We start from the raw sequence: 1,153,433 nt of genomic DNA on the forward strand, positions 1-1,153,433 counted from the left end.
AGTTATTATATAAATTATATATAACATATTAAAAGTTTTCATTAAAGTCGTAGTACCTTCCAACAAAGTAAAGATTTTTTTAAAAAACACTTTTTGTTTTGTATTGGAGTATAGCTGATTAATAATGTGAGTTTCAGGGGAACAGTGAAGGAACTGAGCCACAGATATACATGTATCCATTCTCCCCAAACTCTCCTCAAAGGGAGGATTTTTTGCTAGAAAAATATTAGAGATTTCCTAGTCCAAATTCAATTCCTGAATATAACAGGACTGAAATGACTCACTAAGGCTGACTTGTTTAACCAATCTCTTTACTTTTGGACCACTAATCTTTATCCCATACCAATAGCTTGCTAAGGCTTCTAAATATACTTCATTAACTGCACCACTGATACTGTTAATGTGTAAAAAAGTCAATTCATATAAAGTTCTAGTTAGAAATTTCTAGTTTTTATTTTACCACAAGATAAAAATTTGAAGCCAAATTTTTATTGTGCTCAGTCACTCAGTCGTGTCCAACTCTTTGTGACTCCGTGAACTATAGCCCACCAGGCTCCTCTGTCCATCAGATTTTCCAGAGAAGAATACTGGAGTGGGTTGTCATTTCCTTCTCCAACATATGATAATAAAAACAACATGATAATAAAACAAATTTTTATTAACATTGTATAATAATATTAGTGAAAATAATCAAATGGTAATATTAAATAGCAATAGCACAGTTTACATATTGAGAAACTGGACAGATTACTTTTGGGTTTTAATTTCTTTTCAATGCTAACCATGAAAGACACCTTAAATCTCTATCTACTATTTAAACAAAATATTCTAAAAGAAAAAGTACAATATTGTTAAATATTATCAAATTAATCCACTGAGTCTTCTTTTAGAAATTTAAGAAAGGCTAGGATGTTTAGGAAAAAATTTAAAGTTTACACTTTTACAAAATATGCCAAATATCAGACTTCAAAAGAAAGGCTACATACTTCATATTAATGTCCATCTTAATGCTTTTAAATCTAGAAAAGAAATTTAAGAAGTTTCCCCTTCTACATTTAAGGTATACTTTTTTTTTTTTAACAACTAGAGCACATTGAGCACAAATGTCATTCTTTCATTAAAACAATAATGAGCTTAAATTCTCAGCTTATTTTAAGTACACAGTTCTATCTGTGTAGTGTGTTTGCAATCACTGTAAGCCTCTGTCTCAGGAGCTCTCTTTTCTGTATTAGAAAGTTTTCAATAGTACTGGCTTCTTTGAAGAGTCCATCTATCTCGTCAATGTAAGATGCATCTACTGCTGCTCTCTCACTAAGGGAAAAAAAGGTTTTATGTTAAACCAAATAGTCATAATACCTAAACACACCATCCAAGTGATGGGCTTTATTATGTTATATTTGTTAGCTATTTCATTTAAATGGCTTTGTACAGTAGTCGGCTTCATTAATTTACCAACACTGCTCAATATGTTAAATTAGTTCCACAAATATTTTTGACTATTCAAAGTCCCTTGACACAGCAGAATGTGTATCTTATGCATTGTAATTCTAATATTAAACTACATACATTATTTTAACAGTCACACAAACCATTAATTTTAAATACAGTGACTGCCCAGTAGTTCTTCAAAAAACACCTTATAAAACATGATAGTTTCAGGTCAACAGAATTCTTAAATTCAGACTTCAAATATATATTGATAATGTTTAATATTTAATAAATATAAATATTTGCTTTATCTTCAGTATCACTCTATTATTATGGTTAACTTCACCAAACGGTATTTTTCTGAAAATTTTTTCATAAAATTTTAAGTGTTTTATCATCTAATTAGAAAACAAAATATATCCAGCCTCATTTCAGCTCTGAGAGTATCAAAATAAAGGATATTTAGTGGAAAAGTTAGTCTTTGAAAATAACCAGCTAATCTAAGAAACAGGTAAAATAAAAAATCTAAAAATAATAATTACCAGATAAGTTTTTTAGACCCTGAGCTAAACTTCCCATCATGGAGCTTCCAGAAGGAAACTTCTATATCTAAAATAAAGACTCAAAAGAATATACCATAAGTACTTGCCTTAAGATCTTTGCATATGTTGACAGCATTAGATTAATTTCCTTGCTCATATCTGTTTAAAAAAATCACTAAGTTATGAACTATAATAAAGCTTCCATATCACAAAATCAACATATAGAAATATAAGCACTTTACACATCACCATTCAAGTCTTTCTCCAGGGCTTCATCTTTATAAAATAGTCCAGAGCTTTCAGACAAAGAAGAATCTGATTTTCCAAGAGAGGACAGCTGTGGACTATCTGGCATTTGAGGCTAATAGAAGAAAGTAAAGGAAATAGGCAAACAGTTAATAAGATCCTTAAGATATATACATTTTGTAAAAAAAAAAAAAAAAAAAAAGCAAATAAAACTTCTTTCAGAAAAAAGCAAGCATGCTGGAAATTTAGGCCCAATAATCACTTGTTCATTTTATTGTAAGTTTACGTTAGACTTTGAAAATGCTATTAATTCCCTGATGAAAAAGTTTCCTGTATCTTGAGCCAGCAGATGCTGCCATAGCAAACGAGCAAAACTTTCATTTGGGTAATAGCCATATGCTTGCAAATTTTTGCAAGCTAACATAATCTTTAAGGGAACAAATAATGTCTCAAATGTAAACAGATCAATTGGTAGGGGCAGCAGTGAAAAATGGCAGGATATAGTACTCTTTTTCAAAAAATATCAGTAGGTACAGTACCCAAGTATCCTATTTATTAATATATATCAAAATGATTATTTAAAGTCCTACATATCAAAAGGCATGAACCCACTTCTGTCTCTAGATCACAAATTACCACAAAGAAACCTCCCACTAGTTTCCTGGAAGCCTATACTTAGTGAAAAGGCTGCTGGAATCAACATAGTTCCTGCTGGGACAACACCAGCTCTGGGAATATGAAGGCATTAAATTCCATTTATCAACAGAATTATCTTAAATGAAGAAATTTGAGAAGTATATAAAAGAGAAAAGCTTCACAAGCATAAAGATTACCTCTAACTCTCTTGGTCTCTTGCAATTTCTAGTATCAGGTTTTACAAGGTGACTTGCCATCATATTCTGGAGGCAGGAACTGCAAAGTTTAGAGTAATGCCAATTTTAAGTGCAAACTCCACAATACAGTTCTCTTGAATCCTTCCCTGTCTTTCCACTCCTCCTGTCACTGTTAGTTTAGGCTCTCATTATTCATCACTTACCTAAATTACTCAAATTATCCCTCCTCTGTTCTATCCTACCAATTGCTGTTTGGGCAATCTTTCAAAACTCTGATTACTGCATTCCTACACTCAAAAGACCCTTTCCTTGACCACTCACTGCTCCAGAAAAAGTTCAAATTGTGTGGTAGAGCACCTGGGGCCAGCCTACCAGTCCAGTGATTTCCTGCTACTCTCTCTACAATCAAATTAGTCTCTTTTGGCACTTTCTACTTTGTTTCAGGATTCATTAAAGATTTTTCTGCCTTCACAAAATCTTAATGTTAAAACAAATCTTGCTGATTGGATGTTTAGTCGCTAACTCATGTCTGAGACTGTAGCCAGCCAGGCTCCTCTGTCCATGGGATTTCCGGGGAAGAATACTGGAGTGGGTTTCCATTGCCTTCTCCAGGGGATCTTCTGAACCCACAGTTTGATGTTTGACCCACAGATCAAACTCGCACCTCCTTCATTGGCAGGCAGATTCTTTACCACTGAGCCACCAGGGAAGCCCAAAAAATCCTATAGTTCACCTAATTCAATCTCAGTTTTACAGATGTGAAAAAACAGGCAGAGATAGCTGACCAAATGCAAACATGTAAAACTAGGCCAGACTAGAAGAACCAAGATCTTTTCTAGTCTAAAATAGACTTCTCTTTCTACCGTCCTATCTTACCTTCATATAGCATTAAACTTTAGTTTTAAATTGCTTTCCCAAAAATTCTGAAGATAACTATCCTGTGAGCCTGAAAGATTAAACTTGGAAAATGTTGAAACCTAGAGTAATATAATCTCTTCATCTTAATAGATGAGAATTCCTGTCAACACTCAAGTTATCAATTTGCTTGCTTTTTGAGAAACTATGTGGACCTGGAATATTGTAATGAATCTTGTTTGCTTAGTCATATTTAAGAATCATATATATGACAGAAAGACAGCAGCAACAAACAATAAAGATGTCTGTTTGGCAAACTCCAAACTGTGCTTCTACATTGCTGTCAGTATCTTTCTAATATGTAAACTTAAGCGCTATAACATTAATTTGTTAAAAAAAAAAACACATGCACCGTAGTGCTTGCTTTGCCTTGGGAAGTCTGAGACTGTTTCACGGAAGCCAACATGAGATTTGTTCTCGTCTCCCTTCCTCTTTCTCTTCCCTTTTCCTTTTACACCACTTCTCGCCTCATTCAAAGAACATGCATGTATATCAAATCAAAACTCTTTTAATTAGGTAATTCTGCTTCTGTAAAAAAACAGATGGCTTTTTCTGTCACAGTTTTGGGCTTCCCTGGTGGCTCAGAAGATAAAGAATCTGCCTGCGATTCAGGAAACCTGTGTTCCATCCCTGGGTCAAGAAGATAAGCTGGACGAGGAAACGGCAACCGACTCCAGCATTCTTGCCTGGAGAATCCCGTGGAGAGAGGAGTCTGGGGGGCCAAAGTCCATGAGGTCACAAAGAGTCCAACGCGTCTGAGCGACTAACACTTTCACCACTTTCACTTTAAGGCCTCAGCTGAACCTCCTCAAGAGACTGGGCCTCCGCCTTCAATAAATACCCTTCACAGCCCCGAACCCTGGCTGTGCAACCTGATGCGTTGGTGCCATCGTCATTACCCAGTACTACCTCTCGGCCTCAAGCAATCGTCTTCTCCTCATCCTCTCTTTCTTCCCACCGGGGCCCTCAGGCCACCACACATACCTTGCTTCTCACCTCCCACCCCACTTCCCCTTTCTTCCCCACTAGCGTTTCAGCCCCACAAGAGACCCTGCGAGGTAAGCATCCCCCTCTCACTGCCTCGCTTCACACGCAGTCAACACCCTTTGGGCGTTCATCCTCCGCTGCCCTACTCCAACATCAGTCGGGCGGCCATACCTTCCTCCTAGGCCGAAGCGCGGGAATGAGGAGGCTGCAGCGCTGGCCTTCCCGGCAGGCAGCGCGCAGATCACGTGACACGCCCACGCCGCCTCCAGCGAGAGGGGATTTCTCCCGGCAGGCCTCTCGGCTTGGAGTCTCCGTGAAGCGAAACTCTCGCTTCCCAGTGCTTGAATAGAGAAGGGGGAGATCTGAGGATGGTTCCTCAAAAAAAGACCAAGGAAGAACTGTCAGAGGAAGGCAGTGTGTCCCAGCCTCTTGAAACCTCAGACAGGGAACACAACAGTGGGACACCACCACCACTTTCCAAGTAAAAGTAACATCCTGTTGCAGATGGTCTGTTTGCAAGAACGGTGTAAACCTGAGTTTCCATGGCTCAGCAAGCCGAGATTTCTGTATCCAGAAATCCGTTCCTTCACCTCCTTTTCTTTGGTGCAAACAAACTTTGGGAATTATAGTTTTTTAGAAAATTCCATTCTTTAAAAAAAAATAAGAAAGAAAGAAAATTCCATTCTTGATGTTCAGTTTAATCGACTTAATTGGCAGCTTCCAAAAAATATTTTGTAACGTTTGTGGCTCACATATTTGAAATTTACTCTCATTGGGAGCTTTAATGTGGTGATTTAGACCTGCAACTTAAAAGATAGACATTCTACACTTAATGTTCAGTTGTGAAAGAAAATAAAAAGCATATCACCTCATAAAACAAAGGTCAGTAACACTTCCTGTGACAATCCAGGTAACTTCCAGGTCAACAATCTTGCACCTTAGCAAATTATACTTGACATATACTTATTATTAATGTTCCCCACCTCCCTTGGCTTTTTAAATGTTAGCTGTTATAAAGAATTGTAAGTATTGTGTGTATATATTTATCGTTTGTGAAAAAGCCGATTGTTTCAACTCCTAGGCAAAAGGGACTCAGTTTAACTTGAGTTGCTATTATTGTGAAATGTAAGTCATTCAATAAAACTGGACCACATGATTATGTGCAGCTGAATGGCAATCCACTGGAGTACTCTTGCCTGGAAAATCCTATGGACAGAGGAGACTGGAGGGCTACACTCGGTGGAATTGAAAAAGAGTTGGTGCAACTGAACACAATTGATAGTCTATTAAAGAGTCTGAGCACCATCTGAGGCCTGGTAGCAATGTATATAGAAACATTCCATATTTGTGATTAAAATAAAGGGAAACGTTGTCATTCTGATGCTATGTCCTAAATTTTTTGGTGTTCAAGTGTCCTCTCAAGAAATAAAAATATAAAATTTAAAAAAAAATTTTAATACCCTCACTTGGTAAAATATAAAGTTATCCAATCAATGTTTATCTTTTCATTATTATCATTACTGTTGTTATTATTCTTAATGGTCCATTAAATCCAAAAGTCTGAGAAATACTGATCTAATTCCTCTCCCAGCCTTCACATTGTATGATAGCCAAACAGGTAGTTATGTACTTATTAAAATATTTCCAGGAAAACTTTGTGTTTTTGTTCAATCACTCAGTTGTGACCAATTCTTTGTGACCCATGGACTGCAGCACATTGGGATGAGAAAAATGATCCCACCTAATACATAAATGCTTACATCGGATTAAGAGGATACCATGGACGTTTTCTTTTTTTTTCATTATATAAAATACATAAGTGAGAGTAAATGTGAGGGTGCAGAGGGTTATAATTGTCCAGCACTTTAAAATATTCAAAGAGCTATCATCCTCTCATTTAATTTTCACAAACAACCCTATGCAGTAGGTAGGACATAGACACATTTGGGTTGCTCTATGTAAAAGAAAAAAATGTTTGTCCCAAAAGTAAGAAATGGGTAAATTATGCATTATGCACTTTTACAACTGGAGAGAAATAATTGGCAATGGGCCATTTAAAATTAACTTGCTTGGTGTTCTGCTTATTTAAATCACAGTTTGACTCTACTTAATGCTTTTGTGCTAATTGACCCAACTGAACAACACAGAGGCTGAAACTTGTCATCACTTTTAGTAATGCACTTTAAGTTTTTAAAAATTATTTATGTATTTATGGCTGTGCTGAGTCTTCATTGCTGCGTGCAGACTTTCTCTAGCTGTAGCAACCGCAGGTTCCTCTGTAGTCACAGTGCATGGGCTTCTTGTTGCAGTGGCTTTTCTCATTGCCAGCACTGGCTCTAGGGTGCCTGACCTCAGTAGCTGTGTGCACAGGCTTCGTTACCTCAGGGCATGTGGAATCTTCCTAGACCAGGGATTAAACCCATGTTCCTGCATGGGCAAGCAGATTCCTAACCACGGAACCACCAACGAAGTCCCATCATGCACTTTTTTTATTGTTTATTTTTAATTGGAGAATAACTGCTTTACAATATTGCGTTGATTTCTTAAGTGTGCTTTTTTTCCCTTTGGATAACCACTGTACCAACCACCCTCAGCCATCCTATCTTAGACTTCCTTTGTAATCACTGCTATGGACATAATGTTTCTTGGACGTTATGAAATGAAAACCCTATCTTGTTGACAATTTAAAAAACACACAAGCAACAACAACAAAAACACCTCAACTAGCTGTTTTTATAAACGTTTTGTTTCCTAATTCTAGAACCCCTATTTCCATACAGTCTCTGAACTGGCCAAAAAAAAAAAGTGAAAACAAACAAACAAAAAAATCACTGTGCTAATTCCCTAGCTAGCAAGGTAATACAATTTAGCAGATGTTCAAGAGAAAATTAGCTAAGAAACTTTGTTTCTGTTAGTTATTTCCAAGGCTGTGATAGTAGCACTCTGCTCTTTACCAGTTTCATTTTAGGTGGGGTGATTACATTACAGGACTTACCCTAGTAGGGCTGATTATTCAGCACTGTTCAGTTGCTAAGTCTTGTTCCGCTTCTGCCATCCCATGGTATTCAGCACAGTTAGATGAGAAAATGTGCTGAAGCCTGAATAGAAAGTCTCAAAAGAGAAAAATTAATGTGAGAAAAACGCTTCTGATTTGACCAAGCAGGTGCTTTTTTTTTTTTTTTTTTTAAGTGTTTGGGTGTACTTCGGAAAGATGTACAAACTTTGAAGGGCCAGAACTGCAACAGAAGAAGTGATTTCATTAACGTGATTTCATATCCTTATTCTCTGACACTTTGTTTCAGGTTTCACTGCCTTAGGAAAGAGCCCACGTTTGAAGGCGGGTCCCTAGGCGTGTCAGAACAGTCTCCTCCCTCCACCTTCTTCCTCCTTTCTCCCCAGCGCTAGGCCCCCTCCTTCCCAGACGGCTGTCGGATCCGAACGGGCAGTTCTGCTCCCAGATGCTTTCAGCGCTGCTGGCTGCCTGCTTCGGCTGCTGACGGGGCTGCCGTCTTCTACAAAGAAAAGAAAGGGACCTCAAACCTTTCAGATCACCTTTCCTCTCCTAGGAAGCTATTGAGCACAGGTAAGAAATATCATTACTTGCTATTTAGAAACTCAAGCATGGAGATAAGTAAGTGATAAGATAGAAAGGCGATTGAGAGGAATTTAACTTCTCTCACATCACTATGATGTGAGACTAGTTGGTAACAACATAAGGAACATAGATAGCACAGTCAGAGGAAAATCTTTCTCTCTTTTAGCCACTCTTGGAGAGTATCACTTTAGAGGAAATGTTCTTGATCCCATGACCCCTTTATACTCCTAAAAATGATTGAGGATCCTGAAGAATTTTTGTTTCTCTGGGTTATTTATTGTATTACTGTCATTTGCTATGTTAGAAATTAAAACTGAGAAAGATAAAAAATAATGACCTGTTTATTTGAAGATAACAATAGGCACATGACATATTAGCATAAATAACTAAATAGCATTTTAAATTATGGATAACTATATATTGCAAAAAAATCTCCTGTGAAGAGTGAAATTGTTTTCATTTTTACAAATCTCTTTAACATCTGGCCTAATTAAAAAAAACAGGCGTATTCTCATCTGCTTCTGCATTCAGTCTATGCAATATCACACAAAGTGTAGCCGCTTGTACACTTACAAAAGTGAAAATGACAAATTACATCTTAGAATTATTATGAAAATTTCTTTGACCTCATGAACCCCCAAGAATCGCTGCTTTAGAATGTTAAAATAAATAAGCTTCTCTTTAAAGGGAGTCTCAACTCTGAATCAACTATTTTAAAAGCAAACAAAAAATTAATACAAAATCTTGATGGAATCTGCATCGGCACCCTTATGCTGGGCTACATTGGACAATATTATAGTGTTCCCCAGGAGAATTTTATTTCACAGCAAGGAAAGGGATGAATAATATCTTAATTTGGAAGCATTCATAACAAAAAATAGGACACTTAAATTCTTTATGCCATGTGTGTGTGTGTGTTAGTTGCTCAGTTGTGTCCGACTCTTTGCAACCCCATAGACTGTAGCCCATCAAACTCCTCTGCCCTTGGAATTCTCCAGGCAAGAATACTGGAGTGGGTTGCCATTCTCTTCTCCAGGGGATCTTCTCAACCCCGGGATCAAACCCTGGTCTCCTAAATTGCAGGCAGACTGTCTACCATCTGAGCTACCGGGAAGCCCATGCCTGCATGCAGCTATCTCAAATTCTATTAAATCTTCCTTCAAAATATCTTTTTAAATCTGGCTTGTCCATAATATCCCTATGTAAATATTATGAATTCTTACATTAATTCATTCATGAATTCTTATCATAGTTTCATAGCCTCTCTAATCTTCTTCGTTGTGTCATTGCCAGCTCAGTAACCTGCTTTCCTATTGCCTGTGAGATTAAATATGTTCTATGTGATTTTTCCAAGCCCTCTATAGTCTAACCCACTGTACCTTGTGTTCACTGCGGGACAGCAGAATTGTTTCACTACAGTCAAAAAAATAGCTCTTTTTTATAGTCAAAAAAAATAGCACCGTTCAGCCCACCTCTCACCACAGTATGGTGTTAATTATCACCTAAATGCTCTCCCATGTACTCCATCTCTTCAATCAAGCAATCAGGATTAAATTCAATTCTCCTTTTCACACAAGGTCAATCCAGCAGTTCCATTTTGGCTTCTTGCTTTGAGCCTGTGTTTAACAGTTGATTATATACTGTACACCTTTTATCATTTAATATCTACCCAAATTTTTACCTGAGTCTTCTTCCACTCCCCACCTCTACCATGCCTACATACTTACCTTCATAAGATGGCAAAATTTTGAAGGACAAAATGACTTATAGAACTGAAGAGTTCAATTCTGACCTTGTTGCTGTCAAGATGATTACCTACCTGATTTTAGGGAATTAGTTAGGTAACCTGCTTCCTCATTTCATCCTGTACCTATTCCACAGAATTGGAATTCCACAGCAAAGGTAAACATAATCATTATTGCTTTTCAATTTCAAGACATTTTGACTTTTAATCTGATAGTATGTTTTTAAATTCCCAGTGGCTTAATAAAGCTGGTTATATAATAAATATTCCATTGGTTTGTATTGTCTTTGAATTATGAGGAAGTGGTTATTAGGGTGTTTGCCACATATAAATGGCTCTTTCTCTGCCACCTTAACTAGAATCTAGAATTATAGAATGCTGGAGCTGGAGGTAAAAACAAAAACTCAAATACTGACCATTCAACACTCTCTTGTCCAAATGAGGAAACTGAGGCCCTCGGAATTAAATGGTTTACCCCAGAAAAGATTGGAACATATGTGGTTTAATCACCATTTATGTTAGATGAATGATTTTCTACCATTCATTAGCATCTGGCTAGTTTCCAAGGCTTGTATAAGTGAAACTTCTTATTGATGCAAAGAATCAATTATTCCTGCATATTCCTGAAAGGATCTGTCTGGAGTAGTTTATAACTCTTTAAAAAGAAAAAGTTAATAGTCTCAGAATCTTAGCCTGAAATATTCAAAGCATTTTTATCTGATGGGACCTATAATTTTTATAGATTAAAGAAAGCAAAGGAACATGGATGAGGAAGGAAAAGAGGAAAGCTGGGGGCAGTGGGAGAGGAAGAGGAACACAATACTTGTAATCTAGATGTTTTAAGATCTAACCAAAAAAAGTGCTAAGAAAATAAAGAATTCAAAATAAACACTTGCATGAAATAAAAGAGAAAGTAAAACTATTAATACTAGAGAAAAAAAGAAGAAGAATATTTGAGAAATTTCATTTTTAAAAATTTGTCTTCAGACTTCCCTGTTCTTTCCCTTTCTTAGTGGCTTTCGGATGGAGTTTATGTTTTTTTTGTTTCTTTTTTTTTTTTTTTTTTTTTGGCTGTGTCTGGTTTTAGTTTCTTGGGGCTCTGAAGCATGGGATCAGCAGTTGTGGCACGCGGATTTTGTTACTATGCAGTCTGTGGGATCTTCATTCCCTGATCAGGGATCAAACCCATGTCCCCTGCATTGCAAGGTGGATTCTTAACCACTGGACCACCAGGGAAGCCCCAGAGTTAAAGTTTTAAGATAGAAAAAATTTTCTACCAGTCTCTTTACACAGTGTTGTCATGGCAACAAGGTTTATCATAGCAAACATTTATTTAACATTTTTTGAGTTCCTACTGTGTGATAAGCTCTTTCCAGGTGTTGAAGATTCAAAACCCAGAAGGCATCTCATGGTCTTAAATAAACTCAGATTGAAGGTGGGTGGACCTATTTGTAATCAAAGTAATCTTAATTCAGGGTAATAAGAACTATTCTACAGGCATGAACACAAGGGAGGGGGTTGTGGGCACTGATGAGAGAAGGATTAGCTAAGTGTGGAGGAGTCAGTTTTCTGGGAGGAAATGTTTGAGCTATGATTTAAAGGATAAACAGTGAAGAAGGGTTTGGCAGGCAAAAAAGGGAGGGGAAATTTTGGCCTGAGGGGAAATAACTGGCTAAACAGTGGAATGAGGGAGAGTCTGAAAGGAAGAAAAGTAAGGAGAGGAAATTAAAATAGAAGATATGAGAAATGACAAGGGCTAGATTTAAAATAATGCTGGTGGAGATGGAGAGGAGACACCAAATTCTAGGCACATTTCTGAGTTATAATCTATGGTATTTTTGAGACAGGAGAAGGTTAAACAAAGGAATTGAGAAGAACTCCCAGATTTCAGTTTGGTTGGGTAGGTCGTTCATGTCCAACTCTTTGTAACCTTATGGACTCCTCCCAGGCTCCTCTGTCCACAGAATTTTCCAGGCAAGAATAGTAGAGCAGGTTGCCATTTCCAACTCCAGGGAATCTTCAACCCAGGGATTAAACCCGCATCTCTTGTGTCTCCTGCATTGGTAGGCAGATTCTTTACCACTCTGCCACCTGGGAAGCCCAGGTTTCAGTTTGGGACAGGTTATTTGGACATACTTGAGAAGGTAATTCATTAGTACATCACACAGTTGGGACTATGGATCTGGAGCCAGAAATTGTAATTTGCAAGTTATATATCCCCCAGTAACTGCCACCCTCTCTCTTTATAGTTAAACTTCCTAAAAGAGCAGTTTATATTCAATGTCTTTACTTTTTTTCATCCCATTCTGTTCTAGTCTTTGTCCACTTGCCTTTCCTTCCTCCACTTTTCCTAAACTGTTCTACTGTTATCAAAATTTTCTAATTGCCAAATTCAATCAAGTTTAAGCTTGTATCTAAATTATGGACTCTGCAGCTTCTTACTCCAACCAGTTCCTTCTTGTTGAAGTTCCTTTGCTTTTTGACTTCCATGATTCTTATCTCTTAGATTTGCAAAACTGATTTAATAATTTTCTCCTCAAGCCTGTCTTTCATTCTGTTTTTTTAATGAGGTAATCACTCAACAAATTGCCCAAGCCAGAAACTTTGAAGTCATCCTCAGTTCCTCCTTTTTCCATTTGACTCGCAACTAATCAGCTAAAAAATGCCATTTAGTCTCTCTTGAATCATGCCTGCAGCCATTGCCTTAGTTTGTAGATTCATCAACTCTTAACTTGTTCAAATTGTTTCTGCAGCTGTTTTCTGGTCTCTGTCAAAATTTATTAATATCTCATCAAATCCATTTTCTATACTGGTGCCAGAGAGAGCTCTTTGAAACATAAAATTCACCATGTCTTTCTTCTATTGGAAATAAGTACTTTTCAGAAAAAAAGTTCAAGTTCTTTTGCCTACTCTTCTTTTCAAGCTTTTGGCAAACTTAACTACACTGCAAATTGCATTTATTTGAATTGAACTAGTCAGAATCAAACTAATTTAAAATAAAAATATTAATCTCATTTATAGTTTGAAAATGCTATATATGAGATTATAATCTCACAGTGAAATATATGAACTCCAAATTAAATAGTTTATTTAGAATGACAATTTCAAAGCTGGTAGGCCAAGTGAATTGTGAACTGCTGACACTATTGCCACATAGAAGTGTCTCTTCTACCTGGTAAAAATATCTGCTTTCATGTTGGCATATTGTAAGTGAGGCTATTCTTTAAACATCTCAGAAGCTCTTGAGACAAACAGGTTATTGTGGCATTATTTTTATTATAATTTTAGATATTTATTCATTCATTCAGCAAGCATTTATCAGATGTCTGCTATGCACCAGGTTCACAAAACTGAAGCTGATGATATTCCTACTTTTATGGAATTTACATTCTAGCACGGGAAAAAATAATAAAGGATATATTTGCAAACCATGTTAAAATATTTGAGGCCATATTTTTATGAAATTGTCCAGAAGGTATAATTTTCTTTGGAAATCTCAGCCATTTATTTTCAATATCCCCACCCCCACTTTGCCTTGACCCCTTTCATCAAGGCACTTAGATATTCCAAAAGCTCATTCTTTCTCTTTTTTTTTTCTTTAATTGGAGGATAATTACTTTACAATGTTGTGTTGCATCCTGCCATACAGCAACATGAATCAGCCATGAGTTTATTTATATATACATCCCCTCCCTCTTGAGCCTCCCTTCTGCCTACTCCCATCCCACCACTCCAGGTCATCACAGAGACCAGGCTAAGCTCCTTGTGTTATACATCAACTTCCTACCAACTATCCGTTTTACATATGGTGATGCATATACTTCACTGATACTCTCTCAATTCTTGTCTTTTTTTAAATTTAAACAATGTTTATGGAGAATCATGTGGTTCTCTAAAAAATAAAATAAATGTAAAATAAAAAGCATACATATGTGTATATGTACATATATGTATGCTTATATATTATATATGAACTGAATCTAGGTAATACTGTTAAATAGCCACCAAATGGACAGTCAGTTCAAGATCATGGCCTCACAAGATCTTGAATTCACCTCCTGCCAAGACAAGAGACCTACAGTTATAGATAAACCATTCCCTCTGAAAAAGACCTAAAAACAGACTGAAATCTCTTCCACAAGAAAGGATAAAAGAGCCACATCCAAATGGGTAGGAGATGGAGAAACATGGTTTCACCAAGAACCCCACTTAGGATGCAGCAACCCACAATAGAGACTGGTTACAGAGCTATTCCTGAGAAGCAAGAAGTCAGTGCCCCACATCAGGCACCCCAGCCCTTGAAAAGATAAGCCCCCAATACATCTGGCTTTGCAAATCAGTAGAGTTTATATCCAGGAGAACCACAGGGCTGTAGGAAACAGATTCTTCTCTTAAAGGGCTTGTGTGCAGATTTATTTACCATAGGACCCATCACAAAAGTAGCAGTTTGAAAAGCACCCAGACCAAATGTGAGGGAAGAGTCATTTGCTAATCTTAAAGCATCTGAGGAAGGTGCAGGAGCTGGTTAGTACTCTCTCCACCTGGATGAAGGCACTGGCAGGTGCTGTTTTGGCATTTTCCTTCTATCTTGCTAGCACTGGCACAGATGAGTGCCATCTTGGCACTCTCCCTATAACCTGCTAATACCACTGGGCACACTGCACCCCCATATTTCTCTCCTGGTCCTGCCAAGGCCAGGCAGGTGTACACAGCCCACATGGGGGAATGTTCCTAGACCTCGTAATTTTGGTGGCTAGAGGGAATGCATTTCTGGGTACCATGAATCTGAAACAATCAAATGTGGAGTTCTCAGAAGACTACCACCCTCAGGGTAGTGCAGACAGCAGACTGAAATGTACCTCCACTGTCCCTTGAAAAAAGACTAATGACTTGTCCTGGAGCTTCAGGCTGAGGAGCACACTTCAGGTTTATCTCACCTAAAAGCCATGGGGGAACCATCTCTGCACTCTTCTTTGGCTTTGCTGCAGTTCACTAGCACCTATGAGAAACGATCTCACACACCCTACTATAGCCCTGATTTTTGCCAACTGTAGTCAAAAGGACACCTTCAGATGGCCAGATCTGGAGGCTAGCAGAATTTACAATTGCAGCCCCACAGGGCAATATATATTTACATACCTTAAAAATTGCTGCCTGGGAGTCTGACTTCTAATCAGCCTGAAGCTAGGTGCTCACTGAGGCCTCTCCCTCTGAAATATTCACAGGTCCCTCAATACTTGGGACCTATCAAGAATAAATCAGGCTGCATATACAACCACAAAGGTTGAGTGCCCAAAAACTAGGGCAAGGTTAAACATTAAGATTCATATTTACACAAGGCCATGCCTTTAAGACTAGGAGAGATAACTGTTTTGCCTAATATATAAAAACAAATACAGAAAGTCAAGCAAAATGAGGAATGAGAAGAATATGTTCCAAAGGAACGAGTAAGATAAAAAGAAAGAAGAAAATCTTTCTTAAGAAAATCTTCATTAAGAAGAAAATCTTAATGAAATGGAGATAAGTAATTTACCTGATAAAGGTTTTAAAGTAATGGTCATAAAGATACTCATCAAACTCAGGAGAAGAATGGATGAACTCAGTAAGAACCTCAACAGACAATATATAGACGAAAGTACCATACAGAAGTCACAGACTGAAGACAACAACTAAACTGAAAAATACACTAGAGGGACTCAACAGCAGACGAGATGAAGCAAAGAAAGAATCCGTCATCTGGAACACAAGGCAGTGGAACTCACTCGAACAGAACAGCAAAATAGAAAACAAATTTCAAAAAGTGAAGTTAAGGAACTGGTGGGACAAGTATCAAGCAGAATTGCATTGACATTACTGGGTTCTCAAAAGGAAAAGAGAGAGAAAGGGGAGCAGAAAACTTATTTGAAAAAATAATAACTGAAAACTTCCCTTAGCTGGGGAGTGAAACAGACGCCCAGATCCAGGAAGTCCAGGGAGTTTCAAAAAAAGAAAAATCCAAAGACACCAAGACACATTATAATTGAAATATCAAAAGTTAAAGAGAGAATCTTGAAAACAACAAAAGGAAACACAATTTATTACATACAAAAGAAGCCCCATAAGAGTATCAGCAGATTTCTCAGCAGAAAGTTTGCATGCCAGAAAAGAGTAGCATGATATATTCAAACTGGTGAAAGGAAGAAACTTCCAATCAAGAATACTCTACCTGGAAAGTGTACCATTCAAAACTGGCAAAAAATAAATAGCTTTTCAAACAAACAAAAGCTAAGGGAGTTCGTCTCCATTAAACCAGCCTTACAAAAATGTTAAAGGGACTTTCTTAAACTGAAAAGAAAGTGCACTAATTAGAAATAAGAAACAGATAAAAGTAAAAATCTCATTATAGAGGTAAACATATAATAAAATTGGTGGATTAATCACTTACAAAATTAGTATAAAGATTAAAAAGCAAAGGTAATTTTTAAATAGCAAAATAATTAAGGGATACAGAAAGTAAAAAATTTAAAGTGACATCAAAACATAAACTGTTTGAGGTGGAAATGAAAATGTAGAGTTTTATAATACATTCAAGCTTCTTATAAACTTAAAATATATATTTTATATGTAAACTGTTTAGATATCACTCTCATGGTAACCACCAGGCAAAAATCTGTAGTAGATACATACAAAAAAATGAGGAAGGGATCTAAGCATAACACTGTAGAAAGTCATCAAACAACAGAGAAGCTATCAAATGATGAAACAAAAAGGAATGATAAAACAGGCAGACAACCAGATCTGAAAGAGACACGTGCACCCCAATGTTCATCGCAGCACTGTTTATAATAGCCAGGACATGGAAGCAACCCAGATGCCCATCAACAGATGAATGGATAAGGAAGCTGTGGTACATATACACCATGGAATATTACTCAGCCGTTAAAAAGAATTCATTTGAATCAGTTCTAATGAGATGGATGAAACTGGAGCCCATTATACAGAGTGAAGTAAGCCAGAAAGATAAAGAACATTACAGTATACTAACACATATATACGGAATTTAGATAGATGGTGGCGATAACTCTATATGCAAAACAGAAAAAGAGACACAGAAGTACAGAACAGACTTTTGAACTCTGGGGGAGAACGTGAGGGTGGGATGTTTTGAAAGAACAGCATGTATACTATCTATGGTGAAACGGACCACCAGCCCAGGTGGGATACATGAGTCAGGTGCTCGGGCCTGGTGCACTGGGAGGACCCTGAGGAGTCGGGTGGGGAGGGAGGTGGGAGGGGGGATCGGGTTGGGGAATACGTGTAACTATATGGCTGATTCATGTCAATGTATGACAAAACCCACTGAAACGTTGTAAAGTGATTGGCCTCCAACTAATAAAATAATATTTAAAAAAAAAAAAAAAAAAAAAAAAAAAAAAAAAAACAGGCAGACAAGCAGAAAACTATTAACAAATTGGCAATAAGTACATAGCGATCAATAATTATCTTAAACGTAAGGGGACTAGGTGAGATAGTTTGAGAGAATAGCATTGAAACATGTAATTACCATATGTAGAATAGATGACCAGTGCAAGTTCGATGCATGAAGCAGGGCACCCAAAGCCAGTGCTCTGGGACAACCCAGAGGGATAGGGTGGAGAGGCAGTTCAGGATGGGGGTACACATGTATACCCATGATCGATTCATGTTGATGTATGGCAAAAGCCATCACAGTATTGTAATTATCCTCCAATTAAAATAATTTTTTTTTAAGTAAGGGGACTAAATTCTTCAGTCAAAAGACAGAGAGTAGCTGAATGAATAAAAATACCAAGAACCATCTATATGCTGCCTACAAGACTCATTTCAAACTTAATGAATATATACAGAACATTCCAGCCAAAAGAAGCAGAATACATATTCTTCTTAAGTGCACCCAAGTGCATGTGGAACATTCTCCACGATGGATTGTATGTTAGGCCACAAAATAAGTTTCATGAATTTAAGATCAAAATCATGTCAAGCATCTTTTCTCATCACAATGGTTTGAAAATAGAAATCAACTATTTTAAAAAAAGGAAAAATCACAAATATGTGCAGATTAAAAAACATCCTATGACCAACCAAAGGGTCAATGAACAAATCAAAAGAGAAATTTAAAAATTACCTTGAGACAAGTGAAAATGGAAAATTAACATGTCAAAACTTATGGGATACAGCCAAAGGAGTTCTAAGAGGGAAGTTTATAGTGATACAGGCCTACCTTAAGATACAAGAAAAATCTCAAATAAATGACCCTACTTTACAATTAAAGAACTTAAAAAAGAACAAATTAAGCCCAAAGTCAGCAGAAGGATGGAAATAATAAAAAATCAGAGCAGAAATAAATGAAATACAAACTGAAAGGACAACTACATGCATGTGTGCTCAGTCATGTCCAACCCTTTGCAACCCCATGGGCTGTAACCTGCCAGGCTCCTCTGTCCATGGAATTTTCCAGGCAAGAATACTGGAGTGGGTTTCCATTTCCTTCTCCAGAGGATCTTTCTGACCTACGGATGGATCGAACCTGTGTCTCCTGCATCTCTTGCACTGGCAGACTGGTTCTTCACCACTGTGGCACCTGGGAAGCCCAAAAGATAATAGAAAAGATCAATGAAACTAGGATCTGGTTCTTTGAAAAGATAAACGAAATTGACACACCTTAAGGAAACAAGAAAAAAAGACAAAGAACTTAAACAAAAAAGATCATAAATGAAGGAGCAGAAATTACAACTGATGCAAAGAAATACAAAGGATCATAAAAGACTTATGTGAACAATTATGCAGCAACTAACCAGGCAAGCTAGAAGAAATGGGTAATTTCTAGAAATACTCAGTTTTCGAAGACTGGACTGAATCAGCTATCAAAAAACTCCCAGCAAGCAAAAGTCTAAGATGGAAATGTTTACTAATGGATTCTACCAAACATTCAAAGAAGATCGACATCAATCCTTTTGAAAGTGTTCCAAAAAACTAAAGAGAAGTGAATGCTTCCAAACTCATTTTGTAAGGCTAGCATTACCTTGACACCAAAACCAGACAAGGAAACCAGAAAAAAAATTATGGACTAATATCCTTCATGGGTATAGATGCAGAAATTCTAACAAAATATTAACAAACCAAATTCAACAATACATTAATAGGATCATACACCATGATCAAGTGGGATTTATTCCAGGGATGCAAGGATTGTTCACTTCCACAAATCAATGTGATACACCAGATTAACAAAATAAAGGATAAAAATCTTATGATCATCTCAATAAATTCAGAAAAGTATTTGACAAAATTTAACACCCTTTCACACACACACACACACACAAATTCTCAACAAAGTGAGTATAGAGAGATCTCACCTCAACATAATAAAGGCCATATTTGACAAACCCACAGTTAACATCATACTCAGCAGCAAAAAGCTGAAATTTTTAAATTTAAGATCAGGAACAAGATAAGTATACTCACTATTGCCAGTTTTATTCAACACAGTATGGGCCCTCCTAGCTAGGGTAATTCATCATGAAAAAGAAATGAAAGATGTCTAAGTTGGGAAGGAAGAAGTAGAACTGTCACTATTTGCAGAAAGCATGATTTTATACATAGAAAACCCTAAGACTCCACCCCAAAAAAATTTAGAACTAATAAACGAATACAGTAAAATTGCAGAGTACAAAATCAGTATACAAACATTGTTGCTTTAGTATACACTAACAACAAAGAACAAGAAAGAGAAATTAAGAAAACAATCCCATTTGCAATTATATCAAGAAGAATAAAATATCTAGGAATAAACTTAGTCAAAGAGGTGAAAGACCTATAATGCTGAAAACTGTACGACACTGATGAAAGAAATGAAGGCAATACAAATAAATGAAAAGATATTCCATGCTCGTGAATTGGAAGAATTAATATGATTTAAATGTCTGTATTACCCAAGGCAATATACGGATTCAATGCAATCCCTATTAAAACTTCAGTGGCATTTTTCACAGAAATAGAACAATGCATCCTAAAATTTGTATGGAACCACAAAAGATTTTGAATAACTGAAGCAATCTTGAGAAAGAAGAACAAAGCTGGAGGCATTGTACTCCCTGATTTCAAACTATTAATACATTGCTAGCTATAGTAGTCAAAACAGTATGATATTAGCACACACACACACACACAAAACAGGCACATAGATTAATGGAACAAGACAGAGAGCCCTGAAATAAACCCACACGTGTATGACCAGGTAACCTATGAAAAAGGAGGCAAGAATATACAATAGAAAACGACAGTCTCTTCAATAAATTGTATTGGGAAAACTGGTGCCACATGCAAAAGAACTGAACTGGCCCACTGTTTCACACTCTACAGGAAGATTAACTCAAAGTGGATTAAAGACTTACATGTAAGACCAGAAACCACGAAACTCCTACAAGAACACATAAGCAGACAACTCCTTGACATCAGTCCGGCAATATATATATATTTGGCTCTGACTCCAAATAATGAGACTATGTCAAACAAAAAACCTCGTGCACAGTGAAGAAAACTATCAACAAAAGTAAAAGGCAACATTTTAATGGGAGAACATATTTGCAAATCATATCCAATAAGGGATTAATAGTCAAAGCGTATAAAGAACTCACACAACCCTAACAGCAACAACAACAAAAAAACCTGACTTTAAAAAATTGTCAGAGGATCTGAATAGACATTTTTCCAAACAAGACATACAAATGACCAACAGGTACATAAAAAGATGCCCAGTATCACTAATCATCAGAAAGACAATTTATCATCTACATATCTCTTAAAATTATCAAAAGAATAAGAAATAGCAAGTGTTGACAAAAATGTGTGGAAAAAGAAACTTTATGCATTGTTGGTAGAAATGTAAATTTCTGTAGACACTATGGAAAACAAAAAATTAAAAATAGAATTATCATACGATCTAGCAATTCTACTTCTGAGTATCTGTTGAAAACAAAAATACTAATTCAAAGAGAGATATTCAAACCTATGTTCATTGCAGGATTATTCATAATAGGCAAGATATGGAAAATCCTAAAAGATGATGCTGTTAAAATGCTGCACTCAACATGCCAGCAAATTTAGAAAACTCAGCAGTGGCCACAGGACTGGAAAAGGTCAGTTTTCATTCCAATCCCAAAGAAAGGCAATGCCAAAGAATGTTCAAACTACCGCACAATCACACTCATTTCACATGCTAGCAAAGTAATGCTCAAAATTCTCCAAGCCAGGCTTCAACAGTATGTGAACCAGGAACTTCCAGAAATGTTCAAGCTGGATTTAGAAAAGACAGAGGAAACAGAGATCAAACTGCCAACATCCACTGGATCATAGAAAAAGCAAGAGAATTTGAGAGAAAAATCTACTTCTGCTTCACTGACTATGCTAAAGCCACTGACTGTGTGGATCACAACAAACTGGAAAATTCTTCAAGAGATGGGAATATCAGACCGCCTTACCTACCTACTGAGAAATCTGTATGCAGGTCAAGAAGCAACAGTTACAACCGGACTTGGAACAATGAACTGGTTCCAAATTGGGGAAGAAGTACATCAAGGCTGTATATTATCACCCTGCTTATTTAACTTATATGCAGAATATATCATGAGAAACGCTGGACTGGAGGCAGCACAAGCTGGAATCAAGATTGCCAGGAGAAATATCAATAACCTCAGATATGCAGATGACACCACCCTTAATGGCAGAAAGCGAAGAGGAACAAAAGAGCCTCTTGATGAAAGTGAAAGTGGAGAGTGAAAAAGCTGGCTTCAAACTCAACATTCAGAAAACAAAGATCATGGCATCCAGTCCCATCACTTCGTGGCAAATAGTTGGGGAAACAATGGAAACAGTGAGGACTTTATTTTCTTGGGCTCCAAAATCACTGCAGATGGTGACTACAGCCATGAAATTCAAAGATGCTTGCTCCTTGGAAGAAAAGCTATGACCAACTTAGCGTATTAAAAAGCAGAGACACTACTTTGCCGATGAAGGTCTGTCTAGTCAAAGCTATGGTTTTTCCAGTAGTCATGTATGGATGTGAGAGTTGGACCTACAGAAAGCTGAGTGCCGAAGAATTGATGTTTTTGAACTGTGGTGTTGGAGGAGACTCTAGCCAGTCCCTTGGACTGCAGGGAGATCTAACCAATCCATCCTAAAGGAGATCAGTCCTGAATACTCATTGGAAAGACCGATCCTGAAACTGAAGCTCCAATACTTTGGCCAACTGATGTAAAAGAACTGACTCATTGGAAAAGACCCTGATGCTAGGAAACATTTAAAGCCAGAGGAGAAGGGGACGACAGAGGATAAGATGGTTCAATGGCATCACCGACTCAATGGACATGAGTTTGAACAAGCTCCAGGAGGAAGCCTGGTGTGCTCCTGTCCATGGGGTCACAAAGTGTCAGATACGACTGAGCGATTGAACCGAACTGAGCAGGAAACAACATAAGTATCCATCAATGGAGGAATGGATAAAGAAGATGTGGTGTATATAATGGAATACTAGTCATTAAAATAATGAAATCTTGCAACAACATGAATGGATCTGATAGTGTTATAGCATAAATCCAACAGAGAGATAAATACTGTATAATTTCACTTATATGTGAAATCCAAAAAAAAATGAAACAAAATAAAGCTCAGAGAGAACAGATTAGTGGTCAACAGAGGGGAGGGGGAAGGGGCAGGCAAAATGAATGAAGGGGATCAAGAGGTGCAAACTTCAAGTTATAAATAAGTTACAGGATGTAAAGTACAGCATGTCCACTATAGTCAATAATATTTTATTACAAATTTGAAAGTTACTAATAAATTATCTTAGAAATTCTTATCATAAGAAAAAGAATTTTTTTTAAAGAATTTTTGCAACTGTGCAGTAACAGATTGTTACTGAATTTACTGTGGTGATCATTTCACAATGTGTACAAATTTTCCATAATAAAAAGTAACAATTAGTTTATATTAGCTTAAAATGAGTAAATTGTTTTCAACTGGGTTTTAATTTCCTCCTTCCTCTATATATGTTTGGCCTCTAGCAAACTGTACTAGAAAAAATTTGAGTCATTTCTTAATCTCTAAGTATAGGCATATAAACTAATTGACAGCTTTGTCCTAACCATCTTCCTTGGAGGACCAACCATAATTGTCCTCAGGGAGCCATGAACCTCTGAGGTCTAGTAGAATTTCTTAATCATTTCTGTCATATGGACCCCCCCCCAACTCCGTGACCAGTCTGGTGAGTGTGTGGGGTCCTTTTCAGAATCATGTTTTTATATGCATAAAATTAAATATTTAGGATTAGAAAGGAAATCTTTCATAATTAAAGAGTTACCAAAAAATTTTTAACAAACTTTAATAGGTTTATGTGTGAGTCTTTATTAACACGTTAAATAACAAGATGTCATGTTGAAAATATAACTTCCATATGTTTCAAAGTAGTAATGAGCCATATTTCAAGATCTCTGCAATAATTATAATACAGTAGAAAATATGTATGTCTATTAATGATAGTCACAGATATTGTGAATAATACTGTGGTTTGTTTCCTGCAGCATAATGGAAGGAACTGTTAAATTTCAGTTAGAATTAGAAGTTGGTGAAAAATATTTGTGAGGTTTTTTTTCCCCTATCCAAGTTCACAGATTTCCCAGATTTAGAACCCTTGCTCCATAAACAAAGGTCTGGAAGGATACACACCATTTTGGAGTGAGGCTGGGTGGAGTGGAACAGAGTAAAAGAGCAAAAAAATTCTTAGCATTTTCAAATTCTGTATTATTTGATTTTTTTTTTTAACAGAAAGATTGTATTTATGTATTACTTGTGCTAAAAGCATAACATAGTACAGTCCAGACTCCAGATCAAAAGCTCCTCTGGCTCAGAGAGGGAGCTATCAAATGCAGAGCCCTTCAGCCTCCTTTTACCCCACCCCCACTCCCAGGCAGAAACACCATTTTTAGCATTGCCTCACCTTTAGCACTTTGACAGTGAAGTCACAGTCTTCAGTCTTTCACTCACAGGATCCCATTGGTTGTAAGGCTGAGACGGAACCAGTCCCTAATGAAAGGACAGGATTAGATGTTTCTGGCATCCTATGTTTATACTGATAATATATGTATATTTCCAACAAAATACTGGAATAGTAAATCAGTTCAATAATGGACTATTTATCCTCCCTTTATAACACTGTTTAAAGAGAATATACTTCCATTATCTAGGTTTCAAATATCTAATGGTTTGCAAGAGAACATTTGAACACATGCATTCATAAACTGAAGACTCCTGGCATTTATTAAATGTCCAGAGTGTTCATCAACATGCTGGACTTCTGAAATTGGAGGTAGAACAAGGCAGTAAGTGGTAAAAGGAACTTTTGTGTAAAAGGAACAATCACTACCTTTTAACAGATGACTGTTTGCTTTCATTAGGCATAAAGATGGCTGCAGAACCAGCAGAAGACAATTGCATCAGCTTTGTGGAAATGAAATTTATTAACAATACACTTTATTTTGTAGGTAAGTTCAAAACAGTGGACCAAATACAGGGTTTAGATACATGTATTCAACTAGAGTTTGAGCAAGCTCCAGGAGATGGTGAAGGACAGGGAAGCCTGGTGTGCTGCAGTCCATGGAGTTACAAAGAGTTGGACACGACTGAGCGACTGAACAACCATTCAACTAGAAAAGATGTTATAGGCAAACTATTAAGTGACTTGTTTTTTGTTACCAAATTCCTTTGTAAGACACACACTTCTCTGGAAAAAAACATTGGGCCTCTAGAAATTAGTCGTAGTATGTCCAAGGTCCCAATACTTTGTCCTGCCGCCTGTCCTGGCATTTAGTTCATAGCAGCCCACCCAGAAGGTGGCTGCAGGTGCATGTCATGAAAATCCCACAAAATTGGAAACATTTGGGCAATACAATTTCCCAAAGCAAATGGGCAAATTACATAAGAGATATGTATCTTAAATCTAGAGTTCTGTGAGTTGTTTTATGTAAATATGTTTGACAAATAAAAACAGATTCTTATGATTAATCTTCCTTGGGCAGTTTGGCTTCACTTGAAAGCTTCATAGAAAGTTTCTTTGGTGACTTTACATTGAAGCAATAAATTTGAGATTAAAATCTATCACTTTATAAAATTTCTTCTTAGCTACAAATTTAAATTTATGAAACCTAGATTTAGGTTTTATACCTACTGTACCTGAGAACATACCAAGTCTAATTAGCTTCATTTTATGGGACCTTTTGGATGATTATATATTTTTATGGAGACCAGCAAAGGCCATCAGCAGTAAGATATGGGTTAAAGAATACAGAGGGGCAGAAAAGAGTAATTAAAGGGTTTGTGAGAGGACATTCTGAGTTGAAATATAGAAATAACGTATTTTGTTTCTTTTTTTCCCCCCTTTAGCTGAAAATGATGGTAAAGTATAACTTTATTTCTCTTTCTTTGCAAAATAAATAGCTACTTGAGTAAACATCCCACAGACACATCCATAATACCATTCTCAGCTGATAGGAACTGATACCAGTCTATTTGAGAAGCTAATATTCCCTCAAAGGAATGTGGACTCACTAGCACTGCCTTGGAATAAAGATAACTATAAGGGATACAAAAAAGAATTTCCAACAAAATATGTTTCTCCCAGCTTAGGAAATTCACAGCTATTAGAATCTCCAAAATAGACCTTGCCTGTTACAAACATCCTGAGGTTAGCAGAAAGTCATGCATTCTCTGAGTACATAGGAACAGGGTACTGAAGGATGAGAATTTTGTCCAAAATCAGGAATATCTTCCTTCTTCAACCCTCCCCCTCAGAATGGTCTGGAAAGAAGCCTGGCAGGCTCCCGGGGTGGAGGGGATTCTGGAAGCAGAGGAGAAGGGGAGGGTAGAGCAAACAGACCAGTGAGGGTGAGTCAGGAAGTCTTCCCAAGAAGTGAATGTACCCAACCCTTGTCCCTCTGGCGTTCAGAGAGGCTCATACCCATATAACGCCTATGATCTCTAACAGACCCCCAGATTATTAAAGGTCACTAGTTTCTCATACTTTTCCTTAAAAGTAGCACTTTCCCCATTCTTAACGTGATCCCTACTAGACCAAAAGTAGAAAACAGGAACTTCTGAAAAATTCTATTCATTCAGGTATCTTTCTCCAGATTTATTGAGATACTATTGTCATAGCTTCTCATGTTTCTGAAAGATTGCTGTACACCTATTTACTTGATTCAGTAAGTACTGGCATCTATATCTCCGGCACTATGTTAGGCACTCCGATACAATGGTAAGCAAAACACAGTTCTAATGGGAGAAGCAGGCACATTAGGAAGGCAATTGGAACGTGGAGTGTTAAAAAGGCACGGGACGCTATGGGAGCACATAGAAGGGCACCTAACTTAGCCTAGTAGATTCTGGGAGGGCATCTTAAAGGAGGACAGAATTGAAAAGTCAGTAGGGGTTAGCCAAGAGAAGGTATTCTGGGCAGAGAGATGAATACATGCAAAAGATGTAAAGGAAAGCACAACATGTATAAGGACTTGAGTTATTCAGAATGGGAATAGAGCGGCAGTAGGAAAATAATGAGAGAGAATGAAAAATAGGATGAAGATCCATAAGTTTCTCTTATTCTGATACATGGAACCTCAACCTTATGTTTGGGTTTTGGGCATTCATTAAGCACAACATGTATGATGTAGGATACAGATTAGTTTTCTGTAACAAAGAGATCCCAAAATATAGAAACTGGATAAGATTTTTAAAAAATACTTCTCTTGAATATAAATCCAAGTAGGCAGCAGTTCAGTATTATTATGGCTGGATGCAGCCTGATGATATTGGAATCTAAAGTTTTTCTTTTTCTCTTCCATCATCACCTAGTTGTTGAACTCATCTACATACTTGAAAATCTTCATCACACTTTCTGAATCTATATCCCAGCTAGCAAGAAAGTCTTCAAAATAAGAGGAAGACAGGTCCACTCTTTTCAAAGAAAGGCTCTATTTAGAAGTTGTAAACATTAAGTCCACTCATATTCCATTGACTCAAATTTAGTCACATAGCACAAACTGCAAGGAAAATATGGAAAATATAAACTTTATTCAAGATGACCATGTCATTCATTAAAATTGAAAGATAACATGATCATCTCTCTGAATCTTAACTTTAGTTGAGATTGAATTTTAATTCCTTCCAGCTTCAGTATAAAGTATAAAGAATTGCTTCAGTATAAAGAATTGCTGTGTGGACAATAAAAGGGGATGCCAATTAAGAGGCTATTATTGTAGTCCCTTTAAGAAATGATGGTGACATGAATTAAGATAGGCACAGTGGGGTGCCATTGAAGAGCTGTGAATGGATTAAAAAAAAACTTGGAAAAAGCAATAGGACATGGATTTTAAAAGGGATGGAAAGAAAGAAAAGATTATGCCTGTGTTTTTTCACATAGGCAATTTGTACTATTCAGCAAAATAGGAAACACAGGAGGAAGAGCAAGGTGGAGAGGTCTGAGAGGCAAAGAGGAAGATAGATGATGGATTTAGTGATGGTGATTGATGATCTTATCTGTATGACTTCCTAGTGGAGATGTCCAGTAGATTTTTAGACATGTGGTTCTAAACTCAGGATAAAAATTTGGGCTGCACATGTGAGTGACATATATAGAAATGTCATCTGGAGCTATAAGAGTAACTGACAAATTGGAGGAAATGTGTAGCGTGAGAAAGTAAAAGTCAAGGACTAAACTCTGAGGAATACCTGTATTTAAAGGATTCAGTAGAAAGAGAAGCTAATAAAAAACAGAGCAGAGTAGCCAAAGAGGAAGAAGAAAATCAGAGAATGCCACAGCCCCAGGAGAGCATTTCAAGATGGAGTTAATAGGCACTGTGTTGAATTTTGCAGCCTTGAAAATCAAGAGCCAGAAGGCATCTGTTATAATTAGCAACAGGGAATTTGGTCATCTTGGTGAAAGCAATTTGATGGAAAAATAGAGCCAGTGAGTAGAAGCTTGCAATGAGTAGAATTGTGAATGGAAAGTAAGGAAATGATGCATACAATTCTTACCAGAAGCTCAGCTTCTACAAAGAGGAAAGAAACAAGACAGGCTTTAGAGTAGATTCTGTTGATGGAGGTGCTTTAAATCTCAAAATGAAAAGCTTTAAAAAAAAAAAAAGAAGAAAGAAAGAAAAGCTTTATGTTGTTCTGATTATAAAAATAATTTGTTAATTATAAATAATTCAGGCAATGAAGATAAGAAAATGAAGAAAAATTAAAACATGAAAATAACCCCAAAATATTCATTGCTATTATTTTGATGTTTTATACATATATATTAATAAAATACCATACTTAAGCTTCTTTTTCTAGTTTAATATACATGGACATCTTTCCATGGCAATTAATAATTATTTTAAATCATAATTATACTAAATTCATGATAATTCATAGTAAGGAAATATCAAAATCGATTTAATCAATTCCCAGCTGATGAACATTTAAGTTGTGTCCAGTTTGTTTTTATTATTAATGTCATCCCATAAACATTCTTTTTTTTTTTTTTTTTTTTTATTTGGTTGTTCTGGGCCTTAGTTGTGGCATATGGGAGCTAGTTCCCTGACCAGGAATCGAACCCAGACCCCCTGCATTGGGAGCTCAGAGTCTTAGCCACTGGACCACCAGGGAAGTCCCCGCATAAACATTCTTGTAGAGAAATATTTACACATTTGTCTGCTATCTCCTCAGGATAAAATCCAGGAAGTAAAATTGCTGAGTTGATGGAAGAGAGGGAATGACTGACTCGTTGAAAGTACATGTTACACACAGATGAGTTTAGCCTTAGATACCAGAAGAGGCCCCCTTTTCACATTTCGCTTGGGATGAGAAGGGTAGAGAAAGTAAGAGGTGATGCCATTGTTAAGTTTGTAAGTGAAGTAGCAGGAAATCATTTGCTGAAAGTGAAGCAGAGATGACAGTGTAGAGATCCTGAGGAGAATGAATAAGGCTTGAAATTGCAGCTGTGGCCTATGGAAGAGAATGCTGAGCTGGAAAAGAAGGTTTGTTAGAGCACCGATTTGTACATTGGTATGATTGGTTACCAGCAGTGCATTCAGCAGCCAGGTTTAGAGTTCTGCAGTGGAAAGACAAATGAGTTTGGGATTTAAGACAGTGGCAAAAGGGTATAAATGATGAATCATGAGGTCCAGGCTGCATAGAGAAGGAAGGGAAGACAGGATGAAAATCAAGAATCAGAAAAACTAGATAAAGTGAAAGAAAAGTATTGAGACTAAAATGATAGGAGACTGTGGTCAAAAGCAGGATATTTGAAGATTTAAAAAATAGAGTGGTTCTGAGTGATAACAAGAATCAAGGTGCCCCCTGGAAGTCCATTTAAAAACACTGTACAATTTTACCTTAGTTTCTAATACAAAAAAATTGTGATTGTTATTGAAAATGGAATGTGTAGTATGCCTATTTGTAAATTTGGAAAAAAAATTTTTTTAATGAGATTTCATGTGCATTTTAGAAGACCTGGAATCAGATTACTTTGGCAAGCTTGAACCTAAACTCTCAATCATACGAAATTTGAACGACCAAGTTCTCTTCATTAACCAGGGAAATCAACCTGTCTTTGAGGATATGCCTGATTCTGACTGTTCAGGTATTGTTAATATATATTTGTAAATATGGAAATAATAAGCTACTTCTTCTTATTCCATTTAACTGCTTACATTTTCTGTGATAGACAGTAGTTTACATGAAAAGTCATAGTGGTGGAATTTCACTGACAAGAAACTTTATAGGGAATCCATATTTTTTAGTTGGGCTGAAAAAATGATGCAATAAAGATAGTGCTAGGGATCATGCTGTTTGAACCTATCCTTGGATCATCAGTCCCTTCACTGTAACAATATTAAAATATTGTTTAATATATCAACTCTAAGTGATCTCCATTGAGTTGGATCCTTAATACCTGCTGGTGATAGCTGAAATTGCTGATAACATTTTCAAAACTCAAGATTAAATATAAATATATAAGCACTTCACATAAGTCTATCTTCCACCAGAAATTTAGAGTGCCTTAGAAAATGTATAAGTTTACTGTGCCTTCCAGGGTATGAATTTCAAATATGAGATTTTAGGCAGAGTTGGAAAAGTGAATGGTGTACTCTTGAAAAATGCTCAATTTTTATCTTAACAGATAGAGCTTTAATATTCTATTTAGTGTTTAAAAGTTAAAGGAAGTCTTTTAGCATTCAGAATATTTCTAACACACTTAAAAAGCTGTTGTATTTGTATTATAATACATACTCAAATATGTTTTAAAGAATGTATGAATCACTGTTCATAGTCTCCATCTGCTAAGTGGCTGAATCTCAGAGCGTGGGATTGGAAATGGGCCTATTAAGGACTGTCTTTTGGCTAACTCCCCTAAATACTTATTTGCAAAAATTCTTCTAACTAATGTTCTCATTTATTAATGTTTGTTTCAGATAATGCACCCCAGACCATATTTATCATATATATGTACAAAGACAGCCTCACTAGAGGTCTGGCTGTAACCATCTCTGTGCAGTGTAAGAAAATGTCTACTCTCTCCTGTGAGAACAAAATTCTTTCCTTTAAGGTAAGACTGAGTCTTAATTTTTTTTAGTCATTTTTATGTGCAAAATTAGAAAACCCAAATATCCCCAGTCCAACCTTTTGTCTGGACAAGAATAGCAAGAAGTAGAGAACCATGAACATAGTTACTGAAAATTGTTAAATTCTTTAATCTACTGTAATAACATCATGGTTTTTTGGATCTTGCCATAGAGAGAGAGGGTTTTCAACACTTGTTTCATAATCCAGGTCTTCTGAATAATCAACCTATAGATAAACAATAACACACAATAATTTATGAATTATTTTATTTTAAGAACTGCATGTGGCTTTCCAGAGTAAGTCCTGCTATAAGGAATGAAGTTAATAGTTCTTCTGTAAACCCTCTACTGTGTAAATTATGATGATAATATTTTAACCCCTAATCATTTTGTTCCTGCTTCTTAGCCTAAGTCTTGCTACAACCTTACAACAACCTTGCAACATAACATTCAGTTGATATATGTTATTTTCAATGTTAATCTAAGTGAACAAAATTAATAGGATCAGTTGTAAAGCAATGGTACGATGTATCTCAAAGCCAGATGTAAATTCTTTTTGGCCACTGCTTGTTTCTCTATTCTCCATCATTATTTTTCTCTATTTTTTCCATTATTATTAGATAAACAACCAACTATAGATATGGGTTAACTCAGAAAACTTTCCTCCCAATGAGAGCAGCCAGGGGATGCTCACATACTGGCAGTATTTCAAAAGTGAATCTCATGTCATGAAGACTTTCTGAGTGGAGATTTGCCAATAAAGAACTACAATAAAGATCACCCAGTTTGCACTGAAAGTTAGAGTAAGACCTTCACAGACATGCAAAGGAGCAACTTGGGACAGAGGGAAAAGCCACACTAAAATATAATCCAAGTAAGACCAGTGCATCTGTAACAGATAGAGCTTCCAAAAAAAAAAAAAAAAAGAAAGAAAAGAAAAACCCTTAGCCATTCCCTTCCAAGCAAAGTACCACCCCTTCAAGTGACAATTTGGAATCCCTGTTCTCTGATCTGACAGTCAGGAAGCTCAGTTACTGTAATGGCTTTAGAAGCCTGGAGGTGGCCAGGCAGGGTGGAGGGGATTAGCAACAAAATCAGAAGGGAAGGAGGGAGATAGCCAAGCTCAAGCCATGTGGGATAGAGGAAAACTAATTCAGCTGCGAGATAGGATCAGAAACTGGGAAAAGCCAGATCTATATGTAAGCGGAGGCTTCCCTGGTGGCTCAGATAGTCAAGAATCTGCCTGGAATGCAGGAGTCCCAGGTTCAATCCCTGGGTTGGGAAGATCCCCTGGAGGAGGGAATGGCTACCCACTCTAGTATTCTTGCCTGGGAAGTCCCATGGACAGAGGAGCCGGTGGGCTACAGTTCATGGGGTCACAAAGAGTTGGATATGACTGAGCAACTAACTCTTCACTTTCACATGTAAGTAGACTCTTACTGAGAGATTGGGGACAGTGTCAGGAAGATGAAAATAATGCTTGGGAAATAGTAGAATGGGAGAACTAGTTTATAGTGTCATCAAATCAGATTCACACTTGTTGATAAAGGACAAAGGTCAAGAGTTATGGCTTTATAAATTCCACTTGAGAAGTTTGGGGGGAAAATCCAGGTCCTTTCAGGCATCTACGGAGGATACTGGGATGCTCTTTTGGGTCTGGAGGTCTCTTTGTCAGTCCTTGGTTAGGATCATGAAGATCTTTGCTACCAGAGGGTGAAAATAAAGTTCAGATATTCTGCTGGTTCTGGGATTAACATGGAAAGAATCTGAAGAGGTCCTCACATTTTCTAGTCCATCCTGAAAAGTAGGCATGATGCGCTAATGGGAAGAGCATAGGCAAGAGCATCAGTTAGATGACCAGCAGGGTTAGTTTCAAGGGATCTAGCCATTTTTTGGAAAACGCCATTCTGTCACTAAGACGAAGGAATCAGCACCTGACCTCCCAGGGCAGGGTCCAGCCAAGAGATAGACTACTTTCAGGACAGAAATTCAGGACTACTATGGAAATGAAATGCTTGGCAGGGAAGCACCAAAAGTTGCTGACCAAGCCCTGGAACAAATAACCGGTCTATTTATAGCTGGTTTCGGTTCTTGGCTCCACTGAAGGAAGCAGCTGGGATTCCTGCTCCTTCCTGTCTCTCTCACAGTTGGTTCACAAACTGGAGCTACCCTAGGCTTATGGCTGAAGGTCATCAGTGTCTACAGTTGTGAATGGTTGAAGAAGACAGGAACTGATATTAACCTAAAAAGGCAGTGGTCTTTGCTGGAACTCTACTTCATCTTGAGCAGATAATGGACTCTACTGAATGGGAAAGGAGAGAAGGAAATCATTTGATGGATATATTGGGAAAAACAGAGGCCTGGACCTAAATGTGCACGACATGGTAGAGAAAGTCAAAATGGTCAAGAAGAATGGAAGATTAGAAATTAAGAAGGAGAGGAGATCAGTATTCCTACTTTCAGAGATTTTTTTTCTTTATTCTTGAGAATATAAACTTCTTTAGTTCTGTGCAATATTTCAAAATAAACTGCACATATTCAAATTGGTCATGTCCTAAAAAAATTAAGTAATTTTTTTCTTTATAGGAAATGAATCCTCCTGATAACATTGATAATGAAGGAAATGACATCATATTCTTTCAGAGAAGTGTTCCAGGACATGATGACAAGATACAATTTGAGTCTTCATTGTACAGAGGATACTTTCTAGCTTGTGAAAAAGAGAATGACCTTTTCAAACTCATTTTGAAAAAACAAGGTGATAATGGAGATAAATCTGTAATGTTCACTGTTCAAAACCAGAACTAGATATTAAAATGGCATAGTTTGAACTGTCTGAGTTTTTATCCTTCAAAAAGATTATAAGTTTGAATCTGTAATGATAATGATAAAATGAATAATGCCCTCAAAGATGTCACTGAAAAATTAGTAATAAGCTTTTGAAAAATTAAATTGACTTCTTGTCCAGGTGAATAAAATATCTGTATAGTGTAAAAAGAATGCATAGTTTGAAAACACTGTACAGTGTTAATTGGAAAATAGATTATATTCAATAGAAATGTTTTGAATCTTTGGGGTTATTGGTCCTAATGATGCATAAAACTGATACTTGAATTTTCTAGTTTTCAATAAGTGATTAAAACCATAAAGATTTTATAAAGAAACCACTTCACTTGACTAATTTTTGCATTTCTTTCAAAATCAGGATATCTTTAAGTCAGATTAATCCTGAACCTGGCAACACATAAAAAGGATTATGCAATCTGATGAAGTACCATTCAATCCAGGAATGCAAAGATGGCTTAATATTTTAAAATCAAGTAATATACCATATTAATAGGATAAAGGATAAAAACCCACAATCATCTGAATAAATGCAGGGAAAGCACTTACAAAATCTAATTCATAGTAAAAAGTTCTCAACAAACTTGAAAGAGAAAGGAACCTCCTCAGTGTGATAAGTGGCATCTATGAAAAGCTAATGCTAATATCATACCTTAATGGTTAAAAAAATATTCAAGAATTTCTGCTGTTGCAAATTCTGTTTAACATCATGCTAGAGGTTCAAGCCAATAAAATTACAAGAAAAAGAAATAAGACCTATCCAGATTAGAAAGGAAGAAGGAAAACTGTCCTTATTTGAAGACAATATGATTCTAAATGTAGAAGATCCTAAGGAATATATACCCATGTGTTTACACAAACCCCTATTAAAATTAATAAACAAGTTTAGCGATGTCACAGAATACAAGATTAGTATACAAAAATGAATTGTATTTTTATATATGAGAATGAACAATCTGAATACAAAAATAAGAAAGCAGTTCCATTTACAATGATATTACAAAGAATATAACATATAAATAAAGTTGGCAAAAGAAGTACAAGTTTTAAACATTGAAAATTTCAAAACAGGGCTGAGAAAAATTAAATACATTCTAAATGGAGAGACGAAACACTTCACATTCACTGTTTGGAAGACTCAATGTTGTTAAGATGGCAGTTTCCCCCCAAATTGTTCATTAGATTCAACTCAATCTCCACCAAAATTCCAGCAGGTTTTTTTGCAGAAGTTGACAACCTGTGCCTAAAATATATGTGTATGCTCTGTGCTAAGTCCCTTCAGTTGTGTCTGACTGTGATCCTATGGACTAGCCTCCCAGAACCCTCTGTCCATGGGAGTCTCCAGGCAAGAATACTGGAGTGGGTTGCCTTCTCCTCCTCCAGGAGATTTTCCCAACTCAGAGATCAAACCCGTGTCTCCTGTGTCTCCTGTATTGCAGACATATTCTTTTCCCACTGAGCCACCTGGGAAGCAGGAAATCCAAAAGCATGGAATAGTCCAAATGTTTTGAAAAAGAAAAAAGTTGGATAACTTTCATTTCCTAATCTTAAAACTTAATATAAGCTGCAGTAATCAGAATAAGTTGGTACTGACACAAGGGTAAACATACAGATCAATGGAACAAATCTGAGGGTCCAAGAATAAACCCTTATATTTATGGCCAATTAATTTTTGACAAAAGCAATTTGGTAGAAAAGAAGAGTTTTCAACAAATGATGCTGGAACAACAGAATATCCACAAGCAAAATGAACAAAGAGATTAGCTATACCCTTTACATTATATTCAGAAATTGATTCAAAATCAGAGACTTTAATGTAAGAACTGAAGTTGTAAAACTTTTAGAATAAAACAGGAGAAAATGTCAAGAACTTTGAGTTAGGCAAAGGTTTTTTTTAGACACAACCCAAGAAGCATGATCTATAAAAGAAAAAATTTAATAAATTGAACTTTATCAAAATTCAAAATTTGGAAATTAAACTGGATGAATGGTACAGGGGACCTCTCTAGATAATATCTTTGTAAGGTCTGTGACTATTATTCCAAATTTTAAATTTTTTCAAAAAATTTTTATTCAAAAGATGTCATTAAGAAAGTAAAAAGGCAAGCCACAGAGGAAATATTTGTAAATCACTTGTATGTATGGCAAAAAAATTTGTATCCAGAAAATACAAAGAAATATTCAGCTCAATAAAAGACAACCCAATTCTTTAAATGGGCAAAAGATTTAAATAGAAATTTCTCCAAAGAGGTGCAAATGACTAATGAGCACATGAAATGATGCCTAACATTGTTAGCCACCAGGGAAGTTGTATTTGTTATCAGGAAAATGCAAATTAAGACCCAATAAAATGCCACTTCACATCCACCAGAATGGCTATGATCAAAACAACAGAAAAAGGAGGAGCAAATTAGGGGTATGGGGCTGAGATATAAAGCACTATGTATAAAATAGTTAAGAAACAAGGACATATTAATATTATATAGAACAGAGAATTAGAGCCATTATCTCATAATAACTTTTAATAGAGTATAAGCTATAAAAATACTGAATTACTATGCTGTACATGTAAAATTAATATATTGGGGAGCTCTGAAAAGTATTTTGTTTTTAGTTTTTAAACTTTGATTAGAGAATAATTGCCTTACAATATGTGTCAGTTTCTACTGCGCAGCAAAGTGAGTCAGCTGAGGTACACATATATCCTTTCTCTTGGATTTCCTTCCCATTTAAGTCACCACAGAGCATTGAGTAGAGTTCCCTATGCTATACAGTGGGTTCTCATTGGTTATCTATTTTATACATAGTATCAATAACATATATATGTCAATCCCAATCTCCCAGTTCATTTCACTCCCTCTTTCCCCCTTGGTATCCATACACTTATTTGTTCTCTATGTCTGTGTCTCTATTTCTGTTTTGTAAATAAGATCACCTATACCAATTTTTTCAGATTTCACATATATGCATTAATATATGATATTTGTGTTCTATTTCTGATTTACTTCGCTCTGCATCACAGTCTTTAGGTGTCTCTACAAATGACCCTATTTCGCTCCTTTTTATGTCTAAGTAATATTCCATTGTATATAGGTACCCATCTTCTTTATCCATTACTCTGTTGATGGACATTTGAGTTATCTCATGTAATAACAATACTCTAGGTTGTTACAATGGCGTGTCCTGGCTATCGTAAATAGTGCTGCAATAAGCATTGAGGTACATGTGTCTTTTTGAACTATGGTTTTCTCTGGGTATATGCCCAGTTGAAGCTAATAAAGTATTTTAAATTAACTGTATTTAGTGGAAGCCTGGTGTGCTGTAGTCCATGGGTAGCAAAGCATCAGATATTACTGACCGACTGAACAACAAAATACTTTTCTTTTTTTGAACAACAAACTACTTAAGTTAGTAAAAAATAAATAAATAAAAAGACAATAACAAGTGCTGACAAAAAATATGAAGAAAAAGGAATTCTCATACACTGCTGACAGAAATGTGAAGTAGTAGAGTCACTTTGGAAAGCAATTTTGCAATTTCTTATAAGTTTAAATATAATTTTTTCATATAGGTCAGAAATTCACTGTTACATATCTACTCAAGAAAATAAAACATAAGTTTCCACAGAGTTATACATTAATGTTCACAGCAGCATTATTCATAATAGGCAAAAAGTGGAAAGAGCCCAAATGTCCCTCAACTAGTGAAGAGATAAATAAAATTTGGTAGGGCCATATTGAAATATCAATACTAATAAAAAAGTGTAAAATACAGATAAATACTACAACATGAATGAACTTTTAAAATATTATGTTAAAAAAGTCAAATACAGAAGATTTCATATTATATGATATTCTATTTATATACAATAGCCAGAAAAGACCAATCTGTCATGACAGAAAAGTAGGTTCATGTTTGCCTAGAGTTGGGGTGGGAATGGGGATTAACTGTAAACAGATATGAAAAATCATACTGGGGAGAAGAAAATGTTCTAAAACTGGATGTGGTAGTGGTTGCACAACTTAACAAACTTTCTAAAAATCCTTGAATTGTATCCTTAAATTTGGTGAATTTATGATATGTAAATTATGCCTTAATAAAATTACTTTAAAAAAAATTACATTTGATTGAATTTTTATGTTAACTTAAATTATTTTTTCCTTACTATAAAATTAAGACATATTTGTTACAGAAATTTTAGAAAATACAATGTAACAGAAAGAAGAAAATTCAAAGTGCCCATTGCTTCCATCTTTAAACAACCATTTTTGACATTTTGGCATAGGTCCTTAATTTTCCTTTCTATAAAAATGTGAGCTGAAAAACTAAAAATTCCCTGCCTCTTGATCTAGACAGAATCTGGTATACCTTTTCAATAATCTTGCAAAGCTTCACTTGAAATCTTGGACATACAAAGGGATAGCCTGAACTGAGTCTTGACAGAAGGGGTGGTTCTGCATAAGGAAAGAAGAGGCTCTGAGAGGGAGAGCACCATGAGAATTCTAGCTTGAGTTTCCTGCCTTCCCACAAAACACAGAGTCTACTACAGGGAATTGTGTGCAAGCAATTTATTTGGGATATAATCCCAGGAAGCAAAAATGAGAAAACTAGGATGATGAGAGGGAAGGTGCAAGCTAATATAAGCTGTGTTATCAAGGGTCTCCCCGTGGGCCTGATTTGTCCAGAACCACCTGAGAAGCATACAAAATGCCTCCCAAAATTACCTCCCTGGAGGGAGAGAGGCAGGGGTATATACCCATAAGCTCCAGACACCCATTAATTGAAGGTTGCCCCAGGGAATGTTAATCCCCACACTTCTTAGCAGTGCTTGGCCAGGCAGATTTACATGTGCCAGAAAGTGAAAATATATAGCACACTCTTGACAAGATTGTTAGTGTGAACTAGCATGGCACTGTCCACTGCAGTTACTGTGGAAATCAGAAGTGGGCTGAAGCAATGTGACCCAGGGCACCAGACTGGACCAGGTACCACAGCAAGGTGACGCTTAAGTAGAAAGAAATCACCGTAGCTGATTCACGATGTTGTACAGCAGAAACCAACAGAACATTGTAAAGCAATTATCTGCCAATTAAAAATAAAATTTTAAAACTCATCAGAGGACCTTTGAGTAGATGTTTTTTACTTTTTCTTTTCAATCTGTTTGGATTATTCCTTTTCCTTGTTTTACTGTATTGGTTAGAACCTCACTAAAATGTTGAGTAGAAGTGATGAGGAACAGCACATTTGCCTTATTCTCAATCTTAGAGAGAAATCTAAGATTTCTAAGAAATCTAATATTGCTTAGAGAGCAATATTCCATCACTATATATGATATTCAGTTCAGTCGCTCAGTCAGGCCTGACTCTTTGCAACCCCACCTACTGCAGCACGCCAGGCCTCCCTGTCCATCACCAATTCCTGGAGCTTGCTCAAACTCATGTCCATTGAGTCATCGATGCCATCAAACCATCTCATCCTCTGTCGTCCCCTTCTCCTGCCTTCAATCTTTCCCAGCATCAGGGTCTTTTCCAATGAGTCACTTCTTTGCTTCAGGTGGCCAAAGTATTGGAGCTTCAGCTTCAGCATGAGTCCTTCCAATGAATATTCAGGACTGATTTCCTTTAGGACTGACTGATTGGATCTCCTGAGTCTAAGGGACTCTCAAGAGTATTCTCCAACACCACAATTCTTCAGTGCTCAGCTTTCTTTGTGGTCCAACTCTCACATCCACATGACTACTGGGAAAACCATAGCTTTGATTATTCAGATCTTTGTCTGCAAAGTGAGGGCTCTGCTTTTCAATACACTGACTAGTTTTGTCATAGCATTCTTCCAAGGAGCAAGCCTCTTTTAATTTTCTGGCTGCAGTCACCATCCACATTGATTGTGAAGCCCAAGAAAACGAAATCAGACAGTTTCCACATTTTCCCCATTTATTTGCCATGAAGTGATAGGACCAGATACCATGATTTTCCTTTTTTCAATTGAGTTTTAAGCCAGCTTTTTCACTCTCCTCTTTTACCTTCATCAAGAGGTTCTTTAATTTCTCCTCACTTTCTGCCATAAGGGTGGTATCATCTGCATATCTGAGGCTGCTGATATTTCTCCCAGCAAACTTGATTCCAGTTTGTGATTCATCCAGCCTGGCATTTCATATGATGTACTCTGCATATAAGCTAAAAAGGCAGGGTGACAATATACAGCCTTGACGTACTACTTTCCAATTTTGACCAAGTCCATTGTTCCATGTCCAGTTCTAACTGTTGCTTCTTGTCTTGCATACAGGTTTCTCAAGAGGTAGGTTATGTGGTCTTGTATTCCCATCTTATTAACAATATTCCACAATTTGTTGTAATCCAGTCAAAACTTCCCTGGTGGCTCAGACGGTAAAGCACCTGCTTGCAATGCAGGAGATCCGGGTTCAATCCCTGGGTCGGGAATATACCCTGGAGAAGGAAATGGCAACCCACTCCAGTACTCTTGCCTGGATAATCCCATGGACAGAGGAGCCTGGTAGGCTACAGTCCATGGGGTCACAAAGAGTTGGACATGACTGAGCGATTTCACTTTATCTACTTTATCTACACAGTCAAAGGCTTCAGTATAATCAATGAAGCAGAATTAGATGTTTTTTCTGGAACTCTCTTGCTTTTCCTATGAGCCAACAGATGTTGGCAATTTGATCTCTGATTCCTCTGCCTTTTCTAAATCCAACTTGTATATCTGGAATTTCTTGGTTCATGTACTGCTGAAGACTAGTTTGAAGGGTTTTGAGCATAATCTTGTTTGCATGTGAAATGAATGCAATTGTTGGTAGTTTGAGCATTCTTTGTCATTGCCTTTCTTTGGGATTGGAGTGAAAACTGACCTTTTCCAGTCCTGTGGCCACTGCTGAGTTTTTCAAATTTGCTGGCATAATGAGTGCAGCACTTAAACAACATCATCTTTGAGGATTTGAAATAACTCAGTTGGAATTTCATCATCTCCTCTAGCTTTGTTTAGAGTAATGCTTCCTAAGGCCCACTTGACTTCACACTCCAGGATGTCTGGCTCTAGGTAAGTGACCACACCATCGTGGGTATCTGGGTCATTAAAAGCTTTTTTGTAGAGTTCTCCTGTGTATTCTTGCCACCTTTTCTTAATCTCTTCTGCTTCTGTTAGGTCCTTGCCATTTTTATCCTTTATTGTGCCTTTCTTTGCATGAAATATTCCCTTGGTATCTCCAATTTTCTTAAAGAAATCTCTAGTCTTTTCCATTCTATTGTTTTCCTCTATTTCTTTGCATTTTCACTTAAGAAGGCTTTCTTGTCTTTCTTTGCTTGTCTCTGGAACTCTGCATTCAGTTGGGTATATCTTTCTCTTTCTCCTTTGCCTTTCACCTCTCTTCTTTTCTCAGATATTTGTAAGGTCTCTTCAGAAACCACTTTTCCTTCTTGCATTTCTTTTTCTTGAGGATGGTTTTGGTCACCACCTCCTGTACAATGTTATGAACCTCTGTCCATAGTTATTCAGGCACTTTCTCTACCAGATCTAGTCCCTTGAATCTCCACTGTATAATCATAAGGGATTTTATTTAAGTAATACCTGAATGGCCTAGTGGTGTTCCATACTTTCTTCGATTTGAGCCTGAATTTGCAATAAGAAGCCAATGATCTGAGTCAGTCAGCTCCCAGTGTTGTTTTTGCTGTCTGTATAGAGCCTCTCCATCTTCAACTGCAAATATAATCAATCTGATTTTGGTATTGATATCTTGTGATGTCCATGTGTAGAGTTGTCTCTTGTGTTGTTGGAAGAGAGTGTTTGCTATGACTAGTGCATTCTCTTGGCAAAACTCTGTTAGCCTTTGCCCTGCTTCATTTTGTACTCCAAGAACAAACTTGCCTGTTACTCCAGGTATCTCTTGACTTCCTACTTTTGCATTCCAATTCCCTATGATGGAAAGGACATCTTTTTTTGGTGCTAGTTCCAGAAGGTCTTTAGGTCTTCATAGAATCATTCAGCTTCAGTTTCTTCAACATTAGTGGTTGGGGCACGGACTTGGATTACTGTGGTTTTATTTAATGGCTTGTCGTGGAAACAAACCAAAATCATTTTTGAGATTGCACCCAAGTACTGCATTTCAGACTCTCTTGTTGACTTCGAGAGCTACACCATTTCTTCTAAGAGATTCTTGCCCACAGTGGTAGATATGATGGTAATCTGAATTAAATTCACCCATACCCATCCATTTTAGTTCATTGATTCCTAAAATGCCGATGTTCACTCTTGCCATCTCCTGTATGACCACACTAATTTACCTTGATTCATGGACCTAATATTCCAGATTCTTACGCAATATTGTTCTTTATAGCATGGAGCTTTACTTTCACCATCAGATACAACCACAACTGGGTGTTGTTTCTGCTTTGACTCAACCTCTTCGGTCTTTCTGTAGCTATTTCTCTGCTCTTCTGCAGTGGTATATTGGACACCTAGTGAACTGGGGGATTCATCTTTCAATGTCATATCTTTTTGCCTTTTCATACTGTTCATGGGGTTTTCAAGGCAAGAATAATGGCGTGGTTTGCCATTCCCTTCTCCAGTGGACCACCTTTTGTCAGGCTCTAACTATCAGGGACATGACCTTCAGCCGTTCAGTGTAGTTGGGTGATATGCCGGGCGCCCTGGTTATCTCACTGCTCTTCCTCCTTGAGCATTTGAACCTTCCCTGGCCACTGGGTGTCGGTCAACGTGTAGCCAGGGATGGAGGCAAAGGCCTTGCTGGAGTGGCTGGGAAGAGGGTCTGGGGAAAGTTGGAGCTGATGTTGGAGGACACCCAGGATGGCAGGCACACTGGCCTCATCACTGCCACTGGCCGCCCTGGAACCCATCCGCTGCCCAGGAGTCTCAGAGCCAATCAGCCGCTCAGGAGCAGTTGGTACCCCAACCTCTCTGCTGCCATGGTCGCCCTGGGAACTGGGGGTGCTGGTCACTACGCTGCTTCCACCTTCATCTCTGGGTTGATCTTTGCAAAGCCGCCTCCCAGGTCACCAATGCCTCTTCAGGCCGCCACCATGTTATCCTTTGGCGATACTTGTTATAAGTTTAGTACCAAATGTTTTTCCAGATCACAGTGAACCTGTAAAGCACTTGGGTTAGTTTTCACTATATTTCTGAGAATTTTTATGAATAATAAGTTTATATAAGTGCTTATTTATTTAATCCAATTAAACAGAGATCTTGTAGAGATTAATTTTGGTAATATTATCTGAGGTTTGAACATACCACACAGCTACAACATACACTTATGTACAGACACATATGAATATACAGACAGGCACAAACTGATAGTTTAGTTTTTAAATTTTAACCATAAGACAGGTATGTAGTGTAAAATTCACTAGTTACAAAAGAAACAGTTGAAATAAGTTTATATGCTCAGATGGCTAAATCTTTTTGTACTAATATTTGTGGAGAAGACGTAAGGTTTTTCATTCACTCAAATTTCAAATGACCTTTCACCATTTTGTTCTTCTGATAAGAATTATCTCCCTTTCCTTAAAAAACTGGAAATAGAACTGCCATATGACCCAGCAACCCCACTGCTGGGCATACACACCGAGGAAACCAGATCTGAAAGAGACACGTGTACCCCAGCGTTCATCGCAGCACTGTTTATAGTAGCCAGGACATGGAAGCATCCTAGATGCCCATCAGCAGATGAATGGATAAGAAAGCTATGGTACATACACACAATGGAATATTACTCAGCCATTAGGAAGAATACACTTGAATCAGTTCTAATGAGATGGATGAAACTGGAGCCCATTATACAGAGTGAAGTAAGCCAGAAAGATAAACACCAATACAGTATACTAATGCATATATATGGAATTTTAAAGATGGTAACGATAATCCTACATGCAGGACCGAAAAAGAGACACAGATGTATAGAACAGACTTTTGGACTCTGTGGGAGAAGGCGAGGGTGGGATGATCTGAGAGAATAGCATTGAAACATGTATATTGTCAAGTGTGAAACAGATCACCAGTCCAGGTTGAATGCATGAGACAAGTGCTCAGGGCTGGTGCACTGGGAAGACCCAGAGGGATCGGATGGGGAGGGAGGTGGGAGCGGGGATCAGGATGGGGCACACATGTAAATCCATGGCTCATTCATGTCAATGTATGGCAAAAACCACTACAATATTGTAAAGTAATTAGCCTCCAACTAATAAAAATAAATGGAAAAAAAAGAAAAGAATTATCTCCCTGAAGTTTGTAGAATATGTACATCTCAAAGGCATACATTTTTATCTTCGAAGAAGTCCTTAAAAGGAAAAAGTTCTTTTCAGGCTCCAATATGTTCTTCCAGTATCTTATCAGGTTTCAGGCAGGACAAACAGTAAATATTCCTGGGAGTATTTAATAACTTCATGGACCCAAAAGGCATTCATTCTCAAAGAAGTTTCAAAAGTTCCTACATTCCCAAGATTCAGAGTCACTCCCAAAGACAGCCAAAAGAAAGCACTGTCAGCCTGCATGTCCCAGGCAGGCAGAAAGCCAAACCAAGTTTTTGTTTTTAAAAAGGTAACCACTGAACAGTCTCTTCACAGTGGAAAGTCAATCTACATAGAAGATGACTAGAATTAATACTCAAATACAGGAAGCTAAAGTGGAGCAATAGGAATTACATCAGTCCTATAGGCTTTTGTTTTCCATACCTTTTAAGATATGCATGTTTATTAAGACACTACTTTTTTTTTCATCATTCTTTTGTATGTTTATTTATTTTTTATTGCACTGGGCTTCTTTGTTACTGCACCGGCTTTTCTCTAGTTGCAGTGAGCAAGGGCTACTCTCTAGTTTTGAAGCAAGGGCCTATCATTGTGGTGACTTCTCTTGCTGAGGAGCACAGGCTCTAGGCATTCGATCTTCACTAGTTGCCCCAAGTGGGATCAGTAGCTGCAGCTCCCAAGCTCTAGAAGACAGGCTTAGTGTTGTGGCACACGGGTTTAGTGGCTCTGCAGCATGTGGGATCTTCCCAGAGCAGGGATAGAACTCATGTCCCCTGCACTGGCAGGTAGATTTTCATCCACTGTACCACCAGAGAAGTCCTAGTACGTTTTAGAATTTTTCATTAGCCCTTTGCAGCAAAATTTTCAAAGAAACTAATTTGGAACTTTGAAGCTTTGTGGAAGCTTCAGCATGTCAATTAAAATAAGTATCTGGGTTAGGAAGATCCCCTGGAGAAGGAAATGGCAACCCACTCCAGTATTCTTGCCTGGGAAATTGCATGGACAGCGGAGCCTGGTGGGCTACAGTCCATGGGGTCCCACAGGAGTCAAACATAACTTAGCAACTAAACAACAAAACCTCTTCTTTAAATGATCTTATCCAATTAGACTGTTCCTCCTATGACCACTGTAATTCTAGTTTGTGATTTCCAAGTGCTGGCAGCAGTTTAGAAGGACCCTAGCTGTAGCAGTTTAATCCTGTCAATGAAAAATTAATCAGTCAATCTAAGAAATGAAAATCTTTATTAGAGCCAAATTTGAGGATTATAACCTGGGACGAGCACCTCAGAAAGCTCTGAGAACTGTCCCACCTGTTAGAAGTCAAGGCACAGTTATGTAAGTCTTTTGAGACTATGCATCAAATGATGTGTTATTGACAGTTTACATAGTTCAGATCTAAGCAGTATGTGACCCCTGACAACATTGTTGATGCCAACTAAAAAGATGCAGAACGTGAGAGTTGTGAGTTAAGTTTTATTTGAGGGGAAAATGAGGACTGCAACCTGGGAGATAGCAGCTCAGCTCTGAGAGACTTCTCCAAAGAGGCAATGGGAGAAGGTCAATGTATAAGATTTTGGTGATGAGGGAGTTGAATGTAAAAAAGCACTCATTTTACAAAAGGTTTTTTGTCAGTCAACAAGGAACTGATGTCACTGTGAAGGAATTTAGTGCTTTTCTAGATATGAGGAGATGCAAGCATTCGGATGAAATTAGGTCCTGAAAATATATAAGTATCTGAAGACCTGTTCCGCCAGTTTCCCTAGAGCCCAGGGTGCGACACTCTCCAATCTGAATTCCCTTTGGAGAGTATTCAAGGTCAGCAGCTGCAGCAGCACAGGCAGATGGCAAATGTCCGTGTTGTTCTTCACTTGCTGGCAAATGCTCTTGGCAAGTGCCAATTTTCCGTTGACATTGACTTAAAAAAATGCACAACATGGTGAGAGTTGCGAGTTATATTTTATTGGGGCCAAAATGAGAACTGCAGCCCAGGAGATAGCACCTCAGATAGCTCTGAGAAACTGCTCCAAAAATCCAGTGGGGGAGATCAGTATATGTGTGATTTTGGTGAAGGGAGAATGCAGGCAATGAAGCACAGATTTCTCCAGAAACTTTCTGCTAGTTTCGTGAAGTTTTTGCTAGTCACGAGAAACAGTCATCACCATGAAGGATTTTAGTATTTTTCTAGACATGAGGAGAAACAAGAATTAGGCTCATAATATTGGCTCCTAAAAATATCTAACTCTCTGAAGACCGGTCTTGCCAGTTTTCCCCGAGCACAGAAATGCCTCATTTCTGCTCTCCACCCTGAACTCCATTCAGGGGGTGTTGAAAATCAGCAGCTGCCGCAGCACATGATTTCATCCTTGTAGAGGTCTATGGCAAGTTCCCACGGCAAGTGCCAATTTGTAGTTGACAAGATCAAGATGGAATGTTATCTTTTAAGGAGCTGTCTTGCTGATGCTAGGAAACTGTCACTCTTCAGGGTGAGCAGCTTTTTCTGCCAAGGGGGGAGATTTGGTCCATGCATAATGTAGAAATACAATGCATGGTGTGGGGACAGAGGAGGCTAAAGGCAGAGAAATTTTTGTTGAAGGTTTTCTTGTCTTGCTGTAAAATATTAATTTTATTTCACAATCCACATTTATGTCCAGCTATGTCTAGCCACAAATGGAGTGTAATTCTCATTTCTGTCTGGCCACATTCTGGGGTCCCTACCCTGGAGGTTTCCCTGGTGGCTCAGATGGTAAAGAATCTGCCAGCAGTGGGGGAGACCTGGGTTTGATCCCTGGATTGGGAAGATTCCCTGGAGAAGGAATAGCTACCCACTCCAGTGTTCTTGCATGATAAATTCCATGGACAGAGGAGCCTGGTGGGCTACAGTCCGTGGGATCTCAGAGTCATACATAACTGAGCAACTAACACACACACATACACCCTAGAGGTTACCAAGCCAAGCTCTCAGAACACAAGGCAAGTTTTGAAAGATTTTGTAGATATTCAGTATCTTTCAGAACCACAGTTCTTAGACATAAAATACACAGATGTGCTGAAAGATAGCAAAGAGTTAAATAACTCTTTGGATTTTAAGAATCCCATTTTTTACTCAAAACAAAATTTCATTCACCTAAGAGCTTGCAGCACTGGACCAGTCCATTCATATCCAATCCAATCCAATCCAAGACAAAGTCTGGTTTTTAAATTAGATCTTGTTCAACTCCAGCTGATAACTACCAATAATTCCCATGGAACTCTGGACTAAGGGAAAAGGTTGAACCAGCAGAACTCAATAATTGAGGACTGCAGGCTGGGGGCTCTGCATGGATGAGGAACTGCACAATGCATCAACTACTGTCACATGGATCTTTGGGCAGAATCAAAGGCTGGGAATTGCAGGCTAAAATGTTAGGGGCTGGTGTTTGGGTAGACCCATCTACTAGCTCAACCGGGCACCAAACTGATCTGCCCTGTGAAGAAAAGCCTATTAGATCAGGAGTTCAGTGCAAAGAGAGCAGAGCTCAGAACTTACTCATGGCCCTTGAGAATGGCAAGAAAGATAGTGAATTAAAGAGTGACATGTCTTGTGTTTCTCATTGTACCCAAATGCTGTCAAGTACATTAATAATTCCACTGCTGCCCCCAAATTTGATAAATAAAAATTCATCAGAATAAATTTGAAGATTTTTGTGCTGAAAGTCTTCACTTTTATCTCAAGTTCAAAGGATTTATTAACAAAATAAGCCATTCGTTCTATACAAATAAATAATAGCAGTATTCACTAAAGAATTATCTAGCTTACTTTCAAATATACTAACATTAAAAGAAAAGAGAAACAGCAGAGAAACAGAAAACAACAGAGAAAGAGCAGAGAAGGAGAAACATCGCCAAATTGGGTTTGGACCAACATCCAGACTCAAGAGGCGCTGGGCAGTCCCGTGACACAGCACGTGTGGAGTCCCAATTGGGAAAAGGTCCCAGGTGGTGGATCTACTCCAGGGGTGAGACTTCAAAGGTTGCAGTTGATTGCAGTTTGGGGCTCCTCTTTATAATCCCAGGACGCAAACTGATATCACCGTCAGTCTGTGAGCAAATAGCAGCTCTGGTTTCATGTTAATACTATTTGTTTTGTCTTGTAAAACTTGGACTGTTGTTAAGCGTGGGCCTTGGTTGGCCAGGGACCCTTCAAGGGCTCAACAATTTCAAGATTTGTCCCCAGTCTTATCTATGGTGCTGCAAGTCTTGCATTCACAGCAGGTAGTCAGAGCAGTGTCTAGGCGGGTTAGAAGCTAGGTCAGGGGCCTGCTCTGCTTTGTCTCTGAAGCCTAAACAAGACTATTTATTTAATTTCCCTAACAAAGATCTAATTGACTTTATTAATTTAATCATGAATTGGGCAGCATTCCACCTAGAAAATAGAAAGAGGCTCTGTCAAGTTGCAGAAAAGGAAAGGGACCAGAAGAAAAAGAAATTATTAGCAAATTATAAAGCGAAATAATTAGCATTGTTTTAGGCACAGTTCTCCTAAAGGTAACAGAAGGGGCTCTTTAGGAATGGGTGGAATATCTGATTAGTGCTGACTAGGTAATTCCATATTGACTGGTTAAAGGTTACTTTCCTGGGAGAGGCTATCACTGCAGTTAGTTTAGGTATTAAGTTTGTTTTGCTGACACAGGGTCTTAAAGCAGTGACTGTATCTGGGGCCTATTATTTCTTCTTAATAAAATGTATGGCATAATGATCTGATATTTGTTTATATTGTGAAATTATCACCACAATAAGTCTAGTTAGCATCACCACACATAGTTACAAAACATTTTTTTCTTGTGATGTTAAGTTTTAAGATCTAGTCTCTTAGCAACTTTCAAATATGCCCTTTAGTTTTCTAAATTCTTTTGGTATAACTTCCTTATATTTGACTCCTGAAAATGTGCATATTTAAAGAGGCAGTATGCAGAGATGATATGAGGAGACTGACTTTTGGAGACATGCAACCTTGTTTTGAATCTTGTCCCATGACCAAAGTACACGGGAGATGTGTGCTTTGGACGCATCTCTCTGAGGCTCAGTTTCCTCGCGTATAAAATGGTAATGGTGGGAAACACTCTCTTCACAGGGTAGTTTGCAGAATAAATAAGATAATATACTCTCAGTAGTATCTGGCACTGGACCATGACAGCTAATAAACTTTATTTCCCTTCTTACATTTCTCCATATACTCACCATCCACTTCCAACTGAGCTCATACACAACACCCACACACACCCACACACACACCTGTCAGAGAGAAACACGGCCTTTTCTTCCTATAAGAAATAAACCTGGAATTTCTTTGGTGGTCCAGTGGCTAAGATTCCACACACCCAATGCAGGGGGCCTGGGTTCAATCCCTGGTCAGGGAACTAGATCCCATATTCCACAACTAAAATATCCCACATGTCACAATTAAAAAAAAAAAAAAAAGATTCCACATGTCTCAATGAAGACCTGGTGCAATCAAATGAATAAATAAATATTTGAAAAAGAAATAAACCCATCTTGCTTTAGGTCACTTCTTTTCCTACAGTGTATAAACTCATTGCTCACTCCAAAGGAATAAAAACATCACAGCTTTCCCTACCATTCTTTCTGGCTCTTAGACATATGTTGCATATTCCCTATCTTCTTTCAATACATGTACTTTATAACTGAAAGAGAAAATGCCAGGACATAGAAGCCTACTTTGTTTTGTTTGCTTATCTTCCAAATTTTAAATTCTTGATTTTGTTGCACAAAAGAAATCCAGTTTAAACTAGACTATAGAAAATGGCAAGTCACGGCTTGGAATTTTGCTAACTCTACATATGATTGTCTCTGGAACCACAAAACCCATATAACAGAACAAAATTTTATATTCACATCTGTAGTTATGCTCAAAATGTGGCCTTTGATTTTTCCTAAAATGGTAATGATCTTGCTCATGAATGGCTCCTCACCCCCATGAATGGTATACATCTTTTGTCTAGGACTTAATTATACATCACAGAGCTCAACTTCAGGAAATGAGAAAGTAAAAACAGTCAAAGGTAAGTGTGTTCTTAGTTGCTCAGTCATGTCGGCATCTTTGCAGCCCCATGGGCTACAAACCATCACGCTCCTCTGGCCATTCTTCAGGCAAAATACTGAAGTGGGTTGCCATTTCCTTCTCCAGGAGATTTTCCTGACCCAGGGATCGAACCTGTGTCTCCTGCATTCCAGGCAGATTTTTAATCTGCTGAGTCATCAGAGAAAGAATGTCAAAGGTATAGGCATTGAAAATCATGACATTTGGGGTGAGATGTCATGAAACTCCACCTGCCCCCAAAAGGGCTACTCAGTTGAGGTCTTTTGGGGGAGACCAAAAGACAGATATCTTCTTTTTCTGGCTCCTAGACTGCAAGATGGTCTACAAGGTATTTGTAGAGTCATTAGCTCACTTTTTACAGCCATTTGATAAAAAACAAAAATGACAGGTGGAGATATTTCCAGAAAGCTCTCAGATACCATATTCAGAACACAATGCCTTCTAAGGCCAGAGGCACACATCAGGAAGGGCCTCTGGGCCTTCCACAGAGGCCTGCAACAGAAGGGATAGAAATGAAGAGCAGGGGATTACTTCTGATTGGCTGGGTGGGCAGCCTTCACAGAAAAGGTTTCATTTAAGCTAAGCCATGATGGGCAGGCAGCATCTCAACAGACTGTGGGAGGGAGGAGTCTTTCATCCCTGAGCAGGTGGACTTGGATTTGTTAGACATTATCTCTGAAGGTCAGAGTGCTAATCGTCATAGCCGGTAGGAATCTCAGTCCTTAAGCTCTGATGAGTAAGAAATGAAATCTTACTTTCTACTCCTTTTTTTTTTTTTGGTCATGCCACCTGTTTACAGGATCTTAGCTCCCCGATCAGGGATTGAACCCTGGCCCTGGCAGTGAAAGTGCCAAATCCTAACCACTGAACTCCAGGGAATTCCAGGAACCTTACCTTCTACATTTTAACTTTTTTATTTTGTTTTGGGGTATAGCGAGTTAACAATGCTGTGACAGTTTTAGGTGAACAGCAAGGGGACTCAGCCAGACATATACATGTATCCATTCTCCCCCAAACTCCCCTCCCATCCAGGCTGCCACATAACATTGAGCAGAGTTTCCTGTGCTAGACAGTAGGTCCTTGCTGGTTATCCATTTTACTTTATTTTATTTTATTTTTTTTTTTTTTGGTTATCCATTTTAAACATAGCAGTGTGTACATGCCCATCCCAAACTCCCTAACTATCCCTTCCCCTCATTCTTCCCCAAACAACCATAAGTTCATTTTCTTTTCTTTTCTTTTTTTTACTTTTATTTTTTCATTTATTTTTATTAGTTGGAGGCTAATTACTTTACAATATTGTAGTGGTTTTTGCCATACATTGACATGAATCAGCCATGGATTTACATGTGCATAAGTTCATTTTCTAAGTCTTTTTCTATATTTTAATTTCTACTCCAAGTTCTCACTATGCTGAGGTAGTGAAAACTTAATTTTATTTATTGCTAACAGCCTCTCTGTCCCCACAGAGGGAAGGTAGATATAGAACTATGCAAATATAGAACTTCTATCTAAGTTCTATAGGATAAATAATACCAAGGGAAGGGGGATAGTTTAGATAAGGATGCAAAGAGGAATCTAAGGTCTTATCTATTGCAAGGAAGTTTACTAACAATAAGGAAAGAAAGAACAGGTTGCAAAAAGTCGTGCATGACTGAGCTTCTGAGCACACAGAAAGAGCAGAGAGAGCCCCTCAAGAGAGAGGGGGCCACCCTGAGGGAGGCGAAGGGCCCTGAGAGCTGGGTACAGTTTTTAAGGCACAATCATTTGCATAATCCAAGAACGTCATCAAATGACAGCCTTGATTGACAACTGCAGGTTATATAACCAGATGCTCTACCACTCATGTGCTTCCCAGAATTCAGTCTGTTATAATTAGATATATGGGTTCATGGACTATTTATGAGCACTTAATGAGTCCAACGGTCGCCCAAGGTTACTTTAGTATAGGATAATGTGAGTACAGGATAATTGATCACCAACAAGGACCTACTGTATAGCACAGGGAACTCTCCTCCATGTAACGTGGCAGCCTGGATGGGAGGGGAGTTTTGGGTGAATGGTACACGAATCTGTCTGGCTGAGTCCCCTTGCTGCTCACCTGGAAGTGTGACAGTGTTGTTAACCCACTACGCTCCAGTACAAAGTGCTAGAGTAGGTCAAGTCCTGACAGTAGCGGTGGGGGGAGGGGAGGTTTCTGGCTCCCTGACTATTTTTGGAGCCCTAGTGGGGGTCTACTAGGAGCAAAGCTAGTAAACTGCTTGGTGGGATGAGGCGGCTGCTATACTGTTTAGCTGAAGGGGCCGTCTCCCCTTGCTCTCAGCTAACCTCCTGCCTGTCAGTTGCTCCTGAGCAGGCCCTTATTCCTGCTCACAAAGCCCTTTCAGGAGGAAAGCTCACTTCATCTCCACGGGGGGCGGGGGAGAACTGTTGGTTGCTGCTCTAGGATCCATGTGATCGCTCTCCCTTATGCAGCAGCCAGTGGGATGGGATGAGTGGGATGGAACTGACAGAAGCCACCACCCCTCCCAACCATCTCCTCTGGCTGATCCTGACTGGCTCAACCGTGATCCCATCCTTCTTGCTTTGAAGGCAGTTGTTATCCACAGTGGTTATTTTTGTTTCTTTGCCCCGCAGCTTGTAGGATCTTATCTCCCCAACCAAATTGAACCCAGGCCTTTGACAGTGAAAGCACCAAGTCCTAACCGCTGGACCACGGGGGAATTCCCCACAGCTGTTCTTTTAGGGATGAGTACTTACTTGTAGCTGGTCCAATTGAAATCCCAGGATTATTTTCCCCTGGTTGGGAAAAGAGAAGTTCTCCTGGACAGGCAGGTATGTAAAGCCTGGAACTGATACAAGCATTCTGCTGTTAGGAGGGAAGTCAGCCCGAGGACAGAGCCAATACCCATAAGAGAACAGACGCGGAGGCAGAGCCTGATCAAAGCACCAGAGCCTGATCAAATGACCCTGTCCCTGCGCGTTACCACTGAGCCAATAAAATCCATTTATTGTTTGAATCAGTTTGCATTGCGTTTTTTCTTTTTTTTATCACTTCCATAAAGAAGCATTCTGACCAGTCTACTTTAGGGCACTCTTGAGCACACTGAAAACATTCTGTTTTTTTCTGGACCCACCTGGGCCTGGAGAACTCTGAGAGGCTGTTCAGATCCTATCTATTACGTATTCCACAGAACAATTTATTTTATACTATCTTGCTGCCTCCGACAGCTTTACCCAGAAGAGGGGGCATAGTTCTCCCCTTTTCTTATATCTCACAAAGCTATTTGTCCGGAAGGTCGGGTATCAATTTATACCCCGTCCTATAGAACAGTTAATCTCGACCAAATTCCCTCACACTCAGCTCTAACCTCTGATTTGTTTTCTGTCACACAGTTTTAACTTTTCCAGAGTTTCACACAATCCATAAACTATGTAAATTTTTTGGACTGGTTTTTTTCCATTCAACAAAATGCCTTGGTAATTCACCCAAATTGTTGCATATATACAACAATTGCATGTAGGTATATATGTATATATAAATATAAATATAAATATAGTTCAGTACTTTTTGCTGTTGAATGCCCCCCAAAAGTCTGTTATTCCCATCTTTCTTGATGGCAACTTTATCCTTCTAGTTGTTCAAGTCAAAATCTTGATTCCTTCTTTTCTTTCAACCTTACATCCAGCCTGGACTTCTCTGGCAGGCCAGTGGTTAAGACTCTGTGCTTACACTGCAGGGGCGTGGGTTCCATCCCTGCTCAGGGAACTAAAATCCCACAGTCCATGTGACACAGCAAAAGAAAGAAAGAAAGAAGAAAAAAAAATTTTTAATAAAATCAGGTTAGCTCTACCTTTATTTTTTTATTTATTTTTATTTTTTTTGCTTCACCATGTGGCTTGCAAGATGTTAGTTCACAGCCAGGAACTGAACACTGGCCCTGGCAGTGAAAACACTTAGTCATAACCACTGGACAATCAGGGAATTCCCTAACTCTACCTTTAAAATATATTGAGAATTCAATCACTTCTCAGTACCTCCACCGCTACCACCCTGATCAGACCCATAGAAGTTTAGGTTCAGCCCTGGTCAGGGAGATGGGATCTCACATGCCTCATGGCCAAAAAACCAAAGCATGGAACAGAAGCGATATTGTGACAAATTCAATAAAGACTTTAAAAATGATCCACATCAAAAAATATTTTTTAAAAAGAAGGAAAAATATAAATACTGGGGCTTGATAGTTTCTTACAGACAGAGCAAGTCAGTCAATTAAATGCACAAACTTCTAAGTTCTCTTAAGTCTCAAGGACCCCAGTTAGTTCCCCCTTATTGAATGCCTATAATATGCTAGATATTATTTCACTTAACTATACAGATATCCATGAATGAAGTTCCCAATGCAGAGGCTCCAAAGGCTAATGTAGTCTATGACAAATGCTCACAAATTATTTAAGAAAGCAATAACAACCTGAAGTATTGGAGAGTAGAGCAGAGTACCCCTACTCCTTTACAAAATGATCAAGCATGGGCTGCCTGGCAAAGCTTTATCAGTTGCTGGTTCCATAAAGATATAAGCCTGGTTTCCTGGTCCGTTACCATCTTCTATCAGTCTTTCCTCTGCTTCCTTACCTCCTTGCCTCATTGCTCTTCAGCCAACTGATCAAAGTTGGAAGCTACATATGTTAGTTAGTTGCTCAGTTGTATCTGATTCTTTGAGATCCCATGGACTGTAGCCTGCAGGGCTCCTCTGTCCCTGGGATTTCCCAGGCAAGAATACTGAAGTGATTTCCATTCCCTTCTCCAGGGGATCTTCCCGAACCCAGGGATCCAACCCAGGTGTTCCACTTTACAGGCAGATTCTTTATCATCTGAGCCACCAGGGAAGTACCTGGAAGCTATATATTGCATCCCCAAATCTCACATGTTAGTTTTACCCACCTATCAAGGAAGACCAACCTAAAAATTATTTGAGTAAATTCCATGCATCTGACAAATATTTATTGAACACCCACTATAAGCCAAGCTCTTCTATAGGTATTAATGACTCAGCAAATAGGAGACACAGGTCCCTGTTCCCAAGGAGATTACATTCTAGTAGAAGGGAAATGAGACTAGACAATTTTTTAAAGATCGAAAATATCAGATAGTGAAAAATGCAATGTGAACAATCAAGAACATCTGTGAAGAAGTGACCATTAAAGTAAGGTCTGTAGACCAAGACAGAAGTTCCCATGCCAAGATTATGAGGAAGTACATTCTAGGCAAAGGAAACAGCTAGTACAAAAGTCTTGAGGTTGGAACAGCTTGGGGAGTGTGAGGCAGGGAAAGAAACTACTGTGGCTGAAGGAGGGTTGGCAGAAGGGAGAATGGTCATGGATGGAGTGGGAGAAGTGATTGGGGCTTGGTCAGAGGTTTTGTGGACTAAAGTAAAGAGTGTGGATTTTATATAAGTGCTAATGAAACTGAGTAGGTCTCAGGCCTTCCCAGGGAGAAATCTCCTCTGCCCCTCACCTCTTACTTGTAGAAAATTTTTAGCCTACTATACCTTCTAAGTTCCAAAGAGCAAATTTAATCAGAGAAGTAAGAAAATACAGAAACAAAGGAAAAGAGTCAAACAAAACAAAATAATAATAGTTCAACCATAAAACAAAGACCTTTAGTTCCTCCTCAAGGTCTATAGATTATATCCTGAGCCATATCCTTGAGTTGTTCTGCAAATTCCAAAATCTCCCCCAGGTGAAGGAGGTTAACTGCATGCTGACCACCAGCAGAACCCAAACCAATTGGAACCAGAAGGTTGATGAATGAGATTCCTAAAACTTCACCCTTTGACCTCACCATCAACCAATCAGAGAATTATGCAGAAGCTAAAAAGGCACTTTGCAACTGACACCCCCAATATTGCCTTAAAAAACCTTTCCTTAGAAGTCATCAGGGAGTTTAGGTCTCTTGAGCATGAATTGCTCATTCTTACTGCTTTGCACCCTGCAATAAATGCTGTACTTTGCTTTACCACAACCCAGTGTCAGTAGATTGCTGTGCATTAGGCACAGACCCAAGTTCAGTGAAGTAACAATTTTGGCAACCATGAAGGGACTCCCACCCCAGGTAGGTGTCTGGACAGTGGCAGCTCTCAGACCCTGCTCCCTGAGTACTTGCTTCTAACCAGGCATTGCTGTCCCATATCACTTTCAATTTTGGGTTGAAGGAAGCAAAGCTCTGTTCCTGGTTTATAAGATGTCTCTGCTAAGTGATGGGACCTCACATCTGATGACATTAGAGTATTCCCCCTATTGGGTTTCCTTGATTGGAACTTTTCCTTTTGAGGAAGAAAAATCATAAGACTTAGTCATCTGGGTCTGATCTCCAAGTGGAACAGCATTTTAACTTTTCCCTCTGTGCCAGGGAGCTTCTTGGTCATCCATTACCACCTGAGAAGTAATTTTGAAAGTCCCTGTTAGATCTAAACTCACCTGCACCCCCATCTGAAATAGTAGGTAGGAAATCCTCCATTCTCATGCTAGGGAACTGTGACTTTTAAAGGCTACTGTGCATTGGGTTGCCTCATTCTGGTCTATTTCTGGTAATACAAGCCATATGAAAGAAACAAATGGGAAATTAGATCTCTATTTCATCTTGTAGACCCCTAGGATGTATTTTACAAAATTGGGAAATTTTCAGCTATACTCATATGAAAAGAAAGAAGATGATTTCCTTTTAACACCATGTGGCTACAGTATTCTTAACATTTCAGAGAAAATAATGGCTTGATAAAATATTTTTTCAAAACTCTGACCCCAAGAGAACAAAAGTATTCCTAGAAGAAATCTTGAAGTTAAAACTCTTAACATGTTCTTGGAATGCAAACACAACCCACATTTCCTGAGACTATGGCCTTGGAAGGCTCAGATGATAAAGAATCCACCTATAATGCAGGAGACCTGAGTTCAGTCCCAGAGTTGGGAAGATCCCCTGGAAAAGGGTATGGCTACCCACTGAATATTCTTGCCTGGAGAATTCCATGGGCAGCGGTGTCTGGCAGGCTACAGTCCATGGGTCACAAAGAATCAGACACAACTGAGCAACTAACATTTTCACACAAAGCTGAATGAAAAAAGAAATAGGGTGAAGAAAACTTTTAAACTCAAGTGAGTAAATTTAACTTATTCCAACTGTTATTCATAAAGTAATAAGTCTTATGTTGAAATACCTGATTCATGACTAAGTTTCAAAAATGAAGCTATGAGGAAGTTCCCTGAAGGCATAGTGGTTAGGATTCTGGGCTTTCACTGCCATGGTCTGGGTTCAACCCCTGGTCAAGAAACTGAAATCCTGCAAGCCTCACATTGTAGGCGGGGGAAAGAAAGCTATGAGATCTCTAGTTGTGTCTTCCTTCAAAAATCAGTTTATAAATGAGCTTTATTCAGTTGACTTAAAGGAAATCAAGCACTTACATAAATTCTAAGAAATATAAAAGAAACTAAGCCAAATGAATTTCAGATTCACATGATCTGGGGAATATTCAGCATTAAATTAATGTCTGATATTAAAGTTAGTTTAAGCTTGTTGGTTTAATTAACATAGACATGTCTTTAGAGTCATCAACATTATGTATAATACTTCTAATGTACCTAAAGTTACTAGAAGTCAAATAAAATCTTATTATATCTGTCACAAATTTTTCAGCAAGAAAAATTACTCAAATGACAAAAAATTAAATGTAAACAAGAGAAAAGCTTTTTAGTGAACCCTAGAAATAATTATGGCTTAGTTTTTCCAGTTTTTTGGTAACTTGAAACTTTATAGTTTTGCTAAATTAAGTTAAATTTAAATGATGAAAATTCATTGAAGGTATATATAATTTTAAATTAAGATAAAATACTACAACACTGATTACTAGTCAAGCCTAAGTTTACATTCTTTTGTATTGTTATTAAAATACCAAAGATGTTTGGGTTTATTAGACACATGTTTTGTACCACAATGAAAGGAAAAATGTATATTTTTAGAGGTTATAGAATATGGTCATAATCTGCTCTCTTAGCGCAGTAGGCTCATAATCAAAATATGGTCATAAATTTGTCAATCAGGTAATGCTGATATTTACCTTTAAAATCTTTTACTGTCACTTTATGGTTAAGTGACAAAGTAGTTTCACAGTGACCTATGATCATATTTGACCAGTTTTTTGGGTTTTGGGGTTTTTTTGTTTTTTCCTTTTTTATTTTTTGTAAACTTCCTCAAACCAAATTCTTAAGTTCTTTTGACCTCTAGTTAACTCTAGTTTGCTTCACAGGGCCACTGAAGTATCACAGAGAGAGAGAAAAATATTAAATTAATTGGGATTATTTAGTATGTTAAATTCCATGGGAAGCAATGTCAAATGCGTGGTGACAAACATTCTTAGGTTTTGCTGTATGAGTAAATTAATTAGTCATTATATATAGAAGTTCTAGAAATTATATAAAATTTCTAAAATTTGACTATGTCCTGGAATAATGTTATCAGTCATAATTTTACTTATCTCAAAATTTTACGCATCTCAAGTTGCATGTCACAGCAACTTGGTTAAGCTTTATCAACTGAACTGTAATTCAATCTTTAAACATGTCTTTTAAGTTTTTTATCATTCATAACTAGTTATTGTTTCACTCCAATGCTTTTGCAAAAGAAAATGCTTCATCTTCAAGATTCCTAGAAAGGGCTTTTTGACATATACAGATTTCTGGTAACTTTCAGATCTGGGTGAGAAATTAGATAATTCTAATGGAAACAATAATGATTTTGTGTTACTGTTAAAAAAAAGATTAAGATCAAGGATTAGTTACATAGGACTGAGTAAACTGATGAATATAGTTATAATTTTTAAGACTTTTATGTGAAATATTTTATGAGTTTTTATTGTATTATCCAGATATGAAGAAACTGTTCCCCTCAAGCTCATTATGGTTCATAGAAACTTGATAAATTATATGTTTTATGTTTGTAAATAGAATTGAAATATTTATCTTTTGTCTCTACCTGATCCCTCCAGAAATTGGAAATGCTTTAAGTTACCAGCAGCCTTATCAGGCCAACTTTACTGCAACCAGACTTATTTTGAAAACAAAAACATCTTAATTTGGCTAGACTTGTTAAAAATGAGGATAACTCAAGCAGAAAAGTTATGTTTCAATAATATATTGTTGTTGATATTGAAGTTTCATATATATTGAGGTTTTTTATCTATTGTCTATATCCAAGAAAATTTTTTGTTGTTATACCACATCATTGTAAAGTTTAACTGAATTATTATTATTAAAATGATGTTCTAAGCTTATTTCTGAAGCTGATCACAATAATCTTCAAATAAAGTTCAGATGCCCCATGACCTGCAACCAGGGGATCATGCATACTAGAAAACAAACATAATTTAAAAGACTCTCTCTCCAACCTAGATGAAACGACTCTTGTGAGGTACTCTTAAATAACTCATACACAATGAAACTGAAGAGAACTGACTCTTGAACTCATATTTCCCACTTCTGAAGGGCTTCTAAACAGGACTGGTCTATTGAAAGGACTGCTGACCTCAAACTACACCCAAATCAGGACAAGAAGAAGATGAGAGTAATGTGGGCAGCTGACCCAAGAATCCAGACCAGGCCTGTAAGACCTATCTTACTAATTCAATTGAATGAATTGTTTACCAAATTTTTATCTCCTTATCAAAATGTAAAGTTATTGTATTCAGTTCAGTTCAATCGCTGAGTCATGTCTGACTGTTTGTGACCCCATGTCTTCAGCATGAGTCCTTCCTATGAATATTCAAGACTGATTTCCTTTAGGATTGATTGGTTTGATCTCCTTGCAGTCCAAGGGACTCCAGAGTCTTCTCAAACATCACAGTTCAAAAGCATCAATTCTTAGGTGTTCAGCTATCTTTATGGTTCAATTCTCACATCCATACATGACCACTGGAAAAGCCACAGCCATAGCTTTGACTAGACAGACCTTTGTCTAGAAAGTAATGTCTCTACTTTTTAATATGCTGTCTAGGTTTGTCATAACTTTTCTTCCAAAGAGCAAGCATCTTTTAGTTTCATGGCTGCTGTCACAATCTGCAGTGATTTTGGAGCCCCCCAAAATAAAGTCTGTCACTGTTTCCATTGTTTCCCCACCTATTTGCCATGAAGTGATGGGACTGGACGCCATGATCTTTGTTTTTTTGAATGTTGAGTTTTAAGCCAGCTTTTTCACTCTCCTCTTTCACTTTCCTCTTCGTCTTCTGCCATTAGGGTGGTATCATCTGTATATCTGAAGTTATTGATATTTCTCCTGGCAATCTTGATTTCAGCTTGGGTTTCATCCAGCCTGGCATTTTGCATGATGTAATCTGCATATAAGTTTAAAAAGTAGGGTGACAATATACAGCCTTGAAGTACTCCTTTCCCAATTTGGAACCAGTATGTTGTTCCATGTCCGGTTCTAACTGTTGCTTCTTGACCTGCATACAGTTTCTCAGGAGGCAGGTAAGTTTGTCTGCTATTCACATCTCTTTCAGAGTTTTCCACAGTTTGTCATGATCCACACAGTCAAAGGTTTTGGCAAAGTCAATAAAGCAGAAGTACATGTTTTTCTGGAATTCTCTTGCTTTTTCTATGATCCAACAGATGTTGGCAATTTGATCCCTGATTCCTCTGCCTTTTCTAAATCCAGCTTGAACATCTGGAAGTTCACGTTTCACCTACTGTTGAAGCCTGGCTTGGAGAATTTTGAGCATTACTTTGCCAGCGTGTGAAATGAGTACAATTGTGCAATAGTTTGAACATTCTTTGGCATTGCCTTTCTTCAGGATTGGAATAAAAACTGACCTTTTCCAGTCCTGTGGCCACTGCTGAGTTTTCCAAATTTGCTGGCACATTGAGTGCAGCCCTTTCACAGCATCATCTTTTAGGATTTAAAATAGCTCAACTTGAATTCCATCACTTCCACTAACTTCGTTTGTAATGATGATTCCTAAGGTCCACTTGACTTTGCCCTCCAGAATGTCTGGCTCTAGGTGAGTGATCATACCATCATGGTTATCTGGGTCATGAAGATCTTTTTTGTATAGTTCTTCTATGTATTCTTGCCACTCTTCTTAATATCTTCTGCTTCTATTAGGTCCACACTGTTTCTGTCTGTTATTGTGCCCATCTTTGCATGAAATGTTCACTTGATATCTCTAATTTTCTTGAAGAGATCTCTAGTCTTTCCCATTCCATTGTTTTCCTCTATTTCTTTGCAATGATCACTGAGTAAGGCTTCATTATTTCTCCTTGATGTTCTTTGAAACTCTGCATTCAGATGGGTATAGCTTTCCTTTTCTCCTTTGTCTTTAGCTTCTCTTCTTTTCTCAACTATTTGTAAAGCTTGCTTAGACAACCATTTTGCCTTTTTGCATTTTTTCTTGGGGATGGTCTTAATCACTGCCCTCTGTACAGTGTCATGAAACTCTGTCCATAGTTCTTCAGGCACTCTTCAGTTCAGTTCAGTTCAGTTGCTCAGTCATGTCTGACTCTTTATGACCCCATGAATCGCAGCACGCCAGGCCTCCCTATCCATCACGAACTCCTGGAATTTAAATTTACTCAAACTCATGTCCATCAAGTTGGTGATGCCATCCAGCCATCTCATTCTCTATCATCCCCTTCTCCTCCTGCCCCCAATCCCTCCCAGCATCAAGGTCTTTTCCAAGGAGTCAACTCTTCACATGAGGTGGCCAAAGTATTGGAGTTTCAGCTTCAGCATCAGTCCTTCCAATGAACACCCAGGACTGATCTCCTTTAGGATGGACTGGTTGGATCTCCTTGCAGTCCAAGGGACTCTCAAGAGTCTTCTGCAACACCACAGTTCAAAAGCATCAATTCTTCAGTGCTCAGCTTTCTTCACAGTCCAACTCTCACATCCATACATGACTACTGGAAAAATTATAACCTTGACTGGACAGACCTTTGTTGGCAAAGCAATGTCTCTGCTTTTTAATATGCTATCTAGGTGGGTCATAACTTTCCTTCCAAGGAGTAAGCATCTTTTAATTCCATGGCTGCAATCACCATTGGCAGTGATTTTGGAGCCCCCCAAAATAAAGTCTGACACTGTTTCCACTGTTTCCCCGTCTATTTTTCATGAAGTGATGGGACCAAATGCCATGATCTTAGTTTTCTGAATGTTGAGCTTTAAGGAAACTTTTTCACTCTTCTCTTTCACTTTCATCAAGAGACTTTTTAGTTCCTCTTCACTTTCTGCCATAAGGGTGGTGTCATCTGCATATCTGAGGTTATTGATATTTCTCCCGGCAATCTTGATTCCAGGTTGTGCTTCTTCCAGTCCAGCGTTTCTCATGATGTACTCTGCATATAAGTTAAATAAGCAGGGTGACAATATATAGCCTTGACATACTCCTTTTCCTATTTGGAACCAGTCTGTTGTTCCATGTCCTCTTACTTCTAACCAATTTTTTTTTTCTAACCGAATTTTTTATCTAATGTTCAGGGCGGAAAAAAATTCTCTAGTGAAGTTTTTACAGACTTTGACTACTTATGACATGTATCACTGCTTACTTTAAGTCTACTGTTAAAAGCATATGTACAGTGTTTGTGTCACAATTTGGTATAACTGATAAAACATATAGCCTGTAAAATGTTTCCCCATTAGCATACCTCTGTGTTTGTTCACTGTGTCTGGATTAGATTTCCCCCAACATAGGTGACTAGGCAAATATTTATAAACAAAAAACAAGGCTTAACACCAAGAGACATTAAGGACCCAAAGCAGGCAACAACCACCCTGGCATTGAGGAACAATTACTTTGATCATTAGTGCTCTCTATTGAGAGATTTGCAATCAAAAGGAGAAGCAGTAGAGGAAATTTTCACATATTGAGATATGTGTAAGTCATTTTGGCTTATACATTATTTAACTTAACATTTAGGCTAAACAGACAGCATGTTTTGTGACCTACTAAACATGCATTGTACATTCGCTTTAACCATCGAAGAAAAAATGTATTTTTTAAAATCAAAAAGGAATAACTGTGGTTCAGGCATCCAAAATAGAGCTGAGTGGCTTTTATGGACATAGTTTCAGATACTTTACTGTATTACTGAGAAACTGAATTTTCTGAAGTGTACCAGACTCAAGGGTACCACAACCCATTTTCAAAACAGTACTTTCAAACAGTTGCCAAATGCATTGTTATGGTCTCAAGGTCTTCTAACAACTGTGAAACTCTTTAGGAATGGTAAAACAAATGAGATAGTTCAAGCAGTAGTCTTCCAGCAGAAGGCACTAGATTTTTTTTTCTTTTTGCCAGAATAATATTATATAATAAAATTGCTTTAAATTATATTTTAGCAAAAGAAATAAATGATGAAACCAAAAGACATATGTATAGTAGCCAATAGTTTCTGTTATGTATATATTAATACCCCTGTAGAAACCCAAGTAATTAGAATAATTCAAAAGACTACTTGGTTACAAAATGTACATAAAGAGAACCCACTCAAGAATTTATTTTCCTGGTTGCCATCTGGAACAGGAGGTCTCTTTCCAGGAACATTACAATGGCAAATTTTCATCATTATCCTCATTGTAGTATATCTACTAATTTTCTTTTTTAAACATTTTTGTTTTTACACAATTTTTAAAGGTCATGTTCCATTTACAGTTGTTACAAAATATTGTCTATATTCCCCATATAGTACAATACATGCTTTGTCTTTAAAAAAGAAAAAAAACTTTTTATTTTCTGTTGGAGTATAGCGGATTAACAGTGTTGTGATAGTTTAGGTGGATAGCAAAGGGACTCACCCACACATATACTGGTACAACTCTCCCCTAAACTCCCCTCCCATGCAGGCTGCCACGTAAGGTTGCAGAGTTCCCTGTCCTATGCTATATGTATTAATTTTCAAATGTTTGTCCAAGTGCTGTGACAAAACAATCAGAGATTAAGGTTCTGTTTTCATAATACAGAATACTAAGGCTAGGCCTGGACTCAAAAATTCTTTAAAATGAAAATCAATGACATTTTCTCCTCTAATACTAAAAAATTGACTTTGCCCCCATTCAGCAGAAAGTAGCTGAGAAGTCATCACACCTGTTCCCATAAACCACTAAATTATTTATTGGACATCCCATGGCCCCAAGGAGAGAAGAAAAAAATCTGAAATAAAGAGATTAACTGAGATTAGTAGGGGAACGCAAGTCAGTCTCTACTGAGCGTGCCAGAGAGACAAGCAGGTGAGATCTCTGCCCTCAAGAAATTGAGTCTGGGAATTAGTCATTTGCTGGATATTAATAAGCACCACAATGTGCATTGTACTAGGTGCTTGGAATACAAAGAGGAAGTAGACACAAAACCTGCTTTTAAGAAACCTGTCTCTAAGAGAAATATATATAGTTGAAGAATGTTAAAAGCAAAGAAGTAAAACAATATAAACTGGATCTAAATAAGCCAATATCATTCATTAATTTAGTACACTTAGCTTTTTAAATTGTTATGCTTGTTTGTTTTAATTAGGCAGGCTATTTCTTGAAACTGAAGAAAAGCAATTGTTTCACTTTTTTTTTTACCTTAGCTGGTAATCAATAAATAACTATTGCTGTTATTCGTGCTCTTAGAGAGTTTCAGATATTTACGCTGACAGTAAGTGTCAGATGCAACAATAGTACAATAACACACACACAAATGTTTACCAGTGATGATAGTAGAAACAGGGAAGTCAAGTTAGGTAAGATTAATCAGAGAGCTCTTCCTGGAATAGATGATTTTTAATTAGACTTAAAGTAAAATATTTGTTTTGGTAGAGAAAAAGAGGAAACAATTGTTACACACTGTCAGCTTCTCAAAAATGCCATCACATGTGCTTTGATTTATTTTCTTACAGTAAGAAGAATAAGACCATGGAGGGGGAAATTGTGTTTAGTAGAAAACTGCACTGTCTTGTTTTATTTTTATTTATTTATTTTTTTAGTATTTCTTTTTTATTTATTTATTTATTATTTTTTTAAAAATTTTTTCAGTGGGTTTTGTCATACATTGATATGAATCAGCCATAGAGTTACACGTATTCCCCATCCCGATCCCCCATCCCACCTCCCTCTCCACCCGATTCCTCTGGGTCCTCCCAGTGCACCAGGCCCGAGCACTTGACTCATGCATCCCACCTGGGCTGGTGGTCTGTTTCACCACAGATAATATACATGCTGTTCTTTCGAAACATCCCACCCTCACCCTCTCCCACAGAGTTCAAAAGTCTGTTCTGTACTTCTGCGTCTCTTCTTCTGCCCTGCATATAGGGCCATCGTTACCATCTTTCTAAATTCCGTATATATGCGTTAGTATACTGTAATGTTCTTTATCTTTCTGGCTTACTTCACTCTGTATAATGGGCTCCAGTTTTATCCATCTCATTAGAACTGATTCAAATGAATTCTTTTTAACGACTGAGTAATATTCCATGGTGTATATGTACCACAGCTTCCTTATCCATTCGTCTGCTGATGGGCATCTAGGTTGCTTCCATGTCCTGGCTATTATAAACAGTGCTGCAATGAACATTGGGGTGCACGTGTCTCTTTCAGATCTGGATTCCTCAGTGTGGATGCCCAGAAGTGGTATTGCTGGGTCATATGGCAGTTCTATTTCCTGTCTTGTTTTATTGAGGCTTAATTGATATAGAACATTATGTTAGTTTCAGATATAAACCACAATGATTCAATACTTGTATATATTGAGAAGTGATCACACAATAAAACTAGATAACATCTGTCACCACACATAGTTACAGAATTTTTTTCTTGTGGTGAGAACTTTTAAGATTTCTCTTAGCAATGTTCAAATATGTGATACACTATTATTAATTACAGTTGCTGTGCTATACATTACACCCCCACGAGTTATTTAGCTTATAACTGGACATTTGTATCTTTTGACCCCCTTTACCTGTTTTGCCCACCCCACCCCCATCTCTGGCAACCACCAATCTGTTCCCTGTATCTATGAACTTGGATTTTCTCATTGTTTGTTTTTAGACTCCACATATAAAGAGGTCATACAGTATTTGTCTTTCCCTGTCTGACTTATTTAGTTTAGCATAACGCCATCAAGGTCCATCCATGTTGCCCCAAACACAAGATTTCATTCTTTTTTATGGCCAAATAATATCCCATTGTAATATATATACTACATCTTCTTTATCCATTCACCCCTGATGGACACAGGTTGCTTTCATAGCAAACTGCATTGCCTTAAGGAGACATCTCTAGTTGTCTGATTCCAGTTCTATGGGAGCTATTTTGCCGCTTTGTCATCTGTACATGACTGATGGCAACACAAAATAATTCTTGTCTTTGAACACGCAAGTTCTGTCCTGTCTAGTGGAAGAGCAATTTACTTCCCTCCTCCCTTCCAGAAAACCAACTTTGCTACCATCTGCACATTTATTTCAATGTTCTTGATCTAAAAATGACCTATGGTTGTCAGTAGGGATGGGGGAAAATGAGGGGTAGGGATAGTTTGGTAGTTTGGGATGGGCATGTACACACTGCTCTATTTAAAATGGATAACCAAAAAGGACCTACCGCACAGCACAGGGAACTCTGCTCAATGTCATGTGGCAGCCTGGTTGGGAGTGGAGTTTGAGGGAGAATGGATACACGTCTGTGTATGGCTGAGTCCCTTTGCTCTTTACCTGAAACTATCACAACATGGTTAATCAACTATACCCCAATACAAAATTAAAAGTTTAAAAAAAAATTTTAAATAAAAATGGTCTGTCCCTTGAGCCATTTGCTACCTCTTTCTGGTTCCCTCCCTGATTAATGAAGAGGATAAAGTCTTTAACACGTATTCATTTTTATAGCTGCATGAGCCATTCAATATTTAGCTATTTATTTAAGCGTGTCAGGTCTTAGCTGAAGCATGCAGGACTTTCCTGAGGCATGAGGGATCTTTCGCTGCAGTGTGGGGGCTTATATCTAGTTGTGGTACCGGGTCTAGCGCGTGCAGGCTATATAGTTCCCGTGCACAGGCTTTTAGTTGCCCCACCAGCGATCAAACCCACATTGGAAGGCAGATTCTTAATCCCTGGACTACCAGGGAAGTCCCAATTTTACCTTATGTTGAAAGTTATCTTTTAACAGGATGAAAGAGAGACAGGCAAAATAAGAAAGTGAAAAAAACTGAGGGGGGAAAGAAGAGACAAAGTGGGAAAAGAAGATAAGGCAGCAGCTCTCTTGTAAAGTCTGAGACGAATTAACTAGAAGTCAGTCCTTCTGGAAGAGGGAGTCCAGAAGATGTGAATTTTTCTTTCTTCACATCTGTTGTTCCTTTGAGTTGTGGCATTAGTTTTTGTTGGCAAAGTATAATTGAAACAAAATTTTCTCCCAACCCAGAAAACCTCTCCACAAAGGAAGAAAAAGAAAATATTTTCATTATTGAGTAAGCATTAAACAAAAATGTGATGCACACCCTAGGAAATCTGCTAAAAGATTACAAAGACAGAAAGAAATCTCACCATCACATACATGTTCTCAGGATAAGCAATAGTGTTAATAATTTTAAAAAGATAAGCAATAACCAGTCTTTGAGTAAAAAGACTCAAAGAGAGCACCCTTTGCTACACATAGTTCATCTTCAATTCACCTGATAATTGGGGTGACCATCTATATTAGCTAATTGGTTTTATATAAAGAAAAATAAACCTCTTTCTTTATGACAGGATGTAGTTTTGCAACTGGGAGGTAGGTGCCCACAGAAGTCAGGCTCTTACTGCCCACAGAAACTGGAATAGGGAAATGTAAACGTGGATGTTTACATTTCAAAGGCATGGTCCTAAGCCCTTGAGAAAGACACCCCTGGGTCATAAACGTGGCAAAAGTCTTATGTAACTTTAAAAGTGTTTGCATATATTTTTAAAAGTGTTTGACAGAGAAAGAACTTACCAGTTTTCTAACGTTAATGCTCTAAGAAAAGGGGGGAGGGACCTCTGCCCTTATTTTTCACAAGGAGAATGAAGCATCATTTAAAATGTTTATTTGTCCTTACATGCATAAATCCTATCCAGCTGCACAGCTGGAGTGAACAATGCCCTCCCCTTAAAATGCAATTCTCGCCCTCCCAAATACAAGTCTAGTTCAGTCTCCCCAACGCCTTCTGCTTCCTATAAGGCTCAGGAACCCTGTGCAAAGGCAGAGTACTAAGAAAGGGAACGAGAGGCCGAAACTCTCTTGACATTAGCAGCGGAAGGGTTCCTCTGTCACCACCGGATCAGCTGACTCTGGAAGGGTTCCTCTGGGAGCTAGTCACACTGATGCCGTGAAGAAGGCCTGAGGGACTTTCCATCTGCCGCTGCAGTCTAGACTGGAGTTCCTCGAGAGAGGGCAAGCTCATGCCTCCTTGTGCAGTTCAGTCAGAGGTTCTCCAGATGACAGCTGTTTTGCGGCAACTACTTTCCGGGAGGCAAATCTGCCCCCAGAAAAGCTCAATGAGGCCAGTTTCCAGCACTTCACCTCCTCACTCCACCAGCACTGAGGCCAGCTCACTAGTTCTGTCTCCAGCCATCATGGTTATTCTACAGCAGGGAACTGGAAATGTTGGCCTTAGCTGCCACCAATTCTTAAAGTCAGCCATGCCGTTTCTCTCCCACTGCACTCCCTAACCTTGAACGTTGGGGCAAAGTTTGGACTCTTGGTGCTTATCCTGAGTTCCACCCCACTCCCACCCCAGAACCAGGCATACTAAGGAAATTGGAAGAGGGGAGGGAAGATTTGTTATACTCGCCCCCTTGAGCAATGGAGAAAGAAGTCACAATTCCATAGTCAGGAAAGGTCAATCAAGTGATTTCTTTGGGTAATTTCTGCTGTAAGTGATTTAATGCCTCCATTAGAGTCAAGAAGCAGCAGAGAATCTCAAAGTTCTGCACTTCTAACTTGAGAAATAACATTTCTGTGTCCCCAGTGCAAAAATTCAGGTTTGAAAGTATACTTTTCTTTTGCAATGAAGAAAAGAAATGAGGTAACTTTTAACTTTCTTGAGACCTTGAGATAGGTAATCAGATTCCAAACTAGTCCTACTGACATTCAAAACAGTCACGCCGAATCCTACCAGATCCTCATATTTTTTCTGAGAGTACAGGACTGCTTCATTTCAAAGCACTCTCAAATTAGAATGAAACAGCATTTAGTTTTTGCTATGGTTCTGAGTCCTTTTCTTCATCATCTCTGTTTATAATTGATACTCTCTGTTCAGTCATGTCCAACTCTTTGCAGCCCCAGGGACTGTAGCCTGCCAGGTTCCTCACGAATTCTCCAGGCAAGAATACTGGAGTGGGTTGCCATGCCCTCCTCCAGGAGATCTTCCTAACCCAGGCCAAACCTACTTCTCTTACATCTCCTGCATTGGCAAGAAGGGTTTTTTTTTTAACTACTAGCACCACCTGGGAAGCCCATAATTGGATATTACAATATTTCTAATAACTCATAATTTTAAAAGCTTATAAAGAAAAAGTTCAAATTAAAATGGATTAACTACTGATTATCCAAATAGCTACAGCTATCACTGCAGTGTTACCGCTCCCTCGCAGCTGCTGAATTGAGCAAGAGCTGTGGGGACTTCCATCCAGTCTCAAGGGGATCTGCAGAGAAAGTTATATTCAGATGAAGCAGCTCCACTGCCCTTGTGACTAATCTTTGTTCATCAGTTTCACAGGCTCTGCTGACTCACTTCTCTATTCAAGATGTTTATTGCCCAGGAAATAACACTTACGCCACCACAATCCATTTCCACTTTGAATGATGCCAATGTTACAAAGCAGCAGGGGAAAAGGCTCAACTCCTTATGTGTGAGTTACAACACAAGTGCCAGCAATGAAGAAGAAAGTTTTACCTTTTACAGGAATCTTTTGTTTATTGGCATTATTGGCCAATGTTGAGAAGTAAAGCAGGAACAGGGGACTGACCAGACTGGGCTCCCCTGTTTGTGTAAGCCTTGATAGATCACCAAGGGTCACAGATTATGGGTTTCAAATTCAAGGATCAGGTCCTTATATTTGTCCAGTTACCCAGCAGAGGTTAAGTTTCGGCCATGCTCTTAAGAGACTAATTTATAAGCTAAAATGCCAATGTATTCAGTTGTCATGCACACACACACACACAAAATAAAACTGTCGAATGGGAAAAGTGCCAAGTGTCCATTAGTCAATATATTCACTTCTCAGTTTTAAAAAGATCTATTTAAAAACCAACCCGTTATCAGAAGTTTACTTTTGACTACAGTATCCTGTCTACTGTCTTACGTGTCTCCCAGTTTAGCCTGTGAGCTGCTGGAGATCAGGAGCTGTGTCTCTTTGGTCTTTATAATCTCAGGGCCCAGCACACTGCCTGGTACACAGTAGACATTGAAATATTTTTTTTTTACATATGAGCAAGTGAATAATAATGATTTGTGTGAAATCTCTCTGCAAATTTAAGGCACTATCTAAACAGAATGGTGACTATGAATAAGGACTTACAATCATTAAGCTACAATAGACTAATGTGCCCATCTTCACAGTAGGAGCAATGAAGTGTGAAAGCAAACACTGGGAAGCAAGTGAAGATGTGCACATAAAAAAGCAAAATTAATGTAATAATGCCGATTAATGTTTTTAGATAACATCTAAGAGATATGAAGTACAGAACATTAGGTTTTAAAAGCTCTTTTTTTTCTTGGCTGCGCTGGGTCTTTGCTGCAGTATGCAGGCTCCCTAGTTGTGGGTTGCAGGCTTCAGAGTATGGGGTCTCAGGAGTTGCAGTGCGAGGGCTTGTCTAGTTGCAACACTCCAGCTCTCAAGCTATGGTGCATGGGCTTTAGCTCCTCTGCAGCATATGGGATCTTAGTTTCCCCTTCAGGGATTGAACCCATGCCCTCTGCGTTGGAAGGTGGATCCTAAACCACAGGACCCCCAGGGAAGTCCCTAAAAGCTCTTTATATGACAAAAATATTAAAATGATCCAAAAGGAAATCAACCCTGAATATTCATTGGAAGGACTGGTGCTGAGGCTCCAAACTTCTGGCCACCTGATGCAAAGAGTTGAATCATTGGAAAAGACCCTGATGCTGGGAAAGATTGAAGGCAGGAGGAGAAGGGGATGACAGAAGACAAGATGGTTGGATGGCATCACTGACTCAGTGGACATGAGTTTGAGCAAATTCCAAGAGACAGTGAAGGACAGAGGAGCCTGGCATGCTGCAGCTGATAGGGTCGCAAAGAGTCGGGCATGACTTAGGGACTGAACAATAATAAATAAGAATGAACTGATGTTAAGAGAGAAGGGAAACCCTAAAACTAAAACTTCAAACCTCCACATCACGGGTCTACCACGTCAGGAAACTTGTTCTGTACCTAATAGGAAACTGGGCAATGTCCTCAAAGGAGATTGTTTAAAATTTTCTGTTTGCATTTCTTTTACCTTGAAGGGTATGAATAAGGAAAAACAAAAATGTGAGTCAGTCAACGGGTGACAAATTTTAAGAGAATATTGTCAGGATCAACTTACCTTAGGAAAAGGTAAGAGGTCAGACTGACTTGTTTCTAAGTGAGATGTTGAGCAAAGTTGGCTTAAAATGTACACTGAGTCAGAGATAATCAGTAGTGGTTAGGCCCTGATCTGGCCAAAAGAATATTTAGAATTAGTAAATGTATTAGGCAAGACAAAGAAGATAAATAAAAAGTTACTGAATTCCCTAAGCTTCTAAGTCACAGAGAAAAAATAAATCAGTGACAAAATAAGCCTCTAATTTTGCTGTAACAGCCTTGAGGGAGAATGAGTAATGGTCATAGTTTGGGAAGGAGAAGAAGGTGCCCTGGTCATAAACTTGGCAGAGCCACTAGATGGTTGAGTCATTCATTGTTCAGGAGACACCATTCATGCAGGATCAGCCATCCGCCACATGCATCTGCTTAGTGGAAGACTGTAGACCACAAGCAGGAGAGCTGGTGGACAAAGGACAGTGCCACTTCCTTCTTTATTCATAATACCCTAGTTTCTTTTTAAGTGCAGGGCTGCTGTTTTCTTTTAAACTTTATATTTGGAAGATATTGAGATAGGTCAGGAAAGATTTAGATAAGCTAATCTTAAGTCCCTTAGCAAAAAATATCCCTTTCTTTCTACTAGAAAGAGCAGTCTTCTTATTTCTTGTCCACGGTTTCTCTCTCAAAGATCCAGCAGCAAAGGAGACACAGACATAAAGAACAGACTTTTGGAGCCTGATCCTGCCGCGGTGCGAGAGCCACGGCGGCCTCTGGGGCGGCGGTGGCGGATTCCGCGGCTTTCGCCTCCGGCGCCCGGGCCGTCCCGGCGGCTGCGAGGGGAGCCGCCGCCGCCGCCGCCTCGGGCCCGTGGGGTCCCCCCGGGCGGTGAGAGGCAGCCGGCCGCCAGCCACGGCGGCTAGGCAGCAGCCCGCGGGGTCGGTGCCGCCCGCCCGGGGGCTCGGACCGCCGCGCACCGTGCACCGGATGTTCCGCAAGATCCTGCCCAACAGCCCCGCGCTCCACATGCACCAGTTCAAGAGCCACCGCCTGCAGCTTATGTAACAGCCATCCCCCACCTTCAGATAAGCCCCTCACTGACATTACACCTCTAAGCACAAAGGAAGCGGCCAGTCTGACGAGGGCTTTCTTAACGTTGTTGGCCTGAACGTCATTCTCGCAAGCCCTTTTTTAACACTTTATATTGTTGTTTTTTGTGGAACTGCTATCAGAAGCTATATTTCTCCAAACCTTGTGAAGCATCCATTAAGCAAAAGATACCATTTATCAGTACCTCTCAGGACTGGCTGGATAGTATACAATTGTTGTCATGTCTGACTTTTTGCAACCCCATGAACTGCCACGCTCCAGGTTTCACTGACCTTCGTTACCTTCCTGAGTTTGCTCAAACTCATGCCCACTGAGTCAGTGATGCCATTCAACCATCTCATCCTATGTCGCCTCCTTCTCCTCTAGCCCTCAATCTTTCCCAGCATCAAGGTCTTTTCCAATTAGTTGACTCTTCGCATAGATGGCTGAAGTACTGGAACTTTAGCTCCAGCACCAGCCCTTCCAATGAATATTCAGGATTGATTTCCTTTTGGATTGACTGGTTTGATCTCCTTGTGTGCAAGGGACTCTCAAGAGTCTTCTCCAACACTACAGTTTAAAAGCATCAATTCTTCGGTGCTCAGCTTCCTTTATGGACCAATTCTCACATCCCTACATGACCGCTGGAAAAACAATAGCTTTGACTAGCTGGACCTTTGTCAGCAAAGTGATGTCTCTGCTTTTCAATACACTGTCTAGGTTTGTCCTAGCTATTCTTCCAAGGAGCAAACGTCTTTGAATTTTGTGGCTGCAGTCACCATCTTCAGTGATTCTGGAGCCCAAGAAAATGAAATCTGACACTGTTGCCATTGTTTCCCATCTATTTGCCATGAAGTGATGGGACTGGATGCCATGATCTTCATTTTTTGAATGTTGAATTTTAAGCCAGCTTTTTCATTCTTCTCATCACCTTCATCTAGTTCCTCTTCACTTTCTGCCACTAAAGTGGTATCATCTGCATATCTTGGGTTGTTATTTCTCCCAGCAATCTTGATTCCAACTTGTGATTCATCCAGCCCAGCGTTTCACATGATGTACTCTGCATGATGGTACAGTAAATCCAACAATAAGAAAAGATTTGAAAACTGTACCATAATTCTACTGTTGTCCAGTTGAAGGGTGCCCTAGAGGCCCTGACAGACCATTTTCTCAATTTTCTCTCGCAAAACAGCACTGTTTGAAAATGCATGCTGAAAAGAAGCATAAATGTAGTAAGTGCAGCAATTCAGATGGCACCAAGTGGGACTTGAAAAGACATGCAGAGGATTGTGGCAAGACCTTCCAGTGCACGTGTGGCTGTCCCTATGCCAGTAGGAACTGCGTTACAGCCCCACATCTACCAAACTGGCCATCAGATCCCTACAGAACACAGGGATCCACCTAGTAAGGAAAGGAAAATGGACAACTGCCTGCACAACCAGAAGCTGTCCAGGAAAACCGTTGAATCACCAAGCAGCCAACCAATTCCACGACCAGACGCTCCAGAACTAGAAACTTCAGAAATAAAGCTGGTGGCTTCCTTTGAAGACTCTTGCAGCTCTAATGCCAAACAACAGACTCTTCCAGCAGCTCCAAGGTACCCTCAGAAGTTGCTTTTACCCAAGCCCAAAGTGGCTTTGGTTAAACCACCCGTCATGCAGTTTTTTCCTGTGCCTGTCTCTATGCCTACAGCCGACTCCTCGGCCCAGCCTGTGGTGCTGGGTGTCGACCATCAGGGCTCTGCCCTCAGTGCCATGTACTTACTGCCCTTGTCCATTGGAACCCTGATCCTCAGCCTAGATTCGGAGGCCTGCTCTCTCAGGGAGAGCCTCCCTCTTTCAAAAGTTGTAAATCCTGTTGCTGTTGAGCCGATTAGTACAGGTGTTCAAGTGAACCTGGGTAAAAGTTCATTTAGCCCATTACTGGAGGAGGAAATGGCAACCCACTCCATTGTTCTTGCCTGGGGAATCCCGTGGACAGGGGGGCCTGGTGGGCTGCTGTCCCTGGGGTTGCACAGAGATAGACATGGCTGAGGCGATGCATGCATCCATAGCCCATTACAAGAACTTGGGAACACATGTCAGAAGAACAGAATTTTTTAAATCAATGTACAGACAGACCTGTCCTACACCAGACCACAATTCATGCCGTCTGCACAGTTGGCCAGTCCAGATTCCTCTGTGTCATCCTATTCACAAACTGATTTGACATTTGGTTGCCAGGTTTCCCTTCCCATTAGTGTTCAAAGTCAGACTTTTTTGCCCTACTTCTAAGGTAACCTCATCTATCATTGCTCAGACTGATGCATTTATAGATGCCAGTTTCCAGCCAGGTGGCATCTTCAGAGAAACTCAGACCAGCAGAATGCAAAGTCCAGCAGATGACCGAGTATAGACGGACCAAGCTGTAATGTGTGGAGACATTTTTGAGCGTGTCCATTCATCATATGGTGTGTCTACAGACAATATTATAAGCAGCAGCTTAGTAGCAGAGACTGTAACTCATGACTTGTTATCTCAGAACCACCCTAAAACTTTAACTCAGGTATTGAGAAATCCGCACCAATTATACATTTCAGTGCACCGAATAGTATGCTTTTGTCACAGAACATGACAGATGATCAGACCCTGACCATGGATTTATTAAGTGATCTAGAAAACACCTTGTCAAGTAACCTACCTGATCAGACGCCGGACAATCATAGTCTTTTGTCTGACACAAATACTGGACCTGACACCCAGCTCCCATCTGGCCCAACCCAGAATCCTGCAATTGATTTTGATATTGAAGCATTCTTTTCAGCCTCAAATATACAGATGCAAACCAAGGATAGTGAGCTTAGCACCATGACCACTCAAGCCAGTCTTAGAATCGCTGGACATAGAAACGCAAACTGACTTCTTCCTTGCAGACCCTTCTGCCCAGGCCTAAGTTGTAGGGGAAATTCTAGCTTCTTAGGCCTTGAGATGTTTGACATGCAGACATAGAGGGACCTGAACTTCTTTTTAGACCGTAGCCCCCGTCTGCCACTGGAAGCATCCTGAAACACTCCAGCTTTTCCCTGAGTGCTGATTCACCTGACACACAGACCCAGACTGACAGAATCTCCACTGCTAAAAACCTGCCTGCCCTGGAAAGCAAAGTTCAGTTGAACAGAGCTGAAACGCACACCATGAATTCTGGCTTCAAAACTTTGGGTAGCTTATTCTTCACCAGCAATGAAACTCAGACAGCAACTCAGACAGGCCGATCTGGCCTGGAACACAATGGAATCTCAGTACAGCTCTGTTGAAACCCAAACGTGTGCAGAACTACACCCAATCTCCAACTTCTGAAAGCGGAGTCCACATGGGGGATGGATTCACAAATACTGGACCTGACACCCAGCTCCCATCTGGCCCAAACCAGAATCTGGATTTAGAAGATGAAGAAAGGGGACAACAGTACTAACTCTACTGAATGTAGTGGATGATACAGTTACTTCGATTCTTTAAGGTTCTTTGCCTTTTTGTACTTGTAAACATGAAATTTGTGAGTGTATTATGAGGTGTAAGATGTTGATCTGAAAAAAAAAAACAACAGACTTTTGGACTCTGTGGGAGAAGGCAAGGGTGGGATGATTTGAGAGAATAGCATTGAAACATGTACATTACCATATGTAAAATAGATGACCAATGCAAGTGGAGCATGAAGCAGGGCATCCAAAGCAGGTACTCTGGGACCACCCAGAGCGATGGGATCAAGAAGGAGGTGGGAGGGGATTCAGAATGGGACACTCATGTACCTGAGGCTGATTCATGTTGAAATATGGCAAAAACCTTAACAATATTGTAAAGTAATTATTATCCAACTAAAATAAATAAATTTTTTAAAAGATCACCATTCTCCACATTCCCACCAACCTCCCCCACTAAAAAATCCGGGTTTTCCCTGTGGTCCAGGGGTTAAAAATCCACCTGTCAATGCAAGGGAATTGGTTCGAGCCCTTGTCTAGCAAGCTCCCACATGCTGCAAAGCGACTGAAGCACCTACAGCACGTGCTCCACAAGAGAAGCCACTGCAATGAGAAGCTGGTGCACTGTGACAAGAGAAAACGTTCATGCAGCAACGAAGTCCCAGTGCAGCCAATAATAAACAAATAATTCTAAAAAGAAAAAACAATCATACCTATAGCTGAGGCTTCTTGTTTTGTTGTGCGTGACTTAGAGTTAGAAGAGGAAACTGGGAAAAACCTTACTATGGCAGCACTTTTTAAAAACCACAACTCCTCATGTACTAGAGACTCATACAACAGCCGGCAAAAGGAGTAAGGGAGAGAGGCAACTTCAACAGAGCAGGAGTGTACTAAGTGAAAAGTTGCTGGAAACTGAGAAAGAGGCTGCCGTATCAATCTTCCCTCTAAACAGATTTTAAAGGAAGATTCCATTCCCATGCCACCAGACAGAAATCAGAACAAAAGGAAGTCCTCACTCACACGGGCTGGTTTGGTTTAGTTGCTAAGCCATGTCCGACTCTTGCAACCCCATGGACTGCAGCCCACCAGGCTCTTTTGTCCATGGGATTCTCCAAGCAAGAATACTGGAATGGGCTGCCATTTCCTTCTCCAGTTTTAGGATTATCTCCCTTCTTTTGTTGACTCTGAATTTAAATAGATATTCAAAGTTGGGAACAGAGACAAAAAGTCAGCATGGAAAGTAGTAAAAAAACAAAACAGCACAATAAAACATGAGAAAGGAAAAAAGTACAGAGATTCAGAAACTTTTCAGACATGTGAATAACTTTGCTGAAGCCAGAAAAATATTACAGGACATTATTGGGCATCTTAAGCAGAACTGAAGGACCTGAATGTATGGGAGAGAGGAAATAAAGAAATAAGGTAACATTTCAGTAACTGTTGAGCCTGGGTGATGGGTACTTATATAAATTTTCAAGTTTTTATAGCAAAATTTTTTTTAAACTAAAGATTTGTTAAAGATAATATTGGATTGGCCTAAAGTTTCATTCAGGTTTTTGATATCTTAGAGAAAAACTGAATGAACATTTTGGCCATCCCAATAAATTAACTCTGCAAATTTGCAAGATATTACAATACATACAGCCACAAAAAATAATTTCACTTCAATATACGAGTGATATAAGTAAGAAAAATTTTTTCTTATTTTTTAATCCTATTTATAATAGTAAGAAGGAGTATATTGGGAACAATATAACTTAGATAATAAAAGCTACTCAGAGAAAATTTATAAAACTTATTAAAAGAAATAAAGAAACCCTGAAACAGAGAAATACTCATGGACAAGAAGAGTAACTGTAGTGAAGATGGCATTGCTTTTCAAGTTAACATACAGATTTAACACACGCCTAAAGCAGTACCACAGTAACTGGTATAGGTAAAAATTTCTCATTCATATACTTCTTGTCATAACATTTAAGCTCTGGGATTTTATGCATTAATTATACCTATGTTCTATATCTTATGAGGTTTTGACGTCTTTGGGGGCTTTGCTGGCTGGGGAAGGGACTGCCCTTTAGGGCTGGCTAATTTCTGAGACAGGAAACAGTATGTTGGTTGATGAACCCAGCTTTCCTATACAAACCAACCAATTCAAACTCCGCACCATCAACCACCTCCTTTAGGTAGCAGTCACATACATAACCAGAATTTCCCCTGCCTTAAATCATCCCAAGATCAGATACCAGACAACAGGGACAGCCCTGTCCCCCAAAGTTCGCTGGAATTACTCAGATATCCTAATGTTAGCCTTTCTCTGCCTTGCTTTTCCCACAGAAAACATAACAAAGACTGCGACCTGTGCTTTGCCTCCCCTCCTCTCTTCCTTCAGGCTTCCCTGGTGGCTCAGATGGTAAAGAATCTGCCTGCAATGGGAAAGACTTGGGTTCGTATCCCTGGGTCGGGGAAGATCCCCTGAGAAGGGCATGGCTGGCTACCCTCACCAGTATTCTTGCCTGGAGAATTCCATGGACAGAGAGGAGCCTGGCGGGTTACAGTCCACGGGGTCACAGAGTCAGACATGACAGAGCAAAGAACACTTTTCTCTTCCTTCAGACTGACTCTGGTGCGCCCCTTGTGGTCACGCATGGCATGACATGCCTTTCATTTCGAAGACAACTTTTTTTACAATGGCATTGACCTGGTGTTTTCACTCAGTCATTTTTATAAATTAACTGCTGGGCACAACTTATCTTACTTTTCTCCATTCTTTGGCCATCACATCTACCTTTTTATTTTTTATGTCTAGGTTTGTTTGTTGTTTTTTTTTTTTTGGTCAGAAGCAGCTGCCACTGCAAAAAATATTTATTTACGATGTCACAGTATTGTTGAGCATGTGTTGATCATTCAGTAGCTGCACAATGCATGAGTCCTGCTTATAAACTCCTTCCACACAGGCGTGCACTGCTCAATTGTTGATTTTTAAAAAAGAGAGAAAAGCCAGCTTGTTCATTCATTCCACAGCTTTTCTCTGACTACTTTAACACGTGCTGGGCAGTGTGCTGAGTGAGGAATGGGGATACAGAGGTATCTGACTTGTGATCCCAGCCCTAAAAGTGTCAAAATCCAGCTGAGTAAGTGAAACACAAACAGAAAATTCCTAAATTATCATAAAATGTAAATTTAACTTAGAGACAGCTCTTTTGCTTTCACATCCTTTTTAAGGTTCTCCCAGAGAGCTGTTTCACAGACATAATGCTGATACTAAAGTCAATAAAAGTGCTTACTTATTTTTGCAGAAGAGGGAAAACTGATTAGTAGGTATTTTCTGGGAGTAAAAAAAAAGAAGAAAAAAACTATGCAAGATTGAGTCAAATCTCAAGACTTGCGGAGATTGTTCTGTTTTGCTACTCTTGAAAGGAAAATATGACTCTACTGCATTTCACTTGGCTTTTAAGAATAGCTGCATTTTTTCTGTTTTTAATACTTATTTATTTATGGCGGTGCTAGGTCTTCATTGCTACACATGACTTTCTCTAACTGCGAAGAACTGCGGCTACTCTTCATTGCGGTGCGCTGGCTTCTCACTTCAGTGGTTTCTTCTGTTGTGGACCATGGGTCCTAGAGTGCACAGACTCAGTAGTTGTGGCCACAGACTTGGTTGCAGTATGTGGGATCTTCCTGGACCAAGGAATGAAACTGCAAGGGGGTTCTCTAACCACTGGATCACCAGGAAGTCCGCACTTTTTTTCCTTGTAAACTAGGAAGCATGGCTGGAAAAGCAGAGGGAAAATACAAAAATATACACATTTTTGTCAGGAAAGCTTTAGATTACATGCCAATAACAAAACTTTTACCCACCAAGGATATATATAAGTACAATTAAATTCATATAAGATCAACCTTAACTTTAGAGCTGGATTAACTTCTAGCTCCAGAAGATGGTAGAGGACTGGGAAACCTGGCATGCTGCAGTCCGTGGGGTAGCAAAGAGTCGGACACGGCTGAGCAACTGAACAACAACAACTTATGTATTTATTTATTTTTGGCCACAAAGCATGTCAGATCTTGTTCCCTGAGCACGGATGGAACCCACATGCCCTGCAGTGGAAGCAAGACATTCTAGCCACTGGACCACCAAGGAAATCCCTAGGCGTCTTTCAACGGGTTGATCTGGGAGCTTTGCTCTTAATGCTTTCCCACACCATAACTTGAAAATGCTGTGTGGGAAAACTAAATGCTATGAGAATCCCAGTCTCTATTCTTTCCCCTCAGACTTACCTTGTGAACGTATTCTTTTTACAGTCTGTATCATGCACTTTCACTCATGTATCTGTGTCCTCCCACCAGACTATGAGCCCCTGGGGTGGCAGGATTTCTCTTTTTTTCTGTGAACTTACATGTCGAACAGAACCTGACAGAAATGACTCTAGCTCCTCTTTCTCACAAGATCCTCATCAAGCTGATTGGTTGCCTTAGCCTTTTCTGCTTTTCTGCCTGCTACTATGAACTTCACCAGTTGTTATTACGCTTTCTCTTTTTTGGTAATCACATGAGTGCTATGGTATTTAATTATGGTTTTGTTATTAAGTAAAGGTGTTGCTATTTTCATATATTTAAAAACTATTTGTCTATCTTTAACCATTGCTCATTTTTTGTAGAGTTGTTTGTATTTCTCACCGATTTTTTTTTTTTTAATTTATTTGGCTGTGCCGGGACTTAGTCATGGCATGCATGATATTCCATCTTCATTGAAGCATGTGGTATCTTTAGTTGCAGCTAAAGATGTGGGATCAAGTTCGATGAACACAGATCAAACCCAGGCCCCCAGCACTGGGAGCATGGAGTCTCAGCTATTGGACCACCAGGGAAGTATCATCAGTGATTTAGTTTCTAAAACACCAGTTATTAATCTGTATTTGTTATTTAGCTCACTAAAAGGACAACATTTTAGTCCTGTAGAACTGTGTTCAATTCTTGGCTCTAGGTAACTATTGTCATCCCTAAAATGAGAAGAAAAATAATACCTTCTGTCTCATAGAGACACTCATAGAAATGTTGTGAGTATTAAACGAGAACATTCATAGCGTACCTGGTATATAATTATAGGTACAATTTTTTAATGTTTACTATCATCTTTATTAGAAATAAAAACAATAACACAGTAATGAATGTCCATATTGGTATAGCATTTTTAAATGCCCTAAGTATTTTCACATCTTTTAAAATCTTCATGGTAATCCTGTAAAGTAGGTAGGACTTTGCTGAAACAATGCCTCGTTTGTGCTTTCTAGACTAGAAGAGTGAAGAAAGTTGCAGGTAAGGCTTTGAAGTCAGAGAGAAGATAGTCCAGGTAGGCTAGGTCTAGGAGATCATTCAAATCATACTTTGTAAGTAATGAGAAAGCTCAATGCATAAGGCTGAACCTGAATTCCACAAACATGAAGAAACAATGAACAAGGGTTTTGCATAGTGTAACCTAGATGTCACCTGAAGTTTTCCTGAGATCTAGTATTCCACATTGTGGAATTCTATTGCATAGAATATTAGATCTCCGCATCTACTCCAAAGAGTTCTGCAAATTCCTAGGAGGTTTATATTCTCAGTCATTTCTGGCTCCAGATGCCTTCTTCCAGTGAATTGGTATAGTTTGTGGATCATCTTGGCATCTAGCATATGCTCTGCAATAAGGATATTGCTTTGATCCTGATAGAAATTCACTTCTGATATAAAATATCCAAAGTAAAATAAAACAAACCACTAATATTTTTTCAAGACATAGTCTCTATGTCTATATCAATATTACCAAAAAAAAAGTGTGAGGGACAGAAGAATGAATCATGCTGTCAAAATGAAAAAAAAAAATAAGCATATTGCACATGGATAACCTTCTCCATCTGCTGGTCACTTCACAATCAGGACTTTTTTTTTTTTCCTCTGGCTACTGTAACCCTCTTGTCCCCAGATCCCAGCCTCACACCACCTCTTTTCTCCTCTGTCCCTCTGGTCTCTCCTCTTTCCCAAGTCTCTTCTGGATAAGTCCTAGAAACTTCAAATTCTCATTTTATTTTGTGGAAGAATTTTTGATTCCCCTCAATCTTTGCTCCCACACTTGGGCTCACATCTATATTTCCCAATTATTACATGCTCAGGAGAACAAAAGGGATTGTCATGTAACCAATGTTTTCAGAAGACTTTCTTTGTGTGTTGGCCCCATGTTCTCAGCTGTGGTTACACAACGCTGTTTTTTTTTTTTCTTCCATTACAGCATCACTTAAAATGTCAAATGATACCAACTTCCCTGGTGGTCCAGTGGTCAAGAATCTGTCTGCCAGTGCAGGGGACATGGGTTCAATCCCTGGTCCAGAAGGTCCCACATGCCATGGGGCAATTAAGCCCATGTGCCACAACTACTGAGCCCGTGAGCCTAGAGCCAGCGCTCTGCAACATGAGAAGCCACCACGATGAGAAGCCTGCACACTGCAACAAAGAGTAGCCCTGCTTGCTGCAGCTAGAGCAAGCTCTTATACAGCAACGAATATCCAGTGAGGCCAAAAATAAACAGATAATAAATAATTTTTTAAAAGTTTACACAATACCAACATATTTGTCTCAATGTCTACCCCAGTGCTCAAATGAATAAGTGAACACACTTTTTGGAGAGTAAAGAAGGAGGCTCCAGATACCAACACTCTTTAGCCTATAAACAAAAGATTAAGATCATCAGCCTACATTCACACACTATTGAAACCACTATCTAGTTTCCTCAAAGAATGAAGAATAGGAAGAGGCCAAACCCCAGGAGGATGAGAGAAGACATACTACCTATGCATTGTTGTTTTATTTTGTTAAGCTATTGTTCTAACTGGAATATATATTCATTGCCAAAATAATAAACATTACAAAAATATACAATTAATCACTGTCAATAGAATGCACATGTTGTTGTTATTCAGTCGCTAAATCGTGTTTGACTCTTTGCAATCCCATGGACTGCAGCATGCCAGCTTCCCTGTCCTCACTATATCCCAGAGTTTGCTCAAATTTATGTCCATTGAGTCAATGATGCTCTTTAGCCATCTTGACACCACCCTTATGGCAGAAAGTAAAGAAAAACTAAAGAGTCTCTTGATGAATGTGAAAGAGGAAAGTGAAAAAGTTGGCTTAAAGCTCAACATTCAGAAAACTAAGATCATGGCATCCGGTCACATCACTTCATGGCAAATAGATGGGGAAACAGTGGCTGACTTTATTTTTCTCGGCTCCAAAATTGCTGTGGACGGTGATTGCAGCCATGAAATTAAAAGACACCTACTCCTCGGAAGGAAAGTTATGACCAACCTAGACAGCATATTGAAAAGCAAAGACACTACTTTGTCAACAAACGGTCATCTAGTCAAGGTTATGGTTTTTCCAGTGGTCATGTATGGATGTGAGAGTTGGACTATAAAGAAAGCTGAGCACAGAAGAATTGATGTTTTTGAACTGTGGTGTTGGAGAAGACTCTTGAGAGTCCCTTGGACTGTGAGGAGATCCAACCAGTCAATCCTAAAGGAAATCAGTCCTAGGTGTTCATTGGAAGGCCTGATGCTGAACCTGAAACTCCAACATTTTGGCCACCTGATGCAAAGAGCTGACTCATTTGAAAAGACCCTGATGCTGGGAAAGATTGAGGGCAGGAGGAGAAGGGGACAACAGAGGATGAGATAGTTGGATAGCATCATCGACTCAATGGACATGGGTTTGGGTGAACTTCGGGAGTTGGTAATGGACAGGGAGGCCTGGCATGTGCTGCAGTTCATGGTGTCGCAAAGCGTCAGACATGACTGAGCAACTGAACTGAACTGATGCTGTCATCCTCTCCTCATTTTGCCTTCAATCTTTCCCAGCATCAGGGTCTTTTCCAAAATTTGGAGTAGACCAAATATACACACAAATTTCCAAATAAAAACTATAAGCTATGCCATGTAGGGCCACACAAGACCTATGGGTCAGGGTGGAGAGTTTTGACAAAATGTGGTCCACTGGAGAAGGGAATGGCAAACCACGTCAGCATTCTTGCCTTGAAAACTCAATGAACAGAAAAGTCAAAAAGATATGACACTGAAAGATTAACCCCCCAGGTCTGTAGGTGTTCAATATGCTACTGAGAAGAGCAGAGAAATAGCAGAGAAACTCCAGAAGAAATGAAAAGCCTGAGGCAAAGCAGAAACAATGCCCCGTTGTGGATGTTTCTGGTGGTGAAAGCAAAGTCTAATGCTGTAAAGAACAATATTGCATAGGAACCTGGAATGTTTGGTCCATGAATCAAGGTAATTGGAAGTGCCATTAAACAGAGATGGCAAGAGTGAACAGTAACATTTTAGGAATCAGTAAACTGAAACAGACAGGAATGGGCAAATTTGATTCAGATGACCATTATATCTACTACTGTGGGCAAGAATCCCTGAGAAGAAATGGAGTAGCTCTCATAGTCAACAAAAGAGTCCAAAATGCAGTACTTGGGTGCAGTCTCAAAAATGACAGCATGATCTCGGTTCACTTCCAATGCAAAACATTCAATATCATAGTAATCTAAGTCTATGCCCCAACCACTGATGCCACAGAAGATGAAGGTGAAAGGTTCTATGAAGACCAGCAAGACCTTCTAGAAGTAACACCAAAAAAAGATGTTCTTTTCATCAGAGGGGACTGAAATGAAAAAGTAAGAAGTCAAAAGATACCTGGAATAACAGGCAAGTTTGACCTTGGACTACAAAATGAAGCAAGGCAAAGAGTTTTGCCAAGAGAATGAGCTGGTCAGAGCAAGCACTCTCTTCCAACAACACAAGAGACAACTCTACACATGACATCACCAGCTGAGCAATACTGAAATCAAACTGATGATATTCTTTTCAGCCAAAGATGGAGAAGCTCTACACAGTCAGAAAAAACAAGACCAAGCTTACTGTGGCTCATAATATCAGCTCCTTATTGCAAAATTCAGGCTCAAATCTAAGAAAGTAGGGAAAACCACTAGGCCATTCAGGTATGACATAAAGCAAACCCGTTATGATTGTACAGTGGAAGCGACATAGATTCAAGGGATTAGATCTGATATACAGAGTGCCTGAAGAACTACGGATGGAGGTTCGTAACACTGTATAAGAGGCAGTGATCAAAACCATCCCCAAGAAGAGGAAATGAAAAAAGGCAAAATGGTTGTCTGAGGAGGCCTTACAAATAGCTTAGAAAAGAAGGGAAGCAAAAGGCAAAGGAGCAAGGGAGGATACACCCATCGGAATGCAGACTTCCAGAGAAAAGCAAGGAGAGATAAGAAAGCCTTCCTCAGTGATCAGTGCAAAGAAATAGAGGAAAGCAAGCAGAATGGGAAATACTAGAGATCTCTTCAGGAAAATGAGAGATACCAAGGGAATATTTCATGCAAAGATGGACACGTAAAGGACAGAGACAATATAGATCTAACAGAAGCAGAAAATATTAAGAAGAGGTGGCAAGAATACACAGAAGAAGTGTACAAAAAAGACCTTAATGACCTGGATAATCACAATGGTGTGATCACTCACCTAGAGCCAGACATCCTGGAGGGTGAAGTCAAGTGGGCCTTAGGAAATATCATGACGAACAAAGCTAATGGAGGTGATGGAATTCCAGTTGAGCTATTTTAAATCCTAAAAGATGACGTTGTTAAAGTGCTGCACACATTATGCCAGCAAATTTGAAAAACTCAGCAGTGGCCCCAGGACTGGAAAAGGTCAGTATTCATTCCAATCCCAAAGAAAGGCAATGCCAAAGAATGTTCAAATTACTGCACAGTTGCCCTCATTTCACATGCTAGCAATGTAACGCTCAAAATCTTTCAAGCTAGGCTTCAACAGTATGTGAACTGAGAACTTCCCGCTGTACAAGCTGGATTTAGAAAAGGCAGAGAAACCAGAGATCAAATTGCCAACATCTGATGGATCATAGAAAAAGCAAGTGGATTCCAGAAAAACATCTACTTCTGCTTCATTGACTATGCTAATGCCTTTGACTGTGTGGATCACAACAAACTGTGGAAAATTCTGAAAGAGATGAGAATACCAGACCCCCTTACCTGCCTCCTGAGAAACCTGTATGCAGGTCAAGAAGCAACAGTTAGAACCAGATATGGAACAATGGCCAGGTTTCAAATTGGGAAAGGAGTACGTCCAGGCTGTATATTGTCACCCTGCTTATTTAATCTCTATTCAGAGTACATCATGAGAATGCTGGGCTAGATGAAGCTTAAGCGTGACTCAAGATTGCCAGGGGAAATATCAACAACCTCAGATATGCAGATAATACCATCCTAATGGCAGAGAGTGAAGAGGAACTAAAGAGCCTCTTGATGAGGGTGAAAGAGGAGTGAAAAAGCTGGCTTTAAAACTCAACATTCAAAAAATGAAGATCTGTTCCCATCCCTCAAGGCAAATAGATAGGGAAAAAAATGGAAACAGCGACAGACTTTATTTTGGGGGACTCCAAAATCACTGTGGATGGTGAAATTAAAAGAGGCTTGCTCCTTGAAGAAAAGTTATGACAAACCTAGACAGCATATTAAAAAGCAGAGACACCACTTTGCCAACAAAAGTCCATATAGTTCAAGTTATGGTTTTTCCAGTAGTCATATATACTGTGAGAGTTGGATCGTAAAGAAGGCTGAGTGCCAAAGAATTAATGCTTTCAAATTGTGATGCTTGAGAAGATTCTTTAGAGTCCCTTGGACCACAAGGAGATTAAACCAATCAACCCTTATAGAAATCAACCCTGAATATTCATTGGAAGGACTGATGCTGAAGCTCAAGTTCCAGTACTCTGGCCGCCTAATGCAAAGAGCTGACTCAGCAGAAAAGACTGATGCTGGGAAAGACTGAAGCAAAAGGAGAAGAGTGTGGCAAAGGATGAGATGGTCAGATAACATCACTGACTCAGTGGACATGCTGCTGCTGCTGAGTCGCTTCAGTCATATCCGACTCTGTGCGAACCCATAGATGGCAGCCCATCAGGCTCCGCCGTCCCTGGGATTCTCCAGGCAAGAACACTGGAGTGGGTTGCCATTGCCTTCTTCACAATGGACATGAATTTGAGCAAATTCCAGGAGACAGTGGAGGACAGAGGATGCTGGCATGCAGCAATCCATGGGGTTGCAAAGCACCAGACACAACTTAGCAACGGAACAACAATTCTTTAAGGTAAATAGTACGTCATCCTTAGATACCTGGACAATTTCTAAGTAAGACAGAGAATACAAAACATTGGTCACCAATCAAAAATACTTTAAAGTATTTTTATACATTATAAACTGATCATCAATTAAAGGGTTTAGTAGAATGTTCCTATGTCCTTGTAACATGAGTGTTTACTGATGTACATCAGTTCTTAGGTCACCTGCCTTCTGTGGTCACTTAAGTCACCTTCTGTCTGTAACAGCACAAAAATTTATTACTATGGTTTAAGGTTATAACTAGATGGATAATTAAGACTAAACTAGATATTGTGCTGCACTCAGTCGCTTCAGTCATGTCTGACTCTGAGACCTATGGACTGTAGCCCACCAGGCTCCTCTGTCCATGGGGTTCTCTAGGCAAGAATACTGGAGTGGGTTGCCAAGCCCTCCTCCAGGGGAACTTCCCATCCCAGGAATCGAACCCATATCTCTGGCATCTCCTGCACTGTAGGCAGTTTCTTTACCCACTGAGCCACCTGGGAAGCCCATTAGCACACCAAGAGCCCCTGAACCTTGTTCCCATTAGTTCATGGTATCAGAATGTGAAGAAGCAAGCCTACAGATCTGTCTCCTGACTACCTTCATAAGGCATGTAACTGGTTCGTTATCGCCTGCACACAGGCCTCCTGAATGCATCGTTTCTCTAGCCCTGCAGAGCCCCCTTAAACTGCTGCTGTAAGTGACACATGCGGTAAGCAAGGGCACTGGTATAAAGACAAACACTAATTGAATAGTATCAGAGCAGCATGTCACATCCTCCCATCAAGCTCAGGATATGAAGTGTAGAACAGAACCAGGAGATATCACACCCTCGAGAGGGCTGGGAGGCACTGCGAGCGGGCTGTGCAGTAGTGTGAGCTAGCAGGAAGCCAGGAGATGCATTCCACACCATACTTCTACCAAGAAATGGGAAGAACAGGGTCTGACAGGAGAACAGTCTATCCCTAAATAAAAACAGAGCATGCTTCATGGACTCTGAATGCACATTTATGGCATAAAAGAGTTTTAATTCTCTGTTTTCATAAAGCAAAAATCTCAAGTCTTAATTTCACATTAGCTGGCACTTTATTTTGCTTCAAACCTAAACATTGTCAGTTTGGGAAGAAATCCACTGTGATATATAGCACTCCCCATTTAAATTCTAGGGTTTCTTCTTTTGATCCTTGGTAAAATTTTTTATCCAAGAAACAGAATAGATACATATATTTAAAAACATGAACCATTAGAGAATAAAATAGGAAACCAAGGAAGATTTAAGTTTTGGCGGCCCTTGCTTTTTGTTCCTTAAAGACTGTAGCAGAATAAAAGGATCACTGGCTCCCAGTCTCCTAGAGATAACAAGTGATGAAACTAAATACAAACCAACCAACCCACATCCCCAAACAAGGTCAGGTTCCCTGCCCTGCCCCATGGTGAAAAAACAGGAATACTTTTAGTAGCAGTTCAGAATTGATCTTTATCTCCTACCTGCCCCCTTGGTGGAAGTTTAAAGTCATGACTTTTTCAGACATCCATATTTCTGCATATAGAATATAAAATTGTATTAAATGACAACTGATTTTTAATTCAAGTAGGGAAAGAAGCAAAAACTTTTAAATAAAATCTTCTACATTTTTTGATTGCTGTTCAACTTGCTACCATTTAGCAAAAAGCAAAATTTTCAGTGTTTACCTCAAATCTTATTGCTTTACAACTATGGCATACCTTCCACTAAAAATAAAAAGATGAAGCAGATATATATGTATATACACACACACTAGATATAGTAGGTGCAATAAGAATATACATATATTTGAAAAAATTATTTGTCTATTTCTCAAGGGAATTCTTACAGTTCATGAAGGTAGAAAATTTAACAAAATAATGTTTGCCTAACATGCTCAAATTAAAATTTAAAGCTAAAGGCTAAAGCTTTAAATCTATCATATATTTGTATATATATAACCATAATATATGAAGATATATGAAGATTAGTAGGCAAAAAGGCCTTATAAATTATTTTTAAAGTGAAAATTAGTAGTAGAAAATAAGATTTATCTTTAAATATAGTATTTGTGCCTTTATCATTCTCTTGAATTAGTCTTTGCAAAAGTTCTTCACTTCTAAATTTCCTGTTGTGTATATTGTCACTCTAAAGCAAAATGTTTTCTTGTATTTTGGTATCTTTGACTTAAGCTTATTTTTAATAACCAATATTCTCTGATAGGTTTTTTATTTCCTAAGCTCAAAAGGCTTAAATTCAGAATAACAGAATTGTTAAGAGGTCTTTTATAGCTAAACTTTCTTCGGAGTGTCTTGGATGACTATAATGTTATTTTCTTACCTCATGAAAGGAGAGATACTAAAAATAATTAGGTATGTTTTGTATTCTTTGTAGTTTGATTAGCTAAAATACTCTATGAGCTGAAACTTTAAAATATCCCAGAGCTGTACTGTGGGATACAGATGCTCAACAGGACTTTTCTTTCTTTACTAACCTATTTTACCTAACCTCTAACTTCGGACATTCCTGTGTTAAACCATTCTTGTTGACGTGTGTTTTAGTGATGCTTACTCAAAATTAGAAACCACGTAAGCTCATTTGCCTTCTATATTGTTTCATTGTCTGCTTCTTTTATAACTACTAAGTACTGTTCTAATTAAAATCTAACTTTCTTCGCCTTGCTGATAAAGAGTAATTTCAGTATTGTTCAACAGCTATTGCAAGCTCAGTCACATTCTAAAAGGTATTCAACATTCTTAGGTGGTCATAGCAAAGTAATACCTAAAATTTAGTCTGTCATATTGATAAAAAATGCAAGTCTACAAAATCTCTTTTCAAAAACTTAGTGACCCTCCACTGAATGAGTGAAATTGTTGCTCAGTCGTTTGACTCTTTGTGACCCCAAGGACTGTAGCCCACCAGGCTCCTCTGTCCATGAAATTATCTAGGTAAGAATACTGGAGTGGGTTGCCATGCCCTTCTCCAGGAAATCTTCTCAACCCAGGAATTGAACCTGGGTCTCCCGCACTGCAGGCAGACGCTTTACCATCTGAGCCACCAAGGAAGCCCCTCCACTGCCGTATCTAATTTTCCTTCAAAATTTAATGACACTGCTTCTCATTTTTCATAATGAAAAAGGTGAGCACAGCCTCCCTGCCTCTTTTCACACCCCAGTATAATTCCTACTGATTCTAAGTTCTAAATGTGTCTTGAATTTCTTCTTTTCACCCTACTATGGCCTTCAGAATTCATTATGTTTTCTGGATCACTGAAATAACCTGTTTCCTCCCTCAAATTCACACTGTGCACAGCTGCCAGCATAACCTATTTGGAATAAACATGTGATCCTATCTTCTGCATAATTTACAATCTTCCGTGACTTGGGTGTTCTCAAGTTGCTCTCAGTTACTTACCATGGCATAAAAGGTACTAAAATCAGTCTCTGTTGCAGTCGTACTAAGTAATGTGCAATCTTCTGTTTATCTGCCATCCATCCTCCAGTCACCCAGCTTTCTTGGCCACGTATCAACTCCTCATCTTTCAAATCCAGGTTGACTCTTCTGTCTCCCAGGAAACTTGCAAGCAAATTGTTTCCTTTGTTATATCCCCATTCAATGTACTTTATTATTACACATATTACACTGTATTGCAATCATTTATCTGTTGTCCCAATTAAGTCTATGAATTCCTTCTGAGATAAATTCCTACCTCTTTAGCCACAGTACCAGGCATGGTGCCAATTATAGAAGCTACTTAACACCTATCAAACAAATGAATGTTGACTTCTACCTTTGAAAGTGACTCCTACTTTCCACCACCATTATCTTCTACATCTATCTTCTTACACACCCTTCTGCCTCCAGTTCACCGACCTTCCTGATGACACCTAAATTCTCTCTGAAGTACAATTCTGATCATGTCCTGCTTAACCTCAGAAACTTCCTATTGCTGTCAGCCCTGCCTCATCTTCCCTCCTGCTCCAGAGGTTCATAGTAACCCATTGACTTTCCAAAGTGATAGGTGAGCTTCAACCTAATTACAAAACTGAGCAGGACTAGAGGCAGGCATTACCCAACCAGCCTCAACTCTAACGTTCAATCATCTAATGAAGTTCATTAGCATTAGACACCCAAATCCAACCAGGATCAGATGGTATTGGTGATAGCCACAAGATTCCCACATTACTCAGTTACTGCCCTCCCATTTCACTTCTATGGAAAACTGTTTCTCCATTTTATAGCAGTTGTGTACTGGGGGCTGGGTGGGGATGGAGAAACGACTTTAAGGGGAACACTGTCTATAGAGATTTTAAAACAATAATGAAACAGACTAAAGGTCAGTCTGCTTTTCATAATCATCATGAGCCATGAACCCTGAACAAAGTCAGTAATAAAAAATACTCCTCCCCACCAAGACAGACCAGCCCCCCACCCCACCTCTCATTGACAAAGCACTACTATTCAGGCACCACCCCCTTCTGAAACCTTTAACCAGCCCCCAGACAGAATTAACCACCTCTTCCTAAATCCTTAATACACATCTGAATCTCCTACAAGATTGTAAGGATGTTAAGGGGACCTCATCTTCAACCTCCAGCATGAACACTTCCCTTCTAGCCAGCTCCCCTCCCGCAGTTTGCCTCCGTTGTGGAGTAAGTCCTCAGTGAGTGAAATGCACCCACTCCCATTTAATCTATGTTGCTAGATGAAACCATCATGCCTTACACACATCCCTTAGACCAGACTAACTGCATACAGTATATAATTTGAATATAAAGGCTGGCATTCACAGAACACCATAATCTGGACTTAATTTTAATTCCTACTACTTAAGTCTCCTCATACCAAACTACTTATACTCGGCACTTTTCTGCCTATTACATGAATGTCTCTTTTGTGTTACAGTACTTTGTGTCTAACTTACCTATCTGCTAAATTCAGAAAAAAAATGAAAGGAAATTCAGTCCTGCTTCAGAGCTATATATGCAACAGACACTCAGTTCTACTGAATAAAACTAGGAACAAATAAGACATGAAAGAGTAGAATAAACCTTTATTATGCAACATTTTATTTTTTTAAAAAAATTACCTTCATGGAATACATTTTCACATTAGAAATTCCCAGTGGGAAAACAACAACTTATCACTAATAATTTTATATTTGTGGACAGATTATTTTAGGACAAGGAAAATAAACACATTTGAGGATTAAGTCTTGGTTTAGAATCTGTAACAATTTGAAACATCTATAAAGGGAACTCTTCCCTAAATGGAACTTCTCTACATTCAGAAACTCTCCAGGCTCTTCTTCCTAGGATTTAGAAATCAGTAATGTGAAATATCAGCATTTCTAATTTTCAAATTTCCCTAAGACATGTAACCTTCAGTAACTGGTATCAACTGAACAGAGGGGGAGGTTTACAAAAACTAAACACTGCCTAATTTTCTGCAGTCTTTACTTATGAATTAAGTCTTTCCCTTTCTCCATCATCCTAGGACAAATATTGACGTTTGATCAGATATCCAGAGTAATAAAGCTGAATTCCCTTTAAGAGTTTGATAAATTAAAAGGCAAAAAAAGCTCATATATATAGTTCAGTTATACTATGAGACTTGTGAAAAGCTGAGACACTCCATTAGCTCCCCAGAATACAGAATTCAGTCTTATAATTTCTTAAGATGCAACTTCTCTCAAATCTTTCTTCAAAGATTAAATTCTAAAAACAATCAGGTGATTAGGAGAAGAGGTTTGTCTCACCAATGTTTTTCCTTCTTATTGTGAGTTGAAATGGCATGACAGAGCAGAGGCAAGGAGGTGTACAATCAATTCTCAAGGTATTAAGTCTAAAAGGTCAGAGTTTCCACAGCATAGCCACAGCTTTGCAGATGCCCACGTCATGATAGTTGAAGTAACAGAGCCCAGCAAAGGTGAAAGCTGAGAGCACCAAAAGGCCTGTCTTGGCAGCTTTCTGCACTGCATCCCCGTGAACATAGTCAGTAACAACTTGTCCAATGCCCCTGAAGGAAAAAAAAAAATCACAGTACAAATGAAAAGCTGCAAGTGATGTTAGGTTAGAAAGCTATTCAGTTAACTTAGCTGCAAAAAATAATCAGTCAAGGTCAAAATGCAATTCATGGCAACAAGTGCATGCTAAGTTGCTTCAGTCATGTCCAACTCTTTGCAATCCTATAGACTATAGCCCAGTAGGCTCCTCTGTCCACGGATTCTACAGGCAAGAATACCAGAGTGGGTTGCCATTTCCTTCTCCAGGGGATCTTCCCGACCCAGGAATCAAACCCAGGTCTCTTAAGTCTCTTGCATTGGCAGGCAGGTACTTTACCACTTGTGCCACCTGGGAAGCCCATAGTAACAAGAATCATAACCAAAATGAAGGAAACAAATGTTTCCTAACAATATAATAAAGATACCTTCCTGTTCTTCAGATTCAATTTCCCAGAGTCATTTATATGAGACAGTAACTAATTCCTACTCTATTTACAAAAACTTGGTTTTTTTAATAACAAAACAAGTGGCCTATAGAGTTTTTCATTAATTCAAAAAGAATTTATTAAGCAGACTATTATGTGCTAGAATCTGTTACAGATGTTGAGAATACCACAAATTAAGACAGCATTACTACCCTTATGGAACAAATATTCCAGTGAAGAGAAAGAAAAAGTACATAGGTACTATGAAGGAATATTTTAGAAAGGATGGCTTGAATGCAAGAAACATTCCAAACAAAAGTAACAATGACCTTGGTATCTTTGAGGAACAGTAAAAAGGTTATGTAGCTGAGAACAGGGAAATCAGAAGGCAGGCGCGGATCACATAGGGTATGAAAGTCATAACAAGGAGTCTGAATTTTATCTGAAACACAATGGGAAACCACAGATGTGCTTTAAGTAGGAAGTGACCTAACTTTACTTTTTTAAAGTAATAGTTCTATTGAGATATAATTCAAGTACCATAAAATTTAATTTTGTGGCTTTTGGAATACTGAAGAGTTATGCAACATCATCACTGTTTAATTCCAGAACATTTTCATCAAAACAAACCCTGTACACTTCAGCCCATTACCCAATCACTAATTTGTTTTCTGTCTCTACAGATTTGCTTATTTGGGACATTTTATATAAATGAAAGCATACAACATGTGGCCTTTTTGTCTTGAGTTTTTTTCACTTAGCATAGTATTTTCACAGTTCAAACATGTTGTAGCATGGATAAGCACTTCAAACCTTTGTATGGTCAAATAATACTCCTTTGTAAACATATACTTTATTTATTTAGCTGTTCATTGACACATCTGGATGATTTTGCCTTTGGGGCTATACAACACTGCTCTGAACATTATGCTATAAGGTTTTGTGTGGATGAGGACATATTTTTCACTTTCAGTAGGTATACACCTAAAAGTGAAATTGTTGTGTCAGATGGCAACTCTCTATTGTTAACTCATATTATAACTCTCTGTTGTAAAAACTTGTTAGACCTGCCAAACTATTTTCCAAAGTAGCTGCAATGTTTTACATTCCCAGCAGAGATATATGAGGATTCTAACTTCGTGACCCTTGTAATAGTCCATCTTTTTGATTACAGCCATCTGAGTAGGTGTATGGTGGTATCTCAATGTGGTTCTGATTTGCATTTCTCTAATAACAAACACATTTTTTCATGTGCCTTTTGCCATTTCCGTATCTTCTTTAGATAAACGTTAATTTTACCCTATAAAAAGGTCACTTTGGCTGTATGTGGCAAATGGGCCATGCAGGCAGAAGGGTAACAAGAACAAAAATAGAGAACTAGTTAGGAAGCAACTGAAGCAGCTGAGGCAAGGCTGCTGGCTTAACCTGCCTTAAGCTAGGTGGTAATAGTGAAGATATCATGAAGTGACAATTCAGGCTATGTTTTGAGGAGAGAACTAACAGAAAGAGCTGATGGACTGGTGGTGGGGTTTTAAAACAAAAAGTAGTATTTAGAATGACTCCTAGGTAGGCGAGGGTGGGATGTTTCGAGAAAACAGCATGTATATTATCTATAGTGAAACAGATCACCAGCCCAGGTGGGATGCATGAGACAAGTGCTCAGGCCTGGTGCACTGGGAGGACCCAGAGGAATCGGGTGGAGAGGGAGGTGGGAGGGGGGATCGGGATGGGGAATACATGTAACTCCATGGCTGATTCATGTCAATGTATGACAAAACCCACTGCAATGTTGTGAAGTAATTAGCCTCCAACTAATAAAAATAAATGAAAAAAAAATAGAATGACTCCTAGGAGTTTTGGTTTGAGCAACAAAACTTAATCGAATTACTGAAGAACAGGAGAGAAGAAACTTTTGAGGAGAAATTGAGAGATTTGAGGGGAAGAGTGATTTGGGGCAATATTACATTGGGGATGTCTACTAGATATCTAAGTGGACAACTGGAAATACTAAGTCTACAGTTCAGGAAAAGAGGTCCATCTGAAAAAAAAAAAAAAAGAGGTCTATCTGAACTCACCCGGGGGAAGTGTGTACACAGAGAAATTTAAGAAAGCCAAGAATGAGCCCAGGGTTCAGACCTTTATTATTCAGAGGTCAGACAAGAGGAGGTGCTGACTGAGGAGACTGAGAAGGTATATAGAGCTGGTAGGGTGGAAGAAAACAAGCAAAGTATGGTATCCAGGAAGCCAAAGAAACATTACTTAAGGAGAGATCAGTCAATTAAGTTGAATACTGCCGAGTTCAAGTGGAGAACAAAGAATGGACAACTGGATTTGGAAAAATGAAGGTCTTTAGTGATTTTTGTTGAGAATGACTTCAGTTAAATAGTTGGGATAAAAAGCCCAATCAATGCAGGTCTTAAAATACTGGATGCTAAAGAACTAGTTCACAATTATGGACAACTCTTTCAAGTCTTTTCTGTGTATGTGTAAAAAAGAAGAGAGAATTAATAAGGTAACTGGAGAAGTCAATTGCAATTTTTAACATGTATGACTTTAGGACTTCCCTGGTGGTCCAACGGTTAAGACTCCACACTTCCACTACAGGACTTGATCCCTGGTTAGGGAATTAAGACTACATACGCCACACGGCATGGTCAAAAAAAAAAAAAAAAAAAAGCATGACTTTAGATTTATCTCTTATTCTGATTTTTCATCAATTTAGATTGATCTTCTTCCAAGAAACACACATTAGAGAAATCCTACTGTACTTGTGATCTAGTATTTCAAGAGCAACTGGGATCACTTACTGTGAAAGGTCTCTTTGGTTGAAGGGTAATTCTCCTAGCCAATGCTTACTAAGTAAAATAACTAGGTAAGCAAACAACCCCTTTAATACTATCAAGAAAATGATTCTGACAAATTATTTAACGTCCCTGGGATTTAGTTTCCACAGTGGTTAAACAACACGGTTGGCTAAGATACTCCTTCAAGTCCTTTCAGTTCTAATAATCCAAAAAACACCTCCCCACCCATGACAGCATATTGTCCTTGCCAAACCACATAAAACGGGCAACTCTCAAAAGCAATGCTAAGTTCAAAAGCCTCTCAGATATGAAAAGGGAGACATCTAATAGGCACGTGGATACACAAATTTGGGCATATAAATAGTTTACATATGTTTTATTGTTCTCTTCAGATCTTCAGTATTTTGAGCAACTTCTCCCTCATATGCAACGTGAGATAAGCTCACAGCAAATCAACTGCATAGACAAGGTAATATTGAAAGGATTGCTGTACTTGCCAGTGACTGTGAAGAGTGAGGGTTGCAGCCAGAGAGTAGTCCATCGCAGAACAAGGATTCAAATAAGCAGCTGGAATTAGGCCCAGGAGCAAAACACTGACAACCCTCTCACCAGTCCAGTGGAGAGATGCAGCCTTGGAACCAGCTATAGAAAGGAAGGACGAGATTCCTAAGAGTTTCAGTGGAAATACACATCTCAGTATTTGCCACAAACTAACCCAAACTAACAGAACGGCAACCAGCATGCATTTAAGACTTAACTCTGAGCATAAAGGGGGTAAAAGAAAGGAGGTAAATGAGAAAGATGCAATCTCCCTTCTCTGAAGTCTTTCAGCATAGGGTTTCTCAAAGCCTACATATAGTAATAGAGATCCACTCTGCTTAGAGGCAAGAAGATGGATGAAATATCTATGCAGAATTACCAACCTTGGACTTCATTGTAACAGACAGATACAGATACCTCAGGTAACACCTTAGGAATTCCTTTAAAACATTAATCTTATTTACACCTAATCTTTCTAAGTAATATTAAAAATCCTCCCAAAAGAAAATTAAGCCTGTCAATTCAAAGAGAAGCACAGTTCTAATGTCAACTTTTAGGATCATGGTTCTTCTTCTGTTTTGTTACTTATAAATAGCCCAATATAGAGAAGGAACATGAAACTTTCTTTTAAACAAGTAAAAATAAAATGGGCTTTAAACATCTCTCTGAAAGCCTCTTTTTTTTGGGGGGGGTTGTTACATACCCCTTTGGGAATGTTTTATTAATGATGGAGTTACTTCCTGGAAAAATGCACATAGATACACATGTTACAAACTATGTACACAACCTTGAGGACTTTCCTTCGGTCCCATGCACCACAAGTTAAAATCGCTCTACTAAATCTAACTGAACAAAGCAAAGTTCATCAACAAAATCTTTTCAAAGATAAAATAATTCTAAATAGCAGAAAAACTATACTTGCATAATTATTCATAACTCAGATGTGGGTTTCAAGTGACAGACTTAAGAACCAAATGTCTTTATCTCTATAAAATACTGATGTTTCCAGACTTTAAAAATGAAAATAGTTACCTCATTACTCACTCACGGATTTTCTAAGACTTAATAATATCTAAATAGTATTCATCCAAGAAATAACATGATTTTAATAGCAACCTAAATAAAAACAAGCACATTATTATAGCTATAAATATGTAAGATTTTTTTAAATTGTCTGCTATTCTAAATTATTTGGATCTGGCTCCTCTCCAAAAAATAAAGGTAACTAAACTACATTGAACAAATTCCCCCTACAGAGCTATTTTCTTTTAAGAAACTTAAAAAATTTTTTTAAAGACTTAGTCCAGAAGGTTCTGTATAAGTGGAAATGGCATCATTCAACCATGTTAGCATTGTATGCCCAAAAGTGTAGACTAGGTCTTCACTCGACAGAGCTGGACACAAGAGTTCCCCTCAGAGAGCAAGCCCTGCCAAAGGCATGATAATCGGCCCAGACAAAGAGGCACATACCATGGTGGCTGGGTGACAGGTGAATATGCTGTGTTCCACACCATCCTTGGGCAGGTTGGTCCTGGAGAAATGCTGAGACAAGAGCTGGTCTGACCACTGGGGTTCGGAGGAACAGAGCTGAGGAAAGAGACATCAAGGGAATCATAACCACCTTCCCTGTAATGGGATTGAGACTTTCTAAATGACCAGAGATAAGCTGCTGCTGCTGCTCAGCTGCTTCAGTTATGTCTGACTCCGTGTGACCCTATGGACTGCATGCAGCCTGCCAGACTCCTCTGTCCATGGGATTCTCATTGCCATGCCCTCCTCCAAGGGATCTTGCCAACCCAGGGATCGAACCCAGGTCTCCTGCATTGCAGGCCAATTCTTTACCACTGAGCCACCAAGGAAGACCCATAGGTAAGCTACTTAACCCCAAAGAGGGAATAACCATCTAATCTGTAAAATGTGGACAGCATCTACTTCACTGGCTTGCTGTGAGACTAGACTAAGCAGCCATGGAAAGACTGATAAATCAACGAGCACTTCTGCAAAAAGGGCTTCACTCGGACCAATTCTTAAAAATTAATTATGGCTCTTTTATCCTCTCATTCATCTACTCATCCAACAAAATTTTACTACACACAAAATTATGCTCTGCACAACAGCAAGAGAGATAAAGACAAAGTCTTTGTCTTCAAGTAATTCAGCCTAGCTTGGGAAATACCACTTTCTTTTTCAAGATCAATTTCTGTGCTTGCACTCTTGAACTCATCCCTTTCTGTCCTCTTATAGATCTTGTCTCTTGATTGAAAACTAGGCAGACCTAAGAACACCCAAGCCTATCAATACCGGCCATGAGATAATGGGCAATTAAGTTAAATAGGCTCTCCAAGCCTCAATGTCCTCATTTGTAAAATGAAAACATTGGTACTTACTTCATAATACTCTGCTGAAAATTAAATAATATATGTAAGATGTTCAGCCTAAGTCCCACAATGTTATAAACACTCAATAAAAGATAATTTCTCTCCTGTATCTTTAACCCCTCCTTTCTTCCTACTGACCATTTTCCCTCAACTGATGTAATATACTTAACCCCTCCCTTCATCCTATGTCCTATAATGCCCATGCAGTCCTCCCCTCCTTTCTTCTCTTTCTAAACATGCTTCTTTAAAGTGTTGTCTAAATCACGTTGACTTCCTCACTTCCCTAAAATTCTTCGAGGCCTGCAACTTGTCCTCATCCCCACCAAAGCTGCCTTCATGAATCACCAATGTTCTCATGTGGCCACATCCAACAGTCTTCATCTTACTGGGCCTTTCTGCACCATGAGGCACTGGTGGCCGCTTCTCCCTTCTTTTCTCTGACAGAACTCTCTTCAGCTTCTCCCTTTGATTCTCTGATCATTATATATCAGTCTCCTCCTGCATCTGCTCTTAAATGCTCACCCAGGAGTCTATCATCTGCCCTTTGCTCTCCTTGCTGCCTAGACCCACCCCTAGACATTTTGTCCACTCAACTTTTAGAGCCTTTAGGTTGGTGACACTCAACTCTGTACCACCAGGCCTGATCTCTCGCCAGAATTCTGGAAGTTTGAGTACCTGCAAGCTCTCTCCCCTGAGTTACCACACCTGGTCCTCAAACTCACTATGGCAAAAACTAAAATCACCGTTCAACTTGATTTCTCATTCAGACTTGCCTCTCATTTGCATGTTCCTCATTTTATTTAATGATACCCCAGTCACTCTTCAACCTAAGCCAGAAATCTGGAAATCATGTAAGACTTCCCTTCTAAATTCAGCCAAATACCAAACCATACTAATATAACTCCTTAGCATTTCTTGAGGCAATCTTCTCTTACGTATTACTTTCCAAGTTAAGGAGCTCACCATACCTGCCTAGACTACTACAATAAGTGTCTCAATTCACCTCCTAACTTAGGTCTTAGCTTGTCCCGTCTCCCATAATGGCCATCAATAAATCACCCAGTTACCAAGGTGGTAAATCTAACTGCAAATCTATGTCAAATCTTTCACCGGCTCCCCTTCACACAAAGAAAAATGCATATTCCACATCAAGACAAATTTTTCTGAGATTTGACTTCAGTTCACTTTTCCAAAACCAACTCATTCCTCACCTTGAGCTTCATGTTCTAATATCCGATTTGTTTTCTCTCACAAAAAGCAGTTTCTATGCCTTTCATCATTGCGTCTGCTCATCCCACTAGCTCTAACTGTAATGCCCTTCTTCCTGTGGGCTTCCTTACCCTCAAGACTCAATCAGGTACAGCTCCTTCAGGAAGTGAGACAGGATAATCCTTCCAAAACACAGAGCTAGTATAGTCCTCTGGACTGGCATACAACTTAGATACTGTGCTGCAGTTTCTGCTTCATGTCATATTATGCTTATATGAGTTTTTCCTGTAAAAATGGAAACTCTTTAAGGGTTGGAACTACGCTTTCTCACATTTTTAACCCATCATACTACAGTACCTTGTATAACACAAATGCCCCCTTAAATGATTAGCGAACTGAACTCCAAGGGAAACGACCAATAGGTAAATTGGGGCTTAGGCACTGACACTCTTTCCTGATTCAGGGTGGGAACATTCCAAAGACAGGGAATGCGGAGAAAAAGACAACTGTGAACACAGCCGCAGCAGGACTATAACTTTCAAACTACCCCATCACCACGTCAGCCCAGAGCAGGGGAAACATGCACTCGAGTGGACATCTGGACCCGAAGAGAACGCTGGTCAAGCTGTGGCCAAAGGAAAGGAGAGACCCCCTGTTCAAAAGGTCTCACCGCCCAGCAGACGAATCCTAACCGCATCCCTTCCCCCGGCTGGAGGCTGTGCTAAGAACCTCCGGCTGCCCTCACCTCGCCCTTCTCTGGCGCCGCAAAGGACACTCAGCCTCCAGAGAGTCGCCATGTCGCTCCTGAAGGTTCAAGGTTAACCAGCAACCCGGAAGCAGTCATACGACAACATCCGCCCGCGATGACGGGAAGAAAACATGGAAAAGGAAAACGCCGCGTGAACCGGAAGTCGGGGTCGGCGGACCCGCCGCACATGCGCAGATAACTCTTCGGAAGGTCGGTAACCGGACACAGACGATGGCGGAGCTGGGTGAGGCGGACGAAGCCGAGTTGCAACGCCTGGTGGCGGCCGAACAGCAGAAAGCGCAGTTCACTGCACAGGTGCGGGGACAGGGACTAGTGTGAAGAGAAAGGAGGATGAAGTACAAGTCCCGGGCACTCGCGGAGCTCTGAACGCTGGCGGCGCGGGCCGGCCGCCCGCCACTCCGTGCTTGCTGCGCGTGGTTCTGCTCACTAAAGAAACGAGTCACTTCTGCCGCTGGTGACCTGCAGTGCTCAGGTGCCCTGTGAGCCTAGCGTAGGGGAAAGAGAAGGTGTAAAGCGAAGCAAAAAGGTTCGGGCGACGCAAGTGCACGGAAGCCTAGTTTGGTGGCGAGCTCTCTAGGCTGGCATTGGGAGGACCCAACTTCTCATACTGCTCTGTCGCCTACAGGCCACGTGCCCCTAAACACAACACCCATCCACCGTTAGGTCTTGGTTTCACAGTCGCCTGCTGTCTCACAGGATGTCGAGGATCATATGCAATAATGTATTTGAAAACGATAGAGTAGTAGAGCATCATTGGATGAAAGTGGGCCCTGAAGTAGTCAGTCTAGACTATCAGGTTAGAACAAGAGCTTCGGAGCATGGTTCCAGCCCCGGCGTTGACCTTTACTAACTGCATGATTTTGGACTTCTTACTTACCGTGCCTCTTAAATGGAGGTGACATTCTTTAGGACCTCAAAAAGAATTGACGTACTACTTAGGACCCCAGCCTCCCGAAATAGTTAAGCCCTTGGTAAATGGTTACTCCCCGCCGGGAGTGGAGTTGGTGGGAAGGGGAGGGCTCGCGGAAGATAAGTGGCGAGAACCCTGGTTGGAAATCTTTGGACCTGAACATTTTGAAAGCACACACATTTCCTGTGAGCATTTTTCTGTAGAATGGGTCCATAACCTTCATTGGATTCTCAACTTATGTCCCTGACCCCCAAAAGGTTAACAACTTAAGAACTTCTAAGGAATAGGCTTAGAATGAGATGAGTGCAGTGGTTTGGGGGAATTAATTGGTACCATAGCTTTCCCAGCTTACACTGGTGTTAGCTTGGAAATAAAGAAGGTATCAATTCTGCCTGCAGTTTTTACAATCTGATTAAGGACGTGACACAGAAAATAATGGTGCTGTCAAGGAGGTGATGATAAACTGGAAAAACCTTTAGGGAGGAGTATTGAGGGCTAAGTTAAGTATGCTGTGTGTGAACCTACCTCATTGAAACACATTGGTTGGGTGTTAAATAAGGGAGTGCCCTGAGTGACTGACAAAGAAACATGCATTAGGCCCAGCACTGGGGTGACTTGATCAAAAGTACCTATTTTTCAGTTACTGAGGAGGAGAAAACTAGACAAGGAAAGGATGAAAGTATTGTTACAGGGTAGGAATGAGGAGTTGGACTGTATTGGTGACAAATCAGGAAGTGAGGAAAGAGTCAAAGAACAGTTTAGTCAGGTGACAGAAAGTGAGAAAAATGGGAAGGAAATTCAGAGATAAAGCCTGTCAGCAGACCTCAAATAGTTATTTTTTTTCTTTCCTCTTAGGTGCATCACTTCATGGAGCTATGTTGGGATAAATGTGTGGAGAAGCCAGGAAATCGCTTAGACTCTCGCACTGAAAATTGTCTCTCTAGCTGTGTGGACCGCTTCATTGACACTACTCTTGCTATCACCAGTCGGTTTGCCCAGATTGTACAGAAAGGAGGGCAGTAAGCCATCCCCTGGAAGAATGACACAAGCAGCAAAGGACTTACTAAGCAGACTGAAGGGCCAGTGGGGGAAGGTTGTCAGCCCTCTGTCAGGTTAACTTCAGGCTGTTACCAAGCCTGTTGGTGCTAAAAAGTAACAGATCAAATGTTCAAAAAGTGAAATTTATTTATTGGGAATTCAGAAATTCCATCTTGTATCACAACAATTTATTCAATAAATGTGAATTCTCCAACTCTCTTTGTAAATCCCATTTTGGGATTTAATATATAGATCTCTGATTAGTAGGAACATTAGAAATAAGTATGTTCCAAGGCCACTAGTCGTGCAAATGAGAGATCTTAGGTTTTGAAGAGCCATCCTAAGCCATATTGAAGGGGGTGGGAAGAACCATCAAAAGCCTTATTAGCCTTAAGGCATCAAAGAGAATTTGGGGTTGAGAAAGGTGAAGAACAGAAAACAGCTTTATTGCTTATACATGACCAGGAAAAGGTAAACATGGCAAAAAAACAAAACAGGCAAGATGTGTGTTCACTGGGAAAGAGGCCTGCGACTATGAGAGGAAGAGAAAGTCAAGACCCAAACAGAATCAACTTCCTGGAGATGCCTTGTTCCACTGGCCCATCTTCCTGAGTCTGTGCTTAGAATCAAAACTTTTAGAGCACAGAAACAATGCTTAAAAAAAAAACAACCCAGGAGCTGAAAACTCCTTCCCACAAAGATTTCACTTGCTCCAAGAAGAAAACAATTGCTTTAGGTTAAGAGGTAGTAATTATAGACTGTTTTTCCCTACTTGGGCCCTTAATCTCAATGTTAAAAATATGCACCATGGAACATCAGCAGTTCAGTACCAAAGTACTAATATTTCAAATAAATATCCCAAAAGGTAGCACCTGCTTAGAGTCAAGGGCTAGGGAACCTCTGGCCAACTGTTTATGACTAAGCATTTTATTAGAAATCTGTTCTGTAAAGAGAACAATATAATAGTTCAGAGCTACAAAAAATTACCACCTCATGGAATGTTGTCATAGTCTATTGCTGGTGTCATACACTGTCAGGCTACCATGAAGTATTTCTGTTTTAGAGATGGGGAAAGTAAGGCCAGGGAGGTTGACTTACCTGCTCCAAACCTCATAACCAATTAATGGCAGAACCAAGACCAAAAGTCTGAGCTTTCAAGATTTTTACTCGGCCCATGAAGTGACAGCCAGGAAAAAACAATGTCACTTGATCTGCCATAGTAAATATTATTCATTTGTGTTCTGCCAGCTTTCTTCCAGTGAGTTTGGTTTCTTAAGAATTAATGTAGTAGGATCACCGTATATAGCAAAGGGAAATACCAAGATCTCCGCTTGGTGCTTTAATCCAAAGGCAGACTAGGAAGAAATGGATATGTCCCTGAGAAGCCTACTTCATTTTGGAATCAATTCAACTTAGTTTCAAGGGAAATCTATAAGTTCATTAACTAAGAAATGCACAAGGAAGACAACATTTAAATGGCTGTTGCTGCCCTGAATCCTTTTCAGCACACGATGAGATAGCATGACTGATGCCTAATTCTTCATTTGGTTGAAGACTTACCAAGACAACTGAAGAAATAATTTTGAATACAAGTGCATTTAGGTAATAAACAGTGGAACTGGAAAACCTTTTACTATCCAATTATCCATGTTTAGGGGTATACTGAGTATAGCCACAGACCCTGTCCAGCAGGGAAATTTGACAAAAACCCCTAGTTTCTACCAATAACAGCTCTCTTAAGGATGTTATCATGAATTAAAAATGTTCTTATGCTCATTTCCTTATTACGTAAACTGGACCACATCTGATGGGGCCAAAATACAGAAAAGATCAAAGCACCAAGGCTAAAGACAAAGTCAAGTTGTGGCACCTATTATATAACAGACAAGAGCAACACGATATTCCCTCATCATACCATTCTATATAGCACTAGCTCAATCCATCTCTTGACCCCAGCCCTTGCTTTCCCCAAATTCAACACTGCAACTGGTATACCCAGGTCTTTACTGGATTGTTTTCTGGGTCCTTTAATTTGCTGCATATGCACTCTACCCTAAATGTGATTAATCACAAAAAATAATCTCTTCAAGAAACCTTCATAACAAAATAACAGATTCCCTATTAACAATAAGAGGATCAAGTTTAACAGGCCAAAATAGACAAGACATCTGTCAGAACATATACAGATGGCACAGGACAGCTCTAACCTCAGGCCCTGTGCTGAGCAGTAGCGTCACTGGCAAACCCCAAGGTGTAAGAACTGTAAATACCCAGAGTCATGCAGAAAACAAGAATGCTGCTTTCTCATTTAGTCATCCTCTGAACTCTCAGCAGATCTTTCATCTGTAGCCACTTTCCAATTTGTGCGTTTGTTTGTCCTCTCCTGTGTTTCATTGTTAACTACAGGGATATGAGCTTTTTTCTCTCTCTTTTTCCTTTTGGTTTTCTTAGTGTCTCTTTCCTCACTTTCCTCAGAACTGCTGGATGCAGAATCATCTGATGGGGAAGTGTCACTTTCTGCCTCTAAGAATAAAGGAGATTTCTTGAGAGACTTTTTCCTGGATTTTTTCTTGCGTTTATGTGGTTGCTTCCTTTTCCTGGTAACTTTAGAAGCCCCAGTTTCTTCTGAGAACTCGCTTGAGGAATCTGCTGTTATATCTGTGGCTTCCTTTTTGCTCTTCTTCTGTTTTTTGTGTGACTTTTTTTTCTGCTTTTTTTTGTGGGACTTCTTTGACTTCTTGTGCTTGTGAGATTCATGGGTAGATGATTTTACCTGGGGAGATGTTTTTTTCCCATTGGTAATATCTTGCTGATCACTACTAATAAAAAAGAAAAACTGCTTTACTGTAGAAAATATAAAGTGTATTTATATAATTTTTATATTCTGCTTTCTAGATGGGAAGTTGGGGTTAACATCTGAATTTTAAATCAAAGCTTTGATACAGGCTTACCATGAGATTTTATCACTGAGTTTTGTTTCCTCATTTTTAAAATGAAGATAAAAATTCTCTGCCATACTGAGTTACTGTATGGAACACTGTATACAAAACCTACATGCTACAGATATGCCAAATGTCAGTCAGGGAAAGGCAAAATATCAGTCCTCTCCCAACTAAACTGCCTATTATTTCTCTGGTTACATTTTTAATGGCAAATGTCATATACTTCATAATAAATTATGAACTTCATTTATAATTTAGACTTCGTACTAATCTTAGTTTCTATCTTTTTTCCAGTAAGCCTACTTGCCTTACCTGTCTGTTTCAAATTCTTCAGGGTATAACTCTTTATATCCACTGTGGCCCCATCTGTAAGATAATGTTTTATTACACATATTACTAAAGCAATGCATACATTTCTTAAAACTAAGACAAATTTAGACTTACGAGTGTATACATACACAGACACACACAGAACAAAAAAAAGATATGAAAGAGCCAACACCACATTTATAGATCAGTAACTTGGTTACATTTTCCATACTATACACTCTCATTTCAGAAACAAAGGATTCCTTTATCCATTTGTAAGAAAACTTGCCATCCTCTTCCTTAAAACATTGAGGAACTCTTAATACGCTGTTCTTCAGCTGTGAAATATGTCTCCAAAAGCACTTCATAACATAATGCTGTCTACTTGGGACAATTTTTTAAAATACGTTAATTGAGGTATAATTCGTATACCATAAAATTCACCCATTTACAGTGTACGATTCAGTGGCTTTTAGCATATTCAGAGTTGTGCAACTCTGAATCACCACTATGATTTTAGAATATTTTCATCACCCCACAAAAAAACAATCCATCAGCAGTTACTCCATTCCTCCAGCCCATGGCCACCACTAATCTACTTTCTATCTCTATAGAATCATATAAGTGGCCTTTTGTGTCTGACTTTTCTCACCTAGCATAAGGTTTTCAAGGTTCATCCATGTTCTAGCAGGTAACAGTACTTTATTCCATTTACTGCAAATAACATTCCATTACCATTCCACATACCACATCTTGTTTATCCATTCATTAACTGACAGACATTTGGGTTTCCACTTTTCTGGCTATTATGAGTATGCTATGAACATTTCTGTAATAAGCTTTTGCGGGGATAATTTTTAAAAGTACACATTCCCAGGCCATACATCACTAATGGTCACAAGAATTTAGTCACAGACCTGTCTGGCATGTTAGCTTCATAATCATATAACTTCTTGTTCCAGGATTTAGCCTTAAGAAAACCATCATCCAGTGCTCCACAAATTTCATTCTTTGGCCTCCAGTAATCTCTTTGACTTTCTTCATCAAAACCATCACTGCGCATCCGGCTATAAGAGATAAGAGAAGAACTTTTAGATACAGAAGCAATCTGTAAGGTTACTTTATGGAATATCATGCAAAAAACTCACTGAACAAGCTAAAAGGAGACCAAAACAACCTAATACTTTTTTTATAACCTGATACTTAATGTTAAAAATATATATCTTTTTAACATTATGTCCTCTCTTAATTTGTACAGTTATTCAATGAAAATATGATCATCACTACCCCTCCTACTGCAAAGTACAAACAAAATAACTTTTGGGACTGGGGCATGTAATACTTCACTCACTGATTCTGAAGGAAGCAGACCAATAATCACAGCTGGGGACACCTCCAACTGCCCCAGCGATTTTGAGATACACTCCCTTCCCTAACACCAGCTCCTACTGTAATTAGATCACAGTAACAGTGGTAGCAAGGTGTAACCCATGAATATGTTGGAGTAGAAAAACAGTTATGAACTACTTATCTAGCCTGTGCCTACAAAATCCCACTAACAAGTCACTAAGCCAGCTAAGAGGTTATCAAAAATGTTTAAGGGCCTCCTACATGCCTATGAGGCACGGTTGCAGCTGTAGTACTATAATGGGAAATGAGCAATCAAAAAAACTGCCCCTAAAGAAATTATGTTTTAAAGACTTATTCATCATGACAGGCATTAATAGTCCACTCCAAAAGAACAGTATTTTGTTCTGGGATGTTAGTAGGAATTGAATAACCAACACAAAACAAATCATCATCTGCACTAAGTACTTCCAAATTCTCAAAGAACCATCCTCAGAGAGAAAACAGACTGAAATGGTATTTATTTTTATGCTGAGACCCTGCCATGTTTACCATGGATACCCTGAATACTTTCTTGGAGAAAGCTATTCACACAGAGTCAGTCACTCCAAAGTCCACACACTCAGCAGGCACACTCCTTAAATATCTCACTATTATTAACTATGTCCCTGAATGGCTTTAGAAATCAGCATTGCTAACTTCATAGTCATTTTTCATACAACAGCTCTACAGCAATAGGCATATGAGGCCCAGGAGATGTTTCCAACATTCTGACATTCCTATGCCTCCACAGGTAAGACAACTAAGCCTACATAATCCTTTATACTCACAGTCAAATTATTAAGAAGGTAACATGAAAGGCTGTGTGACAAGACAGTGAGTAGATAAGGTAAAGAAAAGGCAGAGAGAGGATGAAAGACTAATAAGGGAAAGGTGTGAATGATCAGCTAAGTGACCATAAGATACCTATAGAAAATCTTAAGTCAAAAGCCATCAGGTAAGGTCAGAATCCATAGAATCCTTAACATTTACAATTGTTCAAGGCAGAATTTTTAAGTTCTCCATTCCAAATAAGTACAAAGAGTGGGGCTATATGCATCATAGCCAATACCTGTATGCTTGAGTCAAGATTTATGAAAAAGGAAAGTCTTAAAAGACTCACAGAACTGAATTCATCTATCTTTAGCACACCACTATGTTTTTAAACAAAAGATGATGATTCTGAATGAGATGAGAATATTTTGGTTCTCAGAGGTGCAACTTCACCTTGAACTGCTGGGTAACATTTTCCTTTTGGTCCCCCGGTAAGCATCATCCATCTGTTTTTCCAGTTCTCTTATCTTCCACATATCTGATTCCTCCTGTATCTTAATTTTAAAAAAATGAAAAGAAAGAAAAAAAATAATAATAAGTTACTAGAACTTCCCTGGTGGCACTATGGATAAGAATCCACATGCCAATGAAGAGGACACAGGTTCGATCCCTAGTCTGGGAAGATTTCACATGCCGCGCAGCAACTGAGCCCTTGTGCCACAACTACTGAGCCCGCGTGCTGTGCACCCAGACCCTGTGCTCTGCAACAAAAGAGGTCACCAAAGTGAGAAGTCCATATAGTGAATAGTCCCTGTATAGGCAATAAAGACCGAGTTCAGCCAATAAATAAAATTATTTTTAAAAAATAAGTTAATAAAAATAACACTTTACATCACAGAATAGTAATTGAAAATAAAGTCTGCACTAGTTATTGGATTACAAACTGTGTTTTGATCAGGAACCTGGGAAACAAATTCTGGTTGCTCTACAGTGCTTAAACAATCCAACCCAGTAAAACTCAATTATGTAGAATTCAGCAGCAACAAAAGAGCTTTTTAACCCCTGCATAGATACACTCATCACTTTATTAACCAAGTAAAAATGATAATCCCTTATGTTTCTAAAATGCCTTATGATTTTAATTGTATAATCTCTATTGAATTTTAAGCAATCTTAACAAGGAAAGCAAAAAAAAAAAAAAAAAGGTGCTATTACTACATTTTACTGAGAAGAAATAAAAGCTCATAGATTTTTACCAAAGTCAAAAAGCTAATAAAGACTGGTCTTTCAACTTTCTAGGCTACGTCTCTTTTCACAACATAGTAATTTTTGTTAAAAACAAAGCAAAACAAAACAAATAGCATGAGAACTGTTAGAGAATTTCCTGAAAAGCAGAGTACAGCTGCACAAAGAACAATCAGATATTTCTAAGCCCTCCTGTAATATTCTGTTAAGTTTGCCCTCAATTTACCTTTTTAATGACTGCTTTCAAATATAAGCTTACCATCCAACTAGGGGAGGTTTAAAGCAATTGCAGAGGCTGCTTATGTAACAGTTACACCCTCACTCACAATCAAAATATCAGGGGATATGACAGTAATAACATCTGCGATCTAACTAGGAGTTGAATTTTTTCATACTGTTCAAGAGAACATACTGGTCAGAGCAAACACCCTCTTCCAACAACACAAAAGACAGCTCTACACATGGACATCACCAAATGGTCAATACCGAAATCAGATTGATATATTCTTTGCAGCCAATGGTGGAGAAGCTCTATACAGTCAGAAAAAACAAGACCAGGAGCTGACTGTGGCTCAGATCATGAACTCCTTATTGCCAAATTCAGACTTAGAGAAAGTAGAGAAAACCACTAGGCCATTCAGGTATGACCTAAATCAAATTCCCTTACACCTATACAGCAGAAGTGACAAACAGATTCAAGGGATTAGATCTAATAGACAGAATTCCTGAAGAACTATGGATGGAGGTTCCTAACATTGTACAAGATGTGATAATCAAAACCAACCCCAAGAAGAAGAAATGCAAAAAGGTAAAATGGTTGTCTGAGGAGGCCTTACAAATAGATGAGAAAAGAAAAGAAACAAAAGTCAAACGAAAAAAGGAGAGATATATCCATCTGAATGCAGACTTCCAAAGAACAGCAAGGAGAGTTAAGAAAGCCTTTTGCCGTGATCAATGCAAAGAAATAGAGGAAAACAACGGAATAGGAAAAACTAGAGATCTCTTCAAGATAATCAGAGACACCAAGGGAACATTTCATGCAAAGATGAATCCAATAAACGACAGAAACGGTATGGACCTAACAGAAGCAGAAGATATTAAGAAGAGGTGGCAAGAATACACAGAACTAAACAAAAAAGATCTTCATGACCCAGATAAACACGATGGTGTGATCACTCACCTAGAGCCAGACATCCTGGAATGTGAAGTCAAGTGGGCCTTCACTATGGACAAAGCTAGAGGTGACGGAATTCCAACTGAGCTATTTCAAGTCCTAAAAGATGATGTTGTGAAAGTGCTGCACTCAATATGCCAGCAAATTTGGAAAACTCAGCAGTGGCCACAGGACTGGAAAAGGTCATTTTCATTCCAGTCCCCAAGAAAGGAAATGCCAAAGAATGCTCAAACTACCGCACAATTGCACTCATCTCACAGGCTAGCAAAAGTAATGTTCAAAATTCTCTAAGCTAGACTTCAACAGTGTGTGAACCAAAGCTTCCAGATGTTCAAACTAGATTTAGAAAAGGCAGAAGAACCAGAGATCAAATTGCCAACATCTTTTGGATCACAGAAAAAGCTAGAGAATTCCAGAAGAACATCTATTTCTGCTTCATTACTACTCTAAAGCCTTTGTGTGGATCATAACAAACTGTGGAAAATTCTTAAAGACATGTGGATACCAGACCACCCTACCTGCCTCCTGAGAAATCTGTCTGCAGGTCAAGATCCAACAGTTAGAATCAGACATGGAACAAAATACTGGTTCCAAATTGGGAAAGGAGTACTTCAAGGCTACGTATTGTCACTATGCTTATTATTTTTATGCAGAGTACATCATATGAAATGCCAAGCTGGATAAAGCACAAGCTGGAATCAAGACTGCAGGGAGAAATATCAATAACCTCAGATACACAGATGACACCACCCTTATGGGAGAAAGCGAAGAGGAACTAAAGAGCCTCCTGATGAAAGTCAAAGAGGAGAGTGAAAAAGTTGGCTTAAAACTTAACATTCAAAAAACGAAGATCACGGCATCTGGTCCCATCACTTCATGGCAAATAGATGGGGAAACAGTGGAAACAGTGGCTGACTTTATTTTTTGGGGCTCCAAAATCACTGCAGATGGTGACAGCAGCCATGAAATTCAAAGATGCTTCCTCCTTGGAAGAAAAGTTAAGACAAACCTAGACAGCATATTTAAAAGTAGAGACATTACTTTACTAACAAAGGTCTGTCTAGTCAAAGCTATGGTTTTTCCAGTGGTCATGTATGGATGTGAGAGTTGGACCATAAAGAAATCTGAGCACCAAAGAATTGATGTTTTTGAACTGTGGTGTTGGAGAAGACTCTTGTGAGTCCCTTGGACTGCAAGGAGATCAAACCAGTCAATCCTAAAGGATATCAGTCCTGACTGTTCATTGGAAGGACTGATGCTGAAGCTCCAATACTGTGGTCACCTGATGCAAAGAGTTGATTCACTGGAAAAGACCCTGATGCTGGGAAGAACTGAAGGCAGGAAGAGAAGGGGATGACAGAGGAAGAGATGACTGGATGGCATCACCAACTCAATGGACATAAGTTTCAGCAAGTTCCAGGAGTTGGCGATAGACAGGGAAGCCTGGCATGATGCCATCCATGGGGTCGCAGAGTTGGACACAACTGAGAAACTGAACTGATATAGAAGTTGTACACAGTTCACCAAAGACAACTAAAGTTTTGACCTCATCTGCTCTCATGAACTCTATTACTTCTTACATCAGTAACCCTCAAACCTTTATATCCAGCCTCAATTTTCCTCCTTTCCTCCAAGTCTAAGTTGCCAACTGTCTGGATATCCTATAAGCACCTTACCATCAACATGTTCAAAATCAAATTAATTACCTTTCCCATCATATCTCTTATTTTATTCCCTATCTCAATTAATTGAATCATCATCATTCACCCAGTCACACAAGGTGGTTATAATTGATTCAAAAATTATCACTATCATCCAATCAATCATCAAGTTCCATGAACTCTATTCCCTAAATTCTTCATCTTCATCCCTACTGTCACTGTTTTCATGTGAATCCCTCATCATCTCTCACCTGAAATACTGCAATAGTCTCCTAACTGGCCTCTACTATTTCAACCCATCTGATCTATACCCTCCCCAGCTAACAAATCATCTTTCTAAAATATAAATACAGTCAAACTTTACTCAAATATACAGTCAAATATACTCAAACTTTGCTTAAAAATATTTAATGGTTTCTTTATTGCCCACAGGAAAAAATCTCCAAGCATCATAATCCAACTCTAATTCACCACTCAAGCCTCATCTTCTGCCATTACCTCCCAAATTCTCTACTTTATGGATGCATACAATTTCTTGCCCTAAGTGCTTCATGCTCCTTATGCTCCTATATGCTACTACATGATGTTCCCTCTGTGCTAAATGATCTTTGACATCTGATAAATTTGAACTTGTTCATCAAGAACTAGTTCAAATATCAGCAGTTCAAATACCATCCATTCTGTGAAGCCTTTCCCAGTTTCCCAAGGCAGATTTCATTATTCCTTCCTCAGTGGATGAAACCACTTTGTGTATGTCTACATTATAATACTTACCAAATTATATTCTAACTATTTTATTTATCTTTGTCTCTTCCAACTGTACCAAAATAACTCCAAGCACACTGTTTGCCTTCCTTAAGCATGAAGAATAACTAAGGTGTATCTCTAACCTTATTGTGAGCATCTGTGTGCCGGATGACATTTCTCAGGAGGACTTTCCCCAAAGGAACTCGGGACATTCTTCAACCTGAAATGAATCAAGTAACATTTAATAATTTAATATGTTATCTTTTATCACTATGCTATAATGAAGCATGAGATAAAGAAAAGATCACTGAACTAGAAGTCAGTGGTCCTGAGGAATAGTTTTTCCTTCACCATTAAAAGGGGGAAACACCTGTCCACACTAATGTGAGTATGAAAAGAAATAATGTACATTGGGGTTCTTTGAAACTGCACCAAATTAAGTACTTTCAAAAGCACCATTTTATTTAATCCTTAAAATAACTGTTTTATGAGGCAAGTGCCTTCATTTCTTTCCTGTAGATGACATTCCCTTAAAGCCATACCTTGCCCCAAGCCACAGAGTCCAAGGCAAACAAAGTTCAGATTAGAAATCAATTCCCGAATCTCCAAATTAGTTTGCAGTTAAACACCTAGATTTAAGAGCGTCAGGAACACAAATGTCAACAGTAACAAAAACTGACGCCTAAGAACATTAACTGCAGAGATGCCCTACACTGCTTCATTCAAGGGAATTTTATGTTCCATTTTGTCCTGAAGCCTCCAAAAAATAAATGACAGAGATATTCACGTGTGCAGCTATCAGGGGCTTTGGGCAACCACCCCACCGCTCACTCACCCCTCGATCCTGAGGAAATCAGGCATCTTGTTAGTGTGAGACGAAGAACCACTCCATTACAAGATCTCCTCCGACCCAGGAAGCCAAGGAGTCAGGGCTCAAAGGCAGCTCTGCAGCTTCACCCGAGTCCTTCGTGAAAACGCAGCCTTCCCACCGGTTATTCCGCCCTCACCCGTGGCCCAGGTCACGGCCGCCGTTCCCTCAGCCCAGGCCGACAGGCAGATTTCTCTCCGGACCGAGGCCGGGGGCTGCTCCGGCGCGAAATCCGGGCGGCCGGGTTGGCTGGGGCATTCCCCGCTCACGTTCCTCTGGGACGGTCCCGGGGGTTGGGTTTCACTCCCCAAAAAGGGATAAGGACGCTTTGGACAGGTACGACCCTCGACTGGGCCCCAAGATGTATCTAGAGTGACTGAAGGGGGGTTGGGGGGGAGGCTTCCAAGTGGCAGACGGAGAAACTACCCCTATCTTCGTCACCGGGACCCTTGCCCCCCAGCGGTCACGGAGCTCCTGCTAACCTTCCTTCCAAACACCCTCCCCACACAAACACACACAAACACACCCATACCGTGCGCCGCAGCCTCGCGTGGCGGGGTTGGGGGGAGGAAGCTCTCTAGGAGAAGAGAGAGCTGACTTCCCTTCCAGGCCGGAAGTGGTGCTCATGGGAAATTCTTCCTACCAACAGAAGTCCCAAAGGTTCCCACAGAAGGGTTTCCAGGACACTCTAGAAGTCCTCAGAGGTGGAACGGGAGGCAAGGTCCTACCTGGAAAAGAAGTGGGTCGGGCTTAGCCGAAAAGCAAACCCAGCACCAGAAGGAGAAGACTCGGGAACTAGATGTAGAAAGATAAGACCTTTCTGCCTGGAGCTTTCCGGACTCAATTAGATGTTGTCCCAGTGTGGTTACCCTGGTAACAGGCGTCGCGTTTTGTCAAGAAGCCAAAGGAAGAGGTAGGTTCGCCGACCTCTGGAAAAGTTAAATTTCCCATTTAGTCTAACCTTAATGTAGTATTTGGAGAATCCTCATTCTGTGGATGCTGTGAGATACGTCTCCATTGACGGAGGGGGCTTGGAGGGAGGTTATCTCAAGTGGTAGAGAGAATATTATTATTCTTGGCAGATGTTCCAGCCTCTCCGTGTTAGCTTACTTAATCCTCATGATAACCCTATGAGATAGGCATTATCGTCTCCATTTCGAGGAGAATAAACTGAGGCACATGTGTAAATTAATTTCTCAAGATCACACAGCTAGTAAATGATAGAGCTAAGAGTAGAATCTAGGCATTCTGGCTGCAGAGTCCATGCTTTTAACTCCTAAACTATGCTGCGGATTGGGGAAGTCTCATGTGGCCCTCAACCCACAGCACACTTCTAGCAAATTCAGGCCCCGGTTAGCATATACCCGGGTGTTGAAACAAGAAACTCCCAAGAAATCCAGACTTTAAATGACCCCTCAAGGCTTGTGAGGGTCTATGCAGAGGTAAGGACTTACTATCTGAGAGAACATCTTGAGAATGTAAGAAAGGGTACTAAATAGAGTAAGGAAAAGATAAAACGGTGCTGATCAATAATCTTTTAGGCACTGGTGTTAAGAATAGCTGTCAACTTCAACAAAACAGCCCTTGAACTGTTCCTTCTCCCCCCCACCCCCACCCCCAAAGAATAGATTTGGGGGGGAGATTTTTTTCTTCCTTAAGTCATGTCTTTCCACAGGCTTAAGAGCCCTATTCATCTCAACCATGGAGTCATCCTCAAAGGGTCTGCTCACCCAGGTTACTCAGTTCTGGAACCTGTTAGATGATCTGGCTGAAAGTAACCCTGAGAGCTATCAGAAGTTCATTCAACAGCAGCTGAAAGAGGGGAAAGAGCTCTGTGCTGCCCCAGAACCACAGCTCTGTGTACAAACCAGGATCCTGGTATGTGGAGTTGGTACCCAGAGAAAGGGAAGTCCTGATTGAAATGGTCCTGGAATAACCAGACAATGGTTTACCCTAGCTATTACTACTTTAATATAAGAACATTGAGGAAAACTGCCACTCTGAATAATGGAAAATTGAACGTAATGTGAGATTGTGTTGATGGAATAAGAATGGGAATTTCATATTTGACACATTTTGGAGATCCCAAAATCAGTCATTTTTCTGCTAGAATAAAAATCAAAAGTAATGTCATTATTTAATAGAGAATAATATAGTTGGAGATTTTTCAAATAAAGAGAACCTATTTGGTTGGGGAGGTAACTGTGATGAGTTACCTTTAGGATATTTTTTTTTAATTTAAAAACTGGATTTTGAGACAAATTTTTTGCTTCCTAGAAACCGAAAGAAAAATTACTTTTTATCAACCTATGTCAGTGGAAAAGGATCCCAGCTCCAGAATCAGCCACTCATCCAGTACCTCTAAGTATTGGGAGACCAGAAGATATATCTGAGACATCAGGTACATAGAATTATGGGAGAGAAAGCACATTTAAAAAATTGGGATGTGGGAATAAGCATGGGCCAGATTTTACTTGATAAAAGGCATTACATATTTGGTCATGGTATAGTCAATGAATAATAAGGGTCTATGGGGTTGCAAAGAGTCGGACACGACTGAGCGACTGAACTGAACTAAATAAGGGTACTTTGTGAAAACTGATTACTATTTAATTTCCCAATAATATGAGCTATTTTAATTCATATGAAATACCAAGAAATGCTCTAATTGGAATTTTATATATATAGCACCATTGTGATTATCTCTGAAAATACAGAAATAGAATTTATATTTTCCATCTTTATCAGGATATGATTAAAATATTACCTGACGATATCACTAGTAAAACAAATTGTCTTCATTTCACACCCTCTGAATTACACACACAGGTGTTTACGCAGTCATCGATGTTGCCTACCATCCTGATGTTCTCCAGGCAGCAGAAAAAGACCAACTGAAAAAAGATCAACTGATAAGGATGGCCATGAAATGCATTGAGGAACAACTCCAATTTACTCTCTCAAACTGTTACTATATTACCAAATTTAGAATAAAAGGAAGCATTCAAAGAATGAAACAAAATCTGATGGGAATCCAAAACAATCCCACAGATTTAAGAGAGAAAATGAAAAAGGGTAAGTTAATGAAATGTAATGGAAAGTGATCTGATTTAAATGTCTTTTGCTTCTGGTGTACATTTTGCAAACTAGAAGTCTCAATTGTAAAAGATGAGAAATTTAAGATAGAAAAATATAAAGATAAGATATTAGAAATATTAGCATGTCCCAACATAGACGGCGGAGAAGGCAATGGCACCCAACTCCATTACTCTTGCCTAGAAAATCCCATGGACGGAGGAGCCTGGTAGGCTACAGTCCATGGGGTCGCCAAGGAGTCGGACTCAACTGAACGACTTCACTTTCACTTTTCACTTTTATGCATTGGAGAAGGCAACCCACTCCAGTGTTCTTGCCTGGAGAATTCCAGGGATGGGGGAGCCTGTCTGTGGGCTCCTGGGCTGCCATCTGTGGGGTCACACAGAGTTGGACATGACTGAAGTGACTTAGCAGCAGCAGCAGCGGCATAGACGGAGGCTTCCCTGATGACTCAGTGGTAAAGGACTCACCTGCCAATTCAGGAGGTGTGGGTCCGATCCCAGGGTCAGGAGGATCCCCTGGAGAAGAAAATGGCAACCCACTCCAGTATTCCTGCCTGGGAAATCCCATGGACAGAGAAGCCTGGCAGGCTACAGTCCATAGGGTCACCAAAGAGTCAGATACAATTTCGTGACTAAACAACAACATAGATGGGCCTAGAGATTATCATACTAAGCGAAGTAAATCAGAAGGAGGAAGACAAATACCGCATGATATCGCTTATGTGTGGAATCTAAAAAATGACACAAATGAACCCATCTAAGAAAGAGACTCATAAAGAAAAGACTTGTGTTTGCCAAGGGGAAGGGGGGAAAGAGAGAAATGGGCTGGGAGTTTGGGATTAGCAGATGCAAACTATTATATATAGAATGGATAAACAACAAGGTCCTACTGTATGGCACAGGAAACTATATTCAATATCCTATTATAAACCATAATGGAAAAGAAAAATAATGGAAAAGAATATGAAAAATATATAACTGGGTCTTTTTGTTATTCCACAGATATTAAACACAACCCTATACATCAACTATACTTCAATAAAATTAAAAAAAAAAATTAGCATGTCCTTAAAGATAAATCCTGCAAACTTTTAAACCAAATTCTCTGGTTTAAGGATCTTTTAAGATTCCCAAATTAATTTAGCTGTAGCTTTGTCTGCTATCTTGGGTAACACTATCACTGTTACAGCTCATTGCCTGATAGTATTTCATGTTGATTAATTTTGTGATTTCATCTTCCTTTTTTAAAATAAAGAACTAACCCTTGAAAAGATAAGAAGCAGTACTGTGAGCAATTCAGATCAGTTTCCTCAACTTTTACTGCCAAAAGACCAAGTTTCAAGTAAAACAGCATGTCTGATAGAAGAGATTTCTAGTACAGAGATTGAAGTGGAGATGAAGAGACCAGCCTATGAATTAAATATTGTGGCAGATCAGAATGAGAAACCTCTGAAAATTGAATTAAAAGTTGAATTACCTGGTATTAATTCAGTATCTCTCTGTGACCTTAGTGTTTCTGAGGTAAGCTGAATAAGTAATACTGTAAATTTGTATCAGTCAATAATCACTATGTTATGCTGCCGTAAAAAAAACTCCACAATCTCAGTGGCTTACAATAACTTGCTCAGGTTACATATCAGCTCATCCTGCTTCACTCTGTGAGTGTCGCACATTTTAAGATACAAGATGAAGGAACAATTTTCACTTTAGACAAGTCATTCTCATGGAGGAGGGAAAATAGAAATGGCAAAACCATGCAATAGATCCTAAAACTTCCTCTCGGATATGGAATGTATTACTTATGCTAACATTGTATTGATCAAAGGAAGTCAGAAGGCCAAGTCCTACATCAGTATGGCTGGGAAGAACATTCTCACAAGCAGTCACTTAAGTTACATGACAAGGATGCATAATCCTCTTATAAAAGAAAAGCAACAATCTACAGTCTACCACAGTCCACCCTCTTGGTCACAAGTATTTGCTTCTTTTCCCAAGAAACATACCTCCAATCCCAGTATCAGACTCCAAAGTGCAGGATTTTGCCATCATAATCTGCATTAGACAAAATTTGCATGAACTGCAATGACAAGTTATCTATTTCTGTAACCCCATGCATCATACAATGTAGAATGGAGAGAGAATAACCACAATCAACAGTCTCAATTCAGAAACTGAAAAACTGTAAGGCACACAGTAGTTATTGGTACTCAGCAATTCTAAAATCCTGGTAGGCCAATAGTGCAAGGGTCCCTTTCCTGGAGGTAGATGATGTTCTTGCTGAGGTCCCTTTACAAGATTCCTTGATTACCTAGCCTCCTAGTTCCATTATTTTCCATGACGTTTAACTCCATTCTTTGGGAGGTTTTTTCCTCTTTCATAATCTACCTTAGCCATGCCTGAAAAGAGCATTGAAGACTATGCTGTCATTAGATGCTGAGGAGCTTACTCAGCCTGTTTGCTGCCCATAGAATGTTGAGACGGAAAGGTTATTTCTCAGTCTTATTACTGGTTGAGAACAAAAATTGGTTCCATTTTTCATTCAAGTCTTAAGATTTATGGGCTCTGTATATTCCCTTTCAATTCTTTATATTCCCTTGCAAATTGAGAACTTCTTTTCTAACTTCATCTTTTTCTGGTACCTTGTTAAATGTAACCAACAGAACCAACTCATGCAAATAACATTCTATTTTCCCGTTTCTGTACCTAAAAACACAAGTTAATGAGGTAGATTGTCTTCCAAATTATTGTGATAAGGGCTTTGTCACCATAAAACACAGATCACCATCTTTCCAGTCTCCAGCAAGTTTTCTTGCTGTTTGCTGGTCAACCCTGAAGTCAATGCCACATAATTTAGAATGGCAGCATCCATCTTCTGGTACTGTTATTAATTCAATTTTAATGTACTGAACAATAAACACCTCAATCTCAGGCATTTACAATACCTTTACTGCTCACAAGTGGACCCTCTTCTTATGGGAAAGGAGTGAATAACTGGGAACAATAAACCTGTAACAAATTCTAACCAGGAAGTACTTTTCTATTTGCATCTTTTAAAATCTCTCTTGGTCTATTCTTTTTAGGATGATATATTGATCGAGGTCTCTGAAAAGTACAGATTACATCTAAACCTTCCAGAATCTGTGGATACTGAAATGACTACAGCAAAATTTATCAAAGAGAAAGCCACTTTAATTGTCACAATGCCATTGGTGTAAGTTAAAAGCATCGTGTATTTGGAGTTTTCTGTGAAAGTCATGTGAATTAGAGGGCCTCCATTATCTGTGAAGAGGTTTATCTTAACTTTTTAAGTTTCATTTTCTAGGAATTTCTTTTGATGGAATGAGATTTTCTCATCAGCTGCTTTTTAAAATTCTTTCTCCTCAAGTAAACTTGGCATCAAGCACAAACTACCAAAAACAGTGCTACCATGACATACTTGAAGATATTTGTAACGGCCTCAAGTAACTTAAATACCATTTGGGAAAAGTCTGTTTGTCTCCAGACATTATAATATGTAAGAATTCTTTGTTTACTAGTTGAAAAACATTTTTGTCTCTAGTAAATTTTTGCATCAGGAATAAATACCAGACTGTGCAAGAAGTTTTTTACTACCAAGATGTACCTTAGCAGTGAAAGTTTCTTCTGGTGATAAAGATGTAGGGCCAGTATAATAATGTGTAAACCTTTGCTTATGTGAACCTCTATACTTCTATAAAGCAGGCTCTGGCAGGAGTTCAAGCCACCCAGGCCTACCTCCCTTTAACATCAGGTATGGATTTGTGGATTAGATAAAACGATGCAGTGACAGTCATTGGGTATTATTTCATGTAAGACATAAAATACATCCAACTCTAATTTAAAGCAAAGGGGCTCACTTTGGGACAAGTGCCTTTCTCTTAAGAAAATAACTTTTAAAATACAGAAGTGATGTACTTTTTAACTCCCATTCATCTGTCAGTTCTTTGTTCAATACAAAAGTACGAAAGTATCAATTTTCCAATTTATATCCAGAGTAAGCAACATTCACACCAAACTTTAAACATCCCTTGTCTTTTCTAAACACAAAACACTCTCCTTGTAATTATTAGTTTCTAAGTCAACATAAAGTCTTTAAATAAAGTTCTCATTAATTTTAAAACTTTTTAACTTTAGAAACTAAAGTGTGTGATAGCAGTAACTGACCTGTGATAATTACAAATGAGTAATTTTCTTAAACTTGGTGTGGACTTTAATTTTTCTAGCAATAGGATAATTTATTGTTGGAAAGTTTTCTAGAACTGTGATATCCTATACTCATCCCTCAAAGACTTGGGAATGCTTTGACCTTATCTTTTCTTCTACAAAATCACTGTCAAACTTAATTTCTATAAATTCCCATACCTACTTACACAGAAATAGCTGAATCTCTACTCTTGCAATCTCACACTTAGGTGTTACTATGTCAGGAGTTATGTAATTGTGTACTTATTAATAAGTATAAGATCTAGCATGCTTAACGTTAAAATGGTAAACTTACATCCTAGTTATTTTCCAAAATACTTTCACTTATAACATCTCCACCTCCCCCTCCCTACAAAAAGCAAAACTTTGGTCAGGAAGAGCATTAACTAATAATGAACAGTTGAGCAGTTTAATCTGAATCTTATCAGGATATTTCTTCTTCAAAACTGAAAACTTTGAGATGGACGTGAATTATCCTTGATTCAGATACCAGATTCTTCTACTAACTTGGTTTTAGAGATTAGGAATTAGTAGTGATTATTTCCTCATGTCCTTTTATGTATTACTGAGTGATGAGAACTTCTTATAGTGCATTCCTAGGACCGCTCGCACTGGGCAACTTATGTAGTCCAGGCCTTGGGATACTACTTCACTCACAAACCTCAGAAATGGAGTTTATAGCTAGCAGAGCCAGACCACTCTTCCTTCTTGCTATGTGCCACCTCATAACAAGAGGGCTCCTTGAGCCTGAAGGTTAGATTATATGCTCCCAAACTCAGAACTTATTTTACCAATTCTATAAACTCAAAATGTATCTGTATTAAGAGCTTACCATATACATAGCTGTTCTTGGTCTTAAAAAATCTAATGTGAAAAATAATTACCATCAAAAATATTAGACAAGACACATTGAAAACATATAGTTTAATTTTCAAACAATCTAATCTGAACCAAAACACTATTTCTAACACTTGTTCATTCCAGCTGGTAAGGGAAACAAACTGAATCCAAATTTAGATGATAGCTCAGGTTAATTTTTAACTCAGAACAATTTCTATTAGAATGCAACTTTTAAATTTTTCTCTCAAGGGAACAACAGAGCCATAAACACCACCAAATAATGAATTCTCTTTGAAGTTTCATGTATGTGACCCAAATGTGGCTCATACTGCTGATGGTCCCTTGTTATAAGTTGGTTCCTTCTCCATAGTCTTCAAGCTAAAATCACTACTGAAAAGTCAGATTCATGTTTTATTTTCATCATAATACAGCAAGGAAAATATTTCTGGAATATATGGAGTGTCACTTGTGCACCATGTAATAATGAACACTTAGAAACAGATTCAACATTGAAAGACCTAAATTTCAGGGAATAGTTCTGCATATTACATTTTACAAGGAGGATCAGATTTGTTAATAGTTATAAACAATTCCAAATTTATTTATTAAATCACATCAATTCCATAGAAAGTCTAGAATTGTGATAATGTTTCTAATTCATTTTTATTATCCTGAATATCACCACCCCCCACCCACTCCCCCCACAGAAAGGCAAATTATAACAAAATGGAAAATAAATATTTAGGCTGATAAGGTAGCAAACAACCTAAATAATCTTTTTCTCTCTGACAGGATTTCAGGGTTTTCTTATTTTACATGAGACAACATTGGGGTGGAAAAACATAGAACACTTCTTTTTGTACACATTTAACATTTTCCACTTGACCAGAAATGACCAGTTTGTTCCGGTCATCATCTTTTATCACTCCAAACTATCCACTGGTATATCTCTCCCCTTTTTCTTTTTAGACGCAACTTGGTGATAAATGGACTTTGGCACATATCTTACTAGGAACCATATTTACATATATACACTTATTCCATTCCACAGTTACTTGATACAAGTTTTTCAAGTATTTAAGTAATAAATCCTACTAATTAAGTTCATTTGCAGGTAACCACTATTTAATTTTACAGGAAAAATTCTACTTTCACAAGTTCACTCTGTTAAATTCTATAAGCATATTCTTTTATTTGAGGCAATTATAGAATTCTGCTCTCACAATGACACATTTAAATTATTTAAATAGACACCCACACAAATTCTCACTTATACCAAGGAGCTGGTTCATATTTATATCTTCATCTCAAGAGGAGAAAACAACCATTTCTGAATTCATAGAAAAATAAAGAACAGCTGGTTGAACAGTCCTATGAAAATGTAGACTTTTAATGTTTTCTCGTATTTTCCTTCAAGTTCTCCATGCTTCCCATCCATGATAAACCAAGATTTATGTAACACAAAATTTCAAATTAGGCTTAAATTCCAAAATCAAGTTTCAGTTCAAATTCTTTCTCCAAAAGAACTAGTTTTTCTGATTTCTCTTTGCTCAAATCTCATCAAAACATTTGAGGTAATTAAATTTCAAAACCTCAGTGTCTCATCAAGGTTATTTTTATGTGCCTGTCTCAATAGGGAACCACAATTCTACCTCTGCATTTCCAGTGGAAGGACTTACCACCAGAGGGCTATGCCATAGGCCCCTTGACCTGGAGTACGCAGCTTAAAATCTGGTGTTTATTAAATGTGCACAATATTGGGATGTAATTGGCATTTTTAAAAATTCAGTAATGCCCATTACAAATATCTGGACAGACTCAAAAATAACTGGTTAACCTTAAAATAAAAAGAGAACCACCATTTAATAACATATTAATACCTTGGTAAGAATGAAACAGTGTGACCTAGGAGAGTCTAGAAATTCTTGGATTAATTATAACAACATGGTGATAGGTTTTTCAAGGTACTTTCTAAACTCAGCAAGCCACTGGGCTCCAACTGCTCCATCGACAACTCGATGATCACAACTGAGTGTAACAGACATCATGCTGGCCACATCAAATCTAGAAAAAGATAAAAAAACATTATTAGGTACTCTAAAAGCAATCACTAGATGTTAGCTAGTAACCAGCCCAAATGCCAACTCCTAACTTACAATCCTAACCAGGTAACATTATTTTTTACCTACTCTTCATGGGTTGTACACCTCTAGCTCAAATCAATCGTTTGAAGAAACAGACCAACCAACCATCTGAAGGATACAGCTCAGGAAACAACAGCCCACAGGCCAAATCCTACCAAACGCAGATTTACTGGAACACATTTATGTATTGCTGATGCCTGCTTTCATACCACAGTAGCCAAGTACTTGGAGAGCAACTGTATGACCCAGAAAAAATGAAACATTTACTAACTGGCTCTTTAAGAAAAATTATGCTGACCCCTGACCTAGAGTAAGTAAGACTTCCCATCTCAAATAGCAAAATAAGAAGAGTTGGTGCCCTGAGAAATTTAGATGTGCTTACATCTAACTCTGTGTGAAGCTCCAGTATGCCACGCCAATAATTATAAAACCTAAGATTCAAAGTCAGGTATACTGTAATGAAAGTAAGTTTACAACTCCCTCTCCATTTTGGCACTTACCCTTTTTCATTATCTGCTGGAACCAGTCTATCCTCTGAAGCACCAATTGCCAAAATACATGCTTGAGGTGGGTTAATAATAGCAGAGAAGTTCTTAATCCCAAACATTCCTAAATTTGAGATTGTAAAAGTGCCACCCTAAAGGAAAAAAAAGATTTAAAAACATCATGGTAACTGCTTGTCAATATAAATCAGAAAAAATGACAATGTTTTGTGAAAAGACCTTAAGATGTTTTACTTTAAGAAGGGATTCTTAGCAACATGAATGAACCTAGACATTATCATACTGAGCAAGTCAGAAAGAGAAAGACAAATACCATATGATACCATTTATATGTGCAATATAAAACATGACACAAATGAACTTATCTGTGAAACAGAAATAGACTCACAGACATAGAGAACAGACTCATGGTTAAGGGTTCAAGTGAGAGTTTGGGATTAACAGATACAACCTATTAGATATAGGATGGATATACAACGAGGTCCTACTGTATAGCACAGGGAACTATATTCAATATCCTGTGGTAAACCATAATGGAAAAGAATATGAAAAAGAATGTATATACATGTATAACTGAGACATTCTGCTGTACAATAGAAATTAACACATTGTAAATCGACTATACTTCAATAATATATTTTCTAAAAGGACTCAACTACCATTAAAAAAAGGAAAATGGTAAGTATATGAGGTGATAGATACGTTAATTACCTTGTCACGATCACAGAGTATACATATATCAAAACAACAAGTTGTACACCTTAAATATATATACAACTTCCATTTACTAATTACACATAAAGGTGAAGGGGGAAAAAAAGAAATAAAAAACTGAATGGGGTACACTTTGCTGAAAACACACCACTATAGCAGCATGAACACAAATCAGTCATGTGGCTTTTGCACACTACTTGAAAAACTTTTTTTCAGCTTTTGATAGGTTACTCAATTTTTCTTTCAAGACCTTCTGTCAGTGAGAACACAAGGCAGAATCAAAAAGTGGAAAATGCAATAAAAGCATAAGGCCAACTTTAAAAATAATACAGTTCACTAAAATAACACAGTAGCATTCACAAAGTAAATATACATCTTACCTGGAACTCATGTGGTTGTAGTTTACCCTCTCGTGCTTTGGTTGCTAAAGAAACAACATCATTAGCAATGGTTTCCAGTCCTTTTATATGTGCATTAAATACAATAGGTGTGATGAGTCCTGCAGGAGTACTGACTGCAACACTGATATCAACAACATGATTTCTATTTAAAAAGAAAAAAAGCAAAGTAAAACTCAATAATCATCAACTGTTAAGAGTCTGTGTCAGGTTAAGCAAGAATAGTGGTATTCAGTCTGTGTAACTCTTTAGCCAGAGAGATCTTGCCTGGTTTTTCAATTTTACTATGCCCTCTCTCAGACCTGAACTTTTATTTTTTTAGATCCGCACTTTTTAAAAAGGAATGAGAAATGTGTCAGTAGGTTGGCTTCACATGTACTCACTAACTACCCCTTATCTGCATTGACCAACATCATGAACATTATTGGGGGAAAAAACGTTCAGCATCCAGTGAGAACTGAAAAGAGCTCCTTAGATTTATGAGATGAAGAGGACTAGCTGGAGCTTCGTCTACGAGCAGAGCTTGAGCAGAGAGAAGGAAGACTGAAGGGAAAGAACTGCGTGGGGGGAGAAACAGGAGTGCTCACAGGGTAGGGTGGCAGTGCTGTCTCAGAACACAAAAAACTCCCCCCAAAACAAAATATACTGACATTCAGTTACTGAACTATTCAGAAAACAAAACTGTGATATATGTGCTTCAAAAATCTTGCAGCAGATCTAATTATGGCTATGCTTTTGGAGTCGTGACATATTTTAAGACATCCATAACAACCACAATGCATATGAAAACAACTTGATTTTTATTTGGTCATCAGCACAAGTATTAAAACACCTCTTTGATTTGTTCTCTATAATAGGAGAAGATCCTAAATTTCACACTGAAAGTAAAAGTCACTTAGTCGTGTCCAACTCTTTGCGACCCCATGAACTATACAGTCCATGGAATTCTCTAGGCCAGAATACTGGAGTGGGTACCCTTTCCCTTCTCCAGGGGATCTTCCCAACCCAGGGATGGAACCCAGGTCTTCCACATTGCAGGTGGATTCTTTACCAGCTGAGCCACAAGGGAAGCCCAAGAATACTGCCATGGGTAGCCTAACCCTTCTCCAGCACATCTTCCTGACCCAGGAATCGAACTGGGGTCTCCTGCAATGCAGGCAGATTCTTTACCAACTGAGCTATCAGGGAAGCCCAAAATTTCACAATAAAGATTAGCAAAAAAGAATTATATCCGCCCCCCCACCCCCGCCCCAACCAAGTTCCCAAACTCCTAAACTGTATCAGGATCTCCTTAGGGGTTGTCTGTGTAAGGGCCCCTGCTAAAGTGTTCTGCAATTAAGAAAAAAGTTAACAAATGTTGGCAAGGATGAAAAGTGTGAGAAAGCATAAATTATAAATTGTTGGTGAGAATGCATCAATAAACTGGTGCAATCACTATAAGAAGAGAGTATGGAGGTTCCTTAAAAAAGTAAAATAGAACTATTGTATGATCCAGCAATTCCACTCCTGGGTATATATATCCAGAAAAATGAACATACCAATTAAAGACAGGGAAGCAACCCAAGTCCAAGTGCCCATCAACAGACAATGAACATCTCACACACTCACACATACACATATACACACGCATAGGAATATTACTCAGCCATAAAAAAAGAATGAAATTCTACCATCTGCAGCCACATGGTTAGACCTAGGGAATATTATGCTTCAGGAAATAAATCAGAGAAAGACAAACACTGTATATCTTATATGTGGAATGTAAAAAGATTAATACAAAGGGATGTACTTGCAAAACAGGAACAGACTCACAGAGAAAACAAACTAATGGTCACCAAAGGACAGAGGAAAGGGCAGAGTGACAAAGTGGGCATGTGTGACTAACAAACTACTACGTATAGGATAGATAAGCAACAAACATATATAGCACTGGGAATTATAGCCGTTAGCTTGTAATGACTTACAAGGGAGTACAATCCACAAAAACACTGAGTCACTATGTCATAATCCTAAAACTAATATAATATTATAAATCAACTATCCTTCAACTTAGAAAAGATAAAACTTCACATGAAAAAAGGACCTCCATCTCTTTGAAGATCATGGGTGCCGAGCCCCTGTGTGCCCCAGCTGGCCCGAGGCAGCAGGCTTTTGCCAGCTGCACACATAGGGACCTACTCTAATAATACAGCGACACTCGGCAGCTGCCACAGCTGGGCTCCAGCCAAGGCATCACAGTGCAGCACTGCTTTCTTAATTAAATTATTACAACAATGTTTAAAAATATTCCTAATAGAGTAGGGATGCTGTTTCCTATCTTGTTCACCACTAAACCAGTCAATCCTAAAGGAAATCGATCCTGAATATTCATTGGAAGGGCTGATGCTGAAACTCCAATACTTGATGTAAAGAACCAACTCATTGGAAAAGACCCTGATGCTAGGAAAGACTGAGGGTTGAAGGGAGTGACAGAGGATGAGATGGTTGGATGGCATCACTGACTCAAGGGAGATGAGTTTGGGCAAACTCAGGTAGATGGTGAAGGACAGGGAAGCCTGGTGTACTGCAGTCCACGGGACTGCAAAGAGTCAGACATGACTAAGTGACTGAATGACAACAAAATCCAGTTAACACCGTATGTCAAATAAATACTTGTTGAATAGCTGTATGAACAAATAAATGAAGGGCATTTGGTAAGGGTTAATAAATAATTCACAGAAGTTGAGCTGCAAACACCACCCTTTCATCTAAGTAGTGTTTCCTTCAGATATTCTTAAAAGGTTAAACATAAATTTACCCTACAATCCAGCAATTCCACCCCAAGGAGTCTACCCAAAAGAAATGAAGACATATGTCAGTACAAAGAATTGTCCTCAAATGTTCATAACCATGCTCTCAAAGCTATGTCTATATCTTAATCCCAGAGTCCATTAATGTGACCATATTTAGTAAAAAGGTCTTCACTGATATAATCACACCTTTGAGATGAGTTCACCCTGGGTTATCTGGGTGGGTCCTAAATCCAATGCCAACTGTCCTTGTAAGAGACAGAAGGGAAGACAAGGAAACATGAAGGCCATGTGAAGCTGGAAATGTGCAGCCCCAAGCCAAGGAATGCCCGAAGCCGCCAGAGCTGGAGAGAGCAAGCAAGAGTTCACCCAAGAGCCTGTGCAGGGAGTAGGTCCTGCTGACACCTTAATTTCACACGTCTAACCTTCAGAACAAGGAGGGAGTAAATTTTTGTTAAGCCACAAATTTTGTGGTAATTTGTACTGGCAACCTTAGAAAACTAATATAGTCTCTAAAGAATAGTAAGACCCTCAGATGTTCTCTAATAGCAGGGTGACCAAGACGAAAATCAGGATCAGTAAACTATTTTTCAGTCTTGGGAAACATGTTTAGTCTTCTTGGGGAGTTTCAGATAGAAACTGAAACTTTTTTTTTCTGAAAGAAACTTCAGAAAGAAATGATAAGCAATTTAAAAATCTGTACTATAATCAATCTGGTCGGATGATGGTTGTGTGTATGTTTGTAGAGAGGGTACAAAAAAGCTAAATTTTAACCTTCTTTAACAGAAAGGTGATAAATAAATGAAATGAAAAACTGAGAAAAAGGCAACAGAAATGTGTTATTTAGAAATATGAAGGTAGATGGCAGATGCGGGAGCCAGGTCAGAAGCCGGGAGGAACCTGAAACATCCTATAGTTGTCTAAAGATTTTTCAACCACTATGTCAAGTGACACACTTCTCTTTCTTCATATGATTAACATCAGGGCTCTAAACTTATCTGAAAACCAACAGAGGCACCATTTGTCCCCACTGGAATGACACGTTTTGCTGCAATCATTGCCTATGGATTACACAGATGGAAGAGCAGGAGAAATACTAAAACGACTGTTCACCTGACCCACATTCGTGTGGCAGCCCAAGGCTTTGTTGTGGGAGCAATGACTCTTGATATGGGCGATTCCCTGTATCAAGAATTCTGGGCAAAACCTAAACCTTAGAAGAGGAGATGCCATCCTGACCTTGGTGGTGCTTGCTTTAGTTAGACATCTCATATTGAGGTTATATGTTTATGATGAAAATAAACTGTTTGGGTCAGAGAAGAACACAGTAATTTCAATACTGGCTTCCTTTCTTGCAGGCTTGATTTGCCTGGTGACCAAGTTACTGGTGACTAGTTCACTAGCTAGGTCACTCAGGGGAGTCAGATTAGCATAAAAGAAACATGTCACTTTTAAATATACTTGATAGGGTTACCTGTCCACCTTCTCAAACCCTTCTGATGAAATTAGTTCTAAAGAGGACAACATGCCAACCCTGAAAATGCTCCCAGTGGCTGCAGAATAATCATATGCTTTTGATGTAATGTAGGAATCCTATTTACTCCATTTAGTTTAACTCTCTGACTGCCTTGTGGACTAAGTACTGTTTTAAGGGATCCAGGTTCGATCCCTGGGTCAGGAAGATCCCCTGGAGAAGGAAATGGCAACCCGCTTCAGTACTCTTGCCTAGAAAATTCCACAGATGGAGGAGGCTGGTGGGCTACAGTCCATGGGGTCGCAAAGAGTTGGACATGACTGAGCGACTTCACTTCACTTGGCTTTTAAAGAACCCTTTCAGAACAGTGCATGGAATACAACATTATAAACCTCCCTGAAAGTCTGTGTGTGTTTTTAAACCAAACCTCAAAAAGCTGGTAACAGAGCCACTTTGAAGTATAACTTACTTTAGAATCATAGTTGTAAACATGAGGATAACTTAATTGTAGATCCCTTTTAGCTCTTTTGTAATTGCAAAATTATATTTTGCTGCTGTTATATTAGAATAATTTTAAGTGTTATTTTGAAATAGAAATGTGCATTTTAAGTGCTAATGCAAAGGTAAATGAAAAACACTTTTTAAATGTGTGCAGTATGTTCATTTTCTCTAAAAGAATCATAAATTAAATGAATTGCCTATAATGGAAGTGATTTATGAGCCAGCTGGTTTGGTCAGACAGTATGCAAACTTTCGTATACCACAAACTTTGTTTTGCTGCACTGATGAAATTCTCTTGAACCTGAATTCACATTCCATAGTGATAACACTATAAACATAGTGTTATTAAAGTAAGTGAACACATCAAAAAAAAAAAGATGAAAAGTGAAATTAGTCACTCAGTCATTTCTGATTCTTTGTGACCCCTGGACTTTAGCCCACCAGGTTCCTCTGTCCATGGAATTCTCCAGGCAAGAATACTGGAGTGGGTAGCCATCTCCTTCTCCAGGGGATCTTCCCGACCCAGGGATCGAACCTCCCAATGCATCTCTTGCATTGCAGGCAGATTCTTTACCAACTGAGCCACCAGGGAAGCCCAAAGAAACATGAAGGTAAATACCAAAAGAAATAATAGTTTAAAGGCTGTGTTTGCCTCTTGGGAGTGGACCTCAGATAAAGGCTGAGCAGGTCACCATAAGCCACGAATTAATATTATAAAGTACATACTATTATTGTAACAAAAATTAATAATATAAAACCATCTACATAGTAGAAAAAGGCTAGACTGAGTCAGAATCATGGTTCCAATCCCAGTTCTGCTGCTTACTAACATAAGAACTCAGGGAGAAATTCAACTTACTGAGCCTCAGTTTCTTCATCTGAAAAATAGGAGTAAAAGCACCTACCTCATAAGGTGGTCCTAAGAATTAAATGGGACAACATGCGAAAGACACTAAGCACCATGCCAGTCACATGATACCGTAATAGTAACAAGTACTGCTTTTTGGTTTTGTTTTCAATTTTGTCACCACTAAAGTTTAGCAGAACTAATTGGTGAACAAAACCATTTCAATCCTGCCTTGTGAGAGTCATTATCAACTTAATTATATATATCTCTACACTTCTCTCCCTTCCCTGAACTCTTAAGCATCTGTAGTCTTTACTGATTAAATTTAGCATGGTCTCAGAAATAATTTTATGTTGTTTTCAAATTGTTTTGTCCATGGAAGTCATCTCCCACTCTGTATTCTGTTTCTTCTTACTCCCTACACTCCTACTTATACATTAGACAACACACACACAAAAATTGCTGCTGGATAGATAGATAGATAGATAGATAGATAGATAGATGTATAGATACAGAACACACCTTCCCTAAAAGGGTTATACTTACTGTCTTATAACTGTGTCCAGCCAAGAAGAATTTGCTTCAGGAACTTTTAAACATGCCAAAGCTGAAGCTTTTATAATGAAGTCATTGACGGAAATTTTGCTTTTTCCTTCTAACATCTGCAAAGTAAAGAAAACATTATAGTTTCTTAAATTCTCTTCTCGAAGACTGAAACTATATAATCTTGAGGAGGTGGGAGGGGGTGGATATACAAATGTCCTGGGGTAGAAAGGATGAAAAGAAACCAAAAGTTGTTTCTTTTTCATCTTTTCTAATGTAGACCATTACACCTGTTAAATTTCCTCCGTAAGTTACAAAATAACTAAGCACTAAGTAGGTATGAAGACAAAGCAAACACACTGCTTCTTACTTACCTGAAGAGACTCAAGTAGTCTCATAGAATCCCAGTGACTATGTGAGGCTAAAATGGATCCATGGCAAAGTCGACTTTAATGATAAGCTTTAATCAAGGGTTAGAAAATGAAAATTCTCCAGAGTTTGCAGATGACATGATCCTCTACAGAAAAAACCCTAAAGACTCTACAGAAAATTACTAGAGCTAATCAATGAATATAGTAAAATTGCAGGATATAAAATTAACACACAGAAATCCTTTGCATTCCTGTACACTAACAATGAGAAAACAGAAAGAGAAATTAAGGAAACAATACCATTCACCATTGCAACAAAAAGAATAAAATACTTAGGAGTATATCTACCTAAAGAAACAAAGACCTATATATAGAAACTATATATAGAAAACTATAAAACACTGATGAAAGAAATCAAAGAGGACACAAATAGATGGAGAAACATATCGCATTCATGGATTGGAAGAATGAACACTGTGAAAATGAGTATACCACCCAAAGCAATCTATAAATTCAATGCAATCCCTATCAAGCTACCAATGGTATTTTCCACAGAACTAGAGCAAATAATTCCACAATTTGTATGGAAATACAAAAAACCTTGAATAGCCAAAGCAATCTTGAGAAAGAAGAATGAAACTGGAGGAATCAAACTGCCACACTTCAGGCTCTACTAGAAAGCCACAGTCATCAAGACAGTATGGTACTGCCAGAAAGACAGAAATATAGATCAATAGAACAAAATAGCAAGCCCAGAGATAAATTCACGTACCTATGGACACCTTATCTTCAACAAAGGAGGCAAGAATATACAATAGAAAAAAGACAACCTCTTTAGCAAGTGGTGCTGGGAAAACTCATCAACCATGTGTAAAAGAATGAAACTAGAACACTCTCTAACACCATACATAAAAATAAACTCAAAATGGGTTAAAGATCTAAATGTAAGACCAGAAACTATAATACTCCTAGAGGATAGCTTCGCGGCCTTTTGGCTAAGATTAAGTGTAAAACTCCTAGAGGAGAACATAGGCAAAACACTCTCTGACATAAATCACAGCAAGATTCTCTATGACCCACCTCCCAGAATATTGGAAATAAAATCAGAAATAAACAAATAGGACTTAATTAAATGTAAAAGCTTTTGCACAACAAAGGAAACTATAAGCAAGGTGAAAAGACAGCCTTCAGAATGGGAGAAAATAATAGCAAACGAAGCAACAGACAAAGGATTAATCTCAAAAATAAACAAGCAACTCCTGCAGCTCAATTTCAGAAAATAAATGACCCAATCAAAAAATGGGCCATAGATCTAAACAGACATTTCTCCAAAGAAGACATACAGATGGCTAACAAACACATGAAAAGATGCTCAACATCACTCTTTATCAGAGAAATGCAAATCAAAACCACAATGAGGTACCATTACACGCCAGTCAGGATGGCTGCTAACCAAAAGTCTACAAGCAATAAATGCTGGAGAGGGTGTGGAGAAAAGGGAACCCTCTTACACTGTTGGTGGGAATGCAAACTAGTAAAGCCCATGGAGAAAAGTGTGGAGATTCCTTAAAAAACTGGAAATAGCACTGCCATATGACCCAGCAATCCCACTGCTGGGCACACACACTGAGGAAACCAGATCTGAAAGAGACACGTGCACCCCAATGTTCATTGCAGCACTGTTTATAATAGCCAGGACATGGAAGCAACCTAGATGCCCATCAGCAGATGAATGAATAAAGAAGCTGTGGTACATATACACTATGGAATATTACTCAGCCATTAAAAAGAATTCATTTGAATCAGTTCTAATGCGATGGATGAAACTGCAGCCTGTTATACAGAGTGAAGTAAGCCAGAAAGAAACACCAATACAGTATACTAACGCATATATAAGGAATTTAGAAAGATGGTAACAATAAACCTATATGCAAGACAGAAAAAGAGACACAGGTGTATAGAACAGACTTTTGGCCTCTATGGGAGAAGGCGAGGGTGGGATGATCTGAGAGAATAGCATTGAAACATGTATATTATCAAGTGTGAAACAGATCACCAGCCCAGGCTGGATGCATGAGACAAGTGCTCAGGGCTGGTGCACTGGGATGACCAGAGGGATGAGATGGGGAGAGAGGTGGGAGGGGGGGTTCAGGATGGGGAACACATGTAAATCCATGGCTGATTTATGTCAATGTATGGCAAAAACCAATTAGCCTCCAACTAATAAAAAATAAAGGAAAAAAACTTAAAATTAAAAAAAAAAAGAAAGAAAATTCTCCAGGATATTTTCTGCAAGTTAAAATTAAGATGACATCCACTTTCCATCATCAACTGGCATTTATAACAAAATACAATACAGGAACAAAAATGTAAATATTCAGTGAAGGAAAACAAGATTTTTAGAATTTATAGAGGTTGAATTTCCAGAACTTTTACCTTATTAAGTTCTTTCCGTACCAACAAAACTTCTCCCATATTTACATCAATAGAAAGGTAATAATGAGGTATGGTTTGCTTAGATTGCATTAACCGCTGTGCAATGACCTGAAATCAAAAGAGAATAAAAAATCAATTATCTTGAGTTGAGATGAGACGTTATCTATTCAGCACTCTGTTTGCCCCTTTACCCTGCTCCCTGGTGATGCCTACCCGATGTATTATCTATTATTAGAACTGAAAGATGTAGGACTGGAGCACAATTTAGCCCCTTGTAATAGTATTTAATCAGAACACAGTTTGTGTATTCTAAGAATTCAACTGGCCAAACCAAACATCTACTAAATGAATCATCGAAGATCCACAATTTTTAAAAAAGTCTCCTCTTATTTTTTTTTCCTTCTTCTTAGTGTTTTAAACTATGGATGCAACTGAACAATCAGAGTAAAGATGTCCCCAACAGCTTGAGGTCTGGAGTTATGGTAATACTCTTACTCGGCGAATGTTGCTGATTGGGACATCTGTGAAGACGCCTGTAGGAACTGGAGTCACTCCTGGACTTGGAGGAGGCACAGCGGCTGCTGGAGTCTAGAGAGAGGTAAGAAAGTTCTTAAGAACTGTGGCTTAGTCTTAGCATCAGCAACTGTGAACTACTGTTAGTGATTCTTTTACAGATGGCAAAGTAAAAATTAAAGAGCTTATAGAAAAATAACTATTTCTATTCCAAGGGAGCAAAAGGGACTCAGATCTGGACTGTGCTTGTTTAAGAGTTGTTTTTAATTTTCATACTTGGAATTGGGTAGTCATATTTTAAGTGTCATTTTTCTATGACTAGTTTATATCACAATTTTGTTTTTGCAATATTTTCCTCAAGAAAAACAATCAAAGCATTCTTAAATTGAAAAGATTGAGATAAATACAAAGAAGGTATTGTATTTTCCTGAATAGTGTCAATAAAAAATAGTGACAAATATTTCATTTTAAACCAAACATCTAAATAACTAAACCATTATCCTTACTTATAGCTGATTATCTTAGCACCTTTGCTGATCAGAGTTGACAATGTGGATTTAATCCCTCTGTGGACTAATTAACCACATAAAACTCAAACCCAAGTCAAGCATGCTTTTAAAAGTAGTGTCTGAGTGAGATAATATGTTAGGAAAACTTTAGTATCTCTACTCAAAAAACAAAAACAACTTGGAAGGATTTCAATGTAGTATAGCATCTCTGGGACTTCCCCCATAGCTCAGTTGGTAAAGAATCTGCCTGCAATGCAGGAGACCAGGGTTAAATTCCTGGGTCGGGAAGATCCTCTGGAGAAGGAAATGGCAACCCACTCCAGTATCCTAGCCTGGAGAATCCCATGGACAGAGGAGCCTGGCAGGCTACAGTCCATGGGATCGCAAGAGTCAGACATGACTTAACAACTAAACCATCACCGTCGCATCTTTGCTTTTGTATATGAATAACAACACATTCACACTTATATACTGTCAGCCAGTAAAATCAGACAAAAAAAACACAGCACTGATTAAGCTATTTCACTCATTGTATGCAAGGGTCTAACAGGTTGGACAAAGCACTCTGCAGACAAAACTGCAGCCAGAATTTAAAAAGCCAAATAGAACTCACAGGAGCAGCTTTAGTAGGCACAAAGGAGTCAATGTCCTTCTTGATGATTCTGCCATCTGGTCCTGTCCCTGGAGGAGACACAGAAATACCATGTATGGGAGAGTGAACCGCTGATTCCTCAAGGAGATCAGCATTGTGATCTAGAAACACAAGTTCCTAGATGTTCTCTACCACAGACCCTCTGAAGGGGCCACTGCCTCAATCATGCCCCTTAAACATTTCTCTAAAAAATACCAGCTTCGGTCACTTCCTCTTGGTTAGCTTCAAAACAACCTTTCTTAACTCTGAAAAGATCTCATTTGGGTTCTACATTCACTTCATGTTAAAAAATTATCTTTCTACAGACATGGTAACAATTATTTTGAACAAACCAGATAATTTTTTTTTACTGTGAAATAGCATGAATAACTTTCAGATGCAATGATCTCATCTTTTAGAATCATTCAATCCACATGTGGTCTCCATCATTTGCAACTTTCTCATAGCAGCCAAGGCTTTATACTGGCTTGTGTTAGAGATTATGAAGGAAATAGCCATCACGTTGCACATGAGAAAAGATCTTCAAAGTTCCCTCAACAGGCTTAGTTTTACTTTCATTCAGTTTGTTTCCTCCTCCCATTCATGGCCTCTTAGGTTTAACATTACACCTAAGTAGAAAATTCTGAATCTTAATTCTAAGGAGATTCAGTATTAAAATACCCTTTACCCTTGCCCACTTCTAAAAAAATTTGGTCAAATTGATTCATCTTCCTCCAAAGAAGACAGTTCACCCCAAGTCCTCTCCTTCATTATAAAAACTGGTTGGCTAAGACTGTGTATCCCTACCAGGAGCTAGAACAGAGGCGGCAGCACGCCTATCAGATCCCCTCCTCATAAAGGACAGAAACCATAGTCGTCCTTGCAGCCAAGGCTGATCTCAGCCCTTTCGTTCCTCAAGATGAGGAAACTGCAGGACCACCTGTCTTATGCTAATCTTCAGCCACCCATAAGAACTCCCTCTGAGGAGTTGGTAGAAATCTTTGAAATTCTTTTGCTTATCTCCCTAGGAAGGCATAACATATCATCATAAGGCAGTATAGTATAAAGGGAAGAACACTAGACTAGGAGTGAAAAATGTAGGGCTGCTGTCAAATATAAACTAGACAGATGACTACAGTCACTTAATCTCATCTGCTCTTTAGTCTCATCTGTAAGATAGATTATTATACCAGCCCCTGCTGATGGGTCTGTCATGAAGATAAAATGGGACAGTGATGTGAAAATGCTCTGTATCAAAGAAATATAAACCATAATATGGGTAGCTTTGAGACAAATCAAACTCTGAACATCAGGGTTTAGCCTTTCAAAACAGCTTCTCCCAAAATGATCATATTTTGGTCAAATTTAATGAGCAACCTGTCCCTTGGGAAGGGGGTAGAGGTGAGGATTGGAGATTAAGTACAATAACCAATGGCCAATGATACAATCCAGCTTTCCAGATGGCACAGTGGTAAAGAATCCGCCTGTTAATGAGGGAGATGCAAGAGATGTAGGTTCGATCCCTAGGTCAGGAAGATCCCCTGGAGAAGGAAATGGCAACCCACTCCAGTATTCTTGCCTGGAAAATTTCATGGACAGAGAAGCCTGGCGGCTCAAAGAGTCGGACATGACTGAGCAACTGAGCACACACATACAATGGTTCAATTAACCACGCTTGTAAAGGGGCAGCCACGCCCCTATAAAAATAAAAAATCCTGAACCAGACCTGGAAGGCTTCTGGGTTGGTGCACATATTAACGTGCCAAGGGGGTGATGCTCTCACCAGAACACCCATACTCTCTTATGCATCTCTTCCATTTGACTGTTCCTGAGTTGTATCTTTTACAATAAATAGGCAACAGTAAAGTGCTTTGCTGAGTTCTGTGAATCATTCTAATGATTATCAAACCTGAGGAGGGGGGTCTTAGGCACTTCTGGTTTATAGCCCACGGAAAACAAATATGGGTGGTCCCCAGGACTCACAACTGCCCCCTGAAATGAGGGCAGACTTGTGGGACTAGACCCTTAAATCTGTGGAGTCTGATGCTAACTCTGGAGAGTTAGTGTCAGAACAGGATTGAACTGTTGGTTACCCGGGTGGTGTCACAGAACTGACTGATGGTCTGGAAAAATATCATTACATGTTAGAGTTGTTGTCAGAAAACACTAACTGCTGATCCTCTCAGCTCACTTATTTTAAACCATTCCTTCCACCCACTGCAAAATTTCTTCCACTTCATCAAGACTGACTCCTCCACTCTCATCATCTGTTGTCATCCTCCTGTCTTCACGTCCTCCTTACCCAGGCTACACTCTACAGATCATTGTTACCATCACTGTCCGGGCAAGCTCTTTAACACAGGCCTTCTCAGTGCCAGCACCAGAGTAGTTTAATATTGCTGGGAGAAGGAAGCACATACCTAGCTGACTGACCGCACTATAAATCAGAGACATAAATCTAAAACAGACTCACAAAACTACCCAGAAGATAAACTGTCTCTCCTGAAGTCACTTTCACAATCTCTGAGAACAGTATTTCATAGTCTCTCTAACCTCAAACCTTCCCACACTAACTCTACAGCAGGTCACCTCACTTTATACTTTTTTGGCCATGCTGAGCAGCTTGCAGGATCTGTTCCCCAACCAGGGATTGAACTCGGGCCACAGTACTGAAAGCACCAAGTCCAAGCCACTAAACCACCAGGGAACTCCTCGCTCACTTTATATTTTACTGAACAAATAGCAGCAACCAGAGAGGTTCATCCTCATCTGTTGCCACCAAACCTATAAAACCACCCCATATTCTCTTCCCTCCTATAAAAACAGACAGACTGTCCTAATACCCAAGAGCAATCTCATCCCCTTTTGCATCCTCAGAACTTTATTCCTTGCCAAATTATTCTGCATCATCAATTTATCCCTGTCTATTAGACCACTGGTTCTCAACAAGGCAATTTTGCAGTTTGGCCAGGGGGGGCACTGGCAGTTTGAAATGTTTTTTAGTTGTTACAAGTGGGGGATGCTACTACCCTGTAGCAATTAAGAGCCAAGGATGCTACTAAACATGCTACAATGCAGAGGAACCCCACCCTCACTCCACCAAGAACTGTTATTTAGTCACTAAGTCATGTCTAACTCTTTTGCCACCCCATGAACTGCAGCACATCAGGCTCTTCTCTCCATAGGATTTCCCAGGTAAGAATACTAGAGTGTATTGTCATTTCCTTCTCCAGAGGATCTTCCCGACCCAGGGGTTGCAACTGTGTCTCCTGCACTGGCAGGTGAATACTTTACCACTGAGTCACCAGTTCCATTCAGTTACTCAGTCATGTCCAACTCTTTGCGAACCCATGGACCACAGCACATCAGGCCTCCCAGTCCATCACCAACTCCCAGAGTTTACTCAAACTCATGTTCATTGAGTCGGTGATGCCATCCAACCATCTCATCCTCTGTCGTTGCCTTCGCCTCCTGCCTTCAATCTTTCCCAGAATCAGGATCTTTTCCAATGAGTCAGTTCTTCGCATCAGGTAGCCAAAGTATTGGAGTTTCAGCTTCAGCGTCAGTCCTTCCAATAAATATTCAGGACTGATTTCCATGGACTGGTTGGGTCTCCTTGCAGTTCAAGGGACTCTCAAGAGTCTTCTCCAACACCACAGTTCAAAAGCATCAATTCTTCTGTGCTCAGCTTTCTTTGTAGTGCAACTCTCACATCCATACATGACTACTGAAAAAACCATAGCTTTGATTAGATGAACCTGTCTTGGCAAAGTACCGCCTCTGCTTTTTAATAAGCTTTTTAGGTTGGTCATAACTTTTCTTCCAAGAAGCAAGCGTTTTTTTAATTTCATGGCTGCAGTCACCACCTGCAGTGATTTTGGAGCCCCCAAAAATAAAGTCTGTCACTGTTTCCCCATCTATTTGCCATGAAGTGATGGGACCAGATGCCATGATCTTAGTTTTCTAAATGTTGAATTTTAAGTCAACTTTTTCACTCTCCTCTTTCACTTTCATCAAGAGGTTCTTTAGTTCTTCACTTTCTGCCATAAGGGTGGTGTCATCTGCATATTTGAGGTTATTGATATTTCTCCCAGCAATGTTGATTCCAGCTTGTCCTTCATCCAGTCCAGCATTTCGCATGATGTACTCTGCATACAAATTAAATAAGCAGGGTGACAATATACAGCCCTAACATACTCATTTCCCGATATGGAACCAGTCTGTTGATCCATATCCGGTTCTAACTGTTGCTTCCTGACCTGCATACAGATTTCTCAGGAGGCAGGTCAGGTGGTCTGGTATTCCCATCTCTTTCAGAATTTTCCACAGTTTGTTGTGATTCACAGTCAAAGGCTTTGCATAGTCAATAAAGCAGAAGTAGATGTTTTTCTGGAACTCTCTTGCTTTTTCTGTGATCCAAAAGATGTTAGCAATTTGATCTCTGGTTCCTCTACCTTTTCTAAATCCAGCTTGAATATGTGGAAGTTCATGGTTCAACTACTGTTGAAGCCTGGCTTGGAGAATTTTGAGCATTACTTTACTAGTCTGTGAGATGAGTGCAATCATGTGGTAGTTTGAGCATTCTTTGGGATTGGAATGAAAATTACCTTTTCTAGTCCTGTGGCCACTGCTGAGTTTTCCAAATTTGCTGGCATATTGAGTGCAGCACTCTCACCGCATCATCTTTTAGGATTTGAAATAGCTCAACTGGAATTCCATCACCTCCACTAGCTTTGTTCATAGTGATGCTTCCTAAGGTCCACTTGACTTCACAATCCAGGATGTCTGGCTCTAGGTGAGTGATCATACCATCATGGTTATCTGGGTCATGAAGATCTTTTTTGTATGGTTCTGTGTATTCTTGCCACCTCTTCTTAATATCTTCTGCTTCTGTTAGGTCCACACCATTTCTGTCCTCTATTGTGCCCATCGTTGCATGAAAAGTTCCCTTGGTATCTCTAATTATCTTGAAGAGATCTCTGGTCTTTCCCATTCTATTGTTTTCCTCTTTCTCTGCACTCATCACTGAGGAAGGTTTTCTTATCTCTCCTTGCTATTCTTTGAAACTCTGCATTCAGATGGGTATATCTTTCCTTTTCTTCTTTGCTTTTCACTTCTCTTCTTATCATTGCTGTTTGTAAGGCCTCCTCAGAGAACCATTTTGCCTTTTTGCATTTCTTTTTCTTGGGGATGGTCTTGATCACTGCCTCCTGTACAATGTCACAAACCTCCATCTATAGTTCCTCAGGCACTCTATCAGATCTATTCTCTTGAATCTATTTGTCACTTCCACTGTATAGGCATAAGGGATTTGATTTAGGTCATACCTGAATGGTCTAGTGGTTTTCCCTACCTTCTTCAATTTAAGTCTGAATTTGACAATAAGGAGTTCGTGATCTGAGCCACAGTCAGCTCCTGGTCTTGTTTTTCCTGACTGTATAGAGCTTCCCCATCTTTGGCTGCAAAGAATATAATCAATCTGATTTTGGTATTGATCATCTGATGGTATCGATTTGTAGGGTCTTCTCTTGTGCTGTTTCTAGAGGGTGTTTGCTATGACCAGTGCGTTCTCTTGGCAAAACTCTATTAGCCTTTACCCTGCTTCATTCTGTACTCCAAGGCCTAATTTTCCTGTTACTCCAGGTATTTCTTGACTTCCCACTTTTGCATTCCAGTCCCCTATAAAGAAAAGGACATCATTTTTGGGTGTTAGTTCTAGAAGGTTTGTAGGTCTTCACAGAATCGTTCAACTGCAGCTTCTTCAGCATTATTGGTTGGGGCATAGACTTGGATACTGTGATATTGAATGGTTTGCCTTGGAAACGAACAGAGATCATTCTGTTGTTTTTGAGATTGCATCCAAGTACTGCATTTTGAACTCTTGTTGACTATGATGGCTACTCCGTCTCCTCTAAGGGATTCTTGCCCACAGTAGTAGATAAAATGGTCATCTGAGTTAAATTCATCCATTCCAGTCCATTTTAGTTTGCTGATTCCTAAAATGTCAGTGTTCACTCTTGCCATCTCCTGTTTGACCACTTCCAATTTGCCTTGATTCACAGACCTAATATTCCAGGTTCCCAGGCAATATTGCTCTTTACAGCATCGGACTTTACTTCCATCACCTGTCACATCTACAGCTGGGCATTGTTTTTGCTTTAGCTCTATCGCTTCCTTTTTTCTGGAGTTAGGTCTCCACTGGTCTCCAGTAGCATACTGGGCACCTGCTGACCTGGAGAGTTCATCTTTCAGGGTCCTATATTTTTGCCTTTTCATACTGTTCATGGGGTTCTCAGAGCAAGAATATTGAAGTGGTTTGCCACCAGAGAAGCCCACAAACAAAGAATTACCTGGTCAAAAATGTCAGCACTGCCACAGCTGAGAAACTACACTAGGCCTGTTCTACCACCACTCATTTTCTAAAGTCCTTTCTTGAGCCCATATCCTCCCAAAAGGTACATTTCTATTTCTGTGCCTTCCTCCACAGCAAAAGCTCTTGACTAAGTTGTCGACAATGCTATCTCTACTTTTTCATTCACTTTTCACCCTGTCTAAACTGTCACTGCATATATCTTTTGAAGTCGCTATTGTTGAGTCCTCATATCCAGTCCTTGACAAAGTTCTGTTGATTCTGCCACAAACGTATGTTGATGCTGCCCATTTCTTTCCATTTCTATTCTCATCACCTTTGTGTAAACCACTGACTCCAGCAACATCTTAACAGACACTTTTGCTTTCATTTAATCCATTTGCACAGAGCAGCCAAAACAATCTTTTAAAAATATAAATGATTTTATGCCACTTCTTCATTTTAATCTTTCAATGGCTTCCTGCTCTACTTGAAATAAAATTCTAACTCTATCGTAACCTGTAAAGTCTTTTATGTTCTTACCCCTGAGTTTCTTTCTGTCCTCATTCCCTACCACTTTGCTCACTATGCTCCATTAACACTGGCTTCCTTTCTTTGCCTCAAACACACCAAACTCTCTCCCCTTCAGGCTGGTCTTTGCCCAGAATGCTTCTCCTGTGGTTCTTCACAAGGTTGGCTCATAGCTGACTCCTCCTCATCTTTCAGATCAGATCAAATTTCACCTCGTCAAAAAGATCTTCCCCAACCATCCCGTCCAAAAGTGGTCATGCATGCATGCGTGTGCTATGCTGAGTCGCTCAGTCGTGTCTCACTCCTTGCGACCCCATGGACTGTCGGGATCCTCTGTCCATGAAACTGTCCATCCTCTGTCCATGCAGGCAAGAATCCTGGCGTGGGCTGCCATTTCCTATTCCAGGGGACCGTCCTGACCCAAGGATCGAATCCGTGTCTCCTATACTGGCAGGCAAACTCTTGACCCCTGTGCCACCTGGGAAACCCATGACACAGAGGTACCCTGTTTGTTATTCACTAGCATAACACTTGGTTTACTTATTTGTTAGCATTCAAATCATATTATTTAATAAGCTATTATTATCATAGCTAATTACCTATATTTGCTTCCTACATACAGGCACTGTTATTAACGTATTTAATCCCAACAAGCTATAAAGCTTTATTTCTATATACAAATAAAGAAACTGAGACAGCAAAGGGAACACACCTAGTGTTCGACAGAGCTGGGGTTTAAATCTAAGCATTCCAGTTCTAAAGCCAATACTCGTAACTACTGTGTTATAATCCCCATCCATTCACTTCTTTATTGTCTGTCCCATGAACAAGTGTTGGATGCACAGACAGTACTCAATGAATATTTATTTAAATAAATGAATCACTTAACTCTAACTGCATAAGAATACTGAGATTTTTTTCCACATAAATATTTCCTAAGACAGCGAGTATCACTCAATATCCAACAAATGGTCCTCATTTACTTGTTTAAATTCTTCGATATAATTATTAACCCAGTCCTTCCTCCACTTAAAAGTGTTTTCCAACTTAAATTGCTATCCCTAATCATACATACATGAAGAATGATAATATGTTAGTGAAATGACATTAAGATTGAAAAAAGGATCTTTTCACAAGAATTCTCTGAGGTAAAACAATGATAACTTCTGTCCCCATATCTTTGGCAACTGGCTTGCTTTCAAACCATAAAAACAACAGGCTCCAGACAGTGATAACCAATGATGTTTGCTCATAGCTGGATAACTGGAGAAGTAGCCATTATTTTGAATAATTAAAGATGGCAGAACATCGAAACAGAAGGAAGTATAGGGTAATGGGAAAAATACAGATTCTAAAATGAAACAAATCTAGATTCGAATTGCAACTTCATTGCTTAACAGAATAGATCTTTCAAGAGTCTATTTTCCTATCCAAAATTCAAGTGTTATGCAAATTAAGTCTGGTAATTAAATGACTGGCACAGAGTACTAGCCATTGAACCAAGCTCCAGGAATAGTAATTCCTCCCACCCCTTTCTAAACTATATTAATTACCTTACATTAAATTTTAGCTTAAAACATTTAAATGCCAGCCAATAATAATAATGTGAACAAAATTAATATGTATGGAGTATTACTATATTCTAGATACTGTTCTAAGCCCTTCACTTATTTTATTGGAAACTATTATCTCAGTTTTACAGATGGAAAAACAGATAAAGTAATTCATCAAAAGACATATTACATAGAAAGTGATAAAGCCAGGATTAAACCCTAGATGGTCTGATTCAAGAGCCTGTGCTCTTATCACTAAGCTACACGTTCTCTTTGGGAAGGAAAAGATGAGTAAGACATTTTCCTTTGCCCTCAATAGGCGTTAGTTCAGTTTTATATGAATTTTATTATTTTAAGTCATTTCAAATCATCCCAACTTCATGTTGTGTTTTGAGTATTGTTATATTCACTCAGGCTAGCACTAATACAGATTTCTTATTACATAATCAAGTACTATAACCCAACTTAGGTGAACACATCATACTTTCACCAACAATTAAGCAGTTCCTATTAATAGAAAACGAAAAAAGCTATCTAAATTATACAGGTAGATCTTAGACAAACCAAGTAAAGCACAATAAGTTTTCCTACTCTGCTAGTTCCCTCCCTCATCCTTCTCCCTACTTTTCCAGATAAGACAGCTCTATATATTAATAGTTGCAGTTGTACTCTCTGGTCATAAGGAGGAAACTCAATTTTAGTAAAACTCCATTCCATAGAAACAGACATACCTTTTACTTGTGTAAGGTCAATCCCTTTCTCTGCTGCCAACTTCTTTGCAAGTGGGCTAGCGAACACTCTTCCCTTTGGTCCAGCTGGAGCAACTGGCCGGGGGGCTGAAGGTGGAGGGGCTACAGGTTGGGGCGTTGGAGGAACAGGGGCTGCCTTTTGAAAAAAGTTACAAATTGTTAATTCACCACTGCAAAGACTGACCTGAAAGATTAAGAGCTTATAGTTTATTAAGTCAAACCTATTTTAATAATATAACTTTCATCTTTTTTCCAAAGGTCAAATGCTCATTTTTCTTGCTTAACCAACATAATACAGCAATATGAATACAATGACATTATTTTAACAAAGACAGAACAAAGTCAAGTTCTCTAACTCCATGATTAATACAGAGAGGCACTGAATTTAATTCTGGTGACCAGTATATAACATCCTTATAGCCTTTCTTCACTTTAATCTCTTGTCTCTTATTTTCTTGTCCCTTTTTTATTCTCATTCTCTTATATCACCTACATGGTTTTTACTTAACCTACTTCCAAAATAATAAATTATTCTGGAAGGTTCCATGTTGAAAAAACATTAAAAAAAATTAGCCAATACTACTACTTGCCAGCTCCCCATAAATGTATGGAAGTCAGAAATCAAAGTTTTCTGACAGAACTGTGTACCTAGTCTAAACTCACATGATTCTACACCTGCAGAAGTCTTATAGTGTTATTTCTGCCTGGAATTCATGAGTTCATGTTATAGGTATACAGCATATGGTGGTGGTTTAGTCACTAAGTCATGTCCAACCCTTGAGACCCCATGGACTATAGCCTGTCAGACTCCTCTGTCCATGGGATTCTCCAGGCAAAAATACTGAAATGGGTTGCCATTTCCTTCTCCAGGGGATCTTTCTGAGCCAGGAATCGAACCCAGGTCTCCTGCATTGCAGGCCGATTCTTTATTGACTGAGCTACGAGGGAAACCCTGGTATATAGTATATAACTAAAGACTAAATTCTACGCAAGATAAGCCATTTATGTCAAGATTCCCATGTGTTACAAATATAACCTTGACCTACTATAATATGTGAATACCAAGAGGACTAACAAAAACTACAAATTCTATAGAAAACAGGTGACGAAGCATTACCTTCCATATGTGTATCTACACCTAAAGCATAAAAAGAACAAGTCACCTCAGCTTTGTTCTCAACAAGACTCAAGAAAGCAGGGAAAAGAAAAATTACAAGAATCAAACTATTGACCAGTATGTAAACAGTGCAGTCCTATGCACCCTGTAGATCTCCATAAATGTTAACTATCTCCTTCCTGAGTCACAAACTCTTAGCACTGAAAGGAACCCAGAATATCACCCCTTAATTTTGAGATGAATAAGGTAAGTGTTCCCTCAATTCTAGAAGCATACCTACCGGAGATGGGATAGGTGGTGGTGCTGGTGGTTTTAAATCAGTTACTTCGGCGGGCTGGTAGTCAGCAAACGCGGGTATATCTGCCTCTCTCTCTACAATGATACAGAGCGGGGCTCCTAGAGGGACATCGCGTGTGCCTTCTGGGATCAGAATTTTTGCGAGGTAACCTTCCTCCTGTACTTCAAAACCTTAAATGGAAAGAAAAAACCATTGTGGAACTTAATGGCCTTTACTAGCCTATCAAATTCAAAGCACAGTTTTCAAGTAAACAGTTCTTCAAAGTAGCTATATAACCTTTTGCGAGCTATTTAACCTGTATCTCAGCCTCTTTACCTACAAAATGGGAACAACAGTACCTACCTCACAGGGCTATTACAAAAGTTAAGTGAATTAATATTTTCCAAGCACTTGGAAATAGTACCTACTGGTGGTTCAGACAGTAAAGCATCTGCCTACAATGTGGGAGACCTGGGTTCGATCCCTGGGATGGGAAGATTCCCTGGAGAAGGAAATGGCAAACCACTCCAGAACTCTTGCCTGGAAAATCCCATGGACAGAGGAGCCTGGTAGGCTACAGTCCATGAGGTCGCAATGAGTCAGACATGACTGAGCAACTTCACTTCACAAAGTAAATACTAATAAATATTTGTTAAGTAAAACCCCAAGAGGTTACACAGTGGTTAGTTCTGAATGTTTTCTTTAAAACATCTCCAAGGGCAGCCCTATGCAGACCCACAAGTCTCCCAAGATGGCATCAGCTGTACTGCTAAAGAAAAGAACCACATGGTTGTTAAATTAGAAGAGCTACTACAGTTGATAGTGCTGCATCTTTGGAACTTTTCTGAGGAGGGCATACTTGGTATTAAACCAACTATTTCAGTATGAAGAAACACAGCATTACTAGAGAGTCAGTGGTGTTGACAGCTTTACTCAGCTACTGCTTTTCTTTTTTTGACTGCACCATGTAGCTTGTGGGATCTCAGTTTCCCCACCAGGGATTGAACCCCGGGCCCCCGGCAGGGAAACCGTGAAGTCCTAACCACTGGACCACCAGGGAATTTCCAGCTACTGCTTTTTTTTTTTACAAGGAACTCAAATATGAAGGATTCCAAAAGTAAAACTAAAAGGAGCCACTGTAGAGGACATCTTTTGCCTTCTAGACCTTAGCTTCCTGTTGAGCTGTGCCTCTCCCTGATGAACACATCTCTGATGAATCCTTTTATTTCCCAGCTGAGAATTAATATCCAATACAAGACATATCAAAAGAAAAGGCTCCAAGGCCACTACAGAGTTTAGAGTTTGACCAAGGTTAATACTTCTCTAGTGACCAGTTTCTAGAATACCACTCTCTACAGCAACACTGGTAATCAAGTTAAAATGCAAAGCAGATCTATTTTTGCCAGGGCTTTTCTGTTTTTTTCTTCTTATCAATCTTTTTAACAAACAGAATAGGGACTTCCCTGGTGGTCCAGTGGTTAATAATCTGTCTTCCAAAGCAGGGGACATGGGTTCGATCTCCAGTCAGGGAACTAAGATCCCATATGCCACAGAGCAACTAAGTCTGCCACTGCAATTGTTGAGCCCGTGAGCTCTGGAGTCCATACTCTGAAACAAGCCTGAGCTCTGCAACAAAGACCCGGGCAGCCAAAAGACAACAAACAAGAATGCTGTCCTCTAATAAAATTTTATGGGGGGAAGCACAATATGCTAAAAGATAAAACAGAGTCATAAGTGAAGGAGGGGAGCAAGGAAACAGTAGAGTCCAGCTCTCTTAAGTCTCCTTTACCCCAAGGCGCCATCAAGGAATCATGGGGTGTGAAGAACAAAATCTGAAAAAGACCGCTGCAGAGGATGCCCAGAAGCTCCTACTGCATCTTTTGAGGACTGGACAGAAAAAATATATATTTATCTACAGATATCCAGATACAGTATGGCAAATATTAATTGTCTACAGTTTTTTTTTTTTTTTCTGAGCATAAAAATAAATCAGATAGTCAATAAAAGGAAATGTGATATGGTATCTGAACAGGTAATATATACATTTCATCAGTCATTCTCATATACAAAAATAATCTAAACTCTATTTTCAAGTTTTCCCTCAAAGTCATCTGAATTTCTTCAGGATTTTCCTGCCTTTGGTGCTATTTTCTATTTCCTCTTTTTTTCTCCCTGCCCAGTGTGAAGAATGTCAGTTTGGATACAGCTTCTCAGTAACATAAGGCTAATAAGCAAACTCTGGCCTAAAAATTATCTCCAAGCTGATACATGCTTGACTCAATGAGAATGTAGTATGGAACCGACAGATCTAACTATGCAACACTTCTGTTTATGAAAATATTCTGTTCCAGGAAATTAATCCCAAGAATTAAAATTTTTCATGTTATCACTCACTCATTATAGGATAGGATAGCAATCCTCTTCCCTCACTGGAAAACTCAGTGTCTCAACCATTAAGAGCTGAAGAAATCTCACCTATAGTGGCCTTGTCAGTCTCTATCTCTGCCAATAAATCTCCTTCATTTAGCTTCTCACCCACTTTTTTTTCCCATCTCTGAACTGTGCCCATGGTCATGGTGGGAGAGAGGGCAGGAAGAACCACCTGTAGAAACAAACACATTTTATTATTACTCAACACCAGAAAGCTTTTGACACAATGGCACTCAGGCAAGCAAATAGTTTTATGGAATGACAGCAACTCTGACAATCCAAATTCCCATCTGCCTCCTGCACCCCCAGAAGCAAAAGCCTCGTGCCTCAATAGTGTCCCTACAGGTACATCCTTCAAAGCTCAAGCTTTTACAGTGCCAATGATACTCTGACCCACCCTCCAAAGTTAAAAACTGTGGGCAGAGGGGAAAGATTTCTTTCTAGACGGCTAAAATTAATTCCTCAACAATATCTAAACATAGAACATCTTCTCATCTTTCTTAACACTTAAATTAAGCTAGAGGCCTTTCATCTTCATAGAATGACCTCAGTCAAGACTTTTCCACTAAAATTTTACTGTGTGCTTTATTGAAATCTACCTTTTCATTCAGAGGAGACTGAATTGCTCCCAAACTCCCTGGATACTTTTTTAAATTTTTAGTTATTTATTTTTGGCTGAACGGGGTCTTCATTGCTATACACAGGCTTTCTCTAGTTGCAGTGAGCAGGTGCTATGCTCCAGCTACGGTGCACAGGCTTCCCATCGGAGAGGTTTCTCATGTTGCAGGGCATGGGCTCAAGGCACGCAGGCTCAGTAGCTGGGGCTGGTGGGTTCGAGGGCACAAGCTCAGGAGTTGTGGCACTTGCATTCAGTTGCTCTTCAGCATGTGAGCATCTTCCCAGACCAGGGATTGAACCTGTGACCCCTGCAGGCAGATTCTTAACCAGTGGACCACTAGGGAAGTCCCTCCCAGGTGCTTTTTCAAGATAAAAAACTAATATCAAGACTTGTTTGGGACATCCCGGGTGGCCCAGTGCTCCCAAGGCAGCAGGGCACGGGTTACTCCCTGTGTGGGGCACTAAGATCCTGAATGCCACATGGCATGGCTGAAAAAAACCCAAACAACAAACACCTGTTCTTAACAATAGTCACTTCCTCCCAAGTAAAATCTAAAACAACAGATTGGCTAATCTAGATTAAAGACTGCTTCCCTATTTATATGGCTTATACATTCACTGAATTTGGATGCTCACTCAGTTATGGGTTTTGCTTGCTATCTTCTTAGTCTTTTGCATCTAATTAACGTAAGAATTATGCTGAGAGAAAAATCATTTTATTCGATGATGTCTCAGGAAGCTGTGGGGGGAAAAAGTAAAACAAAACTTAGAACTCTTGACCTTCCCTGGTGATCCAATGGTTAGGAACTGGCCTGCCAATTCAGAGGACACGGCTTTGATCCCTGGTCTGAGAAGATCCCACATGCCTTTGGGGCAACGAATCCCATGCGCCACAATGACTAAGCCCATGCCCTAGAGCCCTCCAGGGGCAACTACTGAAGCTTATGTACCTAGAGCTCATGCTCTGCAACAAGAGAGGTCATCTCAGCGAGAAGTCCAAGCACCGAAACAAGAGAGTAGCCCCTGCTCACCACAATTAGAGAAAGCCTTCTCGTGGCAATGAAAACCCAGCCCAGCCAAAAAAAATTTTTGTAACTTTTTTTTAATTAAAAAAAAAAAAATTTGCTGAACAGGATGGAATAGATCTGTGAACTGACCACCAGGAAAAATTTCATCATGAGTGAATGTTAATAAAAGACCAGGGAATAGAACATAATGCCCAAAGAAGAAAATTATTCCTATACAAAAACTTCTACAAATAAACTAAGAGAAGGAAAAGTTCTAGTCTTAATCCTTTAGGAAAAAACGCAGCTGGCTTTTATCCATTTCCTATATCCAAAACACACAAATATACATGGGATAATCCTAATATCTAATAACTAATCAGTTTCTTAGAAACTGATTAACAGAATCAACAGTGACTATATTTACCACCTTCAGCTTTGCTGTAATGCTACTGTATATGTCTGTGCTGAATCGCTCAGTCATGTCTCACTCTTTGAGACCCCATGGACTGTAGCCCTCCATGTTCCTCTGTCCATGGGGATTCTCCAGGGAAGAATACTGGAGTAGATTACCATGCCCTCCTCCACATTATATATGTCTATTTGACACTTATTCTTTATTGTTGCTGCTAAGTCACTTCAGTCGTGTCTGACTCTGTGCGACCCCATAGATGGCAGTGCACCAGGCTCCCCTGTCCCTGGGATTCTCCAGGAAAGAGTACTGGAGTGGGTTGCCATTTCCTTCACCAACGCATGAAAGTGAACAATGAAAGTGAAGTCGCTCAGTCATGTCCGACTCTTAGCAACCCCATGGACTGCAGCCTACCAGGCTCCTCCGTCTATGGGATTTTCCAGGCAAGAGTACTGGAGTGGGGTGCCATTGCCTTCTCCGATTCTTTATTGTTAAGTCTTTTCTAAATACTACTGGATTATTTTACTTACTCTGAGAAAACAGAACACTACATGTCAAGGAAAAACACTAATTGGGGGCTTTTATTCAATAGTTAGCACTTGGTGCCTACTTAAAAAAAAACAAAAACCTCTATTTATACAGGGAGTAGATATGAGTGGGTTTCCCAGGTGGTGCTAGTGGTAAAGAACCTGCCTGCCAATGCAGGAGACTTAAGAGACACAGGTTCGATCCCTGGGTTGGAAAGATCCCCTGGAGAAGGACATGGCAGCCCATTCCAGTACTCCTGCCTGGAGAATCCCATGGACAGAGGAGCCTGGTGGGCTACAGTCCACAGGGTCACAGAATTGGACACGACTGAAGTGACTTAGCAAAGTACAGATATACGTACAAACAATCCTCAAAATCCGACATGACATTCTTGAATGAAAAGTACCAAACATTATCCTACACTGAGGTGAAAAAAGATTAAAAGAACTCTCCAAGCAAACACATATGGAAATAACCACTAAAAATAAATGTTGCAAATTTTCACATTTAAACCTGTTTATTTTCAAATGACAAAAACTAGCCAGGTTTAATGCCAGTTTCCAGGATGCAACTCATCTTTGAAAAATAATGAGTAAATAAATTTTCTAGAGCAGACACCCAGAGGCTGAGCCTCACCTGCATGTGAGTAGGATATGAGCTACCAGGAGCCTGAGCAGAAGGTGCAGGTGATGGAGCGGCAGCGGCAGGGGGTGGTGCCGGGGCTGCTTGTGGGGCAGGTGCTGCTGAAGAATCCAGTGTGTAATTTTTAAAGGCTTCAACATCTTCAGGCCTAAGGAAGAGAAGGAATGCGTAAGTATAAGAGGGTTATAAAGCGAATTTATCGGCCTTAGAAGCCTTTAACTAACTCCTCAGTTCTGGGCTAAAATACTCCACTTAAGCACCTGACTTTCACAGATTCCCCCGGTACTACTCACTTTTCAACTGTGATACAGATGATTGCTCCAACTGGAACATCTCTGGTACCTTCAGCAACAAGGATCTTTGCCATGTAACACTCCTCCACACTCTCAAATCCAACAGTAGCTTTATCAGTTTCAACCTTTTAACACAAAAGCAGGAGCTTAGGCTTCTGCTGCCAGTATGAAGTTTATTAACTTGTGTCTAAAATCACACAGTTCAAAGTGAAGTAAGTCAGAAAAAGGAAGAAAAATATGTGGAATCTAAAATGGCACAAATGAACTTATCTATGAAATAGAAATGAACTCACAGAGAATAGACTTGTAATTAGGGGGTGGGGCAGGGAAGGAACAGAGTAGGATTTTGGGGTTTGTAGATGTAAACTATGACATATTGAATGGATAGCAACATGGTCCTACTATATAGCACAGGAAACTACATTTGGTATCTGTGATAAACCAAATGGAAAAGAGTATTTAACACAACATCATAAATCAATCATACAGCAATAAAAAAAAATCATACATTTCAACAATGAAAATAAAGCCTCTATCACAGGTTTGAAAGAATTCCTATTAAAAACACCCAGGCTAAAAATCAGTTTGGTTAGCTGCTGCTAAATTGGCTAACCAATCTCTCATATCAAACTGTAAAAAACATCTAAATTTCTTAATGCATGCATGCTAAGTCACTTCAGTCGTGTCCGACTCTTTGCGACCCCACGGACAGCAGCCCACCAGGCTCCTCTGTCCACGGAATTCTCCAGGCAAAAGGGATAATTACCCACTCAGATAGTTAATACTCCGTTTAGCTAAGCTAGTCTCTTCTAACTCATTTCCAACTTACCTCTGCAATTAGTTCACCCTCATTGATTTTTTCTCCTTCCTTCTTTTCCCAGCGGGCTATGGTGCCTGCCTGCATTGTAGGGGACAGTGAAGGCAATGGAACCTAGAGAAAAGGGAGAAATACTCAATTTTAAGAGCTACCTAACTCTCAATCTGGTGTAACACTTCGTTCAATTCAGACTAACTTAACGCTGTCTGAGTCCCTTCACACATTGGGCAATGGGCTTATAAAGGGATTTCCTAACATCAGAAGCTCTCAACCAGAAGGACAGGCCTCCCGCTCCAGTGTACTGGGTGGGTCTAAGAGCATGTCCTCAGCAGACATTCCACAGACCGTCCTAGGTTTGGCGCTCTTCTTTGAATGGAACCGGTCAGGAGAAGGAAGCCTGCAGCTCCTTCTTCAATGGAACAGGTCAGGAGAGGGAAGTTCAAGAGCTAAAGCAAAGCTGGGTAATGGAGAAGGGACACTGACAGAGTATACCCGGAGGGGGGCAGAGGCTGAGGATCACCAAGGCCTCTAAGGAAGGATCCCAAGCCAACAAGTCTGCCGTGAAGGACAACGGGATCCCCGCGAAGGACAGGTTCCGGGGCTTACCTTCTGATGCGGGGGGAGGCTATACCAGCGGCGGCTAGGCGATCCCCAGAGCTGCAGCAAGACGCGATTCCGCGGTGTGGCCCAAGAGACGGGGCTCCAGCCGCAGAGTGCCCGGACCCTGCCATACCCTGGGGTCTTGCTGCTGCAGCAAGCCAGAGCCGAGCCAGCCTGCGGGGTCACGCACGGAGCTCCCGGCTCCTCCCGAAAGGCCGTCCACCGAGCCCCGAATCCCGCCCGGGGGGCTGCATTCTGAGCCCGTCGCGCACAGACGCGCCACATAGTGCCACGGACCCCACACCCCAAAACCAACGCCGTCTCCGGAGTGACCTCTCCAAGAGCAGCGCGGCGTTGCCGTCAGCCGCGCCGCGCGGCCGCAAGTTGTCGTAAAATGGGCTGCGAAGCCTCGCCCCACCCGCTCCGCGGACCGAAGAAGCGGTGAACGTCCGGTCTTCCTCCGGGAAATGAGGGGTTTAGGATGACCCAGTGTGGGTCGGGGCGGCTACTATAGAGCGACGAGGGGCAGGGGCATTCCAGCAGGCCGAATCTGGGAGGATTAGGCGTGAGGAGGAGTGGAAGGTGGTGGGCTCGGTGGCGAAGCCTTCCCTAGGGCGGGGAGACAGGACCTGAGCGCCTTGACGGGCGCGGTCGAAAGGGAGGGGCCTAAAAAGGCTGCGAGCGCGGGACTGCGGGAGGTGAAGTGGTCAGAGGTGGGCTGAGGGGCGTGGCCCCGCCCTGAGGAAGGATGGGAGGGGGCTTCAGGCCCAGCCGGGCACCGAGGGACGGGTCTAGGCGCTCCCGCGGAGGGCCGTCCGAGGGGGCGTCTCTGCTCGCCGGGCGCGCCCCCAGCCTCAGCACACCCTGTGGCCCCCGGGTTTGGGGCCTCGCTCCGCGCAGGCTGTACTGGGTGATAAAGATTCAAGCTCAGGTTTGTAGCCCAAAAGGAAACGGGATGAATAGGTTTTCCAGTCAAATGGTGTGAAGGGCAGCTGAATGGAAGCTATATCCCCACATTTAAGAGTGCTGTAGCAGGATTAAGCATCTACTCTGAAGAAAAAAAGTTTACAAAACAGATTTCCGATTTTAATTTGCCGTAGAATCCTTTGCAGTTACATTTGTTACACTTCTACTGCCGGGTTATCATCCGGCAGTAGTAGGCTATCATCCAAATAGATTAATTGGAAAATAATCTCATTTCGGAGCTGAGGGTGGCATTAGACTAGAAGGAAACGCGTGCTGTATTTATACCTCGTAAGTCCCCAGTATACAGATGGTCAGAGAACATCAAGAACATAAGAAAACCAACATTTGAAAACATGTTCAACTTTGCAGGTAATTAAACGTTTGGAAAAATAAGGCAGCCAGAAAGCACTATTTCATACCTACCTAAATTGGAAACTTTAAGTTAAAAGTTTTCTTTTTACTATATAACAAAAAGTATTGGAAAAATCTAACTATCCAAAAATGAGGAAAAGATTGAACAAGTACAGCTGTTTAACAGAATAATATGCAGGGAGTACAACTGAGAAACAGAATTCCCAGATTAAATGGAAAGGCATACTTGAAATGATATTAAAAGTAGAGCAATTATATTGTTAACAATTATGTAAAACTACTTATGAATAGCAATTGGAAGAAATAATGGAAGAATAATTGTGATTAGTGAAAGGGCTTAGACTATAAATTATTTAAATGTTTTAACAATTTTGAATTGGCTAAGATACGTTACTACAGTATTTCCACTCTGAATTTAATAACTGGTTCTAAATTACTTTAAGTTAGCCTTTGTATGAGATGATCTTCAGTTTGTTGTTCAGTTACTTAGGTAGCCTTACTTAAGCTTAAATTTTTACTTAAAATTTTTTCATTTTTCTTTGCATAGCAAGTTCGCATTTTGAATATACTTTTGACAGGTGTAGCTAAATCATGGGAGGGCATGGGTGAAACAGTCCAGGAGTGGTTAGTTTACCTCAGAGGTAAGGTGAGAATAATTAGGTTTGTCAAATAAGCCCCCTGAGACTTGTAGAATATTACTGATATAGAATGGGTGAGATGTAAAGAGGAATTAGTTAGTAGTGAAAGTTCTTTACATATTTAACATAATGATGGAGTAACCCGATTAAAATGGCTTGTGATTAATAGTTGAAAATGTAATTGGAAGGCAAATGAAAGCACCCAGGGCTAAAACTTTAGATATATAAAACCTTTAAAGTAATAAATAAAGGCTAAGTTTTAGGAAAGCAGCTTTCAGATTAATTTGGAAGTTCTGGTTCTTTTATTTTATACATTTCTGAAAGCTTCAGTGTTTTTTGCTTTTGCATTGGAAACTGTTTTGTCATAGTTTAGAGTCTTGGGTTCTTACTTGTTTGCATATTTACATAAAATGTCAAAAGAAGTGCTAAATAAATTCTCTTTGATTGTATAACCTATTTTGCACTTACACTAGAAATACCAGTAGTAATATCTGCAGCAATAAAGTAATCCTATCTCCACTCCCCAAGTAATGAGTAAACATGCTACCAGGGAGATCACTTGAGGAAATTTACTTTCACTAAATGTGAATGGCTTTCTTGATTAATTTCAGTTGATGATAAACACAAGTGAAAATTATGAATGGTATTTAGTTTGCAAACTCCATTTTATTCATAGTTCGTTTCTGCTTTTTTTTTTAAAACTAGTTCACAAATCTGGTACATACAGGCAGTTAAAACTGGTTATCACTTTGATAATCAGAAGCCTCTGGTATAACACAATCTTTATGAAAACGTAAAACAATACATGATAATAATCTTTTCTAAAGCAATGGTTGCAAACATCCATGTTTCTAAGAAAATATAACTTTACATATATATTTTAAGCAAGCTATACCCTCTTACATAAATTCAGACAATAGAAGTGTGCAATCATAATGCTTATTTTATGGGAAAAATGAAAATTATTATAATTATGATCTAAATGTTTTAAGTAATTAAGAGTCCTCTTGGATTGAATATAGGGCATAAAGATATCTTCCTTAATGTACAACCATCCTGGTCAAAAAGAGCTGAGACGTTGGTCAGTTGGTAGGACTGCCATTTCAGTACCAAGTAAATTTAACCTAAATTCTTTAGATCGAAATTGTAAAATTTTCCAATTCCAGCTACTTTAGTTAACAGTGAGAATGGTCTTCAGTTTTTAAATGAAGACTGTTTAAGGAATTGAACTTTTTATTAACTTAGTTTTTATGACAGGGTCATTTTTTAAATTGGGTTTAGAGATTATTTCATGAGCTCTAAACATTTCTAGTTCTTTAGTTTTCTCAAAGAAAAAACTTCACCAGTAGCAGGATGGACTGTCCCAACACAAATGCCAGCAGGGGGCAATACTCTTAAGTCAAACCCTCTCCTATATATCAAATAGGAGACAGTTCAAACCAGAATGAATCAGTGCACACTCCTCCTAGAAGGCTCCTCTGTTTAGAAACTGGAATGAGGATTACCAACACATTTTACAAAAACATACTGGCGTGCCATCTTGTAATGGGGGTGCTTCATTATTACCCATGGTCTCTAAGGTTAATGAGCTATGAAATCAACTTAAGCTTTCTATGGAGGCACCAGGGCCATGCAGCTCCTTTTCCAAAGGACACAGAGATAGAAGACAAAGAAGGTAAAAGACTCTGAAAATTTTCTCTGATTTAATTTCCTCTGAAAATTTAAATTTACATAATAGTAAGAATGTTTGCTGAAAGAATACTGACAAGTAAAACTGATTTAACAGTCAAGATAAATTGTACTGAAAATACAATAACAAATTTTAATCTGATAACCCTCATGCTGTGTTACAGCAAAACACTAAAATTCATGCAACAGAGAAACTGGTGACGGGAGGACTTTTCCTCCAGACTTCCTGGGGGAGCAAAAAAGAAAAAAAGGCAAATATACTTGTTTTCTTCTGTCTGCTTTTGTAATGAATTATTCTTGCTTTTAACTGACTTTCCCAAATTGTCCCAGTCATTTCTGATGAGAAATCATTCTTCAGTAGGAGGATACCAAGTAAACTTATATGAAAGACATCAGGTGTCTTCTGAGTTCCTTCTGTCAGCTAAAGGAGCCATCAAAGAGCTTCTGTAAAACTAACTCCACAACTGAAATGGCTGGTAGAACTGGAACAGGAGTTGTCATTAGTATACCTGTAATAAAACAAAGCTTGTTCTGAAACCACAAGGGCTGGTAAGAAGAAAAGAGCCTGTATAAAAGCTACTGGGTTCCCTAGAAAATGGATACAGTATACAGAATGTGAGAATATATAGAACTCACACTCAAGTTATAAAAATAGACATGGTTCTTGGACAAAAAGCAAATGAGTACAAAAGAATTCTCCAAACATGAACTATTTTTAAAAGACGCATCTATATAAAACAACAAAATGTCATGTCAGAGCTCCAACAAGTAGTCTGTTGAAATGGCTGAGAAGGGGAGATGAACTTGAGACAGACAGGTCAAGAACCTAGATCTGTCTGACTCTTCTGCTTGGCAGTGTACGTTGGTGATCACAGGCAGACTGCTTTGGAGACTGATATATAGATATATATTTATAGTATATATTTATACTGATTTTATATATATATATATCTCTAATTGGTTGAATGAATGAGAAAACTCAAGATAGTAAGTAATCTCTGAAAGTTTAACTCTTTTAGCTTCTACACTTGACAGTGTTGCACATGAGAAAGGATTCTAGGCTTTTTTCACCCAGAATCACCCTGCCATTCACAACTCATGCCCCCATGGTTTCTATTGTGCCCTAAAGGATCAGCCTAGACTAAATATATAATAGAAAATAACTCTGGCCTTGACATCGAAGAGGGGCAGACCAGTAACTCATGCTCAGTACTTATAAATCACAAACACTGAAAGTAATGGTTTGTTTCCTTTCAACTGCAAAGGAGATGCCATGGGCTAAAGAAAAGTCATGAGAGAAAGAAAGTCAAGAAGATATGGGTAGCAGCACCTTTCCATACCCGCCTGGATTTGAAAGGAGAATTTTCACTCCTTATTCCTTTCAAACACAAAGTTCATCAGTTAGAAGGGGGGGGAAATGGCTCTAAGAGAGTCCACAGAGAAAAACAAGCAATACATGAAATACGCCTTCTGTGGGCTAAAGGACGAGTTGCAGAATCAGTTAAGACGCAAGAGGCAGCCAAAGGTCTTAATTATGGTTTTAGCATACATAGTACAGCACAATATGGGCAGCCCTTTTTCAATCCAATCAACAATTCAGCACCATCCACGTCCAGTCCAAAAAAATTCCTGAAGAGTGGGCTTTCATCTTTGGTACCACCTTCTGAGTTATTCTTGGTTTGCAATAGCTGCAAAGAAGCAAAAAAGCTGGTACCTCCACCTTGTCTGTGAGTACAAATGCTGGGACCCTGATTGCTGCAGCCACTGAGGCCAATTAAAATGAAAATAATACTGTAACACATAGAGTGATGCATCCAGTTCCCAGGTTCCAGATAATAGCAGCCATGCCCATATAGGAGCGGGATCATCCATCCCCGTTGGTTAAGGCCTTCGGTTTGTTGTCCGCAGAGTAGAGTAAAACAGTGTGTTCCCACGGACAAGGAACTCCAGAAGAACCCATGGTCTACTTTTGGACAGAGATTTTAGATACCACACATGCCAGGCACACAACCAGGACTGGCCTATGGCTGTCACACTTGGAGAAGCTTCTGTTTTGGCAGCACAAACTTCCTGGTGTATTCTGGTTTTAGTCCTCTTTCCTGAGTGAAGCAGCCAGGGCGTGCCAACTTCCGCAAGTCCCCAATCTAATACTCAGCATTAATTTTCTCCATGGTCTTCTTCTACCCAGGCCACAATTTTCCCTTCCCATCCAGGAATGGCATCATCATCGTGGAAAATCTAGAAAAAGGGGAAAAAAAAGCCACCATGAAAAAAAATTAAAAGATAGGGAGTCCTGCTACACATCTGTGGTTGATAAAAAATGATCCAAAACAAAAGGATAAGTAAGTGTAAAGGAAAGTCTTGAGTTAGAGCCTGTGTCCCTTTGGTTTTCTCCCTGAAGTTATAACTGGTTTAAAAAAAAAAAAAAAAAAAAAAATATATATATATATATATATATATATAGTGACCCTTGAACAACAGAGACATCACCCGCCCCTTCCCTGCCCCGGCCCTGTGTAGTCAAAACCCCACATATAACTTCACAGTCAGCCCTCCATATCCACAGTTCTGCATCCTCAGATTCAACCAACGGCCGATCATATAATACTGTAGTACATATTTATTGAAAAGCATCTGCACATAAGTGGATCCATGCAGTTCAAACCCATATTGTTCAAGGGCCAACTGTGCATGGTGTATATATGTATGATTTATATATCCTTAGTTCCACATCTACGAAATGGTAAAAGCACCCCTCTAGTACTGCTTTGCTCATAGAGATTTATAAGATTTAGTAAATTACTAACCATAGAGCACTTTAGGCTTCTCAGAAGAAAGCAATACTATAAGCATTTGAAAGAGAAGGGAGAGAATAATTAAAAAATAGAAGGGATGGGGAGGGAGGTGGGAGGGGGGATCAGGATAGGGAACATATGTAAATCCATGGCTGATTCATGTCAGTGTATGGCAAAAACCACTACAATACTGTAAAGTAAGTAGCCTCCAACTAATAAAAATAAATGAAAAAAAATAAAAAATAGAAGGGAGAAAATTTTGGTCCCAGGCATTATAAAGAAAGGGTCAGAACAAAGGCTAATCTTAATATGTGTGTGTACAGTCCTTTTCATTCATTTATTCATTTCCTAAGTCACTAATAGAACAAGGTTATTAAAATAGTCCAGTGAAGAAATTTGTTTTTTTTTTTCTTTTTTTTTTGTGGTTGTGCCATGTGGTATGCAGGATCTTAGTTCCCCAACCAGGGATTGAACCTGTGCCCCTGAAGTAGAAGCAGAGAGTCTTAATAACTGGACTGCCAGGGAAGTCCAGGAAATCTTTACAAAATAAAAGATCGGCTTTTCCAATCTTTTTCATTCTGCAACCACTATGAGAGCACAGAACTCTTTAAAAAAAAAAAAAAGTTTCTGACAGATGTACTATAAAGTGTAGGCTAAGAAAATAGTCAAGGACTGAGAATAAGCATAAATGACTTTGCAGTATTTCCTCATTTTCATTTTCTGAGAAACTACTACCGAAATATACTGTTTCATATATTCATGCCAATTTGTTTGTTTTGCCCTACACAGGAAGCAGAAAGTTTTCTAAGGTTTGGCTATAGAAAGAAAAAAAGACCCCAAAGCCAAGCTTTTCTTCAATATGGGTTCTTTATTTTCCCTAACAAAACTTTTTCCTTTATTAAAAATTTTCTGGCCACACCCCGGGGCATGTGGGATCTTAGTTTCCAACCAGGATTCAAACCTGCACCCTCTGCATTGGAATCGCGGAGTCTTAACCACTGGGCTGCCAGGGAAGTCCCCAAAACTTTTTCCTTTTTAAAATAAAAATTCTAAGTTTGATTAGCATGATTAAATCCATGAACTAATTAAGCTTTCAACTTCTTGGGCCATTCCCTGAACCTTCTCAGTCTAGAGTAGTCAACTGGCTTGAGGCACTGGGAAACCTCACTGACCTAGTTAGGGAATTCCAGTATTTCTGGGTGCTAGCGTTGTAGCCACGTGTCCGGGAAACAGACTCACTCAGAAGGACAGTGCAGATAGTGAAGTGCAGTTTATTACACCGGCGGGCCCAAGGCAGAGTCTCCTCTTAGCCAAGGACCCCGACCAATTTTTGCGAAAACCTTATATACCCTAAGTGTACATGCTCAAACCCACCTCCCCAAATTCTGTGAAACTAGTGTGAACAAAGGAAAAGAAAGATACAATCAAAGTTAACCCGTGATTCCTATGCCTTAAACCTGTGATTTGTATGCCTTAAGCCTAGGTAGTTAACAGTGGACAATTATCAATAGGCCTGTGGTCATACCCCAATAAGCATAATAGAATTTATGATTCTATTCAGTTACACAGATAATTAGGTATTTTTTTAGGTATTTTCTAGGTATGAGCCCTGGGGCACTTCCATCCGGGGAGTCTGATTTTCCAGTTTGTATGTCGTTTCCATAGATACAGGGCATATAGCTCTAAGTCCACAGTCTGGCCCAAGAGAGAGTCCTGCTTTCAAGATGGGACCTGTTCTGTCTGTTTCCTCCTTTACTAGACCTCCAGTAGGAGTCTGTAGGGTTCAAGAACAACCAGCAATACCACCCAGACTCCCCGTGGATTCTGTACCTCTTCCTTAACAGTGCCAAACTCAGGATCCAGTGCTTTAAAGTGATACCGATGATTTCCCTCCCGGTCAATAGCTGCTTTAAAATCCTTCAGTGTCACCTCCCCCAGCCTGCAACAAAAGGAGAGAACACTAAAATAGACTGTTATCAGTGAGTTGAAAAGATAAGATGTTCCTTTTAAACCCAGGCCCCTGTCAAAGTCTCTGCTGAGAGAAACAGCATGGCCTTGTTAGGTCACTGCCCTTGGTAACTCAAATGATTCTATAAGGAGAAGTTAGGGAGTTAGTCACGGTTAGGGAATGGAGAAGGAAATGGCAACCCACTCCAGTGTTCTTGCCTAGAGAATCCCAGGGACGGCGGAGCCTGGTGGGCTGCCGTCTATGGGGTCGCACAGAGTTGGACACGACTGAAGTGACTTAGCAGCAGCAGCAGCAGGGAATGTAAAGTGTGTTAGTCGCTCAGTTGTATCCAACTCTGCACAATTCTCCAGGCAAGAATATTAAGCCGTTCCGTTCTTCAGGGGATCTTCCCGACCCAGGGATCGAAGCTGGGTCTCCTGCAATGCAGGTGGATTCTTTACCATCTGAGCCACCCAGGAAGCCCCATTAGGGAATGTAAATAGCATTACAAATGGGACAATCTGAGAATTTAAAATAGATTTACTGCTTTGGCAGAAGCCAAATCACTTTTTTTTTTTTTTCCTGTTTCACTCTGGAAATAAGACACAAAGTGTCAGCAATCTAATTTGTTGAACTATCAATATGTCTAAGTTCTCTTGATTTCCTTCTTTGCAACAATTCCATTTCTCCAGACTGGGAGAATTCAACCTATACCACTTTACTTCGGAAAGCTCCCCTCTAACCCAGACCCTTTAGGAACGGTAAATCTTAACACCCCTCTCAGCAGTTGGTTCCAGAGATTAAAAATCTTTATTACAAAACCATCTATCTTAGAAAGGAGTATATTAACTGAAAAGTTTGAAGGTTTTTAACATGAATTCTCTTTAGATTAATTGTCATCATCCAATAGCAACAAAGGTCAATAAATAATAAATAGCCCTGTGTAATCCATAGCTCTCAGCAGAAGCTATTCTGAGCACTTTAAAAACTGTTATTCCTGACTTGGAGCATCTTTGCATATCAGGACTGGAAGCATTATTATTGTGTCTATACTGTATAGCAGATCCTGACGTGTCCCTTGTAATGCTGAAGGTTAGTGGTGAAGCTGGAACTTCAATCTCTATTTCCTGTGCCCTTCTCACTACACTGCTACACCTTGCAACTGGTTAGGTGGGCAGTAACTAATGATTCTGCCTTCCTGTCCTTTTTAAAGGAGAAATGATTCAGAATCTCACCTCTTTGGTATATTGACCATGAAGGGTGTAAGTGACCGGTCAGTGAAATAGAGCACTTTTGTGCAGGCGCTGCTGACAGCTGGAGAACTCTGTGAGTGAGGCAACTCTGCAATCAGAGAGATACCTTGTGGTCAGAACATTCAGTTTGCTTCCAATAACCCATCATTTCCAGTTATTCAAAATGTCCCAGGAGAATGAAGCTGCCTGAGGTCACAGCACAGTTTTGAAACCCTTGCCAAACACCTTGTCCATAGGGTGTGACTCACAGGAAGTCACCGCTGGGGCCACTAAGATAGGAGGTGCTTCGGACATGGATGCTATCACAAGGACCATCCCTTCTCACCTGTTCCAGGTGATTTTAGCAGGGGGACAGCAACTGTTCTGACAGGCACTGCTGCCAAGAGTCAAAAGAGGTCAGAGAAGCCAGGCAAGATTTCAGGTAGGGGACGCCCCTGGTAGCACAGTGGGTGAGAACCCATCTGCCAATGCAGGGGATACAGGTTCGATCCCTAGTCTGGGAAGATTCCACATGCCATGGAGCAACTAAGCCTGTGCGCCATAACTGCTTAGTTGCCCCGAGGCATGTGGAACCTTCCAGGGCCAGAGATCGAACCGGTGTCTTCTGGATTGGCAGGTGGATTCTCAACCACAGGACTACCAGCGTGGCCTCAGTCCCCACAGTGTTTAACTCGGATTTCTTGATCCATACGTTCTCTCTCTTCTTTGCATAGGTACTGATGGGAAAACTTAATCAATGAATTACTTGTGATTATGAATTTAAGAGAATAAGAGAAGAGACCAGTTAAAAAGTTTTATCATCAGGACCAAAAACAAACTTTTATTAAAACATCTCCTGCAATTCCAGATACACAGGTTTTCTTAACTTAGTCTAGGCCATTGATCCCAATCAAACTGGCAGCAACCAGAGAATAGTTCTAGGAAAAGCTTTTATTTTTTAAAATATGTGTTTATTTGGCTGCACTGAGTCTTAGTTGTGGTAAGCTTAGTTGCCCTGAGGAATATGGAATCGTAGCTCTCCAACCAGGGATGGAACCCCCGTTCCCTGCACTGGAAGGCAGATTCTTCACCATTGAACCACCAGGGTTTTTTGTTTGGGGTTTTTAAGGCTTTTTTTTTTTTTGGCTGCACCTCACATTTTGTGGGAATCTTAATTCCCTAACTAGGGATCAAAACCAGACCCTTGGTGTTGAAATTGTGGAGTCTTAACCACTGGAAATTAACCACCAGGGAATTCCTAGGAAGAGGTTTAAAATAAGGAAGTAGGAGAGATGAATAACACAGAGAAGAAAAACAAGGGAACATTCTCTCTTTGCACAGTAATCAGCCCGTTTTCAGAATTTTTTTCAAAGAATGCCATTTATTGAAACCTACATGCCACGATGCTCCTTTGACTCCAGCACCAAGGGCCTGGCACACAGCAGTTTTTTTGATAAAATAAAACATTCACTCTTATCATTAAATTTTATGGTTGATCTTTTCATTCATTTATTGAGCTCAACAAACATTTATTGAGCACTTACCATGTACTAGATTTTGAGAATATAAAATTAGTTATATGTGACCTCTGATCTCAAGTCCAATATAGGTGACAGGTATGATAACAAATAATTGTTGTTTAGTTGCTAAGTCGTGTCCAACTCTGCAGCCCCACGGACTATAGCCCCCAGGCTCCTCTGTCCATAAGACTTCCCAGGCAAGAATACTGGAGTGGGTTGCCATTTCCTTCTCCAAGGGATCTTTCAGATCCAGGGATTGAACGTGCATCTCCTGCTTGGCAGGTGGGTTCTTTACCACTGAGCCGCCTGGGAATCAGCTAACAAATACTTAATACACTAAAATCAGATTTGTACAAAGTGCAGAGGAAGACCAAAGATGGAGTAGTTAATTCTACCTGGAAGAGGTCAGAAAGTTCCCTTAGTTAAACTGTTTAAACAATTTTAGAATTGGTAAACAAAGCACCTAAAAAAATCGTAATATGCAGAATTTGGAAAAGGCATTCCAAGAATGAAGGATACTTATAAAGGCATGAAAAAGGATCACGTATCTATAAAACTGAAAGTCAGCTAGTAAAGCTTGAGCATAATACTTTGGGATATAATGGAAAATGAGGATAATAAGGTAGACACGGCCCAAATCACAAAGGAATCTGCCAGGCTAAGACATTTAGATATTAGACTTAAGCTCTAGGGAGATATTAAAAGGAACTGATATGATCAGACTGGCATTTTAGAAAGGTCAATCTAGCAGCAAAATAAAGGGTTGGATGGGAGAAATTCTGGAAATGGTGATCCCATTAACAGGCAATTAAAATAATCTGAAAGATGAGGAAGGGTAAGATATAGCCCTGGAGCTAGAGAAGGAATGAATTTGAGAGACCATTAGTACTTTGGATATAGCTGAATGTCAAGGATAAAAGAGAAAGTGAAAAATAACCAAAATTTATGATCTAGGAAATAGATTCATGGTAGTTACCTAAGACAGGGGAACAGAAGTGTCATCCATTTAAAATGTTTACTGGGTGCCTATTATATATCAAGTACTAAAAATGCAAAAATAGTGAAAAGTGAAAGTATTCATCACTCAGTCATGTCTGACTCTTTGCGGCCCCATGGACTGTAGCCCACCAGGCTCTTCTGTCCATGGGATTCTCCAGGCAAGAATATACTGCAGACAGGCCTTTAAGGAGAGATTAAAGTTAAATGAGGTTATGAGTGGACCAGTTCTGATCCCAAAGAACTGGTACCCCCATACAAAGGCGAAGAAACACCAGAGCTCGCTCTCTACCATATGAAGATGCAGCAGGAAGGTGACTGCAAGCCGGGAAGAACACCCTCCCTCAGCAGAACCTGACCACACTGGCATCCTCATCTTGGGACGTACAGCCTCCAGAACTGTGAGAAAATAAACTCCTGTCAAGCCACTCAAGTCTATGGTGGTGTGTTATGGCAGTTTATGTTGTGTTGTGTTATGGCACTCTGGGTGAGGTGGAAGGTAAGAGTACGTCAGCTGTCACACAGAAGTCTGGTAGATAAAGACAGGTGTGGTAAACAGGTCACTGATGACATTGCTGAGAGGACTTTTGGGTGACTAGTGAAGAAGGCTGAGTTGGACTGCACAGACTTTTTGAGTAAAGAAGAACAAGCGTAATGAGAGAGAAACAGTCTTACTCCACATTAAATCATATTGATAAAATGATCACTGTTGTTTCAGGATGACATTACTATAGACGTTACATACGAAAACCACAGAGGGAGTTCTCTGCTGGCCTAGTGGTTAGGATTCCGTGCTTTCACCGCGAAGGCCCAGGTGTGATCCCTGGTCGGGGAACCATCTTGCATGCTGCGCAGCGCAGCCAATATATACATAAATAAATAAAAATAATTTTTAAAAATCTTGAAAATCTCAGAGAACAAATGACCCGGAAACATAGCATTGTGTATATGTATGTGTAAATAACATACATGATTTTAAAAGGCATCACAAATCAATTTTATACTAACATGTATGGTTCATCTGGAGTCAATTTTTTATATGTGGTATGAAGTGTGGGCCAATGATCTTTTTTTTGATATGGGTCTTTAATTGTTCCAGGACGATTTGTTGAAAAGCCTACCCTTTTGCCATTGAATAGATTTTGCACCGTTATTAATAATAAACTGGCCAAATTCAGTAAGTCTGTTTCTGAACCTTCTATTCTGTTCCAATGATCTATGTGTCTATCTACTCACTTATAATGCACTGTGTTGATTACTCTAACTTCATAGTTAGTTTTGAAATCAGGTAGTATGGCCCGCCAACTCCTCTGTTTATTTTTTTTCAACTTTTTTTATTCTATTTTTTATTCTAATCTCATCTGTGTAAATTTTACTATCAGCTTGTTTATATCTACAAAAAGTCTGACAGGACTTTAAAAAATATTCATGTGGCTGCTCTGGGTCTCAGCTGTGGCACCTGAGATCTCTGATCTTTGCTCAGTTCAGTTCAGTCACTTGGTTGTGTCCAACTCTTTGCAACACCATGGACTGCAGTACACCAGGCTTCGTGTCCATCACCAACTCCCAGAGCTCACTCAAACTCATGTCCATCGTGTTAGTGATGCCATCCAACCATCTCATCCTCTGGCATCCCCTTCTCCTCTTCCTCCTTTTGCAGCATGCAAATTCTTAGTTGCATCACGTGGGATCTACCCTGACCAAGATCAAAACTCAGGCCCCCTGCACAGAGTCTTCACTACTGGACCACCAGGGAAGTCCCGTTAGGATTTTTTTAATTTTTTTATTTTAATTGGATGATAACCCTGTTAGGATGTTTATTGGAATAACATGAAGCTACAGATCACTTGAGGAGAATGAACCATCTTCATAAGGTTGAGCTATATTTATCCCATCAAACAAGGCTGTTTCCCAGTTGATACTGATAAACAAAAATTTTGTAAGTGGTAATGTCATAAAAACCAGATTATTTTTTAAAATGTACCATCTCCCTTGTTTCCATTTGTTCCATATATTTCTTGTTCCTTTTCTCTTTTCTCCTCTTTTTCTTCCCACCTTTGGAATGTGTGTATATATGTATATGCATATCTGTATATGCATTTGGGGCTTCTCTTGTGGCTCAGATGGTAAAGAATCTGCTTGCAACGCAGGAGACGTGGCTTCGATCCCTGAATTAAGAAGATTCCTTGCAGAAGGGAATGGCTACCCACTTTGGTATTCTTGCCTGGAGAATTCCACAGACAGAGGAGCCTGGCAGACTACAGTCTATGGCGGCGCAAAGAGTTGGACACGACTGAGCGACTAAGCACTCATGCAGATATCTATGTCTTCAAAACCCAGTATGCTTAGGTTCTCAATTTGGATACATCACTTCAACATGTAAATGATATTTTAAACAGTGAGATATTTTACTTTTTTTGGTACTGGATTATTTTTACCATTTCTTATCTCTTCTGTTAATTTTTTATTTATTCTTTAAAAATGTAGTGGTTGCTCTTAGATTTATATATATATATCTTCAGTCAGTCAGCTTTCAAATGATAGTATACCGCTTCACATGTAAGAACTACAGAAGTTACAACAGTAGAGTCCTAATTCCTCTATCCTGATCTTTGTATTACTGTCTTACATTTCACTTTCAAATATGAAATAAACCAGCAACACATCAATACTATTTTTGCATTAAACAGCCTATTATCTTTCAGAGTAATTAAAAATAAGGGGTAAAAAGTCTTTTATACTTTCCTTCATTCTAACCACTTCTTTTTGTATATCCCAGTTTTTCCCATCTCATATTCCTCCTGTCTGAAGAAATTCCTTCAACATTTCCTGCACTGAAAGTCTGTTTGTAATGAATTCTCTTGGCTTTTGTGTGTAAAAATATATACTCTCTGGCTACAGAATTCTAGGGTTTTTTTTCCTTTCAGCACTTTAAAGATGTTACCCCCTTATCTTTTGACCTGCAGGTTCTGATGAAAATTCTGTAATTCGCATCTTTGTTCTTCTGTTTGTAATATTTGCCCCCATCTCTGGTTACCTTCAAGATTTTCTCTTTTGATTTTCAGTAATTTGACTCCTTTACTGTCGTTGTTATTCATACTTCTTGGAATTCTCAGAACTTCTTGGATCTGTGGTGTGATGTCTTTATATATTTTTGGAAAATAACTGGCCTTTATATCTTTAAATGCTTCTTCTGCCCTGTTCTGTCTCTTTTTGTTCAGAGATTCTAGTTACATGTATCTTCATCCATATGGATATTATCCCATCGCTACTGGGTTGTTTATCCTCTCTCCTACTCTTTTTCTTTTCGTACTGTAGTTTGGGTAATTCCTATTGACCTATCTTCAAGTTCACTTATTCTTTCCTTAGCTGTGTTTGTTGAGTCTTCTGATGAACCTGCTGAAGACACGCTTCATCTTTGTAATATTTTATTTCTAGCATTCCATTTGACTCCTTTTCATAATTTCCATCTCTCTGCTAAAATTCCTCACCTGTACATGCATTATATAAACATTTTTACTTCAGCCATTAACATAGTTTCTAAAAACTCCTTTTCTGATGGTTTCAATATCTTAGTCACGTCTGAGTCAACTCTTGAGTAGACCCTTATTGACTCCTGACAGTGGCGTGCATTTTTCTTGTTTCTGTGGATGCCTCATGATTCTTTCATTGACTGTCAGACTTCCTGCCTAAGACTGTAGACTAACGTAAAAAATATTTATGTCTAGAAATGGGGGGAAAAAAAAAAAAAAGAAATGGGCACCCTGCTTGTTCTTCCCGGCCAATGGTGGGAACAGCGGAATCAGTCACACCAGGAGTTGAGCTGAGACTGGGGCTTTTGTTAAGGCTACTTTCAGTACACCATCACCTTCACGTTTCTCTAGGGTAATGTTGAGGAGCTGCATTCTGCAGGGTTCTCCCTTAATGTTCCTGCTCTACCCTCAACTTTATTTTATCATTATGAGTTTGGTCACACCACGCCACTTGTGAGATCTCAGTTCCCTGACCAGGGATTGAACCTTCGCCCCACCCCTCCCCCCGCATTGGAAGCACAGAGTCTTAAACTTTTGTTCTTCAAGGGACCAAGGTCTTAAAAGATGGGGCTTCATGCTTTTCTGGCAGTGGCAGCCCGGTCCCTCCTTTGAGCCCCCACCCCCAAAACAGGATTTCTCTACACTCTGTTCCCACAACCAGTCTTTGCCATAAGCACCCAAATGGAGGTCAACGGAAGCGTCAGCAAGTAGATGCAAACTCTTGGCGTTTGTGGCCCCCAGGGTTCCTACTCTCTACCCAGCCTTTCACAATTCATTAAAATCTTAGCTGAATTCCTATCTGTTTGTACAGTGGCCCCATCTTCCTCCTGCACTCTGCCATAAGTGACCCAGTGCTGGTATCCTATCTGTGCTGGGAGGCACCTGTTTACCTTTCAGGCCGGTTGGCTGCCCTCTGATTTCATCTCTCTGAAGGATTTAAGACAGTTATAGTATTTTAGACTCAACCTTTTCTCTCTGTTAGCATGGCTCCTTCCAGGCTTATTAAAATTCACTTTAAAAAAACTGAGGTATAATTCATGTAACACAAAACTCACCATTTTAACCACTTAAAAAGTGTACAATTCAGTGGCACTTAATACATTCATAGTGACGTGTAACCATCACCACTATCTAGTTCCAGAATATTTACATTATCTGAAAAAGAAACCTCATACTCATTAAACTCCCTTCCTAATCCTGATGTCTGTCTAATCTACTTTCTGTCTCAATGAATTTGAGACATGTCTCTTGACATTTTATAGAAAAGGATCTTTCCAATTTCTGCCCTTTTCTGTGGCATCTTTCACTTAACATTTTCAAGGTTCATTTATGTGGGAGCAGGTATCAGTAATTCATTCCTCTTTGTGGCTGGATAACATTCCATTATATGCATATATGCAGAAATTGTTTGTCCTTTCATCAGCTGATGGACATTTGGCTATTTCCACCTTTTAGCTATTGTGAATAATTCCACTATGAATATATGTGTACAAGGGTTTTTTTTTGAACATTTGCTTTTAACTCTTTTGGGTATATACCTAGGAATGGAATTGCTAGGTCATATAAATTCTATGTTTAACTTTTTGAAGAGCCACCAAACTGTTTTCTACCATTTTATATCCCTACCAGTAATGTACAAAAGTTTCCACTTCTCTACATCCTCACCAACATTTTTACTTATTTTTTCAGAATCAGCAGTAGGCATGAAGTGGTATCTCACTGTGATTTTGGTTTGCCTTTTCCTAATAACTAACAACTTTCAGCATATTTGCATGTGCTTATTGGCCATTTGGGGCTCCCCAGTGGCTCAGCAGTAAAGAATCTACCTGCAATGCAAGAGACACAGGAGACATAGGTTCGATCCCTGGGTCAGGAAGATCCCCTGGAGGAGAGCATGGCTACCCACTCCAGTGTTCTTGCCTGGAGAATCCCATGGACAGAGGAGCCTGGCGGGCTACAGTCCATGGGGTCGCAGAGTCAGACACAACTGAAGAGATTGAGAACACATAGACACATTGGCCATTTATTTATCTTCTTTGGGGAAATGTCTATTCAAGTCCTTTGCCCATTTGTTATTAGTATTAGATTTTTTTGGTCTTCTGTTCCTGTTACAAACGTTCTTTATATAATTTTTATCCTAGGCCCTTAATAGATACATGATTTTCAAATATTTTCTCTTATTCTGGTTGTCTTGTCACTTTCTTGATAATGTTCTTTGATCCAAATAGTTTCTAATTTTTATGAGGTCCATTTTCCTATTTTTTCTTTTACTGCTCATGCTTTTAATGTCTAAGAATTCAAGGTCATGAATATGTTCCCCTGTGTTTTCTTCTAAGAGTTTTAGTTTTAATGCTTACATTTAGGTCAATGATGCATTTTAAATTAATTTTGTACATAATGTGAAGTACAGGTTGAACACTGTTCTTCTGCATATGGATATACAGTTGTTCCGACACCGTTTGTTGGAGATACTATTTGCTTGTCAAATTATCATAGATGTGTGGGTTTTATCTGAAATCTCAATTTATTCCACTAATCTAATGTGCATGCCTGCTAAGTTGCTTCAGTCATGTCCCTATGGACTGTAGCCCACCAGGCTACTCTGTCCATGGGATTCTCCAGGCAAGAATACTGGAGTGGGTTGACATGCTCTCCTCCAGGGGATCTTCCCGACCCAGGGATCGAACACGGTCTCCTGCAGTTCCTGCACTGCAGGCGGATTCTTTACCACTGAGCCACCAGGGAAGCCCTCACTAATCTACTGTTATTACTTTAAAAATAATTATTGTTGTTTTCCCTTAAGAGTAAATCGCAAGACAGGAAGTAGGCTCAAAGAGATTACTCTTTCAGGAGATTTGGCTGTCATGAAAAGGAGAAAGAAAGGGCACAGGCTTGCATCTCTTATATGCCACACTATACCAGATTATCCACATAGAATATGTCACTTAAGGTTCCCAATCCTTCAAGATTGTCTCCATTTCAAAAACATGAAAACTAAAATGCAAGGACAGTTATTAACATTCTTGCCCACGCTATACTCTGCTGAAAGCTACAACTGCATCCCAGATCTGTTTGATTCTATACTCTATGTTTCCCTCCTCTATTGTTTTGTTTCCAGTTTTGGACATGAGTTTGAAGTGCCTTCTGATCTGCAGAGAAGATATCCAGTTGGCATTCAAAAATATAGCCCTGAAGCTCAGAAATGCTTGCAGTTAGAGATGAAAATTTAAAAATAATTGGCATACCAGAGTGGTTGAAGCCATGGGAGTAGAAAGGATCACCGACAAAGAATATCAGAAGGCCTAGGTCTAGACCTCCAGTGGAATCCCAGGGCACATTCAAGGGTTAGGCAGAGAAGGAGAAGAGAAGGAGGCTGTACCGAGTTCTCGAGACTACAGTCTAGTGAGGCCAAGTACCAAGTCCATCTTGTTCATCTCAATATCTCTAGTGTCTAACAAGAAATCTACATAATGAATGCTCAGTAAATATTTGTTGAATGAATATAACTTGTTGGTACTACAGTTAAAGGACAGGAATGCTTTCAGAAGGAGACTATTCAAAGGTAGTAAATGCTTTTGAAAAGTCAATGGAAGATAAGGTATGAAACATGACCTCTTTGATTAAGCAACAAGACAGTCAACATGGACAGAAGAAAAACACCAAGTGGAGAAACTGAGCAAAAGACCAATCAGTGGATTGGGAAGTGAATGGGAGGTGACCGTGAAGAAAGAGCACTCGTAGATTCTTTCAAGAAGTCTGATGTAGGGGAATAAGATAAATAACTCAGTAGCTAGAGGGTTATCAAATTGCACGAATGTTTGTATTTTTAGATGAGAGACATTTCAGCTTGTTTGTCAATATAGATATTGGATTAACACTCCATTTTATAAGAAACTGTGAATTTATTTTCAGTCTTTGAAATAAGTAATTCACATACAGAAAATAATTATTCCAGGGAGGGAAAATTTCAGGGGTTAGACTTATGAAAAAGAATTTCTAAATATTTAGACCAATGTACACTGGCAGTTTAAACTAACCTAAAGAAAGTACTAAAGAGGACAAGGATAAAATAAAAAGCCTATCAAGAAAACACAAATGACTGCTTCAAAACAATGCTAGAAAAAAAAAAAGACAAACTAATTTGGGTAATAATAGTCTATTTCAGTCTCAGTGTAAATATCTCATTCAAGAGGAAAAAATATCTGGAGGTTTGAGAACGCTATCTTATCTACTCTACAAAAAATAGTTTGCCTTTCACATTTGGGCAAATACTTTCTTTAAGTGTTTTACTTTAGACTTATTAATGTGGTTTTAAAAACTATCTTTAACATATAAAACTGGTTGTGGTCAGCCTTTTACTATTTGGTTTTTATAAATTATTATTTAGATACTTTTAGATCAGGCCTGGGTAAACTATAAAAGATAAGAAAACATGAATGCTATTAAACCAAAAGGTAAGATATGAAGTAAAATAGAAATTACCAGGAAGGGTAGATTTCCCAACAAGTTAGAATTAACAAGGAAAAAAAATATAATAGAGTAGGTTAAAACAAACCGAATGACCTATGCACTCAAAGTTTCAGAAATCACCAAAGAAATGAAACTTTTTGCCTCTAAGAAGAACTGGAAATTTTCTCTGCTATTTGAAACTTTCAAGTGATCTATATATGTGTTTGTTGTTTTATATTTTGCTTTGTTTGGTGTAACTGTTTGGAGTTTGTTTATTTCCAAAGATATTTTGTTTAAGATATTTTAGCCTCTCTGAATCAGCAGCATCCTGCATGTGGTTAAATGGTACTCGGGGTAATGGTGGTGGTGATAATGATGGTATGGTCTTCATAGTCCCAGAAGCAACTTGATTCTAGTATTGCTATAGAATAATGCATTATAAAGGTGAAGTACTGGGACTTGCCTGGTAATGCAGTGGTTAAGGATCCACCCTGCAATGCAGGCAATGCAGGTTCAGTCCCTGGTTTGGGAACTAAGATCCCACATGCCTTGCCAAAACTAAGACACGATGCAGCCAAATAAATAGAATAAATGAGTGTGAAGAATGTAGATAGAAGATAGAAAAAATTCTATCTCCAAAATATTAGAAGCATATAAATACTAAATTTCTGATCTAATACGCTAGGAGTCCTTACTGAGCAATACAGAGTACTTACTTGAATTAGGGGGCCAGGACTCCCGGTATTCACTACCTGCTTGAGTTCTGGGTGACTTGCCCCGAACCTGGGGAGTCACAGAAAAATCACAAGAGTTATGATCAATGGGAGAATTTAACCAAGAAATTTAAATCATAAAAGTATACTTAAAATATATATTTTTCTACCATGTGTTTTTCCACAGAATATAAAATTGGATGTGTTTATCCTAGCAATAACAATGTACGTGTATAAAAAGCATTCTAGTTTTCAATGCATTGTCTCGTATATTTCCTCAACCAATGCCAAGCTCATTCAGGGGGAAGAGGACGCACAATAAGCAGTAAAGGGAGACCTGTGGGCCAAGAACCACAATCCCTTAGACAGCTACCCAGCTGCTGAGAGTTATCTCCCTCCTTGAGAGTGAACTCCCTCCTTGACTGCATACCAGGATGAACAGTCACTCCCCGAGAGGAAAACCAAAGAGAAAAGCAACTGTAACCTTCAGCAGGGCCTTCTATCTTAGCACTGCCTTCATCGACATTCAATTGACAAGGGCAAGCTTCTTCGGGGGATGAGAGAAACATCACAGAAAGAGGCTCACCCTTCTTTCTTGCTTCCTCTGGGTCTCCATGGCATGCAGGCGCTCCATGAGGCTGGCGATGCCCTGCTCCAAGCTGTCGATGGTGTGGTGCTGAGGGTCGTGGCCACTGAAGCTGTTGCGCAGGCTGCGGAGGGCGTCTCGCACAAGCTGCAGGTCGCTGCTCTGTGGGCGGAACCCCGGGGTCGTGGGCATGGCCGCGTGCAGCGCCACCTTATTGCCCACATCACAACGGCCGGGCTTAAGGGGATATGGGGGAGGGGTTTCCAACAGACCTCCTATTTTTGCGGGAGGAGGAGGAAATCGAAGGAAAACATTTTCCTCCATAGTCGCAAGCCCATTGATGGCTCACTAATTCTTAACTTTGGATAGTACGTGCCTCACGGCTTTAACACCGAACAGATGCAAGAATTGGGGAACGGGGATATAAAAGGCCAACTCCACCTAGGTGATAACTAGGGTACCCTTTTGGTTTTGGCTGGAAGTGGCAAGTCTGTACTCAAATCCTAAAGACATACCCCTCTGTGAACAACTGAAGCAGCTCCTTTTCCTGCCGCTGGAAGGAGAAAACCATTGCTTTGAGAACTGTGATTGTTGTAGTTGGTCACCTAGAGCAGCAAGAAGAAATGATGCTTGTACAAGGGAAAATTCCAAAGCAATTCCTGTCTTATTTGTCTTCTTTACACTAATCACTTCCTAACACACTGCAAAGATTTTTTTCCCTTGAGTTCACTGCTGTATCTCCAATACCTGACACTTGGAAGGCACTGTTGAATGCAGAGTGAACAAAGTGAAAACCTCACTTTGGAGGCCCTAGCCAGCCTCTGCCTGGCCCCAGGAAGACCTGAGAAGGCTGCTCCAGCATCTCTTGCCTTTGCTTCAGTAATAAAAAGAAAAAAAACAACAGTGACTATGACTTTTTGAACCTAACTCTGTGCCAGGCGGATCTACCAGGACTATGTTGTTATTTAGATGGACTATCTTATGTATTCTTCATAATGGCAGAGAAGGTCACTGTTATTTCCATCTTCCAGATGAGCCTTATTTCTAAGGTTCAGAAGCTAAGCAACTTAAGGTCACACAGTGGAAAAGTGTAAAAAATGTTTGTTTTTTTTTTAAAGTGGTAAAGCTGGGATTTGAAACCAGATTTTCTTATCCCAGAACCTGCACTTTTATCCTCCCCAGCAAACACAAACCAACTCATGGTGATGGCTCAGCCCTGATTAATAACCGAATCTCCCTCTTTGCCCCTGCAAACGCGGGACAGAGCCCCCGAGCAGCCGGCAGGTTACCTCATCGGCCTCTCTTTTCACACAGTGAGCCCAAAGGACATCTTTGTGTTCCAGCTCTCGCTCCACGTCCACCTGCAAAGCGCACACACTCAATCAGACGGGGATTTCTTCAGGTCAGAGGGGCAGGAAAGTCAGTGGTGGAACATGGTCCCTACCTGCTGGTAACTGGCCTCAGACAGTTTCCGAAGTGCTTCTTCCAACTTGGCCTGGTTCTGCAGCAGGAGGCGATCTTTCTGCCCCAGCTCCTTCTGCAACAGAGACACACCTTTCAGACGAGTGGCAAAGCCAAGGACATCCAACAGTTCACCTTTCGTGATGCCATTTCCATCTAAGGAAAGTAGAGCCCCACACAGTCAAAGGCTTTAGCATGGTCAATGAAGGCAGAAGTGTATGTTTTTCTGGAATTCTCTTGCTTTTTCTATGATCCAACAGACACTGGCAATTTGATCTCTGAATCCTCTGCCTTTTCAAAACCTAGCTTGTACATTTAGAAGTTCTCGGTTCATGTACCACTGAAGCCTATCTTGAGGGACTGTGAGCATTAAATTGCTAGCATGAATGAACACATTTGTACGGTAGTTCAAACATTCTTTGGCATTGCCCTTCTTTGGGATTGGATAAAGAAAAAGGCTGGTTGAACTGAAGCTTCCAGACTCCTAGCTCTGTGTTCCTTCTCCTAGCCATGCTATCGACCTTCAGGGTTAGTGAATCAAAGGAACTCAGAAAAGGAAATCCTTTTCCTTGCAGAAAGCAAGGAGGAGAACAGCGTACTGAAGTGTTCTTTGAACAACAGCAACAACAGGCTGCTCACCAAAGCTCAGGTGGAAATAATTTCCAAACTGATACACATTCTTACTTTATATTCTCCCAAGAGCCGATTCCTCTCCTCCAGCTTCCTCTGCAGATCCACCTGCAAGAAGAATAAGAAAAAATTCAATGGTGTGGAGGCATTATCTGCCAAACCAGCTAGGAAACCAGTAGGTAACTAGGGCTGATGTTGGCAGTTTACAGGATTCAGCAACAGAAAGGGCACGTCTATGGTAAAAACACACAGCCACTCTCCACATCCTCAGTGAGATAATCAGGCTGTAGAACCACAAGGCAGCCTCAGTGTCCTCAACGTTGCAGGGCTCAGAGCCAGTGTGGTACAGGCTTTCATCAGGAACAAGGAGGCTTCCTCTAAAGTGGAAAAGATCTAACAGGACTTCATACTATATCCTATTTTGAGCTCAACGGAGTCCGAGGTCACTCTTTCAACTCACGTTCTGGTTGTGCAGCTCATCTTTGTCCATATTTGCCCTCAGTAGTTCCTGTTTGAGCTGAAGGACAGATGCGTCCTGCTGAGTCAGCCTCTGCTGCAGGGCATCCTGGGGAGAAAGCACACTCACTACCTGGTTCCAGCTCATCCATCAGCCAGCTGTTACTAAACAGGAGACAAACACAGTACAGGGTCCTGCCACAAGGAGATGAGCAGAAATTTTTCTGTTCCCTTCCAGGACACTAGAATCCAAAGGAAAATCCTCTCCATTGTCCTATCAGACTGATGGAAACCCGATTTTTCCCTCTGTGCTCTACTTGCCCCTACATTCCCCTGTGTTGCCAACAGCATGATGGCCTAGGGGGAGAATAAGCGGCCTCTGGGATCAGACAGACCTAGTCTCAAATTACATGCCTACCACTTGCTTTCATGACAGTGCATGCGGGCTAAGTCGCTTCAGTCATGTTTAACTCTGTGATCCTATGGACTGTAGCTCTTCAGGCTCCTCTGTCAATGGCATTTTCCAGGCAAGACTACTGCAGTGGGTTGCCATGCCCTCTTTCAGGGGATCTTCCGACCCAGGGATCAAACCCTCGTCTCTTATGTCTCCTTCACTGGGAGGAGGGTTCTTTACCACTAGCGCCATGACAATGATCTTGGACAATGCACTCTCCTTCCTCCCTCCTTGGCTTTTGTCTTTAAATTCTTGGCCTGTAAATACTCAGTCGAGATGAGCTCTTTTGTCCCAGAGGGCTAGGGCCTATCACTGCCTGACACCCTGTTCACAAAGGAGCCCTGAATCACTCCCATCCTGCCTTCCGGAGTCCGGCCCCTGCCCAGCTTCCACTGCCTTCCACCACCTTGTCTGGACCAGGACTGGGATCCTATTTCCCTGCTCAGAAATGTTCTTAGACCGATGGTTCCTCCTCCCAGTGTCATAGGATCCTACTAGTTTTAGGCTATCTTCCTCTTAGCTGGGACCATCTTGGTTCCCACCAGGCATAGGACAAGGTGGGTTGTACACACTTACTTAAAAGGATCGGCTATGACACAATCCTCAAACCACAGTGACATCAAATGAAACTAATGAACTAGAGCTGCATCCTAGGAGATGTGCCCTGACTCTTCTCTCTTTGCAGACTACAAACAAACAGTGCAGGCTCTGGAGGATGTGGGAGTCCGTTCTTAAATATGCTGTCTGCCAGGACAGTACATGGCAAGGTGGCCTCAGATGCCTTTGGCACCAGTGGTTCACACGAATGTTTCTCCAAGTGTGCTTCATGGGACGTTAACAAGTGTTACATGAGAGAAAAAAGCGCTTCTGTGGTTAACAGTCTAATCTTCTTTAAGGCAAACCTCTTTATGGCAGACCTTCTCTGGCCCTTTAATATGCTATTATTCACTGTGACTCTTCAAGTCTGCACGGCACTTCTCAAACTTATTTGAGCATGGAATGTGCTGTTTTTTGGTATCTCAAAGGGCTACTCTGGAAGATGCTGCTGAGTTACACCCTAGTCTGGCTCATGAATGGGAGTGTAGGAAAGCAGCAGTTTAAGGGCATCCTTTTCTACTTCTGAGGTGTTATTCATTTAGCATATCTACTCCGACTGGGGTGAAATAACATGTAAGCAACATTATTAGCTAGATCACTGTTTGTATTAGCAAAAGACTAGACATAACCCAACAGATTTATCAATAGGAACTGATTAAATGAATACCATATATTTACATACTGGAATACTAAGGTCTTTATGCACTGAAATACAATGATCTCCAAGATATATTGTTAAGTGAAAGCAGCAACGTGTCAAGCTGGGTTTATAGTACGCTATTGGGGCGGGGGGGGTGCGGAAATTACATACATACATATTTGGGGATAAGTCATAAGTTGCCTCCAGGAAAGAGAACTAGGTGACTGAGGGGGCAGGGCTGGAAGGACGACTTCTCAAGGATTATCCTTTTCTACTTTTTTAATTTCAAACCATTTGAAGGTTATTAACTATTCAAACCTAAGTAAGTTACAATTTTTAAGAGTACATTCTTCTTCAGAAGTGAAGAAAACTGACAGATACTGAAACTGGAGAAAACCGTAGTAACTGATTGTTTTCACACATAGAAAAAACCAAGGTGGCAGAGAGAAGTGCCAGCACCATGAGTCACAACCGCCAGAAGTACGACTCCGCAAAGCAGAGGTATGTCCCTCCACCTGTCTCACTTCCCACCCACAAAGCCCTGTCTCTGCTGGGAGCACAGAGCCTGTGAAAGGGCCCATCGGCTGCACATAAGACAAGGCTACAGGACCCAACTGGTACCCCAGTGCCCTCAGAATGCTCTACCTTGTAGAGAATTTACTTAAAGTGTTAAATATCTTTCTTTTTACCTTTATCCCCTGTAAGTTTCTGGCTTCTTGTTTATATTTCAGCAGCTCCTTCTGCAAACCAAATATAGTTAGATCAGATGGTAGCATCTGGGTTGCTTCAGAAGCATTACCTCATTCTATCAGTAAGAACACGAAACTCAGATAACCATTCCAAGGAAAATCAACTGAGGCCTCCACTGAGGCCAAAGGCAGGTCTAGTCCAGAAAAAAGTAAAAGCTGACCCATAAAAACAAACAGGACCCACCTCATTCTCCCCTGTGGCACCCACGCTCAGCTGCCCAGTTGCCCAGTTTCAACTGTCCATAATCTTTCTGAACCAGAAAGAAGATACCATACATTCCCATAGGTTCATCATTCCTATATTTAGCAATCCTCACCAACAGGGAAACTTAATCATCAATCATAATAATCTAAATCCCTCTCCCTAAAATACATGATATTGCAATATACCTACCCCCAACCTCATGAAATAATTATCTCACTTTTAATGTCCAGAAAGGGTTATAGCATTTCTGTTCTCCAAGAGGGTATTGTTCTTTATGGACCAAACAAAAACACATTTGGCCCAATAATAAAATACTTAGTTAACTGTCCCTTACAACAGATTAAATATATGTACACGACTGTCACTAGGACAAAGATTTTAGGAGAGGAACACCCACAACTCAGACTCTACTCTCTCTTCTCCTACTGCAGTCTCTTCAAGAGTTTGGAATTAACATATCTAAAATGGGGATTCTCCACCAGGACTCCATACATGGGCTCCAAAGTTAGACCACTCAAAACTCAGGTCAGTGAGTGCTCTCATGCAAATTGCTGGGGAGAGGGTTAATGGCTTTAGTTATATACTTATGGCTTCAAAAAAGCTAAGATCCACTGATCTAAAAAAATTCTAGAAAGTATTCAGTAATTTAAAAAGACCATACTGAACTGTTGTTAATAATACTGTACATTGGAAAACTGTAAGACAGTAGATCTTAAAAGTTTCCTTTATAAGAAAAAATGTGTAAATATGTTAACTAAGCTTGCTGTGATTATTTCACGATACATACACATATTGAATCAACATGGTGTACACTCTGAAACTAATTATGTCGATTACTTTAAAAATTATTATATTGATAGTAGATCCATTATTTATTTTAATTTAAAGATAAATATGAAACATTTCAAACATATAGAAAGGTATAAGTAATAATGACATAGATACTTATCATTCCCACTGAGATTAAAAAGGTGTTACTCTTTTACCATATTTACGACATCTCTCTCTTTCAGTTAAAGGCATAATACAGATAGAGCAAAAGTATGGAGTCTGCATCTCTCCCTCCTCCCCATTACTATACTAAAGTTGGTGTGTAATATTCCCATAATTTTTTAAAAGGGTAAAATGTGTATTTCCTGACATACCTTTAGGTCTTGATTCTCCTCTATACTCTGATCCAGACGACTTTGGATTATAATCTGAATATAAGGCAAAAAGAGATGGTTATATATCTATGCTGTAAAATTCAGAGGTCATTCATCAACAGATATTTACTGAGTAGCTACCAGATGCTAACCAGGGTAGAGCAGCTACAAAGAACTGCCTTCCAGTGGATGCATATGTCCGGGGGGTGCGAGTAGCCGACTACAGATAAAGTTTAGGATGAGTTTGTGTGTGCTGTGTGCAGAAGGTTTGGGAAAGGGAAAGAGAAATGATAGGAGATGTAGTTCAAGAGAAAAATGGAGCAGGATCATGAAGGCCAGCAAGGGTAATGGAGGAACTGATGAAAAAGTTTTAGGCAAAGAGATGACAGAACAAAGTTTGCTTTGAAGTTAAGTTACTCTTGCTGTTTTAGGGAAAATGAATTAGAGGACAGGAGAGGAATCGGGAAAACCAGCAGGAGGCCACCAGAATGCTGGATGAAGGCCTGAATTAAGGCAGGACTTGTGAAAGTGGAAAAAACCTGGATGAAGATATTTTAAAAGTATACTGATAAAACTTGGTGACTAAATACTGGAGTTGGTTGTCATTTCCTTCTCCAGGGGATCTTTCCAACCCAGGGATAGAATCCGTGTCTCCTGCCTTGACAGGAGGATTCTTTCCTACTGCACCATCTGGGAAGCCCTTCAAGTATGGGTGTCAGATTTATTTTGGGTATTTCGGTACATGGATAGTGATAAGAAACAGAAACTTAAAGGACAAATAGTTTTGAGGGTGGGGAGAGAAGGGAGAGAAAGATGTTGAATTTAGGACTCACTGAAATTGAGACGCTTATGAGACATATAGTAGGGATAACAGGCAGAAGCATGTTGCTTTTACAAATGTAGAACTCCATGGAGAGAACTAAGCTAGAAATAAATATTTGAGAGGCAACCTATGAGACAGGTGGGAAGTGAATGAAGCCATGGCAGCAGGTATTGCCCAGGTGAATGGACAAGACAGAAGACAGCCCAGAGGAGAACCCTGAGGAGCAGCAACACTTAAGGTGTAGTTGTTTGAGTCACTAAGTTGTGATCAACTCATCTGTGACCCCATGGACTGTAGCCCGCCGAGGTCCTCCATCCATGGGACTTCCCAGGCAAGAGTACTGGAGCGGGGAGCCATTTCCTTCTCCAGGGGATCTTCCCAACCAGGGGTTGATTCTGCATCCCCTGCTTGGGCAGATTCTTTACCGCTAAGCCACCGGGGAAGCCCAAACCTTTAAGGGACAGGGAGAAAGAGAGAAGCTTCAAAGGGGATGTGAACTAAGAATGCCGCCTGCTGTTCATTAAAGAAAGGCAGCTGCCCAGGCAGTGAGCCTTGAGGGGACTCAGGGTGAAAACAAAGAATACCGGCATCTAGCAGGCAACTGCTGCAACAGAAGGGCACTCAGGGTGAGAAAGCATGGCATACTGGCCCCAGGCAACTGAGCTGCACATCAGAGGATGACTTCAGGGAGCCCTGACTCGTGCATCTTCTCCTACATTGAAAAGCACTAAATTCCTTGAGATAGCTTGTTTTCTTTTATTAAAAGTAATTTCTGAAGTTCTGACTACCTGGTTTTGTTGCAAAAGCTCCTATAATGTCCTGGCTTCCCCCATACCTCTTTGGAACAGTCTCTCAGAATTATCTGAGATGCTGTTTCCCAGGCTTGAGTCCTCAGTTTTGTCCACCAAATAAAACATAACCCTCAACCTCTAGATTGTGCTTTTTTTTTAGTCAACAGGGACCTGAATGTAAACTTCACGAGGCTTCATCTGTCATTCCCGTGTCTCCAGTTCTTTGAAACTGTGTCTGCACATGGTCAGCATGCAATAAATATTTGTGGAAGAAAGGAAAAACAGTCGAAAACATATGAGGAAAACCAGCAGAGTTGAAGTCAGGGAAAGGAGCATTTTCCAAGGGCACAGATAAGTGTCCAATGCTGAAAATAAATCAGATACACAAGCCAGATTATTCTGTATCCAGTCACAAAAGAGGAGCTCACCAACTGTTCCTCGGGATTGACTCCTGGTTCACAGAGGGCCAAGGGCCTCTCCTGTTCATCTTCAGGTAAGGATCCATTGAGCAGTAAGGCCTGGACAACCACAAAGGCAGAAAGAAATTTAACTCCTATCCGATGATAGAGTCTAGAGCTGGGCGGAGTAAGCTTGTCCCAAAATGAAACCACAACTGGGTTTCCTCTGGAAATGTGCCTGATAACTGTGGATCTTTAGATACTGCCAATTGCTCATCACAGATCTGTCTGTATTGCCTTGTGTCTGGCCCATGTTCAATGCCTCTTTCATCTCTCTGGACGTACCTGAATCCTCCACTCCAAGACTCCTTGGCCCCAGAAAAAAATTCTAAAAATAAACTTAATTTTAAGAAGTGACATTTCTGAACCAGAGCTGGATGTTCAAATTGAATTTTACCAGCTGGAAAGTGAACTAAATGCAGTGCAGAATTATCCTGGCTTAGAAAAGTTTATTATAAGGAATTATTTGAAAAAAAAAAAAAAAGGAATTATTTGGGATACATTTATGTATGTATGTACATACATATGTACGTATATATGTATGCATCGGCTGCATTCAACCGCTTGCAGGCTGCTAGTTCCCCAAACAGGGGTCAAACCCAAGTCCATAGGAGTCAAAGTGCTGAGTCTTAACCACTGGACCACCAGAGATGTGGGTGTATTTGATTCACTTAGCAATTCTGCATTTTTGCTCCCTAAGGCAACCTGAATAGAACAAGAAGGAAAACATATTTGCAGAGAGGTTTCCTTATTCATTTCAAGTCCTCACACTAGGCTTTGTTTTTATTAGAATATGGTGGTGAGGGGGAGGCAGATTTACTCTGAGGCTAAGGAAGCTCAAACCTCAGGGTCCCTCCCAGGCCTACTCCTCCCAGGGTTCTATATCTAACATCATAGTCATAATATGTAATCTTATTCTTAAAGAAGGCCCCCCAAGTGATACACTTTAGAACCCGGAAAACTTGGATCTACCCCTGCAGGTAGATATTAGGAGACCTATGGGCTCAGTGAAAGATTTAAACATCTATAGCCATTTTGTAGACAACTTTTTTCTCAATTCAGTCCAAAGAGAAGAGATACAGAGATTTTTATTTCAGTAAATATAACATAAATTGCATCACAAATGTTGGTATATAAAAACATTTTAAAATCCAGACACTATCAAGTCTACCAAGTACTAATTAATAAAACAATTTTAGTCAGTCTAATGGATTTGATTCTCCCATGGAGTGGTGGCAAGAGGTGTAGACAAGTGTAAGCAAGAGAGCAGGGAGCTGGGGAGGGTGACTCTGCAGAAGTCCTGACTCTAAGGGCAAAGTGTTCACAGGCTCTAATGAGGTACACTAACAAGTCAGAAATCCCAGACCTGGCTCAGCATGCGACGGGTTCATCACTGAAAGGGTTAAGGAGCCCAGTGGATGCTGTGAGCCCCATTGTATTCTGTAATGGGACTGAATTCTCATTGTGATCACGAGGCTGTGAATTAAAACTCCTCTGTTTGCGGGGAATATTAGGATGCTGACTTACTGCCTGTTGATTCTCTTCTTTTCTCTGTCTAATCTGCCATGGGATTTCTCCCAGACTGAAAAATGCAAACCAAACTGATGGTTATCTATGTTCATACAATGAAATGATCCTGAGAAAAACCTGGTTGAATGTAATCCCAAAATTCTTCATGCTTTAATCCTTCCTATTAAAAGCAAACACACACACACACACACACACACACACACACACACACAAATCCATTGCATTAATTAAACCATTCCTTACTGGACTGACAGAGAAGAGAACTAAAAGGCAGACACTTAAAAATACAGAGCAAATGGGAAAAGCGCAACAACTCTCCCTGGGAATGTTTGGGCAGTAAACATTCCTCCAACGCCTCTCTGGGCTCCTGGGGCAGACAGTGTGTAAACTGTTTTACCACTGCACCAATCCCCCGTTTTCTTTAGGACCCCTTTGTGTCCCCACCCTGTTGCTGGCTGGTTGGGAGCACGCCCTCCACCGCCTGCCGCCTGCCAGAGCCACTCACATAATGTGGGCTTTGTTTATGTGTCCATAAATATTTGACAATTCAGAAGCAGTGCAGTTCCCAGCACAAACAGAAAGGAACATTCCTGGCAATTTCAGGGTCATCAGAACACTATAAGGGCTCCCCCAAACAGGGCCAGACACACAAAGGTGGAGGACTAAGGGGGTCATTCAGGCTAGGAATTAAGTCAAGTGGGTCAGTCGGCCTCTGGGGGAGGCTTGCTGGCACAGAAGGTGCAGGAAAAACTGAAGGGCTCAGTCGCTCTTCTACCTGATCACCGTGCCTTAGCGTCCACTTACGAATGCACCAAGGGTGAGCTAAATCCCTTAGCTAGACTAAGGTGGAAACCTGTGGCATTACTGGCACTTAGAGCCCTCCTGATGGTGAATTCCTGAGAGAAAATCCTGACTCTTCACAAGACCATTCTTTGGGGGAAGCTGCCATTGCAGGTCTGTGGCTGCAAATAGGGGAGAAACCCATCCACAAAGCAGAGAGCCAGGGTGGAGGCTTGGTAGGGGAGGGTGGACACGGCTCCCGGGCCTGCAGAACTCTTAACAGCTGTGCTGTCAACAAGCATCCAGGAGGCCCATCTAAGCATATTCACATGTAAGGGATTTCACGGCTCTTCGTGTTCTACCCCCTGCATCTAAACTCAGCTCTGACCTCACAGAAAACTGAGTTCCTTTATTTTCAACTGATTCTACTGAGTTAAAAATAATAAACAATTGGTGTGGGTGTTCCCTGGCAGTCCGGGGGTTAAGTGATCCAGGTTCAATCCCTGGTCTGGAAACTAAGATCCCACAAGCCTCACGTGCATGGTCAAAAACAAATCAAAACAAAACAAAAACAACGGGTGCACCAAAGACAGTCGACGAGGGAAAGAGCTACCTGTAATCCTGATATCATTTTCTTGGCTTCCTCCATTTCTTTCTCCAAATGTTCTTGTTGTTCCAACAGCTGCTCTTCCCATGAAGTCTCCAGATAGGTCCGGGGACTGTCTGGTCTCCAGTCCCGGGGTAATGGAGAGTCTGTCTCCTCTATGAGAGGGAAGGAGGGAGAAGAGCTCATGGTGAAGAAAGCAGTTCAGGAGCAAGCCCTCACCGTCCCCGGCGTTCACAGGACTAGGTCACCTGCCTTCCGCACCTGCCCTCACTGCGCGGGCTGGACTCTCCACCAGGTGGGGGTGTGAGACAGGAGGAACTGGCCACTGGCTCCACTAATCCCAGGCTCCCGGGGAGCAAAGCTGAACCTGGTTGAGGAGGTCCACCCTCTTCAGAACCTTAAGGATTCCCTCCTGGAGAGCCCTGACAGGTGGCAGGTTTTGCTCTTTACTCTAGAACTGGCACTCCCAGGGCTCGGTCCCTCAAGCGACAAAGAGGGGAGCTGTCAGACGCAATGAAAAGGAGCTTCAGAGGGGAGACCTCAACTCAAATTCCTCTGACCATTTTGGGAGGACGGAACCCCTTTCACATATAACATTGTGTGAGTCACAAAAACAGGAAACAGACCGGTAAAAGCAAACTCTGTACAGATTGTTTCACCTCCCTCTCTCCGGTTTTATTTCCCTGTCTTTACAGTCTCTTTTTCTGATTTCATTGGTTCCTGATTTCATTGGTAAGAACGAATATTATAATAAGCCTAAGCCTGGGTTGTTGTCTGATTTCATGCAGCAACCTGTGTGCGGGACCCATGGTGCCCGGCCCAGAGCAAGCATGCGGTAAAGACCTCCCTCTCCCTCCCCAGGGTCCCTGGAGTTTCTGACTCAGTAACAAAACTAACTTTCTGGATACTGATACCAGGGCTAGATGGGGTGTGAAACAAGGAGGAATTTAATTCCAGTTTTCCTTCAGAGGACTTCGGTTTCATTATCTCTCTCACAGGCAAATAAAACTCCTAAGTCACGCACTTTGCTTCTTCCTTGCTTTCCTCTGTGTTTATCTAAGAAAAAGGAGACTGAGACAGAGGAAGGAGAAGTCTAAACAATGTAGCCCTTACATAAAACATGATGCAGACCTGCTCTCTGCTGTATATTCTCACAGACACCTCCGTTCCATATATTCCTGGCCCCAATTTAAGTTAGAGAAGTACTCAAATTACTTGCATAACACAGAAATGATAAAAACTTTTTACTTGAGCAGACTTCTGACAGTTCCAAAGTCATCTAATTTCAGAGGTGGTCAGCTGTCTACACTGCTGCAGGACATTGGACAGTTTGGACAGTGGAAGTGACAATCTGTGAAAGGATATGACATTCACTGGCTCCAAAGCATTAGAGCTCTCTAGTATGGACCCTGCATGCACAGACTATGCGTGGAGAAGGCTAGGGAGCTGACCGTAGACAGTCAGGACCCTCAAACTCTTCATGCTGAGGGCTGTTCCTTTAGCCACCCCAGGCAGGCCGAGAATGTAGTACCTGTTCTGTTCTCTACTCCTTCGGAGGGAATAATCACGAAATCCGCCTTCTCCTCAGACTGGGTTATGACGGATTCGCTCTTTGCACTGTGGATAGGACTGGGGGAAGTCAGGCTGTGACCGAAGAAAAAAGAAGAGAAACAATTATTGCGAACAGTTGTTTAGAAGCCAACTTTCTTAATTTATTCCAGAGATGGGTTCTTATTCATCTCACTCCTACTGCCTAAACACGGTGCCTGGCCCAGAGTAAGAAGAAATACTTGTTGAATGAATGATAAACTTGTTAAACGAATGAAATGAATACTGAATGACCCAGCCCCGGAAGCTTCCACAAGAAGTTGCCTTTAAGCATAATTCACTAAGAGATTTATCAAACTGTAGCATTTTAAAGAACTCCACTTTTGTTTGGCTTGGCTTTTTGTCTTTATCTTTCACTTACCACCACCACCATCTCCTCCATCATGATCCCTGGGCCCAGAGACTGATGGACTATGCATTTTAGTAGCTTTGGGAGCTGGAAGGAAAATATATTTCTAACACATTGATCTATCTATCACAGATACGTGCAATACCAGCAGAGTAATCATGGCAGATCGGCTCTGGGCTGCTCCCAAAAGCAGGGACAAGGTGGAGGGTGCCTCAAAGGGGAAAAACTGCTGGAGTGTGAACAGAGCCAGGCCGAGCAAAGGGCGGTGACGTACCAACAACGCCGGGATGTGATACAGAAAAGGGTGTGATATCTCAAAAGGGGACAAGACCTGCTAGGGGACAATAAAGGTTTACTTGATTTACTGCCAAGAGTTATTCGTATCTCTGCCACACTATTTTCAAATTGTCAGAGGGCTTCCCTGGTGGTCTAGTGGTTGGCAGTCCACCTGCCAATGCACAGGACAAGGGTTCGATCCCCGTTTGCGGAAGATTCCACATGCCCCGGAGCAACGAAGCCTGTGTGCCACAACTACTGAGCCTGTCCTCTAGATCTCAAGAGCCGCAACTGCCGAGTCCACGTGCTGCAACTACGGAAGCCCGAGCACCCTAGAGACAGTGCTCCACAACAAGAGAAGCCACAACAATGAGAAACCCAAGCACCGCAGCTAAAGAGGAGCTCCCACCCGCCGCAACCAGAGAAAGCCCGAGCAGCAGCGCAGACCCGGCACGGCAAAGCAACAAAGAAATAAATCTTTGAAAAACTGTCATCAGAAATCCTGCAACAATTCTTAAATTCTAGTATAACTACTAGCCTTGGAGGGAACGGTTTGCATTTGGGAGGAAGCAGAATTTTAAATCTCCAGAAGCAAATCTACAGGACACAATGGGAATGCGAGGTGGACACTACCATCTGAAGAGCCCTCTTTCTTTGCACCCACCTTGAGAACATCAGCGCCGAAACAATCTCAGGGGTTGTGGGGTCTGCAGGCCCAGCCCCCTCTCAGGAATTCTTTCCAAATCCATCACCCAGACAACAGTGAAAGTGTCTTGGATTCACTGACCCACTTAATGTGCCCCTGAAGTCTCCCAGGCTAATCCTCACAGCCATGATCAGGAGTTAACATTTCGTCTTCCTAGAAACCACGAAAAACAAGAGCCAAGCACAGTGGAGGCAGCCAGCGATTTCAAAAAGCTCTGAAGCAGCCTGAGGACTAGTGTCTCAACCTTCTCAGTGTCCCGGGTTTTGGGCTTTGGTGGGAATGACCTCAACCAGTAATACACTCTCATCCTTATCAGAACCATAGGGAAAAAAAAGTTGTCTTTTGCTCCTGCAAATTAAAAAAAGTGTCACTTAATGATATCTGTAAATGTACAACCCAAACAGGCAGACAGGTGGAGAAAGGCAAGAAGTGCTGTTTAGAAAAGGAGACTGCTCCAGGGAACTCTCTTATCCATCTCTCACCACATAGGCTATCTGACTTCCAGCCCAACATGAATTAGCTGCTGGGAAAGCACCAGTCTAGGGGTACCATTCACAAGAAGAATAGATTTATGCTATTCAGGCCTCAGCTTTCACCTTCTTATAGAAATGGGGATCCGAGTGCAGAAAGAGGCCTGCACCTCAGCTGCTCCTCTTTGAGAAATGGTAAGACCACACTTTCCCAGCTGACGAGGTGCTGTGGCTGACAGGTGCCCCTGCCTGCATCTAGCTGGACCACAGTGGATATGTGTGAGACGAAGGGGGTGGGGGTGGGAGGAGTGGTGTGAACCTAGGATGCGGGGAAAACTGCTTTCCTGAGAGCAGAGACGCATGCTCGGCTAGATCAGCTCAGCGGCTCCCTCCTAAGTGAGCCATCTCCCATATAAGGGCAGAAGGAGGCGGATGTCTGCATACCCAGCCCCACTGGGGGAGTGGCAGAGCGGCCAAAGAAAACAACATTTCTCTTTCTTGAATCAGGGCTGCCCGTATGGAAGCCACAGAGACATAAAACCCTGAAACTAAACGGCCGAGTCTAAAAGATAAAGGAAATCTGAGGAAGAAAAATCCTGAGGCACATGTCAGAGCATGCTGCCTTCCCCAAGGAAGACCCTCATGCAGGAGGATGGTACACAAATGTATTTTAACGCTAATTAATTACATGGCCCTGATGAGCTTAAAAAACTGTTTTATAAACAAGTAACCCCCCACTTGCCATCATAATCCTGTCAAGACAGGGAACAACTGGTTACAAATCAGGTCTGACTGATACATTCCTAATTTCCACAGGCCTAACATCTCTCCAATCTTAACTTATCAGACAAGCAGTCTCCCAGGAAAGATACCTCCAATTAAAAGTCCAATCAATTTTTAAAATCAGTACCAGGCAATAAGAGTTCTGTTCTGTCCTGAAGTGCCGGCTTCAGCAGAGACCAGGTCAAAAGCCACTCCTTCTCCCATGCCGCTTGCAGCTTCTTAAATAAACCCAGTGTATTTTACAGTGCTCATCTCAGGTCCGCAAGCAGGCTGTTCTCCCCAGTATAGCGCCCCCACTGATCCCCCGTCTGTCTCTGGCCAAGAGCATCCTCCAGTCCTGGCCCTGCTCCCAACCAAGCCCCCCCACCCCCACCCCCCCACACACACACCTCCAAAGCCGAAGTGGCTTCAGCTTACCATTTGACCTGCGTCCCGCCCATGGTCCCCCTCGTGGCTCCGGCTTCAGCAAGTCGGCTTCCCTGGGTGAAGCGGGAGGCTGAGAGTCACAGCGCTCCCCGATTCGGGCATGTCTCCCCGCGCTGGGGGTCCCCGAAGAACGACTCCCCCGCACAGGCCAACTATGAGAGCCGCTCGCCCGGGTCCCGGCAGAGAGCAGGGAAGGCAGAGAGGCAGGCGTCTCGGCCCCAGGCACGGCGATGCTCGGGGCTCCGGTGCGCGCCGTCCCGGCAGCTCAGACACTGCAGCGGCCCGGCCTCGGCGGAAACCGCCTCCCCTCGCAGGCTGCCGGCCCCCGGCAGCCGCATCCGTGGTCCCCGCGGCCGCGCGGCTCCGGGCGTGTCCCCGGGCGCAGGCATCTCAACCCATCTCCGCGCCCCGGGAGAAAAGCCCGGCCCGCGGCTCCGGCCGAGCGGTCGAGTGCCGGGGCGGGCGGCGATCCCCGCTCCGCGCCGCCTCCCGGTCCCGCCCTCCCGCGCCCTCCTCCCCCCGCTATCCGAGCTGTCACACGCGGCCGGGTAGCGCCGGGCTCCGTCCGACCCGGGCGGGCGCTCCGCGGGCCGGCCGAGCCCCCGGGGCAGAACCGGGCGGGGCTGCGGGGCCCGGAGGCAGCCCCGGGCGAGGCGGCTGAGGCGCCGCGGGGTCGGCAGAACCCCGGGAGGGCTGCGTGGTCCCCTCGTTCGGAGGAGCCCGGGACTGGCGGCCGTGCCTTCTGTCCTCTGACCCCTGTCTTCCCGGACACCGAGGTCGGGGTGGGTCTAACTCAGCTCCTCGCGGGAGGGGGTTCCCCCGGAAACCCGCTGAACGCTGGTCTCCACCGCCCTCCACCGCCCCCCACCTTCCCCTCGGGCGTTTCATATGTTCTTTTTTCCCCCCAACTAACGAGCCTTTTGCTTGGATCCTGAGAGGCTGGCGCGAGGTCTACGGGTCTGAGAAGCAACAGGCAGGCAGTCGGGCAGGGCTTTGCCAGGATGTCTGTCAAGGGGCAGGGGGAGGGGACCAGACGTAAGGGGCTATCTTCTGAACCACTGTTCTTTCCCGAGTCACATCCCCGGGGTCTCCTGGCCTTCACGGATCACTGAGACATTAGCTAGGCTTCCCCCTGAGTGCAGACTGCGGGAAGGAGCAGGGCAGAATGTCCCGGAGCCTTCTGGGGGCCAACTGAGCATCCCAAAGAGGTGAGCGAGAGGGTGGCCGAGAAGAAAACGACCGAATCAGGAAGAAGAGGAGGAGGAAAGCCAACCAACCGTTCTCTGAACGCTCTCCTAGAAAACGGTCACTGCCAGCCACTGCAGCCCGATTTCCAGCAGCCCCGAATTCACACTGTCTGGTACCCAGCCCCCAGTCTTGAGTTCTGCCAGACAGGAAGGAAGCAGGTGCTCTCAGGAAAAAAAAAAAAATCCTGACTTTTTTCTTTTTTTTTCTCTAACTCTGGCAAGCGCTATCAGTCACAGGAAAGTAAAAGGCCTGTAGCCATGCAGGAAGCAATAGATCTCATTGTACAAGGGAATATATTTTGATTCTGTACCAAGTGATAGTCCAAGCAGAAGCAAGGAAAAAGTGGTTTAGATTCTCAATAAAAGCCCATCTACCGCTTAATGGACACAAGGTTCCCTTCTGGCGTGATGCAAATCTCTCTGGATAGGGGTGATGGTTGCACAATATTAGTGAAGGTGCTACATACCACTGAATCATACACTTTAAAATGATTAATGGTTAATTTAATGTGTGAATTTTAAAAATAAAAAATCTATTAAATGTGAAAATAAAAAATCAAGCAAGGTTACCGGTATATTAAGATGATGGATGTATATTTAATTTCCAAGCAAATTAGAAAATGGCCCATCAAATTAAGGTGGAATTGTATGAAAAAAAGAAATAGGAGGAAGAAAACAAAGACACAGAAAATACATACATGTCAGACAAAGAACAATTAGGCTTAACTGGAACAGACTAATCTGGGTTGATGTAGGAAAGAAAAGGTCATAAGAGCATAAATTAAATATGATTCTGCAATGAAATTAGTAAATAAGATAACAACATCTGGGGATGTGTTTACAGGAGCATGATTTACCTAAGCCAGGAAAACAGTCTTTCTCTGCCACCATACTTGGCATTGATCAGGCTTTTATTAGAGCATTGTGTCCTGCTTTGGTCTCTGCAATTGGCTCCAAGGGATATAGACAGCCTTTGAGCTACAGTCACTCACATCGCTAGCCCATTCAAATGTGTACTAATCTGCCACAATTCCCAGTCCTACAAATGAAAGCTGGAAACATTCTTAAAGCACTAAGGCAACTCTGCTCATTTCCTCTTGCTATGAGCTTTATACGACCTTCTCAGACACAAAGACAGTGCAATGGAACTGGCTCTCATAAACACTGGCAGCTGATAAGTAAGTATCGAAAAGATCCAGCTGGGCGCTGACAGGTCCCAGTCATGCCCCCACGTGGACACAGCTAAGCACTAGCACTGGTATGTGGGAAATTCACAAACATCTCACCCTGCCCTCTTGTCAGCACAAAACCACAAAGCCTGCTGAGGGGTACCCCTTGTGGGTCACACATAAACGGAGGGAAGAGGAAAGACTTTGGTGCCTTATTGCCTGTTGCGTGGGTACCTGAAGCTGCCAACCCTTAGAACCTCCACGAACTGAGGACTGTAGTGGTGAAGAATCTGAGGTCCTGGTTACCTGGAGCAGCTGGACTCAGACGGGGACCTTTGCTGTCCTTCATACTGCTGCACCAGAGCTCGCACGCTCCAGCAGGGATTCTCAATCTCCTCATCCATGCTGCTGTTCCTAAAGTCAGAGGGCATCAACAAAGGAGAGGGTGTCAGTCCTTCGGGCCAACCCAGTAACTACTGGGAGATGCCACTCTGGGACTGCTGTGGGTAAAAAGATGGACGAGGCAAAGCCCCGGCCTTAAAGACATTTGAAATCTGGCAAGGAAGATAGAGAAACCAATAATTTCACCAATCCTTGCAATACCTCAGAGTCATGCTCCCTCTCTGACACACAACCCACGAAGCATCTCCTGCCATGACTCTCTGGGACACCCAACCTTCAGGATACACAACAGGGAGACAGACACTCAGGGGTGACTTGGGATGTTGCTCCCACACACCTCCCAGTGCAGAAAACGCACAGTGCCAAAGGAATACATTTAAAACTCTGGGCCCCAGAGAAAATAATTACATACATGATTCCTCTACATTCTGCTAAAGTCAAAATGTGCACATGTGTGCTAAGTCACTTAGTCGTGCCCGATTCTTTGTGATCCCATGGACTGCAATCTGCCAGGCTCCTCTGTCCATGGGATCCTCCAGGTAAGAATACTGGAGTGGGTTGCCATGCCCTTCTCCAAAAGTCAAAATAAACATGCCTAAAAGAAAGGCTGTTGTTGTTGTTGTTTTCTCTTTTGGAGCACCCTCTTCAACCTCCACTCCACACTCTTTTCTGCAATGTGGGCTGTTTAAAGGCGATATTTCCATCTACCGCACCATTATCATTTAAGGGAAGGAATATCAGCACAGGTCGAATTCCCATCCCCAGATTTCCATCCTTACCTCTGTCTGTATCGAAAGACATCCCGCCCAGACCGCGACATGTCATGACACACATCTGCCAGAGCAGCGGCTGCTCCCTGGGCCACAGCAGTGGCACAGTGAGGCTGGTGAGTCTGCAGGGGGGCTCCGGCATCCTGCCCTTGGCTCACTGTCCTGCTGGAGCCAGGTTTGAAATGAGCTGCCAAGGCCAGGACCAGCCTCATGATAGACTTCAGGTTGCCTTCCACGATATCTGAGGATCAGAACAGACCAAGAGCTCCTAAAAGGGAAGCAGAGTGCTGAGGACGCACTCAGTTACTATGCATCTGCTAGTGAACAGGTAAGCAAGGCAGTCAAGCTCCCTGTCCTCACAAGCCGTGTTCAACAAGGAGACCAAAGATTTAAAGCAATTACAATCAAATATAATAACATAAAGTGAAGTCGCTCAGTTGTATCCAACTCTTTGTGACCCCATGGACTGTAGTCTGCCAGGCTCCTCTGTCCATGGGATTTTCCAGGCAAGAATACTGGAGTGGGTTGCCATTCCCTTCATACAGTAGGAAAAGTACAAGATTCTTTGGGAGCTCAGAGGAGAAGCATCTGTCTAGTTTAGAGGGCTCAGGGAAGGATTCCCAGAGGAGGTGAGTTCCAAACTGAGACTTGACTGACCAATAGAGGTTCATCAGATGAGGAAAGAGAAGGAAAAAAAGTATTCCAAGAAGAGGGAAGAGCAGGCATGAAGGTCTAGACGACATTCAGTATGGGAGCCACTAGCCACGTGTAGCTGTTGAGCACTTAAAAGGTAGCGGTGGTCTTAACTGAAATGTTCTGTGAGTACACTTAGCACACACACACAAAATTGAATGAAAAATCTCACTAGATTTAGTATAAGATAAACAGCCTGGAGACAAGGACTGAGAAGATGCTAACTGAAAAAGAATTTAGAATAATGATAATAGATTTAGCATAAAAAAAATAGAATGCAAAATATCTCATTGATAGTTTTTTACGTTTATCATGTGTTGAGCTCATAATACTTTAGATATGCATACATGCATGCTAAGTCATTTCAGTCGTGTCCAACTCTTTGAGACACCGTGGGCTGTAGCCCGCCAGGCTCCTCTATCCATGGGATTCTCCAGGCAAGAATACTGGAGTGGGATTGCCATTTCCTTCTCCAGGAAATCTTCCCGACTCAGGGATCGAACTTGGGTCTCCTGCATTGCAGGTGGATTCTTTACCGAATGAGCCAACAAGGAAGCCCTCATTTTGAATACATGGATTAAATAAAATATATTATTAAAATTACTTACACTGATTTCTTTTTTGTAACAAGGCTATTTAGACATTCAAATTACGAATGTGACTTACTTTTCTTTCTATGGCACACACTGGAAGAGGAACAGAAAGCAGTTCAGCACAGCCGGAGTTCAGAGTTCACGGGGAGAGGGGGAAAGATGAGGGGGATGAACTGGAGGTCAGGTCAGAAAGGGCATAGTAAGCCAGAGAAAGGACTGTGGATTGTATCCTAAGGGCCCTCAGGTGCAGAGGAATGGCGTGAGCATATCATACTCTTAGAAAGATTGTTCTGGCTGCAGTGTGGAGAGTAGACAGGAGGGGGACAGAAATGCATGCAGTGGGACTAATTAGGAAGCAGCTGCACTTCTCCAGGTAAAAGACAATGATGTCCTGAACGACTGTTCCCTCAAAATAGCTGACTTTAATGGGCCAGATCCCCAAGCCCACTCCTCACGGGGCCCGAATCAGAGAAACATCTGACATTCTAAATTTTGTCCTAGAAAAAAAAAAAGAGAGAGAGAGAAAGGCAGACAGAAAATAACATGATTGGTCTAGTTAATGTCAGAAAATAGACAAAGTTGTCTTTTTTCAGCCTCACAGCCTTTTAAATATGTAAGGCTTCCAAAAGGATTGATTGATATCTGCTACAGGACATTCTCAATGGTCAGTAACTGCCCCGCATGAATGAGCCCAACACAGAGAACACTAAAAACCCGGAAAGGAGGGCTCCCTCCCACCTCCATCCTCATCAGAGCCACAGGAAATCAGGCCCAGAAACTGAGGCTGAAACAAACCAGGTTAGAATCAGTGCCAGAGTCAGAGTGAAAGGACCAGAGAGCCTGTGCCTTCTGAGGACAGCTACATCATTTCTCCCCTGCAGCCTAGGCTCAAACTGCAATGAGAGCTGTCCTCATCTGGACATGTGGCCCCAGGAGAGGGCATGTGCCGAGGTGAAAGAGCCTTTTGATCCTGCCTGGAGATATCCTGTGATGTTAAAAAAAAACTGCTATCAAATATTTTCCTTCTGGAAAACTGGATAGAAAAAAGTAGGCTATTATGATCTGAGATAATAGTTGTCATGAAACACTAGGAACACCAAAAAATATCATCTATCTTCATGCTTGATATCTTAAACAATATGTTCTAAAATTAATATCCAAAAGCTGTCATTTCTTTTCTATTAATTTTCCTACACACACTCAAAACAAAACTTTATTCAGTTAAAATGAAGAGCTTCTATCTTCACTCCAGTCTCCAAAGCACCTGGATTTTGATCATCATTCCACCCCAAGAGGATGACTTTCCTTACGGGGAAAAAGATGTGAGGTCATCAGCCTAATCCCACTCCAGTCTACTCTGAGCCCTCAGCTACACTGTGGATGGTTCTTCTGAAGGTGGCAATCCCCAGGTAAAGATGAGTGTACCCAGCCACCACAGACAGAAGGAAGCACTGACCTTTAGCTGAAGTCTGGTGCATACGAATCTTTTTGGAGGCTACAAACTGTAACACTTTCTCCACATTATTCTTCATCTCTTGTTGGTTACTGGGACTCAGCTGTACCCCACTCAGCTTTTCTCCTGCTGTTAGAAGAGAGAAAATACATGAAGTTATGGGGAGGAGTACTATCACAGTTTCATAGTAGCCAGACACAGAGAGAATATTTGAAGTAAACACTAAGATTATCTATAAATATGTCAGGGAGTTAGGCCTTCGTGTTTGTAATCTGGATGGGAAATAGGAAAATAAAAGCATTCTGGAGGGTCTTTGAATTTTCAAATCTATTCCCTGGGGCCTGTGAAGTTACTGTGTGTACATTTATTCATTCAACAAATATTCACTGAGCACCCACTGTGTGCCAGGCACTGTTTGAGGCACCAGAGAAACCGCAGTGACCAAGACATTCTCTGTCTTTCCTTCCATCATAGAGTTTACATCTGCAGGGATGGGAGATGACCAAGATCACAGATAAATGTTCGACAAAATTTCAGGTAGTGCTAAGTGCTGTGCTGTGCTAGGCACATCTGACTCTTGGCGACCCCAAGGACCATAGTCCACCAGGCTCCTCTGTCCATGGGATTTCCCAGGCAAGAATACTGGAGGGGGGTACCATTTCCTACTCCAGCAGATCTTCCCCACCCAGGGATTGAACCTGGGTCTCTTGCATCTCCTGTGCTGGCCTGCAGATTCTTTACAATTAGCACCACCTGGAAAGCCCAGTGATAAGTACTATGAGGAAAAACAAAGAAGAATAATCATGGTCTGTCTGATAAAACATATGGGCGGAGACTTGAATAAAATAAGAGAGGAAAAGATTTGCAGAGGTAGCATTCCAGGCTGAGGAACCATAAGTACCAACGCCAAGGTGGGAATGAGATCAACTTATCTGAGAAACAGCAACAAGACCCTATGGCTGGAGTGGAGAGAGCAAGGAGCCAAGTTCTAGGACAAGTAGAGAGGTAAGCAAGGCCAGGTCATGTGGGGCTTTGGGAACTAGAGCAAAAGAGCAAAGACCTTGAATTTTATTCTATATGTAATGGGCAGAAAACGCAGGCTTGGAGGTAAGGGAGTTCAGTTCAGTTCAGTTCAGTCGCTCAGTTGTGTCCGACTCTTTGTGACCCCAAGGACTGCAGCACATGAGGCTTCCCTGTCCATCACCAACTCCCAGAGCTTGCTCAAACTCATACCCATCGAGTTGGTGACGCCATCCAACCATCTCATCTTCTGTCATCCCCTTCTCCCACCTTCAATCTTTCCCAGCATCAGGGTCTTTTCCACTGAGTCAGTTCCTCACATAAGGTGGCCAAAGTACTGGAGTTTCAGACTTAGCATCAGTCCTTCCAATATATATTCAGGACTGATTTCCTTTACGACTGACTGGTTTGATCTCCTTGCAGTCCAAGGGACTCTCAAGAGTCTTCTCCAACACCACAGTTCAAAGGCATCAATTCTTCGGCATTCAGCTTTCTTTATAGTCCAACTCTCACACCTGTACATGACTACTGGAAAAACCATAGCCTTGAACTAGACAGACCTTTGTTGGCAGAGTTTTGTCTTTGCTTTTTAATATGCTGTCTAGGTTGGTCATAGCTTTTCTTCCAAGGAGGAAGCATCTTTTAATTTCAAGGCTGCAGTCACCATCTGCAGTGATTTTAGAGTCCAAGAAAATAAACTCTGTCACTGTTTCCATTGTTTCTCCATCTATTTGCCATGAAGTGATGGAACCAGAGGCCATGACCTTAGTTTTCTGAATGTTAAGTTTTAAGCCAGCTTTTTCACTCTCCTCTTTCACTTTGGTAAGAGTCTCTCTAGTTCCTCTTCACTTTCTGCCATAAGGGTGGTGTCATTTGCGTATCTGAGGTTATTGATATTTCTCCCGGCAATCTTGATTCTAGCTTGTGCTTCATCCAGCCCAGCATTTCTCATGATGTACTCTGCATGTAAGTTAAACAAGCCAGGTAATGATATACAGCCTTGACATACTCCTTTCCCGATTTGGAACCAGTCTGTTTTTCCATGTCTGGTTCTAACTCTTGCTTCTTGACCTACAGATTTCCTAGGAGGCAGGTAAGGTGGTCTGGTATTCCCATCTCTGTCAGAATTTTCCAGTTTGTTGTGATCTACACAGTCAAAGGCTTTGATGTACTCAATAAAGCAAAGTAGATGTTTTTCTGGAATTCTCTTGCTTTTTATATGATCCAACAGATGTTGGCAATTTGATCTCTGGTTCCTCTGTCTTTTCTAAATCCAGCTTGAACATCTGGAATTTCACAGTCCACATACTATTGAAGCCTGACTTGAATAATTTTGAGCATTACTTTGCTAGCACGTGAGATGAGTTACCTGACCTGCTTAATGCTTTTAAAAGTTGACTTCATGTGGACATAGATTCTGTGAAGAGGAAACAGGGAGGTCTGTTAGAAAGAAATGAAAATAGTCAAGTGAGAGATAATGATGGTTTGGGAAGAAGCTGAGAGGTGAAAAGTCAGATACCAGGTACATTTTTAATATAAAGCAAACAGCACATGTGAAGGACTGAATATGATAGATGAGAAAAAGAGAATAATTAAAGTCAACTTCTAAGTGTTCTGCTTTAACAGCTGAGGGAATGGTACTGTGATGTGCTAGTCAGATGAAGGATCTCAGAGGACAGAGGGATCAGTGGCGTGAAGGAAAAGTTCTGATTAGGACACGTGAAGGGAGAGTTGCATTTTAGACATCCAAGCAGAGAAGCTGAATAGGAAGCTGATATTCACACCCACCTCAAGGAAAAGCTTAGGGCTAAAGACTCAGGTTTGGGAAGAGACCACTTAGGGATAGAGAATATACAAAAGAACTAAGGTCTAAACCTCTAAGGAGAACTTCCAACATTTAGACATCAGGAGGGCTTCCCAGGTGGTGCAGTTGGTAAAGAATCTGCCTGCCAGTGCAGAAGACACAAGAGACATGTGTTTGATCCCTGGGTTGGGAAGATCCTCTAAAGTAGGAAGTGGCTACCCATTTCAGTATTCTTGCCTGGAAAATTCCATGGACAGAGGAGAGTGGCGGGCTACAGTCGATGGGATCACAAAGAGTCAGACACGACTAAGCATGCACACACGCGCGTGCACACACACACACACGGAGGAGAAAGCCAGCAAACAGGAAAGGCCAGTGAGGAAGGAGGGAAACTTCAAGTCCACAGGATCCCTGAGACCAAGGCAAGATGTCTGGAGGAGGAGGGAGTGATCCACTGTGTCAAGTTCTGCTAAGTTGAATAAAATGAGGACTGAGCCCTGGCCACGGGATTTGACAGAGCAGAGTTGTGATCTCAAGGAGAACAGTTTCAGGGGCACAGTAGTAGGATCAAAAACTCAGTGCGGGCCAGCTCAAGAAAGAATGCAATCTAAAGTAGTGAATTCAGAGAGATTTTCTATATAGCCAAGTTGCAACAGAATGCAGCATTTAAGAACCTGGGTTTTGAAAAACAAGAATACACATTCATATTGCCTGTATGTGCACCAATAAATATCTCTGGAAATAACCAGAAACTGCTAACACTAGCTGCCTCCAGAAAGAACAGGTAACTGGCAAGGGGACAGATGGGGGAAATGGCTTTTGATTTTCTATCTTCTTGGGCTGTCTGGATTTTCTAACTGATTATGTTTCCAGGATAATCTGTTCAAATGGGTGAAAAATTAAAAGTTGAAAATTAGCTTTGGAATTAAAGTAAAACTAGGCTTGTACCTCTGCTGTACCACTATTCTTATGTGACCTTGCAAAGTTGCTTAAGGGCTTCCCTGGTGGCTCAGAGAGTAAAGAATCTGCCTGCAATGCAGGAGACCTGGGTTCTGGGTTGGGAAGATTCCCTGGAGAAGGGAAAGGCTATGCGTTCCAGTATTCTTGCCTGGAAAATTCCATGGACAGACCTTTCTAAATCTCAAAAAATATAAGTAAAATACTTAAATGCTATCCATTATCATAAATCAATCAAAGTTGCATGTTTAACAATGCTTGATATATATGTACACACACATATATGTGTGTGTGTATATATATATATATATATATATAAAGTGCTCCTGGAAATGGGGGTAATATTATGTTTCTCAAACATTGATGATTAAGTGAAATTAAATGAGACAGTGTTCAATACACAGTAGCTGCTATTACTATTATCATGGTTATAATCACTATAAGTGAAGAATGAATCTGTGATCTGTCTGAATGAGGTATTTGTGGACAGGCTGCCTGATGCAAGCCTGCCTTCTTACATATCACTCAAACCCACATCCCTCAACTATGTCAATGATGTTTGAGTACCTGTTATGTGTCTGTCACTTGGGTAAGGACTGTGAAAACAGGGGGGAAAAAATTACACTGTACCTGCTCTTAAAGAGCTCAATCTATACTGGAGAGGTAGATAATAAACAACCATCATTTGGTGAGAGAAATAATAAGAGGTGTGGACAAATGCTGTAGAAATAAGGGTATGATATCATCTAATAAGAATGATAGGCAACAATTCTGGGGTTTCAAGAAAACAAGGTCTTCTTATCTTAGTCGGGTCCTTTTGGTGGTAACACACCTTCTTTTTGCCTGGCTGCCACTTCCCTTTCCAGCCTCAGTCTAAACATCAGATCTTCTGGCAAGCCATCCTAGAATCCCTAACAGTGGGTTGGGTGCCCGCCCTCTGCTCATATCTGTGCTTGCCCCATCACAGTACTAAGTACATTACTGGAAGTGACTTTGCTCTCCAGTCTTTCCAACTAGATTGGGAGACTCTTGAGAGCCGTGACTGTGCTCCTCATCACACTCCCTAAGTTTAATGCAGAGCCTGGAACACAGTGTTTACTGACTAATTAATAAATTAATTAACCTTGGGCAAGTATCTTAAGACCTCCCTACTTTCAAGTCCATGAGACTTTACAGAAGTAGCTCAGTCGGTAAAGAACCTGCCTGCCAATGCAGGAGACAAGGGTTCTATCCCTGGGTGGGGAAGAACCCGAGGGGAAAATGGCAACCCACTCCAGTACTCTTGCTTGGGAAATCTCATGGACAGAGAAGCCTGGTGGGCTACAGTCCATGGGGTCACAAGAGTTGGACACGACTTAGTGACTAAACCACCACCAATAATCTGCTCTCAAGGGCACATGGAGGGTAAAAAGGCGATGTTCTGGTTTAAGCTAGCATCGGAGTCCAGGGCCAACCAACCAACAATCTCAATGAGATACGCCAGGATCACCCCATCCCGGAGATCTTGTCGCAGGTCCTGCACTGGCTTCACCGCTGGCCTCTTCTTCAGCTGTGCATTCACCCAGGCCACATACGCTTGCAGCTGTTGCTGGAAAATGAAAGCGGGAGATGAGGAAAGGTTGCATGCTTCTCGTATCCTCTTCCCTGCATCCTCTAAGGCAGCAGTGGAGACTGGGTGATCTATACCCAACTTCCCAGATGGCCCAGTGATGAAGAATTCGCCTGCCAATACAGGAGATGCAAGAGATGCGGTTTCAATCCCTGGGCGGGGTGTGGAGATCCCCTGGAGTAGGAAATGGCAACCCGCTCCAGAATTCTTGCCTGGACATTTCCATGCACAGAAGAGCCTGGCAGGCTACAGTTCATGGGGTCGCAAAGACTTGCATGCAACTGAGCAATCTATACCCAAAGGGAGGAGGAGAAGGTTTTAAGGAAAGAAAGATGGTTAGACATGGAGTATGCTCTCAAATTCTCTAGTTTTATGCTAGTCTCGGGATGAGCTACCCTCTGACTGGGGTGGTGGTGTGGATACAGGTACGCAAATGAGCGTTTTGGTGACGTGACTCCTGCTTTCCTTGACTTTAGCTTTGTCGACCAGGAACAAAGCCGGGCCAGAAGCACAGCCCGTTTTCAAGTGTGATGAAAGCTGCCAGTGACCCACTGTGCTTCCCAAGAATGATCTCTCGTGTGTGTGCACAATGACCTGTGACATTCCTAAGAACTGATCCTGGGGAGCTAGGAATCCACAGTTAAACTGATCTCAGAACTGCCTCTCATAGCTGCTTTCTTCACAAAGAGATTTAACTGAAACCAACCCGGGGTTTATCCTCCTGAGCCTATAATCCTGGGATTGCTACAGAGTTAGCTTTAATCCAAGCTTTATGTTGTCAGAGAGGATCTGGTTACCTGAAACCTGCACAAAGAAAGAAGAAAGACTAGGGTGAGCAGAGTTCCTGAAGATTGGGGTCGGGGTCGGGGGAGCCTTCATTTTTTTTTTTTTCCAGACAATACTTATAGTCCAGTACCATCAGAAACCTGTCAGACTCAGGTGGGATATATAATTCATCCCAACACTTAGACAACCTTTCATATTCCACTTTCAAACAGAGCTTGTATATTCAGGTGTTCATTCTGATTATTTGGGCACTGAATATCGAAATAGCACAAGAGCAAGGTCATAGGACAGGCAGCAGTTCTGTCTGATTTCTGAAGAAGCCCAAGACTCTGAACCTAAAATTAAATTCAAGGGCTAACAGTATCAAATGATAATTTGGTTAAAGTACAGTTGATTTCTAAGTTCCAAGTACTTCCTTAATGAAATGATGTCAGAAATTACTCACTGGCAGCTTCCTGAGCTTAAATTAAATCTTCACTCTTTTCTCTACGTCAATTTGTGGGAATAAATAAAGTCCTCTGGAAGGTAGTGCTAAGGCAATGTTCTATCAGCTACTGAGAAACTGTAGGAAGTGCAATGATCGGCAGGAGGTAGGGGGAAGAATCTGGTATTTATTGAGTACCTACCATGAATTAAACACTACTTTTGGTGTTTTCTATGTCTTTTAATGACTTACTAATGTATCTGGAGGGCTTTCCTGATGGCTCAGTGGTAAGTAATCTGCCTGCCAATGCAGGAGATCTGGGTTCAACTCTTGGGTCGGGAAGATTCCCTGGAGTAGGAAATGGCAACCCACACCAGTATTCTTGCCTGGGAAATCCCATGGACAGAGGCGGGCTGGCAGGCTATACCCCGCAAGGTAACAAAAGAGTTGGACACAACTTGGCAACTAAACAACACAACAACAGTGTACCTAGAACGCAGCCACACAGTTGATGCTTACTAAATGGTCATCACTATTTTCATTACCATCATCTAATTCAGTTCTCGCAGAAGCACTGAAGGGTTGGTATCATCTCCGTTCTGTGGATGAGGCTCAGAGAAATCATGTAACTTCTCCAAGGTCTCCATCCCTATGCCATGGCAGACCTAGCTAGCAAACCCAGGAAAGGTGGTCCAAGAGCCTCCTGCTATTCAACTCACTCTGCAGGTTAGAGGTGGCTGTGCCTTCCGCTTTCACACGGGCCAGATTCCTGTCCAGGTGAGCTCTTACATTCAACCAAAACGGCGGGACAGGCAAAGGGTGTCTCCAGAGCAAACCACTCTGCTCCGGGCCACGAACGCATCAGGGTAACAGCTGGGTCTGATTACCTGGCTTACATCAAAATCCCTACCCCACTTCCCTCTATCGAGTATCACCCTCAACCCTCCCCCCACACATTCCTGCTTAAAATCCTTCCCTGGCATCTCATTACCCTCAGGGTAAAACCCAGCCTGCTCAGCGGCACTTCAGTCTGTCCTGCGCTAGTCCTTACCTCTTCTCCAGCTTCGCTTACCCACTCACATTTGCCAACCCCTGCATTTAAGGTTGGTCCAAACTAAGTGCAATGCCCCAAACGCAGCACATCTTCCGGCCACTCCACCTCCCTCCTGCCTCGCATCTCCTCTTAAACCTCAGCTCAAGCATCACCTCTTCCAGGCAGCCTTCCCTGACCCTCCCACACACCGCAGACGCTTGATCTCCGTGAGGACGTCCTGTGTAAGGCAATCAGTTCAACTATAAGGAGGGTGCAGCCAGTGTTCTGCGACGGGGCTACAAAGAGCTTTATGCCTTCAAGAAGTTTGCAGGAAAAAAATCGAGAAGAGAGGAGAAGGAGAAGCTTGCAGGTTGGTGAGACAAGCGCTAGGACAGGGGTGTGCGAGGTGCTAGGAGTATTAGCCCAATCTGAAGTCTATGCTCAGGGGGCTTCCTGAAGAAAGGAGGCAAAGAGGACAGTGAGCTCAAAGGGGCCCAGGTCTCAACTAGATGCTCCGTGCAGGACGTTATAGGAGTTCAGGACTGTTGGACTCAAGAGTAACAGGCACTCAACAAATCTCTGTTTGAATCGGTAAATAATGTGTCAAATTTCATCAGGCCAAGACTTACGATGATTCTAAAAGTTAATTATGCAGAGGAAGACAAGAACAAGTATTTTTCATCAGCCCAAGATAATTTTTACTTAAGTAATCATAGCCTTCTTTTGGCCAATGAATAGAAGTAAGTTGTCTCTGATGCAAAACTGCTTTGAGGCTCCTCATAGAACTTTTCATGCACATTAATCACAGTTCTGGGCTTCCAGTAAAGAGGATTCTATTGCATAAGTGATAATATTTGTCACCACTTTTCTGAACACCTACTCTGTGTCTAGAGCTATGCTAGGTCCTTTAGACACAATTTCTCTAATGCTAATCTGCCAGGGAAATTTTTATTGTATCTATTTTGCTAACTGCAAACCGAGACTCCAAAAAGGTTAAATAATGCTCAAGGTCACCCAGACTGTAAACTATGGATATGAAATTCACTCTGACTCCCAAACCAGTGCTCTTGTCACTCTACCACACTGTCACCTAAATAAATGCATCCCTGAGGTTTAAACAACCTCACCAAACTCTCAGAGTGGAAGTTACCTTAGCCTAAACCACTTCTTCCTCCTTAGCCAGTGCTTGGGTCTCCTGTGTAATAATCTACACTCGGGAACTGCCTGCTAATCAGAGTGCTCCACAGACCAGCAACACCATCACCAGGGGGCTCTCAGAAAAGCAGATGCTCACACATCACCATCAATCAAAATACTTCAAATATAATAGAACAGAATATGCAGAATAGAATGGAAATGCAGAATCTCAAACTCTGCTCCAGTTCCAACGAATCAGAATCTGCATTTTTAAAAGAGTCCCTCATCTTGTATTTTCTCTGCTTCAGTTCTGTCATCGGCTATTTGTCAAAAGAAAACAATTTTGGCTCCTCTTATTGGAGAGTAGTTTTCAGAAACCAAAATTTGAGCATGAGGTATACTCATCTTACTTATACAGAATGTTACTGGGGTAACATTCTGGACCCTCTCAGGAGTAGAGTAGGAAATATAGGTATGTATCACACCCAGACACATATTTCCATCTACTTATCTTGACAGACAGATGGAGAAATAGACCATGAATTATCCGGATCCTGCCTCCAGCCCGGCACCACAGGATTCATCTCTCCTTTTCCTTTTCCTTATTTGTAACTCCTTTTTCCCCACAGTGAGAAACCTGACTCTATCCACAATATATTTACTAATATTTCCTCAGTCCTAGAAAACACATCAAAATTTGACTTGCTAATCCATACCTTGTATGGATTAGCATAGTCATTTTTTAAAATATTTGTTTATTTATTGGGCTATGCCATGTCATAGAAAAATTAATTTATTAGCCAGAAATTGATATACGAGTATATAGTCCTTTTTGTTTTAGCCCTACAGTGTACACTCAAAATACTGATTCCAAAGTGACTTAGGTTAATTCTTTTCTTTCCTCTGCCTTCAGTGTGGCTATGTTATTAATTTGTAATACAGTTAAGTACATGTATTACAACTGGTAGACCATTTTGGCTTGTCCTAACATGTTGGTTGATTTTAATTAATTTGGGGGCAGGAGAAAGATTAACATGGTTCTGAAAGTCAGAGCTATAGAAAAACATACATTCAGAAGTGTCAGACCTCCATCCTTCTCTCTACTCCATTCCCTCTTCTCTAGTCTTTCCACCCTATTCCTACCCACTCCTGTAGACAACCAACCTGATTCATTCTATGTTATCTGGGAAAAAAGATATATGTGTATTTTATTTCCCTTTTCTTCTTATGTGAAAAATAGCATAGTGATTTTTTTAAATTTTATTTATTTGCTGGGCCCTGCTGGGTCTTGGTTGCAGCATGTGGGATCTTCAAACTTCGTTGTATGTGGGATCTAGTTCCCTGACCAGGGATCAAACCCAGGTCCCCTGTGTTGGGAGCTTGGAGTCTTAGCCACTGGGCACCAGGGAAGTCCCCAAAATAGCATTAAGCACTGATAGTGCCTGGTGGCTCAGATGGTAAAGTATCTGCCTGCAATGCAGGAGACCCAGGCTCAAGATTGGGTTGGGAGGATCCCCTGGAGGAGGGCATGGCAACCCACTCCAGTAACCTTGCCTGGAGAATTCCATGGACAGAGGAGCCTGGGGAGCTACAGTCCATGGGGTTGCAAAGAGTCAGACGCAACTAACACACACACATTCCTTTTACACCTGCATTTTTCACTTCACTTCAATTAATGTTTGTTTAATATATTCTGGAAATCACTCCATATTGGTCTAGAAATCTTCCTTATTTTACAGCTACATGGTACTCCATTATGTAGATATACCATAATTTAGTCAATCAGTCTTCTATATATGGGAATTCAGGGTTTTTTCCCAATATTTTGCAGTTACAAACAGTGCAGCAATGAATAACGTTATGCAAATATATTTTCATGTTGTTGAGGTCTATCTTCAGGGTAGATTCAAAGAAGATGGCTAGGTGAATATAGATACATTAAGTCAACAACTTCATTAGACATGGCCAAATCCCCCTGCCAAAAGCATTGTATCTATTTGCATTCCCATCAGCAGTGCATGAGAGTGCATTTTCCCACAGTCTTGCCAACAGAATACGTTGTCACACTTTTAAATTTTTGCTAATATGATAGGTGACAAATTGTATCTTAGTGCTGTTTTCATTTCATTTCTTTAGTTATGAATTTGAGCTTCTTTTGGTAGGTTTAAGAATACAATTTAAATTCATCCTCATCTTTATATATTTTGTATGTGTGCATGAATTATCTGTTCACATCTCTCCCATTTTTCTATGTATTGTACCTTCATTTAAAGAGCTCTTTATGTCTCAGGAATGTTACCCTTTTGTCTTGGACATATGTTGCAGAGATTTCCCAGTTTGTCAGTGATCTCTCTTTTTGGACATTTATATTTATTTCTTTATTTGCTGCCTCCCAGGAAGTGCAGCAGTGAAGAATCCACCTGCCAACGCAGGAGACTCAGGTTCAATCCCTGGGTCGGGGAAAAGGCAACCCACTCCGGTATTCTTGCCTAGAGAATCCCATGGACAGAGGAGCCTGGTGGGCTACAGTCCGCAGGCTTGCAGAGTCGGACAGAGCTGAGCACACACACATTTCCTCGGCTGTGCTGGGTCTCGGTTGCAGCACGTGGGGTCTTTAGTTGCAGCACGCAGGACCTTTTCAGTTGCAGTATGTGGGCTCTAGATCCTGACCAGGGATTGAACCCAGGCCTCCTGCATTGGGAGTGTGCAGTCTTAGCCCTGGAGCACCAGGGAAGTCCCTATCACTCATCTTTTGACTTAGTTTATGGTGGTTTTCTGGCTGTGAAAAGGATTTTATTTTTATATAATCAAATTACTGATATTTCATTCCTCTGAATGTTGAGTGATGGTTAGAAAGGCTTTCCCTACACTAACGTGAAAGAAGAATTCACTTCTGCTTTTTCTCTTAGTTCTCATATGGTTTCAAAATTGCTTACATTTAGATCCCTGTTCCATCTGGAATTTATTCTTCTGTATAATGTGAGATATAGATCCAACTTATCTTTTCTTCAAATGGCCACCCAGTTGTTTCAGCACCATTTGCTAAAGTCAATCTTTACCCCAGGGACGTGAGATGCTGCCTTTATCACATGCTAGATTCCCACAGTTCCTGGCTCTATTCCTGGACTTCACAGTCGGTATCATTTGTATATTTGTTCCTTCTCGTACCAGTACCAAAATGTTTCATTTGTAGAGGTTTTATAGCATAATTTAATACGTGGCACAGCTGGTCCCTCCACCCTGAAATTTTTCTCTTTTTAATATTTTCTTGACTATTCTTACAAATTTAATTCTCCATTATCTAACTTTCAAAACAAAGCCTGTGTTAGAATTTTTACTGGGATTATATTAAATCTATAAATAGATACAGAGAGAACTGTCATTTTTATGTTGTTGAACCATCCTACTCAAGAATAAGGGGTGTCTTTCATTTGTTCAAATGACTCTTTCAGGAGAGTTGTCAAGTTTTCCTCCTGTAAGTTATATACATTTCCTGTTAAGTTCATTTCTAAATATTCAATTCTTCTTAATTGTGATTGTAAATGAGGTTTTCTCTACCATCGCTTTCTCTAACTGGTTACTCTGTGTATGTGAAAGCTGTTAATTTCAGTAGGTTCATTTTATATTGTTATCTTTTATTGAGTTTCATTGAGTTTTATCAATAATTCTCAATGATTTCCAGGATTATTACCACATCATCTACAAAAAGAAATATTCTTTACTAAGCTTTATGCCTCTAATCGATTTCTATATACCTCTGGTACAATGTTGACTAGTAGTGGAGATACTGGGCATTCTTCCCTTGTTTCTGGACTCAGAGAAAATACTTGCAGTGTTTACCAATTTAGAAAGTGAATGGTTTTAGGAATGAGGTATATATATTTTTATCATGGTAAGAAAGAATCCATCAAGTAGTCTTTTCCTTTTTTTTTCACTTTTTAATTTTATCACGCACTACAAAATATACTGCATGCTACGCAATACACTGCATAACCTTCTAACAGGGGTAGATGAGCATAACTGAGTTATTTCTCATCCATCAGGAAAATGCTTCCTTAATCAATGTTCTCCAAACCCTTCAACATATGATGATGATGAACTCCAGAGATGCACCTATCTCTTTCCATCAAATTCCACCGATGTGAATAGTGGGCAGCCCTCTTCCCCTTGTTCCCGTTAGTGAATCTGTGGATGCGTGCCGTGGCCATTTCTGGAATGAAGAAGTGCGTGGCCGTGAGGGCAACCCCAGGGAGAAGCTCACATCACACTGTCACCGCCCTGTTCCCAAGCAAGTCTTACTTTCTTCAGTGGTTTTATAAGGAACGGATGTTGAATTTTGATGAAAGTTTCGTCAGCATTTATGCAGACAATTCTGATTACTTTTCCTGAGACCTACTAATATGGAATGTGTGGATTCCTTAATAATGAACCTACCTTGCATTCCTGTGGTTAACCCTACTTGAACATAATGAATTACCTTTTAATGTGATGTTGGACTTTGCTCACTAATAAAATACGTATTAGTGCTATATGAGTACTAAGTTTGCTGTACTTATTCATGGTTGCTCAGTTGTTCAGTCATGTCCGACTCTTTGGGGGCACCATGAACTGTAGTTCTTCTGCTCATGGGATTTTCCAGGTAAGAATACTGGAGTGGGTAGCCATTCCCTCCTCCAAGGAATCTTCCCCACCCAGGGATCAAATCCATGTCTCCTCTGTCTCCTGCACTGAAAGTAGATTCTTTACCCACTGAGCCACTGGGGTCGTCTTTTCATAGGTATTCATAAGGAATATTTGTCTGTAGTTTTCTTTTTTGCACTCCCAGGTACATATATTTTCAAAAAGAAGCAGCAAGTTTCTCCTTAGTTTCATTCTCTGACATCATCTGAAGCGCACTGGGGCTATCTGATAAGTAGAGGTTTGGTAGAATTCCCCTGTGAAAAAAATCTAGGCTGGTACTTTTTTTGAGGAGTAGTTCCTTATTAAAGTTCTCTATTTCTCTTACAGAAATTGGTCTGTTTAAATACCCTGTCTCTATCAATTTTAGTAATCATAATTTCCCTTAGAAATAATTTTGTCAAGGTTTCAAAGTTTATTTGCACAGACCTGCAAAGACTTACAGTTTTGTTTGTTTCAGTGGTTATTTCCCCACTGTCATTTCTCACTTTGTATATTTGTGCTTCCCCCTTTTTCATCCTGTTAGCTACCAGTTTGTCTTTTCATAATTTTTCCCCAAAATCTTAAAAACAAAATGGTTTCAAGAATTATTGCTATTCTGGCCTAAATCCCTCTAAAACCGTAATACTTCGAACCAAACACAATACCCTGGCTATAAAATCAGACAGTCAACTTTCTCATCCAAGACATTTCACACTCTTTTCCCTCTCTTCCCATTCTTCCCCTTCTTCTTTCTTTGTTACCACCTCACATTGCTGACTCACACAGTGCTATCAACCAACCCCCCTCCCCAAATTTTTAACACATTCTGCTGGGAGGCCAATCTCTTCCACTTTCATTCTTGTATAACTGGTCTTATCGATGCATATTTAACAAATTTCAACTTGTTAGATCCCATCTCACAAGATACTTCCAGACCCTATCATTTCATGTATTCATTTATTCAAATGCAGCCAACATTGCCAGGCATTGTGCCAGGCCCACTGTTTACAGGCATATAAATAACTCTGATACAAAGTGATCACTGCAACAATGGAGAAATGTTTTAAAAATGCTATCTATGCACAAAAGGAGTAACAGGATCAAAGGATGAGGACATCACAGGTGGGTTACGAGGGAAGAAGACATCTGTCTGTTCTATAAGGATATTTGCCAGTTGGGGAATAGAAGGACATCCCAGGGAGAGGTGATTTTAAAAAAAAAGAAAGGCAGAGCCTGAAGGTATATGGTATCTAGGAGGAACTGCCAGTTAACAAATTTGTGTATGGGCAGAGCTGTGAGTGGCAGGCGGTGATAATGGAGAAATAGATCAGCACAAGACCTACCAGAACTTAGATTTAAGTCTTAAAGAGTTTTAACAGGAAAGCATGGAGACTTGGAACAGGAAAGAGAAACTGTGAGACTTGTATCTTAGGAAGGTCACTCTGGACGCACTAAAATATGAGACAGAAAGAGGAGCATCCAGGTAATAATTCAAGTGAGAGAAGATGAGAGCCTAAACTGAAGCAGAACAATGAGAAAAGGACAAACTGCAGAAATAAGTCAGAGGGATGACTGCCGAGAGGCAGGCAGTCACAACAAGAGACAGTCCAAAAAGTCACACCTGAATGGATGGTGAGGTTTTAACTGAGATGGAGAGTATGTGAAGAGCAAGTATTGGGGGGGGGGGGGGGGGAAGCAAACAGTTCAGCTTTAAATAAGAGCCTGAGCCATCTGCAAAACATCAGAGTAGAGATGTTCTGCAGCCACTTGGCAAAATCCAGGTCCAGAGCACAAGAGATGGGTGTGGGGTGGGAGTGAGATGTTTGAGAGTATCTGTGTGTGAGAGAACAGGGACGGCTCTGGGATAATAACACCATCTGCTGAGACCTTACTGCGTGCCGGGTGCTGTGCTGGGCACTGAAGCACGTCGTTTCATATATATAGTGTGTGGGTGTGTATACATACAGTTGACCCTTGAACTGCGTGGATCCACTTACAGAGATTTTTTCAGTAGTAAATACTATAGTACTGTATGATCTGCAGTCAGTAAATGCACTTGTGAATGAACCGTGGGTACAAAAAGCTGACTCTAGGTTACAGTTTTCCACAATGCATGGGGGGGGCATCCCTAACCCCCGTATTGTTCAAGGGTCAAATATATAAATATTTACTCCCCCCTCCAACATTGATCAGAGATGTGGAACTACGATCACCGTATTACAGATGTGGAAACCAAGGTTCAGAAGAGCAATGAGCCCAGAGTCACAGGACAGGTAAGAACAAGGATCTCAACCCAATGCTGACTTCACATCCTGGGCTTTACAGCACTCCCCAAAATAAGTCGAACCTCAAGAAGTTATTCAGCAGGAAAGAGAGGAGGGAGTGGGGGAAGGCACCAAAAGGAAAGAAGAGGCTGAAAATGCAGAGTGCTTGTGCCTGTCAGCCACTGAATGAAGCCCTTGATACGCATTACCTCCTTTAATCCTCATACCCAGGCATTAAAGTTGATACTATCGGCCCCATTTTTTTCATATAGGAAAACTTGCTCCAGCTAACAGTGCTGGTAATAGGTGAACATGGAATCTGAACCCATTCCACCTTACTCTAAAGAATGTATTATTTCTATTATAGCAAAGAAAGCATACAGGGACTTCACTGGTGGTCCACTGACTCTGCAATCCCAATGCAGAGGGCCCGGGTTTCATCTCTGGTCAGAGAGGGAACTACATCCTACATGCCACAACTATGAGTTCACACGCCACAACTATGAGTTCACACGCCACAACTAAAGATTCCACAAGCCGCAACAAAGATCAAAGATCTTGAGTGCCACAACTAAGGCCCAGTGCGGCTCAATAAATAAATAAATATTTTTTAAAAAGAAAGAAAGAAAAGAAAAGCACACAATGAGAGAAAAGGAAGGAATACTCGGTGCAGAGGCTGGGGTACATCAACATCAAAGGGACAAGTGAAGTGAGCAGCAAAAAAATGATTTTGGGGAGTTCCCTGGTGGCCTGGTGGTTAGAATTCCAGGCTTTCACAGATGTGATGCAGGTTCTATTCCTGGTGGAGGAACTGAGATTCAGCAAGCTGTGCGGTCTGGCCCAAAAAAAAAATTATTTTAGACCACGTAATCAGAGGGAGAGGAGAAGAATCAGGAGAGAGTGTTACATGGGAATCCAAGACCAGAGAATGTCAGGACATTGACAAGAGGGTCAAATGCCGTAGAAAGTCAGACTGAGGACTGGAAAACCCACTTCATTTAGGAGGCTTTGGTGACCTTTCTGAGAACTGACACCAGAGCACGGTGGGGTGAAAAGTCAGATGGCAGGGAGAAGATGTCAGGAAGCAGGAAAACAGAAACAGTGAGGGGGGACAGAGGGTACTCGCTGGAGAGGAAGGTGGGAAGGAATGAGGGGATTTCAGGATGAGAGGACACTTGCAGGCTGAGATGAGGAATTAGTGAAGGAGAACAGATACAAAGGGAGGGCAGGAATGATGCAGCAAGATTTCAGAGGAGGGGGAGAGGCCTCTTCCTGCTCTGATGATGAGAGGCAGGAGTAGGGACCTCTGTGGGGAAGCCAGGAGGTGAGGAAGAGGGCTGTTGAAGGAGCTCAAATCCCATTGCCCCTCTACCCATGATGAAGTGGGCAGGTCTGTCTGTTGAGAGTGAAAGGAACAGGGAGAGTGAAAGAGGCTTCAGGAAAGGGACCCTGTGTGAAGCTGGAAAGAGCTAAAGGTTTCCTGGCTGCACCAAGGACTCAGCTGGCGCTGGAAATCATAATTCTGTAATTGAGTTAATTCACTAGGTTATGTGATTTCCTCTGGAAATGTTTAGCAGGCCTAGACCCTGAGAAGAAGAAGCCAGAAATAGGCTAATATAGGACCAGAAATGGGGCTTCCCTGGTAGCTCAGCAGGTAAAGAATCCACCTGCAATTCAGGAGACCCCAGTTCGATTCTGGGGTTGAGAAGATTCCCTGGAGAAGGGATAGGCTACCCACTCCAGTATTCTTGGGCTTCCCTGGTGGTTCAGATGGTAAAGTATCCGCCTGCAATGCGGAAGACCTGGGTTTGGACGATCCTCTGGAGGAGGGCGTGGCAACCCACTGCAGTTTTCTTGCCTGGAGAATCCCATGGACAGAGGCGCCTACAGTCTGGGCTACAGTCTGTGGGGTCCCAAAGAGTTGGACACGACTGAGCAACTAAGCACTGCACAGCAAAGGGCCAGAAACAGTCAGAAGAGAGGCGGCTCAGCCAGGGGAAAGCCAGTGAGGGTGGTGGTGGGGAGAGTGTATGTGCGGGGACTGACCGCAGAGTCTGCGCCAGGGAGAAGAAACCAAAGGAACCTGATAAACTGAGAAAAACGGGGAAGAGTAAGGAGAGGAGAAGCGGATGTGACTGAAAATAAGTCTAATGGCAATGTAGGAATGTGGAAGCTAGAGCTTTGAGCAGAGTGGAGTTTCAGAGTTCAAGATTTCAGGGTTAGGACAATTTTGTGGAACAAGTCTCCAGGATGTGGCTTCAGTACATGGACTAAGTGAGGTGGCGCTGGATTGGGGACAGTCACGGCAGTGGGGACGGTCAATGGACCAGGAGGTTGGACCATCCTCATCATGGACCCTGAAGTCATTCCAGGAGAGCGGTAGATGGTAAAATGTTGAGGCTATCTACTATTCTGCCAAAATTCACGTGACTTTAAAAACTGATAAGCATGCCTTCAATGAAATTATTTTAAAAATCTCAGCTGAAGAAAAGCTCTTGTCATGTCACTACTATGCCTACTTGTTGATCTATTAAGTGGCATCTAACACAGAAATCAGAGATTCACAACTGAGTGAAGCAGTTCTTGTCCACAGTTAAGGGTCACACTGACTTCAGGTCTCCACCCCTCCGTTTTAAATCTAAGTTGGGAGCCAACCACTAAACTAAGCCTCAGTTTGTCTCTGACTTAACCGGAAGATACCTGGGTCACAAACAGCGGGACACTTAGCAACCGAGCGTGTAGCCACACACCCAAGCACCTGTACTTCTCACCCGGGGCCAGGCAAGACTTCATTCTTGGAATAAATGCCTAGTGCTGGCTCTGAAAAAAGATGAAGGACAAAGTGGAAACTTCTGAGGACCAACCACACTGCCCGCTCTCCTTCCCCAACAGTGAGATTGATCTGAAAAGAGGCCTGTGGTGCAAGCCCAGGCCCTGACTGTTCCTGCTGCTTGGTTTACAACTGACCAGAGCTGTCCCTGCGGCAGAAGAAATACCGTGTGCTTTCTGTAAGAGCCGGCTGCCCTTTGGGAGGTAGACTAGTAGTTTTAGTTTTAGTTTTCTCCTCCTTTTTGTTTCATAACATTTTTCCAAATTACAACTTCTTTGAAATTCAGCTATGCAAAATAAGGAAAAGCAGAGCTTCTCTACTGGGGCTTGGGCAGGGGGGAAGGAATCCATAGACCAGTTCACTCACTTTCCTTTCCTCTACCTTCACCCACCCCTACTCAGACCCCTAGCTATGAAGTCTCTCCTTAGGGATTCTTTCAGCAGGTGGGAGAAAAAAATAACACTGCATTCTGGCAGTGTCATTTTATGTCTATTATTCAGTAAAGACAAGATGCAACAGGTTCCAAAATATGAAAATATCTTGGCTATTAAGAAATACATCTTAAGCATGCCCCCAGGTCTTGATGTGTTTCCAACAACAGCTGGAGAAACACAGCAGGACTGCAGTCAGGTTCAAATCAGGCCCCTGGGTGCTGTAGCTCACAGTTCTTGGGGGTATCCGCCCAGCTCACAATGATACCTTCTCTAGAAACATGCCCCCTCCGCAAACACAGTGGAGGGCCCCAGAACCCGCTGGTCTCGTGCAACCCCATTCACTGGCCACAGGTGACTGTCTAGCTGAGTTGATTGGTTGAATCCAGTCAATCCCTGGAATTTTTTGATTTGGCATTTAGGAATAGAATCAGTCTTCTCTCTGACAAAGTTGTAAGATATAAATGTTAGATGTTGCCATAAGCCATGGTGCCCACCTGAGAAAGGAAAGTCATCTGGAGTGAGAATGAAGAGAGCTACCCACAGAAAGAAGCAGAGATAAAGAGACAGCGCAGAGGGAGAGATCCTGCCAGCATCTGAGTTCTCGATTTTCATTGTTTCTGAGAACCTGCCCCGTACTTGCTCTTTCTATGGTTTAGTTTTCCAGCCTTCCCTGGACTCCACGAGTCAGCAAATTCTACTTTCTGTCTCTGCCAGTCCAAGATGGGTTCTTGACACTTAACAACGAAACTAATCAAGAAACCAACATAAACAAACAGACAGTGTCAGTGACAGCACAGATCTAATCTCAGTCTAGAATTAACACCTCTAACTTGTTCTGAGGAAGCTAGAAGGATGTCTGTATAATCCAGAAGTCTAGAAAGACTGGGAGTTTTTATGACAACCTGAGTCAGGCCTCAGAAGGAGGAAAAGTAGACATAGCCACAAAGCAGTGTGAGCAGGATTTTACCTTGATGACACTGGACCGCTCTAAAAGTTTTGAGAGCAGTGGTCATACCAAGGCGTGGCTGGAGGTATCTCCATCAGCTTCATCCAGGACACTCCAAATAACAATAATATGAGTTAAAACTCTTCCAGGATAGACAGTCCTGTCCATATTCTTTCTTTGTGCAAGAAGGCTTGACCTGGAAAGCTTTCTTGTCACCAAATGTAACTTTCCTTCTGTTTTTCTCTGGGACCTGCACTTCCTTCCAAACAACTGTGTATACTCAGCCTTTGCTCTCTATCTCCTCTGAGCCTCTAGGTCAGAGAGAATTCCTACAGGGGTTATTATATTATTATACACTTAGACTTCCAAAAGCACAGCCTGGGCTTCACCGGCAAGTCTGTGAGACCTAGTGTTCCCAGTGTAGAAACATCCAAGGTTTTGGCTTGCTGGCTCCCTGCTGGCAAGCAAAAAAGGCAAACACGGAAAGCAGAGGACTCTTGTGAAGCACTGGAGACGGAGCTCAGGAGGAGACCTGAATGGCTCAGGAAGGAAATCAGCTCCGCAGTGAAACCAGATACCTGTTCGGAACTCTGAGACCCTCCAGCTGCAGCAGAATGAGATGGGGGTGGAAACGCTGCTGCGAAACTGAGAGGAAAGCAGGAGCTTGGAAACCTTGAGTTATTACTGGCCTAAATTCTGCCAGTAAAGTACTGCAATATTATATTTCTTTTCTATTAACTCTTTCAGGCCTTTATCGAACCAGGAAAAACTGTTCACTGAGCCTCGTGGGTAATTAAGTAAAAATAAAGTTCGTAAGTAAAAATATCACTGTCTTCTTCCCTATATAGGCAGAGCTCTTTATATTCCTGTTCACCCCAGTGATCAAAGAATAATATATCAGAAAACGAAGAGTTGAAAACTTTCTGAAAGCTATCATCTGCTAACCTTATTTTAGGCCTCCTGGTGGCTCAGTGGTAAAGAATCCAACTGCCATGTAGGAGATGCATGTTCGATCCCTGCATTGGGAAGATCCCCTGGAGGAGGGCATGGCAACTGACTCCAGCATTCTTGCCTGGAGAATCCCATGGACAGAGGAGCTTGGCGAACTATGGTCCTTAGGGTTGAAAAAGTGGGACACTACTGAAGTGACTTAGCACACACACATACAACCTTATTTTAAAATCTCCAGGGGCCTTTCCTGGTGGTCCAGTGGCTAAGACTCCATACTCCCAACACAGGGGGCCTAGGTTCAATCCCCAGTCAGAGAACTAGATCCCACATGTTGCAGCTAAAAGATTGTGCATGCCACAACTAAAATATCCAATGTGCCACAATTGAACAAATAAATACTTTTTTTTTAATTAAAAAATAAAATTTCCATTTGTTATCGGTTCCACAAATACTCTGTTCCTTCACGAGTACACATTCCAAAGTAAGTGCTCAATAAATGTGTGTGAATGGATGAATGATCACTATATGATCTACGAGTGTTCCTTATCCCGCAAACAGGGCGTGGAGCCCACCACCAGGGCCTTTGGGATTGGTTCCCTACCCCCTTACCATATCTGATCACCAAAGGTTATGTCCATGACCACTCACATGGGGCCTGGTATGGAGATAACAAATAAGGAAATACACTCAGGAAAGCGTGTGAGTTGGAACCTTTAGTTCTCACAGCCTAGACAGCAAGGCCAGTCATGGCGGCCGAAGCCCGTCCAGCGCTCCCCCGCCTCTCGGAACCGCCCGGGGGGCTGGCACCTGGCAAGCAGCGCCCTGTCGCTGGCTGCACACGCCTGGCCAGGCCATCACTCACCGGGAGGAACATAAAACTGTCTGATAGCCTGCCGCCAGGGAGCATCTGTTTAGCTGGCATTGCCTCCTGTGGGAACAGAGCCAAGGAGCCTGGGCGAGGAGAGCAGAAATCAGTCAGGAGAGAAGAAAGAAGGTCAGGGGCATGGGGCCCGGTTACACTGAAGACTTAACAGGCCTTTAATTTCTACAGCGAAGCACAGAGGAATTCATTGTGGAAAGGACTGAGCGGCTCTGGCTGGCCCACGCTGCAAACCCCGCTCCATGGACGAAGGCATGGGGCGCTCAGGAGAGACGGGCCCCGCGGTTGCCCCACCTGCCAATTCCCTTCCTTCTGTGTCCCCGTGAGGGCACCACGCCCCACAAAGGCTCTTCCTGTATGTCTTCGGGCCCGCCGGGCAGATGACTCTCCACGTAGGATGTAAATTTCTATTTTTCCAGTCGGAGGGAAATGTGTAGGGAAAGTCTTCCAAGTCGTCTGTTGAAAAGGTTAGGGCTCAGACGACTGACTTCCTGTCGACCAACATTGTTATAAATCATTCCCACAACTTCCGGTCTCTCGGGCCATGACACCGCAGCCAGCCAGGCAAGCAGGATTTCTGTATCGTCACAGGTTTCCCCAGGTTCCACTCTGGACACTTGCATTATGTTCACTGGCCTGTGAGCTCCGCCTGGGCACGGATTCTGTGTTATTTGCCATCTATTTCCAGAGCCTGGCACGGTGCCTGGCAAACACAGTAATTCATTGGACGTCTGTGGAATGAGTGCCTGTGTGCATGTTTACCAAACGAGCAGGAAAAGGAAAAAGCCTGGCCTCAGTGATCAGGTCGGTTGGTAAGTATTCGGTACTTTTCATGATATCATTAAATAAAAGATATCTCTATGATCTCCCACAAGCACCACCTCTTTTATGATGCTTACCACATTAAGCATCCCACATGGTTCTTTTAGCACACCTATAAATCTCTCCCTATAAATTTCTTGGAAGCAGAGACCAGGTGTTTTTTCAATTATTTTATCCATCCCCTCAATAATGAACCCAATAATGAACAAAGTAGCTAAATGAATGAATGCTTACTGCCAAAACATACTATAGTTTCAGGTCTGTCAAAACCTTTCAACACAAACACCAAAGTCTTTTTTTTTTTTTAAAGAAAGTTCAGCCCCTAGAAAAAACACTGCCAGAAATTCATGTTGGCACATGAATCAAAGACAACATTCATATGACAACATCAACACCAAGAGGCAGAGAAAACAAATAGCTTTGAGGCAGAGGCAGAATGGGGAAATTGTGACCCACAGAAAGCCTGGCCAGGAGACACAGGAGACAGGGGATGACAGCCAGGGTGAGCCGCAGAGTGAGGCAGGAGCCAAAGCTTGTGGATACTTGACAACGCAGATCCGCCATGTCAATATAAAGTGCTGTGCTGACAGCTGTGACATGGATCAATCCTGCGGAGGAGAATCTGTTAGGTGTGTGCAGGCAAGGGCATCCTTCACGGAAGGTGGTAGAAGAAAATTCTGCTGTGCATAGTCAGGCAGGATGGCAATCAGACTGAGACCAGAGGCCAACAGTGTAGAAAGGGAAGCCTTGATTCAGAGGGCAGGGTTCTGCTGCCGCAGGGTTCCCTTAGAATCAACCAGTTAGGCCCACAGCTTCATTTCCTGTGGCAGTTTTCTCTGCCATAGAGAATGAGGTCACAGCCCTAACCACATAGACCTATAAAGCATCTGGGTGATACAGAACAGCTTCAGATAAGCTTGGCTCATTCCCAGGAGATGACTGGATACATGTGTGGTATTCTTAGCTTCAGGGGAAGAGTTTCTCAGAGAAATTGAAATGTATTTTGACAACGGCTTTTAAGTCCCTCTTTACACCCTTATCATATGACTCTAGCAGAAGAGACTGAACATTAGTGGATCTATTAAGCAACCCGAGAGGCTGGAAAAGGTCAAACAGGGCCCATCAACTCTGAAATGACCAACTGTATCATTATTCAGTAGCATTACATGTGATATCATATGTGAAAAGCATTATTTAACATAATGTATTATATATATCAAAGAATTATTTAAACTATAAGGGATCATTGAGATTAAATGTATTTTACTATTTGTATTATTTACATGATGTCAATTTCTCAGAGAAAACAAAAATACCTATTGGCTATCAGAGGTCAAATCTACTAAGAGGAGGGAATGGACTGTACATTAGCCTGTGACAGAGGTGGAGGGAAGACTACAAGATGAGCAGAAAAATCCGTGTCAGAGAGGAAAAAGAGGTTATCACTGTATTCTTCTCAAGATCAATTAATTATAAAGTGGTCTGTTGTTTTCATGAAGACTCTATTACCACCACAAAAAGAAAACTCTCCCACTCTGCTTTGCCCTTATATTTTCTAAGAATTGAATGCCACGGGACATTTATGGAAGCACCAAAGCATGAAAAAGAAAAAAAAAAAAGACAGTCCAGCCTCCTGGTGTACCTGGCTCTTCAGCTGAAAGGTCTGGAAGTGAAATGAGCAGATGGCAAAGACCAGGACTCACTCTGTGCTGATTTCCTCCCCCAATAAGACAGTGGAACCTGATCCTGGGGTCTGACTTACAAAAATGGAAGGTCAGAAGAGGGCCTAAAGAGCTTCTGTGAGGCTCAAGGCCCAGAGGCAGAGAGCGAAAAAAGAGGAGCCAGGAATCCTGGAAGCACTCAAAGAGCTGGCCTGTCTGTGTTTCAGCTCAGACTGTACCTCTCGGTTAACAATCCCCTTCCGTGTGTTCCAAGCACCTGATGCAAAGATGAGGATCTCTGCGGTGCAGGCGGGACACCAGCTCTGCCCTCCCGTAAAGGCTGCGACACCCCCCAGCCAAAGGAAAACTCTGACTCGGTTGGTTGGTTAGGTAGAGATGGCATCTGTGCAGTTTTTGAAACTCTCTGCGTGAGGAACGAGGCGCAGGGGCCAGGACAGGGGGAAGGTTCTCAGACAGGTCAGGCTGCAGAGCTTCTTAATGAAAAACAGGAATTAAGGCAAGAGCCTGTAGTGCAGATGTAGAAAGAAAATGCTACACGCAAATTCATGAGAATGGTTACCTCTGGGGAAAGCCAGGATGGCAGCGGTGGACCAGGCTCTCAGTCTTGCTTGCAATGTTCATATTTAAGAAGCAAATGTATTCATTCTTTAACTGTTTAACAAAAAAACTGGTTAAAAAAAAAACCTGAAACTTAAAGAGTGGCATAAAGGGAAGAGAGGTAGAGGCAGAAAGAAAAGGAGGGAGACAGAAAGGAAGAAGGGTGGCACTCAGGGTCCCCCTCTGCTTGCAGGGGTCTCCCTGGATGCTGAGCTAAGGCAACCCAAGGGTGGGGTGCAGAAGCAATGCAAGAGGTTAGCAGCAAATCCCAAGGGGCAACGGTCCTGAACCAGAAAGTCCTGGCTACAAGAGAAGAGAATGGAAACGTACCAGAATTCTGAGAGAAAACAAGTGCGGAGAGAAAGACTCCCCCGGTCAGCCCCAGTCCATACTGCCAGTCGGACTGAGACCCAGTTTCCAACTCTCCACAGAAAGGAGCAAACACCACTCTCCACCCCAGAAATTTCTGCTCAGTCCTCTCTGCCAATCGTGCCCGAGGGTGAGGAGAAATGCACCATCCCAGATTTAGAAAGAGATGTGAACATGAAGAGGGCACTTTCTGTGGACCACCCACTCACCCTGCCTTCTCAAACTTTCTACCGAGGCCACGGCCACCCCGGCCCTCCCTCAGCCTACCCACTGAACCAGAAGGAGCACCCTTTCCATATATCCACGGGCCTCCCTGGAGGCTTCCTTAAGGAGGACCCCGGGGAGCACGGAGACCACTTCTTCTGGAAGGAGAGGACCTCTGAAATCTGTGGCCCTGTCTTCCGGGCTCTGGCCAGCTACCGTGGAAGGTCACGGCCCAGTATAGCGGCGAGAGGTCGGCCCTTTGATTCCACCAGGCTCGACAGTACTGTACCCACCACCCTGGCCTCCTCAGGGCTCTGTGGGGGGACCGTCCTGGGGTCCCGGTGAAGATGGGGGCAGAGGAGGACCCCTCCCGGAGCTGAGGCGGGCGGCGCCAGCGCGAGGGGGCCGGGGGAGTGGGAGGGGCAGACAGTTACCTCGTTGAAGCCCTCCTGCAGGACGTCCAGTAAGTTCCCCCGGGTCAGGCAGGCTAGCATTGTTCCTGCCGGCCCCCCGGGCGGGGTCTCCGGGCCGGCGGCCGCTGCCTCCTCCTCCCGGTGCACACAAAGCCTCTGGGCTCAGCTCATTGGGATGTCTGCGGAGTCCCGCATGCCACTTACTGGAAACCCAGACCCGGGCCAAACTAGCGGCCTCCACTGGGCATGCTCGCGCGGGGCTCGGCAGGAGGGGCCCGGGCGCTGCCGCGGTTCCTATAGAAACTGCTGGGCGTGCACCCGGCAGAGAGGCGCTGGCGGGGGCGCCTCCGCCTGGTGTGCGTTAGGGAGCGCCCCGCGGCGCGCACACACGCACGCTCACACCGGGCCGGGAGTGTGTGCAGACGCCGCACACACACACACACAGAGCAGGCCTGCAGCCGGGCGTGCCGCTGTGTGTGCGCGCCCCGAGGCTACACAGGCACGGGCGCACACAAACAGAAATACGCACTGACACGCCGGCGGGCGCGCCGCTGGTGCATGCGCTCGCTGGTGGTCACACAGACGCACACGGCAGGTCTGCAGCGGGGAGTCCTGCAATCTGTGCGCGCCCCCAGGGTACACGCGCGTGCGCGCGCACACGCCCGCACTGACACACAGGCGGGCATGGCGGCGTGTGCATGCGCTACACACACGCGCGCGCACACACACACACGCTCTGATAACTTGAGGCCTCAAATGCCCCACCGACGGTGGGTAGGACGGCGACTGAATTATAAGATTCCCCCTCCACCCACCGCAGACTGGCCGAAAACCGCAACCTTTTGCCACCTGGGGCCCAAACAGTGAGGTCAGGCTAAAGAAGGGGAAACAGAAGGAAGAGACAAAAAGAAGATAGAGAGACTTTAGTTATGGATGGTATTAGGATACATTTAATAAAATAATGGTAAATCAGTCACAGGATAACAACAGATACATCAAGGGTAAGCCAAGGATGAACAAAGCTTTACCCAAAAAACTTTCTTTCTTTCTTCCTTTCTTTTTAAAATAACTGATAAAATGTAAAACCTATATTTTAAATGGGTTTTAAATTAATTAAATGGGGCTTTAATGAAAATCACCGCCAAATCTCCTGGTGCTTTGGAAAGAGTTAGATAAAAGCTTCCTCAAGTGAAACAGAACGCTTTCCCTCTGTTTCTCATTACTCTGGTCAACGGTCTTATTTATTTTTAAAAATACTAGTCATCTGTACTCTCAGCGCACTGCTCTTGTCTCTATAGGAAAATTGGAAGCTTGAAAGAACACCCATATTATGTTACACCTCGTGACCCCAGATGGGGGGAAGGGTTTCCAAAGTGTTAGGGCTCACAGAAGCTCAGACCTTGCCCCGGGGAAACAGCGGGGCAGTGACTGAGGCTGTGTGAGGAGCTAGAACTCTATCTGGTGATTTTGCAAAAGGCCAGATTCCCTCCCCAAACCCTCATTAGTACCTTAGCAAGAAAAGTCAGTAATGGTTCTTATTGAACCTAATGGCCTCCTCCTCAGGTCACTAGAGAAGAAAATCCTTTTCTGAGCCGAACTAGCCTTATCTTCCCTGAAAGTCTAAAGCTGCTAAACACAAAGATGCTTCTGAGAAAAGACACACCTCCTGACCACAGCAAACAGGAAGCTGAAGTCAACCGAGGTGTTAAGTGACTGCTGCTGGTGAATGCTGTGGGTTCAATTCTGACTAAGGCTGGGGGAAAAGCCATGACACCACATCAAACTCAACCGGAGCAGCCCACAAGTCAGAAGACCCATCCTTCGAGCTGGCGAATTCGGTTGCCAAGAACTCCCCTTGCCACCTCCACAGTTTACAGTGTAACACCCTCAGTTAAGTCACTAACGCAAATTAATGCAACAAGCCCCCTGTTTAAAGAGAAGTGTGAAACTTCCAAGAGCATAAAGTTGTATGCAGCACATCTACATACATAGTGATGCGCAACCAAAACACCCAGCTGGTGGATCCCTAGCTGGAGGATTATGATCGGCTGACAGCCCAGCATGCTCTGGACACAGCAAAAAATACTGAGGCAACTCCTGTGACAGTCATCTATGCCAAGAGGTCACTATTTCTCAGAGGACAAGCTATTTATCAAAGTAGGACCTGTGAATGACTGATTTTTAAAGCTCCAAAAAAAGATCTCACCTGGCCCAACTCTCTCATCTCACAGAGAAAGGAACCAAGGCTAGCATGGGTGCTCACAGTCACTTAGAAAGTCAATGTGTGCTCAGTTGCTTCCGACTCTTTGGGACCCCATGGACTTTAGCCTGCTAGGTTCCTCTGTCCATGGGATTTTCCCGATGAGAATACTGGAGTGGGTTGCCGTACCCTCCTCCAGGGAATCTTCCTGACTCAAGGATCAAAATCGCATCTCCTGCAATGCAGGAGCCCTGCTGAGCCCTCGGGTAGCAAGTCAATACAGGAACTAAAATCTGAACCAAAGTCCTCTGAGGCCCAGTCCTATGCCATTCACTGTCTGCTGGAGGAATTAAGAGAGAATTGTGGTAAATAGACACACAATCTATTATAGGGCATGTGGGCCAAGATTGCACTATTCCTTGGAAGCTTATAATAACACCAACCACATATCCCACAGCAAAAATGTCCAACAGATCTTTCTGTGATGGTGGCAATATTCCATGTCTGTGCTGTCCAATTCAGTGGCCGCTAACCACATGTGGCTAATGAAAACTTGAAAATGTGGCAAATGCAAGGGTGGAACCAAAATTTAAACTGCATTGAATACTAATTCATTTATATTTAGGCAGTGTAATTTCAAAATATTCTGTTCCACTGTCCCCACACAACTATTAGAATGTTCCCCAAATTATAATATGTTCACATATAGTCTGGCTCTCAGACTCGGAAAAAGCACAAAATTTTTGATGGACCAGATAATCCCCCCCCTTTTTTTTTTTGGCTCAAGAGATACATTGATCATACTTATTATCATGGTCTGACTTAGAAAGTGACCCAGGTAAAGAGTCAAGCTTTAGTTCTAAGCAACACTAACATTTCCTCTTCCTTCTGTCCTCTCCATCTCACCCTATTGTGATATCAACACAAGAGCTGGGAGGATGAATGGGCTAGTTCAACTGGGACAATGATCTACACCCCGAGATGTCCGAACAAGGGAAAACTGCAAGCCTGTCCGGGTAGCTGGAACCACTCCCACCACTGCAGGCCTGTTATTCACTCTGCCTGGAGGAGAGGCAAAGAGTACAAGCAAGCTGCTTTCTGCATAACTCTGCCATGTTGCCTGGTTTCTGAAATTATACCAAGCTTCCTCAGTCCTGCCTTACTTTAACATTGAAGGCAATGGATAAACAACAAGCTCCCACTGTATATGTAGTACAGGGAACTATAATCAGTAGCCTCTGGTGAACCATAATGGAAAAGAATATGAAAAAGAATGTAGATATATGTATAACTGAATCACTTGCTGTACAGTAGAAATTAGCACATTATAAATCAATAATACTTGAATAAAATAAAAATTTTCAAAAACCAATAAAGGCAGATACTTTCCTCACTAACCAAACTTACCTGAATATCTACCTACAACAGTACTAATAATAGCAAAATTGAGCTTTTACTATGTGCCAAGCACTGCACTAAAACACTTATATACATTAGTTCAGCTGATGGTCACAGTTACCACAATTAGTAAGTTATTTTTATTGTTCCCACTTTACACATACAGAAAGAGAGATCTAAAGGATAATTTGCCTCAATTCGACTACGAAGCAAGGAAGCCAAAGTCCAGATTCTTAATCATTATGCAAAACTTTTATATGATGTTACAGCATAGAAGGAACTTACTATATGTTTTTAGTTGTATAAAAGAATGAGCCAGTGGAGGAAACCCTGGCAAACTCATTCATGACTTCTATTAATACAAACAATAACATGTTAGCCTAAGTAAGCTTTGAACCTTAAACAAAACTGTCATTTGGTAAAAATATTGACTGTGACTTCTCCCTGCGGAGAACTAAGAAGTGTGAAATTCACACCTATGTAAAATTTAACACATCTATTATGGGCAATCATTAATGACTATAAAGAAGCAGAAAGAAAATCTGAATAAACAAACAATTAAAATTGTCAACAGAAATATTTTAAATGACTGAAATAATTTCTTAATCTTTTTCTGTTTTCTCACATTAGCAAGTTCCTTGGCAGTAACATATGTTTACAATTTCTACTGCACTTATCTTCAGAGAAATCACCATAAATACATGTACACAAAAGGGCTCATGCCTACCAGCAAAGTCCCAAACGCGTTCTGGCTCCTAAACTGCACCTCTTTGTCCCCAGGCTTTTCTGCCAGTCTGCATCCCTTAATGTTCCTTAGACAACACATTCATCTTGCTGTTCAACTGCTTGAACATCTTCAAACACTGACCTCTGCTAGCGTGTCAGATATAGGTTCCTCACGCCCGGCTTAAGGCCTCCCCCTCCTCACTGCCTGTGCTGTTTGTAGGCTCCTCACGGTCTCATAGATTCACAAGGCTCCTTGTCACCTCTATACCTTCATGACTATCTCTTTGCCTAGAAGCTTCCACACTTCTGCTACTCAAATCTTCACGATGCGTAGTTCAAGTCCCACTTCTTCCTGGAACTCCTCTGACCACTCTTGATGTTAAAATCAAGACAGAGCTGATGGTAATCTGTCTGGAACACTCACCTCCCAGATAACCCGTGGCGCATCCCTGCTCTTCTTTCATTCTCTGTCTAAAGCTGTTGATCCTTTTGGCCTTTCCTGACCACTCTACACAAAATGATAACCACCTCCTCATGGCAGCATTCCCAGATCTCTTTGCCTGTTTTGTTTTCCTAACAGCCATCACCAGCTTTGATACTCTATATATACTTGTTTATTGTCAGCCTCCCTTTTGCCCAGAACATAAGCTCCATGGGGGCAGGGAGTTTTGTATGTTTTGCTACTGATTTATGTCTAGAACCAAGAATATTTCATAGCATATAGTATATGCTCAGTAAATATTGGCTTCTCTTTAAAATCTAAAAGTGATAGCATGCTCTTATACTATACGTTAGTATTTTATAGTTCGTTTAGAAATGTGAATTTTTTGGTCTCTTTTACTGTATCTTGAAGATAAGTATAAATAATTTCTAGTATCCTCCTATATTTCCCTCTCCTTCATCAATGCAGTCTTTCATTAAACATTCATTAAATGTATACGGAGCACCAGGTCCTATTCTTTGGCAAAAACTTCAAGAAGTCACAGTTACACATAAACACACACACACAGAGGCAAGAAACAACACTGAAAGGAAGGATAGTAAAAGGAAGACTAGTAAAACAGAGGATCCAATATTAATACATGGGGACAGAGTGTACAGTGATTGTGCCAGACTGAGTGGGGAGAAAAAAGAAAAAAGAGACAGAATGGTGTGAGACTAAAGTAGAATGTTGCCAAAGTAATCACCAGATGCTAGTGCTTAATATAAACTGTACCAAGGCAGATATGCAAATATATCCTACATGCATTTTAAAAATTCACATTTTAAAAGTTATCTGCCAGCTATCCTATGGGAAAAAAAATTAGATTAAGACTAGCGCCATCTAGTGGAAGTTTTGGATGTGACCCTAAGTTTTTCTCTCATACAAAACACTTGTAAATGCCCGCATTATCTCTGGTCTGCCACTCATAATGTGTTAGGGTTGCACATGACTAATTCCACCATCATGAAATAATCTTTCTCCAGGACGCTGGGTCTCGCTGAAAGAGGTCGCCACATTTCTAACAAGGACGTTCCTACCTTCCAACTGATGTCCCTCTGCTTCTGAAGAATGCATACAAAATCAAACACTGCAATTCTTCTTTTAAAAAGTAAGTTATTATTTAAAATGTCCACATCTTTTGACCTAGCATTCTCCTTTGGAACTCTATCCTAAGGGAAAAACGTCTTAAATGAGAAAATCAATTAGTTATTTACAATGTGGGGCTTCCCTGGCGGCTCAACTTGTAAGGAATCCACCTTCAATGCAGGAGACCCGAATTTGATCCCTGGGTTGGGAAGAGCCCCTGGAGAAGAGAATGGCAACCCATTCCAGTATTCCTGCCTGGAGAATCCCATGGACAGAGAAGCCAGGCGGGCTACAGTCCACGAGGTTGCAAAGAGTCAGACACGACTTAGCAACTAACCACAGACACACATTTACAACGCAGGGAGAGGAACCTACAAATCCGACAACAAAGAGATGGTCAAGAAAATTACAGCTATTAAAAAAAAAAGAAGAAAATTACAGCTATTATGATGAATACCAAACATTTGTATTCATATTCAAACAAACATTTTAGCAATTGCATATTAATAAACATTAGGTTAAAAAAACAAAAGGCAAAAGCTGTGTGCATATGATTTCAAATATGTAAATAATATATGTAGGAAAAAAGACCAGAGGAAAATATTCTAAAATATTAACAGGATTGCTATATAGAAGGATTATGTTTTTTAAAGAAATGCACTAGTTCCCAAATTCTATGGTTCATGTACATTGTTTATATAATAAACGTTATTGAAATCTTTTAAACAACCCATATGTTCTGACTGCTGCCGCTCTTAGTCACTAAGTTGCGTCCAACATTTTCTGACCATGGACTGTAGCCCTCCAGGCTCCTCTGTCCATGGGATTTTCTGATTAATTGCTTGAAATTTTCAACCTCTGCCTGATTTTATTAATTCCAGAAAAAGATAATAATCAAGTGAGCCAGTCTTTCCACAAGAAGGGGAAGCTAGAAAAGAAAGCAAACATATTACGGTTTTGTTCCAGGATCTGAATCCTGATGGAGAAATCCCCCAGTTGCTGAGTTGTACTGAAATTCCATTAACATCATCACACTTCTCTCAATAGAATGCCAGACACTTACAGAGGGCTCTGCTGGCAGCAGGGAGTTACAGAGTCTCATAACCACTTGGGTACCCATCTTCAGAATCCCCAGAAGAACCAGATCAGGGCCACCTTAAAATAGGAAGAGAAAGATATGGGCAAAAATACAGGTCAGGAAAAAAAAAATTCCAAAAGTTAAACCTATTTAGAGGGGTTAGGTTCCTACTCCAGGCTAACCCATTTAACTCATCTGGAAGTATAAAAAAATAGGACCCCAGTTAGCAGGAATTCCAGCCCAAGATACTATAATTACAACAGGGCTATCCCAATGGCATTTTAATACTAATCATTTAGGTTTTAATAGTAAAAAAGCAAAAACAAATGCTTCCCTATCATTAGCCAAGCAAGAATGCGTTTTCCCTCTACCCTAAATGTATCACTCTGTTGACAGAAATAATCAATAAACAATCTATAATAGAAGTAGAAAGGAATTTTATTTGAGCCAACCTGAGGACTATAACCCAGAGATAGCCTCTCAAATAACTCTAAGCAACTGCTCTGGAGAAGCATGATTTTCAGCACGGTTTTAAATCTTGTCAGAACAAAGAACATCAAAGAAGTCGGAGATTTATTTCTTCAATTTTTCAAAAAAACGGATCAGCACATACACAGGAAGTCAGTTTGGCCTTGGCACTTGGGAAGAGAATCTTATCAATGAAGGAGTAACAGCACTGGTGTCCCAGGAAGAGAGGCATTTAATCTTTAACATGCATGTTCTGTATTTCTAGTCAGTGCACCCTTTTCTATAATGATTAAAGCAGATGTAAAATGTATGTTTGATAAGCCACAAGCAGGCTGTTTTAGTTAGCACAAAATTCAAGTTAAATCATCAATAAGTTGGAATGACTTTCTCAAACCTCAATATGTGAAAATTTTCTCCATTAAGTAAAAAACCATCTCCTCATTGAAGACAATGAGGAGAAATACAGGAGCTCTGCTTTTGACTCACTTTTCCCTTCATCCTCAAGAATCCAGTTTTAACCTAGAATGGGAGCACTTATATTTCAAGGCAGAAATTTTTATAAAGCACTTGAAGTTTAGAAAGGGCTATCAGCTATATTAACTTTATTTGAAATAACCCTTGGAAATAGAGTTCATTTTATTACCCACAACTAATAACAGGTGAGTGGGTTGTTCTGCAGATCAGTAGCGCAGGTGGGGTTCTAGCCACATCTTCTAAATCCCCTCGCACTAGTTCTGTGTCAGAGGACACAGAAAATAATAGTGGTGATAATGATGATGGCAGCAGCCAACGTTCGTCTACATGCTATGAACTCTTCCGAGTGCTTTAAATTCCCACAAACACTCTAAGAAATTGATTCTATTATTTCTGACTTTTTTTTTTCGCTGCCATTTCTTTTTTCAATACTATCCATTTTAAGGAATCTTTCCTCCCAGGAACAAAGCCAGGGGCCGCGGTATTTGGGGAGAATGGTGTACAGCTTGAGAAAGGGAAGTCTTCAAGCTCTGAACGTATGACTCAAGGACAGCACTCTTAAGAACCTGCGAAAGCTCTGAGGGGGTTTGGAACCTGAAACTTCCACCTCCTTCCCACCACACCCTCACCCCTCCGTTTGCCCCCAGTTCTGATCTGGGAAGTTTAACCGGCGATAATAATACTTTCCAGGTACCCACCACCTTTCAGCACCTACCTTTTAAATCGTCGATGTGTCTGGTTCCGCATCTCGGTCCCCAGCCTTTCGGAGAACCGCCTCCTCCTGCTGTAGTGTCGCCTCTGCGTGCCCGTTGCCATGGCGACGGCAGAGCCCGGCCTGGACCGATCCGCCTCCAGCTGGCGGGAGCCCGCCTTCGTCCTCCCGGGCTCCGCCCCCTACGGCCCTAACCCCGCCCCCTGCTTGTCCAGACCCGCCTCCTAATGGCCCAGAGCGCACTGCCTGCCGGTCTTCACCACGCCTCCTGCCTCCCAGACCCCGCCTCCTGAGGGCCAGAACTCCGCCCCCTGCCCGTCTAGACCTGCCTCTTGCTGGCTCGGACCCCGCCTCCTGATTCCCAGAACCCTGCCCCCTGACTACTAGACCCACCTCTTACCGGCCCAGACCCCGCCCCGGAGCCCCTCCTTTCGCGGTTGGGAAGTAGCGTTCAGAGCTTGCCAACCGCACCCGGGCTCTGCTTCCATAGCAGCTGGTAGGGCGGTGGAAAGTGGTTGGTCTTCCTTACTGCCCTGAGGCTGAATGAGAGCTCGCAGACCTCCACCCAAGAAAACGCACCCAACCAGGTTCCTTATGCGATTTATTGATCCGAACGGCTCCGCACCCGTGAGAGAAAACAGTCCAGCTTAAGGGGAAGTTTCTGGGCCTCGCAGTGCTGTCGACATCAGTGACTTGACGTCCTTGCAATCGATGGTCCAAAAACGCTTGCTCCATGCTTCAGTCCCGCCCTCACTTGTTCATGTAGGGTCTGGGCCCTTTTGACCCAGCCTCTGAGGAAATTGCCCAACCCAGATCTAGGAGCTGTGTACAAGAGCCCTGAATGCTTTCCAGAGCACCTCTTCTTTAGCTTTGGAGCTGAAGGTGTGTAGGAGGGATACCATCAAACGAACTCCAACAAAATCAGCTCAAGTGCAAGTGCTTCAAGGGGAACCTGTTCTTTCTGTACTTTCCCTGAGGGCAGGAGCAAAGATAGGGGTCAACAGCCCACCTTCTTGCACACTCAACCTAGCACCCTCATTCTGTACAACTCCATCCACCCCCAGGTAACTCAAGCTAATGGTGCTATTTGCTAATGGTGGAAACTAAGAGATAGGACGAGGCTGAGCGCAGGACTGGGAGTTTGCAATTCCGGGGGCTCTGGAGTTCTTTAAGCCTAAAACGTGTCCACTGTTCTTAGGCTGCCAGCCAGTCCCCCAGAGCCGTAGTGATGAAATGATGCCGACAGGTAGTGCCTCCCCATCGGGGTTCACACAAGGGTCCCGTTCTTGCTGTCATAGCGAGGTGTCACCTGGGGGAAGCGAAGGGTCGCATACTCCGTAGCATTTTTTAACTGTAGGTGCTTCACCTCCTGGACAGAGCGTGGCTGGGGAAGGCTGTACAGTTGAATGTCTGCATAATACAAGCCGCTGTCCTCCGACCTGAGGCTTTGACGGCTCCTCTGCTGAGACTCAGGCTGCGGTAACACCTGCTCGTACATGTGTCCCATTGTGTCCTGAGAGGAACGAACAGCGTTAAGGGAGATTCTTGGCTTGGTTGCTCCCTTTCCCCCTCTGTCTCGGGCTGGAAAAGCTGAGTCCTGGGGTATCAGGTCTGAACAGCCTTCTAGGAGGGACCGAGGCTTGTCATTACCTCCGTGTCATTCAGCTGCCGCCACCGCTCAAGCTGCGGCTGCTGCTGCTGCTGCAACCTCAGTGTTCGTCTTGCTTGGCTCCCTGAGAGGAAGAAATCCGACTTTAATCCGCTTTCTCTTCTGTCTCTATTGAAATTGCCCTCTTCAAATCACTGTTTAAATTTTTACGGTGGGCTTCTGACTAAATCTCCTGCCTGTCCTCTCATCTCTCACTTCACCATTCCCACATCCAAACTCCTTAGCAGAGTATACAACCTGGCCCTTTTACGATCTGCCAATAATACCTTCCATCCTAAAGTTTCAGCAGCCCTAACATAATTTTACAATTTTTTTTTCTGTTGGTCTTGTGTAGCTCACAAGACCTCCAAAAATTGAGGGTAACACAGTGTATGTTTCTTCTCAGACCTAACCATGTGAATATAATTTTACAATTTTATGTTGGGACTTCCTTGCTGGTCCAGTAGTTAAGAATCCACCTTCCAATGCAGGGAATACAGGTTCAATCTCTAGTCAGGGAACTAAGATCCCACGTGCCAGAGGAACAGCTAAACCCGTGTGCCACAACAGAGTCCTCGAACCACAACAAAGACCCAGCACAGCCAAAATAAATTAAAATAAAATAAAATAAACCCAAAACAATTATATATTGAGAGCCCATGGTATGTCAGGCTCTGTGTCCGCATTCTGGGGGATAGAAGGATGAGTTGGCTGTTTTCTCCACTGCAGGGAGCTTGCAGTCTACTAGGGGAGACAGAAGCATACAGACTATTACAGTGCAATGTGCTAAGAGCTCAGCTACAGCAAATATTTGGTCACTTTTCATAGTCACTCTCTCCTCTCCTTGTTTCTGCATGCTCCCCTGCTTCTCTTCCCCCTTATAAACTTGCTATTATTCCTTCAATATGGGTGTTTCCTCCCCTTCTGTAACAGCCTGAGTGTGGTGCTGTTAGGAGCACTAGTACATGGTATTACGATTCTCTGTTTATGTGTATCTCTCTCCTCAGACTTTATTTTCAGCTCTTCTAGGGCCAGACCCTCGGTGTACCCTTCCCCTCATGCCTCTCTGCCTCCTCCAGATCCTGCAGAGTGCTTCACATACGCTATAAGTGTTCTGTAAATTTTTGCTGGATGAATGAAAGAATGAACAACCAATCTTGCCACTCTTAGATAATGGAAAGGATGAGGTTCAGAGTTTCAGAAGTGGTCTTAAACCTAAAGATCTCTTTGGTGTACTATCTCCCTTTAGCCTTGCGCCCACCTTACACCCTTTCTTAAGACACTGGTTCTATTATCCTCTTTTCTCTAATTTGCACTTCCCCCAGCACCCCACACCCCCCAACTCCCATTACCTATTTTCTCTTTCCTCTGAAAGTTGATGTACAGCTCCTGTGAAAGGAAAAACAGATCACCCATGTGTAAGAACCTGGCCTCGGTCTTCCCTCCTGCATCCTTTGCTCTGTGGTCTCCTTAACATTCTGGTGGGATGACCCTCATTCACCTCCCTCTAACAAAGATTCACCCTGAGCCAGCCCCAGAGCATTTCTCAAGGGTACCACACCTCTCCCAAAGGGATGGTTCTGGATGGTGGAGTGGTACAACTGACACAACCAAACCCAAAATATAGCCCCAGGCAAGCAGGCGCTACATGCCGGGGATGTAGTTGGGTTGAGGGCTATTCTGGGATTGTCTAACAGGCTAATCCCAGCAGAGGGCAAGGGAATCCTGCCAAATAAGGGGATATTCCTGGATTCAGGGACCCTCTTGCTTTTCCTTTCGCTTCTTTTTTTCAGGGTCTCTATCAACAGAGTCACAGAAGCTGCCACAACCAAGGCTGACTCATTAAGACCCCACAAAGCCCTTTCCTGACGGGTGACCCCCGTCCTTGCTTCTTTGTCTTTGTTTCTAATTAACAGAGAGAGAGAGAAGTTTAACCTTTGACGTCCACAGCCCAGGAAGCTCTGAATTTGGTAAGTGACTCAGCTACATTGCCTTCGCTGCAGGACAGCTCTCTTATACTTATTTCTGAGCCCCTAGGGTCCCCGATGGAGCCAGCAAGTCTACGTGGTGTCAACTGTTTGATGGCCAGAGAACAACACTTGTCTGAGGAAATAGGCTGAATACTTCGTGGCTTACTCCGGATGCTTTTTCTTGCTAGTACATTTCCAGCTCGCACCAGAGCCAACTCTGTTTGTCTGACTTCTGTCTCCCCAAGGAAGTTTCCTTCTTTAGCTAATTAAAAAGACAGGGGGAAGAGGACTTCTAAATCAGGTTCGTTTTACTACTGTAGAAAACTTAGGATTTTTCCACACATATCTGACAGAGATTCGTGTTTTGGTTTGATTTTTAGTTTTAATGCAGCTTGCTGAGTTGAGAGCAGTTAGTCTCCATCCAGACTCTACAGGTGGTTCAGAAAAAAAGCTTTAGAAACTATTTCTGGGTTTTTCTACTTCCTCTTCTGCCACTTCAGCTCTTCCTTTCTCTTAACATTGCATAAGCATAGCCTAATCCTAGCCTCTAAGTCCTCACCCCTGGTCACTCCTCTCTTCCTACTTCTACTTAAACTGATAAAGAAAATAATAATTCTAAAATAAGATGCACTTAGGTGACTCAGATTTAGTGAGCAGAGCCTGTTCCCAAGTTGGATGTTGCACAATGCCTGGACATGAACCCAGATGGAATATTCAGTTAGTCTCGTGGGTGATAGGATTTTATTTTTAGCTCAGAATTAAGGAAACCAAATGGGTAGTCTCCTATATTGGTAGTAAGAGTAAAAACTGGTGCAATTTTTCTAGAATGCACTTGGCAATAAGTATGAGAGGCCTTAAACATAAATGTATGTAACCATTGATGTAGCAGTTCTAGCCTATAATCAGACAGGTGCATATATGGATATTTATTATAGCATTATGTATGATTTCAAAAAATAGGAAATATCCTAAATGTCCAACATTGGGAACTAACTAAATAAATGGCATCTCCAATCAATGGAATATCATACATCAATTTAAGAAAGATGTTGGAAGAACACCTAATAGCATGGAAAGTTTTCCTCTTTACTAAGATAATAAAAAGCCAATATGTTTTGGGATAAAAACTATGCATATAAAAATTTTAAAAGGATTTACATGGAAATACACTAAAATGTTCCTGTCATCTCTGGGTGCTTCTATTTATGGTTGTTTCTTACTTTCTGCTCTTTGGTATTTTCCAAATGTTCTACAGAGAATATGTATTACTTTTGTAATAAAAAAATTTTTTTTAATAAAAATCTTTTCAATTGTCATAGTGCCTTTAAGTTTCTGGAAGTTTGAGATAATGAGAAATAGAGAAGAACAATATTTATCCAACCCTACTAATATTCAAGAGGAAAAAATACATATTTTGGTTAGGTTATCTGGTGTAGTGTTTCTAGCCAGGCTCTAGATTTAGATTGATAATATCAGACTAGCTCTATGATCTTTAGCAAGTGTTCTACTTCATGAAGCTTCCATTTTCATTTTATTTATTTTTAAAAAAATTTTTGACTGTGCCACATGGCATGCAGGATCTTAGCTCCCTGACCAGAGATCAATCCCACATCCCCTGCAATGGAAGCACGGAGTCAACCACTGGACTGCCAGGGAAGTCACTCCATTTTCTTATTAATAAAATGAAGATAATAATAGAACTTAAACCTCATGGCATTACTGTAAAAATTAAATAAAATAATAGATGTAAAATACTCAGCTAAGTGTCTGGTGTATAACGAGCATTGGTCAAAGCTGACTACTATGACTACCATCATCAGAGGAAGAAATACCCAAACATGAAGGATATGAAGACTTGGGGAAGAAGGGAGTGAAAGACACTTTACACCCCCTCCTCTGGAATTTTTTATGTTTCTAGATGTCTTCTGTCTATAGGATATCTCAGAATTGTAAATGTGCTTCATTTGTTTTTTAAATCCTAACAATATTCTGGAAAATTATTTGTTCTTTTATAAATGGGCCAACTAAGGCCCTAAAACTTTGGTATCTTACTCAAGAAGGCAGGGACCAAATTTCTTATTTTTACTTTGCCTTCTGACTCTACCATTATGGCTGGTACACATAGGTATTCAATAAAATATTTGTTTAACAAGTGAACAGATACATGAATGAATAGTAGCAACAGGACGTGAATCCAATGTGCTTTTCAATGTACCTTAGCTATCTCTCTAAACATGACACTTTATTCAGAAACAGGACATCCTCAAGACAGATGCAGGCCTGGACTAGTATAGAAGAAAGCAGCGGACAGGATAAAACCAGGTCCAGGGGACTATCATGTTAAAAAGAAATAACAGGCCTTGAATGGTGTTGCTTGTGCTAAGCTCACATCATCAAACCATGGCTTGATACCCAGTCTAACTGGAGTTTCAACCTTCTCCAGGAACATAGTCTTATATGGTCAGTTTGGAATTATCTGGTCAGCACCAGTGGGGTAGTCTGTCACATAGACCTTTTCCATTGCCCAAAGGAAGATGAGATCATCTGCTCTTCCCTGACCCCTCCCTCTTCTGCCTATATGAGAACCTTCCATTATGTACAGCTTCTGAGAGCTTCTTTCTACTTGCTAGATAAGATGCTACCTCATCATGAACCCTTCAATAACGTCAATTAAATTTTGAAAATTTACTTGGCTGAATTTTTGCTATTTAACAACAGTGATGATAATACAGGGAAAGAACAATAAAGACAATTTAATTCATTTATTTTGAGGCATTCCCATGTTATCTGCTCTTCAAGTCTGTGATCTAAACAACATACATCACGTTATCTACATTACATATGAGGAAGAAGAGAAGTCACAGGCTTTGCCTAAGGTCACACAGCAAACAAATGTGAAAGTTATATTCAAACATTCCAAGGATAGTCTCCTTCTCCTCACTTCTCCCCTTTTAAATAAACATTTCTCCAGTTGATTTACTTGATTCTGGAGATGGTATTGTGTAGTGGCTAAAAGTATGGGCTTTGAGGGACTTCCCTGATGGTCCAAGGTTGACTCTGTGCTTCCAGAGCAGGGGGTGAGAATTTCAACCCTGGTCAGGAAACTAAGATCCCACATTCTGTATGGTATAGTCCAAGAAAAAAGTAGGGGCTTGGAAGTCAGGCCTGGGTTGGAATCTTGGTTTTATTTGCTTACCAGTCATGTGACCTCAGACAAATTAGTTAACTTCTCTGAGCCTTAGCTTCTTAGCTGTAAAACAGAAGGGGTAAGGCCACACCTCCCTTAGAATTGTTGGGAAAATTAAAGGAGATTATTAAGAGCCTGGAACATAATAAAGTTCTCAAATTATTACCATTATCTGGGGGAGAAAGGAAGAGAATAAAGGGAACGAGGAGGAAGAGGAAGACAAACAAAAAAACATCGATTCACCATTCCATCCCTGTCCTCGTCGTTTGGCAGACAGCTGCCTTGGCTGTGTTTCTGAGGTTTCCTGAAAGGAGGGGGCACAGAATGGGGTGCTGCTCCTGGGGGTGCCAGGTGAAGCAGGTGACAGTGGGGAGTTGGCAGAGCGCTCCCGGCAGGCTTTCTCTTATCCCTGGGGTCTCTGTCCACCAGCAGAAAACTTGCCCTCCGACCTCTCCCCCTACTCACCAGCTTCCCCCGCAGCAGAGCTGGTTTCCCATGGTGCTCTGTCTTCTAGGGAGCCCAGCTCTTCTTCCACCGAAAGAGGCTTGTGCATTTCCTGGTTCCCGGTTCAGCTTTCACCAGTGGCTCCCGGGGAGTCTCTGTCAGTGTCAGATTTCAACCTAACAGGTTGGACTTTGGAAGCCACCTGCTGGAAAGATTCCCAGGTGACTGCTTCCAGCCAGAGGGTAGAGGAACACACACGAGGTCCAGGTGAGAGCCATCTCACCTTCGGGATTTGGGGCTGCTTTGAGAAAGCGTGAACTCTGAGCCTCAAGCTTCAGTGTTTCCTTAGGAAATATTTCTGTACTACATCACACTGTCATTGAAATATATCCTCTATAATCAAAGTTTTACTTATGTTTCCCCAGCACTCCCCAGGTTTGTGTTTCACTTTGAAGGTCATTGGTATTAGTCTCTTATTATCCCTGTCCAGAATCTGAGTTTGAAGATTGGACTCTTTTGGAAACTGAAATTTAGGGAAATGTATTCCTTTTGCATTCTCTCTTGCCAGGGGAATGAATGTGGGCAAATTACTTTTTTTCTAGGACCTGTGAAAATGGAGGACTGAATTTATTACTTAATCCCCTTTCTGGTCAAAAATCACATGATTTTATGATTGGAGTGGTCTCAGCGCTTCTTAACCACTCACTTAACCGTCCTCAGTACAGAACTATGGAATCTCCATTTAATCTCGACTCAGCTTCTCCAATGTCCGAAGTTAGACTCATTCCACACTCATTGGCAACTAGGATGTGGTTGAGCAAATTCCTTAGTAGAAAATATGGACTCTTGGAGAATTTGTGGAACCTATACGGCTTGACTTCAGTGTTCCCACCCCATCTTTAGTGTATTGTTTAAATGCCCATTTATTTGTGTGTCCCTTAAGGATGTTCGGAATCCAGCACTCAGCCCTGTACTCCACAGAGAGTCATTCTTCCTCCATCTTCTTTCTTTATGAAAAACGGGGATAAAAGAGTGACAGCCTTATAGGACTGTGGTGGAAAATTGAGATAATATATATAAAACTCTAATCCAGGACTTGACACATGAGACCCTTTCAGTAAGTCCTAGCTATGGTTATTATTATTACTTTTTATTCTCAGCTAATTGTTAGATGGTAAAGCATCTTATTTTACTATCTGGTGCTAAACCATTGCACTAGCCTTTCATTTCATGACCATGCTTCTTCCTGGCAATCCACTCTGTACTCTACTATTAATTGTATTCTTTTCATCCTGTTGCCCAAACTTCTTAGCCTGGTACTCAAAGCCCTTCATAATCTGGTCCCTTTTCAGCTACTTTCCCTAATTTAAGGAAATTAGAGATTTTTTATATGACCAGAAACTCCAAAGGAACCAGCACTGTGTTGTGGCAGTCAGAAAACCTGATACACTCTAAGCAGCATTAATAGAAGTCTAGAGTGATAAACAAGGGTATTGATTAATCCACTGAAGTATATACCAGTCAGTCCATGATTGGAATAACAGTTTTAGGTTTACATGTTGAATTTCAAGTTACACTGTCAAGAGGCAGTGTATTCAAGAGAAAGTTGTCTGAGTTATAAGTGGTATGAACAGTCCTATAAAATATGGTTAAGAGAATTAGGTATGTTTCATTGGGAAAGGGAAGTTTTTGGAGGACAGGATGGTTATTTTTAAATATCTGAGCAGACTCTCAAGGGAAAGAAGGATTCCACTTATTTTCCAGACAAAACTTGAGCCAATGGGCAGAAGTTACTGAAATGCAGATTTTGGTTCAAAAGAAGTCCAAAAAGAAAATTAATTGAGCTACTCTATGAAGTTCTAAGCTCTCTGTCACTAAAAATATCCCAGAAGTTGACTAATAATCTTCAGAGTGTTTGTGGGTTGGGAATTTGGACAAAATCGGAGGTTGCAGCTTTTTTCTAGCTCGGGAAACTTCTTTTAAATGAAGCTCAAGTAAAATTATAAAACAGATCAAAGCAAAGCTGTTGTAATAAAAGTCTAAAGAGGATCCTTTTAAAATTCTTTTTCTTCTGAACTAGATGTTAAGATTCCTGAGAGCAGACAACAAAGGAGCATAGTTTTATATTATATTTACAGTGTATAACCTCCATACCACAGTATTTGGGGGTTAAATAAGTATTTGCTGAATGAGCGAACAAAAGGATGTATCAATAGTTATTTCTCTAAGGCATGCTTTAATTTTTAACAGATGGCAATCTTTTAACTAAGAATTGAATTCTTTAAGTGAGGGTTCTTTTCCTGGCAGTCCACAGATCCCTAAGAGGGCAAATAAATGGATCTCAAGAGCTGTGTAAACCTGTTCAAATTGTGTACCACATTTCAGAGCATGTGTATTTTTCTGGTAAGAGGATCTATTGCTTTTGTAAGATTTTTTTCAAAAAGGGTCTATAAAAAAGTTAAGAATCAACCAACCACTTTAATGGAAGAATTTCAGATGTCCATCACAACCTAGTAAAAGATGTATTTGGGGTCAAGGCAGTCTTCTGCACACTCCTCAAATCATATACATTCAAGCTCTTTTGATTACAGAAAGTAATTAAGAGGTCAATCCCCCAGGCTTTCCAGAATATGCCATACTTCTAGCACTAAGACTCTACTTCCAAAGGAAATTTCCCTGGCCATCATCACCAAACCAATACCCTTGGCCTGGGTGGAGGGATGCAGGGATTCTTCTCTTTGGGATGTTTCAAGATTAGAAACAAATGCTTTCCCTCCCAGGCAGAGGGTGGGGAAACTGTGGTTCAGCGACAATGGCAGAGGCTTCTGTGTCTGTGTTGCTGTATCTGCATTCTCAATCCCTCAGAATCAGAGGCCAATTTCCGTGGGCAGACCAGGGCTTTAGGCAACTCTGCATCCAAAAGCCTTTCCCAGCCCCTACCCAAAACAGGCCAGACAGTCTGGAGACCCTTGTTTTTGTGTCTCTAATCACCAGCTCAGACAGTGCCCTCCGGGCTGTTTGGATGGCATATCCCTTTCCCCTCCCAGGATCACGCTCTCTTTTGTTGCACTGTGAGAAAATCATGGGCAGGAATTTGATGCGGAGCCAGTGTCAGCTTCCGGGTGTGATCTCAGCATCCACGTGTGAGTTCAGAGTGCTGTGACGTTGGGTCCACCTAACTGAGGACCTTTTTGTCTCCTTCCCTGCCCATCCCCTCCTCCAGGCCACAGAATAGGGAGCGGCACCACAAGGCCCTGAGATTTGGGTTTATTCAGCTCCACCCAAAACTAAACGAAAAAAAAACACAAAACACAAAAATAATGCTATGACACGTCCCAAGGGACCAAACCATACATTGTGACCATGCACGTTTCCCTTCCCCCAAGGATGCTGCTACCTCCGGGGTGCTGGGCAGCTGCTTGTATCACGGGCCGGGAGCTAGAAAGGGGTTCAGTGGGCGCTGGGTCTGTGGCGCTCAGGGCTCCACACCGACGGCCTCCTCCTCTTCCTCGGGATCAGGGGGCGCTGGGAGCAGGGAGATGTAGACCTCGTTGACCTCTGTGTCCAAATGTCGGCCGCCCCGAGGCGCCTCCAGGTTGAGGATGCCGTCGTGGGAGAGCGCGGCGCGCACCCGCCAGGGGTCCACGTCGGCCGGCAGGACGTAGGTGCGGCAGAACTCCCGCGACACGAAGCCGTGGCGGTCCAGGCGCTGCGGGTGCCGGGCGGACACCTCCAGGAGGTTGTCCACAGTCCTCACGGTCACCTCATCTGGGGTAAAGTGGCTCACGTCCAGAAACGCCTGGAACTTGCCCTCGCTGAGCCGAAGCTCGGAGGCCCCTGCCCGGCTGCCCTCCCCAGCTGGCGCGGCCCGGGGCCGGACATAGTAGCCATGGTAGAGGGTAGGGGTCAGGATCTCTTCTGGCAGGAGGCCTGCGTGCGAGACGGAGAGAGGAGGGAGAGAGAGAGAAAGGCGAGAGGGCGGGCTGACGGAGGAAGGGGTGCGAAGGAGGGTGAAGTGAGAGGCCAGGAGGCCTGCAGGGGGCGGGAGCCCAGGCCGGAGCCGCAGGGGAGGGTCCCGCAGGCTGGAGGGAGGCGGCTGGGGAGAGGGGCTGGAGAAAGGGAACACGCTGGGGTAGCGGAGAGCAAGGCAAACCGGGTCCGCGTGGGCCGAAGAGGGGGAACGGCCCTTGGGGGGCAGGGTGGGCTGGGCGGCGGGGGCGCTTAGGGGCAGATTCCGAGCCCTGCGGGCAGCAGTCTGCCCCGAGGCCAGTAGGAAGGGGAGCGCGCCCGCTTGGAGGGGGCGGCGAGGGGGGAGTCTGGGGTGGGAGAGGACTCGCCCCAGGAGTTCAGTTAAGCCCGGAGTGGGGTGGAGGCCAGTAACCATTGGGAGGTCAGCCCAGAATCTCCGGAGGTGGGGGTGGGAGGCAAGGGGGGTGGGGTGGCGTCCGTGCCATACCTTCCCCGAAGCGCTGCTCGCCCAGGCGGCTCGGGTTGGCAAACTCGTACTCGGCGGTGGCCGGGTGGGCGTGTGGCACGGAGCGGCCCGACATGACTGCAGACGCGCCGGCGGCCCCGGTCCGAGCTGCGGCCCCGACAGGCGCGGCGGGACCCCTCCAGCTGCCGCCGAGCCGGGGCGCGGCGGGGGTGGGGGCGGGGTCTACACCACCCAAAATAGTGCGGAGCCCGGGGGAGGGGCGGCGGGCGCCCGCCACCAGCGTGTGACCCGCGCCGCCTGGACCCCCGTCCCCTCCCCTGCACACCCTTCAGCTGTCACAAGCCTGCCCGCCCCCCCGCACTCCCCCACCGGGACAGCTGGGGGTCGGGGCTGCGGAGCGAGCCGGCGTGGGGAGGCTGCTGCCCACGGCCCGGAGACGCCCCGCTGAGACCCTTACCAACAGTTTGCACGTTTTTCTCCACCTCCCCTTGGCCACCCCAGTGGCAGACAACCGGCACCCTACTTCATACAGCTCTCCCCTCGATTTTGAGGTTCTGCCAGCCACAGAAAATGAAATATGCAAACAACTTTCTACCCTTTCTTTGGGGGTGGGGTGAGGAGCCTTCCCCGCCGAATGTCGGGGTCCTCTCTGAACCCAGGGCAACCCAGAGCACCACGTGGAAACCTGCCACGGCTATGCTGGTGGTCACTGCTGTCCCCCACGGACCCACAAAGAGTTAATGTCCCTGGGGCTCAGCCTAGGAAGATTCCAGTTCCTGCCCAGGCCCAAGATAGCTGCTGGCCCCATTCCCTTGGCATGCAGGGTTGCAGGGGAGGAGGAGGGCCACACTGCCCGCTGCTTGGGATTCCTGACTCAGTCCCAGCTCCAGAGGAGGGGGTGGGGGCGGGTGCCATGGGGTGTGGACAGAAAGCTAGTGAAACAAGACCAGGACAGGTCACTGGCCAGCTCAGGCGCGTTTGTCTTTCTCTTTTCTTAGCTCAGTGAGTACTGGGTATGTGTCATACTGCCAAATCCCCAATCACAAGTCCCCATGAACGGGCGGTGAGCTGGGATAATAAAACCCCTGACATCACCATTCCAGAAGCTTCACAAGACTGCGTATATAAGGGGCTGGCCGCAGCTGCAGCTGAAGGAGCTGACCAGCCAGCTGACCCCCCACACTCACCTAACCACCATGGATATCGCCATCCACCACCCCTGGATCCGCCGCCCCTTCTTCCCTTTCCACTCTCCCAGCCGCCTCTTTGACCAGTTCTTTGGCGAGCACCTGTTGGAGTCTGATCTCTTCCCAGCTTCTACTTCCCTGAGCCCCTTCTACCTTCGGCCGCCCTCATTTCTGCGGGCACCCAGCTGGATTGACACTGGCCTCTCCGAGGTAAGTCTCCCCTTTGCCTGGACAGGAGAGTTCTTTCTGGAACCTTCTGGAAGCATCTCCATCACTGTCCTTTTCCTCCTGGCCCAACTCTGTGCCTGAGGGTCCTACATCTCTTAGGCACTTGTGTGTCCTGCAGTGAAGACAGATGAGGTCCCTAGTTCCTCTCTTCCCCAGTCACCTATTTGTATTCTGTGTGCCTCTGTATCCTATTTTTTACATTTTCCATGCAGTATGAAGGTCATTCTCTCTTCCTTATCTTCTGGGTAGGATGTCCCCTTCTGGTTTGGTTCATAACAATCTACAGTCTGCCTTCAGACTCCTTTGCTCACCTCTTCTAACACCTCACACTCCTGACAAATACTGTCATCTCAAGTTTCAGAGCCAGGAGACAGTCTTACCTTATCCTGAGCTTCCACCCCTGCTGCATGGAGCTGGAGACAGCAACCATTATTTTCTTCCTTTTTATTCCCTCATCTCTGATTTTCTGGGTTTCTAAGGGTTGTGACAGGGCACTGGCCTGGGTCCAAGTGTAATGAGGATAGAATGTAGGTCCACTTTAGGGACCCCCCACCAGTTGTCCTAAGACGGTGGGAAAATGGGGTGAACAGATAAGAGTGACAGAAGCTGTCACAGATAACACTCTGGTTTAAAAATATTCAAGTGTGAGTAAACAGGAGCTGAGTGGGCAAGGGCTTTGGAAGGACAATGGGAGCTAGCAGAACATTCCAGATTGAGTGGGTGGGAAACTTGGCAGAGACCTGAGTAAGAAGAAGGGGCCTTTGTCTCACAGACAAATGACAAGGCCAGGCATTGGCTTGGAGAAGCAGCAGAAGGCATGCCACGACCCATCTTTGTGCTTTGTCCCCTGGGTGGCCTGTCTTCTTCCCTGTCCCTGTCAATAAAAGTTTGGGCCTGATGACCAAGTCATGTGCCTAGGGTACCACTATGGTGATGCCCCTGAGCCAGAGGGCATGTTTATTCAAAATGGAATTTTTAGCTAAAAAGAGGAGGATAAACTACCTGGACAGAGAGCAAATCTGCAGAATGATGAGCTTGTACTAGTATAATTTACATTCCTACCCTTTTCTCTTACCCCGTCCCCACCTTGCTATTTCCAGATGCGTCTGGAGAAGGACAGATTCTCTGTCAACCTGGATGTGAAGCACTTCTCCCCAGAGGAACTCAAGGTCAAGGTGCTGGGAGATGTGATTGAGGTGCATGGCAAACATGAAGAGCGCCAGGTATGTAGCTGACTTTCTCTTCTGCTCTTTTTCCAGGGCATGCTATATGCCAGATATTGCCCTCAGCCCTTGAGGCCGGCACCATTCCAGTCCTAAGCCATTGGGGTCAGGAACAGGGATAAACCTGTTGTTGTTTTGGCCAGATCTTTGTTGCTTATTTTGATTTGATCGCCTCAGGGATAGATGGGATGTTCCTGTTTAAGCCAGTGGTTCTCAACTTTACCAAAGTTAAAATTACCAGAGGAATTAAAAAAAGAAAACAATGCTCAGGCATATCCCAAATCATTTAAATCAAGAGCTTTAAAAAGCTCCCTAGGGAATTCTAATGCACAGTGAAGGCTGAAGACCACTGATTTAAATAGTGGTTTCAGACCTCTGATTGTTTTACATAATTGTATTAACTGCATGCACTTGGAAGGCCCTTGAATTTGAGACTTTTGGGTATTCCAGAAGTCACTTCTCTTTAGCCCATCTTAATGCTGAACTACTTGGTTTGCCTAAATTTCAGAGCTGTACTCAGCTCCTAATATGCTAGACCCATGTGAAAATCAGTTGACAGCCCGTCTAAATAAATGCTTGAGATTTATGAGGTATAAAGGTTAGGGCTGGAATTCTTCAGGAGAGTTCTAAAGAATGGAATAACTTCTCATTACTTTCTGGGAGAGTTTTTCAGTGAGTTTGCTTCTTACTGATTAGTTATAACACAGAAACTTGTGCATCCAATAGTATAGTGTGAGGTCCTCAGGCTGTTTCAGTTTTGCTATGATTTAATTTAGATCAGTCTCTCCTGGGTATAGTCTTTATTATTGTTTTTGTTATTATCATTATTAGACCTATTGGTCTGGAACATTCTGAACATTCCTGAAGCATCAGGACAATTTCTGGGCTTCCTTAAGAGATTCAACCTTTAAATAGAGATGATATTCCAAATCCTGCAGGCCCAACAAACACTGATCTAAAACCTTTGGGAAATACCGCTGAACATATCCACAGCTCAGGGCTTGGCGAGCTAAGAAGTTTGGCTGTTCAGACCTCTCAGATTCTCATTGGTAGGAGTGACCACTTAGGCAATTCCATCATAGACCCAACAGAATAACGGTTTCGCTTTCTCTTATGTTGCCATGCATTTGGTCACAGCTAAGGGGAAGGAGGATGTCTGAGTTCTAGACAAGTAATGCTGTTTCTGTTCTTATCTACCTCTTTCCTTCTCTTGGTTTAGGATGAACATGGTTTTATCTCCCGGGAGTTCCACAGGAAATACCGGATCCCAGCTGACGTGGACCCTCTCGCCATTACTTCGTCCCTGTCGTCTGACGGGGTCCTCACTGTGAATGGACCAAGGAAACAGGCCTCTGGCCCCGAGCGCACCATTCCCATCACCCGTGAAGAGAAGCCGGCTGTCACTGCAGCCCCCAAGAAGTAGATGGCCTTTCTCTAACTGCATTTTTTAAAACAAGAGAAGTTCCCCATCAGTGAATGAAAACCTTGTGACTAGTGCTGAAGCTTATTAATGCTAAGGGCAGGCCCAAATTATTAAGCTAATAAATATCATTCAGCAACAGATAACTGTCTTGTGTTTGAATATTTTGTATTAATCATCACATTATGTTTTAGGGGGCTCTAGGGATATTAGACTCTGAATGACTGTTTCCAACACTTACTAATGGGATAAATTTAGCAAGCCACTTAAAACTTTATGGTCTTTAAGTCTTCCATTTATAACATGGGGTGCTTATTTGTACATTCATTGTAAAGAGTAAATTAAGGAGAAAAAGTAGGTAAAGCTCTTGGCAGAGCTCAGAGAAGATCAGTTGCTTTCCTCTCCCTATTTGATTTTGGCTCTGGGTTCCAACAACACATCTCAAGGACGTCTCGATGACAATGCATAAAATGCCTTAGTGCATCTCTGAAATGAATCATGTCACCAGGGAAGAGATGGTATCCTCAACTTTGACATTTTCCCACTGATAAGCATTGCCTTCAGCAGACTTACAAAGGCAATAAATAGGACAGGTGGTTATTGCCAAACAAGCCTCTCAGGTGTAGTCTTTAAATTAGCTAGTGAACACTTACCAAGACTGGGAAAAACACAATTCATTGATCCATCATTTAAAAAGTTAAAGTTTTTTTTTAATTTTTAAAAATACTGAAATACAGTTGATGTACAGGCTTCCCAGGTGACACTAGTGATAAAGAACCTGCCTGCCAATGCAGGAGACTTAAGAGATGCGGGTTCAGTCCCTGGATTGGGAAGATCCCCTGGAGGAGGGCATGTCAACCCCCTCCAGTATTCTTGCCTGGAGAGTCCTATGGACAGAGGAGCCTGGCGGGCTACAGTCCCTAGGGTTGCAAAGAGTCGGAGATGACTGAGGCGCCTTAGCACACACACGCACAGCTGATTTACAGCGCTGTGCTTATTTCTGCTCTACAACAAAGTGACTCCGTTATCCATGTGTATAAACATTTTTTTCATATTCTTTTCCATTATGGTTCATCACAGGATATTGAATATAGTTCCTCATGCTGTACAGTAGGACCCTGTTGTTCATTCATCCTACATATAACAGTTTGCATCTTCTAATCCCAAGCTCCCAATCCTTCCCTCCCCATGCGCCCGCCACCTCGGCAACCACAAGTCTGATTTCTATGTTTGTAAGCCTGTTCCCGTTTCATAGGTATGTTCATCTGTGTCATATTTCAGATTCCACATATATGTAATATCATATGGAATTTGTCTTAAGTTTTAAGAATTACAGTAAACAGCTGATCAATAAATGATTCTCTTATTGAGGTTAAACAAAGACGTGTGTGTGTGTGTGTGTTAGTAGCTCAGTCGTGTCTGACTCTTTGCGACCCCATGGACTGTAGTCTGCAGGCTCCTCTGTCCATGGGATTCTCCAGGCAAGAATCCTGGAGTGGGTTGCCATTCCCTTCTCCAGGGCTCTTTCCCACCCAGGGACAGAACCCAGGTCTCCCTCACTGCAGGCAGATTCTTTACCCTGTGAGCCATCACGGAAGCCCAAAGAAAGACATACTACTTTACAATAACACCGCTGCTTCACTTTTGTGAGTCTAGACAAACTTCTGATTCAATTAATGAAAACAGCCCTGGTATAAATGCTTACAAAAGACTCATTTTTTCTGCAGCCGCTTGCAGCTGATTTCTGATTTCTCACAAGGATTCTTTCCTTCACAAAGCCTACGGTTTGGGGACTGGTCATGCTACTAAAATAAGATACATGAAACAATTGCCAAAAGTTTTCAAGATGCAGGAGTGTGGAGTAGAACAATATACATTGCAAATTTACTCAGGCTCAAAGTGTTTCCTCTTAAAAAAACAGCTCCCCGATGGGTCTGAAATGCCGTGATCTAGCCAGAAGTCAGATTTCTCTATACTCAGAGCCAATTTTTATGGCTGTATAGCAGACACTGTTGGTACCTAAGTAGCCTATTTACCAGCGTCAGTCTTGCCAACAGAACCCCAGATTGGTTTAGGTATCCACTATATTCTTCCTAGCCATGTGCTTCAGAAGAATGAAAGGTTCATCCAAGCTCCACCCAGATCAACCATGGAAACTCTCTTCCTTCCGTCAAGATTAGGCTTGAAAGGGCTACGACCCAATTATGGCCAATGAGATGCTCATAGAAAAACTTTTTACCTTTTAAAAAGACTCTCCAAAAGGAGAGAGTGAGGGAGGGAAGGGGGAATGAGAGAGATGGAACAGAGAAAGAGATTGAGTTATCTTCCTCTCCATGATGGAGCACAAGAATGTGATAGAATGCTGTAGCCATCTTGAAACTATGAGCGAGCATCCATGATAACTGATGATAGCTGAGCAAGAGGATGGTAAGACTCCAAGACCTTGATGGGCCACTGAATTGCTAACCTGGTGAACTCTCGAGCTTCCTTACTTCAGAATGTATTATGTCTCCTGTTTGTCTAAATTATTTTGAGGTGGGTTTTATGTTACTGGTATGCAAAAACACCTTAACTGATGGAGGCTGAATTAAACAGTGTGAAAAACTGAAAAATGCTCTGGAAACCAAGTGTCAGCTTTAGTCATTCTAGTGCATATTACCAGATTTCTCAAGCAGAAATAGTCTTAATGATTTGATCTTAAATGAATCATATTTTGTCTATTAGAGTATAGTATTTATGTTTCTGAAAAATTTGTACAGGGTTGCCTTTTTTATTATTACCATCCCCAAGTTAGTCTACCCTTTTTATTGCTATTTTTTTCCAGACCACATGTTTGGCTATAGCTGTTTGTTCACTGTTATTCGTATAGGACTTTTCTAGGCCAGCATATTTGAAGGATTTTTCTTTAGCTTTATAGTTAGCTCATCCATAATTCTACTTCATTCTCTATGTCTGAATTTTGCCAGAAGTTTGTTGAGGCAATTTTAATTAGCATTTATTTTGTTTGTTAATGTTAGCTAACATTTATTGAGCACTTACTATTAGGTATGGACTGTGTTAAGTACTTTACCTTTTTTTTTAAACTATCATTTTCAAAGAATAGATTTGGGAAATCGGTATATAGTAGGTATATATAATTTCAATAAGATATATAAATTCGGTTTGATTTCCACTTAGAAACCAAATGGAAGTTTTGCCTAAGGGTTTGGGAATGATACACATGTTCGTGCTTAGAAAAATCCTTTTCTATTTGAAATTTCACAATTTATTTTAATATTACCCTGGATTTGATCTTTGATCTGAAGATTTACAATCACCATTCACAATTATTTGAGTGCCTACTATGTGCTAGCTACAAAAATAACACATATTTTTTGCCCTAATACAAGAGTGGAAGGGAGGGCACACAAAAAGACACACCTTTTTAGGATTCTATGATGTCCACTCAAAATGTCTGCTCTGGGGACCCTTAAGAGGAGTATCTACCTTGGACATAGAAGGAATCCTACAACAGTTGAGATGCAGACATGAAGAACAGACTTGTGGACACAGTGGGGAAAGGTGAGGGAGGGACGAATTCAAAGAGTAACACTGAAACATACACATTACCATATGTAAAACAGCTAGCTAGTGAGAATTTGTTGTATGATGCAGGGAGCTCTGTGACAACCTAGAGGGGTGGGATGGGGTGGGAGGAGGGAGAGAGGTTCAAGAGGGAGGGGACATATACCCACGACTGATTATGTTGCTGTATGGTAGAAACTAATATATTGTAAAGCAATTATCTTCCAATTGAAAATAAATAAACATTTTTAAAAAGTAATCTTGGAGACAGTTATCCCTGACCAAAATTATTTAACAGCTTTATTGAGATACTTACTAGTCACTTACTATACTATTCACCCATTGAAAGTGCATAATTTAATGATTTATTTATATTCATAGTTGTATATCCATCACCACAATCAGTTTTAGGATATTTCATTAGTCAAGATGGTAACTTATCACCTTCCAATGACATCACTCAAGCCCTAAGCAACCTTTAATCTACTTTCTGTCTCTATATATTTGGACAATTAATGTAGTGGAATAATACAATATCTAGCCCCTTGTGACTAGCTTCTTTTACTCAGCAGAATGTTCTGAAATTCCCTCCAGATGGTTGCATGTATCAATACTTCACTCTTTTTATTGATAAACAATATTTCTTTACATGAATCTATGGCATTTTATTTACCTATTCATCAGTTGATAGACATTTGATTTACTTCCACTTTTTTTCTACTATGAATAATGCTGTTATGAACAGTCATGTACTAGTTATTGTGTGGACATATGTCTTCATTTTTCTTGAGCATATATCTAGGAGTGGAATTGCTGTTTGTTTGCTTTAAAAATTTTTTTTTTGCATTTATTTTTATTAGTTGGAGGCTAATTATTTTACAATATTGTAGTGGGTTTTGCCATACATTGACATGAATCAGCTATGGATTTACATGTGTTCCCCATCCTGAACCCCCCTCCCATCTCCCTCCCCATCCCATCCCTCTGGGTCATCCCAGTGCACTTTAGCCCCGAGCACTTCTCTCATGCATCCAACCTGGACTGGCGATCTGTTTCACACTTGATAATATACATGAAGACATACAGATGGCTAACAAACACATGAAAAGATGCTCAACATCACTCATTATCAGAGAAATGCAAATCAAAACCACAATGAGGTACCATTACAGGCCAGTCAGAATGACTGCTATCCAAAAGTCTACAAGCAATAAATGCTGGAGAGGGTGTGGAGAAAAGGGAACCCTCTTACACTGTTGGTGGGAATGCAAACTAGCACAGCCACTATGGAGAACAGTGTGGAGATTTCTTAAAAAACTCGAAACAGAACTGCCATATGACCCAGCAATCCCACTCCTGGGCATACACACCGAGGAAACCAGATCTGAAAGAGACATATGTACCCCAATGTTCATCGCATCACTGTTTACAACAGTCAGGACATGGAAGCAACCTAGATGCCCATCAGCAGACGAATGGATAAGAAAGCTGTGGTACACATACATTAATGGAATATTGCATCAGTTCTAATGAGATGTATAAAACTGGAGCCCATTATACAGAGTGAAGTAAGCCAGAAAGATAAACACCAATACAGTATACTAACGCATATATATGCAATTTAGAAAGATGGTAACGATAACCCTATATGCAAGACAGAAAGAGAGACACAGATGTATAGAGCAGACTTTTGGACTCTATGGGAGAAGGCGAGGGTGGGATGATCTGAGGATACTGCTGTATTATATATAACTTTCCATCTAACCCTTTGAGACTATATTCCAAGGCAGCTGCCCACTTAAAATTCCCACCAGCAGTGTAGGTGGGTTTTGATTTCTTGATATCCTCACCAACAATTATCATTATCTGTTTGGTTATAGCCATCCAAGTGGGTGTCTCACTGATTTTTTATAGGTTTATAGGGCTTAGTAAGGTTAAGAGGGAAGAAAATGCATCTAGAAGGGAGAACAGCATGAAGTGCCTAGGCAGGAGCACTGGATATACGAGAAGGAATATGGCAGATGAAAAAGAGTCAGAGAGTAGAGAAACCATGGCTAAGGAGTTTGAAATTTATTTTGAAGGCTATAAAAGTCGGTGAAAGATTTTAACCAAGTGAGTAGCATGATCAACTCTGCAGTTTTAGACTCAATCTGGGAATGGTATAGTGATTGAAAAATAGGGACTGAAATAGAAAATAGAGACATCAACCAAAAGAATAAGAATAAGAAGTAATGGGAAAGTGGAATACGGTAAAGGTGACAGAGATGTAAAAAAGAGGGACATAATAGCAGAGGGAACTCCGCTCAATGTTATGTGGCAGCCTGGATGGGAGGGGAGCTTGAGGAAGAATGGATACATGCACCTGTGTGGCTGAGTCCCTTTGCTATTCACCTGAAGCCATCACAACATTGTTAGCTGGCTATATGCCAACACAAAATAAAAGTTAAAAAAGAGGGACATAATCAAGACATAATGTGTGGACAGAATTTACAGGGCTCGGTGTCTGTTTGAATGGGAAGGATGAGAAAGAGGGATATAAAATAATTCCTTGCTTTCTGTTTTTAACAACTGTGTGAACTTATTATGCAATATATTAATATAATAGTAAAAATAAGAAAGAGTAGTTAAGACACATTAAAAATTCACCAAGATATGAAATATATAAGAAGGAAAAGTTTGAGACTGAAGATTATGAATTCAGCTTCAGGTTTCAGGAAATTACCTCAACCTGATATGAAAAACCCATAACCAACATCATACTCAATGGTGAAGATTTAAAGTCTTTCTTCTAAGACTAGGATCAAGACAGGGATATCTACTTTCATCACTTCTATTCAAAATATTTTTGCAAGCTCTAGCCAGAGGCAAGAAAAAGAAAAGCATCTAAATTGGAGAGAAAAAAAGCAGAACTGTCTCTATTTACGAAAGACAAGATCATACATGCATAAAACCCTAAAGATTTCACCAAAAAAATCATTAGAACTAATAAACAAGTTTAGCAATATTGCAGGATATACAACCAACACATACAAATCAGTTGCATTTCTATACACTAACAATGAATAATAAAAAAGGAAATTAAGAAAACAATTTCATTTATAGTAGCATCAAAAAGAATAAAATACATAGAATAACTTCAACTAAGGAGGCAAAAAACTTGTACATTAAAAAGTAAATGATATTGCTAAAGTAAAGAAGACAGAAATGGAAAGTCATCTATGTTCATGGATTGGAAGGCTTAATACTGTTAAGAAATTAATACTAGCTAAAGTGACCTACAGATTCAAAACAATTCTTATCAAAATTCCAATATATTTTTTGCAGAGGTAGAAAATTCCACCCTAAAATTCACATGAGATCTCAGAGAGCCCTAAAATAGACAAAACCATCTTGAAAAAGAGGAACAAACTTGGAAGATTCACACTTTCTGATTTCAAAGCTTATTACAAAACTACAATAATTTTAAAAGTGTGGTATTAGCATAAAGGCAGACATAGACCAAGGAAAAGAATAGAGAGCCCCAAAATAATCCCTCACAAATACAGTCAAATGATTACTGACAAACATATCAAGACCATTTAACAGGAAAAGGACAGTCTTTTCAACACACGGTGCTGGGAAAGCTGTATATCCATGTGCAAAAGAATGAAATTAGACCCTTACCTTACATAATACACAAACATTAACTCAAAGAGAATCAAACACCTAATCATAAGAGCTTAGAAGAAAACATAGACAGTTTCATGACATTGACTTTAGCAATGATTTATTGGATATGACACCAAAAGCAATAAAAAAAAACCAGATAAATTCAACTTCATAAAAATTGAAAACTTTTGTATATCTATCAAAGGACACTAACAAGGGAATGAAAGAACCCAAAGAGTGATATTTACAAATCATATAATAGTTGATTATAGAGATTAATATCCAAAATATATAAAGATACATAAAGAATATCTACAATTCAACAACAGAAAAGCAAACAACCCAGTTCAAAAATGCGCAAAGCAGTGGTAAAGAATCTGCCTGCCAATGCAGGAGACACAGGTTCAAGCTCTTGTCTGGGAAGACCTCTACATGCTGTGAAACAGTTAAGCCTGTGCACCACAAATATTGAGCCAGTACTCTAGAGCCCGGGAACCGCACTATTGAGCCCTTGCACTGCAACTATTGAAGCCCATGTGTTGTAAAGCCTGTGCTCAGCAAAAAGAGAAGCTCCTGCAATAAGACTGTGCACTGCAACTAAAGAGTAGCCCCAACATGACGCAACTAGAGAAAAGCCTGTGCAGCAGCAAAGACCCAAGACCCAGCACAGCCAAAAAACAAATCAATAAAATTATTTTAAAAATGGAACAAAGGACTTGAATAAACATTTCTCCACAGACAACATACAAATAACTGAGAAGCACATGAAAAGATGCTCAAGACCACTGGCCATGAGGAAAATACAAATCAAAGCCAGGAGAGACCATTTTACACCCACCAGGATGGCTACTATCAAATTAGAACGAACAGACAAAACACCAGAGAATATGTCTTGGTAACGACGTGGGGAAACTGGAACCCTTGTGTATTCATTACCAGTGGGAATGTAAAAAAGTGCAGCCACTGTGGGAAACTGTGGCATTTCCAAACTGTTAAATAGAATTACCATATGATGTGGCAATTCCACTTATGTATGGGTACATGCCCAAAATAATCGAAAGCAGGGATTCGAACAAGTATCTGTGCACCAATGTTCATAGCTTCCCTGGTGGCTCAGGGATTCTCCTGGTAAAGATTCCAACCCACCTGCCATGCGGGACACACCTGGGTCCGATCCCTGGGTTGAGAAGATCTCCTGGAGGAGGGCATGGCAACCCACTCCAGTGTTCTTGTCTGGAGAATCACCGTGGGCAGACGAGCCTGGTGGGCTGCAGTCCATGGAGTCTCAGAGTCAGACAACATCAAGCAACTAAACACAGACACAGCACAGCGATACTCACTGCAGCAGCAGCCACACTACCCGCAAGATGAAAACACCCCAAGTGTCTACTGACAAGCGAACAGAGAAGTAAAATGGGGTATCATCCAAGAGACGTCTTAGAAAGGACACATGCTGTACCATGGATGAAACTTGAAAACAAACTAAGTGAAATAAAGCAGAGACAAAAAGAAAAATACTGTATGATTCCACTTACAGGAGGTACCTAGAAGAGGCAAATTCATAGAGACAGAAAAGAGAATAGAGGTTACCAGGGACAGGAGAAGAGGGGAATGAGGAATTGTTGATTAACTGGTATAGAGTTTCAGTTTGTAATGATGAAAAAGTTCTGGAAACGGTGGTGACGGTTGCACAACACTGTGCATGTATTTAATGCCACTGAATTGTATACTTAAAAACAGTTAAAATGGTACATTTTATATTTTATCACAATAAAAAATGCACTGGATACCTAGGGAGTAGGATAGACACATAACATATAAACTTAAAACATGTGTCTATAAAATATTCATACTGCAAAATATACACCAATGAATTATTAATATTAGTAAGAGATAATAATTCAAATTCTATAGTTGATCAAACAATACAGTGCCATCAAACAATACAATTTCCATCAACATCCTAGCTATCTTTTAGTGGAACTTGGCAAATTGATTCTAAAATGTACATGGAAATGCAAAGGATCAAAAACAGTTAAGGTGCTCTTCCAGAAAGACAAAGTAAAACAATTTGATCTACTGGATGTTAAGACTTATACAATTACCATAATTAAGATAGTGAGGTAATTAAGGCATTATACCTAAGATGGGATTAAATAAAAAACAAGTTAGGCTAATGGAATATAATAGAGAGCCCAGAAACAGACCCAAGTATACACAGATAGTTGATTTATATTAAAAATGACTTTGATGAGCAGTGAAGAAAGTATGGTCTTTTTAATAACTAACATGAGGACAACTGGAGAGCCATACAGAAATAAACAAAACTTAGTCACTACCTAACATCATTTACAACATAAATTCCATATTCATACCTGTTTCAAAAAATAATGAAGGTTTGAAAGCCTCATTCTACTGAAAATGGGCACTTGTTCATGGTGTCCATAAACTGTTAATGTGGCTACATTGAGAACACAGGTTTTGCTTCCATCCCTGTAGCTTTATTGCAGTGGTGACAATGAGACCTGTAACATTTTTTGCTAGGCTCGTGAGTAAAAACTGGATATAATATGGCTTTTCAATATTAGGAATGATGAAGGAATAAACACCAATGTACTTGCTATATTTAACTTCTAGGATCCTATAGTGAACTGCTTGAGGAAATTGGATCTTAAAGATTACAGGTGGCAAACTTTGAAGTGCACTCCACTGAAGATCAGAGAGGCCCAACTAAAACAACTGTGGCATCACAGCTGTGGATTGAGCAGAACTTTTTGTAGGGCTGCCTTGAAGATGGCAACTTTGGAGGAATTATGATGACTGGCAGTGGAAAGAATCAGGACGTGTGAAAATCCTTAAAAATTTATTGACTTAAATAACTTTGCCTATGTTATGAATAAAAAGAAACCTTTTGCAGAAAAAAAAAATAATGAAGGTTTGGGAGGTAATATATGGGAACTACCTCCCATATATTACATTGTCATCTTAAATAGGAGATTAAAAAAAAAAAGGAATGTACTGATGTTAAGACTATTGCCTCCAAGTGTTCAACACCCTAAGCTATTCACAATCTTTTCTCAATTGTAGCCAGTTCCTCACAATGAAAGACCCGTCTTAAACCGGCTGAATCATCCCAAATTCCTAAAAATACCCTACCCTGAGTCATCCCAAATTCCTAAAAGTATCCTACCCTAACATCACCTTTCTGAATCATTACCAAGACTGTGTCAAGCTGAGGTTCTTCCTTGTCATAGGTTTAATAAACAACTCAGCTTTGTCTGATCAGCAGTTTTCTTTGGCAATCTTTGTCAGGGAGTCAAAAATTGAGTCTTTATCTTTTTGAGATATAAACTGAAATATTTATGGATGAGATTATATAATTTCAGAGAAAAATTTAAAAATAGAGAAAGTAAATAGGGATACATAAGATTGGTCATCGATTGTTGAAGCTGGGTAATGGTACATGTGAGTTCATTATACTACTCTATTTTTTTATGTTTCAAATTTTCCATATTAATAAAAATAGTTATATTTCTTCTTCTGGTCATTAAGAGGGGATATTCATTAGGGTGATAGTAAATATAACTTATCTGACCATGACTACCAGGCTCACATCCAGAAAGCATCTAGCCAAATGTAGCCTAAGTCAGGATGGATTTTACAGCTCTGCCCCTCGTGGAAGGCAGGGAAGAGCAGAGGGGTTGTAGATTTGAAAGAAATAACTCTTTTCAATGCTGTCCTACTACACCCGTAATGTAGACTAAGAGTAAATATAATTAACTTAAATTTGACATTTCTTGGTTTAAAAAAGTGGGGGTAGAGAATATTTGTTGGGCTTTATTTATTCAGAGAGTAAAAGTGTGCTGCAGTCAGCTAAATTCTTAGTTGTGCTTAGAATGGGCTCCCTCCTACATTCTACACTGGAAAAATGAAACTTATTCTTTCTTAGAATCATGGACTCTGAAACCGGCAGTTGCTAGGATTCCACACACACACAGAGTGATGATCAATTTGAGGCTCTGAATAACTACTCATGTAGACTGACTTTTCTGTGCACTTGTATGGAGGAGGAACCAGCTCAGGTTGATGTCCTGGGAACCAGTGAGGCTCTCGCTTAAACCCTGAGGGAAGAAAAAAGAGGAGTCTTAGTAAGTAATCTCTGTTATTTCTGAGCGAATATGCAGGGAAACCTGTCAAAGCTGAGAAAAGAGAGAAATCATTCACTCATTTAAGTTTTCTTTGTGTTCCTTCTGAGGTGATAAGAATTAAAAAGAATAGGTCACCTACTATGGGTTGAAAGTGGCCTTCTGTTGTTGTAGCTTGTATCATATGTTGTTTCAAAGTAGTGTCCAAACTGGAAAGAAAAGGGAGTAGTTCAAAAATATAGGTGTCTATAGCCAAAGCTGGGAAATAAAGGACACAATGGCATAAATTCTAGCAGCCTCTATAATATTTTAGATTGACTAGAGATTTATACATGTCATTAACCTATATCCTACCAATCTTTATATCCTGTGTATGTTTGTTTAGGAGATTTCAGGGCAAGATGAAGATAAATGGCAAATCTAGCTGGCAGGGACCAGAGGAGAAACTTACCTGAATCAGAAGACATTATATAAATATTTCTGTAGACTAATGAAGTCCAAAGAAAAGCAAGAGAAAAAGCATGATGCTCATCCTTTTATTACCTTGCGGTTGTTTAGTGGCTAAGTCATGTCTAACTCTTTGTAACCCAATGGACTATAGCCCGCCAGGTTCCCCTGTCCGTGGGGTTTCCCAGGCAAGAATACTGGAGTGGGTTGCCATTTCCTTCTCCAGGGGATCTTCCCGACCCAGGGACTGAACCTGCATCTCCTGTCTTGCAGGCGGATTCTTTACCACCAAGCCACCTGGGAAGCCTTACAATAACATAATATTCAGCTTGATAGTAAAGTGGGATAACCATTCACTAAACAGAAGCCTGAAAGATCTCAGCATTGGAAGTTATCAGATTCCTGTTTCTCAAATGGCCATTGCTATTTCTTTTGCTAACAGAAGAAAACAAAGAAGAGAAAGTTCAATTACCTGGGAAGGCAAGGGTTTGGGCTGCACGATATTCTTTATGTCATATCTTTCCTGGTTCCAGTTGCCCATCAAGGTACGGTTTGAATAGGCATCTTCATTAGTGTTGCATCTCCATCCATACTGGAAAAACTTGGACATATCATTCCAATCCGTCCATACTTCAGCATGGCCATTTGCGTTAATGAGGCTGCCATAGTGTGGGTTTGTAAGGAAACAGGCAAGGACCTGTCTCTGGAAAAAGGTGGCAATAGAAAAGTTTGTTGCACAAACCAGAGAGCAGAAAGCATATCCCTTTCTCTTGGCCAAGCATAAGTACACCTTCTAAAGATCTAGACTTTCCTCTCAGTTTAATAGTTATCGTCCTGTTTCCTTCCAAGTTCATAAATTCTTTGACCTACCCTCTCAATCAGCAGTAGTAGATGACTAAATAGATTAAATGCACCCACCCAAAAGGTAAGAGAACTTCAGTACCCTAATACTATTGGATAACTAGAAAATATTCTGGTGATTTTGAGGTGTAAGAATGTAAGGAATAAGTACTGCTATCATCGAAGAGAAGAGAGAGAAGTGAGAGCTGGATAACTAGATAATACGATAGATCAATGATCAACAAAATGATGGTTTCCTTCCTTTCCGCCCAGCTCAAATGCCACATCTTAGGATACAGCGTTCCCTTTTCATGATGCCTTACCTCAAGTTAACTTCTTTCAACTGTCTCACAGAGAACTTTATCTTCACACTTCTATATATCCATAACTTTATACCACATGTTAGAGTTCTTCAAGGAAGTGTGGAATCTTTTACACTGAACTATGCATCCCTTGAGGACAAGATCTGTCACTTTTTCATTACTGCACCCTCTCCCTCTGTATACCCTCCCAATCAATAGTAATTTGCACATATCAGATAACCAATGTCTGAATTTCAACTTTTTGGATAAGGAATCAAAAGCCTAACCATTTCTAATTTTGGTTAAAAGTTCAGTCTGGTTCCTTGGCTTAGGAGCAAGACAATACCTTCTCTGAAGATGAATACTTTGAAGTTGAGGAGCTTGTGATTGAAGATTTTATAGCAGAGTAACAGCAAACCTTACTCTGACATTCCATATTCTTTAAAAGAAGAGATGACACTAAACCTGGCCTTCCCAGTTCACCAGGCAAAGAAAGAATTTAGATCACCCAGATCACCAGGTGGCCATGATTTGGTAGTCATCACCCACCCACCTTTCCACAGCTAGAGACAAAGCCAACACTGTAAGTTTAAAGGTAACTGCCCGCATGTCATGGGCCTTTGTGAAGACAGATGCATGCACTTATGTCAACAAACAGCATGACCACTAAGAGCAGTTGATCCCACAAAGTCCAACAGGCCAAGGACTCAGACTGCAGATCAAGATGACAGTGTCCCTGGGGCTGTTAAGGACAGACATCCCCACCCACTTAGTTGTCCAAACCTGAAACCTGGGGCTTATCTTTGATTCTTGGTTTCTCTTTCAACTCCCTTACATCTATTCAATCACTAGGTCTTGTTGATTTTTGAATCAGTGCACTACCCTCCATCTCCACTACCAAGTTTCAATTCAGATCACTATCAGCCCTAGTCTCCATTACTGCAGTAGCCTTCTATCTGGACTCCTTGCCACCAACCTTGCTCTTCTCCTATCCTTTCTCCATAGGAAAGCATAATTTTTGAAAATGAAAATCTAATTGTGTCATCTCCCTACTTAAAAATCTTTCAGTGGCTGGCCACTGGTTTCAGAGTAAGGTTCAGGCTGTAAAAAATGCCTACATGATCTGGTCCCTGCTTTTCAGTCTCATCTGTTATGCACTCTCCCTCAGACTACATTTCAGTCAAACTCAGCTACTGTGTTTTTCCATCATGCTTTTGCATTTATTGTTACTTCTGCCTTTTCAGTCCTCCTGACTCAGGTAAGGTGTAGTCCCCCCGCCCCCACTTCCCTGAGCTTTCAACTCAGGTGCACTTCATCCACGAAATCTTTCCACTCCATCCCCAAACTTGGTAAGGGTCCTCTTCAGTGTGCTCCTCAGCGACCTGAATAACTCCATTCATGGTACTGCATCTCACTATAGCAGAATTGTCTCTTTCGTCGTGCATCCTCCACCACACTACAAGCTCAGAGAAGTCATAGGCCACATCCTGTTCCTCCATATATCGAACAGCCTTCATAGGCCTGGGGCATAACAGACACTCAACACTTTTTGAATGCATAAAAGGTAGGGGAAAGAAGCACCTGGAAAAACTCCGAATAACAACGATAATCTGTTGCAGTCATGTCGGATGAGATGAAGGCTGTTACAAAATCCTCTGAGTCAGGATGCAGAACACAGCACCATCTCTCCTTGGCCTCAGCCCGGCCCTGCTTCCTTCACTCAGAACTCACTTCACCTTCGACCTGTTCCCCCTCCACCCCTCCCCCACCCCCGAGGCTAGTGACTGCTCAAGACCCTCAGGCAGGTGTGACGAAGTCGCTCAGGGCCGCCCTTGGGCTCAAAAGCATTTAACACTTCCGATGGGGTGAGGGAGTGAGGGAGCTGGGTGGCCGGAGTCTCGCTCTTGCTCTCATGGCTATTTTCCTACTCGGGACGTCGCGACCCCAGTTTGTCAAGACAACCAGACGCTGTTACGCGTCATCAACCAGCTACGTGTGAATAGGTGGGGCCACAAGAGACTCGCGAAGGAAGTGACGTAAAAAAAGAGCGCCTCGGAGAACTTGAGACGGGAGCACGTGGGGGCCATGGCCCCGCGGCGCCTCCTGTTGGTTGGGGAGGGGAATTTCTCTTTTGCCGTCGCTTTGAGTGAGACCCTGGATCCAAACACCAGCCTAACCGCCACCTGTCCCCAGCGCCCAGCGGACCTGGCCCAGGATCTGGTGGCCCAAGAGAACCTACAACGCCTGCGCGAGCGAGGTAGCGAAGCCCAGCCCTCTACGAAGCCCCGCCCAGCTGTGGCGCCCCCCAAAGTGGAAAGGGTGGGAACACTGGGGATTCAGGGAACTTGGCCGTTGCTCCTGGTCTTCCACGGGGCTTCCCAGGTGGCTCTAGTGGTAAAGAACCCGCCTGCCAATGCAAGAGTCGTAACGAGATGAGGGTTCGATCCCTGGGTGGGGAAGATCCCCTGGAGAAGGGCATGGCACCCTATTGCAGTATCCTTGCCTGGAGAATCACTTGGACAGTGGAGCCTGGCCGGCTACAGTCCATAAGGTCTCAAAGAGTCTGACTGGACCAAGGCGACTTCGCACACACTCACTTCATCTTCCCATGGACATTTACAGACAACCTGCTGTGTGCCTGGACTTGGGCTGTTTTGCACCTTGTGTTAGGGAGGGTTTTTCTCTTGTGACATGGCTTTATCACATCCTTCTGTCTATATTTCGTGCCAGGTAACGAGGTACGCTTCGGTGTGGACTGCACCCACCTGGCAGATGCCTTTGAACCGCAAGACAGAGAATTTGATCTAATTTATTTTAACTTTCCGCACTGCGGGCGCAAAGCTGGAGTAGCTAAGAACAGGGAACTGCTTGCCAAGTTTTTCCGGAGGTGAGGAGAGCTGAGCACTCACAAGTGAAATGTTTTTAAGATGTACATTGCATAGTTCCTGCACTCAGACATGTTAGTGTGGGAAATAGGACATATAAGAGAACGTGTTGCTCCAAAGTAACCCACAGTCTAGTTGGAGAGGCAGACGTTTAACCCTAAATGCTAAGTACAAGTGCAAACATGTACTATTGGGCCTTAAAAGGGAGGATCGCCTATTTTTGATAATGCAAAATGATAGTAGCCAGTATAAACTAATTTAGGAGCCAAACTATCTGCATTCAAATCCCCACCCACCACTTAAGAGCTTTGTGGGTTTTGTGATTGTTTACTTGATCCTAATTTGCTTTTGATTCCTCATCCGTAAACGGAAGATATTAACATAACTACCTCATACAATTATTGTGAACTTAAAACAGTGCTTTATACTATTATACCAAAACATGAAACATAGTTATCATGAAACTTTGCACAGAGGCAGTATTTTAAGTTAGTCTTTCAAGTACAAGTAAAATTTTAACAAGCAGGAGGGGAGTGGAACGGACAGCTTTCTAAATGGGAAAGAACAGCCTGATCACTGAATCACATCTAGGAATTTTATAGACATTGACTTTTCAATGAAATATAGGTGAACAATAGCAATGTGAAGCTGGATAACTTTCTGGTCAGCCCCTAGTATTAGTTACGAGTTGAGCATTGAGTTTAAATTCTTACTTACTTCCAGCTCCTTTTTTTGCATGTTTGAAGTCTTAATAGATCTTTGCAAATAGATATGATTGGATTTTAATTATCTCACAGACAAACCATATATATACAGCTAACTCCTACTTGTTTCTGGTAAATGATTGGTGTTTCCTTATCCCCTTTAGCTGTGCAGATGTTCTTGCAGAGGACGGAGAAATCCATGTGGCATTATGTAGAGGACAAGGTGGGACTCCTGCTGATAAGCCAATGAGAGAATGGCACAACAGTTGGCAAGTGGTTGCTATGGCTGCTCTGGGGGGATTCATTTTAAGTGATGTGCATCCCTTCAGCTGTGAGGCTGTGCCAGGGTACAAGTGCACTGGATATAGGTAGGTAATAATAGAGATCTAAGCTTTTTCCATGTCTTTCACTACTGATAAAAAACCCCATTGACACTTTTTCTTGCTAATTTCTTGATTCAGTCTTTAGGATTAATTGCTTTCTTTAACAGTGACAGACTCAATGACTGCTATTTTGCCAGGAGTCAAGATAAGTCCTTTCATATAGAAGGTGCCTTGAACCATATCTTCACCTGGAGCTTACCCTTTGAAAGTTTGCAACCAAGAATCTGTAGGATCAAACTGGGTGACCAGTTTTTTTCTTTTCTGGAACCAGAAGTACTCATAGGAAAACTGAACAGGTAACCTGATTTTACCAGAAACGTAAATAATCAGCCAGTCATACATTGAATGGATGCTACATTAATTGTTAACGATGTTGTGCTGTGAATACTTATAAGTCTGACCTACACAGCCTCTTTATAATTAATATTTTTCATATTATCTGCAAATATCTTATTATATCACTTATATGTGAAATCTAAAAAAAAAAAGGTACAAAACAGAAATAGTTACAGATGTAGAGTACAAACTTACAGTTCTAAAGGGTCGGGGGGTATAAACTGGGAGACTGGGACTGGCTGACACATATTTCTGTATATAAAATATGTAACTAATAAGGACCTGCTGTATAGCACAAGGAACGCTACTCAGTACTCTGTAATGGCCTATATAGAAAAAGAATCTAAAAAAATGAGTGGATAGATGGGACTTCCCAGGTGGTGTTAGTGGTAAGGAATCCATCTGCTAATGCAGGAGATGCAAGAATCATGATTTCGATCCCTGGGTTGGGAAGAGCCTCTGGAGTAGGAAATGGCAACTCATTCCAGTATTCTTGCCCGGAAAATCCCATAGATAGAGGAGCCTGGTGGGCTATAGTCCATGGGGCTGCAAAGAGTCAAGACAGAACTGAGCACAGCAAAGCATGTGTATATGTATAACTGATCTGTACATGTGAAACTAAAGGCAATATTTTAAATCAACTATACTCCAGTAAATTAAAAAAAATTATCATAGTTTCTGGTATATTATAGGCTGTCAGAATTCTGAAACACATGCTCTCTCTCTTTATAGTAGATGATTTCTTTGTTTCCTTTTTGGATCAACTAAAGGATAATTCTTTTTATTGAGCTATTCTTTTTAATTCTAGCTACGTTACAATAATGTATAATTTTAAGTTTAAAAAGTTCTTTTTGTGTGTGTTTAAACAGGGGCTTCCTAGAAGCACCTTCATGTCATCCTATCAAGACCATAAACGAGAAACTCATTGCTGAATTAGGGAAAGCTTTTCCTCTAAAAAGGCTGAAGTGTTCTTCCCCTTTGCTGCCACAAGAAGACGCCAGTGTTCTCACATCCCACAACCCTGACATCCTATCAACTGCCTTTTGGGTTGGTTTCCATGAAGATAACTCAACTTTTGAGTCCCTGACTAGTGGGACAACACAAGACATGGAGGACTTTGTAGTGTCATTTTCAGAACTCAGCATTCCCAAGAGCCCTAGAAGAGACAGGAAGGAAGAAGCTCATGGAGGACCGTATGGCCAGGCCAAGGTCTGCCTCAGACCTTCTCTTCTGGTTTATGTCCAGGCTGTAATCCAAGCACCAGACTTTCTCCCTGGCTTTCTGTACATCCTCAGTGGACCTGTCTTTCAGAGGTGCTGCATCTCACCTTTCACAATGCCAGCATTTCACGAGACTTTGTATATCCTTGGATTTAATAAAAATCTGAAGGATAGCTATCTTCAATCACTACTGGATCATCTGAAGGGCATTCTAGACAACCTTCTGACCCAGACATGGCTGGAGGGCTCTGAGCTGAGCAGTTCAGTGGAATTTGTCTTTCAACCAACTGGGGAAAGATATATGATTACTGTTAAGTCTCAAAATTTTGGCCCAGATTGTGTTAAGGACCTGATTATTGGGTCTGTTACCACATCTGCTACAAGCGTGATACACAAGGACCAGTGTTTTGTGTGTGTGTCTATGAACTTGGACCTCTTAGCCATGCTTGTCTGGGGTATCTCCGATTGGAGGATGCTGTGGACCTCTGATAGTCGTTTCCTAAAGAATTTTGCCCCTGGAAAAATAGAACCCTTTAAAAGCTATTCCCTGTATCCTCCATACTATGTGCATGATATTAGTTTTTGGTTAGATGAAAAGAAAATATTTGATGAAGTTGAGTTTCACACTCTGGCTCGAGCAGTGTCCCAGGACACCATTATATCCATACAATTCCTTAGTCGTTTTCAGCATCCAAAGACTGAACAGGTCAGCCTCTGCTATAGACTGACCTACCAGGCCTGTGACAAGGCCCTGAGCCAGCAACAGGTAGCATCAATGCAGTCCCAGCTTAGGAAGGAGATTCAGCAACGACTCCATGTGACACCTCGGTAGTTTAGTAAACTCATCTCTGCATAGTGATCCTTGTGGGTGTGGGTGGAAAAAGACCAACTTGTACACTGTAGTTCTTTCTGGACTTTTTGTTTGTCTTGTAAAAATCTACTTTGTAAAAGATTGGTTAATTGAGAGGCTTCCCTGGTGGTCCAGTGGTTAAGAATCCCCCTCACAGAGCAGGGGACAAGGGTTTGATCCCTGGTCGGAGAACTGAGATCCCACCTGACTCAGAGCAACTAAGCCTCGTGCTGTGATTACTGAACTGTCACTCCAGAGCCTGTGTGCCAGAACTAGAGTCTGAGCGCTACAAGGAAACAGCCTGCGAGTGACGATCCTCAGTGGCACAACTAAGACCCGATGCAGCCAAATAAAACTTTAAAAATTTAAAGATTGGTTGTTTGGCTCGAAAGATACCTGTGGCTCAGTCACTGAGACTATAATGTGATTGGTGACCTTCAGAGGTGTGCAATATTTTGATCATGAGTAATGACAGGGAAACAAAACAGCATATTAAACACTAGATGCTATCATTATGAAGAGGCAGTAAAACTTCAGTGTCTCCTCAAATATATTTATAAATATATTTTTCGCAATGTCAATTCCTCTTCCTTAACTCTACCGTATCATCTCTCTAAGAATCAACTGAGAGTGGTTTTTAAAGTTAGACCATTTATTAGCTTGGATAAGTTGTAAGTGCTTCATATTATTTTTGGTATCATCATCATGTTTATTCTGTGGTTGACTGCTGTTAAAGTCATGGAACTAAATAAGTGTCAGATTTAGAGTTCACATTTGGATCTGTCTGACTCTAAAGCCCATGTTCTTTCTGCCAACTTTCTGTTACTTTACTTTTCTTTCCTTGGGTTTCAACAGTAATCTCTCAACTGTGATTAACTCTAAACTTTGCTCCCCTAGATTTTGGGGCTTTCTGTTGTATCTCTGAAGGACATTGGGAGATTGGCCCAGCCCAGGACTCTGCAGAATGGGGTGCCCTAATGTGAATTAATGTGTGCTCCTGTTAATACCTAGGCTCTGCTGATTGGAATTATAGTGTAAATTCTGTGAAGGAAATCACTGTCTTGTTTATTCTTCTTTTAAGTTTCTGTTTTTATTTTTTGTAACTGAAGTATAATTGATTTCAAATGTCATTTATTCTTGTATTTGGACAAGAGCATGTGGATAGGTAAGAACTGAAAGAAACAAATTAGTTTATTATAATAATGCAAACAAGATATGATGGCGACCTGGACCTGGGTGGTAAAAAGTGTTTGGACTGGGAAATAATTCAAAGGACCCACTGATAAATATATGTGCATGCACAAATATTCTGGAGTTAGAGAAATAGAGGAATCAAACAATCCCTAGTTTTTTGATCCAAGCAACTAGGAGAATAGAAGTATCTTTAATTGGAGTAGGAAAACTGGCATGGGAGTAAGTTTAGGTAGTGAATCAAGGGATCTCTTAAGGACGCATGTATTGCTTGGCTCTCCACATAGACTTTAAACTACTTGAGGGCAGAGGTGGCTCAATGGTAAAGAATCCATCTGCCAATGTGGGAGACGACAGAGACCGGGGTTCGATCCCTGGGTTGGGAAGATATCCTGGAAAAATAAGTGGCAACCCACTCCAGTACTCTTACCTGGGAAATCCCAAGGACAGGAGCCTGGTGGACTACAGTTCATGGGGTCACAAAGAGTCGGATATGACTTAGCAACTGGGCGTGCATAGAAAGACAATGTGACGTCATAGTTTCTCCCAACCCCAATAGTGCTTAGTACACGTGAAACCAAGCACGACCCTCCAGGGCCTTCCTGGGAGACCCCTCCACCTCTTTCATGCCTGCCGCCTCTTGTTTGTAGAAAAGCTTTAGCCTCCTAGGCCTTCCCTGAGTTCCAAAGGTTTATTTTTTTGTTTGTTTTGGCTGCACAGCAGGTGGGTTCTTAATTCCAAGGGTAGAACCCACACCCCTTGCAGTTGAAGTGCAGAGTCTTCACCACTGGACCGCCAGGGAAGTCCACCAAAGAGCAGATTTGATGGAATGAAAAATGAGAATATGCAGAAACAAATCAGTCATGCGAGACAATAATAGTTTAGCTTTCCAAAAGAAAAAGTACCTCTAGTTCCTCCTCAAGGGCTATAGATAATATTTTGAGTCATATCCTTGTGTGTTTTATCGATTCTAAACCCCCACCAGATGGAAGAAGTTAATTGCATGTTGATCACCAGGACATAGACCCCAGGAGGTTGTTGAGGCTAACTCCTGAAATACCACCTGTTAACGTCATCACCAACCAATCAAGGACGTCCATGAGCTGCTCATGAACATCTCAACTGTTTCTCTCACCTTGCCTTTACTATTTTTTTTTTTCTTCACCTTGCCTTTAAAATACCTCCCCTGAAAGGCTTGGGGGAGTTTAGGTCTTTTGAGCATGAGCTGCCCATTCTCCTTGCAGTAAACACTGTACTTTGCTTCAACAAAGCCCAATGTTGGTACATTTTTTCTGCGCGCAGGTGGGCAGACCCACGTTTGGTTTGGCATCACTTGGATGAGGAATCATTTGAGCTGGATCTTAAAACAAGGGCAGGGATGTGATGGGATGATTGTTAGGCAAGGAGGGCATGTGTTCCAGGACATGAGCAGAGGTATAGATAAGGAAGTATCCTGGGTCCTTCACAGGCTAGTTAGTTGAAACATGAAGTGTGTATAGGAAAGTAGTGGGAGATGAGATTCGAAAAGTAGGTTGAAGCTGGAGTTAGTTCATGAAAGCCCGCAAATGCTGTAATAAGAAGTGTGTGCTTTATTTTGTAGGCAATAGGGAAAATCTGGTAATCTTTGATTAAGGAAGGGACACAGAAGTATTTTAGAAAGTTAATTGGACAGTGTTGCACAGGATCAATTTGAGATGGGAGATCCCTGTAAGGATGCTGTTGTAGTGGTCTTGGGTAGAGTCAGGGAGGGGCCTGACTAGAGTGAAATGAAAAAGAGGTGGATGTATGAAATAGATGAGGATGTCTGAATTTGGTAACTAGTAATTTCATGTGGGAATCGAGCAATAGGATCAGTCTCCATTAATACTTGGAAATTTTTAGTATGAAGTCATAACTTGGGATCCTGTCAAGTTTCTTCTTCCCTCTATGACCTTGTTTTAGTTACTGGTATGGAGCTCCCCAGGGCAGACAGAGTTCCGTGACTGGGGGAGCGGGCAGAGTGTCAGAAACAGATGAATGACCCGAGTCAGCGGCGTGGTATCATCAAGTTGCCTGTGAAGAAATGTATGAAATCAAGAGCTTTTTCCTGATCTCCTGGTTGGAAGAACACAGGCTTTGTAGTAAGACCTGGGTTGGAATATGTCTCCACCACTTGTTTAGCTATGCAAACTTGGGCCTCAGTTTCCTTTTTGGTAAGATAAGGTGGTTGTATTAAATTTTAAAAGGATGAAATATAGTAAATGCTTACCATAATGTTGTAGTAGCAATGGCAATGACTGACATCTTATTGAATTTGCTGCACAGAATTTCTTCAGCCTTTCACTTTTCTTCTAATTCTGTATTCTGCTATTAGGACTTTGTCTCTCTGAAGCAGTTAATTCGCTACAGGCTGTCCCTATTACTTGCCAAAATACAGAGGACAAGGTGTCGGTGATCTTAAAAGAACTTTCTCTTTGATAGACGGCTGTGTTATGATTTTTAACTGAGTACCTATGTATTCCACGTGGAGTTGTTTTAATCACTTTCTATTTGTGCTTTCTTTTAAACGGATGCTGAAGGACAGTGTTTGTAGGAGAGTGAAGAATGCTAAGAAGTGAAGGAAGTGAAGAGAGAATTAGGGAAAGGGGGGCATGCCCAGAGTTACAAGTTACTTGGAAGGGATAACGATCGCATTTCTTTTCTACTCGGATTTGCCCCAGTTGGTCCAGAAGCGCTGTAGTTTAGTCGTTTCTGCGCATGTCGAGGTCTTTTGCCCCTCGGCGGACACCGTTGCCAGACCCGGCAATGTCTCCGCGCTCGTCGCTTTCGTAGAGTGCGGAGTTCTACCTTTTTTCCCACGCTTGCCATGGCGAGCCGAGGGGCCCGGCAGCGCCTGAAGGGAAGCGGGGGCAGCGGCGGGGACACGGCCTCGGCCGCCGACAAACTGCGGGAGCTGCTGTGCAGCCGGGAGGCGGGCAGCGCGGAGCCGCGGCCCGAGTAGGTGTGCGGGCGCGGCGGGGGCGTGGCCGGGCGGCGCGGGGCTGCGGCGGGCAGGGTCCTGCCGGCGCGGGGCGGGAGGGCCCGCAGCCGCTTCACCGCGCGCCTTCTGCGGGCCGGGTGCACGCTGGGGCTTACATGAGACCCCCCAGTGCGGGCCCGTGCTGCTAGTGAAGAAACCTGGAGTGCAGGTCTGGGCGGCTTCCGCCCCAGGCCCAGGATTAGTTGGCGAGAGCAAAGAGCACCTTGTATGGCTGGATGTTTCTTAGAGCTTCAGTCCCCCCAGAGTCTCGGCCCTTTATCTTCTGTGTGGGGCCCACCACCCTCCACACCGGTAGCCTCCTCTCTCTCCAAACTGGGGGGCTACAGGTTAAGACTGCGCCAGGGAGCTGTCAGCGAATGAAATTGGAGGACACGGTGATGTCCTTTGCACACAGTAGCCTCTGGACATTTGAACAAACCGGGGAATGAATAAAAGCCATGTAAAGTAATGACCTTGTTAGGAAAAGAAAGGGGAGAAGGAAATGGCAACCCACTCCTGTATTCTTCCCTGGAGGATCCCGAGGACAGGGGAGCCTGGTGGGCCGCTGTCCATAGGGTCGCACAGAATCGGACACGACTGAAACGACTTAGCATGCATGCATGCATTGGAGAAGAAATGGCAACCCACTCCGGTATTCTTGCCTGGAGAATCCCAGGGACAGAGGAGTCTGGTGGGCTGCCGTCTGTGGGGTCGCACAGAGTCGGACACGACCGAAGCGACTTAGCAGCAGCAGCAGGAAAAGAGAAAAAACGAACGCAAGCTTGTGGCCATCAAGTGAGCGATTTGTTGCTTTGGGATAAGCAGAGTGTCACAGATGCCAAACAAGAAGTGGACGTAATGACTAACGTTTATTAAGGTCTTAATTCGTTCTTCACTTATTCTTTGCAGAACAATTAACGGTAACCCTTTTAGTTGACTAACTCAAGTGCTTTGGTGTCTCTTGCGTGTTGTCGTTTTTGTCTAGTTTTAGTCCTTCTAGTTAGCATGTCCTTCCTATCACATACTTGTTTCTGAGCAGGTTATCTGGGAACAAAGCCGGACAAGTCTGGGCACCTGAAGGGTCTACGGCTTTCAAGTGTCTGCTCTCAGCAAGGTTATGTGCTGCCCTCTTGAGCAACATCTCGGACTGTGATGAAACTTTCAACTACTGGGAGCCAGTAGGTGATTTCTTTAGTTTTCTCTTTTTGTTCTCAATTTCACTGCCTGGGTCCTTGTTATTAATCAGGATACAAATGATATGCAAGTGTGATTACTAGTGAAATAACTTTATTTTCACTTCTGTATTCTAAGCTGATGATTTACCTACTATTGAAGGGTATAGGAATTTGGCAGTTACACAAAACAATATAATATGTAATTTTCTTAAAACATTTTAAAAATCAAAATAATATTTTGAGGTAGTTTAAAAATATTAAGTGCAAAGAAAAAGCAGTAGCTCTGTTTTCCACATCTTGTGTACAAACACCTGTCCCCAGAGGCAACCACTTTCTTTAAATTTTTTGACTTTTTTTCTACTGATGTGTACTAAAATAAATAATGTTACTGTATACTATGCCTATGTTGCTGTTTCTTGATTTATACATTTATAAGTCTGTTGGACACTCTTTTATAGGAAATTCAGAGGTGAAATTTTCTGATCACATTTTGCATAAAAAATAAATGCTTAGTGTAGGTCGTTTTAGGAAAATATAAGATGTCAAGCTTTCCTGTTTTGTCTAAAGAGTATTAAAAAAATAATAAGTAGAGGATAAAATCTGAGCTTTCAATGTTTGGCCAAACGATAGTCTTACAAGATTGATAATATCTTAATATTTCAGTATTGGGTCATTTTGATTCTTATCCATCCATTAGTTGCAAATCTTGTTGACAGTTTCAGCATTTTTGTGTACTTTTGTCTAGTTAATATTTTTGCTTAGAAACTTTACCTGCATCCTCGTAACAAGAATTTTTGGCCAATATGATTCTGAATCCATTCATTTTGTACTTTCAGACACACTACCTCATCTATGGGAAGGGGTTTCAGACTTGGGAATATTCCCCAGCTTATGCCATTCGCTCGTATGCTTACCTGTTGCTTCATGCCTGGCCAGCTGCGTTTCATGCGAGAATTTTGCAGACGAATAAGGTAAGAACAGGCCGACTTGGAAGCAGTCACAATAGATGAAGAGGTGGGCAAGTCTCTGGGACAGTTCTGTGAAAAAGACAAAACGTATTGGTTATTAGGACTTTTTTGGGAAGAAGAATCGTTTATTTATTCATTATTCAACAACTATTAATGGAGCAACTTGCATTTGGCAGATACTTTGTTAAGTGCTGTGAGTGTAACAGTGATCAAACCCCTCCCTCATGAAATCCAGTGAGGAAGACGAACATGGAACAAGTAATTATAAATGCAGTGGGTCTTGGAGGAAGAGTACAATGTGTGATAGGTTAGCATGTTAGGAGAGCTTAATGTAAATAAAATACTGAAGGATAATTAGGAGTTAACCGAGACCTAACCTGATTACCTTTCAGAAATTTGACTATAATGTCTTTAGTGTGGATTTCTTTGGGTTTATCCTGTTTGGAGTTTATTCAACTTCTTCAAATTTTAGGCTTATGTGTTTTGCAAATGTGGGAAGATTTTAACTGTTACTATTTTTTTTAGTAGTTTTTCAATCTTGCCATGTTTCTCCTGTCCTGAGACTCCAATGATGTGGATGTTAGATCTTTTATTATAGTCTCATGGGTCCCTGAAGCTCTCTTCACTTTTTTTTTTTTTCCCCAATCTGTTTTCTCTCTGTTCAGATTGAACAATTTCTATCTTAGGTTTTCCAGTTCACCAACACTTTCTTCTGTCCCCTCCGTTCTGCTGTTGAGTCTATCCATTGAGCTTTTATTTTGATTATTGTATTTTACCAGTTCTAAAATTTCCATTTGATTTTCCTTTTTATCTTCTGCTTATTTACTGAGACTCTATTTTTCATTTGTTCCTAGCGTGTTTTTAATTGCTTGTTGAAGTATTTTTACAATGGCTCCTCTAAAACTTTGTCAGATAATTCTAATATCTCATCTTGTTTCAGGTATCTATCAATTGACTTTTTCCCTTCAGGTTGAGATTTTCCTGTTTGACAAACAATATTCAGTTCAAACTTGGACATTTTGGGTATTACAGTATGAGACTCTGGATCTTATTCATGGGCCTAGCAAACTTCCTCTGCACTATTCTGCTTTTCTTATTTAAGCCCCTCTTTTAGCCGGCTTCTTTTGATACCAGTACAGCAAGAAAAAGGAGAGGGTTCTCCACCTTGTTACTGCCAGTTGGGCCTTGAGGTTCGAGTTCCTCAGTGGTCCTCCACAGATACCACCCTAGTGGTCAGGGTAGATATGCCTCATTACTGCTAGCTTTGGGGGAAGCAGAGTCCAAGATCTCCAAGTGATCCCCACTGACACTGTGGTGGGAGAGGAAGCTCCTTACCCTTACAAGGAGTCCTTATCTCCCACCTGACCTTTGATGGTGTGAGTGGAAGTGACGCCACATTTTTTTCTGGACTGCTTGGCTGGATTAGAGTGGTTATTGTCTAAAAGTTTTCTTTCTTGCTAGGCTACCCCTTTCTTGGTTGTTGAGCAGGCCTTGGTTGTTGTTTTTTTTTACGTCTGTGTACATTGGCATTTCTAGTTTCCAACGTCTTTAGTTCCAAATCTGGAACATAGAAGACCAGAAGGAAACCCAGGGAACTTACCACCATATTGTTCCTCAGGTCCCAAAGTCCCTAGCCAATAGGTTTGATGCTTGGAGGAGAGCATGAGTGGTAGAGTGGATTAGATGAGACTGAGAGATAGGAAGAGGCCAGATTTACACAACACCTGCTAGGCTTTAGGCAGTTAGATTTTCTTTTTTTTTCCAACTGTATTATGAAACCATCAAAAATTTTTGACAGAGGAGAGACATGATTGTATTTCCTTTTTAGAAAAATCAGAAAGGTAGCATCTGTAGAGAGTGGTAGAACTCTGTCTGTCTATCCCTGCTGCTGCTAAGTCACTTCAGTCGTGTCCGACTCTGTGCGACCCTATAGACAGCAGCCCACCAGGCTCCACTGTCCCTGGGATTCTCGGGGCAAGAACACTGGCGTGGGTTGCCATTTCCTTCTCCAATGCATGAAAGTGAAAAGTGAAAGTGAAGTCGCTCAGTTGTGTCCGACTCTTTGTGACCCCATGGACTGCCGCCTACCAGGCTCCTCCATCCGTGGGATTTTCCAGGCAAGAGTACTGGAGTGGGTCCCCATTGCCTTAACTAGTATCAAATTTCTGATTTTTTTGAACTTATTTGTCAAAGGAAAGATATACAGAAAGAGAGACTTAGTAGCAAAATAACAATGCATGTGTGCCTGCATCCTCAGTCACTTCAGTTGTGTCCGATTCTTTGTAACCCTGTGGACTGTAGTCCACCAAGCTCCTCTGTCTACGGGTTTCTTCAGGCAAGAATACTGGACTGGGTTACCATGCCCTCCTCCAGGGCATCTTCACAGCCGGGGGATCAAACTCATGTCTCTTGCTCTCCTGCATTGCAGGCAGATTCTTAACCCACTGAGCCACCTGGGAAGCTCCATAGAGAAATAATGACATGCAGAGCTTAAAAATTCCATTTCCACTTGGATTTCCACTATCACTTCTAATTGTAGCTTCTAGAGTCCCAACTGGAGCATCATAATTCAGAGTAGAAAAGGGTAGATTGTTACTGAAAGACAGTGTAGTTCAGTTCAGTCGAAGTCGTGTCCAACTCTTTGCAACCCCATGGACTGCAACACGCCAGGCCTCCCTATCCATCACCGACTCCCGGAGTTCACCCAAACTGATGTCCATCGAGTCGGTGATGCCATCCAACCATCTCATCCTCTATCATCCCCATCTCCTTCAATCTTTTCCATCATAAGGGTCTTTTCAAATGAGTTAGTTCTTCGAATCAGGTGGCCAAAGTATTGGAGTTTTAGCTTTAGCATTAGTCCTTCCAGTGAATATTCAGGACTGATTTCCTTTAGGATGGACCAGTTGGATCTCCTTGCTTTCCATGGGACTCTCGAGAGTCTTCTCCAACACCACAGTTCAAAAGCATCAATTCTTCGGTGCTCAGCTTTCTTTATAGTCCAACTCTCACATCCATACATGACTACTGGAAAAACCATAGCTTTGACTAGATGGACCTTTGTTGACAAAGTAATGTCTCTGCTTTTTAATAAGCTGTCTAGTTTGGTCATAACTTTTCTTCCAAGGAGCAAGCATCTTTTAATGTTATGGCTGCAGTCACCATCTGCAGGGATTTTGGAGCCCCCAAAAATAAAGTCTGTCACTGTTTCCGCTGTTTCCCCATCTATTTGCCATGAAGTGATGGGACCAGATGCCATGATCTTAGTTTTCTGAATGCTGTTTTAAGCCAACTTTTTCACTCTCCTCTTTCACTTTCATCAAGAGGCTCTTTAGTTCTTCTTCCCTTTCTGCCATAAAGGTGGTGTCATCTGCATATCTGAGGTTATTGATATTTCTGCCAGCAGTCTTGATTCCAGCTTGTGCTTCATCCAGCCTAGCATTTCTCATGATGTACTCTGCATATAAGTTAAATAAGCAGAGTGACAATATACAGGCTTGATGTACTCCTTTTCCGATTTGGAATTAGTCTTGTTCCATGTCCGGTTCTAACTGTTGGTTCTTAACCTGCATACAGGTTTCTCAGGAGGCAGGTCAGGTGGTCTGGTATTCTCATCTCTTTAAGAATTTTCCACAGTTTTTTGTGACCCACAAGACAGCATGGTAATAATTGGTACCCCTAGTGGCAGTTACCTTTACAATTTCTTAGCACTCTAAAAAGGGACAGGTTTGTTTTGTCTCGTTATGGGTTTGAGTATGAATTTCTCTGAACCGTACACTCAGGAATGGGATCCCATGCATATATCCATGGACTACATAATTTCATGGAGCCCTGCCATATTGCTCTCCAGAATGGATATTCAGCTTTATACTCCCTGCAACAGTGTTTGGAGTTTCAGGTTCCTAACTTCTCCTGAGCACTTGATATTGCTGACTCTCTTAAGTGTGTAAGATATTTCTCATTTTTAAAAATTAGTTTTTATTGAAGTATAGTTGCTTTACAGTGTTAGTAGTTTCTGTATATCACAGAATGAATCAGCCATGCGTGTGTGCATGCTAAGTTGCTTTAGTTGTGTCCAATTCGTTGCGACCCTATAGACTGTAGCCCTTCTGGTTCTTCTGTTCATGGGGATTCTCCAGGCATGAATACCACAGTGAATTGCCATGCGCTGCTCAGGGGATCTTCCTGACCCACGGATCGAACTGGCTTCTCTTATGCCTCCTGCATTGGCAGGTAGATTCTTTACCACTCTCTCCACCTGGAAAGCCCTGAAATCACCTGTATGTATACATATATCCCCTCTTTTTAAGATTTCCTTCCCGTTTAGCTCACTACAGAGCACTGACTTCCTTGTGCTATATAGTAGATTCTCATTAGTTACCTATTTTATACATAATAGTATATATGTGTCAATCCTATTCTCCCAACTCATCTGCCCCCCATCCCCTCCCCGCTTGGTACCCATAGAGAGATGCTCCTCATTTTAATTGCATTTTTCTGACAAATAGTAAGATGGAGAATTTCCTTGTGTATTTACCAGTCATTCAGATTGGTTTTCCTGTGAATTACCTGTTTACTTTTTTATTTTCAGCGGTGGTGGGTGGGTCTTCACTGCTGTGCGGGCTTTCTTGTAGTTGTGGAGAGCGGGGGCGACTCTGTAATGGCAATGCACAGGCTTCTCAATGCAGTGGCTTCTCTTGTTGCCGAGCAGGGCTCTAGGGCACGCGGGCCTCAGTAATTGCAGCTCCCGGGCTCTACAGCCCAGGCTTGGTAGTTGTGGCACAGAGGCTGAGCTGCTCCATGGTATGTGGAATCCTCCAGGATCAGGAATTGAACCCGCGTCTCCTCCTTCGGCAGGTGGATTCTTTACACTGAGTCACCAGGGAAGCCCCTTTGCCTGTTTTTCAATGGAATTTTCTGATTTTCTCTTGTGGTTTGTAGAAGTTCTCAGTAGTAACCTCTTATAGGTTTTAGGTGCTGGAAATCCTTTCTCCTACACTGTCACCTGTTTACTAATTTTGTAGTCCTTTCTTTAGTTCTGATAGAGTCAAACCAATTAGTTTTTGACTTACGGTTGGTGGATTTGGGGCCTTTCTGAAAGAAATTCTTCACCGCAGATCATAAAGTTATTCTTATGTATTTCTTCACAGTAACTTTGTAATTTTGTCTTTCACATAGAAGCGTGCATGTTTAGTCACTCAGTCGTGTCTGACTCTCTGCAACCCTGTGGACTGCAGCCCGCCAGGCTCCTCTGTCTATGGGGTTCTCCAGGCAAGAATACTGGAGAGGGCAGCCATTCCTTCTCCAGGGGATCTTCCCGACCAGAGGATTGAACTTGGGTCTCCTGCACTGCTGGCCTATTCTTTATCATCTTAGCCATCAGGGAAACCCTCACATATAAGACTTCACTCCATTCTGGTTTTTTTAATGTATAAATTATTGAAAGATCCAGCTTCATTTTTTGCTGTATGGTGAACTGGATTTTCCAGCACCATCTGCTGATTCTTCCTCTTCCTTCTGGTTTGTAACATTATTACCATCTCTGTTGTACATCTTACTCACATATATGTTTCTGGCCTTTGTTCTATGTCTCTGGTTAGTGTGTCGGAGAATACCATATTGTTTTTATTATTATGGCTTTGTAGCGTGGCTGATGAATTTTTCACTTTATCCATTTTAAAATTTTATTGTAAAAATAATTTTAGAATCAGTTTTCTCCCTCCCAAATTCTGGCAGGTTTTCCTTAGAGTTGCATTGAATTTATATGTTAATATGAGAATCAATGGGTTTACTGATGGCTTGGACAGTAAAGAATCCATCTGAAATGCAGGAGACCCGGGTTCAATCCCTGGGTGGGGAAGATCCCTGGAGAAAGGAATGGCAGCTCACTCTAGTATTCTTGTTTGGAGAATTCCATGGAAAGAGGAGCCTGGAGAGTTATAGTCCATGAAGTCACAAAGAGTTGGACTTGCCTGAGTGACTAAGCGTGCACGCATGAGAATATTTTTACAGCGTTGGATGATTCCATCCCTATTATATATAAGTGATGTACTTAGCGTTTAGTCAGGTTTTATGTGTCTTTATTATTTAACTGATTTATTTATTTGGCTACCTTGGGTGTTAGTTGTGGCATGCGGGATCTTTCATTGCTGTGCGCAGTCTTCTCTGTAGTGGTGACAAGTGGGTTCCAGAGCTCGTGGGCTCAGAAGTTGCAGTGCTTGGGTTAGTTGCCCCATGGCATGTGGATCTTAGTTCCTCCACCAGGGATTGAGTCCAAATCTGCTGCATTGGAAGGTGGATTCTTAACCACTGAACCTCATTTTTCTGTTGTCTTTTAATAAAATTTAAAGAATTTAAATTTATCCATGTCAAGCTTACCCATTCTTTGATTAGGATAATGCCTAGATTCTCTATACTTTTTGTTACTGGTATGGATGTTTTCTTGTTTTCTGTAATTTTTTTGGAACTCGCTGCAGGTGTAGGGCTTTCCTCATAGCTCAGTTGATAAAGGATCGCCTGCAATGCAGGAGACCCCAGTTTGATTCCTGGGGAGGGAGAAGGGTAGGCTACCCACTCCAGTATTCTTGGGCTTCCCTTGTGGCTCAGCTGGTAAAGAATCCACCTGCAATGTGGGAGACCTGGGTTTGATCCCTGGGTTGGGAAGATCCCCTGGAGAAGGGAAAGGCTACCCACTCCAACATTCTGGCCTGGAGAATTCCATGGACTGTATAGTCCATGGGGTCGCAAAGAGTCAGACACGACTGAGCAACTCTGACTTACTTTCACTTTCATTGCAGATATAGAGGAAGACGGTTGATTTTTGCTTTTTGATCTCAATTTCACTGAATTTCCTTATCAGTGTCAACAGTTTGTCCAGTGAATCTCTTGGATTCTCTTTCATCTATTCATATTGAATTTAGTTTAGTCTGTTCCATTCTTATACTTACTTCATTTCTTTTTTGTGTCTTTTTGCACTGATCTGACATCATGTTACTGTGCTGAATATTAGTAACTACAGGGGCATCATTATCCTGTTCCAAAGTACAATTCTTTGATTATCTTGTGTTAGTTTTTGACTTTCCAAATATGTTTTTGTTCTCTCACCAACCAGATGAGTAGTCCTTCAATGTGGATACTTTGTACTAAAATTATGTGTATTCCTAGTAGCATCTAGAAGAGTGATCAGTGCATAGCAGGTTTTCAGTATGTTGCTGAATTAATGAATGAATTTGGACATTTGCTGATCACTTGATTGGATTCTTTTTGGAATTTTGTTTTTTGGTTATAATGATAAAACAGTACTTTTAAGTTATATGCAGTAATATTAATCATAGAATATATTGAAGTAGTGCTTATATTCAGAGGTATTCTTTTTTCTTAAACATACTAGTTATATGTATCTAGTAGAAAAGCTATTTGATATGGTTTGTTTTATTTTTATGTTTAAAATTTGTATTAATTCATAAAATTAATAAAACCACATTACAAACATTTGGAAGATAGGAGGAAGAATATGCATGTAAGTCTCACTAGACTGAGATCACCACTTTTACCATTTTATTATATTTCTATTTTTTTATGTACTTCTGATTTCTATAGCTCTAACTGTAATGTATAAATCATATATGTTTTCATTTAGTATTTTGTTGTAATTTTATAATAATTGCAATCAGTTATTATAATTGTCTGAGAGATGCTTGTCATGTGAATGAGATTTATATGATAAGAATTTTTCCACTGTCTTTGTAACCATGAACTTTGGTATCTGTGTCATGATTAGATATAACATGAAATAGATATAACATAATTTAGCCATTTTCCTGTAATTGAACATTTTGTAGCTTTTTAAATAGTTTTTACTGAATTAGTAGAGCTGCAGTTAACATCTTTATGACTCGAACTCCCCTCCTATATTTTGAGTTACTTTTGTGGCCTGAAGTCATAGAAGTAGTCAATAAATATGCTTCCATACTTGAATTCGGAGGTACAAAAATGTCCATGATTCTTGACACATATTGCTTTTCAAAAGGATTATACCAGTTTATAGTTATTACTGACAAATGAGAGTGGTTTCATCTTTTAAGAGTTTTTCTAACTTGTATCTATGACTTCTTTTTTCTTGTTCTGGGTTTCTTTCAGATTCTTGTCTTTTATTTTTTACGATGTCTGCTGGCTTTTGTGAGCTGTATATGTGAACTTTACTTTTACAAGTGAGTATAAAAACTTTGCTTCTAAAAGTGCTATAAGGAAGCCAAATTGAGCATAGGTTTTTTCTCCGATATTAGAAACAGTGTTTAGAAATAGAAGGCATTTTTCTTCTAGCTTCTGATATTGTATCTTAAAATGCAATTTTTTGTTTAAAGCCAACCATTGGGAGGAGATACTTCTAATATCCTGAGGTGATAAATGCTGTATCTTCATATTATAATTTCAATTCTGTAAGTGTATATTTGAGTAGTACTTTATTTGGTAGGATTTTGTAGAGCCTTTTTTTGATCCTAAGAGATAAATCATGATGTCTCTCTTCCCCTTTTGAGCTTAGCTGATAGGGAATTATTTCCAGTGTGAGACTCACTATGTACTCAGTATGATTGTCTTTTGCCAAGTAAGTGTTGGTTGAATGAATATTAGTGAAAATATTAGGCATTTAATTGTCCCAGTAATAAAAATAGCTACTTTTTTTTAAACATGAAACCTAACAAACAGCTTATTTTAAGAATGCTTTAAAAGGTATTTGTACTTAATAACCATTACTTAAAGTGTTCCCATTGCAAAACAGCCAACAATGTCAGATTAAAAAGTTCTTTGGTCTTGACTCTGGGTAGAATAAAGTAAAAAAAAGAAATCCAGTGCTACCTTTCAGGATTGTAACTTTAAGTTGGTCTTCATATGAACTCAGTAGTGAATTCAAATTACCCGCATGGTCTCCTAAGCCCCAAATTTAGAATTTATTGTAAATTCTTCAGGGCTTATTCCTTGAAAGAAAAGCTATGACAAACCTACACAGTGTATTAAAAAGCAGAGACATCATTCTGCTGACAAAGGTTCGTAGTTTTTTCTGAATGTGAGAGTTGGTCCATAAAGACAGCTGAGCACCAAAGAATTGATGCTTTTGAATTGTGCTGCTGGAGAAGACTCTTGAGAGTTCCTTGAATTACAAGGAGATGAAACCAGTCAATCCTAAAGGAAATCAACCCTGAATATTCACTGAAAGGACTGAAGCTGAAGCTCTAATACTCTGGTCACCTGGCGCAGAGTTGACTCATTGGAAAAGACCCTGATGCTGGGAAAGATTGGGGGCAGGAGACGAAGAGAGTGACAGAGAATGAGATGGTTGGATGACATCACCAACTCAGTGGACATGAGTTTGAACAAACTTCGGGAGATGGTGAAGGATAGGGAAGCCTGGCCTGCTGCAGTCCATGGGTCGCAAAGAGTGGACATGACTTAGTGACTAAACAACAATAGTGTCCCCAGACACCTTTGGAGAAGGAAATGGCAACTCACTCCAGTACTCTTGCCTGGAAAATCCCATGGACAAAGGAGCCTGGTAGGCAACAGTCCATGAGGTCACCAAGAGTCAGACACGACTGAGTGACTTCACTTTCCTTTCCTTTGCAGACATCTTGCAAAGTCAAAAAGTAAAATTTCTCTAGAGAATTGGATTCTTAATCCAATTGTCAAAGAATTACCATAGATAAAGCTCTAGTGAACCAGATTATAGTAAAAATAAATGACAAAGCACAGAAGGGAACAGGTCATTATAAGTGAGAGCCAGCAGAGATAATCAATAGAGAACTGACCTACAAAACTTCATTTATTACAAATTACTAAAATAGGAATAGAAAATAATTATATTTAATATTTTTAAAGAAATAAAATAGGGACTTGAAAACATACAAAACAAGAGACTAATAAGGGATTAAACAGTCAGTGGAGTGAAAAGGAGCTTACAGAATGGGAGAAAATATTTGCAGATCACATATATGATAAGTTCATTTCCAAAATGTATAAGGAGCTCTTCTAACTCAGTGGTTTAAAGAAACCTAATAAAATGGCCAACAGGGATATGAAAAGATGGCAATATCACTAGTCATAAGGAAAACAAAAATCAAAACCACAGGGAGATCATTTCATATCTGTTAGAATGGCTTTTGTCTAGGGAGGCAAGAATATATTAGACAATGGAGAAAAGACAGTCTCTTCAACAAGGGGTGTTGGAAAACCTGGCAGCCACATATATTAATAGCTCAATGAAGTTAGAACACTCTCACACACCATACTAAAAAATAAATGCAAAATGACTTAAAGACTTAAATATAAAAACTCCTAGAAGATAACATAGGTAAAACATTCTCTGACACATATTGTACCAATGTTTCCTTAGATCATTCTCCCAAGGCAATAGCAATAAAAGCAAAGATAAACAGTTGGGGCCTTAAACTTATAACTGTTTTCAAAAAAATTTTTTATTATGTTTTAAATTGAAATAGAGTTGATTTACAGTGTTGTACAGACATAAACTTTTGCACAGCAGAGAAAACCATAAACAAAATGAAAAGACAGTCTACGGACTAGGGGAAAATATTTGCAAATGATATGACTAACTAGGGCTTAATCTCCAAAATATGCAATCAGCTCCTACAACTCAACCCAGTTAAAAAAAGTAACCCAGTCAAAAAGTGGGCAGAAGACCTAAATAGACATTTCACCAAAGAAGACATGCAGACGGCTGATAAGCATGTGAAAAGATGCTCCACATTGCTAATCATTAGCGAAATGCAAATCAAAATTACAATGAGGTATCACTTCACACTGGTCAAAATGGCCATCATCAAAAAGTCTACAAATTATAAATGCTGAAGAGGGTGTAGGGGAGAGGAAACCTTCCTCCACTGTTGGTGGGAATGTAAATTGGTGTAGCTACTATGGAGAACGGTGTGTGTGTCCGTGTGTATGTGTGCATGTATGCCTGCATTCAGTTGTGTCTGACTCTCTGTGACTCCCTGGACTGTAGCCTGCCAGACTTCTCTGTCCATGGAATTTTCCCGGCAGGAATACTGAAGTGGATTGCTGTTTCACTCAACAGCTGATCTTCCCAACCTGGGGATCAAACACACGTCTCTTGTTTCCTGCATTGGCAGGCAGGTTATTTACCAGCTGAGCCACCAGGGAAGCCCCAGAGAACAGTATGGAGGTTCCTTAAAGCCCTAAAAATAGAGCTACCATTCCAGTATTCATTGCAGCGTTATTCACAGTAGCCAAATTGGAAACACCCTAAATATCTATTGACAGGTGAATGGGGTGGGAGAGATGTAGCATATACATACCAAGGAATATTATTGAGTCTTCAAAAAGAAGGACTTCCCTGGTACCCCAGTGGTTAAGAATCTGCCTGCCAACACAGGGAACACGGGTTTGATCCCTGCTCTGAGAAGGTCCCATGTGCTGTGGGCAGCTGAGCCCATGTGCCACAACTACTGAGCCTGTGATCTAGAACACGTGAGTTGATACTACTGAAGCTCAGGTGCCCTAATCTGCAACAAGAGAAGCTACTGCAATGAGAAGCCCTCACACCTCAACTCTAGAGTAGCCCCTGCTTGCTGCAATGAGAGAAAGTCCACGCACCAACGAAGATCTAGCACAGCCAAATATAAAATAATGAATAAATTGATTAGTTAAAAAAGAAAAATTTTTTTTTAAAAAGAGGGAAATCCTAAAGATAGGACACCGTAGATGAGCCTTGAGGATATTGTGCTGAGTGAAATAACTCGCCACAGAGGAGCAAATATTGCACAGTTCCCCTTTCTCGAGGTATCTAAAATGGTTGAACTCATGGAAGCAAAGGAAGGGATAGACTTGTGGCTGCCAAGATTGGGGGCTGATGGAAACAGGAAGTTGCTAACCAAGTGGGTATAAGATTTCACTTACGTGATACGAATTAGCTCAAGAGATCTGCTGCTCTGCTGTACAACATTCTGCCTATTGATACAGTGCTGTGTTTTACATTTAAATATCTGTTAAGAGGGTAGATCTCATCTTAGGTGTTCTTACCACAGTGAAATAAAAAAGATAAAGAAATGAATGAGACTACAAAAATGACCAGGCAGATTTGAAAAAGAACCACACAGAACTTCTAGAATTAAAAATATAATCATTGGTATATAAAATTCAGTGGATCGTTGAAACAACTGACTTGTTCAGTCACTAAGTCGTGTCCGACTCCTTGCAACCAGCATACCAGGCTTCCCTGTCCTTTACCATCTCCCAAAGTTTGTTCAATTTCATGCCCATTGAGTCGGTGATGTCATCCAACTATCTCATCCTCTGTCGCCTTCTTCTCCTCCAGCCCTCAGTCTTTCCCAGCTTCAGGGTATACAACTGATTAGACATTTCTTTAAAAAAAAATTTTTTTTCAATTTTTATTTTATTTTATTATTATTATTTTTTAATATTTATTTTTAATTGAAGGATGGTTGCTTTAAAATATTGTGTTGGTTTCTGCCATACATCAACATGAATTAGACATAGGTATACATACGTCAGCTCCCTCTAGAACCTCCCTCCCACCTCCCACCCCATCCCGTCCCTCTAGTTTGTCATGGAGCACCAGCTTGCGCTCCCTGAGTCGTATAGCAGATTCCCACTGTTACCTACTTTGCACATGATAGTGCTTATGTTTCTATGCTACTGTCTCTGTTCATCCCACCCTCTCCTTACCCACCAACCCCGCACTGTGTCCACAGGTCTGTTCTCTTGATTAGACACTTCTTTTTTTTTTTTTTTTAAATTTTTTTATTTTTCAGTGGGTTTTGTTATACATTGATGTGAATCAGCCATAGAGTTACACGAATTCCCCATCCCGGTCTCCCATTCCACCTCCCTCTCCACCCGATTCCTCTGGATCTTCCCAGCCCAACAGGCCCGAGCACTTGACTCATGCCTCCCACCTGGGCTGGTGGTCTGTTTCACCACAGAAAATATACATGCTGTTCTTTCGAAACATCCCACCCTCCCCTTCTCCCACAGAGTTCAAAAGTCTGTTCTGTACTTCTGCGTCTCTTCTTCTGCCCTGTATATAGGGCCATTGTTACCATCTTTCTAAATTCCGTATATATGTGTTAGTATACTGTAATGTTCTTTATCTTTCTGGCTCACCTCACTCTGTATAATGGGCTCCAGTTTCATCCATCTCATTAGAACTGATTCAAATGAATTCTTTTTAACGGCTGAGTAATATTCCATGGTGTATATGTACCATAGCTTCCTTATCCATTCATCTGCTGATGGGCATCTAGGTTGTTTCCATGTCCTGGCTATTATAAACAGTGCTGCGATGAACATTGGGGTGCACGTGTCTCTTTCAGATCTAGATTCCTCAGTGTGTATGCCCAGAAGTGGTATTGCTGGGTCATATGGCAGTTCTATTTCCAGTTTTTTAAGAAATCTCCACACTGTTTTCCATAGTGGCTGTACTAGTTTGCATTCCCACCAACAGTGTAAGAGGGTTCCCTTTTCTCCACACCCTCTCCAGCATTTATTGCTTGTAGACTGATTAGACACTTCTAATAAATAAACTAGAAGATTAATCTGAAGAAATTACTAAGAATGCAGTACAGAGTGACAGAAGGAAAAAAAAAGGGTGAGAGGATAAAAAATGCATGTGGTAGAGTTGAAAGATCTGATTTATATCTTATCAGATCTAGAAGCTTACAGAATAGGGAGAGGCAGTATTCAGAGAAGTAATAGCTAAGAATTTTCCAGAATCAAAGGAGAGAGGACACTAATCCACAATTCAGGAATCCTAATGTCCTGAGCTGGATAAACAAAGAGTAATTCGGGATACTGTGTGAAACCAAGAGCAAAGATGACCTTGCAGGTCGACAGGACTAATATAAAGCCTATAAAGAAATGTCAGGCAGTTAGACCAACAAAAGCCTTCTTAAGAGCCAGAAGACAAAAAATAAGTTCAAAGTTCTGTGAGAAAATGACTGTCATCCTAAAGTGATATATTCAGCTAAATCACCTTTTAAGACCAAGAGCTAAATAAAGGCTTTTCTGACAAAATGAAAAAAATATCAAAACTCAGAATTTACCATGAACAGATCCTTACTACAAAGAACCTTCTAAAGGATATATTAAGGGAGAAGCAAAATTATTTCAGAAAGAAGCTCTATGGTGCAGTGAAGAACCTGAGCAAGGAGAGTTAACATTAACACATGGTTATGTCTGAACAAATATTGACTAAATGAAGCAATAATCACCTCTGCTGATGTGTTATTTATCGGGTTGAAAAGACCTATAAGACAGAAGTTAAAGGAAGTATGTAATTTCTTGAGGAACGTTGACTTAGATAACCATTTATTAAAGCTTTGGTATGCCCCCTAGTCTTCTTTTCTGATAAACTGCCCTCTGTTGAGCAGCTCTGTGCCTGGCACTCTTCTGAGTCCTTTGCCATGCACTGTCCTCACAGAAACCTTATGCAGTGAGTATTATCAGTATCCTCATTTAACAAATGAGGGGTGTTACAGAGGTGTTACTCGACTAGGGTGCCTCTGCTAGTGAGTGGAAGGGCCAAGATTGTAACCTGTGTCCATGTGAGGTCTGTTATTTTTCCATCGCACCAGGCTGTTTTCCTATTGATGTTAGACATAATCTAGCATAGATTATTCTGTAGACGTAATCTATAGAAAGTATACGTTTCCTCTTAGGTACAGAGCTTCTCTCCTGCATAAGGAATAAGAATGTTTATGCACATGAAATTGCTAACAGACCTGTTGAGACAGTCCTGTCTTTGACTTCAGATCTTCAGCGTTCTCTGTGATGCAGGCCTGTCTTTGTGCTTTAAGTTGAAATTTCCCGAAGGTCTGCTGTGTTGATAGTCTTTGCCTTCCCCCTAGGGCTGTGTGTAAGAAGTTTGGGCTGCATGTGAGTCGAATGATGCTAGCCTTCTTGGTTCTCAGCACTGGCATGTTTTGCTCGTCATCAGGTAAGTAAAAGAGCAGGTGAGGGCATAAAAGGTTCACTGACATTTTGCAGTTGCATCAAACAGAAGAACTTGTCCAGATGTAGGTTATATTTGTATAACACGTCAGTAATTTCCAGAGTCCTATGATCTGCCCAGGTGGCTCAGTGGTAAAGAACCCGCCTGCCGGTGCAGGAGACACAAGAGACGTGGGTTAGATCCTTGGGTCGGGAAGATCTCCTGGAGGAGGAAATGGCAACCCACTCCAGTATTCTTGCCTGAGAAATCCCATGGACAGAGGAGCCTGGGGGGCTACAGTCCATAGGATCACAAAGAGTCAAACACGACTGAAACGACTTAGCGTGGTTTAAAAGACCCTGGTCTTGATAGTTCTATTTTATACCAGTTACTTGCCATAGATTCCATAAAAGTACACATCTTCTGTTGGATTTTTTTACAGTAAGCTTCTGGAAATTTAGAATAAAATCCTTAATGTAGAGTGGTGACTTTCCAACTGTGCTGCCATTGAACCTTTGTGTTTTTTGACCTGCACCAGAGTGACCTGTTCCTAAAAGGTAGCCCGTTTGCAATTACCCAGAAAACTTTAGTTACTAGATGTAATTATCTGAATTTTAATTTTGGCTTGTATGTACCAAAATCTAGTACACACAGTAAATATACACAAAAATAGTATCTAGTGTAAAAGTATTGATATATACTTACTTTTCCTTCAATGACTGTATCTTAATCCATGTTCTGCAGAGACCTCAGGCCTCATACCTGAATAGCTTTGAGAGCTTAAATGAGATTATATTCTGACCTCTGAACGGGCAGAGACCTCAGGTTCCTCTGCTCCCCATGGAGCTGGAATCAGCTGCTTGGGATGGTGTCAGTGTTGTTTAGCATTTGTCTGGGAAGGTTGTACTTTACATAAGTTTTTAGTTATTTTGCTAGTCCTAAAATGGATTCTTATATGAGGGAGATACTAGGAGTATCTTTAGTTTTATAATTTCAGTTGAAAATGTTAAGGTATCGATAACTTAAAGGCATCCTTTGATATAGACCATCTGAACCCTTTGCTGAGTTTTTTTTTTAATTCATTTACTTTAATTGGAGGATAATTACTGTACAATATTGTGATGCCATACATCAATACGAATCGGCCATAGGTATGCCTTTGCTGAGTTTCTTAAACCATACTGCCTGTCCACTGTGGTTCTTGTTGGAGCTGGTACTGAGTTGTCTTACCTAGTGCTCGGTGAGGCCCTTAAACTGCAGGGAGAAGCAGGTCTGCATTTTCATGCAGCATTAATAGAAATGCTTGGATGAAATGTTACTGTCGCAGAGACCCTGAAGGTGGTCAGTCCTCTGCTGTGTGCCACAAGAAAGTTATGTGATGAAAGAACTAGGAGGACATCCAAAGGCCAAACTGCCTGTGGCAGTGGATGCAGGATGCAGAGCAGTGCGGCTGTCTAACAGATGGGGCTCTTCAGAAGGCTTCTGAGCGCTCCGCTGGGGAACAGGCTGCTGCTTGGACAGTCTCCGAAGACTATCAGAGGATTAACTTCCTCCGAAACAGATTGTTAACAATGGCTCTAAATTTATTTTATTTATTTCGGCTGTGCTGGGTCTTTGTTGCTGCACAGGCTTTTCTCTAGTTGCGACGAGCAGGGGCTCCTCCCTAGTTGGGATGCGGGCTTCTCATCGTGCGGGCTTATCTTCTTGTGGAGCACAGGCCCTAGGGCGAGGGCTTCAGTAGTTGCAGGTCCCTGGCTCCAGAGCACAGGCTCAGTAGTTGTGGCGCGCAGGCTTGGTTGCTCTGCAGCATGTGGGATCTTCCTGACTACGGCTCAAACCCATGTTCCCTGCATTGTCAGGCGAATTCTTTATCACTGAGCCACTAAGGAAGCCCCAATGGCTCTAAATTTCTCGAAGCATATTTCCTGCCTGGAAATAAAACCTGAGGGTATTCCTCGGGAACCTGGAATCTTGTAAGTTTTAGAATTGGAATACAGGCCAGGAGATAAATGGCATGGTTGACATTGTATAATTGGGGGACATGCTGGTACATAAAAAAACAGGAGTGAGAAAATAAGAAAATTGTTGAACTTTTTTTTTTTTAAAGGAGAATCACTTTATTCCTCATTTCTAATATAGCATTGCTCAAAGTATGTTCTTGGTTATTGACATTTTGCAATGCAGGTTCATTTTTAATAATTGATACCTAGTATATCTCAATCCCTTGTCTCTTTCCCTCCTTTTCTCATTTTTTTGTCTTGCAGCATTCCTTCCTAGCAGCTTCTGTATGTACACTACCTTGATAGCCATGACTGGCTGGTATATGGACAAAACTTCCTTTGCTGTGCTTGGAGTAGCCGCTGGGGCCATCTTAGGCTGGCCATTCAGTGCTGCTCTCGGGTAAGAAACTAACAGGATTCATCTTCCATGTGTTGCTGGGCATAGAGTCCAGAATGTTAGATTGTCTCCGTAGTCTCTAGCTGGGGCTGAAGTTATGGGAATTAATTATATAAAGATTCTGGGAAGTGGAAGAATATTTCTCTCATGTTTAATTCTAATAAGAACAGTGACTGTTAAGCATCTGCTATCTGCTCAGTTCAGTTCTGTCGCTCAGTCGTGTCCAGCTCTCTGCGACCCCATGGACTGCAGCACGCCAGGCCTTCCAATCCAGCACCCAACTCCTGGAGCCTACTCAAACTCATGTCCATAGAGTCAGTGATGCCATCCAACCATCTCATCCTCTGTCATCCCCTTCTCCTTCCTTCACTTTCCGAGCATCAGGGACTTTTCAAATAAGTCAGTTCTTTGCATCAGGTGGTCAAAGTACTGGAGTTTCAACTTCAGTATCAGTCCTTCTAACAAATATTCAGGACTGATTTCCTTTAGGATAGACTGGTTGAATCTCCTTGCTGTCCATGGGACTCTCAAGAATCATCTCCAACATCACAATTCAAAAGCATCAATTCTTCAGTGCTCAGTTTTCTTTATAATTCAGCTCTCACATCCATACATGACTACTGGAAAAACCATAGCTTTGACTAGATGGACCTTTGTCGGCAAAGTAGTGTCTCTACTTTTTAATATGCGTCTAGATTCGTCATAGCTTTTCTTCCGAAGAGCAAGTGTCTTTTAATTTCATGGCTGCAGTCACCATCTGCAGTGATTTTGGAGCCCAAAAAAATAAAGTCTGTCACTGTGTTTCCCCATCTATTTGCCATGAAGTAATGGGACCAGATGCCATGATCTTCATTTTCTGGATGTTGAGTTCTAAGCCAACTTTTTCACTCTCCTCTTTCACTTTCATCAAGAGGGTCTTTAGGTCTTCTCCACTTTCTGCCATAAGGGTGGTGTCATCTGCATATCTGAGGTTATTGATATTCCTCCCAGAAATCTTGATTCCAGTTTCTGCTTCATCCAGCCTAGCATTTCTCATGATGCACTCTGCATATAAGTTAAATAAGCAGGGTGACAATACACAGCCTTGACGTACTCTTTTCCCTATTTGGAACCAATCTTTTTCCATGTTCAGTTCTGTTGCTTCCTGACCTGCATACAGCTTTCTCAAGAGGCAAGTCAGGTGGTCTGGTATTCCCATCTCTTTCAGAATTTTTCACAGTTTGTTGTGATCCACACAGTCAAAGACTTTGGCATAGTCAATAAAGCAGAAGTAGATATTTTCTGGAACTCTCTTGCTTTTTCGATGATCCAACGGATGTTGGCAATTTGATCTCTGACTCCTCTGCCTTTGCTAAATCTAGCTTGAACATCTGGAAGTTAACCGTTCACACACTGTTGAAGCCTGGCTTGGAGAATTTTGAGCATTACTTTACTAGTTTGTGAAGAGAGTGCAGTTGTGCGGTAGTTTGAGCATTCTTTGGGATTGCCTTTCTTTGGGATTGGAATGAAAACTGACCTTTTCCAGTCCTGTGGCCACTGCTGAGTTTTCCAAATTTGCTGGCATAATGAGTGCAGCACTTTAACAGTATCATCGTTTAGGATTTGAAATAGCTCATCTGGAATTCCATCACCTCCACAAGCTTTGTTCATAGTGATGCTTCATAAGGCCCACTTGACTTCACATTCCAGGATGTCTGGCTCTAGATTGGTGATCACACCATCATGATTATCTGGGTCATGAAGTACTTTTTTGTACAGTTCTTCTGTGTATTCTTTGCCACCTCTTCTTAATATCTTCTGCTTCTGTTCGGTCCCTGCCATTTCTATCTTTTATTGAGCCTTTCTTTGCATGAAATGTTCCCTTGGTATCTCTAATTTTCTTGAAGAGACCTCTAAACTTTCCCATTCTATTCTTTTCTTCTATTTCTTTGCATTGATCACTGAGGAAGGCTTTCTTATCTCTCCTTGCTATTCTTTGGAATTCTACATTCAAATGGGTATATCTTTCCTTTTCTCCTTTGCCTTTCACTTCTCTTCTATTCACAGCTATTTGTAAAGCCTCCTCAGACAATGATTTTGCCTTTTTGCTTTTCTTTTCCTTGGGGATGGTCTTGATCCCTGCCTCCTATACAGTGTCACAAACCTCTGTCCATAGTTCTTCAGGCACTCTATCAGATCTAATCCCTTGAATCTATTTGTCACTTCCACTTATAATTGTAAGGGATTTTATTTAGGTCATACCTGAATGGTCTAGTGGTTTTCCCTACTTTCTTCAATTTAAGTCTGAATTTGGCAATAGCATTCCATTATTGTATGGCTGTCCATAATTTATTTAACCATTGCTTTGTTGGTAGGGATTTGGTTTTCAGTTTCTTTTTTGCTATTATACACAATAATTTAGTGAACATTCTTGTACATGTCTTAGGGAAATTTATCTATAGAAAAAATTTTTTAAAGGGAGTTATGAAGTCAGAGAATCAGTTCAGTTGAGTTCAGTCACTCAGTCATGTCCCACTCTTTGCGACCTCATGAACCACAGCATGCCAGGCCTCCCTATCCATCACCAATTCCCAGAGTTTACCCAAACTCACGTTCATTGAGTCAGTGATGCCATCCAACCGTCTCATCCTCTGTTGTCCCCTTCTTCTCCTTCCTTCAATCTTTCCCAACATCAGGGTCTTTTCAAGTGAGTCAGCTCTTCACATGAGGTGGCCAAAATATTGGAGTTTCAGCTTCAACATCAGTCCTACCAATGGACACCCAGGACTGATTTCCTTTCGGATGGACTGGTTGGATCTCCTTGCAGTACATGGGACTCTCAAGAGTCTTCTCCAACACCACAGTTCAAAAGCATCAATTCTTCGGTGCTTAGCTTTCTTTATAGTCCAACTCTCACATCCATACATGACTACTGGAAAAACCATAGTCTTGACTAGACGGACCTTTGTTGACAAAGTAATGTCTCTGCTTTTTAATGTCTCTGCTGTCTAGGTTGGTCATAACTTTCCTTCCAAGGAGTAAGCATCTTTTAATTTCATGGCTGCAATCACCATCTACAGTAATTTTGGAGCCCCCCAAAATAAAGTCAGCCACTGTTTTCGCTGTTTCCCCATCTATTTGCCATGAAGTGATGGGACCAGATGCCATGATGTTAGTTTTCTGAACGTTGAACTTTAAGCCAACTTTTTCACTCTCCTTTTTCACTTTCATCAAGAGGCTCCTTAGTTCTTCTCTGCTTTCTGCCATATGGGTGGTGTCATCTGCATATCTGAGGTTATTGATATTTCTCCCAGCTGTCTTGATTCCAGCTTGTGCTTCATCCAGCCCAGCGTTTCTCATGATGTGCTCTGCATATAAATTAAATAAGCAAGGTGACAAGGAAGTATCACTATGAACAAGGCTAGTGGAGGTGATGGAATTCCAGCTGAGCTATTTCAAATCCTAACAGATGATGCTGTGAAAGTGCTGCACTCAATATGCCAGCAAATTTGGAAAACTCAGCAGTGGCCACAGGACTGGAAAAGGTCAGTTTTCATTCCAATACCAAAGAAAGGCAATGCCAAAGAATGCTCAAACTACCGCACAATTGCACTCATCTCACATGCTAGTAAAGTAATGCTCAAAATTCTCCAAGCCAGGCTTCAGCAATACATGAACTGTGAACTTCCAGATGTTCAAGCTGGTTTTAGAAAAGTCAGAGGAACCAGAGATCAAATTGCCAACATCCGCTGGATCATCAAAAAAGCAAGAGAGTTCCAGAAAAACATCTACTACTGCTTTATCAACTATGCCAAAGCCTTTGTGTGGATCACAATAAACTGTGCAAAATTCTGAAAGAGATCACAATACCAGACCACCTGACCTGCCTCTTGAGAAATCTCTATTCAGGTCAAGAAGCAACAGTTAGAACTGGACATGGAACAACAGACTGGTTCCAAATAGGAAAAGGAGTACATTAAGGCTGTATATTGTCACCCTGCTTATTTAACTCTATCAGGTCCCTTAAATAAAAAGTTGGCCAACCCCTGCTCTGTGGTATCCAAACATATTTTTAAATGGCTTTACTGAGATGTAATTCAGTAATATACCTTATATGTAATATACCATATAATTCACTCACTTAACATATGTAGTTCAATGGTTTTTATACAGTTTTACAGCCATCACCAGAGTCAGTTTTATTTATTTATTTATTTTCAGAGTCAGTTTTAGAACATTGATCATCCCTAAAAGAAACCTGTACCCTTCAGCAGTAACTTCCTTTTGTCCCCAAACCCATCAGTCTTCAGTTCAGTTTCTCAGTCATGTCCAACTCTTTGCAACCCTGTGGACTGCAGCATGCCAGGCCTCCCTGTCCATCACCAACTCTTGGAGTTTATTCAAACTCTTGTTCATAGAATCAGTGATGCTATCCAACCATCTCATCCTCTGTCATCCCCTTCGCCTCTTGCCTTCAATTTTTCCCAGCATCAGGGACTTTTCAAATGAGTCAGTTCTTTGCATCAGGTGGCCAAAGTATTGGAGTCTCAGCTTCAGTATCAGTACTTTCAATGAATATTCAAGGACTGATTTCCTTTAGGATGGACTGGTTGGATCTCCTTGCAGTCCAAGGGACTCTCAAGAGTCTTTTCCAACACCACAGTTCAAAAGCATCAATTCTTCAGTGCTCAGCTTTCTTTATAGTCCAACTCTCACATCCGTACATGACTACTGGAAAAACCATAGCTTTGACTAGACGGACCTTTGTTGGCAAAGTAATGTCTCTGCTTTTTAATATGCTGTCTAGGTTGATATCCATTAATCTACTTTGTGTCTCTGAACACAAAAATCTACTTCATGTGCCTGTTCTGGAGATTTTATATAAATAGAATCATACTGTATGGTCTTCTGTGTCTGGCTTCTTTTACTTAACATGTTTCCAAGAGTCATCCACGCTATGACATGTATCAGTACTTCATTCCTTTCTAGTGATGGTGTCCAGACGTTAATGTGACTCACAAGGCCTCATGGTTTCCTCATTTTTACATCTCCATCCTTCTCCTTGCAGTTTCTCCATTTCTTTTCCTCTTTACTGGATCTACATTCAACTTTGTGAGTTCCTCAAATACCTCTGAGTTTGGGTGTTTTATTAGTCTGCCTTTTGATAAGTGATTTCGGGATCACAGTTAATCACTCAGCACTGTGCTCTCATTTATTGACTTATCAAAGGAGAAATGCAGCTGCTATGGAAATGTAACTGGTGGTTCAGATGGTAGAGAATGTGCCTGCAATGCAGGAGACCGGGTTTCATCCCTGGATTAGGAAGATCCCCTGGAGAAGGGAATGACAACCCACTTTAGTATTCTCACCTGGAGAATTCTGTGACCAGAAGGAGCCTGGGGGACAACAGTCCATGGTGTCTCAGAGTCAGACACAGCTGAGCAGCTAACATTTTCATGGAAATGTAACTAGTTGGGGAGGAAAAAAAAATCTAAAAAAATGGGATGTTAATGCAATAGTTAGTTAGTAGAAGGTGGAATTTCAAATCATAGAGAGATGTCCACATGACATGGCCAAATAGAATGATAGCGATGATAGTGCCATGTAAATGCAGAGATCTCGTGGAAGAGGCAGGAGCAGAGCCTGTAGTTGACACTGGGTAGATTTGGTGTAAGTAAATAGATTGGTGTGGGAGGGAATTCACTGTGATTGGAGCATGGTAAAGGCTCTGACTAGTGTCCTAGATTACGAAGTCATGAATGTGAAGGTGATTGTTCGTGGAACAGGAGTTGAAGCACCTGCTGAGAAGATGAGTGTAGAGAGAGAAAAGTAGAACCTTGCCTTTGGGAGTCAGGCCCATGGTAAAGCACACCATGGGACAGGGAAAAAAGCCTGCAAGGAGGACTAGGAAGAGCCCAGAAAAGAACATCGGAGCCAGGGAGTCTGAAGAGGAAGGAACAGGTGCTTTGTGTCAAGTGCAACAGAAAGACAAAGGGAGGTGGGGTTGTGGAAAGATGCTGGGTCTGGCAGAGAGGGAATTCCTGGTGACCTCAGATCAGCCTTAATAACTTGATGTTAGGCCTTAAGGAAGAAATAGTGAAGGCAGCACACACATGTTACTTGCTTGAGAAAGTCAAGTGAAAGGAAGAAGGGCAAATATTGCATGTTGGAACAATATTACATATTGGAAAGGGATATATCAGAATTGAAGTGAAAGTGTGTGATATTATTTTATTACTAAAATGTTAATAAATATTGGAAGGGAGAAATAAGTATTTATTTGGCAGGGTGGGAGTAGGACAACAGGGTAGTTTAGTTATGATTAATATATTGTAAGTGCCCACTGCACATAAATACATATAAAATGGAGCTCACTCCGAAGCTGAGTATTTATATTTCTTGTGCACTGTGGAATGCATCATCCTTTGATGAGTCCTGTGAAGAGATCACATTTTTATTTTTGAAAAGACATCCTTTCATGTACCAGTTTTCTTCCCTCACAATAATTGCAGGCGACATTTGATTCTCAATTCAGCATGAGTTATGTGTAAATCTGTCCTGTTTGAGTCTGTGTTCTCTGAGTATTTAACTCCCCACTTTCTGTTTCTCTGTTAAATAGTTTACCTATTGCCTTTGATCTGCTGATCATGAAACACAGGTGGAAGAGTTTCTTTCATTGGTCATTGGTTGCTCTAATGCTGTTTCTGGTGAGTTGTCTTTTTATCTTATTTTGTTCTAACGTTGTAACGAAAGCAACTTGTGGTGTGGATGGAAAGGAGAACGTTAGGAGTTCATTCTGTTTTTCATTCTGAAATCTATACTGTTAGCATTGTGAGGATGCTTCCAGAGCAAAACTCTACAATTGCTTTGTTTTCTGCTCTGTTTTAGGTGCCTGTGGTGGTCATTGACAGCTACTATTATGGGAAGCTGGTGGTTGCACCACTCAACATCGTTTTGTATAATGTCTTTACTCCTCATGGACCTGATCTTTATGGTAAGGCTGTATGAAGTTAGGGGAGAGTTGGAGGATAGTTTAATTGGCCTCAACTTTGACATTTTAATTCAGTTGCCTCATTTATCAAAAATAGCCTTTTGTTATTTAAACAAAAGGTAATCTTTTCTTATTTAAAAATAAATGATGCTTTAACACAGCACAGTGATGGTATGTGGCAACTAAATATTTTTCCTTGATTAATGTGATACTCAGTTCTGGCTTCCTGTTAGTCTCACAGCCTCTTATTCTCAGTTACAGAGTGGTAAGGACTCTGTCGGGCATGCATTGGCTTTTGAGGCTACTCATTTAAAATTAAGTTACTTTCCTCTCTTCTCATTAGAAAATCAATATAGTAACAAAAATAAGAAAATTAAAACATTCATAATCCCATCATCGCCAGATAGCTATTGTTAACACCTTGGAAAATATTCCTCCAGGCATTTTCTATACAAGTACACATTTGGTTTTCCTTTTTCGTTTTTTTTATTGGGTTGGCCAAAACCTGAATGAACCTTTTGGCCAACCCAATAATTTGTGTTACTTTAGTATTTTGCATTAAGGGAGAAAGTTCACAAAATCTATAGACAAAGTATAGCAAATGACGGTGAGGTCAGCTTGAGAGGGTGGATAGTTTGGCCAGTTTAGCACTAAGAGGGGAAAAAACGGAATGCCTTTAGTCTGGTGGTGGTTTAGTTGCTAAGTCATGTCCGACTCTTTGTGACCCCATGGACTGTAGCCTACCAGGCTCCTCTGTCCATGGAATTCTCCAGGCAAGGATACTGGAGTGGGTTGCCATTTCCTGCTCCAGGGGATCTTCCCAACCCAGGGATTGAACCCAGGTCTCCTGCATTGTAGGCGAGTTCTTTACCGTCTGAGCCACCTGTGGTGGGACAGTCTGGGGTTGGTTCTCCAGTCTCTCACCATCTCTACCCCTTGCCTGATGGTTTTCTCTCAGCTAGTCTTTTATTTTTTTCTGTTTTCCAACCAGCCCTGGAGCCTGTTTTTTGGTTTTTTGTTGGGGGGGGGGGCGCCTGAGGGCATTTGAGTTAGTGACCACTACAGAGGGATAAGCTAGAGATCTTTCTGATCTGATCAGTCAAGTCAGTAAACATTTTGTAAGACAACTTATCATTAAATAAGTATAGTTTGTTTTGCCTTAACCTTTTGAAGATGTTAGATCTTTCCATGTATATGATTATCTTAGACTCTGGTGTGAAGCACATTAATATTATCTCTGTCTCTCTAATCAGTTTAACCCATGCCCATTTTTCTTTACCACTTTGCAACAGAACCAACAGATTGAATAAGATTTAAAGTAAGTGTGTGAATGAAATTTAGTTGGGCAAGAGTCCATGGGGTCGCAAAGAGTCGGATACAACTTAGCGATGGAACAACCACCACCTGGGATTTGGGGAACATTGTCATTTTAGATGACAAGTAGTAGGTTAAAAATAAAATGAATTTACAAACTGCATAGAGAATAATTGCTAAGTGAAGGAATTTTAAGACTTCTTTATGTGCCTCTAAGATCCCTAAGGATATGGAAAAAAGTCCCAATTTTCAGCTTTTGCCTCTAGAGGTCTCCCTTTATCTCGGGAGAGCTGCATGTTTTCATTTGCCCATTGTTTTAGTTTACTTGTAAAATTTTATTTGATTCCACAAGACAGTAGAAGGGGGACTCTACTTCTGGATCTGGATTGCATATTAGAACTTGATTTATGGGGAGCCTATTAGAAACATAATGTGCATTATATATGGGTGAATAAATTGTGTTAATTTGAGTTTAATTTTGAAAAATTGACTTCTCTACCTTTTAAATGGGTTATTACATATTGGTATTCTGACTGCTTATTTGTAAAACTTTGTGTGAGAGTCTATGAAAGTTTTGTAGTTTGTATATTCCTCTAGATTGGTTAAGTTTTTACATCTAAAAATAAGTACATTAGTAGACAGAGTAGTGAAAAACAAATAAATTCTGACCTAAGTTTATATTTCTAGTTTAACAGTGGGTAGGTTTTGGGATCAGGAGAGCAGTGGCCAGCCTGCCTGGATGTTGGCATCTGCTGTTCGTTTCAACCAGTGTTTGATGGGGAAGAGTCCTTGGGGCTCTGTTTCGCCTGCTTTAGTGAGCCTGGGTTAGCTTCAGTTCAGATTTTGCTACTTTGAATGTCCAGGAAATGATCACTATCCTAGTTATAGAAGAAGCTTTATTGGGACAGAGGGAATTATTCTCATATTATTGTTGTTGTTCACTCACTAAGTTGTGTCTGACTCTTTTGTGACCCCATGGACTGTAGCCAGCGAGTTACCTCCAAGATGGCAGAAGTTACTTGCCAGTTATATCAAAAAAAGATGTCCTTTTCATCATAGAGGACTGGAATGCCAAAGTAGGAAGTCACGGGATACCTGGAGTAACAGGCAAGTTTGGTCTTGGAGTACAAAATGTAGCAGGGCAAAGGCTAACAGAGTTTTACAAGATAATGCACTGGTCATAGCAGACGCTGTCTTCCAACAACACAAAAGATGACTCTACACATGGACGTCACCAAATGGTCAATACTGAAATCAGATTGATTATATTCTTTGCAGCCGAGGATGGAGAAGCTCTATACAGTCAGTGAAAACAAGACTGGGAGCTGACTGTGGCTCAGATCATGAACTCCTTATTGCCAAATTCAGACTTAAATTGAAGAAAGTAGGGAAAACCACTTGGCCATTCAGGTATGACCTAAGTCAAATCCCTTACGATTATACAGTCAAAGTGACAAATAGATTCAAGGGATTAGATCTGATAGACAGAGTGCCTGAAGAACTATGGACCAAGGTTCATGCATTGTACAGGAGGCAACTATGAAAACCTTCCCCAAGAAGAAAAAAATGCAAAAGAGCAAAATGGTAGTCTGAGGAGGCTTTACAAATAGCTGAGAAAAGAAGAGAAGTGAAAGGCAAAGGAGAAAATGAAAGATATACCCTTCTGAATGCAGAGTTCCAAATATTAGCAAGAATAAGAAAGTCTTGCTAAGTGATCAATGCAAAGAAATAGAGGAAAATAATAGAATGGGAAGGACTAGAGATCTCTTTAAGAAAGTTAGAGATACCAAGGGAACATTTCATGCAAAGATGGGCACAATAAAGGACAGAAACGGCATGGTCCTAACAGAAGCAGAAGATGCTAAGAAGAGGTGGCGAGAATACACTGAGGAACTGTACAAAAAATGTCTAATGACCCTGATTACCATGATGGTGTGATCACTCACCTAGAGCCAGACATCCCAAATTGCGAGATCAAGTGGGCCTTAGGAAGCCTCACTAAGAGCAAAGCTAGTGGAGGTGATGGAATTCCAGCTGAGCTACTTCGAATCCTAAAAGATGATGTTGTGACAGTGCTGCATTCAAAATGACAGCAAATTTGGAAATCTCAGCAGTGGTCACAGGATTGGAGAAGATCAGTTTTCATTCCAGTACCAACAATGGGCAATACCAAAGAATGTTCAAACTGCTCCATAATTGCACTCATTTCACATGGCAGCAAGGTCATGTTCAAAATCCTCCAAGTTAGACTTCAACAGTATGTGAACCGAGAACTTCCATATGTTCAAGCTGGATTTCGAAAAGGCAGAGGAACCAGAGATCAAATTGCCAACATCTGTTAGATCCTAGAAAAAGCAAGGGAAAAACATCTACTTCTGCTTTGTTGACTATGCTAATGCCTTTGACTGTGTGAATTACAACAAACTGTGGAAAATTCTGAAAGAGATTGGAATACCAGACCACCTGACCTGCCTCTTGAGAAACCTGTATGCCGGTCAAGAAGCAACAGTGAGAACTGGGTATGGAACAGCAGACTGGTTCCAAATAGGGAAAGGAGTACGTCAAAGTTGTATATTGTCACCCTGCTTATTTAACTGATATGCAGAGTACATCATGAGAAACGCTGGGCTGGAGGATGCACAAGCTGGAATCAAGATTGCCAGGAGAAATATAAATAACCTCAGATATGCATATGACACCACCCTTACAGCAGAAAGCAAAGAGGAACTAAAGAGCCTCTTGATGAAAGTGAAGGAGGAAAGTGAAAAAACTGGCTTAAAACTTAACATTCAAAAAGCTAAGATCATGGCATCCGGTCCCACCACTTCATGGCAAATAGATGGGGAAACAGTGACAGACTTTATTTTCTTGGGCTCAAAAATTACTGCAGATGGTGACTGCAGCCATGAAATTCAAAGATGCTTGCTCCTTGGAAGAAAAATTATGACCAACGTAGACAGCAGATTAAAAAACAGAGACATTACTTTGCTGCCAAAGCTTCATATAATCATGCTATGATTTTTCCAGTAGTCATGTATGGATGTGATAGTGGGGCTATAAATAAGGCTGAATGCCAAGGAATTCAGAGAAGGCAATGGCGACCCGCTCCAGTGTTCTTGCTTGGAGAATCCCAGGGACGGGGAAGCCTGGTGGGCTGCCGTCTATAGGGTCACACAGAATCGGACACAACTGAAGCGACTTAGCAGCAGCAGCAGCCAAGAAATTAAGGCTCCATTACTTTGGGCACATGATGCGAGAGCTCACTCATTGGAAAAGACCTTGATGCTGGGAAAGGCTGAGGACAGGAGGGAACGACAGAGGACAAGATGGTTGGATGGCGTCACCGACTCAGTGGACTTGAGTTTGAGCAAGCTCCGGGAGATAGTGAAGGGCCAGGGAAACCTGGCGTGCTGCAGTTCATGGGGTCGCAAAGAGTCCGACATGGATGAACGGCTTAAGAACAACATACTGTAGTTCATCAGGTTCCTCTGTCCATGGGATTTCACAGGCAACAATACTGAAGTAGGTTGCCATTTCCTTCTCCAGGGGATCTTCCTGACCTAGGGATTGGACCCACGTTTCCTATACTGCAGGCGGATTCTTTACCACTGACCATGGGCTTCCCTAGAGAACTGTCATACTGGGCATCCACAGGACTGATGTGTAGTCAGCCAGACTTTAGGGAGTGTTCTTTGCTGGTAGAAGTTTTTTTGCTTTTTTCTCATCTTTGGATTTGACAAATCTTCAGGAGTGTCTGATTTCCATGTTAACACCATTTTGCTTTAGCAGGCTTGCAGAGAATATTTCTTCCACCTAGGAGTCGGTAGTCTTTCTGTATTCTCGGTCTTTAGTAAAGATTTCTCATTCATGAATGAAAGAATGAACATGTTCTGGAGTACTCCTCCTTATCTGCATAAGTGCCCTGATCACTATTATATCCTAGAACTATTTTGTTTAGGCCTGTTGTATGCAAGGTTGGGATTATCTTCGTACAAGTTAAGAATAATAAAAGTAGGACTTCCTCTATTAGCACAGTGATAGGAATCCGCTTGTCAGGAGACATGGGTTCGAGCCCTGAACTGTGAAGATCCCACAGGCCATGAAGCAATTAAACCAGGTGCAGCAACTACTGAGCCTGAACCCGAACTCTGGAGCCTGCAGGCCGCAACTGCTGAGCCTGTGTGCCCCCGCTGCTTGAGTGCACACGCCCTGGAGCCTGGGCTCTGCACACTGCAATGAGAAGCCCATGCACCTAGAGAATAGCTACTAGAGAGTAACCCCCACACTCTGCAACTAGGGAAAGCCCATGTGCAGCAATAAAGACCCAGTGCAACCAAAACAATTAATTTAAAAAAAGAATCAGTTCAGTCGCTCAGCTATGTCCAACTCTTTGCAACCCCATGGACTTCAGCACATCAGGCTTCCCTGTCCATCACCACCTCCCAGAGCTTACTCAGACTCATGTCCTTCCAGTCAATGATGCCATCCAACCATCTCATCCTCTGTCGTCCCCTTCTCCCACCTTCAATCTTTCCCAGCATCAGGGTATTTTCCAATGAGTCAGTTCTTTTCATCAGGAGGCCAGAGTGTTGGAGTCTCAGCTTCAGCATCTGTCCTTCCAATGAATATTCAGGAATGATTTCCCTTAGGATGGACTGGTTGGATCTCCTTGCAATCCAAGGGACTCTCAAGAGTTCAAAAGCATCAATTCTTCGGTGCTCAGCTTTCTTTACAGTCCAGCTCTCATATCCATACATAACTACTGGAAAAACCATAGCTTTGACCAGACAAAGTAGTACTTTACCATTGTCAGCTAATTTTATTGTAATTGTTGAGTCCATTCAGTAAATATGAAAGACTAATCTTCTTTAAAATATGTACTTGTTTACTTGGCTGTGTTGGGTCTTAGTTGTGTCATGTGGGATTTTTTGTTGCTGCACACAGACTCTCTAGTTTGAAGAATGTGAACTTTCTAGTTGTGGCCTGTGGGCTCCGGAGCATTTAGACCCAGTATTTGTGGCGTGCAGGCCTAGTAGTTCTGTGGCATGTGAGATCTTTTTTAAAATTTTATTTATTTATTTTAATTTATTTTTTTATTGAAGGATAGTTGCTTTACAGAATTTTGTTTTCTGTCAAACCTCAACATAGGTACACATATATCCCTTCTCTTTTGAACCTCCCTCCCATCTCCTGCCCCGTCTCACCTCTCTAGATTGATAAAGATCCCCTGTTTGAGTTTCCTGAGACATACAGCAAATTCCCATTGGCTATATATTTTATATATGGTAATGAAAGTTTCCATGTTACTCTATCCATACATCTCACCCTCTCCTTCCCTCTCCCCGTGTCCGTAAGTCTAGTCTCTATATCTGTTTCTCCTTTGCTGCCCTGTAAATAAATTCTTCAGTGATTTTTTTTAGACTCCATATATGTGCGTTAGAATATGATATTTATCTTTCTCTTTCTGACTCACTTCGCTCTGTGTAATAGGTTCTAGGTTCATCCACCTCATTAGAACTGACTCCAATGCATTCCTTTTTACGGCTGAGTAATATTCCATTATGTATATGTACCACAACTTCTTTATCCATCCATCTGTCGATGGACATCTAGGTTGCTTCCATGTTCTAGCTGTAAATAGTGCTGCAATGAACAGTGAGATACATGTGTCTTTTTCAGTTTTAGTTCCCTCAGGGTATATGCCTAGGAGTGGGATTGCTGGGTCATATGGTGGTTTTATTCCTAGTTTTTTAAGGACTCTCCATACCGTCTTCCATAGTGGCTGTATCAGTTTACATTCCCACCAGCAGTGCAAGAGAATTCCGTTTTCTCCACACCCTTCCAGCATTTATTGTTTGTAGACTTTTGATGATGGCCATTCTGACCAGTGTGAGGTGATATCTCTTTGTAGTTTTGATTTGCATTTCTCTAATAATGAGCAATGTTGAGCATCTTTTCATGTGTTTGTTTGCCACTGTATGTCTTCTTTGGAGAAGTGTCTGTATAGATTTTTTTTCCTACTTTTTGATTGGGTTGTTTGTTTTTCTGGCATTGAGTTGTATGAGCTGCTTGTATATTTTGGAAATTAATCCTTTGTCAGTTGTTTCATTTGCTATTATCTTCTCCCATTCTGAAGCTTGTCTTTTTACCTTGCTTATAGTTTCCTTTGCTGTGCAAAAGCTTTTAAGTTTAATCAGATCCCACTTGTTTAGTTTTATTTTTATTTCCATTACTCTAGGAGTTGGGTCATAGAGGATCTTGCTTTGATTTATGTCGAGTGTTCTGCCTGTGTTTACCTCTAGGAGTTTTATAGTTTCTGGTCTTACATTTAGGTCTTTTATCCATTTTGAATTTATCTTTGTGTATGGTGTTAGGAAGTGTTCTAATTTCATTCTTTTACATGTAGCTGTCCAGTTTTCCCAGCACCATTTATTGAAGAGGCTACCTTTGCCCCGTTGTATATTCTTGCCTCCTTTGTCAAAAATAAGGTACCCACAGGTACAAGGGTTCATTTCTGGGCTTTCTGTCTTATTCCATTGGTCTGTATTTCTGTTTTGGGGCCAGTACCTTACTGTCTTGATGACTGTAGCTTTGTAGTTTAATCTGAAGTCAGGCAGGTTGATTCCTCTAGCTCCATTCTTTGTTCTCAAGACTGCTTTGGCTATTTGGGGTTTTTGTGTTTCCATATGAATTATGCAATTTTTTGTTCTAGTTCTGTGAACAGTGCCATTGGTAATTTGATAGGGATTACATTGAAGCTGTAGATTGCATAGAAATGATCCCTGAAAGTACAGTCTTGGCATGTGAGATCCTGATTCCCCCACCAGGGACTAAACCCTCGTCCCCTGCACTGCAAGGGGAATTCATAACTACTGGACCACCAGGGAAGTCCTGAGACTTATGTTTTAAGAGATGCTTTGGTGCTGTACAGTTGTCAGACAGACAGCATGTCCTTGTCATGGAAACTCTTTCACTTGTTTGGCACTGTTTGGCATTATTTCAACTATTTTTTAAGAGTCTCCCACCTCAAATGCTTTGTTAGCTATGGCACCTAGTTTTTTAATCTGAAAATTAGAGATTAAGTGCTTTATGCTGATAGTTCTTACATACATCTCTTAGTGTTTTCTTACATATAAGAACCTAATAAGCCTATAAATACTTCTTGAATGAATGGATAAATGACTTCAGTTAAAGAAACATTCAATCAGTTGCTTTTGAGCATTGATTATGCTCCTCATAGAATTTGCTGTCTGATAAGGCTGCACACACATGAATAGGTAATTATAGTCTAATGTGTTATGTGCAGCAGTGGAATGATAGTCAGGGATTTGAAGGAGCACGTTCATCTGTTGGTGTCAGGAAAGACTTCTTAGAGGGGGTGGTCTTTGAGCTGAGCTGGAAGGAAGAGTAGGAGTTTGCCAGGAAGACACTAGGTGGGTACATTGCAGAAAAATAGAATGTCAAATGTCGGACTGCTGAGACAAAAAGATTGAATATTGAGTTCGTTTTTTAAAAATTTAAGATAGTTTTACAGCATTAGCCAATTTTAGGTAAGAACTACACAGGCGTAAGCAAGATAATGCCAATCTCTCCATTGTGATTGTAATAATATGCAGATGGTCCCCAACTTATGGGGCTTCCCAGGTGGTGCTAGTGGTACAGATCCCACCTGCCAGTGCAGGAGACATAAGAGACTCGGGTTTGATCCCTGGGTCGGGAAGATCCCCTGGAGGAGGGCATGGCTACCCACTCCAGTATTCTTGCCTGGAGAATCCCATGGACAGAGGAGCCTGACGGGCTACAGCCCATGGGGTCGCAAAGAGTTGGACACGACTAAAGCTACTTAGAACCCACCCCAACTTATGGTGCTTCAACTTATGATTTTCTTTGACTCTATCATGGTGTGAGAGCAATACATATTCAGTAGAAACTATACTTTGAATTTTGATCTTTTTCCAGCGATAAGGTGTCTCGTGATGCTGGGCAGTGGCAGTGAGCTGCACTTCCCAGTCAGCCTCTCGTCCTGAGGGTGAACCGTGGAAGCTCTTACAGCCATTCTTTATCTGGACAACCATTCTGTTTTTCATTTTCAGTACAGTAGCCAGTAAATTACATGAGACCATCAACACTGTCTTATAAAGCAGGCTTGGTATTAGGTGAGTTTTGCCCGACTGTAGGCTAATGTAAGTGTTCTGACCACGTTAGAGGTAGGCTAGACTGAGTTATAATGTTTGGTATGCTAGGTGTATTAAATGTGATTTTGACTTATGATGTTTTTAGTTGATGATGGGTTTATCAGGACTTAACCCCATCATAAATTGAGGAAAATCTGTAAATATTTATTCTATTGTTCCTGGTTTTCAAAGGGACCTTTCTGTACTTTCTTGGCCAAATAACATTTATTAACGACACATTCCAGGCCTGGACTGACTCTTGTCTTTTGAAGCCAGGGGTCAGAGGCAATTTTTCACAACTATTACTTGGATGAGGTCAAGAATACTTGATGCTTGGGAAATTTAGAGTAGTGTAGACATGGAAATTGCAAAGTTGTAGGTGAAACGTCTCTATGGGGTCAAAGATCAAGAGGTGAAATTTTGTGTTGCAAAAACGAAAGTGACTGGGCTTGGCACTGATTTGGCCTCTTCCCCTTGTAACATTTCAAGTTCTCAGATGTTGAGGTTGAGTATTTTTGTGTGAAGAGCTGTGCTCTCTGATGAGAACACAGGCCCGGGAGGAGAAGCGTGGGAGGACAGGTGTGGGAGGATGGGTGTAAGAAGTGCTCTTCCCCCAAAAGCGACAGCGGGTCTGCTCAGGGATGCCACTTGGAGCTTAGGATATGATCCGTGCCTGTCTGTCTTATCAAATCTGTCAGACCATAGGATGGGAGATTTCAGAAGGTAAAGGCTAGAGCCCTTGGTCAGAAGGCCCACAGCTTTCCATTCCTGCAGCAACAGAGGATGAAGCCCCAGAGGAGGCTTTAGAGGCATGCTTAGGGCCACCCACTAGCATGACCTGTTCCAGAGCCTTCTTTCTTTTGTTAATCATTTGTGTTGAACCTCGGTGGATTTTTCCTCTTGGTGGCGCAAATTTGACATTTATAAGGATGATTTATTGTAATTTAGTTCCTAGAGTTCTGTGAAACTGTAGGCCTATAAAGTAGTTCCCCTTCATTCAGTCAGTGGAACTGTAAACATCATCCCTTCTTCTTTAATCTCTGACAAAGCTCCCTTGAGCTCATTTGATTGAAAGGGATTGAGGCACTTTCCGTTAAAGGGAGATAGGTGAGTCCCCCTCTGCAAAGACCCTGCTTCCAGCTTCCTTTCACCTTACATTTTGCACGAGTTAAATGCTTAACTTGTCATTCTAACATATTTTTTTCTATAATACATAGTTCACTTTTTGATAATTTCTGGGAGCAGTGTTGAGTATCTCCCTGGAGAAAGACATAAGTTTTTACTCTTTTAAGGTAGATACCTCATCAAGTAGGGGAGGACACTGGTTAACAGAATTCACTATTTTTTGGTCCCCTTTTGCCCTTGTTTTTAAGACTTTTGTCACTTGAACCTTCCCAAATTTTGACTTATTCTCCAGTTTCTACCCGGTCCTTCAGGGAAGTAACAGTCTATTACGAAATGTTCACAGCCTAGCTATGAACTTGATCTATGAGCTCCTAACACATAAAAACAATTGAGGTTACCAACTTAATGCTTTTGGCTCCACATCTCAACATACAGTATACCTTGGTAAAAAGATAGACAGCCGTAACAGGAGGGCATAGTAAATTGTGATAAAGAGAAAAACACTAGAGCACTTTCCTTGAAAAAGCATGTATTAGCAAGGATCAAGAGAAAGAGGCTTTTATCTGTTGATGTTTAAGCATCTGTAATAGATGATATGAAGGGTGACCCCCTTTTTTCTAGTCACTCTGCTTTATCATCTCAGGGTCAAATTTCCAGAATTTTGTAAAGAAAAGGAGAGGTCAGGGTTGATAGCATTGCCTCCACACTGGCCATCAGGAGACAATTGTGCCAAAACTGACTTCTCTGGAAACTGGACTTCTAAAGGACTCAATTTAGGAAATGTGCTGTTAAATAGTAATTAAAACCCAGAGAAGACGTGTATTTTCCATTTTGAAAATAAAACCATCCAATAGTTTTCTGTAGGGGAAGGAAACGGCAACCCACTCCAGTATTCTTGCCTGGAGAATCCTATGGACAGAAGAGCCTGGCAGGCTGCCTACCATCCATGGGGTCGCAAAGAGTCAGATGCAACTGGAGTGACTCTGCAGGCAGTTTTCTGTAACCTAAAAGGTTATTTGTAAAGAATACAAGATACAGATGTCTCTAATGAGCTTGGCCTGGGACAGAGTCTCTCTTCCTGGACAGCCCCTATCCCTGTGTTTCGACAGGAGGGAGCGAGCTTTCCCTAAAGGTGACACGCTGTCGGACCTGAGTCCTTCCCCAGGGTCCCCTCGGCATCTTCCTCCTCCCTTAGATGTTTCTCGCCTCTTGGGTTTGGTTTCTAATCTTATTTTGCTGTGCAAGCTGCAGGAATGTCAGGCTTTTCTGAGTATTCCTCTGCCTTCTGATTACCCTTTTAAGCAATGCTGATTGCAGGAAATTGCTGTGGTGCAAGGCGGGTGTCACAACACACAGTGATTAAAACCCGCATGTGTCATTCACGGCCTGATTGAAGTAATCACACGAGGGAAGAGCAGATGAAAACCGGCGGAATGTGCCAACGGGGGCTGTCTCTCAGCGTCTGAGTTTCAGGGTTTGGAGGTAAAGAATCAGAACTTGTGCGAGCGAGGCTTGTGTTTTCAGTCATGTTTCATTCTGATTCCGAAAAGCTGAGCAGGGTCTGGGTCTCTGAACATGCTTTTCCTCAGGAAGACAAGTCGTTGCTTTTTGTGGAAGGTCCCCCTTCCACAGACACTGTTGAAAAGTGGTTGAGCACATCAGGGGGAAGGATACTGGAATGTGATAGGATACACGGATAGGCCAGGCCCATATATGTCTGGGCTTATATATAGCTCAGTCCTGTAAGACTGCACCCACCCCGCCACCCCCCAGCCCTCGGTGGGGAGCCCTCCGCTTCGTGCCCTTTGAAAGTCCAGGTTGTGACTGACCACGTTAGCAGTTCCAGCAGCCCCCTTCTCAGGTTCAGTTAATTTGCTGGCGCGGCTCCCAGGACTCCAGAAACACTTACTTCTGTTGACCAGTTTATTAGAAAGGAGACAAGGCAGATGGAAGAGGCGCATAGGGCAGAGTGGGCGGGAGGATCCGTGCTTCCCTACTGTGTACCTGCCCGGGAGCCCTCTGAGCACTGTCCTTTTGGGTGTTTATGGAGGTCTCATTACTGAGCACCATTGCTTGAATCACTGGCCATTGGTGTTTAAACCCCATTGCCATACCCTCTCCCCTTCCCAGAGGAGGGAAGGACAGGACTGAAAGTTCTAACCCTCCAATCACTAGGTGGTTCCTCTCATAACTAGTCCCCATCCTGAGGTTACCTAGGACTTTGCCAAAAGTCCCCAAGTTAGCATAACAAAAGACACTTCTTACCACTTTAGGAATTAGGTTGGTCGTTGTAGGCGCTCTCTCCTAGGAATGGGAGTGAAGACCAAATAAATACTTATTGTAAATCACAAGATCGCTGCTAAGCTGTTTATATTGTTTGGTTTTCTGAAAAGTATTAGTCTCATTTGGGCTGGATATAGTGGTCCAGTACTCATGTACAGATGTGAAAGATGAACAATAAAGAAGGCAGAACACCGAAGAATTGATGTTTTCAAACTACGGTGCTGGAGAAGCCTCTTGAGAGTCCCTTGGAAAGCAAGGAGATCAAACCATTCAATCTTAAAGTATATCATCCCTGAATACTCTTTGGAAGGACTGATGCTGAAGCTGAAGCTCCAGTACTTTGACCACCTGATGTGAATAGCTGGCTCTCTGGAAAAGACCCCGATGCTGGGAAAGATTGACGGCAGAGGGAGAAGAAGGCGACAGAGGATGAGATGGTTGGATGGCATCATCCATTAAATGGACATGAATTTGGACAAACTCTGGGAGATGGTGAGGGACAGGACAGCCTGGTATGCTGCAGTCCATGGGGTCTCGGATAGTTGGACACAGCTTGGCGACTGAACAACAACCAATAGTGGTCATGATAGCTAAAGATCTGAAACCTGATTTCTAAGGTGGGGGGGAGTGCCTTGTGGGCCTTCACTTACATGAGCTGCTGGATCATCGAATTTACTTGACAAGCAACACCGTGAGTCAAGCATTGTCGTAGGTATTGGAGGCATCCACTAATGATTTCTTGTCTCTTTATTTCCCTCAGGCACAGAACCTTGGTATTTCTATTTAATTAATGGATTTCTGAATTTTAATGTAGTCTTTGCTTTAGCCCTCCTGGTCTTACCACTGACTTCTCTCATGGAATACCTACTGCAGAGATTTCATGGTAAGTGGAATAAGGAATGATAGATTTGCGGGGAGGGAAGAGAAGTAACAATGTATACCAAGAAGTAAAAAACAATCTACTTATTTTATTTTCCATTTTCTTCCTATGGAAATGGTTGGCTTATTGCATTTTTCCATTTCTGTTTATAGTTTGTCCTACCTGTGTTAACCTATGTGATAATCTGGATAATAATTTCAAGTGAGGAAGTCTGTATGATTTACAGAATCATCTGGGGAGGCAAAAGCATTTAAAAAACCTTGGGAGATAAGCGTATTTAAAGGAGTGTATGTTAGCATGGTAAATTGCTTAAGATAGTCAAAAATAGAGGCAAACAATCTCTGGGAAATTCAACCAAAAATCTGGAAACTAAGCCTTGTAGAGATTCCCCCACATTTGATGCTTACTCTGATTGGGAGACAGAGCTGAGCAGAAATTCATTTGAGTTTTGGAAGAAGATTTAATTTCCAACTTTTTGGTCTGGTTTGGATGCTGTGTGATCCTTCCATACCATTCCCCATTCTGCTTTTCTACAGTTAATAGTTTATAAAGAGTTTGCTGTGTTCATGGAATGTGAAAGCAGCCTTCAGAGTCACTTTTGCTTTATTTTAGAACTTTTGTTGTAACATAACCATGATGCCATTATCTAACAAAATTAACAGTTTTTTCTTAATATCATCTAATGCCCAGGTAGTATTTAGATTCCTACACTGTCTGAAAAAAAACTTTTATAGTTTTTTTAAAGCAGGATCTAAATGAGTCATATACTGAATTTGGTGTTACGTTTCATAAGCTTTTCTAGAGGTTCCCCCCTCACCTTTGTCCTTGTGAAGATTTCTAAAGAAACCATGTCACTCATCTTGCGTACATAGTGTCCCACGTTTGGATTCAGCTGTTTGTTCCCTTGAGGTATTAACGCATTCCTCCATTCCTTGTGTTTATTAAGGATCACTTTTCTTTTTTTTTTGAAAAGTAGCTTTTTCTGACTATAAAAATAATTTATACTTGTGGAATATTTGTAAATGCTTGTGATATAAGTATAAAAACAGTAAAAAGAAAAACAGTATATTAAGCTGTTCTCTAAAGTAGGAATCCAATTGTGGTTTAAAATTGTGTCATATACCCACATGTCCACCTAGTAAGAAATTGAGGACTCTGTTTTTCCTTTATGCATTTTGTATATTTTATATACAGAAACATTTTTTTTAATATATTTTTTAAAAATTTTGTTTTATAACAGAAACAATACGTTTAACATAGTTTAACAGAAATATAGTTTAACAGAAACTATAAATGTTTTATAGAGGATGTTCCAAAATTATAGGCCATATTTTTAAAATATGTTTGTTAGCTTCTAAGATGTAAAAGAGGAAACGATTGTTTACTTGTAGAAGATAAACTTTTTTTTTTTTTTTTTAGAAGTGCTCATGCCCATCCCCCCCTCCCCCTTTTTTTCCTTCTTTCCTCCATGCTCCAGTTTACTTCTAGGTTTTGGATTAGTGGATTGGGTCATGAGCTCAATTCTTTGATTAAAAAAAAGACATGAACATGTAATTTGCTGCTTTTTTGCTAGTGAAGGGAAGAGTGGCATATTTAAAAACCATAATTTTTAAACTGATGTTTGAAAAGTGAATCAGAGTTACTGCGTGAAAAGGAGTATGTCAGAAGAGAACTCCAGGTCAAAGAAATATCATGGAGGTGTTACGAGGAAGCAAGATATTTTCAAACAAACGAAACAGGGGCAATGGAAGCAGTGTTGCTAAGTGTGGATAATGAACATAAAGATGAAACTAGGAGAAACAGGAGAGATAGGTCAGATCACACTGAAAGGTTGTTGCTGAATGATAAGACGTGGGATTCTTGGCCTCCGGAGGAGACAGATTCAATCCGGGGCCAGAGACGAGGCTGGATCACTCAGAGCTTTTGTGTAATAAAGTTTTATTAAAGTATAAAGGAGATAGAGAAAGCTTCTGACATAGGCATCAGAAGGGGGCAAAAGAGTAAGTACCCCAACTTTTTTTCTTATAATAAAATTCCAACCTAAAATACTTCTTGGAAAGGTAAATACCCTAAATTATAGCCTAAAATTTCATAAGTGAAAAAAAGATAAACTTGTTATTGCAGTTCAAGAGTGTTTATTCCTAAAGAATTTCTGCAGGAACTTCCCTGATGGTTAAGAAGTCTGTGCACTTCCACTGCAGGTGGTGCGGGGTTGATCCCTGGTCCCTGGCTGGGATACTAAGATCCTGCATGTCTCAAGGCCAAAAAAAACCCCCTGGTTTTTCAAAAGCATGTGTAACTAAGGAGCACTAGGTTAAGCAATGCTAAGGTGGGCTCTGAGGACAGCCCTGATCTTTCATCTCAACTTGCTCATTGTAGACATAATGGACACCAGGGGGCGCTGTCGATCCACCCTTGGTCAGTGATTCACATGTACTACTCCTTACCACTAATAGGAGCGCAGTTTGAGCTGCCTTCACTTTGGGTTGTAGGCTTATCACTCCGTGTCCATGTTCCTCACCATGACCACAGGAACTTTCCAGCAGGTGCTTGGGTCATGATGAAGGTGAAGTCCTTCAGTCGTGTCCGACTCTTTGTGACCCCATGGACTGTAGCCTACCAGGCTCCTAGGTCCGTGGGATTTTTCCAGGCAAGAATACTGGAGTGGGTTGCCATTTCCTTCTCCAGGGTCATAGTGTTCATTAAATTCCTGCAGTTCTTTCATATGGTTTAAAGTACATTCTTGGCTTTAATTTTGAGGTACAGAGTGGATGGGTATTACCAAACAGGAGAGAAAACTCGATCAGCAAACTTCCTTTAAGAATGTTTTTATATATTCTTTGAAACAAATTCTTTGTCATTTGTAACTTGACAGAAACCAGTGATGAGTTTGAGAATCTAACTTTGTTTCTTTCCTTTCATCTATAGCTATTTTTTATATACTTAAGAAGATTAATGTAGTAAACAGAAGAATTAAAATCTAAGAAATGAATTTATGTCATGCTTTTGGTTAATCTCAAGAATCTTCAGTCTTAGTGGCAGGACTCCTCTCTCTCTAGAGAGAGAAGTCTTTTTTTTTTTTCTTCATCCAGTATAGAAATTATTAAGCTGTATTACCCATTCACCTGACATTCATTTGTGTTCCAGCTAAATCCAGTATTGTACCTGCCTTTAAATGTTGGATCTCTTGGGAGAGCTAAGAAGTATATACCTCTTTCTATTTGATTCCTTAATTATATCAGAGAAAGTGTGAATAAAAGAGTTGAAATGTTTTATGGGGTGCCCTAGGGTATATGCCTAAGTTTGAGATCAAGAGAACTTTGAAAGTAAATATGCTGTTTTGGTCTAATATGGTGAAAGGTGGATTTTTTTTCTGTGTTTTACAGTTCAGAATTTAGGCCACCCATATTGGCTTACCTTGGCTCCAATGTATATTTGGTTTATAATTTTCTTCATCCAGCCTCACAAAGAGGAGAGATTTCTTTTCCCTGTGTATCCACTTATATGTCTCTGTGGTGCTGTGGCCCTTTCTGCACTTCAGGTGAGTTTCAGGGAAATGTGTGTCTGCTTCATTCTATTTCACATTAAGTCATTCAACAAGCTTAAAGGCAAATTACAGAATGCTTCCGCCTAAGATATGGTATCCATACATTAAAGCTGATACAGATCATAAAACTTTGATTGCTTAGGTGTTGTTTGTACTGTTGTTTGCTGATCACATATTTGCAGTGTTAATTTGCGTTGGTAATAATTTGTTTCTCTTGCCAACAAGAATCCGATTGCTATGAAAGGAGTTTTTTAAGTCATTATATGGGCCCAGTACAGACTGGTAACAGCACAGCAGAGCTGATGGAACATCTGTTCTTCAGTTATGAAACCCGAATGAAACTGGCTCAGGTGTTCGGGGTTACTTCAGGCAGTTCGCAGTATGGGACATTGTAATCCTGGCTTAAAACCTGTCCAGGTCAGAACTAATCATGAATATTTCTGTATTTATGGCCTTGGAAGTGTCGGACTCTTTTTTTTTTTTAAACCCTCTGCTCCATTTGCAATTATTAAAAAAGGATTAATTTGGGTAATAGGTTTTTTTCTTAACAGATTTATGATAAGATTTAATTCACAAGAGCCTCTCAGGTGGTGCTAGTGGTAAAGAACCTGCCTACCAATGCAGGTTAGATGAAAGAGACAAGGGTTCAGTCCCTGGGTGGGGAGGATCCCCTGGAGGCGGACACAGCTACCTTCTCCAGCATTCTTGCCTGGAGAATCCCGTGGACAGAAGAGTCTGGCGGGCTACAGTCCGTAGGGTCTCAGAGAGTCTGACTGGACTGAAGCGACTTAGCACGCACGCACAGTTCACAAACCACAGGATTTACTCATTTACAGTATATGATACAGTGTTTTCTAGGCTATTCACAGATCTGTGCCAGCATTACTCCAGTCAGTTTATAGCATTTTCATCGTCTCAAAAACCTGTATCCTTTAGCTGTTGTAGCTCCCCCTCCCATTATCTCCTCAGCCACAAGCAACAGTTAGTCTACTTTGTATTTCTATAGCTTTGCCTATTCTAGGCATTTCATATAGATGAAATCATAGAATATGTGGGCTCTTGTGATTGACTTCTTTCATTTAGCATAATGTTTTAAAATCTCATCCTTGTTAGGACAATAGTTTTAAAAAATAATTTTAATTATAAAAGTAATTTAACTTCATCACAGATAATTTTTTTTTACCTCTTTCTAAAATCAGTTCTACTCCTCTAACAAAATCTCCTTCTAGCATTTTTGCCTATCATATAATGGAATCTATTATGATTGTACTTTAAGGTTCATGTAACTGTATCCCTCTTAATATTATCATTATGTTGCCATGTCTATATGCATCATTTTAATAGCAATATAGTGTTCTGAGTTGGATATAATATATAACATTATTATGTAATACATAATATATTGAATTGGTAGTATATAATGGTTAGACATAATTTATGTTAGAGTTTAGGTTGCTCACTTATTTCAGTATTATAAATAATGCTAGGATAAATATCTTTGTTTAGGTATTTGGATTGTTTCCTTAGGAAAGATTCCAAAAAGTATGAAAGGAGTTCAAACATATTTATGGCCTTTGTTAAGTATTGCAAAATTGCTTTCCAAAAGTAGTTCTAGTCTGAGAGGGAAAGAAGGAAGGAAGGAAATCTCATGGGAAGGTGCCGAAAGGCTGCAGAACTCATGCAGGTGTGTATATATTCTTAATGATAATCATCTAGTTTGTGAAGTAGTTTAGCATATAATTAACAGCATTTTCCTAATGTTCCACAAGGGGAATTCTGTTTCCTTCTTGTTTGGCTGTGATACATTTTGTTGTTACTAAAAACTTTGATGAAAACTTGTCAGTAAGGAAAGTGAAGGTTAATCACCAGTTACATCAGAATAGATTGAGATACTTCGTATATTAAAAAAAAAAAAAACTACCAAAAGCCATTTTCATTTAAGTATTTTTTATTTTTTTAAGTATTTAAAAAAAATAAATTATTAGGACTTTAGTCACTAGGAAAATATCCAAATAAGTTTCCTGTGAAGCCAGTGAGATTTCATTCTTAGCAAGCCCTCTGGGGAGTGTGATCTACAGACAATTTAGCAGTTTGCTTTAATCTCAGAATGTAGAGTGGGTACTTCACTGTGTGCAAATGCTCAGACTCTTGGTAGAACCTCTTTTGCTGCTTCCTTCCGCTTAGTTATGGTGAGGTCCTGTGATGATGTGTATTCTGCAAGGTGTATCTTTTTTTTCAGAACAGTTTTCTTTCCTTCTAGAAATGTTACCACTTCGTGTTTCAGCGATACCGCCTGGAGCATTACACCGTGACGTCGAATTGGCTGGCATTAGGAACCCTCTTCCTGTTTGGGCTCCTGTCTTTTTCTCGCTCTGTGGCACTGTTCAGAGGTAGATGTGCAGACAGTAACTTAACCCATACTCACTTTACCTTGGTTGACGTGTGAGTGTTTAATACAATTCAGCTTAAGCCGAGGGGGAGGACTTTTCTATGTAGAGAACTTGTGGACTTCGTATTAAGAATGGGATGTGACATCTATACTTTAGAACTGAAGAGAAGATTGAGAATTCCTTTTAGTGTGATTAACCAAACACTTCTTCTCTATTCTTACTAATTTTTTTTTCTTTTAAAGAATTAATTAAGGAAGCCTTCAACATAGGATGCAGAGTTGTGGCTCAGGTCCCATGATTATATTCTTTCTTACAATCTTCATTTGGATCAAGAATATTGAAATGGGCTCAAAGAATATGAAATTAAAAAGGTGGAGGGTGTAGAGAAGGGCAAGAAAGCAAATGATTTCTGGCAAAGATTGGGCCTCGGCTGTAGTCATCTTCCTGACTGTAGAGGTGTTTGATACCAGTTGAGCGGGCTTCCTGCTGGAGTTGCTATGTGCCTCTCTCACGGATCACAGTGGGATACTAACATGCATTGTAACTAAATATCAGAATCTCACCTCTCTCATCTTCGGCTTTCACACACCTCTCTCGTCCCAGGGTATCACGGACCCCTTGACTTGTATCCAGAATTCTATCGAATTGCCACAGACCCCACCATCCACACCGTTCCCGAAGGCCGACCCGTCAACGTCTGCGTCGGAAAAGAGTGGCATCGCTTTCCCAGCAGCTTTCTTCTGCCTGAGAAGTAAGTTGCCCTTTAATTCTCAGAGTTTTAAATCAAGGGGTAGAAACAGCAGATCTGTGGCAGTGTCGTCTTAGTTTCTCCTCCGCTTTGGGTTTTTCGGGAGTGTTTGAGTGACTGGCCGTCTCGGGCAGCCATGGGCAGTGTGCCGAGCGCCCAGGGCCCGTTTGGTGACGCACCCAGCGCTGCCCTGGCCTCAGAGGGCTGGGGGCCTCTGGGACGCTGTGGGTCCTGGGCTCCTGCTCGTGGCTCTTCCTGAGGATCCGTGCTGAAATTTTTATGACTAACTCATGTTAACCCACTTTTGAAAGTGGTTTAGAGTGTCTAGGGTGTCTTTAGAGAAGACACAGTTGTTGTCCAGTGACAGCGAGCGTTCTCTCCCACCCTGTGGACCCTGGGGAAAGCTGTGGCTAAGACCTGTGCACCGCTTTCCTCCGTGATGTCTGTGGTTGGATGTGATAACGTGGGCTCCGAGTTCCTGTGGATCTGCTTTATTCAGACAGAGAGGAGTCCTATTTAGGGAAAAGAGAAGTCAGGTTAAGATGAGTCATGTTGCTCCATTTGGGGACTGGCTGCGGCAGCTCAGCTGGTGCTAATATCTTTTTCCTTGATAAAGATCCTGTATCAGTCATTAATGATTAATTAAAGCTTGTTTTTTAAAGTGTTTGCTTTAGCCTTTGCCTTTTCCATCTGAAACAGTTTCATAACTAGAGATACTTTTGAGGATTACTCAGGAACAGAGTAGTTTTCCCACAGTGAGTTCCTACATTTTACTCTTTCTCTTCTCTATGCCTGATGAACTTGCTTAAATTTTGAGAGGTCCCCTGATCCCATGACAATTGGCAGTGAACTTTGATGTTTCTCTGGTTGTTTGATGGTATAACCACTGTTGCAAATTTCACTGCTGAGAGTTGGTGAAATGGGATGAGAGATCTCAAGTTGAAAATTTCTCAACGATCTTGGATTGAGTTGTGACCTCTGCCTCTATGCTCTCTGGCTAAGGTTTCTCAGAAATATTTTGTCTCCAAATGAAATATTTTTCACATGAAATTTCCTTTTTTTGCTTATGTATTTCAAGTACATTTAGCAATCTGAACCCTCTGTGTTTTTCTCATTCTTCTTATTTGTTTTCTGACAGTTGGCAACTTCAGTTCATTCCATCAGAGTTCAGAGGCCAATTACCAAAACCTTTTGCAGAGGGACCACTGGCCACCCGGAGTGTTCCTACTGACATGAATGACCAGAACCTGGAGGAGCCATCCAGATACGTAAGGGCATAACTCTGCTTTTACTACTATGACAAGAGTTCCACCCTAAAAATCTGTTAGCATACGTAATAGAGCTTTGATGAAATGAGAATTTTTTAGGAAGTGATTTCTTTACGATGAAGGATATAACAACTTCCGTTGAGAAAGAGTGAACAGTGTCATTTTTATTTTCAAATGACCTCCTTTATTTTCTTTGTAAAGTATTCAACATATTTTCTAAGCTGGATCGGAAAATTTCTTATGTTGAATTCAAGCCATTTTGAAACATTCTGCAACTCATATCATCCTTGGTTCATTAAAATACTTCCTGGGGAACTTCCAAGTTACCCATAGACCTTTGAGCTAACGGTTCGTATATTCCAGTTTTAGCAAGTGGATAGTCAATGAGGGTTCTGCTTACACTGAGTCTGTGAAGCAGTGTGTTTCAGGGCCAGGCTCTTCTACATGCTCATCTCTACCCACCCTGAGAGCCCATGTAGCTTCCTTTGAGAGATGACACTTTCACCATTTGGCACCTGTAGGATCTTTGACTGTGGAAAAGATGAGAGCGCTCAAGATAATGTTCCTGGTTCCCAGAGACGGTAAAAGACCATTTGTAGAATTATTAGAAAGCACATTTTTTTTGGCAACCTGTTTAGAAAACATTTAAGAATTTAAATGTCAAATACATTTCCCTTATGTCATATACCTAAAGTGTGAAATATCAGGACTTTCAATTCCCATTCAGGGCAAACCTGTAGCCACGGCTGGCCTTTTGTCTCCTGGATTGGGGCAGGTTAGATTTCCATGGAGACCCTCAGTTTATGGGTGAGATTCTTACTGTGTGAGCTTTAGCTTTGTAAGCTATGAAAATGGACCTCATAAAATACATTCTTGACTTGGCTCTCTGAGAAGGTAAGAAGTGTATTCCACTAAGTGACTTGGAGTTTCTTTCTAACTGAAGCCTCTGATTCCTGAAAATACTCCTGGGTGGGATAAACTGCTCTTAGCCACTTTTATTTTAGCTGCAGATACTCTCGTGAGAGCAGGCTTTGATGCACATGGGATCATCATGGGGACACTTGGTAGTCAAAAAGATAGGAGAATATGCTGTGATGAGGAGAGATATAATAAATTCAGAGCGATATTGTCACAGCTGTGTTTTGGGAAGAGATAGTATGGGATAATTAAAAAAAAAAAAAAGAGCATGGACTTTGGAGTCAAGTAGGCCTGGGTTCTAAACTCTGTTGCCTACCTGGTGACCTTGAGCAAATTAATTAACATCTCTGTTTAACTAATTTCAGTTTCTGTCTGTGAAGTGGGAATAATGACACCTGCTTTTGGAAGATTAATGTGAGAGTGGATATCATATCTCTCTGTCATATATAGCATAGTGTCTGTACACAGATTTTCCCACAAATGTTCTTAATCTGATAATGGTGTATTTGATGGATTAGAGGTTAATGAACCCTTAAGAGGATTTATAATCTGCCCAAAGCTATCTCTCCTTCCTTAAATTTATTGTTCCCCAGCTTGGTTTTTATTACAGTCTGTTCAGACTCAGTGTTGGTTTTTCTATCCCAGTGACTTTGCTTATCTTGGTAATGGTACCTGGACTTCCCTTGTCTACCTTCTTATGCTACCAAAACTTCCTCCCTGAAGCCTTTCCAGCTATTTAAGTCCATAGTGAGCAGTGTGCTCCTTTAAATTGATCTGTGTAGCTCATTTAGCTATTTAATTCTTTTGTCTTATGTCTTTTAAATATTTCTGATGTATGTCATATTTTTGGCTATCATACGGTGAATGCTATGGAGAGAATGACTGTTCCTGTTTCTTTTGTGTTCACCATAGTGGCTAAAATAGTGCTGTGTACCTAGTAATTACTCTATACACGCTTTCTGGCTTGAGGAATGAATATTCATCATGGTTGGGATAATGATGTTGAGAGAAAGCTGGCTATAAAACCTGCAGGTCCTTACCAGCACCTGAAATGATGCTCAACATTGCTGATTATTAGAGAAATGCACGTCAAAACCATAGCGAGATGTCACCTCACACCAGTCAGAATGGCCAGCATCAAAATGTCTACAGATAATAAATGCTGGAGAGGGTGTGGAGAAAAGGGAACCCTCCTACCCTGTTAGTGAGAATGTAAATTGATGCAGCTAGTGTGGGAAACAGTATGGAGGGTCCTTAAAAAATTAAAAATAGACTTACCTTATGATCCACCAATCCCATTTCTGGGTACATATCTGGAAAAAACAAAAATGCTAGTTTGAAGAGATACATGTACCTTGAGGTTCATAGCAGCATTATTTGCAGTATCAACAGACACACATACGCACACACACTGGGATGATACTCAGCCACTAAAAGGAATGAAATATTGCCATTTGCAGCAACAGGGATGAGCCTGGAGAATGTCATGCTTCGTGCAGTGAGTCAGACAGAGGAAGGCAAATACTATGTGCCACCACTTATATGTGAGACTAAAACTGATACAAATGAATTTATATACAAAACAGAAATAGACTCACAGACATAGAAAGCAAATTTATGATTACCAGAGAGGAAAGTGGGGGTGAGGGGGACAAATTAGGAGTATAGAATTAACAGGTTCAAACTACTGCACAGGAATAAGTAGCAAGGATTTACTGCATAGCACAGGGAATTATAATTGTATCCAATATCTTATAATAATCTATAATGGAATATAATCTACAAAAGCAGAAAAACTCCCCTGAATCACTATGCTGTTAATAAAATATTGTAAATCAACTGTACTTCAATTAAAAAAAAAACTACATGGCCTATTATACATTTGATATGCTCTGGTCATCCGTTGTCTCTGGTTAGACTGTATTTCCATATTCTCTGCTTCAGGATACTGTTGGGTGACTGTATTAGCTTTACCCCAAAGGTAAAGATTTTCCAGAATAGCTATGGGAGTCAGCAAAATGCTAGGTGATAAAACCAGGAACAAACAGGTCCTATATGTACTCTGAGTGTGTAGTGTCTGTCTCTGTGCTCGTGTACCTTTCTGTGACCGAGTTTCTAGCAGAGTTCCCTGGATTTTCCTGTGTGGTGCGGGAAGTGACCTTCAAATCTAGTCCACTCACCTTTGACCCTTTGGAAAGCAGAAGACACACTTGGTGGCTTACTGTGGATTCTACACGAACTATGATCAGGGATTACTTTCTTTCAGTTAGCAGTTTAAAAAGATATTTGTTTTCCTTTGATGATAAAAATAGTAAACACTTATTGCATAAAATAATGAACGCTACCAATAAGAAAAGAAATCAGCTGTAATCTAATTTGTTATTGCTGTTGTTTAGTCACTGAGTCATGTCCAACCCCATGGACAGTAACCCTCCAGGCTCCTCTGTCCATGGGATTTCCCAGGGAAGAATACTGGAGTGGGTTGCCATTTCCTTCTCCAGGGGATCTTCCCGACCCAGGGATTGAACCTGCATCACTTGCGTTGGCAGGCGGATTCTTTATCATGAGCCACTAGGGAAGCTCATAATCTAATTACCCAAATATTAAACCACCATTACCATTTTGATGGTTTCTTTTTCTTCACTTTTTTCTCTTGCATTCATATGTACATTTGTATGTAAACAAAAATCTCAGTTTTTTTTGAAAAATAATACAGTTCTTTAAGAACTGGTGCCAGGATCAAGGCTGTAGTGACCAAACAACTTTGCCTGACTTGTAAGAGTCCACGTTGTACTATATTTGCATTTGTTACTTCTGGTATCAGTCCTGGTTTTACATACAGGTTCATTCAAACAGGCAAAGCAATCATGTTTTCTGTCTTTCCTATGCCTGCAGAATAGCAGCATTATTTTTATTTGCCCTTTGGTTCTGAGTAACAGGTTTCAGACAGTCTTTGGCTTCAATGCTATGTGATGCAGTCTGCCTCCTGTTTCTTGTCTGAATGGAAACTAAGAAAGGTACCTGACCTCCTGCTTTCCCTATGCTCTGTCACCTCTGACTTTAGCAAGAATTAGGAGTGTCTGTAAAGCTTCTGTGGCTTCTACTGTATTGTTATAATTATACTGCAGCAGTTATTTTTTTTGCTGCGTATTCTTTCGTGATAGTTATTGAGTAGCTGTTGAACATCCCATTATTCAACAGGTGGCATTATTCAGTGGTACCTACCAAGATTCTCTTTCAGAATCAAGGTCTGGCTTTAGAAGATACATTCAGTGTCTCCTCTATTTCTTGACAAATCCAAATTTTTGTTCACTATTTCAAGGTGAATGATAACATTCTGGCTCCAAATCTGGTATCTGATTTGGGAACTACTAAGTCAATGGATAGAGTTTGGAATAAAATTATGTCTTCAGGAGGGAGCTTAAAGACTTTTCTCTGACTTTGGCTTAATGCTTAAGCAGATTTTCAAGAAGCTTGTCCATCTGTTACCATTGAAAAAAATAAAATTGGTCATTGATTAATTTTTTCCCCAAATAAGAATATAGTCTGCTCTGCTATAACATGATGTGTGGTTGCTAAAGATAATGGTGTGGAAAGCCACAAGTCTTGTGGGAAAAATGGAGTTAAGGACACAATACTCACAAGCTTTGTCAGTGACGTATGGGAGAGATTTATTGTTGTTCAGTCATTAAGTAGTGTCCTACTCTTTGCGACCCCATGGACTGTAGCACTCCAGGCTCCTCTGTTCTCCACTATCTCCCAGAGTTTGCTCAGATTCATGTGCATTGAGTTAGTGATGCTATCTAACCATCTCATCCTCTGGTGCCCCTTTCTCCTTTTGCCTTCAGTCTTTCCCAACATCAGGGTCTTTTCTAATGAGTCAGTTCTTCGCATCAGGTGGCCAAAGTATTGGAGCTTCAGTTTTAGCATCAGTCCTTCCAGTGAATATTCAGGATTGATTTCCTTTAGAATTAATTGATTTGAACTCCTTGCAGTCCAGGGGACTGTCAAGAGTCTTCTCTAGTACCACAATTAGAAAAGCATCTATTCTTTGGCACTCAGCCTTCTTTATGGTCCAACTCTCATAACTGTACATGACTACTGGAAAACCATAGCTTTGACTGTATGGACCTTTGTTGGCAAAGTGATGTCTCTGTATTTTAATATGCTGTCTAGGTTTGTCATAGCTTTCCTTCCAAGGAGCAAGTGTCTTCTAATTTCATGGCTGTGGTCACCATCCACAATGACTTTGGAGCCCAAGAAAATAAAATCTGTCACTTTTCCCCATCTATTTGCCATGAAGTGATGAGACTGGTTGCCATGATCTTAGTTTTTTTAATGTTAAGTTTCACTCTGCTCTTTCACCCTCGTCAAGAGGCCCTTCAGTTCCTCTTCCCTTTCTGTCATTGTTGTTTAGTCGCTAAGTCATGTCCTACTCTTTTGGGACCCCATGTACTATAGCCTGCCGGCTCCTTTGTCCATGGGTTTCCCATGCAAGAATACTAGAGTGGGTTGCCATTTCCTTTTCCAGGGGATCTTCCCGACCCAGGGATCGAACCCACCTGTCCTACATTGGCAGGCGGTTTCTTTACCAGAGTCACACAGGGAAGCCCCTTTCTGCCATTGGAGTGGTATCATGTGCATATCTGAGGTTATTGATATTTCTTCCAGCAGTCTTGATTCTAGCTTGTGACTAATCAGCCCAACATTTCACATGATGTACTCTGCATAGAAGTTAAATAAGTAGGGTGAAAATATATAGCCTCGACATACTCTTTTCCCAATTTTGAACTAGTCAGTTTTTCTGTGTCCAATTCTAACTGTTCCTTCTTGACCCACATACAGGTTTCTCAGGACACAGGTGAGGTGGTCTGGTACTCTCATGTCTCTAAGAATTTTCTGCAGTTTGTTGTGATCCACACAAAGTGTAGCATAGTCAGTGAAACAGAAGTCAGTGCTTTTCTGGAATTCCCTTGCTTTCTTCATGGGCCAACAAATGTTGCCAATTTGACCTCTGGTTCCTCTGCCTTTTGTAAACCCAGCTTGTATATCTGAAAGTTCTCAGTTTATGTACTGCTGAAGCCTAGCTTAAAGTATTTTTGAGCATAACCTGGCTAGCATGTGAAATGAATGCAATTGTATGATAGTTTGGACATTCTTTGGCATTGTGGTTCTTTGGGATTGGAATGAAAACTGACCTCTTCCAGTCCCATGGTCACTGCTGAGTTTTCCAAATTTGCTGACATACTGAGTGCAGCACTTTAACAGAATCATCTTTTAGGATTTGAAATAGCTCAGCTGGAATTCCTTCACCTCCACTAGCTTTTTTCATATAGCAGGCTAATAAAAACAAGGATAGTTTTATATGTGTTAAATGGCTAAAACTACGTAAATGCTACAATACGGCAGTTTACCTTGAAGGAGACCTCGGTTATGCTTCTTGAAGTGGCATTAGGAGGGCTGTAGCTTGTGAAGTAAGGGTTATCTGAAATATGACAGAAAGTTGTAATACCAAATATGGATGATACGGATGGGTGTGGCTCATTACATGCAGTGAACTGAAGAAGCTGGGAGATACTTGAGTGTGGGCACTTTGTGTATATCTGGACTGGTTGGTTCAATTGGGTGCAGTTTTCTGGATTCATCTAGTTTTTCTTGTGTATTAAATGACACATAGCAAACGTGGAAAGTGAATGATGCTCCCCTTGTTCAGTTGCGTTGGAACAAGTGTGCATATTCAAAACAAGTGTTAGAACAGAACTGATTGTCTATTTTCTTCATCTTTATCCCCCCTTTTACCATTTAACCAGTGGAAAGAATTATGGTTTTGGAAGGTATAGGTATCATAAAGTTTAAAGATCTTTTTCACTTTATGGGTGAAAAAACTGAGGTTTAGGTTGTAACCTGACAAAGGTTAGTCCTAGGATAAAATCATGGTTTCAGGATTCCCCAGTATTATTTTTATTCTTTTCATGCCTCCTGTTACTTCCAAAGTCATGTGTAATGTATCACTTGAGTATATGTTTTCATGCAGTGGTTAATTGTCCTTTTCATGTAGAAGGACTGAATAGACCCTTAAGTGGTTGAGCATTACATTTTTAAGAAGTTATTTTTCATTTCTAGAGCTCTGTTACATATATGCCAGATACTTTATATAATTATTGTGTTTATCAAAAGAAATGATTGGTGTCCACTCCCTTTTTAAAATCTCTTCCTTCTTTTTGTCTCTCTTTTAATCATTTTTCCTACTCTTATTCAAAGTCCTTATTTGAGGAGAAAAGTAATTACCTGATAGATATCCTTGCTAATTGTTATTAGCCTTGAGTAGCAGAGCAAGCAGATTAAAATTGCTGTACTATGCACAGTAGAGTAAAATTGGAATCCACTCTGAATTTAAGTATGTTCAAAATGCTTCTTTAAAATTAATTCACTCATATTCATTGTGTTGTCATTTAGAAATGAAGTGATGTTTTCATGATCTTAAGTGATTGAATGATCCCAGCATTTTACCTGTGAGTTTACGTTTTTGTAGTGAAGTAAATTTTTACTTGTGAATTTAAAGATTCATTCAACAAATGTACATTTATCAAGGCTTTACAGGAGGCAATAAAACTATAAATCTGTGACTCTGGGTGACAACTACTTTTTAAATTTTAATTTTAGTATATGTAAAAGAAATGAAAATCCAGAAAAATACTTGAAATCTTTCCCTATCAGATGTTTCATACTAGGCCCCAGAGTTCCTATTTCAAAAAAAGAGAGAGAGAGAGAGACGATCACAGGATCGTATTGATGTCTGGCAAAATGATGTAGTGGCAAGAGCACTGACTGGGCTGGGGGTTAGGAGAACCTGGGATTCTTCTCTAGAATTCAGTGAAGTGTATTTTATTCTTATATGTTTCTTGGGTTTCTGAGACCCTTGAATTAGCTTTGCATCTCTAATTTGCTGTAGCTACACCTGACTTCCAATTGCAGTGTTTAGATTTCAGCTTCTCCCATGACCTGTTTTCTAATCAAGTTATTTCGTGGTAGCAAATGTTATCTTGAAACATGGTTTCTGGGCCATGTGACCTAATGAGCAGACATGGAAGTCTTTCTGCTGTTTCTGCCCCAAAGGAGATGAGCATCTGTGTCATGGCAGCTGAGTGTAATGTTTGAGAGTTGAGAAGACATGGCTGTACACTCCATCTCTGGCAAAACCCCTGTGAGAAAAAGCTGTGAGAGTATTATTGCCCCGTCCCCTTGCCACTACTCCCCCCCAAAACGCACACCTTTTATTATTGATGTCTTGATCTCTGGCTCAGGCCTTTTCTTTTTAGAGTCTGTATTTTTGTTTACTTCTGAGGTGGCCTTAAATTGTCATCCTTAATGTGTAATATCCTTACATCTTCCTGGTAAAGATGTAAACAATGAGATACTGATTATCAATAAATCGTTTGAATTCCCCTCCCACCACCTTTCTTTTTCTTTTGCTTTAGAGGTGCTGATTTTTTCTTCTTCAAAGCTCCCAGTGGGTTGTTAGAAATGGAAAGAAGTCACATTTCTTTCAAAATGAGTCTTAAATGCTTGTATTTTACAAAATTTTAAACTAAGGCATATTTTTAGCTTCGACAGCTGGTTGATATGTAGCCTGTGACTAATGAAATGAAACACATTTTTGTTTCACCATCATGTGTTAATGTCACCCTACAATTTTGTTATTTTTGATGCAAGAAAGAATGATTAAATCTGAAGAAACAAAAAAAAAAAAAAATGAGCTCTTTGGTTACAAATCCAGCCTTTTGATTTTTTTTTTTTCCAGCCTTTTGATTTTTGAATTGTAGATGATGTGGTATGGAGTATGGTCTCAGATTGTGCGCTGAGATATTGATAAAATCTAGAGAAGAAACTATTCTTTCTGATTCTCTTAGCCCTAAGGGGCAGTAAGTCACTTGGTGTTACCAGTGGTTCAGACTGAGAAATCTCAGACTATAAATAGTCACAGTAAAATGTATGATCCAGATTTTATGAAGAAAATCCTTATCTCCAAAGATAAAATTCTGAAACATAAACTAATAGGTTAATGTTGATTTTCTTTGGGTGGTAGTGTTATAAGTGATTTTTAAAATGCATTTTAAAGATATTTTGATAAATCATATTTTACTTTCATAATTTAAAAAAATTACCATAATAAGGGCTATAGATATCAAATCTTTGAAACTACCAAGATCTCTGGTAGGCTTTACAAACAAAAATCAGTATGCAGTCAACTGACGTTAGGTTTTTGTCTTTAAGTGCAAGAACCATCCACTCAGAGTTGGAAAATAGATTTTCTGTTGAGTATTTTTTTTACCTTGTAGGCTTCTGGCCTCTTAAGTCATTTCAGTCACTGTATCTAAGACTACTTTTGCTGCTCTTTCTGAAAACTAGATGTAGATTGCTTGAAAGAAACAGATTTGGTTTATCTATTGCAAGCTATGAGGAAAAAATTTTTTTAAAAAACCTGCAACTAAAGGAATACTGAAGTGCTTTGCCATTCCCTTCTCCAGTGGACCACATTCTGTCAGACCTCTCCACCATGACCCGGCCGTCTTGGGTGGCCCCACACAGCGTGGCAAAGAAATTGTGAAGTAATACGTTCAGTTCTTCCAGACAGGAGGAGCATTAAAGAATTTATTTTTGTACAAAAATAAAATTAAATAATTTGGTTATTGCTGAGGTTTGCACAGAAGGCCGTGTCCCTCCAGTTGAGAGAGCGTCTGTGGACGCGTGCCTCCCCGGCCGTCCTGGATCACTGGCTGAAAGAGACAGGGGTGTGTAAGTCTCAGCAGCACAGGAAGAGTTCTCTCCCATCTTTTGTCTTCTTTTTATTCTCTGTTTTTAAATGTTTTTCATTTTGTTCCTTCTTTACTCATCTACCCATTATCTAACTCTTTATTATTCTAAATTTTGTGCTGAAGATTCAAAGATGGCAAAAAAATGTAGCCTCCTATCATTGAAGAAAAGTCCTGAACAGGTGGAAAAGGAAGGGAAAAGTTTATGGGGATAAAAAGGAATTTGGAAAACTATGTAAGAAGCAGAAAAAAAAGTTTTTTAACTTATATAATCAGCATTCCCTTATAGGTTAAAGGAAAAGTTTGGGGACCATAAAACAAAAACATGTATTTTGAAAAGGGGACAGTCAGAAAATAAGAGCTTCTGGAAATTAAAAATAAGATAATAGAGATTTTTAAAAATCAACAATAGCTTGATTAGAGGACAAAGTTAAAATCTTTAACACAGTAACAATGCAAAAACAGAACAGAAAAACGAAGAGAGAGAAAATAAGAAAAGGAAAAAAGATCAGAGAATCCAGCATCTTGCTAATAGGAAGTCCAGAGAGGGAGAACAAGTGAAATGGGGAAAAGAAAATTGCCAAAGAAAAAATGTGAGGAAATTGCCCAAGAACTAAAAGATACTGCTTTTCAGTTTTAAAGAGTCCACAAAGTGTACCTAAAATAATGAATAAGAAATGATTCATACCTAGATTACTAAGTACCAAAAGAAGTTAATGTATATTATTATTTAATAATTGAAAAATCAAGAGCTACCAGAAGAAAGAATTGGGAGAGCTGTAAGTTGCCTCTGGAAAGTGGGACCAGGCATTGAGAATATACTGCTGTTTTTCCTAATAAGCTTCTTGTACCATGTAAATTTTGAACTATGAATATATGTTATTTTAATAGATCTAAAGATGAATTTAGAGAAGCCCATAAATCATCTCCTCATAGTTCAGTAGGAGAGAGAGTTCTAAAATATTTTTCAGCAGTGTAATAAGTGCCCCAGTCAGCTGTGGAAGCACAGAGAAAGTGGGAAGGGCTCTCCCAACTTCTCTGTTTGGGGGCAGCTTCACATGAGAGGTGGCAGAGGAGCTGGGTCTCAGAGGAGAATTACTGGTTCCCTAGAGGAGGAAGGAAAAGGCACGTTTTCCATCAAAGGGAACAGCATGTGCAAAGCCTTGAAGTATGAAAAAGCATTGAGTATGTAGGGGGAAATAAATGGTCTGAGGTTTCTATATTTTAAGTAATTTGGCAGAGCATGCTTTATTTCTTGTTTCATTTATTGTCACTGTGTCTGTGACTGTTCTGTAGCAGATTATACGCTTATCTAAGGACAGGAGTTCATGCACCTCCACAGGACCTCTCTTAGGGCTTATACATAGCAGAGAGTTTAAATATTAGCTAAGATAGCCCTTCATTTAATCTTCTTGAACTCAAGAGAGGCCTCCCCAGGCCCTGGTAATTGTAGAAGTTTAGACTACCTAGGATTTGAGCAGTGTCCTTCTTCAAGGTCTGAGTGTACTCCAGTTAGCGTGCGAGGTTGCAAGCCCCTGGAGGGCAGCGACCACATCCTTTCCACCAAGGCATCACCGCGATGGCCCAGCATGGGCAGATAGCGACTGGATGAACCTTTTCACTTTTTTAAACAGATGCCAAACTGAAAGAGAGAAATGCTCCTGCTTCCTCTTGTTTTAATGAGATCCTAACATGACTAAAAACCCTGATTTCTACAGTGGTCTCTGCCTGCCTTTAGTGAGGAAGAGAGCTAAGTAGGTTTATATTATCTACCAAGATTTCAACCCCCTAAAAAGATTCATATTATTTATTGCCTGAACATCATAGCATTAACCGTAAGACTGATTAGCAGTTTATTTTTTAGAAAACAACTTTGATATTTCCTTGTGATTAGTATTGTTTCTATTATTTCTCTTTCAAGTCTCATCAACATGTTTAGTCCTCTCCATTTCTACTCTCACGTTGAAGGATTTTCATGAGGATTTCATGAGTTTCTGGCATTCAGTTTATATTCTGTTTATATTCAGTTTATATTCAGTTTATATATATCTATATTCTCTTATAGATACAAGTCTACCATTTGAGTCACATATACCATCCCCCCAGATCTTGAGGCTCCTTGCTGCTTTATTTTCTTTTTAAAAAGCTTTTTATTTTGAAATCATCACAGATTCACAGGAAGTCACAAAAATGTTAATAGTACAGAGAAGGTACATGTACCCTTCATGCAGTTTCCCCTGGTGTACCTATAGCATAATTCCAAAACCAGGAAATTGACATTAGTACAGTTCTGGGCCATTTTATCACCTGTGTAAATTCATGTAGCACCACTGCAGACAAGGTACAGAGCTGTTCCATCACCACAAAGATCATCTTTGCACTGCTTCTTAATAGTTACAGCCCATCTCTACCATTACTAACCCCTGGCAACTGCTAGTTCGTCTCTATCTCTGTGATTGTGTTATTTTGAGAATTTTATATAAATGGAATTACGTTGTGCGTTACCTTTGAAATTACCTTTCCCCCCTCAGCATAATGCTCTTAAGATCCATCCAAATTGTATCAATACTTTGGTCTTTATATCTGAGTAGTATCTGGTACTATCGATATACTATAGTTTGTTTAACCATTTACCTATTGAAAGACATTTTGGTTGTTTCCAATTTTTGACTCTTACAAATAAAGCTGTTATACATCTTTGTGTACAGGTTTTTGTGTGAATATACATTTTAATTTCTCTGGGATAGATGCCCAGGAATGTGATTGCTGGCTCATATGGTAGGTATAATATATGTTTAGTTTTTCAGAAACTGCCAAGCTGTTTTCCAGATTGGCTGTACCAGTTCAAGTGATGTGTAGAAATCTTACCTCCCTTTGCATTTCTTTACCTTCACCTGTTTATAATATAATTGTCTTAAATATTTTCTCTACATATATTGAGAACAACATTAGAATATGTTATAATTATAATTTTGCTTCCACCTCTAAACATAGTTTAGAAAATGCAAGAGAAGGAAAATCTATTATTTTTATCTGTATGCTTACGCTTTCTGTTCATTCTTCCTTCCTAATCTTACATGATTTCTTCTCTTATCATCATTCTGTTTCATGAATTTCTATAGCCATTCTTTCAGGGTAGGTCTGCCAGCAACATATTTTCTAGGTTTTCCTTCATCTAGGAGCTTTTTAAAAAAATTTATGGTGTAGTTGATTTACAATGTTGTGTTAGTTTCAGGTATACAACAGAGTGATCCAGTTATATATATATATATATATATATATATATATATATATATATATATGTATGTATTTCAGATTCTTTTCCATTATAAATTATTACAAGATATCAAACATAGCTTCCTGTGCAGTACAATAGGCCCTGGCTCTTTGTTTTATATATAGTAGTGTGTATCTAGTTTATCCCTCCCCACCACTTTCCGTTTGATAGCTATGTTTGTTTTTAATGTCTGTGAGTCTGTTTCTGCTTTGTAAATCAGTTCATTTGTATCATTTTTTTTTAGATTCCACACATAGGTGATATTATATTATATTTGTCTTTGTCTGAAGTTCTTCGTGTAGTATGACAATCTCTAAGTCAATTCATGCTGGTACTTGTGATAAGTCATTAAGTCGTGTCCAACTCCATGCGACCCCATGGACTGTGGCCCACCAGGCTCCTCTGTCCACGGGGTTTCCCAGGCAAGAACAGTGAAGTGGATTGCCGTTTCTTTCTCTCAGGGGTTTTCCCAAGCTGGGATCGAACCCACATCTCCTGTGTTGGCAGTTGGATTCTTTACCACCAAGCCACGAGGGAAGCCCCTGGGTCCATCCATGTTGCTACAGATGGCATTACTTCATTCTTTTTGTAGCTGAGTAATGTTCTATTGAATATATATAATTACAACACATCTTCTCTATCCATTCATACGTCAGTGGACATTTAGGTTGATTTCATGTCTTTGCTATTGTAAATAGTGCTGCAGTGAACATTGGAGTGCATATATCTTTTCAGTTTTAGAGTTTTCATATTTTCCAGATAATATGCCCAGGAGTGAGATTGCTGGATCCTATGGCAGTTCTATTTTTAGGTTTTTAAGGAACATCCATACTGTTCTCCACAGTTGCTACATCAATTTACATCCCTACCAACAGTGTAAGAAGGTGCCCTTTTCTCCACACCCTCTCCAGCATTTATTATTTGTAGACTTTTTGATGAGGCCATTCTGATCAGTGTGCATCTGGAAATGTTTTGATCTCCCCTTAATATGGAATTCTGGGTTGACAATTTTTTTCATTTAACACTTGAAAAATATATCCCATTCTCTGGCATCCATGTTTTCTGATGAGAAATCTGCTGTCACCCTAATTCTTTCTCCCCTATAGGTGAGGGCCATTTTTCTCTGGCTGCTTTCAAGGGTTTTTCTTTGTTTACAGTTTTCAGAAGTTGAATTATGATGTGTCTTAGAGAGTGTATCTTTGAGTTTAGTCTGTTTGGGGTTTACTCAGCTTCTTGATGCCATAAGTTTAAGTCTCTTGCCAAATTTGGGGAGCTTTTGGCCGTTATTTTAGTACCTTTCCATCCCTGCCCTCTTTCTTCTGTCCTTCTGGGGCTCAGTGACATGAGTGTTAGATCTTCTGTTACAGTTTCACAGGCTCCTGAAGCTCTCTTCTCCCCCGACCCCCCAGTTCTTTTTCTTTCTGTTATTCCAATGTTGTATTATTTTGTGGTTTTCCAATTCACTGATTCTTTCCTCTGACTCCTCTGCATGTGCACTGAGCTTTTAGTTTCAGTTCTTGCCCTTTTTATTTCTAAAATCTCCGTTTGGCTTTTTTTCCTTTGTTACTTTGGTGAAACCTTTTCTTTGCCATGACTTTCTATTCTTTTGTTTCAAGCATCTTTGTGATTGCTCACTGAAGCATGTTTATCACAGTGGCTTTAAGATCTTTGTTAGGTAATATTAACATCTCTGTCGTTTCTGTGTTGGAGTTTGTTTGTTGTCATTTGTCGTGTCATGAGATCTTCCTTACTTTGGAACCTGGATATTTTGAGTGTTATGAGACTCTGATTCTTATATTTAAAGCTTCTGTTTCAGCCAACCTCCTCTGACCCTACTGTGATGGGAGAAAGGGAGTGTTGCCTTGTTACTGACAGTTGGGGGTAGAAGTCCACATTCCCCACTTGGCCTCCACTGATACCTGGGGCTAGACAAGGGTGTTTGTTACTGCTGGATGGCAGCAGGGGTCCAGGCTGTCTGCTAGTCTCTACTGATACCACCTTGGCTGTTGGAGGGCAGCCATGCCTTTTCACTGCTCTCGGTGTAGCCTCGACTGATGCCATGAGTGTGTGTGTTTGTGGGGCGGGTGGCCTCATTACTTTTGGACAGTGGTGAAAGTTCTGACTCTCCACTGGGCCCTCTCCACCACCACCCTAGCATTTAAGAGGATGGTTGCCTCATCACTGCCAGGTAGGGTGGGAGTCTAGGCTCCCTGCACGGTTTCCGACTGTTGCTATGATGTGGTGAGGGAGAAGGGAAGCCTGTTACTGCCCAGGTCCCTACTTGTTCTTCTATGACACCATCCAGGCTGGCAGGAGGCATCCCTCTTACAGCCTGATGAAGGTGGAAAGCTCGGTTCTCTCTACTGGGCATTTACTGTCAGAGGTATGGGTGGAATGATCTGTTTTTGAGGGAATGTTGACTGGTATATTAGGGTTCTCAAAAGAAACAGATCAATAGAATGTGTGCATATGGTGTATACATGTATATGTGTGTGTGAGTGTTTGTATGTATCAGAGAGAGATTGATTGAGGAAATTGACTCACAGTTGGTGGGGGCTGCTCTAAATTCTGCAGGGTCGATTGGCAGACCGAAGACCTAGGGAAGAATTGATGTTGCAGCTCCAGTTCAAAGGCGGTCTGAAGACAGAATTCTCTCTTCCTGGTGGGGAGGAGGGGGTGAGAGAATACTTGTTTTTCTATTAAGGTCATCAACTGATTGGGTGAGGCCCACCCACATTATGAAGGGTAATCTGCTTTACTCAGAGTCCACTGATTTAAATGTTAATCTAATCTTAAAATATCTTTGTAACAACATATTTGGCCTGATATTTAGATATTGTGGCCAAATAGGTTGGCGCATAAAATTAATTATCACTATTGGAATAAAGTGGTCATTTTCTAAAAATATTGTTCCTGGAGTCCTGAGGTTCCTAGTGAGTCTGCCTTCTTTCATCTACTCTTTGGAATTGTCTTATATTTGTTTCATGTGTAGTGTCCAGGGTTTTTGTCACCTTCTTTTAACATATTAGATTAAATGCTTCATTGATATTTGAGGCCATAGGTTTTTATTTCTAATTCTCCTCTATTTTCTCCTGAAATTTGTATTCTTCCTTCTGTGCATGTGTGTTTTTTAATTTAATTTTATTTTTGGCTGTGCTGGGTCTGCGTTGCTGCTTTCTCTAGTGGTGGTGAGCACGGACTGCTCTCTAGTTGCAGTGCACAGGCTTTTCCCTGCAGTGGCTCCTCTTGTTGCAGAGCACAGACTCTAGGGTGTGCGGCTTTCCATAGCTGTAGCCCATGAGCTCAGCAGTTGTGGCACTCGGGCTTATTTGCCCTGTGCCCTGTGGATGGTTCCCAGACCAGGGATTGAACCCATTTCCCCTGCATTGACAGGTGGATTTTTAACCCCTAGATCACCTGGGTGTTTTTTAAAAAATACCACCTTTTTTGGACTAGAGTGTCTGGTCTATGATTTTCCGTGGGTGTTCTTTTCCTTCAGATTTTTGTTTAAAATTTTCTTCATCTAGTTGGAGGTTTTTCTAAGCGCATGCACTCTTAGTGAGATGTATTAATATTCCGATCCTTGCCACAGATGCACTACCCTATAAGTCATAATTCAGAAATACAGTCCTGTGATTTGATTCCATTGTTTGTATTCTTCTGTTCACCTCCCTTATCTTTCTCTTCCAAACTTCCAACCTTTAACTTGGAAAGAAATTGAAAGTATCATCTCTTGGCTTCAGAGACCTTCAGCATCCTATCTGTGACCTCAGAGTCTCTTAAGACACAGTCTTGCTTTCTTCCGTCATTTGTTTCTGATGTGAGTTGGCAGAGCTTAGCGTTTGGCCGATTTATTTCTTAGCTGGTTCGCTATCAAGTTTGATGTATTGCAGGAAGACGGAATACTTTTCTACTTACCTTTTACCCATGTTAGGTCTGTTGTCACAGTCAGTGGCATTTGCAGAGACTGATTCAAAGCCTGGGAGCCACAGCTGCTTCACATAACGTAGCCTCTTCCACCTGGCCTGTCTGGCTGGCTTACTTACACCTGGTCTTACAGAGGTAGTTTGCTATTCCTGTCCTGCCGTTCTTTTTAGCTGCCTTTCCTCCAGCTAGTCTGCCAAACCACTTTTCCGACTGCAGATCTTGTTTTCTACAGGAGTTCTTACAGACTGAGCAAAGGAGACCTTCTTATATGGACACCTCATCTTTGACAAAGGAGGCAAGGATATACAATGGAAAAAAGACAATCTCTTTAACAAGTGGTGCTGGAAAAACTGGTCAACCACTTGTAAAAGAATGAAACTAGAACACTTTCTAACACCATACACAAAAATAAACTCAAAATGGATTAAAGATCTAAATGTAAGACCAGAAACTATAAAACTCCTAGAGGAGAACATAGGCAAAACACTCTCCGACATAAATCACAGCAAGATCTTCTATGACCCACCTCCCAGAATATTGGAAATAAAAGCAAAAATAAACAAATGGGACCTAATGAAAATTAAAAGCTTTTGCACAACAAAGGAAACTGTAAGTAAGGTGAAAAGACAGCCCTCAGATTGGGAGAAAATAATAACAAATGAGGAAACAGACAAAGGATTAATCTCAAAAATATACAAGCAACTCCTGAAGCTCAATTCCAGAAAAATAAACGACCCAATCAAAAAATGGGCCAAAGAACTAAACAGACATTTCTCCAAAGAAGACATACAGATGGCTAACAAACACATGAAAAGATGCTCAACATCACTCATCATCAGAGAAATGCAAATCAAAACCACAATGAGGTACCATTACACGCCAGTCAGGATGGCTGCTATCCAAAAGTCTACAAGCAATAAATGCTGGAGAGGGTGTGGAGAAAAGGGAACCCTCTTACACTGTTGGTGGGAATGCAAACTAGTACAGCCACTATGGAAAACAGTGTGGAGATTTCTTAAAAAACTGGAAATAGAACTGCCATATGACCCAGCAATACCACTTCTAGGCATACACACTGAGGAATCCAGATCTGAAAGAGACACGTGCACCCCAATGTTCATTGCAGCACTGTTTATAATAGCCAGGACATGGAAGCAACCCAGATGCCCATCAGCAGATGAATGGATAAGGAAGCTGTGGTACATATACACCATGGAATATTACTCAGCCGTTAAAAAGAATTCATTTGAATCAGTTCTAATGAGATGGTTGAAACTGGAGCCCATTATACAGAGTGAAGTAAGCCAGAAAGATAAAGAACATTACAGTATACTAACACATATATACGGAATTTAGATAGATGGTGGCGATAACCCTATATGCAAAACAGAAAAAGAGACACAGAAGTACAGAACAGACTTTTGAACTCTGGGGGAGAACGTGAGGGTGGGATGTTTTGAAAGAACAGCATGTATATTATCTATGGTGAAACGGACCACCAGCCCAGGTGGGATACATGAGTCAGGTGCTCGGGCCTGGTGCACTGGGAGGACCCTGAGGAGTCGGGTGGGGAGGGAGGTGGGAGGGGGGATCGGGATGGGGAATACGTGTAACTATATGGCTGATTCATGTCAATGTATGACAAAACCCACTGAAATGTTGTAAAGTGATTGGCCTCCAACTAATAAAATAATATTAAAAAAAAAAAAAAAATTTCTTTTTATTTTGTTACTGCAACACAATTTTCCCATGGCTGTTTACCCACTCTAATCCCATATTATGCACCATCTATTTCCCTTTAAAAAACAAAAATCTAAAAATCTTTTTTAAAAAATCCACTTATAATCACTGCTCAATTATCTACATTAGTAGAAAAAAGCAATATATTAATAACTCCTACTCTTAAATATATTTTGCTATTAATATTTTGGGAATTCACAGAATTTCTAATAAACTAAAAAAAACTACCCATTGAAACCCAGCATAAGAATCATTAGAAAATTATCACCTTCCCCAGTCCGTTTCCCCTTACCTTGTTTTTTCCAATATTCATGTACAGAACAAGTTATATAATTTAATAGATTGATGCTAATGTTAACCTAGGCAGAGCTTTATTTATTGAATTTACACTCTCTTGAATGGGTGATGAAAACAACTGTGAAAAGTTTGAGTTTAAAAAGCCACTTCCTCTTCTTGGAATGCAAAATATATACCAGGAACTGATAATAATATCAGTCAACTAATAAAGCAGAGAAAATTATAATAGAAAATTATGTGAACATGTTTTGCCAGCTCAAAATGATTAAAAATTAATTTTCAGTTACTTTTATTTTTACTTTGGCATAATTGTTTTTATTCCATTGGCTGAATGCCATTTAAAGTTTATTTACCTGGTATTGTCCATCTCAGATAGTGAACTCCTAAAGGGCAGGTATCTATCTATATATTTGTCTTCCTTTGGTCCTCTTTTAAATTATGCTGCTGCTGCTGCTAAGTCACTTCAGTAGTGTCTGACTCTGTGCGACCCCATAGATGGCAGCCCACCAGGCTCCCTCGTCCCTGGGATTCTCCAGGCAAGAACACTAGAGTGGGTTGCCATTTCCTTCTCCAATGCATGAAAGTGAAAAGTGAAAGTGAAGTCGCTCAGTCGTGTCTGACTCTTTGTGACCACATGGACTGCAGCCTACCAGGCTCCTCTGTCCGTGGGATTCTCCTGGCAAGAGTACTGGAGTGGGTTGCCTTTGCCTTCTCCTTTTAAATTATAGTGACAGTATACAAACTTTAAAGGAAAAATTAAAACTTGACAAAAATGGTGTGTATGACTTTTTGTGTATATGACTTAAGTAGAAGTTTTTTGGAAGTTGAGTGATTTTTCTTTTGTTTCCTAATTTCATAATCAATAGATTTTTTTTCTTAAAGGTGGTAATGATAGTAACTTTAGTTATAAAAACTAATTAATTTCATCCTGTATTATCGATGTAATCTTTTTTTTGTTGTTGTTGACAAAGTAATGTCTCTGCTTTTTATTTTTATTTTTTATTTTTTTAAATTTTTTTTTTTATTAGTTGGAGGCTAATTACTTCACAACATTTCAGTGGGTTTTGTCCTACATTGACATGAATCAGCCATAGAGTTACACGTATTCCCCATTCCGATCCCCCTTCCCACCTCCCTCTCCACCCGACTCCTTTGGGTCCTCCCAGTGCACCAGGCCCGAGCACTTGTTTCATGCATACCACCTGGGCTGGTGGTCTGTTTCACCATAGATAATATACATGCTGTTCTTTCGAAACATCCCACCCTCACCTTCTCCCACAGAGTTCAAAAGTCTGTTCTGTACTTCTGTGTCTCTTTTTCTGTTTTGCATATAGGGTTATCATTACCATCTTTCTAAATTCCATATATATGTGTTAGTATGCCGTAATGTTCTTTATCTTTCTGGCTTACTTCACTCTGTATAATGGGCTCCAGTTTCATCCATCTCATTAGAACTGATTCAAATGAATTCTTTTTAACGGCTGAGTAATATTCCATGGTATATATGTACCACAGCTTCCTTATCCATTCATCTGCTGATGGGCATCTAGGTTGCTTCCATGTCCTGGCTATTATAAACAGTGCTGCAGTGAACATTGGGGTGCACGTGTCTCTTTCAGGTCTGGTTTCCTCAGTGTGTATGCCCAGAAGTGGTATTGCTGGGTCATATGGCAGTTCTATTTCCAGTTTTTTAAGAAATCTCCACACTGTTTTCCATAGTGGCTGTACTAGTTTGCATTCCCACCAACAGTGTAAGAGGGTTCCCTTTTCTCCACACCCTCTCCAGCATTTATTGCTTGTAGACTTTTGGATAGCAGCCATCCTGACTGGCCTGTAATGGTACCTCATTGTGGTTTTGATTTGCATTTCTCTGATAATGAGTGATGTTGAGCATCTTTTCATGTGTTTGTTAGCCATCTGTATGTCTTCTTTGGAGAAATGTCTGTTTAGTTCTTTGGCCCATTTTTTGATTGGGTCGTTTATTTTTCTGGAATTGAGCTTCAGGAGTTGCTTGTATATTTTTGAGATTAATCCTTTGTCTGTTGCTTCATTTGCTATTTTTTTCTCCCAATCTGAGGGCTGTCTTTTCACCTTACTTATAGTTTCCTTTGTAGTGCAGAAGCTTTTAAGTTTCATTAGGTGTCATTTGTTTAGTTTTGCTTTTATTTCCAATATTCTGGGAGGTGGGCCATAGAGGATCCTGCTGTGATTTATGTCGGAGAGTGTTTTGCCTATGTTCTCCTCTAGGAGTTTTATAGTTTCTGGTCTTACATTTAGATCTTTAATCCATTTTGAGTTTTTTTTTGTGTATGGTGTTAGAAAGTGTTCTAGTTTCATTCTTTTACAAGTGGTTGACCAGTTTTCCCAGCACCACTTGTTAAAGAGGTTGTCTTTTTTCCATTGTATAGCCTTGCCTCCTTTGTCAAAGATAAGGTGTCCGTAGTTCATGGATTTATCTCTGGGCTTTCTATTCTGTTCCATTGGTCTATATTTCTGTCTTTGTGCCAGTACCATACTGTCTTGATGACTGTGGCTTTGTAGTAGAGTCTGAAGTCAGGCAGGTTGATTCCTCCAGTTCCTTTCTTCTTTCTCAAGATTACTTTGGCTATTCGAGGTTTTTTGTACTTCCATACAAATTGTGAAATTATTTGTTCTAGTTCTGTGAAAAATACCGTTGGTAGCTTGATAGGGATTGCATTGAACCTATAGATTGCTTTGGGTAGAATAGCCATTATGACAATATTGATTCTTCCAATCCATGAACACGGTATGTTTCTCCATCTGTTTGTGTCCTCTTTGATTTCTTTCACCAGTGTTTTATAGTTTTCTATGTATAGATCTTTTGTTTCTTTAGGTAGATATACTCCTAAGTATTTTATTCTTTTTGTTGCAATGGTGAATGGTATTGTTTCCTTAATTTCTCTTTCTGTTTTTTCATTGTTAGTATATAGGAATGCAAGGGATTTCTGTGTGTTAATTTTATATCCTCCAACTTTACTATATTCATTGATTAGCTCTAGTAATTTTCTGGAAGAGTTTGAGTAAGAAACTGGTATTTTAAGAAATCAAATTTATGAGGAATTCTCTGGCAGTCCAGAGATTAGTACTCAGTGATTTCATTGCTGAGGGCCTGGGTTCGCTCCCTGATCTGAGAACTGAGATCCCAAAAGCCATGAGACAGAGCCAAAAATATATATATATGCGTATCAAATTTACAAAAGAAACCATGAATTTGCTGTTTTTAAACAAAAGGAATTAAACAATTTCCCATGATTTTTCAATTTTCTAAAGATGCATTTTGTATAAAACAGTAAGTTTGTTTATATTGAGATGTGTTGTTGAGAGCTAAGGGATATGTAGATTGGGCTTCATTGAGTGGCATTAGCACTGTTCTGGGTATTCACTTGCATATTTATTGATAAAGCCGTTGGAATTAAAGAAGCTCTGTAAAAATTTAAAATTTCTTCTAGTACACAGGCCCACAAAATTTCCCTAACCCTTGACATTTTTAACAGTGTCAGAACAACAATGGTGATATCTTGGCTTTGAACCCCTGAATCTTAGTTCCCTGACCAAGGATCCAGCCCAAATCTCCTGCAGTGAAAGTGTAGAGTCTTAACCACTGGAGCACCAGGGAAGTCCTAAGTAGATCCTTGACCTCAGCACATTCAGAGAACTGAATGATCTTATTTTGCCTTTGCCATTCCTGACAAATATGTATCTTCAGCGATGTTCAGTGCTAGTGGTGAGACAGTGGTGAGATTGCTCATGTCTTGGCAGTATGAAAAGCAGACCCTGTGTATTTGTTACCTCTAGTACAGGGGCGTCTTTCAATATGAAAATACATCTAATGATGAGCACCAGCAGTTTGAGAAGAAGAGTAGAGTCAGCAATATGGAGTATATCTACAATTGCAATGGAATTTTTTCTCTACAGTAATTGTTAGAATTGAGAGGAATTTTAATGGTTTGCAGTCTAAACTCTTTGAAGAGATGGTAAAGGTTAGGCTAGGTTAAGAACTTCCCTAAATCGCAGAGCTGGAGCTAGAAGCAGAGTCTTTAGAGGTCCCATCTCTTGACGAGATTGGTAATATTAGATAGATTTAAATAAGAATAGCATGTCTTTGGGGACAAGGGGTTCAAAGCAGTATTCTGCTTTTCTGCTGCTGTCATTTCAGAGAGTTAGCTGTCTCAAACACTTGTCTGTTTTATGATTCCTTGCTGACATAATCCACATCTAAAATAGTAGGATTACACACAATAGGATTTCTTTATATATTTGTATTTTTTAATAATGAAATGTCGTGGCTAAAATGGAGTCAAAGGATATCTTCTCAGAGAAGTTCTTCACAAGTGGAAGGTTCTGCAAGCTTGCAGATCTGGACTTAATTGTCTCTAACATCTTCTCTATGTATTAAGCAAGGAAAATCCGTGTGGAGTTTTGGTTTGTTCTTAAGTGTGATCCTTGTATTCATTTTCTGTGTTCTTCTTCTCTAACCCTCTTCCTAAGAGCAGGAGCACTCTCATAGATCTGAAGGGAGTTACATGTTTCGTTCATAGCAGTAGGATCCCGGAGTAATTGTTCAAATTAATTTTTCTAGGCAACTCCCATACTTTAATTATTTTATTCTATAAAATATACAAGTAAGTCAAATCTTGTTATGAATTGTCTAGCCTTACTCAAAATGAATAGCCAGTTTACTGGAACTTGAATTCATTTTGATAGCTGAAGACATTTTAGTAGATTTATCACAATTAATAAACAGCTGAGCAAAGCGTCTAAACAGTTTTTTCAGCTTCAGTCGTCCCACTTTTCTTGGAGGTTACAGGACAGCTGATGATTGATTGATCTTTCACATTATTTCCTTAAACTCTTACAATTTTTCTTTTTTTTGACTGCACCACATGGTGTGTGGGAATCCTTATGTCCCTGACTGGGGATTGAACCTGGACCCTCAGCAGTGAAAGCGCAGAGTCCTAACACTGAACTAGGGAATTCCCTCCCCTTAAACTCTTAGAGGATTCTTTCCTGCCTTTGTTTACTGGAGAACTTTCAGTGACATTTGAGGAATAAGATCTGTTCTCTACATGGAGATGGTTTCTCTGTGATGCTCCCTGAACTTCATGTTGGCCCTCGCCAGAGATCTCTATTTTTATAGCTATGTGCGTCATTGTCATTTCCAGCTGATAAATGCGTGAATGCAAGTTCACATCCTTCCTGCCTTAGGACTTGTGGGGGCTTGGCTCCGGCACTGGGTGGACAGCAGGGAAGGTCACTGAGAAAGGAGGTTAGTTCTTTCCTTGTCCCACCATGACACTCTAAGCTGTGATAAATTTATTGTTTGGTACAACTGTTGAACCCAGTCCTATTGTTATTTTTTTCTCAATCTTCAACCTCCTCCGCAGCCTTTCTGTGGCTTTTGAAATCCACTCTTCCCGAGCTTCCCAACTGTGTACTTCTTTGATCCTTCTCCAACGAACTCCCTAAGGGATCTTTTCAGCCCCTACTTCCTCCACTTTCTTCTGCCAGTACTTTAGGCATCCTCCCAAGCTTTATCTGGGGTCTTCTGCTTCTCTCTGTTCCTTTCTTCTCTTTCTTTTCCTACCCTTTCACCTTTTCCTCCCTCAGTTTACTTTCACTTTTTTAAGTTCATGCACTCTTGTGTACATGTATTAAATACATATTTATTTGGCACCTGCTGTGTACTTTGCACTATACTAGATTTTTAGAATGCATGAAATGAGATCAACACAGTCGCAACTTCCACAGAATTTGCTGTTTCCCCAATTGATTCATAAATTGTAATTACATGGTGTGTTAATGGAGAAGTACTGGCTGACATGAGAGCATGTAACTTAGGGGCCTGTCCTAGTTTAAGTGGACAGTGAAGTCTTCCTCCAAAATCATTTTTAGCTAAAATCTGAAGGATGAGGAGGGATTTCTGAGATAAAAGCAGGGAGCATTCCAGGCAGTAGGAACTGTAGACTCTAACTCAGTGTTCTAATCACATGGAGCTGCTTTCAGTACTTGAGTACACCATGCTTCTTCCCACCTCAATAGGTATTGAAGCACAAATTATCGTCTTCTCTCAATCTTAACCTAAGCTGATTCTTCACTGCATTTCCTCCTTTTCCCCAGCTCACTGCATTAGAAATCCTGGGGTCACTGATCTCCTTTCAGATAGACCCGAGATCTACCCTTTCTGCTCCCTTCATCCCTCTGCCTGCCATGGAGCTTCAGGGTGTGGTCCCGTCCCAACTAGATACTGTGATGGTGACTGCAGTCTTTGCTTCCAGCCTTCTCTGCAAGTGCTTCCTTCCCCCGCCTTCCCCGGCATAGCCAGTGTGGACCTCTCGTTCTGAGACCCATTTTTCAGTTGTATTACTCCTTGGTTAAAAGACTGGATAATGAAATGGATACCCACTCCAGTATTCTTGCCTGAAGAATTCTATGCACCAAGGAGCCTGGTGGGCTACAGTCCATGGGTCACAAAGAGTTGGACACGACTGAATGACTACCACTCACTGAAAAGACCTAGAGTAGATTCCTGGTGCACAAAATCCAGAGTGCCCTGCCCTGGGTGCTCTATTATCAGTCCTTGGACCTCCTCTTTCTAGTTCTGTTTCTCATTGCACACATTCTGGGACAAGCAGATATTCCACCTCTTTCCCCTGAAGACCTTACTTTTTTCTGCCTTTTATTCTCTGTTCTAACTTTGGCCACTATCTCCCGAAAAGCTTTTCAACTACTGAAGCCCCCTGTGATTTCTTTGTCTCTGAACTCTACTTATAATATTTTCTATATTTCATATGTGCCAATATTATTTCCTGACCTAAATTACAAGTTTAATAACAGAGACCTGTCCTAGAGGAATTTTATATACCTAGTTTAGTATTCATCTAACTATAGGTACTTAATAAAGGCTTTGATGGTGCACAGAAGATTGATTTTCCCAGTTTTTTTAAACATTGAAATACAGTTGATTTATAATATTGCACTAGTTTCAGTTGTACAGCATAGTTATTCAGGACTGGGCAGATTATAGTCCATTGTAGGTTATTACAAGATAGTAGATATAATTCCCTGTGCTATACAGTCAATCCTTGTTGCTTATCTGTTTTATATGTAGTTTATAGCTGTTAATCCAAAACTCCTGATTTGTGTCTCCACTCTCCCTCTTCCCTCTTTTAACCATAAGTTTGCTTCCTGTTTCTGTGAGTTCAGAAGGTTCATTTTGATATCATTTAGCGGATGCTGCCAATTCATTACTAATCAAGGATTGTGAATAGTTAATATTATAACTGTTGTGTCCTACTCATTGGACATGACTTGACAATAAATACCAATCTAGGTTGAAAACAGGAAAAATTCATCTTAATGGGCTCTAATGCTCCAAGGTTCTTTTATATTAGTCAAGTTCTCACTTTTCACAGAATTAGACTTCCTTCTAGTATTATAGCTATTTGCATAGTAGTGCTTTATAGTTTGCAAGTTTTACTTAAATGAATCATCTCGTTTAATCCTCATTACAACTTTTGAGGCAAATGGTATTATCCTTATTTTTTACAGAAGAAATTAAAGTGTAAAAAACTTAAATGAGTGTGAGTCACCCAGCTACTTTTTATGGAGCCCAGACCAGAATCGAGGCTTTTGACTTATAGAGTTCCTCTTCTAATTTTTTAAATATAATTTTTTCCAGCTTTATTGAGACATAATTGACAAATGACATTATGTAAGTTTAAGGTATGTGTGCTGAGTCACTTCAGTCATGTCTGACTGTTTGCAGCCCCATGGACTGTAGCCCACCAGGATCCTCTGTCCATGGGATGCTCCAGGCAAGAATGCTATAGTGGGTTTCCATGCCCTCCTCCAGGGGATCTTCCCCACCCAGGGATCAAACCCACGTCTCTCACGTCTCCTGCAGGCAGGGGGGTTCTTTACCACTAGAGCCACATGGAAAGCCCAAGTTTAAGGTATAAAATGTGATGATTTCATGTATGTATATATTGTGAAATGATTACCACAGTAAGTTAGTTAATACTTCCATCACCTCATGTAGTTACCATTTTTTTGTGGTGAGAATATTTAAGGTCTTCTCTTAGGTGATTTCAAGTATACAACACTGTATATTTGGGAACTGTGGTTCGCATGCTCTACATTAGATCTGTAAAACCTAGTCGTCTGTAACTGACATTTGTGCCTTTGACCAACATCTCTCCATTGCCCCCAGCCCCTTCGTAACCACCATTCTACGTTGTTTCTGGAGTTTGACTTTTGGATTCTATACCTGAGTGAAGTCGTGTACTTGTTTATACAGGATGTGCTTGTCTTTCTGTGTCTGACTTGTTTCACTTAGCATATGCCCTCAGGGCTCATCCATGTTGTCACAGATAACAGGATTTCCTTCTTTTATGGCTGAGTGATATTCCTCTTTTTGTGTGTATGCACGCGTGTGTGTGAGGTAGAGTGAGAGAGAGCAGGCTAGCTATCCATACCACATTTCATCTTGTGACAGACGCTTCGCTTGTTTCATGTGTTGGCAGTGGTGATTAATGCTGCAGTGAGCATCAGGGGTGCAGATATCGCTTCACTTTGGTGATTGCATTTCTTTCAGGTCCATACCAAAAGTCAGATTGCTGAATCATATGGCAGTTTTATTTTTGCTTTTCTGAGGAAACTCCATACTGTTTTCCATAATGGCTGTGCCAGTTCCCGTTCCTACTGACAGTGCAGGGTTTCTCTTTTCTCCACATTTCTGCCTTTTGTCTCCTGTCCTTTTGATGATGGCCATTCTGTCAGGTATGAGTTTGCCATCCCATTGTGGTTTTGATTTGCGGTTCCCTGGTGATTGGTGATACTGAGCACCTTTTCATCCACCTGTTGGTCATATGTGTATCTTCTTTGGAAAAGTGTCTATTCAGGTCCTTTGCCCATTTTAAATCATATTTATTTTGCTTTTTGCTGTTGAGTTCTACGACTTCCTCATACATTGAGGATATTAATCCTATACCTGATATATGGTTTGCAAATGTTTTCTCTCTTTCCATAGATTGCCTTTTTATTTTGGGCTCCTTTTTTAACTGCCTTATTTCTTTTCTGCTAGAGAAACTACCCTTGATCATACCTAATCATTTTTTGCCAGAGACCTTTGTCCTTGTGTATTGCAGTTGTTTGGTAACTGATTCCTAGAAAAAAAGAATATTCATCAGCTGCTTTCCAGAAGAGATGAAAAGAGGTTACATTTCTCTTTTTAATGGATTAGTATTTCAATTAATATGATTTTTGCCTTGGTGTCTTTCTAAAAACTTTAAATGAAATTTGCCTATGGATGGTGTGATGAGTAGTCTAAAGCTAACTGGTATAGTTGGGTATTAACTACTTACTGTCCACATCTCTGATAGACCATGTGTCCAGCACCAAAACTAAATAATCAGACCTGTAGCATGCCTGGCCAGAAAAGGCCAGGCTGAGCTCAAGTATTGAAATGTCAAACTCAGAGCTCCCTCACCAAAGGAGGTCTAGACTTGAGACTGTGAAATCTTTACCCCTTGCCAGTTCTATTTGATTACAGAGGCATGGCACTAGCAAAGCTTTTAAAAACTTGTTTCATGTTTTTAAAATCCTTGGGAGCTACAGAGTGGGTGTTCAGACCAAAAAGGCTGCTTCCTGGAGTGTTTATGCAAAGGATCATTTTTAGAGAGTTATGTGGAATGGAATTGGGTCTGACGTCAATTCTGTGTGCTTTCTCTCCCCTGGAGGAACAGCCATATGCAGAGACAGATGTGAGACTTGAAGGCTTTTTTACATATAAATATGCTGAGAGAGAATGAGAACAGTCCTGTGAGTTAGAGGCTGGGGAAGAACAGAGTTTGCTGCAGGACAGAGATGACCACGTTGTTTTTACATGCACTTTTTCAACCCTTAAGTTGTGTATAACCCATAAGCCTAAATGTGCACAAAACTTAAATGTGCATTAAATTAGTAATAATACAACAATAATAGAACAGATGCCTGTATAATCATCACTCAGATCAAACACTAGAACATTATCAGCACCCAGAAGTTCCCCGAGTAATTCTTTTGATCACTACCCCATTCCCTCTTCTTTTGCTTACGATAAACGTGTTTTTGCTTTTCTCTTTAGATTTACTGCTTTTGTAAGCATTCCTAAACAACTTAAATTAGTTTTGCCTGTTTTTGAACTTCATATACATGGAATCATACTGCATTTTTGTATGTCTTGATCCTTTTGCTTAACATTTTGTTTGTAATCACATGTTGGTGAGTGTAGTGCAGTTTGTTCTATTTTATTACAGTATAGATTTCATTATATGGCTATATCACTGTTATTGTACTGTTGATAGTTTTTTGGTTGTTTCCCGTCTGGGCCAGCTATAAATAATGCCACTTCAAACATTCTTGAACTTATCTTTTGGTGCATGCATTCCTGTTGGATATACGTTAGCTTGAACCATGTGAAATTACCATTTTTTGTGGATCAGTCACATATTAATGATTCCATATGGTTCATTCTAATACCTAGGAGTAGAATTTTTGGATCATCAGAAATGCATATGTTAAATTTTAGCAGATTCTGCCAAATTCTTTTCTGAAAATCTTGTACCAACTTAATCTCCTGCCAGCAACATATAAGAATTGCCCCACATTCTGGTCAATACTTGCTATTGTAATTTTTCATGTAATTTTGATTTGCATTTCCTTGGTTACGAGTGCAGTTGAATACTTTTTGGTTTTGGCCACTTTGATTTCTTCTTCTGAAGCACCTATTCAAATCATTTGCCCATTTTTCCATTGGATGGTCCATTTTTGTCTTATTGATTGGTAGGTATTCTTTATATATTCTAGACATGAATGCTTGATTGTTAATATATTGCATCTATCTTCTCCCATTCTTTGGCTCATCTCTTCACGCTCTTAATGGTATCTTTGATGAATGGATAGTCCCAATTTTAATATAATCAAATTTATCCATCATTTTGTAGTTAATACTTTTTGTGCTTGTCTGAAAGAACTTTTGCCATATGTTAGATCTTGACAGTAGTCTCCCATATTATCTTCCAAGAGTTTTGCTTTTCACATTTAGTTCTGTAATCCATATGAAGTAGATTTTTTTACTTTATCAGTATTTTTTCATTGAAGTATAGTTTATTTTACAATGTGTTAATTTCTACAGCAAAGTGATTCAGTTATATATATACACATATACATTCTTTTTAAAAAATACTCTTTTCCATGCTGGTTTATCATGGAATATTGAATACAGTTGTCTAAGCTATACAGTAGGTCTTCGTTGTTTATTCATTGGGTGCAGAAGTCCAGTTTCATTTCTCCCCCAGTGGACATTCAGTTGTCCCAGCATGCGTTAGTGAAGAGACCATACTCTTCCCACTGCTCTGAGGTGTCACCTTCATCATAGATCAGGGTCCATATGTGCCTATAGCTGTTCCAGGCTCTGTTTTTCTCAGTGGTCTGTTCTAATCAGGCACTAGTACCTCATTGTCTTAATTCCCATAACAAGTACCCACCTTGTTCTTTTCTAAGAGTGCCTGGACTGTCCTTGTCCTTTTGCATTCCCAAATATATTTTAGAATCAGTTTGCCAAGTTTCATCAAAAAAGTCAATAGGTATTTTTATTGATTACATTTAATCTCTCAATCAATTTATTTAGAATTTACATCTTTATAATAGTCTTTAACCTAGAAATAAAGTTTATCTTAAAGGTCTACTTTATTTATTAAAATTTTTGGAGATAAAATTCGTTTCAATCATTTTTTATTATCCAATTTACCATTTTAATCATTTTTAGGTATATAATTCAGTTGCATTAAGAACATCTATACTGTTATGCAATCATTACCACTCTCTATCTCCAGAACTTTTTCAGTGACTTTCATTATGTTCATAGTGTTTCACAGCATTTCATTGCCCCCCACCCCCCGCCGCCAAAAAAAATACCCATACCCATTAACTCCTCCAATCCTTAGCAACCACTAATCTGCTTTCTGTCTTACTGTATTTGCCTCTTCTGGACATTTCTTATAAATGGAGTCACACAAGAATGGTCTTTTGTGTCTCTTTCACTTAACCTAATGTTTTCAAGGTTCATCTTTGTTGTAGTATGTATCCTTTTTAAGACAGTTAAATACCACTGCATTTTAGACCACATTTTAATTATATGAATATACCACATTATAAATTCATCAGTTGATAGACACTTGTCAGTAAAATTCTATAATTCTTTATGGAGGCCTTGCCCATATTTTGTTAGATTTATTCCAAGGCACATGTTTTCAAATCCTTGTAAATGGTATTTTCATAATATAATTTGAAAATATGTAATTTTTAAAATGTAATTTAGTATGCTGTTTACTGCTGTTATGTAGGAATGTATGATGTTGATTTTACATTCTATAAATAGTTTAAAGTTTGATAAACTCTCTTAATTCCAAAATTTTTTCTGTTGACTCTTTTGGATTTTATGTATACCAATCATATCATTGTGATGAATAAATGAGTTTTGTTTCTTTTCATTTCTTCTACCATTTGTTTCTTCCTTTTATCTTTTGCTGCTGACTAGACTCTCTAGAAGGAGAAGGCAATGGCAACCCACTCCAGTACTCTTGCCTGGAAAATCCCATGGGCAGAGGAGCCTGGTGGGCTGCAGTCCATGATGTCTCGAATAGTCGGACATGACTGGGCGACTTCACTTTCACTTTTCAGTTTCATGCATTGGAGAAGGAAATGGCAGCCCACTCCAGTATTCTTGCCTGGAGAATCCCAGGGACGGAGGAGCCTGGTGGGCTGCCATCTATGGGGTCGCACAGAGTCGGACACGACTGAAGCGACTTAGCAGCAGCAGCAGACTCTCTAGTACAGTGTTGAACAGAGTAATGATAACAAGCAGCCTCGACTTATTCCTGATTCCAAAGGAAAAGCTTTCAACCCTTCATCAGGGTTGAAATATGAGATTTGCTATAGATCTATTTGTATTTCAGATGGTCTTTATCTTAGCTGAAACCTGGCATTCTTTCTTTTTTGGTTTTAATTTTTAAGCAACATTTAGATGAGCTCCTGAGGATGCTTTGCCTCTTATTTGGTCATTTTGAGCAGTTGATGTGTGACATTGGCAGTCACACTGACTTGAGTCCAATACGGCTCTACTGGGCTTTCCTGGTGGCTCAGACAGTAAAGAATCCACCTGCAATGCGGGAGACCTGGGTTTGACCCCTAGGTCGGGAAGATCTCCTGGGCGAGAGCATGGCAATCCACTCTAGTATTCTTGCCTGGAGAGTCCCGTGGACAGAGGAGCCTGGTGGGCTACAGTCCCATGGGGTCACAAAGAGTCAGACACAATTGAAATGACTAAACACACACATGGCTCTACCATAAGCTCCTGTGATTTTGGTGAGGACTGTACATCTTTTTAGGGCCAGAACTTATTATTTGTTTATTTGTTATTGATTTCTATATCGTTAGCTCTAACTTACTAATGCCTAGTATGTTGTAGGGGCTTAATATAGATCTGGAAAAAAATGAAGTTGTATAATTTGTCTCGTGAGTCTTGGATTCCCATTTATAAAATAGGAATTAATAATTCCTCAATAGGCCTTTATATAATGATTTAAAAAATGATATGTGTAACATACTTGCATGTAAAAAAAACACTGAAAATTAGTAGTTTCCTTCCCTTGAGATTTACTTGGCTTTAACTGACTACATTAGTAATTAAGAGGGTTCTGGGACTGATTTCTAATGTTGGGGGTGGGAGGTTCCCCATAGTAACAACAATTCTCAGACACTGTCTTGTGCTGTCTACCCAGAGATAGCATCAGACTCCAGAGATTGAGGGCTCAGTCCTACAAGACTGCCCCCTTCTCCTGTCTACATCAGATGCCAATCTCAAGCCCAGGCTGGTACCTGCTTCTGACTGGCTGGTGGCAGACTGGAGCCGTGACCTCCTTTTTGGACTTCAGGTGCTGGTTTTAAGTCCAGGCTCTTCCTTGTAATTCCGATTGACTGGGTGTAAAGCAGAGTCGCTCACGACCCTCTCCTTGGGTTTGATTAATTTGCTAGAGTATCACACACAGAGAAACATTTTCCTTACTAGGGAACTGGTTTATTATAAAAGGATATAATTCGGGAACAGCCAGATGGAAGAGATGAATAGGGCAACATATGAGGGAAGAGTTCAGGTCTTCATGCTCTTTCCACGTGCAGCACCCTTCCGGAATCTCCAAGCATTCACCAACCTGGAAGTTTTCTAAACCTGGGCTTTCAGGGTTTTATGGAGACTTCCTGACACAGAAATGATTAATTAAATCACTGGCAGTCTCCAGCCCTTCACCCCTCCCATGGTGACTGGAAAGACAAACCTTTTCTATTCACATGGTTAGTTCATCTGGTGACCAGCATCCCCTGCCATCTTTAGGGGATTTCCAAAAGTCACCCCATTAACCTAAGCTCAATTGTGGTACATAGGGGCTAGCTATGAATAACAAGACACTCCACTCACCATTATTGCTTTGAAGAGATATCAGGAACTGAGGATAAGAGGCCAAACATTTTAACAAAAAATGCTCCCATTGCTCTTATTGCCTGGGAAATTACAAGGGTTTTGGACGCTGTCAGTCAGAAACCTTGGAAAAAGACCCCCCCAAGAATATTTATTATAAATCATATCACAGTGATGTTCTCCATTTTTGGGCTTTTATTTAACATCATATAAACTTGTGTATTATAATTTTGAACTATGGTTGATTACAGTATTGTGCTAATTTGGGGTATACTGGCTTTCCTGGTGACTCAGCTGGTAAAGAATCTGCCTGCAATGAGGGAGACCTGGATTTGATCCCTGGGTTGGGAAGATTCCCTGGAAAAGGGACTGGCTACCCACTCCAGTATTCTGGCCTGGAGAATTCTATGGACTGTATAATCCATGGGGTCGCAAAGAGCTGGACGTGAATGAACGACTTTCACTTTGGGTATACAGCAAGTGATTCACACACAGACATGTACACACATTCTTTTCAGATTCTTTCACATTATAGGTTATTATAAGATACTGCATATAGTTCCCTATGCTATGCAATAAATCCTTCTTGTTTATTTTATATATATTAGTGTGTACCTGTTAATCACATACTCCTAATTTATCCCTCCTCCACCCATCTTCCTTTAGAAACCATAGTTTGTTTTCTATGTCTGTGAGCCTATTTCTGTTTTGTAAATAAGTTCATTAGTATTTTTTAGATTCCACATGTAAATGACATCATATAATGTTTATCTTTCTCTGACTTACTTCACTTATGATAATCTCTGGGTCCATCCATATTGCTGCAAATGGCACTATTTCATTCTTATTTATGGCTGAGTGATATACCACATCTTCTTTATCCCTCCATCTGTTGATGGACACTTAGGTGCTTCCATGTTTGGGCTATTTTAAATAGTGTTGCTATGAACATTGGTGCGTGTGTATTGAATTTTTTTTAAGTCTACAGTTTATTTTATTATTATTATTAAAAAGGCTTAAAAATTTCTCCCATGGGTTTGAGATGAGAGGAAGAATAGTTTGAGATGAACCATTTAACTGTGAAAGTATCCTAGAGATTTTGTAGCATGTTCGGTTGAATTAATCAATTTTGTGAGAAGCACAGTACCAACATGGTTTTAAATCAAATGCATTAATAATTTCTTATGAGTACGAGTGATCCTCTGATGTATCCATATTGTGAGCAGCTGGATGACTCTAGTTTTGCCAATAGTTAGTATATACATTTCATAATCTCTTCTCGTGCAGTTCTTGTATCTGTTTTACTAATCTTTTGCTGCAGGGACAGTTCCTGTGTCTCTGTCAGTTCTGTTGAAGTTTGAAGGAAACAGTGTGCATGATGTCTTTGAACTACTTGTGAGGTATAAGGCGACCCCACTGGCTCCCTGTCAGCAGAGACAGGGCTTCTCACACATTAACATTTTTGTTTGATCAGGCCTCTCAATCTCTGAAACAAAAGATGATAGTTTGGAAGGGAGCAATAGTGAACCACAGAAGAAAGTTTTTTTGAGTAGGTTGTGGACTCTTGCTAGCTTCAGAAGTGTTTGTGAGGCTAGAGAGATTTCATGCCCAAACTAGAGTCAAAACTCCCGAAGCTTACATGTATATTTGGCTGGGTGAGTTCATGTCTCATCCCTCCCCCAGGAGCCTAAATAATACCCTAACATCCAGCACTCTTATCTGCGTGAAGAGAGCACTGATAACATCTGAGGACTTCGATGTTTGTGCTTCTAAAATCCTGCGTGAATTCTTAGGATTACAAGTCATATTTCTTACTCTGAAAGGACCTTTGCAATTCCTGATGAAAAGTTCATCTTTCTCCATTGCAGATTGACATCAGTAAATGCCATTATTTAGTGGATTTGGACACCATGAGAGAAACACCCCGGGAGCCAAAATATTCATCCAATAGAGAAGAATGGATCAACTTGGCCTATAGACCATTCCTTGATGCTTCTAGGTATGTGGCTTTAATCCTAAGAAATGTACTAGGATTAATAAGGATGAAATAATAAGGATTGAATAACTTCCAGTCCTGGGCTAATTCTAGTACCCATTTTATTTTGTCTGTTGTCCAGTTCCCTGAGAAATCTGAAAGAGTGCTCTCCTTTTCTAGGCATCAGAATGCAAAGTGTATTCTGGTATCATCCAAATAAAAGAATCTATAAACAGATACATCCACTGAAGAAAATACAAAGAAAATGTTTGACATTGAGTATTTTTGACAATCAGCTTCAGCTTTCTTAACCAGAGTTTTCTAATACTGTTTGGAAGATTGACTATGTTCTTTGTGGAGCTAGAAATTCATATCAATTATTTTTGGGCTCAAAGCTCAGTCAGAGATGAGGCCAGGCCTTACTACATCTTAAGTAGGGAAAGCAAATAGACCAGACCTTAACTAGCTCTTGAGAAAGGCCTCAGAATTCATGATAAGAGGGGAGTCAGGATGTCCAGGTTAAGCAGTAATGAATGGGAGAGAATTAGAAGGTATAGGTTGTCTGTGGGCCCAGGTCCAAGTAGACAGACAGTTGAAGTTCAAGGAGATTAAAGCTGAAGGAGGTCCAAGCAGATCTTGTAGGCAGAGCCCAGGATCCAAGAGGTCAAGTAAAAACCAAAGGGTGAAGGACCAGGTCTTGAGAGGTAGATTTGGGACTCAGAAACGGGGAAGAAAATATTTTCAGGAAGAGAGAATGATCAGAACCTACTGATAAGTAAGGTGAAGAATAACAACTGTCCCTTGGATTTGACTGTTGATAAAAACAATTTTGGTGGAGTGGTGGGGGCATAGGATTTGAGAGATTAGAGGGATTGAAGCAGAAATGGCAGTGAGAAACGCGGCAAGATGGTGGAGTAGGGGGACGTATGCTCACCCCCTCTTACAAAAACACCAAAGTCATAACTGCTCAACAGTCACTGACCAAAAAACCCACTGAAACCTACCAAAAAAGATACCCTCCAACCAAAGACAACAGAAGAAGCCACAACGAGATGGCAGGAGGGGCATAGTCACGATAAACTAAAATCCCATAGACACCAGGTTGGCGACCTACAAGCTGGAAAATAATTATACCATAGAAGCTCTCCCACAGACGTGAACCTTCTGAGCGCCACACTGGACTGCTCAGCCTAGAGGTTTAGCAGCAGGAGGCGGAGCCCCCAGAGAATCTGAAGACCAGTGGTGTTTGAGCACAGGAAGTCCATAGGACTGGGAATTCCCCTCTCGAGCAGCATACACAGGGTGTTATGGGCATCAGGACCCAGGGGAAAGAGCAGGGACCTACAAGAGACTGGGCCAGACTTCCCTGCTGGTGTTGGAGGGTCTCCTGTGGAGGCGGGGGACAGCTGTGGCTCGCTGGAGGGACAGGGACACTGGTGGCATGGGTCTGACAAGTGCTTATTGGCATGAGCCCTCTAGGGGGCTGCCATTCCCTGACTAAGACCTGGCCCCACCCGACAGCCTGTCGGCTCCAGCGCTGGGACTCCTCAGGCCAAACGACCAACAGGGCGGGAACACGGCCCCGTCCATCAGCAGACAGTCTGCTTAAAGCCCTCCTGAATGAATAAACACACCCTCAGGTATGGCCCTGCCCACCAGAGGGACAAGCCCCAGCTCCACCCCCCAGTCGGTGGGTACCAGTCCCCCCAACTAGGAAACCTGCTCAAGCCTCTTAAGACAGTCTCATCCACCAGAGGACAGATAGCAGAAACTAGAACTACAACCCTGCAGCCTGTGGAACGGAAACCACAATCACAGACAGTCAGACAAAGTGAGATAGTAGAGGAGTATGTCCCAGATGAAGGAACAAGATAAAATCCCAAACAACTAAGTAAAGTAGAGATAGGCAATCTACCTGAAAAAGAATTTAAGAGTAATGATAGTAAAGATGATCGAAGATCTTGGGAAAAGAATGGAGCCAAGGATTGAGAAGATACAAAAAATGTTTAACTAAGACCTAGAAGAACTAAAAAACAAGCAGAGATGAACAGTATACTAATTTAAATAAACAATACACTAGAAGGAATCAGTAGCAGAGTAATTGAGGCAGCAGAACAGATCAGTGACCTAGAAGACAGAATGGTGGAAATCACTGCTGTGGAATAGAGTAAAGAAAAAAGAATGAAAAGAAATGACAATTGAAGAAACCTCTGGGATGACATTAAATACACCAACATTTGCATTATAGAGATCACAGAAGAAGAAGAGAAAGAGAACATATCTGAGAAAATATTTGAAGAGATAATATAATAACTGAAAACTTTCCTAACATGGGAAAGGAAACTATCATCCAAGTCTAGAAAGTGCAGAGAGGCCTAGGCAGGATAAACCCAAGGAAGAACACAGTGAGACACATAGAGATCAAATTAATAAACAGCATAGACAAAGAAAAAGTATTAAAAGCAACAAAGGAAGAGTAACAGATAATGCACAGGGGAACTCCCATAAGGTTATCAGCTGATTTCTCAGCAGAAACTCTGCAGACCAGTAGGAAGTGACAGGGTATATTTAAAGTGATGAAAAGGAAGAACCTGCAACTGAGAACACTCTACCCAGAAAGGCTGTCAGAGTTGATGGTGAAATCAAAGACTTTACAGAAAAGCAAAAACTCAGAGAATTCAGCACCACCAAAACAACAACAAATTCTAAAGGAACTTCTCTAGGAATAAAAAAAGGCCGCAACTAGAAACAACAAAATTACAGATGGAAAAGCTCTCCAGTCAAGGCAAACATACAGTGAAGGTAAGAAATCACCTGCACACAAACATGATATCAAACTGTGACACAGGAGAAGACAAATGCAGGATTCTGGAAATGCATTTGGTATTCAAAGACCAGCAAGTTAAAACAGTGATGTTTATATATAGACTGCTCTATCAAAGCCTTCTGGTAACTGCAAACTGGAAAGCTATAGTAGATACACACACACACACACACACACACACACAAAGGAATCAAAACACGGCACTGAAAGTCAGTCATCAAATCAAAGGGAGGGGAGCAAAAGAAAGGAAGAAAAAAGACCTACAAAACCAAATCCAAAACAGCTAACAAAGTGGCAGGAAGAACATACATATTGATAATTACCTTAAGAGCTGCCCCATGCCCAAGGTCAGGGGCAGCAGCTAAGAGGAGCTACCCCATGTCCAAGGTCAGGGGCAGTGGCCGAGAAGAGCTATTCCACGTCCAAGGTAAGGAGCAGTGGCTGCGCTTTGCTAGACCAGCCGTGAAGAGATACCCCACGTCCAAAGTAAGAGAAGCCCAAGTAAGACGGTAGGCGCTGAGAGAGGGCATCAGAGGGCAGACAGACTGAAACCACAATCACAGACAACTAGCCAATCTGATCACACGGACCACAGCTTGTCTAACTCACTGAAACTAAGCCATGCCGTGTGGGGCCACCCAAGATGGAGGGGTCATAGTGGAGAGGTCTGACAGAATGTGGTCCACTGGAGAAGGGAATGGCAAACCACCTCAGTATTCTTGCCTTGAGAACCCCATCAACAGTATGAAGACGCAAAAGGATTGGACACTGAAAGGTGAACTCCCCAGGTCGGTAGGTGCCCAATATGCTACTGGAGATGATGAAACTCCAATATTTTGGCCATCTGATGTGAAGAGCTGACTCATTGGAAAAGACCCTGATGTTGGGAAAGATTGAAGGCGTGAGGAGAAGGGGACAACAGAGAATGAGATGGTTAGATGGCATCATTGAGTCAATGGACATGAGTTTGGGTAAACTCCGGGAGTTGGTGATGGACAGGGAGGCCTGGCATGCTGCGGTTCATAGAGTCGCAAAGAGTCAGACACGACTGAGCGACTGAACTGAACTGAAACAGATTAAAGGCTCCAACCAAAAGACATAGACTGGTTGAATGGATGACAAAAACAAGACCACATATGTGCTGTCTACAGGAGACCCACTTCAGATCAAGGGACACATACAGAACTGAAAGTGAGGGGATGGAAAAATGTGTTCAATTCATGGAAATCAAAAGAAAGCTGGAGTAGCAATATCATATCAGACAAAAGAGACTTTAAAATAAAGATCTAGTACAAAAGACAAAGAAGGACCCTACATAGGATCAAAGAATCAATCCAAGAAGCAGCAGCTATAACAGTTTTAACTATATATGCATAACATAGGAACACCTCAATTTAAAGGCAAAAACTAATACTGTTTAGGTTGGTACAAAAGTAACTGCGATTTTTGCATTGTTGAAATCTGCCATTTAATATTGGAATACATTATAAATAAATATGGTTATGTTATACATCATTTTAATGCACATTTCTTTTTTCTTTTTTTTTTTTTTGCTAGTGACTTATAACTTGTTGTTTATTTTATATTTATTTTAGACTGTGGGTATACCGTTAGACAAAAAGCCAATTCAGGTGATTTTCTTGTGTTCAAAATGGGTCCTAAAGAAGCAGAGACAACTTGCAACATCAGCAACACATTTAGCCCAGGAACTGCTAATGAACATACAGTGCTCTGGTGGTTCAAGAACTTTTGCAAAGGAGATGAGAGCCTCGAAGATGAGGAGCTTAGTGGCTGGCCTTTACCAATCAGAAGTTGATAATGAGAGTTTATTGAAGCTAACGCTCTTCTAAGTTGCCGAAGAACTCAGTGTCAACCATTCTATGGTTGTTCAGCATTTGAAACAAATTGAAAAGGGTGAAAAAGCTTGATAAGTGAGTGCCTTGTGAACTGACCGGAAATCCAAAAAAATTATTCTTGTGAAGTGTCATCTTCTTTTATTCTGTGCAACAACTGCAAACCATTTCTCAATCGAATTGTGACGTGTGACAAAAGTGGATTGTATATGACAGCTGGTGACGACCAGCTTAGTTTCTGGACTGAGAAGAAGCCCCAGAGCATGTCCCTAAGACAAACGTGCACCAAAAAAGATCATGGTCACTGTTTGGGGCTCTGCTTTCTGTCTGATCCACTATAGCTTTCTGAATCCCAGCGAAGCTATTACATCTGAGAAGTATGCTCAGCAGATCAATGAGATACACCAAAAACTGCAACATCTCTTGCCGCCATTTGTCAATAGAAAGGGCCAGTTCTTCTCCCTGACAATGCCTGACCACAGGTCACACAACCAACGCTTCAAAAATTGAATGAATTGGGCTTCAAAGTTTAACTTCATCCTCCATATTCACCTGACCTCTCACCAACTGGCTATCACTTGTTCGAGCATCTTGACAACTTTTTGCAGGGAAAATGCTTCTACAACTAACAGGATGCAGCAACTGTTTTCTAAGAGTTCGTTAAATCCTGAAGAACAGATTTTTATGCTACAGGAATAAGCAAACTTATTTCTCATTGGCAGAAATGTGTTGATTGTAATGGGTCCTATTTTGATTAATAAGTGTGTGTTTGAGCCTAGTTATTTAAAATTCACGATCTAAAACCATGATTACGTTTGTACCAACCTAATAGCAACCATAAAAGGAGAGATCAACAGTAACACAATAATAGTAGGGGACTTTTAACACTCCACTTTCATTAATGGACCAGATGGACTTACTTGATATTTATAGAGCATTCCATCCAAAGCAGCTGAATACACATTCTTCTCAAGTGCACACAGAATATTCTCCAGGGTTGATCACATTCTGGGCCACAAAACGAGCCTCAGTAAATTCAGGAAAATTGAAATCATGTCAGTCATCTTTTCCAACCACAATGCTGTGAAATTAGAAATCAATTACAAGAAAAAAACTGTTAAAAACATAAGCACATGAAGGCTAAACAATATGCTAGTAAACAACTGATGAATCACTGGAGAAATCAAAGAGGAAATCAGAAAATACCTAGAGACAAATGACCACAAAAACATAATGACCTAAAACCTCTGGGACGCAGCAAAAACAGTTCTCAGAGGGAAGTTTATAGTGATACAATCTTGCCATGGGAGACAAGAATCTCAAACAACCTAACCTTACATCTAAAGCAAGTAGAGAAAGAACAAAGCCCAAAGTTACTAGAAGGAAAGAAATCCTAAAGATCAGAGCAAAAATAAACAAAATAGAGATGAAGAAAACAATAGAAAAGATAAATCATTGTGTCCTTAAGTGAGTAAGGAGGGAGTGGGGGTAGGCATTGAAGGAGTGGGAGACCATGACAGGTGGTAGGGTCGTGACCTGATACTCAAAAAAATTGTCAGAATCAGAACAGTAGTAGGAGGGAACTTGAAATTCTCTTTCAAGCAGCAGTGAAGGTATGAATTTCTCTGCATCATACGTATTCTTTTGGGGCCTGACTTGTTATTTGATACAGTATTTGGAGAGCAGGTCACCATTGTGGCTTCATTTTTGAGTTGAGAAAACTATGACGACATGAGGTCTGGGCCTGAAAAGATCTCCAGCCCAGGAGGGTCAGTAGATTCCTAACAGCCTTCCTGTTAGCAAAGGGAAACAGTGGGTGACAAATACTGACCAGCAGTACCTTGGTCACAGAATCAATTCTGTTTATAGCAAATGGGTCAAGGGAGTATTTTTGAAGCAACTTATTTTTTTCCTTTTGGTCTTAAAGGATTGGAGTGGGAAAAGTTCCTCATCTTCCCTTTTCCCCTTTTGGTAGCACGTGGGCCCAGCAGCTGGTAGACATGAACTGAGAGTCTGTTCAAGGCAAAGAAACCTGATGCTTGTACACCACTCACCGGAGAACTGGAAATCTTTTGAGGGAAGAGCAGAAGGTGTTGGCCACCTTCTCACCTACCTTGTGGTGAGCAGAGTGACAGAGGTGACCACACAGTCACTCAATGATGTGGCCGAGCATCACTCCTCCAGGGCCCTCTGTTCAACAGTCTCCTCAGTTAGTGGGAGCAGGGCCACATTGGGAGTCCAAGAAATATGAGAGCCTTTCCCAGAGATAACTACTGCTTCTCCCCACTGAACATCTGCTTCCCTAAGAAGCTAGATTTTAAGGGCAGAAATAAGGCATAATTTGATAGACATTTGTTTGATAGACATTCATTGGCCGTCTTCTGCATATAAGACTTTATAGACTGTGTGCAGACAAGACCACTACCTTGGGAGTTTATAGTTTACCCGGGGAGATCCACTGTAGCTCAGAGAGGGTGAATGCCTCTCGTGGGGCAGGAGAGGGTGGGGTTAGCTCCTAAAGGCTAGAATGGGAGAAACCAAGGAAGATTCCAAGAGGTCTTGACATCTGAAGATTACACTGGCTCCACTGTGGGAGGTGGACAAGGTGCGAGGCATGCAAACAGGCTGGGAGGCTGTTCTGCTTGACTAGATAACAGGTGACGAGGAAGTGAACACAGCTGTGAAGGATGAATGGACTCAGGAGACACATTTTTGCAGAAAAGGATCAGGTCAAAGTTTGGATCCCAGAAGCCCACAATTTTCTCCAGTGGCCTTTATCAAGCTTTAATGTTTTCCTTTGCTCCATTAGAAATGCAGTGCTGGTCACTGTTACGGCTTGCTTTCTCTAAGTGGGCTGCTCCCTGACCAGAAGCTTTCACACATTGAGCAGCGCTTGCCAGAGAGACGGGCCTCTAAGCTTATCCCGCGGTATGTCCTTCCTGTCTCTCCTGTGGGTCCCTGGTGCCACTTCATTTAACACCTCCAGTGGAGGTGGAGGAAAGGAGAAGACCCCTGGAGAATGCCTTCAGAGGTTTTTAATTTCCCATGAGTTGTACGCATTTCCCTAAACTGGCATTCTTTTCATGACCATGTGCTGAGAAAAAAAAGAAATCTGTTGGTTACAGATGACTTGAAGATATGCAAAGTATAATGGAAGTTTACTTGAAAGTATGCGAAGTACAGTGAAAAGAACATGAGGTCAGAAGACGTGCTTTCAGTCCTGGTTACTTGCTGCTGTTCCTCTCTGTTCCCACATTTCCGTATCAGTAAAACAGAGATAATATTTTTATATACTTTATGGGAATGTTGGAAGGATTAAATGAGAGCTGAAATACGAAAGTATTTTTAAATTCTACAGCATTATATAAATGTCAGGCCTTCCTGTTAATTAGCAGGCTGCCTGAAGCTCTAAAGTTATGCTGATTTTCTTTACATTTCTCTTCCTCAACCATTCCTAGTAAGTACTGACCCAACTGCAAAAACAGCAGGATCTTCCCGTGCCCTTTGCACAGCAGTGTGTAACTGTCCGCACTGTGACATCTCATGTTGCTGACTTTGGGCCAGTTAAGTTGGGCTGTACTGTGGGAGGGAGTGTGCCTCAGAGATACCCCTCTGAGGTGGTGCATGAAATGCCCTTGAGAACTCGACCCAGGGATGTCTTTGAGCCTCCCTAATGGGGTTATTACATTTCCTCTGTCTTCATGAAGCAATGGTTTTTGTACTTGAGCAATTTATGTAACAAGGAGGAGAATGTCACTATCCACGTGTAATAGTCACTCATGTCTTAGACCCTAGATCAGATGGGCTACAGGCCTAGCTGTTATCTAGCTCTTCCTGAGGAAGGGTTTTCATAAGCCTGTGACATACCACCACATGGTCTTTTTAGAAATGTAAGCAGGTTAGTTTCTCAAATGTTTAAGCCCCTGAACTTATTTTTTTTTAATTTTTAATTGTTTTTAATTAAAAAAAATTTTGTTTATTTTTGGCTGTGCTGGGACTTTGTTGCTGTGAGGGCCTTTCTCTAGTTGCGGCGAGTGGGGGCCACTCTCTAGTTGCAGTGTGCAGGCTTCTCAATGCAGTGGCTTCTCTTGCGGAGCACAGGCTCCGGTAGTTGCGGCACGTGGGCTCAGGAGTTGCAGCTCCCGGGCTCTAGAGCCCAGGCTCCATGGTGGTGGCACAGGGAACTTAGCTGCTCTGTGGCATGTGGGATCTTCCCAGGCCGGGGATCAAACCCGTGTCTCCTGCACTGGCAAGCAAATTCTTTACCATTGAGCCACCAGGGAAGCCCAAGCCCCTGAAATATAAATCTGCCTTCTTTAGAGTTCACTTTGAGATCATTTTTTCCCTTCCTTTATCCACCTCTCTGTCTTTCTAGCCATCTGACATCCATTTAATCAGCAGATATTTTTGAACACTGCCAGGAACTGTGATAGATCTTAAGTGTATATGATGGTGAACACAAATTCCCTGTCCTCTTGAGCCCTACAGTATAATGGGGAGGCTGGCATTAAATAAATAACCATCTAGATCAGTCTAGAATTACAGCCCTGTTAGGTACTTTAAGAGAAAAGTACAGGGTGCTCAGAGAGAAGGAGTCGGCAGGAAGACACCCCTGGAGTCTGCTTTTATGTCATGAAGCCAGCTGGTTAAGCAGGTTTGGAAATCAGAAAATATTTATTGAAAAGCTATAATGCTCTTGTCACAGCACTAGATTATTTAGGGGTTATGAAAGAAGCAATTAGACATAGATTTTTACCTTTGAATAATTTACAACTTTTGTAGTTCCTTTTGTAATATTTTGTAGGGATTCCCTGGTGGCTCAGATGGTGAAAAAAAATAAGAGTCTACCTGCAATATGGGAGCCTGGAGTTCGATCCCTGGATCAGGAAGATTCCCCTGGAGAAGGAAATGGCAACCCACTCCATTATTCTTGCCTGGAAAATCCCATGGACGGAGGAGCCTGGGGGGCTATAGTCCATGGGGTTGCAAAGAGTCAGACACGACTGAGGGACTTCACTTTCACTTTTTGTAGTTACACATAAACACCTTGAAAATAGTATTAAGACCATGTGAAAGTGTTAGTCACTCAGTTATGTCTGACTCTGTGACCCCATGGACTGTAGCCTACCAGGCTCCTCTGTCTATGGGATTCTCCAGGCAAGAATCCTGGAGTGGGTAGCCATTCCCTTCTCCAGGAGATCTTGACCCAAAGATCAAACCTGGGTCTCATGCACTGCAGGCAGATTCTCTACCATCTGAGCCGCCAGAGAAGACATTAAGACCACAGAAGGTGCTGGGTGGTGTGCTAAAACTTCAGAGAAAGGAGAGCTCTGTGGAGGTTATAGTGTACTTGGAAGTCCTCCTGGAGGAGGCGGTGCTTAGCTTAAGAGTACAAGGAAAAGGATTTGTATTCGTGGTAAAGAGGGCAGAATCTTATCTGTAATTCAAGGAGAATAAATCATGAGCACAAGTGGAAAAAGTAAAAGAAGCCTGTTAAATGAGGGGACTGCAGGGTCCATAGAGGAAAGCTTCATTTACCTCTTTGATTTAAATTTGCTTTTAGTTAGAGTGATCTGTAATATATTATCCAAATGAGAACACTTTTGAAAGTAAAAGGGGGCCTGCCCTAGGCGAGTTGAGATAGGTGGTCATCCTATTGTAATGTGACTGGAATACAAGAACTTATCCCAGAAAGCAGGATTGGAGAGCGGAGCACGTGGTTATGGTCAGTCCGTGTTTACCATCGGATTTGCCTGTAGGTTACTTATTTGATTTAATTTTCAGACGTTCCTTGGTGCCATAGCCTGGGTTGGGCCTTAGCTGTCTGAAAGGGAAGCGGTGAGGCTAGTTTGAAGACGGTACCAGCACGTAGAAAAATCATACTCTTGAGTGTGTGCCAGGGGAGACTCAACCCCAGGGGAAGCAACCTAAAATTATTAGGACAGTACTGTGACTGGCACAAATTTAGGAATTCTAAATACCTATGAATATGTAAAGAGGCATATTTGCTGTTGAAATTGTTGGAAGATAAGCAGAGTTTCCTGTTGGACTGTTGGAGAAGGACTCACAAAGAGGGCTGAACGTCATAAACCTGTCTGGGAGAATGGCCGCCCAGATGCCCACCCATGCTTTTCCTGTTAGGCTTCTTTGCTTTATCAGAGGACTGGAGAGGCCAGACCACATTAGTTGGAGAGAAGATCTAGACATAAGATTTTTATTTAATTTTTTAATTTTACTTGTAGCATAATTACTTTACAGTATTGTGATGGTTTTTGCCATATAGCAGTATGAATTAGTCATAGGTCTACATGTGTCCCCTCCATCGGGCACAAGGACTTAATAACCACTTTCTAGTCTCCTCCCGCACGTAACTGGTACCAGAGCTGCAACTTCCTCTCCCTGAGTTTGCTGTGTCTGTGTCTGGCTAATATTTTTAGCGTTTATCAAACTTCCAAGATACAGGGGCGAAACTCGTTGACATATCACTTTTTAAACCAGACATATTTGTCACTCTATGGACATCTCATATTACACACTTTCTAAAATGAGCGAATTTTTTTGTTTTCTTTCTTTCTTTGAAGCATGATTTAATAGCTACTTGTATAAAATAGCTGGACAAGTGGGTGGATGTAATGGTTACTCTGAGATTCCCCAGAGAGGAGTGAAGGGAGACTGTTGCAATAATTCAGCTGGATGGTGGGTTTCTTTCTAAGGGTGGTGAGAGTGTTTGGCTGAGGGAGTCTGGTGGGAAATGCCTCTCCGGGGTGTTGGAGTTGGCCTCCTGAGCAGCAGAGCCTGTGTGTAGCTTTAGAAACAAGTCGGGAGGCCCAGCCACTGCTTTGCTGCCCCTTTCCACCCACTTCTTCCTCCTTCATTGTAGTTCCCTTCTGTTTTTCTGTCTTTGCCTTTACCTTTGATTTTTGGATTGTGATATTTTATTCTTCTCCATTTTGGAACCTATTGGCCTCACCCAACTGAATTTTAGGCTTGCCTGACGAGGGATGTGAGATAATTTGGGGACACTTAGTAGGGCAGGATTTCAAAGCCCTGCCCAATGTATAATTACAGGTAGATGCAAGCAAAGAGTCAGAACGTAGCGTCTTCAGCTGGCGTGGTAGGAGAGGGGCCTTTACTGGTCAGCAGATTTCTGTAGAGCCAGGTGGGGGTTGCAGTGATAGCACCTGACGCTTGTGTTCTTTCGGTGTCCAGCATAGGATCCTCATGGAGGTTTTCAGCTGAGACTGTTACTTTCCTTTTAGCATCCAGGAAGTGAATCCAGCAGCTGTGAGGCCATGGTACCCGAATCCAGTTTGGTTCTGTGTCATTGTCTCGTCGTTAGCAGCCATCATGTCCCAACCCTAACCCCAACATAAGCAGAGCTGTTTGTTTCTGAAAGATAAGAAGACCATTGGAAAATCATTGTGAAGTAAAAACTAATTGTAAACTCTTGTCCCAGTTATTGCTGCATCCCAAACTTAATGGTATTAAGTTCAGTTCAGTCGCTCAGTCATGTCCGACTCTTTGCGACCCCATGAATCGCAGCACGCCAGGCCTCCCTGTCCATCACAAACTCCCGGAGTTTACTCAAACTCTTGCCCATCGAGTCGGTGATGCTATCCAGCCATCTCATCCTCTGTCGTCCCCTTCTCCTGCCCCCAATCCCTCCCAGCATCAGGATCTTTTCCAGTGAGTCAGCTCTTCGCATGAGGTGGCCAAAGTATTGGAGTTTCAGCTTCAGCATCAGTCCTTCCAGTGAACACCCAGGACTTATCTCCTTCAGGATGGGCTGGTTGGATCTCCTTGCAGTTCAAGGGACTGCAACACCACAAGGGCAGCAGTAATTTGTTATTTTTTACCTCATGGTTCTGGGGCCTCACTGGGCCCAGTGGGCCGTTCTTCAGCTTCTCGGGGTTCTTATGCATTGGCCATCAGACGGTGGTTGGCTCTGGGGCATGTCAAAGGCTTTGCATGTGTGCGTGCTTGTTAAGTTGCTTCAAGTCGTGTTCAACTCTGTGTGACCCTAAGGACTGCAGCCTGCCAAGCTTCTCTGTTCATGGGATTCTCCAGGCAAGAATACTGGAGTGGGTTGTCATGCCCTCCTCTAGGGGATCTTCCCAACCCAGGGATCAAATTTGCGTCTCTTAAGTCTCCTTCATTGGCAGGCAGGTTCTTTACCACTAGCACCACCTGGGAAGACCTTCAAGGGCTTTCCCATACATCTAACAGTGGATGCTGGCTACTGGTTAGCTCTCAGCTGGGATTCTTGGCCAAAACACCTAACATGGCTTCTCCATGTAGCCTGTGCTTCCTCATGGTGGCTGGCTTCCAGGAACTAGAATCTCAAGAGCGGTGTAGCTTTTATGACCTAGCTTTGAAATTCACACAGTATCACTCCCACCTCATTCTTTTCATTGAAAGCAAGCCAGTGTAATAGCCCATGGTCAAGGGGAGAGGAATTAGACTTCCCCTGTTGATGGGAAGAGTGTCAAAGAATTTATGGACATGTTTTTAAAACATCACTGCTCTTTTGATGCTGTTTTTCATCCAAATTAGACAATTCTGGGGAAAAAAAAAACTTTTTTGAAGGCGATGTCTTGCAGAAGAGACATATGGCGCCCAAAATAGTCCAGCAGGCTGTTCCCATCTGCAGCTTCTTGCTCCCCAGGTGGAAAGGGAAACTGCACCCCCTGGCAGAGTTTGGCTCCGGGGCAATGGTTGGACATGCTTCACATGGCGTTCGGATCCTCTCAGTGGAATTGGATCTCCCTCCAAACCCGTGACTGAAGTCCTCTTGTCTGTTCGCCGCACGTCAGTCACAGTGGTGCCTTCCGCTCTTTTGTCTTGGCCAAGAATACTGAGAAACTGTAAGGGAAAAGCCGTCAGAGTTTTGATACTTTTGTAATTCCTTAACTCCTCATTGTTCTCCTACACTTTCTCTTTCTTTTCCAGTCTGGGGCTGTCCCCTTTCCTTCTCCCCGGATGGTTTCCTTCGACCCTTCACCTGGCAGCACTACTGCCTCAGGCTAGATTTGGCTTCAGAACACACTGTTTTGCCCATTGTATTCTTCAATTGCTTAATCACTGTCTGCTGACCTTTGCAGGAGAATAAACCCTTCTTTTTTTTTTTTTTTTTTTTTCCCCGAAGCTCAGAGGGTCTACTTTGCCTTGTTGTGAAGTTAGTTCTCTGGAAACAGATTGAGCTTCAAGCCCATGATATAAGAGCCTCTCAGGCTTGAAGCATGCTTATATACAGTGTCTTAGAACCGCCACTGCTTTCTGCTAGCTTAGACCAAGCAACTGGCATCATCAGAGATGTGTATTCTCAGTTTCTTGAGAGTTAGAACATCTCTTGTTGACTCTCACAACTCCTAGCACATATTAGGGTCTTAGAAAATATTTATCAATTTATTTGATGTTGCAGAAAGGAAAAAGGTGAAATAAGAATTTCTTCAGAAGCTTCTCAGGCTCTTGTTTGTGCTTGTCTGCTTAGGCGCTCAGTCACATCCGAATCTTGCAACCCCATGGACTATGGTCTGCCAGGCTCCTCTGTCCATGGGATTCTCCAGGCAAGAATACTGGAGTGGGTTGCCAGTTTCCTTCTCCATCTCATGCCCTTATTTGGTAAAATGAAGATCACTGAGTAGCTTCTATTTCTTGTCTGTTGGAGTGCTCCTTCTTAGGACCCAGGCGCCACCCCTTAAGAAAATCCACAGACTGTGTGCAGAGAGGAGCCCAGAGGAGTCCTGAGGCCCACAGCCCACAGCTGGCCATGAGCATGCCAGCCAAAGCCCGGTGAAGCAGAAAGCCCATCAGTCAACCACAGCTTTGAGAGAAATAATAGATGGCTTTTTTTTTTTTTTCAAGCTGGGAAAAAAAAAAGATTGTTGAGTTATTTCAGAGTATACTCATCATACCCCCTTTGTAAAACTTGCCAGGACCATCAGCCTGCTGTGGCCCCCAGCGCACTTACTGTTTGTCGCAGAGAAGTAGCTCAGATGAGGGTCCAGAGAGTAGGCACAGCCCCCTTCCTGAACCCCATTCGGTGTCTTCTCCACGGGAAGGTGGATGGAGCATGTGGTACCTTAACATCTCAGGAGCTATCAGACGGGAAAAGGTCGCTCACGAGCTTTTCTCCAGCAAACGTAGCGGGACTGAAGGTCAGAAAATAACCGCTTGCTTAATACCAATTCTTTCTCAATCTCTTCATTCTGAATATTGGTGAAAGGTGACTGGTCAACAGGTTATACTGTCCAGAGGTTATACTGGTTGGCCAAGGCCACACGTCAGTGAAATGATCCACCCCGTACACGTGTCTCACAGTGACGTGATTCCTGTTTGTGCCTCAGCAAGCTTCCAAGTCGTTACACAGTGTGGATTTAGAGGTTGCTGCCAAAGAGTCAAAACCGTGAATGTGTTCATTGAATGTTCAGGGTCTGTGGACATGCCCTCTGAAAAGAGGGTCATTCTGGTCACATGCGTAGTGACAATTTAGCAAATTTTGTGTAAACTGAAACCTGGATTGGTTTCTTGACCTTTTGCATGAATATTCTCTTTGCTAGGTAAGAAATAGCAGGGTGCAAGTAGTTCTGTGTTTCTGGGGTACACAGTGAGAGGCTGGAGGGGGTAACAAGCGAGGCCATAAGGGAAGTAGGAACCAGAAGATGACATGAAGCGTCATATCATAATGGATGTGAGCGCTTTGCTCCTCATTGTCAGAGTCTCCCACATGCTCCATGGCCTTGTGTCCTGTCTCTCCTCTTCCTCTTCCTCCAGTCGCTGTCGGCTCCCCCAGCTACTGTTTTACTGACATTTAGGCCACTTGTGTTGTACAGTTTGTGTCCTACAGGTATTTCTCATCTAGTTCATACCATATTTTGTTTTATAAACCCTGGATATGTGAGGCCTCCTTCCCACCCAAAAAAAGATTAAAACTTTTTAGGGAAAAACAGAATGCCCTCTGTGTTGACATGGATGCCCTCCGCATCTCACTTGTGAGCTGACATCCCACCACGGCGTCGCATTCCCCGCGTGCATTCCAGAGACTCCCACTTTGCTCTGCCCCTCCAGTGGCTTTAGGACTGAATTGTTTGGGAAGAGAAGAGGAAGAAGAGCTTCACATTACTTTCTTCTTTATATATATATATATATATATTATTGAAGTATAGCTGACTCAGTGTTTCAGGTGCATAGCAAGGTGATTCAGTTATACAGATACACATATATTATTTTTGAAATTATTTTCCATTATAGGTTATTACAAGATATTGACTGTAGTTCCCTGTGCTATAGTTAACCTTTGTTGCTTGTTGCATATCTATTTTTTTTTTTATTAGAAATCCTGCATTCTATTCATACTAAGTCAAGCCAGTGGAATCAAAATGTCATAATTTTAATTAGGCAAAAATTCATAAGTTTTCTAAAATATATATATTGTACATTCTATTTACATATATATATGTATGCAAAAGCTTTTCTACAACACTTGGTATAGGCTTGAGAAAGAACATTGAAAAAGAAAAGAAGAAATGGAGAAATTGGAAAATATAAACTAAATGAAATGACAGCACTGAAATGGAAAAAGTGAAACAAGCTAGATAAAAGTAAAAGATCATCAGATAGTCCAATTGCTTTTAAGCATGGCTGCTCATTAGAAACATATCTGGAGCTTTGGAGAAAAAAAGCAATACCTGGGCATTTGTGTTTTTCAAAAAACTCCAAGATAGTTCTGATACATGTCTAGATTTTGAAAAGTGATTACAGGTTTTCTATTAAATGGTAGTTTTGGTAATATAGAATTTTATTATTTTTCTGTTGACCAATCATGATGCAATAGTATTAAGTGAGAAATAGTTACATAATCATAATAGTAAAGGATGTTTATCAGTTTTTTTTCACAATCAATAGCCAGACAAAAAATAAAAGAATTACATTTGCAAGCCATAATGGGAACATAATTAACCTAACAATATAGAATAATTACATACAATTTGGGAAGGGGGTCAAGCAGAGTGATTTGGTAAGTGGAAGTGCATACATGCACATGTTTTCAAATGCCCAGCCAGTCTATGTCTTTTGGTTGGGGCATTTAATCCATTTACATTTAAGGTAATTATCGATATATATGATCCTTTTATCACTTTCTTATTTGTTTGGGGTTTATTTTCTGTAGGTCTTTTCCTTCTCGTTTCCTGCCTAAAGAAGTTCCTTTAGCATTTGTGGTAAAGCTGGTTTGGTGGTGCTGAATTCTGTTAACTTTTAATTGCTGGAAAGCTTTTGATTTCTCCATCAAATCTGAAGGACAGTCCTGCTAGGTAGAGTCTTCTTGGTTGTAGGATCTTTCCTTTCATCACTTTAAATAGATCATGCCATTCCCTTCTGGCTTGATTTCTATTGAGATTTCTATTGATTTCTATTGAGAAATCAGCTGATAGCCTGATGGGAGTTCCCTTGTATGTTATTTGTCATTTTTCCCTTGTTGCTTTTAATATTTTATCTCTGTCTTTAATTTTTGTCGGTTTGATTACTGTGTGTCTCTATGTGTTCCTCCTTGGCTTTATCCTTCCTGGGACTCTCTGTGCTTGGACTTGACTTATTTCCTTTCCCATCTTCAGGAAATTGTTCAGCTATTATCTCTGCAAATATTTTCTCAGGTCCTTTCTCTCTCTCTTCTCCTTCTGGGACCTCTATAATGCAAATATTGGGTGTGTTTAATGTTGTCCCAGAGGTCTCTTGGGCTGTCTTCATTTCTTTTCATTCTTTTTTCTATATTCTGTTATATGGCAATGATTTCCACCATTCCATCCTCCAGGTCATTTATCGGTCCTTCTGCCTCGGTTATTCTGCTATCGATTCCTTCTAGTGTACTATTCATCTCCGTTTGTTTGTTCTTTAGCTCTTCCAGGTCTTTGGTAAATATTTCTTGCATCTTCTCAATCTTTGCCTCCGTTCTTTTCCCGAGATCCTGGATCATCTTCAGTATCATTATTCTGAATTTTTTTCTGGAAAGTTGCCTATCTCCACTTCATTTAGTTGTTTTTCCTGGGATTTTATCTTGTCCCTTCATCTGGGACATAACTTTCTGCTTTTTCACTGTGATTATTGTTGTTCTTCAAGCACTCAGTCATGTCTGACTCTTTGCAACCCCGTGGACTGCAGCACGCCAGGCTTCCCTGTCCTTCACCCATCTCTCGTAGCTTGCTCAAACTCATGTCCATTGAGTCAGTGATGCCATCCAACCATCTCATCCTCTATTATCCCCTTCTCCTCCTGCCTTCAATCTTTCCCAGCATCAGAGTCTTTTCTAATGAGTCAGTTCTTCCCATCAGGTGGCCAAAGTATTGGAACTTCATTGTGATTTGCTTTCTGTGATACGATTTTTGGTTCAGCTGCTGTGAGACTGTGCTTCTTGCTTCTTCTGTCCGCCCTCTGATGGCTGAGGCTGGGAGGCTTGTGTTATCTTCTTGATGGGAGGGACTGGCAATGGGGAAAACTGGGTCTTGCTCTGGTGGGCAGGGCCTTGCTCAATAAAACTCTAATCTATTTATCTGCTGAAGGCTGGGGTTACACTCCCTCCCTGGTAGTTGTTTGGCCTGAGGCAGTCCAGCCCTGGGGTCTACGGGCTCTATGGCTGGGTTAATGGCAACCTCCAAGAGGGCTTATGCCAAGAGGAACCTTCCAGAACTTCTGCTGCCGGTGCCCCCGTCCCCGTGGTGAGCCCCTGCCCATCCATGCCTCCATAGGATGCCCGCCAACACCAGCAGGTAGTTTTGTTCAGTCTCCTGTGGGTCAGTGCTCCTTTCCTCTGGGACTTGGTGCGCGCAAGGTTTTGTCTGTGCCCTGCAAGACTGGAGTCTGTTTTCCCCAGCCCCGTGGAAGTCCTATAATCAAGTCCTGCTGGCCTTCAAGGTCAGATTCCCTGGGGATTCCCAGTCCCCTTGTCAGGTCCCCAGGCTGGGGAGACTGACATGGGATTCAGAACCTTCACAGCGCGGGAGAACTTCTTTGGTGTCTCTTGTTCTCCAGTGTGTGGGTCACCCACCCAGCGGGTATGGGATTTGGTTTTATTGTGACTGTGGCCCTTCTACCGTCTCTCTCTGCAGCTTCTTCTTTGTCTTTCAAAGTGGGATATCTTTTTTGGTTGGGTTCCAGCATCCTCCTGTCAGTGGTGGTTCAACAGCTAGTTGTGATTTTGGTGCTCTCGCAGAAGATGAGCACATGTCCTTCTCCTTGGCCATCTGGAACTGGAAGCCTCCTGAGCCTATTCGAAAAGCTGCAGTACAGTGGTTGGTCAGATGAAGTTCTGTCTTCAAGGGCCTGGCATTCCTGGGGAACAGTAACACATAACATATAACTCCTGTCTCCATTTCTCTACTTTGGAAAAGAGATAAGTGTTACCGCTGTCTTTTCATGAGGGTAATGTCTATCACCCCATTTTCTATTGAAGAATATTGGAGATCAGTCACATTTTTGCTGCATTATCAGCCTTCTGAGCAGTTCTTAAACTGCTTAATATGAGACTCAGGACTGACCGTGGCTAAGAGTAAGTCTTGAGGGAACCGTGAGAGTCTCTTCAGAACTGAAGATTTCTCTGAAAGGCCAGCTCTGTTCTGAGGGTTGTGGAAGTCTGTCACTGAACTAAGTGCAGGAGAACAAGAGACAGAGACAAAAATGAAAAGAGAAGGAACTAACTTTGAAAAAGAAAGAACTGGCAGGGAGCCCAGACTACAGGTTCACAGGAATAAGCAATGTTTGGATGGATGGGTGGATGAATGGATGGAGAGACAAGACAAAAATAATGAGACAGCCTGAGTACAAGGTGTTTCTCTTTAAAATTAAAAATTTACCCAGCATTTGCGTCGTGCCTGTTGAACTGGTGACGTCAGGGACTGGCAGGCGGTCTTCCACGGACGTCAGCAAGAGCAGATTGAAATCGCCACAGCAGAGTGCCCCTCAGCCCTGATAAATAGGGCTGATAATTCAATTAGAAAACATTCTGAGCTGTTGGCTAATTACGCTATTCAGGCAGTTGTTTTGTCCACGTCTGTTTCATCCTTAAATTGCCTGAGTGATTTTCTCACTGGGAGGGGAAGTGCTTCAGTGTCCATTTTGCGCCTCTCTAAATTATGCTGCCTGTGCTTCGTAGGGCAGTACTTTGGCATTTCACATTATTACAGACATTGTTATATAAGTTTTGATCGCGTTAGTGTGGTTCTAGCTTGTGATTCAGTCTGATGTTTGTTTCCATGTGTATGAATGTGTGCGTATGCATGTTATTCCGATGCTCAACTGCTCTCTTCTTTCACAGAGGCAAATAACCAATTTGTTCTTCCAGCAACTGTATAATAATTTGAACAGCCCCAGTTGTGCTTGATTTAGTAAAGCTACAGATGAGAAAGAAATCAATCTAGAAGAGCAGCCATCGTATTAGAAGTGAAGGATTCAAGCCAACTTACTCTTTTGGTTAAAAAGAAAAAACAAAAACACAGACTCTTCCCATCCCAGCACAGAAGTGTTTGTGTTGATTGCTTACCTCATTCATCCACTGGAAGAAATTCGTGGCTTTAGATGTTAAAGACAGATAATTAAAAATCATAAGCAAAATCTGCAGGAGAAAGGAAGATTCATCTTCTAACAAGGATTTTTCCAGTACCAAATTTGGATGATAAATTTTTCTTAACTTTTCCTTATATTTAGTTCTCACCTTTAATATAGCTTTGTGTTCAGACCTAACTAGAAATGCCTCCATGATGCCAAATTTTTTATGCTTGCACACAGAGGAAGCATGGGAGAATCCCAGTTCTTCTTGGGTCTCTTGATGTATCTGAGTCAGATACATGCTTGTCCTTAGCAAGATGGTTATTCCAAGCCACACATTCAATGGGACTTTGAAATCATCACTGAGAGTAGGAAAGAACTTGTAACTTGGAGAAACTTGAAAGGAGGCTGGTGTGGGGAGAGTGTAGTGGGCAGGGAAGGACATGGCACAAGGTGAAGAGAGACAGGTTAGTGAGGGCTAGATCTCCTGCCGCTTTGTCAATCACTGCAGAGTCTGGATTTTTATTCAAGCCACTTCCCAATTGTTGCTGAGTAGACAGGGAATTTAATCTGAGATGCCTATAGGTTTGGTTATGGATGGGCAAGTTTTTTGGTTTTTTGTTTTGTTTTGTTTTGTTTTGTTTTGCTTAGTATACCTTGAATGTTGAATGGGTCAAATAAAATAATGTATAATAAATGCTTCTTCCACACTTATGCAACCCTCAGTGTTTATCCTGTCTTCTGAATATGTGTATTATCACTTTGAACTTCTGTATTAGCTATTTAGTATTTAGTGTGTGCTATATTATAGTTGGGCTGCCCTGGTGGCTCAGATGGTAAAGAATCTGCCTGCAGTGCAGGAGACTCAGGTTCAATCCGTGGGTTAGGAAGATCCCTGGAGAAGAGAATAGCTACCCACTCCAGTATTCTTGCCTGGAGGATTCCATGGACAGAGGAGCCTGGCGGGGTCGCAAAGAGTCGGACGACTGATCGACTAACACAGAGACATATTATAGTTATATATCACTCATAATCTGTTTCTTCCAACTGTATTAGCTCTTTGAGAACAGGGGCTTTTGTGTCTTCAGGGCCAGCACACAAAGCTCTACATGTACCAAGTACATACGGTTTTTGTGTTTGTTTATTTTAAGGATTTGAGGTTTCCTCTATTTAAAACATTGTCTCAGTTCAGTTCAGTTCAGTCACTCAGTCCTGTCCCACTCTTTGTAACCCCCATGGACTGTAGCACGCCAGGCTTCCCTGTGCTTCACCATCTCCCTGAAGTTGCTCAAACTCATGTCCGTTGAGTCGGTGATGTCATCCAACCGTGTCATCCTCTGTCATCCCCTTCTCTTCCTGCCTTCAGTCTTCCCCAGCATCGTGGTCTTTTCTAATGAGTCAGCTCTTTGTATCAGATGGCCAAATTGTTGGAGCTTAGCTTGAGCATCCATGCTCCCAATGAATATTCAGGATTGATTTCCTTTAGGATTGACTGGTTGGATCTCCTTGCAGTCCAGGGGACTCTCAAGAGCCTTCTCCAACACCACAGTTCAAAAGCATCAATTCTTTGCTGCTCAGCCTTCTTTATGGTCCAACTCTCACGTCCATACATAACTACTGGAAAAGCCATAGCTTTGACTATATGGACCTTTGTCAGCAAAGTAATGTATCTTTTTTAATACGCTGTCTAAGACAAGTGCAAAAGTAAGTCCTCTTTTGCAACCCACAACTCATTGTTCAGTATGAGTTTTGATACAGATAAGAAGGAACATGATCCATAAAATGGGTGTGTATTGATGAGCATAAAGATTGCTTCCAGGGCTATAAAGTTAAATACACTTTTAAATTACCAGCTGTATTGATCCTAGTACTCAGTTTTAATGTTGACATAAAACAAACAAAGATGGGCTCCTTTTTTTAGGCTTTTATCTTCGGAATACAGTGTCTGGATTTTCCAAAGGTATTGGCATATCCCAATGATCTCTGTCAAGTTTTAGGGTGTGATAACTTAGGAATTAATATGATTTGAACTTTATAAACTTTTAGAGAACCAGACATCCCATTTCCTGACCCTAAACAGGATCCTATAGTGAACTGCTTGAGGAAATTGGATCTTAAAGATTACAGGCATCACAGCTGTGGATTGAGCAGAACTTTTTGTAAGGACTGCCTTGAAGTTGACAACTTTGGAGGAACTATGGTGACTGGCAGTGGAAAGGAATCAGGACGTGTGAAAATCCTTAAAAATTTATTGACTTAAATAAATTTATTGACTTTTCCTATGTTATGAATAAAAAGAAACCTTTGTGCAGAAAGTAAAAAAAAATACGCTGTCTAGGTTTGTCATAGCTTTAAAAATTATTACAAGTGAAATATCTCACCTACTTTTGCTTATGTTTGAATTTTTCTATTGTAACAAATGGTAAACAAAGTAGGTTGTTTAAAAAAAAAAAGCATTATGGTGCAAAGTACAAAATGAAAATCATGTGCTATATCATAGAGACAGCATAATTTTTGTTTTATTGGTATTGTTAAAACTGCCTCTCCAAGTGGTTCTTGCAGGTTTCCACTTTTACTGGCAGTATCAGTTTCCTCATTCCTCTCCAGTGTTTGATACTGTCAGACTTCTCAGCTTTTGCAAACCTGATTATTGAAAAATTATATCTAGATTGACATTTCCCTGATTACTAGTAAAATTGAACATCATTTTACATGGCTATTGCAGTCCAGTAAGCAAGAATACTGGAGTGGGTTGCCATTTCCTCCTCCAGGGGATCTTCCTGACCCAGGGATCGAACCTGTGTCTTGTGTCTCCTGCACTGGCAGGTGGATTCTTTAACATTGTGCCACCCAGGAAGCCCCAGTACATATTACTTGCTCAGTCATGTCCAACTCTGTGACCCCATGGACTGTAGCCCACCCGGCTCCCCTGTCCATGGAATTCTCCAGGCAAGAATCCTGGAATGGGTTACCATTCCCTTCTCCAGGGGATCTTCTTGACCCAGGGATCAAACCTGGGTCTCCTGCACTGCAGGCAGATTCTTCACCATCTGAGCCACCAGGGAAGCCCAGCCCATATATATAGATAGATAGATAGATAATTTATATATTTTAGATGCCCTTCCTCTGTTATGTATATGGTAACTACTTTGTCCCAATCTCTATTATTCTTTTACCTTTGTTTCAGCTTGCCTTTTGCATTCAGCAGTGATACATAGTGACCCTTCTTCTGTTTTAGGGAGGTCAGTATTTTTTGTGATAACATATCCCATGTATCGCCCTGTATGGTTTTCTGAAATGATCTCTTTTAGAACTCCTTGGCATGACCAAGAAGTCAGCATAGAAACAGTCATCACCACGTGCTGTCCTGTCGTCACCATGTGCTGTTTTGGCCTGTAAAAGGGCCTATAACCCCTTTTGTTTTCATATTTTTAAATTATTTTATAAATGACATAAAAGTAATAATGAAAGGATAGTTTTAAAAAACATCATTTGAAATCTTTACAAGAATTTGAATGTAGCAACCCCAATCTTTATTCCATATTTTTCTGCTTTTGAATATGTATACCTGAAATAGACTTCTCTGGTGGCTCAGAAAAAAGGGTAAAGAATCTGCCTGCAATGCAGGAGACCCAGGTTTTATCCCTGGGTCAGGAAGATCCCCTGGAGAAGGGAATGGCAACCCACTCCAGTATTCTTGCCTGAAAAATTTCATGGACAGAGGAGACTGGCAGGCTACAGTCCGTGGGGTCGCAAAGAGTCGGACATGACTGAGCACACACACACATGTGCACGCACACACACACACACGCTATCGTCATTAGAGTCTTGAGTGCTGCTGTCTCTGCATTCATCTTCTGATTTGTCTAATTGTGAAGTGTCTTCCTCTGTTGATTTTCTTCTCATTGGCATTATGGACAGGAAATTTTTAAATTCTGAACTCTCAGCTGTGCTCAATTAAAGCTAAATGCAGGCTGCAAAGATAGTGTCACAAATCTTTTGTACCTTATTGAAAGATGATGCATACTTTGAACAATGCAGTGAAAATATGGAAGGATAATGTAATTATATCATTTTTGCATAATCCTTTTTGGGAATGTCATCATTCTTTTTCTTATCATTTGTCTTTTTTTTTTTTAAGCATAGTTGTAAATAATGCAAGATGTAGAGGGAAATAAGACCACTAAGATTCTTTAATATAGTTTAAATTTTATAAAAGGTTGTAATGGACCTATATGGTAGTTACATGATAGAATGAGTTTTATTCTATTTTTGAAAATAAATATAATTTTTCTTTCTTCTTTGAAAGACTCCAAGAAGAATAAAATTACAAAATAATGATCCTTCCAAGTAGTAAGGAACCATTCCAAAAAGAAAGTAAAAAAAGTGAATTTGGGCCCAGTGGACCTAATGTTATACCAAGGAATGAGCTGACTGGAAGTAGGTACTGACTGTATTAGTGAAGCTTTTAGCATGGAGTCACCTGGAATGGAAATGGTGCTTAATTCAGTTTAGCCTTTCTTTACTACATGAAGCCTGCAGGAGTTTGCTCCAGCTTACAGCTTTCTGCCCTGACCTTCCCCTTATCTGTGCAGCATGGACAGAAAGGAGAAAAATTAGCTTCTTTTTGACTGAGGTAGGTGCTTCCTCCTCCCGTTCGTTTCTTTGCAGAGGCCCTGCTTTATCTCGCGTGTCTCTCTTCTAAGCCTCTTTTCTCTATCAAGGCCCTTGAGCTGTTAGCTGTTGAAGTAAAGTGAGTGTCTGTTGAGCGCAGAGCACAGCCAGCATCCCAGTTGGGAAGGATCTCTAAGAGGTGTGCATGCCAAGCAGGGTATCATTGTGTGCAGGCATTGCGGGAGTCTGCCAAACTCAGAAGTGGGCTGCCAGTACAAATGCCACGTTGACATGACATTTACAAGCTGAGAGTCTGGAAAAGGACTGGCAGGGGAACACCCTTCAGCTACCTCATTTAGGTTGGCAGTTTCTGGGCCAACTTTTGGTTTTTTGACTCAGAAATCGTAGTCAAGAAGTAATACTGCATATAGAATTTAAAACTATCAGTGCCACTTTTTCTAGGAAGTGATGAATCGTGTTAGCCTGTTTCCTGAGATGCAGGATAAACCAGAGTGGTAAGAGTGCAGAGTCTGGAATCAAATCTGAATGTGAATGAGGGCTTTATCACTTACTGTGGGACCCTGCTCAAGCTACTTAATCTATGTGTCTCACTTTCCCATCTATAAAATCGAAGTAATATCACTTTCCTCATAGGTTTATTGTATGGATTAAATAGTACCTTAAAAAGTGTAAGCACATTCCCCAGGGCTTGTTCAATGCTAGGTATTCAATAAACGTGAGATATTTTTCATATTCTTTAGAAATTAGTGAGACATTCAGGGTTTTAGCTGTTCCTATCTATATTTCAGTATAAAGAGAAAAGTATAAAGAGTATAAAAAGACTGAACTCTGTATTTGACTTGAGAATCACCAAAACAGTATGCCCAGGAAGCCAAGGACATAGTTTTTTCTTTACCTCTCAAGGAAAACTTAGAGGTGGAGTCAGGATCATTTGAGCCTTGGGATCTCTGCAGTCTCTGGGGTACACAAACTCTTAAGGTGTTAAGAATTTATTTCCATAATAACATTTCTTTGATTGAATTAGAACTTTTCAATGGCAAATTCTAACGCAGACCTAGAGCTCTTCTGAAGGATATCCTGTGGCTTATTAGTGAGACTACCAAGACTGTCGTTTGAGTTCAGGCAAGAAGGTACTTGGTCTTTTTTTCTTTAGGCTGTGCTGGGTCTTCGTTGTGGAGCATAGGCTTAGCTACTCCTAGACATGTGGGACCTTAGTTCTCTGAGCAGGGCTCGAACCCATGTCCCCTGCAATAGAAGGTGGGTTCTTTACCACTGGACCACCAGAGAAGTCCCAGTACTTGGTTTTGATTAAGTCTTTTATCAAGATCTAGTAGCTAAGCACGGCTTATATAAAATATAATCCTTACCATAGCATTTTATTCATTTCCTTTAATCATTTTCAATACCATGAGTAAATTCTCTCAAATGATAAGATTCTGTCTTTTTTTCTCTCTTGTCTTTCAGATCTTCAAAGTTGTTGCGGGCATTCTACGTTCCCTTCCTGTCAGATCAGTATACAGTGTATGCAAACTACACCATCCTCAAACCCCGGAAAGCAAAGCAGACCAGAAAGAAAAGCGGAGGTTAGCACCATGCCTGTGGTCCCAGAGGACACCCATCCTGTTCACGTGATTCCACTGACAGGACGCCCTCCAAGCCATCGCTTGTAACGTGTGTAATAAAGGCCGTGTGACACGAATGCTGGAGTCTGGGTGCTTTGGGCTGGTCAGAGTCAGTCACGCTCGCTCCTTGCCTGTGTCTGCTCTGCATGTACACCTTGTCAGCTAGATGGAGACAGGCCCTGCAGTCCGGGTAGATACGCTGCTCCACATCTCATTGTTTTTCTTCTGTTCGATTATTTACTAGACCGGAGAAGAGCAGAACCAACTTTGAGGAAGAACTGAAAATCCTGGGATGGGATGGCAGTGTTGAGCTGTTCTCCACACTCTGGCCTGGTGTCCAAGAACTGGCCTCCCTGGGGCCGGGTGAGCTTCTCCACCCAAGCTCCCTGGCAGCTCCTAGTAGACCTTCTCATTCAAATCCTAGTGCTGCAAATGAGCACAGCCTAGTTGCCAACCTACATGTCCTTTCACCTCCAGCAAGACTAAGCTTTTCTAAAGCACTTCACAGGACTAGAACCTCGTCCTGGAGATATCTCAGGAAAAAGGCAACCATTTGAGGAACTGTGGCTTAATTTCTTTATATAGGATGCCTCTTGTTTTCATTTAAATCCTTTACAACAAGCTCTAACTATGAGAGTTTGGTGTGTTTTGTTTTGTTTTGTTTTTCAGTTTTAGCATGCTTTCTTGAATTCAAGACTTCCCTCTGTAAAGATATCAACAGAGCAGACTGTAACTGTATAGGACATACGTGGAGAAGATTAATTCTATCAGTTGGTGGATTTGAATGACATCACATTTTAAACTGATTTATTCTGAGACCATTTCTGAGGAAATTAAGACTCTCCCTTTTTTTTTAAACAACCCTAGTGAAAAAGACCAGTGTATATTTATGGCATCTATTTTTGAGTCTCTATTGCAAAGCACATCCTGCATGGGAAACTTCTAGTCAAATAGGCAACGATAAGGACTTAATTAGAATATAAGTGTATATTTCACTTTGCCTTCACACACAGTATTTCATAGTTTACAAAGCACTTTCACATTATCTTATTCAATCCACACAGTCATGACGTGAGGTAGACAAGGCAAGTGGTTTTATCCCCATTTTACAGATGAAGAAAGTTAAGACTGGAGGGCAGGCAGCAGAGGAAGGTAAGGTGACTTGCCCAAGGCCACACGGCCAATAATAGTAGCATTCGTACCACAACCTGGGTTGCCTAACTTCTCATCTAGCGCTTGTCCGTACTCTTCACTTGACTATGAAAACATTACTTGAAAGAATGATGAGGTTGGTCAGAGACCCGATTGATAACATCACTTTCTATGTTTAAGGAAGAATTTTATCTGGGTTTCTCAGTTCTTTGGAGCCTCCGGTCTGCCTGTGGGTCTGACCATCACAGCGGCGCTCCAGCATGCAGCTTGGCCTGTGGCAGGAGAGCAGTACTCATGTTTGGAAGTCAAGCTTCTGTGCAGCCATACAGGATCCAATATCAGTTCCATTTCCATTCCTATGGTCAGGCTGGGGTCACATTATAGTGCCTTATTTCCCTAAGGGTAATTATGTTTAGAATCTGCAGATAAGATGCATTAATTTTTCAGAGTTTCCATCTTTCATTTTTCAAAAAGAAGAGATTTTCAGTAGGAACTGATCCTAAGAGAGGAGAAAAGAAGTGACAAGAAAAGAAACAACTAGTTATGTTTAAAGAGTCTCCTCATTGGGGTCCACTCTGAAGGAATATCTGGGATGAGGTGGAGCACTAATGAGGCAATGGGTCTAGATCTTGTAGAACAGTTCCCTCCTTCGGGAGGGAACATAAACTCAGGTCCCACTGACTGCTTTAAGGATTTCTGGCATTTAATTTTCAACACTCGATTCCTGTTTTCCGAGGTAAATATTGGCGCATATAGTCTGACTACAGGATAGAGAATTTTTAGTGAAATGTCTTGCCATACTTGCAGTAATGGTAAACTGTCCTTCACAGTGGCTGTTAGCGTTAGTTGCTCAGTCGTGTCTGACTCTTTGTGACCCCGTGGACTGTAGCCCGCCACGCTCCTTTGTTCATGGGATTCTCCAGGCAAGAGGACTGGAGTGGGTTGCCATTCCCTTCTCCAGGGGATCTTCCTGACCCAGGGATCAAACCCGGGTCTCCTGCATTGCAGACAGATTCTTTACCATCTGAGCTATAGGGAAGCCCCCTCACAGTGGCTAGAGCTCTCTTTTTCTGCAGAAGTAAATGAGAAAGTGCAGTAATGGAGGCCAACGATGAGCAGCATTTTTCTAATCAGAGTAGTACAATGCTGATCTGTTATATCATCTTGCAGGTTTGAAAAAAAGAAAAAAAAAAAGCCTGCTGAGCAAGAACTTACTGTAACATAGCACAAAAAAATGTCATGATTGATATTCCTTGGGAATGTCAGCTCCTATCTCTTTAAAACCTTATTTGGTTTTCTCTGTTCTACAAACATCTTTAGTGAGAGCACACGAAATTGCAGAACACTGTGCCAAATTCTATGGATAAGTTACATAAAAATGAGTGGTATTTGTTGTGAAGGTATTTTTCACATGGCTTATAATCACACTAAAACATCTCCACCTCAGCAATACAGGGAGGTTAGCTTTGCCTGGGAAAGTGTCTCAAAACACCTGGAGCAAGTAGCATTTCTCCTCCAGAGACTGAGTGGTCAGCATGAAGATAAAGTATCTGAAGTCCTTTTTTCTCCATTGTTTGTTGACTGTCAGGAATAATGGGCTACAGATTATTGGTGGTAATCTTTGATTATGGAGGTGAGTGAGGAAGTAGGTGGTGTTGATTTAGTTGCTAAGTCGTGTCCAACTCTTGCAACCCCATGGACTGTAGCCTGCCAGGCTCCTCTCTCCATGGGATGTTCCGGACAAGAATAGGAAGTAGATACATTGGCAGTTCCAGGGCTCCCTGATCTCCAGATCTTACAATGCTGAGTTCCTTTACTGAACCAACCTGTGTAGTAGCATCTGTTATCAAAGTGGACCTGTCAACTGGTGGGTGTCATATGATAAGAAAGACCACTCATTTTAATCTCTTGAGATAATAACAGACGCGTAAAGACTGCACCCTTTATTACTGAATTCAAGTTCAGAAACAGATTATCTGTTTTAAATCAAGGTGGTTCTTGATCCCAACCACTTATTTGGGTCATCTTTTTCTAGTTTGGATTTTGGGGAAGGAACACCCCATGTGATCCTACAGCCTTAGATCTGGATTGACCCTTTGGGCAGAGCACAAATGGAAATCTTTTATTGTGTTTTGCATTTTGTGGGATTTATTGAAATAATTCACTGTGATGGTGCCGTCTTCTGGCCAGTGTTGAGCAGCTCTGCTTTAAATTTGGTTAATTTCATTTTCTCTGAAGAGGGAAAAGAGGGGTCATTTAATCTTTGCCTCCACCGGCAAATAGAACTCATGTGTTAATTTCTTAGGCTCCTACATTAAACGCCTTGGGTAAACAGATAAATGGACATGTGCTCAGCTTTCTTTCTTTTTTTTTTTTTTGCATCAGAGAGCTCTGACTTCCATATGGCATTGTTGAGTTTCAGAGGCTCTCTGGTGTTTTGGTAAATCTCAATGGATGTTGCCTTTAATTTTTCCAATATGTAATCTGTATAATCATGTGATTCCTGCTGCAAGTGAAATCAGGAAGCACTGCAGTGTTGAAGTAAGCATGTTGTTCAGGTCATTTGTCTTCCTGATGCTTGGACTTTATTTCACATGTCAGTGTTTACATTACGTACTTGTATTTTCTGTGAAAGAAAGTTAAATAAATCTTGGCAGTTTGATTTTCCTTTTCTTAAGGTGGTATTTGCTCTTTTGCTTTTAGCTTTTAAATCTTTGGTGGAGATTGGAAACTGAACGAGCTCAGCTCCTTCCATCACCCCCACTTTCACCCTGCAGTGTACAGACTTGCCCTCTGCAGACCAACCAACCTAGTGTCTTTATTCTGAAAACTGGGGAGAAGCCATTGGGAAACACAGTGAGGATTAGTTTTGAAACCAAGCACAGTGGGAACTAACTACCCAGTGTGCCAACATTATGCCTACAAGAGAGTTTCTGAGTCCACGTTACGTTTTTGAATCAAGAATCTCTGGACTTTGAGAATCTGCCATTGTTTGTTGTTCAGCTGGCCAAATGGTGTCTGACTCTTTGTGACCCCATGGACTGCAGCACTCCAGGCTCCTCTGTCCCTCACCATCTCCCAGAGTTTGCCCAAGTTCATGTCCACTGAATTAGTGATATCTTTCAACCATCTCATCCTCTGTCACCCTCTTCTCCTTCTGCCTTCAGTCTTTCCCTGCATCAGGGTATTTTCCAATGAGTCGGCTATTCACATCAGGTGACTAAAGTATGAGAGTCTTCATAGAAATGGGATCTAGTCATATCTAACATTCAGGTAATTTGCCACTTTGTCAGGCACAATACAGTTTTGTGTGTGTGTGTGAGAGTAAATTTCTAATATCATTCCGATATCTCACACCTTAGAGTCAATAACTTCTAGAAGCCTCTGGCCGATCTGTGTTGCGCTTAGTTACTCAGTCGTGTCCAACGTCGTGACCCTATGGCCTGTATGCCCACCAGGCTTGGAATGGAATTCTCCAAGCAAAAGCACTAGAATGGGTTGCCATTTCCTCCTCCAGGGGATCTTCCCAACCCAGGGGTCAACCCACATCTCCTGCATTGCAGGCAGATTCTTTTACCACTGAGCCACCACGGAAGCCCTTTTATACCAATACCATTGGTTAATGAGTTTTCTTTCTGTAGGACCCAAAATGTCCATGAAACCTGGTTTATTTCTCACAAGTTTTGAGAAGGATGTTTTATTAATATAATTCCAGGAGGGAGAAAATGCACAGCCTTAATGAATTTCTTTTCCCTACCTGGAAGGTCATCCTTCTTATTTAATTACTTGTAGGGCTGGCTTGAGTCTCCTTCTCTTTAATTGAAGCCTTTCTAGACTTCAGACTACTGTGATTATGCCTTTCACCCTCCTGAGTATCTAGGGGCTTTACTAATGACATAGAAGCTTTACCTGTAACCCTTGTAAACCTGTCTCTCAAGAACATTGTTGGCACTTGGAAGCAAAGACCGCATCGCACTTCTGTGTATTCCCAGCGTTCAACACAGTTCCCTGAATATTTTGGTACTGTACCAAAATGGTACAAATTTGGGTACTGTATTTATTGCCAATAAAGAAAAGTACAGAGACACCTGCAACTGATATACAGCTGTTGCTTTCAGTTTGGTCAATTTTTGACCATAGGAAATAGAGCAAGTCAGAAGCCCTGTTGTGCTCAAAGAGCAATTGGAAAGGTGTGAATGGGGCTCAGTGCTATGCATATTTTAGGAATTCTGAAGGACACATGCTTTCACACAAAGGCAGCTTCCTCACAGTCCCTAAATTGTGTACCCTTAATGAATATTTTATTATGACTTGATTTTGGAGGGTCAGACAGCCCAGATCTTCTGAATGAATTGGGGCAGAGAGCCCTCTCCTCCAGGTGTGAGGAAGTGTGGGGTTCCTGCCAGCTACAAGCCCTGCTAGGAAAAGGAAGTCTAACTGTAAGACGACTTCGTGGTGACATATTCAAATTCAATATATCAAATGGTAAGTGTTTTTTTTACAGCTGAAAGATATTTTGGCTCTCCTCAGCCCTGAGTTCAGCACAGACCTGGCACGGAAACAAATTACAACCAACAGATTTGATAAATGAAGTGAGGGCCATTCAGATAAGGGATATAAGAATGCAGAATTGTAGTGATATGAGCAGACTGGGAACTTCTATTGTGGCTTCTTAGAATAAACAGCTCACGATTGAATTAATTGGGTTAAATAGCATTTTACCTGAGTACAAGCATTTCTTTAAAATGTTTGAGGAAATCTTAAGATATCTTCATAAAATACTTTAAAATAGTAGGGGTTTTTTGTTTGTTTTTGCTTCTAGTTCCTAGGCTGCTTGTTCTGTCTTGACATGCCTAGAGATAAAAGTATAAACCAGGTGATTCTTGATGTTTCTAACAGCCAAAAGATTGTGTGAGATAAGACTAACTTCTTCTGACAAGGATTTTTTGCAGATCTGCATTTCAGCCATTTCCTTCCTTAGGATGATTCTCTATGACCTTTGTTTGCCTGCAGAATCAGTATTTGGCAATTGGTACCACTGACCTGCAATTTGCCATTTTAACCCTTGAGTTCCAAGTTGCCAAGTGAGGAAGTTACAGGTTCTGGTCTGTTTGCTTCAGTAGCATTATACTCAATGCTGGAGATGTGATTCATAGAAAAGTGATTCTCAAATGAAGCTCCACAGAGAATTACCTGGGCACCCTCTAATTACCCACTGCTGATGACACTAGAGTCTGAAAAGCAATTCCACCAAAGATCAAAGATTATTAAGTATGTGCTCAGTCATGCCCGACTCTTTATGACCCCCTGGACCGTAGTCCGCCAGGCTCCTCTGTCCATGGGATTCTCCAGGCAAGAATACTGGCGAGGATTGCTATTTCCTCCTCCCGGGGAAATCTTCCCAACCTAGGGATTGAACCCGCGCCTTCTGCATCTCCAGCATTGCAGGCAGAGTCTTTTACCACTGAGCCATGGGGAAGCCCTCAAAGATAATTGTCAGCAAAATGTTTGGTGTCCTTTTCCAATGACAACCCCTGCTAACCAGGCCTCCATCCAGGCCTCTTCCCCTCCCCAGACCCTTTATTATACTTTTTCTATCAAACTTTACCTGTCCCATCTCTCCTTCTCTCTTGGCCCTGCTTTCTGGGAAACAGTTAACTAATGTGATACTGAAGTACATTAATGGATGTTAATAATTTACGGTGGTTCCCTTCTCATTCATCCTCTCATCTCAGTACATTTGAATGATAACAATCTGGGGGGGTGGGGAAGGAATGACTAGTTTTGGCAATAGACCCATTCAGATGCCATGTAATTAATTTACTTGTTATATGGAGGGAGAGTTTGAGCCAGCAGACCCAACCTTCAGGAAGACTGCCTGGTGGTTTTCAAACCCTATTGCCTCCTCAGATAAGGACCTGTGGTTGTCTTGAATAGGAATATGTGGATATTGAACCCCCCTGCTCAGGACACACTGGGGAACCTGCTTTGCTGATTTTATATACTTGGCTGTTTGTTTGACACAAGAACAGTGAAAATGTCCCCTTTGTTATTCTGCCACTCGTCTTGGCGGAGTTTCTTTGGAGCTGCTTCCCACACCCCTCAGAAATAAGAGCGAAGGTTAATCTCGTTTTGAGAGAAGTGACCTGAGATGTGCTTATTCAACCAACAAAAAACACCGTGTATCTTTCAGGAATTGGTCTTGCTCCTTGTCTCCCTATTAACAATATGTCTCTAAGCCTCCTTGGTATTTCCTATAATTTGTTCCCATTTTTTTCTCTCGATGAAATATTTGTGGCGTTACGTAGAAAATGAGGCTTGTTGTAACAGTGCTGGTTTTCTAAGAGAATCTTGTGAATTTTAAAAAACTCATCTTCTTTCCCTCTTCCTTGGGATATTTCTATAATTGTGTTCCCAGAGCCTGAAATTACCAGAGATACTGTAAAAAATAGAATCCAAGGTTTAAACTTGTTGCCATGCTTTTTGGGTTTTGTTTTACTTCCAGGTATCAGTTTCCAAAAACTCTTTGCAGCATTGTCTGCAATGCCCTAGTGTCCAGCAGAGGGCAGCCTGCTCTCACTAAAAGATTCAGTGCTTTTTTTTTCCTCCAGGAGTCTGATTAGTCATATTAGCTGTATCCTTGATGTCAAAATTCCAGTGTAAATTGAAATATCTGTTATTTTTATATGCCTATATTTCTAAATATAAATTTATGCCTATAATAGTAATATATACCTAAAAAATAAATATATACCTATGCGTCTAAAATTGCACAATTTTCCTGAGGAAAACCATGCCCATAATTTGTGGGAGCTGGATCATCACTGCAACAGTAGTTCCCTGGTTGGTAAATGATCCACAGATAAATTTTCCACAATTAATTTCCCTTCTGTTTGACATGACCTTGATGGTATTCACAGGCAGTAAAAGATATGTGTTTGGTTAAGATGGGGAAGTGACTACTTTTAGGGGTAATATAGGTTCAGTCCCTGGGTTGGGAAGGTCCCCTGGAGAAGGGAATGACTACCCACTCCAGTATTCTTGCCAGGAGAGTTCCATGAACAGAGGAGCCTGGTGGACTCCTGTCCATGGGGTCGCAGAGAGTCAGACACGACTGAGTGACTAACACACAGCAGTCATGTACGCATTTTCAGTTTTCCAAACATGAGCAAAGCACAGTCTTAACTTTGCTTCTGCTAACTTACTGATATCACCAAAGGCAACTCAAAGGATACACGAATGTTCAAAGTTCTCCACTCCATCAGATGCTGACAAATTATCCACAGCACAGTAGCTCAATTTAATGTAGCAGGGCTGAGCCTCTGCAGAGTAAAATGCTTCAGAATACCTTCGATTGTGTAGGTCATGCGTTGCAAAGCAAACATTTGCAGAAGGAATTAGAATTTGCATTTAAAAGCATAGGGTATCCACTTAGGCCAATTTAGGCCTTTAGGGACAGACAAGTTCAGCTCTTTAATAAAGAAAGAGATGTCCTTAAGGCACAAAGATAGATACCCATTTCTGAACTCAATCTTAGAACTTTATCGGGATTGTATTGAGGTTCAGGTTTTTCATTATTTGGGGGGGTTTCTTGTTTTCCTTTTAATGCTTTTTTATACCCTCTAGATCATCAAATTTGCTCTGTGGAGAAATAATATGAGTAATAGCTGATATTTACTAAGTATTTACTCCCAGGTAGCTCGTGGTAAAGAATTTGCCTGTAATGCAGGAGACACAGTTTTGATCCCTGGGTCAGGAAGATCCCTTGGAGAAGGAAATGGCAACCGGATCCTGTATTCTTCCCTGGGAAATCCCACATACAGGAGAACCTGGTGGGCTACAGTCCATGAGATCACAAGAGTTGGACAGGGCTTAGCGACTAAACCACCACATGTCAAGGATATTTCAAGTTACTTTTTTTTCTCATACTCATAATCTTTACAACATCTTTATAAGCTTGATAACTATTATCTGATACTCAGATCACCTAGGTAGAAAGTTGTGGACCTGGAATTCAAACCCAAGCACTCTGTCTGGCACCAGACCTTCTCTCTTAACCGTGATCTTACACTCTCATGACCTCTCTTTTAGATATTATGTCTCGGTATCTGGAATGATTGGAAGGGCATAGATAAGAACAGGCCCTTTTGCCGACAAAGGTCCATATAGCCAAAAATATGGTTTTTCCAGTAGTCATGTATGGATGTGAGAGTTGAACCATAAAGAGGGCTGAGTGCTGAAGAACTGATGGTTTCAAACTGTGGTGCTGGAGAAGACTCTTGAGAGTTCCTTGGACTGCAAGGAGATCAAACCAGTCCATCCTAAAGGAGATCAGTCCTGAATGTTCATTGGAAGGACTGATGCTGAAGCTGAAGCTCTAATACTTTGGCTACCTTATGCGAAGAGCCAACTCATTGGAAAAGACCCTGATGCTGTGAAAGATTGAGGGCAGGAGGAGAAGGGGATGACAGAGGATGAGATGGTTGGATGGCATCACCAACTCAATGGACATGAGTTTGAGCAAGCTCCAGGAGATGGTGAAGGACAGGGAAGTTTGGTGGGCTGCAGTCCGTGGGGTCACAAAGAGTCAGACACGACTGAGTGACAGAAGAATAACTCAAGAACAAGAAGAGGATCTAGTCAAAGTTGTTTCATTCTTTTACCACCTTCTTATTTTGCCTCCAATAATCACAGCCTAGGGGTTGTCCTAGTAAGACAGAGTGTGCCAACAATACGTCCAGCTTTTGTAGGGTTTTTTGTTTGTTTGTTTTTAATTTATATTGAGGTAAAGTTAATTTACAATGCTATTAGTTCAGTTGATGATCATGTTTTGATGAAAACGTGAGCTGCACTAATTTTGTGTTGCAGGATGGGGGAGTCTAGGGGTACTGGGGAAATGGACACATTTTCAATAGGTTTCCCATATTTTTCTACATTTACTTCTTTTTGTCCCCCTTCTCTACAAGGATGGTGTTTTAAAAAATTAATGCACATTTAATTTTCTTAAAAGTGTTTTAGTCATGGTATATACATATATCCATTCTTTTTCAGATTCTCTTCCCATGTAGGCTATTACGGACTACTGAGTATAGTTCCCGGTGCTGTATCGTAGGCCAGTCATCTCTTTTATATATGGCAGTGTGTATATGTCCATCCTGAACACCTCATTTATTCCCCTCCCTCCACCTGTTCAGTTTCGTAACTTTAAGTTTGTCTCTAAAGTCGGTGAGACTGTTTCTGCTTTGTCTATCTTGCACCTGATCTTGTCTGCAGGGGTTTTCTAGAACACTGAGCCCTCAGCTAATTTAATCACACAGCTAGATTAGAAAGGGAGCTGCTTTCCTGAAGTCCTAGAAGTCAGTGGAAATTCCGGTTTCTGATTACAGTCCCAGCGGAATTTCTGCTGAGATGTAAATGGTGCAGCCAGGGGTCTGCTTCTCTCTCACTCCTGTGACCTTTGCCCTAACTGGTCTGCTGGGCAGATAAGGGAAAAAAATGAGAATACCATCTTCAGGGGACATCAAAGGGAAAAGCTTTGAGGAGACCAGTAATATTTTAAGTCATCCCTGCTTTGCTAAATCAAACCTCTGTTTAACTGGGGTCTGGGGACAGTGTGCCCTAATGCTGAAAGCTACTTATGTTGGGTGGGTGTAGTACAATCCGTGGTGATGAGAGCTTACAAAAATGAGGGCGAAAAAGGGAATCTAAGCCGTGGATATTGCAGGGCTAGGCGGGGACTAGTTGGCGAGGGTGGGGGTAGGGGTGGGAGGACTATGAATACAGATCCCTGCATGTCAAGGGTGAGACCAGCCAGGCAGAGGCAGAGTCCAGTTTACAGTGTGGCAGGTAACCAAGAGCTAGAAGGTTTGATTGTTTGTTTGAATATGTAATAACTGCTTTGGTCCAGAATTTAAAAAGCTTAAATGCAATGTGTTATTCTGGATTGGGTCCTGAAATACAAAAAAAGACACTAGTAGAAAAATTGATGAAATTTGAGTAAAATCTGTGTGCGTGTGTTCAATTGCTCAGTTGTGCCTGGCTCTTTGCGACCCCATGGATGGTAGTTCACCAGGCTCCTCTGTTCATAGAATTTTCTAGGCATGAGTACTGGAGTAAGTTGCCATTTCCTTCTCCAGGGGATCTTCCCCACCCAGGGATCAAACCCGCAACTTTTGCATCTCCTGCATTGGCAGGTGGATTCTTTTCCACAAGTGCCACCTGGGAAGCATAGTAAAATTTGGAGTTCAGTAAACAGTAAAAAGCAAACAAAAGGATAAATAGATTGTACACTGAAAAATTTCCCTTATATTTCTGTTTCTCAGATACTCCATCAACCAATGTGGTTAGTCATGTGTGTTCTCCTAGAGATTTTTTTTAAAAAATGCTCATACAAGCACATGTGTGTTCATTCTATTTTACACAAATAGTTAGCTACTACACACATTGTGTAGTATTACAGTGTGTTATATTATTACACACACATTACTTTCTAAAAAAAATCATAAGGTATTTTAATATTAACTATTTAGGGGCAATCTATTACTTCCAAACATTTTCAGTTCAAATTACCCTGTGTACTACAGTTTCAGTAACACTGCGTTCCTTGCTTTTTTCACTTAACACCGTAACGAAGGGTGTTTGTTGGACTGTGTATAGCATCTGGCAAGATACCCATGGTTCTGTCCTAGAATATTAGGGCCATCACAGGACTCAGGGGCCTAAAACTTTTGCGAAAGGGCACCATGCCTGGTAGATCACCAGGTTTGCTGCATCTTAAATATACCCCTGTGGTCAGGGAGGTACTCATTCTGGCTGCTGTTGTTTGGGAGTTGGGGGCCGACAGACCTTGAACTTAAGCCTCCAGATGTTCTCTTTATGTGTTCAGTGTGGGCACCAGATGCAGGGACTCGGTGAGCCCCTGGAAGTCAAAAACAAAACTGCCAACATGTGTGTCATGCCGGCCATTTAGCAAGTCCTTTACAGTCTGGATCTTACTCCTTGAAACAATCCTGAGAGAGAAGTAAGGTAAGCACTGTCCTGATCTTACCGATGAGAAGGCCTCCTGGAAGGCCTTGAATCAGGTCTTCTGACTCTAAACCACGTAGATTTCATCAGCTTTTCACATGAGTCCTCTTTGTTGCCAAAGCTCAGCTGATTGGAATGTTTTCTTTCCTGCCTCTGCTTCCTCAGTAGATAATAACTATTATTGGCAAATTTCTGAGGGCTTACTCTTGTCAGATAATAATCTAGGCACTACATATTAATTAGTTAATCTTAACAACCACAAGAAGTAAGCTTTACAACCACACTCTACAGATGAAGAAACCAAGGTTCAGAGAGGGCATGTTATTTCCCCAAAGTCATACAATTAGTTGGCTCCAAAATCACTGAAAATCTTGACTGCAGCCATGAAATTATAAGACACTTCCTCCTTGGAAGAAAAGTTATGACCAACCTAGATAGCATTTTTTTTTAAATAGCATATTAAAAAGCAGAGACATTACTTTGCCAACAAAGGTCCGTCTAGTCAAAGCTATGGTTTTTCCAGTAGTCAACGTATGGATGTGAGAGTTGAACTATAAAGGAAGCCGAGCACTGAAGAATTGAGGCTTTTGAACTGTGGTGTTGGAGAAGACTCTTGAAGGTCGCTTGGACTGCAGGGAGATCCAACCAGTCCATCCTAAAGGAAATCAGTCCTGAATATTCATTGGAAGGACTGATGCTGAAGCTGAAACTCCAGTCTTTGGCCACCTGATGCGAAGAACTGACTCATTGGAAAAGACCCTGAAGCTGGGAAATATTGAAGGCAGGAGGAGAAGGGGACAACAGAGGATGAGATGGCTGGATGGCATCACTGACTCGATGGACATGAGTTTGAGTAAACTTTGGGAGTTGGTGATGGACAGGGGGGCCTGGTGTGCTGCAGTCCATGGGGTCGCAAAGAGTCGAATACAACCGAGCAAATGAACTGAACTGAACACAGTTAGTAATTGATAGAGCCAGGATGCCAATCAAAGTCTTCCTGACTTCACTGTGTGCTCTCTTAACCACTGTATAGACTGGCTTGAGTCAGAACCATCTCTTCCCAAGATTTATATTCTTCCCAAGAATTCAAAGAAAGATTTGCTCTGGAAATTCAATACCTTTTTATTTTTTAATTTATTTTTTGGTCGCACTGCATGGCACATGAGATCACCACCAGGGATCGAATTCATGCCTGCTGCACTGGTAGAACGGAGTCTTAACTGCTGGACCACCAGAGAAGTCCTCCAATACCTTTTTTACATACAGCGGTAAGCTGTGGGGTGGGGGATAAAGCAAGGGATAGTGAGAATCCCTGATTATGAGTTCTTCAACTTCTTTGAGTCACTGTGTGAGTCCAGGTAAAGTCTCTTTTTCTTTGCCAAGTATTCCCATCCATAATGTTGAGATTAAAATTTTGCCACAAAATGGAAAAAGAGAAAGAAGGAGAAATTATCAAGGTAAAGGTGAGGGGCAAATATTTGAGTCTCACAGAATGAGGACATTCTTTGTATAAATATAAATTTGAAATGTCATTAATGCTATGGTGACAATTACTACTGTGCCATGAATTAAGTACAGACCTGGGAATCGGTTTCCCAGGTTCATCTGGCTAAGTGAAGAGAGTTGGAAAGTATCTGTATATGCCTCTGGTTTTCTGTGCCTGAACTGAGCCCCCCACCTCTTTCTCGATGCCTTTCTCAATAGAATGATGCTTCTGAGTCTGCCCTGAGAGAACCACCTATGCACACAGTTCTCTCTCTGCACTCAGCCTTCGCTCCCAGTGGGGTGACTCTGGAACAGATCAGCCCTTGAAGGAGTGCTTACTTGCAGAACTCTGTGGGAGAGGCAACCCTAGCACACGTGAAGCAAGAGGCAGGAGAACACGGTGATGTCATTCAGCCTTCCTTAGGACTAACCCTTTTCTATTGCGACACTCGGAGCCGTGGATCCCGTCAGCTTGGGCTTCTCAGTATTCTCCCTGCTTCATCTGACCAGGAATGGCAAATCTCACCTTGTCTTCCTTTGACTGACTGGATAAGTGAACTGTATGTGGGTGTCCGAATCCAGTGCTTTTGTGCTGAGCATGTCACCGTGCTTCCCAGGGGTTGCCTCCAATCCCGTCTCATCTCAGGGGTTGCCCCTGGTGCTCCCGGGTCACTAGTTTCTTGCGGTGGGTGTGGGCTAGGGAAAGGAGACCAGAGGGAGCAGCAGGGGAGAAGCGGTGTGGAAACAGCTCAGCGCCACAGGACTGTATTCGTAGCGCTTTGCTAGCTTCCAGGAATCCCGCAAAGGAGGGATCTGTTTAACTGGCAAAACCCACAACCAAAAGGGACAGAACTCTTTAGCGATGAGCAACTGTAGTTGTCATTTGCTTTTTCTGGACAGAGGCAGCCTCCAGAGGCTACCTGAGCAGACTCTTCCTGAGCAGATGTCTCCTTGTTGACCTGGAAATGATTTTTCTGGATAAACTTATCAAATTAATGACTTTTGAATATCAGTGTACATTAAAATCATCAAAGGGCATGGTAAATATGTGCCCCATTCTCAAGGATTCTCATTCAGTAGATCCTGGGTGTAGGCCAGGAATCTGCATTTTTAACAAGCATTTTAGGTGATATAGATTGTCAGAACACAATCCCCAAAAGACTGTCTTAGATTTAGTTCCAGTTTCCATTCAGCCCAATTTTTGAAATAGGCTCTTTCTGCTGCAGTCTATGTATTTTATTCACTTTCTTTATTGAAGGATTTACTAGCATCTCCATGTTTACTGTCTGCTTCATTCTCACATAATCACAGTAACTGGAAAGGGAGTCAGAGATGGTTAGCTTCATTTTATTGAGGGTGAGGGGGTGGAGGTGGACCTGAGGCATAGGGAGAGGTAAGTCGTGATGAGTCAGCCACAGAGGTGGGAACTGAAGTCCAGAATTGATGACTCTCAAACCAGGCAATCTTCTGGGGCCTATTTTCTCAGCTTGTGATTTCATATTTAATCATAGTTATTCCATAGGTGTCCAATTCATTGTGCTTGGGTAAGCAAAGTATATTTGAGTTTTAGCAAAATAGCTTAGCATCCGTCAGTGTACTAGTTTTTATATTTAGCGTATTGAAGCTTGTCTAAGCTTGAGTTAATATCTGCCCTGAGAGATGATGTGGAACGGACTTAATATGCTTCTTTCTGGGCTTGCTTCCTTTATCATTTCTGACTTTTTTTTTTTTTTTGGCCAGCTTCATCATACAGGATCTCAGTTCCCTGACCAGAGTCTTAACCACTGAACTGCCAGAGAAGTCTGATGAAGACTTTGAAGAGAATAGATTCCTCTTCCTCATGTCAATAGAAACCCCGCTCTGGTCTTCTGGTTCGAGGACTAAATCAAAAAAACCTCTTAATTTTCTTTTTCTCCAACTTGTGTAGTACTTGGAAAATCTTGAAAACTCTCAGTTTACAGTGTTACTTAAATGTACAAATATAAAGTAAGCATATAATGATCTTTTATTTATAGTTCTTATATAACTAAAAAACATAAATTTACAAATTAAATACAAATGATATCACAAAACTAATACCATTCAAATTAATATTATAGCAATTTAACATGGCAGATGATGTATTTTGCTGAGACTAAATTATCCCTTGTATTGTGATTATGGTATTCCTGTGAAAGCTCAGCTTCTTTTGAGTTCAACATACCTATACCACCAAGTGACCAATATTATCTCAATTTTCTCACCACTTTTCTGTTAGAACTACTGTGACAATGCAGTCTATGATGTGGTTTGGCTTTCATTTTGTGCATGAAAACACCTCTGTTCTTTTCTCATGATCCCAGAATAGTAAAAGCACCACTAAGACACACATGCAAATGCAATAAAATAAAAAGAAGGCTACAAGGACACAAAGCCTTTCAGTATCATTAAGTTTTGGGCTAAAATATAAATCTAAGACAATACATTTATTAATCTATGAAGTGGAATGAATTCATCCCACAGAGAAAACATACATTTTAAAACCTGTCTAAATACAAAGGTCTGTTCTGTACTTCTGTGTCTCTTGGGGATGTTTTGAAAGAACAGCATGTATATTATCTATGGTGAAACAGATCACCAGCCCAGGTGGGATGCATGAGACAAGTGCTCGGGCCTGGTGCACTGGGAAGGCCCAGAGGAGTCGGGTGGAGAGGGAGGTGGGAGGGGGGATCGGGATGGGGAATACGTGTAACTCTATGGCTGATTCATGTCAATGTATGACAAAACCCACTGAAATGTTGTGAAGTAATTAGCCTCCACTAATAAAAAAAAATTAAAAAAAAAAAAAAGCAAATGCAGGTATTGAAATCACAAGGCAATACCAGGTTATAAAATGGTCATTCAAATAATCCAGAATGCCTAAATTAAGAACTACTGTTCAGATTCACTGGTTCCCAAACTTACACTACGATCAAAAACCTTATCTACTGTGTTTACTTCCAAGAACCCTATTTTTTTGAAGTCCCCTAAATTAGATTTATTGATAATTTTCCTTTTTTATTCATCAGACACATAGAATTACCATTTCAGAGACTATGATCGCCACAGGTAGCTATCACTCTAAACTGCTTATAGTCCAAAACAAACAAAAGACAGGACGTTCTAGTTATTCCGTGCCGCCTGCACAAGGGTAAATGGAAACTTCCTACTAAACTTTGCAAGAACTCTCATACCCTCGGACCTCCTCCCACCGCTGCCTTTGAGGACTCTTGGGAGTTCCAGAGAGGTCAGGTTAGCCTTTCTTGTACAAGCAAAGTAGCCGCTTCACCCAATTTGGAAGGATTAAAGCTTGTCCTAGTTTTGCTTGATTGTTGTACTTCTAGCATGCTAAAGACCTAAAAAATAAGAGAAAGAAAATACAACAGAAGGCAGCATTCCAGTACCAAACTGAAAAGAAACACAAAAACAAGAGCGCAGCATGTTTTTAACAGCTTGCATGGAGAAAGCGGAAAAAATATTGACTGGGGAGTTTGGATAGCACTGTTCATTTTCTCTCACCGCCCGCGGTATTTGTCTTAAGGAGCAGGAGCCAGATACAATTCTGGCGCACAGGCCGGAGGAAGGGGTGGAGGGGTTCTTTGGAAGCTTGTGGAAGCCTGAGGATATAGCGGGGGAAATTAGGGCTGGAGACCCAAATGGCTCCGGGCCAGGATGAAGTCGGGGGAGGGAGGCGCTAAGTCTTTTTTCCTCCTGGCCTTGGGCATCCTCTTGGTCCCCTGAGTCCCAAGAGGGCACAGCACAAGTCACTCAGGTAGGTTCCGGACGCCTTCAGATCAGCACGAGCAGGATGAATCCCTGCCCCTGTTTCTTTCGCTTGGGAAAAGGACACGGGGGCTCCTTTCGCCTTCTAAGCCCACCTGTCTTTTGGAGTTCAGACCTACAGCTTCGGAAACGGGGACCTGGCGGGGGTCTCTACCCGCTCAGCAGACACTCGGTTCCCGGACTCCGGCTCCCGCCGACCTCCGGCCTAAGCCCCGCCTCTCAGGGCGCGGGGCGGGGCCTGGGCGCGGGGCGGGGCCTGGGCGCGGGGCGGGGCCTGGGCGCGCAGCGAGCGGCTGAGACCAGGCGGAGGGGGAAGAACATGGCGGGCGCGGCGGGGCCTGCCACCGGCTCAGGGGCCGCCGGCGGAGATGGAGACGATTCACTCTACCCCATCGCGGTCTTAATCGACGAGCTCCGCAATGAGGACGTGCAGGTATTGGAGTCGGGCCCGGCAGCGGACGCGGGCTCGGCCGGGCGCGTGGTAGGGAAGGGGGCCAGCCGGCACCCGTGGGCGGGGGGAGGCCCGGGATTGAAAGCCGGGACTCGGAGTGGAAACTTGACGGGGAGGAGAGGAGGGACCCGTGAGGGGTTCTGGTGGCTCGACCCGGCGGCCCCGGAGCCTGCCCCTCACGCCTTGTTCTGACCCGCCGAGGCGGCGGCCCGGCGTCCCACCTGGTTCTTGGTTGCTTGTAGGGGAACCGGCTTGCCGCCCGGGCGGTCTTTCTGGGCCGGGCTGTGAGGACGCCGCGTCCAGCCCCGGGCCGGCAGCGCCCGTAGCGGGGCGAGCGGGAGGCGGGTGGCGCGGGGCCGGAGGGGCTGCAGGACGCCGAGGCGCCTTGTGAAATGGGGGGAATGACTGCCTTCCTCGCGCCCTGCTGGAAACTGGCCCGGCTTGAGTGGAAATTAGGTGGGGTGGCTAAACTAACTTAAAGGAGGCGGGATGTCAGCTCTGATGGAACTTTTCTTTGAAAAGTCTGGCGTGGTACTCAACCATCTCACCTGCTTCACCACTGCTAAAGTAATCTCTTTTTAAAATTGTCTCGCTTTTCCGGATATTGTATTTTCTTTCATTTCTTTAATGGGCCCGTCAGAGGGTTTCGCCTGAGAAATCTTACTTTAGCTAAAGAAGGCGTGTTCCCTTGTTTTTGAGGTTCCTCATAGAATAAGTGTAAATTAAAGGTTTTTTTTCCTTCTTATCTGTATGCAATTACCTCACCTGTTTGTAGGTACTCTCTTTTGGTCTAAATCACAACTCCTGTTTTACTTCATTCTTCTTTCTACCTTTTTTTTTTTAAAGCTCCGTCTCAATAGTATTAAGAAATTATCAACAATTGCTCTAGCACTTGGAGTAGAAAGGACACGAACTGAACTGCTGCCATTCCTTACAGGTATGTGACTCTTTGAGGAAAGGCCTGGGCATTTTTGTTTTACAGTGGCTTTCAAAACTTGGACTGTTGTTTTGAATTTGTTGCCCATAGTATTAATAAGTACTAAACTGAGCCTGTTGTTTCTACTGTGAAGAAACAGGGCAGAGCATATATTGTAATGTTGTGGCCAGACATATTCAGATATTAACTATTTAGCTAATAGAAAAGTAATTGATGTGCGATTATGAATTTCTAGTTCCTTCTGTAAAACAAATCCATGAAGACACTTGCTTGAGGAGGAAAAGGCTGTTAGGATGGCGACAGATTGTCTAGTTACATATGGAGTCTCTTCCTAGTTTTGTGTGAGTGTCCAGCTTTGGGCCAGCTATCTTTGTTGATGAGTACTGGGTTCTTGTCATTTCCAGATACAATTTATGATGAAGATGAGGTACTGTTAGCTCTTGCTGAGCAACTGGGAAATTTCACTGGCCTGGTGGGAGGTCCTGACTTTGCCCACTGTTTGTTGGTGAGTATATTCTGCCTGCTCTCCTTCTAGAACTTTTGCAGTATAAATAGTACATTGTTTGGTGATAGGCACAGTGCAGCATTTTTTATGCAGATCTTTTTATGGATAGTCACAGTGTTAGCTATTGAGAGAACATATAATGTAGGCATTTTGGACTCAACCTTTCTTATTTTTTCTGGTTGTGAATGTGGGAACTTTCTCTTTTCTGACTTGTTACTTTAGCAGTTAGGAGAAAAAGGACTGGATTATTTCTGTTCATGATTTTTTTCCCTGTTATAGTGGAAATCTTAATTCTCATCTAACAATGCTGTGGCTTTGGAAATGTTTATTAGTTTTGTCTTTAATTTTAAGTGTAACTTTTGATTCTGACTTCCTTTGTGAATTTCATGATTTCAGTTTAATTCAGTTGACATTTATTGAGAACCTTCTGCATCAGGCACTGAAGTTACAATGTTCATGTTAAAGATGAGCATTGTGAGTGTAATAAGACCTCTGTCCTTTTGTGTCAACAAGTAATTACTATGTGATGTTAGATGGAAAAATTTGAAGCACATAAAAGAGAAAGGGATTAACCCAGGGTGATCAGGGAAGATCTCTTTGGGAGAGAATGTCTGAACTAGGGTGTGAAAGATGACTAGGAATTTGACAACTGCCCAGGATGATGGGGTTGTATGCTTCAAGGCTTCAATACTGGCTATATTATATTGCTGACTCTCATGACTTCTGTCTTTACCTCTGACCTTTCCATGAGTTCCAGATATAGATATACGTAGAAAGATATAAATATCTGTGTTAGTCTCTATATGTCTGCTATGATTTTTCTACTTGGGTGTCAAACAGGCATTTCAAATTTAGTACGTCTAAAACAGGACTCAGTTTTTTCCCCAAAATGTATCCTAATTAGTTGTCCCATTGCAGTAAATGGCATCGCCATCTACCCAGTTAGTTGCACAGCCAAAACCTGGAAGACATTCTTGAATCCGTTTCCCCTCACTTCCCACATCTAATCCGTCAGTAACTCGTGTAGATTTTGCATGTATTCCGAATCAGTTCTCTTTCTTCCATCTCTACTACCACCTAGCTCATCTTTCCACTGGTCTTTCCTTTAGATTATTGTAGTAATCTAGTTGCTTTCCACTCATGCCTTCTGCCCCACCACTCCAGTTCACTCTTCACCCAGAGATGGATCACTCACTCCCTGCCATGGTTCTTAGAAAATTCATAATTTCTTAGTTTATAAAATTTGCCCCTATGAGCTTATCTCATATCATGTTCCCTCTTAATAACCTCATTCCATTCACAATAGTCTTCCTTCTGTTCTTTGAATACACCAAGCTTATTGCCCTGGATAGTCCCTATAATAACATGTGTTTTTGAGCTTCCTATGACTGACTCCTTATCATTTAGATGCCAGCTTCAATGCATCTCAGCAATGCCTTCCCTGACCTCTCAACCTTAAATTTCTTCCCCAGTCACCCCTTACCACATCATCTTTGTTTTCACCTCCTCTTTGGCTGTACCACACAACTTGTGGGATCTTAGTTCCCCAACCAGGGATTGAACCCTGGTCCTCAGCAGTGAAAGCACAGAGTCCTAACCATGAGGCCACCAGGAAATTCCCCCTGTTCTCTTTACAGAGCATTCAACACCATCTAGTTATTTTCTTGATTAGTTGTTATCTTCCTCCATTAGAATATAAAACTGTATTCAATGTCCTGTGATAAAACGGTGATGGGAAAGAATGTATATGTATAACTGAATCAATTTCCTGTACAGCAGAAATTAACATAACATTGTAAGAGCACTGTACTTGAATAAAGTAAATCTTTAAGGAATTAAGAAGAAAAGTCAAACTACACCCCCCCCCCCCAGAAGAAAGTAAACTAGCCCTAAGAAATCATGGCCTTATTTCTTCCCTCTCCTCACTGCTAGAATATAAAAGTAATTATCATTTTAAAAGAAAGAGTTTAGGAGCCTTGGAAGCGTGAAACTGGTTGATTGCAAGAGTATAAACTGTTGGTGCTAGAGTAGGCGGAATTGGTGGTCCCAAGGCTGTAGGAAAAGGTCATGGAGAAATAGACCAAGTTTCAATCAAGAGACAGGAGTTTGTTCTTCTGTAGTAGTGATAGAGATTATCAGTGATACTGCATGAGAGGAGGTCAGAGAAGGCAATGGACAGATCATGTAAGGGTTTTGCTTTTAAGAAAGCAATATCTTTTCAGAGGGCTTCTGAAATTTCCCTTAGGAAAGCTGAGTACCTTGTATCAAATAATTTTTGAAATGTATTATGTAGACACCCTTGTTTCCTTTGACTCATGATTCTGTTTCACTCTCCTGGTCAGTTCTACACGTGGGTTTTCTTTAACATCGGCACTTCATGGTGTATCCTGAATCTGTCGGGACCGAGTGCAAACCCGGAAGAGCAGCAGTTCAGAGAGTCAGCCCTCTGTACTTCTCCCTGGGCTGTGCCATATTCACCCACTGTCCTTGTCGGGGCCTGGGCCAGGGCTTTGGTCTCTACTGTTTCTAAAGCTGCAGGCAAGGTTTCCTGTTATCTCTGTACCTTGCATTTAATTGTTCTTTCATAAACTCCCACTCTATGTCTGGCTCATGAAAAAATCCTGGATGTATTCTGAGAAAAGTAATTTTGCACTCAGCCTTTAATAGTTTGGAAAAGTCAGTGGCGTGGAGTGAATTGGCAGAGGTAACTTCCACCTCCAGAAATGGTAGAATGATACTCCAGACGCCATGGACTCAGTGTTCTGATGCGGTGTCCTCATGTAATTGTGGTGCCCGGTGGTGGTCATGTTTTTGCACTTACTCTTGAGGAAACGTACATGATTCTGTCGAATTTGGCTACAGAGCTTTTAAATCTAGTGATTCAGCTCACAATAATATTAATATTGTGTCAAGTCTCTTCCACCATGTCATTCGTAGACACCATCTGGGAATTGCCATCTGGGACATGAAATCTTGGCTGTCCTACAGAAGTCGTGTCTTCAGGTTGGACACACCATATGTTATCACCGTGTGAACTGAAAGTAACCATTTGGTGTGATGTAGCTAACATTCTGGTTACTTGTCCCACCTCCCATCAGTCACTTTAAAAGGTGGTAATCTGTATCTAACCTGACTAAGTTTTCTCTCTGGTTTTCCATTTTGGTCTCTCCAGCCTCCTCTGGAAAGCCTGGCAACTGTGGAAGAGACTGTGGTTCGAGATAAGGCTGTGGAGTCCCTGAGGCAGATCTCGCAGGAGCACACGCCAGTGGCTCTAGAGGCTCACTTCGTACCTCTGGTGAAACGCTTAGCGAGTGGGGATTGGTTCACCTCTCGCACATCCGCATGTGGTTTGTTCAGCGTTTGCTATCCCAGGGCTTCCATTGCTGTCAAAGGAGAAATTAGACAGTAAGATATGGTATTTTGGGGGGTTATTGGGAGCTCATAGCTGACAGGTTACACAGTACCCTCTTACCAATGAGTGGCTGGTATCAGGGTAGTCAGATTGATGACAACTGTTAGGAATGTCCAAGTGAACATACCAGTGGGTTTTCCTTTGTTACTGTTATGAGTAGAAGTCTAATGCCCGATGTTTGTAGGAGAAAACCTCTGAAATTTCTTTGTGTGTTGGGGGGATGCTTAATCAGTGGCATGTAACAGGAAATACTTTCATTATTTTATTTGCTGCAGGTACTTCCGTTCCTTGTGCTCAGATGACACACCAATGGTCCGACGTGCTGCTGCTTCCAAATTGGGTGAATTTGCAAAAGTTTTGGAATTAGACAGTGTGAAAAGTGAAATCGTTCCTTTGTTCACTAATCTAGCTTCAGATGAACAGGTAATTAAAGTACACAAATATGCTCTTACATTTGAAGAATTTCTTTGGATGTTTTGGTACTCTTGTTAAGATCATTTTTTTCAGAATTATTACTTAATTCTGGCCTGGCTAAAATTTAAGATTACCCATCCCAGTGTCCTTATAAATCTTAGCCAAATCATGATTTTCTTTTCCATTTAGCAGCTGTTGAAGGGGAGTCAAGGAATTGGGAGCCATAAGTAGGAAGGAAGGCCAAAGCCACATTAAAGAGTAACTATACCTTTGGGTACTGCATGCTGAATTATTGTGGGACAGTAATGTGTTCTGGAACTTTTGGCTTTCAGATAAACAAGCATAGCATGTATTGGGAAAGCTCTTTGACCCCTCTGCATCCTCTGTATGAGTGTATAGGATAACTTTGCATGAGGGCAGTTATAAACCCAAGGATCTCCATCTCATCAGTGTAGAAATTAGCAATAATTTTGGGTTTCCCTGGTGACTCAGTGGTAAAGAATCCATCTGCCAATGCAGGAGACTCGGGTTCAATCCTTGGTTTGGGAAGATCCTCTGGAAGGGGAAATGGCAACCCACTCTAGTGTTCATTCTTGCCTGGGAAATCTCATGGAAGAGGAGACTGGCAGGCTACAGTCCATGGGGTCGCAAAAGAGTCAGACATGACTTAGCGACTAAATAACAACAAAAAGCAATTAATAATACACTAGTAAGCACCCAAATGAATATTTTTCAGGCTGTTTTAAGTGGTTTACATATGTGAAGTAATTCAGCCCTTACAACAGCCCCATGAGGTCATTACTTCCATTTTGCATATTTGGAAACAGGCACAGGAATTGGAGTAAATTGCTCCTGGGTGCATAGTGGGCAGTGTTGGAGTGCGGACTTGAGTCTAGGCAGCTCAGCTCCAGAGTTGTGACCTTCACCGCTAAGCCGTAGTGCTCTTCTGTATGGTGCTTTGGCGAACCAGCCCCCAGCGTTCCTGGACTCCAGAAGGACAGTTTACCTAGTTCCTGCCCTCAGATCACTGTATGTGTACAGGATCAAGGGCGGCAGACACATACCTTGAGTCTCGTTTTCAGATTCTAGATCTGAAGATGATAAATCTTTCAAAATATTTTTTTTAATGTATTAATATATACAAAGCAGTACAAAGTGAATATGCATCTTAAGTATTACAAGGCATGTTATCCCATAACTTTCATCTATGAAAAGAGACAGAACTTTGATAGCCATTATCCAGGAAGCCCAGCATGATCTGCCTCCCAGACACCCCTCCCAGTTCCTACTCCCTACCCCCTTAAGACTGTAACACTTGATTGTATCTTGATTTTTGTGGTAACCACCTCCTTACTTTTCTTTGCATTTTTACTATTCATAAAGTATGGTTTAAAACAACACTATCTAATAGAAATACAATGTAAGCTACCTGTTAATTTTAAGTTTCACAGTAGCCATAGTTTAAAAAGTGAAAAGCAGGTAAAATTGATTTCAGTAGTGTATTTTATTAACCCAGTATATCCAAAGTAACTACCATTAGAATGTGTGGTACCAGTTAGATTTCAGATACTCAGAAGTAGGTAGTAGGTAGGATAATGGTTGTCACATTGGAGAGGACAGGTTTAGAATCCTCATTTGAGATTTTGTTGATTACATTTCCCATGGATAACTCAATGTTTTCTTTTGTCCTACAAAATTGGTAGTTGAATCTAGAGTGGAGATTTGTGAATTTTTTCTGTGAAGGGCCAGATACTAAATATTTTAGGCTTTGTGGACCAGACAGTCTCTGTTGTAACTACAAAGCTCTGCTGTTGTATGTCACACACTGTAATATGTAAACTAATGGGCATGGTGCTGTTCCAGGAAAATTTTATTTACAGAAACTAGCTGCTTTCCATATTTGGCCAGTGTTTGCCTCCACCCTGATCTGGAGGCTTAGTTAGAACTTGTTTGATATTTTGGGGGCAGTAGGATCACTTTGTTAGATGGAGGCTGCTTTTCATCAAGAGGCATGTCTGGTTGTGGTATTAACAGCAATGGATGCTGAAAGAATTATTTGTTTAGTTGTAAAATATATGTGTGTATGTTCACTGTGACCACTGATAGAATTGCTGCTCCTGCCTTAGTCATTCATTGAGAAAGTATTTATTGAGAACCTTCTACGAATCAGGCACTGTTCTTCATGCTGGCTTTCAGTGTTAAATAAGGGACCATGCTGTCATGCAGTTTATATTTTAATGAAAGAAAGCATAATAAACAGATAAAATATTAGAGATCAAAATGATGATGGAGGGACTTCCCTGGTGGTTGGGAATCTGCCTTGTAATGCAGGGGACATAGATTTGATCCTTGGTCAAGGAACTAAGATCCAACATGCTTGGATCAGCTGCGGAGCAGCTAAGCCTTCAAACCACAACTGCTAAGCCCTTGTGCTACAACTAGAGAGTTGGTGCTCTGTATCAAAAGATCCTACATGCTGCAGCTAAGACCGCAGTGCAGCCAAATAAATGAAAAAACTGATGGCAATCAGGTAGGGTAACATAGTGGTAGGGAGTGATTATAGGCATTTTTTTAGACTGGTTAGTCAGAGAAGGGCCATTAAGAGGTGGCATAAACTGAGATCTTAACAAAAAAATGCCAGCCACGCGCTTTCCTAGTGTGTCAGAGCTCTAGGAAAAGAGAATTCCAAGAGGAGAGGACATTTAGTATATATCAAGATCCTGTGGTTGGAACATAGTGGGTGAAGAGGACTCTGATAGGAATTTGGATAAGATAATCAGGACCCAGATTGTGGGGGACCTTTAAACAGGGTGTTGGGTTTGGGTTTTCTTTTCTAGGTGTTATGAGAGCACACCAAGATTTTAATCAGGGATGTAATTTGATGTAATTTAAAATTTTAAAAGATTGTTCTGGTTTCTAGGTGGAAAACTAAATTGTAAGGTGGGGAGTGAGAATAGAAACAAGAAGACAAATTAGGAGACTTTTACAATAATCTTGACAAGAGACAGTGGTGAACTAGGGTTGTATGGTACAGATGAAAAGAATCTGGTGATCGGTTTGGAGGTAGTCAGCAGAACTGTGATTGAATTGGAACAAGGGAAGAGGCATCAAGATTTCTTGATTTTACTTGAGAAACTGGGTGGATACTGGTCTCACTGCTGACATGGAGAAGATTCTGGGAGGAGTAGCAGATACAGGGAAGAAAATCAGGAGTTCTGGGAGAAAAGTAGTTGATTAATTGAAAAAGTATTGATGGGTATGTATTTACATCAATAACAGCTCCTCGATTCAGCATAGTTTTTGGAATCTGAACGTAGCTGTATGACCACTACCAAAAATATAGTTCTGCCTTTTTTAGCCTGTTCATTTAGATAGAGTAGTGAGTATCTTGGGCGTGTAGTAGGTTATTATTGATCTATAATTTTTAAAATTTACAATATTTCGGAAAGTTGGAGGTACTGTTACCTCTTGATTGCTTGCATGTCCTTAGATACACACATATAAGTATGTTACATACTCTTAAAATTTTTGGCTTTTCATCTGGGTGCTCAGATGTTTATGTATTTTCATTTCCTACTAATATATTTATGATTCCCCAATCCATAGTCTCAATTCCTAATTTTTCATTGATCTATCTATTTATATATTAGTACTTTTACAAAGGATATATAGCTACTAGGTTGATACTTGGCAGTTTACATTTGGGAAGTTGAGTTCATTAATCCCTTAACTTTCTGATTTTTTTCTGCTGGATTTTTTTGGGTTTGGCTATCTCAAAAGTTATTCTGGGGAGAAAAAAAAAGTTATTCTGTCCTTGATCATCAGCATTTAAATTTAACGTTTTTTAAAAATTACTTAAAACTTCTGTTTTTCTGTGTATTTTTCCGAGTCATTACCTCATGCCTAAACTCTCATTATTGCCATCCTCTACTGAGTGTTTTGAAAGCTGAGCTTCCTAAGTAGCCTCCTTACCCCCTTTCTCTTCCTCTGTTCTGATCGTCCATAAACAACTGGTAAACGCATGCTTTTCATTTTTTATTGCTTAGCTTCTTAGAGTGAGAATTTAGAGACATCATTAAAATGTTCTTTTTTTTTCACGTAATCTTTACATTTTTATTTCATTTTCCTTACTAAAAATTCTGTATTCTAACTTTTAACTTTGCTGTTCACTCAGAGAACAGTCATTTCTGCCTTTGTGGCTTTGACATGCCTGCGATTTCACGCAAAGGGAACAACTATTTCAAGACATAAAGACACGAACTGCTTATAGTGTGGGTTTTTTTTTTAAGGACACCCAAGCACTACCCCAGCCACATGCCGCCTCATGGCTCTCAGTAAATACTGTCTGACTAACAGAAAGGAATTTTGTTCATTAGGACTCAGTGCGCCTGCTGGCTGTGGAGGCCTGTGTCAGTATTGCCCAGTTACTGTCTCAGGATGACATTGAGGCTTTGGTGATGCCTACACTTCGACAAGCCGCAGAAGATAAATCTTGGCGAGTTCGCTATATGGTAGCTGACAAATTTTCAGAGGTAAAATTAGTGCACTGACATTTTTTAAGTACTAAAAGGAAAAAAACCCCAGAAATCCACAGATTTGGTGTCATAACCAAAAGTTTCTGAGTTGGAAGTGCTTGAGGCAAAAATATACATAGATCTTCCTGGACTCATGATGGGATTGTGTCCTGATGAACCCACTGTAGTTGAAAGTGCATTTAATGCACCTAGCCTGCTGGACAGCATAGCGTAGCCTCACCTACTGTAAATGTTTAAAGAACACTTACATTAGCCTGCAGTTGGGCAGAGTACTCTAATAGAAAACCTGTTTCATAATAAAATGTGTAATAGCTCACGTAACTTATTCAATACTGGTACTAAAAGTGAAAAACAGAGGGGTTTTAAGTATATCAGTTGTTCCCCCTTGTGATTACATGGCTGACTTCCTCCCTCTGCCCAGCATCACGTGAGGATGGTACTACATAGCGCTAGCCCAGGAAAAGATCAAAATTCAAAACGTGAAATTTGATTTCTATTCAATGTGTATTGCTTTCACAACATCCTAAAGTTGAAAATCTTAAGTTGAATGATCGTAAGTTGGGGACTGTCTGTACTTGACGATTGCACTGTGCTTATTAGTTATTTTGATTAGAGTACATTAAAACCTGTGCAAATTCTTTTATAGCTCCAGAAAGCTGTGGGTCCCAAAATCACCCTAAATGACCTCATCCCCGCCTTTCAGAACCTTCTCAAAGACTGTGAAGCTGAAGTCCGAGCAGCTGCTGCCCATAAAGTAAAAGGTTAAGGTGTCAGTTTCTGTTGTAACTAGATCACTTTGGTGCATTTTTTTCTGTCAGTGAATTTTGTGTTTTTTTTTTTTTTGTCTTAGATTATGTTTTCAGATAAATAGAGATGATTTTAATGTGTTGAAATGTTAACATTGTCACATAAAGCCACTCCCTTATATACTTAAAACCAAATAGCTTCTGTTTAAAAAAAAATGTATCCAATCCAGATTGGATTGGTGTGGTACACAGTGGTGTATAGACTGACCAAAAAGTGCATTTAAAAGTAGCCATTTTTCTTCCTTGGAACTTATTTGCTTAAACATATGATTTGATTTAACTTGAAACTTGATAAATCTGGTTAAATTTCTTCATTTGGCTCCTTGTAAATGGCTCCACATAAGCATTTTTTTTTCTTTCTCTTTGTATATTTTAGAACTTTGTGAGAACTTGCCTATGGAAGGTAGAGAGACCATAATTATGAATCAAATTCTACCCTATATAAAGGTAAACCTAACTTTAGTTTATTTTTTGTTTCACTTTGCCCTGTGTGAAGGTAAACCTGACCTCAGTTTTTCTTTGTATTACCTTAAAGCTCTTTTAAGTTTAAACATGGACCAGGGATGAATGGGACAGTTATGTTAATGTGTGACACTGTTATTTATTACTTATTAATGTTTTATAAGTAAAAATGCTCTTTTTTTTGCATAGGTTTATTTTATCTGACAGATGGTCTGAGGAAACTTTATTGACTAATCAATACTGAAAGAGTGCTGTCTTTTAAAATTCCTTGGGAAATCATATGGAAATTTCTGTTGTCTTGCAAAAAAACTAAAGGCTATTAATTTTTACTTTATTCTAGGAATTAGTATCTGATACAAATCAACATGTCAAGTCGGCTCTAGCTTCTGTAATTATGGGGTTGTCTACCATTTTGGGCAAAGAGAATACCATTGAACATCTTCTACCTCTCTTTTTAGCTCAGTTAAAGGATGAGGTAAGTCTGGTTATAAATTTTGTTGTCTTTTGATAGTCGGTGATTTGGTTTGGTTTTTGTTTGGGGTGTCACTGAAAAAGTAACTTATTTTAAACCATTGACAGTATTTGGGCACGGAGTTATAAGTTCCTGAGAAAATGGGCCACTGATACAGACGTAAAAATGTCTGTCCATCTTCTCTGCCTAATTCCTGATTATATTCACTGTTTTTTTCTTCTCTTTAAACTTAATGGATCTTTACTGGAAAAGTTTCATTTAAGTTTAGATATAATATAAAAATTACCCTGTTTGCCAGGTGTGATCATCAGTGCTTTGCATGTGTATTACTATGTGTAATTTTCACAGCAGTCTTATTTTTGAGGGTCGGTCTTACTATTATTCCCATTTTACAGATGAAGAAGGTGAGGCACAGAGGTAAAATAACCTACCTGAAGTCTCAGCTGTGGTCAATGTGGGATTTGAATACATGCAATTTGATTTCATAGCCTATGTGCTCTTTATGTTTCTATAGACTTTTCATTGAGAGTTTTGTTTAAGTCAGTTAAATTATGCACTTTGAATTAGTTGTATACTCAGTATTAAGTATTTCTTCCAAGACAATAGTTTTTTCACCCAAGTCAACACTTTCTCATTTTAAAATTTATCTGCTCATCATGGTGGTAGGAGAATATCGAGCAGAGAACTTGATCTTTATGTGTGCTCTTTTGGGTCTTGTGTATTTGCAGTGTCCTGAAGTTCGTTTGAATATCATCTCCAATTTGGATTGTGTGAATGAAGTGATTGGAATCCGGCAGCTCTCTCAGTCACTCCTTCCTGCCATAGTGGAGCTGGCTGAAGATGCTAAATGGAGGGTCCGACTGGCCATCATCGAGTATATGCCTCTGCTGGCGGGACAGCTGGTGAGTGTGGGCACTCCTGTGAGCTGAGGGATAGCATCACATAGTGGAGCGGACTCGCCAGGGCCAGCAGGAGGCCCACATAGCTCGTATGGTTGTGTTCACTTAGATGCGTGAGAAAGTACGGTCTCTGTCAGTTGCCTGTAGAATGGTTTTCATTTTCATCAGTGTATTAACATCTAACAAAAGGTATTTTAAAAACACATTTCACCTCCCCACCATCTGAAAGCAAAGCCATGGAAGAGTATATAATTTCTTGGTATATGTCACATAGATTTTGTGATACGTACTGTCTCTGTGACTTAAGGAATATTTATCTGAGAAGGGAGTATGGTTTCAAGATTTGACTTTTGCTCAGGGAAGCTTCCCTCTCTGCCTGTATTCTGAGCAAATGTCTCTGGTTACCACTTTTCCTGCATTCTGGTTAAAGGGAGTTGAGGACTCCCCATATGAAAAAGGAGTGTTGAGGTTTGTAATGCTAGTATTTTGGCCAGAGTTTGTATTATCACATTATCTGTTACTATTTGAGATTTATGGATAGTTTTATTGATAACAAGTTAATTAAAATTTCAGTGGTGGGTTTTATAGCCACATCCTTTCCTTTCTTTTATAGTAGGTACCTTGGTCAGTTCTGAATTTGATATGCCCTCATCATGGTGGTTGCACTTTACTATCGAGTAACTTAAAATCTAGATGAGGAGATAGACAACTGATCTCTTTTGGGGCAGGGCTGTGTTCAGTGTTTCACTTCCAGTTCCTCCCGTAGTGCCTGGCATTAATCAGGCACTTAGCATTTGTTGATCGTTGAGAAAAATGAATACTTGACGAGTTTTTGAGAAAGCTCATAATGTGTCAGTTTATGGCCAGTATTACTGCCATTTGTTTCTCGTCTTCCACTTCTATTCCTTTCATATCAGAGCATATGAGATTTATTTTTTCTCTTCTTGGACTGCTGAATTTGTATTGTTATTTTGGTGTACTTAGTTTATGAAATGTGTCTTGTGGATGTCTGTGGGATCATGTTTTATAAAACTTGAAGTGTCCCATTCTTCATAATAGATGCCAGAGATAGCAGTGTACAGGCTTCCCCCACACTCTGAAAGTAGAGCGTCCCTAAGAGCGCTCTTGCAAGCTAAGATGGTGTAGAGCAAAGAACCAGTTACCTTAGGACACATCCTGCTAACAGATACATGAAATAGATCTAGAGGAAGCACAGATGCTCACAGACACAGTTTGGGGCAGTAGCGGCCTGATGCTGAGATGAGATGTTAAATAGTTTTCAGGGAATAAGCTTGGCTGTGCCACGCTTGCTGCTGCCTGTCTCAGGGTTCATTGACTTGTTGCAAAATGAACACTGAACACGTTTTTCACCTTTTTTCGTTAAAAAAGAAATCCCATTTAGATTTCTTTCAGTTAGTGAACACATGTACTCTTTTTTTTTTTTTTTTTTTTTTTTTTTTTTCTTTTTTATTTTTTTTTATTTTATTTTTTTTTTTTAATATTATTTTATTAGTTGGAGGCCAATCACTTTACAACATTTCAGTGGGTTTTGTCATACATTGACATGAATCAGCCATATAGTTACATGTATTCCCCATCCCGATCCCCCCTCCCACCTCCCTCCCCACCCGACTCCTCAGGGTCCTCCCAGTGCACCAGGCCCGAGCACCTGACTCATGTATCCCACCTGGGCTGGTGGTCCGTTTCACCATAGATAATATATATGCTGTTCTTTCAAAACATCCCACCCTCACGTTCTCCCCCAGAGTTCAAAAGTCTGTTCTGTATTTCTGTGTCTCTTTTTCTGTTTTGCATATAGGGTTATCGCCACCATCTATCTAAATTCCGTATATATGTGTTAGTATACTGTAATGTTCTTTATCTTTCTGACTTACTTCACTCTGTATAATGGGCTCCAGTTTCATCCATCTCATTAGAACTGATTCAAATGAATTCTTTTTAACGGCTGAGTAATATTCCATGGTGTATATGTACCACAGCTTCCTTATCCATTCATCTGCTGATGGGCATCTAGGTTGCTTCCATGTCCTGGCTATTATAAACAGTGCTGCGATGAACATTGGGGTGCACGTGTCTCTTTCAGATCTGGATTCCTCAGTGTGTATGCCCAGAAGTGGTATTGCTGGGTCATATGGCAGTTCTATGTACTCTTTTACAGCTCTTTTGTAAAAGTAAAGTGATCTAAAGTGAACCTTCAAAAAGCAGAGGATACCTGATGGGGTCAGATAAAGTCATCCTGTCAGTTTTGTCCCCCACTGTTGTTGTTGTTCGGTTACTGAGTCGTGTCTGACTCTCTGTGACCACATAAACTGCAGCATGCCAGGCTCCTCTGTCCTCCACTGTCTCCCAGAGTTGTCCTGCCATTCCCAAGTACTGAGTGTCATCTTCTGTTCTTAAGTGTTGCTGTCATGACTCAGAGTGGAAAGCAGCAGTGGTTATCTGGTTTGCTGAAGGTTAAAGTGGCTGTCCAGCAGGGAGGGTGAATTTCAGTACCATTTCTTTTAACTTCCGTTCCTCCCAGACCTGAGAAGCCTGCAGAGGTTGGTAGCTCTCTAGAGGATCTTGGAAACAGGCATGTGGTGACTCTGGCTGCTTCACGCTTGTCTAGCAGGGGTGGCATGCATCAGTCAGAAGCGTTCTGTTATACAGCTTCAACATCTGTTAATATTATATATTTTATCCTAAAAAAAAAAATCCATAAAGACTTTTATTTCAGGTAGTCAATTTATAAAATTCCTTCAAGACTTTATGTATGGCCTGGTTTATGGACCATGGTGAGTAAATGTAAGGCTAAACCACAAGAATCAGGAAATAAAAGTTAATTAGGACTCAGAGAAACCCATGACCTGAAATGAAAAAATAAATCTTTGAGAGCAGACATGGTAATCCAAGTGTGTGCTAAAGCCTGTTCATAACCTATTATTATGAAGCCATTTTATTATATTTTGAAAGCACTTGTATAACATTTCTTTATTTAAAGTATATGGTCACTGCTCAGAAATTTCTTAGGTCCCAAAGAAGCTAAAGAGTGTGAACATGTAGGCATCAAGAGAGGTGCAGGGAAAGCATGGTTCACAGCCATCTTCTGCACGCTGTGAAGAGCACGGTGCTAGATCTGTGTAGACCAGCTCGAGGAGCTTGTCTGCTGCCTGTGCTGGTGTGGCCACCGTTGATGGGGAGAACTGGGATGGGTCCACCTCAGGTCTAGTCTTGTGCCTGCTTATTCTCTCTCTGCTTTCTCCCATGGATCCCAGGGTGCGCTCTGTAATTGGGGAGGAGTCTGTTTTCTTGATGTCAAGTTCTTTATCCTTAAGGATTTATTAAGATATTTACCAGAGGGATGGGATGGGGAGGGAGGTGGGAGGGGGGTTCAGGATGGGGAACACATGTAAATCCATGGCTGATTCATGTTAATATATGGCAAAACCCACTACAATATTGTAAAGTAATTAGCATCCAACTAATAAAAATAAATGGGAAAAAATATATATATTAACCAAAAAAAAAAAAGATATTAACCCAAAACGGAAAATGTTGAGATTAGTATTTCTGACTGGTGTTTTCCTGATGGTTCATTTTCAGAGATACTCCATAGAGACCTCTTGGCAGACTGTCCATGCTGCGTTCTTCCTGCACATCTGCAGTGTAGCGTCTGCTTCAGGCCACTCACTTCTCTCCCACTTAGCAGTCCCTGGGCCACCGCCTTTACCTTTTCTTTATGATTTCTATCCAGTAAAGTAGTTGTGTAGCTTGTAAATCAGACCTCATGGTATTCTTTTTTCTGGCTAGTCCATCAATTCAGCTTATTTGGAAATAAGTGGTTTTTTTAGCTTTCAGGTCACTTTGGTATAATATAAATAGACCTTAATTTTTTAACTTTGGAGACGTGTGTTAATGGAATCTTCTCTATCCATAGGGTGTGGAATTCTTTGATGAAAAGCTGAATTCTTTATGTATGGCCTGGCTTGTGGACCATGGTAAGTAAATAAGTTAATGGGAGTCCTGTGTTTTTGCATATATTTCATTTTGTTTGTATATTTCCTTTTCAGAAAGGAACCCTAATCTGACCATATTTTGTTTTACCAGTGTAGGAATGAAGACAGTCTTTCATTAAAGTCCAGTTAACTTGTTCTGATTAAAAGTTTGACATTTCTATTTTCTACCAATTTTCTATCTTAAACTTTATTTTCTTCATTGAACAATTTCTTTGTTCTGTTTTCACTCTTGCCATTATATTATTTTTAAACTTTCTATTTCATACCTATACTCATCCTTTCTTATTCAAAGGTCTTCTTTCCACCATCTTTTCCATCTTTGTGTCTTCAGCCACAGTAGACTGAGTTGGACAGGGATCGGAATCAGAAGAAAGACTTGGGGGAAGAAACGGCTCGTGGGCTGCTTTGAGGTGACATAGAGACGCAGATATGCAGTATGCAGTAAGGGTATCGGGCGTGGAAGGAAGACATCACCTGTCACCTAGGATAGAGAGGGCCCCGATTTCTGGTTTGGGCGAGAGGCTCGCTCTGTTATCTTTGCTTTTATAGCACAACTCATTTCAGCAGTCACAGAATCTTTTTCCTCTAGTGCCACATACTGTGTTACAAAATAAAAGCTGAAACTGCCGCTTTTCAAAATACACAGTTGATGTTTTATGTAGAACTACCTTGTCTGTTCACTTGTTAGCAGTTGCCTTTTGGACAGGGTTTCAGGTCTGGATATCAGTGCTTGTCTGCTGGGCAGCGATGGGCTGGGGAGGGCCTCTCTGTACCAGTGAGGCCCAGTGTCAGCTCCTGTCCAGGGCGCAGCTTCCACGTGGTCTGAGACCTGTGCAGATGAGGGCTCTGAGGATGTACAATGCCCTGTGAGTGTTGGTGCCCTGTTTTGGTGATTATGATGGGTATCTTGCTTCAGTTCCACAGCACATATTATATATACTTTATTTGCAGACTGTATCTCTGAGGGTGCCTCTGGGACCCTTCTTTAGGAGGAGTGGGGATATCGTGTCTGTTTCTGCAGGAAGGTGGTTTTAAGGGTCAAAACAAACAAACGAAAAGAAAAAACCCAACTTTCGTGAGTGATTTAAAAGAATACCTCGAGCGTGTAAAGCACAGGACTTGGCGTGGTGGGTGTTAAATAACTGTGCTGAACTGAAGCTGAATCAATGGACAGGAATGCTAACGTCCTAGATGAAGCATCATACGTTGCAAGATGTCAGTCTTTGCCAAACTGACTTTTTTTGAAGAAAGTGAAAGTGAAGTCGCTCAGTCATGTCTGACTCTTTGCAGCCCCGTGGACTGTAGCCTACTAGGCTCCTCTGTCCATGGAATTTTCCAGGCAAGACTACTGGAGTGGATTGCCAGTTGGATTACATATGGTTAAGAAAGTGAAGAGGAGAGGTGCAAAAAATGTAAATTTCATAAAGATGTGTAAATGTAGATAATCTCATTGTTTTCAAACTAGATTGCAAAGACTTTCTTGTCCTCTGAAGTTGTCTCTTTAAGGCTTCATGTTTTTTCTTCTTAAATGAAACTAAGATTTGGTGAAATCATAGGAAAGATAGTTTTCTCTCTTTAGAAATAAAGTGTTCATATTATATCTGATAAATATTAATGTTAGTGAGTCCCAGCAGATTGGTCCATACTCTCTTTGAAAGCTAGTATTCTACACTTAATTTTGAGAAACTTTTAAAATCGTGGTGTTCCACAAAGAATTGAATTCCTGACACCTTTTCTATATAGAATTCACTTGTCAATGCAGGTTAATTAATACTTTCTTTTTTCTCTGATCTTTTATCATCCAGTTTAAGAGCAGAAGAGACCCTTGTGTCGTCTTTTTCAGCAGCATACTTAAGTGGCCTTTGCAAGCATTCTTTGAACCAATGAAATGTCAGCTCTGAAATTGTTCAAGGTTTTGTTTTTGCATTTTAGATAACTGCCATGTGATCAATGATCTTTTAAATTTTTAGAAACTTTTTTGCTTATTAAAGTACTAAGGATATTGTGAAGAAGTACAGAGAACTAAAAGTAAGATGGTATCACTTACCCTCTTTTCCATGGTTGAGTGGATAGTGTTGATCAGAGAGAGGAATTTAAAGGGCAATTTATTTTTTATAGGAGGAAGGAAAAAGTACCAAAGTTAGTAAGCATATAGAGTGTGTTAGAAATTCAGAGGAACATTGCACATCAGCCAGACCTTGAGGGGAGAGGGAAGAAGAGGGAGGGAGAGAGACAAAACAAGCAGAGAGGAGAGGCAGAACCGTGGAGTGGTTTGTTTGCATTCTTTTCACAGCAAAATTGAGAGGAGCCAAGAACATAGTAGGCGTCTGGCCAAGTGGAGTTGAGTGCAGTTAAGGTCTGGGTCAAGGCCGAGCTCTCATCTCTGGTTACTCTGGCAATGAGATCCCTTCTCTATGGCAATGGCATTAGGATGAGAAGAATCTCAAGCAAATATAAAAGCAATGAGGGGAGGAGACACAGATGGGAAGAAGCTGGTGGGGGACGGTGTGCTCGAAACAAAGACTGTGCTGGTGAAGGGAGGGAGTTTTTGTTATGAGTGAAACAGGTGACTTGAATGTGTTCCTTCAAGAGTGCTGCTGAATATTCCTGGCAGGCTGCTGCTCCCCCACGCTTTGGTCAGGTTGCATGTTGGTAACAATCTAGCCCCTTGGCTAAGGTGTCTGGCCTGTGCTGACCAGCGACGTCGCCTGAGAGGCTCTATGGCCTGGGAAGAACCGGCCGCTTCCTGTCTCGGAACCATGTGTCAGTCGTCTGGGATCAGAGCTGTTGCCTGGGTGCCTGTTGCTCCACAGCTGTCACCCGGGAGGGTTGGGCGTGAGGGAGGCGTAGAGTAAGGAATCAGTACTGACCACTCTCACTTGTTATCTAAGCCCAAATTTTGAGTGTATAGGACGTGTAAGATGAAGCGTTGCCACACCTGTCTTCGTTGGGTGTTGTATGTAGTAACTAGTTGTTGAGAAGATTGTGGCTCAGGCCTTTATTATCTAGATTTATGATGTCTTTGCTAAATGACCTTGTAGGGAATTACGAGATTAAAGGAGGCAAGTATATTCACAGAAGACATTTGCCGTGTTGCCTCAACAGAAGCATTTTTAAGGGGAAAAAAGGCAAGTCAGTCTGAAGCTTTTATTTGCTGTTGTGTAGACGACAACAGTGGCCTCTGAATAACCTCCTCGCTGTCGTTCTCTCAGCTGTTCTTGCTGCTGCTGGAATGATCTTGCCAAAATACCACATTGGTCATAGGGCCACATCCTTGCTTTAAAAACCCATCATTGGTTTCCTTACAGTCTAAATTTAGCTTTCATGAAGCTCGGTCTGGCTCCACCCTAACTGTTCAACCTTAGTGTCTCACAGATTTCAGTTTTTTCCTTTGTGCCCTGGGTAAATTTTTTTGTCCTTTCTAGGAATTCCTCCCCTATTCTCTCCACTTACACAAATCCTCCGTAATTTTTAAGGCCCAGTGCAAGGCCACTGTTTCACACAGCCTTCCCAGACCTCTCTGTTCTCTCTCCTCTAAAATCCTATAGCCCTCAGGGTCTTTACTAGTGCATGCTTTATTATAATGAGTCTTACACCCCATGATTTCTTAAAACGCGTTATTTTTCATTTTTCTGCTTGAGTATGTGGTCTTTGGGGGCAAGTAACTTATGCATTCTTTCTGTGACACATAGCACATAGTTGGCACTCATATTTGCTAATTAATGATGCGTGTAATGAGCTCCTTCCTTCCCTTTTCCTTGGACATTTTGAAACTATAGTCAGACCACATCAGCATATTAGAAGTCATAGCTGAGCATGCTTGCCATTGCAGTCTGACTAAATTTGGAGTGTTCACAGAGTTTTATTTTTGGCCCACCTTTGACGACGGCATAAGTAAAAGTAAACTAGGTTATGCTCGTGATGTGAGCAGCATGACAATATCTTCTTCACCTCTTCTGCAGTATACGCCATCCGGGAAGCTGCCACCAATAACCTCATGAAGCTAGTTCACAAGTTCGGTACAGAGTGGGCCCAAAATACCATCGTTCCCAAAGTGTTAGTAATGGCGAATGATCCTAATTACTTGCATAGAATGACCACTTTATTCTGCATTAATGTAAGTATTACATAGCTGTTTTGTTAAACTCTGGTGTTAAACCAGTTATTCAGGACTGTATTTCTGAATCCTGAATATGTTGTCTTCTGTTTGGATTATATTTCTTAATATTGATTAAGTTGGATATTTAGGAGATGAGAAGAAAACTGTCAATTTTTTATTTTGTGTCAAACTCTCAAGTCAGTTTGAATTCTGGTCTAATTCTGTGATTCTATTCTACCTTGTATCTTTCATCACATGCTCACACTAGAAACATTTTGCTGGTGGCCAGTTACTTTCTTGTCTCTTTAGATTTGGGGATACTTTTTTTTTTAAAAGTGTTTTTTAATGTGCTGTCTTATTTCTTTTTCAAGGCACTGTCTGAAGCCTGTGGTCAGGAAATAACCACTAAGCAGATGCTGCCTATTGTATTGAAAATGGCAGGAGATCAAGTAGCAAATGTCCGTTTCAATGTGGCCAAATCTCTACAGAAAATTGGACCAATTCTAGATACCGAGTAAGATTTTTAATATTCTTTTTTAAAATGTAGATTTAAATTTTCACCCCATTTGGCAGAAATAGCTATAATTAAATTCAGTGATTTTCATGTCACCTAAGATGTGGGTTAGGTTGAAGAAAATAATAGTAATTCAACAACCAATTTTGAGGGTGTCTAGTCTTTTATATTTAAGCTCTGTACATGTGCAGATCGTTGTCCAAAGCTAATTCTGCAGAGACTTAGAGAAATTATTTAGTACTTGTCAAGTTAATATTATAGGTGTTTTAATGTTTTTAAAATTTTAAACTGTAAAAATTACCATAGAGTATAATATATATTACATGCCATAACGCATTTCTCTGGCTCAGAAGGCTGCCCTTCACAAATGATCCTGTTGGATTTTAGTGCTTTGCAGGAGGAAGTTAAGCCGGTACTACAGAAGCTAGGCCAAGACGAAGATATGGATGTCAAGTATTTTGCACAGGAAGCCATAAGTGGTATGTCTGTTTCTGCCTTCCAGCTTTGGCTTGGGCTCACAGGATGTGAGTGGTGTTAAGTGGGCCAGGTGATGAGCACCTGGCCACGGGAGAGGGTGAGCTCCTGAAACACTGTCTCCTCTTTGAGTAGAGGCGACACCAGGCAGGCCATTTTCTCAATTCCATATCTAAGGGCGGGGTGGGGATATGATTCTTACTGGTAAGGATAGTGTGTTGTTTGGATTTTAATCAGTTTTTAAAGTTTTAACTTTGGATTAGCCTGACGGTAAAGAAACTGACCACTGTGAGAAGCTCTTAATCTCAGGCTTTGGGATCATTGTTGCTGTGCTGAATGTTCGCATACATAGTTCATGTACTTTCTGTACCACTAACTTGATTTTGTTTGGAATTTTCTAGTGCTTGCACTGGCATAACGAGGAATGAGGGGAAAGACTTTACTAAATTCTTATCACAGATTTCTAGTCAATGTGTTCTTGAACTGGGTGGAGAGGAAAAATGGAAAACCTTCAAGACCTCATCCGAGCAAATGGCAGCACCTTACAAGAAGTCAAATTTCAGTGACTTGATTCTTTCTAAAGATGAAATGGCATTGTTTTTCACTTGTCTTCCTTGTTGGAATAATTTAAACTGTTATTGTTTTTGACCAATTTCTGATACTTGGCACAGTCATTTCTTGACTGTCTCCTAATGATTTATTTAGCACCGTCTGGGCTCCTGTATCGTCATTGTTTAATCAGGTCCCAGCCTCTTTAATATTCCACCCAGCCTGGACAGGTTTTGGACCCAGGCGTGGAACAGAGTGATTTTTTTGATGTTTACATGTATCTGTGCGTCTCCATTCCCAAGTTAAATGTACATGGTTTAGAATAACTTATTTTGTGAGCACTCCACGTGGGAGACACACTGAGATTTAACTGTAGTGAAAACCATATTCTCCTGGATAATGATGGTCCATGTCAGTGTCTCCCACGGAAGGGGAATGTGGGCGCTCAGGGTTCATGTGTTGGTTGTTTTGGTTTTTATTTGCTCGATTGTGGCTGTAATCATGTCATTCAGAAACCTGAAGTGCAGATGCATCTTGCTCCTAATGTGTTGTGTTGAAACCTAACTCCATTTCTGCAGCTTCTCACTGTGACTGCGTTCAAGAATACTCCTCTTTCTCCCTGCTGAGATGCTTAAAATTTAGTGCCTCTTAATAAGCAGTGGTTCTACTGTTTGATTGTAGATTGCAGTTGCATTTCTAATGAGTAAAGGAACCAGTGGTACAACATTGAGGATTTCCTGCTCCTTACCTGGTTCTGCTTCCAGCTGTGTGGACCTTTGGTTCTTGCTATATTAGCTTTCCAAACTGAAGGTTCATTATTTTTTTGGTATGGGTGATGCTGGAATCTTATCATTTGAAATGTTATCCTACTTTTACAGTAAAACCTCATTAATTCCTCCTGGAATTGATAATGACTTAAAGCTGAAGGGTTTGCTGAAGCAAATTAATTGTACGTAAGGAAGCCTGATGTTTCTGAACTACTTAAACGCTCTTTAAAAAGCACCCTTTTCCCACTTGATATGCCTAGTTTCTAATCACTCTCATCAATTATATTAAAATAGCTTCTGTGAGGATCTTTATCCGGCCACACCTTTATTTAGATACATTAAATTTGCTCTTTGTACCTGATAGATATACACACATATTTAATGGAGGATTTAAATATTTTTTCTTTTAAATTTATGAAGATTTTTCACATAATCAAACTTGTCTTGCCCTAATGACTTTTTAATTAATGAGGTTTTATTATAGCTTATTTTTCTCTCGGTGCATCTTGCTGAGTCTGAGTCTTGCTGTAGTCTGCTTGTTTCCATTTTGGTTTTCAAATAGTTTCTTTCATTTATAGTCTCTTAAAGCCAGTGAGCCCTGTTCTGTTTTGTGAAGGCACAAAGACTTCTAGGAGCTTTGTACATTAAACCATTCCAGAAAACCAAGTTTGACCAAATACTTTAAAGTTTGTCTTACCTTAGAAAAGCAGAACATTTAAAATCAAAATTATCTGAGTGCACTTAAAACTGCCAAACTAGTTTATAGTAATTTTCTATTTTTTTACTTCAGGGCGAAGGACTAAATATTTTCTTAGGCAAAAATCTTTTCTTTCCCTGAAGAAATCATTAATTATTATGCTGTAAACAATTTTTGTTTCATGGTTCTTTTTGTTTTTTTATTACCTTGCAGTTATGCTCATCATTGAATTTCATATTTGAGAGACTATTGCCTTAATTGAAACGAATTTACACAACCATTGCTGTCCTCTGGTTTCGGGACAGAGTCTTTACTTGTTTTGTGGCCCTCCTGGGGAGCACTGTGCATTGACCTCCACCCTCAGATGTGGTGAAGGGGAGACTGTGAGCCCTTTCTCAGCAGGGCCCTGTGGTTTTGGGTCACCCTGTAGGGACTTCATTGTTTATTCTGACTTCAACAATAGGGATCCATTTTGTTACTCTTCAGAGGAACTGTTCTTTGGCTCATACTTTTCTCCATGTAATAGTTTTCTTGCCTTAATTTCACAGGAATGTAAGCTCCAGGAGCTCTGTAAGGGCTGGGGTTTTTGTTTTGTCTTCTGCTGTATCTGTACCACCAGCATCTGGGTCAGTGTCTGGTGTACATAGTAGGCGCTCAATAAAAATGTGTTCAATGAATTTCTAAAACCTGTCTTCTGGTGTGTTGTGTGTGTGGAACAAGTCATCCAAGGTACCCGACTATTCTCATTCTCCTGTTGACACAGTAAAAGAATTTCACTGCTTTTATGTGGCCCTTCTCCAGTCCCCATCTTAGGCAGCAGTTGTATTTGGATTATACAGTGCCTGGAATAAGCACCGCCATAGATACCCATCCTAGGCAGTTTACAGCAGTTGTTTGATTGATGAGGAAAGTGAAGCAGAGACATGTATACAGTGTTATGCCAATAAAAGTCTTATCAGGAGTAGAATTCACCTTAGTGTTGCGGGGTTTAACTTTCACAGGTTTAAGAGACAAGATCTTGTTTCTCTGTCTATGCTATCATGAAGATACGAACCTGACGTGCATTTGGTTTCATAAACAAACAGGTTACTGTGTGGTTTCCAGCGTGACAGTTTCCAGTCATGTTGGAGCCCTCAGGTCACAAATACCGCAGCTTCGCCCCTGTGATTCTAGGCCCTGGGGGTCTTTTCTGGACCGCTCGTCCTGACTGAACAGAGACAGCAGCCTGACCTTTGAGCAGTCTTCTCCAAGCGTCCAAGATACTGCATGGACCTCCAGGAGAATCAGACATGGCATTCCTGACCCAGTGGTTGGGCTGTGGTAATGCTGGCTTGTTGGCAGTGTTATTAATCGCTGTGTTGTCATGGAGTTAAAAATCTGGTTCTTCCCTGAGGACATCACACTGGTCCCGTTGCCCCGGGGATGGCAGGGCAGAGTGGCCGGGCAAGCTGGGTGCTTGTCTCGCCTTTCACTTAAATTCCTCTGACGCTTGTTTTTCCTTCCTGGCCTTCTTGTCTTAAAGCCTCCTTTCTGAGCACTGCCTGGATACAGACCAGAGGGAGAAGGAGCTGTCACCTGGTTCTTTCTAGTTTAACAATGAAGAGATTGTGGTCTGATGTTATGTAATTGCTTCTCTTGTATTCTCTCATACTCCTGTTTTCCATCCAGCTCCATGCTCTTCTTTCCTGTTCACTCACATGTCTCTAGTCCTTTTTTGTACCTAGAATAGTCCCGCTATTCCCTGTTTGCCTCCACGAGCCTCCTTTTTCCAGGAAATTACATAATGTTCAGTTGAGATGGAAATCTTTCTGGAGGATGAAGAGATTTTAATTACTCATTGGGTAGAAAAGCCAAGTCATTTCTTTCTTCAGAGTTGTTGTCTTAAATTGATGTCATCAGTTTTGCAAGGAGCCAAGTCTCTCCTGTCTGGCTGGGGTTCTGTAGGCTGTCAGTGACCCAGAGGTGGGGGATCACCCGGCTGGCACCCTAGGCCCAGTGGAGTGACACTTCCCACGGCCCTTGAGGAAAAGGCACCTTCAGTCGGGTGCAGGGGCGGACCAGCTCTGTGCCCAGAGGCCTGTGTGCCTCCCCATTGCAGGGCTGGCGTGCCTGAGGGCCCTGGCAAGGAGGCGCAGGGGAGCTGCCGGGGAGGCGGCCTGGCGGGGTCCGTTACCGTTTGCTGTCTGTGTCTCTAGCGGTGGCCCAAAGACTGAGGAAGCTAGATTTTCCTGTGAAGGACAGTGAAGAGCCCAGCGCCCTTGGGGCTGACAAGAACCACTTCCCGAGACCCAGAGGGCCTGGAGAGGTCACGGGGAAGGTAAGTGCCCTCACGCCGCTGGCCCGGGTCCTGCGTCGCCTGGGCTGAGGTGTGGGTGGAGGGCCTGGGGCTGCTGCCAGAGGCAACGAAGCCAGAGCTTTGAGCTCTCTCCCTGAGAGGACGGCAGAGTTCGGGGGACCAGGGGAGTCTGTCTTTATATATATTATATATGTTTCTTGTCCTTCATTCCGGGAATGCCTTCTGAGGGGAGGGGTGGGCTTGTCAGCACCCTGCCACCGCGCCCCCCACCCCCGCATGCAGAGGAAAGAGGTGGTTTGGTAAAGAGTTGTTTATTGAAACAGGCTGTTTCTACATACCTCCCAGAAGAGACTGTTCTTTACAATTCATCTCAGGTAGTCACTTCCATTCAAGGAAAAATCCATTTCTGTCCCTTTTACTGGGTAATAGTCCGAATGTTTTACTAGCCACCCTCCCCCCCCACCGCCTTGACACCACTCTGAAGGAGGTGTGCCAAGTTCAAGTTCAGCGAAGTTGGTGCCAGCCAGTGCCCTGGGGCTGTTTGTTCGGAGGGTGACGCATGACGTACAGACTGCTTGGGAAAAGCAGCACAGAGAGTCTGGCCACCGTGTGCTGATGTCAGGCTGCGTTTAGTTTATTTGGAAGATAATGGTATTTTTGTACCACTCCAACGCGTTTGCTGGGTGACAGTTCTAACATCTAAACGTTTGTCTTACAAGTCTTTATGCCCTTTCCTTCATGTTTTGTGAACTGGGGCCATGAGAATCTTTTACTCTGGTCCAGGCCCTGAGCTGCAGTCTCTCGTCTCAGAGCGTTCTCCCCTTCCTGCCGTGTGACCCCTCTCCAGGGCCAGCAGCTCAGCTCTCCCTGCAGTGGCTGCCCCAGCCCCGGAGGAAGGGCTGGGGCGACGGCGCCCTCAGCCTCAGCAGCCTTTGGTCCTTGCCTCTGTTTCACTGAACTTGGCCTCAGGGAAGATACCACGTCTGAACAACAGTTTCACATTTTTAAGTGTAAGCCACAGACTTCCTTGGGAAGAAGGAGTTATATTTTCCTACACATTCAGGGTGCACTGACTGTGCCATTAAATACATGGTTTGCCTGTGATGTGCATGCGGACTAGTTGAGGCGACCCCTCTGTGGCAGACTTGCCGGGTCTGGAGGCGGCCCCTGATGGCTGCAAGCTGGGGAAGCAGCATTCGCTGCCACGTCCTGAACCCCGACACTTGGTCACTGTGTAGACAGCTTTTGGTCAGGCTCCTGGCAAAACCCCGCTTTGTCCTCGCAGCGGCCCTGTGTGGTGGGTGCCGGGGACTCTGTTTCCCAGGCAGTCGAGAACCTCCCCCCAGCCCTGTCCTGTCTCCCGGGGAGTCTTTTCCAGCACTGGAGGCCCAGCTGTGCTCGGCTTCTGAGACTACAAATCAGTCAGCCTGGTAAACCCCTGTCCCGACTGAGGGAGCCTTCCCTGAGTGTGTTTCACTTGAGGAAAGGACTCGGGGTGAGATGGAAAGGGAATTGGCTGTTGCCAGGCAGAGTGTGTCAGGGGCCAGCAGCCAAGTGAGTGATCCAGGAAGTCATCCAGTTGCAAACCAGAAATTGTTCTTAACCCCTCACTGACTGTCGGTGGCGCGTAGCAGATTGGCCCATCTGCCCCAGCGGGGTCGGGGTGAACCCTGGCTACTGAGAGCCCTGGGAACTGCCTCCAGTGTGTACTGACCTCTGGGCCCTGCGGGAACCGTTCAACAACCCGGGGCTCGGCCTGCCTCTTGACCCGAGACAGGATGGCCCTGCGGGATGCGAGCCAGTTCCTGCACTGACGGGTGCCTGCTCGGGGCCTCCCAGGCTGGCCCCTGGGGGCTGTTCTCTGCTGACAGAGCTGCCGACGGGCCTGTCAGGCGGGGGTTAACAGAGGATTTGTTTATTGAATCGCGAAGTAGCTGTCACATGATTTTAATCAAAACACCATTTCCCTGACAACAGTGATGTCAGTCTTGTTATTGCAGGAAGGAGCAGCTGTGAGGGACGGTCGGGCTCCATGCCGAGCCCAGGTTCAGAGACTCAGATCAAGTGAAGCATCATCAGGAGAGGTCGCAGGCACGGCTCCCCTGAACCTGCTGCCATCCTCTCTGACTCAACAGCCTGTGCCATGCAGACGCTGGCCAGAGCCTGGCCACCCCGTCTCCACTGACATGCCCCTCTGCACCCGTTCTTCCTTCTACCCTTGTTTTTCCTTCTGGTTATTCCAGTTCTCCTTATTTCCCCCAAGCTCAGCGTGTCATTCATTTGGGCCACTAGGATCTCTGACCTCAGCCTTCTGGCACCTGTCTCCTCTCTGTGTTTTAAACCAACAGTTCTCGCCAGCCTGAGGTGGGGCCCTCCTGCCCCTCGGGAATCTTGGCTCCTTTTGGAGCCTGCTTCCTGGAGGACAGGGGCAGCTTGTTCTGTTCTTTTTTCTCCTGAGAGCAGTTGGGGGGGCCTGGGTGCTGCCTGAGGGTCTCCAGGGCAGTTCTGAGGAGCTCGGCTGTGGGCGTCTAAAGGGGAGGAGCTCCTCAAGAAAGAGCCAACCTTGGGGTAGGAGGTTAGTTCTCTTGAGCCCAGAATGACGACAGGAGGCCGCATCCAATCTGGAGATCAGGGCCCAGGGGAGGGGGGCAGCGGACCACTGCCTCGGTCAGTGGAGCAGTGTCCTCAGGCCCTGCCACCTCTCCACACCTTCTCTCCGGGGGGTGGGGACCAACCAGCTGTCTCTGCAGAGAAAGACTCCGGGCCCTCCAGCCCTTCTGTATTCAGGAGCTCAGTATTAAAAATTGGAGATGGATGAGAAAAGCATTCTAGGTGGGACATGGATTCTCACAGCTGTTCTTTTATCTGTGGTACCCATGCCTAGAATTCATCACTGAAAGAAGAAATCCTAGGCAAAGTTCTTGGTTCTTTGTATTTTTTCCTTTTCATTTGTTTAGTTATTTTTGGCTGTGCTGTATCTTCATTGCTGCATGAGCTTTCCTCCAGTTGTGATGAGTGGAGGCTACTTTTTGTTGCAGTGCGCAGGCCTGCAACTGCCGTGGCTGCTCTTGAGAAGCACGGCTTCTGGGGCCCGTGGGCTCAGCGGTCATGGCTCCCGGGCTCTAGAGCACAGGCTCAGCCGGTTTTGAGGCCGGGCTTAGTTGCTCCGCGGCACGTGGGATCTTCCCAGACCAGGGATCAATCCCACGTCTCCTGCGTTGGCAGGCAGATTCTTCACCCCTGAGCCACCAGGAAGCCCTGTTCTTGGGTCTGAACCTGGAGCAGGTGCTCGGAATAGGGCAGCCACCTTAAATCTGTGACAAGACTTCATCGGCACCAAACAACTGTTTTCTATGTTGAGTGCTGGGATGATCAGGAGTTAAATGGAAAGAAGAGAGGTAGAAGTGACAAGCCATTGAAGGGGTCTGGGGGTCTTCTGAGTGCTTTCTTGATGGAGGGCAGGGCTAGGCCAGGCTGCACCTGAACCTCACAGTAAAGCGGTGGTTAAGTGAGCTAGTCTGTGTTCCTGAGTCACCACTGGATAACGAGCCTTTGCAGTGATTTGCCCAGGTTAGCGGCAGGGCTGGGAGTAGTTCCAGTGGCCAAGGACTCAGCCAGAGGAACTTTGCTGCCTCTCAAGCTGTCCCTGGCAGAGAATGGATAGGTTTCACCCAACTGGAGGGCCTTAGGGGCCAAAACGACTGCTCCAGGGGGTGGGCGGGGAGGCTAGACGCTGTTCTCCCACACTTGCTCCTGGCTGGGCCTCCTTGCCCAGCCCTTTCATCCCCAGAGCCTCCTCCAGCTGCTTGCCTGACCTTGGGCCCTGTCTTGGCTGGTGCAGGGACCTGCTGAACATCGGGGCTTCTCTGGTGTCCGGGGGGGCAGTTCTAGCAGGCCCTGGACTGGAACCTGAGAGAAAGACTGAGTCAGAAGCTTCCAGAGCCTGCCCGACAGGGAGGCCGACAGCATCTCCCTCAGAGAGGCCGGATCCCTGCCACCTCTTTTTTGGGGTCCAGATTCCCTGAGCTCTCTGCACCACCAGCTCGCGGGGCCGCGGCTGCAAGGGGTGGGGGTCATCTGCTCCTCCCAGGCAGCGCCCTCTTCTGCACCCGTGTTCCTCATTCAGCGGCTCAGCCCCGGCACCGGCTTCTCCTGGGCTTCAGACCAGCTCTGAGTCAGCACACCTAGGAAAGTCCCCTGGAAATTTATACAAAGGGAGCTTTCAGTGCTCCCTCAGGGTATTTGCAACTGTCAGTCCAGAAGAACTCCGCTGGGCGGGCGGACTGGCACACCTGGGGCGGGAAGGCTTGTCAGCTGAGCGGCTGGAGGCATGCACCAACCTCGCGCTCTGCTGACCTGGCTTGAGGGCAAGGCCTCGGCTGTCTGCCGGTGATGTCTGAGCTGACATCCCCTTCACTTCAGTCAAGACCCACATCTTTCTCCCAAGGGACCCTCCAAAGGCTGAGCCGTGAACAATATTCCATCCCTCCAGAGCTGCTCCACCCTGTCATTTCATTTTTTAAAAGATTCTTACTGGGAGTGTAGAGGACTTCCCTGTAGCTCAAACGGTAAAGAATCTACCTGCAATGCAGGAGACCCAGGTTCAATCCCTGGCTTTTGGGAGCTCCTCTGGAGAAGGGAATGGCAACCAACCCCAAATTCTTGCCCAGAGAATCCCATGGACAGAGGAGCCTGGAGGGGTACAGTCCATGGGGTCACAGAGTCAGACACAACTGAATGCTATGTGCCAGATGTGCCCGTTGATTTGCACTGTTGTGTTAGTTTGATGTGTACTGTCATTTCTGTGACGTATCACTGACCAAATGAAAAGGCCAGAGTGGCTGTCGCCCGTGCAAGTGACACGTGTCTGGTAGTGGTGTGGTACCCAGAACTTGGTGCACAGAGCCCAGAACTTCCTCCCCTGGTGCCCTGGGGCTGCGGGCAGAGCAGGGGGTGCTCTTGCTTATGGGATCCACCCAGGGAGGGGTGGGAACACTCAGAAGTGTGATCCCTGCTGCTGCTGAGTCGCTTCAGTCCTGTCCGACTCTTTTGTGACCCCATGGACTACATCCCGCCAGGCTCCTCTGTCCATGGGATTCTCTAGGCAAGAATACTGGAGTGGGTTGCCATTTCCTTCTCCAGGGGATCTTCCTGACCCAGGGATTGAACCCAGGTCTCCTGCATTGCAGGCAGATTATTTACCACTGACCCACTACCAGGAGGGTAACTGAGGAGTGTGAGGGGTTGCAGACAGAGATGCTAGTGCTTCAAGTTGGGGGTTAGAAACCCCTCCAGCCCCACAAACGGGCCTCAGCAGGTCCAGGAAGCAACTCCTCTCCTGAAATTGTCTGTCTCAAGTTGTGTATATGTATGTTTGCTCGTTGCTCAGAAGAGGATCCAGAGCCTTTTATCAGCATGTCAGAGGCATCTGTGAAACCTCAGTTTAAGAACTAGTGGAGTAGAAAAGAACAGATGGTCAACAGAACCCTGGGTGGGACCCTGACTGGCCGTGATGGAAGTGACTCTGGTGAGGAGCACTGCAGACGCTGCATTGCTTTGGTTGGGAGCACTGTTGACAATCTCTAGACCCCAGAGGTCCCGCGTCTGGAGCTCAGGACGCCCTTGCCCCTTGCACTGAGTTTCTGGCTCACGAAGGCCACAGAACCGATATTCTGCTCGTGAAGGTCAAGAGCTTGACCGCGTGCTAGAGTTCTGGCCAGTCTCTGCTGGCAGGGCTGTTATTTTTGCCTGTACCCTGGACACTGGGGTTGTTTTTGGCAACACAAAATCAAGATGATGCAGAAATTTGGTGGGAAAGGGTAAAGTTTGCAAAACATTGTTGCTGAAATTGAGTGCTTTCCTTTCAAAAAAAGAAAGAAAAAAAAAAGGCAGTTGAAACAGTGTTACTGAGTTCTTGGGTAGCCAAACAGGACTGAGTGCCTGTAGGTGGTGCTGGGACAGCAGGGCGGCGGCGTCTCCTCCAGGCCTCCCCCGGCCACCAGCCGGCAGGTGACCCTCAGTGTGGAGGTCTCAGTGCTGTAGCAAGGGTCAACGGAATGGTCCGAGGGAAACCAAATCTTAAATTTGCTGCCGGAAAGTAGGATTTTTTTTTTTCTTCCCTTTAATGTGGCCACACCTCACACAAGTGGGATCTTAGTTTCCTGACCAGGGATAAACCCTGTGCCCCCTTCATGGAGTCTTAAGCACTGAACCGCCAGGGAAATCCCCAGAAAGTGGGCTTTAACACTGCCCTTTCACTTGGGGTCCAGCACTGAAACGAGTCCCGAATGAATGTGTGAGTGAGTGAGTGAGTGAGAGAGAGAGAGAGAGAGAGAGAGAGAGAGAGAGAGTGTGTGTGTGTGTGTGTGTGTGTGTGTGTGTGTGTGTGTGTGTGTGTGTGTGTGTGTGTGTGTGTGTGTCTGGTCCCATGGGGAGGGGGACCACAGTGTGTGTGCTCTGCCATCCTGAATAAGTGCCAGTGTCCCCTGGCCCTGCAGCTTGCTCGTCCTGGGGCGGGCGGAGCCCGAGCTCCCCCTCCCGCCACAGAGACCCCCGCCTGGCTCCCTCTGAGCCCACGAGTGAGTGCCGGCGGCAATATTGCCCCCCACGCACCCCAACCCGGCCGTGTGCAGACCGCGGCTAGCTGTGCTCCGGTCAGTGTTCTCCAGCACTACCGCGTGCTCGGGTGATTTCAGAGCAAGGTATTATTTACCCTGCTGACGTCAATGAGAACATATTATCCACTGTCCTTCTCTGCAGCCTGCAAAGAGCGCCAGAGCTCAGGGAACACAGCCACCGTCCATACTTTTCAAAATTCCACCCAAGGCCTGATGAGGGAATGGCCCTGCTTCACCCGCCTGCCATTCAGATCACCTGGGCTCTTAGAAAACAAGTTGTTTTTATTTTAATTCAAGAGGGTTGGAAAGGTAGAAACAGTACATTTTCCTTGCAGAAAATTACCCCATTTAAATTATGTTTGATACAAAGATCATTTATTAAACTGTATTTTAAGCAATTTTCTAACATTGAGTGACAGGTTACATTTTGATTTTTTCACATTGGAGCTATTATGATTTGCACTCAAAATACCAAAGCTATTGAACTCACCATTTTTTCTTAGTAATTAAAAAAAGAAAGCACACAGAAAAAATAACTACAGTTAGATTAATTTTTATCAAAAGTAACTCTTTCACAAACCAAACATCCAGCAAAGACCACCCTCCTCCCTTCAGAAATAAGCAAATAATCTTGCCCTTTCTACAAAGTGCAAATATCTCTATCACTTTTGTTTCCTAAATTGCAGCCCCCAAAGAGAAGCAAATCTCCTTTCTCTGTGGTTCTTTTGCCTTCAGAGATTTTGGTGGAGGCAGATTTCTTTCGCCATCAATAGTGGGATGGTATCACCACGTGAATTTCCTTGACTGAACAAATCTTGAACAGAGAAGCATCGCACAGCCCCTAGCAAGGCCCAGTTATCTGTATTTGCTCATGTAACATTATTCCAATCTGGGGTCACATTTTTCCAGGATGTTATTTTTTACTTCTATTTTTAAAGCTCCTCCCTACCCACCCACTTTGCCTCTGAAGACAAAAGTATTCAAAGTATGTTATTTTTTTAACTCTATGGGCCTTCACTGTAAATATACTCCACCCCCCCCTCCTCAGGACTGTACTGAGCTCCTGATTCTTTTCTAACCAGGATCCTTTCTTGGGGTTGAGTCTGTTCATCTGCAATGGTGGCTAAAGTTGTGCAATTAGACCCCTTGGCATCAAGAAAGGGTGTCCTATTACCAACTTCTGCAGGAAATTATTTTATTGTGGGAGATAGAGAAACAAGGCATCTGACATGAGCCTGAGCATCTGCGGTTCACTGGACACTGAAAGACGGCTTCTGTGGGCTCCGTCTTCCCGGGCCTCACTCATGCAGGACTGTTACCTGGAGGGCAGCTCTTCCACCAAAGCCAGGCAGCAGTCGATTGGGAATAAGGTTTCAGGGACAATGTCATGTTCACCCAGTGCTAACCAACATGGGGGCTTTGCTTATATAGCTGTTTACTCGTGAGATGCCTCAACTGCTACTGAGGAGGGAAGAGCGTCCCAAGAGCCTCCCTCAGCTCCTCTTCTCCTGAGCTCTGGGGCTTGGACGTCGTCTTCACAGAGCTTTGGTTTCCTCAGCCGTAAAAAATGAGGACTAACTGCTCAACTAGTTTCATAGTGCTGCTGTGAGGAATCAGCAGAGATCACTCGGGGGAGTGCTGGGTAAATCGATGTACAAAGAGAAGCTACCGCTCCTTTGGGACAGATGAGCTGAGCCTGGCAGGAACCAGCAAACCTACCCTGACTGCGGGCAGTGCTGCTGCGTCCTCAGTCTCTGCAGCAGCAGGTGCACGACTCTGCCCAGTGTGCTGAAATCTGCACATGAGATGTGGGCAAGACGGTGGTGTAACTAGGGTGGCTGTGAGTCTTCTGGAATCAGCCAGGCTACCTTCAGGGGGAGAAGGAGTGAAACAAAGATGGGAGGGGCACTGTGAGGCCAGGGACTCAGGGTCCAGGGTCCGGGGGGCACTGGGGAAGGCCGACCTGGGTCCCCTCATGCCTTCCAGAGGCCGCGGGCTGACAGACAATGCTCCATCATCAGCCTCCTCCCTGAGACCACAGGCCAGGGAGCACTGCACTACCAAACCTGTCAGAAGGGATACGTGGATTTGTTAAATTCTTTTGGTCCCAGTTTAGAAAAAGAGGCAGATGATACTGTTCTTGTCTTCCACACATCACTCTGAAGACAAGTTCTAGAAAAATTTCCAGAAGCAATAAAGTGATCAAAGATCCCTGCCTGTACAGTGACTCCAACTTACTACCTGTTCTCCAGTTTTTACCTTTGATGTCTAGGCACAAAGAGGCCGAGTGGCTCGAGTGGCTTCCGAGGAGGCAGTAGCGACAGCCCGGTTTAGGGGTCCAGGCGCAGTCAAAGTCAGCCCCGAACAGACTTTGCCACTGCTCTCGGGACCAGTGTTGTCAAAAGACCCCACGTATTGTCCCAAAGGAGAACAAATGTGAAAAATTAGCGGGAGTGAGATTTCCCTTAAGCCAACTGAAGTGTGACTCCTCATAGGGGTTTTAATGTAATTGTGGCTAGAAAATTCTGACCCCAACACAGAACCCAGTATTAACCTGGAGCTTGACAGCAGCTGGGAGGACCCTGCCGGGGAAAGCATTCACTTCCTCATGTCCACACGCATGAACTGCCCGCACCTGAGTAGGGCCTTCTCTCGACCACGACACACGTGGACCCATGACCGACCAGAGCGAAGGCGGCTGCTTTTTACCTTCCTTTTGTATCTGGTTGGCCAGGCAGTCACGCTTCAGCTGTGAACACACCCTCTTCCCACCTCTAGCAGTTAGGCAGAATTTCTCTAAGAACCACCCTTTCAGGCGGACAGGAAACAGCCAGTGCCGCCACGAGAGGGCGACACTCCCGCAAGGCGGCCCCCTCCCTCCCCGTCAGGGCCTCTGTCCCTCAGAGGCTCCCGCCAGCCCCACCAGACTGACTCAGGTCACAGCTCCAACACTCAGGGAGAAAGGGACGCTGACGGTCTCTGTCCTTGGAGGCCAAGTCTGATGCAGGGAGGGAGGAGTCCTTCCGCTCTGTCTCCTCGTCCTCCTTGAAGGGCTCCTCATGTGGAGACTGGAGGATGGCTGCTGTGGAGAACCTCCTTCTGCCGCCTCTGTTCCCAAGGCGGCAGCGAGGGTGGGGGGCATCCGTGTCGCTGTTTCGGGGGGACCCTCCACCCCCGCCTGCTGTGCTAACGTGCTCTGTTTGTCTTACAGGGACCAGCATATCAGCTGCACGCAAATACTAGAGACACACTTCCCCAGTTGGAAATTGCAGAACTAGTGCTTTTTCCCCAAAGCATAGACTAATATCCCGGATTTAAAAAAGAAAGCATAAACGAAAAATAAAGAAAGTACCACACATATTGCACTTTTTGCTGAATGAAGTTTTTACCTCACGTTCGTCTCACCAAAGTGTCTTCCGAGGAACCCGGTTTACAACAGGGTGATGCTAAAGGTTAATACAGTAGTGTACACAACACTGGTGTGAGACAGACCGCAAAAGCGTCGCTTCAGAGTACTTCTCTTATAAAAAGAGTAGTACTAAGCCTTCTTAGTGTTACTTTAGTATTTGTGAAGAGAAAACCGCTTGGAGACTCACACAGGTCACTAGTTAGTGGACAGAGCAAAGGAGATGGTCAGATGGGGCTGGGCAAATGCCTGACTGAACAACAGAACCAGTCTCCTCTCACCAGTTTATATTTAAGAGAATACAGATCGTTATGGAATTTATTGATTTCTGCTTGAAATAAATGAGAAAAGCAAACAGGAGCTTACAACACAGTCCAGCAGGACAGGTCATGCGGCTCGCCCGCGGTCTGCAGTCTGAACAGACCGGGCACTGCTGGGTGCTCCGGAGGGCCCACCCCTGGGGCCGTGACACTCCCACAGCCTCTGCTGCCCCGTCCGTCAGCCCAGTGGTCCTGCTGGAGCGCCCAGCTTTCCTGGGCTCAGTGGCTCATGGCCTGGTCTGTAACTGCCATCCTGGGGACTCTGAAATGAGTGGCCCCCGTCTTCAATCTGGAAGGCATTTTAATTTCATAAATATTATAGCGCTTCTGTAGAACATTTTGGGAAAACACCCTTCAGTCTAAACAAATCAAGCTTGTTTTACAACTGGCTTATTTTGCAAAAACTTAGAACAGATTAGAGATCTTAACGAAAGGATCTCTTAAACGATGTTGCCTATTTCACAAAATCATCCATCTTAAGCATGAGGAGGAATAAACAATTCGTAGAAGGAACCTACTTCTTCCTTCTTGGGTTTCTGCTGCGTCTTATCCAAAAACAAAAACAAGTCCTCCACACCGCCCTCCCGTGCTCACACCGAGTCCAGCCCCGAGCAGAGTGCCTGCGGAGTGTCCCGGCGCCCAGAGGAGCCGGCACGGAACCCGCAGACCCTGCACGCTTCTCCTCACCTGCCTGGACACACACTACAGAGGAAAGGCACCTTAAGGGTGTTTTCTAGATGCAGCATCAGTGTAGTATCTCTCTTCTCTGTGCTTTAAGGGAGATGCTTTGTGCTTACGCGTTCATCTGCTCACAGGACAAGCCATTCTAAGGGACAGAGACGAGAGTCTTTGTAAATAATACTGAATTTGTATCACTTGGATCTTACTGTCCCAATGACAGATTACTCATTATTTCTAGGTTACACAGTCAACTAGCTGTGGCATCTTTTTTCACATACTCTGAAGACTGAATTGTAAGGGTTCAGTTGTATGAGTAATATATCATGTTTGGCAGATGAATCTGTTCAAATGGTTAACACATCTGTGGTCTTCTGAATATTGCTGTAATACTTGAACATTTCATTACACATCAAAACTATAAGGAAATTAAGGATGTGATTCCCACATGGTGGAAAACAAATTCTGAAGTGACTTTGGATTTAGCGTTGACATAAATGGAAAACTGGTTGGTTTCTACAGAAAAGAAATTGTTCAAGCGTGATCTGGGGGAGGGGAAAGGCACAGCACTACCACTTCACATGGGAGATAAAAGTTCATTTTTCCTTGTCCTTAAAATTTCTAAGCCCTATATGAAACTGTCCAAATATACAAAGCTCAATAAACGACTAGCAACATCTAGTGTAAAGTCAAAGTAGTTATTACATTTTTAAAAGAGACACGAGGTCCTCGACAGACCAACTGCCCCAAACCGGAAGCCTCCACGGAAGACCGTGCGGGAAGAGCCCGTCTTCCCCGGCTGGGCCGCTGCTCTTGACCGCTTCTTGACTTTCCTGCCCCTGGTCTCCACTGCCGCATGTCTCTTGGTTCCACAGGTGACATCTTTGGGAGCTCTGGGGATACCCTGACACTCTGGAAGCCAGGCCCTCCTGAGGAGGTGTCACCCATGCTCAGATGGAGGTGACCGCCGGTCTCAGGAGTCAGTACCCGCTGTGACTCAGTGGACCCTGAAACAGAGCTCACGCTCCACCGTTCTGAGTGATCTCGGGGACACCGTGCATCAGCAGCTCAGAACTTAACGATTCAGCGACAAAGTACAACTTTATTTCCTGTGCATCAGTTTCAATATGTATTCTTGATTTGCCTTTGAGGAACATGCTGTTGCTTGGTTTCAGTGAAAAATATATTGCCTTTTTTTGCCTGCATATAACGGCACATATTCTTTTTCCTGCTTTCACTGAGGTTTCCCTTGATGAACTGATATAGTTCTGTGTAAAACCTAGGTCTGGATGTCTTTTTCTTATAAAACTTTTGTTGGTGCCTCCGCTGAGAGCTCCCTCCACTTGACCTAAGGGCATGAGCTGCGGCCGACGACCGCGTTCCAGCACTTGCCACAGAAAACCACGGTGGGACAGAGCCAGCAGGAGGCGACACCTGGCTGGCCAGCCCTCCGATTCCAGTTGGGTGACTTGACTTCTTCCCCATCAGGGTGAGGGCGGGAAAACGAGCTTTTAAATTTAAAAGGCTGGAATAAAAATAGAAAGACAACACTCTTTTCACCCAAACCGCCTCACTTCCTGTGAAGCTGAGGTTAATTTACGAGGACGTAGCCGCTGTGCTGTGGGTCCACGGCTTCCAGCATTTCACAATCAAAGAGTCCGGGGAACTCGGAGAGCGCCAGAGGGTCGTAGCCAGAGGGGGCCTCCTGCAGTCCTGAGCTCCTGGGACAGTCCGGCCCGTCCATGCTACTCTGCGGGGTTCCATCCGCGGGGTACTGACCGGGAGCGGGGTGCTCGGGCTCCCGGGAGGACGTGCCCGGCAGCTCACAAGTCTGATAGAACTGTAAGGGGGCCGGGGCGCCCCGCGACTGCTGCTGCAGCGGCGGCGGCGGCAGGGGCGGCGGGGCCCCGCGGGCCCCCGGCGAGGAGGGCAGCGGCTGCAGCCGCATCTCGGGGTACGGGCTGAGGAAGGGGCTGAACGGCAAGTGCTCGGAAGCCGGCTCCAGGACGGGGCTCAGGGGCTGGGTCAGGTTGAAAGGCGGCGGCGGCTGGGAGGGCGGCGGCGTCTCCTGGTGGGGAAGGGGCTGTGGGTACGAGCTCTCTGCTATCTGCATCTGATTAAAATATGCCTGCAGCTGGGACTGTTTCTGGAGGAAGAGCCGCTTCTGCTGGAGTCTAAGTTGGCAATACCAAAAGAAAGAAGTTTAGGTCTTCTTCAGTGACGGCAATTCTAATGTAAATCCAGTATCAGTCATTAGCGTCCGTCCTCCCACTTCTCTCTTTCCCAAGGCAGGAAAAAAACAAAAAACAAACAAAAAAAAAACGGGGGTAGGAACCAGTCATATTTGGTTTCTTAAACCCAATCTTATTTTTTGTCCCTCAATTCTGGCTGATCCCTCAGTGCTCAAACGAACACAGTGAATTCCTTTTCTCTAAGACCCTTGGGTTTTTCCTCCCTTTGAAGCAAGGGGCTCACTCCTTCTCATGGGCTTCTGAGGCGGGGGTGGGCCTCTGGAGGACCACGGATTAGGGGACATCTACCTTGCTCAGCTAGTCAAGAATCCGCCTGCAATCTGGGAGACCTGGGTTTGATCCCTGGGTTGGGAAGATCCCCTGGAGAAGGGAAAGGCTATCCACTCCAGTACTCTGGCCTGGGGGAATTCCGTGGACTGTGTAGTCCATGGGGTCACAAAGAGTCCACGCCACTGAGCAACTCTGACTTTCACCTCGGCCGAGATGCTTCCACTAGGGAGGCCGGACAGCACAGATTACTATAAGGGAGGCTGGAGGCCTTCTTTCCAGTAAAACCCTCTTAAACTGCATTAGCGCCCAGGTCCTGAATGCTTAGGTTTATTCACAGACCAAAGGGGAAACACCAGGAGAAAATGAAAACAAAGCAGGCTTAGGGCTGCTCTTCCCTGACAGGCCTAAATTCCGTGGACAGTGGAACATCCGTGTTAGCATATGGAAACCTGTTGTCCTGGTACAGGGAAATTTTAGAGGGAAGGACAACGCACCCAGCTGGAGTCGGCCACAGAGGAAGTGGCCTCTCTGGCTGCCACCGTCTCTCACCTATGTTCTTGCAGCTGCTGCTCCAGGCTCCGTGGCGCTTCTTTGCAATAAAGCTGACAGCTGTTCTGGGCTTTTGACAGAAGGCTGGGCTTCTAGAAGAGCAGAAAAACACAAGCATGACATGCTGTCATCTAGGACACAGTCATCAGCCTGTACTTCTGCCTGGAGGATGAACCCACGTGAGTCCTCCAGAATCTGCAGGATGCAGGGACTGACACTTGCTCGCTGAGACCCTGGGAGAACATTGGGTCAGCAGGCCTGGGCTGTCTCAGTTCTAACCTGCTTCACATTCCTGTCTCTAAAGTCCTCCAGGACCACGAGGTTCATGGAGACTAAAAACAATGAGAAAGGTGGAGTTAAATCTCTAGCAAAGGCACCTACTGAATGAGCAAATGATTCATTCTTTATGGGATCTAGTAGTTTCAAGCACCAGCAGAGAACTTATGGTACCTTTTTGCTAAGTACTAAGAGGCATAAGGGCTTCCCAGGTAGCACTAGCAGTAAAGAAACTGCCTGCCAATGCAGCAGAGAAGTAAGAGATCCAGGTTCGACCCCTGAGTCAGGAAGATCCCCTGGAGGAGGGCATGTCAACCCTCTCCAGCATTCTTGCCTGGAGAATCCCATGGACAGAGGAGTCTGGTGGTCCAGGGTCACAATGAGTCGTGACTGAAACGACTTAGCATGCACGCAAGAGGCATAAAACAGAAGCAAAGAAGCCAGGGTTCCCTTCCCTGCTGCTCAGTGGCAGCACCCTTTCCAGGGGTCTGAGGACAAGCTTTTTTTCTGCTGCCAAGATAGAGCATAAGGCTAAGTCTGAACATGTTTCTAGAAACTACAAACACAGAGTCAGACCTGCTTGCCTATAAATGAATTAAGCAGCTACCCAAAATAAATACCAAGCAAAATAGGTTCCTGCTGTGCAGAGAGGCAGAGTGGGGATGATCACGGTGAGCCGGAGCGACAAGGGGGAGGAGGATCCCACCTGGCGTCGGTGCTGCAGGTACTGGGCCTCCAGGCTGTGGCACTGGGAGAGCTGCGGGTGTGCGCTGCCCCCGGGGAGCGCAGACACGCTCTTCTGCTGCGGAGGCGCTTCCTCCTGGGGAGCGAGGGGGGACACACTTTCAGTTTCCCACCTGGGAGAAAGTTTCAAATCTGAGTGGAAGCACCTTGGCAAACGTCCAAGGGGAACTCCAACTCTGTTAAGACTTAATCCTCAAGGCTTTTATGAATCTAGTAGGCTGAGGGTCAGTCACTTTGCAAAAGAGGAATATGGGCTTCCCCAGATGGCTCCGTGGTAAAGAATCCACCTGCCGATGCAGGAAATGTAGGTTTAGTCCCTGGGTCGGGAAGATCCCCTGGAGGAGGAAGTGGCAACCCACTCCAGTATTCTTGCCTGGAGAAGCCCATGGACAGAGGAGCCTGGTGGGCTACAGTCCATGGGGCTGCAAAGAGTCAGACACGACGGAGCAACTAAACAACAGGATGAATGCATGCTGTTTACCCACAGTAAACGATGACTGAGTCAATACAGGAGAAGAGGCCCTGCTGTCACCAGCAGTTTATTCCTTTCATGTGGGCATCAAACGCTCTAATATTCCTGATGTACTGAACATGGGCTCACATAAAATGAATTACATAAACAACCATATTTTTTTGAACTTTTAGCACAAATAACTCATGATATTTAATGAAGTGATATCACATCAAAAATAAATGGCAACAAGCTTCTCATTTATGTTATTACTGGTAATCTGTGTGTGTGTGTATGTGTACACGTGCATGGTGCGGGGAGGGAGTTCCAGGGAGACTCTAAGAGGGATTCCATATAGAATCTGTGTGATGAACCGCACAGAGTATGAGCGTGTCTAGGTTTCCACGTGGTGTTGACCACCTGGGCCAGTGGGGATGGGCCTGCCCAGCCTGTCAGGCAGTTACCAGCAACACAGAAAGCTTTCAGGCTGCGGGCTTTCCAAAAGGACCTGTCTGCTCCAGGAGGAGGAAACCCTCTGAATGAAATGACACACCTTCAGGACAGACTCACGCCTCGTTCTCACACAGCCACGGGGGCAGGGCCCAGAGCACCCACCTGCGGGCCACTGCTGGCCAGGTCCTGGAGCTGAGCAGTGGGAGAGGCCAGGCTGGGGTCTGCTTCTGAGCCCATCTGCTCATAGAGCAGCTGCACTTTGTTCAACTCTAGGATGCCTTTGGTTCTAGCCAGATTCTGAAGATGTTGTCTAAATGCTACAATTCCTAAAAGAAAGAACAGTGGCCAAATGGTTTAAATAAAACACAAGGCCTTTCAAGTGAGCACAGGTATGAAACCAACATGGCAACGGACCCCAGGGAGTCCTACAACAGAAGTGCTTAGAGCCAGTGGAGAGCGCACCTTGCGTGAGGGAGGTGTCTGACGCCCGGCGGCCTTCTCTGAAGCTCACTGGAGACCTGTTGTGGGCCTCGCGCTTCTGGGCACTCAGGGCCTGCATGGCGGGGTTGGCAGGTCGCAGGCTCACGAAGGGAGATGTCACGCGGGGTGAGGGCGGGTTGGCTAACATCATGTCCTTGAGGGAAGGGTTGTCTTCAAGAAAGTGCAGGTCCCTCTGAACAGACCCCATATCATACTCAGAGTCCACACTGTCAAGGGAGGGGTTATCACTCATGGAGAAAATTTTCCCTTGAAGAGAAAAAACAAAAACAAAACACCAATATGACCACCAATAAACAGCATCTTCTTGGAACATGGAATACAAAGCACGGCCAGTGTGAGTTTCCACAGCTACCATGTCTTCAACCTCCAACCAGAACATTTTTTCAAGACTTTTTTACATGTCAACTGAATCAGCTTTGAATACTGTGGGGGAAAACACTTCCAGAATTTGGGGCTGTACAATTTTTGCCACTTCAGAAGAGCCAGAGTCCTTATGATTTACATAGCTCTCGGATGAGTCCCGGGAGTTGGGTGTAGGGGGTGGGGGACAACTCACAGACATTCCGGTTTAATCTCTGTGAGTTGCTGAGCAGACCTAATCTCAACTCCTGCTGAATGCTGTCCACAAAGGAACAGGACACAAACAACATTCCAGGAACTGGCTGGTATCACTACTATCTCCTGGAGCAGACGACACAAGATGCTGCAGAGACTCGACCCGGTGCTTACTAGAAATCATACCTGAACCAGGCACCACGACCAGCTGATTGGTCACTTCCGACAGCGTGTGCCGCCTCTGCCCGCCGCGTGTGGACTGGAAGGCGTCGAAGGCCTGACTGGGGTCTTCCTCGGCCTCGCCTTCGGTCTCCAGCCCTTCGTCAATGGAGGTCTCCATCATGTTGCTCGGCAGGGACTGGCACCCCTTCCTTGCCAGGACGGGAGGCACAGGGTCCAGGAGACAGCCGTTGACCTAAACGTTAGTGGCAGAGGGACGCGAGAGGAACCATCAGTGGCTGCGACATTTGAAAAATCCACAAAGGCAAAAATGTCAAGAGACCTGCAGCCAATCAGAAATTAAGTAAAATATTAAAAATGTCCATATTTGTTACCAATGACAACTGTGGAGACTAGAAATTACGGCAAGTCAACTGCAGCGCTAGGAGATACAAGCCCATTATGTTTCAAACTGGCGCTGCCGCCCAGGCTTCTCTGAGTCATCATTATTACAATAAACAATTTTTTTAGTGGTTTCCAGATGAATAGGGCATATTAGCTTGAAGCCTACCAGTTATTATTATTTTTAAGAAGGGAAATGAAGAGGGGGAAGATGAAATTAAAAAACATCCTACTGCATGGCTCATAGCTAAGAAAAGAGGAGTCATCAGCATTCTTCTAATTTTCAACCACAAAACATACAGGGAGGCTCCAGATATTTATGTTCAGAATCTAAGTGCCTGCACATTTGATTTAATCTTCAACTGGGTCTATGGACCCCAGGAATGGAAAAAAGAATTCTTTAAAGATGTACATACCACAAAAGAGAGTGGAAAAAAAAATTCAAATGGCAAACAGCCAAAGCCTTCCATTATAGAATAACAAATGACTCAGAGGCCCGGAATTCCAGCAGAGGTTAACGAGCACCAGGGCTCTGAATTCTCTTTCCTCCAGCAATATACCCAGTGTCCACGCTTCCTACCCCAAGGGGAAGAGCTTGGCACAGCTCCTGAGTGAGAACTCTGCCTGCCTCTGTAGTTGCCAAGCAAACCACCTCGAGGCGGGCAGGAGCGGCACACAGAGGGGAGTTGTGGTTTCAGCTCTTCTGACTGTAAAAGCCCCAGTGAGGAGGCAATTATTTACCTCATTACCTTAACCATCCCTCTGTGGACACCAATCCAGTTTTCTCTTATGAATAGCTGCTCAGGAGCAGCCAGGCGCGAGGCTGCGTTCCCAGCAGCACTTTCACCTGGAACACACCCGCGAGAGCTATTGTTTCCTCTGGAAGCAGGAGCAGCTCACGCATGTGAGAGGGGACGTGGAAACGGCTGTGCCAGACGCAGGCAACTTTCCTCTTATGGCAACCACTCCGGAGGCGCTGCGAGGCCCTTTATTTGGAGAGGGAGACTTGGGTGACTCAGATGGTTGTTTGCTTGGGGGAGGGGACAGTTATTCCATAAAAAACTGTTCTGGGGCTGGAGCCATTACTAGGATAAGGCGGCTAATGCACTAGAAGGTTTTAAAGTGACAAGTGGTCGTTCAAAATGAAGGATGACAGATGCTCTTTTCCTAGACCGAGACGGATCATGGCACTAGGAAACAACAGCTCTGAATGCTGGCCAGCAGCAATCAGGCCCCCCTTCACCCTTCCCCAGATGAGTGTTTCCTTTTGAGGACAGGACTTCAAAATACAGTGTGAGTGAAAGGTACATTTTTCCAATAAAGTGCTTTCGCCTTTCCTTAAACTCGATCAATCACTTCACTTCTGATAAGAGACCTCACATGCAGTAGGTAGCATACACATAGGAGTCAGACCCTCAGAAACTCCACCGCTAATAACACCCCTGAGCTTACCATAAATATAAGATTCTAGTACAGGAGATTGGTAGACTGTTACAGACTTAATGTTTGCATCTCCCCTTAAATTCATACACTGAAGCCCTAACCCCAGTGTGACTGTATTTGGAGACGGAGTCTCTAGAGAAATGTAATTAAATCAGGTCTTAAGGGTGGGGCCCTGATGTGGTAGGATTAGTGTCCTAACATAAAAAGACCCTAGAAAACTCTTTCTATATATATGAGAACATAGAGGAAAGGCCATGGAAGGACATGAGAAGGCAGCCCTCTACCAGCCAGGAATAGCCCTTACCAGAAATCATACTGGCCACAACTTTGATCCTGGACTTCCAGCCTCCAAGAACTATTACGAAAATAAATTTCTGTTGTTTAAGCCACCCAGTTTGTGGCATTTTGCATGGCAGCCTGTGCTAACACAGCAGACTAATGCATAGTACTAGCCAGTGAGTCTGGAGGCTGGAACATGCCTTATTTAATTCATATCTTAAGTGCCTGGCAAGTTCAGCGTATGTTGAAGAGGATAAAACCTCAGCTCTTATTAAGCAAGCTGCTTAACGTCTATAAAGCTCATTTTTTCCCACTTGTAAAATTAAAGTTTTCCAGAAGGGATAACTAAAACACTGTATATATTATCATCATTTCTTGACTGAAGATAATACTTTATAACAATAAAATTGTTTAAAGCATGAGAATAAAGCAACAATTTCTTTTAAAGCATTTTTACCATCTTGAGGCAAATTAAAATAAACAAATAACCAGGTAAGGAAGGAAAGAACTGGATAACCCCAATTCTGGAAATTTATCCTCAGGAAATAATCAAAGGTATAGTCAAAAATTTAGACACAGGGATATTCATATCCCTGAAGCATATATAAGGCAGCAAAAAAAAAATTTAAAGTACTTGGTGTCTAAAAATAGGTGAGTAGTTAAATAAGGGTAGTTAAATAATAGGTGAGTAGTTAAATAATATAAAGCAGTTGTTAAATATAACCCATGCTTTCAAAGATGATTTCATGGTATGGAAAAAAAAATGCCCATGATATTATGTAAAAGCAGGTTTGAAATTATATATAATAGAATAAGATTTTGTTTTAACAAGACTACCTACGTGCTGAGTCACCCTATACTCATCCACCCACCCATCCATCTATCTATCCACCTATAACATACTCTAAGGAAACATGTCAAAAATGGGCTTACCTTTGTTTTGGGTAGGGGGATTATGAGTAAGTTAATTTTTTCCTTTATCCCTCTCTGAATTTTCTGTGTGATTCTGATTGATGTATTTTCATTATAAATTTAAAAATTCAAATTCAGAGGAATTTCTCCCCTTGATTAAGTCTTAGAGGTTAACGCTATTAAAGGTTTTTGACGACCCTTTTTAGACTCTGTTTTATGTGTGCTACCTTTATAATTAAAATATTAAAAATGTCAATAGATGTGGAACAGCTCTACTACAATTTCACAGTTTCCTTCCACTCTCCAGCTATGAAGAAGGTAACTTGGAAAATCCTTTTATTATAACCTCTAATAAAATGTTAAAAGTATCTGTGCACGTGTGGGTGTAAAGTCCATTATCCCCCAAAAACTCTCTCTCTCGAGAGACTAACGCTGCAGGCTTGCTCTGCCCGGGTACGGGCCTCTGTGCCTCCTTGAGGTCGTGGTGACTGCTCCGAGTTGGTGCCATCTCAGAAAGGTGCTATCTTTTGTAGCAATCCCAAAGCCATGTTTCAACACAGACTCCCTGAAGGATTTTACTGACACTTTTAAGTTGAAGTTGAAAACTTCCGGGAGGGAAAGAGAGGTGAAACCTCTGAGAGGCACTGTACCTGCCAGCAATTTCAAGCAGAAATGATGGAGCAACACAGCGGTCACTCGGCACCTTCGAGACGACAGACAGGTGCTAGGGTGAGGGCATACAAAGCCAGACCAGCAACAAACGGCCAGTATCTCTGTCGGAAGGCTTTGCGTGTGCGCTTGTTTATGGGCCCCAGAGAGAGAGGTGCTGGGGAGGGGAGAGGCACAGAGAGCGCCGCTGACATAAATGAAACGGTCCGCGAATACGACAGCAGACGGCTACGGCCTGGCCGGGCGCCAGGGTGGCCTGTCAGTGTGGGTGGCCGGTTCCAGCGTGGCATTGCTCTTCCTACAAATGCAAATATGCCATCCAGCTTCTGTCTATATCTTTCACAAAATCATTCATTTCCTGTCTGTTTCCTGGTTACGGTAACAATCACAAGCTTTAAAAATAGCCTGCCCTATATAATACGGCAGACAGTGCCCAATCTGTGTTTCGGGCCTGATGCCCTTACAGCCAAGCTTTCAGCACACTGCATTTTAATTTTTTTTTCAAGGGAATTAGATTTTAAAAATAAATGAATGATGTTGTCCCAATTTATGTCTAAATTTCCGGGTGGGAATGTAACAGCAGTTGATGAGGATCTGAACATGCTAGGCAACCACAGGCAGAGGAAACAGACTGTCCACAGGAAGTGGCCTTGTCCTCAGGGACATGGACGCTAACTCCTCGTGGTCGGGAACTCAGCTTAACACCTGCTTACGGCAGCCTAGCTTCAGGCTGCCTTGATTACCCTCTAGCTGAACTCATTACTTAACTTCCGAATCAGCTCTACCTCTGTTTCTGAAAATGACATTCACCTTCCCGATCCTCAAGGCTCATAATGCTGTCCTTGGCTTGGACTTCTAACAGTCCATCATGTTACCTGTGCAATCTCGTTCCTACTGTCGCCTCTTGTCCAGTCTCACTGAGATGGCTCAGTCTCTCATCAGTCTCCCCTGACACATGCTCTAACCTCCTACTGTCCTTGTCACCAGAACCTCTCCCGTTCAAGGCAGGCTATGGACATTTCCAAGATTACTTCTGAAGTACAACATGGATCATGGTGCTTCCTCATCAAAAAATCTTCAGTTGTTTCCTACCACCCTGGAGAAGTCCATCTGAGAAAAACTCTCCTGATAATACTGAAACATGTTCCCATGCTGAGAGCCTCAGACTAGAGATAGTCTATTTCCTTGGTTTTGCCATTCAAGGCAAGGCTATTTGTCTTTATTTTGTACAACTCCCCTTCACAGGCCCACTCCCCCAGCCATGCTGAGCTCGGGCTCTGACCTGCAGAGACGGGGCTTTCCTGACATCTCCCCTCCACTGAGACAGCCATCACACCCTTGTTTCCATCCATCCTGATTTCGTCTCTTAATTGCCAGCTCTGACAGTTAAACCAAAGATATTACTGATCAAACTGGAACTGTCTCCTAGCCTTGCAGCATTTTAATTTTTGTCTCTTTAAGGGACCAATTATGTATCAATGTATTCAGTTCTCGGCATCACTGCAGTTAGTTATGCATCATGTCTCTTCTGCTAGACTACAGACTTTGAAGCAGAATTAATGTCTGAGTCATCTTTTTATTACCTAATGAGGCTAAAAAGACAGGAAACCAATATTTATTGAGTATCTACAATTTGCCTAGAACCTCATACACATTCTCTAAATTAATCCTCACAACCGTCTCATAAAGTTGGTATCCTCGTTTTACAAGAGAGAATGTAAGTTCAAAGAAATCAGTCACTTTGTCCAAGTTCACACAGCTAGAGAAGAAATGAGTCTATTTAAAACATACCCTAAGACCTGCCCATTAATGTGATCTTCAGTATATCACTTGATGCTAAGTATATAAAACAAATAAGAAGTGAAATAAATATCACTGGGCTTCCCAGCTGGCTCAGTGGTAAAGAATCTGCCTACCAAGCCCGAGACCAGGGTTTGATCCCTGGGTCGGGAAGATCCCCAGAGAAGGAAATGGCATCCCACTCCACTATTCTTGCCTGGGAAATTCCATGGACAGAGAAGCCTGGCGGGCTACAGTCCAAGGGGTCACAAAGGAGTCAGGACATGACTTAGCAACTAAACAACAACAAACATCTATTAAATGAGAGAAGCTATCATCTTCCACATACTAAAGGCCAACTTCATACAACACACCAGAATAAACTTCTCTCCTTTAGGTATGCTCAAACTGGACACAAAGAGATATTCAGTTGAACAAAAAAGGCTCATCATTTTGTAGCTGCAGCACATGCAGAGGAGGGGCCGTAATAACAGGCAAAGTCGAAGTCAGCAAAATAGTCATGTTTTTGTTTCCAGAATTACAGTTGGCTTTAAAAAATCCAAAACCTATGAGGGATCTAGAAATTGTGAGAAGAAACTGGTTAAGGAAACAGAAGGAAGAAAGATTCTGAGAAGTACACATGAGATCTGACGAGTTACATAATTGCAAGGAGGACAAGATGGAGAGGGAGCCGAAGTTGTCTCTGGACACGTTTCTCGGGTCTTCTGCACAAAAACAACACTCCTGAGTGCCTTGAGGAAATGACAAAGTTCAGCTAAGCCAAAGTACAACCTCTGCGGACCACGCTGCCGGCTCCAGCCAACCTGCACGCTCGGAGTCTCTCAAACACGTTCGTACCTTTGGAGTGTCGACACACTCTTCCTCCATGAACGCTGCCTCTGCCTGACAGCCAGACGCAGGAAACGCAAAGGTGTCCACGGTGGATGCCTGTGGGAGGAGGGCAGATCGCATCGCTCGCACGCTGGGTGAATGCACGGTCACTGGGAGCCCCACAGTCTGTGCCTGTAAATACGGCAAGAATGGAAAGTTTGGGAACATTAATCCTCTCTCTATATACATAAATGTACAAATCCCTTGAAATAAGACGATTCTTCCTGGTGCAATGAAAGGATAAACAGTGATTTGTTGGGAACTCCAGAAAAGGCGTGATGAAGTATGTACAGGTGTAGGTATCAATCTCAAGCAGTCTCTGCCATCATTCTGAGACAGGTTGTACAGAAATTCGTTCCTGTTCCACGGCGAGGTGCGTGACTTTCACAGAGACGACAAGAAAGCCAGTCTTTTTAAGGAAGGTAAGGATGTTCTTTTTTTTCCAATTCAACAAACATATATCATCTGTATCCTTAAATATATTACTCTGGAAAGATACAAAGAAGCATAGAACAGTCCCAGTCTCAAGGAGCAGGAGCTCAAAATGGAACCAGAGATAGACACACACACAACTGACCGTAACACAAGGTATACTGCAACAAGGGCCATCTACCTGCATCTTTTTTTTTTTGGCAGGGTGTGGGGTGAGATGGTCCATATTTCTTGGCAAAGCTGTGTGTGAAGAGGAAGAAGAGAGAAGCAGCAGCTACTTGGCCGGGGCAGGAAGGTCCTTCTCTGAAGGAGACGTGCAGACTAAACACAGCCTGCTTGTCCAGCAGAAACAGAGATGCTTACTGCTGAGCAAGTTATGTTCATGAAGTCAGCCTACTCTAGAAAGTCCATTCTCCATGTCTCCTCCATTAAACCCTCTAAGTAAACAAGTATTACAAACTCTTCCTTTGAAAAATCATTTAAAACAGATTTTCCTTCATGACAATGGCATGGATTGATTGAGAAGATGACATTTCTGGGTAATCCTTTCCTCCTCATCTCTTTAAAACTGGCAGAATAATTTCTTAGATCTCTTTTGAACACAACAGACATTGTAAAACATTGGAGGGAACAATCATTATACCAGTTTCTAAAAGGCAGAGGAATGGCCTATATTTTTTCTGCCATTATCACTTCAAGAGATACAGGACGGTGAGTTTCAAATTCAAGCAGATGAAAAGGAACAGAATGGTATGATTCTAGCTTTTCCTTTCCCAAGACCTGGGTTTGATTCCTGACTCCATTACTTACTAATTGTGTGAACTTAATCAGTTACCTAAACTTTTTTAATCTTATTTTCTTCAACTCCTAAAAAGGGCATAATACCTACTACACAGTGAAGTTAGGGTTGTAAAAGGTAACATGTAAAGTCCTTCACTCAGTGATGTTAATTCCTCTTTTCTCCTTCTTTCTAAAGTCTTAGAATGATGACACAATTTAATATAGGAATTACACTGCAAAATGAATATACCCTTTTGTTCTCAGATACTATCTAATGGTTCTTGGTTAAAATTTCAGACTGATGGTTTTCAACAATGGGGGGTGTGTTAGAAATATACTTTATCCTTGACTATACCTTTGAATATAGAGTATGCTTTACACTCCAACATTAACATCATTAGATATGCTGCATGAAATAAAGAATAAAATATAGCAATAGTAAAGTGTTGGTATTATACGGATGCTAAAAAAAAAAGAAAGAAAATGCACTATAAACATTCTGAGCATGATAAAGAAATAGCTTTTCTTATATCACTGCTCCTCAGGTCACTTTTGAAACTAAACATTTTTCCCCCCTTTCCAGCACTACTCATTTAAATTAACTGTTTTAGCCACAATGTAAAAATTAAATTTCCTAATAAAGTGTATTTGATATATTCTCCTTGCTCTTATCATTGTCTTTTCAATCAAAGGATAAAGCTAAACTTTTGATTTCTGTTTCCTAAATTTACTTGACTGCTCCTTCTTAATAGGGCAAAGCATTAGGTATAGACACTGCGCTGGAAATGAGACACCAACATGACAGCTAGGATATGGTGTCCTCACTTCCTGCCTCTTCTTAGCCGTGACTTTTTAAATGGCAGCACTGTGCTGGGCCAGAGCAAGCACAGCACCTTTTTCTTGGCAACTTTCACATGCAACCTGGACCACAGCAGCTTACCACGAACTTGGTGAGGACAGAGACATCACACATTTTATTGTGACAATCACTTCAGAGGAAATACAATGACAGATTTAGAGGTCTGCTTTTTAGGATTCTTGCAGTCATGGAATTAAATAAACCTTTTTGGCACAAGTTACAGTATAAGTATCCATACAGCATGCCCAACACTAAGAAGTGAAGTAAATAATATGTTATTATAATAAATAGATGGTTGATTAATATCCCAAGCAAGCAGATATTACCAGTTTCTTCAAGAGTGGCCATAAACACCATTGACACATGAAAAGATGCTTGACATCACCAATTATTAGAAAAATGCAAATGAAAACTACAAGGAGATACCACCTCACTCTGGTCAGAATTGGCTGTCTCCTTGTGGAGAAGGAAATGGCAACCCACTCCAGTATTCTTGCCTGGAAAAGTCCATGGACAGAGGAGCCTGGCGGGCTGAAGTCCATGGGATTACATGACAGAGCCTGTGTACACGAGGGTGGAGGGAGATGGGTTGGTAGAAATAAAGTGGTAGAACTAAAAAAAAAAAAAAAGTCTTCCCCGGTGGCTCAGACAATAAAGAATCTGCCTGCAATGCAGGAGACCAGGGATTGATTCCTGGATTGGGAAGACCCCTTGGAGAACAAAATGGCAACCCACTCCAGTATTCGTGCCTGGAAATCCCATGGACAGAAGGGCCTGGTGGGCTACAAGACCATAGGGTCTCCGAGTTGGACACGACTGAGCGACTAACACAAACAAAAAGTCTACAAATAAATGCTGGAGAGAGTGTGAAGAAAAGGGAGTCGTCATACACTGTTGGTGGGAGAGTAAACTGGTGCAGCCACTATGGAAAACAGTGTGGAAGTTCCTCAGAAAACTAAAAATAGAATTACCACATGCTCCAGCAATCCTACTTCTGTGTGTATATCCAAAAAAACCCTATAATTTAAAAAGATACACGCACCTCTATGTTCACAGCAGCATTATATACAACAGCCAAGACAAGGAAACAACCTAAATGTCCACTGGCAGACAAATGGATAAAGAAGACGTGGTACATATACACAGTGGAACACTACTCAGCCATAAAAAGAAGGAAATAATTTCTTGTGCAGCGACGTGGAAGCAACTGGAGATTATCATGACGAAGTGATGTAAGTTAGAAAGAGAAAGAAAATACCCTGTTGACATCGCTCATATGTGGAATCTAACATGGCACAAATGAAGCTGTCTAGGAAACAGAAGGAGGCTCACAGACCTACAGAACAGACTTGTGGTTATTATGGGAAAGGGGTTTGCAGGAGGGGAGGACGGGGAGTTTGCAGACAGCAGATGCAAACTCTTACATTCAGAACGGATAAATAACAAGGGAACTAGGTTCAATATCCTGGGATAAACCACAATGGAAAGGAACATAAAAAATGCATACATGTGTATAACTCAGTCACTTTTCTGTATAGCAGAAATTAACACTGTAAGTCAATTATACGTCAATAAAAAATTTTTAAAAAGAGTAGTCATAAGTAATGACCACGTCCACTAACTGCAATAATGTTTTAGATCACATATTTATTATCTTGAATCTCTTCTTCTGATTTTATGCCTTCCAGCACCATTAAAATGAAAATGCTTTCTCCTATGGGAAAAATCTTTAGTGTTCCTGAAGGACAGCTGAAAACTAGTAGACAGAATTCACAATAAAAAGGCATATTTTTTAAGTCATTACAGTCAATTAGATGTCGTGTTTCCTGCATACTGCTAAATCACTTCAGTCGTGTCCGACTCTGTGTGACCCCATCCCTGGGATTCTCCAGGCAAGAACACTGGAGTGGGTTGCCATTTCCTTCTCCAATGCATAAAAGTGAAAAGTGAAAGTGAAGTCCCTCAGTCATGTCTGACTCTTCGCGACCCCATGGACTGCAGCCTACCAGGTTCCTCCGTCCATGGGATTTTCCAGGCAAGAGTGCTGGAGTGGGGTGCCATTTCCTGCATATTATGTGGCAAATATAAGTACTCTCAATCCATCTAAGATGGGAATCTCACTGTTTTCTAAGTAGTAATCATAGACTATTTATCATTACACCACAAATTCCCAGGGATTGCTTTCTGGGCACCTATGAAACCACGATGACTGGCACTGTGTCTGGCACATAAGTGCTCTATCTGAACTGAACTGCTGGAATCAATTAACCAATTTCATCTTTGTAGGAAACTTGTAAAGTAAGGAGGTACTGCTGTTTTCATTCTATAGCTAAGGACACCAGAGCTCAGAGATGCTGGCTTGCTGACGTCACTCAGCTCGGTATGGAGCCCAAGGTCTGCCTGACTGCACTGCTCATGTGACCTCTGCATGGGATCCTGTGACCGGTTCCTATCGCTCCATCCAGTAACAAGCGATCTGCCACTTCTTCAAAAAGAGAGCAGAACATCAAAGAATTCAAGGGGACAGGCTCTACTAAAACTTTAAGCATATTTATAGTCACAAAAACAGAGAAATCTATTTTTTAACAAGTTCAACATGAAACATGAGAAGGCAGTCTCACAGGAAAGGGAGAACTTCAACCCAGCGCCTGCTGCTCGGCACTCCGACGGGACTCAAGATGAGTCTGTGAATGAGCACTTCTACTATTCAGATACATTTCAATCACAGGAAACAGCTTTCTATGATAATTTAGGTCAATGTATACAATGAAAAGAACTCATGTGGAGCTCGGTAATAAAAAATAATTATCAAATAGAAGAAGCTATGCTAATACATCTGAACCTCAAGCCAAATGAAATACAACTTGAGATCTAAGGAACTTGCTTCAAATTTAGCTGTGAAAAGGAAATCATGTACAATAACAGACACGTGTGCTTGGAACAATCGTTTATGTAACCCTCACTTGTGTAACATCTCAGAACAGAGACCTGGGAGGGCAGCTGCTCAGTGTGGGGCTTTCCTGCTTCTTATTTTTCTGCTGCGGCATTTTCAAGAGGGAAGGGTCTCAAAAATACACAAGCAACTCCTGCAGCTCAATTCCAGAAAAATAAACGACCCAATCAAAAAGTGGGCCAAAGAACTAAACAGACATTTCTCCAAAGAAGACATACAAATGGCTAACAAACACATGAAAAGATGCTCAACATCACTCATTATCAGAGAAATGCAAATCAAAACCACAACGAGGTACCATTACACGCCAGTCAGGATGGCTGCTATCCAGAAGTCTACAAGCAATAAATGCTGGAGAGGGTGTGGAGAAAAGGGAACCCTCTTACACTGTTGGTGGGAATGCAAAGTAGTATAGCCATTATGGAGAACAGTGTGGAGATTCCTTAAAAAACTGAAAATAGAACTGCCATATGACCCAGCAATCCCACTGCTGGGCGTATACACCAAGGAAACCAGATCTGAAAGAGACATGTGCACCCCAGTGTTCATCGCAGCACTGTTTATAATAGCCAGGACATGGAAGCAACCTAGATGCCCATCAGCAGACGAATGGATAAGGAAGCTGTGGTACATATACACCATGGAATATTACTCAGGCATTAAAAAGAATACATTTGAATCAGTTCTAATGAGATGGATGAAACTGGAGTCTATTATACAGAGTGAAGTAAACCAGAAAGAAAAACACCAATACAGTATACTAACGCATATATATGGAATTTAGAAAGACGGTAATGATAGCCCTGTATGAGAGACAGCAAAAGAGACACAGATGTATAGAACAGTCTTTTGGACTCTGTGGGAGAGGGCGAGGGTGGGATGATATGGGAGAATGATATTGAAACATGTAAATTATCATATGTGAAACGAATCGCCAGTCCAGGTTCGATGCATGAGACAGGGTGCTCGGGGCTGGTGCACTGGGATGACCCAGAGGGATGAGATGGGGAGGGAGGTGGGGGGGGTTCAAGATGGGGAACAGATGTACACCCATGGCTGATTCATGTCAATGTATGGCAAAACCAATACAATATTGTAAAGTAAAAATAAATAAATAAATAAAACTGGGAAAAAAAAGAAAAAAAGGGAAGGGTCACCTCCATTTTCCTACTGCTGCCCCAAATTTGGGATTCTCGTTTTGTCCCCCCTCTATCTCGAAAGCCATACTGCTCCACTTTGAAGGATTACAAGTGCTCAGAGATACTTCCACCCAACTATCTGGAACTTTGGCGATACATTATTTTACTCACATTTGTCTCAACATTCACATTATGTGAGACATTAAAGTATGTATAACAAAGCATATCATTTGCCTATTAAAATCATGAAGATTTCAATTTCCTTGGGTTTCTCTTTCCCATACTCTGGAGAAGTCAATGCAAGATTCTATTATACTATAAATTTTGTAGGACTGCCAAACAAGAAATACAAAGTGAAACCTCTTTTGTTCTTACTCCCACGTTAAATACAATACTCACAGAAGTAGATGGAAATCCTAAAAGATCGTGTGAATGATCTATACAGGCCATCTCCCAGTTCTCCTTAGCACCAGCCTCCTTCTGGGGACCCAGGTCCATTCTTCCCCATCAGCTGAGTCGCCACCACTGCGGCTCTCTCAGCCTTGGGCTCAGCCATGGAGCCCTCTCCTTGTCCCTTCCTCCTCAACATTATTTATTCCTTATCATTTATTATTTATTACTAAGTGCTGAACAATTATTTACTAATTTAAATGTCCCAGCATCTTAAAATTACTTCCACTTTAGAGCTTGAGAAACTGAGGCACAGAAAGACCTCAGGTAACTTTTTTAAGGTGCACAGTAGGAAATGGCAGACTCTGGGACGTGCTCCAGAGACCACCATGCTGGGCTGCCTCTCCAGACCAGGGCCGAGTCCAGCCAGGTGCACCTGGGAAAGCGCCTCACACTTGCCCTTCCTGCCGACGTCCACTGGCACCATGATAGTTCGGTCTTCAGTATTTCTCATCAACTACAGTCATCTAACAGTGCTCTCTAAATTTCTTCTCTCCCCTATCCAGTCTGCCCTTCACAATGTAGGCAGACAGCTTAGCTTAAAGTGAAATATAATTTTATCACTTTTCTTGCTTAATAGTCTTCAGCAGTTCCTCATTTCTTCCTGAATTATTAGTAAACTGAAGCTGAACCACCAGTACCTTGGCCACCTGATGCGAAGAGCTGACTCATTAGAAAAGACCCTGTTGCTGGGAAAGATTGAAGGCAGGAGGAGCAGGGGACAAGAGAGGACGAGATGGCTGGATGGCATCACCGACTCGATGGAGGTGAGTTTGAGCAAGCTCTGGGAGATGGTGAAGGACACGGAAGCCTGGCGTGCTGCAGCCCACGGGGTCGCAAAGAGTTGGCCACAACTGAGCAACTGAACAACTCTCTCCTTTACCTTGGCATTCAATCCCTTCACAGCATGGCTTCAACTTAACCACTCCGACTCTTTCATCTCCCTATTCTTCAAGGGAATTAATGTGAACAAGGCTACGCTGGCCCACTGGAGTACTTCTGCTCACACTGCTGCTGTCTATGTGTAACGCCTCTAGCTACTGCCTCTCCTGAACAGCTGTGAGGCTCTATCTTAAATGCCGTCTCTCCCAAAAAGCCTTGCCCGATCAGATGTATCTCTCTCCCCTTTGCCCTTTTTCTAAAAAACGTTCTCTCCATCACACATCTACACAAGTTCAAAATGACGACATTCATAGCATCTTCTAAATTGTGCCTTTCATTATTTTCGAAGGATTGCTATTCATGATGTTGTCTTATTTTGCTTCTATAATGTAATGACTCTGAGGGCATGTTTATACATCCTGAGGGTACGTTTTATACATCTTCTTCCCTGCAATGCCTAATAAGTGAAGCTTTCACAGTAAATCTGCAATAAAAATTTATTAAATGAAATTGAATGTCAGACTAGTTACATTAATTCTCAACATAAATGAATGATTAAAAAAAAAGAGAAGCCTCTTAAAAAAAACTGCCTGAAATAAAATTAATCCTTACAAATAGGAAGATGGTAAAATGTTTGAGAACCTAGTAAATGACAGACAGAAACTTTACAGAAAAAAAGGTGTAGAGGATGAAATCCTAGTCCTTTGTACTACACCATGAAAAACGTGTCAAGCGTCTGAACAGGCATATGCACCGATAAGACTATTGGCTAATAGGGCGTTACCTTGGCAACTGTTTGTTCAGCGATGGTGCTAGGCCGACGCTGGCGGGCATCAAGTCTCTGCTCCACAGGAAAACTGCTCCTGTGTGATTTCAGGCGCTCCACCAACAAGTAATAAATGGCAGCAAAGTGGTTATAGCTCTTGTTCTGCAAAGCCTGCAAGAGAAAACAAGTGCCAAAGGCAGAGAAACATAAAAACCAATTCAGTGATTTACACCTTTCTAAAAAAGGGGGGGAAAACACAACACTATATATCAACTATTCTTCAATAAAATTAAAAACATAAGGGGATATATGTATACCTATGGCTGATTCATGTTGAGGTTTGATAGAAAACAACAAAATTCTGTAAAGCAATTATCCTTCAATTAAAAAAATAATTAAAAAAAAATGCAAGGAGTCTGGCTAAAATAAGTAAATAAATAAAGAAGGGAGGGAAGAAATCATGTGTTCTTAAAAAAAAGAGTAACAAGTAAAGCATGCCTCAAAATGAAAGGTATTCCAGAATTCAGAATAGAAGACAGATAACTTCATTAAGTGTATAAAGGGTGATACCTCTGAATGACTTGACTGGCCCTTTCACATTAATTGGATCCATTTATTTTTCTGCATGCAGAGAAAATGCCATTATTGTCTCATGCAGACGTTCCCCAACACTGTCACTGCGGTCCCATCTCAAGGCTGTCAGGCTGGTTAGCAACCTGAGCCCACAGGCTCTAATTCCACAGCCTCGACACAGGCCCAAACCACTGCCAACCCTGAAGTCAATGATTAAAGTCTTTGGGGAAATTTCTGGTGATTATTTTGGGCTGGAGAATGACATCTGGACACTAGGTTGAGAGATGCTGTGTCTCCATTCTTAGGTAATTTTTTCCTCTTGTTTTTGCAGTCCCACCCTCTTGAAACCTTGAAAATAAAATTGCTTCCCAATTTTTCACATCCCTGGTCGGCTAGCTCTCCAATGATGCTAATGAAAAAGAAAAACAGCAGCTCCTCTGGCTTCTAATTCCACGTGACAGGCTGCATAGGTGCTGCGCCGTGCAGCTCGGGTGCAGAGCGCCAGCAGCAAACATTGCAGGCTGAGGGAACCGCGTTCACAGCTGCCGTCATGGGCAAAGACAGAAAAGCCTCGCTGAGCCCATGATGAGCAAAAGCAGAGTGGTGTGGCTTCACTTCTGGCTGCAGTGAAGGAAAGGCAGCACAGGCCACAGTACTTTGTCTTCACCGGGGCATATTTTATGTTCTTGTTATGCTTCATTCTTAAAAATACTGTTTTTGACTGCTGTGGAGGTATTAAAATATGTATATCCTATGAATATGCTAACTACTAAAGGGCAGAAATAAAGCTGAATCTCCCAGGTCCATGACCTTCTCAGATCTATGACCCATACAACTTCCAAATCAGGAATCTACCTGCTATTGTTGCCTTCTGAGTTTCTTCAGTTCACAACTAAATCCCACTGGTTTTCCTAAACCTGATGTCTTCCCTTCTTCCTTCATGTTCAGCTCTCCGCCTTGTTCTGTATCTGCACGCTTATGTTCCATATAAACTAGCTTATTACCTGTATAAGAGTTTATGTTTCATCTTAGAAGAAACTTTCTACTGTTTATTTGTTAAGTTTCCATCACTGTCTTTCCTCAAATATACATAAGGCTTCCTTTTGAATTTTTTGGCATATGGGGCAAAGGCAAGAATTTATATATTGATTTAAAGAGCAACCAAAAACAGAGTGTGCTGAAATCTCCAGGGAACACTGACCTGCACGCCAAGGCGCTGGTTTGGCCAGAAGACCAGGATGACGAGTATGAGAATGAAATTTTAAGTTACTAAGCATTGATACAACAGAGTCCTGAAACATCTTTAGTCAAATCTCCAATTCCTTTACCTCGATGGTTTTCTGTTGATCTATTCCAAGGCCGTGCATTAATCGCAGAACCTGCTCATTAAACTCCCCGATGGACGGCTCGTTTTCTTGCCCTTGTGGATAAAGAACAGGCCTCTGAACGGGAACTTCCACGAGCATCCACTTGTGCTCCTTGATTTGCGCTATGGTCAGCCGTTTGGCCGGGTCCAGGACCAACATCCTTCGAATCAGGTGCTCACAATCTACAGAAAACACAGTGTTACAGAAGTCATGTGATTTGCCTTGCACTGAGGGGTATTTACCTGACTCGTGACTTTGTGCAGTGGTGATAATCTTTGTATCCTCCACAGTGTCCACTGGAAAGCAGAAGGTCAAATGAGTAAATAAAACCTGAAGGCTATTTGTATTCGTCCAGTTCACACAATGAATGCTGACACGTGAAATTAACCATCTCCGTGAATGAATACTTAAGAAAAACAGGAGGGTGTAGGTCTATTCAAATCTGCACTAAATAAAACTTCTTATTGAATTTCTCAATTGAAAATATCTAGACACAGACTTAGATTTCCACTAAAGAAAGAGAGAGAAAAGTCTTCTTCCTAGAACAACAAATAGTAATGGATCCTTCCGGTCACTTCTGAGGCTGATACACTAAGATTGCGTGAGGCAAGAGCCCTCCAAGGAACTGTTGCTATTCTCTATTTCAGTGCAACTGAGAAAAATGTGGGTGAAACAGCAGTTACTTCTGATGACACGAAGTGAACTGCACTGCCGCAATTCTGGGCACTCACTTATCCTCTGAGCTGATATCACCCTCCTTACTAACCCGCATAAGCTAACCTTCCATTACAAGCTAAGCGCCAGGCACCATGCTAAGAGCTCGACACAGATTAATTTAATTAATCCCTCAACATCCCTGTTAGGAACAATTGTTATTTCCATTTTATAGAGTGAGGAAACTGAAGCACAGAAATATAACTTGCCAAGGTCAGACCACCAGTAAGTGGTGGACTCAGGATGAAACCAGGCAGTCTGGCTCCAAAATCCACTCTCTTAAGTACCAGAACATTAATTCTGTTACTAGGAACTGGTAAGTTAAGGATGATAACGAAAATCTAAACTGAGTGAACTTAACTGCTGCCTATGCAGCAACTCAATACAAGACTGGAAGGGATTATAGCCCTTCATCTTAATTCAGTTGTTTTGCTAGCTGGTTTCAAGTTTAAATAAAAAGGTTAATTTTGTAACCTCCCACGAGAAGATATGGGAAAATCCATTTCATACTTAGAGTGACATGGTTGTAAATCTGTATCTACAAAGTGCTTCTCAAAGGCTAAAATAAACACCTAGAACACTCACAGACGAGGGCAAATGGGAAGATTTACTGTTCTTAATCTGGGACACTCTCTGTTCCAGTTACAAGTAGGAAGGCTGGAATTTGTCTTACCTACATGGAGGGGGTTGCTTATTTCTATGACTTTTAAAGTGACTCAGTCACTGTCTTTGGCACCCAAACTCTTAGAAAAAGAGAAGTCTTTCTTTAGGCATTCATTTGCAGAAAAAATTCTGTAAAGCACAATTTTAAGATAAACAGGTTGTTACCTTCTGACATGAAATATGGAATCCGGAATCTTCCTTCTAAAACTCTCTGCCTCAAAATTGGAAGAGTTGGTCCATCGAAAGGTAGAGCTCCACAGACAAGGACGTAAAGAACCACTCCCATGCTCTGTGGAAGAAAATAAGGCTGTCATTTCTCTACTGAGGACTCTGAACGCTCTTTGTTTTCCTAAAATATCCTCAAACTCTTAAAATTATATGGACTGAAAATTCCTGTTTGAATTTACTACTGTCTCAGAAATAATAATAAACAAAAAAGCTGAAATGCTGACTACTGCAATAAAGCATCCTATAAATAAATACCAAAAGAACTAAACTTAATCATTTTGATTACTAAACTTTAAATCACTGCTGATATTAGGATGATAACATCTTCCCCTAGAAATTCTTTCCTACAATTTTTACTCTGATTAATTACAGGCCAGTGGACAGGAAAAGTATGAACTACTATCTATGTGTTACGTACCAAGAGCTTCAAAATGGGCCAGAGCACCCAGTGTTATCATTATAGATGCATTTAACACAGCAAAGCAAAGAAATACCCAAATATCCAGCTGTGGTCCTTCATACTGCTGCCCTTCAAAGACTTCTGGGGCTGCATAAGGGGGGCTGCCACACCATGTTGCCAGCAGTTCACCACTTTTAAAGAAATTTCCAAAACCGAAATCTAGTGGGATGGAAATAAACGTTACTTTCATCTATGCTCTCGAACTATACTGAATTTCTCAGACTAATTTTATAATACACTGTATCGACAATACCACTACTAATTCACTCTGTGAGCATGGGGTGGCATGTAACTTGTGATGTTTCCTTAGCATTTAGCACAATGAGTAGCAAATATTAAGCATTCAATAAATATTTCTTGAATGAATGTGTTAATGAATTAAGTTTTCTTCTCAAAGAGAATGAGTGAGAGGCTGGAAAAAAGACTTTAAAACATATATTTTTAAGGCTGAAAAGAAAAATTCCACCAATAAGGACAACCAGCTTGAATTTGGTAATTTTAGAATTTCAGTGACTCCATGATTTAGAGCTCTTGAGCTTATACGGTCTCTAAAGAAAGAAACAAATGAGTGAAACTCTAAGATATTTACCTAAACACAACCAAGGGACTGGCTGCTCTTAGTCATTACCCCAAGGTAGCAAGATAACTTTTTAAGGCAACTGAGGACAGTGTTTCCTAAGTAACAACTCTCTGAAGTGTTGGCTCCCACATCCTGAATAGACAGATCTCATCTGAATAGCTCATTAACATGTGATGGCTCTGTGGCTCGACCACAGGCCACTTATCAGCATTATCACTTATTTACTCATTTTTGTAAGGTAGTGGCATTATACTTCTAAACAGTTAATGGCCTTCCCCTTATGATATCAGTCACACTGAATCTGCAGCTTTGATATATAGCATGCACTCTGGAAGCACTGTACTCAGAGGCCTTCAATACACACGGAAGTTATCACGGAAGACAAACACAGTGAGCACTCTGGTGTAAATGCAAGCTTTTGCTAAGCCCTCACACAGTCTCATGTTCTCAGCAGAGGAACAAACTCCTGTTATTTTGTAAGTTACAGCCATACTGTCTTTATGCTGCAACAGACTCCTGCCTGAAGGACACGCCTTAGTGATAAGAACTGGCTCTCCTCTGGCTAGTGTCTGCACTGCATGGAGGGTGAGCTTTCAGAGGGGCCCCCAGCGGGCTGGACCAAGTCTCCTGCACCAGACTGACGGTCTGTGGGACACAGGCTCAGTCTTCCTGAGCCTCAAGCGCCACAGCTGTAACACAGAAACATGTGCAGCCAACAGGCTGCTGTGCAGATCCAGTAAGTTAATAGAAACTCAGACTCCACTCCCATCTTGAGACTATGGCGCACTTCTCTACTTATTTTTATTTTTGGCTGTGCTGGGCTTTCTCTAGTTGCGGTGAGGGGGGTCTGCTCTCTAGTTGCGGTGCGTGGGTTTCTCAGGGCAGTGACTTCTCTTATTGCAGAGCACAGGCTCTAGGGCGTGCGGGCTTCAGTAGCTGTCTAGTAATTAAAGTTATTTAACTTTCCTGAATCTTTCTTTCTGTACCTATAAGTGTGGGGATAATTTGCCTGCCCAGATAGGATGCTATGAGGAGTAAAGGAGATAAGAACATAAGATTCTTGATTCCTGGAGCACAGTAGATGTGAAGTATTGGCTCCCTTCTCCTTAAGTGAAGCCATCATTAGCAATGACTGCCCTTCACAGAAATGGGTCCTGAGAAAATACACTGGAAGGGTAAACAAGGAGTGGAGACAGACTTTCCTGGCGGTCCAATGGCTAAGACTGCAGGCTCCCAATGCAGGGGGCCTGGGTTCAATCCCTGGTCAGAGAACTGCATCCCGCATGACGCAATTGCAAGATTCCGTGTGCCGCAGTGAAGAGGGAAGATTCCACATGCCGCAACTGAGGCTTGGCACAGTCAAATAAATAAGGAAACAAACAAATGTCAGAAAGAAAAAGAGCCGTGGAGAAGCTTAAGGGTTCAGAAGAGAAAAGATGGTGCACATGGGAAGAGGGATGGTGTGTCTAAACCTGGAGGAACAGCGGTGTGGTCCATCCTTGGCGTCCAGAAATGCAAGGCAACGAGAACGCCTTCCTCCATTACGCAACGGCAGTCAGTCCTATACTTGGCTTCCCAAACTGACTGTCAGAGAGGTCTTATCTTCTCAACCCCACCTCTACACCTAACAATTCACACCCCATCACAATCCGCGTGTTCATATTGACAGGTATTTCTCATTTTCTAAAAAACTACACTCAAACCAGCCAAGGACAGATGGTCAAATAATATCCAAAGAGGAAGATGTTAATTCCAGTCACATGGAGAAGCACAAGAAGCTCTGGGATGTGTGTTTGGAGATCCTGAAATAGGTCCAATAATTGCTGTCCTTTAAACCATAATCACAGGATGAGTTTTAGCACATGTAAGTTGAGGCTACTCTCCAAATAGCACTGTAACATTTTAATGTCTCAAAGAGCCATTCTCAACCCCTTCAATCTGAAACCCTTTCCCCCATCCCGCCCCGACTCCGTAGAACAAACTCAAAGAGGGACATGGGCCTGTCGGCTTAGACTCCACTCCTCTCAGCACCCTCACTGGACGCTTCGTTGGCAGGAAGACAGAAAGAGTAGGAGAGCACCACAGTGCCTATGGTGGCCTAGACTCAACCTCGGCTATACCCCTCTGGGACAAAGCCAGCTGCCTGCTGCCTCAGAAGAGGGGGGCTACTACACAGATGTTACCTCTATTTCCTGTAGGTAACTGAAGAAAATAGGAACTTGAGCCTGCAGGAACATTCAAAGGAGCACTGCAACACTATCAGGTGCATTAGAATTATTATAATAGCATTTAGGTAGATGTCGTCTATAACCCTGTCAAAGCATTAAATATTTTATTTGTAATCATGCAATCTATGGGCTAAGGAAGGCTTTGGAGTCAGGCAAATCTTGGGTTTTCCGCTTAGCTGTGTGATCTTGGGCAAACTGATTTCTCAGAGTCCTGGTTTCCTCACTTGCAAAACAGAGACAATGTCTATGCTCACAGTAACTATGAGTAATATATAATGAGTATATGTGGATGTGTACACTTAAAGTAGATAACATATAATGCTTTAGGCATGCTACCGAAACACAGCAGGTGCTCAATAAACAGCAGCCATTGAGTAAGCTACTCAATGCGAGGGAAGAATAGCAATTCTTCCTGCTTTACTTATCTGTCTTCCCTATGAGACTAAACTCCTTGAGAGCGCAGAAGGGGGACTGTACCCCCAGACCCAGCACACTGACAGCAGCTGTTCAATGAAGGTTTGCTGAATATGTTGTCATCATCTCTTTTAAAAGTGCCAGAAGCTGATCTAAGCTTTCCTAAGATGATTTATTCTTAATAACCCCATGAGGTATCCTTATTCTAGGAGGAAGTGAGGGTAGGATGTTAAGGACCTTGCTAGAAATTATACTAAGCTGTAGACTTGCAAGAGAAACCTAATCTGACTAAAGCACATTCACTGTTAACCACCTTTATGTCCTTCTCTGGCCCAGTGACATGTAGCTATTTTTGAACAAGTTCATAATTATCAGGTTTAAGACGTGGCAATGGGAAGACACTTAAAAGTCTTTTTGTTTCTTACTGGAAATCTGGACAACTTGCTTTGTTCACAGTCTGCAGCTTTCTGCTTAAAGGCATACAGTGAAACAAGGGGTGACCAAGAGGGATGAAATATGAAAACAGTAGAGCTATGCAGGATTTTTTTATTGTTATTTATTCATATGGAATAGGTTAATGTTTTAGCACATGAAATTCCTTCCTTCATCAAACATCTGAGTGCATACATGTGTCAACCATTCTAAAAACAAAGAAAGATCATCTCCCAACAATAGCGAAAAATCAAAGACCCCACATTATTATCTGACTTTTGAAAAGCATTATGAACAGTCATGTGGGCATTCCTCTCTATTCTAGACCCAGAACCAAACTGTCCTGCTGGAAAGGAAACCTCCTTTTAGTTTAATGTCTTCTCTAATGCTCCGATCTGCAAGTGAATACCTCAAATGATGGCCGCTATTTCCTCAGACACTTTTTTAAATTATTGTTTCTCTGTCATAGAATGTATGCCATGTTATGATGGATTCGTTTTGATATTATTTAACTTTGAATTCTGAAATAAATTTAGATTTACTGAAGAGTGGCCACAATAAAGTAAGAAGAACTCCCTCTGTCCTTCATGCAACTCCCTCCTCTAGTATTAACATTTCATATAACTATAAATAATCAAAACCAAGGATAACACTGATGGAACACTGTTAATTAAAACATGGACTTCATTAAGATCGCTCCAGTGTTTTCATTAATGTCCCTTCTCAATGCAGGATTCCACACTGGGCTCAGCTGTCATGACTTCCTTGTTGTTCAGTTGCTAAGCCATGTCTGACTCTGCCCACGGACTGCGGTCCACCAGGCTTGGTCTTCTCTAATGTGCAACATCTCCTCAGACTGTCCTTGTCTTTCCTGATCTCTTGATTAAGGTGGTATCTGATGGGTTACCCTATTATAAAATTATTTTGCCCTTTGAAATTAATAAATATTTTAGAGAAGATACATTGACACTCTATATACCCTGTTCTCTTAAACTTTCACATGTTAGTTTAGCACTCATTGGCAGATCTTGACTGTAGCAATGATCACTGTGATGGTCTAATGGGGAGCTTTTGTTTCCTGTATTCTTTCAACAGTATAAATTACAACTCTTCAAGAGTTGTCCCTTCTTCCCCTCTTATTTATTTATTGATCAGATAATTTCTTTATTTTTTACAACACTGTCATATTATATGCATCATAAGTATTTACTTTATTCTTTGGATTACAATTCAATACTGAAAGAAGAAAGTGAGAATTTAATAGCTCAGTCATGTTTAACTCTTTGCAACCTCATGGCCTGTAGCCTGCCAGGCTCCTCTGTCCATGAAATTCTCCAGGCAAGAATACTGGAGTGGGTTGCCATTCCCTTCTCTATGAGATCTTCCCAACCCAAGGATCGAACCTGGGTCTCCCGCATTACAGACAGATTCTTTACCATCTGAGACACCTTCTGATGCTTAAATAGTTCCAGCTTTGGCCACTAGGAGATAATTCAGGTTGGCTCCTGTATCCTTTCAACATGCCCCCATCTTTTAAAAATTTCTTTTTAAGTATTTCCTTATCTTTTGGTACCAGAGATGTTCCAGGCAGATCTTGTACTTTCCTGTCCCATCCCAGGAATCAACCACTTTTCCAAGGAGCCCTGACTTCTTTTACAGAGAAATGGTATTTAAGAACCAAGACTAAGACCTAGATGTACTCACTGTAGCTGGGCTAACATCAAACAGAAGAAATATATGTATGAATGCTTATCAGCGTACACACACCCACACCCTGTATTTATGCTGATTCCTTTCTATATGTATACGCATTAAGGAGAAATGTTAACCTATGAGTTCATATTGATACTTCTTACTCCAATTCAGGGTTCAGACTAGCATTAATTTGATATTATTTTTATTCATACTTGATTGACTAAACAACTCGACAAAATTTTGAAGGTATAAAGTTTTTTTCCTTGAGGTAATTTGTTATTTGTGTGGGAATAATTGCTTGAACTTTCACTCATAACATACCTTGAATTTGTCAGCTCAATCAAGATTCTCAACATTTCTTGAGCATAGCAGGTAAAAGACAAATCTTTCTCAAAGAACTCTTAGCTTCAAAATTTTAAGATATGAAAGCATAAGTTTTTGAAGCAAAATGACAACTAGTCTTTCAACATGGTATATGAGTTATAATCAAATCCAAAAATCATTTACATCTCGCCTACTTTGGACTAGGCATTACACACTTGGTATTTTTGTATATATTATCTCATTTAATCATCATGACAGTCCTGTGAGGTATGAATGTCCTTTACCTTACAAAGGGGGAAACTGAAGCTACTGCTGCTGCTAAGTCGCTCAGTCGTGTCTGACTCTTAGTGATCCTGTGGACCGTAGCCTACCAGGCTCCTCTGTTCATGGGATTTTCCAGGCAAGAGTACTGGAGTGGGCTGCTGTTTCCTTCTCCAACTGAAGCTGAAAGTGGTTAAGTGAGTTGCCCAAACTATCTACAGCTCCAAGTGGCTGAACGAGTATTCAAATATAGGTCCTTTGAACTCCAAGTCAGGTGGGGTTTTTCTGTTTTTTGTTTTTAACTGTATCACCGTCACTCTTCAGAGAAGTTTAATACAACTTAAAAATGGAGGTAAGGCTATTATAAGTCCTGGGAAAAATGCCTTACATTGTACAGAGATGAGAGGTTTTCTAATTTATCCCTCTGCTACCAGAACTTGACAAGTGAGGGCTTTCTCGTCTCTACAATACTGAATGCTTTGTTAAAAGCATCCTTAATAAGTGAATGGGAATAATTAGGATGTTTACAAAGCAAATCTCAAATATACACCTACATTCATTTTAGAAATCCATATTTATTTTAAGAATGCATGACATGTTAAAATAGACACATCTTGTCCTTTTCATGTGAAGATGATTTATAGCATCTTATACTCCGAGGCATATACTCCAAGGTTTTACTTTGACGTCAGCTTTGGGATTTCCTGCGATATCTATATTTCCTCACTTAATTTTCATGTCACATGAAATATCAATAAAGAAAGCATTTGGGGTAGAGTTTCTAACTACAGAACAGATTAATTACTGTTGACTAGTTTGCTCAGAAATCAACTTGGCCTCACAAGCTGAGTCCTCTAATTATTTACTTTCTAACTAACCACTAACAGACCATGGATATATTTGAAAACAGTATAAGAACTGCTATTACTGTTTTCTGCTTTATATTTTTAAAGTGATTGATTGACCCAAATCTTCCTGATAAGAAAAACCAACTATTATTACTGTTATCACTAAGTTACATAAATTATCAGCGCCTAAACACCATTAGCAAAGGGTTAACGTTTTAGGAACAACAAGGCCTTACAAAGAGTAAGCAACATGACATCTGGTCCCATCACTTCATGGCAAATAGATGAGGAAACAGTGGAAACAGTGACAGACTTTATTTTTTTGGGCTCAAAATCACTGCAGATGGTTAATGCAGCCATGAAATTCAAAGACGCTTGCTCCTTGGAAGAAAGGTTATGACCAACCTAGGCAGCATATTAAAAAGCAGAGACATTACTTTGCCAACAAAGGTCCGTCTAGTCAAAGCTATGGTTTTTCCAGTAGTCATGTATGGATGTGAGAGTTGGACTTATAGTCCAGAAAGCTGAGTGCCGAAGAATTGATGCTTTTGAACTGTGGTGTTGGAGAAGACTCTTGAGATTCCCTTGGACAGCAAGGAAATCCAACCAGTCCATCCTAAAGGAAATCAGTCCTGAATATTCATTGGAAGGACTGATGCTGAAGCTGAAACTCCAATACTTTGGCCACCTGATGTGAAGAACTGACTCATCTGAAAAGACCCCGACGCTGGGAATGATTGAAGGTGGGAGGAGAAGGGGATGACAGAGGATGAGATGGTTGGATGGCATCACTGACTCAATGGACATGAGTTTGAATAAGCTCTGGGAGCTGGTGATGGACAGGGAAGCCTGGCATGCTGCAGTCCATGGGGTCACAAAGAGTCGGACACAACTGAGTGACTGAACTGAATTGAATGGGACAAAGAGTAAATAAGCTGATCCTGTTGATTACTGTCTGATGGGAACAAAGCTCATTAGCGAATATTCTCGGAGTGAAACAGACCAAATATTAGCATGCATACAAATCACCTGGGAGACCACTGAAATTCGGTTCTGATTCAGCAGGCCTGGGGTAGGGGAGTTCCAGAGTCTGCACTCCCAACAGGCTCCAAAGTGATGCTCATGCTGGTCCTCTGACCACTCTTCCAGTAGTCAGGACACAAAGAATAAAATAGAGGTCATGAAAAAGATACAGAAGATGTGGAACAGCTTGTCACTGTTTATTGTTGTGAAATAGAATTACTAAATAGTTTCAGGATTTAATATTTACATGACAAAGACTAAATAGAAGTCCTTAGGTAAACTATTTCAAGTCATTTTTTAAAAAAGAAAAAAAGCAAACAAAACATTGAAAACCAGTCTTCAAGCTAAGAAAAAAGTAAATGATTTCCAGGAATCAATACAACCCAGGCAACTTTTAATCTCCAATAGTGTGTTATAATGTCTAATTTATAATTTTAAAAATCCTCCTACACAGAAGCAGATGGCTTTAGTGTTAAATTTATCCTTGTTTCTAAAATTGCCAGTAGAATTCAGATATCCAGTCTTGCTGAAGAGTTACATGTCTTTTTTGTAGTTATTATAATAGGAGAGAAGAAGACAATTTTGAGGAAATGAAAGCTGACAAATGAAAGGTAGGAGAGTGTGGAGCCAGAGCTGACCCATTGCACAAACTGAATACCAATCAGCAATCGCTGACGTCAATGCGTACTTTGCTGTCCACGGGCAAGGGAAGGCCAGCTGCACAGTTTACTTCCAAACATCAGTCACCTCCTCCCTACCTGACGGGAGGACACAAGAACAGTCATCACAGCTGAGATGAAATGTGATCCTGCTGACCATGGTGAGACATCTATTTGTCCAATGAGAGAGTTTAGTGAGCTAAGAAGTGAATTAAATGTTCTTCCTCGGCCCAAAATGGAGTGGGGAGGAGGAAAGAGATGAACAGGGGAAAAATAAGACAAAAGGAAACAGAACCCTTTGTGCCACCTTCCATGTTCCAGGCTTACTGTGTGGCCAGGGCTAAGCAGGCTTGAAGGATAAAGACAAGGTCTCTGTTTGCTGATGCAAAGCTCTCTGCACATTTTACATAATATAGTGGCAGGAGGATAACAAATGGAAGACTTTTAATAAATATTTTACTAACAAAACCTGTTTCAGCCTATCCCACCCTTTTTTGGTTTCAGGGCAGAAAACTAGAATTATATATACAGAAATCTGATCTCCAGTTCTTCCAGTAAGCAGGAAGATTGCTAGAAGCAATCACGAGAGATGATGGGCTACCTATAGATTACAGGTCAGTTCAGAAAGGAAGCATTCATCTTGGGTTAAAGACGAGACCTGTGATGCACAGGTTAGATTTAGTAGGCTTATTACATACAACTAATTACACTGAAGGTCCCTCTTAGAAAAATATATTAATTGCATCAAGCAGAAACAATTTAGAATATAAATGATAAACCTTCCTTGTACCTCTGAGATTTATATTGATGAGACTTTAAGCCTTGGTAATTAAAAAGACATGGTGGGGGGGTTATATGGCTATCAATTTTTAAGATTTGTTTTCACATGGAATCAATTATACATTGAATACAAATACCTAACTGTTTACATGGTGCCAGGAATTTTAATTAACAATTTATTTAACAAACACTTAACTAGCACTAACTGTGTACCAGGCACTGAAGTTTGAAAACACTAACTAATAACCACTATGAGATATGAACTTCCATCACTCCCTTTTAACTGATAAGGAAACTGAGGACAGAGAGATTACGTAACATGCCCAAGGTCACGCAGCTAGTAAAGTGCAGAGCCAGGGCTCAAACCCAGGTAGCCTGGCTCCAGAGCGCATAATCTTACCTACGACCTCCCTGTGTCTAACATTATCACTAATCCTTACAATGTTCCTGACAAACAGATTAATCTCTGTTTAATAGATATGGAAACCTAGGCTCGGTGAAGTTAAATAATCAGCCCAAGATCACACAGTTACTAAATGGCACAGCTAGAATTTGCACCAGTACCGTCTGATATCAAACTCTACATTCTTTATGTGACGCCTTGTCTGACTTCTGGTATTTTTTGAAAACTTCCTCTGAGTAATTCATACATATTAATTCTTATCCAAATATTCATTGTAAGCATTTCAGATTAGGAAAGTTGAAAAAGAAAACTAAGTGTTTTTCATCAATTTATTCTCAAGTTAACACCTGCAGAGTCATAGCCGAAATAGTATGGAGGAAACAGTACTGCAATTATTAAAACTAATGAAAGCCAAAATTTCTTTGCATTCTGCCTCTGATTCTGAATGTCCCAACACTCATATTTTGTGAAGGCTGGAGGTCTCATAATTGAGGCAATGAGCATACACAGGTGTGGGTGAATCCAGGGCTCACCAGTACCTGAAGTCTTGTACCCATTAGAGGAGCATAAAAGAGAATCTGACTTGAAAGCCAAGATTCTGTATTTATTAAAATAAAGCATGTTTGATACTTCCATTCCATTTTCTGTCTTATAAACAGAGGTAAATATTTTAATTTAAACCTAGTTTTGGTTTACACTTCTCTTTAATTTCACTGTGTGTGTGCACACACACATGCATGCTCAGGCATGTCCAACTCTGTGACCCCATGGACTGTAGCCCCTCAGGCTTCTCTGTCTATAGAATTTTCTAGGCAAGAATACAGGAGTGGGTTGCCATTTCCTATACCAGAGGATCTTTCCAACCCAGGGATCGAACCTGCATCTCCTGTGTCTCCTGCATTGACAAGCAGATTCTTTACCATTAGCGCCACCTGGGAAGCTCCAATTTCAACATACAGGATGGCTAAAACAGTTCATTTATTCAGCCCATTTTCGTGGTTCAGAGGATAAAGCGTCTGCCTGCAATGCAGGAAACCCGGGTTCGATCCCTGGGTTGGGAAGATCTGGAGAAGGAAATGGCAACCCACTCCAGTATTCTTGCCTGGAGAATCCCATGGACAGAGGAGCCTGGCGGGCTACAGTCCACAGGGTCTCAAAGAGTCGGACATGACTGAGCGACTTCACTTTCACTTATTCAGCCCATTTAGCAAAAGATGTTCATAAGCAGAATAAACACAGAATGTATAAATTGAGGGAATAATTTTTTTGTATTTTATTCTGAGGTTCTGTAATTTTTCCATGGAGCCCCGTCTTTCCTACATGTGTTAGATTTATTTAAAATTCAAGAAGAATCCTCAGAGACCAGAAGATGATGTTTTTAGAGGGAAGCAGGGCAGTAAAAAAGTTAGATAAAAATCGATGGATAAAAATAAATGCCCTGGAGGAATTCTTTAACAGCACTGGAACACATCTACACTTCCGAGGGGGTGTGGAATCCTTCATGATCCCGCATGGCGACCTGTCCAGGCTCTTTTCCTATCACTCCTCACCAACACTTCCTCTCCACTACCTCTGGTCTGCAGTTTGCCTACACACCGAGTTCTCTGGCCTGCCTGCCTCTGCCTGAAGCGGCCATCCCCACCTCACCTCCTCAGCCAAGTCTCTTCCCTTCTCCTTCTCCCTGCCAGCCCCCCCACAAACGCCGCCTTCCTTAATAAAGTCTTACTAATAACTTCCCTCATTCTTCCAGGCACAATCTTCTTCTAGCCTCACGGCTCGGCTTGTACGGCAATTATCTTTTTATCCTGTATTCATTTAAAGGTCTGGTTCTGAAAAGATTAACTCCTTGAGGTAAGAGCAGAGTTGAGCTTTCTTGCACTGCTGTTGTTTTTGCCTCGGAACATCTGAATCTCCAGGACTCAGCAGAGGAGCATAGTAGATGCTTAATAAACATTTGCTGAAATTTGGGGTCAATGGTGGTGAGGGTGACAGAGAAAAAAAATGTGGGTGGGAGGGAAATCTGAACGCTTAGCTAAACTGCATGCACATGTGTGTGTGTGTATCCACTCGTAAGACAGAGAGTCAAGGACACTGAATGTGTAACTACGGAATGATGGAACCCGAAATTCAGGCAGCGAGTGCTCCTTCGGGAATAACTGACACACGGCTCTTGGAAATGACGGGGTGGTGTGCTGCAAGAAGCACAGACACTGTGGTCAGTGACCAGGCTGGAACTCCAGGTCTGCTGCTTATTATCTGAGTCACCTTGGCAAGTTACTTCATCTCTCTTGTGTTTCAGCTTTTCGTCTAAAAACTGGCAATAGGTACACAGCTCCGAGGGTTGCTGTGAAGGTTAAAAGACCCAAGTACATAGCAGAGCGCCTGAAGACAGTGAAGGCTCAGTAAATGTTAGCTGTTACACCAGCTTCACCACAAAGAACAACTTTAGGTTTCTGACATTTTACCTGTCTTCCAGAGAAAAATGAGAGGATTTTGAAGTTCAAGTATTCAAAAATAAAAATAGCAAAAACAAACAAATAACTAGATTTCACATAATGACAGAAATACTAAGTTTATCTACTTACAGGTCAGAATTACAGAAGACAGTATTATAGCCAGGCAAAACTTGGTTATAACCTTAATGGAATTTTCTGCATATTCTATTCGCAAGTTTCTTTGGCGCTCCATTTTGCCATTTTCTTTTGAGATGTTTGTGACAGCACTTTGTAACTCCTATAGTATATGACTCCCACCTCTAACATTTCTTTCTCTGCCTGAAATGACTCCCAGAACTCCTTTAATAGAGGTGTTGTTTTTCACAGAGTAAAGAACTGCCCCCCAACCCTCTGAAAAAACAAGAGCCTCCTCTGACAAGGACAACTTTGGGGCAGCTGAAGCTTTCAAAGAGAAGTAAACAAAAAAATCCCAGTGGCGTGCACTACAGAAGGTTTGCAAAACGAAGTGAAATGAATGGGGCCAAAGGAAGGGCCAAAAGAAAAAGGAAAAGTGGGAGAAATGGATATACATTATAAATTACAGAACCACTAATACTGCATTTAAATTACATAAACACTAATACTACATTTTTAAAACAAAAAGACAAATCAATACAAATCTTTATATATATGATGGGAATGTAGCAAATTAATGTAAAAATGCTGTCTTACTTAGGCAATTCTATTAGAGGAAAAAAAAACAAAGACTATAGAAGGAAAAATCCAGTCCATTACTCCCTGAAACATATGTAACAGTGGCATTTAATATTAATATTAAAATTAAAGTAAAATAAGTTTAAAAAGTAAGTGAAATTCATTTGTTTGCCTTTCGTAAATGCCCAAGACAAAAACTGATCATAAATGGCATAGAAGTAGGCCAGCTAAATGCATGAATCAGAGGCTTCTCATTTCTATTTCATACCACGATGCAGCAAATTAAGGCATTTGCTTTCTCCCTAAACTTAGTCCAGTGGGTACCCACCCAAGTTAGTCATCCACTTCTTGCTCAGCTTCTCACGTGTGGATGTCTGTCTGTCTTTAATAAACCTAGGACAAATCACCACCTCTTGCAGCTTTGCTAAACTTTCGCCTTGTGCCTTTGATACTCTTCCAAACTCTAACTGGAACAGAACTCTCTCCTTCCCACACCTACAGACTGCTGCTGCTACTCCAGTGCACACCCACGTTTTCTTAACAGGACAAACGCAGCAGATTCCCGATTAGTTTTCCTGCCCAGTCTCACCCACACCTGCCACCTGTCCCCACTCTGTGGCCAGAGTGAGACATCTTTCTAACATGCAAATCTGATCATCTTATCCAGTCCTGCTTCATTCCCCACCCCCACCCTAAAAGTTCCAACAGACCATGCTCCCCACTACCTACAGAATAAACTCTACCGTCTTTTTCATGGTCTTCAAGACTTTTCATATTCTGATCCTTGCCTACCTGCTCTTCCTGTATCAATCCCCCATGCCTACAGATCTTATATTTACCTAATAGTGAGCAATCACTCCCCACCATTTCCATCTCAATCTCTTTCTCTCTCTTTTACCTGTGATATTTACACAGTTGGCCTGCCTGTCTGTAACACCCCACTTCTGTTTACCTCCCTGGCAAGCTTCTGACTCATCTCTCAAGCTTGAATTCAGGCAGTTCCTTCTTTGTGAGCTTCTGGATTTCTCAGGTAGACTGATATTCCAACACCTATACTTCTATTGCCGTCTGTACATATAGTTTGGGGCACTTACCATGTTGTATTTTCATTATTCTTACTTCCCCACCAGACTTTTAAGCTCACAAGAATTGACTTTTTAGATTTGTATCCTTAGTACCCAGCTCAGCACAGTACCTGACACATAAATACTGACTGAATCAGAGTTTTGACCATGTGAATAAGCAAACTTGGAATATAAACTATAAAAGTCTTTGTTAATTGTGGAAAGGATAGGAGGAAAACTAGCAAAAATAATCTTACTCTCCATGTTGTAAATCAAAACCCCGTTGTATCAGAAGAAGGCAAGGTGCGTCTGTGTCCCCAGTACTCTCATTCTCCTGCGGTCACCTCCTTTGTCTTATTTCTGTCCGCAACCTCTCTGCAGCCACCAGTCATAATGAAGAGAGCAGGACAGAGCGCCAGCAACCTTCGCTGCTCTTCCAGCCCCCTCGGCCCCTCCAAACACTCCTGCCATGCTGCGTGTTGAACTAATTTCCCTTACTTTTCTTTTTTCTTTTTCCCTTACTTTTCATTACACGCAGGACTAAGGAAACAGATAAAATACACTCTTCGAGGGTGGGATGTCCTAGGTAGGAGTGCTCCTGAAACTCTGCCTGCAGATCTGTTTCCACACCCCGAGTGCTGTGGCTTACGTCTGATCACGTCAGAGCCAGCAGCATCCCAGTTACCTGCTATTTTGATATTCATGTTGTTATCCAGCAGGAGATTTTCAGCCTTGAGGTCACGGTGCACAATCTGCCGACCGTGACAGTAATCAACAGCAGACAGGATTTGCCAGAATTTGCGCCTGGCCTCAGACTCATTTAACCGGCCATGGTTAGCAAGGTAGTCTGTAAAAGGAGAAAGAATTCAGAATTACTCACACACACCAAAAAAAAAACCAACCCCCAAACCCACTGTTAATATCAGGATTTTCCTCCCCCCTCAGAAACTTTTTTTAATAATGAGAGTTAGGGTTGAAGTAAAACAGTTTCCAAGTTCCTTGTCTTGAGAAAATAACTCCAATCATATTTCACTGGAGTCTGTATAAGTGGACAGAGCCCAAGACCAGACATCAGCAATTGGCATAATACAGTATAATTCAAAAGCTTCTTTAGGTTAAGAGGCACAAATTAATATGTACAAAACCAATAAGCAACAAGGATATATTTATTGTACAGCACAGGGAAATACAGCCAATATTTTATGATAATTTTAAATGGGGTATAATCTGTAAAAATATGGAATCAATATGTTGTACACCTGAAACTAACAATATTGCAAATCAACTAGACTTCAGTAACACAGCACTGTAAATCAACTATACTCCAATAAAAATTAAAAAAACTGTACTTCAATTTTTTAAAACTGCATTTTAAAGCCTCAACATTCTCTTTGCTCTTTGTAATAAATTTTGAATACTTTTCCTAACCATCTTTTAAAAATAAAATTTATTTAAAACAAAGAACATAAATAAATTCTCGGACCTCTCATCAGACAAGGGATATCCTTCCTTTAAACAACCATTTGTGAAGTTATTGAACAAACCACCTGTAATAGAAGATACAACAGTCCCTGGAAGTAGCTTAAGTAATTCACACCTTGTTCTCCTGTTCAGGGGAGCAATTCTGATCTACCCTAAAACATGCAGACTTGTTCTCAAAACCATGTCCTCTAAACAAGTATACTTTGCAAGATACATTAGCTCTTTCTGTGCAATATTATAATATCTAAAGTATTTTAGATATATTTATATATAAAATATTATAAAGTATTTTATTTGAATATTAATTCTATATGAATTCAATAAAACTAAACATTACAATTTATTCAAGTTTTACCTGAAGATCTGAAAGGCCTCTGACATGATTTTTTGAGGAAAATGGGGTCAACATAAAACCTGAAAGGCTTTTCAGTTTAAGATTTTTTCTGAAGTTAGGAACTGTATGAGTAAATTGATATTCACAGTCATCATCACGTATTTTCTGCTCTAGGTTAATTCCATCTTTTTGGCTAATGCCATCCTCAATACTTACTGTAAAATTTACTAACATTTGTATAGCACTTCACAGTTTACCAAGCATGTTCATACCACATTGTCTCACTTAATCGCCCTAACAGTCCTCCATGACAACTATGCCTCTAATTCCCACTCTGTGGATGAGGACCCTGAAGGCACTGAGCAATCTGGCTGAATTCAGACAGCTGGTAAGTGAATGGCTGCTCTGGGACTAAAACCTCTGAAAAACATTAAAAAAAAAAAAACTGTATCAAATGTCTTTACTAGACTCCTGCTAAAGTCCTAACTATCCTTTCAAAACCCTGCTCAAAACACCACCTTGCCCTGAAAGAGTCCCTCTTCTCTCAGGTAGTATCTACTAATCTCTCTCCTCCAGATTCCTCCTCACTTATAACACAATGTCTCGTACTTTAATTATCTGTATGTATATCATAAATATCTAATGTGCAGACACATGCAGCCCTAACACTCTGTGCGTTAGAAAATAAAAGATCCCTTCATTTAAGCTTCTTGAAGATAGACCCATATCATTCTCTTCTGTACTCCCCACATTGTTTATAGCACTATGCACAAGATAGCAGAGGTGAAATACTGAATACACAAGCTGATGAAGGTCTTAATACAGATGGTATCATGAAACATTCCAAAAACAATATGATGAAAGTATGGAGCAGGAATGCTCTATTCTACATGTTACAGGCTTTAAATGTGAGTGAACTCTGATTTATTTTTATATATCTACTGTTATAACAAACTGAGATGAGTGTGTCACAACTCCCCTTTGCCTTTATAGAACACACAGTAGCCATTCATACAGGTAAAAGGGGAAAAATGATCACTTAAGAACAAATCTGTAGAGTTTTCAGCCAAAATGTCCAAACTATCATCAGAGTGACTCTAAATACCTTGGCAAGTGAACAATGTGCTTTCTATTCATAATAGTAAACTGGAGCCTCATTTCTCTGGATGAGCAGGGACATGGGTTAGTAAAGGGCAAATGCAAATTCCCAAGGGGAATGCAGTGTGTTTTATGTAAGGGATTATCTTCTGACTAGTTAGTTACAACCTTCCTAAGAGTCTACATAAATGCTACTTAAACTGTATCACTAAATGAGACAATCTTTCAGAATTGAAAGTCTTTCAGACAAATGACTGACTTTTCCAAACAGACAGAATTTCCTTCTGTTGAAAATTCTGAGTCAATGTGGATCAATGGAAAAATTTTTTTTGAGATTTTTGACAACACAGGGAAACTTAACAGATGCAATATGAATAAGTACATGTATATATATGTAGAAAAATAACCCAAGCTATTGCCTACAAAATGAGTCCTGGGAAGCACAATAGAATCTACAGTAACTGATGGTTTTTTGAAGTGATCAGTCCAAACTGGAACTACTATAGCCAAGGGGGTTAAAAAGCTTTGTAGCTTGGCAGGAAGGGACTGTCTGTAAAACAAAGTGGGGTTATAGCTGAAGCTACAGTCATCACATGTCAATAAACCTATAACACTGTGAGAAAAATGACAACATCCATGTTCCAGAGAGTAACAGACCATTTACAGAGGTGGAATTTTCACTTCTTAAGCAAAAATCTCAGCAAGTATTTCAGCACATCTATGCTCTTCCCTACTCTTTATGACTTCTGCAGTGCAGACAACCCCCAGAATTAACCCCTAGAGATCAGAAAATGACCAAGGTAAAAACCCGTGACTGTGAATTATCATTCCCATGAGGGGCACTGTTATCAATCCAACTCAAATTAATCCACAAGGTCTAAAGATAACACGCAAAAAGCACGCATTTCAGATTAAAAAACTACTTAATTATGGTTACAGAAGAAACTTATAAGTGAAATAGGAATTCTCTATATGAATTGCCTATGTATGTATTTTTGATGAAGGGATAGTTCTAAAAAATTCTTTCCCATGTTTATATTTGTTCTGATTGTTAATTTTATGTTTTTTGGTTTTAATAACAAAACTTTAAAAAGTACTTATTTATTCGGTTGCACTGTCTTAGTTGTGGCCCACGCAATCTTCAGTCTTTGAGCAGCAGCAGCATACAGGATCTTTAGCTATAGCCTGTGAGACCTAGTTCCCTGACCAGAGATTGAACCTGTGCCCCCTGAGCTGGGAACAAGGAATCTTAGCTACTGGACTGCCAGGAAGTCCCAACAAGCCTTTTTAAGGCTATATTTTGTATAGTGTGCATACAAATATAGTGTATATTTTGTATAGTGTGAAAGTGTTAGTAGCTCAGTCATGTCTGACTCTTTGTGACCCCGTGGACTGTAGCCCACCAGGCTCCTCTGTCAATGGGATCCTCCAGGCAAGAATACTGAAGGGGGTTGCTATTCCCTTCTCCAAGGCATCTTACCGACCCAGGGATCAAATCTTGGTCTCCCACATTGCAGGCAGATTCTTTACCACTGGAGCCACCAGGTAAGCCTGATATTTTGCATGTCCTTCCCCCAATTTTGCTCTTATGATAACTGATTTCTTTCGTATTTTGATAAACATGGTCTGTGACAGACTGGCCAATCAAAAAAAACCTGGTCTTTCAACATTGACAGTTTGAGAAACACTGGTACAGACAAGTAAACAGGCAATTACAATAAACTGTGATAAAGGCTGGGCTTCGCTGGTGGCTCAGTGGTAAAGAATCCGCCTGCAGTGCAGAAGCCATAGGAGATGCAAGTTCAATCCCTGGGTCAGGAAGATCCCCTGGAGGAGGACATGGCAACCCACTCCAGTATTCTTACTTGGAGAATCCCATGGACAGAGGAACCTGGCAGACTACAGTCCATGGGGTCGCAAAGAGTCGGACATGACTGAAGTGACTTAGCATGCATGCATGTGATAAAGGCTAACACAGGAATAAATATATCCTAGTAAGTATTTTTGCATTTGAAATTTAATTTTCTTTATTACAGAAGTTTCAAACATACATGGAAGTGGGAAAACAGTATAATTCTCTAGATTGAAAAGTTATCAACATTTTGCCTTATTTGCTTCACTTATCTTTTTTTCCCCTTTATTCTTCCTGTGAAAGTGAAAGTGTTAGTAACTAAGTCGTGTCCGACTCTTTGTGACCACAGGAAAGTAGCCCACCAGGCTCCTCTGTCCATGGGATTCTCCAGGCAGGAACACTGGAGTGGGTTGCCATTTCCTTCTCCAGGAGATCTTCCCGACCCAGGGACAGAACCCAGGTCTCAGCACTGCAGGCAGATTTTTTACCACTGAGCCACCAGGGAAGCTACTCTTCCTTGTGATATGGTTTATTTTACACTCCACCAACACTGCTTTAATGTCCCTGGAAACTTTCTCAGCTCTCATTTCTTATGACCTTTCAATTATTAGTTTATACTTAATTGGTTCCCAAAATAAACATCTCTTCCTGTTGATTCTGTGTTTGCCTGGTTTTTCTCCATCGCTTTCACTAATTGGCTCTACTTTCTCTTCAGTCACATAAAACTACCATAGTATAGTTCTTGCCTTTTGCTGTTCTTTTCCTATGCTCCTTCCCTCATAGAATTAATCTAAACTCTTACCTTTGTAGGGATAATCATTGATCTGCTTCATTCTTCTTCTTCTTCTTTTTTTAATGTATTTGACTGCACTGAGGCTTAGTTGTGTTATGAGATCTCTTAGTTGTGGCATGTGGGATTTAGTTCCCCAAAGAGGGATCAAACCTGGGCTCCCTGCATTGAGAGCAAGGAGTCTTAGCCATTGACCTACCAGGGAAGTCCTGGTCTGCTTTATTCTGGTCTGGATGATTTTAGTTTTCTTTCACATGTTTCTCATTTATAGCCAGTCTCGGGGGTACTTCTTCAGACACTTCAGTCAAAATATGTCTCAACATCTGGCCTGGAACTTTCTGGTCATAGATTCTATTGAGAATCTAATGAAAATTATACTTACATACAAAGACACATTTAAAATTTATGTGCAATTTCAAGGGGGTCTATAAAATCTTAATTTAATCTAAGTTAGGAAATTCTTCCTTAAGATATTTCATTCCCTGATTAGAACTTCCTCTAGATATAGCAAGGGGCTTCTCTTGTGGCTCAGCTGGTAAAGAATCTGCCTGCAATGTGGGAGACCTGGGGTCGATCCCTGTGTTGGGAAGATCCCCTGGAGAAGGGAAAGGCTACCCACTCCAGTATTTTGGCCTGGAGAATTCCATGGATTATGCAGTCCATGGGATGGCAGAGTCAAACATGACTGAGTGACTTTCACTAGATCTAGCAAGCACATTTAACCTTTCAATAACTACCACAATTGTGGACCTACACAGATTTTCTTTCTGCTACTGTGGTTTTATGAAGACTGAGTTCATTTTTCTTTTTATAAACTTCACTACCACCTTCTAAGTCACTATAACTACCATCTTACAGGCACACAATGTAAAAACTTCAAGCATCATCTTCTACCAACCCCTGAATTAAGTACAGCTAAAGTCCCAATTTTGAGAAACCTGTATGCAGGTCAGGAAGCACCAGTTGGAACTGGACATGGAACAACAGACTGGTTCCAAATAGGAAAAGGAGTACGTCAAGGCTGTATGTTGTCACCCTGCTTATTTAACTTATATGCAGATTACATCATGAGAAATGCTGGGCTGGATGAAGCACAAGCTGGACTCAAGATTGCCAGGAGAAATATCAATAACCTCAGATATGCAGATGATACCACCCTTAAGGCAGAAAATGAAGAGAAACTAAAAACCCTCCTCATGAAAGTGAAAGCAGAGAGTGAAAAAGTTGGCTTAAAGTTCAACATTCAGAAAACTAAGATCATGGCATCTGGTCTCATCACTTCATGGGAAATAGATGGGGAGACAGTGGAAACAGTGTCAGACTTTATTTTGGGGGGGCTCCAAAATCACTGCAGATGGTGATTGCAGTCATGAAATTAAAAAACACTTACTCCTTGGAAGGAAAGTTATGACCAACCTAGATAGCATATTAAAAAGCAGAGAGATTACTTTGCCAACAAAGGTCCGTCTAGTCAGGGCTACAGTTTTTCCAGTGGTCAGGTATGGATGTGAGAGTTGGACTGTGACGAAAGCTGAGTGCCGAAAAAATTGATGCTTTTGAACTATGGTGTTGGAGAAGACTCCAGAGTCCCTTGGACTGCAAGGAGATCCAACCAGTCCATCCTAAAGGAGATCAGTCCTGGGTGTTCATTGGAAGGACTGATGCTGAAGCTGAAACTCCAATACTTTGGCCACCTCATGTGAAGAGCTGACTCATTGGAAGAGATCCTGATGCTGGGAGGGATTGGGGGCAGGAGGAGAAGGGGATGACAGAGGATGAGAGGCTGGATGGCATCACCGACTCGATGGACATGAGTTTGAGTAAACACCGGGAGTTTGTGATGGACAGGGAGGCCTGGTGTGCTGCGATTCATGGGGTCGCAAAGAGTGGGACACGACTGAGCGACTGAACTGAACTGAAAGCCCGAACCGGACTTCCCAGATGGCTCAGTCGTAAAGAATCCGCCTGCAATGCAGGAGCAGCAGGAGGTGCGGGTTCAACCCCTGGGCTGCGGAAAATCCCCTAGTGGAGGAAATAGCAACCCAGTCCAGTATTCTTGCCTGGAACATCCCATGGACAGAGGAGCCTGGCAGGCTATACAGTCCATGGGGTTGCAAAGAGTCAGACACAACTGAGCGACTGGACACGCATGCACACAAAGCCCCAAAAAGTAGCTTTCACTATTTAAGTTTTATATGGTATAATTAATCAATGTCTTCACCGTGCTTTTACAGAAGTCTAGATTTCATAGCACGGTGCATGACTGTGCTCACATGTGGTCAGTAAATCTTAGCCGCTACCATCATCACGTTGTCCTCTCCTCATGGTCGAGCTCATCGTCACCACCACCACCCTCATGGCACCCCTTGTCTTTCCCCTGGGATAAGGAGCAGCCTTCCAAGTCTCTTATCAAAGTGGAGAAACCCAGTCAGGTGACTCTCCTCAAGTTTTAGGAATGTCAGACTCTTTGAATGACTAACTTTAAGCTTAATGCTCTTCCCCCAGAAATTATCAGTATTCCTTAAAGCTGGAGCTGGGTAATAGACAAAAAGATTAATCCTTATGCAATTACATACTTAATGTTATGCTAAAAGGATTTAATTTGTAATTTCATCAATCTGTAATCTGGAAGTAAAGTAAAAATGTTGATGCAAATTTAATATTCTATGGTTAAACAGCCTTAAAAAAAAAAGACAAAAAACCAAACGACCTCAGATAATTAAATCCTGGTCAGACATTCCTAACCCACAAATTTACAAAGACTAAATCTGAAGACAGACAGTGTTTTATGAAATCTGACCATTATGAATCCTGTAGCTCTAATAAGGTAATCAAAATTGGTTCATTTATTTTCTTCAAAATACTCTGAAGATCCATTATCTTCAAGCCACATATTCAAATCTTTTTTCATCTTTTTCTCTAACATTCCTTTCCTTTAATCAGTACAAAATATTATAAAATAAAACCATCTCACTATAAATTAGGACTCTGGTCTTTGTCAATTTAGTCTGTGCTGGTTCTAACCAATCCCTCTTGGATAAAATATAATTAAGAAGGGAAGGTCCATTAAGCAAAAACCTGAAGAAAAACAGTTTTTAGCACATTAATACACATACCACCTTACACTGTAAACACGGACAGAAAACATATTAGTTGTATGATCTGTATTGAATTAGGATAACAAGGGTTATCCTAATTTAAAATATTAGACTATAATATTATTTATACTATAAACTACATTAAACTTTTAATGTAGACACATTTAATGAGACACATTATGAATATGAAACTATAGATTTTAAAACATTTTGCTTTTCTCTGTTTGTTACTGTAAGTACACAATCATTTCAAATTGGGAGTTTGTCAAAAATTAAAGGAAATTGTTGCTTGTGGTATACTCTGGCAATTTAATTGTGCTTTCAGCAATTTCCCTACATTAGACTGTTTACATCTGTTCTTCAAGCTATGTGTAACTACTGAAACAAACCACAGTCTTCTGAGAAGATGAGCTTTTAGTTACAGAGCTTAAAGTGTTAAAGATTATTTACAATCAACTTCTTTGACTATACACTTAAGTTTTCAGGAACAATTAAAAGCAAATATGGTAAAACTTTTCTAATGTTATTTCTAAACCCCACAGAGAAGCCAACAGATTGTGATATCTGATGACAGTAGTGGAGACAAGCAGATGACTTCAAAAAATTGTCATATCTTTAGAAAAACACGTTAAGTAAAATAAATTTCTGATTTCTTTGTACATAGGAAGATATCAAAATATAGCAGAAAAATTCATGGAATCAGACAAGCCTGATTATGAATGCTGTTTCTACTTTTCACTGCTGAATGACATTGGACAAGTTATTTAGGCCCCTGTCTACCCCGACTTTTCAGTAATAAACCTCAAATTTGTTCTTTGTGGGAATGTCCTACCTTACCCGCTCCTCAGATGAAGTCTAACTTTATAGCACAGAACCTTTTTAAGAGTACTTTATTTCCATATCTATTCTAGTCTATTGATTTCCATCTATACACAGCAATTTTTACCCTATTGTATGAAAACATGTATGAAAACATCATACTCTCTGCTGTGTCTGATATGAATCGAGTAGTTACAACACAAAATAAGCATTAGAAAAAAATTATATTTCCAGTTTTGAAATAGTTAATAGAAAAATCAAGAAAGAAGACTTGTAAAACTAACTTTATACAAAGAACATGGTTTGGGATTCAGTTTCCATATATGTGTACAGATCTTTAAAAAGCACATAGACACATCTCAATTATGAATCAGAATAAATTCAATCGCAGTGAAAAGTGAAAAGTGTTAGTTGCTCAGCTGTGTCTGATTCTTTGCAACCCCATGGGCTGTAACCAGCCAGGCTCCTCTGTTCATGGGATTTCCAAGGCAAGAATATCAGAGTGGGTAACCATTCCCTGCTCCAGTGGATCTTCACAACCCAGGGATCGAACCTGGGTCTCCTGCATTGCAGGCAGATTCTTTACAGTCTGAACCAGCAGGGAAGCCCAGGAATAATGAGCACAGTAGCATATGATGACTTGGGCCCTCAATCGTACTGATTCTTTTCAGATCAGTCTTGAAGCACAATGCTTTCTCTCTCATGGAATCAAATTAAGGAAGAAAGTCACACTTTATTGTGAGTTTAAAGTAAAGAATCATCTGTTTATTAATTCATTCAACAAACACCTTAGTTATCTCTTTGTGTTAGTCACTATGTCGGCACTGTGCCCTCATGAAACTTTTATTTGGGTGGAGGAAACAATAATAAATAAGGAGATAAAAATTATAATCATGAAGTATAATAAATGTCAGAGGAATAGGGTGACCCTCTGTAAAGTATCTGGGAGAGGTTCCTTTATACAGAGTGATCAGGAGAGGCCTTTTGAGAAGGTACTATTTCAACTCAGGAGAAAAGCATTCAAGGAACAGAGGGGCATACTCATGAAACGCAGAAGAAACCAATCCAAGGCTAAGGCATAAAGATCAAAGAAAAGGGGAAGGCATAGGAGGAAACTAAAAAAGCAAGGTCAATAAACAAGATCCTACGGTATAGCACAGGAACTCTGCTAATGTTATGTGGCAGCCTAGATGGGAGAGGGGTTTTGGGGGAGAATGGATACATGTGTATGTACCAGTGAGTCACCTGAAACCATCACACCATTGTTAAAGGGCTATGTCCCAATGCAAAATAAAAAGGTCAAAAGAAAAAAAATCAAAAATAAAACGGATAACCAACAAGGACCTACTGTACAGCACATGGAACCTTGCTAATGTTCTGTGATAGCCTGGATGGGAGGAGAGCTTGGGGCAGAATGGATACATGTATATATTCCCTTTGCTGTCCACCTGAAACTATCATGACATTGTCAATCAGCTATACTCTAATATAAAATAAGAAGTTTAAGAACAAAACACAACAAAAGAGAAAACATAAACAAAAAGATACAAGGTCAAACTCAGCAAGAATTTAGAAGCCTCAAGAGGAAGTCTATATTTAAAATAGCGGGAAACTTTTAAACGGTTTTTAAGTAGGTGAGAGACCTGACCTAACTCACAATTCAGAAACACTTAAAAATAATCTGAAACTCTGAACTCTGTGTTAATAAGCAATACAGTTCCATCAAGTAAAAATTCACATAAAAAATTTAAGCACCCCTATGGGAATGATTCTGATGGATGATGTGAGAGCCAGAAAGAAATAAAACTCATTCCCTAATAATGCAAACAAATTTACAACACACATGAGAAAAGGAGGTTAAATAATAAAAACTAGCTCTTCAAGACAATAGATGTCATGAGGTAATACTGGCTTACAGATGAGATACTGTATGAAACATAAAGTCTCTTAATACAATTCTAGAGCAATAGCTGGTTTTCTTACTGATTTTGATATATGTAGTAACATTTCATTAACTGTACCAGAACTGCTTTTAAGATGGCATTTTTTTTTTTTAGTGTCAACTGAATAGCCTAGGAAAGTGCCCAGACTCATATTTAATACTACCAGATGATGATGCCATCTCAATGGCATTAAACATTCCAAACAATTCCTTAAATAGGTATTTTCATCTCACCTATTTTTATCATCTTTACAGGGCCTCAAGGTCTGTTGTGAATTATTTCTGAGTAATGAATATGACTGGACTGATAAATGAGTCACTCTAAACTGAACTACTGATGTTGTGTGCTGTTTACTCAATTTATGATAGTGTTATAATAATATTTATAAATGCAATCTGGTCACACTTCTAACACATTCTTTACATAGATAAATACATCCAGATAACTAGTTTGATATGCAATTATTTCTTAAGAAGGAAAGAAATACAGGGTAAAGGACAGGCTGTGGTTTACCAAACCATGCAATTTTTAGGAATTAGGATTTAAAGGCCAAACAAACACAATAAGATGCAGATGAAGAAGGGAGAAAACATGTTAATTTTAATATTTTTGTTTCTGTATATACATACTCTAAAGACACAAGGTTAGCACATACTTGAGATCTAAGATATTGTCATTCACTCATAAATCAAACAGCAAATATATTTATTTTTTTTTCATTGACTTCTTCAGGTGAATTGTGAGTGGAAAACAATGAAGCCAGGCTGGATGGGTTCATTCAGAAATGTGCACAGAGAACTCACGACTGTAGCTTAAACTGTGCTGGGCAAGAACAATTGTTCAAGGAATCTCTCTCAATAAAGTTAGTTACAGAGCAAATCAAGTTTCTTGGGTAAATAAGTTCAGAAAAAGTCAAGTTCCTTAATTTACCATCCTGTGGCTTGACTACGAAGTATGTTTCCTGGGGTCCTACACAGGTTAGAAATTAATGACATTGTGAAGTCACTTGTCAAAGAGGAGAAAGGAGAAGAGTGAAAGGGAAGAACTACCTGGAAAAAACGAGACCCGAGGTACTTGCTCAATGACTCAGAAATCAAAGAGGACGGTTATTTCAGTAACAAACTGACATTACAAAGTTGAAATATTTCTGTGGCAGATTTTTGTTCCCATATCTTTACTTTACCCCTGTAAAAAGATTGTACGTATCTATCCTCTCTGCTGTATGCTTCCCAGTAGAATAGATGGTGTATATCCTTACCCTATGGCCTTTGTGCCTGGTCATGGGAAAAGTGTGTGGTTTGACTTGATCCCATGTGTTTCTACCAAGTGTCATGAGAAGAGCATGCCTCAGAATGAGAGACATTGAAGCTGACTGAACCCAACCTACAGCCTGAAATAAAGTGATCCCAGCTGACCCACAGACCAAAAATAATTGTTGATGTAAATCACTGAGTTGTGGAGTTTTGTAACATTATTATAGTGAAAATATGACTGATAAAGTTTCCAGTATTAGAAAAGAGAAGTTTGCTTAGCTATAAAATGAACTACAATTATACAAAGAAATCTTTTGAATACTCTTGCCACACAATTTATGCAATATTTTGTGTTTCCTATTATATGTACACCTCTATTATATTTGCACATCTGAATGATTTTTTTAGATATCAAAACCAATTTGATTCCCCCTGAAGAACAACTGCTCACGTAGACTGTATTAGTTATTGGCTCTGTTATATAAGATGATGCAAAACAGACTAGTCTGGTTTCCTGGCAGAAGCATGTCACATGATCATGTTTTCCAAGCCAGTTTGCCCATTATCAGCACCCAGACTTGCCCACTGCCTCCTACTTCCAGATTCAGTGCTGGGTAAGGGGGACAACTGATTACACATGGTTCTGACGAACCAATTATGATTCAATTCAAAAGGAAGATAAAACAGACAGAGGGGTTAGTTAGGGCTATTCCTAAGTCAAGGGAGTAATTAAAGAAGATAGCTTCAAAATGGACATGGACTAATGTTGAAAACACTGGACTCTATTCTCAGCTCTTATGCAAATCACTTAATCTTTCTAGGTTTCAGTTTCTAAATATACTTAATACACAATATAATTTCTAGGGCTGCTTTTTTTTTTGTTTCCGGTTTTATTAAAACAGAATTGATATTCATTATTGTATAAGTGTAAGGTATATGGCATAATGATCTGACTTACAAACATCATGAAACAATTATCAGAATGAACATCCATCATCTCATATAGATACAAAATAAAAGAAACAAAAAATATTTTTTTCCTTGTGATGTGAACTCAGGATTCACTCTTAACAACTTTCATAAATGACCTATAGCAGTGTTAGTTATATTTATCACGTTGTACATTGTACCCCTAGTACTTATATACTTCATAACTGCAAGTTTGTATCTTTTGATTGCCTCTTAGGCTGCTTTTAATTAAATATTAATACTTCAGTAGATATCAACTTTGTGTAAAAATGTGACCTCAAATTTCCCCCTGGTTTATTTATTAAAAAAATTTTTCGTGGTAAAATTCACATATCAAAAAGTATTACCTTAACCATTTTTAAGTGTACAGTTCTCGCTTGATTTTCTTCATTTTTAAGTGGGGGACAATTGCTTTACAAAGTCGTGCTGGTTTTTGCTATACAACAATGTGAATCAGCTGTAAGTAACCCCCTTGGTGTATTTTTACCAAATCTTTCCCCTTGCAATTGATGGTATAAAAATCCTGAGGGCACCTATTTCAGGGCTGGAGAGAAGTTAGATGTATCAGGGATGTGGCAAGGACAGAATCCTAAGTGGAGATGATACGAGAAAACAGATCAAATCCAAGACGCTCACAGGCAAGATAAAAGATAAATGGTTAAGGTTTGGGCAGTATTCAGGGGTTGAATACAGGCAGGAAAGCTTGGATCCCTACTTCTGAAAGTTTCAGATAACAATATCTGACATTTCATAAAGTTGGTAGTAGTTTGATCCCTGGGTTGGGAAGATCCCCTGGAGGAGGGCATGGCAACCTACTTTAGTATTCTTGCCTGGAGAATCCCATGGACAGAGGAGCCTGGTGGGCTACAGTCCACAGGGCTGCAAAGAGTCAGACAGCACTGAAGCAACTTAGCACTCAGGCAGTGTGCCAAAACAAGAGTACTCAGAGCGACAAAAAACAATTCAGGCCTCTAATCACGTAGCTAATTAATAAATGTTTCTTTTTAACAAGAGACAAGAAGCTATAAATGCTTATGAAGCCTACTAGAATGTAGAATGCTTATGAAACCTACTAGAATGTTTTAAGAATGTGGTGAAGATCCTGAATAACAGAGGAACAGGAGTAGTCTTGAGCAAAGTTCTCTCCTGTGGCCTTTGAAAGATTAATATTCCACAAGGGACATGACTTCATAGAGTTGGGTATGCAGATTCAACTCTAACATTTAATGATGTCTCCAGGTGGTTTAAGTGGCTAGCCTTGTGTTACAGGTGTGGCTAACCATAAAAGAGATCAGCACGGGTTTCTAATCATTACTATTAGGAAAACCAAACATACTATTATCACGTACTGCTGACATACAGAAGTTTAAGAAAAAGCACTCTAAGATATAGCTTGGTACCATTATCCAAACATTTCTATTACAGCCAGAGTTTAAACTAATAATGGTCAGATCTACAGAGTTTAGAAGAGTCTGCAGTCTTCTCAAAGCTCCATATCCACTAAAGTTAGAACATGGATCCGTGACTTGAAAAACATAAAAGTCCTTGTATTCTCTCATAGGTGGTGTACACACATTTCAGAGCAAGAGTTTTCTGACTACTTTATTGTTGTTTAGTTAGCAGTTTCTCAACAGTCTCTGACCTATCTTTCTAATCGATCTTTTCGATCTTCTTGTTCCTTCCTCTTTGAACAAAGGAAAAAAAAATTAACAGTAAGCCCATTTTACTTTCTAGGAATTTGTTAAGGCACGCTAAGTCTAATCACTATTCAATTAGCCAATTATTACAAGAATGTTAGCAATTAAAAAAGTGGATTCCCTTGATAATTGTGAATCTAAAAATCGCTACTCTAAGGTTTAGTAAACATTCTAGGAACAATCAAAGAATATCCTATTGGAGTTTAACATGTCTCATAATACTATGGACTTTTAGAGCTGTGTAACCCTAAGAGGAGATGAAGCTAAAGCCTTGGAGAAATTCTGAGCCTGCTCTATTTTTAAAAAAGTCCATCATGTGCTAGTATTACCAATAGTTCAAATAGGATACCTTATGTACTATTCAAATATTTGTGAACCATTAAGCTTTTGTATAAATAAGGATGTCTATTAACCAAACAAATTGGAAAAAAACAGTGAGATCTGTCAATGACCTTGGATTTGTTCCTTTGAAATCTACAGGATTAAGCAATCAGTGCCAGCATGTGAGTTGCCTAAAGAAAATTTCATCACGAGGATAAATGACAAACACTACACTGGCAGTCTTTTGAACTACTATAATTAAGTTGCAGTTCATGCCATGAAAAGAATGAGGCTTTATCAAATATGCGTATCCCCGTAACATGCAGATAAAAGGTAGTAAAGATACCTTGGAAACACAGAATGTGGAGTAGAGTTAGGAAATGTAGTCTATAGTCCATATGAAAAGGATAGCCAAGATCAGAGAGGATGGTAGGGGACTAAAGAAATGATGCATTCAAAAGGCAAGCCAAAGGTGAGGTCTAATGACCATGAAGTCATTATGGCTGGGTGAATTACCATAGCCAGTATACCACAAAATGATTAATATCTTAAGTGCTAAGAAGTTTTCCAACTCAGCTTATTAGGGATTCCTGTGGGAAAATTTAATTTAACATGCAAGTCAAAATGAAAAGAGGTTTTCTTTATAATCATTTTGATAAAACAAAGCAATTTCGCAAAGACAAAATATGTAAAATTATTAATAGTAACTTTTTCTGAGGACTGTCATATCTTACATACTGGTAGATTTGGAGAGAAATATACATATATAAATGTATTCTCCCCCTTTTACCTCTCCAATCTATTATCAGTTTAATTCAATTCCATTCAAAACAAGACCTACTTGGAGGCAGAGAGAAAAGGACCGTGTATGTGAGTCGTAATAAAGCAGTTAACTGTAATTTTGGTTCTCTTTTAAACTTTATCTACTTCCTTCCTAATTTACCTATCTGTGATTTGCTCATTCATTAATAAAATATTGACCATGTTAATCACTAGCCTCACCTCTTAACTGCCTACTCACCAACCCACATGTATAACTAATAAGCATTTCACACTTAACATGCCCCAAATAGAATTCTTGATCATTTCTACTAAGCATGGATCTTTCCCAGTCCTCTTAAGAAGGGATAGAACTTTCATCTGAGAGTTAATATAGAGACCTTGACAAACAATCTATTAGAAAATCATGTCAACTTCAACAAATGTCTGGAATCCTATCATTTTTCTTTATCATTTCTCCTTTAGTCCAAGTCACCATTATCTCCTGCCTGAACTACTACAGTAGCTTCTTAACTAGTTTTTCTACTTCTGTCCTTGCTTCTCAGTCTTCTATTCTTGACACAATAGCCAGAGTGATCTTTAGAAATATTTTTATATATCATGTCAGTCCTCTGCCCAAAATCCACCCATGGTTTCCCAGATAGATGGCTTTACTTAGAGTAAAGGCCAAAGTTGCACCATAGCTGAAAGAAGACCCTAACTGACCTGAAACTGAAAACATTTTTGATTTAATCAATACAGCAGACTCAAAAATTATACAATATAATGAAGTATGACTGGTCGTAACTCAGCCCTGAGGTGAAAGCTCAAATCTGTCAAAGCTATCGAAACCAAGGCCTAACCTTCAACACCGAATTACATTCACAAGTTTGCAAGGATACGTGCACAAGTATGTTCAGTGCAATATTATTTGAAATAGCCAAAATCAAGCAACAATTTAAATACCCATTAATATAGGAATGGTTAAATAATTTATGGCATATAATCATACTGTGAAATACCATGAAGCTGTTAAAACCTGTGGTGAATCTTTATGTATTAACAGGGAAGAATTTCTCTCCCTCTCTGACACACACCCCTCACTTTAGTAATTCCAAACTGTGTTTGTTAGCCATCTGTATACCTTCTTTGGAGAAATGTCTGTTTAGATCTTTGGCCCATTTTTTGATTGGGTCATTTATTTTTCTGGAATTGAGCTGCAGGAGTTGCTTATTTTTGAGATTAATCCTTTGTCTGTTTCTTCGTTTGCTATTATTTTCTCCCAATCTGAAGGCTGTCTTTTCACCTTGCTAATAGTTTCCTTTGTTGTGCAAAAGCTTTTAAGTTTCATTAGGTCCCATTTGTTTAGTTTTGCTTTTATTTCCAATATTCTGGGAGGTGGGTCATAGAGGATCCTGCTGTGATTTATGTCAGAGAGTGTTTTGCCTATGTTCTCCTCTAGGAGTTTTATAGTTTCTGGTCTTACATTTAGATCTTTAATCCATTTTGAGTTTATTTTTGTGTATGGTGTTAGAAAGTGTTCTAGTTTCATTCTTTTACAAGTGGTTGACCAGTTTTCCCAGCACCACTTGTTAAAGAGGTTGTCTTTTTTCCAGTGTATATCCTTGCCTCCTTTGTCAAAGATAAGTTGTCCATAGGTTCGTGGATTTATCTCTGGGCTTTCTATTCTGTTCCATTGATCTATATTTCTGTCTTTGTGCCAATACCATACTGTCTTGATGACTGTGGCTTTGTAGTAGAGTCTGAAGTCAGGCAGGTTGATTCCTCCAGTTCCATTCTTCTTTCTCAAGATGGCTTTGGCTATTTGAGGTTTTTTGTATTTCCATACAAATTGAGAAATTATTTGTTCTAGTTCTGTGAAGAAAACCATTGGTAGCTTGATAGGGATTGCATTGAATCTATAGATTGCTTTGGGTAGTATACTCATTTTCACAATATTGATTCTTCCAATCCATGAACACAGTATATTTCACCATTTAATTGTGTCCTCTTTGATTTCTTTCATCACTGTTTTATAGTTTTCTTTTGTATAAGTCTTTTGTTTCTTTAGGTAGATATACTCCTAAGTATTTTACTCTTTTTGTTGCAATGGTGAATTCTGCAGTTCCCCACATGTGTCTGCCACTGCATACGCTGCTGCCTCTGAATATGTCTACAATACTCACTGTACTAATTTCTGTGCATCCTTCAAGACATATCACAGCAGCACCTCCTTAAGGAAGCATTTCCTGACTCCTCCAGTTGGGCAGGACAGGTACTCAGGGTTTGCTGACGAGATTAAAAGAAAATTATCTACTGATACATTTTCTCTATTCTAAAAACGAGCTTGAAACGTCATTCTAAAAATTAAGTAGTATCTGTTCTCTCTTTCTCTCAAATACAATATGTTTAATAATTTACTTATTGAACATTTATTTATTTATTTTACATATTTATTATAAATAAATAAATATATTTATTTACATATTATTCAAGAAATAAATTACATTCTATACACATTCTACCACTGATACAGAACTATGGTCTTTCCCTAGAGATCTTAACATCTACTCAAAAATGTGTGCAGTGAGGAATAATTTTTGTAACAGCTTTACTGAGATAGAATTAGCACAAACATGTAATTTAACATTTCAAATCACACAATTCTATGTTTCTTAGTATAGTCACAGGGAGAATTTTTTTTTTTAACAACACTAAAAGCACTCTTTGAGTTTGGAAACTATCAATTGTGATTATCCTAAGATGTAACACAGGGGTGGTTAAAAAAAAAAAAAAAAGGAAGTAATTATTCAGTTCAGTTCAATTACTCAGTCGTGTCCCACTCTTTGCAATCCTGTGAATAACAGCATGCCAGGCCTCCCTGTCCAGCACCAACTCCTCGAGTTTACTGAAACTCAAGTTCATCGAGTCAGTGATGCCATTCAGCCATCTCATCCTCTGTCATCCCCTTCTCCTCCTGCCCCCAATCGCTCCCAGCATCAGGGGCTTTTCCAATGAGTCAACTCTTCACATGAGGTGGCCAAAGTATTGGAGTTTCAGCTTCAGCATCAGTCCTTTCAATGAACACCCAGGACTGATCTCCTTTAGGATGGACTGGTTGGATCTCCTTGCAGTCCAAGGGACTCTCAAGAGTCTTCTCCAACACCACAGTTTAAAAGCATCAATTTTTTTCGATGCTCAGCTTTCTTCACAGTTCAACTCTCACATCCATACATAATCACTGGAAAAACCGTAGCCTTGACTAGACAGACCTTTGTTGGCAAAGTAATGTCTCTGCTTTTTAATATGCTATCTAGGTTGGTCATAACTTTCCTTCCAAGGAGTAAGTGTTTTTTAATTTCATGACTGCAATCACCATCTGCAGTGATTTTGGAGGCCCCCCAAAATAAAGTCTGACACTGTTTCCACTGTCTCCCCATCTATTTCCCATGAAGTGATGGGACCAGATGCCATGATCTTAGTTTTCTGAATGTTGAACTTTAAGCCAACTTTTTCACTCTCTGCTTTCACTTTCATGAGGAGGGTTTTTAGTTCCTCTTCATTTTCTGCCATAAGGGTGGTGTCATCTGCATATCTGAGGTTATTGATATTTCTCCTGGCAATCTTGAGTCCAGCTTGTGCTTCTTCCAGCCCAGCATTTCTCATGATGTAATCTGCATATAAGTTAAATAAGCAGGGTGACAACATACAGCCTTGACGTACTCCTTTTCCTATTTGGAACCAGTCTGTTGTTCCATGTCCAGTTCTAACTGTTGCTTCCTGACCTGCATACAGGTTTCTTAAGAATCAGGTCAGGTGGTCTGGTATTCCCAACTCTTTCAGAATTTTCCACAGTTTGTTGTGATTCGCACAGTCAAAGGCTTTGGGATAGTCAATAAAGCAGAAATAGATGCTTTTCTGGAACTCTGTTGCTTTTTCAATGATCCAGCGGATGTTGGCAATTTGATCTCTGGTTCCTCTGCCTTTTCTAAAACCAGCTTGAACACCATCTTGGGACCACATTATTGAGCTTACAGGAGTAGGAAAGAAACCTGTACTACTTTCAGTCTCATCAAATGTTTTAAAAAAATATCTAGGCTTGATAGGCTTGCTAAATATTTGTTAAATAAATAAAATTTCCAACTATCTAGTAAATATACTGGATATCTTACCAATCCTCATATTCAACACATTCCAAATGGAATTCATTACTAACTGTTTTTCTCTGTAAACTCCTGATTCCTGTTAACCACACCAGTATTTCCCTCATAGTCAGTCTGTGACACCTGGCTCTCCTTCACCCTGTCATAGTCTGTAGTTTTTTACTTGTAAGGTCACATCTGCAAATTCACACTCAGGACACAATTCCCCCAGCTACACAGTCCACCTGAAAACTTTCCTGCTACTAGCCTCCTAATTATTTTTTTAAATTATTATTCAGTGTAGTTGCTTTGCAATGTTGTATTGGTTCCTACTGTACAAAATGAATCAGCCGCATATACATATACATATATTCTCTCCCTTTGGACTTTCTTCCCACCCCGATCACCACAGTGCAGTAAGTAGAGTTCCCTGGCCTACACAGTATGTTCTCATTAGTTACCTATTTTTTACATAGCATAAATAGTACCATGAGCCTCTTGATGTGCTTGATGTGAACCACACATTCAGGTCTCAGTCCAAACTCAGTTAACTACCACAAGTTGTGTCTACTGCATCATATAACAAAATAAGACTCTTTAATTAAGATAACCAGCAACAGACATTAGTAAGTATTTTAAAAGATGCCTCTTGAAGGAGACACAAATCTCCAGTATAATCTTGTCTCTTTCTCCCTAATACTTGTTATTGCTATCCATAACTAAATCTTTCTTTTTTTACTCTCCAAAGTCTGATTAGAATGCTCATGCAATCCTGGAGACTCACTTTCAATCATACACATTTTAGAGACTGTACTTATTTTTGGCATTGCAAATCAGTTAGCTATTTAGGAATTAGCTCTAACTCTCCTGTTCTCTCAGGTAGTACAAAAAAACAATGAACGCATCTTAGAACTGTAACAGAGCATAAATGTCATATAGTTATTCTCTGCAATAAGTCCTAGTTTCATAAGATTTTCTGCCCTTAACTATTATTGTTGCCAGGAGTTACTAGTTGGGTGTTTCCGGAAATTTACATTCAAGTTCCCATTTTTAGCTAAATATGGCATCATAAATGTAGATTGGTTTAGAAAAAAAAAGATTGTTAGAGTTAACTGAAGATTTAATTAAAGCATTAGAAATTTATTAATCTGACGTGAAAATCATGAACATGCCCTAAAACTGAGAAAAAAGATAACAATGGAAATAGAAATGTTTGGATTATTTTAATGCCCTATAAAGAAACAATAAACAAACCAGGTTACTGAAATTAGGAGTCTAGTCAGCCTTCAATTTATACTGCAAAATTCTGTTCTTGCTGCCAATAGATTGAATTACTTCAGCTTTTATAAATCACCTCTAACATACAAAGTATCTTTTTTTATTTTTCAGTTTCAAACATAAATGCCTATCAGAAAGCAACTTTTAGGCAGAACTATCCTCCCAACCCCACAGAGGATTTTGATTAATTTCACAGGAGATCAGTAGATAACACAGAGAAGCAATATGATTCCCTGGGACAGTCCTTAAATAGAATGTACAGGTATCTGAAAGCCTGTGTCCTTTTCATAACATCAGCAGTTAATGAAAATCCCATTGCCCTGTGATGGCTTTATGCTTGTTCCACAAGATGGACTGAAAATCTCTAGCTCCACCAAGATATCCATGAGGTTGTGGAGAATCTTGGAGATACCAACAGAAAGCAAACAAGAGTGTAGCTTCAGCATCGGTTGTTATGAGTCTTTATCCCATCTACTACATGCCAATGCAATAGTTATAGTCATATTTCTCCTGCTCTGCTCAGTCTGGAACTCTCCAAGGTTCTGACCCTTAATGGTGGTCGGCTAACCTGGTGCACTTGGAAAACCAAAGTCCAGGCAAAACGGAACTATAGGCTCAGTGGTCCTCTGCCATTTCTAAATCTTGATTCTAATACCTCACACCCACTGTGGCCTTACCCTGATCATTTCATCCCACTCCAGATGTACACTTGCCTCATAGCAACCTGAAAGATCACCAAATTCTATGAAGTTCCAGGAGATGTAAGAGATGCAGGTTCGACCCCTGGGTCATGAAGATCCCTTGGAGGAGGAAATGGCAACCCACTCCAGTGTCCTTGCCTGGGGAATCCCACGGACAGAGGAGCCTGGCAGGCTACAGTCCTTGGGGTCGCAAAGAGTCGGATACAACTGAAGCAACTCGGCACTGATGCATTGGATCTACTCTCTTCCCTGTTTCAAATATTCTCCCAAGTCCAGTATTTTAGAAACTGGGTTCAATGGACTGAGGAAGAAGGGTCAGATTTAATTTAACCTTGATATGTTTGGTTATATTAGAGACAATGCAACTGGAGAAAAGTATTTCTCTCAACATTTTAAGTATTTCACCCCACTCATTTCTTGCTTGCTTGGTTTCTCAGGGAAGCTGGGTGCACTGGGTTGGCCAAAAAGTTCCTTCAGTTTTTAAGTAAAAATAAAAGACACATTTTTCATTTTTGCCACGAGCTTTATTGAACAACGTATCCACCATTTTGTTCCATTACCTTCTGCCATCTTTTCAAGCAACTTCATAATTCCATCTTCCCAAAACTTTTTATCTTTTCAGGCAAAGAACTGTCCCAGGTGACTTTTGTAATCTTCCAGAAAATTGAAATTTTTTCCATTTAGAGAATTTTGTAAAGACTGAAATAAATGGAAATCTGAAGGTATGATATCTGGTGAATGCGGGGGATGAATTAGAACTTCCTAGCCAAGCTATAACAGTTTTTGCCTGGTCCTCAAAGATACATGCTGTCTTGTGTTATCCTGGTGGAAGATTATGAAATTTTCTGTTGACTAATTCCAGATGCTTTTCGTTGAGTGCTGCTTTTAGCTGGTCTAAGTGGGAGGGGTACTTGCTGGAATTTAATAGTCTGGTTTTCTGCAAGGAGCTCATAATAGAAGACTCCCTTCTAATCTCACCATATATACAACCTCACATTCTTTGGATAAAGACAGCCTTTGGTGTGGTTGCTGGTGGCTCATTTCAGTTGCCCCATGATCCCTTCCTTTCCACATTATTGTACAGTATACACTTTTCATCTCCCATCACAGTTTGTTTTAAAAATGGAACATTTTTGTTACATTTAAGTAGAGAATTTCATGTGGAAATAGGGTCAGAAACAGGGTAAAGAAGGTTTTTTTTTGCTTAATTTATGTAGAATCCAAATAGCGAAGCCATTAACATAACCAAGTTGGTGCAAATAATTTTCAATGCTTGATTTGTGGATATTTTGAGTCTATCAGCTATCTCCCATGTGGTAAAAACATTCTGAATTAATGTCTCTATTTGATCACTATCAAGTTCAACTGGTCTACCAGACCATGGAGCATTGTCCAGTAAGAAATCTCTAGTATGAAACTTTGCAAACTTCTGTTACATTCGATCAGTCGCAGCACCTTCTCCATATACTGCACAAATCTTTGTGTTTCCGTTGTTTTTACTTTTTTTTGAAATAATAAAGCATAATATGATGAAATAATAACACATAATAAACCATTGCTTTTTATCTTCCATCTTCACCAATTTTGATAGATTTTTTTAAAAAGGAAGGCTGCCATGACAGCTGTCACAATACTACCTAACAAAACTAAGGATGAAGTTAAAGACAAATAAGTGCTAATACAGACATCTTAGAGAAAAAACTGAGTGAACTTTTATGCCAACCTAAAAGTTCTCATCTTTTTTTCCTTTATAGGTGAATCCTCTCCCTCAACCCTCTGGCCTCCTCTGAAGTTTTTTTTTTTTTTTTTTTTTAACTTTATCTTTGATTTTCTGCTGTTTGGATACAATATGCCTAGGTATAGCTTTTCTGACATTTATGTAATTTGGTGTTCTGAGCTCCTTGGATCTGTAATTTGGTGTCTAACATTAATTTGGGGGGGAAATTCTGTTATTGTTGCTTCAAATACTGTTTCTGTCCCTTTGTCTCTTCTCCTCCTTTCTAATTACTCATGTTATACCCTTTGTAGTTTTCCTACAGATTTTGGATATTCTGTCCCATTAAATTTTTTTTTTTTCTCTTTGCTTTTTGGTTTGGAAGTTTCTGCTGATATATCCTCAAGTTTAAGAGGGTTTTTCCTCAGTTGTGGCCAGTCTACTAATCAGTCCATCAAAGACATTTTTCATTTTTGTTACAGTGTCTTTTTTTTTTTTTTAATATTTATTTGGCTGTGCCAGGTCTTAGTTGGGGCAGGTGGAATCCTTAGTGTGGCATGAGAGGTTTTTAGCTGAGGTATACAGGAGCTTTTAGTTGAAGCATGTGGTATTTAGTTCCCTGACCAGGGATGAAACCTGGGCCCTTGCAGTGGGAGTGTGGAGGCAGCCATTAGACCACCAGATAAGTCCTCTTGTTCTTGATAGCTACTATTTATTTTTTATTCTTTCTCAGAATTTCCATTTCTCTACTTGTATTATTCATCTGTTCTTACATGTTGTCTACTTTTCCAGTAGAATTTTTAGCAAAATAATTATAATTGTTTAAGTTCCAGTTTGAAAATCCCAACAGCCCTCTTATATTTGAGTCTGGTCTGATGTTTGGTTTGTTTCTTCAAACTGTGTTTTTTGCCTTTTGATATGCCTTGTGATTTTTAAAAGGAACTCCAGTAAGTAGGTTGTAGTTGTGTGGTGGGAAGATGTGGGGGAAAGGGAAGCATTCTAGAATTCTAAAACTCTGAAAAGTGTGGAGGCCCCCACCCTGCCCCCTGAAGTTTTGAACTCTCAGACTTGTCTACACTGACCTTCCAGCTATTCATCATTCAGATTTTCCTACCCCAGTACTGGTTCCTTTAGCGGTTTCTGAGTGTAGACTTCCACTCTGGTTAAGAAGTGGTTCTTTGCACTTGCCTGTCTGCTTTATTTTCTCGGTGGTGGGGTAGGGGGAGTGAGAGGTGGGGGCACGGGGAGGAGGGAACAGGAGAGTTGTTTGCCTGGCGTTGATTTTTCAGTTTGTTTAGATTTTTACTTATTGTTAGGATGCAGTGATGACTTCGGAGCTCCTCAGATGCCAGATCAGAAACAAGAAAAAATGTTTCAAATATGTAAATTCCTAAGACTGCCTCCTCCCTCCCAGAAAGATCTCTGAAGCCCTCAAGCAAAGGAGAAAAAAGGAAAAGGTAAGAGTAAGATGATGTTCTGTAAATAAGAGTTCTGTTTCAATCATCAGAATCACTCTAAGTAGTCTGGCCCCCGGAGCTGAGCTGGAAACAAAAGGCAGTTTACAACATCCTGACAGCTATCCCATCTCTCTAACAGAAGGGGTCTGTGGGGAGGGGATGTTTCAAAGAACTGTCAGAATTAACCCCAAAGAACACCTGGAATCTTATCTTACTCTCTCCCACACTCCAGTCTGCCCAGCACCAGTTTATGCTGCCCCAACCTTTTCCTGTGGTAAAAATAAAAAGCCAAAAAAACATAAATTCCCCTGAGACACTCTGAAAGCCTTTCAAAAATAGTTTCAACAGAAAAACAAGGAAAAGGACAAGGTTATGCAAAATTAGCTCAAACATTTTGTAAGCAGATTAAAGAAAAACTTTGATTTTATTTCTAATGAAATGTACATATATCGAGTGCAGATAAAAAGCACTGACCCAAGGTTTTCCTAATTCCTCCCTAGAGAGGGTAGGGGCCACGGGGACAGAATGACTTAATAGAGCACAGTGAAAAGTCCATAGAAGGAAAGTCTATCCATAGGAAAAGGATAGATTTGTTCTAAACCTATGCAAATAATGACATGGTCATGAAAAAGTAAAGTAAAAGTAAATGGCACTTTGTGTGATAATCATCGTTCTGTATAGTTTTACAGACAGAGTCAATCAGTATGTGTTACTATTTTCCTCAGAATCACTTCTCTTAGTTATTGTTCTGCAACTTATACAAATATGAAATCATGTCGTACATCCGAAACTAAGTGAAAGGTGCTCAGTCCTGTCTGACTCTTTGCAATCCCATGGACTATACAGTCCATGGAATTCTCCAGGCCAGGATACTGGAGTAGGTGACCTTTCCCTTCTCCAGGGGATCTTCCCAACCCAGGTCTCCCGCACTGCAGGCGGATTCTTTACTAGCTGAGCCACAAGGGAAGCCCACAGGCTCTGGAGCTAAGATGCCTGGGTCCACAACCCAGTGCCCCCAGTTACGAGCTGGAGGGCCCTGGGCAAGCTCCTCTTCTGTGCCTTGGTTCTCTGAATTGTAGAACAGAGATAACATCTGTACCTACCTCACAGGTTTTGATGAAGATTAAATAATTTGGGTTAAACACTTAAAATAAAACCTGGCACATGGTATCATCAACAGAAATCCTCGTCAACTCTCAACTTTAAAACTTGTCTTTAAGGAGACTGCTTACTTCCTCCTGCACCACTACCTCCTGAGTTCAAGTCACAGTCACCTCTTGTCTCGCCCTGGGCAACATCCACACCAGTCTCCTAGTCTCCACTGCAATTCCACTCCAGTCGGTTCTTCAAACGGAAGTCAGTCACCACCTAAAACCTGGCCACGCTATGCCACTCCTCTGCTCAAGACCTTCCAACAGCTCCTGGTCTCACGCAGTGTAAAATCCAGAGTCCTCAGCATGGTCTGGGAGGCGCATGAGGCCTTCCGGGATCTCACTCCTTTCCTGCCTCTCCCTGGGCTCCATTTCCCCACCTCCTCCTACCATCCCCCCCTCACCCCGCTCCAGCCACACGGGGTTCCTACCTCATGGTCTTCGCACCGTGTTCCCCCTGCCTAGATATCCATATTGCTCTCTCTCTAACGTAACTCAGGTCTTGGCTTTTGTGTCCACTCATCAGGATGGTCTTCCTCTAACCACTGCCCGGGACTCTACCTTTACTCTGCTTTAGTTCTCTTTTCAGCACTCCTTCACCTTGACATTTTACATATTTTTTTTGCCTATTGTTTCTTCTCTTTAGGACATACCTAAACTTCCTGAGGACAAAAATTTTGAGCATTTTTTTTCCTGTATTCCTTGAATCTAGAACAATATTTGGCATACAGTTAAGGGTTGATAAATATTGTTGAACTAATGAATAAATAAGCATTCACCATTAATATCCCATCTGTGACATCTTCTTTATACCATATTATTCCAACAACTTCCAAACAGAATGTTAGGTTTCTGATCTCTTCTGTCTCCAATTCATCTTATGTATCATTAGATCATTCTTACTAAAACTTTGCTTTCACGTTATTTCTCTGCTCAAGAACACTCCTCTCTGACCTCAGCAGTTCTTCAATAAGCTCTGCGAGACGTTAATAAATGCTGTATCACAAGAGAGACTTGGTCATTAAGAAAGTGTGGAAAATATAGGAACACAAATAGAGGAATTTGTGTTCTTAGAGTCTTTAATATACTAATGTGCATTATAAATCTCTTGGAGAAAGATTTTATATTTCCCACTGTTTGTGACTGCACAATGAATTATTTTCAGGGAGCACATCAAGGACCAACTTTGTGAAAGATGCTGCCAGTACCCATGGCCATTTTCAGAACAGGCCATCAGGGCTCTAGGTTAAAAGGAGAAGAACACAGTTATCTTTGGTGCCCTCCCTAATTCCTTTCCCCACATCCCTCTCCACATTCTGTGGGTCCTCTTTCTTACTAACAGAACTTATTAAGAAAAAAAAACCCATCTCAAACCGCAGATATGTGTATTGGCAAATATGTCTGAAAAGAAGAGCCTTTCTGGGCTTCTAACCTACTTTAGTTTTCATTTTGATCCATAAATAATCTTGTTCTTCAATGAACATATGTTATATTTTGAATCTTTTGCTTGCATACGGTATCAAGCAGAGCGTCTCATAGTAGATACTCAGTATTTTTAGATTCATTAGTATGCACAAATTCAGCAAGATACAGGCCATGCAAAGTGTGACACGCCTTACTAAAAATTAATTCTGAAAATCATATTAGGTAACACAGCTTGGATAGTAAATCTATTAGGTTCAGGTTTTGGCAAGAATGTCTACTGGTACTATACTCATACTGAATGCTCATTGTGAACAAGGGACTTTCTTTAAATTATATTCCAAACTTTGCAAAAATTTTATGTGGCTGAACATTCAATTTTTTTATGACAATAGTAAAAAGCACTGTTTCACTGAAATAAATGTATTCATTACTGAAAATCTCCGAGGAAGGACTGTATCTGTAAGAATTCAGAAAAAGGATTCCAAAGAGGTATAGACCTCATATATTTCAGAGTTCTTATAGTATAAAGTGGTTTTGTTTTACCCTGTGTATATTCTATATACTATACCTCTCTCTCCAGGCCACTGCTAACTGGGAAAGTGGCATATATCACACCCAAAGATAACTGTATAAACAGTCTTTCATCCTGATAGAACTTCAATTTTCTTCAGGTAGAATTCCCACAGTAAATTTCATGTTTAAAAGAAGAGTTTATATGTCAACATACATGGACATACACCTTTGAAGAGAAGGACTTTTCTGGGTTTCCATCAACAGACTGTCATTCCTTTCCACTCTCCAACTACAAGGCTTCATTTAGCACAGAGAAAAGTGACTTCTATTCCAATTCCAGAGATGGGCCTGATTTAGTCTCTGGGTAATCACATTTCCCTTGCTAGTGATGGGGCAGGAATGATACAGTCTCACCATTTCTGTTTCTTACTAACAGAGCATATTAACTCAAACAGATCTCTAACTGCAATTTGGTCAATGAGACATGAGGAAAAATCTGCTCATTTCCAGAGCAGATTTTAGGAAAAATTTCCTCACTCCCAAGAAAAAGCCACAGAAAGAAATGGCCACTTCCTCTTCTGAATGTTGTGTCTGGATGTGATGCCTAGAATGGTAGAAGCTATTTCACTAAGGACAAAGCCAATCCTAAGGACGGTAGAGTAGAAGGATGAAGAAAACTCAGGGTTCTTCAGAACAGTGATGAGTCTCCAATCAACCAAATCTAAAGGCAAATTCCTTCCGTGGAACTTCCTATTATAGAAGATAATGCAGTTCCTCATTTTCAGCCAAGTTAAGTCAGGTTTTTATTACTTGTGTTGGCTCTTTGGTCTATGACTATGATTCTCGTTCAGGGTGAGAGCAATCCCGGGTTCATACCCCAGATGAGCCCAGCCTTTAAGTTTGGGCTTCCCTGTGACTCAGTCAGTAAAGAGAAGGAAAATAGCTACCCACTCCAGTATTCTTGCCTGGAGAACTCCATGGACAGAGGAACCTGGAGGCTACAGTCCATGGGGTCACAAAGAGTCAGACACGACTGAGCAACTAATACTAATTAACTTTATCACTTGTAGCTGAATGATTGCTGGATAAGAAAGGATATGATGACTAGGACTGAGTGAGTTGGGTGAATCAGATTCACCTCTCTTGGGAAATATGAGGATTAAGAGACAAAGAAGGAAGCTGCCAGTTGTGAGGAACTGAACAAGTGTATAAAAATGTGAACTTAACCAAGCCATTATAAAAGGAGTAAGAAGACAGAGGAAGCCAGCTAGCAGAGAAAGAGAACTGGAATACAGAGATGTGTAGTAAGAAGCAGAGAAGCCATTAGAAAGAACAAGACTGCTCCTTCAAGAAAAAGACGTTCTTTTAGCTTTCTAGTTCCCCCGGGGTCTACCTAAGCTTTCCACAGCTCTGAATTACCATGACATCCCTCTCAGCTGACACTGCACTGTCCTGCAGGAGTTAGTTAGGTTGAGTGTGTTCTCTGCTACTTAATAAGCCCGGTCCAAGGACACATGAGGGTTGAGGGAGAGGGGAAAGTCAAATTAGACTAAAACTGTTAACTAAAAAGGGCCAAAAATGAAGGACACACACACAAAAATGGAGGCAATGATAGCAAAAACCTAACAAATAAGATTATAAAAGAAAATAACAAGTGAACAAAATTGTCACACAATCAGTATCAAATAAACTGGCCACCAAAAGAGAAAAAGATCATGGGTCAAAGATATTCTATACACAGCAAAAAGGTATCCCAGACCCAGCCTTAGATTCTCAAATCCTTTCCTGATACATTTTTACCTTTCATTTATTCTTAGGCTTTGGAAAAGAATGCCCGGACTTGACATTTATTCTCTACCACCTTTCTCCCATCTGGTGCCTCTTTCTTCCACTCCCCGCACCAACTGAGTTCCACTGATATTGCCTCATATTGGTCCTTATTACAGTTCACTTGGATTATTATAATACTGGGATTCCTTGGTGGCTCAGTGGTAAAGAATCTCCTTTCCAGGAGTGTAGGAGACAGAGTTTTGATCCCTGGGTCAGGAGGATCCTCTGGAGAAGGAAACGGCAACCCACTCTAGTATTTTTGCCTGGAGAATCCCATGGACACAGGAGCCTAGTGGGCTGCAGTCCATGGGGTCGCAAAGAGTTGGACGTGACTGAGCGACTAAACAGCAACAAACTACTATTTGTCAAGGCACTCACCATGGCTCTGGAGTCTCCCAATTCCAACACTAAAGAATCTTGCTAAAGCAGAACTGTCATGTTCTTCTATTTAAAAATTCTCAGTAGCTCTTCCAGGTTTATGGCGTTAATTAAGCCCATGGTTCTTCTTAGTCTGCTTAGTATATAGAACCTCCATAATATATAGCTTCATGCTGTTTTTACATCCTTACTATTTCCCCCTAGTTTCCACCTTTCCTTCCCTATTTGCTCCAGTCAACCTGAACTGCTTTGTTTTCCAAATAAACCTTAAAAATTTTGAATTCTGTACCTTAGCTCATGCTAAGAAGATTCACCTTCATCTGACTCTTACCTCCCCCCACCCTAATTCTCTTCTGCCCTTGAAGGCAGCACAAAGGAGTAAGATTTTTAGGGATAGCAGCATATTCCAATGAATAAAATTAGCATATGACTGGATCAGAGTAGATATACACAAAATCAATCTAAGGACTACCAAATTAGTAACCCTTTACTGAAACAGAAAGACAGAATGCAGTCAAAATGGGATTTTGTCAGCCAGGGCAGCAGCAATCTAAGTGCTACCCAAAGGCATCAGTCAGAGAAACTGGATCCTTTCAATAGTCCTTCAAATTCCAACTCAAATGCCACCTTATTAAAGAAAAACTCCTGCCTTGCTCTTTAGGTTTTGTCATTGTTATAGGAATAAGTCTCATTTAATCCAACAGACTTGAAAACAGAAAGTCCATTTGTGGTCCACATTCAATTTGTGGTCCACAGCACTAAGAACAATGACTTGTAAGTAATAGGTATTCAATAAATATTTGCATAAATTATTCTTAGGCTATTGGAGAACAAAAGAGACACAGGTTTCCTTTTCTATTGGGAAGTTAAAATATTAAAGGAACGACCTTCTAAAGGGTTCCTATTTCTCTCTCAAGAAGAATTGGAGTTAGCCAAACATTTTGTTTAAAGTATAAAAACAATGAATATGTGTGATGATATTACACTGAGGGAGGAATACAAGTTTTTAAGAAAAATCAAGTAAAAAAAAATATTGAATGAGAACTGAATCAGATAACAAGCTCACTAGCAACTCAAGTCAGAGAGTTTTATAGCATTGTTATTTTACTTGGAATGCCAAAATCATTAACAGTAAAGATTAAATAATACATGTAAAGAATAACACAAAACACAATCTTAAATCAGACATTTCAAAAATGTTAACATGCATTTCAGAATCAAATTGAATTGGTTATCTTGCATTATAAGTAATTTCTGTTTCTCTCCATTAAAGAGTTTCTCTAAAAAAGAGATAAAAAGTGGTGATAACTAGTATGTCAGTTATCCTCAGAGAGTGGTAAAATACAAATTGGTGAGTTACACATATGGAGAATGGATAACAAACTTGAAGTCATTTAATAACCAGGACAAAGTATCCTTATGTTAAGGCTTATCAGCATTTGACTATACTCTGCCAACAAAGGTCCGTATAAGTCAAGGCTATGGTCTTCCCAGTGGTTATGTATGGTTGTGAGAGCTGGACCGTAAAGAAGGCTGAGCGCCAAAGAATTGATGCCTTTGAACGGTGGTGCTGGAGAAGACTCCTGAGAGTCCCCTGGACAGCAAGGAGATCAAACTAGTCAATCTTAAGGGAGATCAATCCTGAATACTCATTGGAAGGACTGATGCTGAAGCTGAAGCTCCAGTATTTTGGTCATCTGATGCGAACAGCTGACTCACTGGAAAAGTCCCTGATGCTGGGAAAGATTAAGGGCAGAAGAAGAGGGTGTCAGAGGATGAGATGGCTGGATGGCATCACTGACACAATGGACATGAACTTGGGCAAACTTCAGGAGAGGGTGAGGGACAGGGAGGCCTGGCGTGTTGCAGTCCATGGGGTCACAAAGAGTCAGACACAACTGGGCGACTGAACGACAACATACTGAACAAAATGATCTGTATAGGAATACACTGAGGATGTCAAACGTTCTCAGTAAATTGAAAAATAACACATCCTCTAATAAATAAATAACTCAACTATTAAAAACAGAGACATGGTTAAAAGCAACATAATTATGTGTTCGGCTGACTGTCTAGTCCACAGAAGTGCAATCTTATTTCAAAACAGCAATCCCATCAATGTTGCAGTCAATCTCAATTCCTCAATAAATATTTACATTGTATTCACAACATTCTGTGGGCTAAGCACTCAGCCAGGTACTGAAAATATAAGCATAAATAAGAAGGACTTCCCTAGTGGCCCAGTGGTCAAGACCCTGTGCTGCCAATGCGGGAGGCGCAGGTTTGATCCCTGGTCAGGGAACGAAGATTGCACATGCTCCGTGTGCAGCCAAAAGATTAAAAAATAAAAAAAGTGGGGAAAATTATATAAACAAATAAATAAGACACATTTGTGTCCCCAAGGAGTTTGAGCTGGCAGAGGAGGCAGATCTAGAAGCATATCATTATAAAATAGCAAGTAGAGCATCAAGACGCACAGGCCATTGTGGGAGCACAGAGAAGGAACCTCTGCCTAACCTGCCTAGGGAGTCAGGAGAGGCTTTTCACACCACTGTTATTTCAATAACATCTATCACCTATCATCAATCTATCACCACTATCACGATCATCATCAAAAGTCTCTGTACACACCAAAAAAGCAAGCGGTAGATTCCCCACAGATTTTAAGCAAGAGCTTCCAAATGGCATAATGGTGAAGAATCTGCCTGCCAATGCAGGAGACACAGGTTTGGTCCTTGGGTCAGGAAGATCCCCTGGAGTAGGAAGTGGCAACCCACTCCAGTATTCTTGCCTGAGAAATTCCATGGGCAGAGGAACCTGGCGGGCTATAGCCCATGAGGTCGCAAAGAGTCAGACATGACTGACTGAGCACGTTATAAAAAACAGAAAAGAAAAAATTACTGACATCTATTACATTTAAGATGTCAGACTTTACTAGTAGATAAAGTGACCAAAGGGACAAGAAAAAAGTTTTAATTTAATTTAAAAATCTATTATATAAGGTAAATATATGTTTAGATATGAAGGATCTACTGATAAATCTAATAAATTGTTTGCTACGTTGCATAATAATGTTTTAAATACCCTGATTAACTTTTTCCTCAAGGGAATGTGTATTCTGAAATCAGATTTCATACTCATAATTATATCTTCTAAAGATCTGCATCTATGTGAAAAATAAAATCAGTCCTTACCTGGGAAGGAAAATTTCACCTCACATAAAACATAAAGTCATATTCTCCATGAAGCTTTTATACTGTACTCCTCTAAAAGTGTGAAGTTGATGAGTGTACAGATTCTTAATAAGACACAACAGATGGACATGGTTAGTGAAACATGGTTGAGACTGAGGAGAAGAAGCAGTTGATGACAAGCAGAAAAATGTACAATTCTCACTTGAATTTAGGTGTGGGGAACTAATTTAAAAGCTATTTGAGATGCCTGTCTTAGACTTGTAAAACAACACTTTAAAAAGTTATTTTACACTGACTAAACACAGCACAATATTAAAGAATCTATATTTCACTTTAGTTGGGTTCTTATATAGACAGAATTATGAACAGAGTACTAAGTAACAAATCATACAACTAAGTTAAGAGATAAGTAGAAAGAGGCAGGTAAATAATACCTCTTTTGGTTAAACAAGCTGACAATGGTCAAATACTGTTTGAATATTAAATCTTGACTTAAATCTTGGAGCATTCTATACTACAGAGAATATAAACCTGCAGACAAGAGATTTCCATCAATCAGAGATTTCAAAAGCAAATGAAACGTGTGGCACAGAAAAGGAAATCAGCTACTCTAACCCTGATTTCTATATTGTTTTTCCCATAAGGATTCATCCCATTATTGGAGCTTCTCTAAGTCTTTTCTCATGTTTAATCTGCACTGAAAAACATTGAAATAACACAGCAGAAATTCCTTTAAGAGGGAATAACAAGATCATTTGTCATGGAGCAAAAAATATTTATTAACATATTCTTTATAATAATCATGTTTTACCTAAACAACTTTGCTTTCATCACAGTTTTGTTTCAAATTCTTAACAATGGACCACATCTTATAATTGACTATAGAATTCTAAAATACATGTACACGTGCCAAAGAATGGCTAGTCAATAAAACGGAATAAAGCAAAGTGAAATCAGAAAGGCATTCAACCTACATAGATAACCTGTAAACTACAAATAACAAGGACGGGGATGAAAGACAGAACTGAGAAGAGTAAAAGACAATTTGCATCACAGAAACCTCCCAGCTTGCCACACAGCAACTCTAAAATCACTGGTGGAACATTTTAGCATTGGCTCTGAAATTGGATCGAATCTACTTCCTGATGTGATTCTCTGGCATAATTCTGCATCCTGTTGCTACAGTTGACCATACCTCATTGTTTTAAGTTCTTAGAAAGCTTCCATGCAAGGCAGGATGTACATTCATGTCTGTATGTAATCTGATAGCCATCGGACGAGGAAGACAAGCCTTCATTATACCAGGGTTAGAAGCCTCTCTCTGAAAATGTCAATCCCCTTTCCCAGTGCCCTTCTATTAATATTTGGATTGTCTCTTCTCTTTCCTGCCGTTGGAACAATTCTTCTAGTGCAGAGGAAGGATGGAACAAGGGCTGAGGATCAAGTTACTGAGCATTTCTGAGCTACGGAGGAAGAATAAGAGGCTGCTTTCCTCATTCTAAGCCTCCCAGGATGACTCCAGAAATGACAACACTCAAATTCAAATCTGAAGTTTTTTTATAATGTATACTGTGACTGAAGGATCTCCTACTAAATTGTCTTTTCAGAACTGAAGTAACAGTGTCTTTTCCTATTACCTCTGCTGTTGAATATTCTCCTGTCTGTCCTGCTCTTGGGGTGACCCTTCTGGTGGAGGGGAAAGGTAGCGGGTCCCACAGCTGAGGGTCAGGTTACCCAGCCCCTCTGTCAGTACTGCTGAGCTGAGGGAAAACAGACTGCTGAGACTTCCTGGAAATTTTCTTCTTGGGGCATCTGGAAAGACACAGGATTCAAGGTTGGGTTAAACTTCAATAGTTGGTTCAGACAAGCCAAGTCACAGTTTGAAGCTCCTGCTTGGATCTGTGGGTCTAGACAGGGAAGTGATACTTAAAGTTCTCAAATTTCTTAAAGTTGGCCCAGAAAGGATTCCAGCCCACTTGGGGCCTTCCAAAAACTCTAAAAGAAAAAAAAAGTGAGACAATCTGACATTTATTAGGGATCTGTATGTACTTGGAACTAGGTGAAGCAATGGGGACACAACAGTGAATAAAACAGTATCTAGTCTGAAGGATACAGGTGTGAGCAAAGTGTGAATGGAGCAGAAAATGTTGGCATCCAACTCTATTCAATCTACTGGGGACTTCCTTCTTTTCTAAAGCACTGTCTTAATCTTTAAATTAGAGTTCAAAGTCTTCCAAGTCCCTCTATATAAAAACAATCTATGTTTTCCAGTGTTACAAATATTGTGAGTCCATATGGAGCTTATTCACATGTTCAATACCTCTTAAGTGTCATTTCTAAGGTCAGAAGTATCCTTCATCCTCCTACTCACCAGTCGTTATCATTTGCATATTCAAACTATGTAGCAGTATAATGTAGAACAGTGGGTCTCACACTTTAGTGTTCGTAAGAACCATATTGGGAAGCTTGTTAAAAATGCTGAGCCCTGGATGCCATACTCAAGAAATCTGATTCAGCAGACCTGGTATAGGGCCTAGAAATCTTATATCGTTAATCAATATAATTCTTATATACTGCATATAGATTATACATATAGCATTAAAATGTATGTAACTGTGATGCCTGCTGTCAGCAAAACATACTTTGAGAAACACTGTTACAATGATTAAAAACCTGAGTTTTTTTAGTCAAGACACAACTGCATTTGAATCCTACCCTTTTCACCTATATTAACTATATCACCATGGGCAAATTTTACTTTACCACTGAGTCTCCCTGTCTTCACCTATGAGGATAATGAAAACACATTCATCTATGTGAAGCTTATTTTTAAAAAAATTTTTTTATTTAATTTTTTAAATTAAAAAAAATGTTTTTTTTTAAATTAGTTGGAGGCTAATTACTTCACAACATTTCAGTGGGTTTTGTCATACATTGACATGAATCAGCCATAGAGTTACACGTATTCCCCATCCCGATCCCCCCTCCCCCCTTCCCTCTCCACCCGACTCCTCTGGGTCCTCCCAGTGCACCAGGCCCGAGCACTTGTCTCATGCATCCCACTGATTAGCAGAATGCTTGGTACATGGTAATGATTCAATAAATGTCAATTATTATTATTAGCATTATTAACAATCATTTCAAATCAGCTTTTCTAATCAAGGTCATCTGAATCTGGTTAGCTCTGACTTTTTTTTTTTTAGCTCTGACTTTTTAAGTATTTATAGTAGTTAGAAGCCCTGTTATACAAATTCAAGTTACTTTCATTCATACCTAAGTGATCTGTGTTTTTCATAACAATCTGTTTAAAACTAAAGTGGTGAGCCGAAGGCAGCCCACAGACCCAAGATGACATTAATGACATACTGTCATTAATGTCATACTGTCTACCACCACGATTCTAGGCAAAACTGTAAACTAAGTGATTTGATTTTGATGTTCTATCAATTTCTGTCATTTCCCCCCTCCCTCTGGCCCTACCCACCCCCACATAGGTGTAACACCCTTGACTATAAAAGGTGTTTAAAATTCAGAGTAATGAATTTGTTACAGTTTCCTAGCCACCAATTTCCCATAGATCTACTGAATCTAATGGCAAGATTTAAAGTTACATGTTTTCTGTGTGAATTCAGGATTTGATTACATTGTTTTTATATACATAAACCAGTGTCATGTATTTATACACATTGTTATATATACATATTCATGTTTATATATACACACTTTGATACATCTATATATAAATAATATTTATCCATTTTATTACTGTGTTTTTCAGTATATACTCCATAAATTTGACAGATTTATTAAAAACGTCTAGATGAGCTCTTGCAAACACCCATGCGTCATCTTCAATCACAAAGTTATATGGGATACATATTTGTATAAAGAGCATCTGACATTGGCTCCTTGGTATGCTAACAATTACTCTTATGCAGTATTTATAGAATACTTTTGAAGTAGTGAATTACTTCCATTAAAATTATCCACTTACCAGATGCTACAGAGCCACAAAGTCATCCTGGCCAGAGTAATATACTTGTCATTGATAAAGCCAAAACCATAACTTATTACACGGAAACAAATTAATCAAAATGAAGTGCCTGCCATATTTTAAGTGTTCACTGTATTTCTACTGAATGAATGAATGAATGTACAAACAATGGCTACCTTTGTACACATGTACTGAACCAAAAAGAGGTAAACACATTATTTTATCTTTGAAAAAAAGCACTAAAACTAGAAAGAGCAAGTTTCCCATCAGACCTCGGCTAAAGCCTATCTAACGCCTACAGAACTGAACTGGGCTTCCCAGGTGGTGCGGTGGTAAAGAACCTGCCTGCCAGTGCAGGAGACTTAAGAGACGCAGGTTCAATCCCTGAGTTGGGAAGATCCCCTGGAGAAGGAAACGGCAACCCAATCCAGTACTCTTGTCTGGAAAATCCTACGGACAGAGGATCCTGGTGGGCTTCAGTCCATGGGGTCGCAAAGAGTTGGACTGGACTGGAGCAACTCAGCATAGCTCCTACAGATCACTACATTAATAACTCAAATTTAAACTACCTTTACTTTTACTTTATTCTAGTGAATTAAAAACCAATCTTCCTTGCATATGATATATGAAATATTAAGCATTTCAGCAAAGATAATATATCTTGAGGCAACTTAATATTATCAATCTAACTTGAACTCAGAGGTGCTCTTCACTAAAGACTTATAAGATACTCAATAAAAGCAGTAAAAATAAATTTCTTTTTTTTTTTTAATAAATTTCATTTTTATACATAATATCAAAGGTAGAAAATACAACTTTACCTCTCTGCTGAAAGTCAAAACGAAACAATACTATTTCTAGAAAATGCATGCCTGAGGCCAGTCATATTATTAGGTAGACATAAAAGTAGAGTTCACTTTGGTTTTAGCTCTATTGAACACAGCCTTTCTTTAAGCTTATTATCGCTACTTTCACTTACTTTGTATGGTTTTATAAAAAAGCATTTTTCTAATTTTAAACATAAAATAACTTAGGGAAAAACAAGCAACATAATCAATTCAAAGAATGTATATTTTACTATTTGAATTACCAGTGGTCTGAATAGAAAAATAGAAGAGGTTGAGAATGATTTACATGAGGTCAACATGTTAATGTTTATAATATTTTTAGATATTGATGCCAGGCCTTTCTTTCCCTAAACTAATAATTATTCCAAAGATTTTATAACTCTACTAGGGTATTATATTATTATAATTTCTACAATAGGTATAAAGAAGTATTTTAGAAATAAATAAGAAGCCTTTCTACTTTTTAGGGGAATACTATTTTCCTAAGAGTTTTTTCTTATTGATTTTCAATACAGAGGTCAAAATTCTTTGAACAAAGTCTTAAAGAACAGCAAGTAGAATATATAACAACTGATAATTAAAGTCAATGTATTTCTCTACAGATCAGAGATTTTTTTTCTATTTGTTCAGTTCATAACAGATATAGTTGAACTAAGTAATGAGTTGAAATTTAGTCACTTAGAAAAGTCAAAGAAAAGGAAAATTAACTGCTAAAGAGAAGATTTAAAATATATCTAAATGAAGGATATTAAGCAATATTTTAGTCAGACACAACTGAGTGACACTTCATGACCCCATGGACTGTAGCCCCACCAGGCTCTTCTGTCCATAGGATTTTCCAGGCAAGAATGCTAGAGTGGGCCATTTCGTTCTCCAGGGGATCTTCCCAACCCAGGTATCAAACCTGTGACTCCTGTGTCTCCTGCATTGCATGCGATATTTTAACTGGTCAGCATACCGACATAAAGTGATACATCCACCAACCCAGTGTTTTATGAAGAAAGAATCTACAGAATTAGTCAAGCAATAAAGCTTTGGGGGCTAATTAACTATTTATAGTCAATGCTGAGAAGCTATGACTGTATTTGCATATACCTTGAATATGTTTTTATTAGGGAACCACTAAATGGTTATTTGTCTGCCTTTCTTCACTTCCTAATTCACTTTTGGATGTGCAAAAGACTTATGAATGCGCCTGTGAGCATTCATACACGCTCAGTCATGTCTGATTCTTTGATTCCATGGACTGTAACCCCCCAGGCTCCTCTCTGTCCATGGAATTCTCCAGGCAAGAATACTGGAGTGGGTGGCCATTCCCTTCTCCAGGGATCTTTCTGACCCAGGGATTGAACCCGGGTCTCCTGCATTCAGGCAGATTCTTTACTATCTGAGCCATGAGTGCTCCTAGAACAGTGAAAATTGTTTTAAAAATCAAAGACCTATTCTGGAGAAAAGATCTTGTCTGCTATGAAAAAGTGATGTTGGAACAGTACCAGCAGTATCTTCCTTCCACACACCCAGCACCCCCACCAGCTCTGCCATCACAGGGACTCCCACACAAACAGCAAAAGCAGATGTCAGTGTCAGAACCACATCTGCACTGTCCTTATCATTTACAAAATGCTCTCACGTATATTACACTGCTTAATCCTCATGAATGGTTGAATGTGCACTCCTTGTTAGGTTACCTCAACAGACAAGTGTTACTAGCCCCAAGTACATGACATACCTTGTTAAATACATCATAGAGTTAGAAATAATTACATGGGACCCTTGGTATCTAGTTAAATGACTTAGCCACTGTAGTGTTATAAACTTCGAGTATTCAAATACCTTCACTTGGTTACCTGGGGTTATCTTGGTAGACGCTGACTGATACGAGGGCAAAAATGTGCTACATACTTGTAATAAGAATATATTATTTTAGAACACAGTGGTCACCAGCTAAAGTGTGTACTATATGATTAACAGATTCAAAGTCAAGAGTATAGACAGATACATGGAGTATGTGCAAGGATCAACAAAATACTGTACTCACAGATGGAGAGACAAATGCGTAGGAAAAAAAAGAAACTATGTGACACCCCCCTAACCAGCTGCAGTATGCTGAATTATAATGGGCGCTAGAACACTGGAACTGACAAGCTACATAACATATCAATTATAAAATATGTGGAGTCTGACAGAATTTAGAGAAAGTAAAAAGTATATATTTTGCTGACTAACAATTCAAGAATACAAACACTGGCTGGGAGACCATAACTGATAAACAAGACATATATTCCAGCAATAGGATATACTTGTCATAGCCTTCATCCAGTTGGACCATCTCCAAAAGATCTACATTCTAAAATGTCTTCTGAGCTTAGCTGCAGAGCTGTCTCATACTTTTCCAAACAAAAATATACTTAATTTTTTCCCAACAGTGAAAGCTGTACATATTCATTGTGAAAAAATTTTAAACACAGAAACACACAAAGTACAAATGAAAGCCTCCCATAATCTCACACTTTTCAGCTCAAATTATCTGAATTTAGCACTCTGATTTGAGAATATGTATATATAATGAAATAAATGTATCGTGTAAAAATATATTTCTTATATGCTTCATATCAATATGAAACATATAACAATATAAATCACCTTAAATAAATAGTGTTAAGCAGTATATATTTGAAAACCTAAATGCAAGTATTGGAGAAGGAAATAGAAACCCACTCCAGTAGTCTTGCCTAGAGAATCCCATGGACAGAGAAGCCTGGTGAGCTATATATAGTCCATGGGGGTCACAAAGAGTTGGACATGACTGAGTGACTAACACATAAATGCAAGTATACTATATATGGTGGTTTAATCACTAGGTTGTGTTCAACTTTTGAGACCCCATGGATTGTAGCCCACCAGGCTCCTCTGTTTATGGGGATTCTCCAGGCAGGAATACTGGAGTGGGTTGCTATTTCCTTCTCCAATCATATATACTATTCTACAATTTATTTTTTTAATTTCTTAACAATTTACCTCTTAACTTTAAAGATTACCTCATTCCAAGGGTAATTGTTTTATAGCCACATTTGATTCAGACAGAAATTTAACTAACTATATAAAACAAATAAACCATTTTTAAGATTCTAGACTTATTTTCACCTATAAATCTTAAAGAAAGTGTAAGAAACGTACTTCATTACACAAAAGGAATATTTTGATGAACTGTATCTAATATATAGTTTTGCTAAGTATATCTGACACAAATTTAGTATTCAAATTTAAAAATCTGATGAAGATTTAATTTGTCATGTCTAGAAGGCAATCTGTAACAAAAGCTTGAATGTCTGGCTAAGCAATTTCAATTCTAGTCCTTTATCTTAAAGAAACAATTTAAAATATATTCAAAGATTTAGTTTCAAGGACATTTGTGGTAATGTTTTTTATGATAGTGGAAAAAAAATCTAAATGTCCATCTACAAAGAATTGGTTAAATACATTATATTATGTTTAACTGATGAATTACTACAAAGTGACTTACAATAATTTTATAGGAATATATTTATTGATTTGAAAATATTTTCATAGGATATTAGGAGGGTACACAGGTATATTTCTTAGAAAGTTAAATATATTCCTAGCATATGATCTAGTCATTCTATCCCCTGGTATTTAACCAGGAGAAAAGTTAAGTGTATATCTATATACAGATTTGTACATGGATATTTATAGCAATTTTATTTGCAATAGCCAGAAACTGGAAACAATCCAAGTATCCATTAATAGGTGAATGGATAAACAAATTGTGGTATATCCAGACAAGGGACTACAGATCAGCATTAAAAGGAATGAACTACTGACATATGCAACAACATGGATGAATCTTAAAATAATGCTGAGTGATTAAATGAGACAAAAATAAAACTGTGTGTATGTATATATATGTTTCCACTTATATCAAATTCTAAAAGGCTAATCTACAGTGACAGAAAGCAAATTAGTGGTTGCCTAGGGGTAGAGGGTTAGGAGGAGAAACAGATGAGAGGGAAGTATTATAAAGAGATATGGGGAAACTTTGGGGGCTGGTGGACCCAGTCTTTATCTTGATTGTGGTGATGGTTTCATGGGTTAATACATATGCCCAGATTTTTCCAGTCGAATAGTTTAAATGTACATTTTACTGTATGTCAATTATACCTCAATGAAGCTGTCAAATAACACAAACACACAGCACACACACTGTACTTATGCTATCAACCCACTGCTTTGTTTGAGATCCTAAACACAAATGGAAAAGTACTTAAAGCATGTAGTTTAATGAGTTATCAACACCTACATGAGCACCAGGGCTTCCCTGGTGGCTCAGACGGTAAAGCGTCTGCCTGCAATGTGGGAGACTCGGGTTCGACCCCTGGGTCAGGAAGATCCCCTGGAGAAGGAAATGGCAACCCACTCCAGTACTCTTGCCTGGAAAATTCCATGGCTGGAGGAGCCCTGGTGGGCCACAGCCCATGGGGTCACAAAGAGTCAGACACGATTGAGCAACTTCACTTTCACTTTTCACATAAGCACCACTAAGGTCAAGCAATAGAACACCTCCAGCACACCAGAAGCACCTCCCCACACATTTCTCTTCCTAATCACAACTTCCTCCCTCTCCTCAGAGGTAATCCTGACTTTTACAGCAATCATTTCTTTAAAAAAAAAAAAAAAAAAGCTTTTTAACTATTTCAGTATGTATCCTCAAACAATATAGCTTAGTTTCCACATATTTGGGGATTTTATGTAAATACAAAGAATGTATTCTTCTATGTCTGTTTTCTTTCCCACCAACAGTATGTTTTCAAGAATCATTTATAGTGGAGCACACTGGTTTTTACTGCTGTATAGTATTCTGTTGTATGAATATATTACAATGTATTTATCTGTCCTACAGCTAGTGGACTTTTGGGTGCTTCCAGTTTGGGACTATTAAGGTAGAACTGTTATGAACATTCTTTTAGGTGCATTCTGGTTTAAATGTACTTGAAACAGAATAATATTTCTGCCCGGATGCTCAAAGTAGCACTATTTACAATGCTAAGACATTAAAGCAACCCAAGTACCCATCAGCAAATGACTGGATTAAGATGTGGCATATATATATACACACACATACATAAATATAGATAACATGGAGTATTACTCAGCCATAAAAGAGCAAAATACTGCCATCTGCAGCAACGTGGAGAGTCCAAGAGAATATTTAGTGAAATAAGTTAGATAAAGACAAATATCACTTATACATGAAATGTAAAAAAAAACCCAACACACACATGAATGTGTATGTAAACAGAAACAGACTTGATACAGAAAATGAACTTGCAGTCATCCAAGAGGAAAGCAAAGGGGTGAGGGACAAGTTAGAAATACAGGACTAACAGATACAAACTATTACATGTTAAATAGATAAGCAACAAGAATATTTCATACAGCACAGAGAATTATATCCATTATCTTGTAATAATCTATAATCTGCAAAAACTCTAAACCACTGCGCTGTAGACCTGAAACTAACACAATACTGCAAATCAACTGTCTGTCAATTAAAAAAAGAGACCCTCCCCGGAAAAGAAACTTCTGGGCCACAGAGTGTATCTACTTTCTACTTAATAATTTACACACTTCCAAGACATGATTTCTTGTAGCTTCATACTCATGCATTATCTTCACAGCATTTACTGCTGCCTGAAACTTTGTTCACTTCTGTTTGTTTAACACTCATCTTCCCCCAGGGGAGACTGTAAACTCCAGAAGAGCGGGCCTTGGCCTGTCTTATGCACTGCTGTCCTCCTATTCCTAGAACAGTGACTAGATCTGCTCTTGACACACAACAGGGGCTGAACAAGTATGTGCATTACTAAACGAATAAGTGAAAATTCAAGCCTATTAGCAGTTTCAGCTGGGACTAAACAGAAGGACAACTGGCCTTGCTCAGCAATTTATACAATACAAATAATTATATGCTATACAATAAAACATGGATACATCATAAATAACATAATTCTAACCATTAAAAACTATGTGTATATACAGAGAATAAAAGTTGAAGGAAACAAACCAAACTTAGGAATAGTTGTCTTGGAACATTAAAGGGTCTTTTTCTCTCTTTGCCCCCACCCCACCCCTACATTTCAAAACATGTTTTCCAAAATTTCTTCAATAAATGTATTATTCTGGTGAAAAAAGGTAAATTTAAAAGAATGAACTACTGACACATATAATAACATGACTGAATCTCACAGACATAGCTTCAGTAGAAGAAGACATAAAAGAGTATTATTTTATTTATCTGGAACTAAAAACAGGTGAACCTAATCTATGGTGACAGAGATCAAGCTAATGGTTACTCTGTGGGGAAACCGACTGGGGAGGGAACACGAGAGAGCTTTCTAGAGCGATGGAACATTCTGTATCCTGTCTGAGGAGATGTCTACCGAAGGCAAGCCAGAAGCAGAAAATTCACCAAGCTATAAACTTAAGATTTGTGCACTTTATTGTGCATAAATTATACTTCAATGTTTTTGGCTGCACCGCATGGCTTATGGGATCTCAATTCTGGACCAGGGATCAAATTCAGGCCCTGGCAGTGAAAGCGCCAAGTCCTAACCACTGGACCTCCAGGTAATTCCTAATATACCTCAATTTTAAAAAAAGGAAAACATGTAAAGGAAGAATGTCTGCGTGGGGACAAAAAAACGGAAATGGGTTTGACGGTTTTCTGTAACCATCTCTTCCAATTAAAATAAATAACAGAGGTCCAGAAAGCTTTTCAGTGTTAGTCAAGAAAGTAGTATTAGATTTGTAAATCAAACTCCTTAAACCATGGAGAAGCAAAACCTTCCCACGGCAGTTTATGAGTCTTTTAGTTTTCCTTTTCTGTGGATTTCTTCATTTTTTGCAGCATAAGACATACTGTGCATTTAGAATATATGTTTGGAAATAAATAAGTGAATGTGTAGCAGAACTTTTCTCACTCCAAAACCCTGAATTTTCCAAAATCAATGACAATAACACTACTCTCAAGAGTAGAAGTCCTGAGAGCAATCACCTAAAAAGTGAGATACATACCAAGTGGCTAATATGTTAGGAAAAATGCCTCCTTTTTTTCTCAGTTCCTTTTGGGAAAATAAGATTTTTACATTTGTTTGACACTGGCAGATGTTAAATACTCTGTCTTACTATAATGCCAATTGGTGGGTTTTTTTTCTATTTTATTTTCCTGTTTTGTTTCTCAAGGTACTGCCTGCTTTTCATGAATCAGAAAAATCAATATTCAAGAATTATTCATCTATTATCAAAAGGTTGCTATTGAAAAATAAAATCTATTCATACATTTGTAATGACAGCCTGACTACTCTATACTTTAAAAATGGAATATATCTTAAAATCAAAACAAGCCCTACCCCATTCATTCACTTGCTGAATGCCTACTATGCGTCATACACTTTACCAGGTGCTGAGGACACAGAAAATGAATAGATGCTGATCCTGCCCTCAAGAAAATCAGCGTGGAGTAGAAGAAAGATACATAAACTGTAATGGTACTTTACGACAGACAAAACCATATGTGAACAAATTAGTTTTAGATTAAACTGTCAACTAACTGTGTACAGGACAGATTGGAAAGGGAAATACTAGATCAAGAGAGCACTTGAAATGCTAATCATAAGCTGGAGGCGAGTTAATGAGAGATGAAATGAGGGTTAAGGCAATAGAAATACATACTAAAGAGCAGAAATGAGAAATACTTTAAAGAAAAAATTTGTAAGACTCAGCAACTAAGTAGATAATGACATACAGAAGTGTGAGTCAAAGATACAGAGTGGCGATAAGATGGTCAAACTGATGACAGAATTTTGGACACAGGAAGAGCTTATTTAGAAGAGAAGGTAATATGCTCAGTTTTGTAACCTTTTCTCCAGATATCAAGGTAGAAAGCAAGGATTTGGAGGTCAGGCTAATGAAAAGGCTCAGATCTAAAATCGGAGAATCATGTTGGAGGCACAGAAAGCTTCAGAAGAGAAGAGCTCACAGTGAGAGAATGTACAGAACCCCTCCTGTTCTCTTAGGGAACAGGAAAATAAGACAGGTAGACAGGTCTTAAGAAGGAAAAGAAACCCGTCCCAGAAAAGAATTTCCAAGAAAAAGGAGTGCTTGCTAAGTGTCAAACTGTTGCAGTGAAGACAAAGAATGAGGGCTAAAAAGAAGCAAGTATATTTGGCCATGAGGTCATGCGTGCATGCATACTAAGTTGCTTCAGTTGTGTCCGACTCTGTGCGACTTATGGACTGTGGCCCACCAGGCTCCTCTGTCCATGGGATTCTCCAGGGAAGAATACTGGCGTGGGTTGCCATGCCCTTCTCTAGGGGATCTTCCCGACCCAGGGACCGAACCTGCATCTTTTAGATCTTCTGCATTGGCAGGCAGGTTCTTTACTACTAGTGCCACCTGGGAAGCCCAGAGGTCAAGAGGGCCAAGAGGTCAGACACTGGTAAACCCTTCCCAAATTACCAGTAGGTTGGTGCAAAAGTAACTGCGTTGTTGCATTACTGAAGTTTGCCACCTGATACTGGAATACATTCTTAAGTAAATATGGTTATGTTATACATCATTCTAATGCATATTTCTCACTTTATTTTATTTTAATTTTTTGCTAATGACATTATTTGCTGTATATTTTATATTTATTTTAGACTAGGGAAAAAGCAAATTTATTTTAGGCAAAAAGCAAATTTGAGAGATTTTCTTAGTCAAGTTCAAAATGGGTCATAAAAGCAGCAGAGACAACTTGCAACATCAGCAATGCATTTGGCCCAGGAACTGCTAATAAACATACAGTACAGTGGTGGTTCAAGAAGTTTTCCAAAGGAGATGAGAGCCTTGAAGATGAAGAGTGCAGGGACCAGCCATCGGAAGTTGACAACGACCAATTGAGAGGATCATTGAAGCTGATCATCTTACAACTACATAAGAAGTTGCCAAAAAACTCAGTCAACCATTCTACAGTTGTTTGGCATCTGAAGCAAACTGAAAAGGTGTAAAAGCTCAATAAGTGGGTATCTCGTGAGCTGGGCAAAAATAAAAAAATATCATCATTTTGAAGTGTCAACTGGTGGCTCAGATGGTAAAGAATCTGCCTGCAATGCAGGAGACCAGGATTTGATCCCTGGGTCAGGAAAATCCCCTGGAGAAGGGAATGGCAACCCACTCCAGTATTCTTGCCTGAAGAATCCTATGGTGAGAGGAGCCAGGTGGGCTATTGTTCATGGGGTCACAAAGAGTCGGACATGACTGAGTTACTAACACTCTCTTTCTTTACTAGTTCTACGCAACAACAAAGAACTATTTCTCAATCGGATTGTGATGTGTGATGAGAAGTGGATTTTATACAACAATCAGAGACAACCAGCTCAATTGTTGGACCAAGAAGAAGCCCCTTTAAAGCACTTCCCAAAGCTAAACTTGCACAAAAAAAAGGTCATGGTCACTGTCTGGTGATCTGTTGCACAGTTGATCCACTACAGCTTTCTGAATCCTAGAGAAACCATTACATCTGGGAAGTATGCTCAGCAAATAGATGAGATGCATCAAAAATGGCAAGGCCTGTGGCTCGCACTGGTTAACAGAAAGGGCCTAACCCTTCTCCACAATGCCCGACCACACGTCTCACAGCCAACGCTTCAAAAGTTGAACAAACTGGGCTGTAAAGATTTGCCTCATCCTCCATATTTACCTGACCCTTCAAACCAACAGACGACTGCTTACTTCTTCAAGTATCTCGACAACTTTTTGCAAGAAAAATGCTTCCACAGCCAGCAGGAGGTAGAAAATGCTTCCACAACCAGCAGGAGGCAGAAAATGCTTTCCAAGAGTTTGATGAAGCCCGAGGCACAGATTTTTATGCTATAGGAATAAACAAACTTATTTATGATTGGTAAAAATGTGTTGAATGTAATGGTTTCTATTTTGATTAATAAAGATGTGTTTGGAACCTAGTTATAATGATTTAAAATTCACAATCTGAAACTGCAATTACATTTGTACCAATCTAATATATGGTTACCTAGTTTAACTCCACATGCCTCAAGTATTATCCTTGCTTGCTATGACTGCTCTGCCCTGACTTTCTATACAACTTTTCTTGTACTTACTAATAGCACTTATCACATACCATATTCTTGCATAGCTGTATCTTTAATTCTCTCTTTAGGCAGTACCCTCTCCCTCAAATATCTAGGTAAGACATCTGATAATTATTTCTTAAGTGAAAGTCACTCAGCTGAGTCCGACTCTTTGTGACCCCCTGGACTATACAGTCCATGGAATTCTCCAGGCCAGAATATTGGAGTTGGGTAGTCTTTCCTTTCTCCAGGGGATCTTCCCAACCCAGGGATAGAACCTAGATCTCCCACATTACAGGCGAATTCTTTACCAGCTGCACCACAAGGGAAGCCCAAGAATACTGGAGTGGGTAGCCTACCCCTTCTCCAGCAGATCTTCCTGACCTAGGAATCGAACTGCATTGCAGACGGATTCTTTACCAACCATCAGGGAAGTTGAGCTATCAGGGAAGCCTAATTATTTCTTAATCGAGAGCCAGATAAATGGCCCACAATAGGCAAAGTAGAAAAGAAAAACTGTTATAATACTTATTGCTTACTTTGCTAATAGTGAGCTGACATATTTATTTTTTAAAATCCTGATATGTAATGAAAAGCAAATCTATTAAAAATTATTGAACACAGGATCAAAAGAGATTACTCTACTGGCTTCAAGATGGCAAACTGAGAACTGGCCAGTTTCCCCTTCCTACATCAAATCCTGGAAATGAAAAAAAATTAATTAGTGGTTAATTGAAGACTTAGAAACTAGAAATATCCCGTGACTGACAACAGACTAAATCAAATTAAAAAGAAAAATCAAGGGTAAGATCAATATGGATCTTCAAAGGTAAAAGAGACACAAACAGCCACAGAACTATCAGTGTACCATGCCCAAAGGTGGAATATAGGAACAGAAAAGGGCCGAGGGATCATCAACAGCATTATGAGTTGGAATACTGCAGTGGGAACAACAGCCTGTATTCCCGTGCATTGTATTCCTCTGTATTCCCCTGGCAGTGACAGATGGTATATGACCCCACAAGGGAGTAATCTGTATAAGACCTTAAAGAGACAGGGCAGTGTCCTGGGTGAATGGTGATACCTAGAAAGAAAACGAAGTGTTCATTCCCAGTAGATCAGCCACAAGGATGTTTATTCCAGAAGTAATCTATCCACTCCTTAACTCTCACAGAAAATTGAGTGAAAACTCCAATGGCAGATTTTAGCCCTCTTCTCAAGCAAGCTGTGTAAACAGAGGCAGAAGAGAATCTAACAAGGAATTTCAATGATAAAAATACATATGCAATCAAAGAATGAGCAAATGCATGAGGAATTTAAATCCCACTTAAGATATAAAACAAGCTCAATGAACACACCTAAAGAAAGGGTTAAAAATATAATCGGAATAGAATTTTAAAATAAATACATTGACTTCTGCTTCTAGCTATAAAAAAATAACAGGGACCAGATGTACCCTTTATTTATAACAACTAGAAAATTGGTCAAAACATATAAAAGAAGTGTGTTCAGACACAGGACTACAGGCAACATAAGCCTATGATTCCTAAGAGGGAAAACAAACGAGCTGAGGCCAATGATCTCCTAACAACTTTCTGTGTGGAGGTACACACCGAACTTCACAGCAGGGACAGACATCCCAAGCAGAGCATGGATGTCTCACAGAGTAGAGGAGACAGAAATGAGAATTCAAGAAGTCTCAGGTTTCTGGAAGATGTAGGGTTCAGTTCTGGAGAGAAAGGAGTGATGCAGAAGAAAAAAGAAAAAAAAAAAGCTCACAAATCTGCTATTAAGTCTGTTAAATTCTAAGATATGTGTGTACAGGATGAAATTCTACAAGGTTGGGCAAGGAATGACTGGGGTACTGTGCACTAAATAGTTCCCAGAGCCACATAGGGCTGAATACCATTCAAATTCCCAGCAGCTGAAGTGAAGAGTTCTCACTGATCATTCAAGGCATTCAACTAGGCATCTTAGTCATGAGGCTAAACTGTCTCTAGCAAAAAGGTTATATTCTAAAACCCACTCTAACAAAACTTGGAAAGATCAAAGAGAACTAGCTGGGTCTGACTCTTTGCCAATGGACTACAACATGCCAGGCCTCCCTGTCCCTCACCATATCCTAAAGTTTGCCCAAGTTCATGTTCATTGTATCAGCAATGCCATCCAGCTATCCTCTGATGCCCTCTTCTCCTTCTGCCCTCAATCTTTCCCATCCTTGGGGACTATTCCAATGAGTCGACTGTTTGCATCAATTCAGTTTAGTCACTCAGTCGTGTCCGACTCTTTGCGACCCCAGGGACTGCAGCCTGCCAGGCCTCCCTGTCCATCACCAACTCCCAGAGTTTACTCAAACTCATGTCCATTGAGTCGGTGATGCCATCCAACCATCTATCCTCTGTCTTCCCCTTCTCTTCCCGCCTTCAATCTTTCCCAGTATCAGGGTCTTTTCAAATGAGTCAGTTCCTGCATCAGGTGGCCAAAGTATTGGAGTTTCAGCTTCAGCATCAGTCCTTCCAATAAACACTCAGGACTGATTTCATTTAGGATGGACTGGTTGGATTTCCTTGCTGTTCAAGGGACTCTCAAGGGCCTTCTCCAACATCATAGTTCAAAAGTATCAATTCTTCGGCACTCAGCTTTCTTTATAGTCCAACTCTCACATCCATACATGACTCCTGGAAAAACCATAGCTTTGACTAGATGGATCTTTGTTGGCAAAGTAATGTCTCTGCTTTTTAATATGCTGTCTAGGTTGGTCATAACTTTTCTTCCAAGGAGCAAGTGTTTTTAAATTTCATGGCTGTAGTCACCATCTGCAGGGATTTTGGAGCCCTCAAAAATAGCTTGTCCCTGTTTCCATTGCTTCCCCATCTGTTTGCCATGAGGTGATGGGACCAGATGCCATGATCTTAGTTTTCTGAATGTTGAGTTTGAAGCCAACTTTTTCACTCTCCTCTTTCACGTTCATCAAGACGCTCTTTAGTTCTTTGCTTTCTGCCATAAGGGTGATGTCATCTGCATATCTGAGGTTATTGATATTTCTCCCAGCAATCTTGATTCCAGCTTGTGCTTCATCCAGCCTGGCATTTCACATGATGTATTCTGCATATAAGTTAAATAAGCAGGGTGACAATATACAGCCTTGACGTACTCCTTTCCCTATTTGGAACCAGTCTGTTGTTCTGTGTCCAGTTCTAACTGTTGCTTCCTGACCTGCATACGAATTTCTCAGGAGGTAGATCAGATGGTCTGGTATTCCCATCTCTTGAAGAATTTTCCACAGTTTGTTGTGACCCACACAAAGCCTTTGGCATAGTCAATAAAGCAGAAGTAGATGTTTTTCTGGAACTCTCTTGCTTTTTTGATGATCCAACAGGTAACTAAAATACTGGAGCTTCAGTTTCCGTATCAGTCCTTTCAATGAGTATTCAGGGTTGATTTCCCTTAAGATTGACTGGTTGGATCTCCTTGCTGTCGAAAGGACTTTCAGGAGTCTTCTTCAACACCACAGTGCAAAGGCATCAATTCTTTGGCATTCTGCCTTCTTTATGGTCCAGCTCCCACAACCATATGTGACCACTGGGAAGACCATAGCCTTGACTAACGTAATTGTCTACTAAATCTCCACACATTTTTAAAAAAGACAACAAAATCCAGAGAATAGACAATGTAAAGTTCACAATGTCTAGCATCCAATAGAAGAAAAAAAAAAAAAGCATTAGACATAACAAAAAGCAGGAAAATGTAACCTATAGCCAAGAGAAAAACATGATAGAAAACAGAGCCAGAAGTGATATAAATGATGGAATTATCAAACAATAACAATAAAAGGGTTATTTTAATTTGCTCAAGTATTTATAAAGAAAAACATAGTGATGAGAAAAAAAGTAACATCAAGAGGAAAGTATATAGGTTTAAAATCTTTCCAGACATAAGGCAATAAATCACATCTAAGAAAAAAGAATAGGAAATGGGAAAAAGAACCCATTATATTAATAGAACTTGGAAACAAACAGTCTAATTGTTGAATTACAAATCTCAACTGACTGGAGAAACCTGAAGCCTCAGCAATGGAAAACAACTTGAATGAATATAACTGGCCCATAAGAATTCCTCCCAAATTCTGGAACTGATGGCACAAGGAACTCTGAAAGTTGGTGTGAGCGAAGCTGAAATACAGGTGATGAGTTGAAGATGTTTTAAGAAGCAGTTCAATCCCCAGATCTTCTCATTCTCTACTCCAGTAGAAATCTGGAGGCTTAGTCTCGTAAGAGACTAAAACAGAGGGCTCTGACTGTAAGGATCCTCGGCACAGCTGAGGACAGGGATACCACATTGAAAATGTGGTGGTGCTTTAGTCACTAAGTCGTGGCCAGCTCTTGTGTCCCATGGACTGTATTGTAGCCTGCCAGGCTCCTCTGTCCATGGGATTTCCAGAGTACTAAATAAACAGATGACCACTGGATATTGACATGCCTTAGACTTCCTTACCCATGAGCTAACCAGTTTTTACCTTGTGGGTAAAAGGCTGGAAGAATCTTCTCATGGGACTGTGTCAACTCAAGAGTGAAGATATAAACATCGGGTATCTCCAATAAATGACACATACAGAGAAAAACTGGAGAAAAACTCATAACTGACAAATCCCATCCACTGGCTTAGTTGCCAGTCAGCCTCTTAGTTCCTTGTTCTTGTCAGGAATTGACAACTAAATATGTCTAATAATCATCTAGAAAAAGTTTCCTAACATCAAATATATAGACCAAAACTTATGAACCAACAGAAGAAAGTCAACTTGAAGGAAAAAAGGAGAAGAAAATATACTAAAATTATTGTTGCCCTCAGAGATCTGAGACATTGCAAAATCATCAAATAAGAAATAGGTGTTCTTTTTACAAAAACAATCAGAAAAAGAAATAAACATATAGATATGAAAAATATGACAGCAAAATATGAGTTGCAAGAAAACATGTAAAATCTCCCAGAAAGCACAGCAAAAAAGACAAAAATATTGGTATTAGGGGAATAAAAAAGAAAAGCCAAGGGTCAGTTCAGAAGGATTAATATCTGAATAACAGGCATTTGTGAGAGAGAAGAGAGAAAATCAGGGAAGGAAACCATCAACTAAGTAATTCAGAGCAGTTTCTTAGAACCCAAAGCAATGAGTTTCTAGATTAAAAGGGCCCACCAACAGCCCAGTACCAAGTAGACTTCCCTGGTGTCTCAGGCAGTAAAGAATCTGCCTGTAGTACAGGACACTCAGGTTTGATTCCTGGGTCGGGAAGTTCCCCTGGAGAAGGGAATGGCAACCCTTCTTGCCTGGAGAATTCCATGGACAGGGAAGCCTAGTGGGCTACAGTCTGTGAGGTCGCAAAGAGTCAGACATGACTGAGCAACTAACACATGAAATAAAACAGACTTACACTAAGGCGCATCAATGTGAAATTTCAGAAGACTGGGGATCAAGAGAAGTCTTACCAGCTCACAGACAGAAAACAATACTTCTCAACAAAGTATCAGGAACTGGATCACTCGAAGTTTTCAAAAGCAATCCTGGCAACTACAAGATAATGGAACCATGCCCTCATTACTCTGAAGGGAAAGTATTTAATTCTATTCCAAGACAAACTACTAAAAATTGTGGCAGACATGCAAAAATCTCAAGGCAAGTGAAGTGAAAGTTGCTCAGCTGTGTCCAACTCATGCGACCCCATGGACTATACACAGTCCATGGACTTCTCCAGACCAGGATACTGGAGTGGGGAGCTGATTCCTTCTCCAGGGGATCTTCCCAACCCAGGGATCGAGCCCAGTTCTCCCGCATTGTAGGTGGGTTCTTTACCAGCTGAGTCAGGCATGTATGGTTTCAAATGATTTACTCCTACACACTCTTTCTTCAGGTTTCCACTCAAATATGTATCAAAATGGGTTTCCTGGACCACCTTTTATAAAAGAACAGATCTAACCCTAACCCTATGCCCCTTACCTTCTCTGAAACACTGACATAGTACATTTTCTTTCAGTCCTCCCAACCTGAAACTCTCTCAGTAAAATATAAGGTTCAAGAAGGCAAGGACTATATGTTCACCAATGGGTTCTGAGCACTTGGAACTGCATCTGATACACAACAGATGCTCTCTAAACAATATATTGCTCTGATAGAAATAAAAAATAAATTTCCAGAAGTGGACAGTGGAGCGGCAGCACAGCCAGACCATCTGTTCATATATGAGGACAGAATGAGGCATTTTCAGAAATGCAGTCTCAGTGGCCGCTTTCAGTGACCTTTCTGAAAGCAGAAAGAATGCTCTCCAAAAGGGGAAGGGAATATTGTTCTCCATGTGGATTACGGTTTCCCCATTTATCCTAGGTAGGAAATCTCTCTCTCTTTCCACCTAATCAGCAGATAAATCTACCTCTAGTGTTAAGTGTTAGTCGCTCAGTCATGTCCGACTCTTTGCAACCCCTTGGACTGCAGCCCACCTCTGTCCATGGGATTTTCCAGGCAAGGATACTGGAGTGGGTGCCATTTCCTTCCCCAGGGGATCTTCCCGACCCAGGGATTGAACCCGGGTCTCCTGCACTGAAGACGGATTCCTTACCATCTGAGATACGAGGGAAGCCACCAAATCTACCTCTGGTTCTCCCCTTTCACAAACAGCTTTCTCTGAGTTAATTCAATCTTATGGAAATTCCTAAAAACAATGATTCCCACTTAAAATAAATTTATGCTTAAAGAAACAGAAAACACAGACTGCCAAGAGCCTCACATTAACAGGCATGGGTCGGGTATGGTTATGGCCAAGATCAGGACAGCCAATGTGTTCCCCTCTGCACTGCAGCCGAGCTGTGGCCACAGCGGCCAGACATAAGCGGAGCTCACTGCTCAGAGCACCCAAGGTCAGCTCTGAGCCATACCAAAGGCAAGCTGCCAGTAATCAGCAGGAGATAGCTGAAATTAACATAGAAGCTGACAGGAAAACTGGACTGCTTTTCAGAAACTTGTCTACTCAATTAAGGCCTGTTACACTTGTATTTCCAAACATACAAAGCTTAAAAGCAATTTACTTAATCATCTCTGACAAATCTGTTTCATTCATTAAATGCTCTGAAAACTCTGTTTCTTAAGATTTACAGACATCAGCTTTTTAGACCCAGAAAAATGACTGTTCACTCTACTGCAGTGGTCAAGTCACTTATTTCTTTTTTCATTTTCAATTCCCCATACAAGTTACAGCATCAAGCATACAGCACTTGGTAAACATGCACTAGCCCCTCATTTCTGGATGACGCCTAGGTTCGGAAACGTTACATAGTTGCTCCATGATGTTTATATTACAAGTTAGACCTAGGATTAACACACAGACCTCACTTGGGATTTTTCTTTTGATGTCTGACCAAATTTTAAAAAGGTGACAGGAGACAAACAGCAACTTTTTGAATTATGAATCATGCTGACTCTTTCATGCAGTTAGTAGTTCCTAAAAGTTCACTAGAAAAATTTACAAGTAATCCAACTAGATAAGGTAACTATGTTACATGAATCAAATAAAAATCCAAAAGAAAATATCCTAAGTTTTATATCCAAGGACAGGCTAACTTTATGTGTCTTAACTTAATATTTGCATACCCCTTCTAAACTGTACCTTGGTTTAATATCTTTCTACACTGATATCTAGCATCCTCAGGCACATGAAAGCAACATTTGCCTACACATCTGCATACTAGATTATGTCCAGTTAATTAAGCTCATAAAACACATGACAAGCTGAGACTGGAAAGGCAGACAGGGGGCTAAATCATTATATCAATTCTATATGAACTCTTGATTTTATACACTGAAGGCAATGGGGAAGAACAGAACTATTTTAAGCAGAAAACGGACAAGGATCATATCTGCATTTTAGAAAGATCATTCTGACAGCAACATGGAGGATGGATTAGAAGAGGGACAAATTTGGAGGTGAAGAGACTTTAGGCTGCTCAACTTATTAAAGTGAGAAGTGATGAAGGTCAAAAGCAAAGCCCTGACGGAAGACACAGGAGAGGCAAGGACACATTCAAGCGCTACTGCACCTGGGACCCTAGTTAGTAACCTTAAATCCCAAAGAATGAAAACGTAAACTCTGGCATGATAAAGTAAGGAAAGCCTTCAAATTTATTTAAACTTATCATAAAAGGCACATAAACTATTTTTCAAACTACCTTTATGCTGTTAAGATAACCAAAGGCTGCCAAAATTGTCACTTAGGGTGCCTGAGTAACCACGTGCCTAAAGGTATTTTGGCTAAAACAAAGCCCCTTTTCAGTCACCACAGCCAGCATCTTAATACACTTTCACTGAAAGGGAAAGACAGGAAATGAATCAATAAAGCTCAGGCATACGCTTGGCCAGAAAGATACAGACTATCAAGGAGCAGAAATCTGAAAACAAAGGCCCTGAATAATTCAGTCACCAGGCTGTAATCTGCTGACTGCTGGTCTGTTTGAACAGTGCCCAAAGTGCCCAACAAGGTGACCACCCTAAGATTTTGCACCTTTTTCTGCGGGTGAACAAATGGACAAACATGAGAGATAGTTCTGAAGAATGCAGGAATCCTGAATAACTTTCATTAATCACACTCATAATTCCAAAGGAAAATTTCAAAGAGTCAAAACCTCATATTTGTAAATAACTCTAGGCTCTTTTCAGCAAATTTATTTGTCGTTACACACTTCACCCTGCTAGATTAAGAAAAAAATATCCTTCAGAGGTGCACACTAACTGCTATATAAGAATTAAAAAACAAAAATTACTCAGATTAAATTTTTTAGCTCTTATCATTTTACTCCCAAATGGGTTATTTTAGGGACGTGGGAGTTGGAAGAAAAAATTTAACTGTGGGGTGGTAACTACCAGTAAGTACTCAAAAGCTGCTCAGTACACTAGAGGAAGCCAATTTTCTCCCTTGATTCAGCTAGCATTTCCTCATTCATGTTTATCTCTTGAAGAGCAGTCCAACAGCAAACTTCTTTCAAAACATGAACAAAGAAGTACCTTCAGACTACTTCACCTGGCAGCGTTCTCCTGTTGGCTGCGCTGAGTAAATAAGGGTATAAGGTCAAAGTAGACTATTACACCATTCATCTGACAGGTGTTTACAGAATGCTGGGTATTGTGCTAAGTCCTCAGCAGGAGCTTACAATCTAGCAGAGATAAGAAGATACACAAGAAGCCCTTGAATAACAATGAAAGGCAGTATGTAGACAAATTTTAAAGTGAGTTATACAGGAAAGAGAATGAAATGCTTTCAAAAGAGGAAATCAGTGTGGATAGACTTTACTGAGGAGATGGAATTTCAACCAGGCCTTTAAAAAAGACAAGACTTGAATATGTAGAGTGAAAAGAATGCTCCTGGGCTCCAGATCAACGAGAACACAGATCTGGAATCAGAAATTCACATATTCTATTTTGAGAATCAAAATGAACATTAGCCTAGTTATGGATTTTGTGGTCATTAGATTAGATTTGGTCATTAGATTTGGTCAGAAGTCCACCAGTCAGTTTCCAAAGTACTGAAGACAAGGGTTCAAATTCTTCCTACTTCCACTAAAGGCAAAGAGGGAACATGGGACCAGAGCAATACAGAAGCTCTATCAAGAAGAACAGTTCCATACACCATTGTGGACAAAACTGCTACAAGCTTTGCCTGTTTCTAGTTTTAATGACCATTTAATTAATTATGATTAAATCAATTATACCCTTCAAGATTCAATTAATAGACATGCTTAAGGGGATGAGGGGGAGGGCTCAGAATCCTTCAGGCAGAAGAAACAGTAATCTGCAATGACACTGTGACAGAAGCAGCTTGTTAAGTTCAAAAAACTTTAAGAAGGCAGATAACCAGTTAGTACAGTGGGGTCATTCACAGCCCAGGCTCTGGAGTCAGACTACGGCTTTGGGCCTTGGTTATATTGATTATTTGCTTCTGTGCTGTGTGACCTGGGCACACTGTGTAACCTGCTTCTCAGTTTCCTCTGTTGTAAAATGGAAATATCAGTGGTCCCTATCTTATAAGGTTTTTGACAGGACAAAGTGACACAGTAAATGAACAGCATAATGTCCAACACATGGCAAATGTTCAAGGAATGATAGTCTTTGTTGTAATTGTTTTTAAGGCTCAGACACGTAGCGTGTAATCATCTTTACCGGCCTTGTTAAAGTTCCTGGACTTTATTCCAAAAATAATGGAAGCCTCTGAAAAGTTTTATCAGTTCTAATTGGATTTTGTTTTTAGAAAGATGGCTTTTTAGTACCTGCTATTAAAAACCGCAAAGGAAAAATTTATTCTAGAATTTACCACCAAGAAAATGTTTTTCTTCCTTTGAAGAATAGGTGTCTTTCTTTTAGATAAAACTCTGCAAATGGCTACATCTTATTCTCATTTGATAGCCAGAAAGCTTAGAGCACAACCTGAAGCTCCTAGACCCTTACTGCTTCTGTATATGTGCTCTCTTCCTTCACTTTCCATAGCTGTTTTCTACTCTTATATGTATTCTCTGATTCAGTTCTTTATTCTTGTTTCTATTTTAGAATGTTTTTGTATCATTTTCATTTAAAGCTATTTCAATCATCTGCAGAATAAGGTGCAATCTAATTAACCAAACAAAAACAAAGGACATAAAGACCACAGCCTCATAATGCATGAATCATGCACCAGAGATGCATGCTCAGCATGCCACCAAAATCGCTCTTTTGGCCTAAACCTCGTCAGATGAAGCAAGAAAACCAGATGGCACAGGAAACCTCTCTCTACACAAAGAAGGAGCGGATGAGGAGAGCACGAAGACCCGAGGCCTTTCCTGAATTAGCAGGGCACAGTTAGGGCAGTCAGCGCCAGAAGCACACGGGAACCTCCAAGTGGCGAGGTGTTAGCAAGTTACGCACAGACTCAAGGCTAGAGTTCTTGTTTTCATATATGCATGGTTTTTTCCCAAAAGTACTTCACCCTTGTCTTAACCTTCCGCTGCTCCACTGCTCTGTTTCTCGGCTCACGAGACTCCTTTGTTGCTTCACTCATCTCGCTCCTGCACGTGGATCTCACGGTTAGCCACCTTAACGCTGATCTCTCTGGCCACGGCAAGGTTTCCGGGCCTCTGTCCTCGTCCCCTCCCAGCATCCAGCCTGGCTCATTCACGGTGTCCACTCTTTCCCCTCCCAGGTTGGAAAGCACTGCTGATTGGGAGTCTACCATGAATGCCCTCCCACAGAGCTAATTATCGATGCTTTTATTCATCCCCTGGCTGTCACATGAACACCACCAGCAGCTCTGAACCCTTCCCCACACCACAGTGTCTAATGGATTGTTCTTTCCCTGATGTCTCACTTGCTACATTACAGAATTAAGTCTATTCTATACAAACAAACTCATCTTCCTTCTGTGTCCCCCAAAGTGCCTTTGTAGCCATGTCCTTGGCCCGAGCTTTAATTCTCACTGAGCGTGCACCCCTGCACACCTTCTCAGAGAAGGAGGAATTCCTCTCCTCTAAGCCGACCATTCCCTCTGTGCTCCTGATCTTGCTGTTTCCTGTCTAACCTGGGACTTTGTTTCACCAACTGTTTCTTCCTTCCTATCTATATTCTTTTCTTTCCTAGCTTCGTCAAACACTAAGACCACCGCCGCAAACCGTGACACATGCTGAATTCTATAGGCCCCATTTATCCCTCAGTTTTTTCTTTCTCTCCTTTCTACCTTAAAAAACCTTCAAAATAAGTTTCATAATACCTTTCTCCATTTTCTCACCATCCATAAGTTCAAAACCTTCTGAAATTTGGCTTTATTTCCCAATTTATTGAAAAGTACTCTCTTCAAAGCATTGATGATCTCTCTTTTCCCTTTTTTGACCAAAAACACTTTACTAAGTTGGCTTTCACCTTCATCCTTTCAAACTTATGCCAAGTAAAAAATAAACATCACACACACATAGATTAGTGTTTTCCAACTTTGCTGTTGTTGTTTAGTTGCTAAGTCATATCCGACTCTCTTGCGACCCCCTGGACTCTAGCCCCCCAGGTGTCCACGGGATTTTCCAGGTGAGAATACTGGAGTAGGTTGCCATTTCTTTTTCCAACTGATGAGCTTTTAATGACCAAACATATTCCTCTTCATTAAGACTTCTCTCTTGTCTAATAAGGACAGAAACTATCCTCACTTTGCAAGACACACTTCTACTTCACCAAGTCCATTTTACCAACCTGCCTTCATAATCAAAACTTAATTCTTAGCCATCTTCTCTCTGAGGCCTCATTATTAATTAAAGCTTCACTCATACTTCTTTAGATAATTCTCAAATTTATACCTATGTTACGAAACTCCCTTTTTTCTTGAGAGAAAATGATTTAATGAGGTATAATTTGCATTACAACAAAATGTAAATTCTTAGGCAGTGATTTAGATGAGTTCTGATCACGGTATACTCTGTATAACCACTACTCAAAACAAAAATCAACATTTCCACTACTCGAGACAGTTGCCTCTTACCCCTTTCTAGTCAATTTTCCCCTCTCCCCAGAAACAATGAAAAGAGACAACCACTTTTCAACCTCATTAACATTTATGAGGGTTGCCTGTTCTAGAACTTCATGTAATGAGGACCATAACAGTATAAACTCTTTTCTGTCTAGCTTCTTTTGCTCAGCATAACGTAGGATTTGTTTCTGTCATTGCATATATAAGTAGTTCATTCCTTTTCATTGCCGTGTCATCATCCACTATATTCCTATACATAATTTGTTTTGAATACATTTTCTTCTAGATGGACATTTGGGACCCTGTTTGTGAAAAAGGTTGCTATGAATACTCTTGTACAACTTATTTTATGAACATTTGTTTTCATTTTTCTAGAGTAAATACCTAGGAATGGAATTGCTCAGTAACAAAGTAGATATATGCTTAACTTTCTAAAAAACTGAAAAATAGCTCTTCTGATTTGCAATATATCACATTGCACTCTCATCAGCAATATATGAGAATATCAGCTGCTTCATATTCTCAATAGTGGCTGACTTTATTTTTTGGGCCTCCAAAGTCACTGCAGATGGTGACTGCAGCCATGAAATTAAAAGACACTTACTCCTTGGAAGGAAAGTTATGACTAACCTAGACAGCATATTAAAAAACAGAGACATTACTTTGCCAACAAAGGTCCATCTAGTCAAGGCTATGGTTTTTCCAGTAGTCATGTATGGATGTGAGAGTTGGACTGTGAAGAAAGCCGAGTGCCGAAGAACTGATGCTTTTGAGCTGTGGCGTTGGAGAAGACTCTTGAGAGTCCCTTGGACTGCAAGGAGATCCAACCAGTCCATCCTAAAGGAGATCAGTCCTGGGTATTCATTGGAAGGACTGATGTTGAAGTTGAAACTTCAATGCTTTGGCTACCTGATTCGAAAAGCTGACTCATTTGAAAAGACCCTGATGCTGGGAAAGAATGAGGGCAGGAGGAGAAGGGGACAACAGAGAATGAGATGGTTGGATGGCATCACTGACTCAATGGACATGAGTTTGGGTAAACTCCAGGAGTTGGTGATGGACAGGGAGGCCTGGCGTGCTGCGGTTCATGGGGTCGTAAAGAGTCAGACATGACTGAGTGACTGAACTGAACTGAACTGATTCTCATTAACATTTAGTATAATCTTTAAACTGTAAAATATTCTAGTTGATATGTAATGTTATCTCACTGTGACTTAATTTGCATTTCTCTGGTGACTAATTATGTTGAGAAATTTTTCATGTGCTTATTGGCCATTAATATATCTTCTTTTGTGAAGTGCTTGGTTCTGGTCTTTTGCGCATTGTTAAATTGGGTTGTTTGTCTTTTTTCTGTTGAATTCAAGTTCTCTTTTGAATGTCATTTGCTTCTATATCTTCAACTGCCAACAGCTCACATCAAACTAGATGTCCTGATGTTATCTCTGACAGAACATTTAAAATCTAATTTGTAATTTTCTAGTTGGGAACCAGGTCTCTCTATCGCTGTCATCCACATCACAAATATTCTTCAATTACATCTGCTTTAAATTATAACTCTCTCCGTTTTCCTCTCTTGTGAACTGACAGATTATAATTATTAATGTACAGGCTCAGGAACTGCATGGTTCAAATTCAGACTTTCCCACATATTTGCTGTGTGATTTTGGAAAAATTACTGAATCTTTCAGTGCCTATCTTATTACACAAGGTTTTTGTGAGGCTTAAATAAATAAATCATATAAAGGACTTTAAATAGCACCCAATGAAAAGGAGTACTCAATAAACGCTGTTATTTAGGAAATATCTCTTGCCTAAAATCTTTTCTCAAGAATCTGACAGTTCAGTTCAGCTCCATTGCTCAGTCATGTCCAACTCTTTGTGACCCCATGGACGCAGCATGCCAGGCTTCCCTGTCCATCACCAACTCCCAGAGCTTACTCAAACTCATGTCCATTGAGTTGGAGATGCCAACCAACCACCTCATCCTCTGTCGTCCCCTTCTCCTGCCTTCAATCTTTCCCAGCATCAGGGTCTTTTCAAATGAGTCAGTTCTTTGCATCAGGTGGCCAAAGTATTGGAGTTTCAGCTTCAGCATCAGTCCTTCCAATGAATCTTCAGAACTGATTTTCTTTAGGATTGACTGGTTGGATCTCCTTGCTGTCCAAGGGACTCTCAAGAGTCTTCTCCAACACCACAGTTCAAAAGCATCAATTCTTCAGCACTCAGTTTTCTTTATAGTCCAAGTCTCACATCCATGCATAACCACTGGAAAAACCACAGCCTTGACTAGATGGACCTTTGCTGGCAGAGTAATATCTCTGCTTTTTAATATGCTGTCTAGGTTTGTCATAACTTTTCTTTCAAGGAGCAAGCATCTTTTAGTTTCATGGCTGCAATCACCATCTGCAGTGATTTTGGAGCCCCCCAAAATAAAGTCTGTCACTGTTTCCACTGTTTCCCCATCTATTTGCCATGAAGAGATCGGACCGGATGCCATGATCTTAGTTTTCTGAATGTTGAGCTTTAAGCCAACTTTTTCACTCTCCTCTTTCACTTTCATCGAGAGGCTTCTTTGCTTTCTGCCCATAAGGGTGGTATCATCTGCATTTCTGAGACTACTGATATTTCTCCCAGCAATCTTGATTCCAGCTTGTGCCTCATCCAGCCCGGCATTTCACATGATGTATACTGCATATAAAGTTTGCATATAAGAATCTGACAACTAACATCTTAATGTAGGCATTTGGCCTCTTAACTCTAGACAATAAAAAAATCTCCTAAATGGCTTCTTTCCTCCTCTACTTCACACTACATACCCCTGTTGGATTTATCTTCCTAAGCAAGTCCTCACACAGATAATTACCTTTTGGCTCACAGATGCCCACTATAACAAATCATCCTAACCCTTTACCAAAACACTCAGGGTCTTTCACAACTGACCCTACACACTTCTCTAACATATGCTTCTTACTTATAGGAGTAGGTAAAGAATTCAAGAAGTATTCAAAAAACTGTGTCTTAAACAGAAAAAGCCAGAAGCTGCAATATAATCATAAAGAAGTGCAAGTGGCAGCCCCAGTGACAGGGAAATAGGGGTGAGGAAGAGGATGGGAAACTGGCATTTTTTGGTAACAAATCTGGCAGAATTATTTAACTTCTTACCCAAGTACTGTTTAACTTTTGTAAAAATAAAAACTTGTAAGATAGAAAGATACAGACCAAGAAAGATGGAAAGAGAGAGATGGGAGAAGGAGGGAGGGAGGAAGAAGGAAGCAGGACTGATTATTAACTGAGGCAACTGGTTATCCATAACTGAGGATCATCTGTGGACCTACGTAAGGAGTATAACTGGGCACATTCGTTTACTTAGTGGAGCTACTCTATTTGCAGACTGAAGTCTGAATTTTATCAAGTAAGTAATAAGAAGGTAAGTAAAGGTTAATGAACACAGTAGTAATATAATAAAAATAATAGCTGGGGAAGATTAAATAGGAAATATATGTTCTTGACTGGAAAAGAAACAGAGGGTGGTAAATATGAGGTCTTCATAATTGAGATGAGGTGATGAAAGCCTAGATAGGGGGTGATGACTGTGGAAAACAGGATTTAATTTTCAAGTTATTTTCCAAGAACACAAAGTATGATTTGCTGGTAACCTAAACTAAGGGGATGGGGAAAAAAAAAGGTGTGTTTTGGGGGGAGTACACAGGGACTTCCCTGGTGGTCCAGTGGTTAGAATTCACTTTCCAATGCAAAGGAGTGGGTTCAATTTCTGGTCATGCAACTAAGATCCCACACACCGCAGGATAACTAAGCCCGTGTACCACAACTAGGGAAAGCCCTTGGGCCCCAATGAAGATCCACCAACAGCCAAAAAAAAAAGAAAAAAAAAACAAACCAAACCCACAATACCCTCCAGCACAGAGGAGGCACTAAAGGTGTATTTGTAAAGAGTAACCTCAACATAATAAACATGAACAATAGATCTTAACATATAGTTCTTAATATACAGTTGAACATTACATTTGTGTCATCTAAAACAGACTGAAAAGATTTTCAGCTCAGAATCTACTTGGAATGTTATATATATATTTTCACTACTTGATTAATATTCTATGGACTGCATCTTCTCACTTCTATTTTACTGCCCTCGTGGGCACCACATCAGAAACTGGCTTTGTTTGCAACTACTTAAATCTACAGTTTACTGTGTCTTATCTTCTGTATTTACTCTGGCCATTTTACATTCAAAATAAAACTTTATACATTAAAAATCTCAAAATTATGCTTCAATTTATATAAAACAATGTGACCCAACTTTAATCATCAAAGGTTTTAGCAAAAAGGAGTAACTGAGAATTTTCCATTTTCATAAAAATGACATCTAACACATAATAGCCATTTCTCTCTAGTTTATTGATTAAACTGCAGCCTGAAACTTGAAAAAAATATTCCAATGAATAACGACTTCAAAGTCCTTCCCTTGACTCAGTGCCCTTCTCAACTACCTTCCCCCTCCCTTTTTTCCTCTCTTTGTGAAGTAGAAACCCTTTTAAGAGCTGTGTATTTGGTTCTCTCCAGTTTTCTTCTCTCATTTGCTCTTCAACATAGCTTTGGCCAATTCATTCCACCAAAACTGCTCTTACCAAGGGCCAGATACAATGGTTAAACATTGCTCAAGTTCATCAAGTCAGTGATGCCATTCAGCCATCTCATCCTCTGTCGTCCCCTTCTCCTGCCCCCAATCTTTCCCAGCATCAGGTCTTTTCAAATGAGTCAGCTCTTTGCATCAGGTGGCCAAAGTATTGGAGCTTCAGCTTCAGCATCAGTCCTTCCAATGAATATTCAGGACTGATCTTCAGGATTGACTGGTTTGCTCTCCTTGCAGTCCAAGGAACTCTCAAGAGTCTTCTCCAACACCACAGTTCAAAAGCATCAATTCTTCGGTACTCAGCTTTTTGTATAGTCCAACTCTCACATTCATACATGACTACTGGAAAAACCATAGATTTGACTATACAGATCTCTGTTGGCCCACAAGCTCTGGGATGCAACAACAACAACAAAATGTGTGTGTGTGCATATATATATATATATAAATTAGGTGCAATCACTCCCTTGCTCAAATACCTCTCTAATGTTTCTCTAACTGTACTGAAGGTAAGAATCACAGTCCTTACATGGTCTGCAAAGCCCCCAGATCTGCCCCACTGCTGCCTCATTTCTACCTTTCTGATCTTGTCTGACCTTCCCACTGGCCCTGCTTGCTGGCTCTTTCCACTTGCTTGCTGCTTTCCGGTTGCACCGGCCTCCCTGCTGCTCCTTGAACATGCCAAACACACTGCTGCCTCAGTCCCTTTGCATTTACCCTTTCCTCTACTGGGATCACTCTCACGTCCCTACATCTACATGACTCTGCTTTCAAGTCTTGGCTCAAACGTCAGCAAGGCCTTTCCTGACTACTCTATCTCATACCGAAACAACTCTCCCATTCCACATGCCCCCTTCCTTTCTTTCTTATTTTTATAGCATGTACTACCACCTAGTATACTATATACAATTTACTTATTTTGCATATTGTCTCTCTCCCCACAATAAAACATAAGGTTCCTGAGATAAGGAATTTTTGTCTGTTTTCCTTATTGGGGAATTCTTCCCACACAGAAGAGCCTGCAGTATACAATCAGTTTTCAATAAAGATTACTTGAAAGACAATTAACATGGGGCAGCCAGCATTGTAAACTAGACTATTTTGGCTTCAAGCCCACACAATTCAATTAAAACATCAGTTAAGAAGCTTCTAGTTGAAACAAATAGCTAAAGAATTTAAATAACTTGAAGACATAGAAATAATAATAGCTATCCAAAATGAATTGCAGAGAGAAAGAGGAATTTTCTAAATTGAAATCAGTGAGCAGTGGGAGGACTTCAAACAGCCTAATATATGTGTAATTGGAGTTTCTGAAGAAAAGGCCAGAAAAATAATGGCTGAAAATTTTCTGAATTTCATGAAAACTTAACACTCACAAATTTAAGAAGTAACAAACAGTAAACTTAAGAATCATGAAGAAAACCATACAAAGGCACATCATAATCAAACTGCTAAAAACAGTAATAAACAGAAAATCTTAGGAGCAGCCAGGAAAAAAAGGGCACTTTACATACGAGATATAAATGAAAAGATGACAGATTACTTATCAGAAATAACGCAGAAAAGACGAGAGTGGAGCAACGTCTCTAAAGCCCTGAAGGAAAAACGTCAACCCAGAATTACATATCCAGTACAAGTGTTGTTTAAAAACAGACAAAATAAGGATTACTTTAGATACACAAAAGCTGAAAGATTTCATCATCAACAGACCCACTCTATAAGAAATGTTAAATGAAGTCCTTCAGGCAGAAGAAAAACGATGCCAGATAAAAGTACGTATCCAAATAAAGGAATAAAGATGAGAAAACATGCATCCACATTCAGGGATGTGTCAATGGTAACTCCACTAGTAAATGTATGAGTTTTAAAAATATTGAAATCTCTTTAAAACATAATTAACTTTTTAAACAAAAACAATGACACTGCATTTTGTGTTTTGTAAAACAGGTATAAATAAAATGTATGACGAGAAAATAGAGGAAAGGTGTTAGTCAGAAGTATATTATCAAGGACTTCTCTGGTGATCCAGTGATTAAGAATTTGCCTTGCAATGCAGGGGTTATGGGTTCGATCCCTGGTCCAACTAAGATTCCACATGCCATGGGACAACTAGGTTTGTGTGCACAACTGCTGAGCCCACGGCTCCACATGACACAATGAAGGTCTCATGTGCCGCAACAAAGACCTGACATGGCCAGATTAATTAACTAATGAAAAAGGAGAAGTATATTATTTTAAGGTTCTCACTAGTGGTAAAGAACCTGCCTGCCAATGCAGGAGATGCAAGGGGTGTGGGTTTGACCCCTGGATCGGGAAGATCCCCTGGACGAGGAAATGGCAATCCGCTCCAGTATTCTTGCCTGGAAAATCTCATGAACACAGGAGCCTGACAGGCTACAGTCCATGCGGTCGCAAAGAGCTGGACAGGACTGAGTGACTGAGCATAGTAACATATACTATATGTTCAGTGGTGAATATTATTTGAAGTAGTCTGTAAGTTAAAGACTTATGCACGAATGTTGACAGCAATTCATGTGTAGTCGCCAAAAACTGAAGCCAACTGAAATGTCCATCCACACACGAATGGATAAGCAACCTGGGGTGTATTTACAAAATTGGATACAACCTACAATAAAATGAAATGATATGCTGATATGTTCAACTAAATGGACGAATCTGAAAATAATTATACTGAGAGAAAGCAGCCAGATGAAGAAAAGGTACAGGCTACATGAGTACCTTTAAACTGCAGAAGAAATAATCTATAGTGACAGAAAACATGTCAGTGCTTGCCTAGTGGTGAAGTGGGGCAAGAGAGATTTTTACAAAGCATTACAAAGAAACTTCGGGAAGTGACAGTTATCTTGATGGCGGTGATGTTTTCTTTCACACGTATGTCTGAAAACTTGTTAAATTGTTCACATTAAGTACACACAATTTATTGTATGTGAAGTCCTTAATAAAGCTGTTTCAAAAACAATTTTGGACTTAGGTTAAAAAACAAAATATTTAGACTATTTATGGTGTTCTTATTCCATAAAGTAACAATAAAATAGACGAAAGCTAGAACCAATAAAATAGTTATAATTTTTAAGAGTTAGAATGGATCATACAAACCAATTAATCAAATACTTTTTATTAAGAAATAAAGAAACTGTGAGTCCCAGAGAGGTTTAGTGACTTGCAGTATCTACAGCTAAAGTTAACAGTTTACTAAACCGTAAAATCCACAACAGCATGGACTGTTATTTAGGTCACCACTGTATCCCCTACACCTAGTACAATGTCTGAGACATAGTACAAACTCAGTAAATATTTGTTGACCTATCTTTACCCTGTAAAGAAAGTAAAAAGGAAGATAAAAGAATCTCCTTTGCAGTATGACTGAAAGTTTCCCTCAACTTTGATTTTCCAATCTCTTTAATACAAATGAGAGAATTAAGCAATAGCTTTAATACCATAAATATAAGAGAACAAATTATATTCCATATTTTTAGCTTACTGTATATTTTATTATAATACTTTAAAATTTCTAATTCACATTAGCAACTTTTAAGCAAGCAGGAGAATTAATAGAAAATACTCTATTCAAAAAGCTTACTGACATTTTTCAAATTAAAAGATTGAAAGAAATGTGCTTACCAAAAATTTCTCCATTTTTGGCATATTCTGTCACAAGGTACAACATGCTTTTGGTCTCCATTACCTATTGATAAGTAATTCCATATTAGTTTGACAGGAAAAGATTGCTATTTACTACAACATTCTGTGAAATTGTTGTTTAGTCACTAAATCATGTCCAATGCTTTGTGACTCCATGAACTGTAGCTCACCAGGCTATTCTGTCCAGAGGATTTTCCAGGCAAGAATAATGGAATGGGTTGCCATTTCCTTATCTAGGGGATCTTCCTGACCCAGGGATTGAACCTGCGTCTCCTGCACTGGCAGGTGGACTCTTTACTACTGAGCCACCAGGGAAGCCCTCTATGGAATTACCTAAATTAAAACACTAATAAAAGTGTCAAGTTATGAACCATTCAGAAGCTGGTGATGTTTATAAGACTGACAATATCCTTCTCCTAATACTTTTGTGAAAACTCTAGATTGTGCATCTTCCAAATGTGGTTCACAGCCAGCAGCGGCAGCACCGCCCAGATGCCTGTTAGAAACGTAAACTCTCAGACCCCACGCCAGACCTACTGACACAGATTTACACTTTCACCACATTTTCAGGTGACTATCATTCTCATTCAAGTTTGAAAAGTACTGATATAGGTAACAGAAGTTTTGAAGAACAACTTTTTAACCTCCTCACTGACTTTTCTAGCTGTGTTACATGGTAGATTCTGATTAAGAAACGAATAATAAAACAGAGCTGTTAATCTGGCCTGTAACCTAATCTGTCACAGTGTGGTAATCCTCTTACTACACTTTCACATTTTACAAAGTACTGTTATTTTAAAACACTGTTCAAAATCTTCTCCCACAGTTCCACTACAATACATTTTTATTTAAATTAGTTTTTCTAAATCTAGAAAGGAACATACATACTGGCACATGCTGGTAAATGTAATATTTAACTACTATCTACTGAAAGGCTAAAAACCAATTTTGCTCTAACATTCAGATTTAAGACTGTTCCTAAAACAGGCTAGAAAACTAAGGGTTACCTACAATTTGGGTCTAAACAAGTCAGACAGTAAGTTAATGTAACTGATGACTGGAGTTCAAATAAACACAGAATTCTCATGTGAATCATGGCACCTTTTGGTTTGTTGCTTTGTTTATTAATTGAAGTACAGTTGAAGAATCACTGTAGTTTTAACCTCAGTTTGGGGTATGGTTCATCAGACTTCTAAGGATGTGATTAGTTTATTACAAGCACCCTCTTTGGGGAAAAAAAAAAATGCTTAAAGGGAGAAGTACTCTGATATAAATTTGATCTAAGAGGCCCTCCGCAGTTTTAGAAGCTTAGGAATTGTTTTGAGTGGCACATACACCATAGTGTCTCATTCTCAGTTAACAGAAATGCTCTCCAACAGTCTCCACAGGTTTAAACTTGAAATCTCTCTCAATAAAGCCAAATATGTGTATGTATGTATGTATACACATAAATGTATATGTAGATGTACTTATGAATATATACATGCAGAGACACAAACTGTACACTTGTGGCATTTTATAAATACATACGTTATAAAAGGAACACAAGGAGATAAATAAAAAAGATAAACAGAACTGGAAGTTCTAATTTTTTTTACTATACCCCGAGGTACACTAGTGCTAACCACTCTGAGTGCAGAGCATAGTGTCCTGGATGTCCCAGGGGGTGCTGGTGGTGCCAGTGCCTGCATTGACGCCCGTCAATGCAGGAGATGTAAGAGACGCGGGTTCGATCCCTGGGTCAGAAAGACGCCCAGGAGGAGGGCACGGCAACCCACTCCAGTATTCTTGCCTGGAGAATCCCATGGACAGAGGAGCCTGGTGGGCTACAGTCCATGGGGTCACAAAGAGTCGGACGTGACTGAAGTGACTTAGCATGCATGCAAGCAAAAGCGTGCTAACACTAGCTCACTGAAGGAAAAAAAAGGCTCTGACTTTTAAACCAATTTCTGCAGTGTAAAAATACTCCTACCATCACTGATTTTGAGCTATGAGCAGGTTAACTGACTCACAGAACTTCTGAAAATCTGACAATCAGCTCCCACAGCAAGTACAGGCTGAGCACGGCACATCTCTAAGGTCACACACTGCACTTTGGAGAGCGAAGTCACAGGCTAACAAGCACACTGTAACATTTTAGCTTAAAAATAGTTTTCTAATATAAAAACTCTAAATATTAATGAATAGAAATATAAAAAGTTTTGTATTACATTACCATTCTTAAACATAAATTACTCTTTAGAAATCTGAGGAAAATCTTCCTTTTAAAAAACATGGCTTACACTTGAAACTCACGCAGTTTATTTTATGAAAATTATATCTTAGTAAGGTTAATTTTTTTTAAATGAATGATTTGTTTTACCTGATAAAAGAACCTTCCCTCAAATAAAGACTTCACTTTAGGTATTATAATGTATGTCACTAAGTAATAGTCTATTTTAGCCTTTGTAGTTCATATAACATAAACAGCATTATTTTTTAAATAAGCAAAACTGTTGTATCCATTAAACCACCCACCACCAAAATCCAGCAACTACAGACTTTGAAATTAAATAACTTACAGTCTGAGAGACAACTTAAAATTAAGCTGGTAGTTTTTATTTCCTGATTTTTAAATATAGAGAAATGGAAGTATTCATATTAATAAAAGCATATAATTATCTTTTTAGAGACTGAAAAAACTAACATAAAAGAGAAAAATGATGATGTAAAATAGGATATTGAATGTGAGAAGCATGGAGAAGTATAAAGTTAAGTCATACCTGATAAAGTTTGATTATGTGAGGGTGGTCTAACAGTTTCATTATTTTTACTTCTCGGTAGATTTTCTCAAGGTTCACTTCATCCAGCTGAGATTTATCTATTATTTTTATCGCCACCTGCATCCCAGACACAAATAAATACAATTAGTATACAATGGTTAACATTTTCCAGTTATAAATTTTTAAAATAAATGACATTAAGACTCTACCAGTAGGTAGGGCCCCATGACAATGATAACTAGCTTAAATTCAATGCTCATTCATGCATTTTACTATGTCTCAAACATCTGCCATGTATGAGGCGCTGTGGCAGATTTTGTTTGGGAGTGTTTTTAATGTGGTATGATGAATAACCCTTTATAGCTTTATTTTAATGTGTTATGAAGAATTACCCTTTAAAGTTTTACTTTAATAAAACATAATTCTCTTTCAGTACAACTGTTAACTCCTTACTCCATTTAAAAACTGAAGAAATAAAATCTCAGCAATTTCAATGAGTTGTCATCTCATTGCAAAGTACCTATAAACAAATCATCAACCAAATAGAAGATAGTTTCTATGATAACTGAAATACAATTTGTCTAAAAAAGGAAATGACAGGTTCCAAAGCATACAGACTTACTTTTCTGGAAAAAAAAAACCTAAGTATAAATAATTAAAATCCAACTACTTTAAAAATGCCAATTAGATTAAATTTTATTTTAAAAATCAAGTGCAAAACTTCAAATGTTAGTAATTATATGAAATTTGTATTGAAAGGAATCTGATTTTCAAAAAACATGGCCTCTTCCTGTCATAGCTAGACAGAATAATATGAAGGAGATGCATCTGAAAGTGAATAACTAGGCAGTCATAAAACAACAACTGTGCAATTTTTTTCATGGAACCAAAAAAAATTTTTTTTTTAATTCAGTAGGCATATAGTTAGGAAATAGGTCATTCTGATTTAAATAAAACTTTCAGATAACTGGGAACGACCCAAACTTAATTATAGTAAGTTCTGAAGAAATTTTGAAATGTACTTCACATTCTACCCAAAGTATTCTGAACATGATTCAGGTTTTATGTTGCTGTTTTAGGATAATTTTTAGTATCAATTCTTGTATTGCTGGCTTCCCAGGTGGCACTAGTGGTGAAGAGCCTGCCTGCCAATGCAGGAGACATAAGAGCTGTGGGTTCGATCCCTGGGTCAGGAAGATGCCCTGGAGGAGGGTATGGCAACCCACTCCAGTATTATGGCCTGGAGAGTCCCAAGGACAGAGAAGCTCGGTGGGCCACAGTCCGGAGAATCACACAGAGTTGCACAGGACTGAAGTGACGCAGCACAACACTCATTTTATTGCCATAACATTAATAGTTCAGTACTCCTAAAAAGTAACCAAGATAATGGGCTCAACTTGTCAATTCACTGATTTGAATTCACTAGGCTGATTCCTTGCTGGCTCACACAGTAAAGCGTCTGCGCACAAGGCAGGAGACCCAGGTTCAATTCCTGGGTCGGGAAGATCTCCTGGACAAGGAAATGGCAACCCACTCCAGTATTCTTGCCTGGAAAATCCCATGGACAGAGGAGCCTGGTAGGCTACAGTCCATGGGGTTGCAAAGAGTCAGACACAACTGAGCAACTTCACTTTCACTTATACTTTTGTCAATTCACTTAATTCCCTTCAGTTCAGTTCAGTTGCTCTGTCGTGTCTGATTCTTTGCGATCCCATGAATCGCAGCACGCCAGGCTTCCCTGTCCATCACCAACTCCCGGAGTTTACTCAAACTCATGCCCATTGAGTTGGTGATGCCATCCAGCCATCTCATCCTCTGTCATCCCCTTCTCCTCCTGCCCCCAATCCCTCCCAGCATCAGGGTCTTCTCCAATGAGTCAACTCTTCACATGAGGTGGCCAAAGTACTGGAGTTTCAGTTTCAGCATCAGTCCTTCCAATGAACACCCAGGACTGATCTCCTTTAGGATGGACTGGTTGGATCCTTGCAGTCCAAGGGACTCTCAAGAGTCTTCTCCAACACCACAGCTCAAAAGCATCAATTCTTCGGCGCTCAGCTTTCTTCACAGTCCAACTCTCACATCCATACATGACTACTGGAAAAACCACAGCCTTGACTAGATGGACCTTTGTTGGCAAAGTAATGTCTTTGCTTTTTAATATGCTATCTAGGTTGGTCATAACTTTCCTTCCAAGGAGTAGGCGTCTTTTAATTTCATGGCTGCAGTCACCATCTGCACTGATTTTGGAGGCCCCCCGCCAAATAAAGTCTGACACTGTTTCCACTGTCTCTCCATCTATTTCCCATGAAGTGATGGGACCAGATGCCATGATCTTAGTTTTCTGAATGTGAGCTTTAAGCCAACTTTTTCACTCTCCACTTTCACTTTCATCCAGAGGCTTTTTAGTTCCTCTTCACTTTCTGCCATAAGGGTGGTGTCATCTGCATATTGAGGTTACTGATATTTCTCCTGGCAGTCTTGATTCCAGTTTGTGCTTCTTCCAGCCCAGCATTTCTCATGATGTACTCTGCATATAAGTTAAATAAGCAGGGTGACAATATACAGCCTTGACATACTCCTTTTCCTATTTGGAACCAGTCTGTTGTTCCATGTCCAGTTCTAACTGTTGCTTCCTGACATGCATAGTTTTCTCAAGAGGCAGGTCAGATGGTCTGGTATTCCCATCTCTTTCAGAATTTTCCACAGTGTATTGTGATCCACACAGTCAAAGCCTTTGGCATAGTCAATAAAGCAGAAATAGATGTTTTTCTGGAACTCTCGTGCTTTTTCGATGACCCAGCGGATGTTGAAAATTTGATCTCTGGTTCCTCTGCCTTTTCTAAAACCAGCTTGAACATCTGGAAGCTCACAGTTCACGTATTGTTGAAGCCTGGTTTGGAGAATTTTGAGCATTACTTTACTAGCATGTGAGATGAGTGCAATTGTGTGGTAGTTTGAGCATTCTTTGGGATTGCCTTTGCGATTGGAACGAAAACTGACCTTTTCCAGTCCTGTGGCCACTGCTGAGTTTTCCAAATTTGCTGGCATATTGAGTGCAGCACTTTCACAGCATCATCTTTCAGGATTGGAAATAGCTCAACTGGAATTCCATCACCTCCACTAGCTTTGTTCGTAGTGATGCTTTCTAAGGCCCACTTGACGTCACATTCCAGGATGTCTGGCTCTAGGTGAGTGATCACACCATCGTGATTATCTGGGTCGTGAAGATCTTTTTTTGTACAGTTCTTCTGTGTATTCTTGCCACCTCCTCTTAATATCTTCTGCTTCTGTTAGGTCCATACCATTTCTGTCCTTTATTGAGCCCATCTTTGCATGAAATGTTTCCTTGGTATCTCTTTCTTGAAGAGATCTCTAGTCTTTCCCATTCTGTTGATTTCCTTAATTCCCTTAGACTCCTGTTAATACAGTTAGTTCTTTCTTCTTCCCTTACAGCTCTCTGACCTGTGCTGTTAAAGTCCTACTGTAAGGTTTATTTCTTACCTTTCCTATTGCTATTTTGCTGTCCATAGCTTGTTGCCTAATTTGAATTAACTGTAACTCATAGAACTCAAGCTTCCCAAGAGAAGTCAGATTACTAAAATATAATGGGTAAAATTAAATTTATTGCCTAAGAAGAAAGGCAGTAGCTCCTTCTTTAGGCAGTAAAGTTTGCAGGTTTTGTGATAGTTTCATTATGTTTGGCGGAGAAGGCAATAAGGCAATACCCCAGTACTCTTGCCAGGAAAATCCCATGGCCGGAGGAGCCTGGTAGGCTGCAGTCCATGGGGTCCTAAACAGTCGGACACGACTGAGCGACTTCACTTTCACTTTTCACTTTGATGCATTGGAGAAGGAAATGGCAACCACTCCAGTGTTCTTGTCTGGAGAATCCCAGGGATGGTGGAGTCTGGTGGGCTGCCATCTATGGGGTTGCACAGAGTCGGACATGACTGAAGCGACTTGGCAGCAGCAGCAGCATTATGTTTGGTGGTATTTTATTTATTCCCATGATCAAAATATTCTAGGAAGTAAGAATGCTAGATGAGTGACTGGTTAATATTGTACTTACTATTAGGAACATTATTGAACCACCTCAAATCTAAATCTTTAAGGTGACCCCCTTCACCCAATTAACAGTATGACAGAATACAGTATTATCAGTTATTTTGGGTAACCTTGGGTAAAAGCTGTCAGATAAAAGGATAAGTGTATATTTTAATATCCTCAATACTCATTAGGAAGGTAAGATGGAGGTTTACAGACATGCATATTTTGAAGAAAATTTCTTGCCCTACAATTTTTGGAGTGCATCTAGATATCAGCAGTCCCTCCCCAACAAAAAAACTTTTATAATGAAATGGGTCATAAATATCTATTAAACAGAAAAAAAATAATAAATAGAAAGGAATCATGTTTTAAAAAATTTTTGCATGATTACTGTCATTAAGAAATTTATTATATATAACATCTTGAGCATCATATTTAATGTTCAAGAAAAAGTTTAAATACTAAATACCAATTAAAGTAAGGTATTATCAAAAGGATATCTCCTTTTTGACACTCTTCTGGAATCTTAAGAGGTAAGATAAATTTTATTTCATTTATTTCTCAATTTTTTGAAGTAAATGGAACAAGCAGTACACTCATGAGTTGATGAAACTGAGGTTGAAAAGATATTCTACAAAGTTCTTAAAGCTCAAGTGAATTAATGGGGGGAAAAAGTCACAGGCCTCCTAACTTCAAGTTTCATCTTTTCACTATTCATTGAGCATGTTATTCACACATTTATTGAGCAGCTGCTGTATGCCTGTAATTATGCCTAGGATATAAAAATGAACAAGATCTGATTCCCACCTTCAAAGAACTTAATAGGTCTATGAGGAAAGGGGGAAGACATTTTGGAAAACAAATTTTATGAACAAACAAACAAACAAAAATCTGCATTTGGGGATTTCCCCAATGTTGTATGAAATTCCGAATTTACAAAAGAGTTGTGCTCCACTAGCTCATTATAAAGGTGTTTAAGAACTTAGATTTCTGGGAACTTCCTTTTTGCATCCCTTCTCTACTTAGTTCCAAACATAGTACCAAGGACAAAATCTGCATGGTCACAACAAAGTCATGCAAGGAACTCTAAAAATCAAAGTATCTTTTCTTTGTTGTTGCTCATCTAAACTGGGGCTTCCCCAGTAGCTCAGCAGTAAAGAATCTGCCTGCAATGCAGGAGACACAGATTCAATCCTTGGGTCAGGAAGATCCCCTGAAGAAGGAATTGGCAACCACTCCAGTATTCTTTGGAAAAGACCCCAAGACTGGGGAAAGCTGAGGGCAGAAGGAGGTGACAGAGGATGAGATGTTTGGATGGCATCATCAACTCAATGGACATGAGTTTGAGCAAACTCTAGGAGATAGTGAAGGACAGGGAAGCTTGGTGTGCTGCAGTTCACGGGGTCACAAAGAGTAGGACATGACTGAGTGACTGAACAACAACCAGTATTCTTGCCTGGAGAAGCCCATGGACAGCGGAGCCTGGTGGGCTATAGAACACGGGGTCGCATAGGGCTGGATAGGACTGAGCGACTGAGCGCTAATCCCTAATTATGCATGCAATATCTTTTAAAAAAACCTTCAGTGAATTTATACAGCAATAAAAAAATTAGTATTGCTTCTGTTGGGATACAAAAGGAAAGTTTTCTATGTAACTTTGGAAACTAGGATAATTACTATCAACTAAATCTCATGTAAAGCAGCAACACTGGATATTCAGTCTCATAAACAGGGAAATGTATATACATCTAACAAAATGTTACATGACAACTAAATCTCAAAAACTATTTTTCACTTATTGATAAAGATGAAAAAGTGAACACCCTTGTGAGCTGATGTTCAATGAGATGGCCATATATATATATTGCTTGTAGGAATATGAAATTGATTATAATTTTTCTGTAAGGTAATCTGGCAGTCTTTACCAAGAACCTTAAAAATCATCCATCCTATTTAGAAATTATCTGCAGGAAATAATCTGAAATGATGATCAAGATTTATGTGTCAATATATTCAAGAGTATTGTTTATAATGTAAAAGGCAGAAACAATAATTGGGAAATCATTACATGACTTATGGTGTATTATGACTATTACATAGCTTTTAAAATAGTTCCTTTTAACAATATGAAGAATGATGAGACTAAAATATTAAATAAAAAATGAGACTATCAGTGCAGTTTCAACACAAAGTGTACATAGAAAAAGACCAATAAAAACTAGATATAAATATGACGAAAATGTTATCAGTGGGTGAAAAATCATGATTTTATTTTCCTGATTTACTTTTCAGTGCAATTTTTCTTCAATGAGCATGAATTACTTTTCTAATTAGAAAAAATGAAAAGTGAATTAGCTGTATTTATTTATACAGGCTAACTTCTCCATCTGTGAAATATTGGTCATTTTCATTTTCTTGTTTTCTAAGTTCTCTATAAGTAGTTATATTATTTAATAAGATTTAAATCTTAATTATGAAGAAAAATGTTTCCAACAAGATTAAGTTAAAAAAACATGTAAACACAACAACTATGTAAAATACAAATTTGCAAGAAGACAAAAGGATTAAATATAAGATCAGAAATGAAATAGTGTTCAGCTGATGAATAAAAGGGATTTTTTTCATTTTTCAAAATGTAATTTAATAGTACGAGTTCACTTTCTGATACTTTAAAAAAATGATTTCACTTCTCATAGAAGATATATTAATTTCTTGCACTTAAAGAAACCACACACAAAACTGGTTTTGGGGGACTTTACAAAGAAGTTATACAATAAAGTTATTCTTCTAATGAAAAATCAGAAGGCATGAATAAATGTTTGCTGTCTCAGGTAACATCTGCTTCAGTGTTATTTACTACTGACACACTAATTATACATTGTTCTTCTGAAATACCAAGTAGCAAAATCCTTACCATATAGTGAGACCTTTGAAATTAAAACATAAGCACACTTTTCAAGCTCACACATCAAACCACAGGTAGAATCTGAACATACCAGTCTATCATTTGATTGAATAGTGACTGTGATTGAATGGTCTACAATGAAACGGTTTCTGAAAACAATAAAAGTCAGTAGTAAATGGAGTTCTCCAGTTACCCTTTAAGAATAAATACATTTAACTTTTTTCCCAATTTAAAATTTGACTTGTAATAAACACATACTCCTTGACCCAAGAATTCCACTGCCATGGGATTATTCTGAGGAAATAATCAGATAGATGCACAAGATGTATGTAACATGATTGTTTTCTGAAATGCTATTTTAGAAAGAGAAATAGCAAGGGAGAGGAATGATCTAAATATTCAACAGGAATTTATTAAAATAAAATATAGACTGTCAAATTCAAGGATACTATTTAACCGTGATTTAGACATTTTTCTGTAACCTTGGGGAAATGTTAACAAACATATTAAGTAAAAAACACAGATTTTAAGTATAGGTGACATCAATTTTATTACATATGTATAAAATATGTGTGAATAGCTAAGAGGATATGAACCAAATATTAAGTGGCTGTCTCTTGGTCTGGATGGTGGAATTAAAATAAGAATATTTTTATTTTCTTCTTCAAGTTTTTCAACAATGTCTACAAAGAACATGTAAATATTTTGCAATTGGGGAAAAACACATAAATACCATGTTTACTTTGAAAAAGAAAAAACAAATTTTAGCATCAATTTTCAGTTTAATTCATCCAAGATTCATCTCTTAACCTGTTTAAAGGATTTTTAAAATGAAAAGTTTCTGATGAAATTCCCAAATGTAACTGTCTTTCATTCTTGTAATTATCTCAAACTGGATATATGGGCCTTTTCTCTTTGAGGGGCGGGAAAGCATTGTCCACAAATGTCCTGCATAAAGAACTTTTACCTAAATAACATATTTCAAATATATGGAGGTGGAAGGTAGAAGAGGTACATTAAAAAGGAAAGAAAGAAATCTTAATGAATTTCTGGAACCCATTTGGTTCCAAGGAAGTGAATCTGCCATCAGCACTGGCCATGAATCAAATATCATCATGTGAATCGAGGAATCAAGGCCAATTTCAGTTATTTCCAAATAAATGTTTTCTTAATTGCCTGAGACAGAATTTCCCAGTGGAATTAAAAGCAGAATGCATTAAATTCTGGTAAGCATTTCTACAGAATATGAACATTTATACAACTTATTTTCCACATTTGTCCCCCCTTTCGCTCCCAAAGAAAGATCATTTTGAACAATATTTTGCAGAATAAACGTCAAATTTTACTTGTCTGGGTACCAAGAAACTAGAGAACAATTTCAAGCAAAACATATATGTTCCATGAAAAATCTAATTTTTATTTCAACACACAATTAAAGAGCATACATAGACTTAGTTACAAATATTAGTGATTAAATTATTTGGTAACAATTCCTCTTGTTGAACATAGTATAGCTGCTTCTTGACATCTGGACTATTTCACAGAACAAGATTAATAATATCAAGAGTACAGAGAGCAGTCTTAAAATTTTAAAGCAAAATATAAAACTCAAATGTATTAAAAAAACTGAGTTATCCTCTTCAAGAAATTCCATAATCAGGGAGTAACATGCTCTTCTCTTGTTTCTACCGTTGCTCTAAAAATGCAATTTTGTACTTTAACTATTTGGAAAGCTTTAAAAATACTTACATTTTAAGGTAGTACTAGTCTACAAATTATGCCTAAATATAAAAGCCCCCAAGCACACAAAGAATTGTTTTCAGTGAAAAAAAAAGCAGTTTTCCAATGTCCTTGCTATCACTTTTATATTCCAGATTTTTAAAATAAGTAATACCTGCATGCCATTTCAATAAAGTAATTTTCAGAACCTGTATGAAATATATTTAAGATCCCATGGACCACACATTTAAAGGCTCTTTAGCCAAGCAAAACAAGAGGTATGGTATTGCTGCTGCTGTTGCTAAGTCGCTTCAGTCGTGTCCGACTCTGTGCGACCCCATAGACGGCGGCCCACCAGGCTCGCCCGTCCCTGGGATTCTCCAGGCAAGAACACTGGAGTGGGTTGCCAATTCCTTCTCCAATGCATGAAAGAAAAAATGAAAGCAAAGTCACTCAGTAGTGTCCAACTCTTAGCGACCCCATGGACTGCAGCCTACCAGGCTCCTCCGTCCATGGAATTTTCCAGGCGAGAGTACTGGAGTGGGGTGCCATTGCCTTCCCCAGTATGGTATTGAGGAAAACAATTATCTATTACAGAAATGGTCTGAAAATAACTAATGATGCTTAACTTTGGGTGGTAATATTATCGTTTATTCTTTTTATTTAGCTACACTTCTTAAAATGTTTGATAATAAACATGATAGATTTGATAACAGAAATACATTATTTTTTAATGTAAAAATAAAACCTTCTCACTTGGTAATTTCCCTTCTAGGAATTTACCTCCAATCACTCCTTCCTAAAATAACTGAGAATGCAGATACAGAGTTATATACATAAAAATACACTGCAAATTATTGCTTGTAAATGAAAACTTAAACCTGTATAATGGTAAATAAGAAAACTGTTAAGTACAACAGGCTTTATCTACAAGGAAGAACACTATGCAGCTATTAAACAAGTTTAAGGGGCTTCCCTGGTGGCTCAGGTATGAAGCCAATGAACTGCCAACAAAGGAGACACGGGTTCGATCCCTGATCCCGGAAGATCCCTCATGCCGCGGAGCAACTAAGCCAGGGTGCAACAACTCTGGAGCCTGTGCTATAGAGAGCCTGGGAACTGCACCTGCTGAAGCCCCCACGCCCCGGAGCCTGTACCCCGCAGTAAGGGAAGCCACCGCAATGAGAGGGCCACACACTGCAACTAGACACGCGCCCCTGCTCCCCGCAAACCGAGAGAGCCTGTGCAGCAATGAAGATCCAGCACAGTCAAAAAGAAAGAAAAAAGTAAATGTTAAGATGTTTAATAAAGTTATACATAAGAAGCAAAATGTTGAGGCTATAATGATAAGTGGAAAAAAGGATCAAGTTTATATAAGTGTATCTACCATGTGATATCATCTACGGAAAAAATGCATTAAAAAAAGACTAGAGGGAAATATGCCATAATGTTAATGATTTATTTCTATTGAGGGAGGAATTACACATGTACTTTTTTGTTTACTATATTCTTTGTATTTTCTACAGTAAGACTATATTCATTTAACAGTAAGAGACAAAAATATTTAAGGGCACAAATGACTTTTCTGAAATCTTACTTGATGGCCAATAAAAGACAACAAAAAACTAGTCATACGCTTAGTTAGAAGGAAAAAGTTCTTTACGAGTGCAGTATTAATAAAATACACTTCTCAAGGACACTCAAAGCATAGCAAACTAGCAACCATGACTGCCTAAAATAGTTTAACAGTCTAAATGCTACTATTCTTTTCCATTATGTTAATTTTATAAAATTAGCTACTCTAATTCATAAATCACAAACCAATACTACAAAGGTTTTATGAAGTAGTATACTAAGAAGCTGGGTTCTATCACCACCTGCCTTCCCTTTTGTGTGTAAAATTTACACAGAGATCTAACATGAGAACACTGCTTCAGATGATGATGCAATTGTATTTCTTAAACAATGTCAAGCTATTTGATATATTAGACCAAAATGAAGATCTCTCTTGTCAACTGATTTTTTTTTCCACCTAAACAGCAAACAGTCTTGGATATCCCAAGCTCTGTAAAAATACATCATTTTGGAGATACGAAACAAGAGACAGAGAAAAGTCAATTTAAAAAAACGGGGGTGCCCAAGTGCTCATTAAATATTTAAACTAAACCCTAAAAATTGCCTGATATTCAAACTTCAGAAAAAAGACCTCTACATTTTAAAACACACAAACTTACATTGATGATAGTGCATACTATATTGAAGAAACTTTTCTAAGCAGTAAGTATAATCATGATATTTTGCTAATATTGTTCTTTATGCCATATTAATTGTTCTCGCTGTAATTAGTATGTTCAGCAATGAGAAACTCAAATGATGTTAAATAACACTTTAAAGTTTCTACTATCCATATTATAATATCTGAGGAAGTTATTGTGCTTACCAAAGATAAACATTCAGTGAATAAAAACAACAAATACTGCTTTAAAAATCCTCATTAACAAATAGCATACTACAGTAAGAAACAACTGTATCTGTGCTAAATAATTCTTAAGACAAATTACCACAAAAGTTCAGAGTAACTTTAAAAAACTTGAGATTTACAGGAACTTTTCTCTTTATTAAAGTCTTGCTGTTTCCCTCACTCCTCTTATCTGTAACACCTCCAGTTACACCAAATTACCACACTCACACTCACCCATCTTAAACTTCATACTTTATTCTTTTTATATGTTAAGAACACCTTCTTTAGAAAAAGCAACAGTAGATGGGTTCTATGTACTAGAAAGTTAGCTTTTACCTGAAATGATTTTACAAATGTAAACCACGCACACAGTTCAGGATCTGAGCTTTTACGTGAAATGATTTTACAAATGTAAACCACGCACACAGTTCAGGATCTGAGTGCTCTTTCTTGATCTGACCTGTGCCTTCAATTACAAATGCCTTGATCTCACCGATAGCCAAACCATGATACTACTCCACACTGCCCCCTAGCTCTACGAGAGAGATCAGTTTAAAAGTAACACGGTTTGAGATGACAACCTCAAGAAAAAGTGTCAGTCACTTATAGCTCTACTTAAGTAATTCTTAAGTAGATACTATATACTACTGTATACCAAATACTAATAAGTAACAGCTGACAAATCTTTCAACTAACACTGATAAGAACTGATGAGAAAAAAAATAATATGAGCTGATGGGCTTGGAATTCAACCACTAGAGTTCGAAAGTTCTGTAGAAGCTCTTCCTAACTATGAAATCTGTTTAGTTTTTGGAGTCGTTAAGCAAGGACTTATACAAAAATACATATTAAAAATGTCTTCTTTTCATGTAACTAAAGGGCAAACAGCATGGCATTAAGCCATGTTTCCTTAGAGGAATGCAATCAATTTCTTCGTTTTAAAAAATACTGGGATCAGATTAAGTAATCTCACTACAGTCACATTATTTACATTAAAAACTTAAATTGCTAACTCTAGTAAATTTGTGAGAGGAAAATTTGTGACCTTGGCCCTGATGCTAAAAACACACACACACACACACACAAAATGGTCGGAATTCGACTGCCTCAGTCACGATCAGCAGGGCAAGACGAAAAACGAGGATGACACAATGACATATGCCCCTTCTTTTTGGAAACGGATTTCTTCACAGTAAGCAAAACTTCTAAGAACAACAGCTACAAAAATCACTCAAGTTTTCCAATGCCCTTCACCTTACACAGCCATTCTGAAAAAGAATCCTGCTATTTCATATCCAAACTCTGGTACCTTCGCACTAACAAGGAGAAACGCTGAACAGGATGAAAAGTGGAAAGGGAAAAAAGAAAAAAAAAAAAAGGAAAGGATGAAACTCCAGAACAACTACAACGACGCAGAGTAGAGTATGTCAAAAACACAAGGTTTTATTCTAAAGAATGGTTTTGTTTCTACCGTTTTTCTAAAGTATTTAATTTGCACGTCTTAAAATAGAGACCCTGAGGAGAGCAGCTTGAGGCGGTGAAAGGAAGGGGAGGCGGGTTAGGTAAGAAGAGAGACTTGCGAGAAAATATGTGCGGTGCGTGAGAATGTGCGATGGAGGGCGGGGGGGAGATGCTCGCTTCCCCGTCAGGAAGCAGCCGAGGGCTTTTAGAAGAGACAGGTAGAATCTGACGCGGCTTAAGGAACGCGTATTCACCGCCAGAACGCACCCCTGGTAAAGAAATCACCTAGCATAAGAAAGGCCAACCCCACCGACTGTGCGAATGCCCAGATGACCATTTTAACCGGCTCTATTGTCTGGAGTACTAAGGTGGAAATGCCTCAGGCACGAGATCCAGCAAGCCTGACACTAGGTCAGAGATACTGTCTAGCACCAGGAGCGGAGAGAAGATGGGACCGTGGCGCTCCGGGCATTCCCGGCCCTCGGGGCCCCCCTTCCTCGAGTGGCCGGGGAGGGGGCGACGCGGTTCCCCCGGAGCCTTGCGGAGCCCCGTCCGGGGCGTCGGGGCGCAAGCGGTCCCCTCGGCCGGGCTGGCGACGCCTCTCACCGCGCAGCCCAGGAGCGCGGAGACTTCCCCTCCCACCCCACCCCCAGCTGAAAGCCGGGAAGACGCGGAACTTGGGCTCCGGAGCGGAGGCCCACAGACCAGGTCACGGCCACGGGTGCGAGGCTCTGGGCGAAATTCCGGGGGGGCCCCAGGGGTGGCCCAGAGAAGGCAAAGCGCCTGGCGGCCCGGGTCTCCAAATCGGACGACACCCGGGTCCGGGCGACGCGGCCCCGGTCCCCGTGGCGCTCGCCGACCCCTGGAGCTCCCCGGGTCCTCACACTCCCAGGCCCTCTCGTCTGAGCCGGTGACCCGGCCTCTCGGAGCTGCCCAGGCCCCCCGCGGCAGGCGCCCCTCTTGGCCAATAGCTCGTCTCCCGAACCCTCGCCTCGGACGCTCCCGCCGAGCCCCGGGCCGCACCTCCGTCCTGGTGATCCGGTGTCGCCCCAGCTTCACCACGGCGAAGTTGCCCTTGCCCAGCGTGCCCTCGATTTCGTAGAACCCCACCCGGACCGGCCCGCGCTGCAAGTGCCTCGGGCCATCCGCCATGACCATGCTGGGCCCCGCTGCGAGGCACGGCGGACTGGAGCGCTGACTGGTCGGCTGGCGGGCGGACTGGCTGGCGGGCGGGCTGCGCGGCTCCGCTCGGGCGACGGCGGCTCCGCTCTCTCCTGCGCTCCGTCCCTCCCGCTCCGCAGGGCCCAGCCAGGCGCGCGCCGCCGCTGACGTGCGCCGACGTCAGGGGGCCGGGACAGAGGGGCGGGGGCGGGACCGGGCCTCGATTGGTCACCATGGCGACCGGAGCCCCGCCGACGTAGGCGGCGGGCGGCCGCGAGGGCGGGCGGCTGGGCGGGGCCTGGACGGCGCGTTCCTTCCGGGCTCCTGCGCCCTCCGAGCTCGCGGCCGCCTCGCTGAGGAACGGGGCGGGGTAGCGGCCTGGCCCGCCCCGCTCCTCGGCCACCCTGACGAAGGGTAAGAGCGAGCCCTGGTGGGCGGCGCGCAGGGCTGCAGCGACTGGGGCTGGCCCTGGGTCTTCTTCCCCGGCCCCGGCGTTACCCGCCCACCAGGGGGACCTTCCCGCCAAAACCTCTCACCTATGACTACTGTTCTTCCTAAATTTGGCACGGGCGAAGAACTCTGGCTGAGCAATGCATTGCTCACAGGCTCCCTTCTTTGTATCTTTTTCTCATCTGTCTCTATATAAATCCCTCCAAATTTGATGTCTCTTAGCGTTCATTCTGACACCCGCACAGACCCTTATACACTCAACAGTGTATCAGCGGTGAAGTAGGCCTTGGAGATCACCTAATCCAGGGATTTGGAGCCTCAAATGGCCTTTGGGGGCACGAAACCCCTAAAATGTGTGCAATTTTTTAATGCTTCTTTGAGCTTGCCTCTGGGAAGATGGGAATATAGCTTTTAAATGTGTTGGTGACCGCGAAAAGCTTAAGAAATACTTACCTAATCCAGTTTCTTTTCAGATGAGGAATCAACCCCTTGGGAACGAAGGAAATTGCCAAGGTCACACTGGCAATGCTAAAGTTAGGATAGCAAATCACCACACCGATCTTTCATACGCTGACCCAGGGAAACAGGTACAGCGTTATTTTAATATTTTGAATAAAAGGAAACAGACTCTGGAGAAATGGCTTTATTCCCAGACAGAGAGGGAAAGTATAAAATGCGCTTGAAAGGTCTTGTCCCAGAAAGCAAGATTTTCATATCGCAGACATGTCAAAAGGTAACAGGAGTCAGTTTGAAGTTAACTTCACTTACCCATCTGGGACAATTTGAGTATCATGAATGAATACTGATGGAAATGGACTATAACAATGAATTAAAAAAAAAAAAATCCACAGGTGCTTACTTATTCTTACAGTGTTTCAGCTCAGTTCAGTCATTCAGTCGTATCTGACTCTTTTCGACCCCGTGGACTGCAGCACGCCAAGCTTCTCTGTCCATCAACAACTCCCAGAGCTTACTCAAACTCATGTCCATTGAGTCGGTGATGCCACCCAACCATTTCATCCTCTGTCATCCCCTTCTTCTCCTGCCTTCAATCTTTCCCACCATCAAGGTCATTTCCAATGAGTCAGTTTTTCACATCAGGTAGCCAAAGTATTGGAGTTTCAACTTCAATATCAGTCCTTCCAATGAATATTCAGGACTGATTTTCTTTATGATTGACTGGTTGGATCTCCTTGCTGTCCAAGGGACTCTCAAGAGTCTTCTCCAACACCACAGTTCAAAAGCATCAATTCTTCAGCACTCAGCTTTCTTTATAGTCCAACTCTCACATCCATACATGACTACTGGAAAAACCGTAACTTTGACTAGATGGACCTTTGTTGGCCAAGTAATGTCTCTGCTTTTTAATATGCTGTTTAGGTTGGTCATAGCTTTTCTTCCAAGCAGCAAGTGTCTTTTAATTTCATGGCTGCAGTCACCATCTGCAATGATTTTGGAGCCCCCCAAAATAAAGTCTGTTTATTATAAATAAATGCTATTTCCACTGTTTCCCCATCTATTTGCCATGAAGGGATGGGACTGGATGCCATGATCTTAGTTTTCTGGATGTTGAATTTTAAGCCAACTTTTTCACTCTCCTCTTTTCAGTTTCATCAAGAGGCTCTTTAGTTCTTCACTTTCTGCCATAAGGGTGGTGTCATCTGCATATCTGAAGTTATTGATATTTCTCCCGGCAATCTTGATTCCAGCTTGTGCTTCATCCAGCCTGGCATTTTGCATAATTGATATTTCTCTGCATATAAGGTAAATAAGCAGAGTGACAGCCTTGGTATACTCTTTTCCCGATTTGGAACCAATCTGTTGTTCCATGTCCAGTTCTAACTGTTGCTTCTTGACCTGCATACTGATGTTGCTTTTACTCCTGCATACAGGAGGCAGGTAAGGTGGTCTGGTAGTCCCATCTCTTTAAGAATTTTCCACAGTTTGTTGTGATCCACACAGTCACAGGCTTTCACGTAGTGAGTAAAGCAGAAGTAGATGTTTTTCTGGAACTCTTTTGCTTTTTTGATGATCCAACAGATGTTAGCAATTTGTCTCTTACAATGTTAAATAAGTATAAAAGGGGGAGAAATGGCTATTTTTCTTGATAGTGGAATGTCAACTAATACACGTAGAAGAAATGATGAAATTAGAAAATCACCATTTTGCAACCATTATACTACTAATTGATTCAGATAGAATTATTAATAGATTTTAAAATCATTGGGTGCAAATTTGCTGGGGAACATGATATTTACACAGTCTGAAAGCATCCTCAGATTTCTTATTCGTTACAAATGGATAAAAACATTACTTCCACAGTGGAGAAATCTGACAGACAGCACCATAACTAAAAGATCAAAGTTGATGTCACCAATTAACAATTAATGGAATAAAATGACATGATGTACCTCTTGGATGTGAGGTACTGAGAAGGATACAGCATTTCTTTTGTAGTATTCCTGTCAAAGATACATGTTCTGAAAATAATCACAAAGAAACTATCAGAAAAAATGCAAATTGAGAAACATTCTATCTAACCACTGGCCTGAATCAGTGTCCTGAAAGACTGTGGAACTGTTTTAGATTTAAGGGATTAAAGAGACATGTCACCAAAGGCAATGTGTGACCCTGGATTGGGAGAAAAGTGTTAGGAATATTTTCAGGACAACTGTTAAAATTTCATAGGGATTGCATATTAGATAATAGTATTATTTAAATATTATTTAACAAAAATAGACAGCATATTAAGAAGGAGAAACATCACTTTATCCACAAAGATCCATATAGTCAAAGCTATGGTTTTCCCATAGTCATATATGGATGTGAGCATTGGACCATAAAGAAGACAAATGCTGAAGAACTGATGCTTTCAAACTGTAGTGCTGGAGAAGACTCTTGAAAGTCCCTTAGACTGCAAGGAGATCAAACAAGTCAGTACTACAGGAAATGAGCCCTAAATATTCATTGGAAGGACTGATGCTGAAGCTGAAGCTCCAATACTCTGGCCACCTGATGTTTAGACCCTACTCATTGGAAACGACCCTGATGCTGGAAAAGATTGAGGGCAAGAGGAGAAGTGGGGGACAGAGGATGAAGGTTGGGTGGCATTACTGACTCAATGGACATGAGTTTGAGCAAACTCTAGGAGACAGTGAAGAACAGTGAAGCCTGGCACGCTGTAGTCCATGGGTTCACAAAGTGTTGGACTCAACATAGGACTGAAGAACATTATTTAAATGTTAAGCATTTTGAATTTTATAATTGTTTTGTGGTTATGCAAAAGGGTACCCTTATTAAGAGATACACACAGAAGTATTTCAAGATAAAAGTTTTGATATATGCAACTTGCTGTCAAATGGTTTAGCAAAGATAAGGCAAATGTGGCCAAATCTTAAATTGATAAATCTAGGTAAAGGGTATATGGTAGTTCATTGTATTGTTCTTGCAACTTTTCTATACTTGAGCTTTTTAATTAAAATTAATATATTTCTGTACATATAACTTTTATTTCATTTCATAATTTTATGTTATTATTTTAATTTATTTTATATTCCTTGTGTAGGATTGTCTGCCTCTTGGAACCTGCAGTTGCTCACTGTTCTTCTGCCCTTCACTCTCCCAAAGCAGTACCTTATTCTATTGTGAGTTATGTTGTTTGTAAAAGTGAGAAGGAAATTGGGGCTGGAGGAGGAGGAAGGTTTAAGATTAATGATTGCTGGGAGTAGTATATGAGGGTTCATCCAAGTAGACCAGGAGCCCACATATGTACCCCAATCAAAAATAGTTCCCATATATATTTTTTCTAGTTTGATTAATGTGTTTTAATTGCTCTGTGAATGGGTTCCTCTGGGAATCTGATGAAAAGCCACTTAAGAACCAGAAAATACACATAGAGATCCACTAGAGCTAACAACCTCCTCCTTTAGAAGTATATCTTTTGGACAGAAATTAAGACTCATTTCTATCTGAATATTTTAATCAGATAATTAGGCCAACTACCTCCTTCTGCAAACTAGGATTACAACTTGATTTAGGGATGGATGGAAATAGAAAGGATTGGTGGGGAATATCAAAAGGTGTCTGGCAAGCCAGAATTCAGTGTGAGGGTGCTGAGTGTCTAGAGGTTAGAGAAAAAGAGCCTTGAGGTGGGAGAGAATTAGGAGGAGCTGGCCAAAAAACAAGCAAACAAACAAACAAACAAACAAACAAAAAAACTTTGGCCACCTGGAAATGCAGCAAGGGTGCCACTGAAAATCACTGGTAGGTTGTCAATGTAACCCTCAAGAAATACATGAGGACTAAGTCAGAATATTGCAACCTTGGGATCCATGATTCAGCTCTATTTCCTGGGTCCAAAGATCTACTTCCCCTCTCCAATTTTAACTCTGTATATTTCTTCTATACTTCTGCTTCCATTAATTGATAATTATATACATTGCAGCAATTACTAGTACTATTTACGTCTTGCCTTTTTGTCTCCCTTTCTTTCCCTCTTCTAGCTTCTTTCTCTCTCCCTATTCCACCCTCAACGCTCCACAGGCACCACCACCCTGCCCCTCAGGAAAAGAACTAAAAGGAAAAAGGGAGAAAGAGAAGAGAAGAGAAGCTTCATATAACTCCCATCTTTTTCATCTCCAGTTTATATTGGTGAGGTAGAGTGCTTTAGTCATCAAATTTCCTACTTGCTTGACCTTAAAAATGCAGCATTCCCAGCTCAGGCTGTAAGTCCACTATACTTGCCATCCAGTTGCTTAAAAAATATTCATGTAACACTTCAGAAAGCAAAAGCCTGTACACATAGAAGGAATTAAGAAAATGATGAAAGTTTGAGATAAGAATTAGTTCTATAACATACTTAACTTAGAATAAAGCAGTCATAGATTGGAAATGTGGAATGGGAAGAGGAGGTAGCAAAGACGTAGTGGAAGAATAATTTGCAGTGTGAGGAAAGAAAACTTTATGGCTCAGTGCTGTATATCTTTTGCTGAAGGAGATCCCATGAACCTGAAAAATAAATAAGTACCATATGTTTCTTTTATCATAAACAACATCTGCATTTTTGCTGTTTTTATCTTTTCAGAACTAAAAAGAGTCAATACACTGGTAGGCTCAGGGCTGAATTTAGAGTTAGTTAAAATAAAAAATTGGTAAAGTCTTTATTAAAATGGCTTTGCTTAGAAAAAATAGATTGCAAAGTTAGAATGAATACCTTGCTTTTTATAGTGCAAAAGGCAGAAAGTATATCAGAAATTCCAAATCATTGACCTGGGCCAATTACAAGTACTTGTTAAGGTGCTATTATGGAAACAAGCTGGAGGATTAGCATTATGTAAAGAAAACTTTCTTTGGCTCTTTTAAAGGATGGGTAACCATGTCCTGCTTTTAATTTTTTTTAAGTGTAGTTTTAGCTGTGATGGATCTTCTCTAAATGAAGAATGTGTGGTCCTTTCTAAACTTTTGAAATAATTTGAAAGATTTTGTATCTCCTCCCAGATGACAGATTTCCTTAGGATCTTAAATTTTAAAGGGATCTTAGAATCTTTTGAGTCCATCTTCCCATTTGATACAGAAATCCCCAGATACTTGACAGATGGCATCAAGCCTTGGTGTACTGCCTCATGCTTCACTACATGTCTCAGTAGAAAATTTTCTTTCTCCAGTTCTCCAGGCAAAACATTCCTGAATTCACTAGCTAGCTGACAATATTTCTATTCCTTTAGTCTTTCTTCTCATGCTTTTCTGGACTGTGGTTGTCAAAGTCTCTCTTAAAATAGTGTTCTCAAAACTGAATGTAGTAGTCAGATGTAGTGTCAGTGGCTTAGAACGCTGACCACTGAGTAGTCCCTACTTTGATTCAGACACTCTACTCATAAGAATTCAGTCAAAGATTGTGCTAGCTTTCTTTTTTAACAGCCACAGCCTACAGTTAAGATTAAAGCCAACTAAAACCTCTGGCTTTTTAAAAGTAGCAATTAATATTACCATTTTTTTGAGCAATTGCTTTTTAAAAAATGTAAATGGAAATTCTGATAGTTAAAATGTCATCTTGTCGATTTTGATTAGAGTTCCAGATAATAAAATTTTTTGGGTTTTTCACTCTGCTGTCTTTCATGTTACCTAATCTTAGTTCTCTGAGTAATCTGCAAATTCAAAGCATGCTTCTATGGCCTTACTGCAGTTATTATTCTTTGTATCACCACTCCTAGTACAAATGTGTGATTCGTAGTAGGTTCATAATTAGATTGATAAACTGGTAAATAGGACAAAGCCTGGGTCAGAATTTTAGAGCTTGTCACTAGACATCTTCTAATTTGACTTCTAACAGTTTATGGATCAACATTCATTTGATTTGGTTTTGCATATAACCGTGAGTTCCAGGAAGATTATATGTCTAATGCTGCTGGTTCTTGTTCAGTCATAAGTCGTGTCTGACTCTTTGTGACCCCATGGACCCTCCAGGCTCCTTTGACCATGAGGTTCTCCAGGCAAGAATACTGGAGTGGGTCGCCATTTCCTTCTCCAAATGCTGCTGGGGTAAGATTTAAAAGAGGGTCCTCAACAGTCTAATACCAGTGTTTCAATATATAGGCTACCGCACTCTCAGTTACTTTCCCTTTAGTTCATTTCTTTCTATTATTGTAGTATTTTACTAATCTTCCCTAACCCCTCTTAAGTTGTGTGCTTCTTTGAGGGTAAGGATCTAATCTTAGTCATTTTTTAAATTTCCTTAACTTTTCAGCAGAAGTCAACAAGTGCAGTTTCTTTTGACATTTATTGCATTCACGTGCTTAGGCACTATGGCAGACACTGGGGATGCAAACATGCATAAGATATGGTCTCCCTTCTTGAGAATTTATGCTTTAGAATGGGAACTCTGAAATCTATAACTGAGGAGTGAATCATGGGTCTACCTTGGGAAAGCTGCTTAAGCTTTTTCTGCCTCAATTTCTCATCTGTCAACAGTGTACCTGCCTCAGAGTATTGTGGTCAGGATAGATACATAAACAAATACTTAAAGAGGTAAGAGTTAAGAGGTTTACACAGGGAGCTCAGAGGAGAGGTGATTAGCTCAGTTTAAGGGTTCATAAGAGAGCCTGCCAAAAGATGAAAGTTGAGTAGACTTGTAAATCCTGAGTCAGACAGCTGAAAAATGATTGGACAAGCATTTGAAGACAAAACTGTGTGAACCATGGTCACAAAGGTACGAAGAGACAAGATGTGCTCAGGTTCAGTTCAATTCAGTCGCTCAGTTGTGTTGGACTCTTTGTGACCCCGTGAATCACAGTACACCAGGCCTCCCTGTCCATCACCAACTCCCGGAGTTTACTCAAACTCATGCCCATCGAGTCGGTGATGCCATCCAGCCTCTCATCCTCTGTCGTCCCCTTCTCCTCCTGCCCCCAATCCCTCCCAGCATCAGGGTCTTTTCCAATGAGTCAGCTCTTTGCATGAGGTGGCCAAAGTATTGGAGTTTCAACTTCAACATCAGTCCTTCCAATGAACACCCAAGACTGATCTCCTTCAGGATGGACTGGTTGGATCTCCTTGCAGTCCAAGGGACTCTCAAGAGTCTTCTCCAACACCACAGTTCAAAAGCATCAATTTTTTCGGCGCTCAGCTTTCTTCACAGTCCAACTCTCACATCCATACATGACCACTGGAAAAACCATAGCCTTGACTAGACAGACCTTTCTTGGCAAAGTAATGTCTTTGCTTTTTAATATGCTATCTAGGTTGGTCATAACTTTCCTTCTAAGACATAAGCATCTTTTAATTTCATGACTGCAATCACCATCTGCAGTGATTTTGGAGCCCCCCAAAATAAAGTCTGACACTGCTTCCACTGTTTCCCCATCTATTTGCCATGAAGTGATGGGACCAGATGCCATGATCTTAGTTTTCTGAATGTTGAGCTTTAAGCCAACTTTTTCACTCTCCTCTTTCACTTTCATCAAGAGGCTTTTTAGTTCCTCTTCACTTTCTGCCCCAAGGATGGTGTCATCTGCATATCTGAGGTTATTGATATTTCTCCTGGCAATCTTGATTCCAGCTTGTGCTTCTTCCAACCCAGCGTTTCTCATGATGTACTCTGCATAAATTAAATAAGTTAAATAAGCAGGGTGACAATATACAGCCTTGACGGACTCCTTTTTCGATTTGGATCCAGTCTGTTGTTCCATGTCCAGTTCTAACTGTTGCTTCCTGACCTGCATACAGATTTCTCAAGAGGTGGGTCAGGTGGTCTGGTATTCCCATCTCTCAGAATTTTCCACAGTTTATTGTGATCCACACAGTCAAAGGCTTTGGCATAGTCAGTAAAGCAGAAATAGCTGTTTTTCTGGAACTCTCTTGCTTTTTCAATGATCCAGTGAATGTTGGTAATTTGATCTCTGGTTCCTCTGCCTTTTCTAAAACCAGCTTGAACATCTGCACGTTCGCGGTTCACGTATTGCTGAAGCCTGGCTTGGAGAATTTTGAGCATTACTTTACAAGCGTGTGAAATGAGTGCAATTGTGTGGTAGTTTGAGCGTTCTTTGGGATTGGAATGAAAACTGACCTTTTCCAGTCCTGTGGCCGCTGCCTAGTTTTCCAAATTTGTTGGCCTATTGATTGCAGCACTTTAATAGCATCATCTTTCAGGACTGGAAATAGCTCAACTGGAATTCCATCACCTCCACTAGCTTTGTTCGTAGTGATGCTTCCTAAGGCCTACCTGACTTCACATTCCAGGATGTCTGGCTCTAGGTGAGTGATCACACCATCGTGATTATCTGGGTCGTGAAGATCTTTTTTGTACAGTTCTTCTGTGTATTCTTGCCACCTCTTCTTAATATCTTCTGCTTCTGTTAGGTCCATACCATTTCTGTCCTTTATCGAGCCCATCTTTGCATGAAATGTTCCCTTGGTATCTCTAATTATCTTGAAGAGATCTCTAGTCTTTCCCATTCTGTTGTTTTCCTCTATTTCTTTTCACTGATCACTGAGGAAGGCTTTCTTATCTCTCCTTGCTATTCTTTGGAACTCTGCATTCAAATGGAAATATGTTTCCTTTTCTCCTTTGCTTTTCACTTCTCTTCTTTTCACAGCTATGTGTAAGGCCTCCTCAGACAACCATTTCGCCTTTTTGCATTTCTCTTCCATGGGGGTGGTCTTGATCCCTGTCTCCTGTTCTATGTCACAAACCTCCATCCATACATGATCAGGCACTCTGTCTATCAGATCTAGTCCCTTAAATCTATTGATTTAGGTCATACATGAATGGTCTAATGGTTTTCCCTACTTTCTTCAATTTAAGTCTGAATTTGGCAATAAGGAGTTCATTATCTGAGCCGCAGTCAGCTCCTGGTCTTGTTTTTGCTGGCTGTATAGAGCTTCTCCATCTTTGGCTTTAAAGAATATAATCAGTCTGATTTCGGTGTTGACCATCTGGTGATGTCCATGTGTAGAGTCTTCTCTTGTGTTGTTGGAAGAGATTGTTTGCTATGACCAGTATGTTCTCTTGGCAAAACTCTACTAGCCTTTGCCCTTTTTCATTCTGTACTCCAAGGCCAAATTTGCCTGTTACTCCAGGTGTTTCTTGGCTTCCTACTTTTGCATTCCAGTCCCCTATAATGAAAAGGAAGTGTTTTTTGGGTGTTAGTCCTAAAAGATCTTGTAGGTCTTCACAGAACTGTTCAACTTCAGCTTCTTCAGTGTTACAGGGGGGCATAGGCTTGGATTACCATGATATTGAATGGTTTGCCTTGGAAACGAACATAGATCATTCTGTCATTTTTGAGATTGCATCCAAGCACTGCATTTCGGACTCTTTTGTTGACCATGATGGCTACTCCATTTCTTCTAAGGGATTCCTGCCCACAGTAGTAGATATAATGGTCATCTGAGTTAAATTCACCCATTCTAGTCCATTTTAATTCACTGATTCCTAGAATGTTGACATTCACTCTTGCCATCTCCTGTTTGACCACTTCCAATTTGCCTTGATTCATGGACCTAACATTCCAGGTTCCTATGCAATATTGCTCTTTACATTATTGGACCTTGCTACTATCACCAGTCACATCCACAACTGGGTATTGTTTTTGCTTTGGCTCCATCCCTCCATTCTTTCTGGAGTTATTTCTCCACGATCTCCAGTAGCATATTGGGCACCTACCGACCTGGGGAGTTCCTCTTTCAGTATCCTATCATTTTGCCTTTTCATACTGTTCATGGGGTTCTCAAGGCAAGAATACTGAAGTGGTTTGCCATTCCCCTTCTCCTGTGGACCACATTCTGTCAGACCTCTCCACCATGACCCGTCCGTCTTGGGTAACTACCATCAGTTGTGAATATCAAGACTTAGTGATGAAAGTGTTTACAGATAAAACAGGAAGATACATGGGACCAGGTGGTGAAGGACTCCTTCTTCCCCTTCTAGCCAGACTGCTATTCCTAAACCTTAACACAGAAATTCTGAAGTTGCAACTGGGCAGGAAGTTGCAACTGGGCAGGAAGTTGCAGGAGTGGTGGATTCCAGCTGTGGCAGTGATGAGATGTGAAGGACCGGAGAAAGATGTTGAGGATTACTACCAGGTTTTTGACAGGAATGAAGAGATACAATCAATTACTGAGAGTTTGCTATGTGTCATCACTCTGTTGGGCACTAAGCTCCATGAAGTAAGGACCCGGCCCTCAAAGAGCATATAATCAATATCATTCAAGCATTTAAGTCCTTATTTCTTATCTATCTATCTATCTATCTATACACACACACTCAAGAGCCTGTTAAATAATTTGTAGAAACCAATATAAATTATGTTTGTCTACTGGAGCAAAATGAGTGTGCTAGGAGTCAGATGGGGCTTCCCAGGTGGTCTTAGTGGTAGAGAACCTGCCTGTCAATGAAGGAGACATAAGAGACACGTGTTCAATCCCTGGGTCAGGAAGATCCCTTGGAGGAGGAAATGGCAACCCACTCCAGTATTCTTGCCTGGAGAATCCCATGAACAGAGGAGACTGGTGAGCTGCAGTCTGTAGGGTCGCAGAGAGTCGGACGTGACTCAAGTGACTTAGCACACATGCACACACGCAGGAGTCAGATATTCTGCATTGCTATTTGCAAGTTCTGGACACATAATTCTGCAGCTTGGTGAGGAGATTTAGGGTGAAAATTTAGAGGTTCGTAGTACTGATCGTTGCAGTCAAGTTTGTGGATGGTATCATGCAATAAAAGTATCAAGACTGAAGGAAAAGATGTTGCAGCTACTTTTTGCCTTCTGCTAGTCTAGGAGCCTGTCATAGCTCTGGGAGATAAACTCACAGATTCATGGGGGCCAGGTTTTGAGTTTTTGCCATTGTGACTCACCTCTTAAGGGAATAAACACTAAAACAAGTAGATAGCTGTACTTTTCTCATTTTCAGTCTTGTAAAGTGTATTATGTTATGAAAACTGGCACTATGTTAGACTCTCATTTACTAGTGGACCTGTTCATTTTGGTCTTGTAGGTATATTTTGGGAGCTGTGAATATGTAAATTTCAGTATTTTAATACAATCATCCAGTTTTGGTGACTATTAATTTTAACTTAGTCTTAGCAGTTACTTTTAGTTTAAGTGTTTGTTGAATTTAAGTTTCTTATATTTGTAACTGCAAAAATTATTTTAAGATTTGCATTTATTTTTGGTTTTCCAGACTGAGGAATATATCCATTTGCTCAGTTCACTGACCTAAAGATAATAAAATACAAAAACAAACCAAGTAAAAACTGCCCCTACCTCCCCCTCAGAAAAGAGTGAAGGAGGAGACAGAATCCTACAGCATTTGTTTTGCACTCACAGGAGTGAGCAAATGGAGAAATGCAAAAAGAAATGCAAGAAGGCAAAGTGGTTGTCTGAGAAGGCTTTAAAAATAGCTGAGCAAAGAAACAAGAGAAAGGCAGAGAAGAAAGGGAAACATATCCAATTGAATGCAGAGTTCCAGAGGCTAGCAAGGAGAGAGAAGAAGGCCTTCTTTAAATGAATGACACAAAGAAACAGAGGAAAACAATAAAATGGGAAAGACTAGAGATCTCTTCAAGAAAGTTGGTGATATCAAGGGACATTTCATACAAGGATGAGCAGGATAAAGGACACAAATTGTAAGGACCTAACAGAAGGAGAAGAGAGTAAGAACAGGTGGCAAAAACACACAGAAGAGCTATCCAAGATGAATCTTAATGACATGGACAGCCACACGATGGTGTGGTCGCTCACCTAGACCTGGACATGCTGGAGAGTGTGAAGTCAAGTGGGCCTTAGGAAGCGTTACAACAAAGAAAGCTAATGGAGGTGATGGCATTCTAGCTGAGCTGTTATAAATTCTAAAATATGATGCTGTTAAAGTGCTGCACTCAATATGTCAGCAAATATGGAGAACTCAGCAGTGGCCACAGGACTGGAAAAGGTCACTTTTCATCCCAATCCAAAAAACTGGCAATGCAAAAGAATGTTTCAACTACAATACAATTGCACACCTTTCACATGCTAACATGATAATGCTCAAAATCTTCCAAGCTAGGTTTCAGCAGTACGTGAACCGAGAACTTCTAGATGCACAGGCTGGGTTTCAGAGAGATAGAGGAACCAGAGTTCAAATTGTGAACATTCACTGGATCATAGAGAAAGCAAGGGAGTTCCAGAAAAACATGCTTCATTGATTACTAAAGCCTTTGACTGTGTGGATCACAGCAAACTGTAAAATTCTTAAAAAGATGGGAGTACCAGACCATCTTACCTGCCTCCTAAGAAACCTGTATGTGCATTAAGAAGCAACAGTTAGATGGAGAACAGTGTGACAATTCTTTAAAAAACTGGAAATAGAACTGCCACATGACCCAGCAATCCCATGCTGAGCATACACACCGAGGAAACCAGCCTTGAAAGAGACACGTGTGCCCCCATGTTCGTTGCAGCACTGTTTACAATAGCTAGAACATGGAGGCAACCTAGATGTCCAATGGCCAACGAATGGATAAGAAAGTTGTGGTACATATATACACAATGGAATATTACTCAGCTGTTAAAAAGAACGCAATTGAGTCAGTTCTAATGAGGTGGATGGAACTGGAGCCTATTATACAGAGTGAAGCAAGTCAGAAAGAAAAACACCAATACAGTATATTAACACATATATATGGAATTTGGAAAGATGGTAACGACAACCTGTGCGCAAGATGGCAGAAGAGACACAGATATAAAGAACAGACTTTTGCACTCTTTGGGAGAAGGCGAGAGTGGGATGATTTGAGAGACTAGCATTGAAACATGTATATTACCATCGTGAAATAGATAACCAGTCCAAGTTTGATGCATGAAACAGGACACTCAAAGCCAGTGCACTGGGATGACCCAGAGGGATGGGATGGGGAGGGAGATGGGAGGGGGGTTGGGATGGGGGGACACATGTAGACCTGTAGCTGATTCATGTCAACATATGGCAAAAATCATCACAATATTGTAAAGTAATTAGCCTCCAGTTAAAACAAATTAATAATTAAAAAAAAAAAGTGACAGTTAGAACTGGGCATGGAACAACTGACTGGTTCAAAATTGGAGAGGAATATGACAAGGCTGTATATTGTCACCCTGCTTATTTAACTTATATGCAGAGTACATCATGCAAAATTCCAGGCCTGATGAATCACAAGCTGGAATCAAGATTGCCAGGAGAAAGATCAACAACCTCAGGTATGCAGATAATACCATTCTAATGGCAGAAAATGAGGAGGAACTAAGGAGCCTCTTGATGGAGTAGGGGGAGAAGAGGAAAGTGAAAAACTGGCTTGAAACTCAACATCAAAAAGAAAACTAGCATAATGGCATCTGGTCCCATCATTTCCTGGCAGATAGAAGGGGAAAAGTGGAAGCAGTGACATTTTATTTTCTTGGGCTCCAAAATCCAAAAAGTGACTTTAGCTATGAAATTACAAGTCACTTGTTCCTTGGAAGGAAAGGTATGACAAACCTAGACGGTGTATTGAAAAGCACAAACATCACTTTCCTGACAAAGGTCCTCATAGTCAAAGTTATCGTTTTTCCAGTTGATATGTACAGATGTGAGAGTTGGACCATAAAGAAGGCTGAGCACTGAAGAACTGATGCTTTTGAATTGTGGTGGAGAAAACTCTGGAGAGTCCCTTGGACAGCAAGGAGATCAAACCAGTCAATCCTAAGGGAAATCAATCCTGAATATTCATTGGAAGGACTGATGCTAAAGCTCTAATATTTTGGCCACCTGATATGAAGAGTCAACTCGTTGGAAAAGATCCTGATGCTGGGAAAGACTGAGTGCAGAAGGAGAAGGGGGTGGTAGAGGATGAAGTGGTTGAATAGCATCGAAGACTCAGTGGACATGAATTTGAGCGAAGTGTGGGAGATGGTGAAGGACAGGGAAGCCTGACATGCTGCAGTCCATGGGGTCACAAAGAGCCGAGCATGACTGAAAGACTGAACAACAACAATGAAAAGATACTTCTCTGCCAAGAGAGGCCAGAGAAATAAAAGGAGCATGGATCAAGAGGGAAAAATATTTTTTAAATCTAGGGAAAATTGAGCTTAAAGGAGGAGAATTTCAAGAAGGAGTACTTTCAATCCCTGAAAAGATGTCATGCAAGATCAAGATGAAAAGAATTCTTTAGATTTAGCCATGACGAGATAATGGATGATCTTTGCAGAGGATTTCAGAGTACTGAGGGTGGAAGCCAAACTAGTGTGTGTGGGAAGAGGTGAGGAAAAGTGAGTATAGACTGTTCTTTCAAGAATTTTGTCTGTGGAGGAACGAAGATAGAAGAGGATGCAGAGTCATGAAAAGGTTGGTGTTTTATTCTGTTTTCACTGGTGGAAGTTGAAGCATTTTTGGGGAAGAGTAAGAAGAGAGAAAGATTGAAATAATGTGATTAGACATCATCTATAGAAGGCAATGAAATTTGAATGCAAGAGTCAGGAGATGAGATCCCTCCTTTACTCTGATGTGGGAGGTGGGGAGAAAGCAGGGGCAAGTTTGGCTGCAGGTAAGTGGGTAGTTGGCAGTTCAGGAAGTTTACTCTTGGCATCAGTTTCCTCTGTGAGGTAGAAAGCAGATTGATTATCTGCAGAGTGAAAGTGGAGGAATAGAAAGGTATTGATGAGTTGTGAGAGTTTGAAAATCTGCTCTGAGACTGGGAGAGGAAATTGATTAGGACACACAGAAAATTTCCTGAGCAATAAGACTCTTCAGTTGAGGTGAAAAAAACCATGACTTGGAAGAAACATCAATCCATATGGTCATGGGACTTTGTTTTCTTTAATTAATTCATTCATTTTGATTTTATTTTTTATTGTGCTGGGTCTTTGTTGCTGCATGTGGGCTTTCTCTAGTGGTAGTGAGTTGGGGGCTGGCCTTCGCTGTGTTTCACTGGCTTCTTTTGTTGTGGAGCACAGGCTTGAGGCAAGTGGGCTCCAATAGTTGCGGCACACACGCTTAGTTGCTCTGAGGCACGTGGAATCTTCCTGGACAGGGGATCAAACCCGTGTTGTCATGGGGCTTTTTGCAAACACGTTTGGTAGTGTGGTTGTCAGACTGATACAGGGCTTGAATTTGCTGGGTGGATCTTACAGAATGTCAAGGGAGTTGAGGATTTGGCAAGAAAACTGCTAAAAACAATTATCATGTCATCAGGATATATAGGAAAAAAGCAGGAGGGCTGATGGGGAAATGGAGGGCTCAAGAATCTGGAGCATAAATGAGATGAGAGTCAGTACAGGAAAGATCTTGAGGAGTTATGTCTATGCTGATATATTCAAGCTGGATGTTGTTTTAGATGAGCCTAGGATCCAGGGAATATCCTCAAGAATGGGTGATTAGAGTGAGGAGAAATGGTCTGCCTCTTCCCTCACTGTTTTCCCAGGTCCTTCACACAATGCCTGGAACACAGTAAGTTTTCAATATATGTGTGTTAAAAAAAGCAAATACAAATTCTTTATTTTCTATTCCCAGTATATTATACCAATTCTCTTCCCCACATATTTCATTAGTTAACTATAATTATGATAAATTCTCTGAAAGAAAACTACTGCTTGCTATGAGATTGTATAACATGGGGTCCTGATTTAGTCTGGGAGTGGGGGTCAAGAAGTTTTCCTAAGAAAGTGATAATTAAGGTAGGATCTGAAGAAACAGTATGAGTAAGTCAGGGAATAAAAGGTGGGGAGAATCCTACCACTGAAAGTGAAAAGATGTCTAAATATCTTGAGGTGGGAAAAAGCTGAAAATATTCCAACTGAATAGTAAGAATGGAGATAGAGGAATGGGCCTGAAGGGGTAGGTTAGGATCATATTACATGAGGTCCTATATATATAGATCTTGAAGTACATTTTGATCTATTAGACTTGAATTGGGAAAAGTTGACATGCTACTGTTGTTAGGTTATAAATATTAAAAAGAATTATAATGTCATATGGATGTGTGATTATACACAGTGAAATTTGAAAGCTGAAAGATTATATTCATTTAAGAAGGCTCCCTCCAGCAGCCACCACTTCCTTCTACACCAACTTCTTTGGATTAAACAAAGCACATGAGACAGGCTTCCAAAAACCACTGTCAAAATGCACTTAGCTTACCTGGAGAGACAGTCTCTAGGCCTTCTTTGCTAATTTTTTTCCCCATTAGCTTTCATGATTAGGTTAATTAGGTTTTTGCATAGGGAAAAGATAAACATATTGATGGAATGCAAAGAAGGCAAGGAGGAGCAGAGACCTTTGGCTGACCATGGGGAAGTGGAAGTGAGGCTCAGTTAGGCAAGCATTGTTAACGGAGATTTTTAATTTGAAGCTAAAGTTTCAGGGAATACTTGTTTTCACAATTTTGTGTAATATAAATCTACGTAACCTCTAATTTTGCTAAAATGGAGAATTACCACAGGGTGACTGCTGATCCAAGATCCATTTTGGAGGAACTATAGGAAATAACAGGGAAAAACTCCAGAGAAATTCCCAGGGACAATGAAGCCTGTTTAGAACAGATGTGCACGTGTGTGTGTGTGTGTGTGTGTGTGTATGTGTGTGTGTGTACACACCTGAAGTCTGGGACAGAAGGCTAATGTGCAAGTTAGCAATAGAGGCCTAGACCTCTGGTGTAAGTATTCTCGAGGATAACAACCAGGGCAGAACAGAAGCCAGAGTATAGAAAACTGGTGGAGACTGACAGACTCAACATTTGCTCACATCTCCCTCTGCTCCCCACTCTCTCTAGCAACTAGGAGTACTTCCTTTTAAGACTGCTTCTCCTTTTTGGGTGCAGGACGGGGTGAGTCTAAAAGTAGGGACCTGGTCTTTTTTTTTTTTTTTTTTTGGGACCTGGTCTTAAGAATTACTTGGCAGCATGGTACCCAGCCTAAGCAACCAATTATGTAGTCTGGTGCTTGGAACTCTCTGACCCTAAGTTTACCCCTTCCTCTCCCCTTGATCTTGCTGGATGTTGACACAGACTGGAATCTACCCTTTGGTCTTTTCTCATGCCAAATGTAAAGACAGAACAGCTGATACCATCAGAGAAATATATACTCAAAGGTCAAAGCAATGAGATATTTCAAGAGCATAACTATGTCAAAATAAAGTAACAACCTGGGTTACAGATGCCCCTAGAAGAAAATACATTAAATCCAATGGTTAACAAACATAAAGTAAACATAATAAGTAATTTATAAAGAAATCATAAAAGTCAAGAGGAAATACTGGACATGAAATATATGTATGTAATAGTAGAAAGAACAGAATAGACATAGCTAAAAAAAATTAGTGAGCTAGAAGGTCAGATTAAGGAGCTCTTCTGGAAGGAAGGAGGGAAGAATAAAGAAAAACATAAAATAAAAACTAAGAGATAAAGAAGACAGAATTGGAATGTTACCTTCAACTTAGAGAAAATAGGATTGTCAGAAGAGAAAAATAAAAATGGAGAAGAGGAAATATTTGAAGAAATGTAAAAAATTTATCAGAATTAAAGATGAAAGACCTTATATTTATGCTGTTCCAATATTGAAATGGAGGTTTTACAGGCAAAAATAAAATTCTAAAAGTTTCTAGAGAGATGGAGCAGATCGACTACAAAGGAACAAGAATCACCAGGATCTCAGGTTTTCCAAGAGCAACAAGAGATAATGGTAATATTTTTAAAATATTGAAAAGATACTTTAAGCCTAAATTTATATCCAGCCAAATCGTCATTTATTTTTTTTTAAATTTTTTATATAATATTTAATTTATTTTTTTTTCATGATTTTTTAAAATTAGTTGGAGGCTAATTACTTCACAACATTTCAGTGGGTTTTGTTATACATTGATATGAATCAGCCATAGAGTTACACGTATTCCCCATCCCGATCCCCCCTCCCACCTCCCTCTCCACCCGATTCCTCTGGGTCTTCCCAGTGCACCAGGCCCGAGCACTTGTCTCATGCATCCCACCTGGGCTGGTGATCTGTTTCACCATAGATAATATACATGCTGTTCTTTCGAAACATCCCACCCTCACCTTCTCCCACAGAGTTCAAAAGTCTGTTCTGTACTTCTGTGTCTCTTTTTCTGTTTTGCATATAGGGTTATCGTTACCATCTTTCTAAATTCCATATATATGTGTTAGTATGCTGTAATGTTCTTTATCTTTCTGACTTACTTCACTCTGTATAATGGGCTCCAGTTTCATCCATCTCATTAGAACTGATTCAAATGAATTCTTTTTAACAGCTGAGTAATATTCCATGGTGTATATGTACCACAGCTTCCTTATCAAATTGTCATTTAACTTTGAGGGTATAATAATACTTTCAGGCATATTAGGCCTCAAAAGTTTGTCACAAAAAGACCCCATATTGAAAAGAATGTTGGAAAAAGTTCTAAAATAAGGAAAGAAGCAAATCCAGGAGATGTTACTAGAAGTGTATGAAGTAAAGATAATTAAATACCTGGATGAAGTTTGGTGTTGTGTTTCAAAAATTACCAAAGACCAAAGAAAAGAAAACGAGAAGATATGTCTACCATAACCTAGACTTAAATTTTATACAATATCGAAGGTGGTGTCTTTAAGTTAGACATTGTTAAGGTAGAAAAAATAAAACAACAAATTTAAAGAAAGTAGAAGGAAGGAGATGAGAAAATAGCCAAAATTAATGAAATCGGAAACAAAAATAATACAGCTCAATAGGACTAAAAGTTGATTCTTTGAAAAAAATTAATAAAATAGGCAAGCCCATGGCAAGAGTGATCTAGGGAAAAAGTAATTTAAAAACTAGTATTTTCTTATCACCTTTTAATCTCAACTTTAAAACCTCAGACATCTGGAGCATGAATGAGATAAAGACAAAATGTGCCATGTTATTGTTTATACTATCATCTCCATACTATACAAACACATTTGGAGAAAATGGGCAAACTCCCAGAAAAATATAATCTACCAAGTGAATTAAGAAGAAAGAGAAGGCCTTCATAGTGTTATAACTTTAAGAAATTAAAGCAATTAAAAAAAATCACCTCACCAATAAAATTTTGGGCTAAGTGGTTTGCAGAGAATTCTACTAAACTTTCAAGGAACATATATTAAACTTGTAGAAACTGTAGCAAAAACTAGAAAAAGAGAGACTACCCCCAACTCACTTAGAGGCCATATAATCTTGATCTTTAAATGAGAAAAGGGCAATATGAGAAAAGAGAATTATAGATTATGTCCTTAGGGTTATAAGTATAGAAAGCCTAAATAAAATATTTGCCAACTAAGTCCAGCAAAGTATATAAAGTAAAATATATCATGTAGTGTTTTCCCAAAAATGCAGATAGATTCACAGAAAATCCATAAACATAGTTCACATTAACAGCTTCAAGGACAAAAACAGTATAGTTGTCTTTAAAGATTTAGAGAAATATTTCATAGAAAATGAGCATAAATTCATGATAAAAATTCTTAGCAAATCAAGAATTTGCTTAACCGAGTGAAGGACAGTTATGTTATAGCAAACATTATACTTTTGAGGAATCAATAGTAGTATTCCATTTAACGTGAAGAATGATTAAGGGTGACCAGTATCACCATTTCTTTTCAACTTGGTATTAATAATTTTAGCTAATGCAATAAGGCAAGAAAAAGAAAGTGGAGGCATAAGGATCGAAAAAGAAATAAAATTGCCAGTTATTTGCTGATGATATAATTGCCTCACAGAAAATCAAAGACACCAGGGGCAAAGTATTATATTATTCAAAATAATAAGAGAATTTAGCAAAATCAGTTTATTTCTATACCCCAGCATCAAATAACCATAAAATGTATTAATAATTTAAAAGAAGACATCACTTATGATGTATTTCAAAAATCAGATATATAGAAATAAAATTTCTGTAAAAGATGTGAAGGACCTCCTTGGAGACATTTAAAACTGTTCGTTACCAGTATCAGTTCAGTCACTCAGTCGTGTCCAACTCTTTGCGACCCCATGAACTGCAACACACCACACCTCCCTGTCCATCACCAACTCCCGGAGTCCACCCAAACCCATGTCCATTGAGTCAGTGATGCCATCTCATCCTCTGTTGTCCCCTTCTCCTCCTGCCCTCAATCTTTCCCAGCATCAGGATCTTTTCTAATGAGTCAGCTCTTTGCATCAGATGGCCAAAGTATTGGAGTTTCAGCTTCAACATCAGTCCTTCCAATGAACACCCAGGACTGATCTCCTTTAGGGTGGACTGGTTGGATCTCCTTGCAGTCCAAGGGACTCTCAAGAGTCTTCTCCAACACCACAATTCAAAAGCATCAATTCTTCGGCGCTCAGCTTGCTTTATAGTCCAGCTCTCACATCCATACATGACCACTGGAAAAACAATAGCTTTGACTAGACAGACCTTTGTTGACAAAGTAATGTCTCTGCTTTTTAATATGCTGTCTAGGTTGATCATAACTTTCCTTCCAAGGAGTAAGTGTCTTTTAATTTCATGGCTGCAATCACCATCTGCAGTGATTTTAGAGCCCCGAATAAAAGTCTGACACTGTTTCCATTGTTTCCCCATCTATTTCCCATGAAGTGATGGGACCAGATGCCATGATCGTAGTTTTCTGAATGTTGAGCTTCAAGCCAACTTTTTCACTTTCCTCTTTCACTTTCATCAAGAGGCTCTTTAGTTCTTCACTTTCTGCCATAAAGGTGGTGTCATCTGCATATCTGAGGTTATTGATATTTCTCCCGGCAATCTTGATTCCAGCTTGTGCTTCCTCCAACCCAGCGTTTCTTGTGATGTACTCTGCATATAAGTTAAATAAGCAAGGTGTCAATATACAGCCTTGATGTACTCCTTTTCCTATTTGGAACCAGTCTGTTGTTCCATATTCAGTTCTAACTGTTGCTTCCTGATGTGCATACAGGTTTCTCAAGAGGTTTCTTAAACTATTGAGATTCATTAAAGAAATCCTAAGGAAATGAAAGCAATGCTATGATATCTATTTCTTATTTCTTAAATGGAAAAAACTTTAATATTATATTTTAATTATCCTCGTATTGGCTCACAGACTTAATGCAATTCCAACAAAAATTTCAGTAGAATTTTAATGAAACTTCACAGTTTATTCTAAAACATACATATAGTGTGATGTTCTAAGTCAGTTCAGTTGTGTCTGATTCTGTGCCACCCTGTGGACGTAGCCTGCCAGGCCCCTCTGCCCTTGGTATTCTTCAGACAAGAATACTGGAGTGGGTTGCCATGCCCTCCTCCAAGGGATCTTCCCAATCCAGAGACTGAACCAGCATCTCTTGTGTCTCCTGCATTGGCAGGCGGGTTCTTTACCACTAGCACCTCCTGTGATACTTGTTCAGAAAAATTAACTTTGGGGCAGGTAAAAACTCAGAAGCTGGCCCATGTACTATATATATTGTACTTCCATATATGATAGATGTGGCATGACAGAGTAATGGGGAGTGGAGAAACTGTTCAATAAATATATTTGTAATAACTGGTTACCTATAATGGAAAAAAATACTGATTCTTACCTCATGTCATTTGAAAAAAATGAAATCCAGATAAATTAAAGGCTTAAATGTCAAATGTTAACTTTTATAAATTTTATTAGAAAATATAGGTAAATATATTTCTGACTTTGAGGTAGGGAAGCATTTATTAAAGACACGTAAAAAGGCTCTAAATATAAAAAAAAAAAACAACAATAAATCTGGCTGCACTGAAATTAAGACCTGAACACCAAAGAAAAGATCAATAAATCTGACTGCATTAAAATCAATATCTGAACACCAAAAGATATCTTACAAAAAGAAAAGAGAGAAGGTACCAACTGGAAGAGGATGTCTGCAACCCAACTAACCAACAAAGGACTAATAGCAAGAATATATAAAGGTTTCCTCAAATTAATGAAGAAACCCAGATAATCCAATAGAAAATGGGCAAGAAATACAAATAAGAATTTCACAGAGGAGAAAACACAGATTATCAATAAATCATTATGAGAAGGTCAGCTTCGTTATTTATTGGAGAGGGCATATTAAAACCACAGTGATACCAACTTATACCCATTCGATGGGCAGGAATTAAGAAATGGGACAATGCCACATGTTGGAGAGAATGTGAATTAACTGGGTTCTTTATACAAACTTTTGGGAGTGTAAATGGATATTACTACTTTGCAAAGTTTGTCATTATCTATTGTTGAACATTTCCATATCCTGTAACCCAACAATTCTACTGTTAGGAATATACCCAAGAAAAACTGTGTACAATAGGAGAGTTAAACAAGAATGTTCCCAGCAGCACTTACTGTATTCTTACTACTAGTAGGATAAATACCTGCAACAACCCACATACGTCTCAATAGAAAATAGAAAAATAAATTGTGGTAATTTCACACAATGGCATGTTATATAGCAAATAAATAACTGCAAGCGAAAATATGAATAACCTGAGCAATAAACTTTTTTAAAAAAGGAAATTTCTTAAAATTTTATAGAACTGACACTTTTATAATGTTGAAAATAAAGAAAATTTAAAAATATAATTATTAAGAAATACATATATGTGATAAAGCTATTAATCTCAAAAACAAGTTATTATAATAGCTGCAAGATTCAAGGAAGGGGAAGTAGAGGAGTAAGTAGACTGGGGAGAAGTCCAAAGGTGGGCGTAAATGATTCTTGTATTTGGGTGGTTGGTTCATATGTGTTTATCTTATTAATAATAACAAATTCATAAGTGGGTACATAGTTAATATAAATAAAAACAAAAGAGAACCATTTTTAGACCAGTGATGAGTTATGAATCAAAGATAATCCAATTCTGGTCAGCTGAGTGCATGAACAACATCAACTCCCTCACTATGTTTTGCTTTTGTTGTTATCAATAATCCACCTGACAATCCTATTTTGGGTTACTTCTATCATCTCCTTTTTATGGATGCATCAAGCTAGCACATGGTAGATTCCAGAACTTGAAATCTCATCTGTTTGACTCTAGGACTTAGCCCTTAACAATGGGGTTAGGCTCCTGGTCATGAAGTTTGTTTTAATCACTAGGATACCAACCTCGAGTAATTATTCTGTTGAGGATAACAGTCTCTAGATATGTGAAGGTAAGAGTTCACCAAAGAGTTCATTTAAGCATTTTGCCAAAGTATGCCATGGCAAGTTGAGGAATTTGCACATGTGTGTCATAATGGAAAAGCTATGTTAAAATGAAATACCATTGAGTAAGAAGAAATTGAATGCAAGAGAGCTCAAGTGAGAAATGTCATGCACTGTTGGAAGGGAGTGATTCATTCCTCTAGTCTGCATAATGTTCCTTTCTCATATGCCCACACAGGAATGTAAAGATATAGAGAGAATATTCACAAAGCCTTTTTAGTAGTTGTGAGTGTCCTCTACACCTAATTTATTCTGCTTTGTGACCTCACCCAGGGGCCCTTCTTTCTGGTTTCTTGTGTTTTTGAAGAATATCAAATATGAAGCCCAGGCCCCCTCTACTGGTCAGCCACATTTTGACATATTGAATAAATGTCTTCCTAAATAGGGATCCATCCATCCCCGTTAGGGAAGATAATTTGATACTTATTTCTAGTGCCCTGATTTTTTTGGAGGGCAGAGCTGACAGTGAGAAAGAGAGAGGAGTATATATATATATTTTTGCGAAGAATACAGAATGTCACCAAGAAGCTGGTTTGTGGGCAGATGTCATAGAATGACTTGTACAGAAACTTTGGGGGAAGAAGATTGGAGGTGTGGAGATCAGCTTTAGAGGCAGCATCTGTAGTCTTTGCTTTTCTGCTTAAAAGTGTATTAATTTTCTTTGACTCATCATCGAAGTTAGATTTATTAGGTAATCCCACAGACAGACATCGCTTTTGGGTATATCTCTACCCCATTGCCCTTGAGACTGCCCTCCTCTCCTTCCTGTGTTTACATGCCAAATCTATTCATCAGAGTAAAATGAGGACTTCTGAGGGCAGAAATCACATTTAATTTTCTGTCAGGTTCAGCCCCTAACTCCCAAATAGTGCATACCACATGGTAAATAACAATTATGCTACTTAGCTACCCTTCTCAAATTGCCATGTAAGGACAGAAAACACTCCCATCCAGTAGCCCAGGGAAATCCAAATCAGAAGGATGAAAGAAGATGCTGACCACTCCCCAGAAGACTAAATACAGTAATTTTATTGTTGGGCCCATAATCACTATTTGACCGGAAACATTTCAGGATATGTTAGTTACCAAGATGTCGAAGTTCAATAATCAAATTCAGAAAACATCTATTAAAACGACTTCCCTTTTCCTCCACCCCTGAACCTCCAAATCCTTAAACACAAAAGAGGGCAAAACAAGGTGGTTCTTCTATTCTTTTGGACTCACAAGACCCTGACAGAAACTCAGAAGCAACTCTGAGCATCAAGTAGCAAACAGAAGGCTGCAGGTTCTGTGGGCCAGGAGTCAGGGGTCCCGGGCTCTGGTCTCAGCTCCACCAAATGGTGGCTGGGTTAGCACTGGAGAGGGGGCTTGTTTTCATAGTGCCTCAGTCTCTCTATTGGTAGGCTAGTCACAATCACATCTGCTGTATATCCTGAGCTCACCGGGCAGGTAGGTAATGCGTGAGAAAGCATTCTGTGAACTCTGTTCCTAGGTTCTCTTCTCATTCTGTATTCTCTCCAGAACAGAGTGGAGGGGATCATGTCACACCCACTCTACCCCATCATGTCTACATACTGGAGACTCCTGACAGCCCTCAGACTGGGCCAAGTGAGGCCTACCCTGGCTTTCAGAATCTCACCCCCACCATAAATTATTAAAGAACACATGGCACTCAGCACTGACATAGCATGGCCATACGCCTACATATCCACTTCAAAATATTTTTATTGGAGTAAAGTTGATTTATAATGTTCAGTGAATCAGTTATATGTATACATATATCCACCCTTTTTTATATTCTTTTCCCATATAAGCCGTTACAGAGTACTGAGTAGAGTTCCCTGTGCTGTGCAGTAGGTCCTTATAAGTTATCTGTTTTATATCTAGTTAGTATATATATCTTAATCCCAATCTCCCAGTTTATCTCTCCCATATCCCCCTTCCCCCATAAGTTTGTTTTCTACATCTGTGACTCTACTTGTGTTTTGTAGATAAAATCATTTGTATCCATTTTTTACGATTCCACATATTAATGATATCATGTGACATCAGTTCACTTCAGTTCAGTCGCTCAGTCGTGTCCGACTGTTTGCGACCCCATAAATCGCAGCACGCCAGGCCTCCCTATCCATCACCAGCTCCCGGAGTTTACTCAAACTCATGCCCATCGAGTCGCTGATGCCATCCAGCCATCTCATCCTCTGTCATCCCCTTCTCCTCCTGCCCCCAATCCCTCCCAGCATCAGGGGCTTTTCCAGTGAGTCAACTCTTCGCATGAGGTGGCCAAAGTACTGGAGTTTCAGTTTCAGCATCAGTCCTTCTAATGAACACCCAGGACTGATCTCCTTTAGGATTGACTGGTTGGATCCTTGCTGTCCAAGGGACTCTCAAGAGTCTTCTCCACCACAGTTTAAAAGCATCAATTCTTCGGCGCTCAGCTTTCTTCACAGTCCAACTCTTGCATCCATACATAACCACTGGAAAAACCATAGCTTTGACTAGACGGACCTTTATTGACAAAATAATGTCTCTGCTTTTTAATATGCTGTCTAGGTTGGTCATAACTTTCCTTCCAAGGAGTAAGTGCCTTTTAATTTCATGGCTGCAATCACCATCTGCAGTGATTTTAGAGACCAGAAAAATTAAGTCAGCCACTGTTTCCCCATCTATTTGCCGTGAAGTGATGGGACCAGATGCCACGAGCCTAGTTTTCTGAATGTTAAGCTTTAAGTCAACTTTTTCACTCTCCTCTTTCACTTTCATCAAGAGGCTCTTTAGTTCTTCTTCACTTTCTGCCATAAGGGTGGTTATCTGCATATCTGAGGTTATTGATATTTCTCCCGGCAATCTTGATTCCAGCTTGTGCTTCTTCCAGCCCAGCGTTTCTCATGATGTACTCTGCATAAATTAAATAAGTTAAATAAGCAGGGTGACAATATACAGCCTTGACGGACTCCTTTTCCTATTTGGAACCAGTCTGTTGTTCCATGTCCAGTTCTAACTGTTGCTTCCTGACCTGCATACAGATTTCTCAAGAGGCAGGTCAGGTGGTCTGGTATTCCCATCTCTTTCAGAATTTTCCACAGTTTATTGTGATCCACACAGTTGAAGGCTTTGGTGTAGTCAATAAAGCAGAAATAGATGTTTTTCTGGAACTCTCTTGCTTTTTCGATGACCCAGCGGATTTTGGCAATTTGATCTCTGGTTCCTCTGCCTTTTCTAAAACCAGCTTGAACATCTGGACGTTCACGGTTCACGTATTGCTGAAGCCTGGCTTGGAGAATTTTGAGCATTACTTTACAAGCGTGTGAGATGAGTGCAATTGTGTGGTAGTTTGAGCATTCTTTGGGATTGCCTTTCTTTGGGATTGGAATGAAAACTGACCTTTTCCAGTCCTGTGGCCACTGCTGAATTTTCCAAATTTGCTGGCATATTGAGTGCAGCACTTTCCCAGCATCACCTTTCAGGATTTGAAATAGCTCAACTGGAATTCCATCACCTCCACTAGCTTTGTTTGTAGTGATGTTTCCTAAGGTTCACTTGACTTCACATTCCAGGATGTCTGGCTCTAGGTGAGTGATCACACCATCGTGATTATCTGGGTCGTGAAGATCTTTTTTGTACAGTTCTTCTGTTCAATTATTGGTCTCTAATACTGCTAAGTGTACACGTGTCTTACTTCTTTTGTGTTCACAGATTTGGGGTGATTTCACAACTATTGCACATGGTGGCTGAGAAATATTTTGCAACGTTATGTGATTTATATCCCTCTTAAATTGTATATGTGAAGGTCCAACTAAAACATTTATGAAGCATGATATCAATAATTTGCCTTGGCAACTAGAAGGGCAATAAATTCTGAATGAAGAATCATTTTATAAACCACTTAGTAAAATTTAAGTACATTTTCAAATATTACATTTAAAATATTTGATTTAAAACGTTGACATTGGATATTCCCTTGCAGTCCGGTAGTTATGACTTTGTGCTCTCACTGCCAAGGGCATGGGTTCCACTTGGTTCAGCAGCTAAGACATTGCACATGCCTCCCAGAAAAGTTGGCATTTATTCTTTTTAATTTATGTTTTCATTTTAATAGATGCTTTTGAATATTTTAGAAGAGATGTAACTTGTTTGATAATATATGAAAAATAATTCTACATTTTTATTCTTAGTTATTTTAGTTTACATTTATAGTGAAAATAAAATAACATTTAATACAGTTTGAACACACATTTTACTTTTATGTCATTATTGTCATGAAAGCACAAATCTTGTGAATATCTTCATTGTAACAGCTTAGTGACTTTACTAAAATGAGAGCAAGAAAAATAATAGATGCTTCAAAAATATTGACTGATGGAGTAGAAAAAATGCAAACTGAAAAATAATAAATCACCTTCAAGAGTTCGAATTCTGCCTCAGAGCAAAAATCTACTATACAATTTTCTCAAGTGGAGTTTTTCCAAATGGAAATGTGAGAGATGTTCCATGATTGAGGAGGGGGGAGAGTTTTCTTAAAGTCTTGCTTAAATAGACTATATCTTCAGGAATACAAAATTTCCCTTTTAGGTTTTATTTATATATGAAAAACAGAGTAGGTGTGAGATTTAAACAAGTAAGATAGACACAGGACTTTAGAGAATGTTTATTTCCTAAAGATTGTGTTGGGCCATTTTCCCAGGGCTGTGTGTTTGCACACGTGTGTGTGCGCGCGCACGTGCATGTGTGTGTGCGCAAGCATATGTGTGCATATGTGTGCACTCGTGTGTGTGCATGTGTGCATATGCGCATGCTGCTGTGTGTGCACACATATGTGCTCACGTGTGCATGTGTGTGCACACACGTGTGTGTGTGTTGCTATGTGCATTTTCAGTGGAAAGGTTTAAGAAGCAGTGAAAGGGATAATAATTGATGGTTGGACAAGGTGAATATGCCTGGGGAGGGATTGACAAAATTCTCTTAAAATCCTTCATTTGAAGAGGACCGAGGAATTACAGCATGTCACCAGCTTGATAGCTTGTTTTTGTGTGTGGCACAGATGAGACCAGATCATTAATTCTCTTCCTAAGGGGGTTGGCTAGTTGAACTCTTCTACTCTGCTGAGAAGGCCCTACTTTAGCCAACCTAGTGTGAGGCTGCCTGGCTATTGGCAGAAGGAGGGAGGATACGGTGCTTTGGAAGAACAGCGGAGTGAATGTCTTCTACTGAAGGTGGGCAAGTAGTGCTTCCATTTACTCTTCAGGGGGAAAGGAAAACCTTGCAGGAAAGTGCTCAAAAATAACCCAAAACATTAGAATTAGAGGGAAACTTAGGGATCATGCAGAGACCAAAACTCTCATTTATAAATGAGGAAAGAGGGGCCGAGCAAAGTTCAGTGAATTTGTGCCGAGCTTTTCACAATTACTTAGTACCAAGGCAGAGATGGGGTGAAGCCACTTAACTCCTAATGTGCTTGTTTTTTCCCAACTCTTCTCCCTAGGGTTACCGCTCTCATGTTGCAGAACTGAGAAAAACAGAGCAGAGAGGAACAGAAAGGAGAACGGATCACTTAGGATGTCGTAGTGTCTCAGAGAAACCGAGAACTCAGCACAGACCTCGCAAAGGGGGTGCGGCTAACTCCTAATCTGTACCTTTCAGCTGTCCTTAAGACACCTCTCACTTCTGGCTTCAATTCCAAGTTTCCTGATTCCCAGGGCTTTCCTTGTGGTTCAGCTGGTAAAGAATCTGCCTGCAATGTGGGAGACCTGGATTTGATCTTTGGGTTGGGAAGATCTCCTGGAGAAGGGAAAGGCTACCCACTCCAGTATTCTGGCCTGCAGAATTCCATGGATTGTATAGTCCATGAGGTTGCAAAGAGTCGAACATGACTGAGCAACTTTCACTTCAAAAGAACCCTTGTTGTTCAGTCCCTAGGTCATGTCTGACTGTTTGCGACCCCATGGACTACAGCAGTGCCTGGCTTGCCTGTCCTTCACTATCCTCCAGAGTTTGATCAAATTCGTGTCCATTGGGTTGGTGATGCCATCCAATCACCTCATCCTCTGATGCCCCCTTCTCCTGCTCTCCATCTCTCCCAGCATCAGGGTCTTTTCTAATGAGTTGGCTCTTCACATCAGGTGGCCGGAGTATTAGAGCTTCAGCTTTAGCATCTGTCCTTCCAATGAATGTTTAGGGTTGATTTCCTTTAGGATTGACAGGTCTGATCTCCTTGCAGTCCTAGGGACTCTCAAGAGTCTTCTCCAGCACCACAATTCAAAAGCATCGATTCTTTGGCACTCAACCTGCTTTATGGTCCAACTCTCACATCCATACATGACTACTGGAAAAACCACAGTGTTGACTAGACGGACCTTTGTTGGCAAAGTGATGTTTCTGACTTTTAATACACTGTCTAGGTCTGTCATATTTCCTTCCAAGGAGCAGGCGTCTTTTAATTTCATAGCTGCAGTCACTGTCTGCAGTGATTTTGGAGCCCAAGAAAATAAAACCTGTCACTGTTTACACGTTTTCCCCATGTATTTGCTCTGAAGTGATGGGGCCTGATGCCATGATCTTAGTTTTTTTGATGTTGAGTTTCAATCCAGCTTTTTCACTCTCCTCTTTCCCTCTCGTTAAGAGGCTCTTTAGTTTCTCTTCTCTTTCTCCATTAGAGTAGTATTATCTGCATATCTGAGGTTGTTGATATTTCTCCCAGCAATCTTGATTCCAGCCTGTGCATCCTCCAGCCCAGCGTTTCACATGATGTACTCTGCATAGTAGTTAAATAAGCAGGGTGACAATATAGAGCCTTTCCCAATTTTGAACCAGTCAGTTGTTCGATGCCAGTTCTAACTGTTGCTTCTTGACCCACATACAAGTTTCTCAGGAGGCAGGTAAGGCGGTCTGGTATTACCATCTCTTTCAGAATTTTCTTCAGTTTGCTGTTATCCACACAGTCAAAGGCTTTAGTATAGTCAATGAAGCAGAAGTAGATATTTTTTGGAACTTCCTTGCTTTCTCTATGATCCAACGAATGTTGTCAATTTGTTCCCTGGTTCTTCTACCTCTTCAAAACCTAGCTTGTACATGGGAATTCTTGGTTTAAATACTGCTGAAGCCTAGCTTGAAGGATTTTGAGCATAATCTTGCTAGCATGTGAAATAAGTGCAACTGTATGGTAGTTTGAACATTCTTTGGCATTGCTTTTCTTTGGGATTAGAATGAAAAATGACCTTTTCCAGTTCTGTGGGCATAGCTAAGTTTTTCAAACTTGCTGACATAGTATGTGTAGCATTTTAACAGCATCACCTTTTAGGATTTTAAACAGCTTAGCTGAAATTCCGTCACCTCCATTAGTTTTGCTTGTAGTAATGCTTCCTCTGGTGGCTCAGATGGTAAAGAGTCTGCCTGCAATGCTGGAGACCAAGGTTTGATCCCTGGGTCAGGAAGATCCCCTGGAGAAGGAAATGGCAACCCACTCCAGTGTTCTTGCCTGGAGAATCCCATGGACAGAGGAGCCTGGCGGGCTACAGCCCATGGGGTCGCAGGGAGTTGGACATGACTGAGCGACTTCACTTTCATTTTCAATGCTTCCTCAGGCCCACTTGACTTCACACTACAACATGTCCAGGTCTAGGTGAGAGACTACATCATCGTGGTTATCCAGGTCGTTAAGACCTTTCTCGTATAGTTCCTCTGTGTATTCTTGCCGCCTCTTCTTAGCCTCTGCTCCTTCTGTTCAGTTCAGTCGCTCAGTCATGTCCAACTCTTTGTGACCCCATGAATCACAGCACGCCAGGCCTCCCTGTCCATCACCAACTCCCGGAGTTTACTCAAACCCATGTCCATCGGGTCAGTGATGCCATCCAGCCATCTCATCCTCTGTCGTCCCCTTCTCCTCCTGCCCCCAATCCCTCCCAGCATCAGGGTCTTTTCCAATGAGTCAGCTCTTCACATCAGGTCGCCAAAGTACTGGAGTTTCAGCTTCAGCATCAGTCCTTTCAATGAACACCCAGGACTGATCTCCTTTAGGATGGACTGGTTGGATCTCCTTGCAGTCCAAGGGGCTCTCAAGAGTCTTCTCCAACACTACATTTCAAAAGCATCAATTTTTCGGCGCTCAGCTATCTTCACCGTCCAACTCTCACATCTATACATGACCCCTGGAAAAACCATAGCCTTGACCAGACGGACCTTTGTTGGCAAAGTAATGTCTTTGCTGCTTCTGTTAGGTCCTTACTATTTCTCTCCTTTATCCTGCCTATCCTTGCATGAAATGTTCCTTTGATATTTCCAATTTTCTTGAAAGGATCTCTAGTCTTTCCCCTTCTGTTGTTTTCCTCTGTTTCTTTGCATTGTTCGTTTAAGAAGGCCTTCTTCTCTGTCTTTGCTATTCTCTGGAACTCTGCATTTAGTTGGATATGTTTCCATTTCTTTCTTGCCTTTCTCTTCTCTTCTTTCCTCAGCTATTTTTAAAGCCTCCTCAGACAATCACTTTGCCTTTCTTGTATTTCTTTTTCTTTGGGGTGGTTTTGGTCACTGCCTCTTATATAATGTTATGAACCTCCATCCATAATTCTTCAGGCACTATGTCTACCAGATCTAATCCCTTGAATCTATTTGTCATCTCCACTCTATAATCGTAAGGGATTTGATTTAGGTCATACCTGAATGGCCTAGTGGTTTTCCCTACTTACTTCAATTTAAGCCTAAATTTTGCAAGAAGGAGCTCATGATCTGAGTCACAGTCAGCTCCAGGTCTTGTTTTTGCTTACTGTACATGTACGTTATAATGCTATGTTAGAGTAAAATGAACATGTTTCAGCAATCTTATGTCTTCAGGATGGATAGTGCATACTCATGCTCATGTGAAAAGACCAGCATGATAACTGTCAACAAAATTTATTCACAGCTTTTTATCTATTTTAAAACACACTTCATGGGATAAATTAAAGAGCCCTGGAGATCTGTGAGTGCCCTACTTGTCCATACTATTACTACTCTCAGGGTGATTGTTGATTAAATCCCTATAAAATATTTATGAGTTATGTCTCACTGGCCTTCTTGCAGATACTGTTAGTTATTATAGTACTTTAATCCAGGCCATTCAGTCCTGTCATGAAGAGGTGTTTTCCTCTTTCCTTAACAGTTGTCTAAATACCCCTGTTATTATGCTATAGACCAGTGATGGAATCTTCTGGGAGAAACATTGAAAGAATCATAACCTCAAGAAAGGCCTGCAGCTATACTCTTCACTATTGATACTAAATGGAATAGATTCACAGGTATAGGCTTTCCATTCTGATGTCACCAAGTGTGTGATTAAATGATGACTGAGGATTTCCAGGATTTTTTTTTTTTTTTAGTTTGAGAACAGATGATTTTGTGACAGTAGTTGACCAATTATACACTAAGATTATAAAATAAAAAATTAATTATCTAGTCTCTCTTCACTGGTCATTGTGTTTGACTCTTTGTGATCCCACAGACTGCAGCATGCCAGGATTCCCTGTCCTTCACCATCTTCCGGAGTTTCCTCAACCTCATTTCCATTGAGTCGGTGATGCCATCCAGCCATCTCATCCTCTGTCACCAACTTCTCCTCCTGCCTTCAATCTTTCCCAGCATCAGGGTCTTTTCCAATGAGTTGGCTCTTCGAATCAGGTGGCTAAAATACTTGAGCTTCAGCTTCAGCATCAGTCCTTCTAATGAATATTCAGGACTGCTTTTCTTTAGGGTTTACTGGTTTGATCTCCTTGCTGTCCAAAGGACTCTCTAGAGTCTTCTCCATCTAGGATGGAAGAAAATTAAGACGAAAAGCTTGCTTGTGGATAGTGTTCTATTTTCTGTTGGGCAAATAAGAACATCCCTTTTTTCCTGATTTATCACTAATTTTTGATTTAACAAGTTAACTCTGTTCAAAGTAGAACAAAACATTTTTAAGGGATGTTTTACTGCCATTGGTCTTCCAGAGTTCAGAAAAAAATCTATAAAATATCTTAGAAAATGGATAATATAAAAATAAATCAAGAGGAAAATCTAAGAAAAATATTTTTTCAAAAAAAAAGTAAAATATTTTTTCAAGTTACAGCATTTTATTTTATTTATGTAAAAGATTGAAATATAATTGATGTATAACATTCTCTTAGTTTTGGAGTACAACGTAATGATTTCATATTTGTATAAGTTGCAAAATAATAACTAAAAAAAGTGATTCTGAGGAAAATAGTAACACATACTGATGGCTTTGTCTGTAAAACTACACAGAACAATGATTATTATACAAAGTGCCACTTACTTTTACTTTACTTTTTCATGACGATGTCATTATTTACACAGGTTCAGAACAGATCTACCCTTTTCCCTTGGGGATTTGATAAAAATTTGTAACAGAAATGTCACATTCAAAACCAAATCTCATTTAATTAGGTATGGTAGGCTCACTACTAAGAAACAAGGACTGCTCTGGAATATTTGGAAAAGATGCCACAGAATCTTTCCAGAAAATTTTCCTTGCTCATGCTCTATCATGAGTGGAATCTCAGCCTTATGGTTAATAAAGAATGTTACCTCCTGGACTTCCTTGGTGGTCCAGTGCTTAAGAATCTATCTGCCAATACAGGGGACACGAGTTTGATCCCTGATCTGGGAGGATTCCACAAGCCTCGGGGTAGCTAAGCCTATGCGCCACAGCTGCTGAAGTCCTTGTTCTAGAGCCTGTGCTCTGCAACAAGAGAAAGAGAAAGTGAAAGTCACTCAGTTGTGTCCCACTCTTTGCGACCCCATGGACTGTACAGTCCATGGAATTCTCTAGGCCAGAATACCAGAGTGGGTAGCCTTTCCCTTCTCCAGGGGCTCTTCCCAACCCAGGGATCGAACCCAGGTCTCCTGCATTGTAGGCAGAGGCTTTTACCGCTTGAGCCACCAGGGACGTGTGAAGCCTCTATGCAGACGTTAATTCACCACAAGGCTTTCGTTCCTTTGAACCATACAATAAGGAAACCTTTTCATACTAATCAACACCTCTTGTGTGCTGGGTGTGCTCAGCTATGTCCGGCTCTTTGCAACCCTATGAACTGTAGCCCATCAGCCTCCTGTCCATGGGATTCTCCAGGCAGGAATGCTGGAGTGGGTTGCTCTTTCCTCCTCCAGGCAATCTTCCTGACCCAGGGATAGAATCCCTATTTCCTATGCCTCCTTGTACAGGCAGGTAGATTCTTTACCACTGGGCCACTTGGGAAGCCTCACACCTCTTATGACTCCAATATAAATTAAACTGGCCAAATAGGAAAAATCCACCAAGTTAATGACACGAATCAGAAAATCACTGAACAAACCTGAATGCTCAAATTTATGCTTCAGGGGCAGGAACTTGCCAAGCAAGCAGGAGTAATACTTGTCCTGCTGGTCTCTTGACTTAGCACATCATGTACCACAGTCACAAACTCACCCCCAAATAAATCAAAAAGGAAACCCCAAATACTTGGCATTCTTAAACTAAAAAAAAGGCAGAATATCCTAATACTAGCCTCTAAATGCAGACCTAAGTAAGCCCTTCTTGTAAGCTGCTCAGAGCCTAATGCAAACAACTTTATTCCTGATTTTTGCAATATTGATATCCACAGATCAGCGACGACCCTTGCAATATGATACAAACTGATAGTAATCTTGGTAACTTCTCATTTTTAATCTAGATATCTACTATGTTCTTCGCTTGTAGAACACATTTGTTATGAAATATCGTCTCCCTTGCTAAAAAGTGAAAGCAAAAAGTCTTTCTTTAAGGGTTCTATGTCTTGAGTTCTCCTTTCATAATTGGTAACTGTTGAAGCTGGGCAAATGAATTCTCCCTGATTTGGTATATGCTCTTGAAGTGTTAGTCACTAAGTTGTGTCTGATTCTGTGCAACCCCTTGGACTGTAGTCCACCAGGCTCCTCTGTCCATGGGATTTCCCAGGTAAGAATACTGGAGTAGGTTGCCATTTCCTTCTCCAGGGGATCTTCCCAACCCAGGGATCAAACCTGGGTCTCCTGCATTGCAGGCAGATTCTTTATCACCTGAGCCACCAGGGACACCCTGTATATGCTCTTAGATTTTCATAATAAAAGTTAAAACTGGGCAGAAGGGCTATACACCATATTAAAGAGAGATTGTCGGTGCTTTCATGCAGAGACACAGGACTGAGTCTAATTTTAGCTAGTTTCCAAACTTGAAGGCTACTTGGAAGCTGTGTTCAATTGTAAAGCACATGCTGCTGGTAGAAATGACAGATCATCATGACGATGGCACCGGAGTTGGCATCCTGGATCCAAGGAAAGTTATCTTTGTGGTTGTGAAACTGGTGTTTTCTAGCCTCACTAGTGAGGTTAGGTTCTTTAATGTCAAACAAAAATGAAAGGAGCCAGAGTTTCCATATTATTTTCTGTGTTCAGTGTGCTTGTCAAAAATATATCCCAAAGCTATGGCAACTGAAAAATATTTGTTTTAATCAGTGTTTGGGAAACAAATGCTGGTAGTTGGCTTTAGGACTGGCTTCTTCAGCACTGATATTGGCAGATTCAATTCACAATAAAGTCCTACAGCACTTGTGCTGTTTTTTAAAATCCCATATGGACTTACTCTGTAAAACCTCTTGGCACATTTGCTCATTTTTGTTTCCTGGAGGTTTCTTTGGATTTGTTTGGCTTGGTATCATGATTATTTATTATATTTTCCCTTGAAATACAAAAAGAAAGAACAAACTTATTACATTTTGTGATCTGTATGTTTAACAAGTATTTATTGATCTCCTACTGTGTACAAGACTTTATTCTTGGCACTCTGGAAAGAAATAAAAATCAATCAGATAAATATTGTGATCCCAAGGTACTTTCGACCCAATCAGGAAGCCAAGTTATGAGCCAGGCATTGAACTAGGTGCTGGGAATGCCGAGGTGAACATATAAAGTTCCTGACTCTGTGCTATTCCATGTAATTAAGACAGTACAGAAATCAGAGAAGGCCTTGTGGAAAATGTATTCTTGATGATAGAGTCTTAAAAGACATAGAGTTAACTAGACAAAATTGAGTGGGGTAGAAGGTGTTTTTTAGGGAGAGGAAAGAGCTAATATGTATAGAGGTCGTGGGATGGAGAAGACTCAGTGTCATATCTTTGCAGATCTAGAATCCGGACCCTCCTTGGCTTTCAGTTGTCTCAAGATACTTTTCTGCTTGGTTGGCTCATTTCAGTAACCAAACAAGGTCCTCACAGTTCCTTTTAGTTAAAATTCCAATCCAACCCATTACCTCAGAGGAAATATTCACTATGCTCTCTTTATCACACACACACACACACACAAAAGGCAGCGCCAAGCTCCCCTAACGGCTGACAGCCTCCCAGCCCATCCATCGGGGCCACGTCCCTTCTCTGAGCCTGAGGAAGGGATGATTTGGGGTGTGTTTCAAGTGTGGCAACCTGCTGTGCTGCCTATTCCAGTTCACTTTATTCAAGACTCTTTAAAAAAAAACCACTATTTTAAAAGTTAAATGAAATTAAATTATTTTGGGGTGTATTGGGTCTTTGCTGCTCTTCGGGCTTTTCTCTAGTTGCGTCGAGTGTGGGCTACTCTCTGGTTCTAGTGCACAGGCTTCCCATTGCAACGGCTCCTTTCGCTGCAAAGCGCAGACTCTGGGGCATGCAGGCTTCAGTGGTTCCGGCTCCTGGGCCCTTCAGGACAGCCTCAATAGCTGTGGCGCATGGGTTGAGTGCTCTGGGGCACGTGGGATCTTGCCGGATTAGGGATCAAGCCTGTGTCTCCTGCATTGGCAGGCAGATTCTTTACCACTGAGCCACCAGGGAAACCACATTCAAGACTCTCTTATTCACTGTCTGTGGGGTAGGGCTTGGGGTGAAATATTGAGGACACATGTGGACAGGGGGCTCAGGGGCAGTTCTTCAGCCTTCATACCACCTAACTGATCTCAATCTTTAATAAAATTGGGTTTTAGAGATTCTAGATCTTGACAAAAGCAAACAAAACAAAACTACCACCAAGCTTCTTTGCCCCTTTACCTTTCCCAGCTTTTAGAGAATAAAGGGAAATGACCAAAATTCGTGGCCTGAGATGAAGAGGGATGCTACAATTATTAGATTCAACTCTCCAACCAGCAGAGGGAGGCCCTCTCTGGTATGAAGAACTAACACCTTTATAGCGCATGCCTGAGAGTCTCAAAACCATAGAGCTCCAAATCCTGACCCTCCCAAGGGGTCATGTGGCCTCTGTGTGAGCTTCCTCAGAGAATGAAGACCTTGCATATCTCATTGTTAGCAGCTGTCCTCCAGTGTTTCACTGAAACTCCCCTCCCTGCTCTCTCTTTCTCCATAGAATGTCTTGACTTGGGTGGGGTGTGTGTGTGTGTGTGTGTGTGTGTGTGTGTGTGTGTAGGATATGGTCAATAAATCCATGGCACCTGGAAAATGTACTTTATAGCAGAAACAGTCTTGCTGGCTCATACAATTATATTAGAAGGTGTCAGTGCTCCTAACAGCTAATATGCATGAGTCCTTTTTCACATGCTGTTCATTTCCTGGGGCTGCTGTATCAAAGTGCCACCGACCGGGAGGCTTAAACAACAGGAAAGTATTGTCTCCCAGTTCTGGAGGCTGCAAGCCTGAGATCAAGGTGTTGGCAGGCTTGGTTTCTGAGGGCTGTGAGGCAGGATGTGTTCCCTGCCTCTGCCCTAGCTCCTGGTGGTTGCTGGCCGTCTCTGGTGGTCCTTGGCTTGTAGAAGCATCACCCCAGGTCTGCCTTCCTCTTCACATGACAGCCCCCCTCTGTGAATGTCTGTGTCCAAGTGTCCCCTTCGTACGACACGGACCATATTAGATTAGAGTCCACCTGAGTAACTTCATTCGTGTGAACTAATTATGTCTGCAATGACTCCATCTCCAAATAGGGTCACAGTGTGAGGCAGTGGGGACTAGGACTTCAACATATGGACTTTGGTGGACACAATTCAACACACTAACATATGTCCATGATTTGCATATATTTGTGATTTTATTCTCACAACAATTTTAGGGAGGTAATGTTACCCTCACCCTTTCCCTTATTGTTTCAGAAATTACTTGTCAGAAACCAATAAATGCTAGCAGTAAGTAGAATTTCTATGATATCCTAACACTGCCATCTGGTGGCGGAAACAATTAAAGCGGCTTCTAACTCAATAGCAAAAGTTGTTCAGTTGCTAAGTCGTGTCTGACTCTGCGACTTGCCTTACAGGAAATGTTCACTGACTTTTTTCTGTAATTGCAACAGTTCAGCCAAATAAGTATGAATTCAGCTTGATATTGCTTCGCATCAAACACAAGCCATATGAGAAAAATTAAGAATGGAATAGCACAAATTTTGAGTCCTTGATGGGCTCTAAATTTTGCTAATTAAAATACATAGCTCATTACAGAAAACTCTTGAGTGACTAGCCTGTGATAATACATATTCAAAAGCTTTGTGTTTTTGGAAAAACCTATTTTGAAAAACTGGTTTCTCCTGATGCCCTTCCTCTGGTGAGTCAGTCTAGACACTATATCATTCTGCTGTTCAAACTCAGAATTCAAAAATAACTTTAGTTAGCAATTATTGAACTTCCCTGGTGATCCAGTGGTTAAGACTCTGCACTCCCAATGCAGAGGGCACAGGTTCGATCCCTGATTGGGGAGCTAAGATTTCTGCATGCCTTGTGGTGAGGCACAAAAAAAAAAAAAAAAGGTAATTTCTAACCATTTACTGTTAGTCAAAGGAAAAAAAGGCTGTAAAGAAGAATTGGCTTTGTTGCTTTTCCATCTCTGGGTGTGTTATTTCCTAGGCCTTCATTTGGTACCTCTCTCGGCAGTTTGCTCTCCACTATTATGTTATTCATTTATTATTTTATACCAGTGTGGTCTTCTGCTTATTCTGATGCTTAAATGATCCCACATTTGGCAATGCTGGTTGCTGTAAACTGGCTACTATGACCTATGACACAGGCCCCTCATTCCTGGATACTTCTTTGATTTCCTGAAAAAACTTTTTTCCCAAGCTAATCAAGTATTTTTCCTACTCGGGCCACGGAATCAGGCATTTTTTTTCAAGGAGCCCTTTTGTAAATCAGCTATACTTCAATTTTAAAAAGGAACCCTGGTGTATTTTAGTGGAGAATGTTATTTACAATCCAGCTGGAGAATATACGTATGTGTATATATGTAGTACATTGGAAATCATGAAGTCACACCAGTATTTCGATCTAATACAAAAGCCCACTCCAGTTTTTCTCTTTTTGGTATCTGCAACTCTCTCCTCTTGAGGTGAGAAACGGGCCCTTCTTCCTTCGTTTGCTCATTCATTCCTGCACCTCCCTGTGTAGCCCACTGCTCACTGTCCCTGCTGCTCCACGGCACGTGGGGATGGCGTCCTACCACTCGGGCCACACCTGAGCCAGGTTTCTGCTCTGGACTGACCTCTTCCTTATCCTGCTCCGGCCTGACACTCCGATCTAAGCCACCAAGTCTCCCCATGTCCCCGGACATGGATGCTACCTTCCTCTGACTTACCTAATGGCTTTAGGACCGAAGTGCTCAAGCACAGGATGGGAGGGAAGAGGAGGGAGACCAGAGAGAGCTGCACGCAACTAAAAAAAAAAAAAAAAAAAAAAATCACATTATAGCAAATTCTGTTTCACTCACTCGTGTTCTGATGTAGCTTCGTCCCCTACTAGAATGTAAACTTCATGAGAGGAACGTGTGTCTGTCTTACTTACCATTTTATGCCTAGCACTTAGCATATATCCTGACACAAAGTAGGTATGTGAAAACATTCTGAATAGAGGAATGAATGAATACCATGAAAAAATAAAGAGCTTTATAGTTACCAGGCTGGGAAATGTACATAATTACCAACCAACTTGTCTATGCCTTAGCCTGACATCTGGCTGTGTGTCATGTCTGGCACTGTGTGTGGCAGGCATGTAGTAGGTATTCAAGAAATTATTTAAAAAATACACTGAAATGTTGTGAAGTAATTAGCCTCCAACTAATAAAAAAAAAGAAATTATTTAAAAAATAAAAACAAGTTTTTTGGTTGCACTGTGTCTTCATTGCTGTGCTGAAGCTTTCTCTGGTTGCGGCAGCGAGGGTTACTCTTCATTGCTGTGCACAGGCTTCTCATTGTGGCGGCTTCTCTTGTTGTGGATTGAATCCTCATTTTAAATTTTAGTGACATGTCTGTGTATGTACGCATGCACACATGCTCAGTTGTGTTGGACTCTTTGCGACCCCATGGACTGTAGCCCTCAGGCTCCTCTGTCCATGGGATTCCCCAGGTAAGAATACTGAAGTGGGTGGCCATTTCCTTCTCCAGGGGATCTTCCAGACCCAGGTATCAAACCAGTGTCTCTGGCATCTCCTGCATTGGCAGGCAGATTCTTCACCACTAGTGCCACCAAATAAGTTGTTATTTCACCAGCTTCTGTTTACTCGTCCCTATGCTTCCGTCTTCCCAGGTAGTGGGAGTGCTTTCCAAACTAAAATAACTGTTATCTTCCCCCAACACCAAGGTGGAGTGTGAAAACCATGTCCTCCAAACTTTCAAGCTGAAATATTTAGATGGATTGTACTTCACTCTGAAAGATGAACTGTTCATCCATCCAAGAAGTACTGATGATTTACTCTGCTCATGGCACTGCCTCAGGTGCAGGAAGCACATGTCTGGCTGGGTGGATTGGACCCCAAACTTCATGAAGCTTGCAGTCTAGTAGGGATCAGAAGACAGGGGGACAGGTGAGGATAAAGAGACACAGCACAGAGCCAGGAAGTTTGATGCAAAGTAGGAACTTCGATGTTTTAGACAACGGATCAGTCCTTCAGACCATATGGTCACTCTTTTTTTTTAAACTTTTTACTTTACATTGGAGTAGGGCTGGTTAAAAATGTTATGATAGGGTCACTCTTTTTACTTGAAATAGTGTTAACTGCACCAAACACACATCCCTGAAGCAGGCATGAATGATATTTTGTTATCCACCCTGCTCTCTGCCTTGGCAAGTCAGGCAAATTGGCCCTGATTAAAATACACTACATTCAATACCACTCTGACCCAGACGAGTTTACTCTGTCTAGTTTGGGGTTCCATGTGTTAAGCAAAGTTACAAACCATTCAGAAACAAGATATACGAGGAATGGCAAAAATAATAAAATCATTAAGCTGATGGTAGGATGCTGCTGGTGTTTTAAATAATGGCCTTCAGAATTTCACATGGTAAATGACTGGTGTTAGGCCGCATTTCTCTGCATTTGAGTCTTATAGTGTTTGAGATAGTCAGCTCCCCCAAACAAAAAAAGGTAAAATCATTAGCATTATTTCTAATACTATGTTGAGGCTGCCGTGAGACAAATGCACAAACAGAACAGTGTGCAATATCAGGGTTGGGAACACAGCTAAGCCTAGATTCAAACTTCATGTTTAGTTTCTAAATTGTTTCCAAGTTACATTTTGCCAAGTTTGGATATCAGGAGAAAGAAAAAAAGGTCCCCCGAGGCCACAGGCAGAGGAAGGACTGTAGACACAAACTGACTAACATTCTGCTTCCTGCTTTTGGTTTGATTTGATTCTTTGGGAAAAAACAAAGCAAAACAAAAACAGATATAAGAATTGCTATGTGTAGGCCAGCCCGATGCTAGCATATCTCAGCTTTGAAAAGCTTCTGGGATTTTTGTCTTTGTAATGATGTTTGCCGCTGTACTGAAGAAGAGGAACAGAACCCCGAGGTTGGTTTCCCTAGCTCCACAGCATCCCCGCCAAGGAAAGCACTCTCTCTTGAAAGTCAGTTATAACAATCAGGTATTTATTTTCTACCACGTGCCCGCCCCTGGGTACGGTGCTTCTTAGAGGTCCCAGCCCTGCGAGGGGCTGGGTTAAGTGACACAGCCCAAACCAGGGCTCCAGTGGGAGCTCAAACCTTCTCATGCTCACCCCCAGGATGTGAATGAGACCTTTCAGAGACCTTCTGAGTGTTTCCCTTATAGGAAAAGTACTTCTCTCCCCCTTCCCATTCTTGTCAGTTCAGGGTTCCTTCGAGCCTAATAACCATATATTTCATTTTCCACCCATCCGGACTCCTTGCTCCTCCCCGCTCGGCCCGGGGAGAACTCGTAAACGTCGTTGGTGACGAAGCCACTCTCCAAGCTCCCCAGCGTCACGAACCCGCTTTCAGACGGGTTCACGGCCACGTTTTCATAGTCACAGGACACGGCGTCGGGCGTGGCCTCTCCCGAGCGCGCCCTGAACGAGATGTTCTTTAGGTCCGGGCGGGTCTCGGCCAGATCAGCTTCGCTCTGCTTTCGTATGACGTTGTAAACCTCCAGGTCCGGGCTGTTCCCGGGCTGAGAAGCCGGCCAGGTGGGGTGCTGCTCCTTAGTGCTGGGGTCCGGCTGCCCCCGTTTCCTAGGAAGACAGAGAACCAGGGCTGAGCAGGCAAGGGGCCTGAGAGTGTCCCCGGGCCCCTGTCCAGGCTGGACAGGGTCGTCCCTGCGCGGTCACTACGCCGCACTTCTCATCTGTGTCAGCCTTCAGGGCAGGGTTTTGGGTGTGGCAGGAATGAACGAGGCAAGTGTGCTGTCATTCACCGTGGCCTGAGCACAGAGCAGAACTGGTGATCCTAGGGTCCCCAGAGCCCCCAGAGGGTCTATGGAGAGAACTGCATTGGGGGGAAAAATGCCACATGAAAACAAATCCATCTCCAAGGGAAACTGTCCTTCAACTCTGAATGTGGGCAATCAAGTTGAGTAGAATTAGTAGTATCTTTGACTTGCTCACCAATGGAAATGATAGATATTTTCATATAACAGTTATTGTTTAAGATGCCTTAAAATATTTTATGCTCATTTCTGCTTCAATATTATGATAATTATACCTAAAGAAGCATTAATAAAGAAGCTCATGTATTACTGTTTCACATACATTTTTGGAAATATTTTGCTAGGATTTTTGTGTCTGTGGTACAAAACGATTAAAACCGTGAGTAGACTCCAGCTTCAAAGCTACAATTCCCAGACTGGGGTGAGCTGCTCAATGGGTAGATAAGGAAGGGAAATCAAGAACCAAGCACAGAGTAAGCAGTTAGAAAACATATTAGCAATTTTTTAAACTGAATTCTGTTTTTTTTTTTGCCATATCAACATTTTTAAAATTTAGATTTATTTATTTTTAATTGGAAGGTAATTGCATTACAATATTGTGTTGGTTTCTGCCATATGTCAACATGAATCAGTTATAGGTATACCTATGTCCCCTCCTTCTTGAACCTCCCTACCACCTCCTATGAACTGAATTCTGTCGCTATTTTGGATTAAAAGGAATTAACTAAAAAAATGATTATAGGAAGAGATACTTTTGAGTGCTTATAATATACTCACTCTGCATGTATTAACTGCTTTAATTCTAATAATTCTATAAGGAAGTTATTATTTTTTTAATCTTTTGGCCACGCTGCATGGCATGTGGGATCTTAGTTTCTTGACCAGGGATTGAACCCCTACCCTCTGTAACAGCAGCACAGAATCTTAACTGCTGGACCACCAGGGAAGTCCCTAAGGAATTATTATTAAATGAAATAGGTTCTAATTGAAATCTTATTAGTTTATCTTAAATTGGTCATCAAAGGGAGTCAAGCCTTAAAATGTACCTTTGCTTTCCTGTTGTGAGGTGGCAATGCCACCGTCTTCTATATAGACCATGATGATGGGGAATAAAAATGTAGCTGAGAAGAGCTCTGGGTACCTCCAAAATGGTGGTTCCATGATCCACTAACAGAGGTGCTCTAAGCTACTTAAGGTAGACTATTTTGTAGCCATTTATACTTGTGTATTCAAGTAAAAGTCAATTAAAAGGATTTGGCTATTTTATTTTGAATGAAGTGGTTTAGTTTCAGAGGTTTGCCAGGAGGCTTTGGAACAATCATTTTCATATGGCTCACTATTTACTCCTTTACTAACCCAAAAAAACATTTCTGGAGTGAGAATGTACATGCATGAGAAAACTTTGCTGAGTGATGTGTGGATACACAGGTGAATAACGCAGTCTCACCCCTCAAGTCATTTAAAATCTTCCACACTAAAAAATTAAAGAATGTAAGATCACTCTGTTAATTACAACTGAGTACAAATGCTTAGTACTTCTGAGTGCCCCGAACCCATCAGAAGATTTCTTCTCAAATCTGCAGAAGAGATTCTCTTGGAGCTGCCTTGCCTTTTAATGAAGTCCAAGTTCAGAAAACACAAAGGTTTACAGGATCAACGTTTTACTTGCCTCCTTCTACAGATCCAAACCCAACATACACCTGTGGTGACCACAAGGAGGAGAAGGAGAATGCTGGGGATTAGGATGTAGGCAAGATTCAAGGCAGCTTCTGAAAAGAAAAGCGCAGATAAAATGTAGTTATGGGTATGGTGTTTTTCTGAGTTCTATAAGTTGTTCTAGTGAATTACTGAATGTGGCTCCCTGGAATTGCAGTCAGTGGATTAGAAGTGCAGGTGGCCTGGGGACCCCCGATCTTGTGGCTGATATCTGAAGCAAGGGCAGTCTGGGTGGGGGCTGAGCCCTTAACCTGTATGGTCTGTGTTAATTTGGGGTGGCTAGTGTCATGGCTGAATTACAGTTCATGAATTACAATTCAATATCCTATTTCATTATATGGACACAGTGGATGCTCTTAGGTAGGTGAGAAAAATACTGTTACTTCTCTTATGTAAATAACTAAACTGAAAAATTAAGTGTTTGTTTTCTTAAAGTTACCCAGTGACAAAAACTCAGATGCTTTCTTTTTTGTTTTAATTGAAATATAGTTGATGTACAATATCATGTTAGTTTCAGATGTATCCTATATTGATTTGACATTTGAACACATTATTAAGTCTAGCTACCAGCCCAGATCTTCCTCTTGAAACTCAAGGTGAGAGTTGAGGTTCAGAGTCCATCAGCACTCCAGCTTATCACCCCATTTTCTTTTATCTTCTATATCCATTTCCTCTGTTTGTCTTGTAAAGAAATACTAATCATGGCCTGGGTCTTTCTGCTCTTATTTCTCAACATTCATTCTCAATTCCCCCCATCCCAACCCAAACAACTTCTGGGAGGTTCTCAAGTCTCCGACTGTCTTCCTGAAGACTTTTTACCTCCTGTCTCATCTAATCGCCCCAATTGTCTTATTTCACTGACCAAATCTAACATTTAATACAGTTTTTACAAAGCCACATGTGCCCTGTCTGTTTTCATTTTTAAGTAGCCGTGGGGAGAACAAGCAGGGTATGTAACCATGGGGATTTGTAATCAGGAGAGCCCCACTATCTGTTTTTCCCTGGGAGAGTTCTGTGTATACCTTTGCTTTCTTTCAGCGTTTCTGTGGCATCTTCTTTCTCTGTGTCTTCTGGAAGTACGGGTGTTGCTGGCTCTGTCTCTTCACCTGGAGAGAGACACATGCACTCAGAACCTGGAGAAAGGCATTAACATCCAGATATTCTCTGAGGTCCTACCAGCTTTGGAGCGGGAGGCGGGGGGGGGGCGGGGGGGGATGTCAGAAAGCACTAGCAAAGTGACTAGTGCAGTTTATGATCATGGAAAGGGAAGAACTGAATTTGCTGACCGAGAGGTTTACTTTTCGTGATCTTTCTGGAATGACTCTTGCTGCCAAGAATCAAGTGGGAACACAACCAGCAGGCAGCTGACATCAAGGCCCATAAAGTACCGCAGAACACAGGGAAAGGGCCAGTGACTCACTTTTAGGACCACAATGATCAGTTTGACTCACTTGTCTCATTAGATTGAATTATTCATTTCATATTGTCAATAAGGATAAGTAACATCCCAAACTGATTTGTAATTGCTCCTTTTCACATAGTTGAAAGGCAACCCTCGAGGGTGAGATTAATGAACCATGTGCCATGTCTCAGCATGACTTATACCCATCCAAAGAGTTGGTGTCTTTCCATCGAATCATCTGGTCTAAAGAGCATGTGACTCTAAACCTATGGAGAGGTTCTAAACCTGTGAAACAGCCCAAATGAACTCAAATCTCCAATGACAGTCTTACCTCCAGTACTTGTAGAAGGAACTGTTGGTTTCTCTGCAGCATAAAGGAATAAGAATGAGAGTAATAGGTAAATCGCCACACCCTCTGAGTGAAGCTGGCCAGGGCACAGCTTCCATCTAGTTGCTCATTCAATCTTCCAACAAACTTCATTTCATGCTATCAGACTCCAGAACCTGGTTAGTAAGCCCAAAGAATCCCTTCTGCACAAACACTAGCCTTTCCCCAGTGTTACTTGGACACTTTTTAAAAAAAGCATTAAAACTTTTAAATATGAGACCTTCCAAATATACACAAAAGTGGAAAGATTGGTATAATGAACCCCTATGGAGTGTCAATGCTTATCAACATATGACTAATCTGGTTTCAACAATAATCCCTATTCCTCCCTGGCTAAACCCAGGTCTGAATATTTTATTCTATTCTATTCTATTAGGCTGCACTGGGTCTTAGTTGTGGCATGTGGGATCTAGTTTCCCTGACCAGAGATCAAACCCGGGCCCTCTGCATTGGGAGCATGAAGTCTTAGCCATCGGACAACCAGGCAGGTCCCCTGAACTGTTTTAAAGCAATCCAAGACATTTTATCAGCTCCTACTGGGGATGTTTTAGAGCAATGAACACCGATCTCCAAGCATAGGAGGTGGCTGGGGACCAAGAAGAATATGGCCTGCCCCAAAGCAGAGCTGTGATCTAGAACCTGAGCTATTTAAAATAATTCTAAGAGCCTCCGGATAGTCAGGCTCCACAGACAACCTACAGTAATGTTTTTACTTCTGGCATAAATTGTATCAGTCTTTTGTACTGGCAGTGACTCTTATGCTGATCAGATACTCTGGGATCATAGAGTCAGAGTCTTTAAGGTCAAAATTTTAGAATTTATAGTCCTAAGGCTGGGATGGGCTTCCCTGGTGGCTAAGATGGTAAAGAATCTGCCTGCAATGCAGGTGGCCTGCGTTCGATCCCTGGGTTGGGAAGATCCCCTGGAGAAGGAAATGGCAACCCACTCCAGTATTCTTGCCTGGAGAATCTCATGGACAGAGGAGCCTGGTGGGTTACAGTCTGTGGGGTCACAAAGAGTCGGGCATGACTGAGCGAATAACACGCACACAAAAGGCCAAGATGTCAAAGCTATTCTGAGGTTTTATTTAGAAGGGAAATTTTAATCATGTGTGTGTGTGTGTGTGGGTGCGTGTGTGTGTAGAAGTGATGCAAATCCATTTATTTATTAAAAATGTCTGCTATATGATAGAAACATTCTTATGTTCTAAATGTTTTTATAAAAACAAACAATTTATCCTGATAACAGCCTTGTGAGTAAGTGCTGTTCTGAATTTGTTCACAAGGAGACTCAGGTACAGGGAAATTAAGCAACTTACTCAAATCTCACAGCTAATAAGTAGCTGAACTTGGATTTGAACTTAAAAAATTCAAACAAAAATTTCAGATCACAAGGAGACAAACTCCATGCTAGATATTAGATACACTAGCAAATCAAAAGCTGCCCCAGCTCTCTAAGGAACTGACACTCTACGGGATGGCAATAAAATATAGAATTATAGGAGAATATTCATACATATTAATTTTGTGATACTATATTATAATACATCATATATTCAATGACATTACAGAAAATGATGCAGTCATTTTGTTGTCCCTCCATAGTTCAATTCACTGGGCAAAACTGCCGTGAACACGGCAAATTAATGCAGCCTTTCCATCAACAATGCAATGCAATGGTCTGTGACATTGCCTCAGATGATTTGTCTCTGATTTCCACTGAATGTGTCTATGATTTTAGCCCACCTTGGAAGGAATCAAGTGTTCAGATCTGGCTGGTATGCCACCTACTCTACGTGGTCATGTTGTCAAATTTCATTTTAGATGCTGTCTTTCAACTGGTCGCTTGCCCTCTGGTATAGTAGGATATTGTGCCATAATGTTGGAGCCATACTGGGTGACCTTCCCCTAGTCCATGAAGTGTAGGGTCAAACGTGTATTTCCAGACTTCATGCCAACCACATAGTGAAGTGGACAAACTTGTCAACAGGCAGTATATGTACTGTGTGTGTGAGGTGTTATGATCCTCATAGGAGGAACACTTAACCTAGTTTTGAGGTTAAGCCCTGGAATGCTTCCCAGAGGAAGTGATTTTTTTTTAAACTTATTTGGAAATAATTTAAAACTTATGAAAATTTGCAAGACTACTGCAAAGAATTCCCATGTATCCTTCGCCCAAAAGTTATCATTTTATCACATTTCATTTATGTAACTATTCTCTCTGTCTCTCTCTTTATATATGTCTTTATATATCTATGTATCTATATCTAAGTCTCTCTATATACACAGACACACATATATTCACATACAGACACATGCATAACTTTTTTCCGGAGAATAAGCTATAGCCATAGTTACCCTTTATTCCCTAAACACCTCAAAGTGTATTTAAAACAGGACCGGGAGGGGCATACTCTATCATAACCATAGTACAATTATCGAAACCAAAATATCAACATTGATATGTATAGTATCATCCAATCTACAGATCTTATTCAAGTTATGCCAATTGTCCTAAAATGCCCTTTACAGAAAATTACTATTGTCATCATCAAAGGTACAATCCAGGACCATCTATTGTTATGAGAGAGTGATGCTTAACCTGAACCTGAAGGCTGAGAATGAGTTGACTGGGAAAGAGGGAAGGATGTTCCAAGTAGTGGAAACAGCAGTTAAGAGATCATGGGGAACTTCACAAAACACAGAAAGGAACTGGCTGGGGGATGGAATAAAAGTGGTGAGAACTGGGGCTGCAGAGAGGCAAGGGTCTGATCAAGCCAGTCCCCTCGTGGTGTGCTGAGGTCCGTGAACTTGTCCTGAGAAGGAGGGTGTGGTCTGCAGCGAGGCAATGTGTTAGCCTTCTTCCGTGTGCCCACATGCCCCGCTCAGTCTATTCCTGGTCCTTCTCTGTGTCCCGGGAGGCTGACCTCTGGGGATGTGTCCTGGGCTCCCTTGTCCTCTGGTTCTTGACTGGACTTAACACACACAATGGGAGGCAGAAGCAGGAGATTAGAGGGTAGGAGAAGAGACAGGTCCTAGTATTATTCCCCAGACCTCTCTCCCCACCTCATGGTGGTTTGAGAGTACTGTGTTGTCTGGTTACAGCTCCTTTTGGGTGGTTCCTCTTGCATGACTCCAAGATTTCTCTGGGTTCTGCTAAAACCATCCCCTCCCTTTGCTCCTTGAAGCCTAGGGGTAGTAATAGCTTCCCGCTGTAGCTGGTCCCTGGGCACTTCACCATCTCATGTTCTGTGTCCACACTTTGGTAAATATCATTTTATTATACTCCTCTCATTAAACCCTTTGAGTGTGCCATCTTTTCCATGCCAGGACTCAGTCTAATACAGGCAACAGCACAATTAATAAACAGAATTACTTTTAAAAAAACTAACTGATTCTAACCCCAAAATAAAAGGCTATGAAAACAAGTGCCAAAATCTCACATTTCAAAAAATGTTTAAGGTACAAAATTTTAAATCATGACGATAATAGGATATAATGAACAAAAGTGATGGGCAGCCAGTTTGTCATAAGTGCACTTGCTTTAATTGCTCTAAAAAAGGGCCCTGCCAAGTCAGCCTCGATCCTTGCAACCTCCCTGCCTGAGACAACTCTGTGGTGGGGAAGACCAGGTCTCTGGAGAGAAGAATTCATCTGACGGGGTGAAGAGGGAGTAAAAACAACTTTAGCAGCAAAGGCACAGTCAAGCTCCAACAATTTTGAAATGACAGGATTGTTTAGTCCCCAACTAGATGTAACTAACAAGTCATTCTACTCCTGTCAGGAAAAGATGCAGAACTGAGATCAAGCAGTTGGCTTCAGGGTGGTGAAAAACTTCACTAACAGATAAAGAATCACTTCATGTTTAGATTCCAGTCTATCATAATGGAGAAATTTGGGAAACCCCAGCACAGTGAGATTATAGGCTTGTAGCCAATTCAAAACCTTTAATAGATCTAGAAGAAAAAGCTAGTTAAGTTTGCAAGGCATATATATAGAGGGTGGCCTAAGGGGTTTAAGCCTGCTCATCAAAATGACTGCTATCTGCCCAGTGTCAGTAAAATTAGCATATTTTATCATCTCCCTCCTGTGGTCATTATCCTGTCTCCTTAAAGCCCCAGAAAATGGCTGGCAGAAGACATGCAAGAAAAATGGCCAGCTTCCTTTCATATTTCTTCCTTATTCCAAGCTCCTACAGTGTACAACCTCACATATGGAGGCAATAAGAATTGTAACTGTCCACCTGGAAGGCTTTTTATTTCTTGAAGTTCTCATAATTCTTGCCTTATCATCCATAAATTAGACCCTTTCATTCCTTCATCTCTTAGTATCTAATACCCTCTCCTTTGCTAGAATTACTCCTCAGCGAGGAGGAATCAGGACATCTCCCTTTACAAGAATTCCCAAAGTTTAACACTGCTGGCATTTGCAGCAAGCTTTCTCAGAGACTAGGTGACAAATTCTTGGAACCAGCAACTGATTATGAAAGGAGAGAGGAGGCTGAGAGTGCAGTCACATAACTTGGGAGAGGATTCATTACCATCAGAATATTTGCAGATGAAATTGTTCTTCATGGTACATCGGTCGTCATTCCACTGGAACATGTAAGGGCCCCCGATGCCGGCGGGGGCCGACGGCTGATGGTACATGACCACGCAGACCTCGCTGCCACAGGAAGGCTCATCCACATACCAGTTCCTGTAGGGAAGGGGTCAACAGTGGAGGCAGCTGGAGAAGGATCCCGCAAGACTTTAAAGCCTTTGCTTTCCTCTCAAGTTCCACGGAGCCAGGAACTTAAGAGAGAGTGAGGAATTGAAGTGCGGCCAATAAGGAGAATCATGCTTTCGAATATGGACATCACAATCAATCATCTGACATTTGCCACAGCCTCTTTGCAGGGAGGAATATATTACCATATGATGTCTGCAAAGTTATTATGAGAAAAAGCAGCCAGCAGGGCCAGTCTGGACAATCTTATTATTTTTTTTTGCTTTTGGCTAACTGGGTTTTGTTTCTCTTTTTAAAGAAATCAGATGCACTGGGAGAGGCATGGCTTATTGCATCCAGAGCTTGCCCTGCTTCCATCTCCCCATGCTTTTCAGTAGCCACAGCTGCCTTCTGAACTCTGAGGAGTGGAGAGAATATTCAAGCATCTGAGGTTTCAAAGTAGGAGACAGAGTTCGGGAAAAAGCAGGAGGCCCAGCTAGTCTTTTTCAGTTTTAAGTTGTTTCTAGTTCATCAGGCTGATGAGACCTTTTGTTAGCTTCCGCTGCCTGATTTCTTGTCTTTGTCTCCCAGTTTCCTGGATGGGGTGCACTGCAGCCCCAGTGGTACTTGGAATTAAATGGTGCTGCTGCTCAGTTAGATCTGTGGGTGCCAGGTTAAAGCCTTGGATTCCATAGGAAGTTTAGATGCTGTGAGCACCTAGGCCACGTACTGACTCAGGCCTGGGCTTTGTACTCTGCCTGGTTACTCACCCAAGCAGGTTGCTTCCAGGGCCCATCTCTGCCCTGATGCTCAAACTGTTTAGATAAGAGCCCTGCAGCTCTGCCTAGCGCTTGTCACAGCCCCTCCTTATGGACACCTAAGAGACAGCTCTCCATGTACTACCCCAGGAGAGCTCTGCTTGAGTCTGGTGCTGCAGTTCACCAGAAGGAAAGTCCTCTGCTGAACTCATTGGGTTGAATTTGCCTGGATGATACCTGAGCTTGCAACGCTGCTTGGACACTGGTCAGCTGGGGTTCCTGACGGGGGCTGGGCTCTGCACCTTACTAGTCACCTCCAGGCAATTTTCCAACCTTGTTGATGGGCCTCTCACTTGTCTGTTCTCCTCCCCACTGGCCTTATGGCTTTATGTTATTTCTCAGATAATGGAATGGATAGAATATGGTGCCTGGCATCTAGTTTCTGGACTTGAGCCAGCTTTCAGGCTTGGAACTCACTGCTAGAAAGAGGAAGGACCTGAGACACCCCAGAGGGTGCACATGGTGCGTGCATGTGAGCTAAGTTGCCTCAGTCATGTCCAACTCTTGACCCTCTGGATGGTAACCCACCAGGCTCCTCTGTCCATGGGATTCTCCAGGCAAGAGTGCTGGAGTGGGTTGCAGTGGATTGCCGTGACCTCCTCCAGGGGATCTTCCCAACCCAGGGATTGAACCTGAGTCTCTTACATTTCCTACACTGGCAGGTGGGTTCTTTACTGCTGGGAAGCCCCAGGTGCACATGATATTTTTCCTTTATTCTCCCCAAGGGACCTATGGCCATATATTCGAGGAATCACACTTTGGGGGAAGAGGAATACCCTGATATTACAAAGGCTGTTGGACAGAGCGTGCAAGTTAACATTGCTACCCAAAGTTGTGAAGTGTCATTAAGTTTACCCGTTTGAGTGGGAGCATATTGAGGCCAAGTATTGAATGGAGTTCTGGCTCAGGACTGAGGTAGGAGATAGACGGGCCCCCAGGCTGAACAGCCGGTGTTTGCCAAGCAAAGTTGTGTTTGCTTGAGGCTGTGTTCTCACCCAGATACTCCAAGCACAAAGCTAGTGGCAGAAGCTTTGCTCTGCTGGAATAAAGAGATAAGATGACCACTCTTGAGGTCAAGAAAAAGTTCCCTGTCTGCCCATGGAATGCTCATTGGGGGAGGGGCAGTCAAAAAGAGAGGGGGTCCATAATAAGTAGGTGCATGGGGGACCACATGCACCTACAGGCATCTGTGGTAAGATCCATTTTAACAAAAAATTGTGCATGCATCTTGGGGAGGGTCCTAGGACCTGTCAGTTGCGAAAAAAGAAACAAGATAACTGGCCAAAGGTAAATGAAGCCCCAGAAGGATTATCCTATACCAGTGATTTAAATCACCTCTTTAATTCACCCCTCCTCATTAGAGAGGACTCCCATACCCTTTCTCTCCGGGTGTGTATTTCTGCCTAGCTGCTGACTTGAATAAACAAATTGCTCCTCTGTGTGTTTACCCACTCTTCCGTGGTGGCTCAGTGGTAAAGAATCTGCCTGCAAGGCAGGTGATGCAGGAGATGTGGGTTGAATCTCTGGATCAGGAAGATCCCCTGGAGGAGGAAATGGCAAACCACTCCAATATTCTTGCCTGAAGAATGCCATGGACAGAGGAGCCTGGCGATCTACAGTCCATAGGGTCATGAAGAGTAGGACACGACTGAGCATGCACCCATGTGCTCTCCCACATGTTATGCTGTGTTTCTAATGATAAACTTTGTACCTGTTTTTATGTTTTTGCCTCTGTGAGAAGTGTATTTTTCAATGGGTCAGGGGAACTTTGCTTTTAGCCTCTAATCCCTAGTGGACTAGTGGCTAGGATTCCTGGTTTCTATCCAGGCTACGCAGGTCCTATTCCTAGGAAGAGAACTAAGATCTCTTTTCAGAACTGCTCAGTTTCAGTGCTGTCTCTCTGAGATAAGGACCAGCTCACAGTGGTCCTTCTCCATCCAGTGGTCATTCTCCAGTCTCAAAATATATGAATTGAGAACTTATGGGGTAAGAGTTATAACAGTGGAGAAGCTCAAGGGGAAGCCTTGAAAACTGCATTCTTCCCTGTCCTCTTCAAGAGAGTAAACAGAAAACAATACCTTATCCAGGCAAACATGACAGAAGGTAGTGCCACCTCCAAAGACCTAGAAAATGCCAGGATGGTATTCCCCGTCACATCTCTGTATAATCACTAGTCTGTTCCCTGCTCCTGGACCCAGGCAGGTTCTGAAGGATGAGACTGAAGTAGCACAGACTCAGCCAAGTAGAAGCCCCCTGGCAGCTGCTGTGGCATATGTGGCATCTTTGCTAGAGGTGGTCAACACATCCTTGGGTACCTAGTGTGAAGATTTGGTGAGTACATTCTTCTTCATCTGTATCCGAAAGAGAATTAGAAACAGTCCACCTTCATTTGGAATGGACATCAGTATGTATTTATGGTCTTGCCTCAGGACTATACTACTTTTCCTACCCTCTGTCATAATATGACATGAAGAGAGACTTCCTGGATATCTTGCAGAAAATCACTTTGGTCCACCATACTGTTGAAAGTGAAAGTGAAAAGTTTCTCAGTCAAGTCCTACTCTTTGTGACCCCATGGAGTATAGAAGTCCATGGAATTCTCCAGGCCAGAATACTGGAGGGGGTAGCCTTTTCCTTCTCCAGGGGATCTTCCCAACCCAGGGCTCCCACATTGCAGGCATATTCTTTACCTGCTGAGCCACAAGGGAAGCCCAAGAGTACTGGAGTATATAGCCTATCCCTTCTCCAGGGGATCTTCCTGACCCAGGAATTGAACCGGGGTCTCCCGCATTGCAGATGGATTCTTTACCAACTTCCCAATGAGGGAAGCCCCAAGGTTGGAGATAAATGCTATGAAGATCCAGGGGCCTGCTACTTCATGAAAATGTGTAGGTGTTTTGTAGTCTAGGGGATGCCACAACACCTCTTTCAAGTTACGGGTTAAATTATTTCATCTCACAATAATTTGAAGCATCTTGCAACCATTTGAAGAAGGAAGCCTAGCATGTGGTAGGTCCCTTTGGGCTCTAGAGGTGGCATATTTCATACCTGGGAATACTGTTCTGGTCTATATACCTGTTGACATGAAAGGCAGCTGTCTTTGAGTGGGGTCCAGAGTTAAAAAGGACTCTGAAGCAGTTCTAGGCTGTGATGGAAGCAGACTTCCCACTTGGGTCATATGATCCATCAAACCCTGTTGTTAGAGTCATCGGTGGTGAGAAAAACAATGCCATGGGGCATCCACGCAAGCTCCAATGAGAGAATCACAATGCAAACCCTTAAGATTCTGTAGCAAGGCCATATCACCTGTAACTGAGAAAAAAACCACCTTTTGCAAGCAACTCTGGCTTACTACTAGGCAAGGAGTACCAAGAGACCATACAATCCAACTTGCTCAGTGAGAGTGAGATACTGTCAGACGTACATAGTCAAAAGATTAGGCAGAAATCAACTCATTATAAGATGGAAGAGGTATATTTAGGACCAATGGGGATGTACAAATGGAGCAGACCACCGTGACATCTTCCTCTATTGTATCAGTCTATCCCTCAGCTTATACCTATAGCTGCTTAAGGGAATCCCTTACGACCAGCTGGTAAAGGTAGCCTAAGCTTGGTTAGGTCAGCCAAGCATGGGGGGACAGCTCTACATGGGCAGCAGCTGTCCTACAGCCCCACTCAGAGGTGACTTTGAAAGGTCTAGCGGTAAAGAGACAACCTCCCAATGGCCAGAACTTTGTGGGTGTACCTTCTTAACCACTTGGTATGGAAAGAGAAGTTATTGGACATTAGACTAAGGCAAAGAGCTTGGTCAGCTGATTGGGAGTCTAAAAGGAGAAAGAGTGGGAGGCTGAGGACAAGGATCTCTTGGATAGAGTGATGTGAACAGACATATGGGAGTAGGTATAAAGTATGAAAATCGACCATATGTTAAAGCCCAGCAAAAAGTCTCTAGCATAAAAGAGGCCCTGATTTACCAGGGAGACAAAATAGCTCAACCTGTGAGCAGCTGCCCCCGAGCTGATGTAGCAGGCGTATGCTAGAGTGGCCGTGCGGCAGGAGCGAGGCCATGCACGGGCTCAGCAGTAGCTGTTCCCACTAACCAAGGCTGATCCAGCTACTGCCAAATCCAGCCTGCCAGCAACAGAGACGGGCCTAACACGTGGTGGCAACTAGACCCCACTGAACTCCTGGAAAGGGGCGATGATTCCTGTTGATAGGAATGGATAATCTGGCCATTGGTTTGCCTTTCCTACCTCAGGGCCTTAGCATCACTATCCAAATACTTACACAGTCTTTGATCTACCAGCTCAGGATTCTAAATAAGGTCTAATTAGACCAAAAAACCAAGTTTCTAGCAAAGGAGATGTGGGAGTAAGCAGGGGATTTACTAGCTGGACCACATACTTCGCTCTCCTAAAGCTGCCAGTCTGACAGAATGAGGAATGAGCTTGTTAAAAACACAACCGAAGCACTGACTGAGTGGCGATACTTGTGAGGAGGGGGCAACATCCTCCCAGAAGCAGTGCAGACTTTGAATCATCGACCTTTGTGTCATCCTGTATCATGCGAGAGTATTCTGGGGTCTGGAAGCCAAGGGGTGTAGAAGAAAAATTTGAAGCTAACAGAGGTTGGTTCTTGAACTTAAGGAAAGAAACTGGCTCCATAACATAAAAGCGCATGGTGAAGCAGTAGACGCTGATTAGAAGCTGAAGCAAGTTATTCAGAAGATCTAGCTAAAGATAACTCACAAAGGTGGCCTCACTAAACAACAGATTTTCAATGTAGGATAAACAGCCTTTTAATGGAAGATACCATCTAGGAGTTTCCTAGTTTAGAGAGGAGAAGTCAAACTTCAGCTTCAAAGCTTCAAAGAGCAGGATGACTGGAGGGGATGTATGCATGCATATCTGCTCAGGCTTCTCTGTCAGTGGAGCTTTCTAGGCAAGAATACTGGAGTGGGTTCCCATTTTTCTACAACCCAGGGATCGAACCTGAGTCTCTTGCATCTCCTGCGTTGGCAGGCAGATTCTTTACTACTGATGCCACCTAGGAAGCCTGATATATGTACAATTAAACAGCTGATTCACTTCGTTGTGCAGTAGAAGTTAACACAACACTGTAAAGCAATTTTAGTCCGATAAAAAAGATTTTTTAAAAAGTTGACACAGGGAATTTGCTGTGTGGCTCAGGAAACTCAACCAGGGACTCTGTATCAACCTAGAGGGATGGGCTGGGGAGGGAGATGGGAGGGAGGTTCAAAAGGGAGGGGATATATGTATACCTATGGCTGATTCATGTTGAGGTTTGACAGAAAACAGCAAAATCCTGTAAAGCAATTATCCTTCAATAAAAAATAAATAAATAATAATAATAAAAAAAGCTGACACAGTCGGTGACTTTAAGTTGAAGCTAGTTTTCACTGATCATTTTGAAAATCCTAGGGCCCTTAAGAAATACGCTAAATCTATTTGGCCTTTGCTGTATAAATGGGATGACACAGCTGGATGACAGCACAACTGCTCACAGCATGATTTACTGAGTATTTTAAGCCCCCTGTTGAGACCTACTATCAGAAAAATGATTCCTTTCCAAATATTACTGCTCCTTGACAATGCACCTAGTCACCCAAGCGCTCTGATGGAGATGTACAATGAGATTATTGTCATTTTCATGCCTGGTAACTACATCCATTCTGCAGTCCATGGATAAGGAAGTAATTTTGATGTTCAAGCTTTATTCTTTAAGAAATACATTTCTCAAGGCTACAGCTTGCAAAAGGAGGAGAACCCTCGCTTACCATCCCTCCCTGGCAGTACCCACTTGGGGAATTTGTGCTTCTTGTCTCTGCAGTGTTGAGGCCTGTGAGTTTAGAGGGCCTGCTACCCAAAGGAGAAATCCTTCCACCAGAAGATACACCACGAATGTTGTTGAACCAGTGGCTACCACTTGGACACCAAGGGATCCTTGTGTTCAGGAACCAGCAGGCAAGAGGAGGAGTCATTGTCTTTGCAGGAGGTACTGACCCTAATCATGAGGTGAAGGTATCTCTGCTGTTATAGGCAGGGGGATATGTTTGGCACTCAGGTATCTACTTGGGTACCTATTGGTACTCATGTGCTCCATTTTGATAGTAACTAGAAAAGTGAAATCACTCCAGACTGAGAAATTCAAGTTGACTAGGGCTTCACACTCCTCAGGGATAAAGGTCTGGGTCTTGCCACAAGGTAAGCAAGCCACGGAGGCTCCCCAAGAAGAGGGTAGGGGAGCCTCGACAGGACGGAGTAGGTGAGGGGGGCTCAGTAAGTATAAGTCATGGCTCTGGGGACCAGCTGCAGTGGTGGAGAGGGTAGTTCCTCCTGCTAATCTTCTTTTTTAAAAATTTCTCCCAGGAGTACTTCCCTGGCAGCCCAGTGGTGAAGAATCATGCCTTCCAATGCAGGGGACACAGGTTCGATCCCTGGTTGGGAAACAAAGATCCCACATGCCACGGGCAACTAAGCTTGTCCCTGGCAACTGGAGAACCTGTGTGCCACAACTAGGAAGCCTGAGCACCGCAGTGAAGACCCAGAGCAGACAAAAAAAAGTTTCTCCTGGGAAGAGAGGCCCATGAGAATCTTGGAGGAGATACTCCTGGAACTTAAACGAAGGTGTGGATCAGAATAGCCAAATGGGTGGGCTTCGATAAATGCTGACACGCTGTCGTAAATGGAGTAAGTAAAAAGAGATATATTCTTATCTTCATTCTTTTGATTGAAACTGAATTTAAACTTTTTCCCCAAACGATTGTTTACCAGTTAGAGTGTCTATTTTGTGAACTGTTTGCTCAGGTCTTTTGCTCAGGGGTTTTATTGACATTTAAACATTTAGTGTTTCCCTGACTTTTATATACTATTTACTGTAAAAAGACAGTAACTGTTAAATTTGTTACAGCACATTTCCGGTCTTGTCTGCCTTTTAATTTTGGTATTTGTTGACATTTTTCCATGTCACTGCTCTCCTCAGGGAAGGATGATGGCAGTGCTATGGTGCTAGGGCGAGTATGCGAAGTGAGTGCAATACTGGAGGTTTAGAAGCATTCTGCAAACAGCAGGCTTCTTTGTGTCCCCTCTTGGCCACGCCAGAGAATTAGATCTGGCTCTAATTTCTTGCCTGTCATCATAATTCCGGAGATGGCAATGGCAACCCACTCCAGTACTCTTCTTGCCTGGAAAATCCCATGGACGGAGGAGCCTGGTGGGCTGTAGTCCATGGGGTCGCAAAGAGTCAGACACAACTGAGTGACTTCACTTTCACTTTTCACTTTCATGCCTTGGAGAAGGAAACGGCAACCCACTCCAGTGTTCTTGCCTGGAGAATCCCAGGGACAGGGGAGGATGACGGGCTGCTGTCTATGGGGTCGCACAGAGTCGGACACGACTGAAGCGACTTAGCAGCAGCAGCAGCATAATCCCTTGTTGTCTAAAGCCCTTCAGCCCCATAGCCCTCTAGTCTCTCACTGGGCCTACAAGCCCACTCCTGGGCATATACTCAGAGAAAACCATAATTCAGAAGTATACACGCACCCCAGTGTTCACTGCAGCAGTGTTTACAGTAGCCAAGACGTGGAAGCAGCCTAAACGTCCATCAACAGAGGAATGGATAAAAGATGTGGTACATATATGCAATGGAATATTACTCAGCCATAAAAAGAACAAAATAATGTCATTTGCAGCAACATGGATGAACGTAGAGATTGTCACACTGAGTGAAGTCAGTCAGACAGAGAGAGACAAATATCATATGATATCATTTATATGTGGAATCTAAAAAAAAATGGTACAAATGGACTTATTTACAAAATATAAATAGAGTCACAGATGTAGAAAACACACTTATGGTTACCACGGTGTAAGAGGGTGGAGGAGGGATAAATTGGGAGCTTGGGATTGACATATATACACGACTATATATAAAATAGATAACTAACAAGGACCTACAGTACAGCACAGGGAATCTACTCGGTACTCTGTCATGGCTTATAAGGGAAAGGTCCTAAAAAAGGGTGCATATATGTATATGTATAACTGACTCACTTTGCTGTACATCTGAAACTAACACAATGGAAATCAACTATACTCTAATAAAAATTAAAAAATCTCTCATTAGGGTTCCAGTCCAAAAGGCCAGGGAGCCAGAACCGCTGACATCATGCATTGTGTGCTATTGAAGCAGTGCGTCTGGGCCACCCTGCTGGGCAGAGCTCTCTGAACATGAGCTGGTCCCAAGGTAAGGTTGATTTATCACCCTTGCCACACTGCTTGGGTCCATGGCTGTGCCAGTGCTGCTATCCCCTTGGGGCTCTACCCAGCTGGGCTTCTCTTCCACCCTGACTGGCACCGGGGAGCTAGCCTGCCTCTTTCCTGAACTATGTCAAGTGAGCTAGCTGCTGTGAGTTCCGCACACTTACCTAAATGCTGCTCTGCTTCCATCGATCCAGGCATAAAGGTCCTGGCAGGCTGTGCCATTGCTTTGTTTGTCCTCACGCCTCCTGAGTCCAATCCAGAAATCGCCATCAGAAGCCAGGAGGTTTTCAATGAAGTTTTCTATCAGTCTCTGTTCATCTTCAGACTCAATGCTGACTAGCTGGCCCCCATTCCTCCTGCAGGCTGCTCTGGCTTCCTCAAAGTTCAGTCTTTGAGAAGCATCACGAAAGTAAATGACTTCATAACAAGGCTTCTGGGTTCCTAACCGGCAGACTGGCTGACCTGGAGAAGAAAAGAAGCCTACCTATTTTAGTGCCCCCCAACACATGTTCAGATGGTAAAGAATCTGCCTGCAGTGCAAGAGACCTGGGTTCGATTCCTGGACAGGCAAGATGACCTAGAGAAGGAAATGGCTACCCACTCCAGTATTCTTGCCGGGAGAATTCCATGGACAGAGGAGCCTGGCCGGCTCCAGTCCATGGGGTTGCAAAGAGTTGGACCCAACTGAGTGACTAACACTTAAAATATACCAGAGCAGAGGCTCTTGGAGACATCTGAGTGAAGCTGGGCAGGAATTCTGATTACTCATCAGTGGATTGTTTTAGTGTCATTTAGGCTCTCAGAGCAAATTAATACCCCTTCCAGTGTGGAGATGCAGTGATCTAGACTCTGATGCCTAAATTGTGTAGGACCTCCATCCATTGTTTATTCCATTACAGATGATTAAAAAGCAGACATTTAAAATTAATCTTTAAAAGAGCAGTGGATGAAGATTTATTGTTTCACTTAAAGGCACACAAATAACACTATCATGCCATTTGGGAGTCTCAGGAGATAGTGTGGTTTAAAGTGAGTTATCTCTGTTTGGGGTTTCCTTCAGGTAAAAGAGGCATTCTGAAGTCAGGTGTAGGCTTCTCAACCCTGAACCCTCTGCCTAGGTAGCAGGACTGAGAATTCACCCAGTCTATGGTATAAGCAGAAGCTATGAGCTTCAGATCCAAGGGGATTTCTGCTACTGGTCTTGCTTAAAGACAACAGCTAAGGTTTAGTGAACGCTTACTATGTGTCATGCATTACTCTAAGAGCTTTTACATTTACATACACACCTTATCTCACTGAACACTCACAGTAATCCTCTGCTGTAGATGCTGTTTATGCCTCATTTTACAGATGAGAAAACTGAGGCTCAGAGAAATTTGCTTGGCTAAGGACACATAGGGCTTCCCAGGTGGTGCTAGTCATAAAGAACCCGCCTGCCAATGCAGGAGACATAAGAGACAAGTGTTCGATCCCTCATGCCAACGCAGGCTCAGGTTGCACTGGGGGTCTGTGTAATATGTCTCATCTGACTGACACCTGAAAGGCTGAAGACAAAGACAAATGGATGGGACTCTACTGAGGACAGATTACAAATCCTTCACCAATACATACCACCCTAGCTTGTGTCTGGGCTCCTGAAGCCATTTCTGATCTGTTCTGTTCAGTCACTAACTCAGGTTCAACTCTTTGCAATCCCAGGGACTGCAGCACACCAGGCTTCCCTGTTCATCACCATCTCCTGAAGTATGAGTTGCTCAAACTCATGTCCATCAAGTCGGTGATGTCATCCAACCATCTCATCCTCTGTCATCTTCTTCTGCCCTCAATCTTTCCCAGCATCAGAGTCTTTTCCAATGAGTCAGCTCGTCACATCCGGTGGCAAAAGTACTGGAGATTCAGCTTCAGTATCAGGTCTTCCAATGAATATTCAGGGTTGATTTCCTTTAGGATGGACTGGTTTGATCTCCTTGCTGTCCAAGGGACTCTCTAGAGTCTTCTCCAACACCACAATTCAAAAGCATCAATCCTTCAGCGGTCAGCCTTCCTTATGGTCCAACTCTGACACCTGTACAAGACTACCGGGAAAACCATAGCTTTGACTATATGGACCTTTGTTGGCAAAGTGATGTCTCTACTTTTTAATACACTGTTTAAGTTTGTCATAACTTTTCGTCCAAGAAGCAAGAGTCTTTTAATTTCATGATTGCAATTCTGCACCCAAAACATTAGCCTCATCGCTCCTTTGTCCAGTCAGTATGTACTGAGTGTACACTCGTGCCTGGTGCTGGGCTAGGTGCTGGGAATACAGAAACACACATGCTTCCGAGCCCACAGGAAGAACACAGCATATGTTTCTGGATCAGTGAAACATTTTCAGTGAAAACCAGATTTCAACAAGGAGAATCCCTTGCAGTGGAGAGCCAGTTCTTGGGCTCTGGATGTCAATTGCTGCCACAGAGCTAGGAGTTGAGGATTTGTGTTTGGAGAACTCTTTCCAGTTCTCATAGACTGTTCTCATTTTCCTCTTTGTTTTGCAACTGTGCAGGGAGCCAGAGAGCATTCGTTATTCCCCAAACTGCCCAGAGTACAGGGCAAAAGGCCGCAGGCAGTGAACTGCATTTTCAGTGCTTAAGTGGGAACAGAGTACATACAGATAATCCAGAGAGCTCTTGTGAATTCTTATTTTCAATTTCTTCTTTCATTGCTTTTGTAAATAAATTCTTAAATGAAAAACGTTGGTTTTTCATTTTGCATATTCTCCCTTTCTCTGCCATTTTTCTCCTGTTGCTAAATAGAGAAAGTCTAGCAGGACTGCTCCAACAGAAAATTAGGAGCCCTCCTAAGAGCAGCATTCTCAATGATGAGGGGTTCTGGAGACCTGGGAGAAGGCTGGGCCAGCTCAGCTTCTATGGGTCCTTAAAGGTGACTCCAGATGAGGAAGAAGAGGAAAAACAAATGAGTCCCAGGAACCCCAAATCTGGAGGTGAATTTACAGGCAGCCTCCATTTTTCCACCGTTGGATTATCAAGGTGATCATCATAACACCCTAAACGAGTTTCCCCTATGGCCCAGCCTGGCCACACATCCCCAGTCCGCCAGTGAGTGCCAGAGTGATCCAGAGCTGGAAGAAGGCCCAGGGCTCATCTGGTCCCCTTGCTTTCAGGAAGTGTCTCTCATCTCCCACTTGCAGGAAAGGGAAGGGCGGGAGGGACTTCTGTTCCTCTCCGTGGACGACAGAGCCCGGGGAAGCGGTCACCCAAACAGCTGAATTCGGTTACCCTCCCATTTTGCCTCTCGGCACCCCACCCCATCCTGAAACCAACTTTAGAGTCTCTCAACCAACTTCGGAAGCATAGATAACTGAGCGGAGGTTTTCTTTCTCCTCCATCCTTCGTGGCCCATCTATTGCCTGCAAAAGTCACGAAGGAAACCCGAGAAGAGAGACGGACATCGCCCTCCCGCCGGCCCCCGCCACGACATGCGGAACAAATGCAAGAGGCAAGAAGCCAGAGCACTGTACCTCCTCTGAAGCCCAAGTCCGCGCCTGCAGTCACACGACAGGAGGAAGGAAGCCGAGAGTCATTCATCCCAGTAAGGCGGGGCTTGTCCCGCGCCAACTAGGCTGCTTTTTCTAAACGCTCTAATTCCAGGCGCGGGATTCTGCCGCCCTCCCTACCCCCCATCAGGAGAGACCAGGAGTAACAGGCTGGGTTCGCACCGCACAGCTGAGCTCGAATCGCTACTGTACGCCCCCCGCCCCCTCCGTCCCCGGGGACAGGAGACCTCCTCGGTGGGCAGGACAAGCCCTGTGTGGGGGTCCTGGGGACTACTGAGACTCGCTCAATGGGGGCGAACCGAGGGGCGTCTCCTGGAGCAGTTTGCTCACTGTCCCATCTAGCCTCCCGGTATCTGATAACCCTGGGCGGGGAGTGGACGTCGAGCTGTCCAGGACACGCAGGGAACCGGCGCTGGCTGGGCTCAGCCGCCCGGCGATTGCTCCTCTAGAAGCAGCGGGAGCCGGTGGGGCTGAGTACGCTGGTGGGGCGGGGGCGCCACCCCTCCACCCTCTCCTCGGAGGGCCAGAGAAAAGGCGCCGTGGCCCTGAAGACGGTCAGCCGCAGCTTGGGTGCCGTGGGAGCCGCAGCCGAGCGCGCCTGGGAACCAGCCCCCGCCCCAGCGCGCGCACTCACCGCTAAGCAGGCGACCCGTCGCCCCCAGGAGCCCCGCCAGCAGCACGGCCAGCAGCACGGCCCGCGGCGCCGCTCCCCGCGGCATGGCCCGGCTCGGGTGCGCCTTCGGACCCCGGGGCGCTACGGCTGTGGAGCGGGCAGACCCGCAGCGGCGCGCTCCGCAACGCCAACGGCGGGCGGCTGCAGCATCTCCCCAGCACCGACGGACCCGGCACCCGGAGGAGGCGGGGAGGGCGAGGAGCCAGCCTGTCGCCCCTCCGCCCCCGGGGACGTCACTGCGGAGAGGGCAGCCCCGGTGGCGGGCCCGCCCCCAGAGCCTCCCCCAGCGCGCTCGGCGCCAGACACCCGGCCCGCCCCACTCGGAGCTTCCCAGGGACATCCTGCGTTTGCCCGGGGCGCAAAGCCGAGGAAAATCCCGGTCTGGCTTCTCCGAAATGCAATGAAGACGGCACTGGCTAAAAACCGACCGTGTCACGCCCCAACTCCTCCTCCCAGCGTCCTCGGCTCCGCCTTTGGGCCAGCGGGAGAAGCAAACTCCGAGAACTGCCGGGACTCAGGAGGCTGCCGTCCGGGCCTTCGCGGTTACGTCTAAGAAAGGAGCGGTGGACGTCGAGAACACACGCGCACCCAGGCTGGGTGCCCACTGGCCGGACAAGTTAGACCGCAGCGTGGATACCGTCCAGCGGAGGCTAAGTTGGAGTTCTGGCTGAGAGAAGAGTGGCTCTCCCAGAGCGTCCTTGAGGCCAGCGAGGAAATAATACCGCTTTTTGCAGAGCACATTGGTGTGGGTGATGGTTCGGTCTCCTGGTAGAAAGGAGGTGACCCTCTCCCCGTCCCCCCCCAGGGAAGAGTGACCCTCATTTCCTGTGGCAAAGCTTTCCTCAGGAACCCAGCCTTCTTCCAAACTCTCACAATAGTCCTGTTTTACATTTGCACCTTGTAAACGAAATGTCTTATGCAAATAATAAAAGTAAGACTCCTGTCCAAAAACTAAAGTGCTAAGTGCTGGAAGGTGGGTCTAATTTGCATACTTCCTTCCCGCCCCCACCCCTCCCCACCCTTCACAGCCCAATCTGGTCCACTGACTTTTGAGTTTTGGTCTCAGATGGAGCCATTGCCGTTTGAGACAAACAGGCCAAGTTGATCACAGGCTGGGGCATCTGTTTTCAGTATCAGCTGATCTTTTGGGAAGCTCTGCTACTGCAGAAAGGACAAAATTGGCAGGAGGAGGGCTGGCCTTTAAGGCAAGTTCATTTACAGCCTGTCCTGATGCCTGAATTAGAATATTTCATGTCCAGCACACATTCTTTCTAGAAATTCCCGATTATCAAAACATTCAAAGAGTGGGCTGATATGGTGAGTAGAAGGACTTGATTCTGCAAGTCAACATTTGAAATCGTTTCTGGTTCTGCTTTTTCTCACTTAATGTCTCTGTGAACTCCAGCAAGTTTCTTTGCCTACATTTAACTCTTGGTAACAATAAAAATCACTTTAACTTGCGAAGTTTTGATAAGGCAACTGAGTAAGTAAGTGTGCAGATAGCTGGACACTTAATGGCAATTACAAAGGATTTATTTCCAATCTTACAGCACGTATTACAGCTTAGAGAAGCTGTTTAACCTTGGCCCAAATAATTAAATTGTGTCCTGAGTTCTCCCTTGGATACCCTGGCCCTTGGTCCAGATGGACATTGTTGAGGTATGCAGTCAATCTAATGTAGATTACAGTAGTGACCCCTATCCTTCACCCTATATCCTCACCCTTTAACTAGGTGAATTTGCAGTTCTTCTTACTAAAGGAGCAGAGTACATCACCCGCTCCCTTGTCCTTGTGTTTGACCAACAGAATGAGCTTAGACTGGAAAAGGCCTCACATGGTTTTGTTTCTTCTCTTGCTTCTCTGCCACCCTCTGAGAGCTCAGATATCTCACTTGTCCAGGTAGATCCCAAAGAAGACACCTGGGGCGGAGGGGCCTCTGTCAATCAACAGACATATGGTGAGAAGCAGAGGTGTCCTGCAGCCAGAAGCTGAGCTACCTGGCCAGACTTAGACAGTCAAATCCTCAGCTGACCTCCAGATATATAAGCAATAATAAACATTTTAGATCACTTTGTTATGCAATGCTGTTGCAGCAATACCTGACCGTTACACCTGGTAATACAGAGCGATGCTGCTGGTTGCTGAAAAAGCTCATAAAGTGGAATTTTTCTTGGTAAAATTGTCTTGATCCAGGCTCCAATCCTTAGTTTGACAAGCTCAAGCCCAATTTAAGAGACTAATATATTCACCCATTGAGAAACATAATCATCAGGTAAACCAAAGTTTGCCTTGGTCTTTTGAGCACATACTCACCCTCTGGGGCGGGGCGGGGGGCAGATTTCTCAGTGAGGATGGCATCAGAACAAAGGGAATCAGCTATACAATTTGAAATTTAGGTTTTGATATCCAGCTATGTCCATCTTCGCGATAAGAGAACTGTCTGACAGACAAACACATCATCCTGACAGGGTAATTTTTAATCTTGATAACGCTGAGATGAGATTGCCAGCTTGTAACTCTCTAAATTTCCCTTCCCTAGGTCTGATTACCTTTCTTTTGTTCAAAACGTTTTTCTCCAAATAGTGTCACAGCAGAAATGCTAATATCCATTCTCCACTTCTTTTAGTGATAAGAGTCCTTGAATTCCAACTAGGCAGATAACCCCTCATCCACCCCCATTAAAGACTGTTTCCCAGCCTCCCTTGCAGTTTGGTGTGCCCTTAATGATTAAGTTCTGACCAGTGGGTCACCCGCTTTGCTGCTGGCATGTGGATGGAAGGGGCACTGTGCGAAGTTTATGTTCAGGAGTTGCAGGTGGAGGCTAGGAGCAAAGTGCATGGTGCTTCTAGTTTTCTTTTTTTTTTAATTTCTTTTTATTAGTTGGAGGCTAATTACTTCACAACATTTCAGTGGGTTTTGTCATACATTGACATGAATCAGCCATAGAGTTACACGTATTCCCCATCCCGATCCCCCCTCCCACCTCTCTCTCCACCCGACTCCTCAGGGTCCTCCCAGTGCACCAGGCCCGAGCACTTGACTCATGCATCCCACCTGGGCTGCTGATCTGTTTCACCATAGATAATACGCATGCTGTTCTTTCAAAACATCCCACCCTCACCTTCTCCCTCAGAGTTCAAAAGTCTGTTCTGTACTTCTGTGTCTCTTTTTCTGTTTTGCGTATAGGGTTATCGTTACCATCTTTCTAAATTCCATATATATGTGTTAGTATGCTGTAATGTTCTTTATCTTTCTGGCTTACTTCACTCTGTATAATGGGCTCCAGTTTCATCCATCTCATTAGAACTGATTCAAATGAATTCTTTTTAACAGCTGAGTAATATTCCATGGTGTATATGTACCACAGCTTTCTTATACATTCATCTGCTGATGGGCATCTAGGTTGCTTCCATGTCCTGGCTATTATAAATAGTGCTGCGATGAACATTGGGGTGCACGTGTCTCTTTCAGATCTGGATTCCTCAGTGTGTATGCCCAGAAGTGGGATTGCTGGGTCATATGGTAGTTCTATTTCCAGTTTTTTAAGAAATCTCCACACTGTTTTCCATAGTGGCTGTACTAGTTTGCATTCCCACCAACAGTGTAAGAGGGTTCCCTTTTCTCCACACCCTCTCCAGCATTTATTGCTTGTAGACTTTTGGATAGCAGCCATCCTGACTGGCCTGTAATGGTACCTCATTGTGGTTTTGATTTGCATTTCTCTGATAATGAGTGATGTTGAGCATCTTTTCATGTGTTTGTTAGCCATCTGTATGTCTTCTTTGGAGAAATGTCTGTTTAGTTCTTTGGCCCATTTTTTGATTGGGTCATTTATTTTTCTGGAATTGAGCTTCAGGAGTTGCTTGTATATTTTTGAGATTAATCCTTTATCTGTTTCTTCATTTGCTATTATTTTCTCCCAATCTGAGGGCTGTCTTTTCACCTTACTTATAGTCTCCTTTGTAGTGCAGAAGCTTTTAAGTTTAATTAGGTCCCATTTGTTTAGTTTTGCTTTTATTTCCAATATTCTGGGAGGTGGGCCATAGAGGATCTTGCTGAGATTTATGTCGGAGAGTGTTTTGCCTATGTTCTCCTCTAGGAGTTTTATAGTTTCTGGTCTTACATTTAGATCTTTAATCCATTTTGAGTTTATTTTTGTGTATGGTGTTAGAAAGTGTTCGAGTTTCATTCTTTTACAGGTGGTTGACCAGTTTTCCCAGCATGCATGGTGCTTCTAAATAGAGCTGCGAGTTCTGGAATCTCAGGTACAATCCTGAGTAGGCCTGCCAGCTGGGCAATGCAGAAGGGACAAAGTCTTACCCTTCTCTTTTCCAGTGTATCCCACCTTTGTAAGTGAGGTAGGTTAGCACTGGGATTGTGGATATGTGTATAATACATGGGGATGTTGAGCCAGCTATTCACAAAACTGGAAGTAATTCACTTCTGACTTCAGACATGTCCTAGAAGCTGAATTAACCAAATTTTGGAAAATGGATTTTTTTTTTTTATAGCAAGAAGACTTTAAGGTTTTCAGGACTGATCTTTCATCTCTGTTTCCTTATTGTTTTTTACTTTTGTTGAATATGTAGTGCTTTTGTGCTGTCGCTCAGTTGTGTCTGACTCTTTGCAACCTCATGGACTGTAGCCCGCCAGGCTCCTCTGCCCATGAGATTTCCCAGGCAAGAATACTGGAGCAGGTTGCCATTTCCTCCTCCAGGAGATCTTTCTGACCCAGAGATAGAACCCACGTCTGCTGCATTGGCAGGTGGATTCTTTACCACTAGCACCACCTGGGAAGCCCTTGTTTTTATGGTGGTCTACAAGGTGAGGCACATAAAGTCCCTGTTTCTTGTTTATCTGATATTCATAATATAGATCAAATATAGCAGTTCTGGAAATACCCTTCAAATGAAAGCAAGATAAGTTGGAACTTGAGAACATATAAAATGAGAGAGATGATAACTATGTGGTATCAAATACAGTGGTTTCAATAAGTAAAACAGACACAAGTATTCAATAGCTGGTATTCCTAGAAGTGCTGCATATTTAACTTTTATTTCTTGGTCTAATTTGATTGATTCCAGTGATCCTGATATAAGAGCCAGTTGTTTCAAAGGTGAAGATCTAAGTGAGCCATCCTCTCCCAGGTGTCAGTCAAATTAATCCAAGGCTTTGACTTCTTCCTGGTCTTCTTTATCTGACTCTGAAATCACTTTCCTGTTGGAAGTAACACGAATCAATTCAGAACTCTGTAGTTGTGAACACAGTGTGGCATGAAAACAACTTTTGAAAGTTTCTCCAATAAAAATTTACTGTGTTGGATTCTAACTATGGGTTAGATTTTGCAACCAAGTATAAATTTCTGTGTGGGAGGAACAGTCATTCCACTGTGAAGTGACTTGAAAGGTTTGGGAGTGGACCTCCTAAAGATAAATATAATGTGCTCACCTAAGAGTCAAACTTCTGAGATTTCATCACTGGTGACTGATTTCTTTGGATTACCCAGTATTCCTTCTAGTCAGCCCTCTTTTAAAATGCAAATATTCCTGGGTGGATAAAAAACATGCCACTAAAACTTTACTGTGTACATACTTTTTTAGTTCTTTCTTTCTGACAGAATGGACCTGGAGTATTCTAAGATCTGGTGAAGGAGTGATGGTAAAGGCAGATATGTTTTTTTTTTTTTTTTTTTTTTAAGGCAGATATGTTTATGTAGGGAAGTTTTGGGTAGACAAGAAAGGATGGAGGGAAAGGAAAGGGGGTAAAATTAAAATAAAATTAAACTTTAAAATAAATTACAATAAAGATATTTCACAAATTTAAAATTGTTCACAAACTAATGTACAGTATAGAAATACTACTTTCTAAATTAGCTAATGCTGAACAACATGGCATTTTTTTAGTTAAACCTTTTTGTTACATGGAATTCCCTTGTGGTCCAGTAGTTAGGACTTGGTATTTTTCACTGCCTGGGTCTGGGTTCAATCCCTGGTTGGGGAATTAAGATCCCAAAAGCCACGTGGTGTGGCCAAAAATTTTTTTAGTTTTTTACAAATATTTTCTGAATTCCTACAGGGAGGCAGTGTGTTAGGCATTTTGTGCTAGATCCAATTTCTTTTGAAACATACAGTACAGTCACAGACAAGTAAAAAATAGGTGAAAAGTTAAATAACAACATAGTAGAGAAGACTTGAATAATTATAAAGTATGTGCACAAAGTAGTGCATGACTAATTGCCAAGAAAAATGGTGCAGACAGGAACTGTGTAAGAAGCTCAGAGGAAGAAGATGTCGCAGTGAAACAGAATGAAATTCAAGGCTATAGAACAGAGGAGAGAGGCCAAGCAGGTATACAGAAGGAATTAGGTAAGCACTTATGTCATTAAGGGAATTATCTGTCCAAGTTGTGGAATAATGTTTTACTCTTAGGTGAATCCACATATGTAGTAACAGGACTGTTCTGATCATCCCTATAAAAATATGCACTGAAATTTAAGGTACCCAGGGCTTGCCTGGTGGCTCAGATGGTAAAGGATCTGCCTGCAATGCAGGAGACCTTAGTTCCATCCCTGGGTTGGGAAGGTCCCCTGGAGAAGGGAATGGTTACCCACTTCAGTATTCTTGCCTGGGTTATCCCATGGACAGAAGAGCCCATGAGGTCGCAAAGAGTCAGACACGACTGAGCAACTAACGCTTACTTTCTCTGTGGTACCCAGACAGATCTGCTGATACAATTCAAGTAGCAATCTTTATTATTTGAATCAAGCAAACGAAATTTTCACTGAATTAATTTTGCTCCATCCTTATAAATTAAATCAAATCATCTGACTGAAAAGCAAGAAATTAAGTTGCTAAACATTGTGTAGACAATATTAGGTCATTAAGTGACTTTTCCAATTTTTTTTTCAGAACTTTAAAAAAATCAGGGTAGACATATTCATGTTTTCTTTAACAACATCTGATAACATTAATGGCAGTTGGCCTCAGTACCAATAAGATAAAAATTCTATTACTTCTTGTTAATCCATGAATGTCGTATGCAAATAAACATCTATCAAGTTAATGTTGAGTTAGACACGTTGGGTTTCAGTCATAATACAAAGATGGAGACATTTTTTTATTAGGGATTCTTTAGTCATTCACAGGTGATAGCCAGTTTCCTTTAAACTGTTCTGGACCCTGTGCCTGGTGCTGCTCTGGGCAGCAGTATTCTGGGAATAAGGCGATTAACCCTGAACTGTGAAGCTAGCCCTTGCTACATGGTTTAAGATTTAGCAATTTTAGGTATGCCTTTGGTTGTATCAGAGCTGAAAATCTAGAGGACATGCTGTTTTGCCAAAAATGAGAGGGCTCAGTGTTGGTGGGAGAGAGGGGAGCTGAGAGGGTGTGAGGGCAGGTGGATACAATTTCCTGGGGTGAGAAAGGAGGGGAATGAAATGTGTACAAAGGCTCAAGGTGATGCAAACATTTTCCTGTTTGCATCAACTTATGCTTTTGTATTGCACAGACAGATAAGCGGACACACACTTCTATGTAGATGAGAAGAAGAAAGTTTTCTCAAAGCAAGAAATCTCTAAAGCAGTGGGTGGGTTTTTTAAATAAGATTTGAAGTTAGGGAGAAAATTGTGTAAGGAAAAAAGAAGCACTTCTTTATAGGGAAACCCTTCTTTATAGGGAAACCAGAAAGGTGATGGAATTTCAGTTGAGCTATTTCATATCTTAAAAGATGATGCTGTTAAAATGCTGCACTCATTATGCCAGCAAATTTGGAAAACTCAGCAGTGGCCACAGGACTAGAAGAGGTCAGTTTTCATTCCAATCCCAAGGAAGAGCAATGCCAAAGAATGTTCAAATTACTATTCAATTGCATTCATTTCACATGCCAGCAAGATTTTGCTCAAAATTCTTCAAGCTAGGCTTTAGCAGTTTGTGAACCAGGAACTTCCAGATGTACAAACTGGATTTAGAAAAGGCAGAGGAACCAGAGATCAAATTACTAACAAATGCTGGATCATAGAAAAAGCAAGGGAATTTAAAAAAAATTCTACTTCTGCTTCATTGACAATGCTAAAGCCTTTGACTGTGAGGATGACAACAAACTGGAATATTCTTAAAGAGATGGGAATACTAGACCACCTTATCTGCCTCCTGAGAAACCTGTATGCAGCAGAAGCAACAGTTAGAACCAGACATGGAACAATGGAGTGGTTCAAGACTGGAACAGGAGTACATCAAGGCTGTATATTATAACCTTGCTTATTTAATTTCTAAGCAGAGTATACCATGCAAAATGCTGGGTTAGATGAATTACAAGCTGAAATCAATATTGCTTGGAGAAATATCAACAACCTTAGATATGCAGATGATACCACTTTAATGGCAGAAAGTGAAGAGAAATTAAAGAGCCTTTTGACAAAGGTGAAAGAGGAGAGTGAAAAAGCTGGCTTAAAACTCAACATTCAAAAAACTAAGGTCATGGCATCCAGTCCTATCACTTCATGGCAAATAGATGGGGAAAATGTGGAAACAGTGTCAGATTTCATTTTCTTGGGCTCCAAAATCAATGTGGACAGTGACTGCAGCCACGAAATTAAAAGACGCTTGCTCCTTGGAAGAAAAGCTATGTCAAACCTAGACAGTGTTTAAAAGAGCAGAGACATTACTTTGCTGACAGAGATCCGTATAGTCAAAGCTATGGCTATCCAGCAGTCACGTATGGATGTGAGAGTTGGGCCATAAAAAAGACTGAGCACTGAAGAACTGATGCTTTCCAGCTGTGGTGTTGGAGAAGGCTCTTGACAGTCCCTTGAACAGCAAGGAGATCAAATCAGTCAATCCTAAAAGAAACCAACCCTGAATATTTATTAGAAAGACTGATGCTGAAACTGTAGCTCCAATACTTTGGCTACCTAATGCAAAGAACTGACTTATTGGAAAAGACCCTGATGCTAGGAAAAATTGAGGGAGAGGGGAGAAGGGGGCGACAGAGGATGTGACAGTTGGATGGTATCACTGATGCAGTGGAGATAAGTTTGAGCAAACTCAGAGAAGCAGTGATGGACAGAGAGGCCTGGTGTGCTATAATTCATAGGGTCATGAAGAGTTGGACACAAGTTAGCAACAGAACAACAATAACAGACAGGTCAGACTATTTGTGACAGAGGTAAACTTACTTTGCTTTGTGTACTTTGCCTTTTGGTTTATGTGGAAGGGAAATCAGTTCCTTCTAAAACAAAACAAACATCAAAAAGGAAAATTTTGACTTCTTGCAATGACTGAAATTTACTTACTTAGGAAAAATCTGAGGTAAAATTATCACAGAGTTTATAATCACTATCTTCCTAAATCTGGAGACTATGGTGTTAGAAATGGTCCAGATTAAGGCATTTGGGGTTCATTCAGGAGAGTGTGTTTGTACATCCATAAGACTATGTATGGGATGCTATTGCTTTTATTGTTTGCTTATATTGTTTATTTAGCATTTGTTTTTGTATGATCTAAGCAAGATCAATCATTATAAAACAATACAGTATAAGTCTCCTACATGTGAACCTTCAAGTTGCAAACTTTCAAAGATACAAATGTGTGTTTGCATGTTCAATCGAAAGGTGTGAGTGAATCTGCAGCTCGCCCTCCATCTCCTGTTGCTGACGATCCTTCAGCTCTACCGTCTTCCCCCTCCTCTCCCTCCTCCAGCCGGTAACTCCAGCCCCTCTGGGCCAGCTGTTGTACTATACTACTGTGCTTTTCAAGGTAACTGTATTGTAGGATTAAAAAGGCTTAATTTTTGTTTTTTTTTAAATGTATTATTTGTGTGAAAAGTCTTATAAACCCATTACAGTACTGTACTATATAGTCGACTGTGTTAATTGGGTACCTAGGCTAACTTTGTTGGACTTACAAACAAACTGGACTTATAAACGTGCTCTCAGAATGGAACTTATTTGTATGTAAGAGCAATGAAGTAGCCCATGTTAATATCTGACAGCTTTATAACAGGTGACAATAAGGCCGGTGACAATTAGCCCAGTGACAATAGCACCATTTCCGTGCCAGCAGAGTTGCACAGTCTGGAGATATCTTTGGTTTATCAAGGATTCTCAAATTATCTGATGTTTATGCCCTGCCCCACCTCCAGCATATAGAAGGCTCTGGACCATGGGCATCAAGATTTAAAGGATAAAGCTATAAAACTTCTCAGAATTTGCCACCCCCCAAAGATTTATCTGAATGCCTCACTATCAGTCTCACCGAGATCCTTTCTTCTCTTTGTTTTCTTAAGAGTTGGATAATTTCATCTCTCTTTTTAGCCTGTTTAAAGAGAGAAAAAGAAGTGGGTGAGTCTTTTGACTTAATAATAAAGCTTTGTGTCCATGGGAGGAGGGATGGATCTTTTCCCATTTTCCTTCTTGTATTTTGGGGCAGAAATAAACAGTTGTTTTCCTTGATAGATTTATACTTTTCATCTATACAATTCAGTTTTATTCCAGAGTTGCTGCTTTACAAAATAAACTTGATTTCGATCGTAAATGGAGGGAATTTTTCTTGCCCATATAACAATAGCTTTCACTGATTTTAGTACATGAACCATGCTAAAAGCTTGATATATATTACATCATTGATATATAAGCTTGATATATATTACATCATTATTTTCTTATAATAAGTTAGAAGTTTGACACTGCTGTCATCCATTTCACATATGAGGAATGTGAAGCGTACTGAGGTTAAATAATTTACCTAAGCTTTAAAGTGGCAGGATTGGATTTGATACCCACTCTACTTGACAACAAAACCCAAGGTATCGGCCGTTAACACTAAATTGCCATTAAAAGGTAGCAAGACACATCAGCCAGCTCAAACAGCATGCCAGCACGTGTTGCGATGGCATGAAGGCTTTCTTGAGCAGCTTGTATATAGAGCAGAGCCTCACACCCCATTGCTCCTCTGTCTTAGATATTGAGACATTCTTATGCTCAGGTAAGTTTTCTTAAAAGAAATGAAAAAAATTAGTGCAGGCACAAAGGTTTACCCAGATATAGACTGTATACAGTGCTTCCCTGGTGGCTCAGGCGGTAAAGAATCCATCTGCCATGCAGGAAGCCCAGGTTTGATCCCTGGGTTGGGAAGATGCCCCGGAGAAGGAAATGGCAACCCATTCTAGTATTCTTGCCTGGGAAACCCCATGGACAGAAGAGTCGGATGGGCTACAGTCCATAGGGTCACAAAGACATGACTGAGCGACTAGCACTCTCACGTCACTTTTTTCAGACTGTATAGAAAGAGGCAAATATAGGTACACTTTTTTTCCCCCATAGAATCCACATATGTTCAGTGTTGGAGATGGCCAGGCAGAAAATCGCATCTGGAATATTTGAGAACAAGAGAAGAAACCTGAGAATCTGACAAATGAAACTCATAGCTTCAAACGGCCAAGTACAGTGAGAGAAGCTTAGATCAAAGCTAGAAAGAAAATAAAACTGAGAATGGGCATAGATTTTTCACAGCCAGGTAAAAGTTCTAGGTCATCCATTCAAAGGCGTTGCACTACTTTCTTAGGACTCAGTAACAAAGTATCAAAAATCAGGTGACTTAAAACAACAGATATTTATTGTCACACAGTTCAGAAGGCTAGAAGTCCAAAATCAAACTGTAGCAGGGCCATGCTCCCTCTGAAACCTGTAGGGGAATCCTTCTTTGCCTCTTCCTAGCTTCTGATCATTTGCTGGAAATCTGTGGCATCCCTTGGCTTGCAGCTGTGTAACTGCAATCTCTGCTTTCATTGTCACATTGGTTTTTCTCCCTGATTCTACTTCCAAATAAGGTCACATTTCGATGGTACTGGGGATTAGGACTTCCACATATCTCTTGTTTCAGTGGGTCACACTTCACTCTGTTGCTAACAAATTGTGACCAGAATGGGACACATTAAGCAACTGAACAACACTTCAGTCTATAATAAGCACCTATGGTGTAATATTACTGTGCTAGGGGCTGGGCAAAATAAAATACCATTCCTGCCTGCCAGGTGGTGGCAGACTTGTAGAGAAAAGGACTACAGTGAGGTTAGAACAGGATGCAAATAGAGAACTGAAGAGGGACCCTTAATTCAGACAAGGGTGTGTATCTACGGCTGAGACTCAGAGGAGGTGATGTCCAAGATTAGAAACGAAAGCATAATCACCAGATAATATCACAGACAGGATGGGGAAGAAAGCTTCTAGGCAGAGGAGACAGGTGTGCAAAGCCCTAGAAGCTGTGTATTGCTAAGTAATTCCTCAAGATGCTTCTTCAGTCCAGATGCAAGAGAAGCTACAAAGTTTAGGCACACCCCACCCAGACGTGGGAGGGAGGAGGGGTGCTGGGCCTGCGTAATCAGCGGGGCACGCTGCTGCTTTGGCTCTGCTTCATTCCATTCAAGTCATATTAATCTTGCTTCTAAGAACCTAAAAGTTTTAGTTTTATTTATTTTGGGACAAGATTTCTATTTTTCACTTGAATTTAAGGCATCATATATCATAGATATTGAAAGAAGAAAAGGCATCATATATCACAGATAATAAAAGAAAAAAAGTCAGAGTCCTTCAAAAACTAAGCTAATCTTTTCCAGCTATACATATACATCTATCTATTCTTTTTCATATTCTTTTCCCATTTAGGTTACTACAGAATATTGAGCACTGTGCTATTATCTATTATCCCTGTGCTATTATCTATTCCCTTGCTTGCATTCTTAGCATGCTTAGTCACTCAGTGGTGTCCCACTCTTTGCGACCCTATGGACTGCAGCCCACCAGGCTCCTCTGTCCATGGGATTTCCCAGGCAAGAATACTGGACTGGGTTGCCATTCCCTCCAGTGGATCATCCCCATTCAGGGATAGAACCCACATCTCCCATGTTCTTTACCACCGTGACACCTGGGAAGCCCTTGCTAGTTATCTATTTTAAGCATGCACATGTCATTCCCAAACTCCCAATTTATCCCCCTCCACCTTTCCCCTTTGTATCCTTTCCTCTACCTATCCATAAGTTTTTATTTTCTACGTCTGTGAGTCTGTTTCTGACAAACTAGGATAGTTTAAAAGTATCTGTCAATTTGCTAAGGATTGAATAAAACAGCACTTATAGAAAAAGATCTGGGATACTTTCAATGTAGGTATTCGGTGGCACTAGTTATAAAGGATCCACTGGCCAGTGCAGGGGAGGTGAGAGATGTGGGTTTGATCCTGGGTCAGGAAGATCCCCTGGAGTAGGAAATGGCACCCCATTCCAGTATTCTTGCCTGGAAAATTCAATGGACAGAGGAGCCTGGCAGGCTACATTCTAGGGGGACGAAAAGAGTCGGACATGACTGAATGACTGAGCACATTCAATATTAACTTTCTTTTCTAACTTTCCCATTACACATGTAATCAGTGGGAATTAAATGCTCCCATACTGTGATTACATAGCACTTTATGCTTTTATTACAGTATTGATCTTACTTTGCCTGCTTTATCTCATAGCTGCTACCATGTCTCTTTCAAAGTCTTACTCATCCTTTTATCCTTCCTTCAAGCTTAGCAGTGCCTTGTCAATGATACTCAATGAATTTCTGCTGAATTGATTGAGTCATGAAATATGAATGAATGAAACCATTACATTGTCTAATACACAATTACTAGTCTAAGCAAAAAAAAAAAGTCTTAGAGATTGAAATTAAATGTAGGAAGTTTAGTTCTTAAAATCCCCTATAAACAAAACTAATATTATTATTTTCTGTGTAATAAAAAATATTGGTTAGTCACAGGCAAGATATTAATATATTGTCATAATGCTTCTAGTATAAATGGTCAAATATTTAGTTATAAGATTCTAAATAATAGTAAGGTAAAATTCATTCATTTAAATTTTGTTTTCATGTCCTTTTTTATTATAATGGATTTTAATATCTAATCAGTTTTATAACATAATGTAATGCACCAGAAACAAAGTTTTCAAATATGATTTGATTTTTGCTTCCTGGATATGTTTCCTGGGAATAAATAACAAAACTATTGTAGGCAACTGTGTCATCAGAACAAAAACATTGCCAACTACTGTAAGAACTCTCAGCCAGGACAACTAAATAAATTCAGTGGTAAGAGAAAAATTCTTACAATTTACCTTATTAGTTGGAATAAATAATTTACTTGTTAATTTCATAACAAAATAATTCTCATTTCTAACCACAGTGCCTTTGTTGGGTTCATTAATGGAATTTGATAAGGCATTTAAGTCATTTAATTAATTCTTAAAATAATAGCATAAGGGGGTCAGAATTTACAATATTTTTTCTTTTTTTTAGGTTTGTTGCAATATAACTGACATACAACACTGTGTAACTTCAAGGTGTACAGCAGAATTACTTGACACATATGTTGTGACGTGATCACCACATGAGTTTAGTTAGCATCCGTCACCTTATAGAATTAGAAACTTTTTTCCTTTTGATGAAAACTTTTAGATTGACTCACTTAGCAACTTTCAAATGTATCAATACAGTATTTTTTTTCAACTACAGCCATAATGTTGTATATTACATCCCCAGGACTTTATATCTTATATTCATAATATTTTAATACTGGATGTTTTCTTATAATCTACAATTTAGTTATATTACTTATATTTATATACTACTCCTGAGAAAATAAATGACAGAATAAAAAGTAATTTTAGGAAATTAGGATTTGACAATATATAAATTTAATATCTCATAGAAGGTTAATGAATTTTAGTGTCACTTCAAGAATTAAGTTGCTGAGTTCCTATTTATGGCTTTTCAGAGCCAAACAGTTTCGCTGGCAACATATATTAGTTGCCAAACACTTTTGGGTGTGAATCCCAATTCTGTGTGATTAATGGCAAATAATATCTTAACTAATCATCCTTCTAACTGTAATCACTATCTCATTTGGTTAGAGGTTTGTGACCTTGGGTAAATCAAAGAACCATTTCTCTGGGTATTGATTTCTTATCTGTAAGGAAAGGTGTGAAAACTGGAGATAATACAAACATTGCTTAACAATGCATGGCATATAGTGGATATTTATTAAATGGCAGCTATTATTATTACAGAAAAACATTTTTCAATCCTTTTAAAATGTGAAAAGTGGGAAAAAGCAGAGAAGGAGGTGTACCACCTTCTGTGTACAAGCATGAAAGATTTCTGATGATTCAACCTCGGTGAATTAGTGAATAGTGTTGGAAGGAAGAAGGGAGAAATAAGAAGGGACATCTAAGGTATTAATTGTCTTTTATGCAGTAGAAATCCCTCTGTTACAAAGTCTCCAGTATATTATAAACTTTCTTCTCAGTTAAATTTCAGTTATAAAGAATATCTTAATAAGTACTAAACTCTAAAAGAAAAATCCTTTCTTCTCAAGAACTTGTTCTCATATGAAGAATGCATTTCTTCCTTGTACTATGCTTAAACATTTTGATTGAAACATTCATCAAAGATAGCATATGGTAGTGCTTATTTCATTGATTACCTATCTACATTACCAAAAGAAATTTTCTCTTCACTACCATTGTATAAGAGCCTAATGACTGAATTTAATCTTAAGAATATCTTAGAAGAGTACTGAACTGGTTCCAATTCAATATACTTTTTTTTTTTTTTTCCCAATATACTTTTTGCTTAGTTACCTGGCAACCATCCCAATGCTTAGAGAATCCAGAAACTCTTGAAATCAGTGTGGGGGAGTACTTAAGCACTTTGGCTCCATAGTCCAATGGGTCCAGGTTCAAACTGTCTTTACTATATTTTAGCTGTGTGACCTTGAAAAAGTCACTTACAGGTTTCTGTTTCAGCTTCCTCATCTGCAATAGGGGTAATTATAATGCTTCTCAGACAGAGCTTTTCTGATGATTAAATAAGAATGTGAGTAAAGAACTTAGTGTGTATATGCTATGTCGTTAGTTCTCAAAAATATTACTATTCTCTGGTGAAAGGAGCAGATAGTCGGAAAAAGAAAAAACATGAAGAAATAGGCCTAGGAAGCACTGGGGGAAATATATTCACTCAAATACAAATTTTAAAAAAAAAACATTTATTCTTTCCATTGACTATCAATGCAATATGACACAAACATCAAAGTATGTGAAAAAAAGCACATAGAGGAAAATTATGTTTACAAAAATCCACTGCTGAATCTAAAATCTTAACATAAGTTTAAAATTTTAAAACATATAAAAATTTTAGAAGAACCCTAAGGGAGCTCCAAAATAAACAATCTAAGGATTTAAAAATAATACATCAAAGGTAGAAAGGCAACTAGGTAAGCAGCTTAATGATCACGATACCAAAAAAATGCTCACTAATGAAAAGAGGATATCAATTCACCCAATTAAAAATAAATGGAGACATGGAGGCAGGAATGAGCATAAAGTTGCTTAATAACTCTGGCCTGACAGGGTCAAGATGTGTGTTTTGGGGAACAGAGGTACATAGGGTAGGGCAGTTGAATGGCATCATGCTGAGGACCTTGACATAAAGATAGCTCTGTTTAAATTTACTTAGTAGATGACAGGAACTATGTTTCTGACCTCAATATTACTAAGTTAGAAATAAAAAACAGATAAGACTTCATAGATTTGGAAATTAAAAGGCATACTTCTAAATAATTCATGAGACAAGTTATAAATCAAAATAAAAATTTTAAAATACTTAAAATGTAATAATAGTGAAAACTCTATATAGCTTGTGAGTTGCAGCTAAAATAGTACTTTGAGGAATATTTACAACTGTAAATACTTGTATTAGAAAAGAGATAAGGTGGAAAATTAAGAAACAAAGTGAGAAGGGAAGGAAGTTAGAATGAAAATAAGAACTAACTCAAAACTGAAGGGAGAAATAATAAAAATCAAGAACTGATAACACTGGAAACAAAATTAGTTTACAGAGGATAATAAAACCGAGTGTTGTTTACAGAAAAGACTATTAAAACAGATAATCCTTTGGTATAATTACTGACAAAAAAGGATATGAATGATTAGAAATGAAAGCAAGTAATAACTAGAGCTACAGCAGAGATTATAAAGATGATTAAAACCATGAATCCTTATATCAATAAATTTGAAAATGTAGATGAAATGCATGATTTCCAAAAAAAACCAATTTTTTTTTACCAAATTATTTCAAGGGGAAAAAACCTTATTTACTCAAAAACAAAACAACCCAATTAAACCTATAGTACATATGCATATTAAGGTCATATTTATCATTTCTAGTAATTATTTTAGTCAATATTTAGCTGATAGTTTGGGTTTGCCTTGGATTGAGTTGGGTCTGCTTGCTGTACAACCTACCATTTCTTGGCTTTTTCTTCTACACTAGAGTCTCTTTCTAGGTCTCCAAGAACTGTTGCAAAGGGTGTATATAGTTGGAATATAGTAATATTCTTTTCTTACTTGATTTTTGACAGAGTTCTAATTGAGAACCACTGATCCAGACCTTCAGAATTATCATGACATTTACCTCTTAATCTATATTTGTAGAGAGAGGCATTAAGATAAATTTAATTATATTTTATTTATCTGCGATGTTTAAATTAACTTTGCCCACACAGTTTGCTCCATAGTTGAAATTTCAAAATATATCTTTGGTGGTAATTTGTCCTTTTGCATATTATAAATAAAGACAGGGTTAAGAGAAATACATGAGGCTCTCTTGAACAGTATGAGCAAGTCCATCTTGACTGTGTCTTTTAATTAGGACTAGGATACCTGGGTGACCATGCCTTTCATAATCTACTCATCATCTTTTGAGATTTACCACTTTGGTCAAACTGTTTCACTTAATACTAAAGCTTATTTTGTACCTTCTAAAATTTTATTCTTCAATTATGGGTTTAAAAAAGAGGGGAAACAGAAAAGATAAAAACAAACTGTGATTGGGCACCTACTGGATGTCAGGCTTTATGTAATTCATTTAAATCCTGAAGTAGATGGTATTACTATCTTTTAACAGATAGAAGGAGCTCAATTAACATAAAAATTAACAACTTTAATCAGGGTCACTTAACTAATTAATTAGGTAATTAATTAATTAGATAACTAGTAACTGTCAGAGCAAAGGATTCAAACTCATTCTCGGTTGTTTACCTCCAGGCTTCTTTTGCTGAACTGTTAATACTTAAAACACGCACTAGAGACTGTGGTACATTTAAACATACACACACACACACACACACACACACACACACACATGCAGTAACAGAATGGTTTCTTTAATCGATCTTGATTATGAAAATGAAGAATTAATTAGGATTAACTGTGGTGAAGGAGACAAACACAGTCTCCTCTCACAGAACAATTTACATTCTAGTGGAAAATGTGTGCTATGAGAATACACAGCAGGGGAGCTAATCCTGAGTGAGGTGAGGTCGGCTTGATCAAAGGTGTCTTACTCCTTACTCTCTGCCACATACAATCCCACCAATGGTGGAATTTTTAAAAAAACTAGACATCGAACTACCATATGACCCAGCAATCCCACTACTGGGCATACACTCTGAGAAAACCATAACTCAAAAGAACACATGTACCCCAGGGTTCATTGCAGCACTGCTTACAATAACCAGGACTTAGAAATAACCTAAATGTTCAATGACAGGTGAATGAATAAAGAAGATGTGGTACATATATACCATGGAATATTACTCAGCCACTAAAAGCAGTGAAATAGGATTATTTGAAGAGATGTGGATGGATCTAGAGTCTGTCATACAGAGTGAAGTAAGTCAGGAAGAGAAAAATACTGTATATTAATGCATATATGTGGAGTTTAGAAAAATGGTACTGATGAACCTATTTTCAAGGCAGAAATAGAGATGCAGATACAGAGAATGGACATGTGGACACAGTAGGGGAAGGAGAGAGTGACTCAAACGGGGAGACTGGGACTGACATATACACAACGTCAGGTGTAAAACAGGTAGCTAGTGGGCAGCTGCCATGCAGCACAGGGAGCTCAGCTCAGCGCTCTCTGATGACCTAGAGAGGTGGGATTGGGGGGTGGAAGGGAGGCTCAAGAGGGAGGGGATTTATGTACGAATATGGCTGATTCACTTCATTATACAGCAGAAGTTAACACAACATAGTAAAACAGTTACATTCCAATAAAAAGTTAATTTACTTATTTTATAGGATCATGTAGCACTTTGCAAAATGTGGTCCAAGGGAAAGAATAGTTGAACTGTACGGGTACTTATAAACTGATTAATTTTCTAACATTTTATTTAATGTACATTAAATAGTTATGATAGGGCTTCCCAGCTGGCTCAGTGGTAAAGAAGTCACCTGTCAAGCAGGAGACTCAGGTTTGATCCCAGGATCAGTAAGATCCCCTGGAGGAGGAAAGGGCAACCCACTCCAGTATTCTTGCTAGGATAATTCCATGGACATGAGCCTGGTGGGCTGTATCCACGGGGTCACAAAGAGTTAGACATGACTGAGCGACTGAGCACGCATGCAAATATTTATGATAGGACTTTTGATATAAATTAAGTATACAACGAGAATTACATTCCAATTTTAGAATACTATCTAAGCAGAACCAAGGTTCTGTGGTTTTACAGAGATTAGAGAACATTATCAAATTTTTTTCTTGCAGCTCTAGAATTTAATTTTTATTTCTATGCCAAGAAGTTCAAGTTAAATGCCCAAAGGGATCACTAGGGAATCTTAGTTCTTAGTCTACATAGTCTTAATCTTGAGTAGGTTCCATTTCTATTCTGTTACAAAATGATATTAAGGAAGGTTAAAATTACTATTGGTTTAAGGTAAAACTATGTGTCACACTTGGGCTTGAATCCAAAAGGCAGTATGTGCCTCTTGGCCTGTTGATTTTGATAACAAAATGCTTCAACTATTAATTTACTGCCATCCCTTGTGTCTATTAAGTGAAATCTGCTATGTAGATTCTACAAATTTCATACAGTAAATTTACATCTACTATAATAAGATACAGAAATGTTGGACCTCAAATGGTCTATCATGCACTTTAAAAGATAGCCTGAATAATCAGTGAAAAGGCTTTCTCCAGCTTTAATCTGATATTTAGAAGGTAGACCTCAAGGCAGTCATCTATGGGAGTGGATGGAAGGTGCTAGACGATTATTAATTGGATGGAGGAAGAATGCTGACTTGTAGAAAAAAAAATGCATGTCTCAGCACCTTTTCATACCTCCTGGAAATTGCCTGATCCTGGCTCAATTCCCAGCTCTGGCATATATAATTTTCACTTGAAAAATAATGGCTTACTAAAATGAGAAAAACATATCAGTCATTACATAAAATGGAGTCAATATAATTTTTCTTAAATGTAGATTTTGGTAAAATAATAATTTATCTGTTTTAAAGAAGGAAAATGTGTATTTTCTTGGTTCTGTTATATATTTTTTCTTAATTTTGTTATATATATATTAATGAAAAACCAACAATAATTACCTGAAGAGCATAGCTCTTGTTTTAAGTGTCACACGAAACAAACGCAGGAAAAAATAAACGTAAATGATTTTTAAAACTGCTTTATTTATTTATTTTTAAAAAATCTCCCCAGCTTGTTTTATTTTTTATTTATATTTTAAAAGATTTTTATTGGAGTATAGTTGATTTACAATGTTAGTTTCATGTATAGAGCAAAGTGAAAAACTGCTTTAATATTGCTTTAAAAGGCACTTACTTTTTTTAAAAGCAATAAGTGAGACTTGAATCTTAATGTTGAGGAAAATATGATCATAAAATGAATATTACACTTTTAAATTCAATAAGTGAAAGTGGCTCAGTCGCGTCTGACTCCTTGCAACCCCATGGACTATACAGTCCATGGAATTCTCTAGGCCAGAATACTGGAGTGGGTAGCTTTTCCCTTCTCCAGGTGATCTTCCCAACCTAGGGATTGAACTTCGCATTGCAGGAGGATTCTTCACCAGCTGAGCCACAAGGGAAGCCCAAAAATACTGGAGTGGGTAGCCTTATCCCTCCTCCAGCAAATCCCCGACCCAGGAATCAAACCAGGGTCTCCTTCATTGCAGGCAGATTCTTTACCAATTGAGCTATCAGGGAAGCCCTTAAAATTCAATATAGATATATTAAAGACAATCTGACGTTCCTTGGTGGTCCGTGGTAGGATTCGGTGCTCTCACCACTGCAGCCCACGTTCGATTCCTGGTCAGGGAACCTTTCTTCTATGGGCTACCCTGGTTGCTTATCAGTAAAGAATCCGCCTGCCAATGCAGGAGGCTCTGGTTTGATCCCTGGGTTGGGAAGATCCCCTGGAGAAGGAAACAGCAACCCGTTTCAATATTCTTGCCTGGGAAACCCCATGAACAGAGGAACCTGGCAGGCTACAGTCATTGGGGTTGCAAAGAGTAGAGCACAAATTGACAACTAAAAAACAACAACAATTTTAAAGATATTTCTATATGTGATTGAATTATATATTATTGCTGACCTGGTCCACAATAATCACCAAGACTTGTCCTTAGCAAACAAATAACTACTGAGTCTTCATGGTTTTTATCATGTTGCTGGTTATACAGATGTGATGAATGGATGAATGGGGTTGACCTCATCATTCAGGTATGTCTGTCCTGCCCACTATGTTGCAACAAGGAGCAGGTGGGATTCCCCATCTAGATGAATTTATCTCATCTCTGGCCCATACTTCTATAGCTCACAAATTTACAGGCCTATCAGACACTCAAATAGACTTATCATTGCTTATCTCAAAGGCACCTCAAACTCCATGAGTCTAAACTGAATGGACTTTCGTAACTCAGTGAAACTATGAGCCATGCTGTGCAGGGCCACCCAAGACTGACAGCTCATGGTGGAGAGTTCTGACAAAATGTGGTCCACTGGAAGGGGGAATGGAAAACTACTCCAGTACTTTTACCTCCAGAACCCCATGAACAGTATGAAAAGGCAAAAAGATATGCCACCAGAAGATGCACCCCCCAGGTCAGAAGGTGTCCCATGTGCTACTAGAGAAGAACAGAGGGCAATTAGTAACAGCCCCAGAAAGAATGAAGAGGATAGTCCAAATGGGAAATGACACTCAGTTCTGGATGTGTCTGGTGGTGAAAGTAAAGCCCAATACTGTAAAGAAAAATATTGCATAGGAACTTGAAATGTTAGGTCTGTGAAGCAAGGTAAACTGGATGTGGTCAAGGAGGAGATGGCAAGGTTGAACATCAACATCTTAGGAATCAGTGAACTAAAATGAATGAGAATGGGTGAATTTAATTCAGATGACCATTACATCTACTACTGTGGGTAAGAATCCCTTAGAAGAAATAGAGTAGCTCTCATAGTCAACAGAAGAGTCTGAAATGCAGAACTTGGATGTAATCTCAAAAATGACAAAATGATTTTGGTTCTTTCCCAAGGCAAACCATTCAACATCACTGCAATCCAAGTCTATACCCCAACCACTGATGCTGAAGAAGCTGAATGATTTTATGAAGACTTACAAGACCTTCTAGAACTAACATCAAAAAGAGATGTCCTTTTCATCATTGGGGATTGGAATGCAAAAGTAGGAAGTCAAGAGATACCTGGAGGAACAGGCAAGTTTGTCTTTGGAGTGCAAAATAAAGCAGAGCTAAGGCTACCAGAGTTTTGACAAGAAAACACACTTATAGCAAACACCCTCTTCCAACAACACAAGAGACAACTCTACACATGTCCATCACCAGATGGTCAATACTGAGTCAGATTGATTATATTCTTTGCAGCTAAAGATGGAGAAGCTCTATACAGTCAGCAAAAACAAGACCGGGAGTTTACTGTGGCTCAGATCATGAACTCCTTCTTGCAAAATTCAGGCTTAAATAGAAGAAAATAGGGAAAACCACTAGGCCACTCAGGTATGACCTAAATAAAATCCCTTTTGATTATACAGTGGAGGGGATGAATAGATACAAGGGATTAGATTTGGTAGACAGAGTGTCTGAAGAACTATGGACAGAAGTTCATAACACTGTACAGGATGTGGTGACCAAAACCATTCCAAATAAAGATTAATGCAAGAAGGCAAAGTAGTTTCCTGAGGAGGCTTTACAATAGCTGAGAGAAAAAAGAGAAGTGAAAGGCAAAGAAGAAAAGGAGAGATATACCCAACTGAATACAGGGTTCCAGAAAATGGCAAGGAGAGATAAGAAGGCCTTCTTAAATAAACAATGCAAAGAAATAGAAGAAAACAATAGAGTGGGAAAGACTAATGATGTCTTCAAGAAAATCGGAGATATCAAGGGAAGATTTCATGTAAGGATGGGCACGATAAGGGACAGAAATGGTAATAACCTAACAGAAACAGAAGAGATACGAAGAGGTGGCAAGGACACAGAGAACTGTACAAAAATGGTCTTAATGACCTGGATAATGATGATGGTGTGGTCAGGGGCCTAGAGCCAGACATTCTGGAGTATGAGGGCAAGTGGGCCTTAGGAAGCATTGCTACAAACAAAGCTAGTGGAAGTGACAAAATTCCAGCTGAACTGTTTCAAATCCTAAAAGATGATGCTGTTAAAGTGCTGCACTCAATGTGCCACCAAATTTGGAAAACTCAGCAGTGGCCACAGGACTGGAAAAGTTCAGTTTTCATTCCAATCCCAAAGAAGGGCAATGCCAAAGAATGTTCCAACTACTATACAATTTCTCTCATTTCACATGCTAGCAAGGTTATGCTCAAAATCCTTCAAACTAAGTTTCGGTAGTATGTGAACCAAGAACTTCCAGATGTATAAGCTAGTTTAGAAATGACAGAGTAACTAGAGACCAAATTGCCAACATTATTTGATGCATAGAAAAAGAAGAGAATTCAAGAAAAACATCTACTTCTGCTTCATTGTCTATGCTAAAGTCTTTGACTGTGTGGATCACAAGCTGTGGAAAATTCTTAAAGTGATGGGAATACCAAGCCACCTTATCTGTCTCTTGAGAAATGTGTATGCAGGTCAAGAAGCAACAGTCAGAACCAGGCATGGAACAATGGACTGGTTAAAAATTAGGAAAGGAGTATGACAAGGCTGTACATCATCACCTTGCTTATTTAACTTCTATGCAGAGTACATCATGAGAAATGCTGGGCTGGATGAATCACAAGCTGGAATCAAGATTGCCAGGGGAAATATTAACAACCTCAGATATGCAGATGATACCACTTTAATGGCAGAAAGAGAAGAACTAAAGAACCTCTTGATGAAAGTGAAAGAAGAAAGTGAAAACACTGGCTTAAAACTCAACATTTGAAAACTAAGATCATGGCATCCAGTCCTATCACTTTGTGGTAAATAGAAGGGGGGAAAGTGGAAACACTGATAGAATTTATTATCTTGGGCTCCAAAATCACTGTGGACAGTGACTACAGACATGAAATTAAAAGTCGTTTGCTCCCTGGAAGGAAAGCTATGACAAAATATATAGACAGCATATTACAATCACTTTGCTGACTAAGGTCTGTATAGTCAAAGATATGGTTTCTCCAATAGTCATGTATAGATGCGTGATTTGGACCATAAAGGAGCTGAGTACCAAAGAACTGATGCTTTCAAACTGTGGTGCTGTAGAAGACTCTTGAGAGTCCCTTGGTCTGCAAGGAGATCAAACCAGTCAATCCTACAGAAAATCAACCCTGAATATTCATTGAATGGACTTATGCTAAAGCTGAAGCTCCAATACTTTGGTCACCTGATGTGAACAGCCAACTCATTGGAAAAGATCCTGTTGCTGAGAAAGATTGAAAGCAAAAGAAGAGGGTGGCAGAGGATGAGATGGTTACATAGTATCACTGACTCAATGAACAAGAATTTGAACAAACTTCTGGAGATAGTGAAGGACAGGGAAGCCTGGTGTGCTGCAGTCCATGGGGTCACAAAGAGTCAGACATGACTTAACGACTAAACAACAACCCTTTCCCCCTCCCTGCAAAACCCCAACAACCTGATCTTTATTTAATGTTCTTTGTTTCATTGAATGGCACCATCTATCATGTTCTGCAAGCCAGGATACCATGATACTATCTTTGATACCTTGCTATGCCTCACTGTACACATTCAATACACAATTCAAGTCCTAATTATTTTTCTTCCTAAGTATATCTCTTAAATCAATCTACATGTTCCTAATCCAAACTATCATCACCTCCCAACTGAATGATTGCATTGGCCTTCGCTCTGGTTTCCTTACTTCTGGCCACTTTCAACCTCTTCTCCTAAATTTTTTCAAATAAATCTGTTATTATCCTCCCCCAAATTAAAACCCTACAATGGCTTCTTATTGTTTAAGTACTGTAGCCTAAGTTTTCCATCACCACACTGGCCATTCAGCTTCAGACAGGCACCAAGTTGTTTCTGCTGTCCAGAATGTTCTCTTAATGTTCCCTCCACCCCATCTTTGGACTAATTAAAGCCCATTCTTCCTTCAAATCTCAGCTGAATCTTTGCAGAAATTCTCCCCAACTCCATTGATTGGATCAATACTGCCTGATCAGATGTTCTCCTAACATCACATGTAGCTCTTTCATAAGTATTTCTCTCGTTGATTAATTATAAGTTTCAGATAAGGGCAGAGTTTGTAACTTTAATGCTTGGTTTTTTGTTGTTGTTCATCATTGTGGTCCTGTGTCTAGCACAATGCCAGACTAACAGAGATTCTCAACAAATATTTGTCTAATGAATCTTGCACAATTTTTTCCAAATCGGATTCTCCTGCCTTTTGACTCTGGAACTCATCCTCCTGTTGATGGCTTTGTCTGACCTTTCATGCCTGAGTTGGACACTGCCTCTGAAGTTTTGATTCTTTCCTTGCCTACATCTTTTTATAAGGGTACAAAGTTTTCAGCTGCTTTTGGCAAACATTCTGTAAATTTCAGCTTGGCCCCATGACCCCACATTTCAGTGTATGGCCCTCACCTGTATTAATGTATGAATCGAGATGCATATATGTTGTTATTATTTTCTGAGTGACCTGATCCACAGAATTACCCAGTTCTTCAAAAAATTCTATTTGATTAACCCTACTGGTGGCTCAGATGGTAAAGCGTCTGCCTACAATGCGGGAGACCCGAGTTCCATCCCTGGGTCTGGAAGATCCTCCGGAGAAGGAAATAGCAACCCACTCCAGTACTCTTGCCTGGAAAATCCAATGGATGGAGGAGCATGGTAGGCTACAGTCCACAGGGTCGCAGAGTCGGACACGACTGAGCGACTTCACTTTCAGTTTCACTGCTTAAAGGTGTTTACTAATTTGAACAATAAGGCTTCATGTAGCTGGAATCAAATAGTTCTGACTTTATTTAAAAAAATACATGATGTTCTTTGCTTTGTTCTGTGTTCAATAGTTTCATTTATTCATGTTTTACCAGGTGATAGTATGGGTCCTTGCCTATTTGTACTATAGGGCTTAAAATGCTTTTATTTTCTTCTTAAAGTGAATTTATACAGAAGAGAAGATATACAGATCTTTGGGAAAAAAAGATGAGATGCATTTGGGGCATGACCCTATCCAACTCTGGGGCTGGGTCTGTCTGGGGCAATGAATTCAACTATTTGATCTCAAATATCATTTCTCACCCCAAGCTTCTTTTGGTGGACTCTGTGTGTGTGCGTATGTGTGTGCGTATGTGTGTTAAGTCCCTTTAGTTGTGTCTGACTGTTTGTGACCCTGTGGACTGTAGCCTACCAAGCTCCTCTGTCCATGGGATTCTCCAGGCAAGAATACTGGAGTGGACTGCCATGCCCTCCTCCAGGGGATCTTCTCAACCCAGGGATCAAACCCATGTCTGTCTCCTGCCTTGGTAGGCAGGCAGGTTCTTTACCACTAGCATCACCCGGGAAGCATTTGGTGGACTGTAGATGTTTAGAAGATTACGAGGGAAACCTTATCTGTCAACCTTAAATGTTTCCCAAGACTGAATAATGTTTGAAGACAAAGTGGTACAACAGAGGATATAAAAGAGTAATTCATATTTATGCAATCTTTTAATTATCATTTGCTACCAAAATATTTGCTTGCTACAGTGAAAGCACAATCTGTTTTTATGATTCTTCCATTTGAATTCTTTGACAAATTTGCAACAATAAGAATTTAAATAAGTACCTTGTTGGTGAAGGAGAAACCCACCACTTCCTAGTGGTATTCATTTTATGGAGGAAAAGGAATTTTATTATTACATGAGGGCAGGAAAGCAAAATTAGAACAAAGCCAGGTAACGCTGAGACTGAGAAAATTTTGATTTGTCTGGGAAGCCATTCCTGGGCAACTTGATACCAAAAAGGATTTTCTTTTAACTGAACATCCTGGGCAATGACACTGAGGAAATTCCTTACATCTTTGGTTTGGCTCTACAAAACTGATTAACAATGATTCTGAGTGTCCCTTCAAAGTATAAGATAATGGAGGATAATGTTAAAGGTTTCCGCTTCTGTGATTTGGTATCTAAAAACGCATCTTTGTGAAATTTCTTAGATTCTTCTTCTAAGCATCATAGAATGATTTGCTTCTGGTTCACTGAAGTGTCATATAGCACACTGACTTTTTTTGTTTAAGAAATAGGAATTTCTTTTTTCTTAAAAAATATTAAACTTTATTTATTTTTGGCTGTGCTGGGTCTTTGTTGCTGTGCGGGCTTTCCACTGCAGTGGTTTTCTTGTGGCTGTACAGGCTCTAGGGTGTGCAGGCTTCAGTGGTTGTGGTTCTCAGGCTCTAGCACACAGACCCCATAGTTGTGGTGCAGGGGCTTAGTTACTCCATGACGTGTGGGATCTTCCTGGATCAGGGATTGGACCTGTGTCTCCTGCCTTGGCAGGCAGATTCTTTACCACTGAGCCACCAGAGAAGCCTGCAAATTGACTTTTGAGGAAGACGTACCCCATAGTTAGCATTGGTTGTACAGGCTGTGAGGCTGAACAGATTTAAACCCCACTCCTGATAAAATGTTAGTTGCTCAGTCGTGTCCAACTCTGCGACCCCATGGACTGTAGCCCACTAGGCTCCTTTGTCCATGGAATTCTCCAGGTGAGAATACTGGAGTGGATAGCCATTTCTTTCTTCAGGGGATCTTCCTGACTCAGGGATTGAACCCAGGTCTCCTGCATTGGAGGCAGAATCTTTACTGTCTGAGCCACCAGAGAAGCCTCATAAAGAGTATATTTTTATTGCTGATTCACAGATGGGATCTTTTCCTTTTAAAAACCTTTAGTTTATATTCACTCACATTAAACTCTGATTCCAGATGGATGTTTATGAATATGTTGTCTATATACGTGCCTTAAAGTACTGCTCTGATCTTTTCTTCCCCTCCCAGAAAATGAATTACTTATAATCATTTTCATAAAGACATAATCAGGTAAAGAGCCTTCTTAAAGGTGGCAAAACTAAAAAGCAAATTAGTTTTATGATTTCAAAGAATTAGCTGACTATTCATTTATTATAATGTTTTCAGACTACTTTAGAACTCTCAAAGGAAGAATAATGGACCAGTACAGCGCTATAAGGTTTCCTTTATGGACAGAGTAAGCCATTTAATCTTGATGGACTCAAATTGTTCTTGATTTTGTGCCATGGCTATCCATCACAGAAATAGTACTTGTGATTAATAGCATTTTCTCCACTAACCCAGGTATTTATAATGTATACCTGGAAGATATTCCATGATGGAGGATAACATTAAAGTTTAAAAAAGTACAACAACTGAAAAAATCAATCAGTTTCAGTTGGGGATAAAAGCTATAAAGGTATTTTTAGGAGACAGAGAGATAAATTTTTAGATTTTCATTAATTTTAAGGAGACTGTGAAAGAAAAAAAAAACTTTAAGTGACTTGATGGGGAATATTTTTTCCCATTTTAGAATGAAAATTATACCAGGAATTTACTTACAAATGCATATGTTCAAAATATGTAGGAGATCTGCAAATTAAATAGATCATTATAAATGTTTTATTAGTTAAATAGAACCTCCCACCCCCATTTATTTTCTGCCATCAAGCTGAAAATTCTAGAATGGTGGTGGCAGCAATGTAGGGAAAGTACTACAATCTTAAAAAAACAGTGTCATCCAAAAATAGAGTCTAAGTTTTAGTAATTGCAAGGAGTCACATTTCCTCCCATCATGTATAGACCCATGAGGTAAAAGCAAAACTGAGAAGCGAGGGCATGTGCTAAATTGATCCTAAAGTAGACTTGCAAATAGACTAGCTTTGGAGAATATTCTTACAAAAACTGTCAGCCTAGAAAAATCTGTCAGGTGTTTATACATGCAAAAGGCTAACCGAAATGACATTATCACTGTATAGAGCATATGTTCATTCATTTGTTAACTCAATTATGCAATTATATATTCTATCAACAAATATTTATTGAGTTTCAATAGGTAGATGAGCACCAGGGTCAAGCAAATAGGAAATGACCTCTGCCCTCATGGAGGAAAAGAGAACTGGAATTTGTTGAGAGCAAACGATGGCCAGGTGTTTTACATATCTTTTACCAACTGGATGAGGGGGAATCCTTATCACTGCTTCTTCTCTATCTGAGGAAGCTGAGCCTTACAGGGGTTAAGTAGGCTTTTCAAGGTCATTGAGATAGTAAGTGGCAGAGTCAGACTTCCAAACCCAGCTTGTCTCCAAAGTCCACTACACTATGGTGCCTGGAATCTAGCAGGAGAGACAGAAGCATCCACATGCAGCTATAACACAGATCATGACTTGCTCTGGGAGCACAGAGAAGGGAGCTATTCACTCTGTAGTGTCCAAGTCTCCTCTGGGAAGGCTTCAGAGAGTAGTTGTATTTGAGTTGAAACTTGAAGGTAAATGCGGGACAGCATTTTAGGAAGACACACAAAAGTGCACTGCAGGTTGAAGAAACAGTGTACAGTTCCACAGGGCTGGAAACACTTTCTCAGACTTGTATTCATACCACAGTTTTGAATTTTAGAATCTTTGGCTGCATACTTGAACAATACTGTGGCCATCAATCAATACAATAAAATGAGACTTACGGGCTTTGGAATTAGGATACAGGCTTTGAACTTAGACTCAGCCACTTTCCAGTTGTGGGAACTTTGGAAGATCATTTAAGCCTCATTTGATTAAATAGGAATAATCATCATGAGGTTATTTTAAGGAAAGTATGAGCTGATGCATATACAGTGCTTAGCTTAGTATACACACCACATGGTATGCACTCACTAAGTTGGGTGATATGAGTACCATATCACAGTATCTGAGGACATCTATCGTTGTTGTTCAGTTGCCAAGTCGTGTCCAGCTCCTCACGGCCCCATGGACTGCAGCATGCCAGGCCTCCCTGTCCCTCACCATCTCCTGGAGTTTGTCCAAGTTCACACCCACTGGCCTCCCCAGTGGCTCAGATGGTAAAGAGGATATCTGTAAGAGCATTCAATTATTACATGATTCTCTTAATTGTATCGCACCATACTGACTCGGCTCTCCTATATCCTCACAAGGCAGTTTCAGTAATATTCTCTTTCTGTCCTGCTGGTCTGCTGCTTGGTTAGGCCTCTTCTACCCTCAGCAGATAGTCTTGTTTATACTGCATTGCAGAACCCATTTGACTTAATGTACAATTCGGCAGATATCACAGGATAAGGTGAATGTTTAGGTTTAGCAAAAATATATTAATATTTACCCATTTACCACCTCAGCACATATGGCAAAGGGGACACAGTGTGCCCTAGCCTGGTGGCTGAGAACCAGCTGAACAGAGGACGCTGCTTTCGGGGTAGGGGGTGGTGAATAGGGGAAGGAAGGAGGGTGGTAGAAGACAGTCAGGTCATGGTCAGACTGGGAAAGAACCTGAATACCATGCTGGAGAGTTTGGTCTCCATCATGCAGAAAAGCCAGGGAGAAAAATGAAACCAGATATATAGATTGAAATATATCATTCCCAGCCCCACTCCTGCAATTTCTATGTTGAAGCCCTAACCCTCAGTGTAATTCTATTTGGAAACGGATCTTTTAGAAAGGTGGTTCAAGTTAAATGAGGTCATAACGGTGGGGTCCTAATATAATAGGACTGATGTCCTTCTAAGTTGATGAAGAGACACCAGAGCTCCTACTACTATGTGAGGATGCACTGAGAAAGTGGCCATCTATTGCAGAAGCCTGGAAATGAGGCTTCATCAGAAACCAACTCTGGAGGCACCCTGATCTCAGGCTTCCAGCCTCCAGAACTGCAAGAAAATAAAATTCTGTTAAGTCACCTGTTCTGTGGTATTTTGTTATGGCAACCCTAGCAGACGAATACAGTAAGAAAGCAGCATAACAGGACTTGGGTTTTAGGAAGATAACTAGTTCAGCATGGAGGATATTACTTGATTGGTCAACTCTATACATTCTTTGAAATGCAGTTCCTTTGGGAAGAGTTCTTGAATCCTTAAGATTGACTTTGATGTCCTTCAATATGTTCCCATAGTTCTACATGTGTATCTCTATCATAATAATGCATTATTTAATTGGCATTCTCCCCCACCAGATTATAACTCCTGGAAGTCAGAGAATACATCTTTATATTCCTGGCATCTAGGATAGTACTTGGCATGTGACAGGTTCTCAGTAGATATCTGGGTATTAATTAATTAATAATAGAAGAAACTGAGGCAAGGAAATCAGTTCTAAGGCTACTAATAGTCCATTTACAGAAAATTCACTTGTAACTCCTCAAATTGTCTTAAATTGTTTGACCAAAAAATGATAAAAATTGGAAATAGCTTGCCTTTAATCTTTTATTTCTAATCTCTTCCAACAATGAAATTAAAATGTGCTGAAGAAGTAGAATTTTAATGATTTTTGCCTCACTGAAAATTAAGTTCTCTTTCCCCTCATTAAGTCCTGGTATAAATATACAGTATGTAGTATCCCCAGGAGAGAAGAAAATGCTGACTATTTCTAATCACTTAATTTGTTTGGAGGAATCACCAAGAGTACACAAAGGGAACTAATGTGATCAGCAAACTCAAATGCATTGTTCTGTAATTTATGTAGAATTCCCAATAAGTCTTTTGGAGTTTGCCAATAGATCTGGTGATTAAAGACATTAGGTCAGACAAATCCTCTATCTTTGCTTTTATAGTACAGGAACAGTTACAGGAATGGAATCTCCCCATTAGCCAAACAAAATGTTTCTATAAATCACTGTACTAATTATTGAGTTAAAGTCTGTGCCTGCAACAAGAAAAGACAACAAGGAAGGTTGCCAAGAAGAGACATGTTCAGTTGATTTGACAACATCAATGTGTTGAATTGTGGCCTTTAATCAGAATGGTTCTAGATGACAGACTCATTCCTCTGATCATTTAATTTTGACCTATTAAGACAGTCGGTTCATCAAAGAGTCAGATATGACTGAGCGACACAGCACAGCAAGACAGTCAATTCTCTTCACTTTTTCCTGTTCTTACACTATTTCTCTTCTTACAACTTTGTTTATGATTTAGGGCCTTATTGGATGGAAAGTGTGTGCATTTTTCCCCACTTCCCTCTGATTTTATTGTTCTTATACTCCTTGGGCTTTTGCAGAGACAGAACTGCCAAAGTTTAATAGAATTTCTTAATCTTCAATTAAAGTTCTAATAAAGGTTCTTCAATGCCCAAGCTGATATACCAGAAGCAGAAAATTTCTATATATGTATATTAAAAAAAAGAATATTGGGATGATTTAGAAAATAATGGAGAAGGGCATGGTAACACAGTACAGTATTCTTGCCTGGAGAACTCCATGAACAGAGGAGCCTGGCGGGCTACAGTCCATGGGGTTGAAAAGAGTCAGACACGACTGAGTGACTAAAACACATACAGAAGATAACAATGAAATTTTAATGAAAATCAAAAACTTTCTGAAATATTGGCCTACCTTTTGGAGATACTTTTTTTTCTCCTCGGATTCTTGAATCTTTAGGGTTTCAGCAGTGATATCTCTACTCTCTAAAGAAAACAGTCAAATTAAATCTGAAATAATTTTATCATGATTTTACAATAATGTTGATAAAAATTAAAGGTTAAAAGGTAATACATAGAGTAGGAAGGTAACATAAATATGTACTGTCTTGAAACTTTATGAACCAGATTCATAAATAACTGGAGACTGAATTAATTAGCTCTGACTGCAAGGAACCTTTAATCTCTTTAGAAGAGGAGTAGCCTGAGTCCAGAGATAAGAAAAGGTCTCTAAACAGAACAAACTTGCAGTATCAGATATTACAATTCCTATTCAAAGTGTTACAGGAATTTAGGCATTTTCCTCTGGATAAATGAATTGGTCCTTGAGGCAGGGTCCTGGTATGCTTTCAGAAAGTTATGCCAAAGTATGAAGTTGTATCCTTATACTTGTTATCTATATTTTTTTAATTTTTAAAAAAATTCTTAGATTTTTTAAAGAATCTAGGAATCAGGATATTGAAAGGCATAAAACTTTGTACTTACTGCTTTCCTCAAGGAAAAAAGGCTGGAAGTAAGTTTTCTCTAAAAAATACAAAAGGGAAATAAAGAGATTACTGGAAAAACCATATCGTTAAAGGTATTTAAGTTTTCTATACCTATAAAAATTGCAGTTTCCCCATCTTAGGCCTTACAGGTCAGGGAACTTGTTTCCTAATATTGACTCTGCCTTCAACCTTCTCTAGGGCTTTCATGTTTGAACTCAATTATGTAAACGACTGTCTTTCATATCTTTTCAGCCAACATTTGCCCAGACTATTCTACACTATTTAAACAAACAGATGTCATAACCCAGGGGATATTTTCAGATGTGCTTTTAGATATAACAAAGACACCACTGATCATTTTGGGGTGGAAAAATTGCAGAGACGATATTAAAATTGTTTGTATAGAGGTTTAGATATTTGAATGAAAGGTCCTTTAGAACTAGGTTCAGCAGTTTCTCCTGGGCGGTGCTCTAGTATCTTCCCCGTGGGTTACAGAAGAGCTACTCACCCGGTGCATTGCTCCTGGAAGGACGCGCCACCGGCAGACGCTGGCTGCTACCTCTGGACAGCACCAGCTGAGATTCGTTGGGGGGGTACATTGACGCCCCGATCCAGAACTGCTTGGCCAAGTTGGCATCGCGATCCGAAGAACCGGTGAACACTAGCAATCCTTGGGGAAGAGCTTCACAGGACTCCTCTGGGCTGCTAAGACTGCTGCTGGGCCTCGTTTCCATGGCAACTCAGGACGCTTCTCCAAGCTCCTTTGCCCGTCTCTCAGCCCCGCCCCGCCCTCACTCCGGAAACCCGCCAAGTTGGCAACCGCCACGGCCGGAAGCCCTTGGTTTGCTCGGTAGATGTTGGGGTCTGGCGCGCGCTTGTGGGTCACCTGAATCCCATTTCTGCAGTGATCACAGGCTTCGGGACCTGTCTAAGCCTTGGGGTCCAAATAGGAGAGTCAAAGCATCCACTTTGAGGCGCTTTGTCTTGTTTGAATCAGTGGGGGAGCACTTCAGCTTTTTCATCCTCAGCCTCCTTCCCCGTACCCTCCTTCCTCGTATCCCCGCCAGACCAGTTACCTCTCCCCCAAACATATCTAAATAAAGCTTTCAGTTCCTTAGTTCCACCGACCCAAACCCTTTTCCACACCAGATGGCTGTAGCGCAGCACCCTCTATGGGGAGGTTCTGGGCCTGCATTGGTTGATGAATTCAACAGGGCAGCTAACATCATAGCCTATGGTAGCTAGAGGTCGGAACTGGGCTGATAGGTTACCCGTGTGTATAGTTTTTTACACATTAGCCCCCTGAATCTGTTAGGCCAATCTTACGGAAAGAAGCTTGATTTAGATTGTCAGTCCCACTAAAGGCTGCTTTTACGGCAAGAGTTGTAAATGGATAAGTGGGATGAAAAATACACTATGAACATTTTTGTTAATGTTTCTACAAAAATGTGTACAAATGTTATGTGTGTAGCTTTCCCCGGAGATCTGGTTAATCTAGGAACAATTTAACTCTTTCAGCGATAGGAAAGTTGTAATTACTATGGGAGGAATTGAGATGGAAATCATAAAACCAGTTTAGGAAAGGACATGAACATATCGGTAATAACCACAATTTCGTTTCCTTATGGCACTTTATTCTTTCAAGATAGTAATACAGTCTCTCACAAAAATATAGTTCAAAAGTTGATAATTACAAATCTATACAATGACAGCTAAGGAAAAAAATTCTATTCTCTAATATATCTGATCATTTTTTTTTGGTTCAGAGACTGAAGGAATATTGAAAAATCATATATATATATATATATATATGTATGTATATACATAAAACATACATCATATATTTAGCACCTAAAATGTTGACTTCTCTCTTGGTTAAGCTATTGATAAATAAGCAATGGGCAATAGCAGCAAATCCCAATCCCCCTCGCCAAGCCCCCCATATTGATATATACATGCAGCTCATTTGGATGAATTCCCAAATCTTTTTACCTGGCCGTGTGGTTAGTGATTGGTATTATTAGCAATCAGCTAACTACACTGCCTAGTAACTAGACTCACAGGAAAAAGGTTTATGTTTATCACAAACTGCGTTTCAGGTTGGTGCTCCATACGTTGTAATAGGCAAGGTACCGGTTCAGTTGTAGCTCACTTCGTGACTTGGTGAATACCCTACTAAATAATGAGAGGATGAGCTGGTTGGATGGCATCACCGACTCGATGGACATTGAGTTTGAGAAAGCTCCGGGAGTTGGTGATGGACAGGGAAGCCTGGCGTGCAGCAGTCCATGGGGTCACAAAGAGTCCGACACGACTGAGCGACTGAAGTACTAAATAATGAAAAACAGGCACAACGAATCACAGCAAACAGCATTAAACGCAACGTGGGGGCTCCACCCAGCAGTTAAGAAGTCTTAAGGCCATTCAACACCACGGATTTCGCTTTGTTTACATGGGATTGCACCGTTTTGCTTCTACTCCTAGAGATGGCTAACAGTTTAACAGTATCTAGAAGCAGCAGCTTGCAGGAGTTTGCAAGGGGGTTACTAGCAAGCTGACAACGTGCTCGGCCAGCAGCGCTAAACGCTGACACATCAGATCTCGAAGCCCCTGGCACTCTTCTCGAACGCTTGGGGTCGGCGGTTAGCCGCCGAGGGTGGCGTCTTCCTCCCGGCAGGGCGGCGGGTGATGCTGTGCCTTGTTTTGATGGCAGTGGAACTAGTGATTGTAAGCACGAAAGTACAATCAGCTAATTACACTGCCTACAAACCGAGCACCGGGCGCCCGCGGGCTCGAAGCTCTCAGACGGTTCGCAGCGCCGACGCGGTATCCCCGAGCAGGCGGGCGGGAGGGATCGGGCCCGCCGCGACCCCACATTTCCCCGGGGGCGACACCCGACACTGCCGGGGCGCGAGGCCCAGGACGCGGGCCCCCAGAGGTCGCCTCCGAGCCGCCCCCCAGCGACTCTCGCTCGGCCCGTGGGGCTGCGCGGGGCCCCCGCCGGACGTGCCGCGCACGCTTGGCGAGGCCGGCGGGCAGCGCTCCAGCGGGAACCAGCCGCCCGCGGGTTCGGCCCCCACCCCAGGCCCAGGTGACTCCCGGGGGCGCCCGGCCGGCTGGCCCCACCTGGCCCACCGAGCCCCCGACCCCGCGTCCCCGTCCCGCGGTCTCCCCGCCTCCCGGGGCTCTGCCTCTCAAGTTCCCTTCCTTCCCTTCCCTTTCCCCTCCGCTCTCCTTGGGCCGGCTCCCACCTCCCTCAGCCGGGCCCGGCCTGCCCCAGGAAACTTCTCTTCAGTTCTGGGCCCCAACCCTTCGAGCCGGCTCTTTCGACCCCGTGCGCCCCGCCGCTCCGAGTGGCCAAGTGACCGTGGCCGTGGCCGACCAACCGCCCTCGGAACCCCGCGGGTGGAGGGGGCGGGGCGGGCGCGAGGCGGTAGGGTGGGGGAGGGGCGGGTGGGGGCGGGGAGGACGCCGCCGGCCGGGGCGCGAGGCGGGCGCGGGTCGGACGAGGCCACGGACCGGCAGGCGCGGATCTTGGGAAGTTGTTTTTCCTCATCTATCGGGAGGGACGAGGAGCTCCTTCTCTTCGATTCCCCCTCCCACCCCTCCAAGAAACCCCAGGCCCTCCTCCCAGTTTTCAAAACCCATCCCCGTCAGGGAAAACGGCTTGCTGGAGTATCAGCTGGTTGGCTCCAGGTTTCTGAAGAGCGGTTGGCCCGCTTGGCCCGTAACATGCCTGAGGAGTGCCCGTGAGGTCGCGTCCGCCCTCTTGTGTTCCCGTTGGGTGCTCTCACACTGTCGGAGGGCCATTCCGTGGGGGTGGGAGCCAGGTCTTTTAGTCAAGAGAGGGAGCCGGCCAGCTTGTTAGTTAGATCGGAGTGTGGTCCTCTTAAGGTCGAGGCCGAAGTTTCGTACCCTCTAGGTCAGCTTTGGTGGTTTAGTCGCTAAGTCGCGTCCAACTCTTGCGACCTCATGGACAGCGGAGCCTGACAGGCCACAGTCCATGCGATTCTCCAGGCAAAAATACTGGAGTGGGTTGCCATTTCCTTCTCTAGGGCATCTTCCCAACCCAGGAGTCGAGCCCGGGTCAACTTTAGGCAAAACTATGCCTACTTCTGCTACATTGTTTACTTCAATCCCTGCTATATGTTCAGCCCCTAGGGTTGCTCCACCCTCCCTATGTACAACCTAGATGGTAACACAAAATGAACATACATTATTTACTATACAAGAGAGTGCCTGGTACGCCCCCAAGGGGGGCGTAGAAATAGAAGTGAGCGGGGTGGGGCAAAAGGAGAGCTATAATCGGTTAGGGAAGTGTCATGGAGGAGGTAGTACTTGAAGCAAGTGTCGTTTTGGACGTTCAGGGTGAGGGCTGTGGAAGAAAGACGGTGTTTTGTGACCAGTTGGATTTTCTTATTCTCCCAGTTCCACATTTGAGCATGTAGATGAGTGTTTATGTGTGCATTTGGAGTAGACTGAGCGAAGAGGATAGTGAGGATTTCTGGGAGACCTCTACTAATAATTCTTTCCCTTAGTTACTCCTTCCCTTTGTTTTCTTCAGTGCATGAATCAGGAGAGAATAAAGAATATTGTTTGATTACACACTTTCTAGGGCTCAACTGGAAGTAGCCCTCCCTTTGATCTTTATGCACCCAGGATGGAGTACTCATTATTAACCCAAATATCTTAATTCTAAGTGATTGTCCATAAAGGAAAACTCCCCAGCTATAGGCTGATTCCCTAAACCCAGCAAGTGGTCTCAACAGATGCCACTCAACACGGATAGGCCCAGATGATCTAGATCATTCAACACACTTTCCAAACTCACATTCTTAAAACACCTGAAGAACATCTTCTAAAAGATGAATTTGAGTAAGTTATAGCATTATCTTTGAATATGGAAAACAGTACTTTTTTTTTTGTTAAATGCATCATTTGCTCTGTGTATACCAAAGTGAAAAGCAAGAAACTAAGGTATAAAATGTACAATACAGAAAATGTTAATTGTAAAAATTAACTTGTTAAATTGCAAAAGGCAGGTTATTTACAACTAACAGTGATTTGTATTCATCATATCTTTGGGAGAGCATGACGTTATTGAATACATTACATAAATGCTTCATAAGCCTTTAACAGGTACAGTATACCAAGCCATTATCAGGCAACATGCTGTAATCAGAGTCAGCTAACCTCTAAACTCTCTAGAGATAACTGTAGAGTTCAATTTGTACTTTCTAGTTAAATATACATATATAAATAAAATAGCTTCCATTCCATTAACCATATGCAATCTTATAAGTCTTGGTTAGGACGTGGATACAAAGGCAATTCTTTCAAATTGTTAGTCATTTTTACCCAATATAATATTTAATACCTCTTCCTTAATGATATTTTATGATTATTAGCTGCATCTTACATGTCTTACCTGAGCTGAATTGCTGCCATCCAAGGCAGTGGTTGCAGGTAGATGCCTTGAAATTTAGATTTTTAAAACTTTTCTTCAAAGATGATAAAAAAGGAGAAAATTCATATGTAAAAGTCATCAATATGCATTGCCTACTGAAATCAAACATTTAGATGCAGTTTATTTTGTAGGTAGTGCAACTAAAAAAATAACCTAACAAAATGTGTGTGGGTTAGTTTTGCTTAAAAAAAAAAAGAATGCTTGTTCTTAGGGTTGCTGTTAGTTTGGCCTGCAGTTACTAGAGAAACTCCAAGGATCTCATTCCCTTTATGGTTCATGTCTAGACATGCCTGGAGACCAGGGAGATCCATGATTTAATCTAAGTAAGAATGCTTGTGGTGTTTTTAAATGCCCAAACAGAAGATTGCATTTGTTTTATACAGTACCAGGAAGGTACTATTCAGGGGCTTGTTTACTGTTGTATTTGATTTCTGGGCATTTGGTGATTAGGGAGATGGGGACGGTGTACTATAAAGAAAGGAGGTGAGATTGGTTGTTAGGAGGAAAGCAAGAAGAGTGTAGAAAACAAACACGTCCTGCTTTAGCAAGTTTATTACATTGGCTAAACTTACCACTTCGAAATAAAAACTAGAGTGTTGAGAGCTGGGAATTACAAAAGATGGGGAAAGCTTATGCACTGCTTTCAGCATACACAAATTGCTGTCTGGACATTTTCTAACTTCCATAGCTTTTTTTTTTTTTCATTTAATTTTTAAAAAATGTTTGGCTGTGCTGGGTTGCCATTGCTGCATTCAGGTTTCCTCTAGCTGTGGTGAGCGGGGGGCTGCTCTCAGACTGCAGTGCAATGGCTTCTCTTGTTGCAGAGCGTGGGCTTCAGTAGCTGAGGCTCAAGAGCCAGTAGCCCCGTGATATGTGGGATCTCCCTGGACCAGGGATTGAACCAGGGTCCCCTGCATTGACAGGTGGATTCTTAACTACTGGACCACCAAGGAAGTCCTCCATAGCTTTTGTCAGGGAGGAAGACATGAACAATCAGACTGAGAAGAAATGATTGGAGTTTAGCAGCTTCTTTTTAAACCTGTTTTTTTAAAGGGTACATTTTCTTTTAAGAAATATAAAACCATGTTTTGATTTCTATATAGATCAATAACTATTAGAATATTTTATTAATATTCACGATACTATAAATAAGAACTAGTTAATTTGTTGAAGCAAGACTAGATTGAAGTCAGTGTGGTGCCTTTGAAGAACTAAAAATCAGTGAATCTGTTTAATTATGAGAGGAGATTTTTTTTCAAGCTAAAATGAACTGCCAGCAACTTTTCTAATTTTATACCTCTGATTCCATTTCATTGTACTCTCATTAGTAAGAGTGCACCAGATTCTTGATTATCTTCAGTTTCTATTTATTGATTAATCAATACTGTTGCCTTCTATATGAAAATGTTGAATTGATTTATCTTTTAGTAAATCAGAAACAATCTAAAATATAAGCTTTATAATTAGAGTTGCTTGAACTCTTGGTTATGACTTAGCAGCAGGAGCAAGCTTGTTGCATATTTATCATCTTTAGAGAACACAATCTAGGGATCTATGGTCTATTAATATAGAGATAGATAATTTCTACAATATGTAATTAAGGTAGTGATAGTATATTAATTTTATTAATATATACAATATAATAAGTTGTGTATTATTTATATACTTATATAATATATAATGATCTTAAGTACTAAGATAGTTAGATTAATAGGTGTTTCAAGACTCCTGAATACTAATGTGAGCCCTGTTGTTGCTGAGCATTTAGGAAAAAGGAAAGAAGAAAAACACCAACGACTGGCACACAGAGAAGGCTATGTGGGAAATATGGGTCTAAGAAGGAAAAGTAGGACATAGATAAAGGGAGAAGATGGAGAGGATGCTCTTGGTAGTAGGAGCAAAGAAAAACACAAGCAAATTCGTGGAGACAGTAATACACATGGTGGATGGGAGAGCACTGGGGATTGTATCCCCATTGGGGAAATAGTAATAAGATCAGAGAGGAGTTAAGTAGGAGATAGATCTTGGAGGACTCTAGGTATCTGGCCAGGGAATTTTAATCTTATTCTTCTGTCAGAGGTACCTATGACTTACATGACTTGTTGTTTTATGGAGACTAATAAAGTGACATAGATTAGAAGAGGGAGAGACAGAGGAGACTGAAGGTCCGTTTACGAGATTATTTTAATAGCCCAGGCATACAGTCACATAGAACATATGGTCTGAATGAGAGAGGCTTTGTGAAGGGAGCTTCACAGGGCTTTGGTGACTAGTTAGAGTGAAGAAGGAGAGGACAGAATCAACCTCCAGGCTTCAGTGACAAGTAGAGGTGTTGGCAGGCAGATCTACTTAGAGGAGAATTATGAGGTATTTTAGGTTTAGGTGTGTATAGTTGTAAGTAATGGAAGGACATTGTGATGGAGTTGGGTATTTGGAGGTGGAACTCTGGAAAAAGACCAGAACTGAAAGGAGAAATTTAGTAGTTTTTCTGAAGCTGTAGTAGTTGAAGTTATGAGGATAAATTAGATCTCCAAGAGAGGTATATTGTCTTATTTTTCACTGAATCTCCAGCACGTGCTGTGGTTCACTCAGGAGTAGGTGGACTTCAGCAATGTGCTTTTTTAAAAAAAAATTTGCTAAAATTGTTTTCTTCCTTTTAAATTTGGCTGTGCCAGGTATTGGGAGTGCAGAGTCTTAGCCACTGAACCGCTGGGAAGTTCCAGTAATGTGCTTTTCTTGAATAGAGAATAGGAGGAGGAAAGTGAAAGGCTCAGGACCCAACTTTGAGAGCATCCATTTCCTATTCAGGGGCTGGCAGGCGGAAATAAACCTTGAGGAGGCTTGGTCCACAAGAGAAGCGGAAGAGCAGACTCTCACAAAAGTCAAGCTGTTTTAAACAGGGTCACAGACACATATGAATTCAAAGGAAACTGCTGCCTTGACACCACCACATCATAAAGTTTGTCAGTGGAATTAGCCAGAGGGCAGAGGATGACCATTGGCTCCACCAGAAGGTTACTTCAGGGCTTGATTCAGTGGGACTTTCAAGGGGCAATGAACTTCTCTAGGCTATTACTAAACAGATTAACTTTCCTGACTGCTTTTCACCACTGATTGATCTCTGTCACCTCTCAAAACAACAACAACAACAACAACAAACCCATCTCAGGTAGATTTTCAAGATTTTTAGAAATAACTTGACAATTCTAGGGATTCAGTATAGTTAACAAGTAAACAGAGTGCACAGCTGAAGAAAGTCTATTCTCTTTAAGAGCTCTGTGAAATTGGTTATCTTGTTAATTGTTTACAAGAAGGAAAATACTTTCAAGTATGATTTTCTTAAGCATCACTCTATGTCTACTTATTCTTGTTTTTGTTTCTACTCCCCACATTTGGTACTTAAGTCTTTTTTTCCAGGTAGAATTTATGTCCTTTAGTTTTTAAGAATTACATAACATTTATTGTCTTTATTTCCTCTACAAACATGGAATATGTCTTAAGGATTTCATCTTGCTTACATTTAGTAAAGTTCATATTGTCCTTCTCTTAGCTCATCTACTGCTGATTTAAATCTCAAGCTCAGCTTCCACTTCCTGGGTAAAATCTTTCCTGGTGCTTTTAGTTAATTTTGGTATTTCCCTTTTCTAACTCTTTGCACTTAATGTATTCACTCTACAATTTGCATCTTCCATTAGTAAGATAGTATTATTATTCAATACTCAAATTCAATTTTGAAATCAGTCTGTAATTATAATGTTGCAATTAATATTGCAATGAAATGCAGCAGTTTATTGTAATATCTTATGGAAAAACCCAAATGAACTTTTTGGCTAACACAATATTAGAGAATGCTGTTCTGTATAACACATATTTATTATATTAGCACAGAATCTTGTCTATACAATTTCTTACACCCTGAGTCATTTTTAGTGGACTGACTTGGTTTACAACTTGATGCATGATACAGAGACTCCCATGGACAGAGAAGCCTGGCAGGCTACAGACATTTTTGTGATACAGACATTTTTGTGCCCTCCAGGACCATGCCACTTAACCATTATGTGTGTTTGATCATGCACATGGAAAATACAAATAAAGTAGGAAAAAGGCTTGTGGTAAATAAAACACTTGTAGGTAACTTTATCAAAAACAAGCAGCATATAGTTTAAGATTCATTTAGTTGATCAGTAAATGAGTTTCACTTATTAGTGGATTAGGCAGCTCTAAACTTAATTTCTTTTGGCTTCAAATGAACATTACATGACTGCAGATTTTTATTAGATAACATTTTAGCATATGCAATTTCATTTCCACAATTAATGTGACTTCCTTTGTATGTAATTCAAATTTAACAGGAGTGACTTGCTGTGTGGTTTATAGGCTAGTTTACTGCTTTAAAAAATGGTGCTATTTAGTTGCCTTTACCAAAAAATGTACTTTCTGCTTGAGTGGGAGTTTCGCTAAAGCATCTGTAATTTTCCCCTTGTTAGCAATGATGTGTCTTTGCAGACAGCTGGATGAATCTATGGATGTAATTTTCAATTTAAGAAAGGGAAGCTAATGAAATCAGAGGTCTGATTATAAAGGCTACTATCTATGACATCAAAAGTCCAATCAATTTTTTGTCCAATTTAGGTGATATTTTAAAATTATTTTGCCTATTTGAAAGCTTATATGCACAAATAGTTTTATTTTAGAGCTGAAGTTCAGCTAAAACTAGGAAGACAAATTTCAAGATAAATCTTTGTTGGTGAACCTTGGGGCTTGAAGATACCGTAGCAAGCGAGTTGAATTCCCTCATGTTAAAATGAAGAAATGTGATTCTGGAAACTGTTATTCTAGAAGATCTTTTGGGTTATTTTCATGTTTTAAACTGTTTGAGTCTGTGTTTCAGGTCTAATAAGGTAAAATCTGTCTCTGATGCTCTCTTTTCTTCTGTTCTTCATCCTTAGCCTGCATGACCAGAAACCTCACGTAGCTGCCATTTTCTGTGGTGCCTCCTCCAGGCTTTCTCTGCTCTCCCAAACTTTGCCAGGTGGAACACAATTCTTTTGTTCTGCGATGAATGTGTGTATGTTTGTTGCTCAGTTGTGTCTGACTCTTTGTGACCCCATGGACTGTAGCGCGCCAGGCTCCTCTGTCCATGAGATTCTCCAGGCAAGAACACTGGAGTGGGTTGCCATTCTCTTCTCCAGGGGATCTTCCTGACCCAGGGATCGAACCCAGGTCTCCGGCATTGCAAGCAAATTCTTTACCATTTGAGCTTCCTGGGAAGCCCCCTCTACTATGGGTAACCCTTCTGGAAATCCTGGAAAGACAGTATCTAAATCAAAGGAATGAAAGTCTGATAGTGGGAATTTTATACATTACACAAAAAGAATGAGAGAGCTGACATTTTTGTCTTCAAAACTCAATAGCTATTTTCTATTCCACTTAAATATGAAGTTGCCTTAGGCTTGCCCAGGCTGAACCTTCCACTAAATTCTAGTACCTTTTCAATGGACATTACTATTTGTGTATTTTATTGCTGTAAAGAAACTCAGCAGACCTCATTCTGAACCAACCATTGTTCTTTTTTGGGGGGCTGTTCTGCTGAACTAAGTTATTTCAATGATAACATCATTGTCTTGGTCACTAATGCTTGAAACTTGAAGTAATTTTTGAGTATTCCGTTTCTCAAGCTCTGCATTCAAATGGTCTTGGGTGATTTCTTTCTCTACAAAACAAAGCGGTTGAATGTTGAAATTTTTTTAAGCCCACAGCAGTGTAGCAGTGCTAATATCTAGTGGATTGTCAGTAGATAGTTACGGAAAGCACAGAGTAAATGTTAGTTATAACAGAAAGTATAATTGTCATTAATGCGTAGGAGGTGATTTAAATATGGTGTTTAAGATCATCATAAACAAGTAACTGAAGGAAGTCTTGTGTGATGTTTAGTTTCTATTTGATTGTTCTTTCCTGAAATCTAAGTACATTGTTGCTCTACTGTTCTATTCATAACTTCCAAGGCCTGCCTGGACCTGTTGCAGAAAATAATGCAAGGAAAGGATTCAAAACTTCATCAGTTAATGTCTTTCACCAACTCAGCGTGCAAGAGAATGGCATGTCATCCAGGAAGCTGAAATAATGGAAGAATTATTCAATACCATTTTAATATTGTAAATGCAAACCAAATCATTTGAAAAGGAAAAATTTGAGTATGTGCTAATACATAGGTTACTTTTGGTTCTGAGGCACATTTTATTTCAGCAATATATGTATGAGTAACCATCCTGATAGTCAATTCTGTCACCTCTAAGTAAAAAAAAAAAAAAACTTTGCAGAAGTTATCTCAGCAAAGACTAGAAACGATGAGAATAAATGATGCAAATTTGGCATAATAATCTTTGTTAAGCTTAAGGCATTACTAAGCATTCAAAAGTATTAAATAAAGCTAAAATCTCCTTGATAGCTAGGAGAGATCTATCTTAATGATATTCCAACTTGGCTGCCCGTTAGAATCACTTGGAGATTTTTAAAGAATCCTGATGCCCCAGGCTGCACTCCATATCAGTTAAATCAGAATATCTAGGGGTAGGAGCTAGGCATCTATATTTTTAAAAAGATATTCAAGTGATTCCAAGTACAGTAGGTTGAGAACTCCTGCCATTGAGTAAGGGGAATGAGTAACACATCATGGTAGCTGAAGTAACTAATATACTGTAGAAATGGAAGGACTAGTCTAACCTTTATATGTTCTGAGTTCATAGTGAAATGAAGTGTTAGTCACTCAGTTGTGTTTGACTCTTTGCAAACCCATGGACTGTAGCCCACCAGGCTCCTCTATCCATGGGATTCTCCAGGCAAGAATACTGGAGTGGGTTGCCATTCTCTTCTCCAGGGGAATTTCCCGACCCAGGGATCGAACCCGCGCCTCTTATGTCTCCTGCTTTGGTAGGTGGGTGCTTTACCACTAGCAGCACTTAAATACTCACAGAATCGAACTGAACAAGTCTTATTAAATCATGTTTTTACTGGACATCAAGGTGTTTAAGCATCTATTTCCATAGTCCTTGTATTATCATTTCGCATATCTCTTCAGCATCAAAGATATTGCAACAGCTGACGCACCTCCTACTATCTGTATTCCATCTTAGTTCATCACTGGTGAGGTTTGTAACAATCATACCACGCCAGCATGCCTGGAGTCAAATATACCCATATTATGCTACCACCAGGGATAAGGATTTTATGCCAGCCAGCAGGTTTGTAACCTACTCCCCAAATCCCATTTTAGAGTCTGCTTCCTTAAATATTCCTGATACAAACTGTCTTAGACTGAGCTTCTTAGAAATAGAGTCTGTGATAGGGAGTTTCATGCAGAAGGTTTATTGGGGAGTTTTGTTGAGGGATACACCCATAAGGGAGTGAGAAGGAGGATTGGGCAGAGGGAGAGGAGGGCCAGTGATCTGGTTGTTGTTGAGGCCTCTGCCTATCTTATGGGAGCTCTGGAGATGAGATGGCTCTTCAGAGTTGTTGCTCATTGAGGCGGGAGGGCCAGGTTTTTTTCACCTCACACCAGCCAGTCAATGATTGCAGGCCACCCTTTGGGCAAGGAATAACTTTTTAAAAATAAAGTTGATTAACATGATTTAATAAATAAATCAACATATTTAATGATAAAAAGGCACTTTTGAACGCACTATATCCAGTAAATTCAGCTAGGATCCACATCTGGCAGTCTGATTCCAAGGCCTTAGGTACACATCTTACCCACCTTTTTATAGAAAAAGATTTTTTTAAATTAGAGAAGTTGAGAAACTTCTCCAGGTTTCTAGTCAGCTAGAGGACTGGGAGTCAATCTCATAATGCTTGATTTCATAACATTTCTTAACTACTCTGCTGCACTGCCTTCATCTAACAACTGCTAGGTAGGCCCTAGACAAGATGCTCTAATACAAAAGATTATTAGTTGTAATCTCACTAACAACCCTATGAGGTCGCTATTGTTCCTTTCAGGAAACTGAAAGTTTGAGAAGTTAAGCAAGTTGCCCAAGGTTACATGCATAGTGAGTTGTAAAGTTGCAGTTTATACCCAGGTCTGCCTGACTCCAAGCCCATTATTTTTTAATTTATTTAAAAAAAAATAAATAATACATCTTTAAAAGATTACTTTCCATTTACAGTTATTATAAAATATTGGCTAGATTCCCTGTGTTGTACAATATAACCTTGAGCCTGCCTTATACCCAATGGTTTGTGCCCCCCAACTCTCCCACCCTTATATTGCCTCTTCCCCCCACCTCACTAGTCTGCTGCTTTTTTTGTGTATTCACTAGTTTGTTGTATTTTTTAGGTTCCACATAAAAGTTATATCATACAGTGCTTGTCTTTATCTGCCCTCCAAGTCTACCCATGTTGCTGCAAGTAGCAAAGTTCTGCTGCTTTTTTTTTTTTAATAACAGTAATATTCAAGTGTGTGTGTGTGTGTGTATGTGTGTGTGTGTGTGTGTGTGTGACATCTTCTTTATCCATTCATCAATTGATGGACACTTAAGTGGCTTCCATGTCTTGGCAATTGTAAATAATGCTGCTTTGAACATTGGGGTGCATGTTATCTCTTCAAATTAATGTTTTTTATTTTTTTTTAATATAGCCAGGAGCAGAATTTCTGGATCATATGGTAGTTGTATTTTTAGTTTTTTGAGGAATCGCCATACTGTTTTCCACATCAATTTACATCCCCACCAACAGTGTACAAGTGTTCCCCTTTTTTCCCACATCCTCATCAACATTTATTTGTGTTCTTTTTGATGATAGCCATTCTGATAGGTGTGAAATAACTCACTGTAGTTTTGATTTGCATTTCCCTGATGATTAGCTATGTTGAACATCTTTTCGTACACCTGTTGGCCATCTGTATTCTCTCTTTGAAAGAATTTCTACTCAGTTCTTCTCAAAGCTCATATTCTTAAACATTATATCGTGTAGGAGAGAAAGATGTGACAAAACAATAGCATTAGTGAAAAAGACTGTTTGGCTGTTAATAGTTCAGCGTGAAGCAGAGATGTGATGGCGCTACAACTAAGGCAGATGCCACCTGAGGCTGTGTTCTAGATACACACGTTTCAGAGCAAGGTAACAGTCCATTCTATTCCATTATGGCAGAGCTCACTTGGAGCACTGTGTGGGATTCTGGGCTCCAGCCTTTAAAAGAGGATTACTGATACACCTGAAACTCATCCAGATGTGAGTGATGAAATGTCTGGGTAACATGGCTACAGGAAGAGCTACTGAAAAACTAAGAATGGTTAGCTCTCTCCCTAAAGAGGAGGCTCAGGGGAGGCTCAATAGCTAGTATTTGAAGTGTCTTCCTCTGGTGGGGAATTAGATAAAATCTGTATGGTTCCAGAGGGAAAAACTAGGCTGTACAAATAGAGAATCAAAGAGGTGGATGTAGCTTCTCAAGAAGAGGGACTGCCTGGCATTTGGGGTTTTTTCGAAAAGAAATCTGCTTCCTTGTAAGAGAAAACTCTTCTTTCACTGACAAGGAACCTGAATGACCACTTACCATGGGTGTTAAAGGTATATGCAGGGTGTAATGTTTCTTAAATTTTGTGGGTATAAGAATCACCAGGGGGAACTTGTTAAATACTGATTCCCAGACCTGCCTTTAGAGGTATTGATTCAGTGGATCTGGGATAAAGCCCTGAAATCTGCATTTTAACAAGCAGCTCAGCGGGTCCAAATCAGGTGATCAGTGACCTATCCTTTGAGAACTAGTAAGACTAGGTATACTTTGAGGTCTTTCCCACTTATTTTACAGTGAAAAATGTGTGGAGTCAACACAGTGACTGTTCAAAGAAAGTTGTGTTTAATTTTAGAAAAGATCCAAGACAAAATGCTTTAGTATGTTGATAATTATGAGAGACAAAATGAGAGACAAAAATATGGAATGTAGGCTCTTAGGATTTGGAAGGAGAAGGATTGATTCTCATTTATGTCATAAAAGATGGGACTTTTAATAGCAAAACAGAAGATAGAAATCCAGTTTGAAAATCTTTAAACACTTTACGTAACGAATATCCCTGTGTATGCCAAGGAGCAATTTGATGGGGGCCTGGAAAGAGCTGTCAGTTATCCCGAAGGGCAGCACCTGTGTATGGCGAAAGCCTATCCGGCCTCAGGACCCAGGTTTATATAAACTGCAGGCTGGGCCTGACAAGCCAGGTGTGGTGAGAGTGGCTTCTGACTCTGGCCCCCTTTCTGCTGGGCTAAAGATCTTTTGCTGGCAAGTATAATAATACATATTTGATTAATCTTAACTTTCGAGTGTGCAACCTGAGAGCCACATTTTAGGAATGACTATATCCTGAAATGTTTTTGCTCTTTGTAAATATGTTTTTAAACAGTAGTGCTTGGTGTACCTTACTCTCCTGGGTCTGGACTTTAAAAACATTTAATTTGCATAATCATTTGTTTAAGTATATTACAGTATTTAAAATTTTTTTTTTCTTTGAGAATCATTAAAGGTTAGTTGAGGAATTTGTTTGCTTGGCTGTTTTGTTGATAGTATTGATGTGCTTTTTTAAGTTCATTAAGGACTAGCAAGTGACTTCTGTTTTAAATTTAAGGTACATATATAAAATTTCCAAATGGTAATTACATGCTGATAATAAGTTAGACCCTTGTTTCTGTTTAATTTATTCTTGCTTCCTTTCAATGGTTTCAGACCTCCTTATAGGCTCTTCTTGAATCATGAGAGATGAAATAGCAACAACAGTCTTCTTTGTGACAAGATTAGTGAAAAAACATGATAAACTGAATAAACAGCAAATAGAAGACTTTGCAGAAAAGCTTATGACAATCTTGTTTGAAACATACAGAAGTCACTGGCACTCTGATCACCCTTCTAAAGGGCAAGCCTTCAGGTGAGAGCTAGGATGTGGTATGCACGGCAAAGGGCAGTAACAAGCCAGCAGCTACTGCCTGCGATGACTGTTGGCCGCCTATAAATAATGAAAATTTATTTGTTTGAACTTGGGCTTGAAAAGAGGAGAGTAGTAGATGATAGCACAATTTGAAAACTATAGAGCAAACCTCCTTGTGCGAGGTGGATTAAACAATCTCTAACTTGTGTTTACTGTGAAGTATATACAGAGAACCTTTAGTCTTCCCAGGCGGCTCTGGTGGTAAAGAATCTACCTACCAATGCAGGAGACACGAGACGAGGGTTTGATCCCTGGGTCAGGAAGAGCCCCTGGAGCAGGAAATGTGAACCCACTCCAGTGTTCTTGCTTGGGAAATCCCATGGAGAGAGGAGCATGGTGGGCTACAATCCATGGAGCCACAAAGAGTTGGACATGACTGAGCACATTTGGTGAACTAATTGTGTGATTTAGTAGTGGAATCCATATTCTGAGTTGTTGTGTAAAAATTTGATATTTTACTCTTACTGTAAAACTTCTGAGGGGTGATGAAGGAGTTGAGGGGAGATGGGAGTGAGGTGAGAGCCGGGTGTATTAGAAACCCTTGCCAGCAGCATGATTCTCCAACTATCACCACGTCGTTTCCCTTTTCTTGTTTTTAAAGGTGTATCAGGATAAACAATAATCAGAATAAAGATCCTATTCTAGAAAGGGCTTGTGCTGAAAGTAATGTGGATTTTTCTCACCTGGGACTTCCAAAGGAGATGACCATATGGGTAGATCCCTTTGAAGTGTGCTGCCGGTGAGTAATCTTATTGGAGCCAGTTTGTGTGGTCTGTGACTCTTGGGAACCTTAAGTTATTTAGCCTACGCATCTTTGTGAAAGGTGATGCTACAAATCCCTGGATTAGCAATGAGGGCACAAGCCCGTTAAGACTAGATGCAAGCTATATCAGACAATACAGGCTTCATTTTAGGGTGGATGGAGTGGGAAGTACAAAAATTTTTCCATAGTATTTGAAATTTGATTTTAAACATGGCATCCTATTGCCAATTGCATGAAGTCCAAGCATTTTAGACAGTATCAAGGGGAAAGAGGAATTATCTATCATCAGCAAGTCAGTCCATTAGTTGAATCAAAAGAAGTTAGTCTGTCTTTACCTTAGCTAATTCCTAGAAAGCTTTTACAGAATCCTTGACCTCCACCAATTATGACTGTATAGTACCAGAAGGTCATAATGTCTCTCAATTTGCTTTGCTGACAAGCCATTCAATTTGTTGTCTTAAACTATAGTTGATTTACAAAATTTTATTAGTTTCAGGTATACTTCATAGTAATTCAAAGTTTTTTTTTTTATAGATTATACCTCCATTTAAAGCTATTATAAAATATTGGCTATATTCCCTGTGTTGTACAATATATTATATTTTATACATAGTAGTCTGTACCTACCCCTACCTTACCCCTTCTCACTTCCCTCTTTTCAACTGATAACCAATAGTTTTCTGTATCCATTGAGTCAGTTTTTTTGCTATATACATATATTTAATTTTTTTAGAGTCTACCTATAAATAATATCATGCAGTATTTGACTTTTCTGATTTATTTCACTCAGCACAGTCTTCTCTGGGTCTATCCATGTTGCTGCAAATGGCAGAGTTTCATTCTTTTTTATGGCTGAGGAGTACTCTGGTGTGTACATATACCACATCTTTATTCATTCATCTATTGATGGACATTTGTGTTACTTCCATGTCTTGGCTATTGTAAATAGTGCTGCTCCAAACACTGGGATACATGCATCTTTTCAAATTAATGACTGAATTTTTTCTGGATATATAGCCAGGAGTTGAGTTGCTGGATCATATGGTAATCCTACTTTTAGTTTGAGGAACCTCCATATTCCATAGTGGCTGCACCAATTTATATTCCCACCAATACGTACAAGGGGTCCTTTTTCTCCATGTTCTCACCAACATTTGATATTCGTAGACATTTTAATGATAGCCATTCTGACAAGTGTGAGGTAATGTCTCATTGTTTTGATTTGCATTTCTTTAAATAATGCAAGCATCTCTTTATGTGCCCATTAGCTATTCGTATGTCTTGTTTGGAAAAATGTCTATTTGGGTCCATTTTTAGGTTGGCAATTAAATTTTTTTGATATTAAATTTTGAAATAAATTTTGAATTAAAATTTGAAATGAATTTTTTTGATATAAAGTTGTATGAGCTGTCTATATATTATGGATAGTAACCCCTTATCAGTTATATTTGCAAATATTTTCTTCCATTCAGTAGGTAATTTTTTTGTTGATGGTTTCCATTGCTGTGCAAAAGCTTTTAAGTTTAATTGGGTACCATTTGTTTTTGTCTTCTGTGCCTTAGGAGACATCCAGAAAATATTGCTACAATTTATATCAGAGTTCTGCATATGCTATCTTGTAAAGAGTTTTTATGGTTTGCAGTCTTACATATAGGTTTATGATCCATTTTGAGTTTATTTTTGTAATGGCATGAGAAACTCCTTATAATTTCATTCTTTATAAGTAGCTGCTGTATTTTCTCAGCACCACTTATTGAAGAGACTGTCTTTTCCCTGTTGGATATTCGTGCCTCCTTGTCATAGATTAATTAACCATAGATGCATGGGTTTATTTCTGGGCTCTCTATTCTCTTCCATTGATTTGCATCTCTGTTCATCAATGATACTGACCCTGTCATTTTTTTCCTGTGATATCTTTGTCTGGCTTTGGTATCAGGGTGATGTGACCTCATAAAATGAGTTTGGAAGTGTTCCTTCCTCTGCAAATTTTTGGAAATAATTTAAGAAGAATAGATATTTACTCTTTTCTAAACATTTGTTAGAACTCACCTGTGAAGCTGTCTGGTTCTGGAATTTTGTTTCTTGGGAGTATTTTTTCCATTACTGATTCAATTTTATTACTTGTAATTGATCTGTTCATATTTTCTATTTCCTTCTGATTCAGTATTGGGAGACTGTACGTTTCTATGAATTTGTTTCTTCTAGGTTGTCCATTTTATTTGCATATAGATTACTATAGTCATGGTGATCTCTCTTTACAATCTTTGTAATTCGGTATTGTTAGTAACTTTTTATTTCTGATTTTATAGATTTGGGCTGTCTCCTTTTCTCTTGATGAATTTGGCTAAAGGTTTATCAATTTTATTTATATTTTCAAGGAACCAGCTCTTAGTTTCATTTTCTTTTCTTTTCTTTTTTTTTTTTTTTTTTTACTGTTTTTGTCTCTGTTTCATTTCTGCTCTGATATTTACAATTTCTTTCCTTCTACTAACTTTGGGCTTTGTTTTTCTTAAAGTTCCTTTAGGTGTAAGGCTATGTTGCTTGAGATTTTTCTTATTTCCTGAGGTAGGCTTGTATCACTATAAATTTCTCTTAGGACTACTTTTGCAGCATCACATAGATTTTTGGATCATTGTGTTTTTGTTTTCATTTGTCTATAGGTATTTTTTGAATTTTCTCTTTGATTTCTTCAGTGATCCATTGGTTGTTTAGAAGTACAGTGTTTAGCCTTCATGTATTTGTGTTTTTTGCAGTTTTCTCACAGCAATTTCTAGTTTCATAGCATTGTGATCAGAAAAGATGCTCAATATGATTTCAGTCTTCTTAAATGTACTGAGAACAGATTTGTGGCCTAGCATGTGGTCTGTCCCAGAGAAGATTCCATATACACTTGAACATGTATTCTGTGACTTTTGGATGGAAGGCCTGTAGATATCTATTAAGTCCATTTGGTCTATTATGTCAGTTTAAGGCTAGTGCTTCTTTCTTGATTTTCTGTCTGTATGATCTGTTCATTGATATAAGTGGGGTGTTAAAGTCTCCTACTATTATTGTGTTACTGTCAATTTCTCCCTTTATCTCTGTTAATATTAGCTTACAAATTTAGATGCTCCTGTGTTGGGTGCATATATATTTATAATTGTTACATTTCTTGGATCAATCCTTGATCATTACATAATGTTCTCCTTTGTCTGTTGCTACAGTCTTTGTTTTAAAGTCTACTTTGTCTTAGAGTCTACTTTTTCTGGTGTAAATATTGCTACCATGGCTTTCTTTTCATTTCTATTTATGTGGTATACTTCTTTATATCCTCTCACTTTCAGTCTGTATGCCTTTAGATCTAAAGTGAGTTTCTTATAGATAGCATATATATGGGTATTATTTTTGTATCTTCACTCTGTGTTTAGAACACTTATTCCTGTTACATTCAAAGTAATTATTGATGGGTACTTACAGTCATTTTATCAATTGTTTTGGTGTTTTTGTAATTCATTTTGTTCTTTTTGCTCTCTTCCCTTGTTAGTTAACTATCTTCAAATAATGTTTGGATGATGTTTAGATTTCTTTTTTTGTGTATCTATTATAGATTTTAATTTTTGGTTACCATGAGGTTTATAGGTAGCAATATGTATTTTATGTGTATTTTTGTTGTTTAGCCTCTAAATTGTGTCTGTTTCTTTGTGACCCCATGGACTGCAGCATACCAGGCCTCCTTGTTTCCCTCACCATCTCCTGGAAATTTGCCCAAGTTCATGTCCAAGTTCAAGTTTGTGAATTGGTGTTGCTATCCAACCATTTCATCCTCTGCCACCCTCTTCTCCTTTTGTTTTCAATTTTTCCCAGCATCAGAGTCTTTTCCAATGAGTCAGCTGTTTGCATCAGGTGGCAAAAGTATTGGAGTTTCAGCTTCATCATCAGTCCTTCCAATGAATAGTCAGGACTGATTTCCTTTAGGATTGACTGGTTTGATCTCCTTGGTATCCAAGGGATTCTCAAGAGTCTCCTCCAGTACCACAATTCCAAAGCATCAGTTCTTTGGTGCTCAGCCTTCCTTATGGTCCAGCTCTCACATCTATACATGACTACTGGAAAAACCATAGATTTGATTATACAGACCTTTGTTGGCAAAGTGATGTCTTTGCTTTTTAATATGCTGTTTAGATTTGTCTTAGCCTTCCTTCCAAGAAGCAAGCATCTTCTGTTTTCATGGCAATAGTCACCATCTGCAGTGATTTTGGAGCCCAGAAGAGAAAATCTGTCACTGCTCCCACTTTTTCCCCTTCTGTATGCCATGAAGTGATGGGACCAGATGCCATAATCTTTGTTTTTTAATGTTGAATTTTAAGGCAGCTTTTTCACTCTCCTCCTCATCCTCATCAAGAGCCTCTTTAGGTCCTCTTCACTTTCTGCTATTAGGGTGGTATCATCTGTATATCTGAGGTTGTTGATATTTCTCCCAGCAATCTTGATTCCACTTGTAACTCATCCAGCCCAGTGTTTCGCATGATGTACCCTGCATATAATTTAAATAAACAGGGTGACAATATACAGCCTTGTTGTACTCCTTTCCCAATTTTGAACCAGTCAATTGTTCCATGTAAGGTTCTAACTGTTGCTTCTTGACCTGCAACAGGTTTCTCAGGATACAGGTAAGTTGATCTGGTATTCCCATCTCTTTAAGAATATTCCACAGTTTGTTGTGATCCACACAAAGTCTTTAGCATAGTCAATGAAACAGAAGTAGATGTTTTTCTGGAATTCCATTGCTTTTTAAAAAATGTGTGTGTGTGTATAAATGTGATTGTTTAAGTTGCTATCTCTTAATTTTAAATGCATTTTAACAATCCTTCACTTTTACTCCTCCTCTCATGCTTACTGTTTTTGATACCATATTTTACATCTAATTGTTTCATGTATCCTTTAATTACTTACTGCAGGTCTAGGCAATTTTACTACTTTTGTCTTTTAGCCTTCCTATTAACTTTGTATGTGGTTGATCTTGCCACTTTTAGTGTATATTTTCCTTTAACCAATAAGCTCTTTTCTTTTGTAATTTTCATGTTTCTTGTTGTGGTTTTCCTTTTTCACTTAGAGAAGTCCCTTTTTAACATTTCTTGCAAAACTGGTTTGGTGGTGCTGAACTCTTGTAACTTTTGCTTGTCTATAAAATTTTTGATCTCTTTTTCAAATCTGATAGTAAACTTTGCCATGTGGTGTATTCTTGGCCATAATTTTTCCATTTCATCACTTTAAATATACTACATGTTACTCTTCTGGTCTGCAGTTCCTGCTGAAAAGTATGCTGATAGCCTTATGGGGATTCCCTTACATGCAATTTGTTGCGTTTCCCTTGCTTTTAATATTCTCTGTCTTTGCCATTTTAATAACAATGTATCTTGGTGTGGTCCTCCTTGGGTTGATTCTGTTTGAGACTGTATGCTTCCTGGACCTGGATGTCTGTTTCATCTCCCAGGTAAGGAAGTTTTCAGCTATTATGTCTTCAAATATGTCCTCTGACCCTTTTCTTTTCTAATGCAAATGTTAGTGTGCTTGGTGGTGTTCCAGACATCTCTTAAAGTATCCTAATTTCTTTTTATTCCTTTTTTCTGTTCAGGTTCAGTGATTTCTATTAATCTGTCTTTCAGTTTACTGATCTGTTCCTCTGTGTCACCCAGTCTACTGCTGAGTCCCTCTAGTGTATTTTCATTTCAGTTACTGTGTTCTCCTGCTCTGTTTGATTCTTCTGTATATCTTCTAACTCTTTTTTGACTTTTCACTATTTTCCCTCATTCTTCTCCCAAGTTCTTTGTTTATCTTTATGATCTTTACCTTGAACTTTTTATTGGGCGGATCGCCTTTTTCCACTTAACTTCTTGGGTCTTATCCTATTCCTTCATTTGGAACTTGTTCCTTTGCTCCCTCATTTGTGGCCTAATTTGTTTTTATTTCTATGTATCTGGTTGGTTGGTAGCATTTCCTGACTTTGGAGAAGTAGCCTTTTGTAGGAGACATCCAGGGCATCCCAGCAGTGCTCTCCCCTCTGGTTACCAGAGCTGTGTGCTCTAGGGGTGCCCCCTATGTGGGCCCTTATGCTGTGGGCTGACTACTGTGGGTGGTCTGGTAGGTGTGGCTGGCCCCTAGTCTGGTTGGTTGCCAGGCCCTGCCTTGTATGGAGGCTGCCAGCTGGTGGTTTGCAGGGTTGTGTCGAGGCAGTTGTCTGTGGAACCCTGAGGAAGGGGCTCCCGGGCCTAGTGCTGGCTCACTGATGAGCAGAGCTGGCTTCTGGGGCTGGGGGGTAGAGGTGATGGTGGTTGCAGGGCTGAAGTTTCTAATTTTAAAGTCAGCCTGTTGGTGGGTGGAGTTGCTTTCTGATACAACTGATTGTGGGTTCTGGAGTGTCCCACGGCTGGTGCTGGCTCATTGATGAGTAGGGCTGGATCCCACAGTGGCTGGCTGAGGGGGTTCAAGATGTCCTAGAGCTGGCATTGGCCTGCTGGTGGGTGGGGTATGGTCGAGAGGGTGCTGGGGCTTATTACTGGCTCACTGGTGGGCAAAGCTGTGTCTCGGGGTCTCTGGCTGCAGGGCCTGGGGATCACAAAGCTGGTGTCAGCCCACTGGTGGGTGGGATTGTGTCTTGGGGCTGCTGGATGAGGGTCCCAAGGAATGCCAGAAGTGGTGTCCACCTGGTGGTCAGGATTAAGGCCCAAGGGATGCTGGGGCTGGTGCCCACCCGCTGAAGAGTGTAGCCAGATCCTAGGGCTGGTGCTGACCTACCGTCAGGCAGAACCAGGCCCCGAGTTCTCTTGCTGCAAGGGACTCAGAACTGGTGTCAGGCTGTTGATGGGGGTTTAGGAGGTGGGGACGGGGCCCCAGGGTCCCAGGGTGCCCTGGTCCCAGGGTGCCCTGGGGCTAGTGCTAGCACGTTTGGTGGGTGGAGCTGTGTCTTGAGATTTCTGGGTGCAGGACCCTGGGGCTCCTGGATTTAGCTGCTGTAGGTCTGCTGGTGGGTGAGGCAGCACCCTGAGATAGCCAGCTACAGGGTCCAGGGTGTTCCAAAGCTTGATTTGGCCCATTGGTGGGTGGGGCTAGATATCTGATTGGCTGGCTGAGGGATCCAAGGTGTCTCGGAGCAAGTGTCGACCTGCTGGTAGGTGGGGCCTGGGCCCAGGAGATCTGGAGCTGGTGTTAGCCTGCTGGTGGGTGCTCTTGGTCCTGTCATGGTAGGCTGTGGGCCTGTGGTGGTCCTAGGGCTGGTGTCTGCCCATTGGTGGGTGAGGCCAGGGCCCAGGGGTCTTGAGGATGTCCACTGGTGTGTGAAGTTGGCCCCCAGGTTAGTGCTGGTTCATTGTCAGGTGGGCCCAGGGGTCAGGAGGTCTTGAGGTTGGTTCCAGAACACTGGTAGGCAGAGCTGGGTCCTAGGTCTCTGCTTCCAGGGCCCTGGGGGTCCTGGGGCTAGTGCTCATGCACTGGTGTGTGGGGGCCAGGTGCTGGGCCCTCTGGTGGACCGTGTAGTATTTTGGGGCAGCTGTGGGTTCAGGGGATCTTAGGGCAGTGTGGCTGATAGTAGGTAGGACTGTTTCCCCGCCTGGCTAGTTGTTTGGCCCGAGGCAGCTCAGCACTGGTGCTGACGGGCTAGTGGGCGGGTCTGAGTCCTAGTACTAGTCAGCTAGAGGGAGGGTTTCAAAATGGCACTCGCCAGCACCGGTGTTCATATGGTGGAACAAGCTCCTCGGAATGGCTGCTGCCAGTTTCTGTGTCCCCAGGGTGAGCTCCAGGGCCTCCTGCCTCTACGGGAGGCTCTCCAAGATCAGCAGGTGGGTCTGACACAGGTTCCTTTCAAATTTCTGCCTCTGCCCTGGGTCCCAGCGCATGTGAAATTTTGTGTGGGCCTTTTGAGAGCGGTGTCTTTATTTCCCACAGCCATCTGGCTCTCCAGAAAGTAAGCCCCTTGGCCTTCAAAGCCAAACATTCTGGGGGCTCATCTTCCTGGGGTTGGCTCTGGTCCGGGGAGTGTGATGTGGGGCTCACCCACTGAATGGGAGAACCTCTGTCATTATCCCCGTTTGTGTGTTGCCCACCTGCAGGTATGTGTCTGGACTATACTCCACTCCTCTTACCTGTCTCATTGTGGTTCCTTCTTTATAACTTTAATTGTAGAATATCTTTTCTGTTAGAGTTCAGTCTCTCATCAATAATTGCTGTCTAAATAGTTGTAATCTTGGTGTGCTCATGAGAGGAGGTAAACTCAGGGTTTCCACCGTCTTGGCCTAATTTTCACAATTTGTTGTGGAGTTTTTTTTTTTTTTTCCAAGTAACTCTTCTTATAAGTTACTGAGCTGTTTCCAGAAAAGTTTAGAAATAAAAACCTGTGAGAATTTGAGTCCCTAATGAATGCTTTGTTTTCCTTTCTTTCTTAGGTATGGTGAGAAAAATCATCCATTTACAATTGCTTCTTTCAAAGGCAGATGGGAGGAATGGGAATTATCCCAACAAATTAGTGATGCAGTTAACAGAGCCACGTTAGACTACTCCTCTGGCACTTCCTCTGATGAAGAAAGTTGTAACAAAGAACCTCAGATAATTCCTAAAGTCAGCAATCCAAAGAGTATTTATCAGGTAAAGTGTTTTCATTTCTCCTCTGTACTTTTTCCTTCTTTTTAAAATATACTTTTATTTATTTATCTGTGCCGGGTCTTTGTTGCCGCGCAGGTTTTTCTCTCGTGCTGGGAGTGGTGCATGGGCTTCTCACTGCGGTCTCTCCTCTTGTTTTGGAGCACAGTCTGTCGAGTGTTTGGGCTTCAGTAGTTGCAGCACATGGCTTGGTAGTTGCGGCTCCCAGGCTCTGGAGCACAGGCTCAGTAGGGGTGCAGGGGCTTAGCTGCCCCCAGGCATGTGGGGTCTTCTCAGACCAGGGATTGAACGGGTGTCTCCTGCACTACAGGCAGATTCTTCACCCCTGAGCCACCAGGGACGCCCCCTTTTTTTTTTTTCTATTTTAATTCTAAAAAGGGTAGGTTCACTGTAAAAGCAAAGAAACAAATAATTGGAAAACATGGAAAAACAAATTATGAAGATTGAAATCACAATAATAATATTCTGGCAAAACTTTTCTATTTTTTTCTTCCTTCTCTCTATTCCCTCAACTTGGCTGAGTGCTCAGGATATACACCATCTTTTCTAGTCGAATTTCTCCTATATAGTATTTGAACATACATAAATTTTCTTTTTGGCTTCACTCGCGGCTCAGACGGTAAAGAATCTGCCTGCAATGGAGACCTGGTTTCAGTCCCTGGGTTGGGAGGATCCCCTGGAGGAGGGCATGGCGGCCCACTCCAGTACTCTTGCCTGGAGAATCCCCATGGACAGAGGAGCCTGGCGGGCTGCAGTCCCAGGTCTCAAAGTGTCAGACATGACTGAGCGACTAAGCACGACACAATACAAACTTCCTTTCACCTAAATTCCTTCAGAATCAGGTATCAAAATTAGTGGCTTTTGACAATGGAAAATAACATACCACCTGTAGAACATTTGGAATATTAAGGGATGATCAAAGATCTGTGACTCCACCACTAGATCAGTTTCCCCCCGCCAAAAAAAACCAACAAAAATTTTTTATTTTTTAAGTCACAACCATGATCATAGGAAGATATGCATATCTATATATTGGAAATAGGCTTCATGACATACTTATCCTTACTAGGCACAACGCCGCAAATCTTTGACAAATTAAATTAATATCAACCACTTAAATTGATTTTTATGACCCACTAATGGTGACAACTTACAGTTGAAAAAACACTGATTTAGGGAGAATCTCTGACATTTTGTATGTAATTTGTTTTCTTAACCACTTATGTATGGGCATGTTAAAGCAATTTAAATATTTAACACTTTAAACCACTTGCTTCCCTTATAGTTTATTTAGCTAACAAATTATATTGTCAGACATCTAGGTTGCTTTCACATTGTTGTGGTATTAAAAAGCTAATTTTTACAGAGGTGTCTGAATCTTAAGTTGTTTCTGGAGATTTGATTCTCAGACATGGAATTATTAGGTCATTGAGTTTGGGCGTTTTACAAGTTAACACATAGCAAAGTACTTTCTAAAAAGATGTCTTTATTTGTAGTCTCATCAGCTCTATGTGAAAGTGTTTGTTTTATCATTTTCCCTAAGATTGGCTATTCTTGAAAAATAGCATTTTATTAATTATGTTGTTCTGTCACTCAGTCATGTCTGATTCTTTGCAACCCCATGGACTGCAGCATGTCAAGCTTCCCTGTCCTTCACTATCTCCCCGAGTTTGCTCAAACCCATGTCCATTGAGTCGGTGATGCCATTCACCCATCTCATCCTGTGTTCAATCTTTCCCAGCATCAGGGTCTTTTCCAATGAGTCAGTTCTTTGCATCAGGTGGCCAAAGTATTGGAGCTTTAGCTTCAGCATCTGTCCTTCCAGTGAATATTCAGGGTTGATTTCCTTTAGGATTGACTGGTTTGATCTCCCTGCAGTCCAAGGGACTCTCAAGAGTCTTCTCCAGCACCACTGTTTGAAGGCATCAATACTTCGGTGCTCAGTTGTTTTTATTGTCCAGTTCTCACATTTGTACATAACTACATGAAAAAACATAGCTTTGACTATTATAATATTAAGTATATCACTAATTAAATTAAATATTAAAACAAAAACTCCATGTACCTAAATGTTGTAGATACTATCTGTCTAATGAATTTTTTCTTCACCCATTTATCATTTGAGGTCCTAATGTGTTGTTGTTATAGGCTTTTCAAAGGTTAGGAATATTTTTGGGGCTTCCCAGGTCACGCTAGTGGTAAAGAACCCAACTGTTAATTAAAGAGACATAAGAAATTGCTAGTGAAGGGGATGTAAGACACACAGGGTCAATCCCTCGAACCCCTTGTCATATTACTGGCAAATTATTCCCCCCTAGCTTGTTATAGTTTTCTAAATTATATATATTGTTTGTATTTAGTTCTATATGTGAAAGTGAAAGTCTTTCAGTCATGTCTGACTCTGCAACTCCATAGTCCATGGAATTCTCCAAGCCAGAATACTAGAGTGGGTAGCCTTTCCCTTCCCCAGGGGATCTTCCCAACCCAGGGATCGAACCCAGGTCTCCTGCATTGCAGGTGGATTCTTTACCAGCTGAGCTACAACAGAAGCCCAGGAGTACTGGAGTGGGTAGCCTATCCCTTCTCTAGGGGATCTTCCCAACCCAGGAATTGAACCGGGGTCTCCTGTGTTGCAGGCAGATTCTTTACCGACTGAGCTAGGAGGGAAGCCTCTATATGTATAAAAGTTTAAAATTATGTAATGAAATATTTGTTCTTAATTCTATTCTGATCTTTAGAAAGATCATCTTCATCTAAGGATCAGATCTGTAGTCAGCTATGTTATATATTTTAGAGCAACGTCCTTCCAAAGTGTAGTCTGCAAAACATTTGTATTGGCCATCTAGGATGTTTAACATGGGTGTTTCTACACCTCAGCCCCAGAGATTGTGATTAAATGGTTTTGGATTGAGTGAGGTGGGAGTTGGATAGGGGAGAATACAGAATATATACTAAATTGAGTAAATGTGTTTTTAAAAGTTTTAGTTGGAGTAAAGAATTTTGTTAAAAGACATGAAGTGACTTATTTCATAACCTCCATCAAGTCAGTTTTCCAAAGATGATAGTTAACTTGACTTCTATTCGTTTGTATTTCCTATACTTTTAAAAGTTTTAAGACTTGTGAGTTATGGGTTTATAGTTAATCCTTAAAGCAGGCTTATTAGATGATTAGAAAATCATCATGTTCCTTTTTATTTTCTCCCCAGGTGGAAAACTTGAAACAGCCCTTTCAATCTTGGTTCCAAATTCCCCGAAAAAAGAATACGAGGGATGGCCGGATGGGCCTCCTAGGAAATGCTTATCATGCGTTGCATAAGACCCCTAAAGGTCACAGGCCTGCTGCCGGGCACCGGGTGGATAGGTACCACTGGGTCAACACACACTGATAGTGCGGCGGCTGGGCCCCCATGGGCCAGAGCTCAGTGGAGCCACTTTTATATTCTCTGAAATGAAAATGAGTCTAAGCTGGAGAGACCCAGGAAACAGAAAAAATAACCGCATTAGGGACTAGGGTACATGATGGTGAATCCTCTCATGCAGATCAACTATGTTCTTAACTGTACTTTTAACTGTTTAATTTTACATGAAGTTTTATGTAACACTAATGACTGTACCCAATAAGGTAATAGAATGAAGATACTGACCTGTCATAAGAGTCAATGAATTTTCAAAAGTAACAGTTTAAATAAATGTGCTGTGTTTTTAATACCTTCCTAGTTGAGTCTGTTGCAAGAAAGTTTTAAAAGTTCTTGTTTCTCATTAGCCCCATTAAAAAAGTAGACTTTCATTTAGGGAAGAGTGATCCTCACAATACATGAATAGTATTCTGGTTCTACTCTTTTATCTGCCGTAACTCCTCTGTTTCATAAGGTCAGTAAGAGTGTGTTTGAAAATTACATTTTAAAATACAAAATTCTCTTAAAAATTTTTGGTTTATTACTAAGCCTCTTAATAGCCTTAGTTATGACATTTTATGAGTGCTATATCTCATTATGAAGAATTCAAGTGAAGCAGAAAATAAAAATACCAAGGAAATAAAAATCCCTCCCACCAGGCAGAAATTACCGTTGTTAACATTAAATGATGACCATCTTTCCAGTCAGTCTTAATATACATACAAATGTAAGAATTGATATACAGACAGTTTAACATGAAAACTATACTACATGAGCTATTTGTTAGCTATTTGGATTTGATTTTATTTGATCTTAGAAAAACGAAGAAACCTAAAGTGAAACTGAAGCTTTTGAAATATTCATATGATTGTCTACCACAAAGTATTTTATTTTTTGAAAGATTTCTATTATGGTTTTAAAGAAAGAAACACCAGAAGGCCAGAAGAGTCTTTAAAACTTTGAAAAAAATGCTGTATTGCTTATTTGTTGCTATGAAAGCTGCAGAAATTAGCATTCTTCATTTTTTCCTTGCCCCTTATTTTCAATGTCACTTTAAAAATTGAGGTATAATTGACATATAATATTATTAGTTTAAGCTGTACAACATGATTTCCTATTTATATACATTGTGAAATGACTAGACAATAAGTCTAGTTAACTGTCAGCCTAAGTACTTTTGTTTTTTCTTGTGATGGGAACTTTTTTTACTCTCGTGGCAACTTTCAAATATGAAGCTTTTTAATATCAAGGTTTAACATTTATGTTCTCTCCTAGAATGATTACTCTCCACAGTTGTTTTTGCTTAGTTGTATATTTCAACTGATTCAATAAATGCTCATCAGTCTTTTCTTTTCTTTTTTTTTTTTTTACTAAACTAATTGTAATTTTTTTTTCATTTATTTTTATTAGTTGGAGGCTAATTACTTTACAATATTGTAGTGGTTTTTGCCATACATTGACATGGATCAGCCGTGGATTTATCTGTGTTCCCCATCCCGATTCCCTCTCCTGCCTCCCTCTCCATCCGATCCCTCTGGGTCTTCCCAGTGCACCAGCCCTGAGCACTTGTCTCATGCATCCAGCCTGGGCTGGTGAACAGTTTCAATGCTGTTCTCTTAGAACATCCCACCCTCGCCTTCTCCCAGAGTCCCAAACTCTGTTCTGTACATCTGTGTCTCTTTTTCTGTTTTGCATATAAGGTTACTGTTACCATCTTTTTAAATTCCATATATATGCGTTAGTATACTGTATTGGTCTTTATCTTTCTGGCTTACTTCACTCTGTATAATGGGCTCCAGTTTTATCCATCTCATTAGAACTGATTCAAATGAATTCTTTTTAATGGTTGAGTAATATTCCATGGTGTATATGTACCACAGCTTTCTTATACATTCGTCTGCTGATGGGCATCTAGGTTACTTCCATGTCCTGGCTATTATAAACAGTGCTGTGATGAACATTGGAGTGCACGTGTCTCTTTCAGATCTGGTTTCCTCGGTGTGTATGCCCAGGAGTGGGATTGCTGGGTCATATGGCAGTTCTATTTCCAGTTTTTTAAGGAATCTCCACACTTTTCTCCATAGTGGCTGTACTAGTTTGTATTTCCACCAACAGTGTAAGAGGGTTCCCTTTTCTCCACACCCTCTCCAGCATTTATTGCTTGTAGACTTTGGATAGCAGCCATCCTGACTGGCATGTAATGGTACCTCATTGTGGTTTTTGATTTGCATTTCTCTGATAATGAGTGATGTTGAGCATCTTTTCATGTGTTTGTTAGCCATCTGTATGTCTTCTTTGGAGAAATGTCTGTTTAGTTCTTTGGCCCATTTTTTGATTGGGTCATTTATTTTTCTGTAATTGAGCTTCAGGAGTTGCTTGTATATTTTTGAGATTAATCCTTTGTCTCATCAGTCTTTCCTGTATGTGAAATCTCTTTTGATTCATCTTTGATTAGCTGCATTTTATTGTTAAGCAACTTTTTCACAGATGACTCATAGGTGTTCTATTGGGAGTTCATGTATGCCTGAGGTTCTTTATTCTTTTGTACTTGAAGGACAACTTGTCTGAGTATTAAAATCTTAGGTCATGGACTTCCTGGATGGTGCAGTGGATAAGAGTCCTCCTGCCAATGCATGGGGCGTGGATCTGATCCCCGGTCCCGGAAGGTCCCACATGCTGCAGCCCAACTAAGTCTGTGCGCCACCATCACTGAGCCAGTGCTCTGGAGCCCGTATGCTGCAGCTACTGAAGCCTGTGTGTCTAGAGCCCGTGCTCTGCAACGAGTCACCACAATGAGAAGCCCATGAAGTGCTAGGAAGAATAGCTGCCACTTGCCACAACTAAAGAAACCCCGTGTGCAGCAATGAAGGCCCAGTGCAACCAAAATATAAATACATAATTAAAAAAATCTTAGGTCATGTTTTCGTTCCCTTGTAGCTTCATAGCCATCACTCTAATCTAATGATTGTGGCATTATTCATCGCCATGGAGAAACCCGAGAGCTGCCTGATTTCTGCAACTCCCCACCACTCACAGAAACATGTGCATTTATTTTTGTAGGTGACTCCCTTTGCCTGATAGTCTGAAAAATTCTTTGTACTTGGAGTCTATGTCTCAGTCACTCATTCTATATCATTCTTTTCCTGAAGCACTGTGCCTCTTTTTGATCTGTAGATTTTAATTTTTCTAAAGCAACCTTTTGCAATACTATATTTGACTGCTTTCTTTGTCCATTTTGGGGATACCAACTCCTTATGCTGGATCACTTGCTTTGTCATAACTATTATTTGATTGCTTTCATATCGTTCCTTTTTAAACCATGATTATTTTAAGCTTTCTTACTACTAATTTGATTCTCAGTCCTGTCTAGTCTGTTTTGTTTCTACCTTATATATTCCATAATGATATTATTTTGGATTTCACTTAATGATTTTTTCTGTAGGTTTTATTCACATGTAAAATTTGTTGAACTGATAGAGTAACTTTTACACAGTTCTCTTTATCTAAAACATAATATAATACGTGGCTGTGACAGAGAATGGATTTCTAAGAACCTTTACACAGAGAATTTTACTAGCAAAGTGTCTCTTGAAATTTGTGAGATTGTTTTGAAAGAACTTCTTCTAGTGAACAGAGATGGTAAATCTCTATATTTACCATCACATGTATTGCTGCTCCTGTACCTCTTGCCCATGATAGACAGGCTAATCAATCACAGTGTTCTAGTTTGGTTGCAGAGATTATCTCACAGTTCTGTGTAACACAGTACCAGAGAGATAGCCACGGAATGCATTGTTCCAAGTCAGTCTTCAAGAAGAAATCAATTCCATCACTTCTTTAGGACTTGACCCAGAATGAGCCATCTGTGAGCTTTCCAGCCCTATAAAATTCTCTACAGTTCTCATGTACCCTGAAGCAAATGTATAGGGGAAAATAAAAGGAACATATATATATTTTTTGTGATTAAAGGTAGTCAGTATAGTTCAAGTCCCCAAATAAGTGAATATATCTATTGGTATATCAGTATATAATAACCAGATCAGGTCTTTCAAATCTGCATTTTGAATTTCTCTGAGTATGTACCTAGACAACATATTAAAAAGCAGAGACATTACTTTGACAACAGAGGTCTGTCTAGTCAAGGCTATGGTTTTTCCAGTAGTCATGTATGGGTGTGAGAGACCATAAAGAAAGCTGAACACCGAAGAATTGATGCTTTTGAATTGTGGCATTGGAGAAGACTCTTGAGACTTGAGACCCTTGAGACCTTGAGACTCTTGAGACCCTTGGACTGCAAGGAGATCCAACCAGTTTATCCTAAAGGAAATCAGTCCTGAATATTCATTGGAAGGACTGATGTTGAAGCTGAAACTCCAATACTTTGGCCACCTGCTGCGAAGAACTGATTCACTTGAAAAGACCCTGATGCTGGGTAAGACTGAAGGCGGGAGGAGAAGGGGATGACAGAGATGGTTGGATGGCATCACTGACTCAGTGGACATGAGTTTGAGTTAATTCTGGGAGTTGGTGATGGACAGGGAAGCCTGGTGTGGTGCAGTCCATGGGGTCGCAAAGAGTTGGACACGACTGAGCAACTGAACTAAACTGAGTATATACTACATTTTTCTCTTAAAAAATTAAAATTCTTGAGAACTGTAGGTTCACTTGCTGTTAAGAAATAGAGCCTGTGTGTCCTTTACCCATTTCCATCAATGATACCATTTTGTGAAACTGTACTGTAACATCACAAGCAGATAGTGACACTGATGTGGTCAAGATGCAGAACAGTTCCATCACCACAATCATCACATCCACCTTCCTCCCACCTTCATCCCTTCCTTATCCCCTGGCATTCACTAGTCTCTTCTCCCTTTCTATAATTTTGTCATCTCAAAAATATTATAAATGGAATCATACTGTAACATTTTGGAACTGACTTTTTTCATTATGTCTAGTTCTCTGGAAATTCTTCCAGACTGTTCTGTGTAGCAGTACTTTATTCCTTGTTATTGCTGAGTCATACTTCATAGTATGGATGTACTATAACTTGTATAACCATTTACCTCTGAAGGATGACACCTGGGTTATTTCTAGTTTTGGGGATTATGAATAAAGCTGCTGTAAACATTTGTGTACATAATGTGTAATGTAAGTGTTTATTTTTCTTTTATAAATGTGTCAGAGTGCAATTACTGTTCATAGAGTGGCTATATCATTTTATATTCCTGCTGGCAATGCATGAGTGACCAGTTTTCCCACACATCTGTGCCAGTCTGTGGTATTGTCACTACACATATCAGAATGGCTTTAAAAAGGTATCTCATTATAATTTTAATTTACGTTTCCCTGATGGCTGGTGACGTTGAACAATTTTTTTCATGCGCTTATTTGCATCTATATCTTCTCCTTGGTGAAATGTCTGTGCATATCTTTTATTTTTAATTGGATTGTTGCTTTTTTATTTTTAATTATTGAGTTTGAGAGTTATCTGTATTTCCTAGATGCTGTGTATTCTAGATATTAACAGTATCTTTAGAATTTTTACATCTGTACTGTAAAGAATATTGGTCTGCAGTTTTTCTTTTTTGTGCTGTCTTTGGTTTTGGTATCAGGGTAATAATAATAATTTTATATATTATATATAAATGTAACAGAAATATATAATTACATGTGCAGACACTATGTTGTTCAGTTGCTAAGTCATGTTCAACCCTTTGCGACCCCATGAATTTCAGCACACCAGGCTTCTCTGTCCTTCCTATTTCCTGGAGTTGGCTCAAATTCATGTCCATCAGGTAGGTGAGGCCATCCAACCAACTCATCCTCTCCTACCCTCTTCTCCTTTTGTCTTCAATCTTTCCCAGCATCAGGATCTTTTCCAATGAGTCAGGTGGCCAAAGTATTGGAGCTTCAGCTTCATCATCAGTCCTTCCAATGAATATTCAGGATTGATTTCCTTCAGGATTGACTGGTTTTGATCTCCTTGCAGTCCAAGGGACTCACAAGAGTCTTATTCAACACCACAATTCAAAAGCATCAATTCTTTGGCATTCAGCTTTCTTTACAGTCCAACTCTCACATCCATACATGACTACTGGAAAAACCATGGCTTTGACTATATGGACTTTTGATGGCAAAGTGATGTCTCTGCCTTTTAATATGCTGTTTAGGTTTTTCAGAATGATCTCTGTTTGTTTAGAAGGCAAACCATTCAGCATTACAGTAATCCAAGTCTATGCCCCAACCACTAATGCAGAAGAAACTGAAGTTGAATGGTTCTATGAAGACCTACAGGACCTAGAACTAACACCACAAAAGATTTCCTTTTGATCATAGGGGACTGGGATGCAAAAGTAGGAAGTCAAGAGATACCTGGAGTAACAGACAAGTTTTGCCTTGGAGTACAAAATGAAGCAGGGCAAAGGCTAACAGAGTTTTGCCAAGAGAGCACACTGGCGACAGCAAACACCCTCTGCCAACAACACAAGAGAAAACTCTACACATGGACATCACCAGATGGTCAATACTGAAATCAGACTGATTATATTATTTGCAGTCAAAGATGGAGAAGCTCTATACAGTCAGGAAAAACAAGACTGGGAGCTGACTGTGGCTCAGATCATGAACTCCTTATTGCAAAATTCAGACTTAAATTGAAGAAAGTAGGGGAAACCACTAGACCATCCAGATAGGACCTAAATCAAGTCCCTTATAATTATACAGTGGAAGTGACAAATAGATTCAAGGGATTAGATCTGACAAATTGCCTGAAGAACTATAGATGGAGGTTTGTAACACTGTACAGGAGAGGGGTGAACAAAACCATCCTCAAGAAGAAGACATGCAAAAGGCAAAATGGGTGTCTGAAGAGGCCTTACAAATAGTGAGAAAAGAAGAGAAGTGAAAGGCAAAGGAGAAAAGGAAAGATATATCCATCTGAATGCAGAGTTCCAGAGAAAAGCAAGGAGAGATAAGAGAGCCTTCCTCAGTGATCAATGTAAAGAAAGAGGAAAACAATAGAAAGGGCAAGACTAGTGATCTCTTCAAGAAAATTAGAGATACCAAGGGAATATTTCATGCAAAGATGGGCACAATAAAGGACAGAAATGGTATGGACCTAACAGAAGCAGAAGATATTAGGAAGAGGTGGCAAGAATACACAGAAGAACTACACAAAAAAGATCTTCATGACCCAGATAATCACCATGGTGTGGTCACTCACCTAGAGCCAGGCATCCTGGAATGTGAAGTCAAGTGGGCCTTAGGAAGCATCACTATGAACAAAGCTAGTGGAAGTGATGGAATTCCAGCTGAGCTATTTCCAGTCCTGAAAGATGATGCTATTAAAGTGCTGCACTCAATAGGCCAACAAATTTGGAAAATTCAGCAGTGGCCACAGGACTGGAAAAGGTCTGTTTTCATTCCAATCCCAAAGAAGGGCAATGCCAAAGAATGTTCAAATTACTACACAATTGCACTCATCTCACACACTAGCAAAGTAATGCTCAAAATTCTCCAAGCGAGGGCCCAAGCTGGTTTTAGAAAAAGCAGAGGAACCAGAGATCAAGTTGCCAACATCTGTTGGATCATAGAAAAAGCAAGAGAATTCCAGAAAAATATCTACTTCTGCTTCATTGACTACAATAAAGCCTTTGACTGTGTGGATCACAACAAACTGTGGAAAATCCTTAAAGGGGAATACCAGACCACCATACCTGCCTTCTGAGAAATCTATATGTAGGTCAAGAAGCAACAGTTAGAACAGGACATGGAACAATGGATTGGTTTCTAAATTGGAAAGGAGTAGGTCAAGGCTGTTTATTGTCACCTTGGTTATTTAACTTCTATGCAGAGTAGATCATGTGAAATGCCAGACTGGATGAAGCACAAGCTGGAATCAAGATTGCTGGGAGAAATATCAATAACCTCAGATATGCAGATGACACCACCCTATGGCAGAAAATGAAGAGGAAGTAAAGAACCTCTTGATGAAAGTGAAAGAGGAGAGTTAAAAAGTTGGTTTAAAACTCAACATTCAAAAAATGAAGATCATGGCATCCGGTCCCATCACTTCAGGGCAAATAGATGGGGAAACAATGGAAACAGTGACAGACTTTATTTTCTTGGGCTTCAAAGTCACTGCAGATGGTGATTGCAGTCATGAAATTAAAAGATGCTTGCTCATTGGGAGAAAAGCTATGACCAACCTAGACAGCATATTAAAAAGCAGAGACTACTTTAGTGACAAGGTCCATCACACAAAGCTATGGTTTTTCCTGTAGTCATGTATGGATGTGAGAGTTGGATCATAAAGAAAGCTGAGTGACAAAGAATTGATGCTTTTGAATTGTGGTGTTGGAGAAGGCTCTTGAGAGTCCCATGGACAGCAAGGAGATCAAACCAGTCAATCCTAAAGGAAAGCAGTCCTGAATATTCATTGGAAGGACTGATGAAGCTGAAGCTTCAATATTTTGGTCAACTGATGCAAAGAACTGATTCACTGGAAAAGACCCTGATGCTGGAAAAGATTGAAGGCAAGAGGAGAAGGGGATGACAGAGGTTAAGATGGTTGGATGGCACCACTGACTCGATGGACATGAGTTTGAGCAAGCTCCGGGAGTTGGTGATGGATGGGGAAGCCTGGTGTGGTGCAGTCCATGGCGTTGCAAAGAGTCAGACATGACTGAGTAACTGAACTGAACTGACTCTGCATATAAGTTAAATAAGCACGGTGACAATATACAGACTTGACCTACTCCTTTCCCAATTTGGAACCAGTCCATTTTTCCATGTCCTGTTCTAACTGTTGCTTCTTGACCTGAATATAGATTTCACAGGAGGTAGGTAAGCTGGTCTGGTATTCCCATCTTTTTAAGAATTTTTCAGTTTGTTGTGATCCACACAGTCAAAGGTGTTAGCATAGTTAATGAAGCAGATGTTTTTCTGTAATTCTCTTGCTTTTTCTATGATCTAGCAGATGTTGGCAATTTGATCTGTGGTTCCTCTGCCTCTTCTAAAACCAGCTTGAATACCTGGGAGTTCTCTGTTCACGCACTCTTGAAGCCTAGCTTGGAGGATTTTGAGCATTACTTTGCTATTGTGTGAGATGAGTGCAATTGTGTGATAGTTTGAACATTCTTTGGCATTGCCCTTCCTTGGGATTGGAATGAAAACAGACCTTTTCTATTCCTGTGGCCACTACTGAGTTTTCCAAATTTGCTGGCATATAGAGTGTGACACTTTACTATCTTCATCTTTCAGGAGTTGAAATAGCTCACCTGGAATTCCACCACCTCTGCCTGTTTTGTTTGTATTGATGTTTCCTAAGTCTCACTTGACTTCATACTCCAAGATGTCTGTCTCTAGGTAAGGGATCACTCCATTGTGGTTATCTGGGTTATTAAGATCTTTTTTGTATGGTTCTTCTGTGTATTCTTGCCACATCTTCTTAATATCTTGGGCTTCCTTGGTAGATCAGCTAGTGAAGAATCCTCCTGCAACGCAGGAGACCCTGGTTCAGGAGGATCCCCTGGAGAAGGGATAGGCTCCCCAATCCAGTATTCTTGGGCATCCCTGGTGACACAGTCAGTAAAGAATCTGCCTGCAATGTGGGAAACCTGGGTTCAATCCCTGGGTTGGGAATATTCCCTGGAGGAGGGCAGGGCAACCCACTCTAGTAGTATGGGGCTTTTCTGGTGGCTCAGAAGGTAGAGAATCTACCTGCAATGCTAGAGACCTGGGTTTGATCCCTGTGTTGGGAAGATCCTGTGGAGGAGGACATGGCAACCCACTCTAGTACTCTTTCCTGGAGAATCCCCATGGACAGAGGAGGACTGTAGCCCTGGAGGGCTACAGTCCATGGGGTCACAGTCAGACATGACTGAGTGACTGTTTACATTATTGTAATTATAAATAGTTCTTAAGTCTGCTGTTTAATTTTTGTTTTCTATTTTTTGTTTTCATTTGTCTGCTTGATTTCTTTTTTCATTTGTTGCTTTAGGTATTGCATTTTTAAGTATATAACTTGTCATAGTCCATCATTGTTATTTTATCAACTCAAATGAAGCATAGAAATCTGAAATGATAATCATTTCTCATTATCCTGTTGTCAAATATAATTTTAGAAAACTCAAAGGAGAAGGAAAGAAAGATTGTTTTTATCCTTATTTTTGCTTACTGTGTTCTTCCCTCCTGCTGTTCCAAGGTCTTTTCTTTTGTTTCCTTTATTTTTAAAGAATTTCCTTTAGCTCTTCTTTTAAGGTTAGTTTTTCTTCATCTGTGAATGTATTGATTTTTTCCTCTTCTTTCCTAAAGAATATGTTCACTAGGTATAGAACTCTGGGTTGATAGTTCTTTTATTTCAGTGCTAGAAAAATGTGCCACTTCTTCCTGGATTTTATGGTTTTAATGGGAAGTTTGGTGTTATATAAATTTTTTTCCCCTCTGTAGGTAAGGTATTATTTTTCTCTGGATGCTTTCAAAAGTCTTTCTCTGCTTTTAATTTTCAGAAGTCTAATTGTGGAGTAACTTGGTATGGATGTCTTTGAATTTATCTTGTTTGGAATTCACTCAGCTGTTTGGATCTGTAGGTTTCTATCTCTTTCCAGATTTGAGGAGTTTTAGCTATTATTTCTTTGAATGCTTTTATAGTCTGCCTTCTTTCTTTTCTCCTTGTGAGACTTTGATGACTTGAATGCTAGATTATTTGTTACGGTAACATAGGTCCCTGAGGCACTGACAAATTCATTTGTTCAGTTTTTTTCTCTCTGTTGTTCACATTTGGTCATTTCTATTATTCTATCTAAAAATTCACATTTTTTCCTCTATCCCTTTCACTTTACTGTTGAGCCTATCTATTGAGGTTTTCATTGGCTTTAGTTTTTCAATTCTAAAATTTTCATGTGATTCCACTCCATCTTCTATTTCTTTTGCTAACTTTATAGTTACTTGCTGAGACTTCCATTTTTTTCCCCCATTTGTTTCAAGAATGTTCATAATTGCTTGTTGAAGATTTTTATGATGGTTCCTTTAAACTCTTTGAAATATAATTCTAATATTTTGCCAGTTTGGTCTTGGCATCTATTGTCTTTTTTTTTTTCACTCAGTTTTATATCTTTCTGATTCTCTGACTGAAAAGTGTACATTTTTTATATTATAAGGTTTGAGAGCTTATTTAAACTTGGTTTTACCTGATTTCCTTTGACACCATTCCACCCACTGTGGGGGATGGGTAGAGGATGATGCCTTGTTATTGCCTGATTAAAGATAGAGGTCTAGGTTCCCCATTTGGTCTCCACTGATATGCAGGGAAGGGGTTTCTCATACCTGCTAAGTAGGTATGGGAATTCCAGCTCCTCCTGTGGTATCCAGTAATACTTTAATGAGGGTGATCCCATTACCAATGTGCAATGGTAAAAGTCCTGAGTCTCCAGTCCTCCAGTTGGCCTCCACCAATGCTACTCCAGCAGGGAGGTGCTACCATATGTTGGTAGATGTAGATTCCCCATGTGGTCACCACTGATAACATAGGGTATAAATGGGCTTATTACTGCCTTGAGGGGATGAAAAAACCTCCTAGTTATCTGCTTTGTCTTCTCTGGCACTATCCCAGAAGGAGACTGGGGTACTTCATTACAGCCTAGCAAGAATCGAAGTCTGGACTCCCCACTCAACTTTTGCTGGCATGGGTGGAGTCAGTTTTATTCTGATATTTAACTGGAGTAAAGTCGTTACTGTCTCAATTTTTTTCTGTCTTGCTAAGCTGCTCCTTTCATAGTCCTTTGGCTGGAAAGGGCAGGCTTTTGGGGGGCTTTTTGGTCTGTGCTCATTGGTATTTATGGGTTGCTAACTTCTTTATTTACAAGTCTGGAATATTAAGGAAAAAGGGAATCTGAGGAGTTCACCACCATATCCTACCTTGAGTTATGAAGTCCCTAGCTGCTCTATTTTCTTCTCTACACACTTCAGAATCCTCTTGTTTGTTTTCATAAATAATGTCCAGAGGCTTTAGTTGTTCTTGGTGGGAGGAGTAGGGAAAAGTTTATCTGTTCCATCCTTCTGGAAACAGAAGTCTGTGTACCACTTTTGGAATAAAAATTGTTTTAAAAAGAATTATTTTAAGCATTGTATTTTTGGGGAAACTATTCTTTTTTTTGGTAGTTGGTAAAATATGGCTTCTATATCTACTGAGGCTTTCTTATTCTCTTTCTGATCAGTGGGTGTATGTGTGTGTATGTGTGTGCACACAAACTAATTCCTTAAAGATAATTAGAGTCTCAAAACTTCAAAAATGTACTATTGATTTGATTCAGCAATAAACACACATAATGCAGCAGGAAGGAGAACATGATCCCTGCCTTATAATCTGTGGCATTTGCATTAAAAAACATGTGCTTAGCAAAATCCCCAGTTGTTAGTATACTAATAGAATCAAATGGAGGACCCAAGAAGTCAGCCAGGAAGCTAATAGAATCATGTTTTAGTAGGTGCTCTGTTCAGCAAAGAATGAGGAATATAGAAAAAAGACCTTCAATTTCTTCATGACTTTTTCTTTGCTACCTCTCTGAAGACTTGGACTTTTAGTCTAACTATTCGAAATAGTCTTATATGTCTGACTTAATTAATGTTTACTATGTTTTCTGGGAAATACATTTCATATTTTATGTGAGTAGATGAAGTTCTTGACACATACTGAATATTTATCATATCAAAATAAGATTTATCTTCTCAAAGTATTGGGGAAGTCTTTAATCTTATAAAGTTATTATGCAATGATTTGGGGAGTATGCTTTACATAAGAATTCCCAGTTCATGAAAGAGACAAGAAAACTGCCACATAGTCCACATAGTCATTTTATCAGTATCTGTTCTATGAAGGCAGCACAAAATTTCAATTGAAATTTTAAAGGCTGACAAATTTTGTGCTTACTTTGCCTGATGGTTAATCTAATGATTTAACCTGAATCATTTAGGAAGACTAAGTGACCAGTCTCTAGCAACAAATAATGAGAACTCAATGATAGTGTAAGGTGGAAGAAATGGAGAAGCTACATACAGTGCGCTGATTCTGAGCAGATGTTCCTTATGGCTTGATTTAGAACTTAATTATAAATTTTCTTGTCATGTTGTTTGTGATTTGATTTTTCTCTAAAGTAATATACTACTAGTATTTTGACTGGTTAGATTTAGAGCTAAATCCTTAGCCATATCTGAATATGTTGTAATTAGGACAAAGACCTGCAGGACTAAAAATATTGACTATAAGATAGTCACTGAATTAAATAATCCACCCATATAATGCTTGTTTAAATTAGACTTTTAATTCTGTACTCGTTTGCCTTCCTTACATTGCTTCAGAGACTCAGTAACAGTTTATATATTAAAAAAAAACCCTTTTGCTACTCATCTTGAAATACAATGAGAAATTTATCCATGTGAGAAACAGCTTGAATTGCAGACATTGGATTTGTAATCTGAGGTTTGGAGTCTGTAGTAAAATTTTTTTGGCTTCCATTGAATTCATGTCCTGTTTGTATATCTCCTAATTAGTATTCAAATCTACCCTGAAGCTTCGGTTCTAGATAACTGCTTATCTCTTTGAAATTTTCCAGTCAGGGCCTCCAAAGTGAATTTTACACATGCCACAAAGGCTATATTTTATGTATTCTCATTACATATCGGAGAAGGCAATGGCACCCCACTCCAGTACTCTTGCCTGGAAAATCCCAAGGATGGAGGAGCCTGATAGGCTGCAGTCCATGAGGTCGCTAAGAGTCGGACACGACTGAGCGACTTTACTTTCACTTTTCATTTTCATGCATTTGAGAAGGAAATGGCAACCCACTCAAGGGTTCTTGCCGGGAGAATCCCAGGGACGGCGGAGGCTGGTGGGCTGCCGTCTATGGAGTCGCACAGAGTTGGACACGACTGAAGAGACTTAGCAGCAGCAGCAGCAGCATTACATATCACCAAATATATCTCCTTTTGTGTGACTTGGTAACAAACAATTTTAAGTAAGTTAGTCAATCTGAAAATTGATGATATATACAAATTTTACATTCTATAAAGAGGTTTAGCCTATATCTTTAAATGAATATAATAATAATATACATGATCTAATCTTTTAGTCACAGTGAAAATATCAGCATGTTTTTCTTCTGTGTCAAAAACTAGCCCATTATGTTATATATCTACCCCAAATTATAATATATATTTATGTGATTTTTACATTCATGTTCTTTTATCAGCTTCATTGGATGGCATACTGACATATTTAACAACTTTGCAGACTTTTATTTTTATTTATTTTTCTAGATATAAAAATAAAACAGTAAAAGAAACATGTAGTTATTTCTATAAAAAGGCAATCTATAGAATGAGGAAAAATAGTTGCAGAATAAAAAATTCCTGAAAATCAATTAAAAAGAGGTGATCCAATGACAAATCAGCGAAAGACTTGAACAGGCTTCTCTAGAGAGAGGACTTTCAAACGCTGCATAAATACATGAAAGATGCTCAATTCCACTGTGGCCACTAGGAAAATGCAAATTAAAAACACACACCCAGGAGAATGGATAAAGTAAAAAAGATGGAAAATGCTAGTTCTGATAAGGATGAAGAGTAGTTGGAACTTTGATCCATGGCTGGTGACTGCGTGTGATCACTTCGGAACGCTGGTTGATAGTATGTACTAACGTTGAGCATATCCACGTCCTCAGATCCAGCACTTGTCCTAAGTTAATACCTGACTAAGTATAGTCATCAAAAGGTGCACAGAACTATTTATATAATCCCAAGCTGGAAAATACCCACCTGTAGATCAGTATATGGTGAATAAATTAAGATATATCTGTACCACAGACTACTTTACAACAAAGAGAATCAACAAACTACAACTACCTGCAACAGTATGGGTAAAACTCACAAACTTGAAGAACAAAGAATTCATATTTTATGATTCTATTGATGTAAAATTCATGAATAAGCAAAAGCAATTTATGACGTTTGGAGTCAGGATGGTGGCCACTCTCAGGGGATGGGTGATTGGGAGGGGAGACGTGGGTGCTGCTGGGAGCTGGTAAAGTTCTATTTCTTGGTCTGGACGCTTACATGGGAATGCTTATTTCAATGGTTTCATGAGGTGTCCATTAATAATATGTACACTTGTATGGTTATATGATATTGTAACAATGCAATAAAATAATGTAATAAAAATGTAGTTTTCACCCCAGATACTGGTGATAACTTTGAAATAGACTGGGGCCCAGGGCTAGAGTTGGTGCTCAGCCATGTCTCTGGGTTGTTTCTGATCTTGATCTCAACATGTTTAGGTCACTGTTCTGCATAAGAATAATGAGTATAATAATGCTTGGGGTTTTCTCTTTACTAATTATATGTGACAAAGATTAATCTTTGTCCTTTGGAACCAAACTATTTGGTGGCTTTTAAAGATATAGCAATGTTGGAGAAGGCAAGGATGGGATGTTCTGAGAGAATAGCATTGAAGCAAGTATACTATCAAGGGTGGAACAGATCTCCAGCCCAGGTTGGATGCATGAGACAAGTGCTCAGGGCTGGTGCACTTGGTAGACCCAGAGGGATGGGAGGGGGAGGAAGGTGGGAGGGGGGATCGGGATGGGGAACACATGTAAATCCATGGATGATTCATGTCAATGTATGGCAAAAACCACTACAATATTGTAAAGTGATTACCCTCCAACTAATAAAAATAAATGAAAAAAAAAAAAGATATAACAATGTTTTAAATGCTTCCAATTAAAAACAAAACGGTAGTAGGTATCATTATGGAACAGTGGGAGAAATCGTGAATGAGAAGGCAATAGGTCTGGTGACTATTTGTTCTCTTCTAGCTGGGTGAACTAGGGCAAGTCCAAGTCTCAGTTCCAGTTCTTTAAGACCTGACCTGCCTGAAAGCAGAGGGATTAACTCTGGAATCTAAGATCCACCATCTGTTGATGAAGTTTTAAAATAAGTGACTGATGATATTACCTATTTATATCACTATTGATTTCCAATCTTGTGTTCTGCTGACATGTTCAATGATAAACATGGCCCCAAACACACACCAAAAAGTTGCAAATTATATAGAAAAATATGGTCTCAATGCTGTAGCTCATCCGAACATCTCACCGTATCTTCATCCCCAAGATCTCTTGTTTCTTTTGGGAGTTTTTGCTCTGCAGCAAGGATGCTTTTTAGGAAGTGTTCCATGTTGGTAAAAAGGAGAAGATCTTTGTTTTTCTTAATATACTGTAGAGAGTATGAAAGATAAATTATAATAAACTTAAGATCTTTGCTCTCATTTATTCTGAGTACTCTTGAATCTTCTTTGCCAGTACCTCAGAGTACTATATACAGTTCTGCTTTCTTAAAATAAAATGAGATCTCTTCATAAATGGTGGTTGGCAGAGTACTAATTAATACAAGCTCTGCAACTCTCTCTGTCTTGGAAAAGAGGCTTTTAATACTTCTAAGCCTCAGATTTCTCATCTGTAAGTTAAGAATAAAAGTAACATATACTCTATAATGTATGTAAAGCTCTCAATAGAACACCTGACATATGGCAAGTGTGTAATGTTTGCTAGTATCTGCCTCCTAGATTGAAAAGTTTTATTACATAGCATCAGTGTTGACATAAATCTATTCATTAGCACAGTAAACATATTCAAAGCCTGCTCTGAGGCTGGAATGTGGGTTATATCAGAAAAAACAAAGCAAACAACTCTGCCCTCATAGAGCTTACATTCTAGCAGGGAAAATGGAATAAGCAAGTATAAGTAAATCCTGAGGGGCTCCCCAGGTGGTGCAGTGGTAAAGAATATGCCTGCCAATGTAGAAGACAAAGGAGACACGAGTTCAGGAAGATCCTGGGTCGGGAAGATCCCCTGGAGGAGGAAATGGCAACCTACTCGAGTATTCTTGCCTGGAGAATCCCATGGACAGAGGAGCCTGGCGGACTGCAGTTTGTGGGGTTGCAAAGAGCTGGCCATGACTGAGCAACTGAGCACACAGGCAGGCAAAAGTAAATTCTGTGATATGTTAGGACGTGATACAGGATAGAGAAAAGTGGAGCAAAGAGAAGCTGATGAGCAAGGTAAAGAGGGTGGCAGAGTAAGACCGGCTTGTCAGGATAGTCCTTGAGGTGACACTTGAACAGAGACATGAAGACAAGGGAGTCCGGCATAGACCAGGGTTTCTTAAACTCAGTGCTACTGACATTTGGGGATGGATGATTTTCTGTTGTGGGGCTGTCCCATCCACTGTAGGCTGTTTAGGAGCATCCGTGGCCTCTACCCACTAGTTAACAGTCAGTAGCACCACCTCCTCTGAGTCAGACAATCAAAAGTGTCTTCGGAGGTTGCCAAATGTCCTGTCAGGAATAAAATTGCTTCTGTTGGGAGCTACTGCCTTAGAGGAATGAGCATTGCAGGTGGAAGCCTTAAGATCAGTGTCCCTGGAGTGTCTGAAGAACAGCAAGGAGGACACTTGTGGTCGGAGGTGAGTGAATGAGGGGAAGAGTAGGTGACAGTGGGAGACACAAAGGGGACTTGACTTCTTAGGTTTTTACTCAAGTGAACTGAGGAACACAGCAGGACTTTGAGCAGTCCCAACTTTTACTTTCAAAGGATGACTGACTACTGTGCTCAGACTAGACTGTAGAGAGACGAGCTTGGGTTCGGAGATGAGTTAGTAGGTCTGATGGTAGTCCAAGCAAGAGATGCCTTGCATCAGGTTGGTAGCGGCACAAGTGATGAGAAGTGATCAATTATGGATATACTTGAAGATACAGTTTGTGAAGGATGAGTTTCTGAAGAATTTCCTGATGAATTGGTTGTGGGGTGTATGTAACAGAGAGAGAGAGAGATTTGGCCTGAAGAGAAGACTTTGGCTTGAAAAATCAGAAGAACACAGTTGCCATCAGTGGAGATGGGGAATGTTTTAAGTGGAGCAGGTTTGGAAAGAAGATTGGCTTTGGGCACACTGAGTCTGAGCTACTTGTAAGACATTCCGCTGGAGATGGTGAGTGTGTGTGTTAGTCACTCAGTCATGTCTGATCCTTTGTAACCCTCTGGACTGTAGCTGGCCAGGCTTCTCTCCCCATGGAATTCTCCAGGCAAGACTACTGGAGTGATTTACCACTTCCTTCTTCAGGAGATCTTTCTGACCCAGGGATCAAACCTGGGTCTCCTGCATTGCAGGCAAATTCTTTACTGACTGAGCCACTAGGGAAGCCCAGATGGTGAGTAAGCAGGTGGATATATGAGTTGAGATAGAGTTGGGTTGAGGGTGAAGAAAAAATTTAAGAATTGTTGATATATAGATGAGGTTTAAAGCTAGAAGACTGGACGAGATTCCCATGGGGAGTGAATATAGAAGGGGACAGGACTGAATCCTGTCCCTTGAACATTAAGAGGCCAGGGAGCAGAGGAAGGATCAGCAAAGGAGACTGAGAAGGAACAGTCAGAGAGGTAGGAGGAAAACTAGAGGAGGCCAGTGTTCTGGGAGTCAAGTAAAGAAGGTGGATCGAATTGGAGGAAGTGATCAGGTGTGTCAAATGCTGCTATTAGGTGAGGACAGAGTGTTGGCTGTTTTCTGAGATTTGTGCTAGACTGTAACGATTTTGTAATCTGGATGACCAACATCACCATCACCATCAACAGCCATAAGATAAATCAGTAACTAATGGAGATTTAATTACAGGGAGATGTATATGGACTATTTCCTCAGCAGTCAGGTGATCAAGAATTTAGTCTCAATTCTACCACTACAAATAGCTGTATGGTTTGGAGCAAACTGCTTAATCTACCTTTAAATACAAATGTGACTAAAAATATGTATGTTACCAAGATTGCTGGGTGGCTTGAATGAGACTGTGTGTGTGTGTGTGTGTGTGTGTGTGTGTATACACACATATATATGCCTTGAAAATGTATGAAGTTTTATATACATAATGAAAAAAAGATATGGTCTTATTTATAACTGAACAGTGAATTGACCTTTAATGGAAGAATAGAAGATAGTCTTTTTAAGATGATAGATTTAAATTTTATATTTTAATAGTTAAAAGCTGAGATAATATTGTTATAAAAGTACTTAATAAGTATTAAGAATGCCACTGTCAAACTTGAGCAGAAAAGAGCATACAATAAATTTGGGTAAACAAGCTCCCACGGGCATCTAAATGTAGTCTCTAAGTCACAGTAAGTTTTATAGATGGAATTCTGCTTATTTATTGATAATATGCTAATGGGACATGAATGAACTGTGGAGCCATATTTGCAATCCCCAAGAGTCAGGTCCCCACTGTCTGCCCTGTAGAACATAGGGTTTAAAAAATACTGTCATATTTGGTTTGAGAAGCAGCCTGAATGTCAAGGCAATGTGCCATCTAGGGAGGCAAGAAACACCTGCATAGGTCGTTCACGGAGGCATTTACTCTGTGAAGGAGTCGATTTTAAAACCATGTGCTACCCAGGGAACTTTGCTCAGTGTTATGTGGCAGCCTGGATGGGCAGGGAGCTCGGGGGAGAATGGATTCATGTATATGTATGGCTAAGTCTCTGTGTGCACCCGAACTACCACAACATAGCTTATCAGCTATGCTCCAATATAAAATAGAAAACACAAACAAAAACACAAAACAAAAAACACAAACAAAAACAAAACCACAGGCTATACAGGTTAAAGTCAATTACCTCCTCCGACGACTCTGGCTCCAAGTGGGACTCATGCTTTCTTACGATGAGTTTAGAGAGAAGGTCTCTTCCTCTTTCAGAGACGGGCTGCTCTCCCAGCAGAAGAGCACATATGTTTTGGCCAAGTTTACTGTCCTGGGAAACTGTTGACATTTGCAGAGTGATAGAGAATGCTTCCCTGAAATAGGCCTGCAGCCCCTGGTCAGGAAAAGTGAGGGCGGTAGATGAGTCTGGCCTCTAGGAAATGGCTAGTGAAGCTTTAAAATAACGGTTGAAAGAAATATGGGACTTGAGATGAACCATCTTTACTCGCCCGCACCATGGGTTACTATTGTCATTTGTAATTCTGGTGAGGTTCAAATATTGACAATAAAATATCCACAGAAAGTGGTGATGCTATTCTCAGAGGAAGGCCACTTCTCTCCAGAATTCTTAGAGAGGTGTATGCATTTTTCATATGCTGCCATGGGAAATTTGGTCAGGAAAATCTTAGCCAGGCAGTAGAAACCAAGGGCCACCAATGGGACTTAAGTAGATCTGAAATGTTTCAGAGCTTATAGCATTTACTATTTTGGGGAATAGGCATGAGTCACAGAGTCAGAGAAGCAAAAAGCCCTCTGCATGTTATAAATACCTTGTAAAATGACCTCAGAAAGGCAGGGTTGGAGTCCTGGTGGAGGTCATCGGCAGCGACGTGGGCCAGGCAGTGGATCAACAGCAGAACAAAACTTCCCACCGACGCCAAACACTCTCTCCTAACAAACAGTGTGTTTTCAGCTTTCTGAGTGGAGAAAATACCCAAACATGGGTATGTCAACCTCAGGGAATATTTCCACTGCCTCTATCTTTTTCTAGTTTTATCTGATCTAAAACAACTTTGGGGATCATGAAGTTAGAGACCCCCTGGGTTAAATGGAAATTTATTGAAGGGATGATTCAGAGGGCAAGGGAAAATTGTTTCAGTTCAACTCTCTGAATAAATAATTTTCTCCATCATCTCCCATTTTTTGTTTTTGTTTTTTTTTGCTACCCCTAGCTTATAGAAAACAAACTTGGAAGTTCAGAGAAAAACTATTCATGTATCTCTGTTTTTATTTTTTTTAATACGTGAACTCCAATTACTGTTTCCTTGCTCAGTGGTTCTCAAACTTAGTGTGAGTAAGGATCATTTGGGCGTGATTCTATTTTGGGAACTCATCCCAGAATTTCTGGTTCTGTGGGCTTTAGGTAGACTCGCCATTTCCATTTTACCAAGTTCCCCAGGTGGTTGATACACAAAGACCCAAGGACCACAGTTTGAGAAGCATAGTCTTATGGGCCTCTCAGGTTTTCTTTGTCTTTCATGCCTTTTTTTGTAATCAAGTTCTCAAATCTCTTGTCTTGCCTAATTGATTTGAAATAACTCCTTGTTAATTCTCTTAAGAGGTGATAGGTTGGCATGAAAAAACCTTAGGTAATTTGGAATCAGACAGTCTGAGATCAGTTTCTGGAATTAGTTGCGGGTGTCAGCACAGACGCATGGTTAAAAAATGAGTTTGGTGTAAAATTCATCTGGACTTGAGCTTTGACTCTTGTCACATTATGATCTTGGGCAAGTAACTTGGCCTCTCTGGGACTCAATTTCCTAATGCATAAAATGGAAACAACAGGAGTACCCTTCCCCAACCCTTGGGGTTAGGTGGCTATAATTATAAATGAGATAATGTATGTGAGACATATGGGCAAGTGCCTGGCACATAACACTTCGTGACTCCTGAGTTTGCTTCCCCATCAGTAAGATAAGAGTAAAGATTGCTTACTTCACAGATGCTTTGAGGATCAAGTGAAACAATACCTGGAGAATATTATACATGGGTAATTTTTGGTCTTATTAAATCCCCTAACAACCTCCTAGCCAAGTATAAGCCACTTGCCTGTCCTCTAACCTTGGTTAGCAGCCCCCTCTCAGGATCACTGTTTTCTGTCATAGTGTTTAAGGTCCATACACACCAGCTGAGAGGACTGCTACAGCACTGCCAGTCTACGTGTTGGAGGAACTACCAGGACAGGAACAATTTAGATCCTTCTCCATAGAAAGATACTGACTGTGCAGGATTTCCTGAGCTTGGAACCATGTCTCTTACGGGAAACACCAGTCTGGAACCACTGGCTTCGATAAGGACAGATTCATTAATGGGCACAAAGCCATTGTGATTCTCTGGGCACAGGCCAGGACATAGTCATTTCACTAATTAGAGAAAGCTCTTACATGGGAACATTTATTACGCCTTAGCCAGATGACTTATTACCTAGGGGGGATAAAACATCTGAGGACTTAGAGAGAAAAATGTTCTATAACATTTGCTCTTTTTGCGCCTGTCTCTACTAGACCTAGAATTTGACAAACGTCACACCTGGGATTGGGAATTTGAAATACCTGATAGAAGAAGGAACCTTGGAAGGCATTGTCTGAGGCTTCCATGGCAGGAAGATGAGAAGCAATCTGCAGGGTGATTTCTGGAGCCTGAAAAGAATAAAAACAAATAAAAACAAAACCTATCCCTTTGCTAAAAAATTCTCATGCAGCTCAGTTACATAGCACCAACCAATAAATGGGAAGTAAATGAACTGGGGTATCAATTTAAATTATAACAGGTAAGTGGATTCAGTATAGACTACAGGAAAGTGGAAGGAGTATTTGTTAACTTGCTGTTTGAAATTTATGCTCACTACAAGATTTGATTTGTCACTTTTCTAAACAGAGGTACAGTAGCAGTCAGGCATGAAGGCTCTCGGGCCATGATGCCTGCCTTCTAACCCTTTTGGTTGTGTGTTCTTGGAAAAGTTTCCTCACCCATTCTATATCTTCTTCCCTCCACTTTAAAATGAGAAAAAAAATTAGTATCTATGCCATTTGGGTTTTGTGACGATTAAATGAGTTAATTCATATAGACTAATATAACAGTGAAATGGCAACCGACTCCAGTGCTTTTGCCTGGGAAATCCCATGGACAGAGAAGCCTGGTGGGCTACAGTCCATGGAGTCTCAGAAGATTTGGACATGACTGAGCATGCGTGTGCATATGCAATAGAACTTTTTTGTGTCATGTAATTCATTCGGTTTGAGTATCAGTTATTTCACCTATAAAAAATTTCCATTGTCAAAAAAAAATATTCCACTGTCACAGAATCAGAATTCAGGTTACTAGGTGTAAACAAAACAATGTATACAAAATTGCTTTCTACATTATAAAGTCAATATAGACTTCATTATAAAGACAATGAACATTGAAGCAGTGGTGGGAACTCTCAAATCAAAGGAGAGCCCGCTCTCTGCCTTTATTCTTCTCCCCATTATCCTATCATTTGAGAGATTAGGCTTTCAATTGGTAAAATGATTCACTTAGAAGAGAGACTTAGAAAGTTCTCTGTTCCCGGTGCTTCAGCCTAAGGAACATCCACTACCTCCAAGCCTCCTTCCTGGTGACCCTGCACTTCTAAACTCCATGGACGACTGCTCCACAGAGACCAGAACCAAACTCACCTGAAGCTGGGGGATGAGGAGGTGTAGGATGGAGAGGCCATGCTGGTAAACCACGAACTCCCTGGCAGAGAGGTCTGTGGACGGCACAGTTATCAGCTCTTCCTTCTGCATTATCTGAGGTTTGCGGAGATCTTGCAAAGAGCTTTTGAGGGCTGCAGGGGAAACAGCAAGACTTCACTGACTATTCTGTGCAGTAACAAGACATTAATTAAACAACAACAACACAATTCAACTTAGGAAAAGGTGTATTTGGATCTATCCATTTATCCATCTATCCATCCATCCATCCATCCTCTTGTGCTAAAGCCTCCTATATATACATTGTGGCTCAAGCCTTCTGCCAGTCTTCATGGAAAAGAAACTGAGTCCCAGTCATTAGGAACAAAGGCACCAGAACAACAGAATGAGGGTACAGAAAAGATGGCAACACGTTTTCTTCTATTTCATAGGGTTGTTTGGAGCATTAAAATGTAATGTACTCAGAACAGTGTCTGGCACCCAGTAAGCACTCAGTAAATGTTAGTTGTATTAACAGTCTCACTTCCCCACAAAATTGTCTCTATTGCACCTTGGGTCTTTAAACATTTTCTATTGTCTATTGTCTTTTTATTCTTGAGAGGACAAAAAAAAAAAAAAAAAGACTTGAGTAGCATGGTATAGGAAAGAATGCTGAGGACCTGATTTCTGGCCCAGGTTCGGTAAGACTCTGGGAAAGTCACTTCACCACTTTGAGTATCTGTTATCTCATCTAAAAAAAATTCCACTGTCAAAAAAATACTCCACTGTCTCATAGAATCTGAATTTGGGTTACTGGGTATAAACAAGACAATCTGTACAAAATTGCTTTCTACATTATAAAGTCAATATAGACTTCATTATAAAGACAATGAAGGTTGAAACAGTGGTGGCTACTCTCTGCCTGTATTCTTCTTAGTTTACCCCAAGGGGAGGCAGAATTAATATTGAGAATGGTCAAGTTCTGGGGACAGCACATTTTTTCTGTAAAGGGTCAAACAGTAAATATTTTAGGCTTTTACAATCAAGAGGCAAGATTGGGGTTCACATTTAGTTAGTGTTCCCGATCATCCCAGTAGAAGTGTGGCTTTATTCCCTTACAAAACCTCCCCTTGCTTCTCTGACAAAGATCCGCCCTCCTGAGAACTCACCAAAATTGCTGCCTTCATCTCCCTTGCAGCACTGCCTTTAGAATGTTGGATAATTTTTCATTTGGGGAAGAGGTTAAGAACACAGACTCAGGGATGAGACTCTCTGGGCTTGAATTCCAGCTAAACTCATTAGCAATATGATTTTTGACTGTTTACTTGACCTATTCAGCAGCTTCAGTTTCCTTATCTATGAAATGGCTAACACCACATACTTTGCTGGGTTGTTGTAAAGATTTAATGAACTAACAGAACAAAAGATTTAGAATACCACAGGATATATTGTAAAGCACTCTGTAGAAATATTGTTCTTTCGACATTTTCCCTATTCCCGGGAGAAGGGATAGGCTACCAACTCCAGTGTTCTTGGGCTTTCCTTGGATTCAGCTGGTAAAGAATCTGCCTGCAACGCAGGAGACCTGGGTTCGATCCCTGGGTTGGGAAGATCCCCTGGAGAAGGGAAAGGCTACCCACTCCAGTATTCTGGTCTAGAGAATTCCATGGACTGTACAGTCCATGGGGTCACAAAGAGTCAGACATGACTGAGCAACTTCGACTTTCACTTTCCAATCATTTAAAAATATAAAACCATTCTAAGCTTATGGACCGCATGAAAACGTAGCAAGCTGGAGTTGGCCTGTGGGCAATGGTTTGCTGACGTGAAGTCAGATTCAAAGATGTTTTTGGAACTGTGCTTACTAGTGGCCTGCATCATGGTCAGCTGAAAGACATGCACTCATTTCCTGTTAATCCTCTCCTCCCTGGGATGTAGGTGAGTTGAAACAGATTCGAGTCTTCAGTCCAGGCAGGCCAGCCATGTTCCCTTTCCAATTTCAAGGGGGTGGTTTTAGTAAAGTAATCTGGAGTCCCTTTCTGGGGCAAGGTCTTCTTTCTCTGTCTCCTCTATCTCCTTGTATCTCATACTCTTCCATTAACTGCTTGTAACACATGACTGGCATAGAATCTCAAGATTTAGATTTAGTGCTTAGTGGGTAGATGGAGGGCCTTTAGGAATTCACTTTGGGACTTTTGATTTCTATTCATTACTCCTCATATGGAAAACCCCTTGGATCTTAGGATGGGGTGAGGAGAAAGGGGTGATGGTAGGTTGGGATTCTGGTACTTCTGGTCCTGAGGGTTACACCACTGGACACCTTCAGTAGGTCTAAACCAGAGCTCCCAGGGGAAGGAGGTTACCTGGTTTGTGATGTGCCTGTCCTTGCAGTTCAGCTTCATCCCTGAGACTTCGGGACCTGATGGCTAGTTTCCTCAGGGCAGAGAACAGTGGTGAGGTCCACGGGATGTCAACTTTATTTGCATCTGAACAGAGGAGAAGAAAGTGGCTGTTGTGACTAAGGACGGAGGACTGTGGCCAAAGTCTGAAAGAGCATCGGGTGTGAAAGTTGGCTCTACACTGGCCTCCATGCACCCCTATATGTGCCCATGCCCCTGGGTTATCTCCTCCCCTTGAGTGTGGGTTGGATTTACTGGTTTGCTCCTAATGAATAGAATATGGCAAAAGCGATGAGATCAGGATGCAAAAAGGCTGTTGTTTCCATTTGGGGCGGGGGCTCTCTCACTTGCTCTGAAGGAAACCAGCTGCCATGTTGTGAATGCCTCATGAAGTCCTTTTGCTAGGAACTGATGTCTCTGGACACAAGTCAGTGAGGACTTGAGTTCTGCCAACAGCCATGAGAGTGAACTCAGACTGTGCAGTCAAACCTGGAGATGACAGCAGCCTGGCCTGATCCCTTGATGTAGCTTGTATGAGACCTTGAACCAGAGGCCACTAGCTAAGCTTCTTGACCCACAGAAAAACTGTGAGATGATAATGTTCATTGTTTCAAGCCACACAACTTTGGGGCAGTTTGTTACACAGCAAGGTATAAGTAATACACTGAGTTTCTTCATGTTCTTGAAGAACCTGCCATGGCCACACTCTTACGGAGCTCGAAGCTCTAACTGTAGTATTAGCACTTCATCACACATGATCAGGACTGGCGGCAGAAGGTAACGCTGGCCCCATGATCCACCTCACCTGTTCCTGGTCCCCCATCCTCCAGTCCTAGGCCATGGCCTTGATCTACCATTAGTGCTGCAGTGAGGCTCTTCAGGAAAGGAATCAACAGGGGGCAGGCAGCAGCCTGGTCCCTGGGAGAAGTGGTGATGGTTCCATAAAACCTGTCTCCAGGGTAATTCTCCAAACACACAGGGGTCCCCGAGGCAACAATCTAGGATGAAACAGTCAGAACCTAGTCCTGTGCTTGGCTCCACGTGGTTTCTCTGGAGCTTCTCTCTGTTGGGGAGCTCCCAACAAAAGCTGGACACACACATCTCCCTGGCTAAGGCCAGAGGTCAGTACCTGGATGTGCAAGAGTTGGAGGCGGCTCAGCTCCCGCTGGTACTGCAGCTGACCAAGGGCCCTATCCAGGGCGCTCTGCCTCTCCCTCACCACCTCCTGAAGCTCACTGGAGAGATGCTGGACCACCTAGGACACAGGAAGTGAAGTGTCCTGAGTAGAAGGGAGAGTCTTTCTCTTTCTCCCTACTCCCCTCCTGGCCCACCTGCAGAAGAGCCCCGTCTGACGTCATGGGTGAACGTGCTATCTCACGTGATCCCCTGGTCAGCCTCCGAGTCTCACCTTCTTGGAGCGGCTCCAGACCTGTGGGCTCTGACCCCTGCCGCACTGGAGCCGCATCTCCTCCTCCTGGCCCCGCAGCCGGCCTACTGCTTGCCTGAGCTTTTCTGCGGCCTGCCCTAAACTCTGCAGGACTTGCTGCAGGCTCAGCATCACCTGCGCCTCCTGCTCCCACTCCTCTCTGTCTGCTGCAAGGGGCAGAGAGAAGAGCCACGTGGCAGCGCCTGCCTCTGGAGGGAGGGAGGAGAAGGAAAGACATGGTGGTTTTTTGGAGCCCAGGGAAGGGACCTGCTGGGTCGGAGCTGGGGACTGGCTGGATACCTGGGAGGTTCAGAAGAACGTGGAGAGGGCTGGAGGGACCCAGGCTGGGGACCTGGGGTTGGCGGCACCCCTCCCAGGAGGGTTTGCTCTGAAGATCGGTGCCCCACCTTGAGCGAGCAGCTCCCGCTCTCTCTGGCCGCTCTGGCCGCTCAGGGCTCCGGCTCTCCTCTGGGTCTCCTGTAGGCAGCGGGCCTCCAGGGCTCTGCAGGCCTCCTCAGCGGCCCTCAGCTGAGAGGGTGGGAGATGGGGGGCACAGGAGGATGGGTCCAGGAGGGGAAGGCAGGATCTGGGGGCTGGGCCAGCTCCTCCCCTCCACCCCCATCCTGCTGAGACACTTAGGAAGGAAAAGGGAAAGTGAAGTCGCTCAGTCGTGTCCGACTCTTTGCCCCCACCCTGGACTGTAGCCCGCCAGGATCCTCCATCCATGGGATTTCCCAGGCAAGGATACTGGAGTGGGTTGCCATTTCCTTCTCCAGGGGATCTTCCCAACCCAGGGATCGAACCCGGATCTCCCGCACTGAGGGCAGGCTCTTTACCGTCTGAGCCACCATAAGCCCCGAAGTCTGGGCTTGGAGCTGGGGGATGAATCCGGGAACATTTTCTGCCCTGAGATGGACTCCATTTCTGCGGTTGGCGGGAGAAAAGGGTTCCCTGCTTCCAGGAGAAACCTGTGGGGCCTGGGGCTGGGAGGAGGGGCCTCTGGGCTCACCCGCAGCCCCGGGGTTTCTCCTGGAGTGGAGAGCAGTCCCGCGCTTGCGGCGCCCAGCTCTTCCGCCAGCCGAACCTCTTCCTGCTCCTGGCAGCGCCAGTACTGCTCCCGTGCTCTCAGCTCCTTCTCCAGGGTGTCCAGCTACAACGTTCAGCTTGTTTAGGGCCCAGACACTTTCTCTGCTCCCAGTCTGGGGTCTGGCTTCAGACCCCCTCCCCCAAGCCTTGGGCTTCCCCTCTCCCCTGGGCATCCATGACTAAGCTTGGTGAGGCAGTTGCCTCGGTGGGAGATGGAAAAATAATCACCAGGCACCTTCTGCAAGCTCCCAGGCCTTCCCTCCCTATTTCTAACACCTAGACTCTCCCGGGTCACTGCCCCTGCCCACCTGTCTCCTGGGGAGCCAGGGATGGGCAGGAGGCAGCAGGAAACTGTTCTCGGATGCTTGTATTGCCCCTTCACGCTTGCCTGTGACCCTGGGTGTCTGGGCTAGCATTAAATTTCTTGACTTCTAACCAGAATCTTTTATGACTTGTCCATTTTTGTCTCTGAAAGTGTAACTAGGCTGAGAATGTAGGGGAGGACCCTAAATCATTTTCATTTCAATGGAGAACCTGCCAAAGGCTGAATTACTATAGGAACCTCCTGCTCTAGTCTGGCCCTGGTCTCATCTGTCCTCTGCACTGCTGCCAGAGGGAACTTTCTAGAATGCTGACTACACGTGCACATGTGTGTGCGTGCTAAGTCACTTCAGTTGTGTCTGACTCTTTGTGACCCTGTGGACTGTAGCCCGCCAGGCTCCTCTGTCCATGGGAGTCTCCAGGCAAGAATACTGGAGTGGGTTGTCATGCCTTCTTCCAGGGGATCTTCCCTACCCAGGGACTGAGCCCACATCTCTTATGTCTCCTGCATTGGCAGACGGGTTCTTTACTACTGGTGCCACCTGGGAAGCCCCATATATACACATATCAAGCATAAAAATGTCTGGAAGGAGGTGTGCCAACCTGTTAACAGTGGCTGCATTTGGAGGGAGAGACTGGAGGAGAGGTGTGTAGTGTCTGGAGACAGGAGCAAACTGGGGGGAGGGAGTTGTTGATGGCAGGTGGAGTGAGAGAAACTGGGAGCAGGAAGCTCTTTCATCTTTATTTGGATACTTTAAAAAAATATATTAATAGTAGGATTCTGAGTAATTTGTTTTCTTTTGGTATTGTCCCAAGATTTCCAAATTTAAGAGCCTTGAAAACATGCATGTCTGATCATTTCACTTGGATTCTGATCATATCAACTTCAAATCTTTCAATGGCTTTCATGATAAATCACATTTCTTGGCTTCAGCCAAGCACCCAAGGCTGCTTATGCTTCATTTCCTGCCTTCCCCATTGGCCTCACCTGCTGCCTTTGCCCCTCTGCCTTCCTCATTATCCTGGAACACTCATGGTCTCACACCTGCCACTTTGCCCTCGCTGGTCCCTGAGGCCTTTCTCTGAGTCCTTCTTCAGGTTTCAGCAGGGCTGCCCCTTTGGGGAGCCTTCCTAGAATGCTCACCCTGTGACTTAGATGCCCCTCCTCTGTGCTGTCTTCACACCCTTGTAAACCATGACCATGGCTGGCACCTACAGCTGCCCAGCGCCCCGTCTAGCTGTCTGCTTCTCAGCACCTAACACAGTGCCTGGGACACAGGAGGTTCTTGATGAGTATTTGCTGAGTGAACGAAGAAATAGAATAAAGGCCTCCTACATACCAGACCAGGGTCTCTCACTCCCCGGGGTAAGGCCTCCAGCACCTGGACAACGGGCACCACAACCCCGGAGGAAGGGTCCGTTTGAGCGCCAATGACGGGACCAGGTTCCCCAGTCAAGGGGTCTATGGCTTGCGCCCCAATTGCAATTGGGACCAGACCTGTGGGATGCCAAGCACACCACTGGTTTCTGGAACCAGAGATGGGGAAAGAAGGCAGGGGTAGTCGTGGGAAGAAGGAAATATGACTGTGAGGGAGCTAAAGAACCCTAAGAAACATGCTGGTCCTTTGAAGAGCTCCGAGTGGGATTAGAGGGTTTCCTGGAGCTACGGGACCCTTAGGGTGAGCAGGGAGTGGGGTTTCTGAAATGCTCATCTTCAAATTTTCTCAGTGGGGGTAAGTGATCTGTGGTACCAGGGCTTTGGAATCTCTGAGCTTCTCTATTTTGGGTCTCAGCAGCCCTGATGGTAGCATCAGAATGATCCCATTCCTTGGCTCATGAGTGCGCGGGCTGCAGGCACCCCTCCCAAGCTTTACGAGGTCTTCAGCCACATCCCCCCAGGGCTTTCAGAGACCCCCAGGTTCCCTCCTACCTTTGCCATCCGCGTCTTCCATTGAACCTGCCACGGGTGTGGCATGGCCAGCATCCCCGTCACTCTCCATGCCCAGGACGGGCACCATGAGCCCTGAGCCCGCAGGGTCTGGGATCTCCATCCCATATAGGGCCGGGACCCACAGCGCTGTCCCCGGATAGCACATCACCCCTAACACAAGGCGGGGGACACAGGGGGAGGAGATGAGGGCAGTGGGCCACACAGAGGTTCGAGGGGCTGTGTCTCTGTCCATCCCTGCTAAGACTGCCTCTGTTGGCCCACCTTAGCATTTTGAATTCATAAAGGAAGGACTGAGTACTTAAAAATAAGGCAGCAGGTCTTTGGGGGAAGCTGAGAGCAATTTCTAGGCTAGGCTGAAAAGGTGGAAGACAGGGGACAGGCTTTCTTGAAACACCTACATGTGCCAGAATCTAAGCTCAGAACTCCATATAAAATGGACTTTACTTGGTCCTACAACTAAATCTCTAAAGGATGTGCTCTTTTAATCCTCATTTTAAAGATGCTGTAAACAGAGGCGGAGGGAGGTTTAGTAACTTGCCCAAGGTCAAAGAGGTTACAAACGGTGGGGCAGGTCTTCAAACTCAAGTCAGTTCTGATCCCAAAGCCTGGTTCTTTTCTGACACATCCTGAGCAGAAGTTTCTAGAAGGAGTGTGTGAGATAAGCTCCAGGAAGATGCCACTTCTACTTCCTTTCCCTGCCTTTCCTTGTGCTGGGGTCGTAGGGGAGGTGGAGGAGTTGGGTGGGCTCCTTCCTGAGTTTATTCACGGGATGTTGAAGGCTGTTGACAAGGAGATTGGGGACTCTGAGACTCAGGCCTCAGGTCCGGCTGTGCGGTTAAGTAGCTACGGGACCCTGGTGGGTGAGGCTCTTAGCTCCCTCGACTTCAGATTCTGCAATGCAAAGTGGGCGTCATCACGTGTTATGGTGCTTGGGGGTCCTATGAAATTACCAGAGGATATCCACTTTACTAACATAAAGGGTAAGACCCAGTGGAATTGGCCAGAGGTTAACAGACAGATTGAAAACCAAGCATTCATGAGCTCAGGGCATGAAGTCACTGAATTCCTTCTCTCTTCCCTTGATCCCATGTGTGACTGGCCGGTGGGGCTGCAGGCCTGTCCCTGAGCTTACGGGCTGAGGGGCAGTGAAGCACCAGGTCATTCTGGGTCTGGGCTTTCAGGGCTGGGGAGCCGTACCTATCCTGCCGCCGCTGGCCTCCAGGTTCTCCGTTGCTTTTTGTTGTCTCTGTAGCCGCCAGGCCTGCTGCAGGAGGTGGTGCAGGCTCAGGGCCAGCGCCTGCCTCATGTCCTTGACGGCAGCCTCCAGGAGCCCCTGTCCCCTCGGCCCTGGCATTTCCTGGGAGTTCCGGAGCACTGCAATCACTCGTCTCTGGGCCGCCAGCACGTTGGCGTCCAGCAGGTCCTGGGGCCCTCCTGTATGGGGCACAGTCCGGCCCTCCTGTCGGGAAGCCCCCTGGAGCCGGACTGGCTTCCTGCTCAGTGGCTCCACAAAGCTGTCACCAGGCAGCAGGAGGTTCCCCGAGGCATCTCGCAGTCCTCCCAGTGCAAGCACCTGACCTGGAGGCAGGAACCAGAGAGAGGGGGATGCAGGAAGGGATGCAGGTGGATGAGGCAAAAGAGAGAACGGAGGAGGACAGAGTGAGTGACAGGATGAGGGTGGAGGCTGGGGGGTGGGGCAGAGTCGGGTGAGGGAGGCCGGGGGAGAAGGAATGTCTTTCTTGATAGAAAAACATCCATATGCTTTTACTGCAGAAGCAGCTCAGTTCTTGTCCCTGCCCCCCACCCTGGGTGGAGCGGGGGGGGGGGGGGGGCGGGGGGCGGCGGAGGGGCGCTGTGCTGAAGATGAGGGTGAGGGAAACCGGGGAGAGGAAAGGTAGCCGGAGCATGAAGGATGGAAATACGGGTAGGCTTGGGGTAGAGTCTGCAGACTGGACCAGAATGTGGAGGGTCTGGGGTGCTGAGGGGAAGGGCTTGGGAAGCTAGACCAGAGGGAGGAGGGGCAGAAAGAAGGCACGAGGGCTGCCAGCAGACCTGTGTTTTCATCCAACCCGACTCCCAGGATCGGCGAGACGCCTCCTGTGACCGGATCCTCCATGGGACCCCCGAGCTCCAAAGGGGCCAGAGTCTGGGTAAGTGGATTGCGGTACGTCCCCCCAAGAGTGAGCCACTGCCTCGTTTGTGGGTGCAGAGTCACAGCCAGCACGGGCACCTCGATGCCCGTTATGGGGTCTGTCATGAGAGCCCCTGACTGTGATGTCCGTCTCAGCTGCAGGACAGGCAGGCGGATGGCTGGCAGGGAGCCTGTGGCAAGACAGGGCGGGTAGGGCACGTAGGGGAGGATGGCAGCTTCTGAGGTTCGGACGCCACCTGGACAGGGAGACAGGGAGGCGTTAACATGGGCTGGCCTGTCTGCATCCCTCCCGAGCCCAGCAGGGCAGGGGCAGAGAGCCTCTGGCATGAGTTTTATCTGACTGCTCTCTTGAGCATGGCACCTTTGTAGCAAGAATGTTAAAAGGAGGGAGGGGGAGAAGGTGTTTACTGCTCTGCTGGTCCCCAAGCCGCACTGTCCAAGGCCAGAGCCCTGCTTCCCACGCTGTGCCCCTGTGGGGTTCATTCCGGACAGCCCACGCCGGGTGGAGTGGTAGGAGTCTCACCAGAACTGCGGTCAGTGGTGGGCACCAGGGTGGCTTCCTGCACATCATAACCCAGATTTCCAGCCTCGGGCAGCACCCGCCCCGTGTCAGGGTGGATGAAGTAGCCTGGGGGTATGGGCCCTGCCTGGCCACTGGCTGGAAGCATCACACAGTCTGGGCCAGGGACCATTAACTTGGTGACAGGATGCACGCTGATGCTTTTGGCGCCTCCCGGAGGGCTTGCTGAGGCTGCAGGAAAGCAAACACCAGCTGAGCCCTGGGTCTGAGGCCACATCTGGCAGGTCAGGGGCTCCCTTGGCTGGGTGGGCTGGAAGGAGCTGGGAACACCCCCTACCCAAACCAACCCTGGTAGGAGGGTGTAGCAGGTACTTGGGAAGGACATTTTTTTTTTTTTTGCAGAGTCCAGGTCGGGGCTCCACATTTGAGATGTGAGCCTGACATCATCAAATTGTAGGATCCTACCCCCCTTCCCCCTCTTTCTTTCCTGGCAAGTCCAGCATTTTCCAAGCCAGAGCGTTTGCATTCAGCAGTCAGACTTTTGCTCTCAGGAAGTGCTACCTTGTCTATAAAGCTATGTTTGTGGCGGTTTTGTTGGTCTCCTCCTCTGCTGTCCCCCTCGCGGAGGTTCCCTCTTCGGTAACACAGCCGTTTGCCCAGGCCGCTGCACAGGAAGCCCCTCCCAGTCTTGGGGATTTCCTCTTGGTTTAGCCTTCCTCCTGCCTTCCTCCCACCCGATACAGGGCCAGGTTTCTTGGGGGAAGGGGTTGGTCCTGGCTGAGTCCGAGCAGGGCTCACCTGGCCGCAGCAGCTCGGCCCCAGTACCTGTGCCCAGGACGCCCCAGGCTTTCAAGCGGTGGCCCTCCTGCAGCACGACCTGGGACAGGTGGCCCAGAAGAGCGGCCAGCTGGGGGACTTCCCTGCGGGGGTGGGGTGGGGAGGACCACATCAGAGGGACGGACAACTAGGGATGGAAGAAGGCCACTTTGGCGTGGCCAGCCCTGGGATCCCACGAGGCCACGCGGCCCCTCCCTAGCCCTGATCCCACGCAGCCTGACTCGGAGTTACCAGGTACATACCCTTCTGGGTTCTGCCCAGCCTGGGAGGACTTCGCGGGCTTGGAGCCTGAATGTGCCTTCAGCAGCCGCCGAGCGGCCATCAGCCCTGAACAGAAGGAGCCCCACTGCTCCTGCCTCGCACGAAGGTCTTGGCGAAGGAGTACCAGTTGGTGACCAAGGCTTGCTGCGTACTCGCCTGCCAGGCGCCCCCTCCGCTTGGCCTCCTCCTCTGCGGACCTGGCGGCTGCTTCTGCATCCTGGGGTCAGAGACCACCCTGCCTGCTTAAGGCTGCAAGCGCCACAGCCTCCGGGGACCGCGGCCTGGGTGGTGGTGGGGGGTCCGTCCCCCTGAGCGCTCCCCCTGAGACCCGCGGAGCACTGCGAGTGGGCGTGCAGCAGAGGCTCCAGGGGCGCAGCGGGAGGGGCTAAAACCTCGGGGGGGCCCCGGGGATGGGGAACAGGTGCTGCGGGGCTCCTGGCCTCAGTGAGGAGGGGGAGTTGCATGTGGACACAGGGAAGAGGTGGGAAGCGTGAACACGGTCCGACCTGTTGTCGCTCGCTCTGGGGGCTCCCCAGAAGCTGGCCCGCGGAGGCTGCGGTGCGATGCTCAGGACCCCACCGCTGCTGGAGACGCCGCGCTTCGCTCCCCAGTTTGAGGCAGAGGAGTCTGAGCTGTGCGAGGGAGCGCAGAGTTCGTTCCGAGGCGCCCAGCCGCCCTCACGGCTGCGGTCGCAGTGCCCCCTGCTGCCGGGTTGTGGAGGGGCTGCAGCGGACAAAGTGCCCTTCCACTGGGAGCGTCTGGCGAAGACTCGCTCCGGGCAAGACGCAGTTCGCACCTCCCCCCAGGGAACCCGTGGTCCGGCTTGGGGACTTGGACTCTTCTGTGCTCATTTTGCTCCCAATGCCTGTCCCCTACTGGTCTGCATTTGCTCACCCGGGTGGGCTACCTGGATCACGAGTGGGACTCTTAAGACACTCAAGAGGTGGCCTGGTTAAATTCCTACCAGTGATGTGAGGGCCTAGGGCTCAGCCCTAAATTGAGTCTGAAATCTTCTGTTTCCCCTCCCTGAATAATTCTCGCCCCCCTGGTTCATTATGGATACACTAAAGATTTCTTTATGTTCTCTGTCCCGTCACCAACTCTCCCAGAGACAAATTTGCAGTCTTGCCCAGCTTCCCCACTCACCTCCGCCTTGGTCTGGCTGAGTTTGGTCGTCACTGACAGACACTGCCTGAGCAGGATCTTGAAGAAGGTTTCTGTGTCAAACCCCTCCAGATCCACCTGCTCTTTGGCCTCCCAGCTCCCACCTATGGGCAGAGGGTGGGAGGGGACAGGGAGCAGGATTATTCCCCCTGAAATGCAATTATGAGTCCCAGTGTACCTGCCTCCTCAGATCCGCACAATCTTACCGCTAAAAGTGTGGTATTTGGAGAGCGCTTGCTGAAGAGCTTGCTAACAATGTAGAATTACAGGCCCCCGTCCCAGACCTATGGCAGCAGGAGTTCCCCACATGTTCATAATCACCCTGAAGTTGAGAAGGGCAATCTGCTTCTCTCCGAGGCCCACGCTTGGAGTAGCCAGAGTAGAAGGTGGAACACCTCCGCGTGACTCATAACACCGTCTGTAGAGGGACTGGTCTCTTCCCAGCTAGGTGTTATATGTGATTATTGTACATTTCTTTTGGCCAGTTGTGCTTAGATGTCTCTGTGCCCTTCTGCACTGTGTACCCCTAGAACCTGGCAGTGTCTGGCATACACTGGCTACCCAGTAAACATTGACTTATTCATTGAATGAATGAATGCGTGGAGGGGAATGGAACAATGAACAAAGGAAGCAGTAGCTGGCCAGTTGAGTGTGGGGGCATCTCTGGGCTCCCAGCCCAAGCCTTTCACTCACCATGACCTCCCTCAACCCTGGGGTCATCAGAGTCTTGGTGTGGTTGGCCTCTCCTCACTGATGTTATCCTGGTTCTTGGGGAAGTGTAGGCATCCAGGTTGTAGCCCTGCTGATGCCTCCTGAAGGTGGGCTGGGGAGCAGCCTTCCGGGCCCAGCTCAGGCCATGACACTGAATCTACAGGATGTAACATGGGTGATGTGAAGGGAAGGGAGAAGCATCCTTTCCTCGGACTCTTAGAGGCGGAGGATGCTCAGTGTGCTTAGGGAGCACCCCATCTTCTCTTGTTGGACCATTCTAACAGCCCCCCTCTCTCTATAATCCGTCTCTCTCCATAATCTATCTCTGTCTTCCACCGTATTGCTAGAGTAAGCATAAAAGTCTTATCAGGTTTTCTCCCTTGCTCAGAAGTCTTAATAGATCCCCACTGCCTAGAGGGTAAAGTGCACGAAATCATTCACAGTCTGATCTCCCTCCCGGCTTCAGCCTCATCCCTGAAGGCCCAGGGACCAAGTGTGGTTCCCTGAGCCGGTGAACGATGTTCATGCCACTTTGCCTGACTCATAATGCTGCCTTCCTCACCCCCACCTTGCCTCCCAGGAGTATTACTCTCCTACCCCCAACTCACCAACCCCTTTGTCCGTATAGGAACCAAACATGTTTCAAGCCTCTTTCAGGAAAGTCTGTCCTTAGGAAAGTCTGTCTTTACCACCCAGGGGGAATAGTCATGGCCCTCCTTTGTGCAGCCAGGGCCCATTGGCACCCTCTCCCTGGAGCTTTACAACACTTTTTGGCATTAATTTGTCTCCTTGTCTATGTTCTCCTTATTGAACTTTGAGGCTACAGGCTGGACCTTTATCACTTTGGTATCTTAGCAACTAGGATAATGCCTACTGCAGATGGGAAGTGGAAGACCCATTTCAACAGCATTGGAGAGAGGTTCCCGCACAGCGGTTAAGATCATCTGTCCAGCTTTACTCACCAACAGAAGCAGGCAGAGTCCCAGGAGCACGACAATCTCCCCCAGGACTGCTGGCCAGTTGGGCCTCTTCAGTGGCCTGGGGATCTTGGCGATACCGGTTTGGATGAGGTACCTGGGAGTTGTGGGGACAAAGGGCCCTTCCCCAAAGCACTGGCCACCTGGTGGGAGGGTGCGGACATACTGGGTGGAAAGAAATCTTGTTTAGCCTTTGTCCCACTGTCTGCCGGAGCCTGGCCAGGGGACAGAGTGGGAATCCAAGCCTGTCAACATTAACCCAGATCTTTGTGCATACTTGTCTTTTCCCTGGGAAATGAATTCGTATCAGATAGCTGTTTGGGGGAGCTGTCTGCATGTTCTGGGGCTGCATCAGCACAACCTCTTGGAAGCTGAACTGACAGGTCAAGATATTAAACCCTGTGTGTAACCAGTTCTGGCACAGTGGTGGCACCTTGCAGAAGTCGTGTAGTTACAACCCTGCATAGTCTGGCCTGGTATGAAGTAGACAGCTGTGAGAGATGGCTAAACATCCTGATGTCCTTCGAGACACTCTGTATTTTCAGCATCCTCACAATCGTCCCCTCCTTACACACACAGATTGGGTTGCCATGGGATAAATCTTGGCATCCTCAGAATTATCAGTTAGGGCCGTGAGACCATGAGATATTGTAGGGGCATTTGGGGCCCCTCCTTCCCTGGAGTGCTGTCTAGGGGTGGTTAGCAGTAGCAGTTTAGTTGCTGAGTTGTGTCTGACTGTTGCAACCCCATGGACTGGAAGTCCACCAAGCTCCTCTGTCCATGGGCTTCTCCAGGCAAGAATACTGGAGTGGGTTGCCACTGGTCATTATGAGGCAGTATTTTTGAAAGATAGAGAGGGGAAATGTCAGGATAATGTCTTAAACAAGGCAAACCATCACAGACAAACCATCTTCCGATGCCAGTTGCTGTTCAGACGAAAGACATAGACCCCAGGCTCCTGGAACTGCTGCAGAAAGAGATGGGGGCTTTGATCTTGGAGCTGGGACTCCTCAGCCAGGGCCCGAAAGCGCCCCCAGTCAAATTGCCCCGGCGTGTTGTAGAAGTGGCCCCTGGGGTGGAGGGAGGAGGGGGCATGTTGTCTCCTGGCTGGAGGCACAAGGAGGATTTCCGGTGGGAGCGGAGCCGGGCCCTCTGACACTCACAGGTCGTACTCAGGGTAATGCTCACGGGTCACCAGGAAGGCCAGTGTATCCCTGGTTTGGAGGCAGACTGTGGGGTTTCGGATGCCCGCCTCTGGGGATGACAGATTCCCAGGGTACGAGGAGTTGAGGCTTAGGGATGAAGGAGAGCTCAGGTGTGCGTTCCTTCCCTTTCCTGGGCAAGATTTAGAACGTGAGGAAGGGCAGTCATCTTTCAGGGGCCTGGAGGCGGGTGGAGGAGGGAGGAAGGGAGGAGGGGGAGGAGAGGCAACAGGCATCAGCCGTGATGCTCACCTGCCTCCTGGCCTGGGAGCCCCAGGTCCCCGAAGGGCAGGCCGAGAGAGTGCAGTAGTTCCACACCAGGTCTGGTCAGGCCCAGGAAGCCGATCCCTGGAACAAGATGGGCATCTTTCTGAACCTGCAGGGCTGGGGAGAGAGCTGGCCCTGGTGTGTGGATACAGCAGAAGCTGTCCATCCTTGACTCACATGAGGCAGGAGTTGACTTTCTATAAAACCAGGGGAGGCATGTCAGGATCCACATGCACTTCTTGGGGAGGCATCTTTGGGGTAGGAGTTGCCTACTGCCCCCAGCTGCCGCATGCAAGGGCCATGCAAGGGCCACGCTCCTGCTGTAGAAAGGGCGAGACTTGCCCACGAGGGCCTCCATGGGGCCTCCTTCTATCCTGCTCTCTTACCGTCCACCCTGACCACGTACAGAGGGACAGGATTCTGCCTTTGGTCCAAGTGGCAGGGGTGGCCCACAGCACGGGGTGAGGAAGGCCCGTCTGGAAGGAAAAACCCCTGGGAACAGGGAGGTGCGGTGTCAGCTCTTCCCTTAAGACCCACGAGTAACCCCCTCGCCTGGCAGGGAGGCAGGGAGGCAGGGAGAGCACAGGTCTTTCCTCAAACCCTGTCTGAGTATCCTGAGGGGGTTGGAGGGGCGGCCATGGTGAAAATAAGTCTCCAAGCCAGGGGTAACCTTGAGTTATGACTCTGAATACGGTCCCTTGGTTCCATGTGGGACGATTTCCATAACACTTTCCCAATGACTTTTCCAAGACGTCTTCTAGGATGTAATTAAATCAACAGTTGGGGCTTACTTCCCTGGTGGCTCAAACAGTAAAGCGTCTGTCTACAATGCGGGAGACCCGGGTTCGATCTCTGGGTCAGGAAGATCCCCTGGAGAAGGAAATAGCAACCCACTCCAGTACTCTTGCCTGGAAAGTTCCATGGACGGAGGAGCCTGGTAGGCCGCAGTCCATGGGGTCACTATGAGTCGGATACGACTGAGCGACTTCACTTTCTTTACTTTCTGGCACCAGAGGTCAGGGATGTGGGTCAGTGGGCAGGGCCCCAGACCCAGTGCACAAGCATGTCACCCACACCGTCTTAGGAAAGAGGCAGGGCCTGCGGGGCTGGGTCTGCGGTCCTCAGCCAGTGAGACCCGGGACGCTGTACCTGGCTTCCCGTGTCTTCAGTGATGGAAATCTGTGGGTTGCCCTCGGGGCAGCTGAGCTGCAGGACCTGTCTCTGTCTCTTGGGGCACAGGGGACCGCACATCTCACTTGAGTGAGGTCCCCAGCACAGACAGAGCCCCAGGCCTGGGTCATAGCCACGTACGTCCTCTGGAGCAGCACAAACCTGCAGGAAGACTCAAGCTTCTTGGTGACATGTCCCTGGGGGGATGTTGCCCCCAACTCTCTCCAGCTTCAGAGTGCAGAACACAGGTCTCTGGCTTCCCAGAGGGGGACTAGAAGAATAAGCCTCCAGTGGCTAGGAGCTTGGGCAGGTGGACAGGTGGGCAGAGGTCCAGGAGTGGGGAAGGTGCACTGTATGGGCGCCTCCTACCTCATGGGCACAGTGGTCGTTCCACTGATCCTTGGTCAGACAGAGCCCCTCCTGGTTCCGGGCGGCCCCATGCTTGCAGGTCTTGTATTCCCGCTGGACACAGCCTCTTGGCTCTCCAACATCGTGGTAGCCCGGGAGGCAGGGGCACTGCCCGTCGCTGGGCTGGGGGTTGGGTAGGAAGGGATGCAATTTCAGGTTGGCTGGTGGAGCTTGGTTGCTGTGAAACCAAGGGACCACACAGGACCATCTGGCTGTGACCCTGCCCGAGACAGACCAGAGAATAAGGGCAGGGGGAGGGGAAGTAAGGGATCACCAGGGTGGAGGGGGGTCAGGTTAGAGGGGAGTTTAGTGACACATGCTTCTTAGGGTCCAGGTGATGCTGCCATTTCAGTCAATAAGACAAGGAAAGCTCAGGAAAGCAAGAATTCACATGCGCATTTGTTGGCTTATAGGGCAAATTCAACTTGGAAGGACTTGGGCCCGGGTGTATTTTAGGAGCGGTTGTGGTAGAGAGCAACAAAATGTCTGCCCTTTTCTCCAAGTAGGGTTGTCAGATTTAGCAAATAAAAATGTAGAGCACTCAAACTTGAATTTCACAGAAGTGTGTGCCATTCAATGTTTGAGACACACTAAAGATGTATCCATCATTTATTTGAAATTCGAGTGTTGCTGAACATCCTCTCTTTTACCTGGCAACCCTGTCGCTTGGAAACCTGAGCTAACAACCCTGATCAGGTTACTGCTGAGCTGCACGTGACTCAAGAACAAAACAGTCATGACAATGCAGGCTGTTCCTGGGTTCCCCCCAGGGGACACACCTGGAACACTCGGCCAGACCCCAGGCATACACACGTGTCCTTGCCCTCCTCCGGCTGGGTGGCCTCTGAGCCACAGGGGAAGCAGGCATCCTGGCCAGGCCAGGGGTTGAAGAATCCCCGAGGGCAGAGGTGGCAGAAGGAGGCATTATGGGGACTCGCTCCAGAAAAGAACGTTCCAGGGGGGCAGGGGGCAGGTGGAGAATCAGGACAGAGTCCACCTGTGGAGTGATGGGCAAACAGGAGTCAGGGCTGAGACCAAGCTTCCAGGGCTGGGGTCCCCTGCTGATTCCCCCCAGGAGCTCTCTTTCCCCACTAAAGGGCTTCTGATCCCCGCCCAGCCCAGGGGTCTCTTGAATCCATCATCTTCCCTCAGGGCTGTTTTTCATCACCCTCCTCAACTTCAGCCCCAATTCGTTTGGCACAGATGCAGCCGCAGCCCCAGCCCCTACCCTCTGGGCACCCCGGTGGGTCCGGCTCTTCTGCACAAGGCATCTGGTTCCCACAGTCCGGAGGATTCTCCCTGCTCAGGCACATGGAGTTCTGGAGGGTGAAGCCAAAGAGAAGCACGCAGGTCCATGTCTCTGGGATGCTCCGCAAGGGGAGAATCTTCACCTTCTGGGTAAGGGCGTTGGTGGCAGGGAGGGAGGCGGACATGGGGGAGGACAGACACCAAGGAGGACCGCTGGGGACACACACGGAGAGAGAGGGGAGCACAAGGCAAAGACACAGGAACAGAGCCTCCCCAGGACAGGAGAGGCGTAGAGAGACCTGGGCCTGGACCTGGGAGACAGAGAGAAGTGCCCCGGAGGGCCAGCCTCTGCCACTCACAGGAGCTGCGGGAGCGCTCACTGAATATTTCATGAAAGGAAATCTGAGATACCGGTCCTCTGGGAGGCTTTGGCCCAGACAACTGAAACATTTCCACCCTTTCTTTCCCCTCTCCCTTTGCAAGGCAAAGCCAGTCAACCTCATTGAAGCACTCTCCATGTGCAAAATCCTGCAAGAGGAATGAGACACAAGGCTTCTGCCCAGTTTCAGAGATACACACCATTTTAACATTACAGTTCATTTCATTCTATCCTCCCAGATGAGGGACCTCATTCTATCCTACAGATGAGAAGACCGCGGTCAGAAAGATGGGAAATTTGAACAAATTTACACAACCTGTCAAGCCATGTGCTTAAGGAATATGCATCTATGAAGCACTTGAAACCTATAAAACAGCAGGTGAGCCCTTGGAATAACCAAGAGATGTGATGGATAAAGCACACAGCATATGGTGGAGAGAAAAGGCCAGGCCTGGACTTATAGTTAATTACCCTTGGAAATCAGATAATCAGTTGACTTAAGACTTATAAAAAAAAGTGGAAATAAATAGTACTCTATGGCTTTCTTCCTTACAGCTGTGAAAATCGATCAGGCTAACAGGTGAGGAAGTGCTTAGAAAGTCATAAAGTGCTAATGAAAGTTAGTTGTAAGATGAGGTGTGGCTTCCAGGGAAAGGGAACTGAAGCTCCAGGACTTCGAGGCCACCCAGCTTGTTCTCCTTGTAACGTAAATTGGTAAATAAGATCCCTGATCTCAAGGTTGAATAGTGCTGCATTGGGAGAGCCTTCAGAGGAGTTGTTGCATGGATTTGTAATCAGGCCTTGGTTTTGAAAATAGTAAATCATGTATCTGGTATAATTCAGCAAATTTCCCTCTGAATTTGGTTTGGTTGCTTCTAAAAAGGGATCTGTTTTCTAGAACAAGGTGTCCCTGTGCGGTGGAGTGCCTTCCTCACTCCCTTATTTATTATTCATTATTCATTCCGCAGATATTTCTTGTGTCTTAACTGTGTTCCATACTCTCTTCTGGGGCTTCTGGTCTCCTGGTATCTAACAGAAAGTGCTGCAAACTCCAAAGGATTGTTGGATGCTGCTTGTGGAGCTGGGGCTGGAAGGAGAATTACTGGAGTGCAGAATCAAAGTCTCTTTTACAGATATATTGAAGATGGAAGAGGTTAAGATTCCTAGGAACATGTATTCTGAAGCAACATAGCTTATTACATCAATGCTGTGCAATAGAAATGTAATGGGAATCGAGTACTCTACAGTTTTCTAGTAGTCACATTATGAGTAAAAAGTAACCGATACATTGAATCACAATACGTTTTACTTAACTCAATGTATCTGAACTGTTACTTCAGCATGTAATCAGTATAAAAACTAATAGTATGTTATTTCTGATTTTTTTTTAGTATTAAGTCTTTGAAATCCATTTTACGTATCTGAACTGTTACTTCAGCATGTAATCAGTATAAAAACTAATAATATGTTATTTCTGATTTTTTTTTTTTAGTATTAAGTCTTTGAAATCCATTTTATATTTATAGCACACTCAATTTGGACAAGTTCAAGTGCTCAGTAGCTCCATGGGGATAAGTAGTTGGCAAAGTGAACGGAGCAGGATGACATCTTCCAAAGTCACTTCTCTCAGGGGCTCTGCAGGCCTGTGAGGGACCCCTGCACAGTACATCCCTCCGTCATCTGCTTTGTTCTCTGCTGAATGGCACAGGCCTCCTAACCTTTTCTTTCCAGAAGGTGGCACTATGAGCTCATGGGAAATTGTGTGTGTGGGTGTGGGTGTGTGTGATGGGGAGTGGGGAATGGTGAAAGTGAAAGAAACGCAGTCGCAAGGGAGAGTGTGTGTGCATGTGTATGTGCAAATTAGCATCACTACTTTAATTATCTTGGTGGAAATTAAGATTATTGTCTATACAGTGCTTTACAATTCTTCTTAAACTTGACTATCCCTACTAATCATCTGGTGATCTTTATATTTGCTTAAAATTTTAATTTTTATTTACTTACATATTTCTCATATATATAAATATTTAAAATAAAATTGTATGTAATTAAGATGTACAAAATGATTTGATACACACATATGTGAAATGATTACTACAGTTAAGCTAATTAACTAAAAGAATCCACCTGCAATGCGGGGTACCTGGGTTCAATCCCTGGGTTGGGAAGATCCCCTGGAGAAGGGAAAGGCTACCCATTCCAGTATTCTGGCCTGGAGAATTCCATGGATGAGTCCATGGAATCGCAAAGAGTCGGACACGACTGAGCGACTTTCACTTCACTTCACTTTTCTTGACTTGGTTACCTGTTTTTTTTTTCGCTGTGTGATAATGGCTCTTAAAATCTACTCTCTTAACTTGTCTCCAGTGTTCAGTACAGTGTTGTTAACTATAACCATCCTGTTGTGCATTAGTTAGACTCATTCATTCTGTGTAACTGAAACTTTCGTACACTTTGACCAACATTTCCCAATTTCTCCGACCCTTTATAATCACCATATACTCTCTGCTTCTATGAGTTTGACTTTTTTTAGGCTCCACATATAAGTGAGGTGATGCAGTATTTGTCTTTCTCCATCTTGCTTACTTCACTTAGCTTAGTGTCCTCCAGGGTCATCCATGTCACAAAAGGCAGGATTTCCTTTATTCTCTTGATTGAATAATGTTTCATTATTATTTCAATACTCTAATATACATATCACATCTTTTAAAATTGAAGTATAGTTGATTCACAATATTGTGTTAGTTTAAGGTAGATAGTAATGTGATTCAGTTACATATTTTTTCAGATTATTTTCCATCATAGTTTGTTATAAAATATTGAATATAGTTCTCTGTGCTAGATAGTAAATCCTTTTTGCTTACCTATTTTATGTATAGTAGTCTGTATCTCTTAATTCCATACTCCTAATCTACCTCTTCCCTCTTCCCCATTGGTAACCACAGTTCATTTTCTAAGTCTTTTTCTGCTTTGTATATAGATTCATTTGTATTATTTTTTAGATTCCACAAATAAGTAGTATCGTATAATATTTGTCTTTCTCTACCTGACTTGCTCTATCTCTATTTCACCATGATATTATCTAGGTCCATCCATGATGCTGCAAATGGCAATATTTCATCCTTTTTATGGCTGAGTAATATTCCATTGTGGGGCAATGGCACCCCACTCCAGTGTTCTTGCCTGGAGAGTCCCAGGGACAGGGGAGCCTGGTGGGCTGCAGTCCATGGGTTCGCTAAGAGTCGGACACGACTGAGCGACTTCACTTTCATTTTTCACTTTAATGCATTGGAGAAGGAAATGGCAACCCACTCCAGTGTTCTTGCCTGGAGAGTCCCAGGGAAGGGGGAGCCTGGTGGGCTGCCGTCTATGGGGTCGCACAGAGTCGGACACAACTGAAGCGACTTAGCAGCAGCAGCAATATTCCATTGTAGATGGTATATATATGTGTGTGTGTGTGTGTGTCCATATGTGTGTATGTGTATATGTGTGTGTCCATATGTGTGTACGTGTGTATATGTGTGTCCATATGTGTGTATGTGTATATGTGTATATGTGTGTGTGTATGTGTATATGTGTGTGTCCGTATGTGTGCATGTGTATATGTGTGTATATGTGTGTGTGTATATTTGTGTATGTGAATATGTGTGTGTGTATGTGGGTGTATATGTGTATGTGTATATGTGTGTGTATGTGTATATATGTGTGTGTCCATATGTGTGTATGTGTATATATGTGTGTATGTGTATGTGTGTATATGTGTGCATGTGTATGTGTGTGTGTCCATATGTGTGTATGTGTATATGTGTGTATGTGTGTGTGTGTGTCCATATGTGTGTATGTGTATATGTGTGTATGTGTGTGTGTGTGTCCATATGTGTGTATGTGTATATGTGTGTGTGTATGTGTATATGTGTGTGTCCGTATGTGTGCATGTGTATATGTGTGTATATGTGTGTGTGTATATTTGTGTATGTGAATATGTGTGTGTGTATGTGGGTGTATATGTGTATGTGTATATGTGTGTGTCCATATGTGTGTATGTGTATATATGTGTGTATGTGTATGTGTGTATATGTGTGCATGTGTATGTGTGTGTGTCCATATGTGTGTATGTGTATATGTGTGTATGTGTGTGTGTGTGTCCATATGTGTGTATGTGTATATGTGTGTGTGTCCATATGTGTGTGTGTATATGTGTGTGTGTATGTGTGTGTGTGTATGTGTGTGTGTATGTGTATATGTGTGTGTGTCCATATGTGTGTGTGTATATGTGTGTGTGTATGTGTGTGTGTGTGTATGTGTGTGTGTATGTGTATATGTGTGTGTCCATATGTGTGTGTGTGTATATGTGTGTGTATATGTGTGTGTGTATGTGTGTGTGTGTATGTGTATATGTGTGTGTGTGTATATGTGTGTGTGTATGTGTGTGTGTATGTGTATATGTGTGTGTGTCCATGTGTGTGTATGTGTGTGTGTGTGTGTATGCTGCTGTGCTGTGCTTAGTCGCTCATGTCTGACTTTTCGACCCCATGGACTGTAGCCCTCCAGGCTCCTCTGTCCACGGGGATTTCCCAGGCGAGAATACTAGAGTGGGTTATCATGCCCTCCTCCAGGGCATCTTCCCAACCCAGGGGTTGAACCCAGGTCTTTCCCACTGTGGGCGGATTCTTTACTGTCCGAGCCACCAGGGAAGCCCAAGAAACTGGAGTGAGTGGCCTATCCCTCCTCCAGGGGATCTTCCTGACCCAGGAACTGAACTGGGGTCTCCTGCATTGCAGGTGGATTCTTCACCAGCTGAACTACCAGGGAAACCTGTATATATATATATATATATACACACATACACACACATATATATCACAAATTTTTAAGGCAATTGACTCAGATTATTTTCATGTCTTGCCTATTGTAAATAGTGCTGCTATAAATGTTAGGCTGCATGTATCTTTTTGAATTAGGGTTTTTATATCTTCTGGATATATGTCCAGGAGTGGATTGCTGGATGGTGAAAGTGAAAGTCTCTCAATCATGTCCGACTCTTTGCGACCCCATGGACTATACAGTCCGTGAAATTCTCCAGGCCAGAATACTAGAGTGGGTAGCCTCTCTCTTCTCCAGCGGATCTTTCCCACCCAGGCATCGAACCAGGGTCTCCTGCATTGCAGGTGAATTCTTTACCAGCTGAGCCTGCTGGATGGTATGGTAGCTCTATTTTTAGTTTTTAAAGGAACCTCCATATTGTTTTACATAGTGGCTGCACCAATTTACATTCCTACCAACAGTGTACAAGGATTCCCTTTTCTCTGCACCCTTTTCAGTATTTATTATTTGCAGATTTTTTTGGTGATAGCCATTCTGACCAGTGTGAAGTGATACCCCATTGTGGTTTTGATTTGCATTTCTATAATAATTAGCGATATTGGCATCTTTTCTTGTATTTGCTGGCCATCTGTATGTCTTCTTTGGTCTTCTGCTCATTTTTGATTAGGTTGCTTTTTAAAATACTGAGCTGTATGATCTGTTTGTATATTTTGGATATTAAGCCCTTGTCAGTCACATCATTTGTAAATATTTTCTCCCATTCTGTATATTGCCTTTTAATTTTGCTGATGATTGTTGTGCAAAAGTTTTTAAGCTTGATTGAGTCCCATTTGTTTATTTTTGCTTTTATTTCTTTTTCTTTGGGAGTCAGATCTAAGAAAGCATGATTTATGTCCGAGAATGTTCTGCCTTTGTCTTTTCTAGGAGTTTTATGATCTCACCACTTCTATTCATCATAGTATTGAAAGTTCTAGGGCCAGAAATTAGACAAGACAAAGAAATAATAGTTATCCACTTTGGAAAGGAACAGGGAAAAATGTCACTACTTGCAGGTGACATGATATTCTATGAAGAGAACCCCCAAACTAGCCAGCTAGCTAATTGTTCTCAGTTGTGTCCAGCTCTTTGCAACACCATGGATTGTAGCCAGGCAGGCTCTTCTGTCCATGGAATTTTCTAGGCAAAATTACTGGAGGAAGTTGCCATTTCCAACTCCAGGGGATCTTCCCGACCCAGGGATCAAACCTGCATCTTCTGCATTGAAGACAGTTTCTTTACCACTGAGCTACCTGGGAAGCCACCGAGAACCCCAAAGACTCCACACAAAAACTATCAGAACGAATAAATGAATGCAACAAGGTAGCAGGATACAAGATTAACATACAGAAATCCATTGCATTTCCTTACACTGACAATGAAATATCAGAAAGAGAAAGTAAAAAAATAACCCCATTTAAAATCATATTCCCTCCAAAAAAAAAAAAAAAAAAAAAAAAAAGATCTAGGAATAAACTTAACTAAGGAAAATAAAAGACTATAAGCTTCCAACTATAAAACATTGAAAAAAGGAAACTGAAGGTGATGCAAAGAAGTAGAACATCTCAAGCTCTTGAATTGGAAGAGTTAGTAGACTAAAATGGTCATACTACCCAAAGCAATCTACAGATTTAATGCAATCTATATCAAAATACTCCTGACATTTTCCATGGACTATCCTTGGAATTCTCCAGGCAAGAATACCGGAGTGGGTAGACACTCCCTTCTCCAGGGGATCGTCCCAACCCAGGGATTGCACCCAGGTGTCCTGCATTGCAGACAGATTCTTTACCATCTGAGCCATCAGGAAAGCCTCCAATCTAGGACAAATAATCCTAAAACTTATATGGAACCATAAACCTTAAGAAAAAGAACAAGGCTGGAGACAAAACCCTTCCAGACTTCAGACAATACTACAAACCATTAGTACCAAAGCTGCATGGTATTGGCGCAAAACAGACATACAGATCAATGGAGCAGAATAGAGAGCTCAGAAATACCCATGTGCCTATGGCCAATTAATCTCCAAGAAGGGATACACGGTGGAGAAACAGCAGTCTCTTCAACCAGTGGTGCTGGAAAAGCTGGACAAGCTACATTACGAACACTCCCTCATACCATATACAAAAATACACTCAAAATGATTTACAGGCCTAAATATATCATCACATCTTCTTTACCCATTCATATTGCTGATGGACATGTGAGTTTTTTTCATACCTTGGTTATTGTGACTAATGCTGCAGTGAACTGGGAGTAGCTGTCTCTTCAACATACTGATATCATTTCCTTTAGACATATACCCAGAAACAAGATTGCTGGATCTTATGGTAGCTTTATTTTTAATTTCTTCAAGAAACTTTCATACTCTTTTCCATAATGTCTGTACCAATTTACATTCCCACAAACAGTGCACAAGGGTTCCCTTTTCTCCATATCCTTGCCAACAGTTGTTATCTTTTGTCTTTTTGATAACAGTCATTCTGACAGGTGTGAGGTGTTATCTCTTTGTGGTTTTGATTTGCATTTCCCTGATGATTAGTGATGTTGAGCATCTCTTCATGTGTCTGTTGGTCATTTGTATGTCTTCTTTGGGAAAATGTCTATTCGGGTCCTTTGCCCGTTTTGTAAAATGGGGTTGTTTGTTTTCTTGCTACTGAGTGAGCTCCTAAAAGGGAGATTCTGAGTCAGTGCTATAGGTGATCTGGGGTGGGGCCAAGGATTGTGCATTTCAAACAAGCTCTCAGATAAGGGGAGGTACGTGTCAAAGTATTATAAGGAACTTTGACACACAGCATGATTTCTGATATTCCAACCACCTTGGACATAGGCATTGCAATTAACCCATCTTATCATGTAAGAAATGGAGTCTCGGAGACCATTTGCCTGAGATCATCCTGTTCATAGGAGGGGGTGATCGGGGTAGAATTCAGGTACTTTGGTTCTCAAACGTGCTCTTTGATACACAGTTCCCAGGTGGCAGAATGAGGGCTCGTTTTGTCAGCCTTCCTTCCTCTGTGAGAAGATAGATGAGCTTCTTCCTGTTCTGAGATCTTATGGAAAATTCAGTCACCTTCTGAACCCTCTTCATCCTGTGTTTCTAACAGTCACAGCTAGTAGCCCCCCCTCATTCTACTTCCTGCTATGAAGTCAACCTTGACGACGTTTACTTTCTACCTGGTGATTGGGGCAGTAAGATTGTGTTTGCTTGGTGAGACAATCCTGGGGGCCTAATTAGCTTCGGATTACCACGTTGGGTAAAGCCTGCTAGAAGGCATTCTAGGAGTTTTGTCCACCCTTCCTCTTATTTTGCAAATGATGAAACCGAGGCCCACAGAAGGAAAGTGGCTTATCTTGTGACAAGACAAGGTGGAAAATTCCCGTGAGGCCAGGGTACTGGATTGGATTCTAGGAATAGACTGGAAAAGGGGGGAAAAGTTCAGATAGCGCCTCACATAAAAGTTAGAATAAAAAATCTGATCCTAATTGTAGAGAACAACTTTGGGAAGATTGGCTTTAGAAGCTTTAGCTACGGGGGATACTTGGGGCAAAATAATGAACCCCTATCTAAGGCCCAGTCCTGAGGGGCTACAAAAGGAACGCAAGACATGAAAGGATTCTGCCCTCATAGGCCTTGTGTATGACCAATGAAGGCACAGGAAAAGATGTTCAGTTGAGTGCTAAGTTGTGTGAGTGATTATACTCGCTGAGAGGGCGCAGCGAGAGGACATTCCCAGGACTTCACTGGTGTGATAAGCAAAAAGAGCAAGAGAGAAGTGATGAAGACCAGCTGCGGTTGGGTAACACCACTAATCTTCCTTCCTGCCTTAAGTCACAGATGTCACTCACTGTGGAGTCAGAGAAGGGAGCTTAGACACTGCGCCCAAAACCCCATTTTAGAGATGAGGAACCCAAGGCTCAGAGAGGGTGAGAGTTCCTCAAGGTCAAGCAGCTGGCCACTGTCCAAACCCGTCAGTGTCCGTTTGCAAGACCGTGATGGGATCCCTCAGTTTTCTTTTGCGCTCCCAGTCTTTCCTTTTAGCCACAACTTCTTCTCAAAAATATATATATTTTTGTTGTTGCTCCTTAAAGCTTTCTGGGCTGACAGTTGACTTTGACATGCCCCCTTTCCACAGAGAAACCCCAACTCATGTTAGGCGCTGTGCCCACCTGCCTTCCTTCCTGGGCAGAACCACCCTCTGCCTTTGCATGATTTCTTTCTCTTCTGCCTTTCCTCCAGGTTGGAGGAAAGCCTGATTCCTTTACCTGTTCTGTTTTCCTTCCCTTTCTTCACTCTCAACAGTCTTGCTCTCTTTCTCTCTCTCACACACACATACATATACATCCCTGAGGTTTAAAGATCTGATTTAATTATATTCAGTTTATGGCATATTTTCATTGCTGGTTTGGGCAAGAACACCTTCCTATTTTTATTCATTAATTTCCCCCCATTTATTCTCATTTTCTTCTCCCCATAGACAATCATTCCAATAAATTTAACATGTATTTGTGAGTGTTTTTGCAACACAAGTACCATTTATATGCATGTACTTTATTTCCTTGAAATGTTTTTAAAAAGATCTATTTATTTTCTGTTTTGGCGGTGGTGGGTCTTTGTTGCAGCGTTCAGGCTTTCTCTAGTTGCAGCGAGCGGAGGCTCCTCTTTGTTGCAGCGTGCCGGCTTCTCCTTGTGGTGGCTTCTGTTTTAGAGCTCGGCGTTAGGCTCGTGGGCGCAGTAGTTGGGCTTCAGGGCTCTGTAGCACAGGCTCAGTAGTTTGGGTGCATGGGCTTAGCTGCTCCTTGGCATGTGGAATCTTCCTAGACCAGGGATTGAACAGTTGTTCCCTGCACGGCAGGTGGATTCCTAACCCCTGGACCATCGGGGAAGCCCCGTGCATGCACTTCACAAACATCTGTAAAACTGCCTGTGCCATCTCATCCTGCTTTTCCCTTCTTCCCTCAGCGCTGTTTTAAGGCCTGTGATGCTCACTGTGTATCTACTCTGAGGCTTCTGACTGAAGAAGTGTGCTTCATCCCATCTTCGGTCTGTCCTCAGGGACACTCCCAGATGGTGGGTCACAGCTGTTGCCCCAGAGTAACTGCCTCCCCCAGGTCTCTGATTTCCACGGCCATCATCTCTCAGCAACCCCTCTCCCAGGCCCCCAGCAGCACCCCTGGCTGGGCGACATCTTTCATATTTGATTTTACCTGACTCTTCACTGGCTTGGACAGGTTGGGGACTTCTTAACTTCAGTGAGTCCAAAGTCCCCTCAGGCTATTTTTTCCTCTGCTTTTACAGTTTAATTTCCCCCCGCTTCCGAACATGATTTTAATTTTTTTTATTAAAAAAAAAAAAAGCAGTTCTAGATTTGTAGAAAAACTGCAAAGATAGCACAGAGTATCCCAAACACTTCACACTCAGTTTCCCTTATTATAAACATCTTTATTAATACAGTACATTTGTTATAATCAATGAATGAATATATTATTATGAACTAACATCCACAATCTGTCTAGGTTTCCCCTAATGTCCTTTTCTGTTGCAGGATCCCATCTAGGACACCATATTCTGTTTATTTATTGGGTCCCCTTAGGTTCCTCTACGTTATGACACTGTCTCAGACTTCCTTTGTTCTTGATGATCTGACAGTTTTGAGGAGAACTCATGAGGTATATTGCAGGAAGTCCCTCCATTGGGATTTGTTCGATGTTTTTCTCATGATTGGTCAGGAGTCATGTTTTCTTGAGAGGAAGACCATAAAGTTCTGTTTGCATCACTTTACATCAAGGATGCATACCATCACTATGACGTGTGAGTTCCCATTCACGTTGACCTTGGTCACCTGGAAGAGGCTGTGTTTGTCAGATTTTCTCCATTGTAAAGTTACTCTCTTTTCCCCTTTCCATATTGTGTCCCTATGTGCAGCCCATACTTAACAAGGGGAGAGCTATGCTTCCCTCTCCCTGAAGGTTGATCACCTACAATAAGTTTGTGGAATTCTTCTGCACAGGAAATTTGCATTTTCTTTCCTAGTTATTCATTCATTCAATTGTTTATACAGTATATTTATATCAGTATGACTTAAAGCTCAACATTCAGAAAACTAAGATCATGGCATCCGGTCCCATCACTTCATGGGAAATAGATGGGGAAACAGCGGAAACAGTGGCTGACTTTATTTTTCTGGACTCCAAAATCACTGCAGATGGTGACTGCAGCCAAGAAGTTAAAAGATGCTTACTCCTTGGAAGGAAAGTTATGACCAACCTAGACAGCATATTTAAGAGCAGAGACATCACTTTGCCAACAAAGGTCCGTCTAATTAAGGCTATGGTTTTTCTAGTGGTCATATATGGATGTGAGAGTTGGACTATAAAGAAATCTGAATGCCGAAGAATTGATGCTTTTGAACTGTGGTGTTGGAGAAGACTCTTGAGAGTCCCTTGGACTGCAAGGAGATCCAACCAGTCCATCCTAAAGATCAGTCCTGGGTGTTCATTGGAAGGACTGATGCTGAAGCTGGAACTCCAATACTTTGGCAGGAGGAGAAGGGTGTGACAGAGGATGAGATGGCTGGATGGCATCACCGACTCGATGGACATGGGTTTAGGTGGACTCTGGGAGTTGGTGATGGACAGGGAGGCCTGGTGTGCTGTGGTTCATGGGGTTGCAAAGAGTCGGACATGACTGAGTGACTGAACTGAACTGAACTGAATGTCAGGTTGAAAGTTTTGTTTTTCTCAAAATGATCTAGTGGTGAACAGTTGAAATCTTGCTCAGTTGGCTCCTGGGTCCTTTGATATAACCCATCCTTGTGGGTTTTAGGGTATTTTTAAGGAATTTCCTTTGTGGCACTGTAAGATGCTTGAGGCTCATCCTCTCCCCTTGTGTATTTCTTTTCCTAGTCTTAGAAACAGTCATTTCTCCAAGGAACTTTTGTTCTTTTTATGGGAGAATGGCCTTAGTTACCAAGATCTGTGTGCTAAGTGTGCTCTGGGCTCTTATTTTTTTCAACCTACTTTTTCTTTCCTATTCTGTTAAGTCTTCCCTGCTCTGTCCATTTATCATGAGGATCACCCAAGAGTTAATTACACATTCACGTCAATAACAAAAGAAATCATGACTCTGCACAAGAACTTTGAGAAAGATAAAATATGAATAATGCACAGTCATGGAGTTTAGTCGAGGGTGGGATGTAGATGGACATAGAGACATAAAAGTCATTCTCTAAAGATTTCTTAAGGAGCTGGTGATTAATTCAGACTGTGGGATGTGGGAAGTCTCTGAGCTGTGTGTTGGAAAGAAAGTTCTAATTCTTTATATTCTACTCCCAGATTCTTATAAAATATCCCTTGATGCTATAATACCTAATTATAATTAGAAACCCTTTCTAGTTGGAGCAGCAGTTGCTAATGCCAAGGATAGCTTCCTTCTTCCCCACCAACACTCCTTCCCTTCCTGCATAGAAATTGAGCAGACCCCCTTTCCTCTCCAACTCTCCAGAGTCCTGAAAATACATGTGGGACAGTGAACTTCAACACTATTGGTAACATTTTATTTCTTAAGTTAGGGGGTGGGTGAATGGGTGTTTGGGTATTAGTTATTCCTTTTTGTATGGCATGGATATTTCATAATAAAATTTGAAACTTATTAGTGAAGAAAATTAAAAAAAAAAAGACCTGTGAGTGATGCTGGCTTACGTGACCTTGCATGCTTGCTGCTGGGGTGATGACTACCCTGTCAGATGCCTGCCTCTCCCTGCCTGGAGCTGGGGAGAGTGCAGCTGGTTTGGGCCAGATAGGTCTGCTGAAGCCTGTCTAAGCAGGATTTGCTTGAGGTTGACGTGACTCAGCACCTCGGTGGTGCGGAGATAGAACCCTATCCCAACACTCCATCCCCCATTCACCTTGCGGTCTCCATCTCAAGGCTCAACTCTGACCCCCAGGGAGACTTAGAGCAGTGACAGAGTGACGTCTCTTTCCCTCCGCAGGGACTTGCTGCTAGGGCTGTCCTGCAAGGGCCAGAATGGGACCCGAAGTCCGAATTAATCCCCCTCTCTTGTGGCAGCATCTTTGCCTCTATAAAAATGGAATCAAACTTCCTTCTCTCCCATCCAAAGTCATCTGTGAACAAAAATCTGAAAAGGGCAGCTTCAGGCCTGGCAGCAGCCAAGAAAAACCAGAGGTCCTGCCAGCGGCCAGGGCAGGTGAGAGGCAGGCTGAGTGGGGGGTCAGCTGGGGACTCTGCACCACGTCAGGGTTGGAATGCTTGCTTGAGTCTTTGGGGGAAGTGGTACAGCACCTAGTGTGTGCAGGCTGGTAACTGGGATGTTTTATTTGCAAGGCTAGGCTATTCAGCCTTTAGGTCCAGGATGTTAGTCTCATACTGATTATTGGGTTGGTGGCTCTTGTGAAGACCTTTTTAGCTGGTGTGATAAAGTGTTAGTTGCTCAGTTTTGTCCAACTCTTTGCGACCCCATGGACTGTGGCCCATCAGGCTCCTCTGTTCATGGAATTCGACAGGCAAGAATACTGGAGTGGGTTGCCATTCCTTTCTCCAGGAGATCTTCCTGACCCAGATCAAACCTGGTCTCCTGCATTGCAGGCAGATTCTTTACCATCTGAGCCACCAGGGAAGCCTGGTGTGATAGATTAAAGATGACATCAGATTCCCTTGTCTTGAACTTGCTTGACCAATAGACTGTTGTAGAAGTGAGACTCTGTGAGTCCTGAGCCTAGGTCGTGTGAAGACTTGACGCTTCTCCCCAGTTCTTTTGGAACATTCTCTCTGGGAGCTTTGATCTGCTATGTAAGAAATACCATTATCCTGAGATTGCTGTGCTGCAGAGACCACGTGGAGGGAGGCCCTTTGGTCAACAGTTCCAGCTGAGCCAAACTTTCCAGCTGCAGCTACCAGGGCATAAGACCCCTAGATCAGCCCATTTTCCAGCCGAATACCACAGAGTAATCCCTGTTGATGCCACAGAGAACAGAAGAATTGCCCTGCTGAGCCCTGAACAAATTTCTGAACTTCAACATTGTGAGACAGAATAAAACTGTTGTTGTTTTATGCCTCTAGGTTTTGGGGTTGTTTGTTACACAGAAGTAGATAACTGAGATAGGCCCCATCTAGGCCACTTGTTTGATTATTGACTTCTAAATCCTGTATCAATAAAAGAAACGGGGGATCATGGCTCATTCTCAAAATGACCTGGCAGAGGATTGGAGCCAAGACTAAAGATACTAAGCATCTATCTCTCTGAAATAGTGTCTTAGAGGGTCACTGTTGGGGCAAACTCTCAGTCCTAGGGGCAAAGTACTGAAGTAAGCGAGTGATGTTCAGAGCAACTCCTAGATGACTGGGCAAGGAGTAGGTAAGTGGAGGCGCTGGGTGAGCCTGGGAGGGGAAGTATGAGGGGGCTGAACCCTGGAAGAGGGAGATGGTTAACTTGGGAAGCTAGTAAAGAAGGGGCTGGATTTTGAAGGGCGTGTTGGGGTGAGTGCTTCCTGAGGGGAAGAACAGGGGGCTCCGGGAGTCTGGGAAGCCTAGCGCTGGTGTCTGGTTGGCACTTCCTGAGCCCCACCCACCCCTGCCGCTGTGCGTGGCTCTCTTTAAAGAGCTTTGCCGGGCATCCGGTGATCGCACACAAACAGTGCAGGTGCAGTCCTGGCCCGTAAACCACAACAACCGAGGCCTGGGCGGCCACAATGCGTACGGCACAGACTCCAGAGGGGAATAAAGGGCGATTATTTGTTTAGCATCATTAGCAAGAGTCCCAGAGCCCATCCAAAGCAAAGCAGAAACTTTTTGTATTAAGGAGATTAAACCTTAAACTCAGCTGAGAAGGCTCTGCTGTGTGGAGTGGCTTTGTTGCGCCCGGCATTGTGTGTGATTATATGCAAATCACCGGGAGGCCTCACTGGGGTCCAGACCGCAGAGGCTTAGCTGTCTGCCAGGATGGATGTGCGGGAGAGGGGGCCAGCCCCGCAGGCTGGCCAGGCAGCACCCAGCACCCCAGGCAGGGGAAACCTGTTTTTCCTTGAGTTCAGGAAATTGGGGTTTTGAAAATGTGTTTAACGTGTCAACCAAAGGTTTTTGTTGAATGGGTGGGAGTGAAGGACAGAAGTGTCACCAGGAAGGTGTAAGAGGAACTTTAAGGTAACGTCCAGTGAGGATGGGGGAAGAGCTTATACCCGAGGACCCTCTGACTTCATCGCTGACGGCATTCTATTTTGAAACTGTACACGCAGTTGCCAAGGAGATGGAAACACGCCTTGTTTGCTTCTTCATCAACCATTTGCCAGGACCCCTTACTGGCCAATCAGAAGGACTTGGGGAGGGGGTAATTATCTTGGATTTTTGATCCAGAAAATGGTAAAGTCTGCTGGATGCAGTGTACAGGGCTGGGAGCTGGGGGCGGGGAGCAGTGGGTGGTCAGTGAGCACAGATGAACAAGATATCTCTGTTGTTCAGAAGTTTACAGATAAGATGTGTACCCAGATAACTAAATACCTGGTGGAATTTGGGAAAGGCTAGAAGAAATTCCCCAAGAGAGTGCTTGGCTTCAGTTGAAAGAGGTCAGGGCTTTGTAGAGCCTGACCTTGAACGTCTGGAGGCCTGGATAGGCAAGGGGTGGGGCCTGTGTGAGTCCAGAGGTTCAGGCTGGAAAGCTCAGGCTGGCAGTGTGCACTGGGTCACGTTGTGTTTCTTGGGGACTGGGCAAAGCACTTGTGCACAGCAGGCCCAAGTTCTCTCTGTGTTCTGGAATTTGGTACGCACAAATCAGAGTTAGCCGTCTAACCGATGAATGGATCTTGGGAGCCTGGGACCTGGTATCAGCACCTGCAGAACTACAGAACTGCCAGGGGGCAGCCACGGAGACTCCGATGTCCCACCTGCCGATGCCCCTGTGGGCGCCCTGGCAGGCTCCTTTGCCTTTCCCCTTCGCAGCATTTTTGGCTGCTCCTAGGTCCTTGTAGACAGAGTTAGCTTGGACGTCTCCAAGGACATACTTTTTTTTTTTCATTTATTTTTATTAGTTGGAGGCTAATTACAATATTGTAGTGGTTTTTGTCATACATTGACATGAATCAGCCATGGATTTACATGTGTTCCCCATCCTGATCCCCCGTCCCACCTCCTTCTCCACCCAATTCCTCTGGGTCTTCCCAGTGCACCAGCCCCGAGCACTTGTCTCATGCATCCAACCTGGGCTGGTGATCTGTTTCACTATAGATAATATACATGTTTCGATGCTGTTCTCTCAAAACATCCCACCCTTGCCTTCTCCCACAGAGTCCAAAATTCTGTTCTGTACATCTGTGTCTCTTTTTCTCTTTTGCATATTGGGTTATCATTACCATCTTTCTAAATTCCATATATATGCATTAGTATACTTTATCTTTCTGGCTTACTTCACTCTATATAATGGGCTCCAGTTTCATCCATCTCATTAGAACTGATTCAAATGAATTCTTTTTAATGGCTGAGTAATATTCCATGGTATATATGTACCACAGTTTCCTTATCCATTCGTCTGCTGATGGGCATCTAGGTTGCTTCCATGTCCTGGCTATTGTAAACAGTGCTGCAATGAACATTGGGGTGCACGTGTCTCTTTCAGATTTGGTTTTCTCGGTGTGTATGCCCAGGAGTGGGATTGCTGGTCCAAGGACATGCTTTCACGTGGAGGTAATATGTTGTCCAGCAGGCTCAGGAATGATGGCCATGATTCCCTTCTGGGCCTGGCTGGGGTCCTACAGGTCTGAGCATAAGGACAGAGTGAGGTGGGCCTTGGCCAGTGATGGGGATCACTCAAGACATGACCGTGGCTGAAAAGAAAACCCAAGAAGGCTGGGTAGCCGAGTCATCCATCTGAGAAGCTGGTCAGAGTGGTCAAAGCAGGGGGGACACCATGGGATGCAAACAGCGGAGTCTAGCTGGAGTCACTAAACAGTGGTGAGGGTACAGGAGAGGGTGGCAGGCATGCTCCCCACCGAGTTCTCGCCTCAGGCACGGGCAACAAGGACCCCCAGGCCCTTCCCAGCCCCTACATTTCCAGAAGGAGAGGCGCTTGTCTCCAAGCTGAGCACAGCTCTTAGGGCCTCATGAGAATACTGAGATTTGGGAGTGAGAAACCTTTGCTCTAAAACCAGAGAAACCGCATCATTCTCCAGCACTCCTGCACCCCAGTCCCACAGGGGCACCTGTCTGTCTCATCAAGCAGCCTCTCAGAGGCAGTGAAAAGTGAGACTTACTGCTGAGGGGAGTTCTGAGCATGGGCGTTATCTTCCACCTTCTACAGAGCAGTACCCTCCTTGCCTTTTGTCAGAAGTTTCTGTGAGCGTTGGGTCTCTGGGTTCCGAGGGGGCATAATGGATGGAAGCCAAGAATCCAAATATTAATAACCTCCCATTCCCCACCCTTCCACCCCAAACCAAAGTGCTTTTTGCAACAGCGTGTCCTGCCCCATCAGAGGAGCAGATGTTTTCTGTGAGGGTGGGGGAAGTGGTGGGGGACTCCAGACGGATGGGAGCCAGGCCGGAAGAGTCCCAGATGCTGGAGGAGTTAAAAGGAATTTTGTCAAGATAGTGTCTGGACTTGGATTGGATAAAAGATGTCGGCAGACAGGCTGTTCAGCTGCTAGGCTTTTGTTCTGCCTGCAGCGTCTGCTTCCACACGGCCCCCAGGGTGGGGCGATGGTGGGGAGGGCACGCTGTCTGCCATCTGCGGGAAAAGTACAACAAACACCCACACTGGAGCCAACGGAAACACTCAGCAAAACAAACAGCGCGCAGAGGGCGCGGGCTCGGCCGGGAGCGCGGCAGGGAGGGCAGCGGGGCGAGGTGAGGGGGCACCTGCTGGGGGGCGGGGGGCTGGGAGCCCGGGGGCCAGGCGAGGCCCGGAGCCCTCGGGCTGCCAGGTGAGAGCCTCCCATTCATCCAGCTGCCGGCTTTGAAAGGCCAGGGCTGCAGAGCCAGCGTCCGTTCTAACCCGTTCTGCAGATCACCGACACCAGCCATCAGGCGGCTGGGCTTGTGAGACAGAGTCCAGTGGCTTGGGTTCAGATTCTGACTTAGTCACTCAGCCTCTTACTTTCCAGTCTGTATAATGGGGACACGATGATGCCTGACTTAGAAGGTTGTTGTTGCTGTTCAGTCGCTTGGTCGAGTCTGACTCTTTGCAACCTCATGGACTGCAGTGGGCCAGGCTTCCCTGTCCTTAACCATCTCCTGGTTTGCTCAGGCTCGTGTCCATTGAGTGGGTGATACCGTCCAAAAATGAGAAAACTGATAACCGTAAAAAGTATCTTGTCAATGGCCGAATTCTGCAGGAACGCTGGTTGCTATTAACAGCTGTGGCTGACTGTTTGGATCATGGGTGCTCACTCCTGGCTTGTGAGGTGCAGAACACATGTCCATCAGTAGAGGCGGGGGTTGGGGGGGTGCTCCCTTGCCTGAGCAGAGGCTTTTGGGGAAGAAACCCTGGGCTGGCAGCTGGGTTTGGGGGCCTGGGTCAGTGGGGAAGGTGGGAACCGAGATGGCACGGGGTGGGGGTACAGAGTTACATTTGATGGTTGGTGGCATTGAACCCTGGGCCTGGCCTTCCCCTGGAGGTTGAGGGCTGGACTGCACTCTTTCTTCAACATCCCTAGGAGAGTGGGGAGAGCTAGGAGGTTCCCCTCCCCTGCGTCCACGCCCCAGGGCAGTGAGTGGCAGCTGGGGGCTGGCATCCACAAACCTGCGGGGACAGGGCCGCCAGGTTGTTTGCTCTTCCCAGGACCAAGCCCAGTGGGCCGGACCCAGAAGTATTGTGTTACTCAGCCGAAGAATTCCTCTCCTCCCCTGCCTCCATTTATAAAGGGGAAATAAAACCCAGAGCTATATGCTCTTGTGGCCCTGAGCCAGCTCCTCAAGTGTCATTTCTGGGGAGCTGCTCTTCCAGGTCAGGGCACAATCTCCAGGAGAATAATTCTCCCGGGAGAATTATGATCTCTGTCTGGGAGAATTAGAGCCCTTCTCCCACTTCCCCATGTGGTGGTGGTCGTGGGCCTTCCCCAGTCACCACCTACCCCCACAAGGCCCTGGATTCTCCATCGCCACCCTTGGGTATCCTGGGTCTGAGTCCTCGAGGGCAGAGTGGGGCGTGGAACTGCTCTTGGCCCCATGGAGATGACTGGGGCTGGTTTCTGGGTCTCCATTCCAGCTCCGGGTGGTGCTGGTGCATTCCAGCAAAGGGAACCACCAAAGACGCCTTTTGCCCTTGTCTGTGGCCTGGTGTCCTCGCCTCTATTTTCTTTGAGAACCTCAGACAGGTTTTAGATTCTTCAGGGCTCGTCTTGCTACCCTTGGGTTCTGGTTAGAACTAGGCAGCCCTGGGGAAGCCGGCACCAGCCCCTCTGATTTGCATCTTGCTGGAGAGTCAGTCCCAGGACCAGGCGAGGTCTGAACTTGAGAGGCCTGCCAGGTGAGATCCCAGAGCTGGGCTGGCGGATGCTATGGGAGTGATGTAGGGTGAGCAACAGGGGAGGGGGTGAATAGTGAGTGATATCATCCTGGGATAGGGCTGGTGAGGACCTCAGAGGTTCCCTGCCTCCCGCCCCTTCCTGGATACATGGTCCTTTTTCTATCTGGAGGAATAGGGATCTCTGGGAAACTGGGGTTTGAGTCTGCCATTAATTCACCACAGACAAACCATTTCATGTTCCCACACCTCAGTTTCTTCAACTGTAAAACAAGGAAATCAGGTTGGATGATCAGATAGGTCCCTCCTATCACTGATGTACATTTTAGGACTGTTTTATATCCCTGGCCCATTGCAAGCAATAAATGCTGGCTTATGAAGGACAGACACCATCTCTTTCCTGCCTCCTCTGCCGGGAAGTCTGCCTGGCTTGGCCCAGCTGAGATGACAAGACTTCTAGAACTACTCCTAGGAGGGACAGCTATATCACTTGAGAAGTAGTGGTAGTAAGATTCAGTTTCTGAGGACTATGAAAGTCTATGTTTTTTAAACAGCATAGAGCTGTGTGTAATTAAGTTTGAATGGTATACCTCCCTGCCTCCAAGTGTGCCCCTGTCTCTTCCACCCGGCAGGACAAAACTTAGGCTTGTTAGTTTCTTTCCTGTCTGTTATTCTCTTCGCGTCTTATTTGAATATTGGATTGCAATCTAGCTCGCCTTGTGTTGGTTTAGTATCCACAGGCCGGCTTTGAGTGATTTGGGCGTAGGGACCATGACCTCCATTCTTTCATGTCACCCACAGTGAAATGTCTTGCTCATAAGCTTTGCCCAGGAGCGTTAGTGCCCGAGAGCCAGGCTTTACCTATGTGCTCACCTTGCTTTCCAGCTCCGGGAGCAGTCCTGGCTCACAGTAACACTCAGTGGTGTTTGCTGAATGAATGGAATGTCAAACGCATGAAGAGTAAGTGATCACAGGTGCTTCCTGATGTGCTGAGCCATCCTCTCTTTTGCTGCCGTCCTTGGACTAACTGGTGTTAGAGTTTCCTTCTTCTCCCCCCTCCTTCCTTCTCCCCTCCCCTCCCCACCCTCTTTTTCTTCCCCTCCTCTCCTCCTCCCTTCCTCCTCCTCCTCCGTCTCCTTCTCCTTCCTCTTCCACAGACTGCTTGGCTCTCGGATCTCTGGCTTCTGCCCACACTCCTCTCGTGTCCTTGGGAACCCAAGCCACACTTTGTGACAACATCTACGTCTTTCATGCTGATGGTATAACGTGTGCCCTAACCTCTGAACTTCGCTAGAGTTAAGTTCCTACATTTCCTGTTGACTGTCAGCCAGTTAACAGAATCACAGAATTATCAGCTATGGAAGGAAACTTAGAAGTTGTCTAATCAGATCCCTTACCTAAACTTTCCAAGCTCTTCTCCACTCCCATCAGTTCCGTTACAAGGCAGCCCGTCTCCTTGCTGTCCAGACCTGCTGTTTGTCCTGTGTCTTCCTTCTTTCCCTTCATCTGTCCTCTTGTCTAAATTATTAGCCTCTTGACCGCAGTGGCCATATCTTCTGTGAGTCAATTACCATCTGTTTAGAAATAGTAAATATTTGATAACATGAGAAGTTTGAATATTTGAACTTCGTTGAGAGGTGCTGTTCCCTAAATAGGTTTTGGGGGGTCCTTCCCTTTGCTCTAGTTTTGGAATTAGAAAGCCCTGGGTTAAATTCCAACTCTACCATTTAGCAGCTACAAACCTTTAGGAAAGTTTCTTCTCTGAGTCTTAATTTCCTCATCTACAAAGTGGTGATAATAGCAGAACCTATCTCAAAAGCTTGGTACGTGGACTTAGGAGCTATTACAAATTCAGCGCTGACAGGACCTGACGTACCCCACGGGCTCTAAAGATGGGAGTTGTTCTTATTACTAGGGTGACATTAATAGCTGGCCGGGGCTCTAGGCCAGCCACAAAGCTGTAACTCCTGCCCTGTAGTTTCCTCTCCTCGGTTCATCTCTCAACACAAAACCGAAACCACTGTGTTCATGCCCAGCTACTCAGCCATGTCTGACTCTTTGAGCTGCAGCCCACCAGGCTCCTCTGTCCATGGAGTTTTTCCAGGAAAGAATACTGGAATGGGTTGCCATTCCCTCCTCCAGGGGATTTTCCCCACCCAGGGATCGAACCTATGTCTCCTGTGTCTCTTGGCGTTGGCAGGTGGATTCCTTACCACTGAGCCACCTGGGAAGCCCTACTGAAAACACAGTCTTCCTTTATGCTCTGGGTCAGGGTACAAAGATCAGTGAGTCTTCCCTTCATATAAGTCCATTCATTTGTGCTTCTGGATATGGAAATATTTTGTTACTGATGTAGACACTACAGGGGAACAGAAGAGAAGGAGAGGAATCTGAATGTGAGGCTCTATGCTGAGCTGCCTTATATTATGGTGCCTGCCCTTGGAGAGTTTGTAGTCTGGTGGGAAGGAAAAGTCAGCATGTGGGGAGGAAGGAAACATTAGCTCCCCATGAGGGAGCTACACTGTGACGGCCAAATACAGTTGAGAGGCTCTTTAATATGGTGGTTAAGAGGTTAGTGGCTTCCCAGGTGGCACTACTGGTAAAGAATCCACCTGCACATGCAGGAGACACAAGAGACACAGGTTCGATCCCTGCATCGGGAAGATCCCCTGGAGGAGGGCATGGCAACCCACTCCAGCATTCTTGCCTGGAGATTCCCATGGACAGAGGAGCCCGGCGGGCTACTGTCCACGGGGTCACAAAAAGTCAGACATGACTGAGCGACTGAGCACTGTGGGTCAAGAGGTTAGTTCTGGAATCACTAAGACCAGGATTCTCATCTTGGTTCTGCCCCCTTGGTGCTTGCATGACTTTGCAGATGCCATCTCTCTAGATCTCGGTTGCCTCACCCAGCTCCTTGGTGAGGATAGAAGGCGGTCATGCCCTGGAAAGTGTTCAGCACCATGGACCCCACCTTAGCAAGGGCCTCCGAAGTGTTGATCCTGTTTTCTGCATTCAGAAAAAACACCTCACTGAGGCCTGTGCTAACCAGCAGGAATGAGGTTTAGATAAGTTAAGAGGAGAGGGGAATGATCTCCAGGTGGAAAACAAAGTGAAAGAAACAAGGGCAGGGAGCTGAGAAAGACTAATGGGATGTACCAGGACTCCAGCGGAGAATGTGAGCTGGGAAGTTAGGACACGCACAGTGGGACCGGCTGGAGGAGAGCTGAGGTCGGACGCGAACCCCTCGTCTTCTCTGTCTGCCCCAGCACTTACTTCCCTTAGCCAGGGCCGGTTATCGTCTCCAGCAATTCTTGGCCTAATTAGATGAACTGTGACTTTCACAGTTAGCGAATTTCAGAGGTTTTCTCTCTTCCTGAGTCCTTCCACTCAAGTTTCCTGGTTCACAGGGCTATAAATGTCCCTTTCTCCTAAGAGCCTCAGATTTGGTCAGCGAGTTCGTGGAACCTTATCTGTGCTATTCACGAGAGGCTCTGCGGTGTCTTTGCTGTCAGCCTTTACTATCTTCCAGACAGAAGTATCTGCCTCCTTTTGGAGTCAGACAGCCTGGCTTCGCCAGTAACTTCATGACCTGGAGCAAGTTATTTAACCTCCCAGCTGCCTTTTCTCGTGTGTAAAATGTGAGTAATGTGCCAGTAATCCGTTTACTGCCAGTCAGCAACACGTACACCTTCCCTACCTGCTCTGCAGCTCTGACTGGACCCCGAGCCTTTCTCGCTCCGCAAGTGTGATGTGAAGCTTTGCCAATAGAGGGAGCGACCTTAGATGTAGGTTATTGTAATCATCTAAAAGGTATGTTGAGGTTTCTTTTTGGGGGTGATAAAAATGTTCTGGAATCTGATAGGTTTGTGTAACATTGTGAATGTCCTGAATGTCATGTCAATGTACATTTTAAAGTGGTTAAAATGGTGAAGTTTATATTATGTGATGTTTGCATCCATGTGCGTTAAGGCACTTCAGTTGTGTCCGACTCTTTGGGACCCCATGAACTGTAGCCCGCCAGGCTCCTCTGACCATGGGATTCTCCAGGCAAGAATACTGGAATGGGTTGCCATTCCCTCTGGGTTGTCTTGCCCTCTTCCAGGAGATCTTCCTGACCCAGGGATCAAACCTACTTCTTTTATATCTCCCATTTTGGCATGCAGGTTCTTTACCCCTAGTGCCACCTGGGAAGCCCATTTGACATTTACTTACACCCATAAAATAAGAAGGCTGTTGTGAAGCTGGGACGAATTAGTTGATAAAAGAAGTTTAGAACAGCGCTCAGTACAAAGTGAGTGGTCTACCACGGTGACTATGATTTTGATGAATTATTGACAGCAGGTTGTCACAGGACTGGCTCTCCACTGAACTACAGAGACCCTCACATGTCTTCCTAGGACTCTTCCTGTGGCTCCTGCTGGTGTCTTTCTAGTCGACTCCTCCGGGGGATGGAATGAATGCTTGTCCTCTCACTCCTTCAGAATTGCTCCAGACAGTTGATGCCCAGCTGGGGGTAACTCCCTCATAGTTGAAAACTGCAGAGGAAAGTCAAAATAAAGGGTCAGATTCTGGGCTCTGTGTCCCAGGGTTCTGGGGCTCTGGGCCAAAGTTTAAATGGATAATGACCAGCACTGATGATGCCAGCACTCCCCACTGTCTACTGTTCCAGTGTGGTGACTATGGGCCACGCCCATAGTCCCCAGTTCCTCCTGAAGGGAGGAGGGGGTGCCTGGTTGGAGGCTCCCAAAGCTCTGTGGTCAGTGCAGGATGGGTTGGCTCACGAGACAGAGATTCAGGGAAAAGCAGCAGGAGCAGTGTGATAGGGTTTGGAGAAATTCTGGGGGCTGGCCTGGGGCAGACATTTCTATAGAATATAATCACAGATGATGACGGAGGAAGGAAAAGTGGAGAAAGATGTAGAGGCGTCAAGTCTATGGAATAGTCCTTTTCAAATCATTTAGCCTAGAGGACCAATGTTTCCATTCTCTATTCTTTCATTCATACAAAACCCAGAGGTTCAGGACAGCCCTAACTCGGAAGTGTTCTGTTCTGACCGCGCCATCTTAACTGCCTGTCAGGTCACTTGTCCTAGCTCTTGGTTAGGAAAACACAGCCTTTGGTCAAATCCCTCTGCCTTCAGCCTCACCTTTGGATGGGGCTGCTTGCTGGGGGCTTGTCAGAGAGCGGGAGAAGAGCGTGCTACTGCCTTGGGCTGCCTCCCTGGAGACGTATGTGTCTTCAGCCTAATGCTGTGGTGGGGTGGGGGAGGTACCAGAAGCATGTGCCTTGCAATGGGATTCCTCTGTCACTGTATCCATGTTCCATTAAGCCCACTCAGGAAGGCGCAGGGCAGAAAGTTAGAGAAACTAGCTGCCTGCTCTCAGGACTCTGCATCTGACCCCTGTGTCTGTGGGGTAGCCCCGACTTCTGGGTGGCATAGGAGCTGGGGTCCTGGAGCTGCCAGGATAACTCCTCTGAAGACTCCCCTTGGACCTCCCCACAGACACAGTTACCAAACATGTTTTTCATCTTTATTAATCGGCTCCTCTTCTCACGTTTCTCAGGTCACAGCTGCATTATTATCTGATGGGCTCAGTGCCAGCTCCATGAAGCCTGACAGTTACAAAGGGTGGATTAGCAGCAAAAGAATACTTATTAGAAAAAAAAAACCCTCTTTTTATTCTTCAGTCCTTTTATGTGGAGTTTGCCATATATTGCCTGGGTGAAATAGGAACAACCCTCTGCTAGCTGTGAGCAGAGGTCCCATATCTGGGCTATTGGCGATGCCGGGTGAGTGGTGATGGTTCTCCTTGCCAGCTGTGGAGGACCCTTCTCAGTGGCTCCTGGAGAATCTTGCTCAATGTCACAGCCCAGAGACATCTACAGAGTGACTGACTTTCTCCAGAAAGATGAACATCCTCTTGTGAATGGGTCTCATTTCTCCCCTTAATCTCCAGAGCCAGAGATGAGTAGATCATTTAATAATTATTTTTCAGTTTAGTAGCTCCCCTTTGCTAGGATTTGTTGAATGGTATTTTGGGAGAAAACAGATGTTCCAATAAAAAAAAATTGGAGGCGGTAGTGATTTTTCTTACCCACTTACACGCAGGGTAATTCTCACTCTCTAAGGAAGATTTTAATTCTGTTCCTGAGACTCTGGCGGTGGGATTGCAAGTCAGAGGTGTTTGCATCTGGCTGCTACAAGCCTGGAAAGTGTCCTAATTGGGCCCCAGAGTCCCTGTGATGTCTCGGAGAACATGCTCTGTCAGGGCACATGCATTTTGAGTAGATTCTCAAGAGATGTCCGCTTTCTCACCGCAGCCTGGGAGCTGCCGTATGGTCCCTGCCTGGGCCTGCCTGCTCCTGATGTGGTGTGACACTGGGGGAGGCCAGAGGCACTGACCGCTGGCCAAGGGGCTGACTGCTGATCCAGTCTTTCTGATGCCAGTGGGGGTCCTTGCCTAGAATCCGGGCCAACCTGGGCTCTGGGAGTCATGGGGAAACAGACAAGTTAGGATCTCTGGACCAGGAGTCAGGTTTCTGGAGTGTGGAAGGAGAATCACTGTCAGAGGAGAATTCAAGAAAGGTATTTGGTCTACAAGGGACACTGGAAGTCAAGACCCCAAATCTTGCCTCCACCAACATCCAGATTCCCTTCTATATCCCCACTTCATTTGTCACACATACTCCTATTGTGCTCTCTATTGCGTGGTCTCCTGGGGGACACCACAAAGATAAGTGTCTTTTTAAAAAACATTTTTTTTTTAATTTGAAGGATCATTGGTTTATAGAATTTTGTTTTTTCTGTCAAACCTCACAATGAGTCAGCCATAAGTATACATACACCCCCTCCCTTTTGAATCTTCCTCCCATCTCCCTCCCCATCCCACCCCGCTAGGTTGATTCAGAGCCCCTGTTTGAGTGTTCTGAGCCCCACAACAAATTCCTGTTGGCTATGTATTTTACGTATGGTAATGTAAGTTTCCATGTTACTCTTTCCATACGTTTCACCCTCTCCTGCCCTCTCCCCATGTCCATAAGTCTATTCTCTATGTTTGTTTCTCCATTTGCTGCCCTGTAAATAAGTTCTTCAGTACCATTCTTCTAGATTCCGTATATATGTGTTAGGAGATAAATATTATTATCTTTATCTTTCTGACTCACTTCGCTCTGTAGAATAGGTTCTAGGTTCATCCACCTCAACAGAACTGACTCAAATGCATTCCTTTTAATGGCTGAGAAATATTCCATTGTGTATATGTACCACAACTTCTTTATCCATTCATCTGTCGATGGACATCTAGGTTGCTTCCATGTCCTAGCTATTGTAAATAGTGCTGCAATGAACAATGGGATACATGTGTCTTTTTCAATTTTGGTTTCCACAGGGTATATGCCTAGGAGTGGGATTGCTGGGCCATATGGTGGTCTTATTCCTAGTTTTTAAAGGAATCTCCATACTGTCTTCCATAGCGCCTGTATCAATTTACATTCCCACCAACAGCGTAAGAGTGTTCCTTTTTCTCCACAACCTCTCCAACATTTATTATTTGTAGACTTTTTGATGATGGCCATTCTGACTGGTGTGAGATGATATCTCATTGTGGTTTTGATTTGCATTTCTCTAATAACAAGCAATGTTGAGCATCTTTTCATGTGTTTGTTAGCCATCTGTATGTCTTCTTTGGAGAAAAGTCTGTTTAGGTCTTTTTCCCACTTTTTGATTGGGTTGTTTATTTTTCTGGCATTGAGTTGTATGAGCTGCTTGTATACTTTGGAAGTTAATCCTTTGTCAGTTGTTTCATTTGCTATTATTTTCTCCCATTCTGAGGGTTGTCTTTTCACCTTGCTTAGAGTTTTCTTTACTGTGCAGAAGCTTTTAAGTTTACTCAGGCCTCGCTTGTTTACTTTTGTTTTTATTTCTGTTACTCTAGGAGGTGGGTCATAGAGGATCTTGCTTTGATTTATGTCACTGAGTGTTTTGCCTATGTTTTCCTCTAAGAGTTTTATAGTTTCTAGTCTTACATTTATGTCTTTATTTTTTTTTTTTTCCAATATTTTTATTAACTGACACAGACCTAAAACCGCAGCTTCTGGAAGAACCATTTGTTCTTGCCCGTCTTGTATCTCTCCTCAAACTTGAACTTTGCCTCTCGTCGGGCCTTGCGTTTGAGAGCAGGGTCTCTGAAGACATCCTTGTTACAACAGTTTTATCCAAGGGGATATCCATGGAGTACCTTGTGGGCATGAGGTGATTATAATTATAAATTTTCACAAAAGACTTGATCTTTGACCTCTTGGCGATTTTCTTCTTGCCCATGGCAATTGTCACTTTGCAGGGATAGCGATCAATTCCAGCCACCAGAGCGTGGCTGTAGGGTCGGTCTGAGGTGCCATCATCAATGTTCTTCACGATGACCGCTTTGCGTCCGGAGTAGCGACCGGCCAAGACCAGCACCACCTTCCCGGGTTTCATGAACTTGCCCATTTCGGCAGCTACCACTCGGGACTACAGCAAAAAGCACATTTAGGTCTTTAATCCATTTTGAGTTTATCTTTGTATATGGCGTTAGTAAGTGTTCTAATTTCATTCTTTTACATGTAGCTGTCCTGTTTCCCCAGCACCATTTATTGAAGAGGCTGTCTTTGCCCCATTGTATATTCTTGCCTCTTTTATAAAAAATAAGCTATCTATAGGTGCATGGGTTTACTTCTGGACTTTCTATGAGAAGTGTCTTTTTAAAGACCTTTGGAAGCATCAAGAGGAAACAGTAGGTGCTGGCATCTTGAGGAGATGTAATTACTCACTTATCTAGCCCTCCTTTACCAATTTTTCTTTCATTTACTTTCCTTTCCTGCTGGGAGTCCTCCCCTTTCTCATTTAAAATAGAAATATAGTTGATTTACAATGTTGTGGTAGTTTCTGGTGTATAGCAAAGTGATTGTTATACCCCCCTCTCTCTCTATGTATATGTGTGTGTGTGTTCTTTTTCATATTCCTTTATTTTTCTTCTTATTGTACTAGTCTTGGTCATAATCTCATCTAGGTTACTACAATAGCTTTCTAACTGGACTTTCAATTTTTTCCTCTTTTCTAAAAAATTTTTTTACTTACTTATGGCTGTGCTGTAGTACTTTGGCCACCTGATGTGAAGAGCTAACTCATTGGAAAAGACCCCAATGCTGGGAAAGATTGAGAGCAAGAGGAGAAGGTTGTTGGATGGCACCACTGACTCAATGGACATGAGTTTGAGCAAACTCCAGGAGATAGTGAAGGACAGGGCAGGCTGGCATGCTTTAGTCCATGGGGTCACAAAGAGTCAGACATGACTTATTGACTGAACAGTGTCTACGCTGGATCTTCATTACTTTGCGTGAGCTTTCTCTAGTTGCACCTAGCGGGGAGCAACTCTTCATTGTGGTGCGCGGGCTTCTCTTTGCGGAGGCTTCTCTTGTTGTGGAGCACGGGCTCTAGGCGTGCAGGCTTCGTTAGTTGTGGTTGTGGGCTCAGATGCTCCGCGGCACGTGGAATCTTCCTGGGGATTGAACCCATGTCTCTTGCATTGGCAGGAGGATTCCTATCCACTGTGCAACCAGGGAAGTCCCACTTTTCTCCTCTTCTTAAATTTACCTTTGAATCTAGGGCCAGATTAATCTTCCAAAAGTCTCTAATCATAAAAACTGTCACTAACTCCCCAGGACCAACCCCCAAATCTCCGGTCTACACAGAAGGGCAGAATCTGGGGTTCCCCCATCTTCCTTTTTGGCCTTATCCTTGGACAGACTGCCGGTGCTGTGAGGTTAAGGACACTGTGGGTTTTGTTTTCTGGTGTAGCCCTGTGGTCAGCATGGGCCTGGCACACAGCACAGGGCCTGGCCCGTGGCAGGGCTGAGCGCTGCTTGTGAACACTTCCCTGGTCATGCATGCTGCCGCCTGCCAGAGCCTCACTGCCTCCCCAAAACACCCTTCATTTCCCCTTCCTCTGCCACTGCACATGTTCTCCTCAGAATGCATGTCCCACCATGTAGGTTCTATTCCTACCCACTTTTCAAGGCCCAGCCAAACCTTGCCTCTTTCATGAAGCCTCTGTGACTCCCCAGAGAGACGAGACCGCCCCTCTCGGAAATGCAGTGGCAGGGTGTCCCCTCCCATGCACTTGGCATAGTTTATTCTCACATCTTGCTCTACTAAGGTCTGAGCTACTTGAGGGTAGGGATTTTTTTTTTTTTTTAAATTCATTCTTTGAAGTACCTGAGACAGTGTCTTTCTTTGAAAAGTACTAGGTAAATCTTATTGAATCAATAAATGAATACCTAGGTGACTGGTAAATCTTTTACTCTTATCTGCAAGCCTGGTTGATTAGTAACCACACAGTCTTACCACTTTAACGGTGATGAATGACTTTGAGGCCAATTAGCATTCACCTACGCGGCTGCTGCTGGCTTGACTAATCCACTCTAATAAATGCGAACAAATTAGCATTTGTTGTCTTACAGCAAAAATGACATCAAAGTGAATCCCATGCCAAGTTCTGAGGGTGCTGGATTGTATAAACTTGGGCTGCAGATGGGAGACGCCCTGAAGTTTTATCCACGAGGGCCTCCAGCATTCCCCCAGCTGACTGCTCTCCTGGATCCTTCCAAAGACTAATTTCAAGGTCATGGACAGGTCAGGGGAGGTCAATCAAATCCTTGAGACTTTGCTGATTCCCTTTGTCTATCTTGCTTCTCCGTTAAGTCCTTAAAAGAAATTTATTTTTAATTGAAGCATAATTACTATATTGTGTTGGTTTCTTCCATACATCAACACAGATCAGCCATTGTTGTTGTTCAGTCACTCAGTTGTGTCTGACTCTTTGTGACCCCATGGACTGCAGCATGCCAGGCTTCCCTGTCCTTCACCATCTCCTGGAGCTTGCTCAAACCCATGTCCATTGAGTTGGTGATGCCATCCAACCACCTCGTCCTCTGCTGTCCCCTGCTCCTCCTGCCTTCAATCTTTCCTAGCAACAGGGTCTTTTCTAATGAGTCAGCTCTTTGCATGCACCAACTGTATTATTACTCATTTCATGGACATCAACAGGTCCCTTAGATATTGTAGGCTTGTGTTTAGCTGCCTCTCAAATGAGAGATGGGCACAGTGTCTAAGGATTCCCTTGGGGAGGGTAGGCCAACCCTCTGGGTGGCAGTCTGTGTGGGCACTTGATTGAACCACCTGGCACACATGATTCTCTGGGCTTGGTGCAGTGAAGACCCTGGAACACGTCCCATCAGTCTGACCCAGTGCTAGGTTAAGGGCCTGTCCTGGGTGTCATTTCGAGTTCTTCTGGAAGTTCTGTGCTGTCTGGGGAGCCCTGGCATGGATATAAAGGCCTTTGTTTCTCAAGATCTCCCGGATGAAGCTGTGCTCATTTGTGAGCAGTGGACTAAGGGGCAGAACCTAATTACACAGAAGGATGACTTAGGGGAAGGTGACTCAGCCCACAAGCCTTGCTGACCCGGCCACCACCGTGAGCTGTCAGCAGGGGGAGCTCTGTCGCCGTGGTGCCTACTTCTGCTGCAGCTGGGGTGAGGGTCTCTCTGAGGTGAGGCTGTGTCCGGGGTGAGGGTCTGTCCGAGGTGAGAGTGTGTCTGGGGTGAGGGTCTGTCCGGGGTGAGGGTCTGTCCGAGGTGAGCGTGTGTCCGGGGTGAGGGTCTGTCCGAGGTGAGCGTGTGTCCGGGGTGAGCGTGTGACCGGGGTGAGGGCCTGTCCGGGGTGAGGGTCCGTCCGGGGTGTGGGTCCGTCTGGGGTGACGGTCTGTCTGGGGTGACGGTCTGTCTGGGGTGAGGGCCTGTCCGGGGTGAGGGTCCGTCCGGGGTGAGCGTCTGTCCGGGGTGAGCGTGTGGCCGGGGTGAGCGTGTGTCCGGGGTGAGGGTCCGTCCGGGGTGAGGGTCCGTCCGGGGTGACGGTCTGTCTGGGGTGAGGTCTGTCCGGGCTGAGTGTGTGTCCGGGGTGAGCGTCTATCCGGGGTGAGCGTCTGTCCCGGATGACGGTCTGTCTGGGGTGAGGGCCTGTCCGGGGTGAGTGTCTGTCCGAGGTGAGCATGTGTCTGGGGTGAGCGTCCGTCCGGGGTGGCGGTCTGTCCGGGGTGACGGTCTGTCCGGGGTGAGCGTCCGTCCGGGGTGAGGGTCCGTCCGGGGTGAGCGTCTGTCCCGGATGACGGTGTGTCTGGGGAGAGGGCCTGTCCGGGGTGAGCATCTGTCTGAGGTGAGCTTGTGTCCGGGCTGAGCGTCCATCGGGGGTGAGCCTCTGCCCGGGGCCCTGAGAAGGGGCTTGAGGACGCCCAGTGGGGATTCTCTCCCGCAGGCCTGTGCTGAAGAGCCGCCACGTCCAGAGTCCGGGCTGAGAAGCCGTGGCTGGAAAGAAAGTGGAAATCCACGGTGCCTGGAGCCCTCGGCTGGGAAGATGCTCAGCACGCAAAGAAAAAGCATGAATGTCCTGACTTGTGGAGACTTAGGGGGAAAGGAGAGAGGGGTGTAGCTTCATCAGAAGCTGCCACAGCCCCTACCTTCTAGGATTGCCCTCTCTTCCTCACTTGAGTAGGGCTGCCTGTGTGGACCAGCTGCGGTGGGGGCCCAATGTGTGGAGCCCAGAGCTCCCAAGTGTTCCCTATGTGGGAGTCTCAAGTCCGTGCTCCCTGAGTGGCCCTCGGTCGGGGGTGGGGGGTGGTGGTGCCCGCCCTGGCCCCAGCCGGTCTGCTGCACCCAACGACAGAAAGGCTCTAAATGAGAGGGTTTCCAAGTGGTAGTAAGTCCTCTTTGACTCAGGCTGACTGTCTTCACATGCACTCAGATGGGGAAGAGGTGAAGAAGGGTCAAAGGAGAAATCCTTCCTTTCCAGGGCTTGCAGTGGCCATGTGAGCACTTAGGGGGACAGCCGTGTGTGTGCACGTGTGTTCAGGACTCCTGTGGTGGAGGGTGGCAGCACAGACATCCATCTCCTGCAGGTCTTAGGCACAGATGGGACTTCTATTTTCCTGCTCTCAGACCTCAGGGTCACTTTATCTCCATTTTCATGCTAGGTGAAGCCCTGAAAGCTGAGGGCAGGACACCATGTTTGTGGTCAGTCCTGCATATGTGTGAGATGCGGCTGTGTGGTGTGGGTCCAGGCTTTGGAGCAGGATGAGCCTGGAAGGTGTGAGAGGCTGAGCCTGGAGTCGTTTCTCCCAGGCAGGTAGGGGAGAAATTCCATAGAAGTGTGGCCCTGTGGTCTTGTCCAGATCCTCCCAAGCTGTACTGGTGACTTCTAAGTCAAATTATTTATGCCTTAACCCTGAGACTGAGATGGACATTGGGGTGTCAGGGAGGGCTCTTGGCTCAGAGGTGGGGGAGACATTTGCTAGACACCTTACTGATGGTCCATGGGACCAGAAGAACATTCCCTGCATCCTTCCTTGGGGTCAGAGAAAAGACTGCCTGACCTGGGGCATCTTTGGAGAATTCTACTGGACAGAGGGATTAGAGATTCCCTTTGAGTGAATGGAGAAGGAACCAGCTTCCTGTTTGTGATGGAATTTGCAGCGAACACAGAGCTTCAGAGTTGAAGATGGATTGACTCTTCAGTTTCTGTGCTCGGTGAGTCCTGTGAGTTTGGTTTCGGTGGGACCATGAGGAATCACTGTAATGCGCCACCAATCGTGGGCCTCGATGTAGCATTGCTGGCCAAGCCAGCCTCACTTTCTCTTTCTTGCACACTGGGTGGTGTAGACCCTCTGTGGTGCGGGTACCATTTAATGTGTGACCCAGGTAGGAGCCCACAAGGACAGCCGGCCCTCAGTGCATGCAAGGGCAGTCTTTAAGTTTAGAAATCTGTTGGCTAGCTCTGTTCACTAGAGGCAGAGTAACTCTCTTGAATTGTCCGGGTTAGAGTTTTCACATCATGATGAACCCGTACTCAAGATCAAGCCTCCCTGTCTGCATCTACATTAGGTAAGTGGGGAGGGCTGAGTGCTCAGGTCCGCATACCTGATTACATCATCTCTTTTTGCCCTGAGCTCTTCTATGGCTCGTTACTGCTTCTAGATAAAGATAAAAGTCTTTAGAAAGTCTACAAGGCCCCCACATGGCACACTTTCTGGAGAAAGGTGCTCTTCAGACCTATCTTACATCATTCTCAGGACTCCAGACAGTCAGGATCTCTTAGTTTCATTTTTTTCCTTTTCTTCCCCAACTTTATTGAGATAAAATTGACTTAAAACGTTGTCTAAATGTAAAGTGTACAATGGGTTTCCCTGGTGACTCAGTGTTAAAGAACCTACCTGCCAAGCAGGAGTCGCAGGTTCAATCCCTGGGTTGGGAAGATCCCCTAGAGAAGGAAACAGCAACCCACTCCAGTATTCTTGCCTGGGAAATCCAACGGACAGAGGAGCCTGGTGGACTACAGTCCATGGAGTCACAAAGAGTTGGATATGACTTAGTGACTAAACAACAATAACAACAAAGTATACAATGTGTTGATTAGATAGAATTGATTTCATATGTTGCAAAATGATGACCACCACAGCATTAGCTAACACCTTCATCATGTCACAAAGTTACTGTCATGTGACGAGAACATATAATATTAACTCCCTTAGCAACCTTCAAGCTACTATATATAGTATATGTATAATGCAGTTCTGTTAAATATAACCATCCTGCTGTACGTTAGATTCCTAGAACTTTTTCATCTTATGACTGAAGTTTGTACCTTTTGACCAGCATCAACATCTCCCCATTTCTTTCACTCCTTAGCCCCCAATACCCACCATTTAACTATGTTTCTATGACTTTAACTTTTTTTTAAAATTTCACATAAAAGTGTGATCACACAGTGTCTTCCACTACTTGACATTTCACTGAGCATAATGCCATCAAGGTCCATCCATGTTGCCCCAAATGGTAGGATTTCTTCTTTCTCATGGCTGAATAATATTCCATTGTGTATATGCCTATACATATACACCTATATACATATACAAGTATATCTATCTATACACATCTCTGTCTATCTATACATATATATATATATATACACTACATTTTCTTTATCCATTCATCTGCTGATAGACACTCAAGCAGTTTCCATATCTTGGCTATTGCAATGAATGTGGAAGTGCAGCTATTTCTTTGAGGATCTCTTAGTTTCTTGATTTTGTCATGCTCTTTCCAACCTAAGGCTTTTGCACATGTTACTCTTATTTCCTGGCATGCTCTCCAGCCCCCCAGTCTTGGAAGCCTAGGTGTCACTTCCAAGAAAGCCTTCTCGGACCTCCCAGATTAGATCCTATTATATACTCTTAAAGCTCTGGTAGCATTTTCCGCAATCAGAAATACTTAGAATTGTGTGACTATTTTCTCTTCCCCATGTTACAATTTAAGTTTCATGAGTGTGAGGCCTATGAGTTAATTTTGTTCACTACTCAGCATAAATTATATAGTCAACAAATATCTGCTGAAGGAATGAATGAAGAGGGGCTAGCCAGGTTGCCTATAGCATCCCTCTCATCTTTTAGCACACTCACTTCTGTCTTAGATTGTGTGGATGATTTTCTGCCTTACTACTAGTTGAAGGGGGGAACCACAGATAAACTAAGTAGCTCTACATGATGCTTCTGTCATGTTTGAGGCTTGGCTCTTGTGAGATATGATCACTAGTCTCATCTCCTCCTGTTTTATTAATACTTCTTTGCTAAGATAGAGTCTAATCCCTGCCATGCCTCTTTCCTCTTCTCCTCCCTGTTCTTAGCCTTATAACTGTTGTGTGAAGAAGGTGGCTTTCTCTAGGCAAAGTCCAGAATGCTATCTGGTCCAGGGAAGGATGTTGGCTCTTATCCCCTGAGTTCTAGCTCTAGAGCTAGGCTTCTTAGATTGGTCTATGCTGCCTCACAGGAGACCGAGGTGCAGGTCATCTGAACTGCCTGGGATGACATCAGAAGAAGCTTTAATATCTCCTGGAGCAATCAGCACTTGGTTTCTGCAAGTCCCCCAGGACACTGTATCTTGAGACCTTGATCAGAGGCAGCCGAGAAGCCTGCCTTGGAGCTTCCCATCCGCCAGGGAACTAGACTGTGGATTGCTGGCTGAGCTCTGAGCATCCCTAGGCCACCCCAGCTGTCTGCAGTGGGTGTGCTCCACCCAAGTGACTCCCTCACTTGCCTGTCCTTGGGCTCCCCTGCGCTGAGTCAGCAACACGCCCCCCCCCACCCCCCCCCACCCCGTGGCCATCTTGGCGTTACGCGGTCCAGCCAAGCCAAGTCTGGTTACAATGAGTTGGTTCATCTGGAAGATCACATCCTGTGCTGTTTTCTAGTATGACATTTAGCCAACTGGCTCCCAACGGTGAAGAGCAGCCTGGGAACAGAGGCTGCTCAGGACTCGTGACCCTGCACCAGCCCACAGGCAGGGCGGTGCTGGGGGCAAGGCCATCCCGCTGCCAGGCCTCCTCTTTTGTTCCATCTTGGTTCCTGTCTAGCAGCCCGTGGTTCTGGCTGGCAGTCAGCAGCTCGCCGCTGGTGCTTGCTGGTGGCTTGGCTCTCCTCCATCTAGCCAGGGCATTTGGACCTTTTTCTATGTTCTGCTTGGGAGTTTGGGAAGTGAGCCAGTGGGCCTCCTTAGAAACTGCTTCCATTGATGTCATTTTCCATCCTCGTCCTGAGCGAGACATGTTTCTTTATTTTTTCCACATGGACACCTTCTCTTGCCCTTGGCTCAAACCTGAAAACCTCATGTAATATCTATACCGGGGCGAGGGAAGGGACGTGTAGGAGGTGGGGGAGGCAAAATCGGGTTCTGTTTGGTCACCTGTACTGGATGAATCCCCAGGCTTCTAAGTCAGCCAAGAGAGGAGGTGATCACAGGCCCATTTCTTGGCTCCCGGATTGATAACCTGTGGCTTTTATCAGGAATTCTCTTGTGCTTCTGTGAACACCAGGGTTGACCTCTGTCATGGGCTGAATTGAGTCCCCTCTCACCCTAATTCATATGTTGAAGTTTTTACCCCAGAATCTCAGGAAATAATTGTATTTGGTGAGAGAATCTTTTCAAAAGTTAATTAAGGTAAAATGGGGCTTCTCTGATGGTTTGGATGGTGAAGAAGCCACTTGCAATGCAGGAAACTCGGGTTCAGTCCCTGGGTTAGAAAGATCCTCTGGAGAAGGGAATGGCTACCCACTCCTGTATCCTTGTCTGGAGAATTTCATGGACAGAGGAGCCTGGTGGGTTATAGTCCATGGGGTCACAAAGAGTCGGATACGACTGAGTACATGCAGAGACAAGGTAAAATGAGATCATATAGATGGACCCGAAACCAGTATGACTAGTGTTTTTATAAAAAGAGGAGATAAGAGGGAATTCCATGGCAGTTCAGAGGTTAGGATTCTATGCTTCTATTTTAGGGGGCCTGGGTTTGGTCCTTGATCAGGGAACTAAGATACCAAAAGATGAAGGGCACAGAAGAAGAGCTGAGAGAAAAGGCCATGTGATGACAAAGAGAAGAAGGCAGTCATTTGCAAGCCAAGGAGAGAGGCTCTCAAAGAAACTAACGCTACTGACAGTTTGATCTTTAACTTCTAGCCTCCAGAATTGTGAGAAAACACATTTCTGTTTTTAAACCACCCAGACTGCGGTAGTTTGTTATGGCAGCCCTAGCAAGCAAATACAGCCCCCTCCAGACATAGCAGACAAAATTTGCAGAAGGGCCAGGCCAAGAGTGCAGCAGGTGAGATGATCTGGTTTTGACCAACTTCTTCACTGGCTGCCTAGATTGGTGGCAGCCCTCTGGCTTTTCTAGTTCTTTCTTTTTCAGGCAGCCGCCAATCTCATCTTGTTTTGGTTGTTGGCCAAATAGCCACTGTTATTGGTGGCTAACAAATAGAACATTTCTCCTCTTGTTTCCTTATGAAAATCTAATGATATGAGTCACGGAATCTCAGCATCACCGGCATGCCTGGTTCTGCCCTCTAGAAGCTCTCATTCTATATGGGGGAGAAAGTCATGGAGATCATTTCACTGCAGCATAGTATGTGCAATGCTAGTGGTCAGCAGAAGGATATTGGACCACAAAGGAAGGCAATCTGAGCCTGCCTGGGGAGGTCCTGGAGGGCTTCTTGGAGGTGATGGCAGAACTGGAAGTCTGTTACTTCTGCGACGATAGGAACTCCGTCTTGCTCCCCTGCCTTCGCCGGTGGAATCTGACACAGTGCTTTGTATTATAGTAAGTGCTCATCTGGGCTTCCCCGGTGGCTCAGCAGTAAAGAATCCACCTGCCAATGCAGGAGACTCAGGAGATGTGGGTTTGATCCCTGGGTTGGGAAGATCCCCGGGAGAAGGAAGTAGCAACCCACTCCTGCCTGGGAAATCCCCATGGACAGAAGAGCCTGGAGGGCTACAGTCCCTGGGGTTGCAAAAAGTTGGACACGACTTAGTGACTCAACAACAACCACAGCAAGTGCTCATCTAGGTTGTTGGGTGAATGACCCTCTTGAAGTGCCTCCCAGCTTTATGAGTCTGTGATTTTACGGCCTCAGAGGCCCACAGCAGTAAGATGGTGGAGGGTGCTAATGGCAGACAGCACAAGGGATGAACAGAGATGGGGGGTTGCCATATGCAAAGTCACTCATGAGCAGTTAAACTGGGAGGAGGGTGGAGAGCATCATGAGCATCCTTCCCATCTCGGCGTCTCTGGGAGGATCCTCGGGCGTAACAACAGGAGCCCAGCCAGCGCACCTGCCCACGTGCGTGATCAGAGGCGACGTCTCCCTCTCCACAAAGTGAGGGCTGGTCAAGCCCCCTCACAGCTGTTTCCCGTGGAGAGGAAAGCCCCTAAGTTCCCAGGCAGTGTAAACTGCCCGTGTGTTTATACAATATGCCCCGTGGCCCGAGAACACGACAACGCCTCAGACGCAGAAACTGGCAGCTGGTGCGGTGGAGATTCAGGGTGCTTGGAAGCGGGGAGGAGGGCGTGGGAGACGGGATGCTTGAATGCCAAATCAGCGTGGCTCTCCTCTGGAGAACACCCAAATGGATCTGAAACCGAAGCTTGGAAAATAACAAACATCCAAGCCTTTTGAAACCCGAGTTGTGCCCAGACATCTTTTAAAAGCCGAGCCGCTGACCCCCAGACGGTGCGCTGAAAGCGGGGGCGCGGACACTGCCCAGCACCCTGGGGCAGCTTCTGCTCCCTGCCCGAGGTCTGCAGGAGCTTTGCTAAATGCACACCTGCCTGGCTGTTGCAAGAGGGAGCAGAGAGAGCCCAGTGGTGAGAGGGTGGGAGTCGAGCAGGGTTCTCTCTCCCTGTAGGGGGGTGTGGTGCCTTCAGATGAGCTGTTTTGTTTCACGCTGAGCTGAGCTCACCTGGGCGATGACCTTGTGACAAGCATACCCGGCCAAGTCCAGATCAGCAAAGAGAGGACAGGAAGAGGAAGAGGAAGACAAGCGGAGGCAGCCATGCGGAGCGGTGACTGGCAGAAACCCAGTCACAACTGCTGGTTAGCATTGTCTTCAATCCTCCAGCCAAAGTCGATAAAACCTGGATGAGGGCAAGTCCTTTTGTTAATCTCTCAGCCTCTCAAAATGCTGGTTGAGACCCCCGGGGCATTGGAGTCCCCAGACTCTGTCTGAAATATAAACCTGCCCTGAGGCTGCCCTGGGGCCGGAGCCCCTCAAGGCACCGTGTTAGTTCAACATCCTCAAGGGCTCACTGGGACTTGGGAAGTGCTGGGGGACCGGCTGCCTCAAAAATCTATTTTAAGAGAATTCACTGGAGGCCCAGTGAGGCTACCGACCTGGGGGAAATGCATGATAATAGTAATAAAAGTAATAAGAACGATGATTAGTTACTGAGTGCTTGATCTGCTCAGTTGCTATGAGAGGTGTCGCAGCAGCTCATTTAGTCCTGCTGAGACCATTCGGATCCTCTTTCTACATTTGAGAAAATGAGGTTCAGAGAAGTCAAATGATGTTCTCAAGATCACAGAGTATGCAGAGGAGCCAGAATGCAAATCCAGGAGCCCTAACCCGAAAGTCTGTGGGTCAGTGTGACCTCTTCGTGGGCAGAGACCCTCTGTTCCTTCAAAGGGTTCCAGGCTGGGAGGAGGCATGAGTATTAAACTAGAATCAAGGTGTGCTCTGGATCTACCCGAAGGACTCCAAATCATTACATTCTACTGGCGTGATGGACAACTTCTCGAATCTATTCTTCTGACCTGACCTCAGGAAGCCAGAGTCCCCCCAGGTCTAGGATATGTATGTCTGGGGACCCCAAGTGAGGAACACACCTTACCTGGGAATCAGTGTAATCATATAATCAAGAAGAGGTTAGAGAGAGAGGGCGAGTCAGTTGTTTATACCCAGAGGCCAAGAAAGGACCTGAGGAAGGTTCTATAGATTCAGAGTCTGCAATTCCACCCCCCAACCAGGCTACCCCATAAGCTCCTCTCCAGCTTTCCCTTCCCTGCACCTTCTGAGCCCTTCTCCCGTAACAGCTAGATGTCTCAGGTTGCCTGGAATGAAAAACATCCTGGAACTTAACAGAGGGAGCTGCCACATTCTACCATCCTTCCAACCTCTGGGCCTCTGGTTCCCCTACCAGGTGCCCCTACCCCCACCCCCTAACCCCAACTCCAACCCCTAGACATCCACTCCTTCCAGCTCTGTGACCAGCTGGACTGTCTTTCTGGAAGCCAGATTCTCTTACTTGTTTAACGTGACTGTGTCTTGGGAGGCTACTGGGCTGCCCATCTGGGGAGGACATGCCGGGATCCCACAGGGCAACAAGCCATAACCCCAATGCATCCCCTCCTCTTCCTTCCAGGAAATACATGAGAAATCCCAGTCTCTCCTTCCCCAGCCTGACCTTGGGACGTCAGGTCGGGAGGGTGAGATTCTCTTCATTAGTGAATTAAGGGGAAATCTCTAATCCTGTTACCCTGTACGTTCTCAAGCCTTCTACCCCGTGCTGCCTCTTACTCTCTCTCTGATTTCTCAGGAAACAGCCTCAAGGTGACAAGTGCTACCAGCTGCTCCCTTGTATGACCAGGGGGTCTAGAGTGGAGAAGGAGAAGCCTTGGAGGAAGGAGGAATGATCACAGTGAGATTTCCCTCGCCTGGAGCTGGCGGAGCTCGCTGGGAATTAGCCAACGAGGCACGGGTAGTCCCGAGTGAGGCCCGTTCTGCTCTGTGCCCTGGGTGAGCGTCTGAAGGCACCACCTCGGCTTCCCGCTGGGTTCCAGGAGAATTAGTCCCTCTCTTAGGACACCTTGCAGCTGGCAAGGCAGCTCAGAGCCAAGGGTTTGTGTGCATCGTCATGAATTCTTTTAGCTGTCTCTCTCTCTTCTTCCCAGAGCTGTCTGCTCTCCTCATCCCAGCCCCCCCAAAGACCCCCACCGTGGGTTCCCTCCTAAGAACTCGTCTCCCCCCCGGCCCTTAGAGCCAGAAAGGTGGCACCATCTCCGCAGCCCTGGGCTCCAGGCTCCCTCTGTGAGGCAGGGGTTGGCAGCCTATGCAAATCAGTTTTGCCTGGAGACCTTCTGAGAAGAAAGGGAAGCTCAGAGACCTTGATCTTCTTGCCCTGTGTTCTGGGAAGCTGAGTTTTTCTCTGCTGCTGCTTTCAAGCGAGCTGGATCTCATCACAGATATTGAAATGGGGCGTGATTCTGAGGAAGCGCCTGAGAAGTGGGAACTTGGCTTGCCTGCTGCCTTTGAGGGCCGGTGAGGGGAGAACCACAAGCCCGTCCAGATCTTATCTCCCCAGGAAGGGGCAGGAAAACAACACAGCAAAACAGCTGCCGGCCGAGAACGCCACCCTGAGTCTTCACACCACACACCCACTTGTGGTGAAGTTGCCGTTTCCCATGAAGATGAAAGTGGAGGGTGAGGCCCGCTAGGGATTCCCTGAGCCCCGGATGGGAGGCTCAGCCGGGCGAGGAGGGACCGTCGAGCCGGTCCCTGGGCACGGACTCAGCACTCAGCACCCGTTACCTCCACCTGCCTGCTCTCCCTGGAGGCACCTGAGAGAGGCTGGCCTGTTTCTGCTCTCTGGGGTGAAGGGGCAGTCCATCACCCCACACTTGTTAAATACACATGGTCTCTGCCAGGGCTCTGGGGAACCCAGTGAAATCCAAGATAGTCCTGGTCCACAGGGAACTTAGGGAAAAAACCAGTGGGGAGATCAACCGCAGAGAGAGGAAAACTTAAATAACACACAACACACTCACATACAGAAATACCACGCAGGAGCGGTTACAAGGTGGCACATGACTAATTGGCAAATTAAAGACACGTTCACTCTCGGTTTGCTCCCACACTGACATTTTGCTGAGGAACGGAACACAGGCTGCAGCTAGCTGAGCTGGGGGTGGGGAGCCCCGAGTGGGGCAGCAGGTCACGCTATATAACCTCCACAGGTCCCCTGTTACACTGTCGAAGGGAATTGTTTTCCGAAAAGGATTCAGCGCCATGTCTGCCACCCTCTCAGGCGTCAGTAACACCCGCTCGCCTCTGCCCTCACTCTTTCCACTCCTGTGACACCTTCCCTTCCTCCACTGTCCACTGCAACACACACTAACCCCTGCCAGCAGCGGCTTCTCTGTTTGTGTTGGCCAGGCCACTCTTTTCTCAGACCCCAGGATGAATTTCCATCAAATTACTCATAGGAATGCAGACAGAATTTGAATTAAATCGGTTTGGTGACAAATCCCAGCTCTGCATTCATTAGGCATGTGGCTGCGACTGTGGGCCTCAATTTCCTCATCTGTAAAGTGGGTACAAAAATAGTAGTTTTGGGGATCGAAAGGGGTTGTGAATGTGAAACACCTGGAGTGTGTTCCAAGCCTCTTGCTGTGTGGAAATTCACCACACTATGCTAAAGTGGTGCTTCTCAAACCTGCAAGTGCCTTCATCACTGGGGGGTCTTGTTAAAAATGCAGATTCTGATTCAGTAGAACTCAGTGGGGCTTGAAATTCTACATTTCTAGTAAGTTTCCCACTGATGCAGATGCTGCTGGTCCCAGGATCACACTGGGTAATAGCAAGGTACTAAAAGACTTCTGGTTAGAATCTTGCATTTCCAGGATTTCCCTGGGTGTTCACTGCTTACACTGACTCCTGACTTCTCTGTATTTGGAACTTCCTGCCTCATCGTTCTGGGCTCTGTTTTGTCCCATTCCTGTTGCTGACTTTCTTGGCTCTTTGACCCCTTCAGTCTCTAGCTCCATACTTCTCTCTGCTGGACTTTGCCCCCTAGAGTGGCATTGCTCCTGCAGATACCCCCTTTTAATGTTTCTGGCTTCCTCTCACATCATTCTCTTACAATTTGCCGGAAGTCACCTCTGGCTAAAACTCATCCCATTTTCCTTTTTTTCCTGGGCTGCCAGGAAGCTTACAGTTAAGTTTATGGTGCGTTTTATCAGTTCTCCCCCAAAGTTTTATGATAAAATTAGTTTCTTCCCATACCATGTCTTTTCTTCTTTTATGACTTGGTTCTTAAATTTCTTAGTTTTGCTGTAATCATTGCCATTGGCTAGCAGAGTGGTCTTGGATAGGTCACTTAACTTCCCTGGGATTCAGTTTTATCCCCTATGAAGTGGGGATAATAACAGTACCTACCTCAAAAAATTTTGGGGACAATTAAATGAGTTAAATCTGTAGAGTTCTTAGAAGAGTGCTTGGCATATGATAAGCACCATATGAGTGTTATTTATTGTTGTTGTTATTTTATAAAGTGCTTCAAATCCTTTGACAAGGAAGATGGGTACAATTGTCATCACTGTCATCAACTATGTTGACATTAAAGTGCTATATAATAGACCATGAAATTATCTTATTATCTTGGAATACTTGAGTTATGGTACAACTTATAAACTAGAAAGAAATGAATTTAGAACCAATTAAATTATTTGTAGTACTTATTTCTTATTTAAAAACAGGTAGTTCCAATGGAGAAACAGACAGAGAAAACAGACTTATGGACATGGGGAGGGGGGAGGAGAGGGTGAGATATATGGAAAGAGTAACATGGAAACTTATATTACTATATGTAAAAGAGATAGCCAATGGGAATTTGCTGTATGGCTCAGGAAACTCAAACAGGGGCTCTGTCTCAACCTAGAGGGGTGGGATGGGGAGGGAGATGGGAGGGAGGTTCAAAAGGGAGGGGATATCTGTATCAGTTCAGTTCAGTCACTCAGTCGTGTCCAACTCTTTGCAACCCCATGAACTGCAGCACACCAGGCCTTCCTGTCCATCATCAGTTCCTGGAGTTTACTCAAACTCATGTCCACTGAGTTGGTGATGCCATCCAACCATCTCATCCTCTGTTGTCCCCTTCTCCTCCTACCTTTAATCTTACCCAACATCAAGGTCTTTTCCAAAGAGTCAATTCTTCACATCACACATCAGGTGGCCACAATATGGGACTTTTAGCTTCAGCATCAGTCCTTCCAATGAATTTTCAGGACTGATTTCCTTTAGGATGGACTGGTTGGGTTTCCTTGCAGTCCATGGGACTCTCAAGAGTCTTCTCCAACACCACAGTTCAAAAGCATAAATTCTTTGGTGCTCAGCTTTCTTTATAGTCCAACTCTCACATCCAAAGGTCCATCTAGTCAAGGCTATGGTTTTTAGCCAGCGGTCATGTATGGTCAACTGATGTTGAAGCTGAAACTCCAATACTTTGGCCACCTGATACGAAGAGCTGACTCATTGAAAAATACCCTGATGCTGGGAAAGATTGAAGGCAGGAGGAGAAGGGGATGATAGAGGATGAGATGGTTGGATGGCATCACCAACTCAATGGACATGGGTTTGGGTGGATTCTGGGAGTTGGTGATGGACAGGGAGGCCTGATAAGCTGTGGTTCGTGGGTTCACAAAGAGTTGGACATGACTGAGCGACTGAACTGAACTGAACTCACATCCATACATGACCACTGGAAAAACCATAGCTTTGACTAGATGGACCTTTGTTGGCAAAGTAATGTCTCTGCTTTTTAATATGCTGTCTAGGTTGGTCATAACTTTTCTTCCAAGGAGCAAGTGTCTTTTAATTTCATACCTATGGCTGATTCATGTGGAGGTTTGACAGAAAACAACAAAATTTTGTAAAGCAATTTTCCTTCAATAAAAAATTAAAGAAAAAATCAGGTATTTCCAACATGAGTGAAATGGAATAGAACTTGTCCTTCCAAACTGTGTGTCTTTAAACCAGCACAGTCCATGGAGGTACTATATAGCCTCCACCCTCCAGAGTGGGCTTTGAGCACTGCAGTCATGCCTGAAGCAATTTTCTTGAACTTGTTCGCTTCTGTTTTGCCTGTGCTCTAGTGTTATAATCCATTTCAGCTCCTGGCTCTTGGGCTTCACCTCTTAAAGCTGGCCCAACTCATTCTGTAAACTTAATGACTGGATCAGCTGAGCTGATATGATTCTGTTGCCTTCTCGGGCTCATGATTTTTTTGTCTGCTTCTGGAAATCAACCTGTTGGCTTCCACTTGAACTCCTAGGACTTTATTAGGTGACTTTCTGGGCTTTTCTCCATACCCTCATGCTTCATACCCTCATGCTTCCTTCATTCATTCCCTCCGTGAAATTTATTTTGTGTCTTCTCTGTGCCAGTCACTGATACAAGTCAGTAGGGAATGTAGAGGTAAAAGAAGTTCTGGCTCTCACAGAGCTTTAGTTGGGGGAGAGAGAAAATAAATTAATACATACTGTGTACTCTATCTCCTTGCTACTCAAAGTATAGTCTGTGGGCCATGTTAGGTTGGAAATGGTGTCTAGAAAATCAGGTAGACATACTGAGGAAGCAGCTGCTTTCATGAGTTCAGATTTAAGCAAGATGTTTACTTGCATCTCTACCAACCACATCATTTCATAGTTGAACAAGATGAGTGTGTGTGACATGAACAGGCCTTTAACCAAGGGCACACAATTAGTTAGTTGTAGAGTTTATTTTTGGTCTTTTCTGCTTGTGACACCCCAACTTTTCCTACACGATGTCTAGGTCAATGAATTACTAAGGCAAATTGGTTTATCTAGGGGAATTCCCAAACCTGATGGAGTTGTGGAAATTTAGGAAAATCCATTTCTGATATTTTCTGTTCAAACTTCATTTCTAAGTCAGAGGGAGGGCTCATGAGTTGGCTCCCACTAGGCAAATCCTGAATCTTTAATCATATGTGTCCTAAACAAGGAGCGCATAGGTGTGAGCAACAGTGATGGTGCAAATTCTTTTCTGAAACTCTGAAAGAGGGCTCTAGGCAAACAGATTAAGAAAGGGTTTCAGAGAGACTCATAGATTCATATGCAAATATGGAAATCGAGGTTTAGAGAAGTCAAGTGACTAATTCAAGGTCCAACTGCAGGTTAGCAGCTGGCCAGAGCCCAGAGCTAAGTTTCCTCAATCATATCAGAATTTAAGATCTGGAGTTGGAAGATCTAAGTTTGCTTCCCATTATTTCCATTAGCCAAGTCCCTTCTCCCATAGACCTCAGCTTCATCATTTGTAAATAAGGGTTCATCAGATGAAATGATTCACATAAGGTAGTTTTGTGAAATTGCCTTTTTTCCTACCATAACATATGGCATTTCTTATGCCAAAACTTCTAAAAGAGAGGAAATAATCATTATCCAAATTGCTTCTGCATTAGGACGAGGACACTGACTTGGGAGAAATGTATGAACCTCACACATGTATCCATCTGGTCAACTCCTTTTTCAGTTCTCTTCATCTCCTGTGTGTGTGTGCTCAGTCACTCAGTTGTGTCCAATTCTTTGCGACCGCATGGAGTGTAGCCTGCAAGGCTCCTCTGCCCAAGAGATTTTCCAGACAAGACTACTGGAGTGGGTTGCCATTTCCTCCTCCAGAGGATCTTCCCGATCTAGGGATCGAACCCACATCTCTTGTGTCTCCTTCACTGGCAGCTGGATTCTTTAACACTGTGCCACCTGGGATCTGGTCAACTGCCTTTTCGGCTCCCTTTAGCTCTTAAAGTGGTGATTTTTAAAACTTTCTCCCTTCCATCACCTTTTCCATTGTTCTCAGAGAAAATATTGGATAAATCAGAGTTCAATCTCCTATAACTACAGCAGACAAACATCTGTATAAACTTTCATCTTTACCTTCTCCTGTTTCTGAACTGGCATTATCACACCCTTTCTTCCCATGGTTAACTCCAATTTCCACGTAGACTTCACAACGCAACTCAGAGGTCACGGCACCTATCCTTATCCACCTTCTCTTCTCGGTCATATCCTGATCCACCTTCCCTTGACTGATTGACACCCCCTTCTGTTCTCCCAGAGCACCCTGTGTCTCCTTTACAGGCATGAATCCCATTGTTTTATGTATTTGTTTACTTGGAAACCTTGCTCACTAGAATACAGGGATTCTATTCACTTCTGTATCCACATGGTGTCTGGTACATATATGTTCTCACTAAATGTTTTTTGGATGAATGAATGTATGTGTGATGCTTACTTGGGTCATTGATAAAGATGACTTTATCAGTTTCTGTTTTATCATCCCTCGTGGGTTTGAATATCTTGGTGAGAGAAACGTCTCCAAGTTGCCTGGGCCCTCTGCACCTTCCAGCCTCAGGTGGAAATGAATGGAAACAGAGGTGCTCTCCTTGGCTCTGCCCCACTGTGCACCCGTGCCTTGTGTCTGCAATCTTATGGATGGTGGAGGTGAGGGTGTTGAGAATGGCTTCTGGAGGAGGCTGGCCTGCCCTGGCCAAGTGTTAGAAACTCTGGTTCTCTCAGCTGTGAGCCTGCTCTTCTTCTTTCTCCTGCTGGGAACCTTCCCTGAGGTGCTACAGCATCCTCTGCCCTCAAAAAAATCTCTCCCCAGGGCCAGCGAGTCAGGCTTATGGGCCTCTGAGTAGGTGGTGGTAATTGGTATTGGTGACTGGTATCAAAGCAACCAAGAGACAGAGGCAGAGGGGGATGTAGGAGAGACAGATGAGAAGGGGATGGGGCTGGCTTCTTGCCTCCTACCACCCTGTCAATTGTGTGATCTCAACCCCAGTGACTCTCTCCACCCATTTCCATCTGTCCTCTGGATGCCCATCTCGGGTACCATAAGAACTTAGAGGTTTTGGATGGGGAGGGCTGAGTATTATAAAAGCCCGGCCTCAGTAGAAGTGAGACTGCAGTGGGTGTGTGAGACATTTAATGTTCTTTCACTGCCCTGACAGCACCTCTTTGCCCCAGCACTGTTCTCTGGCTGTAGAGGCCTTCCTCCCTGTCCCTTTCCATCCTAATTCCCCCACATTACGCTCTTCCTGCCTTCTGACCTGCGTCAAAAGTCACACATCCCGAGGAATGAGGTAGGGTGGTTAAGAACTTGAACTCTGGAGGCAGTCTGACCCAGGTGTGAACCTGGCCCCACCACGGACTGCTGTGCAAGTTACTCACCCTCTCTGAAGATTAGTTTTCTCATCCAAAGCGTGAGCAAATATTGTCCACTCATGGTGTTTTGTGAGGATTATGTTAGATAATGCTTACAAAGGGCTTAGCATATTTTGAGCTCATAACAATTAGTGTCTATTGTTGTTTTATAGCTATAACTCTTTCAGATATACCTTAGAAATAACCACTATTTCCTTGCTGTTGCTAGGGAACATTGTAACAATAATATATAGTAATTGTAATAACAGTGTATATTATAATAATATGCTGTGTATAGCATATATGCTCTATAGTATATGTAGATATATACTTAACATGGTATTAATATAATTGTATATAGTATATATACTATAGATAGTATATACCATTATATATTTAATAACATAAATATACAATATAATATGATAATAATGATAACTTTTGTTAAATGCTTACTATGTGCAGATATTGTTCTATGAGCTTTATATGTATTAATTCACTGAGTCCTCTCAAAATAGGCATAATCATTAGCCAAATTTTATTTTATTATTTTTATTTATTTATTTTAATTGGAGGCTAATTACTTTATGATATTTTGAAGGGTTTTGCCATACATTCACATGAATCAGCTGTAGGTGTACATGTATCCCCCCATCTTGAACCCTCTCCCACCTCCCTCCCCATCCCATCCCTCAGGGTCACCCCAGTGCACCAGCCCTGAGCACCCTGTCTCATGCATTGAACCTGGACTGGCAATCCATTTCACATATGATAATATACATGTTTCAATACTATTCCTCAAATCATCCTACCCTCGCCTTGTCCCACAGAGTCCAAAAGTCTGTTCTTTACATCTGTGTCTCTTTTGCTGTCTCGCATATAGGGTCATCGTTGCCATCTTTCTAAATTCCATATATATACGTGAGTGTACTGAATTGATGATTTTCTTTCTGACTTACCTCACTCTGTAGAATAGGCTTCAGTTTCATCCACCTCATTAGCATGGATTCAAATGCATTCTATTTAATAGCTGATTAACATTCCATTGTGTATATGTACCACAGTTTTCTTATCCATTCGTCTGCTGATGGACATCTAGGTTGCTTCTGTGTCCTGGCTGTTATAAACAGTGCTGCGATGAACATTGGGGTGCACGTGTCTCTTTCAATTCTGGTTTCCTCGGTGTGTATTCCCAGCCGCGGGATGGCTGGGTCATATGGCAGTTCTATTTCCAGTTTTTTAAGGGATCTCCACCGGTTCTCCATAGTGGGTTAGCCAAATTTTATAGACCAGAAACTGAGGAGCAGACAAGTCAAGACACTTGCGTAAGAATATAAGTTAGTAGAGAGGAAGACCAGCATTGGAAACGAAGCGGTGGTTCCAGTGTGAGAGTTTGCTGTGTGTGTACTGGGCACCCATCCCTGGCCTGTGAGTGTCAGGGTGTGTTGCCTGTGTTTGATTCATCTTTGTAGCCTCCCCAGGGCCTTGCTCCAGATTTGCATTGGTTCTGGGTGCCTGTACAAAGGGGATGCCAAGAGTGAAAACACCAGCTCTTCAGTAGCTAACTGTCCAGGGAAGAAGGATGCTGGCTTTCTGGTGCCCATGTGCCTGCAGCCCAGGTCCTAGTTCCCAAAGCCCTCTGGCACATGTCTGGCCTAGCTAAGCTGGCTATATCTGAGCTTGGCAGCAGATTTTCATCCTCAGGGAAAAAGCACTTAAGAGTATACCAGGCTTTCAATAATAGGGCAAAAGAACCATCAAACTGATTAGAGCAAGGAAAATAGAGGTTCATTTTGCAGCTAGGGACTGTGTCCAAGGAGCAAGCAGAAGTAAGATATAGGGCGCAGGAATGGACTTGATTACGTGGGGGTTGGTCCGCCTATAAAGAGAGATGATCCTCAGGAGTCTATCCAAAAGAAAAATCTATTGGGGCCAGTAAGGCCCTGCTGAGCCATCTGCCCCTGCCCCTCTCCAGAAGGACCTGAGGTCATCTGAGGACCATTCTTTGCACCATCATCAAAAGACAAAATTGTATGGCCAAGTGAACATAGCATGGCTAACAAGTCACTTAAGTCCTCTGATTTTATTTTTTCCGTTTTAGGTAGTGAAGATGATAATAAAATCTGTCTCCTGAGTTTGTTGGGAGGAAGCGAAACATTTTCATTGTGAACAGTGGCAAAAATACCTCATATCTGCAGAATGTTTTGATAATAATTAAAATCATAGCAATAATAACATCTGATCTGTATACAACACTTGCTATATGTCAGGAACTCTTCCAAGTGCTTTTGGTATATGAATCCTCACAACAGTCTTTATGAGATATTCATTTTATGGAAGACAAACTAAGGCACAGAGAAGTTAAATCAATTGTCTAAAGTCACACAGTTGGCAAGTAGCATGGCCAGCATTCAAAAACAGACAGTCTGGCTCCAAGTCTATGCTCTTAATTACCATTTGGTGAAGATGAATGAGAGCATTTATAAAGTATGCCTGCATCCATCATCTCAGGAAATCCTCTCTGCTCCCTGCAGAGCACAACCCCTTGGAACTGGGGAAATGGGCAATTCTTTACACTGAACTGAATCTGCCTCTTGGAGAAATATCCTGAGTCTGTTACAGGTCCCAAAGTCTGGGAAAGCTTGCCTGATGCTTGCAGAAAATTATCGAGGGTCATCTTTGTTGTTACAGGTAGAACAGATAGTCTCCAAACTCTCTGGGTTCCCATGGTTCTGACATCTCAGTGCTGACTTTGTCTGAGTGGAGTGTCCTCAATAAATCAGAACACAGGTATTTATTTGGCACCCACACCATGCCCAGCATAGGGGCACGGGGGCATGCTGTATAAAGAAGCAGGGTATGGTCTCTATTTGCAGAGCGTTAGCAGCCTAGTAGGGGAGGATCAAATAGATGAAACAATAGACCAATTAATAAATAAGATCATACCAGTAAGTAATAATGTGATAATATAAAATCATTTTTATTGACAATGAGACCACAGGAGATGAATGGAACATGTCACCAACTGTGTCTCATTCATCTCCTGGTCTTTTTCTCAAAGGTCTGAGTTTTCGTAGAGACACGTATGCAACCTGAGTGACCTGTCCTCTCTTTCCAGGGAAGAAAAGAAAATTTCATGTAGAAGAACATTCTTCTCCCAGCCACTCATGCCGTGTTCACCAAGATGTATCTTTGTCTTTTCCAACTTTTTTTTTTTTAAGCAGAGATGGTAGAGAAGTAAATTTGAGGTCTGTTATGCCTGTAATAACTATCATAGTGACATTAGCAGAGGGTACTGGAAGTCAAGGGGTTAAGTCAGATGATGCTCTTCCTTCTCCTCCTTTTGTGGTGTGCTCTTAATTCTCCAGGAAACTTGAATCTCCTTCCTAACCCTGGAAAAGTAGGGTGCTTCAGCCAGGGCACCATCTGAAATCTTTGTGGAACTTCAGCCCTTTGTCTCCTAGCTGGGTGACTATAGGCAAGTTGCCTAATCTCTTTCAGTTTCATTTTTCCTCTTCTGTACATAGATACATAAAAGTGAATGTGAGGATGGGAACTTCCCTGGTGATCCAGTGGCTAAGACTCCAAACTCTCAGTGGGGCCAGGGTTTGCTCCCTGGTCAGGGAACTAGGTCCCACATGCCACAGTTAAAGCTCCTGCATGCTGCAAGAAAGATCACGAGTGCCGCAATTAAGACCTGGTGCAATTGAGTAAGAAAATTTTTTTTTTTTTTCCACAGTTAAAACATTTTTTTGTTATTGGCATTTGAAAAGAGCTTCCACAGCTTTTAAAACAGACAAGATAATACAAAGTAATATCAGAGTATTCACAATTTGCAATTGTGTATATGTTTCCCTTTCAGCCTGTTAGTACCATGAGGTCTGGCGTCATCTTGTGTTTATTCACAACTTGTGCTTTACTGTTTGTCCCCTTCAAATCTCCCCACCTTGAGGAACACTGGGTCCCTTTGCCTTCTGCTTGCATTCAACTAACAGGAACAAAAACAGAAGATGGAAAAGAATGAGCACACATACACACATGCCACACACAAATGCTGTTGCTATCTCAATTTACCTAACCTCCCAGAAGGCCTAAATCTTGTTTGGTAACAATCTTTGCAGCATATCTCCTTCTCGTTAAATAAACAAACACACATACATGATTAAATTAAAATACAGAATCTAGTTCTCTCCAACCCTCGGTCAGGATTTCGTCTTAGTATGTAAACAGACAAAAGTAAACTAGCTTTATAAGAAACTCTGTAATGAGAGGTACATTCTTTAGGGTTTCCCTGATGGCTCAGTGGTAAAGAACCCGCCTGGCCAATGCAAGAGACATGGGTTTGATCCCTGTGTTGGAAAAATTCCCTAGAGATGGAAATGGCAACCCAGTCCAGTATTCTTGTTGGGAAATCCCATGGAGAGAGAAGCCTGGTGGACTACATACATAGATGTTCAAGTTTTTTGTACAGGCTTTGTTTGTAGCAGTTTTTAATAAACACAGATGTAACACATTTGTCTGTTGACTGTATCATGTTAAGTTTTTAAAGTTCATGTGTATATACTTGATGTCAGCACAGTAAGACCAAGTGTTACTGCTAGGTGGTCCCACAGTAATTCAATCTTAGGTCAGGCTTCTAATTTTTTGAACTAAAATATTTCTTTTATGAATGTATATAGAATATATACCTTTTTATTTCACATGCACTGGCGTGTTTTATTGTTTTACCTTGATTCCATTCCGTGGAACCTTCCTACAAGTGAAATAAGTCCTTTTTGATACTTCAGAAACTGAGGTCCTGTGGAATGTGGTCTAAAATTGATTCTCCTTTTCCTGAGTTTTGGTCTGTCGTAAAAGATGATGCTCATCTTCTAATTCGGGAGTCGTTGATTTGTCGTCATTGTTAATGGGGGTTTTTTTGGGGGGGGGGTTGCCAGACAATGTGTGGGATCCTAGTTCCCCAACCAGGGATCAAACCCATGTCCATTGCATTTGAAGCACAGAGTCTTAACCACTGGACCATCAGGGAAGTCTCTATTTTACATTCTCTGTGTTGAAACTGTAAACAGTGTTCACTAGATATCTTTTATGAGCAGTGTTGAAACTTGTAAATGTGTAATGTACCTATCATTGGTTCCTATACCAAATACTTTTACAAGTAGTTCTTTAAGAATGAAAAAAAGGCAACTGACTTATTTGCCAGCATAACTGGACTCTTTCCGGTCATTAATAAGGATTTATTGAATTGTTTTAATAGATTAGATTTAGAGAAAAATGTTTCAGTCGCTGTGTGACTCCTGTGCCAGCCCTGTGGATTGTAGTCCACCAGGCTTCTCTCTCCATGGGATTTCCCAACAAGAATACTGGACTGGGTTGCCATTTCCTTCTCCAGGGAATTTTTCCAACACAGGGATCAAACCAAAAAGTGAACGTGAGGACGAAGTGAAATAATTAACAGAGTGCTTATTATAGTGAATGATATATACATTTTTCAAAAATGATATTTCTTGTTAACAGCTCTACTACCAATACCCTCAACCATTATCATCACCATCATTGTCCCCACCATCTTTAGCAGTATCATTGCTATCATCTACATCCTCCTCCTCTTCCTCATCATTGCCATTATCACTATCATCATCATCAGTAGCAGCATCGCCATCATCTAACCAGTACATTCCCATGTCCCTTCTCTTTGTAGTTTTTGTTTAGTCTCTCAGTCATATCAGACTCTTTGAGACCCCTCGGACTGCAACACGTCAGGTCTTCCTGTCCTTCACCATCTCCCAGAACTTGCTCAAATTCATGTCCATTGAGTCTGTGATGCCATCCAATCATCTCATTGTCTGTCATCCCCTTCTCCTCCTGCCTTCAATCTTTCCCAGCATCAGGGTCTTTTCTCATGAGCTGCTCTTCACATCAGGTGGCCAAGTATTGGAGCTTCAGCTTCAGCATCAGTCCTTCCAATGAATATTCAGGGTTGATTTCTTTTAGGAAAAGGAAATCCCTTCTTTTAAGACCTTTTAAGATGACTGTCTGGCTAATATGATCAACATCAACTTCTTTCATGACAATGGCTTAATTTGTCACCCCCCCTCAGATAATATCTTTATTCAAGTTTTCAAAGATGAGGTATTGACTTACTGAAAATGGATGGACCTTTGGATACTCCTCAAATCTCCTCCTCTGCAGCTGTTAGATCTGTTCCCAAGATAAATTCTTTCACAGAGTTCTCTGTTCTCCCGTGAATAACAATGGAGACAACGCAGGTAAAGAAGACCTTAGCTCACCAAAATCATTTCCCTTTTCTCCACTAACTACAGCGTCCTGGTGAAGAGAGGACACTTCTTTTTATTTTAGCTCTTAATAGTCGGAGTGCCTGGAGGAGAACAACAGAAATGTTTGAGGTTGTGATTCTGAAGCAAAAAAAGCAGAGTTAATTACCTTTGGCTTCTCAAGCAGATCTCTATGTGCACAGTTGTGTTGCATTTTTGGAACCTGTGGTTATACTTTGAGGGTTCCCGAAGTAGAGAATTACCCGTGCTGTATCCAGAGTCAAGAGTTCACTTGAGTATGGATTAAACACCACTTGAAGACCCCACAAGAGAAGCCCTGCCCTGGAAAGATGTTTATCTGGTAATTGAGAAGGGAAGGGGGACTCATTCTGCAATTTTTGCTCGGGGGCTCTCCTGTAAAGTTCCACTCTGCAAAGAGCTGTTCAGTTCCGTTGAATTTCTTCACCAAGTCAACACGAATGGCAATGTGGTAATGAGTGCAGAGACATTTCCGATGTGGCATTTCTTTTCTTGCCTTTGAATAAAAACACAGTCAGACCTTTGTGTACAATACAGATTCTGAAAGGCCATGGAAAGCAGAGTGGGAGGACCTCTAAGTCATCCCAGGGGAACATTGAGCACAAACACAGCACAGGCCAACTTGCCTCAAGGCTGAGAGACTGAGGGCTTCACTGCAGCAACCCTGCTCTTCCTACACACTCAACTGAAAGGAACTGGAAGGCAGCCCCTTGGCATGTGCATGAGGTTTGATCCATTCATCCATTGAACAAATATTTATTGAGTGTCAGCTAATGCCAAGGCTATTCTAAGTGCTGAGGATGCAGCAGTGAGCAAAATAAGGCAAAAATCCCACCTGACATAAATTTGCTTTTTCTCAGATTGACTTAATATTGTTGCTGTGTTCGCTCTGATTATATATGTAACATAGTACATGTACATATATTCATATATATAACATATATATGTATATTCTTAGATTTTATATGTAAATCTTAGATTTCTTGGGTTTATATACAAATAACACATAATAAAAATATAAATAAAATATTTTAAAATATATTTTCTTAGATTGCATATTCCAAGAATTTAGGGGTTGAGTTCATTTATAATTGTCTGCTTACAAAGCCTGGAATCACATCATCCATTCAGCCAACACATTCTTTCTGAATGTCTACTCTGAGATTGATGATGGGGATACAGTGATGAATAAGATAGAACATCTCTTATACAGATTATAGTGTAATTTAGTGAATATGGGGACAAAGATAGTGATGCTATGACTTTTGGACATTTCATTCAGGTTTAATGATGTACAAATTTAAAGTCTTATGTTTAAAAAAGTATGCCTTACATCCAAAGAGTAATGCCATATGCATTGCTAGTTGACACATTTTCAGCTTTGACAACTTTCTCCACTTCTTATATGGTCTATTTTTTAGCTTTTTATTTCAAGGTAATTTTAGTTCTATAGAAGAGTTGCAAAAATCAAGTACAGAGAATTCCTCAATACTCTTCACTCAGCTTCTCTTAATGTTAAGATCTTATATAACCATGGCATATTTATCAAAACTGAGAAATGAATATTGGTATAATTATAGTGCTATTAACTAGATTATAGACTTTATTTGCATTTCACTAGTTTTTCAATTAACTTTTTTTTTCTGTACCAGGATCCAATCCAGGATCCCTTGTGGCATTTAATTATCATGTATCTTTAATCTCTTCTGGTCTGTGACAATTTCTCAGTCTTTCCTTGTTTTTATGACTTGGACAGTTTTGAAAAGCACCATTCAGGCATTTTGCAGAAGGTCCCTGAATTTGGGTTTCCTGATGTTTCCTCATAATTAGACCAGAGTTATGGATCTGGAGGGAAAATGTCACAGAGGTGAAGTGACTTTCTCATCTCATCAAGGGTGCATAACATCTCCGTGACTTCTTACTGGTTATATTGACCTTGGTTGCTTGGTGAAGGTGGTGTCTGCCAGTTTTCTCCACCATAGTTATTCCCCCCTTTATATCCTCTGCATGCTAGAAGTTAACCACTCAGGCTGTACTCACAGGGACAGGGGATTAATCTACCTCCTGAAAGAAGGCTTCCTTTCTTCTTCAGTTTTCCTCACATGTCCTGCTTTTTGAATTAAGGGTTTTAGGGATCATGGTTTTATTTCCTCTTTAAGTGACACCAAAGTTTATAAATCGAATCTCTTTGCACAGGACTTTGTTTAGAAAATCCTTCTTCATTTTACACAAATTTTTACCAGGGGGAGAGAGAATGTTTTCATTGAAGGGTTCTGAAGTTCTTGTTACTTATAAACTAACTCCAGTACTACAGATGAAACACTTTTTCTTCAGTTTAATGCAGTTTTACCAGAAGCTTATTGTATTTTAGGGTAAGTGGCTCAGTAACAGTTCAATAGTGGGAATCAGAGAACTCTGAACCTGTGTGATAAAAGAATCATTTCACTGAACCTCCTCAACTTACAGATGAGGAAATTGAGACCCTGCAAGGGGGTATGGCTTTTCTTTTTTTAAATTGATGTATAGTTGATTTATACTATTAGATTAATTTATAGTAATTCAATATTTTTATATATTGTTCTCCATTATTACAAAATAATGGCTCTATTTCCCTGTGCTGTCCAATGTATCTTTGTTGCTTATTTACATATAACTTGTGGCTTCCCTGGTGGTTCAGATGGTAAAGAATCTGCCTGCAATGCGGGAGACCCAGGTTTGATCCTGGAGAAGGGAATGGCAACCCATTTCAGTATTCTTGCCTGAAGAATTCCACAGATGAGAAGTCTGGTGGGTTACAGTCTATGGGGTCACAAAGAGCCGGACATGACTGAGCAACTAACACTCATTCTCACACTTCTTTTTCTCTCAGTTCCATCTGTCTATCTCACCCCTCCCTCTTCCCTTTCCTCACTGATAACCACTAGTTTGTTCTCTGTATCTTTGTCTGTTTCCATTTTGCTCCATATACATTCATTAATTTTTTTCTAGATTCCACATATAAGTGATTATATGGAGTATTTGTCTTTTTCTGTTGACTGATTTCACTAAACATAATGCTCTCTAAGGTCATCCATTTTGTGCACGTGGAAGAATTTCATTCTTTTTTTTATGGCTGAGTAATTAAAACCAAGTGAGGTATCACCTCACACCTATCAGAATGGCTGTTATAAAAAATGACAGACCCTGGGAGATGGTGCAAGACAGGGAAGCCCGACATGCTACAGTCCATGGGGTCGCAAAGAGTTGGACACAACTTAGCGACTCAACAACAAGTCATCAAAAAAATACAAATAAAGAATGTTGGCAAAGATGTGTAGAAAATGGAACCATAAATACACTTTTGGTGGAAATGTAAAGTGATGCAGTCACTAGGGAAAGTAGAATGGAGTTTCCTCTCAAAACTAAAAATGGAGCTACCATATGACCCAGTAATTCCACTGCTGGGTAAATATCTGAAGAAAAGAAAACACTGATTTGAAAAGATATGTGCACCCCAATGTCCATAACAGCATCATTAGCTAAGATATGAACTGGAGGGCTTCCCTGGTAGCTCAGTTAGTAAAGGATCTGCCTGCAATGCAGAAGACCTGGGTTCGATCCCTGGGTTGAGAAGATCTCCTAGAGGAGGGCATGGTGACCCACTCCAGTATTCTTGCCTGGAGAACCCCCATGGACAGAGGAGGCTACAGTCTGGCTACAGTCCATGGGGTTGCAAAGAGTCAGACACACAAAGAGCGATTAAACACAGCACGTACGAACTGAAGTGCAACCTAAGTGCCCATTAACAGGTGAGTGGATAAAGATGTGGAATATCTATACAGAGGTATGACTTTTCTGAGGCTGTTCAGCTGGTCAGAGGGGTTCTCAGGGATCTTTTCCCCTGGATATTCCGTACCCACATGTTCACCCCTGGTCTAGAGTCTTCAGAACTCAATCCCTGCCCTTCATTAAAATCTCCCAGGAAATCACAGGAGCTCCTTCACACTAGCATGTAAATCACTGATTCCACTTCTACTGCAGCCCTTTAGAGAGACAATTGCCCCTAAACAGGGATAAACACTACTTGTGGTTCTCAGCCTTGGCTGCATGTCAGCAACCCTGGTGGTTCACTGAGAAATGAGGAAGCCCAGGCCCCACTGGAACCCTGAAACATGAAAAATCATCACAGGTGATTTTCATGCACCACCAGGCCTGGAAACTAGCCCTGGTTGAGTGAGAGGTTCTGTGTGTGGTCCCTGCACCAGCATCAGCACTGCCTAACTTAGGAATTCAGAGCTTGGGGCCTGAGCCAGGCTCCCTGAACTGGAAACTCTGGAAGCGGGGCCCAGCCAACTGTCTTTTGTTAAATCTTCCAGGTGATTTCAATGTGCCTTAAATTTTCACTGCTTTCAAGAAAAAGGACCATGGTCTAACTGGTACATTTGATCAGGAGTTGGGGAAATGTGGAGGGAGGCCAGGGGTGGGTGCCTTCTGAAACCACACTGCATAGATGCGAGGGCTAGTCTGTGGACACATAAAGACATCTCTGGTTATTTTTTCATCAGCTGACTCAAGCTGTCTGAGATTCATAGACCATTAGCCATGTTAGAAACTTTTCTTCCAATAGAAGGGCAGTTTTACTTAAAGTGATGGCAACACACCGGGTAGTAGTATTGATTGGTGGTGGTTATGTTGGTGGTCATGACTGGCCCCCTTCCTTCCTCTTGTCCCCCGCAAGCCACAGACCACAAGTAAGGCTGGTGGACAAGGCAAAGGCAGAGAACAAGGTAGTGGTAAGGGAAGTAAATGATTTGATTTGTGAAGCTAAATTGGAATGGCACCCCACTCCAGTACTCTTCCCTGGAAAATCCCATGGATGGAGGAGCCTGGTAGGCTACAGTCCATGGGGTCGCGAAGAGTTGGACTTGACTGAGCGACTTCATTTTCACTTTTCACTTTTATGCATTGGAGAAGGAAATGGCAACTCACTCCAGTGTTCTTGCCTGGAGAATCCCAGGGATGGGGGAGCCTGGTGGACTGCCGTGTATGGGGTTGCACAGAGTAGGATACGACTGAAGCGACTTAGCAGCAGCAGCAGCAGCAGAGGCCGTGGAACTCCTATGCCCAGTATTTCTTTAATTATAAACTTTCTCTCAAGACCAGTGATCCTAAAGTGCTCACGTGAAGGGTAATGTCTTCATGGCCTGAAGTTTGCACGTCCTGAGCATTGGCTGAAATGTGAGGGTGTTGTGGTTTTATTCAACCACTTATTATTGGGTATATATTGATGAACAAAAGGGATATGTTCCCTAGCCTCAGGGAGTAGGATGAAAAATAAACAGGTGCAAAGACTGTTAATGAAGAGAAGACAGAGGAAAGACACTGTGTGACCAACTGGCAGTTTCTCTGACCTTAGGTCTGGGCCACAGGTAAGTCCTCTCTGGGTGAGTGATGTTTAACCTGAAAACTGAAGGTTTAAGAGTAATTGACCAGGTTAAGGCATGCAGAGGAGGAAAGGAAAAAGTGAGAAGAACATGAAAGAGCAGAAGAGCTCACGTGAAAACGTCAAGTCGAGAGAGGGCGTGGTATGGAAGTTTTAAGAACTGCAAGCCGACTATGCCCATCCTAGAAAGTACAGGCCGCCTGATAGAAGGTGAGGTGAGAAAGGCGGCAAGTCCGGATCCCCGAGGGCCTCGGAAGTTAGATGAAGTATTTGCACTAGGGCCTAGGGGTGATTGGAAGCCTATGAGAGGTTTAAAGATGACAGTGGAAGAAGATGACAGATTTGCATGAAAAATAAATCTCTTGGCTGCGTTTTGGAAAGTGGATTGGAAGGGAGAGGAGGGGGTGTTGGGAGCTGGGAGGTGTGTGTTACACAGACCAAACTTATGAATGTTTGCTTAGGAAAAATCTGAAAGGAACTAGGAAATTATGAGATTAAAATTGTGTTTGTGCTTATATGCTTTTTTCAGTTTTGTTTCTCGGATGGAGCAGGTTTATGGCAGCTATCTTCAAAAAGAGTCTAAATATCTAACATGTGATGGACCTAGACAGTGCAGGGGTGACAGAACCAACGCTAGTTAAACACTAGTTGCTTGAAAAGCATAATATAAAACATGGTGCTAGACATCATGGGGGATTCCAGGAAGACTTGGTCTTTGCCTACAAGAAACCAACAACTGAGTTATGGAAATAAACAGGAACACTTCAGTGTCCATTGAAAATTCCAGCAGTAAGGGGTGATCACAACTGAGAATGGAATCATACACTCTAAAAGAGTGTTTGAAGTAGTTTCATGGAACACGTAGGTCTCAGGCAAGGCTTTGAGGATCCTGGGGAGTGAGCAAACAGACAAGAATGAGGAGGACATTCCAGTTCGGGGGAGTAGGAGGAGAAATGTGTGCAGTGATTGGATCCACATTTGTGGTTTCAACTTGCCTTGGTTTTTAAGGAAAGTCGACCCAACCTCAGACGTAACAGCACAGCATGCTAGGTTTTGGCAAAGGAGAGAGTGGTGAATGTTGCCATCTTAATTACTGGTCAGTTTTCTGCTAAACCTGCTGGAACTGCAGCAGAGAGGGGCCTGTGGGTGGACTTGCTGAAAAGGCATTTGGGGTTGACTTGAGAAGCCTGAGAAGGGTGGGTGGGCACCCGAGGCTTTGCCAGAGGAGCATGGTGGGCCTTCCCTAAGTGACCAGTCAGTCCAGAAACCAGCGTGCTCTGGTCTTTAGAACATTACCCGATACCAAGGCAGTTTAGAAGTTACATCTAACAGAAGGGGCTGTTTCTGAAGCTCACCCCTCACTCTCCCAGAAGCCCAAGTGTGTTGACCCTTCCCACTGACAGAGTCTGCTCTTCACTGGGAAGTTCAGCTGCTCTGAGGGGTGGATTCGGCTTTGAGTTGCCCTCACGTTTCAGGGACAAGTGGCCACTTGGTGGCCACCTGCCACCATCCTGGGCTGGGAGTGAGGTGGTTGAAGAGCAGAAGGCCCAAAACGGAACCCTGTAACAGAAGAGTCAGGGCTGGGCCGGGCTGAGAGATGACAGGCATGTCTCTGAGGGGGCTCCTGGAAGATGCCTGTTACGGCCAGTGGGCCAGGATGAGACTGGGCCAGATGATCGGGTAATACAGGGAGTGTAACTCAGTGTCCACAGGTGAGCTCAAAGGCGATGTCAAGGGGCTAGCCTTTCCAAATGTGTGTTTTCTGTGAGGATGTCCTGGGGCTGCCTGGACTGAGGGATGGGGAAGCTAAAAAATGGGGAGACCCAGAGACAGTCTATGGACCCCACCCCATCTTCCTTGGAGCTGACCCTCTTCTGTTTGTTTTATGGGGATCTGCTTAACAATTCACTCAGGGATTAAAAAAGGACTCTGATGATAGAAATCAGTTAGTGAAGTGAAAGTCGTTCAGTTGTGTCTGACTCTTTGCAACCCCATGGACTATACAGTCCATGGAATTCTCCAGGCCAGAATACTGGAGTGGGTAGCCTATCCCTTCTCCACCGGGTCTTCCTGACCCAGGCCCAGGAATTGAACCAGAGTCTCCTGCATTGCAGGTGGATTCTTTACCAACTGAGCTATCAGGGAAACCCAGAAATCACTTAAAGTTTTATCAGTTAAATGACTTTCCACAATATGCTGTTTTGGTTCCTGCTTGAAAGAATGTCCCCCAAAGAGGAAGGTGCTTTTTGAGCACCGTGAATCTTCGATGCCCACTGGGGTGGCAGTGATGAGCCCCAGGACCTGCTCAGGGGTCGTGGGGGCCAGCAAGCGGAAGGGAGAGGCAGAGAACTGCTGGCAGGAGGAGGAACAATGGGCCAGTGTGAGTGCGCCCGAGGGCCCACGGAGGTGACGGTCCACCAGGGCTGTGGAGGCGTGTTTGTCCAGGCAGGAAGCCACAGGGGATCCCGAGCCAGCCTGCCTTGGCACATCTGCCACCACACCTGAGGCAGAGCCCTGGGCACCTTGAGGATGGCAGGAGCTGAGCTGGGAAGCCCGCCCCAGTCTACCTGGCAGGACCAATTAGTTTCTGGTTTCCTGGTTGCACTTGATTACCCCCTCCCCACCCCTGCTCCTCCTCCCCCCCCCCCCCAACTGTGTTCAAGTTGTCCAACCTTCTCTTTTTGTCACCTCAGAGTTTCACTGTCCGGGAGACACAGCTTGAGCAGGAGTGGAAGTGGGGCACTAAGATCTAATGACAACAATCCAGGGCGAAGTGTCCCGCAAAGATGGGGGAGCCTCATTGGTTCTCATTGACACAAATTGAATAGATGGTTTTAGGAGCTCTTCATAGCTCTCCAACTGTGTGAAGACTCTTGGGCCAACACAGGTAAAACCATATCTCGGTGGGCAATAGTAACTGTTGACAAGATGGCACCATTTCTGGTGTCAATGACTTGGGGAGGAAGCCTCACAGAACAGGTGGTGGCTTGGGCACAATTATCTGTGAAAGAGTCGGGGTGAGCCCACATGGAGACAAATAGTGGAAATGAGTGGGCAGTAGAGGTAGAACATGGCTCTGGTGTTCATTTGAACATTGTGTATGGAAAAGGCAGGGCCTGTGAGCCAAGGGAAAGAGTTGATCATGGTGAGTTCTGAAAGCCAGAGTGTTGGCTTGACTTCACCATGGCTGGTGTTGTACATGCATATTTTGCATAAAACTAATCTAACCCTCACAGAAATGTTATCATCTATGTATTCAGAGATGATAAGTAAACCTGCCTAAAGTTGGTGGAGGCAGGATCCAACTTAGGCATTTGGCTTCTGAGTCTGGACTCTCCATCACAAGTTATAGATACACCATTGCCCAGGTTGGATGCCTGCTCTCCCCAAGGTTCACAACCAAGCCATGAGGGATGAAAGAGTCAGGCCAGGCCCCCATTTTTTAGAAAAGACAGCTAGGTATTATTGTCAGGAAGATCCCCTGGAGAAGGGCTTGGCAACCTACTCCAGTATTCTTGCCTGGAGAAACCCATGGACAGAGGAGCCTGGTGGGCTACAGTTCATAGGGTTGCAAAGAATTGGACATAACTGAAGCTACTTAGCATGCACGCATTGTAGAGGGCAACTGGGTAAGGCAGAGGTTCTCAAATGTAATCCCTGGACTAGCAGCCGCAGCATCACCCTTTGGAGCTTGGAAGAAATGCAAATTCTCTGGTCCTGTCTCAGATCTACCACATTGCAAACTCTGACAGTCATGATTTTGACACGTGATAAAGTGAAAATCACTAACTTGTCTCTGTCTTTGCCTATCTAAATGACTGTGGGAAGGTGATTTCATCTCTCTGATTCTGGTTTCCTCATCTTTAAAATGAAAGGCTCATTCCAGATTCGTTTATTTTTTATTAATCCAACAGGGACCTACCATGTGACAGATTCTGAGACTACAAAGACACGTGGCCTCTAGAATGGAATAAAATGACAACCAGGTGGCTTGGGATCATCAATGGTCACCACTGTAGATTCAGTCTGAGCTAATTCTTGCTGGGATAGTTGTCAGAAAGACTTTCTCTCTACACCTCCCCTTTCTCCTAACTCAAATATATCTCCCCACGGTTGCCAAAACCACATTTAAAGGGAGTATAACTCTGACCCTATTGTTTCTCAGTTAAAAATCTCCAATGGCTTCCTGTTGTCTATGCCTTCCAAGAGGATTGCAGTGAAGGGCCAGACTGCTTTCGATCCTTGGAAATGTCAGAGGCCTCGACAAAACTCTGCTCAGCACACATAAGCCTGCATGATGGTTGGATGCAGGAGGAAGGAGGAGGATTCCTGGCCAGTAGAGGTCCTAGGTTCTACAGCACACAAGTTCATGGCTGAAAGAAGGAAAGGATAAGATTCTTATGCAACATTTGGCAAAACTCTGATCTTTCTTGGGGCTCATGTGACATTTCCCTAGAAAAACCTGGTTAAGTTTCCTGCCCACATTTCAAAACCCACAAAACATTCAGAGCAGAAGAAAATGGATGTGATGGCTCAAGACTCTTCATGGTGTGAGTTTCGTCTGTTGTGGCAACTGGAGCCATTGTGCTCACCGATCAGCAGCCTGAATCAGGCCCCTGGGACTTGGGGACGGCAGTTAACCCCGATGGGCTGGGAATTTGTTCAGGTGCAGCTGCTACTGCCTACATTGTTGTCTCACCCTCTGAAGAAGAACAGGAAACCGGTGTCGATGAATCCGTGAGAGTTTAGTGACCACACGCTCTACAACTGGCATTGAGAGTTTAGTGACCACACGCTCTACAACTGGCATTGTGCCAATTTTTCTGGATACAAAGGAAACCTGAGATGGTTTCCCAAGGAACTCAACATTTTTTTCACCAGAGGAGGTAGTCTTCCAAGATTTCTGCAGCCCTCAAGCTTGTTGTCATCTACACACCAGGCAAGCCACACTCAAGGTGAGGTGGGTCTGGGATTGCATAGCATCTGTCTGGAATTTGCTCTGAGTCTGAGTATCTTCCCATGAAGACCACCTCACTGGTACAAAATAGTCCCCTTGTTTCAGAAAGGTAAGTGTTCTGAGTTGCATCCTTGGCTCTGCATGTAGGACTGGAAGCCTCTGGAGAAAGAAGGAAGGCAAGGATATCTGGGTCATATTAAATTCTAGGCTTTTTGGCTCAGCATCCCCTGGTAAAATCTTTTTCGGCATCCATGGCAGAGTGGGAACCTCACCAGAGCCTTGACCCCACTTCCTGCTTATCTGACTGAGCATGGGCCTCCCTGAGTTCAGTTTCTACTTTTCCACTGTGAAGGCAATGGCTGGTGCTTAGTTGGTATTTGCTGAATGTAGAATATCTGGGTTTAGTGTCATTGATGATTTTATCTGTATCCCTTAGCTGAACTTGTCTAACTGTTTTTCTAAATGTGCCCTGTGTAAATACCAGGCTGGAGGCCTCAAGATGTTTATTTGAAGAGAGTCTTTTTGATCCACTGCTTTTGCTGTTCTGATGAAAAGAAATTTGTGCTGACTATCTCTCCTCCACCTCCGCCCCCTCCCCAACTCCCACTAGAATGGAAGCTCTTTGAAGTCAGGGACTTTATTTTCTTGTTCACTGCTATATCCTCAGTGCCAAATACACACTGGATGACAACAGGGGGACAGTCAACAAATATTTGCTGAACGAATAGATAGCTGAATGGATGGTGGGTGAATGGATTGAGGGATGGGAAATGAATCACTGATTTCCTGAGTCTTAACTCTCTTGGGAGGGAGTGTCATTGGTTGATTAAGAGGTGTGGAATCACACTGCCCAGGTTGGAACTCTAGCTCTTTTGATGAGCTATGTGTTTTAGTCAAGTTTCTTAACCTCATTCTGTCTACTTCTTCATCTGTAAAATGAGGCTAATACTTCAAAGCATTGCTAGAGGATTAGATGAAATAATACGTGCAAGTATTTAGAACAGTTCCTGGCATATAGTGAGTGTCCAAAATTGGCCATCATTGGCTTTGTGAACAGGAAAGTACATGTGGGGGGCTCTTGGAGTTGTTTGACCTCTGTCTTCTGCCCACCCCCACTCCAATAATTTTTTTGTGTGTGGTGTGACTGTATCTATTTGTGGAACACAGTAACTAACTAACATTTATTATCTGTCTTTTTAAGTTCTCATGCCAATCAGTTTATAGTTATTGTGATCCTGTTACACTTCTTGCCCTGCTTTTGTTTTGTATTTGCTTCCATACATAGTGGTAGAAATGCTGAGCTCAAGTCAAAAGCTCCCATATTCATTGTTAATAAAAGTAATACCAACAACAAGAATAACTACCTTTGTAGAGTCTATGTGCTGGGTGTTGCATACTTTCTCGGCTAAGTCATTGCCTGGATCAGGGGCCGTGGATATCCAAGTAGTGACTGACTGTTGTATCTGACTTTGTCTCTGGGTTTGCAGAGTCCAGGCTGAGCTTTGTTCACTAGTTTCTCTTTTGTGTTACTTTGACCACACATCCCTCACTTAGAGTTACTGCTTGAATTGACTGCTCTGTCTCTGGAGGCAGATCTCTTTCCCTTTGGATCTTTGAGATGTCTAAAATTTTGAGTAATCTTTCTCCTTGTCTTGACCTTTTCCGTCTTCCATTTACATTTCTATTCCCCTCTTCTTTTCATCTGCTCCATGTCTTCGTTCATTCATTCAAGTTGCTCTCCTTCCAAATTAGAGAAGTGGTAGTTCAAAAAAAGCAGCACAGCTGCTCACCCCGCAGCTCCACCTGTGACCGAAAGTTGCCCAGGAGCATGGCACGCATGCAAATAGACTTGTCTTGACATGCTGGAGCCTTTTCCTTTTTTGTAGTAAACTAAACCTTTGATTCACAAGGAAATGGACTTTGGCTTTATTGTAATTCCTATTTTGATAGTGTGTGAGCACAAGTCATGAACTACACTTAATGAAAATCCTGAGTCACTGGAGGGCTTGGTGTTTCAGAAACAGGAAGAGGAGGAGGTGCTTTGTTGCATTTTCAGAAGGAAGGGTGGATGACAAGCATCACCTCAATCGTTGGGCAAACTCCCTTCACTTTACTCCTCTGAGCCGTTTCAAGGGAAACGGGGTCTGACAGCATCCCTGAAAGATGTTGTTTGGGGGCCTCTGGTCACTTGAGGTCTTTTAACACCACACACAGAAGCAGGGAAACTGAGCAGTCTGCCTCATGGGCGTGCAGAGTGGGTGCCAGGCAGGTCACAGGGGCCTGATCACTATTCCCTGTGTTGGGAACTGCAGGAAAGGAACTGTCTCTGGGCTCAGTGTGTTCAGGGTGCCAAGCTCCCTCCTGTGTGCGGGAAGTGATAGTTACGTGTTTAAGTAGACAAGGGATCTTCCATGCTATCCTTAACCTGGAGCTTTTTGTTTTTCTTCTTAATTAGCTTTTTAGGGGCATTCCAATGAATAAGAGTTGAAAGAAGATAGATAGAAAAAGAAATCTTGAGAAAAAAAGGAAGGACTACATTTTGATTGCCTTCGTTAGTGCTTCTGTTACCAGAGTAATGTCACCTAAGTTTTTTTTCCACGAAAACCAACTGATTAGCCAACTGAGTCATGGCTCCTCCAGACCTTTTGAGCCAGCCTTTCTGAGGTTGAGGCCCAAAAATATCTCTTTATAATTATTCTGTATAACTGGATGGGAGCTACTCTCTAGGCACTCTCATGAGAATTTCCATTATTAAAAAATCAGGTTTTTCATACCAGTGACAATTGCTTGAGCACAAGGCCTATGTCTTCCTCACTTTGAAATAACATAAGTATTTGTAGAAGTATCAAGGAAGATATTTCTCAAAGGTGGCCATCAAATGTTCAAGTCTGTGGGGGAAAGTATTGCTGGTGACGTGGAAGTGACATTAATTAAGTCTATCATTTAATGTGTAGTGCCACATGTTGGAAGAAACACATGGTGGATAGAATAATCTGGGAAATTTTCTCTTGCAAGTGCTGTTTTCTACAAACAAGGACTTATGCAAGTGCTGTTTTCCAAAACTTACAGCTAGCTAGTCCCAACGTAATTAGTTTTTATGACTATCTTCCAGGATTTATTATGACAGTCTTGGGCCATAGATCATAGTTATAACCACCTGACCCTTGGTTTTCTTATGAGCAAAATGGAAGCATGAACACTTGCCAGTTGCCTATATTGAAGAGAGGTTGTCAGTATGACTAGAGTCCATTCATCTAGTGCCAGAAGGCATTCAAGTATAGCCATAAAGAGCTGGGCATCCTCCAGCCTGCCATGGAGGCCAGGCTCTTACACATAATAAAGCCCTAGCTTCTAAACACTGGCATCCACCCAAGCCATTCAGACATAGGTCCCTGCAATTTTTGTTGGATCAGAATGAAAGTAATTTCCTTTTATCATTGGTCCTAATCATAATATCTAGTTATTTAAAGCACAATAAAGCTGGAAATCTCAACCATTAAGGCCATTCTTTGATAAGGACCTGCCAAGTAACTGTCAGCCATATTTGTAGATGGTTCTGGGAACTGGGTGTGATGTGGTGTGAATCCCACTACTTCTTTGGCAGGACCTGCTCTTCCCTTGGAAAAGTAAAAACTGGTGAAACTCAATGGGGTCCCTAGTGTGATTGAATTTGAGAACAAAAATGTGAAAGAGAATTCAATTATGTAGTCTCTTGATCAAAGTGAAACAATGAAAATTAGTATATATAAAAGGCTGTATACTAGGCTATTACATTTATTCATTGCAAGTAATATTATAATTTTTTGGTGTGGAAGAAGAGAAAACTAAAGTTCGGAGAGTTTAAACAATTACCCAAGAACACACTGCTCTCAGTGTAGCCATATTTCAAACCAGATTCTCTTAAATAATCTCTCCACGGTGCCCTGCTGTCTTGCCCAGAGGCAAATTCTGTGGAAGAATGTAATGACATTCATTTGCAGGAGAAATGGATTTAGCTGACTCAGTATGTAAAGCAAACACAGGAGATGGAATATAGGCAGCAATGGAACTTGATATTATACACAAGGATTACTCATATCACTTGGGGGGTCTCATTCTTATTCCAGCTAAACTGTGAATTTATCTCAAATATTAAAAAAAAATTTATCTCATAGTATTTACTTAAAATGAACAATGGAAAAAAAAAAGAAAAAAAAATAATAAAATGAACAATGGTTCTCAACCTTGAAATTCTCATGAACTCTATGGATTGTGTCCCAAGGAAAATGTATATATACATGTAGGAACCCTCCCCCACCCTCTTTAAAATCACCCAGGTCCTTTTTTCCCCTTCTACCACACCTCTAATGTCAAGAAATCTTTCTTTAGATATATAACTTTACAAATTGATCCAAATTTCTGGGCCACAGAAAATCTTTATAGTCTAGGGGTGTTCAACCTGCAGACATCAGATTTTCCATGCTCTAGACTGTTCTGGGTTCTTATAGAAATATTTTCTCTTTTTTATCCCAGCCTTAAGAAAATTTCTAAAATAAACTTTATCCAGGTGTTTGACCACCTTTTGCTCCCATATTTTTCGCAGTATCCTCATGAGTTGTGCCTTTTATCTGATTGCTTCCTCCAAGAGCAATTTTAATGTGAGGCCTTGTATGCTTGAGGATACTTTTGTTATGCTACAACACTTGAATAACAGTTTAGTTGGATTTAAAGTTATAAGTTAAATGGTCTTTTCTTCCATACTTTAAAAATATTTTTTCATTGTCTATTTGCATCATCTAGTCTTGCTGTTGAGAACTATATTAATCAGTATGATTCTTGTTTCTCAGTTGTTAATATGAACTTGTAAATAAGTTTTAGACTTTCCTCTTTGTATTAATTTTTTAAAAACTGCATTATAGTGTCCAAGTTTAGTTTTTCTTCTTATTATTTTTTTGGCCCCAACCAGAGATTGGAACTGTATCCCCTGCAGTGTAAGCACAAGGTCTCAACCACTAGGCCCCCCCAGGGAAGTTTCCCATTTTTCTTTACTGGTATGGCCTCACTGTTAATAAACCCTTTTTATTTTATTTATTTTTTATTTATTTATTTATTTTTTTTTTTAACATTTCAGTGGGTTTTGTCATACATTGACATGAATCAGCCATATAGTTACACGTATTCCCCATCCCGATCCCCCCTCCCACCTCCCTCCAATAAACCCTTTTTAATCTTAGATTTTTCATAATTTTTTTTTAATTTTAGGAATTTATTTTCAACATATATCCAAGAGAAGGACAAGATAAGAATAACAACTCTCACCACTGCTGTTTATCATAGATTGTTCAACATTATAAAGGAAGGAAAGAAGCAAGAGCTGGTAAGGATTGGAAAGGAAAAGATAAAACTGTCATTATTATCAGAAGAGATAATCATCGCCTTTGCATAACCATAATAATCAACAAACAAACTATTAAAGCTAAGAGAGTTCAGCAAGTTTGCCAAAAATAAAATACCACAAATACGATTAGAATTTTTCTGTATCAAAAATAACCACCTAGAAACTATAATAAAAAGTAAGATACTATTCAAAATGGCAAGAGAAACTGTACTTTAAAGACTTTACTTATCTAAGAATCCACTAGACTTCTGTGGATAAAAATTTAAAACTCTAATAATAAAGAGTGTAGAATATGATCTCAGTTGATACTAACAGAAAGCTATCCCATGCTTATCAGGGCCAAATTATTCTTAAAACAATATCAGTTCCCTCCTTTAAGCAATCAATAAATTAAGTGAAAACCAACCAAAATTCCAGCTGGATTTTTTTTTGAGGGGCTTGATAAACTTATTCTATAATTTTAAGATGTACGGTAATAAATAAAAATGGAAACTATAAAGTGTAAATACAAAAACACACAATGAGATAAATGAAATAAAATAGAATTCAAAGTCAAGCCCATTTCTGAAGTATTTCTATTTAAAGAAAAGACATTGAGAATAAAGTTAAATGGCAGGTTAGGAGAAGAAAATTTCTATTGAGTAAAACTGATAATACCTTTTATACCTTTATATATACACAATTGTACATATAAAATATATAAAGAACTTCTGGCAATCAGCATGAAAAACACAGCAACCCCAGTAGATTGACTGGTAAAGAAATGAAGGGCATTTTAGAGAAGAGGAAATCTAGGAGGTTAAGAAGCATATGAAGAGATGCCCACATTTGTCAGCATTAGTAATGTAAAATAAAACCACGATGAAATACCACTACATCTATTATTGTGGCAAAAATTAAAAAGCTGGATGATACCAAGTTTGGTGGCGAAACAGAAACATACAAAGCCTTACAAACTGCTGGTGAGAGTCCAGGTTGTATTTGGTTAAATTAAATATATGCATATCCTTTGACCTAGTAATCGTACCTCTGGGCATATAATTCCAAGGAAATGTCCACATGCCTTTGTAAAAGGATATATATCGGAATGTTTATTGATGCTTTGTTTGTGGAGGGAGAGGTTGGAGACAGTCTGGTTAAGTATGATGCAGTGCTGCATTCCACTGAATACTTTCAAGTCATTAGGAATGACAGATGGAATGTGTACATAGCAATGTGGATGGATCTTACAACATAGTTTTGAGTTGAAAAGGAAGAAGCAGTATGAGCTCTGTATTATAGCACCACTTACATGAACTAAAAATGCACATGCACAAAAGAATACATGTTTTGTAAGAACAGGTACAAACGTCTACAGAAAAAAGGATAGATGTTGACCAGATGAAAATAGTTGCTTTGACTGGAATGGTGGGTGTCTGATGGAGGTAAAAGAAGTCAGAGAAAAGAATAGGCAGGGAAGATAGGAAAGTGATAGGAAAGTGAATGGATGGATAACACAATGAATGAATAAAGAAGAGAAGGACCTTTCATGGACTAATGATGATAAAGTGCCATGGATGAAGAGGGTGATAAAAGTCCAGATGAAAATGGAAAAATAATCTAGTATAGTGCATAATGAACACTTAGTAAATACTTGTTGAATGAAGAAATGCAGTTGGTGGTGAATCATTTTTGCAAAGCTAAGAGGTTCTTTACTGAATTATTTTAGGAGCTTTAATTTTGGCATATCAATTTGTTAAAAAATGTGAGCCCATGTATTTAGAGACATCTGGATGGCATTAACAGAATTACAGAATTTTTTCTCTTCCACTTCTTGAGGTGTTACATAAACATGGACACCTTGTCCTTTTCCAAACTATGCCGCATAGTTTGACTTTAATTCTGACTTATATAAAATGTCTTCCCAGCAAATATTTGCCATTTTGATCAAGTCTTGATTTCCAAATACCTGCCCACACATGGTCATTGGTATCCACTTTGGTACATCTAATTTCTTTGCTGGAAGCACTGAACTAGATTCTGCTTCTGAGCTTTGAGTCTGTCAGCCATCAGTTCAGTTCAGTCGCTCAGTGGTGTCCGAATCTTTGCGATCCTATGGACTGCAACATGCCAGGCTTCCCTGTCCATCACCAACTCCTGGAGCTTATTCAAACTCATGTCCATTGAGTCAATGAGGCAATCCAATCATCTCATCCTCTGTCATCCCCTTCTCCTCCCACCTTCAATCTTTTCCAGATCAGGGTCTTTTTCAACGAGTCAGCTCTTAGCATCAGGTGACCAAAGTATTGGAGTTTCGGTCCAGCATCAGTCCTTCCAATGAACACCCAGGACTGATTTCCTTTAGGATGGACTGGTTGGATCTCCTTGCAGTCCATGGGACTCTCAAGAGTCTTCTCCAACACCACAGTTCAAAAGCATCAATTCTTTGGCACTTAGCTTTCTTTATAGTCCAATTCTCACATCCATACAGGACTACTAGAAAAACCACCGTTTTGACTAGACGGACCTTTAAAACTGGACATGACAGTGGACTTGCCTACTAACATTTTTTTCATATACCACTGTATGAGATTTGATTTCTTAGAGCATCTCTGGGTTTGTTTTCTCCCTGCCCTCTTGCTAGAGGACAAGGATTTATCCCAGGGGATATAAACTTCTATTGATCTGCTCCAGGTTTTAATATTAGTGATCATATATTTCTACTACTAAGCATAATTCATATTCAGCTTTCACTGATTTCAACTTAACAAATAAAGTATAACTATTTAAATTTCCAGTTCTAGACAGAACTTGTGTCTTACACCTAGCTTTTTACCTAATAGCCCTGTGTATGCTCAGTTGCTCAGTCATGTCCGACTCTTTGAGGTCCCGTGGACTGTAGCCTGCCAGGCTCTTATGTCAATGGCATTTCCCAGGTAAGAACATTAGAGAAGGCTGCCCATTTCTTATTGCAGGGGATCTTCCCCACCCAGGGATCAAGTCCACATCTTTTGTCTATCCTGCATTGGCAGGAGGATTCTTTACCACTGGCGCCACCTGGAAAGCCCCAATAGCCCTGTGATACTGGGCAAGTTAAATTTCCTAAGCATTTGTTTGTTCTGAACGACATGGGTAGAAGTTTTCTCAAAGAGTTGTGGTGACGAGATAATGTAGCTAAGGCTCCACACAGAGCTTGGTGCATAAGTAGTAACTATTACTTCATGGAAGTCATTATGCTAGGCCTGTGAGGAGAGACAAAGATGAATAAGGAAACGTGCTTAACTTCATGGAACTTGGAGAGAATAAAACAGATGCCCAAACTATAGAGCAATACGAGAGAGGACAAGTGAGGTCACGTTCCTCCTAAGAGACATCCAGAGAACTGCTTCTTCACTTTATAAACAAGGATTACTTGACTTGATCAAGGGGATGCAGTCAGTGAGTGTCAGAGCCTTGAAGGGAACCCATGTCTCTTCTGGCGGAGCCAGGCCTGATGGTTGTGTCCTGTTTCTGTAGACATTCCTCATGGTGGCCCAAAGCCTTTGTGGCACTCCTGCCTGCCAGGCCACTGACTGTGGACCTCCATGTCCTAAAATCCAGAGACTTTGTAGTGAGGGCTCATAACTCTCAGGAGATAGACTTTGCTGTTTTTTGAGTGAGTCACTTATGGGGATAACATTTCTTCTCAAGGCTTGCCCTCAAATCAATAACCCATTAGAGACTAATTCATTTCATTCATCATTTCCTTTGATTGAAATTTTATTGAGAGATGGATGTGCTCCAGGTTCTTTGCTGGCACCAGGAAGACAAAGATAAAAACCTCGTGGTCACACAACAACTTACTGCCATGTGATGAACAAAGAACGTGCTCCAGGGCCTGAGAAAAGAGAGACACATATTTCCTGAACCAGGAGGTTTGGTGGGTTAGAACATTTTTCACCAGAAAAGGTAGTTTGAGCTGGATCCTGAAAAAGGAGGTGATTTTCAGGTGGAGAACTGGAGAAGAGGAACCAAGGGAGAAAGGACGGTAGTGTCAAAGACAGGGAGCTGCACGGGGGCAGAGGTGCTTAGAAGACCACTGGGGGCCAGTGGTGGGGGTGGGCGCAGGGAGCCATGAGCCGGGAGAGGCCAATAGGATTAGATCGCCAGGGGCCTTCTATGCCTCCAGCTTTGTGGTTGAAGGCGCAGGTGAAGAAGTCTTTTTAAGCTGGAGGGAGAATGGCATGATTCAATCTAGGTTGAGTGAGAAGGTTTTGAGCCAGTGTGGAAGGAAGAGCAACAAGACCCGAGACCTGCCCTCGGGGGCTCTACTCAGGGGGTCTTGAACCCAAAGGGATGGGGTCATCAGGGCCTGAGCATGTGAACTCGGGAACTAGCGACAGACAACAACGAACTGGGAAGGAGCCTGTGGCCTGACACAGCTAACACTATCCGAGGGTGTACCCCACTGCTTTTCCGTCCTGAGGCTTCTCGCTAGCAGGTGGTGCAGTCTGGGAGGGAGACTCCCTTCACAAGTCCTCAGCAGGGTCTCAGAATAACCAGCTCCAGACAAAGAGCCTCGAAGCCATCTTCCTTCTGCCTTGAGTGAGCGGGCCTCTTTCTCCATGGGCTCGTGTGGACCAGCAAGGCTGATGTTCCCCTGATTTCAGCGTGACTAGGCCTGGCCACTTTGGTGGTGGTTGGGGAGGCAAGGGAAGGGGCTAACGTGGTTCAAAATGGAATACACAGAAAAGCATTATTAAAAGAATGAGGAGGTTGTTTAGTGAGGCTTGAAGCGTCTACAGGTGTTTCCTCCTGTGTTGAGAACCCGTGTCCCCTGGGAATCGCATTTCCCGTCGAGCAGGGCCCAGGGCGGACGGAGCGCTGCCGACACCCGGGTGTGGTGGAGAGGCCTGAGTGGGCGCCACAGAAAACCCGGACCTTCCAGGGGGTCTCAGGGCCCCTCGCGGGCGCGGAGGGGGGCACACGACTGGACACACCTGCTCACGGAGCGCACACTCACGCACACTTGCCCGTGCCCCGCGCACCCCGGCCCACTCTGCGGGCCTCGTCCCGGCGCCCGCGGCCTCCCGGGCCGGGCCGTCGTGCAGATGCGGCCGCTGGGCCGCGAGCGAGCGTGACGGGGTGGCCGCCGCGAGGGCGCGCGGGCGGGTGAGGGCGCCCCACCGGCGAAGAGGTGCAGCGGCGGCCGGGTGGGAGGATGTGATGACGCGGTGCCCCCGCAGCGGGAACTCGGCCTTTAAAAGCCGAGGAAGCAGCCTCCGAGCAGGCGGTGGCTCCACTGGAGGCAAGCGCACCCAGGTCTCACATTAAAGAAGCCAAACTGTCTGCTTCAAAGAGAAAAGGCAACATCCTGTCGCAGGCCATGCTCTGGCAGAAACGTAAGTGGTTTGGCCCGTGGCTGCCGGAGCCGTGTCAGCGAGGGAGGGCCGGGGCTCCGGCAGGCAGCCTGAGCCGGGAGGTGCCGGGGGTGACAGGCGGTGGGGTCCCGGTCCCCAGCCAGGGCGGCAGAAGGGCGAGGTGGGCGAGATGCAGCCCGATGGAGAAACCGACCTGTGAGAGGTGATGCTGATTTTCCAGGTTGGAGGGGAACGAACGAGTGTTCCAAGGTGGGACAGCTCATCCTCTCTCCCACACGAATCACTGTGGTGAACAAAGGGCAGCTGATGATTCACCGAGCAAAATTTGGAGGGGAAGGCAGTGGAGAGCTTTACCTGAGTGGCTTTACTTTTATAAACAGCTACTCTTCAGCCTGTGGTTCAGTTCTGTGGGCCCGTTCCTCTCTGGGTTACTGAGCTTTCTGCCAAAGTCACAATGTGTCGCTGACTGCATGGGGAGGATGTGGAAACTTGGCTTGTCAAGCCTGTCCTCAACTGCTCTCCTATCTTGCCTCCCGTCATTCTTCGCCTCCTGTGGCAACGCTCCTGGGTTCTTGCGCGAGGGGGCGTGGGTTTACCTGGAACCCTAGTGTTTATCCCTGGAGTTGGATGGAACATCTGTGAACTTTATTTTCCACATGTGGGACTGAACAGACACTCCTGTTATTAATAACTGAAGTCACACAGAGTTTTTCGGCAGCATTCCTTTCTCAGAAAAACAAAGTCAACTCAATAGCCTCATGAGAGCTGAACCTTCCCGGGGCTGAGTTCTGTACTTCCTCAAGAAAGAGGTACCAAAAAATTGCTGTCTTTTTAAAGGTGCTTAGGTCTTTAAAATGCCTTTTAATGAATTCAGGTACACCCTACCTCAAGCGAACGTAATACAAAAGAACCTAGGTTTACAGAAAAAGATAAATTAGGGAGCTTTATTTTTTACACAAGATAGTCTGTTGGAGCCCTTGAAGTTCTGAAAACATATCTTCATTTAGACATAGCTTACAGTCACTTTATCAGCAGCTCATTGTTTCCTTTATTTCTTGTGTAAGTTCTCCAAGAGTTGACTTTGTTAATGTGTAATGTGAAGGAATGATTTAAAAGTTTCTGAGATTGTAAAGTCTCATCATTGTTTGATGTTGGCAAGATGCAATTTTTTTTCTTCAATGAAAAGAAGTGAATTCTAATTTGGGTTTAAGAATTATAGGAACCTTGCAAGATACCTAGGGATATTCTAGTATGGATAGTGGCTATTGTTCCCAGAAGAAGGATGGAGCAAGATGCTCCCCTTTGGGGGCAAAGGCAGACGGCCCTGTGGAAATGCATTAATGGTGGCAGGTGGGCAATGATGTCGCTCCTGGGAGCTGCTCAGCCTCTGTGTGCCCTGCCCCTGACCCTTAGAGCTCAGTCTGTGGGTTTTATGTGAGCCCCTGCAGGGACTTCTGCCCTGGTTCCTACCTGCTCAGGGCAAGTCACTTTCTTCTTTTTAACCCTCAGGTTTCTTATATGTAAAATAGGGTAAAAATGATACCCACCGGTTCCACAGAGCTACCCTGAGTAAGCTGAGACGCCGTTGAGATGATGTTGTCTGCTGTGGTTCTGCTTCAGTGCCTGAGATATGGGTTGCTTCCTTGTGTACATGAGCTGCCCTGTTTCCCGCTCTTGGTTATACACTGCGTTTTTCCTTCTTCAACTTCTCCTAAGAGAGTAACAGTTTCTTTTTAAAGGGGATGCTAGAGGCATGTTTCCTGCTCACTCCCTGGAGGTCAGTCAGTGCAGCAAAACTCCATCCCCAGGGAGACCACGTTGTAAGTTCATCCTCGGAATAGCTGTGGTGAATGATTCTACATGTTCAGATATACATAACCAAAATTCTTATTAATTGCTCTTTAGCACTTTAAAGGAAATTAGAAAAGGCCCTGGGCACTGGACCCACCCCCTTACCCCAAGTGAGGCCCTTGTCTAGGGCACTGAGGGTACCTGGGTGACTAAACCCTGTGGGAAAACCAGTAAAAACAGGGCAGCATTGTCAGCCCACTTAGAATCACCTGATAGAAGGTCAGAATTTGAAATCAGACACCAAGAGTGCTGAAAAGGCACTTTCTTTTTTCAGAAAACACCCTCGAGGCATGAGCTGAAATGACTGTATTATGGGGTTCTGGAAAGGGTTAAGAAAACATTCACTTTGTAGATGTTGTCTCCTCCCTACTTGGCCCGTGACCCCCGTTTGTAGACTAAATGTGAACATGGGCTTTGATTCAGATCAGCCCCTAACTGTGGGCACACAGAGGCAGAAATCCTCAAGCCACAGCCATGAATCTGCGATTTGCTTGACTGGTCAGTTGGACAAAGAAGTCATGCTCCCTTTAGATCCACTTTCTGCCCCCTCCCCTTAGGTTCTGCACTGGGTTCAGCAGGTCCCACGTGGATGTGAAGGACTGACGTCCACCCAGCAAGAAGTCCTTCTTAAGTCCAGCTAGTAACAGTGCTGTGGAAAAGCAGGCACGGTGCGGTGAGACAGGCCTGGGTTTGAAAGTCGTCTCTGCAGCTTAATGATTTAACCTTTTCACATTCTTACAAATCTGGAAAATGGGGTTCTAATGCTTGCTTTACAAGGTTTTTGTCAGAACAAAAGTAGAGAATAGGGAAAGTGTCATCAAGTCTCCTGAGTATTAATGACAGTGGTACGAGAGAGCACTATCCCTCCTGGGACACCTCCCGTGGGCCCATCTTGAGTAATTTAGGGTTATGCCAAATCTTTTCCAGTCATTTTCCACACTTTGATTAGAATAGTTAAAAGGCATATCAAAAGATTTTTGATTGATAGGACCTACATACAGTTTTCCAAGGGTCTGAATCAGACAGGGGTCTGCAACTGTGGCCTCAGTGACAAATCAGTCCCACAACCTGTTTTTGTAAATAAAAACTGATTGGGGCATGGCCATGTCTATTCATTTACATATTATCGAGGGTTGCTTCTGTTTTTGATACAATGAAACAGTCGAGTAGGTGCCCCAGAGACCATATTGCCTGCAAAAATAAAACATAACTATCTGGCCCTTTAAAACAAGGTTTTCTGAACTCTGGGTTTAAAATGATTTATGTAGTACTTTAGGTGTTCATTTCTCTGGGGGCTCTGAGTTACTGGGGGCTTGCACAATGACAACACCCATGGAAGATAAAGCTAACAGTCAATTGATGACATGATTTACATGATGCTGAAAAGTTTGATTTGGTTGACTTCTTCTTAAAGGCAATGGAACTGTGTATAGTAGACTCAACACTACTTGTTAGAAAATGATTGAATTGAATGACTGTTTTTTTTAAATTGTTATTCATGTTAGAGAAAGATCTACATTATAACAAAAGAATGGCTTGACTGATTTTCTGTGAACTGACTGCTTGACTTGATGTCCTGTAGATTTGGCTTTGATGTTCCTTCATTGTATTGCTCAAGGAGGCATCTTAAGAACAGGGTATACTTCTTATGAAATTATTATGGCATGAATATTTAATTTCAGATAACTTGAACAGAGATTCAGCAAATAGATAAATTCAGGCCTCAAAATTCTCTGTAATATAGAATTCTATACTTTACTCCAAGGTTCCTCTAGATAGTCAACTTTTTGAGAGCAGTTAAAAGTACAGTTAAAGATAAGAAAAACTTGTTATATGCATATAGTATTTGGAACTCTCCTGCATAAATTCAGATGAACTTATAACTAGGAGTAATGTAGGTCTGTGGACTGCTTCTAATATTTCTATTCTGTTACAGCCTTTAGTAATATGCCTAATAAACACCCTTGCTTCGTATCAAGTTTATCTATTGATTCAGTGGTTCTTGTTGATAAAGACAATTAGGATCCACAAGATGGTCAAGAATTCACTGCACAGGAAGAGGTTGAATAAGTGACACATATCAGCTAAACATACAGAGTAATCAGTGGAAGAGCTGATGCCTTCAAAGTGGACACTCTACTTCTTCTCTCTCTATTAACTAGATAAGAAAGCCAACCTTGTCCCCCTCTACAGCTCCAAAGTTCTTGAGTCAGAGGTTTTGAAAGCTCTCTTCTGATTCAAAGCTGCATATCTGGTCTGTTGTGAGGCACAAAAAAGAATCAAGATTGTCCACACTTATTAGCTATATACCTGGACATTTAATTCACTTAGAAGTCCTGTAAATTTTTGCATTTAAACATTCTTATTACAAAGTAAAGATATTAGGTTGTTTTTCACCTTCTAGTTTATTTCTAAAGTAACTTATTTCTCACTAAATGAAGCTGCCCACCAATTTCTCACTTTGAGCCAAACAACCAAAGTTGGCTAATGGATCATTAGCCAACTAATGTTGCTAATTGTGATCATTAACATAATTTTCATCTTTATGAAATGCTTAACAACATTGTGGTTTTCTCATTTTTGTAGAAAAACTCCTTGCTAAGAGTGGGCCTGCCTGGGATGGAGAGACCGCCTCTGAAACCCTCTTGTCCTGGTTGTGATTTGTTGGTGTTGTTCAGTCATGTCTGACTCTTTGTGACCCCATGGACTGCAGCATGCCAGGTCTCCCCGTCCCTCACTAGTTGTATGAGGCTATGGCAAAAATTATTCTTGCAGGAAGGAGACTTGGATTCCACTTTCCAGTCTCTGGGTAATTAGGTGTAGGGCCTTAGAGAATGCCACCTAACCACTCTGGGTTGCAAGTTGGCCAGCTATAAAATGGGACTTCTCTTTTCCTGGCTGTGGGCAAGGGGACTGAGCTTGACTAGAATCCTTTTCTAAGTTGAGTTGATGAATCTTCATGAGTACTTATTCAAAATAGATACATATTTTCAAAAGAAAAAATGAGTATTTTCAAATGCATCCCAGGTGATTCTAATGTGCAGTCAAGCTGAGAACTGCTGACTTGGAGGCTGAAATTGGTGGCTTCTGATATCCTTTTGGACATTGCATTACTGTGAGTATAGCAGGTTCAATCCTTTTTGTGGAGTAAACATCAGCTATGGGGTGCTAAGTGCTTACCTGGTGCCATGCTGTCTATCAGATATTCTGTTTGATCAGTTTGGATTGCATTTGACTGCTATTGAAATGACCAGAAAATACATGGATTTGAATAAATAGGAAAGTGGTATACTTTCTCTTACATGGAAGTGGTGCATCGTAGCCTGCAGGGCTATATGGAAGCTGTAAGTGCCAACAGTGTCTTAGGCTACTTCTGTCTTTTTGGTCTGCTGGCCTTGGCATGTGGCCTTCGTCCTCAAATTTGCTTGCTAGTTGCCCTGTAGCTCCAGCCATCACATCTGTGTTTCAGACCATGAAGAAGAATAGGGAAAGGCAAAAAATCATGCTTCTCTATCATGTTTTTTCCCCACCAACACAAAACTTCTGCTGACATCTAATGGCCACTTCTATCTTTGAGGGAGAAATAGGGTCATTGTTTAGCTGGGCACGTTGTCAATCCTCCAAAACGTAGGGGTCGATAGCAAGGAATGAAAGGGCAGGTGTTGGGTGTGGCAACTGCCAGTCTTAGACACACTCGAATATATTATCTTATTTAATCCTTGTAAAAAGTTCATGAGGTGGGTTCTGTTTTAAGCTCTTTCATAGAGGAGAAAACGAAGCCTAAAGATGAGTCAGTAACTTACCCTGAGTGCTGTCTGGCTCACCTGTCCTGTCCCTCTTCCCGAGGCTCTTGCCTTATTCATGGGGCTTGGGAGCCTGCTTTGGGGGAAGCACGGACCTTTCACGTTAGGTGAAGGACCATGTCACACGTGGGGCACTCCCGCTGGCAAACATCTGTTCATACTTTGAAAACTCGTTTTTGGCGCATGTGTTTCGGCTTGAAGGAAATGAAGTCTTTGCTTTCCTGCTATACCTCCTTCGCTGAGCTCTTTGCAGATATTTTAGCTGCAATGGCAGATTCAAAGGGGGAGGGAAGGACCTAGAATCTCCCCAGAATAATACAGCCCATGTGTTTTCTGGGCAGCTCTGTGTGGAAGCTTGTACTAGGAGCCCAGGCTTTTGTCTTCTCTGTACTTCTTTCATTCTGAACCGTCTGGAGTTTGGAAAACTCAGGCTGTCCCTTCACGTGTGTGTGTGTGTGTGTGTGTGTGTGTGTGTGTGTGTGTGTATAAATAAGGCATGGAAAGCCAGGTTTAGGCGATTATTTTGATTTACAGAGTGACAGCTTTGTTCTTTCTTTCCTCTTAATGCTTTTAAAGCTTAGCCTCTGGGGCAGGCAGATATGAGTTTGAATCCTGGCCTTATGCCTCACTGGTTGTATGATGCTGGTGAGTCCCCCTACCTTGCTCTGCTCCCGTTTCCTTATGCGCACGGTGGGAATGCAGTTCTTTATAGACTTGTGGTAAGTGTTTACTACCGTGCCTGGCATTAAGTTAACACTCAGTAGCTGTTAGTTACTGTCATTATTTTCCTGTTCTCTCTCATGTTACCTCTGAGGACAAAGTTTATGCAACTAAGCCTAGATTGCAGTCTGTATGACGTCTGAGTTCTGCCTTTTTTGGTGTGAATTAGCAGGATGCATATTTCCCATCTTGTAACTCATGATGGGGTTAGTGGTCAAGGCTGATGGTGAAGCTGGCCATTCTGTGACCAAACTTGGAACTTGGGCTGCAATTTCCTACCAGCCTCATAAGGGGGAATGGTGGCAGGCTTGTACTGACTGGCAAACTTGTGTTTGTTTTTTAAATTCACAAGATTGGAATTGAGGTGTCATAATCTAGCTTGAAGTCTGCAAGAAATAGCACAAATGATACTGAAAACTGAAACAGCAATGTGCTGCCTCCTTTTCTTAGTAATGGTTTCATTAGTATCACTTTCTGGGAAGAGCAGGTAGCCAAAGAATTACAGACCAGAATCATATTCATACCAGGTGTTGGGACCAGAAAGGATCTGACCATGCTTAAGAAAAGCTGAATTCCTTTTTGATTCTCTGTCAAGAATCATACATTTAATTGGAAGAGGAGTACAAGGATTGATAAAACTTCCAGAACTGAGGAATGCTGGGAAGATAGTGAAGTGAAGGGAAAGGGAGGCAAGAGAGTTGAAGATAGAAGCAAGTTTTAATGCTGAAAGAAACCAATACCAACTCTAGAAAGAAGGGGATAGAAGGAAAATCAACCATCCTTTGATCATCCCATGCAAGCCTGCATCCATCCAATAATGGGATTATTTCCAGCTAGAGGAATCAACCAATGAAACAAGTTATCTTCAGCAGGAGGGAGAGGAGAATAGAATCAGGGAAGGTGTCATGGAGCATGTAGATGGTTTTGGATGTGCCTCCTCCAGAATAAATGATCATTAGACTTCTTGCTTAGATTCTGGGAACAGAAGAGGCAGCTTAGAACATAAAATACTAGCATTGGGAAGGAAACCCAAGACTCTGTATGCTGGTGTCTAAAACATTTTTGTCACCAACCCCTTTATTCCAACCAAAATCACTGCAGAACTCTGATACAACAATAAACATGGAGCAGTTTGAGGAGGATCTTGGAGCTCTGATTGCTCCTTCACCCCCAGACTGCCCCACTTTCTTCCTTTTCTTGGCAAAAATTCGCTTTACAGACACCTTTACTCTATTCCAAAGTTTTAGATCACAGCCTGACAATTCTGACCTGGACCAGTCCTCTACTCTTAGCAAGAACCCTGATAGTTGGTGACAGGTCCTTGGTTTAAATACTTCCAGGGTAAGGACCTCACTCCTAGAGAAAAGTGAGTCACTGTAGAACTTGTTGTATTGGTCTCCATGAAGCTCTGAAGCTATGAAAAGTCATGTTTTCAGTCTCCGTAGCTACCTTGTGAATAAGAAAGGGGGTACATTCCTCAAAGTTTGACCAAGTGATGCCTTTCCCAAGCTTGTTGTTCTAACTTCTTCAGTATCCTTCACAAGGGATTTCCCCCACATCATAAATTTACCAGTTAGTAAACCAGAGACTTAAAACAAAAGCTCATTTTGACTGGCAGTTACATTCACATCATGTGTCAATTATTAGGGTTACCTTCACTCATGTAGGCTGTACCCGGGGCCACCATGAGCCTTATGTCTTGAACAGTTGGGTCTGTCCCAACTGTATACCCAGCTTTGGGTATACCCAGCTATACCCAAATGTGTGGCTGATGCTGGGTCTAAAGAGTCCTTCCTCCAAGGAAGTGGTCCCCACCTGAAGGTCTCAGGAAATTTTTTTTTTTTTTTTGTAGGAATCCCTTTGGTCTTAGAAATCCCAAACTAGATATTGCTTAAGTCAAGGGACAAACAAGTGAATGTCCTCTCCTCCAGCTCCTAGCTATATGTTTTTCCTGTTCTAGATTATACTGGCAATTCTAGATTCAGGCTTTGGGTCTCAATCTTAAAGAGGGAAGATGTAACTGTCTCCTCTGCTCCATCTTCTCACTCTGGTCCTGCCTTGCTATAGAATTTGGGTGAGAAGCCTGGGTTGGGTCACTCCGGGCTGTCAGTCTAGGTCCTTCCCCTGTTTTGATCCCTGTTGCTCTAGATAGAACTGAGGCAGTGCTCAGTATGTCAGCCAGAAGTTTGTCTTGTTCTAATAGGTGATAAAGCTCCCCTCTCTGTTCACTAAAGAGCCCTCCCTCATATGCTTCCATGTTTCCATCCCACATGTGAAATGTGCTCCTAGGCTTTTAGCCCTTTACAGATGTATCTGTGACAATGGCCTCAGTCATGGCTGCATCCCCGTCCTTTTGGAGACACATGCAGGTTACTCTGTCTGCCACTCAAAAATCTTCAAGGTGCTCCTTCCTGGAGTCATCCTTAAAAACTAAAATACGCCACAAATTTAATCCTCTGGTGGCTTTGGAATTAAAAAAGATCTTCTGCTCAGCTCCTGATATCTTTACAAGAGGTCAGTGCCAGGATTTTCTTGACTCTTCTCTATTTAAACATGCTCTGTTTGCATGTGAGGTCTTTGATCAATTTCTCTGCAGCATCATTGCCCTCCCTGTCTCCTGAACCAGGTCATCCTGCTGCTGGGGCCATCAGGCCAAGAATCTGAGGGATGACTTCCAGGAATACAGTGAAGGCAGGTTGAGAAGGCCCTGGGTATATTGAGGATAGAGACATTCAGTATTAGGATGCAGCTGGATGAGGGCACGTCAGGGTCACTGTACCAAGGCTCCTCTTCTGATGAGTGATGGGCCACAGATTTTTGACTGAGAACAAAGTAGAAACAGTCATTTCTTGAAAACCTATTACATACTAGGTGTTTGGTTAATTTCATACAGTCCTCATGATATTCCCATGAGATGGAGATCATTATTTTCATGCCGCAAATGGAGAAATGAGGTGCACACAGTTTACATTATTTGTCAAGGGTCACACAGTGATAAGTAAGCTATGTAGTAGACATTCCAAACTAGATCTGCTTGAGTTCCAAATAACACCACACCACTTTTCAGTGCCAAGGATTTTAGGGTTGTGTTAGATGCTTCTTCCCTTCCTAATTGATATGAGTCCATCGTTAGAAGGAGGTCGTCTCTGACTTCACTGAGAGCTGTTGTAGCCTGACTCAAAAGGCTCCCTGCAGATAGGAGTCAGAAAGTTAGATCTGAGACTCTCTGGAACTCCTGAAGCCAGCTTATTTCCATCTTGGAATCTGAGTTTCTAGGTCTGGGTCTTCCCCTAGGGGACTGATCCACCAGGACAGGATAAGTGCAACATTTTTGGGGTTTGTCCAGGGTCGCTAGGCTGAGGAAGGGTCCTGAATGTCTGGGCTACTTTGTTCTATCTGGGGTTAGGCTTCCATGCATGGTGTGGGCTGAGCCCAACCCCAGAACTGTCTCATTGCACTGGAGACAGAACAGTTATGCTCAGACACTCTCCTCTTCATACAGCCCCTGGAGACAGGGGCCCCCAACTTGCTGCTCATTCAAGCCTGACTGAACCAACTTGAGGTGAAAATGAGCCAAACAAGCCCAGAACACTTCAACTGTGAGGCAGATGCATCTCTGTCCCAGTTTGTAATTCTAGGTTTGCTTGTGCTATGATCTGATTAAGTCTACACACTCTACTGGCCTAGATGGTAAGCTCCATGTTGGCAAGGACGTGGTTTGCTCTGCCCTGTTTAAAGATCTCTACTAGGGTCTCCTTGGAACCCCGAGACACGGTATGTGAGATGGGAGCCCTTTCTGCTCTGGTGACCCCAGTTTCTGTAAAAGGCGGGCAGATGCAGCTGGTTTCTCAGGTGAACCTATCCGCTGTCATTTCAGTCAAAAATACCAAAAATAAAACTTTGCGGGGAATTGTGTGGGTCTCAGTTCTCGCCACTCCTCATGTGAGCAGACTGCCGGTAAGCTTCTCATGGACTTCTCTCTCCCTCCTCAGCTGGGAGATGTCGTTTCTTGCGGGAATTGGCAGTCGAGGGAGTGGTGCAGGCCCAGACTCCCAGCCTGGAGGGAGGAAGGTTAGAACTGAGCAGGGGACCATTTGACACCGACCTCCAGTGTCGCCCAGAGGAATAAATGAGATTTGCCCTGGTCTGGGGAGGCAGAATGTGAGGCAGAAGTGGACTGCACTTGGAATCAGAGGTCCTGGGTTTAGTTGATGACACTGCTGTTTACAAGTGGCAAGTCACTGAATGTCTCTGAGCATCACTTTCCTCATCCGTGAAAAGGAGGGTGAGAGGAAGACTTGTCTATTTCAGAAGTTGTGGTGAAAGCATTTGTGTCAAATTCTCTGTGAGCCACAGGACATCATGCAAAGGTGAGAGTAGTGATTTTGAGCTCTTGGGAGTTAAGATCATAAGCAGGAAACACACAGGCCTTTGGAAGTCCTGCACTCAACATACCCGAGTCTCCAAAAACAGAGGCCTCACACTGACACTGTCTTGGGAGTTGGGAGCAGAATCCAAGAGCCTTCCATGCTCTACTTGTTCTGCAGGAGGATTGGAGGAGGGTGGACGGCTGGGTGAGCGATGCTGAGCACTCTTGGGGAGGGACACCTCAGCAGTAGAGCCTTTGAGGAAAGAGTCAGAAGGTTCTGACACTAGAGGTCACATGGCTAACTCCACCCAAGGTCATGGGTGGCTCATCCAGAACTTTTGGGGCAATTCAGGGAATTCTGAGGCTGCAGAGTGGAATGTTCAGACAGTAGCTTGGTGAATGAGAAGGGGCTCTGGGTAAAAGGGCTCTCTACTTAAGCTTAACATAATTCAGGTGTGGGTGTGCTAAGTCACTTCAGTCATGTCTTAACTCTGCAACGCTATGGACTGTAGCCTGCCAGCCTCCTCTGTCTATGGGATTCTCCAGGCAAGAGTACTGAAGTGGGTAGCCATGCTCTCCTCCAGGGGATCCTCTAGACCCAGGGACTGAACCTGTGTCCCTTAAGTCTCCTGCATTGGCAGGCAGGTTCTTTTCCACTAGCACCACCTGGGAATTTGGGAGGGGTCTAATCATCCTTGGTGTGTCCATTCAGTGCCGAATTTAGCTTCCTCTAAATAGAGATTACTTGGCCTCTAGACCCCTTGGATCTGGGACTCTACAGTCATCCTAAGTGTCCTTTAGGAGCGTCCTTGGCTCCTTTTATCAGGGTGTTTCCTTTGGGTCCTTTAGGCCTGGCCAGGTCAGGGGAAGTCCTAAGTGACCATGGACCTCCTTATGCGTTCTCAATTACCTATGGTTGCTCAGTGAGCTCTGTGGGGGCTGATGGGAATATGCCTCTTAGAATGGGGACACAGGAGGTTTTGGGGGGGGTGGGAATACCAACCGTTCCCTTCCCTTCTGCAACTGGACCAGAGAACATGGGCTCAGCTTCCATATTTGAGATCTCCTGATGGAGACACCCTAGTCTACACATGAAGACTCACTCCTGTTTGGCTGACCAACAGCCTTCAAGCAACATCAAATCCTAATTCAACTGAGGATTCACTGTCCTGCATCTTGTGTACACCTTTAAAGCCACCTTTGTTGTCCATCTGTCGGTTTCTCCTTGGCCCTGTTATGTAGATTGCTAAAGTATGTGAGTGACATGTTGCTCTAATTCCTGGCTGCAGGGTCTTTCTCAGTCCAGACATTAGTGAATAGAAAACCTACATTTACATGCATGTGGGATTTCTTTGTTGGCTGATGTTAAAAAAAAAAAAAGTAAACTACAATCTAGTGTAAACTGGGTGGGAAAACCATTCTATAGCGTGTCAAGTCCAATCTTTGGCCAAAGCCCAAGTTCTTTCTTCCAGTTAGGAAAAAAAATCAGCCATTGTCCGAGAATGCAAAGAACAAATTTAAAAATATGACTCAGACTTTCACCAACACTTGCAGTAGTGTTCAGTTAAGGATATGAATAATCCTTTAGCTGAATTGAGTTAAGCTTTCCCGGGAGTCCTCAACTATCTTAGGTCAAGAACACAAATAAGCTTCTTTTCATTAAAGTGCAAAGTGTCAGCAACTTTTAAGACTTTGTTTTTAGTTAGAAGCTAGGTTAGGCCTAGGCTTTGAATGCCTATTGTTCAATTATTTGGTTTTGGTTTTGATATAAAGGAAAAAATTATTGTATTTCTCCTTAGTGGGTCTTTTTTTAGTTTTTGAAATATTACTAAAGGTTCATCAGCAAAAGAGAGTAATATGTACTGTGGTTATTTTGGAGTGATCAATACTGGGTAATGTGTCCTTCTGGGCCAGAAAAGTTTTGTCTTTCAAAATGGTCTCATGTGGCTGCATCCTCGAGTTTCAACCAGTCAGTTATAAATGGGAAGCACTATCAACAAGAGATTGTCAAGATGGGTGGGATGGGTTCCCCTTCCTGGTCCCCTGATGATGGAAGTGTAGGCTCACCCTGAATCCCTTACGGCAGCGGTCCCGACTGGGGTTCAGCGCATGACCTGGCCCCGCTGGCTCATGGGAGATCTGTGACCGGACAATGGCTGGGAGAAGAGCGTTCTTTCAAGAATATCTTGGGGGCTGTTCTAGGTACCTTCTGCCTGAAGAGGGCTCTCTTAAAGCTGCCCCGAGGAGATGCCTGGGTGTTGGCTTCACTGGGACCTACCTTTTTAGTTGTAGTTTTCTTACTGTGGTGTGAACATGGTTTGCATGGGGTCATTAAATAAACAAGTGCTGGCGATTTTGCATGTTTCCTTGGTGATGTTTATCATACCTCATCAAGGAACCGAGGGCCATGTTTATTTAAATCAGCAGAATCCTATGTTCCTGAAGCTTGGTGCAAAGCAAGCCCGGGCCCACATGCAGCCAGAGTGCTCTCTCAGGTGACCCTCGGGCTCGACTCTGTCATGGTCTGTGCTTTCCAGTGGAACAGCAGCTGCAGGACTCTTATTTTTGTGATGTGGAGCATGTCCGGTTGTGTGGCAGGGGGAACTGAAATAGCCTCTGCTGACTTTTTATACCTTCAGATTTTTTCGTTGCTCATTTTGGAAAAGGGAAGCCCTCAGTGGGGCCAAATTCATAGGTTTTTCTGTAAATGAGTTTTGTTTTTCTCCCAAACAACATTGCCGACTGACTTGCAGTGGTGGAAAGATAATGTGGCTGAACTTCTCAGACTAAAACTGGAGAGTCCCCATGAGAGTCAAGAGGCTTGTGTTTAGGTGGAAAGAGTTTTCTCAGTGCTGGACACGTGGATACCCCCAAGAGACGTAAAGGGTCTTCAAGCCACAGGATAAATGGTGAGAAAACTTAGGTTTTGAGAGAGTGTTACCTGTACCTGCAGTTTGATTGGGGGTTGTGAAAATCTCTGGTCAACTCTGCTTTGGGAAATTGGACTTTCATCTCTGCTTGTGTGTTATTTTGATCTTCAGTTTTTGTTCCTTGGCTCTTCCTTTATTTAGTATTATTATCTGAGGAAATTATTTTGATAATCTTAAAATTTTCTTTAGTTATTTTATTGAGGGACCCAGAAGACCCAAGGCAAAGCAATCATGACTTCAGACAAACTTATTTTCCTCTTCCAAATTTCTGTTTGTGGGCTCATTTCTCATGCTAGTGGCAGTAGGGAGTCCAGAGTTTACTGTGGAATTATAGATGGTTATTGTTGCTTCACAAAGGTTGGTGTGAAAGATGCCAATTGCAGGTTTTCCACCTTGCAAATACACTTGGGCCATTGGGGTCCTGTGGGAATTGTGGGCCAGGAGGTCCTTGGGAGCTGTAGGAGTTTCATGACTGCAGTAGGAAGAGGTGGGGACCTCGAAACTTCTCTCCAGATGGTGGTTGTTCCAGGGCACACCTGTTGACACTGTGGGTTCTGAGGAAGTCCAGACCTCAGAGTGTGATGACCTCTGCTCACAGCAGCTCCCCAAGCCCTCTTTGTTCATTGATTCAAAACCAACAGGAGGCAGGAAGTTCTCACTTGCCAGGAAGCGGGAAGTGCCCAGGTGGCTGCTTTGCAGCCTGGCGGTCCCCGTGTCCACTTCCGGGGAGGCAGTGGGATCCGGAGTCCCCCTGGCCCTTCCCCAGAAGTGTATCAGCAGATCAGTGGGGGCTGAACTGTACACCTCTCTGAGGTGTGTGCGTGGGGCATCACGCCTTTCTTGTGCCCCAGCTGAATGAAGAGTGTGATCACAGTTCTCAGACCCCCAAATAACTCTGTCCCTCAAGTTTCTCCTGAGTGCACAAGGCCTCAGGCCGCACGGTCTGCCTAAGAATAGCTAGAAACTCAACCAGAGACCAGTGTAGGTTGAGTGATATGGGCGTGAACCAATCTGCTGGAGCTGTGGGGAGCCCTGAGAATGGGAGACCAGAGTGCGCGAGGGCAGGCACCCCCAACCCCCACCGTGTCAGGCCACACCTGGGGCCTGCGGTCACCGCTGGCATCTTCATAAGGGGAAGTGGCAGAACTTGTGCTGGAGGGATGCGGACAGAAGGAAGGTTAGAGGGATTCAAACATGTCATTAAGAAGTAGCTGAAGGAAACAGCATGGGAATCACTCTTAATCAGTTATAGAGGTCGTCACTCACTACAAACAGAAATGAACTAGCTCTGTCCAGAGGGGACAAACATGAACAATATTCCTATTTTACTACATCCTGAAGCACTTCAGAGAGAGGTTAAAATTCATAAGCCCTGTCCTCAGTGAGTTGTTGATCACTGAGAAGCAGTGATCACAAAGGCGATTAGAACATGGGTTCACAGTGGCTTTTTATGGCCGTCTTAACCCCAGGCTCTTTGCAAATCTAGGTTTAATTTTTATTTATACACTGATGCTTGATACTATGGGAGGAAATCACAATCAAATTATGGTAATTCAAATATTAATAATAAAATTTGGCTATTTTTTTAAAAAATCACCAGCCAGTGCCTGCTGCTATGTGTATTATTTTCCCCACTCCTACTGTGTTAATTTAGTTTGCAATAAACTATTCTAATGTTCTCACTCTTTCTTGGAATCCAAAAAAAGAAATAGCTGAAGGAATGGAATGTTTGTTCTGACTCTGTAGGGCATCTGGGATCTGTCTTCAGTTGCTGGGAGGGGACCCTGCTACCAATATCAATGATGATATTAGCTCACATTTATTTAATGCTTTCTCAGTGTAAGCTCTATTCTAAGCATTTACACGTAATTCTCAAATTACCTTACCAAAGACAAACCATTGTGATCCTCATTCTGCCCATGAGAAAGCTTTAAATGGATCATGAATTGTGAGTTTAATTAGAAGGTAACACAAAGGAAAATGCTGCTTGTCACCATGAGGCAGGTCAAGTAGGAGCAAGACCTTTCTGACATTAGCACTCTCTAGATGAAAGTGGATGTGGGTGGAGAAAAGGAAGGATAATAACATATGTTGAATGTTGACCACATGCTGGACATGGCTTTGGAACCTTCCTATGTATTGTTTCAGTTAATCCTCACGAGAACCATGTAAGACAGGAACTATTAGCCCCATTCTACAGATGAGGAAATTGAGGCTCGGTATGTAAATCAACTGAGACCCTTCCACCTGAAACTAATAGCCCAGGTATCTTAGGCTCTAAAGTCCTTTGTCACTGCTGCTTAAACAAAGATGATGGTGCACAGGGTCCCAGGGCGCAGGCCCCAGGCTGGCTTTCTCTGCTATACACTCCTGCTTCAACCTGAATTTCACAAGTTGTAACTGCTTTATCATTCATCTGTCCCACTAGATTGCAAGATGCGTGTGGGCAGTGGCCACATCTATCTTGTTCAGTGCTATATTCTCAGCACCCAGAAATGTTTGAAAGAATAAGTGAATATCAGTAAGGATCCCTTGTTATGACAGGGGATGTTAGAAAGAAGATAATTAATCTCTTCTGGGATGTTAAAGGGAGATTAGGGATGAATTAATAGGATTTCTAATCCCAGCAGAGCTTCAGAATCACCTGAGAGATATTTATAAATGCAGATTCGTAAGCCCACATCAAACACCCAGAATCAGACTGTTCAGGAGCAGGGTCTGGGTATCTGTCTTTTGTATCACTCCCCAGTCACTTCAGCTTACTTGGCCAGATTAGGAAGCCCCTGTGAATGTATCTGAGTCTGGGGTCCTCTGACTATCATATAATCCTGCGGCTCTTGGATACCCCTTCCCTCTTCCCCCTGCTTCTCTGCCGGGGCTTCTAGGCCCGGCCATGTGTGCATTTGGAGCCGGGATGGAGGTCTGGTGCTGGTCAGGTTTGGGGTGTTATCAGCTGGGTATTTACTGAGCAAAGTTCGGTTAGGGCAGCGCTGTGGATCCGGGTTTAATAGATATCTGGGCTTCCGGGCTTTTGATTCAGAGCCCAGGTCCCTGGGCCCTTATCAGTGATACCATGTGAGCTGAAGGCCCCATGCTACTTGCCTTTCTGGGCTGACCCAGGTCTGCCCTCCAGGGGTCCAAGGCACCAGGCTTCCCTCTGGGAGGGCAGACTGTCCTATCCAGCAGTGGCTGCTTTGGACTTGCTCTCCTGGTCGGGGAAAGCCCTGTGTTTCAGCCCGTGGTGCTTCAGTTTCCTGGCCGTGATGACAAAAGGCAAAGGGAACCTTCTCTGAGAAATGAAGCTGGATACTCTCTGGCCCCAGGCATATGGATCAACATTGGTTATTTGTCCTGGGGGCCACAGAAAACCTGGGAAGCACTCACTACAGTCCATTCTAAATGTCCAGGAAAGGTGAAGGGAAAATGAGTTGGCAGCACATTTTAAGAAACCATCCAACCAATTAATCAATCAATAACTTGTTAAGTTTATTATGGACATGCTACTTGGGAAGATATAGAGAAATAAGGTATACTATTTCACCTTGGGAAGTTTATAGTCTAGCTAAGGGCATAAGAAATTTATAGCAAAAAAGAATTACTAATTATTACATAGCAGACTACAGATTTATTTGAATGCTTGTATTTGAATTCTGTGAAAGTGAAAGTGTTCAGTCGCTCAGTCACATCCAGCTCTTTGTGACACCATGAGCTATAGCCTACCCATGCTCCTCTGACCATAGAACTCTCCAGGCAAGAATACTGAAGTAGGTTGCCATTCCCTTCTCCAGGGCTTCTTCCCGACCCTGGGATCGAACCTGAGTCTCCTGCATTGCAGGCAGATTCTTAACCATTTGAGCCACCAGGAAAGCCCCTAATTCCGTCTCTGATTTTATACTAAGCATGTACTGTGTATGTGTGTGTGTGTGTGTGCTCACTCAGTCGTGTCTGACTCTTTGCAGCCCCATGGACTATATAACCTGCCAGGATCCTCTGTCAATGGAGTTTTCCAGGCGAGAATACTAGAGGGGGTTGCCATTTCCTTCTCCAGGGCACCTTCCTGACCCAGGAATTGAACCTGCGTCTCTTGTGTCTCCTGCGACACCTGGGAAGCCTGTGTTATGCTTCCCGTTTACTGTGTCAGGGACTCCTTAAGATGCTCCTTTGATAAGAAATTGCCAGTTGAGAGGCACAGAGAGATGTGCCTGTGACTCACACAGGATCACACAGCTAGAAAGTGTCAGAGGCAAGTTTTGAGGCCCGTGGCTTCTGACTCAGAGTCCCTGCTCTTACGCCATCCTCTGCTGCCCCCTATGATGAATTCTAACCTGTCTGGAAGTGTTGAAGAGGTTGTAGGATGATGCAAAGTCTGTGGGTCCTGGTGGTCAGCTAGGAGGGTCGTAGTAGCAGTCTTGGGTCAGGAAGAATCTCAAGACGTTTAGAAAAGTGAGAGGAACTTCTGACCCTGGGAGATCGCTGGTAGAGATGAGGAGGGGAGACCTTCACAGAAGGTGGAGAGGAGGAATCTAGACAGAGCTTCTGGCCCGACAGGCTCCACGTGGTGTTTAGTGTACAAAAAGTTTGGGGAATTGGATTGAGATCACGCTGTGGTGCTCGAGCCTGAATCGTCTGGATGGAGGGGAGCCTAGAAGGTTTGGGGCAGGAGGAGTGCTAACCCTGGGAGGAATGTCCTAGGAAGTCATGTGTGGTCCCGCACCTTCAAGCGTAGCTTAGGTGAGCAGGCAGACCCTGGAGGAGAGCGGGCACCTCTGGCTGGGGGCTGTCTGCACAGGGAGACGAGTACCAGTGATGCTGTCTTTGCAGCCACAGCTCCAGAGCAAACCCCGGCCCCACCCCGGCCGTACCAGGGCGTGCGCGTGAAGGAGCCGGTGAAGGAGCTGCTGCGGAGGAAGCGGGGCCATGCCAGCAGCGCGACGTCGGTGACGCCGACTGCGGTGTCGGTGACGCCGGCTGCGGTGAGGGGGCCGCTGTGATCGGAGTGTGTGTGTGTGTGTGTCTGTGTGTGTGTGTGTGTGTGTGTGTGTAGGGGGTGGGGCGTGGTCCAACGGGGTCAGGCGGGGTGTATGTCCGTGTGTGTGTGTGTGTGTGTGTGTGTGTGTGTGTGTGTGTGTGTGTGTAGGGGGTGGGGCGTGGTCCAACGGGGTCAGGCGGGGTGTATGTCCGTGCTCCATGGGATCCTCAGTGAGGGTATGAGGACCACACGTCGCAGAGGTGTGGCTGCTGGAGATTGGGCCGAGGACAGAAGAAGTTGAGCCACTTGAAGTGGGGTGAGGAATCCCACTTGGGCAGCAGTGGTCTCACACGTCCTGATAGGCTTTGAGGGTCCCCCTGGCACAGGGTGAGACCTATTACTTAAGTGCACAGCATTCTTGCTCAAGGGAAACACCCGCCCCCTGGAAAGTATAAGTGGTGCTGATTGGGTCGTGGGGCAGGTGCTTGTTCTGACGAGGGGGGTTCTTGCCCTCCATCCGCCTCCTCTGTTGCCCTGGGACCCTCTGGGTGAGCTTCCTGCAGACAGCTTGCTAGAGGTGGCTGAACCCTGCGCCCCATCTTCCTTCCCTCCTCCAGGTGATGCTGCCCCACCAGCCCCTGGCGACCTACACCGCAGTGGGTAAGAGCTCCCCGCGGCCCCGGCCTCCTCCCAGCCCCTGGTCTGGGTGTCACGGGCAGCTCTGTAACCTCCTCCTTCCCACAGGTCCTTCCTGCCTTGACATGGAGGTCTCTGCCTCCACAGTGACGGAGGAGGGGCCCCTGTGCACGGGCTGGCTCTCCCAGCCCGCCCCGGCCGCCCTCCAGCCCCTGGCCCCGTGGACGCCCTACACCGAGTACGTGTCCCACGAGGCTGTCAGCTGCCCCTACTCGGCTGACATGTATGTGCAGCCTGTGTGCCCCAGCTACACGGTCGTGGGGCCCTCCTCGGTGCTGACCTACGCCTCCCAGCCGCTCATCACCAACGTCACGGTACGTCACATGAAGGCATTTATGCGGAGGGCGCCCTTCTAGAACCTGGGCTGATTTCCTGCCCCTGAGCTTCCTTGCTCTTGATGCCCAGGATAATCAGGTCATCTAAGCCCACCCTGTTCTCCAGGGCGGAGTGTAAGGCGATCTGACACTAGAGGCAGAACTCAAAAAACTACCCTGTAGGTGGTTCTCACTCCATCCGAAGTATAGTTTTCTGAAAAGTTGTGTCACATGTTGCTCAGCCTAGAAATTTTCTTACAAACCCCATTATTGGGTGAATGGTCCAGGGAGGCCTTCTTTCATTCCCAGTGACTTCAAAGGTCTCCCATACAAAGGCTGACAGCCTCCTTTATCATGCCTTATGCTCCCTGGACTGGCACGCCCACCCACCTGCTGGTCTGCCCTGACTCCCCTGCTGCCTGGGACACCGTGAGCCTCAGGGATGGGTCTTAGTTTTTCCTGAATGGGGAACCAGGTGAAGTTTGCATGGGGTCTCTTGCCAGCCTCTCCTTTCTACTCAGATGATTTAGGGGGTGATTATTAACCCAATAATGGGATTTTTCAGAACATTTCTAGGCTGAGCAACACGTGACACAACTTTTCAGAAAACTGTGCTTTTGATGGAGAGAGACCCACCTGCAGGGTAATTTGTTGAGTTCCACCTCTGGTGTCAGGTTGTCTGACACTCTGCCCCTTCATTCACTAGCTTTGTGACTCCAAGCACAGTGACTTAATGCTCTGAATCTCAATGTTCTCATCTGTAAAATGGGAATACTAACGAAAGGTTGATTCATGATCGATGGCCTGATGCACCTAGACTGCTTAGAATACTTCTTGGGCTCAGCCTGGTTTCCAGAATACAGAAAGCACTCAATAGATAAGAGCTATTATGATTGCCTCAAAGTTGACCAGTAGCATAAACCAAGTGCTATCTTCAAGTGCTGGATAGGAAAGAAAGGGTTTGTTCCCCTAGGAATGGAGGAAGGAAGAGAAATAGTTTCATGTGAATGGTGCCTGTTTGACCAAAGGAATGGGAATCTCCCAGGTGTTCAGAGGGGAAAAGACCAGTGGTTACAGCCATATCCAGCACCAGTCCAAGGAAGGCTGTGGGAGGTAGAGTGAGGCTCTCATGAGTCACTGCAGAGCTCATCCATGATGAGCTTGCTTTGGTCCCCCCAACCCACTCTGTTTACCTCAAGGTCCAATGTCGTCCTGAAGCTCCTCCCCTTCAAGCACCACCCAGGTCTGGGTTGCAGGACCCCTCCCCCTCCACGCCCACCCGCTGCTCAGCAAACCAGTGGTGGGATCTGAACGGTAGTGGATGAGAAGCAGTTCATTCAACACCCCTCCCAGGCAGTTCATTTCCATATTGGAGTCCTAGGGTGGGGGTGGGGAGTGGTGGACACAATGGTTCCCAACCTTTTCAGGACCAGGAATTCCTTTCATTATTTATCCTTTTCATCAGTCCTACCTCTTGCTTTGAAAAGTTCTGTGTATCAAACAAACCATATTTATTAAGAAATAATTTATTTGTTTTGCCATTCTGTAAATTAACTCATCAAAGCTGATTAGAGCTATCAATTTCCACTCCTGATCTGCAGGAGATAAGACCTGTATGAAGGGTTGATGTAATTCTATCCCTGAGCCAAGAAACCTGCGGTGGTAGTTGACCTGCCCAGGTTTATGTAGGATTTCCATTTGGATTTTTTAAATACTAGAAGTGATAAGGCTTTGTTGGGAGGCCGAAAGTCCTCTGAGACCCTTTCCGGCTCTATTATTCTATAGAAAAATACCCTAAAGCCTTGCTACTCAAACTGTGATCCTTGGACCAGCTGCATTGGCATCACCTGGGATCCTATTAGAAATGCAGATTCTAGGTCTGATCAGACCTCCTGTACCAGAATCTGCATTGCAGCAAGGTCCCAGAAGATTGAAATAAGCTCTTCCCCAGTGGTAAAGAATCCGCCTGCCAATGCAGGAGACACAAGAGACGTGGCTTTGATCCCTAGGTTGGGAAGATCCCCTGGAGTAGGAAATGGGAACCTGCTCCGTTGTTCTTGCCTGGATAATTCCATGGACAGAGGAGCCTGGTTGGCCACAGAGAGTCAGACATGACCGAACACACAGTACTAATGACTCTAATAGTTTGTTCTCAAGACAGAGTGGCCACTGGAGGAAATGTGACAGGGGGACAGAGGGTGGTGGGGGAGGTTTTGGCCTCTTACACACACATCATTCCTTGCAAAGACAGCCCTCCCCTCCCTCCTTCCTCATCAGTGGCATCCAGGCCCTAGGTTTGGCAGCCTGAGCTGGGACTTGTAGGATGGCTGCCATGCAGGTGAAAGATACTGTTTACAGAGCGCCTGGGAGAATGGCCCTGACCTTTGGCGGTCCCTAGAAAGGCCTCAGGGGACCCAGCTAAGCAGCAGTAGAGGCTGAGGTAATGGGAGGCTAGAGGAGCTGAGCTCAAGGGGTCCTCAGGATCCCACACCTGCTGTGTGGTGTCAGGACAGTCTTTGTGTCTAGGCACAGCAGTGGCCACTTGGTAATGCAGCTCCACTGCCGTGTGACGGGCTTTTAAGTTGCATGTCACCCCTCCACACACATATTTTGATATCTCTGAAATCTGGATGCATTTTCTATTCAGTGAAATCTGGAAAAGCATCTGTTCTTCGCTCAGCCCTGTGATGTCAGTCCTTTGGGTAATCTGTTTTACAGATGAGAAAACAGAGGCTTCAGGTGGGGATGTATGAGAGGGCATGTACCTAGTGAGTGGCAGAGGAAGGGATGTGGAAGTTTGGCTTGGGGGAGGCTTTGCACAGGGGAAGGCAGAGCCCTCTGGAGTGAGAAGGGCTGAGGGGAGGGAAACAGAGATCCCGCAAGGACTGGGGTGAGCAGTGGGTAGCCAGGGCTGCTAACCACCCTGCGTCTCCCCCATCACAGACGAGGAGTGCCGCTGCGCCCACCGTGGGGCCCCCGCTGGAGGGCCCCGAGCACCAGGCTCCCCTCACCTACTTCCCGTGGCCTCAGCCGCTGTCCACGCTGCCCACCTCCACCCTGCAGTACCAGCCTCCAGCCCCAGCCCTGCCTGGGCCCCAGTTTGTCCAGCTCCCGATCTCCATCCCCGAGCCAGTCCTTCCGGACGCCGAGGACCCCAGGAGAGCCATCGGTTCCCTGACCATCGACAAGCTACTTTTGGAGGAAGAAGATAGTGACACCTACGCGCTCAACCACACGCTCTCTGTGGAAGGCTTTTAGGGCTGGCGCCCACCAGAGAGCCTCCTGTTCAGCACCCTGTTTCCTGAAACTGGGATTTAAAAATGAGCCTGGGATCAAGTCCTCAGATTCATTTCTGCTTGAAATTGCCATTTCATAACTACACTTTCTACCCCAAACTAGAATTGTAAACCAGACTTTCTCCCACCCTCTCTCCCTTCCAACCCTCCCCATTTTTCTTACTCACCCTTTTTTATTTCTTTTTCCATTTCAGTTCCCTTTGAGGAAGGCATTAGGGATTTTAAAGATAGATTTGATGGCAGGTGTTGCCTAATTTCTGTGGCCCAGGATTTTCACTTCTGTCACGTTCCCTTCCTGGAGAAGGCCCCTTTCTTCAATGCCCCCCACTTCACGGTAGCCAGCAGCCCCACTGAGCCGTCTGCAGGCAGTGACGTCCCAAGCTTTGTCGTTTTGAGATGGATGGGGTGCCCTGTGAGAAGACCAGCCCTGCCAGCATCTCCAAGTGCAGAACCAACGCCGGAGGCCTTGAGTGTCCGTTCCCACAATTGCTCCTTTGTTTGCTGTTCTCAGCTTTGGCCAGGTCTACAGTCTAGGCATCAGGGTCTCAAGGCCTGGGGCTCAGCGAGGTGATGGTGGGGGTTGGGAAGGAACATCAGAGTGGGTAGGGGCTGGACCGGGGCGGGCGGTGGACAGAGGCGGGATGGGGGCTTGGAGTGCGTACATGGGGGAGGGCGTGGGGGCAGGGGAGCACAGAAGGACTGAGGAATGGTTTGCTTTAATTACTTTGTTATTAAGAAGGGGAATGTTCTTAAGAAAAATATAGCTTTAATAGATGGTTTTGCTGCTCTTCTTTAGGATACTTGCAAGGCCAGCTGAGTTTTCGTAAACAGAATGATTGTATATGTCTTTCCATGTCCAGACCCAGCGGGGCTGAGTGCGGGCCAAGATCCACTGAGACCATGGTTACTGGGTCCTGGCTGAATGCGGCCAATGTGCCTCTTGAACTTCCATAGACCACCCTCGTGTGGAGACAAGACCTCCCCGCCAAGCACCATCCTTCCTGGGGCTTCTAGAGCCTCAGTCAGAAGGACGGCCAGGTTTCATTTCCATTTTTGTTTTTATTTTTTTGCTGGAGAAACATCAGATTTGCAGGGACCCGAGCACATTTGCCACCACGGTGCTCATCTCCCGACAGTGGCTGTATTCGTGGGAAACTAGCATTAGTTGGAGGACTCCGTATAGACGTAATGGACTCTTCTGGGGAATGACATAGATTTGCCATTTTAAATAACATTTTGGAGAAAAATTGCCTTTCTTTTGGATTTTTTTCTGCTTTGGGTTTATTTTTGACTTCACTTTCTGGTATCTGCCTAAAGTCCCCAAAACAGATATCTTGAATTGCTTTATTCAGACTTAATTTTTTTTTTTAGATTTAAAAGCTTAAAATAGCATTTTAGATAACAAATTTCCATCTTTGTCAGCAGTGGTGTGAGTAGGTAATAGAGAAGGGAGTCTCAGGACTGTTTGATCAAAAGCCCTGGTTTCCTATAAAAAACACTATGCAAGATTTTCCCACTTACTATTTGAAGCTTTGAGAACGTGCAGAAGCAGTCTCTATTAGGGAGTTTAAGTCAGCAAAACTAGCAAAGAAATAAAATAGAATACTTGACTTATTTGCTAAGATTTAAGACGTGTTTTTTTTTTTTTTTTTCTTCTTTTCTTGAGGTCATGTATCTTGGTTGTAACCATCCATCTACGTTTCTTCCTGGGGTTTTCTGTTAAGATGGAAACATTTTCAATAAAGATTTGCTCAGATTTTTCTGTGCTGAAGTGTTTTATTTCTTATCAGATTAATCCCCTTAGCTTGCATTTCTGTGTCAGGCAGTGTTGTTCAAGGAAGGAGCTTATACTAGTCTTGTAGACTTTGCAATGTGACCAGCTGCCCGGGAAGATAAATCTAGCCCCACTCCCTTTGCAGCCCATTTCTCCCAAGCAAAACATGCAAAGCCAGGAGGCTTGGTCTCCAGAAGAGTAGGGATCTGAGAAGACTGAAGAAAATCTTTTTAACCCTATTGCTCTTCCTCTTATCCGTGGTACATGAGTACCTGCTCATGATGGTGGGTGCCCGGGGATAAATCAGCCCTTGGCACTTCCACAGCAGGTTCTTAGAGTCCACCGATCAGAATCCCGGGACATATGACATGGTGCTGAGTGCTGTGCCCAAAGGAGGCCATCTATTAGGACCAGACATCACAACGAAATGGGATCTCTAGAAGCCAGCCAGCCTCCTCTGACACCAGTCCTTGGCATGCGGAACATTTTGGAGGGGTTGCCTTTTCCTGGTGATTTTCTGAGTTACTGAGAATCTCTGAGCTCACTGCCTTCATTGGTATTATTTACTGAGGTGATTGTCTTTTTTAAATGATCTACTTTATTCTGCTGTGTCGCTTATTTCCAGTTTGGGGGGACAAAAATACATCTAGTTATTTGCCTCACTTTAGATTATCACCACCATTGTCTTCTTTGTTTATTCTTCATGTAGATCATAATCCAGAAAAAAGATCTAGAAGGTAAGGGATTTGAGGCTATTTTCTCTAGATTTACTAAGGTGCAACTGAAGGGGAAGACCTTTCACAAACACACTTTGCAGCCCTCACTCACCCCTTATGTGACAGAAGGGTGAACCACTTGCACTACGACATGAAGAGAGTGACCGGTTTGGTGTAGACTGGTGCTTTACAGGATTCTGATTCACAGGCTGTCCACTTGTAACGTGAAAATAGGGATCAAGGAGAAATGAGTATGTGATGAGGTGAAGAGGCTGGACATGTGCAAAATCATGAAATTGCATGGCCAAGTGGCTCAATTCTCTAAACATTATTTTGTACCCATATGCAAGTGGAAGTTTGAAGACGTATCCTCAAGCTAAACATGAATTTTTGAAATCAGACATCATAGATAACTTATTTTTTACAAACTTACTTCCAATATGAGGCAATCAATAACTCCTCATTGAATTTAATTCATTTGAGAGATCATTCCATTCCATTTAGGAAATACTGAATGGAAGATTGCAATTGATTATAATAGATTCTCCTTTAGTGGACTTACAGATATGTGATGTTTCTCAGGTTTTTTTGTGTTTAAATGTTGGGTAGGAACTTTCATAAATTGGTGTTCCTAATCTGTTTATAAGTTTTTTCCAAGTACAGCTATGACTACTGTGGGACGGTTTAAAATTTTTAAATTTTGGGAAGAACACTTAGGTTTATCCTCAAAGCATTTTTTGACAATAAAATATTGCAACCTTTATTTAAAATAAAACACGAGTTGGCAAGCCTTGTGAGACAACAGGCTGACAACATTCCCTTTTCAAGGGTCTCTATCCTCAACACAGTTTGATATTTACAACATAGCGCTGTTATCTATAGGCATGATGTGGTACATCAGATCTCTAGAACTTATTCATCTTGCATAACTAAAATTTTATCTCCATTGATAAGCAATTCCTCTTTCCCCCCTCCCCTTAGGCACTGACAAACACCATTCTCTTCTTTGCTTTTATGAGTTTGATTATTTTAAATATTTCATGTAAGTATATAGAATCATGTAGTATTTTCCTTCTGTAACTGGCTTATTTCACTTAGCATAATGTCTTCAATGGATAAAGAAAATGCATATAAATACAATGGAATACTATTCATCTTAAAAAATCCTATAAGTGACAACATTAATGAACACTGCTAGAGGTATTCATTCATTCACTGAACATTTTTATCAAGTGCCAACTCTGGGATACACAGGCATCATGGATTATTACAGATTTCTGTTTTGAAAAAAAATTTTCCATCTTGGTGATTCCAAAAATAGAAATTTAAAAGATGAGGTAAGTATAAAATAGATAATTTTTAACTTTTATTTATTAATGATATAAAGGTACTTTTGACCTCATTTACTATAAATAATATTTAGAGGGAGAATTGTTATTGAATATGTCTAATTGCTTTAAAAAAGTCTTTGTAATGTACCAACTTGAAGATCTGGGTCTAAGTTCAGGTTATTTCAATACCTTTTGAATAGATATCATAGCTGAAAAAGATACCATACAAAGATATTTAAATCCAAATAAAAATAGTATGTACTTGGCTATGCTAAATAAATTACAGGACTCATTTCAAAATCAATTTTGCAAAGACAATTTTATTATATTTCCATTAAAAAATCTAATTAATTCATTTTAATTGGAGGATAATTTCTTTACAATGTAGTGGTTTTTGCCATACGTCAACATGAATCACCCATGGGTGCACATGTGGCCCCTCATCCTGAATCCTCCTCCCACCTCCCTCCCCACCCCATCCCTCTGGATCGTCCCAGAGCACCAGCTTTGAGTGCCCTACTTCGTGCATCAAACTTGCACTGATCATCTATTTTACATATGGCAATATATGTGTTTCAATGCTATTCTCTCAAATCATCCCACTCTCCCCTTCTCCCACATAGTCCAAAAGTTTGTTCTTTACATCTGTGTCTCTTTTGCTGACTTTAATATAGGATCGTCGTTACTGTCTTTCTAAATTCCAAAAATATGCATATATACTCTATTGGTGTTTCTCTTTCTGACTTACTTCATTCTGTATAATAGGCTCTGATTTCATCCACCTCATTAAAACTGACTCAAATGCATTCTTTTTTTAAAATAACTGGAAGTGGCAACCCACTCCAGTACTCTTGTCTGGAAAATCCCATGAATGGAGGAGCCTGGTAGGCTACAGTCCATGGGGTCGCAAAGAGTCAGACACGACTGAGCGACTTCAATTCACTAATATCCCGTTGTGTATATGTACCACAACTTCCTTATCCATTCATCTGCCGATGGACATCTAGGTTGCTTCCACATCCTAGCTATTGTAAACAGTGCTGCAATGAATATTGGGGTACATGTGTGTTTTTTCAATTTTGATTTCCTCGGTGTGTATGCCCAGCAGTGGGATGACTGGGTCGTATGGCAGTTCTATTCCACGTTTTTTAAGGAATTTCCACACTGTTCTCCTTAGTGGTTGTACTAGTTTGCATTCCCACCAACAGTGTAAGAGGGTTCCCTTTTCTCCACACCCTCTCCAGCATTTATTGTTTCTAGACTTCTTGATGGTGGCTATTCTGACTGGCGTGAGATGATATTTCATTTGGTTTTGATTTGTATTTCTCTAATAATGAGTGATGCTGAGCATGTTTTCATGTGTTTAGGCTTTATTTTAAAATTTGGTTAGTAAATTTCATCTTAGCTGATGTCAACTAGTCTTGCAAAATCATTGAAGATGTTGATTTTTTATTATTTAACACATTGAGTAAGAACCCTCAAACTCTTTATTTGGAAAATTTTAAATAGACTAAAAATTTCCATTTCTACTTTAAAAAAATGTGTAAAGATACAGGTGACACATTTAACTTAATTGTTGTTAGCAATAATATTACATAATGGTGGAATCATTCCTAAACATCCACTAGACCTCACATTATAAAGTTTTCTCTGTTACTGAATTTCTAAAAGCACTATTAAAATATCATCTATACCCTGATGGCTTGGATTAAATGCAAATTGTGTTTAAACTTTTAAGCTAAGTTTTTTTTTTTTTTTAATTTGCAAGTAGCATATTTTGGACAGTCAATTTATCAATCAAAAAGATCAGAAAATTTAGTATTATTGAATTTTAAAAAATTAATAGTAATTTATTTTTAAGCTTGACATTTCTTTGGGATTTTCCGCCATGAGATAATGAGTAATTCTCTTCGTGGTGGAAGAATCTTATATCATTATAAAGACTATATCCTTTAAAGCTGTTGCATTTATAAAATTAATCACACTGATAATCACCCTTTAAACTTCAAAGGTTGCTGAATGATGGAAATGAATAAGCTGAGCAAGGATGTCATCATCATCCCTCCTCCTATGTGTAGCTTCTGCTTGTCCCTAGGGACATTTTCAGAGCCATCGGTCACACATATCCAAGTCGGGGGGCCAGCGTTAGTCCATATTAGGTGACCAATTTGTCCTGGTTGCCTGGGAGTTTCCTAGATTTAGTCCTGTGTTCCAGGAAATCCTTTAGTCTGGAGTAAATTGGGACCTTTCATCACCTCAGTCCGCATAGTAAATACAAGTAGATATTAATTTTTTTCTTTCTCTGTTTTTTCCCTTATAAATTAGTAGATTTGTGTCTGCACACCAATGGATTGTCTCATGTGATCCTTAGGTTTCACGTGTCCCACTTGACAGCTTGTAATTGAGGTTCTTGGTAAAAGCTCCTCTGGGGACCACATGAGGGATGCTGGCTGTGGCCTTAAAAGCTCTGTCATAAGTAAGGGGTTCTAAGTCAGAGATGTAGGGACACCATGGGTTCTACAGGGAATGATCTGGGGTTTCTCATCTGAGACACTTCAGTTCAGTTCAGTCACTCAGTCATGTCCGACTCCTTGCGACCCCATGAACCCCATGAACAAGGGGTGGTGATAGCATGAGACACATATTACATGTGGGCTTCCCAGGTGGCGTACATGATAAAGAATCTGCATGCCATGCAAGAGATGCAAGAAATGCAGCTTCAATCCTTGGGTTGGGAAGGTCCCTTGGAGTAGGAAGTGGCAACCCACTCCAGTATTATTGTCTGGAAATTCCCATGGACAGAGGAGCCTGGCGGGTTACAGTCCATGGGGTCGCCAAGGGTTGAACACAACTGAGCACCCGCACACCACACGTTACATACTGTCTCAAAACTAAAATCAAGTTCTCACAAAAGGTTTTCTTTATCCAACCTGGTCTTAAAGCAACACCCGTACTAATAAATCAGTGTCAACTCTTCTGGGAAAGTCTTAAGAGAAGGCACATTATCCTTGAGGTCAGGGTGATGGCTTCTTTTACCCAATTGAATCAGGTGGGAAACTCTGAATAGCGGTCTCAGCCTAGATGGCACATTAGGATCACTTGGGGTGTCTTCAAAAATTCCTTTCCTGGGCCCAGACCAAGACTGAGGGCAACTAAGCAGAATAGCTGGGAGTGAGAACTGGGCATCAGGGATTTTAAAGCTCTGAGGTAATTTCAACATGGAACCCAAGCCCAGAGCCACTGCTCACTCACTCTCCAGTGTCAGTGGTGTAGGGATGGCTGTCTGCAAACTGACAAGAGATTTCAGCAACTCGTGTGTGATGCATAGAATTGATGCTGTGCTATTTTGTTTGTTCTAAATTAAATTTTTATTGGCTTTACAACTTTACATAGTTGCTTTACAAGGCTGTGTTAGTTCCTTTGTGCAGCAAAATGGATCAGCTTTTCACACACACACATACCTGCTCCTTGTTGGATTTCCACCCCCCCATTTAGGTCACCAGAGCACTGGGTAGCGTTCCCCGTGCTGCATACTAGGTACCCATTAGTAATCCATTTTACACATAGTGTCAATAGTGTCTGTGCATCAAATCCAACCTCCCAAATCATCCCTAATTAAATAGAACAGCATCTCTTTCTGACTGACTAAGTCAGAAGAAATCCTGTTCTCTTCAATTAATGTTGTTTTCCTACCAAGCCAGGCAGGGGTGTAGTACTGAACTATCTATTCATCAGAGGGTGGAAGCCTAGTGGTCTTAGCAATCACTCTATAAAACCTGTAGAGTGGATACATTTAGTGGAGAGACAGCAGCTAAAGTCATTTTATCATCTGAGCCACCAGGGAAGCTCAAGCTAAAGTCATTTTTAGATGCCCATTATCTGACAGCATGAAAATTCTCTTTCAATATGTGTAGTTCCCACAAGCAAATGCAAAAATGAAAGGTAAAGGAAAGAGCAGGATGTAGAATCTGTTCCCTTTTGTCTCACCTGTGTGCTGTTAAACTTCAGTAACGGATTGATGTGTTCAATATGGAGCCTCCTGGGCCAGCTGAAAATGCGATGGGGACAACAGCGATGGCAGGATATCCCAGACAAGCTTAAGGTGCGGTCAACTCAGGAGCCCCCCTGGGCAGAGGACTTTGTGATGTTCAAGCTGAACAAAACATTAAAGCATGAGCCACGTGGGACCAAGAAATCTGCTTTTTCCAATAAAACTAAGCCTTGACCAATGTCCTTACTTGCTATCTTAGATTCCATTTATGTCAGTGGAGAAAGACCCTGATGCCTGGAGGGCCTCCGAGAGCTGGAGGACTAGGAGCCAGGAGTCTAAGGAAGGTTGTCACCCACTGCGGGTAAATGAGACTGGAGAGCCTTGTGTCATTTGCCAGCTGCAATAGCAATGGTGTGCTGGGTACTTGGGGAGTTCAAGGAAAAGTCAGGCATAGCCCTGACCACAAGAAGCTCAGGGTTAGGACAAGTGGAAGGTTGCGGTAGAATGAAAGAAGTGGGGGTGGTAGATCTATACACAAGTCTTAACTGTCCCACCTTCACTAATGAAAATGTTACTGCCATCTCACTTAATCCTCACAAAAGGCAAATGAAGACTATACAATTTTAATTCCCATTCATAGGAGGAAGAGACAGATTTAAAGCGGCTGAGTAATCTGTCCAAGTTCACACAATCGGTAAGTAGCCCACCTTATCTGATGCTCTTCTTTTTAACCACTTTGTCGTATGGTCAGCAACACTGACTCTAGTCTGAAGAGCTCTGCCACGGGTTCTAAGTAGGCCTAAGAACACCAGGAATTCTACTAGTGAATAATCCTGCGGTTTCTGATTTGAGATAAAGACTGGGGATGAGACCAAATGTATCTATTTCTTATCATGACCTGCAGTATCATAGTGATCAATTACTATGTCCAGACCTGGTGCCAGGACACTTTGCTACCTGACATACTTAACACAAATTGGAATATTTAAAGGGCTGAAATAAAATGCATTAATATTTTAACAAAATTCAGTTGTTTTAAAGTGTTTGTTAGAGCCCCAATCTGTAGATATGCTTAAAAATGATTTTCAGAGGAAGGAGATGATTAGTATGAAGTTTTTACAGAGATTATTTGAAATAGGTATTTCATGTGTTTCTGAAAGGGATTTTCATTTGTTTTCCCAAAAGACTTTGATTTACATAGTCATGTTCCCCTTTTTGAACAGAAATTTGTAAGCCATCTTATTAAAAAGAAGAAACAGCCTAATCTTTTCTATCCAAACCAGTAAGGCTTTGAGGATAAGATGTATTAAAAATGCCTTAGTACCATGGCAGACCTTAGTCTAGATGTGTGCTTTCTTTGTGCCTGGGGAAGTAAGTCAGGATAAAGAGTTTTCAGAGTTGCAGTATTAGTTCCTGTTCACCTCTGGGAACAGTGACTCTGGTCTATGTATTTGAAGACAAGAAGGCAGACCAGACATCCTCGTGATGCTGAAGGGGCTTTTGAGCAGAACTTGTTTGGCCACCACAGTGACTCAGCACCAGCTTACAGCGACTAGCTCAGAGCACTGTACATTTGCTGGTGTTTTCATGTCCCAGTGTTGATGAGCTGTGGTTTTGAAATGGAATTACAGTTTCTTTCACGTATCAAAAGTCATCGTCTCATATGAGGCAGTGGGGCATAGTGAAAGAAAGAATAGTTTGGCGCAGACAAAGCTCTGCTTGAATGGGGATAATATATGTGATAATATAGTTAAAGAGCCTACAGTAATTTCTGACATTTCAAAAGCCCTCCAGAAATGTTAGTTCTTCTTAAGTAGACGGTTAGAAGGTTCTACATCTTAAACTTTTAAAATGTAAAAGCATCTCACAGGTTTTATAGAAACACTTTATAGAAACGAAATTTAGAGGCAAATTAGTTATCATATAGCTGATGTTGAAATAGAATCTCCTGGTTGGAAATAATTTACCTTCCTTTTTACAGCTGTAATTTTTCCCAGTTTTAGGTCTGAAATAAAAGTGCTTTTTTTTTTTTTTTTTAATATATAAATCATGTAGTTGTCATAGCTTTACCACACTAGTAATCACAGTTTTAAACATTAGAATGTACACTTGCTGAAAATAGTAACGACTTACTGTGTTTTCTTTTGGGAAAGTTCAGTGCAGTGAATAACCTAGGTTTCTTAGAAGTCTGGGTGTTGGATAACCAATGCATGGCACAGGTGGGCTGTGGGCCAGTATGCAGTGGCGAGAGAATGTCTACCTGGGGCTGAATTTCTCAGGCTTATATCCTGAGGTCACCAGGGAGAGTTTTGATCTTTCACATGAGTGTTACTTTTTTCCTACTCATCATTTTGTTATGCAAATGTTCACACACACAGAAATTTAAAGAATTGTATAGCGAACATCTATATACTTACTACCTAAGATTCTACAATTAATATTCTATCACAAATCAGTCTGGTTCATTTACTTACCCACTATTTATCCTTTAATATGTCTGTATTTAGATAGATTTCAAAGTGAGTTGCTGATATGGGCATAATAATCCCTAGATATTTTAGGATGCATACATGAAATGAATATTAGATTAGGTTTTTTTTTAAATTGTGAGATCAAATTTGCATAAGGTGAAACAGATATATCTTAAGGGTACTATTAAATTAGCTCACATGCATAACTCTCATCAAGATGCACAAAATTAACTATCAACCCCAAAATTTTCTCACACCCCTGCTTAGTCAATCTCCATGCCTACCTCCTTAAAGGCAACCATCATTTTTCTTTCCTCCACAGATTAATCAGAGTGGCCGGTTGTAGAATTAACATGAATTGAATGACATAGTGAACATTCTCTTAAGTAAATTTTGCTTTGCTCTGTATAATATTTTTATATTAATCTGTATTGTGCATATATAGGTAGTTAGTTCTGTTTTATTGCTGAGTAATATTCCCTTGCAAGAATATCTACTATAGTTTGCTTATCCATTTTCCTATTGATTGACACCTGGGCTGTTTCCAGGTTGAGGTTATTATGGGTACAGTTACTGAAAACATTCTTGCACAAGTTGTTCTATTTTGTGTGTGTATGTGTACATACATTTTTATTTCTCTTGGGTAAATACCTAAGAATAAAATCACTGGATCTTATGGTAGATACATGTTTAATTTTCCAAGAAAGCTGGTAGATCTTGTTCCAGAGTGGTTATACCATTTTACATTTCCACCAACAACATATGAGAGTTCCAGTTCCTCTACTGCCTTGCCAACATTTGGTCTATCTCGTTTTGGTTTTAATTTGCATTTCTTTGATGACTAATGATGTTGGACACTTTGTTCTACACTTATTTATTGATCATTCATCTTCTTTTGTGGAATGTCTGTTCAAATCTTTTGCCCATTTTAATAGGGTAAATTGTCTTCTTTTTATTGAGTTATAAGAGTTCTTGATATATTGTGAATACAATTCATTTGTTAGTTATATGTTTTGTGAATATTTTCTTCAAGTTGAAGCTTGCCTATCATTTTTCTAATAGTATCTTTTGATGAGGATAAACTTTTAAACTTGATGCAGTACAGTTCATTATTCTTTTCTTTTGTCATTCAGTTGCTAAGTCAAGGCTGGCTGTTTGTGAATCCCATGGACTGCAATATGCCAGGCTACCCTGTTCTTCACTATCCTCTGGAGTTTGTTCAAACTCATGTCCACTGAGTCAGTGATGCCATTCAACCATCTCATCCTCTGTTGCCCCCTTTTTCTTCTGCCTTCAATCTTTCCCAGCATCAGAGTCTTTTCCAATGAGTTGGTTCTTTGCATCAGATGGCCAAATATTGGGGGAGCTTCAACTTCAGCATCAGTCCTTCCAATGAGTATTCAGGATTTATTTCTTTTAGGATTGACTGGTTTGATCTACTTGTTATCCAAGTGACTCTCAAGAGTCTTATCCAACATCACAGTTCAAAAGCATCAATTCTTTGGCACTCAACTTTCCTTATGGTCCAATTCTCACATCCATACATGACTACTGGAAAAACCATAGCTTTAACTCTATTGGCCTTTGTTAGCAAAGTGATGTCTCTGCTTTTGAATACTCTGTCTAGGTTTGTCACAGCTTTTCTTCCACGGAGCAAGTGCCTTTTAATTTCTTGGCTGCAATCACTATCCTCAGTGATTTTAGAGCCCAAGAATATTTTTTTCTTTTATGGGTGTTTATTTCTGTCTATCTAAGAAATTCTTGCCTTCTTGCCTCCCACCCCATAAGTTATGCAGATATTACCCTGTTTTCTTATAGAAGCTTGGTAGTTTTATGTTTTACATTGAAACCTAAGACCCCTTTTCTGTGTGTGTATGGGGGGGGTATGATATAGGAGTTAAAGTTCTTTTTGTTTTCCTCTACATGAACATTCAGTTTCTCTAATATCATTTGTTGAAAAGCATTTCCTTTCTGCATTGGAGTTCTCTTATGTTTTTGTTGAAACTAAGTGATTATGTAAGTGTGATTCCATTTCAGGTTTTTCTTTTTTGATCCATTGATATTTTTTATCTATTCTTGCACCAAACTACCACTCTGTTTCAGTTAATATAGCTTTATGGAAACTCTTGAAATCAAATATGTAAGTTCTCCAACTTTGTTTTCCTTTTTTCCAAGATTGCTTTGAATATTTTAGGTCCATTTCATTTCCATGTAAACTTTAGAACCAGATTATAAATTCCTACAAAAAACCAAGTGAGATTATGATTGGGATTGCATTAAATTTGTAGATCAATTTGCAGATGATTGACATCTTAAAACATTGCATCTTCTAGTCCATGAACATGGTATGTCTCTCCATGAATTTAGAACTTTAAACTTTCTCAGTAAGGCTTTGTAGTTTTCAGTGTACAAATTTTATGCATTTTAAAAATTTATTACAAAGTGTTTTATGTCTTTCCTTTTTTATTGGTGGATAATTGCTGTATCTTATGTTTTTGATGTTATTATTAAATAAATTGTATTTAAAATTTTATTTTGTAATTGACATTAATATATATGAACACAATCATTATTTATGGATTGATCTTATATTCCTCAATCCTGCTAAACATATTTGTGGGGTCTAATAGCTATTTTGGTAGATTCCTAATGATTTCACATGTAAACACTCATGTTGGAGCGGATGCTTTCTTTCTTTCTTTCCAATCTGTTTGGATTATTTCTTTTCTGTGTTTTATTGTATTGGTTAGAACCTCGGTAAAATGTTGAATAGAAGTGATGAGAAACAGTGTATGCATTATTCTTAATCTTAGAGAGAAATCAATAAATATTCCATCATTATATATGATATTCGGTTCAGTTGCTCAGTCGTGTCTGACTCTTTGCAATCCCATGGACTGCAGCATGCCAGGCTTCCCTGTCCATCATCAACTCTGGGAGCTTGCTCAAAATAATGTCCATCAAGTTGGTGAGCCCATCCTACCATCTCATCCTCTGTCATCCCCTTCTCCTTCTGCCTTCAATTGTTTCCAGCACCAGGGTCTTTCCCAATGAGTCAGTTCTTTGCATCAGGTGGCCAAAGTATTGGAGCTTTAGCTTCAGCATCAGTCCTCCCAATGAATATTCAGGATTTATTTCCTTTAGGATTGACTGGTTTGATCTCCTTGCTGTCCAAGGGACTCTCAAGAGTCTTCTCCAACATCACAGTTCAAAAGCATCAATTCTTTGGCACTCAGCTTTCCTTATGGTCCAACATAAGGACCATACAAGACTACTAGGAAGAGCACAGCTCTGACTAGATGCGTCCTTGTCACTAAAGTAATGTCTCTGCTTTTTAATGTGCTGTCTATGTTGGTCATAACTTTCCTTCCAAGGAGCAAGCATCTTTTAATTTCGTGGCTGCTGTCACCATCTGCAGTGATTTGGAGCCCAAGAAAATAAAGTCTGTCATTGTTTCCAATGTTTCCCCATCTATTTGCCATGAAGTGATGGGATTGGATGCCATGATCTTTGCTGTTTGAATGTTGAGTTTTAAGCCAGTTTTTTCACTCTCCTCTTTTCACTTTCATCAAGAGGCTCTTTAGTTCTTCGCTTTCTGCCATATGGGTGGTGTCACCTGCATATCTGAGGTTACTGATATCTCTCCTGGCAATCTTGATTCCAGCTTGTGCTATATCCAGTCTGACATTTTGCAAGATGTATTCTTCATATAAGCTAAATAAGAAGGGTAGCAATATACAATCTTGATATACTCCTTTCCCTATTTGGAACCAGTCTGTGGTTCCATGTCCAGTTCTAACTGTTGCTTCTTGACCTGTACACAGATTTCTCAGGAGGTGGGTAAAGTGCTTTGGTATTCCCATCTCTTTAAGAATTTTCCAGTTTGTATTGATCCATACAGTCAAAGGCTTTGGCGTAGTCAATAAAGCAGATGTAGATTTTTTTCTGGAACTCTCTTGTTTTTTTCTATGATCCTACAGATGTTGGCAATTTGATCTCTGGTTCCTCTGCCTTTTCTAAATACAGCTTGAACATCTGGAAGTTCTCGGTTCAGGTACTGTTGAAACCTCACTTGGAGAATTTTGAGCATTTCTTTGCTAGCATGTGAGATGAGTGCAATTGTGCAGTAGTTCGAACATTCTTTGGCATTGCCTTTCTTTGGGATTGGATTGAAAACTGACCTTTTCCAATCCTGTGGCCACTGCTGAGTTTTCCAAATTTTCTGGCATATTGAGTGCAGCCCTTTCACAGCATCATCTTTTAGGATTTGAAATAGCTCAGTTGGAATTCCATCACCTCCTCTAGCTTTGTTCGTAGTGATGCTTCCCAAGGCCCACTTGACTTCACATTCCAGGATGTCTGGCTCTAGGTGAGTGATTGCACCATCATAGTTATCTGGGTCATGAAGATTTTTTTTTGTGTAGTTCTTCTGTGTATTCTTGCCACCTCTTCTTAATATCTTCTGCTTCTGTTAGATCCATACAATTTCTGTCCTTTATTGTGCCCATCTTTGCATGAAATATTCCCTTAGTATCTCTAATTTTCTTGACGAGATCTCTAGTCTTTCCCATTCTATTGTTTTCCTCTATTTCTTTGCATTGATCACTGAGGAAGGCTTTCTTATCTCTCCTTGCTATTCTTTAGAACTGCATTCAGATGGTTATTTCTTTCCTTTGCTCTTTGTTTTTAGCTTCTGTTCTTTTCTCAGCTATTTGTAAGGTCTCCTCAGACAACCATTTGCCTTACTGCATTTCTTTTCCTTGGGGATGATCTCGATCACCACCTCCTGTACAATGTCATGAACCTCCATCCCTAATTCTTCATATGGTATTCATAAGGCAATATCATGATTACACATGATTTTTGTTATAGAATTTTTATCAATAACCTTTTTCAGACTGAGAAATTACCCTTACAGTCCTAGTTGTTGAGTTAAAAAAAATTACATCAGTGCTTAATTTGAATTTTTTGATCCGTTGAAGTATTCATGCAGTTTTCCTTCTTCATTCTGTTCATGTGTGAAGTATATTGATAGGTTCTCTTGAAAGTCAAATTAACCTTGTATTCCTGGGATAAATTTCACTTGGCCACAATGCAAATTTTTGGCAAACTTTTCATCTATGTTTATGAGCAGTATTGCTCTGCAATTTCATTTTCTTTATTTTTTAAAAATTTTGTTTATTTATTTTTCATTTATTTTTATTAGTTGGAGGCTAATTACATTACAATATTGTAGTGGTTTTTGCCATACATTGACATGAATCAGCCATGGATTTGCATGTGTTCCCTATCCCGATCCCCCCTCCTGCCTTCCTCCCCATCCGATCCCTCTGGGTCTTCCCAGTGCACCAGCCCTGAACACTTGTCTCATGCATTCAACCTGGGCTGGTGATCTGTTTCACCCTTGATACTATACTTGTTTCAATGCTATTCTCTCAGAACATCCCACCCTCGCCTTCTCCCGCAGAGTCCCAAAATCTGTTCTGTACATCTGTGTCTCTTTTTCTGTTTTGCATATAGGGTTATTGTTACCATCTTTCTAAATTCCATATGTATGTGTTAGTATATTGTATTGGTGTTTATCTTTCTGGCTTACTTCACTCTGTATAATGGGCTCCAGTTTTATCCATCTCATTAGAATTGATTCAAATGAATTCTTTTTAATGGCTGAGTAATATTCCATAGTGTATATGTACCACGGCTTTCTAATCCATTCGTCTGTCTGTTGATGGGCATCTAGGTTGCTTCCATGTCCTGGCTATTATAAACAGTGCTGTGATGAACATTGGGGTGCACGTGTCTCTTTCAGGTCTGGTTTCCTTGGTGTGTATGCCCAGGAGTGGGATTGCTGGGTCATATGGCAGTTCTATTTCCAGTTTTTCAAGGAATCTCCACACTGTTCTCCATAGTGGCTGTACTAGTTTGCATTCCCACCAACAGTGTAAGAGGGTTCACTTTTCTCCACACCCTCTCCAACATTTATTGCTTGTAGACTTTTGGATAGCAGCCATCCTGACTGGCATGTAATGGTACCTCGTTGTGGTTTTGATTTGCATTTCTCTGATAATGAGTGATGTTGAGCATCTTTTCATGTGTTTGTTAGCCATCTGTGTGTCTTCTTTGGAGAAATGTCTGTTTAGTTCTTTGGCCCATTTTTTGATTGGGTCATTTATTTTTCTGGAATTGAGCTTCAGGAGTTGCTTGTATATTTTTGAGATTAATCCTTTGTCTGTTGCTTCGTTTGCTATTATTTTCTCCCATTTTGAGGGCTGTCTTTTCACCTTGCTTATAGTTTCCTTTGTTGTGCAAAAGCTTTCAAGTTTCATTAGGTCCCATTTGTTTATTTTTGCTTTTATTTCCAATATTCTGGGAGGTGGGTCATAGAGGATCCTGCTGTGATTTATGTCGGAGAGTGTTTTGCCTATGCTCTCCTCTAGAAGTTTTATAGTTTCTGGTCTTACATTTAGATCTTTAATCTATTTTGAGTTTATTTTTGTGTATGGTGTTAGAAGGTGTTCTAATTTCATTCTTTAACAAGTGGTTGACCAGTTTTCCCAGCACTACTTGTTAAAGAGGTTGTCTTTTTTCCATTGTATATCCTTGCCTCCTTCGTTGAAGATAAGGTGTCTATAGGTTCGTGGATTTATCTCTGGGCTTTCTAACCCTAATACCAAAACCAGACAAGGATGCCACAAAAAAAGAAAACTACAGGCCAATATCACTGATGAACATAGATGCAAAAATCCTTAACAAAATTCTAGCAAACAATCCAACAACACATTAAAAAGATCACACATCATGACCAAGTGGGCTTTATCCCAGGAATGCAAGAATTCTTTAATATCTACAAATCAATCAATGCAATACACCACATTAACAAATTGAAAGATAAAAACCATATGATTATCTCAATAGATGCAGAAAAATCCTTTGACAAAATTCAACATCCATTTATGATAAAAATTCTCCAGAAAGCAGGGATAGAAGGAACATACCTCAACATAATAAAAGCTGTATATGACAAACCCACAGCAAACATTATCCTCAATGGTGAAAAATTGAAAGCATTTCCCTTAAAGTCAGGAACAAGACAAGGGTGTCCACTCTCACCACTACTATTCAACATAGTTTTGGAAGTGTTGGCCATAGCAATCAGAGCAGAAAAAGAAATAAAAGGAATCCAGATAGGAAAAGAAGTAACACTCTCACTGTTTGCAGACGACATGATCCTCCACATAGAAAACCCTAAAGACTCTACCAGAAAATTACTACAGCTAATCAGTGAATACAATAATGTTGCAGGATATAAAATGAACACACAGAAATCCCTTGCATTCCTATATGCTAACAATGAGAAAACAGAAAGAGAAATTAAGGAAGCAATACCATTCACCATTGCAACAAAAAGAATAAAGTACTTGGGAGTATATCTACCTAAAGAAACGGAAGACCTATGTATAGAAAACTATAAAACACTGATGAAAGAAATCAAAGAGGACACAAATAGATGGAGAAATATACTGTGTTCATGGATTGGAAGAATCAATATTGTGAAAATGGCTATACTACCCAAAGTAATCTATAGATTCAATGCAATCCCTATCAAACTACCAATGGTATTTTTCATAGAACTAGAACAAATAATTTCACAATTTGTATTGAAATACAAAAAACCTCGAATAGCCAAAGCAATCTTGAGAAAGAAGAATGGAACTAGAGGAATCAACCTGCCTGACTTCAGGCTCTACTACAAAGCCACAGTCATCAAGACAGTATGGTACTGGCACAAAGACAGAAATATAGATCAATGCAATTTCATTTTCACGTAATGTCTTTATTAGGTTTTGGTATAGGTCATGTTAGCCTCACAAAATGAATTGGGAAGTGTTGTCTCTCCCATTTCTGTAATAGTTTGTGTAAGACTGGTGTTAATTTTTCCCTGAAATGTTTGCTATATTTTACAATATAGCAACATTGGGATACAATTATATTTTATCCCAATAAATATATTGGGATATTTTCTGGGCCTATAGTTTTCTTTGTGGGAATGTTTTTGACTATATATTTATTTATGGTTCCCTAACCATGGCACTATTGACATATTTGACTGGATGATTCTCTTTGTAAATTGAAGTATAGTTTATTTATGTTATTGGGTTAGTTTTAGATATTTCAGTCATATACATATATTTCAGATTATCTCCTATTATAATTTATTACAAGATACTGAATATAGCTCTCTTTGCTATATGGTAAATCTTTGTTGCTTATCTATCTTATATATCATGGTGTATATCTGTTAATCCTATACTCTTTACTTATCATCCTTCATCCCGTCTTTCTACTTTGGTAACCATAAGCTTGCTTTATTTGTCTTTGAGTCTGTTTCTGTTTTATTTATAGACTCATTTGTATCACTTTTAGATTCCACACGTAAGTAATGTCATATAATATTTGTCTTTCTCTGTCTGACTTACTTCCCTTAGTATGACATTCTCTAGGTTTGTCCATGCTGCAAATGCAATATTTCATTCTTTTTTTTTTGGCTAAAATTCCATTGTATATGCACACCATATCTTCTTTATCCATTCATCTGTTGATGGACACTTAGGTTGCTTCTGTGTGTTGGTTATTATAACCAGAGCTGCCATGCATATTAGGATGCACATGTCTTTTCAAATTAGTGTTTTCATCTTTTTCAGATATATGCACAGGAGTGGATTGTTGGATCATATGGTAGGTCTATAGGAAGAGCTACCATAGGAACCTCCATACTGTTTTCCACAGTGGCTGCACCAATTCATATGCCCACTGACAGTGTAGGAGGGTTCCCTTTTTTCCACACTCTCTCCAGCATTTATTCCTTGTAGATTTTTTGATGGTACTCATTCAACCTGGTATAACATGATAGCTCCTTGTGGTTTTGATTTGCATTTCTCTGTTAATAATACTGAACATCTTTTCATGTGTCTATTGGCTGCATGTATATCTTCTTTGGAGAAACTGGATACTTCTTTGTAGGAGGAGGTTGACTTCTGCATCACAGAATGTTTAGGGCCAAACCTGGCCTCTACCCACCAGATGCTAATAACTTTTCTTCCCGAGCTGTAATAGAAAATGTCTCTAGATGTTGCCAAACATCCTTTGGAGAACAAAATGACTCTTGGTTGGCAATTATATTTGATCTATATTTTAAAGATATATCCTAAGGTCATTGATTTTTCTTTAAATGCCTTTTTATAATATACATATTTAAATCTATAAAATTTCTCTTTAACACTACCTTAGCTGCATTCCACAGATTTTGATATATTGTATTTTCATTATCATTCAGTTAGAGATATTTAAAATTTTTTTGTTATTTCATCCTTGACCCATGGGTTATTTTGATGTGTTTTGTTTAATTTTCAAATATTTTGGCATTTTCTAGATACTGCAATTTTATTGGTTTGCAGTTTAATTTCATGTGAGAGAATATACTCTTTAAGTTTGTAAACTTTTAAAATGTATTGAGATTTGTTTTCTAGACCAACATTTGCTTTTCTTGGTGAATATGCCATGTTCTCTTGAAAAAAAAGCAAATTTTTAAATTGTTGGATGTAGTATTCCATAAACATTAATTCAGCTAAGGTGGTCTATAGTGTTGTTTCAGTCTTTTATGCATTTACTGATGAGTTTTATTATTATTATTTATTTATGCTTGCATTGGGTCTTTGTTTCTAGGAGTACAGCAGATTTTTGTACTTGCAGCATGTGGGAGCTACTCTTTAGTTGTGGCTTAATTGCTTCATGGCATGTGGAATCATTCCAGACGAGGGATCGAACCCGCGTTCTCTGAATTGGCAGGCAGATTCTTGACCACTGGACCACCAGGGAAATCCTACTGGTTAGTTTTTTCTAGTTATTCTCAGTGGCTGAAAAGGGTAGTAATATCTCTACCTATGATTGTGAGTTTATTTCTCCATTTAATCTTGTTGACTTTTGAGTCATGTTTTGAGTCTCTGTTATAAGGTACATACACATTTGTAGTTGTTATCCCTTCATGATAAATAGGCCCTTTTATCATTATGAAATGGCTCTCTTTATCTCTGTTCATACTGTTTATTTTGAAGTCTACTTTATTTGATGTTAATATAGCCACTTTAGCCTTCTTAAGCTTACTGTTTGCTCAGTGGTATTGGTGTTCCTTTGTAAGCAGAAATACTATAATATTTTATATTTATATAGTACATTACTTATAAAGAGATTTATCTTCTAGACTCTCCTTTGATCTACACAGCAATCTTACAGAAAAGTGATGCTGTTATGTATACTTTACAGCAATGGAACTGAACCTATAGGAATTGAGTGACTTTCCCAAGAACACAGTAATTTGTGAGTACTAGAAACTGGTTTCTGTTTTTATTCAATACCCGGTTCTTGGCCATTATGGTATGGTTTTTGCATAGACTGAGTGGAAGGAGAATTGGAGGGATTAAGTGTGGTGTGTCAAGGGATCAGTGAGGGCAAATGTAGGATGCATATGTGGAGAAGGGCACTCATTTTCTATCATCTAAGCCCATGAATGCTTATACTTCCAGGCTCAAGATTGAGTCTAGAGAAAAAGCTTTTGGTTGTAAAAGCAGTGAGACATCATTATCATATGCTGAATAGAGTCATCGAGATCTCTGAGTATCAGAGGAGCGACTGGACTGGGAACATCATTGTTACACATTTGATGATCACCAGCTACTTGTCTTCACTGTGTTGTACGTAGTAGATTTGGCCTGGCAACAGAGGGTTGGATAAGGCAATCTGTTGGCTCCTGCCCAAAGATTCCATGACTCCTTCTTATGGAAACCACAGGAGCAGCTGAGGTCTCAAGGGCCTCTCACCGAGGGAAATTGACCTTCCCTGAAGGAGCCCTTCCCTAATTCTCACCTGGCAGTCTAAACCCCAGGTGGCCAATCTGTTGGTCCCCATGGGGCTGGGCTGCTCCAGCTGGACCCAGGAGCTCAGCTATGCAAATACCAATTATGAGTTTGTATTTGTGTTGACCTCACCTTTTGCCTTCAAACCTCCAAAGCCCACCAGAAGGAATCTGCCTAGGGGATTTGGACAGCGGTGTTTTTGTGTATGTGTGTGTTTGTGTTTTAACTTTTTGCTTTTTGGTTTTTGCTTAAGTGGTGAGTTTTATATCTCAAAGACGTGAACTTGTGATTTAAAAAAATATACCTAGTTTTGTTTTTTAAAATGTTTTATTTATTTATTATAGATATTTATTTAATTCTGACTGTGCTGGGCTTTTGCTGCTGTGTGTGGCTTTTTCTGGTTGGGGTATGAGGGCTTCTCATTGCGGTGGCCTCTTGTGGTAGGGCATGGGCTCTAGGCACGTGGACTCGGTAGTTGTGGCTCACTGCGTCAGTAGTTGTGGCTTTGGAGCTCTAGAGCACAGGTTCAGTAGTTGTGGCATATCAGGTTAGTTGCTTCATGACAGGTGGGATCTTCCCTGGCCAAACCTGTATCCCCTGCATTGACAGGCAGATTCTTAACCACTGGACCACCAGGGAAGTCCAAACATATACCCAGCTTTGTTACAGTGATTTTTCTAACAACAAAAAATGCACTTTGCCTTTGTTTGTCACCTAGCCCACTAGATCACCTAGATCACTTGCTGCTCCTAAAATGAGCTGTGGACGTGCCTGCCTCTGTGTCCTTGGCATGCCCTTTCTCTGCTGTTGATTCATCTCCCATACTCAGTTCAAATACCACCTTCTCGGAGAGACCCTCACCATTTGGTCAGAGTAAATGATTCTGAGCTCTCAAGCCCCACTGAAGAAATTCTTCCATCTCCAGTGAGCCCCAAGGATCCTCTGAAGGAAACACTTACCCCATCGAGACATGTGGGGAAACAAGGATTGGGCTTCAGACCCACGGTAAGGACAAACCCGAGGGATGAGTTGTGTGCCTGACACACCGGCCTGGAGAGGTCACCCTCTGCTCATCAGGTTGTTATGTCCTGGGGAACCTCTTTGATCAGTGGTGTCCGTGCTCTGTAGCTGATGGAAGGGGTTAAGCAGCTAGGCAATTCCCCAGAGGCTTGGTAATTTCTGGAGAATCCTGGCACAAGTAATTTGCATAATGCAGACTTATCTCCTGGACCATGCAGTGCCCTGCAATCCCAATGCAAACGAACTGCAGCTGTATTAACCTCTGAGGCTTGGGGGGCTGTTTGGACTGTTGCTGGGAGCCCTTGCAGGAGATCGCCCTTCCCCATCTAGCCCCCAGGGACAGCAAAGTACAGACAGAACTTCATTTGTCTAGGGTTGGAGTTACGCACAAGGTGATTCTCTGCTCAATTCATCTTGTAGTACCATCAGCAGTCAGGCTCAGTAGACTGTCCGAGAGCTTAGCCTGGGGGATTAGACAGGCCTGGTTTCAAATCCTGCTTCAGTCACTCAGTGACCACTTGACCAGGCTAGTTGCTTGGTTCCCCTCTGCCCCAGTTTCCCCATCTATAAAATGGGTCCTCAAAGTATTGCCATGAGGATTAGACGAAGTAATACAATATAATGCAAACTACTTAGCCTAGAGCCTGAAGTCTTGAGTGATTCGTGGCTGTGAAGATAAGGAAGAAAAGTACTCTCAGAGATTTCTCTCTGAAGCCTGCTATGAGATCTGATGTTCACCCTGCATAGAAGACCATCTGCAGTGTTCTAGAGACAGCAGAAGACTCTTGAGAGTCCCTTGGAAAGGAAGGATTTCAAACCAGTCAATTCTAAAGGAAATCAATCCTGAATATTTACTGGAAGGACTGATGCTGGAGCTTCAATACTTTGACCACCCGATGTGAAGAGCCAACTTGTTGGAAAAGACCCTGATGCTGGGAAAGATTGAGGGCAAGAGAAGAAGGGGGCAAAAGAGGATGAGATGGTTGGGTAGCATCATTGACTCAATGGACATGAGTTTGAGAAACTTCGGGAGATGGTGAAGGATGCAGAAGCCTGGGTGCTGCAGTCCATGGGGTTGCAAAGAGTTGGACACGACTGACTGAACAATAGCAAAAGACAGGTGGCCCCTTCTCACTAAACTCTCAGCTCCATAGGAGGTGACTAGGAGTCCCTCCTGCAGGGAGACCATCATCTGCTCAGATGATCTGCTGTTTGTTGAAGGGTGAAAGGCAGCAAAGGAAGACACGGAGTCAGAGATCCTACCAGAAGAGTCTTAGGACACTGTACAAACAGAAAACCCAATGCTGTGACTTGTGCTCTGATTAGATTCGCTTCTCTGTCAGGATGAGCAGAGCCACACCTCCCAACCCCACCCCCAGCTCACACCTGCCAGCAGGGCTCCATCCCAGGGAGTTACAAGAACCTAAACTCTCTGCCCTTGTGAATATCTACCCTTCTTGTGCCTGTCTGTAGGATTCTTGCCATCAGAAGCAGGAAGCGGGAAGACCCTGCTGGTCTCTGTGAACAAGGAGACCTAGGATGTGGGCTCACCTTCTCCTCATCTCCAAGGAGATTGTTTTCTATTCTTGCCCTTTAAAGGGGGTCAGGGATCAGGACCAAGAATCTTGAGCATGGAACTTGGATGTCCCCAGAGAAGACTCAGTGAAGAGGCCAGGGCCCTGGATGGCACCGAAAGACTGAAGGGCCCCATGTGAGCAGGAGAACTTGGCACCCTGGGACAGGATCACCATTGCCCCTTTGAAACTTTACTTCAGGCTGGTCTTTCAGGTCTGGGACTTCTGGACGCCCTCAGAGCAGCAGACGCCGCTGGGTCCAGGTTGGAAGGCCAGGATTTAAACCTGGATGTGGTCCCCAGCCTCAGGCAGGGCTCAGCTCTCCGCCCTTCACTCCTCCCAGTTCCCTGCCAGCACCTGCAGGGTAGCGCGCCATAGAGGTTAATGAGTGATTTATTAAGTCCCACAGGTGACATTCCTGCTATTCGCCCCCAAACCCAGATGGCTAAAGGAGACTTTCATTTTAGGATTTAAAAGTTCGGAAAACTTATTTCCCCGAGGAGTGTGGGTTCGGATTTTGCATATCCTGAAGCGTCTCCTTTGCGGAGATGGCTCAAGAGAGACGCTAGTGGGCGCCTGGCGTGGGAGCCGAATTCCGCCCTGTGCGCTCATTCTCCGGGGACGGCCTTTTCACGGAACGGAGATAAGGCAGGTAGGGTTCTGGTCAATATTTAATCAGGGTACATGGATTCGGCTCTGCAAAGGCGACACTTAGGCCTTCTGTTTGCACTCTCTGGCTAAGCGCCAGGAAAGTATTAGTCCCTCCCGCGCGTTCAGTACAAGATTACAGAGTTCTTTCTCCCAAAGTCAGCCGCAGGAATGCAGATGAATACGCCATCCTGCATAGCAGCCTCAGACCCCCACCCCGTCAAAACCACGCTGGGGTTCTGTGCTGGGCCGGGCTGGGAGGGACCGAGTCCTGTCCTGCTAACCGGACCTTCCCCGGCCCCGTTTATTGCCCCCACCAGCCTAGTTCACCTTCTCTGCTCAGCCGGTGCTGAGCGTGGTTGCCTCGCAGAAAGGAAGAAATGCTGTGTTTAAGTTTTTATATTTGACCGTCTTTCCAAATAACTTATTCTAGGGATTTGGTCTCGTTGATGGTGAACTCCTGTTTTCAGAACGATAGGAGGTTCCGCGAAGTCAGGGATAGGAAAAGTGGGTGCCCCGCGGCTGAGCCCTTGGGTCCCGCCCTGCTTCCATCAGCATCCGCTGATCTCAACAAACAGATGCTTTCACCTGTTCTCCACCTAACTCTCCTCTTGGATATCGCTTTCCCTCTCATTTCTTCTCCCACGGGGCGTGTGTCCCTGGGTGTGCCTGTGAACGGGGTGGGGGAGGGGCATGAGCTCTCGCTGTTTCCCTTAGAAATCTGGAGTTGTGATGAGGTATTATTACTAGCCAGCAGATCTCTGCCAACCCCAAGGTGTAAATCACAGCTCCTCACAGATCTTTCAGTTCAGCTCAGTCGCTCAGTTGTGTCCGACTCTTTGTGACACCATGGACTGCAGCTCGCCAGGCCTCCCTGTCCATCACCAACTCCCAGAGTTTACTCAAATTCATGTCCATTGAGTTGGTGATCCCATCCAACCATCTCATCCTCTCTTGTCCCCTGCTCCTCCCTCCTTCAATCTTTCCCAGCATCAGGGACTTTTCAAATGAGTCAGTTCTTCACATCAGGTGGCCAAAGTATTGGAGTTTCAGCTTCAGCCTCAGTCCTTCCAATGAATATTGAGGACTGATTTCCTTTAGCATGAACTGGTTTGATCTCCTTGCTGTCCAAGGGACTCTCAAGAGTCTTCTCCAACATCACAGTTCAAAAGCATCAATTCTTCGGCATTCAGCTTTCCTTATGGTCCAACTCTCACATTCATACATGACCACTGGAAAAACCATAGCCTTGACTAGACAGACCTTTGTTGGCAAAGTAATGTCTCTGCTTCTTAATATGCTGCCTATGTTGGTCAAAACTTTCTTCCAAGGAGCAAGCGTCTTTTAATTTCACGGCTGCAGTCACCATCCGCAGTGATTTTGGAGCCCCCCAAAATAAAGTCTGTCACTGTTTCCACTGTTTCCCCATCCACTTGCCATGAAGTGATGCGACCAGATGCCATGATCTTAGTTTTCTGAATGTTGAGCTTTAAATCAACTTTTTCACTCTCCTCTTTCACTTTCATCAAGAGGCTCTTCAGTTCCTCTTCCCTTTCTGCCATAAGGGTGGTGTCATCTGCATATCTGAGGTTATTGATATTTCTCCCAGTGATCTTGATTGCAACTTGTACTTCATCCAGCTCAGCGTTTCTCATGATGTACTCTGCATTTAAGTTAAATAAGCAGGGTGACAATATACAACCTTGATGTGCTCCTTTCCCTATTTGGAAGCAGTCTGTTGTTCCATGTCCAGTTCTAAGTGTTGCTTCCTGACCTGCATACAGATTTCTCAGGAAGCAGGTCAGGTGGTTTGGTATTCCCATCTCTTTAAGAACTTTACACAGTTTGTGGTGATCCACACAGTCAAAGGCTTTGGCATAGTCAATAAAGCAGAAATAGATATTTTTCTGGAACTCTCTTGCTTTTTCGATAATCCAGTGGATGTTGGCAATTTGATCTCTGGTTCCTCTGCCTTTTCTAAATCCAACTTGAACATCTGCAAGTTTACTGTTCACGTACTGTTGAAGCCTGGCTTGGAGAATTTTGAGCATTACTTTACTAGCATGTGAAATGAGTGCAACTGTGCAGTAGTTTGAGCATTCTTTGGCATTGCCTTTCTTTTGATTGGAATGAAAACTGACCTTTTCCATTCCTGTGGTCACTGCTGAGTTTTCCTAATTTGCTGGTGTATTGAATGCAGCTCTTTAACAGTGTCATCTTTTAGGATTTGAAATAGCTCAGCTGGAATTCCATCACCTCCATTAGCTTTGTTCATAGTGATGCTTCCCAAGGCCCACTTGAGTTCACATTCTAAGATGTCTGGCTCTAGGTGAGTGATCACACCGTCGTGATTATCTGGGTCATGAAGATTTTTTTGTACAGTTCTTCTGTGTATTCTTACCACCTCTTCTTAATATCTTCTGCTTCTGTTAGGTCCATACCATTTCTGTCCTTTATTGAGCCCATCTTTGCATGAAATACTCCCTTGGTATCTCGAATTTTCTTGACGAGATCTCTAGTCTTTCCCATTCTATTATTTTCCTCTATTTCTTTGCACTGATCACTGAGGAAGGATCACAAAAGCAACAAAAGTTGCAACAAACTTTTGTTTAGGAGCAACAAAAGTTGTCTTTAGTGGTTAATCACTATGTGTGCACAGGGTTAAGAGCTTTATTCATGACCTCACTTAATCCTTCACTATAGCTTCTAAGCTAGGTGTGATTATCAACTTCATTTTATAATTGAGGATAAAGATACACAGAAAGACCTTAAGTAACTTATGTAAGGTCACAGAGCTACTGAGTGGTCAAGCCAGGATAGAAGCCCAGATCTGTCTGAGTCTACACTGCACCCTTTACCACCACATGCTACAATTTTTTTCATGTAAATAATTAAAACAACTTTATATTAAATTTACTATAATTGCACAGTAGCACATGAATGTTATTCTTGTGAAGAATTAAAACTGCTTAGAAAGAGCTGGAATCCTCTTTGATCAAATCCCTTATTTTTTTGTTACTTTCCCTCAATCAGTGGGTAATTATTCTGTTTAGCTACATATATCTAAACATATGGTTGCGGAGAAGGCAATGGCACCCCACTCCAGTACTCTTGCCTGGACAATCCCATGGATGGAGGAGCCTGGTAGGCTGCGGTCCATGGGGTCGCTAAGAGTTGGACTGAGCGACTTCACTTTCACTTTTCACTTTCACACATTGGAGAAGGAAATGACAACCTACTCCAGTGTTCTTGCCTGGAGAATCTCAGGGACGGGGGAGCCTGGTGGGCTGCCGTCTATGGGATCACACAGAGTCGGACACAACTGAAGTGACTTAGCAGCAGCAGCAGCAGCAGCAAACATATGCTTGAGCTTGTCAGGTGGCTCAGTAGTGAAGAATCCACCTGCCAATGAAGGTGATACCTGGGTCTGGAAGATCCCCTGGAGAAGGAAATGGTAACCCACTCCAGTATTCTTCAGTGGGAAATTCCAAGGGTTGACGAGCCTGATGGGCTACAGTCCTCGGGGTTGCAAAGAGTCAGACATGACTTAGTGATTAAAAACAACAAACAAAAACAAATATGTGCATGGAAAACACCAGCAACACTTGCTTTTCAACAACACGTGGAGTCATGCTTACAAGCACCATTCTGGAGCTGGTTTCACTCCACAGTAGGTCTTGATTCTCTTTCCATGTAAACATAGCAGATTCATTCATCCCTGTCACCGCCTAAAATTTCATGTTATGTGTATATGCCACAGTTTTCTGTTTTGTTGGTCATTCCTCAATCAGTGAACATTTGAGTTGTTATCAAATTTCCATTATCATAGTGTTTCAACCAAGATCCTTGAACATAGCTCCTTGTTCAATTTTGTGAGTATTTTTTAGGGCAGAGGAAGTGGGATTGCTCTGTGATAGAGTGTGAAAATTTTAAATTTCAATAAATACAAGCAAATGATCCTCCACAGTGGCTATGCCAACAGATAACTTTAACAATTGTTATACACAAGTGGGAGGAAAAATACTGTCTCTCCAGTGAGGACTGCTCAAGAGAAAATGAGCTTAAACAGTAATAGGGCACACACACAGGTAACAGGCAATGAGTGATGTGACTTCACAGACTTCTAGTTGGGCAGATGACAATTTCTTTGAGCCTCAGCCTTCACATCTGCAAAATGGAAACAGTGATTCCAGTAATTCAGAGGGTTATTGTGAGGATTACTTGAGACAATACATGAAAAATTCATAGGATATGACCATACACATACTTGATAAGCTAATGTAGTTATTATTAGCTTCAGGGGAGGGAAAAGAGAATGGAGGAGGGTAAGGACTATCTTTTTCAAGAAAATCTTTAAGGACAGTAAGCTTATGTCTGTGCTGGACCCGGGAGCTATTTCCTTGAGACAGAAAATTGGCTGACAGTGCACTGATGCTCAGCCAATTTAAAAGCAGAGCTAAAGGCCACAAACCATAACCTTGAACTTGACAGGTCAGCCCAGGAGTGGTTGAAGACCATGCAGCATGAACATTCATTACCTTCTTATAAAAATTACAAATTCATGGGAAATGCTTTTGATGTTTTTGCCCTTGAAATATCTTGACTTTTAAATCCTAACTTCCTTGACATTCTGTCTGGCAAATATTCAGGATTTTAGTCCATCACGGCAATGTTGGTAAAGTAATAATGCTTTATTTGGTGAGTTTTATTTTCCTATTAGCATAGCATAATCAGCTTGGCTCTGACCTTCACTTGGGATGGGTAACCCTCAGAAAGTTGTGCAAACGGTTTAAGTCCCAATGCTTTGAATAACTGGATGATAATACTATTTATAAGAAAAGCTAATGCTTTTTATGGAACACTTAAAATGTACCAGACATCATGCTAACTAATCACGTTATGTGTGTTACTGGCTTATTATCTAATTTAATGCTCACAATGAGTAGAAGTAGGTGGTGGTCCCAGGAGGCAAATCTGGGTTCAAATCCACGAGCAGTAACTGACCTCAAGTGCCAGGCTGGCCCAGCTCTCCTGGAGCATAGTCTTCTCTTGGGTCTGGTGATGAGACCGGAATGGGCAGTTCTTGGCTTGAGAAAGCAAAGAGGAAGGCTTGAGGAAGCAAAGGTTATCACGCACTCCTGACCTGCTTCTTGGAAGCCTTTATTGGGATTAAAACCAGAGCTCTTGAACCATCTTGAGCTTCCTTTCTATTTATTTATTTTTGGCTGTTCTGGGTCTTCAGTGCTGTGGGGGCTACTCTCTAGTTGTGGAGGACAGGCTCTAGGGTGTGTGGGCTTCGGTAGCTGCGGCTCCCGGGCTCTAGAGCCCTGGCTCAGTGATGGTGGTGTGCTGGCTTAGTTGCTCTGTGGCATGGGGAATCTTCCTAGACCAGGGATCAAACCCCTGCATTGGCAAGTGGACTCTTCACCACTGAACCACCAGGAAAGCCCCATCTTGAGCTTCTTCAACCACCATCTCCCTTCTCCATCTTTCCTTACACCAAACTCCAGGTGCCAAAGCAACAGTACCGAAGCCCAGTCCCCCTTTCTCCAGCTTCTGAACTGCTGAACCCCCAGTTTGGGGGGGAATAAACACCACAGGAGGAGCAGTACCTCAGCATCTTGGCGCCTTGAAGCTTGTCAGAAGTGGTTTCCCCTCAGACAGGAGTGCTGAGAACAGGGCGGTGAGAGAACGACGCGCCACAGAGGTAAGGTGTGGTGGTGGAGAAATCTGGAGACTTGTGTTGTGAGGACAAGCCTATGCTTGGAGCCAAGAGAGACAGAGACAGAGAAGGAAGGGGCTTCTCAAGAGATCTCTATGCCTTTCTTGGTGATCATCCTTGCCCTGGTGACCCAGTTGTCCACCCATCGCCCTGGGACCGTGAACTCCCTTCTCGGGAGGTGACAGCAGTCTTACTGTCCTCACTGGGCAAACTAGCAGCTCACGTGGGAGCTCTGCGTGTTCAGGCGCCTCTTGGAAACTCCTGTTCCCTGAGCGGGCAGGACATGGGGGAAGCCGGTCACAGGAACGTGGGTCTCTCTGGGCTTCAGAGGCTCTTTATCTGGAGGAAACTGGACATCCCAGGGCCCTTTGAGGGTCATGTCCAACGGCTCCTGGCTCATCACCATCTTGAAAGGAAACCCATTTCTGGTGGGGGAATGCCTGGGACTGAGCTGTTCCCTTCAAATTCAGCACAATGTTCTGGCCCAGGGTGTGGCTGACTGAGCAGAGGGTTGGGGGCCCCAAGATCAGGCTTCAGTCATCGGTGACCCTGGGCAGGTCTCCTTGGTGCTGAGCTTCAGTTTTCTTCTCAGTGGAGTGAAGGGATGGCCGAATGGGGATGTGGTTGCCCCACGGTGTGCGAGCTTAAAGGCAGTGACCCAGCTTCAGCAGAGGAGGCGTGTCTCTTCCTTGGTAAAATTGACAAATACCTCTCTTTGCACAAAACTGACCTCCTCAGAGGTCCTAACACAAAGTGAGTGGGTCTGAGGGTCTCACACAATGTGAGGAGAGTCTGGGTTTCCAGACCTCTGTTTTCTCAGGGGAACTGTTTCTATGGTGCCTAGCTGTCCCAGTTTGCCCAGGACTAAAGGGGTCCCAGAAGGGTGTCGGGGATGCAACAGGCTGGAGACCAGAGAAAAAATGATGAACATGAAAAGTGAGGCAAAGAGAGGTGAAGCTACTTACCCAAGGGCACGCAGCAGTAAGAAGATGAGCCAAAATTTGAACTCAGGCAATTTTTTAAGTGGTAAAATTGGGAAAGACGGGCAAAACATGTCAGATTGGTCACACTGACTATTCCCCAAGCCCGCCTCCTAGAGGTCTAGGGCAGGACCCTTCTGCCTTTGGTCTTGGGCTAAGTTCAAACCCACTTGCCCTTGGCTCTGACCCGCTGGAGTCCAGAACTGGACCTTGCTTTTCTTACCCACGGGCTTGGTTTCCTTTTCTCCTCTGTAGCTGCTCAGTCTCATCTCCATCACCCACCAGAGTCAGACAGTCCTGGATTTCGACCCTTGGAGAAGTTATTTGACCAGGTATTCTCATCCGTACGGCTTAAAATGACAGACATTGTGTTCTCATCAGGTGCCAGGAAAAGTGCTAAGAGCTTTCCATATCTTAACTCATTATCCCTCACAGCAATCTCATGAGCATTATTATTATCTGTGCTATTAGGCATTATTATTATTATCTGTATTAGTCAGAGTTCCCCAGAGAAACAGAACTGTGCCTCTATTTGTCTGTCTATCTAACTATCTACCTGTCTATCCATCTACTGGAGAGATTTGTTTTAAGGAATTGACTGTCATGATTAAGGAGACTGGGAAATCCAAAATCTGTAAGGAGGGGGCCATGGGGAGCAAAAGGCTGGAGTCCAGGAAAGAACTGATGAGCTTGGAAAGTGAGGCACAGAGAGGTGAAGTAACTTGCCCAAGGGCACACAGTAAGAAGCAGTAAGTAAGTAAGTAAGCAGTAAGTAAGCAGCAGCAAGAAGAGGAGCCAAAATTTGAACCCAGGCAATTTTTTTCTTCACAACCTAAGCCCCTAATTACTAATGTAAATGGCCTTTATAATATGGGGCTATTACTGTAACTATTACCTTGCTGAGTTCTTGGGAGGATTAAAATACATTATGTACTTGGTGACTGGCAGAAAGGAGATTCTCAATATTTGCTACTGGCCTTCTCCCTGAACTTTTCTGTTGCAAAAAATGAGGCACGTGGCCACAGATAGCCTGGTTACTATTACTATTAGACTCAGAAGACTCAGCTCCCCTGAGGAATGGGTTTTTAGCCAGAGGTGCATGTGCGTTACACGTGCTTGTGTTGTTGGATGGCTGGAGGCTGCGGGGATGCTGAGTCAATGACCTGTATTCTTCTGTGTGTTTTTAAACCAGAGCAGAGCCACGCCCTAAACCAGCCGGGAGCCTGGAGAAAGATAACAGGGTCTGAGGTGGTCTGTAAAGCCCAGGGCCCTGCAGCCAGCAGGGAGAGAGGGGCCAGGTTGCTTCAGGGGCCTTTCGGAGCCTGCTCTTTGTCTGGGGCTGCGGCCCCGGTATGCGCCCAGCCTGGTTTCTGCTGCCGGACACCGTGTGCATTGCTAGAATGTAGAACTGGTCAGACGGTGATTCCTGAGGCCACCTCACCTGACCTTCCACCCCAGTTATCGGTCCGTTTGACCTGAGACTCAGGATGAAATGATTGAACTGCTGGCTGTGGTATGAGCAGGTAACATTTACACTCACATGTGCAAGTTGTCATGCAGACTTGGAGGGGAAGACACCCAAAGGCACAGGGGTGAGCTCTGGCGCCAGCAAGTCTGGACTCAGATCTTGACTCCATTTACTACCTTTGTGACACTGGTCAAGCCAAGTGACCTCTCTAAAGCCTCAGATTCTTCGTCTCTAAAGTTGGGGTAATATGACTGATCTCTGAACTGGTTGGTTCGGTTACAAGGGCTCACACGTGTCACAGGGCTTGGGCTCCTCTCTCTTCTCTGCTTGGAATCACTCCTCATCTGCTTACGATGTTGCTCTGGGGCCATCTTCTCTGACCATCTGCTTTGTATTCTTTGAGTCTAGAAGCATCAAGAAGGGCTCATAACACCTTTGGCTGGCCCCATGCTTGGAGCCTAGGTTGAGAGTGATGGACAAACCCAGGCTGGACTCCTGAGAGGGAGACCAAACACGGCTGGGATCCAGACAGTGACGATAGTCTCCCTGCAGGGAGAGCACCCCATGCTGCTGGGGTGGATTCTTGTACATTTCAGTTATATCTCCTGGGAACTAGTCCTGTCTGGTTTTGATTGATTTTTTTTTGACTTTCAAGATATAGCATATGAATTTCTAAATTTCAAAGCCCTCTAGGCAATATGCAGATGTTTTAATTTCAGGTGTAACAGACAGGTGGAAATAACCCTAGAAAGCCGGCACTTTTTTGATTCCTGCCATAAAGATGATCTCTGAAAAGCAAGATGTTTCTTTCAATTTATAGAATATTTTTTGGCCTTTTCTGTCTTCTGAATTCTCTAGGCTGTGGTGTTGAGGAAAACATTTAAGGAGAAGCTTCTAAGGAAAAGGAGGATTCTCCTTGCTTTTGATTATGGTGCATTGTTTTCTGTGTTGGTTTAGCAGGAGTGGGTTAGGGACTGTGGTCTGGATGGCCGTGTGTCAATCCTGGATCAGAGAGGAAGATGCCAGGCAACTCCGGGGCTTCCCCTAGGACTTGTTTTGATCTTTTCTTGCCACGTTTTCCTGTTTCTTTAACTTCTCATGGTTTCGTATGTGTGGTGAGGCGAGGGTAGGGGACTGTGGGGACCATCTGACCCTATAGAACAGACCTTGGCTGAGCCACTGGAATTAAGATAGTTATTAAAAGCATGAGCTTTCAAGATGGAAGATGTGGATTCAAATCTTGACTTTTCCTGCTACCTGTTCATGTGGCTCCGGGTACTTCATTTAGCCACCCTAAGACTTGTACATGTAAAATGGAAATAAAACCAGCACCTGCTTCATTTTGCCAGGGTGAAATGCATTAGTTAGGTAACACACACAGTACAGCTCATGATACTTAAAAACTCCCTCACAGAATGTTTCATTCTTTGTTTCATGTGTTATGAAGCAACCTAGGAGCTCCAACCCACCAACAGGTGATGGGTCACGCTGTGGTCCCAGACTCTGCTGAGTGCTCCGTGGGGAGACAAGAAAAAGATCAGCCTTATTTCTTGGCTCTAAGGAGCTCTGGGAGAGACAAGACTTACACAAGAATAGAAACTCATAGCTAAACAGCCAAGCCAGTGTCTAACAAAATGCTAAGCTGAATGAACCCGGTGATGGGAGAAGTCGAAATTCAGGGCCGGAGGCTGCTATAAGAAGTGGGGAGGTGCCCAGCATTTACTGAGCACTTACTATGTGCTGGCTTCACACAACTGGACCCTGTTTTACTCACCAAGGGACACCGAGGCTCAGACACACGAAATAACTCACCTCCAGGTAGAACTGGCTGGAGTTGGCATTGGAGTCTGGATGATGGAGGGTGGGCCTGAGCTGACCTGGAGAGAGCGGTGGGGTGCAGAGAGGCAGAGCTTGAAGGGGATCTCTATTCCTTGGTTTGCTGCCTTTTTCCTTGGTTGCTTCCGTGGAACTGTACCCTGCCTCCTAGAAAGACATGAGAAATGCTGCCTGGGGCCCACTGCTGGTCTAGCCATGCCGGGCAAGCTGTGGGCATCAGTGCCAGCCGGTCCTGGCTGGTGGAGGCCACATATGGCTCCTACTGTGCCACAGCCCAGCAGTGAAACCCGACACGCATCTTGGCTCCACAAGGCTCTGGGTATTTGCCTTCTTATCGGGCTGGGCACATTCCATGACCAAGGGACCACCTGGGTTGCCTGTCAGGGTAGGCCCACTTCCGGCTCTGTGTGGATTTACATTGTTGCCTGTCTTGCAAGTTTTGCATTTTTGAGAGTCTGGCCTGGTGATGTGGGGACCGGCATTGGGGGTGTGCTGCCTTGACTGCTGTCCTTGGCATGACTGAGGCATCTGGCATCCTGGGACAAGTGTGGTTCTGGTAGAGAGGACCAGGCTTTGAATCCTGCCCACCTTTCTTGATTGTCCAACCTGGAGCAGATCACCTCACCCCTTTAGGCCTCACATTCCATTTAACATAAAATGGAAATGGTTAAAAAAAAATACCCACCCTCAGTTTCATTTTGAGTATCAAATATTATAAGGAGCCTGACCTACCTTGCTAGGTGCTCCATAAAATTAATAATCATTTTTAACGGTAATCACTGGCTCTGGAATATTGAGGGCTCTGAGCTCTAAAATAGTGCTCAGAAGGGATGAATACAGGTACGTGGTATGAGGCTGCCTCTGTGTCTTTCTTGTGCAGACTCAGTAGAGACCCAGCTTCTAATCCTCAAATGGGTGAAGGAATTTGAGCTGAGTTTGAGCTTGTGGAAATCCTGCGCTCCAGCAGATTGCTTAGGAAGATTGTGTGATTGTGATAAAACTTTGCCTCTACGAAGTCTCTACTGGGCTGACATGCGTCTTGAAGGGAGTTTAGCTCAAACGTATCACCCAATAGGGTGCTGTAGCGATCATAATGGGCAAATGGCCACTTCTCATCTGTCATATCCGGAGCTCAGTGGAGAGAGAACACTGTAGGTGTCAGAAGCACTGGGGTTTCAACTGTAGCTTGCCATCTGGTGACCCAGGGCACGTTCCTCCGCTTCTTTCGGTCCCCTTCTCATGTCAGGAGGGCTACATTACTCTGCCTTCTTTTGTCCTCGGCATTTACAAGAGCCCTGTGAGGTCAGCATTATGATGATGGTTTGTGTGTGTGTGCACGTGTGTGTGTGTGCGTGGGTGTGTGCGCATGCGCTCAGTCGTGTCTGATTCTGTGTGACCCCATGGTCTGTATCCTGCCAGGCTCCTCTGTCCCTGAGATTCTCCAGGCAAGGATACTGGAGTGGGTTATCACCTCCTTCTCCAAGGGATCGTCCCAACTCAGGGATCCAACCCGCGCCTCCCGTGCCTCCTGTGGATGGGCAGGTGGATTCTTTACCGCTGAGCTACCTGGGAAGCCCACTATTACTGAGCAGTCAAACCTGGGTCACTTAAGTGACTTGCCCAAGCACTCCTGTAAGAAACCCAGAGTGAAAACAAGGTGTCACACCAGGCTTGAGCCTCGTGTTGAAAACTTCATCCAGATCCCCCGGGATCCTCTGGAAGAAGTTCTGGCCCAGTGGTCCAGTTTGAAACCTGGAGTCCTTCCTTTGGCATCTTAATCACTGTGCTTTTCCAAATGAAATTCCTCTTCTCTGGTAACACTGACGGGATGTTTGCATAGTGTATCTTTGAGAACAATCTCAGGCCCAAACCCTGTCATTTTATGAGAAGTTGGTTAATTATAAGGCACCACCGGCCTGCAGCATGGAACAGATAGGGTGGACTGACTATTTTCGGGGGTTGTAAAAATTCTCTGGATGGCTATTGCCAAAAACAATTTCTAAAAATGGACTGCAAGGTGATTCTAACAGAGACATTTTTGGGGAGGGGAGTCCAGCTTTATGGAGTCACTAAGAATAGTGCAGGTTGATCTGGGGTTTTGATCCTGATCAATTCAGTCTGAAATCAGCTTTATTCTCAAAAACCTGGTCGATCAGCCTTCAGCCCTGAAGTCCCAGTCATGTGAACTCAAGGCAATTTTGGTGAGAGGGTGCAGGTAGTTCTGGTAGATTTAGGCTTATTTTCTGAGTTTCAATAAGTGGAATGACCCCTTAGGTGGCAGACCCACGGATTAAACATAAATTTTATTTTCCTCCAGCAAACAAACAATTCACAGTGGCTGTGCTTTTTGTGGATGCAGCCTTAGCCCTGTTTTCTCCACTTGGGCCCAACCCTGGTCAGCAGGAGCACACGGCAGCTGAGCAGGGAGCGGGGAGGAAGAGGAGCCGCAGGATGGACTGCACTTATCGGGAGGAGACTCTGAGACCTCTGCTCGATCTGAACTCGCTCAGCTCCCAGTTTGGAGAGCCAGGGGCAGACAATCCCCATTCCACATGAGGAGATGAGGTTGGCAAATGGACGGCTGATGGTTGTGTGAATTAGGCCAAGACTGCAGGCACAGCGGTGTGATTGGCAGGTTTTGAGACTGGAACTTGGGAGCTGGCTGACCTCTCAGCCTCAGCCCTCTGGCCCCTAGGTGGGTACCATTCTCCCCCCCCACACTTCATGGCATGTAAGTGAAGGGAACCAGAAGACCAAGTACTCCTCAAAGTGTTCCTGGAAGCAAAGATAGCCGAGTCTTGTCCTTCCCAGTCAAGCTGCCGAACCCATCAGTCTCTCTTTGAGTGTCTACCTCTCCTTCCTGGCTTAGGTGGTGAGGAGTCAGGAGGCATCCCACAGGGGATGTTCTAATATCCTCGCTCTTGTCTCTTTTTTAATCTGTACCTGAGATGTGCTTGGAATAGGGTCCTTGCCTTCTCCTCTTCCTCTCTTCCCCTCACTCTCATTGGTTGCTCTCTTTCTCCTCTCCCTTTAACCTCTGTCCGTCATCTTCTTTATTCTCTTTCCCCAGCCCTTTCTGCTTCCCTGTTTTGATGTGTTGATTTTGCTTCCTACCCCTGACAATCTTACCTCCTTAACAGAACTAGGGGCTCCCTGAGGCCAAGGACCACGACTTGAACTTGCGTCCCATCCGGCATATGGAGAGAGCCTCTCGAACCATTTGTCAGCGTGGTTCTCAGTGAGCCTGTGTTCCTCACGGCCTGTGACTGCACTTCAGAGTACTTCCTTCCCTCTCCAAGCCCTCCTGGACTGCTTTCCTGGGCTGTGGCTCCTCTGGGGCAGCTTCAGTAGCTGACAGGGGACTTGCCTCTGCCTTGGATGTCCCGTCCTGTCCTCAGCCCCGTCTCCACCGCCAGCTGCTTGTCTCCACTGCATAGACCCCTTTCAGCAGCTGACGAGGTCTTGGACAACGACTGGGCAAGGCTGAAGTTCCCCATTCTCGGCCGTTTCTTTATCCCTCTGCTGGCAGCAAGAATTCTCAGTGACTGGAAATACTAAAAAAGATCTGACCCAGCCTGTCTGAAAAAATAATGCAAACAAAATAAAAACGGAACTTGTTGAACTCTACTTGTAAGATATTATTGTAGACAAACATACATCATTATCCAACGTTAACAGTGAAATCTTGGCTTTTCATGGCTGGAGGCTGATGGAGACTGAGGCCAAAATGCAGAAGTTGTGTGACAGTGGCAGTCAGGAAGTCTCCCTGGATGGTTTAATTGGAACCCTAAGGTCAATAGCTCATTGCCAGGCATCTAGTTAGCTGTTTCATGTGCATTTTCACTGAGTCCTCCAGCAATCCTAGGAGGCAAGTGAGTGTTAAATTTTTTGCCCATTTTATACACAAACTACTGAAGCTTAGGAAGAGTTAAGCAGTTTAGCCAACGTAATGTGCCTAGAGATCTAAATCTGGGGTGACTTGGGCTGGTGCTTACATTCATAGCTACTATATCGTACTACCTCCAAAAGCAAGTACAGTGTCAAGTTTGGAAAGCTTTCAGGAATCAGTCCCTGGACTGAGGCAATCTAATCCATAATGAGCTCTCCGATTAATAAATCATCACATTTGCCTCTGTATACATTTATATGTTTGGGTCTATTAGACTAGCCCTAAAAAGTATACTGTTTTTACTTTTAGACACTATTACTATGGTTTGTGTAGCTGCCACAGATGAATAAACATCCCAGTCCCTTGCTACTCAGAGTGTGGTTGAAAGACCAGAATTGCCAGCCTCAGCTAGAAATGCAGGGTCTCAGACCCCACCCCAGACCGGCCCAAGCACAATCTCCACTCTAAGGAGAGCTCCCAGGGACCCACATGCATGGGGTGAGCTGGGATCACAGCTTAGCCCTGTGGTGGGTTACCTACGCAGTTGAAAACAGAGCTAGCTAACTGATTTATGATTCAGTCCACCCAGTTTTCCAAAGGAACACAACATTTTATTATTTGAAAAATATTTAACCACTCCTGATGTAACTGATAACCCTGACTAGCTCATAAAAACTAACCATTTAAAAACATTTCTGTTAAACAGTGAAGCTTACCTGAATCCAAATACCAGGGCATACCTCAACTACCTCGTTCACTGAACACCACCTGCTTTCTTTCTAACAACTTCAGAGTCACTCCACAGGATGAAGTCCTTGAAAGTGGCTCAACAGAACATTTAGCCAGCTGTGCACACTATTAGAGAAAAGAAAAAGGATAATTGCCACTTACTGAGTACTTTCTACTGGGGGTCAATAGTGAGTTATTTGTAATCCTCTTTTTTTAGGGATGGCATGGGACGTCAACTTTTGCGTCTCTTCTGGTTTATTTTGTAGAAGAGAATTTCATATAAAATGGTGAGGTTTTATTGACAGGAACTATCTTGGTCACCTATCTGCCGAGTGCCTGGTATACCATTTTATATAGAGTAATAGCACAGTAAGCATTTTTTAAAATAAAGGACAGTCCAGCCACTCCAAGCTCCTCCTAAGGATTTTTCTTAAAGAGGCATTTTGATTTTTCTTTAAGACATTAAAAATAATAGTTCCGTGGCATCATGTGAAACAGAGCTCTGCTGGAGCAGTTTCCTCGCAGAGAGCATGACAATAGTTGATCAAATTCTCTTTGTTCCCTTTCTGTTCTGCATCAAGTTTTAACCACAGCTTTTCATTTCAGCCTTTTTTTTTTTTTCTGTCAGTCAGGGATGCCTTCTTTCTTTTGATGTTGTTGTCCATGGATGGAGAGTGGGTTAGTGGTATGAACCTCAGGCGAACTCTGTCCTAGAACTCTGTTCTAGGGCCTTTCTTAGGGCAAGGGGGTCATAGACTATGGACTTAGACAGATTGAGGTTTGAATTATATTCCTCTAACTTATTGACCTAGTATTTGACTCAATCTTTCTGAACTTTAGTTTTCTCATCTATAAAATGGGATACTAATACTTAACATATTTGCTGGTTTGGGGGACCAAATGAGCTGGTGGCAGGTAGGTGGCCTAGCATGCACAAAATAACCGGGGAGCTCCATCTGCATAGCGACCAGCTGAAGTCAGCAAGGCCATGATTTTCTCCTAAAGAGCAGAGAGAACAGAAAAACCAGATAGTTAGGGAAGTCTTTCCCAAAGGAATGGATACGACTCTTTCTCAGACCCTGGCAGCAGCGACAAAGCTCTCACAATCCCCATTCTCTCCAAGAGAATGATGGCCTCTTGTCTCAGTGTCTTAGAGAATTTGGAAAGCTCTTGGATGGTCAGGTCATGCAATGTGACCCGACTTCTTGAGCCTTTTTTTTTTTTAATTGAAGTATAATTGACTTATTATGCTGTTAGTCCCAGGTGCACAAACAGTGATTCTATATTTCTGTATATTACACGATGATCACTACAGGAAGTCTAGTCACCACACAAAGTTATTGCAGTGTTATTGACGATATTTCTCAAGTTGTACATTGCATCCCAGTGACGGATATGAGCTCCTTTTGATCAACTTAAAAAAAAAACAAAAACATTCTACAAGTTGTTCCCAGGACAAAACCAGTTTTGAAGAGTTTTTCTGAATGAGTAGGTTTTACTCCTTTGATTTGTGTGCTTGGGTCACTAAAGCCCAGAGAGGTTAAGACCCTTGTCCAATATCACAGAGCCAAAAGGCAGTAGAACCAGGAATCAAGCCCAGGTTGGTCTGCTCCTGCGATCCTAAGTCTGGGCTGTATGGCATGGTGTCTGGGAAGCTGGATTCCCACTCCCCTCATCCTGCGGCAGGAAGGAGACAGACAGATGCCAGTGCTCCTCTCTTTCCTTGCACAGGTGGGAGGGAACACGGAGGCTCAAGCTCCGCATGGCTACCCAGATCAGGAGGCTCAGTTCTGTCCTCCCCAGGTGGCCTCCTCCAAGCAATCAGTCAGGCCCCCGGCTCCAGGCCCCCCGCTTGGAGCAGGGAGGGAATGGGATGGGGGGATTGGGGGGTTCCTCCTCCAGCCATTCCCATCTCACGGAGAGGAAACCTCAGGGAAGGACAGTCAAGCCCATTGTAGCTTTGATCCTTCCTGCAAAACGCTGGTAACACAGAGAAAACTTCAGCCTTTTCATTTTCTTATTCACAAAGCTCGGCGAGTGAGTGCTTAAAAACTTGTGGAAGAGAACTTTAGAGAAGCCACAGGGAGGACACTCCCCACCCTCCCACCTGAGTCTAGCTCTGCTTGCTAAGCCCGTGGCAGAGACAAGCAGCTCAGGCGAGCCTGGCTTCTCCGACCCAGCTCAGACTGGCTGCAGCCGATGTGAGCTGCGCTGGAGGGAGGAGATCGGGGTCAGGAGCCCCACAGTTCTCACCTGCCACACCTTTCTGCAGGTCCTCCACCACTGCCCTGGGCCCAGACTCCAGTGAAAGGTCAGAAGGATGTCCTTGCTGTGTCTTTCTGTTTCAGGTCGAGGGTGGCAGGCAGAGAGGTTTACTCAGTCTGGGGCGGTGCTCAGGCTGTAGCCATCTCACTGGATGGGGCCGCTCTCCATGCCCACCCCTCGCTGGGCTGGTGGAGGCTCGCGGTGTAGGAGCAGGCTACCGCAGAAGGAAGAAACATTCCTGTGGCTTCCTCAGGCCCCAATGCACATGAAATAGAGACCCAGAGCCCCACAGAGCGTGGGTGGGTGTTCCCACCGCCTGGTTCAGGGCCACAGTGGAGACGCCAGGAAGGTTCCCTGGGCAGAACATGGCAGGAGGTCATCTGAACAAGTCCGATTGCGTGTCCCACCCACCGAAAATCTTTCTGCAGCATGTAGCAAGGAGCCACGCAGAGAGATGTTCAAAGGTTATGAGCGTTGACATGATGTCAGACCCCGATTCCTTTGGGGTTGGAATTCTCTGATAATAACAACCAGGGTGGGAGATGTTTACTGTTGGCCAGGGTCTGTGCTTTTTATGAAACTTTAACAAGTGCTTTTCAATAACCTTAGGAGTTTTGAAGGGCTATCAAAGGCTGGATTTTCTATTTGTCCCTTAAGGGGAACTAAACAATGAGGCCCATGTCCCTTCTACCTCTGGCTTCCCCACCCCTCCCGCCCCCGAGTCGTCTCTTCCTCAGTAGCTCCTTGTTGACCTGTAATGGCTTTTTGTGCAATAAAGAACTTTTCTGCCAAAAGACAGTCCTGTCCTGGGACAAGTCACTTTGCTGCTCTGGACTCAGTTTCCTCGCCTGTGGAAAGAGGGTTGATTGGACAAAACCACTGGTTCTCAACACTGACTCTGCATTAGTATCTTCTGGGTGGAGCCCTGAAAACATAGGAATGCTTGCTTCATAGATACCCATACACCCATGACACATAAATGCACACATGTATAAAGGGTGAAAGCTGCAAAGGATTTGTAGTCTGGTTAATAGCACTGTACCAATATCACCTTCCTGATTTTGCTATTGTACTGCAGTTAAAAGATGTCAGTCACCACTGAGAGAAGTTGGGTGAAGGGTGCATAGGACTCTAAGTACTTAGTACTATTTTTGCAACCTCTTGTACTTTTAAAATACAGAGTTGAAAAAATTCCTAATGCCCAAATTCCACCCCAGAGATTGTGATTCATTTGTCCAGGACTTGGATGTCCGTGTTTTTTAAAACCTCCTTGGCGACCATAAAATGCAGCCACAGGGTTCAGAGCTCCTGAAATAGATGATATCTGGAATCCTTTCCAACCCTAAAATATTATCAGCCAAATTAATCTCAATCCTTCCTCAAACTATTTAAATGTTCAACTTGTAGGGGTCATTTTTATTTTTAAGTTTATTACCCACTGCATAAAGGTGTTCTTTTATTTGTCCTAAAGTCACCCCTTGTCTGAGTGACCTAAGCTTTCATTTTCAAGCACCGTTGTCCTCTGGCTGGATCTTGGAACTGCTGCTTCTAATTGATGCCCTCTCCCTGGGTTTCTTGCCTCTGCCATGGTTGACATTCATGGGCAGCAGTTCATTTCTTATTCACCCTAGACCACAAGCCCCTACTTAGATTCGGCCAGCTCCACACACGTCTCCGCAGATAGGGGCGAATTAGGCAGGCTTCCATTTAAACTCTCTTTATTCTCTATACTTCCACTCAAACCTCTATGGGGAACCAGACTTTTGGGAGCCATTGAAGTTAATCAATAGGAATTATAACGTGGGAAACGAAAGATTCAAACCTAATGCTGAGTGGGACTGTGGCATTTGAAAAAGAAAAAAAAGCATCTCAAAGTTAAATCTCTCATAGGGAGTCCACTTGAGGATTTTCCCCTGTTCTAATGCTAAATCCCTTGTCCTGTGATGAATAGTCTTTTTCGAGAACACCCCTTTTTTGCACAACCACAGCAAAATTGTTTAGGGAAAGTGTCATCCATGTATGAATTGATCTCTTTCAGTTATCAGGGCAATCCTAGGACTTGAGTAACCCCCAGCAGAGCTCATCTCAAAATCTGGCTACTCAACCTCGAGTTACACAGTGTGGGAGGGACATGGGCTTCGCTAGGACACCCCATGTGGGCTTTGACAGGTCTAGTTCTGACAGGTTAAAGGCAAATGTCTCCTCTTTGCTCCTGATCACCCAGGTGGAAACGAACAGATGTCTCTCTCTCTGTCACATACACATGTTTTCCTGGGACCAAGTTCGTGTTCTCCATATTAAGCAGGAGAAACTGTTTTCTGAATGGACACAGATTCCTGCCCTCAATGAGTTTAGAACTTTATTATTGTGCGGACCTGTCTCCTCTCAGATTTGTTCATCCTTCAGCGCCTACATCTTGCCCAGAGGCCTACCAGAGCGTAACAAACGGGTAGGTCTTTTAAAGCACAGAGCCGTCTAGCCCTGAATACCCCTCACCCCTGTCTTGCCGCACTAAAATCTAGTCATTAGGGCTTTGTGATACCCTGCCTCTGACCAACTTTTGCTTCTTCTGCAGGGCATCTCTATTCTTCATCCATATGAAGAAGCGAGGAAGTGTGAAGGTTAATTTTTTTGAGCAGCCATGTCACCATTGTGCAGGCATCACAGAAGGTTTGAGGATTTAGAAATCGTTTTAAGTCCATGTTTATTTTAATTTATAATATTCACAGTTTTCATTGGCTTTGACTCTAATTTATTTTAGCCTTCATCTTTCTAGAATGAATAATCATTTTAAAAAACCATTTTCTACTGAAAAGAGGCACTGCATGGCCCCTCTCCTCAGCCCTGCCCGGCTCCATCACTCCAGTTATTCTTATCTGTACCTTGCTCTCTGATGTCCACTTGCAGTCTTAGGCCAGCTGCCAAATGTCACTGCTCTGGGCCATTGATTGAGGTAATGCTTTCCAAATATTTATTCTCAGGCTTCAAAGTTTGACCCTAATATGTATTTCCTAAGAATTTGAAAATAACTCCATGCCCATCCTCCCAGTTTTAAATTTTAAAAATCACATCCTCATTTTTTGTATGTTTTAAAATTTAATTTAAATTTTTTATTAGAGGATAATTGCTTTACAATGTTGTGGTGGTCTCTGCTGTAGATCAATGCAAATCAGTCATCATCATATTTATATGCCCTTCCCTCTTGAGCCTTCCCCACGATTCCGCCCCTCTAGATCATTACAGAGTGCCAAGCTGGGCTCCCTGTGTTACATAGCAGTTTCCCACTAGCTATCTATTTTGCACATGATAGTGTATATATGTCAATGCTACTGTCTCAATTTGTCCCACCCTACCCTTCCCTCGTTGTGTCCACTAGTCCATCCTATATGTCTCTCTTTTAAAATTTTGACTGGATTTTGAAGGCATGTAATCAGTCTTGCACACGATAAGCACTTAATCAATATTTTGTTTTATTAATGTCCCTAATGGTTCTGAATGGACTTCCTGGTGGCTCAGATGGTAAAGCATCTGCCTACAATGTGGGAGACCCAGGTTCAATCCCTGGGTTGGGAAGATCTCCTGGAGAAGGAAATGGCAACCCACTCCAGTATTCTTGCCTGGAAACTCCCATGGATGGAAGAACCTGGTAGGCTATAGTCCATGGGGTCGCAAAGAGTTGGACACAACTGAAGGACTTCACTTTCACTTTCAATGGTTCTGAATAACAATATTATTCATTCATTTGAACTTATATTTGTAACCTTATTAAATGTCTCTGTGGTATGAGGAACTGGCTACAAATATTCGTGTCCAGATACACATGCAACTTTTAGGGCAAAAGATCAAATTCCAAATAGATTATTCCTCCAGGTCTAATGCATGGAATGTATGCTGAGGCATTAGTAGTTCTGACTGTGGCATCAGATAAACAGAACTGGAGGACTCTGTCCTGATTTATAGGTTGTGTTACCATGGGCAAGTTATTTCATCGCTCAAAACAGCAATTTCATGATTGAGAAAAATGAGACCATTATAGTGTCTATCTCGTGTGGTGTTTGAAGATTAAATGAGATAGGGCCCACTGTGTTGGCCCACAGAAAGAACTCAGTCCATATAAGCTATTATTATAGCTTCTAAGTTCTTGTAAGTTACAAGGGAACAATCCAGACAGGAACATCAGTGTTTTTTCATTTTATTTTTAATTGGAGGATAATTGCTTTACAACATTGTATTGGTTTCTGCCATGCATCCATATCAGTGTTTTAAATGTAGACAGAGGACCACCTATATCAGAATCAACTTAGGACTTACTGAATGAAGAAAAAAAGAATCAACTTAGATACATTTAAACAGGCAGATGACTGGGCCCTACCACTGACTTAGTGATCATGCTTTTTCACACTGAGGTGCTGTTGCTGCCCACTCAGTCCTGTCCAGACCTTTCCGACACCATGGACTGCAGCACGCCAAACTTCCCTGTCCATCACTATCTTCTTGAGCTTGCTCAAATTTATTTCCATTGAGTCGGTGATGCCATCCAACCATCTCATTCTCTGTTGCCCCCTTCTCCTCTTGGCTCTCAATCTTTCTCAGCATCAGGGTCTTTTCCAAAGAGTCAGCTCTTCACATCAGGTGAACAAAGTATTGGAGCTTTAGCTTCAACATCAGTCCTTCCATTGAATATTCAGAGTTGATTTCCTTTAGGACTGACTGGTTTGATCTCCTTGCTGTCTCAAGGGACTTTGAACAGTTTTCTCCAGCACCACAGTTTGAAAGCATCAATTCTTCAGTGCTCAGCCTTTTTTATTGTCCAACTTTCACAACTGTATGTGAGTGACTATTGGAAAAACCAAAGCTTTGACCACGTGGACCTTTGTTGGCAAGGTGATGTCTCTGCTTTTCAATACACTAAGTTTGTCATAACAAGGAGCAAGTGTCTTTTAATTTCATGGTTGCAGTCACATCCATGGTGATTTTGGAGCCCCCCAAAATAGAGTCTGTCACTGTTTCCACTTTTTCCCCATCTATTTGCCATGAAGTGATGGGGGTGGATGCCATGATCTTAGTTTTTTGAATGTTGAGTTTCAAGCCAGCTTTTTCACTCTCCTCTTTCACCTTCATCAAGAGGCTCTTTAGTTCCTCTTTGCTTTCTGCCACAAGAGTGGTGTCATCTGCATATCTGAGGTTATTGATATTTCTCCTGGTATTTTTGTCTCCAGTCTGTGCTTCATCCAGCCCAGCATTTTACATGATGTACTCTGCATAGAGGTTAAACAAGCAGGGTGACAAGTTAAACAAGCCTTGACGTACTCCTTTCCCAATTTTGAACCAGTCTGTTCTTCCATATCTGGTTCTAACTGCTGCTTCTTGACCTGGATACAGGCTTTTCAAGAGACAGGTAAGATGGTCTGGTACTGCCATTTCTGTAAGAATTTTCCAGTTTGTTGAGATCCACACGGTCAAAAGCTTTAGTATAATCAATGAAGCAGAAGTAGATGTTTTTCTGGAATTCTCTTGATTTTTTTTTATGACCCAACGGATGTTGGCAATTTGATCTCTGGCTCCTCTGCCTTTTCTAAATCCTGCTTGAACATCTAGAATTTCTCAGTTCGTATACTGCTGAAGCCTAGCTTGAAGGGTTTTGAACATAATTTTGATAACATGTGAAATGAGTGTAATTGTATGATAATTTGAACATTCATTGGTATTGCCTTTCTTTGGGATTGGAGTGAAACTGACCTTTTCCTGGGCACCTGTATTTTATGCAGCTTCCTAGGCATCTATTGATGAGAAGCGGTCTAGATTGCCTCAGTGCTGCCGTGCAGCTCCCATGTCACTGTGTGGGCTGCGGTGGGGAAGAGGCGAGGTGGACAGTGTCCATTGACTTTGTAGTGTGTCGGGGCTTCTGTTGCCCCCAAGTTCTGCGAAGATCTTAAGGACCATTTTATATGCTCTGTGCGCAGTCGTGTCTGACTCTTTGCAGCCCCATGGACTATATACAGCCTGCCAGGCTCCTCTGCCCATGGGATTTTCCAGGCAAGAATCCTGGAGTGGGGTGCCATTTCCTACTCCAGGGGATCTTCCCAACCCAGGGACTGAACCTGCATCTCTTGTATCTCCTGCATTGGCAGGCGGATTCTTATCAACTAGCAGCACCTGTGAAGCCCATTTTAAAGTTGGAGTTATTCATCATAATACACGGTAGAGATATTAGCTCTTGTCTCACATTTTTTTAAATGAATCTTTTTCCATGCCAGATTTAGGGGAAAATTAAGGGGCATGTGAAGAAAGAGCCAGAAACAAGGAAGCAGGAAGTGCTCTCTATTAATGCTGCAAGGTCACCAATTCAGAAGGCAGAGGATAGAAGTGGGGAAAGAAAAAAAGAATGGCATCCAGGAAAGAGATTTTGGTGCCAACCACTGGACATCTGTGTGTTCTTTGCTCTTTGTCCCTTTGAGGCAGCAGCTGGGGGTGGGTACAAGGTGTGCAGGGGCTTTGGGCTGTGTGCACAGACATTTGTTGACAATAGACCAGTTTCAGTTTGGTTTGAAACTATTAAAATTCTATTTTTATTGGTGTCTCAGAAAAGCAGTAATTGTTCTGTTCCCCTGGCACATCTATCCCAGAGGCAGGTTGTAACTTGACCTATTTGCCCAAGCCTTAGCAGAGTCCCCAGGGAGGGGACAGTCAGATGGTGTCAATTTGAAAGCAAATGTGTCTCCTGATCCAAAGAAACCCACTGAGGTGGAGGTTTGTCACCTTCTTCCCCTCCGTCTCCCAGCTCTTGTGCTTCGCACCTTCCTCTCCTGTGGATAGTCTGACCCAGCTGGAAAGCTCTGACTATTTGTAGGCAGCTGGGAACACAGTTTTGTGTCCACAGGGAGGTTGGGGTTTAATGAAGAATCATTCCTCAGGTTCCTGAACAGTCTTTCACAAGTGGCAACTCCAAATTTTCACCAGTGGAGAGTAGGGAGCAAAAGTTGGTGTTTTTCAGACCCAAGCGCAGCCACTTTTTGGCTGCCTGACAGTGGGCAGGTGACTTAACTTCTCTGAACCTCAGACTTTTCATTTTGCTATCAGTGTTATTGTGAAGATTAAGTGAGATGACGTGTAAGAAGATCAATAGATGCTTCTGGCACATAGGAAGGGCTCAGAAAATGATAGCTGTGGGCAGTACCAATGGTGTCAGTATTGCTTCCATTGTGCTGAACCCTCAGGACATGGAAAATGTCCCAGACCTCACTGTGGAGATGAAGTGCTGTGCCTTCATGCCCTCAACAAACAGGATTCAACAGTATAGTTTAGGACAGATAGCTTTAGTAGCTCCTCTTCACCTTGAAAGACAGTTGGCCTTGTTCAAACAGATTAATCCACGGAAGTTCAGCTGTAAATAACATGGTTGATCCTATAAATCAATCTGTAAATAAGTGATGCATATTTAAAGACCTAAAGCAGAAACACAGAAATAGAAAGTAACAAAGAATTCTAACCTTTGTGGTACATCAATTGCATGGCAGCTCTCAAGAGAAAGATTAAGTATTTGCCCTCGAAGTTTACAAAACAGGATTTTGGGTATGAAAAGAATTACCTACAGTTTAACTGAGCTGTAGGTAAGATGTGCTTTTGGGGCATCTTAACCTTCTATTGACTACTGATAGACATGAGAAACTACTGATGCAAACACGTCTTTCTCTGATGTTACCCCAAGACATATACCCTCGTCTAGCAGTGGAGGTTGAATGTCCCTCTTCAGTCATCACAGCTGTGCCTACCCTCCATGCCCATCGGAGCCAAGGCACCTCACCACATTAAAATAATTTTCAATCTGTGAACAAGTGGGATTAAATAATAAAGAGTAGGTTTTGATTTCCAGAGTAACTTGGTATTATTCATATCAGTTGGGGAATGACTAGTGGAAAATTTAAAAAACAAGCCAACTTTTAGTGTACAAAATTATTTATTAGTTAAAAAATTATCATTTGTTCGTTACACAAAAAAAGTAAAACAACCGAATGTTCCCTACAAAAATTTCAACCGTAAGCATACAAAGTAGGAGTGGCACTATGGCTGAGCCTGAGGACTCCATCTTGATGCCGAAATTAGTGTCAGAAAACACAAAACGGTGACAAGTAAACTGCACTTGTGATATTTTGTTAGCAGGTTGTATATTTTGAGTTGTCATCTAGAGGTGGTTAAAAAAAAAAAAAAAGATGTACGCATGCATGCCATGTTCCAAATAGACGTCATTTCTATTAACTGTAGCAGATGTCCCAGTTTGTTTCCCTCTTATAGAAATCACTGCTTGCTGCTGCGGAGGGAGCGAAGTTCACATAGTCTGTGCTGGGGTAGGAAAAGCAGTCTGAGGCTCGGAAGGCGTCCAAGCGCTCGGCCTCACAGGAGGCGCAGCAGCAGACGGAGGCGGGGGCGAAGCTGTCATACTGCGCGTGCGCGGGCGCGTGCGCGCAGGTGTAATCGCCCGGGGGGTGGCCGCAGTTCCTGGGGTCCAGCGCAGGCAGAGCGGTGTGACTCTCCGGGGCGTAGGAAGGCAGCTGAGCAGGACAGTAATTGTAGTCTAAGGAGCCAGACAGAGTGGAGGAATCCGAAGGCGATTCTGGCGTCTAGAGAGATGAAAACCAAGGACCCCAAAGCGTGATAAATTAGACAGGATTAAAAGAACTGAATAGAGCGGATTTATTAACTCAGAGTAAAAGAACATTAGGGGTAAAAAAAAAAAAAAAAAAAAGGCACAACAAAAGCATCTAACCCAACCCAAATCTGCAGAACTAATTTTATTTGCTGGCTGTGTGATTTCATGACACCACATTCTCTGTTTACCTATTTCTTTCCCAACAATAAATTGCCCTGCTTCACTGGCTTTCTTTGTTAGAAGCATACTTTACAGGATGCTTTGTTCTTGAAACCACAGAATCCCATTGTGCCTGGTCACCTGCATATCAAATCTTGCTGTGTGCCTCGATGTAAGCGGCAGGTGGCACTCTGGATGTTCCTCCACACCCTTGACTGTGGAGAACGAGGTGAACATACACAGACAGAGCTGGGATCCTCACTGAGCCAGTGTCTGGGAGGCGCCCAGACTCCAAACTACTGTTATAGGCACTAAAGTCTTGTCCTCTGTGGAGAAAGGTAGTTTCTGCTCCCTCTTAAGCGGGTCCACGGTTGTTACTGAGAAAGCCTAACTTGGAAGCTGGCAGAGAAGTGGATGTTTTGGGGGGCCCTGTGGGTATATCCTGTAGAGTTAATTTCTTATCCCCTTAAAATTCACTTAGATACCTACACGGACTTTTGACAAACCAAAAGCGAGAAAAAATTTACATTAAAAAAACCTATTTTTAAAGTTTTTAACAGTATCTAAAAGACATCTTTTAACAACTGGTAACTACCAATGGAAGCCTCACTCCATTTAAACTGATAACACATTTTCAATAATTTAAGGTCTGATATGAACAGACAATGTAAATGTTTTCAACTATTAGGGCTTCAGTTTTTACCAACCATCTCAGACCAAAATGGGCTCTTGTGCCTGTACCAGACCAATATGACCAGTTAGGAGAGCCAATTAAGTGTTAAAATAAAACAGAGTCCCTTATCAGATGACAATTTGCCTTGCTGACACAGCCTTAATTCCATTTTCTAGAACTCAAAAATCCAAGGGCCATTGTTTAAATCAGTGATTTCCAACGAAGAGAATTCTGAATTTCACAGTTTAAAAACATTAAAGGAATATTGCCGGGAAACCTCTTTTTATGGCCATACACCAAGGCACTTGGGCATGGCTGACTCGGGAAATCATGATTACACGTGTTCCCAGAGGTTTTTGCCCTTCAATGTGTGGCTATTTCTACCTCCACTGGGTTTTACATCGGTCTTTGCTTGCTTCCTGGATGATTTCCTTGTTGATAGCGTTTGTATGATTTCTCACGAGATGATACAAACTGTCTGTCCCATAGTAGGCAATAACAGGTTTTGTGAAGAACAGAGATAAATTACCAGGCTCTGGTTAAAGCAGAAAGGGGCAGCTTGGAAGCTGTCTGGGAAATAGTGTGGAGTACTTTGCATGGAACTGAGCGAAGGATCCGGGTGTGTCTCTGGCTGAAGGTAGGAATCAAATATCTGGTCCAGAAAGCCTGGGTTTTCTTCACAAGAAACACAACTGGAAAATTCTCGGGGTTGGAAATAATTGGGTGTGGAAGGAATTGGTTCGGGCTCAAAATACAATCCTAGAAGAAAAAGGAACAGGAGAGGTTTTGGTTTAAAAACTGCACTTACATATTTGAATGGAGTTTTAGTCTATATTCTGAGTATTTACTATATCTAGGGGAAAAAGGGGAAAGTTTGAGAAAAGTAAACAGGCAGGCAATTTGGATTTTTTAAGTTGCCTTAGTTAATTCAAGCCCAGTGAAATGAATCTGATTAACTTGGAGATTTATTCAGAAGGTGAAAAGAAAAGAATGGTGATCCAATTTCTGTCCAACTGTCACAGCCAAGCTCAAACTTCCACTGTCCACTTTCTTGGACTAGAAGCACCAACACCCAGCCCCTATCTGCAGTCCACGTGAACCTCATCTCTCAAAAGTAAACTGTAGAGTCGCTTGAGGCTTTAAGAAAACTGATGCCATGGCAAATAATCCTCTTGATCTAGGGTTAATTGCTTTCTAAAAGTTTTCACACCTAGTAACTTATATTTTGAGGCGTATTATAAATGGAAACACAAATCATTAAAGGGAGAAACCAGGAATATAGAATACAAACTAGTACTGTTTTATATTACACAAAACAAAAATGTTTCCTTAGTGAACATGTTACATTACACGTGATCGAGGAATTAGTCTAAGTGCTTAAATACCAAACAAGAATAGTTCTGAAAACATGACTCCTTTTCCATTTTAGTATTAATAGGCCCCAATTCTGATTATTATCCTGAAATGCTCAAAGAAGATAGGCTTAGAGGAACAACAGAACACTGGAGGTTTTGAAGTCTCAAGGCTCCTTTAAGGTTAAGTTAAAGTGGCACATTCAGTGGGGACTTCCCATAGCACAGGTTTCCTTATAGATGACCTCCTTCAACTCTGAGCTGCCAGTAGCATAGGTAGGAGTGTTTATGTACTAGCATTATTCGTAACGGGCTGAGAAAACACACTTGTTTGAACTGCTTTCTGAGAAGAGAGAAAAGAAGGGGAGGGAAGCCCCTGTCAGCTAAAAACTAAGTGAAACAAGAGCAAAGGCATTATTCTAGGACCTCGGGATGTTCTGTTTTCCACCTAATAGTACACTTAAAAGATAACAGGTTTCAGAAAGCAATCCTGATCTTTTAATCAAGATTAGTTACTTGGAAATGAGGACCTGGAACTAATGTGAGGAACAAGCTCTTGGGACAGAGTAGATAGCAGAGAATAGACAGTTCAGAAATGAGGACAAAATGTTGCACCTGTTTCCTTGCTGGGCTTATATTTGGAGTCACCATGCCTTTTTTTCACCTTCTGATTGGTTGGATTCCAATTAAATGGTGGTGCCTATCTTAACCCCTGAATCAAGTACTAAAAGCCTTTCGAGATGGACTTTTGCAAGTGTTTTTGAGGGAATTGTAAGACTGGCTGTACTGACCTGCAGAAGATGGTGGAACTGGGTCTGAAAGGTGGACACTGTTGCCTCCGGACTGCTGCCAAAGCAAGATGACCACAAAACAAAGTGAAATAAGAGTTCTTTAAAGGGAAAGCTAAAACATTTTGACATGAACTATGTTGCCTTCTACTTTAAGGTAAGCCAGATCCTTTCTTCTAAAAAAACTTGCTGTTGTGAAATACAACTGATGTTATATCTTATTCAGATACAACTTTTATTTTTGCTTGGGGATTTTTTCTAATGTCTCCCACTTAAATTTTTATTAATTTTTATATTACATAAATGAACAGTTCAAGAAAACTCAGTAGTCTATTAAACTATTTAATTTAAAATTAATAAGGACTAACATTTATTTAATCCCAACTAGCTATAACTCAATCATTTTCCTCAAAATCTTCTTATACTATCTGTTGGCTTAATCCTGGATAGCTAAAAATAGTCATATGTTCTTCCTAGCTATGATATGTTATAACAGAAAATATTTTCTTAAAGTCATAGTAACTTGGAGCTTATCTACATTGTAGTTAATGGTTGGGTTGGGAAATATTTTACTTCGCTGGACTTTTTATGCTATTTTCTTTAAAGTTGCTTTCTTCACTACAATAAATACCTGAAGTTTACCAGTCTGTTCCTTTTACCTATTCAAAGTAAAGCAGCCTGTGTCCTCTGGTTAAATTAATAACGGTACTAACTGAGTAATTTAGGACTTTTTTGTTTTAGGTTTCAGGTGGTGGCTTTAAAGTTTAAAGGGACCAGCCTTGCTCCAAGAGTCTGTGCTAGGAAGCGGCGCTGTGCACGCCCATCTCCTGCCTCTCGGGGTACTCCGCATGCCTGTCTCCTGCCTCTCGGGGTACACTCACAGCTGTACACTGAGCCGCTGGGAGCCTGCACAGTCAGTCGCTGCTGAAACAGGAGGTGGTGTTAATTTTGAAAACGATCCATGCTGTAATGTCATGAACCAGGAAGCTGGAATCCTTCACCAGCTCTTTATGCAAATATTTGGCTGCAGCTTGAGCTCAAGCACTTGGAAGGAGTGGGTTTTAAAAACCCGGCTTCATTGTAGAGCTCTTGTTAACCCCATTCCTCCCCCGGAATGGTCCCTTTGTAGACCTCCCCAGGTTATCTCCCGCAGGTATGTTTACAATATCCTACGTGATATTATCTCGCTAGTCATGGGTTCACTTTCTACTCTGCTCCAAGAATACAAAGAAAGTCTCCTCTCTCTAGATTTCAAACAGCGCAAAAATCCACAATCTGATTTATAAAAACATATCATCTGTTTAAACAAATTAATAGTAGAAAAGGGTAAATTATGTTTTTTGGTAAGTACTAATTCAAGTTTCTCTTTATCCTGTAGGTGGAAGAGTTATGTGTGTGCATGTGCGTGTATGTGTGTAGGGCTGTTTGTAAACTGATTCTGCTGAAGTAAGTTTTTGAAATTGATAAATCTGACATGCATGTGTGTCTCCTGGCACTACCGGATACCTTAACATTTGTCTCAATCTATAACTTCCATCCAGGATTGCCTTCTTAAAATTTCAAATTGTGGATACTACTCTGTCTTTATAACAAATTATGATAAATTTCTTCCTGCTTTATGTATTTGATAAAAAAATCAACTCCTTCCTTGGCTTAATGCTTCCCAAAGGTCTCCTTCACCCACTGAACAAATTGGAGATGATCTCTGTTAAACCAGAAGCATGCATACATACACTATCCCCTGCTACCTGCCATCCGTGTCTACTGACTATACCTCCTAGGCTTCCTAGAATCCCAGATCCTTTTGCTGGTTCCCAGTGAGGAATTTTATATCTGACTCTCATAGTTAAATCATCTCTGTGTTACTCCTCCATGCCTGTGAGGACCTGGGTGGATATTATCTTCCAGAAAGCAAAGCTGGGGCCAGCTTTGCCCTGCATGTTCCTGCAAAGCACTGGTTTAGAAGTACTGCTTGATTATTTTTCAGAGAGGAATTCAGAAAAATTTAGATAAATCAAACTGCTCTAGGGAATAGATACTAGTCAGATACACAAATGAAATGTTTCAGCCTTGCTTTCATTCCAGCAGCTAGCTAACAGGGAAACAGTGGCCAAACCAATCCAGAAGTGGCCAAGAATAATACAGTAGCCATGTGCAAGTGAGGCTTCTCCACATTGTAGCTGGAGCAGAATTGTACAAGGTACCAAAGCCCCTTAATGAAAGATTACATTTTGTTAGGAATATCTTGATGATTTTTTTTTTGTACCAGTAGTATATCCCAGTTTCTTTGTTCCTGGTTTTATTAATTTTAAAATAATCTCTGAAATAAAGGCGTTGGTAGTTAAGGCTACCAGATTCCTGCTCAGTACAGTTGGATCTGCAGGTAGATGAATTTAGGGAGCCAACAGGTGGGAAGGTTTTTTTTTTTTTTAAAGAATAAGGTGGTCTTGGTCCCACTTTTTGCTCTACCATTAGCAACTGTAAGTCTTTGAACTTTAGCTGTAATAGAGGCATACAGATCCCTGATTCACTCACCTCTCCTGGTTATTGTAAGAACTAAAAGAAATAGTGAGTGTGCAAAAGCGCTTTAAAAGAACCACTGGAAAGCCCTCTACAAATGGAAGAAAGTTTTATGGCATGAGCTGAAGTTCTACATGTGGAGACGCTGACTTTGCATGCACGCTCACTGGCTCAGAAGTGTCTGACTCTTTGCAACCCCATGGACTATTGCCTGCAGGCTCCTCTGTCCATGAGATTACCCAGGCAAGAATACTGGAGTGGGTTGCCAATTCCTCCTCCAGGGGATCTTCTCCATCCAGGGACTGAACCCACATCTCCTGTGTCTCTTGCATTGGCAGGTGGATTCTTTTACCACTGAGCTACCTGGGAAGCCCACCGACTTGACATCCAGCAAATATAAAATTTGTGCTGCCCATGCCATATCACAGCGACCTCTAAACTCCCACTAGAACCCTAAACTCTGAGCAAAGGGTGTGAGTGAACACTAGTGAATATCTGGCTTTTAACTTCTGATTTTAATTTTATTTCAGCTACTTTTCACAAATAATAATAATGATATAACATGTTTTGAGCACTTTTTAAGTGGAAAGTGTTCTTCTAAGTGTTTATGTGCAATAACCCATTTACTCCTCATAAAATCCCATTATCTCCAGCATAAAGATGAGGAAGCTGAGACACGAGAGACTGAGTAACTTGCTCAAGTCTTCACACCATGGAGGAACTGGGGTCTGAACCCAGTTCACTGGTTCTAGAACCTGTGTTCACCACTACTATGCATCTTCCCCAAAAGGCCCGTTTTATGAAATCAGGCATTGCACACAAACAGCACTGGATGCAAAAACTGTTGTGGGACAGATGCCAATAAGCTGAAGACAGGACCACTGGCAATATGGGCCCATCCTTCATATCTGAATCTACACCCAAACTAACCCAAAGGCAACTGTGTGATCAAGGGCTCTCAGCGATGAATTGCCCTCTCTCGGGGGAAACCACCCTGGTTTATTTGGTTCTATTGCTGAGCATTCTTGCTAGTATCTTCTGCTTTAGGATGCACGTAAAGTGGTAGGTACCCTTATGACTGCCCAGGTCTATCTCATAACCCCGAACTGCTTAAGGCTTCATCACATATAAGGAGGTGGTTCTATATGCCAAGCTGTCTCCTCTGAGGCTACACAGCCCCTTTCAGCTGGGTAATTTTAGTGCTTGGGATCCGAAGAATGAGGACAGAGGGTGTGTGTGTGTGTGTGGCGGGGGGGGGGGTGTTCCACGGAGAATCGCCCCATGAAGGGCTCCCTAAAAGGACATTTCTGGGAGAGATTTCCTTTGCCTATGTGAGGACATACACTATCTTCCTACAGAATAAGAACCTACTTACCTACTGGCTGCATTGGACCAACATGCTCGACTATGATCAGTGAGGGCTGGACTCCCCCAAATCCTCAGCCCTAGAACATGTCTGTTTTCTGTGGTGAACTGGGATGAAGGTGGGCACAGATGTTATAAGATCAGCTAAAGAAGGCCAGCTCTGGGGATGGTGATGGGCTCAGGGAGACTCCTACACCTTTCCGGACTCAGGGCAGAATGAAGCTGAACACGATCTGGGAACGAGGGAAGGGTTCATGCTTACGGTTCCCCCTGAGGCTGCCTGATGTGCCCGTCTCTGCTGCAGCAGCTCCTTCACCGTGATCTTCACCCGGACACCTTGATACACCTTAGGTTTTTCTGGGGAAAGGCAACTGAGTCAGTGGTCAAGTGTAAGGTCTGCAGTGTCAGGCAGGGGTGTAGGGGTCTTTATAAACTAGGCATCTAATGCCAGATCTCTAGGTCTGGATAACACAAACAGAATGCTAAAAGACAGATGGGAAAGAAACTCAAATTTCTCAAACTTGAACGGATGAAGAGATTACCACGGGCAGGTTTCAGGGCCCCAGTGGAAACAGAACCTCTGGAAATCTGTGGGCCCACCCACCCCAGGCTGGGCACAGGTTTTTCTGCTCAGGAATGTGGAGTCCAGTCTAGAGAAGCGCTCCTCCTTGGCTCAGTTAGGGAAGCCCAGGGTTCTGGTCTGGAAGAGAGACCGGGGGAGGGGCTGGATGCTTCAGCACTGACCTAGCCCACCCCACTCCCACTCCAGTGGAAGTTCCGAGTCCCTTCCTTTCCCACGGGACCAGTCGTGGCTTCTGGGGAGCCTCTAACCACTGTGTGCCCTGGTCTGGAAGCCAGCCCTGGGGCAAGCAGCGGGCGGGTGGGGTTTGGCCGACCCTGGTCCTTGGATCGGTGAGCCCAGTAAAGGGTCCAGGCGTGAGAACTGCCCCCTCCCTCCCGTCTTTTTCTCCTGCCTCCTCTCTCCTCGCCCCCTTTCTGCGCCTTCGCCTCTTTCCCGCCTCCCTCCTTAGGCCCCGCTCCTGCTCGCCCCTTTTCCCGTCTCTCCCCACCCCCTCCCTTTCTGGGGCTGGCATTTCCCGGCGGCGCCCGAAGACTCCAAGTCGAGTCCGCGCGGCGCGAGCCCTGGGGAGGCGTGCGGGGCGGCCCAGGACCGCGCGCGCTCGGCTGGGAAGCCGCCCTCCAGAAGGGGCCGCCCCGGGCTGCCGGGCTCCCGGGAGAGGCCGGGCGCCCGAGGGGTCGGCGGGCAGGGCGTCCGGCGCGCCGGGAGCTCCGGGCAGCCGCGGCCCTGAGTGGCGGGCGGTGGTGGGGGAGGGCGCGGAGCGGCGGTGAGTAGGTCGGGCCGGGGAAGCGTTCGCGGGCGGAGGTGGCCGCGGGAGTGCGGGCGCGACTCCGGCCCTGACCTCGACCCGGGAGTGCGCGAGCGCGGGAGAGCCGCGCGGGGAGGGGGCGGGCCGCGCGACCGGCCCGGGCGCCCGCGACCGTGTCGGGCCGCCAGCGCCTCGCCTGGCCACTGCGGAGACCGCCGCAGGACTGGTGGGAGCCCCGGGGCCGGGTCCCGGGAGCTAGACGTCTCCCCCCGCGAAAGGAGGTCGCGCATTTCGTCGCCCAGACCCAGGGGATCCCGCAGCTGGCTCGCGGGGCCTGGGCGCCGCACCCTCGCCGCCATCCACCGTCTCCCGGAGACTTCCTCGCCGGGTCCGCGGCCCCACGGGCAGCGAGTGCGGCCCGGGGTCCGCGCGGGAACCGCCACGGCCCGGCTCTGAGCGGCCGGCGCGCGTCCCTGGCTCTTCGCGAGCCTCTAGCTCCCCCCGCCGCCGCTGCTGCGTGCGCAGAGTCCGCGCCGCCGAGAAGTCCCAGGGTCACATCTGTGGCCAAGTGAGAGGGCCGGTGGTGGACCGCGGGACGGACCGCCGCGGCGGCCAACTGGGTCTCTGGGCCTCTGCCCTGGGGACCAGGCGCCGAGTGGGAGCGGCCACAGCGTGGCCCGTGCCCGATCCCGGGCTCCTACTTGCACGCCCTGACTTTGTGCCTCTCTGTTCCATGCAGGAAAAGTCGTGGAAATACACCCGGATCAAAACGCCCCTCGCCCTCGTGACCCTACCCCAGAAGAAGCAGCCGAGTTACCCGACATCGTGGTCAGCAGAAGCTGAGGTGGTGGCTGGATGCTGCAGCTGCAGGGAATCAGCGTGGAGGAGGGCTCCTGTGCAGGGGGAGAAGCAGAGATGCAACATTTTTAAAGTTTCACAAAGCATCCAGCTGCATCCAGGTTCCTGGAGCAGGAGACAAACAGAATTAATGTTTTATACCTTCGGGTATAGGTTTGAGTTTTTTCCCCCTCATGCCAAGTATTTAAAACCTCTAGAAACCCATGATTTGACAATCAATGATTGCGCGATACTTTCAATTTGAATATTCAAAGGCTTAACAAAATGGACTATCTTCTGCAGAAATCCTGCTTACAGGCACCCCAGGGAGAGTCCACAGAAACAGGGAGTGAGACCCCTTTGGGTCCTGACCCTTGCTTTTACTGTATTTTGAGCATTTTGCCCACCTTCCCACAGAGAGAGCAGGAATCCTCAAAGATGCTCTGTGTTTCTGCCTCAAAGGGAGCTCTGGGATCCCTGAGTGACCGAGGCTGCCCTTCATGTCCACCTGAGCCAGACTGACTGGGCTGACTGGTTTCCATCTCCTCAGTCTCTGTTTTAAGGGAAAATCTCAGGTTTTGGGGAGTGAACATGGCAGCCAGTAGGTATGGCCTGGCAAGGAGTCACTGCGGGCCCAGGTTTCAGGCTGGAGGCCTGCAGAGGCCTTCGCTCTGCGCCTCATCTCCTTCTGGCCCCGCCTGGCCACGTGCCGGCTTCCCTCCCCTTTTCCCCCTGCTCTCTTGTCTGTGCCCCAGACACTGGGGTTTCAGTATGGTATGCCTGCACATTAAGACCCTTTGCTCCTCCCCACAGAGCTGGGGGTGCCTCTGGGGCCTCACCCTCTGGAGAGTTTCTGAGTCTGGTGGTTTTTCACTGTGAAGTTCCCTTTTTATTTTTTTTCCTCTCCTCTTTTCCCCTCTAGAGCCACCCCTGCCTTTTGGCCACAGGAGCATGTGTTGAGAAAGGTTGATAAGCTTGGCTTCTGCTCCTTTTAGCTAAAAGGATATGGATTTGGGTTCAGGCCTTCACACTTTGGGTGAGAGGTGGGAAGGCTTTGAGGTCAGCTGCCCCCTCGGTCCCAGCCTAATCCCCTCACAGATGACCTGAGATTGTGCTGGGTTATGTTCTTCAACCACCTGCAGTACCTCTCCTATGTGAGAGGGAGTGGGTGCCAGGCCAGATCCTCTCGTAGCCCCCAAGGGAAGGCAGAGTGGGGTTCCCTTTCCAGGTAAGCCAAGACATTTCCATGTTGCCAGGACAGGCAATGATTATAGGCCCCTATTCTTTGTTCTCGGAAGTGTGAACAGTGGGTTTGAGCAGAAAAAATATCCAGATGCTCTGGGATGTGTTGGTTGCAGGGTGGAGCATGCAGAAGTGGAGAAAGGAGCTCTCTAAGAGTGACAAGACACCAAGAGTGTGATAGATAAGTTGCCTGACAAGTGGAGCCATGTCTCTGGGAGAGGAGATCAGGGCTGGGGACCCCGAGATGGCTCCTGGAGGTAGATTTATCTCCAGTCCTCCTGGAATCTGTCAGCTCTGAAGCCTCTTTCTCCAAAGGCACTGAGCCTGTGTTTTCCTGATGGACCTCAGGACCAGCCTGGTGAGGAGGAGAGGTCACTGGGAGTTGAGAGAGGAGAGCCCCTGTTTCCTTTCTCCATGTCCTGTTGTGTGTGGGCCCAGCCCTTCTCAGGAAGCAGTGAGTCAAGCAGCGTCGAATTAGGGACAGTCTCTTGTCCTCCTAGCTTCTTCCATGACTTCTTTTCTCATTTGTCCTCCTTTTTCTTTTATACTTATTTTATTTTGGTTTGCTTAAAAAAATCTTCTCTTGGACCTTTGTGGTGTTACTATTTTTTTTTTCTGGGTTTCTTTTTTTTTCCATCTTTTTTTGCCATTACTTTTCTTCATTCCTTATCTGCATTGCTGTTTTTTTCCTGGGTTTTGTGTGTGTGTGTGTTTTCCTGTGTTCTGGGGTGCTGTCTCAGTTTTTCAGGCTTAGTCACCTTCCTAATTTCTCCTTTCATGTGGAGATGGGCAGGGATGGCAGGAGCCATAGAGTGCCTTTAGCGACATCATGGAAACTGATGCAGTGATTGGTTGCCCTTTGGAGAAGGCAGACAGGGTTGGGTGAGAGGTGAGCGGTGTGGAGGCCACACACTCTCTGGGGACAGCAGAGACCTCTCTGTCACTTCCTCCAGAAGCCTCTGCCCAAACCAGAGCAGCAATTCTGGGGGCTTCTGTGTTGGCCCCTAGCTGAAGTGATGGATGTTCCAGTTCTGTGGCTAGCTCGCAACTTTGGAAAACTGGATTTCCTTAGGCTGGAGCCCTGATTTGAGAAACAAGCCCCCGTCCCCCTCCCGCCCCAGTTTGTAGCCTAACATTAAGGGGTTTGGTTTCCACTGTTTCTATAATTGCAAAACCCTGGAATAGATACATAAGAGCCGGATGCCACACCGGTAGGGGTGAGGGAGCATTTTTTCTAACTTGTGCCCGTAAATTCTCCTTGTGGGGCCACGTGAGTCCTGTGGTCTGGAGCAGTGAGCTCAGCTCTGAGACCCCACAGCCTTGGATGTTCCTCGTATACTTTTTAGAGTTTGTCCTTCATTGAGTATTTGTTGCATGTCAGGCACTAAATGGAAGAACCTCCCCAGATCCCAGACGAGGAAACAGAGGTCAGAGGGATGAGCAACATGATCAAGATTACTGAGCAGGTACATGGCAGGATTAGGAATCAAAGTTTCATAAAGCCCTTACTCTTAACTATCATAGTTATCTTCCTGATCTTTTATAGCAGACGCTTTCAAACTTTTTAGACTTCAACCCACAACTAAGAAATTCATCTTGCACGTTTACATACTATAACAGTATTTATATGTTTATAGAATAAATTTTCATGGAACAATGTACACCTATGCATGTCAGATGTTCTGAAATTTCCTGTTCCATCTTTTCCATCTCATATTATTTAGAAAAAAATCTATGTTGATTGGGAGTCACCGAGATAATTTAATGATCCGCGGATGAGTTGTGACTAAACTGGGAAATGTTGCCTGTGAGACATGTAGACACACTTGTCAGAGCGTGCTCAGATAGTGCAGCTATTGTGTGTGGACTGTGTGTGCGCTGTCTCCTGTTCTGTTGGCGTGTGTGGGGAGGCTGGGGCAGTGCAGATACTGACTGGAGAGTGGTCTGTAAACACTGGGGTCACTGGAACCCCGAGAAGAGGCTGCCTGGAGGGGAGGAGGAGCTGCTGATTAGGCTAATGACAGCTTGTGTGCCTTGGACTGGGAAGTCTTCTTTCTTGCTGGGGGCGTGTGCTGTGCTTAGTCATTCTGTCGTGTCCAACTATGTGTGACCCCATGGACTGTAGCCCTCCAGGCTCCTCTGTCCATGGGGATTCTCCAGATGAGAATACTGGAGTGGGTTGCCATGTGCTCCTCCAGGGGATCTTCCCAACCCAGGGATCAAACTCACGTGTCCCACACTGCACGTAGATTCTTTATCATCCGAGCCACCAGAGAAGCCCAAGGATACTGAAGTGGGTAGCCTATCCCTTCTCCAGGGGAACTTACTGACCCAGGAATCGAACCAGGGTCTCCTGCATTGTAGGTGGATTCTTTACCCACTGAGCTACCCTCATAGTTGCCTGCTAAGTGTCTGCCCTGAGGTCCTGATCATCCCTTTGGAGTTTTTAGTAAAAGACTGAAAAATAAAATGTTGTGGACTTGAAACTGAGGCTAAGCCTGAAGAAATGATCGCACTTCCTTCCACTCCTACTGTAAACCTGTTCTTTTTGAGGTTCACCATCCATAGCTTCTCTAAGTCTTCATGTGTTACAGTATTTCAGATCTCTGAGCCACTGATCTGAGAAACTCTTAGTTGTTCCTTGACCGTCTTGAAGTAACACCAGAATAATGGGAATAGAATACAATAATAGAAAAGAATACATTTCTTTTTAAAGTTTTAAGCTGAATATTTTAACTGGAAAGTTTTGGCAGGCTTTTGTATGCAAATGACAGAGCAAAGCATTGTATTTTCCCCCCAAAGTAGGAGATTTTATTAAATTACACACATTTGACACATGGATATGGAAAGACTTTCAGTATAAGAAAAAGAAGGAGTTTATTCCCTCTAAATTTGACTATGGCTATAAATTCTCTTTATTAATGCAAAGTTCTTTTGTCATTCTTACTGAGGAACACTGTTACCAAACCTTGTGGGCAATATCAAGTTCCAAAAATATGGAGGAAACAGGCAGTTACTGGGATCAGTGTGAATGCTTGGTCCATATGAAAATGACCAGGAAAGCTATTATACAAAGGTTATTTAATGATTTGTAGTAAGTCAAACTCTTTCCATAAAACAGACTCAAAGTTTTTACTTTAAGAGACTTCCATGGGGGAATGAGCATTTGATAGTTTATCATTTAGGAAGATACCATCAAATTCTTCTTGAAAAGTTCATCTTTTACTTAAAACGTTTTTATTATGCAACATTTAAGACATACAAAAGCATTAAGATTACCATGATAAAAGCCTATGAATATATTATCAAGGTTAAGAAATATTATCAAGGCTAAGAGATAAGTAATCACTCATTTATGTTTAATTTTTTGAATTTTTCCACCTAAGATATTTGGTTAAGAGAGAAGGCTATCGATTTTCCTAATGTGAAGAGCTAATTCTTAGATACTATTTGTTTTATCCATATTTTTTCCTTTCAGAACTTGGACATTTTTTTACCTATTTTCCTTTTGGCTTGTAATATACTGACAATTGCATATTGCAAACCAACATATCTTATTTATCAGAAATTATGAATAAAGGACACTTTAATATCAAAGATCAAATAAGTCATGGTCTCATCATTTACAAATAAGTATAAAAGATTTTCTTATTATTTATTTAATGTGATCTTTAGGGATTCTAATTGCTAATCTATTTATCATATTTGTTTTAATCACACCAGATATAATACCGAATATTGAGTAACTTTTATTTCTAAGAATTCTTAGTAATATTTACAGTCTACATAGATCCTAAATGAATTCATAAAGCATTTTCTGTGCTACTTCAAAGGTTCAGTAATTTTCCTTGTTAAAGACATTTAAAAATACAAAATCAATCATCTTAAATATATTACCAGTAAAACTTAATATCCAGTACTGCCTGAGTTTGCAAAGAGTATGACTAAGTCAAACACTAAACCTAGTGAGGATTTTTCTTATACATCAGAACTGTCATCCACGGTGTTGGGATCTAAGTTGTTATTCATCTTTGTGGTATCATTTTTGCTCAATTTAACAAAGACTAACGGAATACCTACAACCTTCTAGACACTAAGCCAGCTTCTGAGGACATAGAATTGAAACAACGAGGAGTCTTTTCCTTGATGAGTCTAGTTAGAAAAGCCTCTTTAGCCAGAGGGTACAATTTTGCACTTAACCCCTCAAGAGTCAGCATTTATTGAGTATGGTATATAAGATGAACAGTGTAATATTGTTTTCAACAGAAGGACTACCTGATAAAGAACTTAATGACAGGATATAAAGAATGAGTATAGCGCCTTCCTTGGCGGTCCAATGGTTAAGAATTCACTTTGCCATGCAAGGGGCATGTGTTTCATCCCTGGCCAGGGAACGAAGATCCTACATGCTGCTGGGCAGCTAACCCAGGGTGCCACAACTACTGCGCCCGCATGCCTAGAGCCAGGCTCCACAGCTAGAGAAGCCATTGCAATGGGAAACCCGTGCAACGCAACTAGAGTAGCCCCGCTTGCTGCACCTAGGGAAAGCCCACATGCAGCTAGGAAGGCTCAATGGAGCCAAAATAAAATGCATGAGTAAATAAAATTTTTAAAAAGGGTATAATTTCAGTATTTATTTTTTGTAGAGTGACTGTAATGTAATGTGACTTATTACACCAATTGTTATTTCAATTCTTTAAATATAACTGATGTTTTATTTTTATGAATGTATTATTTAGATTTACATAGTGAAAATGGATCACAGAGATACTACTAATACCTTTATATACACACACACACAGACACACACAGACACACAGACACACACAGACACACAGACACATATAAACACAGGCACATACACACACAGACACACACAGACACAGACACACAGACACATACACAGACACACACAAACACACACAGACACACAGACACACACACATACATACAGACACACACAGCACACACACAGACACACACAGACACACACACATAGACACACACAGACACACACATATACACACACACACACACACACATATATACACACACAGACACGCACAGACACAGACAGACACACACATATAGACATACACACACACATATATACAGACACACACAGACACACACACACAGACACACACACACAGACACACACACAGACACACACAGACACACACACATATACATACAGACACACACACAAACACATGCACACATATACACACATATGTATATACACACACAGACACAGACACACACACACATATATATATACACACACACACACATATATATACATACACACACAGACACACAGATACACACAGACACAGACACACACAGACACAGACACACACATATATATATACACACACATATAAGTATATACACACACAGACACACACACATATATATACATATACACATATATATACATACACACACATATATATACATACACACACAGACACACACACAGACACACACACACAGACATACATACATGCAAATATTTATTTTACTATTGAGGTTGGTAATTCTTTTCCCTTTGTGGAACTCTCTGTACAGTACTCTAGTACTGAAATCTGCCCCCTGTCCACTGTTGTGCCATCATATTGGATTAAATAGTAACTGAGCTGTAGCGAGTCATAATGCTCATTTACAAACAGTTATTAAATGAGGTAAAGCTATGGTTTTCTTCTCTCATTCTTTGGGATTTGTATAATATTATAAGAGAAATGCAAACACTTTCAACTACATGCTATAATACCTGTATTTAGTGACTTATAGGCAATTGCCTGTATTTTAGTTTTCTCATGGGCAAATTTTGCTTTCCATTTTTTGCGGACATTATCCTCTAGGGAGATTTCCTAGCTTGAACTTGATATCACCATCTCTGCTTGCTTACTTTGTTTATTTTAAACTTGCTATTGGCGTATAATTCACTTACATTGTTGTGTTAGATTCAGGCGTACAGCAGAGTGAATCGGTTATACACACACACATATGCAGTCTTTTTTAGATGATTTTCCCAACAGGTCATTGCAGAGTATGGAGCAGTTTCCTGTGTTATACAGCAAGTTCCTATTAGTTATTTATTTTATGCATAGTAAGGTGTATATGTCAATCCCTCTCCCACTAATCTCTGTTTATTTCACGTCTTAAGGGACCTAAAAGGGACGGTGTTTTGAACCTGAGCTTTTAAATTTTCTCTCACTTCCCCAGGAAAGCTGTGAGTCTGAGAAGAGCAGGTTTAATAAGGAGAGGGAAAGGAGAAGGTGTATTTTTTTTTTTTTTTTTGACATCGTGCGTCATTACAAAAAGGTACAGTTAAGTCTCTGGCATGCTCTAGGAAACAGAGAGTACTTGAATGAGAAATGGAATAGGGAAATAGAATTAACTTCCCTGACATAAGTTTATATCTTGGTCTCACTTTTTAACAAGTATTGTAAATTCCCAGAGCAATAAAACAGAATTCAATTAAAATATATGCAGTATAGCAATACACTGGCAAGTTAAAGAGAATTCTTAAAAATTATTTACTGTTTGGAATTATTACTACCATTCCCCACTCCCCTTGACCTTTTAGACTGGAGAACTGGAAAGGGTACTAAACAGCATATGGGTTGGTGTGTGTCTCCTTTTTTATTAATTAAATTTCCTCAACACTATGAAAGGACTTGGGTGCTCTAAGAAGGATGTAGACACCACTGGTCACTGAGCTAATCTGAGAGCCAGGTTGTGAGAAGAAGAACATGACAGGTGAGCAGAAAGCAGCAAACCAAGAGAAATAAGCATGCCTAATATTTAGTGTTATAATCAAATCAAAATTAAAGTTACAGGAACATATGCTTATGATTTACACATACATTTATAATTACTGTGTTGTGTGCTACTTAGTAACACAGAGAAGCGGTAGATGACTGTAATGATTATCAATTTTATACAGTCAATCTAGAAAAGTGACTTTAAGATCCTTCCTTGTGAAGACTCCTGCACCTCCAGGGACGGCCAGATCTTCTCCTTCTGACATGGGGCTTGTCGTCCAGGTATGAGTGAGGCTGGATGACAGATGGCTCTGCCAAAGATACTGGCAATCAGGACTAAGTTCTCCAGTTTCATCAGACTTCAGAAGGGCAGCTCCCTCTCCCACTGTAGAAGTTACCCTCTTCCATGGTAGCTCAGAGTGAATACTGAGCAAAGTTAAGATTAGGCTGTGGGAAGGAGTGTGGGAGGAAGGAGTAGGCTGGTGACCTGGGAAAGTGTGGTCCAGCAGCTAGGGACCACCAGTGCTCCTTCCATCAACATCTGTTCCTCTGAGGATGCTCTCCCAGGAGTGGGATGAAGGGTATGAGTAAAAGAGGCTCCTATTCAAGCATTTCTGTGGGGATGCCACAAATCAGGAGTGTGTTTGCTGAACCAGAATATGCTCTTGAACACCCAGAGAAGGAGGAACATCAATTATTCACTTCTAAGTGTGAATTAATATCCGTTTTTTATTTTCTAGACTTCTAAACAGAGTGTGGGACCCTGTCACAGAGGATGCGATGGAAACTGTTTTGAGTGGCTTTGGGCCCCCAGGAGATGGAGGGAAAAAGCATTGGATTAGAAGAAACCTGAAGGGTTAGAAAAATGTGGTGAAGGGAATAAAGAAAGGAAGGTGGCGAGAAGACGAAGATTCTGGGTGTAACCTGTGGAGCTTGACACAGGCTATGCAAAGTTAAAGTGCGTGCAGGGTGTTTATGATGGGCTTGGCCTGCAGACAGGCATGTACATGGTGGGAATTACTGTGAGAGCTTAACTGGCAAAGGAATCCAAACCAATCAGACTTATATGAGACAGACTGATGCTTCAAATGTCAGTTTCTTCATTTATACAAAGCAAGACCTATATATTTCTGGCCAGTGAGCCACCAACAAGGTCTCTCTTCAAACAGGAGCTGTGTATACACCTGACGGTATGTCCTTCTTCAGAGGCCCTTTGCTTCTGGCGATCTGCAGCCTGTTTTTTCTTGCCGACAGTCCAGGCCTTCTGTCTGCATTTTCCTTATAATGCATGCATTCTTATTTGATTATAGAATGTCCATTTCACTAATCTGCTCTGATGACTGTTGGTGTATTCCATCAGAGAAACAATATCTAGCTTAACTGATCAAAGAGGCCATTGGTAAAAGAAAGTTTTTGGCCTTTATTGTTTTTTCGAATTAGCCTAATTTTTGGACATCCTGGGCTTTAGTGCAGAGTCAAAACCATATAGTCATGAAGTCATAGTGTCCTGGCTTTATCCTACTTTAATGACAATAAAGCATTTTTTTATGGCATCACATTTGTTACTTGCAAGTTATTATTTGTTATTTGCAAGTCACCGTAAGGAGAGAAATGTATATAATACTTCACACTTTATAAAGTCACATGGTATAAAGTGCATTTTGTTTTATGTGCCCTAATCTATTTGATACCCTATGCATTATCTTTTATTGAGGAACATACACAGTACATAACTAAGAAAAATTAGACAGGCAAATCAGTATGTTTTATGAGCTGCATAAAGTTTTTAATGTAATTTAAGGAAAACTATCAGTGCTAAAATACTTCAAAGATAACAGAAGATGCAGAACACAATGGGTTATTAAATTCCCCCCAAAACCTCACTGTCAGGCTGTCTATCTAGAATATGGTCCCCGACACACGGAATTCACATTGTGGTGTGTTTCAGTGGGGTTATGGTGGGTGGATCACAAAGAAATGCCGTCATCTATTAACAAAGGGTGGCACAACGGCTTGTCCTGAAAACCCACTTCTGAAAGAACGGCCACACCACAACAGTCTGTGAATACAGAGAACTGACTTCAAGCACAGAAGTCCTCTGGTGCCCTCAGTAAGCCCTGCGGCACTCGTATGCCCCCCACGCCAGGCTCCCGTCTTCTCTGGTCCACGGAGAAGCGTCCTGGAGGGCAGAGGTGTCTGCCCCCTCGTCTGGGGAGAAGGGCCCCACCTTGGGCGGTGGGTCATTGGACATCGTCATGAAAGAGGTGAAAGGGTAGGGGGCCGGGGTGGGGTACCCCTGCGTGTGGTACAGATCCTCCAGCGCATGCAGTGAGTAGGACTGAACCCCGGTGAGGGGCCCCCCGCAGCCGGCGCTCCTGTGCTGGGCGACACCTCCCGACTCCAGCTGGGAGAGGCAGCCGGTGTTGGGTGCCAAGCTCTGCAGGGCATCAGCCGGCACGGGGTCTGGCTGGCTGAGGCCTTCGGGCACCGTCTGCTCCCACGAGTCCCTCTAAGGAGGATGGAAAGGTCACTGGGGTTAGTCCCTAGGTGATGGTCTGACGGGGACACATTTCCTTCCCGACACAGGGGCTGCTGGCCTGTGTCTTCCCAAGCCTGCTTGGGAAGGACAGCCTCCCTGTGCTGCCCAAGGCCTCCTTGCAGGCGGCTCTCTCCTCTGCTGTGGGACAGTGAACCTTCTAGTGCCTTTCTCTAGAATTAAGTGTGTGTGTAAATAGAGTCCTTCCCCCAGAAAACATTAAAAGAGTAAATATGAAAATAATAAAATGAACATTTAGGCAGCATTTCATCTACCCCTGGAAGGAGAAGCCTCTAAATTATAGGGTGGGCTTCTAAGGGGTCTGGGAAGGCTACCCTGCCCCCAGGGAACAAAGACCTGGAGCCTCATAGGTTGGGGGCTGGAAAGGTTTAGGTCTGATTCAACGCTAGGCCACTTACTAGCTTCCTGCCTCTGAGTGCCTCACTTGGTTCATCTGTAAAATGGGGCTTTAATAACTGTACCCTGAGTTGTTGCCAGTATTAAATGAACATGTGCACATAATTCCCACTCTCTGGAGGCCTGTTTGGTCTAAAATCCCAGGCCCACAGATTCATTCCTTTGTGGTCGCAGGCTTTACAGCTTTGTATAAAAAGGTGATTCGTGTTCTTTCTTATAAACTCATCTCGGGAAGGGCTGCGAGAGGAGGAGCTTCCAAAGGGGAGAAACACCGTGGGAGCGGGAGGAATGAAGGGGAAGGAAAGGCGTCCTGGTGCACCTGCCCCGGGGACGGCCTCGCTGGGTCTGCGAGGTAAGTCAGTGCTCTTTCCTCAAGCGCTGGCGGAACAACGGGGGAACATCTGGCGGAATCCTTAGAGTGTTAACACAAATGGCTGTACGTCCCGTCCTGTGCAGCCGTCCAGCCCCGATCCCTGCATAGACAGAGCCTCCTACCGCGTGGCTGGCACAAATCCCCGAGGAAGGCTCTCTGGGCGTGGATTCTGGCCTCTCCCGGGGCGAGCAGACCCTTGGCTGCTGGGCGCACGGGCTGCCCAGGGCCGCGGGAAACCCGACCTTGGTGACCCCCTAAACTAAACCTCTGCTTAGTCCTCACCAGTACTCACTAAGTACTCACCAGCACGAAGTGTGCGGGGTCGGTGGGGAAGGGCGGCGGCAGGAGCGGCGGCAGGGGCGAGGCGCTGAACAGGGTGCCGCCGTTGGGGGTCAGGGCCGTGGGGCGGTGGTCCCCGTAGGGCTCCGGGAAGTAGGGGTCCAGCAGGGCCGCGTGGCCCTGCCCTGCTGAGGACTCGCAGCCAAAGGGCTTGGCCCCGCTTGACGTGCAGGCGTCGCTGGCAAACTGCTTGGCGTTGTGAAAGTCCGGGTCGGAGAGGAAGGATCTCCTGACACCATAGTACCCTGACATCACCGGTGAGCCTGTTGCCAAGGGGAAAACAGACGGGCAAATGTTTCCTTGGAGGAAGTCAAGGCATTTCTATGGCAGCTGGGGCTTTCCACGTGTGGCATGGTGTTTCTAACGCAGGCCTGGTGCCAAGGCCATTTAAATAGATAGATGGCTTGAAAAGCATTCAATAGAGCGGCATTACCACTTTTAAGTACTCTGGCCCCCCAAACGGATTGGTTTCAGGTTCGAGCTGCCTTTGGTAATGAGCTCACTTTACATGGAGATATTACTGCCCAGAGTATCTCACATACACATTTTTTTGGTACACCTTCTGTCTGCGAGGCGCTCTCCTAGGAAGCGGCTGGGCTAAAGAGGACGGGATAAGAATCCCCTGGCATTTGCTGTTATCTAATGAAGCATCTTTTTCACAGCTTCTGAGCCTTGTCCCCATAGATTAAGAGGCTGTTTCTGGGGCATACTATGTGAGATTCAGTTTCTCTAGATAAGGTGACACTGACCTCACCCCGAATCAGAGGCAAGTTGTACTCTTCTTTTGATTTTTGTGCACTGACGGTGACTTGCACCTAGCAGGCAACGGAAAAATGGTTTGCCTTGTTTCGCTTCTGCCAAGCCAAGTTAGAGGACCACGGAAAACGTTTTCTGGCTTTGAAGAGTCTGGTGTTATTTGCTGCCCTCTCGTGGCCAGTTTGAGTCCCCACTCAGCTCCCCTGGGCCCTGCAAGCTTGAGAAGGGAAATCCTGGCACAGAAAGCCCCTCTCGGTGGAAACCTGGAGAGGCCGAAACTAAGACTCTCCTTTAAGAGAAGGCCAGTGAAATAGTCCCAGAGGAGAAGAGATGTGTTTGCTAAATGTTTTCTGAAACTGTAGCTCAGTTGTATCAGGGCACCCTGTATCATTCAGGAGCATAGACTCGAGGACTATAAAACAGATTTTTTTTCCCCCCAGCTGGTGTTGGGTGTGATCCAGTTAGCTCAGACCTACTCCCTTAGCCACAAAAGAGTTGAGCTGGGAGGAAGTTGTAGGTGCTTGTCTTTCTTACTTTCCACGATCACAGTAGACTGCTTCTGAGCTTTGTCACTGCCCACCCTGCCCACTTTTCTGCAGGGAGAGAAGACAGACTCATCAAGACCCTCCTCCTTGTTACCCTGACTCAGTCGTAGGCGACTCTCCAGACATGGCACTTAGACCCCTGCTACCCAAGGCGGCACATTGTATTGTGCTCAATACTCTCTTGTCTGAGCATAGTTCTCTTTCCCGTTGACCCACCAGCCCTACGCGGGCAGAACTTACATCTTATACATTTTCTGTAAACCCAGTAGTATAATACTTTTCAACAATTCATGTAAATTTATTCATTCATTCAAAAGAAATAAAAATTCCTTGCAGAAACTTAACAGCACAATTCCACTCACTCTATTTCCATCTTAAATTCTATAGCCCCCAAATTCTAATCTGCTCATGAATTTGAAAGCTGCAGTTAGAGGTTTCATCATAAGCATACTTCTCTGAAAAAAATACCTCTGCCCATGAAAATCAATATCAAAAATAAGCTTTTGTTTCATGCCATGAATCTATATCCATTGTAGTGGTTAAGGCTGCGAACAGCAAGGAGACTAAGTAAAAAAGGCTTCCAGGCTCTCCGGTCTGCATTTCCAATTTCCAAATAAAAAAACACAGAGAAAAAGTCCTTTGCTATTTAAACATGTATTTTTTTCTCCTTAAAAAGAGAAAGAGCCCTTCTAGATAATGAGAGAGGCTGCAGAAATTTTCTTCTGTAGAATGGAGCAGATACAGCCAAATTCCAATGACAGTAAATATGATTGGGAAACACGGCATAGAGACATTCAGACATGCGGGATCTTCTCCTGCTCTAATTTCTTTCCCTTATCCAGCTCTGAAGATGACCCAAATTAGTGGGAAAACCTATGCCACTTCTGAGTTTGGAAGTGGAATTCTCCAAGCAAGAATACTGGAGTGGGTTGCTGTTCTCTTCTCCAGGGGATCTTCCTAACCCAGGGTTTGAACCGGGGCCTCCTGCATTGCAGGCATGTTCTTTACAATTTGAGCCACCAGGGAAGCTGTAAAAACTGGATGAAGGGCCTAATTGCTATTATTGCTTTTGCCCAATAAGCTTATACTGGACAGAACTCATTCCAAATTCAGGAACGGCTGCCAGGAGGTCTGATTTTACATTTTAAAAATAAGTATTTCAAAGCACCAAAATGTTCAAAGTCTTGTAAGGCATCTATGGAAGAATGGAAGCCTAAATGCCTGATTTACTTCAAAGGGAGGGAATCGACCCCCTTGAACTGCAATACTTACCTGGCACCGGGCCAAATGGAGACTGAGTGGAACCGACACTGCCCTGGAAGAAAGAGGGGCATGCATGTTTTATTCTTTTAAAGAATTTTAATTGGCGGATAATTGCTTTACAATACTGTGATGGCTTTTGCCATACATGAAAATGAATCGGCCATAGGCATACATGTGTCCCCTCCCTCTTCCCTCCTCCCTCCCCACCCCGTCCCTCCAGGTTGGCTTTAGTTGCAAGTTTGAACTTAAAGATTAAGAATACATTTCACAAGTTTTATTTTCTATTGCTAAAAAACTGAGAGTTGACAACAAGTTGAATACAAGTACCAGAAAATGAACTTCTACAAGGGACAGAAAGAAATCAGTTTTAGATTCTGGTAAACATGCCAAAAAACATAGACTACGTGAAAGGAAATCATTTATCCTATTTTTTTTTTCCTCTACTGTTTGCATTAATGAAAGTGAAAGTTGCTTAGTCATGTCCAGCTGTTTGCAACCCCATGGAATATACAGTTTATGGAATTCTCCAGGCCAGGATACTGGAGTGGATAGCCTTTCCCTTCTCCAGGGGATCTTCCCAACCCAGGGATCGAACCCATGTCTCCCACATTGCAGGTGGATTCTTTACCAGCTGAGCCACAATATCCTTCCACATATCCTTCCACAATATGTATCAGTGATTTATATAAATGGGCTGTGGACTTCCCAGGTGGCGCTAGTGGTAAAGAACCCACCTGCCAATGTGAAAGACATGGGAGATGCAGGTTTGATCCCTGGGTTGGGAAGATCCCCTGGAGAAGGGCATGGCAACCCACTCACTCCAGTATTCTTTCTTGGAGAATCCCATGGACAGAGGAGCCTGGCGGGCTACAGTCCATAGAGTTGCAAAGATGACTGAAGCAACTTAGCATGCATATGACACACATGTTTATATAGGTACATACATATACGAATAAGATTGTATTTGGTGTTACCATTGAATGGCCCCCTTTTAAACTGGCTGCCTCCCTGTAGAATGGACGTTTCACTAAGGCTAGAAACCTTGACTGTGACTTGTTCTCTGCATCCAGAACAGGGAGTGATTCAAAGTAGACACAATAAAAACATGTGGAATAAAAATAACAGTTTAATGAGCATAAGAGGTTGAGGATGTTGTCAGCTGAATTATGTCTCCTGGAAAGATATTGAAGTCATAATTACCAGTACCTGTGAATGTGAACTTATTTGGAAACAGGATCTTTGAAGCAGTAACTAATTAATTTAAAACGAATTTACTCTGAAGGCTTGTGGGCCCTAAATCTAATATGACTGGTGTCCTTATAAGAAGAGCGGAGACAAACACAGACACAGAGGGGAGAAGGCAGTCTGAAGAAAGAGGCAGAAATTTGAGAGCTACAGCTTCAAGCTAAGGGCCACTAAGGTTTGCCAACAGCCTTCAGAAGCTGGGGAGGGGGGGGCTTCCCCAGTGGCTCAGCAGTAAAGAATCTGCCTGCAATGCAGGAGATGCAGGAGACGAGGGTTCGATCCCTGGGTTGGGAAGATCCCTTGGAGGAGGGCATGAAAACCCACTCCAGTATTCTTGCCTGGAGAATTCCATGGACAGAGGAGTCTGGCGGGCTATAGTCCATGGGGTCTCAAAGAGTTGGACGTGTGGAAGCAACTAGTTGAAGCAACTAGGCACCCAAGCACCTATGCCAGAAGCTAGGAAGAGGCAGAGAAGGGTGTACCCCTAAAGCCTTCAGAGGAACCTGGCCCTCCTGACAACTCGATTTTGGACTTCTTTTGGACTTTTAGCCTCTAGATTTGTAAGAAAATAAATTATTTTTTTAAGTTGCTTAGTTTGTGGTAATTTGTTACTGAGCCTTAGGCATGCCCTAATACAGGGCGTGATTGATGGTGAAGCAGAATTCACTGCAGTGTGAGAAGGGGCACTGTAGGAGTAAGATGGGGTGAGGTGGAAACTTAAGCTGTATTAGGGATGGGGTGGGGAACACGTCCTGGAGGAGGAGATGCTCAAGTTGACAGCTGAAGGAAGGGTATCCAGGTGTGTTGAGTCTTAAAATGCCAATTCTGGCTCCAAGATGCCCAGGAACAAGCTAAGTGGAAAATGTAGCTGTAGAAGTGAAGAGGTATCAACATCCACTTTTTCGGATTTGAGTTCTTAGTCCTGTCCTGACCCTGATAATCCTACAGACTCTCAAGTGTTGGAGGGATTTTGTAGAGTCTTATTCACCCAGCACTCAGTGCTGAAATCCTCTCCAATGTTATTAACCCTGGGTGCATTCAGCCTCTAGTGATGGAGAACTCAGCACCCTCTGAGAAAGCCAATTTCTTCTTTGGCAACCTCTGTTACAAAGTAGGATGAAAATAGTCTTGGACATATTTCTAATCTCCTTGGTCCATACCGAATAAGTTAAACCCTTCTTTCATAAATAACTCTTCAAATATCTGAGGGTAACCCATCATTTCCCAACTGTCTTAGTCAGACTGGGCTGATATAACAAATACCATAGACTTGGTGGCTTAAACAAGAAACACTTCTCCCAGTTATGGAGGCTGGAAGTTTGAGATCAGGGTGCCAGCATGGTTGAGTTCTTTGGGGGGCCTTCATCCTGGTTTGCAGATGGCTGTTTTCTTGCACTGCCTTCATGCGGCACAAAGAGAGATCATCTTTCCCATATGTCTCTTCTTATAGGAGCACCAGTCCCATTCATGTGGCTAAGTCCTCCTGATTTCATTACCTCCCCAAAGGCCCCATCTTAAAATACCATCATACTGGGGACCAAGACTTTAACATATGAATTAAGGAAGAAGGGGGTGAGGTATACAAGGCTTCCATCTGTAGGACTAAATTGGAATTCTATCTTCTCTAGGTAAATATCCACCAAGTGGCAAGTTTTATTTTCTTGGGCTCCAAAATCCCTGAGGATGGTGATTGCAGCTGTGAAATTAAAAGACACTTCCTCCTTGGAAGGAAAGCTATGAAAAACCTAGACAGCATATTAAAGAGCAGAGACACCACTTTGCCGACAAAGGTCTGGATAGCCAAAGCTATGGTTTTTCCAGTAGTCATGTACAAGATGTGAGAGTTGGACCATAAAGAATGCTGAGCACTGAAGAATTGTTGCTTTTGAACTCTGGTGCTGGAGAAGACTCTTGAGAGTCCCTTGGATTGCAAGGAGATCCGACCAGCCAATACTAAAAGAAAATCGCCCCTGAATGTTTGTTGAAAGGACTGATGCTGAAGCTGAAGCTCCAATACTTTGGCCAGCTGATGCGAAGAACTGACTTATTGGAAAAGACCCTGATGTTGGGAAAGGTTGAAGGCAGGAGAAGGGGACGACACAGGATGAGATGGTTGGGGGGCATCACACAATGGACATGAGTTTGAGCAAACTCTGGGAGATAGTGGAGGACAGGGAGCCTGGCGTGCTGCAGTCCATGGGGTCGCAAAGAGTGGGACACGACTGAGCGTCAGACACTGCTTAGCGACTGAACAATAGCCACTCAGAGGTAGCATGGTATTTGAAAGTGCAGACTTTGGAATGAGTGTCTATATTTGAATCCTGGCTCTGCCTCTTGTTTGCTATGTGATCTTAGGCACATGACAATTAAATATGATCTTATACGTCATGCACTGAGAATGGTTCCTGGTTTTGAGTAAGGAGGGCATAAGTATTAGCCATTATCACTCAGATGCATTTTTACATTTCTTCAAATCTATGGTTTATTCCTATAAACATGTCTCCATGTCTGATGTTAAAGTTTTTAAAAAAATTATTTTACTGATGTAGAGTTGATTTACAATGTTGTGTTAATTTCTGCTGTAGAGCAAAATGATTCAGTTATACACATTCTTTTTCCTATCCTTTTCCATTATGGTTTATTACAGGACATTGAATATAACTCCCTGTGCTACACAGTAGGATTGTTTCTAAAATTTTACAAAATATCCATTCTATATATAGTAGTTTGCCTCTGTTAATCCCAAACTTCTTAGTAGGTGAACAATATGTGTGGGGTCCAAGGTGGGTGTAGGTCAGGATGCTGTGATGTCTTGTATGGGAAGGAAAGGAGGTGGTGATTAATTAGAGAAGAGCTTGTGTTCGGGCACATTTTCCCATGTTGCCAGGGCCCATGTTATGCAGTATTTCCCTCTGCTCTCCAGCTCTTTCTGGCTGGGTCTCTCCTCAAACGCTCGCGCCAGGGCCCGTTCCCTCTGCCTCCAGCCTCAGCCTCCTTCCCTGGGGAAGCAGAGTGTGGCAGGGGTGGTAGCCGTCCTGGGCACTGCCTCGGGGGGTGTCCTGTTGCCTTCTTGCCTCCGTTTCTGTCTGCCTGCTCCCCTTAAACTGCTCTGGCCAAGGCTGGGGCCAGGAGGGAAGCTTCCTGTGAAAGGCGGGGTGCATGTCCAGCTGGACAGACAGAATGTGAGCGCCTCTCAGTAATGCACCGGCATCAGCCGGCCCGGCCCTGGCCTCAGCCTGAATTGTGGGCAAAGGTTACCCTGGGCTCACGCAGTCCCTGCAGCATCTGCCACCACCAATGCCAACAACAATCTCCCTCCATCTCTTTTCCTTCTGCCCAGTTTTACTTATTACTGTGGAATTGCCAGCCCTGTACCCCCAATCCAGTTTTAATACCTGAAGAACTTTCATAATGACTAGGCTAATTGATTTTATTTGTTACTTGATGAAAAGAAGCCTCTTATATTCGTTTCCCCTACATATTTTTGCCCTTTACCTGCTGTGGAAATTAAACACTATTTCCATTCTTTATGGGCAGTCATAAAATTTTACCTTGCGTATTTAACAAAGCCTACAAAGAGTATCTTAAGCCTCCCACTGACAGACAAGACCCTTAGGGCATTAACTCTTTTTGCTCCTCTCCTAATGTGCATGAGTATGTCATTTCTTGAATTTTTAGCTTAAACCTCCACAAATTAAACATGATTATTTTCATCATCATTTTGCCAAGTAAATATGTATTAGAATTACTACATATTTATCATTTTCTTTGCTTATCTGTTCTCCAAACTTTTTTCTAGATTCATTGTCCTTCTTCTGAAAGAAACCTTTAGAAAATCCCTTTCCTGTAGGTGGTGGTGGTTTAGCCTCTAAGTCGTTTCTGACTCTTTATGACCCTATGGACTGTAGTCCACCAGGATCCTCTATCCATGAGATTTCCCAAGCAAGAATACTGGAGTGGGTTGCCATTTCCTTCCCTAGGGGATCTTCCCGACCCAAGGATTGAACCCGTGTCTCTTGCATTGCAGGCAAGTTCTTTATTGACTGAGCCACCTGGAAAGTCGGTGTTGGTGGCAACTTCCAGCTTTTATGTAACTGAAAATATAATTCCTTTTGGCTTTGTACTTAAAAGATACTATTTACAAGTATTCTTCTTTCAGCACTTTAAAGATTTCACTTCACTGTCTTGTGTCTTCCATGACTGCTGTTGAGAAGTTTGTTATTAATCTTACAGATATTCTATGTAACAATCTTTCTTTCTTTTCTGACTACCCTTTAAAGTATACTCCCTTTGGTTTTAAGATTTTTCAGCTTCACCTCCTTTTATCTTGAGATAGATTTTTATTTATTTATTTATTTATTTTTTTTAAATTTTATTTTTTTTATTTTTCAGTGGGTTTTGTCATACATTGATATGAATCAGCCATAGAGTTACACGTATTCCCCATCCCGGTCCCCCATCCCACCTCCCTCTCCACCCGATTCCTCTGGGTCTTCCCAGCCCACTTGAGATAGATTTTTAAAATGTATTCTGATTGTATAGGATGTGCTTCATGTGACTGGGGATGCATGTCTTTTGGAAAAGTTTCAACCATCTTTTACTTAAATATTATCTTGTCTGTATTGTCTGTATTTCTCTCCTTCTGAGTCTTCGATGTTTGTTAAATCTTTTACTTTTATCCCCAATAAATTCTCAACTTCTTGTTACTTTCCCTCTATCCATGATTCTATGTTCTATGTTTTGGAACAGATTGGCATAGATTTCTTCAGCTCTATATCCAGTTCACTAATTCCGTCTTCAATAGCAGCTAATTTGCTGTTTAACTCATGCATTGATTTCTTTTAGTATCAATGATTAGATATTTTTTCAGTCCTAGGAATTCTATATGATCTATTAAAAATATTGGTTGGTATTTTGTTGAGTGTTTTTTATTTATTATTATTATTTCTGTTTTAAAATTTTGTGTTTGGTTATGCTAATACCAAAATTCTCCAAAAGTCCTGGGAATTTAACTTTATTGTTTATGCTGACTCTCATTCCTAGTGATTTGTTTCCTTATGCATTTGGTAATCCTTGATTGAAACATGTATCTGGGTTGACCTTAACCTGTGAAAATCTGAGCTCCTAACGTGAGGTTGGGTTTCTCCAGAAGATTTATGCTTATATTTCTTGGGAAGCAGCTCCCTTCCAGGTTCCCCAGTCCTAGGTTTAGCTACCCCAAACTTAGCAAAACTAGCTCAAGGATCAGTCAGTCTTCATATAGAAAGCTAGTTTGGGCCCCTGTCCTTTGGGGACTCTGCCTTTCCAGTGTGATCATCTTCTCATCATTCAGTGTCTTTATTTCTGCTCAAACATTTCCCTTCCCTTCCATGTCAACCCTCAAATCACCCCACCAAACCCCTAGTTTTACTAGTTTTACCAAACCCCCTAGTTTTACTGGTTTCTCTTGTATCCTACCAGCTCAACAAATCAGCAAAAAATTTTTATGCAGGATCCAGTTTTGTTGTGGGTATAATCTCCCCACCTCCAGACCATTGACTCTGCCTGAAACAAAATCACATCCCTAAGGATTAAAAATAGAAGTAGATGCTGTCTTGTCTTTCACACATCAGATTTAAAAAATTCTTTTCTACAACTTCCAACATTTTCCAGCAGAGATATGAGTTATAATAAAATTCATAAGCACATACTTGTAGAAATTTTATAAGCACACAATTAGGCATGTGACCAAATATGTTATATTACTAGCTCACTTAATTATCAAACCACTCCAGAGAGTAAGTAATATTATTTTCATCTTAATGATGAGGAAATTGAAATAGAGAATAACTCAGGTTCCTCTGCAGGTAGGGTTGTTGCTGGTGATAATGGTATGATTTCAGGGTCTGTTTCTTTTATTAAAAAATTTTTTTTTATTGGAGTGTAGTTGATTTATAACATTGTGTTAGTTGCAGGTATATAGCAAAGTGAATCAGTTATAGATATACATATATCCACTCTTTTTAAGATTCTTTTCTCATATAGGCCATTATGGAGTATTGAGTAGAATTCCCTGTGCTATACCGTAGGTTCTTAGTAGTTATCTATTTTATATAGAGTAACGTGTATATGTCAGTCCCAATCTCCCTATTCATCCCTCCCCCACCCCCTGTGAACCGTAATTTGTTTTCTACATCTGTGACTCCACTTCTGTTCAAAACTTATTTCATAACTACCACACAAGACTGGCTTCCAGGAGTTTTAATAATTTGAAAATAAAAGTGGGAAAACATCATAGTTTAAAAATTTAGTATAAAGGATACTTAGGATATTCAGCATTACTGACTCAACCACCTGAGTTTGACCAAGCTCTGGGAGTTGGTGATGGACAAGGAAGCCTGGTGTGCTGCAGTCCATGGGGTCTCAAAGAGTTGGACACAACTGAGTGAGTGAACTGAACTGAACTGAGGACATTCAGAGAAACCAAGTAATTAAATAAATGCTCACAAAGAAGATTCAGTGGGATTTATATTTTTCTGTGTGTGTGCATACACACACACTTCCATATCTATATCTATCTATCTATACATTTTTAGCCTTCAGTGAGTATTCCATTTTGGGGGGAGGAGTTCAAATTAATTAAGGCATAATTTATGTACAATGCAATTTCCAACTTCTAAGCATATGATTTGATCAATTTTGACCATTTCAAAAAGCTCCTATATGATCTCCCCCATTGTGATATAAAACATTTCCACATAATTAATTATTTATAGCTATAATCAGTGCTTATGGTGATCTGGGAAATATTTAGATTGGATAAGTCATACAAAAGGCAATGATAGCACACAACTTTTGTTCATCTCACAGAACATAGAAGAGTTCTAAAAGGCCTATGTTGGGACCAGGAAGGGTTTCACTGGACTGATTTCAGAGCTGGTATCCCCGATTCATATGTTGAGAAAGAACAGCCTAAGACATGAGCCTTAGATACGCACTAGGTATCTTTGTTCATGTGAAGGGAAAACACATTTCTTTTTACCTTGTTCAAGATATTATATTCATTCAGTTGCATCTCACCATATGAATTCTTTAGAAATAATATTGAAATTAATATTGAAAAGCCCATAACTTCTGACCAAACAAGATGGTATATAATTTTTATTTTGCATACAGCAAACAACAGGATCTTGCAATGCCAGGTAGCCAAATTTAGAGGTTTACATTTGAATGAAATTTGCCAGTGTGCAACTTCCTGTAGCTAACACAGTAGCCTCACAGCTGCCCTGAAAGCCCCTCCATGAAAATGAGTTAATTTGAACTAATAGGTCACCATGATAGTAAAGTGATAAGATCAGGAGTTTCCCTTTACTACATTCATTGTCATTTTTATGACCCTATACTAGTTTTAGGTGCCAGGCTGAAAACTGAAAGACCATGTGAGATGTACTAAAGAAGAGGGCTGCAAGGCGTGTAAGAGTTTTCACGATATATTTTAAAAATTCCGACCATATAGTTTGAAAGTGTCTCTTTAAACTCGAAGATATTGCTGCTGCTGCTGCTAAGTCGCGTCAGTCGTGTCCGACTCTTCATGACCCCCTGGACTGTAGCCAACCAGGCTCCTCCGTCCATGTTTTTTCCCAGGCAAGAGTACTGGAGTGGGTTGCCATTGCCTTCCCTGAAGATATTGCTGCTAATGCTTAAATAAAAACCGTAGCCTCTGCTGAATGGCTGGGATTCCTTTTCAAGGAATTCACAGTATATTTAATTTCTCACTGTCATCATATTGATGATTGGGAGAGAGGTAGAGATGATGATATACTGAACATTTTAAAACCATGTTTTAATATCTGAATTGAGAACAACCCTTAGTCACGCAATTTTCCTCCAACTTTGAAATGAATGCCAGGTATAACGTTGTTATCCTTTAAATAGGTATCTGTGTTAGGATGGAATACCTTCTTCCTCCACAAGAAAATGGGCATAGAGAATTAGATGCCTTAGCTAATGTGACAAGTATGTAGTAGATCCAGGGCATTCTGATTGGTGTGAACTCTTATGCAGTGACTCAACTATAACAAGCCTTTTCTAATAAGTCTTATTAATTTTGCAAAGTTTGAAAAAGGTTTTGATTTATGAACCAGTTATCTGAGTTACCTAGTAATTTAGCCATAAATATTGATAAAAGAAATGCTCCATAATGAATAGGAACTAGAGTTTTAAGCATCTACCATATGCCAGATGCTTTATGTAATGTTATCTTATTATAAAGTAGATATTATCATCTCAAGTTTACAAAAGAGGAAACCAAGCATCAGAGAACTTAAGTAACGTGTCCCAAATTATCTATCTTATAAATTACAGGGCGAGGATTTAAACCCAAACTCTCTGATTCTAAGATTTATTCCCCCTCAAACTCTCAGTGAGGTAACTAGTAGGTTCTGTGCACTAGACCTTCCATCAAACCAAAGATAGCTCCTGGCGCTTCTGACATGCTGAGTACAATGTTGAATGTGTCAGGCGCTAGAAAACAATGCAACCAAAGGGCTTAGATTAGGATCTACTTAGGGACACCAGCCGTTTGCTATAGATTAAGTATGGCCACAATTTCTTTGCAGGTCTTCCCATCAATAAGTGGCAGATCTCTCCTGGTCTTGAATCTGGGATGGTTTTGTGACTTGTTTTGGCTAGTAGAATGTGGATTAGCATTTTATGAATACCTCCTTCATGCCAGACTCTATGCCAGGCACTTTATATATATTAGTATGTGTCTCATCACTTTTAGTAATTAACATTTGTGTACTTTATATACTCTGCATAATGCTAAGTGATTCACATTGTTTCATTAAAGCCTTGCCATTATACCAATGAAATAGATCACTGTAATTCTAAATTACAGATCAGAAAACTAGTAGGCAGTGTAAAGACTGTCAAGGTCACAGAACTAGTGAATGATACAGGCTGGATTCTAATAGACCTGCTCGAGCTATGCAATTAGAGTGGGGAGGTTGGCGTAGAGATGAGCGTAGCAGTGGCCGTGAGCTGCTGTCCTGAGGGAAGTGACTGAACACTTCACACTGTAGGTGATATATGAGTCTTGTTTTGAAGGATGACAGGAAATCAGTAAGCAGGTAGGATAAGGGGTCTCGTTGTTGAGGGGCAAAGCAAAGGCTCAAATGTGTGGACAGCATGTCACAGATGTGGAAATATGCAGACAGGAAAGCTGGAGGAAGGAGCAAGTGCCAGGTTATAAAGAGTATTTTTTGAGCCAGGCTGAAGGAACTTGGACTTTGTCCACTAACAGGAAGTGGTTCTTTAGGCAGCTATTAGCAGTGTAGACATACTGAGAGTGGCATTCTAGGAAATGTAATCTGGGGCTGAAAATGATGGTCAGAAATGGTTGGCATGGGGAGTGTATGGGCTTCTGGAGCTTCCCAGATCTGTGATACAGCTCTGACGGGCTCTCGGTGGGGTGGGGTTGGGGAGGCCAGCAGGTGACGTTTATATCCACTTCTGTTTGGCTTTGTGTTGGAGCCTGGTGAAGGCTGATACTCGCCCTGTGAGTACTAAGGGCTGCTGGCCACCTGTCCCAGTTGTACCAATTCCCAGGGCTCTTTCTCTGTTTTCTTCTTTATCTCCAGCCTCCCCATTGAGACCCGTGTGTAAAGAGGGGCCTGGCATGCCTCGCTCATACGGTCATATTTACAGAGGAAAAACCGTATGTCCTTAAATGATTTAAGAGGTCACTGTATAGGTCCAATCCTAAAGCCGGTAAGAATTTGTGAGGAAGTAATATTGAAACCTAGATCTTTAAAAACATTTGCCTTGATTCTATAAAGCCTAGATTATAGAGTATTTATCTCACAAAGAAGAGTTGATTTGGGGCAACTTATCTCAAATATCTCAGGTGACAATAGGGACTATGCAATTGATATAAGATGGAGATATGTTAGTATGAAGTGCTTTGCCTAACGCCTTCAAACATATAGAGGTAAAATGAAGACTAAAACAGACCTGTTTAAATTTTCTCTTGGGAGAAGGAAATTCATCACAAGAACACTATGCATTTTTGTAATAGTGCATGTAAATAACATAGATTTTGATATTGATTAACTTGGTGCAACAACTTAATTTCTTTATAATAAAATATCATAGAGAAATTCTGGAAGATTGCACATGACCCTGGGAAGTAGAACAAGTAGGCAGGGAAGGTCAGTAGACTTAAAAAAAATTATACTGTTTTATTAAGTTTGAAATTTTACCATGTGTTATTTTTGTAATTGAAACTAGTTAATAAAAATTAAAAACCAGAATTTAGGTCTTATATCTTTATTGTAGAATTAAAAAAAAAAATCTTCGGTTACAATTGTCTTACATTTCTGGTCTATGAACTATTATATGCCCTTTGGAAAGTAACACTATTATAGAATTCCAAACTTCTGACAGTTTCTTAAAATTTTACTGTTAAAACTTTCCTGCTTGGCACAAAATTATGTCCAGGCTGCCTCTGTGAGAAAGTTATTTCTGTTGCCTGAGTTACAAAATGAAACACATTTTTTTTTTTCACCTTTGGGTCTTGGCGTGCCTTTGGAATGCTATTTGTATTTATGTATATCAATAGCTAAGTTAGAATGACAGGAACTACTGGGATGCACATTAATAAATGGTATCGTACAGTTTGGCCAGAACGAAATGTGCAGAACTTCAGCTCTGCCAGGTGGACTTGCCATGGCTGTTTCACTGAAAAACTTGATTACTTTTGCAAGCTGAGTAAAAGAATTCACCACCAGGAAATATTTCAAATTTCATGACATTAAAAACAGCCACTACAGAACCAATAAGACAGCCAAAAAAAAAAAATAAGGTGCTTGTAAAAAGTTTGCCTTTATTAATATTATTAAAAAAAAATTTCTGCAATTGTGGAGGAGCAGGTGGTTGGGTGGGGAACATGGACAGCTCTGGAAATGTGGTTCAGTTCTCCAAACAGGCAGGACTGTGGGCTAATTAAAGTCAGATAATGGGCCATTTTGAAAGCTTTAGATAAAACATTCATCCAAATGAATGCCAGAGATATAATATGTACTTCTATATTCAAACATTGGCGTTTTGAGTTTACAGGGCATTGCTTGCTGGGAAAATGCTTGTTTCTTTTTAAATTCTTTCTGGGCTCAGAAGGGGGTTAGTTGGCAATGTTAACAAGCAATATGCAAAGCACTGTGCTAGGAAAGTTGTGAAAGGTGTGGGGGAGCATTCCCAGGGTAGACACTGATTCCCTTTATCGATAACCAGACAAACATTACAAATGAATGGATCCTTCTGCTAGCAATTCAGAAAAAAGTAACAAGGACAAGTGAGATGTACTCCTTAAGGAAAAATCATATTTTTTCCTAAGAATTTATACTCAAACACGAAAAGAACAGGTACTTCTAAAAATTTTTTTTAAGTAAGAAAAATAAAACATTAGCAAAGCAGGAAGATACACACTGGGCCATCTGATGACCATTTGCTGTGCCCAGGCAAGCAGGAAATTCTTATTAAAGCCAGACTACATTACAGGATGGGTTTATGAGAGTTAAAGAGATGAAAACTAATTTTTATGGTAAATTTGTAGAAATCATAGAAGAGCATGAAGATTTCTTGTAATAGCAGTGGTCCAGATAATTTGCACTTGTGCTTAGTCATTCAGTCATGTCCGACTCTTTGCAACCTCGTGGACTGTAGCCCGCCAGGCACCTCTGTCTGTGGGGGTTCTGCAGGCATGACAACCCATTATTCCTGTCTGGAGAACCCCATGGATAGAGTAGCCTTGAGGGCTGCAGTCCACATGGTCACGAAGACTCAGACAGGACTGAAGCGACTTAGTATGCACGCACAAATCAGTTTGTGGGCTTATTTATATTCTGCCTCTTCCTTTCACTTAGAATTTTCCTTGCTATTTAATACCACCAATAGAATATCAAAGAGAAATAGCACAATATATATAAATTGCCCAAGTTTTAGGAAACTTTGGAAATTATATCTTGATTATATCTATTTGTCTTTAGCATGGAATTCTAAAAAACACCCAGGAAATGAGATTCTTGGTAGTCTCTCTCTCTCCATCTCTTACCATATATTCATAAGAAGATCAGAGAAGGAAATGGCAACCCACTCCACTACTCTTGCCTGAAAAATCCTGTGGATGGAGGAGCCTGATAGGCTGCAGTCCATGGGGTCTCGAAGAATCAGACACGACTGAGTAACTTCACTTTCACTTTTCACTTTCATGCATTGGAGAAGGAAATGGCAACCCACTCCAGAGTTTTTGCCTGGAGAATCCCAGGGATGGCGGAGCCTGGTGGGCTGCCATCTATGGGGTCACATAGAGTCAGACATGACTGAAGTGACTTAGCAGCAGCAGCAGCAGAAGAAGAAGATACGAGCAGAAGGAAATTACCCTCCCCTTTCCTTACTAGCTATTTTATTTATTCAGCGTATGCATATGATTCTTTAGTGTGTACAACTGTGAGGGAGTGCTGGAACACCTTGTAGGTTGGGAGAGCATCTAAGAGGTGAATGACCAGAATGAACTGGTAAGCTCGGCATTTCCCTGAGCCTGGGGTCTCTTCCAGCCTTCAGAAAGGAGTTGAGACGGTCTCCTCCTCCTTGAGTGGGAGAGTGGTATATTACCTCCTGTCCCAGGAGCGAGTCATGCGATATCAGCCTCTCAGGTCTGGTCGGCAACTTTCAGAAAAAAAAATCAGACTTCAGCAGAAGGCAGAGCAGGGTAGCAAACTTCAGGCAAGAAGAGGAGGTCAGAGTGAAATGGGTTGGCTGAGGCAGACCTAGAGAGCTCAAGAAGAGCAGCAGAAAGGCTTCTGCGAGGTCTGTGTGGACTCTGGCTCTGGAAATGCTTTCCTGTTTTACAGGGAGGGCCAGGTGCCATACAGAGCCCAGGAGAACACGGGTCCAGGAGAGGTGGGGGATGGCTGAGAGGAAGGACACTCTGGTAGCAGGTTCTGGGATGGAGCTAGAGATAGGTTCTGGAAGGAAATCAAGTCCAGTTTCTTCCAAGATGTTTGGGTATCAAAGCAGAGGAAGGTCCTGGCTCTGGTTTGCACTGGGTGTGGCATCATCTGAACGGTATACAGAATCACTGCAGGGACAGGCAGGGAGACAGACGTGTGGTTGAGAAGGAGCGAAAGACATGATGGGGCAATGGCCTGTGTGGAGTTTGGAGGGGGAGCTCAGGGCTGAGCGGAGGACCTGAAGCAAAGTGGTTACTTATTTCCAAAGCTCGTCCTTCCTTGGACCCGAAATGTGAACTTTAGAAGACACTATGGTGGGTAAAATAAAGACTGTGAAGTCCAACAAACCTGGTTTCAAATCTATGCTCCACTGATTCCTACCCAATTCTTAGTTTCCCCATCTGAAAAATAGGTATGAGTGTCGCCCTCTTAAAGCTATTGTGCCCCTTGTTGATAAGTGAAATTTACTCTAAAATGAATAAATGAAAACATTTGTGATGTCTTTACTTTGGAGCCTAGAAGAAATGTTAGCTATTATTATTAAGAATTCTTATTTACCCCAAAGAAAATTGAGGGGACAGAAGAGGACTCAGGCCCAGAAGTCACCTCAACTGTTCTATCCGTGCCAGTCTTTGACTAGATGTTTAAGCTAGTGCACTCCGTGTAATTGTTCTTGTGCCTTATGTGATTTTTCTATTGCCTATTTCCCTTGCAAACTCAATCTGCAACTCTAGCTGAACTAGAAGAAAGGAGGTTTATCTTTCTCAGAATAAAAAAGGGATTACAGCTTGGCTTTGGGTAGACCCATCAGGTTGGCGAGTAGGGTGGAACATGTTCTGGGGCCGGGAAAATCTAGGAAAGCAGGAAGATAAACAGCTGTACCCAGTGGGGAGAAGGGGGACACATCAGAAACACTATGAGTACTGGTTCCCTCCCACCTGTACCATTTATATTATTATATGATCCTTTGTAATTGAGGAAATATAGACTTAAAAAAGTAACTTGCTAGATCAGTAAATCTTGCTAGATTGCTCATCCTGATCAAAATGCTGAGACTTTTATTTCTTTCTTCCTGCCATTTGAAGTTGGTGTTTTCGTAAAACAGTCATCCAGGGTAGTGGTGGATAAGAATAATACTTGATTTGCTATTAGAGACTAGTTATGTTTTTGGATATTTAGGACTGCAGGATGGGAGCAGTTGACTCTATCTTAATGAAAGGCATGAAGCTGACGCTTCAATTTAGCCATCTCCTCATGTATAACGGGGGCTTTCCTGGTAGCTCAGCTGATAAAGAATCTGCCTACAATGCAAAAGACCTGGGTTCTATTCTTGGGTGGGAAAGATCCCCTGGAAAAGGGATAGGGTACCTGCTCCAGTATTATTGGGCTTCCCTTGTGGCTCAGATGGTAAAGAATCCACTTGCAATGTGGGAGACTTGGGTTCGATCTCTGGGTTGGGAACATTCCCTGCAAGAGGACATGTCAACTCACTCCAGTGTTCTTGCCTGAAGAATTGCCATGGACAGAGGAGCCTGGTAAGCTACAGCTCATGGGGTTGCAAAGAATTGGACATGGCCAAGTGACTAAGCACATGTACACGGGAGGACTGAGTGGTATAATGCTGGTATTGCTGAGTGAGAAGAAAAGTAATGTTGCTAACTGTTGTTTCCATTATTTTGTTGTTTCATTTGCTCAGAGTGAATCAATTTTTCGAATCTACAAAAGGCATCCCGTGGCCTTTCTAGAAGCCAATTTATTTATACAGTATTAGAATTTGTAGTAATGATGACAGAAGTATCTATTTCCCGAGGTTGCTGTTCAGAGCTCACTACCACCTATGGATATCTTCCTTTTCACAGCACACTAACATGACAGATAACATTTATCAAATGCTGCCATGCTCCAGATACTAGGAAAACCATAAAAGCTGCCATTTTCTGAGCACTTACAACATGCCATGCACCATGTATCAGCCAACAAGAGGCTATGGGCATAGAGGGGAGTGTCTGGGATACCTCTGCAGGCAAGACTAGAACTAAATTTTGAAAGGTCACACACCAGTCTGCTTCACTTCTCCACCATTTAGACTAAGTGGGTCTACCCACTGCATATCACAAGAGTCTCTCCTCTCCCTCTGGATGGTCACCCCTCCTCGCGTTCTTTTGAACTCTGCCCCTTGTCACTGCCCACCTGAGTTTTCTTCTTTCCCAGCTTAGCTCAAGGCTCACGCTCCTCCAAGAAGTCTTTCACCTTCCCTGACCATGTCTTGCCCACCCTCTTTTCAGCCTCTGTCCTGCTCACTGATGGTCACCGTCCTGTGTTTGGGCTTGGATACCAAAGCTGTCTTTTAATTTTTAATCACTTATTTCATGTGTAATTCCTTCTCTCAGCTGGGCTGTACATTTCTTCAGTTCAGTGAATTTCTTATATCACTTGAATGCTAATGTTCATTGGATGAAATATTTAATGCTCTAGCATTGATTGAACACATACCATGTGCAAAGCCCTTGACACATGTTAAATCTAACGCTTATGATAACTTTGGGAGGCAGATATTATTATCTTCCTTTGACAATAAGATTAAAGTACCTTTACAGTCATCATGCAGTTGGCAAATGGCAGTGCTGGGGTTTGCATTCAGGTCATCTGGATCCAGAGTCCAAACTCTTCATCATGCTATGCTGTCTGTGTCGTAGATGAGAAACCCCTGCGAATCTGAGCACTGAGGGTTCTCAGATGACAGAGTGATCTGAAACTTCAGCTCAAGGATGCTGGAATTGGAATATGAGCTGGTTCTCAGAAACTGAGATATATTTCAAACCATAGTGAGATGGGAACATTTGAAATACGAATAGTAAAGAAGTAAGGGGATGGGATAAACTGTTAAAAGTTTGAGTATTAAAATTGAATACTGAAATAGGACCAACCAGACTCTACTTTTATTGACAAGGACAGAGGCCCAGAGAGGAGAGAGGAATTCCTGGAGACCACTGATAGCCAAAAGGGGGGATTCAAACAGACCGAGGAGGGAGCAATTGCTTTTTTAATGCCACAGAGAAGTCTCAGAAGTGTTTTCCAAAGTTTCAGGGAAATCAAAGAAACTTTGAGATGTTATAACATGCAATTTTTAATTGCCTATTTCCATTTTTTAATACCTCATGAGAAACTCAAATGCAAATCACAGATATGGACATCATGTTTACACTTGGTGGTAACCGAAACGCTCACGTGACTGGTGCCACAAAACAGCAGCTGGATACAGAACAAAACAAATCTCTAACTAGCAGTCCTGATGGAAAGACAGTTGTTACAGATGGAGCTGGACAATGTGCATCTGTTCGACAGTTAGAGGTCATCGACCTCTCAAGGAAGATCAAACACTTTCATATAATCTATGTCATAAATGCATTATATGACTTCCATTCACCTTCTGTTCTTTCAGTGTTTTCCATCAGTATGTACTGTTGTCATGCTTCTTTTTGTGTTTACAATGTTAACTTCCAAAAATAATCAGGAAAGGGTGATTAACCAAGATACCCAGCTGACAGTGCAGCCTTATCCTGTATGTTCTTGATGTAGAGATTTTAGCAGCTAATTTAAGTGTAAGGATTCAGGAAAACATAGAAAAAGAAAATAACTGTAACTATTGAGGCTTACTATTTGGAAAGGAGATACTTGAGTTTAATATAAAAAGGATCATGTCGAGTGGAAATAGATTTTGGTCTGTGTTTGCATATGGTATATAATTCAAGGCTGGTCTAGTCCAAATATATTTCTCATTTGGGATATAGCTCCTCAACATTTTTCTCAGTTTGGGTCTTCTAAAAACCACCAGCAGTCATCGTTTGTTTTTCCTCTGGTTTATGTAGAATATTAACTTAAAATCACTTTCATATCTATTTCCTTATTGTTCTTCACTATAGCATTTTGATGAATGAGCAGAACAGAATAACTGCTAGGATGTCCATAAACCAATAAAATAGAGTAAACTTCAGACCCTGATTATCAAGCCCATTCTTAACCCCCAACACTGCACTGTATCCCCCATTCCACTACTCAGTTTTAACTCCAAGCTGAGTTCTGTTTCCTATTTAGCAAGTTTAGAATTTTTTTCCCCTCATGCAACTGTTGTATATTCAATAATTTTAAATGAACTTTAATCATAGTTTGAGGAAAAATCGATCAGAAAGCTGAATAGCCTGCAAACTGTTCACTGAATTTCAAAACAAAATGAAAAATTATGGCTATTAGATTTATTGCCTCTTCTTTTTAAAAAATTATTTATTTATTTTAGCCAGGTTTATTTTTTAAATTTGATTAATTTTCAACTGGAGGATAATTATTTACAATGTTGTGTTGGTTTCTGCATACATCAGTATGAATCAGCCATAAGTATACATATGTCCCCACACTCTTGAACCTCCCGCCCACCTCCCACCCCATCCTACCCCTATGGGTTGTCACAGAGCACAGGTTTGAGCTTCCTGCATCATACAACAAATCCCCACTGGCTATCTAATTTAAATATGGTAATGTATGTGTTTCCACCTTGCTCTCTCGATTCGTCCCACCCTCTCCTTCCCCCACGGCGTCCACAGGTCTGTTCTCTAAGTCTGTGTCTCTATACTGGCCATGCAAATATGTTCATATCCGTGCCATCTTTCTAGATTCCGTATATATTCATTAATATACTATATTTGTTTTTCTCTTTCTGGCATTTCATTCTGTATAATAGTCTCTAGGTTCATCCACCTCATTTTTATGGCTGAGTATTATTCCATTATATATATGTACCACAGCTTCTTTATCCATTCACCTATCAATTCTTCTTTTAAATTTTACTAATGATAGCTGAGAGTTCACTAAAATTTGTTGATATTATTCAAGTTTTTCAATGAATAGTTTTTATGAAATGTCATTGAAATAGTGTAATTGAAAACAGTGCAGCATAAACTTACATCAGAAGTCTAAACATACATCTTTTGGTGCTAGATGCTGGTGAGTGGCTCTTATTTAAAGTGTTCTAGTTGAAAATCTAGTCGTGTAGTAACGAGTAACCCAGAAAAAATTTGGAAAAAAAAGGAAACAATTACTTAAAAACAGATACACATGATAATAGTTCTGAAACCACAGGATTATGGCTAAAATGAACAGAAGTGGTTTTAAGTCCAGTCTTTGGTGAAAGTCTCTTCGGAAGCAAGGGATTTTTTCCTCTTTGATTCCTACTTCAAAAATGTGAAAACATTTCATGGTATCAAAAACAGATGTTTGTGAAGGAAACTGTGGTAAAGATGAGTCAACATAACCCATGTAAACTTATCCAAGGACTGTCACAGACAGCAGAACAGCAATTTGGGCATCAAATAGATGCTTCCTAGAGAGTACTTATCTGAGGGACACAGTTATCGTATCTGTGTACTAGTTTCCTAGGGTTACTGGAACAGATTACCACTACCTGGGTGGCTTAAAAACACCAAAATCTATTCTTTCATGCTCTGGGGGTCGGCAGTCCAAATCAAGGTGTTGGTGGGACTTGCTCCCCATGGTGCCTTGAGGGGAGCCCCCACTCTGGGCCCTCCAGCTTCCTGCCTGATCACGTGGCCCCAGCTCTGCCTACTCAGTCACGTGGCCACGTCCTCTCCTGTGTGTCTTCTCTTTGGTGTGTTCCTCGCATAAGTCCCTTCTGTAGAGTTCATGGGGTTGCATTTAGGGATCAGCTTTTTCCCAAGAGGGTAAGTTTCTTCACTTAAGATCCTTTACTTAATCACATATTTTGCCACTTAAGTGAGCATTCACACGTTCCACAGGATTTGCTGTAGAATCTTTTGGGTCTGTTTTCTGGCCTGCAGGTGTGCTAAGTCACTTCAGTCACGTCTGACTCTTAGCTGACTATAGCTCACCAGGCTCCTCTGTCCTTGGGATTCTGCAGGCAAGAATACTGGAGTGGGTTGCTGTGCCCTCCACCAGGGGATCTTCCCAACTCAGGGATGAAACCCACATTTCTTAGGTCTCCTGCATTGGCATGGAGAAGGCAATGGCACCCCACTCCAGTACTCTTGCCTGGAAAAATCCCATGGACGGAAGAGCCTGGTAGGCTGCAGTCCATGGGGTCGCAAAGAGTCGGACACAACTGAAGTGACTTGGCAGAGTCTGCATTGGCAAGTGGGTTCTTTACCTCTAGTGTCAGCTGCGAAGCCCTGTGTTTTGATCTTGGATGATATATACAATAAAAACAGTAATGGAAGGGCCTCCAATATCCTCAAGTTATCTTTTTACTCGTTATTACGCACATTATCAGTAGCAAGTTTTGAACTTGATACTTGATATCACTTTGATATCCTAAGGTCCCATGTGATTGTATCATATGAGGAGGTGGGGCCTTTGGAAAGTGACTGGGTCGTGAGGGTGGAGCTCTTATGAATGGGATTAGTGCCCTTATAAAAGGGCCCTTAGAGTAAGGATGACTTTCCTATCTGAACTTACCTAAGATATCAGACTCATTGCCACCTAGTGAACTGGATGAAAAAGGGGATAGAGTGTCAGTATTACTCAAGGCATTAGAGCCCCTTAGGTGCTGTCAGTAACGTCCATGTTTCCTGCTCACTGAGTTGTGTTTACCACAGGGACAGAAAAAGTTAAGAGTCTGTGATTACTTATGCTATCTTTCTTGGAATATACAGATATTTTGGAAGAGTGGTTGAGATGAAATGTGAGCAAGTAGATGGTAAAACCAATTCATGGAGATACCTAAAGTCCAAATAGCCACATATTAGAACAGTGCACATTTAATTATCCACATTTAAAATATCTTTGAAATGAAGAAGAGAGGTACTAGCAGTGAGACACTGAGTAATACATGACAACAGGAAACTGGGGCTGAGTTCATACTGCCTGTGTTCCTGATGCCTGAGAAGAATGACCAGAGTTAGAGCTGTTTTGCCCCTTTCCACTCCTTTCTGTTTGATATACTCTCTTATGCTTTGATTTCCTTTGTATGTGCTGTGGTCTGATTGTTTGTGTCCTCCCCAAAGTCACTTTGATACCCTAAGGTCCCATGTGATTGTATTGTATGAGGAGGTGGGGCCTTTGGAAAGTGACTGGGTCGTGAGGGTGGAGCTCTTATGAATGGGATTAGTGCTCTTATAAAAGGGCCCTAGAGTGCCCTCTGTGCTCTTCCACCAAGTGAGGACACAATGAGAAGCCTGCAACCCAGAAAAGGGAAAGGGCCTTCACCAGAACCTGACCATGTTGCAACCAAAACTCGGACCTCCAGCCTCCAAAACTGTGAGAAATGTTTTCTGTTCATAAGCTTGGTTTCCCAGGTGGCTCAGTGGTAAAGAATTTACCTGCCATGAGGAGACACAGGAGATTAGGGTTCAATCCCTGGGTCAGGAAGATCCACTGGAGGAGAAAATGGCAACCCACTCCAGTGGTCTTGTCTGGAAAATCTCGTAGGCAGAGGAGCCTGGTGGGCTACAGTCCATGGGGTTCCAAAGAGTCGGACATAACTGAGTACACATGCACATACACACAAGCTACCCCATCCCATCTATGGTATTTTGTGATGACAGTCCAAACGAATGAAAACTGCATGAATCAGAGATGCTTCTACTCCAGTCCACGTTGGCTTTTCCCTTTAAAAACGGTGTGGAATTGAGCATCACAAGCCTTGCTACTTGTTAACTGTAACCTGCAGATAATCTCTTCCCTTCTTTTGTCCTCAACTTTTTCAACTATAAAATGTAAAACTACGTCAATATCAGTCTCGCGGGGCTAGTGTGTCCGTCAAATGAGATAACACACAGGAAGTGCACTTTAAACTGTGCTTATGTAAGTAGTGTCCCAGTCTTCATATCACATGGCAATGCTGCCCAGTCTTTTGTCTTGAGCATTCAGTGTAGTGGTTGGTTATAGGGTAGTATATTTTTAAAATATATAAGCATTTTTCCTTTGCACCAGGTTATTTGCTGTTTAATGGCACAGACCATGCATCACATGGTTCCCGTACCCACTTCTGTATAACACTCACAGTGTCACTGGGCCAGTCGCAATAGCTCAGCAAATTCTTATCTGGGTAGAGATAAGAAACTTGGCTGGGGTGAGGGGTTTGATAGTTGCTCTTTGCTCTGTGGTGAAGTTCTTATACTGTGGTGTGCAAAGAAATCACTCAAGGAGCTTATTAAAAGTGACCATTCCCTGGCCCCAGCCCTGTAATAACTCTACGTTTGTAGACTTGATACAGGGACGAGGAGTCTGCATTTTAAAATTACAGTGTAATATGACTTATTATTGTTTATATTGTTATGTCTTTTAAAAAAGCTAACACATCAAAAAAAAAATAAAGAAAACACACTCAGTCACGGAGCTTAAAAAAATCGTGTTAGGGAATTTTTAAATAAAAATATATTTACCTCCACCATTTGAATAGGAACCTCTTTGTCTTGTTATATAATTCCGTCTGGCATAGCGCCTTGTCATTGTGTATGTGTATCCATGACGATGTCGAGGAGGGAGTTATACCCTGACTCACACGGGGTAGACACACTATCAGCTCCTTGCCTATGGCATTGTGCTCATTTTACTCTTATCTTCCCAACTAACCGCGCACCTGGAACTTTAGCAAGTTTCACAATCCTAGCGGTGGCAGTGGTCAAGCACTCCACTTGCATCCATGAAGCTGTAGTTCACTCAGAGTAGACTCTGAATTCTCTCTCTCTCTCTCAAGAGACTCGATTCATAGGGACGCTTTTAACTCACATCCCAGATGATCCTGAGGAAGTTCTACAAGGAACATAGTACTAGGAGCAGACAAGAAGCCAATTATTCAGATTTCTGTTAATCAACTAAGCTCCATTTGTTGAACTAGAAGATAAGAGGAGGTTCCAAAGAAATGAAGACCCCAAAATACAAGGGGTCCTTAGATGGCAGGAAATTGAATCTGGAGTCAGTTCACTTGAAACACGTCCCAGAAGTTTGACTCTGCAGCAGTGTTGAAGCTGGTGCTGATGTTCGGAGCAGAACACACTGGAAGAACCAGTTTGCCCTGTGTCCCAGCCCCTGTGGTTGGTGTTATATGTGGCCCCCTCCTTTATTCTTGGTCATCTGTTCCCATGTCCTGACCCCAGCAATGCCCTGGGGGATGTCTGATATTCATGTTGTTATATTTCACCCAGTAAGGTGAGTGATTATATACCCAACCTGATAGCCAACTGCTATCTCCATTCAAGAATCATTGTTGGAGATTTGGGTGTAACTACTTAAACATTTTAGGTATAGAGAGGGGCTATTTATGAAGACAAGGGTGACAGATGGAGATTTTAGACTTAAGACAACTCCTACCAGGATTTTAAAATCTGATTTTGCATGTTACAGAGAAGTTGTTTGTTCATAAGTTGTCTCTATCAGATTTAGAATAACCTGGGGGTGAAGGTCTGCCTGCAGTGTGGAAGACCTAGGTTTGATCCCTGGGTCACGAAGATCCCCTCGAGAAGGAAATGGCAGCCCACTCCACTCTTCTTGCTTGTAAAATCCCTGGACGGAGGAACCTGGCAGGCTACAGTCCATGCAGTTGCAGAGTCAGACATGACTGAGTGACTTCCCCTGCTGTGGGTGAAGGTCAGCTTTATTTCTACCAAACGAACCATTGCTAGTTCCTGACTGGAGTAAATGACAATGTCAGGATACATCATCCTTTCATATGCATGAGGTGAAGTGGGCAGCCTATAAATTCACAGAGCTCTTGGAATCCTTGCTCATAGATTGACACATGTGCCATAATGTTAATAATAGTAATTATATAGTGTGTGTGCCAGCTAAAGGGAGACCCCATGTACTGTAGCCCACCAGACTCCTCTGTCCGTGGAATTCTCCAGACAAGAATACTGGAGTGGGTACTTATTCCCTTTTCCAGGAGATCTTGCTGATCCAGGGATCGAACCCAAGTCACCTGCATTACAGGCAGATTCTTTACCTTCTGAGCCACCAGGGAAGCCCTGGCTAACACTTGCTATAGAGAATATCAGACTCAAGAGGTGAGAGACTGGTGTGAAGATAAAAGGAAGGGGAGATAACTAACCTTAATAGAGGACTTAGCCCCCAAAGACTTTAGAATGTATTTAACTGAGACTTACATTAAATCTTGAGTTACTTGTCTGCCTGGATCGTTTTTCAGCCAGCAGGTCTTTGACCGTGTGCTTCACTCTCACTCCTTGATACACTCGTTTGCTGTAGTCTCCTGGGACTTAAGCAAATGGAACAGTAAGAATCAAATATAGATGGCATAATTAGGTTAACCTCCCTAGGGATGCATTCAAAGGCTAATTTTTGTGATGCTATTTTCTTATTAGAATGTTAGACTCGAGTTTGAAGTGATTTCAACAGAGGTCATTTAGTCCTATCTCCTGGTTCCTGATAGAAACCGATCCAAGCTTTGCTTAAGTGAAAGAAAGACTACTCCCCGCTTTACACAACAGCTCCTCAAAGTGTCCTCTTTTTTGTATTCTTGATTTTCCAAGATTTACTCCTGAAAGATTTATAATGTATGCTCTAATTACAAGATCAAGGAGGATGCAACTTGAAATAATGCTTAGGATATGATGCAAAAGTTGGATTTGTATGATTCAGGTTACAGAATGACTGACATTCTTGCTGCGTCACCTTTCTACCTGACGTGGTGAACAGGTCAATTGGACTGTTTTAAGAAGATAATGTTATAAAGAAGGAAGCTATTTTTTATCTCTTCACTGCACTAATACTTAATGTATTTTTATTTTTTAAAATTTATTTATTTATTTAGCTGCAACTAGTCTTAGTTGCAGCCTGTGGGATCTACTTCCCTGACCAGGGATTGAACCCGGTCTCACCTGCATAGGAAGTGTGGCGCTTTAGCCACTGGACAACCAGGGAAGGCCCCTACTAAATGTACTTTTAATTTCTGAAATTAAATACAAGGCCACTTGTGTTATTTCATTTGATTCACTTCACAGATGAAGAAACTGAAGTTTGGGGCTAAGTTATTTGAAAGACTTCATAGCTGCTAGTAACAGCTGAGCTAGGATTCAGATTTAGGTCATATTGTAGCTCTAATTACCAAAAAAATCTTCACTTTTCACCGTGACAAAATGACAGAGAGATAGCAGACAATAGGTAAAAATATTTCCCCGATGTTCTGAAATTGGCAGCACTGCTTCTATAAACAGTGACTTCATTGTCACTGAGGATGGTCAGGTAGGGACAGAAACACCTTTTGTCTGGAGTGCTATAGAAAGCATTTAAGCACTGAATTAGCAGTTGAACTATAGGAATTACAAGATATTTTCTAACTTTGAGCTCCTTCGTTCTATAGTAGGTTGGTTGGTTTCAATTAATTTTAGTTGAGGTGTTGCTGGCTTACCAGCACTTTCAGCTGGCACAGAACTCAGCATTAGTCTGTATAGCATAGAACCAAAAAATCTTCTCTAGTCTAGGATTGACTTAGGAGTCAAATCTTATTATAGAAAGAATAAAAAGAAGGAAAGAAAGAAGAAATCCAAACCAAAATGAGAGGTAGAGGGGAGCGTTGGGTGAAAGAGGCTGCTGGTCTGGCAACCAGTGCTTGCTCACTTCGTATGAGCCACTGACTTCAGAAAATTACAATTTCTCAGCCCTATTTTTTTCATCTGTATAATGGGTATAATAAGCTCCCTAAAACTGACCGCAAAATTTTATAAGATATGCAAGTGAAAATGTGAAAAGTACCAAAGTAAATAAAACATGTCTGCACACAATGAGGGAGACAAAAAACAAACCAAAAAAACCCCATTAAAATCTAGGTTCCAAGACAATTGATCATTCAATTCAAATAAAGTTCACATGCAATCTGATTTTGGCAAAACAAAGCTATTTGACTGATCCTTTGGGTCTTATTTTTAGGATTTGGTCTATATATCTTTTAATTAAAGAGGCTTGGAATATCTCTTTCAAATCAGCCTCATATTGAAAGCTTAAGGATTTTATATTTATTCCAAAGGAATCTAAATGTTGCTCTTAGAATTGTGTCTGAGGCCTTATTTTGGGGGGAAACACCAAGAGTGCATTTATTCATCAATAATTTATTGAGTATTTTTTATGTGTCAGGCATTGTGTTAGAGCTGAGAATACAAAAGAACATGCTATCTTGTGGGAGGCAAGAAATACTCAATTATAAGGCAAATGTGCTAAGTACAAGTACAGAAATATGCATGAACAGAATACTCAGAAAAACACAGAGTGTGGCAATTCTTCATGAGCGTGGGGACAGATTTAGGGAAGGCAAGTTGATAGCAGAGGTAAGAGGTGGGTATGATGATTAATGGGCAAGAGCAATCCAGGTATGGAGGGCAGCAGGACAAAGGCCTGGAGGCAAGACCAGAAGGAGGGAGAAAATGAGGTTGGGGAAAGGAAATGAATGAGCCTCAGTCATGAAGTTTCTCGTGGGTAAAGGAGTTCAGACTTTATCCTATTGGCAGTGAGCCATTGGAGGCTTCTGAGTGTGGGGGTAGTGTGGTTAGATTTGCATTTGAGATAGACTTTTCTAACAGCTGTATGAAGGGCAGATTCAGATTTAAGAATCACAGAGCCACAGGGAGAACAGTCAGCAGGATTCCAGGATATTTCATCCAAGAGATTGTGGGGTCTGAGTAAGGGTTGACAGGAGGGCGAGGAGAGGACAGTAAACAATAATTTGGAAATTATTATTTAGATGTAGGAGGGAAAGGGGAGGGAACATTCAAGGGTGATTCTTCCACCATGGGTTTGGTCTGGGTACACAAGTTTCAGAGCCATCATAATGCCGATAGTAATGAAACCAAGAAAGAGAATAAACTTTCTTGGAATGTTTGCAAATTGGAACCATACCATTGTGCACTGGCTTCCCAGGAGGCCCTAGTGGTAAAGAACTCAGGTGACAATGCAGGAGACAATCCCTGGTTGGGGAAGATCTCCTGGAGGAGGGCGTGGCAATCCACACCAATATTCTTGCCTGAAAAATCCCATGGACAGAGGAGCCTGGCGGGCTACAGGCCACAGAGTCAGACACGACTGAGGCAATTTAGCACACATGCACCATGGTGCGCACAAAGACCATATGCATCTGGCATGTTGGGATAAACAGGCCAGGCTTCTCCCAACAGCTCAGAGGATCAATATTTTGAGAACTCGTACAATGATGATTCCTGACACTGGTTGGGAAGTTGTAGACTAAATGATCAAAGATAGAAGCCTGGGGAATATCCACATTTGAAGGGTTGTCAGAGGAGATGGAGGGAACCCTAGTGAAAAAGAAATGGTTGGAGAAGAACCAGAAAAACAGCAACAACAAGAGAATAAGACATTACAGAATTTGAGGGAAGGAATTTTGAGAAAGAAGGAAAAAGAATAAGATACAACAGAATTCTCCAGGAAGATAAGGACAGCAAAACATCCATTGCTTTCACTCTAGTAGCTAGTGTTGACTTAGCAAGAGCGGTTTTGGGAGTGTGAGGTCATCAGAAGCCAGGTACTAATGTCATAGGCATAGGTGGAGACAGGGAGACTACTTCTTGAAGTTTGAAGTAGAAAGGGAAATAAGAGGTTGGATGATCATTGGAGAGAACTACAGGGTCAAGGAGAGGTTTACGTATGTTTTTGTATCCATTTAATGAATTCCTGGATAGGAGATACTTGAGAATATTTGAACAGGAAGAGGGAGGGACTGAAGATTTAGGAAAGAGGAGAAAATGATGGAGGGAGATCTTCAAGAGGAAGCAAGAAATTGGGGTCAAGGGCACAAGCTGGCTCTCAACCTTTGAGCCTGGAATAAAGAAGGGCAGGGGAGAGGTGGTGGTTGGAGCATGTGGTCAGTAACTAAGACGCCTCTAGGGCCCGTCTAGCAGCCTGGTATATGAGAGTGATTCAAGCGCTAAAGCTGAGAACAAAACAGGAGTCAAGGCAAGAGAGAAAAGTCCAAGTGAGAGTACACACCAGTGATCCTCAGTGTGAACCTGGGGTCAGGAGAAATAGCACTGGCTAAGAATGTGTTAAAAATGCAGATTCTCAGGTCCTTCTCCAGATATACTGAATCAGAAACTGTAGGGGTGGGCCCAGCAGTTGTGTTTTAACTAGCCCTTCAAGTGATTCTGATGTTCTCTGAAGTCTGAGAACCTTCAGAGGTTCTCAGATATACACATGAGTAGGGATTTTATAAGTTTCCTGTGGAGGCGGGGGCCAGCCCTAACCTAGGCATTCCTAGCTGAGCAAAAAGGGGGAACGTCTGGCTGATTGATGGAGGTGTGGACTTGGGTCTGAGAAGTCTGGGGTGGATGTTGAAGAGGTCCAGGCTGATCCTTTGTGTGTTTGCAGACTGTCTTGTTTTTACTTTTTTTTGGGAAGGGATTTTTAATTGATGGGTTAAATCTGAATTATTTATTTATGTTTTATGTGTATGCCAAAAAGCCTAGAGGAAATATACCTATTCTAAATGTTTAACAAATAACCACATGGAGACTAATAGAGGGATAAAATTCATGAGATGACAAACAAACAGATCAAAACTTCTGAAGTTCTGCCATAAAAAAAAAAATCAGTCTTATGTACTGGTTGGCACTGACTTTGGTGCAAAATATGGGGTTATATGCTGCAGGGGATGCAAAATAAATTTAGAACTTACAACAGATGTCCTCAAAGACACCTTATTTTAGTGAGAGAAACAGACATTCACTTGTGAGGGATTAGGGGAGGGGGAAGAATGTATTTTGGTTTGTTGATGAAAACTTTGTGGGAAGGGATGGGACTTATGCTTGATTCAGACTGACGTGGATAGGTTAGGAGGAGGGAGAAAGGTCATGTATATTAGACTTGGCATGAGCAAAGGCAGAGGAAGATGGGAAAGAGCAAGGCATGTGGTAAGAAAGGGGACAAGCTAAGGTCATTGGAATTAATAGATTTAAATGCCATCAATATACAGATGAAGTTCAAATGGGTACCCCTAGCCCAGACCTGTCCTGGACTTTAGACTTCGACGTCCATCTTTTTTCAGATGTATAGTAGACGTTTCAAACTCCACACGCCCAGCTCTGAACTTTGTTCTTCCCTCTGTATTTGCTTATCTGAAACCTTCCTGTCTCAGTGGTGATGATGGTGCTGGACTCAGTCGTGTCCCACTCTTTGCAGCCCCATGGACTGTAGCCTGCTAGGCTCCTCTGTCCGTGGACGTTTTCAAGCAAGAATATTGGAGTGGGTTGCCATTTCCTACTCCAGGGAATCTTTGCAACCCTGGGATCGAACCTGCATCTCTTGCATCTCCTGCATTGGCAGGTGGATTCTCCATCACTGTGCCACCTGGGAAGACCCCTTCCTGTCTCAGTTGATGGCAACTCCATTCTTCTGATTGCCCAGAAGCTATAGAGTCATTCTTGGTTCCTCTCTTTTCTCTCAGACTTCACAGTCCATCCTTTAGGAGTTTGATGGAGCCACCTATGAAACAGACCAGAATCTGCAGATTTTTCTCCAGCTCCACTGGTAATCTGTTTGTTAGTCACTCAGTTGTGTCCGACTCTTTGCAACCCCATAGACTGTAGCCCACGAGGCTCCTCTGTCCATGGAATTTTCCAGGCAAGAATACTGGTGTGGGTAGCCATTCCTTTCTCTAGGAGATCTTTCCAATCCAGGGATTGAACCCAGGTCTCCTGCACTGCAGGCAGATTCTTTACCATCTGAGCCACAGGGACGTGCCACTCCCCGCCCTGCCCACCACCACCACCTGCTGCTAATATCCAGGTACAATTGACTGTCATCTCTCATAAAGATACTGCAGTAGCCTTCCAACCTATCTCTTTGCTTCTATTCTTCCTCCATCCCCAGTCTATCTTAACACAACAGCCAAAGTGATTCTTTCTAAAGAACAAATTCCAGTTGCCTCAGTTCTCTTCTCAAAACCACAAGATGGCTCTCCATTTTACTCAGAGTAAAAGCCAAGCTCCTCACGATGGCCCAACATAAACTTGTGCCCCCACATCTCTGATCTCATCTTGTGATACTGTATGTACTCCAGACAGTTTCTGAAACATATCGACCCACCACTTCTGCCTTAGGACCTTTGCATTAGAGGCTGTCCCCTCTATCTGGAATATTCTTCCCTCTGCCACCCACATGACTAAATGCCCTTGTTTCCCTCAAGATTTGGCTCAAATGTCATTTTCTCAATGAGAACATATTTAAAGTTGCATTTACCCTCTTCTACTTTTTCTATGCGTTGCTTGTCACTTTTTAAATATCCTATATACTTTCCTTATTTATGAAGTTTATTGTTAATTGTCTTCCTCTCCCTTGCTAGAGTGTAAGTTCCACAAGGATGGTAATCTTTGCTTGTTTTACCTCACTGGAACATTTTAAGTGCCGACGGCTAGAACAGCTCTTGGCACTTAGTAATGTGAAAGTCGCTCAGTTGTGTCAGACTCTTTGCGACCCCATGGACTATACAGTTCATGGAATTCTCCAGGCCAGAGTAATGGCAAGGCAGTTAGTAGTCCTCCAGTAAATATTTGTTGAAAGTGGTTTTTTTTTTGGTTGAGAATAATGGAAATGTTGAAGGTCTTGAAAATCAGGCTGTAAAAGTCTATTCTTTATGTTGTTGATGGTGAAAACCACTAATCATTTTGAAGAGGGGAGTATTATGACTTTACCATATTTAGGAAGATTTGGAATTCTGGGGGGAAGATTAATCTAAGGGCACACCTCAGGATGGGTTAAGGATAAAGAGGCAAAGAGGATGGAAAATGATAAAACAGTGACAGGCTAGCCAGAAACTTTGGAAATGAACAGGAAAGCACAGGTTTAAGGACTCTTAAAGGTCTCTTTCAAAAGAACACACACACACACACACACACACACACACACACACACACACACACACGTACAGACACATACTACCATGATTAAGAAGAGAACTCAAGAAGCCAGGGAAGATTGGAGCTGACACAGAGAAAAAGGGTTCAGTTTTGAATATGCGGACTCTGAGGTTGTGGTGGCTCAATCAAGTGAAATTATCCTGTGGACAGATGAGAACTTCGACAAGGGTTAGAGTTGTATATCTAAGAAACCTCTCTAAAACCATGCTAACTAGAACTATGGAAATAAAGTTCTCCAAGAAGACTTTTCAGCAAAAGGAGTAGAAATCCAAGCCCTGAGTCCTGGGAAAAGGTGATAGTTCTGATGCCTAGGAAAGGCAGGAGATAGGGAGGGTCAAGGCAGACGCGGGTGGGGGACGGGGCAGAGATGTAGGAATGTGATGCTGTGGTGTGGCAGCAACAGGGGCCTGAAGGAAAGAGGAAGTGTAGAGAAAGGAATAATCAGGGGTGTTAAGTATCTGGGACCTAGTAGGTGTTTAGTGACCACTTGTGGAGTAAATAAAATGCCTTAGAGAATCTGAGGAAAATGGGGGCACAAAAAGAAGGCTGGAGATCTTTAGAATGTGGGAGAGATCAGTTTCATCTGGAGCATGGGTGGTAAGAAAATAAGGACAATGGGGATAAACCAGGCTCTGAGGTGAATACAAAAAAGGTTAGCTAAAATACATGATATTAAAACATGGAACCTCATAACAATTCTTTAAACCTATTACGCAGATTACTCTTCCTGTTTTGGGGAATTCTGAAAGTTCCTTAACCTACCCTATCCTCTTTTTTAAAAGAGGAATATTTAGAGTTTAAAAATATTGCCAGTATTCATAGTTCCAAACGTTTTCCCCGTTGTACACTGTCTATTTAAAGAACACACACCTGCATAAACCAGGAGATGCTGAAGAGTTTTTATTCAAATACTCTAGATACAAACTTGCATTCAGATCAGTTGTTGAGAAAACAAAGATGTGTTTCCAGAGAGAAAGCACAAGCAAATTTGTTAATAAGAATCCATGTATCCTTTTGAATTTTGGGGAAAAATTTATGCACTAGTATTGTGACTATGTATACTTAGCAAATTGTCTCAGTCATGCCTTCTCCTCATTCCTGTTCACTGTGAAGAGGAACTTGGCCCATAGTAGATTTAATGATGTTATTGCTTTAATACTGTTTCTGAAAATTTAAATTTTTTCTGTCAAATCAAACTCATACATCTGTAACTGGTTATTAAAAATGTAGGATATTCCTCAATTGTTTTTAGTTATGAAATATAAAATATGTTTATGACATTTGAAGCACCTTATTTTGCTACTTTTGATGACGGTCTCTGGAATACATTTTCTTGCTTTTAAATTCTTTAGAGTCTCTAAGCAGGTGTGTGTTACATAAGGTAAGGGATTAAAAAGAGAGTTTGAAACAGAAAGAGGATAAAACAAAAAACCATCCTATAACTTTAGAAAACAATTCATATTTTGAGTTGCAACATTAGACAATGGTAAAGTTAAGATAATAGACGATGTCTGTCTGAATTGTAGTTCCTGATGGTATGAAATACAAGTACATTCTCACTTAAGTAGAACAGAATAAACATCCTGAATGATGGATTACTGGTGAACAGCATCCACAGTGGTTCCATTTCTCTGCTTGTCAGGGAAGTGCCAAGAGTGAGGTTTTGGACAGGCCAGTGGTAATACAGTGTGTTGGCCCACTGTCTGGCTCAGGTGCCAGTTCTGGGGCTGTGGGTACCCTCTTAGCCCCCACCAACCTCAGCCTGTCTTGCTCAGGACAAAAGCACTCTCCCCAGGAGGAGGCAGATCCCCGTGTTGGATACAGTGCTTCCTCCATGCCCACTAGAGGCTCAGTGTGTGTAGCTCTGCTTCTGGTCTGGGGAAATGACATCATACTAGTTTATTATGGGAAACCTCCAGGAGAGCACAAGGAAAAACAAGTTCAGCAACTAATTGGGAAATGTTCAGTATATTAATTTATACATACTGCTTATGAAATTTTACTCTGAAATAAAGACTAAAACTTCTAAAGAAGTGGAGCTAAATTAGTTAACATGTGAAGATTTTGTAGAAGTTTGATTTATTACCATAGGCACCCACGAACTCCTCCCAGTAGTCACCCCCTGGCACTTTTTAAGCCTCAGAATTAGATCCCAAAACTTAAAACTTCCATTTATAACCAGTTCTATACTGCAGGAGACAGATGCTCTTATGGCTTTTTAAAAATTTTTTGGGATTAGTCTTTGAGGAGTTATAGAATTTAAAAAAATATTAATTTTTCTTTCAAGCTACTTTACAAAGTGTTTAAAGAATATTTCTTCTATTATCATTTATTAAAATTTACAATGCTAACCTTTAAATCTCAAGCTTGTGTCTGAAACACAAACTTGACACTAATATTAAGCTAATATTATTATGTTGACACTAATATCTCTATCCTCAGAGTGAACAAACTGGGAAAGATCTATATACAGCTTGAATTCGTGTTAATAACAGCTCTTCCTTACTATCTGTATGTGGAAAGTCCTTCATCCTTAATCTTAAAAGCAAGATGGATGAATAAAAGATATTTCAAGCTCTCTATAAATGTGGATTCTTCTCCTGCACTTTTCTTACAGTTGAAAACTTGCTATAAATTGTTACATCTGATATACTATATGGCTACACTGGAAAAGAATGCTTTAATATCCAGGTTCTTATTTTATAAAAATAATGTTCAGTAGAATTGATCTTTCAGAAAACATACCCTCATGTACTTGATACAGCAAAATAAATCCAGCAATTAGTAATTAAATGTGAACAGAATTGTGAAAATATTATCAAGAGTTCTAAGTTGTTGGTCTCTGGTCTATTTTGATAGCTTTTTTTGTTCAAGCTAGAGTTAGGGATATTTCTTCTTGTCCTTTGCTTTCTGTTATAGCTTTGTGATGTCAAAAATAAACACTAGGCTTCTCAAAGTTTTAAAAAAAAGTTTTAGATAATTGATATTGACTCACCACTTTCCATCCTGGATGGTTCTGGTAAATTTCCTTCTTAAGGCAACGTAGGATTTCAGGTGAATGGTGGATTTTCCTTGATAAGGGAGCCAATCTCCTGGAAAGGTCAGTCTGATTCTGATGGGAAAGGCTTCTTCTGTACATGGTAATGATGCTTCTGAAATGACTTGCTTTAGATTTGATTAAATGCAAATCCTTTGGTGTCTGTTTCTCTACAATTTGCATCCCCAGTGTAGATTATATATGAAGGTACTTTTTCCCTCCCCAAGTAGATTTTTATTCAGTAACAATGAGTTTCCATTAGGAACAAACGCTCTTAAACATTTATTATGGCAATAAGGAATCTATAATTTGTTTTATGAATAGCAGTGGAATTTTCTATCCCTTTTACATAGAGTTCAGTTTTGAAAAATATTGTGTATGAAAGAAACATATTTCCCAGTAGGAAATATAGGTATTATACTGTTAGTTTTGTAATTATGAATACATGATTTTTATAAGCTATGTATCTTTTAGATATAGATAGAATTCAGAAAGGAAGTTGTTTTTGTTTAGGAATAAGAAGAAAAATGAATGTCACTTTAATACAATGGGATAACCTTTTTATCATATATAAAGCATAAATATATTATCTATATTAGAGGTTTCTAAAACCTGCCAGTACTACAGAATCACTAGTGGAGCTTGTTAAAAATACTTTTGCCCAACCCCACAGCCAATTCTAATTCAGAATCATTTGAACTAGGACTCAGAGAGCTATATTTTGAAACAAATTTTTTTGAGTTAAAAAATTTTTTTTTTTTTTTTAATGCACAGTCAGCATGAAATCTTCTAGGTCAAATTTAAAGAACCAAATTTGAGGTCCTTTCTGACATTTTCATTATTTATTTTTACCCGCTATTGCAGCTTAACCTAATTTTGGTCTCCCAGTCTTGAACAAAGTTAGTTCCTGGTTGTTCTGGATTTGTATAACACTTGGTGTTTTAAGACTTCAGGCTTCCCTGGTGGCTCAGAGAGTAAAGAATCTGCCTGCAGTGAAGGAGGCCAGTGTTTGATCCATGGGTCAGGAAGATCCCCTGGAAGAGGCCTTGGCAACCCACTTCAGTGTTCTCGACTGGAGAATCCCTGTGGACAGACGAGCCTGGAGGGCTACGATCCACAGGGTTGCCAAGCATTGGACACGACTAAGCGACCAACACTTCAGGCCTTCAAATAGGTGACAATAAATGTTCCTCCAGCTCTGCATCACATGCGCATTTCAGAGAGATGGAATCCAGAAAACAGTGGTTGTGTTTTAGTCAAAGGGCATTCTGGACATCTTCTGAGGTCCTGGAGACTGGTTCAGAAGATTAGCATAGTTGAAACTGATTTCATAATAAAAACAAAAAATTATCTGCCCTTTATTCTCTCATTCTCTCATGAATGCCCAGAGGAGTTTTCTAGAAGCTGCATGAACTGTGCTACTGTAGCATATTGAATGGAGAAGCAGATAGAGTCCAGCTGTTTTTCGGAAGCCAGGCCATTTGTAAAATTGTAAAACAGTGCTATCCTTTTCAATAAATTTGTTTAGTGTTTGGAGATCATAGCTATTTTTATGAAAAGTTATTTATGTTGACATGTTATGGTTTATCATAACTATTTTAAGTGAATAATGGATATTTTAAATACTATTAGTTTTAACTTACAATGTAATAAATATATGTGAATATAAGTCCTATAAAAAGTTGGTTGATGTCCTCAACAGTGTATAAAAAAGTAAGGGGTTCTGAGACTGAATAGCTTGAAAACTCTCCTCTGGAAGAACATCTGTAGTTCAAATGAGTTTCTAGAATGTTCTAACTCACAGTAGATTTGAGGACGTTGTGTCTGCATTTCTCTTACTGATAGACTACGCCTTTGTGGTCTCCACATTTCTATAAGAAAACCAAAATGACAAATTTATTTCAATTTTCCAGTTTCCTGCACCTGTTTTCTTCACTCTTTTAAGCAAATGAGAAGACACAGAGAGAGGATAACTACATTGGTCCCAGAACCTGTGATTTGTATCCTATTTTAAGCAAGAGTGCCCTGCTGATCATCCAAATTCATTCTTGCTTACTCTTTGAACCAATAGCTCTATATTAAAATAAAATATAAAAATTTAAACCACAGCAAATTCTCTAACATGTATATTCTTCTCAACACTGTAGTTTTAAAAGAGCTGGAACATTATAAAACTTTCAAGTATAATGGAACCTTTTACAAACATAGATACAGCACCTGCTGCTGAAAGAAAAGAGCTCATCCTCCTCAGCATGGCACTTCTATGGTCTGGCCCATCCTACCTTTCTTCCTGTCTACCATTTCTTCCCCTAGCACAGCCTCCACCCCAATGCACAGTGTGGTCCTTGACCAGCTGCCTCAGAGTTACCTGCAACACTCAGTCAATGCAGTCTATCTTAGATTTACTGAATCTAGGATAAATCTGGCCATCCTGTCACAAAATCTGCGTTATACATTATAATTGTGATTCTTAATAAATACTGAAGGTTAAGGCTTGCTCTAGCTATAACCGACTACTCAGTGATTTTCAGGATTCAGCAGAAATGCTACCTTCTCCAGGCAATTTGCTTTTATACTCATCAAGATGGATTCAGTGGCATATTCATGGTGCTTCTTGCTTGAGTCTCCAATGGCACTGATTTCATGCTGCTTTCTATTCTGGTCAATGCTTTTTGCATAGCCAGCCTCCATCCTCAGCCAGAATGCCTCTCTCTTCTGCTCTGTATTCTGCTCTTAACTGTGTTGATGGTGCTGTGCACCTAGAAAGTCCCCAGTGAGTGCCTGCCATGCTGAACCCTGCTACAGAAGGCATCAGAGAAGCGAGTTACTGGGTAGAAGTAGCAACATGAGATAAAGCATAGCAGAGGGAATTCCATTATTTTTCATGGTAGAGAAATGTTATCACAAGTACTGAGTTAGCCAGAAAGTTCATAAGATGTCACAGAAAAACGTGGATGAAGTTTCTGGCCAACCCAGTATAATCTTTCTCTTAACACAAACTGAACACAACTAAACACAACACCAAAGAGCTTGTAATCATCTTCCTGTAGGCTGCTCCTGCACCTATAGCTCAAATCATAGATTTTCTAGAAACATTTTAATGTAGAAATGTCTAGTACACTGCAGAAGCATTTCAGAGATTAGACATTATTGGGACAGCTGAGATGCACTGAAGTTGAGAAATTGATTTGCAATCAATACAGGCTTGAGCTTTAAAAATTCGCTGTAGTACACTTGCTGTATTTGCATAGAACTCTAGAATTGTTTACATAGAATTAGATACATTTAAAAAGAAATCCTCGGAGAGAACAAGATGGTGGAGGAGTAGGTGGATGTGGAGTACTTCTTTCTCCACCGGTACATCAGGAATACACCTTCAGACACAGAAGTGGATGCCGAACAACAGCTGAGGGTGGACAGGAGTACCTGACCAGAGGAAAAGAATGTATAGAACCATGCAAAACTCAGTAGGATGAAGGAACTAGGGGGAAAAAACAGGAGTGTTAGTAGGACTGGACCTGCCCTTTGGGAACTGAAGCAGGGATCCAATTCCCACATGAGGGCAATTGTCTGAGTCAGAGGAGAGACATTTAAGGCTGAGAGTGAAACAGCTGATCTGTGGCAGCCTAAATGGAATGAAAATCAGACAGTCCTTGCTGCAGTCATACATACCCCGGACAGGGACGCAGGTCCCCTGGAAGGTGCAGTGGCTGGGAGCTGGAGTCTGGGGACTGTGGAGCAATCCCAGGGCAAGGGCTGCTGTTGATTGCAGAGAGGTGCATTGAGGGGGTGTGAGGAAGGAGGTTGTGGTGGGAAAGGGCTGTGGAGGAAAGCCAGGAAGCCATGGAAGCAAGGTGATACTGCTGAGTCATGCATAGAGGGTGGAGCCATCACCATAGCCTCTCTCCCTCTACACACCAGCACGTGAACAACAGAGAGGCTGGCCCATAAAACGCCTGAGGCACTGAACTGCAGAGCAGGACTCCACCCAGGATGCTCCTTTAAGTGACTGGTGTGCAGATCTACAGAGTAGGACCCCAGCCAGGGCACCCCTTTAAGTGTCTGACGTGTTGATCTACAGAGTAAAACCCCCTAGAAGGGCCCTTCTATGTGCCTGACGTACTGAACAACAGAGGAGGACCCCAGGCAAGGGAGCCTTCTAAGTGCCTGAATGGGTGGAGCTATGGAGAAAGACTGGCCAAAGAGGCCTTCTATTGCCAGCTACAAGAGGCTGGAATAAAGACTCTGAGAGGACCATAACTCCTGCGGCAGAGGCAGCCTGTCTCTGCATACTTGGCGCTGCCAGGGTCCCCGCAAGTCAAGCAGCTGCGCCACCTTCACACTCAAGTCTCACTGGAGCAGAGCTGCCACAGGCAAAAAATGTCTTGCATCTATGCACTCAGGGTCGCTTCAATTGTGTCCAACTCTTTGCGACCCTATAATCTGTGGCCTACCAGGCTTCTCTGTTAGAGAGGTGGGTTCTCCAGGCAAGAATACTGGAGCATATTGGCCAACACTGGTTGCCATACCCGTCTAGAGCACTATATTTCTGCTGTTGTAGCTGCCAACTCCCCTGAGAACCTGGTGCTGCCGGAATCCCTGTGACCCAAGCAGCTGCACCACCTCCACACCTGGCCCTCACAGGGGCAAACCCAAGTCCTCCAGGGCAGCCTCAGGAGCAAACCCCAGTGCACGACCCACATGCAGAGGTGGAAATAAAACCACAGTTGAAACCAGGGGCAGTGTGGCTAAAGAAGAAGACCCAAAACCTTCCCACCAGCTATACAAGCTACAGATTAAATCCACACAACCAACTAACCAGACTCTGTGTCTATGGAATATATAAAAGGTTATTTAGAGCTCCCACAGAAGAAAACGCACTAGTTCTGATAGCTGTGGACATTGGAGGCAAGAACCCACAGGAGTAGGGCCAGACTAGAATCTGAGCTGCCCCCACAGCAGGTCCAGAGACCAGCACGGTGTTGGAGGGCATCCTAGGAAGGTGAGGTGGACTGTGACTCCCAGCGAGGGAAAGGACTCTGACAGCAGCGACTCAAGAAAAACATTTATATTCTTATTTTTGACTTGTTCTGTAGATTCTTTTGGACTTTTTTCTTTTTCCTCTTTCCCCCCACACTGTTGTAGTTGTTCATTTTATTGGCACTATGAAATCTAATTAAGCTTTTGAAATTTTTTTCCCCTCAGTCATATTTTTTATTGTTGTTATAAACCTCTGCCACTTTTACAGTTCTATGGAGTTTTCCTCCCCCCTTTTCCTTTTCTCTTTTTTTAATTCTAATTTTTTAAACATATTGTTATTTTTTCTACATTTATTCCTTTACCTTCCATACTGTTCTTTTCCTCTTGCAGTTAATCTTTAATGTATATAAATCTTCTTCATCTACTTCTATTTAACTTTGCATGTCTATCCTTTCTTTCTTTACTTTCCTCTCAACATATTTGTTAGTTTTGTTTTCATTGCTTTATTCCCCACTTGGCATCTTGCTCTAGTTTTGTTTTCCAGTTTGTGCTTTAGTCAGTTTTGTTCTTAACTGGTAAATATAATTTTTGATTCCCTTTGTTTGCCTGGTCAATCTACTGTACTTTATTTTTGTTGGACAGTTTTGACTTTGCTTATGGGTGTATATGTATATGTGTATATTCCATTATTTTAATTATTATTTGCCTGATTTTTATAACTGCCCTTTGTCTGGGGTTCATCTTTGTTTCTCATTTCTGGATATTTGTTTAAATCTCACAATGCAATAACAAACCACTTCTGGAATCTTCATTCTTATCCAGAGGTCAAGCTCTGAGCCTTTGGAGTGGGAGCACTGACTCCAAGGCCCTAGACTACCAGAGAACTAACCCTAGGGAGTATCAAATAGTGAGAACTCACACAAACGAAACCACGTGAATACAAGACCCAGCATCACCCAACCATCATTAGCAACCTGTGTAGGACACCTCATCTAAATAACAAACAGAACAAAAATACAAACCAAATAATCAACAGATAGGATTACCACCTCACTCAGCCTTGCCCATCAGAGGAAAAACAAATAAACAAACAAAATCTCAGCACAAATCTCACCCTATACGAAATTTACACAAACCACTGGACCAAGCTTAGGAGCGCAGAAGCCAAAAGGAAGAAAGGATTCAACCTTTAAGCCTGGGAAAGGGAGACCTCAAACACAATAAGTTAAAAAAATAATGAAAATGCAGAGAAATACTACACAAATGAAGGAACAAATTAGAAACACCGAAGTCCAAATAAATGAAGAGGAAATAGGCAAACTACCTGAAAAAGAACTCATAATAATGATAGTAAAGAGGATCAAAAACTTTGAAAACAAAATGGAGAAAATGCCAGAAGCAATGAACAAAGACCTGGAAGAATTAAAGAATAAACATACAGAGACAAACAATACAATTACTGAAATTAAAAATACTCTAGAAAGAATCAATAGCAGAATACCTGAGGCAGAAGAATGAATCAATGAGCTGGAAGATAAAATGGTGGAAATAACTTCTGAAGAGCAGAATACAGTAAAAAGAATGAAAAGAACTGAGGAAGGTCTCAGAGACCTCTGGGATAATATCAAATGCACCAATATTCAAATTATAGGGGTCCCAGAATAAGAAGGGAAAAAGAAAGGGTATGAGAAAATTTTCGAAGAGTTGAGCATTTCCCCAATATGGAAAAGGAAATTGTAAATCAAGTCCAAGAAGCACAAATAGTCCCATTCATGATAAACACTTGAGAGAGAAGCCTTCTGATAAACTTTTCAGAAAGAAGCCAAGACACATACTAATTGAACTAACATGCTGCTGCTGCTAAGTCGCTTCAGTCGTGTCCGACTCTGTGCGACCCCAAAGACGGCAGCCCACTAGGCTCCCCCATCCCTTGGATTCTCCAGGCAAGAACACTGGAGTGGATTGCCATTTCCTTCTCCAATGCATGAAGGTGAAAATTGAAAGTGAAGTCGCTCAGTCGTTTCCGACTCTTCGCGACCCCATGGTCTGAAGCATACCAGGCTCCTCCGTCCATGGGATTTTCTAGGCAAGAGTACTGGAGTGAGGTGCCATTGCCTTCTCTGTCAAACTAACATAGACTAAATACAAAGAAAGAATATTAAAAGCAGCTAGTGAGAAGCAACAAGTAACATACAAGGGAAACCCCATAGGCTTAACAGTTGATCTTTCAGCAGAAACTCCACAGACCAGAAGGGAATGGCAGGATATATTTAAAGTACTGAAAGGGAAAAATCTACAACCAAAATTACTGTAACCGGCAAGGATCTCATGCAAAATAGATGGAGACATCAAAAGCTTTTCAGGCAAACAGAAGTTAAGAGAATTCAGTACCACCAAACCAGCTTTACAACAACAAATGTTAAAGGGTTTTATATAGTCAAGAGATACAAGAGAAGAAAAAGACCTATTAAAAACAAACTCCAAACAATGAATAAAATGGCAATAGGAACATATATATCAACAATTACTTTAAATGTAAATGGATTAAATGCTCCAACCAAAAGACAGACTGGCTGAATGGATACAGAAGCAAGACCCATATATATGCTGTCTGCAAGAAACCCACTTCAGACTTCAGAACACATATAGACTGAAATTGAGAGGATGGAAAAATACATTCCATGCAAATGGGAGGCAAAAGAAAGCTGGAGTAGCAATCCTCATATCAGACAAAATAGACCTTAAAATAAATAAGACCTTAAATAAATAAGGTTAAAATAAATAGATCTTAAAATAAAATAAACAAAGAGATAAGGAAGGATACTACATAATGATCAAGGGATCAATTCAAGAGGAAGACATAACAATGTAAATATCTATGCACCCAACATAGGAGCAACCTCAATACATAAGACAAACATTAACAGACACAAAAGGAGACATTGACAGTAACACAGTAATATTAGGAAACTTTAACACCCCACTCACACCAATGGACAGATCATCAAAACAGAAAATTAACAAGGAAACACAAGTCTTAAATGATATATTAGATGAGATGGATCTCACTGATATCTTCAGGACATTCCATCCAAATGCAGAGTACACCTTCTTCTCAAGTGCACATGGAACATTCTCCAGGGTAGACCACATCTTGGGTCACAAGTCAAACCTCAGTAAATTTAAGAAAATTGAAACCGTATCAAGCCTCTTCTCTAACCACAATGCTATGAAACTAGATATCAATTACAAGAAAAAAACTACAAAACACATGGAGATTAAACAACATGTTTCTAAACAACCAACAGGTTACTGAAGAAATCAAAAGGGAAATAAAAAAATTCTAGAAACAAATGACAATGAAAACACGACAGCTCAAAACCTATGGGATGCAACAAAAGCAGTTCTAAGAGGGAAGTTTATAGCAATACAATCCTACTTCAAGAAACAAGAAAAACATAGAATAGACAACTGAACTTTACCCCTAAAACAACTGGAGATAGAAGAACAAAACCCCCAAAAATTGGTAGAAGGAAAGAAATCTTAAAGATCTGAGCAGAAATAAATGAAAAAGAAATGAAAGAAACAAGAGTAAAGATTAATAAAACTAAAAGCTGGTTCTTTGAGAAGACAAAAAAATTGATAAGCCTTTAGCCAGACTCATCAAGACAAAAAGAGGGAAGAATCAAATCAACAAAATTAGAAATGAAAAAGGAGAGGTTACAACAATGCATAAATGCAAAGGAGTATAAGAGACTATTTTGAACAACTATATGGCAATAAAATGGATAACCTGGAAGAAATGGACAGATTCTTGGTAAAGTTCAATCTTCCAAGAGTGAACCAGGAAGAAATAGAAATTATGAACAACCCAGTCATGCACTGAAATTGAAGCTTTGATCAAAAATCTCCCAATAAACAAAAGCCCAGGACTAGGTGGCTTCACAGGAGAATTCTATCAAACATTTAGAGAAGAGCTAATGCCTATCCTTCTAAAACTCTTTCAAAAAATTGCAGAGGAAGGAACACTTCCAAACTCATTATATGAGGCCACCATCCCTCTGATACCAAAATCAGACGAAGACAACACTAAAAAAGAAAACTACAGTCCAATATCACTGATGAACATAGATGCAAAAATCCTCAACAAAATTTTAGCAAACAGAATTCAACAACACATCAAAAAGCTCATACACCACAATCAAGTCGGGTTTATTCCAGGAATGCAAGGATTCTTCAATATATGCAAATCAATCAGTGTGATACACCAGATTAACAAATTGAAAGATAAAAACCATATGATAATCTCAATAGATGCAGAAAAAGCCTTTGACAAAATTCAACATCCATTTATGATTAAAACTCTTAAAAAAGTGGGCATAGAAGGAGCCTACCTCAACACAGTAAAGGCCATATATTATAAACTTAGAGCAAACATTATTCTCAATGATGAAAAACTGAAGGCATTCCCCCTATGATCAGGAACAAGACAAGGGTGTCCACTTTCACCACTATTATTCAATATAGTTCTGGAAGTCCTAGCTATAACAACCAGAGAAGAAAAAGGAATAAAAGGAATCCATATCAGAAAAGAAGAAGTAAAGCTCTCACTGTTTGCAGATGACATGATACTGTACATAGAAAACTCTAAGGATAGTTATCAAAAAAAAACTAAAACTAATCAGTGAATTTAGCAAAATCACAGGCTACAAAATCAATACACAGAAATCACTTGCATTTCTATATAGTAACAATTAAAAATAAGAAAGAGAAATTAAGGAATCAATCCCATTCACCATTGCAACATAAAGCATTAAATATCTAGGAATGAACTTACCTAAAGAGACAAAAACTGCATACAGAAAATTATAAGACACTAATGAAAGGAATCAAAGATAACATAAACAGATGGAGAGACACTCCATGTTCCTGGGTAGGAAGAATCAATATTGTGAAAATGACTATACTACCAAATGCAATCTACAGATTTAATGTGATCTCTATCAAATTACCAGGGGTATTTTTCACAGAACTAGAACAAAAAATTTCTTAATTCATATGGAAACACAAAAGACCCCGAATAGACAAGCAGTTTTGAGAAAGAAGAATGGAGCTGGAGGAATCAACCTTCCTGACTTTAGACTATACTATGAAGCTACAGTCATCAAGACTGTATGGTAGTGGCACTAAAAAAGAAATATAGACCAATGGAACAAGATAGAAAGTCAGAAATAAAGCCATGCACTTATGAGTACCTTAATTTTGACAAACGAAGCAAGAATATACAACGGGACAAAGCCTCTTCAATAAATGGTACTGGAAAAACTGGACAGCTGCATGTAAAAGAATGAAATTAGAACACTTCCTAACACCATTCACAAAGATAAATTCAAAATAGATTAAAGGCCTAAATGTAAGGCCAGAAACTACAAAACTCTTAGAGGAAAATATAGGCAGAACACTCGAGGACATAAATCAAAGCAAGAAACTCTATGACCCACCTCCTAGAGTAACAGAAATAAAAAGAGTAAACAAATGGGACCTGATTAAACTTAAAAGTTCTGCATAGCAAAGGAAACAACCTTCAGAATGGGAGAAAATAATAGCAAATGAAACAACTGACAAAGGATTAATTTACAAAATACACAAGCAGCTCATAAAACTCAATGCCAGAAAAATAAACAACCCAATCAAAAAGTGGGAAAAAGACCTAAACAGACATTTCTCTAAAGAAGACATACAGATGGCTAACAAACACATGAAAAGATACTCAACATTGCTCATTATTAGAGAAATGCAAATCAAAACCACAATGAGATATCTCCTCACACCAGTCAGAATGGTCATCATCAAACAATAATCTACAATTAATCTACATCAAACAATGGTCTACAAACAATAAATGCTGGAGAGGGTGTAGAGAAAAGGGAATGTTCTTGCACTGTTGGTGGGAATGTGAATTGATACAGCTACTATGGAAGACAGTATGGAGATTCCTTAAAAAAAACTAGGAGTAAAATCACCATATGACCCAGCAATCGCACTCCTAGGCATATATCCCAAGGAAACCAAAATTGAAAAAGACACATATATTCTATTGTTCACTGGAGCACTATTTACAATAGCTGGAATATGTAAGCAACCTAGATTTCCATTGGCAGATGAATGGATAAAGAAGTTGTGGTACATATACACTATGGAATATTAGTCAGTCATAAAAAAGAATGCATTTGAATAAGTTCTGATGAGGTGGATGAATCTAGAACCTATTATACTGAGTGAAGTGAGTCGGAAAGAAAAATATAAATAGCGTATTCTAAGGCATATATACAGAATCTAGAAAAATGGTACTGAAGAATTTATTTTCATGGCAGCAATGGAGAAACAGACATAGAGAATAGACTTATGGACATGGGGAGAGGGGAGAGGAGGGTGAGATGTATGGGAAGAGTAACATGGAAACTTACATTACCATATGTAAAGTAGACAGCCAAGGGGAATTTGCTGTATGTCTCAGGAAACTCAAACAGGGGCTCTGTATCAACCTAGAGAGGTGGGATGGGGTGGGAGATGGGAGGGAAGTTTAAAAGGGAGGGGATATATGTATACCTATGGCTGTGAGGTTTGACAGAAAATTCTGTTAAACAATTATCTTTCAATTAAAAAATTAATTAAAAAAACAAAAGAAATCCCTAATTGGCAGTTTTCTTATTCCAAGAAAACAAGTCTTCTGCACATGTGAGTGGATGATTGTTGTGGATGGATGTGGGTCAGTGACAGGATTTTTCCTGAGTTTGCTTCAGTTGCTGGTGGGTTCAGAAACATGGCACATGCCCTGTCATGCAGGTTGTTGGGTTGAAGTAAGATCTGCTTATGGTCTGGAGCAGCCCATTCAGAAGGAAGGGGAAAACAAGGGTAAGTTTAGGTAGAATAAACACAAACCGACATAACGCAGGCACCATGAGTATTTGTCTCCTTTATCTTGCATGGGGAACACCCATCAGATACTCCCAACCACAACGTTTCTGAATCAGCTTCCCTGTTCTTTCCAGGGCCGGGCACCTGCTCTGCATGGGTTGGGTAGTTCCTGACAACTTGGCAGGGTCTTCACTGACTAACGTTCAGTAAGGCGGTCAGGGTGGAGGTGAGGGTGCAGAAGGCAGGTGGGAGGGACCCCGGAGCAGGCCTGCCAAGGTGGGAAGCATGGCACACTCTGTTCCAAGCCTTTCTTATTTCCATGTCTGTTTATGGGTGAGGACTGCAGGGAGAAGTTAAGGCCACCTGGTGGTGTGAACCCCACTGCATAGTACACAGGGGCCCAGGGACACGCTTAATCTAGGTGTAGAAGGAAAGGAAGAGGATTCTACAGGGAGGCAGAGGCGACACGTGCTAGTATCATGTGAGTTGCCTCTTAAAAGGGTAAAAGAATGGGCATCATGACATAGTAAATATATACCTGGCATCTGCCCTTGATTCTTGACACAGAGCTTCTAAAATCTTTGTGATTTCCTGAGTGGTTGGGGTGCTAGGAGAAGCTTTTTAAAATTTTCTTTCTAATATTTGGTCTTTGACCCTGGTTCCTGGCACAGAACTCCTGAATCCCTTAGAATTTTCTGGATGCTGAGTGTCTTTTGTTCTAAGGAAGTGACCCCTGATGGGCTCTTGGATAATTTCAGAATGGGTGCTGGTCATCGGAAAGACCAATCCATGAGTGAAAACTTGGAACTTTCAGCCTTACTCCTCATCTTCTAGGGAGGGGAGAGGAGCTGCTGACTGATCGTGTGATGAAGCCTCCTTAGAAAACCCTGAACTACAGGGTCCAGAGAGCCTAAAGTTGTGAACATATTGAGGTATTAGGAGGGTGGTGCCCCAAAGAAAGTGTGGGAACTTCCTTCTGCTTGCTCTGTGCATCTCTTCCATTTGGGTGTTCCCGAGCTGAATCCTTTACAATAAATGAGTGATAGTAAGTAAACTGTTTCCCTGGGTTCTAGGAGACATTCTAGCAAATTATTGAATCCAAGGAGGGGTCATGGTAAGTCTTGATTTATTGCCTGTTGGTCAGATGTAAGGTGACAACCTGGGACTTGTGATGGGCCTCTGAAGTGAGGGCAGTCTAGTGAGACTGAGCCCTTAACCTGTGGAGTCTGCATGAACTCGAGGAAGCTGGTGTCAAAACTGAAAGAAACTCCAGGACACCCAGCTGGTGTCTGCCAAAAATTGGAGAATTGCTTGGTGTGTGAAAACCCACATATCTGGTGTCAGAAGTGTTGTGAGTAGAGAAGGGAGTTGTTGTTTTTCGTTGTTGTTTAGTCGCAAAATTGTGTCTGATTCTTGGCCACTCCATGGACTGCAGCATGCCAGACTCCCCTGTCCTTGTCTATCTCCCAGAATTTTCTCAAACTCATGTTCATTGTGAGCCACACAGTCAAAGGCTTTGGCGTCAATAAAACAGATGTTTTCCTGGAACTCTCTTGTTTATTCTATGATCCAACGGACATTAGCAATTTGATCTCTGGCTCCTCTGCCTTTTCTAAATCCTGTATAAACATTTGGAAGTTCATGATTCACATACTGCTGGAGCCTCGCTTGGATAATTTTGAGCATTACTTTGCTAGCGTGTGTGATGAGTGCAATTGTGTGGTAGTTTGAACATTCTTTGGCATTGCCTTTTTTTGGGGTTGGAATGAAAACTGACATTTTCCAGTCCTGTGGCCACTGCTGAGTTTTCCAAATTCACTGCCATATTGAGTGCAGCACTTCAACAACATCAACTTTTAGGATTTGAAATAGCTCAACTGGAATTCCATCACCTCCAATAGCTTTGTTTATCATGATGCTTCCTGAAGCCCACTTGACTTCACATTCCAGGATGTCTGACTCTGGGTGAGTGATCACAATATCATGGTTATCTGGGTCATTAAGATCATTTTTGTATAGTTCTTCTGTATATTCTTGCCACCTCTTCTTAATATCCTCTTCTTCTGTTAGGTTCATACCATTTCTGTCCCTTATTGTGCCCATTTTGCATGAAATATTCCCTTGGTATCTTTAATTTTCTTGAAGACATCTCTAGTCTTTCCCATTCTATTCTTTTCCTCTATTTCTTTGCACTGATCACTGAGGAAGGCTTTCTTATCTCTCCTTGCTATTCTTAGGAACTCTGCATTCAGATAGATATGTCTTTCCTTTTCTCCTTTGCCTTTAGCTTCTTTTCTCAGCTATTTGTAAGGCATCCTCAGGCAACCATTTTGCCTTTCTGCATTTCTTTTTCTTGGGGATGGTCTTGATCCCTGCCTCCTGTACAATGTCAGGAACCTCTGTCCATAGTTCTTCAGGCACTCTGGCTATCAGATCTAATTCCTTGAATCTATTTGTCACTTTCATTGTAAAGTCATAAGGGATTTGATTTAGGTCATACTTGAATGGTCTAGTGGTTTTTGCTACTTTCTTCAATTTAAGTCTGAATTTGGCAACAAGAAGTTCATTATCTGAGCCACAGTCAGCTCCTGGTTTTATTTTGTTGACTGAATAGAGCTTCTCCATTTTTGGTTGCAAAGAAGATAATCGGTCTGCTTTTGATATTGACCATCTGGTGATGTCCATGTGTAGAGTCATCTCTTATTTTGTTGGAAGAGGGTGTTTTCTGTTGCCAATGTGTTCTCTTGGCAAAACTCTGTTAGCTTTTTCCCTGCTTCATTTTGTACTCCAAGGCCAAATTTGATTGTTACTCCAGGTATCTCTTGACTTTCTATTTTTGCATTCCAGTCCCCTATGAGGAAAAGGACATCTTTTTTTTGTTGTTAGTTCTAGAAAGTCTTGTAGGTCATCATAGAACCGTTCAACTTCAGCTTCTTCAGCATTAGTGGTTGCAGCATAGACTTGGATTAATGTGATATTTAATGGTGTCCCCTGGGAACAAACAGAGATCCTTCTGTCATTTTTGAGATTGCACCCAAGTACTGCATTTTGGACTGTTTTGTTGACTGTGAGAGGTACTCCATTTCTTTTAAGGGATTCTTGCCCACAGTATTAAATATAATGGTTATCTGAGTTAAATTCACCCATTCCAGTCCATTTCAGTTCACTGATACTTAAAATGTCCATGTTGACTCTTGCCATCTCCTATTTGACCATTTCCAATTTACCTTGATTCATGGACCTAACATTCCAGGTTCCTATGCAATATTGTTCTTTACAGCAACAGGCTTTACTTCTATCATTAGTCACATCCACAATTGGGAGTTGTTTTCACTTTGGCTCCATCTCTTCATTCTTTCTGGAGTCATTTGTCTTCTCCAGTAGCATATTAGGCACCTACAGATCCAGGGAGTTCATGTTTAAGTGTCATATCTTTTTGCCTTTTCATACTGTTCATGCGGTTCTCAAAGCAAGAATACTGAAATGTTTCATCATTTCCTTCTCCAGTGGACCATGTTTTGTCAGAACTCTCCACCATGACCTGTCTGTCTTGCATAGCCCTACGTGGCATGGCTCATAGTTTAATTGAGTTAGATGAGGCTGTGGAAGATTCTTCAAGGGATGGGAATACCAGACCACTTTACCTGCCTCCTGAGAAACCTGTATGCAGGTCAGGAAGCAACAGTTAGAATCGGACATGGAACAACGGACTGGTTCCAAATTGAGAAAGTAGTATGTCAAGGCTGTATATTGTCACCCTGCTTATTTAGCTTATATGCAGAGTATATAATGAGAAACACTGGGCTGGAAGAAGCACAAGATGGAATCAAGACTGAAGGGAGAAATATCAATAACCTCAGATACAAAGATGACACCACCCTTCTGGCAGAAATCGAAGAGGAACTAAAGAGCCTCTTGATGAGAGTGAAAGAGGAGAGTGACAAAGCTGGCTTAAAACCCAACATTTAGAAACCTATCATGACGTCTGGTCCCATCACTTCATGGCAAATAGGTGGGGAAACAATGGAAATAGTGACAGACTTTATTTTCTTGGGCTCCAAAATCAATTCAGATGGTGACTGCAGCCATGAAATAAAAGATGTTTGCTCCTTGGAAGAAAAGCTATGACCAACCTAGACAGCATATTAAAAAGCAGAGACATTACCTTGCTGACAAAGATCCATCTAATCAAAGCTATGGTTTTTCCCAGTAGTCATGTACGGATATGAGATTTGGACCATAAAGAAAGCTGAGTGCTGAAGAATTGATGCTTTTGAACTGTGGTGTTGGAGAAGACTCTTGAGAGTTCCACCAGTCAATTCTAAATGGAATTAGTCCTGAATATTCATTAGAAGGACTTATGCTGAAGCTGAAACTCCAATACTTCGGCCATCTGATGTGAAGAACTGACTCATTTGAAAAGACCCTGATGCTAGAAAAGATTCAAGGCAGGAGGAGAAGGGGATGACAGAGGAAGAGATGGTTGGATGGCATGAATGACTCTATGGACATGAGTTTGAGCAAGCTCCGGGAGTTGGTGATGGACAGGGAAGCCTGGCGTGTGGCAGTCCATGGGATCACAAAGAATCAGACACGACTGAGCGACTGAACTCATCTGAACTAAAAAAGATCTTAGGCAGAGAGAGGGCAGGGAAGGTGCGGGCATGGCCACTTTAAACCAGGTAAATTGTCATTCAGAGGGACCTACCTAGGGTTTGCAGTGGAGACCTGCAACTCTCCTCCAATCCTTCTACATGTGACCAGTTTCTGGCCACAAACTTTCCCTCAAATCTGAAAACAACAATTTTGCAAATACTCTGGCATTGGGTGTAAGGAAGGTCAATTGAGAAATGAATTGTGGATGATATGCTGTTTATGTTGTAAGGGACACTGGAGATCAGTGGCCACACTCAGTTTTCATGGGAGAAAAACACAGTCCTAGATCTGTTGGGTCAGAGTAAACCACCTCCCTGGAAAATGATTAAATCGCCCCTGGTTGTCTGTCTGATAGAGCAGGCACACTGGCGTTACAGACATGAGGGGTCTGCAGGACCCCTAGAGGCTGCTTTGGCAGCAGGACATGCTCTAGGGGAGATTGACTGGAGCCATGGAAGAAGAGGAATGAGAATGCCTAAAGATGTCTTCGGGACGCAGTTATTTTATTTCTCAGGTGACACTATTCTGCAACACCTCTGGATCCTCCAGGAAGTAGTGAGATCACTGAGAAGCTCTCTTTAAGGCAGGGAGGTGATGGTTATTTGCTGAGCAGTGCATAGGGACTAAAGAGGGTCTTGGACCTTTAGTCTTATATTCATAGAAACCAGTCAACTTCCTGAGGTTGTTTTCAGAGTCCATTAGTGAGGGGCTTTTAGGGACTGGGGAAATGCTGAGCAGGTGGTCTGGTGGTACTGAAGGGGAACGCCTCTGCCCCACCCTGCCCCTCAAACCTTTTTCTTTGATGAAAGAAGACACCTCTGTGTCCTTCAGCCATGGCATCTGAGGGAGAAGCAGCAATGATGAAAGGATGGAAATAAGCCCTTTTCTCAACCAGAATTTTACCATCATAAAGTTCCTACATATTGAGGTTCCTGAATGTGACAGTGGAAGTGGAGATCTTGATTATACAATTCAAGACGTAGACTCAGTAGATTTTATTTAAATAGAGATTTTATTTCACGTGTGTTAGGTGCAAGGGCATGCAAGCCCATGAGGGGATTCTTGCTTTCTGATCAGAGCTGTGCCTGAAGCTTGGCCGGAGCACACTGCTGGGAGGAGCTGTGGGGACTGGGCTGTGTCCCCCAAACAACAGCTTCAAGTCAGACACTTTTGCATATTTTCTACCAAAAAATAGTAACACGCCTCTATGGTCTTTAATATGTGTTTTAGTACGTGCTTCTACAAATATATGCTTTACCTGGGTGTCATGGACACTGGGCTTTTGCTTTGTAGGAAAGACCTGGAATTGTGGCCATTTCTCCAAAAAAGAATGTTTGTTTTACTAATATCAAATTTACATTCTACTGCTGTTTCTGTGCTTTGTGTGAACATGGTATTTTAAACTTTCAAGGTTATCACAGCCCAGTCTATTTGAAGACATTCTGAATGACATTTATATTCAATATGCATGGTACTAACTAGGTGTATCCTCGGGTGACTCTCTGCCCATGTTTGCCTGGGACATTCCTCAATTGCTCGTGTCATAGCATCCTGTCTGGTTAGTGTCCCCTTTCACTCTCAAGAGAGTTTCAGTTTGGAGGATCAGATTCTGTGGTCACCTTGCATTTAGCTGCTTTGGGGTGGCAGGCTAAACAGGCTTGCCAAGTGACCTGGTTACAGTGATACAGGCAGGGGTGAAAAGTGATAGCTGCTGCTCAAACATCGGTGACTGAGAGGTGCCACTCAATTTCAGAGATGAAACCAGAAAACGTAAATGTCTTAGAATTCATAAAATAAAGAACTCGTACAAGATTTGTGTGTCTTGAGTGTTCATTTTCCCAAGCTGCTAACTTTTTCCTCCAATAAGGAGTACAAATCCTGTCTCTTCAGTTCTTAAATGGATCACTTGCTGTGTGTGAAGAAACCATAAAATCCATCCCCTTAAGGGGCTCATGCTTTAGTGAGGAAGATAGGAAACAAATGAATGATTAGCATGCAGTGTGATGAGCTATTCGCAGATTATTATGTCTGCCCTCAAAGTGTTGACAGTATAGTGTAGTATTTCTGCACCATTTTAAAATTCATGACTGTGTTAAATATTAAAAATCTTCTCTTCCTAAGATTCAAAAAGTGGCAAGTTCCTCCTTATTTCTCCCCACACTTTCTCTCTTCTCCCTCTACTTTTCTTCTTCTCTTCCTCCACTTTTTTCTTAGAGGAAAAAAATAATTCTATTCAAATTAAGGCAGTTCAAAGAAGAGCATAGTGCTCAAATAATGGCAGAAGTTGCCTACTGGTGTCCCAGACAGGGTGTTCAGAAACCAAGAAGGCCCCTTAGAGAAAGAAGCATTTGTGTTGAATCTTAAAAATGTATGTATGTGTGTGCGTGTGTTTGTGTGTGTTGGAATATAGTAAAAAGTTTCCTATTTACCCATTTTTTCTATCCTACAGATAATCATCATTGTTAGTTTCTTTTCTTTTTTTTTTTCCAAGGGTTCTTTATGCATTTACTAGTAAGTACAAAAATAAACTCTTATCTGGCTCCCAGCTTCCACAAAAAGTTGGCACACTATACACACTATTTTCCCAACTTCTAATTTTTGATTCTTAATTGTCTTGGAGATGATTGCTTTAAATTTCTACATAATACTCTTCTGTATGAATGTGCCGCCATTCATTCAATCAGCTTCCTATTAATAAACATTTGATTTCTTTCCAATTTTCTATTACAAATATTGTTATGACAGATAATCTTGGACATCCATAATTTCATCTGCATGCGAGTGTGTCTATAGAGTAGATTCTCAAAGTGGAATGGCTGGGTCACAGGTAATGTGCATTTATTTATTTACTTAAATTTTTATTCCTGTTAATTTTTTCTAGTCTTGTTAAAATAGAACTTGCATATTACATTTTATAACCAAGGTATGCACTATAATGATTTGATGTGTGTATATATTAGAAGGTTATATGCATTTTAAATCTCGAGACACATTGTCAAATTACGTAGTTCTTATATCAATTTGCCTTCTGCCAGTGATGGTGGGAGGGCTTATTTCCCACATCCTCATTGATAGTGTGTGTAGTAGAGAAGTAATCCCTGGAACCCATGACTATGTTAAGTGACAATCAAAGAAGAATTAAGGTTGTTAATTAGCAGGTCTCAAGATAGGGAGATTTTTCTGGATTATCTAGGTGGGTCTCATGTAACCACAAAGGACCTTAAAAGTAGAAGAGGGAGGCAGAAGAGTCCTCAGAGAAGAAAGGCACAAAGAGCTGCGACGTTGCTGGCTTTGCAGATCCTGACTTGAGACCACCAGTCAAGGAATGTTGGCAGCTCTGGAAGCCAGAAAGAGCAAGAATGTGGATTCTCTCCTGGAGTTTCCAGAAAGAAAAGCAGCCTGCTGACATCTTCATTTTAGCCCAGTGAGACCCATGCTGGACTCTAACCTAAGAAACTATAAGATATTAATTTGTTGTGCTCAAGTCAAGTTTGTGTAATTTGTCACAGTAGCAATAGAAAATATACATTGTGCTGTCAAATTTATAGATCTTTGCTAATCAAAAGTGATAAATATTATCTCAGCATAGTTTTAATGTATATTTCCCTGATTATGAATAAAATTGAGCTGCTTTTTATTTCCTTTTCTGTGAGCAGTGTACTTTTCTGTTGATTGTTTTCATTTTATCAAAATCTAGGAATATTTTATAAGTTGAGATCAGTTTTTTTTTTCTGTGATATGAACTGCCAATGATTTTCCCCAAGTTATCATTGTCTTTGACTTTGTTATGGCTTTAATTTTTGTAGTTTTTTTTCCCTACAGGATTTTAATTTTTATTTAGCAGGATGTATCAATCTTCTCTAAGTCTTCTAGTTTTCAAATGAAAAAGTCTTTTTTAAATAACAGGTCTATAAAGGAATTCTTCCATATTTTCCTTTAGTATTTTAATTAATTTATTGTTAATCACATCAATCTTGGATCCATTTGGAATTCAGATGGCAACGCTATTATTTGAAAAGTTTGTTTTTCCTCTGCTGATTTGGGATGGCTCTTATTATAATCTAAATTCCTGTATGTATTTTAATGTATTTCTTGACTTCCTATTCTGTTCCATTAGTCTATGTACCAAAACAGCACCTTTTAAATTATTGAGACTTATGTTTTAATGTCTAATAGGGGTATTTGCTTCCTTAACTTTTTTTTCTTTTTGCAGTGAAACAAGTAAAGAGTTTATTACGAGGAAGAGAGTATAATACATGTAGACCGACACACTGAAGAGGGAGAGTTAAAATTTTACATAACCTCCTTCTTGTCTGCCTCTGTAACTCAACTTTCTCCTTGCAAAGTCTAGATCACATAGGTCATGCAGTCTCAGAAAGTGGGGACTTAAAATAGTAGGAAATGGAGATTATCTCACTCACCTTTGTCCTACTCTTTGCAACTGCCAGGCCCCTGCAAACCTGCTTAATCATGCCTGTCTGTGTAAAGGTCAGACATCTCCCTCCCCATCTTGACTGCTGTCCCCTCATGCGTGAAACCCCTTAGTTTAAACCAGCCTATTAATAGCCAGTGTTGCCCACTACAGTGTGTCTATAAAAACTCTGTAACCCCTTTGGTTGGGGGCTCAGAGCTTGGAGTGCTAACTCCTCTGGGCTCGCTGGCATAATAAACCTGAATTCTCCAACTCTGAGTGTGGCGCTTGGTTTCTCAAGTACTGGTTTCACAACACGGTGCACTCAGAGTCTTGCCTTCATGGTAGTTTAAGTCACCTTTATGGATTATTTCTTCTGGACTTCCTTTGGCTGATCATCTTGATTTGCCTGGTTCTGAGTCTGTATTTGGCTTATCTCAAGATCCTCCCACATGTGTGTGCATCTTTCAACCAAGATGGAATCCAGCAAAGAGGACTGTAAATAGCCCTAGCATCACTCCCCTTTTGACCTCCAAGGAGCTTTCTAGTTGGGAAGGTGTCCTTGACTTTGAGACTGAGAAATGTGTGGTCTCTTCTCCCTTATCTGGGCAAGGCTCAGCCTCCTCTCTTAATTATCCTCTTATTGACATTTTAGAGTTTCTGTTCACAGGGAATGAAGTCAAATTGCTCACCCTGGGGGTGGGGGGCATCTATGTCCTGGTTCACTATGACTATTGATTTGGACTGATACAAGAAAATGGCCCAAGGGACTGGTTTGTCCTAAGACTGGAAACAAATCTGGCCATGGATTTCAAACACTGGATGTTCCATCTGTGCCCCTGAATTGGTGCCTCCTAAGACTTGGATGCTAGATGATGGCCATGAGTGTGTTTGTATTTCATATTCGAGACATGGTATTTGAGAAGATAGAACAATTACAGAAGAGCTTCAGTTATCATGTAAATGTGATGTTACTTATATATTTGATGAAAATTTGGGAGAAATGTATTGGATTTTACAAGAACACTCTTATACAACCCCAGAGTTAAGCTACTCTAGACTTGGATTGGAGAAGACTTTGTAAAGAACTTCAAAAATAACACTCAAATAGTTAACTATTTGAAACCTCAGGTAATAGAGAGGTCTCAACAGCTAGCAAAATTAATAGAAGACAGGAAAAAATATGCATTGCTTCCCAAGAATCTGATTTAACCCTTCCCCATTGGTATATTTAAAGTTTCTTCTCTTTCAAGGCAAATATCAGACTGCATTGTGAAATTCATCCTATTGTAATTCTGATCATTGTTTTGCTTTGCATTTTCCTTGCTGGCTCTTCAGGCGTCTTCAATTTGCCCCTCACCCAGAAAAAGTTAAAAGGACAGTGGAGATAATGAAGTATTGTAATGTGACGAATTCTTAAGAACACAAGGAGGTGGTCCTTGGAAATATTCAAATGAAGAGTAGGAGCCTTCCTTCTCCCTGGAGAAGATAAGGTGAGAGACTCCCCCTCCTGGATCTTTTCTTTCAGAATTTCCTCCTCATTCCTTTTAAATACATGCAAATCTTCTCATGGCTCAGGAATGTTTTCCCCCTCTCCAGGGTCAGGGAGCATCGTTTTGCATTGTAATCAAGCTGCAGCCCCCACAGACCTCCTGGCTTCCTGGGAGAGGTCTCACTATAGCCAACTGGACTCCAAATGGCCAAAGCTACCAGTTAGGGGCGCAGGGACAAGGGGTGTCCCCCACCCCTTTGGAGAAGCTCCTGGCATCCGCATCCCTCAGGTGGGGCTCCTGGGTTTGCACAGATTATTCTGATTTTTATCTTTTCTGCCTTTGTGGCCAGGTATTCCCGGTTGGGAGATTTTGTTTTCAGTTCTGTGTCTCCAACACATTTCACAGCCATGGAGAAAGGATACATCTTCTTCAGTGGAGATGTGTTCGTTAAATATCCATCTCATAGCAGTGTCCGTCTAAGGGTGAGTGATATTTTCCATGGTCGACTGTAGTTTTGTATCTTTGTTGAACTGGCACCGCATGTTGACCTGGTGGCAGAGGCTTAGCCTCTATGGTCTCAAAATTGGAGATGACTGCATATCCGGCTCTTCTTTTTCCATTTAAGACAAAGCTGCTTCCATCAGTGTACCAGATTTCCTCAAGAGTGTTCAGAGGATCTTCTGACAATCCTTCTCGGTGTTTTGTCCAGTGGTCCAAGGTTTCTGCCACATCCAGTTGCGCCCTTGGCTCCAACCCCATGATGGTTATCTGTGACAGGCGGGCTGGCTGGAGCGGGTGCTTCAGTCTTCTTGAACCATCATGAGGTAAGGCTTGGCGCTTGACCTTGAGGCTCTTGGGTCCTCAACCGGAGGTCTTCTGGAATCTAAGGCTGAGCCGCGTGAGCTTTCTGCTGAGTTCGTTTTTCGCTGTCCCAGTTTCCAGCACGACGGGCCTCCCCCTGCGCTGGGTTTTCTTCGCGTTCGGCTTCTACCGCGGGAGCTTCGCTGAGTTGGGCCCCTGCTGTGTTTGGCCTCTTTGCGGTGGCCACTCCGAGGTTGTTTCAGCCAGGTTAAACCCGAGTCATGGCACCATAGATGTCAGGCGAGTGTATGTTCCTCGGTTTTTGTCTCGTCACATCAAAGATTTGGAGTGGCGGACAGTAAAGCCCCCTAGGCGTGTCATGGCTCTCAAGTCTTGGCCAGACCGTGTTATAGCTCTCAGGTCTCGAAAGGATCGTGTTATAGCTCTTAGACAAATCAATGTTACAGCTCTGTTTTATTTAGAAGATAGCAGAAAAGGCGCCCAGGGGTGGGGGGGAGGGGAGAGAGAGAGAGAGAGAGAGAGAGGGAGAGAGAGAGAGAGAGAGGGGGAGAGAGAGAGAGAGACAGAGAGAGAGAGAGAGAGAGAGAGAGAGAGAGAGAGAAAGTGCGCACGCATATGTGGGAAAACTCTTCCTTAACTTTTCTAATTTTGTTTTTCTCCATGTGAACTTTATAATTAGCCTCTCTAAGTCAAAAAAAGAAAAAAAGAAAAGAGAGAGAGAGAGAGAAAAGGAGAAAACTCTTCTGATATATTTACCGATTGGGTTCATATGAGTTACATTTACAAATTAATGTTTTTTAATTTGTTCAATAAAAATACTTCATTTAATATATTTCTTTATTGTTTAATTTTTGTTTATATTTAAACAGTTCTCATGAAGTTTATTCCAGATACTTTGTCTACTTTCTTGATATTGAAAAAGGACTCTTTTCTTCTATTATACTCTGGATTGTTATCATCTGCATATATGAAAGCTGTTGATTTCTACATATTCATGCAGCACCTCTCTGTTACCAAATTTCTTATCACTTCTAGTGGTTTTACAGTTAGTTGTATTGTTTTTTTCAAATATACAATCATATCATCTGTGGGTATTTTATTAAATCTCAAAAATATACAAGCAACTCCTGAAGCTCAATTCCAGAAAAATAAATGACCCGATCAAAAAATGGGCCAAAGAACTAAACAGACATTTCTCCAAAGAAGACATACAGATGGCTAACAAACACATGAAAAGATGCTCAACATCACTCATTATCAGAGAAATGCAAATCAAAACCACAACGAGGTACCATTACACGCCAGTCAGGATGGCTGCTATCCAAAAGTCTACAAGCAATAGATGCTGGAGAGGGTGTGGAGAAAAGGGAACCCTCTTACACTGTTGGTGGGAATGCAAACTAGTACAGCCACTATGGAAAACAGTGTGGAGATTCCCTAAAAAACTGGAAATAGAACTGTCATATGACCCAGCAATCCCACTTCTGGGCATACACACTGAGGAATCCAGATCTGAAAGAGACACGTGCACCCCAATGTTCATTGCAGCACTGTTTATAATAGCCAGGACATGGAAGCAACCTAGATGCCCATCAGCAGATGAATGGATAAGGGAGCTGTGGTACATATACACCATGGAATATTACTCAGCCGTTAAAAAGAATTCATTTCAATCAGTTCTAATGAGATGGATGAAACTGGAGCCCATTATACAGATGAAGTAAGCCAGAAAGATAAAGACCAACACAGTATACTAACACATATATATTGATTTTAGAAAGATGGTAACGATAGCCCTATATGCAAAACAGAAAAAGAGACACAGAAGTACAGAACAGACTTTTGAACTCTGTGGGAGAAGGTGAGGGTGGGATGTTTCGAAAGAACAGCATGTATATTATCTATGGTGAAACAGACCGCCAGCCCAGGTGGGATGCATGAGTCAAGTGCTCAGGCCTGGTGGGCTGGGAAGACCCAGAGGAATCGGGTGGAGAGGGAGGTGGGATGGGGGATCGGGATGGGGAATACATGTAACTCTATGGCTGATTCATATCAATGTATGACAAAACCCACTGGAAAAAAAATAAATTATATATTCATAGAAAATTATACTTTTAGTCTGGATTTTCAAGTTTATTTGTGTAGAGTTGGGTGGAGTAGACTGTTATGATTATTTTAATTTCTTATTTATGTGTGATGGTTTCTCATAAAAAGTTATTTCATTTCATGTATGGTGGTGCTTTACCTTTTTCTTAACTAAGTTAGCTGCTAGTTTATTCATTTTTAAGGCACACTTTTTGTATTCATTTATTAGTTCTGCTTTCTAGCTCATTAATTTCTTCTTTATAAATTCTTGTTTAATTTTAATTTTATTGGAATATAATTAATTTACAACGTTGTGTGAGTTTCAGGTGGACAGCAAAGTGATTCCGTTATACATATGCATGTACAGTATTCATTTTTTTCTAGATTCTTTTCTCATATAGATTATTTCAGAATATTGAGTAGAGTTCCCTGTGCTATACATATACAGTAGGTCATTGTTGATTATCTACCTTACATACAGTAGTGCCTGTGTGTTCATTCCAAGCTCCTGATTTATCCTTACCTCCCAATATTTTATTAATTCTTGACATCTATTTTCCTTTGGTTTATTATGTTTTTCCTTTCCCAACATGCTGTGTTATTTTCCTAACTTTCTTAACTCACTGTATAACACATTTGTTTTTAGTTTTCTCAGTTTATTCAGATACTATCCTGAAAGTGATACTTAAACATTAATTATCAGGTTGAATGACTTTCCTCCATTTGGACATATATGCCTTTTGTTGAGAATCTTTTCCTTTTTCTCCCAGGACACTGAGCACTTGCTTTTCAGGTGTTTTCTTTTTCTTCCCCTGAAGTTTCTTCCTTATACTATTAGCTGTGTGGGTTTTCTAAAGTCCTGCCCATGCCCTTGTTTCAGCCAAGGTTGGCTAAGCTGTGTTCTCTTACCCTCCAGGTCTCTTTCTTTATAGACTGTCCATATCATTTACTAGAAATAACTATTGCCTCAGTTTCAGACTTACATTTTGAGCTCTTTTTAGAAATGTCTCTCTAGGTTTTCTAAGAGTTTAAGCTTAACATTTGAAGCTAAACTCTTTACCCCACGATCTGCATCCAGTCTCTTTTGTGCTGTGACTTTTGTATCTCAGAAGCATCACCACTGTTTGAGGAGCTAAAGCCTGACAACGCTGAGTGATGTGCTATTTCTCCTTTCCACTTCCAACATTCAACCAGTTGTCAAATCCTGTCAGTCCTGCCTCCATTGTGGTTTTCCTTTCGGGTTTCTCTTGGTATCTGTAACTTGATTCCAGCCTGTGCTTTCTTCTCCTTGACTATGGCAGTGATTTTCTATTAATTTATTTATTTCCAGCTTTCCCCTTCAGTCCAACTATCAGGATCAGCTTCAGAATTCTGACCATTCATCATCCAACTTGAAACATCAGAAATTATCCATGACCTGCAAGTGAAGGATTGGTTCCTTGTCTGGTCCTCTGCAATGAGGCTCTGATCTCCCCCCAGAATCTTGTTCAGCTAATACCCTATTTACTCTTATGCTCATTGCTTCCTAGATTTCCTGCATTTTATTATCTTCAACTTTGTCTCATAGTGCTTTTTTTCTGCTGGTAATATTCTATTATCTTATTTTTCTACTGAAATTTTGTTTATTCTTCAAATTCCACCTCATGAACAGCTTCCTCTGTGAAGACTTTCCTGTCGCCTCTGGTCTAGAGCCATTCTTCCCTCATTTCATCCCCACAGACTATTGTGCTGGATTTTCTTCTCTGAACACATCAACTCATCTACTTGCTTTATCTTGCCGTTAGATCTTGAGTTCCAATAAGACTGAGACTGTATCTCCTGAGGAATGTAACCTGGCACCCCTTTTAAAAAAATCTTTACTCCATTTGTTGATATACTGTTTCTGTTTTATGATTTGTATTTTTGGCCGAGAGGCATGTGGGATCTTAAGGGATTAAACCTGTACCCCCGGCATTTTAAGGTGAAGTATCAACCATTGGACTGCCGAGGAGATATCCCCAGCACGTTTTACATAGTAAGTGCTGAAGTATGTATTGAGCATAGGAGAATTATCTAAAACATGGTGAGGAAATAAAGCAGAAGAGTCCCTGGACTGTGAGCAGCCAACAGCTTGTGACTTCTGAACTATAACATGAGAGAGAAAGAAACTTTATTTTTAAGCCACCGTAATTCAAGTTCTCTCTGTTACGACAAATTAGTCTTCCAAAGTGGGTGCATATAAGAGGCTCATACAGTAAAGAATCTGCCTGCAGGGCAGGAGACTCTGGTTCGATCCCAGGGTCAGGAAGAAGCCCTGGAGAAGGGAATGGAAAACCACTCCAGTATTCTTGCCTGGAGAATTCCATGAACTGAGTCTATAGTCCATGGGATCACAAAGAGTTGGACATGACTGAGCGACTAACACTTTCTTTTCATGGGGAACATAATTAGATGGTGCCATCAACTTTTGTCTCTCCAGACCTATTCTGATTCTTTGAATGCTTGTGTCAAATGAAAAGGAAAACAAAAACAAAAACAAAAAAAACAAAAAAATGCACTATGAGAGCTTAGAGTTAAGTTTTACTTGAGAACTTCCTGAGGACTATAGCCTAGGAGATAGTCTTTATACAGCTCTGAGGAGTTGCTCTGAACAGGTAGTGTGGGAGTCAGTATATGTATGATTTTGTGAAGGGGTATGTGAAATCAAGCAAGCATCTTGAATCTTGGTAGAGTGTTGCTGCTCATCACAAAGAGCAGATGTTCCTGTTAATTATTTTAATGCTTTTCTAGGTACGAGAATATGTAGGAAATTGGGTTCATAATATTTTCTCCTGAAAATGCGTAACTATCTGAAGGCCTGTTCTGCCAGTTTTTCCCCAAGGCACAGAGTGCCTGCTTGCTGATCTCCACCCTGAACTCCTTTCAGACTGTATTAAAGGTCAGTGATCACAGTGGCTAGGGATTTCATTCTTGAAAACCAGATGGCAAGTTTGTAGTTGGAGTTTCTCTCTCTCCAGGTTTCTAGAAGTGGTTGGGGGAGCCCAGCCTGTTGCCTGATTTTCTGAGCTGAGCCCTACGACGGACCCTTCTTAACAACCACCTTGACTTGACTGTACCTGACACTAGAGCATGGCCATTGCTCAGAATTCTAGAAGCTATTATTACCTTACCTTACCCTCTTGCTGTCCCTATGACTCTCCACTGTCATATACCCCAGCTAGCTAAGTTTGCTGGGGGTACTGACCTGTCCCATCACCCACTCTCCCACGGAGCTGGCTGACACCTGTCTCACGTAACCTGCCTTGCTCTTGCTTGGTCTGGTCCCCTTTGGCTTGTCCTTAGCATGTCCATTAACAAGGAACAAGGGAGAGAGATCCACTAACAGTTCCTGAAACTGCAAGGAAGATGTGGTACCGCCTACATCAGTGCATTCTGCAGCCCTTCCCTCTACTATTCCGAGGTTTCTGCACAAGTTCAGGGGAAACATTTTGAGAAGAATCACTTATTTCCTTTCCTGCTCCTTCATTACCAGTACCTTCTCTCTTGAGCTTTCCCCATATGTTGAATAAGACCTACAGATAGATATCTAAGTGTTAGTAGTTCAGTAGTGTCTGACTCTTTGAGCCTGCCAGGCTCCTCTGTCCATGGACTTCTCCAGGCAGGGATACTGGAGTGGGTTGCCATTCCTTTCTCCAGAGGAGCTTCCCAAGTCAGGGATTGAACCTGGGCCATGGACAGAGGAGCCTGGTGGGCTAGAGCCCACGGGGTTGCATATAGTCAGACCTGACTGACTAACACTTTCACTTTCACGGGTACCTAAGATGGTTCCTAATCCTGGGGAGAGATTTTAGGAGGCAGAGTTTTTCAGTCTGTTGTAGAGTAAGTGACTGAGGGCTGCGTTTTTGTCTCTGGGATTCTAGCCCTTGTTTAGTTCCTGATACGTTGGGTAAATCCTTGAGTGGGTTGACATTAAAAAGAAAAAGACATCTTTTAATGATGTGTGGCTACAAGTTACAGAGGGTACAGAAAGGCTTTGAGCATGGGTAGTTTTTGCTTTCAGTTCCCTTTTCCTATGTTGAATGAATCTATGCTTCCTTCTCTGCCTCTGATTCTCCAGGGACATCTTCTGGGCGCATTTTCAGTTTGAGCCACTAGGTGGGGCTTTGACCCTATCAGTCACTCACCAAAACCGCTGCCTCTGACAACTGGGTTGAGAGCGCAGATTTTTCAGGAACTGCAGACAGGGAAGGAATGTATTCTTTTCTTCCTGAAAACCTTGCAAGTCAATCCAAATGCTTTCTCCTTGGCTGCATGAGGAGAGGGAGGCCATTTCCCTAACTTCACTGCTCATTCCTCTGACTCTTCCCCTTGCCCTTTGCTGATAGTGGATTGGGTTATGGCAGAGAAGAGAAGCATCTTTAGATGGTGCTGGGGTGTGAAGGCCTTTCTTGTTCACCAGAGGAAGCAAAGCCAAGTGGTTAAGTGCACAGGCACTAAATCTATTGCGTCATATCCGAACCTGGCTCTACTCATAAACTATATAAACGTGAGCAAGTCACATAAATTTCTCCTTACCTAAGTTTCTTTATCTATAAAACGGGAATAAGGAGGGGACTTCCCTGGCAGTCCAGAGGTTAAGACTTCACTTTTCAATGCATGGCATGTGAGTTTGATTCATGGTTGGGCAGCGAAGATACCACATGCCTTGTGGTCAACAAAGCAAAGCAAAGCAAAGCAAAACAAAACAAAATAAAACAACCCCCCCCCCCCAAGCAATATTGTAACAAAGTCAACAAATACTTTAAAAATGGTACACATCAAAATTTTTTTTTAAATGGGGATGAGAAAAGTGACCTGATTTGGGATGGTTATGTTGTGGTAATGTAGGTATGATTTATTGGCACTGTCCAGGTTTGGTGCTAGATCAAACCAAGTGAACTTTAGATCTTGGTGGGCTCAATCTACCATCTCACTGGTGTTGGTGAGAAGATATTGGTTCATGTCATTTCTAGTCTTTTTTTTTTTTTTTTTTTTTTGCAGGAAGAAACTGATATGTCTCCTGCTGCTAGCACTAGAAGAACACTACCTTTGACCAAAAGTTGATAGAAGACTGTTAGTCCCTCCTGGTCTTGAACTTCTTCCAGCTGACTATCCTTTTGGATAGGTCTGGAAAGCTGGACCTTCTTCCAGCTAGGTCTGGAAAGCCTCCAGACCACACATCAGTGTTCCAACTCAAGGCTAGCTGCTTCCCCACTGTTACTTTGCTCTTGGCACTTTCTCCTATGTAACCGTTGGTATCTAACTTTGCTTTTTGTTTTTTTTTTTTACATTTCTAAGTCCTCAGCTAGGCATAAAACTTTTGAAATCAGATTGGTTCAAAAATATTTATTCCAGTAGCTCTTATGGCCAGGCGCTGTGTTAGGATGCTCTGTACCTACTGAGGTATTATTACTGGAGTGTGTATTGTCAGTCCCAGCAGCTGAGCAGTAGGAACCAGCTCCCTTCTCATGGCAAACAGTAGGAATGTAAAGTCAAGAGATCAGTGAGTGACTACTGAGGATGCAGAGCTGTGAAGGGAGAGAGCAGAGTCCTCCAGATACACCAGCCCTCTATTCTCAATATCAAGTTACAAAATGAAATTAACAGCTCCTCAGGGTTCTCGAACAATCACGGAGGGAATAACCTGTACTCTATTGATTATAACTCTCTTTATCTCTTAGGTTTTTCCTAATTACCTACACTCCATATTCTTCAGACTTCTTCTCCAAGTAGTGACTTATTGACTGACTTTAGGGTTAAGTGAGGGCTAGAGGATAAGAGGAAGCTGAATCCTTTATGGGCTCAGGAATTTCAGGCACAATCCTCTATAGGTATCAGGCATGGGAGGTTCCTGAAGACTTGAATGGCTGCTCCCTGTCCCCAAGCAGCTGACTGATTTCCTCAGTTTTGTAAACTGTCCTTTTCTTGATTGGCTCAAGATGAATGTTTTGAATAGGAGGGGATTTCTGTGCCTACATGCACACACACACACACACACACACACACACACACACACACACACACACACACACACACACACACACACACACGGACACAGTATCACTCATTCCTGACAGATTTGTGCTTTGAATTCTGTGATGAAAATATTGTGTCTATTTTCTTTAAAACTTGTAAATTTTTCTGTGGAAGGCTGCTAAACTATGTGAAGGGATACTTCTCCTAATACCCCGCAATGGACACTAGAGCCCACAGCTGAGAACATCAGACAAGAACTGCCTACCATAATGGAGCATTAATCACTCAGTCATATCTGACTCTTTGTGACTCTAAGGACTATAGTTCACCAGGTCTCTCTGTCCATGGAATTCTCTAGGCAAGAACACTGGAGTGGGTAGCCATTCCCTTCTCCAGGGGATCTTCCCAACCTAGGATCAAACATGGGTCTCCTGCCTTGCAGACAGATTCTTTACTCTCTGAGCCATCATGGAACCCCATTGTGGAGACAACTATTAATTCATAGAGGACCCTGAACGTACCTGCTTCAGGTTTATTAGGACTTAATGAATAGTCTCTTTTACCACCAGACACTTCCCTGGTGGCTTAGATGGTAAAGAATCTGCCTGCAATGCAGGAGACCTGGGTTTGATCCCTGGGTTGGGAAGATCCCTTGCAGAAGGGAATGGTAACCCGTTCTAGTATCCTGGCCTAGAGAATTCCATGGATGGAAGAGCCTGGTGGGCCTCAGTCCATGAGGCCGCAAAGATTCAGACACACAAGAGAGACTGACGTGTCACACTACCAGCCTCTCCTCCCCACTTCCCCCTCCACTCCAAGTCTGTGCATGAAGATGGGGGGAGAGAGGAGGGAGTTAGGAAAAATGCCACTGATGTGTGATATCTGTGTTGAGGAGTTAATTCTTCCTTATACCCTGGGAGAAGAGTGAGCTATATGCCACTGCCCTTCCCCAACCCCAGTGATGGGGAGGCTCCCAAAACATTACCTGTAGCAATTGGGGAAGGGGAGATGGGCAGCTTGACCTCCAACTGGATGACCTGCTTATCTGCCTTAACAGATCCCATCCCATCTCATGTGAGCAGGGGAAGGAGGGCTGGGAGACAGTGGGGCTGAGAGAGTTGTGGCCAGCGTGAGAATACCCTTATCTCTTGCGAGTCTGAAGGATGAAGTGGAAGGCATCTTGGCTTGCATCACTTACAAGAGCTTCCCACTGAGAGGGGCTTGGGTGATGGGCTGCCATGATGCTATGGCTCATTCCTCTGGAAGTGGAAGCTGGGAGAGTAAAGGAGGTAGAACCAGAGTTAGATCTCCTGAGTTAGGAAATGTGCTGGGCAGGGGCCCAGTAGCCTCAGCAAGAGCTCCTACAGTGGAGTGAAAGTCGCTCGTTCATGTCCGACTCTTTGGGACCCCATGGACTATAGAGTCCATGGAATTCTCCAAGCCAGAATACTGGAGTGGGTAGCCTATCCCTTCTCCAGAGGATCTTCCTGACCCAGGAATCGAACTGGGGTCTCCTGCATTGCAGGCGGGTTCTTTACCAGCTGAGCTATCAGGGAGACCCAAGAGCTCCCACAGAGCTCTTTGAAAGCCAGTGTTTGAAAAGCAATGACATGGGTGCTGCAGTCCGTGGGGTCCCAAACAGTCAGACATGACTTAGCAACTAAATCACAGCAACATGGGGGTGTGTCTACAGCTAGTTAATGTTATCTTGAGAAGCAAAGCAACCAATGGGAAGAGGAACCCCAGGGCCTGGTTAAAGAGGAATCACCTTTCCCTACCTCCTTCCCTGCACACAAAGTGGAGAGACTAGCGCTCAGATGGAGGTAAAACAAAGGCAGCTTGCTGCTTCCTCTGCTCTCTTCCTCTCTAGATTCCACAAGGGTCTGGGCCAAAACTGTGCTAATGGGAGGAGAAGACGTGATACACACATCAAGTCTGAGTTTCAACTGGACTAAGTTTTAATAATAGAAAATAACCAGAAAAGTTTTGAAATATGCCTAGGATGTCACTAAGGAATGCAAAAGTCAGATTTGATTAAGCTTGTGAAGGCAGTATTCAGAGAAAAGTAAAACTACATTGCTTTGTGGGTATCGTGTTCATACAACACTTAGTTGAGTCAGAACAATATACTCATTATAAGCACACCTTTTGAAAATGATTTGTCCCAAAAGGGACACAGACATCTATAAAAGAGGTATTTATAGTACAAATTAGAGATGCTTTTATAGGAATGAATTCATAAAACTTTTCTGGTATAAAACACAAGTATTTCCTAACACCAACATCTTAACAAAAAGCAAATAATAAAAAGCCACTTGGTGTTAAGTTTTAATAGATTTCCATGCAGTGTGAGGTGAGCGTTGGGAATTAACATTAAGGATTATTGGCCTAAACTTTCCTTGTTAGCCCACTTAAAGTAGACTCAAAATCCACCAAAGATTCTAAAAATTATGTTGATTTGCATTTCTCTAATGACTAGAGATGCTGAGCATCTTTTCATGTGACTGTTGGCCATCTGCATGTCTTCTTTGGAAAAATGTCTATTCGGTCTTTTGCCCATTTTTAAAATTGGGCTGTTTTTGTTTTTTGAGAGTTGCATGAGATGTTTATGTATTTTGTACATTAACCCATTGTTGGCCATATCGTTTACAAACATTTTCTTCTATCCAGCAGGATATCTTTCCATTTTGTCAATGTTTTCCTTTACTGCGCAAAAGCTCTAAACGTTTAATTAGGTCCCGTTTTTTATTTTTCTTTTGTTTCTTTTGCCTTAGGCAACAGATATGAAAAATATTGCTATGATTTATGTCAAAGAGTGTTCCGTGTCTGTTCTCTTCTAGGAATTTTAGTGTTTCAGGTCTTACATTTGGGTTTTAATCCACTTTGAGCTTATTTTTATGTGGTGTAAGGAAGTGTTTTAAAGTCATTGTTTTACAGGTAGCTGTCCAGTTTTCCCAGCACCACTTATTAAAGAGACTATCTTTTCTCCATTGCCATAAACATTTCTCTGAGCAGGCTTATGTACTAGAACATCTTTGGAGCTTTTATAGAATCTATACCTGTATTAACTGATTCTGTTTAAATACTCAGCACCTAGGCGCTCCAGTTCATTCTCTTGGAAGTAACGGGTCCCTACAGAGCTTTAGTAAATCACTCTCTAGTCCTCATCTCCATCAGTAAGTCAATAAAAACGGTCCTACCTAGTGTGAGTCACCACTTTTGCTGGACAGTAGGCATGGCTTCTCTTGGTCTATGATTATTTTCCTTGTCTGTTCATTGGCCGTCAATCGTAACCATTGCCTAAGATTCCCTTCTCATTACCCCTATGCTTAAACTTAGCCTAACTTATTAAATTCTCATTTGGTCATGACATTTGCTCTGCTTGTTAGGCTCTGCTCTCTATCTTGGCTAAACATTTCCAAACTGCATCACTTCTTGCTTTTAAACCATTTTGCTTTGAAAACATACACCATGGGAGGTGAATAAGGAGAGCAGTTATGTGAGGAAGAAAGGATGTTGATTGGAAATTATCTATGGCAGGGCCATATTGCTTAGGATCAAATCTGTGTGTTTCCTGACATAGTAGTACTAGTGTTAGTCGCTCAGTTGTGTCTGACTCTTTGTGACCCTACCAACTGTAACCCGCCAAGCTCCTCTGTCCATGGGATTCTCCAGGTAAGAATACTGGAGTGGATTGCCATGCCCTTCTCCAAAGGATCTTTCCGACCCAGGGATTGAACCCAGGTCTCCTGCATTGCAGGCAGATTCTTTACCATATTTTTCTCCCTCCCAGTATATCTTGCTCTCTCACTGGTTCCCAAGGACTATTTTCCCCTTCCCAGCCCACATGCAAGCAGAGATAAAGACAGTAAAGGAGCTGCTGGCGTAACCCAGGAGGAGAAAACTCTAATATATGCTTATGTTCATCAGTTTTCCCATCCCCCAAAATGAAGTAAGGCTGGAGCTCATGGAAAGAGAAAAGGCGGAGAGGGGAAAACAAACAGGAGTGTTTGAAGTGGGCAGGGGAAGACACCCAGGCTTGGTGAGGATTAGGGAAGGAGTGAGTGGTTGGTCTTCAGCACCTCCACCATTGAATGGTTGGTGAGTGGTTGATCTTCATCCTTTGTGTGCCCATTGTCCCATGCTCCTAGATCCATACAGGCCTCTGAACAGAGGGTGAGGAATGTGGAACACCTTGTGTGAGAAGGGGTTATAAGGTGGAAACTTTATCCCTGCCCAAGGCAGAACAGTTCAGAGCCAGTCAGAATTCCCTTTGACCCAAAGGAATCATGCACCTACTCCTGCTGTTACATACTTCACAATGAACTGAGCTGCTTTGCTAGCTTGTGGGTAAGTTTTAAAACTTGAGTTTTAAGTTCTGCGTCTGGTAGTTCTTCTGCTGCTGCTGCTGAGTCGCTTCAGTCGTGTCTGACTCTGTGCGACCCCACAGACGGCAGCCCACCAGGCTCCCCCGTCCCTGGGATTCTCCAGGCAAGAACACTGGAGTGGGGTGCCACTTCCTTCTCCAATGCATGAAAGTGAAAAGTGAAAGTGAAGTTGCTCAGTTGTGTCACACTCTTAGCGACGCCATGGACTGCAGCCTACCAGGCTCCTCCATCCATGGGATTTTCCAGGCAAGAGTACTGGAGTGGGGTGCCATTGCCTTCTCCACTGGTAGTTCTAGAGAGTCTAAATTCTCAATGGAAAGTTTTGTTAATTCTACAGATTCAAATAAATTGCAAGTTACACAATATTTTCTCTGGGTAATGTATTGTGATAGCAATTTAGATGTTCAGTTTGATCTGAATGCAACATGGTTCTTCAGAATTGGCTATCTGATCTGGATCCTTCTGTGTACAATGATAGTGGTAATAACCAGTGCCAGTTTTTCAAGTGGTCAACTAGTGATTTGAATGGAAACCCAGAAGCCCACGTCTGGTTCCAAGTTATGTTCCAAATTATGTCCTAACCTCAGAGTCATGCTTGACTACCTTTGTCAAATTAGGTATACACAGATGCACACCATCAACAAATCAGCAACCAGTATTTACTGAGTCAATTTGGGGGTTAAAAATTATGTTTCTTATATGTGTGTGTGAGTGTGTGTATGAGTATGTGTGTGTATGCTTTGCAAAGAAGTAGAGGATATAATTATAGCATTTGAGGAGTTTTTAATCTAGTGAAGTAACATAGAAAGTTAGTAAGTTTATATTTAGAAGTTTTATGGTCCCTGAATATTGCTTGGTCCCTGAATATGTTTTTATACATATTTATAACAAGGCATCGAAGCTGAAGTTTCAGCTGAGGCATTGAGATACAAAAGATGTTGTTTACCAAAATTATATGAGAGAAAAAAATGTGATTGTAATCATGTAGTAAATAGCTTTCTCAGACTGCTTTCTTTCACTTAGCAGTATTCATTTATGATTTATCCATGTCTTTTGTGTCTTGATAGTTCAATTCTTTTTATCATTGAATAGTATTTCATTATATGAATGTTCCAAAATATGTTTATATGTTCATCTATTGGAGGACATCTTGGTTACTTCCAGTTTTTGGCAATTACAAGTAAAATTGCTATAAACTTTTGTGTGCAGAGTTTTGTAAATTTTCAAGGTAGTTGGGTAAATATCCAAGAATGTATGATAAACCTGTATTTAACTTTCTAAGAAACTATGAAACTGTCTTTCTAATGTGGCTATATAAGTTTGCGTTCCAATTATCAATGAATGAGAGTTATTTTTTCTTCATCCTTGCCAGAAATTAGTGTTTTGAATTTCAGCCATGTTAGTAGGTGAATGGTGAAATTTCATTTTTAAAGATTTTAAATTTCCTAATGGTAAATTATGCTGAGCATCTTTTCATGTGTTTATTTGTTATCCATATGTCTTCATTGGTAAGATATCTGTTCATATATTTTGTCCATTTTTTATTTCAGTTGTTTGTTTTCTTATTGATGAATTTTAAGAGGCTTTTTTTTTGATATGTTTTATTTTTATTACATAAGTGTTTTACAAAGACTTTTGCCCAGTCTGTGGCTTGTTTTTTCATTCTATTAACAGTTTCTCACAGAGCAGAAGTTTTCTAATCTTAGTAAATTCTTCTTGCCATCGATTTTTTTTTTTCCTTCATGGATTTTGCTTTTTGTGTTGTATTTAAAAGTTCATTTCTGAACCCAATGTCACCTAGGTTTTATACTATATTTTCTTCTAGAAATTAAGTGCTTTGCATTTTACATTTAGATCTGTTCTTGAGGAGTTAATTTTTGTAAAAGGTGTAAGTTCTGTGTCTCAGTTGACTTCTTTTTTTTTTTTTTTTTTGCTTATGGACATCCAGGTGTTCCAGTGCCATTTGTTGAGAAGACTATTTTTTTTTTTCCCTAATGTGTTTCCATTCCTACTTTGAGAATCAGTTGAATGTCTTTGTTTGGGTCTATTTTTGGACTCCTTGTTCTGGTAAATTGCAATGCATGTTTCTCTTCTTTTACTACATTATGCTATTTTGATTACTGTCATTTTTCAGATTGCTTTTTAAAGCAAAATATGTAAAATCATACCTGCCCCTAGTAATACCTTACACTCATAAGTAAGATTGAGTGGAGAGTGAAAAATTGATTAATATCCTGAACCAGTGCTTATTTTTTGAAATGAGATTGTATTTTGTTACTTAAAGTAACTGTGGCAATAGCTGCTACCTTAAAATTAATAGGAAAGTCAGGAAACCTGCTGAATTCTTATCTAGTGCAGGGGCAAAGTTTCTTTCACTGAGTAGCTTCATAGGCATTGAGGAGATGGATTGCAAGTTGTTTTAATGAAATCCCACTCAATAGACTTATTCAATATATCTGTCCAATATACAAGTATGCTACAACTCATATAGCATTTAAATAGCTATTTCATGGACTTAGGATAACATGAATCAAATCGTTTGCCTTTAACATTTTAGCTGTATCTAGCAAGCAAATACTTGATATGTACATAAAATGTGACAGCTAAATTGTAGGTATTAATTCCATTTTATAATATCACATTTCTGTTGTATTTTCTTTCCTTAATATCATAATATATTGATATAACCAAGATAAAAATGTATGTTTGGATAATGTTCATGATCTGCTTTATTAAGAAACTATAAACTTTAGGTTGCCTTAATAACTTATTCAGTGTTCCAAACTGTGGATCTAGCACCACATCAATTATGCATTGTTATTTAGCACAATTATTATTTAAGGTATTTTTTTTTCTTTTTAAAGTAATTTTTTTAAAGTAATTTATTTATTTTAATTGGAGGCGAATTACTTTACAATATTGAAGTGGTTTTTGCCATACATTGACATGAATCAGCCATGGGTGTACATGTGTTTCCCATCCTGTACCCCCCTCCCACCTCCCTCCCCATCCCATCCCTCTGGGTCATCCCAGTGCACCAGCCCTGAGCACCCTGTCTCATGCATCAAACCTGGACTGGCGATCTGTTTCACATATGATAATATACATGTTTCAATGCTATTCTCTCAAATCATCCCACCCTTGCCTTCTCCTACAGAGTCCAAAATTCTGTTCTTTATATCTGTGTTTCTTTTGCTGTCTTGTATATAGGGTCACTTTCTGAATTCCATATAAAAATATATGTGTTAATGTACTGTATTGGTGTTTTTCTTTCTGACTTACTTCACTCTGTATAATAGGCTCCAGTTTCATCCACCTCATTAGAACTTATTCAAATGCATTCTTTTTAATAGCTTACAATATTCCATTGTGTATATGTACCACCGCTTTCTTATCCATTCATCTGCCAATGGGCATCTAGGTTGCTTCCATGTCCTGGTTATTGTAAACAGTGTTATGATGAACATTGGGGTATACATGCTGAGACAAAATTATATTGCACCTTTGCTACACTTAAAGCATGTGGTATTCTTGTGAGTTACTTATATGAACACCACTGTTTATAACTGCTCTTGTCCAGTGGTAACAATTTCAAGCTGCTAAGAACTGACAAATATATTAAGGCAGCTCAGAAACTACTAACGATTTTCCTAGTAATCTGTCTGATTATTTCCCATTTTTCCCATGTTTGCATTTTGAAAAAGAAAGATATTGCTGGAGTTCACCTCCTTGAAGAAGTAAACCTTTTTAGGTAAGACTGACTAGTTAGCCTAAATTAGGGGTAGGTTATCTTTTTCTATAAACTTTTTAAGCTTTCTGGACCATTTAGTTTCTGTCTCAGTCACTTTGCCACTGCAGCATGACAGCCATCACAGATAACATGAATTCTAACAAAACTGTTTATAGAAAGTACCATCATTTGGCCAACAGGCTGTAGTTTATTGATCACTGACATAGAACAGGGGAACCCATGGGCTGGTAGATAACACCTAATGATCAGCAGCGGCATTAGATTAGAAATTAGGGCTACAATAAATAGGGCTTCCCTGGTGGCTCAATGGTAAAAAACAAATGAACAAACAAAAACTCGCCAATGCAGGATATGCAGGTTTGATTCCTGGTCCAGGAAGATTCCCTGGAGAAGGAAATGGCAATCCACTCCAGTGTTCTTGCCCAAGAAATCCCATGCACAGAGGAGCCTGGCAGGCCACAGTTCATGGGGTAGTAAAAAGTCAGATACGACTTAGCAACAGAACAACAATGATACAATTAATGAAATGCACTTAAATCAGCCTGAAACCATCCCTCCTGCCTTCTGTTGAAAAATGGTCTTCCACAAAACTAGTACCTGATGCCAAAAGGGTTGGGGTCCACTGGTGTAGAGAATAGAATGTTCACTTCAAACTTTGTTTGGAAGTAAAGTGAAATTAAATAAATGCTAACAGGAAATATAAATTCTGGCACAGAGTAGTAATTACAGTGGAAGTTCTGCTGTCTATTTGTCAGGAGTCCTGTAAGAAAATTCCCCAAGTACAGGAACTTTGTCTGAAAATGTTCAAGACTGAGAAAGAACTAGTATCATATGCCAATTTGTCTGTTCAAAGGATGAATTTAAAAAAGTGCAAATTCTAAAATGGTGCAATTGACCCACTGGAATGGCCTCATGTCTGTGTTGCCACAGTGGCCCCATGCTGATGAAGGGAGCCCCTGAGGACTGAGTTATCTGGGGCATTGCAGAGGAGAAGGAAACAGACACACAAGAAGAGCTTAAAAAATGATTCATGGGCCCAACTCTATGCACTTACCTCATAGGAAAGACTCTAGCCTGTCAGTAACAGTATATTTATTCTTTTCAGAAGTTTATAGAATTTTGTTTTCGTTTTAGTCACTAATTGGTGTCTGACAGATTGTAGCTTACCAGGCACCTCTGTCCATGGGATTTCTCAGCAAGAATACTGGAGTGGGTTGAATAAGAAAACTGCTGCTGGAGGCTGACAATCTGAGAGTAAGGAGCGTATAGGCCTGAAACAGACACAACAATTTAAAATCCCCAGCCTTGTAGTCACACACTGCTGGGACAAACAGTCCTTATGTACAGACTATTGCTACTGATCTTCGTGAAGAAAATTATGAAATATGGACCCAGTCAACCAGAAGCATGGTGAAAATAAAGGGGTATTGGCAGCTGTGTGTTTTATGAGTAGATGCTGCTCAAGTTCAGTGAGATAGCCTGAAGAATAGCTTAAATAAACAGGGAAAAGAGTAATTTTCTGGAGACACATTCACCAATTGTTTAGCTGTCCAAAGTACACAAGGAACTACTACTATTAATACATATATTTCCTGGAGACAAAGGTCCTTTGGAATTAAGACAGAATGAAATTAGGAGCCTACTTACTCTTGACCCCAGGTCAATGTGAAAATCTTAATCATACTCTGTCTATTGTCTTAAAAAAAGAAAGAAAAACATCCAAATGTTCTTTCCAAGAGTGATTCCAATACAAGTGGTTAAAATTATTAATAAAAAAAAGTATTGGCACTTAAAGGCATAAAATTATTTGAAACACTTCATTTCATAATGATGTTGGATAAATAAAGCATTGCTTTCCTTAAGTAAGGCCAGGTGTAGAAACAAATTACAGTTTTATTTATTTATTTTTTTTGCTGAACATTTTGGAGTTTTGTATTCGCATTAGATTGTTTCCATATAGTACAAACTGTTGTGGGGATTTGACTGTTATTTGGTAATTATGATTGATATTAAATTCTTAAGAATGATTTATTCCTCACTAGTTAATTTAATGCAAATTTTAAGTTTAGAATATGTGATACCAAAGCGATTAACTGAATAACTGCCAAACATCTTTCTTTTTTCCTATGTAGGTATCATTTATATTGCTTGGAGATAGTTTGAAGTTATTAAGTTAGCTAAGGTTTCCAATCTTGTTGCCAAGAAGAAATGACTGAACACTTTTTTCATTAAAAAAAAATGTATCTGTTATTCTGGTTTCACTCTTTTGCCTTATTACATGTTTTCAATCTCTTATTTTTAATGTAATAAATAAAATATAGTAATACATAGAAATGAGGACCCATTTTTATCCATCCCCAGTCCCTCTATCCTCTTTCTTACCCCAGAGATAACCTTTATCCAAATTCATGTTTTTATATCTTGTATATGTACTTTAATTGCTATGTACTATTTCAGTATATGAATAAACCACAACTAATTCTCCATTTATCTGTTGATAGACATTTGAATTGTTACACTGGTATGAACAGTAAAGAAATCAACTTTGCAATTTTGTTTCCTTGTACATGTGTCTAGAAGTAGTATTTCTAATCTGACTTTTATTACAAAATCTCTCTCTTCTGTGGCTGTACCAATGTACATTACCAATTGTGTGTGAGAATTATCATGCGTCCACATCTTCAACAAACTCAATATTATCTGGCTTGTAATTTTAAAATTTGCCAATCTGATCGTATTGACACTAATGGGTTTTGTTTTAATTTGCATTTGCCTGATTACTATTTTCAGTGAACATCTTGCATATATTTTTCTTCTTTCATGTGTTTGTTATAGATAATATGAGATGAAAGAGAATTACAATGAATTGGAGTGCCAGAAGTTTCCATTGCTGAGAGTGGAGTTCTTCAAAAAATGAGAGACATGATTACAAGTTGAGATGTCAACAGGGAGAAGAGAGGAAGGAGTCAAGAATGTTTCAGGATCAAGGGCACGTGAATGATGGTTTGGAAGTGGCATGGGGAACCCAAAGACCCCCTGTGGATGAACATGGGGCTGCCTCCAGAAGGCTAAAAGGGCGTGGTCCAGGAGAGAGACAGGTTTTAATTTAGGAGATGCAAAGAATTAGCAAATACAAGGCGAGGAGTTGCTGACTGGGAGGTCCACGGACCCATTTGAGGTATTTATAAAGAAAGGAATAGGTCAGAATTAGACATAGAGGTAGCAGTGTGGAGATGGGGATCGTGGGTGTGAGACATGATGGGGTTGGCCCTGACATTCCTTCAGAGGAGGGTAGAAACCTGTGTAGTGGGATGGTCTTCCCTCAATGGTAGGACAGCTCCTAGGAGAGGGATTTGGCTTGTTGCTCTTACTCATTGTGGGTCCCAAGAATCTAATGTGGTGCCTTCATCTGAGTCCACAGTTTTCTGTTCTTTAAGAGACCTAGTTAAATGCAACCAGAACCCAGAGCCAGAAACACTTGATAATTTCTGTTTCTAGAGCAAGGTTCTCAAAAGGAATTCAGAATTTAGAAAAAAAATTTACTAAGCAGCTACCCTAAAAAGTACTTAAAAATATTTCTGCTTTAGCCATATAAATACAAAGTTATTTTCTTTTCAGTTTAGCCTTTATAAGAACCTCACAGGAAAATGTTTTTATTATTTAAAACATGGCTTTCCACTGGGATTGCGTTCAGTGCAAACATCAGTCCTGAATGAATTGTGGATTATGTGGCTTCATATACTACGTATTATGTGTTTACTTTATACACAATGAACCACCATTAAAGGGATATATTTGGGGAACATTTGTTACTAGGAGTACTTTTGATGCTTATAAAAATAAAATTTTACACATTTTACTAAAATTTGGTGCTAGTGAAAAAATGTTTTCTTTTGTCATGTTGTATCAAATTTGTAAGAGCAAAGCAATTGCATCATTAAAAAAATACCAAATCATAAATCATCTAAATCAAAGTTCAGTTCAGTCTCTCAGTCGTGTCCGACTGTTTGTGACCCCATGGACTGCAGCACGCCAGGCCTCCCTGTACATCACCAACTCCCGGAGTTTACTCAAATTCATGTCCATTGAGTTGGTGATGCCATCCAACCATCTCATCCTCTGTCGTCCCCTCTCCTCCTGCTTTCAGTCTTTCCCAGCATCAGGGTCTTTTCCAGTGAGTGAGTCCTTCATGTCAGTTCTTCGCATCTAAATCAATGTAGTAATAATTTCTTGAAAATTTGTGAATGTTCTGCCCGTAGTCCAAGTCCCCGGTCGGGGGGGACAATGCAACTCGCAATAGGGAAATTTATTACTGACTCGAGCCAGGGCCTCCCGCCCTCACCAAGTGTGTGAGGTTGAAAGGCCCCGAGTCCCAGTTCTCTTGTGTATTTATTAGGTCAAAATAAGCAGCAGGTAGTTGGCGCAATCGGATTGGTTACACAGTGGGTAGTTGGCGTAAGCGGATTGGTTACACAGTTGCAAGGTAATTTTTGTTGGCCCTACGTGGGGCTTTCAGCTTTCCCCTGATAGGTTCCCTTTCTTCTGGCTAGGCATATGTTGATTGGCTGGCTCCAGGAAGCCTGATAATTATGTTACCCCGGGTAACCAGGCCTACTCCTACTCTAGGCTGCCTGCCATGGCGTTAGACATGACAGCCTCACAGTGAAGACTTTTCGAATTTACCAAGAGTCAGCAGTGAGGCTAGACAGAGCCATTAAGGCTGAAACCTACTTGGCGAGTGTCCCATGTCACGTCAGAAGATGGGGAGCCATATCCTGCTCCTGGATTTTGCAAGTCACCAGGTGGTGTCTTGTCTTTGCCTTTTGCCCAGATTGAGATAACACATTTCTTCTAACTTTTATATATTCTCTCAAATACTTAAATGTGAATTTAAATCTTTATTTAAATAATCAAAAATTTGGTTTAATAAAAGCCTATTTTTAGAAACAAGAGAAGCAACATTCAAGAACAGTAGGTCTTACTCCAGTTTATCTTTCTCTCTGCCCTTTAATTTTCCTGCAGTCCCAACCTGAAACTGGTTTTTCAGTTCACAATGTTTCAAAGAAATGAAATTATCCATGGATATAAGAATGCACCTAGCTCACCCCTTCTGGTCAAGTCAGTCAATCTGTACTTAAGCTTGGACAGTGAGCGAGAGACAAGTTGGCAAGCTTCTCAAAGGCTCCAAGTTGCTAACATTCTTTCATTCAACAAACATCCAGTGAGTGCCTACTATGTGCCAGCTCTGTAGAAACCCTGGGAATACAGAGGGAATAAAGTGTTCATAAATTCCTGTCATCAAGCTGGAATTTGGCATCGAGTATAGCTGAGCAGAGAGCCTGCTTCCTATAGGAAGTCCAGGAAGCAGGTGGTCTCCTAGTGCCTCCAGGTCTCTTCTCTAGCCACAAGTCTGACATAAAGGAGGAAGAAATACTTTCCCTTTATTTCCCTGAGAGTCCTTGTCTTTTAAAGAATCCCTACCAAGTCAGACAAAACCTGGTTGAGTTGCTGATGTCATAGGGAATTTGACTGATGTAGCATACAGACTTAACTGTCAGAGACAACCTCCTTCTTCTCAAAAGCATGTCCCACCCTTGAACTCTTCCCCACAGCCATTTTTCTCTGCAACCCTAGTCCCTCGATGCCCAGTCTCCAATCTCTAGTCCCTCTGTCCTGTCTCATCCAGGCACGTCACTCCTTAACTATACTAGAGTGTCTCCCATCCATGTGCAGAGCTTTAACAAAGGAGATCTTAACACAGCTCCTGCCTTCTAATAACTTAGTTTTACAGAATATTTAAGGCATTTGAGATGTGATCATAAATAGTGTGTCTGCAAACAGATGGAGAAACATGCCGTGTTCATGGATTGGAGGAATCAATATTGTCAAAATGGCTATTCTACCCAAAGCAATCTATAGGTTCAATGCAATCCCTATCAAGCTACCAACGGTATTTTTCACAGAACTAGAACAAATAATTTCACAATTTGTATGGAAATACAAAAAGCCTCGAATAGCCAAAGTAATCTTGAGAAAGAAGAATGGAACTGGAGGAATCAACCTGCCTGACTTCAGACTCTACTACAAAGCCACAGTCATCAAGACAGTATGGTACTGGCACAAAGACAGAAATATAGATCAATGGAACAGAATAGAAAGCCCAGAGATAAATCCACGAACCTATGGACACCTCATCTTTGACAAAGGAGGCAAGGATATACAATGGAAAAAAGACAACCTCTTTAACAAATGGTGCTGGGAAAACTGGTCAACCACTTGTAAAAGAATGAAACTAGAACACTTTCTAACACCATACACAAAAATAAACTCAAAATGGATTAAAGATCTAAATGTAAGACCAGAAACTATAAAACTCCTAGAGGAGAACATAGGCAAAACACTCTCCGACATAAATCACAGCAGGATCCTCTATGACCCACCTCCCAGAATATTGGAAATAAAAGCAAAAATAAAAAAATGGGACCTAATGAAACTTAAAAGCTTCTGCACTACAAAGGAAACTATAAGTAAGGTGAAAAGACAGCCCTCAAAATGGGAGAAAATAATAGCAAATGAAGAAACAGATAAAGGATTAATCTCAAAAATATACAAGCAACTCCTGCAGCTCAATTCCAGAAAAATAAATGACCCAATCAAAAAATGGGCCAAAGAACTAAACAGACATTTCTCCAAAGAAGACATACAGATGGCTAACAAACACATGAAAAGATGCTCAACATCACTCATTATTAGAGAAATGCAAATCAAAACCACAATGAGGTACCATTACACGCCAGTCAGGATGGCTGCTATCCAAAAGCCTACAAGCAATAAATGCTGGAGAGGGTGTGGAGAGAAGGGAACCCTCTTACACTGTTGGTGGGAATGCAAACTAGTACAGCCGCTATGGAAAACAGTGTGGAGATTTCTTAAAAAACTGGAAATAGAACTGTCATATGACCCAGCAATACCACTACTGGGCATACACACTGAGGAAACCAGATCTGAAAGAGACACGTGCACCCCAATGTTCATCCCAGCACTGTTTATAATAGCCAGGACATGGAAGCAACCTAGATGCCCATCAGCAGATGAATGGATAAGGGAGCTGTGGTACATATACACCATGGAGTATTACTCAGCCATTAAAAAGAATTCATTTGAATCAGTTCTAATGAGATGGATGAAACTGGAGCCCATTATACAGAGTGAAGTAAGCCAGAAAGATAAAGAACATTACAGCATACTAACACATATATATGGAATTTAGAAAGATGGTAACGATAACCCTCTATGCAAAACAGAAAAAGAGGCACAGAAGTACAGAACAGACTTTTGAACTCTGTGGGAGAAGGTGAGGGTGGGATGTTTCGAAAGAACAGCATATATATTATGAATGGTGAAACAGATCACCAGCCCAGGTGGGGTGCATGAGACAAGTGCTTGGGCCTGGTGCACTAGGAGGACCCAGAGGAATCGGGTGGAGAGGGAGGTGGGAGGGGGGATCGGGATGGGGAATACATGTAACTCTATGGCTGATTCATATCAATGTATGACAAAACCCACTGCAATGTCGTGAAGTAATTAGCCTCCAACTAATAAAAAAAATAAATAAATAGTGTGTCTGAAAAAAAAACTTTTCAGCAACACCATCATAAAAATACAAATATATCAACATAATGGATATTATTTTTTTCCTTCAAAGTCACTGCATTTGGTTAAATCCATAAATTCTGATATGTTTTTAACAATTAATTATATTGTAATTGGGAATGCTTTGGGTTTTTTTTTTTTTTTGTGGTAATTTTTGGGTAAAAATCAGATTACTAGATTGTTGTATGTTACCACATAGAACAAAGGATGACATGAAGACAGACAATCAGGTGGTATAAAGAATGTCATGGATTGTGGTAAAGGTGAAATAAGTGTAGCTTCTAGTCATGGGGAAAGACCCCACAGATGTTTGGAGTCCTATGTTTGGTCTTGAAGGAAGGATGAGTTCTGGATTGGGAGGAAGGTAGGACAGAGTGGTAGGGATGTGTTACAACCCTGAGTGGTATGTTCACTGGCTGGTTCTGTCCCACTCCATTTTGGTAAGAGGAAGAGTGATCCCTTTACACAGTCATTCCTAACCAAGGTGGATAGGGACTGGATGTACTTTTGGGTGTGGGAAGATTGGTTCTTGTAGAACTGAAGCCCTCAGGTTTTCTACCTGGAGGTTGGGAGGTTGCCAGTTTCTGTAATCCAGGAATTAGGGTTTTAACATCTGTGTGGAGTTAGAGAATCAGTCTTTGGTCTGAACTAGAATAGAGAGTGAGTTGGACCCAAGGCTCCTGCAGAGAGACAAGATATTCAAAGGTCCATATCACCAATAAAATTATAAATTAAGAAAAAAATTGATACAAAGAGGCAACAAAGACCTGTCTGTCATGGATGGAGAAAAGTTCTTAAGACATGTTAAGGACAAGTTTGTGCTTTATGTTTGCTTGGGGTTTGAATTTATGCTACCTGCTAAGAAATTAACATAAAATTTGTTCTGAACCAATAATACCCTTCAAGAGGGAGCGCAAAAGAACTCTGGAGGGGCAAATCCTTAGTTTGCATGGATTTACCATCAGTAGGATCCTACTAAAGATGAACTCACAAACCATATTTGGCTAGCAGCAGGTTCAATTCAATGTTTCTTGTGGCCCTGGAATTTTGACAGGAGCCCCAAAGACTGAGAACAACACATGCTAGATCACTTACAAAGAACAAGTGAAACTTGTGGACTTTCTTTTGATCTGCTTTCAGAATAGGTAAGGATAGGCTTGAATATTGATTAAGAGGAATTTTAGAGTGAGAATTTCTTCAGAGAGAGAGAGTGAGAGCGCTGTAGTTGAACTAGGTGTTCCCTCCCACTCTCCCAGTCATATGCGAGTGGGGTGAGGTGTCAAATATATACATAATAGGTCATGCATAGACTAATGGTGAATATGATGAGTGTGTCGTGGACAAAGGATAATAGTTGACCCAGTTCTGTGAACCTGGGGTCCAAAGGTTTAGTGGGAAGTGGAGGTAACATGGCATTGGTGCCTTTAGGTGATAATAGATAGATGAATGTTCTTTTTCTCTCCTAAAATGTCCAGGGTGCTCCTCAGAGATTCCCCTCTTCTGAGAACCTACATCTGCATATTCCCAGTATGGGCAATTCTTCAATAGGGGCCACTCTGGAAAACCTCAAATCCTTGGCTTCTTGGTTCTGCATTCCTGCTGTAATTATCCCATCCCTCTAGGTGAACCCTTTCCTCAGTCTCCCATTCAACAGGTACATATCTGGCTCACTAGAAACATTCATTTTTACTCCCACTCAATGGAAATGTGGCTTCTTCTTGTGGTGGTCTTCTAGCCTCACTTTCTCAGGGCATCTGGCCAGCCTCTTGCTGTTATATATTTCCAAGCATAAATAAAGGATAAAAGAACAGTTCCTACATCTCCTAAACCCCACAAATACAAAAAATACTGAGTGATTATCCTGTCAAAAATTATCTTCTAAATCTAATAAGAAGCCATGAAATAACCACCCCAAACAAAGCCAAGATCTTGGTAATAGTCTAAATCTAATGGTGTGCTTCTCCCATCTCATTCCCCTGCCTCCCTCAACTCTAAGTAGTCATCATTTTGAATCCTGTGTTCAAAATTCCTTGGTTTCATTTTTCCATAAAATTACTTTTGAGGTATAATAAATATACTTAAAATTGAACAAATCTTAATATTACCACTCAATAAAATCCTTAAAAACATTAACATACTCAGTTTCTCAGTTGTGTTTGACTCTTTGTGACCCCATGGGCTCTAGCCCGCCAGGCTCCTCTGTCCATGGAATTTTCCAGGAAAGAATACTGCAGTGTGTTGCAAAAACATTAATATGATAGACAAAATTCTGGCAAAACTTATTAAAAAAAATAGGAGGTAAGACAGACAATAATAAGAATAAAAGGGAACAACACTAGAGATCCAGTGAATATATAAAAAAACAAACATCTGTGAACAACTTTATGCCAATAAATTTTAAATATAAAATAGAAATTTGTCTGGAAAAATTTAATTTAATAAAACTGACTTAAGAAAAAAGAGAAAACATGACTAGATAAATTATTACTAAAGGAATTGAATCAGTAGTTAAAGTGATAACATCTACCTTTCCCAAACAGACAAACAACTAGCAAATATCCATGAGACTCAGATGACTGCTGGCAAATCTGAAACATACACATTTTCTGTGAATCTGTGTTTTGATTTTGGAAATCATCTTGCTTTGTGGATGAAGTTGATCCATAGCCATATGAACTTAGACATGGTATTTAAAAAATTTTCAATCCTTCAGAAAAAATTCACGGGACTTAAAGAGATGTACATGAATTTTTAGCATCTTAAGAATTTCATAAATAAGTAATTGAGCCAGTTTTAGTAAAAATCAGTACTTTGAAGGAACATTTTTCTTGGTTTAAAAACATCAAGTGTTCTAGACAAATGTGTCCTTTGATAGCTAACTTTGGTAATCAATTCATACCACTGGCTTCAGAAGCAAAATATTTACAAACTGTGTAGGAATTACTGGAAATCCATCTTTTAGCTTAATTGTGTCATAGTAGCCCCTTTCTGGGCAGTTACAGTGTTTTGAGAGACATAATTCAGCCCAGCTGTAGCTAGATCTACATTTTAATGAACCCTGCTATGATAGTACTCTATTGGGTCTTCTTCAGAATTTTTGTTGTTGTTCAGTCGCTGAGTTGTGTCTAGTTCTTTGCAACCCCATGGACTGAAGCATGCCAGCCTCATCTGTCCTCCACTATCTCCTGGAGTTTGCTCAAATTCATGTCCATGGAGTTGATGATGCCATCTAACCATCTTATCCTCTGCCACTCCTTTCTCCTTTTGCCTTCAATATTTCCCAGCAACAGAGTCTTCTCCAATGAGTCAGCTCTTCACGTCAAGCAGCTAAAGTATTGGAGTTTCAACTTCAGGATCAGTCCCTCTGTTGCAGAAACCAGCACTCTAGAAACCAAGCACCACACGCGGAGAGTCGGAGAACTCAGGCTTATTACGCTGGCGGGCCCAGAGGAGTTAACACTCCAAGCTCTGAGCCCCGAACAAAGGAATTGCAGAGTTTTTATAGGCAGACTTTAGTGGGCAACACTAGCTGTTAATAGGCTGGTTTAAACTAAGGGGTTTCACACATGTGGGAACAGTGGTCAAGATGGGGAGGGGGATGCCTGGCCTGGACAGGCATGATTAAGCAGGTTTGCAGGGGCTGGGTGACTGCAAAGAGCAGGACAAGGATGAGTGAGATAAACTCCAGTTCCTAGTATTGCAAGTCCCCACTTTCTGAGACTATGTGGCCTACATGATCCACACTTTGCAAGAGGCAAGCTGAGTTACACAGAAAGAAGGAGGTAAAATTTTAACTTTTCCTCTTCATTCCCCACTCTTGATGTTCTATCACTTGTAGAAAGCATCATCTCATGTTTCGGTAGGACATTCAGAGTGCCCCATTGTTTAGGGGGCTATATTGAGCTATTACCATTTGGATTCAATCCAGGAGGTTATGAGCTGGGTAATTGTGTTGAGAATACAAGGGCCAAACAAAAGCGCCACAAAGAACATGAAGAGAAGACCTGTTAAAGGGAGAAGCCATGATGCCCAGCTCCAGATATTGTTCCAGTCACCCCAGGAATTTGCTAGTTCCTCTCTCCTTTTTACGATCTGTTCCCTTAGCTGTTGGGCCATGTCCCTGACTATTCCTGACTGGTTTACATAAAAGCAGCATTCTTCCTTCAAGAAGAGGCAGAGTCCTCTCTTTTCAGCTGTCAGCAGGTCTAGCCCTCTCCAATTCTGTAAAACCACCTCAGGCAGGGAGTCTAGTTGGTCCTGTAGGGCGACTGAAGATTTAGCTACTCTCTCAATGTCATCTGTGAAGTCTTTGGATAGTGTATGGTAAAAGGTGGGATGAAGCAATTTCTCCTATTCCCAAACCTATCCCAGCTGTGATTCCTAGACCAACTAGTAGGGGTATAAACTGGATGTCTCTTTTTGACCGTGTATGTACTGCCGGAGGTATGGTGAGAGTCTGGTTGTTAGGGACAATATTCATCTGGGGAGTGAGGAAAGCTAAGGTGCAGATACCCATCCAATTGACTGGCAGACATAAGTAAGCATCTGTCCCACAAACAAAGAAAAGGCCTTGTTGGGGGCAGCACCATATTGTGTTTGTGGGAGGATGAGTGGGCCACTCACCTTTCAGAGTTTGATTACATTGGTCCCTGGCTAGATTGCCTACAGGTTGAGTTCTGCCATCAATTGTAAAGCATTCTGGTGCCTTTTGAGTTAACTCAATTGCCCTTAAGACTGATCCTTGTAAGGATGGCTCTTAAGGAGTTCCCTTGGCTGTTGCATTATTTAATGGTGCTGGTATAGCTAAATACTGTGGAGATCCTAAGGATAAGCAAAGCCAACGATCCCTGGCCAGCTGGGGGTTGGTGCCATTAAGAAGGTGATGAGTTGCATTGAGAACCTGATACAGATGAGGATCTAAGGGGGAGTTAACTCTGTAAACTGGGTTATACTGCCAACAGGCAGAGCCTGATTTTTTAGGGCAAAGTTGGTCCATGATTTTGTCTGCATTATTGTCCCCGTCCAGTAGGTCTTTCCATTTATTTGGCAGACAGACACCTGTTCTGGGTTGTAACATCTGCATGGTATTTGGGGGTAGATGGAGGCACAGGGACATGATGGTAATGCCATGGTGTTGGGATACCGCCCTGGGTTTGGACCTTCTGGTGGGGGAAAGGTAGTAGAAGTGGGGAGCATAACTGGAAAACATTTTTGGCACCTAGGCCCCTGGATATGCATTGCATGGTTATGGAGGTGGTAGGTAGTTGGCCTATAGGATTGGCTATCTATACATCATTCTAGCTGATGGTTGAGTAAGAGATTTTCCAAGGGTTGACTGTAATGTTGACAGGTGCATGATGGATAAGGAATGGCACCATCTGTGACAGCAGGGGACACCAAAAGGCTGCAAAGCAGCCTGCACATAACAGGTAACTGAACACCAGCAAAAGGTTTTCTCCCCATCTCTGGGTTGTCACAGCTATAGCAACTGAGCCTATCGTGATGGGGGGTCAGTTATACTGTGGGGCAATTTAGTTAATAGGGAGAAATGATCATAAGAGACATCTAATAAGAATGTGGCTTCCCACTACAGGGAGATAACAGAGAGCTAATTACAGCTTTTGACCCAAATCCCAGTCCTGGGGTGTGACTGAAGCTAGTCCTATAACAAAGGGCACAGCAATAATACCAATCAGGGGTAGAGTCCAGGGTTGACAATGAAAATCCATTGGTATTTTGATAGCCAGATCCTCAAGCTTCCACAGTGCATTGACCAGCCAGCTGCCGGAGTGTGGCTGGAACAAGGCTGTAGAATCTTCTAACTTCTGCGGTGCGTTGACTAGTTAGCTCCTGGAGAGACTAGAGCAGGGCTCAGTGTCCTTCATGGGTGAGGGTCATTGTTTTTGGAACCAGACTTTCAGGGGGTTTTCAGGGTCTTGAACTGTTTCCCAGGTGTCCTCATCACAGGTAGCTGCTGCCCTCTTGACTCTGGTGTGGTGGATCCAAGGGATGATGCCTGTAACTTTAACAGCAGTAGGGGTTTCCAGGACAACCATGTGAGGGTCTGTCCAAACTGGCTGAAGTGGTTCCTTTTTCCAATCCTTAACCCATACCTCATCTCCTGGCTGATAGGGATGAACCCAATTGCTCAAAGTAATGGGTGTCCTTTCTAAGGTTTCTTGGACGATATGGTAGAAGACTCTTCCCAGGGCCTGGAGGTGTTGGGGCATCTCCAGGTCAGCTATTGGTTGAAGGTTTCCCTTGAGTCTTCCTATCACTGGGGGTGTTCTCCCATATAAGATCTCAAAGGGAGTATAGCCTGAGGACCATGGGGTGCACTGGGCTAGGAGTAAGGCTAGGGGTGACATGTTGACCCAAGATAATTGGGTCTCCTGACAGAGTTTAGCTAATGTAGTCTTGAGGGTCTGATTCATGCATTCAACATTCCCTGAACTCTGTGGCCTGTAAGCAGTGTGAAGCTTCCATTTGATTCCCAGTGTCCTGGATAAAGTTTGGATTATCTCAGACACAAAAACTGGCTCATTGTCAGACCCTGTGGAGAGAGGCAGGCCACATCTTGGGATTATGTCTCTTAATAAGGCCTTGGCCACTTCTCATGCCCATCCAGTGCATGGGGGAGGGGGGGTAGGCTTCAGCCCATCCCGAGGAGGTGCAGACAAGTAAATTTACTTGCAGACAAGTAAATACTTATAGTCCCCACAAGGCTTGACTTCAGTAAAGTCTACTTGTAGATCTTCAATGGGCAGTGTCCCAACCAAGACCCCTGGGATGGGTCTTGGTCCTTGGCTGGCATTGTTTTGTGCACAGGTCACAGATCTAGCACTGATCTGGGCACACAGGGTTGGGAGTTTAGGAATGAAATAGTAGTGGCTCAGTAAACTCTCCAGAGCAGTTTTTCCTAAATGAGTTGTCTCATGATGTTGTTTTACCAGCTGTATCGCTGTATTGCTGGGGTCAAAGAGTCTTTGGTCTGGGAGCTTCCACCAGCCCTCTTTTTCTTTTATTCCTCCCTCATTTAGAGCCCTTTGATCTTTCTTGGTGTATCTCGGGGATGGAGGCAATTCTCGTGCCAAGAGGACCTTAAAGAGTGACTCAGGGCCCACTGTGGGGCTCGGTTGTGTCGCTGCCTCCTTGGATGCCTGGTCAGCCAACAGATTTCCTTTGCTGATTGGATCAGTTCCTCGCTGATGGCCTTTACAGTGGATGACTGCCACTTGGGAAGGCTTCCAGACTGCTTCTAACAGCTGAAGGATTTCTTTTTTGTTTTTAACCTCCTTTCCCCCTACTGTCAATAGACTCCTTTCTTTATAAATCACTCCATGTACATGTAGAGTAGCAAAGGCATACCTTGAATTAGTATAGATATTGACTCGTTTCCCTTTGGGGTGCCTTAGCGCCTGGGCGAGTGCCCACAGCTCAACCCGTTGTGCTGACCATCCTGGTGGCAAGGCCTCAGGCTTCACTATCTCGTCAATTGTTGTTATGGCATAGCCTGCTTTACGCTGTCCATCTTGGATGAAATGCTTCTGTCAGTGAAGGGTTCCAGTTCTGGATTCTGGAGAGGAATATCCATCAGGTCTGGCTTGCTGGAGTAAATTTCATCTATGCCCTCTTCACAGTTATGATCGGGGGTTCCCGCTTCCATAGGTAAAAAGGTGGGAGGGTTCAGCATCTGCACAGTCTCGAGTTGGATCCATGGGTTTTCTCAAAGCAGTCCTTAATAGTGAGTCATCCTGGAGTTTGTCAGCCACTTATGCCCCTGGCTGTTCATCAGGGCAGCATGGGGAACCTTTACATTTATATTTTGTCCTAGAGTAAGCTTATCTGCTTCTCTGGCCAAAACCACAGTGGCAGCTAATGCCCAGAGGCATGGTGGCCATCCCACGGCTACTGGATCCAGTCGTTTGGACAGGTATGTGACCGGGCGCTGCCATGGCCCAATTGTTTGTGTGAGGACCCCCAGTGCAGTGTGATTTTTCTCATGTAGAAAGAAGTTGAAGTCCCTTGTCACATCTGGCAGCCCTAATGCTGGAGCGCTGGTCAAGAGTCTCTATCTCCTCAAAGGCCTTTTCCTATTCAGGTCCCCACTCTGGGGGTCCTTATCAGACCCTGCTCTGGCTTTAAACAAAGGGTTGGCAATTTCAGAGAAACCTGGTATCCAGATCCGACAGAATCTGGCAACCCTGAGGAACTCACGGATTTCTTTCTTGGTGTTCGGCTGAGGTATTGAACTTGCTTCCTCTCGTGTCCAAGCACCCAAAGCTGTTTTGAGATGACAAACCCCAGGTACTTGACTCCTGTTTGCAGATCTGAGCCTTTTTCCAAGACACCTGTACCCTGTGGTGGAGAGGAGAGCCAACAGGGTTTTGGTGCCTCTCCAGCAGTCCTCTTGGGTGGGACTGGCTAGCAACAGGTCCTCCGGGTACTGGAGCAGAGCGCAGTTTAAAGTTTCTTATGCCTACAGCCAGAGCTTCACTGAACAGGGTAGGTGAGCTTTTGAAGCCTTGTGGCAGTCGAGTCCAAGCCAGCTGTGTCTCTCCCAGTGTGTGGGTCTTTCCATTCAAAGGCAAACAAGGGCTGGCTGGCTGGTGACAGCTGAAGGCAGAAGAATGTGTCCTTGAGATCGAGCAGGTGGACCAGCTTGCCTGAGTGGGTAAGAGACTCAGTAGAGTGTAGGGATTTGGGACTACTGGATGGATGGTGATCACTGCACTGTTGATGGCACAGAGGTACTGGACAGGGTGGTAGTCGTTCCCTCCAGACTCTTTGATTGGCAAGAGTGGAGTGTTCCAGGGAGACTGATCTTCGATTAGGATCTCGGCATCTTGTAGGTGCTGGATATGGTCCTGAACTCCCAGTCATGCCTCCCGTGGTACTGGATATTGTTGCTGTCTAACAGGAGTGGCTCCTGGCCTCAGGTCCACTACAATGGGGGCATGGTTTTTGGCCAACCCTGGGAGCCCCTCCTCTGCCCAGACATCAGGGAATTCCTTTAGCAGGCTGGGGGATTTATTTGTTCCCTCCCTCAGGAATAGAGGCACCATTCATCTTTGCTGGGCACCCTCACAGCCATCATCAGAGCTGATTGGCTCCACAGGTGAGGCTCACAGGCTTTCCGGGGGCAAAGGTGATTTGTGCCCCCAGTTTTGTCATTAAGTCTCTACCCAGCAGGGGAATGGGGCATTCTGGTAAGTACAGAAATTCATGAGTCACCAGATGGCCCCCTAGCTGACATGAATGAGCCTTGCAAAATGAGTGGGCTGCCATGTTCCCTGTGGCCCCAACAATAGTTGCTGTTGGCCTGTGAGGGGAGCTACAGGTGTGGTTACCATGGAGTGTTCAGCTCCAGTATCCACCATAAAAGTCATTGATTGGCAACAGTCACTGATTGGCTACTTTCATCATGACCGTGGGCTCCTGGGGACCCAGGATCAGGGAGCCTGGTCTTTCCTAGACTGATTCTGTTCTGGCCAGGCTGATAAGGTTTTGGACAGCCAGCTCAGGCTGCTACCTTTCTTTGTTGGATTGACTGAACTTCTTTGACCCTTTAGATGTCCCTCTGAGATGGGGGCACTTATTCCTCCAGTGACCGGTCTCTTTGCAATGGACGCATTGGTCATAGTGTAGTGATGATCTCTTCTTAGTTTCCCCTTTCCACGAGGGAATGGTCTGTTTCACTGGATCTGAGCTCCTTTAATGCTCCTGTTAGCAGGGCTGCTTTCTGTTTCATTTTTTAAATCTGCTTTTCATTGGGCCTCACGGTCTTGGTTCACAAAGACATTATTTGCTACCTCCAGGAGTTGTGTGGCATTCATCCCACTGAAACCTTCTAGTTTTTGGAGCTTTTGTTGGGGGTCTGCACAGGATTGAGCCACAAAGGCAACATTAATCATCCTTTGATTTTTGGCTCTCTCAGGGTCAAATGGGGTGTATGTCCAGAACGCTTCATACAGTCTCTCATAAAAATCGGTGGGGGAATCTCATCTGCTTTTTGGATTATCATTGTAATTTTGGACATATTGGTGGGCTTTTTGGCTCCTGCTCGAAGTCCATGTAGAACGGTATCATGGTATTGACCCAGGGTTTCTTGTCCTTGTCTGGTATTGAAATCCCAATTAGGTTTTGTCTCTGGCATTGCTTCTCATGCCCATCCTACTGCATTTAAGACCTCAGTGGTGAAGAGAGACATAAGGAGCTGGCGACAGTCATCCCATGTAGGCTGATGGGTGTGGAAAATGGACTCTAGGAGGTCAGTCACAGCCTGTGGTTTATCAGAGTATGCTGGGTTATGGTGTTTCCAGTTTAGGAGATCAGTAGTGCTGAAGGGCTGGTAATAGAGGATGTAGTGATCAGGCTGGACTGAGCCATCCTTCTTCACTTGCTGAGGACCTTGAGTGTCTTGGAATGCCATCTGATGGGCCTCGGCCAGCTGGTTAGATTGTTTAACTGAGCAGAGCTGCCTCCCTACTGGCTCAGGGCTGGAGTCTTGCTCATGAGGTGGTGTGGGGGACATGGAGGGAGGTGGACTGTCTGGCAATGGGTCCGGCACTGGCTGTGCTGGGGTTTGTGGAGTCAGGGGAACATATGGCGGGGGCTGTAGTGGGTCTTCCACAGGATCTCCCTGGAATATAGTTTTTTTTTTTTTTTTCTTCTCTCTTTTTCCCGAGTGATTGGGTCACAGATACCCTACTCTGTCCCTGTTTGTTCATGTGAAGCCTTGCCAATGGGGGCAGGGTCTGTGTTATTAGAAGCCAGGAGTCTATGTGTGGAAACTGATCTGGATGTCCTGGAGTCCCAGTGACTACCTGCTGTACTGCTTGGCCGGCGGGCAGGTCGAGCGTGCCCTCTGGCGACTGTACAAATTCAGAGGATGGCCAATCGAGCTCGCATAAATTACAAAGCTTCCTGGGGGTCATCTTGACTCTGTAATCTGCTACAAGGCCCTTCTTAAAGTTCTTTATCATACAATCTAAAACTGTTAGCTTAGAGGAACCTCCCCCATGTTGACAAATGTAACTACCTGGGAGGGTTTTGAGGAAAACCTAACTTCTTAGATGTCAGCTCAAGGAGTCAGTCGACAGAAGAATAACCTGTAACCAATAATTTCTCCTTGCCTGTATATCCTGCTCTGAGTAGGTGGTGCAAAGACAAACAAGGGTGGGGTCTCCTCAAAAAAGGAGACCATTCAGGTGCCCGCCTGGCCACATCCCTGGAAGGAACTTAGGTGCCTCAGAATTGGTGGATCACTATAAACCCCTGATCCGGATCTGCCTTGCAGGGAGGGATTGGGTCCCCCAAAGGCAGACAATAGCTTGAGCTGTATGAGGTCACCATGGAACCACAAGTTAGGGCCCTCTCGGACTCTGTAGCCACAAAGGCCATGAAGCCACACAATGAAGCCTGAAGTGCAAGCGAATCAGGCCGCGCACTCATTCACATTCATTTTTTGTCTGCCTGGCCACTCTCCAAAGGGAGATTTAAGATGCCTCTCTGCATTGCTAGGTCAGTATAAACCGATCCAGACCAGCGTCACAGGGAGGGATCAAATCCCCCAGAGACTGGCACCGCCTTTCAGCCTTATGAGCTTGTCATGGAACCGCAGGTTTTGGACCCTCTCAGGCTCCTAGTCCGAGGACTGTGGAGCTCACTTTCACTCCCTTTAGTCAGCAATCATACATACACACTCACTCAGAAGTTATCATAATACCACCCTTTCCCAAGTCCCCAGGTCTCCCTATCTGATGCTCCCTTCCTGGGAGCCCAAGGAGGTGATTAGTCTCCTCTTCTACCCATTGGGGTAGGTTCTTGCCTAGGGACTGGCCCCGGGGCCTTACCTTATCCTGTGGCCACACTTGGTGAGTTGGTTCATCCCTCCTATGAGTCCAGTTGGGGCTTGGCTGTCCAGATAGTCGGATCGCTGGTCCAAAAGAGAACCCAGAATACTGTCAGGTGGTGTGCCTCGTTTGTCTCGGGGCTCCTGCTCTGACCTGGCTGAGCCACCAGTTTGGCGGTTCAAGGGGCTGGCATAGTTGGAATCTCGCTGGGGCCTCCAGAAATGTTGCAGAAACCAGTACCTGAGAAACCAAGCACCAGACATGGAGAGTTGGAGAACTCAGGTTTGTTACGCTGATGAGTCCATAGGAGTTAACACTCCAAGTTCTGAGCCCTGAACCAAGGGATTACAGAGTTTTTATTGATAGACTGTATTGGGCAACACTAACTGTTAATAGGCTGGTTTAAACTAAGGTGTTTTGCATGCGTTGGAGCAGTGGTCAAGATGAGGAGGGGGATGCCTGACCTGGACAGGCATGATTAAGCAGGTTTGCAGGGGATGGTTGACTGCAAAGAGCAGGACAAGAGTGAGTGAGATAAACTCCAGTTCCTAGTACTGCAAATCCCCACTTTCTGAGACTACGTGACTTGTGTGATCCAGACTTTGCAAGGGGCAAGGTGAGTTACAGAGGTAGAAGGAGGTAAAATTTTATCTTTTTCTCTTCACTTCCAATGAATATTCAGGATTGATTTCCTTTATGATTGATTGGTTTGATCTCCATGTTGTCCAAGGGACTCTCAAGAGTCTTTTCCAACATCACAATTCAGAAGCATCGATTCTTTGGTGCAGATTTTCCCTCATTATTCTAGTTCTGTCTTTGACATTTTTTTCACTAGTTAACTCCACAACTCAAGTGATATTTCCCTGATTAATTAGTGGTTATGGATGGTTGACTTGGTTTATGGGTCTTTGCTTTCACAAAATTTGTATGTTTTAAATTTTTTACAAAAATATATTTTAACTTCTTGCCTGAGTTAACATGCAGAGTTTTGTGTGAGTTTCCTCCTCTGGCTAAGACAGAATTGATACTATAATTCTTCACTCAGTCAGTTATTCAAGCATTTATATATTTATTCATTCATCAATGATTTATTTTTCATTGTCTGTATATCAGGCATTCTTAGGTGCTGGGGACACAGAGATGAACAAAGTTTGAGCCCTTTCCTTGAATAATTCAGTGTAGAGGGAGATGAAAATGTGCTTGTAGATTTATGACAGTGGAATAGGATAAATGCTATCACAGAGCGGAGAAGACAAGATGGCGGAAGAGTAGGTGGACGTGGAGTACATCTCTCTCCACAGATACATCAGGATTACACCTTCAGACACAGAAGTACTTGTGGAACACCAGCTGAGAGCGGACAGGAGTACCTGACCATCAGAAAATCTTATATCAGTTCAGTTCGGTTCAGTCGCTCAGTCGTGTCTGACTCTGCGACCCCATGAACTGCAGCACACCAGGCCTCTCTGTCCATCACCAACTCCTGGAGTCCACCCAAACCCATGTCCACTGAGTTGGTGATGCCAACCAACTGTCTCATCCTCTGTCAGCCACTTCTCCTCCTGCCCGCAATCTTTTCCAGCATCAGGGTCTTTTCAAATGAGTCAGCTCTTCGAATCGGGTGGCCAAAGTATCGGAGTTTCAGCTTCAGAATCAGTCCTACCAATGAACACCCAGGATTGATCTCCTTCAGGATGGACTGGTTGGATCTCCTTGCAGTCCAAGGGACTCTCAAGAGTCTTCTCCAACACCACAGTTCAAAAGCATCAATTCTTCAGCACTCAGCATTCTTTTTAGTCCAGCTCTCACATCTATACATGACCACTGGGAAAACAATAGCCTTGACTAGATGGACCTTTGTTGGCCAAGTAATGTCTCTGCTTTTTAATATGCTGTCTAGGTTGGTCATAACTTTCCTTCCAAGGAGTAAGTGTCTTTTAATTTCATGGCTGCAATCACCATCTGCATATGCTGCTGCTGCTGCTAAGTCACTTCAGTCGTGTCCATCTCTGTGCCACCCCATAGATGGCAGCCCACCAGGCTCCGCCGCCCCTGGGATTCTCCAGGCAAGAGCGATGGAGTGGGTTGCCAATTCCTTCTCCAATGCACGAAAGTGAAAAGTAAAAGTGAGGTCGCTCAGTTGTATCTGACTCTTAGCGACCCCATGGACTGCAGCCTACCAGGCTCCTCCGTCCATGGGATTTTCCAGGCAAGAGTACCATGCGAAACTCAGTAGGACAAAGAAACTTGGGGGAAGAACAGGAGTTTTAGTAGGACTGGACCTGCCTTTGGCAAGTGGGGGAACTGAAGCAGGGGTCTGATCCCCACATTGGGGCAATTGTCTGGGTCAGAGGAGAAACATTTAGGGCTAAGAGTGAGGCAGCTGGTCTGTGGCAGCTTAAATGGAATGAGAATCAGACAGTCCTTACTGCAGTCATATGGACACTGGACAGGAAAGCAGGTCCCCTTGAAGGTGCAGCAGCTGGGACCTGGAGCGTAGGGATTGCGGAATAATCCCTGAGCAAGGGCTGCTGTTGACTGCAGAGAGACAGCAGAGGAGACATGAGGCTGGAGATTGTGGTGGGAAGTGCCTGTGGAGGAAAGGCAGGCAGACATGAAAGCAAGGCAATCCTGCTGAGTCATGCATAGTGGGTGGAGCCATCTCCGGAGCCTCTCTCCCCCCACACGCCAGCATCCACAGCTGAAACATAGAGAGGCTGGCCCATAAAGCACATGAAGCTCGGAGCAACAGAGTAGGATCCCACCCAAGGTGCCCCTTTAAGTGCCTGATGTGCCGATCTACAGAGTAGGATGCCAGCCAGGGGGGTCTCCCTGTGTTCCTGATGTGCTAAACAACAAAGAAGGACCCCAGGAAAGAGAGCCTTTAAAGTGCCTATACCGCAGAGCTACCATGAAAGATTAGCTAAAGAGGCCTTCTGATTGCAAGCTACCAGTGGCTCAAAAAAAGACTCTGATAGGGCCGTAATTCCTGTGACTGGGGCAATCCATGTGCCTGCACACTGGGCGCCATCACCATGACCCAAGCAGCGGTGCCACCTTCACCCTCAATCCTCACTGGGTGGAGTTGCCACAGGCAAAAAAATGCCTTGCATCTAGGCACATGGGGGTCACTTCGGTTGTGTCTGACTCTTTGTGACCCTGTGGACTGTGGCCTGCCAGGTTTCTCTGTCACTGGGGTTCTCCAGGCAAGAATACTGGAGTGTATTGGCTAATATTAGTTGCCATACCCTTCTAGAGCACCATATTTCCTGCCACCCAAGCCACCAACTCCCTGAGTACCTGGTGATGCCAGAGCCCCTGCGACCAAGGAGCTGCACCACCTCCACACCTGGCCCTCACCCAAGTCCTCCAGGGCAGCCTCAGGAGCAAACCCCAGTGGATGACCCACATGCAGATGTGGAAATAAAATCACAATTGAAACCCAGGGACAGTGTGGCTAAGGAAGAAGACCCAAAACCTTCCCACCAGCTGTACAAGCTGCAGATTAAATCCACACAACCAACTGGCAGACACTGCGTCTATGGAATATAAAAAAGGACATTGAGAGCTCTCATAAAAGAAAACGCATTACTTCTGGTAGCTGTGGACATTGGAGGCAAGAATACATGGGAGTAGGGCCAGATTAGATTCTGAACTGCCCCCACAGCAAGACCATAGACCAGAGCAAGTAGAGGGCATCCTAGGGAGGTGAGGTGGACATGACTTCCAGTGAGGGAAAGGATACTGACAGCAGAGACTCAAGAAAAACTTTTATTTTCCTTATATTTTGACTTGTCCTGAATTTCTTTTGGATTTTTTTTCTTTCTTTTTTTCCCCTCTGTTGTAGCTGTTTATTTTATTAGCACTATGAACTCTAATTAAGTTTTTGAGGTTTTTTTCAATCACACCTTTTATTGCTGTTATAAATCTTTGCCTCTATGTTGGTCTTTTGCATTTCTGGGGAGTTTTCCTTTTTTTTTCTTTCTCTTTCTTAATTAAAAAAATTTTAAACCTATTATTTTTTCTACATTTATTCCTTTGTTTGCTTTTCCTACTGTTCTTTACCCCTTGCAGTTAATCTTTAATATGTATATATACATATGTGTGTGTGTGTGTGTGTGTGTGTGTGTGTGTATAAATCTTCTTTATCTACCTTTATTTAACTTTTCATTTCTGTTATTTCTTTTTTTCTTTCTTTCCTTTCTTTTTCTTACCATATTTGTTAGTTTTATTTTCATTGCTTTTTTCCCAATTGGCAACTTGCTTTAGTTTTGTTTTCAACTTTGTGCTTTAGTTAGTTTTGTTAACTGGTGGATATCATTTTGGGTTCCTTTGTTTGCTGGGTCAACCTATTGCACTTTATTTTTGTTGGACTGTTTTGATTTTGCTTATGGATGTATATGTATATGTGTATATTCCATTATTTTAATTATTATTTGCCTGATTTTGTAACTATCATTTGTCTGGAGTTCATCTTTTGTTTTTCATTTTTAGGTATTTATTTTAATCTCATTTAATGCCATAATAAACCACCTGTGGAATCTCCATTCCTGGCCAGAGATCAAATCCTGAGGCGTTGGAGTGGGAGCACTAACTCCAAGACCCTAGCCTAGCAGAGAACTCTTAACCCTAGAGAGTATCAAATAGTGAGAACTCCCACAAAGGAAATCACTTGAATACAAGACTCGGCATCACCCAACTACCACTAGGACCCTGCGCAGGATGCCGATCCAAACAGCAAGCAAGACAAAAATACAAACCCAATCATCAGCAGACAGGGTTATCACCTCACTCAAACCTGCCCATAAGAGGAGGGGGGGTGGGTGGGGGAAACACCTCAGCACAATCTCACCCTATATGAAGTTTACACACACCACAGGACCAACCTTAGGAGGGCGAAACCAAAAAGAAGAAAGAATTCAACTTTGATGCCTGGGAAAAGGAGACCTCAAACAAAACAAGATTAAAAAAAAATGAAAAAGAGAGATACTGCACAAATGAAGGAGCAAACTAGAAACACAGAAGTTCAAATAAATGAAGAAGACATAGGCAAACTACCTCGAAAAGAATTCAGAATAATTACAGTAAAGATTATCAGAAACCTTAAAAACAAAATGGAGAAAATGCAAGAATCAATTAACAAAGACCTAGAAGAACTAAAGAATAAACATACAGAGACAAACAACACAATCATTGAAATGAAAAATACTCTAAAAGGAATCAATAGCAGAATATCTGAAACAGAAGAACAAATCAGTGAGTTGGAAGATAAAATGATGGAAATAACTTCTGAAGAGAAGAATGCAGTAAAAAGAATGAAAAGAACTGAGGAAGTCTCAGAGACTTCTGGGACAATATCAAACACACCAACATTCGAATTATAGGGGTCCCAGAAGAAGAAGAGAAAAAGAAAGGGTATGAGAAAATTTTTGAAGAGATAATAGTTGAAAATTTCCCCAATATGGAAAAGGAAATAGTCAATCAAGTCCAAGAAGCACAAAGAGTCCCATACAGGATAAACCCAAGGAAAAACCTGCCAAAACACACACTAATAAAACTAACAAAGACAAAACACAAAGAAAGAATATTAAAAGCAGCTAGTGAGAAGCAACAAGTAACATACAAGGGAAACCCCACAGGCTTAACAGCTGATCTTTCAGCAAAAACTCTGCAGGCCAGAAGGGAATGGCAGGATATATTTAAAGTACTGAAAGGGAAAAATCTACAACTAAAATTACACTACCTGGCAAGGATCTCATTCAAAACTGATGGAGACATCAAAAGATTTTCAGGCAAGCAGAAGTTAAGAGAATTCAGTACCACCAAACCAGCTTTACAACAAATGTTAAAGGGATTTATATAGTCAAGAAATACAAGAGAAGAAAAAGAAAAAAACAAACCCCAAACAATTAATAAAATGGCAATAGGAACATGTAAATCAATAATTACTTTAAATGTAAATGGATTAAGTGCTCCAACCAAAAGACACAGACTGGCTGAATGGATACAAAAACAAGCTATCTACAAGAAATCCATTTCAGACCTAAAGACACATATATACTGAAATTGAGAGGATGGAAAAATATATTCCCTGCAAATGGGAGGCAAAATAAAGCTGGAGTAGCAATCCTCATATCTGACAAAGTAGACTTTAAAATGAAGATTACAAGAGATAAGGAAGGACACCACATAATGATCACAGGATCAATCCAAGAGAAAGACATAACAATGTAAATATCTATGCACCCAACATAAAAGCACCTCAATACATGAGACAAACACTAACAGACATAAGCGGAGAAATTGACGGTAACATGATAGAATAGGAGACTTTAACACTCCCCTTACACCAATGGACAGATCATCAAAATGGAAAATTAATAAGGAAACACAAGTCTTAAATGATACATTAGGCGGGATGGATGTCATTCATATCTTCAGGACATTCCATTCAAATGCAAAAGAATACCTTTTCTTCTCAAGTGCACATGGAACATTCTCTGGGACAGACCACATCTATGATCACAAATCAAACCTCAGTAAATTTAAGAAAATTGAAATCTTATCAAGCATCTTTTCTGACCACAACAATATGGGACTCAATATCTATTACAAGAAAAAACTGCAAAACATATGAACACATGGAGATTAAACAACATGTTTCTGAACAACAAACAGGTTACTGAAGAAATCAAAAGAGAAGTCAAAAAATTCCTAGGAACAAATGACAAGAAAACCTGACAACTCAAAACCTATGGGATGCAGCAAAAGGAGTTCTAAGAGGGAAGTTTACAGCAATACAATCCTTCTTCAAGAAATAAAAACAGAATAGACAACCTAACTTTACACCTAAAACAACTGGAAAAAGAAGAACTTAAAACTTCCAAAATTATCAAAAGGAAAGAAATAATAAACATCACAGCAGAAATAAGAAAAAGAAATTAAAGCAACAATAGTAAAGATTAATAAAACTAAAAGCTGGTTCTTTGAGAAGACAAACAAAATTGAGAAGCCTTTAGCCAGACTCATCAAGGAAAAAAGAGAGAAAAATCAAATCAACAAAATTAGAAATGAAAAAGGAGAGGTTACAACAGACATTGCTTAAATACAAAGGATTGTAAGTGACTGCTATAAACAATTATACAGCTATAAAATGGATAACCTGGAAGAAATGGAGTCTTAGAAAAGTTCAATCTTCCAGGACTGAACAGGAAGAAATAGAAATTATGAACAACCCAATTACAAGCACTGAAATTGAAGCTTTGGTCAAAAATCTCCCCAAAACCAAAAGCCCAGGACCAGATGGCTTCACTGAATTGTATGAAACATTTAGAGAAGAGCTAATGCCTATCTTTCTAAAACTCTTTCTAAAAATTGCAGAGGAAGGGAAACTTCCAAACTCATTCTATGAGGCCACCATCACCCTGATACGAAAACCAGACAATGACAACACACACACACACACACACACACACACACACACACACACACACATAACTACAGGTCAATATCACTGACGAGCATAGGTGCAAAAATCCTCCACAAAATTTTAGCAAACAGAATTCAGTAACACATCATAAAGCTCACACACCATGATCAATTTGGGTTTATTCCAGGAATGCAAGGATTCTTCACTATACACAAATCAATCAGTTTGATACACTATATTAAATTAAAAGATAAAAAGCAAATGATAATCTAAATAAATGCAGAAAAATGCTTTGACAAAATTCAGCACCCATTCCATTTATGATTAAAACTCTTCAAAAAATGGACATAGATGGAACCTATCTTCTCACAGTAAAGATCAAATATGATAAACCCACAGCAAGCATTACTCTCAATGGTGAAAAAAAAAGCATCCCTACTAAGATCAGGAATAACACAAGGGTGTTCACTCTCACCACAATTATACAACATAGTTTTGGAAGCCCTAGCTACAGCAACCAGAGAAGAAAAGAGATAAGAGAAATCCAGATCAGAAAGGAAGAAGTAAAACTCTCGCTGTTTACAGATGACATGATACTTTACATGGAAAACTCTGAAGATACTATCAGAAAATGACTAGAGCTAATCAGTGAATTTAGCAGAATTTCAGGATACAAAGTCAGTACACAGAAATCACGTGCATTCCTATAACTAACAATGAAAATCAGAAAGAGAGATTAAGGAATCAATCCCATTCACCACTGCAACAGAAAGAATAAAATATCTAGAAATAAACCTATCTAAGGAGAGAAAAGAACTGTATACAGAAGATTATAAGACACTAATGAAAGAAATCAAAGATGACATAAACAGATGGAGAGACATTCCATGTTTCTGGGTAGGAAGAATCAATATTGTAAAAATGACCATACTACTAAATGAAATCTATAGATTCAATGTGATCCCTATAAAATTACCAATGGCATTTTTCACAGAACTAGAACAAAAAGTTTCACAATTCATATGGAAACACAAACGAACCCAAATAGACAAATCAGTCTTGAGAAAGAAAAATGGAGCTGGAGGAATCAACTTTCCTGACTTCAGATTATACTACAAAGCTACAGTCCTCAAGACAGTATGATCTTAGCACAAAAACAGAAATATCGATAAATGGGACAAGATAGAAAGCCCAGAAATAAACCCATGCACCTATGGGTATCTTAATTTTAACAAAAGAGGCAAGAATATACAATGGGGCAAAGACAGCCTGTTCAATAAGTGGTACTGGGAAAACTGGACAGCTACATGTAAAAAAATGAAATTAGAACACTTCCTAACACCATTCACAAAGATAAACTCAAAATAGATTAAAGACCTAAATGTAAGACCAGAAACTATAAAACTCTTAGAGGAAAATATAGGCAGAACACTCGATGGCATAAATCAAAGCAAGATCATCTATGACCCACCTCCTAGAGTAATGGAAATAAAAGCAAAAGTAAGCAAGTGGGACCTAATTAAACATAAAAGATTTTGTACAGCAAAGGAAACTATAAGCAAGGTAAAAAGACAACCCTAAGCATGGGAGAAAATAACAGCAAATGAAACAACTGACAAAGGATTAATTCCTAAGATATATAAGCAACTCATACAGCTCAATGACAGAAAAACAAACAACTCGATCAAAAAGTGGGAAAAAGACCTAAACAGACATTTTTCCAAAGAAGACCTACAGATGGCTAACAAACACATGAAAAGATGCTCAACATCGCTCATTATTAGAAAAATGCAAATCAAAATGACAATGAGATATCACCTCATACTGGTCAGAATGCCCTGCATCAAAAAGTCTATAAATAATAAATGCTGGGGATGCTGTGGAGAAAAGGGAACACTCACACACTCTTGGTGGGAATGTGAATTGATAACAGCCACTTTGGAAGATGGTATGGAGAATCCTTAAAAAACTAGGAATAAAACCACCATATGTGACCCAGCAATACCACTTCTAGGCATATACCCTGAGGAAACCTAAAGTGAAAGAAACAACAGGTATTTTTAACAGAGTAGCTAAGGAAGCTAAATTGGGATCTTGGGACTCTTGTGTCAGAGACCAATCAGGAGTCCATGAGAAATAAAGAGATATTAGACAAAGCCCTGGTAGTAGAGTTAGATATAAATGAATTGGGGGAAATTTCTGTGCTGGAATCCACAAAATTAGGTGGCTGATTAGATGTTTGGAGTACAGAAAGGAGATGCTAAGGACAACACTAATATTTCTGAAGTACCAAAAAGAATGTAATTGGTGGCATGGGTACATGAGGGGTAGTTAGGAGTTTGATTTTTAAACTTGTTGATGGAAGTGCCTGTGGTCATGTGGGCACTCTGTAAGGGTCCAGTGGAGAGGAAGAAACTGAAGATCCAGGAGAAAGAGATGATAAGTGACAGAGCATGACCTTAGAGGAGGCATGAACAATCCAGACACATGGCAAAAGGCTAGCTTTGGAGAGGATAAGTTTCTAAAGGGGCTTCTCAGTTGGTAAATAATCAGCCTGCAAAGCAAGAGATGCAGGGGGTGTGGGTTCTATCCTTGGATGGCAAAAATCCCTCAGAGGAGGGCATGATAACCCACTCCAGTATTCTTGCCTGGAGAATTCCATGGACAGAGGAACCTGGTGGGCTACAGTCCATGGGGATCACCAAGAGTCAGACATGACTGAGCGGACATGTAATCACACAAGCATACTTATCTCAATTTTTACAACACAGTGGGCCCTCTCTCTTTTCTCTCTTTCTTTCTTTCTTTTATTAGCCTCCTATAATTGGTGTGGAGATTTGCTTAGAATAATTAAATCACTTTTTTAGGGTGATCCAGCTAGCAAGTAATAGACCTAGGAGTCAAATCCAGTTCTTGGAGAGCGCAAGGAAAAGTTTGGCTTTGCTTTTGTTGTTCACTGACAACAAAGGTCCATCTGGTCAAGGCTATGGTTTTTCCAGTGGTCATGTATGGATGTGAGAGTTGGACTATAAAGAAAGCTGAGCGCCGAAGAATTGATGCTTTTGAACTGTGGTGTTGGAGAAGACTCTTGAGAGTCCCTTGGACTGCAAGAAGATCCAACCAGTCCATCCTGAAGGAGATCAGTCCTGGGTGTTCACTGGAAGGACTGATGCTGAAGCTGAAATTCCAGTATTTTGGCCACCTCATGCGAAGCCCTGATGCTGGGAGGGATTGGGGGCAGGAGGAGAAGCGGACGACAGAGAATGAGATGACTGGATGGCATCACGGACTCGATGGACATGAGTTTGAGTAAACTCCGGGAGCTGGTGATGGACTGGAAGGCCTGGCGTGCTGCAATTCATGGGGTCGCAGAGTCGGACACGACTGAGCGACTGAACTGAACTGACAGCTTTTCAGCTCCACTGCTTCCCATTCTCATCTGGGCAAGAAACGTGGGGAGCTCCCTCCTTCGGGGCTGTGGGAGGTCCAAGCCCATGCAGGGGAGCCCTCACATCCAGCTCAACCTCTAATCATGTGACAATGATGCCAGTCTCCTCTCCCTGCTCTCAAGCCATTTTTGGAACTTCTGGGAGCACTGCCCTACTCTGCCCAGAAAGTGAGACTTAAAACTTATACTCTTTTGGTGCATGTGCGGCAGCTTCAGTCACAACATTTGAACCAAATTTTAGGTAGGGGACCATCCTACTCTGTGGGGTAACCACAGCTGTTACCATGAACATGATGTCTTGGAGATGATCACCACCATCACCAAGGGTCTTTCTTCTCTTCTTATTTAGAGAAGTCTAATGTTTTCTCCTCTGGGACAGGAGTTGAGGGAGGCAAGTTGGGCACACAATACACAAGCATAAGGACGGGGTGAAGAGGCAGCAACCAGGTTATAGGAAATAAAGAGGAGACTGGTGATTTGGTGGCTGCAGCGAACTGGTGAGGCTTGCACATCTGTTAGGTGGAGTGAGGCACAGAATACTGGCCCAGCAGGAATGAGAGGACTGCTGGTCATCACTGTGAGTGGCCCGAACATTGTGGTGGCTCTAATTTGCATGGATGAGTAATTTTCTCTAACAGGGAACTGCAACTTGGGAGAAGAATCTGCATGGAATTTAAAGACCCCCCTGGAATTCATTTAGGGGATCAAGATCTGCAGGTTAATAGTTCTGACTGACAGATCCTCATGAAGATGAAGAACAGGCTTTGTTAGAAGAAGGTGATGGGAGAAAAGAGGTGATTATATTAAAAAAAATAGGATTATATATTTTGTAGACTGAGTAGCCATCTCCAGGGATGGCCATGGGAGCAGCTGGCTGAAGTTAAGAGGATGCAAATATTATTGGAGGGGAGGAACACACGTGCTCAGTTCACAAACGTTGAAGATAGCCAAGCTCCTTCCCCTCAAGTTCTTTCCCTTTGTAGAGATTGTATGTGTATAAAATCGGAATGGGAGGTGTGATGATTGATGAAATTAGCTATTATTTTTACCTAAGCCAGAAAGCTATTCCCAGTAGGATTACTGTTGGCAAGAAAAAGGAATTTTTCTCCAAGGTTGTCATTTACATGGTTAATATATGCTACTGGGCATCTTCTAAGACAGCTTATACAGTTCCACTGGTCTGTCTCTCAGAGAACAAGGTCTGTCTCTCAGGTTCAAGGATAGTTGATGGTAGAATTTTCAATCTTAAATCTTTCAATCTTAAGTAAAAATTGACTGAAAAAGATATAATGATATAACTACAACATGGAAGCTACCACATCTGATAGATTGAGAAATGCAGCAACTGGCCTTTCATTTGGAGGGAATTTTGTCTTGGTGTTTGTGACATTGGATCTGTCTTTATAACAATATTCCAAACAGACTGTCCTTCACCAAGGAGTTAACTACCATCTGATTGTTGGATTACAAACCTGCTGTGATCTTGAATAAGTGAAGGTTACATAAACTGAAACTATTCCTTAAAAACCAACCTAAACCGAATCAAAACACTGTATATGAAAACAAATCAAAAGAAATTAACAATAGTCTTTTAGTGATACTATGGAACATTGACAGTATGAATTTGGAAGAGTTCCAGCTCTATCAGTGAATTTTCTTCTGTTCATCCGAAAACATTTGTATATTCAACTATGTTAGATTTTCTGTTTATAAAATCTGTACTCAGTACTCAAATACTGAGTACTTCCTTTTGCTGGGTAATGAGATCCACATATCTGCAGAATATTTATATTTACTGAAAAGAATTAGTGTAAGATCAGAGGGAAAACAGAGGCCCTCTTTACCCTTCAGGGGCTGAATGCAGATCGCCGTGCTCTGTAGGAAGAGTGGGAAGGACAGCCTGCCTGGGGAAGGCTTGAGGCAACTTCAAGGGTTGAAACAGCTGGAGCTGTTTGTCCATCAAAGGAAAGTGTAACCAAAACGTGAGAAGAGGTATTTTTCAAGATGGGGATGACTCTGGCTGAGAATGACTACTCATCTTCAGTTTAAACTTCTATGGATTCCTGGTGAGGGGCAGACTTTTGAATAATAAAATAACTGATCGAAACCATCTGTCTTAAAAACACTGTGCTGGCCTGAAGAGACTACATTATGCTCTATTAAAAAGGCTGAAACTGTATCTGAAGCCAGATGTGTGGCTGATTACAGAGCTCTCTGAAAGTTTAGGATTTCCCCCAAGATAGTCTATTATTGGAGGAGTTGCCCAAAATGAGCACACTGTATAATATTGAGAATAGCAATCATTTATCGTGTGTTTACAGTGTGCCAGGTACTACATAAATTCCCCCTGTTTTCCTTGTCCAATTCTTTCTCTCTCAAACTAAAATTCCAGTCCCTAATTGCACTTTCTTCTACCTCTCTCTTTGTGTTCATACACACTTTCCTTCTGAGCTAATCTTCAGCTTCTTGAGTTCAGGGATCATGTATAGGGTGCTGTCTTTGAGATGCTAAAGTAGGTAAGGCAGGCATTTTGTGTCTTCACAGAACCTATACACTGACCCACAGTGTTTGGCTTCATGTACAACTCAGTTTTGCCGAATAGATGAATATATATATTTATACAGGTGACACACATTTGCGTCAACAGCAGCAGCCTGATGGTGACTTAATAAAACAGTTATATTTCTAGTATATCTGACCGACTTTTTGTGGCCCCATGGACTGTAGCCCGCCAGGCTCCACTGTCCTTGGAATTCTCCAGGTAAGAATGCTGGAGTGGGCTGCCATTTCCTTCTTTAGGGGATCTTCCCGACCCAGGGATCAAACCCAGGTCTCCTGCATTGCAGGCAGATTCATTACTGTGTGAACCACAGGGAAGCCCTATCTGGACCATAGTCCTTGCCAGAGAAATGACTTGCTTCTTGTTTCACCATCCATATAGGGTATCTAACAGGTTTATGAGAGACAATCAGAGGTGTTCTGCATTTGTAGTGTATCAAATTATGACTTACTTTTTAGTACCACGGTTAACTCTGGCCTTCTTCTGTGACTTCAGTTCTCACTGATTTCGGTGGTGTTCTGGATATTTTCCCCTCCAGTCACTTCCAAGATGTGGAGACCAAGTCTTCTGCTCTTTGACGTTAAGGGCGCTTTTACTGGTGCCATGCACATCAATTCCTTATTAGTTCCCAATTTGCTGAGTGCTTTTATTTGACTTGTTCCTGATGTATTCCAGCTCCAGTTCTCACTTTTATACATGTAACCCTCTCTCATATTAGACATATACACTTTTCTTGCTGTGGTAATCCACTTTTTATACTCTGAGAGAGTTCCTTGTCCAGCTGGTATGGCACCCGGAATTTTTATTTTTTAAGAGGTAGCCATTATTCCTCATTATTTACAATTTTGGATTCTGAGGACCAAATTTCAACGCCAAGGCATTTAGTCATTGACTCTACTCTGAGCTCACTAGACGCCTGGGAAGAGAGCAGCCTGGCGTCACACTGGACGTGCACTTGTCACTGTGACATTCTCTGCACAGGTATACATACGCTTGGTGTGAAGTCTCCAGTTATCGAATATCTTCAGTAACAAACCAATGTTGAAACTAGCTCAATTGTTTGAGAATCTGAACCCTCTTTCTGTCCTCTACTTTGAGGAGGATCACTAAGCTGTGAAACCTGAGGTTTCTAATTTTCCTCACCTAATTTTCAAATCCAATGACATTTTTTACAAGCCTTGTTCTACTTAATCTAATCTTCTTTTACTTGACTGGGGACATTTTATACTTCTGATCACTTCCTTACTAAAGTTGGTCTTCTCTTGACTATTGAGACACTGCTTTCTCTTGGTTGTTTATTTTTTCAATTTTTATTGAAATATAGCTGATTTATAGTTTTGTGTTAGTTTCAGGTGCACAGCAGTGATTTAATCACGTGCATGTATATCCCTTTAAAAAAATTATTTAGTTTTTAATTGAAGGATGTTTTACAGAATTTTTTTGTTTGCTGTCCAGCTGCAACATGAATCAGCCATAGGTATACATATATTCCCTCCCTTTTGACCTCCCGCTCATCTTCCTCCCCATTCTACCCCTCTAGGTTGATTCAGAGTCCCTGTTTGAGTTTCCTGAGCCACACAGCAAGTTCCCTTGGCTATCTATTTTACATATGGTAATGTAAGGTTCCATGTTATTCTTTCCATACTCTTTTTTAGATTCTTTTCTATCATAGATTGTTACAAGATATTGAGTATAGTTCCCTGTGATATACAGTAGGTCCTTGTTGGTTATCTATTTTATATGCCAGGTATCCTGGAATGCAAAGTCAAGTGGGCCTTAGGAAGCACCATTATGAACAAAGCTAGTGGAGGTGATGGAATTCCAGTTGAGCTTTTTCAAATCCTGAAAGATGATGCTGTGAAAGTGCTGCACTCAATATGCCAGCAAATTTGGAAAACTCAGCAGTGGCCACAGGACTGGAAAAGGTCAGTTTTCATTTCAATCCCAAGGAAACGCAATGCCAAAGGATGCTCAGACTACCACACAATTGCACTCATCTCACAGGCTAGTAAAGTAATGCTCAAAATTCTGCAAGTCAGCAATACATGAATTGTGAACTTTCAGATGTTCAAGCTGGTTTTAGAAAAGGCAGAGGAACCAGAGATCAAATTGTCAACATCTGCTTGATTATTGAAAAAGCAACAGAATTCTAGAAAAATATTTATTTCTTCTTTATTGACTATGCCAAAGTCTTTGACTGTGTGGATCACAATAAACTGTGGAAAATTCTGAAAGAGATGGGAATACCAGACCACCTGACCTGCCTCTTGAGAAATTTGTATGCAGGTCAGGAAACAACAGTTAGAATCGGACATGGAACAACAGACTGGTTCCAAACTGGGAAAGGAGTCCGTCAAGGCTGTATATTGTCACCCTGCTTATTTAACTTATATGCAGAGTACATCATGAGAAATGCTGGGCTGGATGAAGCACAGCTGAAGTCAAGATTGCTGGGAGAAATATCAATAACCTCAGACATGCAGATGACACCACCCTTATGGCACAAAGTGAAGAAGAACTAAAGAGCCTCTTGATGAAAGTGAAAGAGGAGAGTGAAAAAGTTGGCTTAAAGCTTAACATTCAGAAAACTAAGATCATGGCATCCAGTCCCATCACTTCATGGCAAATAGATGGGGAAACAGTGGAAACAATGGCAGGCTTTACTTTTTGGGGGCTCCAAAACCACTGCAGATGGTGACTGCAGCCATGAAATTAAAAGACACTTACTCCTTGTAAGGAAAGTTATGACCAACATAGACAGCATATTAAAAAGCAGAGACATTACTTGGCCAACAAAGGTCCAGCTAGTCAAGGCTATGGTTTTTCCAGTGGTCATGTATGGATGTGAGAGTTGGACTATAAATAAAGCTGAGTGCCAAAGAATTGATGCTTTTGAACTGTGGTGTTGGAGAAGTTTCTAGAGTCCCTTGGACCGCAAGGAGATCCAACCATTCCAACCTAGAGAAGATCAGTCCTGGGTGTTCATTGGAAGGACTGATGTTGAAGCTGAAACTCCAATACTTTGGCCACCTGATGCGAAGAGTTGACTCATTTGAAAAAACCCTGATGCTGGGAAAGATTGAGGGCAAGAGGAGAAGGGGATGACAGAGAATGAGATGATTGGATGGCATCACCAACTCAATGGACATGAGTTTGGGTAAACTCCGGGAGCTGGTGGTGGACAGGGAAGCCTGGTGTGCTGCAGTCCATGGGGTCACAAAGAGTTGGACAAGACTGAGCGGCTGAATTGAACTGAACTGAAGTGAATATATATCTATTAATTCCAAACTCCTTTTTTTATCCCTCCCCCTTTTCTCTTTGGTAACTACGTGTTTGTTTTTTATGTGTGTGCGTCTATTTCTGTTTTGTACGTAAGTTCATTTGCATCATTTTTTTAGATTTAACATGTAAGTGATATCATATATTTGTCTTTCTCTTTCTGACTTACTTCACTTAGCATGATAATCTCTAGGTCCATACATGTTGCTGCAAATGACACTATTTCTTACGGCTGAGCAATATTATATCATATATATGCATAATTTTATATATGTTAATATATATAGTGCATCTTCTCAAGCCTGTTGTTTGTCGATGGGCACTGAGGTTGCTTCCGTGTCTTCCACGTCTTGGCTATAGTTAATAATGCTGCTTGAACACTGTGGTACATATATCTTTTCAAATTAGAGTCTTTGTCTTTTCCAGATATATGTACAGGAATGGGGTTGCTGGCTCATATGGTAACTCAGCTCTATTTTTAGTTTTAATGGGGCTTCTGTATTATTTTCCATAGTAGCTGCACCAATTTAAATTCCCACCAGCAATGTAGGGTTCCCTATTCTCCATACCCTCCCCAGAAAGACATAGAAAATATGAACAGACCAATTACCAGTACTGAAATTGAATCATTAATTTAAAAACTCCCAAGAAATAAAAGTCCAAATCAGATGGCTTCCCAGGAGAATTCTAACAAACTTTTAGAGAAGAGTTAAGACGTATACTGTTGAAACTATTCCAAAATATTGCAGAGGAAGGAATATGTTCAACTCACTCTATGAGGCCACCATCACCCTGATAACAAAACCATTCAAAGATATCACAAAAAAAGAAAGCTACAGGTCAATATCACAGATGAATATAGATGCAAAAATTCTCAACAAAATATGAGCACAGTGACTCCACCAATACATTAAAAAGATCATATGTCATTATCTTGTTGGATTTATTCCAAGGATGCAAGGATTTGGATTTTTCAATATCTACAAATCAATGTGTACACCACATCAACAAAATGAAAAATAAAAACCACACGATCCTCTCAATAGATGCAGAAAAAGCAAATGCTTTTTGATAAAATTCAACATTCATTTTATGATAAAAAAGTTTCCAGAAAGTGAGCACAGATAGAGAGAATATACTTCAACATAATCAAGGCCACATAAGACAAACCTATAGCTAACATCATACCCAATGATGAAAAGCTGAAAGCATATTCTCCAAGACCAGGAACAAGACAAGGATGCCCAGTCTCACCGCTATTATTCTCACCGTTTTTATTTCCTTCCCAGTATATGTCTTTCTTTGCACATTCCTTAAATGCTGATATTCCATAAGGTTCCATTTTTTCTCTTCTTTTTATGTTATATACTCCTTTTGATTAATGCATTTGGTTGGTCTCATCACTCCTAGGGCTCCAGACTCTCATCTTAAAACCAATATCTATGATGGTAGATTATACCAGTCTGCATCTCCAGATTTTTCTCTGGAGTGCCAGATCTGAGCTTCAAAGTGCCTAGGAGACATGATCACTTAGATGCCTGGGAGTACTTAAAACAAACATTCCAGGGAACATGTCCCCAGCTGAACTGGTTTTCATGTCCTTTGTCTTCCTCCCACAGGCTTACTTTATTTAAAGGCTAGACATCTCTATTCCAGTTGCTTAAGCCAGAAGCTTAAGAATCATCTTAGATTTACTCTTTCCTTTCACCGTCTTCAAGATCTAAAAATTCAAGTCCTAACAAGTGTCTTCTTAAAACTGGACCCTCTTCTCCATCCTTGAAGTCATTTGTTACCATGTATCAGACATGGTTTTGAAAATTGCCATCTACTTGTCCTCCAATTATTTGGTTACTTTCTCTCCTATCACCTTTCCCTTCTGTAATCAGGGTAATATTTCTCAAATGCAGATTTGATGATGACTCTATCCTGCCTAAAATCTTTCACCACCTACTTACGGACAACCAGTTAAAGGTTAAACTCCTTGATCTGAGCTATTAAGAACTGTAGCTCAGGCACACTGACATTGCTGTTGCTTCCTAAAACAATTTCTCCTTGCGCATGATATGCCATCTTCAAATTTCCCTAAAGCTCCATGGATGAAAATGTAGATGGGACCTTCTGAGTATTCCAGGATGGCACAAGAGAACCCATGCTAGGGCAAGATAGACTGTGGACATGGCTTCCAAAATGCTTGCTCATTTCTTGTTGAAGCAGATAGAACCCCTCCCAGGAGAGGATGGTGCCTCCAGGAGAGTGAAGATGTGAAGATGCTTTTGAAGGGTCAGGAGTAGAGAAGATGAATTCTTGAGAAAAAAGGGAGATAATCTGCAATTTGGGGCCTACATGAAGCAAGGGTCAGGTTATAAAATCTTAACAGTACTCTGAGATGATGTGCTCTTGGGGGCCAATGGATCCTTATAGCAGATCTTAAACCAGAAATTGTTTTGTTAAGTTCTGGGTTATGGAGTCAGGATTTCACTAATAAGCAGAGCAATTTCAACCTGAAATTGAGGGATAGGTCTTGGACTCAGAGAAAGAAGAAACTACTTTTCTAGTAAGTAAGGATCATGACTAATAACAAATAGGATTTTTGATTATCTATTCAGTACTAAGCATGGTTCTAAGAGTTTTATATCTACTTATTTAATCTTTACAAATTATGAAATAGATACTATTTTATTCTCTTTTTACAGATGAGAAAACAGAGGCACATAAAAGTGAAAACAATTGCCTAGAGTCATAGCCCCGTATGGTAGAACCAGGATTAGAACCCAGCATTCTGGCCCTGAGCATCTTTCTTTCAAGTATCTTGGACCAGGGTTGCAAGCAGGATGAGGTGGAATGCAGGCAAGAGGAAGAATTTGAACCAGAGAAAGAACCTATGAAGCAGAGAGGATTTGTGACTGCTCACTCATAACTTGTAACGTGCATGCACCATGTACACACACACACACGCTCATGTACACATACAATGGGCCCCCAAAACTTAGAGATGGCAGAAGGAGCACTTAGGTTTTGCCTTTGAAGAAATTCCCTCATTATTTCTAGTAACAGCATGTGAATGTTACTCTAGCAAGTCAAAACAGGAACAATGTGTCATTACAGTTGCTTTCATATTTTTTCTCATTTATGGGTAATTTTTTAGCTTAAAAGTTAAAAATGAGAATTTTGAGATGTGGTAATTTTTGCCGTAGCTATTTACAATTCAGTTTTAAAAGATAATTAAAAGATAACTTTAAAATACAGAACTAAGAGGAGATTTTGGTAGGTAATTTGGTTTGAAGATGTACAGAATCACACCAAAGGAAGTGCAGTCTTTCCAACCTGAGTTAGAGAACATTATTATTTCTACCTTGGAGGAGGAAAAGGTAGCCTACTCCAGTATTCTTGCCTAGGAAATCCTATGGACAGAGAAGACTGGCAGGCTACAGTCCATGGGGTTGCAAATAGTTGGACAAGACAGCAACTAAATAACAACACCACCAACAATTATTTCTACCTACTGCTCTCTGAGGTGATCTGGAGCTCAATATTTCTTACTGTTTCAACTGCAGCAGCTGTGGAGAAGTTGGGACAACCTGGGACCTGGCTTCTGGTTTTGTCTGTGATCACGTCTTATGTAAAGATAACATTTGGAGAAGTACTCACCTATCTGAATTCCTGTGGGAGGGATTATTTTACCTGGGATTCTTTGGTGCTGAATGTTTGTAGCCTCCTAAAATAGATCTGCTGAAATTCTAATCCACAATGCAATGATATTAAGGGGTGGGATTAAGTTAGACAGGCAGAGCCCTAATAAATGGGTTAGTGGCCTCTTAAAAGAGATCTGAGAGAGATACTACTTAAAAGAGGCCTGAGGAACATCTCTCACTTTGTTTTCCATGGAAGACAAGGTGAGAACACAGTCATCTATGAGCCAGGAAGCAGGTCTTCACCAGATATGGAATTTGCCAAAACCTTGATCTTTGGCTCTGCAGTTTTCAGAACTGTGAGAAATAAATGTTCATAGTTTAAGCTACCCAGACCATGGTATTCTTGTTATAGCAGTCCAAACAGACTAGCACAGGTGCCAAGAAGTAGAATGTCACCTGGGCAGGCTTACAAACTTGTGCACATCACTTGAAAATGTACAGGACTACCTTGCTGAGGCAGCAGTAATAAGTGCAGCCTACTTCTTCTTCTTTCTCCCAGGCTGTGTTCTCACAACTCCGCTTTCTTCTCTGCCTGCATCATCGTTCTCTGGTTTTGCAAAATGGCCCTTCTTTGCACGTCCTAGACCTGACTCTTTGTATCACTTTATGTGCATGTCATAGTCTGATCTGACTTTGAATTGCATTTCAAGATTCTGAAAGAGAAGCTGATGCTTCAGTTAGGTGCCCACTCTTAGATCAAATAGCTGGAGCTGAGCAGGTGGGCATGACTGTACAGGAGAATTGTTGGTGCAGATTCTCTGAGAAATAGGACATGGGCAGAGAAGGGGATGGGAGAGATTAACTAACAGAGAAAATGATTTCAGCGCCAAAACCATAGCAGAAGGCATTTTCCTGGCATACACTAACTGAATGCCTCAAAGTCTTAAAAGCAGGTTTGTGTCAATGGGATTATATTAACATTAATACTTGAATGTGAAGACACAGAATGGTTAAAACAATTGTCCAAAGCCAGAGCCCTATGTGGTAGAGGATTCTGCTCCCAAGCCTGTCTCTTAGGCATTTTGGATCAGGATGCATGGAAAAGGGAAACCAGGAGGAAGAATTTGGACCAGAGAAAGAAACTGAAGCAGAGGGAATCTGTGGTTGCTCACTTATAAGTTGCCGCACACACATGTACATACGCACACAGATGTACACACTCTTGTCTACACACACACTCTCAATCTGGGCCCTTGATGATGTTAAGACCCTTCCTTCAGGTATTTCTGGGCATCTCCAAGGGGTGTCTTTACCTGTGCTCCGGGGTCTGAGTTACAAGTTATTCTTATTTTGAACTCTGCCACACCAATTAGTGCTGCTGTGGCTCCAGCTGGTTTTGCTTGTTCTGCATGGATCCCTGCCCCCCATGAGACCCAGACCCCTGCTGCTTCTTCCTGCTCACTAACTCTATCAGCCCTCATCATCCTTCCCGCCGACCCCACAGCATGAGGCAGGAAAATCCTTCACTTTCTGTGTTGTACTCAATCGGGGCAGGATGGGCTTGGTGGATGTCACAGCCCTGCCTTGCTGCAGCGTTTGGTGTAAGAGTTCCTTCCATTCTCACTTAAGGCTTATTTTTCCCCAGGGTCACACACCCGCCAGGACAGCTGAGTTCAGAAGGGCCCAAGAATCAGAAAGACAGATATCATATGATATCGCTTATATGTAGAATCAGAAAATGATACAAATTAAAGCAAAAATAGTCTCACAGACTTAGAAATGTATGGTTACCAAAGGAAAAAAGAGTGAGAGAGGATAAATTAGGAGTTTGGGATTAGCAAATACATGCTACTATATATTTATATAGAATAGATAAACTGCAAAGTTTTACTGTTTAGCCCAGGGAACTATACTCAGTATCTTGTAATAACCTCTAAGGAAAAAGAATATGAAAAATAATAGATATATGTATAACTAAGTGATTTTGCCATATACCTGAAAATAACACAACATTGTAAATCAACTATTTGTACTTGTTGCTGTTTAGTTGCTAAGTCATGCCTGAATCTTTACCACCCTATGGACTGTAGAATGCCAGGCTTCCATGTCCTTCACTATCTCCCAGAGTTTGCTCAAATTCATGTCCATTGAGTTGGTGATGCTGTCTAACCAGCTCATTCTCTGCCATCCCCTTCTCTTTTTGCCTTCAATCTTTCCAATGAGTCAGCTCTTCCTATCAGATGGCTAACATATTGGAGCTTCAGCATCAGTCCTTCAAATGAATAATAAGAGTTGATTTCCTTTAGAATTGCTGGCTTGATCTCCTTGTTATTCAAGGGGCCTCCAAGAATCTCCAGCACCACAATTCAAAAACATCAGTTCTTCGGTACTCAGCCTTCACTATGGTCCAAATCTCACATCTGTACATGATTACTGGAAAAACCATAGCTTTGACTGTATGGACCTTTATTGGCAAAATGATGTCTCTGCTTTTAAATAATGCTGTCTAGGTTTGTCATAGCTGTTCTTTCAAGGAATAAGTAAGTGTCTTTAATTTCATGGTTGCATTCACTGTCCATAGTGATTTTGGAGCCCAGGAAAATAAAATCTGTCACTGCTTCTACTTTCCCCCCTTCTATTGCCATGAAGTGATGGGATCAGGTGCCATGATCTAAATTAAAAAAAATTTTTTTTAATGTTGAGTTTTAAGCTAGTTTTTCCACTCTCCTCTTTCACCTTCCTGCTGCATAGAAGTTAAATAAGCAGGGTGACATAGCTCATAGCTTCATTGAGTTATGCAAGCTCTTTTGCCACCACAAGGTTGCGATTCATGAGGCAGAAATCAACTATACTTCAATGCTTCAAGAAAAGAATCAGCCACCATCTTAAATCACTTCTCCTTGTGAACCCTGAAGCCTTGCTGCTGATCTGCTCTTCCATGCAATTTTCTTTTTGACTCCTTCCTTCACTTTGGTTTCCATTGCATCTTTACTTCTGTTCCTTCATAAAGACCTGAGATATCTGAACCCCAAGACTGAACAATTTCAAGCTTTTATTACAGCAAATTCCTTGTTTCTGTGTAAACTAGTGATTGCAAATGAATATTTGGGGTACATATGTGTGAGCTACAGGACTTCCCTGGAGCTCAAATGGTAAAGAATCTTCCTCTGATGCAGGGCACCAGGGTTCAGTCCCTGGGTTGGGAAGTTCTTCTGGAGAAGGGAATGACAATCCACTCCAGTATTCTCACCTGGAGCATTCCGTGGACAGAGAAGCTTGTTGGGGTTGCAAAGAGTTGGACATGACTGAGTGACTAACACACACATGTGTGTGCTGTTTATTATTGACTCCACAAGCTGGACTTGTGCATGTCAACTGAGACTTCAGATACATGCAGCTTGACAGATTTTCAAGGGATGAGACAGATTGTCTCAGGGTTGCATGGGGCTTCTGGCTTCCTTATAGACCCTACACAAATCTTTCACACACACTGCAATGTTTTTCCTGGTCTTTGCTAGTGTACCAGTATTCTTCAAGCATAGAGTTTACCAGTATTCTTTAGGTGTGGAGTTCTTCACCTGAATTTTGGACACTGAGGAGATCTATGAATGAGTACCAGGAGTCTACGGTTGTTGGTCTCTAAACACTCAAGCACCTAGCATATATTTAATTTTAATATTGCTCACAAAATGAAGTTTTGATTAGAGGTTCAGAATGTTTCCAAGTTTTTGAACACAAACTTTCACTGTTGTCTATCATTCTTTCATTATAGTGAGGCTGTTATTAATACATACAAGATAATATTTGCTTACTTTTAACTCCTTATTCTATCTTGAAGACACAAATGGAACTGCTTATAGTGATTATGAGAATTTCTTTCCTTTTGCTAATAGACTAAATGGTTCAGTAGATTAAGAAATTCTTTGTTTAACTAATTGAGTAGAATTGTGCAATCTTGGGTCTTTTAATTTGAACCCCATATTCCTTCATGACAAAGTGAGTTTGGACTAGTATTATCTTTAAAGTTTTTAGGTTTCAATGTCATATGACTTCATACATTTTTTTTTTCTTTTTGGGGGAAATAAATGGTACATAAATTATATCAAGGGAGTTAAAAATAAATTAATTCTAATCCAGTGGCTTTGAATCCGTGGTTTATTTTCAATTGGGTTCTTCAATATAGTGTAATCTATTCAACTAATTTGGCCTAATAACATATTAATAGCATCTTTTAAAAATACACTGGCTATCAGTGACTTCTTAGCCATATGTATTACCTACTAATCAGTTCAGTTCAGTCGCTCAGTCATGTCTGACTCTTTGTGACCCCATGAACTGCAGCACGCCAAGCCTCCCTGTCCATCACCAAATCCCAGAGGTAGGTTATGCAATCCAACCATCTCATCCTCTACCATCCCCTTCTCCTCCTGCCCTCTATCTTTCCCAGCATCAGGGTCTTTTCAAATGAGTCAGCTCTTCACATTAGGTGGCTAAAGTATTGGAGTTTCAACTTCAACATCCTGCTAATAGAAATAGAAAATTTTAACTCCTTTTTTTCATTTAGTGGTCTGTATAATTGGCTAAATCACAGATCATAAAAAGGCCTTCACAGTTCATTGTTGTTGTATTTAGTCACTCAGTCATGTCTTGAGTCTTTGCGACCCCGTGGACGTGGACTGTAGCTCACCAGCCTCCTCTGTCCATAGGATTTCCCAGGCAAGACTACTAGAGTGGGTTGCCATTTCCTTCTCCATCACAGTTCATTAGTAGACTCTAAGTCAATTTTGAAAAAGTTATATTCTTCATATCTGCTTACTTATGTGTAAATATAGAAAATACTTAATATTCCTGCTATGGAATTAGTAGCTGGAGTTCATATCAACTCCTCATAGATTTATGCAAGTTGGATTTAAAAAATAATTGTAACTCTATGGCTGATTCATATCAATGTACGACAAAACCCACTGAAAAAAAAAAAAAAAACAAAACAAAAAACAGACACACACAAAAAATGAGATTCTTGGACTTCCCTGGTGGTTCCGTGGCTAAGACTCTGCACTGCCAATGCACGGGGCCTGGATTCAATCTCTGGTCAGGGAACTAGATCCTCCGTGCCGCAACTAAGATCTCGCATGCTGCAAAGATCAAAGAGCCCTCGTGCCACAAGACCCAATGAAGCCAAATAAATAAATTAAAAATTAAAAAAAAAAATAATTGTAAAGTAATGAGTTTGTCCTTAGAGTTTGGACAGCATAAAATGTATTTCAAATTAATATGGTCAGATGTCATTGCTTCTTAATGAAATTCCTCTCTGAGGTTGATTTATTCATGAAGCCGCTCCTAGGTCCCTGGCGGGGGGCTCCCTGGCAGTTAGGGTGCTTGCTTCTTTGGGAAGGTTCAGACACTTGCTTGACAAAACAAGTGACGGTAGTGAAGCCTGGAGCTAAGTATACAGTCTCTGTCCACATCCATTCTCGTAGACGTGGGATCTAGGTTTGGGGATGGAGTATTGCTCTGGACCATATAGCTCAGCTACCCAGTGCAGAGAACTGTTCTCAGGACAGCGTTACCAAATTCCCTGATGGAAAGAACAATGGACGATGCTTGTAAGACATATAACTCCCCAAGCCACTGTCCCGGAGGCTCTGATTCCACAAGGTATGGGTCAGAACCGAACCTGGGAATTTGTATCATTGTTGAGAACTCCAGGTAATTTTTTTTTATCAAGAAGTTTGGGAAAACACTTCATTTTGTAACACATCATCTCTCTTCCATTTTTTCACTCTTATTTTATTCTTCTTCTAAAATCATAAAATTACTACATGATTACTGCAATCAGTGATGCTCTTACTTTCTGAATGTCTTCCTGGATTGCTGCCCTCCACCACACCTATAGGTATATACCCTCACCAGCTTATTCTCCTGAAAATTCAGCTCTGATCATTATTTTCCTGTTTAAAGAATACCTAAGTTACTTGCAGAATTATTTCCAGATTCTCAGCGTGGGACTCATGGAAATCTATAAATTCTTCTCAGGCAGTCCTTTCAAATTCTTTCTTACCAAGGGCCTTTATATACTTTAGGATTCAGGCAGATGTGGCCATTTGATTTCTGCTACATACATTCTTTAATGCCCTAACTCTTTGCCTTGGCTTATACTCTTCTCTCTGCCTAGAGTATTATTATTATATATGTATGTCTATATCTTATTGGGCTTCCCAGTTGGTTCTGGTGGTAAAGAACTCGCCTGCCAATGCAGGAGACAAAAGAAACACAGATTCGAACCCCGGGTCGGGAAGATCCCCTAGAGAAGAAAACATCAACCCACTCCAATATTCTTGCCTGGAATATCCAATGGACAGAGGAGCCTGGAGGGCTACAATCCATGGAGTCACAAAGAGTCAGACACGACTAAAGCAACTTAGCATGCACCCATGTACCATGTCTTATCTATCAAGGGCTCAAAAGTTACCTCCTTTCTGAGTGTGACCTCATTTAGTCAGTCCAAGAATAAGCATTTACTCACAACTGAATGTACATCAGGCACTGTACTGAGTTCTTTATATGTTTGTCTCATTTGATGCTCAAAACAACCTCACAAGAGAAGTTTCCCTCCTCAGGATTTCATTTCCACAGTAGAGTTGCTCCTCGTTTCCTCAGATTTCACATTTGTGAATTCACCTGCCCACTAACATTTCTTTATAATCCCATAACCAATACTCATAGGGATTTTGAGGTCATTTTTGGATGTGTGCAGAATGGTGAAAAATTCAAATCACGGCAAGTGAACGTCCCAGCTAAGGTCAAACAAGGAGATGCTCTGCCTTCTTGTTTTAGGCCACATTTCTCACATTTTTGTTAGTAGCTTCATCTTTAAAATAGATGGTCCCAAGCCTAGTGCTCAAGTGCTGCCTAGCCTTCCTGAGTGCAAGATAGCTGTGACTTGCCTTATAAGGAAAATCATGTGTTAGATGAGCTCTGTTCAGGCATGAGTTATAGTCTGTTGGCCATGAATTCTTTGTTAATGAATCAACAATATAGTCCATCCAGAAACAGGAAGGGGGATTTCACTGATCTGTACATGAGGCCGCTCTGGAAAGTGCTAAAGTGACATCTCTCATATGTGATGAAGTTATGGAAAAGAGAGAAAAGCAGCTAAATTTATGGATTCATGAGATGATGACCCATAAGAAAAGCATAATGGATGGCACTGTTGTAAGGCTGAGAGCCAAAGCGATTTACGGTCCCTGTTACCCAGGGTTAGGCAAACGTTAAACCCTTCTTGGCTAGTGCTGTCTTGGCTGGCTCTCACATTCCAAAGGCGATATGGCATGAACAATGTTAAACTTGCAGACAAGGCGGTTCTCCAGGTCAAGAAGCTGCAGAATAACTTTAAAGATTCGTGCTAAATATTATACAGGGAGAGAATCATGTGGAAAAGCAGATTTTCAGTGCTGATGAGACTGGCTTGTTTTACAAGGAAGTTGGCAAACAGATCTATATAATGCAAATGGCATTTCAGTTGATGAAAATGTTGTGATCTGAGGCTTTGGGAATATAGTCCTATATTTCCTCAGGGAGCCATACTTTAGTATTTGCTAATTCAGTGTTCACAGTGACTTTATAGAATATAGTTGCTGCTAATAATGAGAGTCATTGTGTTTTGTTTTAAACTTCTTTTATAAAATATTCATTTCTACCTTTTTATAGATATTATAGTTTTATAGATACTATGAGTGAAAACCACTCAGTCGTGTCTGACTCTTTGTGACCTCATGGACTATACAGTCTATGGAATTCTCGAGGCCAGAATACTGGAGTGGATAGCCTTTCCCTTCTCCAGGGGATCTTCCCAACCCAGGGATTGAACCCAGGGATCGAATCCAGGTCTCCCACACTGCAGGCAGATTCTTTACCAGCTGAGCCTTAAAATCTGTACCAATTCCCCTATAGTACTATTAGTAATATTTTGTAAACTCTTTGAGGGGAGGATCCACTCACCATTCTTTCGGCAACAGTTTCGGAGTGTCCATTGTGAGACAATAAGAGGCAGTGGATAAGACAGCAGCCCTGCCCCGGGATAGCGTGTAGTCTAGCAAGAGACACAGACAAGTAAAGAGATGGTTGTCACAATAATTCAGAAAGGCGCAGGAGGCTGGCTGTGATTCACTAAGGGATTACATGTAATTTAAATGTCTAAGCATTGAATGAATGGATCTGTGATCTAAATATCTTCTTAACGTATACTTTACCATGGTTTGATTGTCTTTGTCTTCAAGTAACTCTGATTTGATCTCTATCTCCTTATCTTCCTGACAATGCATACTAATTAATGTATGACTTTGGTGAACATCAAGATAGTTGAACAGGGAGGCCTGGCATGCTGCGATTCATGGGGTTGCAAAGAGTCGGACATGACTGAGGGACTGAATGGAACTGAACTGAACTGAAGAAGAACACAGCTCTCCTTAGGTCTTGGAAGAGGAGACCTGCACAGGCTCAGCCTTGTGAAGATACAAGCCTGTGAAATGAGAAGGCAGCACCCACATGGGCAGAGGTTTAGGGCTATGCTAGAGAACTGGGCATCCGTGCAGTTCAGATAGCAATGCCGGATTCAATTGACCTGCATGGGCTTGGCCATGCAAGGCTAGGAAGATACCAGCATCACTGGGTGAGCACCACAGGTTCCAGTGGCCTTGGCCTTATACACCAGTCCTAACTAACACTGTGGTTTGGATCAAGACTTTATAGTCAGATAACAAATGAGTCCCTTCTCCTTTTCTATTTTGGCAAGAATTGAAAATAATTTGTGATCTATTCAGCACTTCCAAACACTTCTGCTAGTCTATTTGGATGGAGACTTATTAAATGTATTTGATTGAACTCTGGTTGATGTTCAACAGAGGCTGTGCTTTTAAAACATTTCTTTTATCTCTTAAAGAAAGAAAATTGGACAGAAGCATCCATTTTAAGGGAGAAAAGGGAAAGAAAATGAAGTGGACCCTGGGCTAGCTTTCAGGACTTTGCTTCTCAATCTTCTCTCCTGGATTTTAGACTCACCTGCCCAGACCTTGACCTGATCTCTAGACTTTGCCAGACTCTCCTTCTGTGACCTTGTCATTCTCCTTCTCCCAGGTGGCTGGGGAGCCCCCTCCTCAGCTGGCCCAGTCCTGCCATCAGTGATTAGACCCCTGCTCTGCCCTATTGCTGTGGTGTATAAAGTTGAGTAGGACCTGGCCTTTGATCTGGAGGAATTCATTGTCTAGCAGAGAAAAGTCATATAAACGAGAGGATTTTGATTGTTTTCTGATGAGTAGCAGTTGTTTCTTAGTAGCTAAGTCATGTCTGACTCTTTTGTGACCCCATGGACTGTAGCCCACCAAGGTCCTCTAACCATGGGATTTCCGAGGCAAGAATACTGGGGTGGGTTGCCTTCCTACCAGCTAAGAAGATGCTGGTATCTTCCTAGCCTTGCATGGCCGAGCCCAGGGAGGTCAATTGAATATCAGGCATTGCTATCTGAATTGCATGGATGCCCAGTTCTCTGGCATAGCCCTAAGCCTCTGCCCATGTGGGTGCTGCCTTCTCATTTCAGGAAGGGAATCTTCCTGACCCAGGGATCGAACCTATGTCTCCTGCATTGGCAGGCGAGTTCTTTATCACTGAGCTTCCAAGGAAGCTCTTGTGATGAGTAGAGGAATCTATAAAATGTTGTAAAGAGCAGCAGAGTGGGTGAATGATGCAATTGCTCCATTTTACTTGGAGGAAAATCTCAGTCTGCTCAGAAATGCCTCCCTGCCCTTGCCTTTGGGTTGTCTCTCAATAGAGTTGTCCCTGGGTATCCACAGCAGAGAAGGGGGTTGGTTTCAGGACCCCCGTGGATACCAAAATCCACAGAGACTCAGGTCTCTTACGTAAGATGCTGTGGTTATTTGCACATAACCTTTGGACATTCTCCCATATACTTTCAATAATCTCTAGCTTACTTATAATACTTAATACAATGTAAATGTTGTGTAAATAGTTGCTGGTGGATGACAAATTCAAGTTTTGCCTTTTAGAACTTTTTGGAAATTTTGGGAATATTTTCAATCCCCAGTTGCTTGAATCTGTGGCTGGGGACCACGCATATAGGGAGGGCTGACTGTAGTCTCTTCCTCTCTCTTCCTGGTCCTCTCCATCTCTAACTCTCGGAAGGGCTGCCTTACTTCTGCTCCATTGCTCACCGCTTCCCTAGCCTCTTGAAAGCACATTCCAAAGACATATGTCAACCAAAACTGGTTCTTTCCTTTTGTGAAGCTGGCCCTTTTCTCCCACTGGTCTTGACTAGGATCGGGTCTATTTCCACTTGGGGTCTCATTGGTTTCCCATGTAATAAATTCTTTCAGGTTTTCCCATAACACCTTAACAAACAAAAAACCTGGACGAGCTTTTTGGCCAACCCAATATCTCAGCTCATAAAAAGGATTATCAGCTCTTGAAGGCAAGATTATGCCACTCACCTCATTAATATATCTCTCATAAAAACCAATATAATTTTTAAGGCCATAGAAGTCGCTCCTACACAATGTTGAAATTTAATTTTGTCAGTATGGCCTCCATATTCACAGGGTTTTTCAGACATAATGAAAGCCGATAATGCAGACAGGGGTGACCTAGGGAGATTCTTCAACTAGAAATTATTTTTTGCATATTTCAAAGCTGATTATTTTTTATTTGACCCTGTAAAAATACCTGTTGAATTTTAGAGAATAAACCATTTAATTTCACATCCCCAGTGGTTCACACTCTGTCCACTTTGAGAAGAACTTCAAAATTAGTGTGATATTTTATCATTTACTAACAGAAAAGAAATGGAATAAAAAATCTCCCAGTCTTTTGTTAATCTAAACTGGGACTCTTAAAAGATAGAGTAAGGCTCAGAATTCAAAATCTTTATCCATTTCATCTGACTTTGGCCTCTATGGAAAGAGGTAGGATTCGTATAATCTGAATCAAAAATATTTCCCTATGTTTGGTACCTTCTGTGCTCAAAAGTCTCATTAGTTCATTCAGAGGTTTCTGTGACCTGTCAATTATTTGAATGCTTTTCTCCTACCTTGTAGAGATCATCCATTTCCTTCGTATCCTTCCATTTTCATCTTTGTGCGCGCATGTGTGTGTATGAGTTCCACTTTGAGTTTTCACCCATTTACAGCACCCTTAAAAAGTATGGATGTATCAGATTAAAATTAGATCTATTTGACATATTTTTCCAAGGTTGTAATGAAAGATTTGGTGAAGAAAGGGATTAAAATTACTGTTTTCCATGCCATGCTCACTCTTGGTAATTTGAAAACCATGTGAATTGTAAACTTTATTCCTCCAATAAGAGAGAAAAGTTTCTTTTACATATGAGCCTTAAGTTTTTTTTTTTTTTTTTTAATGAATAGGCCTTCTTTGTAGAATATAAGGCAATTCATTATCCTCATTTTGTATATTTCTCTATTGTTGGATTCCCCTCTCAACTCAATCATGATATTACTTTTCTATTTCTCTCTTTAAGCTAATTCTCTAGTGTAAAAACTGCCTAGAATCTCCCAAAACATGGTATTTTCATTTGCATGGCTTTGTCCTACCACTCTGTTCATCTGGAGAGCAAGGAGTATTCTTGGAACCAAACCCAATGCTTCCATGCTGTTCTTTGGGTCTTATTCTCCACTTTTCCCAACAGTTATTTTAAGAGAATAAAATCAACTTTGTTACAGACTAAGGACCCATTTTATTTTTATTTTATTTTTTTTAATTAATTAATTTATTTTTTCAGTGGGTTTTGTCATACATTGATATGAATCAGCCATAGAGTTACACGTATTCCCCATCTCGATCCCCCCTCCCACCTCCCTCTCCACCCGATTCCTCTAAGGACCCATTTTTAAAAGTGTACTCTAGTTCAGCAAGATGCTTCACCGAAAAGGTTCTGTGGTCATAAAAGTTGGACACATGCCGTACATTCTTTACCCCTTCTTGGAGATTTCTGATGCACATCTTAGAACATAGTAAATGTAATAAAGTCTCTGAAAAATCTTGACTTTGAAAAACTTATTTACTGTTGTTTACTTGTCGTTTCCCAAATGTGTTTGATCACCTACTGAATCCCTTCTAGAGAACATGATATTATTTGGCAAAACGTTCTGGGAAAGGAATTAGAGACTACAGCTCAGTAAGCCTGGATAAAGCACAGATATGCAATGGCTTGGGCTTCCCAGGTGGTTCAGTGGGTAAAGAATCTGCCTGCAGTGCAGGAGACACAGGAGACACGGGTTCAATCCCTGGGTCAGGAAGATCCCCTGGAGGAGGACATGGCAATCCACTCCAATATTCATGCCTAGAGAATCTCATGGATAGAGGAGCCTGGCAGGCTACAGTCCATTGGGTCATAAAGAATCAGACACGCTGAAGTGATTTAGCATGCACGTGCGACTGCTTACTCCTATAGCTGGTTTTTCACATCCTGTTTGTTTTATCAGTGAAATGTAAGCTTGATGTCCATCACTTTTTATCCATTCATTGCTGAATCTCCAGTGCTGTAACAGGGCCTCATGTGTATTTGCACTTGATACCATTTGCTATAAAAACTGGAAGGATGTTTGTGCATCTCTGGACCATGGACACCATGACTTTCTTAGTTCAGTCCCAGGGGAAGCCCTAGTTTTGGATCAAAACTAGACTTTTAGAGTTGTCTGAATTCTTTAACCAGTTTTTTCTTCTCCCAGTTTTAACAATCAGAACTTCCTGAGTTCTTCAGCTCTAGTAATTGTGTGCCACACATTCACCCTATTCATAGCTTTTTGTCACTATAATATTCTGGACAAGATCGTTTGTGTATTTGGGGAAATTCCATTGTTATGAATCTGGCCTCCCAGTGTAGAAGTCAGCACTCACATTTTCTGAATCTCTTCAAGGAAGATGCCTGACAAACATAAGTGCATGGTGTTGAAAGGAGGCAGGTTTTGTTGTAGAGTTGGTGGCCCAGCTGAAGTCAGCTTCTAATGCCAAAACAGGAGCATTGGAGGGGCCTTTGGGACAAAGGATAGGTCAGCAATTGCCTGATCAGGCCAGTCCTTCAGGGTGATCTGAGCCTTGTTCTTGGAAGCTCAGTCAGGAGTCTGGTTCTCCAGGTCCCCAGAACCGAAATCATTCCAATATGCTTAAATGTCCCCACTAAAGTTGTCTTCCTCTGCCATAGAAACATGACATTTATCTGATAAGTCCACAGGCCTCAAATTCTGTCTCAGAAGACTTTGTCTCATTGCTAAAGAGTTGTCAACGCCACTTTTCTTATTTTACTCACACATGCATACACGCACATGCTTTCTTCCATTACTTCTTTCTGCTGCCTGTCTTTCAAAGTTTTGATCACACTGTATGTATGACTTTCCCTTTCTGAAAACCAATGTCCATGATTCACTTTTCATAATGGGTCATTCATTTTCTTTTGATAACTGAGGCACATGAAAGGATTCCTGATGTCCTAAATTATTTCTTACTGTGCCTCTCATACACCCCAGAGATTCTTCTTCATTGAAGTGATTATGCATAAGAATTGTAGGATTCTTTCTTTATAGTTTGTATCTAAGCTAAATTTTAATGATTTAGTATAATCTTCCAATCATTACATCTGTCAAACAAAATTGGGACGAAAATAGGGACACAAGATTAATTTCAGCTTCTAGTAAGAATGACCCAAAATAACTGACTTAAGTAAGACAGAGATGTATTTTTCCTCTTGAAAGACAAGTGTACAAGTAGGCTGTTGAGAATTAGAATGGTGACTTCATGCTAACTGGACCCAGTGTCTGTTCTCCTCCTCTACCCTTAGTAAGAGGCTTTCATCTTCAGAGTAACCTCATTCTCACAGCGTGGCTGCAATAGCTACAGCTTTTTCAACCTCCCTGCCACCCGAGTCAATCTCCACTTCAAAAAACAACACTCAGTGGTTTTCACTCATATCTCTTTGATCAGTCCTAACTATAAGAGACACTTAGAAATGTAATTTTATAATTGGACAAACTGCCACACCCAGTGATGCATGGTTCTGTTCTCATACAAAGGAAAAAGAAGGATATTTATTTTGAGGAAGCAGTGAGGAGTCTCTGCTTTAGAGACTGAGTTTTTAATTTGCTGTTTTCCAGAGGGTGCTATTGACTGTAAAACTAATATAACACTGTTGTGAAGATTTCTCATAAAGCAGACCTTTCCCAGAAAATATGACTCAATTCTTTGTGTTTGGTGAACTTTCTAGGAGTTTGTGTGGTCTCAGGGGCCAGAAAATGGGCACCGATTACCTGTGTAAACAGCCACTACAAACAATGCTGACCTATGAAATCAAAGCCACGCTTAGGTTGCTGTTATAACTTCTGAGATGCTTTCAAAAGAAAGCACAAGATGCAAACAACACTCCAAATGAAGCATTTTAATAGTGCTGCGACACAATGAACTCTTAAAAATAAGATTCACAATTCAAGGAATTTTGAGCTTTTAAAAAAGATTTATGTCTTCTGAATGCAAAACAGAGTCTGCTCTCTCTGGGCTCATTATAAAAACCAAACCATGGTCACCATCACAGAAAATAGCTTTGTTATTTCTTCTTGTTCCTTGGTAGAAAATGGGAGGTCAGGTCACGTTGATCTAATTCAAGGGAGGATCTGCACAAGATAAAGACGGATGATGCAAAGAAGAAATAGCCCACCAGGGTGTTGCCTTGGAGAAGCTATGCTGGCATAAGTATTCTTTTACCATTTTACAGCGACAGGTTCAAAGTTTAAAACCAGATTCTGGGATTTATAGCACATGATACATTATCTTTAATGACTTAATGAGGAAGCACTGGATTGAAATCAGTGATTCTTTTTAACACTTCTGTGATGTAATTACCTATTTTCTATTCAGCATATTTGTAACCCATCAAAAACTAGCTTAAAAGTCTTCATGGTACTCAGATATCCAAGAGCCAGAATATTGAGTCATTTTTTTTTCAGTTATTTATCTGAAATAATAATAAAGAACTCAGATTTAAAGTGCTGTACAGTTTTTGCCTGTTCTCCTCTTCCCTCCTACATATTCCATCCTTGTAACAAACAACTGGTTCTGCTCAGCCAGTGTGATGATCCATAACCACCCTCCCTTTCTCTTCCTTTTGTGGTTTGCTGCGGTAAAAGGAGGACAGTGATGACTGCCTTGTAAACAATAAAGACTGGCTTTTACCAAAATGAAGAAAGAATGCTAGCTATCAGAGTCCATGCCTCTGTGCCCTTTCGAGAAGAGGAAACACAGTAGTATTATATCTTGGGAGGGTGGATGCAAGTTTCCAAAGAGACTGGTGAAGATAGGATGGGTGAGTTCTGGGTGGACCACGGTGTGGCTAGAGCCAGGCTAGCGTCGAGGAGGTTGGGTACAGCAGTGAACACTGGCTGTCTTCCCGTCATAGTCACACTACAGGCTGTCAACAGGCACCCTCTCTGGTCTTACTCAGGCAGAAGGCTAACTAGCCTAGTCTTCCCTAGTACATCTTGGGTGCTGGAGAAGCAAAACAGTCTTTCAGCACCCTGGTGAATTTTCCATTTAAACCCATCAAAGCTTAGCTGCAGTGGAGAATCACTCACTTATCCAAGCGGTCCCTGTGTGGCTCTGTTTCTCTGTGTGGTTCGGATGCGTCCTAATCAGGGTAGAGTAGCAGAAACAAGACAGCGGCAAGGAGAGAGGGTGGGGCGCTGCAGGCAGTGTGGCCAAGTGGACACACAGGGCGGCAGGTGGGTTAGCATAGTCATGTGCTTCTGGCCACAAAGAGGCACGAATAGAAGGCCAGCTTCAACTCTATGTCAGCATAAGGCAGGCTTATGGCAACAGACACCATCCCTCACAGGTCCGAAAATAAAATTCTCTGTGCTTTCTGAATCTGCCTTGGCAAATCCTATTTAAGTTATTTTACTCCTTATCAGTTACTTAAAGTACAAAGGAAAAGATGCAGTAAAAATGTAAACAGTGGGTGCTATTAAGCACTTTAAAAGGAAAGAAGCCTTTCCTGACATTTTAATGAAAAACATAAAAGAGCAACAACATTTTTATAGCATACATTTTATGCAAAATTTTTACTTGAAGTCATCTAAAGAATATGTCAAGCTAAAACAGTGATTATTTTGTTTTTAATAAAATTAATTTGTCTATTTCTTCAAACTCTAAATTTTGGAGCAAATTTTTCACTGTTTATTCGTGAGGAACTTTCAGTAAGGCACCTGCAGCCTTCTAAATGATTAAAAGAAAGCAAAACTCAAGATGAAGCAAAGTAGAAATTCAGAGCCTAAGTTATAGTTCTGGACTCCTGTTTTTGTCTTCTTGGGTTTGGCTACTGACCAAGTACAGCAGATGGTCCATTGATGAAGGAAATTGACTTGACTAGGATGAGAAAGGGTTTTCTAGGTGGCACTAGTGGTAACGAACCTGCTTGCCAATGCTGGAGACAGGAGAGATGGGGATTCAATCCTTGTGTTGGGAAGATGCCCTGGAGGAGGGCATGGCAACCCACTGCAGTATTCTTGCCTGGAGAATCCCACGGACAGAACAGCCTGGGGAGCTACAAACCACAGGGCTGCAAAGAGTTGGACGTGACTGAAGTGACTTAGCACAGTACAGTAAGCACAGCTTAGTATCATAAAACATTTGGAGGATCAAGATCCTTAAACTATAAGGCTGCACTCCAGGAAGAAAACGGATTACAATGGCTTGGGAGCTCTGATAAAATGATGATGATAAAGGATTTAGAACTATATTTTTCCTTTTCAGAGCACAGATTGTGAAGTTGCTAGGAACAACTATGAGATTAATTTTTCTAAAATACTTTAGCATAGTGTTTTGGGGGTAAGTTGTTTTTCTTATAAAATTTGAATTTTATTTTGGCTCAAGAGGTGCCTTTCTCAGTAACTTTGACATAATCTTCTATTTTTCTCTCTTTCTTTGTATAATGTACATACATCTCTTTGTTATACAGAAGTTTATACAGAAATTACATAGGAGATGTAGAAGCAATGAAATCCTCATTTCCAAATAGGAAATCACCCTGGAATCTGAAAGACTGAAAGTGCATTTGTAAAGGAGAAGCAGGAATGTCTACACATAGTAGGCCATAATTGAGTAATAAATGACTGTTGAATGAATGAATAAGGGAAACTCTCCATTAAAGGGACTTCCCAGGTGGCTCAGTGGGTAGAGAATCCACCAACAATGTAAGAGAAGCAGGAGATGAGGGTTTGATCCCTGAGTCAGGAAGATCCTTGAGTAGGAAATGGTAACCCACTCCAGTATTCTTGCCTGGAGAATCCCATGGACAGAGGATCCTGGCGGGATATGGCCCATAAAGTCACAAAGAGTCAGACATGAGTGAAGGACTGCATGCACACATGTTTCTTCATTAAAAGCCCTTTGCCATTAGTAGTGAAAAACATTATGGCTTATTTTTTTCTCCTCAATATCACTCTTACAATATGCTTGGGAAATGAGTATGTTGGCTGTCATTGTTATTCCTATTTGCTGATGAGGAAATTGCAATTTGAAGCTTGAAAAGACTGGTAAGTGAAAAGCCTGAGACTTGGCTTCAGTCAGATGACTCTAAATCCTAGGTATTTTGCCACTTTTGATTTCTGTCCTGTGTGTGTGTGTGTTTACACTGAAGTAATTCCATTTTCAATGATTGCTACTGCCAGCGTCTGAATGTTTGTGCCGTCCATAAATTCTTATGTTGAAAATCTGATGCCCAAGGTGATGGCACTTGGGACTGGAGTATTAAGAAGCATGGCAGGTGATTAGCAGGACTGTATGCATGTGTTAGTCATTCAGTGGTGTCCAGCTCCTTGCGACCCCATGGACTGTTCCAGGTTAAGTTCTTCTGTCCATGTTACTTTCCAGATAAGAATACTGGAATGGGTTGCCTTGCTCTTCTCCAGGGGATATTCCTGACTCAGGGATTGAACCTAGGTCTTCTGTATTGCAGACAGATTTATTACTGTCTGAGCCAAAACCTGGGAAGCCTCATTAGTAGGTTTAGTGTTATTTAAAAGAGGCCCCAGAGAGCTCCTTCACCCTTCCACTATGTGAGGATATGAGAAGAAGAGTGTGACTTGGAAGATAGCCCTCATCTGAACATGCTGGCTCTCTGATCTCAAACTTATAGACTTAATAAGTGTGAGAAATAAATTTCTGTTGTTTTCAAGCCACCCAGTCTATGGTGGTGGAGCGACCTGAAAGAACTGAGACTTCTATCTAACCACTGTGCACACCAGTCAATGCTTTGTTTTCAGGCTACAAGATTATTTGATTTACATTGGATCACATTTGCCCCTAACTTTGTAATGTCCATCCTGTGTCACATTACTGGTACTGGAATGGTTGCTGAAAAAGAAACTTGTTGAGATAAGAAAAGGGAATGATAAAAGATAAATAATCTTGAAAAAGAAGAACTGTACTAGAAGGCTGATTTATATAGATACAGCATGGTGTTTTTATTACAAAGCTGCAGGTCCAAGGTCTTTGTGCTGGAGATTTTTCTTAGGCTAGAACATCCATCTCCTGTGTCTGTCCTTCTAAACGTGTGCACAGTTCAGCAGGACACAAAGGAGTTTAACAATAACAAACATTCAAGCATCCAATCATCCCTTCTGCTCAGTGATGGGTTCTCAATTCTTTCTGTGGACACGGCCATCAGAACAACAGGCAGGACAAAGAGGCAGCAAGGCGTTTCTTGGCAGAAGCAGCAGCTCAGAGAACTAAAACAAATTCACACACCAGGGTGATGTTGTTCCTGGACACTGGAGAGAACAGCTGAAATGGAGAGAGGTCTGTGTTCTACCAGGGGGAGCCTCTGCCTGGCCTCTTCTTTCTGAGTGTGACTTTTTTTCTGTGGCATGCAAACTTTGGAGAAAATAGAGCATAATCTAATTTTTCCTTCCCCACTGTTGTCACACATTTGTATAAGATTTAAGATCTGCAGATATATTATACTCTGAACCTTTTCTGCAATCTAGGAGTTGACCACAGGGAGAATAGGGTAACATCTTGTGTTTACGTAATGTATTGTGCCTGGGAACCATCTGTGCTTTGGAGATAGCTCAGCAATGTGTCAGTCTCTGCCTGCTGGTCTGCAACAGCAAGAGCTGAAGTGATGACTGTCTTGAGAGCCCCTAAGGAGAAGAAAGGAGCTGCTAAGCCCCTTTCAATAACCTAGTACACTGGAGGGTTGCCTCAGCTCCTGGAGGCCCATGTGAGCTGGGATGTATGGCTTTCTTACTTGTATCAGCAAGGTATAGTATTATTTGAACACTGCCTGGATGAGTTAAAGGGTTATAAACTCTAGAATCACCACTAAACATGGAATCAAGTAAACGAAATCATCCTGAATAGACAAAATAATCTTGAAAAAGAAATCTTCTTTCTGTAGATACAGTACAGTGTTATAAGGGCTTCCCAGGTGGCACTGAGGTGAAGAGTCTGCCTGCCAATGCAGTTCTCCCCTGGAGAAGGAAATGACAACACTCTCCAGTATTCTTGCTGGGAAAATTCCACTGACAGAGGAGCCTGGTGGGTTACAGTGCATGGGGTGGCAAAGAGTTGGACACAACTGAGTGATAAAGACAGACTAGGTAAATACAACACAATGAGTTCAGAGTAAACCTCATGTCTCGACTAAGGCATTAAAGCAATTCAATGAGAAAAAGAAAACCTTATCAACAAATAGTGCTAAAACAGCTATAGAAAAGTGACTTTCAACCTATATCTCACACTATAAACAAAAATTAACTAGATTTAGATCATAGACCTGAAGGTAAAAGGGGGTGAAAATTGGTTTTGGAGGGTGAAAAATGTAGATATTATAATAGTTTGTGGTCCTCCAAAGATCTATAGTATAAAAACAGATATGGTATTAATATTTCATGTTGGGGGGGTTACGGTGATTAAAAACTATCTAGAATAACTCCCTTGGAAGAATTTTGGGTTGAATTGTGTCTCCCCAAAAGATGTATTGAAGTCATAGCCTCTGGCACCTATGAATGTGATCTTATTTGGGAATAGGGTCTTTGAAGATGTAACTAAGAAGTAAGTGAAGATGAGGTCACATTGGAGTAGGGTGGGACCCAGTTCAATATGACTGGTGTTCTTGTAAGAAGAGGAGAGTCATGGAGGGACACACAGGTGAGAAGGTTATGTGAAGACAGAGGCAGGGGTTGGAGAAAAGTGTTTACAAGCCAAGGAATGCCAAATATTCCTGGCAAATCAGCAGAAGCTAGTAAGAGGCAAGGAAGAATCCTGGCTCTTCTGACACCTTGATATTAGACCTCTAGTCTCTAGAACTGTGAAAGAATAAATTTCTACCATTTTAAGCCACCCAGTTTGCTATTTTGTTATGGTAGCTCTAGGAAATGAATATGGGCTTAACAATGTAAAAAAGGTTGGGAAACATTTTTCTTGAGGAAAGTATAGGAGAACATACTTGCAACTTTGGGTTAGGTAAAGATTTCTTAGATGGATCCAGAGAGCACTAGCCATCATGGAAAAAGTAATGAAAAATTGAGCTTTATCACATTAAACACTTCTGATCATTAAAATACCAGATATCTAAAGATTATTATTGAGAAAATGGATAGTGAATTTACAGACTCAGAGAAAATGTTTGTAGGACATATATCTCACAAAGAACATATCCAGAATGTACAGAGAACTACAATCAACAAATAAAGAGGCGATCCAATCTACAAATGAACAGAAGACTAGGATAATTCACAAAGAAAGATATTTGAATGGCTAATCTGCATTCTGCTTAGTTACTCGGTCATGTCAAACTCTTTGCAATCCCATGGACTGGGATTGCAATCACATGCAATCTCAAACCCTCCAGGTTCCTCTATCCATGGATTCTCCAGGCAAGAGTACTGGATTGTGTTGCCATGCCCTCCTCCAGGGGATCTTCCCAACCCACGGATCGAACCCAGGTCTCCCGCATAGAAGGAGGATTCTTTACTGTCTGAGCCACCAGGGAAGCCCATATGGCTAGTTAGTTAGTTAGTCCAGTCGCTCAGTCGTGTCCGACTCTTTGCAACCTCATGAACCACAGCATGCCAGTCCTCCCTGTCCATCACCAACTCCCAGAGTCCACCCAAAACGATGTCCATTGAGTCGGTGATGCCATCCAACCATCTCATCCTCTGTCATCCCCTTCTCCTCCTGCCCTCAATCTTTCCCAGCATCAGGGTTTTTTCAAATGAGTCAGCTCTTTGAATCGGATGGCCAAAGTATTGGAGTTTCAGCTTCAACATCAGTCCTACCAATGAACACCCAGGACTGATCTCCTCCAGGATGGACTGGTTGGATCTCCTTGCAGTTCAAGGAACTCTCAAGAGTCTTCTCCAACACCACAGTTCAAAAGCATCAATTCTTCAGCACTCAGTTTTCTTTATAGTCCAACTCTCACATCCATATGTGGCCACTGGAAAAATGATAGCCTTGACTAGATGGACATTTGTTGGCAAAGTAATGTCTCTGCTTTTAAATATGCTGTCTAGGTTGGTCACAGCTTTCCTTCCAAGGAGTAAGTGTCTTTTAATTTCATGGCTGCAGTCACCATCAGCAGTGATTTTGGAGCCCAGAAAAATAAAGTCAACCACTGATTCCACTATTTCCCTGTCTGTTTGCCATGAAGTGATGGGACCAGATGCCATGATCTTAGTTTTCTGAATGTTGAGCTTTAAGCCAGCCTTTTCACTCTCCTCTTTCACTTTCATCAAGAGGCTCTTTAGTTCCTCTTCACTTTCTGCCATAAGGGTGGTGTCATCTGCATATCTGAGGTTATTGCTATTTCTCCCAGCAATCCTAATTCCAGCTTGTGCTTCTTCCAGCCCTGTTTTTCTCATGATGTACTCTGCATATAAGTTAAATAAGCAGGGTGACAATACACAGCCTTGATGTACTCCTTTTCCTATTTGGAACCAGTCTATTGGTCCATGTCCAGTTCTAACTGTTGCTTCCTGACCTGCATATAGGTTTCTCAAGAGGGAGGTAAGGTGGTCTGGTATTCCCATCACTTTCAGAATTTTCCACAGTTTATTGTGATCCACACAGTCAAAGGCCTTGGCATAGTCAATGAAGTGGAAATAGATGTTTTTCTGGAACTCTCTTTCTTTTTTGATGATCCAGCAGATGTTGGCAATTTAATCTCTGGTTCCTCTGCCTTTTCTAAAACCAGCTTGAACATCTGGAAGTTCACGGTTCACGTATTGCTGAAGCCTGGCTTGGAGAATTTTGAGTATCACTTTACTAGTGTGTGAGATGAGTACAATTGTGCAGTAGTTTGAGCATCCTTTGGCTTTGCCTTTCCTTGGGATTGGAATAAAAACTGACCTTTTCCAGTCCTGTGGCCACTGCTGAGTTTTCCAGATTTGCTGGCATGTTGACTGCAGCACTTTCAAAGCATCGTCTTTCAGGATTTGAAATAGCCCACCTGGAATTCCATCACCTCCACTAGCTTTGTTCGTAGTGATGCTTCCTAAGGCCCACTTGACTTCACATTCCAGGATGTCTGGCTCTAGGTGAGTGATCACACCATCGTGATTATCTGGGTCGTGAAGATCTTTTTTGTACAGTTCTTCTGTATATTCTTGCCACCTCTTCTTAATATCTTCTACTTCTGTTAGGTCCCTACCATTTCTGTCCTTTATTGAGCCAATCTTTGCATGAAATGTTCCCTTGGTATCTCTGATTTTCTTGAAGAGATCTCTAGTCTTTCTCATTCTATTGTTTTCCTCTATTTCTTTCCATTGACCACTGAGGAAGTCTTTCTTATCTCTCCTTGCTATTCTTTGGAACTCTGCATTCAAATGAGTATATCTTTCCTTTTCTCCTTTGCTTTTCGCTTCCCTTTTTTCACAGCTATTTGGAAGGCCTCCTCAGACAGCTGTTTTGCTTTTTTGCATTTCTTTTCCTTGAGGATGGTCTTGATTCCTCTCTCCTGTACAATGCCATGAACCTCCATCCATAGTTCATCAGGCACTCTGTCTATCAGATCTAGTCCCTTAAATCCATTTCTCACTTCCACTGTATAGTTATAAGGGATTTGATTTAGGTCATACTTGAATGGTCTAGTGGTTTTCTCCACTTTCTTCAATTTCAGTCTGAATTTGGCAATGAGGAGTTCATGATCTGAGCCACAGTCAGCTCCTGGTCTTGTTTTTGCTGACTGTATAGAGCTTCTCCATCTTTGACTGCAAAGAATATAATCAACCTGATTTTGGTGTCGACCATCTGGTGATGTCCATGTGTAGAGTCTTCTCTTGTGTTGTTGGAAGACAGTGTTTGCTATGACCAGTGTGTTCTCTTGCCAGAACTCTATTAGCCTTTGCCCTGTTTCATTCTGTACTCCAAGGCCAAGTTTGCCTATTACTCCAGGTGTTTCTTGACTTCCTACTTTTGCGTTCCAGTCCCCTATAATGAAAAGGACATCCTTTTGGATGTTAGTTCTAGAATGTCTTGTAGATCATAGAACTGTTCAACTTCAGCTTCTTCAGCATTACTGGTTGGGGCATAGACTTGGATAACTGTGATATTGAATGGTTTGCCTTGGAAACGAACAGAGATCATTCTGTCATTTTTGAGATTGCATCTAAGTACTGCATTTCAGACTCTTTTGTTGACCATGATGGCTACTCCATTTCTTCTAAGGGATTCCTGCCCACAGTAGTAGATATAATGGTCATCTGAGTTAAATTTACCCATTCCAGTCTGTTTTAGCTCACTGATTCCTAGAATGTCGATGTTCACTCTTGTCATCTCCTGTGTGACCACTTCCAATTTGCCTTGATTCATGGACCTAACATTCCAGGTTCCTATGCAATATTGCTCTTTAGAGCATCAAACCCTGCTTTCATCACCAGTCCCATTCACAACTAAGTGTTGCTTTTGCTTTGGCTCCATCCCTTCATTCTTTCTGGAGTTATTTCTGCACTGATCTCCAGCAGCATATTGGGCACCTACCGACCTGGGGAGTTCATCTTTCATTGTCCTATCTTTTTGCCTTTTCATACTGTTCATGGGGTTCTCAAGGCAAGAATACTGAAGTGGTTTGCCATTCCCTTCTCCAGTGGACCACATTCTGTCAGACCTCTCCACCATGACCCGGCTGTCTTGGGTGGCCCCACACGGCATGGCTTTGTTTCATTGAGTTAGACAAAGCTGTGAGCCATGTGATCAGATTGGCTAATTGTCTGTGATTGTAGTTTCAGTCTTTCTGCCCTCTGATCCCCTCTCTCAGTGCCTACCATCTTACCTGGGTTTCTCTTACCTTGGACGTGGGGTCTCTCTTCATGGCTGCTCCAGCAATGCACAGCCGCTGCTCCTTACCTCTTATGCAGGGTAGCTCCTCTCTGCCACCGACCCTGCCCTCGGGAGCAGGGTAGCTCCTCTCGGCCATGCTCACGGGCCGTCACAGCCACCATGTTCCTGCAATACCACATTAAAAATGCTCAATATAATTAGTCATAAGAGAAATGCAAACTGGAACTACGATATATATATATATGATGTGTGTATATGTATGTATGTATATTAGAATATTATTTGGCCATGAAAAAGAATGAAATTCTGCCATTTGTGACAATGGACCTATAGAGTATTATGCTTACTAAAATAAGTCAGATAGAAAGAGACAAATAATCTGTTATTTGTGTGTAGAATCTAAAAAATAAAACAAATATATATAACTGTTAGTCTGACAGATATACAGAAACAGCCTAACAGATATACAGAACCAATGGGTGGTTACCAGTGGGGAGAGGAAAAGAGAGAGGGGCAACACTGGGGTATGGGATTAAGAGACACAAACTGCTGTGTATAATATTTCCCTGTGCTGTACAATATATCCTTGTTGCTTATAAGGATATATTGTACAGCACAGGGAGATATAGCCATTGTTTTATAATAACTAAATGGAGTGTAATATATAAAATATTAAATCACCATGCTATAGATCTGAAACTACTGAAATATTGTAACCAAACATGCTTCAGTATAAAAAGAAAGACCAATAGCCCCAAATGTTGGCCAGGACAACATGAGCAGGTGAAAGTGTAAAATGTACAACTCTTTTTGAAAAGCAGTCTGTCATTTTCTCATGAAGTTGAGCTTGCATGCATTTGTGCTCAGTCGCTTCAGTGGTGTCTGACTCTGTGACCCTATGGACTGTATAGCCACTAGGCTCCTCTGTTCATGGGATTCTCCAGGAAAGAGTACTGGAGTGGGATGCCATGCCCTCCTCCAGGGGATCTTCCTGACCCAGGGATGGAAGCCATGTCTCCTGCATTACAGGCAGATTCTTTACCCACTGAGCCACCAGGGAAACCCAAAGTTGAGCATACACCTACTCTGTGTCCTAGTGATTCCACTCCTATGTATCTATTGAAGAGAAATAAAGACATATGTATACAAAAACTTGCACACAGATGCTAATAGCCCCAAGCTAGAAACAAACTAAGTGTCCAAGAGAATGGATCAGTATATTGTGATGTATACTACTCACTAATGATAAGAAAGAAACAGTGGACAGTCTCAACCACATAGATGGATCTTGAAAACATGCTGAATGATAGAACCACACAAAAGTATACACACTCCACTCTTCCATTTATACAAAGCTCCATATCAGGAAAAAACAAAACAAAACAAAACTCAAACTGTAATGATAGAAATCAGATCAATGGATATCTAGATCAGTGGATATCTAGAGTGAGAGTTGAGGAGGATTTACTTCCAAGGAAAATAAGGGAATTTCTATAATGATGGGACTCTTTGACATGCTGATAGGAATGTAGGTTACATGTGTGTATGCGTGGCTAAAACTCATGAAACCAACGAAGTAGTTAATATGTATGCATTGTGTGTGTGTATGCTCAGCCACTCAGTCTTGTCCTGCTCTTTGCGACATCAGGGACTATAGCCCGCCAGGCTCCTCTGTCCATGGAATCTCCCAGGCAAGAATATGGGAGTGGCTTGCCACTTTCTACTCCAGGAAATCTTTCCAACCCTGAGATCTCATTGGCAGGTGGTTTCTTTACCACTGAGCCACCTGAAAAGCCTCATCTATTCATTGTTCCACGAGTAAATTCTCTCTTTCTCCTTCTCCACCCAGAGGGAGACACATGACCCTGCAGAAGCTTACAGCAGCTGCCTAAGTGCTATATACAGTTTGCTCACAAGAGTTTTGACACCTTACCTTTTTCTTTTGGGCCCCAGTTTTCTTATGCAAAATAAGGAGATTGGACTTCGAGCTTTCAGAACTGTAGTACATTTGGATGTGGAGGGGTTTTCCAACTCACACATTTTGTGTGGCTTGCTATTTGAATTGCTTCACTTCATCAGACCATCTGTTTGAAAACTTCTGGAACCCAGTCGCACTCTGAATAGATTAAAATAGAGCTACTAGGGTGGAGGTGGAAGAGCCTAGCTGTTTCCCATTCCACATGGCAAAGAACAGAATATATGAGTTATCCTCAGTGTGGCTGAGTCAGTATGGAGGAGGCCAGTCAAGTGAGTGGAAACCTAATTTGAGGACACAGTGAAATTCTTGAGAGGACCCTCTTTGCGTTGCAAGCTGAATGGACACAAGGGCAACGGTTGTGCTAGAATGTGGGGGCTGATGGTTCAAATGTAAAGCATATCTTCTTCCAAGGCCAGGACCACTTTCCCAGGAGCTTAAACTCTGACACGTCTTGTTGATGTGTAGTTAAATCCAAGGAAGCACATCATGAAGCTGTGTAAAGAAAGTCAAATCATAGTCAAGCCTTCATAAAAGGAATATTGGAAGTTCAGGGTCTAAAAACTTCTGCATTTTTATAAGAAAGCCAGCAATATTAAAACAAACACTTTTCATACAGCACCCCAAAGTCTCTCTTAAAAGCCTGCATTCGGTGTGATAATTATATTTGTTGTCTTTCCAGTTCTTGTTCAGAATGACTTTCCAAGTCAAGTGGCAACTACTCTCTCCTGCTCCTGTTTCCCTTTCATCTTTTATGGAAAGGGTAATTTACTTTCTAATTCCTTTTATATCTGATTTTATAGCTGATTTTAATTAATAGTGATAGCCATGGTTGCCCTCTCCAACACAAAGACCTTGTTGGAATGAAGCCACAGCTAGTAACTAACAGGAACATATTGTTATGGCTCGAAGTTAGCATTGCGGGGAACAAACTGAGCTGTGAGCTTACAATAAAATTCCACTTACTTTTTCTACCCTATTTCAGCAGCATTTCAAAAGCAATCTATTTCGTTGGCAGGGGGTATGATGTGGATTATTTAACATTTGTTAGCTTTTAAATACTTGAAGCACTTCCTTTATTGTAGCTCAGTGGTTAGAATTGCATTACCTTCAGAACCCAGTGCTTGATATAATATTATCAATCACATATTTTTTTTAACTTAAATTACATTCCAAACTCCTATTTGTAATCAAGCCATGATGATAGCAAGTATCTGTTGAATTGTTCTTACAATGAGGTGACATATTCAGAGGAGAGCAGAATCTCCCTCCTCCAGAGTTACATAGCCTCTTATACCATCCCTGTGGCCTGGAATTAGAGCTGGTGAGTTTTCAGAAGGACAAGGCTATCCAATCCTGCTAGTAGTTATGCAGTCAACTCCCCTTACCATCACTCACAGTGACTATTCCTAAGTTCAGACTCTCACCTCTCCCCTGGGAGGTTATGACAGTCCTTTTGGTGGGGATTTCAGGAGGGACAGGAGGCAGTAGATGGTGCGGTCCACCTGTCGTCTTGGGCTACCTTTTCCTAAACTCTGCTGTGGGCTCTCTGTTGCTTCTTCTGTTGAATGTGACTCCTTTATCTTCTCTGTTTCCTAACAGAATGTCACTGCGTGTAGGCACAATGTAGGGACTCGATTTTTGTTTGATGAATAAATTGAATGCCTGCTTGTTTTGCGTAGCTTCCCTACTTTCAAGAAATTTCCAAGACTTCTACTAAGAGGCACTGAATTCCATATGATGCTTTGTCCTTTTTGCTGGACATTTGCCAGTCACCCAAACACTAAGCTTATATGCCAGTGTTTTATATTGAGGCTTTATAAATCTGTTTTTTAATCGTGTTGGCCAAAATATCCTGGTTGCTATCAGTGTAACCATTATCTTTACATATATGCCCTCAGGTATGTGCTATGGGAATCTTTCTAAAAATTCTAATTTTTTTTTTCCTCCAGGAAATCAACATTTATTGATCCAAGCAATGTGTTCTACATACATCATCTGGGTGTTCAATGCTCATTGTGTAATTCAGTACAAATAATGACATTATCCCCATTTAATAAGATAGGAAACCAGGGACCGAGGTGGCTAAGGGTCTGACCTAAGCATTCAGTGTAGACAGCGTGCTACTGATGCTCTTTCCCACTGCTCCTTGTGCCATGGGTTTCCCTGACAAAGGTTATTTGAGGATGATAGAGAGCTTGCTAAATGTTCAGAAGCACATAGTGCTGATGCGCTTGAGGGGTCCTACTCCATTCTCCAGGCTTTACAGTGAAGATGTGTTAGACCAGTCAGGTCAGGGTACCCTCACATTTGGGGAGGACAATGTGACCCATCGCTCCCCAGGCCTTTTCATGACCCTTAAAGTCACATTCTGTTCATCACCTTCCTTTATAACCACTCGTGTTTCTCTCTTTGTGTTTGCTATCTCTGTTTGGTTTCCAAATTAAGAAGCAGCCTGCACATTTCCCATGGACTCAGTTAGGGACTGCTGTGGGACGCCCCTACCTGTCTGCTTGCAATTATCCCCAGATTTCTGTGAAATATCATTATTTTGGTTTTGGGCTTAAGGTAGAGGTGTCACTATTCAAGCAATGTCATTTGTGAGAAACATTTTTTTTCTAGTAGCTAGTATCAACCCTTAGAAAGCCACAGGGACCAGAGGATTCGCTTAGAAGAAAGTGATAAGTAAATTTCTTTGAGGATAGAAACTGTATCACATATCATCTTTATCACTGGTGTCTGGCATAGTTACTGGCACCTAATTATTCAAAAGTGTTGGTGTCATAAAGAAATTAGATGTCATTGTTTGGTACATTAGAAAGCAGTTGTCAAACTCTAGTACCCAAGTGAGGGGAACATCTGTTTCTAGAGGCCAAATTTATCCCCTAGTTCCCACTTTCATGTATTTAAGATAGAGTCGGCAATTTTCAGACAAAATTGGCATTAAAAAAGCCATTTCCCCTACTGCTATTCCACTTTCTTACATGTTTTAAAGATGGCCCATTATTTTCCGAGTGCCTCTGTGTTTTCATTTTATATGAGACAGTACATTTGGGAAGTTATAGAAATTTAAAACTATGAAAATTCATGTGAGTTTTGGAAACCTGAGCCTGGACAGAACTAGAGAACATGCAACTATATGAGAGAGTTAAATAAACAAGTCTGCTTAGAAGGGTAAGAGAGTTACAAATCCTTGGTGCTCAGATGTCTCTATCAAGTCTTACCTGAGAGTTGGCTAATTAATGAGCAGAGCTTCTCCAGGTCAGGGCCAGGGTTCACTGATTTTTGTTTCTCCAGCTCATCACTAGTAATTTGAACATAACAGATACTTAATAAGTGTTTATTAGTTGGATTTATAAGGAATGATAAAAAATAGGATTTTTAAAAAATTTACTTTTTAGTTGGAAGAAAATTGCTTTATAATGTGTTGGTTTCTGCTGTATAACAATGCAAATAAGTCATTATTATACATATATCTTCTCCCTCTTGAGCCTCCCTCCCCTCTTCCTACTCCACCCCTTCCCTACGGTCATCAAAGAGCGCCAGATTGGGCCCCCTGTGATATCTTCTCCCTCTTGAGCCTCCCTCCCCTCTTCCTACTCCACCCCTTCCCTACGGTCATCAAAGAGCGCCAGATTGGGCCCCCTGTGTTATAGAGCAACTTCTCACCAGCTATCTCTTTTACACATGGTAGTATATATATGTTGATGCTTCTTTCGCTGTTTTTCCCATTCTTTCCTTCCCCAACTGTGTCCACAAGTCCATTCTCTATATCTGTGTTTCCATTCCTTCTCTGCAAATAGGTTCATCCAGTTTTCTAGATTCCATACATATGCGTTAATATACTATATTTGTTTTTCTCACTTGCCTTCTTGGAAGTCTGGGGTCTTCTGCCAGCATTCAAAAGGTGTTCTGTAGGAGTTGTTCCCTAAGCAGATGAATTTTTATGTATTTGTGGGGAGCAAGGTGATCTCCCAGTCTTATTCCTCTGACATCTTGAAAGTCCCCTCCCCTTAGAAAGGAAGTTTATAATTTGAAAAATAATCAAGATCAAGAAGCTTGGGGGATATAAGAGATCTACTTCTTGAATGTATATACTTTTTAGGTGTTAGAGGATGAAGAGAATAGCTGATGTATTTGAGTTAAGGTTTCTGGCCTCTGAAGGCAAGAGCAGAAATGTTCTTCAGAGTGTGTGCAGCCCTGCTGTCTGTTTATATAAATGCACCTTCACCTGATATGGGGTGATGGATTCATTTGACTGGTTACAAAATTTTTCAATTTCACATATTTAGACCAATGGCTCAGTTCTGAACTCATGGAAAAGCTTATGCATAGAATATTAAAAACACACAGAAAACAAATCTCAACTCTGGCAGCCACATTGACTTACAGTGTTGTCACACCCCAGCTTTATCAAGAATTGCACTTGATAAGAAACAATGTGATTGTGGTTTCAGCCTGTCTGCCCTCTGATTCCCTCTCTCAGCATCTACTGTCTTACTGGGGTTTCTTTTACCTTGGACGTAGGGTATCTTTTCACGGCTGCTCCAGCAAAGTCCAGCCACTGCTCCTTAGTTTGGACATGGGGGAGCTCTTCACGGCAGCTGCTACTAACCTTGGACGTAGGGTATCTCCCCTCGGCCGCCTCTCGCCACTCCAGCAATACGTGAACTGGTGAACTTCCAGATGCTCAAGATGGTTTTAGAAAAGGCAGAGAAACCAGAGATCAAATTGCCAACCTCCACTGAATCTGCTTTTCTGAAAAAGCAAGAGAGTTCCGGAAAATATCTACTTCTGCTTTACTGACTATGCCAAAGCCTTTGACTATGTAAAGTGAAAGTGAAGTCACTCAGTCATGTCCAACTTTTAGCGACCCCATGGACTATAGCCTATCAGACTCCTCCGTCCATGGGATTTTCCAGGCAAGAACACTGGAGTGGGCTGCCATTTCCTCCTCCACAGGATCTTCCCAACCCAGGGATTGAACCCAAGTCTCCTGCATTGCAGGCAGACGCTTTACCATCTGAGCCACCAAGGAAGGCCTGTGTGGATCACAATAAACTGTGGAAAATTCTGAAAGCGATGGGAATACCAGACCACCTGACCTGACTCTTGAGAAATCTGTATGCCGGTTAGGAAGCAACAGTTAGAACTGGACATGGAACAACAGACTGGTTCCAGATAGGAAAATGAATACATCAAGGCTGTATATTGTCACCCTGCTTATTTAACTTATATGCAGAGTACATCATGAGAAACGCTGGGCTGGAGGAAGCACAAGCTGGAATCAAAATTGACAGGAGAAGTATCAATAACCTCAGATATGCAGATGACACCACCCTTATGGCAGAAAGTGAAGAAGAACTAAAGAACCTCTTGATGAAAGTGAAAGAGGAGAGTGAAAAAGTTGACTTAAATCTCAACATTCAGAAAACTAAGATCATGGCATCCGGTCCCAACTCTTCATGGGAAATAGAAGGGGAAACAGTGGAAACAGTGGCAGACTTTATTTTTTGGGGCTCCAAAATCACTGCAGATGGTGACTGCAGCCATGAAATTAAAAGACGCTTACTCCTTGGAAGGAAAGTTATGACCAACCTGGAGAGCATATTAAAAAGCAGACACATTACTTTGCCAACAAAGGTCTGTCTAGCCAAGGCTATGGTTTTACCAGTAGTCACGTATGGATGTGAAAGTTGGACTATAAAGAAAGCTGAGTGCAGAAGAATTGATGCTTTTGAACTGTGGTGTTGGAGAAGACTCTTGAGAGTCCCTTGGACTGCAAGGAGATCCAACCAGTCCATCCTAAAGGAGATCAGTCCTGAGTGTTCACTGGAAGGACTGATGTTGAAGCTGAAACTCCAATACTTTGGTCACCTGGTGCGAAGAGCTGACTCATTGGAAAAGACCCTGATGCTGGGAAAAATTGAAGGCAGGAGGAGAAGGGGACAACAGAGGATGAGATGGTTGGTTGGCATCACTGACTCAATGGACATGGGTTTGGGTGGACTCTGGGAGTTGGTGATGGACAGACAGGGAGGGCTGGCGTGCTATGCTTCATGGGTTCACAAAGAGTCGGACATGACTGAGTGACTGAACTGAACTGAATATAGTCCATGGGGTTGTAAAAAGTCAGACGTGATTATGCGACTTTCACTTTCACTTATTTTACAAATGTACAGTGGTTATAATCATGTGTTAAAAGTGCTGATTTATTAAATAAAAGCCTTAAGGTAAATTTCTGTAGTTCTTAGATCCTCAACAATTATTAATGGCTTGGAGTCTCTGAAGTTTTGAAGGTTTGATCTGCTGTGTGAGGCCGCTGTTGTGTTACCAGCTCTTCCACCAGGCGATGGGCTCTGGCACAAGCCATAGTATTGTTTGGATTCCTTTTACCTCTCAGAACACTAGTGCAAAGGTTTCTCTGCCACGTTGCCCTTTTACCAGCCAACCAGTCGTAGGATCAGGGATGGTTAAATTTCATTCAAAATTAAGTGCACTTGACATATCGTACGGTTGTACCTAATCCCTGAATGCCAGGGATTCCCTGTAACTATCAACTAACTGGGTCTTGACATGCGGAAGCCTAAACTCTTAAGAAACTTCATCTGAAATGTTTGTTTCTGGCAGTGGTGGTTTGGACCAAGTTGACATATTTTAAAAAGACATTTTAAAAATATGTGAATCTATTTTTTCCATATGTCGATTTTGGCTTATGTATTTTGATGTCAAATTAGTAGGGATATATATATATATTCATCCCTTATATATATATATATAACAAATATATCCTATATATATATATATCCCTTATATATATAACAAACATATCCCACATATATATGTATATATATATATATATCAAATATATCCCATATATATGTGTGTTTATGTACATATATATATAAGTTTAGAATCTTTCTATCTTCCTGATGAACAAAATCTTTGTTGTTATGAAATGACTCTATCTGTAGCAGTGCTTCTTGCTTTAAAGTAATTTGTTGTCTTTCTTTATAGTTTTTAGGTTTTTCTTGAGCCAGTACCATATTTGTACCCCAGATTTTGAGTAGAACTGAGTATTTTAGTCCTTGTTTTATGTTAGAAGTTGCAAAAAATAACACCTGGGAGATTTTTGGTACCAATGTTTCCCACAATGTGAAAGAGATCTGTATTTTGGAGTTGTTGATCAGTTGCTAAGTTGTGTTCTGACTATTTGAGACCCCATGGACTGCAGCACGCCAGGCTTCCCTATCCTTCACTATCTCCCAGAGTTTGTTCAAACTCATGTCCATTGAGTTGGTGATGCCAGCCAACCATCTCATCCTCTGTCAACCTCTTCTCCTCCTGCCCTCAATCTTCCCAGGCATCAGAATCTTTTCCAGTGAGTAGGCTCTTTGCATCAGGGAGCCAAAATATTGGAGCTTCAGCTTCAGTATGAGGACTTTCAATGAATATTTAGGGTTGGTTTCCTTTAGGGTTCACTAGTTTGATCTCCTTACTTTCCATGTGACTCTCAAGAGTCTTTTCCAGCATCACAGTTTGAAAGCATCAATTACTCGGTGCTCAGCCTTCTTTATTGTCCAACTCTCACATCCATACATGACTACTGGGAAAAACCATGCCTTTAACTATAGGGACTTTTGCCAGCAAAGTGATGTCTCTGATTTTTTAATATGGTGTTTAGGTTTGTCATAGCTTTTCTTCCAAGGAGCAAGTGTCTTTTAAATTCGTGGCTGCACTCACCATCTGCAGTGATTTTGGAGCCCAGGAAAATAAAATCTGATTGTTTCCATTTTTTTCCCCATCTATTTGCCATGAAGTGATGGGACCAGATGCCACAATCTTAGTTTTTTGAATGCTGAGTTTTAAGCTAGGCTTTTCACTCTCCTCTTTCACTTTCATCAAGAGGCTCTTTATTTCCTCTTTGCTTTCTGCCATTAGTGAGGTATCATTTGCCTATCTGAGGTTGTTGATCTCTCTCCTAGCAGTCTTGATTCCAGCTTGTGCTTCATCCAGCCCGGCATTTCTCATGATGTATTCTGCATATAAGTTAAACAGGCAGGGTGACAATGTACAGCCTTGACGTCCTCCTTTCCCAGGTTTGAACCAGTTCATTGTTCCTTATCTGGGTTCTAACTGTTGCTTCTTGACCTGCATACTGGTTTCTCAGGAGGCAGGTAAGGTATCTCGTATCCCCACCTCTTTAAGAAGTTTCCATTTTAGTTAGATAGAAGAAAACTCCTCCATAGAAAGAAATAGGTGAGGGCTAGAGAGAAGGGGTACAAGGAGTCCATTTAGATTGCTACTTCCAGTGGTTTCTGAAACCAGCTGTATACCTGATGTTGCAAAGTTTGTCTTTTGTCTTAGTCTTTCCCAGATTCTGAGACAATAAAACCAATCCCTAGCTCCAACTAGTTGAGTCAAAATTTAATAGAAATTGGATTTTTATCATTTGCAATAAAAACTTTATTAACGTGTTTAATGATGAATTACCATTTGGCTATAGGAGGATATTAGGCTGTGGTTTTAAGGAAAATACTTTCAACTGGACGCTCTGTGGTATTAGTTGTAGCTCTGCTCTGAGATTTTAAGAAACAGGATGTCAGGCAGTGCTACACAGAGACTGGCACAGTCAATGTAACTTCTTTTAAACAGTGATACCTGGAAAGTGTTTTGTTCCATAGGGTTCATGCACAAAGCCTCACTTTTGGGTTATTACCAAAACCACTACATGCAGGACCTGAAATAAGTGAGCACCAGTTGTGAAAAAATCACCTTACAGGCATGATCCTAAATTCTCTAGGCAAATGGAACAGTCAAGGGGATAAAAATAAAAAAAAAAATAAAAAAAATAAAAGAGAAAAGAGAAAAACAAAGTTCACAATTAGGGTATAACTAAATGAGTGTGGATTAGTCTCACTTTGAAGCTTTATTATTTCTATTACATTATTTGGGGAATATATCAAAACCCCATTTTTTCCTCTTTGAATAAATGAAAATTAGTTTCAGTGATTGAAATCTGCTTTGCTCTGTGAAGTTTTGATCTGTTACTCTTACTTCTCCCTCTGGGTTCACAGACAGCTGCCCAGTTCTTCTAACACCACTGAAACCACAGCCTGCCAAGAGATTGGTACCACTCCCTGTGGCAGCAGAAAAATATATACAACAGGTATACAACACAATGATTTGATATTTTTATATGTATATTGTAAAATGATCATCAAAATAGCTTTAGTTAACTTGGATCATCACACAGAGTAGAAAACATTTTTTTCTTGTGATGAGAACTTTTAAATTTAATTTTATTTATTTATTTTATTTTGACTGTGCTGGGTCTTTGCTGCTCCTTATGGGATTTCTCTAGTGGTGGTGTGAGGGGGTCTTCTCTAGTTGCAGTGCACAGGCTTTCTATTTTTCCCATGGCACAAGGGGTCTTAGTTTCCCAGTGAGGGGTCGAAACTGTGTCCCCTCTATCGGAAGGTGTATTCTTAACCACTGGACCACTAGAGTAATATCTGGTGAGAACTTTAAAATTCTACTCACTTAACAACTTTCAAATCCAATGTAGTATCAACTGTAGTCACCACGCTGTGCATTACCTCCTCAGGAGCTATTTATTTTATAACTCAAAGTTGGAGACTTTGGACACTGCTCCTCCATTTCCCTGCTTGCTCAGATGGTAAAGAATCTGCCTGCAATGCGGGAGACCCAGGTTCCATCCCTGGGTCAAGAAGGTCCCCTGGAGAAGGAAATGGCAACCCGTTCCAGTATTCTTGCCTGGGGAATTCCATGGACAGAGGAGCCTGGTGGACTATTATAGTCCATGGGGTCACAAAGCATCAGGCACAGCTGAGTAACTAACAGCCAGGCCCCATTTCAGCTCCCCCCTCCCCCCGATATGGTTTTATTTTTCTCCATATCATCAGCCAGCTTTTCTAACATTTATTTAACTATTTATCTTTTTCCTGTAGATCCATTGGGCCACCATTATCAGTTGCCAGTTCTCCATGGATCTATTCCTATGTTCTATTCCTGTTCCACTGTTTGTCTATCCTTGTGCTTTTTAGCCTCCTGCTTCTTATCACCCTAGTTTTGCAGGATGACCTATCTTCTAATAACCTGAACCTCCTTTCTTTGCCCTTCCTTTTCACAGTTGACTTAACTATTAAAATGTTGTGCTCTTCCCTCTTAAGTTCTAGAAAGTCAGGTTACCCCCAATTCCCTATTTAGATGGGAATTGCATAAAATTTAGAGATTAATTTTGGGGAAAACTGACATCATTACTATAACATATTAATCCTCCAGGAACATAGTATTTTTGTTTCATTCATTTACATCTTCTTAATAACTAATTTTAGAACTTTTTTCTGTTAACATCCTATGTGTTCTGTTAGTGTTAGTCACTCAGTCATGTCTGACTCTTTGCGACTGCATGGACTGTAGTCTGCCAGGCTCCTCTCTTTATGGGGATTCTCCAGGCAAGAATACTGGAGTGGGTAGCCATTTCTTCTTCAGAGGATCTTCCTGACCCAGGGATTGAACCCAGGTCTCCTGCCCTCCAGGCAGATTCTTGACTGTCTGAGCCACCAGGGAAGTCCAGAGAAATCTCTTGGGTGACATTCTAAATATTGTATAGATTTTACTGCACTTGTAAATAGTATAATATTTTCTAACTAATTATCACTGGTGTAGAGAAATTCTACTGAGTTTTGTAAATTGATCTGACAATAAAGCTGACTTCTTACATTACTATTTTATTTGTTGATTCTGTTGGATTTTCTGGCTATATGATGACGTTATATGCATATAATGAGAATTTTAGATATTCTTTACAGTCTTTACATCTCTGAGCTCTTTCAGTGTCTCATAGCTAACTAACCAGGACTTTGAAACATATAAATGGTAATAGTAAGAATCCTTGTTTTTTTCCTGATCTTAGTGGAATGTTTTAAAATTCCTCTGCTAAGAATGATGTTTGCTTAGAGTTTTGATACACGGTCTTCAATAACTTGGAGAAATTCCCTTTTATTCCTAGTTTTCTGAGTAGTGTTCTAAAATTATGAAGTTATTAAATTTCATTAAATTCACTTTTCTGCTACAGTTGAGATAATCATATAATTTGTTTCTTCTTTAGTTCATTAATATTATGAATTACATTGATATATTTCTAATGCTGAACCAACCTATGTTTCTGGAATAATCCTACTTAATCATAATGTAGTATTTTTAATATGCTTAGGTTTGCTTAGCATATATTTTATTTGGCATCTTGTACCAATGTTCCTGAATTGATCTATTATTTTCTTTATCTTGTTCTTATCTGAGAATCAAGTTTTAGTAATTTCATAGAATGAGTAAAGTAGTGTTTTCTTTTTCCCTAAATTTTACAGTGATATAAAATAAGGATATGTTCTTTGAATATGTGATAAAACTTAGCAGCTATAGAATTACCTGGGATTGAAGCTCTTGTTGCATGGAGGATTTTAATACTGTTTCACTATTTCTATTTTGATTTAACTATAGTTGATTTACAATGTTGTATTAGTTTCAGATATACACTAAAGTGATTCAGTTCCATTTCACTTTTAAAATGACTGTTTATTCCAGTTTTTAATTTTTTGAGTCAATTTTTATATATTTCCCTTTTGTCTACATTATCAAATTAGTTACTGTATGATTATTATTCCCTCAATCTCTGTTGCAACTATGGTTATTCTCTTTTTCATAATGCAATACTTTGCTATTTTTATACTTTTGCAATATGTACCATATAAATTCATGAATTAGGGAATAGTATATGACATACACAACACTGTACAAAATATTACATATAATGTGTACACATGTGATTTATATATGTGATGGATATTTCATACAAATGTAAAAATACATTGTATCATATATGATACTGTATACATTTCTATATACTAGTTTCATTACTATACATAAGTACAATATATGATAGAAATATAACACATATACTGTCTATAGTATAAATAAAAGTTAGGGGTTACAACATACACTATTCAAAGTTATTACTTTGCATTCTTTCTTTATCTCTGCACTAGTGTTCTCTCTCTTGCTCGCCTTGCCCCACCTCTACATTTCCACTCTTACCAATGGTTTATTTACATTACACATTTTTCATATAACTAGTTTCAGGCACAGTTAATCTCTGCTGTTCTGTTCTATCTTTCACTGATTACTCCTTTTAGTCTTAATGTTTCCTTTCTTGTTCCTTTGGGTGTGTGCTCCTTGCTCCTCTTTCCAGATTCTTGAGTTGAGAGTTGTGCACTTGTTTTCAATTTTTCTTTTTTGTTGGCAAATGTATTACAAACTAGAAATTTCCATTTAAGTACTTGCTTAACTGTATTCCAAAATTTTGGCATATTTCCTTGTGGCTCAGTCCTGAGTATTTTGTAATTTCCTTTATGGTATTCTTTACAACCCAAAGGTTAGTTAATACTATGTTACTTCATTACCAGGCATATGAGATAAAAAAAAAATCCTCTGTTGCTGGATTCTAATTTCATTGTATGATGAACAGAGGATATAGTCTGTATGATGATAACTTTTTTGAAATTTAATACATAGTTTTATGGATATTCCATATTTGCTTATCTCTGGTGTAAAAAATGTAGCAATGGTCATCTGTTTGGTGTAAATTTCTATACATCTATTGGTCTAGGTTCATCAGTTGTGATATTTAAATCGCCTATAGTCCTTTGATTGTTTTTATATGATTTAAAATTTCTAAAGGGATTGTGCTAAAATCTATAGTTATTGGTTTTAATTCTGTATAACGATGTTTTAAATATTTATAGGATCTATGCTTAGGTGCGTATATGCTCTTTATACTTATATCTTTTGATTTATATTTCCTTTAACTAACATATTTTGGACTTTCCTGGCAGCTCAGACAGTAAGGATTCTGCCTGCAATGCAGGAGACTGGGTTCAATCCCTGGGTCAGGAAGATCCCATGGAGAAGGAAATGGCAACCCACTCCAGTATTCTTGTCTGGAAAATCTCATGGACAGAGAAACCTGGCAGGCTACAGTCCATGGAGACACAAAGAGTCAGAAATGACTGAGAAACTAACATATGCCATCTCATATAATCCAAGCTTGGAGATACCAAGGAAGTGAGAAAATTCTAGATGGCACAAACATGAAGGGATTTGGTGACCAGTCATATACCTGGGGCTTCCCAGGTGGTGCTACTGGTGAAGAACCCACCTGCCAGTACAGGAGACGTAAGAGAGGTGGGTATGATCCCTAGGTTGGGAAGATCCCTGAAGAAAAAAATGGCAACATACTCTAGTATTCTTGCCTGGAGAATCCCATGGACAGAGAGGCTTGGAGAGCTACAATCCATTGCTCTCTCAATTCAGTTAGACATGACTGAAGCGACTGAACATGGCATATAAATAGGAAGGTGGCTCCAGCTTTTAACTTGGAAATCTGGATGAGTGAAAATATTAATCACTTTGATAAGATATACAGAAAGTTTTAAGGGAAGGAAGGGGTGAAAAAGATGATATGGGTAAACATTTATTCATTAATTTATTTCCTTGTTAAGTAATATTTACTGAGTGCTTACCATAATTTTTGCTGAAAGTTTTCTGGGACGATTTAAGGTGAATTAGCCCTAAGTTTTTCCAGGTGGCTCAGCACACATGCACAGGCACACAAAGCACAAATCATGATGTAATTATTCATACACATGGAATTGAATATGGTGGGTTATATATGGTGCATAATGGAATAAGAAGAGGTGGCAAGAAAACACAGAAGAACTGTACAAGAAAGATCTTCATGACCCAGATAATAACGATGGTGTGATCACTCACCTAGAGCCAGATATCCTGGAATGTGAAATCAAGTGGGCCTTAGGAAGCATCACTATGAACAAAGCTAGTGGAAGTGATGGAATTCCAGTTGAGCTATTTCAACTCCTGAAAGATGATTCTGTGAAAGTGCTACACTCAATTTGCCAGCAAATTTGGAAAACTCAGTAGTGGCCACAGGTCTGGAAAAGGTCAGTTTTCATTCCAATCTCAGAGAAAAGCAATACCAAAGAATGCTCAAACTACCGCACAATTGCACTCACCTCACACGCTAGCAAAGTGATGCTTAAAATTCTCCTAGCCAGGTTTCAGAAATGATAACCCTATATGCAAAACAGAAAAAGAGACACAGAAGTACAGAACAGACTTTTGAACTCTGTGGGAGAAGGTGAGGGTGGGATGTTTCAAAAGAACAGCATGTATATTATCTATGGTGAAACAGATCACTAGCCCAGGTGAGATGCATGAGACGAGTGCTCAGGCCTGGTGCACTGGGAGGACCCAGAGGAGTCGGGTGCAGAGGGAGGTGGGAGGGGGGATCGGGATGGGGAATACGTGTAACTCTATGGCTGATTCGTGTCAATGTATGACAAAACCCACTGAAATGTTGTGAAGTAATTGGCCTCCAACTAATAAAATAAAATTAAAAAAAAAAAAAAAGAAATATGTGAACCACGAAATTCCAGATGTTCAAGCTGGTTTTAGAAAAGGCAGAGGAACAAGAGATTAAATTGCCAACATCTGCTGGATCATTGAAAAAGCAAGAGAGTTCCAGAAAAACATCTATTTCTGCTTTATCGACTATGCCAAAGCCTTCGACTGTGTGGATCACAATCCATCCACAATCCACACACAGTGTGATCCACTGTGTGGATCACATTGGAAAATTCTGAAAGAGATGGGAATACCAGACCACCTGACCTGCCTCTTGAGAAACCTGTATGTAGGTCAGGAAGCAACAGTTAGAACTGGGCATGGACCAACAGACTGGTTCCAAATAGGAAAAGGAGTACGTCAAGGCTGTATATTGTCACCCTGCTTATTTAACTTATATGCAGAGTACATCATGAAAAATGCTGGGCAGGAGGAAGCACAAGCTGGAATCAAAATTGCCAGGAGAAATATCAATAACCTCAGATATGTGGATGACACTGCCCTTATGGCAGAAAGTGAAGAAGAACTAAAGAGCCTCTTGATGAAAGTGAAAGAGGAGAGTGAAAAAGCTGGCTTAAAGCTCAACATTCAGAAAACTAAGATCATGGCATCTGGTCCCACACTTCATGGCAAATAGATGGGGAAATAGTGGAAACAGTGTCAGACTTTATTTTTCTGGGCTCCAGAATCACTGCAGATGGTGACTGCAGCCATGAAATTAAAAGACGCTTACTCCTTGGAAGGAAAACTATGACCAACCTAGAGAGCATATTAAAAAGCAGAGACATTACTTTGTCAACAAAAGTCCGTCTAGTCAGGGCTATGGTTTTCCAGTGGTCATGTATGGATGTGAGAGTTGGACTATAAAGAAAGCTGAGTGCTGAAGAATTGATGCTTTTGAACTGTGGTGTTGGAGAAGACTCTTGAGAGTCCCTTGGACTGCAAGGAGATCCAACCAGTCCATTCTAAAGGAGATCAGTCCTGGGTGTTCACTGGAAGGACTGATGCTGAAGCTGAAACTCCAGTCCTTTGGCCACCTCACGCGAAGCGCTGACTCATTGGAAAAGACCTTGATACTGGGAAAAATTGAAGGCAGGAGGAGAAGGGGACGACAGAGGATGAGATGGTTGGTTGGCATCACCGACTCAATGGACATGGGTTTGGGTGGACTCTGGGAGTTGGTGATGGACAGGGAGGCCTGGCATGCCTCCCTGCCCTCATGGGGTCACAAAGAGTCGGACATGACTGAGCGACTAAACTGACCTGAACTGAATGGAAGTCAGCTCGTTAAACTCTCTAATCATCTCTAGGAAAATTTTCAGGCATAAATAGGTTTAAATCAACAGATTAGCATTCTTTACAATCTACAACTCGATTCCAAAATTTATAAAAAATTCAATTTACTCTTGTGTCTGTAATTATCCCATATGATTTCACCTACAATATATTTTCTCTTTTTCTGCTTTTTAAAAACTTTTTTTAAGGTTTCATTTTTTAATTTTTACAATATTGTGTTGGTGTCTGATATATAACAACACGAATCAACTGTACTTATATATACATTATGTTCTGAGCCTCCTTCCCCTCTGCCCACCCTACCCCTCCAGGTCATCACAGAGCACCAGACTGATATCCCTGAGCTACACAGCAACTTCTCACCAGCTATCCGTCTTACACCTGATGCTACTTTCTCCATTCTTCCCACTCTCTCCCAAAGAATGAATTTGAGTCAGTTCTAGTGAGATGGATGGAGAACTCTCTTGCCTGGAGAGTTCCGTGGACAGAGGACCTTGGCAAACTACTGTCCATAGGGTCACACAGAGTTGGAGCCTGTTGTATAGAGTGAAGTAAGTCAGAAAGGGAAAAACAAATATAGTGTATTAACACATATATATGGAATCTAGAAAAATGGTATTGATGAACCTATTTGCAGGGAAGGAATGGAGATGCAGATGTGAGAATACATTCTTTTAAAAGCTGTGGTTTTCAAATGCCAGTGAGCCCATGAGTTACCTGGATGATTAGTAAAAATGCAGATTCCTAGACTCCAACCTCAGAGATTCAGGAGGTCTGGAGTCAGTCAAAGAGTTTACTTTAACAAGTTCTTCAGCTTAACATGATACTAAAGCTATATTTTGAGAAAAGCTGCTGCAAACTCTACTACTTCAAATAAAGAGTCTTAATAAACAAAATTTCCCAGAACTTACTGCCTCCAAGGCTAGGAATAGATAATTGGAATACCTATAGACTTATTTGGATGTGATCTTGCTTTTCAGATGCTGTAAATTTGCTTAAATACATGTGGAACATTTTTGCAATGTATTAATAACCTGAGGGAAATAATCTTCATGTTAGATATAAAAAACATAATGTTCCTATATTTCCAGCTGCACAGATAGTTTCCCAAGCTAGTCTAATTTCTATACCTGAATAAAGGCTTTATTTTCTACTCAGAGATTCCTTTTTAAATAGTCTTCACCACAGTGACCTCACACATTCTTTACTAGCTAGCTCCATTGTGAAAGGGGGCCATCTTGTTGATAATTTCCTGATTTAGCGAAAAGAAAATAGTGAGCAATCTTTCTAGTTTTTCTTCTAGGCTTAGAAGGTAAAAATGTAATCATTTTGACTTTGCTAAAATCTTATTTTCTCCTTCATATATTGGATATATGCAGCAAGGCATAGTGTTCTTTGATTTCTCTATTAATCTTGGGAACATTATGGGGGAAAATACCATATCACTCCTTATCAATAAAGAGATTATTTTTTCCTTCCCATTTAGGAAAACTCCCTTGAAATTGCACCCCACTGACAATTGCAGCAGGTTTGGGAAGCTATTCCAATTTAATAATAAGAGATTCTACATAGGTTAACACCTGCTTACATGCAAAACTGCTTTAGGAATGAAAGGTCAAAGTGCAACTCAAAATAAGGTGACAATTGAGTCAAATTTAATATCCATAGCATTAAAAAGATCAAGTCAATCATTATATATTGACAAATATAGACCTTTGGACTACCATGATAAGATTCCTCCCAAACTGGACATTCAATAGATAATGTAATGAATAAGCATATAAAATAGGCCATTGTGTTTATTCAGCTAGAAAATTATAAAAATTTATGGGCAAGCAATGTACAAGTGATTTTTCATAAAATATCCTGAGTTGACAGCTAGATAAAATGGAAAAACATGCAGAAGATTGGAAGAAAGCCACTGTGAATGGAAAAGTACACAGTGAGACAAATTAGTGTCATCAAACATGAGGGTGTTGGAGGACCTGGCTTTAACCCAGCAGCAAATGAAGAGACCCTGCTGCAGCAGGAGAGCGAAGAGGCACACGAGACTGGAAGCCAAGGAGGACACAGAGGTGCTAAGGATTTGGAAGCCTAGCAGCACACAAGTATTTCTCATCATGGAAATAACTGTCAAGTTCCGATGACTGTATATAGTATTTGTAGCCTACATTGTCTCTTATTTGCTGATCTAATAATATCTGATCAAAATATTAATAACCTTTGCTCAGTGTGAACTGTCAATAGGAGTCCTAGGTCAGCAGCTCACTGATACTGCTAACTTTTTCTAAATATTTATTAACCACTTGATTGATTAATTTTTCTGGAATTTTGACAGGACTGGTATTAGCTTTCCTGTCTTCTCATTTTCATATTCCATTTGTTACTTCTCTTTGAAAAGAAGAGTAACACTTGCTAGTCTTAAGTTCTGGTTGTAGAAAATTCATATTAAAAACACAGATATCATAAGCACATATTAGAATGACTAAAATTAGAAAGATTGATCATATTCAGCACTGAGGAGGATATGGAGTAACTGGGACTCAAAACACTGCTGGTGGAAATATAAAATGAGTAAAAACCATTTTGAAAAACACTTTTTGGCAGCTTCTTAAAATGTTAAATGTCCACACTTACTATAGGATCCAGTCATTTCATCCTTAGGTATTTACCCAAGATAATTGAAAGCATGTACACATAAGACTTGTGTGCAGATGTTCATAGCAGGTATATTTGTAAGAGCTGGAAACTGGAGACAATCACAATACCCACCAATAAGAGAAATGGATAAACATTATTTTATATGCACAGATATGTTGTGGCTTCCCAGGTAATGCTAGTGGTAAAGAATCTGCCTGCCAAAGTAAGAGATAGAGGTCCGATCTCTGGGTCAGGAAGTTCCCTGGAGAAGGAAATGGCAACCCACTCCAGTATTCTTGCCTGGAGAATCCCATGGACAGAGGAACCAGATAGGCTATAGTCCACAGGGGGGCAAAGAGTCGGACACAACTGAAGCGACTTAGAACACATGTTGTGGTATATCTATTCAATGGACTACTACTAGCCAATAAAAAGAAAAGAGCTATTGCTACATGGCATGACATGAATGAATCTCAAATTTTCTGAATTAAAAAACCAGCAAAAAAAAAATGTGTGTCTATTATCCCTTTTATTTGAAACTGTAGATAAAATGAACAAATCTGTCAAGACAGAAGGTAACTCAGTGGCTTCTAAGCCAGGAGTGGGTGGGGAGAGAAGGGAGAAATTATAAAGGAACACAAGGAAATGTTTGTGCTAATAGATATGTTCTTGATAAGGATAATGGTTTCATGATGTACATATATGTCACCAGTCATCAAATCGCATATTTCAAATATGTGTAGTTTATCCTAAGTGAAATATACCTCAATAAAGTTGAACAAAAAGTTAAAAAAAAAAGTTATCATTAAGCTTTCACCATCAGCATCAGGAAAAAATAGAATGCATCTGGGTAAGGTGTACGTAAGTGGCCCAACAGAATGTGTAGAAGCCATAAGGGTTTTGTGATCCCAATTCAAATCAGTTTCACTTGTATTTTTAGCTAACAAATACATATATAATTTCCTGACAAGCAAAATAAATTGTATGGTGACCATAAAAGCTTTGGTATGGTGATAGTCACAAAAGCAATAACTAGGTAAGATTGTCATTGTTGATAAAAATAGCACCGCCTAAAGAGAGAGCAGACCTGAGTTCTAGTTGGAGCTTCCTTTGACGCATTACTGACAAGCTGCCTGTACTGGGCTCGGAGGGCCTCTTGTTTTCTGTTGTGAAATTGATGATTTATGCATTCTGCGTGCGTGCTAAGTCACTTCAGTCATGTCCAACTCTTTGCGATCCTATGGACTGAAGCGCTCCAGGCTCCTCTGTCCATGGAATTCTCTAGGCAAGAATACTGGAGTGGGTTGCCATACCCTCTTCCATGGGATCTTCCTGACCTAAGGATTGAACCCACAGTTCTTATGTCTCCTGCAGTGGTAGGCGGGCTCTATACCACTAGCTCCACCTGGGAAGCCCAGAGTATGTATATTAATCACAGAGAAATAACCATGTGAAAACCCCCATTCTTGTGATGCTTCTTTGCTCTAACTTCTAGCATTAGATGCCTGCCCTTTACACCCCAAATATATTCCCTTCCAGTGACTTTTAAACCTATGGCCCTGATTTCAGATGCAGATTCTGAAGCCACTGCCAAGATATTCAGGAAGCCTGAGGTCAGGGAGGAGAATATGCATTTTATGAATAGGTGGTGTGATGGAAAGAGGCTGAACATCATGCTTTATCTCTAGCCAGATAATAAAAAGGATATCTCATCTCTATCATTTCTCCAAATTGTAGATTATTAAATCTAGTAAACAGCTCCTCAGTATTACTCCAGCTTATAAAATTACAGGCAAGGGTCTTTCAATGTCATATCCCTTCATGAGGAAAAAAATTTAAAGCATTTTTATTGTTTCATCTATCAGAAAAATTAGTCAAAAATAGAAACACTTTTCATGGCATTTATTGCTCTATCATCAGCCTTTCAGTTTATAGATTACTGAAATAAATGCACTATCAGAGGATGGACTCCCCTGGCCTGCATCTGCTATAAATTAATAATTCTGTGGGCATAATAACATTGATAAGCCTGTGCACTAGTGATTCGTTTCTAATAAGGGTTGGTTAAGGAACTGAGTACCCTAAGTACAGATTCCAGAACATGCTAGAAATAACCACTACAAGATGTTCTGGAACCAAGCTATAATATTAGCTTAATAGATATTGGCAAGAATTCTTTTATTTGATAAAACAAATAAGGCAATGGAATCTATTGTACTATTCAGTAGGGAGGAAAATAAAAAAATCTGTAAAGAGAAAACAAAAACCCCTCTTTGCTTTTAACAGAGCACTAAAATAAGCACCTTCTAAAAGGGATTGCTTCCCACATCTTGACGTCAGCATCCTTGTGGACATCCTCCTCTGCCCCCTCCCACAGCCCTCTCTTCAGCTAATCAATTGCAAGGTTCTTATTGAATTGACATGCACAGCACCTCTCAGCTTGTTCTCTTCTCTCCATTACCTCTCATCTGAGTTAGGCCTTCCTTGCCTTTCACCTGACGCTATGCCACAGCCAATGCTAACTCACTGTTGAATCTCCAAGTGTGGTCTTCAGACCAACAGCATCACCTGGGGACTGGTGTCAGAAGTGCAGATTCTCAGGCCTCTCTCCAGACCTCCTGAATCAGAAATTCTGGGGGTGCAGCATGGAGATACTGGCCCAAGGAATCCTGCAGGTGATTCTGATATGTGCACATGAGTGAGAACCATTGCTCTAATCATTCTCCCCTCTGCCAGGTTCTCCTCTCAGCCACAATTATTTTATTTACCACTGTCAGTTTCCAAAGCACAGATATGATTATGTCACTCTCTAGGGTAAAGACTGACAATCCCCCTTGTTGTTTATACCAGCGAAATGTATCATCTCCCACATCCTTGCTACGTGCTAGGTAGTGTGGCTCCCAGCTCCATAATAAATATTGAGAATAGGTGATGAATGGATGAGTGACCACCTGCTTTTTTGTGGTGCGTAGACCCACCAGTGATTCTTAACTCTGGTTACACATTAGAATCACCTGCAGAGCTTAATAAACCACTCCACCTGAGAACAATTAAATTGGTCTTCAGTTCAGTCACTCAGTTGTGTCTGATTCTTTGCGACCCCATGGACTACAGTACTTCAGGCTGCCCTGTCCATCACCAACTCCCGGAGCTTACTCAAACTCATGTCCATCGAGTAAGTGACGCCATCCAACTATCTCATTCTCTGTCATCCCATCTCCTCCTGCCTTCAATCTTTCCCAGCATCAGGGTCTTTTCCAATGAGTCAGCTCTTTGCATCAGGTGGTCAAAGTTTTGGAATTTCAGCTTCAGCATCAGTCCTTCCAGTGAATTTGCAGGATTGATTTCCTTTAGGATGGACTGGTTGGATCTCCTTGCAGTCCAAGGGACTCTCAAGAGTCTTCTCCAACACCACAGTTCAAAGCATCAATTCTTCAGCAATCAGCTTTCCTTATAGGCCGACTCTCACATCCATACATGACTGCTGGAAAAACCATAGCTTTGATTAGATGGACTTTTGTTGGCCAAGCAAAGTCTCTGCTTTTTAATATGCTGTCTAGTTTTGTCATAGCTTTTCTTCCAAGGTGCAAGCGTCTTTTAATTTCATGGCTGTAGTCATCATCTGCAGTGATTTTGGAGCCCAAGAAAATAAAGTCTGTCATTGTTTTCCCATCTATTTGACATGAAGTGATCGGACAGGATGCCATGATTTCATTTTTTGATGTTGAGTTTTAAGCCAGCTTTTTCACTCTCCTCTCACCTTCATCAAGAGGCTCTTTATTCATCTTTGCTTTCTGCCATAAGGGTGGTGTCATCTGCATATCTAGGGTTACGATATTTCTCCTAGCAATCTTGATTCCCGTTTGTGCTTCATCCAGCCCAGCATTTCTCATGATGTACTCTGCATATAAGTTAAATAAGCAGTGTGCAATATACAGCTTTGACGAACTCCTTTCCCAATTTAGACTTAGTCCATCGTTCCATGTCCGGTTCTAACAGTTGTTCTAACTGTTGCTTCTTGACCTGCATACAAGTCTCTCAGGAGGCAGGTGAGGTGGTCTGGTATTTCCATCTCTTTAAGAATTTTCAGTTTGTTGTGATCCACACAGTCAAAGGCTTTAGCATAATCAATGAAGCAGAAGTAGATGTGTTTCTGGAAATCTCTTGCATTTTCTATGATCCAATGGATGTTGACAATTTGATCTCTAATTCCTCCGCCTTTTCTAAATTCAGCTTGTACATCTGGAATTCTTGGTTCACATAGTGTTGACGTCTAGCTTGGAGGATTTTGAGCATTACTTTGCTAGCATGTGAAATGAGTGCAATTGTGTGGTAATTTGAACATTCTTTGGTATTGCCAGATTCCCATTAGCTATCTGTTTTACACATGGGAGTGTATATATGTCAATGCTTTCTCAACTCTTCCCATCTTCTCCTTCCCTAGCTATGTCCTCAAGTCTGCTGTCTTTGTCTGAGATGAATGCCAATCAGTTGTAGAGATGCCAATGAACCTAGAGCCTTTTATACAGAGTGAAGTAAGTCAGAAGAGAAAAACAAATATTGTATATTAACACAAATATATGGAATCTAGAAAAATGGTCTTATTGAACCTATTTGTAGGGCAGGTATAGTATTTATTGTTTACTCTGAGTGCAGCCCTGTAAGGAAGATTTGTCTGTTTTATTCACTGCTGTATCCCCAGTATAGAGAATAGGATATGACACATAGTGAGTGTTTAATGAATACTAATAGAAAGAATCAATGCCTGGCTCCTATGGTCAGGCTGCCAGTCCCCTGGTTCACTGTAGATTTTGGGCTCTGCCTTGACTCCTTGGGGGCCTTTCCTCCACCGTGGACCCTCTAAGACAGGATCCCAGCTCTCCTCTGGCCTAGCTGTGGTAGTTATAGAGATACTCTGAGCATGACCCAAGTCTGCCTGCTCACATCTATTGCCGCCTCTCTCAGCCCTGCTTCTACCCTGCCTGTTGTCCTCCTCTGTTAGCCCATATCAGCTTACCCAATTCTTCTGCTTACTTTGACCTCTGCCTATTTTGAGGCACTATTTGTAGTCTATACTAATCTGGTGGGGAGGGACACCTGTGGATGGACCTAGTGTCCATGTTATTAGTTCAGTTCAGTTCAGTTGCTCAGTCGTGTCTGACTCTGTGACCCCATGAATCGCAGCATGCCAGGCCTCCCTGTCCATCACCAACTCCTGGAGTTTACTCAAACTCATACCCATTGAGTCGGTGATGCCATCCAGCCATCTCATCCTCTGTTGTTCCCTTCTCCTCCTGTCCTCAATCCCTCCCAGCATCAGGATCTTTCCCAGTGAGTCAACTCTTTGCAGCAGGTGGCCAAAGTATTGCATTTTCAGCTTCAACATCAGTCCTTCCAATGAACATCCAGGACTTATCTCCTTCAGGATGGACTGGTTGGATCTCCTTGCAGTCCAAGGGACTCTCAAGAGTCTTCTCCAATACCACAGTTCAAAAGCATCAATTTTTCTTCACTCAGCTTTCATCACAGTCCAACTCTCACATCCATACATGACCACTGGAAAAACCATAGACTTGACCAGATGGACCTTTGTTGGCAAAGTAATGTCTCTGCTTTTTAATATGCTCTCCAGGTTGGTCATAACTTTCCTTCCAAGGAGTAAGAGTCTTTTAATTTCATGGCTGCAATCACCATCTGCAGTGATTTTGGAGCCCCCAAAAATAAAGTCTGCCACTGTTTCCACTGTCTCCCCATCTATTTCCCATGAGGTGATGGGACCAGATGCCATGATCTTAGTTTTCTGAATGTTAAGCTTTAAGCCAACATTTTCCACTCTCCTCTTTCACTTTCATCAAGAGGCTCTTTAGTTCCTCTTCACTTTCTGCCATAAGGGTGGTGTCATCTGCATATCTGAGGTTATTGATATTTCTCTTGGCAATCTTGATTCCAGCTTGTGCTTCTTCCAGACCAGGGTTTATCATGATGTACTCTGCATATAGGTCAAATAAGCAGGGTGACAATATACAGCCTTCACGTACTCCTTTTCCTATTTGGAACCAGTCTGTTGTTCCATGTCCAGTTCTAACTTTTGCTTCCTGACCTGCATACAGGTTTCTCAAAAGGAAGGTCAGATGATCTGGTGTTCCCATCTCCTTCAGAATTTTCCACAATTTATTGTGATCCACACAGTCGAAGGCTTTGGCATAGTCAATAAAGCAGAAATAGATGTTTTTCTGGAACTCTCTTGCTTTTTCGATGATCCAGCGGATATTGGCAATTTGATCTCTGGTTCCTCTGCTTTTTCTAAACCTGTTCCATTTATCTCCTGTGCTCCAACCTACTTTTCTGATTGAGGGTGTGTCAACCTTCTGATCAACCAAGATCAATCATTTTATTTATTATTCTATCTGTTGTCCATCTCCCTTGATAGTGAGTTCCAAGACAGCAGGGACTTTCACCTATTTTTCATTCATTGTTGTGTCTTCCATGCCTAGTGAATGAGCCATTGTAGTCACACAATGTTCAAATCCTTGGTGAGTGACTGAATCTATGAATTCCACTGTTATTGCTTAAGACATTTGCTGCCACTGCTAAATTCTCAATTTCTGAAAATGAAATAAGAAAATCAGCACAAAGCAATGGTTCTGTTTGAGAAAATTTGTGGAGTAAGCTGCCATGATTCTTCATAGTTCTTCATCATTCAAACCCTTTGTTTATTGGTCCCGAACAGTGAGTAAGCAAGAAATAAATTATATGTGTGGAAAGTCACTTCAGGAATGCTAATAAAGGTCAAAAATAAATGGAGTTCACAGTCATAATACAACATCAACAGGCACCCACTTTGAAGTTTGAAAAATTGACATCTCAAAGTTGCCAAACATCTAGATGTTAGATGAGATGTAGTACAAGCAGATGTGTAATTGACATTTTTACTGTTCATGGTGAAACTCAGCCTTGAGGAAGTTAGAAGAGAAGGAAGCTATTTTCTCTTATGTTGAAAAAAAATGGCAATTTTGAATATCTTCCTAGGATGATGTTTCCCCAAACCCCAACAGCTCTGGGAACAAAACCAAAACCAAACCAAAATAAAATATTCAAAGCTTTTGATGGTCACAGAAATGCTGGTTCTTCCTCCAGCCTCAGAGAGAAAAAAAAAAAAGTGATAATGACTCTTATTTGGTGAGGTGTGTGTGGGGTGGGGAGGAACTATGCAGGAGACTTACATACATTATCTCATTTGGTCATCCTAGTTGCCTACTGAGAAAGAAGTCATCATCCTCAAGTAAAAGATAAAGAAACTGAAGTTCAGCAAAATCTAAATGACTTTCAAGGGGGAATTTGTAAAGCCAGGAAGAAGAACCTCTTCCCTCCTCCTGGCTCCCATGCATCACCCACCTCCCTGACTCCCCTCCTTGGCTCTTTACATCTCTCTGCTCACACTGGACATCCTTGCATGTGTGCTCAATCACTTTAGTCGTGTTCAACTCTTTGCGATCCCATGGACTGTAGCCCAGCCTGGCTCCTCTGCCCATGGGGTTCTCCAGGCAAGAATACTGGAGTGGGTATCCATTCCCTTCACCAGGGGATCTTCCTGACCCAGGGATGGAACCCACATGTCTGTGTCTCCTGCATTGGCAGGCAGGTACTTGACTGCTAGCGCCACCTGGGAAACCCTGGACATTCTTACCATAACTATAAGCACAAAACATTTAGTATGAGTTCCATCTAGTCAAGGCTATCGCTTTTCCAATAGTCATGTATGGATGTGAGAGTTAGACTATAAAGAAAGCTGAGCACCAAAGAATTGATGGGTTTGAATTGTGGTGTTGAAGACTCTTGAGAGTCTCTTGGACTGAAAGGAGATCCAACCAGTCCATCCTAAAGGACATGAGTCCTGAATATTCATTGGAAGGACTGATGTTGAAGCTGAAACTTCAAAACTTTGGCTACCTGATGCGAAGAGCTGACTCATTTGAAAAGACCCTGATGCTGGCAGAGATTGAAGGTGGGAGAAGGGGACGACAGAGGATGAGATGGTTTGATGGCGTCACCGACTCAATGGACATGAGTTTGACTAAACTCCGGGAGTTGGTAGTCCTGGAGTGGTGCAGTCCATGGGGTTACAAAGAGTCGGACATGACTGAGCAACTGAACTGACTGACTGACTGATGAATGTGGGACATATTTATATTAAAACATCATTTGCTGTTTTTCTAAAATTCAAATTTAATTGGCTGTCTTGGGTTTCTATTTGTGGAATCTGACAATCCTGTTCTGGTTTCTCTTTTTAAAGAATTATTTATTTTGTGCTGTGGCATGAGGGTTTAATAAAGAATAAGAAGGAAAGCTGTAGGAAGTATTGTACTTAGACACCTTAATCTGCCATCTCTTTCACCTCATGAGCCTATAACGCCATTTACCAAACTGGGACCAAAGCCAAGCTTTTTTGTGAGCCTTTCTCCCCGTGTCCTCAGCTCATGATGAACAGCCGGGGATGGGGGGTTACCTGCGTGTCCTACTGCAGCCCCTCCCCAGGGCCTGGTTCCACGCCTTCACAAAGGGGCTGCGTCTGTTGGCTCTGCCCAAACCAAACTGTGTCAATCCAGAGGGGCTGGGCAGGGCAGGGAGCCTGGTGTGGAGATCTGATCTGGTCACTCACTGACACTTATTTGTGACCCCAAGTCAAGACTTGTGACACTTTCATCGTCATTCACAGACAAGGCAGAATTGAGTTACCTGACACTTGTGTTCCTGGCTGAGGGGGAGCAAAGCCTTCTTGTTTCAGTTCATACAGTAAGCAATCATCCTCTTCACAGTCTATTAAGTGCCTTTTTTTTTCTTTCGCATTTTTGTGCCTTTTGTTGCTGATTTTGTTGTATAAAGTGGCCCAAAAGCATAGTGCTAAAGTGCAGTGTGGAGGCCCTACGCACACTTAAGTGTGCTTTGTGGAGGGAATAAGTGTCTCAGGTAAGCTTCATTCAGTCATGAGTTACGCTGTTGGATATGACTTCAATGTTAATGAACCATATGTATTCATAAAACCTTTAAACAGAAACAGGCATAAAACAGAATATATATCCATCTGCTGATGAAGATGTGACCACACCTGTTAGCCTGTTAGGTTCACAGGTACCTAATTTACATTTCTCCAAGGAGTTATGATTCCAAATTTTCTAATTTAGTGTTTGTGGTGATATTTTTAAACAAAACTCTTGTGATTAATTGGAGAAGGAAATGGCAATTCACTCCAGTATTTTTGCCTGGAAAATCCCATGGGCGGAGGAACCTGGTGGGCTATAGTCCATGGGGTTGCAAAGAGTTGGACATGACTGAGCAACTTCACTTTCACTTTCTTGTGAATAATAAGACCTATACATCCTATTTATATGATTTCTAGGGTTGTGACAGACAATTCATTGGCACATACACCTTGGAGGTCAGGGAGACAGATTATTAAAATGCTTTTCTCAAAAGAGTAAAAGTTTGACAGTTTCTGGTATTAGAATTTAGAGAGGGGATGCCAATGAACTTGCTAGTTTTCCACACATTACAGGTGATCCTCTTGAGAAAATACCAGTGGCAAGCTTTCCTGTTTCTAGCATTTATTTTTCCTTTACAAGCTTAATTTTTATTCATGCTTTTCTCAAAGAAAGTTTCTTGGCAGCAGGTGATGGTACTTTGGGGATTTTATCTGGGGATCAGATATCCTTTTGTTACGCTCTTAGAAAATCCAAGGAGAGAGAGAGCAGTGGATTGCTTCAGAGTTTGACAAGTATAGGGTTAAGATGTTCCATGAGATGTTTATTAATATAACTAGGGAAGGCTAGAAGGAGCCATTTATTCACATCAGTTCCCTTAACCCCGTTTTGCCTGAATGATTAAATTTATCTATTGCACTGGATCTTGTTTCTTCTGGGAATTCTGAGGGGTGTTAATTAAACCACCACAGCTCAAATGTTTTGTAACTATTGCATTTGAAAGAGAGCCTTGTCCAAAAGTCCTCTCATCTCCTGAAATGAGGTATAGAGATCTTTGAACAAAACCTGAAAGGTAGACTAGGTGTTCTGTCTTCAAGCCCACTTCCTTCCTTCTTTATTTCCTTCTTTCTCTTTTTCCTTTAAGAATGTGTCTGTCATGAAGAACCTGGCTCCTCTGGTCTTGCTTTGCTGGGATATGTTGGTTAACCAGCAGGTCCTTCTTTCAGTTCTCTCCCATGGTGCATTTGGCTCAGCAGATCCAGTCAGAAGCAGGTGGTGAAGTGACTTGTCCTTGATTTTGCTGCTCCTTTACCTCCCTAGTTATGGTCCTGGTGTTCATTCTCTATCTTTCCACTTTCATTTGCAGAAAAAATTACCAATTTAAGGAATGTTCAGTTCAGTTCAGTCGCTCAGTCGTGTCCGACTCTTTGCCACCCCATGGACTGCAGCACGCCAGGCCTCACTGTCCGTTGCCAACTCCTAGAGTCCACTCAAACTCTTGTCCATTGAGTCAGTGATGTCATCCAACCATCTCATCCTCTGTCATCTCCTTCTTCTCCTGTCTTCAATCTTTCTCAGTATCAGAGTCTTATCCAATGAGTTGGCACTTTGCATCAGGTGGCCACAGTATTGGAGCTTCAGCTTCAGCATCAGTGCTTCCAATGAGTATTCAGGACTGATTACATTTAGAATTGACTGGTTGGATCTCCTTGCTGTCCAAGGGACTCCCAAGAGTCTTCTCCAACACCACAGTTCAAAAGCATCAATTCTTCAGCACTCAGCTTTCTTTACAGTCCACCTCTCACATTCATACATGACTACTGGAAAAACCATAGCTTTGACTAGATGGACCTTTGTTGGCAATGTAATGTCTTTGCTTTTTAATATGCTGTCTATGTTGGTCATAGCTTTTCTTCCAAGGAGCAAGAGTCTTGTAATTTCATGGCTGCAGTCATCATCTGCAGTGATATTGGAGCCCAGAAAAATTAAGTCTGACACTGTTTCCACTATTTCCCCATCTATTTGCCATGAAGTGATGGGACCAGATGCTATGATCTTAGTTTTCTGAATGTTGAGTTTTAAGCCAACTTTTTCACTCTCCTCTTTTACTTTCATCAAGAGGCTCTTTAGTTCTTCTTCACTTTCTGCCATAAGGGTGGTGTCATCTGCATATCTGAGGTTATTGATATTTCTCCTGGCAATCTTGATTCTAGCTTGTGCTTCTCCCAGCCCAGAATTTTTCATGATATACTCTGCATATAAGTTAAATAAGCAGGGTGACAATATACAGCCTTGATGTACTCCTTTCCCTATTTGGAACTAGTCTGTTGTTCCATGTCCAGTTCCAACTGTTGCTTCCTGACCTGCATACAGATATCTCAAAAGGCAGGTCAGGTGGTCTGGTATTCCCATCTCTTTCAGAATTTCCCACAGTTTATTGTGATCCACACAGTCAAAGACTTTGGCATAGTTGATAAGCAGAAATAGATATTTTTCTGGAACTCTCTTGCCTCTATGATGGTCCAACGGATGTTGGCAATTTGATCTCTGGTTCCTCTGCCTTTTCTAAATTCAGCTTGAACGTCTGGAACTTTATGGTTCATCTACTATTGAAGCCTGACTTAGAGAATTTTGAGCATTACTTTGCTAGTGTGTGAGGTGAGTGCAATTGTGGGGTAGTTTGAGCATTCTTTGGCATTGCCTTTCTTTGGGATTGGAATGAAAACTGACCTTTTCCAGTCCTGGGGCCACTACTGAGTTTTTCAAATTTGCTGGCATATTGAGTGTAGCACTTTCACAGCATCATTTTTTAGGATTTGAAATAGCTCAACTGGAATTCCATTACCTCCACTAGCTTTGTTTGTAGTGATGCTTCCTAAGGCCCACTTGGCTTTACAATCCAGGATGTCTGGCTCTAGGTGAGTGATCATACCATCGTGATTATCTGGGTCGTGAAGATATTTTGTGTATAGTTCTTCTGTGTATTCTTGCCATTTTTTCTTAATATCTTCTGCTTCTGTTAGGTCCATAGTATTTCTAGAGTGTAAGAGAGTATAAATTGATTCAGCCATTTAGTAGGGGCAACTGGTGATATCAATCAAAATTTAAAGTGTGGCTACACTTTAACCTAGCAACCCTGCTTCTACAAATTTATCCTATGAACAAATGCACAAAGATGTATAAAGCAATGATCATGAGGCATTGTTTTAAACAACAAAAAAAAAAAAAAAAAAGAAAAAAAGAAAAATCAAAAAAACAATAATTTAATCTTCAATGCCATATGTGACATCCATTACAGAGAATAAAGCACATCTCTCTGAACTGGCTTGGAATGATGCCTATAGCTGAACATGGCAAGTTGCAGGAAATACATAGTATAGTCTAGTTGTGTAAGAGGAATATGTGTGCATAAAAAGATATACAAGGATATTTCTGGTTTGTTGGTAATGGTGATCCTGAGGGAATGGATGGGGGACGGGAGAAGCTGAAGATGGCTTTTATTTGTATTTTTTATATGGTTTACTATTTATTTTAGTATAGTAAATACTTGCTACTTTTATAATGCTATAAAAACTTATGCGAGGTTTCGGAAAGTTTTATTTTTCATTCCAGGAACTTCTGTGGAGAGGCAGTGAATCCTTACCACTCGAGTGGCCACATGTGACAGTGTTGGGCCCCCATGTTGTCCATTTAACATCCACCACCCATTTAATTGGTCCTGGATGTATTTAGATGCTCTGCATCTCGTTTCTGAGTTACCTGTATAGGAATATCGGTGACACACCACGAACAGGTATGGAGAATATGTATCCATGAAGAGAGCAGCTGCCAAGAAGTGAGCTCCAGTTGTATGCGTATGTGCTCAGTCACTCAGTTGTTCATTTGTATCTGACTCTCTGCAACCGCATGAACTATAGACCACCAGACTCCTCTGTCCACGGGATTCTCCAGGCAAGAATACTGGAGTGGGTTGCCAGTTCCTCCTCCAGGGGATCTTCCCAACCCAGGGATCGAACCCGTGTCTCCTGCGTTTCCTGCATTGGCTGACGGACTCTTTGTCACTGAGCCACGTGGGAAGCCCTTAGATGAGGCCTAATTGCTGTGCAAGAGCTGGAAGCTCAGCTTTTCACTGAAACTTGATGACCTTAACCAATGTGATTGGTTCATAAGTGGCATGACTGAGAACTTGTCCTTAACAGACAGCAGGAGGGACAAAGAGAGTAATTAAAGTGCTGCACTGGCCTGAATCCAGAGTGAGATTTCAGGAACTCAGCTTTCAACAGTTTTATACATGATCAGTTCAAAAGATGTTTGAGGCCTAGTTAGCATATTTGTTGAAATGGCATAATTAATTATGTGCTTTGTGAAAAGAAATATTCTTTGAGCTTTGATTTGATAGATTCATTCAGTTATTCAACAAGCATTTGCAAAATTCCTAATATGTAATAAGCACTGGGCATGATTTAAATATGAAATGGATTATTCAGTTGTGCTTAGCAAAGACCATAGAGAAATATTAAAACATTTCAGTGCTGAGGAGCTGACTGTTGTTGAGGTATGAAGCATGTGACTGCCGTAACTATAAAATACACCACCATCTGTTATAATAAGAGAAACTCTTCGTTGCTTTCTTAAAAATGTTAATAAGAAACTTCCTTGAAGAGGATATATAAAATCTCTTCATTCAATTTTAAATTGCCATATTATAAAACACATGATAAGTCAATATAGCAAAAAATTTTTTTTCTTTTGGCCAAAGGCTGCAGACACAACCTAGGAGCTGTTTTTATTTCAGATCTCAAGAAAAATGTTAAAGAGGAGTAATTAAATGGCATTACTGGGGGTAAAGATTCCATATAAGGATGCTTCTTTAAAGGGAAGGAAGACAGGAGACAAGCAGGAAGAAATAACACAAAGATTCACGATTGCAAAATTCAACAAGAAATAGGTCAGCATAGGTACTTCCTACATGGACTGATTTCAGAGCAGCTTCTGTTACTTCCTAGAAACCATGGTGCTTATCCTTGCTTCATTACGGTTCTCTTCTGGGCTGAACCTCATCATCATGTCAGGGAGACAGCCATGCCAGCAATAAATTGCAGAATTATCCCTGGCTATCCTCTTTCCTTCATTCTTAGTCCTGTTGTTTGTACCTTCAGAATGCATCCCCAGCATGTCCACCCTTCTCCAGTTCTACTGCCTACATTTGAATCCAAACCCCTCTTTTCCCTCCTGTGGGTGAACTGGTCCTCCCGCTGCTCCTCCTATCCCCAACAATCCCTTTTTCTCACAGCAACCAGAAGAATCTTTAAAATAATCCAAGTCAGATTAGGTCACTACCCTGCTAAAACTTTCCAATTGCTTCCTTTTGAATTTGAAATAAGACTTGAATTCCTTACCCGGCCTGCCAGGCATCAGTGGGCCTCTGTCTCTTCCACTCCACCTGATATCACTCTCCTTGGCACTGCCTGTACCCTTGTCACATGGGCCTCTTTTCTGCAGCTCATCTTCCCTCAGGGTCTTGGCATTTGCTGCACTTCTGCCTGAGCCATCTTTCTCACATCTTTGTACAACTCCTGTAGCTTCAGCACAAATGCTCCTACCTTCCACAGGCCTTTCCTAATCACTTTCTTTAAAATATGCCTCTCCTAGTTTCATCTGTCTCATTGGGTTTGAAGGGGAACCTTCAGGAAGCTTATAGTTATGTTTTATTCAGGGTATGTACTGGAAGGTTGTCCAGGAAGCTCTAAAAGACACCTTGGAGCTCTAAGCCATTTTGTCCACATAAAACTTGCCAGGCTGGTGCCTGGAGAGTAAAGTCATTTCTACCGCATTTGCCAAGTTGCATGGAGTAGGAGCAATTTTAGTAGTGCTCCCTAGATCCAGTCTGCTTTTCTTCCCTGTAGAGAGCTAGTCAGGTGACCTCACTTTTAGAAGATGAGACTGTCCACTAGTTATGGCCAATAAATTGAGGAGAAGTAATGCCCGTCTCTTCCTGTCTGAAATGCAGATGAGCAGGGTGACATTTCCAGGCATTTTCTTCCCCTCCATTTTCTTCACGCTGTTGAGGAATGAGCCTTCTGTTGAGTTGGTGGAGCCCCAGATTTGAAGTAACTTGGATCCTTGAGTGCTCTGTGGGATAAGCTATTCCAGAGGGTCACCTTGGCTCAGAGATGCATGAGTAAGAAATGAATCTTTGTTGTGGTAAGCTCATGGATTTTCAGTTCCTTTTTCTGCCTCAATGTCATCTCAGTGTACTGACCTATCTTGCTCCAAACCCACAATGTGTAAATAAGGCTGACCACAAGGGAAACTACCACCTCTGAAATGACTTATTGCAAAGCTTTCCTCAACAGGAGTCCATACTGGACACTGGACATTAGCAACCCAATTCAACTAACTCTTGTGTCCTAAGGGCAGTCAGGAAGGACGAATCACAGGAGTTTAGAATTTGTATCCCCGCAGGTGACCCTGGAAGCTCCATGAGCTGCTCTGGGTCTCAGCATATGGTGCCCCATGTTACCCTCTGGTCCCTTGAATCCTAGCAATAATGCTTCTCAAACTTTTCTAGCTATGTACCTCGCATCCCTGGAGAGAAAACAGGAAATTAAATTTTCTTTGGCCACTAATCCTAGTCAACATTTATTATGACACAGTCCGTGAAGCGTTCCCTAATTTTTCCAGCTGTTCGGTGAGGCCTTCTCTGATCACCCATTTAAAACTGCTATCCCTCCTCGTACTGTGACTTCTTTTTTTTTTTTTTTTTTTTTTTTTTAATATTATTTTATTAGTTGGAGGCCAATCACTTTACAACATTTCAGTGGGTTTTGTCATACATTGACATGAATCAGCCATATAGTTACATGTATTCCCCATCCCGATCCCCCCTCCCACCTCCCTCCCCACCCGACTCCTCCCAATGTTCATCGCAGCACTGTTTATAATAGCCAGGACATGGAAGCAACCTAGATGCCCATCAGCAGATGAATGGATAAGGAAGCTGTGGTACATATACACCATGGAATATTACTCAGCCGTTAAAAAGAATTCATTTGAATCAGTTCTAATGAGATGGATGAAACTGGAGCCCATTATACAGAGTGAAGTAAGTCAGAAAGATAAAGAACATTACAGTACTGTGACTTCTTATTCCCTTTCCCCACTGGCCCTTGTCATCCCCTAACCTGCTGCATGTTTTGCCTGTTGCTGTGTAAACTGTTTGCTCCTCCAAGTAGAATGTAAGCTCTACGAGGGCAGAGGTTCTCACTGCCTTTGTCATTGGCTCTCCAGTGCCTGAGGAGTTTCTAGCATGTGGTGGGTGTCTGTTGACTCTATGCAGTGCTCTGTAAGCAGGTAGAGAACATATTCCCCAGGAGTGTGGGCATCTGGGGCTGGGGGCGGGGGTAGGGCAGGTAGACAGGCAGGACTGCCCCCCCACCCCCACCCCAGGCGGCAGCTTGTGACAGTCAGGCTGGTGCTGAGCACAAGCCTCAGAATGAGCTGAGGACACGGGCAGATGCGGAGCAAGGGGTCAAGATAGAAACACAGCTGAGGCCCATGCTGTCTGCAGTGCAGCCCCCTTCCGCCCCTAGGACTTCAGAACAATGACTACATTTATGAAATGCTGACTGGTATTGGTTTTCTTATGGAAAACAAACAACAGAGCTTTGGATTTGGACATGGGGTCTGAGTGCTCTGGAGAGAAGGGAAATAGGCACATGAGCAAGCTCCTCCCTCAACCTGCAGCCGTCCTGCTCAGAAGGCAAACTCTAGGTCACTACTTACTCTGCTTCGGGTTCAATCCCTGGGTTGGGGAGATCCCCTGGAGAAGGAAGTGGCAGCCCACTCCAGTATTCTTGCCTGGAAAATCCCATGGATGGAGGAGCCTGGTAGTCTACAGTCCATGGGGTGGCAAAGAGTCAGACATGACTGAGTGACTTCACTTTCACTTTTCATTGCTCTCTTTTATAGCATCCTGTAATTTCCCTTTGCTGATTTATTTACTTGCCAAGGCTGTAGTAAGATTTTGTAGTTGGTGGAGAATTCTTGGTGTTGAACAAACAAGGTTATTGAGGTCCTGGGTTTCCCTCTGAGTGACTGTCAGTTCTCCATTTGCACCCTTCACCCACCATCCATTGGTCACCGTCCTTTGTAATTCCTTGTGCCCAGAGAGGTTCACTGCAGTGGACTACCTCACCTGATTCACTTGTCCTCCAGCTTCCAGTTGGGTTCAGACAGAGGCACTAGCAACATATCAGAGACTGAGACGAGAGAGAGGCTGGTGCAACCTAATGCGCCTGTTACCCTGTCCTTCTTTGTCTCCTTGCTGTAGCTGCACTTCCTATTGGGCGACTCCTTTCCTATGGCTCTGGAACATGATAACATCACTTCTCCCAGCTACCTTCCACCCATTCACTCTATAAAGCATATAGGTGGTAATAGCTTTCCACTTTTACTTAGTTTCCGTACGCTTCATCATCTCTTCTAGGTGGATGTGTTGTTTCCGCACAGGTCTCTGACCCTTAAACAAGTCATGTAAAATTTTAGAGTCTGTTTCCTTTTTTGTAAAATGGGGTGTATAATACATACCAAAATGGTTTTGTGACATTTCAGTTGCTTGGTGCAGTACCTGGCCCCAGGTAAAGGGCAGTAGAATATAGCTGTTTAATAATCATTACTGGTATAAATATTCTCTGCTTTGGGGACCTCCAGAACTTATATTCTGTGGTCTGTCACTATGCAGAATCATCTTAAATAGCGCAAATGTACAATGTACTTCCGCTTGATAGCCTCAGTGGGAACACAAATGAGTGTCTTCATGGATTGACCAGTAAACCCATTACTTTTCACTGAAGTTGACCATTGAAAATGACAATAATAACTTTCTTGAAAAGTGAAAGTGAAAGTTGCTCAATTGTATCTGACTCTGTGACCCCATGAACTATACAGTCCATGGAATTCTCCAGGCCAGAATACTGGAGTGGGTAGCCATTCCTTTCTCCAGCAGATCTTCCTGACTCAGGAATCAAACTGGGGTCTCCCGAATTGCAGGCAGATTCTTTATCAGTTGAGCTACCAGGGAAGCCCAACTTTCTTAAAGTCATACTTTTTTTTTTAATTAACCACATACTGTGACAATTAAGTAGTCAATTAATCCTCAAAATGACCTTCCTTAAATGGTGGTTACCAGTCATAACTCAGAGAGATCTACCTGCCCCAGGCCAGCCTCAGCCAGGCAGAGCTGAGATCTAACATGGGTTTAACTCACATTTTTCTGTCCCTGAAGCCTGAGTTCTTCATCTGCATGGGAGCCAGATGAGGGTAGCGATCACAGCAGCTCTTTCCACTTCCTTCCAAGAGGAGGCTTGGCTGTCTTGGTAATGCATGTCAAAGAATATAACACTCACTTCCCTTCTTTTCCCCCAAACCTACTTATCATTCTGTCACACAGAAGGCAAACTGGGTCCCCCAGGGCGCTTAATGAGTTTAGTAAGCCAGGGAAAAGGGGCAGTGTTGAGGCTCGAGGTGGGTGTGTTTGATGAAGCTGTGGAGACTTCAAAGTGAGGTCAGGGGTCTGTGGAATCCATCAAAGCAAGCATCTTGCCAGGAGCCACACAGAAGGATGTCAGAGCAGGAGGGAGTCCTGCAGAGAGGGAGGGCTGGCCTGGGTGAGGGAGAGGGGACGGGGGAGGCTGGCAAGGGGACTGCAATAAAGGCAGCAGCAGGAGTGAGGCCTCTGCATGGCACGTGAGGGGTGGGGTTTCTACTAATGAGAAACCTGGAGAGAGAAGGTCCCCATCGAACCTGAACCTTTGAGTCTGAAGGAACGGATCAGAACACCATGCCAAAACCCTGAGGACAGCGAGTTCAAATTTGCTTTCTCATTAGCTGAAATATTTGGAATAAATAAACTGATTTCTCTGGAGCCCACTTTATTACATTAGGAGTCATCTTTCATCGGGGTTGGGAGGCGAAAGACACTTGTGTCTCAGAGGTATACCCATTTTGAAAATACTTGAATAGGCTATTTGATTATTTATGAGAAATGAAGGTGACATACTTAAAAATCTCCCCCTTTCCCCCACCCTCAGAGAAAGAAAACACTCTATGTATATGTTAACCATTAAAAAAGGGAAAGAAACCCCAGCTTTTCTTGCTGACTAAGACAGTAGGAGTGGACAGCTGATATAATACATCAGATTCAAAGGCCACCTCACTAGGAAGAGCTTAGCAGGGAGCTGGGAGCCCTGACATAACCTTAAAATATTCATTGAAGGGATTTTTTTTCTTCATAGAATAGCTTCTAAAGATGGGCTTTGATAGTCTCTAAATAAACTCAGCATTGAGTAAATACCTGTAATATTTTTAACTGTTTAGCCCATGTTAAAGCCCCTGGGTCTCCCTGCTTCTTGAGAGCCAGATAAAATTGGCTTCTGTGATCTGTGGATCTATGTGGGGGTGGGGGATGGGTTACATTCTCTTGGTCATCTTTGGGTCTTCCTTAGTTTACACATCATTTCATTAGTCTATCTCCATCCCAGGCGAGCAGAAGACCAAGATATAAAACTAGGCTACTTCCTTGATTCCCACTCCATAGGGCATATTGTGTAGTAAAATCATCTGGGAGCTTTGAAGATCAGAGTTGTCATCAAAACAAACTGAATGTTAGGTATCCCATCCCTGAAATTCATCTGGTTATGTACCCCTCCACCCCCAGGGGATTTTCCCCTGACCACGTCACATAGCTAGATGACTTAGCCAAAATCAGCCTGGTGGCCTCCCTCTCCCAGCTTCCCACACGTTTCTTATACCTTTGGAGACCACCACCACCATCATTACCATCACCTCCAAGTTATTGTTCTTATGAAAACAACTTTCTCATTTAAAACAATTTACTGTCTACTTTTGATGCTTCACATCACAAGTGTCTTGAGAGTCTCATCTTCCTTCCAAGCGTCTCATGAAGGTGTTGCTATGAACTGGATGCATCCCCCACAAATGCATATATTGAAGCCCTAAAACCCAATGTGATGGTGTTTGGAGGTGGGACCTTTGGGAGATAATTAGGTTTAGATGAGGTAACGAGGGTGAGGCTCTTGTGACTGAATTAGTGCCTTTATAAGAAGCAACATCAGAAGCTGTTTTCTCTCTCTCTACCAAGTAAGGGCAAAGCAATAAGGCTACCATTTACAATCTAGGAAAAGAGCTCTAACCAGAATCTTACCACACTGGCACCCTAATCTCAGACTTCTAGCCTCTGGAACTGTGAGAAAAAACATTTTTGTTGTTTAAACCACTCAGTCTGTGGTATTTCATTACAGCAACCAGAGCTGACTGAGACAGATATTTTCCCCAATGAAGTTAATTTCTCCCCTGCCAACCACCAAAAATAATTTTGGTATTGCTCTTAGGGTTTCCCAGGTGGTGCTAGCAGTAAAGAACCCATCTGCCAGTGAAGGAGACATAAGAGACATGGTTTTGATCCCTGGGTCGGAAAGATTCCCTGGAGGAGGGCATGGCAACCCACTCCAGTATTCTTGCCTGGAGAATCGCACGGACAGAGAAGCCTGGTAGGCTACAATCCATGGAATCACAAAGAGTCAGACATTACTAAAGAGACTTAGCATGCACATTGGGACAATTGACTTTTTCACCCATCTCCTTCTCAAGTGTCAAAAAGGAAAACATCTTCTAATTCCCCCATCCAGTATCACATGTCGGTAGGAGATAGGTCCCTGGCTTTGCTCCTTACTGGCTGGTTGGCCCTGGATATCTGATTTACCATTCCTTTTAGGTTTAAGTTTATATGCTGATCAAGTGCAGTAGTTGGAGTAGATGATTTGTAAAGGCAGTTCTTGTGTTGAAATGCAAGATCTGATGATGTACAGAGATGCTAAATTTTAGATAATCCCTGAACAATAGCAAAGCCTTACTAATAAAGATACCATAAAGGCTAAGAATGCAAACTGCTAGTCTCTTGGGACTTTATCTTTGAATCCAGAAAGATGATTCTGGGAATATACTTTACAGTTCATTTTACTTGAATTCCAGTTAATGTTAAAATCAGGATTGAATACAAAGGAGGTTAATAATTTGCTCTCTTCTTCAAAACCCCACCTCAGGGTCTATCTGTGTATATTTGTGCCAGGATTGGAATGAAATAGTTGAGACATGATTTTAGTTATTCCATTAGTCTGAACTATTTTTTAGGGAAGAGAAATTTTTCTATCCTGCTTCATTTAAATTCTTTGTCATTTTCCAAGTATTTATGGAACCCTTAATAATTTCTCCTATTACTCTTGGTAACATGATCATTTATCTCAAAAAAATGTGTTCTTTGAATCATCTGAGGATCTTGATAAAAATAAATTCCCTAAATCCCTTTTTAATTAAGGAAGATTCAGAAGTCCATTGTGCCCTGTGCTGAAGCACACTTCCTTCTCAGCATTTTTCTCCTGCTTTATTATCCAGAGGAATGTAAGAATCCAGATAAAGACCATTTGGTTTTATCTAGGTCAGACCTAAAAATCTCCTCATGGGAAACACGGATTCCCTGACTTGACAAAGTCAAAATGATTTCTAATGCCAATGAATTTGTAAAATTAAAAAAAAAAAGTTTTCAGAGAGCAACAGGAGGGAACAAAAAGCCAGTTAGACAGTCCTTTTTAGGAAAAAAAAAAATACAGGATCTTGAGTTAGAAAATGAGGGCTGTGGCCTTGGCTCTATCCCTTGGACACAATTTCCTGCTGTTTATAGGGACAATGATAATACTCTCCCCATAGTGCTGCACCACAGGTTACCTGTGATGGTAGAGGTGGTGTAGGTCTCCCAGGGAGCCCAACAGGTGCCCCACCTTTGCTGATTAAACTCTGGACCAAATGAGAAATGAGATGAAGTGTCAGTAAGTTTTAATTGGTGGAAGCTAGCTTGGTAGGTGTAGCTTAGTATAGGAGCTAAAATTAATGTGCAGTTCCTGACACCCAGGTCTCAACCCTAAAACAACATGGAGTTGGGGAGAGATATTCCTTCTGACATTGCTAATTCATATTGGGACACTGTATGCGTTAGCTTTCTCTTCTTTAAGCAACCAAACTGCTTAACTTAAACAAAACAATTGTATTAGAGGAATGCCAGGAGCTCAGAATGCCCAAGAAGAAGGCTAAGAGCCAAGCTACCCTGGAGGCGAGGTTGGGTTGAGGAGGCCACATAACAGGCTCATGGCAGAAACATGAGGGTGAGGGCTCTGACCTGCTATGACTGGAGTGACAACCATTTGTGGTTTCCTTATTTTTCTGTTCAAGATTCAGGATCCAAGGGAGGAGCATCTGAGTGCCTTGGCTTTGGTTACCTGGCTCTCCTTGGACAAGGGTGAGTGGAGCCCTGAGTGGGTCCTAGCACTCTCTGTGTAGTGCTGAAGAGTCAATACCAATGAAAGAAGTCAGGCTTCTATTAGGAAGGGGGAATAGCTCTCCAAAAGTAATAAGGTTCCAGTGCAGTTACTATCATATTATGAATTCGTAACAGAGCAGGACCCTGTGAGGCCTTCCTGGACAGACCTTTTCCTCATATACTCTGCTTCAGCTCCTCTCTGAAGTACCCAGATGATAATATCTGATAAACACTTCTTGAGTTGTTTTACAGATGCTACAACTTCTCACAAACGGAAAAAATTAACACATTCGATTTGGAGTCTGGCCAGAACCAGGAAATATTTGCAATAATTTATTGCCTGTTTATTTTCCCTCCAATAAACCAATCATAGTTGATCATAAGCTGATCACATACCCCTTCATTTCCTTGCCTTTAAAAATGTTTTGCTGAAAGCCATTGAGTTTGAGCTTTTTACGCATTAGCTGTCCCAGATGTTTGCATGGCACCTTACAATAAACCCTGCATTTTCCTTTCCTACTGACAGCACAACCTTCTGTAGACTGGCTTTACTGCTCATGGATGACAGGGCCCAAGTTTTGGTCTGGTAACACATTCTGCTTGCCTGTAGATCTAATCCAGAGTTTGTATACAAGGTCCTTTAGATTTTGTCCTGAGCCAAAATTTCTAAACTTCTAGGCTTATTGTCACTTTCTCACACTTTCCACTCTGATCATTACTTGTACACACCATGTCCTTTCATATTTGTGCTCCTAGTTTTCATCTGCCTTTTTCACTCTCTACCTTCTCTCTTTATACCTGGAAAACTCCTACTCATCCTTCAAGACCCAATTCCTATGTTACTTTTTGTCTTTGTGGAAGTGCAAAATAGGATTAAACTGTCTCTTTTTCTCATTGTCCTGTGCTACCATGCACTTATACATCTCTACTATTACACTACTTATTATATTGGATTGTAATTATTTATTTGTGCATTTGTCATCATGACAAGGGCAGGGACTATGTATGCCTCACACTTTGGTACCTTTTACAAAGCAGCAATTTAATATATTTGGTTTTTGCTTTTCTTGAAATCTTCATGTTATCACTGTTGATGTGAAAACTGTTAGACTGGAAGTCAGAGAACTAACTTTCTCCTGGCTTTCCATCTTTATGGTTCAGTTCAATTCAGTTCAGTCGCTCAGTCGTGTCCGACTCTTTGCGACCCCATGAATCGCAGCACGCCAGGCCTCCCTGTCCATCACCAACTTCCGGAGTTTACTCAAACCCATGCCCATCAAGTCGGTGATGCCATCCAGCCATCTCATCCTCTGTCGTCCCCGTCTGCTCCTGACCCCAATCCCTCCCAGCATCAGGGTCTTTTCCAATGAGTCAACTCTTCACATGAGGTGGCCCAAGTATTGGAGTTTCAGCTTCAGCATCAGTCCTTCCAATGAACACCCAGGATGTTACATAATCATAATGTCTCAGTTTCCTTATCTGCTTAAGAAATAGATTATACTATATCAGTGGCTTATACAAAAAAGTAGTCTTAAACAAGAAAAAAGTTAATTTCTCTTACTTAGCAGAACATCCTGAGATAAATAGTCCAGGTCTGCTATGGTGGTACCACAAGGTTACCAGGGACATAAGCTTATTCCCACTGGTGCTCCGCACTGCTTAGGAGCTGCCTTGTAGTCCAAGATGGCTGCTTGAATCAGTCTAGGCTCTGTCAGTATGGAAAGTAGAGGAAGGAAGGGGTGAAGGAAAGCCCACCTCATCTCTTTAGGGAAACTTTCTGGAAGTCTACATCACACTTTTTACATCTAATTGGCCAAAACTTAAGACACATCACCAAATATGATGCAAAGAGGAATAAGAAATATGGTTTTCTTTAGCTTGGCAACAACACACTCCACTAAATTTAAGTGTTCTCTGTGCCAAAGACAAAGAGGAGAAAGTATAATGAGAAGTAATTACAGTCTCGGCCATAGTGACTATTTTGGTCAAAGTGGTTGAAGAAGGCATCTTGGGGATTAAAAACTAAGCTTAAACTTGAAAGATGAGACCAACTTAGTTATGCAAAAGGCTATGGAAATAATATGTCATGAAAAATTAACAAATACAATTGCCATAAGTTATTACACAGGGATCGTATTACATGTTCATCAATTTTCTGCAAACTCCTGTATCATTTTCCTTTTTTTGGACTTTCTGGAAGACTATGTCTCCCAGCCTATTTTATAACTAGGATGAGTTCTTGTGACTGAGTACTGACCAATGGCCTTTGTTTCATTTCCAGGGCTGGGCAGCCCCCACCCCCTTCCTTTTTCATGGCAATCATGAATCCATGTGTTGAAGGTATGATGTCCCAAAAGGGAAGTAGTCTGGATCTCTGAGTCACTTCTCAGAGGAGAGTATATCAAGCTCTGATATGAGTGATAAATAATAATTTTAGTAAACCACTGCTATTTTGGGGTTATTTGTTACCTCAGCATATCCTGTCCTATTTTGGCTAATTTTAGTAATAGAGAATAAATATGACTTGAGAACTGGAAGTATAGAGTGGGATGGTATAAGGTGAAATTGGAGAAAGAGGCAGGGATGGGATTAAGGAGACCAGTAGTGAGGTTATGGCAATAATCTAGTTCAGAGGTGAGGATGTTTAGATTAGAGTGATGGCAGTTGAGATGGAAAGAGAAAAATAGACTTCTGGAGCAAGGAAAAATCCTTTTATTCAAAAGAAAAATAGAAGAGGAGATATTTTGATTAAAGAAGAGGTAGGATCTAGATCCACAGCCATTTAGTCTCCTCTTTGCCCCTATGGTTTCTCTACACAACTCTAAGATTCATGGAGACACTGTCTGAAAGTCAGTGGACTAGATGATGTTGAAAACATTTCCGGCTTTCACACTCTGAAATTTGATTGACTTATTACTTATATGATCTCTAGCCTGGCCTATCTTCAGTTTGGATATTTTGTAAGTTAAATGTTAATTTGAGGAGCCAGACTAAAAAATAATTACTGAATTAAATCTTTGGAAACTAACAGCTGAGCATAGTGCCAAAAAGTTTAGATGCCTCATAAAAACATTTTTAAAAAATGTACTTTTTCTCTGATTAAATAATTAACATGTGTTTTTTTTCATGTGAAATCTTAAAAAAACATGAAGAGAGAAAGAGATTTCATAAAAGTCACTTACAGTTCCACAACCCAGAAAGAAACAGCATTCATTTACATTTTGGTTTCATCAGGGTGAAGACTGGAGCCTTGCAGGATGGTCGTGTGGTGATTTGTCTGGGAAAGGGAGTGGGTACAATAAAACAGGTCTTGAAATCAGAAAGAAGAACATATACAGCACAGATATCTACTTGTATCTTTAGGTGCTCTGGGCTGTGTTCTAAGTCTAGCCACACCTAAGACCGTGGCTATTCCTCTCAGGCTCCAAAATCTCCTGTTGGGTAAAGAACAGGATAGGGAATCTGGGTTTTCCAGACAAAATTGTCATATTGGAACCAGAAGGACTTGAGATAAATGCTAATGCATTCAACTCCTTGGTTTACAGATGTGGGTGGCCCAGTGAGTCACTGTGTCTAGTCACCATGTCTTTGTCTGCAGGGGAAGCACTATGTAACTTTCCTGGGTCACAGGGGCATCATAGCATGGTAGTTTAGAGGACAGACTTTGAAAACAGGCTGCCTGGGTGAAATCCCAGCTCTGTAACTTATCAGCTAAATGTGAGGCAAGGTATTGAATTGGGAAAGAGTGGACCAGCCGGGCCAAAAAGGAAATGATGCTCAGTTGTGGATGTGCCTGGTGATGAAAGTAAAATCCAATGCTGCAAAGAACAGTATTGCATAGGAACCTGGAATGTTAGGTCAATGAATCAAAGTAAATTGGATGAGGTCAAGCAAGAGATAGTAAGAATAAAAATCAACCTCTTAGGAATCAGTGGACTAAAACGGATAGAAATGGGTGAATTTAGTTCAGATGACCATTATATCTACTACTGTGGGCAAGAAACCCCTAGAAGAAATGGAGTAGCCCTCATAATCAACAAAAGAGTCCAAAATACAGTACTTGGGTGCAACCTCAAAAATGACAGAATGATCTTGGTTTGTTTACAAGGCAAGTCATTCAACATCACAGTAATCCAAGTCTATGCCCCTAACACCAACGCAGAAGAAACTGAAGTTGATCAGTTCTGTGAAGACCTACAAGACCTCCTAGAACTAACACCAAAAAAGATCTTCTATTAATCATTGGAGATTGGAATGCAGAAGTAAGAAGTCAAGATATATCCAGTAACAGGCAAATGTGGCTTTGGAGAACAAAATGAAGCTGGGCAAAGGCTAACTGAATTCTGCCAAGAGAATGCATTGGTTATAGCAAATACTCCTTTTCAACAACACAAGATATGACTTTACACGTGGACATCACAAATAGGCCAATGCTGAAATCAAATTGATTACATTCTTTGTAGCTGAAGATGGAGAAACTCTAGAGTCAGCAAAAACAAGACCTGGAGCTGACTATGGCTCAGATCATCAGTTTTTCATGGCAAAATTCAGGCTTAAACTAAAGAAAACTGGGAAAACTACTAGTCCATCCAGGTATGACTTAAATCAAATCCCCTGTGAATATGCAGTGGAGGTAACCAATAGATTCAAGGGCTTAGAAATTGTAAACAGTGTGCGTGAAGAATTATGCATGGAGGTCCATAATATTGTATAGGAGGCAGCAAACAAAATCATCCCAAAGCAAAAGAAAAGCAAGAAGGTAAAGTGATTATCTGAGGAGCCCTTACAAATAGCTAAAGGGAGAAGAGAAGTAAAAAACAAGGGAGAAAAGGAAAGGTATAGCCAACTAATTGCAGATTTCCAAAAAGCATCACAGAGAGACAAGAAGCCCTTCTTTGAAGAGTGTATAAAACTAGAAGAAAACAACAGAAGAGAAAGACTAGGGATCTTTTCAGGAAAATTGGAAATATCAAAGGAATATTTTGTCCAAAGAAGTGCACAATAAAGGACAGAAAAGGTAGAGACCTAGTAGACACTGAAGAGATCAAGAAGAGATGGAAAGAATACATGGAAGAACTGTGCAAAAAAGATCTAAATGAACCAGATTACTATGATGGTGTGCTCAGCTACCCAGAGCCAGACATTCTGGAGAGCAAGTCAAATGACCCTTAGGAAGCACTGCTGTTAATAAAGCTAGTGGATGCAATGAAATTCCACTAGAACTATTCAAAGCCCTAAAGGATGAGCCATCAGGGTGTTGAATTCAACAAGTCAGCAAACCTGAAAGACCTAGCAGTGGCCACAGGACTGGAAAATGTCAATCCTCATCCCAATTTCCAAGAAGGGTAGTACTAAGAATGTGCTAACCATCAGACAATTGCACTCATCTCTCATGCATGACAGCTTATTAAAAGCAGAGACATTACTTGGCCAACAAAAGTCCATCTAGTCAAGGCTATGGTTTTTCCAGTGGTCATGTATGGATGTGAGAGTTGGACTATAAAGAAAGCTGAGTGCCAAAGAATTGATGCTTTTGAACTGTGTTGTTGGAGAAGACTCTTGAGAGTCCCTTGGACTGCAAGGAGATCCAACCAGTCCATCCTGAAGGAGCTCAGTCCTGAGTGTTCATTGGGAGGATTGATGCTGAAGCTGAAACTCCAGTACTTTGGCCACCTGATTCGAAGAGTTGACTCATTTGAAAAGACCCTGATGCTGGGAAAGATTGAGGGCAGGAGGAGAAGGGGACATCAGAGGATGAGATGGTTGGATGGCACCACTGACTCAATGGACATGGGTTTGGGTGGACTCCGGGAGTTGGTGATGGACAGGGAGGCCTGGTGTGCTGCGGTTCAAGGGTTCACAAAGAGTTGGACATGACTGAGTGACTGAACTGAACTGAACTCATGCTAGTAGGGTCATGCTTAAAACCTTGCATGCCAGACTTCAGCATTATATGAATCAAGAACTTCCAGGTGTCCAAGCTGGGTTTAGAAAATGAAGAGGAACCAGAGATCAAATTGCCAACATTCTCTGGATCATAGAGAAAGTTAGGGAATTCCAGAAAAACTTTTCCTCTGTTGCACTTACTATGCCAAAGCCTTTGACTGTATGGATCATAATAAACCGTGAAAAGCTCATAAAGAGATGGGAATGCTAGACCATCTTACCTGTCTCCTGAGAAACCTGTATGTGGGTGATGAAGCAATAGTTGAAACCCTGTATGGAACAACTGATTGGCTCAAGATTGAGAAAGGAGTACAACAGGGCTGTCTGCTGTCATCTTTGTTTAACCTATACACTGAGCACATCATGAGAAATGCTAGGCTGAGTGAGTTACAAGCTGGAATCAAGACAGATGGGAAAAACATCAACAACATGCCATTAGCGTGGTATGCAGATGATGCCACTCTAATGGCAGAAAGAAAAGAGGGACTACAGAGCCTCTTGATGAGGGTGAAGGAGGAGAGTGAGAGTCGACTTGAGACTAATTATTAAAAAAACTAAGGTCGTGGCATCTGGCTCCATTAGTTCATGCAAGTAGAAGGAGAAAAGGTGAAAATAGTGGCAGATTTTCTCTTCTTGGGCTCTAAAATCACCGTGACAGCAGCCATGAAATCAGAAGACATTTGCTTCTTGGCAGGAAAGCTGTGAAAAACCTAGAGAGTGTGTTGAAAAGCAGAGATATTACTCTGCCCATAAAGCTCCATATAGTCAAGGCTATGGTCTTCCTAGTGGTCACATATGGTTGTGAGACCTGGACCATAAAAAAGGCAGAGTGTCGGAGAATTGATGCCTTTGAACCGTGGTCTGGAGAAGACTCTTGAGAGTCCCTTGGACAGCAAGGAGATCCAACCAGTCAATCTTAAGGGAAATCAATCCTGTGTGCTGCGATTCATGGGGCGGCAAAGAGTCGGACACGACTGAGTGACTGAACTGACCTGAACTGAACTCAATGGAAAGACTGATGCTGAAGCTTAAACTCCAATATTTTGGTCATCTGATGCAAACAGATGACTCATTGGAAAAGTCCCTGCTGTTGGGAAAGATTGAGGGCAGAAGGAGAAGAGGGCATCAGAGGATGAGATGGCTGGAGGGTGTCACCAATAAGATGGACATGAACTTGGACAAACTTCGGGAGATGGTGAGGGACATGCAGGCCTGGAGTGCTGCAGTCCGTAGGGTTGCAAAGAGTCGGACACAGCTGGGTGTGGAACAGCAACAGTGATTGAGTTCAGACGGGCAAGAAGTTCATTCAGATTTTGCCATAGGAGCACATGGAAAAACCTGAACGAACTTTTGGGCCAACCCAATACATAAGCTTTTTGTGCCTCAATTTTCTTTTCCTGAAAATGAGGATATTAATGATCCCTACCTCACAGAGTTTGTGGTTTAGTAAGTCTGTGGTAAGATATTTCAAACAGTGCCTGGAACACAGTAACATCACAGAGAATGACAATCATTATTATTATTTACTATAAGAGTTGAGACTTGAGAACAAGCCTCCTGACTCCCTGAATTTGATGCTCATCACTAGGTTTTTCTTCTTTTTCTTTCTTAGCTTTCTTCTATAACTGCATTATAGTCTCTACATGGCAAGCATGAAGTGAAAGTGAAAGTTGGTCAGTCATGTCCAGCTCTTTGCAACCCCATAGACTACAGAGTCCATGGAATTCTCCAGGCTAGAATACTGGGGTGGTTAGCCTTTCCCTTCCCCAAGGGATCTTCCCAACCCATGGCTGAACCCGGGACTCCTACATTGCAGGCAGATTCTTTACCAACTGAGCCATAAGGGAAGCCACAAGGGAAGACATGGCAAACATAGTCAGGATTAAAAACATAAACTGGGTCATGTTACCTTCCTAGTTGAGCCCTTCAGTGGTCTCCTCTCCTTGGCATTACCTACCTCTTCTCTGATGGCTCAGATGGTAAAGAATCTGCCTGCAATGCAGGAGACCTGGATTTAAGCCTCAGGTCAGGAAGATCCCCTGGAAGAGGGCACGGCAACCCACTCGCATATTCTTGCCTGGAGAATTCCATGGACAGAGGAGCCTGGCGGGCTACAGTCCATGGGATTGCAAAGAGTCAGACATGACTGAGCAGCTAGCACTTCCTGCATGCCTCTCTCTTTGGGCTTCAGTCACTCTCTTCTACTTGGTTTCCTCATAAGGCTCCATGTTTCTTGGTCTTGAAACTTTTGCTTGCATTGTTCTCTTTTAGAACATTTCTCCCTCCCTCCCTTTTCATTTTGCTGTTTCATTCCTCCCTGTCTCCCTTTTCATCTTGTCAGCTTTTACTCATCCTGCAGAATTCACCTTAAGAGTTGCCCTCAACTGAAGATAAACAGCAGCCTTTATGGGGACTTTCCTTGATCCCCCATTATTTTAGCTGCCCCTGCCCATTGACATGTTCCTGTGATTTTATATGTATTATACTTTCTATGAAGAAATAATGTGTATTATACATAATGTAAGGACAAACCAGTGGTTCAGTGGTAAAGAATCCACCTGCTATTCAGGAAATGCAGTAAACGTGGGTTTGACCCCTGGGTCAGGAAGATCCCCTGGAGGAAGGTGTGGTAAACCATGCCAGTATTCTTTCCTGGAGAACCTCATGGACAGAGGAGCCTGGGCTCAGACATGGCTGAAGCAACTGAACACTCATGCATGCATGCATACGTAATGTATATACATGCATGCATGCATACGTAATGTATATACATGCATGCATGCATATGTAATGTATATACATGCATGCATCCACCAAGAAAACTCTAGAAATGATGAAACCAAGATCAAAATATAACTTATTATAATTGGAGTTATTTCTGAGTTTGCAACCCTAAAAGACTGGTAATTTCTCTTTATCTCTCTCTCTCTTCTTTCTCTTGTCAAGAGTGCTGTAAAACCATGAAATCTTTCTCCTTCCCTTTCCTTCTCATAACATTTTGAATAGTTCCTTCCCTACTAGTTTGTAAACCCATGAAAATATCATTAATGTTATTATTGTCATAAATATTCTATCATTATATTTCTCTGTACCTAGCATAATGTACATAGTGGTACTGAATAGTTATTTCTAGAATAAATGAATAAAAGAAAGAATGAATAATAATATTTTTACTGATATAGCATCTGTATGTATACAAGAGGTGACACTTAAGCAGAATACTTCTCTTCTTTATTACCCTCCATCTTTGAAAGTATACACTTGTATATTTTTTTAAAAATACTATTTGAATTCATTACAATAGAACACGATGATTGTTAAATAGTATTGCAGTTAGTATAAAATAGTTCCTATTTTTTTTTCTCTGCTAGTTTACGTAATACCACATTTCTGCTACTCTCCAAAAAAGCGTAAACTGCTTTTCTGGGGCCTCACATTTAAAATAGATCCTTACTTTCTGCACAGGCAAAAGCATTTTCTGTCTTTTCCTCAGATTACAGCATGTATTAGTTTCCTGTTGCTGCTATAACAAATTACTACAAATTTAGTGATTTAAAATGGCATAAGTATATTATCTTACATTTCTGGATATGAGAAATCCAAAATGGGTCTCATTAGGCTAAAACCAAGGTATCAATTTGCTGCACTCCTTCTGAAGGGTCCAGGGGGAAACTGTTCCTTGTCTTTTCCAACTTCTAGAGATTGCCAGCATCCATGGGCTCACAGACACCACTCCAAACTGTGCTTCTTTTGATTTCTCTCCCTCTCAGATTCTCCTCCTGCCTTCCTCTTATAAGGATCCTTATGATTACATTAAGTCACTCAGATAATCCAGGATAATCTTCCCACCTCAAGGTCCTTAATACCTTTGCAAATCCCCCTTTACAAAGTATAGTGTGTACCGTGTATGGTATGCTCAGTCATGTCCTTCTCTTTGAGATCCCCAGGGACTGTGGCCCACCAGGTTCCTCTGTCCACAGAATTTTCCAGGTAAGAATACTGCAGCAAGTTGCCATTTCCTACTCCAGGGGATCTCTCCAACCCAGGAATCAGACCCATGTCTCCTGTGTCTCCTGCCTTGCAGGACGATTCTTTACCACTGAGCCATATATTCATAGTTTTCTGGGATTAGGAAGTGGATATCTTTGGTGGGAATGTCAACCTTCTACTACTATGTTTTGATCTTCAGACAGGAAGCAGATTTAAAACAGTTGTTTCATCAAATACATTCAAGATTTAGAAATAATACAGTTCAATTCTTTCTTCTTATAAATGAGAAAACAGACTTGCTTAGGGAAGATGCATCTTGTCTTTGTCCTTGTTCCCAAGAAGAGTGGGTGGTTATTGAGTTCCATGACTCCAAGACAGAGCTTTTTCATTGCACAATGTTGTCCCAAGACTGAAGGAGCACAGAGGGATGAGTTCACATGCAAGTACCAGCAGGCATCTCAGTGGGTTTGCATTTCATAAGGTAATATGAGCACCGCACTCTTCCAATTAGAAGTATTCATTGCTGGAATCAGAAGGAAGAGTTCAGAGTCTTTCATATCCTGGACTATTGAAATGAAATAAATTTCACCCCGGGAGTCGCTCCATATTTATGCCTTGTTCTCAGCTAGTTTTTTTAGCAGCTTGATTAGAATCTTACTCATAATTGAATTTGTTCCATTTGCTACATGGCCTTTTACAGCAGATATTGCCTGATTTTTGAGTTGGTTGCTTGCCATCTATACTAGAGCTTCTCCAATAGGCTGCCCTTGGCATCGGGCTGTGATCTTGGGCCCAATCAGTTAAGACTAACTGAATTGAATTGCTGTGATTGTAAGACGTTGCTTTGCAAATCCCTAAAAAGTGTAAGAGGAGTCTGTTCTTGTCCAGACCAGGAGGGAGGCAGTCATAGCCAAGTGCCCTGAGGCCCCAGGTCCATCTAGAACAGTACAATTCTATGAAACACAGGGCAGAGAAAGGGACTTAGCCAGGTTCCTCAGTTTACTTGCATGTAAGTTTAACACCTGACTTAGCTGATATTTTGGACCTTCATTGGATAAATTGCAGTGACTGGAAAGAGTTTATGCCCAAGCATTTATGTACATGAGTTTATGTACATAGGATGATAGGTTGCCTTCTAATTATAGTTTTAATAGAGGTTCTTTTCACAAGTGGCACAAAAAGAATGAGGGGGCACTGACAAAAGCCTTTCAGTGCTCTTTCTTTTTGAAGTAATCTTTTTTCTTTTAAACTTTCAGTCAGTCAATTCAGTCACTCTGTCATGTCCGACTCTTTGCGACCCTGTGAATCACAGCACGCCAGGCCTCCCTGTCCATCACCAACTCCCGGAGTTTACTCAAACCCATGTCCATCGAGTCGGTGATGCCATCCAGCCATCTCATCCTCTGTCGTCCCCTTCTCCTCCTGCCCCCAATCCCTCCCAGCATCAGGGTCTTCAGGAATGTGGAACGTTTCACAAATGTGGAACGCTTCACAAATTTGCATGTCATCCTTGCGTAGGGGCCATGCTAATCTTTAGTGGAGAATAATTCACAATAAAACTGATATGATGAATTAATATACATAGACATTGTAGCATGATCACCACGATCAAGCTTCTTAACATATCTATCACCTCACATAGTTCACTCTTAATTTTTATGTGGTGAGAATGCTTCAAAGCTACTCAGTGACTTTCCACATAAAATATATTATCAACTATAGTCATCATGTTGTACATTGTCTCCTCAACGCTTTTTCTTCTTATAACTGAAAATGTCTATCTTTGATCTATATCACCCTAGTTACCCCCTTTTCAGCCACTGGAACTGCTATTCTATTCTTTGTTTCTATAAAATTGGCTTGTCTTTCAGATTTCACATGTAAGTGATACCGCACATTAATTGTGTTTCTCTGTCTGACTTACTTCACTCAGCATAATGCCCTCTAGTTTCATCCTTGTTGTTGCAAATGGTAATATTTCCTTCTCTTTTATGGTTGAATAATATCCCATTATAAATATACACCACATTTTCTTTATTTATTTATCTGCTGAAGGATACATAAGTTGTGTCCATATTTTGGCTATTGTGAAAAATGCTGCAATAAATATGGGTACGCAGATAGGTCTTTGAAATCCTGATCTTCATTCCTTTGGATATGCATCCAAGACAGGGATTTCTGACCATAATAGTTCAATTTTTAATTTGAGAAACCACTATACCTTTTCTGTAATAGCTGTGCCAGTTTACATCCCCCCAAACTCTGTTCAAATGTTCCTTTTTTCCACATCCTTGTCAACATTTGTTATCACTTGTGTTTTTTATAAGAGCCATCCTAACAGGTATGAGGTGATATTTCATTGTGGCTCTCATTTTCATTTCCCTAAATGATGAGTGATGAACACCTTTTCATGTACTCATTGGCCATTTGTATGTCTTCTTTGGAAAAATGTATTAATATGTTGCAATTTTAAAATTTTGAAACTAGAGTTCAGAAGAGGTATTAATTGGGTTGAATGCTTTTAGAATTACTAAATATAGACCAGTGAGATAAACAAACCCAGTGATGCTGTTTTTTTAGGTGTGCAGAAGATAAGATGTTATCTCCAGCCATTTGGAAACATCGGTAGGCATGTTTATAGAAAGGATTTTCTTAATCATTATTAAAGGGAAGTTCTTCTATATTAGCATTCCAATACTTTTAGTATACTGGTCTTATATGAACTCATGTCATAGTTAGAGTCAAACAATGTTGAACTTTTCCCAGATTTCATGAAAAAAAAGAAAATTGAAGCTAATGAGTAGAATGGGCTTCTCTGGTGGTTCAGTGGTAAAGAATCTGTCTGTCAATGCAGGACACTTGGGTTTGATACCTGGGTTGGGAAGATCCCCTGGAGGAGGAAATGGCAACCCACTCCTGTATTCTTGTCTGGGAAATTCTATGGCCAGAGAAGCCTGGAGGCTATAGTCCAGAGCGTTGTAAAAGGGTTTAGACTTGGCGACTAAATAACAGTGAGTAGAATAATCCATTTTTCTCTCATGTATGTCTTTGTGTCTGATACTACTCATTTAATATCATATATGCATGTAGCTATTTCATTTTTAAAAACTCCTTATTATGGGAGTAGGCTTAATTTTTGCCATTTCATGGTATTCCACAAACACTGTCATGACTTTCAGCTCCTTTATTATTTGAATAAAGTTTAGAATATAATTTGAGCACCCTATTCCAGCTCTTTCTTTCAATCTATAGGCCTAAATCTCCAACTAATTGACATGGTCACTAAATGTATCTGAGTACCCTCAAACATGATGATTCTAAAGGGTAAAACTTCCTTTCATCCTGCCTGTCATCTTGTTTCCTCACCATTCTTCCAGCTTCCCAAGCTTGAGACTGAGAGACACTCTTGATTCCTTTTTTCCTAATATTTAAATGGTTGCCATGTTCTATCAAATTTACCTCCTCAGTGTCCCTGTCATTCACCTCTATCTGTTTCTGATTTTATTATTTTGATTCCAGTTTCTTTCTTGAGAATGAGATACTAAAGCAACTTTTCAATTTTTTCCTGCAATCTTTACCCTTACATCTTTTCTCTGTGTCACAACCCAGAGGGTTCTTTCAAAAACACAAATGTAATCATCATACCATTCTGCTGAAAAATAAATTGTTAGCCTCAGGAAAAAGCCAAGATTCCTAGTATGGCCTGGAATACCATCTGGGAATAGCGAACACCTTTGCAAAGGTGTTAATGCCACATATGAATTATCTCTTTTAACCCTTACTATGAAATAAATATAATTAAAACTACCATTCTACAGAAAATGAAGCTAAAATCTAAAGAAGTCAAATAACTTGTCTGAGATGACACAAACAGTAAGTGACTTAGCCATGACTTTATTCCAAGTCTATTTATTCTACTTTTCTATGCTTATAGCTACTATATATTGAAAATTAAGAAGACATGTGTTTAAGAATGTCTCTGCTTGCAATTATGTATAGTTCTTTAAGAAATAGCCTCATACTTAAAAAATTCAAAGTAAAATAATGAAAATTTAAAAAAATGTTGAATTATATTGTAAAATGAAAGATATTATTTCAGTGACTTCCCTGGTGGTCCAGTGGTTAAAACTCTGCATTTCCACTGCATGAGTATTGGTTTGATCCCTGACTCAGGAACTAAAATCCCACATGCCATGGTGCAGCCCTCCAAAAAAAGGGAAAAAAAGAGACTATTTCAGATAAACATGACAGCACAAACATATGTATTTACCTTTGCTTCTTACCCAAGTTTTACTAGAATGACAATAAAAGAGAGTTTTGAAAAGGGGCATGTACTTACAAGGACATAATGATATGGATTTATATAAGATAACTCATTTCAAAATTTTTGAAAGAAGGAATTAGAAGGAATTAGAAATAACTGACTTAAGTGACATGAAAAATCTGAAATAAAAGTAACTGACTTAAGTGACATGAAAAATCTGAAATAAAATCCTGTGGTGTAGAAAAACAGTAAAAGGCAAATTGATGCATCCTACAGAACTTGAGAGGCTCAGGAATTTGGGATCACAAGCACCCAGAAAAGTAGGATATGCAGGGCAGGGCACTATTAACAAACAGAATAGTAGAAACTCTTTGTCTTTATTAGCAACTAGGATCCCTTATCTTCCTCCTGAGATCAGCTGATCCTCCCTACTATGGTCAACAGATTGAGGTTTACTGTTTAGAGAGGATGAATCACACAGGCTCCAAATTGGAGAGGCTACACACAACTGAGATATGATAGAGGCACTTTACTTAAAGCAGGATGTTAGGTGGAGATCTGCATTCTGGAAGCAAGACCTCCAACAACCAACTCTATTCAGCTTCCCAATATTAGTAGTGAAGCTTGTAACCTAATCCTAAACCATGGCACTGGAAGATTTTTTTATTTGGCAAATGTAACTTGCCCAAGGGTAAAGCGCTATAGAGATTACTTTTGAAAATCCTTAGGAAGACAACTGTGTCTTATTTCACTCAATATGACACTCTCTATGTTCATCCATATTGCTGCAAATGACATTATTTCATTATTTTTAATGGCTCGTTGACTCAATGGACATTGGTTTGGGTGGACTCTGAGAGTTGGTGATGGACAGGGAGGCCTGGCATGCTGTGGTTCATGGGGTCACAAAGAGTCAGACATGATTGAGCGACTGAACTAACTGAATGGCTGAGTAATATTTCATCATGTACATGTGCCATTGTATATATGTAAATCTTCTTTATCCATTCCTCTGTCTATGGACTTGAGTGAAGTAAGTCAGACAGAGAAGGAGAAGTATCGTATGACATCCCTTTTATGTAGAATCTAAAAGTCAATGATACAAATGAACTCATAAAACAGAGATTCACAGACTAGAAAACGAACTTATGGCTGCTGGTGGGAAGGGATAGTTAGGGAGTTTGGGATGGTCACGTATACACTGCTATATTAAAAATGGATAACCAGCAAGTACCTATTGTATGGCACGTGGAACTCTACTCAAAGTTATGTTCCATCTGGGTTGGGAGGGGTTTTGGGGGAGAATTGGTGCACATATATATATGGTTGTGCCTCTTCATTGTTCACCTGAAACTACCACAACATTGTTAATCAGCTGTATACCAAAACAAGGTTTAAAGTTTGAAAAAAGAAAAAAGAAAGCAATATAGATAAAAAAAAAAAGACAGTGCGTCCCTGGATCATCTTGCCGTGAGGCCCACTAGTGAACCAATCCCACACTGTGGCATTTAACCTCTAACAAGGCACCTACAAATCAACAGATATTTGAGGGATGACTCTTAACAATGAGCTGAACAAACAGAGATACTTTTAATATTCTCAGATATACAAGATAAGAAGGTATATACATGAAAAAGAATAGATTGCTTTAAAAAGAAAGATCTTGTATGTTAAAATGTCATAACAGAAATTAATAATTCAGGAGGAGGCTTGGAAAATACATTGAGAAAATGTCTCAGAATATACCTCCCTAAAGACAAGAAATGAGATGGCTGGATGGCATCACAGACTCAATGGACATGAGTTTGAGTAAATTCCGGGAGTTGGTGATGGACAGGGAGGCCTGGTGTGCTGTGATTCATGGGGTCATAAAGAGTTGGACACGACTGAGTGACTGAACTGAACTGAATTGAAAGACAAGAAAATTAAAGGATCTGTAGACAAGTTCCAAAAGCTATGAGAAATAGAAATTCCAAAAATAGGGACCAGACAAAATAAAGAAAAAATATTAAATACCTATTTTAAAAATATTTTCCATAATATAGGAATTAAAGAAAGGGCCAAATGACTGGCCAGCAGAATGGGTGACAAAAAATAAAAACTAAAGTCAAAACAAGGCAAATCATCATAAAAGTTTTAGAACACTAGAGATAAAAGAATTGTAAAAGCTTCCAGAGAAGTGGGAAAATAGGTTACATACAAAGAGTTGGGAATCAAAATAACATTAGATTTCTGAAAACAATATGCTAGAAAACCATTCCTAGAGGCAATGAAGTTACAAAACATTAATTCTATATCCAGCTGAACTAACAAACAAGCATCAAGCTAGAAGAAAGACCTGAAAGTTCTTGTCTATCGACAGAAGAATGGACAAAGATGTGGCATAATATGTATGTGGTAATATTCCATCACATACATATTAGTATGTATCCATTCACATACATACTAAAAGCAATGAAATAATGTCACTTGCAGCAACACGGATGGACATAGGGAATGTCATACTGAGTTAAATGTTAGACAGAGGAGGAGAGATATTGTATGACATCCTTTATATGTGGAATCTAAAAAGAAATTATACAAATGAACTTATTTATGAAGAAGAAACAGACTCACAGATTTAGAAAACAAGCTTATAGTTGCTAGGGAAAGGATTGGGGGCATTTGGGATGGACAAGGACACAGTGCTATTTTAAAATGGATAACCGATAAGGACCTACCATATAACACACGAAACTCTGCTCAGTGTGATGTGGCAGACTAGATGGGAGGGGAGTCTGGGGGAGAATATGTACATGTGTGTGTATGGTTGAGTCCCTTCGCTGCTCACCTGGAAGTATCACAACATTGTTGATCGGCTGTACTCCAATACAAAATAAGTTTAAAAATTGTTTTTGGCCTCAAGCACCCTTTTTAGGAAGCTCCTAAAATATGTGCTTTGCTTCACACAAGAGAGAAGCAGCAAGGTGTCCTGAAAACAAGGCTATGACACAGGAACAGGGTGAAAGCTATTCCCAGGATGACCGGAAGTCTTAGGACAATTAATGTGTGGTGGACCTCTGGAGTCCAGTTCAGAGCAGGACAGAGAACTCCAGCAGTGATGTGTGCAAGGAACGATGACAACAGCAAAAAGTGAGTCTTATGGGTTTCCTGCTGTGCTGGAATCCAGCTCTGTCAGAACTGAGGAATGAATTTGTGACAGTTATATAGCAAATGAAACAGTTGGACTAAATGAAGAAAGCACTAATTCCAGGGAGGACAACATTGTAGAAGGTAGGAAATGAAACTGTAACACACTATATGGGTCTACTGTGCATTACTTTTACACAAAATGTAAACAATAAACATTGATTAACTTGAAGAAGGGTGATATAGCTCTTTTAGAAAAATAGAAAAAGATGAAGATTATATAGTTGTGTGTGAGGGAACGAAGGAAGTGGCTATGAGAGTTAAAAGTTTCATCTTACTAGTAGGAATCTATAAATATCACTTACATTTTTATAAAATCATAAGAGAGCAGTGTAAAGAAGCTATTTTAAAACATAGAAATAAACACCAGGATAAACTGTCAAAAATATTGAAAGTGGTTGCTTCTCGGGAATTGGAATTAGGAAAGAATGGGAAGATATCTGCCTTTTTGTGCATTATTTTAATCAATAAGAATTTTAAAATTAAATTAAAAAAGAAAAAATACTGTTCTAAAATCTAACATTTGACAAACATCTTGTTATGTAATTCTTACAGAATTATAAATATTCTGACTTTTTAGCCAAACATCTAATGATGAGATATCTGAAAAGAATTCCAAAGTAGTAAGCTACAAAGTTCCTTATTCCTGTATTACAAATTATTTAAAAAACTATGTAGTCTGTTTGAAAGTATTTCAATAGTATCTAAATATATTCAGAAAGACATTCAAGAAACATTTTTAAGTAAAATATTGAGCATGGGCAGTGTGTTCCAACTTTTAAAAATAATGAGGTCAGGTTTTTTTCAACTATAACATTATAGATTATGTTTTGTCTGTATTTAAGTTTAATGTTACTTAACACAGGGTCTGACCATACTATGGGAGATGCTTGCGAAGTGTTTGGATGGAATTGAATTTTTGAGTCCCTTGGAGATCTGATCAAGCCAAGAATTAAGGGAGGAGGTGTTCTTAGTTGACTTGATATAATTTGATTTTTCACTTTTCTTTTGGAATGAAAATGAAATTCACAAATTCCTAGAGGCTTTTACTAGGAGTGAAATTCCAAGCTTTTATGATCCTTGTCTGTAAAGGAACTTACTAGACTCCACGCCTTAAGATTACTGACCCACATCTGGATTCTAGATGGATTCACTGTTTTCCTCATAGTCTATAAATCACACATCCAAAATGAAACTTCTTTTAATCTATTCCAGCCACAGCAGCTTGTCAGTATTTTGTTAGCAAGTGAAGAATGGATCAAATAAAAGTTATTTTAATTTAGGGAACATTTTTTTTCTGTTTCCTTCTTATTTTATATTTGAATTGTGTTCTCCTTCAATTAAAATTGTGTTCTCCTTCATCTGTTAATTGGTAATTCTTACGATAACACTTTCTCCTGTTAGTAGTCTTTCCCAGTTATTTTAAGGTAAATGTTTAATCAATACATGCATATTGCTTATGGAAAATGTGATAGAAAACACCAGGCAAATATTTATAATAATTTGTTCAATGTTTACCATGTAAGAGGGATTGTCCTGAATATTTTACTCATAAAGGCTCACTTCACTCTCCTGTATTAGTTTTCTATTATTGCAACAACAAATTACCACAAGTTTGGTGCATTAAAACAACACAAATTTATATTACAGTTCTGGTGTTCAAAATTACAACATAACTCCACTGGGTTAGAGTCAAGGTGTTGGTAGGGTTTCATCTCCCCCCAAAGGCTCTAGGAAAGAATGCTTCCTTTTCTCCCCCAGCTTCTGGAAGCTTCCCACATCCACTGGTTCAGGGTCCCTCCCTCCATCATCAAAGCCAGCAACACAGCATCCTTCTGCCACTGCTTATGTTGTCACATCTCTTCCTCTGACTCCCTTCTTCTACTTCCCTCCTCCACTTGCAGTGACCCTTGTGATTATCTTGGGTCCACTAGATAATTCTTCATAATCACCCTATTTTAAGGTCAGTAGTTAGCAACCTTGGTTCCATCTGCAATTTAATTTTGCCTTTGCTATGTAAGGTAACATACAGTTTTTAGAGTTTGGAACATGGGCATTATGGGTATATTCTGCATATCATATCTCTTAACAACACTGTAGTACTTATGGAACTACTATTATTTTTACCCCTACTTTACAGGCAAGGCACAGAGAAGCTATGTGAATTCCCTAAGGTCACAAAACTGATATTTAAACCCAGGCAGTTTGGGTTTGGAGTTCCTGCCCTTAAAGATTATATTTATATATCATTGGTATATTGTACTTTTAAAAACTGTCTTATTTGGGTTCTGTTTCTTCAGATTATAGGCATAGTTTTGTAAGCTTCTCTCTTCATACTGTTTCTATTTAACATTACTACATGAACTTCCCCCACATCTTTAAAATGTCTGTGTTGTATCCAATTTTAGCTTCAGGGTCTTTGCACATGCTACTTCCCCGGAGTGCAGTGCCCACCCATACCTGCATGTGGCTTACTCTCCCTTCACTGTACAAATATCATCTCATCAAGGAAGCCTTCCTTAGCCACTGTTTCCAAAGGATCATGCTTATCCCTCTCAGTCTATACACTCCTTTTTATTTTCTTCCTATCATTTGTCACTAACTGAATTTATGTACTATATCTATTATTTGTCTCCCTTACTAGAATGTAATCTCCATGAGGACAAGGGCAGCATTTTGCTCATTGTAGGTATTCAGTAAGTATTTCTTCAATGAATGAATGAACTGTGGATATTTTAAAATTAAGGAGAGTCATTCCCAATGCCAGTACTTTAGCAAGTATCAGCTTTCCTCATGTTCTTTTCATTCCCTGTCCATAAATATAATTTTATGCATATAATTTTAGCAGAGAGGCAATTACATGTGTGTGTGTACTTACCTAAATTTTATACATTTTCCATCTTGCTCGATGATTTTAATACCTGTTAGTCTTAATGGCTATATGGAAAACATTAAATCAATGTACATAACCAAATACTATTCCATTCACTATCACTTAGGTTAAACTTTCCTCTTTTCTTAACCATGTGCTTATTCTTTCACAGGTAACAATGTCTTTGCTCATTTCCTCACTAGGAAAAGAATACCTAAATTATTACTGTTAAATATAACATAAGTAAAGTACCCAGATAATGGCTAACAAATAATTGTTACTCAAAAAATTACTGCTTTCCTTTATTTAGGTTTAATTTTTGATATATTCCTATTACAAAATAATGCTATATTGAACATTTTTTGCTGTTGAAGATTCTGTATTCTTTACTTAGAATAGATACCCAGGAGTGGTATTACTGTGTTGGTGTGGTTCAAAATATTTGCTAAATTAATAAAACTGAATCAATTTAGGGTAAATACTCATATATTGATTTAAAGTTTGAGGTTTCCCAAAGACAGATGAGTGACATTATTCTTAATATTATATTTTATTTAGAATGTAAAGTTCTTATTATTTCAGAAATATTTCTTTTCTAGTCCTAGTAATATGTTAAGCCTTTCAAGGTGTAAAATTCTTCTTTATGCCTCAAAACATTCAGAATTTTGTTTAAATCTGAAAAATGATGATTTCACCTCTCTGTGGGCTGAGTGGATTGCTCATTTACTCTAGCTCTGAATCTCCTTTGAATTTCTTAGAATTGGTGCCCAAATGACTTCCTCCTCCTTTTTTATTTTTATTTGACAAATCTTTCTAATTTAACAGTTGCTCTTAAAAATAAATTCATCATCAGTTTGTTGCTATACTTGTCTGCATCTTTCCTGGTCTCAATTTAGTCACAGCATCTGTGCAAAATGGTAGGAATGTTATTTATTACTCTACCATCCAGAGGGAATGCTTGATTCCTGACATTTATATTCCTTGAACATAAAAGCCAGATAAAAAGAAAATCAAACTTCATCCTCTAGGGACTGAACAGATTGCTTACCATGGTTAAGAGAGACTGCCTCCCCCGCCTCCTCTTCCTGAATTATAAATACACTCTCAGGGTTTGTGTCCCCAAGTGACCAGATATTTTTATTCTAAGTCACATTTTGTTGGAGTGATTTAAACTGAGGGGAAAAACCTGTTGGCCTGGCAGTTGAATGGTTAAGAAAATAGTCTTTGGAGGTCTGTCGATCTGAGGGTCCCCAGCACTTCTGTGAGCCGATCCAGTGATTCTGCCTCTGCTCATCCGATTCCTGAGCTGTCACTGTGATGATAATCACTAGCTCATAGTCTGTGTAAGGAGTGAATGAATGCAAAGTGTATGCAAGACGATGGAGTAATTTTATATGTTTGAGGTAGTGAATTCTATATCCTGGCAAACTATTATTTAAGTAGGAGAATGTAAAAAAGATATCCTGAGGCATATATGTCTTCAGAAGGTTTACTAAACAAAGATCTTATAAATCCAGAAGAAAGTGATGAGCTATGTGGGATAAGAGTAAGCACTACAGATTGAAGGTGTTGCCCCAACATTCATCTGTTCGAATCTTACTCCCTCCCCAATGTCATGGTATTAGGAGGTGAGGCTTGAGGGACATAATTAGGATTAGACAAAGTTATGGGCTTTCCTAGTGGCTCAGCAATAAAGAACCCGCCTGCCAGTGCAGAAGATGTAGGTTCAATCTCTGGGTCGGGAAGATTCCTTGGAGAAGAAAATGGCAACCCACTCCAAAATTCTTGCCAGGAAAATCCCGTGGACAGTGGAGTCTTGCGGGCTACAGTCCATGGGGTTGCAAAGACTGGGACACAATTTGGTGACTGAACATGCACGAAGGTTAGAGGGTGAAGTCTTCCTCATGAATACAGTTAGTATTCTTATAATAGCCATGTTCCTCTATGTGAAGGTACAAGGAGAAGGAGATTGTTCGCATTCCAATAGAGGCTTCTCACCAGAACTCATCTGTGCTGGCTATGTGATCACAGAATTCTAGCCTCTGGGATTGTGAGACATTCATGTTTGTTGTTTAAATCACTCACATTTGGTAATTTGCTATTGCAGTCTGAACTGCCTAGGGCAGTTAGTAACTTAGTAAAGTTTATTGTTGTTTCAAAAGAAAAAAACCTAAGAAAGCATATTCTTAGTAATGTAGAACAAATTTATGGTTAAGGCCAGAGGGAGGCAAATAATATATTTTTTTAATTTATGAAGTGGATATTAACATTTAAGAAATTAAATAATAAACACAGCAATTGGTCTTAATAAATTTGGCATAGCCATTGAATGATAAAGATAGAATATGTAATCTTCAAATGAGAAGAAGAGAACCTAATCTATTTTTTGAAGGGCAGAAAAAGAAAAAGGAGCAAAATAAAAGTGCGGTAAATTGAAAAGTTGAAAAGGGTAATGGAAACACATTCTAACATAAACTAAGAATAAATACAAATGGATTTAGCTTATTGGACAACAGACAGTTTCAGAGATGTATTTTAAAAGTATGTCCCTTGATAACATACATGTTTCGATGCTGTCCTCTAGACAAGTGCTCGAGGCTGGTGCACTGGGAAGACCCAGAGGGATCGGGTGGAGAGGGAGGTGGGAGGGGGGATCGGGATGGGGAATACGTGTAAATTCATGGCTGATTCATGTCAATGTATGGTAAAAAACCACTACAGTATTGTAAAGTAATTAGCCTCCAACTAACAAAAATAAATTGAAAAAAAAAATAAATTAACTGAATTTCATTAAAAAAAAAAAAGAATGCCTCATATTCCAGAATAAAAGTATGTCCCACATATAGAGCTTATATAAAAGGCATATTTGAAAGATAAAGAAAATTTGAAATTACATGTATGGTAAAATGCCACCTAGACAAAGTTGTGATAGCAATATTGATATTAAAATGTGAAACTATAAGGGTAAAAGCGTAGCATAAAAGAACAATAGACTAAGAAACTAACTAGGGACATATATGTACCTTACCAGATAGGCTAAAATAAAAGCTACAAACAGAATTATGGGGGGAAATGAATAAAGCTATACTTAACAGTGGGGGCTTCCCTGATAGTTCAGTTGGTAAAGAATCCACTTGCAATGCAGGAGACCCTGGTTTGAATCCTGGGTCAGGAATATCCACTGGAGAAAGGATAGGCTACCCACTCCAGTATTCTTGGGCTTCCCTTGTGGCTCAGCTGGTAAAGAATCCGTATGCGATGCAGGAGACCTGTGTTCGATCCCTGGGTTGGGAAGATCCCCCTGGACAAGGAAACAGCTACACCCTCCAGTATTCTGGCCTGGAGAATTCCATGGACTCTATAGTCCGTGGGGTCTCAAAGGGTTGGACACGACTGAGGGACTTTCACTTTTCCCTTTTCATACTTAACAGTAGCACATTTAAACATACTCCTTTCAGAAACTGCTAGATCAAGCAAAATGTAAATGTATTACTAAATCACTTTGGTGAAAGAGAGAAATTATAAGAAAAACTGAAAAATACTTAAACAAATGAAAATAGTACATGTTAAAATTGTGGATTCAGCTACAGTAGTGTGGAGAGTAAAATTAATAGCTCTAAAAATGTTTTTCACAAAACCACACAGATGAAAACAAATGAGCTGAAGATCCACAGTTGTAGAAATCCGAAAACAACTAACAGAGCAAATCTGAAGCAATCAAAGAGAGGATAAGAGGTAAATATCAGGGGGAAAAAAATCAGTGAGTTAGAGAATAACAATAACTAATGACTACCAACTAAAAAGGGAAACAAAATTTAAAAACCAGAAAAGGAGAAACTAAGATAAAAGGACTGGTAGCTGATATCAAATCTACCTAAATATGGAACTGAGACTGAGTAATTGTGAGAACCACAAGTACAGAGAGAATGCAAATACTGTAAACCTTCACTTGTTGGAATAATCATAAAGGAATTATGTTAGGCTGAATAATGCCCCCTAAAAGTTAGCCATGTTCTAATCCCCAGAACCTGTGAATGTTAACTTTAATGAAATATAGAAATTCTTAGATGTGACTAAGTTGGATGGGGAGGTTGTAGTGTGTTATCTGGGTTGGCCTTGAATGCAGTCACACTTATTCTTATAAGACAGAAATAGAGGGTGAGATGACAGAAGAGAATAAGACCATGTGACCCCAGAGGCAGCGATTAGACCGAGCCACAAGCCAAGGAGTGCTGGAAGCCACCATCAGTGTGAAGAAACAGGTCTTGGGTTGTCTCCTAGAGCCTTCAGAAAGAGCGTGGTCCTGCTGACAACTTGATTTTAGCTCACTGAAACTGATTTTGCCCTTCAGTTTATGGAGTAGTAAGAATATAAATTTGTGCTATTTAAGGCATCAAGTTTGTGGTCACAGAAAAACGATATAATAACCAAAGAAAACTCGAGGTAGGGAGAGGGGTAACAAGGAAAGGAAGTGAAAATATAGTAATTTCCTCATATCTATCAGAGTTAATAAATATTGTCTAAAGTTTAAAAAGACCTCCAATAACCCCACCCCTCTATGTTATAATTTATTTTTAATGTTTTCATATTTTTAAAGGTTTTTTTTGGCGGGAGCTATTATCTCTGACATTTATTCAGATTTACTTGTTTCTTTTTAATCCTGTTACAATCAAGCAAAACATTATTGTATCTATTTTTTAAGACTATATAGATAGTATGATCCTTTCTTGCAAATATGTTTACCTATATTGCTCTGTACTTGTTTTTCCCTTTCTGTGGCACATAGAAAAATATGTAGAATGATGTCATTAAATATTAGTGATGGTTGCTTTAGGTAATAAAATTTTGGATGCATTTTCAACATTTTTCTTTGTAATTTTCTGTATTAGTTGACAAGAAAAAGACTTGCATGTATCTATTTATCTACATCAATCTACAATTTTTACAAATACAAAATTATTATTCTTTTTGGGGGTATGGTTGGGCTGGATGAAGCACAAGCTGGAATCAAGATTGCTGGGAGAAATATCAATAACCTCAGATATGCAGATGGCACCACCCTTATGGCAGAAAGCAAAGAACTAAAGAGCCTCTTGATGAAAGTAAAAGAGGAGACTGAAAGAGTTGGCTTAAAGCTCAACATTCAGAAAACTAAGATCATGGCATCTAGTCTCATCACTTCATGGCAAATGGTTGGGGAAATAGTGGCAGACTTTATTTTTTGGGGTCCCAAAATCACTGCAGATGGTGACTGCAGCCATGAAGTTAAAAGATGCTTGCTCCTTGGAAGAAAAGCTATGACCAACCTAGAAAGCATATTAAAAAGCAAAGACATTACTTTGCCATCAAAGGTCTGTCTAGTCAAGGCTATGATATTTCCTGTAGTCATGTATGGATGTGAGAGTTGGACTATAAAGAAAGCTGAGTGCAGAAGGATTGATGCTTTTGAACTGTGGTGTTGGAGAAGACTCTTGAGAGTCCCTTGGACTGCAAAGAGATCCAACCAGTCCATCCTAAAGGAGATCAGTTCTGGGTGTTCATTGGAAGGACTGATGCTGAAGCTGAGACTCCAGTACTTTGGCCACCTGATGTGAAGAGCTGACTCATATGAAAAGACTCTGATGCTGGGAAAGGTTGAAGGCAGGAGGAGAAGGGGACAACAGAGGATGAGATGGTTGGATGGCATCACTGAGTCAATGGAGATGAGTTTGAGTAGGCTCTGGGAGTTGGTGATAGACAGGGAAACCTGGTGTGCTACAGTTCATGGGGCCAAAAAGAGTTGGACATGATTGAGCGACTGAATTGAACTGAAAAGAATGTTTACTTATTTATTCATTTAAAATAAACAATTATTTCAGTGTAGCTGATTTACATGTTGTGTTAGTCTCGGGTGTACAAAATCAGTCAAACTTATTCATATACCCGATCCTTTTACATTCTCTCCCCATTCAGGCCATTATAGAGTGTTGAGCTCCCTGCACTATAAGTAGAGGTTACCTATTTTAAATACGGTAGTGTGTGTATGTCTGTATTGATTTCCCAATTTATCCTACCCTCCCTTATCCCCTGGAAACCTTAAACTTATCTTCTGGATCTGTGACTCTACTTCTGTTTTGTAATTAATAATTTTAGTAACAAAAGACTATTCTTTTAAAATTAAAAAGAAATCTATAAAGTTTTTTTGTGTGTTCTTTGCAAACCAAGCATTTAGAATTTTCTCAATCATTTCTCTTATAACCTTTTCAGACTTCTTAGTTCACATGCTGGGTTTTCTATGCCCTTATTAGAATGAAATGAATACAAAACAATATCCTATGGATGGCTTGACCCTATTCAAAATCAACAAGAGTTTTCTATATATTATCCTGAAATGCTGGAGATACTGCTCCCTGTAACACCCTAAAAATTGTGACAGGAAATACTAGATATGTGGAGAAGAAATCCGGAGATAAGGCAGAATGAAATGTCAAAAAGAATATTGTAATACTATGAACTGTGTCTCTGGGGAGATGTGACGGTTTGAATGTGTGTGTCCTTTCAAAATTCCTATGTTGAAATCATAATGCCCAATGCACCTTTGGGAAGCAGCAGGGTTGAGAGGCTGGGACCCTCATGAATGCAACTAGTGTTTTTGTAGAAGAGGCCTCAGAGACCTTGCTTACTTCCCTTCCATTCCGTGAAGACACAGCGAGAAGGTGTTTGCTATGCACCAGAAAGTGAACCAAACAAGTCAGCTCGCACTGTGATCCTGGCCTTCCTGGTCTCCAGAACTGGGAGAATAAATTTCTGTTGTCTCCAAGCAACTCAATCTGTGATATTTTATTCTAGCTGCAGGAGCAGACTAAGAAAGGAGATTTACAGAGGGTGGAAATCATATAGTTAAAGAGCCCATGATCTCCCTTAATTAGTTTGCATCCGGGTTAGGTTAGTGAAAATGAGGGTGAACAGTAGACATGTTGGCTGTCCTGCAGCTGCGTAAGCATAGTGACTTCATGAAGTTTCCAAAATAAAGCAAATGACACTTTGTGCTCCCTCACAATGACCATGCTCATTCAAGTTTTTAGCTGGTTTGCATTCTGCTTGCAGAAGGCATCGTTGAGTGGCTGGTACTCTGCTTCCATGGGCCGCCAGGTGTGTTTGGCATTGAAGGTGCACTTCTCCTAATAGGTTGTGTGTCTGTCAATCTGTGGGTGATGTGGGCTGCTCCTCTCAGCTCCTCTGAGAACCTAAAGAACAGAACATGATAGTGGTGTGTACACCTAGCCCTTTGATACTTTTCTTTTCTTTCTTTGTCCTGGCACCTGAGGCCCCTGCATGATGAGACTGCTGAGGATGGGTAAGCAGATTGCTGGCACAGTAGAATGACCCTAGGGTGGGAATCAGAAGATTTGGGACTTATTTCTATTTTGCAATTTATTTGCTATGTGCCTCCTGAAAAAATAATTTATTTCGTTTCCTCATGCCTTTTTAAATCATCTATATATGACACAGTTGGGCTGAAGCAAAGTTCTTTACAGTTTTATCATTCTGTCACACTTACACTTAACATTTAATCAGCAGCAATGATAGGGATGTTTCTATCCACGTATGTGTTTTTAATTTAGTGTCATTATCATAAAAAATAGTGGTCAGTAGAGATCCTTTTGGAATATCAGAGCTGAAGCTCCTCTAAGTGCTTTTGTGAAAATATTATCTCAAGGTAAGTGACATTTATCTCTCAATTAAGTAGTAAAGGACAGGAATGGGATTTGCATTCTACTGATTTATGCCCATATTTTATTGACTTCATTAAACTTTGCATTTAAACACTGTTTATGTGTGTAATTTATTAGAAAATTAAATGGCAGTGATATTTGATACAGGCAGATGAGATGGAAAGGTTACATTTGCATGAATCCATGCTTCAGTTTATAGCTTTAAGTTCTGAATTATAACAGAGTCATTTCTCTTGTTATTAACACATTTTGCAATGTATTGATTAAACCATCATCTGCTTGGAACTAGGAACTATTTTTTCATGGCCTTCAGGAAGCATTCCATAAATGGTTGAATGGAGTGCCAGAGGCAGTCATACAACCATGTGGATGGACACTGCTGCCATCTATGGTCTAATCTGAGTGAAGCCAGCCCTTGTTGGTGGTCAGCTCCTAAAGTATTTTTGGCTACTTCTCCCCATTTCCCTTAGCTATTATTCCAAATCTTTATCACTTACCACAAGCTACCTATACAACTCTTGCTCCTTTCTCTTTCAGCAAATGACTCTCGCACTTGCTTCCTTGAGAAAACAGGCGGTCATCCCAGTGCAATGATGCTGACCCTTGCTGACTTTGGTGCTCAACAGAACTCCTTGTGCAATGCTACTACGTGAGGCAGCTAGCTGGTTGGGAGCTCTGAGGTCAAGTATCTGAATGTGTTACTGCCAGGCACATTATGCTAGAGTACACCAGTCAAGTGCTGCCCTCTTTCTCACAGACCTGAACTCTTCCAGCTCTTACTATTCCTTCATTACAAGCCAGAAATATGCCTGCACACCTACCATTCTATCCTCCCTTCCAGCAGAATCCTTCCTTTCCAAGGCCTACCTTCCACAAATGCCTCCATTCCCTGCCTTCTCCAAGACCTTACTTTTTCTCTTATGTATTTTGTTTCTCTCTCTGCTGCCTTTATTCTCTCAGTCCAGTTCATTGTTGCATTTATTCATTTCAGGTTGAATTATTGATCCTAATTCTCCTCTCCCCTTTAATAGGATTACACATCCATCCTTTTACCGTATAACTTGGCAGTGTTCTCACTCTCATTTCTTTGGGTCTGTTTCCTTAAGTGCAAAAGGAACTAGTTGGATAAGGTAAAATTCTTTATATAGCTTAATATCTTATGATACAATCAATATTTAATTAGCAGCAATGATATGAACATTTCTCTCTGGGTATATGTTTTGAGTCATGCATCATAATCCTGAATAATAGTGGGCAGAATACTTTAATACTTTCCCACTTCTTTGATGTTGGTCTTGGTCTTGTGACTTGCTGTGACCTGTGGAAAGTGTACAGAAGTAATAGTGTGCCAATCACAGCCAAGTCTTCAGGAAGCATGGCATGATTTTGCCTGCCTTCTTATTCTCCAGTGATCTAGTGAAAGAACATGCCCCAGGCAGTCTCTGGCCCAAAGAGAATGAAGAAACATATGGTGGAGGACTGAACACAATCCACAGCCTGGAGCCAAGCCCAGCCAAGCTCATTGAGATCAGCTGAACTCAAGCTGACCCATAGATTCATGGTCAAGAAAGGAATGCTTGTTATTTTTCAGACATCGAGGTTTAGGAAGATTTGTTATTTAGCATTATTGCAGTAAAAACTAACTCATACACTACCCAATCCATTTTTCCACTCAACAATTATTTATTGGGTAGCTAATAAATGCCAGATACTTGTAGGCTTCAGAGTTACTATGGTGAATAAAACAAAGAAGACAAAATAAATGAGCAGAGTGATTTCACATCCTGACAAATGCTATGAATAAAACAAACTGAGGTGAAAAAACAGTGATGGAGGCCATGGAAGAGTGTACCTTTGGTTCAGATGGTCAGGCAAGGCCTCTGGATACCCATTTGAATAAGACATAGATGACAAGAAGGAGGCAGCCAGAGAATGACCCAGCCATAGCACATTCCTGCAAAAGAACAGTCATGGAAAATGCTTGGCTTCAGAACAGACTTGGGTCTCTCAAATAAGCAAAGGCTGTAAAATTAACATGAAACATAATTCCAGATACTAGAAGCTGGGCTGATATCTAGAAATAAAACCAAGGTGCAGGTAACAGCTGAGCCAGACTAGAAAATCAGGGTGGTTGCAAAGAGGGGCAGATTCTGGGCTTGAGATTTTGGCCACTGTCATCCAACTCTAGGGTAAGTCAGGCTGGCTTATGTGCAGCTGACAGACAACTGTCGTTCCACTGAATTGGACAGTTTCTTTCATTGTCTGCATCCTGTTTAGTATTTCTTGGGCCAAAATTTTTCATCTCAGCTAGAGATGCATTACATAGTTTTCACCAGATGCAAATACTCAATTTTCCGTGGGAAAACTCTGTTTGTTCCTCTTTTGTTGTCCCTCCACCCCCATTCTTTTTAATCAAAGTTATACACACACCTGGTTTGAAGAGTCAAAACGTCTATAAGGTTTCTTATAAGAAACAGCCATCCTCCATGAGCAGCCCCTGCACACTCACATCCACCCCTTCCAGAGCACTTAACCTCATTTACCTGGTCTTTATCCTTTCACTTTCATGTCTCTAAATAACAGATATATTGCTACTTCTTGATTTCCAATTTTTGGATATTTCATGTTGATTCTTCACACTTGACTATGAGAATTTAGTTTTCTTTCTTTCCTCTTCTCCCATCAAATACATATATCTATTCTATCACCTTTTCCTCTCAGTATAAGGTTATGATAATTTTACTTACCTCATTGTCTATTTATAGAAATGCTTTTGAAAGCTGAGTCATACAATACAATGTAATTACTTTTCTGTGTTAGGCAACCTCTGATATGGTCCCCAGTGATCTTTGCTGACTGGTACTCAAGACTGCATATTCCCCTTCCCTGAGTAAGAGATGGGCTTACTGACTTGCTTCTAACAAATAGAATATGGCAGCAGCGATGAGATGTCACATATGAAATGAGATGTGGTGACATAAAGACAACTTACATTTGGGGCATTCTCTTTTGTTCACACACTCTGAATGTGGTAGAGGTCTGAATTCTCCCAAATTCCCATCCCTCAGTTAATCAGTCAAATATAATCTCAGCACTGCTGTGAAGGGATTTTGCAGATGGAATTAAGGTTCCTAATCAGTTGTTCTTAAAATAGGAAGTATATTATGAACTGAGTGTGTGTGTTCCCCAAAATTCATATGTTGAAATCCTAATGCCCAATGTGATTATATTACAAGGTAGGCCTTTGGGAAGTAATTAGGTCATAAGCGTGAAGCCCTCATGAATAGGATTAGTATTATAAGCAAAGGGTCCCCTTTGTGCTGTGAGAGGACCCAGTGAGAAGACTGCTATCTATGAACAAGGAAGCAGGTCCTCCCCAGATATAGAATCTCTCAATGCATTGATCTAGAACTTCCTAGCCTCCAGAAATGTGAGAAATACATGTTTGCCATTCAAACCACCCAGCCTATGGGGGGTTCTGTTATAGAAGCCCAAACAAACTTGGAAATTATTCTGGGTCATCCAAATAGGCCATATGAACCCTTGAAAACAGAAGTGCAAGGCGGAGATGAGAAAAAAGCAGCAGATGTGTGGCAGAAGGGGAGAACAAAGATACTAAAAATATGAATAGGACTCAGGTCCCCATCAGCAGCTTCTAGATGAAGAGGGTTATGAGCCAGGGAATATGGGCTTTAGAAGCTGAGGGCGACCCTTGGTCAATAGCCAACAAGGAAAAGACAACCTAGTCCTACCACCACATGGGACTAAATTTTGCCAACCTCCTGAAGAGCCTGGACATGGATTCTTCCCCAGAGCTCCAGACAAGAGCCCAGCCTGAGACACAGAGCAGAGGCTCTGGGCTTACCTGGACTTCTGACCAACGGAGCTATAAGATAATATGTGGGTGTTTTTTTAAGCTGCTATATTTGCAGTAATTGTTACAGCATCAATAGGAAGCAAAAACATTGCAGAAGCCACTGGTCAAACTGTGAGCAAACAAAGAAAGTTGGGGAAGTGATGTACCAAGGATCCATGACAAGGTTGGATAAGGTTACTTTATTAAAGAAAATTTTCTCAAAAGATTACACGAAAGAGGTCATGCATTTACTCAATAAATGCTTATTGAGTACATGCTGGGGACGCTACCATGAATAAGACAATGGTTTTGATGCTGTGGAATTTTAGTAAGAAAAACAATTTAGTTAACAATTTTAGTTAGAAAAGAGGGTGTGTGGCTATCAATTACATTTGTGTTCTGTTCTTCCAAGTATAATCACAAACAAGAGAGACTTCATCATACTTATTTTGATACATTTTAGGAAAATCCAATATTACTTGACAAACATTTAATTTGTTGTTGTTCAGTCGCTCAGTCATGTCCAACTCTGCAACCCCATGGATTGCAGCTTGCCAGGTTTCTCCATCCTTCATCATATTACGGAGTTAGCTCAAACTCATGTCCTTTAAGTCAGTGATACCATCCAACCATCTCATCCTCTGTCACCCCCTTTTCCTCCTGCCCTCAATCTTTGCCAGTATCAGGGTTTTTTCCAGTGAGTTGGCTCTTCTCATCAGGTGGCCAAAATATTGGAGCTTCAGCATCAGTCTTTCTAATGAATATTCATTGTTGATTAAACACTGACTAAATCCTCAGATTGGTCCAGGTCCCAGGTGGTAAACAATGATTCCTGGCCTCACAATGCTTCTGTAAGAAGAAGGCAGGCATGGAAGGGTATTGCTTCCTACCTTCCTACACTCCACAGTGTGATGTTTAAAAGAGGAGAAGAGAAGGGGTCCAAGGAGGAGCAAGGTCAGGTTTTTAGAGCACTGATTAGGGTGCACATTAGTTAGGATATTTATAAATTTAGCAAGAACTGTCTTTTTCATTTTGTCTTTCAAAATAACAAGGAATATGGTATCTTCTCATTCTCTTGTTTCTGATTCTACTACAGATGCAAGAGAAAGCTAAGAATGCACTGCCCTTGCACATTGCCTAAATATTTAGTTCTGCTCATAAAATTCAGGGATCTATTAGAAATTTGGCCTTGAGCTGGACAGATGTGCCTGTGCAATAGAAGATTTGGTTTTTCTAAAAGGCTTGCTTGTATGTTTTGTGCTCAAGAGCACTATGGTGTTGACATGTGCTTTTCCCAGAGTAATCTCATTACCATCACTCATTTACTAATTTAGTCAGAGACCATTTGCTTAGGGGACCCCTGTGTGTATTTTAAAAATAGCTACGCATTCAGGTTTCCTTGATCTTATAAAAAGAAAAAAAAGAAAAAAAATCTGTTGGTTTTCCATACAGAAATAACTGATCTCAACTCAATCTGTTTTCTCCTATATAAACATAGCACAGATGTGTGTAACCTGCACTGAAATAGTATTATATAAGTTTGCACATGTAGTTCTCTGTGTTCTTTTTGTTGAATATGGCTTTGCTTGGCTTACTCATTAGGAACCAGAGATTAGAGGCATTTCTTCACATTTGTTATTCTCCTCTATTGTTAGTTTTGGGCTTCCCAGGTGTCGCTAGTGGTAAAGAATCCACCTGCCAATGCTGAAGACACAATAGATGCAGGTTTGATCCCTGGGTCAGAAAGATCCCCATGGAGAAGGAAATGGCAACCTACTCCAGTATTCTTGCCTGAAAGATCCTATGGACAGAGAAACCTGGTGGCCTACAGTCCATGGGGTCACAAAGAGTCAGAGATGACTGAGTACACACACATTGTTAGTTTAATAATTCCATTGACAATTATCTGCTATATGCCTAGCACTGTGATAGGCTTTAGGGGATATAAACAAAACCATGAAAAAGTCCCAGGAGTTAAGTAACTCAGTTTGAGTGAGGAGTTGATGTCTAAATTGATTTCTGTAGAAGAATAAATAAGGAATGTCCTCTTGAGAGAAGTTGGACCAATAACAAGATGATACACTAACTTCAGTGACAAAAATACTTCAAGGTAGGATAATAGCTTTCTATCTAGGAGAGTCCCTCCCTAGGAGATGAAGTTGTGGGATATAGACTTCCATTAGAATGAATCAGTTGAATGGAGTAGGAACTAGAAGCAAAAATTGGATGGGGAGCCCTATTTTTAAAAACTGGATTAGTTAAGATAGTGTTAGCTATTAATAAGAAAAGTAAAAGCAAAATGAATGCTTGTTTACATAGGATAAACATATATTTGTCAATCATATAAAGTCCAAAATAAACATGCCTAATTGGTGGAAGCTTTCTTCCACGTAGTGACTCAGGGATTAACACTCCCTCCATCCTGTGGCTTTATTACCTGAGCACTAGTTTTCAAGGTCACTGCATTTGGCACCAGGCCCAAAGATAGTGAAAGAATACAGATGTATTCACAGGTTGTTTATGGCCCAGGCTTAGAGATGGCATACAGTGTTCCATGCTATGGGCTAGAATTTAGTCATGTGACCTCAACCAACTAGAAGGAAAGCTGAGAAATAATAGATTAACTGTGTAACTAGAAGAAGGAAGGACACAAACAGCTAATTTCTGCCACAAAAGCCTTAAGCTGAATTATAATACTTTAGGGTTGGAAAGCACTAGAGGGTTTTGCATCTATTTATTCTCTTCTGTGCTGGCTGGAGAACACTTCAATTATATCTTAAATGACATATGTTCTAGGCTACTTTACATTTTCTGTCTCCTGAACCTGGACTCTCCATAATTTGTCAATATCCAACTTTAAGTTTTGGTGTCCAGAAAGATTCTATTATTCCAGATATGGTTAACCAGAAAAAAAGTGTAGTGGGACAAACTTTCCCTCATGCCCAGGACTATGTAACCATATAGCTCTGCTTGCTTTTTATCATTTAATTTATACACTTAATTGGTAGGTGTCATGGATTAGAAAAGTAAATGTTACTCTTTCTTATTCACTGTTGTGTTCCCATGTCTAGCATAATACCTGCTACACAGTAAGCATTTAACGAATATTTAATGAATGAAAAAAGTTTATCAGAATCTTATGAGTTTCCTTGAATTTAATATACAATTTCATATTTTAGATTTCTTATCTTTCTGAACTGCATTTTAGGTGATTTCTGCTAGCAGTTTTCTAATTTAGTCCTTATTCTCTTTAATTGTGCCATTGAATGGATCATCAACTGAAGTTTTAAAAAAAATTTCAATGTCATTACTTTTAATTTCTAGAATTTCTAGAATTAATTCTGCTCAGTTTGCTTTTTGGATTTTGTCCCTTCCTCTATTTCTCTGGGGGCTTTCCTGGTGTCTCAGAAGTAAAGAATCCACTTGCCAATGTAGGAGACATAGGTTCTATCCCTGGTTGGGGAAGATTCCCTAGAAGAGGAAATAGCAACCCACTCCAGTATTCTTGCCTGGGAAATCCCATGGACGGAGGAGCCTGGTGTGTTACAATTCACGGGGTGGCAAGAGTCAAACACGACCTAGCAACTAAACAACAGCAACTATTTCTCTGTTTAAACATCTTTATCTTAAGTCACTTTGAGGATGCTCCAAGTTTGTAGATTCTGGCATTTGAAAGTTCTTACCTGGATCATCCTCACTGCGCATGTGCGCTGTCTCTGACACAGCTGACCACAGGTACTCTGAGCCGGGGATGCCAATGGGTGTTTTCAGGCGCGCCTCTGTTGAGCCTTTGTCCACCAAATGACTTTCAGATCAATTTTTATATTAATGTCTCATTTTAGGTTTTTTCTCTCTTGAGAATAGTGTGGAATTGGGCTACTCGCTTCAGACAGGAGTTTCTAGCTCTTTTTTCTGGTGGATGATTGGGAGTGGAGCCCAAAGCCTTCATTTCCTCCTCACTGTGCTTAAAACCTTATCCCCCGTGGGCATATATGTGGTCCTTGTGCTTTGCCTGTCAGTTTCCTCTTCACTCTTGGCACCCTTTCTTGCTATTTTATGCTTGGCCGTGTATTAAAAACATTAAAAGAATACATTCTCCCCAGCATTTCTATGGGCTTGGAGCAGACACTGGGGTTTCCCACTGTGGTGGATACTGTGATATGTGGCCCAGAAACCCCTTCCCTGAAGGATTTGTTGACCCAGCTGCTGGCAGTGCTGTCTGTGGAGAGTCTTCAGCTGTCAGCTCCTTCAGGGATTGCTTCAGCTGTGGAGAAGTGCCTCGTCCAAGGTCACAGCCTTTCCCCTGGGCGGCCCGCATCCGGTGACGGATTCATGTGGGCGTATGAAGGCTAGGGCGGCCATCTTGGCCCAACTCCAGACTATGCTGAAGAGCCGTTCTGGTTCTAAACCGCAGCCCCCCCCTCCTCCCGCCCATAAGTTTGGTCAAAGTAGTTATGGACCTGTCTCAGCTGACTTTTCCCTTTGCTTGGTCCTGCTCCCATCCCTGCCTCTCCACAGGTGTTGATGCTAACGTTGCTGCTAATACAGAGCCTGTCCTCTAAACTCCACTTTACTGCCTGCTTCCTGGGACCCAACCTGTGATACCACATCTGGCCACTCTATACTGCCCACAAGTCTCATATAGAAGGCCTTTAGAGAATGTTTGTTGTTGATGATGTTGATATAACATCTGCCAAGCCAGTCGCCTCATTCTCCCATACTATGTGATAAGACTCACTCATTTTTCTAAGATTTGAATTCTTTTTTGAGATTTCTATATTTCAAACCATCAAGATCTTTTAAAATGTTGATTTCTTTTTCCCATTTGATTTCTTTTGTTTTTTGCAGTTCTGTGACATTTTGCAGTGTGATATGTCTCCCCTCTATACCTTCATTTGAATAACTGAGAAAATAACATATAATAGAAAGAATTAAGAACTTCTGATAAATCCTCCTGGGAGCACAGACCACTATTTAGACTCTAATTTCAAATAGCTGCAAATCTATAATACAATCTGTTTGTTTGTTTTTTGCCATCTTACCTAAACCATTTAGAGAGGCATGACTAAATAAGTGAAATACAGGTTCACTCTGTATATCTCTCTTTTGATAACTTTATGGGGTTCTCAAGGGAAGAATACTGAAGTGTTTTTTCCATTACCTTCTCCAGTGGGCCACATTTTATCAGAACTCTCCACCATGACCCATCTGTCTTGGGTAGCCCTACATGGCATGCCTCACAGTTTCATTGAGTTAGAGAAGGGTGTGATCCATGCGATCAGCTTGACTAATTTTCTGTGATTGTGGTTTTCATTCTCTCTGCCCTCTGTTGGATATGGATAAGAGGCTTGTAAAAGCTTCCTAATGGGAGGGACTGGCTATACGGAAATCTGGGTCTTGCTCTGGTGGCAAGACCATGCTCAGTAAATCTTTAATCCAATTCTCTGTTGATGGGTGGGGTCTGTGTTCCCTCCCTGTAGTTTGGCCTGAGGCCAAACTATGGTAGGGGTAATGTAGGTAATGGTGACCTCCTTGTAAAGGACTAATGCCAGAACACCCAGTAGCTCCCAGGACTGTTATACTCAGTGCCCCTGACCCCATGGCAGGCCACTGTTGACCCATGCCTCTGCTGGAGATTCCTGGACACTCACAGGCAAGTCTGACTCAGTCTCTTGTGGGGTCACTGCTCCTTTCTCCTGGGTCCCGGTGTACACAAGGTTTCATTTGTGCCCTCCTAGAGTCTGTTTCCCCAGTCCTGTGGAAGTTCTGTAATCAAATCTTACTGGATTTCAAAGTCAAATTTCCTGGGGGTTCTTAGTCCCTTTGCCAGATCCCCAGGTTGGGGAAGCTGTTGTGGGCCCTATAACTTTTGCAACAGTGGGAGAACTTCTTTGATGTAATTGTTCTCCAGTTTGTGGGTCATCTGCTCAATGACTCTATGGTGGGGCTAATAGTGACCTTGTCCAAGAGAATTTATGTTACATGCCATGCCTCCCAGGTGTGCTCAGCCAAAGCCTGTGCCCCATGGCAGGCCACAGCTGACCCATGCCCCCACGGGAGACACTTAAACACTCAAAGGTCTGACTCAGTCTCTTGTGGGATCTCTGGGTCCTGGTGTGCACAAGGTTTTGTTTGAGTTCTCTGAGCATCTCTGGCAGGTATGGGGTTTGATTTTAAATGTGATTTTGCCCCTCTTACTGTCTTGTTGGGACTTCCCCTTTGCCCTTGAAAGTGAGGTATCTTTTTTGGGTGGTATCCAACATTCTCTTGTCAATGGTTATTCAGCAGCAAGTTGCAATTTTGAAGTTCTCACAGGAGAAGATAAGCACACGTCCTTCTACTCTGCTATCTTGAGAAGTCAGAACTCTCCAAGGTGTGGACCTAACAGAAGCAGAAGATATTAAGAAGAGATGGTAAGACTACACAGAATAATTAAAGAAAAAAGATATTAATGACCCAGATAACCATTATGGTATGATCACTCACCTAGAGACAGATATCCTGGAGTGAGGAGTCAAGTGGGCAATATGAAGAATCACTACAAACAAAGCTAGTGGAGGTGATGGAATTCCAGTATAGCTTTTTCAAATCCTTAAAGATGTATTGTAATAAACATTGACCTGAATGAGATAATCTATATGTTTTATACTCTATTAAAAGTGAAGAATTTCTTCATCCAATCCTCAGAGGATAGGAGAGATTGTACTTCATAGGCGCTTATTAATGCTGACAATCAGACTGACTTTGGACTTTGACCTGAAGGTCAGTGACTCTGGACTCTCCCTAAGGATGCTGTGGATGCTGTGAAAATGCTGCAATCAATATGCTGACAACTTTGGAAAACTCAGCAGTGGCCACAGGACTGGAAAAGGTCAATTTTCATTGCAATCCTAAAGAAAAACAATGCCAAAGAATGTTCAAATTACCTCACAGTTGCTCTCATCTCACCTAACAAATGCTCAACATTCTCCAAGCTAGGCTTCAACAGTACATGAACCAAGAACTTCTAGATGTTCAGGCCGGATTTAGAAAAGGCACAGGAACCAGAGATCAAATTGCCAACATCCCTTGAATCATAGAAAAGCAGGAGAATTCCAGAAAAAACACCTACTTCTGTTTCATTGACTATGCTAAAGTCTTTGACTATGTGGATCACAAAAAACTGTCAAAAATTCTTAAAGAGATTGGAGTACCAGACCTCTTTACCTGCCTACTGAGAACTTTGTATGCAGGTCAATAATCAACAGTTAGAACCGGACATGGAACAATGGACTGGTTCCAAATTGAGAAAGGAGTACGTCAAGGCTATATATTGTCACCCTGTTTATTTAACTTATATGCAGAGTACATTATGCAAAATGCTGGAATGGATGAAGCACAAGCTGGAATAAAGACTTCCGGCAGAAATACAATAACCTCAAATACGCAGGTGACACGGCTCTTATGGCAGAAAGCAAAGAGGAACTAAAAAACCTCATGATGAAGGTAAAAGAGGAGAGTGAAAAAGTTTGCTTAAAATTCAACATTCAAAAAATGAAGATCATGTTATCTGGTCCCATCACTTCATGGCAAATAGAAGGGAAAACAATGGAAATAGTGAAAGACTTTATTTTGGGGGGCTCCAAAATCACTGCAAATGGCGACTGCAGCCATGAAATTAAGACACTTGCTCCTTGGAAGGAAAGCTATGACAAACCTGCTGCTCAGTCACTTCAGTTGTGTCAGACTCTGTGCGACCCCATAGATGGCAGCCCACCAGGCTCCCCATCCCAGGGATTCTCCAGGCAAGAACACTGGAGTGGGTTGCCATTTCCTTCTCCAATGCATGAAAGTGAAAAGTGAAAGTGAAATAGCTTAGTCATGTCCAACTCTTAGCGACCCCATGGACTGCAGCCTACCAGGCTCCTCTGTCCATGGGATTGTCCAGGTATAACAAACCTAGACAGCATATTAAAAAGCAGAGACATTACCTTGCCGACAAAAGTCTGTCTAGTCAAAGCTATGGCTTTTCCAGTAGTCTTGTATGGATTGAGAGTTGGACCATAAAGAAAACTGCGTATCAAAGAATAGATGCTTTTGAACTGTGGTGTTGGAGAAGACTCTTGAGAGTCCCTTGGACTGCAAGGGGATCAAACCAGTCAATCCTAAAGGAAGTCAGTCCTGATTATTCCTTGGAAGTACTGATGCTGAAGCTGAAGCTCCAATACTTTGGCCACCTGGTGTGAAGACTTGACTCATTGGAAAAGACCCTGATGCTGGGAAAGACTGAAGGCAGGAGGAGAATGGGATGACAGAGGATGAGATGTTTGGATGGCATCACCGCTCAATGGACATGAGTTTGAGCAAGCTCCAGGAGTTGGTAATGGACAAGGAAGCTTGGCATACTGCATTCCATGGGGTCGCTAAGAGTCAGACAAAACTGAGCAACTGAACTGAAGTGAATAACATTATGATACATATAATTTGATGTGTTATTCTCAGTGAACCTATATTGACTCTTGCTGGGACATTTTTTCCTAAATCTCATAAGTGTTGAACATGTTAGCTGCTATTATTATGATTACAGAATTTTGAAAAGTCTATTGTCTTCTATTTTGAAAATTGAATATATATATATAACTGTAGTGATTAGGAGTCCTATTGGCCTGTTTATTAGTTCTATTTGGGCCTTAAAAATGAGTAAGAGCTGGCAATGTTTTATATTTTTATTTCACATAAAACATAAGCATATAAACTGAATTTATAATATAAAGTTCAAATTATGCATAAACAAGAGTGGTTTAAACACAGGAAGGGCTGCTACTTGGGGAGTTGAAATGTCTTTCACTGGAGCCCTTTACATATCTTTACATGAAGACCTGTAACAATAGAGTTTAAATACCCATTCTTAACCTAAATTTTATAAAACTGGGAATATCATTTTAATTCCTTAACACACAAAGGATATCTTTTTAAAGACAATAGTTTCTAAAGATTGAAACATTAGAAAAAATTCCAGTTGAAGAACAGATCTACCTGATGTATATCACCATTGATAAATTCTTTTATTCTTTTTATTTTTGATAATGCAGCAGAACACAAAACAGAAACAAGACCTAGCACACAGGAAAGCATGCATGTAATTTTTTGTGAATAGTTTTAACTACAAACCTATGAAATGGGAAGATAATCAACTAAAGTTTCTTAAAATGAATAAAAAATTTGGTAGAATGGTTGATTACAATTTAAATACACAAATTCTTACATTCAATTTAAAATTCAATTGCCAGTTTTGAGACATGAAAGAAAAAATACTGCCTTCATAGCTGGAACAACAGAAACATCAATTAAAACAAACCATAAAATTCATTGAATTAAAGCCAACAATAATTGTGTAGAATATAATGAGGATGACTGTTTTTAAATTTTGTACTGTGCAAAGTGGCTTTAGTCATGTCTGACTCTTTGCAACCCTATGAACTGTAGCTAGACAGGCTCCTCTGTCCATAGGATTCTCCAGGCAAAAATACTGGAGTGGGTTGCCATGCCCTCCTCCAGGGGCTCTTCCCAACCCAGGGACTGAACCCATATCTCTTATGTTTCCTGCACTGGCAGGCGGGTTCTTTACCACTAGCACCACTGTTACTCGGATCCAAAAACAAAATCTGAATAAAAGGAGAGGCACCATATTCTGGAAATTCTCTCCAAATTGAAGTTACAGGACTATTGCAATGAAAATCCTAATTAGGAATTTTCCAAGAATTTTAAATTATTCTAGAAAAAGAAACAGATCAGAATAGCAAAAAGCTTAAAAAAAGAGAGAGAGAGAAGAGAAATGACTGGGGCCCTTCTTCTGTCAGATATTTGACTGAGTTCAGCTTGATAAGGGTATAGACAGAAAGTAAGTTTGCTCTTCCTCACTGTTGACCCTTGAAGCCTATTTTTGTGGACAATTTCTTTCTCATTCCTCAGATGAAAACACGGGAAGCTTTTAAAAGTTTGCAGTTATTTGAATAAGAACACTCTCTCTTCAGTGATTATAATATCCAATGTAGTGTTAAATTAAAATGTTAAATTTCATTGAAAATGATATCTTCTCTCTCAGCTAGGGCCAGAAAGCTATAATACTAGCAGCAAAGAAGGCCATGGACTTCCTGACTGTTAAGGATCCCTTTCCTCTACTCTGATTTACCACAGGCTCTGAGTCTTCCAGGGGTGAAGAGAGAGATGAGGTGAGAGAAGGCTCAGGAAAGGTCTTGCTGGCTGGCACAGCCATCTGGGTGTGCTGATTCTCTGCCTCTACTGCAGATTCCTCCTTTCAGGGTGGCTCTCAAATGGTAAGTACTTCACATGCACAGTGGATTTTCTCTTCGAGCCACTCCTAATTCTTCCATCAGCTCCTGGGCATCTGGCTGCCTGCCCCTTCCACCAGTGACACCACCTCTCCAAGGCACATCTTGAGCAGGAGTCTGGATACCATCCAGCAACCTGCATCTGACTGATGAACTTCACTGTCAAGTAGTGGGTAGTGTGGTCAAGCTGAGGAGGGTCCCCTGTCTTCTGTCTCATCAGCCATCTTTGCGGCTCAGCTTCTCTTTTTCAAAAAAGCAAGAGAGTTCCAGAAAAACATCTATTTCTGCTTTATTGACTATGACAAAGCCTTCGACTGTGTGGATCACAATAAACTGTGGAACATTCTGAAAGAGATGGGAATACCAGACCACCTGACCCGCCTCTTGAGAAACCTGTATGCAGGTCAGGAAGCAACAGTTACAACTGGGCATGGACCAACAGACTGGTTCCAAATAGGAAAAGGAGTACGTCAAGCCTGTATATTGTCACCCTGCTTATTTAACTTATATGCAGAGTACATCATGAAAAACCCTGGTCTGGAAGGAGCACAAGCTGGAATCAAGATTGCCAGGAGAAATATCAAAAACCTCAGATATGCAGATGACACCACCCTTATGGCAGAAAGTGAAGAGGAACTGAAAAGCCTCTTGATGAAAGTGAAAGGAGAGAGTGAAAAAGTTGACTTAAAGCTTAACATTCAGAAAACTAAGATCATGGCATCTGGTCCCATCACCTCATGGGAAATAGATGGGGAGACAGTGGAAACACTGTCAGACTTTATTTTTGGGGGCTCCAAAATCGCTGCGGATGGTGACTGCAGCCATGAAATTAAAAGACGCTTACTCCTTTGAAGGAAAGTTATGACCAACCTAGATAGCATGTTAAAAAGCAGAGACATTACTTTGCCAACAAAGGCCCGTCTGGTCAAGGCTATGATTTTTCCAGTGGTCATGTATGGATGTGAGAGCTGGACTGTGAAGAAAGCTGAGCGCAGAAAAATTGATGCTTTTGAACTGTGGTGTTGGAGAAGACTCTTGAGAGTCCCTTGGACTGCAAGGAGATCCAACCAGTCCATCCTAAAGGAGATGAGTCCTGGGTGTTCATTGGAAGGACTGATGCTGAAGCTGAAACTCTAATACTTTGGCCACCTCATGCGAAGAGTTGACTCATTGGAAAAGACCCTGATGCTGGGAGGGATTGGGGGCAGGAGGAGAAGGGGCCAACAGAGGATGAGATGGCTGGATGGCATCACCGACTCGATGGGCATGAGTTTGAGTAAAGTCTGGGAGTTGGTGATGGACATGGAAACCTGGCGTGCTGCGATTCATGGGGTCACAAAGGGTTGGACACGACTGAGCGACTGAACTGAACTGAACTGAACTTCTCATAACTTGTGTCCTGAACTTCAGGAGACACCGGCAGACTCTCTGAGTGGTATTCAGGGACTTCTCACTTAGTTAAACGTGAGAAAGCATTTTCTGTCCCTCCCCCTGCACAGAGGTGGTGGGATGAGAAGCACAAAGTGTCTTGACAACTCTCTTAAGAGAATCCTTCCTCTGGGCTTTAAATTTTCAGTACTTTTATGCCCTTGAACCAGGTAAGACTAAAGTCTTAGAGTCAATTTAAACTGGTTGTGACAGACAGACTTGAAGGTGGGCCCAGGATTCCTGCTTCCTGGTGGCCATGTTCTGTAGTCCTCTCTTGGATAGGGAAAAAATCATCAAAGGCCATTCATTCACAATGCATAAAGGAATAAGTGTAAATGACCACTAAATGTTAAAAAAAATTAATATAAAATCAAAATGAGGTATTAATTTCCAGAAACAAATTATACTTTAAAAAATAAAATGTCAACAAAAATGGCAATTTACTAATTAAGTGCAGTGAGACACATATTATTATAACCTATGATGGAAATGTAAAGTATTACCAATGTAAGCACTTACATAATAACTACTAAGAGAATTAATATAATTCATACCTTTTGGTCAAATAGCTATGCTTTTGGGAATCTATCTTAAAGAAATCTTAAAAATGAACATTATTTGAAAGTATTTCCTAATAGCATTGTTTAATCTAGCTAAAAATTAGGAAGCAATTAAATACTTAATAATAGGCTAGATAAAAATAGACAAATGATTTAATAATACATATATATGATGAAATTTTAAACATTGACATTTTTAACACTGTGAAAATACTCATATGCAATATTTAAAATGGAATATGCTCATCCACTCATTAAAATTCCTTATTAAGTGTAAATGTCTAACAATTTTTAGGCACTGTGCTAAATCCTGAGCATGTACTGATCCCAATTTTGTTATATATTTCTATAGAAAGAAATATTATTGTAATTTCCATTGCTCTGAGTTATAGAATTATATTTTTTTTATTAATTGCCTAATATTTCTCTTTTTCCCCCCCAAATTTCTCCATGTGTATGTGAAACAATAAGTGAAAAGCTTTAAAAATCTCACTCTTTGTGGTACTTTCACTGGAGTTCTGCCTCAGGCCCTCAGTGAGGCAGATTTGGTTACACAAATCATCTCCTGGTTTATCACTGGTTAATGGGGCATGGGAATGGTGGGTAGGTAGTTACAGAGAAGCTTACATTTTTGGATGCAGTAGAAGATTGCAAGGGTTGCATAAGGAGAGCTTTTTAAAGAGGACAGTGGCTGCCTGCTGAGATTCTGCAAAGCTGCATGTGTATTGAGCTCCCTGAGAGCCTGGCTGCCTAGCAACCACCACATAAAGTCATCTTTCTCTCTCTTACAAAAAATTCTGGGCTATGCATGACTTAAATGAAGATGTTCTAGTTCACTGGAGCTTGGAGAGCAATTACTTGTAGCTGTCTTTGGCATTTGTGCCGGGCACATCAGAAAATAAAATGAAGATGCTGTGCACGCCCTGTGTCTTCATCTCCTACATGTGGAAAGGGGTGCAATGAAAGGGCCAGCTGTTCTCTCTCGAGGCCTCATTTCTTCTCTGCTGTAGACTGAAACTCTCTTAGAAAATACAGAGTAGCAGTTTTGGACCTGGTGGGCCTGGCAAACCTTGCACTCTGAAGGCAAAGAGTGGGGAACGGGTAGGGGCAAAGTGGAGGGCCCTTGGGTTTACTAAGAGACCCTCTCATTCACTTCAGGATCATTTTCCTGCCTTCCTCAAGAGCAACTCCCTAGAGACATTTTCTAAACTCTATGTTAAGTAAGGCCTTCTTTTCCCTGCAGCTCCTCCATCCCTCTTTGTCCACATCCTGTAGAAATTTAACATGGCCCTAGAACCTTCCCCAAAGTTTGCCCTGCTGTTCGCACACCCATGAATATTATGATTTAGACTCTTCCCTGGAAGTTTCCAGTGATCCTGATCAACTCCTTATTCACAGTGGCCAATGCACTTCTTCCCATGTCCCTCAGGTCTCCAAGTCCCCTTCATCTGGTACTCGACTCTTTCTTCTGGTTTGTCTTCAGAATAGCAGATCGGTCATAAAGCCATCTTTTTGACTCTTACCAAAGTAGCTCCTGCAATAGTAGGGTGTTCAAAACAGCAACAGTGATGGCAAGGAGGGATGGATGAGGGACAGGAACGGCTCCTGTGGCCAAAGGGCCCTCCTCTTTCCCTTGTGAAGGTAACAAGTCTTAGTGTCTTCATCCGCCTGCCCTACCTCTCTATGTAAAATTAAAATCCATTCTTAATTAGTGACAATCTATTATTTGTAAAAGCACTAATCTGTGAGGGATATGTAAAAAGGAATATGATATCCTTCTCTCCAAATTGCTTATGGGCTAACGGGAAAGACATACTAGTAAACAAACCATACAGAGAGCAGAGAGAGAAAAAGTGGAAGAGGGCAGAGTTTAATGCAAGCTGTGGCCTGGGGAGGACTGTCTCTAGATCTCAGATGGGGATGCTGATATCATGGCACAGAGGGGTTCTGGTGGAACAGTTAAATGAAATCTTCTCCTTACAACTGGGGGCTGAGGAACAGGCCTCATGGAGGGCAGAGAAGCTGAAGACTAAGAGAAAGAGTCTTCAGAGATCAGATATGGATTGTACTAAACATAATGGTAGGACTTGTAATAGGTGGAGCTTGCAAACTTATACGAAGGCGAGGATCCTGAGAGTGGAGGAAATTCTAGGGATCAAAGAAGCAGAAGCTTTTCTTAACTAGAAGAACCCAAAGGACCGTCCTGCAGAGAAGGAAGGAGAGCAAAGGATCACACTGAAAGGCATACTAGCATGAGGGCCTTAGAAACAACAGACCTTGATGGGGCTTCCACGAGGGCGACCTATGTGAGGAACTAACATTTACTCAGCAGCCTCTGTGTACCAGCCACTGTGCTGTTGCCAAGGATTGTGAGAGTGAGCCTGCCGGTTTCAGGGATACTGGTAATAGACACGAGGCTCCTGGGTTAGAGTTGACATAGCCAGTGGATGAGCATCTGCATATTTGCATCAGTTCCCTGCTCAAGTCCCACAGGGATGATGCAGAGGGGACCAAACTGACACCTGTGCTTACAGTAGGTTTCATACTAGGGGAGGAACATGGGGCTAAGGGAATCATTTTTTTTTCTTTTTTCTTTTCAATAATATAAGTGCTTTAAAGATACAGCATGCGAATTACAGTCTTTGTAAAATGCGGGCTCAGAAAAAAGCCCCCCTTTCCTTGTGACTCTTTCATGCCCACACTGCACAGGGGTCATGTGGAGCTTCAGCGTTTCTTCTAAAGAGTTTTTCTCAATCTCCTAAAGGATTTTTTTGAGGTATAATTGACATAAACATCATGTTAGTTTCAGCTGTACAACACAACTATTTGATATTGTATATATTGCAAAGTAGTCATCAAAATAAATCTAGTTGACATCCATTACCATACATAGTTACAAAAATATATTTTTAAATGGATAGCATCTTTTATAATGAACAATAAGCATGCTTGCTCTTTTCTCTGGAGGGAGAATTTTTCCAAGGTTGTTTGCTGTACACATACCCTTTAAAAGATAGTCCAGACAAAAGATAGTCAATGCTTCTGCATGCAAGATATGCAGACACACCCCAGACCCTGGAGAATTGTCCCCATATAGCTGTGTGTTTAATGCCCCTGCCTTTACTAGCATTTAAAATGGTATAAAAGAGGTTACTGAACATCCTTTTAAAATGTATTTCAATGATTTTTTAAAAAAAAAATTAATGTATTTTTTATTGAAGGATAATTGCTTTACAAAATTTTGCTGTTTTCTGCCAAACCTCAACATGAATCAGCCATAGGTATACATACATCCCCTCCCTTTTGTAACTCCCATCTCCCTCCGCATCCCATGAAAGGAAATTTATAGGTGCATTAAATGTACTTTCACCTGATATTTTTGACTTACATGAGTTTATTGGGACATAGCCCCTTCATAAGTCAAGGAAGACGTGTAGTTGGTGCTATATTTGAGAGAATGGAAACTCAGTGATTAGACAGAGAAAGCCCTTGCATCATCGTTTATGGAATAAAGAGCAGAGAAATCACACTCTTGGAATGCAAAGAAGTGTGAGGTGAGCCAGGGCACAGCATCCCAGACAACATGATGCCTGGTGGCCGATTTAAAGCAAGTATAAAAACACTACTATGTATAAGATAGATAGCCAGCAAGGACCTGCTGTATAGTGATGAGAACTCTACTCAATATTCTGTTACAATCTGTATGTGATAAGAATTGAAAAAAGGATGAATATATGTATACATTTTACTGATTCACTTTGCTATACACCCAAAACTAACACAACATTATAAATCAACTGTACTCCAATAAAATTATTTTTAAAAAAGTAAAAGAAAGGAACTTTATAAAATTTCTAGAATGTACTTTTCCCCATGTTTCTTAATTTTGCACATCATTTTTTTTTTTTTTTTTTACCTAGGGGATGAGCAGCAACAGTTAGATAAAAGGAAGGAGAGAAATGTGAAAGGGGAGCTGGGATCTTCCAGCAGCCCCCTTGAGGCAGGCTGTGGTAATCAGCCCTCCCAGCAGGGCATCGGTTTGCTGTTTCTCCAGTGCCTTCATGATGGATACACCTCCCTGGGCTCTGTACTGCTGGGCAACTTCTGTTTCATTTCAGATTCTGCCTCTCTCCAGTATTGGGAAAGAGGATAATTGTACCCAGAATCTAGCCTCAGGCTACAGCTGCATGTGGATACTGTCTGGACAGGCAGTTTCCTGGATCTTACACAACAATGCATTTAAGAAAGAATTAATCTAGGCAGCAATGACAGTGCTAATTTTATGTTACTTTATCACGAATCGTTACTCTTTCTCACACTCAAGGATTTCTAGAAAGATTCATTTGATTTGTAAGAGTGGATTTTAGCCTTTTCAGAACAGCTGATGTTTCTGTGGATTTTCAAAGCATTGTACTCCAGTATTCAATTCCTGGCGTTTTGCGCCAGTTAGTTCTTAATTATCACAAATAAATTATTCTGCTTTGCTAAGATTCCAGTTCTTTTCACCATCTCTTTTTTAAAATGACATAGGACATTTTATTATCCATCAGCTTCTAGGGCAGGATCAATTTCATTAGGGAAAGTGACAAGGTATGACGCTGTAGACTTGAATGCTAGTGGCTGGCTCTTAGCAAAGAAAAATTGGAAAGCTGGAAAGCAAGCTGAAAAACAATGGATATTACCTATGGTTTCTCACTTCTCTATTAAAAATTAATAGAACTTATCACAGTCAGAGAAATAATTGATCAATGATGAAAACAATACTATGCAATGCCATTTTAATCAATGTTGTCTATTATATGCTTTTTAAACATATAATGCTAAAGGAAAAAAAGTACCACAGAAAGTTTTCTTAAGTTTTCCTTAGATGTCACCTGGAAATTCATCTGGAACTTCTTATTTGGTATGGGATCAAGCAAGAATGCAATACTGAAACTCACCACATTAAAATTTATGATGCCCTTCAGAGACTCAGCATTGACTCATTGTTTTTCTGCAGAATCTTGCTTCAGATTTCTTGAGTATTTTCCAGAATTAATCAGCGTTGGCTTTAGACTAGAAGATATCTTTGGTAATGAGGGGTTTGGTAATTCTATTAGAAGATACAGTTCCTAGGTTTAGACAAACTGGTGCTCCATATTGAAGAATGCATCATTCAGGTTTATGAGGCAGGATTACATTCATTCTAATAAATAAGCATGGCCCTGAATCAGAATGGAGCTCAGGCAAAGAAGTATAAATGGCTTGGCCAAAGGCCATAAGTGCTATTAAAAAATTATATTGAAAGTAGAGGTCTTTTGAAGGTGGGTGTATATACAGCACATACTTCATATGCATAGGATATCGTGTCCTGTGAACCTGTATTTTTCCCTGTTACTGGGGTGGGTTTAGCACAATAAACAGGAACTTAAGTTTTAGAGTCAGACAGACAGAGAGAGAAAGACAGACAGAAAAGCAGAGAAAGGGAGAATAAAAAGAGAGAGAAACTCAATGGTTTATTCACTTGATAGTAGTTTACATCTTTGTCTTTTAAGATTAAGAAAGAGAAAATAAGAGCATCTATTTTCTAGATCTTGTGCAAAATTAAGTAAAATAATATACGTAAGGTGGTTAGTATGGTATTTGGCACACAGTATCTTGTACTGCTGCTGCTGCTGCTGCTGCTGCTAAGTCGCTTCAGTCGTGTCCGACTCTGTGCGACCTCATAGACGACAGCCCACCGGGCTCCCCCCGCCATGGGATTCTCCAGGCAAGAACACTGGAGTGGGTTGCCATTTCCTTCTCCAATGGGTGAAAGTGAAAAGTGAAAGTGAAGCCACTCAGTCATGTCCAACTCTTAGCGACCCCATGAACTGCAGCCCACCAGGCTCCTCCGTCCATGGGATTTTTCCAGGCAAGAGTACGGGAGTGGGGTGCCATTGCCTTCTCCGATATCTGGTACTAGCATCATTAAATTCTAGCTCTTATAATTTTTACCACTGAAAATTCTTTTAAAAATTAATTTACCACTGAAATTATACCTAGCAGTCTACTACTATCAGATCAGTAGTACCAACTACTAAACACACTCAGTTGTAGTTTAAGATTAGGGAGCGCATAGTGTGTAATGAAAAGACTGGTCTAGCTCATGAATCTACCTGGGAAATGCAGGGTGCTGTAGTTCAGAATAGTTGACCTAGTAAAGTAAAAAACTGTTTTCTGATACACATGAAATTAGACAGAGATAATAAAAGCAAAGGCAGCTTAAAATTAATAAATATATATATTTTTAATTTAATAGATAGTTTTTGAAGGTCTGATACCTACATGAAAGATATGCATGCTTCGTCCCAGCCTTATGCTCCAGCTATTGTTAAAGGGAGGACAGAACTGATATTTGCTTATTTAAGATCAATGACAGTTTATCTATGTACTTCAAACTATTTTTACATCTTTTCATAAGCATAGTAAATAGAGTTCTTGGCAAACAGAAATAGTCTTCAAAATTTCAAATATATCTGGCTGAACTACTTATGAAAAATTTCTCTTGCTTACATTATGGTGAATTGATTAGTCCAACTAAAATATAATACTTGTATTACCTAAAGAGCATAATAAAAATGAAAATAATTTATTCATAAGATCTTAATCTGCAAATAATCTCCAGTCACAGAAATACTTACTAGCTTAAGATTTCTAATTCTATTGAGTTTCAATTTGAACAAATGTTCAATCACTTAAGCAAAAGCAGTAAAACTGAAAAAATTATTCAAAATGACTAGGAAAGAAATAGAAACTTTGTTTCCCTAGATGTTTCTAAGAAGACTCCACTTAAAGATGAAATCACTCCTTTCTTCAGAAACTGGTAGCTAAGATGACAAGAACACCTTTAGATGGACAGATGTTCTTCAGAGCTACCAGAGGATAGAGTGATCTGGAAGTTCCTCTGGGTGGAAAGGAATTTAAGGGGAGTTGCATGGGTTTACTGGAAGAGTAGGAAAAACAGGAGATTCTCCTCTTATCTGTCCCCATGAATGATATAGATGCCAACAGGAGGAAAAGAAACCTGGCTAGCTGCTCCAGTTTCAAGTGGGAGAGATGGATGCAAAGGATGCAAATTTCCAAGAGCATTTTAGTATCCTTTCCTCTGGGCTCTACTTTTTTTTTCTCTTATTGTTCTTTTTAACATTTTATTTTATATTGGAGTATAGTTGATTAACAGTGTTGTATTAGTTTTAGATGTATGGCAAAGTGATTCAATTATACATATACATGTATCTATTCTTTTCAAATTCTTTTCCCCATTTAGGTTGTTACACAATATTAAGCAGAATTCCTTGTGCTATATAGTAGGTCTTTGTTGGTTACCCATTTTAAATATAGCAGTGTGTACATGTTACTCCCCAAATCCCTACTTTCTCCCACCCCCCACCTCTGGTAACCATAAATTCAATCTCTAAGTCTGTGAGTCTGTTCCTGCTTTGTAAAGAAGTTCATTTGTATCAATTCTTTAGACTCTACATATAAGCAATATGTAGACTCTACATATAAGCACATATTTTTTTCTTTGTCTAACTTCATTCAGTATGACAGTCACTAGGTTCATCCATGTTGCTGCTAATGACATTATTTTATCCTGTTTAATGACTGAGTGATATTCCACTGTATGTTTTGAGGATGTTGGACCTTATGCTCCTTCAAAGGGAGGCATATTAAAATGTGTGTTAGGCCAGTCATGAAAGATCAAAATTGTGAGCAGTAAGATACTCTCCATCTTACCCATCTGGAGGAAGAACTGTTGCTGTTGTTCAAGTCGCTAACTCATGTCTGACTCTTTGTGATCCCCTGGGCTGCAGCACACCAGACTTCTCTATCCTTCACCATTTCCTGGGGTTTGCTCAAATTAATGTTCATTGAGTTGGTGGTTATGTAACCATATCATTCTCTGCTGCCCTATTTGCCTTAAAGCTTTCCCAGTCTCAGAATCTTTTCCAATGAGATGGCTTTTTCCATCCAGTGGCCAAAGTATTGGAGTTTCAGCATCAGTCCTTCCAATGAATATTCAAAGTTGATTTCCTTTAGGACTGACTGGTTTGATCAAGGTTTCATCAAAGGAACTTGTTTGATCCAAGGGACCCTAGAGAGTCTTCTTTAGCTCCACAACTTGAAAACATCAGTTCTTCAGTGCTCAGACTTCTTTATGGTCCAACTTTCACATCCGTACTTGATTACTGGAAAAGACATAGCTTTGACTAACCAGACCTTTGTTTTTCAAAGGGCATAGAAATCTTTGTATCTCTTCTGCTAGCATTGTCTTAACTGCCATAGGTTAGCTTCTCAGGGCATGACTAGTGTTTTCATCTCCTGGGACATTTCTCCTCTATCTCTAAGCTGTCTTTTCTCCACCTGTGATAGTTCTTTTCCTTTCCTTGCTATGGTTCAGTCATTATTTAAAATTTAAGTTTTTGAAGCTACTTTTCAATCTTTGCTTCTTTTGATTCTCAAGACACATTCTTCCTCTATACAGTTTTGATATCATCTTTCAGTGTTTCCTTTTATCTTCTTCATCAGGTTGAATGTACTTTTTGTTATTTTCTTCTTTAAGAGCTCATAGGAAAACAGTTAGCTCAGGGGCATACTTTGTTCAAAGCCACTTTTTTTTGATTGATCAGTGGTGGTGGTCTCCAATTTCTGATTCACCTTTTGTCCAGCTCCCAGTGATGATTATCTTGCTGTATCTGCCATCTTAACAAGCAGCCAAAAAGATTCATTTGATCTGTAAAATTCGATTTTAGCCATTTCAGATGACCTGAAGTTGTTTTCTTATGAAGAATATTTTCTACAAGTGTTAGAATGTTAACTATTTTGGCTTGCTTGTTCATTTCATGAATTCTTGTTTTCCCTGCTTCTGCTTCTTATGAAAATAGTTTTGTTTTTGAAACTCAAGAACTTTCATCAATAAATTTCTCCCATGCTATCTTTTGTTGTTCTTCATTCTTCTAATAGAACTTTAAAGTTATTTGGCTTCAGTCACATGGGATGCAAGGAGATCCAACCAGTCCATCCTAAATGAGATCAGTCCTGAGTGTTCATTGGAAGGACTGATGCTGAAGTTAAAACTCCAATACTTTGACGACCTCATGCAAAGAGTTGACTCATTGGAAAAGACCCTGATGCTAGGAGGGATTGAGGGCAGGAGGAGAAGGGGGTGACAGAGGATGAGATGGCTGGATGGCATCACTGACTCGATGGACATGAGTCTGAGTAAACTCCGGGAGTTGGTGATGGACAGGGAGGCCTGGCATGCTGTGATTCATGGGGTCGCAAAGAGTTGGACACGACTGAATGACTCAACTGAACTGAACTGAACATGGGATTGGATGGACCCATCCATTTTCTAGTTAGTATTCTTCCTGTAAAAGCTCTCTCCATATATTGTTTTGAAAATTTAGATTTCACTCAGTTCTTTTTCTAGAAAGTCTATTTAACCTCTAAATGGGACATATTCAGTTTTCTATTTGCCTCAAGACGTAATATTCAGATGGCTTAGTCTCAAGGATGACCTCCATCAAAAATAATTCCAGTCCTTCAGCCTTTCTTGTCAGAATGATATAGATTCATTAGAAATTTTGAATTTTATTAATCAGGGCAGAAATGAATAGAACTCAGAAAAGTGGAAGAGGATTGGGTCAGATGTCAGTGTCTGTTTTAGTTCTCTGTCTTCTACTTGACTGACTGTGTGACTTTGGATAAATTTCTTCAATTAGTTTTTCATCCTTTACAAGTGAGAATGCTTGATTCAGGATCTAAGGTCACATTTGTTGTTGTTCAGTCGTTCAGTCATGTCCAACTCTTTGCAACCCCATGGACTGTAGCATGCCAGGGTTCTCTGTCCTTCACCATCTCCTGGAGCTTGCTCAAACTCATGTTTATTGAATCAATGATGTCATCCAACCATCTTATCCTCTGCCATCCCCTCCTCCTCCTGCCTTCAATCTTTACCAGCATCAGGGTCTTTTCCAATGAGTCAGTTCTTCGCATCAGATGGCTGAAGAATTGGAGCTTCAACTTCAGCATCTGTCCTTCCAGTGAATATTTAGGGTTAAATTTTCTTTAGGATTGACTGACTTAATCTCCTTACTGTCCAAGGGATTCTCAAGAGTCTTCTCCAACACCACAGTTCAAAGGCCTAAATTCTAAGGCCCTCAGCCATTGTTTATTGTCCAGTTCTTGCATCCATACATGGCCACTGGAAAAACCATAGCTTTGACTAGATGGACCTTTGTTGGCAAAGTAATGTCTTATCTTTTTAATATGCTTTATAGGCTTGTCATAACTTTTCTTCCAAGGAGCAAGTGTCTTTTAATTTCATAGTTACAGTCACCACCCACAGTGATTTTGGAGCCCAAGAAAATAAAGTCTGTCACTGTTTCCATTGTTTCCCAATCTAGATGCCATGAAATGATGGACCAGATGCCATGATCTTAGTTTTTTGAATGCTGAGCTTCAACCAGTTTTTTTTCACTCTCCTCTTTCACATTCATCAAGATACTCTTTAATTTCTCTTTGCTTTCTGCCGTAAGGGTGGTGTCATCTGTATATCTGAGGTTATGGATATTTCCCCCAGCAATCTCGACTCCAGATCATGTTTTATCCAGCCCGACATTTCTCATGATGTACTCTGAATATAAGCTAAATAAACAGAGTGACAATATACAGCCTTGAAATATTTTTTCCCCAGTTTTGAACCAGTCCACTGTTGCATGTCTGGTTCTAACTGTTGGTTCTTGATCTGCATACAGATTTCTCAGGAGGTAGGTAAGGTGGTCTGGTAGTCCCATCTCTTTAAGAATTATCATGATAATCATAAAAGTGCTTGAAAGAAACTGAGTTAGTGGCCCAGTGGCTGAAAATCCGTGTTTCCAATGCAGATGGCCTGGGTTTGATCTTTGGTCAGGGAACTCGATCCTGCTTTCCACAAGAAGGATGTTGTACAGCCTTTAAAAGTGTTTAAGAAGTAGCTAAAAGCCCCTTCAACATAATTGCAAGCAAAAAGAACCATTTTTTGTATTCTGTCTCACTTCAGAATTTGCTATGCAGAAAATACTTGTTAAAATGTGAATTTATTTGATGATAACCTATTCAATCACAGAAAACTAACCAAACTGATCACATGGAGCACAGTCTTGTCTAACAATGAAACTATGAGCCATGCCATGTAAAGGCTTGGGAGCCGGGCCACACCAGACAGACGGGTCATGGTGGAGAGTTCTGATAAAATGTGGTCCACTAGAGAAGGGAATGGCAAACCACGTCAGTATTCTTGCCTTGAGAACCCCATGAACGATATGAAAAGGCAAAAATATGGACACTGAAAGATGAACTTCCCAGGTCGGTAGGTGCCCAATATGGTACTGGAGATCAGTGGAGAAATAACTCCAGAAAGAATGAAGAGACGGAGCCAAAGCAAAAACAACACACAGTTGTGGATGTGACTGGTGATGGAAGTAAAATATGATGCTGTAAAGAGCAATATTGCATAGGAACCTGCAATGTTAGGTCCATGAATCAAGGTAAATTGGAGGTGGTCAAACAGGTGATGGCAAGAGTGAACATCTACATTTCAGGAATCAGTGAACTAAAGTGGATTGGAATGGGTGAATTTAACTCAGATAACCGTTATATCTACTACTGTGGGCAAGAATTCCTTAGAAGAAATGGTGTAGCCATCAAAGTCAACAAAAGAGTCCAAAATGCAGTACTTGGGTGCAATCTCAAAAATGAGAGAATGATCACTGTTTTTTTCCAAGGCAAACCATTCAATATCACAGTTATCCAAGTCTATGCCCCAACCAGTAATGCTGAAGAAGCTGAAGTTGAATGGTTCTATGAAGACCTATGAGACCTTTTAGAACTAACACCCAAAAGAGATGTCCTTTTCATTATAGGGGACTGGAATGCAAAAGTAGGAAGTCGATAGATATTGGAGTAACAGGTAAATATGGCTTTGGAGTACAGAATGAAGCAGGGCAAAGGCTAACCAAGTTTTGACAAGAGAATGTACTGGTCATAGCAAGCACCCTCTTCAAACAACACAAAAGAAGACTCTACATATGGACATCACCAGATGGTCAATTTTAAAATCAGATTGTTTATATTCTTTGTAGCCAAAGATGGAGAAGCTCTATACAGTCAGCAAAAACAAGACTGGGAGCTGACTCAGATCATGAACGCCTTATTGCCAAATTCAGACTGAAATTGAAGAAAGTAGGGAAAACCAACCGACCATTCAGGTGTGACCTCAATCAAATCCCTTATGATTATACAATAGAGGTGATAAATAGATTGAAGGGGTTAGATCTGATAGAGTGCCTGAAGAACTATGGACAGAGGTTTGTGACTTTATACAGGAGGCAGGGATCAAGACCATTACAAAGAAAAGCAATGCAAAAAGGCAAAATGGTGTCTGAGGAAACTTTCCAAATAACTGAGAAAAGATGAGAAGCAAAAGGAAAAGAGGAAAGGAAAAATATACTTATTTGAATGTAGAGTTCCAAAGAATAGCAAGGAGAGATAAGAAAGTCTTCCTCAGTGATCAGTGCAAAGAAATAGAGGAAAAGAATAGAATGGAAAAGACTAGAGATGTCTTCAAGAAATCAGAGATACCAAGGGAACATTTCATGCAAAGATGGGCTTGATAAAGGACACAAATGGTATGGACCTAACAGAAGCAGAAGATATTAAGAAAAGGTGGCAAGAATACACAGAAGAACTATACAAAAAAGACCTTCATGACCTAGGTAACCACAATGGTGTGATCACTCACCTAGAGCCAGACATCCTGGAATGCGAAGTCAAGTGGGCCTTAGGAAGCATCACTACAAACAAAGCTAGTGGAGGTGATGTAATTCCAGGTGAGCTATTTCAAATCCTAAAAGATGATGCTGTGAAAGTATTTCACTCAATATGCCAGCAAATTTGGAAAACTCAGCAGTGGCCACAGGACTGGAAAAGGTCAGTTTTCACTCCAACCCCAAAGAAAGGCAATGCCAAAGAATGTTCAAACTGCTGCACAATTGCACTCATCTCACACACTAGCAAAGAAATGCTCAAAATTCTCTAAGCCAGGCTTCAACAGTACGTGAACCATGATCTTAACAGATGTTCAAGCTGGATTTAGAAATGACTTCCCTGGTGGCTCAGAAGGTAAAGAGTCTGCCTGCAGTGTGGGAGACCCAGGTTCAATCCCTGGTTCAGGAAGATTCCCCTGGAGAAGGAAACAGTAACCCACTCCAGTATTCTATGGACAGAGGAGCCTGGCGGGTTGCAGTCCATAGGGACTCGCAAGGAGTCAGACACAACTGAGCAACTTCACTTTCACTTTCAGAAGGCATTATGATTCCAACATTAGGAAATCCTACTACAGAAAATGTATAAACTTCCTAAGGTGCCATAGTGAAGTATCACAGACTGGTGACTTAAAGAAGAAAAGTGTATTTCCTTACAGTTCTGGGGACTAGAAGTCCAAGATCAAGGTTTCAGCAGAATTAAATTTTTATGATGCCTTTCTCCTTGGTTTATAGATGATCTTCTTTATTACAGAGTCCAAGCTCATACTGCTCACTGTGTGAAAGGCCAATAACTCGAGATGTAGTTGTTGGGGCAAGAAATAGCTACTTTATTTGGAAAGCAAGCAGACCCAGAAGATGGTGGACCAGTGTCCCAAAGAACCATCTTACCTGAGTTAATATTCAGCCTTCTTTTATACTGAAAGGGGAGGGAGTGTGGCTGGTTGTTGTAAAATTCTTAGTGCCAGAATCCTTTGTTCCTGAAGCTGTCCAAATAGGTCAGGTCACAATGTTCTCATAAATTTCCAATAAGAAAAATGTTATTCTCTGTTCTGCAACCTTTGGTTTCTATGTAAGTGGAAAAGTGTTATACCTTTAAAGGTCAGAGACTTGAGAATGGGCTATCCTATATATTTCAGGCTCTAGGCAACATTCTTTCAAAAAAGAATAGAATCAGTATGACTAAGCAAAAGTGGCAGAGCTCAATGGTTAGAGTTAAAGGAATAGATCCAATATGGAGTCCGTTTTGTTCTTATCTCTGTTTATGTGGTCTGTGTCCTAATTTCCTCTTCTAAGGATGCCATTCAGACTGAGACCCTCTGATATGACCTCATTTACCTTAATTTCATCTTGAAAGACCCTATCTCCAAAGACAGTCACATTCTGAGGTACTGTGGGTTAGGACTTCAACATATTAACTTGAGAGGGACATGGTTCTACATGTAAAAAAGGAAAAGTCATTCATTCAGATTGACTGGAACCTGAATCTCTGTGGCTAGCTCACACAGTTTGGAGGCTTGTAAACTGTCCTGTCTGGTAAGAAGGATGTGAGTTTTACCTTCTTTCAAAGATTCCTTTACATATTCTCTATTGAAAAAAATTCCCTGATTAAGGGAAAGCAAAGTGACTATTTGCCTCAAAGTCTAATTCTGGATCCAAAACACAAATGTTATAGCCAACATGGGATTTAAAGACTTGTCTAAATCTCCCTGTCTTTTGAGATTCAATTCAAACACTGCTTCCTCTATAAGCCTACCCACATCTTACCTGAGTGGAGGGCCATTTTCTTGTCTCTGAACTTCTGTGACACTTCATTTATGCTTCTCATTGAGTCTATCTCATTTGGATTTATGTGTCTTGCAGCTCTAAAATAAGCTCAAGAACACCTCCACCTTGCTTCTGTTATTCCCTCGAAGCCAGAGTTTTTGCTTTCCCTTACCTGACTCACGGTGCACATCAATATGTGGTAAAATAACGAGTGTGGCTTATTGCTAAATTCTTTATGGAACTTGGAACCTTGTTGACTTACATTCTCTTTCTAGCCTCATTATTATCTTTCTTCTTGTATTAAGTTCAGATAACGTTGATCCTTCCTGCAATATTTGCTCCCAGAGGAGATAGTACAGAACTCATACTAGTTACTAAATATGGAGCCACAGACTCTAAAGCAAGATTGCTCAATGATGAAATAAATTATAAGAGAGACCTTTAAAGTTTCCTATCCTTTGAGGAGACTGTGGATAGTTCAAACAGGAGGAAAGCAGACAGAGAGTGCAGTGTGACAGAATTTTCACCAAATCTGAATAGTTTTCTATAGATATCACAGTGAATTGTTCTTTGACAAAACAAAAACAAACCTAAAGGAAATGCAGAACATTGTACCCTTGCTGTTTCTTCTGAGTCATAGTGATTTTCAGTCTGTGGGTCGAGGACTCCTGTTGGGGATGGAGTATGGGAAAGAAAATTCTTGAAAAGGTCTCCATGATCAAAAAGCTTTCCAAGGAATGTTGATGACACTTCAGACAGAACAAAAAAGAGATGCTTCACATGTATGTGTGTTGCCATTTTCAATGGGCAAATAAATATATGGTTATAATTAATTTAATTAAAGTTCCTCTAAAAGTCTTACTGGATTATTAGTGGATTTCTATAATTATATATTTTTTTCAACTGCTTGATATAGACAGTGAGTGTTCTGGAGAGTTCTTGAAAGTATTGTAAGCTAACAAAGGGGTCCTCTTAAATGAAGAGCTTGAAAGTCAACTACTCTGGATATAAATGCTTGCTTTTCATGCAAAAATCAAAATTTCTGCTATAAGAAGTGAAGTTAGCAGCTAGTGAGATCTTTAAAGTATTGTTTTCATCATTTAGGTTCAGTTTTGATGACACTTTGTTTTCAGTGTAGTTCCCTAGGATGGCTCTAGGGTAGGGTTGGGAGCCAGCAGTTTGTTTATCTTTCAGCAAGAGGGGAGAAACTCCAGGATTCCTCTACAGGACACATGAGGACTAGTGCAGAGTGCAGACAAAACAGGATATTACTTTCTGATTTAGTTACATGCGAGAATTTCCCAAAGGGCTCTCGTGTTGCTTCTCCTAAATAATCTGCATGGCAAAGTGGCCCCAGACCTGCCCTGTGACCCCTTTGCATATTAGTGTGAATGAGTGTTTCCAAAAAGAAGTTGATTCACAAAGAAGGATTTACCAAAAAATAGAGAAAATATTAGAAGGAGCAAAGATGAAAGTACATATTTATGAAAGATATTTTACGCATGAGTTTTGAGTGGAGATATGGATGCTCATAGACATTTACAAAGACTCAAACATCTGTTCTGATGAGGGAGGAGTATGATCAAGCCGAGAGAGAGAAATAAACATCACTGGCTTTCAAATGCATTGTCAGTATGTTTGGCACCAGTTTTACCTTCCTTACCAAGTTGAACTGGACTAATATGTATACAACTTTGTGTTTCCTGAACAAATTCTATAGGAGAGTTGGGTGAGGAGTGGTGGGGGGTGGTCTAGGCTAATCCACACCAGTGTCCTTTCCCAAGGGTCCAGGCAAAGCAGTGGCTCTATCCCTTTGCCCCTCCTCCTTTTCAGGTTCCTTGATCCGTTACCTCCATCTAAGCCTACAAAAGCAGAGACATCGTTTTGCCAAAAAGGTCCATATGTCAAAGTTATCATTTTTCCAGTAGTCATGTATGGATGTAAGAGTTGGACCATAAAGAAGGCTGAGTGCTATAGAATTGATGCTTTTGAAATGTGGTGCTAGAGGAGACTCTTGAGAGTTTCTCAGACTGCAAGAAGATCAAAAGAGTCAATCCTAAAGGAAATCAAGCCTGAGTATTCATTGGAAGGACTGATGTTGAAGCTGAAGATCCAATACTTTGGCCACCTCATGTGAAGAGCCAACTCATTGGAAAAGGCCCTGATGGTGGGAAAGATTGAGGGCAGGAGGAGAATGGGATGACAGAGGATGAGATGGTTGGATGGCATCACTGACTCAAAGGACATGAGTTTCAGCAAACTGTGGGGGATAGTGAAAGACAGGGAAGCCTGGTGTGCTACAGTCCATGGGGTTGCAAAGAGTTGGACATGACTGAGTGACTGAACAATAATAACAAAGCCTGCCCTAATGGAGGGCCATGGAGGAGCCAGTTAAAATTTGGATGCCTTCCTTTTGGTCATAAGATAGAATTCAGGTCTCTTCTAGTCCCAAACTAAGTTTATGGCTCCTTCCTTTGTCCCAGCCACTCATGCAACTCAGGCTGCAACCACATCAGAATTTTCATTTGTTCACTGAACTCTTGGCTTGTTCACAAGCCTTTAAATATGGAGTTTGTCTGAAATGTCTTTTTTTAGCTGACAATTTTCTTATTCTTGAAGGGAAACCTTTCTGAGAAGCCATCCCTTATCCCTCAATCACACAAAGTGCTTGACATATAGTAAACAGTAAATGATAGCTGTTATTATTATCAGGTAATTAGTCTTTCCCACCTCTGATTCCCATAGCCCTTTGTCTATATCTATATCTGTTAGAGTTTCTGGGTTCCAGTGCTGTTGTGTGCACATAGTTCATCTTAAACATCTAGTGTCCAGCCTGGTACCTGGCACAAGATTTGTTAAATGAATCAGGATCCAACTCAGGTCCCTGGAAGAGCCGTTGATTAACATATTAAGAAGATGAGGTATAGCAAAACAGGGAAAAGTAGAGGCTAGGGAGAGAGCTCCCAGCCTAGAAAAGCTGCATCTATTCCACCCTGGGCAATTGCTGTTATGCAGAAATATTTAGATTAAGAAAAAGAAAAGAAACCATAAACCTGAATTTTGATGTGTACTCTCTGAATTTTTAAATCTTGGCAACTAATACATATTTTCAAAACCACTGTGTGAGCCAAATGCAACATGTTTGAGCACTGCCAGTTTCCATGGTTTGGAGACTAGAGGAGGCAAGTGAGTGATGACTGGTTTCTAGATGACACTCCGTTTCTCCCAGAGCAGGATGACCCCCACAGGTCTCTGTGCCACCAGTAGGAAGAGGAGTGCTTCCCTTTCCACTCCCCAGAGCACGCCATGATCTCCCATTTCCAGTGTCTTCCTGGGTTTTCAAACTACTGACAAGCTAGCTGCCACGGAAATTCCTGCCTGTGTTAATGACTGACTTTTTCTTTTTTTTTTTTTTTCATTTATTTTTATTAGTTGGACGCTAATTACTTTACAATATTGTAGTGGTTTTTGTCATACATTGACATGAATCAGCCATGGATTTACATGTATTCCCCATCCTGATGCCCCCTCCCACCTCCCTCTCCAGGAATCAGATGACAGACTTTTAATGCTGTTCAAAATCAGGCTGGAATCCTTGAATGGGCATCTCTGTCTGAGTGTGGGCAGCACCACCTTAGAGTAGGAAGTGAAGATAGGGGGACTCTGATTAGAAAGGAGAAGTTGACCCCATCTTCAGATGGGGAAAGAGGAGGTGGTTGATAATTGAGGGACCCAGATTTCAGTTCTAAAAGTTCTTGGAACTGTCTCAGTGTATGTAGGTCCTTTACTTGTGTGTTCCTTAGTAATTCTTCAAACAACTCTGCAAGTCACATATTTTTATCTTTATTCCATTGATAAGGATACAGAGCTCAGACAGAACAGTCACCTAATATCACACAGGTAGAAAATGCAGGACTGAAAACTGAATCTTGTCTTTATGCCTCCAAAGTCTTTGATCTTGTTCACTTTTTACGATGTCCCTAGCAGCACAGGTGTGATTTAACCTGGGAGGAGAGATGGAGAAGAGTGTCTTCCTCACTTTTCCTCCTACCTATAAGGGTTAGATAACCATAGAGGGAGGGAGCAATTCCTCTGATCCTGGTTACCTGATTCCACAGTTCCAGCAGCTCTAACAGGCGAGGAAGAGAGGGACAGGTTTATGATAATGAATAGGCTCAGGTTTTATGAAAACCACAGACAATGCTGTAGAAAGGGTGCCAAGAAGAGAATGTTCAAGAAAGCACTTTGCTTATGAGACAGCTTGTCAACTCCAGGAATGCCTTAGCACAGAAGGCCAGGAAAGGAGAGGCTGGGAAATATTTTTCTCTGCAGGATTTTAAACAGAATAGTTTCTCCTTGGCAAGAGTCAGGTGTGGATGTTTCTAGAGTTGGAAGCTAGATTCAATTATTTAAAAATCCTTAGAAATCACCTAATTTAGCAATAATAAAAAAAATCACATTTGAAAACTGAGGACCAGAGTAGTAAATTTGCCAGCAGGTTGATTACAGAGCTGAGCCCTGCAGTCTCCTCTTAAAAACTTGCTTTCTGCCATAACACCCTCTCCCTATGAATCTCCCAAACAGATACAAATGACCAGTGATTGCAACAGACCCCTTCTTGCTGCAGCCAAGCAAACATGAGACGTGTGATGACCACAAATGGTCAGCCTCACTGAGGAGCATACCTAATAAGAAGACTCACCCAAAATAAACAAAACACAATAGGATTTGGGAATCCTAAATGTCACGGCAAAGCAAATTCCAACCACTTGTAACTTTATGAGATGTCATAATTAAAAATAAATATGTGATCCTGGGCATCCACCCTTAGGAAAAGATTTCATGGTCTCTTGTGCTGTGACAGGCCATTAGTTAGGGTAATTAGGCCATGCATGCATTTCTCCTTGCCTTGCCTTCTCATGGCAGGCAGATTGCGGTTGGAAGTGGTTCTGGGGACTCCAAGCCCTGAGACGTGTTCATGCCAGGAGGGGAGGGTGGGCATCCCCCTGGCACTAATGAGAGAGGGTCCTTGGACCGTCTCCAAGTGCTTCAGGCTGCAGTCAGCAAGGCTCACTAGTTAGCCTTGACAGGCGATGAGTCATCCTTCCAACTTGAATGAGGCTCATTATTCACAACGAGGTGCCAGAGTGCCAGTTGGCAAGGCTGGAAATAAATATATCCGAGTGTTGTCAGCAATGTCATCTCAACTCCTACTCTGAAAAATTTCAGATGAGCCTCACCTCCTTGTTGCTGGTGAGCTGTGTGTAGCGTAAAGTAGAAGGCTTGGCTTGGCGCTTGGAGAAAGAAGTGGAGGTCGTGGTACCCATTCTGTGGGCTGGGAGGTCTCAGACATTGTGTCAAGGGAAGCACCCACCCAGCAGAGCACCTGCCTAGCCCAGCAGTGCAGAGAAGAACCACAGCTTACTCTGGACAATAACCACAGGTCTTTGAGGCTTAGATGGGCTGGAGTTTGAATTGGGGCCACTGTATGGATTTGGACAACATGCTTTAACTTCATTTTCTTCATCTGCAAAATGAGCAGAGTAGTAATAGCTTCCTAACTACCTTGAAGGACAGCTGAGACTATCAGAGACCATGAGGTGCCCAGCACAGTGTCTGTATATCATAGGGCATCAAATACTGATGATTATTCATCTAAATACTACTCAGATATAACCAGATTCCCTTTCATAATCTAGATAACATGTTCCCTGATCTTTCCTTCTACCTCATCTTGACTGTTTCCTCAGGTTAGGTCTGTGTACCTCTGTGTGTATGAAAAAGAAGACATAAATGTAGATAATACCTGCTGTGTACCTGTGTGTGCATGCTCAGTCACTTGTCATGTCTGACTCTCTGTGATCCCAAGGACTGTAGCCTGCCAAGCTTTTCTGTCCCCGAGATTCTCCAGGCAAGGATACCCAGGCATTGAACCTGCATCTCCTGCACTGCAGGTGGATTCTTTACCCCTGAGCCACCTGGGATGCCTAGTACATGCCATATTCCATTCTAACACTTTAAATATGCAAGTTTGTCTGATCTCGACAGCCACCCTATGGGGTTTTACAGATGACACAATGAGACACAGAGGAGGTAATGACCTCCTTGCTCATGTCAATTGTCTAGTGAGTGGCTGTGCTGAGTCATACCCAGGAGCGCTCCCCAGGAAAGATGCTCCACTATGCCTCTTCTTCTTACAAGACACAGATGCCTTTCCTTTCTCTCCCTCAGTTCACTGCAGGTGATTTCATGGACAGGCATCTTGAAACCATAAATGTAACCTTTTGAACAGACCTTATGGAATAGTTGATTGATTTCTGTGCTTTTAAATATGCTTAGTAGCCCCATTTTCTGGATGAGACAACTGAAGCCCAGGCAGAAAACCTCCTGGACCTTGGTTTAGCTTAAGTTGTTCAACGTCGGTGATGTTTCTGTGATGCTGAGCACTTGAAACTGCCTTTCCTGAGCAGTTTCATCCATTTTTTCCAGCTTATGTGTGTTGGGCTTGAATCAGCTCCCTGAACACGTGTGTCACCAAATTATTTCTTAATTTACTTTTACTTGGAGGTGTTTTGAAAATGACTCTGCTTCTAGGAAGTTATAACTGAAAAAAATGGTTCCCACATTTAATCATAGAATTCCCTTCCTTTAATTGGAATTAAATTAGATATAAAACTGATTTTTTTAACTAATAAAACACAAGTAGAGCAATCATAATAAAATAGAGCTTCTGTTGTTTCAGTTAAAGATTCCTGTTTGATGCTTTCCTGAATTGGGGTTGTGACAATCACTGAGACCCTATGGACTGTAGCCTGCCAGGCTCCTCTGTCCATGGGAATCTCCAGGCAAGAATACTAGAGTGGGTTGTCATGCCCTTCTCCAGGGGGTCTTCCCAACCCAGGGATCAAACCCAAGTCTCCTGCATTCCAGGTAGATTCTTTACCATCTGAATCATCAGGAAAGCCCCAAAGAATCTGTTGCCAAACACAAATTCATGTTTCACCGACCCATAGTGAGGCCACCAATACCAAAATATTGGAATTTGATGTAGAGAAAGGCTTATTGCAGGGCCATGCAAGGAAAATGGGTGGTTCATGATCAGAAAATCCCCCGAGCTCCTTGAAGTGTTTCAGCAAAGCATTTTTAAAATTTGTATTTTTTAATTAATTAATTTATTTTAATCAGAGGATAATTATTTTACAATATTGTGATGATTTTTTGCCATACATCAACATGAATCGATCACGGGAGGTAGACATGTGTCCCCCCATCCTGAACTCCCTTCCCACCTTCCTTCCCACCCCAACCCTCTGGGTTGTTTCAGAGCACTGGGTTTGGGTGCCATGCTTCATACATTGAAGTTGCACTAGTTATCTATTTTACACATGGTAATACATACGTTTCAATGCTATTCTCTCAAATCATCCCACCCTCACCTTTTCCCACTGAGTCCAAAGTCTGTTCTTTACATCTGTGTCTCCTTAGCGGCCCTGCGTGTAGTATCATTGGTGCCGTCTTTCTTAATTCCATATATATGTGTTAATATACAATATTTATCTTTCTCTTTCTGACTTACTTCACTCTGTATAACAGGCTCCAGTTTCATCCACCTCATTAGTACTGACTTAAATTTATTACTTTTTAAAAAATTTATTACTTTTTATAGCTGAGTAATATTCCATTGTGTATATGTACCACAACTTCCTTATTCACTCATCTGCCGATGGCCATCTAAACTGCTTCCATGTCCTAGCCGTTGTAAATAGTGCTGCAATGAACATTTGGGGTACGTGTGTCTCTTTCAATTCTGGTTTCCTTGGGGTGTCCGCCCAGTGGGGGAACTGCCCCAGGAAGTGGCAGGTGCAACAGATTAAAATCCTGCAGTTAAGCTGAGACTGCATTTTAGGGACAACTGTAGGTTTTGAGAACAAGTGCAATTGGGAACAAGGGATTATCAGACACTGAACTAACTCCACAATATATTTTTTTTAATTTTTGTGTTCGATTTAGTTTTGTTTTATATTGTACTTTTGAGGGTCTAATCTCTATTCAGCAAAGCATTTTCAACAGTCAGGTGAAGAAGGGGCATCTCAGGGTAAGTGATCAGCTCATGCACAAGTCTCTGGTTGATGATGCTCAATCCTTAGGTGCCAGATGGCCTGGCAGCTATGTGCTTGTGACCATCAAGTAGTTAATTTCTTCCATTTGGTGGTGGGTTTTAATATCTGAAAAACTCAGTAAATACGCATGAAATCCTATATCTGGGTATTCAGAGAGGAGCTACAGCAGAGGATATGGGGGAGGGATCTACCCCTGGAAGGCCCCATAGGGTCCTACTTGGTTAAAGATTCACACTGAATAGGGTAATAGTGACAGTCCTAAAGGCTGCCTTGTACACTGTGTTGATGGGTGCTATGAGAAAATTCACTTACTAGAGACACATCTGGGAGCCAACAAATCTCATCCCACGCTGTTGATACTATCCTGCGCTTCCCTCTTTCACTCTCTTGAGAGGTCACTTATTTCTTCCAAATTGCTATAGCTGACAGGGACGCTGTCATAAGCAGACATAAGATTTGGGGGCCAAAAAAGTCAGGGAAATATTTTAATTTGCTTTGAAAATTAACATGCAATAAATCACAAGCTTACTCAAAACCTTTGTCCACTCCAACTTGGAGCACTGTCTATCTGGAGACTTTCACTTAGTGTTTATTCCTTATTAAATCAGTCTTTTCCAAGACTTTTCTCCAATTTCAGAGCTAGAGCACTAAACATGACAAATATGCTCCAAGAAAACCATATATCTAAGAAAAACTCTGCAATATACAGTTCCAAATGCATATGTAATTACCTAGTAGAATTTCTTAATTTGAACAATGGGCTCTGTAGCAGGATTATTCAGCCTCCTTTTTTGAAATGTTGCCTTTTGAAAATTTACTTCACTTCAATCTGTTAGTAATAAGAAAGTAAAACTGTGAAATTCACATGCAGACTGTCTAGGGTACAGAGTCTTAGAGAGGGAACAGGAGCTCAAGTTCCTCTGTGCTGTGAACCAGATGCATGACCTTAAACAAGAAGTCAGTTTTCTGAGTTTCAGTATACTACTTTGTAAAAAAAATACTGGGACAATAGCACAGACTCAGAGTTGTCCCTCTGAACATGACATGAAAAAAGAAGAAAGCAGTTTGTAAATTCACGGTGCTAACCAATTGTTCAAAATTTGAGGAAAGTTGAGAAGACAAGATCTTCTTTTGCCTTCACATGATGTCCCTTCCCTGCTTCCACAAGTGAAAAAAAAAAGTGAAGTCGCTCAGTCATGTCCGACTCTTTGCGACCCCATGAACTGTAGCCTACCAGGCTCTTTCGTCCATGGGATTCTCCAGGCAAGAATACTGGAGTGGGTTGCCATTTCCTTCTCCAGGGGATCTTTCCGACCCAGGGATCGAACCTGGGTCTCCCACATTGCAGGCAGATGCTTTAACCTCTGAGCCACCAGGAAGCCACAACTTCCTGTCATCTGCAACATCGATGCCTTCAGGTTAAGATGAGAATAACTTGAAGATGTTTAATGTATGTTTCTAAAAGTGGAGACTCAATGAGGCAAAGACACACTTCTAGATGTATTTGACCTGTTGCTTAATAACATCGTTGGTCATATAACAGATGGTTAAAATGCCCTCTTTCCAGCTTCAAAGGCCCAGAACAATAGACCAACTATCCCAGATTCCAAAACAGGCTTTAGAGCACTTATGCAAGGCTTTCAAAGAGAGTGACACAAAACTCATTTGGGTATCCTTGGCCCATCATCATTCAGAGGAATCAAGTTTGAGGCCAATGCAATAGAAGAAGCACGTGCAGACAGATGTCAGAAAGCTGTGTATTTCACCTCCTTGTTTCTACCCCACCTTTGGTAGTGGAGAAGGGGAGTGATTCTGATCTGTTTCTTATTAAGCTAGAAGGAGGGTGCCCCACAGGAAAAACTCAAGTGTCTTGATATAGCCCTGTTAGAATTGGGGAGCTTAAGGACTCTGGTGAATCTTTGGCTGGATCAGACTGAGGCAGGCAAAGTGAGAGAAAGGGCTGTACTGGGAGTGGACTGTGCTCCACTCCCAGTGGAGTGAGGGTTAGTGATTCTCAAGGACTGGGTTTGACTTGTGTTCAGTTCAGTTCAGTTCAGTCACTCAGTTGTGTCCGACTCTTTGTGAGCTCATGGACTGCAGCATGCCAAGCCTCCCTGTCCATCACCAACTCCTGGCGTTTACTCAAACTCATGCCTATTG

General features: G+C 41.6%; 21 protein-coding genes, 2 non-coding genes and 4 pseudogenes across 39 annotated transcripts; 13 read left to right on the top strand and 14 right to left on the bottom strand.

Moving 5' to 3' along the window:
* Window positions 1-847: 847 nt before the first annotated feature.
* Window positions 848-5,243, bottom strand: TEX12 (testis expressed 12). The gene is made up of 5 exons (XM_065945629.1): window positions 5,123-5,243; window positions 3,050-3,128; window positions 2,220-2,331; window positions 2,078-2,129; window positions 848-1,311 (listed from the first exon to the last, which is right to left on the bottom strand). The coding sequence occupies exons 2-5, from the start codon at window positions 3,110-3,112 to the stop codon at window positions 1,167-1,169; spliced, it is 372 nt and encodes a 123-aa protein (XP_065801701.1). The 5' UTR covers window positions 3,113-3,128; window positions 5,123-5,243; the 3' UTR covers window positions 848-1,166.
* Window positions 5,244-8,366: 3,123 nt separating this feature from the next.
* IL18 (interleukin 18) lies at window positions 8,367-37,877 on the top strand. Of its 2 annotated transcripts, none has more exons than XM_065944886.1 (6): window positions 8,367-8,534; window positions 24,759-24,845; window positions 25,744-25,755; window positions 29,849-29,983; window positions 30,816-30,949; window positions 33,552-37,877. In XM_065944886.1, exons 2-6 carry the CDS (start codon window positions 24,767-24,769, stop codon window positions 33,771-33,773), a joined length of 582 nt encoding a protein of 193 aa, XP_065800958.1. In that variant the 5' UTR covers window positions 8,367-8,534; window positions 24,759-24,766; the 3' UTR covers window positions 33,774-37,877. The 2 variants fall into 2 exon arrangements, with proteins under 2 accessions (XP_065800958.1, XP_065800959.1); XM_065944887.1 differs by having other exon boundaries at window positions 29,852-29,983.
* Window positions 37,878-68,699: 30,822 nt separating this feature from the next.
* LOC136175963 (ATM interactor-like) lies at window positions 68,700-76,147 on the top strand (annotated as a pseudogene).
* Window positions 76,148-92,531: 16,384 nt separating this feature from the next.
* Window positions 92,532-101,742, bottom strand: SDHD (succinate dehydrogenase complex subunit D). Of its 2 annotated transcripts, XM_065944742.1 has the most exons (4): window positions 101,599-101,742; window positions 98,737-98,853; window positions 97,224-97,368; window positions 92,532-93,511 (listed from the first exon to the last, which is right to left on the bottom strand). In XM_065944742.1, exons 1-4 carry the CDS (start codon window positions 101,648-101,650, stop codon window positions 93,346-93,348), a joined length of 480 nt encoding a protein of 159 aa, XP_065800814.1. In that variant the 5' UTR covers window positions 101,651-101,742; the 3' UTR covers window positions 92,532-93,345. The 2 variants fall into 2 exon arrangements, with proteins under 2 accessions (XP_065800814.1, XP_065800815.1); XM_065944743.1 differs by lacking the exon at window positions 97,224-97,368.
* Window positions 101,743-101,770: 28 nt separating this feature from the next.
* On the top strand, window positions 101,771-103,784 carry TIMM8B (translocase of inner mitochondrial membrane 8 homolog B). The gene is made up of 2 exons (XM_065944744.1): window positions 101,771-101,916; window positions 103,388-103,784. Exons 1-2 carry the CDS (start codon window positions 101,833-101,835, stop codon window positions 103,553-103,555), a joined length of 252 nt encoding a protein of 83 aa, XP_065800816.1. The 5' UTR covers window positions 101,771-101,832; the 3' UTR covers window positions 103,556-103,784.
* A 1,907-nt stretch (window positions 103,785-105,691) lies between these two features.
* On the bottom strand, window positions 105,692-115,283 carry NKAPD1 (NKAP domain containing 1). Of its 3 annotated transcripts, none has more exons than XM_065944739.1 (6): window positions 115,209-115,283; window positions 113,952-114,028; window positions 109,435-109,535; window positions 107,739-107,888; window positions 106,825-106,878; window positions 105,692-106,389 (listed from the first exon to the last, which is right to left on the bottom strand). In XM_065944739.1, the coding sequence occupies exons 2-6, from the start codon at window positions 114,018-114,020 to the stop codon at window positions 105,879-105,881; spliced, it is 885 nt and encodes a 294-aa protein (XP_065800811.1). In that variant the 5' UTR covers window positions 114,021-114,028; window positions 115,209-115,283; the 3' UTR covers window positions 105,692-105,878. The 3 variants fall into 3 exon arrangements, with proteins under 3 accessions (XP_065800811.1, XP_065800812.1, XP_065800810.1); XM_065944740.1 differs by having other exon boundaries at window positions 105,692-106,386; window positions 114,644-115,274; XM_065944738.1 differs by having other exon boundaries at window positions 114,644-115,273.
* Window positions 115,284-115,334: 51 nt separating this feature from the next.
* On the top strand, window positions 115,335-121,963 carry PIH1D2 (PIH1 domain containing 2). Its single transcript, XM_065944737.1, has 6 exons — window positions 115,335-115,589; window positions 116,352-116,554; window positions 116,954-117,077; window positions 117,506-117,751; window positions 119,030-119,295; window positions 120,855-121,963. Exons 2-6 carry the CDS (start codon window positions 116,378-116,380, stop codon window positions 120,987-120,989), a joined length of 948 nt encoding a protein of 315 aa, XP_065800809.1. The 5' UTR covers window positions 115,335-115,589; window positions 116,352-116,377; the 3' UTR covers window positions 120,990-121,963.
* A 937-nt stretch (window positions 121,964-122,900) lies between these two features.
* On the bottom strand, window positions 122,901-155,478 carry DLAT (dihydrolipoamide S-acetyltransferase). Its single transcript, XM_065944736.1, has 14 exons — window positions 155,135-155,478; window positions 154,541-154,642; window positions 153,712-153,836; window positions 153,413-153,566; window positions 150,260-150,386; window positions 147,788-147,975; window positions 146,373-146,526; window positions 137,191-137,258; window positions 136,051-136,143; window positions 135,556-135,663; window positions 132,752-132,867; window positions 126,577-126,739; window positions 125,480-125,616; window positions 122,901-124,899 (listed from the first exon to the last, which is right to left on the bottom strand). The coding sequence occupies exons 1-14, from the start codon at window positions 155,411-155,413 to the stop codon at window positions 124,770-124,772; spliced, it is 1,944 nt and encodes a 647-aa protein (XP_065800808.1). The 5' UTR covers window positions 155,414-155,478; the 3' UTR covers window positions 122,901-124,769.
* On the top strand, window positions 130,324-130,601 carry LOC136176001 (HIG1 domain family member 1A, mitochondrial pseudogene; annotated as a pseudogene).
* Window positions 155,479-157,784: 2,306 nt separating the features above from the next.
* On the bottom strand, window positions 157,785-233,376 carry DIXDC1 (DIX domain containing 1). 3 transcript variants are annotated; one of them, XM_065946175.1, is made up of 21 exons: window positions 233,287-233,376; window positions 231,615-231,706; window positions 204,076-204,205; window positions 198,840-198,965; window positions 196,107-196,338; window positions 195,232-195,339; window positions 189,423-189,535; window positions 187,898-188,046; window positions 184,945-185,034; window positions 182,903-182,956; window positions 181,493-181,543; window positions 179,117-179,221; window positions 178,711-178,764; window positions 178,010-178,102; window positions 177,855-177,926; window positions 177,081-177,170; window positions 176,566-176,727; window positions 175,983-176,049; window positions 164,772-164,877; window positions 163,419-163,527; window positions 157,785-161,031 (listed from the first exon to the last, which is right to left on the bottom strand). In XM_065946175.1, exons 2-21 carry the CDS (start codon window positions 231,669-231,671, stop codon window positions 160,951-160,953), a joined length of 2,049 nt encoding a protein of 682 aa, XP_065802247.1. In that variant the 5' UTR covers window positions 231,672-231,706; window positions 233,287-233,376; the 3' UTR covers window positions 157,785-160,950. The 3 variants fall into 3 exon arrangements, with proteins under 3 accessions (XP_065802247.1, XP_065802246.1, XP_065802248.1); XM_065946174.1 differs by lacking the exons at window positions 231,615-231,706; window positions 233,287-233,376 and adding an exon at window positions 224,679-225,131; XM_065946176.1 differs by lacking the exons at window positions 195,232-195,339; window positions 196,107-196,338; window positions 198,840-198,965; ... (1 more) ...; window positions 231,615-231,706; window positions 233,287-233,376 and adding an exon at window positions 192,501-192,924.
* Window positions 233,377-233,880: 504 nt separating this feature from the next.
* C9H11orf52 (chromosome 9 C11orf52 homolog) lies at window positions 233,881-240,701 on the bottom strand. The gene is made up of 3 exons (XM_065944727.1): window positions 240,554-240,701; window positions 234,934-235,016; window positions 233,881-234,796 (listed from the first exon to the last, which is right to left on the bottom strand). Exons 1-3 carry the CDS (start codon window positions 240,639-240,641, stop codon window positions 234,551-234,553), a joined length of 417 nt encoding a protein of 138 aa, XP_065800799.1. The 5' UTR covers window positions 240,642-240,701; the 3' UTR covers window positions 233,881-234,550.
* Window positions 240,702-243,783: 3,082 nt separating this feature from the next.
* On the bottom strand, window positions 243,784-245,285 carry HSPB2 (heat shock protein family B (small) member 2). The gene is made up of 2 exons (XM_065946177.1): window positions 244,989-245,285; window positions 243,784-244,462 (listed from the first exon to the last, which is right to left on the bottom strand). Exons 1-2 carry the CDS (start codon window positions 245,080-245,082, stop codon window positions 244,008-244,010), a joined length of 549 nt encoding a protein of 182 aa, XP_065802249.1. The 5' UTR covers window positions 245,083-245,285; the 3' UTR covers window positions 243,784-244,007.
* Window positions 245,286-246,055: 770 nt separating this feature from the next.
* CRYAB (crystallin alpha B) lies at window positions 246,056-249,171 on the top strand. Its single transcript, XM_065946178.1, has 3 exons — window positions 246,056-246,364; window positions 247,483-247,605; window positions 248,825-249,171. The coding sequence occupies exons 1-3, from the start codon at window positions 246,164-246,166 to the stop codon at window positions 249,026-249,028; spliced, it is 528 nt and encodes a 175-aa protein (XP_065802250.1). The 5' UTR covers window positions 246,056-246,163; the 3' UTR covers window positions 249,029-249,171.
* A 9,469-nt stretch (window positions 249,172-258,640) lies between these two features.
* Window positions 258,641-258,773, top strand: LOC136176140 (small nucleolar RNA SNORA1). Its single transcript, XR_010664516.1, has one exon. It is a non-coding gene; the product is annotated as a small nucleolar RNA SNORA1 (small nucleolar RNA).
* A 310-nt stretch (window positions 258,774-259,083) lies between these two features.
* CFAP68 (cilia and flagella associated protein 68) lies at window positions 259,084-263,900 on the bottom strand. The gene is made up of 4 exons (XM_065944515.1): window positions 263,553-263,900; window positions 261,302-261,532; window positions 260,525-260,591; window positions 259,084-260,358 (listed from the first exon to the last, which is right to left on the bottom strand). The coding sequence occupies exons 1-4, from the start codon at window positions 263,592-263,594 to the stop codon at window positions 260,189-260,191; spliced, it is 510 nt and encodes a 169-aa protein (XP_065800587.1). The 5' UTR covers window positions 263,595-263,900; the 3' UTR covers window positions 259,084-260,188.
* A 144-nt stretch (window positions 263,901-264,044) lies between these two features.
* Window positions 264,045-270,603, top strand: FDXACB1 (ferredoxin-fold anticodon binding domain containing 1). Of its 2 annotated transcripts, XM_065944240.1 has the most exons (5): window positions 264,045-264,228; window positions 264,702-264,858; window positions 265,725-265,928; window positions 266,081-266,239; window positions 267,149-270,603. In XM_065944240.1, exons 1-5 carry the CDS (start codon window positions 264,057-264,059, stop codon window positions 268,329-268,331), a joined length of 1,875 nt encoding a protein of 624 aa, XP_065800312.1. In that variant the 5' UTR covers window positions 264,045-264,056; the 3' UTR covers window positions 268,332-270,603. The 2 variants fall into 2 exon arrangements, with proteins under 2 accessions (XP_065800312.1, XP_065800313.1); XM_065944241.1 differs by lacking the exon at window positions 266,081-266,239.
* A 1,708-nt stretch (window positions 270,604-272,311) lies between these two features.
* ALG9 (ALG9 alpha-1,2-mannosyltransferase) lies at window positions 272,312-386,511 on the top strand. 2 transcript variants are annotated; one of them, XM_065945015.1, is made up of 16 exons: window positions 272,312-272,516; window positions 273,578-273,716; window positions 274,550-274,684; window positions 282,821-282,891; window positions 289,582-289,670; window positions 291,929-292,064; window positions 298,660-298,747; window positions 298,929-299,034; window positions 312,688-312,810; window positions 316,194-316,348; window positions 318,615-318,744; window positions 319,348-319,495; window positions 320,631-320,760; window positions 356,134-356,264; window positions 382,551-382,669; window positions 382,953-386,511. In XM_065945015.1, the coding sequence occupies exons 1-16, from the start codon at window positions 272,386-272,388 to the stop codon at window positions 382,988-382,990; spliced, it is 1,869 nt and encodes a 622-aa protein (XP_065801087.1). In that variant the 5' UTR covers window positions 272,312-272,385; the 3' UTR covers window positions 382,991-386,511. The 2 variants fall into 2 exon arrangements, with proteins under 2 accessions (XP_065801087.1, XP_065801088.1); XM_065945016.1 differs by lacking the exon at window positions 382,953-386,511 and having other exon boundaries at window positions 382,551-382,785.
* Window positions 378,117-378,224, top strand: LOC136176143 (small nucleolar RNA SNORA40; annotated as a pseudogene).
* Window positions 386,512-400,445: 13,934 nt separating the features above from the next.
* Window positions 400,446-436,397, top strand: PPP2R1B (protein phosphatase 2 scaffold subunit Abeta). Of its 4 annotated transcripts, XM_065944294.1 has the most exons (17): window positions 400,446-400,604; window positions 401,469-401,559; window positions 401,964-402,064; window positions 405,237-405,469; window positions 405,752-405,899; window positions 410,267-410,422; window positions 411,072-411,186; window positions 411,608-411,678; window positions 412,034-412,168; window positions 412,894-413,067; window positions 417,002-417,062; window positions 421,043-421,197; window positions 421,551-421,693; window positions 422,081-422,172; window positions 426,376-426,497; window positions 435,366-435,446; window positions 436,305-436,397. In XM_065944294.1, the coding sequence occupies exons 1-17, from the start codon at window positions 400,491-400,493 to the stop codon at window positions 436,395-436,397; spliced, it is 2,085 nt and encodes a 694-aa protein (XP_065800366.1). In that variant the 5' UTR covers window positions 400,446-400,490. The 4 variants fall into 4 exon arrangements, with proteins under 4 accessions (XP_065800366.1, XP_065800367.1, XP_065800364.1 ...); XM_065944295.1 differs by lacking the exon at window positions 436,305-436,397 and having other exon boundaries at window positions 435,346-435,411; XM_065944292.1 differs by lacking the exons at window positions 426,376-426,497; window positions 435,366-435,446; window positions 436,305-436,397 and adding an exon at window positions 422,569-424,866.
* Window positions 433,365-562,881, bottom strand: SIK2 (salt inducible kinase 2). 3 transcript variants are annotated; one of them, XM_065944289.1, is made up of 15 exons: window positions 562,598-562,881; window positions 548,982-549,098; window positions 546,199-546,262; window positions 476,894-477,055; window positions 462,383-462,507; window positions 461,826-461,949; window positions 460,245-460,465; window positions 458,362-458,514; window positions 450,050-450,214; window positions 443,735-443,963; window positions 442,955-443,239; window positions 442,655-442,818; window positions 441,551-441,664; window positions 440,569-440,660; window positions 433,365-439,671 (listed from the first exon to the last, which is right to left on the bottom strand). In XM_065944289.1, exons 1-15 carry the CDS (start codon window positions 562,730-562,732, stop codon window positions 439,089-439,091), a joined length of 2,733 nt encoding a protein of 910 aa, XP_065800361.1. In that variant the 5' UTR covers window positions 562,733-562,881; the 3' UTR covers window positions 433,365-439,088. The 3 variants fall into 3 exon arrangements, with proteins under 3 accessions (XP_065800361.1, XP_065800362.1, XP_065800363.1); XM_065944290.1 differs by having other exon boundaries at window positions 439,602-439,771; XM_065944291.1 differs by having other exon boundaries at window positions 439,602-439,775.
* Window positions 562,882-594,995: 32,114 nt separating this feature from the next.
* LAYN (layilin) lies at window positions 594,996-628,328 on the bottom strand. 4 transcript variants are annotated; one of them, XM_065945159.1, is made up of 9 exons: window positions 627,984-628,328; window positions 623,958-624,255; window positions 614,525-614,682; window positions 609,929-609,961; window positions 609,218-609,301; window positions 608,149-608,248; window positions 606,046-606,285; window positions 603,399-603,475; window positions 594,996-596,620 (listed from the first exon to the last, which is right to left on the bottom strand). In XM_065945159.1, the coding sequence occupies exons 1-9, from the start codon at window positions 628,066-628,068 to the stop codon at window positions 596,562-596,564; spliced, it is 1,134 nt and encodes a 377-aa protein (XP_065801231.1). In that variant the 5' UTR covers window positions 628,069-628,328; the 3' UTR covers window positions 594,996-596,561. The 4 variants fall into 4 exon arrangements, with proteins under 4 accessions (XP_065801231.1, XP_065801234.1, XP_065801235.1 ...); XM_065945163.1 differs by lacking the exon at window positions 594,996-596,620 and adding an exon at window positions 599,520-599,545 and having other exon boundaries at window positions 627,984-628,326; XM_065945162.1 differs by lacking the exon at window positions 609,929-609,961 and having other exon boundaries at window positions 595,000-596,620; window positions 627,984-628,316.
* A 4,853-nt stretch (window positions 628,329-633,181) lies between these two features.
* Window positions 633,182-662,223, bottom strand: HOATZ (HOATZ cilia and flagella associated protein). Its single transcript, XM_065943852.1, has 6 exons — window positions 661,998-662,223; window positions 661,488-661,526; window positions 660,919-660,989; window positions 638,273-638,332; window positions 637,195-637,247; window positions 633,182-633,239 (listed from the first exon to the last, which is right to left on the bottom strand). Exons 1-6 carry the CDS (start codon window positions 662,221-662,223, stop codon window positions 633,182-633,184), a joined length of 507 nt encoding a protein of 168 aa, XP_065799924.1.
* A 15,470-nt stretch (window positions 662,224-677,693) lies between these two features.
* On the top strand, window positions 677,694-690,706 carry BTG4 (BTG anti-proliferation factor 4). Its single transcript, XM_065943770.1, has 4 exons — window positions 677,694-677,866; window positions 678,528-678,665; window positions 687,107-687,305; window positions 690,527-690,706. Exons 1-4 carry the CDS (start codon window positions 677,694-677,696, stop codon window positions 690,704-690,706), a joined length of 690 nt encoding a protein of 229 aa, XP_065799842.1.
* Window positions 690,707-759,790: 69,084 nt separating this feature from the next.
* LOC136174407 (large ribosomal subunit protein eL27-like) lies at window positions 759,791-760,272 on the bottom strand (annotated as a pseudogene).
* A 62,964-nt stretch (window positions 760,273-823,236) lies between these two features.
* On the top strand, window positions 823,237-830,478 carry POU2AF1 (POU class 2 homeobox associating factor 1). The gene is made up of 6 exons (XM_065946143.1): window positions 823,237-823,250; window positions 824,127-824,177; window positions 826,031-826,193; window positions 826,828-826,870; window positions 826,955-827,220; window positions 830,164-830,478. The coding sequence occupies exons 1-6, from the start codon at window positions 823,237-823,239 to the stop codon at window positions 830,476-830,478; spliced, it is 852 nt and encodes a 283-aa protein (XP_065802215.1).
* A 69,153-nt stretch (window positions 830,479-899,631) lies between these two features.
* Window positions 899,632-937,890, bottom strand: POU2AF2 (POU class 2 homeobox associating factor 2). Its single transcript, XM_065944364.1, has 5 exons — window positions 937,881-937,890; window positions 928,115-928,224; window positions 903,763-903,805; window positions 901,154-901,452; window positions 899,632-900,033 (listed from the first exon to the last, which is right to left on the bottom strand). The coding sequence occupies exons 1-5, from the start codon at window positions 937,888-937,890 to the stop codon at window positions 899,632-899,634; spliced, it is 864 nt and encodes a 287-aa protein (XP_065800436.1).
* A 157,927-nt stretch (window positions 937,891-1,095,817) lies between these two features.
* Window positions 1,095,818-1,095,923, bottom strand: LOC136176116 (U6 spliceosomal RNA). The gene has a single exon (XR_010664495.1). It is a non-coding gene; the product is annotated as a U6 spliceosomal RNA (small nuclear RNA).
* Between the last annotated feature and the right edge of the window lie 57,510 nt (window positions 1,095,924-1,153,433).

Source organism: Muntiacus reevesi, chromosome 9 (assembly GCF_963930625.1).
Source record: "Muntiacus reevesi chromosome 9, mMunRee1.1, whole genome shotgun sequence".
NCBI lineage: Eukaryota > Metazoa > Chordata > Mammalia > Artiodactyla > Cervidae > Muntiacus > Muntiacus reevesi.

Coding starts and splice junctions, on each gene's coding strand:
- TEX12 (XM_065945629.1), bottom strand. CDS start 3,112: ATGATGGCAAGTCACCTTGTAAAACCTGATACTAGAAATTGCAAGAGA. Junction 2,332..3,049: donor AGAGACCAAGAGAGTTAGAG/GTAATCTTTATG, acceptor TTCTTCTATTAG/CCTCAAATGCCAGATAGTCC. Junction 2,130..2,219: donor CCTGGAGAAAGACTTGAATG/GTGATGTGTAAA, acceptor TTTTTTAAACAG/ATATGAGCAAGGAAATTAAT.
- IL18 (XM_065944886.1), top strand. CDS start 24,767: ATGGCTGCAGAACCAGCAGAAGACAATTGCATCAGCTTTGTGGAAATG. Junction 29,984..30,815: donor GCCTGATTCTGACTGTTCAG/GTATTGTTAATA, acceptor TGTTTGTTTCAG/ATAATGCACCCCAGACCATA. Junction 30,950..33,551: donor ACAAAATTCTTTCCTTTAAG/GTAAGACTGAGT, acceptor TTTTCTTTATAG/GAAATGAATCCTCCTGATAA.
- SDHD (XM_065944742.1), bottom strand. CDS start 101,650: ATGGCGACTCTCTGGAGGCTGAGTGTCCTTTGCGGCGCCAGAGAAGGG. Junction 98,854..101,598: donor CGGCGCCAGAGAAGGGCGAG/GTGAGGGCAGCC, acceptor CTCTTTCCTCAG/CTCTGTTCCTCCGAACCCCA. Junction 93,512..97,223: donor CTCACTCTTCACAGTCACTG/GCAAGTACAGCA, acceptor TTTTTCCTTCAG/GGGCATTGGACAAGTTGTTA.
- TIMM8B (XM_065944744.1), top strand. CDS start 101,833: ATGGCGGAGCTGGGTGAGGCGGACGAAGCCGAGTTGCAACGCCTGGTG. Junction 101,917..103,387: donor AAGCGCAGTTCACTGCACAG/GTGCGGGGACAG, acceptor CTTTCCTCTTAG/GTGCATCACTTCATGGAGCT.
- NKAPD1 (XM_065944739.1), bottom strand. CDS start 114,020: ATGTCCCGAGTTCCTTTGGGGAAAGTCCTCCTGAGAAATGTCATCCGG. Junction 109,536..113,951: donor ACACAGATGCTCACAATAAG/GTTAGAGATACA, acceptor TTTAAAATTAAG/ATACAGGAGGAATCAGATAT. Junction 107,889..109,434: donor ATGTTACCCAGCAGTTCAAG/GTGAAGTTGCAC, acceptor TATCTCTTATAG/CCGGATGCGCAGTGATGGTT.
- PIH1D2 (XM_065944737.1), top strand. CDS start 116,378: ATGGAGTCATCCTCAAAGGGTCTGCTCACCCAGGTTACTCAGTTCTGG. Junction 117,752..119,029: donor AAGAGAGAAAATGAAAAAGG/GTAAGTTAATGA, acceptor TTTAAAATAAAG/AACTAACCCTTGAAAAGATA. Junction 119,296..120,854: donor GTGACCTTAGTGTTTCTGAG/GTAAGCTGAATA, acceptor TATTCTTTTTAG/GATGATATATTGATCGAGGT.
- DLAT (XM_065944736.1), bottom strand. CDS start 155,413: ATGTGGCGCGTCTGTGCGCGACGGGCTCAGAATGCAGCCCCCCGGGCG. Junction 153,567..153,711: donor ATCTGTATCACAGTTGAAAA/GTGAGTAGTACC, acceptor TCTCTTCCTTAG/GCCTGAAGATGTTGAAGCCT. Junction 147,976..150,259: donor GACTGACAAGGCCACTATAG/GTGAGATTTCTT, acceptor TTTCCATTTAAG/GTTTTGAAGTACAGGAGGAA.
- DIXDC1 (XM_065946174.1), bottom strand. CDS start 224,738: ATGCTAGCCTGCCTGACCCGGGGGAACTTACTGGACGTCCTGCAGGAG. Junction 185,035..187,897: donor AAATGATATCAGGATTACAG/GTAGCTCTTTCC, acceptor GTGGTTGTCCAG/GCCTTACTGCTCAATGGATC. Junction 177,927..178,009: donor CTGAGGCCAGTTACCAGCAG/GTAGGGACCATG, acceptor TGCGCTTTGCAG/GTGGACGTGGAGCGAGAGCT.
- C9H11orf52 (XM_065944727.1), bottom strand. CDS start 240,641: ATGCACAAGCCTCTTTCGGTGGAAGAAGAGCTGGGCTCCCTAGAAGAC. Junction 235,017..240,553: donor CTCTGCTGCGGGGGAAGCTG/GTGAGTAGGGGG, acceptor TCTTCCTCTCAG/GGAGCCAAGCAAGACGAACA. Junction 234,797..234,933: donor GGCAGCTGAATGACACGGAG/GTAATGACAAGC, acceptor CGTTCCTCTCAG/GACACAATGGGACACATGTA.
- HSPB2 (XM_065946177.1), bottom strand. CDS start 245,082: ATGTCGGGCCGCTCCGTGCCACACGCCCACCCGGCCACCGCCGAGTAC. Junction 244,463..244,988: donor CGAGCAGCGCTTCGGGGAAG/GTATGGCACGGA, acceptor TCTCGCACGCAG/GCCTCCTGCCAGAAGAGATC.
- CRYAB (XM_065946178.1), top strand. CDS start 246,164: ATGGATATCGCCATCCACCACCCCTGGATCCGCCGCCCCTTCTTCCCT. Junction 246,365..247,482: donor TTGACACTGGCCTCTCCGAG/GTAAGTCTCCCC, acceptor TGCTATTTCCAG/ATGCGTCTGGAGAAGGACAG. Junction 247,606..248,824: donor GCAAACATGAAGAGCGCCAG/GTATGTAGCTGA, acceptor CTCTTGGTTTAG/GATGAACATGGTTTTATCTC.
- CFAP68 (XM_065944515.1), bottom strand. CDS start 263,594: ATGACTGCAACAGATTATCGTTGTTATTCGGAGTTTTTCCAG. Junction 261,533..263,552: donor GTTATTCGGAGTTTTTCCAG/GTGCTTCTTTCC, acceptor ACCTTTTTCCAG/AGACAGGTCCTTGCCTGTTT. Junction 260,592..261,301: donor CCAAACCCTTGCCTTCCCAG/GTAATTGAACTT, acceptor TTTTCTTTCCAG/TTTGGACACTACTTTGAAAC.
- FDXACB1 (XM_065944240.1), top strand. CDS start 264,057: ATGGCCCCGCGGCGCCTCCTGTTGGTTGGGGAGGGGAATTTCTCTTTT. Junction 265,929..266,080: donor TACAAGTGCACTGGATATAG/GTAGGTAATAAT, acceptor CTATTTTGCCAG/GAGTCAAGATAAGTCCTTTC. Junction 266,240..267,148: donor CTCATAGGAAAACTGAACAG/GTAACCTGATTT, acceptor GTGTTTAAACAG/GGGCTTCCTAGAAGCACCTT.
- ALG9 (XM_065945015.1), top strand. CDS start 272,386: ATGGCGAGCCGAGGGGCCCGGCAGCGCCTGAAGGGAAGCGGGGGCAGC. Junction 289,671..291,928: donor CATGTTTTGCTCGTCATCAG/GTAAGTAAAAGA, acceptor TTTGTCTTGCAG/CATTCCTTCCTAGCAGCTTC. Junction 299,035..312,687: donor TCATGGACCTGATCTTTATG/GTAAGGCTGTAT, acceptor TATTTCCCTCAG/GCACAGAACCTTGGTATTTC.
- PPP2R1B (XM_065944294.1), top strand. CDS start 400,491: ATGGCGGGCGCGGCGGGGCCTGCCACCGGCTCAGGGGCCGCCGGCGGA. Junction 417,063..421,042: donor GGCCTGGCTTGTGGACCATG/GTAAGTAAATAA, acceptor CCTCTTCTGCAG/TATACGCCATCCGGGAAGCT. Junction 422,173..426,375: donor TGCACAGGAAGCCATAAGTG/GTATGTCTGTTT, acceptor CTGTGTCTCTAG/CGGTGGCCCAAAGACTGAGG.
- SIK2 (XM_065944289.1), bottom strand. CDS start 562,732: ATGGTCATGGCGGATGGCCCGAGGCACTTGCAGCGCGGGCCGGTCCGG. Junction 546,263..548,981: donor ACATAATCAAACTTTATCAG/GTATGACTTAAC, acceptor ACTTATCAATAG/GTAATGGAGACCAAAAGCAT. Junction 442,819..442,954: donor AGACACCTCCCTCACGCAAG/GTGCGCTCTCCA, acceptor TCTTTCTTTTAG/GAATTGTAGCATTTAGACAA.
- LAYN (XM_065945159.1), bottom strand. CDS start 628,068: ATGCCGCGGGGAGCGGCGCCGCGGGCCGTGCTGCTGGCCGTGCTGCTG. Junction 609,302..609,928: donor TCCTTCTACAAGTACTGGAG/GTAAGACTGTCA, acceptor GTCTCTCTCCAG/GTGAAGAGACAGAGCCAGCA. Junction 603,476..606,045: donor GTGAACCCGTCTGAAAGCGG/GTTCGTGACGCT, acceptor TTTTTTTTTTAG/TTGCGTGCAGCTCTCTCTGG.
- HOATZ (XM_065943852.1), bottom strand. CDS start 662,223: ATGGAAACGAGGCCCAGCAGCAGTCTTAGCAGCCCAGAGGAGTCCTGT. Junction 661,527..661,997: donor TTCCAGGAGCAATGCACCGG/GTGAGTAGCTCT, acceptor TGTATTTTTTAG/AGAAAACTTACTTCCAGCCT. Junction 637,248..638,272: donor AAAGAGAAGAAAGGATCTCG/GTGAGACTGATA, acceptor GTTTTGTTTTAG/AAGGAACTGATTTCCCTTCC.
- BTG4 (XM_065943770.1), top strand. CDS start 677,694: ATGAGAGATGAAATAGCAACAACAGTCTTCTTTGTGACAAGATTAGTG. Junction 677,867..678,527: donor TCTAAAGGGCAAGCCTTCAG/GTGAGAGCTAGG, acceptor TTGTTTTTAAAG/GTGTATCAGGATAAACAATA. Junction 678,666..687,106: donor CCCTTTGAAGTGTGCTGCCG/GTGAGTAATCTT, acceptor TTTCTTTCTTAG/GTATGGTGAGAAAAATCATC.
- POU2AF1 (XM_065946143.1), top strand. Junction 824,178..826,030: donor GGAGGTCTGGTGCTGGTCAG/GTTTGGGGTGTT, acceptor CTGTCTGCACAG/GGAGACGAGTACCAGTGATG. Junction 827,221..830,163: donor CGCTCATCACCAACGTCACG/GTACGTCACATG, acceptor CCCCCATCACAG/ACGAGGAGTGCCGCTGCGCC.
- POU2AF2 (XM_065944364.1), bottom strand. Junction 903,806..928,114: donor CAAGTAACTCAAGATTTAAT/GTAAGTCTCAGT, acceptor TCTTTCTTCCAG/GGCAGTGTCGGTTCCACTCA. Junction 901,453..903,762: donor TCCATTTGGCCCGGTGCCAG/GTAAGTATTGCA, acceptor CCTTGGCAACAG/GCTCACCGGTGATGTCAGGG.